Raw genomic sequence first — 1,032,583 nt, forward strand, 5'->3', positions numbered from 1 at the left:
AATTCAACCGCGTTATATTGGGAGTCCTAGTACTCACTAGTTATCTACCTACCTCAATGGATCGTTGCATCGATTGATACGGCTCAGAGTATGCAAGGGGATTGCTCTTTTACAGGGATTATTAATCTCTCCAGGGCGAATTTTGACCTTGAAACGTATGAGTATATTTGGCGACGAGGGGAGTTTAGCAGCTGCTAGTCTTGGACCCTTGCCAAGGTGTTTCGTAGGCAATCACAACATGACTTTCGCAGGGCTCCTCCACATGGCCTAGAATCTCAGCTTTAGACTTGCCTTTTATTGTTCACTCGTCTATGTTCAACAGTATTTTGGTGGGGTGAATGCAATCCACCCCGCAGCCGCCCAGTCACATTAGACATCAATGCTTCCTTGACCCTTGATACTTCCAAGATTCCACCATGCCCTCCGGAGTAATTCACGCCACATCAAGTACTGCCTCTTTGGACAATGACGCCGACATTTGGGCTAGATCCGGGCCGAATGGTGGTCGAGTCTGATGCGGAGTTGTGGGCTGACCGGCAGACTCCAACGAGACCACGATGGTTGCATAAACAATCGATGAGGGGTGAAGACGAAAGGAACTTGAATTTGGCAGGGGTTATATATTTGTAGGCATTGATTGCAATATAAAGAGGCAGTTGTCCCGCCACTTTGGGTGCTATCTTGACGATCGTCCTTCTTCATCCCGCAACTGTTGATTATCGACCGGCAACATGTTGAAGCTCACGGCGGTTGTTGCGCTCCTGCTGGGCGCGGCGTCTGCTTCGCCAACACCTAGTCCTCCTGCCAGTGATGAGGGCATTACGAAGCGTGCGACTAGTTTCTACTACCCTAACATGGACCATGTCAATGCTCCTCGGGGTTACGCTCCTGACCTTGATGGCAACTTCAACTACCAAGTCTATCAGACAGTCAACCCAGGAGATGGAGGTGCTCTCCAGCGAGCTATTACCAGTGATGGAAGTGGCTCTCGTCACCCACAGTGGTTTGCATCACAGCCACGTGTATGTTTCCCAGATGAAAATACGAGTACGAGTGGTTGCCTAACTTTGATGCCCAGGTTGTTTATATCCCTCCGGGAACATATACCATTTCTCAGACTCTGAGATTCAACACCGATACCGTGTTGATGGGTGACCCCACAAACCCTCCCATCATCAAGGCCGCTGCCGGCTTCTCTGGTGACCAGACTCTTGTCAGCGGTCAAGATCCCACCACCAACGAGAAGGGAGAGCTTTCTTTCGCCGTTGCTCTCAAGAACGTTATTCTTGATACTACTGCCATTCCCGGTGGTAACCAGTTCACTGCCCTGTGGTGGGGTGTTGCTCAAGCTGCTCAGCTGCAGAATGTCAAGATCACAATGGCTTCGTCCCAGAACGGCAACGGCCACACTGGTATCCGAATGGGCCGCGGTTCCACCCTCGGTCTCGCTGATGTTCGCATTGAACGTGGTCAGAACGGTATTTGGATTGACGGCCATCAGCAGGCTGCTTTCCACAATATTTATTTCTATCAAAACACCGTTGGTATGCTCATCAGCGGCGGCAACACCTTCAGCATCTTTTCATCCACATTCGACACCTGCGGCACCGGAATTTCCAACACGGGCGGTGCTCCATGGATTGCCCTGATTGATGCCAAGTCAATTAACTCTGGTGTTACTTTTACCACCACCGGATGGCCCTCGTTCATGATTGAGAACTTGACCAAGGACAATGGCACCCCTGTTGTTGTCGCCCGAGGCTCTACCCTGGTTGGTGCTTCCAGCCATGTTAACACTTACTCTTACGGAAATACTGTCGGTAGAAACCCTACTTACGGCGATGTTACGTCCAGTAACACGAGGCCTAGTGGTCTAGCTCCCGGTGGTCGCTACCCCTATGTTGCTCCCCCCACCTATGGAGATCTGCCCATCTCGAGCTTCCTCAACGTGAAGGACCCTGCGCAGAACGGCGGGAGGACCGTCAAAGGCGATAATACGTTGGATGAATCTGGGACCCTGAATGCCATTCTGGAACTTGCTGCCAGCCAGAACAAGGTTGCCTATTTCCCCTTTGGCAAGTACCGTGTGGATTCTACGCTTTTTATTCCTAAAGGATCACGTATCGTCGGTGAGGCTTGGGCCACAATCACCGGTAATGGCAACTTCTTCAAAAACGAAAATAGCCCACAACCCGTTGTCTCAGTTGGTCGTCCAGGTGATGTGGGAGTTGCTCAGATCCAAGATATGCGTTTTACAGTGTCTGATGCCCTCGCCGGAGCCATAATCGTGCAGTTCAACATGGCTGGCAACAACCCTGGCGATGTTGCTCTTTGGAACTCGTTGGTGACCGTTGGTGGCACCCGAGGTGCTTCGGCCCTGACCAACGCCTGTGGCAACCCCGGAAACGAATGTAAGGGTGCTTTCATCGGTATTCACCTTGCTAAAGGATCATCTGCCTATATTCAGAATGTTTGGAACTGGGTTGCAGATCACATCGCCGAGAGCTTCAGTGGAGGCTCTTCGATCGCCGGAAAAGGTGGTGTGCTCGTTGAATCTAATGGAAATAAAGGAACCTGGTTATATGCCCTTGGAAGTGAGCATTGGTGGTTGTATCAACTCAATTTGCACAATGCCAACAACGTGGTTGTGTCTCTGCTTCAGTCCGAGACCAACTATGAACAGGGCTCCAACACTCAGCAGATTCCCCCTGCTCCTTGGGTTGCAAATGTTGACACCTGGGGAGACCCTAACTTCTCTTGGTGCAACGGTGGCGATAAAATTTGTCGCATGGGTTTCGGAAACTACATCAACGGAGGTTCCAACATCTACACCTATGCCTCTGCTTCATGGGCTTTCTTCAGTGGCCCTGGCTACCAGGGCTGTTCTCAATTCAACTGTCAACGTAAGTCACAAACACAATTAAACTCTAATATATATCTGGCACGTGATTAACAATGAATTATAGAAACCATGCATTGGATTGCTAAGACCCCAAGCAACCTTCAGGCATATGGAATATGCTCCAAGGATTCCGTCAACACACTGCGTCTCGGTGATGGAACATTTATTAATACCCAGAATGGATATACTGGCAGTTGGTCACCAGGAGGCGGTGATGTCGGCCGTTATACCACGTAAATAGGTTCATACCACACATGTATATATCATGACCATTTACATTGATGGAGCACGACTTCTTGAGTCTACACCGTGGGTTCATCGAGGGTAGCTTGTATATAATACAAAATAAAACATCTGATGTCAAATTATATCCATTGCAGCTTCTTTTCCCCCCTGCTTTGCCTTATTAATGCACTCTGTACATATGTACGTTTAACTACGCCGTGAGTAGATGATTATCTGCTAATAATATGAATATACAATTGCAATCAAGAAACGGAGATACTCGCAAGCTACAAGCAATTACATACATGTAGGTAGCATTTGATGTGGTCAGTAATAATAAAAGGCTGCCTACGCTGATTCACTGCTCAAAAGGTCTACCCGTGACCGGCTACCAAAGTGAGGCCAAAGTGAAGCGTGCACGCAGCCCAAACAAATTCTTCAGGCAGCCGTCCGCTTGGAATTTCTTTTTCCTCCATCAAACCCTCAACAGGAACAGCATCAACAACAACGCCATCCGTGAGCTCCTCGAAAGCGGATATCAGTAGCTGCTGAGAGATAAAATACCGTCGTCCTCCTGACAAATGGTATGCCTATTAACCCTCAACCACCTCTTTACCACCCCTTTCCTCACTAATAAGTATTTTATAGGGTACTGCTATAGACAAGCCGTTGGAGCCAGCCAGTTTCCTGGGAAAGGGCGAGGCGGTGTCAACTGGTGGCGTTGGCGGTGGTGATGGGAGCCGCGGCCCTGGACGCGGCGGTCTGCTCCCCTCTCCTCGTGTAGTTGATCTGTGAACTGACACGATCGTAGGCCGAGACAGTCGTGGTGGACATCGGAGAGGCGGCAGTAAGTCTCTCTTCTCCCTTTGTTTCGGCGTCAATCTGTCAGTACTAACTATTAGGATAGGGCCCCGCGGCAAGCGAGGCTGTAAGGCTATCTCACATATTCCATACAAATTATCGACCGCGAAACTGACGGTGATGGAATAGCGAAGAAGAAGAAGAGGGAAGAGGAGAAGAAGGAGAGGGAGAAGGAGAGGGAGGCAGGTGGTGGCCTCAGTAAGTTACATTTCGACTCTAGTAGCTATCTCACGGCTAACCATGCATAGTTCGTGGGGGAGTTTTGAAAATCCCCGGCCTTCGAGGACGAGGCGTGGGTGGGACATTATCTCAGAAGCAGATGAGGGGGCTGTTGGCCCTAGGTCTCGAACCTGAAGAAAATAAAGAGGGAGGGGAACAAGGAAAGGAAAGAGAGGAAGAAGACGAAGACCAAGATGATACTGAAGAAGAAGGCAAAGTCCAAGATGCACCCATTCTCAACATGGAAAAACAACATCTCCAACCAATCTAACACAAGGATCACAATAGACACATAATGTAAAGCAGTGTAAATGTTATAGTTCGTTAACCATGAAGCCATGAACCTCGTTTACATTTATGCTATATATTTTCCCTAACTACACTGGTAATATACATTCTAAACTATAAAATGGGATAAAACCTCTTATTTATAACGCCTGATTTTTCCTTAACCTCAGAAACACTTATAGTAAAAGCAAAAGTTATATCCTGTAAAATCCTCCCCAAGTCTCCATCTAGTTGCGCTTCCCACGGAGGCCGAAAAAAGAAAAAGAAAAAAACCGGCCCCCCAGGGCCATTTTCGACAAAAAAAAAAAAAAAAAAAAAACCCCAAGCCCTTTTTTTTTTCGGCCGCCTGGCGAATAGACGCCCCCGAGGATACACCACGAGCAGGCACGGGGGCCGGCGCCTCTGGTGGCGCCACCACCACCACCTCTCCCTCTTCCTCTTCCTCTTCCTCTTCCTCTTCGTCCTCCTCCTCCCCGGCCTTACCCATCTCCTCGTCGGAGTCCTCCTTCTCCTCGACCTTCTCCTCCTCCTTTTCCTCCTCCTCCTTTTCCTCCTCCTCCTTTTCCTCCTCCTCCTTTTCCTCCTCCTCCTTTTCCTCCTCCTTCTTCTCCTTCTGGGCCGGAGCCCCAGCCGAAGGAACGCGTAGTTGATGGAAATTTGACAATATACGACTACAGAGAAATCACTACGAACGGTTCAGTGTATTGATGACCAAGGTGACCCAGTTCGATCAAGATCAGCTAGATTGATCAGACCTACCTAGCTAAAGCTATGCTTATCCACTTTGCGCCTTTCACATATTGCTTATGTTGGGTTGCTACGTGGATCCGTGACACCACTCATTGGTCAAACCCTCTTCTCTGTTTGCTCTTATTTACAACTATCTTTACCCTTCTTCATAGCTTCACAAACAACAGAAAGTTTACCTCTCAGCATCGCCAGTTTTCTCGACTTAATCAGGCACGCCAATTGTGAGGAAGAAGGGGAAATGAAAGAAGGAAAAGTGAAAGAATAAGACGAAGAAATAGAACTCTATAGAGGTTTCTTTTCGCCTTCCTTTCTCATCGTAAACGTCTTTATTGGTTCGATGATTTCGTCCAGAAATTGTCGATAGTCTTTTTATTTTTATTTTTATTTTTTCTCGTCGTTGATTTCCAGTCTTGGTGAAATGTCAAGTTTAACCAGAAACGACTTTATACAGCAAACCGTAATATAAATTTAGTATACAAACAATCTGAAAAGGGTAGTGATGGTAGAAAGAAGTAGCGAGAGTAGCAGAATGTAGCAGAAAGTACCTAACTAGCTGATGAAGGCAAACCCTAGTTGCTGTGGTGAACAAAATTTTTACGCCTGCTATATTTAATTATTTTCTTCTTCAATTGTTGTTGTTAAGTTTCTTTCCTTTTCATCCTCTCCCTCAGCATCGCCACCCTTCAACATCGTTCACAACTCGACCAACAACAACGATGCCGGTACGCAACCCGTGCCCCAATCCTGGACTTCCACCGTTGAAGTTGGAGTTTGGGGATATCCCGCTCGCCAGTACCCATGAGCATTACCATTTCGGACAAGACGTGGTGAGAGCCTACTGGCGACAAGCCACAAACATGAGTTCGACGGATCAACGTCAGTATATCGAGATGGTCAACAAGAGTACGTGAAAGCGATCATGGCAGACACTCAAAGAACCAGGCACTTTGAAAGCAATCACCGAAACGCCAGGTACCCAACTCGTGTACTGCCCGGTGATTTATTACGCTTCCTGTGAAATACAAATTTAATAGGTAGCTATTATATCATGAGCATAATTTATTTCCAGTCCTGAACTATCGGCCTTGATTTATGTCGATTCAGTTTGTGGCATCTGGCTACATATCTACAGGGTAGGCATCTTATCTATTTTTGAGCTCTTTGTAGCTGGAGCTTGGCACGGCGTTCGGTGAAACGCACGGGCCGCATAAATTTCTTGCGCGCCCCACTATCCAACCTTGCAAATATCAACGTCCAACTTTTTTCGTGGAATTTTTTTTCCTGGCTCTTCCCAAGCTCAAACTTCACAAAGTCAGAAACTTGTTACCAAGAATGCCTGCAGGCTGACGGGCCGGCAATTGCTCTCATATTAACTGGCCATATTTCAAACATGGAGACGACCAGAATTTTTGTAAAGGGCCTTCCGCCTACTATTACAGAGGCGGAATTTCGGAAGCACTTTTCGGCCAAGAACCGCGAGATCACCGATCTCAAGCTCATCCCTCAGCGGCGCATTGGCTATGTCGGCTACAAAACACCCGAGGATGCCTCAGGGGCCGTCAAGTACTTTAACAAGTCATACATTCGCATGTCTAAGATATCGGTCGAGCCAGCCAAGCCTGTAGGTACAACCCATGATCCCGCCTGTGGCCTATGCACAACATGGAGTTTGTTCTGATGGAATGATAGATCTCAGACCCAGCCCTGAACAAGAACCAGCGATTAGTCCATTCCGATCAACAGGTGGCAAGCCACCAACCCCTCAAGCAGGATGAGGAGGGTGGCTCTAAGAAGCGCAAGCGAGAGGACCTGGACGAGTCTGACCCAAAGCTGCGAGAGTTTCTCCGCGTGATGAAGACGGGCAAGGAGGGTGTCATTGCTGATGAAACAAACCCTGACGCCGACATGACAGGACTTGCCACCAGTGGAGAGCCCCTTGTTGTGGAGGGCGAGAGTGATGATGAATATGAACAAATCCCGAAGAGAAAAGAGAAGTTGCGCAAGACAGAGTCATCTGAGGCGAGTCGAAGTCTGGTGATAAACCAGAAATTACCAAGGGAGACGCCGGATCAGGGCGCTCAGCCTGCGGCGGAAGAGGTTGTCGCCGACGATGTGAAACCTCAAGAGGCCGAGAAGCTTCCTCAAGAGGAAGCTGGGGCGACGGATGACGACTGGCTAAGATCACGCACAAGTAGATTGCTGGATCTTGTTGATCCTGACGACCTTCCGCGGCCCACAGAAACAGCAGTTGAGGCTGAAACTGTCGTGCAAGATGGCGGGGATAACGATGATACCCCGCCTTCTCCTCGTGATGTTGTCGATGAAGATACCCCGGAAGAAGCAGATGACAAGGGAGCAGAGAACACTGGTGCAGATGATGCGGTTGCCACCATCACACGGACGTCTCGGCTTTTTGTTCGAAATCTCCCTTATACCACCACAGAAGAGGATCTCCACCATGAGTTTGGAAAATTTGGCACTCTACAGGAGGTAAGTTGACGATGATTTGATTTCTTTTTGTTTCTATGAGAAAAAAAAAACACAGGCAACATGATGAACCCCAAGATAGGGACATCTTATGCTACGGCATGTGATGTGAACCTGGGCGATTATTTTAGTAGATGCTTCGACCTTCTGATATCCTGTTCATATTCAAAACACATCTTTGCGATCTATGTTTCGTTGATCCGGTGGCTAACTTAGTCAGGTACATCTACCGACCAATGCTTCAGGAGTTCGCAAGGGATTTGCGATGGTGTTGTTTGAAGATTCATCTAATGCCGTGAGTGCATTCCAAGCTCTTGATGGGGTAACTTTCCAGGGGCGCATTCTGCACATCATTCCTGCCGAAGCCAAGAAGAGTGTGGACGAGTTTGGAATGTCAAAGTTACCCCTGAAGAAACAAAACATGATACGAAAAAAAGCTGAGGCGGCAACGAGCGTTTTCAACTGGAATTCAATGTACATGAGCCAGGACGCCGTTAACGCTTCCGTTGCTGCACGCCTAGGCGTCGCAAAATCAGAAGTTCTCGATCCCACATCTGCCGATGCGGGTGTCAAGCAAGCCATTGCAGAAACAACCGTCATTCAAGAAACCAAGGCTTTTTTTGCTTCCAATGGCGTAGATTTGGATGCCTTCAAATCACACAAACGAGGTGGCACATCTATTCTTGTGAAGAACTTTCCCTACGGCACTTCAATGGAAGAACTCCGGAAAATGTTTGAGGAGTGTGGCCCAGTTCTCAGAGTTCTGATGCCACCCACCGGCACCATTGCCATCATCCAATTCGCCCAGCTGAATCACGCAAAGGCCGCATTTGGAAAGATGGCGTACCGTCGAGTCAAAGACAGCGTCCTTTTCTTGGAAAAGGCTCCAGTCGATCTCTTTAAAAAGGACGCGGTGCAGGATCAGGCTAGCCCGGTTGGGGATCAGCGCACTGGGGTCCAAAAATTAAGTGTCGACGAATTGCTGTCAAGCGGCGATAAGGTAGAGGAGCCAGCGGAAACCGCATCACTCTTTGTCCGCAATTTAAACTTTGCCACAACGACCGGCAAGTTGGCTGAGGCCTTTGAGCCTCTTGACGGTTTCGTTTCGGCTCGTGTCAAAACAAAAATAGACCCCAAAAAGCCAGGGCAGACACTCAGTATGGGCTTTGGCTTCGTAGAGTTCCGGTCTAAAAGCCAAGCCCAGGCGGCGCTCAAGACCATGGATGGCTACGTCTTGGATGGCCATGCGCTGGGTGTCAAAGCCTCGCACAGGGGCCACGACGCTGCCGAAGAGAGACGGCGCGAGGATGCGGCTAAGAAGGCTGCAGCCCAAAGAACCAAGATCGTCATCAAGAACTTGCCGTTCCAAGCCACCAAGAAAGACATTCGCACTCTGTTTGGGACCTATGGGCAGCTTAGATCAGTCCGCGTTCCAAAGAAGGCAGACTATACCGCAAGAGGTTTTGCATTTGCTGACTTTGTGACCCCTCGGGAGGCAGAGAATGCACTAAACGCATTGAAAGATACCCACCTGCTCGGCCGGCGACTGGTATTAGACTTTGCTGCCGCCGAGGCTGTCGATGCTGAGGAAGAGATCGAGAAGATGCAGCGAAAGGTAGGGGGCCAGGCCAATAAAATGGCCCTTCAGCAGCTTACTGGAGGAGGGAGGAAAAAGGTTACTATTGGCAATGACGAGGATGAGCTTGAGGCTTAAGGTAAAAAGGCAGAGCAAAACTATATCCACGGGCTGTGTTGCACTGACAAGGCTGAGCTGTGCCCCCTAGCCCGCGCTCTATTGAACATACATAGGAACATCTAATGATCCCTTGGCAAGGGGAGGGGTGTCCAATGTCGAACTTCTACAACGGCCCTCCCCCATGGACACGGCGTGGGGTCCCATCAGCTGGCCTGGATCTTCAGCGAAGAATTCTTGTTTCGCGATGCCCAAGGGCTGCCGCGGCGCCGTGTCTGATGTTAATCTCGTCCTACATGCCTGGAGAAGCGCGCCCGAGATGACCTGGTGCGCATGTGTCTGGGGAGAGGGTGGGTGAGACCATGGCGTCCTGGCCCCGCCTTCAGACTCCCTTGCATGCCCAACGCCCCTCGTAACAGACCTCACGCTGCCATGTGCTGGTGGGTGACCTAGTTGTGCTCCATTGGCTGCTGGAAATAGTCTTCTGAACGTAGAGTTGCCGCCTGGTCGAGTTCCACCCCCGCTGCGCCAGCTTCCCTGTCCATCTTAGATGCTTTGCAGATGGACGAAATCTTGATAGCTTAGAGCATGTATCTTGGGTTGGAGGGGCCAAAGACAAGTTGCTAACCACCCCCGTCCTCCCCTTTGTCAATACAATCCGTTGGCCCTGCCCAGATCCTCCCGAGTCTCGAGTTTATATGTTATCGGGCTCTCCTTAGGAAGACATGTCCGTTCCAATGGCAGTTCTTTACCTCGTACAAAGCGTACATTATCCCACCATTCCACGCCCCGAATTCCTTTCCACATTTCTTGCCCATCAGGCTCTGCTCTTTCTTCACCAACGTGGGCTGTGGCAGAAGCTCTTCTTTTTGGGCTTGGAGCTGGGTTTTTGAACATCTCTTGTCGGGCATTCCTTTCCTCCCATTCAGGCCTCTTTTCTATCTATCATGGCTTCCATCTACCAGCCAAGGCCGGTCCTCCCCTCACAGGGAATTTCACATGCACCAGAGTACGTCGACGCAAGACGGACCGTTCATGGCGGCAGACAGCCTCTTCGTGAGGCTGCTGGCAATGCCCAAGCACATAGCTTCAACAGCAACATCCCGTGTTACCAGGCGCCGACGTCTTCGCTGCCACCAACCATTCCTCCACATATAGTACCGTCACAGTCTATCGAGGCTTTTTATTCCAGACTCCAGACACCTCGTCATCAGCCCCGGCAAGTTCGCAAGAGCCGACAGGATATCAACCCGCTCTACTACTGGCCAGCCTTTAAACACTACCGCAATCGACAGGCTCACAAGGACACTCAGAAGGATAAAGGCGGCGTCTGGCGCCGACCTGAGCTCGAAGATGCCTTTGTCGACTGTGAGTTGCATTTTACTTTGCTTTCAATTCCACTGTTCTACTTTTTTTTTTTTTGTACCAGGAAGCTGATAAGAAAATGCTGCTTAGCCGTGCTTCTCATGCCTCACATGGGCCGGCGGAAGTTTTCCATGGGGGGAAAGCTGCACGGCCGAAACATGCTCATCAGCGAGTACATCTTTGTTATCTGCGTAGCGCTCCTTGGTAGCAAAGAAATCTTCCGCATTGACAACAGCAATGACAGCATTGAGCAAATGGGACGCAAACAAGTGTCCAGCCACATGCAAGTGGTCAAGAAATTTTTTGAAGATCTACGGTGCTGTTAGTGGACACTCTCCTCCACCCCCTTGCTGCTTGTAGTCGATGGGTCATTAACTTGTTGGGTTTTTATCTCATCTTCTAGTTCACTTTCTTTTTCCTTCCGAAGAGAAGAAGGAGCCCGGATCAACCAACTCTGACGATTATTACGATGAAGAAGAGCAAGAGTCGTTCAAGTCCAACCCCATTTTGACGGCGTTGGCTGAGGGCCGAGTGCCCGAAGTGAGACCCAACTACGACTACTTTACGCAGTTGCTATCGCTGCAGGGATCCATTTCAGTGCGGCCCAAAACGTGCGAGATCTATGTGTCTTCGGCGGAAATCAAAATCCGGGACGACGTTGCCTACGACGCAAACAACACCCCCCTGGACCAAGCGTCGTTTCCTCACTTGAACAAGTACACCAACTGCGATGACTTCCCCGATGCCCTAGGCAAGGACGTCTTGCTGCACGAATACACTCGAGCCCTGGATCGGGCGACTTCAGCATGTTTGAAGACGGTAGTTCGGCGATGGCAAAAGGATGCGCCGGCCATGTACGAGACGCTCGATCTGCCAACTCGGGACCAAGACTGCCTCCTGCTAGAAATTTGCTCGACGCTGGAGCTGCACGAACACGCCAAGTTCCCCTCAGGATCAGAGCTCACCGGTTTTGTTGAGGTGGCAATCACGCAGCCGGAGCTGCAGCAGCATCACTGGAAGTGCGTCACCCGATTGACTCGACCAGATGAGCTGTACAGCGACGACTCCAAGCGCGGCGTTTACACCAATGAGAGCGGCATCCACCATCGGGGATGCAGCGACTCCAAAATGAACGACTGCAACTGCCACATGCGGCCCCGACAGGACATCCACGTGCCCTTCCCTGCAGTGGAGTGGGCCAGCATCTTGAGCACAGCCGTGCAATATCCTGACATCGAGCACCAACGCAAGAAGGAGAAGCGCCACGAATCGAAGAAGCAGCACGAGCTAGGGAGGGCCGGCAGTAAGCGCAAGAGATCTGAGGACGAGGGCGATGCGGCCTCGTGGAGCCGCCGCGAGCCAACGGGCAGCGACCTGATCTGCAAAGTTGCCATGTACCAAGAGCTATGGTCCCGCGCTCCCGACTCTTCGCAGTGGAAGAGGCAAGCCATCATCTTCTGGCGCTTCAACACCACGAATCAATGGTACAAGTACAACCCAGTCTTCAAGCCCTCGGGGACTTCTTGGAGATGGCTCACCATCAACGACCCCATGTCGCGATATCACCAACAAAAGGCTCTAGTCTATCCCTCGGCCAGCGTGTCAAGAGACGCCGTCATGTCACCGACACCCAGTGTGAGCCAGCAGCTCGCAGGCATCATGAACGAAAATCTGAGCTCGGCGTGGAACAGCGGTACCGCCGTTGCGCAAGTTGCGCAAGTACCACCAGTACAAACAAACATGAACGTGTTTGACTTTCCGACAGGACTGGCCACACCACCACCAACGGCGACTATCCATGGCCCTTATGCGGGTGGGAGCTTTGATCCCAGCATGGCCTCGATGCCGGATGTGAACAGCTACCTGCCAACAGTGAGCACGACAGCGGGCGGGGCGGCGAATGAGCGCTCGCACTCACTGTCGTTGGCTCACAACGCTTCTTACTTTGAGGGACAGGCTGGCTTCGCCGACATGAAGCCCATGACTACGGCCGGCGTTAACCAGTATCTTGTTGCAACTACAGCAGCCTCATTGGACCTGTCCACTCAACTGGCGTACGACGAGACGGCCGGCATCACAGCTTGGGACATACCGACTTTGGATACCTGGCCCGTCCCTGCCACATCGACTCCCACAGGCAACGAATGGGTGGCTGCGCCCTCGACGCAGCCAAGAGCGGATCCCAGTGACCATGCTGGGCTGTGGAATCCAAGCCAATGGCATATGGCAGGTGTCGCAACCACACCAGCATCCGCGGTTGGGGCTGAGCACGACGACAGCCCTAGGTCGATGAAGAGGCGGCGGACAGAGCCTACAATGAGCACACATGTACCTATTCCTAATGACTGGTAGCTGGCTTGTGAAAATCAGGCTACAGGGCTAAAAAAGGACATGTTTTAGATCTGGATGGCACTTTGAGTCATGGATTGGAACTATTTTACACTTGGGAAAGGATACACGGCCGGGAAACAGGAAAAGGAAAAAAATTCACTACAAAATACCAGGAGGGACGGGATCGGAATGGGGTGATTGGATGATTAACGGCTGAAGGATGCTGGAGAATACGGCGTTTATACTGCCCGTGTGGGCTTTGTGAGACTTGGATGGGCGTTGGGTCTTGGTTGGGCAAATTTAGAAACAAGCACGAGTAATAATCAACACCTTGTTGCAAACATGCATCGCAGTTTCAAACCAGTGATTGGGCCGTGAGAAGCACCTTTGTTACATGACAAACGACTTGCATCTGTGGCTGAACTTTTTTGTCTCTTTATCACCGACGAAAGTGGTGGATGGCCAAGGTGGAACTTTGGTTGAAGCACATGGCCGTTTGCGGAAGACGTACGTAACATGTCTCACTCTAAGCTGGATTTGTTCCGGAGCGAAAGAAGGCGTGAGAAGAGAAGAGAAAAAAAGAAACGGTCTCACGGCCCAGGCGCTTGGACCACGTAGACGGATCCAAAAAGCCTAATCCCAGAGAACGGGCGGAGGAGTCCCAAGGGAGGATGAGTCTACAGTCTCTTCTTCTTTCCGTGGGTTGGGGTCTCAGGAACAGTGCACCCCATTTACCAATATTCCAAGGGAGTGGACGCGTATATTGATTTCAGGGAACCGCGTAAAGTGGTTTGCGAACGCGATTTGCGGGTTCGCCTTGGACATATAAAGGATATCGAATGTCCGCCCTTCTGCTCCCTTTGAGAGGACGATGTGGAATGAGGAGGAAGGGGAGGTATTATTGGCTGCGGTATTGGATTGAAGAGTGAAGCTATTGCTGAAGGGAATTTGAATGGTTTGGCTTGCGTTTGATGCGCTGAGTATTGCACTTGGCACTAGATGAAGATGATTCTATCAGAAATTTGGTTCTTTCTAGTAACTAAGCAGATGGATCTAGGTACGAAGAGTCAAATAATCCCAAATATTCGGAGTCGATTCGACATTGTACAAAATAGATATCAGCCTTAGCTCCTGTCTCTTGCGTGGATCTACCCATTAATTGATTTCTGAAATCAACCACCTCTTTTTCAACGATCCAGTTCGTCTTTCTTCCATTTCTTCCATAGGTTCCGGGCTTGCTGACCTGATGGGCTCCGCCAGGATCTGGGGGCTTACTTCGCGCATCCAAGGATGCTCAAGGCATTCCTTCACAGTAAACCGCCTCTCCATATCCACAACCAGCATGTCATCAATTAGATCCAGCGCCGGGTCTCCAATTGAATCCCAATACGGTGACGGGTAGTCAAACCTGCCCTGCCTAATCTGTTGAGTGAGTGTATACGGGAATTCTTTACTGTACAGATCATCCGAAAACGGCGGGAAGCCGCACAGACAGATGTACAAGACGACTCCGCAGGACCAAATGTCCACCGGGAATCCGTATTTTCGCTCTTCATTGCTCGTCAATATTTCAGGGGCCACATCTAGAGAAATTAGCCACCAGTATTCGTTGGCTGATTGAGGAAGAAGTGGGAGGCAGGAGACGAAGAGAGTCTTACAGCTTGGTGTTCCGCAAAGAGTCGTTACCCACTCCCATTTCTCGGTACTAGGGCTAATCTTTTTAGCTAGTCCAAAGTCTGAGATCTTGATGACGAGATTTTCTTCATCTGCTAATAGAATATTCTCGGGCTTGATATCGCGGTGTATCCATCCTTGGCTATGCTGTAGACATTATTAGAAAATCTCCAAAAGCAGTAACCCTTTCATTCGCTAGGTAGTCGTGAAAAGGGTGATTTGTCATCCCGTATTCCAACTTGGTTTTGCCTCTGTATCCCAAATTTAACCGAAACCAGTGGAAGTAGCGGTAATAACAGATGCTAGAAGAACAAGATGGATGAAAGGCACTAGAGTTTCCTCTGTATCTCGCTACGATACTGGATTGAAGACTCTGGGGTGTTGGATAGCTGCTTTTGAAGAAAACTTACCAAAAAGTCCAGTCCTGAAAACAGCTGCAAGAATACCTTTCGAGCATCGTCTTCTGACAAGCGCGTATTTGTAACGATGTAGTTGAAAAGCTCCCCATGAGGCGCAAGTTCCATGACCAAGTAGGTTTTCTCGAAGGAATGCTCCGTAAAAAGATCGACAAACCGCAAGATATTTGGGTGCGGCTCTTTGTGAAACGATTTCATCAACTTCGCCTCTCGGTATAGCCCGTCTGACTTCGACTTTTCGTTTACCTGGGGTGTGAATACATGAACCTTGACTGCGTATCTCACGCCTGTTACTCTGTTTGAGCATAGGTACACTTCAGCGAAATGGCCTTTGCCGAGCTTTTCGAGTAAGTCATAGCGCTTGTGAAATCCGATGTTATAACCGACTTCTTCCATGCCATCCAGGAAATCTGCACTCGAGTCGGCTCTCGCCTGCTGAGGCACAGCCCCTTCTGCTTTTGTATCAGCAGCAGCAGCAGCAGCGTTTTCTGCCTCCTGGATGTCAGAGAGGCCATCCATGAGCCTCGAACTTTGTCTCTCCAGCGGCTTATCGGCAACGGCGTCGTAGTTGGCCGTGAGCTTCCTGACGAGTTGGTGGAGGCCCTTGCGAGAGGCTATGATGGAAGCGCGGCGCCCAGCAGGTCCCTTGGGTAGAATTGCTCCTTGATCGGAGAGGAAATTAGCAATTGCTTCTTGGCCACTCCGAGTTGCAATGCTCAAGGCTGAGTCTCCCCAAACCGTTTCAGTTCTAAAGTCAGCGCCCGCCTCGACCAAGATCTTGACAACCTCGAGATTGCCGCTGGAAACCGCCGACATGAGGGCAGTCCAGTCGCTTGCCGCCTTCGAATTAACGTCTGCGCCTTTGTCAATCAGAATTTTCGCAAGAGTTTCGTTTCCGACTCTGGCAGCTCTCTGTAATGCGGTCTCATCCATGTGGTCCTGAGCGTCTACCTCCGCACCTAGTTCGAGGAGCATTTGTACATTTTGTACATGACCGAAACCCACTGAGCGAATGAGAGCAGTCTCGCCATCGCTCCCTCTGGCATTGATTTTATGGCCTCTTGATACCAGGTATTGCAGAACCTCTGGGAGACTAAAGGCAGAGATCAGCACAAGCGCTGGTACGTGTTTGGGAAACTCTTGGCTCCAATTTGTGTATTGGTGCTTGCTAGTCTTCAGACACCATGCTTGATTGATGGCCTCTACTGCAATAGCTTCAGAGGCAAATTTCTCAATCCTGGGCCCAATGTCTGCACAGTCCAGCTGGGCAAGATCTGAGCCCCAATACTTGGCGGCATAATCGAGGAATGGATATTGTTTCAGGCGAATAGACATGGTCTCATCCGTTATACAGTAACCACTGGAAAAGTTTGACAACGTCAGGTACGTCAGGCTGATGTTTGTGAGGCTCAGTTTTGCCTCCAAGAGCCGCGTGTGGTGGCAGCTCTCAAAGTATTGTTGGGCGGTATGATGGACTAGACGAACCCTTTGCGATTCACTATCCACAATAATGAGACCACTGCAAACGCTCGACAAAATGTCTCCATCTGGGAGGTCATCTTCGTCAAGGAACTCTCCATCTGACAACTCTCGCGTAGCATACAGATGTTGTAAGTCTTGGACTGTAAGACTTCTTTTAGCGCAAACGACCCAGTACAGGATCAACTCGGCCAATTCAGCAGAGTCTGAATCCTGGCTGTAGATCCTCTCAAGTGCTTCTGAATATGTGGCATCCAGGGTGCTGGGCAGAGTTTTCAGCGCAACCCGGACCTCTTTGCGGCTAAATTTTCGAGACAAGGACTCAACATGTAGTTTTGCCAATAAGAACCTATCCAAATATTCCGTAATTAACACACATATCCACCCCATTATCTGTTATTTATTATGTATAACTTACATTCCCTGTGATTCCTGGATAATTGCCCCGATAATGTCGTCTTTTAAACTCGGGTCTTTCGCCACATGTTTTGAGAGTCTGGGCTGGTCTTGTAGGCAAGCGGTCAGAAAAGTCGTAATGTCTGTTTGCTGGGCAGATATCTCTATTCTAGATGCTGTGCTGAAATAGACGTTAAATACGCTCGAAGATCTCGATGTACATAGGATCTTGACTGCTGAACCCAGAGAAGAGACTGCTGAGATGAATTGAAGAGCGTCTTCTTCCGATTCAGAGCATTCGTCCAAGGCGTCGACAATGACATGAAATGTTTCAAATGTTGAAACCAATTTCTCCAGTATTTCGGTAATTTGTGCCAATGTCGGACGAGTGTTGTATTTCTGATGTTGACTGTACAATGTTGCTACTTCTGACGGCAGGACATCACTTGAAGAATTCTGAAGAACCTGCTGAAGTATGCTAGATAGGAGGGAAACATGTGTTTGGATACTGCGCTGATTATAATCGCAGTAGATATATGAACAAAAAGTGTTTGCCTGGGGTGATTCTTCTTCGAGATGATTGATAGCGAGGGATCTTGAGGAAACGTAAGCTGATGCAAATTTTCGGGAGAATATATGAATCCACATACACGAGACTTGTCTTTCCAGCTCCCGCTAAAGCACAGAGTTAGTATCGCATACAAGGTTCCCAATAACTCATGGAACTGACGTATTCCGGGGCACCAGAGAATTCCAGTCTTTCTTTTCAACCAATCACGAAAGGTGGCATGCTCCAATAGCCAGATGCCGGTCCCAGGCTGGACACTCTCCAGAACACTCACGTGTCGGGAGCGAAATGATAGCGGACTGATCCATTGAATGATCTTCTGTGTGTCGGCATTTCGAGATTTTGCTTCTGAGCTTTCCACCTTGTCGCCGATTTTATCAAGCTTGAGATTTGCTAGCCTCGCCAAGTCTCTGATACTGAATTAGAACAGGTGATGCCAATCCAATAGATGTGACGCCCTTACACAATGTTGTTCTGCAAAACAAGACTGAAATGACTTTTCGATCTTTCCAAACATGTAAGCAACTCTGCGACTTTCTTCTTATCAAATGGCCAGGTAAAAGGCTTCATCAGTCGTCTGAGTTTATCCTGAGGCGCCAGCTCGGCAACAATTTCTTCTAAAACTTTTCTGAAGAGGTGTAACGGCCCGTCTGCGCCGCCGAGCAAACTAATGGACTGAGGCATCAGCAAATTTTCACTATCAGGCATGTCATCCAAGTCCTCCAGACGATCCTGCAGCATTTCAAGCAAACAAGTTGTGCTCCTAAGCTCGTCCCGGAGCCGAGATCGATCGGCTGACCCATGTTTGACGTCTTTGAGATACTGCGTTGCCGTGGCTGCGAGCTGCAGCACAGCTACGACACTCGTTGAGATATGAAGAGGCCCGCTCATGTTACACATAAAAAGGATTCCAAGCTCAATCTTTCAATAGTAATAATGAAATCGTTGAAGTCAATTCATAAAGATGTACTCCATGCGCCTGCTCTGCTGCCTGGAGAGTAAAAGATGCTGCGTACAGCCTTGTCCAAATGCGGGGCTGCACTCAATGAGACGATCAACATTGATTGTCAGGTGCTATAATTGGAAATATTATATGCATAAATCTGGCGACAGTTTATGAAGGAAACCAGGCTGAACTGCAAGGATGGTAGTAGCGTATGAAGGAATTGCATCTCTTTTCGTACTATAAATCTCCTCCTACTACAGAGTAGATCTACCAACATCTATAAGAGATACCTGCCCCTGCTAAATCTACCTACCACTTCTAGAATTATCAGCTTGTAGGCACTGTACCTAGCTAAATCTACCAAATTTACCATCTGATGTCTACAAATACCTGCCAATTGATGCTTTACGTCTCTAGAACATTCTCAAGTGCATAGTAGAGGCTTCCAAGTTGTCTTGTCCAACGCACCAGTGAATTGCAGATTCCCAACAACCCAGAAATCAATGAGTCCAAGTTGCTAGTTCCGGCAATACTCGGCTCTAGAAAATAGAGACAATAGCTGCCATCTGCCCACTAACCAATATGCCTCTGTGATCGGGCAATATCTCGTGTTCTACATCTTACGATTCAGCCCTGCAAGCTCGTGGATTTAGCAGCCTGCAAGCGCTGTCATTCAGCCCCGCCACAGAAAAAAAGGCCCATACTAGAGGCGGTACCTCCCTACTAATTAACAGCACCTTGGCAGACGCGGCATGCATGGCTCGTGCGTCCCGGTGCTTAGCCTGGGATTGATTCCGGTCCTTGTCAACTCCAAAGCTCGACTTTAAGGAGACGCGAAACCGCAGCAACTTTGCGCACACGACCATCTTCGATCCGGCACGCAATTCTCCAGGCGCGACGATCATCTTCGAACCGAGCTTCACACAACGACAGTCCTCGAGGTAGGTGCTATCACATCCGCAGTGTCCGTCTGTGTGCGAGTGGCGATGACAGGAGGAAGGGGGAAGGGCAGAGAGCAGAGAGACAGTCTGCAGCTGCCATGGAACTGGAACATTGTTGCTAATGCCTTTTTCTTCTCGCCATGCGCAGCGGAATCGCGTCGACTCTACCATCAGACAACCAAACACCCACCCATCAATCAGAAAACATGGCGGACAAGCCGGCAGAGATCGCAGCGGCGAGGGAGAAGCTTGAGGGTAAGTCGCGATTCCACATCGCCCAGTACAAGGAGAAGCTTGGCTAACGGTTAGCATCGCAGCGCAGATCAAATCCGCAGACATGGTGAGGCTCACTTAACAAAGAGGCCTGTACAACGACCCAGCTAACGAATACGAAAAGACGGATGATATGCAGCAGGAGTGCATAGAAGTTGGTACGTTGGATTCGACAACCGCTGCCATTGGCGGGGAAAGAGCCGACAAGTGAGAAGGGGGAGGCTAATAATGAGACTCTAGCTCAGGAGGCCATGGCCAAGTTCACCATTGAAAAGGTATTTTGCCAGACGCTGAGTTGCTGTCGAGAACAAGTGCTGACAAGACATGACAGGACATTGCACAGCACATCAAGCGAACAGTCAGCCAAACCTGCCCCTATGCGAAACGAGAACGCTACTAACCACATACGACAATACAGTTTGACGAGCGAAAGGGCCCAACCTGGCACTGCATTGTTGGCCGCAACTTTGGCAGCTTCGTAACTCATGGTGCGTGCTTTGATACCCCCTGTTTCAAGGTCCAGCAGCAGGCTAACATGCTTGGGTGTCTACAGAGACTAAGCACTTCATATACTTTTATCTCGGCCACTGCGCCATCCTGCTCTTCAAGACGCAGTAAATCCTGGGGCGAGGAATTCACGGGATAGAGTATGTATGACACTTGCGAGAGTTGCGAACCATGGCTATTCTTATTTGAGGGGAGGCGTCATCAACATGGGGGAGTGTTTCACTTTTTGCAGCTTCTTCTTCAGAATTTGAATTCTTATTGTGTGTATTATCAAAAATAGAGATGAAGTTTTGTTCTCGTCGACAAGTGGCTTCTGGCTGTGCCCCTTTTGTCATGTGATTTCAAATCTTCTTTTGTTCCTCCACCATCATTAACTTTGTAGCATCTCAAGGATCTGCATAAATGGACATAGTCATCTATCATTTCATACAGACGGCACAAGGGAAGAAAAGAGGGGGCAAGAAAAAAATGACCCAAGCTTATTCGGCGGCCACCCGACGAAACATTCTTTAGCAAGGCCCCCCTCCAAATGCATGTCTCAAAAAGCACTTGCATGAAACTCGCATCTTCATCTCAGACAGCCACTTGCAAGCCTCCTTTTCCTGTGCCGTGGTACATACAAAAAACCCTCCCGTACCCTGGAGGTAGAATCTACAGTAGTACTTGGATGTGTCAGAGGCCCCCTCACTCTGCCCCTCATCGTTGCTGCATTGGAAGGAATTCATTTTTTCCGTTGCCGTTGGTTTTCTTTTTCTTTACTTTTTTCTTCATGCAGCCCGAAAGGATTGACGAATCGTGTTTCGTTGCAGATTTTTGCAGTGCATGCTGTGCTACCTGAATGGTGCAGCACGCATATCAGGATTGCAGCTGGATTGGTTTCCGCATACGGTAGGTACATGTCAGTAGTACCGCCAGAAACCCCAAAGCAGATGGAATACAAACAAATCCAGAAAACCCGAGCAAAAAGGCGCAACTTGTTGAAATCTCTCCGAACATCCCCGGGCCCTTGATAGTAGTCGGTTCGCTTCTTAGCACAAGTAGCTCGCCTAGAGCAGCGGAAGGGGACGCTATTTTGCAGCCAGAACCGCTCTGTTAGTTCCCTGCCCGCCGAAATGTCACTGGCAAACTGGCAATTAACGGGAAAAAGCAAAGCTCGCCCAGCCAGCCCAATTTCCACCGCAACGCGCACCGAGCGGCCAAAGCTAGATGCAGCTAGCCCCCAAGCTTCCATTTTTTTCTCGTTCGTGGCATGGCCAGTATTCAGCGCCAACCAGCCGACAGAAAGCTTGCGGCCTATCACGCGCGCTCATCGCAAGAGAAGAGCAAACCCATCATTTACCCCCTTTGGCCCCTTTAGCCCAATGATCAAGTGTTTTAGCCATGGCGAGACAAAGATTTCCGGCAGGCCAATTCCCGTTTGACATCCAAAGAGACCAGCCGAGCCGCGATTGGTCCGTTAAACGACGGCCTTGTTCATGTCTTTGTGCTTCTTTTTTGCTTTTTTGCCTTGTCGCCCACCCCGCATTTTTTTCCGCCACGTTAGTCCTCAAACTATTTGGCTTAGCTGCCTATCGCGAGAGTCTGTGGCTTGCGTAGCCAAGGGAACAGGAAAAGATGGTGGCTGTAAGTTGCGAGGGACAACCCAAAAACTGCTCAGAACCATATCGGGGGCATTGCGGGATCGGAACCGGGGCAAAACGAATGCAGAGCTCAGTCGGGCCATATGCACAGTAAGCTGCCAACAACGGCGTTTTTGCTCTCTTGTCTTGTTCCTTGGCCGCTGGGCTATTCTCCGTGTGTCCAAGGGTCGTGGCCGGGAGCATGGGGGCGTCGTCATTTATCAATGGGTCGAGTCAGCCCGGTTAGATGTCGCGGTGCAGAGTCGAAAGCAGCAAAACGGCACACCGATATATGTGCGAGGACGGAGCCCCGATCCCACTCAGGCGCAACTGGGACATGCAATGCTCGGAAGCTTTTCATCTCCTCCCTCGGCCGAATCTTCCTGGCCTGCCATGTCCTCTGCTGTGACGACCGCTCGCTCGTACCTTGGCATGTAGACTTACTTGTACTATGTGGCGGCAGAAACGGTGATTAAAGACCTAGGCTAGCCGTGGATCGTTCTACACACCCCCCCCCTCTGTTCTGGATGATCTGACCCCGGGTCATGCAATCAGCCTTGGACCCCTCAGAGAGCAGAAAGGCACATCCATGTGGCTTCGCTCTAGCTGCTTGTATATTGGTCGCACGCAGAGGGAAACGGTGGCATGGCTGGATCAACTGTGCCGGGCCATTGAGATGCTTCTTCGGAAAGAAAAGGGAGGGGTGGAAAGGCCCGAGGAAGCAAGAGACACACAGGAGGCTTCAATCGGTTCAATCTACATAGCAAGCGTCTCGGGAGTGCCTGTCCTGTCAAGCAGGATGCACTTGACGAGATTCACACGGAGTACTTGTACTTGTGGGCGTCGCAACTCGGGCAAAGACGAGACAAGACAAGAATGCAGCTCATACAGGTCCCCCATTGCGGGGCCCTCACCCAACCAGAGGCCAAAAATGGCTCCATTGCCATGACAGCCAGCGTTCGACTCACTCACCGAACAGCACCAGCAGGACCCTTGTTCAACCAACGGTCCATCATAGTTTCTGTATCTTCCAAACGGCGGAAATGTCGGGCTTGCGTGGCTCCCGCTACGAAACAGGCAGCAGAGCCAGTTTGCGTGCGTGTTGTGCTTGTTTTTTTCTTCTCTGCCGGCTCCTTTGGTTTCTCATCAGTTGCCAAATGACACAATCAGGTCCACAAAATGCCGCCGGACCCTCCCCAAAAATGAACCCCAAGCCAAACAAGAGCTACCCCGGCGGGAGAAAAGAAACCGTTGGAAGAGGATGGGTAAGGCGAGCTAGCCCTGATTACAGATCATCTGATGGACGGGACCACGGAGCGAGTCGCGGAGTAGTCACGGAGCAAGGTAGTCACGGAGTAGCTGGTACTACCTTGGTACCGCATCGTGACGGTGTCGTGAGCGAAATACGCGTGGGGAGCGACAGAAACACCTGGCGGATAATGCCGAGATCGCTTGATCACCCATCACCATGGGGAACCAATAGAATGCCCGACGGCCAGATGACCAAGTACTGCCGGGTCGGGTATGCGCACATGTCTGTTGGTTGTGATGGTTTTTGTTCTTACGCTACGCTTTTTAGTTTCCTAGCTTTACCATGCTGTTGGGTAGTAGATGTCATAATCGGCAACTTGGTATATTATAGCGCGAGAAGAGACTGAAAGAGAATGGACAAGAGAAGAGAGAAGAGATGAAAAAAAAAGTGATGAAAATAAAGAGCCATTTAAAAATTTTTGTACACGTATAGACGGGTAAATCCATGCATCTAGACTCCGGCAAAACTGATAAACGACCGGGCCCTGCGGTTGACCGTACGAGTACATACGACCTACATATCTTAGACTGCATATTCAGAGGTGAGGGTAGCTGCAGGCGACAGCGTCATGGCCGCCTGGCAGAGAAATTTCCAATACATTTCCGCACTAAGCATGCATTAGGAAGTGGAATCGGTATAAATACGTGGAGCGAGGGAGCCCGAAGTGTGTGTGCTTGTCTGCGTGTACCAAAGAGAAAGCAAAAAAAAAAAAAAACGAGAGAGGCCAGAAATTGAAAGCAGCAGAAGAACAAGGGAGGGCCGTCCATTTGAAAAAGGAAGCCCGTCACAGCCAATGTCGTCACTGCGTGAAAAAAAAAAGCAAGGCAAATAAAGGACCAGGGAAAAATTCCCCTCTTGACTTGTGCGACATCCGGGTGTCTCAAATCGGAAACAGGAAAAAACCTGGGAGCCTTGGTTCTGGCGATTTGCAGACGCAAGTCACCGGTCCCTTCCTCATCTACCCTCGATGGATCATCACGGGGGGCAGAGAGAGATGCGTGTGCTCGTGCCGTATTACAGGCATCACGACCATCTAGACGGACAAGAGTAACATCGCGCCATGCACCGACCACCAGAGATGCTGCACCGGGACCTGAGCAAGGCGTCCGCGAGAAGCCATGGATCGGTGGGAGAATCTACAGCGGTTTGTCTGCGACACCCCAGACGAGAGCACAAGCTGGCTGGGCGTGTGGATTTGCTCAGGCAATCCAAGAAAAAAGGTACAAGCACCACACATACATGCAGTTCAAGGTAAACAGGTAGTACTACCCAGGTGCATACACCAACCGAGACGAGATAAAAAAAGATACATCCAGCCTTTGCGGGTGAAGCGTCTCGTATCCGGCCAAATCTGACTTTTTCTCTGTACCTCGAGGAACGAAGCAAGTCCGGCCATCGGGCGCAACGCACCCAGTCGTCCAGAAGGTACCGGGTCGTCGTACCTGCCTTGCTGCTGCACGCTTGCGAGTGTGGCGCACCACGCCATGCCCGATTTGCATGACTTGCAGCGGGCCTGTCCGCCATGCCCATCAGGCTGGAAGTATATACGAGTACGGTACCTACTACCTTATGTACCTGGGTGCTGTGCTCAATTCTTGGAAGACCTGGTGTTTGATCCTTCTCTTAGTCCGGGCCATCTTAGATATTACTTTGCTTCACAGCCAAAAAGGCGGGGAGGGGGATTCTACAGCCTTACCACAGTCACACACTTCGGAATCCGTAACTGTCAAATCGCCTTTACACTTACTTACTCGTACACGCACACACACACGCGCAAACACGCCCCCCCAAGCGGGCAAACCGCAGGGCCTCCAAAGGCGCTGTCAGCGGCAAGCAACGCCAAATGTGGAAGCTGGCGATTGGGCCCCGCGACGGGACAAACAGCGGCAACGTGCCAGCAATTCATCGCTCATGCGGCCTGCTATTCTCGCACGTACATGGAAACCCCCGAATGATTGGCGAACTTCAGCCTTGGATTCCGCTGCAGCAGCCGCTTTTTTGGGGGGGGGCCGACGGCGTCGACTGTGCTTGGCAGAAGAGAACTTTATGACCTTTTTTGTATCCTTCTGCTGTCGTGGTTCCAGAACGGCTGTGGCCATCCAACTCCCCGATAACTTAAAAAGGGCCAGTGCGCTGCGGCTTACAGCCCGCCCTGAGCCTTGCTTTTAATGTTTGGCAAGCTCGTATTCCCTCGAGAGCCGTCTTACAGGCCTACGGTACATGTGCACCTAGTCCATACTGTACCTCAACTTCAATCCCATGTCTTGGCTGGGGTCGTCTCCCAGCGGGCGCGCGTCTGTTTGCGAATCTCATCACTGGGGTCTAACCGCCGGCAAGCCTTGCCTGGTCGTTGGTCCCAGATCGCCTACCCAGGCCAGCCTCCCAAAAAAAATACAAAGAGCCTGCTTTGGGGGCTTTATTCTTTGGCCGCACGACTGTGCATCTCCGGTGGCTCTGGTCAGATGATTCATCTCTTTTTGCCTGCAAGATGCTCAACGCAAGAGCTGCCTTATTGGATTGGCCGTGAGCAAGACGCCAAGTGGTGGGGGGCTTCGCTAGGGATTATGTAGCCGCGGGAGATCAATCTGGAACAGCTGCGTACCTCACGGCAGTGTCGAACCAGGTGTCTCGGGCAAGGGAGATGCTCGTCACTCGCAGAAACGTGCTAACGTTGGTACATGGCCAACCATGGTAGAGGCATCTCCCTTGCATCGTCACAGGCCTAATGTGCGAGTACCTTAGCTGTAAGGCCTTGGTTGCTATGGTAGGTTAGCACCACGGCGGATCAGACCTGCGACGAGATGGTTCGTGCAAGGCGAGGCGTATCGACGTGGTAACGAGGAGCACAGTACATGAGTTTGCGAGCTCCCAGATCCAAGTCTCGTCCAGGCCTGGAGGGGGGTGCCAGTACGAGTACGTGTTGGAGTGGGATCATTATACGTGTCTGCGGCACTGCCGGCCGTCAGCCAGCCAGCGGTGGCGAGCGACGACTGCACCAAACACAGGCATTGCTGCTACTTGTGTAGCATTGCGTTCCAGACATGGCAAAGCCGTTGCGCCGGATTGCAACCCAGCCGCTTTACCCAGGCCAAGACGTTTGGTGCAGTGAGACGACAAGAGGCGTCTGTTTCTCGCTTGTTTGAGCAGAGGGCACGAGTGCTTGTACAGGCCCGTCATTGCGCACCTACAGTGTACTCGTATTATACGCATGCAGGTGTGTGGTAGCACGATGCTAACAAATGAGCTCTCGTCGGCCTCAAAATAGCCAAATCTCCTTTGGCCTCGCCCAACAACCGGCTGTCTGGTCGTCGGCGGGTGGCTTGCGGTGATCAAATGTCAATATTGAAATAAATAGCCCGGTGGAGCAGACTACTGGCACTGGCGTACTACATAGTTAGTATGTACAGCACCAAGCTCCAGGCCTCGCCTACCCTCGCAGATTGCTGCCAGCTAGGGACACAAGGGAACGAGAGTGGAGTGGCTGCCCTCCGCCTATCTGCAATACACTGCTCTGGAGAGAGCAGGGCCAGGCACCGCTGACTTGAGCACGGAATGTTTCAGAGGCTAACCTAAGATTGAAGATGGGCCTCCAGCACGGTCGCTAGGAACCCGTCAGCAGCGCTCCGAAGGATTCAGGAGCCAACCAGCAACAGCAAGTCGAGCAACGTTGATGCTGCTTCTGGCTGCTTCTGGCTGCCGCTGCTTCTGCTGCTTCTGCTAGCTCGGGCAGTGGAATGCATTCTCCCCAGCTGACGGCCAGATTCCTTTCCGGCGCGGGCACCGAAGCCGTGACGACCTGCGACTTTGACATGGGGTACGAGTGATGAACGTGGGAATAGGCCGTTACTAACGACAGCTGACTGGTGGCCATGCAAGTCTATCGCGGGAATGTCGCACACACCCCCTCCACTAATATCGACGCCCAGGTTTTCTTCTTCTGCTGGCCCTTTGATGTAACATTGGCACAGCACCGAGGTGCGCAGTACATGCATGGCTTCACAAAATCGACGTTACTAAGGCAAAAGAGCGACAGGAAGAGGCAGCTCCAAGCCCGGAACCAGTTCGCGCCTTGGTGGGCTGATGCCTCTCGCAAAAGTCACCTCCCTGCGCCGGCCGATGACCGAGCGATGGCCGGATCCCCAAGACGGCTCGACGCTCACGTTCGCATGCTGGTGCAACGGCCATGTACATGCAACGGCGATACAAGACATGCCATGCCGTTGGCGACGTCAGCGGGCATTTTGCCTTGCAAGGCCAGCTCACAGACGTCGACGCCGCCTGTCCTGTCGGGCAAGGCGAAAGGCGGAGGGCTGTGACGCGCCGTGCATGGAGGCACCTTACTAATGCTCATGTACATGTACATGTACGTGTACTCGTACTGTACATACATCGAGTGCCCGCAAGCGCAGTGCAGTGCGTGATGTCAGCGCTCGTGTCGTGTGCCACCAAGTTTCTCGCCGGCGCCGTGAGATGAGAAGCGCATCTCGACTCACCGAGCCAGAAAGCGCTGCTGCCATTGGTCTGCAGGCATTCGCATGCATGAGAGAGAAAACAACAGATTGATGCCCTAGGATAGAAACGGGCACAAGATGGCAATGGGCAGCGAGAGGAGCTCCCTCTCAGTGCAAGCCTCAGTTTGGGGGTCGAAAAAGGTACGTACCTGGGTACCGTACTTTCGACACACGTCAAATGCGGCTTGTAATAGCCTCATTTCCAGTTACATGCCGGAGCACTTACCTACCCTGCAAACACGTGCATTGACGATCATCCTCCGGTTTACAAGTACCTCGTAGTGCATTGCATCGCCGACCTCTTGCTGAGCCGTCTGACAAGTGAAATTGATTACGTTGTTGATATTATCCCGCGTGTTGAGGATCTACCGCTCCAAGTGCATGCAGTCGTATTTCGCGCAGCCCCCAGCCTCTTCTCGAAGGAATTGCCCAGTATTTTGGATGCTGCTGAAACAATTGTCGGCCGTAGGGCTGCTGTCAGCAGAGCGCAACCTCACACCCTCTGCTCGCCCAAAAGGCGTCTGTCTGATGCTGATTGGACATTCGCCTGCTACACAGATTGTCCAATACGGAGACGCAGCTGTCAGGGAAATCCCAAGCGACGCTCACAGGCGAATGAGGCGGCATGGCGGCCACTCGGTTCCACATGACACTTTACAGCCCGTTGAGAGCACCGGTGGCGCTATTTGATGCGTTACAAAGGATCCCAATGGGAACAAAGGAGAGGACTAAGAAGATGCAGCCAGCACGGGATCAACCAAGAGCCGACCATTTTATACCTGCCAGGTGAAGCAGTGTCTGTTGTGCGTGTACGAGTACAGATACTCTAGCTTCATATTATGGTTGTCGTTGAACCTTTTACCGTCTTGCTGGGTTAGCTCCCTGCTCCGGTGATCCCCATACAGCTTAGACCAGCAGTACTGGGGAGGTACATACCGCTCCCTCATCATGCGGATGGCAACCTGCTTCATGTGCAGAGTGTGTCTGACGATGGCACGCAGAGCTTAGTAGGGCACATGTACTCTGGAGGTACCTGCACTGCTGCATGTCTGGCTCTTTTTTTCCTTCTCTCTTGCTTCGCCAACTCTGCTCAACTTGCTGGGATCAGGAGCTCGCTAGTGTTGTACTACTGTGGCTGCATGCACGTATACATATCGACAACACTCGCTTGACCTTAGCCATGACCGCCGCTGCCAGGCAAAATGGGAGGGGGCGTGGCCAGAATTGGCCCTTTGCTGGCAGCTGCTGGTCCAAGTAGTCGTAGCACGCACCGGAATCCAGATGGGCAGGGCCACGTTCGGGTTCCATATCCGTTCTGTCAGAGAGATTCCCCCTCGAGGGGCACAAGAGCAGCCACGGCACATTCTAGAGCTTAGGGCCTGTGCGTCGCTGTGCCTGATGAAGGAACAACAGTCCCGCACACATGGACGGACTACGAGTATAAGCACGCATCTCGACTGCGTCCAGAGCTTCGTTGTTGGTGGGCTCTTGGTTGATGGGTTGGAAAAAGGGGGGACCTTTGACAAAGGAGGTGAAGGAAAAAGACCAGAAAAAAAAAAGACCAGACAAAAATCTGATATGGGGCAACTGCATCTGCTCCGTAGATGAGATGGGTCAATGCCTTGGGCACTAGGGAAACATAGAGAGGCCAGACGCAGGGGGGTAAGAAAGATCAATGCAGAGGCATGTCATGTCGAGCCTTGGGGCTGCTCTGCGCTGTGCTGAACTGAACTGAACTGGACTGAACTGGGCCGAACTGGACTCAAGACAACCCGAGGTCAACCTGAACTGGACTGAAATCAAACTCAGCCAAACTCAACCTGAACCGAATCACCAATTGCACCGATCAATCAACTTTCGATGCCTTGCCCGCCTCGGCTACGTGTACACTCACGTACGAGTACAGCACACTGCAGCACCGGTATGTGCGAGCAACTTGCTGATCCGGCGTGTGTCACAACAGAACTGCGCTCAGCGCCTTATTTTGGCCCAGCAGGAGAAGGCTCCGAGCCGAGTTGGAATGAAGGTTACCCGACCTCACAGGTACTTGGTTGCTTGGCCCTTGTACCACGAGGCTAAGCCCGGTGGCGTTAGGCTGGGAGCTCCTTGGCCTGGCGGAGTCCAGCGGTGCCCTGGCCCGCCTTTTTGTCGTCCTAGGTACCGGATGAGGTCCCGTAATGTCCAGAAGTGGACGTTGAAATCAGTCAACCCAGCACGGCCAGAAGTGGACGCTGGCAGTCATCGGTCAGCGCCAACAGCGCACCAGGAGAAAGACGCACGGCAGAGGTTGAATGGACGTCTACTGTACTGTTGGTGCTACTTGCTGTATCGTGCATCACTGCCTGTATATGATAAGGTACTGCCCAGGCTTTTGCTGACTGGACCCATTGCCCAAAGTACTGCGCTGCTCGTACTGTACCTCGCTACCTAACCTGAGCCCTCTCTAGCTCCGGGTACCTCCTCGTGCTGGCCTCCACCCGTCTGGGGCCCTGTCGATGCCCTGTCGATGCCCTGCCCAGGCGTGCGCCGCCGTGAGTCTGTAGCGTCGAGGGACAGGCAGTAGCGCGCATGTACGCATGTACGCAAGTACGCAAGTACTGCGCTGCACCGCGCTGCTGTGCAGTACTCGTACAGGTCTAGGTACTGTACTCGTACATGTACAGTACTCGCAGGTCCGCCAGTACGGGCTGGGTACTCGCTGATGCAACCACCCCTCTGCATGTGCTGCTCTGAGCAGCCCAGCCTGCAATGGACACGCCCTCGTCCTGTTCCCACCCTCCCGCTCGCCGCCATTGTCTCCGCTCCCCCAACTGGAACTGGAACTTGCCTCTGCCTCTTCTCCTGCCGTAGACCTCTGCTATCCATTCTACATACTATTACGCCTCTCCACCGCGGGAGCTGCATCATTGCACTCTTTTCCCTCTCCCACGCAACCTCATCCCTCGCTGCTCCTCGGCCTGTGCCTCTGCTGCGATTGCGTGCCGCCAAAGCCTCCTGCTGCGGTGTTCAGGCCGGCCTTTTGAACTCTGCACGCAGTTCCGGATCTACCCATTTCCCGTATTGCAGGCCCACCGCGCTGCCTGGATGTGACTCGCCCTTTGTCCTCAACCTTCTCACTTTGACTTCACTTGCTCCACGAGTCGTCTTCACTTTCTGGCCGCCGCCGAAGTCTCAATCGATCATGTGGCGTCCTCCCTGCCATTTATAGAGTTTGTTTTCTTCAGTTGAGTCTGAGTAAACAAGCGTCTTTTGTTCCTCCCGTTTCAAGCTCAACTTCGGAATCTTTATACCCTCAGCACCGCCTTCTTCCTCTGTGTTGACAACACCAAAAGCCCCCCTCTCGTTTCCGGCTCTTGCCTGCGAATTCTCGGAATCCTCTGGCTAGTTTGCCTCTGGGAAGCTGCATTACACCATCCTCGCACACGCATCCTCAGTCGCCAGCATGAACTCTCTCAAAGTCCCGGATAGCGGCCTGCTCCTAGCGGGTTCTGGCTCCGACTCGAGCCTACCGCCCCAGGCTTTCCACATTCAGCTCGACAAGTCGACGATCGAATCAATAATCCAATCTTCACGCAATGGCGAGGATCTGCGCCTCTCGCTGGGTCAAACTCCCGTAAGTCTGCGGTCTTCTCGCTCCTCCTTGAAGTGTACCCACAAGGGGCATGGGGAACCTCATGTGCTGACTGCTCTGGGCCTCTCCTCCAGACCATTCAATACGGCTCCAAGTCGCACCGCATCGCCGCTCCCAACGATTCCGCCGACTACGACCTCTACCTTACCCGCCCATTCGAGTCTACACGCCGGGCGGAGAGAATACCCAACACAACCAACGTCTTTGCGAAGCCTGCCAGGCCATACCGCCGAAAGTCGTCCACCCCCGGGCTGGACTCGGACATTGAGGCTCTGCAAAATGGCTTGGCGGCACATGACGCAGCGCGAGAGAGGTTTGTGCTACTTGCATGTCGCTGTGGTGTTGTGTATTAACACCTTTTATCAGGGCTCGCGTCGTAGGAAACTTGCCAGAGGCCAAGGCGTCGGCAAAGTCCAGGGCCAAGCCCATCTCCAACTATGGCTCAAAAACCGGCTCTTTGCCAACCTCGCCCAGCCTCAATGGCATCACCTCGCCCTCGTTGAACCCGACACTCACTGCATCCCAGCAGGCTATGGAACGTGCTAAGGAGCAGAGAGTTACTCTGGTTCATGAGTTGGCCGTTAAGGACCGGTCGACGGAATACCTGAAGAAGAAGTGGGAGGGCAAGGAGCACGAATTCCGATTGACCCTCGAGAAGGTCGCCGAACACAACGCCGACTCAGATACGTGGACCATGCGCAAGACGTATTGGAAGGAGCTTGACCCTTGGAGCTACGATTACGCCTCTCAAGATGAGAGACAAGTTGTTATTGACAACGCGATTCGCCAATTCGACAAGCAGAGGCTATCGGCTTACGAGGCTGTGTGGCAGAAGCTGCTTCCGAAGGAGGAGCGTGGCAAGGGAAAATGCCTGAGCCGGCTGCAGGCCAATCTGGCAAAGGGCCCCCCACCCCCTGCGCCCAAGATCAAGGTCCAGAAAGCAGACGACGGCTTCACGTCTGGCGATGGTCTGGATGGCGAGAAGATGATACGATCATCTTCCAACCCCTTGCCATCTAAAGCGAAGAAGTCTAGCAGCCAGGAGGCACAGGTCAAACGGCTGCTCCAGCCCTCCAAGGCTGCTGGCGTTTCCAAGCCCAAGGCGAAGCCCGCCGCCCCAAAGGCATCTCCAACCAAGAGCAAAGCTGGCTCCAAAGCCAACGACAAGCGTATACTGTCACAGGAAATCATTGTCAACTCCGACACTTCAGGCGATGAGGCCCCAGCCCCACTCCCTGTTGTCAAGGCGAAGCCAAAGCCTGCTGCTCCCAAGGTCAAGGACACTGTCATTGTCGCTGGCCGTCCACCCATCAAGGCCCCAACCCGGCCTGCACCTGTCAAGAGGCCTCGTGATGACGACGACTCTAGTTCCAGCTCTGGAACACCGCTGTCGAAGCGTATCAAGCAGCGACAGCCCCTGCCCGCGCCCCGGCTGAAGCACCGCCCATCCGACGCCAGCGTCAACTCTCGTGGCACGGTTGCATCATCCTCTTTCAAGAGCAAGAATACGTCGCCCACCAAGTCATCCCCTCTGGCTTCCTCACCACCTACCAATGCCTCCGACCTCGAGAACGACGCACCACCACCGCCCAAGCTGAAGCGGAAGACGGAAATGGAGTCCAAGCCTGCGGCGGCGAAGCGACGGGCGGCAGAGAGCGTCTCGATTGAGATCCTACGCAAGGCCAACAAATTCAAGGCCTACTACCAGCAATATGAAGCATTGCATCACGAGATCTCGGCATTGGACAACCCTCCTCACGAAAAGCTGGCCGACTTGCTGGATATGAGAGGCCGACTTGAGAGCATGAAGAAGGAGATTTACCGGGAGTGCTCGCCTGCACGAGACTAGGCAACGAAAGCACCACTGACCAAAAAAGGTCACAAAAGCACAAAACACCAACGCACAATGGGGAGGTTAACGATTTACAAGTTGATATGACGACTCGATAATAGGACCAAAAAGGGACTGGATAATTTTGCTTTTTTTTTTTTCTTCTTCTTTTCCTTGTTTTTACATTTGGCGTTCCGGCAACAATGAGCTTTTTCTGCATTTACCCCAAGGAAATTTGGGCTACGGATTTTGCATCTCGCAGCGAATGCCTTTAGGATAGGCACGCTCTGGCGCAGGATATGGCTGATACCATTCGAATTTAGAGTCTCGAGCAAAGAGACCAGCAGAGGAACATCTGTCTGAATTGCTTAGTTGATTTTTTCAAACACAGGGCCCTGCTACAAGGGGCGAAAATTAGTGCTGACTAGGTAGTAGGCTTGCAGCAACAGGTAGATACAAAAGATACAAAAGTCTTTGAACAAAGAAACAAGTAAAACATGTCGATTGAGTGAAGTTGCCTAGCTGTGCTGTGCTGTGATGTGACGATGATGTTGATGTCATGCCGCCGCCGCGAGGGATCTAAGCCATGCAAAGGGGATCAGCGTCAGCATGAAGATCTCTGTTGATCACCGCCTGCCCAGATGCTAGATTCTAGCAGATGCTACTGTAGTGTTACCGGTTCTACGGGGCCGCCGTGGGCCGAGAAATGTCACGGAGCAAACTAACGCTTGCAGCTGAAGTTGAAACAGCCTATCCGTATGCAATCTATTTTTTCTGCCCATTGCCTTTTTTTGTTTCATGTCTGGGGTTTGTTTGATTTGACGTTTACGGGAGATTCCGCGCCGTGTGATTGCGCCCAGGTCCCTTTTCTTAGGTTTCTTTTCTTTTTTTATTTTAATAAACTGCGGCTGGTGTCGGGGTAACGGGTTTGGGATTAGCGGTTATGTGAGCAATCTGCCCTGGGTTGCTGCATTTTCTTCTTCCTGCTTCTTTATTGGCCCCAACACAAATTGTTAGGTAGAGAAGAAAATCCGCTCTCTTTGCCCAAATCTACCAGATCTATCTAAATCTACCCAAGCCTACTGAATTTACTTTTTTTTTCACTCTATTAAATTTTCTCTCCTGCTGAATTATTATAAATCTATGGAGTACGGCAAGCTAGTATGCTTTTAGAGTTCCGCTTATTTTTGCCTTCCGCATTACTGCAACTCTTCTAGCAATTCGATTTTCTTCTTTTTTTTTTTTTTTTTAATTGGGAGGGGTCCCCACGTGGGGTGCAACTGGCCCCACCTTTTTGTCTTTCCTTCCATTCACATCCATGGAGTACCTGCCATTTGGACCGCCATTTTCTTAGTCAGGGTCCGATTTTTCTTTTCTTGTGCGGTGACATCCATGCATGTGGGTGTCTCTTTTTATACTCGTATTTTCAATATCGACATAGCCTTTTTGAAAGTCATTACTGTATATGGACCGGATTTTACGATACGCATTTTCATCATGATAGCCATTTAGATTTCCGCTCTCTGTTGAGAGGATTCGATTTTTCTTTTTCTTCTTTTTTCCTTATCTACTTGGTAGTTTAGAGGCGTCTTTGGCATTTTCACAGCTTTACCGCTTATCTTTTTTTCTTTTCTTTTCAAGATTCTGGGTTTGGAGGGGTTGCGAGATTTCAGGTTTCGCCTTTCAAGCATGGCGACGCTCGCACCGGAGGATTTCCCGCAGATGTGGCAGCGGCCAAGCTATGAAGAGCTGCTTTCCATTCTTCAAAGCTTGGAGCTGAGCCCGCCTGTGTGGAACCACAGACAGCGACAGTCGGACATTATTGCTCACCAAGAGTCACTCGCTACACAGCGCAAGGCTGAGGTGACACGCTACCTTTCATCTGTCATCAAGAGCCCCCTCGCATGGATCGACGACTACGACAAGCAAGAGATGCTTTGGGAGCTGGCCAGCAAGCGCATGTCTGAGAGATGTGGCAGGACCGCTATGGGCGAAGTGACGAGGCGGTGGCCGTTCGATGGAGACGGAGTTGCGTGCGAGCCCTTTGAGCTGATCATCAAGGAGCCGGCTCTGACGGGTGACTCACTTGGCTTCAAGACTTGGGGCTCTTCATATGTGCTGTCGCGCCATCTGCCTCGGCTTGCTGCGACTTCGCTGTTCAAGCTCTTTGATGAGACTCTTGGTCAGCCACCTCCTACGGTTCTGGAACTCGGCTCGGGAACTGGGCTGCTAGGCGTTGCAGCTGCGGCTCTGTGGCAGACGCATGTCATCCTCAGCGACTTGCCCAACATTGTTCCCAACCTCAAGGACAATACGGAGAAGAACATGAGCTTGGTTGAGTCCCGGGGAGGTTCCATGTCAGTCGGGCCGCTTACATGGGGTGGAGAGGAAGACGAGATTGACCAGGAGCTTTTTGGCGAACCCTTTCAGTTCAAGGCAAGTTTAATATCACTACTTGTGTGTCTTGTAATTTATAAGGCACGTTGCTAACGTTGTTCGCTGCACGAATAGCTCGTTCTCGCTGCTGATCCCCTGTATGACGATGATCACCCGGCACTTCTCGCTTCAGCAATCTGCCAGAATCTCGCTCTTGGTTCGGAATCTAGGGCGGTGGTCATGGTGCCTATGAGAGACAATACAACACGCACTCTTTTGGAAGCCTTCAAGCAGGCCATGCTGGATCTCGAAACGCCGCTGTTCTGCGAAGAAGAGAGTGAGCTGGCTGGTGAGGATGATTGGGGTGAGGATGAGGAAGAGGGTCAGGTCAAGTGCTGGCTGGGAGTCTTTTCACGTGGGGGGTCGCCTTTGACGACGTGATTCATAATTGGCGATGAGGAAGAGATATAGACGATAGACGATGGACAAATGAGCTAAAAATCGGACCATGATAGACTAGAGATTGGAGATGGGATATAGAGACTAGATTCATACACATAGATTCACATTTCAGTACCTTATAAAGAGTGTTGGCGATTTATTTTAATTAGGTAGGTTTCTCTGCATCTCGTTACAACATCTACACTCCACGTAATCGCTACCTTGAAAATTGATTAGCGAACTCTCAGGTCTCTGCCATATTCAGGAAGTTTGCGATTTACCGGTGATCTAGTTGCTTTGGCGAGATTTGAGTGATTTTCTCAGCCTAGTTGGTGAGCTGATATAGGCGCTTTCGTTGACTCAATATGAAGCATCACGATATATATCCACAGTCATGAAAGTAGAGCACCTCAGATTTTTCGTCTCATCTTTGTCACCGCAAGTCTACTTGATGCAAAGCCAAATATCCCCGTGACCCACCCGGTTTGTTGTTTCCCATAGGCAACTGACCTCCTGTCTGCTAATATGGTACGATGATTCACTGCATCTAGATGTTTCATCTCACTTATATATAACAAGCCGACCTATCATTGGCAAAAGCCTATTGACCCTCTTATTGTTCTCTAGCACAATAGATGAGGCTGCATCAGCCACGAGGAACCCCTGTATCTGAATCAGAAACGCGGCCAGCTCTTTTGTATCCAGCCTAGAAAGAGTGCGTTTGCCTCACGTCGGTCTCCTTACTGGCCCCCCCCCTTTCGCGATCTCTGCCACAACCTAGACATATCCTCCCCGGGCTGCATTTACTCACCCAAACGGCTCATCATTCTTTTCGTTGCAAAATATCTGCCCTTTCACAAGTGCGAGAATAACCCTCTCCCCTTTTTCTTTAGGTGAGGCGCCGACGTCGGAATCCCTCGTGATCGGGAGGCCGGCGCATTTCGCCGTGTCGTTTTCGGCCTGATCCTCAAGGCCGGCATTGACACGGGCTTCTTCTTTGCGGACACGCAAGTTTGCCCTCCTTTTCTTTCTTTTTTCTCTCTTCTTGCTTCTCTCTACACGGAGCTGTTTTTCTTTTTTCTTTCTTCCTCTTTTGCTCCCGTTTGAGCTTTCCTAGTATTTCGTTTGTGTGATTCTCCCTTTTCTTCATCTACCTTTTGTGTTTGACAGACAAACCGTTACAGGTCTTGGTGATATTCCCCTTTCCGTGCCCCGCAATTGAGTAGATTTCGAACAGAGCCAAACAGAGAAGCAAAAGTCGCTTTCTGTTTCCCCATTTTTCGGTTAGAAATACACAGAGTCGTATAAGACGCCGAGGAACCAGACGGCTGAGCAAAAAGCGTATGCTCTCCTGAGATACTCAGTATATGAGTGTCTGGCAACCCCTACTTTGCCTCTTACGGCACCAACTCTGCCAACGGAAGGAAGATACCCTCTTGACGCTGTGTGATATCACTCTTGTCGCCGTATAGCAAAGGCCAAACAAGACAAACGGATTGGTCATGGTCGGCGCGGCGCAGTACCTAGACGAAGAGATTGACTGGGTTCTCTCTGCCGTCGTCGGTAAGAAGAAACAGTCATACATCCAGACTCATTTCAAGGACAAGTTTGGACGCAGCTTGAACCATAATCAGATTCGGTACATCAAGAACAAATACGGTAAAGACCCGAGGTTTAAGTATGTGCTCTCCCACCCCCCCCCTTTTCCAATATCGCAGAACGCCTCCTCTTTCAACCGTTCATTCGGGGAAGAAGGTGGTGGTATTCTCATTTATGACAAGAATTTTACAGCAGAAGCTAATGCGATGATGTTCGTCGTTCTTTATAGTAGCCCGTTGGTGAATACTCGAGCTCCCAGAATAGCCACATCGCCAAAGCCCTCCGTTTCGGGTGAGCAGGAAGACGAAGATGGACAGCGCTATGAAATTGATTTCGGAAGTCTGACCGAAGTTGGCCTACAAACGAAAGTAGAGGAGCCGCAAAGTGAGCAAAAAGATGAAGCAGTGACTATGGCACGGGCGAAGCGCAAGAGAGGTCATGGTGATTCGGGTGAAGGGCGTTCAAGGTATTTCACCCATCCTCCTAGCAGTTTTGAGAACTTGAAAACACCATCTCTAACGTGGTAATATCTACAATCCCAAGGTTGATCAAGAAAATCACTGGGCCACAGCGGCCAGAATTTCAGCGAGATCGAGTATCCTCAAAGACCGTTGAGTATGAGACGCCTCCACAGCAATGGAGCACTCTCGACCTTCAGCTCCCTACATCTCATATCCATTCGGCCTCTACACCAACAGTATCTCTAGCAGACAATTATCACGGTAATCTACATGTGACGGCGCATGATGGTTCTCAACATCCGAAACTCTCGCAATTCCACAACACCAGTACTAGCGTTGGTTGGGCGCCATCCGCGTCACTGAACACTTGGGCAACCATCAACTCTCCTATCTCTACGAGTGTCGGCAATAGCGTGAATACTTCGGCTTTGATTCATCCTCCTACATCAATGGAGCAGCCGTATCATCATCCAGTCCAGCAAAACCACATGCTGCTCCAGACGCCGGCCATAACCCAGTACCATCTTCAACTGCCTCAAACCCGCCTGGCTGCCCTATCAGCCTCGCCGTTCTCTCCCCTTGCACGGAGCGTCGCCCCGTCTCCCTATCAGAATTACCGAGAACAACAGACAATTCAGTTACCACCGAGAGAGCAGGATACTCACACTCACATCGAAGCCCCTGAGACTCCAGCATTTCCTAATCTTGCTATCTCAGAGGTGGAAGGACAACCTCATCTAGACACACTCTCTAGCGTGGTATTTCCACTAATCCCCAGCTTCCAAGAGATGCCCATCGAGCCGGCATCTTCCCACAGCATCGCCGAACTCCCAACCTTGGCCACAGGAGATGTCCACGAGCACCACTAGGACTGGGCTCAGACGACAGCCTCTTCGCCCTACGATTTCTCTATATTCAGCTCCGTCCCACCGCCACTAGTCGATTTTCCCTTCCAAGAGGTTAAATACACCGGCCTCACGGCGGCTACTTCCCAGGCCATCCGACAATCGCTCGTCAATCATCCTGATATCCACGATCCGAGCCTATTCAATCATCAGAACCACAGCTTTACGCCACAACCTTACCAAGAGCCTATAGGGACAATCGACCCGAGGCTCCTGATCGGCCATCACACTGGCCACCCGAAATCTCCTCATACTCATCTCCTTTCGCCATCCTTGAATATAGTAAAACATGAAATGGAACCTCCACCGAGCTTATAGCCACATTGTGCTGGCCCAAGGAAGATCTCTGCCCTATGGACCTTTTCACACTACTTTTTCTTCTTCTTCAGTTCATTTCTTCTAGTTCGACTTCTGTATCACATTGTTGGAGTATCACGAGCCGAGGACTTTAAAATGGAGAGGTATATTTGCAAGGAACGGAGCGAAATGGGGTATACCTGGGAGAGAGCAAATGAAGGAGATTCTATTATACGAAGGCAGCAGTTGACAAATGGAGGTTTTCTTTCTTTTTCTTCATTTCTGCTTGCGTTTAATCCTATAGCGAGCACAGTAAGCCATTTGACGTGAGAACTATACTGCGCATCCCTTTACTAGCAAATATTGCATCAAGTCCAGGGATTCAAGGTAACAGAATCCCAAATCAAAATTGTACTAGACTTGCAATTCGCTCGCTATGCTTGACAATGGTAGTATTATAAATCCGAAATACTGATAGACAATGGCCTCCACAAGTGAAAAACACAAACAGCCTCTAAACCCTTTGCCTTGCGGCGACGTATCGGCATCAAACATCATTATCCAAACGAATGATTGTACGGCTCTACCCTTCATTTCATGCCCATTCCATAATCAGAACTCTTCACTGCATACAAAAAAACTATATTTCTTTTGCTCCTCTCTCCCCGCGCCATGATCAACTCAAAGTATAGTGTAAAAGGGTATCTAGAGCGTTTTGGAAACAGGAAAGATGGTCGCTAAATCTGTGATCATGTTGTCTCACTTTTCTTTCTTTCGCTTATTTATTTGTTCATTTCTTCTTTTTTTTGTACGTCTTTTTTTCGTTTCTTCTTCTTTCGGTGCAAGGGCACCTGATAACGTATAAAGGGCCTTTAGACGGCGATGCTTGTGTGTCGTCGAGCTTCAACTTCCTCAATGGGGAACTTGAAGACGAATCCAAATAGATCGCGCAAGTAGGCATAGCGTGGCGAGTTATTGGCTAATGTTTGGATACTCTTGGCCATATCCACTGCTGGAACTCGCTTGCCGCGAGTGGGGATTGAAGGATTCCGGGGAATAAAGGCGTCCATCAGGACGGAGTTCTTGTATTGCTGAAGGAGAGTAGTCTCTCTCGGTAGAGGACCGAACGCGTCTGCAGGGAGGCTCTGCACAAACTTTTGCAGCAGTGCGGGCGCTGTCTTCGGGTCGGTGATGGTATCCCGATCGAATCCAAGAGTCATGGCTGCCCGAAGGACAAGAATTTTGGCACGTGCAACGTTGGGATCTTCGGTTGCCGTGGTAGTGGTCGCGGTGCTAGAGGTCCTATTGCTGCTGTGAGAGTAGCTCGACAGGTTGGACGCACTGCTGGACCATCTACCCCCTCGACCGCCATCACTGGAAGGGCCGAGCACCAGGAGATTGGGCATCTGAGGAGAACGGCTTTCTGGAGAGATAGGAGTGTCCTCAAATTCTGTGACTGGGGTTTCGGGAACTGGCGGAGGCTTTCGTGGCCGCTCTTCTTGATGAGTGCTCTTTATGCTCACTTGCTTTGAGTGCCGCGATGAGCGATTTGACTGCCGGCTCTCACGTCCAGACTGGTCAGTGGAGTGAGAGAAGAAGCTCGCCTGGGACGGTCGAGGAGTGTTTCTATCTGTGTTCACCTTTGCCCAGCTGTCTTTGAATATATCGCCCAAGCCCCAACATGCTTGAACCGCAGAAAGTAGAAGCTCGCCATCTGCAGGTTTGCCATCTAGTCTGTTCTGACGTAGACTGAAGAGCACTTCGGCAAGGGCCCAGCAAGCTCCGAGAAGCTGATCCGTTTTGCCAAGGAGCTCGCCACGCTGTTTCATTAAGCGATGGCACAGCGTAATGTAAAAATCAAGAGTTCGTTCCCGGAATTGTTCTGGAAGGGTTCGGTTGTCTTGTGCGCTGTATAGACTATGGTGAAGGGTTAGACTCGTGAAAAAAAGCGACACGCTTGTAGTAGACACTCACTGGTTATTCAACTCAAAGCTAACTCGGAGAACAGAGTCTGCTAGCTCGTCTTTCTTCTCGCGGACGTCGAACAGCGCTTGGCAAAAGTCACGGCACAGGTCCAGATTGAATTTGACGCTCAGATATGCCGGGTCTTCATCCTGGTTGTCGTAGAGGCGGTGGCAGAGCTTCCAGCACGCTTTCCATGCTCTTTCAACAGCATCGGGGGTTCCTGAATCCCTGAAAGCTCGCGGTCGATGCATTGAGCTTAAGTTGGCCAAAGTATTGCACAACGTCCAGGATTCGTGAAGAAGAGTTCGTAGATCGCCAATCTCATCAGCAACTTGAGGCACGTGAGGGAAGGGCTCATCATCGTCATCATCGCCCTCGGCCTCGGTCTGCTCGTCGATTTCTGTACTTGGTTAGCGACGATGTCGACTTGTTGAGTCTTTGAAATACCAACTTTCAAGACTGCTGGTGCTGCTAGAACGCAATCGGCTTCCATCCATGAGCATGTCCTGCAAGTCCTGTGCTCGTGGTGTGGCACTGTCTAAGCTGTATCGCACAGGCTTGACATCGGTAGAGATGGGAGGGCGAGTGGGGTGGCTGGGAGGCTTTATTAAGTTACCTTTATTAGCATTTGAAATCTTTGCAAATGATCTCTCCATGCTGGTAGAGATTGGACTAACGCTGTTGAAGGTCCCGGTGGAAGATGGTTGACTGGCGCCATCGGCCTTGGGGGACGATCTCTCGGTTGATGTGACTGACTTGGCAGAGGGCTCGCTGGATGCCTACATAAGTTTAGCTACATTGCAAGTCGACAACAACTCTGTCACATGTAATGCTCACCCAACTAGCAAAGCTTTCCGGAGCATGAATAACGGAGACGGCTTCTTCAGGGTTGCCTTGACGAACGATTTCCGGGAGACTGGTGGTGAGCATGAGCATCTACATTGAGGTTAATGCTGGTGACAATGCAATATCCTACTGGTTATTTGCTACTTACATCTGAGTGACGAGGGGGTGGTGGCCCCCCCGCTACGTGATCCAGCTCGAGATCGTCGGCAACATCGTCCTCTATTTCCGTGGTTTCAGTGCCGTTGGAAGTCACAGGCGATGGCCCGACAATATCACTGGGACTCAGCAAATTCATCGAGTGGGATGAGAACCGATGATGCACAGAATCAGGCCGAAGAGAGGAGGAGTCTGTGGCGGGTGGGGGAGAAGACCTAAAGTAGACGGGTCAATAGGAGACTTGCTTGGTCTGCAAAAGCCGTGGACCTACATGATTCTGAACGGAGACCTGAATCCATCTGATTCGGACGTCGCAGACATGTCTCCTTGGTTGAATTGAAACTGCAGGCTTCCAGAGGATGATCGCAGTGGCGCTTCGAGGGCCATGATAGATGATGAATGCGATGCAATGCGCAAGAGCCGACAGCGTTCAATAGGGCGCGGCGTCGAGCTGCTTTATGCAGAACCGCTGCTCTGCTTCCTTTGCGACTGGTTCTACACAGCAGCCACGAGGCTCAGAAAGCCCAGCTTGACGGCTGACGATGCAGAATGCCTCTGATTACCCCACGAAAAGCCTTGAGGGTCTCAAGCGCGGCCGTGGCGAGGCAAGTTGCAGCGCTCGCGATATGGATGGAATGGAGGTTCGCAGCACTAGCAGAGGCGGTCGCAGTTCGCGGGCCTCGATTGACGGTCAGCGTGCTTCCAGAATAGAAGCAAAGCTGCGATTCGAAACGTCCCAGTCGTAGATCAGGCGAGGCAGTTCCAGGCACGCTGGACGGATGGCGGGCTGGCCACTTTAAGAGACGCTGCGGCCAGGCAGATGGACCAGGGGTCGAAACACCCTTGCTTAGGACATGCAGCGCCGCCAGCTGTGGAGGACGGTATTCAGTTACTGGAGCTCGCGCCTAATCAGCTGCGGGTGCTAGTTGGCTGGGCGGGGAGAGGAGCTCGGACTGGATCCGGCAAGTCGAGGTTTCTGGTCCGGAGTTGCAAGAGTTTTGTTTATGGTGTTTGTGTGTGAGAAAGGCGGAGGAGGAGGAGGAGGAGTTCGTCAGCAGTCGGCGATTGGAGGGAGAGATGCGGCGAGTGAGAGAGACAGAGGCAGAGACAGAGACAGAAAGCGAGAGACGCAGAGCATTAGCCGGGCTGAGAGTGGAGGCCGGCGAATCGCACACGAGGCTCTGAGGGATCAATAATAAATGACAAGAGGTTAGCTTTGGGTGTGGGAGGAAGACGCAAAGTCCAGACTGGAGATGTCGGCACAAGTACCTAACACACATAGCCTGTGCCTGGCGCAGGTGCTACCTGTCCGCGCAGTACCCGTGATGGCTGCTAGCTTACAGGTGCTAGGCAAGTATCAACACGACATTATTGATCAATGTACGAGTATTGCCGCACACACTCTTTGCCCATCTGGAGCACAGAAAAAGAGCACTAAGCAAATAGTACGTGCATGCAATGGGGCAACCTTCAAGATCCTTCCAGCTGCTAATGTATGCAGCTCGAGCCCGCGGTTAAAAAAACGACGAGGCTCGGCCTCCTCCGGCTTTAGGCTTCAATGTGGATAAACAGGCGCCAGCCGCAGTGGCCAGTCTGTCGCTTAATCTGCCGTGCTCTTACTTGTCGACTGATAATTGACCAAATCAGCCCGCGGATCCCTGGAGAACGCGTCTTGCGAAGCCGGGGCGTGGTGGGCATCGCTGAAAGAAGAAATGAATCGGCAATAATTGTCTCGTGGACAGCCGCGTCTCGCGCAAGAGTGCAGATGGGATCAGCTACGGTATAACACGAAGCAACGCCACCGGGGGGAGGCATGTCGAGCCGGCAATGCTTCCAGTCTTGACGAAGCATGTGTTTAATACTTTGATATTAGACCAGGCTCATGGATATTCTTCAACCTTTTGGCCATTCTTTCCCACCAACGACGCCCAGATTTCTCGCCAACCCACAAGATCAATGCCCGCTCTCTCTCTCTCTCTCTCGACAATAACAACTATGAAAAACCTTGCCTGGACAATGCGACACAGCCGTTGGCCGTTGGAGGGGCGGGGGAACTGCTGTGCTGCACCTAGTTCTTGAAGAGGAGCTTCGTTAAAGGGCCGGCCACTCACAGACACGATCGGTCGCGGAGTGGATAGAGCCCGCATGGAGTCGACAGGCGTCGGCGCTTAATTCAGGTGGATGACATGCTTTTCCCTGCCGAGTCACGATTTTGTCGACGAACCACAATGCCCAGTCTGAGCGTGGACGGAAAAGAGAAAGAAAGAGGGAGAGAAGAGAGAGAGAAGAGAGAGAGAAGAAAAAAAAAAAACTTACTCAGGCAGAGCTTGAGGTTGAGTCTTCTCTTACTTTGACGTACGAGGAATGTCTTCCTCTTACATGAATGTATACATGCATCCATCTAGGGCAGGCATTTACATGTCCTGCCAACCCCAATCTCTCCCAGCTGCTAAATGCGCCGTGCTGGGGTCCCCCTCCCGAGTCACAATTCTCATCGCCTTTTCCCCATGTGTACAAATCACTGTTGTTGGTCGTTGCAAAACACGCTCAAGACGGAGCTATTTGCCCAACTGCTTCCAACATGCATCCTCGCTGTGCCGCGAACAGCCCGGCTGGGCTCCATTTCTGACGGCCAGCACATCAGCACATCCTCCGCGGGCCAAACCAAGGGCCAAACCAAGGGCCTCAGTTGCTCTGTCACAGCGCCAATCTGCTCGGTTCGTGGTCCGCGATGCCCCTCGACCCCTGCGCTTCCGTCCAAGACACTTGTCAACTCGAGCTGATTGGCAGCGTTTGACCCGACGATCTGGTCCCGGCGCTACTGCCCAGACAAAGCCGGTTAGGCTCGGACAAGGCCCACTTACACTCAACCCGTCTGTGGGCCGCCGATTTTCTGCTCCCCGAGGAGTGGGCGGAGTTGGTGTTTTGGTGTTCGTTGTACGCTGTGCTACGAGTATGTATGGGGGACCATGTTGTGGTATTGCACGAGGCACATTCCATGCTGGGGACGTACCTATTACCTATGAATCAAAGCATGCAGAGCAAAGACGGAGCATTTGTGCGTGTCTGTGCGAGGCCGAGCACCAGAAAGGGGGGAAATAAGCCGGATGTAGCGTGTAGAAGCTCTTCTCGCAAGATGCCGCCAAGCGTCATGGCCTCAGTACGCCGAGCCTCGTGCTTGGCTCCGGCGTAGGATTTTAGTCGAACTTGCTATGACATTCTCGTGTGACATGTTTCTTGCCGTGGTGATTGTTCTTTCTCACAAAGCCTATTGTAGTAAGTGGTGCCAAGTGGCTAGTCGATCACATTCACTGCTTCGTACGTACAAAGCTCTACTTGCTGCATACACACACGCACATACACTTTCAAAGGTCCACTTCCGAGCCGCAGTCGTCGTCCTGAATCTGAAACCTCTCAGCTTCGCCAGCAGTTGCTTGTTATGGCGAGATGCTTCTTTGTCAATTGGAAGGCTGGCAATGAGCTTGCAGTCCGATGTCTATGTGAGTCTATCTATACATGTACTGTATATCGTCTTATAGCTCCATCCTGGCGAGTGAACCTCACGAACTTCATTAGACACACATGGATCTCATAAATCACTTGCAATTAGCCTCCCATATTCATACCTCGGTTAAGCTGCATGCTGCCCAGGTGGTGGTGGTGTTGGTGGCTGCCACTACGCATTCGTGCATGTTTGTATGCGCCTATCCAGCGCAACGCATAAACGCCCTTCATGCTGTTGGTCGCAACCTTCATCTTTTGATACGATGACTCGTCCGTCGCTTGCACTAGCCCACTCTGATTCTATTGGCGTGTTGGGTCGAAGCATTTTTGCTTCTATGCAGCTGCCCAGATTTACAAACAGTGGTATATGGGGACCCAAAAAATCTTGCGCCGAGCCTGAAGAAGTATCCAGCCCGAAAGATTAATTTTTAACAAACCATTCTAGAATCTCCACCAAAACCCTCGCCAACTCATCCGGCATAGACAGAAACGGACTGTGAGAGGAGTCCAAAGTCTTGACCACCCACTCGACTTCCGATCGAGCAATTAAGTGGTCTTGTATAGTAATAGGAAGCGCTCTGTCCTGAAGACACCGAATATAGGCTCGTCGACCGTTATATGCCTTATCTTGCCATCCTATTGCTGAAGGCGCTGTTTTCAAGGCTTCCTCAGAGTGTGGCTTTAGAGTTGCTGCAACGCTGCTAGCTATTTCTGCTGAGCAGTCGTGATAAAAGGTCTCTGTATCATTAATCGTGTAGAGGACACCTTCTGTCTCAGCCTAGAATCAAGAAAGAGTAACAATAGTTAGTAATACCCATGACGAGAGAGAAACAACAGCTAACACTTACTCTATCTGCATTAATATACTCTAACCACTTCCCACCCACTAGTTGAAGAATCGACTCATTTTGTATAGGTACAATAGCCGCCAGGTACACAATACCAACAATACCGCCTTTTAATCCCTGTCCTTCTCTGCTCCTTTTATCTAGACTGGGGTTAGCGATAACTCCTGTTGTAACCATACCGCCGTACGAATGGGCGAAGATAATAATATCCCTTCCCTCGTTGGCGAGAGACGTAAGCCGATCTTTTACGTGTGCTTCATCGTCTTGGACCGAGATGCCTGCTGTTCCGAAACTGGGGAGGGAGACTGCTTCAGTAGAAAACCCTGCTCCCTTTAACGATTTGATGAATATCTCTAGGATTGAAGTTGGGTACCATGCCCCGGGGATGATGAGAACGTGTGGATTAGGCGCTGTCATGACTGCTACAAGTAGAGTTCTGAAGGATATGCTGCCGCGTTCTTGTGTATAATAGTCAAAGGCTGAGTCTAGTACTTCTTGCTGGGCATGACCTTTTCCTTTGACGAAACAAGTGTTTCATTTATACAATTCCACGAGCCACCCACAGCCCCGCCTTGCACTAGCTAGCATCTTTCTCTTTCTGCAGCAGTATTATTTCATGGATAGAACTACACAAGCCGCCATTGGGATTTTTTTTTTCTTTCCGGGATACGAGCTATTAATTGATGAGAAGTTGGTTTCTAATGAGATAGCTTGTTAAGCAGGTAAGTACCAATAGGTGCCAGACCAATGATAAGGGAGACCAGACTGTTGCCAAGAGTTGACGGATAGATGTCGGATAGGTACCAAATTGTGGCAGGCCATCACCAGAGAGTGTCATCAAGTAATTAACTATAAAATAGAATGGTGGGTATACATAACGATGATTTGCGCAGCCAGGCACTAGACTGCCAAAATTTGGATGATTTATGTTGCTGCTACTGTCGAAGTCTTGAGATCCCCCACGAGCATCTGACTTCAGATAAGGCACGAGAGTGCTTACCAGTGACTAGTCCGCAATAATAATATTCATCGGGAGGTACCAACTGTTAATCGAAACTAATTGTGCAATAACTATAACGAATGAAGTTCCATGCTTCCATTCTCCCACCATTCTTCGCTCTCTCCCACATTGTATCCCGTAAGAGACCAAGTCACTGAGTGATAATGTATGGATGGGCTTGATCCTTTACCACGTTTGCAATCTTGCAATCATATGGAGCTCCTTCACATTATATCAGGGCATCTTTAGAATCGCACCACTAACCTGATTTTCCCATTATTCATGGACATGGGTTGGTGGTTGTTGGGCGCATTTCCTGCTCTACCCAGCTGCGCAACGTGAAGCTAACTAACAAACAAGTAAAAGCTACTCTGTAGACAAATGGGGCGGTAAGAAGCGGTGAATAGCTTTGTAAACCTGAATTTCTGTTCGCGGTACAAGATAACATGGTTGTTCAGAGAGGCGACAATATTTTCTGTTGGATACCCAGTTTACGCCGTCCAAACGGCACCAAGATTGAGCCTCCATGGGTGTCAGCATCGAAGCGCGACCATTAACATCTTCAAGATCCACCACAGTAACCCAAAATTCTGCTGCAAATTCACCACGTCTCGATCCAAGAGAGAGGAACTCATCAGGAGCGGTCGCTCACTTGTTTTTCATAGCCGCGTAGCTGGGAAAATCTTCGTTCCATTATTACGGAGTTGCCTGCGGCTTTGCCGTCATCGTTGCGATCTGATTTTTATTCTTCCTTGCGCCAAGTCACAATATAGGTAATAACAGGATCCAAAAAACGCCAAACTGTGCATTGCATCTTTCTCTTCGCCCAAAACAAAACTATGCCGACTCGTTCAATCTCTGCTTCTTCTCGTTTCGTCCATCGGGAGTGTACCTAGGAGGATGATTAGCAATCGGAATCAGGGGTGCCTTGGAATGTCGTGAGATTCGTACTTGAGAAGCTTCTCGATGAGGTCGACGTGTGTCATGATCATACGTCGGCAGCAGTAGCGCTTCAGACCTAGCTCGTCCATGGCATCGCTTTTCTAGAGTCAGTCTCAAGCTCTGCTTCAAAAGTCAAAGGGCTGCATACCCATCAGTCTTGCGCGGATCGGCGATCAGCTGGAGATAGCGCTCCCAGAGGTCACCAGTGACCTATTGTAGTTAGTCATCTTGTTGACTGCTCAGAGATAGTATGAAGGCGCATACCTTTCCACAAGAGAAGCAGCGAATGGGAATAATCATCTTGGCGATGTGATGGCGAATGTCGTTCTGAGCAGTGAACTGGCAGCGTGAAAGAGTTTAGCTGCAGAGCGACGCGGATGGCTGAAAATATTATGCCGCCGAGGTTCTGCCGCCACTTGCATATCTTATCGCTGATAGTGGAAAAAGTTCATGGCGGCGCCAAAATTTCTGCGGCGCATTGATCTTAGCACTTTATACCAGTAACTGGGAGCTGCTGCCTCGATGCCATTCCTCCCCAATTTCATCACGGCGCCATTCTCCGGGATCTCTGCCAAAATGGCGGGTAGCAAGCTCTCTAAGCCCCAGGATGAATCAACCAAAAAGAGAAAGAGAGACTTGAACGAGACCGGTACGCGATCAAAGAGATCAAGGCCGCAGCAAGGCGACAAGGACGAGCAGGCAGAATCTCCAGCTGACGGAGACTACGAATCTGAAGATGATATTCAAAATGGAGCGTTGTTGAAGTCAAAAGGTGACGGTGGCGAGGATCTTGTCAGCCGTTCTTTTGATGGGGAGACTGGTTGGAGAATCTCCAAGCCGATGGGTGGCAGAATGCTCGACATTGATCCCATCCTAACTCAAGATGACCAGTAAGAGCCCAATTCATTTTCTCTTAGAAGAGGAACCATTCTCATATCATTTAGATACCTAATCTTGACATACAACACCTCCGTTCAAGTATACACAGCCAGCGACTCTCTACTCTTGAGACGAATTCCGATAGGCGCCGCCGATGCCTCTTCGTCAAAGGGCACTGCTCCTGCAAACATTGTTGCGACCAAACTGTCCATCCAGAACCCTGAATATCTCTGGGTTGCTTGCTCAGATGGCCGCATTTACTATGTGAATTGGACGGAGACCACGGAGACACACCAGAGCTTCCAGACGGTGACGGGTACAGCTCAAGCAATCACGGTGACCTCGACCGAGGTTTCGGGCGCAAAGGCCGATGTTGTCGTGGTGGCGGAATCGGCCAAGTCAAATCGGATGGAGTTGACGGCATATGGCGGTGATATTCTCTCATCTCCGCTGTCAAAGAATATCTTGAGCATCAAGAAGCCAGGCAATGGCCTACACTTGATTGAGTCTAGCCAAGATGGTCTTGTCTTGGTTGGTGCTCTGAATGACTCTCTATTCCTTGGTGTAGCTTCACACAAGCAGCCTGCCGGTTTTGAGCAGCTGCAATACGACTTCTTTTCATTCGACGTGCCCGATATTATCACCACTCTCGATTTCAGGGTCTATCCAGCTTCTGCCCTTAGCGGGTCTAAAGGTCGACGCGACTCTGATAACGTAGTTGACGTTATTGTTGGTGGCGCACGAGGAGCAATCTATCTCTACCATGATGCCCTCTCACGAAGCCAGTCACTTGGAAAGTCCAACTCCTCTAAAGAGGGCATTCAAGCCCAGAAGTTCCACTGGCATCGAAAGGCAGTCCATGCCGTCAAATGGTCTCGAGACGGTAGGCTTCATTTATTGATCTTCTTCTTTCTTTGCTACCCCTTGAACCTCTTGCTAACTCTCTCTATTAGGTAACTACATGATCTCAGGAGGCTCCGAGAATGTCCTTGTGCTGTGGCAGATGGATACGGCCAAAAAGGAGTTCCTTCCACACTTGTCAGGCAGTGTAGAAAACATTGTTGTTTCTGCTAGTGGATCATCTTATGTTGTGCACCTTGACGATAACTCAACGATGGTCTTATCCACTGCTGAACTGAAACCGACCGCATACGTTTCTGGTATTCAATCCGCCGCCGTCGAAGCTTCAACACCCAAAGACTTGCTAGTACAGCGTGTTTGGTCAGTGGCAGATAAAGTACGACGCCCCATACCTGCTGCCATCAAGGCAACTGAGCCCTCTAAGTTTCACGTCTGTGTCGGAAACGGCCGCCAGGCAACAATGACGGGAGATTTCTCAGCGCCCCTCTTGCAGTCCTTTGATCTTGAAACCTTTACGAGCGTCTCCAAGCAGGCGTTGGCTCGGACGCAGCCTACAGATGTCAACCTGACCAACAAGGGCTACGCCATTGAGGAGCCAGTCGTCACTCACATTGCCTTTTCTGCAGATGGAAAGTGGCTGGCTAGCGTTGATGACTGGATTCCTTCAAGTAGAGATGTCGGGACCGTTAGTGGCGACGTTGGCGACCAGTTCCTCAAAGAGAGACACGAATCATACCTCAAGTTTTGGCAAGTCAACAGCGAGGACAACTCAATTGCTCTTGTATCTAGAATTAATGCCCCGCACACATCGAGCTATCCCGAGACAGTCCTTGATCTTGCATCAAACAATGCTTCAACTTGCTTTGCCACTATTGCCGGAGACGGCATCGTTCGTCTTTGGCGTCCAAAGGCTCGCCAGCAAGAAGGCTCACGGAAAACAGACACCAACGTGGATTTCACCTGGGTTTGTTCCCGGATAATTCCCATTGGTGATGGACTTGGCCGAGATGCCATCGCAGACATCCCCAATGATGCATCTGTTCCCGCAAAGTCCCAAGCCCGCATCGCATTTTCGGAAGATGGTTCTACTCTGTTTGCAGCATATGGTGCTGTTGATGTGGGAGCCGTCTACGTTATCAACGCCGCCTCTGGTGAAGTTGTCAAGATTCTGGAGGGTCTCTGGAAGGGACAGCTGCACTCATTGCGAGTCCTGTCTCAGTATCTGATTGTGCTTTCCGAGGAGCTGCATGTCTATGATGTTGTGAGCGACGATTTGCGGTACGGAATTGTAGTGCCTAAGGTTTCCGGGGCCGACGAGCTGCTGCAACTTGCTGTCGACTCGGTATCTGGCTATTTCGCCGTCACCCTTCCTCTCGGAAATTCTTCTAGCATCGGAGTCTTCCACCCCAGCGAACCTGAGCCGCTCATCGTTCGCAACACACCCCATCGAATCGTGAGCCTCATTTCAGTACCCGGCACCAGTGGCTTTGTCGCGCTTGATGATGTCGCCCAGATCTGGACCATCACCGAGGGTTCCAATGCCTCAACTATCCTGGCTGCTCAGCCCCTTCAAGATTTGCGACTCGATAATGCTTCTCAAGAGGCTGAACATAACAAATTAGCAATCATCCTCAACGCAGATGCTGAGAGCGATGATGAGATGGAGGAGGCCCAGAACGCGGACGAGGATGTGGAGATGGAGGACGATGATGTCCAGACCAACATTATACCCCAACAATACCTAGCAGACATTTTCGATGCTGCCCCTGCCTTTGCCGGAGCTTCTATCGAAGACATGTTCTACAAGGTCACTGGCCTCCTTGCGACCAAACCACTGTCGGCTACTTCTGTGTAAAAATAAAGAGGAAAAATGAGTAGTATGTGCTATTCGGCGCTGTTGGCAGATCAGATACAGGAATAAGTCTGATTACATGTACATATTGTCCAAGATGAGTGATGGTTAATAGGTAGTCTTGGGAATCTAATATCGATTCAAATTGCATTATCAAGTACCCATCTGAAAATTAAACTATAGAGTGGCAATCTACCTATAGAATGAAGAGACAGAGAGGTGACAAGCCTTACCTATCTGGATGAAGAGGGGGGATGCCGGTGCCATTCTCGCCAACTTTCTGTGGGATGAATTCCTCCATGCAACTAAAGATGGAGAAGGGATATCTGTCGGAAAAAGTTAATGTCATCTTGATACCCGATTGTTCTTTTGGATTCAAGATCACTTCTTTTTCTCCTCTCTCCTTGTTTTTGAGTGTCGTATCAAAACTGACACCGAAACAACACATTTTTCTGTCCTGCGACAAATTCCTCTGCTCTACTACTCCCTAAGACAGATGGACTATAGAAGATGTCATCGAAAAGCAACGAATAATGACACCAGAAATCGACTCAGCACTTTATTCTTTCTCAAGTAGTCTCATATAAATTGGGGAAAAAAAAATAATTACTTGGGGGCTGCGCCACCCTTTTCTTGGCCTTCTTCTTCTTGCTCTTCCTCCTCCTCCTCTCTCTCCTCTCTTTTCTCTGCTTCTTCCTCTTCCTCTTGCTGCTGCTGCTGCTCGGGCACCAGGCCCAACGCCAAAACCCCTCGCCTTTGCTTTCGAGATAATCGGCCACCGGGGCCTCGGCCCACCAGGCTTGGGAGTTTGATGACTCCCCCACGCGCTGTATATAGTTAGCCATGTGATAGATACGATATGCGATACATCTAAGATGTACGTAGAGAACTTACTGCGGCCGCCGCCCTCCCTCTTCTTCTCCTTCTCCTCTTCCTCCTTCTTCTTGGCTAATACAATGCTGTCAGCCTTAAGATCGATCGTTGTATATAGTGTGAGAGAGCCTTACAGTCACGCTTAGAACGGCGTCCTACGTCCCATAGTTAGTACTGATATCACATCCATGGAGAAGAGAAACTTACGGCCGCCACCCCCTCCCCCCCGACAACCACCACGACGCCCTCGGCCTATGATCATGTCAGTTCATAGACCAACTAGACAGTAGTATGGATGGGCAATACCACCGCGTCCGGGGCCATCACCGCCCCCAGGAGCAGCTGCTGCTCCACCCCTAAAAAGGCGGAGGGCTCCGTCGAGAAATTCGTCGATTCGAGCCTATATATACACATATATGTTAGCATGTTGTACTACACTCTTCCATGAGGACATAGGGGCATTTTTCGAAGATCTAATTTTTGAGCAGCCATCAACATACCATCTTGTTTGAAGTGAAAAAAAAAAAACAAAAAAACAGCAGTAGAATTCTTGCCCAAGTTGACTGGTTAGGTATTTCTTTCGACTAACAATTGTAAGTAAACTTACGAAGAATAAAAAAAAATTTTTAAAAAAAAATCAACAAAACCCAGGCAGAATGGTTCTTTCTACACAAGTTAGCTGATTCGCCCCCCCCGCCCCCCCCCCCCCCCCCCCCAATGGCGAACAATTATAGATGAACGTACCAGAACAGAAAGAGAAAAAAATCGAAAAAAAAAGAAGAAGAACTATGTTTCATCTGTCAGTAGCTAACCATTTACTCTCGAACATCTCACGTACGATGCTGGTGCTGGTGCTGGTGCTGTTGGTGCTGCTGCTGTTGATGTTGATGTTGAATGCAAGAATTTCCAAGAGGGCGGCTACCTGAAAGATTCTTTCTGGGCTGCGTGCACGCTTCACTTTGGCTTCACTTTGGCAGTCGGGAAAACTTCGTCCGGCAGTGCTCAGTTCGTATTACTTTATATTATCGACAGATACTGATCGACCTGCATTGTTTCTCTGCCTGATTTCTTCTTTGACACTGGAAGTATATACACAAAACAAGTAGTGCCTCCAATTTTGAAACAGTTTACGAGATCACTGCAGTTTTTGCATCACATAGTAAACTTGGGTAGCGAATTCTCTGGACTCTGATTTGTCTGCGAGGCTTGTAATTAGTAGTGTTTTGTATCAGCCGCCAAATATTCCCTTCTCATACCAGCTGGCAAAACTTGGCCATTATAAAATACACTTTATTAAAAGGAAATACAAGTCTGCAAGTTGGATCGAACGATTGACATCGTGGTGGCTCTAGAGGCGAGAAGACGGCAAGAGTGTCTCTTACGACGTATGGACATCAATAGACGTGGATAATCTCAAGTTACAAGCAATTACATGGCATTTAATGCACTCTATAACAACAAAGGGCCGACAGCGAGATGTATGAAGTATACAGCAGGCTGGAGGGACATTGATACAATCGATCTCACGGGAGAATGAGACTGATGATATCAAGTCTGATGCCCGCCAAGGCGTTTGTGGGGACAAGCATAGCTCTGCATCGATCAGGGTTGTCCAATTTGATCGAGGCCTTCCGCATCGTTCGAGATCAGCCAAATCAATTAAAGTAACCTTGAAAAAACGAGGCTACCTGGATAGATCGCGGGCAGTTAATTTGGTCAATGTCATCCCGGTCAGTCGAGGTCATCGCTATCTGCCTTAGATCCATGATGTTTCTTTCGGATTCAGAGTGGCTAATTTCGACTTCCTCGTAGACTATCATGGGGTTTTACTACAATCACCTACGCCAAGCTCCAGCGTGAGGATCCCAAGCCCGTTCTCAAACAGGAGGAAAAAACCCACTTCCCCAGCCGTTTTAACGCAAATGTCACAATGGAGACACTGAATGTAAAGCGGTGCAGACATTATAGTTCGTTAACCCATGCGGCCGTGAACTTTGTTTGCATTTATGCAGTGCATTTTCCCTGACTGCACTGGCAATATATATTCAGAAGCATAAAGGGGGATAAAAAGCCTCATTTGTAAAGCCTGATTGTCCCTTCACCTCAGCAACACTAGTGTAAAAGGCAAAAGTCATGTCCTGCAATATCCCCCCCAAGTCTCCATCGTACCTAGTTACGCTCACCATGGCAGTCGCGACAACAGAAAGAAAAAGAAAAGAAAAGGGGTGGGACTGAATATCCAGCATCCCGTGTCTCCAATTTCGAGATATCTACCTACCTAGTGGGTAGTGATGAAAGCAGATGCTGGAGGAATACTAGGTAGTAAAAAAGTAACAGATACTAGAAGAAAGTGGCGATACTAGAAGAAATTAAAGATAGTAGCAGAAAATAACGATAGTAGCAGAAAGTAGCTATAATAGCAGATACCAAGGAACTGAGCCATTAAATAAAAGGAACTTCTTTTGCGTTTTGTAATGACACTTGACTTCGCTGAGGTATTGTACAGAAACCCCCCGGCCCCCTAGACCCATTCTCAACGAAAAGAACCTCCCCAGAGCCTTTTTCAACGAAAAAAAAAAAAGAAAAGTAAACCCCCCAGGGCCCTTTTTTCTTGGTCAAATGGCGGCAAAGGGACGCCCCGGAAGGCACACCGCGATCAGGCACCGAGGCCGGCGCTTCTGGTGGCGCTTCCACCACAACCTCTCCCTCTCCCTCTTCCTCCTCCTCCCTCGCCTCCCTCATTTCCTCGTCAGAGTTCTACTTCTACTCCATCAGTAGTCAGTACCGATGCTGATATCACGTCTATGAAAAGGAGAAACCTAAGACCGCCACCCCCATCACGACATCCTTCTTCTTCTTCTTCTTCTTCTTCTTCTTCTTCTCTTTCTAAGCCTGAGCCTCCGTGAGGAGACCCAAGGCCACCATCCCCAGGGCCTGTTTCTGGGACAAAGTCCCGTCGGCGCCGCGGCCCTCGAGGCCTGGGAGTTTCACAACTCCCCGTATGTATATAGTTAGCCATGAGACAGACAATATATTCAGAAGGCATCACTTATTGCAACCAGTGGCCGACTTTTCCTTTTCCTTCTCTTTCTCCTTTTCCTTCTCTTTCTCCTCCTTCTTCTCCTTCTTGGCTATTTGATTACTGTCAGCTTCGCGATCGATCGTTTGTACGAACGATGTGAGAGAGACTTGTAAACTCTGGTTCCACGGGCCCTGTTGCATGTCAGAACGGAAGTTGATATTAAGTCTGTGAAGAAGAGAAACTTACGGCCGCCACCATCTCATTCACCTCCTCGCCCTATGGTCATGTTAATCTATCGATTTATATTCATGAGTACGAAGGCATTCATGAGCAAAGCAGCGACATACCATCACGGCCATCACCGCCGCCGCTGCCGCCGCCCCCCAAAACACAACAAAGCTGCGTCGAGGAATTTATCAATTCCAGCCGACTATATCAAATACGTCAGCCTATTGTACTATGCACTACTACGAGATAAAAATGCTTCTATGAGAAGTTGAGGAATTGTCAACGTACCATGATTCGTGAAACTGATTCGACAAATGATTGCCGTAAGCCGAAGACTGTGATGGGTGCCTTGTTCCAATAGTCAGCACTTGAATAAACTGTCGGTGGTCATAACAGACGCGCCGGCACTGCAATACCCTTCTTGAACATTGTCCAAGGGGTTGAAAGAGGCAGCTATCTGCATAGATGTGCCAACGCTCTTCGATGCCAATGCAGCAGCTTTATCAGCCGCGCCAACATCATTGTACTTTTGGATGCCAATGCAGCAGCCTTGTGTAAGGCCGCGCCGACATTAGTGTACTTGAATGCCAATGCAGCAGCCTTTTCAGGCCGCGCCGACGTTCGTGGATGCCAATGCAGCAACCTTTTCAGGTGCGCCAACATCATTGTACTTGAGTGCCAATGTAGCGGCCTTGTCAGGCGTGCCGGCATCTTTGCAATCGAATATTGCTACAGTCTGAAGAGACATGCAAATATTCGTGGTTGATGGGGCAGCAGCCTTGTCAGGCGCGCACACTTCATCTTTGCAATTGAATATCGCTGCAGTCTCAATAGACGCGCAGACATTCGTGGTCGATGAGGCTGCAGCCTTGTCAGGCGCGCCAGCATCTTTGTAATTGAATATCGCTGCAGTCTCAATAGACGCGCGGACATTCATGGATGTCAGTACAGCAGCCTTTTCAGGCCGCCCCAACATCAGTGTCCTTCAACGAGGCAGCAGTCGTACAAGACGACAAGCCAGCGTCGATGGGCTACTTTGGGCCATGGCCTAAAGAGCTGTTGAAAGAGGCAACAGTCACATGGACGTGCCAACTCTGGAAAGGGCGAGGTATCGACTCCCTTCCAGAGAGTGTACAATCTAGTAGAAGTACTAGAGGTGGGGAGTGAGGTAGGTGAAGGAATGTCAACCTACCAGTTTTCTTGGTTCCTGGGTAAAGTCGGCAGAGCGCAGGCGACAACAATCTTTTTCGAAAATAAAATCAAGGGGGCGCAGTGCGGAATGGGTTGCTCGTCACAAAAGAAAAGAAACAAACAGGCGTTAAGGAGGACATCATCGTTGTTTGTCGAGCAAGGCGTTGCTGGTACTGGTGTTGGTGCTCCTGTGGATGGTGATGGAGGCAAAAAGCATTCCCAGAGGATGGTGGCCTGAGGTAGAATTCTTCCCAGGCTGCGCGCGCCTGAGGAGCAAAGCAGCAACAGCGGGCAATCACGCCCGGGAAAGAGCCATCAATGCCAAACTTGCTCAGGCCTGCCTGCCTGCCTCTGAAGAAGAAGATGTTATAGCGGCCAGAAAGTTCGGAATGCAGGCACAGCCCGAGCAAAACCTGTTGGCAGGCAGCTGCACCAGCAGTGATCGGTGTGGTCCAAGGTTCAGTGAAGTCACCACAACTGGGGTTATATAGGTATCTACCTAGGCGCTGTGCTCTGATCTGGCTACCATGAGAAGAGGGTACACTCATGATCAATCTCCTTGAGGTAGATGGATTAGTACCTACCTGTTGCTACTCAGGGCACGCAAGACATTTCTCTTAAAGCACCCGACACTTAAATCTCAAGAAGGCTCCAGCTATTTACATGCTATCATGGTGGCGACGCTGTGATCTCCCTTGCATATATACATGCAACATGAGATTAATGGCCATGTTATCAGTCTTCCATGCCAGACGCCATGAATAGTCTATGAAACAAGCATCAAAGTAACAACACCCAGCCATCTTTGAGAGAACCACTCTCGGCCAAAACATATTCCATAGTTTTTATTATTGTCGATGTACTTGGCGAATACTAGCCCTAGGAACGGTCTTTCTTTTTCTACAGGCTCTTTTATCTTCAAACCAAAGCCGAGGTCAGTATTTTTGCAACATCTCAATCCATTTCAGAAATCGATCAATTATTTGATGCACGCTAAGCTCTGGAGATTGCTGCTAGCTAAGAGAACGTATAGAAATATGTAGACGGTCATATGTCACGACTTCTAGGCTTTATTCAAAATAACACGAATCTCTGGAAGTAGATCAAGATGGAAGTTTTAATAAACGTCCGAGGAGTTTGAGTATGACTATAGTCTGGGTTCAGCCAAACATTCCGCTGGCACACTTAATATAATCAGGCATCAGAGGCTTCCGCCGACTGGCCAAAAAGGACTTTATATTGAATAAGCCATTCAAAGCGGTAGCTCCAGCATACTGTCGCAGTAGACCGTGAGTTGGACATAGAAGATACTCTGTGAGATTTGGATGAAGAAAACATCCAGGGGATTGACCTCATAGTCTCGACATGTTGTGGATTCGTCACTGTCGACGAAGAGGGCAACTATGTCCGATTGGTTCACAGCACAGCTCAAAGATACTTGAATCAAATGCGTGACAAGTGGTTTTCGGAGGCAGAACAAAGAATCTCAGATGCTTGCGCCTTATATCTCTCATTTGGCTCCTCTCAGAGCGGCATAGGGCGATGAGATTTCCCGCTGGATTGGGAGTGTGACAAGCGGCAACTTAGAATTCCCTCTATACCTGTGTGTATAGAGCACCCTTGTTCGGCATATGGATGGATCTATTTCCATCTTCTACCTCGTCTATAGCGGACCTTTCGTGTTCGAAAAGGCGCGGGAGCGGCTAAGCGGAATGTTACGCTGGTATGATTCGCATCGCGTGTATCACTGAGAGCAAGGATGGAAGCGCAGATTTAAGCGCCCGTGAGACGAACAGGGAAATGAAACTGGGCCAAGAAGGACCATTGTGGGCAGATATCGGAATTTCGGCGATTCGTTAACATAATATAGTTTCACAGATAGTGGGACACCGTTGTAACGCGGTTTCTACATGCTGGGAGTGTAGAAATCGCTGGGTTTAGTTGGTAGGTGTCATAGGTCTCTTCTGCTATTGACGCTTTCTCCAGTATCTCTACTGTCGGTAAAGGGAATAGATGAATATAGGAAAATTACCAGCTGGCTGGATGCCTTGGATAGCAGCCCGTACACTTGGGCACTGGTTGAGAAACCCCATGCTCCCTATGTGAACCTATTGGCTGTGAAGCCACACCCGTTCACCATGATGAAGAGTCTCGTGACTTGAACGGACAGCAACAAAGAACTTCTCAAACAAAATCGGAACCCCACGCGCCACAATGTTACACAGCCCAAAAGTAGATCAAACGATGCGACGGCACCTGGACAGCAGATAAAATGAGGCGACTTTGGCTGTCGGAAGAGGCAACGAATGACAGCCAGTCGCTTGACGCTGAACAGCACGGTACTTGCTGGCTCGCATTTGCCGCTAGCCCAGACACGTTAATCTGCGCGGCGCCTAAACAGAAGCTTTGTAGCTGCCGTGTACCGGGTCAGTACCACCCTACCCAGGTAATTACCTGTAATGCGTGGATGAGCTGCGCGAATCTGCGACCTGAGATGGATTCCATGGATTCCTAGGTATAGCTCTTGTATCCCAGGCGCATAGATTCGGTGCACAGGCACTTGGACGGTACTTGGCCCTCTCGGCCAGATCGGGCCATGCAGGCGCCGCTGCCGCAAGCCGCGCCTCTTTTTGTCTCAGCCTATCATCGACTCAGAGACCCTTGCTTGATGAAACGAGGCCTGGATGGTATTACAGAAATTTGTTCGATATGGCAGCCTCTTCATCGTCTCCGATGGTCTTTGTCGTGTCATGTAGTGGGCTGTTGAGTGACCTCATTTCGCCAGCCGCCGCACCTCTACCATACAAACGGCCGCCCAAAGGAGTGGTCCAGCGTCTGTCTCATGTCATGGCCGCTTCCCATGGCCGCCGACCTTTGGAGCGACCGCTTTGTTGCCGTGATTTTGCTTGCTGCCATGCTGTCGATAGGTTGCCGTTGAAGCCCGCCGGCACGGCGATATGCTTCAGCTAAAAATGGATTCTGGGCCCGTTGCTCTGGTGAATTATGCCTCGTGGTGGCGCTTCTTTTCGTCATATCTTACTCACTTGTTTCTCTCTCTCCCTATCTCTCTCTTTGTCTGTCCCAGTTACTTGTGTGCCTTGATTGCGTGGGCGTTTTCCGTTTTACAACTGTGCCGGTTTGCCTAGTGTTGGTTAATTGTTACAGCTTCTGATTGTTCCCACGGGTGAGACGGCATCGATGATGGCAAGGTGAAGAGAAGACTACCATTTCCTTTTCTCTTTTCTCTATTTCCTTTGTCATTTCCTTTTCTTCTCTTTGGAAATAATTACAACCATCTTAACCGCTTTCCTTTTCTGTTTCTTTAATTCACAAGGGTTGAACAGCGCTGGACGTGATTCACTCTCCTCCTGAATATCATCAAGTTGCGAACCCACATCGACGACACTCAGCGTTTACGCTTCGAATTCGAGTTCATTTAGAAAGGACATTGGGGTACATAAAACGCAAACTAGGGACAGCTCTTCCAGCAGCATTTCGCCCGGTAAAACTCGTTCACTGAAAACTGTCTGGAAAAGCCAACAGCTGTTCACCAGCTGTTCGTCGGTCCGTCGGGTACGGTGAACAGGCGGCCTTCTTCCACATCCTGCCACCTGGCAACCAATATTTCCTCTCTTTCTCGCTCTCTCTTTTCTTTTCTTTTTTTCCAAAACAAAAACAAAAACAAACCGCGAGGGCATCGTCACGATCGTATTTTGGTTCAGCTTTTCTCCCACAGAGATCAACAAGCATCCGTTCCTTAGTATCGGCTTCAGACTCAGTCTTTACCTGTTCGACAACTCAAACCACTCTCTCGTCGCCAGTTCAAAACAGCCACCATCTCCCAAGAGACGCGTTGCAACTGTGAGAATGGCTTCCAACCCCCACGTCGGCCTCAAGGCGGCGATGGTTGCAACTCTCGCCACCCTCGCCAGCGGTCACTCTTGGATTGAGCGTGCCTACAAAGTTGCCCCTAACGGCACCATGATTGGAGCGGAGGGATACGCTCGTGGTTGGGTTCCTCGCGACTCTACTGACCCTGCTTTTCAGGACTCCATCCCTCAGTGGATTCTCCCAGCTTCTGGCCAAAGTGCTTATTCGGGTGATGAGGTGCTGAACAAGTACAAGTTGGATGAGAACCCTCGTTTTCCTATGTTGGAAGCCGCACCGGGCGACCACATAGCCATCATCCATCTTGAGAACGGTCACACCACTCTTCCCCAGAATCAGCCCAAGAAGCCCTTGAACCGCGGCACCGTCTTCCTCTATGGCACCAGCCAGCCCAAGGAGAACGAGCGTCTCTTTGATGTCCATCTTGTCTGGAACAAGAAGGGCACTGGCGGCGACGGTCGTGGCGTTCTTCTCTCTACTCGCAACTACGACGATGGCCAGTGCTATCAACCAAACCCCGGCCCCATCAGCACTGAGCGAGCTGCCAAGCTAGCCCCAGAGGGAGCTGTCCATGACAGAGAGCTTGGATGCCAGTCGACCCTTCAGCTGCCCAGCGACCTCAAGCCTGGCTCCATCTACACCATCTACTGGTACTGGGACTGGCCTGATCTGAACGCCGACAGCATCAACTTCGCTGCTACCACCAACGGCCTCTACCCATGGGCTGGCACCTTTATGCGCGGAGAGAAGGATCCTCACGGCTTCACCATGGACGCCATCGCCAAGAATGAGAGCTATGCTAGCACCATCGATATCAAGATCACGGGCGGTGACTCGTCTGCCAAAAACGCCAACTTTGCGGACGATTGGATCGAGGATCAGGACATTTACACCAAAGCCATCAAGTCCCAGATGACCAGCAACTTTGAGGTTGACATTGATGCCAACGGTGCCAGCGATGGCCCGAGCGCAACTCCTGTCACTCCCACTTCAGTTGCTCCTCAACCCTCCCAGGTGGCACCCACCACGCCAGCTGGCAAGGAGGGCGACGCAAAGGAGACTGTCACTCTTGTACAGCCGACCACCATCTCTCTTGTACAGCCGACCACCATCTCTCTTGTACAGCCGACCACCGTCTGGAAGACGCTCTACAGAACAGTGACTGCTGACCAGGGACCGTCAACCTCAGCCTCGCCGACTTTGGCGCAGCTTGTTCCCACTGTCACCACGACCACCACAATGCATGTCCCGGCTGCAGCTTCGCCTTCAACATCGACTACCACTACCACTACAACCACAACCACAACTTCAACAAGCAGCAGTAGCGTTCAGTCTACTGCTACCTACTACATGACCATTACGAAGCACGTCCCTTCTGCGACTCTGCCAAGCGACAGCGCAGTTGAGGCACCGACCTCGACGCTGTCGAGCTCCAGCTCCAGCGCCGAGATTAACAACGGCCGTCCGACTGTGACGCCGTTCCTGCCCATCCACCGGCGCAACTGGGCCTTTGGCGAGCACTAAGTGCATGTTGAGGGACTTGGTTTGAATGGTATCTTGTGTGGCTGGGGGACAATGGTTTCTTTCATTTGACAACTTGATCTCCTGTTTCATACTTCGAATCGTTCCTTGTCCTTTCACTTTTTTTCTTTCACATACACAATTTGGTTTGATGCATTTTCGATAGGGGCCTAGCACATCTAGCAATCCCGCGGTTTTATTTACGGTTTGGCATTTACGGAAGGGAGCATACAAAATGGAAACTATGGGAGGTTTGATATTCCTGTCGTTTAGGTTTTCTACTCGCTTCGTTAAAATCATTTGGCACTCTATGAGGCCTTGGGAATGGACATTTATGATTTGTTTCATTGACTCTGTTTAAAGTGTCTTTTTTGCACATGATTTGATGCGATGAAATATTTGTGTGTTGCTTGTGGATGTGCTCTGTAGGCGTTGGATACGAGTGATGATACCTGAGTGATGATACCATCGGAAGATATTACTGACTTACTATGCTTTCGTGTTTGCTTTTGGATATTTCTTTTCTCTACAAAAATCATTATTATTCTCAATATATTCTACTCTACGCTTCAATTGATACTTATGAGATAATAATGCCCCTTATTGGTGACACAAGTGCCGCTTGTAATACGAAAATGCTGCTTGGATACAGTATAATGCCTGCCCAACATCGCAATAGACTTCATCCACACAACGCCTCCATAAGCGCCCCGGCGTTTCGGAATGTCCGTTTGCAGCATCAAAAATGTTCCGCACCATTGTGGCTTGCAAGCCCAAGACGAGACGCCACGGCGGAACAGGCACAGCACGCTCTGACAATGACAGTTTGGCATGGGACCTGAAAGTTTGTGAAATGGGGACCGGTGTGCCGATCGAGCCACAATAAAACGTTCAACATGTCAACATGTCAAGATTCAATTGATTCATGTTTAATCATTTCACTGTAAACATGAATGGAGGCTGTTGGTGTGATGGTTTGAGAACCCGAGAGATCCGGCGCGGTTTGACTTTCGACAAGCATTTTGTTGGTGATTAATCTGGCTGTTGGGAGGCATTATGAGGAATTAGATGAACTACAAATGATGTAAGAAGCGTCTACCGCAGTGGCTTGCTATACGATTCGCAAAGGAATGGTGGTTATTCACAAGCTTAACGCGGCCTATTTCTCGGGGCAATATCCATCTTTTCGTGGAGTAGTGGCAGAACTGCTCAGTGCTAAGGAATTACGGTTTGTTCAGCTGCGTTTTTGCCTGCGGTGAGCCAAAGCGGAAAAGATGGCTTGCATCTGCAGCAAACCATTGATTTCAGCATCAACCAAGACTCGGCCAAACAAGGACCGTGTCACCGCCGCAAAGCCGCGTAATGGCCCACAATTGCTCGAGAGAAGAAGACCAGAACAAATGCGAAAGAGGGAAAAACAAGTCATCGGCGATTACCTCCAGGCATTGGATGACTAAACCAACGAGTCTGTGTGCTGTAGTGCCTGCCAAGTTGCGTGGAGTTTGTCCGTGGGATCGGTCGGTCATACCACCGGCTCCATTGTTGCGCATTAGTTTCATCTCTGCATCAAGCAAGAAATCAAAAAAGCAGAGCGAAAAAAAAACACAACAGAGTGAGAAAACGCTGGCGGCTAAAAGGACCCATCTTGGATAGCCCATATCCTGTAGCCCACAAAAGAGGACGCGGGGACCATCGGCCCCAATTATAGCGCAAGCCAGCGAAGCAGTTGTGTGGACAGTATGGAGTCTGGAGTCTCTGGAGTTACTCGTATGGAAGTAGAAGCAGCACAGCCCTCTTGCGGACAGAAGATGTTCTACTGTTGAACCGGCAGAGTTACGCCGGGGTCCGGTCCGGAGTCGTGTTCGGGATTGGACGGGGTGATTCGAGAGTGAAGAATGCGCTCGAAGAGCCACAACGTTCTAGTCGTGTGTGAGTGTGTGAGCGTGTGAGTGTGTGAGCGTGTGAGCGTGATTAGATAATATTCCTGGCAGCGTCAGTATCCATCATGGTGAATCTGTGGAGAGAAAAACAGTGAAAGGTCACATGTGTGGCATTATTTCATCGTTTGCCAAGCTTCGTCCATCATTCTGTCACAATGAGGCGGAGCAGCAATAGGGTGCCCGTTTTGGCTTCTGGTGGATGCAGGCGGGATGAGATTGACGAGGAACAAGAGGTCAGACAGGCGGTGATTCTCAGGTACGCTTCCCAGTCAGGCTATCATGATGTCAGCACAGAGTTAGAAGAAGCCAGTTTGTGCGGATACGAGTTTATACGGCATTACTAGGTGCAGGATTGACGCCTCATCTTCGTTTTGCTCTATTTACGAGTATATTTACTGTACGAAGTACTGATACCGTAAATGAGGCTGAGGAGCACGGTCGTCGCCTGGGCCAATTCGGTCTCTGTGCTTTTTTCTTCCTCGGCCGCCTGCTATTTTAATCAGTACCTGGCAGCTCGGATGACGGGAGGGCCGAGACGACCGTGCGCTGTTGATCCACGAAGTCGTGCGTTAGAGATGTTTTGCTTTCGGATCAACCAACTCGGCATTGACCCGACAAACATGCCATCCCTCCGCTGACAGATGCAATTCCAAATCCAAAAATCCGCGTCGCAGAAACGTGAGGCTGAGCATCGTCGGATTTACGGCCTCAACGCCTAGTGCCGTCGTCATGCAAGCGAATCCCTCCATGGATCTCTCCGTCTTTTCAAGGCACGAACGAAAGCACGATTGATACCACTCCGCTACAACAGCATCGACACTAGGAGACAGTGTTCAGCGCACTGTTGACACCCCCTTGGAAGCTCACCAACAAAGTCCCAGCCCAATACATTCAATCGCAGTCATACTAACCGCTCAAGGCAACTCCACTGGCGCTGTGTTGTTGCATGGCTGAGGGAACAAAGAAGCCGGTGTCGCTGGCGAAACCTGGCGTGATGAACGATTTGCATTTCGGCTATCTTGATCTTTTCTTGGTGGCTTCGAGCTTATATCAGTGAGACAGGCGGACATTGTCGATATGCAGAGCAACCGCTCAAACTGGAAGCACGGAGCACTCACATGAATTGATGGTGATTCCAGAAACATTACCGGTTCCCACGGCCAACACACAGACGCCAGCAAAGTCAAGGCGAAGCAGTCCCAAACTCTCAGGATGTCACGGTACGCTCGGTAGTGACGGGAAGAATGTCACCCTGCGCCTGCGATGTGCGCGCCGTAAGCAGTCAACTCTGGGCGGGGGATACTTCTTCCAGATCATGAAGCAAGTCGCATTAACATTTTCCATGCCTCCACCGTCCCCGCCTGTCGCACCAACCTTGAAGGCCGCATGTGAACGTTTGGCCAATATGAGATGGAAACACGTACCGAGAATCACATGGACTCTGACAAAAAACCCGCGCTGAACCCGGTGCCTTGTGCGAAGCCTTCCAAAAACTTTGGCTGACCGATCTGGAACTACCTGGGGACGCTTACGCAGGAGTCACAGCAGGCTTAGAGCCACAAGATCGCCACCCGGGAATGGCACGAAGCCGAAAGCATCCTGGCCGCTTCCTCGAACTAAGCAGGGCGAAAAGACAGGCCAGGCCAGACCAGGCTTGGGGCCAACTCGCGGAGGTATGCGACGAGTGGGATAAGGAAAAAAAGAAACGAAAAAATTGACAGGTTCAGTCGCGAACAATGCATGTCTCAAAGCTTTGGGGTTAATGCGGCCGAGAGCAAGGCACGGCACGGGTCTAGATGTTTGAAGGTGCTCAAAAATAGATTTCGGCTGGAAATTTGCTCACGTTTCTTTTTTTCACCTGACACGGCGTGCTGCTCCTATCAGTTTTCTATTCTTCTGCTTCCATTCAGCCCCAGACGTCCAGAGATTGATTCCAGCGGCAGCACTAGCACAGCGGCCGCCCACTGGACCCAAGTGGTGCCGTGTCAGCCGTAGCTTAGGCGCATGTCCATTACGTATCGTATCTGAAGCAAGAAACACGCTGGACGGCCGGACTCTGCTGCTTCGACCCGCCGTGGCCGAAGCCGAAACCGTTGCGGTGGTCGGTGCCGTCGTCGGCCAGAGGGGGGATGGCATGACTATCAGTGGCTTTGGAGGTCCGTTTAGACTACTGAAAGGTTGGTACTGGAGATCCACAAGCCCGGCTAATATGGCAACTGAACGGCCATCGTTTGGTGACTATTGCTATACGCAATACGCCATACGCAAGGCAATAGAGGTGGCAGATGAGGCTGCTGGCTGTAGACATGGCTGGAATTCGGTTCAATCGGTTGCGAGGCTACTGATATTCACAGCCCACGGCTCAATTGATGCACTGAGTTCCAGGCACGTGTGAATACTTGTATTCCAAAGTGTCGCATGCCAGTCGGGACAGCTACTGTTGCTATTTGCGGGCATATTGTGAGACAATAAAATCCATTGGGCTCAAGTTGCCTTGGTTTCAAGCTAACGAGCATGCCCTTATTCATTTTTTCCTTTCTTTTTCTTGCAATTTTTTTCAGCTCCAGCTTCGTTTTGCTTTTTCGCCCCTGCCGTCGGTAGTGGCGCCACAGCTGCGGGAATCGAGGTGTTGGTTCTGACTCGCCCATACTCGTAAGGGACGCAGCGTGTGCAAGTGAATTAAACAGCTGCAGTCTGGTGGTAGCGCTGCGACTCTGCATCTCGATTCCTGCCTGGCAGCTCGTATAATACGCAATAACACGCTGCTGGCTTATTCGCACAGACAGAATAGCCGCGTGCTTGCCCATTAATTGTCCGAGCCGCGCGCAGATACGTGCATGCACTCGTATTGCTGCTCCTTGTGGGCTGCGTATATACGCATCATCACTCAGATAGGACTACTACTGTAAAGCCGTCATCAAGGCCGCATGCTCCGGATGAACATACGAGTACCTACTGTGCTGTACATGTACTTGTATGTGCATCAAATGTACGCACGCTGATGTCAACCGCGCTGCAAACATCTCGTGCCTGGTGGACTCGTCGCATCCAAGTCCCCGGCTCAATTGCAACCCCCGACCGACGGGCCTGGAGAAGCCCAATAGTTGCTTGCACAGTACCAAACAGACGATTCACGCCCCGTAATACTTCCCCAGCCCAGTAATACGGCCAGAAACCAGCGCGTCGCAGCCACTAAAGCCGCCCCACCCGGCGCCCTCTAGGCCTCAGCAAGGGCTCTAGCGCAAGTCCCGTCACAGCACGGCACACACCAATTGAGTTCGAGAGGGGGCAGCTTCGAAAGCGTATAGTGCCAAAGTGACCAGTACAGTAGTCCCTCTGCGTACTGCGTACCCCATACCTCGTCTTGCGCGCAGGCCCACGCTTCCCGCAGGTTACCTGTACCGGCGGCTCAGGTGCCCGAGGGAGTGTCGACTAAATGTCTCCTCCTCCCTCTTAAGAGACGGCGCTCCACCCTGCACTCCGCAGTTTGAACCATTGATCTGTCTGTTCTTGCTCTCTGCTTCGCCGTTTCTTCTACTTCTTCCTCCCTCCCACGCGCGTTGCTTGCCGCCAGTCGTGAGCCGCGCATCAACCCATCGCTCGCAGCAATCTCGTGACAGCTGCGTCTGGAGCTGCCGAGCCACAGGGAGACTTGAGTGGTTTTTCTTTTCTTATATATGACCGGGCAGGGACGCTGAAAAAAATCGACACCCTGGCCTGGACGAAGCCGGAAAAAAAGAACGACTCCAACATAGAGCGCCTGTTGACCTGCGCTCGACTTCAGCCTTGCATGGTGCACCCCCTCTGCTCGCCGACGACTCCGAGCCTGCATCGCTCTGGACTAGAGAACCCAACCGCCGTCGTACGATCCATGCTGCCTGTCTCGGCTGCCATCTAAGCATCGAGTCAATCACGGCCTGCCATCGCCATCCCGCAAAGCCGCAACAATGGCTGTCATCGACCAGGTCGCCAACGTCGTCGCCCACGTCGTCGTGAGGGCTGCGACCGAAACTGCCTCTTCGACAACATCAGATACTACTAGCCCGCAGACTGCTATTCCCTCCAACACAAATAACAGCAATAATAACAACAAGGGCGGCGGCTCCAGCTCTCCGCTGCTGTTCTTCGTTGCGCTGGGCTTTGGTGTCGTTTTCACAAACTTGTGGTGAGTATTCACGGACTCCTGGATGGATGACTTATACACTTCCCAATTGATCTCCTCCAATTATACCTGCCAACAACATCCTCGTCTAACGCACCTGCAGGATCATCGTTGGCGTCAAGTACTGCTTCAGATACAATGCTCGTAACCGGGCACGCATGACCAACGAAGATGGCGAGCCCATCACTCTCGAAAACATGCCCCGCCCTCACCGAAGGAGACGCGAAAAGAAACTCATGACCATGGACGAGGTCAACGACAAGTTCCCTATGATGAAGTACAAGACTTGGGTTTCGCAGCGAGCTAGCGAAGGGTTGCCCACATCCGGAGGAGTTGGAACGCCCAGTCGGCCGAACAGCGTTCATAATGCAGAGGGTGCTATTCCCGACCTTGCTGCGAAAGAACGTCCTTCGACGGATGCTCGGGCCACTGAGGAGCCTGCATCCACCGCCACCAAGCCCGAACCCGCCAAAGAAACTACCGACACAAAGGTAGATGACGATAAGAAGGACGTCACAGTTGTCGACGAAACGCCCGAGGATGGTCCCGTGAAGCCCCATCATAACTTAAAGCGAACGACAACCGAAGAGGAAGAGGATGAAGAGGAAGAGGAGGACGACGAGCACATCACCGCTGCCCTGCCGCCGGAACTTCTCAACACATCTGGCGATACCTGCGCCATTTGCATCGATACCCTCGAAGACGATGATGACGTTCGCGGACTGACATGTGGCCACACTTTCCATGCTGTGTGCGTCGACCCTTGGCTGACCAGCCGCCGCGCATGCTGCCCGCTGTGCAAGGCCGACTACTATGTCCCGAAGCCTAGACCCAACCCCGAGGGTGATGCTGCCGCGACTGGCAACCCCACCAATCTCGATCCGCGTCTGAATTCTCGAATGAATCTGCCCATGGGTCTATCAACGGCCTGGTTCCGGTCTTCGAACAACCGCAACAGCCGCAACAGCCGCAACAACCGCAACAACCGCAACAACAACAGCAACGACAACTCGAGAACTCAGTCCTCTCTGCTGCGGTTTCCAGGGCGGCGACGAGCACAGGAGGCGGCGCTTGATGCGACAGCACAGGCCCGACAGACTCAGGTAGCAAACAATACTGCAGAGACATCTCAGCCGTCTGCTCCTGCCACCATGCTTTCGTCTGTCCGACATGCTATCCGCTTTGGACGGACAGTCGAGCCGGACCCAAGAATGAACGCAACAGAGGCGGTGACCCCGTCGCAGCTAGAGGCGGGTGCTCGCCCAACCACCACTACATGATGCACCCTTGCATTCAGTCTTTTTATGTTTCAGTTTAACGTCCCCACATGATCTACTTATCTCATAACGATGGCATTCTCTCTCTTCCAACATATATGTGTTGAGCACACCCGTCACGAAGCTCGAATCGTATCATCCACCTCACTTGGAATTTATCTCGCATTATGATAGCATTTCTGATTTTTTTCTCCCTTTTTTTATCTGTGTATTTGGCCATTCTACGGCAAGTACACAAACGTCGTCGAAGTGGACTGCAACGTATATATGCGCTCATAAAGGGGCAACAAGGTAAGGCAGCTCTTTGAAAAATATGGTTAGCTATGGGAAATAGGATGGCAGGGAAGGGGGCGACGATGGTTTTTATGTATGAGGGGGCCCTATGTACGAATGGTTTTTCTCCTTTTGCTCTTTTGCCCTGCATTGGGACAGGTTTTTTTTTTCTATCCACGGTTTCTATCCACGGAGCTCCCAGCGTGTCAAAGACGGAGGTGAAATGGGACATGAGCGGCGGAGTTGGGTGGCTATAGTGGCTTCTCTTGGTAGCTCGATGATATCAATAAAGCATCAATGAAGAAGTATTGGCGTTTCGCTTTGGAATCGTGACCAGTATGCTATCGTATTTCGTATATACTGCCTTGGTATGGCTTGAATCTCCAAAGATTAGTTTGCTGGTTGCTACTGGTTCGACTTTGACGCTGGATTAAATTCTAGCTTTGATAAAAGAGCTGGGTATAGCCATCATCGAACTAGCGTCTTGATCCAAGCAACTATTTACAAATGTAACCTCTATACCGTTGTATATGAGAGTTCCCTATATGATCTCAATGTTATTGACCATGCAATTTGTTCTATGTCCAAGATACCATCCTGTATCCAGGTCTATTATACAAGTATAAAACAAAACTCGCTATAAAAAGGAGCCCTTTTGAAACCGGCCCCCGAAATTGGCAGACTTGTTAATCAGCTCCCTCCTCTGTGTCGACGTGATCCTGCCGCCGACCGCCATGTCCTTTTCCCTATCAAACGCCCTCTTGCTCGGATCATCCTCCTCCTCATCAGGCTTCCCGCCTGCGGCCTTCTTGCCGCCTTGATGTTCCTCAAGCAACGTCTTTCCTCGCTGAGCATGGATTTCAGCGGCGAGAGCTTCGTCGCGACGAGTTTTCCTTTGCTGTTCCTCTGAAAGACTAGACGGGCCGTCAGATGCAGACGATGTGCGTCCGAGCACGGAGTCCTGTAAGCGACGAAGTTTTTCCTCCGGCGTCTCGGTCCATATGGACGGCGCGCCGGGGGCCGTAGAGGACGTTGGCTTAGGCTTGGAGGCGAACTTGCGGGCGCGGATCTTGGTGGTGTCGCGCTCGGAGAAGGTCGATGATGAAGGAGGAGGGGCGAGCATCCAGTCGTCGCGCTTGGGGGCGCCGTCGTCGAGGGATGGGGGGAGGGAGGGTCCGATCTGGCGGCGGGGGGCTGAGGCAGATGGGAGGGACGGGCCGAAGTCGTCGTCGTCGTCTGACGAGTCGGAGTCTGGGTTGGTATTGGCGTTGGGATTTGGATTGGCGCCAGGAGGAGGAGCTGGGCCGGTGTCTGAGTCTGAATCGGAGTCGGAGAGGTTGATTTCGTCTGTGTTGTTTGCGGCGAGGTGTGGTGGGAGAGACGGTCCTACTGCTCTTGCTATAGCACCAGCAGGCAAGGAAGCCGGCCTAGGCGGTGCATAGTCGTCCTCTGAGTCTGATCCAGAGTCATTGAGTTCTATCTCGTCTTGATTCCGCCCAGAGCCCTCGCGACGAGCATGTTTATTTGATCCCGTCGTTAATTCGTCGTCCGTCTCGTCACGGCTCCTTTTCAGCTGAGGCGGGAGCTGGGGGCCTATGGACGACATTCTCCGCTTCAATTGGGCTTTCTGCTCTTTAAGGATTTTATTCGTTGTGGGAGGGGAATTTGATGGAGACGCGGTGTGTAGATGAAGGAGTTGGAAGCTTGAAGCAGAGACGATGTCATTTTTGGTGGAGCAGACGGATTTGCGCGGTGCATGTGATTGGCTCTGGTGGATGTGTGGATTTTCTGGGGAAGGCATCAGGTGTAATGATCTATAAAGCTTCAGGTATGAGAGATTGCTGAAATACGGACATTTCAATTATTTTAATTTGATTTTCCGAGTGCCTCGTGTTTCAATTTTCAAATGAATCAGATTTTTCAAATAAAATTTGAGAGACGTACTCCGTAGAGTCAATGTCATTTCATTCATCTCGATGGAACGCTTTGCCACTCGAAAACCATACAGCAAAAGCACGTAGACAAGCTTCGACGAGTCGTGTAAATAAAAAGACTGTCTAACGCTATGAAGCCGAATCAGTCTCTTCTACTGTCTTCTCTTGCGAGACCTCCTTCTCTTCCTGGGCTTCCCTCTCGGCTCTCCTCGTCTTGACCCAGGAGCCCAGTTGGTTCCATACGGCCTGCTTCTCAGCCAAAGACATGGACGCCGCAAGACCGCTTGTGCTTGTTGCGACAAACACTCTGGCTCCCGCCCACTCGCCCTCGATGACGCCCATATTCTCAGACTCATCTTGCCATCCGTACTTGAAAGCCTTGCCAACAGGAGACCCGTGACGCACACGCCAGATGCTCTCCCAAATACTCTTGCCTACTACACACATGCTCTCCGGCCGCCACTTGCGAGCCTTGTCTTCCAAGATGGCGACGCCGTCATCCATCTCCTGCTTGCTCAGCTCAGCACCGTTGCGGCTTGGCCGCGAAACAATATTGGTCAAGCCGAGACTGTAGAGCTGCGGCATCTGCCGGTCCTCTTCGGGTCGGCATGGGCGGGGCGTCACGCCGCTCGAGTAGAGGAGCTTCCAGAAAAGATTGGAGGGGTGTGCATAGGCATGGCCCTTCCGAGCAGTCTCTACTCCGGGATTCAGCCCAATGAAAAACACCAAGAGATTGGGCGCAACGGCATCAGGAAGCTCAGGGAGGTGCGCATAAGTAGAAGGAGGTGCATATCCCGCACTGGGACGGGTCCGCTTCTTCTTCTGCGGAGATGAAGATGATGAGCTGGGAGCTGCTGACTGGCGTCGCTTGTTGGATGATGAAGGAACTGTCACGCTGGTCGCTGAAGATGACGAGGGTGATTCAGGTGCGGCCGCAAACCGAGGGCTTCTGCGAACCGACTGCTGCGAGGTGTACATGAACTCCTTCAACTGTAAGCGCCCCTCAAATGTTGCAGACTTTCCGGATTCTACGCCCTCAGCCGTATTTGGAAGTTCCTCCCCTTGCTCCATGTTGATATCACTCAATCCACAGGCTGGTGTATCATGCGTGAATGCGTGTAAGCTGAGCTCTACACTCTGCTCGATTTGACACCGATAGCGCTTATCAAGACGTTTTTTTTTATTCTGCCTTGGCGTTGGCAACGCTATGACACGTTTAGAAGCAAGTTTCAAGATTAAAAGAAAAAAATGCCAGGCGGATTCCACACTCTCACTTGAGAGGTCGTAAGATGTTGAACGCTTTATAAAGGAGGTGAAGCCACCTATATTTGCGCTAGACTTACTAAGCAGCTACGACTTGTGGCTGCACTGCAACGCAAATCTGCAGCTGGATGCCTAATCCTTTAGCAAGGGTTGAGAAGCGATGGCTGCTTGTTGCTGTAGCAAAAGACTAGCGACTGCTAGCATTTTGTGCGGCTGAAGCAAGTCTGTAGCAAGAAGCAAAGAAAAAGCCGTCCATAGGCTCGGTTGGCGATTCATTCAAGCAGCGGAGTTTGGACTGGATCCTGGACAGAGCGGCTGATGTTGAGGCTCGATTAGTGCTGGCACAGCCACAGCCTACCTAGTTGTGGTTTGCCATGGCCCGCGCACGGGAGATCGCGCATCATCTTTGCCGGTCAGAATTGCCAGGTACCAAGTGTGTATGCACGGAATATGCCTGGAGGGGATGATTCAGTAGCCTTTGTATGGAGAAGAGGATCCCAACGATGGTGAAGGAGTAGAGTTTACGGTAACCCAGGTAGAAGAAGGTGCGGTCACGTGATTTCTCCTCGCAAAGTGAGGTACCTGGGGATATGGGCATGTCGACAAAGCAGCCAAGTACGAGTACGTGTATTTCTGTTACCAATTGCGTGTGCTCACAGAGACCGCCGTGTAGAGATAAAGACGTCTCAACCTCGTGCTGTCAGGATGTCGGTGAGCCAACCACCCGATCATCTACTACTACAAGTATACATGTACATACAGCAGATGCCAGAGACGATCTAGAAATCAGGGACGAGCAGGGGTCGGCCGACCTGTCAGTATCTGTACTTGTACTTGCACCACATCCAGGCTTGATTGAGCTGGACAAGTTGCGGTGAAGTCGTACATTCTACAATCATTTCAAACTTGTAGGAGCATCTCGCTGAACCAGTGCCAAGCCGAGCAGACGCCATACAGTCGTCGACACGCTTGAGATGCAAGCCCTTGATTCTGCAAGTTGGTGCTTGTGAACCAGCCCTTGCAGCAATCCTGCTTGCTTTCGTGGCCTGCTAACGACCACTCACCCGTGTTTGCCGTGCGGCTGAACCAAGCAGCTGCAGAGCTGGACAAGTTGTCATTCTATTACTACTCGCTGTCATTCTGTACTGTACGGCACTCCGTGTGATGTGTGGAGTACGGAGTGCATCGTGCTTGGATGTGAGAAGCCGGTCCTGCACGAACCCTGCGCCTTCTCACCGTCAAGCCGGTTTGCCTTGTAAAGCCAAAACAGAGATCATGGCCGCGGTGGTATATTGATTGAGCAGGGGATGCCATCAGCGATACCAGAGGTGTACGGTCCAGTGCCATCCATCTCTGGAAGAATTCCCGATAGATGGTAGCACGGGGTCCGAGGGCACCAATTGATGCCGAATCAAATCAATCTTGATAAACAAGACGGACGTCACACGGCATCTGCTGCCAGCAATCATCTGTAGGGATGCGCACACATGCTGCTTGTAGTGCTTGCAATCCATCCCACACGGGGCTCCAAAGATAGGGGCGCCTCACCTGTGCTACTGCTAGCACACACACGAAACCATGTGCGGCTCGAATCGGGAGGTCCGCTGCCCTGATGGCTCGTATCCGGCCCATGTTGACATCCATCCTTGGTACATACGGGGAGATCGGCTCCAAGGCGTGGGTAGCCGGACGTGCAGTCGGATTGCGGATGCGCTGCTGCAGCTACTGTACGCGTGCATGGAGATTGAGCGAGTCCCAGCGAAGAGCAAATACAAATGCTGATATGATATTGACACATCACATGTCGAGATTGATGCATTGATGTTTATTTCTGGCAAGGCATCCTTAGCCAACGTACAGTCATGTTGACTAAGACATCCTCACCTACTGGTACTATGTACAGCCCAGCCAAAATTGAAATCATTTTTCTTACACCAGCAAATCAACCTGATGCAATCCATGGATCCCGAATTCTTCCCAGGCGCTGAACCCACCGCATCCGCTAGGGGGCTCCAGCTGGCCAGTTAGTGGAGGGACTGGCCTGCAGCGTTCCTGCGAGGCGGAGGGCTGACAGTGCTCCCAGTGGATGCCAATTGCCGCACCGCCTCCCCCCAAAGCTGAAAATAGCAGCACCATATTTCCGCCTCAGCTCCTCGTATGTACTATGTATGTGCCCTAATCACAGAAGTAAATGGAATTGACTGACTGATTGATTGACTGAGCCAAGGTGCTAGCACGAGTAAGTGTGCAAGTCTGCTGCCCTCTTGTACGAGCACCGATGGCGATAACTTGGCAGTACGAGTATAGCAGCAGCAGCACTCCTAGCAGCACTCCGTATAGATGGGTAGAGAGATATGTACCAGTACTCGTTCAACACGCACACTCACACAGGGAGCACCCGTACCCTGTACCGCACTGGAATCTGCCAGGGTCCGGGCCTGTTAAGCTCCTCCCACTAATGCGCTCCCCTCCCCCCCTGATGGGCATTTTTTTCGGTTTGGAGGGGTGGGCGGGCCACAACATGCACGGCTAGAGGCAGCACGACGTCAGCCAGGAGAAAAAGCCCGTTTTGCTGATCGGTGCGGTGGGAGGTACGGACGCGATACTTCAAGACAACCCAGATAGCAGTGCAAATTGGCGTAGCGGTGCAGGTACTTTCAGTGTGGAGAGCAGGTCCGCTTCCGTCTGCAGTAGTACCGAGAAGTACCTGCGTCTGGGCCAAAACAGAGAAGCTTCTCTCCTATTGATCCCTCCTTGCCAGACTCTCCTTTTATACTTGAATGCAGCCTTCCCTGCTTCCTTCTTTTCTTCTCGACATCATCACTTTTCTTCTTCTCTCCGCCCTCAATTCGCTCGCTTGTATCTCCATACAATCTTCTACCATCTATCAGCATATTAATATCTGTTTCTTTTTCTGCTTGTATTCAATAGATATCCCCACCTACACAATGGAAGCTGTCAAGAACATTCTGCACAAGGGCACCAATGGCGTTGCCAAGCCCGCTCCTTCTTCCGAGGCTGTTGCTGAGCTCAAGGCAAAGTACGCCGAGGCTGGCCAGGAGCATGTCTTCACATTCTACGACTCGCTGAGCACCGATGAGCAAACTGCCCTCTTCGAGCAGCTGTCCGGCTTTAAGCCCGCCTACATCAACGAGATCGCCGACCGAGCGTTGCACCCTCCGCAAGTCGAGGAAAGCGTTGCCAAGCTGGAGCCCCTGCCTGAATCCGCCTGGGCCAGCATCCTCGATTCGAGCTCTGACGATATCAACAAGTGGTACGAGTCTGGCTTGGACCTCATTGGAGGCAACCAGGTTGCCGTCGTGCTCATGGCCGGTGGCCAGGGCACCAGACTGGGAAGCTCTGCTCCCAAGGGCTGCTTCGACATTGGCCTGCCTTCGCACAAGCCCCTCTTCCAGATCCAGGCCGAGCGCATTCTCAAGGTTGAGGAGCTGGCTGCCAAGAAGGCCGGCGTCGACAAGGTCGTTGTCCCCTGGTACGTCATGACCAGCGGACCTACTCGCAAGCCTACTGAGGAGTTCTTCGCCTCCAACAACTACTTTGGCCTTGCCAAGGAGAATATCATGATCTTTGAGCAGGGTGTCCTGCCTTGCATCTCCAACGAGGGCAAGATCATCCTGGAGAACAAGGGCAAGGTGGCTGTCGCCCCCGATGGCAACGGTGGACTCTACCAGGCCATTGTCGTTTCTGGCGTTCTGGATGATATGCGCAAGCGCGGTATCCAGCACATTCACGCCTACTGTGTCGACAACTGCCTGGTCAAGGTTGCCGACCCCGTCTTCATTGGCTGGTCAGCCTCGCTCAAGGTCGACATTGGCACCAAGGTGGTGCGAAAGCGCGATGCCACCGAGTCTGTTGGCCTGATCCTCTCCAAGAACGGCAAGCCCGACGTTGTCGAGTACTCCGAGATTGACAAGGAGACTGCCGAGGCCCGCGACGCCAGCAACCCCGAGCTGCTCAAGTTCCGCGCCGCCAACATTGTCAACCACTACTACTCATTCAGCTTCTTGGAGAGTATTCCTCAGTGGGCGCACAAGCTGCCCCACCACGTTGCCCGCAAGAAGATTCCCGCCACCGACCTGGAGACCGGTGAGCTGATCAAGCCCGCCAAGCCCAATGGCATCAAGCTTGAGCAGTTTGTCTTTGACTGCTTCCCTCTGCTGCCCCTCGACAAGTTTGCCTGCATGGAGGTGAACCGCGCCGACGAGTTCTCTCCCCTCAAGAACGCCAGCGGCACCGGACAGGACGACCCCGAGACCAGCAAGGCCGACATCATGGGCCAGGGTCTCCGCTGGGCTCAGGCCGCCGGCGCCACTGTCGTTTCAGACGGAGGCATCGAGGTGTCTCCCCTGATCAGCTACGTAAGTTGCCACTTTATTTCTTCTTTACATATCCAGCTCGATGCTAACATGAATTGCAGGGTGGTGAGGGACTTGAGCATCTCAAGGGCAAGACCATCGTGGCTCCAGCCGTACTGGAGTTGGAGAAGAACTAAGAAGAGAAGAGAACAAAAAAAAAAGGCTGTCGGATTATTTTGTTTAATGAATTTCTATTTTAATATCAGCGTTGGTTAGCACTAGAGTAATGTTTTAGTGGCATGGGCCTGGATGAATTTACGAGGCTACTGTGGCGAACAGCATCGCATCTCCTCTGTCGAGCAATCTGCAGATAAAGGAAGTTGAAGCAAGAGATGAAGAGTTTGGAATTTGAAGGCATATTGGTTGTTCCCCCTTGGAAGGAATATTGATGATTCCCTCGGGCGGCCTGATTGAAATACATTGAGACTTTTTTTCATATCACTTTTTTGAGAGCATTGCAAAAGTATTTGATGAATCGACTGTAGTCTATTTCTACTATTGCTTTTGTTCTTTCGCTCAAGAAGACAAATTCGCACTGCTTATATACATGTTGATCTAGATTCTATCTGTCCATCACATTCTACTCCATCTCGGTGATGTACTTCTCCGCCTCCAAGGCAGCCATGCATCCAGTGCCGGCACTAGTGATGGCCTGGCGGTACCGCTTGTCCTGGACATCGCCAGCAGCGAAAACACCGGGGATGCTGGTCTCGGTGGTGCCGGGCTTGGTGACGATGTAGCCCTCGGAGTCGGTGTCGACCTGGCCCTTGACCAGGGCGGTGGCGGGGTCGTGGCCGACGGCGTAGAAGAGGCCGTTGGCCTCGACCGTCTCCTCCTCGCCGGTGACGACGTTCTTGATGACCAGGTGGCTCATGAGGCCGTCCTCGCCGCCCTTGACCTCGGTGGCGACAGAGTGGAAGCGCACGGTGACCTTGGGGTGCTTGAGCAGGCGGATGGCCATGGCCTTGCTGGCACGCAGGACATCGCGGCGCACCAGGACAGTGACGTGGGAGCCGTACTTTGTGAGGAAAGTGGCCTCCTCAGCGGCGGAATCACCACCACCAATGACGAAGAGGGGCTTGTTGCGGAAGATGGGCAAGGCGCCGTCGCAGACGGCACAGGCCGAGATGCCGTTCTGCCAGTACTTGTCCTCGCCGGGGAGGTTGAGGCGGCGGGCCGAAGCGCCGGTAGCGATGATGACGGAGTCGGCCGTGTGCGTCTCGTCGGGGTTGAACTCGGTCGAGAACTTGAATGGTCGCTGGGAGAGGTCGAGCTTGGTGACGGTGTCGGTGACGATTTCGGTGCCGAAGCGCTCGGACTGGGCACGCATGTTGTCCTGGAGAAGGACTTGTGTGAGTATACATCTGTAGAACAAGAGAAGGAGGGTTGTCTTTCGCAAAAACTCACCATCAGCTCCTGGCCCATGATTCCCTTGGGGAAACCGGGGAAGTTTTCAATCTCGGTCGTGGTCGTCAATTGGCCACCGGCAGCGGTGCCGTTTGCCATGAAGCCCTCATAGAGAACAGCTGTTGTCATCCAAAACGTTAGCATATGCCTTTCCATCCCATCAAGTCTCAACAAGAAGTAGACTTACGCTTGAGCTCGGCTCTGGCCAGATAGATGGCAGCAGTATGGGCCGCGGGGCCAGATCCAATGACTGCGATGAGTGTTAGTCGCTGTATCGCAAAAGACAGACAGCCCTTCCCATGGCCGTCCCAATCGCAGCACTCTTCCAGACAGACATACCGACAACCTTGCTATGCATTTTTCTTGCTCCGTGTTCAACAGGCTTGGAAGGGTTCTTTGTGAATGCGGTGGCGGCAGCGGCAATCGAAAGGCCAGCACTCGAACGAAGTGTTCGTCGGAAAGTTGAGGCGAACAGTTTGGCGACTTTGGTCTGAAGATGAGGGAGAAAGAAGAGACAAGGCGGTGGCAAAGACGGATATATATAGCGGTTTAGATTCTATGGACGTGTCGCATAACAAGTGAATTCCGTATTCAAGATGCAGAGGACGGAGATGGAAAATTGGCACGGACGAGTTCGGCGCCATGGCGGGGATCGGCCATCTGGACAGAGACCGCATCTTAGTAACCCTGGCTCACAAATCAGGCGGTCAGCCGCTACCCAGTAATACACAGTACACAGTACTCCGTCCCTGGCCGAGGTCTACACAGTGTGGAATACAGTAGAGCGAGTTGTGTAGCATCACTAGCACCGACAAGGCTGTGCTTCAACTGGTTTCGGATTTCTAAGCGCATCACGCTGCCGCATATTCGGCTTCGGGGACGCCACGCTGGCCAGGACCCTGCAGATGGGTGCCGCGGCCCGTTGCATAAAGTTGGGCTTGGAATCGCAGCTTGTCTGATTGACAAATCCCAAGCACCTGGTGTGTCGAGGCTGAAGAAATGGTTCCTGCGCATGCCTTGCGGTTGGATGACGTCCCAGCGCGGCGCCGGGCATCTTTTTGCGAGATATCCAAAACCTCCCCTCCCCCCCATTTACCCCCTTCGCGTGCCCCTCATCGCTGCCCGTCCTCGGCACCGTCGCGCATACCAAACTTCAGCCCAAGACCACTTATATCTCTCTTGAAGAATTTTCCAAAATTCCTTAGATTTTCATTGATCGTGGCCTTGTCAGAGCCGCTTTGCCCGGTGTTGCTAATGTCCCTCGCTGCGCTCAGCAACTTCTCGCCCAGCGACCCTGCGTCGAATCTTGCCGCTGAGCTGCCTCCCAACGAGGATGAGGCAGAGTTGATTGCACCAATGGCACCGGTGCTGCTGAGACTCGACGTCAGCATCAACGGCGTCAGGAGCGGCGAGTTCTGTGCGAGCTTTTCGTTTGAGCTGCCATCGCGGTGGATGCCAAACAACTCAATCAGGTGGGACTGGTCTATCTTGCGCACCCCCTTGAGATCCAGTATCTTCTTGAAGTTTGTATCGGAGCGGTCTGCAATGTGGATGAGGTACGCTTGCACAAGGCCTTCTGGAGGCGATTGCCGAACCTGCAGCGTCTTGAGCAGAGGGTCCATCCGATTCATGCTTTGCTCAACCCTCCTTACAAACGTAGCCGACGGTGCTTGCTGCGCCGGCGATGGGTTGTGATAGGACAACAGGTTTTCAAACGACTTTGTGAGCGCATACTTGTCGACAAGCATCTAATATGCCCCTTGGTTAGCTCAGGTTACGAGGCAAGCCCCTAATCTCCCTTTGTCACTTACCTGTTGTGCCCCGACCTCGGATATCGGCCGGCACTGGACAATATTGTTGATAAAGGCCGTCACTAGGTGATCCACCAGGTTGTCGCAGAATGCTCTTGCGTACTGCTGCTTGGTAACAATAGCCAAGATCTCCTCCGTCTTGTCGTTGACATGTTTGACCAGCTCACCCACCCAGGAGCTCTGGTCGCCCGCGCTGTCCATGGTGCTCCAGTTTGTGTTCTTCATCTCCCGCCAAACACCCTCGCAGTCGAGCTCAACAATGCGTACCAAAGCCAGCACGGCAGCGCTTGCCACACCCAGGAAAGCATCCGACTGTGACGACAGGTCGACCTTGGACACCAGCTCTGGGTCAATGCGCTTCTTGATATTCTCCTCCAATTGGTTCGTGTTGATGTGCCAGAAATCCGCCGTATTCAGGACCAAGACGGCATCCTGCATGGAGGGGCCCTTCTGCCCGCTCGACTGTAGCTTTCGTAGCAGTACCTGCTGGGCATATTCGTCCAAGTATTTGGCCAGCGTCTTTGAGAGATCCAATAGGCGGTCGCTCGTGGACAGCTTCGCGCATTGGGATAGCGTTAGTTTGTAGAAATGGAACAGCTCTAAAGCCGAGGCAACGACGGCCTGTGGCGTGAATTCTTCTTCTGGAGGAATGAGCGGTTGCGTGCGGTACTTGGGTATCATGGCTGCCAGCTGCTTGTCCTGTGACTCGACCCAAAGGCTCAAGTAGGGCTCAAAGGCCACCGATATGAGCCCATTGAACGTGTGCGACTTCTCCTCTGTCGAGCTTAGCGTGTCAATGCTGGCCCTCGGGTCGTTGGAAAAGTGCTTCTCCAGGTTCTGTTCAAAGTTGAGTGTTTCTTGCAAGCACGCGAGAAGCAGGTTGACGTCAATCTTGTTGCCGTCTGGGCGGCGCATGCTACGCTCCAGGATGCCCTTAAAGTCATCACGCGTGCCGTCGCAAAAGGCAGTGGCCAGAGTCTCGTTGACGCGCCAGTGCGTGGGGAAAATGGCGGCATGGTCGTCCTCGTGCGTCTTCATCATGCGCTTAAACCACGCATATCGTCGCCCGATGTTGTCCAGATTGCCCGCCTCGTCGTTGCCCCGGAATACCTGGCGGTACTCTCGCAGCTCCGTGTTGATGTACCAGCCGACAAGTCTGGATTTTGCCGAGTCTCCCAGAGCGTCCATGACGAGGCAGGCTTCCACCAAGGTTCCCTTCTTGGCGCTGACCTCTCCTTTTGTAAAAGCCATCTCGAAATCCTCGCAGACCTGCTCCAGCAGCTCCCTCTGCAATTCGGACACCTCTCGGCTCAGGGTGGCGATCTGCTCGATGCTCCTGTAGCTGTTGAAGTGTTTCATCAGCTGCAGCACGGCCTGCAAGAGGCCCGCACACTCCCGATACTGTCTCGTCTTCGCAAGGCCCCTCAGCTGCTCGTATGCCGTCGTGAGCATCTGCAGCCGCTTCAGCGCCGTCATGCTCAGCGTCAGGTTCTTCTTGGTGCCGTCCAGCCTCTTGATGTCCGCCGTCATCGAAGTAATGTTCTGTTCCGTCTCTATCGCCCGCGACCGCACCGTCTCGATCTTGCGAAACAGCTGCGCAAGCTCCGTTTGCGCGGACCGCATTCGCTCCAGGCTCGAGTCTGGTTCGTAGGCCTGGGCCGATTCGAGAGTGTTGATTTCGTACGAAAGCTCATCTTGGCGGTGCTTGAGGGCCTGAGAGACTTGGCTTATGGATGATACGGCAGAAGGATGCGAAAACAGGAGGTTGAGGTGGTCAATGGGGTCGTAGTCGACTGCGTGCCATCATCCTGATGTTAGTTGCGAACAGCTTGTCATTCAGCCGGCGACTCACTTGCGTCGAGACTTGCGGCAGACGACCCTGCCAGAGAGCCATTCATAGTTATGGTTGTAATGGTACAGCAAGATAATAGATGACAGCCCCGGATCGTGCAAGTTTTGCTCCGCGACGATGGTTGATGGATTGTGTAAAGCCGGTGTTAACCTGGGCCAGGCAGCATCTCGTTTATCCAGCATTGATCTTGGTACCAGGAACGGGTAGCTCCTGATACTGTAAGAGCCGGCGCTGCCAAGAGTGGATTAGCCCGCTCTTATTTAAGTTAAAGTGGGTCGCATATTTATTACAAGTATGCTAGTCTCTCAGCTTCGAGATGGCATACAAGTACACGCCTTTGTTAAATGCAATATAGATGCAGCATAGTACCTAGGGGATGTCAAGGTGATGCTTTTAACCATCAGCCTACAGCAGAAACAAGTTCAATGAAAAAGGATATAAAGGGAGAGCATATAACAGCTGCTCTGTATGCTGTATTGACTACCTGGTACTAGGCTGCCTTGGTACGTGTATTGCCTTGATCCATCTCGCTATGAGGCATGAAATGTATGGCCTCAACTCCTCCTTAGGCGTCTCTGGGGTACGCTTTTATTCCTCTTCGGTATACCTGTCAAACTCGACGCTTTCCTTTTCCTTGGCCGTGTCTTTGCCCTTCTTCTTCATGGAGAAGCGCCACCCGCTCATCCTACTTTCCCTTGAGTCTCTCGATTTGGAGGGGCCTAGCGAAGGGCTGCTTGCCAGGCTGTCAAAGCTCCGCCCAAGCTGAGAAGCGTCCTCGCCAAGGTCGTCCATATCACCGATGCTGGATCGATGATCTACAGACATATTTCTATCCGAATTCGTTGCGCTACCGGGCCCTTTCTTAAACAACCCCGAGTCTTTGCCCAGTCTAGTCGACAGGCCAAACTTGCTGGAGCTGCCCTTGCGGAACAGTTTCATGACGACGTTATCTTGATCTTTCGCGGCTGAGTCACCATTGGAATTGAGATCAGATGGCGTATTGGATAAAGTCGAATCAAGCATCAGCGATTCATGAGACTCAGAGACTGAACCTTGAGTGTGAATAGAATGAGTGTCTCGAGACATTGGTGCTTCAGATGGAAAATCATCCAATCCGTGGGGGAATTCCATGCTGGGGGTCGAGGGCTCCCTGGCCTTGGCCTTGTCTTCCTTGGCCTTGTCTTTGCTCTTGTCTTTGGTACCGCGGAAGAAATTCCCCATAAATGTCGGGGCAGTAGGATTCAGGCGCTGGTTGATAGATTTCAGCGCCGTTGGCGGACGGGAGCCGATGACTCCAATCTGACTAGGTGATGTCTGCGGGTCAAGCAGGTCATCGTCGTCGAGAATGGCATCTTCGGCAGAGGCCAAGGTGGTGGTCAGTATGGACGGCGAGCCATGAATTGATGGGCGCCTAGAGCCGCTCCTAGAGGGCCATCGATTTTCAGGCGACCACAGCCGATTTTTGGTGCTGAGCAAGCCTCCTTGATCTCCTTGATTTCCCCAGATGGAACCACTGTCTGTGGACGGCCGTGGTAAGTCAATGGAGTTTATAGACGGTGGCCTGGACCCATCAGCTTCTCTGTCGGCGAATATGCCACCGCTTGAGTTGCCAAATGGAATGAGCCGGCGCGCCGAGAAAGGTCGGGATGTCGGGAAGGGGATTCCGGCAAAGCTATCAGGCCCGGTCGAGTTGCGGTTCATCCAAGAGGAAAAATTAATTTTTCGGCGATTTTCCAACACCTCTTGCTCATCCGTTCCTCGCGGGAAAGATTGGCTTTGACCAGGCTTGAGCGAGCCAATTGCAGGCCCCAGTTCATCCGCAGGCTTTGCGCCCCTATTACGCAGCGCCGCCAAAAGGCCAGAGAGCCTATGGCCGGTGGCGGGAGGAGAAGTCGCAGAGTGATTTAGACCCAGTGATGTCAGTGATGGCCGCCTGTCGCGGCTTTCTGTGTACTGAGGAAATGGTAGGTTGCTTGAAGAACCATGAGGGCTTGCGAATATATTAAAGGGTGGACTCGCGGAAGCCGGTGATTGAATGTCGTCGTCATCCGCCTGGATAGATTCAGGCAGGAAATTGTCTTCGGGGTCCAGGTCGGGCTCTTCCATTTCATCAAAGATGTTAGAAGGAAGAAATGAGCGAGCTGCCGATGGACTCAACGGCCCATTGGCCTCCCTAAGCTCGGCTTCTGTCTGGGGATCGCCTTGGCCATGGGCCGTCACATCCATGAAAAGGGCTGGGCCAAATCCAGCATTGGTGAAGCCAGCAGGCGGTTGAAAGGTAGGGTCAGAGGGAATAATCGGGCTTGGTGATGAAAGGTTTGCATCGGGCACTGAGACCCCATGTTGGCTTAGCCGCCTAGGTCGAGCAGACGGAGACATGTCAAAGTCCGCATTGGGATTGGGAGCGATGCCCTGGTTGAAGAATTCGAGATTGGCCTGCTCCATCCTCAATTGCTTCGTCACCATGTTGATCTGTTGATCAAGTTCATAAGATCTCTTGGCTTCCGCCACCCACCTGGCGTGCAGTTCCTTTCTCCTGGCCTCCCACTCTCTCCTCAGTCTCAGATCTTCCTCCTTCCACTGCTCATCGTGCGCATCGGGGAGCTGCTCCCTGGCGGCCTTGAGATCCTGCAACTGTTTCCCTTTGTCTTTCAACTCTGCCTCGAGCTCGGCGCACTTATCCAAAAGCTCAGCATTAATCTCGTCGAGTTTCCGCACATCCTGATCTCTCTTGTCTGCCAAGGCAGCCTTTTGTGCCTCAAACCCTTCACGATCCCTCTTCATGCGCTGGATCTCAGTCTCAAGTTTGGAGACATTATCTCGCACTTTTGACTTTTTGGCCTCCTTGTCCCGCAGTTGCTGTTCCTTTTTCGCTCGCTCCTTTTCCGCACTTCTCATCTGCTCCATAGTAATTCTCACCATGGCCTTAAGTTGGGCCGTCTGCTCCTCTTTCTCCTTCAACATCTGCCGTTTACGCTCCTTTTCCTTTTTCAGCTCCTCCTCCTGTTGCTGCGCCTCAGCCTCATCCTTTGCGTACAGGGCCAACGTATCCTCGATTTCCTTTCGGATGCCTTCAAATTTGCAATTCAACTCGTCAAGTGACAGTTCGGGGCCATCGAGAATCGGAAGTTTGATGTGAGGCTGGTCCATGCTCGCAACCGAGGGCGAGTGGCGACGGTTGATTGTGTTGCGTCTTTGCCCCGGCACAGTACCGTTGGCATCGCGTGTGTTCGCCGAGCTTCCGTCGAGGACTGGTGCGGCTTCGACCGAAGGGACGGGGAATTGGGCATCGTCAGAGTCGTCGCTTTCATCATCGCCGGGAATGATTCGAGGCTGATCCGGATCCGTAAAGCTGGTAGGCAGTCGTGAGTTGCCCAAAAGTGGCCTCCCATCCTTGCCAAATGTACGCAGTCGTAGAAGGGCACTGCCGGCTTGGAAGTTGTTTGGACCCACGGCAACAACGCGAATGTTGTAGAAATGGTTAGGTTTTAGGCCAGTCACCGTAATGGCCACCTCGTTGCCTGGGGAATCGCCCACTGTTGTCCAGACAAGGTCAGATTACAGATACGAGGCAAAGGAGGGGATTCTCATGCCGGCCAACACGTACCATGCACTCCGTTGACTTGGATGGAATATTTCTGTACCGGTCGATTGCTCGTCGGGCGCGTCCAGCTGAGAGTGGCCGCATCGGATCGAATTCCAGCAAGACTGACATCAGGAGGCTCAGGGATATCGACGCCCAGAATGTTGATGAGTTCGGGAACAGGTTTCCAGAGGGTCTGCCATCCTCGGTGAAGCAGCCTGGTTGAGTCAGTAACACGGAATGGCCCAGCCAGAGCTCGAAAGGGAGAAGAACGAACCAGAGCACGGCTCCGAGAGTGAGCGCCATCTTGAAGTGCTGGGCTAGCAGCGCATCGAGCTGGTAGTCGACAATGGCGTCGTGGGCGCTTGCGTACATGCGCGCGGCGAGTTGGCGAGGATCGATGAGGACGGCCGAGGCGCTGACGAGGATATACAGGGCCTTGCGATGGAAGGGCTGAGGACTACCAAGCCCCCAGAAGCCAACAGCGCTGAGGGAGAGAAGGGTCAGGGCTGGAAGCTCCCATGACATGTTCTCAGATGGACTTAGCCAGAAATGCCGACCCAGGCGGGAAGATGTCGGTAGTTGGAGGTTTGGAGGCGGGAGAAAAGAGCAGCAGGCGACCCCAGTAAAGCCGGGCCGCCGATTGGCCCGCTAGCAGAGGGCTGGCTCTTTTTTTTCCTTAGGTTTTTTTCTGCTACAGTTATGCGGGACGCCGTGCAAAGATGACAAGCTGGCACGGACAAGAGGCCAGTGAATTGAATCGAACGGCGTACTGTAGTCCACTCCTGTACAGAGAGCTTCGACAGGAGGATTCAACAGGCCGCACTGTGTTGCAAATGGGGAGAGCGTTGGCAGTAATTGGAAATCAATGAGGCCAATCCTTTCAGTTAGTCGCTGCCAAGGACGTTAGTAGGCTGGGTGCTAAGCTGGGGGGCAGTAGTTGAGCTCGAAGACAGACGCTGGACTCGGTATTTGTGGTGCAAAACGCTACCCGTGTACTTGTTGCATTCAGGCTGTATCAGTGTTGGTGAGGCACTGTGAACGGGTATGTTGCAAAATGCAGTGCCGGCGCCACTCGAGTTTTGGCTGTGGGAAAAGGAGATCTAAAATTGGATCTAAGGTATTAGTGTACATGTAGTTGGCTTTGGAAAATAAAAAGGGAATAAAATTGACGTGCATAAAGCCTTATCGGAAAAAACAGCTGGGCAAGACTGGGAACTGGACAGAGTGGACCTTTGTGTGGCGATCCTTGCTAGAGCAATTGGAGGCTACTTATCGATGAGATGTTCTTTGGGAAGTCCTCGAGTGCCTATACTCGTATATTGTAGGGCGGAAGGAGTTGCGGAGGGGAAACAATTGATACCTACATGTATATCGATCACCATTGCCGTATCAAGCGGGGAGGGAACATGCAAGATTAAATACTCTACGCCATCAGAGTTTGCCTAGGCTACTTCGGCTGCCGACATATCGACTACCAAGCCAAGGTGATTTTCATAGGACGCGATATGCAGATGCCAATGGGCCCGGGAGGGGATGGCCGAGGTGCATTTTGTACTACCACATCACTTACTAGCACTGCCTGAGCTGTAGCAGTGACAAGCGTCAGCCCTTGATTCTGTTTGCGAGTTGTCGTGGAAATGGTGTGTTTGGCTAACCCGGAGCCGATCCGTAGAAGTAGAAAGACCAATGATATGTAGAAGGGATGTATGGATATGTTTGCCAGCGGGTTAATGTTTCCTAGAGATACTACTATTACTAGGTACCTTATTATGGTAGTTATAATCAAGAGTGTCTATATGCCCTAGCCAAGGCGGCACGTGTAAGGACTATGTAATCTACGAAGTACGGAGTACAGGCAGTTATAATGGAGGCCAGGGTAGAAGACTGTGGCCTCGGGGAGAATTTCTGGATACAATTGTCAAGCGTGCACTGTCATTTACCCAGCACCTGCTACGCATCCTCAGTGGGTAGGCTCTGCTTCGTCGAGTAACACTGCTTTACACCAAATTTCGAATTGTGTAACCATCGGAAGCAAGTGTGCTAATGGGGGTAGAGTCGGTGAATAGTACATTATCTTGCGGGCATCGTCAGTTTCATCTCTGTTGCTATCCGTCTAATCTATACTGAACCAGCTCTCACAGCTTACACGTGTATTGAACCCATATACGGAATACTAGTTGCTAATAAAGTATCCACGTCTAGTCATAGCTTTTGTTTGCGCAAAGTGCCGTGGGAATGGCTTGTCTCAAGTCTTTCTCTTACAGTTGTTGCTTGCGCATCTGGCTGCAAGGGGAGACGTCTCCCTGCATAGAGCACGCCGACTTCTTTCTACATTGGAAACAAAGAACCGACTGGCTGACCTTTTGCAAAGAATAGAATTCTACTATTGACGTCAGCATCCCCTCTTACCCATTATGACACGATGATGTGTGTGATACGGTCTATTGAGATCAACATGTGAGGTAGATCAGCATCCGGGGATAGCCTCTCAATGCCCCTCTTAATTCCCTCACACATTTGGTCTAGGGATATAGGCCCCAAACAGGAAAACACCAAGAGAAAATTCTTGACAGGGAAATGCTGCCTTACACATGCACACATGAAGAGACAATGGCCTCCACAGACATGTGTCAAGTTGTCTGCCCCTTACCTTAGTGCGCGCCTACTTATGTATAAACACCACCACATTGCTCTGCTGTTGTAAGCTGATGATATTGGCAGACCTACCTGTAGTCATCCGCGAAACCTAGACTGCAGCCATCTACGATCTGGGCCACACTATTACCTACTGTAGTACTCCGTACTCGACCTGTAGTCGATAGAAGCAAGGGCGGCCTTGGGGGACAGCAAACAAAGGATCAGGTCCCGGCTCTAGGACTCATCTCTGGCATGCTTGGTCTGTCAGGTGAGCCTCCTCGTAATACGAGACGCTTCGAGGCCCCGTCACGGATGCTTGCACGAGAATAGCCGCTAGAATCCTTCAGTCTGACCGCGTGAAGCCAGTCATCAAAGAGGCAAAAGGCAAAAGGAAGCCTGGAGCCTCGGCTTGTTGGGGGTTGCTTTATTCCGCAGCTATTACGTTGTTCTTTTGCAATTTTCTCGCCTGATGTCCCATGGAAATGGTTGAGCACATGATGGCCCGTGGTTCGGCAGCGCCAAGTCCCCAGTACTTGGGGGTACCCCGGATTCGCCGCGCGATGTTCCGCCTCTTCCAAGGGCCTTCCAAGGGCCTCAGGGCTGGCAAATCTCGCTCCCCCGCCGCCTGGGCGAGGGCCCCCTGGCCCTGTCAGCGGCCTGCCTACTGCGGTAAACCTCCTGAAGGGGCCGCTGAAGAGGTGTCAATCGGGCAAGTCAACGGAATGAAGAGTACAGCGCAGGTACCCTGTACATGTGCCTTGCCGGCCACGCCCCCCACAGCGCTTGTCAAACGGACGAATTTCGCCCAAGCCTTGGATCATGTGCCTGCAGCCGGAGTGCAGCTTGTTGGATCAACGGACAAGCAGCACGTTCTCAACAATTGGCGGCCCGCTTTGCCACCTTTTCCTGGGGGATTCTGCTATCTTATATGTAGACTCGAGGGTTGGCTTCCTTTGCCGGCTCGAATCTCACGATCCTCTCGATCTGCGGCGCATGTTGCAGCGGCCATTGCGTGCATTTCTGGCGACGGAGAGCCGACGCTTCGCCCAAGTCCCATAATTTCACATGCCAGGGAAGCGCGCCGTCTGAAACCGACGTCACCACGGAGCATCCCAACAAAGATCCACTCGAAGCCAGGGTCCCCCAATTCTTCTCCGTTTACCCTCCGTTTGCCATTCATACAAAGCCTACCGAGTGCCCAAAGAGATCCTGCAGGCCAGGCAGCTCGCCCAATTGTCCCGTCGACTCTCTCGGAACGTGTTTGCCGTCGCTCTGCAAAGTACAGAATACATCGAAAAAGCCACGCTTAAGCTACGTTAAGCTTATTATATCCAAGGCAGCGTTTGGGGCGGATCGATCCGTTCAGTCGGCACGATGCAGTACGTGCGAAACCTCAGCGACTCGGTTTCCACGGCCTGGAATTCCATCAACCCGGCAACTCTCAGCGGCGCCATTGACGTTATTGTCGTCGAGCGCGACGATGGCACCTTGGCTTGCTCGCCCTTTCATGTCCGCTTTGGCAAGTTCTCGCTCTTGCGCCCGTACGAGAAGAAGGTCGAGTTCCGCATCAATGGCACCAAGCAGCCCTACTCCATGAAGCTGGGCGAGGGCGGCGAGGCCTTCTTCGTCTTTGAGACTTCTGATTCGATCCCGGAGTCCATGCAGACATCCCCGCTGGTCTCTCCGGCAAGCAGCCCGCCGTTCGGACCGGCAGATTCCTCGTCAGCCATGCAGGAGCCGGATGCTCTGGAGCTTGATGGAGAGCCAGGAAAGTTCCGTCGCCCGTCGCCCGCCATTATCCAGCCTGACGAGAATGGTACGTCTATTGCCTTCCTCTGCTAGTACGTGTAACTGGTAAGGAATCATTGCTCATCATAGTCACAGGCATGATCACGCCTTTATCATCCTCTCCTCCACTCTCAAGCTCGCAGCCTGGCTCTGGTGACTGGCGAGCCTTTGACCGACCTCACAGCGACGACATCTTGCGGAAAACGGCACGGCATCATGACGATGCCATTTCGGACAACGAGAGCCCCTCTGAGTCAGAAAGATCGCATAGCCCTCCGCCACTTGGACCCAAGGAGGCCATCGCACGCGCTAGGGCGCTTTCCAAGGGACTGTCTGCGGTCAACATTCCAACGCGCGTCACCGAGACGGGAGATCTTATGCTGGACATGACCGGCTTCAAGAGCAGCGAGGAGGACATGCTTCGTGCCGAAGTCCTTGCACGCAACATCCTTTCCGAGGAAATGGACGGCAACTATGATATCGGCGCCTTGTTTGGGTTTGATGAAGAGGGCAACCTTTGGGTCTACAGCAGCGAAGACGCGAAACAGGCCGCTATGAACAAGACCATTGAGTCGTCATTACAAGCACACCGCCATGCGGTTGCCGCCGATGCCATCTCGGATCCAGGGTACCAAAGCGATGGCAGCGATCTCACCACCTCACCACACATTCCCTCTCACCGGCGATCAGAGTCTGATGCTGGTCCTGGCGGCATGCATACGCCCCCCCGAAGCCCGACCGGCTCACTTCAGCCCCCCAAGAGCTACGCCAAGACGCTTCGATTGACTAGCGATCAGCTGAAGGACATGAGCCTAAAGTACGGAGAGAACTCAATGAGCTTCACAGTCAACCGAGCAACCTGCTCAGCCAACCTGTATCTCTGGAAGCATGACACACCTGTGGTCATTTCGGACATTGACGGCACCATCACCAAGTCGGATGCACTTGGCCATGTGCTCAACATGATTGGCCGAGACTGGACTCACTCTGGCATCGCAAAGCTCTACAGCGATATTGCCCTGAACGGATACAACATCATGTACTTGACAAGTCGCTCCGTCGGACAGGCCGACACGACTCGTGCTTATTTGAACAATATCGTTCAGGAGGGCTTCAAGATGCCCCACGGCCCAACTATTCTGTCTCCCGACCGAACTATGGCTGCGCTACGCCGCGAGGTCTACCTGCGAAAGCCTCACGTGTTCAAGATGGCAACCCTGCGGGACATCCGAAACCTGTATGGACCGGACGGTGGTCCTTTCTATGCCGGGTTTGGCAACCGTCTCACAGACCAAATCTCCTACCGAACGGTGGATGTACCGCGAACCCGCATCTTCACCATCAACTCCAACTCAGAAGTATCACTTGACCTCCTGAGCCTTAACAAACTCAAGATGACCTATGTCAATATTAATGAGGTTGTGGACCACTATTTCCCCCCTGTCGATACCCTGGTCAGGGGTGGCGGGGAGGAGTACACCGACTTCATGTACTGGAGAGATGACCCCCTCCGGATTGATGACTTCTCGGCTAGCGATAGCGACGATGATGACCAGGGCAGCACTTACACCGACGAGGAAGAGGAGGATGAGGAAGACGACGAAGAAGAAGACGACGAAGATGACGACGAGGTTGGCGAAGGGCTTGCAGATAGCTACATCTCGCACGAGGAGTTTGACGACGACGAGCTCGAGGAAAACCGAATGATCAATTCCGTTGTCGAGAGTATCGAGCATGAAGACGCCGATGATGAGGAGAATTACGAGGATGAAGATGCCGAGGCATCGGATGATGAAACCCGGGTGGTGGAAGATGTCCCAGCCGAGATAATCACTGGGGTCAGTCACCTATCCATGGAAGAGAAGGCGAGAAATTAAAGAAGAAAGATAAAGGACAAACAAAGCTAAAAGAAGGGGTTTTTGTAGTACCATCGCGGAGCCGACGAGCAGGAACACGACCTGCCAGTTTTCGAGGTACCTGTCGAGATTCGACCGCCTACGATGTTGTCGTAACGGGGGCCTTTGTTTCGGCTCACTTCTTTTTTTTCCCCCGCTTTATACCTTCCCTTGCGGAATGCTTCAAGCGGTTGGGTTCATTACTTTTGTTTTTCATCTCATCTTTTCGAAGAGTCGGGTTTCTCCCCAAACGTCGCAGAAGGGATTTCCACACCGTCCAAGTTGGGGGTAACCTGCGAAAGGAGAAGTGGAAGAAGCAGCATGGCGATGCATTTAGAGCACAAGGTTTGATCGGGTTTTCACATTATATTGCAAATTGGGCATTACACAGCGAGGCGTTTTTGGCGGTATCACGGAATCTGATGGGGGAGTCTCATCTCAAAAAGGGGATACTAGGTAGTTGTGCAAACAAGTCGAGGGCCAGCAGAAAAAAAGTTATTTTTTTTGCATCAGCTTTTTCTGAGCTGGGTTGAAGCGAGTTTTGTTGCGACGAGATGTGTTTCTCTTCTCTTTCTTTTTTTTTTTTTTTTGCATGGAAAGTTTTCGTACATTTGAGTTTAAGGTTACTATAGAATTTCGGCATCAAGCAATCGTCATATCATCATAGATATATAAAAAAAAATATCAAAACATAAATATTCAATGGCATTTTTTTCTGTTCTCGTGATATTTCTTGCTTCATATTTTCCTTACTAATTTTACACAGAGACCCATTTCCGGATATATCCTCCCCAGTTTTTACTTTTGCCCATCCATGTGCTTGATACGAATCTCCACCGCTCTCCTGTGAGCTTCCAGCTCTTCGACCTTGGCCAGCTGCATGACTGCTCCGCCCACGTTGCGAAGACCCTCAGCTGTCAGGTTGGAGCTGGTAATGTGTTTCTGGAAAGATCCGAGGTTGACGCCAGAGTACTGCTTGGCAAACCCGTATGTTGCTATGAAGCTAGTTAGCACAATGGCACAATAGAGAAAGAATGAGGCTCCAAAAGCACGGAGAAAGAAGGAATTAGAATTTGTTGACTTACGTAGTGAGTGGTTTACACCAGCAGAGTAATCTCCAACACTCTCGGGTGTCCATTCACCAATGAAGACACTGCCCGCGTTCATGACAAGGTCAACAACCTTGGGGGCATCCTTGATCTGCAGGATCAGATGCTCCGGCGCATATTCGTTGCTGATGCGCATGGCTTCGTCAATGGTCTTGACGAGGACGGAGACGGAGTGGGCAATGGAGCCCCGGACAATGTCCACTCTTGGCAGGGCTAGGGCCTGGTTGTGAACTTCGTCCTCAATGGCCTTGAGCTGCTCCTCTGTAAGATCAACAGCGATCAAGATGACTTGGCTGTCAACACCGTGCTCAGCCTGAGAAAGCAGGTCCGAAGCCACGAATGCGGGATTAGCATCCTTATCGGCGATGACAAGGACTTCGGAGGGACCAGCGGGCATATCGATGCTCACTCCGGCGTTGGTATCGTTGCTGACGTGCATCTTGGCCGCCGTGACGAACTGGTTGCCGGGACCCAGAATCTTGTCGACCTTGCTGACGCTCTCAGTGCCGTAGGCCATAGCAGCAACGGCCTGAGCTCCACCAGCGAGCACGATGCTCTCGGCGCCGACCTTGTGGGCAGCATAGACAATCTCAGGAGTCACACTGCCGTCAGCACGAGGGGGAGAGGCCAGGACAATCTTCTTGCAGCCGGCGACCATAGCAGGGACACCGAGCATAAGAGCTGTGCTGGGCAGAACGGCAGTACCGCCGGGAACGTACAGACCAACTCGCTCAATCGGTCTTGAGAAGCGGCTGCAGACAACACCGGGCATGGTCTCAACCTGGAGAGTCTTGTCGTCCTTCTGGGCGGCGTGGAACTTTCGAATGTTCTCAAAGGAGACATCGATCGCCTTGATAGTCTCAGGAGAGAGCTCCATCAGCTCCTTGGGGAAAGGTGCTTTGAGAACTGGAGATGTTAAAGAAGTGGCCTTTTCGAATTTGTGAGTGTAAGAAAGGACAGCCTTGTCTCCGTTTTTGCGGACGTCATCGATAATGGGGGTAACAATCTTTAGGATAGCATCGGGGGACTTTTGTGAAGGTCGCTTTAGAGTCTCAAGCAGCTCTGCCTCCGTAGCGTTGGCAGAGTCGATTCTCTGCATAACAATCCGATCGCTCTTTGGCTTTTCGGCTTCCACTGGCTTGGCCGGGGCAGCGGGAGCAGACGGCTTGATTCCTTCTTTTTCAGCCCACTTGCCCTTGGCGTCACCCGTCCTCCTCTTGACCTTCAAGCCCTTTGCGTCCAGGCTTGCGGCGATATCAGCCACGCCCACACCGGCACCGACAGCCCTAGTAAGAGCGAAATAAATCAAATCGGCGGCTTCGAATGCAATTTCTTGGGGAGTCTTGGCATCGCACAGCTCCTCGGCCTCTTCCATGATCTTTGCCCTCAAAAGTTTCTCATCGGAGAATAGCCTGGCAGTGTATGAGCCGGCAGGAGCAGATTCTTTCCTGGACTTAAGGGTCTGCTCTAGTCTTGCGATGCCCGTCAACTCGCCAAAGCAGCCGAATTGCTCGAGGTGGCAGAAACGACCCTTTTGCTGCACAACGAACTTGAGCGTGTCATTGTCGCAGTCCAATGCGATGCGGACAAGCTCCTGAGTGTCACCAGAGGTCGCCCCCTTAACCCACAGTCCTCGCTTGCGGCTCTGGTAAACGCCTGTCTGAGTTCTCAAAGCTTCCAAGATGCTCTCCTCACTTGTGTAAGCCAATCCAAGCGCAATCCCGTGCACGTCAGTAACCACCGTCGGGATGAGGCCATCAGCGCGATCCGACTTCCAGTATGTGGCGATGACCTTGGAAAGCAGAAGCTTGCTGCTGTCGGACTTATCGGTCGTCAGTCCGGTCGAAGGCAAGATCGGAATCGCGTTGCATTTCTGCGCAACCTGGATGAATTGATCGATGGCGACTTCCAGCACCGGCTTCAGATAGAGAACCTTGAGCTTCTTGGCTCGGGCCTCCTCGGCAAACTTGTCGACATTGGCAGCAGTGGGGTCGAAGTCCTTGATCAGGAGGCCGTGCTCGGAAGCAGCAGACAAATCCAGCTTCGATACGGCCGGCAGGACTCTCGCTCCAAGCTCGGCATATTGCGAGAGCGACTCTGGCGCAACGAATGCCGTGCGTGCCCCGCCATCAAGCAGCGCATACACGTCGTCTGTGGAATCGAGAGTCGTGGCGTCGATGTGGGCGTGGAACTCGGAGCTGTGGCGCTTGAAAAATCGAGAGAGCTTGTCCAGGATCTTGGGAGTCGCCTCGAGGAACGGGCTGGCGAGAATGGAAACCTCTTCGCGGTTGAGGCCGTCGAGCTTGGCCAATCCCGGAGGGATGGCCACACTGACAAGGAACGGCAGGGGAAGCACCGTTTCCATGAGGGGCAAAGCGGGATGACGATATCGACTGCAATGGGCCAGGCACAGCAACGAAGGGGAAGGAAATTGGTGAATTGGCAGAACTGATCAGAAGCAACGGACCAAGATAAATATGATCCCGAGTCTTTGCCCTCAATGAGTCAAGCCCATCGTCAGAAAAACAACTCGAATGACCGGGACCGGCACTGAATCGGCGGCAGTTCAATTTTTTGGTGGGGTCGCCACCAGCTGCCCTGCTGCAGGCGTGCGCTGCAGGCCATTTTTTTCTTTTTTCCAGAGCCTCCAGCCCCTCCAAGGCCACTGCAGCTGCGGCGATTACAGCCGGTAACGTCCGCTGAATTGAGATGCTGCCATTGGGCTGAATTTAAGGTGTGGTCTGTGCGCGCTGGACGCAGCAAATGTTGTCGGATTAATGATGCTCCGAGAGCGAACGCAATGAACGCCGCGACTGACCGCGAACCTTCCAATTAGTTGGCTGCGATTCCTACTGACAGCCTCGCGAGATGCGCTGCAGAGTCGCAGGTTGATTTCCTCGTTGTTCTTGCGTGTGCTTCCGTACTGATACCCAAGGAGAGGATTGTCAGGAAACTGGGCTCTGGTACGAATTTCTTTAACATCCTTAGCTGCTCAAGCTCGCACTGGGTCTACATCACCACATAGCTTCTCTCTATATCGACCAGCCTCAGCTCTCATTCTGGTCGGCAGATCGCATAATTCCTGCTTCGATCTATTCCGATTTCATTTTCGACCATGTCTTCGAGTCAACCACAGACAAATGGCGTGACAGCTCCGTCTGCCAACACATCTCAAACAATTCCCAACACTCAAACTACGACCACAAGCCAGCCCCCGGCCGCTTCCTCTCAACCCGCTCAGCCTTCCACACACCAACAGCCTTCCGCCGCACCCAAGCCCCGCGACGCACGGCTTGTTGAGCTCCTTCTCACTTCACAAGGTGTCACATCTTATGAGCAGCGAGTGCCTCTCCTGCTCCTGGACTTTGCCTACCGACATACCTCTTCCGTCCTTAGCGACGCATTGCACCTCTCAGGCGACCCGTACATCACACAGGCGGGATCTAAACCCTCAGCTTCCGGTGCAGGTGCCACTGCTGCCCCATCAGGTGATGCAAGCGTCAGCGCAAATGCCGTCAAGGTTGCCATCGCTGCCCGGCTAGGCTATCAATTCCGCGGAGGAAGCAGTGGCGGCGGCATCAGCAAAGAATATATGCAGGAGTTGGCACGAGAGCGGAACAAAATTGCTTTGCCAAAGATTGTGCCCAACGAATGGGGTGTTCGGCTGCCAAGCGAAAGATTTGTTCTCAGTGGAACAAGCTGGGGTCTCAAGGATATATGGGACGAGGAAGATATGGATGAGGATGACGAGAGCTCAGCTTCTCAGCAAGGCGATGCCATGGAGGGAATTGAGGGACCGGACCCTGAAGATATTGGCGGTGATGGTGTTGAAGGCGGCACAGTAGATGACGTCTTTGGTGACGATGTGGATGCAGAGATGGCTGAGGAGAGCTAAGCAATGTCAGGTCCAGTTAATGCTGCATTTTCATCAAGTGGCTCTGAATCTTGGATGTTTTATCAGGATCTTTGATGTTGGGCGTTTTGGGCGTTGGAAGAAAGGATCGCAAGAGGTGTTGAGTGGTTACATGGCGCCCTCTCTATATATACTATACATAGTAGTATCTATATCTACCTCATAATAGGCGGGTGGTTACCTACCTAATTCTATGAACCATAAAACAAAGTAGGAAAAAGTAACAGCAGCAGTTCAGTTTTGGCCATGGGTGATTGAGAGCTTCGCATCATTGTTTGTTGCTATTGATAGCTTCGTCTTATTAACAATTAGGGGCCTAGAAATATCGCACCATTGTCCAAATGGAAAACAATCTTCGTCACATACATCTCCGCGCTCACGGCACCTGGTTATAAGAATGTGGGAAATTTATGGTACACTAAGCCTGTAAAACGGTATCTCATACACTCTATACCCGGGTCTTTGCTTTTTTTTTTTAGACAATTCCTCCCCCCCTCTTCGGTTTTGTGTCCTCTACCCTTAGAACTTAGGCTTCATGGTGTTCCTCAGTCGCTGGTAATCGAACAGACCCTCAATCTTGCCAACAGCGCTGATGGCAATGTCCTTGTCCCACAGGTATCGGTTAGCAAAGTCGGTGACATCCTTGTCGGTGATGGCATCGATCTTGCGCTCGATCTCGCCGGGGCTGGCGCGGCGGCCAGTGGTGATCAGCTGGCGACCGATATCCTCGGCAACAGCGGTGGTGCCATCCAGGGACAGCAGGATAGAGGCCTTCAGCTGAGCCTTGGCGCGCTCGACCTCGGCTTCGCTGACGTTGGTGCAAAGACGCATCCACTCGCGGATGGAGAAGTGGACGAGATCATCCAGGCGGGTGGTGTTGTCAGTGACGAGGTAGATACCCCACAGACTATTGGCGCAGTTAGTTTATCGGCTTGTCTCATTCAACTTCCATGTCAAACATACCCAGTGTCGCTGTAGCTGGTGGAGAAGCTCATGAAGCTGTTGGCCAGCTCGTGCTTGTGGACGTAACCGCTCAGCTTGCTGCCCTGGTGAGGGGCATTGCCCATGGCCTTGTCGTAGTTGCCAACAATGGCCTGAGCGACGAGAGCAGTGTAGTAATCCTCAGAGTTCCAGCTAACACCCTCGACAGCGATAGCAACGTTGGCAGTGGCCATGGTGTCGTCACGAACACGGACATCAGAGCCAACGAAGTCAGCCTTCTGCTTGGACAGGACGTAGGCCTCAGTCTGGGGTCCCTGGCTGGCAAGGCCGGAGAAGTGCTTCTCGGCAAGCTCAACCAATTGCTCGTGGGGAACGCCGCCGGCAGCAGCGAGGACCATGCGGTCGGCAGTGTAGTTGTTCTTGATGTAGTTGACGAGCTCGGTGCGGGTAATATCACGGATGTTCTGGCGGGGTCCGAGAATGGTGCGGCCCAGAGGCTGGTGCTGGAAAGCAGTAGCGTGCAGGTGGTCAAAGACAACCTCCTCGACCTGCTTCTCAACCTCCTCGGACTCTCGGAGAATGACGTCGCGCTCGCGCTCGATGGCGGAAGGCTCGAGCTTGGAGTTTTGCAGGATATCGGACAGAATGTCGACGGTCTGAGGGACATCGGAGTTGAAGGCCTTGGCGAAGTAGACGGTGTTCTCGCGCTGAGGGTCGTGTTAGTGGTTCGATTTTTTTTTTCTGGATGCGCCTATTGCGAATGAGGAAAAAAAAAGACCAACCGAGGTGTAGGCGTTCAGGTGGCCACCCATGTTCTCAATCTCGAGCTCCAATTGATGCTGCGATCGCTTTGCGGTACCCTTGAAACAATTGTCAGCCTTTCCGGGCTCTTATGATGCCGTATCGGGACATCCCACCTTGAAGGCCAGGTGCTCGAGGAAGTGGGCAGTGCCGTTGGTCTCGTTGGTCTCAGCACGGGAGCCAGCGTCAATCCACATGCCAACGGTCGAAGTCTGAGCCCATGGTGAGTACTCAGTAGCGACCTAGTGCTCGTAGGTTAGCAAGACGGGCGTCTATAGCCACGACACTCGGCCAATTGGCCCTCGGAGTTGGCGCTCACAGTCAAGCCGTTCTTGAGGGTCGTCGTCTGGGTCTTGCCCACGGTCGAGGGCGTAGCAAAGCCTCGTCGCAGAGATCCGGCGGCTGACAGGCCGGAGCGGGCTCGCAGGCCTTGCGACAAGTTCAAAGCTAATCTGCGGGACGCCATGGCGGAGGTTTGGGGGATTAATGGTCAATTGAGCGGTTTGATGAAATCTTTCCACTGCTCGGCAAGAAGCTTTGCTGGGCGGGTTGTGGCCTTAGTTTCGAGGTTTCGGCCAGCTTAGTCATTCCGACCAGCTCCGATGCCCGACCACACCGAAGCGGCCAGCCAATCAGGAGCGCGAATTTACTAAGAGCATCATCCGAGCCAGCTCCACCTCGAGGGACGCACATATATTCTGGAAGATGCAGCGTGAAGAATCCCAGCAAATGATATAGAATGGACTTGGGAAAATTAAATCACGAGTTGCAGACTAATCACCAAGAATAAAGACTAAAACAATGACTATTTTTAAACCACTACTGCTGCTCTTCCGCTGAAGAATGCACGCTTCAATGCGTTACCCGCTCTTGATTACATGTACCTCTCAAGCTGCATTTGATGTGTTGGTACCTAATGGCACGATAGTTGCCTTATGGAGACAAAGTACTGGGTATGACTTGCACAAGCCATAGAGAGGAATAGCCAGATATATTCTGTCATCACCTAGTTTACGTGTAATTCGGTAATTTCACCGGGTTTTCTTCCGCACTTCACTCCTCTCTTCACCCCTCCCCAACGACCGCTTGCTCTTTCTTGCGGGGAAGCCAGCTTTCGCTGTTAGTGTCACTTCACTGAATGCATCTCAACTCTCGATCCCAGCACTTATATTTATTGAAACCACTATTTGATCAAATTTGTGAAACTTCTGTTCTCAACAGAGCATTGTGTCATTTACTCGTCTCACTCAACTATCCGCATTCTACGTTCCCGCCTGTAACTTGCTCCTCATAACAGGAACCAACTACACCTTCGACCCAGCTGATCGACTAATCATCCATCAATTACGAAGAACAATCTCAATGGCGCCTGAAACATATGACTTTGCAAACGATTTCAAAACCCTTTATATACCTAAGCAAAAACCCGAACCCGCTCCTGTGGCCGAAAATATGAAAGCCCTGATCCAAAGCTACCCTCCATTGAGCCAGGTAACATCAGTGGAAAGTTCTGACGGCGTTCCATTCACCGCTTTGTTAGAGATACCAAAGTTTCGAGCTGAGGAGAGCTGGGAGCTTTCTCTATGGCACTCAATTGACGGCGAGGACTGGACCGATGGTGAAATACCTAGGATAAAGAGCGCTGCGGCACCGCAAGCTCTCCATGCCGAATCAGAAGCCGTCTCTAGGATATACTTTGCAACAAAGGTATCTTTTAAGAAATCTTTGAGATTTACTATCAAATTCCGTCCGAGCGTTGATGAACCCTGGAGATGGATCCGTGATGAGCAAGGGTTGGAGGATGGCCACATTGTGCTACTCCCCGCCCCCTCCGAGTCTGACGATTTAATCAACCTCATTCATGGACTTAATCCAGCATGGAAGGTCACATCCCGTATGAGCCAAGCACCAAGAACGCAACTATGGTCTCTCGAGACTGTAGTGCCTCCTGGAGAGAACGATTTATCTTCATACACTGATATTCAGCTTGGAACACCTTGGGGCTCTTTTCTTAGGTTAGTAGTTACGGGTCTTCTATTAATCTATCTTTTCGCAATCGGGAAATGATGGAATTGCATCTAAATATGAGGTCTTTAGGTGGTTTGCTGTTGTCCGACTCTGGTCTCCTTGGTTAGCACCACGCCATGGAAAGACACATTTCTCGCTGGATAAAGATGCAATCCTGTTGGCTTTTCAGAGCCCAGAAGGCAGAAGCATGGTTCTATTGGCTGTCTCTGGTATTAATGATTTAGTGCCTGTCTTCCAACACACCTCCAGTGGTGCTGTCTCTGTAAATGTGCGAAGCGACTCAGTCTCGGATGAAAAGGTTGTTATTCTCGTGTCCGAAGGAAATTATTTCGAAAGAGCCGTCGCTGCTGTAATGTACCACGCAAGAACACTTGTTATGAAAGCACGAAGCACAAATCAAGCCCTGGAAACCGAATTAAAGACTCTTTCAGACGCAGTTCGACCAGAGTGGCTTGAGAACTGGTACGATGGGCTTGGCTTCTGTTCGTTCATCCACCTCGCTCTACCTATTTCATGTGCAAGCAGCTGATGAATCTCTAGGCACATGGAACGCACTAGGCCAAAGGCTTACTGAGGAAAAGATTCTTGACACAATTGACAAGCTTGAAAAGCACAACATAAATATCACTTCTCTGATAATAGACGATAACTGGCAGTCAATCGACTACCAAGGTCCCAGCCAGTTTCAATATGGATGGGTCGATTTTGAGGCCGAGCCAAACGGGTTTCCAAACGGCCTAAAGGCAGCCATTACTAAAATCCGCCAAAGAAGTCCAAACATTCAACATATTGCGGTTTGGCATGCGCTTCTGGGATATTGGGGAGGTATCTCGCCCGATGGCAACCTTGCTAAGAAATATAAGACGATTGAAGTTGTTCGTGAGGAAGCTAAACGGCGCAATCTACCACTCGGCGGCAAAATGATGGTGATTGCCAAAGACGATGTTGCTCAATTCTATGAAGACTTTTACAAATTTCTCTCCGATGCTGGCGTTGATGGCGTCAAAACAGACGCGCAGTTCATGGTCGACATGTGGCTCAGTTCTTCCGTCAGGCGCGAGCTCATCAACACATATCTAGACGTCTGGAACCTCACTTCGCTTCGCTACTTCAGCGTCAAGGCGATATCATGCATGTCGCAGATCCCCCAGGCGCTATTTAATTCTCAGATGCTGCCGAATCGGCCTGCTTTGCTCGTCCGCAATTCGGATGACTTCTTCCCCCAAATTCCCTCGTCGCACCCCTGGCATGTGTGGACAAATGCCTACAACAGCATCTTTATGGAGTATCTCAATGTTCTTCCCGATTGGGACATGTTCCAGACAGTGCATGATTACTCTGGTTTCCACGCTGCTGCGAGATGTGTTAGCGGCGGGCCGATTTATATCACTGACGTTCCTGGGGAGCACAATATTGACCTGATAAAGCAAATGACGGGCGTGACTCCCAAGGGGAAGACTGTCATCTTCCGGCCAAGCGTCTTAGGAAAGGCCATCTATCCGTATATTGGCTATGATGATGATTTGCTCCTCAAAGTGGGCAGCTATCATGGTACGTGGGATATATCCAACCTGGCTGAATGTGTTTCGCTAACGATATTTTAGGAGCATCCGAGACGGGCACATCAATGGTGGCCATATTCAACATCTCAGCACGTCCCCTCACCGAACTCATACCTCTATCATGCTTCCCCGGCACAGTACCATCTCTGTCCTACGTCGTGCGAGCTCATGTTACAGGAAAGACGTCGGCGCCGATGAAGCTTGGAGCCCCAACCTCGCTCATTACCACATCTCTAGAAGTGCGAGGGTACGACATTTTTACAGCGTTCCACGCCGTGCCTCTGACAGGGCAGAAGCATGGAGACATGTGGGTGGCCAATCTTGGGCTGATTAGCAAGATGACCGGATGTGTAGCCATAGCAGCCAGCAGTGTTGTCATGAAAGACAACGGAAGAGTATCGGTTGCTGTCAAGTTGAAAGCTTTGGGAGTCTTCGGTAAGTGGAAGCGACAGATCTTAGTTGCAGCTTGTTTACTAATCATGGTCTTCCTTCAGGTGTTTATATCTCAGCACTACCAGATTTGGCCCTCAAAGAAGACTTCATAGTTACTCTTCAGGATCAGGCGGTTCCAGTACAGACCGTGCGTGTCTCGCAAAACGATGAGCATGTGCTTGAAGTAGACATCGAGAAAGCTTGGGCAGATATGAAGCTGGAGCCAGGACTACTGGACGAAGTCGAAGTCAAGGTCAGCTTCGCTGGTTAACATTGATAGAGACTGTGTGGGCTAGAATTATCGAGTGGTGGTTGATCAAGCGATACGCCTCTGGCTTACATAGCTAGACCATTATTTATCATGTTGCATAAAGTAGCTTTTTAAGATCTACACATGTCTCGGATGTCTGATCAAGTTTGAGTTGCAGTGTCCTCTGCTCTCAGAATACATGTAGTTGCATAGCATTATCTCTCTTCCAACTCCGTACGCCATTATCCTCCACCAGAAACATAGCCCCCAAGATTAGGAATTATATCCTCTATTTGCATCGTTTCTCAACAATGCCCGGTCCGTTTTCCTCATACTCCTTCTTGGATATCCACATTTGATGGAAAGTACCCAGACTGGCCAAAATGCTGCCACCGATCCAGGCACCGAACCTACGCTCGCTCGACAAACCGGCGGCATGGATCTTGATCTTCAGTCCGGGATACATGGCCGTCAGCTCGTTGTTTAGTCGGTCGTTGAAGCCGTTGATCAAGCTTGTGCTGCCTGTGACCACAACGTTGGCAAGAAGATTGCCCCGAAGATCAACATCAATGGCGTTGAGAGCAGAACGGATAAGCTCTGGAATGGTCTGAGCTTTGGTGAGACGCTCTGCCTCTGGAACGGGGTATCCAGCGTTCTCATCCCACATTCCCTCAGCTACCTTGAATCGCTGCTCACGCCACATCTGGTTGTAGCCATCGGGCATCTCAAACACGCGGCCAGGCTGTGATTTGATGTATTCCTCGTTTCCAGCGGCACCATATCGTCCAGGACCACGCCAAACCTCGACGACTGACTCTTTGAATTCGGTCAGCAGCCGCTCCTCCTCGAACGCTCGGAAGGAGTCATGGATCTTGAACGGGAATTCGCGTAGTCGTGCCTGGGCGGGGGCGAGGGCATCCACGGGAGTCTTGTTCTCAACCATGAAAGTCGGGATCAAGTCGACCTTGGGCTCGGAAGTTTCCCACATGTTGCGGATTTGAGAAGACAGCCAAAGGCCACCCGCGGGTGATCGCTGAATAGATCTCTTGAGAACCATGCCGTCGTGGATAGCTGTGACGGAGGTATTTGCGCCGCCGATATCGATGACAAGGGCAGTAGCCTTGCCAGCAGCAAAGGCGGACAGCACAGGTGTCCGGCTCAACCAGAAAGCCGGCGTTCCCCAGCTCTCCATGCTAAGCTCAATCGCCTTTTCACGCGCCTTGGGTGAGTTCCAGGGAGCTTCTGTCATCAACAAAGGGAATTCCTCCAGAGGCTTTTCCTGGCCCTCGACTTCCTCCATCGCGACATCTCCTTCGCCGTCCTGATCTTTCACATCATCGTTCAATCCATTCTTGGACGGATGTGTCTGTCTCTCGGGCTGCAGACGCTTGACCAGCATAAACTCCCACATCTTTGCGGCGACATCCCAATCCTCGACGACGCTGTCCTTGTTCATGTAGTTGCGGACCTCGAAGTCGCCGCGCGGGATGATGCATTCATCGCCAAACAGGTCTCGGGGAGGGTCGCTGGTGATGTGGCCATAGAAGGACGGCAGGATTGATTTGGGAACATCTTCGCCGGCAAAGCCTGCTCGCGTGTTGCAGTAGCCGGGGTCGAGAACGAGGGCAGAGACCTCATCTGCACTCCAACATGATTAGCTGTCTTGCTCACTTTCTCCCAATTCGCCCTGTCAAAGGCAGTGACACACGCACCTCCGCCGTAAATGTCGGTTGGCTGCGCCGACGTGGGCAAAGGCTGCTGGGCCATGATTGCGTTGCTCGTGATAACGGCCAATTGGTCGAGATGGCCCAAAGTTGCGTCTAGTGGGAACGTCGCGCTTGCGAGGGAGGTTGGAGGTACAAGAGGAATGGCGCGTCGGAATAAATTTCAGCCTGGCCTGGTTTGGTGTTGCGCTCAGCCAGTGAGCGGCATGCATTTGGCGGGGTGTCTCCAATTACGGGGGAGCTCGGCGCTGGAGAAAAAAAAAAGAAAATAAATATCGCCCACACTGTCTGGACGAGGCACAAATTTGCATCCTGCAAAGCATCTGGACTCCAGATCTTTGGATGTGCATTGCATCTATACCTGCAATTGAGTTGCACGTGAGGCATATGGTGCAGTGCCGTCGCTATGTTTGTAAGTACAAGAGTATTTTTTCTTCTTTCAATTCCTTTCCATCATGATGAACCTGCATTCTCGCTTCAGAACCGCTGCGATTGAAACGGCTTCGGCTGTTGGAGATAAACAACTTGCTATTTACTGATCCTTAAATTTTTTTCCTTTACTTCTTGGAACTTAGCCCTTACCTCATGGCAAAAGCTAATTTGTTCTGATCAGAAGAGATGAGGTCCGCCAGCTGCATAAGACTGGCACGCCAGTCTGCTGCGTTGAATAGTTGCTCAAGGTCCTATGGCCCAAGAGCTGCACTTATAACTGCACCATGGAGATGGGCTCCGAGCAGACAATCGACCCGAGCTCTGTCCGCCAAGTCTGGCATTCGGATTAATGAGTCTTCGAGGTTCGTCAAGGAGGAGCAGGAGGAGCATGAGGTCTCACCGTTCAAGAGACATCGCCAGAAGGAGCTGCAAGAGGACCAGAAGAGCGAGGATCCGCTATACCCCGAGGCTTATCCTCGATTAGAATCGTCGTCCATTAGGAAGAGCGTCCCTGAGTTTTTGCAAGAGTCTCAAGATGAGCTTTCGAACGAGCTTGTCACTTTGTCTGGGCGGATTCGCTCGAAGCGCGTCGTTGGAGGCTCGCTCATCTTCCTCGACATTACCAACGAGTTCCAAAAAGTTCAGATCATGATCAACAAGAGCAAGGTTGCTTCAGAGCAAGATTCACATATTCATAAATTCCGCCTTCTTAAAAGCTTGATTCAAGTCGGAGACCATATATGTAGGCCTATTAAGCTCCTCTTCCTGTCTCTTCCGAGGCTAATTAATTGGTAGCGGTCACCGGAGTTGCCACTCGTACAAACACGGGACAGCTCTCGCTAGAGGCTCGAGAGTTGCCTGAGCTCCTGTCCCCATCCATGGAGCAGGTTCCTGAGAAGCTCACGGATCCCAAGACTAAGATGCAAGAGCGCCATGTCGATATGCTGGTGAATCGAGATGTCGTCGATGTCCTAAGACTGCGGGCCGAGATCATGAAGCAGATCCGGGACCACTTCCACTCCAAGCGATTCCTTGAATTCCAAACACCAATTCTTGCCGAGAATGCGGGTGGTGCCGTTGCAAGGCCGTTTGTGACCCGAGCCACGGAGTTCCGGGGCAAAGATCTTGCTCTCAGAATCGCGCCCGAACTGTGGCTGAAGCGCCTTGTCATTGGAGGTGTGGACAAGGTCTTTGAAATGGGCCCTGCTTTCCGAAACGAGGGCGTCGATGCCACTCACAATCCCGAGTTCACAATGTGTGAATTCTATAGTGCCTATACCAACCTGCCAGACCTCATCAAGGAGACGGAGGAGTTGATATACAGCCTTGCGAAGCACTCTCAAGAGCTGATATCCACACAGCTTACTACTCTGCCACCTATCGACCTCAGCAAGTTCTCCAGGCCCTTCAAGCAAGTGGAATTTATCCCTGCGTTGGAGGAAGCCACTAGGATTCGCTTCCCGAAGCTCACTGCGGAAGATGGCGCCCTTCCCGAGCTCCTCGCCATCCTGAAGCTTTCAGGGATTGAGGTTCCCGGCGAGGTGCCCACGTCTCTACCAAAGCTCCTTGACCGACTCGCTGCGACTTATCTGGAACCCATGTCCTTCACGGAGCCTATCCTGATCACGCACCATCCCGCCTGCATGTCGCCCCTGGCAAAGAGTTTCCTTTGCCCGAAAACATACCAGCTAGTGTCTGCTCGGGCAGAGCTCTTCATCGGCGGCCGAGAGCTCGCCAACATGTACGAAGAGGAGAACAACCCGGAGGAGCAGAAACGAAAGCTCGCCGTTCACCGCAGCCTTGTGAACAAGCCCGACGGCACTGTAGGATTCGCAGAGCCAGCGGCCCTAGACAATGACGCCGAGGCCAACACAGAGGTCGTCGAAGTCGAGGAGGACGAGTGGGAAGCCTCCCCGCTTGACCAAAGCTACGTAAAGGCTCTCGACTACGGCCTGCCCCCTACTGGTGGCTGGGGATGCGGTGTCGAGCGTTTGGTGATGCTCTTTTCGGGCGCCAACCGCATCAGCGACTGTTTGAGCTTCGGCACATTACGAAATGTAGTTGGACTGTCAGCTGAGGAAAAGAGTAATGAGAAATAGACGCTACGATTCCCATGAATAGACTAGGAATACGCGGATTGTATAGCTACTTGGTATATACTATGTAAGAGTATTGAGGAGAATTTTTGTACAATATGGTGAGGGAAATAGACCTGATTGCCAAATAGATCCACAAGATTTATACTGTATATATTGGATATCGTACTGAAACTAATCGTCAAACCCGCCCCATTCGCCATCTCCCTTGCCCTTGGCAGCATCCTCATCATCATCAGCCTCCATCTTTCTCTTCTTGCTCCCCTCAATAGCACCCTTCCTGTTGTGCTCTTTGCGCCGCTCATATCCGCTCTTGGAGGTAATCTTGGCCTTGTTCCCGCTTCTCCTCGACTCAACACCCCTTTCTTTGAGCTTCTTCCTATCATCCTTGCCCACGTTTGGCAGAGCATCAAGCAGCCATTTCTGCACCCCGGCCTCGTCTCCTGTCTTGCCGGCCTGCTTTTCGCTCTCGGCAATGACATTGGCCACAGTCTTAACAAAGGGGATATCCTCCTTGGTATAGAATGTGACGGCGATGCCGCCCTCTCGGCCAGCGCGCCCTGTTCTTCCTGCACGGTGCACGTAGGCGGCACTCGAGCCAGGCACGTCGTAGTTCAAGACTCCGTTGACGCCGGCAAAATCAACACCTCGGGCTAAAACATCGGTCGTGATGAGAACCCAAATCTCGCCAGCCCGAAACTTGCGCATGATGGCCGCTCGAGCTGCATCGGGAAGGCCACTGTGCAAAGCAGCTATCCTAGACGAGCCGCCTGCCTCGAGCGGGATATCGTACTTGAGCTCCTCTTGCAGAGCAGTAGCTCGATCAATAGTCTGCGTAAACACGAGGAAAGGTGGTCGCAATGGCGGTCCTGAATCGATGCTCGAAGTAGGCCGCAAGAGTTGCCGCAGGGCGAGGAGCTTTCCCTGTTCGCTTGCAGTGTAAATCAGCCTGTGCACAATATTTGGCACGGCCGTATCCTTTAGACCGACAACCAAGCGAATCAGTGGTCTTTGGGAAATACCCAGAGACTCGGCCCGTGAGGTCAGCCTTTCCGTAACCAGCGTCTCGATGTTAGAGCCCATCGTTGCGGACCAGAATGAGAGTCCAAGGTCTGGATTGCTGCAGGCCGTCCAGATACCAAGAGTTTGTTCGCGAAACAACGGGTCGAGAAGCACATCGGCCTCGTCCAAAATGAGATTGCGGACGGTTGGTAAGACCTTTTGTGTGCTTGCTGACCCAGACGTTAGGAAGTTGAGCAGCAGAAGAGGCGTTGTAATCAAAATGTCCACTTTCGACACCACTTTCGGCTTTCCATCGTGTTCTTCCTCTTCGTCCTCTTCGTCAGTTTCCTCCGCCTTTTCTTCCTCCTCGTCCGAGCTGTCTTCGCCAATGTCTTGGCTCTCAGCAGCAAGAACCATGCCCTTTCTCATGCCGACGACTTTTATTCCAGTTCCCTTCACCAGTTGGTTGCCAACATTGACAATCTGGTGGGCAAGCTCTCGGGTCGGCACAATGACGATGGCTTCGAGCTCATGAATACCATGCAGCTTTTCCTGCGCCCTCCTCCTCATGATATTGTTGATTGTTGGCACAAGAAAGCTAATCGTCTTTCCACTTCCAGTCGGCGCAACAGCCAGCAAGTCAACGCCCTTCTCCAGCCCTTGTTCCTCATTCAAGGCCACATCAGGCCGAATGAGCAGCGGCATGCTCCCCATCTGGACCTCTGTCGGGATTCGATAGCCCTGGTATGACAGATTCTCCGCCACCCTTCGAGAGAGGTTGTATGTGCTTCGCAGCTGGCCAAAAGACTCCAATGGCTGCGGAGCCAACTGCGGCTTCTTGTCCTTCTTGACTTCAACAACGGCCTTCTTCTTCTTAGACTTCTTGACCTTGTGTTGCTCCTCTCGCTTATACAACAGCGTAACTTTTAGTCGATGCGATCGCAGCAATTGGCGACACTCATCCGGACTCAGCAACTTGGCCGCCTCAGCGACGGGGCTCGCCGCCCGCTTGCCCTTATTCTTCTCGGCCTGTGCAGGTTTCGACTCGGCAACGTCCTTGGGCGCAAAGAAGTCGACTTCCGGCAGCGCTTCGGGAAGCTTGTTCTCGGGCTCTTCGACATCGCGCTTCCGCTTGTGGCCGCGAACCTCGTCGTGGTAGAGCTGCGGGTTGGTCTTTGTTCCCGACGAGGGAAGTTTGCCCACGGCGCTGCCGCCTGAGAGCGAGGTTTTAGCGCTCTTCTTGGTACCGCGCGACAGGACCTTGAGGATATCCATTGTGGGAGAGGCGCGACAAAAAGAGAAATTGTCGTGGTTTGCGCCTGGTTTACCAAGGATATGGATGGATATTTTTGGCTGCTGGTTTGTATGTATGTAGAAATTTTGTAGCTCAGCCGTGCAACTTTTTTACTGCAAGGCTGTAGTGGGGTGCGCCGCTACAAGTTGGCGCTAAACCACTTGGGCTCAGCATGTTTGAATATCAACATGTGCAACTCCAGTCTTTAGGTTGAAGCTGGAATAGGTTATTAATTCCAGGTACGGAGATTCCGTGTTTATCGTTAGACACAGTAATTTTATAAATGTATATTCTATATTCTTCGCCTCATGAGACATTGCAACTCCTCTCTAATTCCAAAAAGTCAACACTCATGCTAACCTTATCACTCATGGGTATCCTCTAAGCGGCTGTAGATACAAACATCTCAATCCATTGCCCGCTTGTTTGCCAAAATAACGCCATCATATAAGCCATCAAACAATAATAATTCCAATCTACACCAGCTCTTACATCCCCTCGTCGCTATCAGACAGCTCCCTCCCCTCCCCATAGAGCACCTCGCAGACTCCCGCCAGCGGAATATCCAGCACCGCATCTGTCCCCTCGTTCCAAATCTCCCTCCACCTCAGCTTGCCGTTGCTCTCGCACTTCCTCTCCCGCTTGTTGCTCCCTTTGAGCCGGCCCTTGGAATCAATCACGGCCAACTTGCCCGCCCCGTCCACAATCGTCTCCACGCTCGTCATGGGCACCGTCAGAATCTCCAGGTTGTACGACGCCAATGCCACGTAGATGTAGCATAGCGTCATGACCAGGAACGCGGGCACAGCCAGCGCCCACCAGCGGTCCGGGTAGTAGGTGATGCCCAGCGCGTGCAGGATTGGCGCCGGGAGGTAGCTCCAGAGGAGATACATGAGGAAGACCAGGCTGCTGAACAGATACAGCACGAAGCCATAGTACTCGTACGTCGGCACCCTGGGCGCCGTGCGCGGAACAGGCGCAATGTCGTCGTCTGAGGCATCTGGAGTTGTTGGGCGAGACGGTCGTAGCAGCGAGGTCAGAGATGGAGATGGAGGCAAAGGCGTGGGTGGTCGGCCGTAGAATGGAGGCGCGAAGTAGTTCTGCGAGAGCAGGGGCGGCGGCGATTCCTGGTCCGAAGAGCCCGAGGATTGGTTGTCGGATATATATTCGCCATCGAAGTCGTCCTCGTCGGTGCCAGACATGGTGAAATGCCTGCTTGGCTGAGAATGCTGGAGCTGGTAGAGTTGCGACAGTTTAAAGATGGACAGACCACTAATAATTAAGGTATAGGTAGACACGGGATACGGGATTCGGCACTACCTCCGCCACATTTGATCGCAGCACCTAGATAGGTACGCAGAGCGAACGCCACACCTCAATTCAAGCATTCTGATCGAGATTCTCATTGAAATTAATTTCGTCAACTTCATATCTCTTGTCTATTCATATTCCAAAAACAGTAGCCGCTATCTCAATTCGCCATGATTAACAAGACATTGACACCTCTCGCACAATTGCTTTGCTCGCTGCTATGTACACATTGGTATATAGAAACGCATAACTCTCCCGTATTTTTCATCCATCAATAGGGCACTTGTAATCCAGCTCCCTAGGCAGGACACCATTCTCTTGCTTCTCCTGTAGCGCATCTAGGCAGGTTTGGTGATAAATGTGCCGACAGGCTAGTACGACGAGCGGCCCTAGAACCTGATCCTTATTGGACTTTCCAGCGATTTGCTCGATAAGCATGCTCGACGGTCGCATGTCCAAACTCTTTCCCTTGCTCCTACGATCTGATACTCGTGCGTGGCCCTTGGCTCGTTCCGCAATTTGCGTTTGCCTCTGATGTCGCGCCACCTCTTCAGCTGCTTGCTTGTCCTCCCAAGCCTCGAAAACTGTCGTGCCGGCAAGGCCCGGACCCCAGACTCTTTTGCCGCAGGCTTCACATGTAGAACCACGCGGCCTCCACCCGCGCTGTCTAAGTTCGACAGATGTGTCGACGCTTGTGAACAGGCTTCGTTCTAAGAGGCGGTTCGATAGACGAAGGATAGACTCTTCGTATGCGTAAGCCGAGAATATGGATGCAAGCACGCTGCGAAGATCCGCCAAGCTTGGTGATGATGCTGCTGCCTTTGTGAGGAACGCTCTCAATATTCGTAAGAACGAGAGATTGGACCCTGTGCTTGATAAAGCATTGGGGCCCAACTGGCCATTTGTTTGATTTGAAGCTTGGCTCGAAGTGGAAACAAGAAGAGAGGTGAAAGTATGCTGCACGAGCGATCGCAGCTTCGCCAACAGCTTCTCCTCATCAAGGGCACCTTTGCTCGCAGAGGTTTGTATAACTGGGGCCAGATTTTGGGTGACTTGGACACAGGCACCGATCAGGCTCAGCCAGAGGCCTTCATCTGCTGACAAGTTCTCCTGGCCAGTCTTGTTCTTCGAGACTACACTGACTCTCCTTGTAGATTTTGTCTGCTCCTGACATAACCAAATCCCAACATGGACATAATTCTGCAAGCTTTCGAGAAGAGCCTCAGCAGATGGTTCCAACGACGGCGCACTGCTCTCTTCTCCGCCTTCTGTGCTGGATGAGCGCAAAAGGGCTTCCATAGTTGATTCGAGCGTACCCAAGTGACGGACTAATCGATCCATAGCCGTGGCAACTTGTCCTGCCCGGGCCATAAGCACAACGGCTGCATCCACCACACCCGTTTCTTCCATGGTGGGTAATAAGTTGTCCAACTGAAGATCGACCGACTGGACGAGCCCAATATAGTCTGACACGTGTTGTGCGTCAAACTTACACATTAACCGAACATATCGTTCAACGAGCAGCCGCTCATGCATTAGCTGTTCATCCACCAGCGGATCTTCTGGCCCTAGCAATGTCTTTAGATAAGCATGCTGTAGCTCAGGGGCATCATCGGCAGAATTAAGAATATGTTGGTGCAGTTCAGTCGTTTGTAGTGCAAAGGTTGAGGCCGAGCGCTCGGGACTTAGTTCAAGCAAGTCTCTCGCGTGGTTTTCGACAACGGTCAAGACTTCATCTTGCTGTCTCTGGCTAAGTTCACTGTGAGGCCGCAGGCACTCCGCAATACATTCAAACACCAAGTCTTGGTCCTCCGGATCTTCAAAGAACGTCTGCACAAGCTTTCCAAATTGTTTGTCAACCTTGTATATTCGTTTCAGAATTCGGTAGAAGCCTGCCTTTTTGAACAATGGCATCAGCGCAGGCATATCCGAAGGGTGATAAACCGACAGCAGGTATTCTGCGCTCAGTTGTGCATCTTCGGCAAGATCGGGGCCAGGGTAGTTGCAAAGTCCGGTGAGGACTTTTGACAAGGTTGTGCCAGAGAATAGCAGATATTGGGGAAACTTGGGAAGGTTTCGAGCAATGAACATGTCGAGATAGATGGTATCTGCCGGTGCAAAATCTGAGGGATTCATTACGTCAAGCAAGATGGATAAAACGTATTGTCGGTTAATTGTCAGACCAAAGATTTGCTCTTCGGGCATGTCTGCCCTGGAGGTGCTGCCGTTGGGTCGTGTCTCGGAAGAATCGTTTAGGAAGGAATCTTCAAATGCTTCGTTAAGGGCGCTGAGGAAACTTGGGGCATCAAATTTGAGAATCATCCTCAGATAGGGGAATGCAGGCTCTGATTCTCCGTCGGTCCTTGTGAGAAATTCTCTACCGCTGCCCTTGGGCCATGAAATAGTCTTTCCAGAAAAGTAAAACCAATAAATCTCGGCCTTGGCCCTATTCGCCGTCTCTTCGTCCATGACTTCGCCGCTTGGATATACTCGCCCTGTGAGGGTGTAAGATAGATAAGGGAATATCTTGACTGCATTGACGCCGTAATAATCGTCCGTCGTATTGTCGGGAATAGAATCTCCATTCGACATCAACGGGACCAGGAGACTAAGTAGGTCGATCATTGGAGTAATGTAGTCTTGCAGAGCTTGATTCCAGACATAGGTAAGCGCATCATACAGGTTGTGCTGCTTGCAGAGAATTGTGAGCTGATCCAAGTCTAGAGTTGCAGTCTCCATGTGGCATATCAGTTCCTCAAGCCTGCTTTCCCAGCCTTTGGTGACATAGTAGCTGACCATATCCTTGACCACCGTGGGCGGAACGATGCGGATGGTCTGGTCGAGGACAAAAGGCTCGAGTGTTTCAAGAAATATTCCCTCGACATCGGCATCGCTATACCATTCATACAGCTCCTCAAACAGATAATCAGTGTTGCCAACAGTTTGACACGCCAAGAAGCACGTTTCAGCCAGCTGTTTCAAATGGTCATCATCCACAGACGCCTTGTTCTTCTGCCTTTGTGCAAAGGCGTATTTTAGGGAGGCACTCGTAATCTCCATAATCTTGTCGCGAACCATGCTGTGCCTCAACTCAGTATCATCGGGGAGGCCGACTGTCAGTTTATTGGTGTCACCAGTGTAGTACGAGGTAGCCAGCTGGATAGCCCCTATGTAGTCACCATGCTCCATTGTTGCAATGAGTCGATCTGCCCAATTTGATAATGCCCCTATAGCCACATCGTTGAAACCTAAGAGGAACATTCTCCCTTTGTATGCCTTGAAGCTCATATAAAATGCATCGGCTACAACTCCATGCATGGACACATCATTCTCGTCTAAATGTTCCACAAGGCTATGCAGCTGCTGGGAGAAAAGGTCAGTGTGGTAGATGTATCTCTCCAATAGATCAAATGCTTCCGTCATGCGCATAGTTCTGTCCTCAAGGACAATCAGTCTTTGGGAGATGGTCAAGACTGTCAGCACAGAGCGGCTGAGCCACTGCACCGCAGCAATAGCCTCTTCACATTTCCACCTGCTTCGAGCTTTAAATCTCAATGATGGCGGATCACTATCTTCGCCAGGAATCTCATCCACATCCAGTACTGTAAGCACATTAGACCAACAATACGCTAGCTTCGCTTTTGAGAGGGTCGAGCCAGTGTGTGTGTCTGCAACCTTGAGGCTCACAGCAGGAAACCAAGCCAAACAACCGGTCATCGCGCTATGAGCTGGAACGTCCTTGGGGCGCGCTGACTTGTGTTGGGTCTGCGCCACTGGGGTCGTGGACACAATGACGAGTAGATACGGGGTCAACATGGCAGTCAGTCCCATCTTGTCGGTCGTGCGCTCAACATTTCCTAGCGGTAGAGGTGCAAAAGCGAGGACAGTGCTAGGCTTTATTGTTTTGCCTGGCAGCGTGGGCGCATTTGGATACCGGCCTAATATTCTCGTAGTCTTGACCGTTCTTCCAAGCGGCCCGGTACCCCTAGTGGCAAGATGAGAGAATGCCATTCCACGGTCATCAGCGGACACAAGAGCTGTATGTCGAGTCCCCAGGAACCCTAGATGGATTACAGAGGCCTCAGGCATGTGACCATCGACTGTCCTGTTTTGTACTTGAGAATCGTCCAGATGTGAGATTGTGAGAAAGGGCCGTGAGGGTCGCGCGGTGTCCCAAGTGAAGATACTACCACTCGCATGGCCTCCGGCTATAATGGTATGATCTGCCGATATAGCAAGAGCAGTAATGGGCCCAGATTCGATAGCTATGAAAGTTAGCCTTGCAAGCTTACACACCCCACCCAGCACATACCTTTGGTGCCGGGTCCTATGATGGTTTTAAGATTTTGACTGTAATCAAAAATTAAGATTATTCCTTTAGAGGTTCCCAAAACAATTGAGGCAGACACGGCAAGACACGTAGGGGATCCGAAATTACGCCTCCCTGATTCCGAGAATGCATAGCTGTTTAGCTTCTTCAGCCTTGTCCACCTCACAACCTCCCATGGGGGCGACGGTGTGTCAGTATCGGCTTGGTCTGACGGGAAATTGGAATTAAAGGAGGCATGGCGACTGTGATTTGGCGCAAATGTAGGAGTCGATGGACGAGGGCTGAGGGTGTTGAATGATGCTATTCGGGATTGGAACCGTCGATCGAAGGGTCGGAAGGACGGCGTGGGACTACTGATGCCCGGACGGGAGGCAAACGACGGCAGTACACTGCTACTTGGGGAGGATACGCGCGAGCCCTATGCCTGTCAGACAGCTTCTCTAACCATGCAGAAAGCATCGCATACCTGAACCGACGGAGAATCTCCCGGTGCAGAGGTAACGGATTCAATCGGACTCCCCGCCCTCCGCGGGATCGCATCGATGGAGCTCGCATCCGCCGATGTAATCTCAGAAATGTCCCCATTTTGAACAGGCGGCTCTAGTAGGTTCGCATCTATAACATGGTTCTTCTCCTCTTCTTCCACATTCACAGAGCTTGGGTCTTCCGGTGAGTCTGGCTGCTCGAGCTGGGGGACATCGGCCTCGTCGTCGTTTCCTACGGCAGGATCTCGGTTTTCGAAGTCGGCGACTCGCTCTCCAGCAGGAGATGCGTCTTCAGGGTCAGACATTGTGTCGCAAAGTCCATGACATTGTCCAGCAGGAAGCAGGTCGACAAAGGGCTCTCGAGGTTATAAGTGCGTCTTGGTGCTCCGGTGATGGTGATGGCACGGGCCAGCTAAGGTCGACAGTGTACATGTAGCTATCGCAAGCTCATGAGCTGACAGACTCGAGCGATGCGGCCGTTGATCGCCTTGCAAGGCAAATCAAATCGCAGCCTTCGATTGGCAATGGAGAAAAGAGCTAATTAGATCTCAAGGTCGCATACTCTGCACAGCTTCCCCATCTCTCAGCCGACAGCATGGCTTAGTCCGCGTATGCACATGCATGCAAACTGTACCGAAGATTCTCCGCCACAACGATCGAGAAGTGACGTACTGGTACTGGATCAGCCTTGAATGGCCAAACTGGTGGGCAGCGGACAGGGTGCAGGTACCAGGATGTACCTAGAGGCTTAGCTACTATACCTTAATGGAGGGGCAACGCGCAACCACAACGGGCTTCTACCTGGTACCTACCTGGTACCCTACTGATTGAACATGATCAAACCTCTAGTCCTTCTTGTTGTTATCAGTCGACCTAAACAGGTAACAAAAACTGTGAACAAGTCGTTTCACGCACTTATCCGGCTGTCACTTGTGGGGTCGGTTAAAGACGTTCACGGCCATTGGAGTACGAGCACACCCTCATATGGAAATAATACAAAGAAGACCTTCCAACCATGCACAAAGCCATGGTGACGTTTCCAAACTGAAAGAAAATGTCCCTGTTAAGCATTATCGTGAGACCACACAGGATTTATTCGAATAAAAATACGCCTAGCAGAATAGGCTGCTCTAGTATTAAACGACAATCGTGCGAGGTCCAAAAGTTGCAGGGTAACGGTAACTTTTACTGCTTAGACATCAGTTGTAGTAATCGATTTCAATCATTGAATTTTCTAGTCCCCGCATTGGCGCAGTGCCCCTCCTTGTTGGTCCCTGTCGCAGTGGCGCCCATAAAAAAAAGTTCAGACGTCCAAAAATTTTTCTTCTTTTCTCTTCTTCTCTCGGGAAAGAGGCTCCTCAACGATCAAGTTATACTAGATTTGATTGATTCGCAGCCTTTGACCTCGCTCTTTGCATTTTATCTTTTCATCTTTTCATACCCAAACCAGAAAAGAAAAGAAAAAATGGCCGCCAACGGCTCTGTCAAGATCCTCGACCACACCACCGCTCTTGAGGTGCTGGGAGAATACAAGTCTCGCGATGGACTCGACAGACAAGAGCTTATGGACACGGCCAAGCACGGTGGCCTGACCTACAACGACTTCCTTATCCTGCCTGGCTACATTGGCTTCCCTGCCTCTGAAGTTACCCTCGACTCCCCCATCACCAAGCGCATCACCCTCAAGACTCCCTTCGTGTCCTCCCCCATGGACACCGTCACTGAGCACGAGATGGCTATCCACATGGCCCTTCAGGGTGGTTTGGGTGTTATTCACCACAACTGCTCTCCCGATGCTCAGGCCGACATGGTCCGCAAGGTGAAGCGTTACGAGAACGGCTTCATCCTCGACCCTGTTGTCATCAACCGCGACACCACCGTCGGCGAGGCCAAGGCTCTTAAGGAGAAATGGGGCTTCGGAGGTTTCCCAGTTACTGGTAAGAAAAAATTTTCACTCTTGACTCCTCATCTCTCATTTCACACTGCAATGATTATAAACCATATCAATTATAACTTTCGTTCCACCAAAAGACTTTTGTCCTGAGGATCACCGTTTCTATGACCAGCACTTGTCTTATTCTCAATGATGTCCGAAATTGCACATTGACAGCATCCTGACTAATATGACACAGAGGACGGAAAGATCGGCTCGAAGCTCCTTGGTATTGTTACCAACCGAGACATCCAGTTCGAGGATGACCACAGCGCACCTGTCTCCAAGGTCATGGTCACTGAGCTCATCACTGCTCCCGCTGGTGTCACCCTGATCGAGGCCAACAAGATCCTGTCCCAGTCCAAGAAGGGCAAACTGCCCATCGTGGACAAGGACTTCAACCTGGTTGCTATGATCTCCCGCTCCGATTTGACCAAGAACCAGCACTTCCCCTTGGCTTCTAAGCTTCCCGATAGCAAGCAGCTTCTCTGTGCTGCTGCCATTGGCACTCGCCCAGAGGACAAGATCCGTCTGCAGAAGCTTGTTGATGCTGGTCTTGACATTGTCATCCTTGACAGCTCCCAGGGTAACAGCATGTACCAGGTGGACATGATCAAGTGGATCAAGGCTGAGTTCCCCAACCTGGATGTCATTGGCGGAAACGTCGTTACCCGCGAGCAGGCCGCCAGCCTCATTGCCGCTGGTGTTGATGGTCTCCGAATTGGTATGGGAAGTGGCTCAGCCTGCATTACCCAGGAGGTCATGGCTGTTGGCCGACCCCAGGCCGCAGCTGTCCACGCAGTCAGCACCTTTGCTGCCCGTTTCGGCGTTCCTTGCATTGCCGATGGTGGTATCCAGAATGTTGGCCACATTGCTAAGGGTCTTGCTCTCGGTGCTTCCAGCATCATGATGGGCGGTCTCCTGGCCGGTACCACTGAGTCTCCCGGTACTTCTTTCGTTTCTCGCGAAGGAAAGCTGGTCAAGGCCTACCGTGGCATGGGCAGCATTGATGCCATGCAGGACAAGAAGGCTGGTGGCGGTGGCAAGGACAGCCAGAAGAGCAACGCTGGTACTGCTCGCTACTTCTCTGAAGGTGACAGCGTCTTGGTTGCTCAGGGTGTTTCCGGTTCCGTGGCTCACCGAGGGTAAGTTTGACACGCAATTCTCTCCCCTTTTATACGCGTGAATTCATGGGCTGACATGTAATCAGATCTATCTCCAAGTTCGTCCCCTACCTTGCTGCTGGCCTCAAGCACTCCATGCAGGACTGCGGTATGCGCAGTCTGAAGGAGCTTCAGGAGTGTGCTGCCAATGGTGTCTTGCGATTTGAGCTTCGCACGGCCAGCGCTCAGCTGGAGGGCAACGTGAACATGGAGTCGTATGAGAAGAAGCTCTACGCATGAAGGAATGATTGATGAAAAAGAATTGCGGATAGGGTTTGGCACAAAAAGGAGTGGAAAAAAAGGGAAGGCTGAATTTGATTTTTGGAGTTTGGGTATAGGATGCGTGTGGTGATAAGCTTGAAAGCTATCGAGTAAACAAAAGACCTCCCAGCAATGATTCTAGAGGCAGGCTTGGCATTTTTGATGACATGAATGATGATTTCATAAATTTAATAAAGAGAGGCGGCTCCCTAGGGGCATGCCAAAATTCCGAGAGACTTTGTGAGCCATGCTGTGAAATTTTATGCCTGACCTACGGACTCTATCAGGGCTTTAGAGGACCAGGCTGCGGCTGATACATGGACTTGATGTTGTATAATTCATCTAAATATTTCGAATCTGTATATAATCTAGTTCATGCCCTTTAATTCATCATCCAGCTCCCCATCCAAGCCTCCATGTGCAGTCCCGCGACTTAAAATCACATAGTCTGGTCGCACCACTTTCCCACCCCTTAGTGTCCGATCCCTAGGAGAAAAGTCATCTTTAGTGAAGCCGAGTTTTTCGTAGAATTTGAGGCCGTTGAGGTTGCTCGTGAAGCACGTGAGCATCACTTTCTTGGTCGATGGGATGTTTTCTGCGATGGTGATGAGTTGGTTCATGAGATGCTTGCCGAGGCCGGATCTAGCAGGTAAAGTCGATAGGTAAGCTTTAAATATCGGTATGAAGAGTAAAGAGGACAGTTGAATGGAAAGAAGAGAGGGAACTTGCCCTTGGAGCTCGGGAAGCAAGTGCACTTCATAGCAGTATAATACAGGCTCATGGTTCTCAAACGTAGGCATCAGCGACGTAAAGCCCTTGACCGCGCCGCCGTCGTCCTTGACAAGTATGTACCGCAGATCCGGCGACTTCATCTCTTTCTTCTTCATACCGGGATGCCATCCCACAGACGAATTCTTATAATCCGCGCCGCTTGTCGTCTCGATGATGCCAAAGCAGGTCCGGAAGTCATCTTTGGTAAGGTCGTGAGACGATAGAAAGTCTAGCGAGTAGCTTTTCTCTGTGAGTGGGTGCGTCCATGTTGTCCATTCTTGGCTACGGGACAATTTGATATTCTCGAATTAGTATAATCCTTTGATACGGTGCAATGGACAGGGGGGGTTGTACCTTGGCTTTATATAATCTCTGATGAACTCTTCATCCGTCTTCTCGTTGGCTATAGCGATTGGACTTATTTTATGAGATTTTCCAGGATTCAGTCCCGGTTCCCTTCTTTCCTCTTCACTCATTGCGTGTAGCTTTCGTTTCTTTATTGAACCTAAAAGGGGATATACGGAGCATAAAAAGAAATGCCAGAGAGTGTTCCGTGTAAATCGATATGGAGCCAAAAAGGGCCCAACCCGAAACTGCTGGAAATATTCCCACAGGCTACGAATCTCGAATAGTGCAGCTCCGGCGACTCTACAACGATAAAGCCTCCAGACTTCAACTTACAATCAAACAATTAAAGTAATGGATTATTGAGACCTCTAAATGATGAATTGGATCAAGCTCGTAAAGGTCGGTGTACCTCACTAATAGAAGCCATCGACAACCAGCTACCCGAGGTTTGTCCGACTCAAGCTCTTTTTCTCAAGATATCGCCAACTTTTTTGAGTTACTCGTCTGATTAGAAATCCACTGCAAAAACTACATTCCTTTCTCTTGTACCATAGTTTTACTCTGATTCAATGAATAATCCTTGATGAATCCCGGCATCCGCCTGCTGCCCCTCAGCCGGGGCTATGCCACCCAACGGCCAGCCTCTCGGCTCAAACCGACGATAAGCCTCGATCATGTATGTCTCAGACGGCACCCATGCTTCCCAAGTCTCGCCACAGCAGCTAACCAGCCAATTCAAAGTTTCTCCAACGGACAAAAGCCCTGGCCTTATACCGAACCATCTGGCGAGGCACCAGGCGCATTGCAGATGCTCAGACAAGGGCTGAATCCCGCAAATATGCCCGGGACGAGTTTGAGCGGCATCGCAATGTCCAAGATATCGTATGTCACTGTTCATTTTTGCCTTTTTTCCCCCCAGCGTAAAGGAGATTTTCCCCTCTGCTAACTTGGATCCCTTCGCAAACAAGTCTCACATAAGATATCTTTTATCAACAGGCAAGACGGAATGGGAAAGTATGGAGAGGTATATCGGGGGTATGTAACACTACATAAATTGTACATTTACGACGGCTGTCGAACCGTCATTGCCCGAGCATGCAAGAAAGCTCTTCCAGAACCATTCCGCATTTGGGCTCGTGCCATGTCCTCCATGTCTTCGAAGCCATTGCCGTAGTATCGTCTATCAATTGCTTTTGCCAGACCGTTGTGTGTGTTTTTTGTCTTCGTTCGCCGCTCCCTTCGTCACCGTTTATGCGCCAATAATATACAGAATGCCCACTCGTCCGGGTGTCATCGCCGTCATCAAAAAGAGAAGAAACATCTAGGTATTCGCCTAGCTCTGTCGCTGCTTGTGTCGAGGATTCGCCTTGCAGATGATGTACAGGTATCCATTGTGTCGCTTGCCGGCCTTTCGTCGAACAACCTGCAGATTGGAACATTTAGACTCTCTCCCATGGCAGAGACTCGCTGAAACATCAATCCAATTCAACCCACCTTGCAGTGCTCACACCTCTTCTTGACCGAGCTGTGAACCTTCATGCCCCGCGTCTGCTGCAGAGTTCCTCCAATTGCGGGCTTGGAGAGCCATCCCATCCAAGCGGAAACCGGGCTCGATGCTGTCGCAAAGCTGCCGGCCGCGAGCGGCTTGATAGCCTGAGAAGAGCGCAAAAGCCCTGCAGTCAAAGAGAGTGTGCGCAGCAAGGATGCCATTGTCGATGTGCTGATTGTGCTGGGCTGGGCGAGATAAGACGTCGGCCGGTTTTTTTCTGGGTGCAAGATACGACTTCGCATCTGCTGTTGCAGGTCACGTGCACGTTTACGTCGAGCTTCACTGGGAACTTCAACCATCATCCAACCTCACTCAATATTCGTGGAAAGGAGAAAATGCTTCCTCAAATTGATACGCAAAAAAAAAAAAAAAAAAAAAATCAAGCCTCCAAATTGATTAGTTCTCTTGAGTGCCTATATAGGAGCGCATTCCATCATCACTCCCTTGAAGGAAAGGCCTCGTCTCGACTCCAGATACTTTCACAGCCCGTCTCACCAAGATGGCGCATATGTGTATCTGGTTCAATAAAAACCATTTGTGAACTACCTATGACTACCTACTAATTGTTCTCATACATATCATTCATACATGAACGCGTTGCTCAGCGTCAATAGATCTTCAAAGCCTCAAAGCTTTGCCCAATGGCTTAGTGGCCAGGGATGATCCAACAGATTCAGCAGATTCCTTCCTCCCAAATTCTCAACCTCACCGCAGCTCGTCTACCCCTGTCCTTCTCCCACCGATATTCTCTCGTCTCCTTGTCAAGCAGTGCAACAGCTAACGACATGACGGTAAGCAAAGCAAAAGAAAGAAAGAAAAAAAAAAATGGTATGTTGGTGTAAGTCGTTCAAAGAAAAGTGTTCAAATCGGGGCAGGAGCCAGAAAAGAAAGAACCCCAGAAAGAGGGCGTGAGCTGTTCACCAGTCCCTTTTCTTTAGCCAAAGTGCCAACCTCAGGGCATTTTTGTGATCATAAAAGACCCAGTCTTCATCGAAAACCGGAGGCTGGAGCTCATCTTGATGATCCGGCGCGCCGCCATCCTTTCTCGTGGTCCCATATGCGGGAATGCTCTTTCTCTTCACGCCATGCTGGTAACTGCTTTTCAGCTCCAGAATACCTAGACGAAGTACATCTTCTTTGATGGCAAAGATAACTGCATCCTGCCACCGACGCCCGGTTGCCAAGTCTAGAGCGACATCCTCAAGACTAGGGAGTTGGGCCAGCGAGTCGTATACACGCTTCTGGTCTCGAACCAGGGCTTGCCAGAATGGAGCGAGACGGAGAAGACCATCAACAAGAAACGGCGGATGGTCCTGCCGAGGGCGTACAGTTTCGGTGGACTCAAGACGAATTAGTCCTCCCCCGCCGTCAAACAGAGGTGCATCCTGGTTGAAGGCGCTTGGCTCCCAGTCAGGGCAAAGCTTATCCAGAAGGTCCTTCTTCCGCGTCTTCCAGTGGTCTTCCTCATCGTCAAGGGCTTTTTGCAAAAGACAGGCGCAGCAAATCTGTCGGTGCCTGAGCGCTCTCCTTTTCGAGCCGGCTGGGAAAAATTCCCTAAAAGTTGCGTAGCCGCAGGAGCAGCAGCACAAGAACGTCTTGCCCATCTCTCGGATGTAGTATCTGGGCCAGTCATCCGCCACATACGGGTCCAATTCAATTCGAATTGGTTTAAGCATGTCGTAGATGGCCTGGAGCTTCAGATTACAACGATTGCGATCATCCCTCTTCACTTCCAGATACCGATATACGGCATCTAGAAAGCTATAGACTCCCAGCGGGAGATTTGGCACTTTGACCAGGTAGTCCATGAATGCATGGTCCGGGGAAAACAGCAGGTCAAGGCCCATTCCCTTTGATTTCATGACGGCCTTAAGAATAATGCCGTAGAAACCAGGCTGGGCAAGCTCCATGGCGATCGGCTCCCAGGAGATACCATACGTCGCCGCGTTCTTGTGTGCAAATGGCATACCTTGATTGAAACAGGGAAAGAAGTCAAAAGCCTTGATCTCTGGCATGTTTTTCTCTTTCCGGTCCTGATTAATCTCATAGATGAGATCCAGGATGGGAATCACGTCGCCAAAGTGGATGAGAGGGCAGTTGTATACGCCCACCATGGTCACATGCGGCAACCCACGAAGCATGATGGCGAGCATCCGACGATCGAGAAGCGGCACGTTGTGTAGGTGCAGCACTTCGACGTGAGAACGGGCCCTATGCAGTTCAACCACTGCAGAAACTGTTAGAATCAATGCTTCAAAATGATCAAGGCGGTGCCCGTGACACTCACTCAATTTGAAAAGGCTCTCCATCGCGAGGCTGATGGGCATCTTATGCAGCTTATAAACGGTCCCCTCAAATTGATTTGCCGACCACATCTTGTCCAGTGGCTTGAGGGAGCCCATGACGTTGATGGCGTGTTTGTCTTCATCCCACCACTCCTTGGCACGGTCAGTGGTTCGAGGATCAATCTCTCCATCCTTGGTCACCCAATAGGGTCCGGCAGCCCTCAAGCATTCAATCCTCCAAGTCTGCGCCCATTCAAAGAATGTCTGCTCCACTTCAATGGATCGCAGTTTGTAGTTGTCAAAATCTCCTTGGGATTCCAACTTTTGGCGCGCTGCTGTCCACTCAGGCGAATTAAGTTGCAACTTGTATCTCTTTTGAGCTTCAAGAATATCCCCGACTGTGTGTTGGGGAACCACGACAACCATTACAGATGAGGGAACTTTGACAACGTATTCCATAGCGCAAAAGTCCCACCGGTTCTATTTCTCTGTCAGACACTCCTTGAGATCTTTTATGGCAAAAGAAGGCGACTTACCACATTATCGCTGACCAGCTTATACATTTTGCTCGAAGCTAGAGACAGTTTCATGGCTGTCTGGTGGCCATCACGGAAGACATCTTGCATGATTTTTGGGCCAAGATACATATGCCCTGTAACAGCTCCAATCTCAGGTGCAATCGGCAGTGCATCTTTGGGATCAGCTGGGACATCTTTTGGGCGGTTCGCTGCCTCTTTGAAGGCGGGCTTCTCGGCGAGCGTTGCAGTGACAAACCAGGGGCCCTATATATTCATGTTATCAGCATGATGTCTCAAGGATCTGGTTGCTTTCAATATGCCCACCTTGGTGAGACGGCGGATAATTGTACCACGAGGCCTATTCCGATATCCATAGCCGCCTCCCTGTCCAAGTAGGGCTTTCTGAGAAGCAATATATTGACTTCGCCCTGGTAGGTTGACTTTATTCGTGAGGTATTCGATTGCGTCGGTTTCCACCTCACTCGGCGTCCTCGAAGTAACATCAGGGTGAAATCCTCGACGTTTGAGGTCTCTCCTGGACTCAAGCATCCCGTAATGGGTGACAGAGCCTGATATGGGTATTAGTACCTGTTGACTTTGTTTTAAAGCTTGATAGCACTTACGAGGGCAATCCTCATCGTCAGAGTCCATTGCTGCGACTAGAATGCTTGTAATCGAGATGCTCCTAATATTCAGCTCTGCTGATGCTCTTTGATAATTCTCTTGCAGCAATAGAGATCTGACTGAGGTATATGCCTGTTGTTCAGTGTATCAGTCAAACTATCTTTGAACTTGGTTTCTATTCTCCAATCTTTTCTTTATGAACGATCTGAGCAGCAGCCAGACACCCAATGAACAATAAGTATATGTACTGCCAACGGTAATAGACAGCCATAAATTCATTGCTAGCAGAAGTAAACACGCCGTTGTCGTATATGGGGGACTGAGAGGTCTGTTTGGAATGAGGAGGTAGGCCTTTGAACACCGACGCGCTGGAGATGTGAAGCATCGTGAAAGGGACTTCCATCTTCTTCACGATTTGATGGAGGAGAAAAGAATGTGACATTGTGATCCTCAAGGAAACTGAAGGGAATGCCAGAGATCTGGCTTGCAGTATTCAGAAGAATATGAAATGGCACAACGAGAAGGTGAGGGCATGGCCAAGCGCAGTAGACAAGGGAAGAGGGATAGGGGTGAGTTCCATCAGTCCTATGGCTGATGATGGTTATGAAAGAGATGGAAGTTTGATGGAAGTGTGCGAAGTCGTGCAAGATGAAATGAGGTTGGAGGATAGAAGCCGGCTTACCAAGTTGACAGAGCAGAGTTCTCAAACGAGGAGGTCACGAAGCCAGCTAGAATATGTAGCAAGGATCCTTCCTTGCTTGCAAGGATGACTCAAAGAACTTTCGACTCGATGGTTCGAGAGGAGATGCAAGTTGTGATGGCACTTGTGTCGGGTTGAAAGAGAAGAGTGCGGGAGGAAAAGAGGAGGAGGGGAGGAAGAGAAGAGGGAGGGGGAGGGGGGTTTATAGCCTGCAGTTGGAAAAACAACTGCAAGGCACTTGTGGGCTGCACACGCGCATGCACCCCAAGGCTTCACAACACTGCAGCTGGTTTCTAGGAGTCACTAATGGGAGAGGCTCCTAAATCACAGTTAGTTGTCTGGGCCATAGGGCACCACCCCTTGCTAATTCACATCTCTCAGGTCTTGATATGTCTGGTCCAGGGGCAACCCAGTGCTAGACATCTCTATATGCAGCTCCTGAATCAGAATTGCACATCATGGCCTACCTCTGATAGCCCAATACTACTCTGCAGAACTTGCGTGCAGTCTTTAATTGTAATATTAACTGTAATCGTTCTTCCTTCTGTACAAGTAATGACCATCGGGTGCACCTGCTGAACAGAGCATCTCTGGTTCAATAGGACCATCCACTCTGTTTTCCCATGCTCCTGTTTGTTCATATCCTAGACAAGAACAGCAACGTTCATAGGAGTCGGGTATCATTCTGGGCTGTCTGTGTTCAGTCCCGTCCCAGCCCCTGGACGTTTGATGCTTGTCACTTCAATCTTTTCCTACCAGCCGCGCTTGGAGCTTTGGGTCCAAAATTTTGCACCACTTCTAGTCACGCATCATGTTGACAATTGTTTTACATTTACATTACATCACGACCTAGTTGGCGACTGCAATCATCCGGCTTGAACCAACTCTCCGCTTCAGAGCACCTATCAATCACAACCGAGAAGCAGTACCGCGATGCTATCTGAATGTGACCAGCCTTGATTGTTCCTCATTTGGCATCGTCATCCACCCCTCGCCATTAGGTATTCAAGCCGCTTGCGATGTTCCTATCCATACCTAGTAGTAATCATTTCTACATCATCCACTTTATGTCATCCTTCATCCCGAACAGCAGGACGCGAAGATCATGACAAGTTGCGAAATCCCCAGCCTCCAGCTGCAAAAACGCGAAATTTGCGGTCCTCCCATCAATCTCTCAAATACGAAGATGCAAAAGAAAAGATCAAGACATATTTCGAGGAATTATTTGCACAGAACAGCCTCCTTTGACAGGAGCACGGTTGGCTCATGTGTTGGAGAAGCACGCGCCTTTGTTCAAACCCAGAAAGGTGTTTTCAAAGACAGGACAGCTTGTCGTAAGTGTCTTCCTCTTTTTTCAAGCAAAGCTTTGATCCAGAGAATTTGGGGCTATCCTTGACATCAACCTGTTTGTAGGAACAGAAAGGCAAAAAAATGACTATCCCCTACCTGATGAAATCGAATGCGAGGAGCAGTATTTGGCGAATGAGCATGTACTGGAATCATCTACATGTGTTCAGCGTTATGCTGAGCCATTTCGAACATTGCACAACACGCAATGGCGACAATTAAAGAGCACGCGATGCCCAGATTTGAATATGAGGATGCAGGCACAAGTTTGGTCAAATACATATAAAACACCCCTAAGGCCGTAGCCCTCGAGTACAAGAGAAAGGAGATGAAAACAGGCATCAGGATTGTATACACTTCTGGTTGCCAAAACAGTCAGGGTCTCGCTATTGACAGTCTCCAGAACGAGAGACGAAACCACTATGCAATCAGCGTTGGAAACCGGCGTATCACATAGGATGCCTGCTATCTGTTTGGGAGAAGCCTAAGAGACAATCAGAGATTGTAGGCATCTCCAGAGTGGAAATCACACGACAAAACAGAATGGAGTCAAGCCGCCAACGTTCTTCATGCTACGATTACAGTTACTCGTTATCAGGAGAGATAGCATTATGATGCCTCTTGACGTTCTATATATAGCAACAGTCACCTTGGTTCATTCGCACATCTCAATTGAGCTACAGCGAAGGGGTCAAAGCCATGATATATGCATTGCTACCAAATGGTATGGATTCCTACCTAGGTACGTTATGGTGGTCTACTTATCCCCAGTTGGGAGCATCTCCAACTGCACGGCGTTGATACAAAAGCAAACCGCCTCCTCTCCATTTGATAAAAGACTATCTCCTTGGGACAGACTTACTTGGCTTACAAAATAACGAGAAAGAATGATTTCGGAAAGCAAGCACTCGAGGCCACGAAGGCATGACCAAAACATTCGATGATGGAGTGAGAAAGACAGTCAAGTGGAAGCAATGATTCAGAGTTGTTGTCTCTCTGGGGTGTTGATGCCAGAGGCAAGATTAAACAAAATATACCAAGGGCACCATGGTCAGACTTTTGGGTTCTGAACTTCTACGTGATATCGACATACGTAGCAGTGCAATCAATGCACAATCTATATGAGAAATATGCTGGGATTTGTTGTTACAAATCGCTTATTCCAGCATTTTAGAAGGCTTGCTCCACACAGTTATATCTGAAAGTGCCCTTCAGAACGCGAATGGAAACGTATGTCGAAGCCATGTTCCCCTCGTCTACGGCATAGACTGCAAACAAGAAGAGCAACACAGTCAGGACCAAATCAGTATAGTCATCCAGGTAAACGAGACTCCGGAGCCTCGTATCTCCATCTGTGTCAAGCATCTTTATTCTACTTCATCGTTACTGACTCGTCACAGTCGCAGGGCATCGAATTAACAGCGTAGAGAGGGTCGGTAGTAATGACTATCAATATCCCAAAGACTCCCACAGGCCCATACAGTCTCGAGAAATTTCGATCTTAAAGTGTTACCATCCACTGCAATCTCGTTTTTGCGTCGCATCCGACATCGGTCTCGCCTCGCCTCGCCTCCAAAATCTTCTCCGAATCGCGAACCAGGCCCGATATCTGCTATCAGCACCGATTCAGTAACCATCGATCAATATCCATACATGGAGACGGATAGCAGTCATGCAGAGAGGAGAAAAGGAGAAAAGGAGAAAGAAAAAAAGGTCATGATGCTATTTTGCGTGCTCGTCTACCGCGAAAGCGTAATCGTGCTCGCCATGCGTGGGTGTTATCGGCTCTAGGAAGTCGGCGATCACGTCAATCCAGCTCCTCCCGGCCAAGGCTTAGCCAAGATGGAAAAACATTCTCAGCGCCAGAGCACTTATGACCTATATGTATGCTAACCGCGATTCTATTCTTAAAGTAGAAAGGGAGAACGGCCAAGCTACATGCACCACGATCACACGACTCGATATCTAAGACTGTGTCGGATCTCAGCTCCTCGAATCCGCGCACCACTTTGGTCGCTTCATGGTGTCACTAAGAAATACTAGAACTAGTACATGTAGGCAAGTTGCACACCCTACGCCCTATGAAACACAGAGCAAGTTTCTCTTTCCTTCTCCTCTTTTCCTCCATGCGGATAGCATCGTTTATTATAGGTGCCATTGAAATCAATGATTGCCAAAGCGGCAAGATATCTTTTCACACCCTCGTGCACACGCACATGCCAAAAAGTGATTACTCACACGGGCCTGCATACTTGTAATATTCGTCGTATCATGCGTGACCCATCGTTTGTACTCGTACTGTACATGGAAGAGAGAAGAGACCCAAAACACTCCCCTTACCAGACAGACAATGACATCAACATCCGAAACGGGGAGTGCAGTCAACGGCCTTCCTGTATCGGCCAAAGGGATCGTGTTCCGGCAGCGGCATGACAATGACTTTTGCACTCGCCGCAAGATTTTACGTACATACAGCATACGGAGTACATGGTAGTGCTACTATAACATGGGACAGGGGTTTCGCCCACCCCAAAAGCCCGATGCAGAGTCACACCACCTTTTGGCCGCTGGAGCGGTCGTGCCACTGCCAGACTTGAAACGGCCTTTGCTCAACCACTTGATACGATACGAGACTGACAACCGCGGGTTCTCCAAGTTTCCGGTGCCGCCGGCCGTGCTGCGGACCGAGGTGGACAGGAATCATTCGTAATGCGATCCGGGAAATGGCGGCCTCCGCCGGGATTGGGATTTCTGGGTTTTATTTTCAATGTCGACGACCGTTGAGTGGCGGCGGCTATGAAGGAAGCTGGTGCTTATGTGTGCTGCGTCAAGTGACGAGCCGCCAGTCTAGGTATCATCATACGATGGTTTGCAAGTACGTACGTAGGGTACATCTATCAAAGGCAGCGGCTGTTTGGAGTTATTCTACATGTTTCCAAATGTCCATGGCCGTCAACCACCTGTACTGTAGGGTATCACATCAACAAAAGAAGCCTCTGCCGTCTCCACTGCTGGTGAGCGGGGGTGAACTTGGCGATCAAGATGCGCTTTGTGAGATCAAAAGGCGGCAAAACGCTGTGCTCCCTTTTTGTTAGTGCAACTCCCGGCCAGTGGAGTCGTGGCTTGTCGTCACAAGGCCTCTTGGCGGCGCCCGAAAAAAAAAAAAAAAATCCAATAACCGGACGAGCCCTCCAAGGGGTGTTGCCGTATCCTTAGATTAGCATCCGAATCTATTAATACAGTTGAGCGTTGACTTGTCTTTAGCCCGCCGAAAACCAGCCACCGGAAAGAATCCAGTGGTTCCCCCAACCTCGTGTTTCTTTTGTCCAATATTGGGACCCGGAGCCGCCTGCAAGAAAAAGATGCCCAAAATAATTCATTAATAATTCAATGTTTCATCTGGTTGGGGGCCGCCAAAACGTCACATTCATCTCGCGCCCTAGCAGGAGTCCCTATTCGTCGGCGTGCCTGGCTAGGGTGCAAATAGTGTATTTGCCGGTAAAATGAGTCAAGTGAGTCAAGGAGGGCGGGAAGGGAGCGCAAGGGCCTTTGAGATTGACGGGAATGAGCAGCCGCAGGGACTCGAGAGAAGCAAAAAGCATGCAGTAATAGGTAGTTACTGTATCTAGTAGCCATCAGCTCATAGGTATAGGTTGCATGTGGTTTCAAAATGGGCAAAAGCTGTAGCACAATAACGAGTTGCAAGCATTTACACGGACCTCTGGGCGGCTGTTGAAACTCTGATGCAGCCTCAATGCGTGTCAAATATGGCCCATACAGGTACACACTAAGGTAGGCTCAAGCTATTACGATGTTCATGTACTTACTCTACCTGTACACGTAGCAAATTTGGTCTTCATTTGCCTTGTCAGAAGGGCAATGGAGCTTTAGCGGTGCCCAATTCCCAAGGCAAATTTGCTTGGCACAGGGATCCAGATTTGACACCAAGAAGCACATGCATCCAAGCAAAGCAAGCGACTGATAACGAATCCTTCTCTCGGCAAAACAATAGAAAAAACCAGGACAGGGAAATTGCTGTAATAATATTCGCAGCTGATTGTACTGAGAGGCCAGGAATTCAGAGCAAGCAAAGGGCCCCAAGTCCGTATTTACGGACTACCACCGAAAGAGGTTTCATTTTGCCTCTTGTAACCTTTCAGTCTGAGCACTGAACAAATTCAAGGCCATGAACTTATCGAGCGACTCTCATTTGATGAACATCCTTGTCGCATGGACGAAATCTCTTCTCTCCGGCTCTATTAGCAGCTGCTAAAAGAATGGGTCGGGTACCCTGTAATTTTTCTAATTTTTTTTTTTTTTTTGGTCTCTTTCACATCGGAGATACAGGTCGGGGGTTTTTCTTGGCTAGTAATAATATCCTCGTATCACGGCATATCTCGTACGAGCCCGCATGGCCAGAGAAAGGATTCAATATGAAAGAAAGGGAAAAAAAGGATAAGCACAGCGTCCTTCCCCCGGAGCCATGCTGCCACTTGAAAAATAAGGCAAGGGCTGTATTACGGTACGAAATCATCGTATAGTTACTCCATACATAGACGCTGGGTAGGTTCAGTTATTAGCATCAAATGCTGAGTGGCTTGAAAGGGGGTGATATTGAATCAACTGCCAGCCATGCCAGGGACGGCGCCTCTCAAACTGGCCTGTTCCATGAAAGAAACCCTGCAGCAGCGCCGTTAGACTGAACTGACGAAGCACCAGTCGAGACAGGATGAATTTGCGCAGCCGGGCATCGCATCCGCATCTCGTCCGCGCCGCATCGCATCGCATCGCATCGCAGCGCATCCAAGGCCCGACCTTTTTCTCCTTTGGTTTCGCCGCCCCTCATGATAGTCGGTCCAATGACGCTAGAGCAGGCGTCACATGGCCGGTGACAACAACGTGGTGGTGCAGCTAAGCTCTGGCTAGCTGTTATCTGGCGACAGAATGTGTGTGATGCCATTGGGTGGTGTTGTGAATGGCTGCTGGTTCGCGGCCGGACAAGCATGACGGCTCACACCATCACCAACAGTCCAATGACCTGTTCAACGTCCCTTGCTCCGTACATGTCCAGACAATCTCGCTGACGGAGGGGCGCGCCACAAGTGGAATCAATGGAGTGATGTGAAGGCATTTTGTCTTTTCTGATTTGGCAGGGGTAGCGGTACATGCACGCACTGCAGCGCATTTTAGCGGCGCTCCGTACTTGTACATGAGAAGGGGGTCCAGCGCGCCACTTTTGTGCAGCCAAGTGCCATCTCGGTACTTGATTGCGAGCGGCTGCTTTTGGTTGGTTCCCTGGCAGCGTCATGCGAAATGTTGCTCCATCCCATTCGCATCGCAGCAACCATCACCTCCTGTGCTGTGCGTTTTTAGTAGGTAGTACTGCATGTAGAGGAGCTGGACTTTTGGCTCTCCATCTCCATCTCATGTTCATGCTCACTCACTTCTCACGTGCACCATACACAGCATGTGCAGCATATGCTCGTACTGTAGGGAGCCACGGGAGGCCATCATGACGTTTCCCCTTCTGCAGCAGCCGGCTCACTGCAGGCGAAAAGAGGCAAACAGGGCCAGAATCGAGATGGCCGTTTTGTCCCACATTGCTCCATCCAGTCCAGCTCAGTCCAACTCAGCCCAGCCCAGCATTCTTATGGGTGGCCATGAATGATTCGACACGGCATCCTGTACTGTACGGTGCTGTGCTCGTACTTGTACATGTTTTGATCTTCTGCCCTCCAATTAATGCTGCGCTGCAGTTTCACCGCCACTCATCAGGGCGGCTTCTTGTTGCAGGAGAATCAGGAGGTCGAATAACGGCCCCCTTTGATTGATGGGCGCTCAAACAAGACCTTTCGTTCTTGTGCCCCCCTGGTTCCCCCCCTGCCCTGCTTTTACTGCTCTGTTCTGCGACGTCGAGGTGGTACTGCTAGCATGAGCACAGTACCTATAACCTGTCAAGCCTGTGTCCTCGTACAAGTACTAGCAGTGGTGCATACCTGTAGCAGGTTTACTGTGATCCACCGCCCAAAGGGAAAAAAAAAAATTCGATTCCATTCTATTATTTCCTGTGGTTCGTGCCATGGCCAGGGACCAGAGTCGGCGCACTAGTAGCCTCGAGACCAGCAGCGTTTCGGTGGATGTGGACATTCTGGTAATAAACACTTAATGGAGCGAGGGATCGACAAGGCAGTTGGACGGATGGTTGCCCGCAAAGTATATGCCGCGGTTTACCCGGGCGAATGACAACATGCCAGGACAGTGCTGACACTGGGCTGGTCCATGTACTCCGTATAGAACGACTGATTAAGATGAAATGGCTGGACGGCAGGTTTGCCTTGCTGTGAATAGGGGACGGCGAGCATGAGACTGTCGTCGAGCTGATTGTCTCGCCTACTTGATCTTCCTCGTCTTCTCCTTTCGCCGAGTGAAGATCGTCTTTGCTGTTAATTACGCGTAGCAGAAGTCTGCAAATACAATACCACTCTGCACCGCGAGCCGACATTTGATGCCTGACCTGCCCATCCACTTTTTGATCACGGTGTAAATGAGGCTACATTGGAAATCAATGCGCACTATCGTATGTACTTGGAGCATATAGTTTCAGGCGCCGGAAAAGGGGGGCCGACCTAATACTACTGCCATTCTCAGACGCCCATCCTCACCAAACTTACTTCTAATGTGGCTATTATTGGTAGGAGAAGCAGTGCTAGTACGGTACGGAGTAGTATTAGAGCAGCCCTTATTACATATTGACTTTCTTCTATGCTTGATGCCACGGCTGAGAATAAGGTACGAGAACACGGAACAACGTCCCGTACTACCTCGAGATGCGCAGCTGCAGCAGGCGAAGATGGATCGTGGGGCAGGCAAGATAATCTTAGATGGTACAGAACTCGGTCCAAGCAAGCATCCATCCACATCCATAGCCATGGTTCACGGCGATCCATGTCGACCAAGCTTCCAGAGGTTCTACGCGGATTCCCGAGTCAGTCCCCCGTGCTCGTGCCTCTGCCCAGCTTATCAGCGGCCATGGCCCAGACGGGACAAAGGAGACGGCTGTTTAAAATGAGAAGTGGAGGCTGGGAGTCATTGAGCGGACGACGAGAGTGACCAGCCGGGCCGTGCGAGTAGCCGCCGAGCCGCACGGCCAACAAGTACCCGGCCAGGCTTAGGCCCGCTGCTAGCCCTGGTGGCTGCCGAACATTTCTGTCCGCCACTAGCGCAGGCCGGTCGACGGGTCTGCAATTTCAGGCCCACTCGCTTAAAGCCCGCACGGACCACGCAGGGGCCCACCGCGCCCCCGGCAACCCAAAAAGAGCGCCAGAGCTCCAGGTCTCAGGGCATTCACTGCTCCGTTTAGCACTAGCGGGCGTCGACACAGCGAGCTTCTCCCGCCGTGGCGTCACTGGCGATGGGCACAAGACATTGTAACATCTTGGTTGAGCCACTGTCCATGCAGCTACCTGTCACCTTTGGGCGTGCACCTCCTACAGGTACAGCACAGTACAGGGACGAGCGCCTGCTATCAAAGGCTCCTCTGCAGGGTTGATTCCAGGCCTTGCCCGCTGGCGCTGCAGCTGTCACACAATTCGCACCAGCTCTTCCCCCGACCCTTTTCCCGTGCTCAAAGGCAAATAAGTAGCCCTGCCACCCCCTTCTGCTGCCTCTTCCCTCCTGCTTCTACTTTCTTCACACACCATTTCCATACCACATCCGAAAGGCCTTTTCTGGATCCTTCTTTTTTTTAATACCCTTTGTTTGTTGTGATACCCCCGCGCTTTAAGATACCCTTTTTTCTATCCAGAATGGCTGAGGAACAGAAGCCCGTTGAGGTCGCCGCCCCCGTGGCTGAGGAGACCGCTCCCGTTGTCGTTGAGGAGACCCCCGCTGCTGTCGAGACCGCCCCTGCTGCTGAGGACAAGCCCGCCGAGGAGGCGAAGCCCGCTGAGACTGAGGAGCCTGCTGAGGCTGCCAAGGAGGAGGACAAGAAGGAGGAGGAGCCCGCGAAGCCTATCGAGGAGGGTTTCCTGGGACACAAGGCCCAGGGCGCCAGCTTCCCCAAGTGAGTATAGCGAGAGCTTTGTCTGGCTGCGTGGCTGCAAATCACGAGGGCGCTAACCAATTCAACCTACAGGAACCTGATCGCCAGCAAGGCTTTCTTCTTCTTCGGCTCTGACGCCGTCGAGGCTGATCTTCTCGCCGCCTACAAGAAGGCTGAGAAGCACGTCGAGGTTGCCCAGCACAACATCGCCTGGGCTACCCACACCGGCAAGGGTCTTCTGTTCATTGGCGACAAGAAGGCCCCCCATGGCGTCATCAACCTGGTAGGCAGCCGTCCGCAAACCACCCCACAGCTGGAGATATCTGTAGCTAACCCAAGAACTTTGTAGGCTGATGCCACCGAGCCTGAGAACGACGGCTCCAACAAGTTCCACTTCTCTGCCAAGGGCAACAAGCACAGCTTCAAGGCCAACTCTGCCGCCGAGCGTGACAACTGGGTTGCCCAGCTGAAGGAGAAGATCGCTGAGGCCAAGGAGCTTGCTGCCACCGTCACCGAGTCTGAACTCTACAAGCAGACCATTGAGAGCTTCAAGCCTGCTCCCAAGGAGGAGAAGGTCGAGGCCCCCAAGGAGGAGGCTGCTCCCGCTGAGGAGGCCGCTGCCAAGGCTGATGAGCCCGCCAAGGAGGAGGAGACCGCCGCCAAGGAGGAGACCAAGGATGAGCTGAAGGTCGAGGAGCCCAGCAAGCGTCGCTCTGCTAGCCGCAAGCGCACTTCTTTCTTCGGCTTCGGCAAGAAGGACGAGAAGAAGGAGGAGGTCAAGACTGAGGCCAAGCCTGAGGAGGCCGCTGCTGAGACCCCCGCCGTCGTCGAGCCTGTCGCCGACGTTGAGGCTCCTGCCACCGAGGAGGCTCCCGTCGCTGAGCCCGTCGCTGAGGCTGAGACCAAGGCCACCGAGGAGGCTCCTCAGCCCGAGTCCCCCAAAGAGAAGCCTGCTGCCAACAAGCGCAGCAGCTTCTTCGGCAACGTCTTCTCCAAGAAGGAGAAGAAGGCCGCCGATGTCAAGCCTGAGGCCGAGTCTCCCAAGGAGGAGGACGAGGTCGCCGCCACTACCGAGGCTGCCCCTGTCATCCCTCCCGTTGAGGCCACTACCCCTCTGGCCGTCGATGTCAGCAGCCCTGCCACCGTCCCTGCTGAGACCACTGAAGTTGCCGTGACCAACGGTGACGCCAAGAAGGAGAAGGAGAAGCGCAAGTCTTCTCTCCCCTTCAACTTCGGCAAGCGTGAGAAGTCCCCTGGCCCCGCCGCTGAGGGTGAGGAGAAGAAGGGCGCGTTCTCCAAGCTCCGTGCTACCATCAAGGGCAAGGGCGCCGCCAAGTCTGAGGACAAGCCTGCTGAGGAGACCAAGGAGGAGGATGCCATCAAGGAGGAGGAGGAGACTCCTGCCGCCGAGGAGGCTCCCAAGGAGGAGGCCAAGGAGGAGGCCCCCAAGGTTGAGGAGCCCGAGGCTGAGAACAAGCCTGAGGGCGCCCCTGCCGCTGCCCCCGTCGTCACTGCGGCCGCTTAGAGAACTCGCCGACAGTGAGTGTTTTACGACTTAAGACACACTTTGCAAACTTTCCTTGATATAATTGTCACAAAAAACACGCATGAGAGGACTGGGAATGGAAGGATCTGCATTTCTTCACAAGATACCAAGATACCCTGTCGAGACTGCTTTCACTGATACCACTTTCCATTTTGTTTTTGCACGTCGATGGACGAAAATTCACTATCAAAAAACTTGAAAAAATTCATGTTGCTAGTATACAGCATTCGCGTTTCTGCTTTGTTCGATACCCGAGAGGAGGAGATAATTAATACCTAATATACAGATGATGTGTGTCTAATCTTGCTGCTGCCTATTCTGCATTGTGAAGTTGTCCATTTCTTTTTCTATTCTTTCAAGCTTTGTAGTCGTTTCGTAAAGACATTTTGTGTTTCACCCAATTGAGTCCCCCTAAGCTTGCCAGTCAACTTTAAGTGACAACTACCTCATAAGTGAGAACTTGAAACCCCTTTCCCTTGACGTGTTTTCCCAGCCTTTCTTCTTTGGACAACGGGGGCATTAACGCCAAACTCACTCCTGCTGTTTGAGTCAGACATGAGATCACATCTCCAACTAGAAGAATTCCATAGTTGTTCACGGAGAGTCACGGCATTCGGGATTGTCACAACTTTTTTTTTTTTGGTATCTGTCAAAAATCGCGCCAAGTGGTCTTTGCTGTGGCAAAATCTCAAACCGGGCCTTTTTCCTTTTCTTTCAAAAACACGTAATTATGGGTAACAGACGGCACATGAAAAAAAAAAGAAGAAGCGAGGATTTTCTTTCCCTCCACTATTTACGCTTATACATCTGCCGGCCGCGTGGGCTTTTTGCTCCGTACAGTATCTTCCAAGCCCTCTTTTCTACGCGTATTGCATGGACAAATTCTCCATCACAGCCTTGCGTAAAAGACAAGACAAGCAGAAACCCCCCATTACTCCCGAGGTATCCGGATTTGGAACTGCAACCTGGTGAAAATTCCGTATATGTATTTCTTTCTAAATGCTATATCCGTCCCGTAGTTATTAAATATCCGCCCACTTGCCTGCATCAGCTCTTTTGTGAATGAAAAAAAAAGGGAAAAAAAAGAAAGAAAGAAAAAATCCATCGTGATATCGCTCTCTCGAGACATAACTCTAGTATATCTATGTCCGGTGAATCCTTCCTCTCGCAATCGTATGCAAATCGAGACTTGTCTAAAAACAAACTTGGTATCTGAGGAAAAGCAGCCTCGCAAATACTAACAAGATTCAGCACGCAATAAAAAAGAAAAAAAGAAAAAAAGGAAATCCCTGGCTGGCTATTTTCGCATCCGACTCCGCCCGATATACCTGAAGATCATGAAAAAGGGAAAAGAGGAAAAATCTCAAACAAATCACAGAAACTACCAAAAACGCCCAGGCTTGAAATGATACGCTGGGCACCCATATGCAGGTAAATCTAAAACATGCTGAAAAAGAGAGAGGGGAGAGACAGAAAAAAGGATGGAAATGCCACAACATGTCGTATCCATGAGACAACAGACGGGGCGTGCATCGCAAAGCGAGACAACAGAAACATGGTCGTCTGACCGTTTCTCTTTCTCCTTCAAAAGGGGGGCTTAGATACCGTTGCCCTTTTATACATTTCCTGACACAGAAAGACTCTGGTACTTGCCCACTAGCTCCTCTATTTTTGGGAGTAGCTCGGGAATGCGGAATGGCTTGGAGATAACATCATCCTGTGTAATTAGTTGGTCAGCAACTTTGATCAATGACGTGTCTACAAGGAAGCAGTAGGACCGAGACTCACAATTCCGGCAGCCTTTGCATTTTCAATTTGCTCAGGCCGTGCGTACGCCGTGACCGCAATAATGGGGATATGCTTGATAATTGTCCCTTCCTTCTCAAGCTCGCGTATCTTTCTTGCACAAGTCATGCCGTCCATGACAGGCATCTCCAAATCCATCAAAATGACGGAAATGTCGACGCCTTCTTCTTCTTTGCCTGCCCAGAATCTCGATTTCTGCAGCGTCTGCAGCGCCTCCTTGCCATGATTGGCCACGAACGTGTTATTGCCATAGTTGCGCAGTTGTCGCTGTAAGACTTTCTGGTTAACAATGTTGTCTTCGACAATGAGCACGTCGAAGAGGGGGTTGCGCCCTGCATCCGACTGGTTTCGCGACGCGGGGGCGCTCGCGGGCTGTCCGTTGGTAGCTGGAGATTGAATCTTGCGCTCGAGTTTGAACGGCGTAATGTGCTCGTACTGAGATGGAGGGTTCAAGCATTTGCGGCTCTGGATGTAGAAACTGAATTTGCTCCCAGTGTCCTTCTGGGATGAGACTCCGATCTGGCCGCCCTGCATTTCGGTCAAGATCCTTGAGATGAACAGTCCTAGGCCAGAGCCTCCGTACTGTACATGCGTCCGGGGAGAGGCCTGCTGGAAGCGTTGGAACAAGACCTTCATTTCTTCATCACCCAGGCCGGCGCCCGTGTCTTCCACCGAACAGTGGATGTTGAACCGCTCACCAGTGCCCCATTCTTCTTCATTGTCGATGTCCATGCCGACTGTCCGCTGCACGTCGTTTCGCTCAAAGTAAAAGGTTCCCTGGCTCGTAATCTCCGAGATATCCTTGGTGGCGCACATGCTTACAATAATAGCACGCTTCTCCCGGCCCTGGGTAAACTTGATGGCGTTGGTCAGGAGGTTGATGAGTACTTGCCTCAATCTTGACGGATCCAGCTTGGCCCAAGTAACTCCATATGTCTCGAAGCTGTTGTCAACGCGAAACTCAAAGTCTATATCGTGGGCAAGCAGCTCTGACTCGAACATCTTCAGAGTACGGTGAACGACCTTTATCGGCTGTTCATCAACGGGAGTAACAGCCAGCAGATTGGAGTCGAGTTTCGACAGCGTCAAGATGTCGTCGACGATGCGCTTCTGGTGGCTGGCGCATAAATTGATGGTGTTGGCAGCATCGAGACAAGACTCCAAAAGGGCGTCTACTTCTGACTTATCCGAATGGGCCGTGAATGAGGCGATGCTATTGGCAATTTGATCAACACACTGAAGGATAGCCGACAAGGGATTTCTCATTTCATGGCTCGTAATGTCAATGAAATTTTCCTGTTGCCGCTTAAGCTCTACAGCCTCCTCGCGCCTTTCGTTTTGGACCTTTTCAGCCCATTTCTGAGAGGAAATGTCTGTGATACAGCCAAAGATGGACGTCAAGTTGCCATCGGCATCCTTCTCTGGAAATGCGCTCATCAGAACCCAGGTGTCAACGGTGTGATCTCCACATAGCTGACTGCAGTTGAATCGAAACTCCACCGAGATGATCACCTTCTGTTCAAGAAGCCTTGTCCAAGCAGTCGCTAGCCCCGGTCTGTCTTCGATTCGTACACTGTCCATCCAGGCGGTGCCTATTTGGTCAGACCGAGAGTGCCGAGAAATCTGCCACCACATATCGTTGCAATAGTTTATATGACCACTTGGGTCGGCGATGAACATTCCAACCGGGGCGAACTCGGCCATGCGCGTGAATTTTGTTTCCAGCTCTTCGGCTTCTTGCGTACGCTGCCAAAGCTGTTCCGAGAGCTCCTGACGATCCAAAGCAGCCAAGTGAGCAGCTCGCTGGCCGCGTCGAATTTCCTCCTCAAACAAGAGAACTGAGGCCATGGATGTCGCCAACTGCCGTGATAAGAGGTGGATGAAAAGGTTGTAGTCATCATCGTACGGCCGCCGGGGATTTAGACCTAGCACAATAAATCCCGTCACAGCTTCGCCAGTGGTTGTAGGGATGACTGGAAAGACGACGATTGTCCTGCAAGGGTCGCCGAAACCCCGCCACTCAAATCCTTCTATGAGATGTTTTGGCAAGGTGCCGTCTTCTTCGGATAGCACAACCGGTGCTCCCCCTCTTGCTACCGACTGCCGCACATATGGCGCAAACCCTTCTTCTGATGTACGAAGGTCCAATGTTGGCGGGGCCGCAATATGACCCTCAGGTACACCGGGAGATCCCTCGAGAATAAGCTGAGGAGAGTGGGTGAGGCTGCCAGAATGTAGCGATGACACTTCACTTTCGGCTTCGTCTTTGATGGAATAGATCATGCTAAAGGGAAGATCGTACTCATTGAACGCCAAGCCTTTTCTTACCTGCGGCCAAAACTCATTGACGGAGGCCGCTGATGCCGTCCGCTCTCCAATTTCTCGCAAGGTCAGCATTCGGCGCTCGTTGATCCTCCGACGGGTGTTTTCGAAACTCGGGTTGAATAGGCCAACGACCTCGCCTTCTTCGCCAAGAAGCGGGATGATGGACCACGAGAAGAAGGTTTCTTCCAAGAAGCCATGTCGGTTGATGAAGAGCTGGTCATCATTCTTCATTGTGGCTTGGCCAGACTCCCAAGCTGACTTGAATATGGGGGCGAACTCCTCGTTGAGCTCGGACCAGCCATCCGCATACCGCTTGCCCATGAGGGATGGGTGTTTGCTACCCGCCAATGCCACATATGCGGCGTTGTATATGCTGACATATTCACGGCCCCAATACATGGCAGCCGGATTGGGACTCCCCATGACCATATTTGCCACGGCTCTCAGATTGTAAGGCCATTCACTCATGGGCCCGAGAGGCGTAGAGGCCCAATCCACTGACTTTGCTAATTTGATGTGCTCAGGCAGATTGTCACTGTATGGAATCCTGGTCCAGTCGAAAGTTGATCTCACAGGCTGTGACTGCAGTACTTGGTTGGTGAAGTCATCTGGATGGCGTCGGTTAACATCATAGATTGGCTCTATAGTTCCTGTTGCGGGAGTTATATCGGTTGTGTCCATGGGTTCAATCGATTGCTTCGCAGTAATGGCACCGAAGTAATCTTGAGGCTCGGGAATGTCACCAGCTGGTGTAACTGGAGTTGACAGACAGTCGCCACAACCATCTTGTCCCGACATGGGCGCCTCCTCCTCCTCTTCTTCTTCCTCATCCATCATGCGCATTGGTGAGACTGGGTGAGTGGCGTGATAGGTAATATTCCCACTGATGAACCGAAATCGACGCCTTAAGGTTGTGCTCACCCACGTAATCCCCCGGTATTCGTACGTCGACGAAGGGGAATCGAGGGAATCGACACCATTAGCCAAAACCCAGGATTTGAAGTCGTTGAAATCATTCATGGGGTCGGGAGTAGCAGGGTCTTCTTGGTCAGGGCTTAGAAGGCTGTGGATAGACTCGGCCGCTCGCAGAGAGGCATTGTAGTACACGATAAGCAAGCCGGGCCGATTGGTATTTGCTGGGTTTGCTAGATCTACCAGGAACGTGGGCCTATCGTCGTGCTCGAGAAGCTCAAGAACGCCGACACCCTGAAGCATTTGCAAGCTAGGGGGCAGGCTGCGCATGTCGGGACTCAGGGACGGTGCAGACATATCCAGGGATGACGGCGTGCTACCAGAAAGAGCAGCGTTTGTGGAACTGACACTTGCTCTGGGGAGCTTGAGCGTCGTGACGGCCTCTGCGTCGTCATTGCGAGCGTGTGCTAGAATAGCAGAGGCTACATCCGAAACAGGGACGCTATGAGGGCGGGAGAAGTGCCTCGCAGGCGCGTGAGAAAAGAACAGAGGGGAGACTGCATCCTCGCGGTTTACCTGAAGCGATGCCTTGGTGGATAAGGGAAACATGGTATCGCTCATCATCTCGAATCTCCTGGGAGGAGAAGCCCCGGTGCGAGGCTTCTTGATCGGTGTCGACCCCATGACCTGGTCGTCCTTGGCCCTGCGCGGCTGGCGCTTCCCGATGCTATCAGCCGACGATAGACTTGCGGCCACAGCTTGGTTGAGGCTGGGAAAGCTCCTGTGTGACGGTAAGGCTGCGATCGGATGTGCAGGGGGGTGTGAAGAGCTTTGGTCTGTGTGGCTATTATCAGCATGCCATGGTGCCGGCTGGCCTGCCGAGTGGTGTCTCGAGTGCTCTAGACGGTCCTGGGAAAAGTGAGAAGAGCTGCGGAATGGCGAAGATGTCGTCTCCAATGCCGCAGCAAAAGGTCGAGGAGAGGCCGCAGGGTCGTCCCCAGAGGCAAAGGCGAGATTCGGCAACCCGGGGTCAGAGGCGCCGGGTGCCTGGGTTGAAGACGCTGCTGAGGACGGATGGGAGACTGTAGCAGTAGACGATGCAACGGCAGAAGCAGAAACAGGGACAGGAACAGGAACAGAGGTTCTGGCAGAGGCAGTGGCGGAGGCGAAGCCAGTGCAGTCTGCGGAGCTTTCGTCCTTTTCCTGCATTAAGACGCCGGTGGGGGAGGGACGAAGATGCTAGAAGGCAAATGAGGGCCGTGGGTTCGACTCGATTCGAAAAGCTTGGAACTTCCGATGAAGACCAAGACCCAAGATGCGGCTTGCACTGACTGACAGCGGGGTTTACGGAGAGGGTGTCGCGCTACTAGGACGTCGAACCTTGCCAGATAGCGTGGACTTGTAGGGACCTAGGCCTAGTAGGGGACGAGATCGAGATGACCCGAAGAGCGAGGGTGGATGATGAGTGGGTAACGGAGCGTTGATCCTCTCTGGAGGGCCGCACCTGCAACGTCTTTCTCCAACGGCTCTGGAGGCATGCGAGCAAGGCCCAAGCGTAAGATGGATGGCGACGACAGGCCGTGATAGACGAGGGCTGCAGTGCCGGCAGTATTTGGATCTGCGCCGGTACGGGAGGCGAATCCGGATAGGCACGCAGCTTATCCGGGAGTTCAACGACCGACTTGGCAGGGCTAATCAGGTATGAGAGAACAGTCTTGGGGATTGAGCAATGGAAGGGGGCTGGATCATAAGAAGCAGCGGCGAGAAAGACGGGAATCGGTCAGGGGCGATGCCCGCGGCGCAGCTGTGAGCAAATCCAAGCAGAGCAGCGCAGAACAGAGCAGAGCACCAGACAGCTGAAAGCACTGGTCGTAGAGGGGGTTTGATTGCGGATTGGACGCTGCTTTGCTCTGAATCAAACACCAGACACTTGCAACAGCCACTCATCCAGAGCTCCAGAGTCTAAGGTCTAGAGTCTAAGGTCTAGAGCCGGGGATGATTGACGGACCCGACAATAAGGGTCGCCTGGCGGTGGGACTGCTGATCCGATCAGCACGGCGAGTTTGGCTGTGGAGATGGGCAGCTGTTAGTGGTGAGGACGAGGCAGAGTGCTGATCAACCGCCAAATCCTAGATTTGAGCATGGCGGTATTTCGTATTATGTGGTATTCTGCCGGCACCTGCACCAGACATGCGTGCGAGCTAGCAGCTGGAGGAGTGCTACTGTGCCTGTATCATGCTTGCACGGGTGAGATTGGAAGCAGGGAGATGAACGGGGGCGCGCTTCGGTGGGGGATGCAAAGGGCCCCATCCGCTCAAGGTCTGCCCATCACGGGTCGTCTTTGCTTTTTTTCCTCCAGGGTTTTTTTTCTTCTTTTTTTCCTTTTTTTTCCCCCTTCTCTGCTTAGGTACGGAATACGATGCCTACTGCCAATATGTTGCACCGGCTTAGGGCTTGGCAAGCGGACGGCCTGCGCTGGAGCATCCATAGTGCATATGCGACCATGCGCACCGTCGTGTTTCCACCAGCGAGAACTGATGGATCTCCTCGGGTAATTCCTAGCAGGCCTTAGGTCTGGCCTGGCAGGGATTCGCGGAGGGGCTCCTCCGAAGCCGACAGCCTTTTCTCGGTTGGAGATGGGGATTCCAAAGTTGGGACGCAGAACCGCCGTCTCAACAACATACTCGTACGAGTACGTGGACAGACAGCGTTCGTTGGCAGATGTCTGATGCTCTGTGGCCACGACTTGGAGCATCGAGATTCGGACTGGATGTGAGGGCTATGCGGATACACACCTGCGTCATGCTGAATCCGTCTATCCTTACATAGAACCTACTTGTCAACTTGTACATGCACGGGTACATTAGTAGCATGTACAGTTGCGTATTTCGAGATCCCTGCTACTGATTCTCGATTTCTGAGGTTGAGGCGGTTTGAGACTCACGCTTGCACTCACCATAAACGTAGACCGGTCTAGATCCCTTGCGCTGCCCGCTAAAACAGGGGCCAGGGTTGATCCTTTGCCGCTGTGGAATAAAAATTTGAACCAGACTCTTTTTTAGGGCGCCAGAACAGCCATTGGGTGGGAGATTGATGAAGAAGATGACAAAAATCTTTCCGTGGTTGATTCTTTACAGTATTTGTCCTACCAAAAGACCTCAGGTGCACCTTGAGCATGTGAGTAATAGCGTTAGTACCGCCGGGTAATACGTGCAGTTACGTGCAAACAAAGTTGGTACTTAATATTAGTCGGTTTTTTTCCATGGGATTTTGGGGAAAAGAAAAAAAAAGATCCACTCCTCCCAGCCGCAGCTAGGTATACTTATATGAATAAAAACCTGCTTTAGAGGTAGGTATGGGGTTAAAAATGGGCATCATGCTGCATGTCATTCTTTAGGGAATGGATGCGGATGTCATGAAATCGACTTCCCACAGTACCGAGGAAAGAGAAATAGCTTCAGCATGTGCTTCTCTGGTTGCTCTTATGGCGTTCTGTGCTTCTCTATCTCTGCTTCAACTCGACATATGATGAAAGTTCAGGTCCAACCCAGCTTAGTAAACAATATTCGAATGCCACCCTATGACACAAACTTGCATAATACAGAGAGCCTGAGAACACTGCAGGTCAGTTCCTACATATTCAGTAATCCGTACTCCGTACTAGCTTGAGCTTTTAGCGCCAGCTGCAAATATTGTCGCCAACCCTTAATATACTCTGCATATGTGTGCCCATGTGCTTTTTCAGGTACGGTTCTGTGCTGTAAGCCCCCTACCCGTTACCCATGTGCTTTTTCAGGTACGGTTCTGTGCTGTAAGCCCCCTACCCGTTACCCATGTGGGCGTCGCTGCAGGCCGCTCTAGACGCGGCCATTTCACGCGATGAGATGGGCTGATCCGTTTCGGGGCTGGCAAGTCCTTTATGCGTATTACCCGGGATACTCATTTGGCTACACACAGAGCATCACCTGGGAGAGAGGGATCCGTTGATGCCGAGTAGCCAGTGCTCCTTACTAGGTTACTCCCGGATCGAGCCCTAATACGCTGTACCTAGATATATACTCCCGTATATACGAGTATAGTATGTGCAAAGCACACTTTAGTGTTAATACGAAAATCGTTGCCTGGGGTCAAGAGGTCATAATTAGAGGATAGCCATCAGAACTCTAGTAACAGCAATTGTCCATCGCCGACAATTTGCTGAGGCGCTGTGTCATGAAGAGCTAATAAACTAGCCGAATATAAGGCCAACTAAAGAGATATCAGCCAGGCAGCATCAATATCGTGCAGAGAGAGCTAGACCGCGGTGCTCGTATATGTCCCCAGACTCAATATTTGTTTCATGGCGTTTATGCGGAGTGCGGCCTTCGTCCGCTCTTGTCTCATCTTGCCGCTCCAAATGGTCGGATCCCGTTCCGAGCGGAGAAGGGGTGGAGCCCCTGAATACAGGTATGAGAAGGTTGTTAAGGCTGTCGCGGACAATTGTCGAACTCGTACTGGTATGTGAGCTTGAAAGGCAAGGGTTGATGAGGCTCGCTCGCTTCGACATTACTAAGTGCTGGTGGCAACTCGACCTGAAAGACCGCTGGGGCGGAAGAGGCGTCGCCGCCTCAAAGCCAAGTTCAAGGGTCAGCTTACTCAGACTTTGGCGCACGACAAATTTCACAAGCAAATTGAGAAGTTGAAAACTGATTTACGGAGTACACATGCAAACGAACAAGAGAATTAGCAACCCTTGCATGGTGTATGCAGCCAAAAGCGAAGAGCTTCATTACTCCATCTACAAGTACATATTGCTCCTCTTTGGAATCTGGAATCTGACTAGACGACAGACACCGTTGCAGGTAAGTTGGTGGCGCCCAGGTACAGCATCAAGCAGACGCAAGTCCAATGGCAAAACCTCGAGTCGGCACACACTAATGGCGCCACCTGTTGACCCCGTCGCCGAATAGGATTCCAGAGCAACAAGCCGTGAGAGTGTCACGTTAACACGCGAGATGGCGTCAACGTTGATTGAGCGGATGCCGAGCCGGGCGCCTTGCTTGTACCTGTACCGTGCAAGAGATGCTAGACATGCATCTGCAGGAAACGTGGGCGGCATCACCAGCAGCAAGGGCAAGGGAATGGGCGCATAAACGAGTAAACGACGACTTTGCTCGGGTGTGAATCAGTCGTAGTACGAGATGGTTTTCCCTTTTCTCATCAGACTCCCACTCAGCTGTCCAATTCCCGCAACAAACGGCAGCACAAGCGCACTGTGATTGGCCCGTCAATGTCCGGCCCGACCAATCGAGCCATGCATCTCCGATCTGGGCGCTTAAAACACCTGCTGAGCCGCCGCTGCGATTGGCCCGAGACAAAGCTGTCACCCGCCGCTGGCCCAATCAAGGCGTGTGCAGCCCATCACAGGCCCAAGCGCCCGCACCTTGCAGAAGCTTCCCCACCTCCCAGCGAGTGCTATCAAGCCATCAGGCTATCAGTGGTCGCTAGAAGGGGCCCCATTCGCAGAGCCAAGAGGCGCCGGTTCCCTCTCACAGGCCCTTTTAACGGCCGCCGCCCCCCAAAGAGAGTGACGGGAGTATTGTATTCAATTCAATACGCTGTGATTTCGAACGGACATTCAAGGCTGGACCGAGTTCTGGAGAAGAAGCGCTGGCGTTGGTTCTGCAAGATTGCGACGCCGACCAAGTAAGAGCTTGGACGCAGACGCAGACACAAAAGATCGGCACGGGTGCATATGCGGGCATGAGCCTGTGAGCTGCTTCGCTGCCAAGCCAAAGCGCGCATCCGAGCTCTCGATTCCCTTGCATAACGAAGGACTGGCGGATTCAATTTCGCGCAGAAGACGAAACCATTATCGAGTTAACATCCACGGGATTTCGGGCAACTCCAATCGACAAGCAACCAAAGTCTGCTTTTGATAGAAAATAAAGCAAAATGGGCATCCTAGACACCAGAAGGCGGCCGTTCACCTACCACATCCTGCACCGAAAATGGCCCAGAGTTCCAAGACTGGCTATTCGCTGGCTGATGCTGGCGGAATTCATAGGCCTCGTGCCCATCCTGACCATTTTTGGTCTCTCCCAGCCTGATCTGTATCGGTCTGCCATGTGGAAGATTGGCTGGGACCATCGCCTCAACTCAAACCCAGACATCATCCTCTTTGCCTATGCCAACCATGTGGCCCAGCCAAAACTCCCTCTCATCTGGTCAAGAACGTCAGTTACAACCCCCACGATGAAAAGGGAAACCTCTTTACTGATAGTGCCACAACAGACTCACCGATTACAATGTCGCCATCTCCGTCATCTCCCTCTTCTTCCTCCTCACCAAACTCATCGCCGTCATCATGAGGATCTGGTACCCCGTCCTGTCCACCTTGTCCAGCATTGCCCTGGTTGTTCTTTACGCCGTGAGCGTCTACGGCCAGGTGGGCCGCGACTACACCGATCCGAGATATCCGGCCCCTGCTGCATGGTACTTCAGATATGGTTGCGACATGGCCAAGCCATATGGACAGTATACCAACTGCCAGATTGCTCAGGGCTCGCTCTTCATCACGCTATACATGCTGTAAGCCTCAACCGATGTCTATGCCCTGGCGTCTCTACAAGTATGCTAACTTTATGCGCAGAACCGTATACCTGATCGTTCTCGGCTTCTCGCTCTATTGCATGTGGCCCAACCCTCTCAACAACCTGGATACTGATGAGGATGAGGATGACGAGGCGCCAAGTATCAAGGAGGGCAAGAGCCTCGAGATGTCCGGTTGGCCGACCAAAACCCCCATGGCATCGGGGGCCATGCCTTTCACACCGAGAACGCAAGCCTTCCACATCCTCGACCGAAAGCTTCCGCTAAGGCAGGAGCACGAGGCAATGATATACTCTTAATCGCCCTGTTTTTTCTTTTCTATTCTATTATACGCCCACTGATATATGGGCGGCTTGGGTTACTCGGTGGGAAAACTGGCGCCAGGCGTTCCATGCTTTTTCGCATGTAATATGACGGTTAATGATACAAGGCCCTGGAGGCCGAATGGCAAGGAGAAGGGACGGAATCCCGCTCCAAAGATTGCCACCGTCCACACCTATACTTGTTTCTTTATCTTTCTCATTTCTTTTGTATTATATATTTATACCCACATATGATGAACAATCCAGCCAATTTGAGCAAATTCTGATTCCAATTCCAACATTCTCCCGGGGGCATGAGTCGGTGCACATACTTGTAGTAATCAAATGACCTCCGATCCAGGCGGACTCTCCCGTTCCGGCCCAGTTCCGGAGTGGCTTCCCAGACCGGCCCGGCTTGTACATAATGGATACATAATGAATATTCAACCCAAACCCACGCTTCTAGCGCTTGGAATCGGAACTTGGACCCTGGCAATTGCCGGCATTGCCCTGTGACCCCGCTGCTGCAGTCCCTCCCGCGTTTCCAAGACAGCAGACGTCACTTGAGCAGCGCGCATCTCCTGGCCTTTCCCCGCCTCCATCCGCACTTTTGACCCGGGCCGGTCGTCAAGGTTGTCTCCTCCGCATTCTGCATTTCCAATCACGTCTCGAGTAAGTCGAGGCTGCCGGTATCGTTGCACGAGCGTATATTAAGTTGACCCGTCCTCTTTTCTTCGCCATCCTCTCCCCTCTTTTTTTTTTGTTCCCATGGCGTTACTGCATAGACTCGCTTCTCCTTCGACCTTGCGCTTTGCCCCCGGTATCTCGTCAATACTATACAGAAGAGCTTCCACCATGGTTCCCAAGGTGCGTGCACTGTGGCGCAATCGCCTGTTGTCCAGTTTCTAGGGCTAGTCGAATGCTAATTGGAATTGAAAACGTGCAGCTTCGAGATCCGTCCTTGCTGAAGCAGGATGTCTGCTATGTCAATGGCGAGTGGGTGACTGCCAAGTCTGGCAAGACATTCAAGGTCAATGGTGAGCCACGCCTCATATCTCCATCTTTCTGGGTGTTTCTATGAAAATAGCTAACCAGCGATTTTCCTCTCCAATTCTAGACCCTGCCACTGGCGAATTGATCGGAACATCCCCCGAATGCACCGTCGCCGACACCGAGACAGCCATCACTGCTGCCGCCGATGCTTTCAAGACCTTCCGCACATTGACCGGCCGCGAGCGTGCCAGGATGTTGCGCAAGTGGTACGACCTCGCCCTGGAAAACGCCGAGGATATTGCCCAGCTCATTACTTGGGAGAACGGAAAGCCGCTTGCGGATGCCAGGGGCGAGGCTACCTATGCTGCCAACTTCTTTGAGTGGTTCAGCGAGGAGGCGCCTCGCACATACGGCGATGTTATCCCCGCCACCGTGCCCGGAAACCGAGTGTGGACTCTTAAGGAGCCCGTTGGTGTCTGTGGCCTGATTACACCGTATGTTGGAGCAACTGTTTCTCGACGTGGAATGTATATACTGACGCAAGTGACCATAGATGGAACTTCCCCGCTGCCATGATCACAAGAAAGATCGGACCTGCCCTGGCAGCTGGATGCACAGTCGTGGTCAAGGCGCCCGGAGAGACACCATTCACAGCCCTCGCGCTCGCTGAGCTGGCTCACCGCGCCGGTATCCCCAAGGGTGTTGTCAACATTGTGACGACGCTGGACAATACCGTTGCCATCGGCGAGTTGTTGACGACTCATCCCACCATCAAGAAGGTTTCCTTCACCGGCTCAACTGGTGTCGGTAAGCTCCTGATGAAGCAGTCATCCGCCACTCTCAAGAAGCTGTCACTGGAGCTCGGCGGAAACTCCCCCTTCATTGTCTTCGACGACGCCGACCTCGACGCCGCTGTGGCCGGCGCCATCACATCCAAATTCCGATCATCAGGGCAGACTTGCGTGTGCGCCAACCGAATCTACGTCCAAGAGGGCATCTACGAGGCCTTTGTGACCAAGTTTGTCGAAAAGGTCAAGGAATTCAAGGTCGGCAACGGCTTTACCGAGGGCACCACCCACGGCCCCCTCATCCACGGCCGTGCCATCTCAAAGGTCGACGCCCACGTCCAAGACGCCGTCAAGAAGGGCGCGAAGCTCCTCGTCGGTGGCCAGAAGCTGCCCGACGTCGGCCCCAACTTCTTCCAGCTCACTGTCCTCCGCGACATGAGGGCTGACATGGCAATTGCCTCGGAGGAGACGTTTGGCCCCGTTGCCGGTCTCTTCCCCTTCAAGACCGAGGCCGAGGTTATCCAGCTGGCAAACAACTCCGAGGTTGGCCTGGCTGGCTACTTCTTCTCCCGCGATCTGGAGCGAGTTCACCGAGTCGCCGAAGCTCTCGAGGTTGGCATGATTGGTGTCAACACAGGCATCATCTCTGACCCTGCGGCGCCTTTCGGTGGTGTCAAGGAGAGCGGTTTCGGCAGAGAGGGATCAAAGTATGGTATTGCCGAGTACCAGGTCACCAAGATGATTACCTATGGCGGCATGGGCAAGCCTCTGCAGAGCTAAATTAAAAGTCGGGATGGAGTAGGCAATACTTTTTTTTAGCGTTCTATGATACAATGAAATAACGATATTACCCACACATGCTGTGCAATCAATACTGGAAGTGAAGCATGTCGTGTTTCCCTGCCTGGATGATAACTTGGCGTAGTCCCTGCTTGGCCTCAGTGAATAGTGGCACCAAAAAAAGCATATAGTAATATCAAAACAGCTAGAAATGGCAAATCTAGCTGAAATGTAGTCAGAAAAGGGAATCAGACTTCTGCTAGAGATACAGCCATCTCACAATTCTATCTATTCTTTATGATAAACCGCACTGCATTGTCATCAATTCCATTTTAACGGCCTCAATGGTGTTAAGCTCTATAGTCTCTTCTTTTCTGCCAATTGCCAACAATTAGTCACACGACTATGTGGCGCAGTGGTTAGCGCAGTCGCCTTACAAATAATACCGCGAAAGGTCGCAGGTTCGACCCCTGCCATGGTCATATCTCAAGACTGAGATTTCTTTTTTTGCTGTTGTTCAGGTTATATCATCTGTTCTCTTTTTTGATTCTGCGAATCTGATGCTGTGACGTTGTGGATTGGGTGTTAATTCTCCCTTTTGCCTGATGAACTAATGGCGGGGTAGGACGTTCGCATGAAAAGATGGAGCGCGAGAGGGCATTATGGTGATGAAATGATCAAGCCAATATATTAGAACATGTGAAGATTCTACTGTATTCTCATGTTTGAGTCTTAGTCATGTCCCTATCGCTCGCTACTAGGTACCTATGGTAAGCCAGAGGGATCTGTAGGTAGCTTGTCTGATCAAGTGAGACAGCCATCATAACCTCAGCATTCCACTACCATAGAAAGTACCAAGTCCACGTAGCGATCTCAATCTGCTCATGTCAATCTCTCTCGAATATTCTATAGTAAGAAGTCAAGAAACATACATTAGAAACCACTCAGATACACAATCCAGCTCGTCATTCTATTCGAAAAGTCCAAAAGTAGACTCTCGTGCTCGTCAACCTCTTATCTTATCAGCTCGTCGCAGGTCCCAAGTACGTCACCCCACCTTCGTGCAAGCTTCTGCAAGCTCTTACAAGAAACACGAGACTAATCCATCCATCATCACCAACACATCCATTGTCATGGCGCTCTCTCGCTCTGGCAGCCTTGCCAACCATGGAATGCGCTTGTTTGCGCAGAGAGAAGGGTAAGAGCATCTCGTGAAACCAATTGCCAAGCAACATGTAGAACACCGCAAGCTAACCTCGACATTCCACTTCGCAGACGCCATCTCTCCGGCCTCTCCTCTCCCACTTTCGCCTCTCTCCTCCCATTGACGAGCGTCGCACACACGAGCAGAGCCCCTCACGCCCCCTCTCCCGTCCGTCCATTCAGCAACTCCGCGCCTCTCCTCAAGAAGCGCAAAATCGCCGCCGCAAGCAACAGCCCCTCTTCACGAGACGCAGACTCGGCCGGCGCCGCTCCCTCATCCTCATCATCTCCCCCCAGCTCCGCCAAAGCTGACCACGGCCATCCCAACCCCGAAGACCCCCTCGACTTCTCCTCTGTTACCGCCGCATACGTCTCCATCGACGCCCACTTCAAGGCCCAGCTCCAGGCCGTCCTGCACGGCGGCCGCTTCAACCCCGACGCCCTGGGCGCCCTCGCCATCGCCATCAAGGATGACGATGGCTCCAAGGTCTCGTTCCCCCTCCGCGAGCTCGCCCAGATCGTCCCTCGCTCAGGGCGCATCATCTCGCTGCTCGTCAACGAGCGCGACTACCTCAAGCCCATCATGTCCGCCGTCCAGGCCAGCAAGGACTTCAATCAGCAGCCCCAGCGCTCCGACGACAACGAGCTCGAGCTCCTCCTCAAGGTCGAGATGGAGCGCAAGGACGACCTCGTGCGCCGTGTAAAGGACGCTTGCCAGGGCTGGAGGGACCGCGTGCGCCAGGCTCGCACCAAGCACGAGAAGGCGCTCAAGGACTGGAAGAAGAGCGGCACCGTGCTGCCCGATGTGGTGAGGAAGGCGGACAAGGAGCTGCAGAAGCTGCAGGACAAGAAGATGAAGGAGATTGATGGCGAGGAGGCGCAGGTAATTAAGCAGCTTAGCAGGTAGATTCCCGGCGTATGTGCATAAAGAGGACCGCCCATACCCATTTGTATAATACAGATTTAAATATCATAAGAGAAACTGCAGCGTATATGAACATGTATGTTCCCATTCATCAAGATTTTTACATCAAAACAGCCGTGTTTCTATCGTTCTTTTAATCGTACAAAATACTTTGTCTTTTTTCTCTCTTTTCTCGTCGTCTTCATCATGTCCTGCCGCCTCAAGCCTTCGCCTGAGCCTTCACATTCTTACCCCCTTTCCCCCCCTTAGCACCTGCTCCCACGCCCAGCAACGTCGTCAGCTTCTTCTCAAACTTCTCCACGTCCCTCTGCGTGTACGTCCCGGCCCGCAAATGCCACGCCCTCGAAATCCCCACGGGGTCCGTCGCAAACCGCGGCGTCTCGTGCTTCCCCGCCACGGCATGGTCCAAGATGGCCTTCTTGACAGCCTCCCCGGCGTCCTGAATGATGGGCTGCTGCTCGGCGGGCACCTCCTTGCCCTCCGCCAGCAGCTGCTCCCGCCGCTGGTCCTGGAGATACTGCTCTGCCGCCTCGCGGGCCCTGACGTCGGCGAAGAAGCGCGCGCCGTTGCTCTGCACTTCGTCGGCGTAGGTCTTCGCCTGCAGGTTCTGCGGGATGCCCACCGGGTCCGCCCTGCCGCCGATGATGCTGAGGTTCTCCATGACGGTGGCCAGGCGGCCCTCGGGCGTAGAGGGGGTTGCCGGCACAAACGTCGACAGGGCCTCCTTGGTCAGAGAGGGCTTGTACTCGGTCCGCGTGCCAAATCGCACCGCGTCGTCAAACTGCTGCTCCTGGGGATCCATCCTCTCAAAGGGATCCTGCCTCTTGCCCCGCGGCCCAGCGGCACCGGCCGCTTTGTTGCCGCCCTCGCCCTCAGCCTTCTTGGCCGCCCTGCCCTTGCCCGCGCCAGGCCTTCCTCCTCGTCCGGCCGTTCGTCCTCCCCGTCCCGCGCCAGGCGCAGGACCTCCCCTCCCCCTGTTGGCGGCCGAGAATCGGTTCCCGCTCGGCGACGCAGCTCGAGGAGCGCCGGTAGCACTTGCAGCACTTGGCCCGCCTGTGCCTCGTCCTCGCAGTCCGCCCCGCCCCCGAAGCATTCCTCCTCTGGGAAGACTCCGCACATCAATGACTCTCGGCTGTGCTGGCGCCGCTGCAGCATCTGTCGGTTTTCGGGCTCCCTGGGCAGGGGTTCGGTTCTTCACCAGGGAATTGATCTCGCTGGCCGCTGCGCGGGTTCGCTGTCGAGCTGTAGGTTTGGCATTGCCATCGGCCGGGGTCTCGTCAAGTTGCGATTGCGTCGTGGAGAATTGGCGAAAGTAGCCTCTTAGGGCATATCCGGCCTGCCTCAGCTCTGGCCGCGCTCGATATATCGAGCGGAGAGATTGAGAGCTCATTGTTGCGGTTGGTGGTTCTTGGAATCTTCTTGTGGTGATGTGGGATGGTCTGGATGCAGAGAACCAAATTCTGCCGCCTGATGACTAAGCATACAACAAGACGGACTCGACACAACAAAAGTGCAAGTTTACTATAGAATGTGTCTTCACTTATTGAGGAAGCAGCTTTTATTTCTCATTGCATAAAAAGGTTCTGATATTTTTGGGCCTAATTAAAAAAGAAAATGTCATGAATGAAACTGAGTGGAAAAAAGATTTGCTGAATCCTCTACAGAGCTCCGTTCTAACTTCTTCCTACGTCTTAGTTCTTGCTTTTCTTTTCGCTCACCATCTTCACTCTCAATCACTCTACTTTCCTGAGAATAGCATTGAAATGACAGTGTTTCACCAATAGATAATGCCAGCCCATTTGTAGCTGTGACAAACTGATTCATTTGGTCATGATTTTTGAATGTGAGATACGCCACCTCCTTGGACATTATATCCCACAGACCGTGGTGAATAATTGAAGAACTAGCGGGCCACTTTCATCCCTGAATTAATCGTGGATGAGAGCGGCCCCTTGGTGCTGATTGTTGCAATGAAACGATCCCTATGCTAGGACCCTAGAAACCTTTCTTCTTAGTGGAAATGCGAGCGATTCGACCACATTCTCGTCGGAACTTTAGCTTCTCCTGGTTTCCTGAATCAAGAAGAGCATTAGCCAACGCGCAAGTTGCTACGGCATCATCTCCGGCATTGTCAGCAATGCCGTCAGTGAGATTCTTCCTCCCCGGTTGAAGATCTTTCCAGTGATATCCAAATATTTTGAGTAAAGACACCAACCCAGGGATAATCCCAACCGACGAGGTCACATCTTTGGCAATATCCCGAAGATCCACCCAGGCTGAAAAGAAAGGTATGGCCTGAGGGAAATTTCTCGACAAGTATGTCCACTCAGCTGCCATCTCGAACCCAATGAGCACCAGGTTTGCCTTGCTATCGCAGCCCTGGATGAAGTCTACGATGGCTCCCTCTAAATTTTCAAGATCAACTTGTTGCTCCCGGCCAAAACGGTGACGACGTCGAGTTGGCACGCCACCTTTCCCCCTCAGACGAATAATTTCATCTTGCTTTTCTTTAACGAGATTGATATTGAAGATATGGCTGGTTAGTTCTTGGAGGCAAATCTTGCACTAAAGTCTGATCATGTGCAAGGCCGACTTGATGAAGGATATGGTCCTTTTCGCTTACGATGGGAATATGCTCTGTGTCGATTTCAATAAAGGCCGAGTCCTCAAGAGCATTAAGCAGACCCTGCATGGTTGTGATTCTATTGTGAAAAAGCTCACTGGAAACCGGCTCGCCTTGGAGTTGTTCGTAGGCGGCCATGCCATTCGAGTTTTCCATACTGGCAAGTGGCATCAGTTAGCTCCAGGCTCTGTGATTTCTTTCAAGGATATGATGAAGCCTACCTAGGCGTAGGATAAAACAGCCAAGATTTTTGAGATAGGTGAAGGGATGAGAGTGTTCTTATAGAAATTCATAAAGCCGTGAGGTTAAAAGCTTACCGGGCTGGTCGCACAAAAGGTTCAAAGGGGCAAATATCATTCCAATTTTGGATTTTTTTTTATTTTTTTCAATTTAATTTTTTGTTCCGGAAATTCCCATAATAAATCTTCTACTCCAAGCTGGACCAGACAAAAAGACAAAAGGCACATCATCTAACGCCGCAGTGGATGCCACAGAGACTTCCAGCGCGAGCCCATCTTGTATGAATCCCAAGCCAATGCTTCCCAATGCCATGATTGTAGTCCTCCCTCGCTACAAGACTTGAACATCTACCTGTTGGTCCTCCCATACCCGCGGCGCCGACTTGTATTGAAAAAAAAAAAAGAAAAGCAAAAAAAAAAAAAAAAAGTGGTGATTTCCGCTGTGCCCAAGGAAAAAAAAAAAAAAAGAGGCCCCATAGCAAAGGGCGCAGTGCCAAGAGACCGTTCCAGGTCTTGGCTCAGACAATTACGTCTTACTGCTCAGATGAAGCCAGTCAAACCGCTTGGCACGGTTGTTACCCCGTGGCTGCGGCAGCCACATGCTGTGTTGTCTTGCCATCCTGATCACATGGACACGTAGCTCCTCTTAAGATATGTATAAGATGGATGGCGCTGTCTACTGGCAATCTCAAGTCTTCTCTTTTCCATTTTTCTCATGATATAAAGGAACGGAGATGCGAAGAGAAGGAGACGCAGAGTGGAAAAATAAAAAGAGAAGATGTACCCGACGGGCGAGATCTCTCAAGGTTCTCGTCATCAGACACTCTGTGGTTGAACCATTGCGGGCTATCAATCGTTAGTCTACAAGTCGTTCCAAGACCGAACAGCTCACTTACCGGACTGTTGAGCATCTGCTGGCGCTTGTTACGGCCTTTCTTGATGTGACTCTTCAGAGCACTGGAGTCAAGGGGTTTGAGGAGCTCAAAGCTGCAGAGCAGCTCGGAAGACACAGACATGACGGCACCCCAATTATCGAATTCACCACAATACTGCGGGAGGTTAGTCAAAATCGAGAACTGTAGCAGGTTCCAAGACGCTGGTTTGGGAAGACTTACATTCGGCGCACTGAAAACGGTGACTAGGACTCGATCGTTAAAGAATTCGTAGCCGTCTTCAACCACCATGTGGGCGCGGCAGACCAGATCAAAATCATGAGTGGCGAGGAAATCGGTAATTACTCGCTTTCCAAAACAATAACTCACTCCTCGTTCGTTGGCCTCCCAGTCTTGCTCCATATCGGCCGGATCTGCCCAGAGGAGATCGTTGAGCAGTCCATAGTCAGGGACGTCGGTCGGGCGGGCAATGTTGCGGATGTCGTCCATGTGGCTCAGGGCAGGTGATAGACCTCCATGGACACAGAAGATCTTGCCGGCCACGATGGCGGCAATAGGAAGTGTGTTGAAGCAATCAATGAACGTCTTCCAGATCTTGATGTTGCACCTTCGCTTACACTCATCATAAAAGCCATAGACTCGGGTGACGTTGGCGCACTCGTGGTTTCCACGCAGCAAGAAAAAGTTCTCGGGAAACTTGAGTTTATAGCAGAGCAGCAGCAGGATCGTCTCGAGGGATTGCTTGCCTCTGTCGACATAGTCTCCGAGGAAGAGGTAGTTGGACGTCGGGGGGAAGCCACACATCTCAAACATGCGAATGAGATCGGTGTACTGGCCGTGTACATCACCAACGATCTTGACGGGAGCATCGAGCTCCAGTAGAGCGGGCTGAGCTAGGAACACCTCTCGGACACGCGCACAGATGGCCATGATTTCCGCATTCTTGAGGCACACGCTCTTGGTGACCTTGCCGGCGTATCCAGCATCGAGGAGCCGCTTAATGTAGTCATCGAGGTCCATCTCCTTTATCTCATCCATGCCCATGGCGTCATTCTTTGGCTTCTTGGGCGCTTTCTTCTTGACGGGGGCATCGTCGCGCTTCACCAGAATTGACTGGCCTGGGGGGAGCAGATGCGTGTTGAGGCTGGCATTAGCCGACGGAGGCTGGTCGGAGACATGATCGACCTCGCCTGAGGCTTGTGCGGCGCTTACGTCGTGGGCGCCGCTCTTGACTGATTCGGAGACTGGTGATGGCGGAGGTATTTGGTCGTCGTCATGAGAAGGCGGCTCGGATAGGTCGGTCGAGTTGCCCCTCAGAGGGATCGTATCAGTGCTGCGGCCGGAACGCGAGATGCTGGAGCGACCGCTTCTCCCAGATTTCACCGAGGCGGCGTCGCCCGAGTCGCCGTTGCCCACAATCGAATTTCTCGGGCTATCAGTCTTACCACTACCCGGGATTTTGGACCGCAGCCCGCGAAAAGACCGGGTTGAGTCCTTGGTGTCTGATTTGCTGAATGAAGGGTACGACGAGAGAGCGTCACCCGAGGGGGAGCCGTTTTTGGACGAGGAGCCGCCCTCCTTGGAAGATTGGTTACCCATTGCGGATCAAGTGTATGAGGGTAAAGGACCCGCAGGGTGAGGGCAGTCTTTTCAAAGACTGCGAAGAAAAAAAAAAGTGGCGAGGTTGGGAAAGCTCAGGTCGGGTTGCCTCACTGGGTTGCCTCACTGGCGGACCCTGTTATGAGGCCGTCGTCGGTGGAAGAATTGTTATTTTTCAGTAGCTCGCGCGGTCCCGAGGCAAAAGTCGTTAGGGGGTGGGAAAGTATGAGTAACAGCAGTCCCAGCTCGTCTTAGGGAGGATGGAATCGTCGACCGAGGTCGGTAAAGAAAGAGGACCGCTGGCTCCTTGGAGCGTCCGTTTTGGTTGTCTTAGGCGAGAGCCTAGGAAGACAGGCCAGCTTGGAGGAGCTTACCGGAGCTCTGCGGATGACGTCGTGGTCGCTCGTGACTCTGGGTCGAGACTGGCAGCTCTGGAAACAGCACTCCGGCTCAGGAACCACCAAAAGTCAAGCCGGCGATTTCCACGGTGGAAATGGAGAAAAAAAAATCTAGACGGCGGAATCAGCGCGGCCGATCCGGAGCGAGTGTGTCTACTGCATCCGCGGGACTGCAGCAGGGCGCAGGAGCGGGGTGGGATATAGTCAGGGTATTGGAGAATGGGGACGAAGCAATGGGAAGCAGAACGGCTATGGCGGATGGCAGCGCCGCAGCGAGTGACGCGGTCCCGAGCAAAGGATGCGACAGCGATGCGGCGATAGGAACGAAGCAGCAGGTTTCTGCCAGAGACACGCGAAAATCTTGATGCAACGGAATTGGAAAAGAGGTACTTTGCAGATCCAGCGCCAGCTCACGGGCAGGCCTCAGGTCCTCCAAGACATGGATCGGGGGGTGGAGGGGCAAGGTCTCGGGACGGCCAAGGCGTCTTGTTGATGTTGGTTGTGGCTTCGCCGCGCCAGAGGGGACAGTATCGCGGGAAATGGAGATGGAGATGCAGATGGAGATGGAGGTTGGGAGGAGAAAAGAAAACAGATGCAACATACATCAGCAGCAATAGGTGCAGACGGCGTATGAGGACGGGCCCGGGTGGCGATGCTCACACGGAGCTCCTATCTCGGCAAGCTTATGGCGGCGAGTGTAAATACGTGCTAACGCCGCCTCGCCTGGGCTAGTTGGAAGAGTCAGAGTCGGGGTTTATGGTGTCGTGAAGCAGGCAAGCAGACTGGAATGGAATGGCCGAAGCTTTGTAGATACGGAGCAACACGCTGGTAACGCCGGTCGGCAGCGGTTTATGTAATGTTTTTTCTCTCTTCGCGTTTACGACCTTGGTTGTGAAAACGAAAAAACGAGGCAAGAGGGGAACTTGTTATCCAGGATCCTACCGTGCGGATCGGGCGTTGGGCAACGGCCAGTGGGGCGCGATCCGCAGATGGCTGGTGGAGGTTTGCTCTTTCGATCTAAGTGTATTGATGTGCCGAGTCGCAGAAGAATGTTCAAAGTGCTGATGGCGATATACTGTATATATATGCGTGTGTATGTGTATATACTCGGAAGAATGGCGATGGGCCACGAGCAGGGAGGAAGGGGATGAGAAAAACTCCAACACACGACAAGCTGTGAATGGCCGCGGGGTCGATAGCTGGATGCGGACGAGCCCAGCCGGAACCTTGTGACACAGCCGCCGGGGCAGAAGACCATTGACCCACGATTAAGGTTTCACACCCATCCACAACCCCCTCTTGGCTCTCTTGGGTCGAGAGGCAACAGACTCGAGATCAATGGATGCTGTCGGTTCCGGAAGGGCCCTGGATGCGGCGAGGCGGACCTTTTGCCCGTCAGGCGCGGACACTGAGGGTGTGCGGGAGGGCTTAGGTAAGGAGTGATTGATACTAAGTGCTTACATGGACAGGTCGAGTCTGGTATCAATCCGTAGGTACAGAAGCGTGCCAGAGCCAAAACTGGGAGCAATCAATCATGGATGAATATCAGCGAAACTGAGTCGTGCCTTTGCAACGAAGAATTTTACAGTGCATGGCCCACCAAAAACAGTACATATGTAAACAAACCAGACAAAAACAGGCGGCGATGCCTTCAATGCCGCGCAATGCTCTTGCAACCCCCGGTCACTGTTGGGCATCTTGGGCGCTGACAGCCAGCCAGGGCCCCCCTAGAGCGCGCTGTAGCGTTCACCCTAGTGGCCCTAAACGGCTCCGGGGCCGCCTAATCCCAGTCCGGCCTTGCGCTTTCGCAGACCGAGTCCAGCCCCCACGAGCCCGGGAGCCACTGAAAGCCCAGCATCTCGTTCGTTGCGCCGCCCCCCTGCAGCGCAGGTCGACCGACTCGACAGGCACGTGCCGGCGCCGCAACGGGTTTCTGGGTTCAATCTTGTGAAATCGCAAATGCCATCAACGATTGCAACAGTTGACACATCACCATGTGGCATCGTTTGAAGCCCGGAATCTATCCAAGTTTTCGTGGTGGCGAGTACTCGTATGCATAGAGCTACTAACCTAGGCAATGTCTACTGCCTAGGCGGCATCGTCGGCATCGTCGTGCCTAAATATGCGGCTCAAAGCGGCACTCGACCACGCCAGGCATGCGGCTCCTTGTATTGTTCGGCCTCAAACAAAACACTTTCTGTTACAGAGTACAACTTTACCGTAGGTACCCAGTCTTCTCAATCACACAAAGTTAATCCGGAATAGTGTCACATCGGGGGGTTTTCTTTTCTTTTTTTCCTCTTTGTTTTCTTTTGCGGCCGCCCTTCCATGGCCTCTGTGGACGGTTACATCCTTCGGAGGATGCTCACATCGAGATAATTCCCGTTTCTCCCCGTGTGGTATCGCGAAATCCTTGTGAAATGATTCTAGCGTGAGGAAACAGCCCCCAAGGAGAGATCAAGCAGCAGCTTCCGACACCGTTTCTGCGTGTTTGCCGTGAGTCAGAATCGCCTGCTCGGGAAGTATATTGATCAGCTGGTGCCAAGCCAATACCTTTCTCTCGGCCATCCCATCACTTGGTCCTATCAGAATGGGTGAGAATTGTTGTGCCATCTTGAGAGTCAATGGACCAGCAATATATCACGGTGGTCTTTTGGCAATCTAGAGCGGCGAGTGAGATGAGCGCTGTGTCGTGGCGAAAGAGGCATGCATGATTCGTCTTTACCGCCTTTTTAATGATTACCAACCTTGAAGTCATTGATGCTGGATGCATGTACATAGTACTGGTTACTCTGCTCTTCTTCTTTGTTCAAGTTTCAACCAAGACCCGCTTGAAGTTCCGCCCCGTCAGGCTCCCACAGGCTCCATTGTGTGGCGCTCAGACGGCCTGTTATGTGCGGCACGGTACGTCGGGTCTATATCATCACGATTATACGGGTATGAGGCACCAGGAAGGTGTAGTTATCCGGCATGTAGTTGAATCGCTTGCTTCTGGTGTCAATTTCAGTCCAACACATGTTAGTCTACCGTCTCATATAGCCGTAGTCCTGCCTTGGATTTGGAAAGATGCCATCCTTGCGGTGTCAAGGACTGGGTTGCTAAATTTGACGTGAGAGTGGCCCAAATTAGGGCTGCAGAAGCAGAGTGTTGGCCACATCACGCACATGGATCGGAACTGAAAACTGCAGTGTTTAGTGTCCACATGAGGGTAAGCCAAGCGCTGAAGCAGATGAGTAATCGACCACGATCTAAATGCAAGAGAGCAGTGGAGGAAAGTTGTGAAAAGATGGACGATAAAAAAAGGATTACTGAGGATAAGAAGGATTTGGAAATAGGTATAAATGACACCCGCTCTTACTAAGGCAGCTGGAAGGATCTTACCAGATTCGCAAATTTGGAAAAGCGAGGGATCGCATGCATGAGCTTCTTCCCTAGCACGCACTCACACAAATTCTTATCCGAAGCTGAGTGCCTGCTTATCAAATTCCGCCTTGGGCATTTGCACTCCTGAGTAAGCTATCTGTGCCGCTTTGTCCCAATCAGTCCAGCTGAGGCATTCCGCGTTTCCATTTGATTCGACAGATTCAATGACCCAGGGATTTGCTACATGTAGGCAATAGTCAATAGGGAGTTCCCCAAGCTGAATTTCCAGCATCCCGTGTTCCAAACTCAATACCTGCCCAGAGCAGTGATTGTACTCTATATAGCAGTACGATAATTCCTCTGCGCAGGCTTAATGTTGTCCTGTACTCCGTACTGTAGAGGTAATCGTTGGCTACTGGGCGCTACCCAGTAGTGGTGACACTCCAGGTCCGAAAATCAATACCACTCCTAGCAATCGGGATGGCTAAAATTAGAACATGAGAACCTGGAATGGTTCGCCTCACAGCCCAGTTGTCGGGCAGAACAGCACAGCTGGCACTAGCGCATCAACTATTCAGAGCTAGTCTTGGGCTGTGCCTCGACCGCCAAGCGAGGGATTCGTCTACCCTGTACGAAAGAAACAAACACCCAAAGCAAGCATGGCACGGATTACGCGTGAATGTCTGGATGCTCGACGCTGCCAGGAAGGCTTTTTTTCCCCCCTGGGTCTGCAGAATTAGACGCAGCTCGACAAGAGCCGCGCTGGGGGGGGGGGGGGGGGATTTCGAGCCTGGTCTCGGAAGCGAGTTTCCGCGCACAGTCAGAACTAGGCGATGCGTGTCTCTGCGATCAGCGCCAGGAACCACATGCGCTCAGCTGCTGGCGTCAGCAGCTCCAGAAAAAAAAAAAGAGAGGAAAAGAGAAACACGACTCATACGCGTATCACAGTGGTTATTGTGTTCGTACGGACTACTTCGTACGTTCTACTGTAGCACTACTGCAAAGGTTGGTCACTGAAGATCCAAAGCCACCTTGCTGCTGATCTACCCAGGAATTGATTGACATCCCGCAGAGAGGGGATTCGACATTCCAGCCACCGCAGCGTCGCCAGCCATCCATCGAGCTATGACGCGGGGCTGGGTGTTTGAGCCCTCCAGCACCTCCAGCGGGGCACGGAATACAAGTAGTACAAGTATAGTAACGATTGATGTCTGGTCCATCCTGATCCCTGGAGGCCGCAGCCTCAACCCAACAGTAAGTCCGGGGCATTTCCTTGGACTCTTACTCCGTACTTTTGCTCGTTCCTGTGCGAGGTGCCATCCAAGTTAGTCCCACGATGACCAATCTGGGCCTTGCCTTGGGCGGTTGTGCCAAAATAGCACGGCTTTGTTTCTTTCCTGTTGGCGTAAAACATGTGCTTACGGGCAATTTATCATGGGGTAGCTATTTGTATCACGACAGGGAAGCCCAGCAGTAGTTCCGCGCCTTAGCACGGGCTCAATTGTAGATAGCACGAGCGCTATCTGGATTCGCACTGAGCCACCTCCAAGGAACAACAGCTATAACAGGTGCTGGCTATTTATGGACCTGGGCTTGTGCGTCTTAGTAACGCCACTTGTTCAGGTTCAGTAACGTGCATCACATCCACCCGGGCTGCGAATCATGGAGATCCAGCCGAGAGCATTGACATCAAGACACTGTACAGCACAGTACACAGTATTTGGCACCACCTCGTGCTAACGTCCCAAGACCCCTGCAAGGCCCTGCTAGCAGCTCCCACTGACCTCTCCGCTGGAGTAAGCCCTGTGGCCATATGCGCGTTTTTAACCATATCGGCTGGGTTGAGGCCATCAGACACTGTCAGCACCAGCTGGATCGTCCCAACTGCATGCGAATCTCGCACTGCCCACCGAGGGATCCACCCCACCCTCGCACAGTGGTCAAACGCCTCTGGGCTCTGTTACTGCGCCACCCACTCGCCGCAGCCCACTAACAGGTAAGCAACGACGCTTCTTCAGCCCGCTCCAGCTTTTAAAACCACCTGGTGCCCAACTGGATGCTTCCCTTTCCCGCTGTCTATCTCATCCTCATCCCGTCTTGTTTTGTGTCTTGTCACCGTTTGCGTCAGCTCGACGACTTTCGTTTTGCACCGGTCGATCTTTGCTCTAGAGACGTCGACCAGCCCTCTCGTTGTATATCAGAGCAACCCCTCTGCCTAACGGAATCCCCCCACCGATAAACAAAAGAAACAGAAAACCAGAAATCGAGACAGCATGGGTGTCGGTCGATTTTTCTGTGTGGCTTTGCCACTGATCCTCACAATTGCCTCCATCGGCACTCTGCTCTATGCAGTTCTTGCCGGTGTTGCCCACGAGAACGTCAAGCTCATCCAGGTGGACCTCAGCAACCTGAGCGTCAGCCCGCTGACCTTGAAGTCTCTCACCTCGCGAGCCGAATTCAACATGAAGGCGACCCAGACGGATAACATCACTGCCGAAGCCCTTGGCCTCCACAAGTACTATGACCTCACGCTTTGGGGATCTTGCTCCTCCGATGACAACAAGAAGTGGACTTGCTCCAAGGCTCAATTCGACTGGGCCAGCAAGCAGATCAACGTTGATGACATCAAGGAGGGCAGCACCACCATCCAGCTGCCCAAGGATGTCAAGGACGCCCTCAAGGTCTTCCAGAAGCTTATCAAGTGGTCCGAGGTTGCCTTTATCATCTCCCTCGTTGCTCTTGGCCTGGAGCTTCTCATTGGCATATTTTCAAACTTCTCTCGGGCCGTCTCCTGCCTGACGTGGTTTGAATCTGTTATTACCACCATCCTCGTCATCATTGCTTGCTCCCTCTCCACTGCTACCGTTGGCATCATTGCCGGTGTTGTCCAGGGCTCCAAGTCGCTCTATGGTGCCAAGGTTCACCTTGATGGCCGCTTCCTTGCCATCATCTGGATTGGCGCTGCCTTCTGCCTTGGTGCCAGTCTCTTCTGGATCTTTACCATCTGCTGCTGCAAGCCCGAGAAGCGCCAGAAGAGCCACCACCACTCCAGCGATGGCGAGAAGCTGCTGCCTGCTGGCGGATTTGGATCCCGTGGATATGCTCCCCTGGGCGAGCAGACCGGCTACACTTCCTCTGCTCCTCGCTTTGCCGCCGGCTCTGGCCGATCCGACCTTGCCTACGAGCCCTACTCTCACCGTGCCTAAATGGATGGTGACTCGACCTGGTAATAAAAAATGGGCTAGAAGGCACCGACCACTTGTGGTACATCTGAATACATGAACGACCGAAGAAGTACTTGGGTGCTTATTGTGATGCGTTTTTATACATTCCTTTGCGCGGCGTTTGGTAAATTTTGAGTATGGGATGGATACGGGGTGGCACAGTTAGTTGTTGGCAGTTGGGATACCCAAGATGGTGGGAACAATCTGTATATAGAGTATGGAGGATACATTTATGAATGAACGACAAGAAAATTTAAAAACCACATTTTATCGCAGCTTCGTGTTTGATGACAATTGTACTGTCGTGATGTGTTGTGCTCTTGTCGAGATTTGACATGTGCTAGTGAGATGGTGGTGTAGCCATTGATAGGTAATAGTAGGTGCATGCACAAATTTTTTTGGCACCACATATTTCATCACGCACTCAACAACACCGGCAAGATTTAGTAAAGAACCGTCCACTCACCGGAATTGAATGTCTGTATAACGCATTTGCTTCGCTGAGCCCGTGGCTCACAAGATAAAGGGCCACTGTCAATCTACGGCTCTACCGAGTGCATCATCATGGTTCATGTGCGTCTTTGCATGCCGTTTTAAACTGCCCCTCCTTCTGCTTTCGACAAGCATCAACCTCGTCCTTCTCCCCCCTCCCCAGCCTTTCCAAGTATTCACTCAGATAAGGACGCAGCTAATCAATCATCCAAGGCCACAACCCAAATCGGCTTGAAGCGGGATCTCTCCCATGTGCCCATCACATCTCTCGCCTTATATCGCGCCCCATCCGGAAAACTCTTCGTCTTCGCCGGCGAGGACTCTGACCTCGTTGTCTACGAGGCGAAAAATGGACAGCACAAAGGACGTCTCGTCTCTCGGACAAGCGTATTTACGGACCAGCCCATTCATGGGATCCACGTGCGGCATGGGCGGGTTCTCGTATGGGGTTTTTGCCATGTAGCTATCCTACCTGTTGAGAGTCTTACTGAGATGCATGATCCGACGTTTGTGATAGCTAGGGCGACGGCTCCTGATTGGATATATCATGGTTCTTTTTCAGATATTGACACTTCTGTCGCCGTTCTGGCTACGGCTCACAATGAAGTCATCCCTTTGGAATACTCTTCCATTACCGGAGAGATTATCCTTAGCGCTGCCATTGCACCTTCAAGGCCAATGCTCTACTCCGCTCATCTTACTTGGATATCAAATGATACTATTCTAGTGGCCGGCGGCACTGTCTTTGGGCACGTCGTAGTGTGGAAATGCCGTCTGAAAGAAGGTGGCAGGGGGATAACTGAGACGTTATTCAACTTCGAAGGTCATGAGGGCTCCATCTTCGGCGTGGATATTTGCACAATTACACTTTCGGACGGTAGCACGGCACGGATACTTGCCAGCTGTAGCGACGATAGAACGATTCGGGTTTGGGATATTACGGAGCGAGAAGAGGACAGTACCCAATCTCGTGCCTCTCAGCCCACCCAGGTTATCAACACTGGCTTCGGTGGTAACGACATCAACGACGACGATAGCACCCAAGAGTCTAGCAAAAGGAGTGCTCCTGTTGCCGCCGCAATGGGACACGCATCGCGCATATGGGGAGTCAAATTCGGCAAGTCATGCGGGGAGAATGCCATGTCTGTCTACTCCTTTGGAGAGGATGCAACGGCACAGAGATGGCGTCTTCAAATTAGCCATGCCGCGTCGGCTGGGGAAGCTGATGTCGGCGCGAGACCTCTGACAGGGAAACTGTCTCACAGTAAGACATTCTCCCTGCATAACGGGAAACATCTCTGGTCAAGAGCCATGCTGCTTGAAGACAAGGCTGTGCTCGTTGCCACCGGCGGCGCCGATAGTCAAATTTGTCTCATCGAAGAGCCCACTCTAGTCGACGAACGACTGAATGGTCTTGGCGGTGCGGTGACTCTGGACACTGACGACATTCTCAAGGGCCTTGTCAGCCCACTGAAATCAACTACACCCGCAAAAGAGATTATCAGTCGCTACGATTTTCTCTCCCACGACCATATCCTTATCACTACGAGCCTCGGAAGGCTTGTTTTAGGTCATCTCAAAGATGCTTATTTTGAACCAGAGTGGGAGCAGATTGAGGTTGCTGAAGAGCTACGAGGAGATATGAAGCTATGCTATGTCGTAAAAAGCATTACTACTACGGCAGCTCTCCTGGGCACAACAAGTGGAAACATTTACTACTTCGATCTTTCCTCCCGGGAAACCAAGCACGTTGCCTCCATGCCGGGCAAGATCATCGAAATGAACTGTCTGTCAAGCAAAAGTAGGGATGAATCGGGCAATCCTTTGGCCGAGGTGCTGGTCTTCCTCCATGGAAGGGCGGAATCTCACTACCTTGAGATTGATGTCTCTACGGGGGATGTACGCAGTCAAGGGCAGACCAAAGGGCTCGATCCTAGATTCGTCCCTACAGCGGCTGGGAAAGTGAATGACTTGCTCATCGTCGGGTCTCGGCACGGTTGGCTATCCATTCTTGACCGGAAACAGGATGGATCGTACTACCCAATCTTAGACATGGCGACACGAAGTCGTGATACTATCACTGCCATTCTCCCACTCCCTCCGAAATCAGGCTCGCAACAGGCCTCTCGCTATATCCTCGTCACAACCCGTGATGGAAAGTACAGGATATACGAAATGGATCGGCAGCCAGGATCCATTCTTCTTCATCTGCGACACGAAACCTCACCACCATTCGGGCCTCTGATTGCTGGTGCATGGTTTACCCAAGACAAGGTGCCTGAGCTCGTATTATACGGCTTTAGAAGCAAGGACTTCGTCATTTGGAATGAGACACGTCGTGAAGAATTAGCAACTATCGAGTGCGGCGGAGCTCATCGGACGTTTCAGCTAACATACAGTGAATCAATACCTGGTCGGTATCGCTTCGCGTTTACCAAGACATCCAAACTCTCCATCTCCTCATCAGACCACATGGCGCACGAATGGGTGAAGGCTGGAATCCATGGGAGGGAGATTCGATCACTGAGTTCCAATGGCCGTTATATTGCTACAGGTGCTGAGGATACTACCATTCGGATATGGGAGTATCAGTGTATTGGAGAAGATGCACAGGCGGAGCTGCGGTGCGTGGCGTCCATGAAGACGCATATTACGGGCCTCCAAAAACTTGTTTGGCTGGGAGATGACTACCTCTTCAGCAGCGCTGGCAATGAAGAGTTCTTTGTATGGAAAGTGCAGAATTTGGAGTCGGACTACAAGGGGCTGGCAGTCGTCTGCGAGGGCGTCTTTACCGACAAGAGTGCGGATGCCGATCTCCGTATCATGGATTTTGATGTTTGTCGATCTGATGATGGAAGTGGCATAGTGGTGACAATGGGGTTTTCGAACTCGGTCTTAAGGACATATCGCTACACAAGCGATGGCGGCCGATTTGAACTCCTTGCCAAGGGAACGTACACAGGAGCATGTCTTACTCAAACGCGCCATCTCAGCATGCGAGATCAGCTGCCAATACTCCTCACAGCATCCACAGATGGCCACCTTGCCCTATGGCGAACCGAGCCAGACGAAGGGATGCAGCGCAAATATGTCCTAGACCAGGTGGTTTCGTTGCACCAAAACAGCATCAAGAGCCTAGACATGATGGACTCAGGAGAAGGGTATCAAGTGTTTACTGGAGGCGATGACAACAGTGTAGGGGTAACATTGCTCGGTCGGATTTCGGGCAGCACAGACGATGCAAGCTGGACTTTCTCAAGGCGAAGCATCGTTCGCAATGCTCACGCGGCAGCTATCGCAGGTGTCCTACTAGTTCGTCGACGCACGGGAGTCGTAGGTATCAGTGTGAGCAACGATCAGCGCGTGAAGCTGTGGAGAATCCCCAGCGGCGGAGATGGAAATGTCGAGCTCATGAGGGGAGAGTGCATCGGCGTGGCAGATGCTGGAGATATCGCAGCTGTCGGCGGATTGGAGAGCGACGCGGCGACTGTAGTATTCGCAGGCGTAGGGCTTGAGGCCTGGAGCCTGCAATGAGCCATTCCAGTTAACAAGGGAGCAAAAGTTGACGATATCACGGTTTGCAAGAAATGCCTTTATCGCGTAATCGGTAATACGGCCACTCCGTACGAAGTACATGTGCATTATTGCATGGCTTCCCCAAGCTACTCCTTAAACCCCCCGGCCACTCAATCAGATAGGGAACCCAAGGATGGACGTGCTTCGACCAAGCATTTTCGGGTTGCTCTTCGGCCACAACTGCATTGAGAAAAACAAGGGAAGCGGCGTATTAATAGCTGGATGGCACATGTGGGCTCTATGGAGCTTCGTGAAGAGACGGACCAGGGTCCTGGCTTGGGAGCTGTGACGGCAACGGCTGTGTCGTCATAATCGGGGTCCAACCTAGACGAATAAGAGCTACGGGGGTTGGTTAGCCGGTGGATTCCCAGCATCTGTCAACATGAGATCAGACGGGCTTTTGTTGGATAAGGAGTGCTGTGCTGCGAGTGTGCCGAGGGGCGATGCTGACGCGACAAAGACACGAGGCCGCTGAAACAGCTGTCCCTCAGCACAAGGGGTCTTTTAAAATTATTTCGTGCTGAGAATGAGAGTGAGTAAAGAAAGACATTAGGGGAGTTGGAACAGTTTCGTCTCAGCTGCCAGTCACGGGCGGATCGTCTGACGAGAGAAATAGATGGCTAGCTTTTTTTTTCGGTGGTCCACTATCACGATGTAGATACGGCAGCCACGCTGGAGATGCTCGTACTTTGCCCACCGCCTTCTGCGTATGCCTTATTTTCTTGGTGGAACTTGCTGGGCAGTGCTGCTGCTGCTAGAAAAAAAAAAAAAAAAAAAAAAAAAAACCTGAAGTCAAAAAATCCACAGTACAAAGGCTGCGATAACCTCGTCAACACCATGTACAACAGCAGCAGCACAAAGTCCCTGAAGTGTTTCTCAAGGGTGCCGACCAAGATCCGACAAGCGAGGAGCAGAGAAACATACTGCATCTGTGCATACCTGTGCAGCAAGGGCAGCGGAACCGAGCAAGGGTCTTCCTGACCAGCCACAGAGAAACAACTCGTATTCAGAAGCCCACGGTAGCGGGTCTTGGCAGATTTAGCAAAGCACATCGAGCTATCGTGACGCAAAGATAGATACAGAAGTGGAACGCGATATAAGGTACGAGGCACTAATATGGCGCCCGCCCTCCTCCCGCGGTGCACAAAACCGCCATGTTTGTCCTGCTCAACGGCAATCTTCTCCAGACTCGATACTTCATTCCACAACGACTGATACCCTACTCTATCCTGTACATTCTGGGTGCTTTGTAGTACCAAGGGGAAGTCGCGGCTGTTCAATACTACCAAGGACATACCTGTATTGCGGTAGGCATCACATGCATTCTCAAGCTCTATGTACTATACAGAGGAGCCGGAAGCTAACAACTCAGGGTATAGCAACCTACCTATTGGTCTTGCCCGTAGCGTTGCAAAGGCATATATGTGTATATACATACCTGGGCACGCAGACATATATCCATCCATATATATAAGGTTTACTCGCAGATCCTCCTCGAGAACAAGCCCCAGACTCTAGGACCCAGGGTACCTTCCGCCACCTCTCGCAACTCTGTCGACCCATCTACGCAACTCTGGCCAACTTTATTTCACTCACTCGGCTCCTTATCATTAAGGGAGTGGAACGGCGCAGGATTATTTTCGGACGTCATCTCTGGGCTTCCTCCACCTCATTTCCTCAATCTTCTTTCCAAAGATTTCCCTATAGGGACTCCATCGCATATCCTCTGTCACGGGATACCAAATCGCGAAACTTTGAACAAATACTATTGATTCTTCTCTTTACCGTCTGCATCATGAAGTCAGCACTTGTATGGACAGGCTTTGCAGTCCTGCAGGGCCTGCTCGTCGCTTCAGCACCTATTGGTCCCTCGGGCCCCTGTCCAGATGTAAGAGTTTGATGCCTTGGTTAACTGAAGGATGGTTATTGACATTTTCTAGGTAAAGGTGGATGCCATCCTCCGAGGCGACATGGATCCATCTGCATGTTGCTCCTACGGTAAATGCAAAGGCGATGTTGTCGTCTCCGTTGGTAATTAAGGCATAGCCCAGCACCGTCGTGTGGTATCGGGCCTCGTTCAGTAGCATCTGGATGGCATCAAGGACTGGCCGCAACATATTCCTACACCTACACAGCGGCTACGGAATCGATGCTAGACTACTCAGGGACAGTATGGCAATATGAACAGGAGAGCATATTTTGGAGCAATGGGTATTGGCGTTTTGGGAAAATGTGGACCGGCGTACCAATGGAAAGAAAAAAGGGAAACGAATGAACGATAATTGCATTAGAACCCTCACCCTGTTATCATGGGTAGAGCAAGGCCAGATCGAATACAGAAATGATTGGCCCACTTTTAACAGCTCAACGGATTCCATTACTCTTGATTGATGCTACTCATGTGCCCATCGTTTGACGGCGATCTTAAATGTTTGCTAGGGGAGCTCTCAGCAGATCCTGGATAGATATTGTGTAACTATGGGACGACGGCCTGCAAATAGAAGAAGCTTGCTAGCGATCAAAATGGAACCTACGCACGAGTTTGTCTATCATGTCGTCCATGTACGTGAATCAGACGATGAGGGGAACCGTGAAGACGGTAAGCTAGCAAGCAAGCATTGCTATTTTGTAGAGTATGCGATATTGCGATACAGACATTATCCTGATTGCAGCATCTACAAGCAGAAGCAGCAGGGAACCTGTGATTCACTGTACATTTTAACTGGGCTCAACGAGGTGGGACATCAGCTCCTACTGTAGACGACAGCCTACTGCATACCTACCGTGGCTTCCAGCGAACGCAAACATACATATTTGGTGGGAACCGATGCGCGTGTTACGGTTGTACTAGATTCTATCGATGGTACGACGGAGCACTGTTTGCAGGAGACGTACAAGACGGGCTGTCTGGAGGATGGGAATGGATAGGGGTGCTGGCAAGGTATATGCTGATGGATTGGAACTGGAATTTGCCTCTATTGAAGGTGTTTCTTTATGCGAACTGATGATTTACAGGCTGTTTTGGGTAAATCTTTCATCTAGATATTGTGTTGACGGAGGGGAAATTGCTTTCCGGGGTCTCAGCTGCAGCAAATCCATAATGGTAATTCCGATACTTGGTTTTCAACAAAGAACCAGCGTGAATGGTTTAGTGGTAAAATTCTCCGTTGCCATCCGAGCAACGTCGGGGAGCCCTGGGTTCGATTCCCAGTTCACGCATTGAAAGTTTCATTTTTTGCTCTGTTCTTCAGTTACTACTCCTTATATATATATATATATATATATATATATATATATTTCCCCCGTCTCTTCTTTTTTTGCCATTAACCTTGATCAGATAGGTAGGTGTATGCGTATGGAAAGTATTGCAGCTACCGCTATCATCCATTACGGAGCCTGGCAAGCTTTATCAAGCTACCTAGTACGTAGCTTACCCAAATAAGCCACTTTCGTAGCCAATCCGGACGGAACCGACGACGGAGCATCATGAATCATGTATTACGGAGAAAAGGAAGGGGGGAAATAAAATAAAATAAAATAAAAATAAAACAATACAGGCGCTCATGTAGGTACTCGACCGAATATGCTCATGCAGCCCCATCCCGTCGCCATGTTGCTTGCGACCACGGCCACGGGGCTGAACGGATGGAACATGCCTAAAATGAAAAGCAGCACAGATCCACCGAGTATATATCCGTGCCAGTCACAGCCCGAGCTTTCTCAACGCATTAGGTGTGGGGGAGAGAGGAGGTGGCCAGAAACAGGTGAGATGGAGTGTGTAGTGAAGCCGAACTAGGAGATTCTCCAGATTAATTCCGAAGGGTGTTTTCTTGATTGGCAGGTTGCGTTGCGTCGTGTCATGGCAACAGGGTTGGTGATAATTGTTCCGGAGGAAGAGACGCAACTTGGCAACGTACAGTAGGTACTTATCACTCGGGCAAACGAACTAATATGTATTAGCTCTACGGCTTCTAGATGAACTTGTTTGTCATGCATGTCTAACCCATTCATCTCTCAGCATATGCACAAGTACGAGTACTCCGTAGTCATCACCTGTTCACCTCTCCCACGGAAAAGGTTGCCTAGGTCACTCGAAATCTCGCGGTCCACACAAGTGGCGGCGGCTTTGATTTGCTCGTCCCCCCGTCACCGTGATTGGCGCGGGTCAGGATCGGACCCGTCTAAACGGCCCCGGACGGCCTTGTGTGGTTATAAGTGCGCTTAGGCATTTCCGGGCCCAATATCGCTCCGGATTGGGGATTGGGGAATAAAACATGGCCGTTGGGCAATGAGCCACAGCACAGCTAAGCATTTAGCAGTCGGGGATGCTCGCTGCAGGCATGGGAAGCTGATAGACCCCCACATCATCTTCGCATGGGACGGAGAGGGGAGGAGAACGCTCTTTGGAGGTGGACTCGGTCGATGCCTTACCTTTTATAGCCGCCGCTGCAGCCATTCTAGACCCTGGAGGAGGAGTGGGAAAAAAAGAGAGAGGGCAAAGTATAAATATACAAACTTGCATCTTCCTCGCTGCTTCTTCCTTCACCGGTATTGACGTTGTGCTTGTTTCAAAGGCCGACATCTCTCCACGTTCCCAAGCTCCTTGTTGCAAGCTAGCACGCATACAGCTCGCCATGTCGCCCTCTGCGGTTGATGACGCTCCCAAGGCCAGAGGGGCGGCCATCTCAGTCAAGCCCAACATTGGCGTCTTCACAAACCCCAAGCATGATCTTTGGATTAGCGAAGCCGAGCCCAGCGCTGATGCCGTCAAATCTGGAGCCGAGCTCAAGCCCGGCGAGGTGACCATTGCCGTTCGTAGCACTGGTATTTGTGGGTATGTGATACGTCTATGCCTGTTCCTGCACGGCGCCCAAGCGCAGAGGACCAGCCAGCTAAAGACAAGAATTCATCTAGATCCGACGTCCACTTCTGGCACGCCGGGTGCATTGGACCCATGATTGTAGAGGGCGACCACATCCTCGGCCACGAGTCCGCTGGCGAAGTCATTGCCGTCCACCCGACTGTCACCAGCCTCCAGGTCGGCGATCGGGTTGCCATTGAGCCCAACGTCATCTGCAACGCTTGCGAGCCCTGCTTGACGGGTCGCTACAATGGCTGCGAAAAGGTCGAATTCCTGTCCACGCCACCGGTGCCCGGACTGCTGCGGCGCTACGTCAACCACCCAGCCGTGTGGTGTCACAAGATTGGCAACATGTCTTGGGAGAACGGCGCGCTGCTGGAGCCTCTGAGCGTGGCCCTGGCCGGTATGCAGAGGGCCAAGGTCCAACTCGGCGACCCCGTCCTGGTCTGCGGAGCTGGGCCTATCGGTCTCGTGTCGATGCTCTGCTGCGCTGCCGCCGGTGCTTGTCCTCTGGTCATCACCGACATCTCAGAGAGTCGTCTGGCGTTTGCAAAGGAAATCTGCCCCCGCGTCGTCACGCATCAGATCCAGATTGGTAAGTCGGCTGAAGAGACGGCCAAGGGCATTGTCGGCGCCTTTGGCGGCATCGAGCCCGCCGTGACCATGGAGTGCACCGGCGTCGAGAGCAGCATTGCGTCGGCCATCTGGGCCACCAAGTTTGGAGGCAAGGTCTTCGTGATTGGCGTGGGCAAGAACGAAATCAACATCCCGTTTATGCGTGCGAGCGTGCGAGAGGTCGACATCCAGCTGCAGTACCGCTACAGCAACACATGGCCGCGAGCCATCCGCCTGATTGAGAGCGGCGTCCTCGACCTGTCAAAGTTTGTCACGCATCGCTTCCCGCTGGAAGAGGCCGTCAAGGCGTTTGAGACGTCAGCAGATCCCAAGAGCGGCGCCATCAAGGTCATGATCCAGAGCCTGGACTGAGGGTTGAGCTGCGCATTGTAGATGTTAAGGTGATGACTGCGCATGAGAACTGGGGGGAACAAGGATCGGCTGGAAGGGTTTGCAAGCATCAGATACTGGGTTGGCTGACTGCGTCTCGGAGCATCGTTTTTCAATGTTTATTTCCTTTTCTTTTTTTCTCCCCCCTCTTCCTTTCTCCTTTCCCCCCTTTCCCCCTGGTCATGCTTCTTCCAGGATGGCGAGATGCAAAAGCGTATAAATGATGGCTTGGCGGATGAGAATGCAGAGGAATCAAATCAATAATCGCTCACAGTTGATGCCTTTTGGAATAAATAAATAAATAAAATAAAAGCAATAAACAGCCATCTGACTTGATAATATACCTGAAATCAGGTTAGTAGTGGTGCTTCTACATATACCAAAATCGAAGTAGAAGGTGGTGTTGCGAAAACATCGTACGAACTTGAAGCATGCACGCACTTAGCAGTAAAAGTACTGGATACCTAGGTACGCACTTCATTGAAGTTACAAGCTTAAGTACATATACCCGTCGTCTGGGCAAATGGAAAGCAGCAAGCGCTCGCCTCCGATGTGCTTTCCCAAAACGGGCCAAGCCCCCACACCTCACACCTTTCGGCTTTGCGACCTCACGAATTCTCCCGAGCTTTTTTTTCTCCCTCATACTGAGTATCCAAAATTAAAAAAACCCAAAAAAATCCCCATCAATTGCGCCCCGGCCAGCGATTCCCTGCCACCGAGACGAGCCTCCTCGAAACCCGCCGCTTCTCCCTAGAGCCGACCCGGTTTCCTCTCTCTCTCTCTCACCTCTCCGGTCCAACCGCCAGACTTCCTCACCAGCAGCCATCATGGCCCCCTCATCACTTGCTCGCCCCATGCTCCGCTCGCCGGCCCTGCGCCAGCTTGCCTTCCGCCGTTTCGAGAGCTCTGCCGCCGGCAAGGCCACCGATGCCGCCAAAGATGCTGCCAACAAGGCCAAGGAGTACCAGGCAAAGGCTGCGCAGGGCCTGTCGCGCGTCGCGGGCGCCGCTGGCCCTGCCATTGCCGGCGCTGCTCGCGGTCTCACCAACGCGCTCGGCAAGGTCGGTGGACGCACCGGCAAGCTCATCAGCTTCGTTGAGAGTACGTGGCGCAGCTGTCCCTGCCCAACCCCGCGCATTTTGCTGACCCGTGTTTGAATCTGCAGAGCAAACCCCCCAGGCCGTCTACTACGGCAAGGTCGCCATCGAGACTGGCAAGATTGTCTTCCACGCCCAGAAGATGAGCCCTCCGTAAGCGACCCGTTTCTATACATGCCCGAGTGGTGACACTAACCATTCGACCTGTAGCTCCGTTGCCACCTTCCAGACCTTCTACCAGTCCCTGTGGCAATCCATCCAGAGCGGTGCCATCCTCAGGTCTCCCCAGAACCTCCTCCAGCAGGCCCGCAGCCTGACTCCTGGCCAGCTCGTTGCTGGTGGTGTCATCTTCGCTGAGACCCTGGGATTCTTCACTGTTGGCGAGATGATTGGCCGATTCAAGCTGATTGGCTACCGCGGAGAGACCGCTTCGCACCACTAAACGTGTCTGCGAATCTCCAATTCCTTTTCCTCTTTTTAAAGGAGGCCAAAAATATACAGGCATCAATGATTCAAGCCTGGCCCCACTCGGTCAAGCTTGGTTGATGCTCGGAACATGAGAAGTGTCCGTGGTAGAAGGAGAAAAAAAAATATGGAGAGTGAAAGAGGAGAGATGGCAAGCACGCACGCAACACACGCATACCATATAGGAAAAAACACGAAAAACGGCATGTACGGATAGACAAAGCGGATCGGAATAGAGGAAAACATGGTCAGGTGTGACAACCCCTGACTGATGAAGCAAGGGATATCTGGTGTGACCAATTGGTGGGCAAAAGAAGAAGAAAAAAAAGTGAGAGAATGCGTGGCGGGCAAGACGAGGCGAGACTCAGGAGGGATTAGGAAGGGGTCTTGGGCTTGGACATTTTGGAGAATCCCTCTTTTGCCTCGAGTGTATACGTGTGAGCAACCTGGTTTTTGACTTTTTTTTTTTTTGTAACACCCCTTTTGTCACGCATACACCCACACACCATGTACATCAGAGACTTGCTTGATGCCATAGCAGCAGAAGCAGCTACTTAATCCATGACGAATTCTTCGGATGGTCAAGACCAACCTCTCTGGGCACCCCCGTCAAACCGGCTGTCGGCTAGCAACCTTGCGTCAACTGACATGTAACATCGGTGCAACCTCGTGGCTGTATGGGCTTGAGCCGACTGGTCGTAATTCTTCCTTTTGCCGGCTTTTTGCTTTGTCGAGAGACACTTCATCTCGGAATGCCTTTGTCCGCGCGAATCGCGAGTTGCCCTGCTCGTGTGTTGTGAGCTGTCAACACTAATATGGACAGAGTAGTAGTAGTAGTAGTAGTAGTTGGTTTTTTGAGTCCCCCCTTGCCCCCTCCCCGGTCACTGCGATACCCTTTGCCGACGAGTCGTATTCTTTGGCTCGCCCCTGATGAAAGTTCCAGTGCATGTACATGTATATGAATGCTTCACGTCTGTCGCGACTTGGTACCAAAAGAACGCACAGAATGGAACAACCACCATTTTCCTTGTAAAAATGCTGAATCAGTAGACGCCACTTCTGCCTCATTTCCCACTTTGCCATCCCCCCATGAAGCCGTTTCCTCCTCTTCTCTCTCTCTCTCTCTTTTTTTTCCCTTCATCTTTTTTCTCCCTGTCTGCTCGCATACCCATCCCCTGTCTCTGTGGAAATAGCGGATCTGCCCCATACGGGGCCGCATCTCCCAACCTTTCCTTTTTTCTTTCTTTTTTTCGACTAAACCTCGTTAGATGTACTGTACCTAAGATGCTGTAGAAGTAGATTGTACAAGCCAAGATACAAGACAAGGAGGGAAATGGGGTTTCTATGTTTTGCTGCAATGGAGATTCTTTCCCAGGTGGAATGTCCATCTTACAGCCTCGTTCGTTTTGCTCACCACGTGCCAAGGATACAGGGGTCACCCAACAACATCAACATAACTCTGGACGGAGAATCCAAAGAATCCAAAGAATCCAATCGACCATTCAAAAGCACAAACTACATAACATTGCCCCGTAACACCAACCATCGCGTAACCCCCCAGCTCTTCATAATGGCCCTTCCTGTAGGGCACGGATGCACCCTCAAGCATCACATCCGTTGGCTTCATTTAGTACCTTTGTTTCCCGCTCGTCTAAATCCGTACATTTTACCATTATCCCTCTCCCCTTCTTTCGTAGAAAACATATACCGTACACTAGAAATTAAAGGGAAAAAGAAAAAGAAAAAGAAAAAGAAAGAAAAAAAAAAACAATGAAAGCCGCACAAGAAAAAGAAATGCTGGACAATCCCCTCCTCTCCCCCTTCTCGAAAACATCTAGGCAATGAAGGGGAAACGTTGTAAATGAGCAAGAGGTATCATGTCAACTCTAGGCTGTTAACCCCAAAACGCTAAATTTCGCGAAATCATTGTGCCATCAATCAGAAGAATGCTCTTAATATCGTGATATCCGCCAACTGTCATAGCCGGAAGATGAAGCTGTCAAGGGTTTTAGCCCTTGACATATTTCTTGTTCTCATATAGACCCTTTGTCTATACTTTTGCGTAATGGCGATGCATAATTGACCCTCTGGTGTCGTCATCAATGGGTCATTTCATCAAGTATAAACACACCCTTCACCGCGATAGCAACCGCGGTATCTAGGGCTGTGGCCTCTCTAGACGTTTGCAGGCGCCGATACAGGCGCCAGTGCCTCTTGCTGAGGGGGCTGTGGCCTTCCACCCGGTTTCCTGGCTGTCCAGATATGTCTGTATGCGGATCAATAACAGCCCTGGTGGCAACGTCATAGGGGTAGCGACTTACAGGGTGCAGTAGGCGTGATAGCGCAGAATGCATATCTCCTTCTTGACTCTACTACAGAGGTCCAGAACATCCTCCTTGGTCATACCAAGTTTCTCAATCATAGGCATCATGCTCATGGCCTCGAGACCTAGGCTGAGGGCGAGATTGAACCAGCGAGCAGACTCTCGGGGAAGGCGCTCGGGAGACCACGGATTCACGTAGCACCGCATAGTAGTTTCGGTAAATTCGGTGAAACCAGCAGCCTCCATCATGTCTTGGGCGTCTTCACACGATACTGTGACGCTACGGTGGTATCGACGCATGGCGCGCTGGAATAGGTGAGCCCACTCGCGCAGAGCCGAATGCGTTGGGATATTTTCGTCCTCCCACTGTGGTGTCCAGTCTACCTCCAGGTGCTCGATATATCCCCCAGGGACCAAGTGCCTATACCATAAGTCAGACATGAACAAGCCGCGACATATAGAGTTCCTCACTCAAAGACTTTGCGGTAAATAGCAGGCCAATTGTTGTCCTTTATGCTGCCGTAGAGTAATCTAAGATGGATCAAGTCGCAGTCCCGAAGCAGTGGTTCCCACGAAGGTTCTTCAATGTCAAACTGCATGGTAGTTACGCCTCGAGGAATGCTGTTGGCAATGCATTAGATTGTTGACAAAATCAAGACTTTCTGAATGGCAACTTACAGAGCTGGCTGAATCTGGTTGAGATCGACGGCCAGGACTTGGGCATCCGTGGCGAACCTGGATAGTGTGAGCATGGTAATTCAGTCGGCTTAGACCATTCCACATGATGAAACTCACTCTTCTACAAGATTGAATGCCCAGATGCCCGTGCCTGTTCCAAGATCCATAATCTTAGGCCGTCCCTCTTTGTCAAGGGGAGTCTCAGTGATGCGATCTTCTCTTGCCACCATAAAGAATTTGTGAAAGATATCTAGCCTATTGAGCTCCTCCTAGACGATATTGTCAGAATCAATATGTGGGGTACCGACACCAAGCGGAGACAAACCTTGTCAATTGGGAAAAGGTACTTCCCAATCTTCCAAGAACCATAAAAGCGGCCATGTTCCCAATATCCGGCCTGTAGAACTCGCTCCTCAGGTTCATTCGCCGGCTCACTGACCGGATCCCCAACAGTTAGTCGCAGATTTGTGGGCGAAGGCGGGGCAACAATAGCTGGGGAGGGTGGAACACACCCATTTCGAGTGTTGAGAGACATGGCGACTGTGTGATGAGTCCTTTGGGAGTTCGTGCGGGCAAGGGTGGCGATACAGGTCCTGAGAAATGGAGTCGGCGGGATCCAGGGAAGTATTCCAGAGTCCAGGGGAGGGTAATGGGCAACGGAAGCGTTAGTAAATTACAGATAGATGTGATAGGCCGGCCAGTTGAAATATTATCCAGCTATAACGAATCATTAGTAAAGGATCATTATTGGAAAGATTAATTGCTAGGAAAAAACTTGCGACCTCGGCCTGATGAGCATACTAAAGCTTCAGGCTGACCCAAGAAATATGCAACGTGTGAAATCCCAGACGTCACCCAGCCGTCGGCAGGATGTAGCAGAAATCAACAGGATGATGTGGGAAAGAGGAAAACGTGAAGACTTGACATTAGGAGATGCTTCGCACTTAAAGGGAAAGCAGTAAGATGTATACAATAGGGTAAGAGAATGGAGCGAATAGTCATCTGCCGATGATTGGCTACCGATGAAAAATTCATGCCGGCTGGGCACAGCACTCACGCCCGGGCCGGACACAAATGGCATGCATGGCGCCTTTCAACACGCATGACGATAGTGGGACATGATGAACAAATAAATCAAGTAGGATATAGAACCGAGCAGGCGGGCGGGATGGTGTAGGGCAACCAGAAGTACAACGAAGATGGATGGCGACTTACATGAAGAAATTCAACTGGTCGAAATCCCAAGGATGTGACACGGATACAGATGTATGTGACACGAGAGTGAGCCGCGCAGATGCCGTAGGATAGAATAAGCGATGATTCGACTTGGAGGCGTAATCTGTTTTGGGATGCCGCTGGGTTGGACACTGACGGGGCTCCTTGGATGAGCTTGAGGATCTCAGCTCCGGTCACCTCAGGCACCTTTGTCACCAGGTTGTAGCAACGACAATCGGCGGCAAACAAGGGCAAACAGAGGCGCAAGCCGAAGTGGAAACGGAACGGTCTTTAATGGCGGAGAAGCTCCGTTTGGAAGACACAAGCGAATGACGTTGAAGAGAGCGGAGAAGAGCGGTATCGAAAGTATCACGACTCCAAGGTTGAGGTCGGATTTGTCGTTCGGCAAACAGGAGAGCAGGAGAGGGGGAGGACGGCTAGCCCTTTAAGACTGGCGCGAAACCCGGGTCCGGAGTGGACCAACAAGGACGGTTTGGCCGAGTCGACGGAGGCCGAATTGAGAATCGACAGATGGTCGTTGTGAGCCGTTGGTCAATGGCGAGTGTCGCGAGGTCCTAGGGCTCTTTGGGGTTTGGTGGATTGACGCGAGCCCAGGATGAATGGCCTGCCTCCCCTACTAGCAAGCAAAGACGAGGCAAGGGCTCTAGTGAAATTTTGGGCTTCGGTTTTCCCCCCCCTTCCTCGCTCTTGGGTCGACGGCCACCAACACAGGCCGGCGTGTGGTATAATTGGGACAGCAAGGCGCGAGAGAAAGGAGCGATTGTGCCGAGCTGGTGTCTGGCGTGGCGGGCAAACAAGGGAGAGGGACACAGCGAAGGATGGGGAGCAGAGAGTGAGCGACAGAAGGACTGAGAGGGAGAAAAGGAGAGAAAGAGAGAGAGAGAGAGAGGCGAATGGCAAATGGTATCCCGAGAAGCTGGGACGGCAAGCAAAGGAGTGCGAATAACAACGGTCTGAATGCCTCGACAGACACAAGATGATTTGCTGGATCGGTTTGGCGCTAGAGCAAAACAGCTCCGAAGCCAGAGTGGAGGGAGGCTAGACGAAGACGCGGTGGGCAGGTTTTTGGTGGCCTGCCAGGGCGGCTCTTCTTCAGTCTTCCTTGGTCTTCCCTGGTCTGGTGTCTCGGACTCGCTGGCGGGGATGGTGGTGATGATTGAGACTCAGGTGGTTCAGTACAGTGTGATTCGGCTCTGGCTCCCACTCTCGCACTCACACAGGCTCTGGCTCTCTCGCTCAAGCACAAGCACAGGCGCGAGCACGGGCATGGAGATGACGGGACGAAGCAGAGCAGACGCAGAGAAAAGCAGAGCTGGGCAAAGACGTGAAAGTCAGGACATGGGCACCAGTCCCAGTGTTACCAGGAAAGCAATTAGGTGGTGTGGCGCGTGGATCCAGAAGCACCCAGATGCAGGCGCCGGGCCTGGCTTGGCTTACTTTCCAGTTGGTACAAGCGGTGGATGTACAGCTACGGCCGCCGGCGCCTGTGCTAGTACCGGTACCTTTTTCCCTTTTCCCTGCACAGGTTTGCTCTTGAGTCTCTCTAGAAGGCCATCCCTGCCACTAAGTCCGTCCCGTGCGGCCCTCCCAGTCTGTCTGGCCACTGCCGCAGTCCATCTCATCTTCTCGGGCCGCTCTAGCCACTGCCAGTGCTTGTCTCTACTAAGTACATGCTCGGCCTTAATCCTCCGCAGCAGCCGGGGAAATCCCATGCCAGAGCGGGCTTGCCCATGCCGGCAGGATGATGGGCATTTGGGATCGCGGAGCCTGTGGCTGCTCTCCCGCGGCGGCTTGCCAAGGACATACGTAGTATATACTGTGTACTTACAGTATCGAACGTACATATCCATAGGTACCTACCTATGATTCCTGACATCAGTGTCAATTAGGCACAGCAGGATAGGTAGGCACAAGCACCGCAGCTCTTGCCAGCACTTTTTTAGAGGCTCAAGGCGAGGGCCTAGCAATGCACCCACGGCCAGGTGGTAGTACAGACTGCAACGTACTTGTACAAAAGCAAGCTCAGCAAATGCGTTGATGACCAACACCCAACAGCCCCAACGACGCCAGGCCATCCCCCGGCCGCTCTGTTGGACGTCCTTGCATGGATTTGCAGCAAATGATATCGATACAAGACACACACACTCACACACTGGCCGCTCGCCACGCAGGCAGTTGGATGCAGCATCGTATCTTACCGTCCAGCGTTGCGGTGCTTGGCAGCTGTACGAATAAGTAGCATGTAAGCCTCGCACGTTTTGCCTTAGGTAGTAGTCGACATCTTACTAAGTCGATAGGTAACATACCTGTACATACCTACCTAACCTCAGACCTGACACACGCATGTGGGCGGGCATTATTACATACAGCCCAGCTTCTTGATCGATTGCCTCTTTCAACGCCGCCGGCCCAGGCGCCAACGCTGATTCGACTAGTGGCGTCTGCATCGCCGGCTCCGTAAGTGCGCATGCTCCTGCAGGTCCTGGCCACTGCAACTGGGCTTCACCACACCCTTTCCTGTCGGGTCCTTTTCATTTCACTGCGCTGCACCTCAATCTGCCTTGGCTTTTTGAAAAGTCTTGCCAGCCATCATTCCGCAGCGCCGGAAGCCTCTCCCAGCCGCACCTCAAACTTTGCAACTGCCCCACGCCCCCGTTCCCCACGCTCAGGCTCAGGCTCGGCCCACCTGCCAGCATGTGTACTCGCGCTGCACTGTACATAGTACGAGTGCTTGTAACTTGCATCGGGTGGTCGAGGTACCCGGTACCTGTACTCGCGAGTGGCTCGTGTACTTGTACGGGCCCTGCAAGTGGCGCGGGTGTGCATGTACTACGACTAGGTACTAAGGGACGTATCCACAGCTCGTACCCTGCCCTGGGGCCTGGGGATCCTCTCCTGTGCTCTGCCCAATCCTACGTAATCCCATGCCTGCGGCTGACCCTTCTTAGTGCCCGCTGCTAGGGGAGGGTGTATCAGATCAATGCGCTGCGCTGCTGCTCGGTGCAGTGAGCCAGGGGACATGCGCCAGCCCTGTCTGTCATCAATGCTTGAGGGCCTCGCGGCAGCTTTAGACGAGCTTGTTAGTGCAAGATCGCTGGCTGGCAGTCATACTCGTGCTTGTCCTTGTCCTTGTCCTCCATCCATGTCTGCAAGACTTTCCGCGGTGCTGGACGATGCCTCTTTGTGCCTGCACTCGCATAACATCAAATCCATGCAACGATTTACAGTACAGCGCCAACGACTCGGCCTACAGTGCAGTAGACCGCTGGTGTGGTGACTGGACTCTTTGGTGGCCCGACGCTCTGCTTGGTCTTGCTCTTGCTCTTGCGGGCCCACCCTGCCGATATTGATGCTTGTACGTACAGGTAAAATTTCGACGCTGCCTGGAGTTATTCCCCGTCAAGGGCCAAGGACACCCATGGACCAACAGACAAAATGCAACCCTGAGCTTTGAGCCCAGTCCTCTCGCTGCGGTGCCGGGATCGACCTGACGGCCATCGGCGACCCTGCTTGGTAGGGCAAGTTGACGTCTTTGCCCTCGGTACAGACGGAGTCAATGCTACCTCCTGGTAGACCTTGCTCTTGGTACCTCCATATGATGCTCCGTACAGTACACGTACGAGTGTAAAGATGAAGATGAGATCTCGAGCTGCGAGTTGATTCATTATTTATCACTCGTTCTTTGTAGCGGCAAAGCAGAGGCGGAACAAGCTTCTGTCGCGGGCTGCATCGTGCGCTGAATCCGATGGCTTGGTTCCAGCGGATTCCTATGCGGCTCCAGTCCAGTCCTTTTGGCTCCCGCGCCTTACTTGGGTGTACATCAAGGCGCATTGAGGTCCTTCTTGGGGAGTGTGGCCAAGTGCCTATCTATCTGTCCAAGCTATCAATCTCTAACATCCAATGTTTCCATTCATTAGGTCGTCAAGTTTTATGTTGGCCTTGCTTATACGGAATACTTGACCAGCATATGCTCTACCTAAGGTACCTAGGAGTGGTCTTAAAGGACGCAGAGTGGCTTAGGACTTGTTGGCGCGACATCACAAGACGAAATAAAGAAAACAACTTAGGACTACGGAGCCGAGAAATGAGCAAAAGCATTTGATCCATTCAGCTTGCATTGGGTGCTGTAGGGCGCCGGATTGGTCGCTAGCCTGCATTGACGCCGCAATTTGCTCATGGTCTTGGGGGGATCGGTACAAGCATCGCTCCCAGGGATGGATGGGATGGATGGGATGTGGCCGGTGTTGACGGAGAATGCCTGCAATGCTACCCGCTGTGCCCAGAGACATGAGATGAGTCCTGGTGCGAACAGCAAGGCGCCCTGTGCAAAATACAGCATCGTCAAATCCTCGTGCCAGACCGGACGGATACTCTGTGTTTTTCCCTCTTGTAGGACATGCTCAGCAGATGCTATTTGCGCTGTCCCGGCGCGACCCGCCCGAGGCCCCACTTGAGACGGGCAAAGCGCAATGCAATTCAACCAACAGCAAATGATGAGCACCACGCCAGAGAGACGCTGTGATTGATGATGCATTGGCCCTATAAACCCATCGACAAGTGGTTCAAACACCCCTCCAAGGTCCCTCGTATACATCCCTTTTTTGGCGACAGACCATAGTACGAAGAATACTAGCACATACTTCTCAGCAGCTTAGTACTAGGTAAGGTACCCAGTCATTGTACCCCGTGCTAAAGACTGGCTTCCTACTGACGGCATGGGGTTACCAAGGATGCAAGTGGCTGGTTAGTTCCCAAGCCGTCCGAGTGCACTCTCGTCGACGGCGACTTTTACTACAAGGGCTAGAGATTCTCATGGCGCTGGTCTGATTGCATCCATGGCTGTGACCTTCCTCATCGCAAGGTCTATCCACAACAGATACCGTAGAATGCCAGGCCTCTAGTCCCAAGGTCGCATTGCCGGAGTGCGGTGTAGGGAACACACCGGCATCCGTGCGTTATGCCTGCTCAAAAAACCACCAGTATTCACACCGCAACACGGATGTCGTCACCACCTCATACGAGTGCTCCGGTAGGCTAGACGATTTCTCTGCTTCTCAAGTGGGATCTGGGGATTTCTACTACTGTAATGGGATGTGTTAGGCTACTTGTAACACCACCCCCATTTCCGTGGGTGGTAGATATACCCTCCTCCCTGCCTCCGGTCTGCCTACCTACCTAGCCGGCATCAAGATGTAAATGGCCTGAGCTGCACGCCTCCCTCTCTATATCAGTACAGTGCAACTGCATCAGGACCAATTCGCCCGGCCATATGACTGCCACCAGATTTTTCTGAATTAGGACCACTGGAGGGCTTTAGACATCGTTGCTCAATGAGTGGCTCTACGCCGCCCGCGTGTTTCCCATTGTGCTATTCTACAGACTAGCCTCAAGTGAACCAACCTGCATTACCCGGGAACTTGAGAAACCACGTCATAAAATTTCTAGTCCAGACACCAATGTCGGCATTTTTGAGGACAGGAAGTCACCCCATCCGTAAGTGTAAGTTGTTCTCCGTAGAGGTAGGCACTTACAATAAACCCTCAGACTAACTGCTGGCTTAATGCTGCTCTAAGAGGTAGGCGGTGTCAAAGCCATTGATATTTGGTCGTACCTTCTCTCAGACTCTTTCCATCTTCTCTGCCTCATCTCTTGCTCCATCTTCATCCCTCAACTCAACTCGTTTCACCCCCAGCGGCAGTGCTGTATCTGCGATGCAGCCCTGGACTTTGCGCCTCGGCCAGTTTCACACCTCCAGTGAGAAAACACGCCCCAGATTGTGGCTGCATAATGGCACAACGAGTAGTCCGCTCCGAGGATACCGCAACAACATTCGAGCCTCTGCGAAATCCGCCGCCTCACATCATGGCCTCAATATCCTGGAACCAACAAGCTCCACGGTAGTCATGACAACCTGCGCCTGTGAATGGCTGGGTCGCTCTCCAAGTGGTGCAGGCGGGGCTGTTCGATAGATACGATGTAACAGCGACCACTATAGAGAGCCACCACCACAAATTTTAACCAGCAAACTTGACCCTCGAGGGAACTTGTGGGAGCTAATTTGCATATTCTACCCACGATCTCAGCACTATCCCAGCATGGCCTACTTGTGCTCTCGCCTCAGCAATGATGCAACTCTACATACCCATTCAAGACATCGTGCGCAGTGCCATTGGGAGGCTCGCAGCAGTCCTTCTGGGATCTGCCCCTGGAATCGGCTAGTCGCATGACACCCCATGCCATTCTGTGCCATGATGTTTCCAAGCCTCGCCCACCCGTGGCACTATTAACGCCTGGTTAAAAGGCTCTTTTGGGGAAAGGCGCTTCAAATGGTAGCCACTTTTAAGTCCTTGCCGACTCGAATATCTTTGGGTAACTCAGAGCGTCGTATTGCCCAAAGGAGGGGCCACTGGACACACCAGGACGCTCCATACGAGTAGGAGGGCGGAGCTAGTATCCTTTAGCCAAACGCATAAAGTCCAAGAACCAACAACACACCATCTCCATCACGACGAGGTCTTCGCCGAACCGAAACACGCTCTCCCAGCTCTCATTTGTTTGTCTTCTCACCTTGGACCTGTCCCCGTGTGTTACCTGTCACTTCTTTACTATTTCTCGCTCCCCCTTTTCATCATTTGCCTTTAGTGCTGAATCGGAAACGCTCAAACCCTTGCCAACTCCCTCCCAATCCTTGGACAGTCTGGAGTTCAGGTTGCCGTTTACGATCCCGGTTCGCATTGATTAGCACTTCCTTCCCACTAACAACACTCTCGAAAACACTGCTCTGGATGCTCAACGCTGAATGTTGGACTCTGGATTTACGGATTGGCGTCCTACAAAAATTACCGCTTCGCCTACTGGTTTTACCCTCTAGTCGGGAGTGGTGCCAATTAAGCATCCCTGAACCCTGTCCATAATGTTTCATTCGCTGCACTAAATGCTGCAGAATCGACTTCCAACAGGGTACTTGTACTCCATACCTGTGCTCCCCGGTGCGGCTGATTGTCGCAACAAAAGGCAAAACGGCTCCTGAGCGAGAGCCTCCTTCATATATTTCCAGCAGACACGGGAAGCTGTCGAGACAGAAAAGTTACCCACTACTGATATTACTCTCTGCGACGATAACTCATTCGCTAATGATAAGGACAGTGGCAACCTACCGAACGCCTGGTTACTGTTCGGTAATTTGATTGCCGGGCGGGACAAGATTAGGGTGACGTCCGTTGCGACGGCGAATGGCTGCAAGTGGGTGCAAGCCAACAAGGATACGCCTTTTGCTCCCTCTTGCGACAGCAGCTCCTTGACACCATTACCACTGGGATGAGAGAGCTGTACAAGGCTTTACGTCACGCCTGCCACTACTTCTACTCCGCAATCCGCATTACTGCAAGTCCGCATCTCATGAAGCGTCAAGTGATGCCATTCAATTCCTAGTCTTGTCTCACTAGCCTGGAAACTGAGCGGCCAGTCCCTGTGCAGAGAAGTACACTGATAACAACATGGCGATGTGGTTGATCCGTTGGAGGCCATTCCACTGGTACGTAATCCTCGTACAGCGAGTCCAGAAAATCCTACTGGCAGAGAGCAAATAGACATGAAGGGCCAGTCTGCATCAGGGGCTTCAATGAGTCGGAATACTCTCAATTCCCGTACTTGGATGTGGGAAACGACCAGGCTTTCGAAGCTACACGTGAAACATTCTGTATGGCAGACTAAATACATGCTCATAAAAACGGAGATGGCAAGGATGAAGCTCCCCTCGCCAATACCAGCCTTCACCTGAATCGTGAGCTCTTCTCTGATCAATACCATCACCCTCCCCGGCATCCTGGCGGCGGTCCGGTGTACGGTTCCCAGGTACTAGTATGTAAGTGGAACGCAGATCACATTTGCTTCGACGACTGGGTGCCATGTCACGAGCGATACACGCCCAGATTCAACCTTGCAGGCTTTGCAAGGAAGAGACGAATCCAAGTTCCACCTGGCAACTTCCCTTCATCCCCTGTCGTTCTAGACATCTGCACGGCGTCCCACTAGTCGTTAGCGCCTCTCGGTGAACCAAACTGTCGGGTCGAGAGAGTAGGGGTGCGAAATTGCGGTAAATGCCATGGGAATCCTAGGCTCGTACGTTGGAAGTATTGCGTACAGAGGATCCTTCGGGCAACACAGCCATCGGACAAGCATTTGTGTTGTTGGGCAGCATCTCCTCATCGGCGTACTCCTCGTGAGTGCTTGTTTATGCGCAACCACCTGCTCTGCTCCGTTTACCTTGAGGGCTGTCCTCAAGAAATCCAGGATAAGATCAAGATGAAGATGGCCGCTGAACCCCGCGCTCCATCCCAGAGGAATGGTGTGCTCCCCATCTATTCTTACCGACTCACGCCGTATCGGCCCCAAATGCTCAGCCTTTCCAGTTAGGAAAGCCGACGCTTCGTGACCTGAAGCGGGGCCTGTCTCCTGTTTCTCATGCCCTCCCACCGTAGCCAGCATCGGCGGCTCGGCATCGGCGAAGGTGTCAGCGACGGCGAAAGGATTCATGACCTCGACGCCACACAGACGCGCGGAAGCGGATCCGCGTCAAGCGATCGTTTACTCAAAGGCCATTTCTTTTGAATGTGCCGTCATCTGCTAGGACTAGACGCTTTCCGGTGCCCTCACCCCTTGTCTTGGTAAATGCCTCAACTGGCTTTGCCGCGGCCCCAGAAGTTCCTTGTGCTTTTTTTGTTTTAGCATGGCATGGTCGTGGTCAGCGGAGGTCTGGAGAGGGCTCCTTCGGGGTGTGAGCCAAATGCCTCAATCCGGCAGGACAGAAAGACGGAGCGGCTCGCCCTTCCCAAATTAACGCCGAGGCGAAAGTCTTGGTCGGCTCATCTGCTTCGTACTATTGGCTTACAATTACGACCTTGATCGATGGCGGTCCCGAGGCTAGGCTTGACGCCAAACGGGCTTACTTTGCTCTTGTCATTCAATTGCACGTGCATTTGTCGAGCAACCTTGGCCCTCTGGCAAATGTCATTCTGAAATGTATTTTCTGCTTTAAAGTATACATGCATATCCTCGGTGCATACTGTGCGCCTGTCCCGGTTGTTGTGTTCAACGTTGAAATAGGAGAGAAGAGAGAGAGAGGAAAAAAAAAAAAAAAAAAAAAACCTCAGCAGGAAAACAACCGCGGCCATCCATTCTGAAAACCCCCGTCAACCTCGTCCTGGCAGTAACTACTCCGTGGCTCTGATGAGTTTCCCCCTTTTTTATTAATATTTTTTTTTGTAAACTTTTTTTATAGAAAAAAAACGCAAATGATGCAAGTGGAAAGTCGTGAGCAAAAGCTAGATTAAAGCAGACATGTAGGTATAACACCACCAAGCAAATACTACTGCATGACGTCGCAAAGCGGCATTGGTAAGCACATCTTCTCTCCCGTGGACTCACTACCATTCGTATTCGCCGGTTGCTTTGTTGAAGACGTACTCCTTGCCGTTGACGGTAAGGACGCCGTCCTTGAGGGTGCACTTCCTGTTGAGAGTTAGCACAGGTTAAACATGACTTGCCGTCTTGGTATTCGGGTAATCAGCCCGCAGGTTCGCACTCACCACTTGTTCTTGACGCGCTGGACCTTGTCGTACATGCAAAGCATGATGTGGCCCAGGCCTTCATCATCAACCTCATCATCATCCCGATCCTCGTCAGGGTCATCTAAATCGGAATTGATGGCATCCTCATCAATGTCATCGTCATCATCTCCGCCATCATAAGCAGCTACGCCAGCGGGAGCTTTGCCTTTGCTCCTCAGTTTCTTGGCGGCGCTTGACTTGGACTGATGTTTTGTGGCCTCTTTCAGGGACAACATCAGGCCACCTCCTTCCATGCTCTTGGCTTTAGCAGCAATCTGGTCGTGGAGAATACGGTCGATATCAACTCTTCCGAGCTCCTCTGGATTGCCATTGACTCCGTTCCGCAGGAGAACACCTTCAAAGGTCTCTTCATCGTCGTCGGAATCTTCCATCATGTCATCGACAGCACCATCAACCTGAGCGTTGCCCATCGATTGTTCCGATGAATGGGGCATCTGCTGCTGCGGCTGCTGTGGTAGCACCGGTGCCGATCCCTGTGGTTGAGGCTGCTGCCCCATACGGTCTTGTATCGCATTGATGGAGCCTGCTGCTCGATTTCCATATTGAGCTTGAAGCTGTTGGGCGGCTCTATTCGCGGCCTTGTTTTCCATTCCATTGTAGTTCTGGTAAGGGAAGCCAGGCTGAGCGCCGGGCTCCTGCTTGATGCTTGGCTCTGCCTTCACATAAGGCTCCTGCTTGATACCGTTTTGTGGCAAGCCGCCGCTGGGAGGGCTCGCCGTCGGCAACGACAACGGCGTAGAAAACTGAGCTTGTGTCTGAACCGGCGTGGCTGTATTAGGAGGCGGAACAGACGCGGCTGGTGGGGCAGGTTCCGGCTTAGGATCCCACGGAAACCGAGCCACGTCGAGCTGAGACAGCTTCTGTTGCCATCCCTGATAAGTAGTTAGTAAGCTTGTTTAATCAAGAAAAGCAGAGCGAGCAGATGACGCGCAAGAAAGGCAGCAATGGGACGACATCTACAGCGTGTGCCAATCGGTGTTGAGCTTGACTTGGTCACACGTGATAATGAACGGAGAGGTGGCTATCAGCGGCCCAATCAGGCAGCGCCGCCCAGTTCCTGCCTGCCTGGAGGAGTCACTGGACTTGGAGAATTTGGCATGGCCAGGGGGGCCTTTGGACTTAAAAGGGCCCCAAATAGTGCTGTGTCGCCCCCCCGATCCCCCGAACCCAACCCGCCACTGCTCTCCACCCAGATTTCTGCTTCCCCTCTCAGGGAGTCGCGAGCCTCGCGCAAAGCATCTTGCTGTTGCGTGCAGAGGTCCATGTTTTTTTTTCTCGTTGGGAACGATGTCGGGAAGACACAGGCGTCGCTTAGGATCGATAAATGTATCGTGACGATTCGGACGGGTTCCAGTGGAAGGGCTGATGAAGAGGGATGCAAAGAGACTCTGGTTGACTTACCAATCGCAGCTCCTCCAGGACGGCCTCCTCAACACCGCTCTCTTCGAAATCGACTCGCGAGCTGTTGATCACCTCTTCGATGATCGTCTGGTAAACGTTTCCCACAGCCTGGTTCGACATGGTGGCAGCACCGCTCGGCCTACACCGATGTCGCTTGGTTGATGCTGGTGTTGCGATGGGTGATGTCGCAATTCAAGTTGCTTCTGGGATCTCCGTCCGCAGCCTCGCAGGTCCAAGGCCAGGAAAGTCGCACCGTAGCCCGATGGCAATGAGATCCTCGAAGCCAACGACCGAGAAAGAAAAAAGACCAGGTGCTCTTATGCTCGTGTATCAGCAGCGCGAGTTTTCTTCTCTCTCTGCTGTTTCTTTTTTTCCTCTTGGCTGATCGAAAGAGCGTGCAGCCTATCGCTAGGTGGGCGTGTAGGCGTACACAAGTCGGTGGGTAACCACTCTGGCAGCCAAGCACTGGATTGGTACCCGTTGCCGTCGCTGCAGCTGCGGCTTTGGCAGAGAAAAAGAAGGGCAGAGCCTGCTGTGCAGCACGGATGAGGTAATCTCCAAGTGAGCAATTCTTATTCGTATCTTGAATGCGCGCTCGGACGTGCAGCGTAGATGGCAAATGGTGTCGGTCCAGCTGCAAGGTATGCAATGGTTAGAGTTGGCGGCGCTGGGTAGATTTCCACTTCTAGAGGGCTCTTCTGCTTAGTCATCTCCACCTCGCTGTGCCGGTTCCGCGCACCACCTGCAGCTAGCAGGCGGCGGCGCTGAACTTTAACTCCAGCGGATAATCTCAGTGATTGATATGCTAGCTTCAGGCTCCAGTTATGCTGCTGTAGGCCAGGTAACATAACTGATGGCATCCATGTTGATACCTCGCTGACGCCTTGTTGTAAAGAGATTATTGTCACTCCTACCAAACAACACGGGGAAACATCAAAGGTTTTCAAACGAATTTTCCATTGAGAGCTACATAATCTAACCAAACCTCCAAAGACATCAGACCAAGTTTCAATTTTTGTCCCTAGACGCCGACCTTCCCATAGAAATCAATATCCTTGTAAACTATTATGCAGCAGCTACCTGTTACATGAAGTTTTATACCAAATTCTTTTTTTTTTTTCCTTTTCTTTTTTTTTTTGTCATTGACATCCCAATCATAGCTCGTGTTCAGATCTGACCCATTCCCATTTATTCATCCGTGGAGAAGCACTTTCGTACCACGTGCAGTAAGAATCGCAGAACGGCAATTCCCCAACGCCATTTTGAAAGCAGACGCTCCAGTAAAAGAAGAGAGATACCAGTGAAAGGGCGTGTATACCTAAGGTACCTTGAGGTTTGTTGAGCAGCAGCGCCAAGGAGCCGCCATCTATCGAATTGTCATATGCTTGACCATGTCGGCTTTTCCAGAAGAGCCTGAGCCAGCAGCGCCGGCACCAGCGCCAGCTTTCTTCTCAAAGATCTTCCAGAACTTCAAGCTTTCATCAGCGGCGGCGGTGGCCAGCATTTGGCCATCGGGGCTGAGGCAGCTGTGCAGGACACGGCTCTCATGAGCAGGGATTTCGACGTTGCGGACCAGGGTAGGGTAGCTCCAGACGCTCAGAGAGTTGTCTGGGAAGCCGCTCGAGCTCACAATCTCGCGGTAGTGGGGGCTCCAGCGCAGAGAGGTGACTTGAGAGCCGGTATCGATGCTGTTGACGCGCGCACCAGTAGTCGAGTTCCAAAAGTGAATGTGGCGATCGTAAGAACCACCGCCGGTGGCGAGCAGGTTGGCATTCCAGGGGCACCATGCGAGCGCCTTGACAGCTGCCTTGTGGTTGGCCTTTGTAAACTTGGGCACAGACAGGGAACGAGCATCCCAGATGGAGACCAGGTTGTCATTACCGCCAGTGGCAAGCTGTGCGCCGTCGGATCGCCATTCGAGGCCGCAGACCTCAGAGGTATGTGAAACCAGCTCGGCAACCTTGTGTTCGGCAATACGGACGTCGTGATTGAAAACAAGGCCACTTCGGGCGCCGGTAGAAAGCAGATGCTTGTTCCAACCCATGACGCTAACACGGGTATCATGTCCAAACATGCTTCGAATCTTGGAATTTTCAGCCACATCCCAGATTTGAACCTCGCCAGTGCCGAGGCCAACACCGACATAGGCACCGTCTTCGGACCACTTGACACTGCTGATATATGTGTCGGGGGTAGTCTCCATGAGGCAGCTTACACTGCCCTCATCTGCAGACCAGACATAGACGCTACGCTCCAGACCGATGGCAACTTGGTTACCAGAGCTCCAGTCCAACAAGTTGAGATAATAGTCATCAATCAGACCAGGAGCGTCCAAAACACGCTCGGGGGCGGTAGCGATGCGTCGGCGAGCCTGGGCGGAGCCGGAACCAGCATGTCTCAAAGGTCGGTTGTACTGCTGGCGTAGATCAATAGGCTTGGATGACTCTGGGGCAGCAGGCTTGAATTCGAGGATGCGAGTCTTGAGGCTCACACCACAGGCATTTGCGAGTGAATCTTGGTAGGCAACGGTGTTTGGAGAGGGGCGAGAGTAGCTCTCATCGGCATCATCATCGAGGATGCTCAAACCTTCCAGAGCAGAAGCAGTGTCCTCCTCCTCTTCGGGCTCGGGCACTGCCGGCCTCTCTGAGACGCTTGGCTGAGTTCGCTTCTTTTTCTTCTTCTCAGGGCCACTAATTTTGCTTGAGCCCGTGTTGGCGATTGCAGAACTAGCTGCCCGGTTGGGAATGAAGCGGTCACCACCGTAGTTGACTGTCGTCTTGGATGGCTTCTGTTGGATCGAGCCCTTCTTCGACTTTGAGTTTTTGGGGCTTAGAGGAAGGCCGGTGCCAGTGAGTGCGTAGTCGGAGACCCCGAGCGCAAGAGCTTTGCGGGGAGGATGGACCACACGAGCAATGTTGAACTTGGGTTCTGGCTGTTCACGCTGTGACTCTCGCTGAGAGCCAGTGGATGATGATGAGGATCGTCCATAATGAGCCATCAAGTTTCCACTGTAGGTGGGTTTGGAAGCACCCTTGGCATCTTTGCCAAGGGACTCCTCAGGGTTGAACGGCGACGAGTTTAGGTTGATGGAGTTGCGCGGCGAAGGAGTGAGGGGAACTCTTCCGCCGACCTTGAGGGAGGGCACGAGCCCCTTCTGGTTTTTTTGTACAGGAGTTGATACTGCTGCAGTAGCCATGATGTTTGATATTTGATATCAAATGTAGTCAAATGTACAGTACGGAGTATGAGCGGAGGAGTGGTGCAGAAGACGGTGAGCATAAATGGTTTCTTTTTATTTACTTAATGCCACCGCCTCTTTGGCCGGGCAACGGCAGGCAACCCCCCTGCACCAGGTAACCGCCACACCCTTAGCCGCATCAGGAAAGGCGTGGCGCGGCTAGAGAGCGGAAAAATTTCAACGGTACGTACCCAGTCGGTGTGGGATTGACAGCCTGTGTCTCATTGCTCCGCAAATTTGCGACCCTCATCTCACATGCGCCGTCCAGTCCAGACGCAACATCGTCGAATCCACTGCAAGTTGGCGTGTGCTGAGGCCGCTATCGCATCACTCGTTATCCGCTGTCCTTCCTTTACATCTGCCTCTATCACTGCCTCTGCATCAGTCGCAATCGATCTGCGACTCTGATCACGGCCTCGCCTGTGATGGTTTTGTGGCTGTGAAGTTTCATCATGGCGCAACCGTCAACCCCCGGCCCAGCATCCTCTTCTGTTAGCATCTTTGGCCAAACCCTGGCACCCCATGCTGGTGGGACGCAGCAATCCGGTATTGTCAGCCAAACCTCATCAGACGCCATGAGTGCCATTGAGACGCCAGCTTCGGCTTCTTCCTCCAACAATACCTACATCATGCCAAACTCTCCTATCAAGGCTCGCCCCGTGGCCGATGGTTATCGCCCCAAAGTTACACGCACCCTAGGACAGAGGCCCGCGTGCCTCGTCAATGCGTCCGTGACCTATTGCGGGAACAACCAAATCTATGCTTTCGGTGGCTTTGACCAGTACACTGACGAAGTATACAATCATGTCTTGCGATTGGATTTGGCAAGCCATCAATGGAGTTTGGTGGACAACTACGGGGATATTCCCGGAGTGCGCATGGGTACGTCTAGCTCAGCGGATTGTCTTTTATCTTTGGAGTTTTGGTTCTTGGATCTCCATCATGGCAAACGCTAATCAGCGCTTTCACATAGGCCACACGGCGACTCTATACAAAGGCGACAAACTACTCGTATTCGGTGGTGAGAACGAACATCGAACCTACCTATCCGATCTCATTATATTCGACTTGAAAACAGCACATTGGACGCAGCCTATGGTATCCGGCCCGATACCCAAAGGCAGGGCAAGACACGCTGCAGTGCTGCACGAAGATAAATTGTTCATTATTGGTGGCATCACTGGTCAGAACAACTATGTGTTGGACGACATCTGCTATCTCGACCTCAAGACGTTTACATGGTCCAAAGCATGGCGCTTTGTCGGCCGTTTTGATCACTCTGCTTATATCTGGGGCGATCGCGTCTGGGTCTTTGGTGGCCTCAGTGAAGATATGGACAAGATCAGTGACTTATGGTGGCTTGACCTCAAGGGAAGCCCAGAATTCGATTCCCGACCCCATTTCGGCGTCTTGGATCGCCATTCTGCCGCTCACAGAACTAGCAGTTCGCCAAGGCCGCCTTATACCATGGCGTCTAATCCGGTTGTTGGCGCCTCGGGTTATGCTGCGAATTCTCGGACGGCCCAAGTAAACCCTCCATCATTTCAAGTAAAGTCCTATGCGCCAATGGCACCCGGAACTATATCTGCCCTCAAGTTCGTTTCTGGTCCGACTGTACCATCCCAAGGCTCCGGCATCCATTTCCACACCTACTCCTCCGGGACGTTGCTCGATTTTGTAACCCCCGCGGCGACCATTACTCATAGAGAATGCTCTTTGTCCGCCCTGGATCTTAGTACCCTGAGGTGGCAGAAACTCGCTGACGGCCGCGAAATCTTCAAAACGGGATATAGATGGCACTACTGTACTATGAACGAAGATGGAACCAAGGCGTGGCTCCTGGGCTGTCCGGTTGATCCTGCGGCCACTGATCTAGGGCCAAATGGCTATGAAGAGTATCTCAGGTAAGTTAAAGCTGCCGACCTATGCTCATTCCATCTTTTATACTAACACAAGGACTGTATAGCGACATCATGGAGGTCGATCTTCGGCGATATGGCTTCCTTGGGAACAACCTCGCACCCGAAAGCTTGGCCCAGTCCAGGCCGTCCTTTACCACCAGGTTATCCGACCAACCTTCCAAGGGCCTCGGCGCGGATCTTGCCAAACTATTTAATCAACCTCCCGAGTCTGGAAGTGGCACCGACTTTATCATCACAGCTCTTGCCGATGACGCTGACAGCGATGAAACGCTCAGCTCTGGGCTGATTCGAGCCGATGATGCGAACAGAGATCAGGGCTGGCTCTCTGCCGACGTGCCGACGTCTATGCCGATTCATGTCCACAAGCTTATTCTGCAAGCGCGCTGGCCGCACTTTGCGCGCTTGTACAACGCTCAAATGGCAGAGTTTCACACCAAGAAGATGCACATCCCTGAGCCATACTCGGTTGTCAAGGCGTTCCTCTTGTACCTCTACACCGACAACATCCACGGCACGACAGAGACGGACAGTGACGCCACTACGGACCTCTCCGACGTGGCCGGCCTCTTGGTCATGTCCAACATCTACAACATCCCGCACCTTCGCCTACTGTGCGTAAATCGCCTGGCCAAGGAGCTCGATGTCGAGCACGCCTGCGTCATCTGGTACTGCTCGGGACTAGCGAGCGAGGAATGGCTTCGCAAAAGAGCGGCAACGTTCTGCATGACGCATTGGGGTCGTATTGTCCGCACACAGGGCTTCCTCCGCCTCCCCCGCAACGCTCTGGTCGAGCTGTCACAGGAGATCGACATGGAGGGCCGAGTGGTCGCGGGCGACGACCTTGAGTGGGGGAGCGTATCGGGCCGGTATAGCGACGGCACTGGTCATGGCACCCGCAAGGAGAGCATCAGCAGCAGTAGCCAGATGCAGATCGTCGAATCCGAGGTCGATGACGATGACGAAGACGTGGAGATATCGTAAACATGAATGGTGCATACAGTAATCTAGACGGCATCTGTCGCGCAGCGCGCGTATGTCGGTTTGGGTTACCTTGTTTCCAGGCCATGATCACCATGAGCCTCTGAGACGAAGGCTGAAGCGTATTCAGTGAGACCATATGAGCTTTGCTTGGTTGCTCATTAGGCATTACGCATGAGGATATGAGTGTTTTATTTTCTCTCCTGTTTTATGTACATGCGGGTTTTCTTTTTCCCTTTTCCTTTTCCTTTCCTTTTCCTTTCCTTTCCTTGTTCGAGCATTTCAGGGAGTTGGTTGCTTCACTTGTCTTGACGGTATGCTTGTGATGAAGTCATGAAGCGTACTAGGTAGCCAGCTATTCGATCGATATCTATAGACCATGATATACTCTTGCTTCCCCCCCCCCCCCCCCCCCCTTGTCGTGCTTCCGCCTTCCTCTAATTATCCGTGACACACCGGAGGATTACAAGCGCCATCCCACGCGGCTCACCCAAGCAGCCAGCCTCACTTGCATGGAAGCGAAGTCGCACGTATATGAAACAACCTTGACAGGAACCTTTGCCCATCTGCCTCAATACGGAAAGGATGTGCCCTCGTTCCGACAGGGACAGCAGCCAACCTTATCTCAAACACAATGCGTGGCACACAAGGATATACCCGGACAGGCACGAGACAGCACAAGCATGGCAGACAAAAAAAGCTGAACATTAATCTATGTAACAGACCTTTTTCCTCTCACACTTTGAAAAATAAAAGCAAAAGAGCAAAAGATTAGCTCCCCCTTTTCCCTTAGATTCTCTCTATGACCGTCCCTGTTTAAGAAAGCAAAAAGAAATAGAAAACGAGTAAATGATCAAGTAACAAAACGCAACTTTTTATGTATCTCCCATTTCCCTTTTTTGTTTTGTTCCACCACCCAAGAATTTTCTCCAAAGCCCTTCCCAAGAAAACCCACAACAGATTGCCATTCCCACTTATCCATGGCAGGGTAATGAGTGAGGAGAGCAGTGTGTAAAAAAGCAAAGCAATCCAGCCGTGTAAAACATAAGAGGGTAGTAATGGGAAAAGAAACCGAAAATCAACAACCATCAAATAACCATACCGAGTAAAAGCAGTAAGAAAAAAAAACACCCAATTTTGCGTCCAATGCATTACCGATTCTCCAAGAAACACAGCATAAAGGACAAGAAACCCCCAATCATACAAATTCATAAAAGCATTCTTCCAATTTTTTTTCTTCTTTTTCTTCTTCCCTTTTTCCCTTTGCCATTTTAGGCCATAGCATCTTTCCCCATGCATCCTCTTTTTGAACGAGCTTTTTTTTCCTTTTGTTTGTAGGGAGCAGAAGGTTTTGTTCGCTGTGCCAATCGGCTGTCTATAGAAAGCGTACTGCAATAGAAACAACGCCATGAATAATTGAGTCGAAAAAAGGAGCCTCAGTACTATTCGATGATCATGATAAGGTCCTTCCAGTTCTGGATGTATGGCCCGAGGAAAACGTGCACCATCACCGATAGTATTTCGCAACCGTCCGATGATAGGCAAGATCTGCTCGGTGATGCGCGTAAGGTGAGGGGTTGGTGAGCGCGCCATCCATGTGGGAACCTCAATTAGGAGGAGAGGCGATCATCTATGAAACTGCCAGCCTTGAACCCATGCTTCTCAGGGAACCAGCCCGGGGAAAAACGCCGTCGCCATATGCCATAAAAATGTCAAGGCAGAAGAGGAGTGCATATACATGTGGCTGAGCGCAGAGCACAAGCGGACAGCACAAGGCATGGAGAGCGCGATGATCATAGCCAGGGGGAGGGCACCCCCACAAGGATCAACACGACGCCGGAATCGAGCTATAACTGGTGAGTTCGTAACGTCTCTCGTGACTCCAACAGATCCATGCCATTCAGAGAGACTTGACCGACGCATGCGGTGCAAGTCGCTTACTGCAGCATCACGTCCTCTCCGATGCCCGGCAAATTCAGGCCAGCGGCCAGTGCTTGAAGCTTAAACTCAGGGTTGCAGGGAAGAGAGTGGGATTTGTGCTATGACAGCGGTCAGCTTCGGACGGGGCGGTGCCATCGAATTGTTTAGACTTACATATTTCAAGCCATTGAGATTCTTGTATCGCTTGCCACACGTCTCGCAGTTGAAGGGCTTCTCCTTTTCCATTCCCAGGGTACCTGGATAAGGAGCGCTTGTTTCTGGGTTCACAATGGAGAAGGTTCCGTCACCGTTCTCGTGTAGCTGTTGGGTTTGGTGGCCGTGAGCTTTGTGATACCTATAGTTGATACAGAGATTAGTAATTGTATTCTCAATCAGGTGGCATGAGCGTATATAGCCTACTTGAGTCCATTCTGGTTCTTGTACGCCTTCTCGCAGCCGATAACGGGACACTTGAAGGGCTTGTGTTCCTCTGGCATCATCATGCTCTGCAATCGAGCAAGCAGGACCTTGTTGGCCTCGGGATCGGCAAACTGGCCGTGGGTCAAACCGAGCTGGGCGAGCTGTGCTTGTATGGATCGGTTGCCCTGCGGGAATGCGCCGTTGGGGCTGAACAGGTGCTTGCCAGGATCATTGATGCAGAAATTGGAGTCGTTGCCGTCATTGTTGTTGCCGTTTCCGAATGTCATATCGCCAAGATCAGTGGCGTCGCCGCCCATGGGCATGCCAGGTAGGTCCTCATCCACGTCATTCTGCTGAGACTGCTGCTGCGGCATCTGCTGCTGTGTCATGAGGGTGGGGGTATTGACGGAGGAAACGGTAGGGTTGTTCTGGAACCCAAAGCTCTGGGCGGCGGGCGTAGGCGGCTGCGACGTTCGGAGGCCCTGGGTAATTCCAGAGGTGTTCATGTTTAGTTGCGGCCGCTGCTGTTGGCCAAATAGCTGCCGGGTCTGGTGCATCTTTTGGCTGTCGTCCATGTCCATGGCGCCTAAGGCGTCATCCATCTCCATATCAGCAACAGCATCCATTTCGTCACTCATGTTGTTGCTCATGGAGGTGGACATCTGCAGCATGGAGCTGCCGAGTCGCTGAGATCCGCCGATCTGAAGACCGGGGCCACCCATCTGGCGCTGCTGTCCCAGTTGTTGTGAGCCTTGGCCAGGGGCCGGGGTCGTCCTCGAGTTGGGCATCTTGGGAGATCCTTGAATGCCCAATGCACCAAATTGGTTGAAGGCACTGTTCCTGACGGCGCCGGGGCTGGCTTGTGTGTGGGCCTCTTCGTAGTGCTGAAGCAAGTCATGCAGGTTAGGCAAAATCTTGCCACAGCATGTGAAGTCACGCATAAAACTGGCCTCGAGCTTCGGCAGGTAGGACGAGGAGTGAAACGAGGGGGACTGGTGGGCGCCGCCCGTAAACGGCGAGGTCCCTTGCATCATGATGCTGTGGTGGGTTGTATGTTAGCAGTCGCATCATGGAAAGGAAAGTGGAGTAGAAGAAATTGCTGCAGAATCTCCAAATATGCAGCAAGCAGATAATGGCCATGATCCATGATGCAACGCGGGATGGCGGGGGTTGTGGTGCGAACAGGAGGGGAACAGTGGGAGAAAAAAAATGTTGGTGTTGCACGCGGGGTGAAGGGTTCAAAATGTCTCTCTCGCCAGCCCGGTATGCTGCCAACGACAGAGTCGACGACGCACGTCGAGGCAAGACGAGACAGGGCGATTGGCCATGACGATGGTGGTGATGGCGATGATAGTGCGGATGGGGCAAAGATTACATGCAGTGTAGCGCCCACAGGATAACAGATTGAGGCCGATAAGGATAAAAAGTTCAAGCACGATGCAAGGGGCGGGACAAGACAAAAAAAGACGGCCGACTTACTCGTCTCGGACAAAGCTGCCAAAGGACATGCCGCCCCAGCTCATGCCGCCCATGAGGCTGCCGGCAAGACTCTCGCGACGGTTCCGGTTGACATTGTCGCGGTTCTGGATGTTCATGGAGATGGGCTTCGGGCCGGCGCTGACAAACGAGTCCTGCCGCGGGCGGCCCATGGCAGCATCGAGGCCCGGGCCAGTAGTCATGGCGGCGTCGTCGCAATCGCTCAGGTCGAGGTCGATGTCGATGTTGGCGTCGAGTTGGGGGAGGGCGAAGAGCTTGTCGGGCTGCGGGCTCTGCTTGGTCTGGCGAAGGGCGGCGGTCCAGGAATATGAGGACGAGGACGAGGATGGCGACGGCGCTGAGGCGTCTTGGTCAGCGCGCAGTGCGGGGGCGGGCGAGAAGCCGGAGGCCTGTGTAGACTGAGTAGAAGCAGCGGAGAGCGATGCAGGCGCAAGCGCAGACGCAGACGATGCGGCCGATGAAGCGTGGAAGAAGTCGGGGGGAGTCGCTGGTTGGGGCGAAGATGACTGTGACGACGAGTTGAGCGAAGCTGGCGACATGGACTCGGCGAGGGCGGACGAGGCGGCACAGGCAGCCAAGGCCGCTTCGGCACTGGTGCTGGTGCTGGCGCTGGCGCTGGCGCTGGCCGTGGCACTCGCTGTGGTGCTGGTGGTGCTGGTAGTGCTGCTGGCACTGGCGTTTGCAGTGGCGCGGTGGTGGGCAGGCCGGGCGAGGGCATTGGGGCTAGCGCTGGTCTGGGCGACCGCAGTCGTGGAGCCTGGCCCAAGGGCCTTGTCAGGGCCCTGGAACCACCTGAGGGCGCTCTGCATCCTCCCGAGTTACAGGGAGTTGAGCCGATCAAGGGAGCAAATCAGCCGAAGGCAAGGGATGGAGAGGGTGGAGGTCGGTGGTTTCAATAGGATGGATGTTCAAACGGAGCAGAGCAGGTGAAGAATAGAAATAGGAATCAGAGAGCAACGGGGCAAGGACACGATAAACACCCCCGACGGCACAAACCCAAACCCAAACTCAAGCAAGTTGGTACTGTAGGTACCTATCGACTGTACCTATCCCTAGGTACCTAAGCAATGGAGAGCAGGTCACCAACCCCTGGTCGTGCTGGGCCCTTTTCTTGCCAGTATGGTTCGGTTGGGTCAGCCTGGCTGCACGGTGACGGTGGAAAGGCGTGCCACGACTTTCTTCTTTTCCCTAGGCCGTGAATGCGGAGTAGGACGCGCAAAGTACTCCGTACCTCAGAGGTACACTGTCGGGCCTACAGTGTAAGTGGGCGGACCGCAGTCGACGGGCTGTACTTGGGATATGACGACGGCACTCACGGCGCAAGGTCGGGATGCAAATCGAACACGTCGCCAAACACTCGGAAACAGAAAAGCAAGATCCTGGAGGCACGATATGATGGATGGCTCAATCAAGGTTCCGCCGACGCCGCGGGAGCTATGGCTGGGAGGGCGCTGAGACTCGACAGGCCGCTCGTACTTGTACGGGCAAAACCACGAGGATGTCACCCGTCGCCGGTTGGGGTTCCAAGCCAAAGTATTTATGATCTGGATGCGCGAGTCGTGCGGCCAACAGCTGGGGAGACTTGGCCAAATCGAAGGGTAGTGTCTCTCAGGAAGAGCGGTGCGGCCTGGATATGTTATTGTTGTCGGGCGGCTCTTGATTGACTGCTTTTGGTCCTCAAACGCAGCGAATGGCGGCTGCAGGCACTTGGTGCGAAACACGAAGGGTGTAAGTCGGTTGGTTGGTCGGTTCTTGGTCTCTCAAACGGCGCGGTGCATGCACGGCTAAGATGGACAGAAAGTGGCTTGAGGTAAGGTAGGTATCATCACAAGCTACATGTACGGACGGCATGGGATTCCGGGTTGCCAGCGCCGTCTTCTTTGCACGGTGATCTGACCTTGCAGCAACTGAGTAGAGTAAGCACTGTTCAATTTAAAGCTGAAGAGTCGAGGGAGATGCAGATGGAAGTTAAGAGAGAGAGGGCTAGAGAAATACGAAGAACCGAGAGCGCAGAGAGCATCGACACAGGCCCAGATGGTTGACGGCATGATCACCATGATGAGCATCCACACCTCATCCACGGCATCCTGGCCGGCCTCAGGCCCCCTGCAAGCTCGCAGCACTGATCACGGTGCAGCGTGTCAGTAGCCACAGTGCCACAGGAACAGGGGTTGGCGCTAACGGTTAATTGGACGGCTTCATCCAGCGCTGCCATTACGGAAATGCTGAGAGCCTCGGAACGAACACGCCGCTGGTGCTGTATTGTAAAGCACGGGAGTCAGCAGCGTTGCCTGCCTCGACCGCGGCATCCGCACGCATCCATTCCATTGATAGACAACATTGAGCAAATCAACCTAGTAAGGAAGTGCCTGTGCCTCACGCCTGTTTGGCCGTCTCGTCCAGGTGCCCGCTGGAGCGCGGCCGGAGCAGGGGAACAGAGTGGTGATGCTGCACATTAGTACCTACTGGGCAGGCGAATGCTACCACAAGTGCGTGCGAGCATGCGAGTCGACGACCTTGGTATCATGTCTCGTCTGCCCTTGTCTTCTTCAGCAGCGGACGTCTGCAATGCCAAGTGCTGGGGATGTGGTATGGCACAACCATCGGTCCGTGGGGGTTGTGATGGCGACTCGGACACGTACCGGATGGAGTACGAGCTGCAGGGCCCAGCTCGGTCAGGACTAAAGCAGTAATGCAGGTCAACGATGATGAATTACCCAGTAGGTCGTAGTCAGACTCATCTCAGCTCAAGCCAGCATCAGACTAGGCGTGGACAAGTGTGCTGTAGCATTACGTATCTCGCTGTTGCTATGCACAGTACTAGGTAGATACTGGAGTAGTACGAGTTGCTTCTTCCGCCTCTCCGGAGATCGGAATTTCCTCGTTCCATTTTGCCAGTTCCGGGCGATTACACTTTCTTCGTCCTCGCCGGGTGCAGTTTAAGTTGCCAGGCCGTACCTACAAGTACCCGGAAGTAATGCTAAAAGGTTCGGACGCGTTCTCCAGAGCTGACTAGCACGACAGTTTGGGTGGCAAGGAATGGAATCATCATAGGTATACTCCTACGGCTGCTGCTACTCCATAGGTACGAGGTAATACGCTCGGAGTCACTGCTCCAAACAACAGAACAGAAAAGGTTCGTCCTCCTGGAAAGGCTAGTGTGCTCAACCTGGCTTGTCGGCAGGTCGGGACTATAGAAGTACAGTATTATTCCATATTCCATATTACGTGCTTGGCATTTGCACAACCACGGAAAACAAACGCCCGTCTTTGCCAGGACTTGTGCCAAGACGCCAGCCACTCGCATTGGAAGTGTGACCTAATTTAATCGTATGGATGCCATGTAAGGTATTCATCCCGCATTGTTTCGTCTGCTTGGGTAGGGACCAGGTAGTACGAGTACCTCGAAATGGCTCGCTCCAGACCGTCTACACGGAGTACGGAGTACATGCAGCACCTTTGCTCTGGCCACACCGACATGGCTGATAAATGCGTCGCAGACCAAGCCAAACCCACGGACTTCGAGCCGACAATAGCAAGGTGTCGGAGATGCTGTTAGCAGTCCATACTAGCCGGTACCTGGGGCTACTTGATGGCAGTCGCATCAACTTGCCCAGCCTATGGTGGCGCTTGGTACACTGGTCAATACACACTAGCATCGACGCTACTCGTCGCCGTAATGCTGAGCCACTACGGAGCGCCGTTGCTGCTGCGGAATGGAGCTTCGCATCAGGACAATCGTAATAGCGATTGACCGCCGGTTGCCACCTGCTGCTGAGGCCATTATACGGGATACTCCGTGTCAGCTGAAACCCGTGTTATAGGTACCTATTGACATGTGTTAGGTTACGAGTACTGTAGGCATCTAGGTGGCATGTGAGGAGGCACGAGCAAACAGACTCGGAAGAAAGGGCGGATGCAGTCGACCGGAATCAACACGAGGGAGGCAACGAGACTCGAGCTGAGGAGATTGGTACCAGCTACCTTACACAGATGCAGATGTCGAGTAATATTGTAATACTATCAACCCGTATTGGGAATGTGTGTAAATGCCACCGCAGTCTAGAAGTCGTCAAGGGCTTCGCCGCTCTTTCCACGCGCATCTTGCGACTTGCCAACAAAACACCATCCCACATGATCGCCCACTAACCTCCATCTTGCTGCCCTGCTTCATCTTGCGTCTCAACTCGCACCGCGCCAACTCCTCTCACCGCTCAGCAGCCTCTCCACACGGCATATAGTCTATAGAAGAAGGCAGCATAAGAAAGCTCACTGCATCTAGACACGCGGCGCCTGAAAATTATGGACTCCTAGAGACTATTATGCAGTACGGTGAGCAGTCATGTCTTATATTATTATCCACCAGCCTCGACTCTCAGCCCAAAGTCCCCCCAATGATGTCAGAGACCATTTCTCGCCTCACGATTTCGACCGCCTTTAACAGCTGCAAGCTGCAGGCACAAGTCGACATCGTTAGGGCTGGTGGACAATCTGGCTGGGGCCTGGACACCGCCAGATCTCGAGTAGCGCCTGTGACCTGCAGCTGGGCCTTGGACCCTTCTCCAGCAGCATGAGTGGTGACAGGCGTGACGAGCAATCAATGTGTGAGCGTCACGTTGGCAAACAGAGCCCTGCGCACAGCCACTCAGAACTCGACAACAAGTTAGAAAGATGTGTCCGGGATTCTGATGCGTCCTGGAGCTCAGAGTCTCAGAGAGGCCGCGATTGGCGCTCAAGAAACCCATTTGATACTCTGCAGTTCGCTCAACATCTCATCTCGTACTGCTCCATTCTTGATACCCCATGCCTACAGGTACGAGTACACGGACAGGCACATTTCTTACCTACCTACCTATCACAGCCAAATGCCTTTTGAGTCCCCAACAAAAATCCACATGATGCGCCCCAGTTCAAATGAGATCGCAAAAATTAGACATGGAGCGTGGTAATAACCTAGAGCGGTTCACGTTTCCTTGATCGGGCCGTCAACGCTGCAGCGTCGCATTCCGGCTTGTCACTGAAAATGCCCCCGAAGGACAGGGATTTCATGGCAGTCGCGTGCGCTATTACCCTTGAGCAAGCATATATCGACAATAGCCGTGGATATCGATCAATGAAGGACACCTGCAGCTCGCCAAGTTCAGCTCCAGGCTCGCCCCGAATGCTACTCTGTAATATCGACTGGACTGAGAGCTACTACCATGATTCTGCCGCCCCATTACCCGAGTTGTCATTTTTGACATCACAAGGTACAAGCGGGATCCATCTTGCAGTGGGACATCTCTTAGGATGGAGTCGAATCCTCGTCGGTTCACTGTTTGCGGCGATGGATGCGCCTCTGCCGCCAGGTGTCCTGAGTCATAGCTTGGCCGTGGGTTTGCTGCTATATTCATTACGAGACACAAACCTTTATTTCCACGACTAATCAAGGGCTTCTTGGGTGCGGAAAATGACATTTCGAGGCCTTTTAGTCTCTCGCTTGCCTGCATGCTCGTGTGTGGAGAGGTAAGCTGGCGTCTTCCTGTGTGTGTGAAACTCACTCATGGAACTCAGTTTAAAGCCGCATCTTGGCAGGCTGAAATTACAGAGTACCATCTATTGACGCGAAACGAACAAATAAAAAGCTCAAACAAACTGGAGAGACAGAAGAACCCAGTCACATGCCAACAGACAAATACAAAGTGCTCCATACAATGTAGGCTTCTTCTCTCTTTTTCCTTCCTACTCAATACCATACAGGATCTTCTGTGTACGCTAGATCTTGAAACACGCATTATGCCCGTCTAGGCAATGCTTGAGACAAGACACACTACAGTACTCCGTACGTAGTTTTAAATAGGTGCCCGTGAAAATTAGGACCAGAGCATAGAGCCAGGAACAAGCCGCCCACATGCCAGGCCTAGCCGTTTGAGCTTGGAGAGAATGAGAAGGAGAATGGCCCGTCAAAACGACCAACAATGATTTTTTTTTTTTTTTTTTTTTTTTTTGGATTTTGTTGGATATTTCCGTTGGTCTGCGCAACCAAAGCCTGTTTTGTGCTGGTGTCATGAGTCCAAGTGGGTGCTGCGGTCGACTTCGGCATCTCATGGAACAAATGGGCCCCTTCCATAGCTTCGTTAGACAGGGGTCCAGCAGCCACAAATCCATCGACCACGAGAGACATTTGCCTTTCATCCGCTTTTTCCCTGCGCTAGCGGTTGCAGAGCCTTGGCTGGAGATGTTGGACCCTAGATGCATCTCACAGCCATATGTTCCCACACATGGTGTCGTCGATCGTCGCTTCAGTGTCGCCGACCAAAGCAACTCCACCTCGGCTCCTCGCCTAGGCACTGGTATAAACACTGCTCCGTATAGCCGAGAGCTAATAGGTAGTATCCATATACTCGTACAGAGTACCTCTTCCAATGCTGTTGTTTGGCATGTGGGAGGTACCCTACTCGTACTTTGCCACCTTGGGAGCAACCGAGCTCCAAGGCCATAGGCATTTTCTCCTGCTCCATACCCGTCCCAAGGCCGTGCTTGAGCTATTGAACTAAGCATCCTTTTTATAGCACAGGAGGCCCGAGAGTACCTCTAGTTCTGTTAATACCATTGCGCATAGACTTACATCTACGGTCCGTGTAATTACAGCTAGATAGTCCTAGGAGGGCGTTGTGCGATCAGGGTGCTCGATATGTTCTTCAATGGTGAAAAAGAGTGATAATTTTGTCATTTGACGTGATATAGCGCACCATAATTGTCAGTTGTATATCGATGATGCTGCGATTAATGCGTGCAAGAAATAGTCGTGCTGGGCTCGCAGACGTAATACTTGATAGATGATAGCATATGAGAGAGGCGTGGCTGGCTATTGGCTCAAAAAATCGCATATTGTTCTCGGTTGAACAGGGGATTTTAGATCTAATATTGTTACGCACGATTCGGCGGCAGCCTGTTTAATATCGGGCTATCCGTTGGGGGGTCTGTCAGAAATCACACAAAGAAACCGGCGGATCTGCAAATCTTGATTCTTAGAGGTTCTCAGAACAAGGTTATTCTCAGCCCCTGCATAGGTTGCCTTGCTAGCAACCAACACGAATATGACTACATGTTACGTACCAAGCACTCTAGCTAGCGCCATGTCCATTATTATTGCATCTGCACCCTCGTAGCCAGGCAACTACACGAGTATTTACGTACAGCTATCGACCGCCAGTTAATTGGTTCCAGTGTATTTGGTGGGAACGACTACGGGATCATGATGAATAGCCAACCGGGGTGTTTTCATTTGTTTTTGCAGTTTGAATGGAAGAGTTTGGTGGTGCAGTGACCGTATGATGGCCCGGATGCCATGTGCACCGATGAGAATATTACGATATACATGAGCTAGATGCGACGAGAACGATCGCTGACTTCATCCTAGGCAATACACGAGATGAATTTACATATCTAGTGTATCAAATAGAGCTATTTAGGTTACTATTCCTGTACAAGCAGCTACTGTTCGACACAAGTGGCCAACCTACGGCTCCAGTCAGTCTCACAACCACCATGGAGAATTCCTCCGTACAGAGACATCGTGGCGTAAACTCCGCAGGCTTAACTATACACGTACAGGTAGATCCTTCAGCCCACCTGCCAGGTCACACAGGATTGCTATCAGCCAGATATCCGATCAATCGGATTGTCCCAGGGGCACCGGGAGGCAGGGGGGCTGCCAGATAAGGGGACGGCCCCAAAGCTCCCCCAGCGCACCAGGGCGATGCGGCTGACGCCGGAAGGGCGGCAAGCGGCAGCGCTCAGTAGTGTCATGCATCGCGGCTATAAGTCCAGGGGGAGTGGCAACGATTTGTTGGAGTGGTGTAAGTCGAAGGCTGGAATCCGGGGTCTCCAGGGTAGCCGCTTGATGGGCACGTGTAGCTAGGTTTTGTAGGTTGTTTCCTGCCACTGTCTTGAGTTGGACATATCTATGAGGTTGACTAAATTTTACGTGCCATGTTCAAAAACAGAGAGTATGTAATGATATACAGTCTTTTGATATGTACATCTGTCGTCGATGAATTTTTTTAATCCTGACGCAATTGGATTCATGTTAGTCGCTTGCCCGCCACTACTACTAAGCGTGCAAATAGATTGGATTGCAAATCCGGAAACTCAAATAGCATATGGAATATTTCACATCGATAAACTAAAACACTGGAATCATACGACCGGCATGAAACGGAACGCCCCGAGATTTCTAGAAAAGGAAAAAAAAAAGGGCCCGTTGGCGTCGAGGCAATCGGGCATGGAAGTCGGGACGACAAAAACATGCTCAACTCGTACGATGCGTTCCGCCAAGGCCCCGTGCCGGCTGCGGCATTGCCGCCCCCGATTGTGTGTTTGCTCGTCCAGTAGGCGCGTCACTGCAGGGAGTTGGGCATGATGTCAGCCCTTTGCGGCGCATTTTGCTGGGCAGGGGGCCACGTGAGACGACTTTTTCACGGGCGAAACCGCCGCAGGGCCGCGCTTCACGGCGGCTCTCGTTGAGCCTGATGGGCTCGCATTGACCGTCGCTTTTGCCGCGAAACGACGCCGCAGATGCCGCAGCCGCCGCCATGGCCGCTTTTTGATGCTCAGGTTTCGCCGGTTACCTAAGCCGGAGGCGGCCGCCGGCGCCGCAAAGAGAAGAGGCGTCGGAGCATGTAGGAAGAACGACAGGAGAAAGACAGAAACATGGCGAGCTTCATTCTGTGTGTCTACGAGAGCTCAATCGTCATAGACGGGGGGAAAAGGACAGCTCTCATTGGTGTGTAAAGTAAGATTTCAATTATACGTTTCCGTCTGCTTTAATTGTGTCGCATCAGCTTGGCAGGGGAAAAGGGCGCTTCTGGTGTCCGGACGGAGGCCCGGCAAACACACGGGAATTTCTCGGTGGGGAATTCTCGGTTTCTGTGGCGGGGCGGCTCGGAAGGGAATCGAGAAATTTTCAATCTTGCGCTGTGTTGACATCATGCCGCAAGACGGCGCCTAGCGAGACCAGCACTATATTTACAGGGCGCTCGCTTCCATCATCTGGGGCTTTTTGCATTGCCATCAGCATCAATACAATCAACACAACACTCAACACTCAACACTCAACGCATCCACTCACATCCTCACCCAAACAACAATCAAACAAACAATTCCAAATCTACCACCATCCACTTGATTAAATAAAAACCCTCACACGACCATCCTCTCGAGGCTACATCAACACCTCCATTGCATTTCCGAGGAGAACCAACCATCGTCCTCCGATCGACCCATAAACTCGCTGCCTCTTGCTGCTTTGGGACCCACCACAGCTTTTCTGACACCACCCCTCTCCCATCTGAGTTCTTCTGGGGTATCAAATATCGCCCGATTGCCCAGCCCTTTCTCCTAGACATCTCCGACAGCCATCCCATTTACCGCTCGAGCCGGCATTAATCAGCCTGCTTTCGACCTGAGATAGCCTTTTCGCAACACTCTTATCCGCCCCCGCTTTCCGCGCAGTAGAGAAGTTGAATATATATTCGCGACTGAGCCCACTCTAGCTTCCATAGCTATCACCACCATAATCTACCGCACAATCCCCTACAACAACCAACCCCCACAGTCATCATGAAGGTCGTCACCAAAGAAGAAGAAGCCGAGCACTACAACGCCGTTGTCAAGGGCGGACTCGTCGGTGGTACAATCGGTCTTGCCATTGGCGTAACTGGTGTTATCTACGCCTCAAGGCGCTACCCCAGCTTCCGTGGTTTGACCCTCCCCTTCCGAACCTTCCTCGTCACATCTACCGGTACCTTTGGTGCCATTGTCCAGGCTGATCGAGCTGGTATCGCCTACCAGCAAGGCAAGGACCCCATGGCCAAGTACCGTGACAACTCCCAGCGTGCTCAGGAGATTATCCGCGAGAACGAGACCGCTTACGAGCGCTTCATGAACTACGGACGCGAACACCGCTACAGCATTGTCGGCGCTTCATGGCTTGCTAGTTTGGCCATTGCCCTTGCCCTGGTCAGCCGCGCGCCTATGAGCACCCCCCAGAAGATCGTGCAGGCTCGTGTTTATGCCCAGGGCCTGACCCTTGCCGTGCTGATCGTCTCCGCCGCCTTCGAGATGAACGATGCCAAGAACGCAAAGGGCCGCTGGGAGACCGTCATGGTCTTGGACCCCAACGACCCGGAGCACAAGCACCTCATTGAGAAGAGAATCCACAAGGAGGAGTACGAGGGACAAGATCTGTGGATGGGTAAGTCTTTTCCCCTCTATAATATACCATAATCTCTACAGCGAACAGTTGGCTAACAAAGACTCCATTAGATATGGTTGAGGCTGAGGAGAAGAGATTAGCTGCCCGCAAGGCTGAGCAGGAGCGCGAGCAGCAGCACGCCCAGTAAGCAGCTGCTGAATGCACCTCATTCTCTCGCCCATGTCAGCCATTAGCAGCAGAAGCTCTGCACTAATGGTGCCATGGCATGCAACCTTTATCCGTCACATCCGGTTGTTTTAAACCGACCCCTCCAAACTCAAAACACCATTCGCATAAACACACATAGAGACACTACTACCACTCATACATGTATAAACTCATGGACACTCACACATTTCTATACAGCAGAGGGAAGTGATTCCACATACGTACAAAACAAAGAAAAACAACAATTCGGAATTTCATAATTTCATCTAATGGGTTTGAGGGGGTTTTCGGGATGGGTTTTTGTCACGGGTATAGAGAAAAGAAACCCGCACACTTGAAGAAACACTTGGGCCAATTTTGATGATGGAGTCATTGGAACTGGTTTAATCTTTTTATTTTTATTTTTAGCATTTGCATGATGGGGCGTGTTTGAGTCGTTTTGGCATTTCATGGGTGGTTCAGACGAAACAAATTGTACAGGATAGTTTCCTTTGCAGTGTATATACACATACTCCCTTTTGTATAACAGAAAACATGACAATATTTTAATCAAATGATATCATGACCCAATCTAAACTTTGACTACTGGCATCATAAAAAAAAATCTACTTCCATCTCCTCAGAGACAACTTAAAACTGTGCTGCTTGCTTCTTCTGTACAATGGATAAAAAGGAAAACAAAGGAACCAGCCATATCAGCTTTACTCTATGCACACGGATGAAAAAAGTTCAAAACAAAGAAAGGTTAATAGGTATAAAGTATCCAACGTCTGCTGCCTCTTCATAATCGCGTAGAGGAAAATCCATCATCATACATCAATCGTGAAATGGCTGATTTGCGAGTAATACGCGTGGACCGCCAACTCCAGAAGCATAACGTCGCCAAACACATCGCTGCCGTCAAAGCCGCCCACAACGAGCAACCTGCTGTCGTACAGGACCGTGCCGTGGTACCCGCGGCCGCTCGGCGGCAGGCCGTACGCCTTGCGCCGGTCCCACGTCATGGTGACCAGGTTGAGCAGCAGCACGTCGTTGCAGTACTCGTGGCCGTCGTGGCCGCCGATGACGAACAGATACGAGCCCACAATGGTGGCAGTGTGCGAGAGGCGGCGGAACGTTATAGGGATGTTGACTTGCTTCCAGATGTGCCTCTCCACGTCGTAGATCCACACGTCGTCGAAACACTCGCCGCCGTCTGACCCACCAAAGATGATGAGCTTGCTGCCGACCATGTTGGCCGTGTGGTAGCCGCGAGCCTTTGGCCGCTTGTCCCTGGACCCCTGGACCGGCTTCTCGGCACTGGATATCAGCCTCCACGACATCTTGCTCGTGTCGCTGACGTCGAGCCGCCAGATGTCATTGAGGGCACGCACGCCATCACCACCGCCAAAGATGTAGATGCCGTTCTTGTAGAGACACGCCGTGTGGGCACGACGCTTTGAGGGCAGCTTGTCTCCCACGATGCGCGGCTTGGACCACCGGAAATTGACCGTGTCGAGCACGTAGACGTCGTTGTAATACGCAGGACCATCACCACCCCCAAACACCACGAGCTTCTTCCCCACCGCCGTGCAAGTCATGGCTCGGAGGGGCATTGGGATATCTCCCGTCATGTGCGGCACCGACCAGTAGAAGGAGTCGGCATCAAGGACATACATGGCATTGAAGCATGTCTTTGCATCACAGCCGCCAAAAACATATACATTGGAGCCGATGAGCGTCGTTGTATGGGCTCGTAGGTTCGAGTGTGGTGCTCCGGATACTGGCGCCTTGGACCAGTACATGCCAGATGCCGGAGCGGGAGAAACGTCTGGCCCATCGTCGGGTTTCGGCAATGGGGGGAAAGTGGTATGTTTGCTAGACACTGGACGAGAGACGATAGTGCTCGTTTGGCGGGTTGACACTGCGGATGTCACTCTCGACGACGGAGCTGCAGCTGGTGCCGCCGCTGGCTTTTGTTCTGCTTCGCCATCGCGAGGGAGGGGAGGGGGGAGGTCGGGAACGCTGTTCGAGGAGCTCGTCGGTTTCCTTTGCCCCGGGGCCGTTGCCGGACGAGGGGGTGGCGGATGTGAGTGCGACGCTGAAATTGCCCGTTGGCGAAGAGGCAATTCAGCGGTGCCCTTGCTGCCGCGATGTTGGTCGCCCGGCAGATTGCTCCTGGCAGCAAGCTGGCCTGGTGTGTGGCTCCTTGGCAATGGTATTATCGACTCCTCGTCTTCCATCGGGGCGTATCGTGGCTCATCCTCGTCGTATTCGTGCCCCTCGTACCGTTCTTCACCTCGAAAGTCTTCCTCCTCGTCGTCATCGTCGTCATCGTCATCGTCGAACATCGGCGGTCGTCTATTAGCGGAGGGGTCGATGACAATCCTTTGGGACCGCGAGGCGTGTCCCGAGCTGAAGGTTGATGACTTGTCAGGAGATCGGGTCGCACTAGCAGACGACTGGCCCAGATCCTCCATGGTCTCGCCAACTACTCCTCATTGCCCCCTAGCGGAGAGCAGCAATGGAGTTTCGGCAGCACAATTCGCGAGGTCTCACAGGGACGCGTGCGGGAGGAGCTTAACTCCTTGGAAGAGGAGAGAGGTTGAGGGGGTTTGCTTGGTGGGGTCGACGGCATTGGCCACTGAATTCTCGGCTTCAGTGCTACAGCTACAGCGGGCTGAGCGCTGAAATGTCGAGCTTCAGCGATATACGGTGGGGTGCTCTCTGCTGTGTTCAGTCGTAGAAGCACGGGTCAGTATATTGTGGCATAGAGAATCGAGATCAACTATCCGTTGCGAGTGAAGAGAGCATCAAAGGCATCATCATGAGCCGGCTCTTCTTAGCTGCGGCTATATTTCATTTATACGGGCAATTTTGCTGCCACAGTTTGTTCCGATTTGACATCTTTGCACTTCCAAAATCTTTGCATTCTTAACCCTGTTCTCACCGAATATTCGTATATAGGTATGTTGCCAACAAGTGCTTTGCAATAATGTCAGCGCACAACAAGACAAGTGCGCAACTGTTTTGAGTGGCTGGCTCGAAAGCTCTCCAGCTGCTTGTGTGTCTTATGAAATCTCATGCAATACCAGTTACGTTTCGAGTACGTGATTGGCAATAGTGTTTGGCAGCCTGATGCTGCCTGAACCAACGATTGCACTGCCTACATATATCCCACTTCCTTCTCCTCATCGCCTCACTTCCCTTCTGCCCGCCCAAGCCCATCTATAGCAAACTCCTTCGCGTTTTTCTAAAATGGGTAGTCGCATCGAAATTTTGGATACAACTGAGGTTGTCGTCGGGTTGGGAAGTCGGATCTATAGCTTCTTCAGTTCTATCGAGGACGCACCTGAAGAGGTGCGTCAAATGTGTGCACAATTGCAACTTCTTCAGAAGCTGTTTCCAGAGATTGGACGGTCAACTTCTGATCTAATTCAGACTACGATACCGATACCCGACGTGATATTGGCTTGTCTCAAGGCATGCGAGTCAGATTTCAAGACCATGTGGTTGGCTGTCGAGCCGCTTCGCACCAACCCAGGTATCAAGTGGAAAGATGCACTGAGGAAAGCTGTTACGAGCGCCAAATGGGTATTGAAATCTGAAGAATTTGAAAAGCTCACTAGACATCTCGAGACGGTTAAGCAGACTCTAGCCCTCGCCATGCTTCTTGCTGGAATGTGAGTGTGATTCACAACATGTCTTGACTACGCGACTGACGTGGAATAACAACCAGGAGAGTTGACAGTGCTGTGCTTGAAGAATTGTCATCCATCGACACCAAGCTTGACGAATATGGGCATCTGTTTGCTTCTCGTCTTCACAACGTTCACACGAACATCACATTTCAGTTGAAACGGATCGAACATAGGCTCCTGCAAAGAGTGGACGCTCTTTTTAGAGCCGCAGCCGAGATTCATGGGCAAAGTGACCTGCGAGTTACTGAAATTTACGACAGCTTTACCTCGAGTGGACTACCACAAGCTGGCGAACTATCGGCCATGCAGTCACTTGACGGCGAGGTGGACTTTGAGGGCTCCCGCGACATCGACGGTTCCACGGTTGAAAATCGAGTAGACATTGTAAGCCAGGCCACGCAAGACGACAAAGTAGATGCATCTGTGTCAGCGGCGTTACAGTATGCCATACAGGAATGGAAAACTGGTGTCAACCCTTTTCACGGTGAAATGAACACGCACAACATGATTGAAGAACGGCAAGCTGCTAAACGGGCTGACCAGTTCAGCCAAATATTTATCAATATAGAACGCTCGGAATTATCCGCTCTAATATTTAATGGGGTGCGAGCATTGTTAGAGGTAAGGCAGCGATGGTAGATCAAATAGAATAGTACATGTACTAATTGCCGGCGAAGGCTGCAAGTCTATGGCAGGAATACTCCAATTTGCTGGACGAGGCACTAAAGGAGATGCAAGCTGCCTTCGAGACTTGCGCCCAGGAGTACGAGCTCTATCCGGAACCTAGGCTCAAGGGCTTAATAACAGCGTTAATCACTGACAGCTTTTCGGGGATGGCGAATGTGCTCCGAGTCTTACCAATGAAAGCAGTTCAAGTCCCCCAATGGACGGAAAGACGCCATTTGGGGGAGTCCTGGGAGAATTACAAAGATAGAGTCACGACGAAAAATCGAGAAGAGCGTGGTGAGGTTTTGCGAAGCACTGTCATGAAGATTAGGCAGTCTTCCCGAAGAGTAAGGGAAGAGGTCGAATATCTTCATCGAAAGGAACTGCGGCAGGCTCATCTCAGACTTCGTGAAGTGGACAGGAAGCAAGACCAGGTCATTCGAGCATTGGAGGAGCAGCAGAAGATCTTGATCTCTCTGCAGGAAGAACACAAAGCCTTGTCTCTCATCAGCGACCACCAAAAGGTCTTGCAGATGTTGCAACAACTTCTCACCAAATTTCCTCCGCCTGATGCAATTGGAGCTCCTGTCGGAGTTCCTGTCAACACTGAGACTTCCACTGTGTCTGAGTGAATAATAAAGACAATGCTTAGGTGCTAATGGAGTGCTCGTACTCCATATCTAAATACATGTAAGATGTCAAGCTCTTATAAGTGGCACTCAACGTAAAATAAATCATGCCATAATAGCGATTAGAAGTCTACAGCTGTTTTAGTTATGAGAACAATGATTGCTGGGAGAACTTAGAGTGTTGCTTGGTGAATTTGTTGCTCAATGGATTAATCTGTAACCAAGTGGGTTATCGCATAATTAAAGCCCAGACAGCTATACCAATACGCATTTACGGTTTGAAATACGCAAAAGCGATAAGCTCAGACAAATATGATTACCGTTCCGGCTCGCATATCACTTAAGGCTCTAGATATGAGGTCTTGCATATGTGGATACATGTACAGTGCGTAAGATGCCTCTTAAAGTGCTCTTGGAAAGGAAGAAAACGTACAGTATATGTCATGAAATGGCACTGTATTAGCACAGCGCCCAGTGCGAGGCAGGTAATAGTAACTGCTTCACTTCGCCATGAAGTAGAATTTTCTAGCTCCACTGCGTTCACTCGACTTCTCCAATCATCACAACGCAAGGCTGGCCTAATTGAAGTTTAGCCTTGCTTTCCCACCCTGATATTCACTTGGGGGAAAAGGCTTTGTTTTATTTTTACCCAATACTTTGAGCAAGGACTTTAAAAAATCCTTTGCTGTACATCTTATCTGATTGAATCGCCCTTCCGCAGCTGAGACTTTCATCCTGGAATTTTCATCACTACCAAGATATATTCGACAGCGTCCTTGCCACAATATGTCTACAGAAGCTGATACCACAATGGGTGGACAACATCCAGATGTTGACTCGAATTCTGAGGAGCGAGCTGCGAAGCGAATTAAGATTGACGACGCAGGTGCTGCTCAGGACCGCAACGGAGAAAATGGCCAAGAGACGGCTCATGCTCCTCAGAACGGCACTCATGTAGAGCATTCACAGCCGGAGCCCGAAGTTCAGAAACCATCGGAAGAGAATGGCGAACCCACAGATAGGGTCAAGGGCATGGCTCCCATCAAGAAAGAGTAAGTCATTCGCCAACGACAACACGCGCATTCATTTAACTGGAGCCTCCTAGGTATCTCATCGATATGTCAGGGAATCAGAATGAGCGCTCTAGTGCTGTGGATGACGATGCTGCTGAGGGTCGAGGTTCAAATGACCGAGACCAGAGGGATGGACAAGATTCGAGAGATCGAGGAAAGAAGGGCAAGAAGAAGGCGAAGGGTCAGAATATTGATCGTTCATTTGGAAGATTTGACGATGCTATTCCCCTCTGCAACAGCAGGGCTTACTCTTCAGAATTCTCACCCAAGGAATGTCCGTATGGTGACGGGTGCAAAATGTGCCACGATCTACGCAAATACCTTAGCGAGGGCCGTCGCGAAGATGTCGAGGCCCTCGGCGGAAAATGCCCTGCATTCGAGGCATATGGCTACTGTGCTTCAGGCTGGAAGTGCCGATTTGTTAAGAGCCATATGCAAGAAATTGAGCACGCAGATGGCAGGAAAGAGCTGGTTTTGAGCGACAACCGCCCGCCCAAGGTAGAGCCCAAGGAGCCACCCAAGGAGGAACAATCTGCTTCTACAGAGTCTTCAGAGGAAAAGGGCTCGAAATTTGAGGACAGGGGAAAAAGTGAAGATGAACTACGACCTGGAATCTTCAACGTTGTCACCATGGGCCAGAAGATTGAACTGAACCGCAAGAGACTCGACTTTACCAAGACGGACCAATACATCCAATGGCTGAACCACGAGGCTGGCATTAGTCAAGACTTTCATCACCGCCGCAAAGATCAACCAGCGTTAGGAATCGAAGACCTTCGAGCTCGATTTGTCGACCCCCCGTTCAAGCCCTCCGAGAAGCGCCGCCTGTATTTTGGCCCAGAGACTCCAACTCTTGCTCCCTTGACAACCCAGGGTAACCTCCCATTCCGACGTCTATGTGTAGAGCTCGGCTGCCAGGCCACCTACTCGGAAATGGCTTTGGGAATGCCCCTGCTTCAGGGCTCCAAGCCTGATTGGACCCTGATGCGTGCACACAAGTCTGAGATTACGCCCCCCAAGATGAACCCAGGAGCGATCCCGTTGTTCGACGACTATAACCATTCGCGCGATCTCAAGTTTGGCGCCCAAATCTCGGGCAGTGCTCACTGGGTTGTAACCAAGGCCGCTGATGTGCTCAACCGCTACTGCCCCCATCTCAGAGTAATTGACCTCAACTGCGGCTGCCCAATCGACAAGGTCTTCAAATCAGGTGCTGGATCTGCGCTCCTAGATGCCAGTGGCAAGATGGAGCGTATGATCAGAGGCATGAATGCTGTGTCTGGTGAGATTCCCATCAGCGCCAAGATTAGGACTGGAGTTCGCAAGGATCGCTCCACTGCTACTCAAATCATTGGCAAGCTGGCCTTTGGATCTCGCGAGCACCGCGAGCGACTTGGTGCCCCTGGGTGCGCAGCGCTTACTCTTCACGGCCGCAGCCGCGAGCAGCGGTATACCAAGACGGCAGACTGGGGCTACATCGGCGAATGTGCTGCCCTCATCAAGACATACAACGATGAAAAAGCCAAGATCACCGACACTATTGCTGAGCCAGATGAGAGCACCCTGTCAAATGCCAAAGACGGGCGCATGTACTTCCTCGGCAACGGCGACTGCTATTCCCACGTCGACTACTACGAGCACATTGAGAAGGCTCGCGTCGACACGGTCATGATTGGCCGTGGAGCCCTCATCAAGCCCTGGATCTTTGAGGAAATTGAAAAGGGCCAATACCTGGACAAGTCTTCCACCGAACGCCTCGGCTACATTGAAAAGTTTGTCAAATATGGTCTCGAGGCGTGGGGCTCGGACGAACTGGGCATTGGTTTCACCCGACGCTTCCTCCTCGAGTATCTCAGCTTCGCGCACCGCTACGTGCCGATTGGTTTACTGGAGCACCTGCCTCCGCGATTGAACGATCGGCCGCCGGCGTACAAGGGCAGAGATGAGATGGAGACGTTGATGGCGTCTGACAATTACAAGGACTGGATCAAGATAAGGTACGCATGCTTGAATTTCTTTTATCTCTCTCCTTTCTTTAATTGTGTTTGCAAAACTACATATGCGAGTGGTAAGATATGAGCTAACATGTGCTTTACAGCGAAATGTTCCTCGGACCCGTTCACCCAGGATTCCAGTTCCAGCCCAAGCACAAGTCGAATTCCTATGAAGCTGAGGGCTAGTAGTGCCGCTGGTGCTCGTCGAAATCTAGACCTACGACGCAACGCGCAGTGTGTTATTTGTGCTATATATGATTCCAAAAGACTGGGATTTATAAATTTTGGGGCTGGTTAGCCAAGGCAACGTAATGGGACATGTTCAAAGCCTCAGAAGAATAAAATTCACATGAGCTGATTAATGCGGTTCCAAACTTCGTAAAGTAGATTTAAAAACGTGTATAAAAACTGATGATACAAAAAGTAGACACGCCGACTTTTATACAAGAAAAATGGAGGGACCCATCCCCATCTCCATTAAAAGCGCATTAACACATGAGGGCTAATGTGGTAGCAAAGTACATGACCAAAAACTCAACTCCCGTGGTTTAATAACGACAAGCTACAAAAGAAAATAAAACTGCGCACGCCCAGTGAATTATAGAAAAGGAGAAATGCTATGCCAGAGCATCAAATCGCGTAGCCTTTGGTTGGCCAACTTTCATCATTACAGTGTAGAAAAGACTTGGGTGTTTATGAGTAGAAGTGACTCCTCTGCATGCCGTCGGCAGTAGCATACTCCTTCTTGCCCTCCTCAGAAGAGGATGAGCTGGTCAGGGAGTTGGTCCTGCTGTCGGGGGCAGCCTTGAGCTTCTTGGGTTCGGCGGCAGATCGCTTCAGGACCTCGAGATAGGTGGAGGGCAGGTATCCCTGGCGGCCGTCGCGGCTGCGGCAGTGCCACCACTCGCTGGGCTGGCCAGCAGGGTCATTCTTGCTCAAGACGGCGACGAGGTCACCCTTCTTTCCCTCGAGCTCCATGCCGTTGGGCTGCTGGGGAGCGAAGTCGAAACGGAGACGGCAGAACTCCAGCTTGGAGGGATCAACAGGCTTCTGAGCCTCGAGGGCCTGCTGCTCCAGACGTCTCTCTTCCTCCTCGACGTTGGCGGAGATGGTCTTGATCACCTTGGACATGAGGTAAGGGATGCCAAAGGCGGCGAGCAGGAAGAAGAGGAGAGGCTTTCGGCTAGCCTTGGGAGGCTGGGAGGAACCGCCACCGGGGCTACCAGATCGACCTTGGAAAAGAGCGAAATCTGAGGGGTTGAGGGACGCGGCATCGGCCGGGAGAGGACGGCCAGTGAGCTTGGCGAGCAGAGTTCGGATCCAGCGAATGAGGGTGAAGATTCCGAGTAGGGATCCGAGAGTGTCGCGCAGGTTGCCAAATTGCTCAGCAACAGAAATCATGGCTGCTCAGTGTGTTAGCCATCCATAGGAGCGAGCGAGGTTAGATGTCGACAATAGGAAACTTACCAAAGAAGGAAGAGTGTGTGGCCATGTATGTGCTTTCAAGCATCTGCGCAAAACCACCAAAAGCAGTGACAACACCCTCGAGCATCTGGAAAGTGGCCTGGGTGCCGTTGCTGAAGCGGTTCACCATGCTGTTGGGGTCGCCCATGCCCATACCACCACCATACATTCCGCCGCCGTACATACCGCCCATGCCTCCGTATCCGCCATACATTCCGCCGCCATATCCTCCATACGCGCCTCCAAAGCGCGAGTAAGGACTTGAGTAGGGCGATGAGTATGCACTGTTGTAGCCACCATAGGGCGAGGCTCCCATGGCTCCCATGGCACCCATGGCGCCGACGCGGGTGTGAGCAGCGGCGTTCTGGTTGATGGGGGCCGCGAGCGACGGAGGGAGCTCAGGTATCGGTGGTGCGTCCATGGAGGCGACTGATGAAGCAGGCGATAAGGGTGCTGATGATGCAGAGGCTGGTGAGGATGGGATTGCAACTAAGGAGGGAGGCTGGTCAGCATGTGTAGGTCACGAGCAAGCGCGCTTTGGGCCAAAGCAGAGGCAAACACAGCAGTAGAGGCAGTGGCAGAAGCAGAAGCAGCTCCGCGTCGGGGATGACTTACGTGAAGGTGCTGAGCCGGCACCAGCTCGTTCCCAGGGCTTAGGTGGCGAAGCCATTATGGGGGATAAGAAGAGAAATGAAGAAGAAAAACAACAACCGGGGTATCACAATAGTGCAGGAATTGCCGCCGAGGAGCGCGTGCGCTTGCTCGAATCTCGCTATGGTGTGGACAAGGAGCAGTGCAGGAGGGAACCTAATCAGATGGCTGGTGTTGCCGAAGGATTGGTTTGTTTTTATTTTTCAGCTGGGGCGGCGACAGGCCCCGGGTGTGGCGATAAGCGACGGCACGACGACGGTATCGACAGCAAAGGATCGCGCAAGGCCGTGGTCTATTAACGCGTCGATTGTGACAGGCACAGCTCGAGGGTGGAATTGGGGAGAGGGAATGGGAAGAGAAGAGATGCGATAAGGTTGATGGAGATTGATGGAGAGGGGAGGGCGAGAGCGAATGGCTGGATGCAATCACAAGCCCCGGCTTGGTAATTAATCGAGGTCTGGAAATCCCGGGGGCTCGCGTGGTTTCGCACAGGGTACGCGCGCAGTACTTGCGAGGCTATCCCTGCTGGCGCGGCGCAAGGGGTACCAAAAGGTATCTCCCTTGCGTCTTCCCACTGAGGCGGAGCTGCGGCTGACCCCTTCTGGGGGACGGGAAAAGCGGGGCGCCGTGGTTGTGGTTTGTTTGCCTCGGCATTTCCAGGACGACGGCAGGCCGACGGCTAGAGGATGTGTGGTACTGTAATATCAATTCGACTATGGAGCAGACGCATCTGGATGGATCACCATTGATTGGGCTGCTGTAATTTGCTGGAAGCGCGCGCTGCACGTCGCCACTTGTAGCGGCCTGTACTGTAGCGGAGGCTGGCAGCGGACTGCAGCGCTGTAGCGGACACTGAAACGATGGCGCACAGCCGCTGATTGGCCTGGGGGGCGAGTCTCCAGCGCTGTGCAGCTGTTTTGGCATCGCATCAGCAAAGCTCGTATTCATTCGTCCGCATAATGGATATGGATTTCATTGTTTACTCGACACTGGACCGAGTTGTGCATCTTTGGGCCCAAGGCAGACACCTAGACTCAGCTCTCAGCTGCCATAGCCGCGGTCCGTTGCGACGACAGCGCGACCTGTGAGTGGCTGCGAGGTGCATGAGCCGAGTCTCACGCATATATCCATGGCTATGCAGATAATCATTAGCATGCACCCCGCGGCTTGTTTTTTATTCATTTCGGTCGTTGTGGTTGGGCAGTGCGTGTAGATTCTCTGGCGGGCTTATTAGCGGGTGAGATACCTGATGCGGCACGGGCGAGTGCAGGGCATCCGATTTGGGCACAACGGATCTGGAGGTGCAGTTGGGCATTAATCTTGGGAAGAGGAAGAAGAAGATTTGGAATCCGTACCAAGGTAAGCCGACAGTCCATTTTATCTGTGATGACAAGAGTAATAATGCGTACGTACATGCGAAATAATACTTTAGCACTGATGTCATCAAATCTGTCGTTGCTGGGCATTGTTTACATAAGACAGGCTGTTCTTGGTAGTGATGAATGGAACTCATACACTTTCGAGCCAGCGACCACTTCATCTCAAACCCATGACTGCTGGTATACATGTAGCTTGACGTCTTGTGCTGTCCCAACTTGCTCTCCGTCAGCTCCATATAGAACAATCAAAACAAAACAAAACACCCATACCACTCATGCAGCAATCACGCAAACGCCCTCCCAGCACCGACCTCGTGCCCAATCCCCTCATCAAGAAGCGCAACCTCACCTGGTCCCTCGACTCGCCATCCTCTCATCGTCCTTCTCCTCCTTCTCCTCACAGCATCTCGACCGCCCCCAGCTCCGGCAGACCCACCGCCGGCACCACCGCCGAGATCGAATCCGGAGCCGTCGAGATATCCGACCACCTGGCGCGCTTCTCGTCGACTCTGTCCTCACATCTGCGCCCGACATCGGCTGGCGTCCCTCGGCTATCCGTCGCTCGCTATTCGCAGCTGTACCAGCGCTGCCAGGGGAGCCCTCGCGGTGCGCATTTCGTGGTGCACCAGCATGACCATCCTGTGGCTGGTCCGCACTACGATTTGCGGCTTCAGATCAATGAGACGAGCAGCGTCAGCTGGGCCATCATGTACGGCCTTCCCGGCGATGCCAACAGCAGCCGCCTGAGCCGCAATGCCACCGAGACTCGTATCCACTGTCTTTGGGCAAGTTTCAGTCCTTGATGCTGTCCTGTTTTGATCTACCCTGTACAGGCACCGCTGCTGCTGACCGCTGAGCGAGCACGCAGAATCACCTTGTCGAAACCGCGTCTCCAGAGACGGGCTCCCTCCTCATCTGGGACACGGGCACATACTCGATTCTCCCGCGCCTCAGCAAGCATGAACGCGCCCCTCCACGCGGCCCGTCCTCACCGCCAGCCTCTCACCAATCTCCATCTCCATCTGCATCTGCATCTCCTCCCCAGGCGGCCCAATCTCTGCTTCACGCAGCCTTTCAGGACCGTAAGATCCGGCTGCGTCTCCACGGAGCAAAACTCCCCGATCCCTACGTCATCAATCTGCGCTTGACCAAGTCGGAAGATGCTGCAGGGCGGTCTAGGGGCCTGCAAAGACGGGCTACAGGTACTCGTAGGCGTCGAGGGAGGACGATACGGGTCCAGCCCCAAGAGCGGGAAACTAGCCCTTCTTCTTCCAGCAGTGAGGCGTGTGATGACGGCCATGACTTGGATGAAGGAGAGCCCCAAAATGAAGCCACTGACGACCCCCCTCTGAGCGAACAGCAAGACGCACAAGTCCGCCTCACAAACGCCTATCACGGAGCCGAAAACACCATCGGCAGCATATATCAGCGAAGGTGGTACCTCTCGTTGGATCGTCGCGCATGCGGCTTCATAGAAAAACGGCGTCGTGGCCGCAGCAGCTTGTGGGAGCTTCCTCCAGCAGAGTCACCACCCACCGCAGACGACCCTTCAGGCTCGGAACCAGGACCTTCGCAGCTCTCATTCCCGTTTTACGTCCGCGGACCGCAGTTTGAACAGAGCGTGGTGACGGGGAGGCGAGGAGAAGACATTCTGCGGGATGAAGGCGTAACTACCTTTGTCCCGAGGAAAGGGTGGACACCAGTGATGAAGTGAATGTCTGCGGGGAGATGATGTCTTCATCTAAGTCGTAGATCATGTAAAACTCTCTGCCTGCTTGGAATATTTGTTCCAGGCCATTTGTAAAATGAGATGAACAGGCTCCACACCACTATTGTAAAATCGACATGACTTGCAGAATCAAGAGCAAGCGCGCTGCCAAACCCAAAGGTCAATCGAGTCAATGAGATTTTTCCTATATTTGACGAAACTACAAAACTACAGCGTTATTTTGCCCAACCAGATTCAGTCTGCTTGGCCTTGAGGCTGGACACTTCGTCCATGTCCAGCAGACCAACAAAAGAAAGAAGAGAAGAATTAAAAAAAGAAGAATGGCAACCTACTAACAAGTAGTAGCGTGATCTTATGCAGGCTTCAGCTGCCGCCATATGATCGAAACATATTACGCCAAACCGCAAAACGCCAGTCTATGCCAGTGACATTGGCACCAACCATCATCCTTCTATATAGTTCATTGCTTAAACCACGTTCCCCATCTTGTGACGTTGATCGTCTCGCTGCAGGAAAGAAGACGAGATACTGCGCAGAATATAACTCGCTTCACAAAGAAAAACAAAAGTAAAAGGAAGAAAGAAGCCTAACAATATGAAAGGTATCATGTTGTTGGGTTCGTGATAAGAGTGGGAGCGATTCTTCTCTTCTTGGGTTCCTTCCCATCCTCTTTCTCAGCTTCGTCGGCGTCTCTCTTTACGCCCGCGCTAGCCGTGGGAGCCACCACTTTGGGTGTTTCCGGAGGTGTGGTCAGTGGCACGCCCGTCACTCTGCCTGAATTGGCCGCCGTGATTGATGGCACACTACCACTAATGAGAGGCGGGTTGCTCATGACACCTGAAGGCTGTGTGGCCACAGAAGAGGTAGAATTCGATCTTGTGGGCGACGACGGCCGATGAGATGGAACCGCGGAGGTGGATGGAGGAGAAGGCGCAGTGAAAGAACTCGCCGAATTACGGGATTGATGCTGTGGCCCGCTGGGGAACGGGGAAGGGGAGGCGAAGCTGGATGTGGGAGTTGAGGTGGACACATTCTGATTTGCTGAAACTGCCTTTGCACCAACTTCACCCTTGTAAACCTCGCCGAGCTCACCGGCTGCAAAGGTTAACGTAGAGCAGAATCCGTCCGATGACGAGATGATGAGGGTGAGCCCATCAGTTGACCTGAGTAATATTAGTTAGCTTATAACATCTCGAAATCAAGAGGCTGCATATACTCACCAAGCAAGGTCAGTAAATGTTGCGCAGTGCAAATTGCTGACTACGAATATCGGGGTCTTCTGTTGTGTATCGTATAGCAGGACGGAATCCTGCGTGGCGACAGCGTACACCATCCGATACGGAAGGGCAAAGGCCGGCTTGGGGCCTGGTGCCGACACGTTATTCTCGACTGCTGCTCCCTTTGACGAAGCAGTTCCTTCAGCAGCAGCAGCAGCTGGTGCAGCAGTTGTTGAAGATGGTGTGGGAAGCGGAGGAGGTTCCATGACGGATGGCGCGGCTGCTGGCTTGGAAACTGGATCTGGGAGGGAGGGAATGGTATCTTCAGCGGAAGATGTATCGATCGTGACATGTTTGGTCACTGGCGGAGATTGGCGGAGGGTGTAGAAAATCGGAGAGCACTTGACAACAACAGACGGTTTTTTATGGCCTGGTAAATGAGCTATCGGGGGCTTGTTAATGCCACCTCGAGTGTAAATATACACTGTATTGATGACCTCATAAGTTGGCTTTGCGTCCTTGTCCGCCTGATGCTGGTTCTGGTACTGCCCGGATGGTGTGAGCAGAAGGCTTCCGTCGGGGGTAAACGTAAGTCGTCGGAAAAAAGACGTAAGAGTCTCATTCGCGTATAGGCTTGCGTTCCTCACTCCTAGGGCCCAATTGGTGTTGAGGGTATGATGAGGCTTCGGCGACGTCTCCATTGGCATGACTGCAGGAAGAGGTAGAGAGGGTGCCGGCGAGACTGAGCGACGAGAGGAGAATGAAGATCGGCGGCTGTGGCTGATTACGCTAGGCGGGTTCATGGGGAGAGGGGCAGAAGTCGGCGTGCTTGGGGCTGAGGGAGCTGGTGATCCCACAGATGTAGCAGAGTCCACGGTGGACAACTGTGCTCGATGACCGAACTCGGGTGGTGCGGGACTGCTCGACGAGATTCGCCGAGGGGGTAGATCAGCCTTGATATGGCTTGCTAGTCGTGGTAGTTTATCGTCCTGGCTTAAGGTGTACTGCCCGTCCTTTGTTCTGAGGGAGTAGATGTGGACGGATCGATCCGACGACTGGGTTGCGATGTACTCGTTCAACGGGTCCCAAGTAACGCCTTGCACGTAATGGCTATGCTCGGCGATTTGCCTGACGAGGGTTCCTTTGGTGTCCCTGTGTTAGCTTGGTGCATATGCTAAACGTTGATATGGCATCACTGCGAGGACACACCTGAGCTTGCGTTGTAGATTCTGGCAATGTTATCCATGCTGCCGATTATGAAGTAGACTGCGTCTGGTGACCATGCCAGATCGTATATCTCCGCCCCGCTAGACCGACACATGTGCTTTGCTCTCCATGATTCTTTATCATCGAGGCCTTCGGATCCAAAGTTGGTAGCTGGGATCTCACTGGGAACCCATAGGATGACATTGCCGTCATCGCCGGCCGAAGCAAGAATCTCTCCTACGTTTGGCAGCCATTGTCAGCCCATGAAGAAGGATACAGCAGGCACATCGTGATCAATGCTTACCTTTGGGAGCCCACCGCACAACGTTGACAGCTTGGTTGTGCTTGGACAGTGTCGACAGGTACTCAACCTTGCGTTCGGGGCCGTCGGCTTCGACCTTCCACACTCTAACATGATTGTCACCACCAGCCGTTGCTAGGCGGCCCTTGCCGTTTGGCTCGAAGTGGGCGGAGTATATGGGGGCATTCTGGTCGTGCCAATTGATTATCAGCGGTGAGGCTTTCATCGTGACGCTCGAATGTTATGGCGGCCGATGAACAAGCTGCATGGAGAGAAACTCTCCAATGGTGGTGATGGTTGATAATCTCGATACAAGCAAGGCTGGGCGAGACGATGAACAGGAGAGAGTGAGATGGTCTTGAATGGTGCTGGCTCGGGCTGGCCGGCAGCTGATCGAAAACGCGTGCGGGACGGCGAGAGAAGCTCGTGGTAGTTCAAAGTTAAAAGATGGAGGCTCGACGGCGAGAATGAAAGAAAGCTGGTCCTGCTTTTGCTCGGCCTTGGAAATATTATGGCTGCAGGTGCTAGAGGCTAGAGGCTAGAGGCTAGGGGCATGGAAGGACCCGGCTGAAATCGAGGGGCGCCAGCAGCGTGATCAGCGCACTGGGTGGGCTAAGGCCACGGGCTAGAGGCGGCTACAGCAGCCCGGCAGCCCCCAAGAGTGTGGCCGCTTACAGGTGCTGAGGTTACAGTAGTGGTAGTGCCACGGGACCGCCCTGCTGTTTCCATCCTGCCCTGCAGCAGCCTCATGCGAGGACCGCCAAAAAGACGGGCTGGATGCCGCGCTCTTTGTCAATCAATCAAGTAATACTGGCCCTATGGCTGCAAGGCAGAGAGCAGTCCAAGGCCCTGTGTCAGAAACCGGCCCGCCAGATGGGCTGGTGCCCTGTTGATTGGCCCGTCCTCGACGTCCAACATGTAGCCTCGACGCCCTGCATGACACCGCAGCATCCTCTGCAGTCACCCGGGCAAACAGAATAACGCGATTGGCACTCGCCTGATCCGACTGAGGCGCTGGATCATACCAGACGCTGGCTTCAGACGGATGTGTTTTCAATGCGTCGTGGCCACCGCCCTGCAGAGCCGAGGGCGACTGTGATTGGCAGTGGGAATGGCTTTTTCTTTTTTTGCTTTTTGCTTTCCATTCGTTTCTGATTTAACATGCTGTCTGCTGCTACTACGGAGTACACCTTACATGATACATCCATGGATACGTGTATTTTTCTCTGCCTTTCCATTATTAGCAGCTGACTGCATGATCCCGCGCTCTTATTTTTGTCTTTCCTGCCCTGCTCATGGAGCGAGATTTGGACCAGCTCAGCCAGATGGTGACTGTCCATATCGTAACCGAATGCCCGTCGATCATGGCCACGCAATTATATTAGCTAATAGCCTTACATACCTACCATGTTGCAACCTTTTTTCATGTACTATTACTGCAGTATAACTGGCACGTATATCACACAGACAGGCTGTTGGATTGGAAACCATTGACTCTTGGAGTTGGCAAGGCTCCTCGTTATGGCTTCGCCGGTGCAGATCGATCTCGATACAGAGGAAAGAGAGCAGTGCCGTTGGATGATTAGCGCCTGAATAAGAACCCCTTGTCGGGTTTGCCATGGATTCTTCATGTTTGTAGGCGAAGTCAGCAAGGTCAGCATAGCCATTTACTCCTCCTCACTTTCCTCCATTTTCTTCAATTCCCTTTACCTGTTTCTCTGCTCCACGCTGCCAGTATCTTGGAACACACACCGCTAGATAGTGGGCGGTTGTCCAGGCATCGGTCTCCCACTCGTGCAATCTCTTTTAAAGCAGATGGAGGCGAATGAGATCTATTCCCCGGCTGCAGAATCAATACTTAATCTGTCAGGTGATGGCTCTGGAGGGGTTATTATCGCCTGTTGGGAGCCGGGGACACCACCATTAATCCTTCAGCAATGTTCCCAGACTAAGGCTGTATGGGCGGCCTGGCAAGGAGCCAATCATCACGAAGGTGAAAGATGTCCATCTCTGTCCCGAATGCCATGTACACGCGCAAAGGTGGTCAGATTATATACAGTAGGCATCCATCGTCCCGGTAGGACCGCGCAATAGCGCATATAATATCTGGAGCAATGCTACGTACCTGTATCTGTAGATGCGGTGCTACGTTGGACTGGGCCATTTGTCCACGGATTCCCGTCCATATGGTTCACCCTCGCAGCCGGTGTAAGTCAATGCAAGTACTAACACTTGGCAATGATAATCTAATTAAACTGCTGAGTGGTGACCGCATGAAGTCCAGTGAGTCACTTCATGGCCGAACGAATTAGGAAGCCCCCCGGAGCACATGCAGCTATAATATTCCATGTCCCGCTAGAAAACGAGAGTGTGTGTGCTTATCTGGGGCTTCTTATTTTATACCTGCATGCCCCAAGGGGATGTCCATGATGCCCTCAATCTGCCATCGGGTGACGGCCAAAGAGATGCGAATATTCTATCGAGGACCGCGGTTGATGGAGTTGTTAGTCTTTGTCCAACGAAGGCCGTGACGACCGACCCAAAGCGCTTATACGAGGGTACCGCACCCAGGAAATCTTGAAGCCAGGCGGGTGACTGTCGACGAGCCGCGGGTCAAACTAACGACTTTAGTGTTGATGAGTGGGTTCCGGAACGGCACAACGACGAGTGTCACAAGCGAATTACATCTCAGAGGCCGTGGAGCCAGCAGCACATGAGCTGTACGTGCAGCGAACACGATGAAGATGAGTTGAATGAAAGGTGCCTTGCATGTGTGAGCCACTCGTGATAGGGAGATGGCATGAGAGGGACGAGTAGAGTTGGCCTCATAACGAGAGGGCGGTGAGATTTTGACAGATCGAGAGCAATGTGCGTGTGCAGTATTATTACCTGTTACTACAGTCTGTTCCTACATGTGAAATACTGTACGGCCCAGCTCTGCGTGTCTGATCTATGCGAGTCTCGGAACTGCAGAAACCCAAGGCGGTCGTGGAACCACTGAAACATGAACGTTTTACTTGCTGCTGTAGGTACCCGGAATGGCATCGATCACTTCAACGTTGTGTAGTAGCGAGACACGGGCGTTGGAATCGATTGTTCGGATTATACGAACAGTTCCCCGCAACCGCTCGATGGCGTGTGTGGCTACTGCCTACTAGGTAGCATCTGAAAAAGTGCCCGCCCGTGGCAGTGCATCGAGCCAATCAGTAGCATTCGTGATGGCGTTGGTCAAGCTATTTTCCTAAGCTGCGGGTTGGCCATGGAGCATAATCTCATATCCCAGTTCCGGGCCTCTCACTCAAGATGGAAAGATGGACAAAGGCGAAGGGAGTAGATACTCCGTAGAGAGATAGAAGAGAGACTTCTGAAACCACTTGCTGCCGTGCTGTGTTGGCTTGTGCCGGTCCAGGATATACTCCGTAGCGTAGCGATGGAGATGTCTTTGCTTGGACCCCGTAATATCCGAAGCTCAATCAATGGAAATGCTGATGCCTTCTCAGGCACCAACATGGAGTTGCAGCAACATTAAGATTTCTTGCTGCCTTGTGGCCTGCTGTACGGGGGAAAACAAAAGACCCCGAGAATATGTGGCAGCCTAAGGCACCTTCAGGCGAGTGCTAGCAAGCCGAAGAGCTCCTTTTGGAAATCACAGGTACACAGTACTGTAGCTCTGGTGATCCTCTCGTGGCAAGGCACACGCGATGACTCCCAAGGGCTATCAAAAGTGCCTTAGCCGTGGCCCAACAAGCTTTTCTCACTCTGTGCAAGCGCCCTGGACCCCTACCTTGCATGCTCAATTCCGGCTGCTGCCAAACCGCTTTGATCCTGATCGAACCAACCGCTAACACCTCCTGTGATTCACCATGTCCGGAACCACGGCTGCCTCTGCTGCTGCTTCTTAATCCAGCGCGCTTGAGATGCGCTACCCGGCCAGGGTATCCTGGGAGCTGCAGCTTGCAACTGGGAGGATGGAGGTTGCATTGTGCGGGTTTTGTGGATAGTTTGGATCCTGCGATAACCCTTTTGGCGCGGCCGGCCGACGCTGATAACTACATCGCATCTTGCCTTTGTCGGTGCCGAGCTTCTGATTCCTCTTCTCCTCATCCCGTCGCGTTGCCCTCTTCTCTCCTGTGGAAAGAGGCACTTCCCTTGCTGCTGTGCAATCCCGCCTGTGTGTCCATGCTGCCATTGGCGGCTTCTGTAGATCGCATCAACTTGAACTTGAGCTCCCCCCGGTGCGCCGGCGAGCCTTTCTCGCCGTGATGTCGCATCAGCTTGTGCTCAGCGTCGTCACCAATCCGGACCCCCTGGCCCACCTGGTGCTGCCGCTGTCCATTGCTGGTTCAGCTGTTGTTGGGCTTCTGTCTCTGCCTGCTGTGTTTGCTCTTCTTACCCAGATTCGCAATCGAACTCCAAAGGACAACTTTTACCAAGATGTCGACGGTACCAGCACGCCCGAGGCAGTTGCTTCGTTTTCCAACAAATGGCCCAAAGTTGCGATTCTTCTCTTGTCTCTGACAAGCTTTGGTCCATCCCTGGCCCTGTCCGTCCTCTCCAGCCTTCACCTGAATAAAGATGATCTGTTTGTTCCCAACTGGCTGATTACCGCTGCTCTTGTAAGTTGAATCGTGCCTCACGCCTCCAATTGGCGCAATCAGTTCGAGTACGTCGGCTAATGGACCACGCGCTCCTTCACAGGCTGCCATTGTCATCCAAGCCATTTGTATCTTTGCCCACCGGTCCCCCGTCAAATCCCATGATCTTGGCATTTGGGCATTTGGTTCGACCTTTCTCAGTATCTTGGTCGGTATTCTCCATTCTCTCCACGCTTTGCAGCTAGGAGCTTCCAAGAATGATCCCGTTTTCATTCTTCGGCTGGTCAGCTTAGGAGCTACCGTCCCGTTACTGTTTGCCAACATTTCAATCCCGCGACGACCGGATGTTTTCCACAACGATAAACCGGTAGACGCGCAATTCACAACATCTGTCCTGAGTCGATACACTTGGTCTTGGGGGGAGCCCCTGGCAAAGTTGGCTGTGAAGAAGGGTGATTTAGACGAAAAGGATATTCCCGGGCCAGATCACAACTTTAGAGCCCGTGATCTGGTCGACGCCTGGCGCAGCTTTGAATTCAAGGGCACGCTTCTTAAGAATCTTCTTCGAGCTTACATGCCTATTGTTCTCGTCCAATGGATTGTTACGATTGTCCGCTCATGCGTTGGCCTTGGGCCGTTTTGGGCCATGCTGCGAGTGATTGAGCTCTTAGAGCAGCGATTAGAGCAGCGACCAATGGGCCTAATTTTGGCATATATTGTTTCCCTTGCCCTTTTCTCCCTCACTGGACAGGTACGGAACGAATTCTCCTACCATCGGAAATGATATGCAAACTGACGTGCGCTACAGTGGCTGCAAGGATGGGTTCACTGGGCCTCAATGTACAAGACGTCTATCCCCCTCCGAGGCCAGCTTTCGGCTCTTATTTTCGAAAAATCGTTGAAACGTAAAAATGTTAAAATGGCGGAGAAAGAACCGGAAAAGACAGACGACAACGAGGCAGAAGGCCAGAATGACGCAAAGAAATCCGACGAAGAAGATACCGTTTTGAAGTCTCGCCAAGCCATTGTGAACCTCGTCGGTGTCGATGTTCGACACGTATCCAATCTCGCCTCCTTCCAGGTTTTTATCATCAGCAGTTTCTCCAACCTTTTTCTTTACTGTGGCTTCCTGCTAAACTTGATTGGTTTCTTGCCCTTTGCCGCTGGCATCTTGGCCTGGGCCATTGTATTGCCCGTCAACGCGTTTTTCACCAAGAAGTACATGAAATACCAGGCCACACTCATGAAGAATCGTGATGCCAAGCTAGCCATTATCAACGAGGCGCTTCTAGGCATTCGTCAAATCAAGTTTTCGGCTTTGGAGAATCAATGGGAGAAGCGTATTCAAGAAATGAGAGAGCAGGAGCTCACAACTTTAAAAAATACCTTCATAGCTGACTCTATTCTGTTCGCATGCTGGGTTATTAGCCCAATTTTCCTTGCGGCCGCCTCACTTACCGTCTATGCCATTTTACACGGCAACCTGTCCGCGTCGATTGCCTTCGTCAGCATCAGCATCTTCAAGAGTCTGGAAGTCACTCTTGGAGCCTTGCCAGAGCTCCTTACCACTACGGTCGATTCACTTGTTTCAATCAAGAGAATCGACACATATCTGAGCGGCCCTGAGATGAAGAAGGTTCTGTCCGAGGGACCAGATGTGGCTTTCGACAATGCGACCGTTTCCTGGCCTGTTGATGTTGAAACACCCGAGGAAGAGCGCTTTATTCTTAAGAATGTCAACCTATCTTTCCCTGCTGGAGAGCTATCTGTTATATCTGGCAAAACTGGAACAGGAAAGAGTCTGTTACTTTCGGCCATTCTCGGTGAAGTTGATCTTCTACAAGGCAACATTTATGCGCCCCCTGCCGTAGGAGCGCTTGAGCGTAATGACCACAAAGCTCATCCTGGAAACTGGATTCTTCCTGGCAGCGTTGCCTATGTGGCCCAGACACCTTGGCTGGAAAGCGCATCTTTCCGAGATAACATTCTATTCGGTCTCCCATATGATGAGGCCAGATACCAGAAAGTCATTGACATTTGCGCATTGAAGAAGGATCTCGAAATTTTGCCCGATGGTGACAAGACAGAGCTTGGAGCTAATGGAATCAACTTGAGCGGCGGCCAGAAATGGAGAGTGACATTGGCTCGAGCAATCTACTCACGCGCCGAGATCCTGGTTATGGATGATATTTTTAGCGCTGTTGACGCCCACGTTGGCCGGCACATTTTTGAGAAATGCATTAGCGGTGAAATCTGCGAAGGACGTACACGAATTTTGGTTACTCACCACGTGGCACTCGTGCAAGCCAAAGCCAAATACTTGGTTGAACTTGGCGAAGGCACTGTTTTAGCGGCCGGCCTGACATCTGAGCTTGCTGAGGACGGCACTCTCGAAAGGATCAAGACTAGGGAACAAGACCCAGAGGAGATTCAGCGGGAAGAAGCTGGCGAGGCCTCAACGGTGGTCAACTCGGAAGACGCATCTGTTACTGGTGTTGATGGAATCTCAAGTGAAAGCACTGTGGATGGAGAACCAGCCAAAGATAAGGCCGCCAAAGCATTCATCGAAAAAGAGACTCGCGATAAGGGGCAAGTTAAGAGCCGAATTTACAAGACATATCTACAACACAGCGGTGGCTGGATATTTTGGATCATCCTCGCTATTATATACGTCAGTTTCGAAGTAAGCAACTTGAGTCGCAATTGGTGGGTGAAAATCTGGACTGCAGCAAGTGACGGTCAAGTCGATGGCGTCCATGCATTTGAAGCAGAGCAAAAACATGGTCTTGCATATGGCCTCACTTTAGAGCATAGTCCTCTCCATGTTACTTCCAGCCTGCGGAACACCGAGTCAACAGAGCACAGCCTGACCTATTACTTATTGATCTATGTCGCTCTGTCGGGCGCCAGCGCAATTATAGGAACGCTGCGCTTCCTTTGGTCCTTCATCATGAGCATCAAGGCTAGTAGGAGCTTGTTCAACCTAATTCTCTTCACGGTCCTCCGAACTCCTCTGCGGTGGCTTGACACAGTCCCCGTCGGCCGAATTCTTAACCGCCTCACAGCTGATTTTGACATCATCGACAATCGCATCAACGTTGATATTGGACTGGTACTTTGGCGTGGCTTGGGCCTCGTGGGCATTTGTGTTGCTGCTACCCTTGTTTCGCCCTATATCCTTCCCATGGCATTCGTTTTGACCTTCTTTGCCGTCTCAGTTGCCAAACGATACATGGCTGGCGCTAGACCGATGAAGAGACTTGAAAGCACATCCAAGTCACCCGTCTTTGAGCAATTCAACGCGACCTTGTCAGGCATTGCGACTCTTCGAGCCTATCAGAAGACAGAGGTATACGTGGATCGCATGCACGGGCAACTCGATGCCTGGGATGCTGTAAGTATTTATGGCAGTATATTCAATCGATGGATGTCCTTCCGTATGGCTCTGATTGGCACTGCTTTCAGCTCTATCGTTGGTATTGTCATTGCTGTATCTCCCTACATTGACGCCGCCATGGCTGGTTTCACCCTGGCGTTTGCTATTGATTTTGCCGGAAATATTCTCATGACTCTTTGGTGTTATACCAACTTGGAACTGGATATGAATGCTACTGAGCGTGTCATCGAATATGCAGACCTCAAGACGGAGCCTTTGGATGGCGAGAAGGCTCCTGCGGCTTGGCCTACGTCCGGAGATATCGAGGTCAAGGATCTCGAGGTTGGTTATGCTGAAGATCTACCGGCTGTCTTGAAAGGCGTTTCATTCAACGTAAAAAACAACGAGAGAATTGGTGTTATTGGCCGTACCGGCGCTGGAAAGTCATCGCTTACTCTGGCCCTCTTCCGTTTCCTGGAGGCTCGGTCCGGTACCGTCTTGATCGATGGCGTAGACATCTCCAAGATTGACCTTCACAGCCTCCGATCACGATTGGCCATCATTCCCCAGGACCCTGTATTGTTCTCTGGCTCTGTCAGGAGCAACCTTGATCCCTTCAACGAGCGTACTGACGAGGAACTTCGCGAGTCCCTTCACCGCGTCCACTTGGTCGACTCTCAACCAGCCACGCCAGCCAACGAGCCAGCCTCAGCCGCCGTCTCTACCGCCTCTCCAGTCAACGCCAACATCTTCCGAGATCTCTCAAGCGGCATTGCCGAGTCTGGCGGTAATCTGTCTCAAGGCCAGCGCCAACTCCTCTGCATGGCCCGCGCCATTGTCTCGCGACCCAAGATCATGGTGCTCGACGAGGCCACCTCAGCCGTGGACATGGCGACTGACACTCTCATCCAGCGCAGCATCCGCGAGGAGTTCACGGACAGCACGCTCATTGTGATTGCGCACCGTCTTAGCACGATTGCCGACTTTGACCGCATCCTCGTTCTCAGCGACGGCAAGGTGGCGGAATTCGGCACACCGAAGGAACTATGGGAGTTAGAAGGGGGCGTGTTTAGAGATATGTGTGAAAGCAGTGGTGAGAAGGATAAGCTACGCGAAACGATCTTGGGGAAGTAACGGGATAGAAATTTCGTGCATGGGGTGAGCTGGAAGCAATGGAAAAAAAAAAGAAAAGAAGTATAAATAAAGGGGTACAAAAGAGGTAAATTTTCCATGTCTGTGTTTCTTTGGCTTTTTCGTCTTTTTTCTGCAAATAGTTTTGGTCTTATGTCATTGCTACACTGTTTGTTACTTGCGACAACTATACTACTAGAGGTAGGTAGCAAAAATCGCATTAGGTAGTCCACTCGAATACTGTTGAATGGTCATGATCTCGTGTCTCGTCATTTGTAACTATCTGAGTACGTGCTCTGCAGATACTGCATTAAACTCGTAAGGAAATAAATCATCAAAGTCACTACACGCGGGGAAAAGAACAAAGACCTATTCCTCCTTCACATATCGACTCGGCAAAACATAGAACAATCTGGATAATCCCTCATCCAATCACTCATAGAAAGGCTCGTCATCACCATCTCCATCGTATTCAACATCATCAGAGTCCAGGGGCCCCACTGACTTGATGTAGTCCTTAAAGCCCTTGCTCATCTTGACCACGGCGCGAATATGCTTCTCACCGATAGTGATCGTCTGCAGTCCTTCCTCGTTGGAATCGCTCTCGGCCAACGCCAAGGCCGTCTGCATGGCGTTGCGAATCTCTCGCCCATTCCACTTAAGCGCGCGAACCTCCTGGCTCGACCAGACGAACTCGCGGGCCGCGATGGCGACGCGAATCTTGCCGCAAGAATCGCGATCCAAACGGTCAAAGTTGTGAGTCCAGATGCGCTCGCGTTCCTCATCACCAAGGTTCTTGTAGTGCAGCGCAACATGGATACGGCTGAGGAAGGCAGTGTCAAAGGAGCGGACACGGTTGGTAGTGAGGAAGAGGACACCGCGGTAGTACTCCAAGGCGCGGAGGAAGACAGAAACGAGGCCGTTGCGGGAAATGTTTCTCGCCCGGCGGCGCTCGAGATACACGTCGGCCTCATCAAGCAGAACAAGAGCGCCGTAGCGTTGACCCAGCTCAAGGAAGTAATTGAGGCTGGACTCGACACGGAACGAGTCGACACTTAGATCGCCGCTCGTGAGAGAAATGAGCGGACGGTTGGTCAACTCGGCAATACACTCAGCCGTGCACGTCTTGCCAACACCTGGCGCACCATGAAGCAGGAAGATGCGTCCCTCACCCTTGTTGCGGATGAAATCGTTGCCCCAAGGAGCGACTTGGCCATCAACGCCGGTAGTGTATTGGCCGATGAGGGCCCTCACAGTCATCTTGATGTCATCGTCCAAGACGAGATACTTGAAAGCCTCCTTGTCAGCCTTGACAGGGCTGAGGTTGGCAACATGAAGATTTCCCCAACGGCGAGTACCAAGGATAAATCCTGGAATCGTCTTACTGAGAACGTAGAAGAAAAGATCGTTGTCGGGAGGAGTGTCGCATAGAGGATCAAGATCTTCGAATCCAACATATGGGCCATCATTGTCCCTAGAACGGTCTTGGGCACAAACAGCGCAGCCGCATCTTGGGAGGCTCTGAGGAAGGAAGTCTTTGTTGGGAATACCCTGAGTCACACGGCGGCGATGTGGGTGAGGATATCGCCTTCCGTCCCAATCCGGGGCCGACTCAAAGTACTTGTCGAAACCAGAGGCATCACAAATGACGCGGCCATTCATGAAACCAGTAGGGCCACCAGGGAGTCTACTACCAGAGCCAGAGTTGACTAGCAGGCCATCATACTCCATGTAGGTAGGTCTCTTCAGAAGGTCCCAGTATAGCTTGCCTTCCGAGACCATCTTTTCGCGCATTGTGATGCCGTTCTGGCTATCAAGGTCTTCTTTCCAAAAAGCCTCCGGAATAACGGACAAGGAGCTTATAGCTTGCTCCCCTAGCCATGGACTGACAATGTAGCTCTCCATAAATCGACTGACCTTGACACCGTTGGATTCCAGCAGCCAGCAGCTGATTCTATAGTTATCGAGGTTACCATGGGAACGGTTCCCAATGCTGACATTGCTGATCACCAATGGCGTCCAAATGTCGTATTTCTTGGTGTAGATGACCTCGCCCGGCTTAAGAAGTAGCCAGAAATATTCAAATGTGGCCGTAGGAGTCTCAAGCTTGTGTCGTTCCTCTTCTTTGGTAATCTCATCACTGAAGTTCTCATCAAGGAACTTGAGAAGAACATCAATGTGGTGGTTTGTCGTCTCAATATACTCAGGGCTATGCTCAGCAGGCTGATTCTCGCGATATTCGGAGAGCTTATGGCGATGATGATACAGCACACGATAGGGTGCGCTGATCTGAACCGTCTTGCCATTAAGGCTCATGTTTGGGTAATATTGGATGACAGCTCTAAGAGCATTGATGAGATGATCGGAATAGATAACCATGTGGGGGCATTCTGCTTGGGGGATCCCGGGCGGGTCATAATACTGCTCTTCCTCAGTATAATAGCCATCGCTTCGATAATCGACGTTGTCAAAGGCCGCAGTGATGGGTCGATCCATCTGAGGATTTGTTCGACGAGGACGAACTATGTGCCTGTTGTCATCAGGCCTGCCCTCAATGCACACATTGGTAACAATCTCGAAGATTGGCTTCTTGACAAGTTCACCACCCTCGTCGGTTTCATCGTGCTTGATTTCGTAGGTGGTCACGTTTTCGAATGGCTTAGAGCTTCGCGAGCCTACCAGTCCAAGCTATCAGCAAGGGATCATAAATGGAAATGGGATGTTAACTTACGCCCAAGGAAGCGCCTATTGTAGGAAACGTGGTTAAGGGTATAGAGGATCTCAGGCACCTCGCCATCGACGGCATACTTGAGTCGTCGCGGATTGGGCAACATGCTGCGTGGTCCCAGTTCCTCAAAATCGTCGCTCATGCTGTCTTCGTGGCCATAATCCCGAACGATAGGCACTCGGGGCTCATAGTCTCGAATGATGGGCACACGGGGTTCATAGTCCCGAATGACGCGAGGTCCAGCCATGATGTCGGCGTGGAATTACACAGCTAGTGGCAGAAAGGACGGATGGTCACAGAGAAGAAAGATGGTTGGTATAGGAAAGTGGATGGGTATAAATAATTAGATGAGGTGAACAAGGAGAAGAACAGACCAAAGTGGCATTTAAACCACACAGCGGCAGATAGAGCTCCTTATAACCTCTTAACCATCTAAGCTTATCGAGTAACGGCTGGCTGTGTCTGTTCAGTGATACCGAAGGCAGCAGCATCCTGATTTCAGCCCACCCAAACTAGTGAGGCTCTCTGCCTGGGGCTCAGCCTATTGACCATCATTGCGACACTCTAGCGACGATGCGGCGAGCATGAATCTGGACTAGGCTGATGCAGAGCAATCGCCGGACGACTTGCAGGCCTGTAGCGTGGATGAGTGCCGACGTGCTGTAAGTCGGTGGGAGGGGAAGCCTAAAAAGAGGCTGCGAACTGCATCGCTCGTTGGTCCAAACAAACGTTGTGTTGTCACTTTCATGCAGCTGCTGCCCACTGGGCTGAAGGAGCCACAGGCATGTTGATGGAATCCCTGTCAGACTGAGCAACTCGCTAGATCGAAAAGGTCATAGGCGATAGACACAGGCTGTACGGCGTGATTTCGATTCGTAGTGGAAGGAAGTTCTATTGCGCCTCGTGACTATCAAATCTGGGATATCTCCTGTGACACTGTCCGTAGAACGTTAAGATGCCGCTTTGTTTGTTTGTTTGTTTGTTTGTCTAAGCGATGCACTCTTCTTTGAGCATCGTGATATATGCCACCCTCCCCACCAATAACGCTTTGCAGGGACAATTGTCTAAATCTTCAGATTAGCGCAATCAAATAGCCATTTCCGAAAGATGACTGCAGCGACAAATAACATATAGGGTAAAGTGAAGCAGAAGAAGATGGCAACATACCTAACATCGCTTCAAACATAATTCTAAGGCGGTTCATGCCGCGATTTGTACATAGCTGCAATCTTACCATAGTGTGATGCGCTGGTACCATGGATCACCCGAATATATATAATAAAAAGCTAAGCGCCATTTCTCGCATTTGAAGTCACATTGCTGGCGTGGGCTAGCAGAAACTTGCAGCATGTGAGGGTGAGTTTGCATGCTTTGGTCCATCCGTCGTCCTGAGCAATACCGAGCTTGATGCTAGTATCCCCAATCTTGTCTCCTTCGATCTTGTAGGGAAGAGTCAACGGGACGCCTGTTGATTCGGTTTGCTGTTGGACAAAGACGCCTAGTTGGCGAACTAGCTCAAGGAAACCAACCATGGCAGTATCGAATTTGCGGTGCATAAACGTTAGCCCAAGCGGCATGTCTCCCGAGCTATACAGCTCCAGCACCTGTTTCTTTGGGGGCGCATGCATCGGTCGCCCCCCTAATCTGCTGGACGCCGGGTTGGCCACATCGTACCGGATGATTTTGGAGGTGCTCCCTAATGGTACCGGCTCATAGCCTTGGAATTTGTATCCAAGCTTATCGGCAACTGTCACCAGTAGGAGCAGCGCATGGCCCCAAGCAGCATTGACTTCTGGCCAATCCACAGGTTTATTGGAGAGCCTACCCAGGCGTAAGCCGTTGATGGTAGCAAAGCTTCCGTCGTGGCTGATGCAAAAGGTGTCGTTGTAGACATTGGATCGCTGCAGCTTCTCGAGTAGCTGCGAGTCATTGTTATACTTGGCGTTTATGCTGTCACGCTCCGCCTGGAAGTCTGCCATTTTGGCCGCAAAGGCGTTTCTTTCCCTCCAGAAATTCTCCTCCTCTTTGTCCAACTGTCGAGACTCTTCCTCTAACGCCCATATCTCTTCATCCAAAGCATCTTTCTCAGCTTCCAGCCGTTTCAGTTCCTGCATTGCACCGGTCTTGTCCTTCTCTGCTTTCTTTAGAGCCTCTTTCCAAGCCTTGACATCTTCTTCGCTCGGTTGACTACTTTGGACATCTTTCAGATGTTGGACATACGCGTCTCTTTCTTTGGATGCTGAATCGAGCTTCTTTTGGAGGCCTTCCACCAGTAATTCGGTACAATCCACACAGACTGGGTGATCGATATCGGATCTGGCGGACAAGATCTCAAATAGTCGGTTTACCTTGTTTATGTCATCTCCTTTATTTGCCTGGGGCTCGTCTTCGGGGGCTCCGTTTGTGCTAGAACCTCGTCGGCGAGGGGGGATTATTGCTCGTTCTTTCTGTTGTTGCTGAGGCGGTAGAGGATGCCCAACTTGTGACTCGGTGAGATAGATGAAGGACATTGTAGCGTCGCGGGGCTGACCGCCCCGGTACCGCTTGAAGGTCGGGGTGCCAGCATTCTGCGATACTTTGTCATAGAGTGACTTTCGCGATTGCTCTTGAGCATGAAGTACCGATGGTCGCGGGGTTGAGGCTTTGGTCGCTGTTTGTGAAGACGATGTCGCTGCTGTGTGACAGAGCGATCGGATTAGCAACTGCGCATACCTTCGGCGACACTGGCCTTCAAACTTACAGACGAGAAGATCATATGCAGCTGGGTTGAGGTCGTCGAGAGAGCTGTCCAGCTTTAAGGGCTGGCGGCACTTTTGGCAATGCATCTCGATGGCTTGATGGCTGAGAAGATGGGAGAGGTTCGCTTGGTTGAGAGTTGAAGTGCCGTTTCATGCTCTGGCTGTCGTCTACATAGGTAGAAAGAGGGAAGGCTGCCTGAGGTGGAGGAAGCTCGCAGCGAGGCAAATGCTAATATTGAGTCTGAGTATCAATAGATGGGTTGGGATTATGATGGAACATTGAAGTATCTGGGTCTGGTCCCTTTGCCCTGTGACGCCATGGAGGCGCTGCAAGCCCCGCTAGACTGCCTGTAGCCTTGGTGCATTTAGAGCTTAGCTCTTGAGTGATTAGTGGACTGACAGCACTGTCTTTGTAGCCTCCCAGAGGTGCAGCCACTTAACGCGCCGTTGGATGAAATCGCGACGCGAATGCGCTACTCCAAACTTGTACCACATCCACCTCGTTGCTCCCGCAACCATCTTTTATCCAAGCTCCAAGTGTCGCATTTTCGGCCATTTTAATGCCCAGGTTGCCAGGAGCTTGGCAGTCCCCAGCGCCCAAGGCCGACACAGTCTCAATATAGTTTCTATATCAATTGGCAATACTTTTTCTCTCTCTGTATTTTATATTGACCACAGATATTTGAGTTTAACCTAACCATGGAACCACCGGCAAAGCGCCGCCGCATGAACCAGTGGCTGCCGGACAAAGAAAATGCCGACGAAGACGATGATGAGCTCGCCTTCCGACCGTTCGAGATTGAGGCCAAGCGAGATCCGGATTACAAGCTGTCCATCGAGCGAGCTTATGCGGACCAGCGATTCCAAGCCACCATGGCGCATATCTTCGAAAAGTACGGCCGTGACTTCGAAGGCATTGGCGACGAGATCGACCTTGAGACAGGCGAAATTGTTGTTAATAACGGCCATGTTCGCAATATGCGCGACGAAGGCGATGTTGGAGACGGCCTAGGAGGCGATCTAGCGGACGGAGAGGACGATGAGGACGAAGGAATCTTGCTAGAAGATCTTTTTGATGACGAGGAAGAATACGGAGACAAGGAGACGAGAGAAGAAAGGAGACGTACTGGCTTTGGAAAGGAAGCTCAGAAGGGGAATGATACGGACGAAGACGAGGAAGATCGTATAATACAGGGCCGTGAGGCGTCTCGCGACTCAAATTCTATGGCCCTCGTGTTGGGATCATCGTCAGGGAACGCATTGAACGTTCCTAGGACAGTCGCACGAACCTCGTCATATGTCGCGCACAAAGGAACTCATCTGGGTTTCGCATCTCCCACGGAACTACCCTTTGCTTCCTCGCCATTCTCGTTCGACCGATCACCGTTCGCCGCGGAACCTTGGGGTTTCCCAGGCCAATACTCCGATCCTTTATGGGATCAACCCGATTTATTCGCAGCCCATCAACCGCAAAAGCAGCAGTTGCCGATTACACCGAGTCGATATAATTTCCCTGCGCGAAATGGCGAAAGCTCGATCTGGGCGCCTCGGTCGAAATTTCGAGACGATGAAGATGAACCCCTTCCATCCGCATTCACGGCCACATTTGGAAAGCACTTGCTTACGAGGAGGAAGAAAATCCTCAGACACCAACTGTTGCTGCCACCTGCCAAGTCTATGGAAGTTGATGACAATAGGAGAGAGGAGGAGGAGGAGGAGGAGGAGGAAGATGAAGATGTGATTTTGACGGGGAAAAGATCTAGGGAGAAGCCAAATTCCGATGCCTCGTCAGCAGTGCCTACCGAGCGTAACAATGATTTACAACAATCTACAAACTTAACAAGAAAGGAGGCTGGAGAGAGGTTAGGGGAGGGCACTTCCAGTGACAGCGGCTACAAGTCCGTGGAAAGCTCTCGGAGGGGTAGAAAGAGAAAACAGAAGACAGGGGAAGAGTTTGTGAGAAACGAGACGTCGGTCAAACCCTCGGAAGCACCAAAGAGGGCTTCTAACCCACAACCTAACAAAAAGGCATCGCTTATTCAACTACCCGACGAGGCCGACGGTCGAAGGCGCTCTGGACGGATGAGGAAGCAAGTCGAATTCCTGAACAAAATTTCTTGGGCTGAGGCCTTGGCAGAGCAAAGGGCCGAAGAACAGAACTTTTATCACGAATATGAGGAAGCTGAGGGTAGCTCTGACCAGAAGCCAGAATATGAAGAAGAACGTGCCTTGTCAGAGCCAGAGACAGATTGTATCCCGGACTCGGCTGATGAGGAGGATGGAGAAGAAGGAGAAGGAGACTATCCGGACCCTCCGGTCGAGTTGTTGACCTCACGCGAAAGCGAGGTTCGCCAACCGGATATTGCAAATCATTCCCGTTCGCAATTACCGGCTGGCTTTCTTCACAAGACTATCGATTCTGGGTGCATTCTTTCGGACGACGAAGCTCCTACCTTGTTGTCTAAGCCGAGGAAATCTGCTTCCGGAAATACACCACAAACCACACTTCCACTACGCGAGATACAGAATGTCAAGGCTCAGGCGAGAGTCATAGCCAGCTCGCCAGATGCCGGCAAAGAAAGCTCACCAAGTCATTCTCGCAGAAAGCGCATGAGTGCAAAGGATACCTCCATCATAAACTCGTCTCCCACAGTGGACAAGAGGAGTGCTGGATACTTTGACATTCCATCTGAAGAATCCAGTGGCGCGGCACCTTTGTCATCCTCTCCCACCCGCTTCTTATCTCGGATCACGCTTGATGTGTCCCTAGACGACAAGCCCCAATCCTCAGAAACCTCAACAAAAAAAGCTATTTCTCAACCTGCTGCTATTCCACCTTCAAGTCCATGTGCTCGTATTGGTGAGGATGCTGTCAAGGCCACGTCCTCTAAAAAGAGGAGACGCCAGTCAGAGCAGCCGGTGAACAATACAACCGCCATCACCGTCATTGACGATAGCTCCTACGAAACATTCGACGACCTCTCTCAGACTACATCTTCTTCACTCGTCAAGTCTTCTCTGCGCGTTGAGCCAACCCTTCCATCCCCCAGACGCACTATCTCACCTCCCGAGGCAGTAAATCAGACACTTGCACAATCTCCCTCAAAAATCCCCCCAAAATCTCCGTCGAAATCACCCTCAAAGAGCCCTTCAAAGCGCCCCTCACAGTCAAACTCCTCTGTCGAGGCCGAGAAACCTGTGCCATCTTTGAACAATCCGCCGCAGACACCTCGCCGCCATAACCACCGCTCTTTAAAGGTCCCTTCTTCTCGACATTCCATTCTGTCTTTGCTGTCTGATGACGAAGACGAGGAGATTGACGAGCTGGGCCGCAACCTGGCTTCCAAGCCCAAGTTGCTTAGTTCTGCGGCACAAACGACTGCGCGCAAGGTGTGGAAATCTAGCTCTCTTACTAGAGAGGTGTACCACACACCTGTGAAGAAACGACCGTCGGAGCCCGTCAGTCCTAGCAGCATTATCAAGACACCTGGTGGCACGCTGAGGACGTGCGGAATGGATGGATACAGGTGTGGACGAGATTTCTGTTTTACATGTTTATAGAGCGAAGTTAACTGGGTTATGAGCGAGCGGGCGAGCGGTATGGGAATCATGGGAAATCAACTGGTTGGGACAATGGAGTAACATATATCGGAGGCATATTTTTCTTCTTTTCGTTTTAACAAAAGAGAGAGAGACGTAAAACAGGCAGTGTGTAATGGCAATATATTACCCGCTACCTCATATTAGGTACCCGCAAATCAAATAAAGTGTTCCAAGTCGTTAACAAGAAGCGAGAAACTATGGATGAGAATCCCCCCTTCCCCTTGCTTGCCTCGCTCCCGAGTTTGTCAAATGCCCAAATTTCCTGAAACGCCGCAGACCGACTGACTGAGTGAGATACAGCCCCAGATTTCATAAACTGGTGAAGGATTTGAAAGGGGAGGGAATGGGATGAGTTAGGGGGAAAGGGGGGAATAGAGAGGTCTGTTCGCTGTAGTCATTTCCTAGCCGCTTGCTTTCTTTCTCATATCCAGCGCTGAACATTGTTGTTCCTATCACACTTCCGCAAAAAACGTCAACATAAGAATTGCCGTTCACCATAGTCGTTTTGCCCCTCCATTTTTCTTTTACCCATGGCTTGTCCCTCCTTGCACATATTCTGTCTTATAGAGAACACGTAAGCTTTATTAGGCAGCACGGCCAAAATAGCTATAGTTATCTTCAAGAGGTAATGGTTCAAATGGCATTGATGGGGGTGGGAGAGCAGAAGGAACGCGATACTCGAGATAGAAAAATAGGAAAATAAAATAAGGCATCAATGTTCTTCAGGACTTGTACGGTCCTCCGTTAGCGCCGATCAAGTTCTGCTTGAAAACTTCAGGATCCCGAACAGGGTTGAAATAGGCATGGGCTTGGGCCTCCTTTGCCGTGAGACGCTCCTGTTTTGAGAGGGTTAGTGTGATGTTCCACGGAAAAAGAAGAGGGAAACCGAGGTATCACGGGGGAAATAAAACGAACCTGATGATCGTAGCGTAGCAGCTTATCAAGGAAGTCGATGGCTTCGTTAGAGACAAAACGCTGGTTTTCCGATGTGACAAAGCTATGCCAAGGCTTCTTCTGGAATCGTCCCAGAATATCATCATACTGTGCATCCAATTCTATTTCGTACTTGTCAAGGTAGTCAAAAAGATCATCCGTGCCAAGGACCTTTGCGATCTTGACAAGCTGATCCGAGTTGCTGTTGCCGTGGAAGAATGGTTCTTTCCGGAAGATCATGGAGGCAAACATGGCACCCAGACTCCACATATCCAGGCTGTAGTCGTACTCCTGGAAATCGACCAGCAGTTCGGGACCCTTGAAGTACCGGGATGCTACACGCACGTTGTATTCGGTTCCGGGGTGGTAGAATTCAGCCAGACCCCAATCAATCAGACGCAGCTATTCGTACCCCGCAAATTAGTATACATTTACAGATGCAGACACACAAACACCAGATGACTGATGCTGGTTCAACCGGAAATTGCAACGCTGCGGTACCTTTCTGTTCTCATGGTCGATCATAACGTTATGAGGTTTGACGTCTCGGTGCATGATTCCCTTGCTGTGGCAGTAGTCCAGAGCCTTGAGCAGCTCCAGGATGTAGAATCGCACGTCAAGGTCGTTGAACTTGGGGTACAGGCTTCGGAAGTCGGTGTTGTTGACATACTCGAAAATGAGAGACGGTGTCTTACTCTGCAGGGCACCAGACGCATTCCCGCGCCTCCCGTCAGCTCACCGTAACACGCATAGCAGCCAATTGTGCTCATTAAGTACTGACCTGGGAGTCTCGCACGACGTCGAGCAGCGCAACAACGTTGGGGCCGCCGGCCAAGTTCTGCAGGATCTTGATCTCTCGCTTGATCTTCTTCTTCTTAACAGGCTTGAGAACCTTGACAACACACTTCTGATAGTTTACGACGTTGATGCCTTCAAAGACCTCGGAGTACTTGCCCCGACCTGTGCGCAGATTCTCGGGTTAGCCACGCGTGCCGACGCGGCAGCAGAACAGACGGATCCAGAGCCCGGAGGCTACACGACATACCAATCTTACGGACGACTTCGTAGTTCTCGAGAACACCCCAGCCTGTCGTCCATGTTAGCGCCTCCCGCAACGCTCGCGTGGTGGTGGATGGGGGAACTCCGCACTGATGTTGACGCTGTCGTAGTCCCAGTAGCTACGGGGCATGTTCTGGTTGACGTCGGCGTAGACGCGCGCCATCTTGGGCAAGCTGGGTCGCAGATCAGCGACGCAATGAGGATGAAGGGAAAAGGATGCTGGCGATGGCCGCGCGGGTGGTTCAGGCGAGGATCTCTCTTGACTCTGGCGACAGAGGTGAGAATCCAAAGGTGGGATGTGCCGCCCGGCCAGGCCCCACACCGGCGCCAGCTGCGCACGGCCATTGGCTGCAGCGCTTATCGCTTAGCTGCTTTTACTTTGGCAGAGTTTTGAAGCTGAGTCAGGATTCTTTGTGCTGCATTGGGATGGACTCGATGGCCGCATGTGAATATGGCGGCAGTGGTTTTGTGGTTCCCTTGCCTAGCACTGCAGATCAGCTCCAGCACTCGTATACTTCTATGCACATACTATGGATCAGTTAAAGGCGTCTCTATCTGTTGCTGATGCCGGATGCTGCCTAGACTGGCTGCTCTGAGAACAACCAGACATCAATCACATGCAGCTCGAGTTAAGCACAACGCAAACACGTTTTTATTGGAATCATTCAGTCATTTGCTTCATGACTACGAAAATTGACAAATTAGACATCATGTATAGGTAACATGTTACTCCCTTTCCCCCTTCAGCCAAGGAAAAAAAAACATTTTCATAGGTACGCCCTTCATCCATGCAATATCAGCCACTTCATCATATCTCGTCAGACGCCGACTCCATCCCGGTGTAAAAAAAAAAAAAAACCCTTGCTTACAGTTCCATGTTAGTTCAGATACCAAATCCAAAACAGCAAATGCCAGAACGATGAAGAAAATAAAATAAAATAGACTGTGTAGCCTCAGAGAGAAGATTATAAGAGTCTTCGTCACGCCGCTGTTGTCAGCCCTCCCCAGATTTGGTCGTTGGTTCGTCGGGCCTCCATGCGCGATCTGACTAAGGATGACGATACAAAGGTTCTCATCATATTGCGGTAAGGGGTTGGCTCGAGAATAGAAATGGTGCTTACTTACTGATTGAGATCCTATGGGAACGTGTTGACAAATAACTTGCAAATTTGCTCAAGAAAACATGCAACCATATCCGCCAGCTGGCCTAAAACATGAACGGCTGCTCGCTAAAAACTGCCAGGAACTTCGCCATTAGTTGGCTTTAATCGTAATCGAGGGAGTCGAGTCCTGCTTCGACCACATCCCAGGTACGCTTCCGTAGGTCTGGTTTGGGTTCTTGCTTTCCCGCCTTGGATTTCTTCTTCTTTTTCTTCTTGTTTCGAGAACCAGCAGAGGCTCCCAATCCATGCGGAGAGGCGGCGTCCGTGTCATTTGTGGAAGTATCTCGCGGCGGCCCTGATTTCGATTGTGATTGCTTTTCTTGTTGCCGCCGGAGCTCTCTAATCTCCGAGTGTCGGAATATTGCAATCTGCTCGTCTGTGAGGGTTCTTTTCACACCATCTTCATAGTAACCAAGACCATCATCCTCCTCTTCTTCTTCCCATTCTTCGTATAATTGAGTCTCGGAGGACTCTTGTGGTGGAAGGTTTGTGAAATTTTGACCAAAATCAGCGGTAGCTTCGCTTGAAAAATGTCTCTGATGAAATTCTAGTAATTCATCGCCTGTTATCTGCGGTATTTTGAACGGAAGCTCGTTAATCGACATCTTGACGCGCACCCGTAGGCTAGAGAATGGTTTAGGCCGCCGCGACTAAAAACGCGGGATCGAGACAACCAAGAGGTTGATTGGTCACGTGCTCCAGCTTGGAGCCCAACATGGCTGACCAGGACACAATCAAGCAACCATGAATGTCTGTGCTGTGCAGATTTGCCAAAGTAGAGGGAAAGGAGAAGACAGAGGAAGAACTAGGTAGAGCCGGTTCACTTTACTGGGCTCGTGCGAGGTGAGTCTAAGTAGATCGCAGCAACGCCAATGCATTCTCAAACGCGCGCACAACCTCATTATCTGGTTATGCCATTAGCCTGAGGATCCAACATCAAGATACTAGTCAATGGTACTCACAATGCTGCTGTTTCTGGGCTACTCTTTGCTCGGAAATGTTGATATACCGCTGCCGCGTCTGAAGGCGCTTCACCGCTCGCTTATCATCATGGATTGCGGCAGCTTCAGCCCATGCTTCAAAGTACTGTGCATGTGTAACGGCTGTATTTAGTAAAACTTGTATCAGACCGGTAAAATAAGTTAGTGTGTCTAACCTTGAAAAGATTCTGGGCCTCTCTGAGGATTTCTTCCTCCTGCCCATCGGCCTCCTTCAACGCCTTTTTGTACCGGTTCTCAAAATCATCCCAATCAAATGGCTCCAGAACGGGGAGAGGATTTGGTGTCACTGAACCGTTGCGCTGCTCGGCGGGCTCAGGCGTCTTTACGCTTGCTTGGCGAGACCTGTCAACATCCAGCACGGCTGTATCATCCTTGCCGGCCATCTTGGTCCCGTAGACGGGTGGACGGTCTTCGCCGTTGGGCGATCTCGGTGAAGCCATGACAGGATTTGACGATGCTCGGGCTGCGGTGGAGCTGAGGTGATGATCCTTGCGCCTGTGGCAGTCTCTTTGGCGCGGCTGTGAAGGGGCGAAAAGGGGGCTTGTGCTCCGTATAGGCTGCTGCTGGAAGGGAGACTGAATCAAGTGCGGAGCCGGTCCGGAGAGGCGCAGATGGTGTGCTGCTCAGTTGGCAGCTTGTCAGTCGCGCGTTTTGTGAGGCCGCCGCCTGTTTCGACAAAAGCCAGACGCTACACGCGAGTGGCAAGGGCTGTTTGGTATCGAATCGTGTCGAATCAATTCAAATCAGTTCAACAGCAAAAGAACAAAGACAATATAAACAGAACAAAGACAGAAAAAGGACGACCAGCGATATCGCACGTCTCCCCAGTGACGACGCGACGCTAGCTGCCGGAATGGACGTCAGTGTGGACAATTAACGTTTGGATGAATGGAGAAGTCCCAGGCGGCAGAAGCCAAAATGCCAGTTGACATCAGGGTGTGTGGAAATTCAAGGCATCGCTAGTGCTTCCAATCACGGACGCAACGGTGGAGCTGCCAGCAGCGACTTTACAGGCGGCAAAGGCTCTGATACAGGCGGGTGCCTAGGCGGGTCAGCTGGAAGCTAGTGGAGAGCCGCCCTAGTCTTCCGGGATTTGGGCGAGTCGACCTCGTTATCGCACCCCGTGATCTCATCGATCTCCGTTCTTTAAAGGACATGACACATGCAGTCATCTGTCTAAGCATCGCCGTTCGCAGTTCAAACACTCTTTCTTTAATATATTCCGCTACCCTATATATAAACCCGTTCAAACACGTCGGCGTTTGCACGCACTGTGCCCTTTATTGCCTCTCGCCCTTCTGTCGGAGCCTCTATTGGATCCTCTCTCTTCGCTCATCTATGCCGACATCCCACGTCTGCATCCCGCCATCTACCTGGTACTGCATATAACAGCGCGCCATCTCACTCTCCAGCTCCAGCAAGAGCCGCCAGCTGCCTCCGACATGGAATGCGACATCTGCCACCGGCCGCATGACGCCCAGCGCCGGCCGTTCTTGTGCGCCGTAGATGCCCGGAATAGGATCTACGACGGCCGCATGAAGAACCTGCAGCTTATGATCGATAACGACACGCTCAAGGCGCAAATTAACGAGCTTCTGGCCGATACCAGGCCAAGCAAGCACACCTGGGACGAAGCCATCGCACGCAAGGAGGCCGCAGAGCAAAAGACTGACCAGATCCTCGCTGCCGCGGAACAGCTTCGCGGTGACATCAAGGCCGCCAGGGACGAGATCCAGGCCAGAAAGGCAGCGCTTGCTCGGCGGAAGTCTGATCTCGCCTCCGTCTCGGCCGGTCTAGCGGAACGGAGGGCTAAGCAGCTTAAGGAAGTTGAGAAGTCGATTCATGTGCTCAAATTTCGATGGTCTCAAACCGCCGAAGATACGGCTTCAACTCGCACTTTCTTATGTGGAGAAGCTGTTCGGCTCTACGGTCTACGAAGAGTTGCGAAGAAAGGCGTCACAGGGCGCTACGAATATAGTCTCGGCAGGGTTCCCATTGTCGATCTAACCAGTATGGACTGTAAGTTTCCCCCATGCTTCCTCTGTTTCCCATATCTTCCACCTCGCTTCTCTGTTCTTGTCCATCTATGTAGAAGAATAAGGAAATAAGAGAGATATATACTCAGAAAAGAAGAAGAGAAAATTACAGGAGAAGAAATAGAAGAAAAGGAAAAAAAATACAGGAGAGGAAGAAGAAGAAAGAAGAAGAAATGACAGGAGAGAAAAAGAAGAAGAGGAAGAAATGCCAGGAGAGGAAAAAGAAGAAAGAAGAAAAAATGACAGGACGGAAAAAGAAGAAAGAAAAAATACAGGACAAGAAAAGAGAAGAAAAAAAAAATGACAGGCAGGAAAAGAGAAGAAGAAGAAAAATGACAGGAGAAGAAATGACAAGAACAGAAGAAGAGAGAACGAAAGAAGAGAAGAAAAAAACCCGCCCCAGGAAACATGCTGACTCTTTTCCAGCCCTTTCGCCCGAAGTCATCTCGACCTCTCTCTCCCACATCGCCCATGTCCTCATGCTGGTCTCCCATTACCTTTCCATCCGCCTCCCTGCCGAGATCACCCTCCCTCACCGCGACTACCCCCGACCAACCATGTTCACCATCCAGAATTCCTATCGCCACGGCGATGTTTCCTTCCCCGGCAGCCTCGTAACTGCTCCCCTTTCTGATACCCCCTTTGCCAATTCCCATGTCCCTCGACCTCGCCCCCTCTTTGTGGATAAACCACTACCGCAGCTCTGCAAAGAAGACCCCGCTGCCTATTCCCTTTTCCTCGAAGGCGCCACGTTGCTGGCTTATGATGTTGCCTGGCTTTGCTGTTCTCAAGGCGTGTCCGTTGGTGATAGGACTTCATTTGAGGACATTTGCAACATGGGCCGGAATTTGTATAATCTTTTGATGAACAACCAATTCTCAGGTGTTGTCAACAACTTTTCGCCAACTGACCACATCGGAGGCCAGAATGCCGACGAAAAGCAAAGCTGGATCGGCCGTTTTGCTCATGGCACGACCTTTTACAGCCTTGGCGACGACGAAGGAACTGAGTTTATCAAGTCCTTCAAGCTCCCCAACCCCTTGAAACTCGCTGATAAGCTGAAGAAGAAGCTTCTCGGAGACGCGCCCGCGCCTGATTGGGAGGTCCTTGGCGATGACGAATGGAAGGACGAAGGCTTGGCTGGAAACGGGGCGTTTGATCCAAAGGGATTGGGAAGCAAGAATGGCGGTCTTTCTGATGTGAAAGAGTCGCCTCGGACTAGCAACTCGAATGGGTGGATGAAGGTGAAGAGTAGATGATAGACTCTCGACCAACATGAAATGATGACTGTTCCCACTCCAAAGTTCTTCGGTCGGCTGTGATTTCCCTTCTTGGCTTGCCACTTTTTTTTTTAGGCAGCATGTTAATTGAACATTTTATGCCCAACTTTTCTTTTTCTTTTTCTTTTTCTTTTTCTTTTTCTTTTTCTTTTTCTTTTTCTTTTTCTTTTCTTTGCTTTCATCATCTTTATGCCGTCAATTTATGACAGCAAGGAATTGAACATTTTATGTTCAATTTTCCTCTTGTTGGCTTTGGTCTTCTTCTTCGGTTGACCGCCTTTTTGAGGGGGCGGAAAGATGAACATTTTATGTTCAGGTTTGAGTTTGAGTTTTTGTGTTTTTGTATTTTATGCTGTATTTTGCTGCCTTCTTGGGGAGCATGCTCATTGAACATTTTATGTCCAATTGCGTTGGTTGTTTGTGTATGAATGTGTGTGTTTGTGTTTGTGTGTCTGCGAGTGTGATCGCTTGTGTTTGTGATTGTGACTCTTGGTTATTTTGGTTTGCCAAGTTTGATCAGTAATTGATCTCAGTCACTTGTTTGTGTCCGAAAGAAGATCTTGTTTTGTGTCTTCAAGGTTCGGCACAGAGAGAGAAATGTTGAGACAGGCCATATCCAAGTGATAGAGGATGTGTGTGTTGGTCCTGCATTTCTCTCTTTGAGATGGGCGAGCTTGGTTTGTGGTTTCACTCATAGCTCGTTGTCTTTTTTTGTCCGTGGGTTGGTCATGGCTTGCTCCCAATTCGTGAGATTCTTTTCTCTCCCGTTTGGGGCCAGTCCAGTGTGTGATTTGCACAGAGGAGGGCGGCCAGACACTTTGTTCCTAGGAAACATTTTCTTGGATGATAACTCGTTCGAAAGGTTGTAGGGAGAGCCGGTAACCTGCTCCCAATTCGTGGGATTCTTTTCCCCCACGTTTGGGGCCAGTCCTTTCGGAGGGCGGGTTGTGGTATGTGTCCCCAGAATGTTTGTAATTCTTGAAGTGTTAAATTCCTTGATCGGTGAAATCATCCAAGAGGCAGCCGTGACTCGTTACCAATTCGAGGGATTCTTTTCTCCTCCCGTTTGGTGCCAATCCTTACGGAGGGCAGTCACGGCTGATTTGTCCAAGTCGCAAGGCATAATTTTGGTTGCCTTGGATTGGTTTCCAGCATAGTGGTTGGTTTAGCTGGAGGTGGTGGGCAACATACCAGAATGAATAGGATCTGTTCAACCCAATGGTGACGAGATGAACTTTGATTGAAAGTTGAATCATGTTTTGAGCCGTCTCCATTGGGGATCAGCTCTAGTATATGAGCTTGATACCCACCACCGTGCCGGTCTTTGAAAGGCGACAAGAATTTGGATTTGATCGCTTTCAAAAGACCAATTGGAGCGAGCTTCATAATTGATTGTATGAAGCTCGGAGGTGTTGCTGGGCAAAACGCTTCGAAAATGGATTGTAAAACGATTTGTATACGCAGCGACTTGAACAGTTTTTGAGTTTGTCGCTGCGTAGTGCCCGTGAATGCAACACCTCCAAAGAGTGAGCCAAGAGACCAGAAGACGACGGTAATGATTAGTAGAAGTATGGAGTCTCTGGTCTCTGGCAGTTCCGAGTTTAGCTTTTGAGCCGAGAAATGGGAAGAGAGTGATTGAATGTCTATGTGTCTCCCATTTCTGGCGAGTCCCCGTTTTTGTGCGTCGTGCCATGATGTTTGGATCGACACACGGTTGAGATCATCGTGCAGATGATTGAAGTCAGATGACTGTGGATGATTCTCAGTGTTTGGGAGGATCAGGTGTGAAATGGCTATTGATGATCGATGTAGCCTCTGATCTCTCCCAAGTTCCCCATTGATAATGTTTGTGTTTGTAGGAGGATCAGATGGCGAAAATAACTGGCGATTCTGATATCTCCCAAGTTCCCCATTGATTGATGTATCAAAAGATACGATTTTGTTTGATTCGCACGGTATTCTTTGATAAAGATGTATGAAATGTCCCCGGTTTTGTGTGTCAAAGGATAGGAAGGTAGTTGGATTGCGGTATCCTTTGACAAAGATGTGCGAATAGTTTCCCCAATTGTGTGCGCCAAGGGCGAGAAAGTAGTGTTTGGTATAGCCCTCAGCACATGAGATAGGAACCTTGCATAGCTTGCGGCAAAAGTAGAAGAAGCCTGATAGCGATAAATGTAATGTTTGTATCCCCTGTCGCTATCATGAGCAAGGTCCCATAATCTCGTTCCTAAGAGCAAGATGTTGGTTGGATCACAACTGTAAAACCTTGTTGGTTTGCAGCTGCCATTTGGTCTGGTTGGTCTGGTCTAGTCTGATCTAGTTTGAAGATGTACCGCATGAAGAAAGACTTCATGAGGTTGCGGTCTGTCTGTTTGTTTGAAGAAATACTTCATGTTAAGTAGTGGATTGTTTGTCTGTTTGTCTGTCTGTCTGTTTGTTTGTTTGAAGACTGCTTCAATGGGATTGTGGTTTGCTTAAAGAATACTCCAATTCAAGAAGCATCCCATGTGAAGCGGAAGTCTGTTTGCTGAAGTGATTCGTGTGGAGTTTGTGGATTGTTTGTCGAAACACTTCAGAAATGGTAGTTTGTTTGTTTGTAGAAATGTTCCATATGAAGTGGCGTGGTATGTAAAAACACTTCATAGAACGGAGTTGTGTAATACCCCATGTACAGGGGTAGTTGTGTGGTAGAAATGCCCCGTAGGGGCAGAATTTTTGTAGAAATACTCCATATGAAGGAGTAGTTTGTGAAGTGGCTGCTTGATTCCAAGCAGTTTGTGTAGAAATACTCCATGTGAAGGAGTAGTTTGTTTGTGTAGAGTGGCTGCTTGTTCAAAGCAGCTGTTTGTGTAAATGTATGTGACCAAATTGCGACCAAACTGTGACCAAACCAATGACCCTCCCAAATCTCGCTCTCAAGATGTGCCTCTGCCGTCATCGCGATGTGAACTGGAATGTTGTGAATCGGAATGTTGCGAATTGGCAAAGACACAGGTGCGATCAGGAAAGCAAAGCGTGACTGAAGTTGTATTGAGGATGTTTCAGAAAGTAGCTGAAGCTGGCGTCTGCTCTGCTCTCCCGATCGCGTTGCCGACTGAATATTTCGCCGAAAGCACATCGTAAAGTAAAGAGTCTTGATTGTCGATGTGCTTCGACAACATTGCAAACGGAATTGCGAGTGAATAAGCGAATGTAGTTCAGCGTATCGCTATTCCGATGCAATGATCCCCGAAATTGTGTCCTATATGTCGAATGGTGTAGAGTCTCGTCGACATTTTCGGACTCTTGGGAGAGACGGCGGCAATAGATGATTGTTGTATAAGAGAGATCATCAGTGCCAACTGTACTGTCCACATCTTTCCCAAGAAATTGTGAGCCTCGTTCCGTTTGGGTTGACTGAGCAATGTATTCAATGACAAGCGAGCAAAGTCAAGAGATGCTGCATAGAGATTGTCATGTCGCTCGTCAAGAAGAAAGAAAGAGGTCCAAAAGGAAGCAAGTATTCTCGAAAGAAGAGGCTCCGGTTCCATATCATCAATGTGCCATAGAAGACACCTAAACAAGCGATTTCAACAAAAGCCACGAGCAAAGAAAGTGCTGTATGAGTGTGTGTGTATGTGTGTTCGTTGAATCGCTTGTCCAAAATAGCAATTAAAGCTCTCGGTGATGGTTGTAACGAAAAGTGCCAAAACATATCCTCACAATATGTATAAATTGACAGAGGGCGAGTGAAGCAAATTGGCCGGCGAAAAGTGAATGAAGAAAAAAGCATTCGCGTCCAAGTCTCTGACAGAAGACATTTTGCTCGGTGCCCAAAACCATCTGAATCCCTCAAGAGAGCCAAGCTCAGCTGCTTTTCCCTGGTTGCTTTCCAAAATGATCATCTCGTATGTGTCAAGAAAGAAGAAAGTTCGACACGATTGCGCTCAGCTCCAAAAAGAAAGAAGAGGAGTGATTCGACCTGCGCAAACAAGATTCTCAAAAATCGAAAGAAAGAAGCCAGAGTCCGAAAAGGAAAAGAAAAAAAAAAGCAGTCGTTGAGCTCAAAATTGCTGATCATCGTAGTATCATCGATTATTAAAAATTAAAAATTAATAATTCGTAAAAAGAAAAAAGATTATGAGCGCCGTGCTCATCTTTCGTCTGCGTTGCCCTCACGCAGAACACCTCGCCGAGCCTCACTGTCTCGGATCGCCTTCATAACGGCAGGCGAAGCGAGCATCACCTTGGCCGCTCCTTCATCATCGGCATCCACTCCACCATCAGTATCGCTTCCAGCGCGAGACAAGGCATGGAAGGATTGCGGAGATCGGAGATCACTCTCTCTCTCCGCGGCTTCTGGTGAGCGAATGAGAGCCGAAGACTTCTGCGGGCGCTGGGGGTGAAAAATGGAAGCAGGTTGGCGCCTCCTCATGACGTTGCGCAGATCCCTAGCCAGGCTTTCTTCCTTCTGCTTCCTCACAGCCTCTGGGTCGGGTTTCTTGACTTGCTGCGGCAACGGGGTCATGGGGGCGGGAGTCGCGGGTAGAACAAGATTTCCACCAGGGAGAACAAGTCCTCCCATCCTAATAGGCGCGACCTCAACCTGAACCATTCGGTTTGGCTCGGGGGTCACAAAAATCGCCGGGATACTGTCTGGAGCCGGGGTCTCAGTCGTTGGTAGTTGCTCTTCAGCAACTTCTCCGAGGGCCAGGGTGGCGTCGTCGTCGGGGGACTCGGAACTACCCGCCTGGGTATGATCCTCTGGAGATGGCTCTTGCGCCTCCGTGACTGAGTCTGGTCCAGACACAAAATCAGATTGGGCTGGATCCTCTTCCGAAAGGTCGTCAGCGGCGCTTTCGGTCGGAGGATTGCCTTCGATTGTCCGGGAAGAATTGTTAAACAGCTGGTTCAACGAAAGATTGGTGGCAGCACCAGAAGAAGCGTCCACCATGTCAGGGGGAAATGCCCATAAGGGCATATCGTCCGAGTCAGGCGACGTTGATCTCGATTGCGAGGAATTAGACAATCGGTCTGGTGACATGCCGAGCAGGGCGGCCATCAATTCCCTTTCGGAAAAAGCGGCCATCATATCATCCTCGAGGGAAGGCCCAGGTGAGGCTACCACGAGTAGCTCACTCCCTTCCGAGTCTCTTGGAGACGTGGTGCGTGTCGTCGGAGTCTGCGGGGGCAAACCGTCAGACACAGCGTCCTGCTCATTCCAATCTTCATCATCTCCTCCCATGTATGGCCATTGCGGGGGCAATTCGCCATTCTGGAAAGAATTCGGAACAACATCCGGAACAATGTCGTCGACGTGGGAAATTGGCTCTTCGGGATCCGTCATTTCGATGACGAGGGGAATTGGCCCGTTGAGCTCCGTCGAGTTGTCGGTGGGGGGAATTGGCTCCTCTGGCTCTGTCATGTCGACGACGATGACAGGGGGAATTGGCCTTTGGAGATCCACCATTTCGACATTTTCCTGGGATAGTTGCTGTTCCGTGATGATGACGTTGCCGACATCCAAAGTAAGAGTCAACTGAGCCAAAGCTGCAGTTATAAACTCTACCTCGGGGTCGGACCCGTCGCCACACAGGTCCATGGAGTCCATGTCTTCGTCCAAGCGAGAATCCCGAAGGATGCTTGAACCGAAGAACTCGGAAAGGAGCCCCACGACTGTAGCAGCGTCGTCAGAATCGGAAGCTGGAGTCGGGATACGATCCGCGTCTACCATCACTTCGTCTTCGTCCAACGCTTTGGCGGCGGGAACTGCTGCGGCGGTGGCGTCCTCGTCCACGGTCTCCAGCCACGCTTCGTACTCCTGGAACCAGGAGTCGTCGGTGGCAATCAGATCCGCTTCGGTGGTATTGCCGGTAAGGAGATCGTCCATCATACGATCTAGGAGGTCGGGATCCATGCTGGCGTACTCATTCTCTTCCAGGAGTGTCTGGTAGTCAGCGACTGATGAGAGGTCAGTCTGAAAGTCGATCCCATCCTACTGGGCCTCGACAACAGCCTGAGCACTCTCGACAACAGGCGACAAAGACATGCATCCGCGGGTATCGTAGTGGCAACCAGGCTCCTGACCAGCAGAAGGCCATGGCGCCAAGACTTCCAATGGCAGGATAGGCTCCTGTGAGTTTGAGTAGCCAGATTCAATAAATAGCCGTGGTACCAAGGGGACGTCAGCCATCTCAACGTCGAACTCCTCCCCATACGAGGTCTTGTCCTCCGTGAAGAAACCTTCGCCCTCCGCCTCAAGTGAGACCTCGGGTTCCTCGGTTTGGGCTGCGTCGATGAGCATGCTTTCACCTTCCTCCTCATACGAGGTCTCCAGTTCCTGGGCTGCTTCGGGTACCGTGGCGCTCGACATTGCCTCGCCTTCCACCTCAAAAGAGATCTCAGGGTCTTTAGCCGGGTCGCTCTCGGACAGCGAGCCTTCGCCCTCCTCCTCATAAGAGGACTCGGGTTCCTCAGCTGGGTCTTCGCCCTCCTCCTCATACGAGGACTCGGGTTCCTTGACCGGGTCTTCGCCCTCCTCCCCAAAAGAGGACTTGGGTTCCTCGACCGCGCCTTCGCCTTCCTTCTCATACGAGAATTCCGGTTCCTCGGCGAAGCCTTCGCCGTCCTTCTCATACGAGAATTCGGGTTCCTTAGCTTGGCTGTCCTTGAGTCGCGGAAACTTGCTATATATGTGCAGCGGGCTTTCATCCTCCTCCCCAGAAGAGGACTCGGATTCCTGGGCTTTGCTGCCTTCGACTTCGACCAGACCTTCACCTTTGGACTCCTTCTGGTCCGCCAGTTCCTCGGTCTCTATAAATCCGTTGGCAATCATGACGTCTTCGGCGACGTTGTCCGACTCGGGAACAGTGGGCCAAGCAGAAACCTGAACCACCGGGGTGGGGGTCTCTCTTGACTGAGGCACTGGTTCACTGTCGAAAGTTGTCGGCTTCAGATCGATCAGCTGCGCACGGGCAGTTCTCTCTACATCCTTTGCTGCCATGATCTCTGCACGGCGCTCCTTCACAAACTTTTTCACTCGCTCCTGGGCTCGCTGCTGCTCTGCGGTGAAGGACTTTGTCACCAAGCGGCGCGGTCGCTTACCCCGAAAGATAGCGTCATATCCAGCTTTAGAAAGGCCGAGAGGAGGGCGAGATGATTCCAGGAAGAGTGTCCAGTTTCCAGAGGCGGCGAGAAGCTGAGCCATGGCGCGATCGCCGGGTGACTCAGGCTGCATGGGCGAGTAGCATTTGACGACATATTCTGTGAGGTCGAATTCGAACTCCATGGCGTCATGGATTCGGCGGACTATGGCGTTGGCGGCAAGACGAAGAACCCCCTTCAGTCCGACCCACATTGTCAAGACAATAAATGGGAAGGCCATCAGGAACCACGCGAGAAATGTAAAGTCAATCGCGAGATCGACTTCACGACGTAGGTCAGCTGTCAAGGCGGCCCAGGGCTTCCAAAGCCAAAGCAGTGAGAGCCAAGACACCGCAGCGACAACAAAGTTCTTGTCCGGGGCGAATGCTACAACAAGGGAGAGGTAGGAGAGAACCGATGGCCACAGGGCGGTGACCAGTTTCGTCAACAAGCACACGAGAAAGAGGAATGCCCAGATGGGCAGGAAGATAACGGGATCGCCAAGGGAGGGGACCTTGGGATAGGGAACGAGGGTGAAAATGGTAGAAAACTCCATTGTGTCTGTCAGAAAGTGTGAGGTTCGTTCGTTTGTGTGCGTTGTGTTGATACTTTGATGTGATGATGGTAACTTGGAGAAGAAGGAGAGGAAAGGGAAAAGAAGAGCTGGGGGGGCCGAGGGTTTTGTTATTTTTCTTCAGGCAGCTGTGGGCACATGACTTCACTTTTTTCTGACCAATTGAGCGCGTTGCTGTGATTCTTTTGTTGTTTGCGTGCGCGGGAGTGTTCGCCAGCTGGCGAGTATATAGGGCAGAAACAGGGCATGGCCTCACTTTTTCCTCACTACAGCCGCCTATTGATGGATCCCAACACGCTGATTCACGCGGTGACATCGGATGAAAATCAATTGATGGCCAGGCAACGTCAACGCGTTCGTGTTTCTTCGCGCTGTTGAAAAGTTGACTGGGAGCGAGATGGCATAACCCCCCTCGAGGCTTGGTGTTTTTGGACGCTGTGGAGGTTTGTTCAGGTCACTCACATCCAGCACAGCCATGAAAATATGGCAAACGATGGAAACTCAATTGCTCACCTATAGCCGGCTAAGTCTTTCATTTACATTTACTTTTCCTCTCTATCATCCGCAATATCTAATAGTTTTGCAATGCCGTCCAATCGTGTCGTCGGTCTGAGTGCCATGTCGTTGAATCAAGCTCGCACCTGTGCTACCCCCACTATCCTAGTCAGCGCCTGTCGTCCAGATACCAGATCCCGCTATTGGCCAGGCACTAACTGACTTTGTACATCTCAGACAAGGGGCTAATGAGGGGCAGCTCCTTCCACTATAATCCCTCTGCCTGTTTGGAGCTCCTCCTGACAAAATGAGCTGCAGCCAAGAATAAAAAATCACAGGCGTCAGCGCTGGCACTGACCGACGGCATCTCGCTGTCTTCTTATACTCGCTGCCGACTCTCGCGGCCTCAGTCACCCTCAGCTCAGCTACTATTCACCGGCACCGCCCATCATGGAAGAATCGGCTGTTGACGCGGCCGCCCGCCCGCTTCGCATCACCGCCGTCGCGTCTTTTATCCCGGCCTTTGCGCTGTGCATCGCCCACGGCGTCTTGTCGCATAACCCGGTTCCAGCTGTTGGCCTGGTGCCTCAAGCTGTGTCTGTCGTCACCTCGGTCGCGCTCCTTCGCACTGCGGGCCACAGGCCGGAGGCTGATGTCGAGTCCATCGAATCTGGAGGCCACGGCGGCATTTCTATCCGCGCTGTCCTAACTCATCCAATCGTTGTCTTCATTCACGATGTCGTACTTGCTGCTGCTCTTATGATCGTTCTCGTCTTTACATGGACCCATCACGGCCGTTCGGCTTCGCTGAGTATGCTGGCTGCTTATGCTACGCTCCCTATTATGACAAGCTTGTATGTCCCCCACGCCCCGCCTCCAAGAACCTTGGGCCTTTATCCCAACATAGCTATATCTGGTTCTTTGCATGACTGAAGTTAACGTGCGCCGTCCAGCTTCTGCCATCTCCTTGCTGCGGCTCAAGCCATCTATCAAGGGCTCGCTATTCACGGCTTCTTACAGTGGGTTGCCTGGCAAATTCTTCCTCCAGATTGTCCAAACTGCGAGCACCACCTGCGACCTTCCTCATTGCCCGAGATTCCTTGGTTCCAGAGCATTAAGAATTTGAACTTGGGTCTAAGATTTCCGTGGCGTCGTAGTGATGCACCCTTGCTCGCCCCCTTGCTGGCAGAAGACGATCCTGAGCGCTACCGCGACGACCCTGAAGACGACGTGACTACACCACAGCCAGAGGCAGTTGAGGTGCGATCAAAGAGGAACCGTAAGAACAACGCCACTCCCTCGCCATCCAACGAAGCCTTGGAGCCAGTCTTGGTGGTAGAGGACGTATTCAACCACGGTAACTAACCTGGATCAAGGACAACAATTTTAAACGTCGCAACGCGGCAGGATCTACCATGACGACTGCGGCCAGTATTCCCGGGGTCACTGTCATGCCATGGCATTTGCGTCTGCGTTTGCTTTTTACTTCACGACTTTATTTCTTATGAATGGGAATCCTTTGGGGCGCAATTCGTTTGAGGGAGTTATTATCATTTCACAGATACCTTAGTTAGATTAGCCACCGTCATTACATCATAGACCATGGCCCTGCTGGAAAATACATGATATCCGTTCTTTTGGGCCGAACTTATTATACCTCAGTCTCAATCCCAGCCTCCTTATTTCTGTGGTCAAACATGCCAGCGACACTATTTTCCACCTTGTCCACCTTGTGCTTTACCCATTTCGCCGTCCGAGGCGCCTGCAACCGCGGTTAGCTACTTGTCTTCTGAAGTTGGCATCTTTTCGTGGTTTTCTTACCTTCCATTGCATAAGGCCCCGATGTTGTCTGTGTAGGGATTTATCTCTCCGTTTATAATCTCGTAGCTGGTCCAAGGGGCCTTGCTTATGGTCCGCGCTACCATCTGGTATATATTCATGCTCATCAGAGCTATCGCTGTCGCTCGATATCTCCTCGTCGACAATTCCTGCGGCTCTTTCCATCTCATCATCCCTGAGATTATCTCTTGCAGCATCAATTACTTCAACAACATCCCGTATATGCTCGCTGTTATTCGCCCATTCGGAATGTGCAGCACCCTATAAATCCATGTCAGGGGTTTATTTTTCTCCTACAGGGTAGTTGTATAAAACATAGGAGAGATGCCAACTTACCATCCCCTGCCAAAATGTGATTTTAATACTGAGAGTCCCAATCTTTTCACCGCATTGTTCCAAACAGCATGATGTCGCTCTCTTGAAATTGCCTTTCCAGATTGGGAGATCAAGTGTCAACTCCTCTTCATCCGGAATGTCTTTCAGCCAACACACACTAAAAGCAGACACTTTATCTCCTAGCACCTTTTTATCTTTGAAAGCAATGGACAAGCAGCCACTGTATCTTTTTTGTACAGCGAGATTGAGTGGTCGTTCTTTACTCGTCACCCATGTCGCCTCCCCAGACCCACGAGAATACATTTTGCCGCTGCTGATGTCGGTTTTCAGTTTCAGCTTCGCATATCTCAAATCTTGGGGGCAATCTAAGCTCGTCGCAACAGGCTGCACATTCACTGTGCCATATTGCCATCCAACGAGGTTGCGTGGCGCCTGAAGCTGGACGCTGCGCCAAACCATGGACAGTCGGATCTTTCCATACCCGATGCCTCCAGATATGGGCCAGAATCCATTTCTTTGCGAGCGATCCTTGAATACTTCGCTGAGAGGCAGATGCACGATGCCCAATAGCGGATCGTCTTCGTGCAACCTGGCGTCCCTTACGGAGACATAGACTTCGCAGGACCTCCAGTCCCGAATAAAGCGCTCGCAAATCGCGTTGAAAAATGGCTTCGTATTTTGGGGCTTGGTCCGCGTTTTATAAGTTTTCTTATGGTTAACAATTACGGTGCAGTAGGCGCTGGGAAGGCCCTCGCCAGTTTCCTCATCGCTCGCATTGCCATCCTTATCCTTCAAACTTTTGCTAAGGTGAGGAACTTCAAGTCCAGTGATGTTGTGAATCTGCAGGCTAAAGATACCACTTGGATATCCGTCTGGCGGTGGCGCTGATATGATCATCGCATCTTGTTCTGCTTTCATTTCTTGCATCTTCTGCTGCTCCATCTCGCTCTCATCACGATCGGACGATGCGTGTTTGAGCATGGCTTCTCGGAGTTTCCGCTCGCAGCTGTTGCTGACCTTTTCTTTAAGCTGATCCATTGATCTAACCTCTGGGTCGTGAGTCTGTTGGTCGAATTGACATTTCTGGATCCTTGCTTTTGAGAAATACCCTACACTCCACTCGAGTTTTCCGGGCATATTATCGCCAAATTTCAGCGCTTTAAAGCCATCTGTTCGCTGCCACATTCGTCCATTTGAGTTTTCATTTTGCATCAGCTCCTTAAGATCAACCTCGATTCGTCCTAGATCGTCATCTGCCGTGAACCGATCAGAGTCCCAAAGCTGAATGCGTAGTCTTTCATTGATGTTCAGTTCTTCAGGGGTGACCAACACAAAGCAAGTCTCGTCCCAATATGGTTCCATTTCAGCCAGTAAAATGCGCGTGCTCCAGAGTACTTTGCCAAATTTTGCCCATCCAACAGACACATATGGATCTGACCCAGAGTCTTTGATGAGGGGTATGCCTGAGTCTCCCATTTTGAAATCATAACCACGCTTGATGTTTATCATAAGAACACCCTTTGCGTAGGTGTCCTTTTTGAAATCATCACCGGCAAGCATATCTTTGAGATCCAGCGTGAGACTCTTGGGGGCGACATACTGCGCCATAGCTGCGTCAACAGCCGACTGAACAAAATTGCTAATGAACGGCACGTCCATAATATTCAGTGCATGTTTGTTCAGAGGCACACAACTCAAATCCACTTTTGGCTGGCCCAGTAGTGTTAGAGTACAGAGGTCAAAAAACGGGGGGTCAGGCGTCAGCTGTAGGCGCAGCCTCATGGTACCAACTGCCCCCTGCAGATCAACCCAAACGGGGATCTTCAAGTTTCCGGGCAGATAAAAGGCCAAGTAGAGGTGCATGTCTTTGCTTCGCTCCTTGAAGGATTTGCTGGTCGACCGTGTCCTGTATGCGAACGCAACCTCCAAGTTGATGAAGTCGCCTTCCTCTGCTGCCATACCCCGAGAAGCTGACTTGTCGGTTTGATTATCAGGCTCTTCACCTCCGTCCGGATCCGTACTGTTGCGGCTCTCATCATCCTTATGGGAGATGATCTTCCCATCTTCCGTAACAGCTTGTGCAGCTGCTCCGGTAGGCAGCCACCGGACGCCGAGGATGCGCAGCGACTCACTGCCTTGGCCAATATCTTCCACGCTGACCATACGAATCAATTTGGGCAACGAAGCCTGCATGACGTCTTCTAACGTATCTGCCAGGCTGGTAAAGAGGTCCGGGTTGATGAGCGGCCACACTGAGCTCAGCAAGGAATTGAGCCACAAAGTAGTCTCTCTTTCATATTTCCTGGTCTCGTGTTTCATCTGCCGGCGCTGTGAGCGCCAGATCTCGTCTTGGATGGCGTTATCGACCTTTTTAGTAGTCCAGTCCCTGACGCCGAAAATAAAGACACAAAATGCTCCTGCGCTTGCTATAATCAGAGCAAGCCATGGTAATAGTCGTTGAGCAGCAGCTACCCATCCTCCATCTTGTTGCGCATCGGTAAGTAATACTTCGCGAATCACGCAGGTTGCAACCAAGATGCCACATGCACCGGTTAGAGAAATTAAAAATCCGCGTGTGCTTGCAGCATGGACTTCCTTGCGTAAGAAGTCAAGGTCGGGTGGCGGGAACTGGTTCATCAACGCATCGTGTCTCCCTTGTGAACGGTCTTGCTCCTTGCGTAGTTCGGCGTCAGACTTGTTCTTCTCATCAATGCCACTCAGTGTTCTTTTCGCCTGTTCAAATGGATCCTCGTTCACGTCCAATTCTTTGAGAGCATTGTCGGTGAAGTCGTGAATCTTCACAGGGAGATGAGTTACGGGATCAGTGACCTCGCGTTCAGCTCTTTCTTTCTTGGAATCCTTTTTATGTTTTCGTGGATTGAATGCGGCAGGATCAACTTGTGATGTGTCCTGGATCGGGGCCTCGCTCTCAGACCGAGAATCTTCTGCTTCGCCATGGTGATCCCAAGCTTCCCCTTCTTTGGTCTGAGAAGGACGCTGGTCAGGGGTTTCTGCATTGTTCCTCAGTGCATTTTGCTGTCTGGCCTCCTTTTCCTCTCGATATTTCGAGATAGTAGGGATTGGGTGTCTTTCGCTATAAGGAGCTTCGTAGCGACGGGCATGCTCCACATCTTCCTTGCCAGCCATTATGAAGCTCTACACATCGCAATTGGCGGGAGATTTTTTGAAAACCACGGGCGTACGCGTGAAAAGAGTGTTAACCATCATTCAATTTGCTCAAATCTACTTTATATTTACCTGCACAGTGTTTAGATGCCTCTCAGATTACTTGTCAAGCAGATGACGGCATGGCGAATGAAGACGGACTTGGAGCTGGGCATTATCACTACTACGTCATCCGTCTCCAAGACTGGCCACTCCCCACATTGCAGCACAGAATAGACTGGGAACTGCTTCATGCCATTACGTTGGTCTTGCTGCTCAGTGGCTATTGCTGAGACAACTAAAAAGCCCAGCGAATTACGATTGGCTTCAATTGACATTGAATTTACAAGGGAACGTCATTCATTTATGCGAGGCCTGAAAACCAAGCTGCCGACCGCAATAAAATGCGGACAAGATCCTCCAGGCGAGAGCAAATGTGAAACTGCTGGGAAGCGCCAAAAAAAAAAAAAAAAAGGTACCACTTCAACCAGACTCGATCCCCCCAAGAATTTGCACTGCCATCGGTTTTGTCTGGCAGCTCTACTGAGTACAATCCTTGTCGTCGTGACCGGAGGCCATTTGAGCCGACGCCGCCCTGATCATCCTCAGGTCGACAGGCATTGCTCGAGTAAGGTGACAGTATTGTGGACCGGCTGCGCATCGAGAGTGACCAAGTCGTGTCCAGCGTCTGGTCTAATAGGCGACGAGCATCTCGGGGTGTGTTTTGCGTCCTGCCGCACGAAGGCCTGACGCTTCCTCCTCGTCCTTCTCTTACACGCTATAATCTGTACATTGTACTTCGTATTCGGCTTGTCGTCGTGAGCAGTGCTGCGTGCGTAGCAATGGGCGGTCGATATGTCTGGGAAGCAAGTCGGAATGGCCAAAGGTCGCAAAACAGAGTAACAGACCGGTTTAAGCATGCGAAGGCAACCGTTTTATAGCCAAATTGCTGGATCCCGCCACGTGAGTGTATTGGGGAGCTTTGCAAAAAAATCGTACGATTCTTTCATCATCGCATGAATGTTTCCCGTCAAAATCTCGATACTACGTCTGCCAACGCAAACAGCCGCCCTCGCCAATGCCCGCTCACTTGCAGGGACCAACATGAAGGCCTCAAAGGCGGTAGGGAGGGGCCGCAGGAGCTGCGCTAAATTCAAGGGACCTACCAAAACCTCCGTGCGCAAAAAGTGCAGGGCGTCCATCTATCACGAGCGCTAATGTTTTAGGTTGCTACTCGTTTCAGTTTGAAGTCCATAGCTTATCTTTGTCAACTCCGCCGTTTCCAGGAGGTAAACAGCACGCAGAGGCAACCAGAACCGTACTAGAATCCATCAGTAGGTAGTGCTTGAGCAAGATGGATCATCTCAGATGGAAGCATTAAATCTCTACCTCTCGGCCGAAAATGGGGAAAGGAGAAATGGATATTAGGAGTAGCCTAACCTGGTACGCACCAGATAGCCGGTAGCGACGCTTTAGGTCTGGATACGAAACCTGATCATGACAGTTATTCCTAAGGTTAAGTCCACGGATAGACTGATCCGTCCGTGTTGGTGTTACTGTAGGTGCCGAGACCAATCATCATTGAAGTGATATATCGACAACACAAACAAAGGAACAGCTTGGCAGGAGTGTCAGCTAAATCAAGCTTACCCCAGATGATTGGTCTTGGCGACAATGCCATCGACTGACTGAGAGGCATTGCTGTTACAGCATTGCAAAATGGTTCGATTCCACAGCTCAAGTCGTCCGTTCAGCAAGCTGATATCACCAGATACGCTGTTTTAGGTCGCCCAGAGGAGCAGATATCAATGCATCAATGGAGGCATTCGGACCAGCCTCGTGGCAAGCAAAGGCGTCCACACCGGACAGGGGTTCGAGAGCCCTAGCAGTCCATCACCGTGCAGCTAGCTCAGGGGACACAAATCTAGCCTCTTGTTGGCCAGCCATCTGGTGTTTTAAGCGCCGAGCCTCAGGGCCGTTGCCGCATCAGGACTGGCATCGCGCCTTGCTGCACACTGACTAACTCGGTCAGACCAGTCAGAGCGCATCTTGAGAATGCAAGTGCACAGATGGCCGGCGGCTCTCGATGTGATGAATTCAATGTTCCTATTTATGGTGCAAAAAAGCAGAGTCTGAGCAGCACAAAGTAGCGGAGAAGCGGGGGAATGGCATTAGGGCCCTGCAGGTGACTTCATTGAATCCAGGCACAGGCCTGAAGAGCGCTGTACCACCTACTTGTACCGCCTGGGCTGCCGGTCCTGTCCAAATCTTCCACTTCCTGCTTCTGCTGCATTTGCAATCTCCATCTCTGCATCTGCATCTGCATTTGCACGGGCACTCCTGTTGAAACATTACAGCGCGGAGCACCGTCAAAGTGCAGAAAAGCTTGACCAGACTCTCAAACACACACACCCCTCGGCCACTCCCAGCGGCCCCCTGAGCCAGCGCCCGAAACGCCGCTACAGCAACCCCTCGGTCCTGCTCTCACACTCGCCGTCGCACAATCCGCTCCACGAGAGTCTCACTTTTGCGCCGTGATCTTCAACCAGGCCCTAAACCGCAATCGCAGCTCTCGCAAGTGCTGGTCGCAGAGGGAATAGCCTGGCGTCTGCTGCAGCGACCGATGCTACCGGCCCGCGAGCGCTCACTGTGTCATTTGGCGGATCGCTTCGCAGCTGCAGGGGTCTAGAGTTTCATGCTACAGGGAACCTCAGCATCCGAAGTCAAAGGAAGGACGCCGGAGCCACCATTTCGGATCCATCCCCGACTTCTCCAGCCTGTCCGTGTTTCACGCCGATTAGGTCGACCAGCGGCCCTCTTTATCACTCGGCGACTCCCAGATTCTTGGCTTCTTCTTTTCCTTCTTCCCCCAGCTGTCGTTAGGCGGGCCAAAAGAGCAGCCATTTTTTTTCTTTCTCTTCTACGGACGTCCCTTTGGGCCTTTCCTTTCTATCCACTGCTGGATCAGGTCACTCTTTACACTCTTTATTCAACCTTCGTTTTCCAGCGTCTCCGATTTTAACTAGTACATTTTCTATTCTGCCTTGAACATCCTACTTGGGGTGGAGCCAAAGTCGACTTGGGAATCGGTGTCTCTTTTTTTGGAAAGTCGAGGGAGGATAATATCGCTGTCCAGAGTTGGGGAACTGCGTGCACTGGGTGGTCCCAAGGGCGTCGTATCATAATATTTCAGCATTGTCGCAGGTCGACATTTTAATTTCAAAGGCTTCAACTGTCAAGAGGAGGAAACTCGAAACGACTCACCCAAGATGGCTGGCCAACTCACATACGGCGAACTGATCCGCAAGCAGTTCACTATCCAGAAGTTCTTCTACCACATTCTCTTCTGGGGATTTCATTTTGGCATTTTCGCATATGGATGGTGAGTTTCGACACCGAGTGACAGGCCCTGTTGAAGCTTGAAGCAGCTGACAATTCGCCAGGTATAAACAAGCCGCCGATATAAGACTGGCAGGTCTTAACACACTGAAATACTCTGTGTGGATCTCTCGAGGTGCTGGTCTGGTTCTCAGCGTCGACTGTATGCTCATCTTGCTCCCGGTCTGCCGAACCATTATGCGCTGGATCCGACCCAAGATCCGCTTCCTGCCCCTTGATGAGAATCTGTGGATGCACCGCCAGCTTGCCTACTCGCTGCTCTTCTTCAGCATCTGCCACACCTCAGCCCATTACGTCAACTTTTACAATGTCGAGCTGAAGCAGCTTCGTCCCGTTACCGCTCTGCAGATTCACTACGGCCAGCCCGGTGGTATCACCGGTCACGTCATGCTCCTCTGCATGCTGCTCATGTATACCACTGCCCATGCCCGTATCCGCCAGCAATCTTTCGAGACCTTCTGGTACACTCACCACCTGTTCATCCCCTTCTTCCTGGCTCTCTACACGCACACCGTTGGCTGCTTCGTCCGTGATACCGCCAATGGATTCTCGCCATTTGACGGTGAGCAGTACTGGTCGCACTGCATTGGTTATCTCGGATGGCGATGGGAGCTCTTCACTGGAGGCTTTTACCTGATTGAGCGTCTGTATCGCGAGGTTCGTGCCCGTCGTGAGACCAAGATTACTCGTGTTATCCGACACCCCTATGACGTCGTCGAGATCCAGTTCAACAAGCCCTCCTTCAAGTACAAGGCTGGTCAGTGGTTGTTCCTTCAGGTGCCATCCATTTCAAAGTACCAGTGGCACCCCTTCACCATCACCTCGTGCCCATTCGATCCCTATGTCTCCGTCCACGTTCGCCAGGTCGGTGACTTCACCAGCCAGCTGGGAGATGCCCTTGGTGCTGGTGCCGCTCAAGCCAAGTTCTACGACGGTGTCGACCCTATGGGTATGTACGAAGTTGCTCTGCAAAACGGCCAGCAGATGCCTGCTCTGCGCATTGATGGTCCCTACGGAGCTCCGGCTGAGGACGTCTTTGAGAACGAAATTGCTGTCCTCATCGGAACTGGTATTGGTGTCACTCCTTGGGCCTCCATTCTGAAGAACATCTGGCATCTGCGAAACTCTCCCAACCCTCCCACTCGTCTTCGCCGTGTTGAGTTCATCTGGGTCTGCAAGGATACCGGCTCTTTCGAATGGTTTCAGACACTGCTGTCCTCTCTCGAAGAGCAGTCTAACGAGGCTGCTCGTGTCCCTGGAAGCTCTGGCGTTGAATTCCTTAAGATCCACACCTATCTCACCCAGAGACTAGACATGGACACTGCTCAGAACATTGTGCTGAACAGCGTGGGTGCCGACATGGATCCCCTCACTGAGCTCAAGTCACGGACCCAGTTTGGCCGACCCAACTTTGCTCGTCTCTTCAGAACTATGCGTGACGGTATTCTCGACAGGACGTATCTTAGCGGTCTGGAGGGTAGCACGAAGACGACGGTCGGTGTTTACTTCTGCGGTCCTTCTGTTGCAGGTATGTACTAGTGTTTCCAGCATATCGCCCTTTGAGTCTGATCTAAGCTAACTTGCCATTTCTCTAGCTCGTGATATCAAGACTGCCTGCAAGGCTGCTACGGCACGCGAAGTCGAGTTCCGCTTCTGGAAGGAGCACTTTTAATCTATAAAGCCTAAAATTTTCCCAATATCTGTACACCAGACAATACCAATTTCTTTTTTCTTTCCTCCGTTTCATATATTACAAATGATTGACATCATATATGATGGTATGTGTGGATCTCGTAGGAGTTTGAGTCTATGAAAGCGCAAATGGCCATTTTCAGTCTAGCAGTATTAGTGAGAGAGTAGCAGCAGCAGCATCATGGGTGGCTAAAAGCCAGTTGAAGATTTTTCGAAATAAAGACGTGTGTTCTCATGACAATGTTTTTTTACTGGCTCAAAAGCTGGCTTTATCCCTCTTGACGGTTTATTTTTATGCCAACAATGATTAGTGTTCATCTATGCACAATTTCTTTTTTGAATGCCACTGAATGAACAGACCCCAATTCGATGAAAGAAGCGTACTTACTTGGCCATGAATAGAATTCATTCTGAACAATTGAACGCGTCCGCATGTGAAAGACGCGGTCTCTAGAAAGTTGCCAACAGACCCTAGATAGTACAGCATTAGAAGATGCAGCATGTCTGACCGCTAGTCTGCAGGTCACCGAATATCACCACATGTATAAGAGTAGACGGCTGCATCCACCCTTCCACCTCTATTTTTTTTTTTTTTTTTTTTAATTATCATAGACTCCTGAACTTGAGCTGAGCTTAAGTTTCTAACGCAATGCCGACCAGCCATAGTACCAGACACAGCAGCAGACTATCTGCAAGAATGCCTCGCCAGCTCAAATCCCTCCAGCCAAGACAGCGCGAGCTCCCCTTCTCCGAGCTCCTGGAAGAAATACCTGATGAAGGTCACCAAGAAGCATTCGAGCTGCTTTATTCCGAAATCAATAAATTCCTCAAGGATGGCATCTGTAAAAAGGCGGCCAGCTCAAAGAAATCGCTCTGGACGCTGAAGCATCCCAAGGAATTTCTGAGTTTTGCTCGCATGGTTGCTCGCCCAGGCGCGGATGGGGAGTGGGAGAAGCTGCTCAAGTCCCGGCCGTATCGATGTGCCCTTTTGTCGGGTGTGATGATGATGGTTTTAGAAAAGCACGTCTTTTCTGATCTCCTGTTTGGCGCTGGACCGGAGCATGCGGAAGTGCTGCGCATAGAGGATAGTTCCATGATCAATATCGAGGGTATGTTAATGCTCGGCGGCAATACTTTGTTCGAGACGCGATTTCCGGCTAACACATGCAAAATATCCAGGCTTCCGACGTACAGCCCTTCGGGCAGACACCAACCGCGTCTATCTTGAAGCAACAGGCGGTGTTCCACCTCTGTTCTGGAAACGCGTAGACAAAATCACCGCCCAAATCGTAGCACTGCTCTCACCTCTTTATGTAGGCCTCGGAGAAGACGCGCCATCTCCATCATCGTATCAGGCGCTACACAACATCGTCGCTCTTGCAGGGTGGCTCAATCTCGCGATCAGGCTGTCTCCCAAGATTACTGTTTTCGAATGGGTCCAGCCCGGCGAGGCATATCGACACAGCTTTCTCTGCGTTGGAGACGAAAAGACGACGCCTTCAGATAGCCGTGGTGATACACACGATGCTCGAAGTCGCACGCGCGTCATGATCTCGACGGCACCGAAAATCACGAGACATGCGCACGCAGTCAAAGGCCTTTTCGCTGGCACGGCGACGTACGAGGTGATGCAGCCGCATGTCGTCACATATACCGGGCTTTACGCGGACTGGGACGATAACATTGCGTTCTCTCCGCAGAGTCATGCCGACAGCAGGTTTCCTTCGTCTTCTCCGATTGGACTTTTGTCGCTGCTGATGAACGCTATACGGCTAGTAGCGATGCTTTGCCTCGTGGGGGTTTTGGGTCTGATGCTGTTCAGCGCCTGGGTTAGTGTCTTTGGAACGCGTGGTGAATTGATGCTGTTGCCGATTCGACTGTCGTTCCGAAGTTTGAAGTGGTGGTTTGGTATGATTCTTCGATATAGTGAGGTGCACACTCAGTATAGTGTTGTAAATACTGGTTGGTCGTGGACGTAACGATCTGTAATCTGCAAATTTGTTTTCACTTTGCAATAAGGATATCAACTGGAGTTTAGGATAGGTAGACATAGTTTGTATAGGTAGCCAAAAACAGAGAGTTATAGAGCCGGAGCAGATGATTTTGTCAATACTTAGCCACTTAATTCAATCCTATAGAAACGCGCCCGGAGTTGTCTTTGTTCCATATGCTTGAATCCGGAGGTCGACAGATTATCCCCTGCATGCATGGGTTCGTCGGGCACTCATTGGGCACCAGCAGTATACCTACCTATGTACATGTATATTACTACATGTATTCATTCACATAACACCATCATCATAAAACCACACTCAATCCCTATGTAGTCATTGCTCGGTACCTACTACAAGAAATTCCACAAGCCTCAAAGCACTCTGGGCTATTTAAAACAAGATGCCATCCTTCTTAAAAATAAAAGCTTCCATCAAGCGCAAATGGAAAGGGGATAGCGAGGCTTCTTCTGCTCCAGCGCCCACGGTCGAAAACCAAGATTCAGCTTTGCCTCATGCCACGACTCCAAGTTCTGTTATTGCCGAAATCCCACCTGCCACGCTGATAGCTGCCCAATTGATCGTCCCAGTCATCCCATCCGTTCCACAGCCCCCCAATGATGAAATTCAGTCTCCTCGTCCCTCAGCAGCAACCAACTCAGCCGATTCTTTATCTGATGACAACAATGACCTCTGGGCTCGGGCCTATGTGCTCGCCAAGAAGCGCGAAGAGGATCTTATGGGGGATTATGAGAAGCACATAGCTTCATTGGAAGGTGTTCCCGTCGCCACCAAGAGCTTTTCGGATCCACACGACGTCGGAGTTTATGTGAAACAACTACTAGAAATGCGGCAGAAGAAACAAATACAGGTTTCGATCTTGGGGCGCGATGTTGCGATGCGAGAACAGATTGAGAAGCTGGCAAAGTTTCTGATCTGGTCCGATTCAATCGTCAAATCGGCAGTAAGCGCACAGCCTTATGCTGCCTTAGCCTGGTCTGGCGTTTCACTGTTTCTTCCGGTAAATAAACAGCTCACAGTAATCATTATTTACTTTACTTACAGTTTTCAGCTTCTTATAAGTGGCACGAAATACAATGATAGCATGTTAAAAGGCTTCAGCTCAATAAGTGACATGCAAATTTTTTGGAAGTTTTGCGAGGAGACCTACTTCAGGCCGTCAGATCAGAATTTTTATCGGAACCTCAAGGATCTCCTGGTCGAACTATACTCCTTCATCATCGAGTACCAAGCTCGAGTGATATGCCACCTGTCAAAAGCTCAGCATTCACGTGCCTGGCAGAGCATGACGGGGTCAGATGATTGGGATGAAGCAATAAAATCAATCGAGAAGCGTCATGATAAGTGCCTCTCCCTGGTTGACAAGGTACACAAAGAAATTATCCAAGATAAAATGGATGACCAGCTGCAAGAAATCCAGAGATTACGAATTGAGATTCTCCAGGAGATGAAGAAAGATAGAGAAGACCAGAAAGAACGGGAGCTACTGGGTGATCTTGCGAGTATGTCAGGAGACTACGAGAGATACAAAAACATAAATCCAGAGAGGGTACCACGAACATGCATGTGGTTCTTAACAGATGAACGGTTTCACAATTGGCGGGAGAGCAAGTCTGGAGACCTTCTTTGGGTTTCTGCAGGACCTGGATGCGGGAAATCAGTCTTATCAAAGTCCCTAATTGATGAGGGCCATTTAAATCCAGAGACGACAGTTACAATTTCATCCTCAACTATTACTGTGTCTGAAAGCATTATTTGCTATTTCTTTTTTAAAGATGGCGGTGAGGGCAAAATGGATAACGCTCATGCTCTCTGTGCAATACTACATCAGCTTTTTATCCATATACCTCAGCTCATGGCAAGGGCTCTGGCAAGTCACAAGACGTACGGTCAAGATCTAATGCAGAGAACGGACGAGCTGTGGCGAATCTTGGTGGATTGCGCAAATTTATCCCCACTCCCAATTATCTGTCTACTTGATGCTCTGGATGAATGCAAGGAGAACGAGGGGATTGGCTTGATCAACAAGCTCTGGGACTTATACCGCCACACCAACTCAGCCACTCCCATGAAGTTAAAGTTCTTCATCACCAGCCGCCCCTATGAGACTTTGAAAATGCAATTCGATAGATTGACTGCAACTTCCGCTTATTTGCATTTTGATGGCGATGACAAATCCGGGCAGATAGCCCAAGAAATAAATCTTGTTATCGACGTCAAGGTACACCATATCACAGGGGGTTTTTCAGCCGAAGACCGGAACAAGATTGCTGAGAAACTTAAGAGTATGGAAAACAGAACATATCTCTGGTTATACTTGACAATAGAGATTATTGAGAAAAATATAGCTACTTATAGCAGAAGACCGGATATGGAAGAGTTCCTGTCTAAGCTCCCGTCTACGGTATCTGATGCCTATGAGAAGATTCTCTCCAGAAGTCAAGACGGGAGAAAGGTCGAGGCTCTGCTCCAGATTGTACTGGCTGCCGAGCGCCCTTTAACTCTTAATGAGGCTAATTATGCCCTTACACTTGTATTAGGGGATGAGTTTTCGTCGCATGAAAAGCTACAGGAAAACTTATGGCCGCAAGACAGATTTAAGACAACGCCAGGAAACTTATGCGGCCTCTTTATCAGCATTCACGACTCTAAGTTATCGTTTATCCATCAAACGGCTAGAGAATTTCTACTTCACCCAGAACGATCAGGAGCGTGGAAGGGGCGACTGAACTTATCAAGTTCACATGGAATCTTATCTAGAGCCTGCATGAATTACTTGCTAATGGCTGATGCTTTACCTGAGACGAACGTTGAGAAAGATTTCGGAAAAAAATTTCGAGCTGAATTCGACAAAAAATATCCATTTTTCATTTACGCCTCTAACAGTTGGCTTTCACACTTTTATTTGCAAGACGCAGGTTCTACAGATAGAAATCGGAAGCTTGCGCGCAGCCTTTGTCGCGTATCTGCACCACAGACAAGAAATTGGATCAATGGCTCCGGGAAATTAGGTCCCAATGGGGACTATTGGAATAAATGGCCAGATTTTCAGCTTGCAATTTTTTTTAATCTGGCTGCCGTTGTAGAATACATGATGGCGCATGAGCATCCGAATGTTAACAAAAAAGTCGGCCTCTACAGAACCCCGCTCTATACAGCCATGAAAAAAAGAAGCTTCGAGGCGATGGAGGTCCTCCTGAGACCTGATAGCGGAGTGAGGGTCGCCAGTTATGACCTTTACACCGCACTAAAGCTGTCGAATCCGTCGGCAATACTGGCACTACTTTTTGACAAACGTGGCGACGAGATTAAGATCACGCAATCTCATTTGAACCGGGCAGTTGCAAATTTTCGCGGCGGAGCAGAAGCCACAGTTTTTCTCCTCAATAAGCGTTCAAATGAAGTCAAAATTACTGAAGAGGTGATTAAACAAGCAGCGGAATTTGGGTCAGTCGAGACTCTGTCACTGCTCTTTGATGAACGGGGCACTGATATCAAGATTACGGAAGATGTCATAGCGGCTATAGGTGCCTCTAGGGACGACATGCAAGCAGCAGCAAAGCTATCTCTTCTTCTCGAGCGGCGTGCTCATGAGATCAAAATTACGGAGAGCTTGGTGATAGCCGCAATGAAAGAGGCATCTGTTGATTGGATGGCCACTCTCCTGGACAAGCGTGGTAACGAGATGAAAATAACAGAAGATATAGTCAAAGCGGCGTCAGAGAATCGAGGAAAGTGGATGTTGACCCTACTTCTTGAGAAGTATGGTGACGAGTTTAAGATCACGCAAGATATTGTCAAAGCCGCAGTCAGTAATGCCAACCCCAACCTAGTAGCCTTGCTCCTTGACAAACGCGGCCACGAGTTTAAAATCACAGAGGATATTGCGAGGACAGCATTGGGTTCTCCCAACGGGTTAAAGAAAATAACTATGTTTCTTGACAAGCGCGGTCATGAATTCAGGGTTACAGAAGATATTGTTGAAGTCGCAGCACGATTGCGTTTTGATGCGTCAAAACTAATTACTCTTTTCCTCAATAAACGCGGTCACGAGTTTAAGATAACAGAAGGAATTATAAAAGCCGCGTCGAACAATGTGCTTTTAGGGAGAGAAACAGTAGCCTTGCTTAAAGATAGGCGCCGCCTCGAGATGGATGTCACCAAAGATATTGCTAGTATTGCATAGAAAATTAAACATAGCTCAAGAGCTACAAGGCCGAGTGGTAGTATTGCTTCAACGGGGGTGTGGTGATAGATAATGTGAAAATTGGCCTCTATTTCTACTTTTCTACGGACGAAGCTATCTAGGAGTGAAACTCCCTATTAACAAGCAGGAATACAAGGTCCTTTAATGCAAACGGCGACTGGGGCAGCTACGGCTTGACGCAGGGGATCCCCTGTAGCCACATGTGATTCTCAACAGATAACATTGGAAGTTTGGACCACATTACCTGCAGTGATAGGTACCTCGTAAATACAGACAGCTATACTTAGTTAAGTTCAGCATATCCGCCTGCAAATTCATGAGATATAATAAAAGCCCGAAGTGTTTGGCAATCGGCATTGTGTCTCATTTGAATCTACGAGCCCACTTTGTCATCCTGATGGCCAGATCTTGAGACCATCATGTGCAAAGCCGAGCGTCCGCCTTATCATTACCTATCACGACTATTCTTTCCTGAAAAGCTCCAGTATTGCTCAAAACTATTGTAGGGCTTCTGACCTCCATTGAATTTATAATTACCTCCATGGATCTGTGGCTGGCTGCTGCTGAAAGCGGAACTGCTCTGGGAGTCAAAAACGTGACTGCTATCCGACGCCGATGTGCCAACGTGAGTGTCGCTGGCGGTAAGATGTAGATTCTGGCGCTCCCTCTTGTTAATATCCGTCTGTTGCAGTGTGCTGATGCTGAAATGTAAGCACATATGAATTTTATATTAGTAGATATTGCCTGAGTTTTGATCCCCTTCTGACGGTACTTTTGTAGTATGCCACGCCCTATACGAGCCATGTTACAATTGTTATCCAGGTGCTACGCCCTCTACAAGTATTATCAGAAATCTCAGAAGTGGATTCCCCTAATATTTATGGGATGACTGAAGTGAACAAACGGGAGGGTCAATATTAATAATCGCCAGGTGCTAACCTATTTTCTGACGATGATACCTACCTATGCATGACGCCTGTTGCGGAAACAAACCACATGGGTACCTTTACCGCACATTAGTATACTTTGATGTGACAAAATACAAATATAACTGCACGAACTTGGTCTGGGGCGGCATGCATTGTCGCAAGAGAATCGACACCTCAAGGAAACTACCTACGTTAGGGACTAGTGAAGAATTACCGAAAGATATAAGATTTGAATCCAGCGTCAATGGCTCCCGAGGATACTACTCAAGGAGACTGTCTCGCCGAAATCGATGCGATACTCCAGGAAAGCGTCGCGACTGGAGTACCTGGTCTCTCCGCTGCGATAACCTCAGCTCGCGGACACTGGACCTTTGTTGCCGGTGTTTCGAGCCTGGAGAGCCGGCAGCCTATCACACCCAGTCACTTATTTGGCGTCGGCAGCATCACCAAAGTATTCACGGCCGTGGTTATTTTCCAGCTCATAGAAGAGGGAAAGCTGCAATTGTCGGACACGGTCAGCAAGCTTTTGGACTCAGACATATACCATGACATTGATAACGCCCCCGAAGCCACCGTTGAACTGCTCTTGAGTCATGAAACGGGCATTGACAACTGGGAAGATGACCCAACCTGGCTTAAGGCTGGACGTGGCAGCAAGTTGGATCCAACGCACAAATGGACTAAGGTCGAGCCTCTTGATTACATTCGCCGCCCAAGATTGACCGCCCCTGATCGTGGCAACTATTACTACGCCAATACCAACTACGAGCTTCTCGGCTTTATGATTGAAAAGATTACGCAGAACACAGCAGAAGCCGAAATCCGTCGACGAATTCTTGAACCACTTGGCATGGACCATACATTTCTAGAAGGGTTTGAAGAGCAGAACCAGGGCACAATGACAAACCGCTATCACTTTGCCACAGAAAAATATCGTGAGACAGCAGGAATAAATTCAGCTTTTCCTGAGCTTCAAGAAGGTAAGCTCATCGACTGCAGCTCATCTAATCTTTCCGTCGAGTGGACAGCCGGTGGCATAGTTTCCACGCCGTCTGATCTTGTCAAGTTCGCCACTGCCGTTCGAGATGGAAAGCTGCTCAATGAGGAATCGCTTGCTACTATGAAGATGTGGCGACCAACTTCGAACGAAGCCTCCGATATGGGCCATGGACTCTTCAGAATGAGGGACTCTCAGGCTCAGGGCTGGCTAGGCCACTTTGGCGGCGTGTTGGGCTTCACGGGTGCTCTATGGTGGAAGGAGGGGGGAGACTGCGCAATATCAGTGCTATCTAATGTGGGAGCTATACACACTGGCGACGTACCCTCGAGCGGGGCTCATGTAATTCTTAAGAGCAAGATTAGAGAGCTCGCTGCTCAGTTAGCTAAGATGTGATCTTTCTTCAATAGGCTTTGGTGTTTTGCAGGGGTTTTCAGTTTACTATGCGGTTAAGATGGCCTTTTATTGCCAACTAACAACTCCAGAAGCGGCGAATCGAGTCTTACTCTTCATGATAGAACATATTGCCTCTAACGTTATTAGCAAGCATCAGTTTATATATATTGTATCTATCCGTCTACACCTAAAAAGCTACCTTATGTTTGGAGATTTTATGACCACTAACATAGAGACAGCCCTTCAAAACGGAGAATTGAGCCATGCAAGATTACAATAGCAAACCATCTCGGAAGAAAGAAGCTTTCAGAATTTTGAGAACCTGGAATTTAATCCACAACCAGATTTTCAACTTTCAAGTCAGTGGTGGACATTACTTCATATCTTCATATCCAAATCCAGCACTTTGGCATAGGGGTCATAATGCAGCATTAGCAGGTCCCCATCAACAATTGGAGTCATCTGATGACTAATCCAGGGCTTCCGTAGCTCAGTTGGTTAGAGCTTCGTACTAATACTTGAGCTTCACAGCCCAGTCTTGGTAATGCGAAGGTCGCAGGTTCAAGCCCTGCCGGGAGCAAATCTCCAGTGCCCTGAGAGCAATTCTTTTTTTGCTCTTTTTCCTTCCTTTTTTGCTTGTGTCTCTAATGGCGAATGAAACCAAAGTTCGAGAGAAGCCCTCCCTCCATCCTGCCAAGGATAATCTCCTGGGCATCGTTGGGAGGTTTGGAGGAGGTCTGTTCCCATCCCAATCCACAGGTGGCTGGTGGCTGGTGGCTGGCGCCCGCGAATTGACAAGGGCCTATCAAATTGGCTGCTAGCAGTAAGACAAACCAAGATGGCGCCAAACGGCCCATGATCGTTGTGGAGACTCATGTTCCTGCTCGGCCCAGCCCGCAGATGCTAATTGAATGAATGACAGCATTGGAAACTCGGCTCGGCTTTGGGGAGGAGGGAAAACAAAAAAGGGGACGGGCTTATTGCTGATGGCACTTGGCAGCTCTAAACCACCAGACCTTTTGGCGGCTAAGCTGTAGCGGTATGCCATCAGGCACAGCACCTACTTCGCTGTCTCGCCACTAAACACTTGATACTCCATCCCCTCTCATCTCCAGCTCAAAAAAGGGAATCGAGACTGCCGTGGAGTCCTTGCAGCAGTAATCCATCAAAATCCAGCCATCTTCAGCTCCGCCCCGTTGCTCCCTGGTCTTCAGCCGCAGCAACTGCGTGGCCTCTCTTCCGGTGCCTTGCATCTTACCGCTGCTCAAGCATCTCGTCCAGCCACCCATATTCTCGCGAGCTCCTGGCCGCCTCCACTAGCTCCTCCACCTCGACCTGCAGCTCCGACCGCCTCTTCGTTCGATCGCAGGCTCTGCGTTTATTCGTCCCACCGCTCGATCAATTGGGCTCCAATCGCAGGCCCTGGGCAGGCTGGTCGACTCGTCCAGACATCATCTAGCACCCAAGCCACTCCATACCCTGGCTCGCGGACGGGCCTTTGAGTAGCTTGTGCCAGCAACCCGACGGAAATCTTTTCCTCCCCTTGCGCTGACTGACATTCATCGCAAACAAAAGGAGCAACGACAGCATCTGCCCGCATCTCCAGGCCGCGCGTTTCTGTTTTGCATACTCGTCCTGGTAGTGTACGAGCACGGTGACGACAGCCTGGACAGCTGCATGAGCCCTACCAGCTGATCGAGGCATCCTTTCCCCTTCGCCTGTTGTTTCTCGGGTAAATCGAGTCTTGAATCATCTCTCTGGAGTTTCCATCGCGGCACAATACACCTTTTCGTGTCGTGTTTGAGCTCAGCGTGCGGGTAACCGTCAACTCCCCGTGCCCCGTGTTAGGCGCGAGCCTACCTTAATGCTTGGTGCTGCTTTCACTATATCCTAATCTCCAAGAACCTCGACCATGTCTGCGCCGTATTGGGGTGCATTGCCCCAGCCCAAGGGCATCCAGAGCCGACGAGTCTCGGCAGATTACACCAATGAATTCGCGCAAAATGACCAGCGACGCTCGCTCGACGTTCAGCCGCAACGTAAAGCGAACCGTACCTCAATCCAGACAACTTACACCGAGGCTCCCACCGAGACAACGTTTAGCCCCAACTCCCCAACGTCGGCAGCTGAATACCAAGGCCTGGCTCCCAGGCCGGCGTCGTATCGTGGGTTTGGATTTCCTCAGGAGCAAACATATGAAGGATATGAGAGGCAAGATCGACGGTCAAATCGCATCCCAGACGAATACGAAGCCATCTCTCCAGCTCCTTCTGCCACAGATACAATAATTCGACAGCCGCCTCCAAACGCAAACTATGGCGATCCTTACACAGACGGGCCGTATCAACAGCCCTCACAATCAACATCTGCCCAACTTGTGAGACAGCCTGCGACTCAGGCTGAGAACATAAGCCACAATGAATATACCACACCCCAGCGAGACAGTCAATTTGGCGCACCGCAGCCATTTGTTGATAACGGACTTGCCCGCACAGATACCATGGCATCGAATCAGATTCAAAGAAGCGCGACGATGGGACAGACCGAACGGCGCAAAAAGTTGGCAGATCATCGATCACCCCTCCAGAGGCTTGAGCTGACGCTCGACAGCATGACCAAAGAGGAAAAGAGGGCACGAGTAGAAGCTGCGGAACAACGAGCTAGAGCGAGAGCTGCGAAGAGAGCTGCCACTGAAGCTGCCGAAAACCGTTCTCAAACTGTCGACTACCAGTCTTCGCCCTCAGCTCCTGGCCAACGCCAACACCAGCCTCCAGCAGCAATTGAGTCAACTACCCCGGTAGCCCAAAGAATAACGCCCCAGCGAGATGTTATCTCCCCAAAAGACTCGAGCGCGCAACCGGTATCCCCCCCACGACGAATGGCTGAAGATCAATACTACCGCCAGAATCAGGATGCCGCCCGTCAGCCCAGACAACTACCGCAGCCACCAGTGCGCGAGGAGCGTCAGCCAAGACAATTACCTCAACCACCTGTACGTGAAGATCACCAACCAAGGCAACTTCCCCAACCACCCATACGCGATGATCAACGCCGATACTTCAGCCAAGAGGCTTCCCAGCAGCCTCGGGCTAGTATGGATCAGAGGCAATTTGTTCCAGAAGCCGATGTTCCTAAACGCAATCTCAGCTTCCGTGAACGCGACATCTGGCGCGAAGCGAAGCCTCTGGACGCCGAAGTGAACAAGCCCACCAAGGAATCCAGCGGCTTTTCCTTGACGCGCAGTGGAAGTAACAAATTAAGAAAGGAGCCCCCTGCAGACGTTTGGCACCGGATACGCGTTGAGGCCGAACGACGATTACCACCGGTATCGCAGCCTGCCCAGGCTCAATACAAGGACCCGACCCCGTCTCCCAAGGCCGCAGCAGGAGCAGCACCACAACAAGGACGCAACAGAGAGCCGGCCCCATTGCCTCTTGCGGTAAACGACGAAACGCATGCCCGGCCGGAAGTCAAGAGGGCTTCCCAGTCTGCTACCGAAGCAGATATTCAGGCTATGCAGCGGCGAGCTACCGAGCCCATCTATGCTCGGGAAGAGAGAGGGCTTAATGCTGAATATGCCCCTGCGGCTGCCATTGGCAGGATCATTTACGAGGCGAGTCAAAAAGCCCGAGGACGCTTTCCACAGTCGAACCCGGCAGCAAAGAGCTTGGAAGATCAGACGAACCATGATCTAATAGAGGATACACAGGAGCCCCAGGAACCGCAGGAGTCACACATGCCGCGTATGCCACAGGAACCGCGGACAACGCGTATACCGCAGGAGCCGCAAATGTTGCACATGCCACAGGAACCGCGGACAACGCGTATACCGCAAGAACCACAAATGCTGCACATGCCACATGAACCCCAGGAGCTGGAGGAGCATCACGAATCAAGACTGGTATTCAAGAACCCAGAGGAGATGCACCCTGGTGATGGTCTATACAACTCCCCCCAGTGGCTGGATGAATGGAAGAAGGGCACCGTTGGTACTCTTTCCGGGACTCTTCTCGACCTTAGTGGTAATATTCCAGCTGGGTTAGCAGAGAAGAACAACGCTTGGCTGGACAGGGAGTCAGGAGGCTATCACAGAAGAAACAGCAGCATGCCGACGAGGCCGCGCAAGGCCGAAGCATTTGATGGTGAGTATGACAACACGAATGGCGCACCCACTCGGTTCAAACCTCCGTTGTACCTAAAATGTGGCCCGCTTCTGAGATACTGCGGCCTGCGTCATGAGCAAGTTCTGCCAAGGCCTCGGGGTTCAAATGCGCCCATTCAGGACCGTGAGATTTGGAGAGGAAGTGTCATGATTTTCACCAATGACGCAGAGTCATCCTATGAAATTGCGCCGACGCTCCGGCTTTTCGTGCAGGATGTCGAACTGTTGCCTCCACCTCCACACCAGGTCAACGGCGAACTGTCGCCAGAGTACGTGGATCCCATCGCTGGGCATCCCAAGCTGGGTCGTCGTGGTGAGACGCTCTATGTTCGGCCCGTGGACCACCTTGAAGAGGGCAGAGATTTGTCGCATATCGAGTCTGAGGATGGCTTGTTTGAGAAGACAAGGAGTCCGCCTGATGAGCCTTTGCCGCAAGGGCTCAACGACTATCCTGGCTCATTTGCTAGCCGCCGAGGACGGGTGGACATTGATGGGGAGAAGATGCAAAAGTACAAGGACGTAAGAGGCTTCCGTCTTCATGCCGAACAAGGCTGCACGTTCTGGCGGTTCAACGTTGAGGTTGAGCTTCGAGAACAGCAACAGCGGATCGCATATCGCATTAACCGTGGTCCAGCCATGGCCTTCTGGGTTCCTGCACGCGGGCAAACAATGAACATGATGTTTTATACCTGCAATGGCTTCAGTCTCACCGTCAACTCAAACGAGATGAGCGGACCTGATCCCATGTGGCGCGATGTATTGAACTCACACCAGACACAGCCATTCCATGTCATGATTGGCGGGGGAGATCAGATTTACAACGACTGCGTAGCGTACGATAGTCCGCTCTTTGACGAGTGGCTGCAAATTAACGTTGCCGAGAAGAAGCTAAACGCAGCTTTCACACCCGAGTTGCAGGCTGAGCTAGAGTCTTTCTACTTGGAGCGATACTGCATGTGGTTCTCACAAGGCTTGTTCGGACTGGCCACCTCGCAAATCCCCATGGTCAACATGTATGATGATCATGACATATTCGACGGATACGGCTCCTATTCCCACCCAGATATGAGCTCACCAGTATTTTCTGGGCTGGGGCGCGTGGGTTTCAAATACTACATGCTCTTCCAACATCAAAGCATCGTTACGGAGACAGAAACCTCTGAACCAAGCTGGATCTTGGGTGAGCAACCAGGCCCATACATTCAAGAGGTCAGCCGCAGTCTCTATATGTCGATGGGTGGAAAAGTTGCTTTGCTCGCCGTTGACGCCCGCACGGAGAGAACGGAAGACACCGTCTTGGATGAGAAAACATGGGAGAAGATTACTAGCAGGATGTATGCAGAGATCAGACGCGGACAGGTGGAGCACCTACTCGTGCTCTTGGGTGTTCCCATTGCCTATCCCCGTCTGGTCTGGCTGGAGAATATGTAAGTGACCGATCATGAAATCCCTTCCCCTTTATGTTCTTTCTCATACTAACATTTGCAGATTGACCTCGAGGTTGATGAGTCCAGTCAAAGCGCTTGGTAGGACGGGAGTTCTTGGCAAACATATGAACAATATTGACGGTGGCTATGAGATTTTGGACGATCTCAATGATCACTGGACAGCCAAGAATCATAAAAAAGAACGCACGATAATTATCGAGGATTTGCAAGATTTGGCTATCGACCGATCTGTGCGAATTACCATCTTGAGCGGCGATGTCCACCTTGGTGCCATTGGCCAGTTCTATTCCAACCCCAAGCTAGGTCTACCGAAGCATAAGGACCCTAGGTACATGCCTAACATTATATCTTCCGCCATCGTCAATCGCCCGCCCCCGGACATTGTTGCCGACATGCTCAACAAGCGCAACAAGGTTCATCACTTTGACAAACAGACCGACGAATCCATGATTCCGATTTTCCAAAACGGCGTTGATGGCAAGCCGAGGAACAACAAGAATCTTCTCCCTCATCGCAACTGGTGCTCTATTCGCATGTGGACCCCAGGCAGCACTCCGCCGCCGACGCCACCAATGTCTGACCGAGGAAGAAGCCGAAGCCCAGGAGGAGGCGGAAGTTTGCTCCGAAGACTTTCATCTAGGCGGCGTAAGTCTACTTCACAGGAGCCCTTTGACGTTTCACGAGAATCTGTGCGGGGGCCTCGACCTCCTATTTCCGGAGGAGGTGGTCTTTTCAAGAACTTTTCTCGGCGAAACTCGGTGGATCAACAACGCCCCGGAGGAGGAGTGACTCGAACAATGTCACTTGGCCGCGGAGAAGCGGCACAGCAAAGGGCTGACATGACATATAATCATGGACAGTATGGCAGCCAAGGTCGATTTGATGAAAGCAACATGAGCGGTCAATGGAGCGGCGAGTTTGATGGCGGATACATAGACCACCGAGCTCAGGGGCAGCCGCGTCCTTCGGGCCTCCGTGGGGGTGGGGGTAGCGACTACGATGAGTTCTCGGCGGGTGATGAAGCCCAATTCACGGCACAAACGCCCCGACGGGCGCAGACCATCAACTACCATGCCGGCCCGGCTGGTGGCCACGAAGTGGATGACCCATCAGTGCCGCGCCCTTTCCATCGGACACCTACTGGACTATCAACAAAAGAATTGAAACAAGCCGAGAGGCACGAGGTTAACCTGGAAGGTGGCCTGGACATCTCTCTGAACATGGAGGTGAACCCCAAGGATCCCACAGGTATCACTCTGCCATACCGAATCTTGGTGCCCAAGTTGTTTTATGAATACTCGTCCAAGGACGATCTGTTCCAAGCAGCAGAGCCAACTGGCATCAAGAAATTCCTCAGCTTTAGAAAGAAGCCCAAGGCCCCTTCTGCGGAGGCAGAGGTAGAGCCAACGGAAGAGATGGGATATGAAGACAATGAAATGTATGACGATAGATACTAGAGATGGTATATATCGGTACTTTGGAAGCGTGGTAGTATTTTCTTTTCTTTTAATTCTTCGTGTCTATGAGTTTTTGAGATGGGGGGAATTTAAAAGTCTTTGTAATTGTATTTGGCGTATTTATGAATAGCCTCTGGATTCTTCTGATTGAGTACATGGATGGCTCTGGATACCTTTTTGGATATTTGGATATTTGGACATGATAGTACAGGACTCCATATGCGGAGGATGCGTAGAAAAAAGAAAGATTGTATCTGTTCATGGAGGCCATGTGTATATACGACCTTTTTGGTCCTTGATGTGAAATGCGCACCACGAGGCTGGGTTTCTATAAACTGACTTGGATAAAATTGAGTTGCTATTCATCTCTAAAGTAGGTCTGGTGTGTTATAAAGTGCAAAAATAACAAAAAAAAAAAAGGAGCGCAATGGAAAAAGAAAATGCAAAAAATTAATGCCCACTATCAGAGTCGAACTGATCACCTTGTCATGTCAAGTTATTACTAGTGACACGCTATACCGCTTAGCCAAGCGGGCAATTTGAGCTATGATAGGCTGCAGCTTGTTAGCATTTATATACCTACTAACACCAGCTAGTCGACAGCCCAGATTGGTTCTCGTTTATTTGAGCTGCAGGGAGTCTTTCATCCAATTTGAACCACCTGCCTAGTACGGGGTAACAGTCGACGTCGTCTGCCACCCAACCACCCCAGAGGTTCAAGAGCTGAGGGGGCATGAACTGCATGGTGGATTTATTGGGTAATACTTGATGAGGGGGATTACGTATGAATATCTTGTAGCTGCCTTGATTGAAAAGGCGCACAGCTACAAAGCCTTCACATGTTCGCCATGTGCTGATACCTGCCTAGGCACTGCTATTCCCAGGCCGATCTCCCCTCCTGTAAATTTCAGCGCCGCCGGAGGATTAGGGGAGGGAGAGGCTGTTAGCGGCCCCGCCCAGGCCCAGAACTCGCTGTGTCTCGGAGCATATCCCCCCATATTAGGGATTGCTGTGCATCAATATTATATGCGCTTGTACCCGACGTCTATTATTTTCCCCAATGCGCTCAACTGCTGTCTCCCATCGCCATTGATGCATCTCGGATGCTTGCCTGTGCTTATTATGCGGGCCTTGCATTGATTGACTGATTGAGCGAAGCGCCTCTCTTTTTGTCCTGCCGTCGTTTGCTTTGTCTGTTCAAGACCCAGGCACGGGGTTCGAGGCACTGCTGCACAGACCCCGGACTTTAGCAGCTCCAGACTCCAGCAACATCGACTGTGCTGTCATCATCTACTAATACCTACGCCATCTATACAAAATCTATATCTACAGCCCACCAAACCAAACCAAACCAAACCTGTCCGTCTATTCGTCTCCATCACTGGCAACGCGTCGACAAGCAGCAATTGGGGCCCAAAATGCCCCCCTCCAACCTCTCCGTGGCAGAGGAGATATACAGCGGCCTCGCCAGCCTGCTGCATCTGCTGTGGAAATGGATCAAAGGGCCGGGCATGCACAGGGCCGCCATCCTCACGGCCACGGTGATGCGCCAGGTCCGGCGGAACTTGACAGCAAAGAGGCTGCTGAGTTTCCCCCATCTACTGGCCTTTTTCTGGATGCTTCTGCTGCTGTGGGGAGAGCGCTGGATCTACACGAACCATGTCAGCGTCTGCGACTGGAAGAGCTGGGAGGATTGGGTGAGTTTTGCTGCGCCTTGATTTCGATAACCCTCCTTGAATATGGGAGGCTGGCTATGTGATGTAGCAGAGCAAAGAGACAAACAATGGCTAACTGACTGACCACTCGACCAGCCCAAAGATGCAACGCCCCATCACCTTGTCCTCATCGCCGATCCGCAAATCCTCGACCCTCACACCAACCCCGACTGGCCGTCGTTCGTGCTGGCCACCGTCGTCGCCGTCACCGATAGATATCTCAAGCAGGGCTACAATGCGCTGCTACACCAGCTGCACCCGGACAGCCTGTTCTTCCTGGGCGACATGCTGGAGGGCGGCCGCGAGTGGAAGACGAGGCAGGGCCACTTTGTCGACCCAAAATGGGGGGTACGTGGACGAACGGCTAAGGAGCAGAGATGGGTCAAGACGTGGCATCGCAAGTACGGCGACGACTTCTGGCTGAAGGAATACCAACGCTTTGGAGACATTTTCTTTGACAATTGGAATGTCGCGGGCAGTTCGCCGGGCCCCTGGCAGAGGGGCAGGAAGCTGGTGGCGAGTCTGCCCGGAAACCATGACCTCGGCTTTGGCGCCATGGTCCAGGTGCCGGTTAGAGATCGCTACCAGGCATATTTTGGAGATGGAAACCGAGTCGACGTCGTGGGAAACCACACCATTGTCTCGGTCGATGCTGTCTCCCTGAGCGCGGGAACGTCCACTCAGAAGGACAGCCACGATCTATCATCCATCTACGGCCCCGTCCACGAGTTCCTGGACGGTGTTCAGTCCACAAAGCGAAAGATGGCTCAGAACGAACTGAAATTCTGGTACGGCGTTGAGCGGGGGATCAAGTTCAAGCACCACGTCGAGGAGCTGGACAAGGCAGACTTGACTCGATGGCCGAGAGATCCTGGGCCGGGCGCCGCCGACTTCCCCACGCTTCTCCTTACGCATGTGCCTCTCTATCGTGAGCCTGGCACACCCTGTGGCCCGCAGCGCGAGCACTGGCCGCAGAAAAAGGGATCCAACGAGAAAGATCCCAGCAATGCTATATCGGTGGTGGCTGGATACCAATACCAGAACGTGCTTTCGGAGGAGGATTCTGTCAAGCTCATCAAGAGCGTCGGCAACGTCGTTCATGCCTTCTCGGGCGACGACCACGACTACTGCGAACTCGTGCACTCTGACGCCAAGGAGAATGTACGGGAGATTACCGTCAAGACGATGAGCATGTCGCAGGGAGTACCAACCCCCGGCTTTCTCATGGTCAGTCTTTACAACCCAATCGACAAAGACGGCAAAACCCTGCCCGGCATGCCCCAGACGACGGTGCAGACACACCTTTGCCTGCTGCCAAACCAGCTCGTCAAATACATGAATTATGTCGCCTTTTGCCTCTTCTCCCTCATCATCCTCGCTGTCAGGGCCTTCTTCGTCCCCGTCCTGCGCCTCACCCCGTTTGCACTGCCGCCCGAACGAAGAGGCGTCGGTCTCCCCATTTATAAGGAAAAGGTCGAGCCACCAATCACGCCCTCGTCTAGTACGAGCAACGGCGGCGGTAGTACACGCTGGGCTGGTAAGAAGGGCAAGCACAGGCATCGATGGAGCCTGGCCGACGGCAAGGGGCCGCGGATCACGATAAACGAAGATTACTACGATGCCAGCAAGTCGTGGAAAACGACGACTGGCAGGGGGGATCGCTTCTCAGTCAAGGTTATGGCCACGGAGATGTGGACAACAACGTGGAGAGTGACTTGGATCTCGGTGCTGATTTGGATTTACCTGATACGGAATGGCTAAAGGCCATTTACCCTGACCGGCGGGCGAAGGATTAGAATGAACGAGTCTTGTAATTTATTTTTCTGCATATGGATGGGGCTGTAGATGTTGTCTTGCATTACTTTCAGGTACTTAATCATCGATGGGGAAAACGTTTGCGTGTGTTTTGACAAACGGGCGGGAGGAGATGCATCATCAGGACATTGGCTAGAACAGGTTGATACCAAGCATTCAATACCGGACTGTACCATCATTTATGTCCTTTTTTTTTCTTTCTCGCTGTAAAGAGAATTAGCAATAATGATAATCCCAATCAGGCAAAACATCTCAAATCCTGGCCTCAGTCTCTCTCGCTCCCTCACCTCGCCCTCCTCCCCACCCCAATCCTCTCATTCCTCTCCTCCCTCGTCCTCCTCGCCCGCCCTTCCGCATCCTCCTGCACGCCCTCCATCGCCTGCCCGAGCCCGAGATCCCCCATAGCCGCCGTCGTCTGCTGCGTCGCCGCCTCTCCGGCCCCGGCCTTGGACGTCGCCCTGGCCGCGACCTCGGCCGCGTGGGCCTGCTGCGCCGCCTGGAGCGCCTCGCTCGCGCGCCGGTCTTCGTACGCGGCAATGTCCTCGGCTGTGATTTGGAGTGTTGTCGGCGGGCGGCGGAGCATTGTCGTCGTGGACTGTGATGTCTCTTTCTTCTCTTGTCTTGTTTCTCTTACTCCTTTATCATGAGGAGAGTGCAAAGGACTCCCTTTTCACTATTCGAGGGAAAAGAGACGTCAGGATGCAAGATTAAATCAAGTCCGAGTTATCTTTTTTGGTGAGGCTGATTATTGTCGACTCTGCGTGCGCCTTCTTATACGTATGTGTATTTGCTTTTCCCTGAAAGACGCGCTCTGCGTTTCACTGTGTCTCGTCCAGTGCACTTCCTGTATGAGAAAGGAAATGTGAAGGGAAATTTGTCGACTGGTTTAATAGCAGAATGTCAGATAGGAAATATGCGATATCCTCTTGGCGATCTGTGGAGATGTTGAAAGTTGAAATTGTTCTTTGTGATTGCGGATGTAAAGGCGAGATGGATCAAGTGAGGTCAAGGGAACTAAAGACAAGCTCCGCCAATTAATGCGCCACGGCAGTCACAGCCATTGTGGGGGCGACTGCATCTTACTAGGTAACATGAATAAGACAAACACACAATTCACACAGCTCTTCTCATTTGCTTTATAAATACATCATATGGTTTGGTTCAATTACTATTACAGCCTAAGCTCAAGACATCGTACACAATAACGGCATCAAATATTACGCGCCGGCATGGACAAAATAATCGCTGTTCGCGTTGTGGTATCATTCAACAACTGGTATCTGCCTCCATAAAGACCGACTCAGCTCTCAACTTCCAAACTCATGCCATGGTATATAGTAGACAAAGGAAATGAAATGCGGCATTTGGCACATGATTCAACCAAGATTCCAAGCCATCACATCATGCAAAAAATCAAACATCAAAACAAAAAATCCCCCAGTATATCATCAGTACGCGTCGTCAACCTTGAATCCAAGGAAAGCTTCGAGTCCATGCCCCATCGCTTGCTTCGAACCCACAGATGTGGGTGCTAGTTCGCCAACTCCCTCGCCGTCCGTCTCGCCATCAGCTGCCGCCGGCCATGGACCATCCATGCTGTCCGTTGTATAAATGCTGGCGCTGTAGGTGCTCTCGCAGCCGTTGCGAAGCTGCTTGATGGTATCAAAGATGTGATGTTGCTGTTGAGCGCTGACGGGGGTCTTGAGCTCCGCATCAGCATCTGTCTGTATTGTTGAGGGTGTTGACGCAGCTGATGTCATGCTGCCAGCCGAGTCACGCTGTGCTGATCGCTCCGACTTCATCTGCGATGACTTCTCTGAGGCAATGAGCTCGCCATGGGTTTCGAAGCCAAACCCTTCAAACCAAGTAGTCACATCTTCGGCCAAATGGCCCTCCTCTTCGTCTGCCTGTACAGGCTCTACTGGGAATAATCCATCCAAGTCTTTGCTCTCACCCCCGAGAATTGCCGTCTGGAAGGCCGTCCAATCAACATCATGTTCGCCTTCCGCTGCCTCCACCGTTGCCACTGAGTCGCGACTGCCAGCGTCACTGAGGACAATGGGTCCATGTCTGAAGGATGGGCTGGTCCTGGTGAAAGGGGTGCTGTTATATTGAATGGTCTCGTCCTTTACTTCCGAGGCATGGTTCCAGCTGCGGCTTCGGCGGTGGGCAGATGCCTTCGAGCTCCTGTTGCTATCTGAGGCAGATCGGAAGCCCTCAGGTATGGGGGGCAACAGTGGCATGGTCGGCGCTCTGGCAACAAACCTTGCCGGATTCTTGGGGGGAACCATGGGTATGGAGCTGGTTGACGATGCGTCGTCGTCTTCAACAATGGCTTCTTCTGTCTCCGGAAGTAATAGTTGCGGTAATGGCTGATTGCCAGGCAGTTTCCTATCCCTATCAACTTTTGAAGGCGACTTCGGCGAGACGTCGCCGTGGATGATTTCCGGAGAGACAATTGCCGAAGCGGGTGGCGGGACTGTGATTTCAAATGGGAGGGCTCTCATTTTAATGTCGGCCCTGCTCATTGGGACCGGCGATGCCCCTCTGTCCGGCCATTGAAAGGAGTCACGGAACACTGGACTTTGTTGCTCTTCCGTAAGTGGACCTCCAAAATGACGCGGCATCATTGCAGAAGTATCCGACGCTGCTTTCATTCGTCTTTCTTTAGATTTTTGTTTACTCACAGCCTTGCTGTTATCTTGGCCATTCCAGATTGCCTCGATTTGGGCTGGTGTCAACGGCTGCTTTTCAGGTTTTTCAGTCTTTATACGTTGAGCTTTGAACATCTCCGCCATGTTCTCTGTCAAGGTCCACCGAGAAGACCGTGCATGTTTGCGTGACTCAATGTCAGCCGTCACTTGACTTGGTCGTCTATGAATAGGAAAGTGGAAAGAGCTCGAAACAGATGGTTTGCGCGCCACACCAGACACAGACCCATGGCTGGTGGCCCTGTAGCTGGAGCGGCGGCCAGGAATTACAGGTACCGGTGTGGCATCAGAGTTCACAGATGCATTGGACGGAATTGCATTCGTGTCTGCATCTGTTGGTTCGTGCGCCTGAACGGCTTCTTTAGAAAGCTGATTGGTCGCAGAGGTGGTAGCGGTGGCCGCTATCGTAATGTTTGTCTGCAGTTTGTGATCAGATTGTTGGCTGAGGCGTCGCACGTCTCTGATGGAAGGGCCAGGAAAAGGTGAAAATGGCCGCAGTACGCTGCGACTCCGACTGGGGCGGTGGACAGACGGACTGCTCTTTTCCAGAACTGTGCCCTCGAAAAGATCCTCCTGCGGCCGCTCAGGTCGGTGTGGAGGGTAAGGAATTGAAGGCGGGTCTGTTGGAGCAGGTTCTGATGTTGCTCCGTTTCTCTCACTATTGCCAACTGAAGAGAGCTTCCTGTGATGGAAAGCGGCATCGCTCTCATAGCTGCCGCGCGAGAAGGATGGTGTAGTGGGTGTCGAGACTGCGGGTTGTGATGAGGCGGATGATGAGACTGCTGAGAGGCGGCGAAGACTCTTGGTGCTCCGAAGAATTGTAGAGGCGACGGAATCTTTTCTCCTGTGAGGGGAGAACCACGATCGTGACCGCTGTTGCTTCTTGTCTTGGGCTGAGTCCTCAGATTCGGTTGGAGACTCAGTCGTCTTGGCAGTACTGCCAGACTTGGCGCGTGAGTGTGAGCGAAGCAGTCCCAATCCACCCGACTCTTTGTGGAAGTCAAGCCGCTTAGTTAATTTCGTCATCTCTGCAATCTAATAGCAAGCAGCTGTAGATGGAGATGAGATGAGTTTGAGGTATGTATAAAATAGAAGCGCAAAAGGCAACTGCGCAGGGTATCAAAGAGAAGAAAAGAAACGGCGAGCAGGACGGGAGAATGCGAGAGCGGCCGATGGGGATTGCGCGGAAGATTCCAACTCCTACCAGGCGCGGGCGATAGGAAGGGTGGAGCTGTGGGTAGGCATGGTAGTATCACCAAGTGTCGCTGCGTTGGACCAAAGTAAAAGCGTCTCGAGTTTGCTGTTTGACTTCCGAGTTACGTGCGTTGCTCTCTCGCTTCTGCTGTACTTGCTGTCGCTGGATTTGCTCGCTCGGGTGTTGGGGGTGACGGAGCAGCGGGCTAAGAAAAGCTAAAGGACCTATGGCGTTTTTGTGGCAACGGCCGGCCAGGAAAAAGAAGGAAAAGAAAAAAGACGAACGCCTCCACGTGGAGGGGAGTTGAAAGATTGTATATGCAATGTGTAGGAGTGAGGCTTCGTGATTTGCGTGGGGATAGTTGACTTAAGAGGCAAGTCCATCCATATCATGCCATGTCCATCATCCTTGGATCCCGGCATGCATTGGCCTGGAGGCTCCTTCCCTTGCAACCACACCGTGGTCCTACTGCGACTAAAGTACCACCTGTGCTGCAGCCCATAGCCTGTAGGGTGCAGTACAGGTACAGTAGTACCAGGTACTTGTCCGGAGTACCTCTTACTAGCAGTTTGGCCGATGGGGCTAAACCGGGGCTGCAGCGAGCCAATGACTGCCATTGGAGCATTTGATGGCGTCTTGGTTGGGGAGGCAGGCACAAGGGCAGGCTGGAGCCACCTCGGAGCTGCTCTAGCACCCAAGACCAAGCCTAACCGAGACGTCTGGCCCGCCAGACCAGTCCTAGCGAGGAAGTAGTTTCTACTTGCAGCTGTGTTTGTTCTTTGTCCCTCTTTGCGTGCAATTTGGCTAATCAGAGAGATTTGCAGTGTTAATCTGACTGATGCATCTTCAGCTCAGGCTCACGATCCACTGGGAGAGGCCAGATGTCCGTGTTCGTAAAGGAACAAGAGCACGGCAATATGCGGTAGTACCGCTCAGGGCCAATAGCGCCCTTTTCAGCCTCGAGTAATGGCATTTAAGCCGTTCAGCTGCTGGATTGTTTCCGTGCGGCTGTGGCGGGGTGGCCAAAACCCGCTCTCTTTGTCTGTCAGTCTGTCTCTCTTGAAGACTCTGCACACTACGGTGCAGTAGCAGCAGAATTGAGACGAAGAAGGAAGCCGTTGCACAAGCCTGACGGAGCTGTGGCTTCTGACTTCCACCAGGCACTCCCGGAGTAATAGGCGGCAATGGCGCTGTTGATTCGTTAGCGACGGCGGCCATTGCAGAGGTGCCCCTAACAAGGCCGATTAGCCCCCGAAGAGGCCTAGTGCGCTGTATGTAACCCGCCCACAAAAGGCACTTGGAGCAGTTCAGATGCCGCATGCTCCCCACAGAGACCCCCAAAAAGGCCCCAAAAACTGTCAGCTGCTGCTACGTTGAGTCTCTGGCCAAGGGCATCTCGCCGAGACTGGGCTGGGAACATGCCCAGTACCTACTATACTAACCAGGTAGTAGAGGTGCTAGGTAGTACTCGTACAGCACTGTACTATGTACAGTCGTTCATGGACCATGTTCATGTTTGATGCTACATGTCCTGCACATGGACGAGTACGGACCGTCCATCCCAGCTCTTTCGCGGCCCCGCATTTTCGTTGCAGGACAGAAGACGCAGAGAACTTGATACCAACGCATGTTTGTAGATGCTAGTCCTCGTACGGAGCTTGGACATGGAACATGGAACAAGGAGCACTCAGGCAGCGAGTAATGGGCAGCAAGGGAGTGCAAGTTGAACCAAAACTAACTCAATGATGGCAGACATGGTACATGAGCGAGCAAGGTCAATTAGTACCAGGTACCCAGCAACAGCATTGACAGTAAGAGTGCTAGGGCGCATGTATTACGAAATGCCAACTTGAAGTGTTCCATATCATGATCCAAAGCTATCGCCTTAGTAGATAGGTACTATACCACTTATTAGGTGCCATGTACCGCTATTAGGTGGCAATCATTCTATTACAATCCATTGTCATGTCATATATATTGCAGAATGGAGTCAATACTATTGCTAGGACTGGGTACCATTAGCATACAGCATTGTGATCACGCTGAGTGCAGAAAAAAAAAAGAACTGATCAAATGCGCATCAGATACGGAGTACCGTCCGTGCCAAAAGTGCCCAGGGAGGACGTTAGCACCGCTTCACCGTAAGTCTTTGAGTCCATCCCTCCGTCTCTGCGTGCATTAGCACCTTGGTTGCCTTTAGCACACCTCCACAGGTCTGCAACAGAGGAAGAGGTCGATATTATCCACGGTATTATACTCGGTACAACATGCGTATCACTTGGCCAGCTGTGCACAAGACGAAATGGACGGGCCGATGCCACCATGCGAGTACTTGGACGCTTTGCCCGCCAAGTAAGTTGCTTCATCGCGGGGTACGTATCCACCGGCATGGAGCATTCTGTAACTGCCAGTGGTTTCCGCCAGGCTCACGATCCCCTTTTCCTTCGGCATCTCTGCTTCTGGAAGGCCAGGAAACAAGGGTTGTTTGTGGCATTGCGTTTCCTGCCAAAACATTTGCGCCGCAATGCGCCTCCGAGGTTTATCTTTAGAAGCAATGCACAGACAAGTCACTTAGTTCAAGCCCAGCAAGCCCAGATCTGGATCCCTCCCTCCCATACGGACCATCCCGGCTGACTGAAGTGGTGGCGCCCAGCTAACAGCGCTAGCGAATACGCTCCGTAGATGGTCCCCGCGAATTCAAAGTCAATCAAGAGCGCCTTTTATCCTCATCCGCTCTCGGTGAGTCCGCCATATCTAGCGGCATCGGGGACTTTGGTCACTTTGGTCCACAGGGAATTACTCGTAGATGCTCGGCACCTGCTGGTCAATGGATCCCAGCAGGCATCGGACGAGACATGCGATGAGGGATTTGAGCAGAGACGAGACGAGACGCCAGTATCGTCGGTATCAAATCCCGCTTTACATGCATGAAGCGCAAGGACCTACGGGGCACGAAGCGAGTCGTATATTTGCCTCATCCGCATTCATGCTCAAGGCGAAGAGACGAGGGATAACATGAAAAAGAAAAGGGAGAAGGAAAAAAAGGGAAAATAGGCAATTGGCTGTGCTCTGCGAATATGCAGACATTCGGCATCAGCGCATCCCGCCAGTGCCGGAGCAAGTAGGCAATCGGAGGAATGCGTCGCAGGCCAACAAGGCTGGCAATTAATCCAGCATCCATGCAGCCATCCTTCGGAAGCCGACAGAAGACGATCTGGGCGATTGACGGGTGATTGAGATGCCATGCACGTACTTTGTACCACTCGGACTAAGAGCGAGTCACCCGGCTCTCCATCCTTGTCGGACAAGCGTCGGATCCCACGCGCCAGCCAGCTGAACATGATTCGCAGCCGGCAAACACTGCGAGTACGAGTATAGCCAGCGAATATTACTGACAATAGCCCAACACAGCTATTCAGCCATTGCTTTCCGTCTTACACGGCCACGTCGCCTGGGCCGCCAGCTGGACCGCCTTCGAAATCATCCGCCAGAGCGATGTGCAATGCACGGTGCGCCACCACACTCATCAAGACTCACTCAGCATGCAAGCCATCTTCATCTTACTCGCCAATCCAGACTGTAGTGCATGCTCCTACATGGGCAATAACCAGAGACAGTAGGTGTCATCCCCATTGTTACCCCTCACGTCAAGATAGCGCTGCCCACATGCGTCTGCCGAGCGAGAACCACACGGCGTGATAGTTCTAGATCCCGAGGCAGGCGAAAAGCACGACAGAGTGGTCATTTCTTGTTTGCCTCGGCGGGGCTTGAACATGTTTGCTGCAAATAGCTTGGATGGCGATCAAGAGGGCCGGGATTTGCCTGTGACTTGCTCATACTTACCTGCATGTGCATAATACTGGACTACCTACCTATTACTACTACGAGTACTACCTAGGCTGGAATCAAGCACATACTGCTGGGATGACCACGGTTGTTCACCGAGTGCATGCATGTCTCGACCCAACGACGACGACAGCAGCAACAGCGTCATCACAGACTCGCCCTGCTGCTGACGGATGAAACAAATTCGATCCAAAGCTTAGCACAGCACCAAGCACATATCCGGCAAGTCCACAGCAATCAGAGTACCGGTACATGTCATACCAGGGCATCCTGCTCAAAGCGCTCTCGTTACTCTGACATCACCAAAGCCCATCGGCATTCCCTCTACAGTAGGTGACAACGATTGGGTGGTCCGATAAGAGCATCTGCCATGGCCCATGCCGCGACCCATGCCATGCCATGCCGTGCGAATTTACGCGGCAATGACAGGTAGCCTCTCACGAGGCCAGGTTGCATCCAGGGTAAAAGGCCAAACCTCAATCTGTCTACTACCGCCTTAGTCCATCTCTCATGCAAGAAAAAAATTAAGAAAAGAAAAAAAAAATAGCCGGGGGTTATGTATCATCGACGCGGCTATATTGGCTGCATCGTCGGCAGAAGAAAGAAGTAAAAAAATACCGCTCGGGCCATCTTTTCTGTCATTGCTTGCATGTTGCCCTTGTCAAGAGAAGCAGCTAACTAGAAGAGTTTTTTCCTGCTTCTTTGTCCTGTTTCTTTCGGTTTATCTCGCTTTAGCCAGAAGATAGCGCCCGCATGTTTCGCCGATGAAACCACCAGCTCCGGACAACTCGGTGATTTATTCATTTTTTTTAATATAAAGATAGATGCCTGCTGTGCTTAGCTTGCCAAACAAATAATACCAGCCACTGAAACGTCGCAGGCATATGGATTCACCATCATAGGTACCTAGTAATCATTTTAACCCTGGCGGGCGATGTGGTAGCATCATTCTCAATGTACGTAATTAATATATCTTACCTCCCAGACCAGGTTACAAGCCTATTGTCATATGCGGGGAAGTTTTTTTATAGCCAAGGTCGCTGTGGAAACATATGTTGATTGGAAGATTTTGCCAATTCGAGTCCTAAATCTATTCAAATTGATTGTAACCGTCCGTACCCGTCTTGCCATGCCGTATTGGTTCCCTCAAGATAGTGCCAAAGAAATACACTCCTAGTGCTTGTTCCATATTCCATATTCCAAAGTAAACCGGTATTCCAAAGCACAATCAAGCACAATGAAACAGTAAATGCCATCTTCCCTAACCTCCATGCCGAATTGCCGTGTAAGCTGCTTTATGTAGTCAGGTAGCATCAAAGCGAATGAAGCCCGTTCATTCAAGCCGTAAGGACGCTCATACATTCTCTCCCCCAAACTCCCCAGGTATACCCTCCACTGCATCTACTTCTTCTTTCCAAACCCTCACAACACCCAATTCGCCTCCATCATCTCCCTCGGCGTCCCTGTCTTCAAAAACGACGCGGCCGCATGCCTTGGAAACGTTACCCTCAACGCCTCCCTCTTCTCCGCAGCACCCATCCCACCTTCAATCAGTGGCTCGCAGTCTTCCTCAATCCGGTTCTTCCCTTCTTCCAGTGTCCTGACTGCCGCGTCGCTCGTCTTGTGGGCGGTGCGGTTGCCGCAGCACATGGTGAACCACCTCTTGATGGACTGGAGGACGTCTGCGTGCCATGAAGCGGGGGGCTTGGGGTTGTAGAAGAGGGGAGGGGGGAGGCTCTCGGGCTCAGAGTTGAGTCGGAAGCCTTTTGAATGGAACATTTCGTTGATGAATGGGTTGGTCGAGTAATAAAATGGAAAGGGGGGCATAAAAGTCAAAGTGTTCTAGGAGCCCTCATGAACTAACACAGAGGCTTCGTTTTTCCACCGTGAAAAAATGTGAATAGCTTCACACAGGAAAAGTATAAAAGAAATAATAAAAGCAAAAAAGATTTTTATGCCACGGGGACGAAGGCTCTATATAAAAAGAAAATCCCATCTCACAGCCAACCCCCTATCCGCCACTCAGTAGTAATAGTCGGGATGCATTCCACGGACCTCCTAGGCGACCGCCTCATTTCGCTTTGCAAAGTCTCACACAGGTGGACCTTGTTCGTAATCTGGACGCAAGGGAGGCATTCAAAGCATGTGAGAAACAGCGGGCTTTTGGTCTCAATTGATGTCTCACACATGTGATAATGGCCTTCATAACGCGTCATGACGTGCCCTATCGACACGTCCATTCCGCAGTTGGTCTCTGGAAGGGATGTCCTCATTCTCGAAGTGTCAAGAAAGTGCTAGGCTTCCGCTGAGCTTTGCCATGGTAAAGTATGTGATTAAACTAACATGCTACGCGTTTCAATTACTCTGTACTAGAGGTGGCCACCTTTAATCATATGCTTCCGATTCAACATCATCCTCTTCATCGCCATCATCGTGTGAGGCGAATGGAACAAAGCGAAAGTCCAAAAAACTTCTTTTCCCTCCTTCCACGTCGACCATGAATTGCAAGCTCAGGACGCCCTGGCTATCCCCTCTGAGACTGACTTTGCTTGCAATGCGCATTGCCTCGCTAGCGTGCCTGATGAAGTCAAACTTGTATGCCTGTGACCAGCGGTCGTTTATAGTAAAGGTTTCAAGAAGATCTTTTCCCCGTGCAAAGTCCACACTAGAGCTGCCTATATCTCCAGCGCAAGATAGTGTTAAGAATGGCGAAGTCTTGGTGGCCGTTATAGTCAGTTTAACGGGCCCTGCTGGTATAATCTCGGCGATGCAGTCAAATAAAGTGCGGGATGACATGATGATTTTGAATGTCAAGTCATTTCGGTCAAATGGGATATCCTCTGGCATCTCAGGAAGGTAAGTTGTCAGGCCTGCAGTAGTCTTGATGCCAGACTCTTCGAGGGTGACCTTGAAGGCATCACCCTCTTCCGCGTATAATAAAGTGCAGGTTCCAGGTATGCCAAGAGTCTGGTTGCTAAACGCACTTGGCCTGTAGTTGCGAAAATTACTTCGGTATGGATCTTGGTCGGCCTTCTGAGCTCGAGCAGCCACATCTACCGATCCAAAGATTTGCAGCACTTCAAGAAATGTCGACAGTGGTATTTGGAAATTGGGATATTCGGGTGTTTCGCCATCTTCTGACAGAGGGAAATTCACAGTATACGCAGAAAACAGAGTCTTGTCCAGAAATGCAACCCCTGCGCCCAATGTTAGCTCTACCGACTACGCTCTCAAGAGTTTGCGCCCATCGCACCTTGCATGACCCGCGCATTATCGGCCGCAAATCGAATGCCATCTTCGGTAATCTGGACGTGAACCCTCTGTGCAAAATCTATACAGCGAAGAAGCTGATATAGCGGCCTCGGAGATGTCGAGACAGCTCGAAAGATAGGCCTCACTTCTGCGGCCATTGTCGAAATAATGCCCTCTTCGGACGGGCAATGGCCAAACGTTGGAGAAAATGAAATAGGTGCGAGAACAAATTTTATGGGCGTAATGAAATGAGGAAACGGTGCAAGACAAAACAACTCGCTCTGGGAGCCTTCTTTTTGCGTTTTCTTGCCAACTAGTATACAATGGGTATCTCAGACATAAACTCCGACCGCACAGAACATGTAAACAGTTCCAAAGCTGTGATGAATTAGCATACATTCTGCAATCGAAGGGCACATCAGCGGGGGCTGCTTCGTACGCAATTGCTAGAGAGGCTGGAACACCGAGCGCAACGACGCTGACCAGAGAACGATCTGTGACAAGCCATGATTAGATGTATATCCCCGTTTCCTCGGGTTGACAGAACTTACTCAGTGCAAAGACACCGGAAATGGCGATTCCCAGAGAGAGAAGCGCAAAGGCGACGGTGAATTGGCTTTCCTTAGCAATAACGGGGAGGAACGGACTGCCAGAAGCAGACTGCCAAACTTGGTACAATGAGGAATCCATGTGCTGCGCTTTGTGCACCGAGCGATTGAGGCTCCAGACTGCTTCTCACTATGGGCGGCAGGGCGGGAACTTGATGCAATCGGCTTCTCGTTGGAGCCGGTGACAGTCAATCAATCGCGAGATTGTTGGAGCTGGAGGGAGCTTGTGCAGTGCAGTGCACAGCTGTCCATGTTTGATATCTGGCCGATTAGGCCGATTGGGTCTAGCGCGATTCGTGGCACTTTGGGGTGACGGATGATGTAAGCAGCACTTATACTCAGGCAAGGCATCGTTGAATTTACAGGAATGGGAAACTGCGCTGAAGATTTGAGACGGATACAAGATTATGCCGACTACCTGCTATAGCCATTTGACCAAAATCCCCTTTCCATTGAGGCCTATATGCAAGATGCCTGCCTCTATATGTCATGGCAGCAGTTCTACTTACAGCATCAGTCTCAATCTAGCCTAGTCTGTCCTTGCAGCTCTAGGCAAGCGGCTCCCCATGTCTCTCTTACATAATCAATCCACCAGACGCTTGGACTATGACCTCCAACCGCGTAACGTCACGTTTATTGCTCCGTCTCTATTACATGCCATCTTCAACCTCTCCATAATCCCAACAGCTCGCATCGATTTGCCTCTCGAAGCCCAGCAGCGCTGGCGCATAGCGACACCATGGCTGACGTTAAAGAAGAGAGTAAGGCGACATGCATCGCGCTGTTTACAGGCCCATCACATGATTAACGCATCAACCCAGGTGGCAAGCGCAAAGCCGAAGATGATCCCTCCTCTCCCACCTCATCTAAGCGGGTCAAGCATGATGAGGATGCTGTGGAGGAAGCGGAGCAGAAACCCGTTGAGATGAAACCAATTCCATTCCCTGAAAAGGTAGGCATCATCCTTAGAATCTCATATTCACACATCTACCTCAGCGAGGCTCTCATACTTACTCCCATTTAGCCCGCTGTCATTGAAGAACGCAACGGCGAAATCGAATTCCGCGTGGTCAACAACGACAACGAGCGCGAATCCCTCATCATCCTCACCGGCCTCAAATGCATCTTTCAGAAACAGCTCCCCAAGATGCCCAAGGACTACATCGCGCGACTCGTCTACGATCGAACCCATCTCTCCATCGCCATTGTCAAGAAGCCACTCGAGGTCGTGGGCGGTATCACATATCGACCCTTCAAGGGCCGCCAATTCGCCGAAATTGTTTTTTGTGCCATCAGTTCTGACCAGCAAGTCAAGGGATACGGTGCGCATCTCATGTCACATTTAAAGGACTACGTAAAGGCGACAAGTGATGTCATGCACTTCTTGACATACGCAGATAACTATGCTATTGGATATTTCAAGAAGCAAGGCTTCACCAAAGAGATCACTCTGCCCAAGCATGTGTGGATGGGATACATTAAAGATTATGAGGGTGGAACCATTATGCAATGCTCAATGCTGCCACGCATTCGATATCTAGAAATGGGCCGCATGCTCCTTAAGCAGAAGGAATGCGTCCAGGCCAAGATTCGAGCATACTCCAAGTCCCACAACATCCACCCGCCGCCAAAGGAGTGGAAGAATGGCATACGCCCGATTAATCCTCTCGACATTCCCGCCATCCGGGCGTCCGGGTGGTCCCCCGATATGGATGAGCTTGCCCGCCAGCCACGCCACGGGCCCAACTACAATCAGCTTCTCCATCTGCTCAACGATCTCCAGAACCACAACTCCGCTTGGCCATTCCTTGTTCCTGTTAACAGAGACGACGTTGCCGACTACTATGACGTGATCAAGGAGCCTATGGATCTCAGCACCATGGAAAGCAAGCTTGAAGCGGATCAATACGCCACGCCCGAAGACTTTATCAAGGACGCCAAACTCATCTTTGACAACTGCCGCAAATACAACAACGAGAGCACGCCATACGCCAAGTCGGCCAATAAGCTTGAACGGTTCATGTGGCAGCAGATCAAAGCCGTCCCCGAGTGGTCGCATCTCGAGCCGGAGAAGTAGAACATCTCCCAGGATACGCACAAGCTGGAAAGCATGTCTTCCATGATGCCATGATACGGGGTGGTTTGACGGTTCTTTGTTTCTTCCTATTTTTTTCCTTTGTTCTCCTCATTTTGAACACAAAAAGAGCAATGGTGTTTCGGCATAGGCGCAGGTATGGGGGTATTTGGACAGATTTTTACATTTGGCTTACAACAAGTGGCATCCGCACATGCGATATCGGAACGAAAAGGCTCCAATCGCCGGAGCTCGTGCATGGGATGCGATGGGCTGCATTATACCAAGGCTCTGTATTTTGATATTGTATTTACAACTGCGTCATGAAAACTCCAAAGCGCTAGAGAAGGCAAACTTTAATAAAGCTAGAAAGGAAGCGAAAAGACACATACCAGATGTGCCGTGGACCTCGTCGTGTGTTATTGATGCAATCCATCTAAGCTCTCGGCATCAAATCATTTGCTTGTATCTCTCTGCTAACAATTTGTTCCTATTTCCACCTTGACCTACCTTTTTTCTTTCGAACCGCAGAAAAAGTGCGGGCAAACGTCTCTCCTCCCCTCCCTCTCTCTTAGGTACACATATATGCCTATCTACAAGACTCCGACGCACGGCAGAAACGAAGAAGAAAAAGGCACTCTCTCAAATCAGGAGAGAGAAAGAAAAAAAGAGAATGAGAAATGAACCATTATGCGCGCTTGACCACCTAAACTCCGAGCAAAGAAAAAGAAAGGGCCATGTAAGCAAACAAAGTAACGTCCCCCTACGCTTGACAAACTGCGACCAAAGCGCAAAAAAGCCTTGCTGAAGGTGAACAAGAAAAAAAACCCGAAGAAAGAAAGGGGGGGGACATCTATCTAGGTTATTTTGAAAATTCTAAGAAATTGCTATTTTTTAAAAAGAAAAATCCAATCGCTGGAGTCCCTCGAGTTGTTCTATCGGCTCGCAGGCACTACATGGTAAAGAGTGTCATTTTCGTGCCCTGTTTCAAGTCTGTGTTCCAGACTGGCTGGTGGATGATTCTCCCGCTGGTAGCCGCAGATCCGAATACGTTCGCCGTGGCCAAGGAATATGATCAGGGGCCTGTTGCAGGGTAGACCGCGTCGCCGACGTCAAGATGTGGTCGTTGCGGAGGGAGTTCTCGTTGTCGATTGTGCGGCGAAGCAGAGGCTGGAGGAACTCTGGAATCTCCGACCACTGGCCAGCCCGTGCCATGTGAAGCATGTCGTCGGGAAGAAGGCTGGAAGCCATGGAGTTGGACGAATGGGACTGGTTGAGCATTTCCTCCGTCATCCTCTCCGTCAGAATGGCTAGCTCGCCGCTCTCTATCGCGTTCTTTAGCCACTGCTCCCATTCTTCGTCTAGGACGACGGATGTGTCGCCGGCCTCGCGTCGGGCCGCCTGCGCACGCAGACGCTGGTTGAGATGCACACCCACGCTCGCAAGCTCCTCATCACTCTCCTCCGCATCCATGTTCTTGTCGTCGTTCAGGCTCGAGATGTCAATGGTGTTTATCCTAACAGAGCGCCCTTGGGCAGACGGCCGCTCGGGCTCCGTCCAATTCGGGAATCCATCGGCAGCAGTGTCTCTGATGATGATGCCTTGCTCCTTCTCGAACTTTTCCTTTGCCCACTTGGTGCCCTCCCACTTGGTGAGTGCAGAGATTTCAGCGTGCGTGAGGCCCAGGCTGTCGAATGCTCTGAAGAGACGGCGGTGCCATTGCCAGCGGCTGAGTCGGATGCGGTGGGTGTGATGGGTGTAGTCCAGCCCGGGGTATTTGGCTTCTTGCGTCTCAAGATGGCCGTAGAAGGCGTGTGTCTCCTGGCGGACTTCGGGAATGAGGCTGCGTTGGAGGAGAGCTTGGAAGTCCTGGGGGTCGAACGTCTTTGGCCTGGGAAACATGTGCTCGTACACGAGCTGGTCGATGGGTTGGCCCTTCATGGCGGCGAGGTGTCTAGTAGGCGCTTTGGCAATTTCAAGACGAACGAAGAGGGGAGTGTTGCACAGAAATATCCACGGCGCCACCAGTCGTCTGATCGCGGCGGCTGAATCGGACAACAAGGCGGCTTTTAGCGGAGAGTTGCCGGTCGAGTATGGATTAACGAGGCGATTGGGCGAGAACTCTGCAGGCGAAGTTGCAGGAGGAGAGAAAACTCTTGTTGGACGACGTCGCTTTCTTTGTACAAGGGAAGATGGCGAGCTGCAAGGCAAAGCGCCGAATGCGGGTAGACTCGGGTTGGTAGTGCTGTGGCTGCCAGGAATGAAGACCAATGCCTCCGAGATTATTTTTGGGGGCCGATCCAGAGAGAGTGGCCGCGCACGGGACAAGGAGAGTTTCTAGGGGGGAGGTGACAAGACGCTTGGGCAAGATTGACGCAGGAAGGACGCAGGCAGCAGTTGTTTCACAGCCGGCAATGTTGTTGTGCGTCTGCTCCGTATCCGTATCAGGATCTGAGGATGCCGTAATGCTGTCGTGAGGAAAAGACACCAGACTGAAAAGTCAACATAGGAGTGAGTGCAGTGTCACTACCTATGTACCTGGCTGGTCCAGCGAGTAGATCAGCAACGGCTGCATGACGGGCTCCGTAATCTACAGCGCTCCGTACTCCGTACAGGGGAATAGAATAGAAGGCCGGGGAAGAAGAAGGCACCCTCAGCTACCTTAGGTAGGTACTAGGTAGTACCGGTACCTATGTCAATGTGCAGCATGTACATGTACCTACTGTAGTGCTGCACCTACTGCAGTACCGTAAGCAGCTCAGCAGCGAGCTTCTGCCTACAGTAGGTATACTCGTACATACTCGTACATGTGCATGAGCGTCCTGGTCTGGAAGCTTACATGTGCATGAGCATCCTGGTCTGGAAGCTTGACTGGAAGCAGCAGTTCGATTTGATCGTGATGGATTGGCGGGCTGGCCGTTGCAGGGCGACAGGCACCACTGATTGGATCGGCAGCATGGAAAGGCCGGCGCGTGGCGGTCTGGTCCCTGTCCGTTATTTGCTACCTGTTCCGCGCATTAGCATAATATTGACTTTTGATGCCCTTTTTGCTCGTCATCAGAATGGTTTTTTTTTTTTTGTTCTTTTCTTTTCTTTTCTTTGTCATTCGCCGTCGCTCACTGCTAAGAATATACTTCTCCAAATACGACCTACCCAGTACCTACCTAGGTACCCTGTAGAGCTGAAACACATCCATGAACAGGTTTCAACTTTATTACTGAGAGGACCTGCCTTGCCCGCCATCTCCAACCCCATCATTCTAAAACTCCAACCTTCCCAGTACGTTCCACTGCAGTAATACGAGTAAGCGCCGTCAGCCGTACGTGTAAGCATTACTTGTGGGCACAGCAACTGTAGGTGCCTGACTGTTGCGATGGATCCGGCATCCTCAGCGCTCCGTAATAAACGACACGCTTGATGCCGGCTCATTTTAGGCTCCCTTAGTGATGAGTAATTGCGACGGTTATTTGGGGGTATTGCTCAGTTGATACTCCATATTTCCGCTGCGTGGACACTGGTGATTGTGCTCAGCTGTTGACTCATACCGAGTGCGTGTGTATCTTATCTGTAGGACCATCGTAGCAATAGACTTGCGCAATCCCATGTGCTAGCCGCCTCGGCATCTGGACGGTAACCTCGATATCGACGTGGGGGGGTATCCAATCCCGATTAAGAGGATTTCAAGAGACGCTGCAATATTTTCACTGTTCAGCATCAAGGGCAAGGACGACAATTACAGATACACTGTCTCAACCTGCCCGGATCAAGGTGTTCATCCTCTTCAAAACCTGCGTTCATCTCGTTCATCCCATGTGAAAAATGGGGGAACAGCAAAGAATCAAAATCCGTACGACGCTCCCCAGTATCCCGCCAATCGACTCTCGCGATGAAATACACACTTCGCGGCTCATAATCCGAGCACCGCGCATCTCAGACGTGCCTGCTCTGCACATACTTCGCATCCAACATGAAGCCATGAAGTATTCCGCCAAGGGCGCGGACAAGACTCTAGAAGACACACGGCGGAGTCTGGACGATTTCTTCCCTCCAAACGACAGCAAAACCTACCACTTCCTCATCTTCGAAAAGGACACGGGAGACTTGGTCGGCAAAGGCGGAATGCACGGCATCACAGGACGCAACTTTGGATGGCCAGAAGTCGGCTACTCTTTCAAGCAGGAAGCATGGGGCAAAGGATACGGAACCGAGTTCCTGACGGCCTTCCTCCAGAATTGGTGGAGTTTGCCTCGCAGCGAGGTGGAGATTGAGGTTGATGCGACAAGCCTGGATGCCGAAGCCCTGGAGGCTGGCGATGCCCCCGTTGTTGAGATTCTCGTCGCCGTGGTAGACGTGGAAAATCCGGGAAGCAAGAGGGTGCTGGAGAAGACGAGATTCAAAGAGTTCAAGCAGTGGACGACGCTGGATATCCGAGCGGCTAACAAAGGCCAGCCAGTGACCCTGTCGGCATTCCTTGCCGTTGCTCCAGCGCAAGAGAGAAACTGAAGATCTTCTTCTTCTTCTTCTTCTTCTTCTTCTTCTTCTTCTTCTTCTTCTTCTTCTTCTTCTTCTTCTTCTTCTTCTTCTTCTCCTTCTTCTCCTTCTCCTTCTAGATGCATGTACAATAACACTTGGATTTGAAATGCCCTATTATAATATCTAATTTAGTTGGTGTACATAGTATAGAAAACGAGCCTTGATAACATCTATACACCTTACCTGACCTATTGCGTGCTAGACTCCGCTGTATACCTCTACATCGTTAATGAGCTGGTCGCGCGAAATCACGTGTAGCGCTGCCGCCTTAATTGACAGAGCGCGTCCCAGCGCGTCGCCTCTTTTCCCACGTCACACAGAGCCCGCCAGGTATCACAACCCCTCCATTTGTTTCTTCTTACAGCCCTTCTTGTTCTTCCCCAGCCAAATTTGGGGGTTTCTTCTCCCTTTTTATCTCCTTGATACCGCAGTTTTCGACCTTGTTCCTGTTTTCGGCCCGGGGAACAATGGGGTCTACATCCGTCCACGAGGAGCACCAGTACCTCAACCTGGTCCGCGAGATCTTGGACCAGGGTGAGCGAAGACCCGATCGGTAAGGCACCACTCAGTGACATGCAGCAAGAAAATTAAGAAGACGAGAAAAAAAAGCAGTCAGTTCTCAAGTACTGACACTTCCCCCCCAGCACAGGCACCGGCACCCTGTCGATTTTCGCACCCCAGAGCTTCAAGTTCCAGCTCAACGACAACGGCCGGCCAATCCTCCCTCTGCTAACAACAAAGCGGGTCTTCCTCCGTGCCGTCATCGCCGAGCTCCTCTGGTTCATCGAGGGCAACACGTCGTCCCTCGCCCTCAATGATGTCGGCGTCAAGATCTGGGACGGCAACGGGTCCCGCGAGTTCCTCGACAGCGTCAGCCTGACCCACCGCGAGGTTGGCGACCTGGGCCCCGTCTACGGCTTCCAGTGGCGACACTTTGGCGCCGAGTACGTAGATGCAAAGACAGACTACGCCGGCAAGGGCGTCGACCAGCTTGCCGAGATCATCCACAAGCTTCGCAACAACCCTTACGACCGGAGAATGATCCTCAGCGCTTGGAACCCGCGGGACTTCAAGAGCATGGCCCTGCCACCTTGTCACATGTTTGCCCAGTTCTACGTCTCGTACCCAGGACGCGGACGGGGAATCGGAGCCGCAGAGCCCACGGAAGAAAGCAAACCAAAGGGCCACCTCCACTGTCAATTATATCAGCGGTCTTGCGACATGGGCCTCGGCATCCCCTTCAACATTGCCAGCTATGCGCTGCTCACGCACATGCTCGCTCACGTCTGCGATCTAGTACCAGGAAGCCTAACACACGTCATGGGAGACGCACACGTCTACATTGATCACATCGATGCTCTCCAGACACAGCTAGAGCGCGAGCCTCGGCCATTCCCCGAGCTGGAGATTACGCGGGAAAAGGGCGGCAGCATCGATGGCTGGAAGGCCGAGGACTTCGTGGTCAAGGGATACGACCCCCACAAATCAATCCCCATGAACATGTCCGTCTAATCGGGCCTTCGGCGTGAAAAAAAGATTTTGAGATGAAGATAGAGCAAAAGCATGCTGGCTAGGTAAAAGACCAGCGAGAAAAAAAAAACCCCCACCACCGGACGGGTTTCATGTGCAGCGTTTTGGCTGATCTCCTGTCTGTTAAGTGGCAGATGCAGGCTTATCAGTGCTTTTCCTCTTAGGGCTGATATTCTGTTTTGTATCTGCTGCACTGGGCACGTTTGAGCACGACGAGCCCCTGTTGGGGCAGAAGGATCAAACGGCCGTGGCAGCGACAGGCATAGAACGGAATAGCAACCCCCTAATGTAAAGAGCACTGATAAGCCTTCGTCTGCCACTAAACGGATGGACCGTAGCCGAAGCGCTGACCATGAACACTACGTACTCCTTTTTGGGGTTTCTCCTTTGGGAGAAAGAGACGGAAAACTTGATACCAGAATTTTAAATGAAGCTGCCCGCCCCCAATGAGACATAATAGAGCTCACAGATACATGGAGAGACATATACAGATGCGAATAGCCAATGAATTGAGGCATCCGAATCATTTTGATCATTGCTGTTATGCGTGTACGACAAACACTGTCTCTATGAAATGCATTGCACTTTGCCAAAAGAAAAGAAAGTGAAGAAGAGACAACAAGAAAAAGAGAGCATAAAAAATAGAAATGGAAGAAGAAAGGCCCCAATCGCTAAACTCCGTACAAATGGTTGATATCCTTCATCACGTCATAAGAATTGAAGAGCTCCCTCCTCTGCATGAGGGCATCTTTCAGGTGTAAGCCGATTCCTGGTATCGCCGATTAGGGATCCCTCCAGGGTTTGACAGCCCGTCTTCCATGGATCGTCTATCCCACTTTCTATCTTCCCTCATGCGATCCCTGTCTCGCATATCCCATGCCGGGTCTCGTCGCCTGTCGGCATCGGCGTGACTGCTAGTGCGTCGCTGTGAATCTGGACGCATCCGTGGGTGCTGCTGCTGCCGGTCCCTGCGCCCGCTGGAGTCTTGGTCATTGGTGCGGTAGCGGTCTCGCTCTTCATGCAATTGGCGGCGATGGCGTAGCTCCTCTTCGCTAGAATCTTCCGACACACCGTCCGAGGCGAGATCTGAGTGGTTCTGATTCAACCGGGATGGGGGAATGTGCTCGCGGCTTCTCCTCACGCGGATGGGGTCGTTGACAGAGCTGTGCCTTGAGCTGTTTCGGCTACCTGGCAGTATGTTGGAAACCGTCTCCGACACCTTCTCCCTGATGTTGCCAAACGGGCTGGCCCTTCTCCTTGCATCTTCAGCACGACTATCGCTGCGATGCGTCCGGAAAGAAGGGACGCTGGAGCCTGACGACGGCGGAGGACCCGATGATGGCGGGACAACTCGACGAACGCCAGGAGTCGAGGGTGAGCCAGTACGTTGTCGCCGTCTGGATCTCAGATGAATGTCTTCTTCTGCAGATTCATCTCCTGACGACTCGCCGGACGAGTGATGCTGGGCATGGCTATGCCGACGACCGTGACCGGGTCGGCTGGGCGTTGGTCGGCTGGGATCCGGGTTGAGATATGTTCCCGAATAGCTGTGGCGGATTCCATCTGCGTGTGGCTGGCGTGTAGAAGCATAGTCGGAAAAGCTTCGACGTCTCGCAGCGTCATCGGCAGGTCTCGGACGGCGAGGCCGTTCGGGCGAGCGCATAGGAGGCCTTTGGCCGAAATTAGCCCCATGTCTTTCGCCTACACGGACATAAGTAAACCTTTCGTACTGATTTGGATCAGCAGCCCTCGATCGAGGGGAGCCAGGACGGAAGGGATCTGCGGTATGAACATAGGCGAATCTGGGCGCGGAAGGTTCTGGAGACGGCTCGGGTCGCGGCGCAGAGCTGGAGCTGGGCATGCTTGTTTCCTCCTCCTCCTTGCAAGCTTTGTCGCGTAAGGTACTGGCGCATTCCTTGTGCCAGCGGTCGACTGCCTGGTCTGATTGTGCAGGAAATACACTGGCGGGAAGATCGGGAGGGAAGGATTGGCCTGTCTCGGGATGCCTTAGGCCCCAATGCTTGACAGCATATTGGATGAAGGGCACATGCTCTTCGGGCCCGAGAAGGATCTCTACCGACTCCCACCGTGAGAAACCCCGAGGCGTCAAGGCCGGGATGGAGGGCGGATCAAAGTCGCTCTCCGTGGGCTGTAGACTATGCTGGCAACCCGTCACTGACCACATGTAGGAAATGGTCGAGTGAGGAGTCTCTAGGAATAAGGCTGTTGCGGCGAGTTAACATATGAAGTGCGGTCCCCTTTACGCACGCAATCCCACTGACGTACAGTCATAATCACCACCAACGGCTTTGTAAAACGCAGCGAGCTTCTTGGGAGTAAGATGGCTATCACTCTTGTCGCCAAGCTCAACAACCTGTCATTCAAACCATTAGCCGTGCTGCCTCCGGGCCATGTCGGGTGGGATGCCAGGGCATACGATAAAGCGCGCGATTGATCTCAGCAGGGCATCAAACTGCATTGTCGGACTCTTGTCTGCTTCGAACATGTAGGCATATTTGATGGGGCCCGGCGGCGGCTGGCCATTCGATCGCGGAACGGCCATTCTGAACGGCGACTGGCAGCAAGAAAGGCTCGCATCCAAGACGGTTTGTAGGCTTTTTCCAGGAACAAAAACAAAAGCTGAGAGGCAGAAGCAAGGTGGGTGGGCGATGGGAACTGATGTCACTAGCTGCGGCAGGGCCCGGGCCTGGAGTAAAATAGGCTATGGGGGGTGGGTTGGCTTTGCTCAAAGGCAGTCAGACAGCCTAGCAAGGCAGTTGTGCGCCACAAAGGACGAGCCGCAGGAATAGAGAAGCAAGGGAGAAAAGGAGGAAAAAAAAGAGGCAGACAAAGAGGCTCGGCTATGCCATGGCAAAAAGAAAGGCTGGCGTATCAGAGGCTGGCCAGACCGAGGCAGATGCTGACGGCAGGCATTGGATTCCAGCAGATGCGACTCCATCATGACCGTGATGCTGGTGACCAAAGACGACGAATGGCGCAAACGGCCCCTCACGGGCCCTCACGGGCTGACACGTGCGTCGTGGCTGCAGGTGGTGCGAAGGACGGACAAAGGCGAGGCATGTCGACTAGCATGGGCTAGGGTTGACTTGTGCAGCTGTGATTGGGGCGAGCCGTTGATCTTGCTGTTGGGTAGCCGGTGCAGCAGATTAGTGCATGCGTTCGTTCGTTCGTTTTGCTGCTGCAGTGCATGGAGAGAAGACTTGGCTTGGAATGATGTCACAGCTGGAGAAGGGGCGTGTGGTGATGAGAGGATTGATGGTATATCGTCGTCCGGTGAGGAGTGAGTAGCTAGTAGAGAGATGGAGATGAAGAGTTGAAGGCTCATTGCATTTCAGGTGATGAAAGTATAGGTACCTGGTAGTAGTAGACAACACTGCCCAAGTTAGTGCAGCACCTGCTATCGACTCCGTGACCTGCCCCCCGTCAGTCCCCCATCCCGCCGCTAAGCCCGCTGGCCTCTGGCGGCTGATCGCCTCTCCAGCTGCCTCCCAGTCCCACTGCCAGCGCCTTGGGCAACATCCGACCCAATGTGCTCGTACGAGTACAAATTTCTGGTTCTTAGTAGCGGGGACAGGATTGGACATTGATGTGTCCATGTATATACACACGCATTTCATGTATAACAAAAGTGCATGCATGTGTAGCTGCCTCTATCCATATTCACTACTGGGTTATTTCTATATATTCTCTGCATTAAATTTCAATACCCTGTTCTGTCTCTTCTCCGTCACGTCTTGATCGACAGACTGACTGCCTGACTAACGCCGTTGCTGAGCCACACACAAATCGCAAGGACCCCCCGCCCCAGCCTGATGTCATTCCAGGCACAAGCGCAATCTGGCCTGAACTGACCAGGGCTCGGACGAGAAGCGTCGCATTCCGCACAAGGAAAGAAAAACGAAGACAAACGATAGCTTCGAGCTACCATCTTTGCTACCGGCATTGCAACGCAACCTTGAGGGGGCTTTGACACTCTTTGAGCTCCACCCGGAACTAGGCTGAAGAGGCGCGTCTAACTAAAAAAGTCTTTTTTTGGTCTTTTTCTTTCAGACAGGCTCCCTCTCTCGCGGAGAACGAAACGAAAACGAAACGGCATCGTCCTGTCCAAGCTCAAAGCTCAAGCCCAAGCTCAGCCTCGCACCTCGCACGCCATGGACACCGTCCGGTCTCTCGTCCAGCCCATCACGCACAACCTGCCGGCCCCCATCCGGGACCTGGGCGTGTCGATCGTAGGCAAAACCTGCTACAAGGCGCTGCTGCTCGACGTGGACGTGGAAAACACGGAATGCATCAAGCTGGCCATCAGCAAGGGCCTGGGCATCGGCATCGTCGGCGCCTCGGCCGTCGTCAAGGTGCCGCAGATCCTCAAGCTGCTCCAGTCCAAGTCCGCCGAGGGCGTGTCCTTCCTGTCGTATCTGCTGGAGACGAGCGCGTACCTCATCTCGCTGGCCTACAACGTCCGCAATGGCTTCCCCTTTAGCACCTTTGGCGAGACCGCCTTCATCATGGGCCAGAATGTCGTCATCACCATGCTCGTGCTCAACTACAGCGGCCGGTCTGCTGCGGCTGCTCTTTTTGTCGCTACACTGGCTGCCAGCGCCGCGGCCTTGTTTACTGACACTGTTGTGGATATGCAGGCCTTGAGCTATCTGCAAGCTGGTGCCGGTGTCCTCGGCGTTGCTAGCAAGGTGCCTCAGATCCTGGCCATCTGGCAAGAGGGAGGCACCGGCCAGCTCAGCGCTTTTGCGGTTCGTTTGCACTTGATGTCTCTCGCTTAAAGTAACGCAGCTAATAGAAACTTTAGGTCTTCAACTACTTGGCCGGCTCGTTGACTCGCATCTTCACCACGCTCCAGGAGGTCGACGACAAGCTTATACTGTACGGCTTCATCTCCGGCTTTGTCCTCAACGCCATTCTCGCTCTGCAGATGGTGTACTATTGGAACGCTCCGTCGGCCAAGGCCAGGGGCAAGCAGAAGGAGGTTATTCCCGTTGAGGCTCTGGGCCAGGGAAGTTCATCAGCCGTTCCAAAGAAGGGACCCACCACTCGGCGCCGTGGTTAGACGAGATTCTGTGGAGGTTCCTATTTTTTTTTTTTCCTTATTCTTTATCTGGATGCTGGTGTACAGGTCGGAATCAGGGTACTGGCCAGGGAATTGCTAATAAGAATAAGATGATGTGCCTAACTTGCCTGTGGCGTGCTCGTCATCTGGCATTCTTGGGCCTACAATGTATTTAATAACGGATATAGCCATTTATCAGCATTACTATTCTACTTCAAGAACGAGGCACGATTAAAGAATGCCAAGTGCGAGCAACTTGCCTACCTAATACCTATCAGGCTTGTATGAAACATGCCATAAGGAGACCCAGGTGAGACGGCATTCAGTTGAACGGGTTATATAATTCCATTGGCAAAGCAAGTCGTAAATCCCGTATTATACAATACACTAATGCTCGCTAAAGCATACCAGCTATGCAGCCAACTCTTGGCTTTTCTTCACCAGTGCCATGCAGACATCACACGCATACACGCACACACATACCCAGATAACGCCAGCCAACCCATAGCAGAAGCTCCTCAAAGCTCGCCCAAGTAAGAAACGAGAACTAGAATGAAAGATGACGAGTAAAAAAAGAACATTAATCCAGAAAATGGGGCTCTCAATCTCATGCATTTAACAAACCGAGACACCAGCATTAGTCCAGCCAATGCCACCAATCCAGACCCTTCGGCCGGCGCATTGCAGGCAGCGCTTCTGCTCGCCGAGGTTGCTCACCGAGCAGCTGAAGCAGACGTGCTTGCCGCATGCGCCACACGCCGTGTCTTGCGCAGCGCCGCTGTCCACATCCATGTCGTCGTCGTTCCCAGCCAGGGCAGCGCCGCAGTCGTCGCAATTGGTGGGCGGCGCGCTGGGATTCGCGATGCCGGGCGACGAGGTGCCCGAGCTGGGCTCGGAGCCAATGTCCCAGAAGCGGTGCAGCGACTGCTGGCCGTCCGAGTTCGGGTTCGCGGCTGGCTGCTGCTGGGCCTCGGGCTCGGGCTGGGCGACGGGGTCTTGAAGCTGGCCCTGCTGCCTCTGCTGTGCCGAGTACAGGAGGTCCAGGGTGTGCTCTGCGGGCAGGCATGAGTTTGGGCTCAGATGGTGGTGGGCGCGCCATTCGTAGAACTTACGATGGACCTCCTCGTCAGACGGCCTGTTGTCGCGGTATCGCTTGAGGGTGCGGCTGTGCAGGGCCGGTGCGTCGAGGACCATCATAGAGTTGTCGGCAGTAGGAGGGCAGAGCTCGGCGGCGGAGCGTTTGCGCTTGAGGAGCGTTGCCATGGCTGTCTGTCTGAAATTGAGATTGAAGAGAAGAATGCAGAAAATGGAGACGAATAAATGAGCAGAATAGCACGCACGCTCCCCTCAATCAATGGCTCGCAAAGAGATGACGAAAAGAACAACTGGTGGTGATACGGAAAGACAAGACAGGAGAAGAGGAGAAAGGCAGACGAAAGCGGTAGGCTGGGCGAATTGAGTTTTGGGATGGACAGAAGCCAGTGAGACGGACTGGTGGTCGTTGAGGTAACGAGGCGGGTCTTTAGCAGGTATTTGTAGCAGCTGAGGCGCGACAGAGGACGCCTGCAAGCGCTGAGAGATGGCGCGAGTCGCGTGCAGCAGCGCGTAGAGTGGCTTCGCGACAAGCTAAAACGGTGATGATGACATATTATGCGAGTATTGTATCGAGACAGAGCCAATGCAATGCAAATAGTACTCTGGAATAGTCATATAGGTAAGAGGCATTGTTCATCTGGTCTCAGCTAGACTTGATATCGAATTGAATATGAAAACTATAATACCCACACGTGACTGCTGAGGTACTGAATACTTACTTCACTTATGGATTCCTCATATCTTCACCACCAGCTTCCCAATCCCCCCCTTGCCAGTAACAACCTCCTCACACCCTCTCTTCACCGCCTCTATATCCCCCAGTTCCACAGCCCTCAACACCGGCTTCACTTTTCCCAGCGCCACAATCTCTCCCGCCTTCTCCAGGTCCTCCCGGATCTCAATGCTGCCAGATACCATCTCGTACTTGATGCTCGTGCCCCAGAGCTTCCACCAGTACACCAGCTGCGCCAGGTCCAGAATCACGCCGATCCACCAGCTGAACCGGTCTGCGCCGATAATCTTCCTCGCCGTGGCCTTGGACGGCGCGCTGGTGATGGATATGAGCACCCCCGTCTTCGGGTTGAGCATCGGGATGCCCTCGTCCATGCTGTCCCACTGCGTGTTGTACATGATGTCCACGCTGCCCCGGGGCACCTGGTCCCGCGGCCGCTGCGTCTTGTAGTCGATGACCTGGTCGTAGATGCCCGGCAGATACTGCTCCACCAGCGCCAACTTGGGCGTCGACACCGTCGTGATGATGCGGGATGCGCCGAAGACGTTCCTGGCCACCTGTGCCGCCATGGCCCCCGTGCTGCTCAGCCCGGCCGGGATATACACCGTCTTGCCCTCGAGGCTGTCCGCGCCCATGAGCTGCAGGCCTCGCCGCCACGTCTGGTACGACGTCACCACTATGGCCGTCATGGCGGCAGCCTCCTCAGGAGATAGATGCGCCGGCTTGCGCAACAGGAAGCGCTCCTCAGCCACCGCATACTCGGAGATGAAGCCCGGTGGCGGCAGCCGGAACATGGGCTTGTCAATGTACGCCCCGAACACCTCGTCGCCTACTTTGAGATCCTTGACCTCGGGTCCCACGGCGACGACGACGCCGGCGCCCTCTTGGCCGAGCTGCGTTGGATATCTAGATGAAATTTCCTAGTCAGCCAGTGCCCCTCAGTTCCATCTAACGTGCAGCTAAAAACCCGCATATACAGCAGCTGTCTTACTTTGGCGTGTAAAACAACCCCAACTTTCCATTCACAGCCTGCAGCTCTCCCGTGTTCACCCCCGCCGCGTGCATCTTTAAGAGCACATGCGTCGGCAGCGTGATGCTCGGTACCGGCAGTTCCTGCACCTCGTAAACCTCGGGTCCACCCTTTCGCGGCGCCACAAGTGAGCGCATCGTCGTTGGGGTGTTCATGATGTTTGAAGTAAGTCGATGGACTGGAAAGTTGCTGTAGAGAGCCTTTGAAAACCACGCTGTGCTGCGTATAGCAGAAGTCCCCAGTCTAGTTCTAGACAGGACGAGACGAGACATTAATTGAATGAAAAGAAGAAGGACGTAAATTGAATGAAAAGAAAAGCGAGAAATTAATTCATCTTCTGCATTTGCCTATATATGCCGGAGCACTCTCCCCTCGGCGGCGGACTTAGACGTTCGGCGTTCGGTGGGTCCCTCCGATTCGGTGGGCCGCCGAAAGGTACCGTCTCGCCAACTCTCACCACCGGATAGACCGTTTCTGGTCATGTCCGCAAGGACGGAGTTTCGACTTCATCTCCATGCTCCTCCCCCCTTTTTTAAGTTCGTTTATTAATGACCTGCGGAGGGTTGATTTGTCAGATGGGACGACAGCTCATAGAAAGCGTGTACAGCACAAGCACAGTTCTTGATATCTTCCGATTGTATAAAACAAGTGTAGCAGCCATGTTCTTGATATTATTATGATAAGAAACCAGGTATAAGCTTCTTTGTATTGCATATACGGCCAGACAGATGCACTCCTCTGCAATATCCCATCTGTACATGACGCATGCTATTCGCTACATCTACTCCTCTGGTAGGTCTACTGCCCAAAAAAAGCCTCCATACACTTTTTCCCATCTCTTCATCCCGTGTTCCCTCTCCTCCTTAGCAGATGCTATCCCAAAACAGCCGATACGCCCAAGGGGGGTTTCGGGTATACCCCCTCCCCAGTCCCAAAAGAAAAAAATAATAAAAAGGGCTCACGCTGGTGTGAAAAAATTCGTCCCGGTCCTCCCTCCAAATACGCCCAAGCTCTCCCTACCCAACAACAAAGGAAATGATATATAAGAAACTCAGGTATAAGTGATAGATACAAGTCGACTCCTCCAAAGTAGGGGGTCAACAGGATGGCAAAGAGTTTTTTTTTTCTTTCGGCTAATAAGAAAAACGCCAAGTCTATGCTGAAATAGTTTGGTGATGTAAGAGAAAGATTTAATGTTGTTTGGTAACGAGAGGGCAAGTGGCGTCCGCCTGCCGTGAATAGTTGTAATAAATATAAGTAGGTAAGGAATTGCATATTGATTTGTCATTGACAGGACATGGTTGGCTGTCATTGGTAATAGTCGTTGGATATCATCGACGTGACAAAATCGCTCGTGTGTTGCGTGTTGAGGCCGCCAGCTGTGTGTGATTGGATCGGCCTGGTAGTAAGGCTAGTATAGGCATGAGAAACCCAAAAAAATGAGGGTAAAAGAGAATAGGTGATATGCATAGACAGCATCGTTATGCATGCATTTCAAGGCAAGTGCCGTCTGTGGCTAGGATCACGGGGTTGGCATTGTCTGTCATGCTGGCGTTGCTGAGCAGCTAGCCATTCAGCAGACCCAACTTGGCGGGATGGGTTCTCGGCTGGTAGCTTGGTATCTTGGCCAGCGCCGCCGCTGCCGCCACGGCTGTTGGCAGAAGTGGGGGATCCGGGTACAAGATCCGTAACGGCTTGGGCAATGGATGCCACGACGTAGTTCCGGAGCTCCTGGTCCTCTTGCTGGTCTTCCTTCTCAAGACGGAAGCGCTCCTCCTTGGACATGTTGGCTCGTCGGAGGTTCTTGATTTCTTGCATGATGTAAAGCATGACTTCTTCAGGGCATCGGTTGCGTTCATTGGCAGCTTCGTTCTTGCGCACATACCGCCGGGTCACGTCGGTAGCGCCGTCGGTGGAAAAGGCCACGCAATATGACATCTTCTTTCCCCAGCCTTCGGTGTAGAGTCGGGGGTTGTCCCAGGCTTCCTCGCAGGCATCCACATGAATCCACCTCTTTTGGTGGTCCGAGTAAACTTCAGTCCAAACGTGGTCCTCGGCATTCCAAACCCACCGGACACGACCACCTACCGCGCGGCAGAGCATGCTGAAGCAGTTGGCCCATTCTCCGACGCGGCCTCTGCGGGTCTGCAGTAGTCGCCACACATCGCCGAAGCGTGGAAAGCGTTCGTAGGCACCGCAACTCTCGGCAGAGCAGCGGTAGAGCTCAACTCGAAGCGCACCGCAGGCACTCTCCTCTGGGGTTGGCGCTGTCATGCCCTGGGCGATTGTAGGCGACAGACAAACCGGGCACGGGGGGTTATTTACCCATGTGAAGAATGACCGCCGATACCATCTGTACAGGGTGAAAAAGTTAGAACCATGTACCCTAGTTGAAAGGAAAGGGATACATTTCATCGGCTTGAAAACCTACCGAAGAAGAGCTCGGATGACGCAGTCCTGATATCCCCATTCTGGCTTCCGACCGTCGCCCATACTCTCTGCCTGGGCCTGCAGAACCTGGCTCTCTTCCTCAGCCTCGCCATAAATGCGGTCGAGAGGAATGGTCTGGAGGGCTTCATCCAACAAGCCAGGGTTCTCGTATTTGGTGGGTGTGAGTGATAAGCTGAGGAGAAGATTTCGGAATTTTTGCGAGTCGCGATCGGCGGCGGCAGGTGGTGTTGGGATCTTGGGGAGATGTCGCAGGGCTGAATATGAGGGCGGGGTTGCGGAAGAGTTGGATGAGCCAAACTGACTGCTGCCAGCAGGTGAAGGGGCGTCGTTAAAGGGGCTCGAAGGTCGTTCTCGCAGGTTCTGTGACATGTGTTGAGCCCGGAGGTCGTTCATGCGCTTATCGCGCAACAGGCCCTCAAAGCGGACCCGGAGGTCGTGAGCCCATTCCTCGCCATAGTTGTCGCCTTGCGATGAGGGCCCTGAGCGGAAGGGGGTGCCTCGGCCCTCCATTGCGGTTGAAGGCAGCCGAAGGGAATTATGCTGGGTTAACGAGTGAAGCGGGTCGAGAGCGAGATGCTGGAAAGACGCCGATGCGGATGAATGAGATTTGGCTGAGATTGGTGTGCTTGGTCTCGGATCTCAATCAAGGATGCAAGATACCAAGTAAATAGAGGGTAAACAGTGGCAGGCAGAGGCGTTGGACACAAGATTGCGTCGTCGTCGATGTCGCGGCTAGGCTGGAGTCTGGTCAAGGTCGCAGGCGGACAGCGTCGTAAGCTGCGTATGCGTAGGCCTCTGAAATTGCCACAGTGACTGAGACCACCCCTCAGCGTGCGCCAACTGGCCTGGCCTCGTGGATCCGGGGTTGGACCCTTTTTGTTTTCAAATTCCTTGTCGCTAGAATCGACCGTGGAGCTGGAAGCCGGTCGACGCTGAGAGTTGAAGCCGTCGCCAGAGAGAGCGCTGGTGGGAAAAAAGAAAGCTGAGCAGCATGAAAAAGAGGCAGACGGGGGGGCTTAGTGGAGGAAGTATGTGCCTCTTGGGGGTCGACGGCCTCTGGAGACGCAGCGCTGCAGCAGCACATACAGGGCAGGGGAAATAAAGGGACTAGCTGTAGTAGTGGAAGTGGTAGCACTGCTAGTGGCAGAGGGGGTGCCTCTTCCTCTTTGGAGCCACTGATGGCGGTTTACGCGTCAGCTGGCCAGTGCAGCCAATCACAGCCGCCGCCCGGCCCAGCACCAGGATTAGCTCTGCTCGGTGAGAGGAGCCCGGCGCGGGTACCGCTACAAGGCGGCGAAGCCTGGGTACATGGGCCTTGCTGATGATGCCGAGCGAGAGCGCAGCCGGGATATCTGGGATCAAGCTGAACGGATTGATTGATGCGATCGCTACACAGGTACAAGGCCCTGTAACGGCAAGGTACCGCACGATTAGTAGTATTACCAAGGGATTCAGTTACATAGATTCACGGATCTTGGCGTGCCGTCCAACAGGCATTGCGGTGCCATCATTATCTATACCTAGTAGTAAGTTCTGGTACCGTCTCGTCTCATCTGTCATACTGCAAATGCAAAAAGACCAGACGGTACTCCGTATGACTCGTTTCACTCTATGCTTAATTTCTTCCAACCTTCTTTCTCAGCCAAATTTTTTTTTCTTCTTCTTTCTTTTTCCCATCTACCTAGTACTAAGCAATGAATGGGCTGAGACCCAGGGATGCTCTGCTTCCCGGTTTCAGCATGCGTCAACGACACGCGCGGCTGCGATTGCGCACGTCCCTGTACTCGTCCCTGGGCAGACGTCAACCGGGAAATCAAAAAGGGGAAATTGCACGAGCAGCCGGTATCTAGATCAGCCAGAATACATTCAGTACAGCGACGGCTTCTGCGGAGCGCCGCCCGCAAAAGGTTGCTTTCCAACCGCATCATTCTGCCGCGCACATGCAACTTACATGCGAATAGCGCAGAGGTACCGCTGGCCTCGCGCTGGGCAATCCGCAAGTACCAGAACCTGGGCCCTCCAGCACAGCGATGACGAGGCACGTAGCGCATGATGCGCCTTTCCCGTTTCTGCTGTGGCACAGCCGATGCCAAGATGCTAGCGTCATGGCTGCGCACGCCCGTCTGCGCACTGTGTGCCGGCGCGGGTGCCGCAGTCAGCCGGCGATGCTTCGCTGTGTCGCTCTGTACTGTACTGTGGACTGGATACCGTGTTTGAACGGAGGCGATGCATTGCGCCTCCGTTTTGGTATTTTTCATCTTTTCTCTTCTTTTCTTTTTTTCTTTTTTTCGAAATATTTTCCGTCGCCGTTGTGAGTCTCCAGCTAACGCAATCCCGGTCGTGGCCAGCGCCGCTAGCCGCAAAGGGTACTAACCTGCTACAAGACTACGCATACGAATACTCTCCGGTCTATTCCTGGCCCTTTCGTGTATACTAAGGTACGATCTGCGCGTAAAGATACGGACCTGCGCCGTTTCACACGTTCGCATTGTCTTGCTCTCGATTTTTTCTTTTGTCACATTGATCGCTTTTGCATCGTGCCCCCTCTTTAATTTCCTGATTTAGAATTCGAGGGTGGTTGTGATCACCAATCCCCGCTACCACAGCAAGCAAAACCTCGCCTCTCTCCCTCTCTCCATCGCCCGAGGCCTCAAGCATACATAGCATGTTCCGCGGAAAATGTACCGGAAAATTGATCATCGCGGGAAATCGCGGCAGTGCTGGCTTTGCTTGTAGCCGCAGTAGAATTTGCACTTCCGGTCATACAGTGTTCGTTTACTTATCGGCACCGTATGATTAGTACTCCGTTAGGCGGCTATCAACTCACCTCTCGCGCAAACGTCCAAAGGGGCTTCCACTCTAATAATCAGCCTTGCGTTTCGTGTTCCTGGCCTTTCCACCGTCAAGCTGGCCCCTCCGTCGTCATGGCCAAATGGAGGAGACCTTGTCAACGGATCGTGAGCTTTCCATGTGCTGTACATTGATCTGGAGTTGCACGTCTCATTACATAAGGTGACCAAAACCAAAAGAGCATGTGAGATCTTGAACCCCCTCAACACCCAAACTACCTGCTAGCGTTTGTTTCCTGCAAGAGTAGAGAGTTTCACGCCCCATTGATCTGGACACCCAAAGCCTTTTCTCTCTTCCTCGTCTCCCTCTTCCTATTTAGTATTCCTATCATCTAAAGGACAAACAAAACGGCTAGAGAATCATCCCTTTGATTGCTGACTCTTCTTCTTCTGTAAGCCCATAATCTCATCACGGCTCCAACTCAGCTTCAAGACCGGGTGCCGGATCCGGAAGCTAAAGGACAAGGGCTTTCCTGATCCCTAAAGACAAACAACTAAACATGTTTTCATCCAATCACGTCCTCGCCAAACAAATTTTCGTTTCTACGTTCACAGCTGGGGCGTGGTGTTAGGGGTCCGAGGCCGCGTCATCCGCTTGTTGCGCTCTATGGGGGCTTGCGTACTACAACGTCCAATCGCCACTCCACGCCTGGTAGACGACAAAGCCGTGCAAATCATTATACAGAAGCATTGCCTACTGCGGTTAGCGGGCAACCTCGTTGAGGCTCGATAAGCATCTTGGCTTTTGCAGTAGAGACAATCAAGAAACTACCGCGCGAAATCCACCCCCAAAAGAGGCAGAATATACGAGCATATCGAGTCCGTGTTCGTACTGGAAAGGAACCTTCGAGACTTGCGCGCATGTATCTTGGTGAACGGGCTGTTCTACGTCCAGCTTGATCTGCCGCCAACAACAGGACGACATCATCACGGCGACACGTTGTTGACATTGTCGGTGTGAAGAAGCTTTCCTGCGTCCATTGAGGCTACAACGTTAAAGCTTGACGACCCCAAAAGCCAGCTGGAATCACACGCTCTTCAACCCACAGCCCAAGGCGGATCTAGGTCCACTACTTTCCACCAACGGGTGGTCTATGGGGGATGCTAAGGCATGAGTAAATTACTCCGTACACGTTCACATATCGAATGCTACCACGACACTCGACTTGAGTTTGCCCTGCATTCCCCCATCACCCTCGCATGAACTTTTGTTTACTATCCTCCTGCTAATTTACCAGACATTGGATGAATGGACTAGGTTCGTACAACACACCTCCATATGCTTACCACCTCGCTTTTCCTATTAGATACATGGCCATTCCAGCACGAGCCCCGACATCGTGATTCTCGTCGAACTCTATCGTACTACAAGAAGCCACATCATTAGCCGAAATATCACTACTCCACGTTTTCCCGACCCGTGTTGCTCAGCCCAAGACGTGTGCATGATTCACATTTGTCATGAGTCCTCGCTCCACAAGGCTCTTATCTGATGCTCAATTTCCACAACCTACCAGGTTCTAGGACACAACTACGAGTACCAAGATTATATGGAGTGTAGTCATACATACCTTGTATGTCTACAAGGCTACGAAAAGGCTAGAGCACCCGACCACCCTGCCTTAAGCGCGGGCTTTTTTCGAAGGGGACGCGCGTTAACTGGATCTCGCCCCCTGTCTGCCGGGACGTCGTCGTCGTCGTCGTCTCACGCCAGGATCGTGGTCTCCCATATGTCGGTATCCTAACTCGTTGGGGCGGAACGTAGACTGACTTGTGACACGAATAAATAATTCCTATGACTAACAGTTTGTCGTGTAAACCACACTTGTATGCCTTTGTAACGCAATACCAGCCGTCCTTGTACCGTATAACTAGGGGCTACGTACTCGTACGAACACTCCTCGTTTTTAAAACGAGGATTCTTATATTCAACCTAAGATGCTACCTTAATCAAAGGTTTGTTTTATCCCATGTACGTAAAGGGGGACCAAGAGACGATGTTGTTCTAGTGGAGTGTCAACATGCAGCATTACGTATCAGCCCATCCGTTCTTCGCATCGTTTGTACACGACTTTTCCATCACCACTTTAGATCTCCTCATGGCCCAAAAGCAATCTCGAAAGCAAAATTAACATTTCAACTCCTTTCTATATGCCACGAACCGCAACTAGCACTTTTGTAGACATCAGCCAGGAATAAACCCAGTTCTGAATCACTCTTATATATGTACTTGGTGATCATGAAAAAGAACCCACCCCCCATTCTGACACGTTACTTGCCCATGCCAATGGCATGTCAATGCCATCTCCGATTTTGTCGTAACAGCCTCCTGCTATTAAAAAAATTTTCACCTCTCCCATTCCTCCCCGGCGTAATATCTCTCGGGCATCTCCACATCCCACACTGGTCTCTCCACTAGCGCAACCTCCAGCGGCTGGTCTGCAGCGTTGAGGGATACGATACCAAGAACTGGGCGGTACTTGTAGGTTATCCACCAGCTCTTGCGGCCAGTTTCCGCCTCATGATCCCCCGTGCCGTTGGTGCTGCCGTTGGCGCTGCGAAGCTGGGCGAGGTCGCCCTCTGGGGCATCAGGCATGTCGTCGTCACTGTCGCTTCCATCCTCGTGGGGAGAGGCAGTATCCACGTCAATGTTAACCCACTGCCCGTCCACGTACTTGCCAATACGGTGTGGTGCAAGATTTTCACGGGTCATCTTGCCTCCGGCACCACTAGTATGACCAGTTCTCTTGCGCTTTGTGCCGGACTGGGCTCCATGGCTGACGACAGCATCGCTCTCCGAGGTGGGCTTGGGCAGGTCTTGGGCAGTGTCGAGCATCAGTAGGAACGAGATACCATAGACCCAGAGACGTGATCCCTGCCACAAAGCACCTTTGGCCAAGTCTAGCAGGTCCTGCACGGCGGCCGGGAGAGCTTTCCGGGGGTGTCTGCGTGACCATGGTGTGAGCGAGCCTTGGAGAGGATGGAATGTCAAGACGTTCCACGAGGCCGTAATGGCGGCGAGGGTGTAGTCCTTGACGGCATCCACTCCGCCTTCGCTTGCATCTCCAGAGGGTACGTCTTCCGAGAAGGACAAGACGACGGGAGTTGAGGGTAGCTTGGGCAGCAGGTTTGCGCTCGGGTTGCGAATCCAGCGGCTGTTGACACTGCTAGCTTGGCCTTCCTCGTCATCCGACGAGTCACTATCGCTGTCACTGTCGTTATCTGACGATGGCGCCGCGTCATTTGCTCCATCCCCTTCCAGCTTTTCCTGCATATTCTCATCCGGGCCACGTAATATCCAGGTGTCGATGTAACCGGCAATGTCAGCAACCGCAACCATCTTGGAGTCGGCAGTGAATGAGATGTGAGTGATATTTCTCTCATAGCTCCTCAATCCACCATTCTTAATGTATCGTGGGATGTGGCGTCGGAGACGGGGAAGCCGCTGCAAGTGAATAGCAAGTTGTGACGGGTTCTCCGACTCATTGGCCTCTTCCAGACTAGCCATGATAACTCGAGAGCCCTCCTTGATAGCACAGAGCCATTTCCCATCTGGAGAAAGTCGCACCTGTGAGGCACCAACATTCTTTAACTTCTCCGGGAGTTCAATTGCGGATAGTTTGACGTCAGAAGGTTTAATCGGATCTTGGTGCTCCAGCCGGAAGGCTTTCATATCTGTTGATGTAGACACGATGAGGAGAGTTCCCTCTGGATTGATTGTAGCAGAGCTGATGTTGGAGTCGCCCTTGACGACAATAGTCTTGAGGAGTTTGCGGTTTTGGTTGATGTCAACTTCTTCTCCTCCAGCCACATTGAATATTTCCGTAGCAGGCTTTCGCAGAGCCCAGATATGAACCTCTCTATCCCACCAGCTAGTGATGAACCTTGCCTTTTGTGCGCTCGAAACGGGAGGTTGCTGTGGGAGATTGCTGATTGTTCGGTGGTTTTCACGGCCCATTTCTCTCAGGGGAACGAGCATGAGGTTTGAATCCGGTCCTATGTACAACGTTAGTCAGTCTGGATCCAGCAGAGTGTTTTATTTGGTTGATCGTCATCATCTCACCTCCAGTTACAACGACACTCGTGCGTCCATGCTCAAACGATGCCATCGTCTTGACATCGTGGTCATGGTATCTTCTTCCCCAAACCTTGGTCCAGCGGTTGCCAGCGCTAGTATTCTGCTTGTACAGGACAGTGCGACGATCCATTCCTCCACTCGTGATAGTCGATCCATCGGCGCTGATGGCAAGACTAAGAACGTCTTGTTTGTGGCTCTGCAGTCTCTGGGACTGTGTGTAGGTCTTGCCATCCCAGATGCAAACTTGGCCCGTAGAATCAGCCGAGACAATATTACCGTTAGGCAGGCACTTGACCGACCACACGATGATATCTTTTGAGCCTCCGGCTAGATCTGCACCCAGCGTCATATGGCGGAGCATATGACCCTTTGTAACGTCGTAGATTCGGATGGTGCTGTCTGAGCAGCCCACGACTGCAATTTTGCGTGACTGGAACGTGATACTGACCATCTGGGCCTTCTTCGTGGGGGATCGCACAACGACTCGTTGGAAGCGGAGGTCATCATCTTCGATCGAATACATGGCCAGCTCGCCATCAATTGTGCCGGCAATCAGCTTGTTGGAGTGCAAGTCGTCGGAGGCGCCGCTCAGAGCCGGAGGCTGTACGGCGAGACACCAGATGTCGCCGTGCTGTCCGCTGGCATGTCTCTTGGGTTTGCCCTTTTCGAGATCCCACTCGGTCACCGTAGATGTGTATCCAATGCTAAAGAGACGCGACTTGCCCACGGCGATCTTGCCATCGCCCAGATCCTGGTCAGGCTCGTTGACCCAGACAAGGCCATCAATGCTGCGATCCTTGCCGCCGCGAATGACCAGCTCCTGGTGCCATGTTCCGCTTGAAGGGTTCCAGATCTCAATGTCGCCGTTGGCTCGTCCAACAGCCAATCGCGCAACAGAGCCTTGCTTTGCAGACTTGGTCTTGGGGTGCGAGAAGGCTACGGCATTGACAGCCGACGGCTTGTAGGGCACAAACCGGCAGCGATGGATATCCATGATGACAAACCGTCGTCTCTTGAGGCTTGTTGAATCGAATGCCAGCGTCTGACGCGTTTCCAGACACCGAAATCCGCCAAAGCTGTGGGAGATGAAGCGCAACGCTGCGGCCGTGATGCTGCAAGAAAAAAAAAAGTGCCAGCCTCGTCCAGAAATTTTTTAGAGCTGGCGAATTAAGCAGCGGCCCATGCACGGCTGCCCCTCCACCCCACCAATTATCGGCCTCTTGCAGCGCCTTGTCCGCCATCAGGGCATTTGCATCCCCTATAAGAGCGGCGCAAATTTGATTTACAGCACAACCTACACTTATGTACCTTTATGCTGACCCAATCGCTGCGACTTTGGGGATTTGATCCGTGCCATCCAATGGGATTCGTGTGTGACTGCCATCCAGCTTAATACTCCGTTCCATCGCTGCCAATATGTGCTTCTACAAATGACTTTCAATGCTAGATTACTACTAAGATTGTTGGTACTAAGGCAGCCTCGCCTGGATGTGGAGTGCTCCACACTCTTGTCAATACCAATCTACCTATATTTTCTGCTAGATTTCTCTTCTTCCTTGGCATCTAGCGAGCTGCATGTTCAATAAATGCCTTGAACAGTCAAAAGTAGTATTTTGACAAAGAAACAGCCCATACTATGCACATCTCGAGAAAACAGAAGCAAGACGTCTGCTGTTGAAAAGCGTCGCCTAATCAGATCACTAGAACAGTTAATACAAGCACCAAGATGGTATCTATCAGCCCATCTTCTTCGTAGCTGCTTCTCTTGAGTGCCTTCTTTCCGCCTTGATAAGCGTTTTCAACAAACAGTTGCCAAAAGATGAACCCCTTCCAGAATTTTAAGAAGGAGCCATCCGCCATTAGCGAGGCATCTAAATCTCATATCGAACTCATCCCATTCCCCTCTCTTTAATCACCTTGTCTTCTACATCTTGTCCGTTTCGTAGTCCGATACACCGACAACTTTTTTGGAGGCTTCTTTTTGGGATCCAGTTTTTGGCTGCTCTTTTGGAAGCATCTTAACTACCCTTTGGTCGATTTATAAACAGGAAACTCTCAGCACAATGGCAAGTCAGCCTCCCGAAAGCAATGGCTTCAACTGGCCGCCGAATAGACTCTCAGTTATCCGACGGCGGGCCCTAGTCCTCGCTAGTTTTTGTCTACTTGCCTTCTCTACAACTGTCTTTGTCAGGATTGTCACGGTTGAGACGGTCAAACTTGAACAACAGGCCTTAATGAAGCGGCAATTCCAACTCGGAGGATTTCTAGGCGGCATGTTTCGAGAGGTAAGATTTCATCATATTTCTATATCCTTGGGAAACAAGAAGCACGTCAAACCGTTACTAACTAAACGAAAGGCAATGGGTACAAACTCTTTCCAAACAACGTCGATAGCGCCCATGGAGCAAGGTTCCACTGCCACTTCATGGACATCAAGCTACACAATGGAGGCATCCACAGTGATAAATCACATTCCTGAGTCTTCAAAAACAATCATGGAGATGTCGGGATCAAGCAGTTATCATGGTGACCCCAATAAACTGCTGGAAACGATAGCAGCAGCAGTGAAGCAGGCGATCAGAGAATCAGAGCAACTCCCGTCCACGACGCCGAAGAATCTTCAGAAGAGCGTTTTATCCGACTTGATTGCAGCTCAGTCCAATGCAGTACCACTTTCATCAGACTCGTTGATGTCATCTCGTTTAGGCTCTATGGGAAATCTCCCGACTCCCACGGTTGGGATTCTTGGCGGTCTCTCGGGGGGTGGCCTAACATTACGAATCCACAATGCAAGAGCCGTGACGGAGGAGTCTCCGCCAGAATCTTCTACTGGTGGCCCTTCGTTTTTGAACGAAGTGTCAAAAATTGTTGCAGAAATATCGGATATTGATCCAATAGCAGCCGCCAAGCTCACAGACACAGTACTTGATGCTCTTCATGTGAATCCGTCTACTGTTGCTTCAGCTATACCAAAGATAGCAAATCAGACATCCCTTTCAGCCACTGACTTACTCCCATTCATCATTCCTGCTGTTGCCAAGGCTATGGACCAACCTCTGCCTCCGTTGCCTTCTGTCAGCACATTGGACATGGTGGAAACATTGAACAAGGTTCTCCTGCAAGGGACAACAGTCATCAATGATCTCAGCAGAGCCCTTGAAGATATCACAGATCCATCACTTCTAGCAGTTCTCAACCAGCTTGCTATGATAGTCAGCGCTGTTGCCAGCTATTTGAAAGAGCCTCTTTGTGCCGTTGATCGAGTTGTGGACGGAACTTCTTTTGAAGCAGTCATTCCTTGTGATTCCGATGAAGCTGAGTCTCTTACTTCGGCCGGTCAACTCACAACATTGGCTGCACCTGTGCTGCCCGGATCAACACCTCATCCATCTACTTCAGGAGCAATCACGACTCTTGCACCACCAAGCCCATACTCATCCTCGAATCCGGTCTCCCAATCCAAGTCCGCAGCCGAAAATCCAACCAAAACTATCAGTCCATCACCCGTGGATGGAGAAAATGGAGGCGGGCCCGCATCAAACAATGGTGCTTCGGCTGAAACTACTTCAGCTCACCCATCATGCCCTACGTGTCCATCTTGCGATCAGTGTGCTCCCAAGATCTGCTCTGTTCAAGGACCCGAGGGGCCGAGTGCCCACCAACCTCCTGATCCCTCAAAAGGACCTTGTCCTGGGAAGGGTTACAAGTGTGATGAATGTCTTGACGGATGGTTCTGCCCTCCTCAGGAGACACCAGCGCAGGTTGTTCCTTGCGGCGTTGGATGGCCATGCTATCATTGTTCAGAAGGTTGGTTCTGCGCTCCAAATGAAACACCTGGTCCAACGCCCCCTCCAAGCTCTGTGCTAGGGCCGTCTTCCAAAGATACAGGGAAGCCAAGCCCAAGTAGCGCTACACCCCCGACGATGCTTCCTAATACCGATGATCTTCCCGCCGACTGGAGCCATCTAGGCTGTTTCCAAGATGCTATATCTCGCATATTACTTGGCGCCAAACCCATCGACTATCTTCAGGGGGATATGTCTACCAAGGAATGTGTAGATCACTGCATTTCTGGTGGATATAAGTTTGCCGGAACAGAGAATGGACGGGAATGCTGGTGCGGAACTTCCATTCGGGATGATGCAGTACGGCTTCCTGAATCTCAATGTGGAAAGCCTTGTCAAAACCAGCCAACAGAGGCCTGTGGTGGCAGCTGGGCCATGGATGTCTTCTTATGCTCGGACAAATCTGAGTCACTCCGAGAACCAACTGGGAAATCTACCGGAGGCTTCATGTTCCGACTCCTATCTAACTTCAAGAGCAACAAAGGAGGGGCACATCGCCAGCCATTCTAAGTTGTCGTGTATTTCATTGACCAAATGACAAGGACAACTGATTTTTCCAGATGGCTGTTTTGAGAAACTGCGGGTTGTAATTATCTGTCGATTAATATTTCTAGCATTGTGACTATATCACATATCGTTGAGGCAAGCCGGCCTCTATGTCTTGGGGGGTTTCCAACGTTATACTGAACATTATTTCAACTGATGGCATGATGTATATATCACAATATGTTCCTTATGGTGGAGATTAAGTTAAATTAGAGGAGCCGGCTGAAGATATCACACTGCTTTCTTTAATAACCTGTGCATTCCTTACTTGTCTATTGCCCTCTACATACGCCGGCTGTCTGCTTTCGAGGGGGGACAATGGTACCCTCTCGGACGCTGACGTGGACATCGTAAAAGCGAGGCTTTGTTTTATTTGTTGCTCGTAAACCGATGCCTCTATTTCACTCTGTCTTACCCTGTCGAAGTGGATAATTTTACATCCAGTCCAACCAGAGCCAAACGCCATTAGCCCGTTAACCTAAAGAGCACGAATCATGCGCGGACAGCTACTGACAAGTACAGTAAGTTTCTGCGGCACGGCGCACGACTCGCAATATGTGCACAAAAATTGCCTATTTTGTGTGTAGCCATCGAAGAGGTCCTAATGGGCTCTTGATCGGATAGTTTGGAATCTTGCACATGCGGGAAGCTGATGGGACTTCCTTCATGAGCTCAGCTGATCAAGTCCAGTCTGTAATCCATATTCTTTGGGCTTGCATGAGAGAATAATTACAAATTGGATATAGAATATAGCAGTGCAGAAGGCTTTTCCCTTAGCCCTCTTAATATAATTTTTAATTTACCAGCCTGTCTGACCGTTGGTTGTTTCCGACTGGGCTGTGCTGTTTATTCCGGTGTGCTATAGTTGGTGGTGGAATTCCAATATATTGGCCAAGCCCATATAGCTGGGACAAAAATGCCCCTCGGCTGGTGTTACCGCGTAGTGGTTGCTGCGAGCTAGGCGAATACGACACGCAATTATCAGTAAATAGAGTGAGGTGGCATGCACTCGGAATATTTTACTGGTCAATCCGTGTTACTTGAATATTCTACGACTTGTCTTCATTGGACAGTTGATCCCAAAGATATCGTTGCAGGATTTGCCTTGCCGTGTACGTGGTAAAGATGGGTTATACAAGGCAAGCCACCTACCCTGTAGTAAAATACGCCCAGCCAGTGCATTGTCACCACAACCAACCTCCTTGGCAAAAAAATAACTATCCGAAGAAAGTTACGCTGCAGTAGCAATCCTGCTGTGCGCCAGGGGCATGGAAGAAGAGAAAAGTCGCCGAAGCAAATGGCTTGTGATTTCACGACCAACTCATCCGGGTGCTGCTTTGTCAGACGGTAGACTTGACGCCGGGCGGTTACCGAGGTTGTACCTCTCGGACTAAGGGAGAAACCTCATTCGTCCTCCCCAAGCCAACCGTATAAAGCACCAAGCGCCGAGTCCATCTCCAAAAACTAGTGATTTTGTTGGCGTTTTCCCAGCATCATATTTGGGGTAGCTCAGGGAATCGACTGGGACGGTGGATTAAACCGCCACTCGCTTGGCTTGGCTGCGGCAATCACAGGAGGAGACGCGAGAGGCATGGAAATGCGTGAGCAACGGGCACAGCCATGCTATGAGACCCACGACCACGCGCGTTCTCGGGCTCATATCTGGTTGCCGACCGGATAACGGCATCTCAGGACACGAGTCTCGTCGTCATGAATCCAGGTTGAATTCAGGTTGAAGTCAGCAAGCCAAAAAAAAAAAACCCCATCAACTCTGCATTGCTGTACAGGCCGGAAGCCTCGTAGATTTGTATCAAGCCGCAGCTCCGTAGCTCGAGGCGCGGACTCCGGAGATTTCTGCAAGGCCGGATATTGCTTCTAGGAAATCTCTAGGCAGTCTTGGCCTTTATTTCGTTTTTAGCAGCAATCCTTCATTTGCCATGGATCGAATCGTACGAGGGCGCCCGCCACCCCACGTTTTACTAGTTCGATGAACAGCCCATTTCCCGCTCAGCCCAACCGACTCCATCGAGACCGTCTCCTTGGGTAATGCGGGTAGCAAGCCGTAGTAAGACTCCGTAATGATTGTTTCGTGCGGGGGAGGCAATGCTGGGGAAGCGGGTTGGAGACACAAATCTCGACAGCCAGAGATCCCGAACGCCGAGTCTGGGGGAATAAAGATGCTGAGATCCGCTAGAGTTGATAGCGGACTGCTATTTGCGGGGGAATTGGTCCAAGGGGTATATTTTTGGCACGTAGTAGCAGTCGAATTAGCTCTTTCATCCTAGCGAAAAGATGCGTTGTCCGATGGGCCATTTCATCATGGCTAGTTGATCGATCTGGCAGGTTGAGGATCTGCCCCAAATGACACCTTTGTCCGTGTGGTGAGGGGCATGGACGCTGACGGCTAGAAACTAGCAGGTCACGATACCAAGACCACTACCGCAAACGGAACCTGATGAACATGGCTGTTTCCGGCATTCGAAATCAGCACAACGGGCGGCTGTTTGTTAAGCCGCGGCTACAAAGCCGCTTCTTTCAGACTCTGCTCGGCCAAGCCACATGGGCCCCCAGCCATTCTTGCTGTGTTGAATTGACAACATCGCGTGATTGATATGCCACCATCAGAAGACTGACGGGGTTCGCACCAGGGGAAGGCTGACATTAATACTCGTACCATCACGGGCCACGGTGGCTGAGTGTACAAGTCTGTACTTAAGAATTCTTAGCACTCGCACACAACTGCTCGTAGTTCCCTTGTATAGTCTCATGGTGCTAGTTATCGTAACGATCCGGGCGCACGAGCGGATATGACATGCCAAGGCTCCAAGACTTCCAGCGGGCACCAAAGTCGCGAAGCTACGACTCGTGTTCTCAACTTGAGTTTTCTTGGCTGGTGAGCAGAGACGGAGCTCTGGCGGTCGATCGGGCCACCATGTGGGCTTGATGAGTAGTTAGATGAGAAGAGTTTGAGGGAAGACTGATACAATTAAGGTAAACGGGTATGGCGGTGACCAGCCATGTGCCAATCCATTAGCTGTGATCAAGCTTGCCCGAGGAGAAGGGGAGGGGAGGGGCTTGAGGGGAGCTTGTTGATGATGGATTAACAGCCGCCCATCCGGCGCCTCTCTGTTTTCGTCTCAACAACCAGTCAATCCATGGACATTGCTTTCCTCCGAGGATCCGCAAATAAACCGCTCGGCTCAAGCTCTGAAGGATGCGGCATACTATACGGGCAGCGTGTTGCATTAGCCGACTCCTAGCAAATTTAGGAAAATTCCCCATTTCCCATTCCGTCATTGTTGGCTACAGCACAGACGAATTTGACGCTGCGATCACCTCCCTGCTCCATCAAAATGAAGACTTGCGGAAGGCAACAGCTTCAGCATCTGTGCTCCGTACTATGTACTCCGTCCTATGGAGCAATTCATGTGCGTGAGCTCCACAGCGTTCGTACCGTAGGGTAGCTACAGTACCGGGGACAGATCTCTGCAGCCCCCTTTCCATGCTCTCCACAAACAGACAGATCAAGAAAAAAGACCGCAAGGATTAGATGATCCAATGCATCGAAGCCTGATCAAAGCCTGCAACCCGTTCCTTGTCCATGGCATTGCAGGCATCACGGCCGGAGTAATACAAACTTGCAAGTCACTCCGTGGCACAAGCCTGCTCTTTTTTTGCTTTTTCCATTGCAGATTGCACCTAACAACAGCCGTATTGGCCGGATCGCGGGTCTGACCCTGGCTCGATGTTGCAGAAGCGTGCTGTAGCATTTGATTAGCGACCCAGGCATTGGCCATCAGGCTTGACTCGCGCGCGGAGTTCTTGTCCATATTGAGATAAGGTACGACTTCGGTTCTCTGGCGATCCCCCATCACCGTTGTGAAAGCGCCAGGGTCCGTCACCGCATAGCGCTAGCTTCCTTTTCCCGGGCTTACGAGTGGTGGACGTGGACTCAGTGTTGGTCAGACCGGAGCCGGTGTGGACCGTCATGGTCTCGAGTGCTCGGTGATATTTTGTGTGCCGTTGAAGCGATGTCAATTGGTACTTGCATTGCTTTCATTGCCAGATAATCTCGAGCAATACGGTCAATTTGGAAATTGGAATGCAGCAGCTGCTACTCTGAGGCAGGCGCTCCGTGGTAGGACCAACAACTCCGAACCACTATTGCAATTAGCAATATTCTCAGACAATTTGAGGGTCCGCTCTAGAGCCAACCAACAAACTCTGTTGCTGTTTAGGTTCTCAGCCTGGAGACTCTCAAGAGCCACAATCGTGATCACGGCGTGTGCTCACGAGTATGTGTACGAGTATATGCTCGTAAATAGTACAACCAGGCTTAGGGTCAGGCTCCGGCAGAGGGACTGTCATCACATCTCACCATCCTTTCCCTTTGCCTGATCCATGGGGAGCCAATGGTCCGTTTTGAGCACCCTTGGCCTGGCCTAGCCAGTCAGCAGCCTTACGGGCGGACTGCCTTTGCATCATGGCTCTTTGTTTCTCTTCTCGCGGCCAGCACCTTGTTTGTTCCCTTGTTTGTTCGTCGTGCATGGATCCTTTTTCCCAAAGCCGCCAAGCCTCGACACACATCCGTTTCTGCATCAGCCAATCCAGATAGATGATGGTTATTCTGGCTTGACGGCAAGGCTAAATAGCCTAAACTCTGAAAAATTTCCAGAAAGGCCTGGACAAAAGTGGCTGGCCAGGCTTGGCCGTATTTGTGTGGCGGCTCGCCGGGGGTAAGGAAGATTTTTTTTTCCCTTCTTCTGCCGTGCCTCATTTCACCAACACGACAAAAACAGCCTAAGCATGCATGAGATCAAGCACCAAGCGACGCCTCTTCGGCAATAAGGCCCATCGTCAATAGGGCCCATCGTCAGCTCAGGGAGGATGTGGGCCATTTCAATACTACCCCAAATCCATGGCATAATTTGTCGGGCTTGTCCCTGGAGAGTAAGGATCTGGAACCCCGAGGCCTCCCCACCCATCTACCCCAATCACTGCAGTCGTGGCTTGGCCATAGCTTCTTTTTTTGGCCGCAGTGCGTGCCTTGGGGGTTCCCTTCGTCCATTCTACAGTAGTGGTAAGAGCCTTTGCACATAGCTCAAACATTGGCTCATTTGCGGAGTGTCCCGTGTCGTAGCGCAAGAATCCGACCTGTAATGTGTGGTAGTGAACGCCTGGTATGGAACATGTGCTGTTCGGCTCGCTTCTAGCTTGAACTAGATAGGCGGACTTACGGGAACAGTCGTCGGCATTGTACAGATTCTGAACAAGGTCCAGGGATAGTTGGTATTGGCGAGGTTGCGAACGCAATTGATGTGCGCTTCTTCTTTGTACCTCGGATACCCACCTCGAAGTACTCCGTATGTCGATTAGAATTTGAAAAGAGAGAGACAGATATGGATGGACTCACCATGCAGCTGCGGGCCTCTTGACTTCAAGGTTGCTGTTGACGAGCCTAAAATCCTCCTCATGTACGGAGTATATCACATACCGTACAGTATGCAGGCTCATATCATAGTTATCCCAACGACTCCATAATGGCAGCTCCTCCGGGCCCTACGGGACAAGTCCGTCGCCAGCGTGTCACTCGTTGCAACCCTTTTCTCCTTCTCCACTTGCTAGATCTGTCGCACGTTGTTGATTGACTCGCGACCGCCGGACCCCCCCTGCCTCCCCAGTGCGGTACTAAACACGGAGTAGCTGTGGTACCAAACGGCAACTTTTGGGGACATCGGGTATCCGCCCATGAAAGTCTCAGCCATCGGTCTCATTCTGCCCGACCCTGCGGATGGCGGGAGGGTAGCATGTTCAAGGTAGTGATAAGCTGTACTCCGTATATATAAGAACCTTCGCTCCCCACCGGAAAAGTTGCTGTTCTCTCTCTTCTTGCTTCGGTCATCCCTGATTTAAATAGTAGCTGCTTGTCGTGAAGCACTGCTTTCATTGAAACAAGTACTCTTCAATCACATCAAGTTTTCGAACAAAGCCATCCCCCAAGCTCTATTTCGCATCTTTAATCAGGTCGATCGATTCACAAGTCCGACAATCACAATGGCTGACGAGGTTAACGTCGCTCCCAATGAGAAGGAGACCAACGGTGTCCAGCAACAGACGACACAGCGCCATGGTTTCTCACACAACCACCATACCGACTTCAACGAGATGACCATTGGCCAGTATGCTCAGGCTTTTGGTGGTGCTCTCCAGCCTGGGGCATGGAGGCCATATGAGCACCGCAAGCTCGCCAACCCTGCCCCTCTGGGTCTTTCTGCCTTTGCCTTGACCACATTTGTTCTATCAGCTATCAACATGCACGCTCGAGGTGTCGCGGCCCCCAACGTCGTTGTCTCCCTCGCCTTTGGCTATGGTGGTCTTGTTCAACTGCTCGCTGGCATGTGGTAAGTCATGAACTCTTGAACTACAAGTTGATGTAGAGTTCAAATTGTACTGATCATTCGTCTGTTCTCCAGGGAGGTTGCTGCCGGTAACACCTTTGGTGCCACTGCGCTGGGTTCATATGGTGGTTTCTGGATCTCATACGGTATCCTCTTGACTCCCGAATGGGGCATCACAGCTCCGGATGGTCCGTACAAGGGCGACGTCGCAAGCGTTCTTGGCTTCTTCCTGACTGGCTGGTTCATCTTCACTACCGTCCTTCTGCTCTGCACCCTGCGATCCACCGTTGCCTTCTTCCTCCTCTTCTTGTTCCTTGACCTGGCTTTCTTCTTCCTTGCCATGGAGCAGTACGCTACCGACTTGGGCAACGCAACCGCTGCCTTGGCCCTGCAGAAGACTGGTGGTCTCTTTGGCTTCTTGGCCGCTTTCGCCGCTTGGTACAATGCCTTGGCCGGTATTCAGGACAGCAGGTTAGTACTTCGACATGTTGGCCCGTCCGCGTCTGTGCGTTGCATATTTGCTAACAAACAATCAGCAACTCTTTCTTCCAGGTTCCCGTCATCCATTTCCCCTGGTCCGAGGCGGCCCGTGAGCGCCGTGCTAGCAAGTCTGAGCGCGCTCAGGCATAAAGTTCCTTTGAGGGAAAGAGTGCTATGTTCTTGGTTATGAGCGATGTTGGAGTAAGGAATGATACCTGAGTGAAGCGAGCGCGCAGTTCCTAGCGGGCTGGGCTGCGAGCAGGAATGATTATCTGGGCCTTTTTTCTTTTTTATCTGGTTACCAAACGTTATTGCGATGTAATGCAGGAAGCCGCATCCCGGCTGCTGATATACCTATTAATGAAATTGACGTTTACGTCTTCTGCCCAGCATTGCTACCGCATAGATTGTGTGCCCCCATCCTCGTGACTGCCGTGATTAAGCGAATGTCGATTAGCAAAGATTCCTCCTAGAGGCAGGCGGCCCTTCCATCGTGACTTCGTAATCCATTAGGCCATCTTGTCTCAGATTGCCATGTTTCCACTACTAAGCGGGTGTGCATGCATCAGACTCCATCTCATAAAACATGTTTCATCATGAGGCTCATGAATATCACCATCTAGTAGGTACTAATGCAGGCTGCCGTTCATGCACCCATGTATTACTACTGTTTCGGATCCATATCATCTAATGCATGTACTGGTAGTACTTGCCTTGTAGATACTTAGTAGGTAGACAGGGAGGATGAGTTAATCACGTGAGCTTCTGCGTTTGTCTCTGCAATATCAACGACGATTGAGCAGGGAGGTTAGGTTATATACACGTATAGCACCGTACATCACGGACGCGGCATCTATAAAATGAAGATAGTTGTCTCTCTGAAAGACAAGTAACGCCCTTGCCAAGCGCCAATGTTTCGTTTTAGTGTATGGGTAGTATGCCGTTTACGGATATATATTCCATCTCCAGACTCCCAATCGATGGTCAAGCTTGGCAGCCCTATGCCCCCAAGTATCTGATTTGCCGGCTATAGAGTAATTAATCTAGTGAAAATAATAAACGCACTTGCTAGCCTATCTCAAGTTAGATACCTTAGTATCTTAGGGCAGAGGATTCCCGTATCATTCGAGCTGTAGCAACAAAGGGATTCTACTGTTCGAATTGTCAGAGGCGAAGAGGTTAGTAATTGACAACAATCGGTACCTTAACAGCGCCCGTATTAATCCATGGTCCATCCGAGGGCTGAAAAAATTATCATCAACCCTGCCTAATGAGCGTGTCATCAAAAAATACAAAAAATCAAAATGGCCAAAAAAGGCGGGGCGGGACGTCTTCCGCCCTCCGCTCCGGGCTGGCCGCCGCCGCCCGAAAAAGCAGAGTTTGCCATCCGGTGCTTTTTGATTCGTACGACCATGGCCGACGCCGCTTGAGTCACCGGCCTACAACCTCCTTTCCCGGCTTGGTTTTGATAAGTTTTTCTTCTTTGGTCGTGATGCGCTTAGTGTAATGACGGGGCTTTCATCAACAGGAGCTTGCCATTGGACTGCTTCACTGGGTCAACTCCATAAGGTGGTCATACTATACCTGTAGTTTTGATCCGACCTATTGTTGAATTAGATCTTCTCCATAGATTTATGGTCAACTGTTGTCGGCCGCGAGACTTGAAGTATATGCAAGTTTAGACCTAGCATTGAAATAGAGAAGATGAGAGGGAGAGAAATTGAAGTTGTACCTGAATTTTCGAGGCTAGACCCATTATCTCCGGGTAGATATTCCCGGCTCAAAGAGAGGAGATTGTTGACCGCGCCCTTTCATAGACTCCCACCAAGTTGCGGCCGAGGCTTTCCTAAATTAACAAAACAGGAAGTGAGTTAAGTAATCGGTTTCCTCTTTAGTTCCTTACGGGTATGGGGCCGATTTTGGCCCCCGGTGACCCATTTAAACACCACATACATAATAATGTCCATTCAGCCTGTTGCCAGCCAAACCTTTTCCCCCCTCCACTTCATTCCCCTTCCTTTTCTATCTCTTTCAGACGACCAATCCTCTTATTTTCACTGACAGGTTTGTTTGGCCTGATCATCGCCTCCTCTCACCTCCAAAGTCGCTGAGAAAGGTTTGGTCGGGTAAAATGAATCATAGTCAAACCCCCAGTGCAAAATATGACAGAGAGGATATCTTGTCGGCTTCCGAGCCTCACCAGAACAATAATGACCAAGGAGCCATGAGCGATGAGACAGAAAAGGGAAACCTAGAGTTGATGGTTGAGTCTCAGGATCAGCAGCCTGCAAACAATGCACCTCCTCCACCCCCAAATGGGGGATATGGATGGGTTGTCACCGCCGCCATCTGCATCATCAACGCCCATACATGGGGCATGAACTCGAGTTATGGAGTCTTCTTGGCGTATTATATCAAGAACAATACTTTCCCGGGGGCCACGACTCTACAGTACGCCTTTGTGGGCTCTCTCAGCATCAGCTGCGCCATGGGCGTCTCCCCATTTGCAACCCTGGCCGTCAAGAAGTTTGGCACAAGGCAAGTGATGCTCCTTGGTGTCTTCCTTGAAGCAGGCAGTTGGATTGCAGCAAGCTTTGCCTACAAGATATGGCATCTCTTCCTCACTCAGGGTGTTCTCTTTGGCGTGGGCATGGGTTGTCTCTTCACTGCTACAGTGGGCATTATCCCTCAGTGGTTTACGACTCATCGTTCCTTGGCAAACGGCATATCGGCTGCTGGCTCAGGCATGGGGGGTCTTATCTACTCATTTGCTGCCGGTGCTATGATTCAGAACTTGGGGCTTGCCTGGGCCTTTAGAATACTTGGAATCCTCGCATTTGTGGTCAACTTCATCTGCAGTCTTCTAGTGAAGGATCGCAACAAGATTGTGGGGTCGACGCATCTGGCCTTTAAGAGCAGTCTCTTGACAAGAGCCGAGTTCCTGCTATTTATCTTATTCGGCTGGTTTAGCATCCTGGGTTATTCCGTGGATATTTTCAGTCTTGCCAACTACGCCAACGAAATCGGCCTTCAATCATCTCAAGCAGCCCTCATCAATGCATTTTTCAACCTTGGCCAGAGCATTGGCCGACCGATAATGGGTTACTTTAGTGACCGAACTGGGCGAATGAACATGGCTGCCATCTGCAGCTTCCTGGCTGGCGTCTTTTCATTAGCCATCTGGATCAACGCCAAAACATATGGCGTGCTAATCCTCTACTCTATTGTATGCGGTATGGTTGCCGGCACGTTTTGGACGGTTGTCGGACCTGTCGCAGCCGAAATTGTCGGGTTACAAGATGTACCATCTGCGCTCAATATCATGTGGTTGATGATTCTGCTTCCCTGCACTTTCAGCGAGCCAATCGCTTTGCAGATTGTGACCGGAACAGGAAGCTATCTCGGCACCCAACTATGGACGGGGTTAATGTTTATTGCTGCTACAATCTGCATGGTCATACTTCGTGGGTGGAAGATTGGTGAAGTCGACGAACTTGCCAGAGCACACAATGAGAGACCGGAAGATTTCGATCCGTACAAGACCAATGATGCTGAGGAACTGGTCGAGCAAGGCAGAAAGGCTGGTCGACGACGAATGCTTGTTGATTTCTACAGGCAGAGGGTTGTCTAAGGATCAATTGTGGATTTTCACCTTTGCGAACCGCGGTAATGAGCCCAATGAGGCGGCTCTCTAAAACGAAAGCCAGGATACGAAATGGCAAATCAACGAATTGTTATGTCAGACATGGCTGTGATTGTGTTCATGTCATTGAACACCGGATTTTGGATATTAATTGCTTGACATATATGGGGTTTATGGCGTAATGAAACTTAATATGGGGGCATTTGTCTTGATGTAATAGCTATTTCCTGTCTACTTACGAGCGCATATAAAAGGGATCTATAGATTAATATTTGAAAGCTCATAATTGTATCGCATTCTCCTCAATGCATTTTTCGCCTTGACTGTCAGATTTGGCTATTAAAATACATCGTCGAAATAGAAGCCATTAATTGCGACGTCGGCAATATTAGTATATGTAGCCGTTAATGGAGTTGAAGTTAACAGTGGGCGAGATGTTACTCCTTCGAAATGCTGCTGCGACCCCTGTAAAAGTACATGGATAATACATGGATGTAAAGAGGCACGTGAATTGGCGTTGAAGACAGTCCAGGCGCCGACGCGCCGCCCCGCAAAAAGTTCACGACACTCATGCACAGCGTCATCGCAGCTGCGCCTCGAGAGATGGCCTGTGGCATAGAATGAATCACAGCCTGTGGCGATGTGGCTGCTGGAAAATGAAGAAGCCTTCCAAGGTGAGCGAGATATGCGTATTGGGTTCGATGCCGTACTGACCGAGCTGATTCCGCGCAGGGCGTCGACTTTGGCTGCGTCCAGGCAAAACGTACCTCTTTGGGAGGACAGCAGTGGAGCGTGAGTTGATTATCCTCGAGTCCTTGGGGGTTTTTTTTAGTATAAGTGCTGATTGGGGTGGGAATAGCTGGCCTGCTGGCACTGTCGCATAACACCATCTCGCGCAAACACCTGACAATCACCGTCGAGAGTGTCATAGAAGGACACGCACATAATCTATCGAGCCGATCGCACATCAAGATTGAGGACCTCGCAACAAAGATAGGGACGGTAGTCAATGGACAAAAAATCAAAGGGGCCACTTACGACACTCAAGTCGAGGAATACGAGATTATGCTGGGCAAGTGCCCTAACAAGTTCCGGTATTTGCGCCCAGCTGTTGCATGCAAATGCTTCTACGATTGCTGACAGCAATTAGGCTGAAATGGCACCCGACAGTCTTCACGTTCTCATTTACAAACAAAGAGATGCAAACCGAGCCTTTAACGTCTCTCAAAGAGAGATTTGAGCAGCTAGATATCAAGCTGTTGACAGACTACAGCGTAAAGCACACGACGCACGTCATATCGAAGAAGCGAAATACAGCCAAGGGCCTACAGGCTCTCATAAATGGCAAATATATCGTCACAGAGACTTTTCTCGATGCCATATCCTCTGTAACAGAGCTCTCCGATGGAGCGGACAGCCAAGAGTCAAGTTCTCTGGAAACGGACTTTGACAAGTTCTGGCCCAACGCTATGGAGCACCTGCCGCCGCGGGGCAGCGAACCCGTGCAGCACCCGGATGAAATGTATGCGCCGGATGATCGAAGAAGAGAAGTATTTGAAGGATATACTTTCGTCTTCTATAGCCAGATTCAGTATGATAACCTCATGGCGCCGATTACGAATGGGGGTGGAAAGGCTATGCTGCATCCTATCGAGCCAGAGGAGACGCGGGCTGATGATTTTGTCCGATATGTAAAGGGAGTTGCCGGTGAAAAGGGATCCGGATCGTTTAATGACGGTAGCGAGGGTAAGGGAGTTGTGTTAGTGAGATTTTTGCCAGCCAAGGGGGAGCTTGTCGGCTGGTACACCGAGTTTATCACAGCAGTCTCACTGCTGTTGGATCACAGGCCTATTGAGCAAAACGAATTCCTGGAAGCAATTCTGATCAATGATGCAAGCCAACTGCGAAGACCATTGGAGACGGAATCGTCTATCAGACCCGAGGACTCAAGGCCAGCAGAAAGTCTACAGCCCGAGCACACCACTCAACAGAGCCCGCGTAGTCAAATGACACCGGTGGTGACCGATTCATCCCAGCAAGTTGATTCGCAGCCCATCCCCAGGCGAAGTCGAGTGCGGCAACCGGTCAAGAGGAGATTTGCAGGCTTCGATGATGATGACGAGATGGGGATAGACGATAACCCTCCCCCTCCCGCCAGGGAGCCTGCGAGACCACAATTGCAAGCTCAGGAGGATGAGGGAGGATTATTTGTGTCACAGGAGCAAGATGCTCCTTTCGTACCCGACGACAATCATGCGGACTTTCGATCACAGAGAAAGAGGCCGCCCTCTCCCATACCAGAAAACGATCTAATGGAAGGGATGGCACCAGCAGTGGCAAAGTTTAAACGGCAGCGCCTTGAGAGGGGAGAACAGTTTGCAGCGCCTTCACCTGAACCCGAGGGGGAAGAGCCAGATCAGATAAAGATAAAGATCGAAACCAAGAAGAAGGTCAAGGTTGAGCTAGACGTTTTAGCAGTGGCCAAGAAGAATCGTGAGGAGGCGGAAGCTCGGGCTCGAGCTGAGGCCGAGGACCTGGCAAATTTACCCGAGGGCATTGACTTGGCCGAGATTCGTCGGCTTAATATCGTGGAAGAGATTGAGCTTCGCCCCAAAGACAGAGCGTCAGACAGGACAAGAGAGCAGGACATTGCTGATGGGCGGTGGGATCCCAAGTGGAATGGAATGAAGAACTTTAAAAAGTTTCGCAAAAGGGGAGAGGTGGTGGGAAGGCAGCCCGCCAGAGTCATCGTCGCCCTCACTGAAGTCAAGCCCAAAGAATTTGGAGTTGGCGATAATTACTGGCTGGAAGACGTCAGTAGTGACCGGAAAAAGACAACGAGCCAGCCATCCGCTATCGGCGCCAGCGAGGCAAAGGACTTCCCCTTGCTGGATCCACCGCCGGCGAGGCGAGGTGCCTCGGCGCGAGTGATCGCCTCGGATAGCAGTGACGTGGAGGAAGCGGCTGAGCCAACTCCTGAACCGTCATCCTCTACCAGAGCTACGGCATCGAGGAGAGAGGGGACTGGGGTGCAGTCGCAGAGCAGCGCACGAAGCCAGCTTTCCAGCGCAAAGTCTCGGGCGACTAGTCAGGGGAAGAGACCGGCCACGGAGCCGGCCGCAGCTAAGGATCCGCCGCCGGCGAAGAGATCGAGAGTGGCGCCGAAGATTCTCGAGGTTGCGGATAGCGACGATAGCAACGACAGCGACGACGACCTCAAGTTTAGATTTGGCAAGAGACGGTAATTTGTGCAAAAGTTGTGTCGCACTGGGTCATGCTCTGGCTACCTTGTACATGTAATCTAATATCTGCGTACATGGGGGTATCTCTCTAACTAATGTATAGCATCTATAATCTATGCTCTTTACAGTGCAAATTCTGCTCCTGCTGCTTCATCACCGTGTACAGCCTGATCTAATCCAATCTAATCCATCTTGTCCATTTCACTCTCCTTGCCGTCTGGCTCATCAACCAGCAGTCCCACAAGACACGCCGCCAGCATAGTCTCATAGTTGACCCATGGATGAATCTCCCCAAACAACTTGGTGCCATCCCGTCCCGCGCCCCTCATCAGCTCGGGCACGCCTCCAGGGTGAAATTTGGCATACGGCGTGACGTTGTACACTTTCCCGTTGATAGCCATCCACGCATCTGTGCCCTTGCGCCCCGTCTGCACCTTGAGCATCGAAGGCGTCACGCGCAAATAGGGAGACGAAGAAGCCACGCCGCGAAGGTCGGCGTTGGGACCAGATATCCTTGCCCAGTCCAGCGGAGAGTGGCCGGGCGTGAGGACAACTTTGCGACTGGGCTTGGAAGGCTTGGAGGAGAGAGTCGGAGGAGGAGCGAGACCGGAGGAAGACGCGGAAAGGCCTCGATCGGGAGCCGGGCCGCGGGCACGTTGGGGCGAGTTGGGAGCCGGGAACTGGTTGAGCGAAGGAATGCGGCCGCTGGGTCGGAGTGAAGGGAGAGGCGGCGGGGGCATCATGGCAGACACTGGCTCAGTGAGGGACAGGTTTGGGACAGGCTGGGCTGGAGCTGCGGCTTGAGCTTTGGGCGTAGTTGGAGATTCCGGTTCTTGGATGGCTGGAGGGACAATCGTGGGGGGCGTGATTGTCGGCGGCTGGATGGTTGGAAGTGTATTAGGGGCGTCGTCTTCGGGTTTCCGCTGCCTCAGCGTCGAAGAGGTTCGTTCCGCCGAGGTCGTTGTCGAGGATCCCTTCAGCTCAATGCTATCCTCCGCCTTGACTTGACGCTGCCCATCATCTCGATCTCGATTTGATGCCTGTGTCTCCTTGCCGTCAGTGATGGCAGCGGGCCTTCCAGCGCTGTGCCATGGCAACCACAGCCACGGCGGCGGGCGCAGAATGACGAAGACGACGGATGCGACAATGAGCGAGATGCCGAGCAGGGCCATGCTAGGCTGCTGAGACACGAAACGGTAAAGAAATGAAGAAATTCCAGACGTTGATGCTAGTCAGTTGAAGAATGACGGCAAAGGCATGCATGTGGTCTCTAAATTTGGGACATCAGGGGGTCCGTCGTCCTCGGCAGCCAATGGGATCCGTTTTCTGCTGCCACCGGGACGTCGCTAGCGGGAGGCCAGGCACGAGGCGCTACGCCGCGTTGGGCACAAGGAGCAAATCCTCGGCTCTTCTCGTTGTTTTGTTTCATCAGGGGAGCTGCTTCGTCTGGAATACCTTCGCGGTGAGTCGGGGGGCTACTTTGCGTTACTTGATTCTTGCTTGTTTTGGGCTAGGAGGCCATTTGCGGTGGTTAATGCGCATGCACGGGCGAGTAAATAAACAATGGGCGATCCGACATTGCCCGCGTGACGCCATGATGGGCGGATGGGTGGTGCTAAGTAGGTAATAAGCATGCGTGCACTAATTTATACGGAGCTTTTTGTTTTTTTTTGTCCAGTAGCTTAATCTGTTCACACGATTCAGATCTCGTCACCTTGTTCTGCCGGAGCCAGGGGCGGGAGTTGATGGCATTTGCATGCACAGGTGTAGTACATAGTACTGTAGCATTAAGGATGGTAGTGGTGAGTGGCATTGCATCTGCGTATAGTACTTAGATGTGCATCTATCTTTATCTTGCATCTGTCGCATATCCACCGCCCCCCGTTCTATACACAGCTTACACCGAGTATTAATGGACATCAGACACGCCTCTGCACACTCCATAACACCTAACCCAGCATGTCTCTACGACACCTACCGGACTGGCTTAGTCCGCTGTAAAGGCTCGATGCTAATGTACTCGTACGGAGCACTGCTGCTCTTCTACAGCATGTGCGTGCAGCTGTGGATGCGTTCCGCTCGCTCTCATAGGATGCATCTGCTCTGCACTCTTTACCGCCTTTCTGGATACAGACTTGCGGGGGGGCAAAAACCCTGTGCTTGCGCTTAAATGGATTGGGCCATAATTGCTGCGTGTGCGTGCTTCTCCTCAATCGTCAGACGATTCAACATCGCCGACTCTTTAAAGCGTCACCAATGATCCATCTCATGTGTTTGCTGCTGAACCTCCTGCTGTGCTCCGTCCCGTCCCCGTGCTTGTGCCTGCCCGTATATCTGATCCCTCCATAGCTGCCGTCCCGCTGGGCTAGTGGACCTCTTCAGGCTGTCCCGGCTCCTTTTATCCCTCCACACACCCCCTAATTTCTGGCCCGGGCTAGTCATCACAGCGGCCTTAATTACCTAGGGACTCTGCCCAAGGGAGCCGTTCGGCGCTGTCGAGCGACTTTGGACGCCCGGACGATGCGCTCAGCCAACCCATACTCAGACACTGTCGCCGACAATCCAAATCCAAATCCCAAGCCCAAACCAAAACTCAAGCCCCAACCGTCCGCCTCGCGACTTTCCGCCTGCAAAACCGCATCCAAGCGACCAGCGACCAACACCGCGACGACTGCTGCAGCTCGATTGGGCACGCCTCCACTGCCCAATCCCCAGGGAGCGCCCCTCATCCGTCCGCCAGCTGCTCGACAGCCGAATCAACATGTGCTTTCTGTGAGAGCTGCCGCTGCTCCGACTACGCGTTCATCCACCAAGAGGGACGCTGCCACGATGCCTCTCGGCGACAAGCCTCGCCAGCCTCAGCTGAGCGCAGGACCTCCCCGAAGCATGACCCGAACGCCCCTGACCCCCAAGGTTGCCGTCAAGGGCCCGTCAGCGACCACGCCGCTGGCTCGCAAATCTGGCTCATCTGTAGTCGGCGCGCAATCGCCGCATAGCGAGAGCGGTGCTGCTACTTCAGCTTCATATTTCAACCATGCCGTGACCCCGCGGTCGGCCCCCCGACAGTCCCGTGCCGAAAGCGTTGTCTCGACGCAGAGCAGCACGCCAAGTATGAGCGACGGGTGGGAGACGAAGAGCAACCGCGGGCTGGGCATGTCGCCGCTGGCACGAACCGACAACCTGAGCGCCAGAAAGAGCATTGGAAACTCGTCAAACGGACCCGACCACGACTCAAAGTTCTTCTACGCGAGCAGCATAAAGCCCGCGGCCCAGGCACCACCGCCCCGACCGGCTTCGGTCGTCCATACCAAGAGTACGCCGACCTTCTTCTATGCTAGTGACGCCGCCAGCAAGCGAGTGACGAGCCCTCCGGCATACCCCAGCTCAAGCACCCATTCGCTGAGCTCGGCGCAAGAGGGCGTTGCTACCAAGTTCTTCTACGCCAATGGCACGCCAGATGTCGACGCGAGACTGTCAGCGCGCAGTTCCGGATCGGGCTCAACAGTCTCCAGCAGCTCCAAGGCAACGCGCCCCAACACCAGCAACTCCTCGGCCGTGGGATCCAGCACAACCCAGCTATACTCACGGCCAGCATCGCCTTCCAAAAATCTCACCCACCCTACACTACCGCAACAGCAACATCAAAAGCAGCAACCAACGCTACGGGCCAGTGCCATGTCGCCCACATCTCCAATCAGAGCTTCCGCTCATGCGCCCCCGATGCTAGCGGCCACGACAACCCAGGCCAACAAAAGGCGAGTGAGTATTGAGGCGCCTCTACGGTTGAATCAGGGGCACGGTCGTACGAGCAGTGTTCATTCTATAGATGGAGTAGCAGCACCAAAACTTGCCTCGCCCACAATCGCACCACCCATGATCCATGCGCCTGAAATGACGCCGCCGCTTTTAAGTCCCGCTTTGGCGCATTTATCACAGCCAGTGACGATGGCTTCGATTTTGCAAATGGCTGATGAATTAGAAGATGAAGAGGACGACGACGAAGAGGATGGAAGCGAAGGCGAAGGGGAGGACGGGGAGGATGGGAACAGCGATGACTCAGAAACTGACTCCATCAGTCGGAAGAGGTCATCTCAGAATTCCGAGTCCCTCAACCATCTGGTCCTGAGCGCCCGGCGTGAACGCAAAGTTCAGGACCTAGAAATTACCAACGCTTCTCTTGAGGCCATAAATAGAACTCTTGAGAGGCAACTGCGCAAGCAATCTGCCGAATTGCGCCGCTTCCGACGCCTATCGAGAGCTGGTCGCCTTGCAAGCGGCTCTGCGGCCTCTACCCAGGGAGGAGCCTCTCTAGCAGTGCCGGATGCTTCAGGTGGCCTCACTGATGTCAGTGAGAAGGAAGAGGATGCGGGCCCGGCAAAGCCCAACGACGAATACGAAGACGATGAAGACGAAGAGGAGGAGGAGGAAGACGATGAGGATGAAGACTCGCTAGTCGATTCTGAGTTATCCAACGGAAATGCTGCCGCCGACTCGAAGTCTAGCGGCGCACCCTTAAAGGCAGAATCTCCTGGAGATAAACGGCGTAAGCGCGATGAGCGCCGTCTCCAACTCGATCTCACCAAGCACCAGGAGCTCTTGCTTGATAGCCAGAAGATGAATCAAAGTCTCAAGAAATGCCTAAATTGGACGGATTTGCTCATCAAGGAAGGGCAAAAGGCATTGGCATACCGCGTCAGAATTGCCGACGTGGACGCCATGCCCGGTCGTGTCCTGGCGGCTTCATATTACGACTATGGTGACGACACATCTCAAGTCGAAGACGATACAATATCTACCGTTTCTGTTGGGGACGATACAGTATCAAATATGGAATCCGAAGCCGAAGCATGGCCAAAAGAATCACAGGATCGCGATAGCGGCATAGCACTGCCCGTTGCGGGCCATTAGATATCCGGCATTTCGCATACACCAAGGGGGGGAGGGCAAGACGACACATTATTTTTCATAAATCGGCCAACCGATATTTTTGTTTCCACGGCGCAATCACTTCTTACTCTCGCTCACATCACCACTCATGGATATTTAAGTTTTTTCTTTCTCTCCTCCGTCCTTTTATATCTTTGCTACCCACTGCTGCAATTTTCCTTTTTTCTCTTTCTATCCTTACCTTTTTTTTCTTTTCTTTTGTATTTGCGACAGCATATACTTTTTATTTGCACGTACAGTTGCATCTCGGGATATCGGGGATACATGGCGCTCATTTGGATTTTGCATGGCGTTTTATTATGCTCTATCTTTTTTTTTTTTTCTTTTTATGCCGATATACGACATCGGCTTTTTACTCTCATTGCGTTGATGAAGGCCATGATCACTCTATTCTTCCTACCACCCGCTGTCTTCATTCCTTCTACTTGAGAGCTTCCTCATATATCCCCAAATACCCTTCTTCCACAACCCGAGTGCGAAACTCACACCCTCGTTATGTAAGGGGGGAGGCCAAAACATTCACAATGGCTACCCCCTTACTCCGCAAAGTCCTTCTTTCTATGATATCCTAGTCATATTTGACTACTCAGTTGTTTTTGTCGTGTTTTTTTTTTGTCGTTGTTTTTCCAAATGTGTAAGATACCCGCAGAGGCAAAGCAAAGGACGAAAGAGAAAGAAAGGGGAAAGCTTACGGACACACATGAAATGCGCCACCGCGAACGAAGAAGATGAAAGAAGATGAGAAAGGAGAAGAAGCGCCAAATTTTATTTTTTTATTTTGGGGGGGTTTGTTTGTTTGCTCTTTTCTTGAAACAAGAGAAAGAAAGAAAAACAGAACTTTATATATCGTTTTTTAGCCGTGACAGGCTACGCAACGAAACGAGCTTCGCATGTCTCTGGATATACAAGGAGAGGAAACTGCATTATTTTTATGTATGTGCGAGATATAGAATACGCTGCTTTCGGTGATGATGGAAACGGAAATAGAAGAAGAAAAGCGTTTATGCCTTCCATGGTCTGGCTTTCGGTGTGTTTGCAAAACGTGCTCTGCTTGGTGACTCGTAAGAATAAGATGTATGTGCCGTGATTTGGGGTTTATACCCGAATAACTCGTAGTGACTGTATGAAAGTCGTCAGAATGAGAACTGAAACCCAGGAGAACTACATCCCCAAGAGAAAAGAGCCGAAATATGCACACAACATGAGAAAAAGCGCAAGACCAAGCAAAGAAGTGGGTTGTATAATACTCTATATATAATAAATATGCCGATCGCTCTCTATCCGGCAATCTTGACATTATCTCTCTAAACAAACAAATTCTCAATTTTTCAATCCATTTTCCTCCTCGACATCTTCCCCTCCCTTTCCCCCCACAACCATTAAACGCCCCCGGTCCCCCAAATTGTACATCTTACGCCGCAGACTCCGGTTTAGGCACGTTAGGCGCATCCTGGGCAATCTCTTCCGCGGTCTTGGACTTCTTGTCCTTCTTGTGCTTGTGGTCGTCGTGCTTGTCCTTCTTGATGGCTGCTTCGGCAACGAGCTGCTCAAAGAGCAGGTAGTCGCCCTCTTCTTCGGGAGAACGCTCGGCCTATAAGGGAAGAAGAAAGAATCACAGTTAGAAACAACGGTACCTTCTAAATAGTTTGCACCGCAGCAAAAGGGGAGGGGGGAATAGTACGAACCTTGAGGAAAATCTCGCCGATCAGGACGAGCGCCTGCGCTCGCTCCAGTCGCTTTGACAAATGAACCTTCTTGTCGTTCAAGACGGTATCACACACCTCGCGCAGCACGCCCTGGATCTCAAACCTGCTACCTCTCCACGCAGCCGTGAGGATCTTGCCCGTCACACGGCGCTCGTATTCAACACGCTTCTCCTCTGTCCAGTCTTCGCCCCCCCTCTCTTCCATCTTGGCCATGTCCTCCACCGTCTGCTGCGCATCGATGGCGCTGCTGATGGTGTTCCAAGTGTCCTTGACCAGTGTGCCCTTGTCACGCAGCTTGCTGAAGAAGCCACCGATGCCGAGGAACTTCTGGCTGCGCAAAAGGGTCGAGGCCTTAGACATGTAAGTCTGGCCAATGGCGTGAAGGATGTCGATACCGAATGATTCCATCTTGAGATTCTCCACCTCGAGCCGCATTTTCTCCTGGAAGGCTCTGGTTACGTCGGGGCCCTTGTCCGTCTCGGTCCACACGCTGACCCTGTCCAGCAGCTTCCGTGTGAGAGCCTCAACGCGCTCCTGGCGAATGCGCGCGCGCTCTTTCTCATAAGCAAGCAGCTTTTCTCGCTGCTCCTTGCTCATTCCACCCTTCTTGCGTCCCTTGCCTTTGGGGTCCTCGTCGGCTGCCTCTACTTCATTCTCCATATCCTCGTGAGCCTTGTCCGTAAGAGCTGCTCGGATGGGGATGCGATTTCGAGAACCAAATGAGGGGGTCGGAGACGTGGCTTCAGATCGGGGCGGCGGTGTCGAGGTGGCAGATGGTGTCTTTGTCTTTTCCTCATCCACGACCACCGTGGGGGGCGGCGGCGCAGACGCAGAACCTGTGTAGGACTCTCGGTTCTCCTTCTCCTTTAAGCTCTCCTTCATGGCCTCAGCTGTTCCCGGAAACTCCTCTTCCTCTTGCGGCGGAGCCTCTCCCTCCTCTCCCTCCATGGCGATGTCCATTGTGGCAGCCAGATCTTTCATCAGGCTAATCTCACCGATCCAGTCGACAAAAGCCTCGCCGCCAAAGATGGCAGAGAAGAACTCGGCCGGGTCGACGAAGCCCTCTTGCGGCTTTGCGTGGTCCTTTCCATACTTGTCGTAGGCCTTTCGCAGCTCCCCGTCGGAGAGAACCTGGTAGGCTTCACCGATGGCCTGGAACTTTTCGTGTGCTGTCGGATCGTTTGGGTTCTTATCTGGCGGCGGGACAGCCAGTTAGTCAGTGCGCAACAAGGCAAACCCGGAAAGCAAAGACGCAGAACGGGATGCGCCGGCTAAATACCTGGATGGTGGACAATGGCCATCTTGCGGTAGGCCTTCTTAATCTCCAGCTCGGTAGCCTGCGGCGAGACGCCGAGGGTGTCGTAGTAGGCCGTATCGACGACCATTTTGAATGATTAACGGTTATCCGGTGAATACGGCGCTTCAGATGCTATGCTGGCGAAAGCAAAGAAAAGCGAAACGGCTGGCGGCGCTGTGGGAGATGTAAGTTGTTATCGCGGCATTAGTCGAGGGATGGCATATTCGCTCTCCGCAGCCGAAATTTTGCCCAAAGTCGAGTGTGCCATGTTTCGTCGGCGCTACGTAATGGCGGGGCAGTGCCTGCTAGCCAGTGCTCGGCATGGACTGAGGCCAGATTGGTGATGGGCGGCTAGAAAACTGCGAATCCGATGGCTGATCGCCAGGGTTCAGGGTAGGCACATGGGCCAAAGTAAGCAGCAAACCAACGCCTTTCACATGAAAATCCACATGCAGGCTGCCAATCAGCGGGATCCCGATGTTGCCATTCCGATGGTTATTTAATATGCATACATACTCGTACACGCCCGATTCAACTCAATGCAGTCTGCAGAACATGACTACCTATCTATTAGGCAGCCTTCTCACAAGAAAGCAGCCGTCGTACAACTCTCAAACCAAAGGCCGAAAAGAACATAGTGCATTATTGGCGAAACTACCTATCTGGTCACCAGATATAGATGAATATCATGGGCGACAACACGCGCTAACTGAGACGAGATACCCTCGACAACAGCACAAAATCCATGCAGCCGAGTCATGGATGAATCGCGGCAAGCCCAATGCCAGGCCTCATTTTACGCCCGCAGCCTTCATCCTCTCGAAACACTTCTCGTAGGCTTCGTGAATCTCAGGAATCTCATATCTGTACCCCCTGAGCTTAGCAACCAGCTTAGTCGTGTCCAACGTGCAGTTACTGCGGCCTGCCTTGATGACTTTAGCTTGTTCATCCAGGGTAAAGTTCTTCCAGCTAAATTCTGGCCTCACAATTTCCTTGAAGAGCGTAAGAACCTCGTTGTGGGAGATGGCACCCGGATTGGTAAAGTTGTAGATACCAGTCTCACCATGCTCCGCAAGAATGATGGAAGCAGGCAAAAGATCATGAAGCATGGTGTTGCTGTTGGGGATGTCAACTACTCTCTCGTAGCCAAGGAGCTTTGTCACAAAGTTGCGCGGATGAAGGTCATCGCTAACAGGCATGCGAAGACGAAGAATGAGGCAGTTGGAATAACTGCTTAGGATCTAGAAACGTGTTAGCCTCGTTGTATGTTATACACAATCTAATACTGGGCTTACCGGCTCAACGTGGCTCTTGGTTAAAGAGTAAAAGCTTCCCTCAAAGTTTGGGCGGTCTTCCTCCGTATAACCATGCCCTCCGATGGGGTGTGTCTTGTCGTACTGATACACGCAGCCCGTAGCGAAGATGGTACAATGGATCTTGGCTTGGAAGCAAGCATCTGCCAAGTTCAATGTGCCAATGACGTTGGATCGTACCGTCTGGGATTTGTTGTCTTCGCACCAGTCGACATTTGGTCTCCCAGTGCATCCGGCGGCATTCAGAACGTGCGTTGGCCTGATGAGGAAGAGCTCCGAAAGCACAGCTTCCCGGTTTTCCATGCGGATTGTCGTGGTGTGAACTTCCTTGCCCTGCTCCTCAAGAAGGCGTTTCAACTGACCAGCAATCCAACCATTGCCTCCCCATATGAGGAAGCGTGGCTGCTGGATATGACCGTTTGATTCCCAACTCGCCATTGTAGTGAATCTATCCGATGCGAATTATGGAGGATTCTCTGGTTTTTGGTTGCAGAGTACAGCAATAGTAGCCGGACCTTTGATGGTCGGATTTCCTTATGAAGTTGGAATATCAAGATATTCAGACATGGCCGATCAGAGATGGTGGGATATGGCAATCACATTCTTCACGTTCTGGAGCAAAGCTGAGGAAGGAGCTACTCTTGGTCATTGTTGTGCAGTCTTTTGCTGCTTGACGGGAAGGTGATGCCTGATCAAGTGCTGTCCATATCAGAACTAAATTGCTAACGAAGGCACGGTTTGCCTTTTTACTAAGTGTTACCTGCTTCAACCTACATTGTAGTACATGACTTGTTCTGGGGACACCTTTGGCATCTTGATACGATGTTTGTGGGTATAAAAAACCTTGGAGCTGTATTACTGGCAGGTACTAGGTCTTACGGTACGCATATCAGATACACCTGACGTGCGTGAATTTAGTACCTTGGTAGTACACGTATGCTCCCAATGAAGTACCTGCCTAATGTGTGCTTCCATCTTCCAATTTGTGCATCTTCACTGCATCAGAATATTATGCTCTTAGTTACCGGCCAAAGTTTGCCAAGTTGGGCGAAGGTGCTACTCGGTAAGTGAAAAGGGGTGGCGATTGGCCGATCAATAGGCATTGCGGTTATTCATCCATAAGTACGGCAAATATGGTAGTTCTGAAACAGTCGGCTATGGAGTTGTAGGACCCATGGATGTGATGTGATTCCATCTACATCAACAGGGCGATGTTTCGTATATCCCACCAGGATCTCCGGTTTTCCGCAAAAACATGCCCCCACAGAGTTGACTGTCTCCCGGCAATACACTTGGAGATAATTCCGCCCGATTTCGTGCCCAATCGCAATCACTTCTGCCAAGGCCTTTATCAGGAGCCTCATTCAGCATTCTTGCATTGTCTCATTTTACCTGCATCTTCACCGCTGAGATCGATTGCGATTCATCCTATTTTTTCCGCATAGGATAGGATAGAGCCTCGACGAAAAACGCCTCTAGCTGAGTCATCAACGCAGGGGATATGCTGTAGGTACAGTAAGAGCTACGGAGTTGAGTACATAGATAACATTGGTGGCGCTTCGAAGCGAGTTACACGACCGCGTGTGAAACTTCCTAGTCGTACCTTTGCCTGTTTTCTCGGATGTACGACCCATTAACCGAGCAGCATCATAATTCATCATACATGTAGTCTACGGAGTAAGCCCGAGTAGTTTGCTATGGATATTCTGTGGCCCACGGAGTTGAAGCAAGTTCAGTGAATGCCGCTGCTCTTCCTCTTTCAACCCCAACAGCCACCCTTCCAATAGCCAATAGCCAATAGCCAATATCCTCTCCCGCCTTTTACCCCTAAACTCTTTCATCCTCCATTCCGTATTCGCTGTAGTTAGCTCAAACCAGCGTCCCTGCAGCGGCAGCAAAGTGATCGAATCGGCAAAATTAATCTACGCAGATTGGCAGACTATGGACTGCTAACCCTATCTAACCAGCCGGATCAGATTTGGTGTGTGCGCAACTGTGGGGGGGTCAGCGTCCTTCAGCCGTATTCGTATCCACCAGCTCCCACTTCTTGGCAGCCTTTTGGCAATCTTTCATTTGCACAGCTTGCTATAATTCCACTTCCCCCCATCAATCCTTCCATTCCCTCACTTTGTTTTCTACCGGCTCTCTATCTTCTTACCAGCAATTCTTGTTTTATTATATACCCCATCCCATTACTTCTTCTCTCTTCTTCTTCTTCTTCTTTTTCCCGGCATTCCACTCGTCTTGCGGACACGGTAGCTAGACGCCTAATTTTGCTTAGTAGAGAGCAGCAACAGCTCTACAAAATTTTGCCATTTCGCAACCTTTAAACGCGCACCAACACACAATCACAATGGGCGCCATCTACTACTTAATGCACCCGGGCCAACTGCGTTCCATTCTTCAATGGTATGTCTAGCCATTAGGACGCCTCGGAGAGGGCCAGGGCCGATTTCGCAACTCATTGCTAACTTGGACGCCGTAGGAAGCTATGGCACGACCCCGTTAACCGCCGCGACCCCAGCACTGAGTGCGCAACATTATCAGAATGCTTCCGCTTCTTGAACTTGACAAGCCGTAGTTTTTCGGCCGTTATCCAAGAACTCAACCATGAGCTTCTCGTCCCTATAACACTCTTCTACCTGGTGCTACGTGGCCTCGACACAATTGAGGATGACATGACCATCCCTCTCAGTACCAAAGTCCCTATGTTGCGGGAATTCCATGTGACAATGGAACAGGACGGCTGGCAGTACCACGAGAGCAAGGAGAAGGACCGAGAACTTCTGGAAAAGTTTGACTGCGTCATTACCGAGCTCAAGAAGATCAAGAAGCCCTACTATGAAATCATTAAAGACATGACCATCAAGATGGGCAACGGCATGGCTGATTACGCACAAAATACCTATATGATCGAAAACGGCGTACAGACTATCGAGGAATACGAGCTGTACTGCCACTACGTTGCGGGGTTGGTTGGCGAGGGCCTTACCCGGCTATTGGTGGCTTCCAACCTTGCCAACCCGAAGCTGGCTGATAGACCAGAACTGACCGAATCCATGGGTCAGTTCTTGCAGAAGACGAACATCATCCGTGACATTCACGAAGATTGGGTGGACGGCCGACGGTGGTATCCAAAGGAGATTTGGAGCAAGCACGTTGACCGATGGGAAGACCTGTTTGATGCCAAGCATCGAACACAGGCAGTAGAGTGCATATCAGCCATGGTGCTCGACGCTCTGAAGCACGTTGAAGAGTGCCTATTCTACATGGCGGGTATGAGGGATCAAAGTGCCTTCAACTTTGTTGCCATTCCACAAGGCATGGCCATTGCTACCTTGGAGCTGTGCTTTAGGAACCCGCTTGTGCTGGAGAGGAATGTTAAGATCACCAAAGGAGACGCTTGCCAGATCATGTTGGAAAGCACACAGAATCTCGAAGTTCTCTGCGAGGTCTTCCGAAGATATGCCAGGCGCATTCAGAAGAAGAACGACCCTCGCGATCCAAACTACTTGGCAATCAGCTCACAGTGCGCCAAGGTACGAAGCCATCCTGAAGAAAACTTGACATGAATGAGAATGCTAATATTCTTCCAGATTGAGCAATTCATCGAAAGCTTGTTCCCCAAGCAGGACCCCAAGAAGTTGGCCCAGGAGGCCAAGGCGAAGCAGACGCAGGAACCCAGCATGACCGCCGGCGAAACTGCCATTATGGTTTCTGTCGTTCTTGGTGTCTTGTTGACTATGACGGGCCTGATGGTAAGTCCGACGTCTTTCAAAGCCCATGGACTTGGTAAATCTAATGATGAACAGGTTGGCATTGCTTGGTTCTTCGGCGCCAAGTTCGACAACACTCTGGCCGATACTGCCAAGCTGTTTGCAGGCAGCGGCGCCGGTTCTGCGCCTTCAATAACGGGTACTCGCGACGAATTGTAACAACATCATGGATTTACGAATCAAATCACTAATTGCAATGCCTTGATGCCCTCATGTACTACATATAATCTTGGCTCATGATATATGCCAAGCATACTATATATACTTACCCATCATAATTAACGTCTTCAATACTAAAATCGACAGGAAATGGTACTTTCTGTACGATGATCAAAACAGGTGGTATGTCTTGGGAGAGAAATGAAAACGTGGTGTCTCTTTTTCGTCTACATTTTATTCTAGCACGGATGTCAAATTGCAATCCAGTCCTTTCATGACTGTGGTTGTGCCGAAGAAGTGCTGATATCAACTTTTGCTTTTGGTCTACTCTGACGAGATGACGCAGCGTGGAACCTTTTGGCCTTGGCCTTGACGAGGCTGGATCCGTGTTGGCGAGCGAACATTTCATTGTGCCACTAGGCTTTGTGACATGTTGCCGTGGTGAATGGGGTTTGCATGGCGTTGAATTGTGACTGATAGACAATATCATTGCATCAATGAACGGCGATTATTTTGATATTATATAGCTCTTTGATGTTCGCTGCTTCTCTGCTATTGTCAGATGGCCAATTGCATTGTTCTCATTTAAATACAACCGCTCGCCATGTTTCATGAATGTAATAATCAGGGCATTGTTCTCTATTATATCTACATGTAGCCCGTACGCTGACAATAATCACCATCTAATTATACTTCTCGGGCAAATGCCCTACTATCATTTCCAAGTCATCTCTCTTTCTCAAAAATATATGTCTATGAAATGGCAAGATATAACAAGTTTTGGAGTGCGCGCTCTCTAACTCATATTAGAGTTGTCTAATTGGTCATGATTTAGAGGTTGCCGTTGTTGGCGATGAGGTTGGTGGTTCCAGCAACGTTCTGCTGGACGTCGGCACCAGTCTTAGCAGCGAGGTTCTTGATGAGGTTGGTGACATCGTTGACGTTGCTGACACCCTGGAGAGCCATCAGGTAGGCGGCAAGACCGGCAACGTGAGGAGTGGCTGTTGGAAAACGAGTTAGTCTCTTCATACCCAAGTAGTATATAAAGGCTGAGGTTCTTACCCATGGAGGTACCGCTAAGAATTGCAGTGTCGATATCAGACTTGATGCCAACGCTGAGAACGTCAACACCAGGGGCGTAGATGTCAACACCAGCACCGAAGTTGGAGAAGCTGGCACGGACATCGTTCGTGGCGTCAATGGCACCGACGGTAATGGCCTGGGGGGCAGAGCCAGGAGAAGTGTTGGCAGTATCTTGCTGTAATGCTTTGTCAGAATGACGTTACAAGAGGGGGGTGAGCGGAGATCAACGTACGTTCTCGTTACCGGCAGCAACAACGGGGACAATGCCGGCGTTGGCCAGAGCAGTGATGGCGTTGTTGACAGCAGTGGAGAAGGAGCCACCGAGAGACATGTTCATAACAGCCTTGCCGCCGAGCTTCTTGGCCTGGACGTCGTTGACGACGAACTGCATGCCGTTCAAAACGCCAGAGTTGCTACCAGAGCCGCTGGCATCGAGGACCTTGACGGCAACGAGCTTGACGTTCTTGGCAACGCCAAAGGTAGCACCACCAATGGTACCGGCGACGTGGCTGCCGTGACCGTTCTCATCGGTGTTCTGAGCCTGATTGTTAGATACCTTATTTGACCATCGCTTTCTCCTTATAGATGAGAACACTTACGTTTGTGTTGACAAAGTTGGCTCCAAAAGTGGCTCGGCCCTCGAACTCGGTGTGGGTAACGCGGATGCCAGTGTCGACAACGTAGGCAGTGATGCCGGTACCAGCAGAGGTGTCGAAGATGTAGTTGGCAGCACCGACGTTCCTGTTGGAGATGCGGATCAGACCAGGGGTGGCGTTGGTCTGGGCAACGAGGGCAGTGTTCTGGACCTTGGTGTCGGCCTCGATGTAAGCAACCTCCTCAGCATCAAAGATGTTCTTGATCATGTCGTCGTCGGCGTCGAGAGCCATGGCGCGCCAGGTGTGCATCTTGAAGGAGTGGATCTCGGTGGACAGCAGGTTACCGACGAGGTTGCGCTTTCCGAGGTTGCGCTTGGCGATGGTGGAAGCAAACTGGGCCTGCTTGGCAGAGATGGCTTCATCGCCGAAGGTGTTGTTGTAGACGACAATGTAGCGGCCGGGGATGATGTTCTTGGCGGTGGGGTTGACGACGATGTTCATGAGATGCGCGAGGTTGATATTGTTGACAGTGTTATGGGCGTGTGTTTGAGGGCCGCCCAGTGAGTGGCGGTTATGGAAAGGCACAGCAGCCGCCAGAGGGGCCACGACCAGGAGGAGATATGCGAGCATGGTGTTGAAGGGAGCCATTTTGATTGAAGACTTGGAGACACGCGATGACGAAAAGGAAGATGATGGATATTAATACGAGTTTGTCGTGAGGACAGGGCCAGCCGTCTTCTAGTGAATGAATGAATATATCGATGCTCTCGAAAGAGAAAGTAAACAGAGTAGTATCAATGCTAATGAGAGGATGTGCGATCAACGGTCCTCTATAGCCAGCTACTCGGTTCAGCAATAAGTAAGACGTTGAAAGAAAGACGGCGAAGAGATGATGAATGATCCAAGTGCGGAGGACCAGGCCGGAGACTCTTGAATGGAAGAGAGAAGGAGATGTGAAGATCCAAAAAAAGAAAATAAGGAAGAGGAAATGAAGTACTTAAGTAAAGTAGTAGTAAAAAAAGAAGGAAAACAATGACATGGGGGAGCAGAGTGAGGAGAAGAAAGAAGTGGATTTCCGGCCAGGTACAAGTACCAGTACCAGTACCAGTACCAAGACAACCTGAGAGAGTGGCCTCGCAAGCCATTGAAAACTTGATGGAAAGCCAAGCCCAGGGACCTCCGGCCTCCGTGGTTCAGCGATGGGGCCGGAGAAGCCCCTGCCAGCGGGGCCTGTCGCTGTCTGCAGAACTTTCAGTGGCCACAAGCTCTTGTAGCGCGTGGTGGCAATCACGCCGCCCAGGTACCTGCAGCTTCGTGGCCCAGATGCTGAGACTGGCATGTCTCAGAGCGGGTGAGCAGGGGTTGCCGCCAAGCGAATCGCAAAACGTCGGGAGCTGTTTTGGAAAACGCTCAAACGCTGCGAGCTCTTTTGTCTTGTTCCTGCATTCTTTTCTCCTTGTACTATCCGGTATGCATATTTCATGCTTCAGCCCGAGGGCCCTGGCAAGAGAGTTTTTGTTTGAATGAAACGGATGTCAGCGGCTGAGATTTTGCCATTATTTCTCGCTGCGGCGGCTACTTGGAGGTACAAGGCAATGGGGGTAGCAGATCGTCAGGTACCAGGTACTTGTACAAACGGGCACTTCGGCCATTCCACGTATACATCTCGGGCCTAATGCTACCTATGTTGCGTCAATTCATAGATGTGACTTCAATGTTCTCAATAGTATTAGTATTCACTCATCTGCATTCGGTGGTACTGGAGAGCATGTATCTGCAGAGGTGCCACAAGCGCCATATCGATCTTCGGGGGCAGCGGCACATCGCCATCTCACACCCGCGCATCAAGTGGCAATAATAGCATATTATGCTTGTTTTGATTGCAGTAGTGCCAATCATTGGTACAGGTAACGATCACCTTGCAAATTCAGCTGTCCTTTGATGCGTCGACCAGATGCGGCTTGATCTAAACGTGAATGCTACTATAAATGCCTCCAAGTTGATCGTCCAACGCAGATCCCTTGCTTGGCTTTCTTGCATGCACCAACTGGTGTTCACGCTTGTTCCTGTACTTCAGGTTACAATATGATGAGCTCACCATCACTTCGTATTAAGCTGAACGGTGCTTGACTCGGCGTCTTTTCCCCTCAATTGTTGTAGCTTTCAAAGAGAGTACTACCTCCAACTTGCATCATTCATGATTCGAGAACCTGTAGAGTACGGTATCACGTACCAGGTACCTCAGACATTGATTTCAAGCACACGCATCTGCAGAAATTCGGCAGCCCTGGAAATTAGCGTCGGGTGGCGTCAGGGGCATCCAGCGCCCCACCCCTGAAACGCAGCGCTAGTAAATCTCTAAGCTCGGCGCCTGTTCCATCCAGTTGGTGAACCTTCTTCCATTGGCCTAGCAAAGAGGCACTTGAAACGCGCGCTACAGAGCAGCGACTTTGCCTGGTCCTCTGCGCTGCGTTGCGATGCAGGGCTCTCAAACGTCGAGATTCGACGCTTTTTTTGCTGCTGGCGTTGAGGTTAGACGCGGGTTGGGAAAATAAGCATCTGTTTGTTCTCCATGTTGTTTACCTTATTTGTTTGCTTAACTTAAGTAGGTTGTCTAAGCGTCGATGGATTATAGCAGGCACCTACCAGATGAACACGAGCTCATGATTGCTCTAGTCGTTGCCATCACGTTGACATGAACACCACACCGCAATTCCCATGTTATCGCATCATGCACCTATCCTAGTATACCACAACTACAATACATGGCGGTGTGTCTTTTGCGCGACGCAGATAAAGCAAGAGAACGGAGATCGTTGCCTCAACTAGCATGTGGTATAAACAGAAGCCATCAATGCTTTTCGCCGATGCTACTCCCTCTCAAGTGCTTCAACAGATGGAGTTCTGCATACGAGTGCCATCAAAGCAATCGGCCCAATAAGGCATCCTGATATCAAGCAAATTGCATCACGATGCAAGTCACCGGAACATGCCTTGACCTGCTGCCAGAAGTGGAATAACAGCTGTCATAGACACCCATGGCTTAGAGTTGAATCCCACTCTCGTCCTCCCCACATCGCACGCATTCGACCCCAGCAGAGCCAGGGCACGCCCTGACAGGCTGCAGGCCATCTGCTAGTGTCTGTGCTCCGTGGTGTTTGAGGTTGAGTGAGCAATTTCCGTTTGCCAACGCATACGAACTCCTTTAAAACAACGTGCATGCATGCCTTCAGTTGCTTCGCCTCATCACGGGGCCACAATGCGAAATTCCATACATGCAAATTATTGCAAGATTTGCAAGCAGTTTGTACCTACTCGTATAGTCTCGGCGATATCCGGGCAGATGGAGGACACATCATGCTATCAGAGCCTGACAGGTACTAAGTATTGTCGTATAAGTACATGTAATATTTACGAGTGCATCATCTACCTGTATCATTATATGTGCATGTACCAAGCAATGACAGGGCAAACCCTATGGCCTGCTCAGGCCCTTTCAACACAATACCATCCCTGTGTGAGGGGATATGGATAGCTGCAGACTACAACAGCTGGCTATTCGTGCATTGCAAGGGTCTACCTTGACAACCTGTAACCCAGACTCCGTAGCGGACGGAGTAGCACCAGTACATGTATGATCTGAGCCAAGGTTATCAACCTTACTTTAGTTTGTGACGCCTCTGCAGCCATCTATGAATAGGCAGCTGGATTGGGGGCTATTCGCAGTCTACCCATCTTGGCTCTAACATTTCGCGTCTCGGATGACGCTCTTGAACTGGGTCGAAATAAGCATAAGAAGAAGCTCCGTGATGGCGCGACTTGATTCAATCCTGTCCAGCCCGTCGTGGTCAAACACTGAGCTTGATTCCAAGATCAGCCATGCCTCTTTTGCCTGGTGCGCCGGCGTGGGATTCTTGGCGATGGCCATCTCCAACATGGAGGCTTGGCTGTTTGGTGGATGGTTTCGTCTCATGTTTACTTTGGGGCTACGGTACATGTAGTTGCCGGCTCTTTTTGTTTCACGCGGGGCTTGGATTAGGCCGACGAGAGGTTTCTGTTAAAATTCATTACGTTTGCAGTTATTAATAGGACGACATCCTCATGTGTAATAATAGGTAGTCGTGGGGTAAGAAGCCTTTAGTCGTGGGAGTTGCTTCATGTACACGTCCGTAACATGTAAATGTACATATTCAGCACTCCATCGATGCCTTGCCGTGCTACGCCAGGATATATCCCAGAGTGTGCATTTGGTGGATAAAGATAGAGAGAACGAAATATATAGATAGATAGGTAGTCATGATTCTCTACAGGCTGCTACTGGTCTGGTGGTGTAGATACCATCTGCCAGTATGCTGTCATAATTACATTTTCATCGCTTGAGAATGAGCATCTCCACGCCTCCACTAACTTTCGAAGTTGCTAGATTTATTCTAACAGCTTCTACAATACCTACCCTGGATCTCGAGATTTGATATAACAGGGTTTCATGCCCTTGTTATGGGACAGCTCTGTATACTAATTGACAGTTGCTAGAAAACAATTGGGGAATCCATTGGGATGGTCATTGCCACGGTTGTGTGAGTAAACCAGCATGTCAAATCGAGTAATGATTCGCAGGCACATGTATGCAGCACCTTGCAAATACGTGTATTTGACCAAGCTCACTGCAGACATGCAGGCAGATGTGTCATAAGTTTCACATTCGCGTTTGCAATGGTGCAAACAGTGAGACAACATCCAGCATCTTCGGGGTGGAATTTATTCATCAATACTTTTCTCTCTCTTTTCCTTCCACTTGGCCAATCGAATGGGCTTCCACCAACCTCACAGTGGAGCGCTGAAATTGGCGCGTCCTAGTGTGTGGGAGCTACCGAGACGGCGGAAATTCAGCAATTAAACATGGAGCCCAAGGGCAGATGGTGCTCTAATCACGATTTATCTGCTGGCATCACCCGACCTATTGGGTGCTTCTAACCCGTGTTAGGCGGCGGTGTTCCCGGCAGCTATTGCGAGTATACGAACGACGTCGAGATAATCAACGGGAAAATCCACAAGGCGGAGCGTATCTGACCTAACAAACAACCTACGGGAAATTGGGAGATGGAGGTGCTTACAGTATGAGGCTGGGTCCCAACCAACTGCCGTCAACACAGGTACAGTAGCCGTGGTATGTGATGTTGTTGACTTTATTCCATTATTATACATGTTCTCCTCTATTCAGTGTCATGGGAGGGGACGTCTCTTACGAGGGTGAGTGAAGCAATAGAAACTGAGCACAATGAATGAATCAAATGTCTTATTCCCTCCCAGCTCTGTCTCGACTTGTCTTGGGCGGCATAATATTGAAGTGGGGTAATTTTACTTGTGCAAATGAAATGTCTTTCAAGCCAATCAATCCTTGGACAACCAAGAGATTGGCTCTGCGCAATACGCAATACGGAGCAAAAGCAAAAAAACATTCAATCCGACTTTTCTGGTGGTTGGCGTTATTTTAGCGGCTTGCCGCCCAATCGTCATTTGGAGCTGCACGCAATTCCCTGGACGTGCCTTAACAGCCACTGAGCGCCATCCGTCGTCTGACGGGTTTTGATGCCCATTAAGTTGCCTCCTCATTTCATTTTTTTCCCTTCCCTTCCCGAGCACTTCGTACGGTCGTTCTCTCTCCTCTCCTTGCAGTCCCACCGTCTGCAGTGCTCTTTGTCTTTTTTCGCCCTTCTTGTCTGTTGGTTAGGCCTCCGCTGCCGACTCTGCCATTCTTCAGCTCGTGGCTGTCTTGTTACATTTTACATTCCTGTGCGGGCGAGACAAGAGACTCTTCCATCTCCATCATCTGGCCCTTCTTGTTCCTGCACCGCCCCCTCTGTCGCCTGCAATCTCCGTATCGGCACGCGAGCACGAGACCGGGAGTGCGTCGCGTAAAGTGCCAGCAAATCTCATCTCGCCGGACCGCCCAAACTGACCTGAATCTGTATCTGCGCCCATTCTGTGCAACCTCACTCCATCTGCTTCCACCGTCGCCGAGAGACACCGCGAGCCCTGTGAAGACGTTTCCTCCCTAGGCGTCGCTTGGGGGCGTACGGCTGCCCACGAACTAGACCTGGAAATTGACTACTGCCTGGAAGACGGCTGACGACGCCCCATCACCCAACCATCTTCGCCGTGAAATGCGTGTCTTGTTGTCCTAGCCGAATTACCAATCAGCGGTTTGAAGGCCTACGCAGCATGGGAGAAACTATGGATGTCGCAAGCTATGACGACGCAAAGAGCGTTGGCAGCCTGAGGATGGATCTGGACGACTATCTGGAAGAGGGGGACGTTGAATGCCAAGACGATGGCGAGATGCGGCCGGACGACTCCGACGACGGCAGTTTCTCGTCGCTCATGACCACATCCATGGTAGCGACGTTTCTCAACACCACTTCGAGTCCCGTTTCTCCCGGTCCGTCAAGCCCATCCTTCCAGATGGCCAAGAGCACGTCTTTTGTCCCGCCCGCGCGGCCCAGTAGTACGCCGTTTCCACATCCCGAAACTCGAAGCCCGCAAATCTGCTGTCTGGAGGGTTCAGAGTCGAGCCACGATGCCAGTGGCTGGGACGAGTCATCGGCCGAACCCGTTGACGCTGCGGCCGGAAGTCCGCCTGCGCGGCATTTCGAACAACTCCCCACCGAAGTCCATGAGGCGATTCTCGATCACATATTCGGATACTGCGTGTCTGCTACGTCGAGAAGTACAATGAGGATATCCAGTTTGACTAGGGGGTGGAGCACGGCACTTCGCCATTCGCGGAGGCGGGAGCTCACTGCATTAGCTCTGGTCAACCGTGTATGGAGCGTCCTGGTCCAACAGAGGCTATTCCGACACATCAAGCTCAAGGCGACGCTTGATTCCATAAACAATGCCATGGACTTTTTGGTCGAGCGACCCCATCTCTCATCGTATATCAAGCACATTGAGATTTGGTTTCCCGTTTTCCAACCAACGTACGGACCGTTGGCGTTGTCCAACACTCTCACGTTGCCCACCGTAACGACGGATGGGTTGACCAATGCGACATATACATTGCCTGGGAACAACTGTACCCTTGAGCAAGTGTTTCAATTTGTTGCCGCCGCGCTTCCTGAGACCAAGGTTCTTACGCTGGAAGGTGGAGAACGGCGCAAGGCACCCCGAGTGGTTCATTTTGACATGAGAATCCCTGGCTTGGCAGCGGAGGATCGGCAGCTTCTCCCTCTCACCTCGGTGAGCACTCTGGTAACCAAGGGCCAGTGGAATTTGATGAGGGATGGAGACGACTTCAAAGTCCTCATGAAGGCATTGCCTAATCTGGAAGAGTGGCAGGGATCTTATAGCAAGCCGAAATCTAAGAGTTATATCACAGCTTCGGATTTCTTGCCGCTCTTACCCAATCATGTCACAAATCTTTCACTCTGCATGGAGAGCGATTATCGACGAGAAGGAGTGATGCCGGCTTTTTATTATAAAGTGGCGCAAAAGGCTCACCTTTGTTCCAGCATGGCTCGAATCTTACCATCGTTGGAGCACTTTGCTTACACAGGTCGTGTTTGCCACCATTTCTTTGATGCAGCAATGCGATTGGCCGACCCTCTAACAACGAGGCTCAAGTCCATTGACATCACCGTCAAGAACTGCTGCCGTCAGTCCTTTAGCTTTCACGAATCCGGCTCTGGAATCCAAGATATGGCGTTTATCGAGGCTTTTGAGAAGCTTGTTGTTTCCGCGGTTCGTTCGATGGACAAGTTCAAGGGGATCGAATACCTGAGGATCAGGTTTGTTGACTTAGGTTTGTTCAGCCGACTTCTGACTCCTCACCAATCAACTGCTAATATTGTGTGACCAGATTCCGTGTTGCCACCGTTGAACCCGTATTTCTTAATGCAAAATGGAAAATGCACTGGAGTCTGGAGCGACTTCATCATCAACGAAATGAATAGGGTTCGACCCAACATCACATTCCCCGGATTGAGCGATACATTTGGAAACATTGTCTACAGCAAAGATGGCCGGATGATTATTGCTCCTGAGCCATCCAGACCGCGCATCACCTCTTTGAAACTGTCCAATTATCGATCGCTTGCCACTCGAATTACTATTCAGTAGCCACTTGGTCAGATTTTGGTCGGAGTATATCAAAAGCAACTTGGTCGAGAAATCCTGTGCAGATATTTTTCGCACTTTTATTTCAAATGAACGCAAAAAACAAACAGAAAGCCTATAAAATCCCATTTATGGAACAAATACATTGGCGGAAAAGCCAACGGAAATGTCGTCTTTTTTTTCTTTTTCTCTTTTCCAGGCGTTTGCAGCTTTTTATATCAGCACGAAGCGAGGGCTTATGGGATCCGGGTTCTAAATTTTTTGTCCCGCAATTTTTCATCTTGATTTTCATACCCTGGGACAGTCAAATAACGCGAACAAAGCTCGGAGTTGGTTTGTTAAACTCAGTAATCATGGATACATGGGGTTCAAGGGCTGCAGTTGGGTTTGATGGTATTGTTGCTTGGCATCGCTTTGGTAGGGTAATTCTTTGGGGGGTTGGGCAAACGCGCAAGGGGGGAAAGGCTCTGCAACGAGATTGAGAGATATTGGGTGAAGTTAGGTTGATACCCGTAATGAAATATTTCGAATTTATGCCACATACGCTCTACTCTCGCTCGTCTGAGGTCTAGCAGGACACTTCTACTCGACACTGCCATTCTCGGGTTAACTGCAGTGGCTATTGGGGATGGTAAAATGATATTACTTTCTGGCCATATACTGAAATGCATACTCTAGTCACAATGCTTCTTGCATCATCACTCTCTTCTAGTATCGTTACATTCTCTACTGCCTAGTATAAAGTACCTCAGGTAACTAGTAGCTAGGGGTGTTCGTAATTCCTCATTGTATTGTTGAGTCTGATATGCTGAATAGCCATTGACTGTACAATGGCCTATTAGATTGTCAAAACAGCAGCCTGTGAACAATGCCAATCTATATCAATATCACTCTCAGGCATAATCTCTCCAACGCCGCCTACCGCCAGCTGCAAACACTCTGAGCACAAGCCTCCGTGCGCGCATCTATAAATGCCCTTCAAAATATTTCTACTACTTTCCTTCTCCTTCCTCTCCTCCTCCTCCTCTCTCTCTCTTTTCATCCTCTTCCTTCCAAGTCACCAACCACCCCATCTACCTAAGCAGTCCTGATCATGCCGCCCATAGTGGCTACGGAGCCGTATCCCCAGCCAACTGTTAGCGCTATAAAGGGAGCAACTTGTATCAGAACAAGTTGCAAGGTGCCGGCAGAATGGCCTGGTAAAGGCGGCGAAAAGGTTGCCCAGATGCACGTGGAGTGTCTGGAGCCTATGGTGGTTCGCTATAGGAACCCTATCGTCCTCATCCACGGTGACTTCCACCATGGTCTCGTAAGTTATCAAGGACTCAGCAGACCTTTGATCAAAGCTGAGGCAGAGTCACTAACATGTTCCAACATAGGTTTGGTTCACGAAGCCTGACGGCAATGCCGGCTGGGCTGCTAGTTTCCTCAATAGAGGTTATCGCGTGTACGTCGTTGACTTGCCCGGTAGCGGCCAGTCTGTGATACCTTTCGATTTTGACCTTTGCTCTGACTTCATGGGCTGCGAAAAATACATGGATGAGAAGAGTGTTGAGAATCAACTTACTGCTCCCGAGAGACACATCGTTGGGGGGACTACCGCGTGGCCGACGGCTGGGTTGCACAATAAGTGGCCCGGAGTAAGTTTATCTCTGTTGTTCGCAAGCTTTGAGACGACACACATCTAACCACGCAATAGACTGGCAAGAGTGGTGATCCGGCCTTTGACCTGTATATGAGGACTCAGCATGCTCTGTTTCTGCAAAAGCCAGTGCGACAACAACTGGCTCAAAATGGCCTCTGCAGTCTTCTCAAAAATATCGGAAAAGCAATCTTGATTGGACAAGGAGCTGGATGCACGGCAGCCTGGCTCGCCGCCGATGCTGTGCCAGACTTTGTGGCCAAGGTGGTTGCAATCGAGCCTGCTGGGCCACCTGCCGCGAAGGCTCACATCAACCACCCCGAGGGTCGAAAGTACAGCTCGTGGTTGAGCAGAGACGATAGCGTACGAAAGTATGGGCTTTCTGATGTCCCTTTGACCTTCGACCCTCCGGCGAAAAAGCCATCTCAAGGCCCAGTGCTGGATCTCGAGGTCCGCCAACACCCCAATAACCTGGGTTGCTATATGGCCCAGAAATTCGTGCCGGGATGTGTGACTTCTACAAAGGAACCACTCAAGCCTGGACAAGAGTCCGTACCGCAGCTGGTTCACCTTAAACTGATGCGTCACGCTGTTTTCACTGCCGAGGCGAGCTCTCACAGGATGTTCGACTGGGCTACGGTGACCTTCATGAGACAAGCGGGTGTCTCTGTGGACCACTTCGATCTGTCACAGTTTGGAGTCACCGGGAACGGGCACTTGATGTTTCTGGAAACGAACAGCGATGATATTGCTGCAATGGTGGCTGGTTGGCTTGAAGTGCCTGACGAGGAGGAGCAGAAAATCGTCCCTGCCCAGGTTGCGACTCCTGACCAAAACCAAAGCCAGGACCAAGGTCAAGACGAGGCGGCCTCTCTGACTCTAGATTCCTCTGTAGTTCCGCAGGGAACTTCGTTAAAGCGTCATCGATCTGAGGGCGGCGATGATGATGTCGATTTGCCTGCTCCAAAGCGTCTGGATGCTAATACGGGCCTCCAATCTCCCCAGGCTCAGACCACTCAAAGTCCAGCCACTGCTTCTCCTTCTGTCGGGCTCCAAGACGACCTGCAAATGCCATTGCTTCGGTACAACGCAAGTTATCCCAGCCCAGAATGTGAAGAGTTCGCTCCCCTTTGTGGACAAATGGACCATCCGGAACCTTATGACGAATTTCTGCATGTTAATGGCTCGAGCGACATAGTTTACATGGAGAAAATCTAACTGGAGAAATGGAAGAAGGCGTGGAAATGCGAAGAATGGGATCTGGTTGGGATGGATTATTAGCTACGGGTTTATGGGCGTTTTGCGGATGCGGCTTCTATTCAGATTTGGGTTGACATTACTTTATTCAATCACATTTCATCAAAGGGCTATTATTGGGCGGTATCAGTTCTGGGAATAAAACAGGTTGCGGCGCTTAAGAGGGGAGTGGTCATCTAGCATCCCGATCTTATAGGTGGGCGAAATATTATGGACATATTGAGATACCCCAGCTACTTAGGTATGCAAATAATTAGTAGGTTGTAATAGTCATGCTGAGATGGCATCATGCCCTTTGTCTCGAGGACTGCATTGTAGAGGCTGTTATACATACTGAAGGAGAACCCGGTATGTGATGAGTGTATGATCCAGCTAAATTATGTCGTCTGTGTCTTTTTAGACCATTATGATTAAAGCCACAGTCGCATCTTATCAAGGGGGAGCAGCGCGTTGTGTAAATATCTTGTTTGATGATTGAACTCATTGCTGCTCGCTAGTTGTCCGACACTTGGTTAACAAATTCTGCCCCTTCCAAACAGTCCACCAGAGATTCCTTCCAGATGAGATAGGGCATACATGTCTTTTTCATGAAAATGAGCGTAGGAAAAAGAGATAGAGAAGGAAAGCGCCATGAAAAAAAGAATTCAGCATTCTGACAATGCAGTCCTGGTCTCAAAGGGGGCCAGGCACCAGTGAATCAACAGGACGATAGACACAACCCTGATTCCTCACACAGGTGATGAAGGTCGAGGATCGTCATCTTTCATGTCAGGAACCCACCCCTTGGGTCGCTCACTACCCCTTACTACAAGACCATAGCCCAGCTTCTCAACCTTGTTGATGCTTTGCCGCATGACCTCCATCTTGCTGCGAAAATCCTTGGTTGGCATCTGAGGTAGCAACTCAAATGAGCATCCAAGTTCCTGTATGTCGCTGAGAATGTTCCTCTCGTAATCGCCAACGAGCTGGCCCGACTGCGCCGTCGTGACCGTTGCGAACCGCATCAGCTCTCCGAACAGGTCAAACAGGCCATACATGTAGTCGTGCGGTGTCAGCACGACGTCTGCGGGAGTAGCTGCTTGCGTTTCCTCTAGTGTGATGACCTTTTGGTGCCGTAGGTAGTGTGCAAATGAGAGTGCCTCGACGAGCTCCTCCAAGCACTTCAGGGAATTACCGTAGCGATAGCGGTTGATGGACTGCACATCGGCGGTAATGGTTGAGAGCAGTTTTGAGATTTCGCTCAGGCGTGTGTCAACATCCTGATGTATTCCCTGTGGGAAATCCTTGTTGAGTTCTTTGACCCTGCGTAGAGTGAGCCACTGCTGCCTGAGTTAAGCATTTGGGTGTGGTTTATGACGATACCTTTGCAATGTGAAAATGCTACAAGAAGGAACAACAATGTCACGGTCAGCAAGCTAGATAAATAAAAATCAAGAATAAAATGATTCACGATCAAATGACTGACATCTTCTTGCTCTGCGCCGTCACGTCTCTCGACACCTTGATGACGCGCTCCCTGCGATCGTAATGCTCGTCCAGCTCATCTCGGAAGTTCTCAAACATGGCATGGAATCTGCCCCGCGGCAAATCCTGCGTGGGCTTAGCACGAGCATTGCCATCGCGGTCTCTCTTGACGCCTCCAGCCATAGCTGTTGTTTTCCGTATGGATAGAGAGCAGAGGAGAAGAATGCGAATGTGAGTATTTTTTCTTTTTTGTCCTGGTTGTTTAAGCTGGTTGAATCTGCGCCCAAGCTTAAGGTTCCTTCAATTGCTTGGGTAGTTGAGAGTGGAGACGCGGCCCTTGGAAAGCAGCCACTAAAAAGTCGCAATTGCAGGCGTTGCTCCCACTGGGATTTTGCAGCGTGAGGTCAGAGCCCCATAAGAGCTAAAGCTCCAGCTTATGTACTTACCATCATATCTCAGCGACCTTCAAGCTTCATAGCTGAATCTCCCTCCTCCATCCATTCTTGAATAAAGATTCAACCTACAAGACACCGTTGATTCTCACAGATCCCTGCTTGGCTTGGTCTAGTTTGGACAGCCCAGACCTGAAACCATGAGCCTGGACACCAATCCACCAACCATCGCAACACGCTGTCCTTAGAGCCGTCTCATGTCCCCTTGATATCTAGAGCAATCGGCAACCTTCGCAACCATGTCATCCTCAATCCTCTCCTCGTTGTTTCGTCCAGCTCCCCTCTTCTCACTCGCTGCTCTCCTCCGCCTCGTTCTTCTCCTCTACGGCAATTGGCAAGACGCCCACTCTGCCGTCAAATACACCGACATCGACTATCTTGTCTTCACCGATGCCGCCCGCTACGTGTCCAATGGTCTCAGTCCGTATTCTAGAGAAACGTACCGGTACACGCCCCTCCTAGCATGGATGCTTATTCCCACTGCCAAGCCGCATCTCTTCTCCTTTGGCAAGGTCGTCTTTGCTCTGGCGGACTTGCTTGCCGGATGGTTGATCGTCAGGGTGCTGAGGAAGCAGAGGGGCATGAGCGCTGAGAGAGCCGGTGCGTTTGCCGCCATTTGGCTTTGGAATCCAATGGTGGCGACCATCAGCACCAGAGGCAGCTCTGAGGGCTTACTGGGCGTTTTGACAATGGCCCTGCTGTGGGCTGTGGAAGGGAAGAGGGTTAGCGTGGCTGGCTTTATCTTGGGCTTGGGTGTGCATTTCAAGATTTACCCCTTTATTTATGCGCCCGCCATCATCTGGTGGATGGACGATGAGCATCTTGGGAAGGGGGTATCTAAATTGCCGGCCTCATTTGCTGGGGCTGTAATCAAGTTCCTCTCCCCTCAGAGGATTCAACTCACTCTCATCAGTTTGTCGACCTTTATGGGGCTCAATGTCCTCATGTATTATATGTGCGTCTTCTCTAATTGTCGTCTCTCTTTTCTCTCAAGCCACCACATGAAATCATCTCCCGCTAATGAACCGCATTGCAGCTACGGCACCCCTTTTCTCACCCACTCATACTTCCACCATGTAACCCGCATCGACCACCGCCACAACTTCTCGCCTTATAACATCTTCCTCTATCTGGCCTCTGCCGACCCATCATCCAGCTCCCTTCATGCATTCCTCCCCCAACTGCTCCTCTCATGCCTCTTTATCCCCTTTGTCATTGCCAAAAAGGATCTTGCCACGTCCATGATGGCCCAAACTTTTGCCTTTGTCACCTTCAACAAAGTGTGCACCTCACAGGTAAGCTGAGCGCATGTCCTCCATTCCGGAATCCAGCCAACTCACATTCTTGTATAGTACTTTCTATGGTATATGATCTTCCTGCCTCTCTATCTTCCTGGATCATCTATGCTTCGTGTCCCTAGGCTCGGCATCACGGCGCTGTTGCTTTGGGTTCTGGGCCAGGCCGCTTGGCTACAGCAAGGGTATCAGCTGGAGTTCCTTGGTGACAGCACTTTCTTCCCGGGCATGTGGTTGGCCTCATTGGCTTTCTTCCTCATTAATTGTTGGATATTAGGCATAGTTATCAGCGATGGGGCGGAGAGAAACATTCAAAAGGTGAATATGATGTAAATGGCTCAGTTTTTAGTAAAAAGACGTCAGCTTCAAATGTGAAATTCTCACATGCTCACGTGCTTATATACGGCATCCAAACTAAACGAGATCTCGAAAGAAATATGAGATCATTGAACAAGAATGCCAAATCATGCTGGTATACTCTAGAAGCAAGGACGGAGACGCCTAAAGTCGGCTATAAGATCGATATCTAAAGCAAGTAGAGATGAACTACAGATTCCATCTTAGCACCTACCTTAGTCATCGCACTTTTCGGCACTTCGCAATCCCACTTATTGTATCCAACCCTATTGGTCATATTAAAAGCAAGGCCCGCTTTTTCCTCAACGACGACGGACCAATTCGCAGGTAGCATCACAGGTTGGATCTCATCGTCGTTCAGGTATTTAAATGCTTCGATATGCCCTGCTTGGCATCAAGTTGGCCAGCTCGGCAATCTTATCGAAGGAACTACAAGTATCAGCAATATAACAATTCCCTTTATCGCGTCTTGAACAACGTCTACAGTCACTCATAGAGATATACCTCTACCCACAATCATGGATATGCCGCACATGCATATTACCCTCTTCCTGGACGATGACAGCAAATGGCAAGCCGTCCAGTCGCGCGATGCCGATGCCGACGGCTTCTTTGTCTACGGAGTTCGCACCACAAAGGTGTTTTGCCGCCCAACCTGCAAAGCCAGACTGGCTCGCCGTGCAAATGTGCGCTTCTATGCCACGGGAGACGAGGCTAAGCAAAACGGCTTTAGAGCCTGCAAGCGGTGCAAGCCCGAGGTGCTAGGCCTGATGCCTGAGGAGGAAGCAGTACAGAAGATCCGGGCATTTGTGCGGCACCAAGAGTCTGTCAGCGACGGGCGCCGAGATATGGGGGAGATGAAGATGAGCCTGAGTCAGATGGCGAAGAAGACGGGGCTATCCAAGTGGCATTTCCATCGCGTCTTCAAGAAGTGCGTTGGCGTCACCCCCGTGGAGTATTTGAAGACATTACGAGACAAGGCCGCGAGCATGAGTCCTGGGGATGGGAGCGAGAGCGGACTGAGCTGGACAGAGCAGCTCGACCTGATCAACATTGACATGGACTTTGACTTTGGATTCCTCAACGAGCCTGCAGCCCTCGACTCGAAATCCGATGGCGCAGAAGCATCAGCTTCAAGTAACAATTCGCTTTTTGGCTTTGACGATCTCTTGGTATGGCCCGAGGCCGATGCAAATGAGTAATTCCACACGTGATGAGGCACCAATCCTTTATGAATTATACGTCCGGCAATGGCTGTTATGCAACGGGCTAAAGCGAGCGAGTTTGAGCCCGTATACTCTCGGAGTTCGGAGTTTGCCTGCGGGTGGCGATTTGCGGACGGCAAATTCACGCCGCAGCACAAACGGTTGACCAATTCCCCCGGCTCGGTCTACGAGAGTCTTTGTCAGACGTCATTTTTCCCCGAGATCCTTCGCCCCCTTTTGTTCCTTATAAAGGGGATGAAGAAGAGGAAGGGAAGAAAAGAAGAAAATGGGATAAATCACATCTCGTACACAATTACGGAGAGCGGAGGCACAGGGCCCGCTTTGGTACCATTGTCACTTCCCGATCGGGCAATTGGTTACTCGTCGCTGACTAAACCCTCAACGCTGATTGGCCCGCGCATCCTGGCTGAGAATCCCGTCTTGCTCATGTTAGTGAGATTCAAGAACTTCAGCAGCAACTCAAGTCAAACCTCGACCGCTTCAAGCCTTTTCAGATAGCTCCGAGGCGGGCATTTCAAATTACAAACACAGCGATTGGTTCGGCCTGCGGGCGGAATGCGAAGGGAGCTCCATAAATACGCAACTACCGATCGCTTAGGGGCCGCCTCGATCTCACAAACCAGATCTCATGACAATAATAAATATCTCCTGCTCGCCTTGACACACACATTCGGCTCTATTTAACATCATTGTAATTGGCCATCACTCTTCGCAGTTATTGTCTAAATCACCTTGAAGACTGTTTTCACCAACCAGACTACTAAATTCGTAGCTGTGTCATTGTCTACAACGAAACAACACCACAGCATATAAGAAAAGTCTACAAGCAAACATGTCTCAGCCACCTTCAGAATCATCACCTCTACTATCTCCAGAGCCTGCCACAGAGCAGCCTTGGGACACCAAATATCTCACCCAGCCCGACTCTTCTTCAATAACCTCCTCCGTCTCTTCAAGCATGGACCTCACCGACGTCCTCCGTGACGTCATCATCGGCTTCTCAGACGGCCTCACGGTTCCCTTTGCCCTCACAGCCGGCCTCTCCAGCCTCGGCAGCACAAAGCTCGTCATCATGGGCGGCATGGCCGAGCTCTTCTCCGGCATGATTAGCATGGGCCTGGGCGCCTACCTCGCCGCCGTCACCGAGCGAGACCACTACAACTCGGAGGAGAAGCGCCAGCTCAGCCAGGCCGGCTGCAGCCTGCCCCAGGAGCAGCGCGACGACATCTTCTGCATCCTGGAAAAGTACAACGTCTCCCGCCAGGCCGCCGCCCCGCTCGTCGAGGAGCTGTGCAAGAACCGCGAGCAGTGGATCCGCTTCCGCATGGACTTTTCGCTGCGCCTCGAGAAGCCAAACATCCACCGCGCGTGGATCTCCGGCGTGACCATGGGCCTGAGCTACTTCGTCGGCGGCCTCATCCCCATGATTCCTTACTTCGTCATGGACAAGGTTGCTGATGCGCTCTTCATCTCCATTGCCGTCACCGTCGTCATCCTCCTGGGCTTTGGATACGTCAAGAACTATGTCGCGATTAGGAATCACAGAGCTGGCCTATGGGGCGCCATCCAGACGCTGATAATAGGTGTTCTGGCTGCCGGGACAAGTTATATCCTTGTCAAGGCGCTGGATAGGACAGATGTATAAGTTGCGAGTTTTGTTTTGTGCAATATTGCTTAAAGGTTTATCACATCATGGCGTTGGGAGGATTGGAAGCGTTGAGAGGGAAAACAGGAATCATCACGCTGGCGTTTGGGATATAATTAGTACATACTCTGCTCCATTCAGCGAGGAGACAGCTTGTGCATGAATAATGATGACTCTACTTTTTGATAACTACTTGCGCTTCAAGAACTATCCGCTGTTATGCCAAATCTGCCATCATGCTCGCTGTGAACACACACCAGTGAATCATAACTAAAAATAGCTCCTCGCTAGCAGAGGCTGATCATTGAATAACCCCTTTTTCATCTTCACTCCTCATCAAGAGATACTATGGAGATATCGTCGCCCCATATGTCAATGATTTCCTTGAGATATTCCCAACTCTGGCCGCTGTCGTCGCTCTGGCTGCTGCTGTTACTCTGGCCGCAATAGTTGTCCTCGTACCAATCATCGCGTTCATCGCCTTTTGAGTATTTATCTCCTTGTCCAGCAACATCCAGCGCCGTCATCGTCTCAGACTCGGTCAAAGATGACACAGAAGTAACTTCTTCCTCTCCGGTATGTTGCGGTGTCGTAATTGTCTCGAACTCGAACTTGAAAGTAGGCAGCGCAGGAGCAACTTCTTCCTATTCAGTGTCTTCAGGTGTCATAAATGTCTCTGAATCGACACAATGCAGCGCAGGAACAACTTCTTCCTCTTCAGTGTCTTCAGGCGTCATAAATATCCCGGACTTGATAGAAGGCAGCGCAGGAATAACTTCTTCCTCCTCAGTACGCTGCGGTGTGGAAACTGTCTCGGGCCCGACCTCGAAAGTAGGCAACGCAGGAACAACTTCTTCCTCCTCAGTATGCTGCGGTGTCGTAACTGTCTCGGGCACAAACTCGAAAACAGGCAGCGCAGGAACAACTTCTTCCTCTTCAGCGTCTTGAGGGGTTATAACTCTCACGGACTGGATAAAAGGCAGTGTGGGAGTATCCTTTTGGATTTCCTGGTCACCATCATTGCCCTTGTCACTCCTTGGATGCAGGCTCCTCTCCTTAGCGTCTTGTGCTGCCGTCACTGTCTCGAACTCGAAACAAGGCAGCGCAGGAGCATCTTGCTGCACTACGACCGATGTCATCTTAATAGTCTCAGGTTCGTCCTGGATAGGCACCTCATCCGGGGGAGGATTGTACATGAAAGAACTGCCAAACACATCAGCATCAGAGCAGAGAAAAGAAAGAAAGCAGAGACAGAAATAGGAGCACAAACTCAATTGTCCGCAGAAGATTCGTTATAGAAAAGTCGCCCACGCTAACCCACGCTACAAAGAATGAGACAAAAATGTTAGAGACAGGCACCGCCAGTTACACCAATGTTTTCATTCATTTACATAAGGAGAAAAACACCCCCATTCTCCAGGGGGTAAGAGTTCCGGCACTAGAGTGCTCACCCATAACGTTTCGCCCGAAACGACCAAAGGGCTTCGTCCGCGCCCAGAGAATCGTCACGGCCGTAGCCAAGCAGAGTTTGGATATCATGCTGAGCACGAGTAAGCAGTTTCTTGTTGCCGAAGCACATAGGAACTTTCGAATCCGTCCGTAAAGTGTTGTCTCGTGATTTGCGTCTTGGGACCCTCCACGCGGACTCGGAGTCGATGACGGGCTTCGTCTCTCGTCAGCCATTTTCGATTGCTACGGTTGTTGTTGTTGTTGTCTCTTGATAAGATGAATAATGTAGGCTTTAAAGGGAGGGCAGGCATAGGACGAGTTTGATGAGCTTAAAAACCAGAGTGATGATTCTTGGTGACAGAGGGAAGCATTTGGATGTTACAAACCATTGGAGTAAGCCGAGCCTGGATAACAATATCGTCTCCTGTGAACTTTCCCTTTTCCAACTTTTTGCAGGTGCTTTGGGGGAGACAAGAAAGGAGCATCTTGGCGCTACCTTGGAAGAATAAAAGATGAGCACTCATGCTGTGAACTTGGAATTATACGTATTTATCTTAATGATGTTATATTCATCTCATCCGCTGATAGCTCATATTGATATCGCTGGTCGGTCTAATATATAGGCTACGTGTAGAAAAATAACAGTAGCCAACATCTCCCAACTGTATACATCTTTGCGGGCAGACAGAATCGTCTCTACCCAAAAACAATTTCCATCGGCTTGAAATGAAAGATCTTTGATCCCGCCTAGGGGATGCAAAAGTCTATCCAACTACCAAGATAGTCCAGTCTGTTACCCTGATGCTCCTGGTTCTTATAAATCTCCTCAAACTCTGCAAAATTGAGTCTGCCCCAACCTCCACGCTCAGCTGCTTGCTCCTCGGCCATGTTCAATTTCTTCCACCTCCGCAAAGTTTTGAGCGATGGTTCACTCGATATCCTTTTTGCAGCTGGTGGCATGCCTGAGTTCGACTTGGTCTCACCCTTGGAGTTTTCCTTGTCCTTGCGCTTGGACGAAGGTGGTGGCAGGGGTGCTGCGACCGAGGCATCACTATTAGGGCGAAACTGCGGCAGGGTAGGGTCTCGGTATTCGTCTTCAGGTTCGTTTTGAGGATCAGACTCGAATTCAGAGTCGCTCTCGCCCTGATCCGAGGAGTGCTCAACGGCTTCACCGACAGGCTCGTCTCGTAGGATTTCTTCAACGATACTAATCTCCACAGCGTTCCTAGGCTCCTGTTGATCGAGCATGTATCCTGATTCTTCCAGGAGTTCTGCGAGCGTCCTATCTCGGGGAGCCGTCTCTGTGTAAATTCGTACATCTTCCTGCTGGCCGCCATTGCCGTTTTCTGTCTTTTCATCCGCCAGACTTACAGAATCAATGGCAGACTTGTACTTTACTCGTTGCTCCTTAGTTGCGGCCGCTTGGACTGCTAGGTCTTCAGCTTGTTTGAAGATGATGTCGAGAAGCTCATTGAACGCTTGTTGCGTGACCTGATAAAGGATCTCCTTGCCGGCATCCTTTTCGGCGACAGGGATTCCCAGCCCCGCCCAGCGTTCAGGCTGGCTTGTGAAGGACGTCGAGCGTCCGGGTTGGCTTGTGTAAGACTCCGAACTGTTGGATCCAGACTCCAAGTCACTAATATCTTCTGCAAATCTGACTTTGGAGCTGGAGCGTGAGTGTGTCGATGCGTGATGGGGACTGGCGGCTTTTGAACTTTCGCCCATGATGCCAGATGTCTCGAGGATATCTTCTTCGTCTTCCCATTGTGAGGGTGGCTCTCCGCCTTCTTCCTCGTCCAGGTAGAAATGCCTCCTCTTCCACCTTTCATGGAGCCGTCGTCGAGCCATTTCTTGGCGTCTCTTGGTCATTCTGGGGCCGTGTTGGCGATAGTGGGTTACGTAGCTTGCTCTGATTTCGCTTTCGGTGGGGTTTCTGTCCATCCGGAAGACGCTGGTGAAAGAGTCGCGCCGTTGCGATCCGGAATATTCAGGGTTGTCGTGGTCCTGATCATCATCGGCTTCCTTATCGTCCGTTGTTCCGTCCTCCGACGTCTCGTCTGTGGCATTATCATCAGGCTCATGGTTACCCGCGACCGCTGCAGGCAGTTCGTCAAGGGTAGCGGGCGGGTGCATCAAAGACAAAAAGTACGATCGGTCAACATCATTGGTGGTTAGTGTGCGGACTGTACGCCAATTGGTGTCAACATCATCTGTGGGCGGCATCCGGCGACGGGAATACGGGTCGGTGTCATTAGCAAAGAGGTTGGTTAGAATATCATCTCGATCCGCCGTGTCGCTGGTGTCGCGCACAACGGCGTCCTCCATTCCGGCCTCCAGCTCAACGTGCCCATCGGGATAAAACCGCTTTCCGCTAAACGCCAGAGGACCATCTGCTGTCGGAACTCTGCCTTCTCGCCCAAACAGGCTGCTCAGGGGTTGGCGGCTGGCGACTAGCTGTTGAGCCTCGGAACTAGCGAGTAGCTGATCTTCAAGACCGTCTAGGATATCTTTGTGCATTTGCTTGTATAGGACATAGTAGGCTCGGAACATGCGAAGAAAGTCACGCCTGTCGACGTACCCGTCACTGTCAAGGTCGTATCCATCAAAGACTTTCTTCAGCTTATCCTTCCGTTTGCGATAGGATAACCCACGTAGAAATTCGGAAAATCCAATCATATCATCCTTGTTGTCGTCATAAAAGGCAAACATCCGGTCATGAATCAAGTTAGGAGATGCATGGCGTGAACCACCCGTCGGTACAAGGCATCGCTCAAACGTCTTGCGATCCATGGCAATGCCGAGATCACTGGGATCATCTCTCCACTCGGTATTTGCCATAAATGTCCATTGTTCCCAGAATGCCTCGAGCTCCGGCCGCTCAAACCCCGTTTCTCTTGTGAGCTTCGTGATCAGAGGTCTGGGCAAGTTGCGTCGGCAGCTGTCGGGATCTCCCGTATACCACACCGGCTGCATCTGCCGGGGGCCAAACGGGGGTGCAGGTATCCGGATTTTGTAGAAGATGTGAGTCTTGATGTGTACGCCTTGGGATTCACACGTCTCGCAGAGGTCAAAGTCGGCACAATTGGCACATCGGTAGCGAACGCCTCGGATAGGAACCATGCCACATGAATTGCACTGGCATCCCCTATGGACGCATCCGTTGCGCTTAGCGTTGTCCTCGGAAACACGAAATAAAAGGCTGACAATATTATGACCGGCTCGCTGCTGGGGAGGGTAATTGTTAGGATCGTTCCACCATTCATCGTTATTCGCATCTACGACGGTCTCGCCATCACCTACTGGCTGGGCGGCCGGGACATCTTGGTTTTCAGCATTGTCGGCATTCTCAGCGTTTTCGTCGCCAGGCACGTCTGAAGAGGAAGAGCTAGAGCTGGGTCTGTGTCCGCGGGATCGTCGTCTGCTACGGCGGATGGCGTTGCTTCTATGAAGGCCGCCGCCGGGCAGAACAGCCTCTTGCGCAGTGTTGATGCGGCTCTGGTAGACGTAGTATCCGATCGAAGCTGTGGCGATGGCCGAAACAAGAGCGACGGCGATTCGCGGCCGAGTCAGAGACTCGACCGATGGAGTCGAAAGCCACATGGCTATTGTTGTAGCATCGTGGCTACCGGCTTGCAAGAGGGCGGGTGCTTCGCTGTGGCAACGATGGACAGTCGAAGATGGTCGAAGACAGGCCGGAGTTGGACGGTTGCTGGCACGATGGCGGCGATCGAGGGATGAGTGCCGCTATCGCTTGGATTTGTGATCTGTGGCGAGTCACACTAAGCAGTATGTTGTGCCCAGCTTGCTTCAGATTCTGAAGATGTTTGTGTAACAGGCAGAAAGGCCGGTCGTGTTAGAAATCAGATGCAGCTGCAACACACTTGACATGTTTACTTGTGTGCTCAGCAAGCACGCTCCAGCCACAGAGGCTCTAGCGGCTCTCGCAGCTGTTAAGCAAAGCGGGCTAGCGCTGGCATCCCACCTATCAAAGCGTCGGCGACCGATCCGAAAGTATGATCCTGGATGCAGGTGGAGGGGCCATGGTGCGGTTTTCAAGTCGTGTGGTCATCGAACAAAACTTGGATCCCGATATACCCTTTGCGCTTGCCATTGATATCTTGCACGGCTTTTGAAGATTCTCGGAAGCTGCTGTATCGAATTTGCCTGTGCATCTCCACTGCATCTTTGCTATTCGATACAGACAATCATCCCGTTAAACATGGCAGCCCGGCCGCCGGAATACACCGGGCATATGCCCTCGTCTTTTGACGACCAGTGCGTTTGTCCCAGCGCTCGGTAGGCAACAAACCAGCTAACATGCAGCTTCAGGGAGCTCTACAATGAGGGTCCGATGCAGAAGGTCAAGCGCAAGCTCAAGGAAGAGCCCCTCGTGCCTCTCGGTGAGCCTCAATCCCCTCCCATACTGATGATAAACTAGCACCGGGCGACTGACTGACCACCGCGCAACAGGAATCGGTTTGACCGTCTTCGCCTTCGTCAATGCCTACCGCGCCCTCCGAAGAGGCGACTCCAGGCAAGCAAACAAGATGTTCCGCGCCCGTGTCGCCGCTCAGGGATTCACCGTCATCGCCATGGTTGCAGGCAGCATGTACTACAACAAGGATCGTGAAAAGTCAAAGGAGTTGCGCAAGCTCAAGGAGGAACGTGATTCGGAGGAGAAGCGCCAGAGATGGATCCACGAGCTCGAGATCCGCGACGAAGAGGAAAAGGCGATGAAGGCGGCAATAAAGCAGAGACAAGCAGAACAAGCAGGAGCCGCTCCTGCTGCTGAGGCACAGACGCAAGGCACCGGAGGGGTTTTGGGCAAAATGGGATTGTGGTCCAAGGGTGAAAAGGCTGCGGCAGAGGCTCAAGCATCTGAGGAGTCCGCGCCTGACAAGAAGAGGAAAGAGAATCCAAAGAGCTCTCTCGGCGCGCTGGGCGAACTCTACGGATCCAAGAAGGATGATGACTCCAAGAAATGAGTCGTTCTCTGTTGACAGTCAAGCGACTCGGAAAACAAGAGAGGAAAAAAAGTGTATAAATCCATTTCTCAAAAACTGTATGAGCATGTACGATAGTTTAAAAAATAGGGGGAATGGCTCATCACCCCTGCTCTGGTTGTTAACTCCAAAATGAAAGAAACAGCTTTTGTGGCTACATCAGGTATCATTCTCTGTGTTCTATACGCTGCCATTAGCATCTATCCCAGATGGAGGTAGCATCTTATCAAATCAAATCAAGCGCCTGCGATGATGAAACCAGAAAATCAACATCATGGGGGAATCATCATCCCATTGAGCCACCACTTCGATTTCCGCCTACTAAGCCCGCCATTTCTAGCAACGCTCTGTCCGCCGCAATATCGGCTGTTCCTAGGTTAACTCTACGGCGGGCTTCAGCCGCTTCTTCTGCCCAAGCCCATCTCTCGGCCTGTTCCTTGGCCTCATCGTCACCGCCGCATCCCCAAACCTCCAAATTGTCGATTCGGAACCGGTCTTGAAAGTCAAACTTTCTCACGATGCTAGTGTGGAAAGCACCGCCTCTTGACTTGTAGTCGTGATTGAATACTCCAAACTCGAAAGACTCGTCAAACAGTAGAGAAACAGCTCCCAGGGCATGCAACCCTTCCCTGCGATGAGCCTGCGTCGGTTTAGGGTGAGGGCAGCCAAACGAGAGACAGGGCCGATTTCCAGGAGGTTTTGTAAAAGCAACGTAGTCTGTATTGACCGTGGATGCTGTAAAGACATCGTGAATAGGTTCCAGTTGGAAGAGAACTGTTTCCGAGTCGCCAAAGCACTCTTTGTGAGTATGCTTCCACGGCTCTCTGAGATACACCCCAAACGTCACACGCTCGGATTTGCTACCGTGAGGGGATCGTTTCGTTGGGAGCGAAGCTGCGAACGATGCTTCCTGGCCACCGTCGGGGATGTCTGCCAACCTCGTCCCGCTTACCAAAAGGATGGTTGGCGCTCTCCAGTAAAATATCTTTGATTCAAGGCTGCCCATTGAAAACCCAGCATCGTTGCCCGAGTACAGTAACCTCACCCTTCTAAACAATGAAGAGCCAGGTAGGAAGAGTGAAAGTTGCGACAAGGTATGCTCATTTAAGATATCGCCTGGAGTGGGCAGTAGAGGCTGCGCTGTCTTGCTAACGTGTGCCGCATCACCAGGCTTCTCGATCTTGTGCTTGGAGAAGTCGAGGTCTTTGGAGAAGAGAAAATGTTCAAACAATCCATTGAAACCAGCAAAGAGATTGGGGAACAGGGCCGGAACGACGGTTTTGAATCGGGTATATCCAATGCCAGGAGAAGTCTCGACGTTGACAAAGGAGGCCAGGACACACTCTGCCGTAGCTCGTAGTTGATCCAACTCGTTGCCAGCGACACGGCTAGAATACTGCGATAAACTCTCTTGTGGATCCAGCGGCGCAACCAACAGTAACAACATTATTAATTTTCGAAAGTTGTCGGTTGGAATGATGGCCTCATGAATGCTGGAGACATCGCCGCGCTTAGCAGCCTCGTGAATGTCGAGTAGCTCAAAAGCCGTGATAACAAGGTCATCGTCGTCTTCCTGGTCATCTTCATGTTCATCATCCAGACCCGGCTGGTCGACCGCAAAGCCTTTGAATTGAGCATTTGGCTTCGCAGCAGCATTTTCTGAAGTGGCACTCTGCGGCGTGGACTCGGCCACGGTCACTTTCCGGTCATAGACGGCCAGGCTTTTAAACAGAAGCTTTGTTCTGTCTGTTGATTTGGCCAACACTCGTTTATACCGTTCCGTCATAATGACAACGACCATGATCAACTGCGCAAGCTCCAGCACCACCGGCGCCTCGTGCAGAAACGGGAACGCACCAAGATACGAAACCATGTGGAATATCACAGGCGAGGCGCCAAGTATGTCTGGGATCTCCAGGAACCGAGCTATCGTGTCTTCTTTGAGGTAGCGAATGTCGCCTTGCTGGTCGGCAAGGCTCTTAAAGACATCTTTCAGCGAGTAATACTCAATCGAGGTAAAGCACTTTTCCTTAAACCTGTATGCCTGCCAAAACATCAGCAAACGTGCATCGAGGCAACTTTGGATGCAGTGGCGCTCACGAGCTCCTGTGTCAGCTGCTCATGCGTTCGTCGAGGCCGCGTCTGGGAAGGAGATTGACCCATGGCGAGATAGCAGGGCGAATCAATTAATGTTCATTTGTTTGGGCTTCAAGGCAGGGTATCACAAAAACACGCAAGGGGAGTCAATTGAATGGATGGATGAAAATGGTTGCATATGCTAGAGTTACATTGATAGATAGACGGTTTGAGTTCTGGACGCAGTTGGTTGCCTAGCACTTATTCTGAGTTTAGGGAGACGCAGCTATGAAACCATAACGCGGACAAATAAGAGTTGGTTCACGTCACTGTTTGCTTGCTGAGTCAGCAGGCAGGATTGCAGAGTACGGGTACAAATCAGATTCAATGTCTCTTTCAAGTAGAGTGCAGGAGTTGGGCCAGCTATTTTCCGTTTTCTCTGGCATTTGACCTCATTATTGCGGAAACACCATTAATATGGAGGCATGCATGTGCGCGAATGCATCATGAAAATTCAGCCTAATGCGCCGACTCAAGTGTGTTGATACATACCTAGGTACTGTACTAGACACTGAATGTTATGTGCCTCCACCTTTGTTACCTCTATAAGGAAAATAACCAACGCCAATCCGCCAAGAGCCAACCACCTACAACAGGCGCTTCAACGCCTGAGACATCTTCCGTAGTATAGTGGTCAGTATGCAAGCTTGTCACGCTTGAGACCCGGGTTCAATTCCCGGCGGGAGAGATCCGCCACACCTCTAAAGAGGTGGTTCTTTTTTTGCACTTTTTTATTTTATTTTTGTTCATTTTCGTGATTCATACTCATGATAGATGAAACTACGCATAAAAAGATTTGGCCAGTTCGCCTCGTTTACTCATACTGCCACGCGAAACCTTCAAGAGATCTTGGCTAAAAGCATCTTACAGCTGCCATGTTGTTGAGACGTCCTATGAAAATTATCCGTATCCTCCGTGCCAATCCAATACTCCAGACCCCTTTCTCCCGCTACGCGAAATGCATGTCTTTGAAGCATCTAAAATAACAAAACATAGTTCTAGCGTGCACAGCGTTACCGACAACTCTATGCAGTCTTGGAGACGTCAAACGATCAGTCTTTAACAGTCCTTGGCCGTTACTGATTGAATGAGGCGCTTATATTTGGCTTCATTCTCTTCTTCGGCATCATGGGGCTTGAAAAGATCAAACTGTTTGGAGGGGTTGGCCGTCTTGGTCCAAAGAACGGACGGCTTCACCTCTACAGTATGGTCAGACTCCGCCTCGACCTTGGGCGTTGACCCATTGGTCTTGGGTTCATCAGGCACCCCATTTGTCTTTTCATCCCTGGGTACTCTTGGCAAGTGCATTGCCAATAGCACATACTCGGCGCGCGTCATGTTGTCCATGACATCGTCCATATACCGCCGTACCTCATCTTGAGGGGCCACTACGCGCATCAGGTTTTCTAGGTAGCGTCCAACGTGTGTAGAGATACGGATCGTGACAGGCTGGTAGTAGTCAAGCTTGGGGTCTCCGCCATACTCGGATGTGCTTCCTTTACGGACAATGAGGAATGATGCAACCACCTCTTGGCCCGATGGGGTGGGCAAATACTCCAGAATACTGAATTTGGGAAACAGATAGCGATCGCCGTTTCCAAAATCAAATACTACTGCGGAAATGTCAGGCTTCGGCACTGGTGGGGGCCCCTTAGACCGTAGTGCCTGAGGATTTGCCTGCTGGGGGGTTGGAGGATTCGAAGCTCGCATATGGCCATTGGCATCCATGGACGGCTGCTTTGCTGGGAGAGGCGCAGGGAGCGTCTGCGCAGGAGGCTTTGCATCTCTGTGGAGACGATCTAGAATCTCCTTGAGGTCTGTTGAATCTGTAAAGCCTGCACGGCCTTCGGCAATGCGTCGAATCATATCGCTTGTTTTCTGATCCTCCAAGGCAGCCTTCACAAGCAGTACGACTAGGGGGTCACTCCTAGGCGGCGGTCTTAGTTCGCTGGATGTCTGGCGAGGGTTGGATGCCAAGACAATGTCGAGAATGGTTCGCACTTCATCAGCAAAATACTTGACGGTCCTTCCATCGACGAGCAACCTATCAGCCGAAGGGCCCTGCTGCCCACCACTCCGCCGATACTCCGCATTCAGCTGATCAATTATCTTCTGGAAGCGATCTAGCTCTCCGTGTTTGGCCTGGCCCACGGCGACCCTCTTCATAAGGTCACGTAGGTCAGGGTCTCCTGAAGCCTTTTGGGCGAGCAGGGCAATAACCGGATCGTTGGGAACAGGTTTGGCTGCTGGAGGGCGCCCTGCAACCGGCGTTGCAGGTTTCACCGCAGCTGGAGACTGAGCTGGCCCAGCATTTGCAGGCCGAGTGTGAGCTGTCGGGGTCGTGGTTGGGGTCGGGATTGGCGGCGGTGGGGGCCTTGCCAATGGTGTGCCTGTAGGAGCTTGCTGCTGCCCTGGAAGGGGATTCGCAGGCGGTCGAATCGGATGTGGGGGAGTAGCAGCTGGAAGTGATTGTGGAGGCACAGGGGGTTGACCAGCAGGCTGTGTAGAGAGTGCCGGGCTAGGCGATGGTGACGTGGCTACGTTGATGGTCGTAAGCGGCGATGGTGAGGGCTGTGGTCCTGGAGTGCTCGGCGAGGATGACGGTGGCCTCTGAGAAGGGCTCGGGGCAGCAATGGGCTTTGGTGTGGTAGCTGCGGTTGGAATCGAGATCGAGGTCGCCGATCCAGGCGCAGGCGGAGGAGGCATGGAACCATTTGGAGGGCCATACTGAAGTACCGGCCGGGTGAGCGGCTGTGATTGCGATTGAGGTAGCGATTGCGCCGGAGTTGACGTTTGAGACACTGGCGACGGCTTCGAGGCCTGCTGTGGTGTCCGAGGCGGGGGAGGACGTTGCTTGGATTCTTTGACGATGAACATGGTGGCCTCGACAATGTGAGGCTCGATGGTAATTGTAACCGGGCCAACCTTGGTCATACTGTCTTTGGGAGGATTCTTCGGATCTTCGTTGAGGACGCCCTTGCGCTTATGAGGTTTCGCCCAGAACTTTTCGAAGAGCCCGTCGTTGATCCATCGATATCGAGACCGCGAGAGAGATTCCGCAAGGACGCCGCTGTCGGGAGCGAAACAGGTTAGCGAAAGCGGGCTGTTAACAAACCACAGTATACATGCCTTTCGGAGATGGATTGATATTCTTTAGCCGATAAGTCGTCCGGCTGCGCTTTCTCAACCGTTGGCAGCGGCTTCCCGGCCTGGATCGACGTGGGCAGCGGCGGCGGCGGCGGCGGCGATGGCGAGGGTTCCTTGATAGGCTCGGGGGGAGGAGGAAGAAGAGGAGTCACAGAACGCTCCGCTCGCGGTGTCATGTTCCGGCGTTTGTTGGCATTTTCAACGCGGGCCGAAGTCCTCGCGGGGAGCTTCCGTTTCTTCTCCATCGCGTCTCGAGGCGGTTTTACACGGCTGCGGCAGGCGATGGGCGACGGGTCAGCATGATAAGAGCGCCATGCGAGAGCAGCAAACGGCCTTGGGGGTAGAGGCCAGGCTGCTGGCGTTGCAGTGAGGAGCAAGATCCGCGATGCTGCACAGAGGATGAAAAGCGATAAATATACCGGTGGAAGCAGTGCAGTCGGCCTAGGCTCTTTGCCAAAGAGGTTGGCACAAATCCTGGAAGCTGCCCAGCCGTTAGTTGGTGCTAGAAGCCCTGTGGATCCCCAGTATGCGCTGCTGCAGTGCCATCGAGCTTCTTCAACAGGGGCTTGATTGGCCCGCTGGAGGCCGCGTCGCGGGATTGGCGGGCTCTTGCAGCGCTATCCGCTCTGGACTTGAGGAGCCACAGTGCTGAATGCGAGGTACAACCTGGCCATCCTTGCCATCGTCGCCGCACCGTATTGAGAGTTTACTCTCCACTACCAACCAAAGGCAATTCGCAGTTGATCGTCGGAATGGCTGGCTCGTCTGACGCAGAGCCTTGACTTCATGACTCGGCATGGGAGCCGCAAGGGCTTACCTGCATCATATCGTCATCAAAGTGATCCTGGACCAGTCCAGTCCAGCACCTTTAGTAATACATGGATGTTTGGATGGTATACGGAGTACGGATATACGAACTGGGTGCAAAGTACAAGTACTCCGTGCCTCCTCGCGCACTTTTGAGTGAGCAGGATGTAGATCCTACTGAGCCTCAACGGCCTGCAGCCACCAGTGCCCAACGTCGCTCATGGCCGCACTAGACTTCGGTTGGCATCTCCGGCGCGCTTTGTACTGCCCAAGCTGTCTCAAGTAGAGCGGCAAATAACGGCTGGGATACGAATTGCGTCTTGGCCTCGGTGTGGCAGGGTCGTCAGGCAGGGTGAGGGTGAATCTCGTGGATGCCAGCCCCTGCAACGCCGTTTTGCACCACCACATCTGCCGACCAGAATGGGAATTTGATATGATGCCCTCTGTCTTTCGATTCTGGGCAAGTAGATCTGAAAAGATAACTCAAGTACTTCATAGAACATTATATCAATTATTGAAAACTTTAATAACTCTTCCCCTCCGCCACTACACACAGCCTGATACTCTTAACAGATGTGCCCAAGGGCGCGAGTACCTCGTCAATGAAAGGGTGTCAAACCTGCAGATGACTAAATGCACGCTGCAATGTGATATGCCGCATTTGTTGATGAAATCCATGCGCCGCATCAATAAATTGACAAGCAAAAGAGGGCAATGAGGCGAGAACAGTCACAATATCCTTCTACCAAGAGACACTGGGAACAAAGCGCCACGGAACGCGGTACATCTTGTCTTGGTAGTCCACGGCGGAATGTTGAAGATCCGCTTACGAAAAACCCCCCACCAGGTCGAACTGATTCATCATCACCCGCACCCGTAAAACGCCTCTGCTGGGTTTCTGCAGCCTTCCGGCACAAGCTATCGATTCCAGACGCAAGGGAGACGCCGTTGCGCCCCGTAAGATGGCAGTTCCCTTGCATCCTATCCTTTGGGTATCCATCTGGGTGGGTGCTGCGCCTCTCATCTTCTATGTCGCTCTCATAGGACTGGGTGTGATTCCGTTCTTCCAGAGGCAGTGAGTGATCAATGCGTTTCACCAATTTGTTTCAGTGCCATGGTCATTCGGTCTTACTTGGCGTGTACATGAGAACAGCTTCCTATATGCCCATACCATCAACTCGCTATGGTGGTCGGATATCAACGCCCCAGTAGGTTGGGGCTTCGCCAGTTCGTAGTCCAACACACCCCAATTGGGGGATTTACGCATCTAATGGCGCTGATATCCCGCAGAAAACCAGGTGACACCTTTTGGACTACAGACCTCTGATGGGGAGACAATCTACGCTTGGCACATTATGCCGCTGCCTCTATATCTGCAACATGAAACCACAGTGGCAACACAGGACATGGGGTTCTGTAACGATTTCACGCAAACCGAATCGTTTCGGCTGCTGGCAAGTGATCCAGAGGCCAGACTCATCATCACATGCAAGTCCATCTCATTCCCCAAGTACAGTCAAAAATGTTTGTGCTAATAGGCGCTTCACAGTCCATGGTGTAAGCCCTTCCTGGTACTTTCCTGGCATTTCTTCCATTTAAGCTTTGATCTCACAGCTCACCATTGCAGAATGCCGGTCATATCGCTCAAAACACTCGGCCAGATAGTTATCATGCCTTGACCGATACTTCATCCTACCACGTCCTGGCCATTGATTACCGCGGCTTCGGCCACTCCACTGGCGCGCCCGACGAAAGGGGCCTGATTCTAGATGCCGCGGCGGTAGTCGACTGGGCAATCAACGTGGCAAACATTTCGCCGAATCGAATCGTTCTGCTTGGCCACAGCCTTGGAACCGCTGTTGCTAGTGGCGTCGCCGAACGGTATGCACTTCAGGGGGTTGAATTTGCAGGCATTGTACTGGTTGCCCCGTTCAGCGACTTGGCCACGATGCTGAGCGGTTATCGTTTCGGGGGGATAGTACCCGCCCTTGGGCCATTCGCTCTTTGGCCCTCCTTCGCGCGTGTCCTCGACAGATTCATCGTGGACAAGTGGCACTCGGCCGACAGACTCGCCAACATCGTCCGCCACACAAGGAACAGATTGAGAATAAGTTTGGTGCATGCAAAGAATGATCTAGATATCCCTTGGACGGAGGATAACAAGCTATTTCGCGCTGCCGCGAGCGAAACAATCGGCACTCTAGATGATGATGAATTCGACACTTGGAAAGAGTCTTACACTGTTCGGACCAGCGGGGATTCGTTTGTGACTACATGGAAAACAGGTGGAGACATTATAATTCGTCAAGAGCTGTTTCCCTATGGCGGTATGTTCTCAAATCCAGGAATTGGCCCATGGCGCTGACCGTGCACAAAGGGCACAATGACATTCTGAGCTTTGCACCAGTCAGCTTGGCCATTATGAGGTCGTTTGACCTCGGAGGCACAGCCTACGATTAACAGCAATTACACGTAGAAGGTACATGACCTGAATATTCGCTGCGCGTTGCTGATTATATACATGTACTCATACAGACCGCGTCAAGTCTGGGTATTGAGTCTTTGGGGTCACATTCAAGCATCACAGGCATCGACTCAAAAAAGAAAAGAAAAAAAGGATTCTCTAACGCGGCGCTTCCACACCATTCATTGTCGGCGTGTCTGCCTAAGAGTTATATCATCAAAATATTCCACTGATTGGACCTCTTGACCAAAAATGTTCGTTTGAGACCAAATGCAAAAAGAAATGCTCGACGGAGACAGGATTCGAACCTGCGAGGCCGAAGCCATATGATTTCTAGTCATACCCATTAACCACTCTGGCACTCCGCCTATTGGATGTTAGATGTTATGATGTGGAGCACAACAGAAATATAGGGATTCAGTCCTGGAGAAACGAGGAAGAAAAAAAGTTTTTCTCAGGCTAAGAACAACGCGCAAAAAAGAAATGTTTCGACGGAGACAGGATTCGAACCTGCGAGGCCGAAGCCATATGATTTCTAGTCATACCCATTAACCACTCTGGCACTCCGCCAATCAGATGATTTGATGAAAGGAGGTGCACTATCTATTACTATACAGCTACAGCAAAGAGCATGCAAAATAAATGGAATTTAGTTCACTTTAGGGTAGGAGATCTAAATCGCTGTTCAGATTCAGATCAGCTACAAGCTGTTCTCTTGGTTCATTGCTTTCTGCCATTGCGCATACAAAAAGGTCAAAGAGGATAAATACTTGCCTTTTTAGAGTATTAGATAGTGTTTTGGGGTCTGGCGAGACCAAGCAGTCAAGGTGTCGCTTAGATTCTGCATATAGCCATTTGTGGCTTATAACAACTTGTACGCTTGTCGAGCTTAGCAGCTACTCTATCTGTCAAACATCTTCCGCCAACTTATGTATACCTGTTCTGACGGAATAATTAAAATGAATAAAAGACCCCAAACGCATCGCATCGCGCACAGTAAATTGAATACAACATCCAAAGAAAGTCATGGCTGAGAAGTCGAGGCTCCATGCCTGGGGCAGCTTCTCCCACCTGAAACCACATGCCAGCTGCAGCCTGTGTCTAACCCCACCACAGTTTTGGAGGCTCGGTTCAATGCTGCTTCACCCCACCACTCCGCATCGTCCCTGAACTGCGCAAAAGCAACAATCACGCGACGTCAGGACCTGAAGCTATCACAGCACAAATGCCTGCCGAGGAATCCAAGCCGGTCGACCCGGTGGTCAACGAGGTCGACGCCAAGATCAAGGGCAAGCAAGCCGCGGCCGAATCCGACGCCGAGGAGGAAGATGACGAGCCCACAGCCGGTGACGCCTCTGCGGCTCCGGCAAAGAAGAAGAAGAAGTCCAAGCGGAAGAAGGCCAAGGAAGTGCTGACGGGCAAGTCGGGCGATGCCGAGTCGGAGCTGAAAAAGGCCATTGGCGGGCTCACGCCGCAGCAGCTCCAGGAGCTCATGGCGCTCAACCCAGCTCTGGCGGGCGAGCTGTCGCAGGCGTCGGGCAGCGCAAACCCTTCGCCGGACAAGATCGCCGAGATGCTCAAGACGATGAACCTGCAGGACATCATGACGGGGCTGGCGGCGGCCGGTAAAAACGTCAAGGACATGGCCTCGTACAAGTTCTGGCAGACGCAGCCGGTGCCCAAGTTTGGCGAGGACGACAAGACGGTCGAGGAGGGGCCCCTGAAGATCCAGACGGTCGACGAAATCTCCAAGGATCCGGCGCCGCTGGTCGCTGGGTTCGAGTGGGTAGAGATGGACCTGACCAACGACGACGAGATCAAGGAGATTTACGAGCTGCTCAACGGACACTACGTTGAGGACGACGAGGCCATGTTCCGATTCAACTACGGACCTGGAATCCTGAAATGGTGAGCTGGCCTGAACTTGGCCCCCCCCCCCCCCCCCCCCGCAACATCATTGCTGAGCTGTGAGAACAAATCTGCTAACATCATCTGCGTGATACCTAGGGCCATGATGCCTCCCGGCTGGGCCAAGCACTACCACGTCGGCGTCCGCGCCACCCAGTCCCGCAAGCTCGTCGCCTTCATCTCCGCCATCCCCGTGCGCGTGCGAGTCCGTAACAAGGTCATCACCTGCTCCGAAGTCAACTTCCTCTGCGTCCACAAGAAGCTCCGCGGCAAGCGCCTGGCCCCCGTCCTCATCAAGGAAATCACCCGCATCAGCAACCTGCACGAGATCTGGCAGGGCCTGTACACGGCCGGCATCGTCCTCCCCAGGCCCGTCAGCACGTGCCGCTACTACCACCGCTCGCTCAACTGGCAGAAGCTGTACGAGTGCAACTTTGTCCACCTGCCCCATGGAAGCAAGCCTCAGTACCAGATCCGCAAGTATGCCGTCCCGGATCATACATCTACCAAGGGCCTGCGTGAGATGAAGCCCGCCGATATCGAGGCCGTTGTTAAGCTGATGGATCGGTACATGAGCCGATTCGACATTGCCCCTGAGATGTCTACGGAGGAAGCAACCCATTGGTTCTGCCCAACCGTTGAGCCCGGACAGGACCAGTACATTTGGTCCTATGTCGTCGAGGTAAGAAATGCAAAACACACCCCCATGCCCTTGAAAGAAATCCATTCCTTTTTTCACTGTTTACTAAAACTCCCTTTTTTTCCTTCTTCACTGCAGGACAATGAGAAAAACATCACCGACTTCTTCTCCTTCTACTGCATCGAGTCATCCGCCATCAACAACCCCAAACACGACGTCATCCGCGTCGCCTACCTCTTCTACTACGCCACCGACACGGCCCTCAAGGAGCCCTTCGACAAGGCCGCCCTCAAATCCCGCCTCAACGACCTCATCCACGACGCTCTCATCCTCGCCAAGCAGGCCCGCTTCGACGTCTTCAACGCCCTGTCCCTCATGGACAACGGCCTCTTCCTCGAGCAGCAGAAGTTTGGCGCCGGCGACGGCCAGCTGCACTACTACCTCTTCAATTACAGGGCCAACCCCATAGCCGGAGGCGTCGACAAGAAGAACCAGCTGGACGAGAATACCCTTAGCGGCGTCGGACTGGTCTTGCCGTAGAAGGAGCGTGTTTTTCTTTTGTATATGGGAAGAAGCAGGTTTTCTCTCTCTTTTATATTGTCCGCTGAAGATAGCATCGGTGTAAGAAGAAAGATGAAAAGATAGATAGGTACTCAGTGGCTAGCTGTTGATGCGTATATAACCCAAATAACGTTTCAAGTTAAATTCACAGCAAGCTCGCGCGCTCATATAATTCTCCTGACCCCTTTATACGACGTTCATATTTATCAGAGTTTCCCCCAAGACGCAAATCTCTCCTCCAACAGAGCATTGAACCAATCCGCTCTATCCATACTTGGTGCATGGCCCATCCCTTCAATAATCAACCCCATGCCAGGTTCGACATGCTTGATCAACTTCTCTCCATTCGGCACCGTAATCATATTATCTGCCGTTCCATGCATGATCAGGATACGTTCCCTCCCCACGCGATCCGCCATCGTACGCAGCTGCTGTGGCGATTTAAAATGTCCCGCCGCCGCTATCAGCTGGCACAGGAAGCCCTGCTTCGTGAACCACGATGCGTGACGCTTCTTGAAGAGCTCCTGCGCCTGAAACCGCTGGAAGTTGTTGTCAAAGGTGCGATACTCTCCATCAGGCGTGCCGGGCGCTGGACCGCACCGAGGCGTCGTCTTGGGCGAGGGCAGCGCCGCAGCGTCGTCCGAAGCGGCGAGCCACTCCTCGGGGAAGAGCTGCCGGCCAGTGTCGAAGATGCTCTGGTCCTCTGACTTGGGGATGACGAAGCCCAGGCGCTGCCGGATGGCATCGGACCAGGACTTTGCGGGCCCGCTCTCAAACTGCGCCGTGGTCCCGATCAAGGTCAAGGAGCGCAGGCGGGTGGGAATCGCATAGGCGACCTCCTGGGCGATCATGCCGCCGAGGGAAATGCCGACGACATGGACCTCGCGCTCGGCGGTCCAGCCAACGTGGTCGAGCAGCTCGACAATGTCGGCAGCCATGGCACTGGTGGTGTAGCGCGCAAGAGGCTTGTCGCTGTCGCCCATCCCTCGGTTGTCCAGGATGAGGACGGAGTAGTCCTTTGAGCGGTCATGGCCAAAATATTTCGTCTGGCGCTGCCACGACGTCTTTACACCGGCCAAGCCCATGATAAGCTAAAGCATAGTTTGTCAACAGAAAGAAACCAAAGAGCTCGCATTTACTTCGCCGTTATGCAAGGGTCTAACTCTCAACAAAGGAACCATGGGTAAATCAAATGGACGGGCAAGGCATACCGCAACTTTCGTTGGTCCATCTCCATGAATCTCCCAAGCAATCTTCACAGGGCCGCCTCGCCCTTTTGCAACCTCAACGGTGCCTTGCTGATGAGGCTCCAAAGCCCAGATCACCGAGGAGTAGGCTGGATGATTAACTGTCTCTTCCGCAGATGGCACTTTGAACGCCCTACAAATATCTAGCGTCAGCACTCTATCTGATGAGCGACGATGAGAAACAAGGCGAAAGCGAGACATGGCTGCCAGTCAGACGAAGGACGTGTGTCACGTGAAGTTTCACGAACGACAGCCGTTACACTCGCCATTGGCAGCTGCTGAGATGAGGATTGCATCAGGCCGAGGGGACTTACATGGTATGCCGAATTGCTTGAGAAATCCTGTCTTAGAAGCAAATTGACTCAGAGATCGGACGTTGGAGCGAGAGCGACTTGGCGTCTAGTCCAGGCACGGTCTGACAGCTCCCAACAACTAGTGCAGCAAATATGGCGCTCTATATGCGTCTACGAGATGAAACGCCAGGATATCATGCAAACTGAAACATGCAATCCAAGTCTTTCAAAGCACAGCGCTTTTTACCCCGGGATAAGTAGAGTTGGCATTGACGCGGAGGTTCGGGGCATCTCGTGTTGAAGTTGGAAGTTAAAACTGCTGACATCATCAAAGATACGTAACGTCATTCGTGCTGAGCCTCGGCAGGTCAAGAATGCGTGACAGCATCCAACGATTTACTTGGGTTTCAACAATGGCGTAACTATGCTCAAATACATAATATCTTACATCATCTTGACTATGCGTTTGTGTCTTTTCATCCCTTGTTTCGTCAAAAAGAGGCTCTTCATGTCTCGCCATATGCCAACGGCCGCTTCAGCCAGGCTATGCTATGCTAGAGATCTAGTCCAGGTGCTTCTACACTGAGAAATAGCCTCCCATCTCAACTCCGTTTTCGTTGCCTGCCTTGCCCTCTTCATGATACTCACCTCTCGCCGGCCAATCGTCGGCGCTGAACCTCTCCCAAAGCCTTGGTTCCGCTCAGGAAGGCAGCGACGCCAACAACGCCAATCGCCGGCAGAGTCTGGAACAAGTTCCATTGTGTATAGTAGAGGAAGAAGACACCCTCCATGGAAATGATTGATCCGAAGAAGACAATGTGCGAAATGGGAGCATTGCCCAGAGCCTTCTGCACATGTGTAAAGTTTCCACCAAGAGCAAACCACTGTCACAAGTTAGCATATATACGTTTTTTTTTTTTTAAAAAAAAAATCAAGTCCATTGCGATTCATAGAACGTACGCCGATAAACAAGGCCGGCACAGTAGCCAGTACGGCAAGTGCAAATGTAATGGAGACGATTTTGGGAGGGTTCTTGGGATCGGCTCGGAAAATGTGGTGGATCTCAGCAAGCTTGCCATATCGCAGCGGCTTCTCATAGCTTGGCGCAGCGGTGGCCGGGTCCAGCTTGACGGCGAAATCGAAAACAGGGGTGACAGAGCCTTCGGAAGAGCCAAAGGAGCCCAGGATAAGGCTGGCCTCGAGGGGTTCTTGAGATAGAAGTAGTTGGACGGGAAGATCTTTCTGAGACTGCCTTGCGCATTAGTTATTGCCAGCCAATTGATCTCTAGTTCGCGGGGTTCAGCATACAATCTCGACCGTTCCCTTTCCAGAGTCCTTCACGGTCAACGGGAAAGGCGCCTCTAGACCAGATGCCTCCTTTACGACCAAGAAAGCTTGGTGCGGTCGCTTCGCCGTAGAGCCATCTTTCGTCGTGAGCGTCACCTTGAGCTTGTCCTGGTGGCCCAGAGTAAGTGTGTTCTGCACTCGAGAATTGCCGCTGAATCTGTAATTACAATTGTTAGTAAAAAGTTATTTCCAATTCTCGTGTTGCTGAAAAGAATTGTATGGCTCAGGAAAGTAACAAGGTCGAAGCTCAGTCTTGGCGCCGGGAAAGCTCACTTCTCTACTGCACCATTGCCGCTTTTCGAGGACACTTTAACGGTACCGTCCGAAAAAGTCCATGAGGAAGCGGCAGAGGCGACGGTGGCGAGTGCCAAAAGTGTTGAGGCAACAGAGAAACGCATGGCGACAGACGGCGTTGGTGCGAGGAAGATGCTCCAAGATGACAGCTTAGAGAGCTTCTGTCCTAAAGGTTACGTGGTTGAGTCGCAGGGTGGGGCTCTGATTGGCCGGCCGTCATGTACAACACACGGTGCATGCGACACTATGCACTGTGCTAAATTGGTTGTATCCCTTGACGAAGATTCAGTGTTTTCTAAGCAACTAAGGCATTGTCCATTGATAAATCACTATGAATGCTACTTTCTGTGAATTTTATCGATATATACACGGCAGTGCTAAATACAATGCCAGCTTCGTGATAGCTACAAGTTTGGACGCAACAAGTCGTATCCTCTGGCTGTGGTCTACAACGGCCGGGGTCAATCAACAAGCAACCATATCTACTGATCATAAACCTTCCCCCTAACGTAGTCATAATTCTGTTTTTTTGCTGGTCTCAATCGTCGTTTCACTTCTCTTCTCCTTGGAGGCGGCCTTCGGGAAGTGTCCGGATAAGTCCATCCACTCTGCCGTGAATGCCAGGACGAGCTTTGTCCAATCCATCACAGTCGGCATGTCAAGATGCTCACCATCATCCGCCATTGTGTGCCACACTTCAGGAAATGGACTGGGAATCAAGTGGAGAATGTCGACACCTCGTCTGAGGAAGGGAATGTGGTCATCCTCGATGCCTCCATAGCCAAACCTATCGGCACGCTTCTCTGCGTCTGGTAGGAACGGGCCATCAGGATTGGATTCGAGCAGTCCCAGGTCCCGCATGCGCTTCTCCAGTGCCGCCATGTTCCGGTACGCCCAGTGGGTGGTTAGAAAGTAGGATGGCACACGGGGGTTAGGCGACCCGAGAAGATCCAAGAGAACAAAGAGGCTGATGGAATGCAGAGGCGTCCTGAAAGTTGACATGGAAGGATGAAACTCAGACTCCCACGTCTCAGCCAATGATCTATGAAGACAATGTTAACAAAGCCAATTCAACGCGAAAGGGGAAAATGCGATGGGGGCCCGTACCTTGCGCCGTACAGCGAGTCCGTCTGCGTCCAGCGCACGAAAGCCTCCTCTCCATCCAGCAAGAGGATCTGCACCCCAACACCAGGTTCCAAGTCATCGTCAAAGCCGTCGCCCGCAACCTTGGCATCCCACTTGGACTTGAGCGCCCCATCGATGCTCCTCGCAATGTGCATCAGCATCGCACACGGCGCCGCGCTGTCCGTGGCCCCAATGAAATCCTTGGGGTCCATCTTGCTATCATAATGCGCCACCAGCGTCAGCCTGCCGACTTCTCCCTCGCGGAACCCTGGCGGATCGCGGCGCAGAATGATGTTTGAGAAGGGTATATCATTGTTTCCAGTCGCCGGCGTCTTGGAGGTTGAGTTCTGCCAGAGGAGTTCCCAATCTGGTAGGCTGGCCGTGAAGAAGTCGACAAAGTGTTGCTGTGTCTTTCTCTGTCCTTCAGTGCCGGGCACTCGCGGTATGAGGATCGGAGCTAGGAGCTTCCCATTATGAATATCGAAATCGTCGCCGGGAGACGGTAGTCTGCGCAGGTCGTCGTCGGTCAGGGTCCCAATGCCGAGAGCTGCGCCCACGAGGCCAATCAGCGAGATCACGATGGACGCCCGCATCTCTGTCGTCTATGAGGTCGCTGACAAGCGATCTAAGAGGCTCCAACCTGCAGGGCCAATCCGCTCTCTCCCGCAGTAAGAGAGACCAGCGGCAAAAACAAAGAAAAGCGACGCCAGGTAGAAGGAGAAGCGTCTAGGATGAGGTTGTCATCGTCTCGGCAAAGGCTACATACAAATGTGTTATCGCCAGCCTGGTGTTATCTTAGCACCAGCCAACGTTCCAGTACGGGGTGTCGTGGCCACTGCGGGTGCGGAAGCCATCCCGCTAAACCGCATTGCGGAGCCCCCTAGCCCTTGTTCTGTCCCTGTTCCTGAGCATTGTAGAGCCGCTGCAATTCAGGCGTCGTTTAGTCTGCATGTGGCTTAGGGAGTTTGGGATTGACCTCTTCAATAGGTACCATTGATGGTACAGGTACTTAATTGAACTGCCGTCATGTTGCTATTGAGTCGTCACCCATTGATCCGGATTGCACTAGAATGCAACACATGGCACCTTAGATCAATTGGGAGAATATCCCAGTATATGTATGTTGTTAAAATACCTATTATTTGTAGCAGTGACTGTTAAACATGACGTTGAATCTATATAGCCCCCGGATTAATAAGGTATACCAAATAAGAATATTACATGTTGCCCATCTTGGCCCGGAAATCCCAAGAACCGGAGCATGCTCATAATAAAAAGCGTAAAGCACCAACCAAACGCCAAGTCAGCCATGCCTGTTGCGCACTGGGTGGCTCATATCATATACAAGCACGTCTTTCCTTCTCTATTCATATATGCCTCCAAACCATATCTTCTAATCGAAATCGTTGTCGAATAGTCTGGCCTCTTTCTTCTCCCCTTTTTAAACCCACCAGCGGTTGTTGAAATCCTAGTCCCGCATAAAAATCTCTAACTTCAATTCATGAGGGCATTACTTGTGTTTAAGGAGCAAAAAAGGTAGAGAAACGTAAAATGAAAATGAAAAACGACAAGAAAAGAAAGGAGTTCACATGCTCTGCGGGGGGACGGTCAATAACACGCTTTAGTGCAACTTGGTAGCGGCTCTGGCAGCCATCTTGTTGGCCATCTGCTTCTCCTTGGGAATGGTGAGAGCGTTGATGCCCAGAAAGTTGCAGATGCTGGTAATCACCAGGTAGGCCCAGCGGAAATAGACCACCACCGAGAAGATGAAATACGCCCACATGTAAAACAGCTCGAGCTGAGGGCTAATTTGGGGAAGACCGATTCGAGGGAGGTTCCCAAGAATGGCACCACCAACCAGCGGGGTGAGCATGACAGTCCAGTATGGGAACGGCTGGCGGGTCAAGTGCGCCAGAATCATCTTAGTTGTCAGACGCCCGAAAACAAAGGACATGGTGAAGCAAAAGAGGACAAGGTGGTTGTCCTTCATGAGCGAGCTGTAGGGAGAAAACACCCAGGCACCAATGCAGATGGTGAAGACGGCCATTGGGATCCATTCCATGAAGACAGGAAGAACAGGGAGGCCCTTTGCTTGGCGCGCACGGGCAACGTTCAGGACGCAAAAGGGGATGTGGCAGGTGACCAGGAGCAGAACCAGCATGCCAACCCAAATATCCCGGAAAGAGACATCTCCAATGAGGTGAGCCACTCCCTCCAGGTGGTCGCCCCAGATATGTGCCAGAGGCTTCGTGAAAACGTCCGGTCCGTAGATTCCGGAGACGATCATGATACCGCAGGCAATAAGGAGGCCTTCGGTCGGGCCGTTGAAGAAGCCAAGATACAGCGTGTGTGTGTGGTACGTCTCCCACGTCGAGAAGAACATGGGAAGGCAAGGCACAAGCGCCGTGAAGATGCCAGAAGGCGACGTGCCCAGTCCCATGGCGGCCGTTTCGAGTAAACTGGCGAGTGTGCAGTTAAGCGAGTCGATGCCGTGGTCGAAGAGCTCGCCCAAACCGCTCGAGGTTCCAGTTCTTCTGGCCTGCTTTCCGTCCACGTTATCCATCGTCTGGTACATGAAAAGCCCAAATGCGAAGCTAAAGTATAGCCATGACGGCGCCTATACGGGATTCCCCTGTCAGCATGTAGATCTTCGTCGTCGCGCACAGCACAATATGAGGCACGGTTGAATGTCGGTGACATACAGGTCCCACCAAATCGGGCATGTAGATGACCATCAAGGCGACGTTGAAGAGAATGAAGAAGAACCCCAGGAGGGTGACCATGTTGGGTGCGAGCCATAACGGCAATATTTCGACAAAGGCATTCCACTGCAAAGTATTCTCCGTTAGCCACCGTCTTCATTGGGTTGTATTCGCAATGTGTCTGCCCGTCACGAGGAGGGGCAGAACAAAAGCCAACTGCAACGTCATGCAGAAACGGAGGGATGACTGGTGAGCCGTACCCATGGACCCAGGATATATTTCGATACCGGCGATTTATCGACGCTCGAATATTTGTACGACTTGAGATGGATCAGGGCATCATCCGAGATGCACTCGGCCACAGCCTGCTCTAGCCCACCGATCCGGGTTAGCCACCAACGAAAAGTAAAAAACGACTCCCTCCAGCTGTCATTCTCGATAGCGCAAGCGACTAGCCACCGCCCAGAACCAAAACAAGCATCCCTCCCCAGTTCAAGACAGACTCTGGACTTACTTGTGTTGGGAGCCATACTGCCACCACCTCGTGTTGAGGTAATATCGCCTTGGTGCAATGGCAGCGTGTTGTTGCTGGACATCGTAGAGGGGGGGAGCCGGGGGCCCGGGGGACGAGGCAGGAGCTTCTTTTAAAAAAAGGACACAAAGGGCGCCAAGGGGGAACCTTCAGGCGCTCTAGGATTGTCTCTGCGGGAGTACTAGTTGGTTACTCCTTGCTCCCGTGCGTCTAGAGTGCGCAAACTTCAGACAAGAATTTTTGGTCGCCCAAGTGACCAAGAGTCTGGTTTCGTTGGGAGGCGTGCATGAAAAGCTGCGGTTTGTGGTCCTCTGACCCCTGTAAAGAGCCTCGGAAAATCTGCCCGTGGGCCTCTAAGTCCCCTGAGCTGGAACCGCTACAGCCCCCAAAGAGCTGCTAGAGAGCTTCCATGGCCTCCCAAATCATAGTCTGAGGGGGGATCATTCAAGCGGGCCCCACTCTTCGCAATCTAATGAGATGATAGTCGCCAGCACGTGAAAGCCCGAAATTCGTTGAGGCGCCAAGACTTTTGACTTGGTGCTAATCTCCATGTACATTTAGTAGAGTAGTGGTACCCGCGATGACACTATGGCTTATCAGAGACTCCAAGGCACTCTACTTGATGAAGTGTATATCACTGGGTCATTGGTGTTACTGCTCAAGTACAGTGTGACGTTGCCATGCCGGGTCGATGAGCCGGTAGGAAGCGCTACTTGGCATTGGACAAAATAGGACGTTGAAGATGTGTATGACAACGGAGCAAGGCACTTTTAGAGAGCGGCTACAATACCCAGCATCCCATGTCCCAAATTGATTGAATATTAAGGTACAGAGTACAGGTAGGCAGTGACAATAGCAGATACCCGAAAAGAGAACCTGCAAACACTCGAATACAGGTAGTAGTAAGATAACCAGTTGCCCCGTAAGATAGGTGGGTAGGTAAAGTACAAGGCGTTTTCTCAGAATCTTGCCACGACAATTGAACCCTACGTGGCCGCTGGGGCGTTGGACAAAGCCACTGGAGCACGAGAGCAAAAACTGAAGCGCCTAAAGACGTTGGTAGGGACCAGGGTGGGTATTAGACAAAGCCCAAATATTTCCCTAGAGCGTGCTCGGTTGGATATATGAAAGAGATGAGGGTCAAAAAGGCGCATAGGCGTTTTACTTCAACAAAGTTTCTTTCTCTTGTACGAAATACATGCACCTTTTTGACAGCTGCAAGATCTCTTGTCAACTTGCAGTCTCGTTTATTTTGTCCACTCAAGGTTTCCCACCTTGCAGCAGCCATCTCGCCAATATGCACGTTAAATTCCGCACATGATTCGGAGCCGAAGAGCTCGTGATTGGGTCCCTTTCAAGGGCAGAGTGCGCATCAACATTGAATCATGGCTCTAGCTCGCCATGATGTCAATCATTTGCCAACTGTCGCGTGATGTCGAAAACATCATGTGCAAACCATAAAAAGACCACAAAAAGGGACGGACCTTTCGAAGCCTGCAGCCATCATAGGCTAAATGCTTGTCACCGACATTTTTCCGATATCGAATCAGCGAGGAGTACCTCTCGCCATATATAATAGGCCGAGAGCAGCTTAACGGGAAATTCAATTTTGAAAGTAATATATTCACGTCAATTTATCGTATCAAAGAGGCATTGAACAGTATTAAGTAATTCCCATGACCAAAACTTCCGGTAGCACGCATAAAGATATGTAAATGTAAGACGCACGCTCCAATAAACCAGCAAACCAATCAAACATTAGGCGATCCGAATTGAGCATCTATCATTTGCTCGACCGCATGATTCTTTTCGGAACTCCCCGCGCTACTCTTATAGCAGAGCAAACCCAACAAACATGCTTCCCAGCAGAACTGCCAGTCCATAGGCTCGTCCAATTTCAACCATAGGGGCTGCCATGGACTTGCCGCCCTTACCGTTGTTGTTGCTGTTACCGCTTCCAGGGGTGCCGGTGAAGATGGTGTCAGGGCCTGCGGTGGTGGAAGTAGCCGGAGCGGTTGATGTCGTAGCGGTCGAAGTTGAGTTGTAGCGCTTGGGATCAGTGGCACCACAGGGGTTGTCCTCGGCGCAGTTGGAAGCACATGTGTTGTCCGAGCCGCAATTGGCTCTGCACTGGACGACAAATTCCTGGCAAATGAAGAAGGGCAATGTTAAGGTATACTCGGAGATGTTGGGCTGCTTGTTGTCACCACAGAGACAACCATAAGTCAACGAATCCTGGAGAACGTATTAGTACGAGCACTTTACACCTACGAGGCTGGGTTCATGAACATACCGCGTTGCAGTCGTTGACCAATGTCGGCTTGTTGGTCGTCTGCTGGCAAATGAGGGGGCATGTCGATATTTCAGAAGCGCACCAGTTCTCTGCTCCATCATTAGCATCAGTGAGCCATAGCCTAATGGCGAAGGAGCATCTCACGTCTTGTGGACAGAGGTACACTCTTGGGGTCGATGTAGTAGCCTGCGTTGGCCAACGAGGCGAATGCCATCGTGGCGGCGATAACGGCTGATTTGAAGGACACCATATTGACTGATATAGTATGACGACGGGGAAACGCGTTCGTGGAGATGTGACAAGTAATACTATAAGAATCTATCCCGAGTGGATATTAGTGATACCGTTCGCGAGACCCAATTCTTGGTTGAATGAAGAGAGGGAGAGGAGAAAGAAGACAAGGCAGCAGACGAGACCCTAGACCCTGGAGAAATGAGGAAACAGCTCTGAACTCACAGATTATGTAAATGGCAACCTGCAGGTGAATGCGGAACCCAAAAGCGAGAGACTGGGAAGGCAAAAGAGGCTCAACAAACGGCTCGTTAACGACAGAGATGGCAGCAGCAGCGAGAGAAAGGACAGGATCAAGAAGGAGGCATGCCCGGAAGCACTTTTATGAGCTGGCCGGCGGAGGCGACGGAGGTCCGGCACAGAATCTCTCCAGAAGACCAAAGTGACCAGGGCGGGTGGGAAGCGAGACCAGGAGGCGAGTCTGGCCACGGGCCCCAGCTCAAGCTTTGCCTATCAGGCCAATGGATGCACAAACGGGCAGCTTCGGTATCAGGCTAGCTCCAGTTCGTGTTCCTCCACAGCACCATCTGGGCAAAGCAAACGGGGGCCCCTGTGAGAGGTCTCACATCCTACGCGGGTCGAGGAGACAAATCAGTACAGCAGGCAGGTTGCAGTGTTCAGGTTGGGCTCTCGCAAGCACTGCTAGTGCTAATAGTACCTGGAGTCACGGCACTATGGCGCTGCTGCTACTGCAAATCTCGCACTCAAAATTGCGACTTTGGCCCTCCACGGCCTAGTGCGTCCACCATCTACCCGACTTATTACTCCAGAGTTCAGTAATAAACGTTCGAGGTCTACACAGGCACGAAGCTACAAGTCATCAAATGCCCGCTAGTGCACATTAGTACTCGTAGCGCGCGTTCGCTAGTGGAAAGATCCGAGCTTGCAGTAGCTTCTCCCCCTTTCTGAGCTTCTGGGCAAGCTAGGAAATGAAGCCAGCGGCGTCTCTCGCACAAAAAAAGGGCAAGACTGCGCCAAGCGGAAGAGGGAAATATACGAGTACAGAGCTGGGAGCAAACAGCCACAGACTCTCCCTTTCTCCCTTCGCAAACACACACCCGACATCAATCAATATCCAATCGTACAACGCAGTGCTTACCTGGCATTCTGCCGTGCCACCGTTCACTGCCTAATCTTCGCAGCCATGTGCAAGCTCGTACTCCGTGCTTCGTACAGGTCGCATTTGCTTTTGCATTTGCAGCTCGTCGGGCGGACTCTTTCATCAAGCCGTCCATGGATCCAACATTACGAGCCCCGGCCATCCAAGCCTAGGCAAAGGGCACTAGCGGCTCTGGGAGGCAGTTGAGCATCGAACCAGGATTCTCCGCTTGACGAGAATCAGAGCCACCCATCCATTGTGTGCCGTATCAGCATCGGAGCCCTTCGTATTGCTATGCTATGCATGCAGATGGAGACGGGAGCTACAATCGCACTTATGCAGACACTTGCATTCAGTTGACACACGCAGAGACAGGTGAAAATGCTCCGTGTTCTCCGCACACTAATGAGCCTCCTCAGAGAAAACAGCACGATGCCGTCACAGAAGTCCGCGAGGAATGAGTCGCCTGAAAAGTTACATTCGTGGGGAGATCCACCTGCGCAACCAGGCCATGGTCATCACAACACTGGCAATGAGAGGGGCGAATATGGGAGAATGCATGCATATCTTACCATGCAGTCCTGAGCTCATTGAAGGTTTTTTTTTTTTTCCCTTCCCTAGTCGTGACAGGGTCTGTGTACAGTCATAACGGAGAGCCCCCTTCGGAGTCGACGAGGTACAAGGGCAATTTCATGACCTGTCAGACATGCATCCCAGTACGAGGCTCCATTCCTGCTCCCTACCTAGGTAGGCAGTTGGTTGCTCGGCCTCATTTCTGCACAGACATGCCTCGGATTCGTGGCATGGGCCCAGCACTGACTGCTCCGTGCTGGTTCTTTTATGGAGAATCTGCCAGCATCTCGAAAGCAAGGCTCAAGCGCAAGTCGGAGCAAGCATCCGTATGCATACATGGACCTCGTGCCTGTGCTGTTGATGCAGAGTGCAAGATAAAGCACAGGAAAGCAGAGATTCCCACCGCCAGCCTGGAAAGCTTGGCAATCTTGAAATCTGGGGCAGGAGTTCAAATTGGAGGGAGGAGTTTAAACCAACCCAGCGATTCGCGAATGAGAGTCAAGAGCCATGCTCGGCTGCGCGAAATATATGAAGAGGGCCCCGTTTAGAATTGTTCTAGTGTGGGGAATCGAGATGGGAGAACGGCTTTTCCATCTGTGGACCAACATCAGACGACGATCAGTCCAGAGCCAAGTGCTGCTATTAGCCAAAATGCTCACATGGGCACTGTGTCGTTCATCACCACTGCGCTTTCATTGTGTGCCGAGGCGTGATGCACCGTATCGGAGCCAAGACGCATGAATACGGCTTACCGGGCGAAGCGATTTACCGCCATCAGAGTCATCTCCTTGAGGATCGACTGACGGTGAGGCACCGCCCCGTAATCTCACTAGCGTTGTTGAAACGGAGTGCTCCTTTTATTGAAGCGTGATACGGCCTTGTATCAGCCAAGCAGCTACTCGTACTAGGTATATACGAGTACTTGTAACCGCTGTTGGCCGAAGATGGGTGTTGGCTAATTGTACGGCCTACTACTTCTACCAAGGCATTCCGTATAATATGACTGTCTCAAACTCGTATATGGAGAGACAGTGGCGACAGAGCGACATGCAAGATGGACTGTTACATGCACCTACTAATCCAATTCGAGAGACACGCAGCTAGTGACAGCCAGTGTGGCCAAAAATATGCGAGTCCCACAGGTGTCTGTCGACCCGAACGAAACCCGACATCCTCGATGTATCATACCAAGCAGCTTCTTGTGCGGTCATATATACAGCACGGCCCAAAATCAACAGCACATGCCCTGCTTTCTTTTGATTTCTATCGATAATACATACAAATTACAAGTAGTCATGAGGAGTCAGCTTATCATTACTCATCCGGCGGCGCCGAAAGATGCTGCATTAAGGGGATGATCACCACCAAGAAGCACGGATCCAATCATGGCTGCTCCGAACGAGAATCTGGATGAATAACTGCTTTCACTTTCACAAGATTTGGGGACTCTAAAATGCCCATACCCACCTTCTCTTGGTGGATAGTCACATTGTCACAGTAGACAAAACGACTAGCCTGGCAAAATCGATGGCAAAATGTCAATATGATCTACAATATCAGGCGTCAATCGCACGGGAAGAGCCAGAGTCCTGAGTCGTGAAGAGAATTTTATTGCCACCAGTACAACTATGTAACTTGGCCAAGCAAACGGCTGGTAAGTCGATAATTCGCCGCTGCTACGTAGCAAAGGTGCATAGCCTGGCCGTTCCCGCCTGGTGGCAAGACCACGTCTCCAAGGACTCAGAGGAGCCATGGCTTCTTTTCCATAACAATCCTATGGTGGACTCAATCCGATTTTGATAGCAGCATCACCAACGCAGCTGCCTCCACCATGAGGTCCGAGTCCTCCTTACGAATCCACACCCTAGCGAGGGCCTCGAGCCTCGAGCCAAAAGATAATGGTAGAAGAATTTTCAGACGCTTTGGTGTTGCTCCTTGCCTCTCGGTAACTAACAGGACAGGAGAAAGTTCAGCCCAGATTTTGAAACTTGGAAGCAGTACTCCGTGGAAATGAGGTAGTCGAGCATGACATAACCACACCTCTAGTCCCTGCTCTATCCAGAAGAGTTGTTCCGCAAACCCTCGAGTACAAGTTTGTAAATGCCCCTTACTTGCATGCTCGCCACATGGGCTCCTTGACCATGGCGATTCCACACGATGTTTAATTTCTGTGGAGCTTCCAAACTCTTTGCAATGACAACAATGGCATCTACATACCTATGTGCACAATATTTGATGCTATAATTAGCACCTGTAGACTCTTCATAAACCCAATTCTCACTATGAGGGGAGCTCAATGGCTGGGTTTCTATGTCAATATTATTTCCGAATAAACCCCACGTTGTGGCAGCTTTTAGCTGCCGTGGGGATAGTTACGCCACTATCGGACTATTTGATATGACCCAGAGACCGTAGATGATAGTGATAGGCCACAAATCGAAAAGACGTCCCGTTTAGGATCTTATCTCCTACATCTACCAACTCTCAAAGTATCTCGCATCTATACAGCTTAGGTACAAGCACTCCACGACAAACCCGGCTCTTCCGATAAAAGCGGCAATCTTCTTTCGAATCCCGGCCCTTGACAGTCCCGCGCAATTACGCTTTCTGCCAAGGGGCCTGAGAATTTTCCCCAGGGCGATACCGGGCCAGCCTCCGATTTCATAACAAGAATAATCTCGATCGATAGCCACGCGAGCTCTACGATTCCTTCACATGGCTGAATGGCGCCGGCTGTAGACCAGGACTATGCGCCAAGCGACTTGACGAGCGAGGCAGGGTCAAGGCCGATTGCCAATTCCGGCGCAACGGCATCGCCAAATCGCATCTTGAGCAGACTAGATACGCAATTTTCCTCGACCGACGACTCCCGTGATCGACATAATGATGGCGACAACGATGACGACGAAGCGCTACGCAATGCGCTTTCTGCGACGACATCTCCGAGCTCCATCTCGTCGCCTCCGCCTTACTGGCCTCATGCTGGCTCACACCAGCGAACCATCTCCAGCATGTCTGCCGAGTCTATCCTGCCTGTAGGCGCCATAAGGCTATTTGACCGCGACACAAACGACGACGACAGAAACAGCGCGTGCTGGGCGAAGAGTGTGGAGATTACCGACTACATTATCGTCAATGGCAGCAACACAAACATTGGCGCATTTGTGGTGTGGAATGTTCGAGTCGAAACGCTCACTGTGAGTATTTGCTTCTTTCCCTTCGCGAATGTGCTTTGGCGAAATATGCTATGCGCGTTTCGCCCCCAAATTCCATTTCGTAGACGAGGCATTGGCTAATGGGGTTCTTTTTCCGTCTATATAGGGAAGCTATATGAATATTCGAAAGCGCTACTCCGAGTTCGACGACTTTCGGCAGAAGCTAACATTATCATTTCCAAACTTCAAAGCGGCTGTGCCGGAACTACCACCCAAGAGCGCAATATTCAAGTTCAGACCCAAGTTTTTAGAGAAGCGTCGAGCTGGACTACAATATTTCTTAAAGTATGAAGCATCTGCCCAATTACACGCTCCTGTGATTGCAACGGACTAACACGCTCTTTTAGCTGTATACTATTAAACCCAGAGTTCTCGGGGTCACCAGTCCTCAAAGACTTTCTGTTTGCGTAATCACGCGTCATGCTTTTCTTCTTCTCCTTTTGCGCTGTCTCGTCCTGAGCACCCTCCCTTTATTCTTTATTGCTTTTAATTTTTAATTTTTTTTGACATTGTTTTTCCTGGAAAAAATGCGCATACCTCAGGAGGAATGTTTTGCCTAAGCACCAGGGAAGCACCCACATGCAGCCGCACGATGAGCTGGGGAAATGAGGTCGAGGGGTTTCCTCTTTGGGTAACATTTTTCTCATCTATTTTGAGCATGTTCTTTGACCTTGTATTACTACAGCCACTGTTTGAGGCTTATGCACGTCGAAATGGCCCGACTTGTTATGTCATGTATGATATTTAAGTATATACTACTAGTATAATGTTAATGAGGAATCTTGAATCAAGCGAGTTGCAGATTTGAGCGCATGTTGTATCAATCTTAGCACACACACACATACACACACTTATTGAGCCTCAATATCCTTGAAGCGACACGCCCTGTACCATGTTCATTGATTCCATGCCTATTAAACACCCGCTAAACGCTGGATACTACTCTGCTCGCCTCAGCCGCTTCCTAAATAGACGCGCTTGCTGAGATGAGATCCGCATGTGAAACTCGCATATTCCATACTGGGACATGCCATTCGACTCCATCTTTCAGTTCAGTTTCCGGACTTCGCTTCACCTGTGCTCCGCTCCGCGCTGCACCGCCTCAAACATGTTGCTCTTGGCCCCCTCAGCCGACGGCCCTTGCTTTGTTTGGTCCAGAGAGTCCCGCTTCCGAAACAGAAACACGCAGAGGGCGGCGTCATGATTGGAATCCTGCCCTATGCCCTTCTTGGCTGGCGCAACGGAATTGGAGATCGACGATTCGAGATTTCGGAGGATGCCGCATGCACGCGCGCGTGGATTTGATAGAACCACGGGACTGGCTTGTGTTGCCCTCAGTACTTGAACATTTTCCCGGTCATATGCAATGGCATTCGAGCGTGCCCGTGCTCATCTTCTGGTTGGTTCTCTCTCATTCTTGGGTGTCCTGGTTGCATGTACGAAAGAGCAAACATGAGAAATATATCGGCACATGCCCGTTCTCCAAGTACGGAATTCGCCATGTTCTTTTGTCCCATTATACTACCTGGCATTTACACTAAGACGGCTTGGAATATGCCAGCGCCCCACGTCACGTCATCACTAAGTGTCAATAGTGAGACCAACCTGATCTGTAATGCCTGTGTTTTGTTTGTGGAATTAGTACCTACTCGTACTGCGTACTGAGAGCTCCTAGTATACTGCTATTCCCACCTCCCTTGTACTCATAGCGCACACTCCGTAGTAGTTCAAGCCATGATAGCCACAAGTCTCGGAACAGAGGCAGTGCTTCTCGGGTCGCCATGGTTCAATGACTGGTATCCCGACGCTTTCGGGCCCTTGCGTCACTCCGTCATCAACAAAAGGGCACCTATACCCAGTTCAGGGGCCGGCGATAGGTGGTCAGCGTCCGATCAGACATGTTACCTTGTCCAGCACAACTGGAACTGTTTATTGGGTCCATAGAGGTGGCCACCGTCTCTTTTTTTTTTTTAGTTCTTATCAGTGTCTTAAGGGCCGTCCTCCCGCTTCTGTAGTCCCGTCTGTTCGCCAAGCCAAGCTCGCCAAGTGCTATAAAGCCTGCGGCCGACCTTGAGTTATCTCCTCACAGCCGGAGCCCATCCGGGCAACCCGAATGTCGACGACGACCTTTTGCCTTCCATTTAACGTGTCATTTCATCTCACAACACAAGTCTTGAACAGAAAATAAGTGTCGATAGCTGTTTCATTTCTTTGTTTCCTGTACTACTTATGCAACCCCGCAAAAGTAGTCTCCTACGGGAGGTCCCGGGCGCTGGATTGATGTAATGATATAATAGCCCACTTGGACGGCACCATGACAACTACTAGCTTCGCTTCGAGCTTCACCACCATCTCTACCTCTTCGGCAAAATCGCAGCAATACATGGACTCGCTAGTACCACCATCTCGGGAGCAGTTTGAGCGCATTGCCCATGTGCAGGAGGAGAGGGAAGAGGAGATCAGACAAAGATTTAAGCATCAAAAGCGAAGGTCGCAGCATGAGAGCAGGCGGAGCTTGCAGTCGAATCGGAGCGATGAGAGGAGCGATGCTGCCCGTGTTATCCAGAAGACGTTTCGAGGATATCGAGCAAGAAGGGAAATGAGTGGGTTTACACTGGATCCGAGTACAAGATGGATAACTGCCATCCGCGAGGCACAGTTCCGCGAAACCACGCGCCCTCGAGGTCGATCATTCACCGGCGTAAGCCAAGATACACTGTCGCTTGGCGATATCACCGACTTTCACTCATCAACCGCACGGTCAAATTGGAAGAAGTTGGGCATGATTGCGCTGCGGGCTGGCCATGATGACGAGGAGGAAGAGTCGGACTCGGATAGCTCATCGGAATCGAGCAGCCTGTCGCCCCAGGAAAAGGAAGAATTAAGGCGACTTCGAGAGGAAGCTAATGCTCGGCGACGGTCAACTGCCCTCACACTGGGACTCCAGTACTGGTTAGAAATCGTGGACCAGAAGCACCGATATGGCACCAACTTACGCATGTATCACGAGGAATGGCGAAAGGCCGACACCAATGAGAACTTCTTCTACTGGCTCGATTATGGGGAGGGTCGATATATATCGCTTGACACATGTCCACGAGATAGACTGGAGAGAGATCAGGTCCGGTACCTGTCACGAGAGGAGCGCCAGCTCTATCTTGCCACAGTCGATGACCAGGGCCGTCTATGCTGGGCCAAAAACGGCGAACCCATCGACACGAGTGAAAAGTACAGAGACAGCATGTATGGCATCGTCCCTATAGACGACCCGGCACCACCATACCGGCCGATGCTGGATCCGAATCCTTATGCCGACTCAGCCAGCGGATTGACCTCGAGCACATCGACCTCATACGCCGAGTCGAATCCCGAACAACATCGCGCAGACAAGTACATCAACCCACCGCCGCCACCACCCGATCAGCATGATATGAAAAAGGTCAAGCAGTTTTCTGTCACGACGACCCTGAACAAACTTCTGCGCAAGGCCGTCAAGGATGGGACGTGGATCTTCGTCGCCGACACATCGTTTAGACTTTACATCGGCATCAAGCAGGCTGGCGCCTTTCAACACTCGTCGTTTCTCCAAGGCGCTCGCATATCCGCCGGAGGACTCATCGGGATCAAGGAGGGCAAACTCAACTTCCTGTCGCCGCTGAGCGGGCACTATCGCCCCCCAACATCGAACTTCCGCGCCTTTATGCGGAGTCTCAAGGCCGAAGGCGTCGACGTGGGACACGTGCCAATGTCAAAAGCATACGCCGTCCTTTTGGGTTTAGAGACGTATACCAAGACACGGCGTGTAGGAAAAGATCTTGTGCATAAAATGATTCACGGGAAAAACAAGACTATCCACCCCAAGGAGATGAAGCGGAAAAAAGAGGAAGAAAAGGATACGAGCAAGAGTGCGCAGAAAGAAAGGCAAGTCGTGGCCGAAGGAAAGCGGCAAGCAGAAGCCGAGAAGCAGGCTCATGTGGAAGAAACCGCCATGAAGGCGCTGGAAAAGCTGCATATAGTGCCCACGGCAGCTGGTCAAGACTCTCCGAAGAGGACTGTTACATATCTTTAGGGCAAAGCATCATTATTCCGGTTGGGCATTTGGTTAGGCATAGGTAGTCCTGTTGGACCTGTTCTGTACATATAAATACCCTGGGACTTGTTTGGGCCGAGCCATTGTTGCTGTATGAAGGAATACATACTAGGCATCTAGATAGAGCGAATTGATATTTTTCACCTGTTGGACACTGCGAGCGCTTTCTGTTCTCTCTACCCGGTATTAGCAGCCCCCAAAAAAACATCTTTGATGCAGCAACGAAGCAATACCAAATAAAAAAGAAAAAGGAGAAAAAAAATGTTAATTTTGATGGATCTACCCCGTAGAGGGGTATTGAATGCTATAAATTGATGGTTGCGCCGTGCGTGTTGCGCCATCCATGTTGCGCCGTCCATATTTGAGGACGGACTTCCAACAGCTTGCCTGAAATCCCTCCACAGAGTACCAAAGTCCCAGGTAAATAGCTCGGACCTCGAAGCTTCAAGACGACGTAATATGAACGTGCACGTTGATGCTAAGCGTGGTGGAGCACTACAAGAGCTCCAAGTGCCCTGTAAAGGGGGCTGAGCGCCACTAAACTTAGGGAGCAGGTCCTCTGTAAGATGCCCCCTCACAGGCGGCTCGGGGGTAAGAGCTACTGGGACCACTCGCTAGAACCGCCAAACTCCATGACGCGCAGGCGCTAGAGCGCCCCCTTCCGCCCAAGAAAAAAAAAAAAACCAGCATAGAGGGAGAATTACGTTGAGAGCCGTCACGTCGCACGAAACAAATCGGCATCGGTGCATCGAGCAAAAACATCGAGGCAACGCGTGTCCCGACAGCGACAGCGCCCTCTGCAGCGGATCTGAAGAAACATGACTGGCGTGCCTCTGCTTGCCAATGGCCTCCATCACCCGCTCCAACCGGCGAGCTGAGGGCCTTCACCTCTATGACCGTAACGTGAACGCCAGCCCCCTCACGCGCTCGGGGCCTGGGCCAAACTCCTTCCACCACGGCGCTGCGGCGGGCGGTCGCACAAAGCGAGCCCTCGACGTGGCCGAGCGCGAGTTCGAGGCCATCCGGCACAAGAAGACGAGAATCGCCGTCGAGATTCTTGCAAAACCCCAGCTGCCTCTCGAGACTGTGAATGTACAACCGCCGATACCGCGACGAGCCACAGTGGCGAGCAGCGCAAGTAGGCAGCCTGTCCCCCCTGTGCAGCCCACCAAGCCAGCGGTGCCCATATCCGCAGAACCGGAGCCGCACAACTCCAGCCTGACGAAGCACCAGGCCAAAGTAATAAATGGCATAAGGCACGAGCTGGATCGCCTGCAGCCGCTGCACGACGATACCAAGGAGCAGGGCCGCAAGCTGCGGTCGCAGGAGGCGACCAGGTTCAAGAGCGACCTCTCTGCCTATTTCCCGGACTACGACGAAGTAATAGGGAACGACCCCAAAGAAGAACGTGAGCAGCCCTACCTCTCTACCCACCTACCTTGGGCATTGCCGGACAGAATACCGCTCTGTCACCTCGAGCTTCTGCTACTCTGACATTGCTTGCAACGGGTAACTGACCAGCTGATGCAGATTTGCTTAACCCTGAGACGCCCATTATCATTATCGATACCAGTCTGTCGCGCGCGATTCCCGATGCTCAACGTACAGCGCCTCGACCCCACCACCAAAACCTCAGTGGCGTTGATTTTCCTGTCAGAGGATACGGAGATGCCTTATTCACTGATGTATTCGACTCTCAACGCATCGACTTTGGCTTTCTAGAAGCCCAGCACAAGAACAAGAACATTGAAGATCCCTTACCTGATGCTCTGTTTGAACCGATTCATAAAAAGGCAGAGAGGGTTGAACGGTCGATCCGCAATACTGAAAAAGGTCGTGCACAGCATGAAAAGGACCAAATCATCCGGCTCCTCGAGGGCCTCCAAGGCCACGACTGGCTAAGGGTCATGGGTGTCAGTGGCGTTACCGAGACCAAGAAGAAGAAGTTTGAACCGGCTAGGATGCACTTCATCAAGGGCTGCCAGGCTATACTGGCCAAATTTCGTAATTGGAATCTGGAGGAGAAGCGGCGGAAGCTTGAGAAAGAGAAGGCTCTCGCGGAAAAGGCGGAGCAAGAAGATGAAACAGACAATAGCGATGAAGAATCGCAACAAAGGGAGGATAGCTATTCTAAGGAGAGTGATGATGATGACGACGACGACGACGAAGAGGATGAAGGAGAAGATGAGGCTGAAGAGGATGAGCCTTCGCAAGACGATGCTAGTGAGACGTCCTCGCCAGCCAAGCAACTGCGACGAGAGGCCAGGGCGAGATCAAAACTAGCGGCTGCAAACTCCAAGAGGTCACGGCCTGCTAACAAACCCACACCTCCAACAAGGCCCCCAGAGCCCCCCAAGGAGTTCAAGTCCTTCTTCACCAAGAAGTACGAGCGCGAGAGCGCGCTCAACCGGCAAAGACGAGCTGGTAGAAAAGTCCTTGCCTGGGGCCACCCAGTCCCTGACATACCTGAAGCCGACTTCGTTTTGCCGGAGGAGTATCGGAATGAGGAAACACTAAAGGCTCGTGAGAGGAAGAAGCGCAGAGATAGGCGAGAGCGGCGGACTTCGAAATAACATTGGAATCATTGCTACGGGCGTCACCCGGGGAGGTTTGGAAGAACAAAATACCAATGGCGTCGAAGGATCTGATTTGCAGGGCGTTTGGCGGGTAAGGTCATCGAGAGGAGATTTAAGTAGCTCATGTATGTAAGATTAGCAGTATGGGGGTCATCATACCAAGCATTAATGCATCAGAGATTATGAAGGTGCGCAAACCTAGGCTGGGACGAATAAAGTTTTTAAAAATGGAAAAAAAGAAAAGGAATATACCCAAAAAAACTAGCTTTGACAACGCGAGAGTATGAGCGTGACTGTGGAAGGAAAAATATACTAGACTAGGAGCGTCACTGAACTCGGCCTATACCGGATATTTTGCGGCGTTGGTGGAGAGGTGAGTTTGAGCCAGTCGGAAGCCACAATGGGCTGCGAGCTGGTCCGTGCTCCCTGAGCTTCTCTCTCGACGCGCGCCACCTCTGGCAACAATTTGTTCAACAAACTGCGAGTATCGCTATATTCCTTCTGCTTTTCCAGCGTCTCTCTTTTCAACGCACCGGAGTTTTGCGATTTAGGTATATCAGCTCGTGTTCTTTTCAGCGGCGCCGTTTCTGCCGCCGCAGGCCCCTTGCGACCAGCCCCAGCCCCAGCCTCAGCCATTAGCGACGACGGAACCTAATGCGATGAACCTGACGCTGATCTGAGAGCACTTACTTTCGTCTCAGATGCGCCCGTGACGAATGTACCGACCTCGATGCAGTGACTTTGCAATTTAAGCTCGCTGGAGCCGCGCCGCTCTTCAACTTCTCCCCCCTCTCCAACTTCTCGCTACCATCGCCATGACTACACTTCCTAGCGGCTCCAACTCAACGCCCGACATGGAGGAGCAGGCGTTATCGCAGCATCCCCTGCTGGATGGGCGAGATGGCCTCCCTCCCATTGAAGACCGGTCGATCCTCGGATACTTTGTTTTCAAGCAGGAAGTAAATCTCGAGGTCAACTTTCGAGATCGACGCATCGATGGCACGACGAATATTTTTATTGTTACCTTCGTCGATAAAGCCGTCGAAGAAATCTTACTCGACGCTGCCCAGTGCGAAATCGACACAAATAACATAACCGTTACCGAAATGCGAGAGATAGATGGGGAAGCCGTCGAAGGTCAGAAGCGTAAGGTGACTGCTGAATACCGCGATCCCTACCAGAAACTCGCACACCCCAAGGGCTGGAACTGGAGGGCCGACCATCATGATCTGCGGCGTATCCGCGCCCGTTCGATTTTTCACAGCCGCAAAACCGACGTACCCGCCGAAAATAGAGGATTCGAGGGCTCTACGCCGGCTTACGGCTCGCTCAAGGTGAATTTCCGTGGCAAAGGAGAGCAGGAACGACCAAGGTTGATTATAAGAAAATCAATGTCGAATCTGGATGCCGTGGAAAAATCCCACAAGCAATTCAAGATTACCATACCGTTTACGAACAAGAATCCCAGAGATGGCCTGCATTTTGTTGGTGTCGATCCGCTGGACAACAGATTTACACACATGTACACTCGCCATTCGATCCAGCCGGGAACTGCGTGCTGCATATTCCCCTGTGTTGACGACCATGGCGCTCGGTGTGATTGGAGGATATCCATCAAATATCCGCGAACGCTTGGTGATGCCCTTCAACAGGCTCTCGCAACCAAGAAAGATGGAGCGTCTCACAACGGCGTGGACAAAGCGCAAACTGATGGCAATGACCTACACTTCAAACTTGCCGAGGAAGACAAGCTGCGAGAAATGTCTGTTGTCTGCTCTGGTTTCCTTATGGAAGAGACAGTTGATCCCGAAGACGACCACAAAAAGATAATGATATTTGAGCCGGAGAAGCAAGTCTCTGTGCAAAAGCTTGGCTTTGCCATTGGCCCCTTTGAACATATTAACCTCTCATCAGAGTCCAGAACCGAGGAGGATGAGGTGAAACTTGGGATGAGTGCGTTGAAGATTCACGCCTACTGCTTGCCCAACCGAGCCGATTGGGTTCGCAATACTGCTGCAGCCCTGACTATGGCTGCCGACTTCTTTACCTATACCTTTGCCAAATACCCATTTGGCAATTTCAAAGTCTGCTTCCTCGACGACATGGTTGAGGACACGGTAGCACTGCACTCCCTGGCCTTCATCAGCAACCGATTGTTGTATCCTGAGGATATTATTGATCCGGAGATTGAGACGACGAGGAAAATTGTACACACTTTAACCTCTCAATGGATTGGAATCAACATGATTCCCAACACGCGCAACGACATGTGGCTCGTGGTTGGCATCGCTCATTACATGACGGATCTGTTCATGAAGAAGCTCTGTGGCAACAATGATTACAGATTCCGAATGAAGATGATGGCGGACAAGCTTGTCGAGTTGGATGTCAATCGGCCTTCACTGGCAGATCTTGGACCTAACCTCCACTTGGGCGAATTTGAGATGGAGTTCATGGCACTGAAAGCACCAATTGTGTTTTTTATCCTTGACAAGCGGCTTAGCAAAGCGTCCGGTGGCCACGGATTGACTCGCATCCTGCAGAAACATTTGACCAGGGCTCAGATTGAGGGGAGTGACAAATTCCTCGTTCTGGATTCCGAAAAGTTTAGAGCTACGTGCGAAAAGGCTGCCAAATACCGCCTCGAAAGCTTCTGGAACCAATGGGTATACGGCTCTGGCTGCCCGCGTTTCGATGTCAAGGCCAAATTCAATAAGAAGAGGCTTTGTGTCGAGTTGATGCTTATACAGGTGCAGCATCAAACTAGCAAGAAAACCGAACTCAGCAGGGACGACTTCTTGAGAGCTATCAAAGAGAGAAGGGCGGATCTCAAGACTGGTGAAGTGCAGCCACTGTTTACTGGACCCATGACTGTTCGCATACACGAGGCTGATGGAACGCCGTATGAGCACATTCTGGAAATTCGAGAGGATGCAACTCGTTCTACCAAGTTTGAGATTCCTTATAACACCAAGTATAAGCGTCTAAAGCGGACGCGTCGCATGAAGGAAAAGCACAACGCAGGCGCGAGCATGGAGATACCTGAAAACACTGACGACGCCCTTCTTTACTGTCTCGGAGATGTCCTTCAAAGCCCAGAGGATCTTCGAGACTGGGAATTGATAGAATGGGACCCGGAAACCGAGCGCAAGATGGACCAAGAGTCTTATGAGTGGATCCGTGTCGATGCTGACTTCGAGTGGGCATGCAGCATGAACAGAACTCTCGAGCCGTACATGTATGTGTCCCAACTTCAGCAAGATAGAGACGTTGTTGCTCAACAAGATGCAATGTTGTATCTGTCAACTGGCCCTCTTCATCCAATCGCATCGGGGTTCCTCGTGAGAACGCTTGTTGATCGCCGCTATTTCCATGGTATTCGGACCATGGCAGCGCAAGCCCTCACCAGGCAAGCCAACATCAAAGATATACCGATGCTTGGACTGCGACAGTTGATGCGGGCTTTTCGCGACATGTTTTGCTATGACCAAACCAACCAACCTCTTCAAAACGACTTTTCCGATAAGAGACAGTACAATGTCCGCTGTTCAATCATCAAGGCTATTTCTGAAGTTAGGGATGGCACAAACTACTGTCCATTCGAGGCCCGACAGTTCATCTTGGACCAACTGCTCTTCAATAACAATGAGAATAACCCTTATTCTGACCATCATTATATTGCGATGCTGGTTGAATCGCTGGCCACCTCCCTCATTCCGGCGCAGGCGGATGAGTGGTTCAAACGCCAGGTCAAAGTGCCCACCGATGAGGAACGTCAGTTTCTCGACGAGGCAATGGAGCAGATTGAACGAGTTCTCAGGCGTGACGAGTGGACAAACTCCTATCAAAACATATGGACCATCGCTGGGTTGGATGCCAAGCAGCGCCTCATGAAGGCAGAGGTAATCCCAATAAATTACGCCGATTTTGGCCAATACTTGTTGGATGGAACCCATGATCTTATTCGTATCAAATGCTTTGAGGCTCTGATTGATCTTGGGGCACTTATGGATCCAACAGTCTTTACCTTTTTATTTTACTCACTCATGACGGATCGATCACCCTTTGTTCGCGACAAGCTTATCCAGGCGGTGGCTCGAGGGCTTGCATCTATTGCATTCGGTGAATACTCAAAGGCTGTTAAGAATGAGCCTGCTCCGGATGAGGCAGATGCTTTGTTACTTATTCAAGATAGTGCAGAAGAAGTTGCTGCCAGAAAGGAAAAGTTTGCTCGAAAGGAAAATCTGGATGCCGCGCTCAAGGCTTTGAGAAGGGAAATGGAAGAGACGTATGCTACCGACGAGAGGCACTACAGCACTGCTATGCGCAAGGCGTTGGATCACCCCAACCTCGGACGAGCTGAAATAGAATCCCTTCTTGAACTGGCAGCTATGATGTTCGAAGAAGCTACAAGCTGGGTGCTCACTCTTAATCTGCCCAAAGGATGGAGGGTGGAGCGGCCGGTACAGCAGCTCTCGGATCGGGTGAGTTACCAGAAATTCTTCCTGCCACCTTTTCCCAGTAGATGATTTACTAACTGTTTATAGTTGATGATGAATTTCAAGTCTTATTACAAGACGAAGCTCAAGAATGCAGCTCCTCCACCGCGACCCCCTATGCCCGAGGCAAAATTGCCCCCACCCCTACCCAAGGCATCATCAATCAAGATCAATACGAAGGCCGCACAGCCATTACCATCGCCTCGGCCTACGCCCGTTTCAAATTCAACACCCCCTAGTGATACAATAGTTGCTGCTTCTGTCGCCTCCCGTCCGGTCAACGGCAATGGCACCCCTTCCAAACCAATTATCAAATCGGATGTTCAGGCAGGCGTACTGGCTAAGCGGCCTCGACCAGAAAAGGGCGATAGCGTCCCGGCATCAAAGAGACCCAAAGTGGAGTCACAGCCATCAAATCTCGACAAGATTCCTGGTGCTCCCCCGAAAAAGCGTCACATTGTCACTCTGAAAACTTCCAATCCGAAACGGCTTGCCGTTATTCTTGGCGTATCGAAGAGTGCTTCAACTGCTTCTGCCATGCCTGGCAGGACCGCCCTGCCCTCTGCAGCCCCCAAGGAACAACATTCCTTCGGGTTAGCCAAGGACTTGAATACGCCAAAGCCTCCGCGTAAGCCGCTACCCTCTGGAGATATAGTGAGAAAGCCCCTGCCATCAGGTGGCTCATTGCCGAGTCTCCCAGGTTCTACGACCAGCAAAATATTCGCAAAGCATCGGCCCCCAATGCCTGGGCCAAAAACGCTCAGCAAATCACCAAGCAAGTCGCCTAGCAAATCTGCTACTCCACCAGTGCCAAGTCAAACAGCGGCACCAGCTACACCAGCGGCACCAGCGGCACCAGCAGCTGTTCCGAGTGCGCGCCCCAAGATTAAAATCATCAGAAAGCCTCAGCCATCACAACCTCCTCCATCTTGAAGCGAGGCTGTCCGTATGGGAGAGAGCAGCTGAACGGATGATTTAGAGAGATGATGATTAGGAAAACCCGAAAGTCTCATCTATCCGACAAAGCGCGATGATGTTGAACAAGAGTTCAATATCATAACAAACTCTTGTTTAAAAAAAAAATACAATTCGAACGTGGGAGGGTTCCTGATTTTACGCATGGAAGACTGTGGAATTCGCACACATGATACCTTTTTTTTTTTCTCCTTCCTTCCTCAAAAGCACTCTTTAGACCTGTTTCTCGATTGTGCTTTTTGGCATTACTCTGGCGTTTAAGGGGGGATCGTGATGACAATGCTTTCTAGGGAGTTGGCGGTCACGAAGATGAAAGTAATTGGGATGGAAGGATGGCATGGGTGGGCGGTAATTTGTGTATGCTATAGAAAACAATGTGGCAGCCTCATGATATGACTTGGACCGATGTGTATAAGTTTTGATGGACATTTGACGCCCATTTCCCATGTATCTCTACGATCTTGCTAAATTGAACAGAACACCGCCCTCTCTTGGAGCAAATGTTGCAAATGAGCACACTCACATCATTCCCATCTCTGTGGCTAGTGGGCACAAGAGAATTTACCTTTGGCCTTGGCCCGTATCTTTTGTCTATCTTTATAGGGTATATAATGAACACAGGTATAGCTGAAATAGTTCCCAAAGTCTTTCCAAGAGTGTGTGTATCCAGTGTTGTTTTGTAACCAGAAATAAAACATTGGCCGCCGCTTTGAATCCGCTGGGCATAGGTCATTTATGCTTTGGCATCTCCTTCTCTGCCCCATCGTGCAGTCTCGTCGCCGTCCTTCCATTCTTGCTCCACATAGCCAATCTGCTGCTTGACCTTTTGAACCATCTCCTTATCGCCGGTGTTCTTGCCAGCGTTGTCACTGTTAAATTTTCAAGTAAGTCAACTGTCGAATTATACAGACGTTGTTAGATGACTAGTGGCTCTCCACGAATCACTCACCTAATCTTAACAGCTGGCCGACCAGCAGCTGAGCTGAGCTTGATGACAATGTTCAACGGCACAGACTTTGTGCCGGTCTTGAGGTGTGTAAAGTCGTTTGTCAAATAGGTGCCAACACCAAATGTAGGCTGAAAGCCGTACTTCTGAGAGACTTCCAGATACTCCAAGCAACGGTCGATGTTGAGCGAATCTGAAAACACAATAATCTTCTTGTCCTTGATGCCTTGTCCATCATAGTAGTCACGTAGCAGTTTGACATACTCGGCAGGATCTCCAGAGTCTTGTCGCACTCCTGCAAACATTTCAGCATATGTCTTCATGCTTCCGTCGGCCTTCTGGAAGACTTCAGGGCCGAATCCGCCGTCGACCGGACGAATGGGCAAGCTAAACGCCCTGAGGAACTCCTGCGTGCCAAAGGTGTCTGTCAGAGCAATGGCCAGATTGTTACCGAAAGAGCTGACCCAGTGGCGCAGGGCCTCTTCTGTCGCCTTGGTGTAGTCGTTGGTTATGGCGGCAATTCCCATAAACCACTCATGAGCCACAGTTCCGACAGGAGGGATGCCGAAACGCATAGCCAGGTGTACATTACTCGTTCCCGTCAGCTTGCCAGGAAAGCCCTTTGCGGTCGCCTCCTTAGACGCCTTGACTAAACCGCGAAACACCAGCGCCTGGGTGTGGTAATCGCGACGTCTACGGGTTCCAAACTCGGAAGTGGTGCACCCAGCCTCCAGCAGGCGCAAGCCCTTTTCGAAAGCCCTTTCCTCTTGTCCCTCGTAATTCCAATCCGTGTCCATGAAGCGGAAATAGGCCTCAGATGTCAATGCCAATATGGGGATCTCATAAAGAATCGTGTCGGACCACGTGCCCTTGATCTCCATGTGGACGTCGCCAACGTCCGAATCCGAGCCCGAATCATCTCCGACGGGGCTGAAGGTTGTCAGAACCTGCTCTCGAGGTCGCAGCCGGAACTCCTTGAGGAATTCGAGGTAGTCAGCAGTCAGATACTTGCAGTGCTCCTGCAGGAATCGGTACTCTTCGTCAGACAGGGAGATGTTGCCGAGCTCTGTCGAGATGAGTCAGTACATACATACGCATCGTGCAGCTCAAGGAAGAGCAACGGGGACAAAGGACTCACTTCGGATCTGTTCCTCTAGCCACTTGAAAGCGGCCCTGGACAGCCTCTTGTCGGGGGTTCTGTTAGTAAAGGCATAGGTCACGGGCACGTCTTTGAAGAACTTGAAGACGGCGCATTGCATCGTCAGCTTATACAGATCCGTGTCCAGGAAGGAGATGACTCCCTCGGGAAAGGGCGACGAGCTGTTGAAATCCATGGCTGGAGATCAAAAGGGTAATGATAGGGGGGGTTCTGTTATGGTGCAAAGGGACAGTTTGGGGCCGTGAGGTGATTCACAAAGAGTTGTCGCAAAAGTTGTTTTGGGTTAAGTTAGTTTAAGTTCAGCCATGTTGGCGGGGGTCTGGAGTGTTTGAGAGCCTGCCGCTGATAAATTCCCTAGGAGCTATCGACTTACCGGCGCTCCGCAGCTGGGACGAGTCAATTCGGATTCCCTGAGGAACGTGCCTTGTACTCGTATACGAGAGAATTGAACGGCCACCAAGGTACATGCTAGCAATTTTGCTCTAGGGTGCTGCCTAGCAGAAGCTACTATACTTGGATCCTGTCTCACCTGCTGTAGCATCTACTGTCTTCTCGTTGGGTCCTGAAGGATTCATCTACATGCGTCCACAGTACTGCCTGGTACATAGGTAATTAGGTAATGGCGGTACGAGTAAGTGAGAAATTATAGGTACTACTAACAAAACACAGGCAGGATTCTTCCAGCCAAAGTGCCGTTGAGAGTGGGAGAGAAATAACTGACTCTGACTTTACTCGTGGACCCTGTACATACTAGCATGCCCTCTAGCTTAAGTTGTTTGCGCTTCTCTGGTGGGCTGCATGATATCATGTCGCACCGCTGGCGCCGAATTCCGCTGCTTCAGAATCAGATAAGGGACAAACAATAATCCGAGCCATCCACGATTGCCAAACGCCAGCTGCGAGGGATGAATTCCGCTTCAGAGCGCTTATCACCACGTGACGCAGAATCCTCCGCGGCAAGGCCAGGCGATGGCCGTCAGATCTCGTCACCCTCTCAGTTCGGAGCTACTTACACCTAGGTTTGCACCGGTACAAGTTTGTGTGCCCTTCAGGGTTTTTCTCTTATAGCTTTTGCCGCGCCATTCCTCTGGCCAGGTCTTCTTCAGGGATCCGGGATTCCATGTAGGAGCACATCGGCTCAGCTGTGCCTACAAGCTGTAAGTCGTTTTTTTCATTCCGCTTTGGCGCGACCAAGACAGCCCTCCGAATAATCTCCTGAGCCGGCTTAGAGGTGTGGACGGACAAACATTGACAAGGAGCTGTCAACTGCCGACATACGCCCTTGCCGGCGAGCTTCTATACTTTCGCATTGTCTTTTGAGCAGCCGTGGTTGATTATCTCCTGAATTCTGCTAATTTAAAATCCTTCTCGGCAGATCAGCATGAACAGCCAGAATCTCCACGGCCACGGTGGCGGCGCGCCGTACGATCGGGAGCGCGAAATGGACGAACGACATCGCGCCATTCAACAGCACGAAGAGATGGCTCGCCGCGACCAAGAACGGGAGAGAGAGCGCGAACGAGAACGAGAGAGCGACCGTTACCCTCCGGCACCGCACCAAAGCAGCGCGGGTTCTATCCCCATTCACCAGCCGGTGGCCTCGCGGATCTCCGGTGCCATCCACAGCCCCGGAGGACTGCTCGCAAATCATAATGGCAACGCGCCTCCCATCTCCCTCGGCGCTCCGTCGGGGCCTTTGGGCACCTTTGGCGGACCTTTGCAGAATGAGCACGGGCGGCCGATCCAGCACGGCGGGCCGGGCGGTGCCAACGGGCAACACCAGATGTTTCCATCGATCTCTCACACACAACCTCCTCCCAATAACTCACAGGCGGCGCCAGGCGGTGGGATATTCGGCGGGCCTCTGCAGCCCCAGCATCCACAAGATGGAGGCCGGGGAGGTCAACAGAATGCCGCCATGGTTGGTGTGGCTCCTGGCGGGCACCAAATGCCGGGTGGCATCACACAGGGCCAACAGCCTATTTTAAATGTGAGTCAAGGGGATTTTTATTTCTTTCCATCTTGCCGGTGTTTTTCGCCTTTTCTTCCCCTCTTTTTGTGTTGTGAACACAAAGTCGAATGGAGCTCAAATCTGTGGGAAAAACCGATGGAGAGTGGCAGCCAGCTGCCAAAGCCAGCCGCCAGAAAGTGACGAGAAAGTCAGATATGATTCACTCTGGCTGCTCGTGCTTTTCTTCCCCTCCCCCTCTCAACCTTGATTACTTTTCTCCTTTTGCGTACAACAGCATTCTTTTTTCCTTCTCCATTCCCTTCCTCTTCGACCCGATCCAGCACTGTTCTGCAAAGCAACCTGCGTGCGTTGCGACCACCTCATAAACCTTCTGCACTCTCCACTCTATCATCATTGTACAACCTGAGCGCTGGCTTAAACCCGATTATCGCCATGGATGGACCACAGCAATACCCTGCGGTGGCCATCACACTGCCCTCCGGTCGCTCTTTGGCCAGTGTCGTTGACCCTGTGGCGCTTCAAACTCGAGCGTTTCTCGATTTTCCAGCTGGGGCACGAGAAGTGGTCACAGCATTTGTTGGTGGTGGTGAACGTCTAATCCTGGCCTGTCGCGATGACACCAAGCTTTGGGGTTTCTATCATCACTTTCATGTGCCGTTGAATCTCAGATTATTAAATATTCTGCTGGCCGGCGGCTAATATTTTCCATCTCTTTAGGATGCCCTTACCTACCTTGATCAAGTCAAGGTGCAGTTCCACGACCAACCCGATGTCTACAACCGCTTTTTGGACATTATGAAAGACTTCAAGAGCCAGGCGTACGTAAAGTATAAGGTTCTAGTAGATTTCAGACGTTGACATGTATTCAGGATTGATACACCCGGGGTTATCAACCGGGTCTCTGAATTATTTGCAGGGCACCCAAATCTGATCCAAGGATTCAATACCTTCCTCCCTCCTGGGTACCGAATAGAATGTGGAGCCGGCAACGATCCGAATACCATTCGAGTCACTACTCCCATGGGAACCACAGTCCAGTCCATCGCTGGGCGAGGCCCTCAGCCTGACGGCCATGGACTTGCTGTTGGTGGCCAGCCCTTGTTCCCCGAACGTGGAAGCCAATGGCAACAACGGCCTCAGCATAGTATTGAGAGCCCAGAAGCTGCCTTTAGTACTCCGGTCCAGAATGGTGCCAATTTGTTCGTCCAAGCTGCGACTCAAGGTGGCGCATTCGATGGCCCAGGGGGTCACCAACAGCGCAACCCCCCTCAAATGCCAGGAAGTGCTGGGCCGCCTGGCGGACCAAATGCAAGGAATGCTCACACGCCTATGCCTACTTCTGGTCCAGGCGCAGTCAACGGCGGGGCTGCTAATCCGGCAAACATGGAACGCCGGGGCCCTGTTGAATTTAATCATGCCATCAGTTATGTCAACAAGATTAAAGTAAGTGCCCATAGCTGAAGCGTCAGCTTGCAAGCTTTTGACTAATTCAACTCTGCGTAGAATCGCTTTCAGGATAAGCCAGAGATATACAAACAGTTCCTCGAAATCCTTCAGACTTACCAGAGGGAGCAAAAACCGATCCAAGATGTGTATGCCCAAGTGACGACCCTCTTCAACTCAGCACCGGATCTCCTAGAGGACTTTAAGCAGTTCTTGCCAGAGTCTGCTGGCCAGGCTCGGGCACCTCCTGGTCGTCCGGACGACGGCGCCGTTGCTGGATCTAGTCACACGCCTCAGCCTGGCATGAGGGATGGACAGAAGATGCCCCCCTTGGGAAGCTTTCCGCCGCCTGTCAGTGCTGGCAAAGACAACAAGAAGCGGCCGCGGACTGATAAGCAAACCCCAACTCCCGGCTCAATTCTTACTGAACCCCCGGTTTCAACTCGTCTGCCTCCTCAAACCATCAACGGCAGCAAGCGACCGAAGCTCAGCCACGCGAGAGGGAGCGGGGATGGCATCTCCATTGAACCCACCCTTACGCCGGTCATGCCTGAGCCTTACCCCCCTCGTTCTCCTGCAACCTCAAACCAGGAAGAGATTGCTTTCTTCGAGCGGGTTAAGAAGTTCCTTAGCAATCGGTCTTCGATGAACGAATTCCTGAAACTTTGCAACCTGTTTAGCCAGAATATTATTGATAAGAATACTCTTTATCACAAAGGTGCTCTCTTTATTGGCGCCAGCCCAGATTTGATGGCGTTCTGGAAGGCGTTTGTTGGCGTCGACTCCCAAGATGTGGTCATCGACAATAGGCCCGCACCGCCTCTTGAAAAGGTGTCCCTGAGCAACTGCCGGGGCTATGGACCCAGCTATAGACTTCTGCCAAAGAGGGTAAGCAATCTCAAACGAAGCATGCATTTCCATCCGGCGTATGGTCAAACTAACCAACATGTTATCATAGGAGCGTCTTAAGCCTTGCAGCGGCCGTGATGAGCTTTGCAACTCTGTCCTGAATGACGAATGGGCGTCACATCCAACCTGGGCTAGTGAAGATTCGGGCTTTGTCGCTCACCGTAAAAATCAGTTTGAAGAGGGCCTTCATCGCATCGAAGAGGAGCGCCATGACTACGATTTCAATATTGAAGCAAATCTGAAGTGTATCCAGCTCCTCGAGCCTATTGCTCAACAGATGCTTGCAATGTCCCCCAGCGAAAGGGAGGCATTCCACATGCCTTCTGCTCTTGCTGGCCAAAGCACTTCCATTTTTAAGCGCATCTGCAAGAAGATTTACGGAGAACGTGGCATTGATGTCGTCAATGACATGTATACCAACCCATTCGACGTAATCCCCGTGCTTCTGGCTCGTATGAAGCAAAAGGACGAAGAATGGCGCTTTTCGCAGCGAGAGTGGGAAAAGGTGTGGCATGCTCAAACGCACAACATGCACCTCAAGAGTCTGGACCACATGGGTATCCTGGTCAAATCAACAGACAAGAGGAACCTGACGGCAAAGCATCTGGTAGATGTTATCAAGACCAAGCATGAGGAACAACGTCGCGAGCGCATTCTTAAGGGCAAAGCTCCTCGCCACCAGTTTGTTTGGGATTTCAAGGATAAGGAGGTTGTTCTCGACCTCTTGCGCCTAATGATGCTGTATAGCATGCACAATGGACAGCACAGCGGCCAAGAGAAGGAGCGTATCCTGGACTTCTTTGAGACGTTCATCCCTGCTTTCTTTGATCTCCCCGAAGAGGTGGTCCAAGAGAGAGTTCCAAAGATGCAGCCTGAATCTGGCGAAGAAGAGATTGAAGACCAGACGCCCGCCGAGCTGACCAATGGCCGTAGTCGCCGCAATGGAAAGAAGGGTGATCTCCTTAGGGGGGTTCTTGACCCTGGCCGAAACGGCAGCAAGCCACGGAACCAGAAAGAGGACAGCGCGGCTTCTGGCAGCAAGGAGACGACTCCTGAGGTCGGATCTGCCAATGAAGAAGAGATGGCTGATGCTAACGACGACTCTGCCGTCCCCGAGGTGTCTAATGAGCGATGGATGCCCAGCATCCCTAAGCCAGTCGTAGTCGGAGACAACGATAATGCGTTCCTGGACGCCGATGGCGAGCTCAAAGCTGATGGCTTCTTCACTCGTCCGTGGTACAACTTTTTCTGCAACCAAACCATGTTTGTTTTCTTCAGCATCTTCCAGACGCTGTACTCGCGACTCCTGGATATCAAAGACAGCAAGGAGGCAGTTGCAGTTGAGATTTACCGCCTCAACAAGCCTAAGCCCGCCAGAGACCTCGGATTCACTGAGAATCACATGACATTCTTCGAGCCCAACGAAGAGCCTGCCAAGTTTTGGCCCAAGACCCTTGAGCTTATCGAGGACTACATTACTGGCGAGATTGACGAGAACCGATACCAGGATGTCATGAGACACTATTACTTGAAGAACGGCTGGAAGCTGTATACTATTCAAGATCTGCTCAAGACTCTTTGCCGTCTGGCTCTGACCTGCAAAAGCCTTGACTCGAAGGAGAAGACGCCGGATCTTATTCAGCAGTACATTGCCAACCGAGAAAGAGAAGAAACGAGCTACCAGACTGAAATCAGCGCGAGGAAATTCGCTGAGAAATGTGTCAAGGATGGCGATCTATTTGTTATCTGCTGGGTAAGTTGTACCAAAAAAAAAAAGAAGGTCTAACTGATATTCTGTTCCCATCTGCTGACACTTGACTCTAGTTCCCTCAGAAATCAGAAGCTACGATTCGATGGCTCCAGCGAGATGAGACGACGTTCTATATGGATGAAATGCGTCTGCGTGAGAGGTGGCAATATTACATCTCTTCCTTCATTCGAGTGGAGCCTACCGAAGGTGTTCCTCGATCAAAGCTGCAGAAGGTCGTTCTCACTCGCAACCTGCCCTCCGGAGACTCCGACTCGGACGAGGATTCCATTCCCAAACCGGTGTCGTACAAGGAGAACCTCACTGTCAGCATCTGTCTCAAGAGTTCCAAGATGATATGGGCACCTGGTACTTCCGAGTACTTTATTTATGACCAAGCGCCAAAGTCCAAGGAGCAACGCGAGCGGCGCGAGAAGTTCACCAAGACGCTGAGCAACTTTCGCGAGCTGAAGCTTCTTGAGAAGATGGTGCACAACCCAGTGTGGGCCAAGGATATGAGCCCCGAGGAAGTCCAAGAGCAGAACAAGAACTTCCGCAAGTGGATGGACGAGGGAATCTCTCCAGCTGTTTCTAATGAAGATGTGGATATGGATTAGGGAATCTCTCCAGCTGTTCGTAATGAGGATGTGGGCATGGATCCGGGGTTTTGGGGATGCTGTCTCCCTCCACTCTTTTGACCTTGTTGTCGTTGATTTATTCTCCCCTATCCTTTTCTCTTTGAAAGGAAGACTCTGCAGGCATACTTCGAGCGGAATTGGGTTGCGCCTTGTGTTTTAAAGTTTTCTTTTTCGCTTTTCAATTTTTCTTTTATTCCATGGCTGCAATTTTTTTTTTTTTTTTTAAGAAAACCAAAAAGAAATGTCTCGCATGAAACAAAAGTACAGCAGGCAAAGTGGATGGCAAGAGCACCTGAAAACGAAAACAGAACTGGCTTGAACGCCCTCGACGAAGAGGATTATCAAACGAGGGTGGGCTCTGTGCCAAGTAGTTCATCTTGCAGCGTGCTCTCAATTTTTCATTTTGCAATGTTACTTTGTACTTGGGTTACGTTTATGTTTTTTCATTCCCATTGAAACTCTGTACAGGTAGCTCTAGTGTAGCTTCAATTGATACGCAGAGTTGTTACTAAGATGGGCTGTTTCGTTGTAGCAGCGATGTAAGCTTAGGTGTGGCGAGATGTTAAAGTTTTTCTAGACCCGGTATCTTCAAGCGATGGAGCTCTAAGATATCGTCTGCTTACTGCAAGAGAAGACTGTGCAAATGTAAAATTTTGAATTTGTATTTTGTTTTTTTAACGTTTCCTATGTATAATCCAACTCCAGCCCAGCCAAATCTCATGTAGGTGTATGGCGGTATATATATTGCGGGCGGGTCTAAATCTCTTTGCCCAACCAAGCTTTTTCTACCTCGCTTTAATTATTGACTCATATATTCATAAATGCTTATAATTTCGACGGCCCCAGTCCGGAATTTGATTCAGGGGTAGGCAGTCACTGCAGGTTCTCGATAACCAGAGCAGAGGCGCCACCACCGCCGTTGCAGATACCGGCAACGCCAATCTTGCCCTTCTTCTCCGCAAGGACGGAGGTCAGGGTAGTCAGGATACGGGCCCCGGAAGCACCCAGGGGGTGGCCAATGGCAACTGAACCGCCAAAGACGTTGACGTTCTCGGGGGTGAGGCCGAGGAGCTGCATGTTGGCGAGGGCAACGACGGAGAAGGCCTCGTTGATCTCGTAGTAGTCGACGTCAGCAGGGGTAAGGCCGGCGTGCTTGATGGCCTTGGGGATGGCAGCAGCGGGAGCAATGGTGAATCGCTCAGGCTCACGCTCAGCATCACCCCAGCCGAGAATCTTGGCAATGGGCTTCAGTCCAAGCTCCTTGAGCTTGGCCTCAGAGACCAGAACAACGGCAGCGGCACCGTCGTTCAGGGGAGCAGCGTTGGGGGCGGTGATGGAGCCGTCAGACTTGAAGGCAGGGCGCATAGCCTTGAGCTTGGCTTCGTTGAGGTTCTTGACCTCGTCATCTCGGTCAACGACAACGGGAGGCTTGCCTCGGCCACCGCTAACCTCAACGGGGACAATCTCCTTGAAGAGACCGGCCTCAGTGGCAGCCTGAGCCCTCTTGTAGGTGTTGATGGCATATTCATCCTGAGCCTCACGGCTGATGCTGTGCTCGTCGGCGCAGAGCTCGCCCTGGAGACCCATGTGCTCATTCTTGAAGGAATCGGTCAGGCCGTCCTTGAGGACACCGTCGACGAGGGACTGGTCACCGTACTTGGCGCCGGTGCGGAGGGTGGGCAGGTAGTGGGGGGTGTTGGACATGGACTCGGCACCGGCAGCGACGACAACGTGGTTGACACCGAGCATGATGTTTTGGGCACCGAGGATGACGGCCTTCAGGGAAGAGGCGCACACCTTGTTGACGGTGGTGGTGACGACGTTCTTGGAAAGGCCAGCACCGACAGCGGCCTGACGGGCGGGAGCCTGACCCAAGCTAGAAGAGGAATATGAGCATCTATACGATCGAGAGTGGGATTCGTGGCATGTTGGGCTTACTTGGCGGAGAGAACATTGCCGAAGAAGACCTCCTCGACATCTTCGGGCTTGACGCCAGATCGCTCAACGGCTCCTGTGATGCTGTTAGAATTGGACACTAGAAGCAGCAGTGTTGGAGAGCAGACAAACCCTTGATGGCGGCAGCACCGAGCTGAGTGGCACTCAGGCTTGACAGGGAGCTAGATGGAAGGATCAGCATCAGACAGAACGCGTCAAGGGGAAGACAGAAGCAGGTCTCTTCTCTTACCCCAAGAAAGAACCGACGGGGGTTCTGGCAGCTGAGACGATGTAAACGGGGGGGAGGCCAGACATTTTGGAGGAGTGTTGGAGGAATTGGTGGATTGGGATGGATTGAATTGGCCTTGGGATGGATTGGAGAGAAGAAAAGAGAAGAATTGGCTATGGGGGAGGTGAGCGAGACCAAAGGGGTATATATACTAGTGTAGTGCAGCCCAACAGATTACAAGGCAGAGAGAAGGCCAAGAGGCGGATGGAGTGACAGACCGGGGGAGCAAACGTGCTGGGACGCGGGTGAGATGAGAAATTATGGATCGCAGGATCAAGGCTGGACGGATGGATGGATGAGATGAGATGACGAAGACGAAGATAGCAAGGGCTTGTTGGATCTCGCAAACGTCGCAATGCAACAATGTTTGGCCGGCTACTGTGCTGTATCCTATCCTGAAGCCGAGTGACGGCGGAGAGGGGCATTCTTTTTTTCTTAGTGGCCGTGGTTCGGCTCTTGGGAGGGAACCCCTCCATGCCTCGCATTGTCCAGGTACCCAGTACGCCACTTGGTAGCACCAAAGTGTACTCGCATTCGAGCAGCATTGGCTGGAAACCAGCTGGAATTGCGCCGTTGTGATCCACTGGAATTGCCATGTTGGGCAGTAAGCTGCCCACTACATACACTACTGTACCTTATTCTACAGCAGCAAATGCCCAGGCACCTCTCAAGGTTCTAGATACCTTAGGTACCTTACTGGAGAAGATGAAGATTGAAAACTTGAAGCATGTACATGTACCTACTATTTACAACTATTCAACGTCCATGCCCAACAGCAACAGGCCCCTTGCTGGCTGCTGATAAATCCCTATCCATTGATAGTTATCAATTTTACCCCATCGAGATGAAATCGCAATCATCTGCATCAGGGCCAATTCCACATAGTAGTGCTGAGCGATTACGCTAGGAAGATGCGAGCAAGGGCCTCCCGTATCCGTATCCGTAAAGTTGTCAGACACATCTCTGCTGCGCAGAGTATCAGTAACGGACATGCAGACAATTATTCAATCCTTCCGATCCAATGATACGGTTGCAATCGTTGGCCATGCAGGTAAGATGCAGATTGCTGTCCGGGCTGAACTTGAAAGTCCGAGTCAGTCTCAAGGGCTTAAGTACACGGGTACGGCGCAATACGAAGTAGAAAGTACCCTGTACCTCCTCGAGCAGCAAGACCCCTGCTGACTAAGAGACAAGCCAGGCACCTGGCGGATTGATGGATCGATGCAAGAAGCTGCCGATAAGATAAGATGCGATACGCCTCAGCCTTGCATATCGCCACGTGATATGCTCCCGCCAGCTTTGCTCTGCAGAAAAAAAGTTGCCAGAGACCCGTTTTGGTACAAGGCAGGCAGGCGGTCGGTACAGCAGGTACACGCGACTTGCGACGATACCCGTGTCTTGAGCATCTTGACTTCGTCGCCCGCCATTGACCTTGGCTTTTGGACTAGACCGACGACAAAATGGATGACCTCTACGATGAGTAAGAATCAATGCCCTCTGCAGATAAGATTTGCTCTGAATGCGCTGCTAACAAGCTCCCTAGGTTCGGAAACTTCATTGGGGAGGAGGTTGAGTCTGAGGAAGCGTCCGAGGCTGGAGACGAGGCGGGCGACTATGCATACGACGATGAGCACGAGGGGGCGCCCAGTGTCACTGGACAGGAGCTTATGGAGCTCGATGGTAGGTTCATCTACATCTAACTTGTAAAACAGATGGCTGATTGATTGCGCCCCGAGCAGATGGACCTTCGAATGCCGTCATCCTCCATGAGGACAAGCAGTACTACCCCACCGCCGAGCAGGTGTATGGCGCCGACGTCGAGACCCGAGTAGAAGAGGAAGATGCACAGCCTCTGACAGAGCCCATCATTGCGCCGGTCGAGCAGAAGAAGTTCAACATCGAGGAGGTCGACCTGCCCCCCGTCTATTTCGATCGCGAGTTCATGGCCGATTTGATGAACTTCCCCGAGCAAACAAGGAACATTGCGCTGGCCGGCCACCTGCATCACGGAAAGACGGCGTTCATGGACATGCTTGTTCTGGAGACTCATGACATCACCGATAGGCTTGAGCGGAGAGTCGGCAAGAAGCGCGATGAGGCCCTACGATACACCGACATCCACATGCTGGAGAGAGAGCGGGGAATTTCTATCAAGGCTGCACCCATGAGCCTTGTCCTTCAGAGCACCAAGGGAAAGTCGCACCTCTTCAACATCATTGATACCCCTGGCCACGTCAACTTTGTAGATGAGGTGGCAGCAGCTTCTAGGCTGGTGGACGGCGTGTGTCTAGTCGTGGATGTGGTTGAGGGTGTCCAAGTAAACACTGAACAGATTATCAAGCATGCTGTTCTGGAGGACATTCCCCTCACGCTCATCATCAACAAGGTGGATCGTTTGATCCTGGAGCTGAAGCTGCCTCCCAAGGACGCCTACTTCAAGCTCAAGCACGTTGTAGAGGAGGTCAATACAGTCATTGCCAACACCATCCCAACCAAGGCAGCTTCACGGCGGCTAAGTCCTGAGAAGGGCAACGTTCTATTCGCCTGCACGGACATGGGATGGTGCTTCACTCTGCCCTCCTTTGCCAAGATGTATACCGACACCTTCGGCGACATCAACGCAGATGAGTTTGCTAAGCGGCTTTGGGGAGATGTTTACTATAACCCAAAGAAGCGGAATTTCACACGCAAACCGGCAGAAGACAGGTCTGCAAGATCCTTTGTCCACTTCATTCTCGAACCCATCTACAAAATCTTCACACACTCCATCAGTGACAGTCCGGAGCAGCTGAAACTAGTTTTGGCTTCGCTTGGCATTGAGCTGAAGCCATCACAATACAAGGCAGATGCAAACGTCATCCTCAAGTTGGTATGCGAGCAGTTTTTCGGTCCTTCATCGGGCTTCGTCGATATGGTTGTAAAGCACATCCCGTCGCCCACAGAGGGTGCACAACGGTTGTTGGAGAGATACTACACTGGTCCTCTGGATACAAAGGTTGCAGAGTCAATGAAGACATGTAACCAGGATGGCCCCTTGGTGGTCCACGTCACAAAGCTATTCAACACCTCGGATGCAAAGGGCTTCTACTCGTTTGGCCGTGTTCTGAGCGGCACTGCCCGACCTGGTGCCTCCGTGAGAGTTCTCGGCGAAGGTTATTCTCTTGACGACGAAGAAGACATGACAATGGCCTCCATTGGCGAAGTGTTTATCGCAGAGACGAGATATAACATTCCCACAGACGGCGTCCCGGCAGGTAACTTGGTACTGTTGGGAGGCGTAGACAACTCAATCGTTAAGTCAGCGACAATTGTCCCTCCTAAGCTGGACGATGATGAGGATGCCTTCATCTTTAGACCTGTCACTCACTTCACCGAATCTGTCCTCAAAGTGGCTGTCGAGCCCATCAATCCTTCCGAGCTCCCCAAGATGCTTGACGGACTACGCAAGGTTCAAAAGTCATATCCCCTCATCAACACAAAAGTCGAAGAATCTGGCGAGCACATTATCCTGGGAACAGGAGAGCTCTACATGGACTGCGTTTTGCACGATCTGCGGCGGTTATATGCCGACATGGATATCAAGGTATCAGATCCAGTAACAAGATTCTGTGAGACAGTAGTGGAGACTTCGGCGACGAAGTGCTACGCCATCACGCCGAACAAGAAGAACAAGATCACCATGGTGGCAGAGCAGCTGGAGAAGGGCATATCCACGGACATCGAGACGGGTGCTGTCAGAATACGAGACCCCGTACGGAAAACGGCCAAGTTCTTTGAAGAAAACCACGGCTGGGACAAGTTGGCGGCCAGGAGCATTTGGGCTTTTGGTCCTGACGAGATGGGGCCCAACATTCTTCAGGACGACACCCTGCCTACTGAGGTAAGTTAACACGTAACCTTGGGCCTCTGCTTGAACAAGCTGCTAACGATTGTTTCTTTTCCTCACACTAGGTCGATAAGAAGCTGCTGAATACTGTCAAGGAGTCCATCAGACAGGGCTTCAGTTGGGCTACTCGTGAAGGTCCCCTCTGCGAAGAGCGTACGTGTTCCATCTGCTTCCTTATTTTTCAAGCATCATATTTGTGTAGACGACCATTCGCTAACAGCCGTTAATAGCCATCCGCAACACCAAATTCAAAGTTACAGACGTGGTCTTGGCCAACGAGGCCATTTTCCGCGGCGGTGGTCAAATCATTCCCACTTCTCGGAGAGCATGCTACTCATCCTTCCTCATGGCTTCTCCTCGTCTCATGGAGCCCGTTTACTCCGTGTCCGTCACCGGGCCGGAAGACTCTTACATGGAAGTCTACAATGTGCTCGCCCGACGCCGCGGCCACGTTCTATCCGACGGCCCCGTCGCCGGCACACCCCTCTACCGCGTAAACGGCCTCATCCCCGTCATCGACAGCTTCGGCTTCGAGACGGATCTACGTATCAAAACCCAGGGCGGCTCCATGGTCAGCCTGGTGTTTGACAGCTGGAGCATCGTCCCCGGCGACCCGCTCGACAGAGATCAAGTCACGAGGCCGCTCCAGCCTGCTTCGGCGCAGGCCACGGCCAGAGACTTTGTGCTCAAGACAAGGCGGCGCAAGGGCCTCAGCGAGGACGTCAGCGTCAAGACATTCCTGGAACCGGAATTCTACCAGAGCTTGATGGAGAGCGGGATGCTGGGTGATGCGTAAATTTTATTTTCCGACAACAATAAAGAGAATCTGCGCCGTATTACGAAATTGTGGCTCGGCACATGTTGGGTTATCTATGCTGCCATGTCCGCTATATATAATTCGAGGAAGGGCAAGAATGCACTAGAGGGAATATCACAGCGGCTGGAAGCAAGAAAAAAAAAAAGGGGGGGGGGGGGAGGGAGGAGATTGGAAATGCACGCAAAAGCCGTCGAGGAGCAGCAGTACGGAGTATGTAGGTATATAGGAAGGGCGAAAGCACAGATGTTAGATTATTTTTTTTTACACCTTAATGAAGACAAAGATGAGATCACCATCGCCAATGAGGTACGCTCTGTTTCGTCTGGCCAGCTGCGCATGATTGGTGGAAGAATGGCGATGCCCCCATTGCAGCTTTGCAGCGCTTTTGGGAATGGGGGGACCCATGCTTGGTTTTCTGTGTTCGTCTGTATTAGTACGAGTACATTCTCCAGTTAACATGGAGTCGTATTACTACTGCCTAGCAGACAAGGTCAAGGTAGCTGGCTACCCTTACTACATACAAATCTTGCCTTGCTCGTCATCTTTTTTGATCCGGGATAAAAAGCGTACTGTAACATGCCGGTGATCAATCAAACGTCCGCCCAAAAGGGATCTATCATAATCACATCCAGTAATCTCATCTCAGAAAACCAACCCCCAGTCCGGCAGAAGCTCAGAGCGCATATCCCTCCATCTCATCTCCACATTGCCATAAAAGGGACAAGACGGATTGGGCGTCCAGCAGGAGGTTGCGAGTCAGTCAGCGAGATACAGCGTTTGTAAGCACCCCATGAGCCTAGCATAAAATAGATTAAAAAAATAGAGAGACCTAACAAGACCAAGATGTTTGTTCTGGCTTTCTAGAGGACAGTTTGCAGTTTTTGCACTACGGATAAGAGGGTACTGTAGTACATGTAGGTACGGTATATGCACCCCCTGCCAACGCCATTTTCCCTTCAAAGAAAAGAAGAGAAAAGAGGTGGTGTACTAGCAATACTAGTACGAATATGCAGATGCAAATGCACATGGATGCAGATGCAGATGCAGATGCAGAACCAACAACCAACCAACAACCAACAGCAAATCGCAAGTGCTGCCTCCAACCGACCGTCCCATTTCATGCAGGAGTTCGTCGCCAACGTGCAAAAGTTACTTTTGTCGCTCGCTGGTTGCTGCCGTAAACATCCCCTGCTGCAGATGACTGACATTGTTGGTCTGTCGCCAGGGTACGTGACATGATTCAAGAATGACAGGTCAAGTTCTGGCTGCTCTGACAGGGCTCACCGCCTTTGTACAGAAGCAGCTCTCAGCTAATGTACTACAAAAGGTACTGTGCAGCACTAGGTAAGCACAATCAGCAGTACATACTTGACAGATCAAATGAGCAACAGGCTGGTCCATAACCAAGGTAGTGGTGTATTGCTTATAGCACTTTGCAGCATCTTACATAGTAGCACGCCCATGTCCCGTGCTAGCAGTTACTGCCGGCATGATGACATTGGATCGGGCCACAATAGCCTGTCAGGTCGGCATTTAGCGTCCAGATGTGCAGGGAAGCTCGTTTGGCTGTGGTATTCATCTAGTACTTGTAAGCCAGCTCAGTATTGGCTTCTAGATTCGTTTTCGGCGACTTCCACAGATCTGAAGCATCCCCTGCTTGTTTGCTTGCCCATCACTGGGTTTCATTCCCAAGGTTGCAATGGGTTATATACAAGTACGGATACACGGGATTTGGCCATCACGGGAAATGGCGAGCTTCCATTGGGCCGATGACGGAGATTTCTTTGGGAACCGAGATTCGTATATTTTCAAGCCTTGTTCTCCAACCAAGGTCGATATTCCACAGCCAAGAAGTTTGCGATGGGCTTGCGTTGGGCTTCGTGGTAATACTAAGGGCGGCTCTTTGGGAAAGTCCAGAACACAGCCCGTGCAATCTGACGGAGTTAACAACGGGGCGTCATTCTCACAAGTCAGCCAGCCAAGTTTCCGCGGCCCCACGTCTAAGAAGAAAACACAAACAAGACAAGTCATGATTCATAAAATCCACGCCATTAAGAAACACGCCCAAAATATTCTGCTCTGATCCAGTTCGAGTTCGCTGCCAGTGTTAATATTGGCTTTCATCGGTTCTCATTGCGGCCGTTATCGGTTGTTCGGCGAATATCAGGCCAGCTACCTCAGCCACCACATGGTAGTCTCAACAGTATCAGTGTAGTGGTAGTTGCTACTTCACGCGGCCGCTCCTTGCAGTCGCGCTGCCAGTAAAGCTCTCACTGTAGTCAAAGCTTTCTCATCTGGCCTCTCGGATGCTGATCATTTTGACTCCACGAACAATCTGTTATGGATACCCTAGTGACACCTACAAAACCCATTCTCGTAAGCTGCCCATGGGCGTAATATCACGAAATGTTGGATTGGCCGTTCGAGGCCTAAGAGACCTGGAGACACGTGGTGACACAAAATGCGAGCACTAGCATACACGCTTTAAACCAAGCGGGCACAAAAACATCTTGACCGGCCGGTTTTTCTCCTTTCGAGATTGAACAATTCAATTCTCTAGGCAAGACTCTAGCATCTTGTCCAGGACACTCCTCAACGAGTCATTTTCCAAGGCCGCTGCGACACGCTCCTTGTCGCTGAGCTGTTTGTTCACTTGGTCATCTTGGCTGTGGCTGTTTTCCTTGCAGATGACTTCCACGCGGTAATTCGGAGGCAACACCTGCTCCAGCCGGACCCTCACGCCAAGCCCAAGAACGGTAGCGAGAGAGCAGTGGGTGACGGTGGGAGTAAGCTCGACGGTGACTTGGACAATTGTGTTTGGACTTGGCACCCCGAGAGCTGGAGAGGGAGTTATGTGAATGTCAGGGAGATTGATGACGGACAGTTGACCCAACGATACGGGATGTTCCGGATCCGTTATGCTAGAAATGAGGTCTGGGAGTGGATGTCAGTACTGTCAAATTCTGCCAGCAGTAGCATATGGAGCCAAGGCAAACGTGATGTGACGAGAATATTCAAGGGGCATCTCAAGATGTAGTTGTTGGGGAGTAGTCCGCCATGCCCGTTTGCGCAGGGGACGTTTCCCTCCTCCCTCTTCTTTGTTGGCCATCAACTCAAATGAGCCAAGAGTAAGCAGCTAAAGACATGAGAATTCCCCAGAACTGACAGTTGGTGGCATGATCTTGACAAAACGGGTTTGGCATGTCAGGGGAGGCTACATCGGTCTTCAGTTTGAAACGCCGACTGTGCACATGGGAGAAAAGACGTAGACGCACGGATCAAAGACATCATCAATTAGGAAGCAGCAGGGTGGAAGGATGGCCAAGGAGGCTCAAGGCTATGTAAAACATTTGGGGGTCGCAATCATACCGTAGATCTCTTGCTCGTCGATGGGTTCGGCCGATAAATCGTCCTCAGCAGCAGCTCCTGAGCCGGCACCGAAGCGGGACCAAGCCACTGCCGTAGCAGTGTCATCCTGATAACGGATGTCGTCGTCTTGCAAGAAGGGCCGAGACATGTATGACGGCTTAGCAAAGATCAGGTCCGAATATCTACAGTCAGGCCCATTGCGCGGAGCGGACCGCTTCTGCCGAGTTGGGAGCTGAGAGGCGCTCAGAATCGTTGGGTTGGCGTTATCCAGGGCCGCAGCAGCCATCTTGTCTTGTGTCTGCGGGTGAATATAAGAGAGCAAAAGATGCGCGGGGTGCGTAGAGGTGTAGAGGCGTAGAGGCTTTGTCTACAACTGCTGGACAGCAGCAGCCAGAGCTAGACTGGTGAGGAAATATTTCGGGGTCCTGACGCGGGGCGATCGGCCGACGGTTCAGGGCGACGATGCAGGGTTATTCGCACGAGACGAGGGGGTGCGTTTGCGGAGGCAAGTTGGGACGACAATGGAGATAATCGAGAGTTTGACCATTAGTAATGGGGGTTGGGGGGGCTTTTTGCGGGCGGCCAGAAACGCTTTCCGTGCCGCAGTAAAATGGGGCAGGGTAATTGTCTTCAAGGTTTCTGCTTGGCAGGCAGCGGGGAGCGGTGGCAGGTGTCGGAAGCTGAAGCTGAAGCTGGATCAATCTTTTCCTCGTGGCGAAATCGGAGTGGCTGTTTGTAGATGCGACGTTTGGGGTTGAGGGCTTTGCAACTCGCTTCGTCACGTTGTTCTAGCGAGATGTGACTGCTCGATATGGAACTTGTACATGTACGAGTAGGTACAGGGGCCGCAGCGACAATTGTGGGCTAAGCAGCCTGTAGTAGTCGTGCTTGTATTTTGTACTGTACGCAGTTGAGTGGCGGGCCCAAGGACACAGAGCAATCCTCCCCTCTCCCCCATTGGATGATACTGTATTATATCAACATTGAAGATTCCTACATAGACAATCCAACACCCAGGCACTGCTGCGTACTACCAGAATCAGATTTTTCATATAGGAACACCTACCTGCATCCTACCAAAAGAATCCCAGGCCTGCCGGAGCTTCACGCAGCCCCAGCCGTTGGAATTCCGCAACTGCGAGCGAACCATCGTCTGCACCGACATCCGTAGTCCCAAGCAAGGGGAGCTCTACTAAGACGTCCCGACTTGGTACTAGGGCCTCTTTGCGAGCAGCCGCAAGAGGCAATCGTGGGCTATCTCGCATCGCAGTCGAGCCCGCAATCCTCTCAATCCTTTGTGCGCCGCATGCTTCTATAATCAGGCTACTGCTATACCGCTCCAGGCATAGGTGGCAGGACTGCTGTCTGTCGGCACAAGCGCGCTTGACGCTGATCTACTGCAGGGGATCTTTGTCGTGGACAATGGTATCATTGCGCATAAATACAATGTAAATACGTGTACGGAGTACCCGTCGTACAAGGTACCTCCTTGCACTGTTCGTCATTTGGCATATGGCATATGGCAAAAGGAAGAACCAAGACCAAGAGCTTCGTCGTATCTCGTAAACTTCGCAAAAAGGCACCCTTGCAGTCCTTGGCCAAGGTATTGCACAAGTACGAGTAGGGAATGTGCCTGTGCGATAAAACGGCCGAAGTTTGAGCACCAGGCTGTCTGCTGGCGTCATACTTCGTCCATGATAGTCACCATTCGACTCTGCTGTCTTTGCTCACCGAGCCTCTTTTCTCATCCGTGCCTTGTTCTCTCCATTATCTTCCCTGCAACAAAGACGACCAGCGTGCCGTGCTATTACTACACCCCCCAGCGTTACCCCAAATCCCACCCCTCCCTTTCCCATTTGCCCATCACCGCTTTTGTCCATGGTGCAGAGCCAAGGCTGTCCGTAAAGCACCGTAGGATGCTAGAGAGGGTCGCCAAGTTTGGAATGCTTCCACAGCCTAGCACCTACTAGGAGGCAAGCAGGGAGTTAGCATCGACGCCGCATGTTTCCATGATTTTGAACAAATGTACGAGTACATACTCGCTGCCACACCGCATCGCCACAAGGCCACGCGAGATGAGCCTTTATGCCGTGGCGACCTAGTACCTGTACTCGCCGTCTTAGTGGTGGCCTCTGGCTGCAAGCAGAACTTTGTGCCCGTGATGACGCGATCGCTCTAGTAGCTAAAACTCAATACTAAAAAGTACGGCCGAAAAAGGGCGGGCTGCGCGTTGGACTCTAAGCATCAATAGCATAGGAAAGTACGGATACAATCTAGCAAGATTGCCAGCTCCATCCGCAATTGATAAAAAGTCGGCCCATTACTAAATACTAAATACCACTGAGGAATCTGCATTCGCCGAATCATTTAGGCGAGTCAGAGGAGATGAGACACCAAGTTGTTGCTGCTGCATTGCGTTGTGAGGGGTCTTGACTCAACCATGGCCACATACGGCACTGAGCCTCGGCACGGCGGAGTTTCTGGGAAAATCTTTCTAGAAGCCCTGTTCGCGCTAGAAGGGTGCTCGCTCGACCTTTTGTCCAACGACATTCCTCCAGCCCCAGTCCAGCGTATGTCCTCCCGGGAGGATTAATTTGTGTTTTACGAGTATAATAGCAATGAATGTTGGCTTGTAGTATTAATCTGATAGAGTAAGCGGCAAGGTGGCCGGGCGGTGACGCGTTTGGAGCATGTCCATCCAACCATCTTCCCCCAAACCACGCCCTCTCTGGATGGACAGTTACATTGCAGTACTCAGGGATGGTCAACGCGATGCCGTGCAGCAACTGCGTGCTTTGGACCAACGAGTACCACCCTTTGCCTCCAAGTGCCGAGCCCTCGCAACGTCCTGGCCAGACGTGGGCAATACTAGGTATGTGTGTACTAGTGGTGATCTGCACAAGTATGCCTACCGTAACTCGTAATTGGTAGGTGGTTGGAGGGTGAGGTGCAGCTTCACCACAGCACTAGTCGTGACCGGGTGGCCGCGGCCTCGCGACCTAGACTTGCTAGATAACTAGAGTCGCCGATTCGAGAAGCAGACCAGCCCGTCAAGGAACAATGAGGTGGCGGGTCGTCCATCTTGGAAATTTCCCGCGTGCTCTGGAGAATTCCCCTTCATCTCTGCCGTCCTTCCGCGCCTCAATCATGGCTCCATCGTCCTCTGCCTATCAAATCGGAACGGCGAGACACCCTTCCCATGCAGTATGACCAACAAGCGGACGCTCGTGGTAGCATCAGTAAAAGGCACTGTCTCATTATACGGACCAAAGGACCGAATATCGTGCGCACGTATCTCTCCGTACCCATATTAACGGGTCCAAGTCCTGCAAACAGTGGCACGCTAGGTTCCTAATTGGGCAGAAAACGCAGAGATTGGCATACAGAGAAGCTTGAGCCTCGTCATTGGTGGTATCAGGTAGGTGGCCAATTTTCGTGTTCCTTGAAATCAAGTTTCATTTCCGGCACGCCAATTGGAGCGGCTTGCAGCACTGCTTGTTGAAGGGCTGTACGGAGTACGGAGTACAGAGACGGTAAATGCCTGGTCACATAATGGCAATGAGGTGCATCTGCTTGCTTGTTCTACCTGCAGATGAGAATTGTACAAAATGGAAGCGTCTGCTGAGCTTCCAATAGTATTTTGTTCCCCTGTACGGGTATTGAAAGGGTCTGGTGCTTGTACGGAACCATACCTTCCTGCTTCCTTACCTGGGCAAGAATCCATGAAGTTCAAGTTGGCTATACGCGGATAATACTCGGAGAAATCAGGCCAATGGCTTTTAGACTTGCTCGTACTTCGTATATCTGCGACGCGTGGCGAGGGTCAGCCCTCTGCAGTCTTCCCCACTCTATATCGTCGATGCATTGGAGGCTTCATGGTAGCAATCCGGTGGGCGACACGGAGGAATGCAGGATGTGCTCCGTACAAGCACTACTCTATATCGGCGCTTAGATCAAGAGCCCTGAAGAGATAGTAGTAGCATCAACAGGTGAGGTTCCTTGTTTGTTGAGCAGCAAATGCCCAGCAGGTACAAGTACAGTACCACGTTGTGTTCGCCGCAAGGTGCCTCGGCTTGGCTAAGCGAGCTGAATGAAGGGGGAGGGGAAAGAGGAGGAAACAAATGTCGTCGGCGTGCTGCTCAGCCCCAAGAGGCTGTTGCAAATTGTGTGTCACGTATCGTGGAGGGCGGTCTCGTTAGCAAAGTTGGTTGCCGGAACTTTCCGCTACTCACGCTTGGCAGAGCAAACCGCCAGTCGGCCACTGCCGATTGCAAAGACGATGAATGGCTATCTTTAGCCAGACGATTATACGTGCATGCTGTACGGAGTATGCTAGAGACTACCCACTCCACGGTACTGTTCTGTATGCGTGTACTATGTATGTACGAGTACAGTAGTACGAGTATCTGTAGCTTCAATTCAATTAGGTTGTCTCTCATGGCGCTGATGCGAGGTAGGCAGGGCTAGCCCTGTGCTGGAGAAGCCGCAACGTTCATGTCTGGTTGGATTTCATCCCGGCTCCATGCTTGACAGGCGGATGGCACGACTGCAAGCAAACCCTGTCTAGGGAGGCAGCACTATTGCTGTACTCGTAGCACCACTGCTAGCACTAGCATCAACGCAGTTTGAGCTCAATTGCTTCCATCATGTTGTAAGCTTCCCTAGCAAAGAGCCAAAAGCAGTGCGGGGGCTATTTGGGGGCGCCCAGGGTGGCCGCTCGACACCGCCAAACCCGCGATGCCGGTGCGCGCGCGCAACGGCCGCTGGAGTGGCTCGAGACAGTCGGCAGATGCACGCGCATGCCTGGCCTCGACCTGTACTGGCCGGTATCTGAGCACACCAAGAGCAAGGGAGCTTCTGCAGATCCAAGCGCGGCGGGGAATCATTCGGTTGCCTGGCTAGTCGTCTAGCGGTGCTCCGTAGAAGCAGAAGCAACAAGGCCTGTGCTGCGTATCCGCACGTCAAGAGGGGCTGGACGAGGGTGCAACATCAGTGCATCGAATGGCAGAGCGACAAAAGGCTTGTCGAGGCAGGGAACCTGTCAGAAAGGACGCGCAGCCAATCAGGCGCCCCTGTTGTGCTGCAGACAGGGAGCTCGTGCATAAACCTGATAGAGAAAGACGAGGGCCTGGAAAGGAAGCTGATGCCACTAAGAACCAGGTTCGATGGATCAAATCGATTCCCTGCCCTGCTAGCCCAGCCTACGTAATACCTAGCAGGCCCTGTAGGTCATCAAATCCATCAATCCTCATTTATATCTGAGCAGCAGATTGCGAGTTGCAACATGTATACAACGACTAAACTGCAAGCAAGCACGGCATATGCCTCCTATGGAGCCCGAATATACTCCTTACCAGCCCTACCAGCTTTGATGGATTGGAACCCTTGCTGCATGTGCATATGCCCTTCCAAGATAGTACAAGAGGCTAATCTGATAGGCCTATTATCCGGTCATCATCCTACTCGTGCGTGCCTATAAACGCAGACGAGGAACGCACGCTCCCTGTCCGTCATTATATTACTCTCCTTTTTGTTTGCATTTGATTGTTGTGAGATGTGATGATTGTGGACTCTATACCACTACTATACACTACCTATACGACTAGACCTCTCTTCAACTCGTACGAGTACTGCGAACGTGGACTGTAGCATCACCATGTACTGCAGTACCAAGAGCAGGCCATATCCCCTACCAGGTAGGTAGACACCCATACAGGCTTCCAAGCATGAGTTGCCCTGATATTCACATGCCAGGGGATGGAAACTACGTGTCCAACCTCGCAATTCCAGGAGTTCATGAAGACAAGAGCCGCTTGCCTGAGGACATGAAGTGAAGATAGAATTTCTCTTGCATGACGCTTGTCATAGCCACTTGCCCCAAGCGCTCACGCTACATGCACTTACATGTACTTGAAGAGCCACAAACCACGAGCTACGAACCACTGTCAACGATGCAAGTGCGCCTTTGACATGTGCCTCAGCAGCCTCGCGCAGTTGTGGGGAAATACAATGCGAGCCTGGTGCTTGGTAGTTGATTCGCGCTATGCCGTCCGGAGCCTGCGGAAGTGAAGCTCTGCTGGCTCCATCCTACGAGTACAGTATAGTTCTCATCTAAGAATAAGTAACGCTCACATCACCTGTCACCTCCACCCTAATACCAATGATCGCCCTTGGCGTACAGCCTGCTTCGTACCTCTGCGAATGGCAGCTCGCCGTGGTTCATTTCGCATTAGAATACGAGCGTGAGATGCTTATGTCGCCAGACTCTGGCTGCGGATTCCGTGCTTCTGGGGTATGAGATCTGGAGTACGGAACCCCGAAGAACAGCAGAACGATCGCTTGGCGCTCGATTGCTTGCTCTTTCTGTATGCACGAGTGCTTTGTCCAAGACTATTGGCATCGCTGTTCGGCATCAAACGACAGATGGCTCTTGTGTAGATGCTCGTATATACTACTTGTACGAGTACTCGTATGAGATGTCTGGTACCTGCATCTGTTAATATTGAACACTTGCACGGTGTCTGGGGCACTTGTCACAACTGACAGTTCCACACTACCTGAATAATGTGAATGCTTGATTACGTTTTGTCACTGCTTATTGGGAGCTAGCAAGACACGGCCCATGGAATCGAGCTGCAACGGGCCAATGCTTAAAGAGCGCTAAGATCCATATAGCCATCCTCATGTCATGTCCAAGGTCTTGATGCTTGATCAACCAGTCAATTTGCTTGGCTGGTACCTGGCCCCTAGGTTGCGCAACGCGGACTCCGAGAAGCTTGTCAATCGCGGCCAGCTACTGGTTGAGAGATGTTGCCCCTCCCCCCTGACTCGACAACCTGTTGTTGAAGTTGTTACAAGTATCAACGTAAAAGCCGACATGGAAAAACAAAAGAACCCTTCCAAGCTTCCAAGGGTTGCCAGGGTTGTGCCAAAAGTGCTAATCGAGGTGTTGTGATTTGGTACATGTATTCTTCGCCCGCTGTTCGGATTCCCGACTGTTGCGTTCGGGTCCGTCAAGTCCGTATCATCCATGGAGCTCAGCTGGCAGGGAGGCGAAAAAAAAAATCCTTTTGGATGCGCCTCGTACAGGTACAACGGTCCGCGGCCAAGGCTGGGCGCAGGTCGTGTGCCTGTACTTGCCTTCGCCCAAAGCTACTTGCCCAGGTGCTGTCGTGCACTGAGCAGATACCGCTGGAGCGGCACAGCTGCACTGTATTGCGGGCACTAAAGGCGTCCGCCTAACCCCAAAGACGCCCAGTGCAGCCCACCCTGTCAGCGCCAGCCCTCTAGTACCTGCCTGGGAGACAGGCGCATGCAAAGTCTGGGCCCCAAGCAGCTCAAGGCAACATGAAGAATCAGGCCAAGCCCCTTGCCCCTGTCCCTGTCTCTGGACACCCCCTTCCACGTCTTGGTTTGAACGCCCCTCCCTCCTGTCTGTCCCGTTTGGTACCACCCACGCATTTAGCCCTTGTCCTTGGCCAACCCCAAAAGTCCGCATCCTGCTACGAGTTACATAGTACAACGCCAGCGCCTGCCCCTCTGCTATCCAATACCTTTATACTTAGGTTGTACTTCTGCTACTGCCCGGATCAATCACAGAGTTCCAACTTTGCCAAAACACCAAACGCTGCCATATCCCGCTGCCTCCAGCTTCGCATTTGGGCTCTGGATTGATTCGCGGATTGCCGGACGAATTCGCCGCCGCTTCCGCCTTGTTTCTACCACTCTTTCGATTCTCCCTGCGGCCGCTGTGCAGCTCTGCGCGACCACATTCCGAGGCGCCGGGGTCGCCACTTTCCGGTGTTAATGTACATGAACTCACGAGCCCGACGCTGATATCTATACCCTTTATTCCTGTATAGCCATACCTATACCTGTCCCGACATCTACATCTATTCCCATATACCGGCACCGACATTCATCTCTATATACGCAACGTAACGACCGCTTGACGACCGACCCACGAAAGCGCATCCCCATACCGTCATGGCCTCTAATGACCCTTCCATTCGTCGCATTCTGCCGCAGGACTCCCAGAACGCCCAGAGCGTCGGCATGAACAGCTATACTTTTGCGCCCCAGCAATACCCTCAGAGGGAGACCCAGAAGAGTGAGAATCACCAGCTCCATCTGGTAGACTGGCCAAGGTCGCAAACTAACCCGTCGTGTGTCCGATTTAGATTATGTCTTCGTTGATGAGCACAATCGCCATAAGCGGCTCAAAGGTACTTTGGGGCCTGCCATATAGAGTCATGATGACCAAGATTGCTGACGATGCTCCACAGTTATGAGAGCCTGCGAAGGCTGCCGGAGACGGAAGATCAAGTGTGATGCTGCCACCACGAATACTTGGCCCTGCAGTGCCTGCATTCGCCTCAAGCTTCACTGCGTCCGACCGAATGGATACGATGGCGCAACCGATTCAACGACGTATGAGGCCTTTGTCCCGCCGACGAACCAATTTCAGCAAATGGCGATGCCATCGCACCAGCAGGGGCAAGCTTCCCTCAAATCCGAACAAGACGTCTATGCGCCGCAGGCCGGCTATCCCGACGCAGCTTCAGCTTCTTTTCAATCTCTTCCCTACGATGCTTCGCAACCCCAGCACAATATTCACTACACGACGGTTCCCCCACAAATGTCCATGGTAGATCAACAGATTAACCCTCAGGATGCATTCCCAACGCCACCCATGCAGCAGTCGTCGCAGCCGGGCTCCTCACCCGGCGCCTATTCCGCCGATTCTTACCAGCAACAGGATCTAGCAGATCTCTTGGGCGGCCTCAAGATGAACGAGATCGGAACAGGTATGAATTTGCAAGCTCTAAGCTGCAATATCCTACTTTGCTGACTAACCTGTCGCAGCGCCATATCTGAGGAACAAGGCCTCTTTTCGACGCGAAGATCCGGCAGTTGAAGATGACGATGAGTTGGATCTGCCCCCCATTTCGATCGGTGCAGGCCACAGGATTCGCATCCCTCCTGAATTGATGCCAGATGACGGAACTGCAATTCACTACTTCGACCTCTATTTTACCCATGTTCATCCTTACGTCCCCGTGCTCAACCGGTCAATGTTTTACCGCCAATGGGCCACCGCCAGAGAATCAATTTCCCCGTTGATCCTTGAAGCTCTGTTTGCGATTGGAGGGCGGCTCGCAGACGAACCAGCACAGGGCCAACAGTGGCTGGCGCTAGCATCAAGTACGTTGCCCCTTGCTTTGCTTAATGCTAGCATGCATCGAGATCCTTTGTGCTAAAACGAGTCTAGGGCATGCCGACGCTTTTATGGATGTTCCTCGCTTAAGCACTCTTCAGGCGCTGCTAATGATTCTCAAGGCCCGAGAAGCTGCACCGAAGCGAGGCTACTACTACCGCTCGTGGATGACTGTTGTCCAATGCGTTCAGATGGCCAAGGATCTTGGTCTGGAAGAGCACTACGAGGAGCACCAGTCTGGCCGGCCTTGCGAATATAGCCCCACAGACTGTCAGCTGCGAACGCGAATCTGGCAGACAGTCTTTGTTTGTGAAGTCATGGTGGGGACTCCGCAAGGTACGTTCAACTACGGTGATGTTACATCATCCACCCCGACTGACTTGACAACGACGGGGTTGCTAATGTGGCGCGCAAAATGTGTGTATAGGTCGCTACAACTTGGCTGTCGATCTCGATTCTGTAGACTTTAATGTCCCAAAGCCTATTCCCGGTGGAGACGATGCCGAGTATCACGTCTCGCGCAATTTCACCTACTTTGCGCGCAACGTGCGAAACATCGCCAGGATTACCAACATTTATGTTCGCCTAAAGAAGAGAAAGGATTGGGGAATCGACCCTGAATTTCAGCAAATGGACCAGCACTTCAACGCCTTCTTGGCAGAACTTCCTGCTGACCTTAGCGTGACGTTTCCTCCGGACGGCTCAGCACCCTGGCTGCCCTCACCCTTCCTTGGCAACCTGCACTCATATTACTATCTGACTCTCATCTTGTTCCACCGACCCCAGCTGTCATTCCTGGACCCGACGACCCAGGAAGCCCAGTGGAAGCATCACATGATGATTTGCTACAATTCCGCTCGTGCTCTCTGCCGTCTGCAGGAAGCTGTTATCAATTCATTCGGAACCATGGGGCTACAGTGCATGCAGCGCGGCTTCAGTTTTACTGTCTATGCCGGACTCTCATGCATTGTGCTTCATCTAGTAAGCCGCGCTCAGTTCCTTTCTCTCCCTTGTACTCTGCGCAAAAAGAAGAAGAAGAAGAAGAAAAGAAGAAATAACTATGTCGTATTGCACAAGTCTAACTCTCGAAACTAGGTGGCGATTGTCTCCCCAGACCCCGATCTTCATACCGATGCGCGAGAATTCTTCACCCGCCACATGAGGATCATGGAAAAGGTGATGGAGGCGTGGCCAATGCCAGAATTGCAGCGACAGATCGACGCCGTCAGAGAGGCTTTTTCAGCTGACGTTAGGAAGCCTTTTGTTCTGAAGCCGTCTTTCCCCTACGGAAGCCCTCATCCATCTCATAGTGCCAGTCCTCCAGGATATCGCGGCATGCAGCGCGCTGGTTCCATGGAGCAAGCACTGGATTCGAGCGGCAATCAAACAGTCAGTTACATAAGCCATCCCATATCACCTCCAATTTCTACCGGCGGTCTGGACAGTAAGAGTGACTCCCCATCTGCACAGTCGCTCGTCATGATGCCACAGGCAGTCGGCCCCGGCATTGCACAGAACATGGGCCTGCCGGAGCAGCCAGCCTGGAACCCGGCAAGGATTTTTGAGTAGGTTTCTACCAGCGAACTTGGACTTTTTTTTTTTTCCTTTTCTTTATTCCTCTCTATTTCCTTTCCGCTCTACCTCCTCTCCTTACTTTTATCCCTCCCATAACTTGTTAGATGTATTCATTCTTTGTAATGTAACACCCACAAATGGATGGACTAACACGGTAACTAGACAATGGAACACCACATTTGGTACGCCCGCCCAGTCCGAGCCCAACCCTGTTTCCCCGGCCAGTTCTCTGAACGTTGCTTCGTCCTCAGGTGCACCCGAAGTCCCTACACTTGAAGACATTCAAGCTGTAAACTCGTCGCTACCGTCCGGCTCACAACACAGTATTTCCCCACATCAATACGTGGCTGCGCCTGTGCCGAATTTCGTCACGCCCGCGATGTGGCAGGAGTCTGTAGCCAGCGTATACGAAGGTGGCCTCAAACGTGCATGGGATTACGACGGAACCACGCCGGTAATGAAGCGCCGCTAGAGGCCTTTCCCAAATCGAATGGACCTGGCTTCTGGCTTCTGGCTCCCTACGGCCTCCGATTCAGGAATCGATCTAGCTGCGACCTCCGACTGAGGAATAATAAACGAGGTTTCTCGACTGATTGGCTCATGCAGGGCCATGACGCCATCCGCAACATGACGATAGACGTCCCATGACGATGCATACCTTTATTAGTTGCTCTTTTCTTTATTTTCTTCTTTCATCTTTACGGTCATGTATAGTTATCTCCCCATGCTTTGTTGTTTCATCCTTGGCTCATTTTTTTACCTTACGCTGGACGAAGATGAGCTACTAGGCTAATTTCTTTTCATCTTTGTTCGTTTTTATTACTTATTCATTTCGTGTGTTGTTGTTTTCGTGCTATTCGGACGCGATCATCTATGACGATCAATGGGGGTCTCGGCGGCAAGATGTGAAGGATGGATATAAAAACAAGGGGAGACGGGGGAACAGAGAGAGACGCGGCGCTCCGGCAAAACAAAAGCAATATTTGGTAACCAGCAACGCCCTGCGGGCTATACTGGCGGAGGATCTTAATGAATCTATGATGGGCAGAATTGGCGGTGTTGCAGGTTGATTCACATGTTTTCTCAACTCTTGCTTCCTGGTGCATCGTCTACGTCGGAGTCTCAGGAATGCAGGATTAGCTTGAATGCAGTACATATCATTGGTGTTTAGGGTGATGCATAACGGATCTTTTATTACGAACACACGGCCACTGTTGGCTATGGGAACAGCAGCATCATGTGCAAGGCAATGGGCAATCTTGATATTTTGGTGAATACCTATGGAAGGATGATTTTACAGAGGGTTGAGTCTTTTGGATACAAAATCAAGAAGCGGAGTTTCAGGGACAGGATACGCGTCTGTGAGAGTGCATGTTGTTTGATGTGGAGTATTTGCATGTAATATTACGAGTATTAGAAGTACCTACTCCGTACTCTCAGGACCCACGGGAACGCAGCCCAGAGGAGCGGCGAGTGTTGTGGGGTGCATTGCTGGGCTGAAAGCGGAACTGGACGAAATAAAGCCGAAGCGTGTTACTGTAATTAATGGCTGGCGGGCCGGACGAGCGGACATTGTGGTTTGTCCATGTACATAGTACTACTGAACATACGAGTAGTACTAGGTAGGTAGAGCGGTGTCGTCGTACGAAATAACGAGGTCCAGGTGGCGAGAGGGAGATGGGCTTGGTTCTAGAAGCGCGATGCTACACGAGGTGCCGCTGATATATTGGGACAAGACAATGTGATGGAGTGAGGCCGGCGGAGTGTTTCGGAATCAGTCTCGCAGCCGCAGCCGCAACCGAAGCATCGTCGAGCCGAGCAGGGTTGGCGTAGGCATTTTGGATGCAATCTGCTTGGTGTTTGTACTCGTAGACAAACAACACGGAGTTTACAGGCGCTTGCTGTTGTTACGAGTACGGCTGTGTGTGGGATGATGCCCAGAGAGGCCTGAAGCAGGGGAGGGGGTGGCGAGCGTTGGGCTTAGGGCCAGCCAGCCTCGCGATCCGGGCAAGATGCGAATAATATGCCTGCCCGTACTTACTATACCCTGGTTGCTGGGTGCATAGCTGTACAGTACATCTTTCGTAGGCGCTATTACATACTGTACTCGTATCTGTCTGGCGTAGGATGCAGACGTCCATGCGTACCTATCACCATGTATGTACGAGTACCGCCCGTACGTGTGCATTGCAGTACATGTACAAGTACGCCCTCGGCTCGGGACATGGGGGAGGGGAGGGGGGGGGGCCAAGATTGATAAGAGGGCTGGCTGGCTGGCTATATGCGCGCGAGAGAGAGAGAGAAAGAAGAGGGGCGGCGCTAAGAAATGAGCTTTTCTGAGGGTCTGGGGAACTTTTTCCCTCGAGGCCGTGTTTAGTTTGGGGCCGCCCGGTTTTGTGGACGGTGTGTGTGTGGGAGGTTTATGATGTTGTTGGGAGAGAGAGAGAGAGAGAGAGGAAGGGGGGAGTTGATGGAGTGAGGGTTTTGATTTGTGGGGGAGAGAGGGGGATATATTTGGAGAATGTGGTGCTGTTGCTGCTGCTGTTGCTTCTGACTTGCTTTTGTGTATCATGAATCCCTCGTTGCCTCTACGAGTATATGCTAGACTTGATGTATAGGTAAGTATGTAGTATCAATGGTGCTGCTGAGCAAGCTGGGCTTCAAGTACGCATACTAGGTAGGTAGCTTTACTGAACTCCTAGTGTAAACACATGGCCCATGCCCCAAACTACGAACTAATCTGCCCCATGGAGTACCGTACGGGGCTGGGAGTTGTGGGGATTTGGGGCGAATGGCTTCCTTTTTTTACTGTATGCTCGACGTGGGCTAATTAGGCTATATATGGGCATATTTTGGGTCTCTTATTTGCCCTCGTTGATGCATGTTCCTGAAAGAAAATAACAAGCTTCAACGCGGAGGGGGGGTGTGGGAATTAGAAGGGATGGGAGGAAGATCATTGGTCTTGGACGAGGTGTATTACGAATTACAGTTACAGTTACATATGCAATGTGATGAGTTCTGTGGGAACGGGCTGCAGTGGTGGTTTTTGCAGGGTTTTTGCTAATTCGTCTGATATTGCTTTTGCCCCTTTTAATACCTGGTGTTGGGTTGACAAAAAAAAGTACAGACATGTACTGTGCTGTGCTGTACAGGTGGAAACATGTAATGTACGGCATATGCATGCATATGCGTGATAATAACGGACAAGGAGGGGGAAGGATTTAGACAGCATGGATGCATTGTTTTAGTCTATGGGGAGGGGGGGGAGTGAAATGCCGAGGCTTGTTTTTTGGGCTACCGGAACTTTGCGTAGGTTTTTTTGGTCGGAGGTAAGAGACAGGACGACAAAATGGCATGTGAGAGGGACTGGGGGGGAGGGAGTCGGGATGTGGTGTGGGTGGTGTGATTTGCTGGGGGCTGCGATATTTTTTTTTTTCTGGGCTTCTTCTCTTTTGGGGAGGTCAAGGTGAGTGGTCGGTGAGGAAGAGGGAAGGGTCGTAGGTGTAGCGAGGTGAAAAAATGTCTTGGCTTTTGGCGGGGTCGGGGAATGTTTCATGTTTTACGACGGAGGGATGGGGATGCTTGATGTTTGGAGGCTCTTTGGAGTCTTGAGCTGTTCTACGCCGGTTGTAGATGTGTTGATATTAGTATATACATGTAGATGAGTTTTGCGACGTCTATCTCGTTTTCAAAGTTGAAGCTACGAGGCTGCGCTCTCTGGGGAAACAAGGCCTGAAAACACAACCAACGCAGCACCTCATAAGGGGCTTCTAGAAAACTTCCAATCCCGAAGCTCTGGAATGGCCAACGTTATACTTACCAGCCGCTACTGCTAGCACCGTTCGCACGCGATGGAATGGAGCAGATGTATGCGGCTCGGGTCACATCCCGTTGATGGGGAACGGGCATGTTACTTGTTTCGTTCCTAGCGTTTGGCTTGATGGATTTCTTGTGGATAAGTGAGATGGCGATGCGATGTAGTTTGTTGATATATATAGTATACAGCTACCTATATATAGATGAGTCGTGGTTGTTGTGCGTTGTAATATGGTTGTTTGTGTCCTGGAGGATATAGAACACAGGTAGCTGTAATAATGAGACAACACGGTTCGAGTTCACCATTCATACAATATTCGTTCGTAAGCCGGTACAAAGTTGGTTGTCCAATACAACTAGGACGTCTTACTTGCCACTGCTCTCTTCTCAATCTTGTCTTTGACAGCATCCCAGATCCACGCCTCAGTCAGGTCCTTGCCCTTCTTCCCCTTGGGCTTCTTCTTCTCCACCCCAGCCTCCTGCACACCAAACTTCGTCATGGCTCGCAAGTTGTACCATCTCCTCGTCTCGTTTTCCGCGATTGCGCCCTCGGAATCTCGTACATAGTTGACGATGCCGAAGCGTCGCTTTGCCGGACGCAGGTGCCCTACCTGCGTGGTGCTGTAGCGGGGTTTGGCAATGGCGCTCATGGTGGTGAGAGTGAGCTCGGTGGAAGGGGGCAAGGCCTGAATGAAGCGCTCGAGAACGGGGCGGCTGGTGCGTGCGACGGGAGGGAGATGGATGTAAATGTGCGAAACAAAGGGAGATGTGGTGTATGCCACGAAGAACAGAGGGATGAGGCCGCAGAGGGCAACTGGATAAGTCAGTGATGACATTCATTTCCTGTATCAAAGTGATGGGAGAAGGATGTAGACGGCAATTATCGATACTATTGCCTCCAGGTGCGTAGAGATTCATCACAGAGGTTCACTTCTCAATATCTTTGCATATCCCCACTCGAAGATGCCAGAAAGAAAAGAAAAGAAACGAGACCAAACTCACCTCCCAACGTCTCCCACTCTGGCTTCTCGGCCTTGACATATCCCGGCACAACAATAAACGTGAAAAACGCCCCGAGAAACAGCGTCGTCACCTTGACCATGGCCAGAAACGTGATCCGCCCTGTACCAGCATGGTAGATGAGCAATCTCTCGGCAATCTCTGTGATTTTTTTCATCATTAGCAAATTGTGTCCTTGTCTAGGTACGAGTCTCATTTTCAGGGCTTGCCGTAGTGTTTTGATCCGGCGGTGGCAGCGGCAGCTTTGGCCTGCTGCTTTGCCTGTTCGGCTGGTGAAGGGCTCGGTTTTGAGACGGGTTTCTTAGCTGCTTGGGCGTAGCATCGCTGGAGGCATCTGCTTTCGAGCTGTCGTAGGATGCGAGTCTGGGGAAGATGCTGCCACCTAATGAGGCGGGGAGCTGATGAGGGGCTGATGAATGTGCTGAATGGCTTTTTGGCACACAGTCTTAGGGGAAGCATGCTGGGTTGTGAGTTTTTATCATGGAATTGAATCAAAGTGGGCTGAAATGAATGTAGTTGCTTGAATCTCGATATTAGTTCAGACTAATATTCTGTGAGCCATGAGGTCGCATTTGGATTGGCCCACCTGCGATAACGATAAAAGCTTGGTGCATTTACTGAGCTCTCTATTTGACAATAATACATGTACTGGAATTCTTGCATTTACACGAGCACAAACACTAATTGACTTCATTTTTCAATTGCTAAAGCTGCAGAAGTAGCTTATCCATCTTCCCTCTCACGTCCATCTACGCAATGTTCTTAGTGAAAAACTCCTTCCACTGGTCCACGGTCCAGCCGGAACTGGTATCCTGAACAACACCGTCGAAAACAACAGTCGGAGTGACATGGACGCCCACTAGGCGGTTCATCTTGGTGACAACCTTGAGGTCGTTGGTAACGGCATTGCCGATGTTCAGGGAGCCATCCTCGCCGGCCTTGTCGGGAATGACCAGCAGCTTGTAGACCTCCTCCTCACTGACGCCGACCTTTGCGGCCACCTTTGCCAGGCGGCGGTACGTCTGGTTGCGCGTCTCGTTGACGACGCTGACGTCGAAAAAGTCCTTCTGCACGGCAAACAGCTCGCCGCTAAAGGCCCAGAACTTGTCCGGGGCCAGGCGCAGGACGGCGAGGCCCGCCTCGTGCATCAGCGTCGACGACGGGTGCCACGGCTGCACCTGCTGGCGGAAGACGACGGTGAGGCTGCTGGCCCAGGCGGGGGTCTCGCGCACGACGGGGAAGACTTGGGTGGTGAGCGTGTTGAAGATGCGAGCGGAAAAGGGGCAGCAGTAGTCGACGAAGAGCTCAAAGGTGTGAGTTGCGCGCGGCACGGAGGAGGATGAAGCTGTTGGCGGGGCGAACTCGAGCTTGTGGCCGGCGAACTTGGGAGGGACAGCCATTGTTTCTGTATTGTATTGTGTTGGATTTGACAAGAGTTGGTGTTGAATGCAATGCAATGTGAAGTGAAGGGATGTGATGTAAAGTGGTGAAGTTGAAGTTGTTTGCTTTCAGAACTCAAGAGCTGTGTGTTGAAGAGCAAGTTGCAGCAGAATGGCGAAGTCGCTGTAAGCTTTGAACGCAAGCAATTACCCCTCAAACCCCCTCCGTCTCAACTGCCCTGCATCCCCAACCTACTAACTACTTTCCCTACTAATTTATTACTTTGCGCGATAAGTCAAGGTGATGTCAAAACACATAGATTTCGGGCACTCGTCCCAGCTTACCGTGGCGGGGCAGCTGTCAAAGCGATAAGATGTCCGATGACGTGATTGCCTGCGATTGCATAATTCATCCGCCCAACGCGGCATGAGCAGCGATTCGCCATATACACAGCGACCACGTTTTTTGTTACTGGTGCCTTGGAATTAACAGAGGCCATTGAAGTTTCAGCAACTTTTTTGATGTCTTTTTTTTTCTTTTTTTTTCTACCAGCATAATTGCCTAATAGTATCATATTCATCGTCTCTACTCTTGGCTCTATATTTCACAGTACTGGCTGAACATGTATTCTGACACTCAAGATTTGTATTATCTTAGAACTAATCAACCACAGAAACAAGAGAAAACACTAAAGGCAGCTCATTTGACAGTACCAGCAGTCAATTTCAGAATCCAGTTCTCATCCCTCTATCTTACAGCAAATAGTAAACTCCGCGAGCTCCAGGCTCTCAAAAATCCAACCCACGCTAGAGCATCTAGAAATTCTATACAGCAAAAACAAAAAACATAAAACAGACAATCCTCCCAGCATAGTACATTATATCGTTCGTCATCTCATTGGAACAAGCATTCTTCCCGTCTCTTCTCTATACCCTCCTGAGTCTCACTGTGATTTCGTTGGCGCACCGCTCAAAGCCGATGCCGAAGCCATCCTCGGTCCTGGGCTCTGGATAGGTCACGTCCTCTCCTCGGGGGTTCTCAATGTCAAAGTCTCGCAGCACATTGGCAACCACAAACAGGATGGTCTCGAAGCCAACTTTTCTTCCGGGGCACAAGTTGCCTGCCACGCCAAAGACGCGCAGCTTTCGGACCATGGAAGCCGAGAGGCTGCCGGAGTTTGTAAGGAACTTGTCGGGGGAGAAGGTGCCGGCATCAGAGCCCCATGTTGCGGTGTCCTTGTTGAACGAAGACATGGCAAGGTAGATGAGATCTCCCGACTTGAGATGGATGGGCTGTGAGTTTGGCACCGCGATGTCAAGATCGGTCTTTGCCAGGCGTGGAATTGCCGTCATGTGCAGTCGCAGCGTCTCGTACAAGCAGGCTGCCAAAAAGGGGAAGGACTCTCGAATGCGCGCAACATCAATTCTGCCCTCGGCATCAAGAATGTCTGGGTTTCGTGCCTCCTTGACGACTCTCTCAAGAAGATCAGGACGCATCAGCAGATGGCGGATCATCCAGACAGCCATGCTGCTTGGGGTGACCAAAAGGCCAAGTGATGTAAGCAGCTCGACGTTGAAGTAGTCCTTGTTGGATTCCCACTCGGTATCAGACAGGGCAACGGCGTTGATTCGATGGGCGATTTGTCGAAGTCTAGAGTCTCTGTTGTTGAAGTGAAAGGACTTGAGCTTGCTGATGATGAGAGCTCTGGCCTTGTGGGCTGCCTGGGCAGTGTACTTCGAAAAGGGTCTCAGGAGAGTCATTTGTGAACCGCTGATTTCCCTATAACATAACGATGTTAGCTTTATGAAGAAAGATGGTGAAAGAAAGAGGGTCAGACTTACATGAAGGCTGTTTGGAACTCGTCGTCCACAACAAAGGGGCTCTCTGGTCCCCAAAGGGCACTCGCCACAGATGAACTGGTGAGTTTGAAGAGCCAGGGTCCAAGCTCGGTCTCTTGAACGTCAGGCTGGCTCTGCAGCCGCTGGTTCGCAGCATTTGATACCTGAGCGACGAGGGCCCTGGCGTTGCTTGCAGAGGAGAATTCGCCCACATGGACCGGACGAGGATCATAAGATCCAATGGCATTGATGGTTGCGTCGCTCAAGTCAAACACCCGGCGGCCAATGAGGAAGATGACATTGGCAAGACTGGTCTCCGAAGTGTGTCTTGATAGAACGCTTTCCATGGAAGGGTCCGTGACGAGGACCTTTCGTGGGAAGATGTTGATGGATAGTGTTGGCCTGGCACAGTTGAGGATGGCATTGTAGACGAAGGAGTATACTTGATATCTCATCTGAGACAGAATCTTGAAGATGCGGACGGAGAGTGGTCTCTCTGTCCGGCTCTTGTGGCCTCGGTAGGTATGGACGAGGGGAGCAATGAGAAGCAAGAGCAGCAAGTAGCGGTATGGGAAATGGGACGAAACATTGGTTCCGGCCAAGACAGGCTCACCCACGGCGAGGTGAGATATGGAAGAAGGGATGACGTTTACTTGATTCATCTTGTAGGCGGTAGAAGTCTTGTGTAAGTGGATGAGTGCTGTACTCTGAATGGTTTGAAGATGATGAGAGCTTCATGAAGTGGCAAAGCTGCATATTTATCTCCTCGAGGACCGGTACAAGCTAGTATCTAACGAACCACCTCGAGCAAAGAAAGCCCCAACTAGTGAGGCTATGGAGAACCAAACACACACAAAGCGATGGGCAGGGGAAAGAAAAGCCATGAGCCCGCCGTCGGATTCTCTGGGTCGAATCCTGCCATTGCCCAAAGCTGAATTGCGCCTCTCCACCATGACCCCCCCTGGTTCCCTCTGGGGCGCGCTGCCCCCTTCGGCCATCACTTTTCACGGGAGACGAACGTTTGCCTAACTCGATGACTTCTTTCTCGTCCTGTTTACCTTCCGGGCGTCATCGTAGATACTGACAGGGGGGCGGAGGAGGGAGGGGGGCCCAACACCAAAAGTCAAAGCTGTGTCAAGGGGTCTAGGCAATACAATGTTAGGGCTATGTTCGGGACAGCTGAAAAAAGAACTGCTCGATAGTGACTGTAAAACAGGAAGCCAAGCAAAAGAGTCAAAGGCAAGGCAAAAAGGCCATGTGGCTGGCCTGTAAACGGGTGTGGAAGGGGGTGGGAGTGTGCGATATACCCCCTGCTTTTTCCCAAAATGCCGTGGCCAGTGTGACTTGCCATTGGCAGGATTCGAGGAGGATCAAAACAGGGCTGCAGGGAGGGGCGTATATGGAAGAGGGAATCCGATGATCTGGATGAGTCGATTGGCCGCCTTGCGGTGATTGGCCTTTTTTGTTCTCTGGTTTTATTTTACTTTTATTTTTATTTTTATTCTTTCGGTCTGGACAGGGGCGCTGCGCTTGGGGCGGCCATGATGGTGATGCCTGGAAGATGGACTGTTGCCAGATGAGGAAATAGGCCGCGGCCCAACCTCACCGAGAGGGTCTGATTTGGGGTCTATTTTTTCTCTCTTTTTTTCTACTTTGCGTGTAACAAATGTGGAATTACAATTAAATCACTGCCGAGCAAGGACAGCACAAGAAGGGCATGTACACGCGCCCAGGCCACCGCACAAACGGCAGACGAGGCTCGCACTGCAATGTAAGTGTGGACAGAGAGATTTGCAGTCATCAATTGTCATCGCAGTCACTCGTGTAACGTCGGAGTTCTAGAATGTCTCGCCGTGTTGCCATAAAAAGAAAAGGAATCTAATCCGGGTCTGAAACATTTTTCTCTCTTTTTTTGGCAATGTCTCAGTGTATGCCTTGTCTTGGCCGGATCCCGCTTTTTTGGCTTTTGTCAAGAGACGACGTGACTGAACAAAGCAAAGCGATGCAATATATCATATTACGGCGGTAGTTTTGCCTTGTTAGGTACTACGGCATCTGAATTGGTGGTGGTCGTGAAAATACCAGATATACTGGGTTAGTCGGTAGGCAAAGGCAAAGACGAGATGAATAGGCGGGCGTTGGCGTCGAGGCATCTTTCTCTTCTTCGTTACCGTCCGTATGCGAGCAAGAGGCCGTACATCCTCATCCACATCCACATCCACACGCCCCCTCCCTCTGGCCTCCGACTGGCTCCCAAATCATGTACCGTAAAAGATCGCTCAACTCGTATCAACGCCAACCAAGAGGCAGCATCTGCCCAATACAAGCGGCCACTCGCATTCACCTTGTTTCACTTCGGGCAACTTGAGCCTTTTCGGTGTCACCCCCCACCATCCACCATGAATGGGCGTCATCCCCATCAGCCGCTCTGAAAGTGCAGGGTTGTAGGCTTCGCACCCCGGCCTCAGCCCCAATCACAGGGACTGTGCTTTTGCACTCGGGTATCATGTCGTGTCATGTCGTATTTGCCCCTCTATGATGGCATATCTTGGCTGTCATTCTCTCTTTTTGTTTCCGTTTTCCGGTTGGCTGGTAATGCTACAGTACAGTATAGCGGTAGTAATACAAAAGAAGCGCTTATTATACGGTTGTTATACGGGCGGGTTTTGACAAGGGCCATCTGCGCGTGAGTGAGTGGGAATAATACAAGCATCATACTCACAATACGGTAAGAAGCAGCCGGTGAGGAAAATGCCGGAGCCGTTTGCAGCGGGCGGTCGCGGGGGCGGGCGGCCGCATGGAATGATGCATCTGCGTTTGCTTGGTGTTGCTCTCAACGATTATTCGCTTCTTACTGCGGCTACCATCAAGCGCTAGCAGCAATATATCGAAATTGACAGCAGGGGGTTGCCCGCGTTGGGCCTAGCCGGCGGGAGGGAGGGTAGGGCTGGTAGCTGCTGTGATGCTCGGTTGGGACCAGGCAGGATGCAGGGTTCTGGCCAGTATAACGTCAACGTAATAACCCAATCGGGCCCGTGCTTGTCTTCGTTTGGTTTCTTTTTTTGGCCTGGCCCTCCCTTGTGCCCAGCTACTGCACTGTAGCCGTCAGCCGGTAACGAGACGGCCGGGACAGGGACAGGGAGAAGGAAACGGAAAAAGCACGCAGCGAGCGAGAGGGAGACATAGAGGGAGAGAGGGAGAGAGAGAGAAGTGATAGATTTGCTGACCCGAGTCTTTGGCGCGGGGCTTTTCTTCCATGTCCAACGCCAAGCAAGAGCGACAAACTCCAGTCTTCGTATCCATGCCCTTCTCTCTCTTTCCCTACTATATCCGATTCTGCCAATGCCCTGTTTTTTGCCTTTGCAATCCCCCATCACCTGAGCATCTCGATGACTCCCGCTACCCACACGTGATTGAGTAGAGGACTAGGTAGGTGAGAATCCCAAATGGATCGCATCGCATCGCATCGCATCGCCCTACAATTCCAGGCAGACAAGCAAACATACAGTACAAACGAAACAAACCCGATACAACCCACTTCCTCGCTTCCGCTTGCCGGTCAGCGGCTGTCGCTTTCCGTTGGCCGTTGCGGTTGTGGTTGGTGTTGGTTGGTCGCATCGCCCCTCGCATCGCATTGCCATTCGTCCATCTTGGGTTCCGCGCGGCTGGAATTCCTGCCCCCTCCAACAATCTTGGGATTGGTTCTTGTCCCTCACCGAGCTGATGGGCGAGCGAGCTGCCTCACCCCTTGCCTTGCGCCTACTATCTACGGCTACGGCCACGGCCAGCTGAACATGTCCGCGCCCCGCTCGTTCCCGTCGCGGTGGGGAAGCGCATGCCATGATACGATTCTGTCCGCATCATGGCTGTTCAGGTGAGGTTGAAGGGAGAGCAAGGCCACGGCTAGCCCGCATCGACTCTAGCTCCCGGCTCGCCCAGTCTATTGACCTGGATGACGTCTTCTGCTTGGTCGACGCAGTGCGCATGGGGGCCGAACGAGGCTGGCTGTCTGTGGATGCCTTTTGACTCGATCCAGCCTTAGGCACCCATGTATTGGAGTATTGGAATGACATGTTACCCATTATCCTCAGCAGAAATGCTACCTGTAATGTTTGACTCCCATGCTTGCCCACCACGTGGTTGGCCTTGGTCTCCGGCGTTGCCACGAGGCCAAAGAGAACAAGAGAGAAAAGAGGTTATTGGACTGCGGCTACGGCTCTCCGTCACGGCGGGAACGTGCAGTCATACCTGCAGGAGCTCAATGCAGTGCCGTGCCTGCAGGGGGTTGCAGCGCTATGTGCAACGCAACGGTGACTGTGACTGTGTGTATCCGGTGAGGCGGACACGGGTTGGCCGAATATAGTCTCGACGCCTTTGGCCCTGCGTCTGTCTGGTGTCTGAGATCATACAGCACCAGCCCAAAAACACCGGAGCGACGGGTGCAGCTAACAGCAGCACAGCAGCACAGCAAGTCTAGGCTGAAACAATTGACTTAAGTACCTACCTACTCACTCATATGGGTGGGCGCATGTAGTATTTGTCATTGGCAGCGATGTGGAGGACGCTGCTTCAGCCAAGGCAGCATCTCCGGTCACAGTCTCATCGTATTCGATTGTTTACTATGTTCTAAGTCTAGGGCTCAAGGCAAGACAGCCTAAGACACCGTGTTCTTCGTCACGACGCCTCTGGCAAACTCGCCAAACGTCAAGTGCTGCGCAATGTCAACCTCCTCGCCCAGGTTGGGCTGCGTAAACACGGCCAGCGTATTCCTCGCTACCCTCCCATCACTAACACTGGCCCTCACACCCCTCACAAAGTGCGGCACCGCCTTGAACTTGCCCGCCGTGATGCGTTCCAGAGCCTCACCTGTCTGGAACGCGATGCAGTCACGAGGGATCTTGACCTGCACTGTCTCGCCCGTTCGAGACTTGATGTAGAGACCGGCCGCGGCGTCAGGCGAGGCAGGAAGCTCCTCCAACGGAGGCAGAGAGGCGCCATTGAGGCTCGTCAAGTCTGCCGTTGGCACCGCCGGGCTGACCTGCTTTTCGTCGATGAACATGGCAGATGTGAGTCCCGTCAAGCAGCCATGGTCGAGATGGGTGCCGCACCAGTCGTCCTCATCGCCCTCTGCCTCAGTCGATGCCGCCTCAGACGCACCCTGAGGGAAGTAGTGCAGCAGCCTCGCCTTGGTAGTGTTGGATGTGCTGACGACGTGCTCCAGGTAGCCCTTGGGGTACCCCTGGATCTCCTTCTCGGCAAAGCGGTCACAAGCGCGCGCCACCAGCACGGCAACGTCGATTATGAGGCGGCAGAGGCTCGTCACTGCCGGCTTCATACCGGGAAGCACATTCTCCGCAGGCCAGACGTTGGGCGACAGGTACTCTGGGAACGTCTCTGGCGAGAACTCAGCCGTGGGCTCAGCACATTCCAGGCTGGGATTCACGTAAAAGGCGCAGTTGGCGTAGTAGGATCCCTTGAAAGTGTCGGCTTGGCCGTTCTTGAGCGTCTCTTTGCCCAGAGACCAGCCGGTAAGATACTTTGCTTTAGCGTTTTCCAACTTGTCTACAAAGGCGATGGTAAGCGCTCCGCTGCTTGTGTCATGGGAAAAGAGGAAAATCGTTGCCTGGCCTCCCCTCCCTCCTTTCCACCTCGGTGGCTGAAGAAAGAAGAAAAAAGGAAAGAAAAAAGGCAAACAAGCACTTACCCAGTTCCTCTTTGGGCAAATTTCCCAAGTAGGATCCATATGATAGGGCGACATGGCGCAGCTGGGCGAATTCTTGTGGAACGTCCTTGACGACTAGGATACCGAGGGAGTCAGGGCCAAAGGCCTGCTGCAGAGTCTCGAATGAGACGTCTCCTGTGTTTGTTGCGTAAGCCAGGGGAACAACGGCAGCGTGGCAATGAGTTGGTGTGAGTGCGAGTGTGAGTGTGCGTGTGAGTGTGTAGAAACATCATCAATGCAGGCCTTGAGTGTGAGTGGGCGGGCTTTGAGTCCATCCATCCAACCATCCAACCATCCATCCATCCATCCATTCATCCATTCACCCATTGAGTTGGTCTCACTTGCCATGATTGGGACGGACATCTTATACAGAGTAGGCAGTAGCAAGTAGATGGACATGTTGGGCCTTCATACCATTTTGCAGGTCCTTGAGAGACACTGTCACAGCCTGAGCCAGGGGCGCCATGTTGAGACGATGATACGATGATACGAAGAGTGATGCGGCAGACGTCAGCTGCTGACCAGAGGAATGCCTGAGCAAGTGGCAGAATACGAGTAGCAAGCAGCAGAAACCACAGGTGGAGAGATGCGGAAGAAAAGGATCGATCTTGATCCTTCGGGTGGCACGAGGGGCCGTCGCAAAGAAAAAGGAAACGTCCTTGATCCTCGCCCCCAAGGCCGCCACGGCTCCATTTCCGCTCCTCCACGCTCCAGAAAATTATCAGAGCATTTGCTTGTGTGCCGGTTCATCGACTCATGCCTGGGTGGGGGAGGGGCAGCAATCGCAGCAATCGCAAGACAAATGAGAGGGTCCCGAGGCAGGACTAAAGTGCGCCAAACAGAGCAAACCAGCCAAAAGAACCGCCAAAAGAACCGCCAAAAGTGCAGAGGAAGCTCGAGCTTGAGCAGTCGGCTTACGTAAACGCCCCAGCTGCCGATGGAGCTCGCCGGCCCCCGACTCTTATCGCCAAGTTAGTACTCGTACATTGGATCTTGTAGCTCCTTTGGACGACGACCCGACCGCAGGCTTTCCCGCGTAATGCTACCGAGTCCAGGCAATACGGCGCATCTCGTCCGGTCGCTCGCCCTACCTGCACTCGTACTCACAGCCCCGACGCAACCCGCATCCCCATTGGCCGCACAATGGTCAAGCCGCTGACCTTCAAGGGCGACAAAAAGACCAAGAAGCGGAAGCGCGCCGCTGCGGATCGCGCCGACGACGAGCCCGGCGAGTCCAGCAGGCAGCAGAAGCAGCAGAAGCAGCTTGACGAGCGTCGCGACAATGACGACGACCAGCCCAACGACGACAGCTGGGTGTCTGCCGATGCCGTCGGCGATGTCGTCGGGCCTGTCATGATTGTCCTGCCTACGGACAAGCCGTCTGCCCTCGCCTGCGACCCCAGCGGCAAGGTGTTTGCGCTGCCGATTGAGAACATCGTCGACAACAACCCGACGAGCGCGGAGCCCCATGATGTCCGGCAGGTTTGGGTAGCGAACCGCGTTGCCGGCACGGAAAACTTTCGCTTCAAGGGGCACCACGGAAGGTACGAATATGTCTGTGCAAAGGCTCTCCAACATGGCATGTGCTAACCAAAGGACGCAATGCAGATATCTCGCCTGCGACAAGATTGGCCTGCTCTCGGCCACCTCAGAAGCCGTTTCCCCTCTGGAATCGTTCAACATCATCGCCACCGCAGACACACCAGGGACGTTCCAGATCCAGACGCTGCGCGACACTTTACTCACCATCAAGCCGTCGACATCGTCCAGGCCGAATGCGCCGCCCGCCGAGGTCCGTGGCGACGCCGATGCCATCACATTCAACACGACGCTGCGTATCCGCATGCAGGCCCGGTTTAAGCCCCGCTTGAGGACGTCCAAGGAGGAGCGCGAAAAGTCCAAGATTAGCCGCCGCGAGCTGGAGGACGCTGCTGGGCGGAGACTGGACGAGGATGAGGTGCGGATGCTCAAGAGGGCCAAGAGGGAGGGCGACTATCATGAGCGGCTGTTGGAGATTAAGGTGAAGAACAAGCATGACAAATTCGGTTGAAGTAACAAGGGGATTGCGTGCAAGGAAATGGCTGTCGAATGGGAGCTGGAGGGAGAAGCATCTGATTAGTGGCATTTACACCTTCTGCTGGGCCTGTATTGCTCTCCATATCCGGTGGAAGGGGGCGAATCAGCTACGGTGGACCTGAATCAAGTGGTCTTTTCTATCCGCCACCTCGGGGCCATGTCAAGGGACTAATCAGGCACTGAACAAGAGCAGCTACGGACCAAGAGCTCAAGACGCGTCTCTTCAGTAGAGTCAATCAGCATGATTGTCTACTGCATTTCATACTGCAACAGCGACCAGGTCTTTTGTTACAAGCAACAATCTACAAGCATTTTGAGGTCACGGTCAAGATGAGTAATGGCCATCACGAATTTGGCTTTTGCAACTTGCTTTGAATGTATATTGGTGCCGGCAAAAAAAGGGGAGGGAGGAGGATATTTCAGGTTTACGAAAAACACTTCCACCGAATAGGAACCTCTACCGTATATATAGAATCAAAATAAAAACCCTTCCCCCGATGCCAAAGAAAAAGAAAAAAGAAAAAGAAAAACCTATTGTGATATCTCGTTTTCTATCCAAAGATTAACCCGCTCTCCACGCCTTGACGTTTCCATCCTCTCCAGTCGTAAACACAACCTGCTCATCGTCGAAGAAGCAGAAGGACCGCACAATCTCGCTGCCGTGAGCCCCCGGCAGGACGACCTTGTTGGCGAGATCCAGCGCCCACGAGCCATCCGCCGCCTTGGCCAGGAAGATGAGCTCAAAGTTTTCCTTGCTGTTGGGGTGGTTAGAGTTTTGTAAGCATGAGTGTTTTAGATTTTACATAAAAGGGGATGGGAGGGAGGGAGGGGAATACATACTCTTGTGCTCCTGCGCCCAGAATCGCGCCGCTGCCATCCACCTTTGTCGTCACGTTGGCCACATACTGACACCCAAGCACTTTCCTCAAGTCCCCAAAGTCCTGCGCGGCATCGCCCGTCTCCTTCTCGTCGGCGACGTCGTACAGCGCAAAGGCCTCGTCGTGGGACAGCGCGAAGAGCTCCGTGTTGTTGAGAAAGGCGGCGTCGTGGATGGAGGCGTTGTGGTTGAGCGTCTGGACGGTGAGCTCGTCCTCGTCCTGGATGGTGGTGTCGTGGACGCTGACGAGGCCGTCGGTCGAGCCCGAGACGAGCAGCGCGGGCTGGGACGGGTGGAAGGCGAGGGAGGTGACGTCGTCGCTGTGGACTTCGGAGTAGGTTGCTTTTGGGGATGGGTTGGAGCGGACGTCCCTGAGAGCGGGGGAAAGGAAGAAGAGAGGCTTGTGTTAGAGGGGATGAGAGTTGGTGAGAGGTTGAGATGGGGCGTTTGTCTTACCAGAGGTGTATTGTAGCTGCGTGGTTCTCCAGCTCGGTGCCCACGGCGATTGTCTGTGTGTTTGCGCTGCAAGCCATGGACAGGATGGATGCTTGGCCGGCTGCCTCGTCATGGTGGTTAGCACAAGATTGTTTCTTTCCTTTTTCCCTTCATTCCATTCATCCTCATTCCTTGTCTCTCAGCCTCAGCTCCATCTTCATCCTCGCCTCTCATCCCTCATCCCTCAATCCTCACACTCATCAGCCTCGTCCTTCCTCTCAAGAAAAACTCACCCGTAAACTGCGCAACCCGCGCCCCCTGCCTCAAATCCCACACGCCCACCGATCCATTCTCCCCAGCCGTGCAAACCACCGACGTCGCCGCGTCAAACACCCGCAGCGTCGTCACATTGCCATGGTCCGTCCTCAGCCTCGCCACTGGCCCCGTCCCGAGTCGCCCCGGGTTGAAGAGCGACAGCGTCTGGTCCGAGGCCACCGTGGCGAGCCCCGACGCCGTGCGGTGGGCCTCGAGCACGTAGACGTCTTCTGGGCCGGAGAAGTGGTGCTGGTCGATGTTGGTGAGGGTGTACATTGTTTGTGTGTATAAGACGGATGAGATGATGATTTTGTTTTTGTGGTGTCTCGGGTTTAGGATGAAAGAAAAACTCGGGGGTTTTCCGCCAGTATCAGCAAGGCCCTCAATCGTTTATAGCCTCTAAATCCAGATATATATTTTAATACTTTATATCATTAAAATTTCTTACCAAAGACAAAGCTTCAACATGCTGCTCTACAAACTCTCTTTTTTTTTTCTTACTTCCATGTACCTTGGTAGCTGCGCTAAGCTTGCAGCCTCGTTAAATAAATATTCTTCACCAAGATACTAACAGCACGCACATACAGCTTCACCACAACTCTAAGAGACGTGAATTATATTCTTCGCAATTATTATCATAGACATCTTCCGCTAAGCTTATCGTACACACGCAAGTTTTAGTCTAACTAGGGATTTCAAATCGTCGTCCAACAAGAATAGGAGTGTCGCCAGACCCAGCTCAGAAAAAGCAAAATGCCACAGGGACGGGCCGTCTCACAGCTCGTCCCTTTTATCAAACTCCGTATAAAGCAAAAAACGCCAAAATGTTGAAGATTCCGCTTCAAAGCCAAAGCCAAAGCCAAAACCCAATTATTTTTATTTCATCTCGCCCCATCTTCTTCTTTAGTCCTCTCTGGAAAAGCCTTCGTTTCTAGAGCGCTCATTGACGCTTCGGAATGCTCGCTTGCCGACTTCGTAACTACTGATCATGATGGCGCAGGCCGGCGCTACCTTGAGGGTTCGTGGGATCCAACCTCGCCACAGACCAGGGAATCCCTCCGTCTTGAAGATGTGCCACAGTAACCGCATCATGTTCTGTTCTTCAGGCGCCAGTGCACCTCCAGCACCGCGGCGCGATGAGTCGTGGAAGACCTGTGTGCGCGTCTTGCCCACATCAAACGGCATGGTCAGTATCGATGCGAGAGCACCAGATATAGCTCCGGCAGTAAAACTGTCGAGGAAGGTCTCGGTGTGATTCTCCCGGCTCTGTGATCGACGCCGTGCTGTCGTACGGTTGAGTCCATCAATTGTGTCACGGGCCAACGGCCTGCCTTGGCGTTCTTCCCGAATATCCGATATTCTAGATCGGATCGACTCATATCCCCACCAGTATAGACCGGAAAACGGGACATCTCGCCACAGAGTTAGCGTCAGCCCTCGCCAAAGTGAAGTGTAGCCATGGGTGGCAACCATGGTCCGGATTCCATTGAAAGTCTCAACCAGGTGGTTTGTCGTCGAGGCGCCAGAGGCAGCCTGCATACGAGTGCGGATGAGCTCAACAGGACTGACAGATGTCGCCGCAAGAAGTCGAGCGACAGATCCGGCAACAAGAGGCGCGTAATCCGTCGAGAAGCCAGAAAATGGACTCAGGGGGTTAAACCTCAGCCAATCGTATCCGGTGAAGTAGATGATGTTGGCGGGAATCGTCATGACGAGGGTGGGTGAGAGGCCTCTCCATAGCGTTGTGAATCCTTCGTTGCGGGCAATCTTGCGCAGCCCATCAATCGTCGAGTGATATGTCTTCTTCTGGACCTCTTGCACCGCACAGTCGGCGGCGGCGGCGCTGCTTCCACTTGGTGCCGTGATGCCTTCGATTCTCGGAACAGCAAGGCAGTAGTCTATCGCGCTGCCTCCTGCGAAGAAGACTTCGCGGCAGCAAGCCGTGACACCAAGTTCAGCCGATTGCACGGGGGTTAGGCTGGTGGTTGTTCGCATAAGCCTGGAGAAATCGACAGTCGGCGCGGGAATGGTGGTTGATTGCGACTGTAGCCTCACACGGACGACATCTAACGGAGTCACTGCAAAGACAATGAGATTAGCACATGTTCTAATTGGTGCATCAGAAGGATTGCTCACCCAGCAGCGACGTCAACAAGCTTCCCGACATGGCCGACACCATCTTCTGGCCGGCCGTGATGTCGGGAATGGCATCGCTTCCATCACCTCCAGGCATGACGACCTGGTTCCCGTCTAACCTGTCGTAGTTTTGGCTGTTTGAGCTGTGGACAGCAGACGTAGAAAAGGATCCCATGCCGGCCGTCGGTGGCCGGGGACGTGAGCGAGGAGCCGAGCCCTCGGCTTGTTACGAATTGAGCGACCTAGCAATATCTCGGAGATGCTCGGACCAGCTCAGAGAGTCGACGGGAGTCGGGCCACGTGCGGAGCGGCAACAGGGGCTTCAGCTGACGATGCGACGAGCGTATGGATATCGGTGTCAATGCAGAGTGAGCGTAATATGAGGATATAAGGAGAGGATGAAGGAGACAAGAACCGCCTGGAATCGAGCAGTCATAGACGGCTGCTAACATATGCTGCTAGGTGGAGGTTGCGACTAGGTGTTTTTAGTGAGGTGAGTTCGGTGCTAGTGCAGCGCATCAAGCGCCCCGGCCCCGTTGAATTTTTTTTTCTTTACGGCATCTTGCTCGCCTCCACGCCGCAGCCGGAGATGAATCTGGGACCGTGAGTAGCCGATGATGTCACCTAGCGCTGTGATTGGCTGTGGGCATCGGTGGCGATTGATAAGCGGCGATAAGATAAGAGTTCCTGCAGACCCGTGTCTCACATGAAATGCAGTCTATGGGCACATCCGCGTTTGTACTTTCTACCTCTAGTCGGCTGTATGGGTACATGTACTATGTCCTAATCCAGTCTTAGTAATCCGATCCCAGGCTATGCCAGATTGTCCAGGCCGATCGAGTCACTCCCGCCAGGGGCGCATTGCCTTGACCGAATGATTGCATGTCTCATCTCATCTCATCTCATCTCACCTCAGGTACTGTACTGTATACACAGTTACTAAAATAAAATACAGCATTGGGACATATTCTCCTTCTCTCCTATCTCATCATCGCTCAATTTATTAATCCCCCTTGTGATAACCGCCATCAATGTCTTTGTAAACTCGAGTCCCGCTAGTACATACCATACTGTACTCGTACATCCAGCATTAGCAATCAACCTCCCGAAGCACGGAAGCCCTGCTCTCTCACTCAAATTCCCCGCGCTCGGCCATATCGGACACCGTTCCTCGTTGAATTGCGACAGCCGCCGCCGCCATGGCCTCACAAGACCGTGAAGCAAGCTCGGAGCTGGAATCGTTCCGCCAGCAATGGATCTCGGACCTGCAGTCGAGAGCCCATGAGGCTGAGGCTTCGTCTTCAACTTCTGCCGCTGCTCCGGCTGCCACTTCACGACCAAGGAAGCACACGGGCCCTTTAAGTCCAACAATCGCCAAGAAGAGCTTGCCAGCCGTTGAAGATGATGAGTACTATCTCCATGGCCCATCTTTTGATGCCATGCCCCCTCCCTCTGCTTCGGGGCATCTGCTTTCAGACACCCCCGGCAAGCACGATGAAAAGCCGCTGGTATCAGCGCTAGATCATTATGAAAAGGCCATGGAAAAGGAGGCACAGGGCAATATGGGAGAGAGTCTGCGGCTTTATAGACAAGCCTACCGAGTAAGACCCAACCAAGATGAATACCTTACTTTGCCGTGCGGATAATGCTAATTGTACTCCTTTAGCTGGATCATCGGGTGGACATGTCGTATCGTGAGAAGCACTTCCCAGCCGGTTTTGCACCCGCCAAGGCTACCGCTTCATCTTCATCCTCAGGAGCAGCAGCAACGGCACCAGCTGCACCAGCAGCAGCACACAAACCTGCGGCCCCCAGCGCTGCCGAAGAGGAGCCCCAGCCGCTGACGTTGGAAGAGCTCATCGCCAGCTTTTCGGGGTTAAAGATCGAGGCAGCGCCCCCCATCATCGAAAACACCCCGCCGCCTCCATGCCCCATAGCCAGCCTGCCGGATGAGCTGCTCGTGCATATCCTCAAAGACGTTGCCGTGGCCGACGTCGGGGACTTTGCCCGTCTAAGTCTTGTGTGCAAGCGATTCGCCTACCTGGTCGCGACGGAGCAGCGCATCTGGAGGCGCGTCTGCCTGGGGACCGAGTTTGGCTTCACCTCCATGCCTCGCCACTGGCAAAAGACGGTCGAATGGGAAGAGCTCGAGGCCCAAGAGGAGGCAGACGAGGACGGCCTCCTCATCAGCATGAGAGAGCTTGAGGAGAGCCGCTTGGCTGATGCCCTCTCTTTCACGGCCTCCCTCCACGATACGGATGTTTATTCCTCGTGGAAGAACATGTTTCGCACCCGCCCTCGCATTCGCTTCAACGGCTGCTACATCAGCACCGTCAACTATATCCGCACCGGCCAGGCGACAAACCAGGCCGTCTGGGGCGGAGACCCTTACCTCATCGTCACCTACTACCGCTACCTGCGCTTCTTCCGCGACGGCACCGTCATCAGCCTCCTCACAACAGCCTCCCCCGCCGATGTCGTGCACCATCTCACCCCAGAGCTGCTTAAACTGCATCGCGAGGCTCCCCATGCCCACCTCCCCTCCGCAATGATGCATCAAGCCCTCAAGGGCCGCTGGCGGCAGTCCTCTGCGCTGGACTATCCGGATAACACGGACCCAAAGGAGCAGGAATCAGACTTGTACGTCGAGACGGAGGGTGTGGGAGCAAAGTACATGTACCGCATGGACTTGTCGCTGAGAAGCGCGGGCAAGGGCACCAGGAACAACAAGATCATTTGGAGGAGCTTCTGCAGCTACAACAAGCTGACGGATGACTGGGCCGAGTTCCAGCTCAAAAACGACAAGCCCTTCTTCTTCAGCCGAGTGAAGAGCTACGGAGTGGGAGAATCGGTCGTCTAATGGATTCTCCAAAGGGTGGACACCATTTTCCTCCACATCAATGACCTTACGAAATACGCCCTCATTTTTTGGATATTATGATTTGAATTTATGAAAGCCCTCAATGTTGAAAGTTCCGCATAATAGTTAGACATAGTGAAAGCACATAGATGTACATCGAAGACTTGACGAGGGACAAGAAATATCACAGCGTTTTACATGTTTATTGCAACTGCTTAGATAAAAAAACAGAAGAGCCTTAAACAAACACCTCATCAGACTCCCATTAGATTCGTAATAATTTTTTCCACGTACAAAAAATGTAAGTGCCGCCTGCTTCCCCCTAGACTGTAAAAGATGCCATATGTGCCGCGCTAGAGTTTGGTATACAAAGAGAAACAAAGCGCAAAAAAATGAAAATTTAGGAAAAAATGAGGTCCGTCGCCATGATATGATGATATTCAATGCCCAAAATGACGCACCGAAAAAAAAAAATTGGAAAATGGAGGAGAGGCATATACAAAAAGATAGACAAGCAGTGAAAGATAGGAAATCGCTTTATCGCTGATACGTGAACAGTACCACATCTCGAAATGAGAGACATGTGTCAGTAAGATGTAATAGAAAAGGGTATGCTAGATAAGCCTGTGTGAGATCGTGTGTATAGAGGTTGGAGGAGAGTTCTTCCTCTTCGGTAAGTAATTAATTGAGTCCAAGGAAAGCTCCACTCGTTGCATATTGCATTGAATGAGATATGCTTCTCCGTAGTAGCTTGGCTCGACTGTCTGATTCAGATGATAAAGGTGGTATTGTGTATAGTTGCTGCCCTAGTCCGGCCTTGTAGCTGTTGCGACTTCAGCCTAGTTGTCGCTTTTCTTTGTCTCCCTCTTCCTTCTCGCCAGATGTAAATCGAAATCCACTATTCCCTGGACCGACAAACCGTGCAAATGCGTTACTCAAAGAAAATCACTCCAAGTATTTTACCGCAGCCTCTTTCCGTCCAAAAACTTTGGTGGGTCAGCGTTGTAGTAGCTCTGCTCATACTGCATGGCCTTGCGCGCCTCATAGGCTGCTCGTTCTTCTTCGTCCATGCTGAAAGCCTTCTTGAGCCACCCAAAAGCGCTCTTCTTCTTCTTAAGCTGCTTGTCCACGGTTTTGGTCGTCCGTACACTCTGCGCCGTCCCGTCATCGTAACTTATTGATTGAACATTGCTCAACGTGCTCATACCGGCGTTGGACGGTTTGTTGCGTAGATGGCGCGGCGGTACCAAACTAGGTCCGCCCTGAATGTACATTGATTGGCCGTGTCCGACGGCGGTATGTGGTCTCTGCTGAAGTGGTGAATGTGGCGACGCGTGAACAGGGTGATATCGTTGTCGATCCGAACGCGGTGATGGCATGACATTGAGCTGCGGAGGAGACATTTCCAGATTGCTGGAGCTACCAGATGGATGGCGGCCATGGCGTTCCGCATCAGACTCATACGCTGAATCAAATTGATGAGATCTCATGGTCTGAGGCGTGGTGGTGCCAGGCGAGTGAGCATACATCTCCATGCCTTTCAGAGATCTTGGTGGAATATGAATGTCCCCAGGCGGCATCATTTTTAAGGAAACGCGATCACGGAGAGAAGTCCTTCTCTGCACGATATCGCTGTCTCGCCATGTCATGGACTTGGTGTCTGCAGGAGTAAACGGTGCAGACTGGAGTGATTGTAGCGTCGACTGAGATCCTGAACGAGCGTTGTGGCCGGGTTCGTCTTTGATCAGTGGTGAGGGCAACGGCGCAGGGGGCTGCGGTGTATAGGTTCGAGGCTGAAGGAGGAATACCGCCTCCTCCCCATGATCGCTATGACCTGTCTCGGTCTCTGGCTCGCTCTCCTCGGTTTCCGCAACTGAGTCATGGCGCAAGTGAATCTGCATGGATTGCGGGCTGGTGACACCAAAAGTATTCGCCGTAGATTGCGGCGTGTATTGGGGACTATCAAAGGTAGGAGTAGCCGTGGTCGTTGCTGATTGTGGGCTGTTGAGGCCGAAAGTGTTCGAAGTATGCCGAGTTGAACGGAATGGTGGAAGCAGCGGTAGGCCACCTGGCAAAGGAAAATCAATGGTACTAGTATCATCCGCGTCAACTATAGAGCTGGGAGGCCTTTTATCTGAAGAGCCGCTTCGAACAGTATCTTGAGCAATGGATCTTGAGGGTGCATGATGCGGTGCAGTGTTTGCAGTGTTGAGCTCGAGCTTCGGTGGTGGAACATCCAGGGGTTTGGGCATAGGGGGTGCAGAGAATGGAGTGATGCTCGCCTAGACTTTGAATCAGTTATCGAGACCAACAAACATTAACAAGGGACAACTTACCCATGTCCGCCGGCTGGCCTCACCAGCTTTCTTTTCCATCTCGGATATAATATTCATCAGGCGAATAATGAGGCTATTGATGTCATGGGTACTATCGCTGATTTTCTCAAACGCAATGAGCCATCCTTCCGCATTGCCGCTCATGGCATCAAAGATGTCGGTGATATCTGGCTGATCCCCGCGCCAGGTGCCTTCGGATTGTTCGTTCAACCAGTTGATGAAGATGTTGCTGGTCTGCAGCCCGGCTTCAATATCATCGTCCCACTGCTTCATGGCCACATTGGTCCTGGCCAGGATGTGCTCAATCTTCTCGTTACCCTCCAGTATCTCTGTCCGAAACTTGCGGTCTTCGAGCAGCTGCTCGAACACTGTGACGTTGGACATGGGAAGCATCAAATGGTCAATGCGCCTCTTTAGATCCATCTCTACCTGCTCGAGATCCTCGATTGTGACTTCGAGAAACTCGTCAACCTCGTCAATGTGGCCCTGGAGGATAGTGACCACTTGTGTATTATTATTAGCCATGCCATTGAGCATCAAATATACGCCAAAAGAAATCTGAGCAATGAGCTTGGCCAATTCGTGCTGAGACTGTCCTGGCCGGAGCCTCCATGTGGCATCAAAGGCGGGCTCGTCTATGCCTTGAGCAAGCACAGCTTCTCTACGGCCCTGGGCATCCAGCGCCCTCAGTTTGGGTTTCTCAACCGCCGTGCCACTCATCACCTCGTGTAGCGATTCGGCAAAGGCATCCTGCAGGGCGGGGATGGGGTGAACCGGAATACTTGGGGGTGGTGGCGTCGAATTGGAATCGTGGTCGGACTCGTTGTCGTCCACATCCCCTTGACCGTCATCGTCGGATTCGGAGTCTCCCGCATGTTGGTCGCTTTCAGAATACCGCGCAGAGCTTAAGGTCATATTCGAAGGGGGCTCTTTGGCTTGGGGGGTATCTGGAGACAGCGGAGACGACAAGATCTCAACCTCGGGGAGCAGGACAATACGAAGCCCTCCATCGTCGAAGTCGAGAGGCGGCAAATGAGTAGTCGATGTCATGGCGGTGCAGATTCTGATTTATACGGACAAAGAAGAGGGCCAGGTTAAGCTATACCAGGGTTTTGCACAGCGCTTTAGGAATCGAGGAGCCTAGTTGCGTGCTTGGTATCTGGCAGAAGTCGAGATAGCTTTATGGAGGCTAGCAATGGCGATGATGATGATGTGTCTCGAAAGTTGAGGGCGCTATCTACACCGTCGAGAGCTTCGTTTAGATCGAACCAACAGCCATAATACCTCCATCCAAAGACAACAAGAAACGATGGCGGGGTTGGAGCTCGAGAAGTCGAAAGCTCAAAGTTGGTGCTCGACTCCGATATGATGAAGTAATTATGAGCCAAGAGCGGGACAGAGGTGAGCAAGTCAGCACCTAGACTGCCTGGCCAGCTGGTGCTAGGAAAAGTTAAAGGCGGCAAAGGCAAGTTGGACAGAAAGAGGCCGGCTAGCCAACCAGCCAAGGTTGGTGATGGTTTATGGAGGAGATTCGAGCGCGACCAGAGGGCGAGAAACGAAACGTACTAATGTTATTGCTGCCCACTCGGCCAGGTGTTTCTCGTCTGTGGCAGCTCGAGCCCAGACCACCTCCAAAGCGTCCCCGTTCGCCTGTTAGCGCAGGTCTGGCCGCTCACTAACGGCGTCTCGACTGCTAAATTGGGAACAAGGTGATGGGAGCCCGCCATCAGATCCCCTGGCTCTAGTGCCGCGGGCAGGGAAGAGCCAATGGCGAGGGTCAAGCTGTTTCGCTGCGGCGTCTGTGCCTGTGCCCGTGCCTGTGCCCCGTGTCTGTGCCGATGCCTGTACGTCTAAAGCTTCGATACCGGCCGACGATGGACTCCTGAAGTGGCCAGTGCTGCAGCTTGAGTCTTGAACTTGGGCTTGGGAGACGCGGCTCGCATGGATGGCCAACCTCATCAGGGGGGGCTCGACAACGGCCAGATGGGGCTCGACAGATTTGATGGCTCAATCTCAGCAGCGCCACTGCACGCGTACCTGAGATGGTAGCAGTGCTAGTCGCATTATGGAGCGCAGTAGCAGCAGGCGAGTAAGATTTGCTTGGATGCACGTAACGGACAAGCAAGCAAGCAAGCAGTTCCTGGGCACGGAATGATTTTTTTTTTTTTTTTCTAGGTTCAAGGTTGTTATTTTTTTGTCTGGCGGAAGCAGACCGGCCAGCCAAGGCGGTGTACATACGTGTCCCGTCCTTCGTCGAATTCTGCACCGGTGGCTTGCCGAGACATGGACGGGAAATAAAAAAATAAAAAAAAAATGAGAAAAAGAATGCAAGGGCTGGTGTTTAGCACTCGTCAGCAGATGCAAGGGAAAAAGCAGCTAAATACAACAAGTCGCAGCGCGCCTTATCAATTGGCATTGAGTTGAGCAGCAGAAACGGCTTGGTGGCACAGCATCAAGATACGACGACTATCGCTACCATCTTTGCCAGGATGCGACTTTCTTTTTCCTCCGCTACAGAGCCAAGACATCCATCAATCGGCTCGATACCAGCAGGCACGCAAGACACGGCCCAGTGGGTACGTCGGTTCGTCCAAGAGGCGATGATCAGCAGCAAAGCCGATCTCTGCAGTTGAGACAATGCCGATCTCGAAAGCCCACCCATATGAGCGTGTATATGAACGTATATACACGGCAAAGGCGATGCGCGTGGCTGCAGAGACACCTCGAGCTGCTTGCCTGTCCTACCTGGTGCCTTCCTAGATCCGATTCCACGCGTGCTTGTGCTCTGCTCCGTGTTGCGGCGGCTCATCAGGCACAGCTGCATTTGGATCCTCTCCAGTCTTTCGCCCCAGCTGTGGGTTACAGGCACAGGCGAGTGGATGGCACCATCGACAAAGCCATTTTTAGCAGCCACCTCTCATGCTAGTCGTCGGCTGCTAAGGAGAAGTGCAAATTTGATATCAATAGCCTCCATCTCCGATCGTCCCTGGGACACGGAGCCTAGCTAGTCGAGGACCCGGATATTACGAGGCCCGGCACGGTAAACCACCACCAGCTCCTCGTTTATACGAGCCAAGCGGCCCAGAACGGCCATAATATTCGGCACGCACGTACATACCTACCTATGTTTGTACACTTTTTTTCTATTCATCTACTTGCCAACTGGGCATCTCTCTTTCCTCGCGCATACATACGCAGGCAAGACGCGTAACTATGCGACTAGCCATCCTTATCATCCGCTGTCAAAAACCGGAGGAGCCCGATGTTGGTGGTCAGCTTTGCATGCAGCTACACGCTGCTGGCCAGTCGCAGCATTGCAAGCAGCCAACCTCACCGACGCCGTGCCTCTGTGTGCAATTTCAGCGCCTCTTTTATTGGCCCTACTAATTTACTAATCTGCCAAACCTGTTCCAAGTGGTTCATGTCTTTAGCCGCATCATGTGCCGGGGTGCCGTGGGCTCTTCATTTCAGCGGCCTTGGCTGCTCCGTACTTTGCCAGCTAACCCTTCACAGGCGATTCTTGTTTTGCCTACCCTCCTCCCTTTTTTTTGGGTTCCTTTTTTATTTTAATCAAGAGCCATTCATTCCCTCCATGCATCAAAGCCTCGGAGATTGATACAAAGCTTGTTTCCCCTGCTTGTCAATTGCCAGATATTTCCAGGGGCTTCGGAGCGCCGCCTCACAACATTAGCGCGAGAGTGTCTCGGTTTTTGCTTGCGGATGCGCGACTGCAGCTACTTTTTCTGTGTGTTTCTCCGTCATTTATCAAAATCATGTTTCTCATGCTATTCTTCTTGGCATGCATCTATGTTAACAGAGAGCGATGCATTCTTCCGTCCCTTCCATTAGCGTCGTCTAGAGAGGCTGTGCCCGTACCTCCTAGCATTGATAGCCTTTACCACTCTAATTTCGCAGAGTGGGCTTCTTTACGCGATGGGGTTTTTTCTTACCACAGAAAATCGACCCATCCAGTGGGCTAGCAAATAACTAGGTGCCATAAGTCTGAGACTATCAAGGCCTGCTATTGCAGACTACGAGTACGAGTACTCGTACGAGTGCCGGTGTCTGCATGAGCTCATCTCATCAGCGCGACACAAGCAGCTCTCATGCACTCCCGACTCCCGGCATCACGGCGCCATCTACCGGCAAATGTTCCCAAAAGCTGTAGCCCCGTTGCTCCCCCATCTTCACCTCCCCACTATCAAAGTGATCAACAAGATCGGTGGCCCAGAAGTGGATGGCCTGCATGTTGCCGCTGTGATCATCGCACAAGGGGAAAAGCCTGGGTGGCGTCAGTGCTTCCAAGTCCACTTCCAGGCTTACTAAATCCAGCAAGTTAGGAAATGATCAGTTATGTTACCAAAGCATGTGAGTTGCCTTCAAAGATTGTCTATCTGACTTACACGAGTTACATTTGTAGATACCGGGTATTGAATGGGGAGAATACATGCCTAAACGCACTTGGCTTCATATTGCACATTTCATTTCCGTTTATTTGTCTTCATTGCGGGCGCTTCTCTACGTTCTGCAGCACTAATCAAATATCAGTTCCATTAAGTGCAGAGACACTCCTGTGTGACATTCGGCTTGATGTAACAACCCTTGCAGCATCCCCAAGACCGGCATTTGGCGGCGTACTACCTCTTTACATATATCTCTGCGTCAATCTCACAGTCCCTCATTTGGTCACAAGTACGGAGTAGGCAAGCCTAGACTACAAAGGAAAGTTGATAGGCCTTGTCTAAGGGGGCGGCCATGTTGACATTTGACACTGATTGATGGCATAAGCAAGATTATGGAATGTCCCATGGAGAAATTAGCACGTGTTTGCCGACATTGGAAATGGGGCTCCTGTCATAGCCCATCCGAGCCCGGTAAATATCCAAGAGCAACCAGCGACTACAGACAGTATCGCGACGCCATGTTGGGAGGTAGAAGAAGCACCTTTTATCTACCTGATTCTTTAAGTATCTGCTACTACTTGTGTCTCCTACTATCGCTACAGCCTACTAATGTTTTTTCCGCTATTAATACTACATAACTCTCCCCGCATGTCTGCGAATATCACCACTCTCCACTTGTATCTGGCCGCTTTTACCAATAAATTTCAACACTGGGTAGCATCATGCAAAGTCGGACCATCTTTTCCCATCTCCCCAGATTATCCCGTAGTTGCTCCGTCTTCTTGATTCAAGGTTACACCTGTCACGGCTTTGCTTCCTTGGGCTCAGACTCTTTTGGGAAGGTGTCATATTCACATCGGTTTAATATGAGCAAGTGTACTAAGAGGTTATGCTCTAGCTCCCATTCATCTTAGCCCCCGTAATGCCGTTGAAAGTTGTACGCCACAGATCTGCATTGAACAATGCTGTTCAGTACTCTATTCAATGGACCCGTCTTGATGTATGACGGTGGTTGCTTTTTCTTCTTTCTAATTAGTCTCCAGTTTAGAAGGAAACATGGTTTGGATATAATACCATCAGACGACAACCCCATCTAATCAGGCCGCCTTCAATGACCTAAACTGAAAATATGTGAAAACATATCATAACAGAGGCCAGCTCATCTAGATGTAGACTTCTACCTAATATCGGTGCGACATGTGACCCGATCTAACTACATGTACCCAACCCAAGAAAACCCTTCCCTTTCCCTTCTAATTGAGCGAAAAAAAATAGCCGCTTAACCTCTAATGTTACACACTCTTCTATCGACATCCACTCTAACATCTCATAGAGATACCCTTTCGTTTCTCCGACTCGCGAATCTCAAACATGACCTGAATACCGACGAATAAACAAGATGACGCGGTGAGAATAAACAAGACTCCTAAACATTGTCCGCGCGTTAGTAGAATGCTCGACAGTCAGTGAGGCTGACGGTTTCAACGTACCTGACCAATCATGCAGAATGCTGCTGAGGATGCTCTGTAATCCATCAAGACCAACTGCAAAGCCAACCAAATTGGCCGAAATCATCATGAGCACATTGGCCACTGCGCCAACACAGCAGAGCATGCGATACTCCGTGGGCCGGTTCTCCCACTTCTTCTTCGGGAAAAAGTAGGCAGCAGTCCACTCCGGCACCATGAAAATAACAATAAGCCAGCCCCAGATGAGCAGGCGGAGTTTGATGTCGTGCCAAAGGGCGACAAATGTGAAAACCATAAGGAACGTGAGGATGGATCTGACTGTAGACCGCCAGTTGCGAAACGAGGAGCCGCCGAGAGGGACGTAAATGTACCGGATGAGCCAGCGGTTATACGACCGATGCCAGGCGCGCCAGAAGAGCTGCGTGCTGTAGTTGTTGCTCACGCATCGAACCATGTTCTCAGGCGGGTCAATGCCATCCACCAAGGCCCAGAGGCGGAACATGCGCCAAGGAAGCAGTAGCTTCAGCCAGATGATGTGGAGGTTGAAGAAGGATAGTAGACTGAGCTGGGCAGCAGTGTAGTCGCTCCACACAGGAGCCGCCTTGCTGATTGCGCCAACGTAGTCGTAGTGTAGTACAAGCTCCATGGAGAGGAGGACAAGCAGGAATCGAATGCCGTACCGAATAGTGCGGGGCCATTCAATGCTCGCGGCACGATACTTGGACTGGGAAATATAGTCGTTGAAAGTCAAGATCGGACCGGCAATATACAGCGGCGCGTACAACGCGTAGGCCAAGTAGTTGCGAAACGAGAAATCTCTAATATCGGCAGGAATCGAAATTCGGTCGCGCTCGGAAAGATTGGCGGGATCCAATCCCTTCTTCTTGGGTGTATTAGACGCAACATGACAATTGAAAGCGGGTGTGGCTGCAAGCTTACCTCTAGAGAGTTGACATTGCGCTTGTCGATGCTCCAGTAGTAGTCCAAGTTGAAGCTGATGAGCCGCAGAATGGTAATGTTGAAAAGAATGTCCCAGCGTTTGAGGATTCCCCCCCATCTATCCAACCAATAGCCCCAATGCGCCAGCGGTCCCCATGGAGGGCCAACCCAATTGGCTAAAAGCTGGAGTCTGTATCCCATGGTGAGTTCATTGGCGAACAATGTGCTAATATTGAAAATCCATGTTGCTGCGGGGACGTATTGTCGGGGCAGCTTGGTCGCAATTTGATAATTGATGCCGAGGATAGCGAGAATCTTGAAGGACGATATGCCGTGAAGAATGACAATGAAGATGATGGCAAAAATAAAGTCAAATGCGGTACGTTGATCCAGTCTTGTCGAGCCTCTGCTGCCTCGCGCGGAGGGCTTATACACAGATTCCCACCCCTTTCGTAGCAATGGGTGGAATATCAAAAGGCCCGTCATGACAGGGAAGTTGCCTCGAAACGTATTGTACTGCGCATCGGAGTTGTCGATTTTTCGCCCTGGAATCCATCCGTCGGAGAGGAACCGTTCGTATTTGGGGTATCTAGGATCAGAAGCTGCGCAATTTGTTAGTATGTTGCGCATCGCATATCCGTGGTTGGAGTCGGGGGTCCCTCACGCTTTGAGACATCATAGGCTATCCAGAACATATACGGGACCACGAAGATGAATACGACATAGTAGAGGAAGAACTCGGGCGTGCGCCATTTCGACGGCGGAGCTGAGCTTCGGGCCTTGGCTGCGGCCTCTCTCTCTATGACTGGGTCGCCGCGAGAATCAATGACTGTCTGGTAAGGGACGGACGTCGAGGATGTAAACCGCGTGTCGAGGGTGTCGAGGTCGTAGACCTTGCGCAGGTAGCGAAGAAGACCCATGGTAGCTGATCTGGGTCCTGGCGAGCTGGCTTCAGCACATGTTGATCCGATTGGGTGGGCGGTTACAATGGCAAGCAAACAAACAGCCTCTGGTCTGCTGGTGAGGCTTTGGCTGGATGCAACAGAAGCGGCAAGCTGTTGTCTCGTGAGGCTCGACAGAAAGAGCGGCTAGGTGGGGCTTAGCATCTCAGCAAGCGAGGCCCCTGAATCCTCGGCCCCACGATTTGCGACCTAGTACTGGTACTTGTGCTGCCGCTAATGCCCTGGGCTCCATAACTTGCTCCGGGTTATTTGCATGTATTGATACCCCATTTTACCATCCATTTGACACTTGAAATCGCTTCACCTACCCTATTGCGCATGCGGCTTCCACGTTGTCATCGTGATAGTTCGACGCGGATTCACAAATTTAGAGTTATATAGTAAAATTGAATGCTCTAAAGGTGATAAATGAAAAGAAAGGGGTCAAAATAGTGATATTGGATAAAGGAGGGCCGTGTAATCGCAGGTAACTAAAAATTGGAATCATGCTAGCAAGGGGATAGCAATGTGACTTCCAACTCGCTGTCTCAGGTAGCTCTAAGCATCAACATCACCGATGACCTGCAACAACACCACTCATGTCATTTACACTATTGCCGGACACTACCGAAAAAAAAAAAAGAGAGAGCCCCCCATGAGCAGAAAAACGCAATCGCCGATGCCGAAGTTTTCGCCCAACAAAACCAAGCAGCGATAACAAGTGCTACACCTGACTACATGCAGCGTGGATTTACGCAACTTCATAGGGTACAGGCAGCCACGGGCAAGGCAAAGAGTCGCAGTTGACCCAGAAATGAAGCACCGTGGATGGCGATGCAGCCAATAGCCCGAGGCTCACGAGGAGGATCCTACAGGCCACGAGGCTGATGCGGCTCTTCGAATAGCCAGTCAAGACGAGCCATGCAAGCAGGCAAGCAGGCGGCAAAGCGGATGCGTTGGCATGTCGTAGAAGTCACGCTTGTACGAGCTTTGGATTGTTTCCCTGGAGTGCTCCTTTGAGAGCAATCATTGGGCCGCGCGGTTTGCTGCATGATGATTCAATATGTTTGCTTTTTTTTTCTCCCCTTGCTCAACTCCCCCTCCCTCCCCCCTGCGAGTCGTCAAACGAGCCATACAAGGGCGAATCGGCTTCTGGCTTCTTAATGGTCCTTGTTGAGCTGGCTAAGCCACCTGCGCTTTCTATGCGGCTCACGGTAGCACCAGTCGAGGCCGTGGTGGAAATTTGAAGGCTGAACAATGTTTGCCTAGGCGCGCCGCCAGACGTGCGACGCCTTCGGGGTTGAGATGACCACGACTCTCTGCAGCTCCCCATCTTTAAAAGGACCATAAAGAGCCTTTGTCGACTGACCTGAAACTCTCATTGATATAAAACAACAATAGTGTTTAGCAACTGTTTCCGAAACACTCGTGTGTCGACACGTTAGCATGTGTGAAGTCAAGCTCTCCATCTGCGTCCACTGCGGGAAAATCTTTGCGGCAAAGATGAAGTACTGCGACCCGGTCAAAGGCAAACTACTGGTCACGGACAGCACGCCATTCGAGATTAACTCGTCGTTCAATTGGTCCCCCATGGAGGGGTGCGGCGGCCTGCGAATCCATCCCACGGCAAACCTCGACGCCTGCAGAAATGACATCTCGAGGCCCGAGGTGCCCTTCGACCGACCAACGGCCGCGAGGCCAAGCACCAGAAGCCCCTACCCGACGCCCATGGCGCTTCAGCGGACGGACTTACGAGAACAGCTTCCACCGATTGCGGGAATGGAAGAGCACCAGGGGGTGGCCATGATGCCGCTGGACTCGGACGTGCAACTGCAACTGCAAATGCAGATTCAGATGCAGACGGAGACGCCGACTGGGGACACACCAACTGTTGGGTCGCCGTCATCTTCGTGGTCAGGGTCGACTGTATCATACTATTGACCTCGCATCATGACACTCTGACGGGCACTCCTCTGGCTTCCTCTTCTATATATCACCAGAGATGTACCCGCTCCCACGGCAGAGAGAGGACATAAGGGCGGGACGGGGAATAGAAGCGGAGATGGTGTTTCCTGAAAGAAGTCATATTGATCAAAAAAGCCTAGTCATATTCCCTCAACATTCCCATATTTCCTTCACAGGCTGGTGTGTGGCTGCAGCCTGACCGGGATACGCAATGCTACCAAGAGAGGATGGGGGGCATGGCATGACTAGCGACGGGACACCGAGGGGAGTGAATCCTAGAGGATGATGACTTTTGGCTACGTGAGGTGTTATTTTGGTGGTGTGTGTTTCTGGGGGTCTTGAGGTGACTGCGGTGCCATCGGGCCAGCTGGCTTTCAGGCTATATGACACAAGTTTTTCTAGGGGGCAAAGGTTTGTCGTTATGGTTCTAATCACATCTTGTTGGCTTCGAGCTGTTGGCTGGTCGCTGTGTTTGCTTTAGCCAGAAACGAAGGGGTGTGCTTGGAAAACTGGCGGGAAGTGTGTGCCCCGTACATGTAACTCGGCAAGGAAGCGCTGGCCTCGGAGTAGTACCGATGTTAAAGGGTTAAAACGGCAAAGATGCCGCGCCTGAAGATTTGCTTCTCTTTTCTTGCAGAGATTGGGGCGTCATATGCTATATCCGTGCAGGTATGAAGTGCCCACAATGATACCTCGTTATCCATATCGGAGAGCACACACCCTTTATTAATCTGTTGTTTTCGGGCCGTGGAAACTCCCCGAGAGTGTGGGATCAAGGAAGCCTGAATGTCTGAACTTGAAACGACTTGTAAATCACGCTCGAGTAGCTGCTGGACAGCGGATTTAAATGATGGCGAATAGGAAGTAAAGGGGCCTTAGAATGGAGACGACATTCACGTTGCACTCTCCATGACCATGACGATGACCACGACGATGCACGTTGGGCCGGTCAATGAGCTCCGGCCAACAATTTGGAGCTGTAAATCGTATATCCGTACATGTTGTCCCTGCACAGCCTTCAAACTCCACGCTCTCCGGCTCCGCGGGATCGCATTCCGGACCTATAAAGTATACAGAGAACGTTCCATGGATGACCACCACGGGATACTACCTTGGCGCTTCTATCAGGCTCAAGCTAGGTACATATCAATACCTAAACCCGTAATCTTCGCCGATTGGTACCTACTTACTGATGGAGCTGTGTACTGTGTACAGATTGTAGGTATGTATACCATTGGCCTTTCACAGTAGGTAAATAGACGCCGTCGAGATGCTCCGCTCGTGCATCATATAGATGTCACCTACATGAGGGCCTGCTGGAGGTCAGCCGTATATCGTACAAGTAGCCTTTGAACCCACAGGGGCAATTGGCGTGGCAAACGTGGATGTGTCGGGAATTTTAAATTGGGAGCCTGGACTCTTTAGAGGGCAATCATGATTCTTAAGGCCGACGGGTCGGCCGCCTCGGGGCCTTTGGTTGCCATGCAATGCCCTGGGCCTAAGTTGAAGCCCTGGCCAGGTTCAGTATGTTTTTGCGCGCTGCACCACGAATCGGCTCAAGTGTTGGGTGATTTGCATTTGCCTTGCCTACCTTAGTTTTCGCTGTACTCGTAGGTGGCTAGCTGGCTGTTGCGAGAGCGGTCCAAGTGGAGAGTCCTGCCAAGATCTTGACGATCCTGGGCCAGGCCCTTGCAATCCCCTTCCATGGCGTTTGACGCCGCTTTGTCTCTTTCTTTCTTTTTTGGTCTTTTAATATTAATGTCCCGGGATTCGGGCGCTGTTGGGCCACCACGAAGGCGTCATTTCCGTTTCGTCGGCCGAGAGTGCGGACCATGTCTGTGGCCATGTGGCTCTTGATTGCCGCGACGGAGACGTTGACCTACATGCTCCGTACGTCCATGGGTGGCATATTATTTATCGGCTGGGGAGGCCACGGTGAACGGAGAGCGACTCTCGCCTAGGGACTGGAGGATGAGACGATGTTACAGAGACCGGGCTGGGGAGCTATCTGCCGGATAGTTTTCTTCGGGCGCAGGCTGCAGAGCCACGTACTTCGCTGGGAGATGTTACGCAGAATGGCGGACGGGTCGATGGCTGCATGCGACTGGGATTGCACAAGATGGACCAAATTCAGCAATTTGAAATAAAATAAATAAATAGAATACGGAGTAATATACTGTAGTAATACTCAGGTGCATGCAATCTCCAACAATGTCGTCGTCGTTCGGCAGCGGCCGCCTGGGGCAAAGTGGACAGCCCTGTAATCGAGTTGAGCCGCTAACCTGAGCTCAAGTCGATTACAGGGAGCAGCAGCGGCAAGGAATGCTGAGTTTCATGATCGGCTGACTAGCCGTTTAGCCAGGGGGGCCTATGTAATATGTATGTATTTATTTATTTGGGCATGGAAGGATCAATAGGGAATGGATGGCTATGTTGGTGTTGCAATATTGAATGGATTTGGCCGTCATCAAATGCCTTCCCTTTGGTGAGCAAGGGTCTGGCGTCGGGGCTGAATGAAGAAATCCATTGTAATAGCACCTACCCTCTACGGAGCACGCATCGTATCTATTTGATTACACGGACCTTGATTTGGTTTAATTGAATGAGCGAATACAGCACAGGACTGGACAGCACAGGATAGGACGGGACATGCAGCGTCATTACGTGACTCGTATCACTTGACATCCATGGCCCATTACGTGAACCTTGCCCTCTGCCTCAGCCAGCCATGATACATACTTGTTGCTTGTTAATTGTCATCGCCATCGGCGTCCGGGTCGGTTTTTGCCCTGGTTGGCCGATGGGCGAGAGGTCAAATGACAGCAAGCAAGACATGAGCGGGAGTACCTGTGATACATGCTGCACTTGGCATACGCACATGTACCTGTGCTCGCTCGGCATCATGACGAGAGATTGCGCGCAAAAAGCATCAATCGCAAGGCACCCCAAAGCAAGGCACCCCAAAGCAAAGCAAAGCGGCCTCCATCCACACGTACTGTACCTACTCGTATATGGATGTTGAGGTGAATGGATGCATCAATGTTTGATGCCCCAGGCATTCATTGGCTTACCTACCCGCATGGCTGCCCGCTCGAGCCAAATCATCATCCATTAACGCATCTCCAGGCACAGGCTCTCGGCGCAACACACTTGAGGTAGGGCTAGCATCGTGCAATTTATTGCTCCGGCCTGCTAAGCCCATCTTGCTCCCTACATGTACATGTGCCCACATGCGGACGGACATGGATGGGCCCAGTTGGGGGCTTCAATTGCCTTGCTTGCTGCCAACGACATCCAGAACCAGCACCAGTACGGTGTCGACGCCTGATGAAATGGCACCAGTCTCCATTCCCGAGCCTGTGCTATCGACGTTCGTGGTGCTAGCACCGCAGTAGCAGCACCATTCGCCCATTGTTGCCAAACCAACAACCCAAACCAGGCCAAACGGCTCAGCAGGGTGGGCTTCCGGCCGGTTGGGGCCTGTGGGCCGCAGCAGAAACGCGACTGGGGTCGATCGTGAGCCTCTGCCTCTCCAGACAGCACAGCGCATGTGAACATGGAGCTAGGCGCAGACCATTACCGCAGGTCGGTCCCGGCGTCTTTTTCGTGTGAGCCGGCAATGCGTTTGCGTTTGGTGGAGCCCACTGTGTCGCCCGCTGCAGTCGCCGACTCGCCCGCTGCCTCAGTGCTACTCCAGCAGCCAATGGCGCTGAAAGCCGCCCGGCCCGCTGTCCGATGGCCGACGCGGCGTTTGCTGTCGCCCGCTCCGACGGACGGCGATAAGGCCAGACGCTTCGTGGATCTCAATCTCGTCCATCTCATACCATGCCGGTCCCTTGTCTGATCTATGGTGCGGCCGATGGCGCGCAAAAATAGCCCTGTGCGTCTCGTAGAGTCGCGCAATAACGGCTCGAGTCTTTCTCACTCTCTCCTTCACCTCGTACATACGTGTTTTGGCTGATCTTGTCTGGTCCCTTGGATGGCCCCTCCGGCACCTGGAAGCCTCCTCCGTCTACCGAATTCGCCTACCTCCAGTAATCTTGTCCTTGGGCCCCCTGGCTAATACTGACAGCTGTCTGGAGCCTGTCTGTTCCATCTCTGGCTCTGAGATTTAACCGTGAATTCAATCTTCCAACGCCCGCCAGTTGCCAATCCTGCATCACTTCACCTCACCTCACCAGCCCTCGAGACACTGAAACTGAGACTTCAATCTCCCAACTCCCACCGGAACGACACCGCTCAACTTGCTCAACGGCTGCCGCCATCCGGAGCGTCTCAAACAGCACAGAGCATTGAGTTGTTGCCCAACGTCGTGTCTCGCACTCCCGGTACAAGTGTTGCAACCAGAAAAAAAATCCGTATACGATACACACGGCATCCCGATTAGCCACCGCCAAGTTGCATGTACGTTGGCCCTCCTTTCCTTGCCGACCCCATCTATCTCAGTCCGGCACCCAACGCTTTCTGTCCTGCCTTTACGTGTCCCCATCATCATTTTCCCTACATCGATCTGTATCAGTCTGTGATGCCAAGGCCCTGTTCACTGCTGCCGTCACATGGGTCCTGCCGCCCACCCTCCACGTAGGTAGGAGTAGATGACGAGCCTTTTAGCCATGAGAGCCTCCATCTCGAATCCCTTGCCACCTATATATCTTGCCTCCTCACCCGTTATCTTTCCACCTGTCAGTCAAAGAGGCATACACAGGGCACTTCCTATTGTTTCATCCTTTGGTGCAGATATCCATCGTCTGGTCCTTTCCAGTGGGGAATGAGCAATTATATGACACATCTCTCATCCTTCACGGTTCATTTTGTCAAACATTGAATCCCTTCACCTGCTTTTCTCTTCTCCTCCCTTCTCTTCCTTGATTACAACCTCGTCACCTTTTCTCCCATTCATCACCAAGAAAAGCACAGATTGCACACACCTCCTACCGTGCTTGTATCATTAATGGGTACGGAGCTGTATACTGGATATGAGGTTTTAAGTTCGGTGATCTGACTTACTTGATAGATTCTAGGGGTTCATACTCACTCTCTTCGCACAGAGAAGCAAAGTCTCGGAGATCTGGCGAACGCTCCCCCGAGTCAACCATGGATCCAGGGTCTTGCCATATGGCCTCGAGGTTTTACGAGATTTTGAAAGAATCAGGACTCCAGAGACAGCTAGAGAACGGCTGGGGACAAGGCCCCGCGGATGATACTGCAGCAGGTTCTGCATCAGTCCCCGATGCTGAGTTAGGCCAAGGAAATGGGTTCAGCCGACCGCAATCTCGACAAAGTCCAAAATCACCGTCCTCTTCAGGGTCCCGCAAGCATCGGGATGGAGGGAGTCACAAAAGTCGCAGGTCCAAAAAATCCAGGAGTGGCCAAGTCAAGGAGGAACACGACGAAGACGAGGAAGAAGATGGTATGGATACAATCCCCGATGTTCAGGGATCAACCAAGCCATACTCTCCAAGCCGTGATTCTCAAGCCACGGAATCGAGCGACGACCGTGGATCATCATCTGGCTATAAATTGAATGGGCAAGGCTATGGCAGTCGTGAATATATGAATGAGCTGGACTCGGAGCTGGACACTCTCAGAAAGCATCTTCTCCAACGCGCCAACGCCCCCAGAACATTTCCTTAGCCAATTACTGGCATCAGAATCTACGACAGACAGCACACACACGTATTCGGGGGAAAGAAAACCCGGCGTCTAAGATACATCGATTGGTCCCGCACACGCATCTATCACGGCAAGCGCTTTGATTTTACGCATACAAGGCGATGCTGAGGCGCTCAGGAGTTATGGATTTGGATTGGATATTCTGCTTGAGGCGATAAAGAAGGAAATGGGGTCTCGTACCATGGGCGCGATATTGAGGCTGACTGCAGGCATATGGATTATGCCATGATCCTTCTGTTTCTCTTCTCCTTCCACCTTGTTCTTTTTTTTTTTGTATTTCTTGAATAGCTACTTATAAAAACAAGCAAAAAGAGCAAAGAGAAAGATGCCACTGTCTTGGTGATAGTGATAGAATACGCAAGCAAACAAGCAAATCAGACAAGGCGACCAAACGCATGATGTTGCTGAATGGGGTTGCCGGCCGGTAGCCACGCGCCAGATCGGCCGCAAGAGCACATCCACCAGTCGGCCGCTCGCTGTTCCCGAGGCAAAGAGGTGTGGCGTACGACCCTCCCTGCAGACGAGAGTTTCGCAGACTATCGGCCGAATGCCTAAAGGCGGGCACGGAAATAGGAAGCATGCACGGAGGAGTGTAGAACAGAATGTACTCTACTTTTTACAGGTACCTAGGTATAGAGGCTATTACTGTACCTGTATGCCGACGACCAGGTGTATGTACGAGTAGTGTGCCAGGGACTCTCACTCGTTCTCAACCCTACTACCTGGGTATTTGCATTTGCCTCTTAATAACACCTAATACATAATATACCTACCTAGGCAGTAGGTACAGAGTAGGTCGTCTAATAATGCCTGTCCTCGTACTGTTGTTGGCCCTGTACTGTCCGATGGGTGGAGGGTGGAGCATGCACTGTTCAGGTTCGGACGCAGATAGTGTGCTGCATGCACTGCGCAGGATCTCGGCAGCGGAGCAATCAGGTCATTGATTCATTGTCTTTGGCCGGGACATGCATGATTACGGCTCGCTTGCATGCAGGCCTAGTTGGGCGAGGCGCTTGGAGAGGAGGAGGCAACAATTATGAGATATACACCTTGAAACTCGCATCTTCTTGTTTCCGAGTTAGTAATATGACAAGGCAAAAAAAGGAAGGATGGTAACGAAAGCAGCACTCAAGTGGGAACGAAACAAGGTTCACCGCAGTGATGGGACCTTGTCTAGCTTATAGACTAATGTACGTCAGTCCATAGCAACTCTTCTACATCCTCTGGGTGGTCTAGTTGGTTCATGGCGTTCGACTGTAATGGGTAACATCTCATCGAAAAGTCGGCGGTTCGATTCCGTCCCCGGAGAACAAATTCTCCCCGGAGAAGAGTTACATTTTTTGGCTTCATTTTTTGCTTCATTGTCTCTTTCCTTCCTTTTCTCTCTTTTTTTTTTTTGGTGTGTGTGCAGGCTCCCTCTTTTTTTTTCTCCCCCCAGTCATATGCTTTCTTCCCTTTTTACTTTTGCAACCACCATTTTCTTCTTTCAACAAAAAATGAACTTTTTTCTCTTCCCCGCCTTCTACTCTTCCCCATCTGATTGCTTCTTGATCCGGTTTATGTCGCCCCATGTCAACTCTTCAGCATCCTCTGGGTGGTCTAGTTGGTTCATGGCGTTCGACTGTAATGGGTACATCTCATCGAAAAGTCGGCGGTTCGATTCCGTCCCCGGAGAACAATTCTCACCGGAGAAGAGTTACATTTTTTTGCTCTTTTTTTGCTACGTTTCGTGACTCTATGTTGTGTCTTGGATGTTAGAGCTTCATGCTTTTGCTTCTGAGAGTTGTGGTATTCATGAAATAGCCCTACCGAAGCACCGCACAGGGAGCGGCATCAACTCAACCACCGAGTATGGCGCAGTATCATTGAGGATATTTATAGGTATGTTGAAGCAACTCCTAGCATATTTATTACGAGTCTATCGCACTTGTCTATAATTACAATTGTGAAACTCATGGTTATAGGCGCAACGTTCCAGGTATCGGCCAATTTTATTTCTGCTCTGAAAATTCAATAATACAAACAGAACAAAGCATTCAACTCTTACACTACGAATCACTCAGTACACGCACCCACTCACCACCTTGATCTCCTCCGTTCTCTGCGTCTACGGCCGTGTTCGCGCACCCGATACTCTGGCTCTCTACGATCCATCCTCTCTTCTATGAAACGTGGTTCTCTCTCCCATGCAAAATCCGGCTCCAGTGGTCGGCGTACCTCTCTCGCTATTTCTTCTATGATCGCAGCTTCTCGGCGCACGTTAGCGCTATGTTGGTCTTGTAGCACCGCTTCCACAATACGAAGCCGTTGTATCGCTTGTTCAAGTTCGTCCGGCATCACATCTACCTGTCGAGGAACCTCCAAGGGCCAATTGTTGAACGGGCGATTGGGAGGATGGTTTGGAGCTGGGTTGTCATGATCGAGCGGACGATCAAGAGGATGGAAATGGGGTAGGAAATGAGGAGGAAGGTCACTAGGGAAAGCACCAGGAATAGGAGGAAATTCCTCTGGGAATAGAGGAAGAGGAGGAAACGGCATAAGATCAACTGGACCTCCGTTAAAGAGGTTTGGACGGACAGCCGGGACGTGATGCCGCAGCTGAGGCCGGCGTGGAGCATTCCTGTGAAGAGGAATCTCCATGTCCTCGGCCGCATTGTGCCTTATTATTGGCTCCGGCTCGCGATCGGGAACTTGGTTCAGGGCTGCTGCCGGAGCAGGTATCCCAATGGGGGCGAAGTCAACCGCTGCCAGGGCAACTTCATCGTCCGGGTCATATCGCAGCTGCGGGATCCGGGTCATGCCTCCAGCGCCACCGGCCAGATGCGCTCTTCCGCCGCGCCTGATGGGTCGACGGCCCGGCCGTTGTCGCACGGGGACACGGAGATGGAAGCCGTTATACTGGGGGCATGAACACTGTTGCTCCCAGTCGAGACCGCAGAGATAGCAGAATTGGGCAGTGCAAACGCATCTACGATATAAAAACAGGCAATTAGCTGAGGCGTTTGGAAGAAGCAAAAAAAAAAAAAAAAAAAAAAAAAAAAAAAAAACCCCAGGGGGTTCTCACGTCATATGGTTGCACCCTTCCTTCAAGGCGATCACGACGCCGCACTCAGGACAGCCAACGAGCCCCTGGTCATCCATCATATCCCATAACGCCTCTTCATCTTCATCCTCTCGACACGGCAAACCTCGGTGCGATCTGCCCCCACAAGCGGCACATGTCGCCTTGTGACATGACGGACATGTTCCCACGGGGGTGGCATCGTCTTCATCCAGGGCAGCAGGCTGGATGGCCCTCGGCTGGATGAAGGATGAGCAGCCCGGGTCGTGGCAGTACAGCCGCTCCCCGGCCGGCACGGCGTACTCAGCTGAGAGCTGGCTGAAGAGGTGAACCAGCGCCGGACGCCCGGCGAGACGAATGGTGGCCTCGTCAAAGGGCCGGCAGCAACCCGGCGGGAAGTCCACCTCCGAGCGGAGGCCGACGCGAATGTTCTCTCGGAGGCAGCGGCCGCAGTAGTGGCAGCCGCACGGGACGGAAACATCGCTTTGGGCGAAACACACAATGCACCCGTCTTGGACTTCGCCTTCTTCGGTGTCGTCTTCCGGCCCTGGGGAGCCTCGTAGCAAGAGTCGTATTTCGTCCCCGGACAGACGGACGGGGCGGCGCAAGTCCTGAACTTGTGGGCTTTGAAGTCGTTCCTCGGCGATTTCGTCGTCGGTCATGATACGCGAGACTATGTACGATTGCTCATCGTCCGGTAGCATGGATATCGCCAGCGAGACTGCGTGGGCGAGCTCGGTCTATGTTATGGATGCCCTGTCTCCGGGGGGTATCACTTCCATACGGTCGACGACGCTGAGCAAGACGGGATGAAGCTGCTCGATTGGCCGTGGCCTTTCAGGGCCAGATTCGGCAGCAGGGAGGAGACGGTTGTTGGGGCGATTCGACATGGCTTTTTGTTTCGTAGTTCTTCTTCGGGATAGTTTGTGTTCTTAGTTCTTCTTGCTGGAAGATTGTAGGCTATCTTTTTTGTTGCTATTGCAGCAGAACAGACAACTCAAGCTCCAAAATAGTGGCCCATGCCGAGCTTTATGTCCAGAGCACAACACTCAATCGTCCCGAATGGTTCTTGTGTGCTAGCTATGCTTGCTACAACTCACTTCTATTTGGAGTGATTCCCGGTCGCTGTTTTATTGTCAAATCACTGAAACTTCCGGCACAGCATTGAAGCCATCGAAAGTTTGTCTACAACGAGCACTTATTATGCATCCATCTTTGGCTCTCTTTGCCCAGCTTAGTAGCATTGCTGGTTTCGCGGAATATGAAAAGCATGCCACCTGTGAGTAAGTGAAGGCTAGGAATATGCCGAAGAGTAATGCTCCTGGTTGACCAAATCTTGTGAAGGGCCAAAGATTTGTGATAGTTGCCGTTTCGTAGGCCCTTTCCCCGTTTAACGAGAACAGATATCACAGTTCTACAAGACAGAGTAAGCGTCATTCATCAAAGAAAATGGTGTGTAGGGAAACCGGGCCGCCGTTTTTAATGCAGGTGAATAAGAGACAAGTCGACGATGCGTAACATGGCTGCGTACTTTTTCACTATCCCGTTCCACAAGTCAACTGCTCACTACTAGGTACCAATTTGGAAATATCTGTAATAAGGCATGTATATATATTGATATATATTTTTTTTAGTAATGCACTCTGAGACAAGGCTGCTCGAACCTGAGAGCTTGATGATAAATGGTATACAGTCAAGTGCATATTTCTTCGAAGCCAGTTGCTGCCAGAAACGTAAACTAAGAAAAATAAAAATGTCTTTACAGGACAAGGGTATTTCGCAAATCGAGTATGCAATATCCATAATCCAGTTCGTCTTTGCCCGCGAAACACGAGTAAAAGTAATAAAAAAAGCAAAAAGGAAAAAAAAAGTTTCCGTGGTCCTTAAATCACAGTAAGCCATGACGCTGGCAAATAGGGGGACACTCCCGGCGTCCACAACTCCCAAGATATCCACATGCAGCACAATCAGAGATGTCCCAAAAAAAGTCCGAAGGTGCCCTTTGCCAATTCCCCCCAGTATTCCATATCCGCCCTCCTAAAAAAACAAAAACAAAAACAGTTTGATGCACCCGGAGTCATGTACCTTTGGAGATCCCCGTAACCGTTAATAGAGGGGTTGGTAAGAGTAGTGATATAAAAAAAACAATAAGTAACCAATAACCCAAGACGCCGTTAAACTCCGTTGCGTCAAAAACTCCATCGCTGATATAATTCACATGTCACATGAAAGGCTGAAAGAGTAATAGGAGCCTTCCCCTCCTACATATTTTAGAAAGGAGAAAGACCGATAAAAGAAGCGCCCGAGATATGAACACGACACGCAGCTCCATATAGGAAAGAGAATAGAAATCGTGTGCGTCGTCTGTCAATAACTAAAGTCGACATGCGCCATTGTCGGTACCGACTCCTTATTTTCATTTGAGGATGCCGTCGTTATTTCGTTGCCATCTGCGAGATGGGCGCTGGGAGGCATGGGGATCGCGATTGAATTTGAGTCGCCTAGGGTAGTATCGGTGCTCAATTGTGTTGGTGTCGTTTGTAATTCGTTATCCGGTGGCTGGCCGCTGGGCGACCAACCCTCGTCGAGGATTTGCTGGAAGCTCCAGCTAGGTTCGAAACTTCTGCTATTCCAGGCATGGTCCACTCGTTCATACATCTCATCGATCTGCTCCAGGCTGATTTTACTGGTTTCGTATACCATAGCCCAGACAAAGAAGACGGCAAGGATACAAAAGGCTCCCCAAATGAAAAAGATCTTGGTGCCAAAGCCCGCCGTGCCCGGACCGCTGCCCACCATGAAGGGTGTGCTGTATCCGATGCCAAAGTTGAGTACCCAGTTGGAAAATGTTGAAACAGACATGGACTTTGCACGGACTTTTAGGGGATAAATCTCCGACGTGACGACCCACGCCACGGGGCCCCAGGAGGCGGCGAAGAAGAAGATGTTGATAGAACAAAAGACAATTAGTATGGTGGTAGATGCCTCCTTGAGGCCTTCCCCAGCGGCGGCAGCAAATGAGGCCATGAGCAGTTGACAGCAGGCCATGCCAATGGCCCCTACTATCAGTAACTTACGTCGACCCCAGGACTCTATGACAAAGACGCCGACAAAGGTAGACACGACGTTGATGATTTGGATGATGAGCGATTTGGTGTAGGGGCTGTCGACACCTGAGCCGCCGAAGAACGTGGTGCTATAGTACATGATGAAGTTGATTCCGGTAAGCTGTTGAAGCATTTGGATCCCGCATCCGGTAAAGGTTCGGCGTCCTAGATGAGGGGAGCCTACGAAGATCTCCTTGTACGTGTCCGGGCCTAGGGTCAGTTCGTACTGGTGATTGGCAACGATTTCCTGGAGTTCATCGATGAGGGCTGGGTGGGTAATGTCGAGGCGTCGGAGGCGACTGAGTGAAAGGCCAGCGGCCTCTTTGTTGCCTTTTTTGACCAGATATCGGGGGGTTTCAGGGAGGAGTAGGAGACCGCCGGTAAGGATGAGGGCGGGGACGAGCTGAAGTCCAAGAGGGATTCGGTAGGCGGCTGGGGAGTTGATTCTGGAAGTGATGATGTTGATGATGGAGGCAGCGAGAAGCCCTATGGTGATGGAGAGCTGATAGGCGCAGACTAGAGTACCACGTATCCACTTGGGAGCCATTTCAGACTGATATAAGGGAATTAGGACTGACACGGCTCCAACGCCGATACCAGCCAAGCATCTGAGGGGAAAAGGTCAGTCTCCACGTACAAGTTTTGGGGCCAAGAAAAGATCCAAGCGTATATGGGGGAAGAGGGGGGATGTCGATTGGGGATGCGGGAGAGAAACCCACCTTCCGGCTAACAAGTTGGCAGATGCCTCAGCAGAGACTTGCAAGATGGCACCGATGCAGAAAATGGCTACAGAGAGGAGCATGCTTCGTCGACGGCCGAGCATATCACCCGCGGGGGCGGCGAGAAGGGATCCAAGAGCGGTACCGACGCTAAGAATAGCGACGATGAGGGCCGAGTCTTTGGCGCAAATGTCGTCGTTGATAGTTCGATCGTTACATGTTCCAAACTTTTGCTTGAACTCATCCATGGCAAGAATACCGTTGATTGCCCTAGAGGGGAAAACCAGTTAGCGGTCGACTTTGAATGCAGCCATGAAAGCAAACGTCGAACAAGAGAGCAGAATACAAGATGAAGAGTGAAGGTGCATATATGAAGAAATCATGACAGAATGGGCGCCATCCGAATGTCTCCCAGGGCCTGAACGACAGCGAATTTTGTTCTACATTCCCTCGTCGTGGTGCAAGAGGGCGGTACGCTCAACGAAAAAGAGACAGTATGCCCCGATGCAGCACTAACCGCATCAATCCACCCTTGAAAGACAAAGGAATCCCAGGCCATGGTGTTGCTGGCATCTCGTTTCTCGACGACAAATACAGCACAGGCGACAACAAATACGACAAGAGATCGGAATGGTCGGTGCGAGGGGCAGGCGAGCGTCGCATTCACGGGCGACGGCATGGTGCTGCTGCTTACCCAGTATCGTAGCCAAAGAGCAATCCACCAGAGGCGACAAAGAGGCCGACCATGATGGCTGGCGCCGACGAGCCAGCGACATTGTCGGGCTTGTGCCAGCCCATGGCGATGGCCATGGTGACGGTTTTGAGCAGTCAATCCAGGGCTTCAGGCGTTGCGACGCCCTTTCGCGTCGAGGCGGACGGCGGGACGAGCGAAGATTCGACGATGGCGGGTCGCCGGGACAGCGCTTCGAGGCGGAGTGACGGGCGAGAGTTGGAAGAGGATCAAAAACGGAATCTCGCAGCGGTCGTATGAGAGAGAGAGGCGAGCGAAAAGGCTGCTGCGAGGAATCGTCACGGGCGAGAGTGGGTAATATTCTCTGCGTTTCAGTGGAAGATGGGGGGGCGCGGAGGCCAGAACAGAAGGCAAGGGTTGGTACGCTGGCGGGCTTTTGGGGCCGGACTGCGCTAAAAGTGTGACCACTGACGGTGCTAACGGTACCCAGAGCAGGCACTAACAGCGACGGCAGAGGCACGGTACAGTGCTAGAGACGGCGAGCACGAGCACAGGCAGTAAGAGTTAAGGTAAGTAAGCAGACAGGCACCAGGACGAGTAAAGTACGGGCGAGCGAGCAGGAGGCGCAATGCCTAGGCGACGGGATTTGCAAGCATTTGTTTGACGAGCTGGACTGGAGGCTTTGCGGCATGGAATCCGACAGCCTCAAACCTTGGGGCCCTGAACCTTGAACCCGGCCCTCGAATCTTGGCCCGTCAACAGGGAGGCAAGGAGGCTTCGAGCTGGAACTGGGTTTTGTGGGCCGCAACGTGATGCGCGCAAGCACCGCAGCGATCCAGATTTGGCAGCGGCCGCTTGAGTCGATGAGGCCGAGAGAGGAGAGCGAAGCAGACACCGCAGCGGGTAAGGCAAAGGCAAAGGCAAAAAGGAAAAGGGAAAAAAAGGTGCGGCGCGTGGGCGAAGTGAGATTCGGGGCGACGCAAAGTCAATGGAGGCGGGAGGGCTAGCAAGCGAACAGGAAGCGATCAGCACCAGCAGCATGGCGCTGACGGCGGCTGATTGGCCGGGCTGGCCTCGTGGTGCGCCCCACTCCGCAGCGGCTTGGGATGTCTGGGGCAGGAGAGGAAGGCCCTGAAGGTCCAAGGACTGCAAGACTGCAAGACTGCAGGACTGCAGGACTGGACTGGAGGAGCCCTGGAGGAAGCCCTGGAGCCTCGTCTGTTCCGGGGGCTGCAGCGCTGTGCCGTGCCGCACGTGTATGTACATGTACGAGTACAGGCTTCTAGCCCTCTTCCATTCTCTGCAAGGGATCGCAGCGTGGGTGATGGATAAGGATAGGAGCGACGGGTGGATTACGGTACTCGTACTCATACAGCATCAACGCTGCAGAAATACAAGGACATTGTCATCAATCAATTGCGAGTACCGTACCAGCTCTGCTGTACAGCCATGGCCAAGCTTCTCCCGTAGCTTCCAAGTTGGCCGCATGGCTTGCGCTATTGGTCATTGCCGAGACTCGACTTTCACCACACGCAGAAGGCACACGCGCACACACGCAGACACACGGCAGGTACTGAATACCCGTGCTCGACGCTGCTTGTACCTCATCGGGCCATCCAACCGCCGCAACGCCGATGAGGATGGCCACCAGAGAATGACGACCACGCAAGTACAGCCTTCGTACTCGGTACGCGTCCATTCGTACGAGTATCCGGGCGCCGTCCATTCGCTGCTTGGCTGGCTAATCACTTTCTCTGCTGGGGCTCGCCACCCTCCTTCAGCTTACACCATGCCTGGTTGGGGGATTCGCTCGCCGCCACAAAGGAATGGAGTCCACCTCCCCTGCCGGCGCTTTTTACGAGAGAAATAAGACTCGGAGAGGACTTGACATTGAAGCAGAAGATGACGCAGAAGAGGCAGAAGAAGAATGAGAAAAAAGAGGCAGAGACCATCGTTTCGCTAGCATGGGCCAGGCTTTGGCCCGATAGTCGGGAGTCTGGACGCAAACGCCGCCGCCGCCGCCAGAAGGGAAGGGCTCACGACGTACGAGTACAACTTGGAGTGAACTGAGTCCGAATCCTCGCACAAAGAAAAGTTGCTCAAGTGCGGCTCGTGGCTTCGCGAGCTGCTCGTTCGTCCGAGTACGAGGCATGCCACCTTCACGTCCAACAAAGCAGGTACAAGTACGAGGTAGGGAGGACGCCGAGTCCAACGACATGACGCTGCTGCTACACGCTACACGGACTGTCGCATTTTTCTTTCTGCTTCTGCTGTGCCTGGCCCAAGAATCTGCCCGACTATCGGGCACTCAGCTTTCCGACGAATAGTCTCCCGTGGTCTTGTCGACGACGCTTTTGGCCAGACTGTCCCCAACGCCGCGCTGCCATGCCCGATCCTTGTCCTGTAAGAGCCCAGAACGCCCCCGGAGTCTCATGGACAGCAACTGACACAGATGGGGGTGGAGCGGTGAATGCAGTCCCAAGAGCCGTCGACCTTCGGTTAACTGCCTGACGGGCTGCTTCGATATTGACTGGCAGCTAGCTGCATTCGCCTGCCTGTGTGGCTTTTCTCCTTGGTGCGGTGCGCAACCTGCAGTCCTGAGGGCGCCCCCTCCAAGCATCCGCCCGCACGCCTGACAAGCTGCTAGCAACTTGATTCCCTGGCTTGGTGCGGCACAGTACGGCTGAGTGCTTTTCAACACGATGACTAGCAGCCGGGCTTTGCCTCGGTACCGAGCATGGTACTCGAGCAACATACAGTCACCTTGCTCTGACGCCGTCACAGTTAGAGGTATCTCTGTTGTCACCAATACGTCGTGTTGGTATGGAGGCGTCAAGGTAGTGCAAGGCACACGTGCGAACATGGAAAGCTTTGGGACTGTTCTGGGCAACTGGCAGAGAGCTTTGTCAAATGGGTCGAATGATGCAAGCAGACGCGATCCATGATGCCAAGGGTGTCGAGACTGAGCTATTCGCAAGCATCTATGTGCCCAACATCCATGATCTTCACCGGCACAAGGTAGACAGGCAACAGGGCAGTTTGTTCCGCAGATACGGCAGAAACGGCAGATACTAGCAATGAGGCGCCGTGTCATGACATCTTACGAGCACTACGGTTGGTTATATGAAGTGGGAGTCCCGCGCTACAGGCCATGGCTTTTGGTGTTGGGCCGCGGTTTCAGCAAGAAACTCACGCTGAGATGAGGCCCAAGCCACATGAAAACCTAGGCGCAAAAATAGGGCAGACGAAGTATTCTAGTAGAATGGCTGTTGCACCATGCCGGTCCTCAAACGCCACGCCGTCTGCGGCTGCGACTGACGATGCTGCATGCGCGTTGACTCAGACGTGGTAGCATTAGAGAAAAAAAAGGGAACGGGACGCAGATTATGCGGAGAAAATCTGGGGAAGGGCAAAAATCTTCAATAAGGGTTCACTTGAAAATCGTCAGCAAGCCGCCTGTCCAGTGCGCCACACGGTGCACGACTCTCGACTCTGGGGTTCTGGGGTCTGGTACTCCTGACTAGCAGATACTTGCCACCGCAGCTGGGCCCGGCCTGGTCTGGGCAAGTCGGGGGTTAGTAGCCGTAATAATCAGGCTAGACGGGCGCCGGAGCAAGTACTCCTCCGTACTTGTACTGGCGCGGGCAAGGGACGGGGTACCCAGTACGGCGTCACCCGGACACGGTGCAGGGAGGCTTGGTCGGCTGGCGATAGAATATGCTAAGCATTCTTGGCCTGCGCTTGTCATTGCCAGCTTTGGACGGCTGAAGCAATCAAGATACTTGCAGCTGACACCCAATGCCCTGTACTCGTGCCGCGTGGTAGGGAATACAAGCTTCAATGGTACAGGGACCTAGAGATATCCGTGAATTGAGCCGGCTGGCAGTTTAGTCATAGGTATTGATACTGAGATGCTAAGCCGGGCTACGGTATTGGCAGACTTGAATCCCGCTTGGATGAGGACTTTGTGCAAGTTCCATAGTAGGGGGCCCGCTCGGCCCTGACAGAACGGGTGAAAGCATTCGACATGACGACAGTACTTAGTACATTGGGTATAAGATTTAAGATTGAATGAAAAACTTGGCCCTACGGAGTACTTCTACTATGGATATACGAGAGTTGAAGTATCCAATACTCTTTCAACGCGGCCATCCAGCCGCTGCGCCGATGTACGATGTACTCGTACGCCGTACCAAGGCCGGGCCTGGTGGGTCTCTCGCCCGCTAGTACAAACTGACTGCGTAGTGCATTAGCCTTGTGAGCAGCAAAAGGCTGCAAATGCAAATCAACCTTGTTTTCATCCAGCCGAGAGAAGGCCTTGATAGTGCGAGCTTTTATCCTATTGATTCTGTCATGGGTTCGTTTGATAGAGACTTGAGCCAGCGGCTGCGGCAGCTTCGGATGAGGATTATTCATCAGGCATGGAATCCGGCGTTAACATTGTTTCTTGTACGACGAAACCGACGGAGCTGAGGCTTGTTATTTCGCTTGTTGGTGTCTCATTCACGTAGCACGACACATATTAGTCTGGATCGGTAGTTTGAGCTCCATCCTTTGCTCAGTTGGTGGCACTCGATCTTTTCACATGCAGCGAAAGGAGGCAGCATGCAGACTGATCCCAACGCCGAGTTTCGTCCATTGTCGGACATGGTTTGCTGTTGGCCAGCGCCTCTCAGATGCCGAGGTTTCGGCAACTTTTTTGGGTGGTGGATGGGATGAGGAGTTGTTGAATATATCACTTGATGAATCTATTACCCCGTCACGACACCTCCCAAGGCAGAACCAAGTACATATTAGTTTATACAATTCACGACGCGGTAGAGTCACACTCTGCCCAAATCTCCGACGCCAAAATTCAGCATCGGAGATTCTTCTCCAGCACTGAAACCCTTTGAGCAAGAAAAGTATATAGTAACCAAAAACAGGGGGGGCATCAACAACATGCAACAGAAATTGGAAACGCCGTGATCCATTGTGCCGCGCTGGAATGCAACGCTGCGGAGTAAAAGGGCAAAAGCAGATTTCCCATGCATCTTCGATTCAGCACAGCACACTCGTATCTCTGCACCAAGTATACTACTAAGATACGCCTCCTCTTACGCCCCCCCGATTTGACAGATCACGCATTCACTTCGACCCCGGATCGGCGTCAAACCCACCCCGCATGGGATGGGCGTCTACAAGTCTTACTAGTTCGCATCACCAGCAAACCACCATCAGCTGCAATCAAACCCCTTGAGTCGCCATCTATCTACAGTAGCGTCACAGCTAGCAACCACTTTTGCGTAATTTCCAAGAAGCGGCACGGCACAAAGTGACCACCAAGGGGGGCATACAGGATGGAGGAGGAGGGGGGCCAGCATCCACAGAACTTGTATCAAGTAGTACAAGCTTTCTCTGCCCACTCGTCCTTTTCCCAGCCCAGAAAGTGCATCACGGAGCATGCTAACTGTTGATGGCCAGCCCTTTCCCGTCACAGCCCCGGCAGCTCATTAATTAATTAGGAAGAACTGCGAGAAGAAGAAAAAACCCATCTGCTAGTTCCAAGGGGAAAGGGCCGGTTGCCTGCATCGACTAACACAGAACTAACACGCCCTCGTCTTCCGATCGCGGGAACTGCCATGAAACCAAGACCAAAGATGGAGGAGCTGAGCAGGGCAGAACGGGGTGAGAGGCACAAGAAGGAGGGCCCCAAAAATATCCTTTTCGGCTCTTCTTTTCGCTCTTCTTGGGTTTGCCGGTGATGAAGAGCGGCCGTTATTGCCATGCAGCCATCACGGGGGGCCGTAGTGGTGGTGGAGGCGTTTTTTTTTTTTCTCTCTTCTGTCGCTCTAACCAACATGATGTAGACAGATCACTCCCAAACGGAGATGAGCTAGGAGGGGGCACATGAGTAAAAAGAGAGTGAGAGTGAGAGCAAAGGGAAGATGGTGAAAGAATGAATGAATGGATGAACGAATAAATGAACGAACGAATGAATCAATGAATCAATATCTGGGCAGTAATAGCAAAATAAATAAATAACTAAATAAATACAAGTAAAAGGTCCCAGCATAATAGAAATGACGCTCACTTCCGGTGCAAAAAAAAAAGTCGTGCCATTGAGAATGTCACTGTCCATTAGCCAAAAACCAAAAGAAATCATTGTGGTGGCTTGCCAGAAATCCAGTCCCGTGTTCACGCTCCCTCTCCGCAAGGGGCCTGGAACGCTTTCGCGGGCTGACTGTGCTATGCATTTGCCGGAGCCCAGAGAGGGAAAAACAGGGGGAAAGTGGCGTGTTTTGAATTCCAGTGCAATGCCTTCTTCGTCTTTTTGTTCGACCGCGGTGAACCGGTGGTGGATTTGCTCCGGTGCCTGGTTGTTTTTGGGTGTCTCTGGTTTGTCACACTTTTTGGCGTGTCTTATAGCGTAGATAGTGTGCAGGGCCTTGTAAGCCCACAACGCTTTTTCTTGCCATGGATGACATTCTTTTTTCAAAGGAACGAGCTGATTTTTCCCTCGTAAAATCTGGCTTCTCCGACACTCTGTACGCTAATATGCCCAAATCCCAAACGGTCACAAATCCGCAATCTTCATTGTAGATCGCTATCCGTGATATCCAGCGTCGCAATCTCCAAGTTCCTTCGGGGGCCAAGCAAAACCACCCATGTGCGGGGCCTTCTTCCCAGGTAGTAATCAATCTTCTGTTGATCGATTCCTTTTGAACCTGGCAATTCCCTTTTTCTGATCGACGGGCCGGCCCCCCATCCCTTGTGTGTTGCTTTGGAGGAGCTGTTGCTCCGCTTTGGGATCTTGCTTACATGTAAGTGTGTGCGTTCTCCGCTCAGAGCAGCTCCGCGGGGGTTGACCGGGTTTTCATTCCGCGCTTCTTATCTTGAGCTTTTCGATGTTGTAAATCCGATGGATGGTTTGATCGTACTTTTGAATGGGATTTTAGATGGCATAGTTTGGAAAGTTGTCTCAAGGCATAACCAATACTATATGGCTCTGGCTGATTGTTGTTATGTCGAGCGTAGAATCATGATATATTCCATGTATTACAGGTTAGGCAAGCATGTGAAGATTGGACATTGCCATGAGGGATAACATCGCCGAATACTTGGTCAATAATATTCCAAGCCATAATACTCTGTAACGTATTCGTATATGATAATGGCTCGAGGCATCTAAATACCGAAAGAGGTAGCATTGGTCCTGGCTCCTATGATGGAGCTCGGAACAACATGATACTTGAAATCCATCTTGATGTACAAGTTTCATTACCTAGACTCTTCAACGTTTTCTGGTGTTTTTTCTTCTTTTCCCTCCTTCGAATGATATCGGATAAACCCAAATCACATCCACTGTCCATAGTATCTCTATATTGCGATTCTTCTCAAAGGCCCAAATTTCACTTCATTGAGGAGATTATCACACCCACGGGACCAAGCATTGCAGCATCATCATGATGTTGAAGAAGACAAGCCACAACATGCACTAGTAGTTACGTCGTGAACGAGGAACTCATACATCCCAGCCTCACTACTACAGAAAGAGAAAGCTGCGCGTATGAGAAACGTGGGCAACGGCCAAATGGATTAGGATACACCTCTTTGACTTGTTAGATTGTCTGTCGAGAGACAAGATATTACCAACAATCACGTCGGGAAACCGCCAGTGGATTGATCAAAACAATTGATTTATATGCAAATATAGCTATCCGTACACTACATAAAAACCACATATCAAACAACCAAGCCCAGTGCGCCTGTAAAAAGCCAGTCTAGCGGCCCGTCGTGGTGAGCAAAAGCACGGTAAAGGCTTGCCCCCTTGACAATCATCATAATAGTATACGCATCTCTCATTCGTAGATGCCATCATTGATCCCTCCTCTTTCTCCCAATTTTCATCTCAAGAGCCCTTTGTTTTCATACATGCCATTACACTTCATCTCCCCTCTTAAATCTCGAGAGTGACCTTCTGTCCCTTGACGCGGCCAATGACCTGGCTAGGGGCATACTTGGGAATGACCTCGTCGTCGTGCAGCATCTCAAACTCCTCGGTGGCGTCACGGCCCATGAAGTTGAGAATAGCGTTGACACCACCGGGGTGCTCCTCAAGCCAGTTGGTCAGGTCCAGGACAACACCCTTGACGACAACCCAGAGATCGTCCTTCTTGTTGTGCTTGGCAATCTCCTCCAAGGTGAACTCCTTGTCGGGGATGGAGAAGGCCTTGGGCTTGGAAGCCTCCTTGGCACCGGCCTCAGAAGCGGCGGGCTTCTCGGCAACCTGAGCGGGAGCGGAGCCGGCAACGGCGCCGTTGGCCCACTCGACGGTCAGCTTACCGGGAGCAGAGGGGTCGAGGTGCAGGGAGATCTGGCCCAGACGCTGAGCAGCGCCGGCGGTGCCCTGGAGGGCATGCTGGAAGAGGTAGTTGCTGGCGCTGTCACCGGCGACACGGCCGTAGACGACACAGCCAAGCAGGGAGGAACCTCCAAGACGGTTGGCACCGTGAACACCACCAGCCAGCTCACCACAGGCGAAGAGACCCTCGAAAGGCTGCTTCTCCTGGTTGAGGACCTGGGACTTGTCGTTGATCTCAACACCACCCATGGTGAAGTGGAGGACGGGCTCCATGAGAGCGACGTGGAAGTCGTCGTTGATATCGACGGGCAGGTTGTGGAAGAACTTCTTGCCCCAAGGATCCTTCTGCTTGCCCTCGGCAATGGCGTTGTAGGTCTGGAATGTCTTCTGGAGGTGCTCGGGAGTGCAGCCAATCTCCTTGGCGAGCTGCTGGCCAGTGATCTTCTTCATGAGGCCACGGCCAGAGTAGTGGCGGGTGTGGAAGTCCAGGACGTTGGAGGCCTTGGAGTTGAGAATGAGGCGGATGGGGAACTTGCCCTTGTCCTTCTCCTTCCACATCATGCCGGAGACGTAGTCACGGTGGCCGAGCTCATCGCAGAATCGGTCACCATCAGCGTTGAGAAGGAGACCACCCTCACCACGCAGAGCCTCAGCGGCCAAAAACTTCCACTTGTTGCCAGGGTCCTTGGGGTCGACGAGACCAGTGGGGTGGACCTGGACCTTGTCCATGTCGACGCCGTTACCGCCGATGGCCATGATCATCTTCTGACCATCACCAGTGGCGTGGGTGCCGTTGGTGGTAGCAAGACCCATGAGCTCAGGGCGGTGCTTCTTGAGAAGAGAGCCATCGCCAAAGTCAGCGGCGTAACCACCGGTGGCGAGGATGACGGGGCCGTCCAGGCTGGCGGTCTCGCCGTTCAGCTCATAGGTAACACCAGTGACCTTGTTGCCCTCCTTGTTCAGGCTGGTAACGCGGGCCTTCTTGATGATCTCAACACGGTGGGGCTCGGCCTCGGCAAGCTCCTCGATGCGCTGCATCAGAGCGTAGGTGATGGCCATACCGGGGAATTTGGCATCGTGGCCTCGGTGGGTTCGGGGCTGGGAGTGGCCACTGGAAACCAAATTGTTAGCCGAATTGGTCCGCCAAAATAAAGGAATCAAAACAAGCCACAGGACAAAACTTACCCAAGTCGGGAGACCAGCGTCAGGTCGAGGTTGAACACATCCTGCAGCCACTCAACGGCAGCGGCGGACTTGTAGGTGAGGACCTTGATGAGGTCAGGGCGAGCCTGGTCACGAGCAGACTTGAGGGTATCGTCGTAGAACTGCTTGACGCTGTCGCGGATGTTGTGGTCGACCTGGGTGCGGGTCAAGGCACCGTTGATACCGGAGGTGGCCTTGGTAGAGTTACCACCAAAGAAACCTGGAGTGGGAAGTCAGCATTTCCTACAGCTTTGCATGGCCAATCCTCGCATCACGGAAATCGCGAGTGGACCAAGAATTGCGCTGTTCGAATGAAACTCACCCTGCTTGTCGAGAACGACGACGTTGCCACCGTTCAGGTAGATGGTGTGGGCAGCAGACAGACCAGAAACTGCAATGGCGAAAGTCAGCAAACTGATGGTCAAAACCGAGTCTCTTCCCGCTGTCGCGCATCTACTCAGCTCACCCGCGAGGACGAAGAAGAGCGGCGGCAGAAAGAATAAGCGGGAAACAATGCAGTTTGGGCTACTTACGGCCGCCACCGACGACAATTACTCTGGGGGCCATGATTGTGACGTGAGGAAGGTTTTGAGGGCAGAAAGAAAGACGGCGCGAGGGGAGAAGGAGAAAAGGGGTATACAGATGGATGGAGAGAAAAGGAAGAGAATAGGGAATGGGGAGAGGAAGAAAAAGAAGAGAATCAGGACCAGATCGCGGTTCGACTTTGGAGTTTAAGAATAAGGGAATGGGCATGAGCTCCACGCCGAGGGCGGCAGTGAGCCGAGGCAACCTTGGGTGGGTAAGCCGCCGAGCAGGTACTCCGTAATCTGTGCGCGTACCTGTACTTGTGCTGCGTGGCCGCGGCGAGGTTGTCGCTGGGCGCTGGTGGGGATGCAGGTGGTTGGACAGCCCACTCCTCCCACTGAAGCCTGGAGCCGGGGGAGGCGTCGAGTACATGTACATTGGCTACATCCCCGGCGCTGGAGTCCATCCGCAAGCAGCAGCTACAAGACAGCGGCCGGCTATTGCACACAGCACTGGAGGCATTTGGCTGGAAGCAGACGACATGAATTCTATCCCGGCCCGGACTGCCCAATTTGCAACTGTTTCCTCACGATAGCCGTCTTTTCACATCGGTATTGGTACTCCGCGGTGCTCTTAGTGCTTCATCACCCCACTAAACTACCCCAAGCGCACTGCCAAATCAGCGCCCAGGCTTTGTAAACCTCCACTGGGGCACGTCCATTCGGACAACATATACCCGAAGATCCGGATGCCATTGGATCAGGAGGAAATGCATGTCGGAAACCAGAAGGAAAAACTACAAGGAAGCGTTCTTTAGAAGGTGGATGGCTGTAAAAATAAGAAGAAGGGACACCGAGTATTGTCTGGGGAGTCTCGCATCTCCCGGCCGGCAATGGATTGACCATCTTTGTCTGTCGTGCTCGACATGATGGACTGCCGAGGCAATCGTAGCCCCCAAACCCACGAGGCGCAATTTGTTCAGTACTATGTACAACATGAATCCTCACGCTATTACTCCCAGCACGCACTAACCAAGACGCGCTTCAGCATGAAGCCTCTCTCTCTTCATGGTTGATTCGTATCAACGCCCATCTCCCTCTCCTTTTTAATTTGACAAAGCTAAATCATAAATCAATCGATCATGCGATTCCACCAATTGATACATGGCAGCTTGTCCCGCGGCGTCCAACTAGCCCACGCCACCACAGCGAAACCTTGCATCCACATGCTTTTCACATGTCAAGGCCGCATACAAGTCATGTTGCCAGCTGACCGTGACACCTCCTAAACTGACATCACCGCGCCCATGTGCCTTTTTCCCTCCACATACGAGTAGGTACGAGTAAGCCTAGCACATGGAGTGAATAGCAGAAACACGACATACCCCACACATAAGAAACCCCAAATCCGGGGGCCATACGGTGCAAGTCAGATGACGGCTTTTCTCTTTGCCGGAACCGCATCGGTGAGCTGATTCCCCAGCCACGCTATTGGCTAGCCCCAGGCTCAGCGATGTTGGAGTACAGTACGGAGTAGTATTCCGTGCATAACCCCTTTGTCCTTTGTCTTTTTTTTTTGCTTTTCAAATCTGACTTTCACGTGAAAATGCATGCCATCAAACATTCCCTCGTGACACAATGTCCTGGACGTCAAGTCCTGGTACTACCTAGGTCTTCATTATGGGTCTTGGCTTGATACTATTGCTGAAATTGGTGACATTTACATCAATCACTGACCATTAAATTGCGACATCGTGCCCTCAACCGACTCACTATCCAGATTGCTGTCAAAGTTGAATCAGCTTCATTAAATCCTAAATAAATATAATCATGGAATCCCGTTTGGGGAAGAAGTGAATTGCATTGTCGACCTAGAACCACGTGATCCCAAGCATGCGCGAGAGATCCGTGCGTTTGACATGATACTCAAGTGAATTTGAGGCATTGGATACCTACATTCAATCCTCCTCCTCCTTTTCTCTCCTTTCTCTCTCTCTTCCTTTTCGCATCCATACATCACTCGTAGTCCCGTTTTCTTTTGTATTGGTAGAAATGTCTTTCCTTTTCTCTACACTTTCGCTGCCGATACCTTGGATTTTTACTGCCTTTTCATCAACTCAACGCCAAGCCAACCAGTAGCGGTCATGTCCTGCTTGCGCAAAACAAAAGCCTGACAAGAAAGAGGCTTCCCCTTCGGACTATATAGGCCCCTGCAGACAAGATTACCCACAATTATGCGCGTTACAGAACTACAAGCAGCGTGTCAAAACCACGGCAAGGAAGTCAACCTATATATGGAATGGGCTATTATGATCAGATACCGTCTGGGGGTGGCTTGGACACAAGTGGGGCGCGGATGCTGCCGACGGCTTTGAAGGCACGGAAAGACTGTAGATTCGAAACTGACGGGAGTTGCTGAACCGAATTGCCGGACGGAAAAGCCACTTGGACGAAAGGCTATGGAGACCTGGGATCAGACATTTCAACAGCTGAAGTGGAAACGCGTAATCCAGTTGACATGGCATCCACATTCAACATCTTCCCATTATACCCATCGGCTGAGCCGCAGGCCTTTATGATCCAAATTATGACCCAAACAGATATGAGAGTATATTGGGTCAGGGAAGCATCACAAACGGCCTCCTGGCTGAAAGATACAAAGATATACGTGAGGAATGTGAATGGAACGTCATTAAGGACATGTATCGGCCCTCCCCCAATGAACAGTCCAACCGGCTTCAACAGAAGGCCGGCCCAGAAGTTGCCATTGGAGTTTGTAAGGCGCAATTCCTGCAAAAAAAAAAAAAAAAAAAACGATTTCAACCACGGACTGAACTACTTCTACCAGTCGTGCAGCTTCGATCGGGCAGTACCAACATTGGTCACTGCAACTCAATGGGTCCATTGGCTACGCAGCCAAAATCCAATTTTAATAAGAACACTGGAGTTGGCTGTGAGATACATTTGCGAGCGAAAGGAGAGATTTGTCATCTACTGCGACACGCTGTGGATACAGCAGTAAGCCCATTCTCACTCGAACTAAATGTAAGTCCACCTTGAAGCAAATAACTGACTGAATTGACGTCTAGGAAGCTGTTTGCTACCCTTGCCCCGGATACAATCATGATGGGTCATGCGACATCTATCATTGCCAAGAGTGTATTGACGAAGATAAAGCTTGACGGAGAAGGCGTTCAAGACGGCTTTGGAGGGATACTGGAGAAAAACACAACTGTTAAAAACTGGGTGCCTTTTCTCGAGCTGTTTGGCCAACATCTACAGGATCAGTTCTCGAGCTATTTGACCAACATCTACAGGGTCAGGAGGATAGTGACCTTCTTGGTGAAGAAAGAGGTGGTGGCCAATATAGTCAAAGAAATGATGGAAGAGGAAACTTTGGCAGATACAACTTCTGTAGCGAATGCGATCGATATCGCTGATGAGTTGGACGAACTCGCTATTAATGTGGAGGAAGTGACCATGGATCACCAGGGGGTATATTGCTAGCATATTGCTGCGAGGAGATGCGGTAGATATAGTAGATGGAATAGAGGAAGTAGATCTCGTAGATATATAATGCTTGAATAAATGAAACTTGGAAATTAACTACTGGGTCCAAGCATGTGCCTCTGGGTAGTTATCTCATAGAAATTTGGGATACTGTAATAACGGGTTAAAATCTTTTTTGAGACAAAGAGTATTTGCGTCGTTGTCGATGACCCCGCCGTATTTACACATGCCATCACACAAATACCGCCAGACTTCCTTCTGGAGAACAATATGTTCCCATTTGTTGACATACGATGCATCGGATTTCTCATATTCAACTCGTGCTAGCGAAAAACGTACGCTCGCTGGGCATATATAACCAGGATGCCGAGAAACTTGTCTTTCCGATTTTTTCTTCTATACGGAAATAGGTTACGCGTGGCACTGGTCCCGGAGGTAGAGGTATTTCAGCCATGTTGAAACGAGATGCAGAAGGCTCTGGGAATGAATCGGATGCCTCATATACCCGCCTCAAGTACGATGTTAACAGTCTTTTATAGATTGACAGATTAGCACAAAAGCCTTTCTATACCCAATTTAGGGCCTTTTTGGCGAAAGTTACTTTGGTCTGGGGCCATGTTAATTTGAAGCTTCAGAAGTTGTCATGCTTTATAGTTTCTGCTATTAGTATAGTTCGAATCTCTATGTAAGATGTAGTGTATTTGGCAGCAGACGAGTATCTACTACATCTACTACTACTACTAGATCTACAACATCTGCCAGTGACACCAATCCTCTCTACACCCGTGAAAATATTGGTGTTTATGGCGCCATGTATGTACAATAGCGATTACGAAACAACATCCTGTTCATTTGGCCAATGGATTGGCCTTTTAGACTCACACCTTGTATAACCTCACGCAACTAGGTATTTCTTTGAGAGTAGGCTGACCTTTCGCATTATTACAGTAATTAAGGGTCTGGCGTCTTAAAAGCCGCAAACAACCTACACTATCTATTTGCCTCTTCGTGTAGAATCTATTACCAACACAACCCTCTTGTAGTATCTGCTACTATCGTCACCTTCTTCTAGTATCCGCTACTATCGTTACCTTCTTCTAATAGTTCTTATCAAGTCAAGTGGGTAGCCACTCCCTTCGTACAGCTTCAATGCCCGTAAGTACCTATACATCATTGAAGATGTCAAATACAAACCCCAATATCCCCATGCAATCACCATCTCGCGACGGAGTATTTTCTTCCAATTCCCTTTTGCACTTGCCGTTTGCTAATACCCACCGGCTCTATTAGTTGCTTACCTAGGTAGTGATTATTTAGCCTTCGGATATTATTTTTCCACCTCTTGCGCTCCTACTTTTCGTTCCCCCTTCACCTCGATTTGTCCAGCCTCTTTCTCCAGAAAAACTCCAGGTCATGTGACTCACCGCATGCTTCCCCATTTCAGCACTCTGTCGCCGCGAATTGCCCGATCCGTCTAAACCACCCTGGTGACGTCGTCGTGCTTGTTCTTGCCTGATATCTGATATCGAACCGGTTTGCCAATCCCGTCATCCATTTGCCAATATCCAAAAGACTCCAGCCCAACTCGCGCCCAACTCATCTCCACCATTCGACAGAACCATGCGGTTCTCCAACTTCCTCCATCTTAGCCTTCTCACCACCACAACCGCAGCCACGGCGTCCGACCAAGCAGCCCAGGAGCCAATCCACCACCGGCTCCCCCAACACCCTCCCCCGGGCCATCTCCCCGTCATGATGCCCGCCAACGACGGCCAAGTCCAGCCCGCCGTCCTGCTCATCGACATCCTCGGCACCCAGCGCTCTCTCACGACATTCTTCTCCCTCTCGCGCCTTCACGAGGACACCAGCGACCCGCTCTCCGACGACAAGACAAACACCACCGTCCTCGCGCCAAACAACATCGTCATCGAAAACCTCCCGCGGAAACCCTGGGAGAACCCCGACGACTATGACTCCCTAGGATCGCAAGCCTACGACGGATCGGGCGGCAAGGACCGCGCGAACGAGAACCTGCGGAAATTCGTCCAGGCGCATCTGGTCGTCGGCACGAGTCCGTGGGAGGCCGGCGTCAAGGTGAAAACAGCGGCCGGAACGGAGATTTGGTGGGAGGCCAAGAAAGACGACAACGGCGACGAGAAGCGAGTCATCATGCCGGATGGCGTAGAAGTAGACCGTGTTGCCAGCCGAGTTGCCAATGGCGAGGTGGTAAGTCGCTTCTTTCTTGTGGGACACTTGAAAATAAGCTCCATATGCTGATTGAAGATGTTCGATGCAGTGGATTCTGAAAGGCGTTTTAAATTACGCCTGATGTTATGACGATACTGTTTTTCTTTCATATTTTTCTTTGGCTAATGACTTGATCATACACGACTTTATTCCCCTTATGTTTTTTGCTATTACAACTATGCTTCGACTATAATAGGCTCAAGGGTGATGGGCCAAGAGGCGGATGGATTGACCTCGTATTGTGTACTTGACTTCTCTTCTTTCTTTTTCAGAAGAATAGCGTAATGTCGGTGTCTGTGGATAACACAGAATGAACTACCGGCATTGATATGTCGGCATGCCAAATTATACAAATGCTGTTCCCATGACGTGAGAGTTAGTGCCGGAGTAACTTCTAACAAGGCATTGATGAATCCGTGTAGTCAAATACCGCAGCGGTTATCACGCGTTATAAATGGAATGAGTAGAAGCTGGATCTTCAACAAACAAGCCGAATATATTCAACAGCGCAGAAAAAAACACTATCCACCAATACATCATTCTCCCATCTCTTGTTCCGCAACATTTTCTAAACCAAAACGCCCGGAAAACAACCCTCCTCCAGACTTCCCTTCTCACCACCAATCACTTGTCCTGATCGAATTCGAAAAGTGATCTCGTATCCCGTTTTCCCTATCTCCACAAAAGAAGGCGGATGAACCCATTCAATATGCCACAAAAGAAAGAAGACGATGAAATAAAGAAAAATGAGAATAGAGAAGCGTGAAGCGGTATCATAACAAGGTGCCTTGTCCCAGCACCGTCCAATGAACAACAACTCCCCACAAGAGAAAAGAAACGATAAAATATCCCTCCTTCGCGAAGGGTTAAACGAAAGGAATATGGAACTTCCAACCATGATCCAGCTCATGCAGCACTGCAATAAATCCGTCCGAATGATTAAAAGAACATGACCCATCTGCCAAAGAGCCTAATAAATACACTTGAAAGAAGAAGATGATGAAGATAAAGAAAGACATAGCAAAAGTTGACACAGGACAAAGGGGGTATCTGGAAGAAAATGGTGAGCGTCGTAATCGATCAACAGTATCTGATACAGCCTATCGTTCCACTTTCAGGCGCTTAGGATCGCTAGCCATTTCGTGGTTCTCATCATGGCCAGTCGCCTCAAGATCTGGACTCTTTCGTTTTGCCAAGCCGGATCCGCCTCCTGTGCCGGTGCCAGCGTTCCCACTGCTACTACCTAACAAATGGCTGTCGTCTCGGAGGAAGCTTGGCCCGGTGCCCACCACGGGCGTGGCAAAGTTGAGAGGGCTAGGCAGGGTGTTGTTATCACTGCCTCTGAAATTCCACTCTGGATAGAAGCTGCTGGGGCTTGGCAGTAGCTCGTTGTTCAGGAATCGAGAGGGAAGGGCTGAAACAGGCGTGTCACCGTTAACGTTCTGCTGAGGGACGGGCCGAGCAAAAGGATTGGGAGGCCCTGTTGCCCCCGCAGACAACAGCGTTGTAGCGGATGGAGAAGGCGGAGGGAGGACCACATTACTGTGTCGATGCGGTGCGTGAGAGACTCCGTCTGCCGGATTCCGAGGTGAGTTGGAGTCTCCTGTGGCGCTCCCGGCTTCGGATCCGCCATCAGGAATTTGCACCGTCAGGCGAGGCGGCTTCGGTCTTGTGCCTCCTACGGATGTATTGATCTTCAGACTGGTCTGGGATGGTGTATCAGGAAGGGAGGACACCGACGTATTGCGTAAGTTGGATCGTTGCTGTAGATGTGGTGAAGCTGTTTCTCCGTTTCGAACTGTAGCCCCGTTATCTGCCGACTGGGACCGGTTTGGGTTTGCAGGCGCAGAGATTCCAGTCTCATTCTTCATGGACTGAGACTCAGAGGCAAAGGAGGCCAAATGTTGGGATAGAATAGATCTGTTTTCCTCGATTGGTGTAAAGATGCTGTGGGATTTGCGCTGGGACATCTTCTTGATAGCCGTATCCGTGTTGATGAGTGGCGCTTTAGGCCTCTCTGCTGACTCTGCCCTTGGCTCGACTGGTGGAGGAGGCTGCGGGTCTAGGTGACGACGTGCCGGCTGGGGTGAGGTGGTATGAGGCATGGAGTGTGGAGGCAGCAGTTGGTGAGGCGGTTGAGGAGAGGGTTGTTCTGTGCGCGGGCCTACTGGCAGTGGCTGGGGCGGCGGATGAGCACTGAAGGTGGGAGGTGCAGATGGCCTTCGTTCTTCCATATATGGCTGTTGCTGCTGCGGAGGCTGGAACGGATAAGGGCCAGGCTGAGGCGGCATAAGGTTGGACTGATTGTTAGCGGCAGGGTTGTAGATGGGTGGCGTGGGCATGTATGTGATGCCCGGATGAGGCCCATGAGGCCCAACAGGCTGGGACATGATGCCAGGGCCCATGCGGCGCATATCTCCTCTCGAACCCGGTCGCGATGGCACGGCAGGTTGCGGTGTATGGCTTCGCTGGAGATGAGCAGGATGGCCTTGGAAGGGCACGCCGTTGGGGATGGGAGGCGACACCGACGCTGTTTGATGGCGAATATGGGGGAAAGGTGGGGGGGCCTGATTTTGAAAATGAGGAGGCATCATATGAGTGCCGTCCATTCCATCTCGAGGAGGCGTTCCGTCGCCATCCTCATCGTCGTCGTCGTCATTCTGGCCACCATTAAAGTCGGAAGGCCCCTTGTGCTCGTTGGGACCACCGTGCTATGCCATGACATTAGCTAATCGCGTCCAGCCAGGGGAAAAAAGGCAGTGGGTATGAATGCCATGCGACCGAAGCAGCGGCCTGGTGGAACCTACATATTGGTATCTGGTAATGAGATGCTGCATGTCGGCTGAAGAGTATTCGTACAGCTTTTTGTTGTTACCGAAAATGAAGACGGCGACATCGACGGAGCACAAGACAGAGAGTTCGTGTGCCTTTTTGAACAGGCCGCCCTTTCGCTTGAGAAAGGTCCTAGATAGATGGTGTGGTTAGCCTAAGTGACGAGATGGTGACGGGCTCAAGAGAATGGCTTGGCAACAACATACACGGAGCGGTTGCGGTCATCCTTGATGGCCTTGATCTCGATCTTTCTTCGACCCATTTTGAATTATTGCTCGTAGCGCCTAGGGATCGCGCTGTGAGGAGAACGAGGTGCAGCGGCGCGCGAGGCCAACAAGTTCGAGGCTTCGGATCGCCTAGTAAGACACCCGCGTACGTGTAAATATCTTAGTCGGGCCTCGAGTTGGGACTCGAAAAGCCTAGTCGCTCTCTGAGGGACGTTCGAGATCAGAGTCGAAGTCGCAATCGCAGTCGCAGTCGGAAACGGGCCCGTGAAGCGGGAGCGAAGATTTGTGCAATGTCTAAAAAAGCACGCGCCGCAAGGAAGTGTTTGTCCGGACCCACAAAGAGAGACAGAGGATGGAGAGAGAGAGGTAAGACGGGTCTATGAGGAGAAGCGGCCAGGCGACGACCAAACGGACTAATTTGCGTCTGTTTGGCTTGTTTTGCTGTATGCGCGGGCGCGCAAGGAGGGCAAGGACAAGGACAAGGGTGAGGGCGAGGAGGAGGAGGAGGAGGAGGGAGGAAGAGGGAGGAAGATGGCGATGGGATGCGTCGAGGCAAACGCCAGAGCCAAGGATAAAGCGGAAGCAGAGGCAGGAGACGGCACCTATGTACGAGTGTACAGCTACCGGGTCGCAGAGAGGCTCGCAAGGGTGATGCCGTTAGAGGGCCCAGGGATGAATCTGCGTGAGGCGAGTCGTTATCACTGGGAGCGGGAGCGGAGCCAGAGCCAGAGCCGTGCTGTCGCCGTCGCCGTCGCGATGCGATGCGATGCAATGCATGCAGCGGCAGTCTGTCGCTTGGGTTCGGGTTCGGGCCAAAGATGGTGCAGTTGATCGATGCTGGGGGTCGGTTTAAACGTGTTGCAGCACCATGGGGCTGAATCTGGCGTTGGAGGCTTCTAATAATAGCCAGATCGTGTTCAGTCGAAGGTGGAAAAAGATGGATAGGGAACAAGAGGTTCTGCCGTCGCTAGAGCCAAAGCAGCAAGGGTGGAGGCGGAGGCTGCGGTGCCCTACGAGCACAAACTGCTGCCGCTACGAGCCCTATGACTGGCTGCGGCGCCAAGGGCTTAGCACCAACGGCTACAGGGGACGATGCACCAGAACAGGTTGACATACAGCACGGCTCGCGCTAAGTTGTAGGGATGGATCCATCATCCATTTGCATCAACCGCCTACCTTAGGCAGGCCCTTTGTTGGCGTCCTTTTGTTTCAATCCATTCCATCAGTCTACTAGGTATGTGGACAGGCAACAAAAGGTCAAGCCACAAAGAGGCGGCATTTCTACATGTACATTGCCTTGTCTCATGGAACTATTAGGCGCAAATACACTCTGTTGCCTGTGCAGATTCTCGATTCAACGGATCACATCACGCCATAGATGGGCTTAGCAGACAGGGCTCAGAGGGGCCATGAACCATCCATCCATTGTCCCATACGAGAGCTAACACGTCAAGCTCCCATCACCGCCCCTTCCAAGGGTCTCCAAGGGTCTCCATCTTGCAGACGCTTGTCTCTACAGGGCCGAAGTTTATGGCATTTTGATTTCATTTTTTTTCTTGACGGCTCTGGGCGCTGTAGCCGAGTCAGTAGACGTGCGTTAAGCCTCTGCAGACTTGGTCTTTGTAAAACTCGCCCCCTGTTGACACGAAATTAGTCATGGAGCTTCGACTCCAGTCTGCATATATATTAGTCAGTTCTTACTACTGCCTATGTAGGTACGCCATTCGAACTCGCATACTGCCTATTACCAAGTGGTGTCACAATTACAATTAATGGACGGCAGTACAGACTTCCATGATTAACAAATTCTCTGGAATCTCACAAATCTCCATCCAGGTACAGTAAGATTTCGCCTCGCGCACATGTTGTGACGCATCGCGGCTACGGCCATTCCCGGCCTTGTTTAGCCGCCACCCACAACCACCACAAAGCGGCTACAGCGCACTCTCCAGTCGTCGAAATCCGCCCAGGAGAGGGTCCCTTTCGTTGGCTCGACCGATTGAAAGATATCAAATGATGCCTGGGTCTGTGCGGTGTCTCTCCAGTCAAGCCCTGATTCTTGCATGCAACGCCGAAAACCCACTCGCCCAATCCCCACGACGACGACGACGGTACTATTAGCCGACCTGCAGACGTTGCCTCATCACCAACTGCCAGCCAAGCTACCAAAGAGCCACCGACGATGCCTGCCCCTGGTCGCTGGCAAGGCTACAAGGGCAGAAAACCAAACAGCGTGCTGATGAGACACTACTTGGGTACACCGAGTCGTCCGGAAACGTCGATACCCGAGCCTACGCTGACCTCATCCTCGTCACCGTCGCCTTTGTGACCAATGCCAGCACACCTCCCACACGCGCTTCTTTCTGGAGCCTCGTGGATCTTTGGGGGGCCACGCGCTTAGACGGCGACTACTCGGACTGGCACTGGTAAGCTTCTCACAGTCACATGCCGAGGCGTCGTCAATCGCCATTATCTGTTGCATCTCGTTTCCGCCAGGTCGGACAGGCCTCGGTACTACCTATCCAGCACCTCTATTGCTGCTTGAGCATGAGCACTACATGTACCAGCGAATAGAGGCTTCGGGACCCTAAAATCATCTCCGAATACCGCACACTGCAATGCTATACCTTGGCCCTGTGCCATGCCATGTCCTTGCCGGTCCTATCACCAGTCACAAATAAGCGCCCTACCGCCACCCCTACTCGTTCTCCGTGCATGTCCACCTTTTCGGAACCAACACCACGCATGTTGCGAATACTCTTCAAGAGCCGTACATGGATAATGTTTCCAATCGCCCGGAAACAGAAAATAGATCACTGCAGCATTTGAAACCTTGGAGGCGCAAAGAACCCCCACGCGTCCCCCCTCCCCTTCAGATCGAAGAAAATTGAAACAAAAATAAAATAGAGTAGCACGAAGTCTATAAGCGTAATGCTGCAGACATTCCATGTGGTCAGGGCTAGGTAACGAACCAGGTCGTTTCCGTTGGCTCAGCCTCCTTCTCAGCTCATTTTTCTGCCTTTTCTGTGTCATTAGCCCTGACAGACTTGCAAGGACCTGTAACTGCAATCATCTCTTTTTCTTTCTTTGTTTCGTTTCGTTCCATTTTATCCCCAACCCCTACCTCCCCGCTTTACATCCATCGTACGTCCTTGTACGAAGTGGGAGCATACGAAGAGTTCTATCCCTATCCACGGATGCACTCCGAATTTCCATCATCAGCCCACTTTCATATCCGTAACCTCGACGGATTCTTTTGCTTCTTACTCCGCCGCCTATCCGCTCAGCCTCTCCGCCGCCACTCCAGCCTGCCGATTGGACCCCACTTTTTCTAGGCTTATGCAAGGTTTGCGGTCGCGTTTCTAAAAATACTCGTGGACCCCTGATTGGGTCTTTTTTTTTCTTATTCCATTTCCAGCCCTCTGCTCTGCCGCGCTTTGCTCCGATCAACACCATCACCATTAATATCACGCATACATATTGCCTTGTCTATTCCCAAGGGCACATCGCTTACACCGATACAGACACACTGATCTCCATAGCCTTGCCAACTGTCACATCTCATTCACCCAAATCCACCTTTGCATTCGACTATGTAACCAGCCTTCCGTTCTGCCAAACCCTCGCCCAGGCTGCACAATGACCCAATCATGCACCTTCAGAATCCACAGCAGCCTAATTCCTCACGCTGCAGGGCTCATGCAGGCCATAGTCTGTCTGACATGCTTCACCCCCAGGTACGGGTTACGTAGTGTCTATTCTCCAAAAGAAAACAAGACGCCTTCATGACATATCACATACAGCTTTGTTCACACCATTTCGGATCTTTGTCATCACCACCATGGCCATTGTCTCTTTGTACAGGCAGGCATTACTTGGTTCCTAAAATGGCGAACGTATGTTTCGAAACAAACTCTTTGTTTGATGCAAAAGAACCTCCTGCTCCCTTTGAACGCCAAATCGAGCCGTATGGGCTACCACGCTTGAAAAAAATTATCCCCTCCAACTCCTGGACCATCCTTTCTCCCCCCTTTGGTGTATTTGGTTAGAATTCGTCATTTCCAATTTTCTCATTACCCGAACCGTCCAGGCCACGCCTTGCTTGAGGCTTTTCGTCTGACAACTGCAATAAGTTCTGTTTTTCCGCCTCGCAGAAACCTTCAGTTATTCCACTCAGTCTATCCCCCTTCGTGTCCGTGTCAGCTAATACGCCATTCCTCTCTACCAACCGTACGAACAGACAAATAATTTGCCTATTTTTGCACCCTTCAGGGTTTGATTGGTGTCAACGATTTAGATCGGTGATCCCGCGCCTCCTGCGGGGGCATTGTAGTTACCAAAGCCGCCGTGCTCTGATGCGCCGTTGTCCGCCTTCATCGTGCCGTTAAGCAAAGGACATAATCTTGAGTAGCGTGAAGTTAGCAAAAATAGAAACTTCTGGCGGGGAAAACAATGAGAGCATTAAAACGGAAAAGGCAAGGTTGGGCAAAAGGAAAAGTGGGAGTATCACAGGTATCAGCCTGCGGGATTGTGGCTAGTGAGGTCTGCCAGCCGCGGCTCTCCACCACGCCCGGTCAGGGAAGCCTTGCACCCTTTCTCTCTCTTCTCTCTCTTGGCGAGCTTTCTGCTGCAATTCTCGCTTGAGGATTTGCAGTTGCTCTCTTTCCTCCCGCAGAGCTTGCTCTCTTTCCAGCTCTTCTTGTGTTTTGGCTTGAGCTTCTTCTTTACGCGGCTTGCTTCTTTTCTGCTTCCCTAGGTTTGCCCGTTCTTGTTTTCTAGTCTGGGTATCAGACTGACGGAGTTTTTGGGCGAGAAGAGTTGCTTTCCTTCTCCTCTTCCTTCTGGCGCTACTGGCACCATCTCCTGCCTCCTCGGCATGATGCCACCAATCAAACGACGTACGGGGGGGTGGTGAGGTGGGGGTTGCACAAGTAGGAATTACCGTACTTTTTGTTAGTCTTGATGTGTCCGACCTGTCCACAATTGGCACACTTGCGGGTGGTTCCTGTAGGGATCTTATCGGCTCCAGGAGACCCGGCGTCGCCAGCGCTGGCTTTTTGGTGCAGCTCCTTCTGCTGCTCCCGAGCTTGGCGTCTTGCCTTGTTTTTCTCCAGTCGCTCGAGTTCCTTTTTGATCCTGCACAGCAATGTGAGCAACCTCAGATACGACCAAGCAAGTAAACCTTCAACTATTGCAAGAGGGAGTGACGATGGCTTACCTAAGGCCCGCAAGACGGTCATGATCGGCATTGCCCGTAGGCCTTGCGCTGTAGATACTGTAGAGAAATATACGTAAGCCGGCGCTCTAAACTCCAAGCCAACAACATCTGCCAATGAACCAAGAGACCCTGGCCCATAGGAAGGAGCCCGTCTCTTGATGTACGTTTTGGCGAGCCTCGACCACCGGTGAAGCGCCCGGACTGAGATGGGCAGCTGCGTCCAGGTGGTGGGCGGCTTTCTGGAAAGGGTTTGGAAGCGGACAATGGCTTTCACGTACTCTCGCATTTCCAAGTCGGCCTCAGTTCGCCGCTTGATATATTGTGAAATGACTACCGGGTCATGGACAACCTCGATCCTCGTCTGCGTCGTGCCGTCTGGAAGCTCTACTTCTCTCGAGATACGGATCGCTCGCTTCGGATGCCGGCTGGACGATGTTAGGCCGCTGATCTGGCTGGTACCGTCGTCGAATATGGCCGGCGTGGCTGCTGACTGAACGTTAAACCTGTCATCCTCGTCTTCTGTCATCGCAATATCGTTGACGTCGTGTTCTTGGGTGTCCGATAGGGTGGATTTCTGCTTGTCCCAGATTTCACGAATACCATCTTCGTACATTGCCTGCTGTTTCTTAACGTTGTATGCGTGACCACCGTTAGCCCGTTTCTCTCGCTCCATTGCATCCGCCGACGTAGCCAACGGCCCCTGGACTGCTTCAATGTAACCGCCCTTCATGGAAGTTCTGATGAAACTAAATCCAAGCCCGTGGCCGGTAGGATCTCCTTCGCCATGTAGCTGAAGCATGGCCTTTTGGGCACATGCATCAATGAACGCCTTTGTCGTTTTCCACGGAGCCATTTTATCTGCAAGTGTTTCTTCCTGCTTCTCGGCAACCTTCTTAGACCCCTTGACAATTTTGCTGCCTTCGCCATCATCATCATCGTCCTCGTCGGCATCGAGCCCCTGCGCATCATCGTCGATGGTGGCATTGCGAGGGTCATAGCCAGCATCCTCAAGCTCCTTTATACCGAGCTGCATGGCGTCAAGAAGGCACACCTCTTCAGGCTTGATCATCGCACGTATTGCGTTTTCATCCGGAAGAATCTCCCCAGGCTTGAGGCGCCACATTCCCTTCTCCTTGCTATCCCTGTCGTACTGAAGGAATTCTTTCAATTTCTGTCGATTCTGAGTGTCTGTAGAGTCCGCAATATGCTTAGTAATGTCGGACAACTGACAGTTATCTGATCGGCTGTGTCTGATCATTCTAAACGCCAGCATTTTCATTCGGCTTTTTGAGGCATTCGTGACCCGTCTGCTATGGGGCCCTGGGACGTCTACCGACGGAAAGGTTTGGCCGACAACGTGCAAATGATCAATCTTGTGTATGTACCATTTGGGGCCACCGATACCCGTAGTGCTGCGGACAATGAGGAAATCTGTGTTCCGAGGAGTGTGCTTGAAAACTGGTGCTCTGTACATCTCATTGTGCAGGGTTGGCACGACTTCTCCGGGGTCGACGGTACCAAATAGAGAAAAGGGCGACCGATCTTCCGGAAGAAGGGTGCGATATTCTCCTAGTTCCAACTTCGCAAGCTGATCTTCCTCGCTGCTGTTTTCCTTCCGTCTGTAGTAATTGATAAGTCGGCTACCCATGGCGAAGCTGTTTAATACTCTTGGTCTCGGTTCGCAGTATTCAAAGAGCACAGCAGCTGAGTTATCGCACAGGCTCAAGTCTTTCGACTTGAGGAAGATTTCATGCGCCTTGCCTTTCATCTGCTTTCGCTTGAAATGCAATGGTTTTTCGAACTTGACAGTGTGTCCCACGGTTTTCTTGTAGCGGAAGCGAGGGCGATGATATTCATCTGTCGTCCCACCAAGCTTGACTTTGTAATATGGCCACGAAAGCTTGAGAGCGGGCATGCCATGCTCCACTGAAATGTTTCCAAGAGTAGCTCTGACCTTACTCTGGTGGTTCTCTTTCAAAAGTTCGTACGCCTCGTCGTTGGAGAGATTGAAACGCTGCGAGATATCCCGGCCCATGTTTCCGTTCGCCATACGCTTCATCTTGGCCTCCTGCCGCGGCCTTTTGTTGTGATTATATGAATCCGTCTCTAGCAAGAGATATGGGTCGTTAATATCAAGATGGACGCGTTTTGCGCCGCGCCTAGTTGCTTCTTCAAAATTGTCAAAGGAGGGCGCAGTGTAGCGAGGAATTTCCGGTAGGCCGAGCTGAATTGCTTTGCGTTTCTTCGGGCGAGGTTGGGGGTCATCAGCGATATCCATCAGAAACTCGGCATCCCATTCGTCATCTTGCTCAACCTCGTCCATGTGGCGCTTTTGTGATGTTGCGGCTTGTTCTGCAGCCAGTTGTTGAGCCGCAAAGTTGTTTTCGACAGTGTCGATGTGGACATTCCAGTCCTCGCATGCCAATTCGATATCACGCAATGTGAAGCCCATGACAGTTTCCGCATCGGAATCAAGATCAACGTCAAACTGTGCAACATCTTCTTCTTGGCCATCGCTTGCATGGTTGCAATGTATCAGACCGTTGACCGCTAGTTCATTTGGTTTCGCCTTCGTAGTTGAGCTTGCTGGCCCAGGGATTCGAAATTGCTTTTCATCATCAGGCGCCAGGTCAAGACTCAGTTTGCTCGTCACCAAATACTTTGGCTTCTTGAGTGGTTTCTTCTCCTTCCAAGTCGCTTTCTTCGGTGGCAAAAGTTCGCTCCAGGTGAGAATATGTCCTTTCTTGTAGGCCGGCCATGTTGCCTTTAACAAATCTCCGATCGATTCGGCGGGGGCAGGAATGCCGGGATCCTGGTTATCGGCGCCGTTGAGATGTGGATCTGGGTCGAAATTTATAGCCCCGAAGCTTATGCCTGCGTCCACTGCCTGGGAATCGTCCACTGCCTCGGCGTCGCGAACGTGAGGAGCGGGTGAAGTTGGGCCGTCGACGAGATCGATGGGGGAAGAGGGTCCTTCTCCAAACAGGTCGTCTGCATCGTTGCTGGTGTTTCCATCGTCTGTCAGAGCAGGCACTTCAAGCGATGTACCTGCGCTAGGTTCTTCTTCGTCAGGAAGGTCGTCGTCGCTGATATCTTCGAAGTCCTCTGCGTCGTCTGCTTTGTTGGTTTGATCGAATGGCGTATCGTCAAGCTTGAGGCCACCGCTAGAGCCATCCTGGCTCTGCTCTAGGAGTCGCGCAATCTCACGGTCGTCGGCGGCATCTTGGGCTTTCCAATCTTTCTCGTCGAAGGACGAGAACTCGAGATCTTCGGTCATGGTCGTGACGCGCTACCTCCCCTCAAAGCGTCCTCCGAGGGGTGTACAGGCTTCGGAGGGCCTATATCATGCTTCTGGTGGATCGAAAATGGGCGACTGTAGAACAACTACGGTTGGAGGAGCGGTACAGGCCGAAAGGTGGGTAGAAATTGCTTTCTGCGAACTCGAGATGAGCATCTGATGTGGTTGTTTGGAGAAGCTGGGAGGTGGCGCTTGAGAATGGCGGCAGAATCTGCTGAGTCATCAACAGGTGGTACGTGCACACGTGTTTCAGCCTAAACGCCTTTACTGCCGATCGGCAGGCGGAACTGAACAAGCTGCAGCTAAATTTTAGTGCGAGTGTTGCTGATGTTGATGTTCTCATCCCAAAGTGAGAGGAAACTCACGAAGATCAAGATCAACTACAATAGGAGCTGAATTTATTGAAGTTGCAGCCTGAGGCTTGAATAGTTTCTTTAGGGCTAGTGGAAATATAGGTACTCTGCCTGGGAATACGACCCGAGGTACCTACCTATAGGTACTACCTAGGTACTACGTACCTGGGTATGTAGGCACCTGGTACTTTTCTTAATTTCCTCATCGTTGACCATTTCACTAATAAGGCCGCCTGCGCTTCGAAGCAGAGCCAGCATCTCCTAAAATATGGGGCGCCGGCATGATGGCCCTTGCCTATTGTGAATGCATCCCCATTGCCATCGTGATTTCACTTTGTTGAATATCTTTACATGTTTCTCCCAGTTCTCTAGATTTTGTATATTCCTCGCAAATTATGGCTACATGTTAAATCAGCCCTTCGAAACACATTTCTCCATGTTGAATAGAGCGCCAGATATGCTGTAGTTCCGTCTGATCTGACCGGCAAACCAAAAGATTCGTCAGTATCCTGAGGCAAATCATTTCCCAGGTAATTTTAAGCCTCCTCCTGATTGACTCCAAGCTCTTTCATTCTCTTCTCAGCCCAATTGCCCAAGTCACCAAAGAAATCCTCCGGATCGTCGCCTTTCCAACCTCGTAATGCAAACCAAAGGTAGCGTGCATCATTTCCAGCCCGAATGGCTCGCTCGTAGTCGGGTGCCTCGCGGAAAAGTACCTGAATGATAAGTATAAAAAGTTAGACTTCGTTTCTGTGCTTACTTAAAATATTGTTGAGCAAAGGGAGCACATACTTCGCAATAAGCCTTTGCCCACAACGTATATCTCACCAGTTCTTCCGGAGTTATTGGGTCTTCAGCTTCATTCCAATAAGATACAGAAGGGCTAGCATTCCCATCTGTTTTCAAGTCAGGGCCGACACACATCACCGGATCAGATAAGAAAGCGGGCACAACAGATCCCATCTCCCAGTCAAACACAGATGTTACATGATGTTTACCATCTGAATCTGGAGCAATTGACATATTGTGAATACCAAAGTCTCCATGTTCAATGACGAAACGAAAGAGGGATGCATCACCAGTCGGTATAATGTGTGGGATCAGGCGCAAAAGTGACGGCTTCGCTGCTGCAGCCCTTGGGCCCACGGTGTTGTGATCATCTTCCCATCCAATCATGTCGCCTATGTTCCCAATTGTTGCTTCGATTTTGGAAGTTAAAAAAGTAATGCAAAATTCTCGCGTGGCAGAAACGGGAACAGGAAGTGAGTCGGGCTTCTGCGCAAACAAACGCTTCAGGAACCAGGTAGTCGCGAATTTAGGGGAAATCTGAAAGTTGAACAATGAAGCCCGTATATGAGCGAATTGGGCGAGAAGGGAAGACTGTGTAGTACTAATATCAGTAACAGGAGAGGAGAGACTATTATTACAGAGATACTCACTTGTTCAGACTCGGGGAGATCCTTCCATATGTTTGTATCTCCATTTGCTCTTTCAAACACCATCAAGCGACGTCCTAAGATGTCTTTCGGGAGGTCTTGCTTTGGTCCGGGATGCTGTACAGGTAAACGCCAATAAAGCAAGTTGGAGGCCTTGATATCTGTGAATGAGCGTAACAGCTCGTAAAGAGCAGCCTCAAATTGGACGTCGCAAGTCTGGAGGTCAAGAGGGAATCCATCAAAGTTTGGCATGTTAATGTCACTTCGAGCCAGGCGAGCTACTATGTCGGATTGGTTGGACAGTTTGCAATGAAAGCCCTAGTATTCGTTGGGTCAGCATAGCGTTAATAAACAATTGACCTGGGAAACGCACGTAGCAATTGGCGCCATCATGCACATAGGGGATGTCCACAATCTTGGTGTCAAGATGCTCTTCAATCTCTTGAATGAGTTGTTTCACGTCCCACACATCTGAAAAGGGGCTTTTCCCGCTGAGAACGAGATCGAAAAGTTGTTTCCGATCATAGTCAGTGCCATCTGGCATCTTTGGCCAGTCGTCACAGACATAGCTTGAGTCAGATGATGGAGAGTTTGAGGTCATCATGAATAACGGCCCAAATAATAGATGTGTATTAATGTGAAAAAAAAGTGCTTGACTGAATTGTTTTGGAAAAGAATGAACGAAGGTAACAAGATATTTATCTCTTTTTTTGACCGCCATAGTCCGTGCCTGTTTCATGTATCCCAACCTATCCATCTGTGCCCAACAGCTCCGACCAACATCCATCGATGCGTGCTTGTCTTGTACCTCATGGGTATGCACATGTACCCAGGTAGGCACCAATGTTTGTGTTACATAGTGACTGACACGTCAACGTCTTATGGTAGCACTACATGTGCCTTACCTGTGCGCAGCCATAGCAACTAAAGAAGTTACTGGCTTTATTTCGTGCCCGGTCTCTTCGTATGACTGTGTTGGCTTTTGCATCGACCATGGACTCTGAAGCCATGGTCCACAGCATCAAATGAAAAAGCAACAGGGATGAAATTTTCCTGGACAGAGTCGTGGGAGACGTTCTTGTCAGGAACCACAACGCTCGCGCTGCCAATTGACATCTCAGTCCATGGACCTTCGGCCATAGCATCGATGCCAAACATGTCGTTGCATCCGTTGGAAGCAAGCACAGAAACAAATTCTTTGACGAAATCTGGTTCAGGACATCGAGATTCGGCGCTTTGTAATTCACGAATTAGTAAAAACTTGATGAGCAGGCAGTTGAGATAGAATGAAACCCTACCCAAGAGGAGCAACCGTGAGCTCCATGGGGATGACTTCATCGCCAGATGTCATCCACGTCGTTGGAACGATTTTATTCCCAAAAGCGACAATATCGTTCATCGCTTGGCCATTCATCAGGTGTGCCGTGCCATTGACCTTGACAACAGCCTGACCTTCGTCAATGGTGTGATGACGGTGTTGCAAGTACAGGCAAAAAATGTCCTGTACACCGTGTTTAATGAACACATCGCGAATGGGACCGTTGATGGTGTCATCAACGAATGGAGCCTGTACAGAGTGCCCGAGAGGTCAGTATATTGATATCATATAATCGAAGAGCGACTAACCTGGCGTGCTGCATCCGCTTCCCCAAGCGACACCAAATTGTTGTATCGCAACGGATCCACCACGGCGGCCATGGTGAGTTTGCTGTTGGTGGTCTCTGGGTATGGCTGAAAAGGGCGTCTGGAGGTTGTTACGTATGCTCCGTATAGAGAAAACAGGCAGAGGAAGCTGGTGATGAACACTCCTAAATGCTTCCCAACAGGCTCATTTTATATTTCAATACTGACTACGGAGACGAATTTTATTCATATGGATTGGCAACATGCATTGCCGTGTCCCTGTCTTCAACCGAATAAATCCTCTTTTTCGTTTGCTACATGGCTGCTCCCGGCACTCGACGCCAGCGCATCACGGGTTTGATGCTCCTCGACGGAAGAGAATTTTCTTTCCTATGTAGATATACGCGTGAATGGATGAGTGAATTCCTAAAGTAATGCAGAGATGTAGGCAAGTTACCGCCAAAAAGCGGCTTACAGACAGCTGATCAAACATCTTCGGGTCGGAACTGAACATGACTTTTACGTGTTCAAGTTCTATGACACCAACTACTCCTCATTTCGTTTGTAAATGGAAGTTCACGGAATTTAGAGAATCTTAGGTGCCCACATTGCTGGCTGCCTGCAGATCCGTTGAGACAACCCAACAGAGAGATAGTAGGAATATGTTACCCGGAACCCTCAAACTCTTGTCTGGTCGCACTTTATCAAAGAAGCGTCATGGATGAATGATTGGTAGGCAGGATAGTTGATTGTATTATGCCAAGGTAATTGGCGCCTGATGCCATTTTGGCATCATTCTCTTCGACTCGGGTCAAAGAACCGCATCTGTCTTGTGACACTGCATGTATTGAGTTCACGATTGGATGGCAATGAGTGTTGTGTTAGAGACCTGGAGTCTGTGATTGACATCCAGAAAAATACACGCGCTGGAAAACAGTTCAATTTGATCAATGAGAAGACTTATCAGAGAAGATGAAAAGGTTATCTTTACTCTCTAGACAAATTCTGATGAAATCCTGGTATGACGCAACTGATATCAAGGTGTAGTTAGTGATACGGGGTAATTTCGCGGACATATTTCCCCCTCTCTTATCGACCCCATTCACGCGTCTAGATTTAACCTTAATTCATTGGAGACTCCGCATTTGTTCCCTCAATGCAACTGCATAGAAAAAGAAAAGAAGAAAACGAAGAAGGACTACGTAAACACCGAGCCACGCCGTGATAGGCTAATGTTTGCTCTGAGCACGGGCCTGCCATCCTGCGGATACAAACAGAGCATAGCTCTCTCTTCTTTGGGACCGCTGCTTATCGGCCAGACTTCAATCCTTTATTCAACAAGATAACCAGCGCCACTGACCGCCTCTTATACTTAGATTCTGATTCATCACGCTTACAACGAGCATCTACAGCATCAACACGAGAAGGTATGATCGCGGCACTGCCACCATGCGTAGCTGCTTCTCGCGCCGATGCCGGGCTCCCTTGCCACGGACTTTAGTGAACAAAGCACTCTCCAACTGATAGGTGCTTATGGTCTTATCCCTGAGACCGACAATCCGTACCCTGATGTCTGCGAGGTGCGTCCTGCTGTGCTGTTTTGGTATGTACGGCTTTCGGCTGGGTTAATTGGCCTTGGAGAGTCGAGCCCGCGGGTTTAGAAACAGCCTCTTCAAGTTGCTTTGTTCATCAAACGAACAATCCGCAAGGCTCAGCCCGTCACTCAACAAAGCGGTCGCAATCCGCGCGATCATGACAAATTTGGTTCGCCCCGATGATGAGCAACACCCACGTTTGTGTGATGGATGGCTGTGTGGCTGTGGCTGGGCAAAATCTGCTAAGGTAGCGTATGGAAGCGTATTGAATAGAAATCCCGACCGGATCCGCTGCAGCCATAGAAATTCATGTCGAATGTACATGTACTTTCCATAGAGCGTATTTTGGCGTTTGTGCTACGTACAGGCGGCAGGTCCCTTGTACATGCTACACCCTAGTTTCGCTGCCAGCCCCTTCTGGCAAGTCTCATGCGCCCCCAACATGGGCCTTTTCCTTCTTTGTTGCAACCAGTGCCTGCTCTAATTTGCTAGTGTAACCAGCTGGACATTGATCCCCTTGGTCTTATATAGGCGCGGTCTACACGCAAATCTCGGATGCGTGCTCAACTTCTTCAGCTCTCTTATTCTCGCATCGCTGTTTGTTTGCATACTCGTATATCCGCCAACATCACTTTCACCTTGCGAATTCATCATGAAATTCGATTCCGCGGTTTTATTCTTCGCTCTCATCATCACTGCGGCAGCCAGTGCCATCGATGGCCCCCGGCATGTGGTGAGAGTTGAGGGCATCGCGCAGTCAGAGGAGCACGATCTGTACAAGCGCAAGGGCGGCGGCGGAGGAGGAGGCAGAGGAGGCGGTGGCAGCAGCGGCGGCAGCAGCGGCGGTAAAGGCGGCAGTTCTGGTGGGAGCAGTGGGAGCAGTGGAAGCAGTGGAAGCAGTTCTGGTAAAGGCGGAAGCTCGTCGTATGTTTGGCCCTAGGACCAGCCCTTCGGACGTCCGAAGTCTCGTCCATCATCCCCATCAGACCGATTGAATCAACGACCTAACAAGAAAACCAGTGGAAACCGAGCCCCAAGCTCCAACGCCGGCGGCACATCTGCTGGAGGAAGCGGCCCCAAGCCAGCGTACGGTGGTGGCCGATACTATGGCGGTGGTTCGACAACTCCCTACCGCGCCGGCGGCGTAAGTCCCAGCGGCATAATCCCTCTTGCCTTCGTTGGAGGAGCTGCTCTCGCCTTCTGGCCTGGCGTATGGCTTTGGGGCGCGTACATGTACCCCTATCACAATCCCTACCACTTCTACAACGAGTCCAGCCGTCGCAATGAGACGCGAGACGTTCTCTGCGGCTGCGGCACTTACGATGTATGTGGTTGTGATGATAACAACAACACTGCGTACTACGACAGCATCATCGGAAATGGCAGCTACAGCGCGCTCAACAAGACCCTTGTCAACGTTGCCGACGTCAACGGCACTACGACTATCCTCATCAATGGCAGCTTACCAAATGGCACAACAGCCGACGGCCAAGATTCGGGTGCGGCCGGCCTGAGAAACATTGCTGAGATGTTTGGCTTCTGGCCCGTTGTTGCGGCCGTGTTCGTGTCTGTCTTCCTCGCATAAGACGGCGAACACATTAGTCTTCGATGCTTTTCCTTCTACGACTAGGCTTCTCTGGTGAAAATTGGGGTGTTCTTTGTTAACTTTCATGTCTACGTGTATACTTTTAACCTTTATGACCGATACCATAATGTTTTTTACGACTGTTTTGTCCGTCTCTAGAGGCAGATGATACACGACTACCAATAGAGAGGAATAATTTGGAATTATGCTGGTTGGGCAGTGATTATTAGACTCGGGCTATCTTCTCGACGAGCTTACTGGCTTGAATCATGTGGAATAGTAGACCAGACTTTCTTAGTGCGGCTGCACACACCTAATAGCAATTGAATATGTTTGAAAGTGGCTGTGCATTTAATCTACATTTTTCTATAGGGTGACGAACGTATCCCTTGTCGCTAGGAGAGGCGATGCATGCAAGGAGGCGCTCTAGAATCATAGAATCATAGTGATGCGGTCCTCAGTACAAATCCAGCAGGTGGCGAGATGATATCATCAAATACTCCGAAGCTTCCTGGGAGGGTGAGCGACGGCTATATCGTGCCAATAAGGTTATTGCCGGTTGATTCGGCGGTTACTCATTACGTCGAATCACACCGCATTAGCGATCCTTCTGCGTGATCGATAGGTGACTGTGACGCTTGCCCTGCTTGGCTGCACCGAATCATTAAATTGTCCAAGTGTAAGGCGTTTTTGTGGGCTTTTTTATACCAGCACTGGTGACTGGAACTTTTGCGCTGAGTGGGGAGACTCCCCTTGATATGCACCTCCGGCGAAATTTGAATTTACGGATTATGATTTTGGATTATTTCATGATTGTGATTAGGAATTGCTTAAGAGGCGAAGAGGAAGTGAGAAAAAGAAGAAAAGGCATGGTGATGAATCAATGCCAAGGCGAGGCTGGGAAATAGTAAGAAGACTGCTTAAGTAAAGCCGTGCAGCTTGGCGCGTGACTTTGGCGCGCCGTGTGGATTGATCATGCTTCCATTACATCCTCTCACATGAACATGAACGCACTGATAATCGGCCTGCGAATTATGCGATGCGAGCTACTGATTCTTCCATATACATAAGAGTGAACGAGTGATTCCATATCAAGTATATTCGCGCAATGCCTGAAGATATAGACAACTCGCTGCTGGAACGTCTGCAGGCGCTGCGGGGTTCAAGCTCTGGCGCATCGCCAGGCCGAGCAGCCCCCATAAAGTACGATATACCAGGCGCTGGGTGCACTCCTAGAAACCAAGAGCCAAAATCATCGCTAAAGAGTTGCAGGTTTAGTGTAGACGTGATTGAGAGATCAAAACCAGCCACCCGGGAAGATACCCTCGCTGCTCGGCTAAAGTCGTTGCGAGATCGGGATTATGGCTCACCAAAGACCGAAAAGGTTATCCCTGCGTCTTCCCCTGCGTCATCAGGATCACATCCAGCTAAAGCTCAAGATGCTGCATCTACTGAAAAATCAACAGGGCTGGGGGATGGGGATGATGTGGATCTGATGTTCTCGACAGATGACCAGACGCTGGAGGAGCTGCTCGGAGATGTTAGCCCTGATGAGAACCCCGTGCAAGAGCCAAGCGATGAGCAGGTCAAAGCACTCTTGGAAGAACTGTCACTATCTGTGCCGAAAGACAATGCGGATGAAGATGAAAACGAGAACAAGGCCGGTGACTCAGACGATTCAGATGGCGAGCAGATGCAGAAGAAAGTAAACGACATCCTCGCCCAGTTCAAAGATGAAGCAGAACTAGAGGCCGCTCTCGGGAATCCCGACGATGAAGCCGACTCTGCAAAACAGGATCAGGACGAAGACCAGGATGGAGACGCAGATCTCGCCCTCCCTTCACTCCCATCTAATCTCGATGATCTCTCAACTTTCTCTTCTCACCGGTCCGGCACCACAGCCGACATGGACGACATCACTGCCCGCATGGCTGCTCTTAAAGCTCCCGCTGCGGAAGACGCCTTCTCGCTTCCTTCTGTTCCTAGTTCGAAGCCATCTGCAGGCGATAAGCCTATCAAACGACTTACTAGCAAGACGGATTACACGGATGACGACATCGACAGCTGGTGTACCGTCTGTCTTAATGATGCTACGCTACGATGTTTAGGATGCGATGACGATCCTTATTGCACGCGATGCTGGAGGGAGATGCACATTGGACCGGCGGCTGCGTTTGACGACAGAAGCCATAAAGCTGTCCAGTTCACTAGAGCAAAGAAGAAGGACAAACAACGAGTAGCGCTAGGAGCTTAATATTTCCATGTAAAACAGAAAAAGAAAGAAAAAAATGGCTAAAAACGAATGATAGAGAGTGTTCTCCGATATTGACTCCAAACTCCCAAACCATGCCATGTATCTGAATTCCCACCCATGTCCCTCAAATAACAATCTGAATAACTAAGCCAGTTCACCAAGCCTTTCTCAACTTAAACAAAGATAAAGAAGTGACAAACATTGTGTCTTGATTAACCAATTTGCGGTCGTCCACCTCGAATCAGCTGTGGCCCCTGCCTTGCCCTTCTTGGCTGCCCCCTGACATCTTGCCAACTCGCGTCGAATCGGCGGCTGGTTGAGGCGAGCAGGCTTTCCTCTTCGTCGGCCTCGGCAAACTCATCAATCTCGGCAAGATTGACTCTTGGGGCACGTACCAGCGCCGTAATAAAGACAAGGAAGAAAATGGCCATGAAAAAATATTGAGCCCAGAAATCAATGATGCCAAACAGTGGCCATGTGATGGTAATGCGATTTAAGAGAGTAGACATCATAGATGGTGTACAGACGTCTTTGGCGTGTTTGTACTCGAGGGTATCAGAACAAGGTTGAACCAACTCGGGGTGGTGTCTGCAGTCAGGCTGAGCACCGGGATATGCGGGCTCATTCGTACAAAACGTTTGCGTCCCGTAAAACGAATACTGAGGTGCCACAAACATGGCGACCGCATAATTGATGGCCAAAGTGATGAGTGATAACATGACCGTTGCGATGAGAAGGGCTTGCGGGGCCGTTCTACCTCTGCGAATCTGAAAGATGCGGATCCAGAGGAAGCGTATTCCAACTGCGGCAATACCGGAGATGGAGCTGCTGAAGAGAATAAGGACCAGAAAGGCCATCAAAATGTAATCCACGGGGAAAGCCTTGGCAGCCTGCAAGAAAATCCAGTTCATGGGCTGGAAAACGTGAACTTGACCAAGAATGTATCCACATCGCTGCTTGCAGACAGAGTTCTTTGCCTTATCGATGCCTGTGATGAACATGGATACCCAGATGACAATGGCAAAGATCAGCAACAGAATCCCGCCAAGCATCTTGACTGGTCTGAAGAGTGCACATAGCTTGAGCCAAATCTGATAGACTCGGCTCTTGCCTTCGCCCTGGGCCTCAGCAGCGAGGCGCTCGCGCCGGACGAGAGTTTGCTCCTCTCTGATTAGAGCATCCAACTCCCGCCTATCCTTGCGTGACATTCCCTCTTCACGGCCGGCGTTGCGCAACTCAAGCTGGCGCTGACGTTCTCGGTTTTGTTCGAGCTGAGAAGCTGTCGTTGCCGAGAGCTGTGGAGCTGAGATTGGGGGAGCCGACTTGATTAAAGAAATGGGCATAAGAGCAAGTCCGGCACTGGTGTAAACGACGTAGAGGAACGTCCCAAGCGTCACCAAAAGGCCGAGGGCAAACGTAAGCGCCTTCTCGCCATGATTCTGGGACAGCAGCGACTTGTAGTAGTCCAGATCCCAATGACCCTTGTTACCACCAGCCGCAGGAACGAAGAATCCCAGGAGGAAGAGTACGACGGTGAGGGCAACAAAAATCAGCGTATACTTGATAGCCGCCCAAAAGCGGCTCTTCCATGTGCGACCCTCCTCCTCAAAGGCGACCTCATCGTATTCCTCATACCAAAAGTATGCGAAGGGAATGACTAAGAGGCACAATAGGGCGTCGAAGCTGTACAGCGAATAGTAAACAATCTTGAGAGTCAAGAGGATATCTGCGACTCGCTGCGGCGTGGCCCAATCCTTCTTGACACCCAGAGCAGAGGATCCAGTAGAGGAGACGAGAGCGATATCGACAGGTAGAAGCAAGACAGTCGCGAGAAGAGAGGTTAGACTGATGATGGCAACAATGCTCACCATCGCCGAGCGGTCTATAGGAGTCTGCCAGGTGAACGTCGTGACAATCGCGGCGGCGAGACACAGCAAAACGGCGACTGCGTAAGCTAGCCAGATGAGACCGGCCTGGACGAAGCCTGCGGCCATGATGGGCTACAGGTGAGCTTGGTCAATAGCAGTGTTATGCTGTGTGTTTCTTAGATAAAGAGCGAGTTTTGTAGTACAGCATTTGCCTTGCTGGGCTGTTGGGTTGTTGTAATCGGTTCAATGTTATTTCTATGAGAACGCGTGGCGATTGTTGTCTCTGGCTGGATTGTGACGCAATGGGGGCATCACCAGTTGTCTCACTCTACCCAGCGTTACATTCCCTGTTCTAGAGCTTCAGGTACATTCGGTGCCTGGATTGGAGCTGGGGGGACTCCCCACATGAGCAGCTGGCAGAGGCAGTCTAAGGAAGATAGCGTACCGGATACATGAGTGGAGCCCAATGTTGCGCCTTGGCTCCAGGTACTCGATACTGCCAGAGAGGTACAAGTAGTGATCCGGCGCGGCAGCGCGTTGATCCGCCTATCGAGGGCCGCTAGCCCACTGCCGGCCTGAGTGCAGCTCAGCTCCCCGGACAAAACATCCATACCCACCTCAAGGAAATTGTTTTGCGACGCCTTGCCTCTCTCAATCGCCAGCAGCATCGCCCAATCGTGCTCGTGAGACGGCGGAGGCAATGCTCTTGCAGCTATGCAGGTCTACACTGAGCTCACGGCTCCCACAGCCGTCACCCACAGCCTGAGCCTGCCTCTGACCTCTGCAACCGCCAACAACCTGGTGGTCGCAAAGGGCTCGCTGCTTCAGATCTTTACCGTCAAGAGCATCTCGACCGAGCTCGACCCCGAATTTCAGCCCAATCAGCCGGCAGAAGTCGACACACGGTTTGACCGCCAAGTAAACGATGACGATGGCCTCGAATCCTCCTTCCTCGGCGGCGAGACCATGTTTATGCGAACCGATCGGACGAACAACACCAAGCTCGTGCTCATCGCAGAGATTCCGCTTGCGGGGACTGTAATTGGACTGGCGAGATTGAAAACAAACAAGACTGCATCGGGAGGCGAGGTTCTGCTGCTCGCTTATAAGGCGGCTAAGATGTGTCTGGCCCAATGGGATCCGAAGAAGAACGAGCTCGAGACGATTTCAATCCACTACTATGAAAAGGAAGAGCTGCAGGGTTCGCCATGGGAGGAGGTGTTTGGAGAGTATGTTAACCACCTTGAGGCAGATCCCGGCAGTAGATGTGCTGCCTTCAAATTCGGCACCCGAAACCTCGCCATTCTGCCATTTAGGCGCTCCGAAGAAGACCTGGAGATGGAGGACTGGGACGAGGACCTAGACGGACCTCGACCGGTCAAGGAACAAGCGGCAGCTGTCAACGGAGATAGCGACAATGTAGAAGCAGCATATACCCCGTCATTTGTCTTGCGTCTGCCCCTCCTAGACCCGAGCCTGCTTCACCCCGTGCACCTCACCTTTCTGCATGAGTATCGCGAGCCCACGTTCGGTGTCTTGTCCTCTAGCCAAGCACCGGCTGCTTCCCTAGGCTTGAAGGATCACCTGTCGTACAAGGTCTTCACTTTGGACCTACAGCAAAGAGCCTCTACGACTATCTTATCAGTGACTGGCCTGCCTCATGATCTTTACAAAGTTATCGCTTTGCCCGCTCCCGTCGGTGGCGCCTTGTTAGTCGGGCAGAACGAGTTGATCCATGTTGACCAATCTGGAAAGCCAAATGGCGTGGCCGTCAATCCCATGGCCAAGCTGGTAACATCCTTTAGCCTGACTGATCAAGCAGACTTAAATCTGCGCCTTGAGAACTGTGCTATCGAGCTACTTGCTGTTGAAAATGGCGAGCTACTTTTAATATTAAATGATGGCCGACTCGGCATAATTTCCTTCAAGATTGACGGACGAACGGTATCGGGGCTCAGTGTCAGACTAGTGGGTGCAGACTGCGGCGGCAATGTAATCAAGAGCAGAGCTGCATGTATTTCCCGGCTGGGGAAAAACACATTCTTCGTCGGGAGCGAAACTGGCGACTCCGTCGTATTGGGGTGGTCGAGAAGACAGACACAGGAAAAGCGTAGGAAATCTCGGCTCATAGATCCAGATCTGGCTTTGGAGGTGGACGAGCTCGATTTGGAGGATGATGAAGAGGATGATGACCTTTACGGGGACGATTCCGCTGCGACCAAGCCTCAAACGACAAATGGAGGCGCGGCCAAGTCTGGAGATTTATCCTTCCGAATACACGACGTGCTACTCAGCATCGCACCGATACAAGATATTACATGTGGACAGGCCGCCTGTTTACCAGACAGTGAGGAGGCCACCTTGATTAAAGGAGTCTCATCTGATCTGCAACTTGCCTGTGCTGTCGGACGTGGAGAGGCAGGCTCCCTTGCCATTATCAACCGTGAGATCCAGCCCAGAGTTATTGGCCGGTTTGAGTTCCCGGAAGCCAGAGGGTTTTGGACCATGTGTGTTAAGAAGCCAGTTCCCAAGTCGTTGGGTTCGAATGTTGGGGTGGCTGGCGACTACGACGCACCCATCCAGCATGACAAATTCATGATTGTTGCCAAGGTCGATCTGGATGGTTATGAAACATCTGACGTGTACGCTCTGACAGCAGCAGGCTTTGAGACATTGAAGGAGACAGAGTTTGAGCCTGCTGCCGGATTCACAGTGGAAGCTGGCACAATGGGAAAGCAAATGATGGTTATTCAAGTGCTCAAGTCGGAAGTGCGATGTTACAACGGAGGTAAGTTTATCGTTACCAGGTATGAGAATGCAGATGCTAAGTGCTACCTAGACCTCGGTTTGATCCAGATTTTGCCCATGCTGGATGAAGAAACAGGTGCAGAGCCGCGTGCTGTTAGTGCAAGCATCGTTGATCCGTATTTGCTCATCATCCGCGATGACGGCAGCGTATTCCTCGCACAAATTGATAGCAACAATGAGATTGAAGAGATGGAAAAGGCAGACGGTGGCCTTACATCGACAAAATGGGTGGCCGGATGTCTGTACAAAGACACCAAGGGCGTCTTTCAGTCAAACCTCAATAGCGCAGCTGGGAAGGCAGACGAGGGAGTCATGATGTTCTTGCTTAATTCAGCAGGGGCCTTGCACGTGAGGAATCCTGTCTACTGAAAGTCGTGATTCATATTCAGCGGGCTAACTATGACAGATATACTCGCTACCGGATCTTTCAAAGGCTGTCTACATCGCCGAGGGATTATCATCAATACCTCCCCATCTTTCAGCTGGATTTGTGGCCAGAAGAGGTGCCACCCGAGAGACTCTTACGGAAATTGTCGTAGCAGATCTTGGAGATTCAGTCCACTCCTCACCTTACCTGATTGTATGTATCATGATTCGATTCTACAACCAATCGTTGATAATCAGCTAACAACAGGACTCACCAGTTACGACATTCCACCGACGACCTCACCATATATGAGCCAATTCGCTTGCCTACAGCTTCAGCTACTCACGCCTTATCTGACACACTCTTCTTTAAAAAATCGGCAAATTCTAGTTTAGCCAAGAGTGCTGTCGAAGACCCATCAGATGATACGGCTCAACCACCGCGCTATGTTCCTCTGAGAACCTGCGCGAATGTTGGTGGCTACAGCGCCGTGTTCCTCCCCGGTCCTTCGCCGGCGTTCATCATCAAGAGCAGCAAAAGCATCCCCAGAGTGGTTGGCTTACAAGGCCTTGGGGTTCGGGGCATGAGCACTTTCCACACTGAAGGCTGCGATAGGGGATTTATTTACGCGGACTCTGAAGGCATAGCTAGAGTTACGCAGCTGCCGAGCAAAACTAACCTGACAGAATTGGGTGTCTCTGTCAAGAAGGTTCCATTGGGCCACGACATCCGCCACGTTGCTTACCACCACCCTACTGAGACGTATATCGCAGGCTGTACCATCACCGAGAATTTTGAGCTACCAAAGGATGATGACTACCATAAGGAGTGGGCCCGGGAGTCGCTCTCTTTCTTGCCTTCGATGGCCAGAGGAGCTCTTAAACTCATCAACCCTATTACATGGACCGTAATTCATTCGATCGACATGGAGCCCGGTGAGTCGATTGAGTGCATGAAGACGCTGCATCTCGAAGTGTCCGAAGAGACCAAAGAGCGGAGAATGCTGCTGGCAGTGGGCACTGCCTTGACAAGAGGCGAAGATCTGCCTACTCGAGGGCGTGTCCAAGTGTACGACATTGTTACCGTCATCCCTGAGCCTGGGAAGCCAGAAACGAACAAGAGGCTCAAGCTTCTCGCCAAGGAGGAAATTCCTCGAGGCGGCGTGACGGCCTTGTCCGAGATTGGCACTCAGGGGCTCATGCTGGTGGCCCAAGGCCAGAAGTGCATGGTGCGTGGTCTGAAGGAAGACGGCTCGCTGCTTCCTGTGGCCTTTCTCGACATGAGCTGCCACGTATCGACGGCACGGGAATTGCCAGGTACCGGCCTCTGCCTGATTGCAGACGCGTTCAAGGGCCTGTGGTTCGCCGGCTATACAGAGGAGCCGTATACATTCAAGGTCCTTGGCAAGAGCAGCGGATCGCTGCCACTACTGGTGGCAGACTTTCTTCCTGACGGCGAAGATTTGTCAATGGTTGCTGTGGATGCGGATGGTGATATCCACGTTCTCGAGTTTAATCCAGAGCGTAAGTCTCCATCTTGAAACAAACTGACTATGGCTGCAGCAGCAATACTGACATTCCTTTTAGATCCCAAATCTCTTCAAGGCCACCTCTTACTTCACCGAACCACATTCAGCGTGACCCCTAATCCCCCAACCTCGACTCTCCTCTTACCACGCACTCTCCCTGCATCTCAATCCGCTACCACATCGCCAGACTCATCATCCTCGCAGCCTCACTTGCTCCTCCTCGCATCTCCCTCAGGCTGCCTAGCCTCTCTAACGCCCCTCCCCGAATCCGCCTACCGGCGCCTCCTCTCCGTCACAAACCAGCTCCTACCGGCCCTCGTCCCCCACGGCGGCCTCCACGCCAGAGCGCACCGTACCCCCGAAGGCGGAGGGGGCATGTCCCGCACGGTTGGCGTCGAAACCGCCGCGTCGGGTCGCGCAATCGTAGACGGCGCTATCCTGGCTCGATGGAATGAGCTGGGCGCAGCAAAGAGAGCTGAGGTTGCGACCAGAGGTGGGTATGACGGCGTCATGGAAATGAGGGAGGATTTAGAGGCGGTGCTAGGATGGAGCGGACTTGCGTATATTTGAGATGTGTGGCTTCTTTTATAAATCTATATATGTTGATACGCAAGGGGGGTTAGACAAGCGTAGAAGGGATAGCTGGGTTCATATATTGATGGTAGGACCATTTCAAAATTTGGGTCTTGTAGTATACATGTCACATTGTTCACACGGCAAACATAATGCTACTTGACGATGGGGTATCGCACACTCACTTGTCATGTGCGTAGCAACGAAAGTGTTAATTTAATCATTTGTCAATTTTGGTTATCAATCTAGAAACTAACACACACAAGAGCCCACAGAACTGCCAATTCACTAGTTTTGAGAAATCTATCCGGATATTTGCACATTCTGCCGAGGTAATATTGCTTCCTCTCAAATATCGCACAAAAAGAAACCCATCATATGGCTGGCATTGCATGCTTCCGTACCATCCCGCTCTATAACCTGCCCACCCGAAAACCTGTGACGCCGTCTCCTTGCTGTCGGAGAAAAAGTTGATAAAGGTTGCCACTTTGGTCTATTTTCCTCGTTCAAATCATTCCAACGTGTAACCCATCCCAAAGAAACAAAGCCACCCAACCAGTAGAAAACCCCATCATGCATCAAAATGCCCACAAAATGGAAAGCCATCCAGAAGGAATGAGGCGATCCGTAATATAAAAATCCACTCACGGAAATGGCCAGCCTTGATATCGAACGCCGCCAGAAATAGAACAATAATGAGAACCCAATATAATGAATGAAAGGTAAAACAAAAGGGCATCGAAACCTCATGTTGGTTCAAGCCCGCAAAATTCGTGTGTTGTGGGTATAAAGAAGCAGTATCACTTCCTGCCTCGGATACTGCCCCATCGTCGTTTCAGACTGTCGCTTATTTTTTTACCAGTCGAGTTCCGGCGCTGGAGATCGTTGTTGTTATAAGCGTTGCCAGTAGAAGAAGAGGTTCCATGCAGTGCAACAGTGATGCTACGCTGATGCTTGGACGTTTTAGAATGGCGATTGCGACTGTGAAGACCGGATTGCATCTCAATTTCATCAGGCTCTCCATTCTTGGCACGCTTCTTCTCCTTTAGCGCTCGCTCAAGCGAGTAAGACGGCTCTCCTTTTCCTTTGAGGTCGTCCGGATGGTATTTCTGCAACTGCGTAAGCATCTCCTTAGGAATCCCCGGAACGAAGAGGAGGAGGAAGGATCGGGTGAGGGTGAGGTTACAGTGTCGGCCCAGCGCTTGTACGGGCCACCAGGAGCATCGGGTTCCCTCATGAGATCGGCGCCTTCTTCATAACTCATCCGAGAACCACGATAATCAAAGTCTCCAGAGGGAATAGTCGAAGTACCCTGGAGGGGAACGTGATGCCGGAGACTGTCCATGACGTATTCCCGAGGCGTGGCTCGCAAGGCCTCCATGTTTGACTCCTGCACCGCAGCAACCGGCGATGTTCTCGGATCGAGGTTTCGGCTCCGGAGGGTGGCATCGTATGGCCCGCCGTGGTGATATATGCCCCCGATCGTATCAAGAGTATCAATGATGTCAGTTTCAGAGACGCGAGGCCGGTGGCGGCGGTGGCGGTCAGCGGCTCGGGTATCGCTCCTGATTATGTCCAGGGGACGATGCGACATATCTCCAGGGAAGCGCTCGCCAAGAGATTGAGTGCGGCTGCGATTGTGGCCTTGTCTATGAGCTCCAGGCTGGTTATAATTGACCGACTCTGAGGCACTGTGGTTGTGCGGGTTCATAGAAGCGTGTCTCCCGAGGACTTTGCTAGAGGAGGGCTGTGGTGAAGCAAACGGATTCGTCGGATGGAAATCGTCCTCCGGGTTCGCCGCGACAGAGCTGTGCATCATTGGGCGGCAATTGCTCCCAAGACTGGGTGGATCCGGGCTCGCTGAGGGTGGAGGAGGAAGCCGCTTTCTTAGGCTGAGAGTGTGATCAGCGTTCGCTGCGGGATATGAACCGCGAAGGTTTGAGTTTGAGCTTCGTGAGCCTGAGGTTGAACTTGAGTTCGGTCGCTGGCGAGTATGTGATGGCAGAGCCTGCACTGAGATGCGATGGGGGTTGTAATGTGAAGATCCAAGGCCAGTCTCTTCGCTGGGCTCAGGGGCAGTTAGAGGGTCCAAGATATACTTGCGAGCCTATAGTCAGGAAATGTTAGTCAAGACGGGCAATTTCAGAAGTTTTGATGTAATGCGATAGAAGCAGAGTGAAGGTGAGAACAAGCATCCATATGTATCTATATATGAGTGAAGTGGGAAGTGGGGAATGACGAAATGGCTGACAGGGTTGATCCGAATAGGCAGCAAGGATTGTTGTCCAAGAAATAAACTCAGAAGGCGTGATTTGCGAAACCAGACCAGTTGGAGAAAGCTTAATGACAACATAGAAGATGCTGGCGGATGGTGCTGTCGCAATCAACTCGGGATGGAACCAGGAAATCAAGCAGCAAGTGGTCCGATCTGCTGGCCCACTTGAGCTTTTTCCTCCGATCCGCTGAAGCCGAATTGGTGACGCAAGGAAACAAAACGCAGCGTAACATGTGGTGGCCATGTGGGATCCAGAATCCCTGCATCTCAGGGTTCGCTGGAGAACCCTTGCGATCGGCATTGATCGCCCGCAGGTGACGAAACCCGCCGGGGCGTAGGTGAAGAGATGGCAAAGAGAGAGGATGATGGCGATCCGGATGATGAATGTATTGGTGGTGGTGGAAAGGTTGTTTTATTGCAACTGAAGCGCACGCTTACCCAGTCTTTGTCAATGCCGTCGCTGTCAGCCATTTTCGCTGATGAAAGTTGCGCTGAGTGAAATATTGCAGCGAGTGAGTGTGTAGTTGTTGTATGGTGGTTGCCCACTGCGGATGCTCGGATGTGATATGAATCCGGTCTTTGGATTTGGCTCTTAGAGAGAGAGAAGTGTACAGATGAAGATGGACGGCTTCTTACAGAGTACAGAGTACACAAATATTAACGGACGAGAGATGTGATGTAAACAACAACAAGAGGGAAGGGGGGGAAAGAGGACGCAGGCCAATACTTATAGTCAAGGCCAAGGTTTGGGACGCGTGGAATCTTGGTGGAATCTCCCGGTTGCGAGCAGTGATGAGGACTTATAGTTTATCGCCATGTATGTAAAATCCTATTGCTGAAGTCAACCTGGTGTGGGTTTTCGAAAGTGAACTCGATTTGGGTTCTCGGCGGAAGTAAAAAGAACGGGTGTTTGGACGACCAGGCGCAATATGGACCGAGGGCGAAAGAGTAACAGCTGTTGCGAAGAAGCAGCGCAATCAATACCGGGGCGGCTACAGCAGCTACAGCAATGGTTTGGTAGCTACAATAGCTACAATAGGCAGCGAGACTGCAAAATGTATGCGCAAAACGGTTTGTCCGGGACCATACGAGGACGGAGGGGAGAGGGGAAGCGGGAGATTTTTAACCAGAGTCCCGTTCCCACCACGAGCCCGAGAAGCTTTTGGCTCACCACATAGACATCCGCGCGTCCTGCTCTAAAGCTACGGGTATACTGGAGGGGCAGAGGTACTTTCTCATCGGGGATATTACATGTATGCAGCCAACCAAACCCCCCCAAAAAATCAATGTGGAATACCTTTTCAAGACATGTAGGGGCCCCAGTCGGGAAAAGTGGCGAGGTCGCGGGCTGCGGCCATGTAAGTCGATGGATTCGAGGTGACCGCCCTGCAGTAGTCGTCACCCATTCTCGCACAACTGTTGGGTGGCTTTCCTTGCCCTCGTGTCCGTCACTGCAAAGAGGCGCCCTAACGAGTCCAGCCCTGCTTCAGCCTGGACCCTGGCGGAGAGAATCGGGCCATTCTCCTTCAACTGTGTCTCAGCGCTGAGCTGTCAGGTGGAATCGCTACAGCCCGCGATGACGGATCATAATGGTGTAACTGGCTTGATTCGGAGACGCTGGCGAGCTAGACGCCTCCATTCGCGGGAAGCTGGATTGACGTGTTGGCTGGGCTTCTGGACGGGGAAATAATGTGAAGCCACGTAAAGCCATACAGTGTCGAGAGACTGTTAACATCCCCGGCGCTACCATTTCCCTGGCGCCTGACCGGCTATAGATCTACCCGTTTGATCTTGCATCAAGATGGACAAATAGGTACTACATGAGCCTCTCATGAGAGCTATTGGAGAAAGCTGTTCTGGTAGTCGCACAGCTCTACGCGGATGCTAAATATACACAAAGGCCGCTGATGAGCGCTGCTAGGTCTCACTGGATGTGCGCGCGGCCTTTACTGCTTTCATCTACCTTGTTGTGGCCGTTGGTGTCTCAATAAGGTAATACCCGAACACAGAACCTTTGCTCACACTGTCTGACTCCTTATCTTGAGTTCTTGTTCTCCTTCCCTCTTCGACGCCAAAAAGACGACTTACTTTCTCAACATGCCAGGCTAGAAGCCAGATGATCCTCAAGGAGGACCCATCATACCCACCGACCTGAACTCTGCTCGTACACTCAACAATGAAGACAAAACATGGGGAAAACCAAAAATCGATGTGGACATTTGGGGGCCATCCAACACACTCCCAACCAAACCAACAGGGGCAGGCTTGCGCCACGTCTTCTTGTCAGCGCTGGCCGCGATTGCTAGCGCTCAGTGTCTTCATTCAGCTTCATCCCGATCCTGACACCAATAGACATATTAATTCCTTTCAAGAAGAGAAATGGATGCGGTTGCGTCTCATCTGCGTCAAGTGTGTCAGCCTCACAGCACAGTCGCTATTTTCGGCTACATTAGTATAGATGGAGAGAACCATTATTGGTACCGATCCGCTGGATAAAGTACATGTAAGATAAGGCACGGTAGAGCACATGTCGCCTGCAGCCCGGCTTATGTAAGGGCACGCCTGCAAGGGGATTCTGGAACAGTCGCTATTATTTTCCTCAGTTGTTAGCGATACACGCAAGATCGCGTTGCCTCGTAATAGGTACCTAGTACATGCACCCGACCAGGCAGAAGTACATGCATCACTCTTTTTTTCGACTTTAGTTGGTAATGCTCTCGCCGTGACAGCATCACCTGCAAATGGCTCTGGTCGACTACTCCTCATCGTCATCATCACATTCCGACAGCGAAAACGATGAAGCGCCATCGGCACCGCCGGCCAAACGGCGTAAGCGCTCGCCGGGCTCCGGAACACAGCCAGACGTCCCGAGCGCTCCGTCAAGCTCCGAATCTGGGCTGCCACCTTTGCCCGCGGCATTCCATGATCTGTATGCGTCCACCGTCCGCCACAGCGTCGTCGATGATCCCGCGCTGCATCAGGGGCGCAAGAGACTGATTCCTCACGTTGTGGGAAACTGGCCCAGCCATCTGTACATTGAGTGTAAGTTGAGTAGAACCCAAGCTAGAAGCCCAAACGACTAACATTGCCTGCGTAGGGCATCCGCTGGCTGACCAGCACGAGAAGCTGGTTCAATTGGTATGCAGAGTCAACGAGCAGATTGGCAGCCGAGTCAAGCTGCACAGCTTTCTGAAGAGTGACTTGGGGGCGCCCTTGCCTCTCCACATCAGCCTGTCAAGGCCTATTTCGCTCACCACCTCTAACAAAGATGTTTTCCTCGACAAGATCTCATCTGCCCTGCAGGCCAGTGCCGTCCCGCAGTTCTCTGTTAGCCCCAAAAGATTAAGATGGTATAAATCTCCCGATTCCAATCGCACATTTCTTATCCTCCAAGTAGCAAGCTCGCGAACTTTGAGTAGCGCTGGAACGCTCTCGAATCCAGAGCTTATGCGACTGCTAAATACATGCAATGACATGGTCCAGTCATTCAACCAGCCCATTCTGTACCAGACCAAGGGTACGGACTCGGCTGATGAAGCATTCCACATCTCCATCGGATGGGCACTTGATTTACCTGTTGATGAGGAGTCCAATAAGGCTCTGTCAGCGTTTGGAGATGAAGAGTTTCAGTCTCTCAAGTCATGGGAGGTTTCGGTGCCCGGCGTCAAGGTAAAGATAGGCAATGTCGTAAGCCACCTACCGCTGTCCACCGGAGTAGCGTCAACTACGTCGTCAAAGGGGCTATCAAGTTCACTCTTTGGACTTTGAAGCTCTCAAGAACATAATTCATTGGTAAGCTTGTTGGTACAGCTAGATACCAAGCATTTACGTTATTTCCAACACTCGGCGTTGGGGTCTTTGAATGCGACTATGCATCTTGCGCTTTAGAAAAAGTAACAAATATACACAATAGAAGCAAACGTAAGCACCAAGTTGTGAGCATATCGGGAATCACGTTATGTAGAAGTCACATCTATCCCCATTGAATAGGTAGGATTGCGCAGCGGCCAGACAATCGGCATGATGACAAATCTCTCTCCATTCAGAGACCACGACGATGTGAAGTATTACATATCAGTGGAAACTGCGCATCTTTAACAAAATGAAAAGCATATTCCTCTCATTCGTTATTTCATAGTTGAGGAGAAATACATAGATAGGTAGGTTCCCGGTCTTGCTGGTATTCTTAGGCGGTCTCATTAAAGGTGGCATGCCGGCTAATTATGCCCGTTAGTTAATCCGCATGTCCTCCGGCCTCGGTACCACCTCAACGCTTTTGCGCTAAGGAAGTACATGCTGCTGTGCAATGGGTGAAGGAACAATTCATTAGTACCTACGTATTCAAGGGCTGCCATTATCAAATTGATTCATACCCAGATATCTACTGAATAGCCTTGCATCAGTTCCAAAACAATGCACAACATCCTTTGAAACAGTAAAACTAAGAAAGAAGAGAAGAAAAAAACAGCGGTCAGATCTGTCAACTGGCTTTGCCGCTTCCCCCCTGCACCGCCAACGGAGCCGCCCATCATTAGCGGCCCACGGACCAGGGGTCGATTTTTGGGCTTCGACGATTCGAGAAACGGCGCAAGCGCTGGATTTGTTTACTTTATCCCCCAATCTTCCTCCCACAATCCACCCGCCCAGGTCTCGTGTTCATTGTCTGTCTGCTTGGCCGTGATTCATTCTTGCGCTTTCCTTGTTATCGCGCCTTCCTTTGCAGCTTGCCGCCGTGACTCACGCGCCACGCGACTCCACCACTCTTTCGATCTGCCAGAAGCTTCTTGCCTGCTCTGATCGATACGCTGTACCTCGTTACCTTCGACTTTCACCGCAAGCCGAACTTGAAGCCGAATAATTTCATCATCTCGAGACGATATAATCAAGAATTGAACAAGTCTCCAGCGGTCTTTCCTCGAAACGATTCCCTCCAACTTGTACGACTTGTCAACAAACGGTCGCGCTACGCGGTCGACGATTTGTGCTAGAGAAGCCAGAAAAAAAAAATCTAAAAAACTATCAAAATGGATATCGACATGAGCCGGCGGAACAAGACTCCGCGTCCCCTGACCGACTCGGAACGAGCCCGACTTGAAGAATTTGTAGATGCCATCCGATACTCAGAGAGGTGAGTCTTTGCGGAAGAATTGGCTGTCGACTCTGGCCAGGAGGGAAGAGAAAAAAAAAATCTGTGAAACGGCGCATTGGGGAGGTGGCACCAGAAAGCTAAGACGTCAATGGTCAACAGATACAACGACAGCGAATTCGAGTACCGCCATGTCCAACTACCCAAGATGATGCTCAAGGCGATTCCAAAGGAATACCATGATTCTGCCAAGGGCACACTGAAGCTTCTCTGGGAGGACGAGTGGAGGGCCATGGGAATGACACAGGTGAGGGGCAGCTTTTTTTCCCTCTCCTTACCGCGGATCCCCCGCAGACAAAAGGGCGAAGGAGCAAAGAATGCGACAAGCTGACACCAGTTTCTTCTCTGCATTTAGAGTCTCGGCTGGGAGCACTACGAGGTCCATGAGCCGGAGCCGCATATTCTCCTTTTCAAGTGAGTATTGCCATGCCATTGTTCAATCGTGTACAAGCCACCCGAGAGCAGTATTATCTAACCGATGGAAAGGCGACCTCTCAACTACCAGCCTCCTCAGTGAGCTCTCGTTAAACAAACATCCCCTTCGCTCAGTTGTGTACGATAGCTCCGGCTTTTCCGCGTCGACTCGTGCTGCTTGAAGAGTCTCTTTGTTTAATGTCCCATTACGATTTTTACGGTCTGCATACTACGATAATGTTGGGTTAATAAGCCTGCGAACCGGGTGGGCACTCCCTCGCGACCCTGCCATGTTCGCCCTCGCTCTGCCTTGAGTTCCTTGTCTGTGGCAACCTGAGAGCCGCGTGCAAGCCTTGGTTTCGAGTTTGGACAAGCGATATGTGGATGCATATGTCAAAGCTGCGAGCATGAACCATGTGATTTGGCGCACGTCTCGATGATTTCCATATCTTGTGACAAGAACTCTTCACTCCCCCATAGGTATCTGGGGTTGAATGTAAGCTGGTAGCCAGATGAGTTGACACTTTGGAGGATGACTAGTGCTACAGGAAGGACGCATTGGACGATTGGTTAGCCTTGTGTAGAGGTAGTTGAAGAATTGAAGAATGGTCTAGGAACTGATATATACTGGCAGTATTTTAGTCTAACCACGGCCGATTCTGGGGAAACACTGTGGGAAACAGCTGTTCTTGGTGCTCTGTCCATGGAGAGAGGAATGAAAGTGCCAGAGCGGCATGCCAGATACATATCCTACCTATTAATGAATATGCGATTCCCGCCGTCGGTGAAGGAGCTGGGAAATGTATTGCTTGTCTACGAGTTGGAGCTTCAGTGTGGAAATTGAACCATTGTCCCAAACAACCCTGATACAGCCTATATGAGACTCTATTCGAGGTAGCATTGATTGGTGTCTGCCAACGCTGTTGTTGTTGATGATGATGATATCAGTGTTCAGCAGGAAGAGCGCAGCAACCGAACCAGCGCATTCCGCAAAACGACGTCTGCTTGTTTTCATATCGTCTACGTGTCTACTTTGAGAAACGGTCGTCTTCACCTCCTCATGGATCAAACCTTACCGTGCCATGTCACGCCATGAAAACACGTGTAAGTGCTAGTAGGCAGGCATGCAGAGATGAGAAGGTTTGCTCAGGAGTCATATAGGTATTCTACCGCCTTGGTACCGAGTACCTGGAGGCAGACAGCGTCCATTCTACACGAGAATACAGTGGTGGTAGTAAGCAGTAATGCGCCGTATCACCAGCAAGGTAGGTGATAAGTCAAGGTGCTCAAAGCGGAAGGCGTCTCAATTGTATCTCGGCTGGTCTGGTGGGCTGATCCTATGATGATGGATGGCCTCACCAGAAGCGACGCCGCCTCGTTTTATCTTTTATACCAGCCCAGAAGCTCGTACCTGTAGGTGATGCAATCTGCAGGCTTGAGGTTTCAATTTATTAATAGCGTCAATCCAGACCAATAATCGGCATATGCCCTGACTTTTGGCTTCATGTTTGCCTTAGGGACACATTTCACGGCCTTAACTTTGTCTCGCGTTGGTGGCGTCAAACAAACTGCCATTTGCTGCGCCCACCATTGGCTGGCGTCCAGTGAGAGAATCGCCCTTGTCTCTCTCTTTTTCCTTCCCCCGCGCCACCACTAACTGCGGTAGGCTGGTGGTACCTGGTACACCGTGCTCCGTAAAAGAGGCCATTTTTTTTCCAACGCAAAACGCCGTTTCTAAGCATCCGGATCGCCAGCGTGGCATCTTTCCCCTTTGAGGAACATCTCATGATATGTCAGCAAGAAGGCTGTAAAGTCTCCGGTGCAGCTTCTTGTTCTTTATTCTTTTGCAGGTGTCTTGTTTTCTTTTTCCTTTTTTCTATATAAGATTTTGCATATCCCCCTGCCGTGAGCCTTGGAAGCGCTGCTATTGTGGCTCCAAGTTGCATTTACTTGCTGTGGCTTGTCAATAGGCTTCAATCAGTCAACCTTCTTTACGAATTGGACTGGCAGCCCTTCTCTATCTGCCTCCTCTTTCGCTTTTACCACCTTGTTATCTGGGTCGCATTAATTGGGACTCTTCATCAAGCTACGTTACATCAGCCGTCATAGTGCAATACTCCGGGGAACCGCATATCTTCCATCCGGCGGCTGTTTCGGACCCTCGCTCCGTGAAGCGATGCCAATCGTTCTTCCAACAATTAACCCATAGAACTTGTCGCAACAAGAAGTTTCTTCTGCTGGATACAGAATGAAATCCGCGAGCAACCTGTTTTTCCTCTCAGTGTTTGCCCTTTGGGCGACACCGGGTGCATGTTCGGGCTCTACCGACTCCTGTCCTGTACGACCGCCCAATTTCGCCTCCCCTACCACAATTGCTTTGCGCTGACAGGTCTGCCTCTTTTAGTTTTCACCAAACGCCATCATCGACGATGGATGCGTCTCGTATGGTACGCTCGATAGACTCAACGTCAAGGTGAAGCCGGTGATAGACGAGCTTGTTCACACGACCGATTTCTTTTCGCATTATCGCATGAACCTTTTCCACAAAACATGTCCATTCTGGAACGACGAAGATGGCATGTGCGGCAACATCGCCTGCGCCGTCGAGACACTAGACAATGAAGAGGATATCCCCGAAATTTGGAGGGCCCACGAGCTTAGCAAGCTGGAGGGTCCTAGAGCGAAGCATCCGGGCAAGACAATGCAGAGGCAACACCCGGATCGGCCGCTACAAGGAGAATTGGGCGAAGATGTGGGAGAAAGTTGTGTGGTTGAATACGACGACGAGTGCGACGACAGGGATTACTGCGTGCTGGACGACGAAGGTGCAGCCTCCAAGGGAGACTATGTCAGCTTGTTGCGCAACCCGGAGCGGTTTACTGGATATGGTGGTCAAAGTTCAAAGCAGGTCTGGGACGCCATCTATTTGGAAAACTGCTTTAAGAAGAGCTCCTTTCCAAAATCTGCCGACCTTGGCATTTCACATCGGCCAACCGAACCCGCTGCTTTGGATTTCAAGAACGTATTGGATGCAGCTGGCCGCCAAGCCCAGCTTGAACATCAGCGACAGAGCAACCCAAACATTCCTTTCGTTGCAAACACTGGCTACGAGGGCGAAGATGAGTGCCTGGAGAAGCGAGTATTCTATCGAGTGGTCTCGGGGATGCACGCCAGTATCAGCGTCCATTTGTGCTGGGACTTTTTAAACCAGAGTACTGGAGAGTGGCAGCCCAACTTGGCTTGCTACGAAAGCCGATTGCACGGATACCCCGATCGTATCAGCAACCTATACTTCAACTACGCTCTCGTCACTCGCGCCGTTGCGAAGCTGGCCCCCTATGTTCTTGGATCGCAGTACACCTTCTGTACCGGGGACCCACGACAGGACGATGATACTCGAGCCAAGATCGCTGCTGTGACCAAGTACGCAGCTAGTGTTCCTCAAATCTTCGACGAAAGTGTCATGTTCGTTAACGGCGAAGGCCCTTCTCTCAAGGAAGATTTCCGCAATCGCTTCCGCAACATCAGCCGAGTCATGGATTGTGTTGGCTGCGACAAGTGCCGGCTCTGGGGCAAGATCCAGACAAACGGGTACGGAACTGCCTTGAAGGTGCTCTTCGAATTCAATGAAGGCCAGAAGCCTCCATCCCTCAAGCGAACCGAGCTGGTGGCCCTCTTCAACACATACGCTAGGCTCAGTTCATCGGTTTCTGCCGTTGGTAAATTCCGGGCCATGATCGATATGCGTGACAAGGCCGAGTCTCAGACGATACATAACATGGAAGATATCTGGCAGCTTGTCGACGAGACTGACGAAGACATGGACGAGTTTATCAGGATGCGTCATCGTGGATCCCACGGCGATACGCTAGGCGAGCAGGTTGGAAATGAATTCGCCCGCATCATGAAGGCAGTCAAGATTGTGCTCAAGAGCTGGATCCGAACACCTAGGATGATGTAAGTTTCCCTTTCCTTCATCACGAAGCGTTCCCAACACACCGCAATTTTTACGTACGAACCCCAACTAACTAACCATCAGCTGGGAAATTGTCTCGGATGAGACGTTGAGGGTATACCGTGCTTGGATCGGTCTGCCCCCGCGACCCAGACGCTATGCATTCAGGCTCCCAATTTTGGATAGAGACGAATTGTAAGCGCGTTGCAACATACACTCACTCACTGTACATGCTGTATATACATTCAATTTGCAATACTTGGCGTTTTTGGGAGGGTCTAACTCTGGGTTTTGTTTTTCTTCCGAGCGGACAAGCTTCATAACAGGGGCGGCTGGTTATTTGCCCTGCATTGATAGAATTGGCCCCGTTGTCCAACAGACTGCTGTGATAAACAATGCATTCAAATACAGTCACAAACAGCGAAAAAATTTTTAACAATCATGAATTGCCACTTGAAGCAAGGCTAAAATGACATACGCTCCACACAGGAAAGCGTAGTGGCAAAACGTTACGAACCCCCCCAAACAAGGCACCTAAGACCAAAAAGGCAAAAAGATAAACTCATGACACCTGAGGGATTCGAACCCTCGCCTATTACTAGACCGCGAATTCTGGATTGCTCCTGAACACGGCGCCTTAGACCACTCGGCCAAAGTGCCTTTTTTGTTGAAGAACGGATGGACAATTGGATATGAAGAAGATTGAGCGAGAGGTGGGCAGTTTTGTGGTGGTGAATGGATTGGGTTTGGGTATGGCGGTAGGAGAGGAAAGAGCGAGAAGCAGAGAAAGGTACCTGTGGAAGAGACGGGTTGACGGTATTTCCTAGCGAAAGAAAAAGAGAGGAGAACAGAAGATATAGAAAATACTATCGGATTTCAATATGCGATTGGTGATGAATTATCAGGCTGCCTAATTGTGAATCGGCCAAAGTGCCTTGAGTCTTGTCAATGAGTGTAGAGCTCGCATGTCATGGTCTCCCCACAACACGTTTGCACCAAAGGGTTCCAAGGTTTCTGTATCTGGGGCTCTAGTTACAGTTTATGCATAATGTAAGAGAGCTATTTTCCCTTCCTGTTCTTACCGCACTTGTAGCTGGGACATGAGGCTTAGGATTACCTCCTCACTGGGGCAGCTCAACCGTATGCAGATGCGACGCTGCAGCTGCACGGCCCGCGTTAGTTCTTGGGTAGCTGACTCCATTTTGGTGAGGGGTTGTGAGCGTTGATGTACGTGATGTGGTGGGTGTGCATTGGGTATATCTCATCAGTGAGCACTTTGGATATCCGCTGGGTGAATGAAGAGTGCTACACACATACTGCAATTTCAATTCATCACAGCATCTTGGGAGTCATCTAGTTGGTATAGCTCGAGCGAATTCACAAGTCCGCCTCTTTTTTTCCAACATGTCTTCGTCTTCCGTGCTGCCCCCGCGGCCATCTCGCCGTCTCGACGGAAAAGTCGCCATCGTCACCGGCGCAGGTAGTCTCGGCGACGGCCTCGGCAACGGACGGGCCATATCCCTGCTTCTCGCCAGCGACGGCGCCACGGTGCTCTGCGCGGACCGGGACTTGGCTGCGGCAGAGCGCACTGTAGAGATGATTGTCCAAGAGAGGGGCAAGGCAGCTTCACTGTGCGCGGACGTGAGCTCAGAAGGAGACTGTGAGAAGCTAGTACAGGCTGCGGGAGAGATGTTTGGCAGATTGGATATTCTGATTAACAACGTGGGTATCATGGGCGCCAAGGGCACGGCTGTGGAAGCGAGTGCGGAGGAGTGGGCCAAGGGCCTGAGCATCAATGTGACGGGGATGGTGCTCATGGCCAAGTATGCGATTCCGCTGATGCTCAAAAATGAGCCTGGAGATGGAGGGATAAGGGGCAACGTTGTCAACATGGGGTCCATATCGGGCTTGCAAGGAGGGACGCCGCATCTATTCTATCCGACGAGCAAAGGTGCAGTAGTTAACATGACAAGAAGCATGGCATATAATCACGGGCGTGAAGGTATCCGAGTCAACTGTGTATGTCCAGGTAAGCGCTTTTTCTTATACTTGGTAGCCTGGCTTGCCCTTGTACTAAGACGGAGAACACCAATATCACAGGGTTCCTCTACACGCCCATGGTAGCAGGCAATGGCATGTCAGAAGAAGTACGTGAGATGCGACGTCAGCAAGGCTTGTTGAATACAGAGGGCAATGCGTGGGACTGCGCGGCAGCAGTGAGGTTTCTGGCAAGTGATGAAGCGAGATGGATTACGGGGACGACGATTACGGTTGATGCTGGGGCGACGTGCTCATACATTATGCCTGAGTGATTGTCTGCAGTATTGTGAAAAGAGACACAGCAGCATTCATAGATCTTCTTCTAAATTAAAGGGGCCTACCTAGGCAGTATTCAGCAAGCTTGAGTAATCTTATGTGTGGTACAAAGAGCTCAAAACCCCCATTAATGGCATATGACGTCATACGGAAATTCAATTTCGAACTGAAGCCATGCGGTTATCCAATTTAGGAAAGAGCTGCCGGAAGCCGGCGTTGCTTTCCGCGTGTCACAACGCGCCTTCTTTTTGAACGTCACCCCATCCTTAGTTGACATGTATCGACATGTATCACCAAGATGAACTGCGGATCAACATCAAGTTTTCCAACGGCAAAAAAACTGAGATGAAACAAAATCAAGATGACTATTGACCCAGATAATATTATCGATTCAATAACGGCACGCTTCAAGAAAGCCAATATTGAGCCGCCCGCCACATCCAGTTCTGTTTGCTGGATGTGTAGGGAAACCAGAAACAACAACAGGATCACATCTTGATCATCCACAATGGCAAATATCGATATTACTGAGGTCTTCAGATCCAGGCTGTCACCTTCTTTCAAAGCGCCAAGACATGCCCTTCCTGGATGGAGGAGTGGCTTCCATCATGATTCACCAGTCCCACGAGATTCTCCTCCAAAGTTCCAGATGTTGGGCTCGCGCCATGATCTATGAGGGTGGATTTCCATCACATGGTCTCAAAATCTTCGTCATATAGGGAATGGGCGGACTACCGTCTTATGGGTAACTAATGAGGTCTTGATTTGGGACTACAGCACACATCGGGTTTCACTGAAGAACTTGGTTAACTACCAAAAACTCAATTAGACAAAAGAAAAGTATCAAAGACATAATCCTAAACTAATAATACAAATGACGAAGCTGACGCCTCTACACCTTTAGGAACGATCAATGATTGATCGTCGCGCCGCGATTTACTTTGGCAACAGTTTTGTTGAGGAAACCGACGATGCCACCACCGATGCCACCACCGATACCGCCGCCAATACCGCCGCCAATACCGGCATCGACGGTGTCGTTGCCGCCGCCGAGGTCCACATCCGCAGTGGCGTTAAGGAGGCCGCCGCCGCCGCCGCCGAGGTCCGCGTCCGCAGAAACGTTCAGACTGCCCCCGCCGAGATTCAATCCCGCGTCAATGTCAATGCCGCCGCCGTCGACGCTAAGGTTGATATCGAGGATTGGCAAAAAATCAATTGGGGGTATATCGTTCGCCTCGGGGCAGTTAGACACGAACTGCCCATCGGTAGTCTTCTGATCACGCGAGACGAGGACTTCTCCTGTAGGTCCCTGGATGGTGAGGGCGAACTCACCGCAATCCTGAGCGTTGACATACAGGATACGGATCGGGATATACTTGCCAATGTCGGTAGGGAGGACGACCTTCAAGAAAGTGTTAGATCCGGCAGACCAGGTTGCGTCAGCGATGAGGTCCGCGTTGGTATTGATCCAGCCCTGTTGCGCCTTTTCACCGATCCAGACATATAAGCTCTGGTCAGGAACAGGAGCATTAGCCTTGAAGCTGTATGTTCCTAGTTGCTTGGGAATGAAGTAGCCAATGTGCTGGACGATGGTGTAATCAACGGAAGAACCAACGTCGGTGTTGTAGATATGGGCATGCTCGGGAGGACATGTCTCCTCGATGCCCAGAGTGTCTGTCAGGCCCGTGAAGTCGGGGATCTGGCCATCAAGGGCAATTTGTGGCTTGAATTGCAGGATCGGCCAGTTCTCAAGCGACTGTACATCCGTGTTATGGATGGGAATCATACCCTTCAAAGTCTTGCTGTCATCGGTCGATCGAGCAAGCTTGTAGTGTGACCACTTGAAACCCGGGGTGCAGACATCACCTTGTTGACACTTTCCGTCAATACACTTATCGCCCTGGTTTGTCGTACACTGGTTGTTGTTGTCGCAAGGACTGCACGACTTGGGAGAACCTATGCAAACAAGGCCGCCTGAGCATTCACTAGTATTGTCGCAAGTCTTTTGACACTTGCTGTTCACACAGGCTTCGTCGTTGGCGCATGTGGTATCTCCGCACTTCTTCTCACATTTGTCGTTGACACAGGCTTCGTCGTTGGCGCATGTGGTATCTCCGCACTTCTTCTCACATTTGTCGTTGACACAGGCTTCGTCGTTGGCGCATGTGGTATCTCCGCACTTCTCAATACATTTGGCGTTGACACAGGACTCGTTACTGGCGCAGGTCGTGTCTCCACACTTCTTTTCACATTTGTCGTTGACGCAGGACTCATCAGAAGCACAAGTTGTGTCACCGCATTTCTTCTCACATTTGTCGTTGACGCAGGATTCATCAGAAGCACAGGTTGTAAGTCCACATTTCTTTTCACATTTGTCGTTGACGCAGGATTGATCAGAGGCGCAGGTCGTGTCTCCACACTTCTTGACACACAGATCACCGACGCAGCTCTCATCAGAAGCACAGGTTGTAAGTCCGCACTTCTTCTCACATTTGTCGTTGATGCAGGACTCATCAGAAGCACAAGTTGTGTCACCGCACTTCTTTTCACATTTGTCGCTGACACAGGACTCATCAGAAGCACAAGTTGTGTCACCGCACTTCTTAACACAAGACTCATTGACACATAGCTCGTCAATGCCACATGTTGCAGTGCCACACTTCGACTTGATACAAACGTCAACTTCGCAAGTCTCATCACTGCCGCAAGTAGTGTTTCCACACTTCTTCTCGCACTTATCAGCGACGCAGCTCTCGTCTAAGGCACAGGTGGTGTCACCGCACTTCTTAACACAAGACTCATTGACACATAGCTCGTCAATGCCACATGTTGCAGTGCCACACTTCGACTTGATACAAACGTCAACTTCGCAAGTCTCATCACTGCCGCAAGTGGTGTTGCCACACTTCTTCTCGCACTTATCATCGACGCAGCTCTCATCACTCGAGCAAACTGAAGTTCCACATTTCTTGACGCATATGTCGATAACACAACTCTCGTCGCTCAAACAAACTGAGAGTCCGCACTTAGGTTTGCATTGATCATTTTCGCAGATCTCAGTATCTTGGCAAATGGTGCCGCCGCATTTCTTCTGACACTTGTCGTTTACACAAGTCTCATCAGACTGACAGACACTCGAACCACACCCCTTCTGGCACTTGCTGTCCAAGCAGACCTCGCTGTCTTCACAGACGCTGTCACCGCACTTCTTCTGACACTTGTCGTTTACACAAGCCTCAGTAGACTCACAGATAACGGTACCGCATTTCTTCTCGCACTTATCGTTCTGACAGAGCTCACTGTCGTCACAGACGCTGTCACCGCACTTCGGCTGACACTTGTCGTTTACACAAGCCTCGGTGGATAGGCAGATAGCGGTTCCGCATTTCTTCTCGCACTTGTCGAAAAGGCAAGTCTCATCGCCCTGACAGACGCTGTCACCACACTTCTTCTCACACTGGTCGTTTACACATGCCTCAGTGGATTGGCAGACAATGGTTCCGCACTTCTTCTGACACGTATCTTCAACGCAGGTCTCGTTGTCTTGGCAGACGCTGGTACCGCACTTCTTGACACAATTGTCATTCAAGCAAGTCTCATCCACTTGGCAGGCGCCGCTTCCGCATTTCTTGACACATATGTCGTTACTACAAACCTCAGTGTCCTCGCAGGCAATGATTCCGCACTTCTTTTGACATTTTGTGTTTTTGCAGAGCTCATCACCCTGGCAGACAGCATCTCCGCACTTCTTCTGACAAGTGTTGTTGTTGTCGCAAAGTTCATCATTCTGGCAGACAATGCCACCGCACTTCAGGTTCTTTTCACAGACGGTGATATTACAGGTCTCATCGGATTCGCAAACAATGTCGCCACACTTCTGGACACACTTGTCATTGCTGCATTGCTCATCAGCCTTACAGACGCTGTTGCCACACTTCTTCTTGCACTCGTCGGCGACGCAAACCTCATCGTTCAGGCAAACTGCTGTTCCACATTTCGGCTGGCATTCATCGCTGACGCAAATTTCGTTGTCGCCGCAGGCACCGGTACCGCACTTCTTCTGACAGTTATTGTTGATGCATTTCTCGTCGTCCTGACAAATAGTGTCGCCGCACTTGGGATTTGGTTGGCAGTTATCGTTAACGCAAATGTCATCCCCTTGGCAGATGCTGTCTCCGCACTTCTTAACACACTTATCACTTATGCACTTCTCATCGTCTTTGCATACAACGTCGGCGCACTTCAGGATCTTTTCACAGATGGTGATGTTACAGGTCTCATCGGATTGACAAACATTGTCGCCACACTTCTTCACGCACTTATCGCCGATGCATTTTTCATCGTCCTTGCAAACATCGTCGCCGCACTTGGGGTTCTTTTGACACTGGTCGTTAACACACACCTCATCGGAGAGACAGACGTCGTTACCGCACTTCTTGACACACTTATTGTCGATACACTTCTCGTCGGTCGTGCATGTATTGTCGCCGCATTTTTGAGGCTTCTGCTGACACTCGTTGTTGACGCAAGCCTCGTCAGAGGCGCAGACAGAATCGCCGCATTTCTCAACACACTTATCGTTGATGCATTTCTCAAAATCTTTGCAAACGGTGTCGCCACATTTAGGATCCTTCTGGCACTGATCGTTTACACAGATCTCATCAGCTGAACAGATGTTATCACCGCACTTCTTAACACACTTGTCGTTGATGCATTTCTCATCGTCCTTGCAGATGTCATTTCCACACTTGTTCTTCTGGCATTGGTCATTGACACAGGTCTCATCAGCCGAACAGATGCTGTCGCCGCACTTCTTGACACAATTGTCGTTCAGGCATTTCTCATCATCCTTGCAGATAAAAATTCCACACTTGTTCTTAATGCACACATTGCCTTCGCAAGTCTCATCACCCCCACAGATAGTGTCGCCGCACTTCTTGACACAATTGTCGTTAAAGCATTTCTCATCGTCGTTGCAGATAAAAATTCCACACTTCTTCTTGAGACACACAATGCCTTCGCAAGTCTCATCAGCCCCGCAGATACTATCGCCGCACTTCTTGATGCACTTGTCGTTAATGCACTTTTCGTCCTCTTTGCAAAGAGTGTCACCACACTTGGGGTCCTTCTCGCACTTGTTGTTAATGCACTTTTCATCATCTTTGCAAATAGTATCGCCACAGTAAGGGTTCTTCCTGCAGTTGCCCTCGACGCAGATTTCATCAAGCGTACAAATGTCGTTTCCACACTTCTTGATACACTTATCGTTGACGCATTTTTCATCGTCCCGGCAGATGTCGTCTCCACACTTCTTGACACACTTATCGTTCACGCACTTTTCGTCATCCTTGCAGATATCCAGTCCGCATGTCTTAAAGCACTTGTCGAGGACGCACTTTTCATCATCTTTGCAGACGTCATCTCCGCACTTCTTAAAGCACCTATCGTTAACGCACGTTTCATCGTCCTTGCAGATGTCGAGTCCACACTTCTTAAAGCATCTGTCGTTGACGCACTTTTCATCGTCCTTGCAGATATCCAGTCCACATCTCTTGAAGCATCTATCGTTGACGCACGTTTCATCGTCCTTGCAGAAATCCAGTCCGCATTTCTTAAAGCACCTATTGTTGACGCAGGTTTCATCGTCCTTACAGACGTCCAGTCCGCATTTCTTAAAGCACCTATCATTGACGCACGTTTCATCGTCTTTGCAGAAATCCAGTCCGCACTTCTTGAAGCATCTATCGTTGACACACGTTTCGTCGTCCTTGCAGACATCCAGTCCGCATTTCTTAAAGCACTTATCGATGATACACCTTTCATCGTCTTTGCAGACATCGTTTCCGCATTTCTTAAAGCACTTGTCGATGATGCACTTTTCATCCTGCTTGCAGACGTCATTTCCGCACTTCTTGACACACCTGTCGTTGACGCACTTTTCATCGTCCTTACAGAAGTCATTTCCGCACTTGGGAATCTTCTCGCAGTAGTTGTCTAAGCAAATCTGGCCATCGTCGCAGTGGATCGCAGTGTCGCAGAACTTCTTCCTGATGCAAACTCCGCCATCACAAGTTTCATTCCCCTTGCAATCTCGCTCGTAGTTGCATTTGATGAAGCATTCGCCATTCCTGCAAAGCTTCCTGGGATCTTTGCAGTCGATATCATATCTGCACTCATCGGGCTTCTTGACACACTTGCCCTCTCTGCAGACTCGGTCGGGGTTCTTACAATCTGGATCAAATCTGCATTCAGGCTTCTTCTCACACTTGCCCTGTCTGCAGACTTCGTCGGGGAACTTGCAATCTAAGTCGAATCTGCATTCATTCTTGTTGACACACTTGCCCTGTCTGCAAACCTCATCAGGAAATTTGCAGTCTCTGTCGAATCGGCATCCGGGCTTCTCCTCACACTTCCCGTTTCTACAGATCTCATTGGGGTAGTGGCAGTCTCTGTCGTATTTGCATTCGTCGGGCTTCTTTTCACACTTGCCATTCCTGCAGGTCTCATTCCTATCACAGTCGGTCTCGTATCTGCAAGCCTTCTTCCTTATGCACACACCATCCGGAACTGGCCCATCTGCTCTCGTGACCAAGATCCCGATAACTGGAAGCCTCGGTACACAAACCTCATCACGTTTGCAGTCGGAATCGTACGTACAGGTCTGCTTCTTCTTCTCACACCTATTGTCGCTGCAGAACTCGTCCCTTTCACAGTCTGCATTGTTGTTGCAGTACTTCTTCCTTATCTCGCACTTGTAGTTCCTGCAAGTCTCATCATGTCCACAATCGGAATCATTCCTGCAAGGCTTCTTCTCACACTTATTTTCCCGGCATATCTCATCCCGTTCACAGTCATTGTTGTAGTTGCAGAACCTCTTCTTCTCACACATGTGGTCTCTGCAATTCTCATCCCGGGCGCAGTCAGTATCGTAGTAGCAGGCCTTCTTCTTTTCACACTTGTGATCTCTGCAATTCTCATCCCGGGCGCAGTCGGAATCGTAGTAGCAAGCCTTCGACTTCTCGCACTTGTGCTCTCTGCAGACTTCATCCCGTCCACAGTCAGCATCATAGTAGCAGGCCTTCGACTTCTCGCACTTGTGCTCTCTACAAACCTCATCCCGTTCGCATTCAGTGTCGTAATTGCAGGACTTCTTCTTCTCACACTTGTGCTCTTTGCAAACATCATCTCGCTCACAATCAGCATCGTAGTTACAGGATCTAACCTTGTCACACATGTGATCTCTGCAAGCCTCATCTCGTTCACAGTCGGCATCATAGTTGCAGAACTTCTTCTTGATGCACTTGTGATGTTTGCAAGTCTCATCCCGTTTGCAGTCCGCATCGAAGTCGCAAGATGTCATCTTCTTACACTTGTGATCTTTGCAAATCTCATTCCGTGCGCAGTCATCATTATAGTGGCAGGACTTCATTTTCTCGCACTTATGGTCCTCGCAAGTCTCATCCCGTTGACAATCGGCATCATAGTTGCACTTTTTATGCTCTTCCTCGTGCTCCTTATTGTTCTCGGGCTTCTTGCCGTGCTCGAGCCCCTTACCTTGTTCAGGCTTGCTGTTTTGATGCTCGGACCAATTGCCTTGCTCAGTTTTATTCTGGCTCTCGGACCAATTGCCTTGCTCAGGCTTATTCTGATGCTGAGACCAATTGTTATTCTGGTTCTCGGGCTTCTTGCCATGCTCGTGCCCCTTTCCCTGCTCAGACTTATTGTTTTGATGCTGAGACCAATTGTTATTCTGGTTCTCGGGCTTCTTGCCATGCTCGTGCCCCTTTCCCTGCTCAGACTTATTGTTTTGATGCTGAGACCAATTGTTATTCTGGTTCTCGGGCTTCTTGCCATGCTCGTGCCCCTTGCCTTGCTCAGACTTGCTATTTTGTTGCTTGGACCAATTGCTGTTCTGGTTCTCGGGCTTGTTGCCGTGCTCGTGTCCCTTGCCCTGCTTAGACTTGCTATTTTGTTGCTCGGACCAATTGCCCTGCTCAGGCTTATTCTGATGCTCAGACCAATTGTCGTTCTGGTTTCCGGACCAATTGTCTTGCGCAGGCTTATTCTGATGCTTAGACTTGCTATTTTGATGCTCGGACCAATTGCCTTGCTCAGGCTTGTTCTGGTGCTCGGACCAATTGTTCTGGTTCTCGGGCTTCTTGCCGTGCTCAGGCTTGTTCTGATGCTCAGACCAATTGTCGTTCTGGTTCCCAGACCAATTGCCTTGCTCAGGCTTATTCTGGTGCTCAGACCAATTGTTATTCTGGTTTCCGGACCAATTGCCTTGCTCAGGCGTATTCTGATGCTCAGACCAATTGTTCTGGTTTTCGGGCTTCTTACCGTGCTCAGGCTTATTCTGATGCTCAGACCAATTTTCATTCTGGTTCCCGGACCAATTGCCTTGCTCAGGCTTGTTCTGGTGCTCAGACCAATTGCTATTCTGGTTCCCGGGCTTCTTGCTGTGCTCAGGCTTATTCTGATGCTCAGACCAATTGTTATTCTGGTTCCCGGACCAATTGCCTTGTTCAGGCTTGTTCTGATGCTCGGACCAATTGTTGTTCTGGTTCTCGGGCTTCTTGCCGTGCTCAGGCTTGTTCTGATGCTTGGACCAATTGTTGTTCTGGTTCTCGGGCTTCTTGCCGTGCTCGTGCTCATGTTCCTTATTATTCTTGGGGTTCTTGCCGTGCTCGTGCTCCTTATTGTTCTTAGGCTTGCCGTGCTCTTGTTCCTTGTTGTTTTTATGCTTGCCGTGCTCGTACTCCTTGTTGTTCTTAGGCTTGCCATGCTCGTGTTCCTTGTTGTTCATGGGCTTTTTGCCATGCTCCTGCTCCTTGTTGTTCTTGGGCTTGCCGTGCTCTTGTTCCTTATCGCTCTTGAGCTTCTTGCTATGCTCGTGCTCCTTACCTTGCGCAGACTTATTGTTCTGGTTCCCGGACCAGTTACCTTGCTCAGTGTTGTTCTGGTTCCCAGACCAATTACCTTGCTCAGGCTTATTGTTCTGGTTCCCGGACCAATTACCTTGCTCAGTGTTGTTCTGGTTTCCAGACCAATTGTTGTTCTGGTTTCCGGACCAATTACCTTGCTCAGGTTTGTTATTCTGGTTCCCGGACCAATTGTTATTCTGGTTTCCGGACCAATTACCTTGCTCAGGCTTATTGTTCTGGTTCCCAGACCAATTACCTTGCTCGGGCTTGTTGTTCTGATTCCCGGACCAATTGTTATTCTGGTTTCCGGACCAATTGCCTTGCTCGGGTTTGTTATTCTGGTTCCCGGACCAATTGTTATTCTGGTTTCCGGACCAATTGTCGTGCTCAGGCTTATCCCCGTGCCAATTGTCGTGCTCAGGCTTATGTTTATGCTTATGCTCACGCCAGTTGTCGTGCTCAGGTTTGTTCTGGTGCTCACGCCAATTGTCGTGCTCAGGCTTATCCCCGTGCCAATTGTCGTGCTCAGGCCTATGCTTATGCTCACGCCAGTTGTCTTGCTCAGGCTTATCCCCGTGCCAATTGTCGTGCTCAGGCCTATGCTTATGCTCACGCCAGTTGTCGTGCTCAGGCTTATGCTTATGCTCACGCCAGTTGTCTTGCTCGGGTTTGTTCTGGTGCTCACGCCAGTTGTCGTGCTCAGGTTTTTTCTGGTGCTCAGACCAGTTGTCGTGCTCAGGCTTGTGTTCATGCTCAGGCTTATGCTTATGCTCAGGCCAGTTATCGTGCTCGGGTTTGTGTTCATGCTCAGGTTTGTGTTCATACTTCTCTTTCCTCTCACACTTGTGGTCTTGGCAAACCTCATCCCATTGGCAGTCGGAATCAGACTTACACCACTTGGCCTTGTGCTTGAATTCACACTTATGCTCATGGCAAGTCTCATTGTCATCACAGTCAGAATTGACCTTACACGACTTAGCCTTTTCCTTCTTTTCGCACTTGTGGTCCTTGCAGACCTCATGCCATTCGCAGTCAGAATCAACCTTGCATTCGGGCTTCTTCTCCTGCTTCTCTTTCTTTTCACACTTGTAATCCTTGCAGACCTCGTGCCATTTGCAGTCGGAGTCCTCCTTGCATTCGGGGTTCTTCTTGTGCTCGTCTTTCACACACTTCTTGTCTTTGCAAATGTGTCCCCACTCACAGTCGGAATTCAGCCTGCATTCGGGATCCTTCTTGTGCTCGTCTTTCTTTACACATTTCTTATCTTTGCAAATGTGTCCCCATTCACAGTCAGAATTCATCTTGCATTCGGGATCCTTCTCATGTTCATCTTTCTTTACACATTTCTTGTCTTTGCAAATGTGTCCCCATTCACAGTCGGAATTCAGCCTGCATTCAGGGTCCTTCTTGTGCTCGTCTTTCTTCACACACTTGTTGTCTTTGCAGATATGTCCCCACTCGCAGTCGAAATTCAGCTTGCATTCGGGATCCTTCTTATGCTCATCTTTCTTTATACACATATAGTCTTTGCAGACCTCATTGTCACCGCAGTCAGGGGTAGCCTTACACCACTTCGCCTTTGGCTCCATGCGGCACTTGTGGTCTTTGCAGGTATAGCCCCATTTGCAGTCGGAATTTAGCTTGCATTCGGGATCCTTTTTATGCTCGTCCTTCTTTTGACACTTATAGTCTTTGCAGACTTCATTGTCACCACAGTCGGAGGTAGCCTTGCACCACTTCGCCTTTGGCTCTTTTTCACACTTGCGGTCTTTGCAGATATACCCCCACTTGCAGTCGGAATTCAGCTCGCATTCAGGATCCTTCTTATGCTCGTCCTTCTTCTCACACTTGTGGTCTTTGCAGACTTCATTATCGTCGCAGTCGGAGGTAACCCTACACCATTTCGCCTTTGGCTCCTTGTGGCACTTGTGGTCTTTGCAGATATAGCCCCATTTGCAGTCGGAATTCAACTTACACTCGGGCTTCTCCTTAGGCTTCTTGTCAGAATGCTCCTTGTGCTTGTCCTCGGACTTCTTCTTTTCGCACTTATATTCCTTGCAGACCTCATTATCACCACAATCGGAGGTAGTCTTGCACCACTTCGCCTTTGGCTCCTTTTCGCACTTGTGGTCTTTGCAGATATGGCCCCAGTCGCAGTCAGAATTCAGCTTGCACTTGGGCTTCTCCTCAAGCTTCTTGTCAGTATGCTCCTTGTGCTTGTCCTCGGACTTCTTCTTTTCACACTTGTGATCCTTGCAGACCTCCCTGTCAGCACAGTCGGAGGTAACCTTGCACCACTTTCCCTTTGGCTCCTTTTCGCACTTATGGTCTTTGCAAAGCTCGTCATCAGCACAGTCGGAGTTGGCCTTGCACCACTTAGCCTCCTTCTTCTTCTCCTTCTCACATTTGTGGTCTCTGCAGACCTCCTTATCAGCACAGTCGGAAGTAACCTTGCACCACTTTCCCTTTGGCTCCTTTTCGCACTTATGGTCTTTGCAAAGCTCGTCATCAGCACAGTCGGAGTTGGCCTTGCACCACTTAGCCTCCTTCTTCTTCTCCTTTTCGCACTTATGGTCCTTGCAAATCTGATCGTTGTTACAGTCAGAGTTGACCCTGCACCACTTGGCCTTGTCTTTTAGTTCACACTTGTGATCTTTGCAGAGCTCATCATCAGCACAGTCGGAGTTGGCCTTGCACCACTTAGCCTCCTTCTTCTTCTCCTTTTCACACCTGTGGTCTTTGCAAATCTCGTTGTTGCTACAGTCAGAGTTGACCCTGCACCACTTGGCCTCTTTCTTCGTTTCCTTTTCACAATTGTAGTCCTTGCAAATCTCGTCGTTACCACAGTCGGAGTTAACCCTGCACCACTTAGCCCCCTTCTTCGTTTCCTTTCTACATTTGTGGTCTTTGCAAATCTCATCGCCGTTACAATCGGAGTTGACCCTGCACCACTTGGCCTCCTTCTTTATCTCTTTCTCGCACTTATGATCTTTGCAAATTTCGTCGTTACCACAATCGGAGGTGACCCTGCACCATTTGGCGTTCTTCTTTATCTCTTTCTCGCACTTATGATCTTTGCAAAGTTCGTCGTTACCACAGTCGGAGTTAACCCTACACCACTTGGCCTTCTTGTCTTTCTCGCACTGGTGGTCCTTGCAAATCTCATTGTTGCCACAATCGGAGTTGACCCTGCACCACTTGGTCTCTTCCTTCTTCTTCTCGCACTTGTGGTCTTTGCAAATATCGTCTTTGCCACAATCGGAGTCGACTCTGCACCATTTATCATGCGGCTTCTTCTCCTTTTCCTTCTTACACTTGTGGTTCTTGCAAATCTCGTCCTTGCCACAATCGGAGTTGACCCTGCACCATTTGGCCTCCTCCTTTTCCTTCTCACACTTGTGGTCCTTGCAAATCTCGTCGTTGCCACAATCGGAGTTAACCTTACACCACTTAGCCTCCTTCTTCTTCTCCTTCTCCTTCTCACACTTATGGTCATTACAAATCTCGTCCTTGCCACAATCGGAGTTGACCTTGCACCATTTAGTCTTCTCCTTGTTTTGGCACTTATGATCTTTGCAAATCTTGTTGTTGCCACAATCGGAGTTGGCCTTACACCATTTGACATTGTGCTTCTTCTCGCACTTATAGTCCTGGCAAACCTCATTGTCAACACAATCGGAGTCGAGCTTGCACCACTTGGCTTTTTGCTTTATTTCGCACTTATAGTCGGTGCAGCTCTCGTCGTCACCACAGTCGGCGTCGACCTTGCAAGATTTAGTCTTCTTCTTGTTTTGGCACTTGTGGTCTTTGCAAATCTTGTCGTCACCACAATCGGAGTGAACCTTGCACCACTTGGTCTTCTCCTCTTTGTGACACTTGTGGTCTTTGCAGCTCTCGTCGTCACCACAGTCGGAGTTGACCCTGCACCACTTGGCCTCCTTCTTCGTCTCCTTTTTGCATCTGTGGTCTTTGCATTGCTCATCTCCCTTGCAGTCGCCATCGGTCTTACAAACCTTGTGGAAGACACAAATGTGGTGCTCACAGACCTCGCTCTTGCGACAATCACCGTCGGTGTGGCAGCCAATCTTAGGAAGACACTTGCCACTGGAACAAATCTCTCCTGGGAGGCACTGCATATCCTCGCTGCAATCCTCTAGACGTTTCTTCTCGCAGTATCCGTAGGCATTGCAGAATTTATCGTCCTTGCAGTCGCGATCAGATCCACAAATCGGTCCAGCCGGGCGCTTCTGACATTTGCCGTGAATATCACAAATCTGTCCAAACTTGCAATCCGAGTCGACCCTACATTGGAAATGCTCGCCTCGACGGCACTTGCCTTCCCAATCACAGATTTCGCCGTCTTTGCAGTCTCTGTTGTCCTTGCATTTGCTGTCCTTGGGCTTGCAGACGTTTTCTTTGCAGTATTCATCGTGGTGACACTCATGCTCCTGCTTGCACTTGACGCAATCAGCATCCTGGCAGATTCTCTGTGAGTTGCAGATTTGTCCGTCTTTGCAGTCTGAATCACGCCTGCACTGAGGCTCATCGATCGTCTTGCAAATGCCTCTCTGGGTGCATATTTGGCCGTGTTTGCAGTCCGAGTTCTTCTCGCAGTCCGGGAAAACAACCTTTTGGCAAAAACCCCAGTGATTGCAAACCTCACCATGGGAACAGTCCTTGTTGGTAGTACACTTAGGTCCATGATCGATGACACAAGCCTTCTCGTGACATCGAGGGCCAGGTAGGGGCTGACAGAAACCGTAGGAGTTACACATATAACCGTACGGGCATGCCGTGCTGCTCTTGCATTTAGACCCGTCAGAGACGGTTTCGCAGATAGCTTTAGAGCTGCAGTTGCACCCATTTGGGCAGTGATGATCACCAGAGCAGCCTTCCCATAAACCGTGGAACACATCCACGGGATCCCTGGGCCACTTCTGACACTCAGGGCAGTGCTTTGGGTCGGGAATGGGTGGCGGAGTGGGATTGCAGACGATTTCTCCTCGTTTGCACTTCAACCCGGCGTCTTTCAAGTCGACCAAGACGGTGCTCGTGACGACAACGGTCGAGGCCAGCCACTGGTTGTCATTGTCTTGCGTCTGTTTCCATTCGTTGCCGGCCGCCGCCGATGCCGCCCAAACGGCCGCCGCCGTTAGGAGGCCGCGGCGAAAGGACCGCGACATGCTGTTGTGAACTAACAAATGATTAAGGAGAGTAGTGAAACAAACAAGATGAAGGAGTGTTGAGATGCAACAGCACGATCTGACCGATCAGCCGAGAGTAGAGAAACGTATGTGTATTTAAGCACATGCACAAACCGTCGTGACTGCTGAGAAATCGCAGCGATCAACCAATAGCAACCTTAGTTTGAGCTACAAACATCAACACGAACAGCGATGCATTCCAACTTTAAATGAAGCATTTTTGCTGCTTCCGCTTCAGGGTTGCCACGATCAAATGGACGTTAGACATTTGCGAAGCTAGGCTGGGGGTTTCAGACTCTTTCCCTTTATTGGGGTGCAAGTTGAGCCTTTGCCCTGAACAGGCTTTGCCTATGTATAGGTAAGATTGATTGTACGGAGTAATTATCTGCTAAAACTGCTTCAAAACTCACTGTAGGCCCTTCTTGGCACTCGAACCGCGCGGAAATATTTATTTTCCAGCTCCCTCTCACGATTCCCCTTCTCCTATTCACATACCCCTTCATTGGCAGACGTTGATGCCCAATGAACTCTGACCCTACAGCATAGCACTGCTTTTACTCAACAGTATTCCAAGGCTCGATATATGGAATATTTCAACTCGGATTCATAGGAATTTTTCCAAATTATCATCCAAATCGCAGTGCCTCTCTCCGAGAACAGCAGTAAGACCCCAGACTGGATATTCGCTTCTTAGCTCCAAAATGCAATAGCTGTATGTTTTCTCACCGGTAGTCTTCTATTAATGGTTCACCTCGCTTTTTTACATTGATTGGCAATCGCAGGACTATTCAACCATCTCCTTTTTTCTACGGCTACGGGAGCACCCTTTGCTTGCATTCTCCTGAATGTCTCGGGCGCTCGGCGCTCTTCATGGCAAGAAACGGTCGGTGTCTAAGGTACCGGTGCAGGCGATCCCTTCCAAAGGACATGGTATCGATACCGTGTTCCTATTTTCAGCTGTTGTCTCGATATGCCTTGGCCACATTAGCCTACATTCTATTTAATGGCTAACACTCCCTATGCGAGTAGTCTAGAACAGAATGGCTTATATAGCCTACTTTCGAATAGCTGTAGACCAGACATTTGGCTTTTATCTATGCACTATAGATATTCTTCTCTCCACCTGAGATCCTGGGGTGTGTAAAGACAGAATGGAATAGTATGTACTACGGCACCATTCCTATTGCCGAGTGTTTATAAATAAACTACCTAGTATAGAAGAGCTTTGGGAGCAGTAGATCACTGGATGAGTGGCGTAAATTTCCTTTATGCTTAAAGTAGCGTGAAGATTATCCCGATGGTGTTGATGCTACACGTCTTGTCCCCAACGCAATGAGCCATAGAGGCAAACTGAGGCCGCCTGTTGAGGCTGGAGTAAGATCAATGTGCACGGGTTCATCTACGCAAAACACGGGCCACGTCACATCAAACTTTCAAGCAGACGCGACGACGCCTTGAAGGAGAGATAGAGAGCGAGAGTGAGTAAGCGAGAGAATACCAGTCACGACGCATAGCAGCAACGGCCTGTAAGCCACTGCTTCCCCTGGTGCAGCTCTGAAACAGCACGAAATTCCATCCTCCGCCAGGGTTGCCATGTCTCACTGGGTTACTGGCCGAGACAAGTAACATTACTGTACTTGCTCCTGTCGAAGCCATTGGCCTGAGGGCGAGGGGAAGGGGGCGAGATGCCTTTTCATTATCATTTTCTTGTTGAAGCTGCTGCCTCGTCTCGGCCAGAACTGCTCATCAGCATGGGATCGGGACCGGTAGCACTAGTAGGCCTCCTGTCTCTTTATCTTGTGCATTTCATTCTTCCACTTTGTCGGTCAATGTGCGCCGCGTCAGCAAGGTCCTATACGACACTTCGTCATGAGACTCGGCCACCTGTTTGCCAAATGAAAGAAACGCAACAAAGAAATAACAAAGAGAGATGAAAGCCAGAGGCAACCGAGAATTGTCAGACCAGAGAAAGAAAAAGAAAAAGCCACGTCGGGCAATGGCCGCCTCGAGGGCAGTGCACTCCCACCAGTGGAAGAATATCACCTGGTGGCACAAAAGGATCCAAGGAAAAAAGGCACAGCCCCCCTCGGGCTACGAAATGAGGCAGGGTTTAAGTAGGACTAATGCAGTTTGTGTAGATGAAATTCTGGGGAGCGCTTTGTTTGCGGTGGCGGCACGAGACTCTTGCCTCCAGGCAGTGAATGAGTGATTAATTGAATCGCGGATGGGCTTCTGCTTTTGCTTTGTTCCCTTGCTGTGTTTTATGGAGTTTTGCTGCTAGACAAAGAAAAAGACTGCTGCTGCCTTGATCTTGAGAAAGCCGGTCATACCGCCTTGTATTACATAAGCTTCTTGTGCGATTGCAGTGTTGCTCACTCGCTCATGTATATAAATGCCCGTTATCGGCAACTATTTCACTGCGATTGAGTGGAAGTAAATCATTATCGAAGCAACTGTGATCTTTTCCAATCTTATTTTCCGCAGTTTCTACTTTGACAGCCCATTACGAAAACAAAATGTCGGGCCAAACTATGGAAGTTGTAAGGACTGGCGTGACGGCCATCATCCAAAATGCAGACGGGAAATTCCTCGTCGGCAAGCGAATCGGCAGCCATGGCGCGGGTAAGTCTCTCCTTTTTTTACTGGCCTCACCCTTACGGAATTCTGCACCGTGTTCCAGATTGCCTTGGAACGGGGTGGAAAGCGTATATTCACGCGACTTGTTGACGTGAGGGCTGACAAAAGGGGGCTTTTACAGGTACCTGGCAGTTCCCTGGCGGCCATCTAGATAAGGGGGAGCGGATTTTCGCTTGCGCTGCTCGGGAAACCCTAGAGGAGACGGGTTTGAAGATCGTTTCAACAGAGATCGTTAAAGTTACCGAGGATATATTCGAGGAGGAGGAGGGGATCAGGCACTACATTACAGTCTTCACCAAGTGCCACATGCTTGACCAGACCCAAGAGCCAAAGGTAAGACTCTAGGGAGTCAGGGGCCCAGAACATGGCCTCTTCACCCCTTTTTCCAGCCACCAATTGTACGGATTGTCATGGTAGATGAGGTAGCTAATCATGTTTGCAGCTCTTGGAACCAAACAAGTGCCAGGGGTGGCACTGGAAGTCGTGGGAGGAGCTGAAGGAGATTCACGAGATCTGGAAAGCATACTCTGAGGCTGACCCGAACTCTAAGCCTGACCCGAACTCTAGGCCTGACGCCTTGTTTTTGCCTCTGTTGCATCTGGTGGAACAGGTCCCTGACATCCACAAGCTGCTTGCTTGAGCCGGAAAGTTCACGCTGCCCTGTCTGGTTCCGCTACGTTGCCACTCTTTTGCCTCTATTTGTTCTCTCCAACCAAATTTTCAGGTTTTTTTTAATCTTGCTTTATTCTACTAGTACTCATTATCTAGGGCCATAGATACCATGGGCGGCAGGGAGGCATGCTTGTTTCATCAGGATTGTTTTTGTTTATCTTTTTTCTTTCCCTATAGGGTAGGGTCGGACTGAGATGGGAAAAAGAATAAAAGGCATCAAGCCATTGATTTCATTCATGTATGGTGTGAGATTGCTTGTGACTACAAATTGTACTTTGGTAATTCAGAGGAGCATGATCCGAAATTTGTGCTCATTGAGGCCTTGTTGCTGATATTATGTATATATGATCCAAGGATGACAGCAACTAATAAAAAGGCTGCACGTGTGTACATTATATACAAACAAGGCTGTACTGTGCTCTGACTATATGCATCAGCATGCAGGATATTAATTGGATGCTTCTTACTCGCATGGCATGATGCAAGGCTATTTTTAGTAGAATTATCCTTCATTCTTCACATGATTACCTCGACGCTCTATCAATTTTTTTTTATTACTTCTCTTCTCTTCAACTCAGCCATATCGTGAAGCTCAAGTCTGCTAAGGTATGCAAATAGCCGTATCGTAGAAAGTACAAGTACCTAACTGAGTTTGTAGGTACCTAGCTCTCTGTTATCAGTCCAGAGCTACAAGGCATGCCACACCAACTACCACCTAGTCTAGTAGCTACTGCTATGCTTATGGGCGGGTCTTGGAGCTTCGCCAACTGCATTTCACCCAAGTGCGGACGTAAACCTAATAGTGACGAACCTCATCCAAGCCGGGCCTGATATGCTCCAGTAGAGCGCAACACCATCGTGCAGGTCGCGAGAGCCGCCGCCCGTATCCGATCGTTTGACGACATGCTTCGAGCCTCGCATCCATGTCCACGCTTTCCGAACCCCGCCGGCCGCGTCTGTTACCGCAGAACCGCAAGCTCCGTCACCTCAAGGGCCTCTCGCTGCGGAACCTGTCGTTTGCCCCCGTGCAATTGCGCACCTCGGACGATGTCGCCCTGATCCGGAGCCCGAACAAGCTGGGCGCGCTTAAGGAGGCGGGACAGCTGCATGGCTCGCGATCGTCGGACAACTTGCGCCACGACTCGCGGCCCGAACGGTCCAGGTCGCAGCCGCCTCGGAGGACGAGCCTCAGCACCGTCAGCACGAGCCCGGCCCAGAGGCAGAAGCGGCTGAAGCAGCTGCTGGACGACACTCTCGGAGACGTCTTCTTCTCGCTGCACGTTGGCGGCATCGACGAGCCCGTCTACGTCAGCGAAGTGCGCGAGAGATCGGCGGTATGAGCCAACCGGATTCTGCGCTTCTTGACAGCTCGCAAAGGCCCCGACGCTGACTTGCTTTTCTTCTTGTCCATTCTAGAACTTCAACTTCCAATTCTTCGATCTCGCTTCCCAGGCAGCCGATGTCTCCAGATCGTGCCGTATCGTCATCCGAGTATGGGCCAGGCGGCTGAAGCAGACGACATGGACTTTTCTGCTGGAGGAGCTCGTTGATCTCAGGGATCTCAACTTCATTGGCACGCTGCTGGACCGCCAGTATCCCCCAAATGCGCTCCTCTTCCATCTTGACGACGGCGTCTACTCTTTTGACTTTCCAACCAGAGAGTCCGCGCCGAGAAACGCTCCTCCCGTTGCAACCTCCTCGTATAATGCATTGATGAAGTTGGCCAATCTCGAGAGCTCCATTGAAGACGCCATGCAGACCCAGCAACGAATTATGGAGCAGATCAATGAAATCCTCAACAGCTCTACTACCGATGCGCCGGACGTGGCCGAGCAGGAGGTTGCTCTGGCTCAAAAATACGTCGCCATGCAACGGCGCACAAATAGACTTACACAGGCAAGGAGGGATGAATTACAAGAGTCGCTGCGCAAACGGAGTGCTGCCATTGCTACAGGCAGAGAGCTTCAGGAAAAGGTAGAAGAGGACATCAGAAACAATCGTGAAACTCTCGTGGCTGCCAAGCAGCTGTTGGAAGAGACGCAGCAGCAAATCCGAGGCCAGCGCCGCCGCATCTGCTCCGAGCTGGCCGACATCTTCCCCATTACTCCGATACCCAACGCACCGCCACTTTCCTTCCAAATCTGCGACGTGCCGCTGCCAAACTCGATATACGATGCCGCCACTGCCAGGACCCTCAACGAGGATATTCTCTCGGCCGGGCTGGGACTGGTGGCGCTGCTCACCAAGCACTTACAGCTTTATCTGTCTCATGCGCTGCCTTATCCGCTGTATCATCATGGCTCTCGCTCCTACGCAAAAGACGACATCTCTCTTCTCTCGGACAAGAGCGGTTCTCGTAGGGAGTTTCCGCTCTATCTTCCCAGGGGAGGTTCAACCGCTCTTCAATGGCGCTTCGAATACGCCTGGTTCCTCCTCAACAAGGATATCGAAGCTCTATGTGCCTCCCAAGGCCTCAAAGTGGTCGACATTCGACAAACGCTTCCAAATCTAAAGTACCTCCTGTACGTCTGCAGCGCCGGCACGGAAGAGGTTCCAGCGCGGAAAAAGGGCGGCGTCAGGGGCCTTTGGGCAGGGAGACTCAAGGGGAGGCTCTCGGCTGTGCCGTCGCTCATGGATGGAGAGAGTAGTAGTGCTGCAGGCAGTAGGCGTGGGAGCTCGGATAGCGATCTCACGGGCCAACACGCTGATGCGCTGAGAAACGCCATTGCTAAGAGTAATAATGCGCATGGCAATGGCCACGGTAATGGTAATAGTAATGGCGCGGGGGGGGATGTGGCTGATGAGGCGTGGAGCCCGAACGGAGACCTGGGCTTGCCGTTTGCTTCTAGTGATGTCAAGTTTACGTTGAGGACGAAGGGCCTTCGAGAGAACATTGCAGGATGAAGCCTAAAAGGAGGTCTGGAACACTAACTTACATTGGTATCTTGAAAGGGGGAAGGGTTGAGATATCCTTCTTAGCGGTGACAGTAGCCATTATTCTCATAGATTCAGCGTACCACGAAAGCGATCAAATAGAGCCTGATGGATTATTCTCATTGTGTTGGTATTCAATCAAGTGAATGTTCAAATTTTTAAGACGAGTTAGTTGTACAGGTTTAAGGCACTACATCTAACTGCCTACTAACAAGCCCCATCACCTGATATCTCGTTTTTCCCCTTCAACAGCAAACCCAAAAGTTCTTCCAGAACACCATGCTGAAATAAAGCAAAACAAAAACCGACAAAGTTGCAAAAGAAAACAAAGCATAGTCCGCTAATTTTAGATTCAACGCTCCGTCCTAGCAAACTTGACGCTCTTCCTCCTCTCCCTCTCGCCAGTCATGGTCGCCCGTCCAGGACTTGAGCTCAAGATCCCTCCACTGCCCTTATTCAGCGCCTCCCTCGCCATTCCGACCGCCTTGCTCTGCAGCACGTCATTGGCATCGCTCTTGATACTGCGATCCATGCCCATGCTGCTCGGACCAGCGCGCCCAGGACTGGACCTCCTGCTAGTGTTGGCCCCCGTAAGTCCGTCCCGTATGCGACTGCCATCCACTACGGCATGGCCAAGCTCGTTAGCCCGGGCAGTCGCCGTTTCGCCCCTATATTTGCCGGGAAGACAGGCATGTCCGCAGCCGTCGACGGGACAGCACCCGTCGCTGTATACGGTCGACGACGAGGTTGCCTCGGAAGGACGGAGGGCGGCGTGCCAGGTCTGCATGCACGAAGCGTGGCCGCCGTGGCAGCAGCTGGGGCAGTACCACCACTCCGTCATCCAGGACTCGATGCTAGGGATGTCGACGACCTCGGTGGGCATCGAGCTGGCGATTTCCGCATCCCGATGGCCGCACACCGCGCAGGGCGTCACCACCTGGCGACACTTTTCGCATGTCCAAAGGGCGGAGTCGCCGTTGCTGCGGTCGATTTCTCGGGGTTTGCGGCAGTTTGAGCACATGAAGCCTGCTTTGACGCCCTGTTGGGCCGGCGTAAATAAGGAGGTGTAATTCTCGCCCCAGTTGGGCAGCCCAGCAGGCCAGCCCTTGATTGCTAGATTGCGCAGGAGAGCAGCCTCGACGAAGAGGCTCATTCCCATGAGACGGGAATGCTGCTGCCGCAAGACTGCAGTTGCTTGATGGATGTCAATGACAGACTCCGGGACTAGTGGCTTGAGTAGGAGCACTATTGCGGAGGCATTGAGTGCCGAAGTCCGCGACTCGAACTCCAGGGCACGCGTTAAGAGAGAGTAGGGATCAAGCGGGCATGCAGGCATACTAGGCGGTTTGAATGTTTTCAATTCTGATGGTTCCGTGGGGAAAGGGAAGGGGCCGTCACCTGGCCAAGGGAAATAGTCGGTTACAACAACATGAGGGCTGGGATCGTACTCGGGAGCCGTCGCCACGGGAGCAGGGCTGGCAGGTTTTGCCATCTGAATGTCATGGGATGGAGTAGGGCGACGACCGGCAAACCCCTCATGGACTTCCGAGTCTGTTTGCGAAGCAAACGATGTCTGAGATGGAAAAGTCTCGTCCGTGGCGGCGGTCGTCTGAGAGATCATGAAGACTTCCTCAGGGGAGTCTGCCCGCTTTGCAGGGCCATTTGACGACCCCTTGGTCTGTTTTGGAGACTGCTGCTCGCCATCCTCGTGAGCTAGACTAGCAAACTCAGCACCAATTTTGTTGCCGACTGCCGATATTCTTAATGAGTCGGGCTTCAGAGAGCTTGGGGGATTGGACGAGTCTCTCCTCGGCGAAGTGTGATCGCTACTATCAGAGGCAGAAAACACTTGAGCAAAGCTATCGGTCGAATCATGCCTTATGGCTTTTATTCGGTGGGCCTGTTCAGCTTCATTGTATGAGGCCTTGGTCATTGGCACATCAATAGCCCGTGCCAAAGCCTCCATGTCATAAAAATCATACCCTTCAGTGATGGATACCTTGGATGTTTCGCTGCCATGGCTCATCTCCGAAATCGGGGCTGAATCATGACGTTGGCGTGGGCTAGGACGATAGGATCCATGAGCAGAAGGCCCCAAATTGAGGCTCTCAGGTTCAATGATGGGCGTTAGTTTTTTCCCATGTAGATAGTGCCGCTCGTCCCACTCAATTGTATCGCCTTCGCCGACAGGCCTTGCAACCGGTGTTGGCACGTTGGACGTGCTCTCGATCTCTTCCGACAGGAGCGATTTCGACTTTGATAACCGGCCGTCAACACTGCCAACTTGACCTGACGCTCTTCGTGGCGTGTCTTCGCCATTGGTGAGGCGGTTAATCTGAATATGACTAGATGTCTTCTTAAGACTACTTTTTCCTTCGTCAAGACTCCTTTTACGGAATCGGGCTGTCCTAAGCCTCAGGTGGTAGTCCGCACGCTTCTCCATCAATAAGGACATGGCATAAGCAAGGATACGCCATGTCTGCGAGAGTCGATACAGTCGGACATTCTCAGCTGCCACAGCATACTGTTCCATGATGCCCGCCACTCGCTGGATTAATGGCTTGTCGCCCTTGTCTAGAGGTAATTCTCGTTGAAGGGTTTCCAGGTAAATACTGGAAAGGTAATGGTACACACCGACCGACTTTGCGGCCGGAACATGACCGGACGCCATACCCTGCTGGGACTTGAACATGCCAGTTACGTTGATTGACTGCTCCAAGCCGAGAACTTGCTTTCCATCATCTGACAGGCTGGGCAGGGATGGTGGGGTGGTGCTCATTGGCAAGCCAGATCTAGTGCTAAACCGCCTTTTGCGAATTGTTCGCCTTCGTGGTCCTAGAAAGCTGCCAAGGACATCTTCTTCTGAGTCGCTTCGACTAACGCTGAGCATTGGAGTGTTGGGGCTTGTGCTGAATGGGGTTCGGGGCACCACCTCGGAATCATGGCCGACAGACGGGTGTGGCCGAGGCGGCTGCGGTCGCTCATCAAGGAACATGACTACATCTCCCCGGGACGAAAAAGACATGGCAGAGGTAGACATCCGATCAATGACTTTTGGCGCATAGGCAACGTCACACTGATTAAACATGCCGTCCCGCCCCACAGTCCAGAGCATGTCTTGATCCAGCCATGAGAGTGCCGACGGTGAGCTGTCGAACCGCTCAATCTCCTTGTATGGCATCGCGGGCCTTGCCAAGTCCCAGATGTGGACAACCGAGGTACCGTATCGTCGATTGCTCGTCTCGTCGTAAGTCACGGCGACTTGGGCAAGGCGTCGGGTCTGGGCCGTTGCAGACCAAAGACCGGGCCGCCAGGCAACAGTGGTCACGGGCGCTGGTGTGGTGATGCTCCATTTGGGCTTCTGCCGCTTGTCTGCCGAACCTCCAAAATCCCACACATGCAGCTTGGCATCCCAGCCGGCACTGATCAGATGGACACCATCCGAATGCCAGGCAATGGCAGAGCAGGACTTTTCATGTGCATTGATCCGCAGTAGAGGTCTTGCTGATTGCCGTACGTCCCACTTCATAATCACTCCAGAATCAGTGCAGCATGCCATCTCGTGCCCGACCTTGGGCGACCACTTGACCTGTCTAACTGAATCGTTGGTCTTCAACTGCGTGTATCGCTGCCTGAAGGTCAGGAAGCCGGCCCGAGTCTGCAGAGGCGCAGAGACATCAAAGACGCGAACGACTCCATCCTGACTGCCGGACAGCACCCAGCTCTTGAGGTGAGGGTTCACATCCAAACTGTTGACCTGTCGCGAGTCCTCTTGGATTTGGATATAGTCGAGAGGATCAGACGCACCGCCGGAACCGAGCCTGGCAACGTCGTAGGCGAAGATCCTCCCGGCCGCACAAGCTGTGAAGATTGTTGACGCGCCTTGCCACTTGACATCGCGGATGTTGAGCTGGTCTGCAACAAGACTTCCGCCCGCACCGGACGGCTTCTGCGCCGCAATCGCTGCCTTGACATCCACGCCGTCGGTGAACTTGAAGCTGAAGCTGGAGTCGACAGATGCATCCGACACAATCGTCTTGAGTATGTGAGGGCCGCCCAGGACCACGGCACGGTGATCGGGCGTTATGTCGAGGCAGGCAATGGGGCTGCCAACCGGGTGCACGGCATTCTGCGACTTTGAGGGCCGGAAGACGGTCGGGATGTTTCCTTGGCTGTTGGCCAGGTCGCCGCTGGTGGCATCTGGCGCAGCCTTGCCGAGAAGCTTGCGCATGATCCTCGAGTCGAAATGCGCCTGGCGTGCCATGCCAGTCGGCTCAATGGCGCATCGCGTGGAGGAGGGCTTGTTCTAGGACTCAATTGCGTATTGCGATGAGGCGCGCGGAGAGGAATGCTTGCGTATCTTGGATTGCGCGAGCTTGGGATCGAGAGTGGTCGCGATCATGCCTGACGACGGTGGGCATGAAGTCACTGAAGAGGCTTACAGCTTGCGCCGACAAGGTACATGTACCTCTGTAATAACCCGACGCTCACTGGCGAACGCTGTAGTGGGGAAATCCTGGGCTTTCAGTTGCCAGGTGGGGGCCACCAATTGACGGGGGAAGTTCCAAAGCGTGCAAAGTACGCGACAAAGTACATGGACGGGACAATAATGAACTCGGGGCTTCTTACCCAGGTCAGGTTGGGCAGCATCAGGTAAAACATACTTGCATTGTATTTGTGTTAATTTCTCTCAATAATGATGTTTCGTATCACCTCATAATTGTGGTTTTTAATATAACATCCATTGGTAGACCTCATGCGTGTACGAGCTACATATATCAAGTTTTGTGTGATCGGTATCGCATGTTTCAAACTGCTGCAGGTCTTGCACGATCTATAGCATTCGGGTATAAGGCATACACCTCGGGTAGTAATCTTCTATTCATGTTATGAGGTAGTTAAATTTATCAAGGTTGAGTTTCTGGATATCGTATCGTTCTGGACCCAAGACTCTCTAGCCTGAGGGCAGCCAGTATTCTGATTAGTTGTATTGTACGGTTTCATTCGCTTCTGGACGAGTCAAAGCCCAAGTTGAAAGCCATCGTGCTCACTATCCAGTAAACTCGAGACGGCCCACTTGCTATCATCTGAATAGTGGTGATAATGAGATCCAAATGGTTTCGGGCTTGACTCCGGTATCCTAAAGAGATACAGTCAGCCACCAACCAGACAATCATTCGCTTTCTAAGACCCATACCTCGCTGAATTAAATTACATATGCCGACGTGCTATGACCTCGGGCCATCACATCGGCCGCACACTTATTGTCCCAGTATTATTTCAGAATCTTCACGCATCGTTGCCCTTGGCGTCGGGACTTCTGCTTCGACTGCGTCCTCTCCGACCCCCGGCTCTGCCTCCTCCTTGTCTGCCCTTGCCCGGGGGAGGTCTGACAAAGGCAAAGTCGACTTGAACCGTTTGATCCAGCAATTTTGTGTTGTGCGCCCCATCGATTGCCGCTCGAGCTTCTTCTAGTGTTGCGTATTCGATCAAGGCGTAACCCTAGCGGGAAAGAATCAGTGCTCTGTCTGCAAGTCTTGCCTTTGCGACATGTCTCATACCTTGACATAACCACTACGTCTATCAAGATTCAGGTGAAGATTCTTGATCTCTCCATAATCGCCGAACTTGTCTTGCAAGGCTTCCTCGTCGGCTTCCTCGTGAACATTTGTGACAATGATGATCCATCCCTCGATTGACCGGACCGCCGTTGCCTTGGTATGCGTCTGCATTTCGGACTCGTTTCGCGCTGATGACGGCGCAACGTCGTCGACTTCCATATCTACGTCTGCCATTTTGGACAATGGCTAGTATCTGCGAGGCGAATGATGTTGGAGTGAATGCTGAAGCTTTGCGGATCAGACCAGCTACAGTCCGCGGGGCAGAGAAGTTGGTTGCTGTATCATGTATCACGTGACTGCAACAGCTCTGTGTGCTTTCATCCCTGGGATAGCACAGGTCATCGCCATCAGAGTTACGTTGATTTTGTCAAGAAATTACTAGCAAGATCACATGCGCATAAATCATGTAGCAGCCTTTATTGCCGTGATCGAGTTTCATGAATATTCTCTACGTGTGCCGGCCTGATAGGGGCATGGAACCAAGGACAACGAGATGCTAGCTTGTACCAGAAGATTTGAAGGCCGATGATGAAGGAAGAGTAAAAAGGCAAGCGCATCAAATTGCAACTTCTGTCTATACAAAAACATATTTAGTAGGTAGGCAGCCCGCAAACCGGTACAGGGTGAAGGTGCGATTGGTTTTGTCGTCGAAGCAGCTGTGATTTCAACCCATCATAACATCACGAATATTATCACAAGTGGAACTTTTCATCGTGGACGAATCTTCGTTATATTGACAAACGACACCAGACGCCGAGCAAAGTCGTCGCGCTTCTTCGCATCTCTCAAACTGTGGATGATGCTCAGCCTGCCAATCGACCCGACTCATTCCATTTCCCTTCTGCTGAAATCAAGCAACCATCGGAGAACGGCCCCGTTGTCAATCTTTACATCCTTCTCTCCCTAACCGTGGTCTAGTCCGTTTAAGAGCCGGGGTTGGGGTTCATCTGTCGCCGTCGTCAGCAGTGTAATCCCGAATACCGCCGTCTGTTCCAATATTCTCACCTTCCGCTTGCCACCGGTCAGGGTGACGTTGACGAATCGTCGGGTGTACTTGTGGCGCTTGAGAGCACGGCCCTTGGGGGTCTTGGGCTTCTCCTGGGCCTCAACCTGTAGAGTGGAAAATGATCAGTATTTTGGATTCGTCAGCGAGGGATGGGCGAGTCGGTTTCGTCGTACTTTAGGAGTCTGAGACTTGACCTTGCCTGGAAAAGAATAAAGTCAGTGGGCATGAAGAGGAAGGCGAAACTTTTGGGGATAGTTTGCACATACCGGCACGGGCAAGAGATCCGTGAACTTTACCCATGGTGATAGATTGATTTGGCGATGATGTGTGGACGCTGAATCTGCAGTGGCGCGGTGAGATTTTTGGGGGATTTCGCCAAATGATTGTGGGCGAGAAGTATCTATCACGTGAGCGGGGAGTGCCCTCCCGGATTAATCTAGCCCCGACTCTCACCTCTGCTTTTCTCGGCGAATGAGTCAGCCAGCGCCGTATTTCTAGGACTCTGTGCCCAGGCCCTCCTATTGGACGATATTTGGCCCCACCTATAGTTCAACGGTGCCACGCTACTTCCATATGTTTGGCTGCATTATGTCGTCATCAAGTTGTTTATTACTGCTCGCGTGAACTAGAAAGTTCAAGAATGTCTGATCTCAACTACCAAGATGGAATCCAAGCATCTCTTGCCCATAATGAAGCAGTCAGACAAAATGATTTTTACACATGTCTGAGGATTATACATTTATGGTGGTCGGCTGCTGCGAAACAAGCAAAGAGCGACAGATGTCTCTCTGTAAGGAGCCGTGTAAACAGATGGAATAGACAAAAGCGCCCCAACTCGCCATGTCGCATTTACTTATGCTATGCATAAAAAACTACCTAATGGGAGTGACATAGGCTCCAGCCGAGTTTCGTTTGGCTTTTTTCTAATCTCCTTGAGCTCTTTCATACAAAACAGCAAGCGCTTTTTGTAATAAACTTTTTTGAGGCATGTGAAAGCTGCAGTGACGATGTGCATCATCGCAGACCCGCAGGGAAGCCTGCTTCGGCCTTTAGAGTATATGTAGTCTTGACGTCACAACCCAAACATTCAGTCAAAGTCACATCAACCACATAAATCCCCTGCTGATCCAGCGAGATCGAACATACTTTTACGCAACAAGCGAACAAAGACACAAACATCATGCTCAACTCTTGTCATCGTACTTCACTGGCATCATCTTCATTCATACATCAACGCAATGGCAACTCCTCCACAAGCAACCACTGAACCTCTTCGTAGGTCAGCCATCAAACCACGAAAGACGTTCAGAGAATTATTTCTCCATCGACTTCCTCACTACAATGGACCTTACAATGTTGGATATATGGACATCGAAGTTCCGGTTCGCGATCCTCGGCCAATTTCCAACCTTCGAAGAAATGGGAAACCGGTCCTTCGACTGGACACAGTCCTGATGGGAATATATTATCCATGCGATCTACAATCTCATAATAACGCAGAAAAGCCTCGCCGCGTCGACTGGATGCCACGGCCACGAACTGCAACTGCCAAGGGCTATGCTAAATATCTTCAGATCCCAGCGCTCCCGGTTACTGCCTACCTTGCCTGCACCTCTCTCTTCACAAAGTTGCCTGCATTTCGAAACGCCAAACTGGCTGCCCACTGGCCAGAAGACATACGCAATGACTCTGGTCCAACTGGACAGAAGGCCAGGGAGGAAGAGGCAGATTCTACATGTCGGCCGACATTCCCCGTCATCATATTCAGTCATGGACTTGGCGGCTCGCGACTTTGCTATAGTTCAATCTGTGGAGAGCTTGCAAGCTTCGGATTTATTGTCGTAGCGTTGGAACATCGCGATGGCAGCGGTGCCAGGACATATGTCAGTCTTCCAAGCAACGTGGAGGCCGCGGCTATAGAATCGTCAACAGCCGAATTACACACAAATAACGAGGGCAAGGAGAGTTATACCAAAGATAAAAAAGTGCAACGCCGAAGGAAGGAAGGATCAAACCCATATTATGTTGTTGATTATATTCTTCCCAAAGACAATGCCCAAGACACCTCTCCTCATAACCGCAGAGGTGTTGATCACACTTTAAGATCAGCTCAAATTGAACTACGACAAGAAGAGATAAAGGAAGCCTTCTATATTCTCGACTTAATTAACTCTGGTCATGGAGATGATGTTGCATCATTGAACCTCCGAAAGAGCGGGAATGTGGCATCTAGCTCTATGGGCCTCAAAGGCGTCAACTGGGAAGACTGGAAAGGCAACATGTTTCTAAACAATGTCACTATGATGGGACATTCGTTCGGTGGTGCAACTACAGTCCAGATTTGCCGAGATCATTCACTAAAATGGCTAGGTCAGGGAGTTATTCTTGACGCTTGGGGTCAGGCAACACCTCCGGCTGGAGAGAATTCGAAGGAAAGGATCGCGAAGCCTATTTTATCAATCTCGTCCGAAGCTTTCATGCACTGGAAGGAGAATTTTGACAAAGTTGTCGAGTTTAGTAATGAAGCCCGTGAATCTGGGACATTATGCTGGATGCTTACAATCGTCGGATCAACTCATCTCGCAATGACTGATCTCGCTGTCCTTTATCCACAGTGGATGTCAATACTAATGAAGTCCATGGTGAACCCATTACGGGCAGTCTCTCTCACCATCACGACATCCTTGGAGTTCCTTAAAATTGTACTACCTCCAGAACAGACCAAATACAACATGTGGGCAGACGAACAGCTGCTACAGTCTGCAGAGCCACCACCCGAACCCACAGAGCCTCTTCGGACGGACCACGCACCTGATCAAAAGTGGGTTGCCGTACGCCTCAAGATACCCAATGAATTCTCGGTACGGCTCAGGGCATGGTTTCGCCATACTTGGAGGTTCGTTATTTGTGCAGGGCGTGAGGTCGCTGACCTCACCCATGGCTTGCATGATTTCGGGCAGCAGGAAGAAATTTGGACGCACATGTGCCCTACTCACGAGGCTGTGGAGGAATACATGAACCAATTTCGATGAAATCGCTTGTATAATTCATGTTGATCGATTCACCAAAAAGGGGGAATGGTATGATTCATTACGATGAATGAAGTCTGTACGTTACGAATGATGATGCATGGAACGAAATGTATGAGTAACACTAGGAGTTTGGCGCAAGTTGCTAATTGGCGGAATATCTGTTTCATATGATAGAATACATACATAATAAGTACATATATGGTGCAATGAGTTTCATATCGATCGTATACATCCAGCACGAAATAGACATCTCTCCCGTAGGAAGCAATGATAAAGTCTGGGGCAGAGTATTTCGGTGAACTAGCTATCACAGCTCATACTAGATATAAATTATAACGTCCGTAATGTAATGGTACTAGGTACCTCATAACGATTATTGACAAAATTTAAGCTCAATGAGAAATCCTGAGGCGCTGCAGGGAGAGCAAACGATATTAGTCCCTAACTGTCAATGCTTTGCCAACGGCAAATAGACCTAGAACTTACAAAGCAAATAATAGTATTGATGAAGGGTGCCAGTCTCAGTTGTGACACTAACGCAACCTCCACATTTCCCAACGGCCCTGAATTGGGAGGAATGGGAGTCCTGAGACATTGAATAGCCTTTGGATTCTCAAGTACTCTTTCCGTGCGGAATAGCAAAATCCAACTAAAGTGGCAATGTCTGAGACACACTCATTTTGTCGTACGAGTAGTTTCAATACCTGGCACTACCTGGTTGGCTGTACGGAGTAAATCTTCATTTAATGGCTTAGACAGATATCCCTACATTAGTAGATACGCTCCTTGCGTGGAAAGACATTCCGACTATATACTTTAGTCGCATGTACTTCACGCTCAATGGCTGGCTTCTAGAGTTGAGGTGTAGAAGATGCAGGCAGATGTGTTTTTCTCATGGCTACAAAGTACACAGTTGTTTATGCCCAAATCTCCGGGATCAGGTGCAGATAAACATATCGCTGCTCCTAGTGCATCAATCGCCTGTTCTAATCATCCAGGGATGTACCATATCAGATTCATATGCCAGATATACAGGGTGTGAGTTGCTTCTACGGAGTATAGCTGTTCAATGGTTATTTACAGTATTGCTGTGCTAACTGAATCATGGATATTCTCATCATTCTTTTGGGTACCATAGCCTTCCTGAAGGGGGATAAATGCTTGTCTTGACTATACTCTACTTCGTATATCCACCACCATTTGAGAATTATTCGTTGTAGTTACACCCAGGTGCTCAAAACTGGCGCTCGAGTATCTCTCTTTAGTCAAGTGGCTACTTCACAGATGAGCAAAGTTCAGCGCCCATATGCAAGTACTTGATGTAAGTATCTCAGCTGCTTTAGTATTCTGCCACTATTTGACAGAAGATGACCACGAAACTAGGCGCCAATGATCCTTAGGCCTTGCATAGCATATACAAGTACTCCGTATACTACTAGTGAGACTCATGGGTGTGTGGAAGTTCCACTCTTTTCGTTCTATCAAAGGTCACGAGCGGTAAAGATAATAGAGGCGCGGGTAGGTGAACTTTACAAGATGGATTGGACTAGCTTCTAGTTCTTTAGTAAGATCAAATCGAGGCTGTGTGCAGTACGCAGGGCAACGGTGGCGGCGAATTATATCTTCACGTAGCCACCGTCTCCGAGAAGAGACAGCCGCCTTCGATTAAAGCTCGTGTCCGCTTCAGCTATCCGCACGGCTTCTCGCATGACTAGCTCCGATATCCCGCCCCTTCCAGATATCATGAATATCCCGGAGGTGCATCCCGGAGGTGCACCCCCGGATACATGTATACCACTTGAATCCACTTGTCAGTGTGGCTTGGGCAGGGCTTTATTAGACACGGCAGTTTAGGTATCTGCGCCTCTAAGGTTATGGGATACATTTTAAAGCACAATGATGTACATGGTGCAGTATGCAAGTAATGACCCGTATATGGACGCCTACATGTACATGTAGGTAGGACCCTGTCGCTTTTGATCTACTGTAGGTGAGAAATAACATGTCACCATGCCTACCGATCTCGATCGTCCGTGTAAATATCCATGCAGTAGCAACTGGGGCTTTCGAGATATACCGATAGATATTCTATAGACGTATAGCAGATGTGTATGTATATATATATATATATTAGAGACAATGTTGGTCGAAACAACAACACCATCATCTAGTCTCTGGGGATGGCCAAAGAAGACTCTTGACTCTTGGCATGGGCTGAACCCTTAGTGGTACCTTGCATGTATACGATGTCTTTAGACCGTCAGCCACGGACCCCGAGCTATAAAAGTAGAGTTATCTATAGCAAAGAAGACGGATCTGCGGCAGTTGAATATCGCCACCAGTCAGCTTAACCGTGGCTCGCACTGCCCGCTGAATTCTTGGCTGGTTTGCTCCAGCCCATTTTCACACAATTATTTCTTTCTTTCTTTCCTTCCCTCCGGGTGGTCAAACACTTCGTGTTGGATATCAAGCAATGCAATGCAATGCAACGTCATGGCCTACCCTGCAACAAAGCTCGTTTTCTAAAACGGGGCCCATGGAAATTGATCCTATTTTTATGCTGGCGTGTATAAAAACGAGGTGGAACAACGTGTTGTTGGCGCGCTAGTGTCTGCTAGCGGCCGGCGGGCCACAAAGTCACGATCCATGGCGACGATCGGCGAGATCAAAGTTGAGCCCTTTCAACAGCCACCGGGGCTAGCAGGGGTTGGCGTCTCTAGCGGTTCGTATTGAACAAAGAGTGGCTTTTTCCCTCACTGCTTAGCTGAAGTATATGCCGTTGCAGGCATTCTCGGGTCAGGCACTGACTGCAGGTGGACATGGGTCAGCGATTGATTCAATGGACTGGAGGAAGAATCCATCAGCGACAGCAAGCTACAGCACACTAACCCGCTAGCGCCCTCAGTGGGCATCTCCCACCGCCGTACATGCACGTCCCCACGCAGCGGCCCCAGCCTGTACGAAGCGCTGCTGCTGGTGCTACAGTAGTCGAGGCCGCCTCTCTGCGGTTGGGCACCCGACCTTGGCTTGCTTGGCTGCTTGGTATTCAAACCCAATCCTCGCCTCACCTCCCTCATCAATCCCCATCCCATCGACGGACCCCCTGCAAACCCGACAATCTTCGCTTCGCCGCGTGCTTTCAATCTCACCTGCCCAAAGGCTCCATTGCCAGCCCCAGGAGCCGGAATTCTGCTCTTTGTGGACTCTGCCTACGCCCGACTCCGTTAGCACTGCCTGCAGGGTCGCACCGTTGACGGTGAGCCAGGGACCAGTTTGGACTTGTCATGCTCGAATACGGACTTCTAGGCGTCAATCAATCGTCCGACTGCTCTGCCGCCTGCTCAGCTGGCGTGGTTCGTCTGCTTGGCCTATTGGACCACCTCATCGCCTGTCTCAGCTTTGCACACCACACTGCCCCAAACCTTGCTTCCCCAGCTCGTATTGCGGGCACCAAGGGCGCTGGCTTGGTTTTTGGCGCCTCCTTTATCCGCTTGCTCCCGGTCCTTAGACCATTTGCTAGTACGGATAGTACAGTATTGGAATAGTATTTGCGTTTACGAGTACTCTGTCACCTGTACAATACGGAGCAGGGCCAGGAGCTTGGATTACCAAACGTCGTCGCTTCGACCAGCCCCCACGTGCATTTGTTGAATGCTTCCTCAAAGGGCCAACGCCCAACCGCTTTTCTGCCGAGGGCAGCTCATGCATGTCTCCGTTGGGTGATTTTTTTTCTCTCCTTCTTCTTCCTGTCTTCCATCGTCACTCGTTTCCACGGTGGGTGAGCTCTGTGCTCGAATCGAAGCGTCCAACATCCGTCACGATACAGTGCTCGTGAGAATTGGCCACCCGTGGACCTCAACGGAGGCGCATGCTCGCAGCCGTGCGCCAGCTTATCCTCTTACCAGCCACATCGTAGCCACTGACGAAGTCTCTCCCTTGTGCCGCCTTGCCAACTCTCGTCGTTGACCGTCTATTTTTACACGCATTCCTCCATTTCGTCGGGCAGGATTAGCCAAAGCGCCCAACTCGCAGCCTGACAATCATGTCTAGCCACAAGACTCGACCGGCTCGCTCAAACAGCTTGCAGCGCATGCTCGAGCTCGAGCGACGCTACATGGTAAGAGCGGTTTCTCCTGTCGCGTTGCGGTTCTCCGCCAGATGCCTTTAAATAGCTCCAGGAAAGCTAATGCGCCCGATTTTTCAACCAAATATAGCTTGAGCGACTCCAGACCGCGCAACCGAATGTGTTGTCCACCAATTCAGCTTCCATAGCTGCCCTTGTCTCCAGGCCACCACCTCCGTCATCAAATCGCACTGCAGTCCAGGTTCACCGTGTCGAAGCGCCTCCTAGAAAGGATGCTCCCATGGGTGCCAATATCACCAAAGAGAGCATGCCAGTGGCCCAGATAGTTCCACTGACCATCAACGTTAGTTCTCCTAAGCTTAAACTGGATTTTGCACCCGAATTGGACAACAACGCACAAAGGAGCGCTGTGGTTGTGCATAACCCTCCACTGGTGGACAAGCCCGTTCTCAAGGCTGTTTCTTTCGATGTTCCGCTGAGTGATGAAGAGGAGCGGAGATCGATTTGCCAGTCTCCAAGCTGGGAGGCATATGGCCGTCGCAAGAAGAATGATAAAAAGGACCACAAAAAGGAGCTGAAGAAAGAGCAGTTGAAGAAGGAACAGCTGAAGAAGGAAGAAGAAAGAAAGGAGCAAGAGCGCAAAGAGCAGCTGAAAAAGGAGGAGTTGAAAAAGGAGCAGCTGAGAAAGGAGCAGCTGAAGAAGGAGCAGCTAAAGAAGGAGCAGGCAGAAAAGGAGCAGCGGAAAAAAGAACAGCAGAGAAAAGAACAGCAGGAGAAGGCGTCGAAGCGTGAAAAGGAGGAAACTGCGCTCAGGAATGCTTTAATTAAGAAGAAGCGCTTGAGCAAGCAACCTCCCCCTTCTTCGGCACATGCCTTGGAACAAGCTAATCGATCATCGGCGGCGGCACTGGCATCTGCCAGAGATAAGCAGAGACCTTCGAGTGCGCTAGAATTTACCAAAGATGATGTGCCTGTTCGCCCTCATCACAGGCGATCCGGCTCTTTCACCTCTTTGATCAAGTCACCCTTCGAGTCTCGGCGTGCTTCCGCTGACACGGCTCGCCCGAGCGAGACAGGCTTCATCGGTGGTATCAAACTGGAGATTCAACGACATGCTGCGAATCAGAAGACCGCGGAAGGGCCTGAAGATATGGACGAGTCTCAAATCCACCCGGCGCTTCGAACAAACAACGCTCACAATCAGAAGTGGTCTGCGCCCCCAGCTCGCCCTATCCCTGAGTCCCAGCGCCGAGCTTATCCTCCCATCACTCGGAACCCGGCTGCAGCGGCCAAGACAAGATCTCTCATTTCGTCTGCAGAGATGGAGGCTCAGGAAACAGGGACAATGGAGAGCAAATGGAGAGCTTTCGTTGGCCTGAAACAAAAAGACTCGGCAGAACCAACAAAGTCCGCCGCGCAGCAAGACAAGTCGAAGAAGCTTGCATTAACTAGCGAGGCAACCAAATCCGCGTCCGCATTGCCGCCCCCTCAGACTAATGCAATCATTGGACCAAATGTCGATGTTCGTCCTCAAATGGCTGCTGGTCAAAATTCTCCTCAACCAGTGTCGGGCAACGGGAACCAGAGCACAAAGCCCAAGCTCAGTGTATCTACAAGCGATCTCCAGCTAAGCAGTCCCGTTACTGCACAGAAGCCAGCCAATGAGAAATTAAGCCAAACCAACCTTGCTCAGGTTCAACACGAAGGCAGCGGCGCTGTCAAGAGCGGCCATGTCGCTGATTCAACCCTTCTGACGACATCTTCGCCTCCAGCACCGCCTCGTCGTAGTTCAAAGCGGAATTCCATGCTGAGCTTGGATGGCTCAGTGTCATCCATGTCATCTCCGCGCACACCAAGACCTGGCAGCTCCGAGTCTGCTAACGGCAATCATGATCCGTCCACGGGCAGGCCCAAGAAGATGGTAGACAATGCGCCTGGGAGCAATGAACTAACAAGCGGCGGGGCATCCCTCCAAACCACTCCACGGGACGCCGGCCGCATCACCAGAGGCCAAAAGCCAGAGCCGATAGACATTCCGACATGGGACGATATTCAATCCTCTGTTATGAAGGTCATCGACACACAGGTATCGCTGTCTCCAATCCGTAAATCTCGAGGCTCCCTTCGAGATGACAGTGATTTTACTGTTCGCCGCCTCACGGACGATTCAGTTCCAACGACATCGACTGATGATGATTCGTCTGACGATTTCCACTCGCCATCAATGCCTGGTACGCCTGACACCTCCCGACCTCAATCTGAAAAGGGTCTTCCCCCCATGACGCAAGATGTTGAGAGTAAACGAGTAGCCACAGAGCGACCTCGCGTCAGGAACGGTTCCACAAGCCCAGTCAGACAGCCGCTCCTCCTCCAGATTGGTGGCGGGGGCTTCTCAAGCCCTCCAAAGAGTACACGACCTGTGGGAAACACTAGCACGTCGAGCGCCGTCATTTCTACCAAGACCACTACTGTGACCACAGGCCAAGCTGCGCACCGTCGGTCTCAGACGGATGTGGATGCGATATCTGGAATTGATTTTCTGCCGAAATTGAAGCACCAACCCCTGAAGGTCGTGGAACATGTAATAGTGCCAAGGCAACACTCTCCCTCCACTGCATTGATCTCTGGAGAGGAAAGAGTAAATGGCAAAGCTCAGCCAGTTGCTGCCCCATGGCCTGCTTCCTATCTGGAAGAAGCTCGAAAAGCAGCTCCCCTCGCTCCGCCTCCTCAGGTGTTGGGATCGCCACGTCTTGGTCCCAAAGTCACACCGCCATCCTCGATCCGGAGCCAGCCGTCGCCCACTGCAGACCTTGCGCCCACAAAGGCGCCGCGACATACAACTGGCTCACCTGTTGGCGGCGAGCCGATTGCCAAGATGTTTGTGGAGTGTTGCGGATGCAAATATTACCACGACATGCCTAGCAACATCTACGAAGCCATGGCCAACCCAGAGGCTGTTATTCGGCCGAGGGGCAATGTAGGATTCACCGGGGCATTATCCATGACTGTGAAGTGCCCGTGGTGTTTCCACGAGATGAGCACCAAGTGCTGTGCTGGCTATGCTGCCATGGTGTATGTGAAGGAGAGGCTACATTAATGGCAATATTGTCACCCTTTCCTTCTTTTTCTTCTTTCTTTCTGGTCTTGTTGACACCAAACCATTTACGATGATACGATTTGTTTCGCACTAGGATTGAGCTTCTGCAGCAAAAATCTCTTCAAACTAATGAACCGGGGTTGGAGAGAGCTATCTGCTGATATTTCAATCCCCCCCGCTCCTTTTTTTCTTCTTTGATTCCCTTTTCGTTTCCTTCTTATGATGATTATGATTATGACGATGTACAAAAGTCAAAAGATAACCATGGACTTATTCTAATTGCGAAGCTTGTTTGGATTTTGGTTGCTGATATTGACTGTCACTCAACTATCTACGAGCTGTTTCATATATTCACTGTGTAGTTTTTATTCTTCTTTATGATGATGTTGAGGGGCGGCGATTTATGTTGCAAGATGTGGGCAAGGGTTGGACTGGTGTTAGCGGAAATAAGACGACGAATATATCAAATGATACCGAGCTGCCGTATTCTCCTGTATTTGTGTATGTCAACCAGTAGACATTCCCTTGCTGAACAAGTTACACAGCATAAGTTCTGCGTAGGTCATGGTTTCGTTGCTGCACTTCTGACACCTTTCTGGCCAAGTCCAGGTTTGTAGAACGCAGAGCTCCCATCGCTTGAGTGGCTCGGTCAAGTTGGCCGTCTAAGAGCTCCTCCCTCTTTTCAAGGATCATGACGCGGTCTTCTAGAAACATCAGTCTCGAATGGAGGCTTACGTCGTATTCCTGGCGGTCCAGAATGTGGTCGCTGCCATCAGTTGCATTGTCCTGCATGACTAAGTCTTCAGTGTCGGCAAGGCCCTTGATGAAGCCGTTTTCGGTGAGCACTTCGATAAAGGGCTTGTACAGCATCTTGGCCTGGAGACGCAGGACGTTGTAGACCTGGTCAGCGTAGCGCACAGCGAAGGCCCAGAGGTCGGGGCCGACGTCGTGGGTCATGGGCATGTTGCTTAGGGGCTCGACGGCGGAGCGGTTGAGGCGAGGCCAGATGTCGTTGTGAGGACGGACAGGGCCGGGTTGTTCGTTTGTGAGCTCTGTGATGGAGGAATGAGTTGCTTTGGTTAGAGGTTTGCATTGGACAATCATGAAGCGAGAGAGGGAGAGGGAGAGGGAGGACATACTTTGGCGAAAGTATTGTTCTCGGAAATCGAAGAGGAATGATTGGATGCTCCAGTGAGTGTTGCGATCCATGCTCAACACCGTTTTAAGGATATCGGCGAGCTCCTCTATGAAATCTGCTGGGGTCGAGGTGGTGATGTGGTGGCACAGGAGGTCCTCGAGGTCCTGTACCACGCTGATAAAGTCCTTTGGCATGACGGGCAACTATATGGAGGATACAGATATAGTAAGAGGTGAACCCGAATGCCCGGCGCGGCACGATGAGGAGGATCTAAATAGTGACTTGTGCGTTGATGGTGAAGGGGAGAAGGAGTGGAAGAGGGTGATTTGAGGCATGGAGTTTTTGGGGAGAGATAGGAGGGACAACTGCTGTCACTGATGCACTGCAGGTGCTTGGGAGTCGGCGAATTGGGCTGCGCAACGACTCTTGTGAATCGAGTATATCCGACGACTTTAAGCTATTATTTTTATTGGTACTTTATTCTTCTTCTTCCCCCTTTTTTTTCTGAAGACATTGACCCTACTGTTAAGTTCCAAATCCGCGGCTCGGTACTATTGTTGCTGTGTCACCTGTGTGTGACGTGCAAGGCGGGTTTAACCATCGATTTGGGGACGTTTAATCGCTGCAGATATAAAACGGTTACTAGTGCGAGCATTGTGTGACATTTTGCTGCTTTTCTTAATAACACTCAGTTTCTGTTCTTATTGGGGAGTGAGGAGGAGGTTAGTAGCTGGTACCAAAGCGTGTACTTGTATAATAAATTAGTATGTATTAATGCGGGCTATCTAGTTAGAAAGACGCGTATTCTAGAACAACGGAAATAATGCATCGATATCTAATTCGGATTGTTGCTGTTTCTGCCACTTACATATACTTTCCCACAACCTTTGCAAGTTGAAGCTATTTACAAGCACCCAATCGATGAGGCCCTCTAGCGGATCAATGTTCAACGGCGCCGCGGCTAAAGCTCGTATGGAAGCACAGGCAACCTACTTGTAGGTACTAACGATAAGGCGGTTCTTTGTACGTAAAATGGCATAACTAATCTGGTAGAATTTATTTCTCCGATGCCGTCCACTTTTTTTTGTCTTCTATAATCCCATGTGCTCGCCCACTTAATCTTTGCTATCCAACGCCATTCCACTCTCGAACCGCAGGATTGATGAATGCGTCTATCATTATAAGCACAGACTGCAATGAGCTCCAAGGGCTCGGCTGACGCATCAAAAGGTGAGGGAGGCATTCCGGCCCATGTTTGGTTCCCCTTCCGCTTGACGCAGCGCTGATTCGCTTTCCCGAAGGCTGCCGCACTTGCATGCGGCGACGCATTCGATGTGACCTCGGACGCCCGGCCTGTTCAAAATGCATCAAGAAGGGCCTGAGCTGCCCCGGATATGGGCGGCATCTTCGCTGGGCTGATGGCGTGGCGGTTCGCGGCAAGTTGAAGGGCCAAAGACTGCCTGTGGCGGGCTCGATGCCCATGGAGTTGTCGTTGCCGACAATTGACGATGCCGCTCCTCTGCCTCTTCCTATCCCCGCTCCCGTCCCAGCGCCTGTCCCTATGTCCGGGGCCCTCCAAGTAATGGGCCAGACGGCTATTAGCCTTAACACGACTATCACGTCTATCGAGAACACTCCTTCGGACTTGCTGAACTTTACGCAGTGGGCGTCTTCACCAGAGATCATCGAATACTACGATAAGCACCTGGCGGGACGGATGGTATGGATCGACTCGGATGAAAATGACTATCGGCGTCGGATGTTGCCCATGGCTGCCAATGCCCCAGGTCTTCGTTTTGCCATTGCCGCCTTTTCCCTCTATCATGGACCCAGGAAATTTCCGAGCGAGTTGTCCCGATATCACGAGGAGGCGCGAGACGCATGCCTGGAAGTCCTCCAGAGGCAGATTCGAGAAATGAATAACCGGCTGATCAGTGGAGCGGAACTTAATACCCGAGCTGATGTTGCTAACGCAGAATGGATGCTGGCCTGTATCCTCGTGATTGCGAATTACGAGATGGCAAAGAATCACTCCGAGGCTGCTGAGGGCCATCGGCTTGCGGCAAGGACCATTGTCAACATATTTGGGCAGTATGAGGCGTGCACCAAGGGCCTGTTTGCGTTTTTGAGGAACCAGCTCGCGATCCATGAAGTTCTCGGCTCTTGCACGTCTTTTGACTTGGCTGATGTTGCAGAAACCATTCTCCCCACGCCAAACTCTGGGAGTCATGTGCTGTTCTCCGAGTACCTTTCTTTTCTGCACCAAATCACGCTAGCGTCACGCCGATCCATGGCCGTTAACGAGGATATTGACGTATCACTTTGGCCCGAGAGCTTTAGCATTATCGAAGTACAATCACGCTTCGAGCAAGCAAGAGGTCAGACGCTGATGATTGCGGGGAAACTACAAATAAATCCCCCGGTTGTGCGCCGTGACTTTATCAGACTTGTGGACCTATACCACCACGCTGCCGTTGTCTACGCGTACAGATGCCTGGGTTATGCGACGCCCAGCAATTTTGACTGGCTGGCTTCCGTTACGAAGCTGTTTGACCAGCTAGATCAGATTGAGAATATCTCGCTCTGCATCCAGAACCTCCCGTGGCCGATTTTCATCGCGGGCACTGAGTGTCATGGCGATGCAGAGAGGCAGCACAAAGTTGCCACAATTCTCGACAAGACTATTAGAACGACAGGTTTCAATCAGTACGAGACCATCCGGAGCTTTCTTAGCGCCTTTTGGAGTGGCACAGAACCTAACTGGCTACCGGTTGCACAACAGCTGCAAGCTAACGGACTTAGAATTCTTGTTGTGTAAAGCATTAAGAGATTCTTATCGAGATTGCATGATAGTCTTATCTGCGGATTGTCTCTTCGTCTAAGACGTTGAATATCTCCTCCATCGGGTCCTTATACTTGTATAAGCCCAACGCTGGTGGGCAGAGTCCATACCCGAGAAGACGCAACAATTGTGGTGAGAAGCCTCGATCTTTTGCTACCTCCGGTGGCAGCTCCAAATACTGATTCTCTTCTTGCCGTAGAGTTCCTTTACACATGAACACGCCGATTGTCTCACGTGCATCGTCCCTAGCACGGTTGAGTAAAAAGTCAGCATCATCACTGCCTCTGATGGGGGTTGCACAGGAATGTCTTAAGGGGGGATAGTACTTGGTGACATTTGCGCCTCCTGCATGATATACGTTGCCCACGAATATGGCTGCGTCTCCGACTTCGAGTTCTGCTGAAATGGTTTCCTCATCGAGCGGGCACCTATCTGGTCCCCATAGATGGCTCTTTGGAATAATGACCGTCGCGCCGTTTTCCTTTGTTGTCTTGGATAGTGCCTAGAGTTTGCCACCGTTGTCAGTAAGGTGTTCGTGCTATTGTACGAAGGACATAGGAGCTAGGCACATACCGTGACGCAGCCAATCATGACAGGCATGTCGCAGTTTCGAGTATGATAGTCCGAGTCGTCTCTGTGGAGAGGCTGTTGCTTGCCGCCGGGCTCAACACGGAAGCCTACGATACTCGCAATTTGTGGTTTTGCCGCCACGCTCTTTTGCTTTTGACCCTCCCAATAGGTGTATCTGCTCGTCAACATTCTCTCTGCGACAGACTGAAAGAGCGGATTCACTACCAGCTTAGCACTGGCAGGCGAGTGAGCGAGAATGCCATGGGCACGCTTTGTTGTGCTGGGGAAGAAGCCAGCGGGATCAGGCTTATCCGAGTCGAAGATGGGCTTGAGGTCTTTCTTGATCTGGGCGCAGAGTTCTTCGGGGATAAGGTTCTTGACGATTACGGCTCCGTCCCTCTCTAGGAGAGACTCCAGCAGGGCGGCATTTATAGCTGGGTCGTCGGCACGGACGGTGGTGATTTCCTTGCCGGCTTCGGAGGGAAATGTGTCTGTAGCGTAATGCTGAGTGCAGGTCATTTTATTGTTTTCCAAGATGGATAGATGGCTTTACTAGCACAGCAGATGGTGGGCTTGAATAGAGTCCAGATCAACAGAGTGACAGAGATCTAGTTGAACGAAATCAAGGCGTGCGTTTCCCTTTTTATCTTCGTCGAGCAGCCCGCCATCTCATCGAATAAAGGCATCTCATCTGCCCGATCTAGACTCCCTTTTGAGAGCCCTCTTTGGGAAAAAGCCAGAGAAAACAAAGGTGTTGCCACCTTGCCAATCCAAGCAAATACATCGAGAATGACAAGTCACAACATGGGGGGGGGGAAACCCAAAAACCCAGAAAGACGACGAGATCGGACCCTAGACAAGAAAGCCGAGAAAGCACTACTATGGAAAGGTTTTCCCGGGGGGTGGTCTCTGGGCTAAAACATTAAGGTATATGTAGTTTATGTCGTTTCCTTCCCCAAGAGGGGAAGATTCGATGGCCGGAGGGCGTCTCCCCCGGCGATTGCTTCTCCGGATAGTAACCTGATGTGGTTAGAGAGGATGAAAGAGTGCTCCGCTACATGGGGGGAGAATGTCTCCAAAATCCCGGCGGAGAACAAATGATGGGGGAAAAGGCTTGGTGTGAATTGACAATGAATGAGGAGTTGTTTTGTTATACGGACATATTTTGTATTGTACAGAAATATGGTGATGTTGATGGATGGATGTTGGGGGGAGGCGCTGATAGGCTAATATCGCTGTGTGGGATGATTGGCTGGATGGGAGAGGAGATTGTAGCTGGGCAAAGTATAGGCCGGCATCGGGACTGTTGTTTTGACAACGATAGAGAAATCAATGTTAATACTTTCACTGCTAGATAACCCGTTTAGGAAGCCGGATAACCACTCCGCTTGATACAAGACTCGCATGTAATTAAGAGATGAATATATATTGATACTTGCCTCATCCATCGAGATATTACTACTCTTCTGTGGAAGTGGATCAATACAGATTATTGTCATTGTCGCGCACTCATCTCTTCGTAGAGCAGATATAAACTCTTTGGGGTATTGATATCATTGCGTCATCACATCTAAAGTATGGCTATTAACATGTCTTCGCCACTTATTCGGTGCCATTCGGGGCTGCCTTCTTCTTCACCTCAATCGCCGCATCGAGTGCATCCTTGAGCGTGTCAATCAAATCCTCTGCATCTTCCAAACCGGCAGAAAGTCTTATACTTTCTTCAATGGCACCAAACCCTCTAAACGCCTCCCTTTCCCCAGCCTTTTTACCAAACATCATCATATTGTAGGCCAACATGATGGTGACATGACCGCCCAGGTGTGGGCTGGAGTAGAACCCGCACTTGTCGTAAAACGCCCGAGCGGTTTCCACACTCTCGAACTCGACATTCAGGAGACAGCCGTATCCTGGGTTGGGGAGATCAGTGGTGCTGCGCCGCAAGAAGAGATCATAGTTGGACTTGTCAGGCAGTAGACTAGGGTACTGGACATTGACCACGGGAGAATCATCGCGGCCAATTGTTCGGTGTAGGAAGGTTGCCATGGCTTCCGCGTTACGATTCAAAAGGCGCGTACGTTGGAGATAATCGTGTGAGTTGGCAAGCAACACCTTTGCATCATCAGCGAAGAGCTCGTTGTTGTGCAACTTGGCAAATCGAGATGACAGCTCGCTGTAGTGGGTAGAGAGGGGGTTGAGGATGATTGAGCCGCCAAGAACATCAGCCCTGCCGTTAAACGACTTGGTAAGAGAGGTAAGGAGGACGTCCGAATAGGCCAACACATCAACATTTGCAAAACCCGCCAGTGTATCGTCGACAATCAGCACAAAGCCGTGCTTTTCGGACAGCTTCTTGAGGCGAGGCAGGTCTGTGCTTTCCAAGGTTGGGTTCCCAGGAAACTCAACAATGACGAAGCTAACTTTTCTGCCTTCTTTGGCCTCCCCATCGAGCCATGTCTCCATTTCATCGAGACCTTCTTTATCAACCGTGCCGAAGTGCTTAAACCCATTGGGACTCTCTTCGTGTAAATGATGGTGCGTGTTGTGGAAGACGACACCAAGGACAATATTGGTTCCAGGACGGTATTCCTGGATGAGATTTGTCGTGTGGAAGACGGCAGCCATACCGGTGGGGAAGAGGAAGACATCACTGGGTTGGCTTTTGACCAGCTCTGGATCGATGGAGGCGCGGTGGACGAGCTGGTGGATGCGCTCGCGGAGTAGCTGGTGGGCCGGACCAGCGGGTGTGAAAGTTGGCTTGGGTGGGTTCTTGTAATCTTCAAATGGGATTTCGACCAAGGTGTCAATGTTTTTCAACAAGTGTTCGGCGATGCGAATAGAGAGTCCAAGGCCGGGAGCTCCCCAACTCAGAAGGAGAGCTTTGGTGTGCATTGGCTCAAATAAGACAGCATAGACGCGGTGGCCAGCCACGTCGATGCACTTGAATGTTAGCTTGTCTGGGGTAATGGCAGCTTCTTCTCGGGCCTTGTTCTGGACATGGCCAGCCGTAAAAGGCCACATAATGGGGTTGAGATAAAGCATGCAAGACTTGCCCTCGTGGCCTAGTCTCTTTGCAACCTCCTGGCCAAGCTACACGCGTAGTTAGACAAGTTGTCCATTGTTGGCGAAGATGCTGTGAAACTCACCTGAGCAGCAAATTGAGTTGGACCAAAGCGCGGATAGACATGGACAACTTTGGCAAAGGGAGACATGTCTCCGTCACGGACTCCCTGAAGCATATTCCATCCGGGCAAGTTGGAGATGATGCTGTACGGGGTCTGAGGAGGTGGCGCATGGCCAAAGTCGGACTGCGTTCTAAGGACGACCATTTTGCTGTACCTGACGAGATATTCACCACAGTGAGCCTGAAGCACTGTGAGGTTACGCAAAGATGAGGAGGTGATTGAGCCCAAGGCAGCAATTTAGGGATATGTGTTCCTATTTAAACAAACAACAGCAGTGCCCGCTTCAACTAGCACGTCGCATGAATGCTGCAGGAGAGACCAATCCCATGATTCATAGCGTCCGAGGAGCTTATTCCATCCATAGCCTATTTATTCGAGGCTAGCGGGCAAGCTCCGACTTTCGTCAGACATACGCGTTGCTGCCCCAATGAATTGTTGGCGCTAGTGCTGCTCACTTGTGTGGCGGCTCACGTAGGATGAGTGACGATGAGGGTTGGGCTGCTTGAAGTCGGGAATCACAGCTTGGCTGGCGGGGTAGGGCCGGCTTTCGTCAAAGCAAGGGGCGAACGCTTGATCCACGCATAGATCCGACGCGTACCGCCACTTAGAGAACAGTAAAGCAGACGTTTGCTCCGATCTCTCTATCATGACTCTGTACAATTTCCCATTAGAGGCTAGATGCGATTTGGATGATGAACTGAAGAGTGAGAACCGTTAGCGGGGTGAGTAAGCTGGTGGCAAGCAATGGTGAGACCGTATATAGCGTCCTTACAAAGCATTCGACCCTAAAAAGACTCCGTCCACTTGTCCGCAAACCAGGTGGCAAAAGTTCCGCATGAGCAAATTTCATGGTTCGAGGACTAGTGGCCAGATATGGAAATATATGTCGCGAACTCGTCCGAAGGGAGCTTGTAGTTTACTTGGACGTCGCCGACGACCCGGAGATGTGGGCCGATCGGTGGCCGGGGTTCGTGGCCGCCGCGGGCGGACATTTTCGAATAAGCCAGCTCCGAGATATGGCAATGAAGGTGAATTGACAAATTATCCCCGTGGTGAAAATTGTGTTTATTGTAGCTTGAGGCAATGCGTGAGGATAGGTATGGAAAGTTAAGAGGATGGAGGTTGCATTCTCCACGTGATTAGAAATCGGGAGGGAAGCTGCCATTGTCAAAGTCCCTTAGAACAGCGGCTTCCAGGTAATGATACTCGGAAGGTACGCATAGTATCTAAGTACGCATCGTTGGTACTTACTTGGAATTATACCTGTAAATGTTGACCTTGGAATTGATTAGTCGGCAGTGTGCTTGATGGATGTGATAAGCACGTGCCTTGGATACCCAGAAATCGACCACTGCAGAAAGGAGACGAACGCCATTTGGATATGATGCAAGTGTCAACAAGCATGTGATATCAAATGCCAATTATGATGTCCATAATGAAGGCTAGATTCAACATTGCTTATCTTCACAGACACGCTGGACTGTCCCAAATTACTTATCATGGGATTTTAAAACTGCACGGAGCCAATATTCTCTGCATCTCTAATAGAGGTTGCGGCGTTCTTATGGTTGCTGTGGCGGCACAGTTGCTTGTTTTATATTTGCCTATATGGAACAGCGCCTGCCTCTAGTATTGTACTCCCACTATATTTTCGGCTACGCGTGTTTATATGTACCCAGATACTAGAGACAATTGCTCTCGTCTGCTCCATTGATGTTTCTTCTCTTTTCTTGCGGCTCAAGTTCAATCCGTACGGCAGTTTTCTGCTGAACGATTCTCGCTGCTTCATCAACACTCCAATCGGTTTTTCTGAGAAACTTTATCTTTACCGTGAGTTGAGATCGGTCCTGATCTATCTCTATATTTCCATCACTCACCTTTCTTCTTAGATGAGCAGCCGTAGATTCGGATTTGCGTGGCACTATCTTCCCGACCCTGTTCTCAATCATTCTTATGTAGGTCAGCAACATGATATGGCCAAAAGCTATGCTGAAATTGAAGCCTACCATAAAGCGCGAGCCTTACCTTAGGCCATGTGTGCCCTGCCTTATCAGGATGATGATGGTTCCCGGCTATTTGTGCAATATTCATTGGTGTAAGGATCTTGGTCAGTTCTAATAGACTATAGCTAACTTTAGGTTACCGATTGAAGCAGGAAGAGCTTGTCTTCCTTGTGATATACTTGACATCACCTCCGAATGTTGTCGCGTGAGTCTACGTCGACATATTTGAGTTGGAGTTATTGATATTGATGACGGCATGAGGTTTGTAGATTCGGGGGACCCCTCGCGATATGCGCGATCTTCGTGATCTACACCTTGCAAGTCGACGGATTGCTCGTAGGCACAGAGTAAGTAGATATGAAAATGGGACAGTGTTTTTTGTGTTATTAGGTATAGCTAACACTCCTTAGGTCCGCATTGCTACCTATTTCAGGCTTTGCAATAGATCACTGCGCATCCTCATGGACCTTCTCAGTCCTCATGAACTGCGCCAACAAATTGCGTCTGGACTGGAGCAGTTACGGGAGCGAGAGTGGCTTGATCAAGAACAACCTGGGGAATTTGAGCCCATTGTCGTTGATTTAAGCTATGTGGAGCTTCCAGATTTTGATGACGACCTGGAATCTGACGTACTGATCTGGTCATGAGTTGGTCTATCTAGTGTTTACTACTAGGTAGTAATCGGTGTGGGATTGAACTTTTCCCAGTTTCACGTGGACTGCGACTGAAGTTTTGAGGTCTCAAACAGTCATGGTTACGGTTGATGAGCAGCTTCTAGGTATACGATTCTGAAGCGAGTCTAAGAGCACCAGGAGATGATGAGGAATGTCATAATTTTGTATAGACACAGGATTGCATGCGGAGGCCAGCTGTTATACAAATATTTTCGTTACAAACCCTTACTTGTGGTACTTGAAATCGCTCTCTTGTGAGATGGCTGAAGTCCGCCGCCTAAATTGTCCAACATGATATAACAAGAACGTTGACACGACTTTATCCATCCCGCATAATCGGATCTAAGTCAGCCTACCTGTCCAACCTCCACCTCAGCTAATATGCAAGAGACCAAATAGTCTGTTAAAAAAATATGACACGTCTGAACAATCTTCACGACACCCTCTTTCGACGTTCCGCACGGCCGATGATTGGCCGCCTCACTTTCCGGTTTGCCCAACTCCACCCCCCGCATCCAAGCGCCGAGACTCGGAGACTGGGTCCCCCAAAAAGGCAGATTCAAGACTCGCCGCATGACACTTGCGATAGACGATAGCTGCGTCATCAAGGGTGTTATCGGAGGGAAACTGGAATGAGGCTCAAAGATTTGGGTAACGTTGCTTGTTGATTGTATGCGAATATACATATATATTTAGAGAGAGCGCGCTCATGGTAGCGTGTTTGCGGATGTGCGATAATCGTTCATAGAATCACAACAACCCACCATTCACGACTTATACGCACAATATCTCAGTTCACAACACCATGACTGACATCGTCGTAATCGGGTAGGAAGATTCCTCTAACCCTCATCTTCCAAAATCACAAACCACAAACTGACACAACCTCCAACCTCAGTGCTGGCGTCATCGGCCTCAGCGCCGCCCTCCGCCTCCAACAAGAGGGCTACAACGTCACCATCGTCGCCAAAGAGTTTCCCACCCCTTTTGAAGCCGCCGACAAGCGTGCCCTAATCAACTACACCTCGCAATGGGGTGGCGCGCATAATCGCTTCGTTCTCCCTACGAATCCCGCTGAGACGCTTGAGCATGGGTATTCTCTCACGACATTTCGCCATATGGAGGACACGCTGAAGGAGTTTCCTGAAGCGGGTATCACTTTCATGAAGGGTATTGAGTACTTTGAGAATCCACCACCGGTATACCGTGATTTGACAGCAGAGAAGGCTCTCCAGCTTGGTATCAAAGAGTTCAAGTTGCTAGAGAAGAAGGACTTTCCGGACGACAAGGTGACCCGGGGATACGAGTACAAGACGTGGTGCGTGAATCCCATGGTCTACTGCTCATTTCTTCTTCGTCGGTTCCATATTCTGGGAGGCAAGGCTATAAATATGGAGCTTCGTACCCCGAACGAAGCATTCCTTATCAAGGACGTCGACTTGGTCGTCAACTGCTCCGGCCAGGGATTCAACGACCCAGACGTGTTCCCCACAAGAGGTAAGTCCTTATACCACGAATCCTGCTCTAACTCAACTGTTCTGCTTGAACATCATATAAACACGTCGAAAACTTACAAATCCCCAAGGCCAAACATGCCTCGTCGCAAACCCCTGTGACGCCACCGTGACCCGCCAAAACGCAGACGGGTCATGGACATTCTGCGTACCCCGTAACTTCCACGGCGGCACCGTCATCGGCGGCACCAAAGAGCCCGACAACTGGGACCCCGAGCCCAGCCCCGAGACTCGTGCCCGACTGCTCTCCGCCTTTGCTGCCACTTATCCGCCCATCGTCGCAGACGGGCCTTTGCAGCCGCTGGGGGACATTGTTGGACGGAGACCGACTCGTCGTGGCGGGATTAGGCTGGAGAGAGAGGAGATACACCCTGAAAAAATCATCGGCGTGAAGGGACAAGGCGTGAGGCGGGTTGTGCATGCGTATGGCCTCGGTGGAAGGGGTTTTGAGCTCTCGTGGGGTGTAGCAGAAGAGGTTCTGTTGCTTGTCAAGCAGTGAGTTTCTAGTCGTCTATAAATCGGCCGCTGCGCTATTCAGAAAGCGGCCTCTCCTTTTTTCAACACGTTATATCGTACAAGTCCCCGTTATCTATATCTGTACATGCCCCCTCTCATCAACTCATACTCAAACAAAAAGCCATCAAAGTCTTTGGTCCATGCAAAAACACACTCCCTGCGCCAACATAAAACGCCAACAGAAACCATGATTTTCTTCTTCTTTCCACAAGTGCATCTTATTTCGTGCTGCCATCGGGTCTTAGGGGCGGTACCGTCTCTCCTCGTTTTTCCATCTCTTTCTGTCTCGACAGCCTCACATCCTCTGGCAGACCCCACCACTCCCGCATGAACTCTTCTTGGGCGGCTGCCATCTTGGTTTTCCTCTCGCGCTGCCGCTGTCGTTCCATTCGTAGTGCGAACCATTCCTCTCGCGCGGCGTCCTGTTCCTCCTGCGTAGCCCGGAGCTTCATGCAGGCATTCATAGCGGTGTGTTCAGCTCGGCAGGCAAACGTGACGCTAAACGTTCGGCCGAGGGCGCAATCGGCAAATGCTGTTTGGCTTCTCTTAGCAGACGGGTTCTGTGACAGCTCCGAAGGGAGGGTTGCTAGCAATTGGCCGAGAAAAGTGAGGGGGGATCATGCCACTCCCACGAAGGCTTCATGCGCTCTTCCAGCGCAACCAAGTAAAGAAAACAGTGGATTCGCCTACCTTTGATTTCGTCGGCGCATTGTTTGCGCACTCTGGCATAGTATATGTCTCGCACCTGCGACTCTTGCGAAGCCGATAAAGGCAGCGGATTCCGAGACGGGACGCCGAGCCGTTGCTGAGGGATGTTGGGGGTTTCCGCGGCCATCGTGGCCATTGAGGTGCACAATCTCTGGGTAGTAGTAACAACGCAGCCAGCAAGGCAGAATTTGAGCTAGAGATTTCGTCGTTTTGAGAGCGGAAGTGGTTTTACGTGCGATGGAGGTTGGTTGAACCTGAGCTTGATCAGATCTCGAATGGTAATCGTCAAATGGGGTTTGAGCTGGGCTGATAATGCGGCAGAACTCTCACCGCCTGCCTATTTTGACTTACAACCAAATATTGTCAACAATAGGTGGTTTTTTTTTTTTTTTTTACTTTTTTTTTTCTGAGCTCATATTTCATATTATTTCATGAGATTGAATACGGATATCAATAAAAATGAGTGTGTAAATTGGCTGTTATTTAGCCTAAAATGCTTCGTTACAGAGGTATCTACCGTGTTCCAACCAGTTCATTACGTTAATCCAGCCATTACCCCATGGGATATCCATAAACACATTGCGCCCCACATATCGTTTATCCAACTTCATCTACTCGTCCCCAGCTCAGAGTATTTGTTTTTTTTATATATCCATTATTTATTAGGACTAATAGGAAGCCTGCTGAGGAGGTGGTGGTGAAACCCCATCATGGGCAGGCGCCTCATGGTAGGTTTGTGGTTGCTGATACTGCTGTGGGGGGTATTGGCCATATGTCTGCTGATCCTGGGGAGGAGGAGAGTAGGCAGTCTGCGGCTGATAAGGAGACTGAGCTTGTGGGTACGGGCTAGTGGTCTGAGGAGGATACTGGCCCTGCGGGTATTGGTCCTGTGGGGGGTACTGAGTATTGGGCTGAGCAACACCCTGGGGTGGGATAAGCGTCTGCTGCTGCTGCTGAGCTTGTTGGTCTTGCTTGGGCTCCATGGCAATCGTCTGAACAGGGGCATTTTCGTGGTCAAACAAGAATCGACCAGCCTTGCGGCCGTTGAGGAAGCTATACAGAGTCCAGGCGAAGGTTGCGATAAAGAGAAGCCTTTTGTACTTGGTCAGCTACGGAACAGTTAATCGAATTGGAATTCATTTAAACTCACCACACCAAAGCGCCAAGGCCAGCGATGGCAGAAAGCATGTCACCGCCAGACTTGAAGAGGATAACGTCGCGCTTCTTGAAGCATGTCTTGCTGTTAAACAAGCTGCCATCATCGAAGCAGCCGTCCACCCGGACATTGAAGACGAATTTGGCGCGCTTGGCAGCCACGGCAGCAAAGGTTGCAAGCCAAAGGATCATCATGACACCATCAAGGACGATGACGGCAACGACGTGGTAGAACTCGTTGAGCGTTGGCAGCTTCTCACTAAGGATAGCATACATGCTGACGATCCAAGTGATGATGGCCTAGCTCGTTGTTAGATGTTTTGAAATTCATGTTTGGAAATAGAGGATAAGGCATCGCTTACAATAGCCAGTGCGAGACCTTCCTCGTCAAGGTAGGCATCGTGCATCAAACGAGCAGCCAAGGCAAGGATGATGAGAGAGATGAGAACTTGGAAGATACGGCAGATGAACACCCAGAGGGGTGAGACCAAGACGTGGCCGGATTCGTTTTCAGGCTGCTGCATGATGGGCGAGTTTACCAGGTGTAAACCAAATGACTGTGGGTGCCTCTCTTGAATATCCTAGAACCTTGAGACAGGGAAGATTGGCAACCTGTCTTATACAGGGCGAATCAAGCGAAGAGTCCGACTACTGTACAACAACCGAGGAACCAAGACAGACACTGGCAGCAGGACAGCACGGCATTCTTATTGCTGGCGCCAACATTGCTAGGGCTATAGCCGAGCAAGTCCGCTTCAATCTCTATCTCCGCCACCGGCACGTCTCTCAGCCTGAGAGCGGTCGGTGAGGCAGACTGCCGGGTCTTGGTCTCCATCGTCTGTCAAAGTCGCTCCATTCTGCCCGCGCCAACGATGGAACTAGCTACCTTGGTGTCCCCTCGGGTTCAGCCGCAGCCCAGGGTGGTGTTTAGGTTTTGCTTGAGAGAGCTTGGACCAGGCTGATCAGGGACTCGGATGTCAGTCACTAGCCGGTGCGGCTGTGGCAGCCCAAGGCTCTTGACGGCGTTCTGGGCCCGCAGAGGAACCGTCTGCTAGCTGGTGTTGGCACTGATACTAAGGCATTATTAGGTGCTTAATCGGTGGCACATGTGCCTGTAGCTGTTGAGCACAGGATCGCGCTGTGGAGCGGCAAAACAAACCCCATCCCGAAGGCCTTGCTCGCCTCAATGCAACGACGTGGACGGGAGGAAAAGGTGTGAGTGGGCAGGGATACACAGCAATGCAGAGGAGATGCGGTAAAAGCTCAGGCCAGGGTGGGCTGGGTTGGAACATGTGGCTTGCATGAGGATGCTGGATGTTAAATGAGAGTTGTAAGCCACGCCTCGGATCAACTACTGCTGCCGCCGCACAGAAGCAGCCGATTTGTCGGTCCTGAGGGCGGGATAAGACTATCGAATCTCAGAAAAAGCAAACGGCAGAGAATTGGCACACTTATCGGCAGAGGTCTCTATCCAATACTACCTTGCCTGGAACAGGTGCAGTACAGTTAGGCGCTTTGCCCCCCTACCTAGCTTGCACGGCCCAGTACTAGTAGCTGAGCTTGTCTTGTGTCTGTGCTTGTATTACGCCCTTTGCTTCACCCAGCTTGGACAGAGTGGGCAGCTCGTGAAATGAAATCGATCGAGTTTGCCGGGCTCTTCCCAAAATCGCCCGATCGGCAGTGCGCGGGATTGGTTCCGCCGTATTATGCCTCTTCCAGCACGTGGAAGCGCGGCTTTGGGCATTGACAGCAGCCAGAGATTGGGTTGTCAGACAGGGATCCGCCGCGGAAAGCTGTGACTGTGAGTGTGACCTTGTCCAACTTCTCACAACTCAGCCTCACTTCGTTTAGCGTCGTTAGCCGCTTTCGTCCTGTTTGTGCGCTGGCCAGCATCGCTAAAGCCAACATGGAGGTGCTGCTAGCTGCAATTTGATTCCTTCTGTGCCGTACTCGTACATGCTCGGGGATGAACTCCGTACCACTACAGGTACTTATGAGTACGAGTACTGTACATGGACCTATACGGACTACGACTGCTATCTCTGCCTGTGACAGTTGATAGCCCAGGGGCGCTTCTGTGTGACTGGCGAGCCGTGAATCCACAGCCAGTAGAGCCTCAATTCTGGGGGTTCTTGGTGGCCGCCACTCGCTTTCATCACACGCATCACCGCGCCACTTTGGCATGGATCAAATGGAATGCAATCCATTAGTTTCACTACTAGGCTTGACGCTGCAAGAGTCTGCATTACTCATATTATTCACTGTTTTTTCGGCTCTCCTTTGATTTCTTTGAAGTCTTATTTTAAACTTTTTTTGTGCATTATGTGACTTTTTTTCTTTATCCTAGCACATTCATTGTTTACACCTTCTCGTTGGGTCCGGCAATCAGAATCTTGATAGCCTCTCCGGTCTTGACCTTTTGGAATGCCTCCTCGGCCTGCTTGAAGCTGACAATGCCCGTGATCAGCTTCTTGACATCAACACGGCCAGTCCTGACAAGCTCAACAGCCAGCTCGTAATCTCCGGCACCGTAACGGAACGATCCCCGGGCCGTCACCTCCTTCAAGCACATGGCCATGATAGGGAATGTGATGTCGCTCTTGCCCATACCACCTTGCACGTAAGTGCCTCCCACGCGGACGACGTGCAAGCTCGTCTGGATTGACGGCTCTGCGCCGCTGGCATCAATGACAGCATCCGCACCGATAGGAAGGTCTGCAAGCTCCTTGATGGCCTTGGCGTTTTCCTCGGGCGAGATTCTCTGAGACACATATGTGTGTGTTGAGCTGAAGCTCTTGGCAAAGTCCAGCTTGGACTGCACAATATCGACACTGACAACCTTGGTTGCGCCATAGGATTGGGCCACGGCAGCACACAGCAGACCCACGGGTCCAGCTCCCATCACCACGACCGACTGGCCGGGCTGGATCTGGGCCTGCTTGACAATGTGAACCGCCACCGCCAGCGGCTCAATCATAGCACCCTCCTGCAGGGACACATTGTCCGGCAGCTTGTAGCAGAAATCGGCCGGGGCGGCCCACAGTCCGGTCAGAGTGCCGTGGTATGGCGGCGTCGCGGCAAAGACCATGTCCGGGCAGAGGTTGTATTTGCCGGCACGGCAGAAGGAGCATCGACGGCATGGGTAGCCAGGCTCCAGAGCAACTCGGTCGCCAACCTTGAGGTTCTTGACAGCCGAGCCGACCTCGACAATGGTTCCGGCAGACTCGTGGCCCAGGACCATGGGGTCCTTGACAACAAAGTGACCGATGGCGCCGTGCACCCAGTAGTGGACGTCTGAGCCACAGATTCCGGTGTAGTTTACCGCGACGAGGACGTCGTTGGGGTCGGAGATGGTGGGCTTGGGACGCTCCTCAAAGGTGACATCTCCGGGCTTGTTGAGAACGAAAGAAAGGTTCTGTTCCGTTTGGGCCAGTCGTCAGTTCCAATCCTCTATCTTCTCAACACCAATCGCCTCTCCGTTGGGTGAGTCCTCTTACGCTGATCGCATCCTTGTTAATCGTTTGAGTCGCCATTTCAAACAGTGCTGGATTCAATGAGCAAACAATTGAACTTTGGCGGGGTAGCTCAGCAAGAGATCCTCAGTCACAATGCCGTTGAAACAGAGTTGAGCGAGGAAGAAAAATCCTCTCGCAGCCAGATGGCAATTCCATTATATACGCAATCCCTCATCCCCGCATTGGGATTCAGCCATATGACATTTTCCATCCGCGACGAGTTTCTTCCCAACCGACGCCCCACGATAGCTAATTGGAGAATCACGGATCACGCTGCCAGGAGCGTTACTCCGTAAGCCTAAGCTCATCTCGAAGGACCCCGCGCAGTGCTACTCTGCGCGCCTAGTATTTTGGCAGAGACTCCAGGTTCCTGCGCGACAGGAACTTTCAACACTATTTGCGGCGCAGCCCACAATTATAAGAGGACCAATGGCAATTTAACCGGTGACAATAGCCGCGCCAATGGGAGAAGCGCTGGACAAATACTGGAGATTCCGTCGCCAGCGATTTCGGTGGTGTAGTTAGGCACACATTTGTTTTTTCTTGCCAAACCACGTGCTGTAGCAAGTGCAAGTGTTGGGAATTAAGATAGCATGACCATGGGATATGCGTTACGCCAACGATGCATGTACTCGGAAGCTTTCCGATTGCTTTTGATAGATGGATTTGCCATGACATGCGTCATATGATCGTACGAGACCAATACTATCTGTAGCTTGAGCAACTCCATTTGCTCTTATACCAATGACGCCTACCCTGTAACATGCAGAGATGACATCAATGCAATAGAGGGCGCTCGACTTTATACCTGAGCGTAGTGAAAGACGTCAGGTCGCAATGGGCCTGAAGAATGTATTGTCGCCCAACCAGTAAATCAACACGGAAGTCTAAGTAATCGTCGCAAAGATAGCCTGAAGAAATCTGTGAGAGATGGCCTTAATACATGGCCGGCTTCATAAAGAAGAGTGTATCACTACCCATTTCTTTCTGACGATGCTCAACAGTCTTTCCATGCACGTGCAACTAATGTTTAATATAAAATTTATTCATTACCAAATATTTATACAAAAAGAAAGCAATATGATTCCCACACACTAACTCGAGTACACAATTACTCAAGTATATGTAGATAGTTGTGTTCATTTGGATTGCTCTTATAACGAGTCTGCCTAGCACACAGTAATGCCATCTTTCCAACTAGTGGCAGAAAAAGATTGAGGATAAGGATAACCGGTGATGTTAATAAGCTCCAATATAGGTGTTACTTGTCCATGAGTAGGAAAGACACTTAACAGACATTAGATAGGTATTGCTATACAATAATAATAACAGAACTTACATTGCTTTATCAGTTAAGCCATCTTTGAGTAGCTGGTCGAGCCACTGCCGCATTAGAGCCTGGTCAGACTCCTCAGCAGGAAGTCCAGCCTGCCATGCATCCGCTTCGAGCACAGCAACTGCAGAATTATCACTGGTGCATTTCTCCGTAACGAGCGCATAAGACCAGTCAGATGCATGCGTGGCATGTTTTTGCCATGTGAACCAGGCCTGCATGCTGTTGTCTTTATGGACATAGGGATGCGTATCGCTAGAGAAGATTAGTTGCGATTCATGAATAAACTTGGTAATGCACTCACTTAAAGGTCACGAAAGTGGCGTTGGGAATGCTGGACCAGTACTGGACAGCCATTTCTGGGACGATGAGCTTTGCCCCAATAGCTACATACTCATTGGCGCCTCCACTATGGTCACGATGGTGATGAGTGGGCTGTACAATAGATGTTAGTTCGGCATTTGGAGCAATTTTGATAGGGAAAACTCACCCAAAGGTGGGAGATGGGCTTATTTAAATTTTCCTTAATCCACTGAATGACGCTGAGTGTCCACTGAGGAGGTGCATCGCAGACAATGACACTCTCCTCGAATTCCAGAATCATCTGCTTGACACCAAGAACATTGTCGTCCAGAATAACCCAGTGTAACTTGGGCAATCCCTTTACAGGCTGCTCAGCCTTGATTCCCTCTACTGTCGAATTCTTAAGGCCAGTCCAAATACCATTGCCAGAAAACTCCGTTAGCCACCAGTGATCAATCCCGTCAACCTTCTTGGGTGCGGCTTTAGGAGACCAGCTCTGGCTCTCGGGAAGGCCCTGGAAATAGTTGGCTGGGAACTTGGGGTTGACGGTAATTTCATCAATCTGAAAGTCCTCGAGTGGGGAATTCAGAGCCTGAGACGTCGAGTTATACACAGTCTGTACCCTGTGTGGGAAGTATACGCTGTTGACAGGTTTATAATCGGTGAGGTATAAGTCGTTGGTGGATTTGCCGTAAATGGCGTGGTTCTCGATTGTACGAACAATGTATGGAAGGTGACTGACAGGGTCAAAGATGACAGTCATGTCGCGGGAAACATGTTGCACAGCAGGATACTCAATACCATTAATTTGAACTTTGGAAGCTTCAACACCGTCACTGCATTTGAGCTTCCAAATGTTAGAGTATTTTACGCAAAAAGGGGTCATGAAATTACCTTGGATAGCAGTATTGGAGACAGCATCTCACCATGCAGAACCAAGTATTCTGCAAGCGCGGCTGTGAGACATTAGATTAATATTTCCCCGTTGATGTGATAAAAAGGAATATTAACATCTTACAATCAGTATAGCCAGATGTTTCATTGCCGGGCAGCCAGATCTGGTTGTTTCCGCGCACAAAGCATGCGAAGCCATCATGACCTCCACGAACGACAAGCGAGAAGTCAAGAGGCTCGAGGGCAGGCCGTCCCCAGGACCAATAATCTGGCGGGGTTAGTAATTTTCACCACATTGATTTTAAATATATCTAACCCGAGGGAGTCCAGCGCCTATCGATGCGCTGAATTAGTTCGTCGGAAGTAAAAGAGAAGGAAACGTTCTGTTGGCCACTGATTGCTACTGCAGTATCGGCTTGATTGAGCTCATAGCTTTGCATGAGACTCCTCGAGCGGAAAATGCTGGAAACTGGTTAGACCTAGATTCCGGTAATTCCAGGGGAAGAGTTATACTTGGAGACATGGTAGGTAACTCCATGGAGGCTATTGATAGCGTTTGCGCCGCCAAGAGCATCAATACCCTTGCTCAGTAAAGTGTCCGCAGATAAAGATGAATCTGACAACGGAGTTGTAACTGCAGGAGAGGCTAAAAGAACAGAGTAAGCCACTGCTTTGGTGAATGCCATGGCTGAAAAGTGCCGAGCACCAAGGGGCTGCATCACAAATGGACCACAAAGGTAATCTATGCGACGGATAGTAAGGACTTGGGCTTGATGAAGGAGCTGATTAATGATATCAAAAATTGATCTCTGCAGATAAAAGTATTCCCTTTAAATATGTATATGTTGTTTGTTGAGCGGATGCTCAATAACTTCCACACAACAAGAGCTGACGTGTATTAACTCCCGCGCCAAAAGAGCGGACGTTTAATAACTGCCGCACAAAAATAGCGGATGTTTAATAACTTCCGCGCAAGATAGTTTGCCCTCGCAATGATAATTCATTAACAGACCCTTGAGCTTTCGTAACACGAAGCTAGACAACAGAAATGACTGATGATGGCATATGGCGTGGGAAAGACAATATATCGCAGGTTCACAAATCTCAGTAAGCCGCTAAAGCCGTTTGCAATAGAGTGACTCTCCGTCTGTATAATGATATCGGCATTAAACAAGAGTCCGCGCTGCCGCTTGCAGATTCTTTTCAAGGCTCCGATCATTGGTTGAATCAGCATTTGCAGCATCTAAAGCCCCAGTAGTCGGCGGAATAGTTACTAGGTATGCATAAGTCTCCAGGGTCTCCATCAGGAGCCAGGCGAAGAACCGTCACAAAGAAGCATATTGTTACGAATTTCTATAAGGGAGTTACGCCAAGGCATGATAGGCTATGGAATGAGCGCCAACCTGTCGGGTATAGTACATGACGTTCTTCAAGCCCGTGAACCTTGAAGATGAGGCATGCGGCGAAGATGGCGGCTAATCTGCAATACGACCAATCGATTCGCGTTGGGATCTGACAGGCGGATCGTCGGGGGCGTGTCGCGGCTCACTATATTGTGCGTCGTTAAGGCCGCGTTGGGAAAAAAAAATTGACGCCGCCCAGATAATTAGTTCACCCTCAAATACACTTGTCAACGATGGCTGCCCTTCTAATGGCTTGTAAATGCAACCAAAGAGAGAGCTTGAAGTTGGCGTGGAACAGGTCCAGTTGAAGTGCTGATGTGTGTAAAGGTGCAATATTGACTTTGTCGTTTCTTACCTTGGAAGCTCCCCTGTCTGTCAAGAGGCTCTTATCAAGCACCCTTCTCTGAAATATACAGCTTTTTGTGGAGTGACAAGTTTGAAACATGCAACAAAAGTACTGAGGTTGCATCAGCAAGTCAACTTGGGCAATTGTTTGATGCTAAAGTCGATACTAAATTAGGAGGTGGAGCTCTTTCCCGAATCGACGCCTGTAATAAGCGGGGTAGCGCTGCCTGTTTGTGATTCCTGGAAGCTGCACTTGCCAAGGTACTGCAGGCGTAAGATGGAGGGCTTGTGGAAGGAACCATTGGCTTAGAAGCCAAAAAAAAAAAAAAAAAAAAAAAAGAAAAGAAATGGAAGGCTCGCTTAATCACGTCAAAGATCTGGCATGGCAAATCCCAATCTTCAATTTTCCCTTCCGCAATCTCATTTCCCCCTAAGATCTCTTTGCTCTCGCTGCATGCTTGACAGACATTCGCCCGTCGCGAAAAAATTAAGCGCCCTTCCTGCCGCGGCCAACGTCCTCCGGCCTATCAGGAATCCACCTCGATGCGACCAGACGCGAAGCTGCAGGCCTTTTGAGTGGCCTATGGCGTTCGTCCAGTGCCTTCAAACTTCAACCCACCCCTGCGTTTCCAGCGCTTAAGTACGCCAATGCAGTGTGATGCGGCTTCCCATTGGCTGTCTGGATATCGATGGCGTCCACCCTTCAAGATCAAAGTGCTATTTTGGGGGCGCAGAGATCATGGTGTCACCCACTCGCTCTCTTGGTTCGCCGTGTTATGTGCTTTCGTCCCTTTACACCGGCTGCGATTCCTATGCCGACTCGACTAAGCTGTCTAGCCAAAGGCGCTTAATCGACTGATTTGATGGCGGCACCTTCTGGCTATCTAGTTGGGTCGCCGGCCGCCTCCCCACCCATTCACAAGGCTGGCCTACCTGGACAAGAGGAGTGCTCTTTTGTTATATCTGGTCTTGTAGCGCTGTTTTTTACTCCTGCCCTTGCATAGTGCTCCTCTTGTTGTTGTTCTTGTTGTGTCTGCTCTGCTGGTATCACGATGCGACGCTCAGCCAACAAACAATGAAACCATAGCATCTTGCCAACGTTTGTTCTCACCCTTTGGATACCCTAGGCGTTTCTTTTTTGTTTTTTTCGGTGCTCTAGTGCTCCATCTCAACTCGATACCCCACGCCTCTTCCGTGAAGAGGGCCGTTCTTGAGTGCTGCGGGTGTATACTAAATACACCATCTCGTGCTTAAACTATGGCCTCACATCAACCATCTGGCAGCGCCAGCTTCTCGCTCTTCCCAAATCCAAACTTTTCCAAACCTCACCCACGTGGCAATCAGGTGCCTCGATCTCGTCGTTCAGAGTCCCATGAGCGTCGAGCGGCCACGCCGCAGCAGCAGCTTCAGGATAGTCGTGCTCCAACACCCGTTGCTTCGCCCTCGCCGGTGCTCGCTCCTGTATCATCTCCCTCTCAAAATGGCCGACAGACTCCGCAACAGAGAGCCCACACGCCTCTAGAGTTCAATCCTCCAATTGAAGAAGCATCAGAAGTCGTTTCAGACCACAATGCTCTACCAGCCATGGACACAGAAGAGCAACTCGACGGACCTGGCGTGGGTGCCAGTCGCCCTGCCCGGCCCCAGCAACCACGATTGACCATCGAAGTCCCTAGAGGGACGGATAATATACTTCCACCTCCTCCGATGTTCGTGGGTAATAGCGTTAACCAGCCGAGAAATTCCATCGCCAAACCCCCTCTGTTATTCGACGCTCCACCGTCCTCTGAGCCGCCGCCCTTGCGATCCATGTTCCCAACGTACAATCCCGATTTGCCCCTGGATCAGCAAAACTACGGCCCGATTCAAATGAACCCGTCTGGAGTGCCCCGGGCTGTTGTCAGTCGCCAGAGCTACTATGAAAGCGCTGAGCCTGCGCCGGAGCAGCCTCCTGTCAGAGTTCCCGTTCGCCCTCAAAACCCCCCAATTATTCCTGCCACCTGCACAACCGAGCAACTTCAAGATCTTTGGAAAGTTACAAACGGTTGGCAAGCATCTGGATCTGAGGGGCGCGTTTACTGTTTGAAGTTGACGCAGCAGAAAGATGCCCCTGTTTACACACTTTCTTCCACCTCACAGCCTTTCTATAACCTCCGTTTGGATCCCACATCTGCATCGGCGTACGTGTCACTTAGTAGACACGATCCCAGCAAAGCCTACAAGGCTCCTAAACCAGCGTCAAGTTCCCCTGCAAGCATTCTAAATGGTGTAATGGGTGGCAACAACCGTGCCTCAGACGGAAAATATTGGCAAGAGGCACTGAATACAACACTTGAAGAGGAATCTCGAAAGCATTCCCCCAACGATGGCCTTGCTGCCCTTCTCATGCCCTGTGCCGCAACAAAGATAGTCTTGGATAGGGCGGACGATCCCGCCACAGTTGCGGCTGCAGAGAGAGAGTGCGGAAGACTTGTGTGGGATGATGACAGCGCAAGTTATTATTTGGTGCATCCGGCCCTGGCTACACCCTTCTGCGTTACAATTGAGAATTCTCCTGCCTGGTCTCGTGTTGAGTACACACTGGAGCACCACGAATCACCACAACACCTTGCCAAGCTGACGCGAGATGGCACCGGTAGTGGGTGGTTAGAAGTCGACACTGGTGTTGCATCCAAAATCGAATCATATTATATTGTCGATGTGGCTGTTACGGCGTTGCTTCTTGTTGCCGCCATGGAGGATCGAAGCTCGCCAAACACCGTTATAGAGGCATTTGAGGCGCCGCCAATACCGGAGCCTCCCAAACAATCAAGAAGCCTTAGCAGCGCTCTTAGCCGACACCGTGACGATGAAGACGGCAAGAAGAAAAAGGATAAGAAGGATAAGAAGCGCACACGGATGGAACAATTCGAGATTGACATCGAGAGCCAAAATGACAGCCTGGGCAAGGGGGGTAAAAAGGCATCAGCGGAGGATAAAGGGCCTTTTATACTACGAGTTATTGTAAAGCTGGTGAAGGGAGTGTTTAACTGCTTTATATGGATACTTACGATTGGGTTTGCATGTGTCAAGGGAGTTTTCAAGGTTCTTTATAAATGTGTGGGATCCAAGTATTAATACGACGATGCATTATGATTAATGATAACGAGCAACCAGAATATCTGTTTCAAAGTACTTGTGGAAATAGTATACGCTCATGTCAAGTTATTTCATGATTTTGATGCTAAACAACAACCTCTTTATAACAAACTGTAAATAAAAGAAAAACCCATTTTAAAATCCGTTTTCGGGATGCTTTAATATCCATACATGTACACACCAGGGCCATCTCGTAATTGCACAGCACAATGCATTAACAGCGCTCATGATTAAAGAATCCTCCGACTCTCCCACCAAGCTCTTCCTTGTTTGCTCGCTCGCCTTTCGCATCTACCTCTTCCTCTTCCGCACCATAATCTTCTTCCCTCTCCTCGTCGCTCCGCCCGATGTCGCCGTCTTGGCCATCTTGGCGCGCTGGACCTCGAGCTGGGTCTCGGCGGTCATGAGCGACTTGACCTTTTTGCGTGAGTGCTCCAGCTTGCGCTTGAGCTCGCGGAGGTTCTCTGATCTTTCGAATGCGTCTTGTTGGTCTTCTCTTTTCGAGGATTCGTCTTCGGCTGCTTGTAGGGCTTCGTCTCGCTCGTCTTCGTTGTCTAGGAATACGATTTTTCGGGGGCCATTTGAGGTTGACCGCCGTCTTGACGGGCCCTCATCTTCGTCGTCAAAATCAAAACCGTCGTCCTCGTCGTCATCTTCCTCGTCCAGCTGATCCAAGCCCTTCGTCAAGACAGCTTGCTCCTCCAACCTCGCCAGCTCCTTCACGGCGACCTGCTTCATCGTGCGCACGTATCCCAGATCCTGTGTCTTGAGCAGCCGCACCGTGTCCTGGTCCATGCCCTTGTTGTTCCCGCGATCGCCCTCGACTCTTCCGTTCCACTTCCTGCCGACATTGATTTTGGCGCCGGGGCCCTTGCGCGACATCATGCCGAAGTAGAATTCATCTTCGTTGCGATCCGCAGCCTTTTCGCGGAGGGCCTTGAGCTGTGCCTTTTTCTGGTTATAGTCCTTTGCACGTTTGGAGTAGTCCTAAAATTCCTGTCAGTACAATCTCATCAAATCACAACTTCTTCAAGACTTGGGTATGAGATCGAGGACTGCCGGCTTGTTTCGTACCTTGTGCTTCTCGAGGAGACCTAGGCGACGGCGCTCGAGAGGCTGCGCACGCTCCCGATGGGGGCGCCGCTGAATCGAGTTTCGCAAAGACGACATCTCTGCGATTGCGACGTTTCTGTACGGATATTTGGTGGACCAAGGAGATTCTGGCGGCTTCGACTGCGAAGAGGTCGCCGCAGTCTGAAGAAAGCTGGTGGCAGAGCGGCAGAATTCTGAGATTTTTGGCGGTGAGAGCAGCCGTGGCTAGTGCCTGGTGGCGCCGTTGAGCCTTGAAGAGCGGCGCTAGTGAGAGCGCATCGAGAAATGCCCCAGACAATGAGTTTGTGATAAAAGAAAAGAGCGGGGGGAAATATTCAGTTTTCAAGACGTATATAAAAATATTGCAATTGGTTCATAATGTCATTGAATGGAATATATGTTTTCTAAATGGTGTCGTGTTTGGACATCTATTATACAAAATTCTGCGTCTAAGATTGTTCACGCAGTGGTCATACAGTTCTGTCTTACATGGTTGGTTTTATGGATTGGTGTCGTCTTTTCGAATCAGCCATATGAATGATGTCTTGGATAATTCCAGTGCTTTAAATATTAGTAGTGTGGAATAATCCTCTCTCATCTTATCCAGATTTTGAGCGAAGTTGCAGGCCATATGGGGCAAGCTGCTCATTGCTTAGCTTGCTAGGTGACTGGACGAAGGGATCTTCGCCCTTCATCGTCTTGGGAAAGGCTATGACGTCTCGGACAGTCGGCGTGCCGGTCATCAGTGCCGCAAGCCGGTCAAATCCGAGTGCAAAACCAGCATGAGGAGGACATCCTGAGCGGAGGGCTTCGAACAGGTGAGAAAAGTCTTTGATCCTCTTATCGGTCATCTTCAAAACGTCCCGCATGATGAAGTCTTGGACGTCGGCAATGTGGTTACGCACACTACCTCCACCAATCTCAATTCCATTGAGAACCAGATCATAAGCAGCGCTCTTTGCCTCTAGGGGATCGGTAAACAGTAGCTCTAGGTCTTTCTGGGATAGGGGGGCAGTAAAGGGGTGGTGAGACGCCGCAATTCCTGCTGCGCCCTCCTGGCCGGGTTCGCCCTCTTCAACAGGCTTAAACATGGGAAACTCTGTAACCCACACAAACTGTAGCGATCCTGGCTCACCAAGTCGCGGGGTTTGCATATGACCTGCTTCCACAAGTGCCTTCCACAGCAAGTTGCGGATGTCTCCAATTCTAGTTGAGCCTGAGTAGTATTGTCCAGCAGGCTTCTCTCGGGCCTGGAAGATAACAAGGTCTCCATCTTGTAGGCCCTCTTTTTCTGAAAGCAAATCCAAAACGCTCTCATATTCAAAGCCCAACGAAGAGAATCCACACAGTGGCTGACTTGAGTCGTGGATGAGAATTTGAGGTTTTCCATCTGGATTATTTGCCAAAGAGGCAGGAAGCTCGTCCATAAATTTGGTGATAAATTTGCGCGCATCCGAAGAGGACCAACCGTTCAATGGCAATGCAAAAGCCTCTATAAGAGGGTTAGACAGATGGGTTATCATGCCAACAAAGTTGCGGAAAGGTTCGGGATCCGGTAAAGCATGTATCTATGACAGGTTAGTATTTTGTTAAAGCGGCGACATCTCATCATCTTACCCGTAGAGGAATACGCAAATCTGGTTTGTCAGAGCCGTATGCAGCAATGCTATCTGCGAATGTAATATTGGTGAACTGATGGGCTACAGGTTGGTCTGCTGGCGGTGGAGTGGAAGGTATATCGGCGACAACTGGAATCACTTCTCCTCGAATCTCCTTGTAGCTTTGTGCCGGCTGCAGAGCGGTTAATGCTCCTAAGATGATATCATTGATATCCTTTTGCACAGTCTCGGCCCCAGCAAAAGCCCACTCCATATCGAGCTAGTCGAAGTTGTCAGTGCCAAATTTCTGGAGCATGTCTTGAAGTCTGCCTTACTTGTGAGAATTCTGGTTGCCGATCAGCGCGGAGATCCTCATCGCGATAACAGCGAGCCCATTGCATATAACGCATAATGCCACTAGCCATGAGGACCTGCTTGTACTGTTGTGGGCTTTGACTTAAAGCATAAGCGGTACCCTTTTGTCGAGTAGGAACCAAAAATTCCCTGGCACCTTCGGGGGTAGATTTGAATAGAGTTGGCGTCTCTATATCAGTAAACCCCTTCTGAAGCAAGCTTTGGTTCAGCATTCCCTTGAGCCATGATCTAAATTGAAGTCTGGCTTGCAGTTCCGGGTGAAATCGAATCTGGAGATGGCGCTTTGTTGGCGGGAACTGGACTTCTGGTGTTACTATGAGATTTTTTGGAACGCTGTTGAGGGCACGTATGCTATCAAGGTAGACGGTTCTCTTTGATGAGCCATCACTGGTAGTTGGCTCGACGGCGTTTGCAGCCTCGTGCTGCTTTATACGAATAAGAACGGGACTGAAAGCTGGGACTTGGCGGAAGTCGTCATGGGCTTTACTGTCTCTCTCTGAGCTGGAGCAGACCTGAATAATTTCACCGGACGGCGTGGTGAGATCTGCGAATGAGAGGTGCTTTGAGACATTGCGACTCTTGCCTAATAATCCCACGTACACATCCTCTGATCCAAGCCCAAGTAATTCGTCATTGGCCTCATCTATTGTATGTTAGACGCTTTTGACACTTGGAAAATTCCGTTATTAAAAAGGCTTACATTTCTGCCAAAGATCTAACACACTGGCGCGTTTTGACGAGCTTTCTGCCTCATCCTTGACCACCTGTGAGTAAAGTCGGCTGTTCCTGTAAATCACCTGCCGGGGAATCGCTGCGGCAAAGGCGTTGAAACAAACATGACGACGCAATGTCAGGCCACGGGAACCAACGAGAGGCCCCATTGCCTAATATCAGTCAGAAATTGGCATTCAATTATAGAAGAATGACCTGCGCAAGAAATATGGCACGACTGATGCCGATAAGATAGAAGATGGACCTTCGTAGAGAAGCCGCCCAATCAGCCGATGAATTCCCGGATACCCCACGCCTGCGCAGAGCTTTAAATTTCTGCTGGCGTTTGGCGAGCTAGAATTTTTCTTTTTCTTTTTCTTCTTTATCCCTTCCATTCAAATAAACGTACGCACCCCAACCACTGCCAAACTCTACGATGCGTGCAATTGCTAACTAAGAATGCAGGTGATGAGATTGCGTGCATAATATGATGCTGGAGCCGCCTTCCTGACCTTTCAACACTCTTCCTTCGGGGCTTCAGGGTTTGGGAGCGATGGAGGGCTGGTTCCATGATATGGGCGTTCGACACACGGACCTTGTTATTGCATCGGACGCGATGAAAAAAAAGCTCTGACTTATGAAGAGTGGAAGGCTTTTCTTTTTGTCTGTTTGATTTTTTCTGATTTTTTTCTGATTTTTTTATTTTTATTTTTACGCTGCCCTTTTTTGTTTGCCTTGCAATGTACCTCTTCCATGGATTTCGCATTTGTAGCATCTTTGCATCTTGATACGACGTAGGGCTTAGCTCTTCCGTCGTCCCGAGATGCTGTATAATAAAACAGAGCCTGGTTCATGTTCCTTAATTTACTGCTGGCAAACATCCAATATCCGTGCCGCGTGCCAAATTGCGACTGAGTGGAAACGTCATGCGCACTGATGTAAAACCACGGATCTGCCGTGTTTCGCGATTCCTCCAGCTTGGAGAAAAACGGGCAAACGCACTACGTAGCCTTGCATATAACGCCTCTGCATGCTGAAATGTGTACAGCGCCGTAAGGCATGCAGACCTCTCCGTCCAAAGTCAATTCCCGTTAGTGAGTGACCTTCTTCTCCCTGCCCAGCCACCATATTTCCGCTGCTTCCGCCGCCACGTGCCGCAGCGCTTGGGGTATCGCCATAACCTCAACCCAACTCTCAACTTGCTGGTGCCCAATCGCAATCCAATAGCAATACCAGCATCTTCCCACCAACCCAAACCAAAGCTCCGCCCGGCTGCCGGTTCGGCCTGACTTCCGTTCAGTCGCCCAACTTTCTTATCCACCACCGACGACTTGACGATTGTCCCTCAGCCGGAAGAATTCCCTCGAGCACGGCCCCCGACCATACCTTGCAGCCATGAGCTCCTTTGAGAAGTCCGTCAAGGGGGCGACCAAGATCAAGGTGAGTTGCCTTCTCCAGCTCGGCTCAGCTCAGGCGTTATTGTTTGCGATGGCGATGGCGATGGTTGCCTCTCTCTATGGCTATGGCTATGGCTATGACTATGCTATGGTCATGGCGATGGGGCATCTCTCCATCTTTGGGCTCCCCAGCGCCAGACCAAACACGGAGGCAGAAGCAGGTCAACCCCAAGACAGACCAACCAGATGGCTAACTACTCCTCGTCTATGTGCGTCTGCAGAATGCTCCCCCCAAGACCAAGTACATCGAGCACATCCTAGTTGGCACTCACTCCGGCGAGGCTGGCATCGCCGAGGTCCTTCGCGCTCTCCAAAACCGACTGCACGACTCAACATGGACCGTCGTCTTCAAGAGCTTGATGACGGTCCACCTCATGATCCGCGAGGGATCTCCAGAGGCGACACTGGCGTACCTTGCGCGACACCGAAACATGCTGGCCATTAGCAACTTCGCAGACGGTCCGTTCCAACTGAAGCCATCTACAATCTACAACCACACGTGAGGACTGACAGTGTACAATAGCTCAAACCCAAGGCCGAAACATCCGTCACTATGCCAATTACCTCATCGAGCGAGTGCGCGCATATCGCGATACCAAGACTGATTGGGTGCGCGCCCCGGAATCAAGGCTGGAGAGACTCACCGTCGAGAAGGGTCTGTTGCGCGAGACAGAAGTTGTTCAGCATCAGCTTACGGCCTTGCTGAAATGCGATGTGCGTCAGATTCTAAGCCCTTTCTTGATAATAGAAGTGAAGCTTACCCCTCTCGCAGCTCCTCGACCAAGAACCAGAGACCGAGATCACGATTGCCGTATTTCGATTACTAGTCCTTGACCTTCTACCTCTATTCCAGGTTTTGAACCAAGGACTTATCAACATTCTGGGTCAGCTTTAAGTGCCCCCTGAAATTGTGCATTGTGTCTATTCTAACATTATCGCTATAGGCCACTTCTTTGAAATGTCGAAGCCGGATGCCGACAGAGCTATGGAAATCTATCGGACTTTCACTAAGCACACCGACTCCGTCGTCCAGTACCTTAGCACTGCGAAGCAGTGGCAGCATCACACCAGGGTTGAGGTTCCCAAGCTCAAGCATGCGCCCGTTAACTTGGGCCGCCAGCTTGAGGAGTATCTCAACGACCCGGATTTCGAGATTCACCGGCGGCAGTACCTGGCAGAGCAGGAGGCCAAGAAGGGTGGCAAGGGATCCAAGTCCAAGTCTACGAAGAGCGCAGTCGACTTTCCCAAGGCGCCTTCTCCTGCGGCTAACAATCCATTCCCCGTTCCCAGCAGCGGAAATGCAGCTGCCAAGGTTGAATCGAAGCCTCAAGCTAACAAAGGACCGGACCCTGACCTCATCGACTTCTTTGATTCGATTGAGCAGAACCAGATACCGATGCAAGTCACCAGCCAACAGCCCCCTATGCAAGTGCCCATGCAAACTCAGGGGCCCGATCTGGCTTTCCAGGCGCAACCCGTTGGGCTGGGCTTCCAGCCAGGCAACTTTGTCCAGCAACCTGCTGGTTTTGTCCAGGGCAATGGATTTCCACAGCCGGACGCTGGATTCATGCAGCCCCCTGCGCAACTACAGCCGACCATCACCGGCTTCAGCGGCTTCGGGCCACAACTGGGTCCTATCCCCCAGAACACTGTTGCCAATTTCCAGACTCCTATCCAACAGCAACCACCAGTTGGTATCCAGCCCACTGGTCTACAACCCACCGGTCTCCAACCCACTGGTCTCCAGCCTGTTGGACTTCAGCCGTCTCTCGCCGCTCCTGGAATGACCAACCCTTTCCGCCAGTCAATGCTGGTTGCACAGCCGACATCCTCTTCGTCTCAGCTGTCAACACCAACGTCGAGCACGCCAACCCTCACCCGCCAATCCACTAATCCCTTTGCCAGGTCGACAAACTCTCCGGGCCAGAACACAGGCCCTTTCCAGGCCCAGCCCGTACAGCCTCAACCTACGAGCACCAACCCCTTTGCTCGCAACGTTCCCACCGAAGCCCCGGCGCAGCAACAGCTCCAGGACCCACAGCAACAGTCTTCGTCGCTTGCTCCACAGCCGACGGGTGTCACGAATCCGTTCCGCCAGGGCGCCTTTGTCAACCACGCCACCGGCATGGGGTGGCAGCATAACCAGACTGCGATTGGCGGCGGCATCGACCATATCCCAACTGTACCGGTGTTCCCTCGTCCGGCACAGCAGACGCCCTGGCAGCAATAAATTCCGTTGCTCTTCAATCTTTTGAATCATGTAAAGCCCTTGTGATCTGGGAGTCTGGATTTCGTCATTCTTTATCTTTTTATTTTCCTTTAATGGGTCCATCGTTGCTGGGGGGTTTCCGCTTTTTCCTTTTACTCTTACATATCGCATTAAGCAGCGAGGCGTTCATTGGTTCATTGGTTCTCCTTCTTCTCTTTCTTTGTTCAGTTGACGAAAGGATTCGACCGTGAAATTTACTATTACTGGTCGGAATTCTAGAGGGATTTATTTCCTAGCATGCAAGTTCACACAGCTTTTATTAAAGGGGGGGGATTTGCACAGAAGGGCAATGCTTTGCTAAGATGGGACGGGAAGATTTGGGCAGACTGGCATGTTTGGGTTGGTAGTATCGTGTGTGTTGGGCGGAGTGTTTCGTTTGAGAGAGAGAGGATGCAAAGAATATTTGTTAAGTTGTAAATGCATTTTCTTCATGGAAGTGGCCTAACCACCACTGAGTTGGGGTAGTATTAATGCTGTAGCGATATGCAGAGGAATAAAATACCGACTAGCTTTAATCATTCTGTTGACCATTAACATTTATCATTATGGATACAAGGTTTATCATCTTATGGTAACAAGAGACTATACGTCAGCATATTAGCAATGTAGCCAGGGTAAAACTTGAGATGCTGAATAGCCAATTCCCTTTGAATAAACCGTCTGTTATCTAGCCTAGTATGATGTGTCATGGTATCGATCTTGATTAAAAAGAAAAAAAAGAAAGAAGATGTAAAAAAGTCCTCCAGTTTCCAAACGCCAACCCATATTGTCTTGCTATAATTTCACCTCCATATAATCCCCCACCTTGACGCCTTGAAAATGCAAAACAGTTATCCTCTAAGGAAGACCGAGTAAAGAACCCGAAATCTTGCAGGGTCGAGACATTCTTAATCTCGATAAATGATGGCCCTCAAAGAGTTCATTTCTCAAAATGGATCATCGACATCCATCTTCCCGCCCACTGGCACCGCAGCACCGGCCTCCAAAGAAGCCGCCACCGTTGCCTCTTCTCTGATATCCTTGTCTTCAGCAACAAACACGCCCAAGCCAGAGAATGCTTCGAACAGGGCTCTCGTAAGATATTCCTCGGAGCTGTATCCGCCCACAATGTAATCCTCCTTGGTGCGCGTAATGTCGAGCCACTCGCTCTTGTACTGCGACAGGTTCTCGCTGGCCAAGTCGACTCTCTGGGGCGCCAGATCCAGGCCACCAAACGGATCGTAGGGCTTATCGTCCAACACGACAGCACGCTTCTCTCTCAGACCACGGATCGACAAGCCGCTGCCTCCCATCGTCGCAACAGCATCCAGCGTAGCATCGCGCTTCTGCTGTCCTCGCTTCTTGAGCAAGATCCGATCGACTGCCTCCTCCGCATGGCCAAGCTCTGCGTTCTGCAGGGAATTGAGCATCTCCTCCCGGAACCGCGCGGCACTAGCTCTCTCATCGGCATCCTCCTGCAGCTCCTGGAGACGGCGCTGACGAGCGGCCTCTTGTTCTAGGGCGAGACGTTTCTGTCGTGACTCGTCAGATTCGCGGGCGAGTTTGCGATTGCGCTCGATCTCAGCCTTGTGCTGGGCCTCCCATTCAGAGAGCTGGATTTCGGCCTTTTTACGGGCCTCGTCGTTTCCGTTGACGAGGTCGTCGGTGAGACATTCCACCATGTAAAGATAGTCGTTGTACGCATCCAGGCTCTCAAAGTCGTCTTCGGCCTTGTTGAACACGGCTGCCACCCTTCTCCTGATGTCGACCTCCCGCTCAACGCCCAAGTCTCCGAAAAACGCCGTCTTGAAGCCTCTCAAGCGGAGCGTCTTGTGACAGCCCGCATAGGGGCATTGGTTGGGACCGTCCTTGAAAATTCGCTCAACACAAGTCTTGCACATGCGGTGGTAGCACTCAGTGTTGATTCGAAACTCCATGTCCTTGTTGAAGTAGCGCGTGGTTTTGCACACGGGACAAGCTTCGTCCTGGTCTGCGGGAGGGAGGGGAGCGGAGACGAAAGAGGCAGAATTGGAGGCATGGCGCACCGAGACGGTGCTGGTGCCGCCTGTACGTGACATTGTCTCGGGTGTTTGTGGGCGCTTGCGAGTTGGTGATGGAACTGCGATCTGGGGGTGTGAGATTCGGTCTTCAAGATGGATGTGCAGATGGCTTGACGGCGGTCAAACACGGCGGTCGCGTTGGTACCACGTATTCGCTGAGTCGTATGGATCTTCGATCTGGCTGTGGCGATATTTTGACGCGGTCTATGTGTTTATATCAACGACAATCGTTCTGGGGCACGCGACATGCAAGAGAGAGAGGATGATTCCAGTGGCTGACAATTCATTTTATCGAGTGACCAGAGTATCGACCGGATAGCTTTCCGCCCTTGCATATCAAGCTTCGGGGCTACTGGACGTACGTAAGCAAGATCCCCGCCATGCCATTGGCTTGCAGGCCTGTTTGGCATCTGCCAGGCTCATTGTTAGCGGATTTGCCCCTCCAACGCCAGCTAAACTTCCACCAGCATCCACCATCTACCATTACCTTTCGGTGCTTTGATATCACAGGCAAACAAGTCCTTCACAAGCTTCACAGTGCTTTGCCATGGCTGACAAGGGTAAGATACCGCCGACTTCACAAGCTGTGCTGCTTCATACAGCTTCATGATTCAATATTCAAATAGCTAACGAAGCTGCGGCTACCTGTAGATCCATCCCCCGCTGAAGACGCCGCCGCGCGCAAGAAGGAGGCTGAGGAACAGGCTGCGCTGCCTTACAAATGGACGCAGACCATCGGCGAGCTGGATCTCTCCTTCAACGTCCCCGGAAACCTCAAGTCGAGAGACCTCGTCGTCGATATTAAGAAGTTGACCCTCACTGCGGGTATCAGGGGACAGGAGCCCATCATAAGTGTACGACATTCCCTCTTCTATTGCCATATTGCGCCGCTGTCGTTGTCCCTCTCTACATGATTCATCCCAACGCTACCCTCTTCTCTCCTTCTATACAAAACCAAAACGAGGCGAAAGCTTTCTATCTATATACATGTACTCATTCTGAGTGTTACCAACAGGGCGATCTCCCCCATGCGGTCCGCGTCGACGACTCTACTTGGACCCTGTCCACCAACTCTGACGGAACCAAGTCCGTAGAAATCCACCTCGACAAGGTCAACAAGATGGAGTGGTGGGCACACGTCGTCACCAGCGCACCCACTATCGATGTTACCAAGATCCAGCCCGAAAACTCCAAGCTCTCCGATCTCGACGGCGAGACCAGGGGCATGGTTGAGAAGATGATGTTTGACCAGCGACAGAAGGAGGCTGGCCTGCCCACCTCGGACGAGCAGAAGAAGATGGATATCCTCAAAAAGTTCCAGGAGCAACACCCAGAGATGGATTTCAGTAAGGCCAAGATCCAGTAACGCGGGGGTATTGTACAAAATAATGAATAAAACAATTGCTTAATAACGAGGGGGGTATCATCGTGATTCAAGTGCCATCGCAGCCCGCTCTAAGAATGAGTTAAACTCCTTGACTTGTTTGAGCATCCCGCCTGTAAAGCTTGACGAGCTAGCTTGCTCTGATACGCGAGACACAAGCAGCTCGAGATTGGCCAATTCGGCCTCCCTTTGCGCCGCTCGTGGAAGCTCTGGTGCTTCCCGGCCCTGTTCCACGGCAAGATCTACATCGTGCATGAGAGAAGACGCGTCGAGACAATACTGCAACACGCTCGTTAGCTTATGCTCCAAAGCTTTACAACACCTCGGCCAAGCCTCAACTAGTTCTTACCTTTGACTCTCTAGAATCAGCCTCGTGCTTGATTCTAATAGCATCCATGCGAAGAGCAACCTGCTCTCGCTCGGCTTTGATACGCATAATCTCTTCGCGCAAAGCCATCCTCTCTTTCTGCACGTGTCGAACTCGTTTCCGCAATGAATGCCAGTGGTTCAAGTGAATAGCCTAAGAACTCCTCATTAGCATCGCTTTGTATGGTTCGGATCCGCATTTGCCCAAGACATACGTGTTGAAGGAACCGAGACTTGAGCTCCTCTCGGTAAGCCTCAATAGCTCGCATTTTGATGCGATACTCCTTCTTCTTTGCCGGGTCATCTGCACCACTAGCCACCTCCTGAAACTGCTCCAATGTTGAGGAAATCACCTCGTCGCAGACCTGAGCGAAAACATCAATCACACTTTCTCCTCCGTGGTTGACGAATGCCATCTCATTCTGCAGAGGATCTACATCGTCATCCTCATGGCCACGCTTCTTATGGTTAACGAATCGCTGGACAGTGATTTCAATCGTTCCACCATCGCCCTCACTCTGGTCGCTATGTCGTTTCTTCGTTTTGCCTTTCTTAGGTTGCCGTTCGTCGTTTTCGTCGTTGGAATCTTGCGGCTGTGCCTCGACGCGCTTTCGTGGTTTAGCAGGTTTCGGCTTGGCAGCAGGTTGTTTTTGAACGGTTGGGCTCTTGCTTGGCCGTCCGCGCTTTCGCTTGGGAGGTGTTGGCAGAACTGTCACCTCTTCCTCCTCCTCCTCCTCTTCTTCTTCGGCCTCAGTTGCTTCCTCTACATCAGGCTCAGTTTCCTCTTCTGGTTCGGGTTCAAGTTCCAATTCCTCCTCTTCGACTTCTTCTGCATCCTCCAATTCCTGTGATCCCAATTCTGGAGATGGTTCTCGTGGGTGCCTCACGCTTTCCCTCTCTAAAATTCTTGCCACTTTTTCCATGTCAATGCCATTGTCGTTCTCTTGTTCCTCTTCTTGGTCTTCCTCTTGCTCCTCTTGCTCCTCTTCATCTTGTGCCAAGGTACTCTCCTCAATAACCAAGTCGGTAGCCTCAGCCTCAATTTCCTCAATTTCCGCTTCCTCTTCTATTCCTGCTAGTTGGGGGAAGTTATCCGACGACAGTTCATCCGCCAAGTGGCTCGTATCCTGGCCATATACTCTTCCAGCTGACCTTTGCGAGGATCGGACTGTAGCTGCACCATTGCGACGCGCCTTGTTCTTAAGGGGTGACGAGGGCATAGGAATTCCGTCGTCTGAAGATAGCACACCCATCAACCTCACGCTAGAGCTGAGAGTCTCGCTCATAGGCACCCGGCGCCGCTTTCCGCTTCCTGGCGCATCCGCGGGAGATTCTGAAACCTCTTCGATGATCATCATATCGGATTTGCGCACCGAGCCAGGAGATTGCATAGGTACAGGTGATTGAACGCCAGGGTGTGGGGGCAAAGTTTCAAGCTCGTCTGCCACCTGAGGATCGACGGTCCGCACAGAACTCATAGACATCGGTACCGGATATGTCCTGCTCGGCCTGGGTGTAGCCCCGTCATCATCGCCATCCTCCTGTTCCGCCGCGTCGTAGTCCATCGGTTCGCTCGGCAGAGTTGGCAGTTCGATCAGTGGCTCTGTGGGCTGGGACCTGACCCGCCGTCGTCGAGGCGTGGAACTCGATTTAGGCTCTGGAGGAGCTGTCGCATTCTTATCCAGTTTCCTTCTCTTTGCTGAGGTAGTGGGAGAGTATTTGTTCCGGGCCGCCGGACTCGAGGCTGATGCGATGGATGATGCAATGGCAAGGCCTCCGATGTCAAGGCTGTTGATGTCGAGATGGAAGGATTCATCGTCTACGTTGGCGCGCCTACAGAGCAATGAGCAAACTGACCATTAGCACCTATCAGGTGTAACATACTGCGCGCCTCGAAGGCGCTCATTCAAGCGGTCTGCGCGGGTTTGTCGTCCTGTCTGCGTATTAGAATAAAATTCTAGGTGGCGGCGCAACGCAGCTGTTTCGGTGAGACATGCCTGTGGCCATTTTTAAAGGCAAGGGGGCAATTGCGCCATGTAGCTTCTACATATGGAATCTGAGAGCTATCGATCGATCGGCGGTTTTTTCTTGTGCGAGTACGGAGAGCGTTGGACTATGGTATATGGGGAGAAGAATTGGAGGTTGCGACACTGACTGATGCAAATCTGAGAGCTCTGAGTTGGAGGTGTTAAAAGTGGATTCTAGCGGCAGCTGGGACGCGACTGTTTCGAGACACGCGTTGATTAATGCAGTGGGGGGCTTCGATATCGTAGGGCAGCAAATTTCTAGGCACTGGTACATTAGCAGACGCTTGTGTGGCTTACCATATAAAGTACAGGTACTCAGACAGGAAATGCCCGAACATTTGAGGGCATCTCGCCATGGAACTCATCCACAAGATAAATCCTTTTTGCGTAGTTGTAAAAATTAATGCCTATATACCCCAATTCCCTTTAATGATTTGAGTCCCAATACCTCCTAAAATAATCCGTCAAAATCCCCAGCTATGCACCGGGCCTACCGGCAATCCCGCCACCCCTTCACACTCTAAAAGTTGCCAAATGCCAAAACTGTCTGATGAATATCAAGAGTACCAACGCCTATACATGCTGATGTGATCCATATGGGCAAACTATAAGTCTTCTTCCGGCTTTTCTTCAAGGGGAACCCATGACCTTGTCTCGTTGTCGAATCTATGGCTAAATTGAATGTCAGGAGGGATGCAAGTGAAGAAAAAGGACCTTCTAAACTTACCCGTGAAATACTGTATTAGTTAGAGATTTCTTGCCATATTCTGCTTCCAGCATCTCCTCGTATCGATAGGGAATCTTGCAGGGCACTCCCTCGAACGTTGTGTCTCGTAAGGGAAAGACATATGTATCCTATAGAGCTCATTAGTATGAGTGGCGAGTTGTCCAGATATGAAACTTGTCCTTACGCGATACTCGTGGCCATACTTGTCATACAAAACGCCTTCGCCCTCCTTATGATCCAGAGCATATCTTGCCGCAGTAATATCGATGTAGAGTCCGCTATGCATATCGATCCACCGGGCATCAATGACGTTGGATGTATCATCTTGGTCTCGATGAACAAAATACGGGTTGACCTCGAGTTGAAAGAAGCGGCCTTCTTCCATCGCACCGTACTTGTAGTAGTATATGGTCATGTTGTAATAGGCGGCCAGAAAATACATGTCTGCCTCTGTGACTTGGACATCTGCATCATAGTCCCACGGCATGACCTTAAGACTGCAGGTTAGAATGACAAAATACTAATATAGTAAGTATAAAAAGATGCTGGGTAGAAGATACCTTCTTCCCCCACCACCATCCGAGAAGAGTTCCATGCATCAGCCATGTTTGAATGCCCAAGTCTCGGAAAGTTGCCAGGTACGTCTGGACTAAGATCTTGATGGTCTCTCTCTGCTCTGGGTCATCGAGGAGTGTGAAAGCGAAGCGATTATCATAGTGAACATCATAACTATCAAGTCCGTGTTAGACAAGAGTGCAATGAAGACTATGGGCAGCAATAGCTGCATAGCCATGGCCAAGATACTCACGGATGCTCATCTACGGGAGATTCCTGTTAGTATATGGCAGCCGCTGAGAAGGGCAGAAGCCGCGTAATCACGCATTCTATCCACTCACGGAAATATTTGGGCTCAGGAGCCTTGTTGGATTTTGCCGCCGGGACAGCACTAATACGCCAAGCCAGCGCTGCCCAGGTGGCTGCGATGATAATGCTAGTGCAGGACTTCATTTGGGGCAGATTCTGATATTCGTCGAGAGAGGCGCAGCCTCGCTTCTTGTCTCCTCAAGAATCCCCCTTTTGAATGGATATCAGGAAGACTACAGATCCTAGCACTACCATGAATTAAAATGGAAATCAAATCCAGGGTGGAACTGGTGACGCTCTGGCGCCGGCAATTCGATGCCGCGAAAGGGCCTAGGAAGCCACCACTCAGCAGCGAATGTTTCGGCAGCGGTGGGAGGAGTGCATGGGGTTGACGCGCGTATCGATCCTATTTGGGATGGAAATAGATTGAATATATAGTCATACCTCGAGACTCTCAAGGCGCGTTATCAGGGAGGCAGAAGACGTCATGCTGTTGTTTGTTGAGTCTGATGATTCCGCCCTTTGCTGCCAAACCCCCTGGAGCTAACTGGTGAAAATTCCGGCACACGCGGTACCTAACAGAACACACCGTGGTGACATCACGCGACAGCGATTTTGGGTGGCCAAAGAGGTACCTCTGAAAACGGGGCTCTCCAGGGAAAGGCTTACGCTAGCACAGGGTCTGGCTCTGCGCCCTGTAGGGTCAGGTTGAGCCATTGTAGATGCACAGTCTGATGAGGTTTGGATGTGGGAAGAGGATGTTTGGCATTGCGTGTCCCAATACGGAGTACGGACTCAACAGATGCGAAGGTGTGTTATGTCGTATAAATGCTGCCCTGGTAGGTACCTACTTCGTCCCTTGCGGGGAATTTCACGGGGATATTACAGGTAGGTACCTGGTAGTACTCCGTACATGGTTTCAGTATAATGACCCCAACCATTCTCTTGGAGATGCAAAACATCACATCTCGTTTTCCACTGATGGCCAAATACAGTTAATATTTCCAAACTGTGGCACATTGCAGCGTAGCTTTTGCACGGGCACTCATACTTTTATAGGCACCTATGAAGCTTTGACATGGCTGAAAACGTTGATTACAGGTACTTACCAGGTACTTTACACCACAGCAATCGACGCTAGCAATCTCAGGTACACGTTGCCAATAATATGCACTCGTCACAGATGTGGGGCTGTGTCGTGCCTCCTGCGACTCGGCATCTGACGCAAGCTCAGCTTCAGCTCCATGCTTTCGGATTCTTCCTTCAAGCCCTGAGCATCTCCCTATCCACGATCTCTGCGATCGACCGGATAGACCCGATGACTTTCGTCCTATAAAAGCTCTTGACTTGTTTTCTTTGCACTCCTATCTCTTCTCCTTTCTGGCCTTCTTAGTTTCTTTCTATTTCGATTCTGAAGCGGCGGCGAGGCTGTGCCGCGAGCCATCATCATGGGAGCTTGGAATGTACAATTGACCCCAATCTTTGCTCTCGAGATGGAACAGAGAATACCGCAGGCTAACTGTTGCGTCCCAGATCTTTCGCCTCTTGGGCGACATCGTCCACATGCTCTCCAAGGGCATCCTCATCTTCTCCATCCACAGAAACCGCAGCGCCGAGGGCGTGTCCCTCATCACACAAGGCCTCTACGCCGTCGTCTTCTGCTCGCGATACCTCGATCTATTTAGAGAGCAGTCGGCATGGAACGCGATATTCAAAGTCACATACATTGTCACGTCCTTCTACATCCTCGGTGTCATGCAGTGGGTGTTCCCCCGCTCACGAGAGCGTGAGATCTCCTGGAAGCTTGGCGCCATTATCCTGGTTGGCTCTCTTGCTCTTTCTCCCTTTGCGATGTTGATTTTCGAACCGAAATACCGTTGGGGATTTATGACTGTATGTCCTGGCTCGCTCTCACTGTGGAAGCGTCTATTTGCTGATTGTCATGATAGTGGATGTGGTCCTTCTCTGAAATCCTTGAATCTGTGTGCGTTCTACCCCAGTTGTTGCTGTTGAGACAGACCACCGTTCCCACTGTGATCGACTCGTTCTATCTCTTAGCACTGGGCTCCTACCGTGCGTTTTACTGCATAAACTGGTTCATCCGGGAACTCGACGTCAACGACCGAAAACCCGATGCCATTTCCGTCATCTTCGGTATCATCCAGACTGCCCTCTATGTAGATTTTGCTTGGGTTTACTACACACGACAGCGAGTTAAGCTTCGCGGCGGTGGTGTTGTTGATGCCGATGATCTGAACCGTGGATGGTTCTTGCGCCGCATCTTCGGCAAGAACGTTCACGCCGCCACCGAGGACGAAGAGAGTAACTTGAATGGCAACGGCGGTGGTCGCGCGAGGTGGGGCTCCCGCGGCATCTCTGTCAGCGCAGACGATGGTGTCTTGGACAGTGAGCGACACGATGACGATCACCACGAGGGACTCGACGGAGCGGTAGACCCCGATGCCAAGATGCACGACCCCGATGAACTGGCCAAGGCCATGGACGACGACGATGATGAGGAGGATACACCACTGCGTGCCGGGCAGAGCTCCTCTCGCTCGAACAATACGCCGCCAGGCATTCGGAGCGGAGACGAATGGGACGATTGAAGCAGGGTTGGTTTCCTGGATATCGCATCTCTTGTTGAGATACACAAGTTCGTCCTTAGCTTCAACTCCCTGAGGACAGGTAGTAGCGGTCATTCGACCATTCTCCTTTGATTTACACTGGGCATGTTTGGGATATTTCTAGTTTGGTCTGTGGTTTTGTATCTACGGGATTCAAGGAGCTGTGGTGGGGAGTTGGATGACGAGAGGTTGATTTAGTCCTTGATTTCAATAGCTGGGTCATGTATGGCTAGTGGCATGAATGTATTACAATGGAATTTGTCCTTCCCCTTGTGCTTCCGAGACTCTTTGAGCCGCGGGCCGTTGATTTGTCGTCCTAGCCGAGATAAAAGCCCGAGGAGGTGAGAAGCGCAAGTCAAGGGCTCTCGGCCTGGTAGTGGAGTCTCGGTATCGGTACCTCGTCCCGGGTGCGGAGAAGGATGCAAGCATCCAGCTGAGTCCCGCCAGGTCGCACGACAAGCATGTGAACGTCAGGTCATTTGCACATACATAGACAGGAACAGCATGCGCGGTATTAATGCTCCGATGAAAATTCAACGCCGGGGACTTTTCGTCACCCATATGTACACTATTCGCACACGCAACAATAACTACCTAGGTAGTAGGGAAATAGGAAAAGCCCAACACAAGGCGGAAGAAGACTCTCGGCAATAGCTCCGTCATGGGGTCCTCCTCTTTTTCCTCCTCGACATGAAAAAAATAACCCAATAAGTCAATACCCAAGGGCATGATGATTTTCCCAACCACACATGTAAACTCCTATTAATAGCCAAGATAACAAAACGTAACAGTCGCCGAATAGAGCAAGGGGCCAACCAAGTAGTAGTAGTATGGAAAAAGGCTGTTAAAACAATAATAAAACGTAGGTATTCCGTGGTTTAGGCAGCACAGAGCCTTCACTAAGCAAAACGCTTCTCAAAGGCCTTGTACAGCTTAGGGGTGATCTCATCGCTGCTCATGCCTTCGACTTCGAGCAAGACACCCTTCTTGGCATAGTGGTTGAGGATGGGCTCGCTGTTCTCCTGGAATTTTTGGAAGCGCGCACGGTACGTCTCCTCGTTGTCGTCCGGGCGCTGGACGAGGGGCTCGCCGGTGACGTCGTCGCGGCCGGGGACGCGAGGCCGGTTGAAGCTTGTGTTGTACACGCGGCCGGAGGGCTCGTGCACCCATCGGCCGGCGATGCGCTCGAGGATAACAGAAAAGGGAGTCTGAATGGAGACGACCAAGTTCATGGGCACAATCTTGTCGAGGGTGATGGCCTGGGAGACAGTCCGGGGGTAGCCGTCCAGCATGAAAGAAGCAGAAGGATCCTCTGAAGCCTGGGGAACGGCGTGGTCGTCGAGTTGGAAAGGCAGTGAGTTGAAAGCATCCATGGAGGCACTGGAGTGAAAGGAGCCCTCGGTTGAGGTTGCTTCAGCTGAGAGCGTCATGACGGGAGGTCGCAGCCAGCCTCGGGATCGAAGCTCTCCTGAGATGAGACGAAGCATCAGATCGTCGGCCACCAGGCCTCCTGCCTTGATGGTATTTTCAGCCATTATGCCTGATTAGATGATTAGCTACAGCGGTAAGAATAGCATCAAAGGCGTCTCTCTTGCTTACCAAGAGGTGTCCTGTTCTTGACATTGTGACGGAGGAGGTCGCCGGTGCTGATGGCCTTGAGTTGGGGGAAGCGCTTCAACAGCCTATCGCTCTGGGTTCCCTTGCCCACGCCCGGCGCACCAACTAGAATTACTCGCGCCGCTCTCTTGAGTTGCATTGTCTATTTGACGCCGAGATTGAAACAGGGACAGTAGAAAAGATCCTTTTGGAAAGTCCAGAAGCTGCGGATAGCAAGGTATTTGAATGCGGTGTTGCTGCGTAAGCAATATGCCGAAGGCGGACAACGCGGATCCTTGAGGGTAACCTGGCCAGCAAAAAAAAAAAAAAAAAATCTTCCTTTACGTAGAGCGGAAATCAACCAGACCTGGCCTTGCAGTGACAAAAGGTATACGAGCAGCCTACAATGATGAGAAAGGAAAGGATATTATATAAATGCAAACAGCTGAAAGAGACGGGAGAAGGAGGACATGAGCGAGCGCGTGGGACGGAAAGGTGTTAATAATGTTGAGTGTTGATAATGGCCCGGTCTTGCCAATGGCGGGACGGGCGGGGGAGCCCAGAACCGTTGAATGTGCGAGCCGAAGAAGCGCCGCACGGCGTGAGCAGGCCATTCATGGGCGCAATGGCACAGTCCTGAGCCGGACGCGGCACTTTGTGGGCAGCGCAAAAAAGATGGTGGGATGGACGGATATCGAGGTTGATGGACAGGCGATGAATCTTTAGCTCCAAACTCCGGTTCGAGGTCGAGGACACACGAGCTTGTGCCTGCGACCCCGCCGGAAAATGGACAGCGCTGCGACTGCCCTGGAAGTGCCCTGGGAGCGGCCTGGGAGCGGCCGGCACGTGCGCTAAACCCGGGGACGAGGGGGCCCTGCAGTGGTGCGAAGAGGCGCTAAGCTACGACTTAGCCGGCGTCTGCCTGATTCTGTCGCGCCGCTGCTTGGGCGAGTCTTCGGCTCAAGCAGCATTCTGGCCTGGACGGCGAGCGTCATTCTGCCGTTTGAGGTTGAAAGCAGTAATTCTAAGAGAAAATGGGCTCTGATGGCAGTGCGGACAGGTCGGTCCGCGGCGGTCCGACCCCGAAAGGGCTGATCAATGTCCCATTTGACCATATGGCATATCTGCAGTCTTACTGCGATCAGGTACAAGCCAAGGTTTCATCGTTTGAAGTATATAACGAAGACGGCGCCTCCATGGTCTTCTGTTTACACCTACGGGCACCTCAACTGATTGGACCAGCTCTAGCTGCGTTGGCCAACGGCAATGAACGAGGGCATGGCCGGGCTGTTATTGCTCTTACTATTTATTGCTGCTCCTGCTTTTGCTACCAGACAAAGCTACCAGACAAAATTGAAGTCCTTGCTAGATGCTAATTGGCTGTCAGCACAGCCAAGGCAAGCAAATACATGGATGCTTCTGGACAGTCGTGTCTCACTTCAGGCTCCGATGGATGGGGGACCATTTCCCGAGCAATCTCCAGCAAAGAGCGAGCGATGCCCGACGTGAGCCAAGATGGGACAGCTATATACGCTGTAGACGGTTGGGAACAGCGCTTGAGTAAGAGTATTAATCCATGCCGGACTTCCCATCACGGAGTTGAGAATTCTTGAACCCCGAATCGACCCATTGAACACTTGCTTGCTGCCCGGTAGTTTGATGAATGCTGTTCCACCGCCGGCGACTGTATCCGCTTCACGCTTCGCAATCAATGCCAAATCATGACCTTCGCACGAGGCATCGCATGTTCACGTACTTCGTGGGGAGCTGGTAGGGCATCGACTCCTCAAGCTGGGGAAAGGCCGTGTGCAGCCCAACGATGATTGTCGTGCATGTCTCTCCACGGATGACAGCAGTCTGCCAGCGCTTGCGATTCGTACATGCACATGTAGGCCTCTTCACAACAAATCATGGCGCTCGTCCCCACGATTGAACAGACAAACCAGCATATGCTGCCAGCAAAGCATACATGAGCATCTTGCATGCGTCCCCAAAGTCCGACGTGTCCGAGCCGAGAACACACCAAAGTCAAATCAGCATCAAATCAGCATCAAATCAGCGAACACACCCAGCGCAATCTGCACACGCATTATGTAATATTAGAGGCCTCTTTAACTTTGGGTCCAGGAGAGATTATGTCACGTGACTCTACATGCCGGATGGCTTCAGCCCAACAGCCCCATCTAAACTCTGATCCAGCCTATGGCATGCCAGCATCCGCCTCTGACATGTGGCGCACCAAATTCCAGCACCGGTACGTACCTCTTTGTCAACCCTTGTTCAAGGTCTGTTCCATGCCGGCCTGGACCCATCGATATTCTTTCCTTCATCATCCCTCCATCCACCAGCGTCGACATCAATTCTGTCTCTTCCATCTCTGTTCTGCTCTTGTTGTGTCTTTGCTGTGTGTCGCCATCATCTCTTTGCCTGTGTTACCTTGCAATTCCCACATCTGCTCGCAATGAGCGCCTCATCCAGCCTTGCCCGCAGGGCAGTGGTTCGCAACCCCCTGCTGGGACAAGGTGAGATTATGCAAAACCCCTTACAGACCGCCATGGTTCCTGACCTTTTCTCATAGCAAGAAACCTATCCCGAGGCGCCTCGTCAGCTCTCATTACCAGACATATCGCTCGACAGACTCAGATTCCTGCCTTGGCCTTGTTGATTCCATTGCGCCAATTGGGAACCGAGCCTCATCGACCGGATGCGCCGTCTGGACCGCCCCCCGGATTCAACGCCGAGCTGGCTAAGAAGCCTCTGCCAAAGGATCCCTCGAGCGCTGCCAAAAAGCCCGATGCAGAGGCAAATACTAAAGACGGATCGGCCAGTGCTGCCGTTGCGCAGTCCGACAAGGCCGCTGATGACGCCTCATTAACTGAGCTGGCTGTGAAGAAGGACGGGGTCTCTGGCCAAAAGGAGCTTGCTAAGAAGAAGGAGGAGGAGATTAAATTGACAATCTGGCAAAAGGTCAAGAAGGAAGCTCAGCACTACTGGGATGGAAGTAAGCTGCTTGCTACAGAAATCCGCATCAGCTGGCGGTTAGCCCTCAAGATGGCCGCCGGTTATGAGCTTACCCGCAGAGAGAACAAGCAGCTTCGGCGCACTGTTCAGGATCTCGGCCGACTTGTCCCCTTTTCCATCTTCATCATCGTTCCCCTGGGCGAGGCTCTGCTTCCTCTGGCCTTGAAGCTCTTCCCCAACATGCTCCCCAGCACATTTGAGGGGCAAAAGTCCAAGGAGGCCAAAGCTACTCTCTTGCGGTCCACGAGGAAGGAAGTCAGCTCTTTTATCCAGCAGACACTCAGGGAGACTGGCCTTCCCCTGAGCCAGGCGACTGCGACTGCCCAGAAGGAAGAGTTTGCCAACTTCTTCCGCAAGGTCAGATCCACCGGTGAGGCGCCTACCGACCAGGACGTTATCAAGGTCTGCAAGATCTTCAGAGACGATATGACTCTGGACAACTTGTCTCGCCCTCAGCTGGTGTCCATGTGCCGATACATGGGTCTCAACACCTTTGGCACAGACTCCATGCTGCGATACCAGATTCGCCACCGCATGCGTCAGATCAAGCGCGATGATAAGGCCATTGCCTTCGAGGGCATTGACAGCCTGACCGTCGCCGAGCTGCAGTTGGCATGTGCCGCCCGTGGTATTCGCACGCACAGCGTATCCCCCGCTAGGATGAGGGCCGACTTGCAGACGTGGCTTGACTTGCGTCTCAAGGAAGGTGTTCCCTCCACGCTGCTGGTCCTGAGCAATGCTTACATGTACGGCCAAGGATCTGGCGAGGGCTCAAGCCAGATTGAGGCTCTTGTTGGTGTTCTGTCCTCTATCCCCGAGGAGCTGTTCCACGAGATTGAGCTGGAAGTGCACAATGCTGAGGGCGCCGCCACCAACAAGCAGCGTCTTGAGGTTCTGAAGGAGCAGCAAGAGCTCATTGAGGAGGAGGAGCTGCAGAACCAGGAGAGCCAGACGACCGGCTTTGCCACTCCTCGTGATGTCGATGACATTGACGAGAAGGAGGAGCGGCAAATGACGGCTGCCGAGAGCGGCCTCGAGAAGAAGCCTGCCGGCGAGATGGTTGACGCTGAGCTGGAGCAGATCAAAGCCGTCGAGGCCGAGCACAAGGCCGCTGCCAAGGAGCAGAAATGATGACGAACCAGCAATTGTATAAAGTATAAAAAAAGAAGGAAGCTCAAAGCACCAAAAAAAGGTCATAAAGGAAACAAATCATGGCGTACACAAGAGCGCCGGCAGTCAAACGACTTGTTAATCTTAGCAATTTCATATGTACAGTGGGTACCGCATACCCGAAAGGATAAGGGAAACATGTTAACAGTAAGCCGGATGATGAGGAACATGGAAACTACTTAGTTAGGGAGCCGGGGCGGTATAGACATCTCGACACACAGGAAACAAACCAATAGACGACGCATACAATCATTTGCCGTTACTACTGTATTGTGAAGACCGATTTGACTGTCAGCTACTACTAGAAGTACCATATAATACATGCCTACCATCTACTAGGTAGGTACTTAGTACTGGGTAATACACACAGTAGCACTACCTGACGATAACTGATAAGCATGAAACTGATCAATCCGAAAGACCAGGATAAAAAGGGCAAAAACCCGCCTGCAGGCTGCCGTGCCAAATCCAAGGCTGTCCTGTCTGGATGCGGCCAAGCTGTTGCGTCATCAATCCCTCACAGGTACCGAGGCAGCAGAAAGTGACTTACGCGACGAAACAATGCTATGCGGCAGACATGGAACTACAGTTTCAAAAAGGAGATATAATTGTTTCTTTCATAATTCCCATTGTTGTTTTAACCTATTAGCTCTTCAGTTGTCATCATCTGCCGCCTATGGATGGTTGGAGTCTCGACAACTCCCGTCCTGCTCGGGTACTCGAGACAAGCTACAGCTGCTGCATGTACCTGCTAGGCACTTGGGCCCTGCTAATTGCGCGCATCTTTTCCACACCAGCCGTCAGTAACCAACTGCCTGTCCACGCCTCTCGACTAGCCTCAGACATACGCCACCTTTGATTCTCGTCTCGACATACTTGCACCGTTTGTCTCCCTTCATTCACTCGCACCGCCCCTCTACAGAAGCCGAGAGCGAGCCTTGATTCAATTGTCATTGTCGCAACACACGCCGTCGAGTATCTCTTCAGGCCACAGCCCCTCCCGCAAGGCGCAAACGCTCGGATCCGAACCAAGTCGTCTAATGCTTCGACCATGACGACGCACCACGACAACGACAACGACGACTTCTCCAACGTCACCTGGAGCGACCACGTCCACGACCAGGCCGTGCGTTCTGCTGCTGCCGCCGCTGTCGAGACTCCCGCGCGCGGCGCCATGGACGAGGCCGGAAACAGCTCTTCGCAGGGCATCGGCCGTGAGAAGCTCGAGTGCACCGTCGGGTCGCCCATCAAGGAGAATGACGGCACCAAGGACGCCTTTGTGTCGTATCTCGTCACCACGCACGTATGTGTATCTACATCTACATCCAGGCGCAACTAGAGACGGCTCTTTTTGTCTCTCGCCCTCTCTCTTACTCTCCCTTTATTACCCCGCCTCGCCTCACCTTGACGACGCCGTTGCAAGGCTGTTGGCAGATGGGTTACTGTTGGTTGATGTCAAACTGACAATATGGCGTTTATTAGTCTACGTTCCCGTCCTTCCAGAAAGAAGTCACCACCGTGAGGCGGCGCTTCACGGACTTTGCCTTCTTGTTCAAGCAGCTGATGCGAGACTATCCGGCCTGCGCCGTCCCGCCCATCCCGGACAAGCAGCGCATGGAGTACGTCCGCGGCGATCGCTTCGGCAACGACTTCACCTCACGGCGCGGCCACTCGCTGCAGCGCTTCCTCAACCGCCTGTCGCTGCACCCGGTCCTGCGCCGGAGCACCATCCTGCACAGCTTCCTCGAGAGCCCCGACTGGAATGCGACGGTCAAGAGCCGCACAGCTCGCGGCAGCATAACGAGCGATCCTAGCGGCTCCAGCGGCGTTTTCGACAACTTTGCCGATACCTTTATCAATGCCTTTACCAAGGTCCACCAGCCCGACAGGCGCTTCATCGAGGTCAAGGAAAAGAGCGACAAGCTTGACGAAGACCTAGGCCACATTGAAAAGGTCATTGCCCGTGTGGCTCGTCGAGAGGGCGACCTGGAAACCGATCTTCGGGACCTGGCGGAGCAGTTCCAGAAGCTCATTACCCTTGAGCCCGGCATTGAGTCCGCCGTTCACGCCTTCGCCGCTTCCATCGAGGACACAGCAACCCAGCTCCATCAGCTCAAGGAGGTTACAGACCAAGATTACCTTGGTTCTCTACGCGATATGCAGGCTTACTCTCTCGCCCTCAAGAACCTGCTCAAGGCCAGAGAGCAGAAGCAGCTTGACTACGAGCAACTGACAGAGTACCTCAACAAATCCACGTCCGAGAGAGACTCTTTACGCTCGGGCCACGGCGCTCCCAGCGGGCCGGGCGGCTTCATCCGCGCCAAGATAGAGGACGTCCGAGGCGTGGACCACGAGCAGGCCCGGCGCGAGCGCACCAGGAAGCTGGAGCTGAGAGTCGAGGAGCTCAGCACCGAGGTCGAAAACGCCCGCCTGACGAGCGATCGCTTCGACGACGAGGTCATCCGCGAGGTTGCCGACTTTGAGCGGATCAAGCGCATCGAGATGAAGACGCAGCTCGGAGGCCTGGCCGACGCCCACGTCAAGTTCTACGGCGACGTCGCTGAGCTGTGGGAGACATATGTCATGGAGATGGAGAAGGAGGGCGTTGTTCCTGTAGCGTGAAAACTTTATTTGAAAGTTTTCTCTTCTTTTTTTTTCGTGTCTGCATGTTGGAGCTAAAATACACTTTTGATGGCGGGTTGGCTGAGGCGTGGCATTTGGCTTGACTTGAACTTGAAGCGTAAATAATGAACGGAAGGGCGGTTTTTGAAGACAAGGGAGGGGTTCAAGGGACAGGCACAAAGAAGCGTGGTGCATCGAGAGTTTTCGGGCGTTTGGGATACTATTGGCGGCGTTGTAATAAAGAAGTGCTTAAAAAAACACACACAAGACGAAAATGAAGTGACTTGTGAAACGAACAAAGCAGATACCCACCATAAGTTGAATTGCGTTATTGAAGGGTTCTTCAGAAATATTTGAACTACCAACGCTCTTCGTCATTCAGCATAATGTCACGATATATAGCCCTGATATGGAACGAGGTAGAATAATAGCTCTCTCATCCGAGAAGATCACTCAAACATGAACAAGGCCAATAATCAAGATAATCGGAAATGTATAACCAATAAGATAAAAAGTCACAAGCACCTATAAAAAAAACCGATAAGACATACTCCGTCTAATGAGTACTGGGCTTTCAATCATCTTCAATTCCTCTTCCATGCCCCAAAAAAAAGAAAAAAAGGTCAAAACAAAGCAACGTCTATGTTCACTGCCGTAATCCTTGCTTTTCCGTAAGATTGTCATCATCGTCGCTATCCTCGCCAACGGCATAGTGCTCCGGCTCATCGGGGTTATGGCCCGCCAGCCGGTCAGCCGATCGATCCCTGTACTCGTCAAACTCATCGTCGTCGTCGCTGCCGCCCGCAAAGGCATCGTAGAGCTCTCCGCCGCGAGTTCGTCGGGTCTTCTTGCCCGCATTGGGTCCCTTTTCCGCGCTATTCAGACCTTCAGTCTCCTCCTCGTCGAGGAGCTCAAACTCGTAGTTGTTGCGGGAGTTGTTGCGAAGGCGGCGGCGGGCGATCCAGAGGTAGATGCCGAGACCGCAGCAGAAGGCGGCAATCAAGCCAATGGCGCCATAGATCCAGATCTTGGCCTTGGTTCCAAAGGTTGGAAGCCAGGAAACCCACGATGAGGACGCACTGGTCGTGCCAGATGGTTGAGCTGATGAAGTGCCGGATGCGACTTCGTGCTCGGTATCGGATGGCTTTTCATCCACAGGGCCCTCTTGAGGCTTTGTTGACTCCGTGGGTTTGGCTCCAGGCTTCGTGGGTCGGACAGGGTGGTCGGTAGGGTTGCCTGTGATAGTCGCCGTCTTAGTTGAGCTTGCTGCCGCAATCGTCTTGGTTGAGGCTGCACCGGATATAGTAGACAGGCTCTGGTCGTGATCGGCATCGTCATTCTCTGATGGCATGGGCAAAATCTTGGCCTGGCTAGCATCAATGCTCTCGCCCCAGAGCTTGAGGTGCCAGTCAATGAATCTGCCCTTCTCGTGGTTCACCTCTGTGTCTCGGACAACAAGTGTCCATCTGCCAACGCCAGTCTCGCCCCTATAAAATAAAAATGATTAGCATCGAGCGAGTGGCATCAGTAACGCTTTGAAAAGAGGGGGGGGGGGGGGCCTACCAGTGGGCAACACTCATAAACGTCCAGTCATCGTATCCGCCTTTAAAATTATCCCCCTTACGAGTGACAGAAATATGGCTGATGACGTTCTCAGGGCTGATCAGATCCACACTCAAATCACCACGTCGAGTGTGTGCCACATTCATGGTAACGGTGACGTGCTCCACGTGAGCCAAGTTGGCCTCTTTGAGCATCTCAGGGGTCACATCAAAGCTCACAACCAATCCGTCGTTGCCTTCGGGGATGTCCTTTTTGATGTGCAGCCAGGGAGAAAAGTACCAGGCTTGGGGCTTCAACTTCTTCCACGTCTTGGCCTTCTCAACGAGAGCGTAAGAGTCGATCTTGCCATAGCCAAACGTGTGGCTAAACTGTCTCCCGACAGCAGTAGTCTGCCACTCAGCTTCTGTATCGTCGACCAGTTTGACGGCGGTATCCATAGCAAGGTATTGGATATCCCGCCATGTCAGATCCGGGCGAACTTGCAAGACCAAGGCAAAAATACCCGCTGCGAGGGGTGCCGCGGCTGACGTACCACCATGCATGCCGTAACAGGCATTTTCTCCAACATCAGTTGTGTGCTGCCATGGTAAGCCACCGACATTGATTTGGAAAGAGAAGAAAAGGGTGAAGAACTTACTATGCCATCGCCACCACCACTGCTATAGGTAACAACAAGCAGGGCAGAGCAGTGTTCCGAATAGTAGGGGTGTTGGCCAGCACGATCGACTGCGCCGACGGATATGCTATAGATGGAGTTGGTATATCCATCGAAATTGCAGTTGTCGCCGCTAGCCGCACCGTTACCACTGGCAAAGACGTAGATGGAACCAAGGCCTCCGCGACCCTCCTGGATGCCCTTGAGCATGGCTCGTCGTATCAAGACGTCAGGGGCTTCCATGGATCTTCCATCGTCTGGAGGTCCCCAGGAACAGGAGTAGATTTGATTCTGCTGATACTTGTAAATCATGGCTTCGGCTTCATCCGCATCGCTGATAGGGCTGCTGAGAATCCGAATACCGGCAATTTTGGAGTCGTATGCAACACCAACGCCGCACGCATCGTTGCGCACTGCAGAAATCTCGCCAGCGCATCTCGTTCCGTGCCTATCGTCTGACAGCTCTGGTTTCGGCTCCGGGTCGTTGTCATTGAAATCCCAAGAACCTTCGGCAAAGTAGTTGTCTTTCAAGTCTCGGCTGTACATGTCAAGTCCGTCGTCGACCATGGCAACAGTCGCATTCTTGCCGGTGATGCCCTCAAGCCAGAGTCCGGTAACATTAACGTCATGGCCAAGTTGCACCGTGTTGAACAGATGCCATTGCTCCTTGAATATCGGGTCGGCAATGCTCAAGTCCCTCATGACATTCTCCTGCGTACGGACCGCCGAATCGTCTGGCTTTTGAGGGGAGCGTTGAACCATATCTATGGGTGGACGTGGCGGAATGATTCTCTTTTGTAGACGGCTGCGAGCCTTCTGCTTGGTGGTCAAGAGGACCCCGTCCAGGACATCGTATCCGCCAATATCTCGCTTCCTCCTCTTGCGCTCTCGAACCTCCTCTCTGACAACATCTCGCTCATGCTTCTCAGCGCGGAAAACGTGGTGGTCGGTGAGCTCTCCAAGTTGGCCTTCGTGCGTCAAGCCTAGACGCATGGCGACGTCGCCAGGCTGTACGGACCGGTCGAGATGCAGGACATAGTAGTCATTCTTGTCGTAGTCTCTGGCAATTCTGGCGCCCTGCGACAGGGCCACCAGTCCGGCGAGCCCAAGAACAGAAGCGACCTTCATGGCGGTGAATGTAATGGCAGGACGCTCACGAAGCTGCCGGCGCAGGAAAGGGATGGACACGCGTTTGAGAAAGCGACTGGAGCTACCAGCACATGGAGCTGTCTTGTTTCTTTCCCCCCTGCAGATGGGCAGATAAGCAGGAATAACGTCTGCGCAATAGTCGTTAGTAAAAGTGACGAGCTGGCATACAAACGCAGTGCTCGATTGCAAATGCAGGTTCAGGAGTTGAGATGTGTCGCAACTCGCCACAGTTGACTCGTAGCGGCGCCCCCGAGGCAAGCCTGCGCCATCCGCAGCAAAAGTGCCAATTACTCAGGAGAAGCCAAATCAAGTGGGTAGATGCCGAGAGCGACGCTTCCGAGACTCACCAAATGATAGGAATCCGCAATGCGATATTGCCTCTCTCTGCCTGGAACAGCCAAAAATGCCTAGAAGAACAAAGCAGCAAAAATATGAAGATTGCGCAAGCAAAGACAAAAAAGAAAGAAAAAAGATTGGCAGGCTTGAGATGCAGCTGTCGTGGCCGTTACGTCGAAACGGCCCTTGAATAGAACTATCAATCCCTCCTCTTCAAGTACAGGTACGCCCAGCCCCTCGACGTTTAGCTGCTCAGTCCCTCACAGCATCGACACTCCTTCTGTACTGCTACCACTTTCAGGTAGGGGGTTGCACTAGCAGCCTGGATGCCGCGCCACTAACGCAGCTTAAGAAGGTCTAAGCACGTTCAGTTGCCCAAAGAAACAGTGCTTATATGTACCTTATACTTGGCTTTAGTCGGCATGTAGCCAAGATTTAGTGAGACGAATTCCAAGCATTCGGTAGTCGATACTTTTGCATCGGAAGTATCCATCCATTACGAGAGGATCCTTTTGCTAAGGTGTAAAACATGGGACCTCGTTTAGAGAGCACAATTGACGACTCGTCTGGGCAGTCTATTGATCTCGACCGTCGTGGATTTAATGACACGTTGCCGCATTTGATGCTCTTCTTGAGCAGCCATCACGTGTCGTTATTTTCGACCTTGTCAGATCGCCATAGGCGCCGCATGTACCCCGTAATCTTGGCTACGTACGGAGTATGCATTCTCAATATCAGGGCAGCTGCATTTCCCCATTCCCATAAGCAACACCATCTTAGGCAGGTGTCAGACAAGAATAGCATCGGTGTAAGATCTATTGCAATCTGTAGACTGAACTTGGTAAGGTTAGTACTACTGTACGGTCAGTACGCGCCCGAAGAAGAAGAGGAAGAAGGGATAATGTCTCATCCATGAAAATGCTGCCCCATCAATTCCTGCTATAACCTATCTAGTCACATATATTGAATTCAAGACATGGTTTGCATACAATAGTAGGGTAAGACGTGCTTAGTCAAAGCCCCCAACTCAAGCGCCTCTTTGAAAATCGACAATAGCGCCAAAAAGTAGCAAACAAAATGCTAGCCACCAACAGGCGCAAAAACGCTTGCATGAAGATCGAAACATCACGTCCCGCCAGGCAATCCATGTACGTTGGGCGTTACCAAATAAAATAAAATAACGCAAAGAAAATACAAGAGAAATATATGAACAATATCAAGCTCTTTTTGCAATCACCGCTATATATATATAGCCCACCTTTCCTCCTGAAAACATTGTTGTATTCATATAGTTACTCAAATACACCATCCGGCCCTCATACCTCAGAGAATCCGGTCTTGGCGTGCCGCCGAGAAAACTCGAACCGGGCCGGCCACAATAGTCGCGACATCCGGCCCTACGGCTGCCTGGCCGATGGATGGATTCTACTAATTTACGAACCCCAGTCTGGGAGCTCTGCCTACTCCATATCGCGACATCGAATTGAGAGGCCGAAGCCGGAGACTTCAAGACCAAGAGACCCGCTTTGAACCAAGCCTCGACTCAGGGTAGACGTCAATCATCAGCTATTCCAGAGCTTGGCGGGAGAATACGGAGGAGAGAGCACACAAATTTTTGTGAATCATTCTACAAACACGTGCGAGTGAGTATAGGAGCGTGTGTATGTGTGTGAAACGAGAATTCATTGTCTTCCCATGCGCGGTATCGTAAAAGGCCCTAACTTTTTAAACTAACACAACGGCATGCCCTCGTCAAACCCCAGATCTCCATGATCTTTTGCCGAGATTCCAGATGCAAGTACAAGAAAAATAAAACGACATTTTACCCTAAAAGATTCCCCTCAACACCCATCAATCAACAATGCGCCAAGTTGCGCTGGCTTATTTCTGGTTCTCGGGTCGCAGGGAGCTGTAAAGAAGAGACGTAGTTAGCTAGCTGTATCCAAATGAGTGTTGTAAAAGTCCATGACTTACCGGACGGCCTTGCCGGCTCTCCAGATCTCCAGGTTTCGGATCTCCTCCAACTCGGCCTCGTACTTCTGGCGGTAGTCGGGCTGGCTGTTGTACTCGAGCGATCGCTTGGTCTCGGAACCATCCTTGACGCTGTCGTACAGGCTGTTGAAGACGGGCTTCAGGGCATCCTTGAACTTGGGGGTCCAGTCAATGGCACCACGTCGGGCAGTGGTAGAGCAGGCCTCGAACATCCAGTCCATGCCGTTGGCACCAATCAGAGGGTACAAGCTCTGAGTGGCCTCCTCGACAGTCTCGTTGAAGGCCTCGCTGGGGCTGTGGCCGCGCTCACGGAGAACCTCGTACTGGGCGAGGAACATGCCGTGGATGCCACCCATCAAGCAACCACGCTCACCGTACAGGTCAGAGTAGACCTCCTTCTCAAAGGTGGTCTTGTACAGGTAGCCGGAGCCAATGGCGACACCGAGGGCGACAGCCTTCTCCTCAGCCTTGCCGGTCACATCCTGGTAGACGGCGAATGAGGAGTTGATGCCACGGCCCTCACGGAAGAGGGAGCGGACAGTTCGGCCAGAGCCCTTGGGAGCGCAAAGGATGACGTCAATGTTCTTGGGGACATCAACCTTGGTGAGGTCCTTGAAGACGGGGGAGAAACCGTGGGAGAAGTACAGGGTCTGCGGCGTGAGCCCGTGTTAGTCCCAGCTGGAGATGTAATAGCGCCACGAAATTGAGGGGTTACGTACCTTGCCCTCAGTCAGCTGGGGCTTGATGGAGGGCCAAGTCTCGGACTGGGCGGCATCACTGAGAAGGTTCATGACGATGGTACCACGGGTGATGGCATCGTCAACCTCGAAGAGGTTCTTGCCAGGAACCCAGCCATCCTGGATGGCGTCGTTCCATGACTTGCCGTTCTTTCGGACACCAACAATGACGTTGAGGCCGTTGTCGCGGAGGTTGAGGCCCTGGCCGTGGCCCTGGGAGCCGTAGCCGATGAGGGCGAGGGTGTCGTTCTTGAAGTACTCCTGCAGGCAATTGAGTCAGTCTTGTAAGTCATTCCAATGGCCACCCATTGGTGGCCCAAAGTCAATGCGAAGCCTCTTTTTGGGCCCGTGTATGACTCTTTGAAATCTCCAGTTACTCACCAGAAGCTTCTCCTGGGGCCAGTCGGCACGCTCTATAACGGTGCTGTCAGAATAGAGCTCTCACGTCTCCAGGTTTACACACGCAGAGGAGCAATTGCACTTACCATAGACGTCCTCCTTGACACCGGCAAAGTCGACAGTCTTAAGACCACGGACCTGCTGCTGGGAGAGACCAGCCAGAGCCGGGCGAGCAGCAGCGACGGCACGAGTGGCGCCTCGAGCAGCGATGTAGGAGCGCTGGGCAACGCGAGGCGCAATCAATTGGCGAGCAATTGGCGCCCGCAGGGTCTTGGAGAAAGCTTTTGAAGCCATTGTGGATGGAGCTGTGAGTGAGAAGGATGGAGGGGAGAGAAGAAAGAGCCGGGAGAAAATGTTTGGAGAAGGAAAAGAAAAAGTCCAAAGCTTGGGATGAGCAACAGAAAGTCTACTTTTGAAGGGTGGGTGGGGGAAAAGCCTCAGCTCTCAAGGGCCCGATCTCGGTCACAGCTACAAGCAACTTTGTCTCAACGGCGCCGGTCCCCCCCTGTCCCACCACATGTGAAAAGCCCCGGGATTATCAAAAAATACAGTCAGTGCGATGAGTAACAGAGACGAGCACAATGGCCAGCCTTACGTTGCCTGAATTGCGTTGCGCTTTACGGAGCAACCAGGACGTTGTATACTATGTACTATGTACACGCGCAGCTGCGAGGGAGGGGCCCTCCACTGGCTTACTGTACCAAGTTGCAGTGGTATTACTCTATTGTCTACCTACAGTAATAGCACATGCACTCCAACCCACTGCAGAGGCCAATTCGCCACAGCAGAGCAAGCAGAGCTCAATGGCCATTTCTGATAGTGGTTAATACTTCTGTGAAAACACGTCAAGCCCGCGTTTATGCACTATATACAAAGGTAGGGCTTGTGCGTTTGTGCCCAGCAAAACCACACGGAGCTGAATTCTCGTGGCCCCAAGAAGTGAGATGACGCATCTTTAGCTGCACTAATACCAAGTGCCAGCGCTGCCGGGGGATGAAATAGTTAAAAAGCCCCCACTATGGCCGCCGAAATCTGGCTTCTTGACAAGCACTCGTAATACTCGGCCCGACCAATGGAACGTTTCTTATTCATGCTGTGTGCTGATCTCTACAGTAGCCATGCCTGCTTTATCCATGGCCATTCGATCTCAAATCCTAGTCTAAAGTACAAATGTAATCACAATTGCACTCGAATCGCTTCATGGAAATACACCAAATCTCATCATCAAGCTGCATAAGCCCCGCCAATCCCACATCCGTCAAACCTCATCTTCCGAGCTGTCCATCTCACTCAAGTCGGGTTCCGTACGGGTTCCGTAGAAACAGAGCCATATTACCTCCAATACCCGGATTGCCTTCTTCCCACTAGAATACTATAGCCAGCTCGCTAGACGCACAGGGAGCTTACCATGTACCCCAAGTATGACTGATTGACTCCCTACATGCATGTACTAAGCAGCTAGTCCCATCGCTGGATCTACTGGCCATTAGAGCGTCACCGTATATCCCCCGTCCTTGCATCTCTCCCTGAATGCATGCAAGGACTGCATTTTAGCTGAATGCAGGTCCTCGTGTGCTCATGGAATTGCTCAGGTTTCATATTTCGCTGTGACGCGAACGCACGGCTTGCATACCTACCTAGTATGCTGACGGGATACGAAGCACGTCGGGCCATGTCGGAACACATCCGAACATTTAAGACATGGCTAATGACTACTACTATGGTTATTGCGGAATCATTGGAAACACAAGCTGCAAGGGGAGATTGGTCATAGGCGCGTGCCTCAGCCTGCCCACCATATTCAGTTGGTGTACGATAGGTACATGTAGGCACTGATATCATATTGATGGTAGTGGCTATTCAGTAACCCAGCTTGGCTATACAACCTCGACGACTACAGTCCAAGTGCTGTAATAACATACAGTATCTTGCTATTATTGCTAGTAAATTTGTGATACAGGATGCTAGATAGCCAGCTTAGGGTGCTGGCTGGCAAATCGCTATTATATCTACCAAAATATTTCTGACTACCTTGCATAGCTTTATAATACTACAATACAGCCTTTGCCATCACAGGTTGTTATCCTTACTGTCAAGGTTAAAACTGGCTCTATTCAACAATCACGCCAAGCCACTATCCTTCTTCTTCTTGCAATGAACGCCATGTATTTCTATGCTGTAATGTCGACTTAATGAAAGGTAGTATATAGATAGGGTAACCCCGTGGCTAGGCCCAGGCCAAAAACACAAAAAAACGGCAACATGCCATCCTTTGGCTCAAGCACTAGCCAAGACCGGGATTTTTTTGTTATGGCGCCATCTCTTCAATGAAGGATGTGCCGGATGTTGGATGATGTACAAAGTACGTCTTCTATGTGTATGTCGGCTGCTCGTCGTCGTAGTCACACCCGCCTTCCCTCCACACACTCCCCAAATCTCCTCAGGCTCTGGGCACAGGCCTTGGACAATCTACACAAAGCTGTGCCCTATTTTTTTAACCCATAGTTTATTTCAATACTCGGTCGTATGGCGCTCCCTTGACAGATCCTCCGCTCATGGCCGTTCGTACATTCCGCTTGAACCCCTCTCGGTTGCTTCTCAGGTCGTCAGCCGCCTCCTTGTTCAGAGGATCCGAAGCGTTGGGTTCCAAGAACAAAAACTGTATTTCCTCAAGTCAGCATCTTGGCTCAAATATTTTTCCACTTCCGCCAATCCCTCGAGCAGAAGAGCACGTGCGGTTTCATACCTGCAACCCCACGATGACAGCATTCAGGTTCAACACCGGCTTCCAGTCCTCCCGCAGAATGTTAAGGCAAACCTTGCCCTCGAGATCGATGTTGGGATGATATATCTTCTCTCTGCACAGCACTTTAGGAGGCTCGTGAGGGAAGTTCTGGTTGATGGCAAAGTCGAATGTGAATTTTCCGCCTCGGTACATCCCCTCGTCCGGCTCGATCGACAAGATGAAGTTGAGAATATTGTCAGGGTCAGGGAAGTTCGTTTGCATCGTCGCGCCGAGAGATAGCTCTGACAAATCTGGCTGCACCGTTAGCCGTCCCGCCCCATTCAACAGTAAATCGGGACATGGAGAGGTAAACCTTTCTGTACTCGTAGCTGTGCCGCCGTCACCTTCTTCCTCTTGCCTCCAGCAGCCTGCCCTTCAGCATTCTCAGCCTCCTTTTGCTTTTTTTTCTGTGACTCGTGTTAGGACTCTTTGTGGCGACATAGAAGCTACCGCATATCCAAATACCATAGACCATATGTTCAACATCTTGGCTTGTCGGGGATCGCCGGTGAGACGAGAAGCGGTATCCTGAACTGCCTGATTACAAAGAGAGTGGAAAGAAACGTTGGATGGGTGGGAGAAGAGGCCTAGACCGCCGAATCGGAGGGGGCCAGAGAGCTTTCAGCTGTTGCACAAGTGACGTTCGTAGACGGAAAAAAGAAGCCTTATCCGCGGGGAGCGCTTCGGTGCTCGTTGCCTGTCTGCCGAAGATGACTGAATGCTGTCACACAATGACGATAAGATAAGGCGCGACTACAGTGGCATGCAACTACTACTGTAGCTATTAGAAGTGGTATTTGCCCCCTGCCCAGGGAACGAGTTCTTAGATTAGCCTTATTAGGAATAGACCTTGGTGCTGCTTTATTATAGATCCATGGATGTCATCTATTACAAGGCGGATAGCGCACTGCAATGGTATTTGGAAGCCTATAACTTAGCAGGCTAGCTGCCATATTACGGTGGGATGGGCACTATATTACAGCGGGTTAATAATCACTTAAAGCGGCGCAATTGAGCGTTCCGAATTTCGTTAGGCTGCTCTTAGAATTACTAAATGACAAGGCACACTTTGGCACTTCGTATTCATACCGTACTCTACTCAACAGCAGAGCCATCAAGACATTCACTGAGCACCAGATCATCCGCGTTTGGTCATCAATTGAATAGGTTCCTTTGTTTCCTCTATCCCTCCATTCTCTACTCTGTAGGTACACAGCAAACATTCTTCCCAGCTATCTGCAAAACTTTTTTTGGTGTCTCAAGTCGCCTATTCCATCCCATGAACAAAGAAACATGCTAAAAACATTAATGCCCTAATAACGTTACAAGCCAAGGTATCTGTATATGAAATAATTTGTCTACTGGGCAGGCCCGTAATATTCCTGGAAAACCACCACCCACACACCCGATCGGGGCCGAATCCGACCTTTCAATAATTTACCTTCTAGCGAAGCAGCACATGAGACCCGTCTTACCCAAGAACCACAGGAAACCTATGAAGCGGATAAGAGACAGGACGGCCGTAGCGTACAGAAGGAACTTGAAGAAGTTGGCAGTGCGGCTGGATGAGGATCCCTGTTGCAAATAATTAGTTTATAAAGCTCTTTCTGCGAAGCAAAACCGAGTATGTTACTTACCACCAAGCCTGACTGGGCAAAGTCGTCGGTAGTGACACCGATGATGAGGATAATGTTGGAAAACAGCCAAGAGACGACCAGACCGGTACGGAAAGACTTGTAACCGTCCTCAACGTCCTTCTTCTCAACCTCTTCCGTCTCCTTGAAGGGGGCCAGAGCTCGTCGCACAGTCTGTTCGAATTGACTGTCGATATCCTCCTGCTCCTTCTCAATTTCTTCGACAACGACTTCGTTCTTCTCGCCCTTTTGGACGTTGGCAGACGGAAGAGCCTCAGCCTTATCGGAACCCTTGGTACCCCAAGACACATCGTGCCAGTTGTTGAACGCGTAGACCATGAGAATGTTGATGTAGGTCGACATGAGCAACAGGTAGTGGGGGAAGGAGTGGAACATGTGCCAAGGGTCGAGGTAGAGGAAAGAGGCAATGAAGTAAAGACCGTAAATGGTGATCAAAGCGATGATAATGACACCTGCAGCACCCGCTCCAAAGAAGAAACTCTTGACAAAGTCTTCTCCAGAGTCAAAGTTGATCTGGTCTTGGATAGGAGTGTTGAACGCTTGAACGACCAAGAAGACGGAAAGAACCAAGATGTAACCCTGAATCAACGCAAAGACCATGAAGGAAGCAATGTAGGTGAACTTGGAACCCTTTGGTCTGTTACCCAGGGCAAGAATAAACTGTAGGATAACAAACGCAAGATAGAGATACTTCAGAAGCGTGTTGATGATGGGTGTTGCCTCGTCTCCAAAAGGCCAGCCGTGGTGCTCAGACGAGTTGGATGAAGCAATAACGGGGGTACCCACAAGGTCCATGATGACGGTGGTTGTGAGGTAGTAAGAAGCCAGGGAGAACCAAGAGAAAATAACGTTGAGGAAGTTGTAGATGAGCTGAATGTGCAAGAAGAACATGCGGATGATGTTGTGGCCAGACTTGTACATTCGGCCGAAGTGCATCAGCGAATACAGAGAGGCAGCAAACGAACCGTTAAGCCAACGACGACGCTGAGAGATGAATTCGGCAGCACCTTCGGGAACGTCTGTTTCACCCTTGGCGGCCTTGATGTAGGTCAAATGCCACTTCTGGCCAGCCTTGGCGACCAGCTCGAAACAGAGAATACGATCTTCGGCCAAGAACATGTTCTTCTTGAAAATGTTCATGCCGTCAATACCCTTCTTACCGAGAATCTTGGACAGGGTGTGATCACCGTGGAAATACTGCTCTAGAGGGCGTCCCATGATGGCTCGGAATCGGTAGGCCGAGAAGGCACCGGGCAACACACTGACATAGCCGAATGAACTCTCAAGAGGCTTATCGAGAATGTTGGAGATCTTGTACTCAAAGTTCTGCACAGCGACCAGGGGGTTGAGCAGCTTCTTGCCGCCCTTACCCAACATGGCGTGAATCTCACCACAAGCACCACCGAGATCCTTGTCGTTGTAGAAACCCTCCCACAGAGCCAGCAGCGAACGCGGGCTGGGCTTGGTACCGGCATCAAGAAGAATGCAGACTTCGGGGTTCAGGATTCGGCCAAAGGCGTTGAACAGCCAACGATGGGAGTTGATCTTCTTGGTGTTCTGCTGCTTCAAGCAGAAGATGAACTGAACAGGGGGCAGATTCTGCGGGCTGTCACCAGAAGGTCGGATGAGCTGCTGGTTGGGCGTGACGGAAAGCTGACTGGTGTACTCAAAGATGTGAGCAACGGTTTCCTTGCCGTCGACATCCTTCTTGACGACACCGTCCTGGTACACACCAATGGTGGCGAGCACGTCCAGGGTGTTCTTGTCGGCCTTGTCGATACCGTCAAAGACAAAGCACACGACAATCTTCTGCCATGCAGGGCCTCCCTTGTTCCAGAAAGTCGATTTCTTGAGGTTGACAATGTCACGGATGTTCTGCATCACACCGTGCAGAGTTCTGGCAAGCAGAACCTTGTCTTCGTTATAGTATGTAATGGCAATAAGCAGCTCGGTGTGACGGTTGTACATTCGCGGCCGCAAGTCGTAACCGTTCTTCAGGGTGAAGTCATTGGGATCACAGGTGGCTGCCGTGTATCGCATCTTGACAAACTCCTCGTTGCCGCCCTCAACATCGCGGTACTTGGGCTCGACTGCGTTCTTGATGGCGCTGGGCACGGGGTAGTCGATGCTGAGAACGGAACCCTGGACAAGCTTGACCTTTCGGGTGTTGTAACGCTTCAGGCCACCACCGGTGGCGGGCTGCTGCTGTCTCTGAACCCAGCTGTCGTCATCGTTGTCATGGACAGTGGAGGCGGGGCGAGGGAAATCGTATCCTTGGCCCTGTCCGTACTGGCCGTATCCGTTGTCACTGCCCAAGCCAGGAGTGCCGATGGGCGAGGCTCCGGGAGCATAAGACTCGGTGAGACTGTAAGCTGAGACAGGACGGTCGGGAGGAGTTCCTGCACCGAGTCGATCATGCTCGTAGCCATGCGAGCCAGGCTCGTTCAGCAGATATCGTCCAGCTTGTTCTTCCTCCTCGTGAGGGGGCAGGTGATACTAGAAGACGAAAAAAGCAAGCCGCGTTAGCCAACCTTTGTCCAACTCACCCTCCCCATTTCCCATCCTGATATGGTAGTTACTCACGCTACTGCCCGAGGGAAGATCCTGTAGCGGGTGTCCCCCGCCCTGGCCACCGCCGGGACCGTTGTATGCCATGATGGTCCTATTTCTAAAGTGATATCAAGACGATGGCTGGTGGAATCGTAATGTGCTAAAGAGCGTCTTTGGATAAAGTGGTTCGTAATTCGTGTCTAGATGGCTCGCCTAGGTCCCAATAGGTGCAATGGAGAAAAAAAAGGGGACCTCCAAGAGAGAAAAAAAATCTATTGAGCTCAATGCCAGCTTTGTTTGCGGAAAGCAACCCGACCCCTAACGATGCGAGCAATGAGGCACCAGCCTCGAATGGTAGGATTGAAGGTTGGGGAAGATGGAGGAGAGAGAGTTGTCGACCGACGAAGCTTAGTGGGCTGAAAAAGATAATAAGGAGAGGGAAAGGCTCTCGCGAACGATTCAGGAGATGCCCCAAGTGCAGCTTGCTTCTAGGATCTTGTTTCGGACAGTACGAACAAAGGCATACAGTGTCCAGCCACTTGGGCAGTGGCCCAGAATAGGGGAGATTGACGCTAAGGGGATTTGGGGGCAAGCTGAGCCACCTCACATGCACTGTGCCAGGACAGACTGGCAGACTCTCAAACAGACCAACATCCGCTGGGCAACGTTTGGCTTAGGGTGCCTTATCAGCCTGACTTAGCGTCTGCGGTGAGACAGCCGTAGGGAACCAAAGCTGCTCTTCTCGCTGTAAGACGCGGTCCAGCGCACCTCAATAAAGGCCGGACGCAGCAGAGTATCACCTGTCGTCATCACGTTGCCCCTCCCTTGTGCAGGAGGGTCTAACAGCTCTCGTGTTACTTGTACATTGTTTTACTTGTACAGTGTTGACGTCGATAACTTTTTTCTTTCTCTTCCTCTTTTGTTTATGGCAGCCAGCCCACATTCCAGCTTCAAAGAGGGCTGAAGTCTGACAGCGCTGGCTCTAAATGGAATACGGCCTGGTGCTGCGTCCCTTTTGCTCGCACGAGCCGCATGTGTCAAAACCTCGTATGTCTGTGGGCAGAAAAAAAACAAGGCGGTATCCGCTTTGGAGCCCAGCCCAGTTGCTGACGTCCAATCCTTGGAGCGCGGCTGACTGCGTCCCACTGTATGCTGGAGAACGATGCACAGTGTAGGTCACTGTGTATTTTCGGCTCATCTCACTAATAATAACGGACGCTCCTGATTCCAGCCACAGCGTGGTTTATGGAATCCGTCCAGTCTATATTTACAGACGGGAGTACCTGGAGATTCCATCTGCTGCTGCATATTAGCATCGCTCTTAGCGACATTCTTCATTTCTGCTTACTCTCCGCCCTTGGCTATGTCCAAAGAGGTAAATGCGGCTCGGGAGCATCCAGCATCGCCAGCGTCAGCCACAGGGCCATTCTCATCTCATCATTACCGATGCCTTCTTGATCATTACCAAAAATAGCACCAGCTAAAGCTGAGGCCAATCAGCGCCCTACGTCCGCAGCACTGTGGAGGCGGTGCAGCCTCGGTGCCAAATGGCTATTCTCCTAATGGAATGTTTGCTGCCTTGCTACGCCGTAGTGGTAAGGCTTTCCGCTGATCTGACGGGTATTTCACACAGTGTGCACAGTGCACGGTGCCCGTGCGCAGCATTCGATTTGTCGTCGAGAACAAAAAGCACTGTACATAAGACAAATTGCTCTGTAAGTTCGTCTGCCCGTTCTTCCAAAATAGCCATTGATCTACGGGGCTAAGTACTCCGCACAAAGACAAATAGATAAACAATGAGCAGTCATATTATACGAGTATCGTCGAGTGGCACGCTGCCGGCTTTCTGTGCAACGCCTGCAGTGATGCCGCATCTCAGAGGCATAGATGCCCGGCAGTTGTTCCAGGAACCTGTAACAGGGCGTTTTCCCATCTAGGGGCCACATGCCAGCAGCTGTGGGACAGCCAAATTTCCACCCTGCAGGCAGAGCACAGTACCTGTATATGAGGATGCTACTAATCTCAGCATCTTGGGGCGATTAGATTGGCTCAGGCCCCGCCGGAGACTCTTGTGACAGGAGGAAGACGGTACAGGTGATTGTTGAAGATGGCGGGCAATTGCAATCACTACCTACCTGATAGTAGTCTGTGCTGCTTCACCTCACTGGCCATACACATACATACTTATCTGGTTATCATGGCCTCATGCGGCGCGTGCCCCGTCACCTGCACCTCGTACCGTACCTCGTACTCCAATGGTACACAATTGATACACTCCGATACGAGACACTTGCAGTGTGAGGCCTTTTGACTCTAATCGCCACCAAATGTCCTCGTACATGTGCGAGGCGGTGCGCCTATCTCGCTAAGCCCCTTTCGGTGAGCAGCCCCACAAAGGGATCGAGATGAAATTTCCCAACCTTGGACAGGATTTGTTCTCCTGAATTGTATGTACGGAGTTAGGAGTAGTATTAGGGAGTACGTGTCTGGCAAAGAGCGGTCTTCACAGCGACCCTCGCGCGCGCGCCTCTTGCATAGTCTTCATCTCTTCAGTTATTCCAGAAGAAGCCTCTCGTTTGATACATCTTCCTTCTCCCTTCTGACGCAGATCGCGCCATCTCTAGCCCCCCAGGGATCCTGATTCTTTTGCGTGGAACCCACCCTTAGCGACTCTGTCTACCAGCCTTTCATTTCACTCACTCTCGTTGTCACCTCTTAGCTGCCTGAGCGTCCATCTCAGTGAGCCTCACAATGTCTGACAAGAAGAACGACGACTACGGCGTCCGGGACCCGGAGAATGGAGATGGCGGTAAGGTCGAGGCGGCCTACTCCCGCTCACCATCGCCGCGAGGCAACAATGGCGGCTTTGACTGGTCCAAGATTGACAACAGCCCGGGAGCGTCTGTTCTCGGTTACTGCCTGGCTTCCATTAGCATGACCGTCGTCAACAAATACGTTGTCTCTGGCTCTTCATGGAACATGAACTTTCTCTACCTTGCTATTCAGGTAAGACATCATCTCCCCCGTCTCTCCAGGGCACAGTTTCCTAATTGGCAAAACAGTCCATTGTGTGCGTAGTTGCCATTCAAGCCTGCAAGCAGGCTGGCCTAATCACCAACCTTTCTCCGTTTGATCCGGAGAAGGGAAAGAGATGTGAGCATTTATGCCCCAATTCCATGGCAAGCAGAGTTGCTCATTCTGTCTAGGGTTCCCTGTTTCTGTTCTTTTGGTTGGCATGATTTATACTGGTGCCAAGGCGCTTCAGTACATCTCCGTGCCTGTGTATACCATCTTCAAGAACCTTACCATCATTGTTATCGCCTACGGAGAGGTGCTCTGGTTTGGGGGAAGCGTGACGCCCACCATTCTTCTCTCCTTTGGCCTGATCATTTTCAGCTCCATGGTTGCTGCATGGGCTGATGCTGATGCCGCGGGCCGTTCAGCAAAGGCATCTCAATCCTTCAGCACTCTGCAGGTGGGCTACACCTGGATGGGCTTGAACGTTATCTGCCAAGCTGCGTTTGTGTTGGGCATGCGCAAGGTCATCAAGAAGATGGGCTTCAAGGACTGGGACAGTGAGTGGCCCCTTATTTACAGGCACTGAGATGTATCAACCGCTGACTTTTCCCCCTTTAGCCATGTTCTACAACAACTTCTTGACTATTCCTGTCCTGATTATTGGCTCTCTTTTGGTTGAGGACTGGTCTGCTGATAACTTGGCACGAAACTTCCCCGAGGAGACGCGAACCAACCTCATCCTCGGCATGGTGTACTCGGGTCTCTGCGCCATTTTCATCTCCTACTCATCCGCTTGGTGTATCCGTGTCACCTCATCTACGACCTATTCCATGGTGGGAGCCCTGAACAAGCTGCCCATCGCCGTCAGCGGTCTCATTTTCTTCGACGCCCCTGTTACCTTTGGCAGTGTTTCTGCCATCTTCATTGGTTTCGTCAGCGGTCTCGTGTATGCTTGGGGCAAGATTCGCCAGGGTGAAAAGGCCAAGATGTCGCTACCAGTGACCAACAAGCCAGTCATGAGCGCCAGCTCTCAGAGTAACAATGACGCATCAAATGCGTAAACCCCTGGATCATGGATTTAAAAAAGACTGTCGGTAGAAGGGTCGGAGCAGGAAGGATGTTGGAGTTTGAGAATTCATGCTACTATTGGGAAGCTATAGATTTTGTGGGATTGTACTCTAGATTTTTTGGGACCCATGTGTGGAAGAGGTCAGGAATTAATGATAGCATTGTCTCGTCATGACAATTACGACTTGATTTCAAAAGCATCTTGTTCATCATGTTCAAAATCAATAAGGATATCACGCGAGTAGTATTATGTAAACTCTGTGCGTTGGATGAATATAGCAGGTAAATTCCAGAGTATATCTGTAACGGGCTTGTCCCGAAAAATGATGATTCTCCGCTTGCAATAAGAATGGGCATGTTCCAGAACGAAGGATCTGCACGATGCAGCCTTGTAATATTTTAGAGTCGCAATTCTTCGTACAAGCGGCCCACGCATTGCGGAATTTATATACAACAGACCACGTTGCGGTGAGGCTGCCTCTGCTTTACTTGGTGTGAGCAGGTTAAAAATACTCAGCGCAGGGCATGGCGATTGATTCGTCCCATCTACAATTGCTCCAAGTAGTACTCCGCATAGAGTACCTGCTGGGCAGTGTTAGTGTACTTGCACGTGCGAAACGTGTGTCTGCAGCCCCCCCTTGCTCGAGGGACGGTTCATTTGCGAGTGTCATGCTCGATGATGGCGGGGAGGGAGCGTGATTTGCTGTGTTGGCAAATTGTTAATTTACGGGGATGTGAGGGCTGCAAGTGTGGTTCTCTTTAGCCCAAGACGGAAAGCAAGGGATGGAAAGGCCAAGAACGATGGCTTGCGTTTCTTTTCTTTTTTTTCCTTTACTTTGCCTTTTCATTTGGTGGCGATAGCGGGTGTGGTCTGGAGACCGTGAATGTCACCTTTGCTGATATGCTCGCCAATTAAAAGTTCTTCATCCGCTACATACTGTGTCACTGCTCTAGAAGCTGCAGAGTCTCACGGGCCTGATTGGAGAATCTCGCGCAGGGCCGCCCTTTAGACGAGAAACCATTGGATCCAGAGGGCTGGGCTGAATCAGTGCGAGTGGTCTCTCGTCCCACGCGGGCTGCGAGGCGCTGGGTTATACTTGTATGTGCTTGGTGGCACCAGGTCGTTTGTCCACTGGCACGCGAGACACGCGTCCTTGGCGCGAACTACTCGTATTTTTTCTTTTCTTTTCATTTCTTCTTTTTCTTCTTGGTTGAATTGATTCTGAATTTTATTTGTTGGCGTGATCGAGGCGATAGCCGGCGGCTCGGTGATACGAGGAGTCAGCTGTGCCGGAGAGGGCGATTGACTGCATTACGTGTCCACGGAACAAGATTCGGGGCAACAAATACGGAGTCTGGGCTACTGCACGTACAAGTACAGTACATGTACACATATTGTACCCTGGCATCCGCCATGTTCCGTACAATATCAGCAAGTACCTGGAGAGTATTTGTCGGTCGGCACGCGGAGTAATACTACCCAGTACCTACCTAGTAGTACTTCATACCTGGACACAAACACGGGAGCGGCGGAACCAGCATCAAGTGAATCCGGACTGCGGCAAAGCTCGGTGGGAATAAAAAATCGAAAGAAAACGAGATCCATCCTGGTGGTGCATTGTCGTGAATCTTATTCGATGCATCGGGCAGGCCATTAAAAATCCACACCGTTGCAACGCTTCAAAACAACACCACGGCCGAGTTACTAGCGCCAGTAAACAATAATGGAGGAGCGGAGGCGGCTACAGTGCATGCTTACTGTACACGTACTGTCCCTCGACCAATCAGACGCCCCACCAGCCTCCGTGCCGCGGCCACTCAGCGCCTCTCAGCGCCACGCAGACACCCCCGGCCACCCCAAAACAGCTCAAAACAAGAGGTGGGCACCCGCACTATATGCACTGTGCTCGGCCCTCTGATAAATTAGGGCGGCTAGTCTCCAAGCGGCTCTAGTTCCCTGATGCTACCCCTGGCGCCAGAAAACGCCCCCATCGTCAACTGGGGGGGGGCTCCATCTTTCTGCGTTCTTTGCAGCAGAATCGCCATTGCAAGGGCAAACTTGGCGCTGCTGATGCCTGTAGAGCTCGTACTTTTAGTGTGTCCAGCGGCTTATTCGTATGTCGCTCTGCCGCAGCCCCCCAAACAAGCGCAGTTTCCCTCTTTCGCTTCTCAACCACCCCGTTGCTTCGCCTTCTTTTTGCCTGTCGAGCGACAATCAGCACCACCAGGGAAAAAAAAAAAATCGACGAACAGGAACCAGTTTTTCTCCTCCGTTCGTTTCTTATCACGACTGTCGCCAAGGCCGATTATGTCTTTCCATTCGTCTACGATCTAGCATCTTGTTGTTACCACTCACTCTCGTTTCCTCTCTGTGGTTTATTTTTTATTGTATTTTTTATTCTCTTCTTTTTTTGGGTTTGTTTTGTTTGAGCTAGACTCAGTCCACTCCTTTCTCCCAATTTCCGCTTGTCTTTCGACCTCTACACGACGAGACAAGTACTCTATTTTTTGCCGAAAAAATCCGAATCGTCCGGCTGTTATCACGTCCAAGAGAAACAGAAGAAGAAAAATCCAGGATACTCAACCAGAATCTCGAAATCCCGAAGCGTCGATCAGCTGTCATCCGTCACAATTTGCTTGACTCCCTGTCATCCAGTTCAGCCGAATTACTCCTCCGATTTGACCGAATCGAGCTTGCCAACATCAATCGCCGAGTGTCTACTGCTTATTATTATTATCATCGCCCATCGCTATAAGTAAATCGTCAAAGATGGATACGACATCGTACCTCGTTGCGAGGGACCTGACGGAGCTCCATCAAGGTGAGAAAGCAATGGAAAGAGCCGCGTCTCGGCATAGTGACGAATGCTAATGGCAATGTCAGTGATGAGACTGGTCCCCCGAAAAGGCGAGTGTGTGAAGTGCGACGACACGTCCAAGCTTCAATGCCCGTCCTGTGCCTCCAATGAGAGCTGTCAGTTCACGGTTCCGCTCGATTGCACGCAATGCCCACAGTCCTTCTGTGCGGTCAACGATTCGCCTACCCCCAGCAACGGAGGCGGAGGCAACGGCGGGCCCAGTGCTGGACCTATTGCTGGTGGTGTTGTCGGCGGTATTGCTGCCATCGCCATCATCACTTACCTGGTGTGGAGATTCCTAATCAAGCCCAAGAGGCGGCTCTCTCAGTCGGTGTACGGAGTCGAAGAGAGCGCCACCGAAGGCGGCGAGAAGAACGGCAACCGGGTCACCCGCCGCGGATCTACACATACTGTCCACTCGATTGCCTCTACCGTCCTCACGCGAGCCTCCAACATTATCCAAATCGCCTACATTCCCGGCGTCACCAACCGAGCAACGCCTGCGTCACCCAACGTGTTGGTCCCCCCTGTTCCGCCGATCCCCATGCACCACACCGAAGGGTACCGCGATTCCGGTGCTGACAACCCCCATTTCTTCGTCCCCGGCAACCTGCGAGACTCGACGTACTCCGGCATCTCCGCCTTTTCCGACAGGACCTCGTTTGCTCCACCTCGCTCTAGCATTGCATCTACCATCTTTGGTGGTGGCAAACAGCAGGTCCTGACTCCCGCCCAGACTGTCATGCGTGCCAAGCCAACAATGGTGAGCGTCAAGTCCGGCACAAGCGCCCCCAGCACACCTCCTGTCCCCAGCATCGACTACGACAAGTTCAACCCTGGCAAGACCCTACGACCCCAGAGCGCGGCAAGCAACTTTAGTGTCGGCTCAACTTTCCTAAACAACGCCAATACCGTAACTCAAGCCCGTGCACAAGTCGTCAAGGTGGGAGGTTCTGGACTGAGAATGGTGGAGATTGCCTCCAAGCCAGAGGGAAGCCAATCCTCCACGACACTTGGTAACAAGTCGCCAAAAACAGGCGACAGCACTCCTCCGACAAGCCGCGGAGAATCATCGACAGTAGACCAGGGCCCATTCTCTGATCCTCCGGACCAGTCAAGCCCCAAGATCTCCGTCGAGGCTCCTCCTGCTTCGCCCGGCAGGGAGAGGGGGGCTACCAAGGAGGGGGATTCTGGATCCCAAAAGCGCGATTCTAGCCCCTTTGGCGATGAGCATGAAACCAAGGATTGATCAAGTAGACTGTAGGTGATTTATACAATAATCTTCAGTCGCATGGGTCAATGATGTGGGGATTATTTTCTTTGTTGTCTTTTTTATATATCTGATTTCTACTTTTCGTGTTATACTTTTGGAGACCCCTGCTTTCTTCAGCGACGAGAGAATATCTTCAATTACGGGTTTATGGCGTCTTTTATCGGGACAAATGTCGCAGGGATTGATATGACAGATGGCGGCATGGTTTGAAGCAGCAAAATGTGGACATCTTTTGTGTGCTCGATTTTGACTATCACTTGAATAGAACATGATTAACTTGCCACTTCCTGTAGTAGTATAAATGCGTCTCCCTGTGGCCAACGACTCGAGTCCAATACTCTATAAGCTTTGATATATATGTAGATTCAGTATTGAGGTCAGATCGAGGATACCATAGTACCCAGCAATTGGCGGTAGGACTTGATGGTCTGATTCTGGTGCTGGCTGGCTACCTACAGTCTCGGTGTGTTTGACATGGTAGCCGATAAGCCGGCCATGGCCGATGAAGCTGTCTCATGAGATGCACGGAGTAGTGTTTGCCTTTTCGGTAGGGGGAGATTGACTTAGACACTGGGTTGCTTGACAAACTTTCGACTCCCTTGCAGTGCTGTATCATGGGATACGTCTACGGAGTAGATGAACGAGTAAATCCGGTGAAGCGGTGGGTGAAATGAGCGCGGCGAGAAGGGGGTGATTGCTAGAATTGAAATCAGGTATTTAGAGAGAGGTCACTTTTATATGAGATGGCTGTGGAGATGTTTGTACAAGGAGATTCTCTCCGAAGTATAATAATATTCTTGAAGTAATATTAGCCCATAGCATTTACATAAAATGAGTGTAGCAGATGTGTATAAAGCGATATTCTCTCCCAAGTAACATTAATTGATGCCTCGCTTGTCAATCTGCAGTCTCGTCTATTCTGTCCATCTAATTACAGGCCATGACCAAGCCCAGCCAATAACCTCTTTCTCTCTTTCTCCAATAGTCGGTGGCTTATACTATTAACAATACGCGTAATCCAGACGGGCTTCTTCATTTTCGGACCTTTCTTTCCTTCCTTCTTTTTGCCCCTTTTGGTGGTTAGCTTTGGTTACGTCGCCAAGTGCTTTGACACCAGATTGACAGGATGTCACCACGGGGAACCCGCAATAAAAGGGAACGGGCAAAAACGGAAGATTTGCTAATTTACGCGCCGTTCCATCAACTGCATCTCAGACATGCCTGGGCAAAAGCATATTTTGCCACTCTGCAACGCTATTATCGTTAACTCAGACATGCTGCTTGGGCAACAACAGCAGATTTGCCAATTAGCACGCCATCGTCTGTTAACCGAGATGCACATGGGCAGAAGCGTTGGAAATTAGTTACAGCTGGCTGGGGTGGGTGGTTTCGGCGTCCATCCTATCTGTCTTTAGTAAACCCAGCCAACAAACAGCACTAAAGTGACAGTTCAAGTGTCAAAACCACAGGTCAAAAGTCTGCCTAGACTAACGGTTTCCAACTAATTGCTTACACCTCGAAACCAAGACGAAAGAAGAGGGCAGGTGCTGGTCCAAAAAGGCCTCACAGAAAAGCAAATAGAGACAAAAGATACTAAGGTACAGAGCAGAAAAACTACATGTTGTCTTTTAATTACTACCCCGCACTCTTGCAGAAGGCTCAAACTGCCAAACAGAAGAAAAAGAAAAAACTTACACGCCATCGAATGTTGTCTCCCTTTAATGCGTTTTGAGGGCATCCACTTTCTGCAGGTTATCGGTGTCTAGGAGCGGCTAAGAGGAACCAACAGGAAAACGAGCGTATGTACCTCTCTGCCTTATCATTGAGTTTTTGGACAAAAGTGCCAGTTGTCCCGTCTTTAGCCGGAGGGATAGAAGAGAAGACAAATTTCTGCAAGGAGCTAAATAGAAAACTCTGGAGATGGAGAGAGGTCCGTGTTACAGTGTGAAAGAAGGTGGCTTTTAGCAGGCGGTGGATGGGATGTGAGGGAGTGCGAAGAGAAGATCTATTCAGTAGAGATTCTGGAAACAGAGAATGCTATTGTTAGGAGGTAGATGACAACAATAGAAGTCAGATCCTGAAAATATAAGTATATATAGTAGATATATATGCAGGCACTTTGAGTTGTAAAGTCGAGGCTACATTTTGATTATAGCAAGTTGCTGTCTCAGTTATTCTATCCTCCACTGGGCTAGGCCTTCACACAGCCTCCCTTGAATCCCCCAACAGAGTACATGCAAACTCCAACTCGCATGTACAGCTACGGCCACTCAAGGAACCCCAAACCCCAAATAAAAAAAGGTAACTCGAGTCAAGACTATCCAACTTCTCCTTACACCGAGAGCAAATCCAGTTCACATGCCCAAATACTCCACCAATAAATTCCCGTCGGATCGACTTGCCGTGCACATCCCTACTGCTCCAGGAATAGCATACGTTCTGGCTTATCACTCCTCCCCAAAAAAAGCGTGTCGATACTCCGTACTTCTCACGGTCTTCAACGTAGATCACCGTTGCAAAGCTCCAGTTTTATTTCTCGCCCTACCTTTTCAATTGCCGGTTCTTATGACACATCAAGTGTCCCTTTTTCTGTTACTGTATATACTTGTCACCTTTCGAAGAGCAAGGGGTTGTCGGGCTGTCAATGGTCGAAACGCGTACACCGCATTATTACATCATTGCGACTTGCAAGTCTCCCTCGGCGACTGTACAGAGACCCCTTGCGCTACTACTGAGTTGGTAGATCCTTGAGGAATTAAGTAAGTGGTTGCTCATGTAGAGAGACATCGAAAGAGACACTGGGATTCCGTCAATTTCAGGTACTGTAGTAGTAGTAGTAGTAATAGTCTACCGACTTCGCAACACCTCCCAGTAAAATCCCGTCACCGTCTTCGAAATATCAATGCAGTTTGACTTTTTGTTCTTGCTTTTTTCCGTCGGCCAAAGGTGGCAATGGCCGTTCCCAAATTCGCTCTCGTTTACAAAGAAAAAGAAAAGGAGAGGGATAAGAGAGACAGGGAAAAGACAGCTTCTTTAAAACAGACAAACAGAAAAAAAAAATAGTAGCTTCTAGCATCCAACATCCCCCTCTTCCATACCATGTTCGTCTAGAAACCGGATTCTCCAGATATAAGGGCAAAAAACAGATAAGCACTTTGTGGGATAATAACAGGTTAAAAAAGATGTAAAAAAAAAAATCTGACAGATCCAACAAGATATCGCTATCAACACCCCTCCATGACATGTGCCAAGACGTGTACGGTAATTTACTTTTTTATAACCCAAAAGGATAAGGGAGCAGTAGAGATGAAACTGTCGAAGTGGGAAAGGGAAGGGGGAGAAAAACAGACTCAACCAAGACTCCAATAACACCCGCGACCATCCATTCCATATCTGTGGGGAAACGAACGCAAAGAGAGAGTAAGAATTGGTAATGACGCAGGAGATGAGAGGTAGAAGGCGCAGTTGGCATCGGCGGGTGCATGTCGAATGGTCGGGTAAGTCAGAAGAAACAGGTCGTTGCCTCTCAGAATTCATCAATGAGCACCATCAGGCTGTCCAGTAGCAGTATAAACATCGTAAGAATCCAGCGCCGCGGAATGATGCCACCCTTGTTTGATGTGCGTTTGGGCGTCCGTAAGTGGTCTTGCGCCATGCGCCAATCGAGGGGCCGTGAGTTTGTAAAAATAAAAAAAAATTAAAAAAAAAAAAAGATGCTTTTTTTTCTTGTTGCCGAATGTCGTCGTCATCATGTAACAGTATTGCAGGCCCACCCAACAACCAGAAGAGGAGCCAAAAATCAGAGCACCAGCTCTTCTTGCCAGCGTATGACATATGCCAGCGTCCATTCTATTCCCAATGGAATGAACAATGTCCTGGTCGACAGGATGCCAGATTCGATAAGTAGAAACAAGCACCAAATAAAAAAAAGCAAACCAAGCATGCGAGACCAAGTGCGCCTCATCCAACATTACCCAGCCCTCAAAGATGTATCGGGAGTTGGAAGACGTGACGAGCGTGAGCTGCTCATAAGACGATGCACTTGGACTTGCCCTTCTCGCCGTCCTTGCCGCGCCGATACTTGTGCGTGTCTCGGCCTCCGCCGCCTACATCACCATTGCTTGTTCGAGCTCGGCCGCTTGCGCCCGCAGCGGGGCGCGAGGCCTGCTGGCGTTGTCGGCGCAGAATCCTGACGACGTCGTAAAAGGCCTTTTCGACGTTGATGCAATTCTTGGCCGAGGCCTCGACAAACTCGCAGCCAAGCTCCCGAGCCAGGGCGTGTCCCTCCTGGGTTGATACCTCGCGCTCGGTGACTCTGTCGCTCTTGTTGCCCACAAGCATAATGGGTACGGGCAGCTGCGGGCTGGCAGCAGATAGAGGGGAGCCCGGATATGAGGGCGAAGAGGCTACTGACTCCTTGACGCGCTGGATCTGGTGGTGGAAGCGCTTGATGCGTGTAAAGGACGAGCGGGATGCGATGCTGTAGACTAGAACAAAGCCTTCACCGTCTCGGATCCATTGGTCTCGCAGCGCTGTGTATTCCTCCTGGCCGGCCGTGTCGAGAACCTCGAGCATGCAGGGCTGGCCATCGATAACAACCTGCTTGCGGTACGAATCCTCAATTGTCGGGTCGTACTGTAGGCGTAGAGCGTTAGCAAAAAAATAACATGCATCTCATCGGTGGACAGAGCTCCTGTTTCTGCCCCTCATGCGCTACCGCCGTTGTCCGAGGCTGTCGCCCAATCGGTCAGGAGAGGGGAAAGAAGAGTCCGTGTTTTCTCTCTTCTAGGCCTCTCGCGCGCTCTCTCCTTGTGTCTCGGTGGTGTTTGGAAAGGGAAGGGCGAATGCTTACCGTCTCGACGAAATGCTGCAAACACAGCTGGATGGTCAAGGCCGTCTTGCCAACACCACCATCGCCCAGCACCACCAGCTTGTACAGCACCATTCTGCCCGCCATGATGGGCGCAAAGTTAGCGGTTGAGCGACCGAGCTAAGACAAGCAATCCTAGGGTTTTTGGCCGGCGATTCCAAAGGGCCCGCTAGCGGCGCAGCGAAAGGAGGAGGGGGAGATTGAGCAGAAGGGCAGCGAGTCGACCAAAAACGCGCGGTGACTGCACAATGGGATGGGCGAGGAAGATGCTGTGCGAGCGGTGCAGATGCAATTGGGATCAGAGAAGCAGTTTGGGGAGGGATGTTTGTGCCAGTCTAGCACGGCCAAAAGACGAGATGCTTTGGGCGTCCTTGGAGCTGGTCGAGTGGACTTTTTGGTGCTCTTGGTGGAGAAGCAAAGTGTGGATTTGGCGGGTCCGGCTTTGGATTTGGGATAGCAGGCTTGCAGGCGTCGAGGTTGGTTAGCAGAGGGTTGCTGATAGGGGTTCGAGGCCGGAGCAGCGGTACTTTTAAGGACTCAAGCTCAGAGCCGTTCGCAGATGTACAGCCGTATGGGGGATGGGAAGGGTCAAGGTAAGGTAAGGTATGGTCAGGTATGGTATGGGATGCGATGGGGGGGGGGCCTGGAGCAATGGAGCAATCAATCAATCAATCAGGTCAATGCAACTCGTGTGCAAGTTGCATGCACGGAGCGGAACAGAGCAGAACAGTGCATGGCGAGTTTGGAGTTAGCATATGTACGTGCGGAGAGGCTTAGGTTAGCACTGGTTTGGTTTGGTTTGGTTTGGTTTGGCCTGGTTTGGCCTGGTCCTGCACGCTTGATTCGAAGCGCTGAGGAGGAGAAGAGGAGGAGGAGTAGAGGTACCAGCGCTGGTGCAGATACAGGTACAGTACTGGGACTGGGACTGCCTGCGCCGGAGCTAGCAGCAGCGGACGCCAAGGTCCCCCCATCCCCTCCCCCATCCATCCCCATCCACATACAACAACTTTTGAGCAGCAGGATGCGCTCTGAGCGCCGCGGTAGGGCTAGGGAAGAACTACCTGGTAAATTCTAATATGCTGTTGGATCAGCCCAACTTGATTGTTTCCATCCATGGCAAAGTAGCAAAGCCTCCACTACTGTTGATCCATCAATTCATGCTGACCCCGTCGCCCATTTGCCGTCCATGGCTCCTCCATACTGTACTTCTGGCCAGCGCTAGTACCTACAACTTGATGTCTACTCGTGGATTAGTGCTGCTGTAGTGCCTAGGACAGTGGTAGGTACTGTACTGTACTGCCAACGATGGGACTCAATCAATGAGACGACCTGGAGCCAGCCAACCCGTCTCGTCTAAAGAGGTCGAGGTACCTATCATCCACAGGCACGGGTACAGGTACTCGTACAGGTACTTGCAGCCCGTCCGTTCCAATGCAAAGCGCGCAGGCATCTCGGCGGCCAATGATCCCCTATTCTCTCCCCTACAGGCCCCTGGGCAGGAGGCTGGCGTCCGTCTGCAGCCTGCGTCCGCCGGTATCGTATCACACACCCGACTCTCGCACAGGGTTTTCGCACAGAGACATGGATGGAGCTTGCGGCCCCGACAGCCATGCGGTCAAGGCGTCTGGGGCGTTGTCTGGCTGCGTTGCGGACGCTAGCTCGAGTAGCGGCGACGGGGGATGTTCACATTGTCCCCAGTACCTTAGTATAGTGGCGAGCGAGCGAGCGAGCGAGCGATTCAAGGCCTGGTGTTTGTTTGTACTTAGCATGCAGCCCGCAAAACTAGCCTGCGTACGGAATACTGTACAGTACGGGCTCCTACTCTGCTTGTCTACTTGTCACTTGTCTACTAACAGACAATCCTGTACGAATAGACGCTGGGATTATGTCAGAGTGCGCGGCACGGGAAACCATCGGCACGTCGGACCATGGAATCCACGTATGCGCATCTCAAGCGCCATTGAGTAATGGAGGCAGCGGAAAGGATCTGCCAAGATGATAGTGCAGTCAAGTACTAAGGTACCTAGGTAGGTACCTACCTGTACCTTATCACCGGGCAAGGCAAGAAGACGTCAACGTCCAGCACGGGGGAGTACAAGCATCATGTCGATATAGACGAGTAGACGAGTACTACTGTACTAAGGTACTTACTGCCAAGTAAACACTACCTCACTCATACACTGCCTGTACGAGGACTGCTGTAAATGCAGAATGGGCTGCAGGTTGCATCGAGATAAAGTCCGAGCCGGAAACAACCAGGCCATGGAACGAGGCCCTTACCTTGGTCTTGCCAGCACTAACCTGCAGGGCACATGTCCCTACTTCCGACTTTCGGTGGCACAACGACCTACAGCAAAGTATCAAGACCTCGCCTCGGCCTCAAAGCGGTACTACCCAACAGCTTTGTTCTCTAGTCGCCGTGCTTCGTAAAGCTGAGGTACAACGTCTGTGATATTGGAGGTCTATCACATGCACTTACCGTACTTGCGATGTAATTGCAACGTACGAAACGGCCAATGGTACTACGAGTATGGAGTACTAGGAGCCAGGTATACCTGCACGGAAATATACCGACATGGAAGTACTCCTACAAACCTAGGTACGGAGTAATTTGAGTGCTATTAAATGCACACCAGTATCAGTACATATCAGCAGACAATGCGCCTTGTCTCTATTACCTAGGTAGGTACCTACCTAGTAGTAGTATATCCTTCCATCGGGCTGTTATTAGTGAGTGGGTTTTGCCGGTACGGCTCTCCGGATCAAGCTGTTGTTGAATCCTTTGGCACCTTAAAGCTTTCAGCCACCACTTCGGTTGGGCAGCACTTTTCCCTCGCCCATGCCTGGTTGGCCGACCTCCAACCGCTGCCTTTACATCATCCAGTCGCATATTAGCCAACCGCAATTGACGCCTCTGCGAGCCGAACCAGTCGGAAGCTCCTCATGGGATAGATGCTGCTATCACACGAGCACGACATGTGCCAATCTGCGGGGCCCGAAACCCCCAGCCAAGGAGCCAGTCCAGTCCCAGTCGCGTCCTGTGTCGCTCGCAAGCATGGCTGCAATTCTGCAAGCCTGGCGAGCATCCGTGAGATGAGTCTGCCGGGGCGACCCGATGGCATCGAGCGTTTGTCCGCCGCCGAGGAAAGCACCCAATCCAATGGCCGACAAGCTCAATTGAGGCTGATATGCTACCGCTGCCCTCACTTGTCCGCCAGCAGAGTGCCTGCCCGCCTAGCTGGAGGACATACAGGTCCTTGTGCGTACTACGAGTACATGTACTCAGCGGCTTCGTACAAGCAAAGGCCGGCCAAAGCAACGCTGCATCTGTAGCGCGGGGCGACTGCGGAAGCGACGTCCTCCATGCCAACAGAGCCGGAAGCATGGCTGCAGCTTCACCAGCGAGCCTCTCAGAAGCCATCGATCTGCAGCGCCGGCTGAGCTAGCGGTCGGAACCGCAGCTTCACACTCGGCTGGCCGTTGAGCGCCTACTTGTACTATTAGGCACTAGTCGTACATGGACAGAGCGCGACTGCTCGTTCTGGTGCTAGCAGTAGTCGTGCTTCGTACTCCAGACTTAGCTATGTTGGCATCCCAAAATCCTAGCAATGCCGCTACCAGACAAGGACCATGAGATCAATGGCCTGATTCTTTGCTGCTTGCCCCCATAATACTTCGTACTACTACTGTACTTGTACGGTACTGGCCAGCATCGACGGGCAGAGGCTAGACGAAAAGAGAGACGGGCGAGAACCACTCACTTGTCATCTTGTGAGCTGCGAGGACTCTCTACTGCACTCCATACAAGCACCGGGATACGGACAGACAGCGTTTGACCACATCAGCATCTCGTTTGGGAAACCATTCCCGCTCCAGCACTGGCGACTCTTGCTGACGTGCTTGACTGACCTCTGGAGAGCATCAAGTCACTCGCATCAGCTTCGCACATTTATGCATATGGCCGTGCGTGAACGGGGGGTCACAGAGCACGAACCCACCGCAGAGTAAGCTGTGGATGCAGTCTCCTCTTTCATCCTGCCAGAGTCGGCATGTAGCCTGTCTCTCTTGTGAGATGACAGCTGCCATGTCCTTGCTCTGGAAGTGCCCGCCTATCAAGTCGTCAGCTTTTTACACGCACGACCGGCAACCCTCGCAAGTGCTTTGGTACCCCATCCAAGCTGAAGGCTGAAAGCTCACGAGACAAGTGCTTCTGCAGTCAACGCAGCGCACTAAGGCAGTCCGGAATACAGAATATGGGGCTCCGGTTTGAGATCCAAGCCCGCCACAACTCGACTGTACCAGCCCAGCAAGGACAAGGACAGGCCGCGGCGCCTCGTCTTCAGCCAGTAGGATGCCATTTTCCTTCCTTTGTCTCCGAGAGGCGACGACGGCATTCGATATCTGGGCTCGTATGCCCGCCAACCACCCGCCGCGTGCGTGGGAGCCTAGCTTAGCCTTGCTGAGGACATGGAGACATGGAGCACGACCCGCAGCGGCAGACCGCAAACCACATCCGCTCAACACGCGGCCGACCAGAGCGTTGGTGGATATGATGCTCTACAAGTAGCATTATTAGTCTTATTACGGGCAACGGTGCTTGGACGACCTTGCTCTTGTGGCTACCGGTGATACGAGCGTTGGCAAATCATATTTGCTTCTTTGGTCGCTCTTCCACTCTGCTTTCTCATCTCATGCAGACGGGATGCTAAAGATAGCTAGGCTTGCATAGCCTCATCTTATACTTTGTTCCAAATCAGCAACCAAACAAGTCACGCCCGTCGGGGATTATCTGCATCTTCTCGCTTATGGGTAGAGCAATATTTGCCACCCTTAATTGGCAGCTATCGATGGCCGTCCTCACCAATTGGCTGCGCAATACTCGCCGAGGGACATGCTAGTACTCGTACAACATGCTCCTATTACGAGTACTCTGACTCTTACTCTATTGCTACTACTCCATTGTACGCACGCGAATCCTCCATTCTTTGCTCTGATTACTGTACCACTGCGTCAGCGCGGGGAAGCATGTCGTCTGGTCAAGGTCTTTTTTCCTGGCCTGGCAGCCGGGCTTATCCGGCGACACGTTTTGGCTAACCCTCACATCCCACGTCTTTCCTGCATACCGGGACACGGATGGTGCTTACCCGCGAGCAACAAGTCGATCCCGAATGCAAGGTTCATCCACCCGAGCCCGCCCATCACTATTCCTCGTGCTAGCACTCGGGCAAACTGAGATGCCCTAAGGATTGTCGCTCCAACGTCGTCGGTCACCTCCTTGAGACGAGGAAGCTCTGCAGTGGGGGTCGCGGTTTTTCGTCTTCTTTGCCGTCGTCGAGAGAAAAGGATGGATGAGTGTGCCAGTATTCGACTGCTACTGGTATGCGTATCACAAATGCATGTCTTGTCCACCTGGAGCAACTTAACTGGCCGTCGGCGCAATACAATTCGCAACCTTGTATCACGCGCTTGATATGAACAATAACCCGTACGAAATGGACCGCCAGAAATCTCCATGTCCATGGTGCCTACAGTAGGTGTCACGTTTGACTCAGCTGTGTCGGCGGTGGTATCCGAAAAACCCTGCCAATTTTCAGCCCCAGGATCAACATTGTATCTTGTAATCTCGGGTGTTCCCGAATGGGAACCAATAGTACAGACTACTATGACCTTGACGAGTCAAGACGTGCCGTCTGGGCTTCGGCTCGCGAGATTAACGGCTGTGAGAGAATTGGGCGGCTACCAATGAGGGCTCAGAAGATGCAGTCCGTTGTGAAGACTGGGAACAAGCCCTGACCTGTAAGCCAAGCCGACAGACTGTGGCTCCTGGGTTTGTATCATGTATCATTCTGTGGCTGAGCTGACAATTCTTTCAGCTTCGTATTGTAGACACTTGTGTGTATAACATGGCATCGGCGTGAACTGGGGGCTGTGAGCCTACATTGCCACGTGCTACTGCTTTTGGGACCCATGCCGTATGATAAATGATATGAGTTCTCAATATCAGTCTGGTGCTCAGTCAGTCAGAGTTTGTAGAAGCATGCCGTTGACTGAAGTTATACGTAATCTTATAGCCTATGTATGTATTTCATACGCTACCTCAAGGCTGCCGAATTGACACACTTGAGTAATCCAACAAGAGTGTTGCAATTACAAAGGTACTGATAGCCAGGAGTCTGGTAGGCTATGGTATATGCTTTTTCAGGCGAGCAGATACGTTCACATAGATTATATCCTCTCCAATATCATGATATCTTTGATAGCATGTTATAAGTGAGTCATCTTTTAATGCAAATTGGAGACTCTGATCTCTAGACTCTACACCCCTACAACATCAATCCGGCTCCAAGATCGATCAAGACCTGTAGTTTCCATGTATACAGACACTCGCTTTTCGTCATTCATCAGATGCTCTCACTCCAGTTCCCGCAACTTCTCCGCAATAGTAAGCAGCCCCTTCTCTTCTTCCGTCACCCACAAGTCCACCCACGTCTTCGCCTCGCCATATCTCGCCTCCTCCTTGCCCCATGCCTCCTCCCTATCCCTCTCGACGTAGATGGTCCGCAGGCCGCAGCCCCTCGCGCCATGGAGATCCCCGAGGTGTGTCGCCACCAGGGCGACCTCCTCCGGCTGCAAGCCCAGCGCTCGCACGGCGCCCAGGTACGTTGCCGGGTCGGGTTTGTAAACGTGGAACGTCTCGGCGCAGAAGATGTTGTCGAAGGAGAGGCCGCCGAAGTCGGCGAGGTCGCGTATAAGGCTGGTGTTTCCGTTGGACAGCGTGCCGGTGGTGTATCTGCGTCCCATTTGCGCAATGCCATCTACAGAATCGGGCCACGGAGTGAGACGATGCCAGACGAGGCTCAGGCTCTCAATCTCCGTCTCAGTAAAGAGACCATCCAGATCCCACTTGCCGAGAAGCTCGACGAGGCTGTCACGATGGTGCTGGTCGACACTCTTCCAGGCGTCCGTGTCCGGGTTGAAGGATCGTGTAAAGGCAACGTACGAGTCACGCCATTCTTGGATGAAGCGGTCCCAGTCCTGCTGCGTGAGGCCTTCAAGACGGGTTTTCAGAGCGGGTGAGATGCCTTGCGAGGAGAGTTTGCGAAACGTGCGAAGGGAGATTTCGTCTGTGACGGAGGAGCGCCAGTCGACGACAGTGCCAAAGATGTCAAAGAGGAGAGCTTTGACGTTGACGAGGGGTGAGGTTTTTGAAGGCATGGTTGTTTCTTCCTTTTTGTATGTATTTTCTTTATGTCTGTTTGAGCCCACTTGCTAACATGAGTTTGTGTTTGGCTAAGAACTTGTCTCAGTATCAGTATTCGTAGCCAACACTATGTGTTGGTTGAGTCATAAGTCTGACGTTTGCAACTCATGAAGCATCGCCGAGGTTAGAGTTTGGATCTACAAATCACATGATTGCATGTCGCCATCGACACTCAACCAAATTCCCATAAAAAAGCTATCAACCACCGAAATGTAAATAAAACGACCCAAAATATGTGTCACCATATTAATGACATCCTTAAATGTGTAGAAACACGCAGCGAATGCTGTGACTTTTCCGGGTCTTGTTGTAGGGTAAGAACCGAGAAGTTACGAGACGTACGTGACCACTTCTGCCATTAATCTGCGGCTTTCTGAATCAAGACATGCATATTATGCGATGTACGCGGGCCAACTGGCACGATAAGAATGCCTTTGATGAACGAGAAACAGATAAGTTGAATGGTTGTGGCAATACGAGCCCCTGGATAGTAACGTCGGCATCTTCACATGATACGACTTACTGTGCGCAACATACTGTTCCATTACCATACGCCCTGGGTAGGTGTTATTCCAAACGCAATAAGACCCTAAGCTTTGATAAGCATTGTAATAGCTTAATAGCAAACCTCGGCAGGATTTGGCCCAAGCCACCATGCACTCCCTACCGGAACATAACCGAGTTTCATCATCTGCAGAGATATTGCCTCGAATCAACTTGCAGCCGAGTGCCACGCGCTTAGATCAAACATGCCACTGTGACGAATGCAACTCATTGCACATGGCACATTTGCCGCATGTATTCCGGCAAGCCGCCATCACGAACCGAGTCTTGATGGGCGGCTGGTCAGGCGAAGGATGGCCACGAACCCGGAATACGACAGAGTTGTCTTGAAGTGAGAGGGAGCATTACGTGCCAATCTGCCAGGGAGATTGCTACGCAAGCACAAGCTAGAGGAGATAAAGCTATATGTGCAAGGGCCAGCTCTTTATTCGAAACGCTCGTCATCGCACTGCCGTTGGACTGAAGGCTATCAAAGCCATGTCAAGTCCCGTTAGGCTCTTAGCCTACCCAATATTAGCAGTCGATGCACAACTAGTCAAGACTTGAAAGAAGTTGACTGACATGTGGATGTCACAGCGGCTATCCTTTGCAATGCTTGCTGCCCGGCGCCCCATCGAAATACAATCGTACCTGAAAAGCACGCCGTGATACAGCATAGAGCTGGTCACCAGCACTGTGATACTGTAAAACTGCCCAAGGCCGAAGGAGGCTCCACGTGTGACCAGCAAGCTACCAAGATAGCTGAAACAAAAGCCATGCTGTTCCTTAGACCGAGGTACAACACATCCACGGACCTTTTGGTTCAAACCAAAAAATTCCCCTCAGTATCATTGTAGATGTTGTGTGACTGTGATAGTGACGACTGGGGGGTGATCCTTTCTTCGTGCTGAGAGCACGTGGAGTCTCGAAAAGAAAACAAAAGAACATAACCGGCAAGCTTGCCAACGGCAAAAATGTAAGAGATGCGCCATCATACAGTACAAGTACGACCAGCCCCAATGAAAACGTGATTATGCGGAGATGTGGAGGAAATCTTAGCCAAATACCGACCCCAGGCAAGCGAGGGGAGTATCAAGACAGACAAGTACCCGTCCCAGAACTCCTACAGGCGTATTTTCGACGTATTTCCATATCAGCGGCATCTCCGGGGATATATCGCTATCCTCAGGCTGGCAGTCAAGCCCATGCCGCAACAGTTGCTGACGGATATACACTGATATAACAGTGGCGCCCTTAGGAAGGCGCGGATGGACGGCCCGGAGCAATGGTGGCTAACGTCCCGCGGTATGGGTGGTTGATAGAGTCTAAGATGGCCTGGGTCTCCTTATTATGTCTCATGGCCTCAATGGTAAACTTCGACTGAGGCGATAAGCCCACCGATTGGGTGAAATATTCAAGGCAATGCCCGCTAGGTCGGCTACTGCTGCCGGCATGCTGCTATATATGGCCTGGTCACTCCGTGATACCCATGTCCCGGATTAAGTCACCTTTGTAATCTGCTAGTATCAGATTGTTCGGTGAGTACAGAGAATTATTGGCTATGGCAGCATATTAGAGATAGCATGGTAGAGTACGGATTGATTCCCTGTCCGAAGTACTTTGTACCAGGTGGCGCTGCTTCGGTGTCCAGGGCAATTCAGCTCTGTCTTGGTTGTACTCAGCTGAATGTAAGAAAGTAGTCTGTGGCTTCTATTGAACGCTGATCTTGCCACCCTGGGAAAGTGATCTGAATCCCCGGAGCAATTAAGAAGCCATAGTTTATAGACTTGGCGGGCGGGGGTAGTATTTCGCAGCTTTCTCTGCTTTTCCGGTACATCTCAAGGTTGGCCGCTTGATGCTTGAGCCCTGGACATTCATTCTCAGTCAATACCAGCAGCCCTGTAAGATAAACAAGATCTATCCGAGCACCTCATATTCCTGCATTTGTGAGCAGATGAGAAGAGACTACGAATATACCATATCTATAGCCGTGTTGGTGGTGATGAGGGCCACTTGTTCTTGGACTGGAGAAGGCCCAACAGTACTCGTAAATATCAGGCCCAGCCGCTCGACAACTTCACTTCCTTGCTGCTTTTCTTTTCTTTTTTCAGTCGCAGGTATGTAATTGGCGAGCAAAAATCAGTTCTGTAGTACTGTTGTAGTAGTGTAAGTCGTTCAGAATTGAAGTGGGGTATTGGTAGAAAGCGGAGAAATTGCAGGAGCATGCTCATCGCCCTATCACTCATCACATCTCAGGCTAACCTGAGGGAGCGAGCTGTTGCTGGACTAGCACCAAGAGAGCTGATGTGGTGGCGGCATATTGGACAGGTGTGGAGTATGCCGCGCTCCCTACAGTAGTGAGAGTTCCCTTCAAGGCAGAGAAGTATGTTGTTGCGCTCCGGCTGGTGATGCTCCCCTGCATATGGCCCGCTGAGCTAATTAACCATCGGTTGGAGAGACCCTTAGATGACATGAGGTTTGCATGAAGGAATAAAAAAGTCTGGCAATTCCGTAATTTGGCGGGAGCTTGTTCGTCAACAACTAATACCAGGTGGGTACAGTAGGTTGGCCAAAAACGCTGATGATCGGCACCGGCCTCCTGTGGAGGAAGTCTTGGAGACCACCGCAACGGCCTAGATTCGACGGCAGAGGGGGGGGGGGTTGGGGGGGAATAAAAAGCAAATATCAGCTTTTGCCACTTATCATCTCGTTCAAGTCATCTGCCTGTGCCATTGAGGGGCTTCGATGAGACGCCGGCGCCATCTGTCAGTTGACTGCCTCCGTGGAGAGAGGCTCAAATGCCGTGTGCACGGAGCAAGATTCATATCGTTCTGTTAACGTTCTGATGGCCGGCCAAGCCTCGCCATGGATAGCCTTGCTGTCAGACAATCAAAGATCATCACAAGAATATCCCGTGTACGAAGCGCTTGCACTCGTATCTGTTCATGGTTTCGGTCATGCCGACCCCGATGAACATGCGGGCCAAAGAAAAAAATCATCAGCACGACCTTTATCCCCATGTCTGCTCAATTAATTGGGGATGGCCGTACCAAGTAAGGTTGGTTCCCCTAAAAGAGCACGAGGACCGGGCTGGCTTGCCAAGCTCGGCCCGCTTCCTAGGCCAGCATAGTTTCGGGCCTCGTGAAATCGAAGTAGGTGGCCCTGGTCCCGATTAATTTCCAAAACAGCCAGGGAGGCCAGCTAAAGTAAATGAGCCAACCTGTACCCCATACCAATGCCTTCCATACAAGCGCCATATTAGGCACGTGTATGATCTACCAGCAGTGCTATGCCCCCTACGGACAACATTCCCCGTAACCTTGGAAGAATGGAGCACAGCAAATATCGTTCAAGTATCGTGGAATCTGCAGGACGCTGCAAGGTACGCGTTAAGGTGTCGAGAGCGAGAAAATAGCCGAGCACCGCCATGGTGGGAGACTTGATAATTAACCTGGCGCAGGCACCTGTACTCTGTTGCAACATCATGCCCGTGTGCTTCTGTTGAGAGGGCAACTGACACAGCAAAGTCTCACCATACCGGGCCGTAGCGTAGGTGACTCGGCGACGTGTACCGTATAGGGGGGGAAATAAGGTAGACATAGTCCGTCGTATGGGGTACCAATAATAATGATGATGACGGCTCGCGCGGGCCTTGAATGACGACCGAATATTGAGACTAGCTTTGGACCAACAATTGCGAATCCTCCCATCATTTCCTGGTGAAGCAATGTATAGTGGCTGCTCATCGGCCGCCGTGGCGAGAATCATCCTGGAGCTCCATACGAGTACTTGGATGGGTACAGAGCATGGTGGTCTAGAAATATTCGCTCTAGCCAGGGTGCTCCTCCTGTCCACGCATGCACTTGGACTGGCACGATTTTGGATAATGTCGTGAGGGTGGCCCTGACAGGGATGCAACAAGGTGACACCGGTCGGTAGCCTTGCATATGTGATATTGCCGTGCATCCACGCTGGCTTACAGGTATGAATGCCTCCGCAAGATCAAGCGTCGCCGTCCACTTTCAACGGTACGTGGGCGAGGGTCCTCCCTATTAGCTCTTGGGCTCGGCACGGAGTAGTCGTATATTCGCAAGCTGCTATTATTATGTTATGCCGCCCCAAGACTGTTGGCTCTTTACATAATTTAACATTCCTCCTTCATAAGAAAAGGCCGGCGTACTATCCCATACAAGGTAAGAGCAGGAAGCCCCATGCTGGAGACAATTTCTACCAGTCTTCAGTCTGTCACCAATCCGGGTGCGTTGGTAGCCAACCGTATCCCGTACGAGCGAGGAGCGGGCACACTCATGCTGCCGTATCATATTTGGTCTCGAACCGGAAAATGGTGAAACAAAATAAAAAAAGCCACTGGCCGGAATCCTACGCTTTGCGGCCGGGAAAGAAACGCCACCGCGCCATCTGCCAGACCAACAGCAGTTGTAATACTGGTGCCTTTGAGCTGAAGGGGGGAACCTGACAGGCCACCGGGTTATTAGGAGTGGTATTAGCCACTCGTATGGTGGGCGTTTTTGGCGTTGACTGAGGACCGCTAATCAGGACTGGGAGTAGCATGCTGGGAGTGGACGCTTGGGCCATCGCGGATGATAGAACCGACACAGGCCCCTGGCCAATGATGCAGCGCGCTCCCTCTCTAGAGGGGGAACAGGCTTGCAGGGGGACAGGGTGAAGAGAGGAAACAAGCAAGTCCTTTGCCTTCAGCTTCCAAGGAGAGACAATCATGGCTGCTGCGGCAGATTTGGGAGGGGCTTGGGGGCGCTGTCGGACAGCTTGCAGTGGCGCGCATATGCGGCCATCTGCCGACGTATTCTCGTACGAAGCAAAGCTCAGATGCTGTATTGTATAAGGTAGTGTTAGATTGCAGGAATGATATGAGAAGGGACGAGAGATGATATGGGGGCTGCTTCGAAAGCTTGAGCGAGCACCACCAGACATACCTGCTCCCAGCACTTGACACTCGTAGCCCCGGACAAGCAGTAGCAAAGCCTCCTCTGCTTGGGCAAGTCCGTAGCCAGTCCAGACAGCCCTCCATCTGCCTGGCCCTTGTACCCAAGCTTCCAGCGTCCTGGGATCGCCTCAATCACAGGCCCACATGGGCAGAGTCGACCCCGATCGCGCGTCAACCAACCAGGCAAAGTGGATGTGGACAATTAATACTCCCTGCCTCCTGCTCTCCCGGTACCCTGGCGGAATACCTCGTCATTATCTTTTCGTCTCGCCGTCTCCTGTTCTGCGCTCGTCGTTATCGCCGTTTGTCGTGTCTTGTCGTGCTGCTGGCTGCTCGAGCGACAATCTTCAGCTTCATCCACCACACAGTTCGGAGGAGCGTTGCCCGACTAGAAGCCGGTTTTGCTTTTCTTCTTTTCCGGTCTCGGTGTGTGTTTCAATGGATTAAGAAACACTCAGAAAAGCACCCACGAAGCCTTTCTAGGCGGTTTTGCTTCTTTCCTTCCCTTTTTCTTTCCCTTGCGTCCTAAGGTGAGTTTCATGCGGCAGGTGCCCTCATGCTGCCAGCTGCTCTTGTTAGCCCTGCCAACAAACCTCAAGACAAACTGACGGGGTTTATTGCTTCAGTTCTCTCCGTCTTTTTTATTTAAATTGTTGCATTAGCACTTCATCGCGAATACCGGCGTCGAAACTCTTTTGCTACCGTTCGGCATCTCCGTGTTTCATTCCAAATCCCTTTCGCATTCGACTAGATCGAGTAACCGAGCCGTTCTTTGAGAAGTCGACATATCCTCCATTTTTTGATATCCAGTGCTATTTCGTTGGATTTGAGGCGGATTTCTTTCAACAGTCTCGACGACTTCCTTTCTTTAACGAATTGCGCATCTTATACCTCGAAGACAAATTGACGCAATCAACAGCCCGTTGTCGGTCGTCTTACACTTGGACGCCTAGCCATTGATATTAGCACCAGCCACCGGCTCACGACGATTTGTGGCGTGTATAGTGTTCAGAGGGATTACCTGTCAGACATTGCGTGGGGTCTGCAAGCACTGTAGAGCACCAGGAAAAGAAGGGGCCGTCTTGTAAGTCATTCCCCTTGCATTGGATGTCTCACGGCAGCGAACCCTTGTGCAGCCCGAGACACCAGAAATAGCTATCATTTTATACGTGCAAAATACTGACATTGGAATCAGAACTTGTTAACGGGAGAGGCTGAGGCTGGGTGAGATAATTTTCGCCCATGAAAGGGGCTGGTTATCAACCGGCTGGTATCCGTCACATACGGGCCTAATATAGTTAACTATATTCAACTCAACTAGCAGCAATGTCGGCCTGGACAGATGACGAGTACATGAATGCGCAGGCCGCAGTTTCGCTGCCTCCACGAGAGTATGTTCCTTACAGAACACCTTCGACCAAGTCAAGGAAGTCGAGACGCTCAGCACGGTCAATCACCCCTCCAGCAAAGAAGAAGATTTCGCCGTCGAGAAACGGAAATGCCTCCAAGCGTTCCTCAAGGGATATAACAACCGATGAGCAAATAAGCATCCTCGATCCACGACGTTTCACCCCCACGCTACATGCCAACTTGGTGTCTGAAATCTTGTCACTAAGGAGAGACCAAGAAGAAAAGGTCAGGGTTATTGAGAGTCTCGAAACTGCACTACAAGCAAGTAGGGAGGAGCAGGATACTCTACAAGACAGTTTAAATGCCGCAGCCAAAGAGACACGCTCGTTGCAACGGCAACTGTCTTTGCTCGAGGGTGGAACTTCTTCAGCTTTGGGAGATCTTTCACGAGAAAGAGACGAGGCTGTCGATTCAGCGACTGATACAAAGAAGCGCTTAGACGCAGCCCTGAAGAAGATTCGTAACCAAGAGGAAGATTCTGAGCGAGTTCATGACCAGTGGGCGGAAGAAAAGGAGAACTGGGAAGATGAAAAGCGCAAATATGAGCGCCGAATCCATGTGGCGGAAAGCCGCCTTAAGATGGTGCTTGATGAAGTGGCAGCCTATCAGGCTAATCACGCAAATGGAGCTGCTCAACAGGGCCGTGGCCACGAGAGCGAGGCAGAAGACAGCGGTAGAGAGAACGACACAGGCAGCGTCAGAACAATGAGTCTCACAAGCAGCATTCGTTATTCCCTGGCCAACGGGCCTGGCCTTTCTCTCAACGGCTATTCACTGGCAGATGAGCTCAAATTTGATGATACCGATGATCAAACAGACGTCGACGGACGCGAAAGCGTCTTCTCAAGTCCACGACAACAACATCGGCGAACATTTAGCCGTGAGAGTGTCATTAGCAAGCTTCACCGAAGGACAAAGAGCATAGAAAGTGTGAAGCGTCCTGGCAGCGTCGCACGCGGTAGGGTTTTCATGAACCAATCAGTTCTAGAGGCTCTTGAAGGCGAAGACGAAGAGACGGAGGGAGAAGACTCTGCTCCGGCCCGTACTCGCGCTACCTTTAAGCCATCTTACGCTGACGCTGGAGTTCAGTCTTCTCCTGCTTCCGAGACTTTGTATAACAATGCTGGAGTTCAGTGCTCTCCCGTTTCCGAGTATACATACAACAACGCTGGAGTACAGTGCTCTCCTGTTTCCGAGTATACATACAACAATACTGGAGTCCAGTGCTCTCCTGAATTCGAGCATACATTCAGTGATGCAGGCGTCCAGTGTTCTCCTCCGGCTCCGGCTCCTACTCCGGCTCCCACTCCTACTCTCAAGCCTCTTTACACCGACACAGGAATTCAATACTCTCCCACTCTTGAGCCCTCATATGCCGATGCAGGAATTCAACACTCCACCGCTTCCGAGCCTTCATACACTGATACAGGAATTCAATACGCACCTACCTCTGAACCTTCATACACTGATGCGGGAGTTCAGCACATAGTTACTTCTGAATCTACATACGCTGATACAGGAGTCCAATACTCGCCTACCTCTGAGCTCTCATACGCCGATACAGGAATACAATTTTCTCCACCTCCTTCCCCTATACTGGAAGTGATGACATCTCCCGAACCGGATTCTGACATTTCCGAGGTAATTGAAAAGAAGTACACAGAGACACCTCCACGGTCATCCGAAGTCGAAGCAAATCAACGAAAGAAGAGAGTTAGTCTACCCCCTGCCATTGAACCGCCTGCCACGCCCCGGCGTATGGTGTCATCAGCGTCGCAGACGGTTGAGGTTCCATTAACCCCCCCGAAGACACCAAATTCAGTATTCGAGCTGCCCGAGGTTTCACCTATGGAGGTCGAAGTGCCAAAGCCTGAACCGAAGATGACGACTTCTTCGACACAGACTGAGATTCCTGCTCCTATTGTTTCTCCTATTCCGCTACCCCCATTGGATATCCCGAGCATCAGCATTCAACCACCGACTAGCCGGCCTACCTCGCCTCACTCTCCGAAGCTACCCCAACATTTCAAAAACTTTGGCTGCCAAGTCAACATTATTGTTAAAGGCGATATGGTTGACTCATGCTCTCAAACAGAGGCAATCCAGACAGACAAGAGACTGGCTCTCCTTCCAGCCCATCTTCAGCCCTCTTCTATCACTTCCCGCCCTACCTCGCCTCATCCTTCGGGCATTGCTGTTCCCGACAAGAGCGTCAATCCTCTTGCTGGTGGCTTACCTCCTCGAAACCCTCGCCGGCTGGAGAGCAGCCGCTATAGCACCGAGCTTCCGTCTTCCCCCATCAGCTTCCCGGTGGATGACCATGATTTGCATGACTACAACGATGATCTTCTCCTATCGGGCCAACGCGCTCCAATAATCCCGCCTCGTCGCTTCAGCAGCCTGTTCTCTGGGTTTTACACCGATTCGGACGAGATAGACGAGTTTGGTGAGCTGGATTTGAGCGATTCTGAGTACCGGACGGCCCTGACGGCCCCAAGACCTCCATCTAACTTGAGCCGAACGGGGAAGCGAAGTTCGATTGGTACAGTGGCAACTTCTCCAGATCAATACTCTAAGCGCTCTGGTAGGACGTCTGCAAGATCGGTAAGGAGCAGCGATCTGTATAGCGTTGGTGAAAATGAGACCAGGTCAGGAAGATCGAGTAGGCTCAATGAAAAATCGCCAGCGCCAGCGCCGGGCCCATCAAGCCGCAACAGCGTCACGCGAAAGGCCACCATGGCCCAGACCGGCTTGGTTAACCATCCCACCATTGTTGAGCCCAAGAATCAGGCACCATTCCCCATCCCTGCTCGAGCCAGCTCGCGGAAGCCATCCATCAGCACCAGTATCCCAAGTGATGGACGCAGCACTCCATCAAGCACTAGCTGGCATCGCCGAAGTGGTAGCCGTACTTATTATGCTAATAGTGTTCACGTTCGTCGGGTTCGCTCCGCAAACACTCTGCCACGCCATGAACGTCATCAGAGGACAGGCAGTCGAACACCGCCTTTGTCACCCTCCACCGAAGCCCCTGAAAGTCCTGGCCTCCCTCCCCTGCCTCAGAATGATATCACTACGCCACGCAACCGGGAAGGTAGCACATATAAGAGGCATCGCCATCAGCTATCCAACAACACCGTCATGACCGCCAAATCTGAGGCTGTATCCCAGGCAAGCTCACAAACGCCGGGAGTCGTGGATGCGATTGCTCAGACCATGGTTGGAGAATGGATGTTCAAGTATGTTCGTAGAAGGAAATCGTTCGGCGTTGGTGACGCTGCCCACAAGGATGAGAACAGCAACGATAGGCACAAGCGATGGGTCTGGGTAGCACCATATGAGCGAGCTATTCTATGGAGCAGCAAGCAGCCGTCTTCCGGTAGTGCTTTGTTAGGAAAGACGGGTCGCAAGCGTAAGTGTATGCCTCTGAGTTGCATATGTTCATTGAGTGCTAACATGGTGAATAGTGGCCATTCAATCGGTCCTCGATGTGAAAGATGACAATCCAGCACCTAGGGGTGTTACAACACCCATTTTCAACCGATCAATCCTTATTCTCACACCACAGCGAGCACTCAAGTTCACGGCGCCTACAGCGGAGAGACATTATCTCTGGCTGACGGCGTTGTCATTCCTGGCCCATTCTTATCAAGCCGTCCCCGATGTCCTACCTGCCCCTCCACAACAACACCTCTCGGTTAAGCAACACCCTCTCCCGAACTTTGAACCGCCACGCCCTACGAAGCTGACGCGAGGAGGAATACGAGATTCCATTCGACTGGCCAAGGGTCGGGCCGCGCCAAAGACAGAACTGGCGAGCATGCCTAGCATTCCCGATGTTCCGACGCTACGAATGGGTGATGTTGCCAGGTTTCGAGTGGCAGAGTCTGTGACTGGGCCAGGGCACTCAAGAGAAATCTCCGTGGACGCCGCCGAACCACCTATGATACCTCGCTTCAACGATCGGACGGGTCACACGCCAACGAATCATGGCCGCAAGCGTAGCAACACGGGAGGCCGTGTTCCCCCGCCGCTGTCTTTCCGAGGCTTCTCAGGCCCTCTTGGTGAAAGCAGTCATTACTCTTCAAACAGCACGGCAGGTGCCAGCATCGAGACCACTGGCTCTTCTGACATCTATCAATCACAGGGATCTACCCCTGCCAGCTGGGGTATAGCCCAAACACCATTGTCGACAGTATCATCTCAGCAAGGCAACTTCTTTGATGCAATAGGCACTGTGAGGATGGAGGCGTTTATTAGCCCTCATGCGTACCAGCAGTATCACGAATATCAAGAAGAGGGAGATGATGACTACAGAGCGCTTGCGCGGAAGAAGAGTAAAGAATTTCGCCGACGCAGCAGCCGGAATCGTCGTCGGGCCCAGCTGTCAAGGAGCACCCGAGGATCCGACGAATTCTTCAGCGGAAGTAAGACAGCAGGAGAGGAAGACTTCTTCCGAGACGATCCCTTCAGGGGCTTTTAAACTGTGCGAAAAGGACACAGACCACGAAAGAAACCAAACATCAACCACACACTCATTACTTCTTTTTTAATATACCAACGATCCAAAGCGGATCAAGCAACACCACGACGGGATACCCTCTTTTTTCGACACTATAAACACCTACATTTTGCTTCAAGCCTTGTATTGATATGAATTACGGTCATTGCCGCTCTATTTTTTTTTTTTTTTTTGCTGTTCCTTTGTTGTTTTCCATCATTCTTCATCTTTGCGGTGCACGGCGCTGATTTTCTCCTTGAATATATATGTCTGTATCGACAATTTTTTTTTTTTTTGTCTGGGGATGGATGCTGGGATTTAGGGGACTCCGAAACATATACAAAAAGGGGTGTATACAAGGCAGGAGGGAGCAATTTCCACAATGATCTCACGCTGTTGGAGGCGTCTTTGGTCTGGATATGACAAGATAGACGTGGAGATGCGGTGGGCAGGATGGCGAAATGAATGCCCTTTCAATAGACAAGATTGGGCGGCCTTTCTCTGGGAACATGGAGATGTTGAGAGAAGGCCAGCATTAGATAGTAAAACCTGAGATTAATATGCTCGTAATACAACGAAATTAATCCTCAATGTCGCGAATATGATGCTACTATAATCAACAATTTCTCACATGCATTGTTCCATGGTCGGATCCAGGACAAACGCCGGCCCCGCCAGAGAAAAAAGATTATCAGTCGGATAAGGAACTTTGAACTTGACCCCGCCATCAACACCTGTGCTGCCACCTCATCTCACGACTGTTTGCTTCTTTCCTTCGGGCTTTATCTCATCTGTTGTTTATTAAAATAGGAATAGAAAAAAAATACGAGAAGGGCAACTAAGCAAACAGAAACCATCATACAAAAAAGACAATAAAATGGAGGCCGAGACATTAGAGCAGATGCAGGCGCGACACCGTCGTGAGCTCAAAGATCTTCAGGGAAGAATCACAAGCAAGAAGAGGAATGCCACCAAGAAGACACGCAAGGGGGTCAATGATGAATGTGCCGAGATGGAGCGTCAACTAAGGGAGAAGCAAACCTCTGAAATTGCAGCCTTGAATGGAGAGGTGAAAGAGGATTTGGAGGATGAAGAGCCGGAACAAGAGGCACAGCAGAACGACGCGACGACCAACGGGACGCAAGTACTGGAAACGGCGACTGCGGAGCTGAAGCTGGAGGAAAGCAACGATGCGCAAGGCCCACAGCCTGGCAAGAAGCGAAACCGACAAAAGGAGCGGCTGGCGCGGCGTGCGGCCGAGCAAGAGGCAGCGATGCTCCACGCCGAGCAAGAAGCGTCCAGCATGACAGACCACCGGGCGCGCGAGAGCACATACATGAAGGGCGAGTTTACGGCTCACGGGCTCAGCGAAAAGGATATCCAGCCAGACGGCCACTGCTTGTTCGCGGCGCTGGCGGACCAGCTTGCGCACAACGGCATCCCGCTTGATGGCGACGACGACAAGGAGCCGGCATATCGGACGGTGCGGAGGAAAGCGGCCGGGTTTATGGAGGCGCACGCAGACGACTTTGCGCCGTTTTTGGAGGAGGATCTGGAGGGCTATGCGAAGAAGATGAGGGACACGGCGGAATGGGGCGGGCAGCTGGAGCTGATGGCCGTGGCGAGGCAGTACGGGGTCGAGATTAGAGTGATACAGGACGGGAGGACAGAGAGGATTGGAGAGGGAGAGGGAGAGGGAGAGGAAGCAAAGACGCTGTGGCTGGCATACTATCGGCATGGATATGGGCTGGGAGAGCATTACAACTCCCTGAGAAGGGCGACGGCGACGGCAGCGACGACTACGACGGCGGACTGAACATCATGACAACATCTTGGGAGTTTTTATTTGCGTATTCATGTTATTTCACAGGTCTATCAGGAGAGCGTGTTTGTCCTCTCTTTTCCCCTTCTAAAGAAGAAGGGAGCTTATGGGGGCCAGCTTCAATCTTACTGCTCGTCTTACCTACATATATATACGGAGCTCTCGTCACCCTCCTGGGGCAGAGCACGCTTCAACGTCAACACCAGCAGTATCGTTACTACCGAGACCACACGGAGATGAAGTCCCTGACGCTCCCATCCTCATTTGTGCCCGCCTTGTGCGTCCTCGGCGGCTTGACGAGACACACGCGGTGCAGCGCATCCGGGTGAGGCTGTCCGGGAGCGGCGCTAGGCTTGACATTGCCGTCGTCGGTGTATTCGATGGGCTCTCCGGGATGAGCGAGGAGGGCTTCGTAGACTTCGGGCCAGACGCCCCAGGGCGGGCCCTGCAGCGAGAGGGGCTTTCCGGAGGGAAATTCGAGGCAGATGAGCTGGCCGCCGGGGGCAAGGAGCTGGGCCATGCGCTTTGCCCACCTGGGACGCTCTGAGGGCTGGAGAGCGCAGAGGAACTGTTTGGGGGGTTTGGAGCTGTCAGCCTTCCCATAGAATGTAGCGTTGAAATGGCGTCTTTTTCTTTGCTCACCGTGTAGTCGTATATCAGGTCAAACTGGCCCTTGCCGCCCTCCCAGGCGTCGCCAAAGAAGTCGCCAGACACCCACGTCACGCGACCGCAGTCGACGCCCTCCTCGACAGACTTGTATTTGCCTTCGGCGGCGGCCTTTTGCTGGTTCTCAAGGGCGAGCTCCTGCGCGCGGCGGCTGTAGTCCAGGCCGACGACGTCGTAGCCGAGCGAGCTCAGCAGCAGCACGTCGTGGCCGAGGCCGCAGCCGGGGATCAGGGCCGATCTTCGGATGACAGCGCCGGCGGAGTCGCGGAGCGGGTTGCCGCGGGGGTCGCGCTCGAGAGACGGCGGGATCAGGTCGGTGCGCTGGGCGAGCAGGTCGGCGAGGGCCAGAGACGGGCCTGCGCGGTCCCAGGGGTGGAAGGACTGGGCGTAGAGAGAATCCCAGGCGTCGTTGTGGGCGGACACGGGCTTGGAGGCGAAGGTCTCGCGGAGTTTGGAAGGGGGGTCCATTGCGGCGCTGTGAATGAGGGTTTAGGGATGATGTATGCTGTTTTTGGTCAGAGGAGAGCGGCGAGATGTTGGTGCGATATGGACAGGAGGATAGTAGAAGTGGTAAAGATGATGCTTAGCCATGGAGTTGTGACGAGGCGAGGCCGGCGGGCTGATTAGCTAAATAGTAGTAGCATGATTAGTTAGTAGCCGCATCGCATCACATGTAGGTAGGCGGATGAAGGGACGTATAGTAAACACTATTAAATACACGCAAATCAAATAAACAGACGCCACTCATTGATCCACTGCTAGAGGAAGCGACAGTAGCCTGGTTGGGGTTAAAATGAAGCCCAGCATTTGCCCTTTTGGCTGAAGCTCGAGGTGATTGATTTTCCTGGGGATGTTTGCCGTGGCGGGGACGGAATCTGGGGGCTCGGGATGTGTGACATGCGAGGGCTTGGATTTATAGGTATTGAGGACTGACTGCTTTTACAGTAACAACTTGGAGATGCAGCTGTATATTATGTCTACGAATATCATGGTATTGATATCAACCTACATATATCCTTTCCATTGCAAATAAATGCCCTTGTTTGCGTGTATTCAAGCCGTGAGATAAGGTACCTATCAAGCTCAGTTGCACCTTTTTCAACGCCAATTGCTCACCCACACAAAAAGTACAAGCCAAAGCCGCGTATCGATAACGCCACGGCTTGCTTAGGTGGGGCCCAAATGGGAATGTCAGGGTACCGCCTACCCAAAGCGGCAAGCGCTCTCGGTACAACAGCTGTGAGCCTCGGCTTGTCAGCCCGAATGACATAACACCATCTCCAAGCATTCCCAAAGTGATGTTCTTCCTTTGTTGATCTTATCTTTTGTGTGTCTATCAAATCAAAGCAATTGAAGGAGAATAACAGCAACAGCATAATTGAACTGTGTTGTCACCATGGATGTCACCAATCTGTTCAGCGTCAAGGTAAGTATCCCGCTAAGCAACCCTTTGATGCACCTTCAAGCCAGCTCACCAACGCGTTCGCAACAGGGCAAAGTCGTCCTCGTCACCGGAGGCACGTTTCCGTTTCACACCCAATTCCCCTAGCCAAATCCTATCGAAAAACTAACCCGTTCTCGCCCACAGGCGCCAAAGGCATCGGCCGCATGATCGCCGAGGGCTTCGTCGCCAACGGGGCCAAAGTCTACCTGACCGGCCGCGACGCCCCGGCCTGCTCGTCCGCTGCGTCGGAGCTCTCAAAGATTGCTGGCAACGGCGGCTCTGCGCACGCCCTGCCCGGCGATCTCCAGGATCTCGCCCAGTGCCAGGCCCTCGTGAAGCGCCTCACTGAGCTCGAGCCTAACGGTCTTCATGTGCTGGTGAACAATGCCGGCGCGGCGTGGGGCGCCGACATCGATTCGTATCCGGACCACGCGTGGAACAAGGTCTTGACGCTCAACCTGCACCGCGTCTTCACCCTGTCGCAACTGCTTCTGCCGCTTCTGGAGAAGACGGCCACGGCAGAAGACCCGGCGCGACTGATCCACATCGGCAGCATCGACGGCATCCGCGTGCCCACCGTGTCCAACATTGCCTATGCCGCTAGCAAGGCCGGGCTGCATCACATGTCCAACGTCCTGGCCAAGGAGCTGGGCCCGCGACACATCACCAGCAACGTCCTTGCGTGCGGGCCGTTTGCTACCAAGATGATGAAGGCGACGCTCGAGGTAGCTGGAGACATGATTCGGAGTGAGGCGCCGTTGCGCAGGATTGGTACACCAGAGGATGTGGCGGGAGCCAGTTTGTTTTTGGCGAGCCGAGCCGGGTGAGTATTTTTCCCTTTCCATGTTGCAAGTCAAGGAGACTGATTTTAATATGAATCCAGAGCGTTCTGTAACGGAGCGTTGATCCGGGTGGATGGTGGTGTGTCTCATGTGTCCAAGCTGTAAACGGGACATGTATGATGAATCTATTGTTACTTTACTTTTGTTCACAGGCAGCGTCATGCAGATTAGGAAAGAGAGATATGAGGGCTGGTTTAGGAGGCGTCCATGACAGCCTCGTACAATTCCATTATTAGCATAGGTGCGGGTATTTATAGCTGGCTATATATATGCAAGGTGAGAGAGATGGGGGAGGAAATAAACAAAAGAAAAGGGAAAAAAGAAATGAAACCCAACACAGCAAACGTATATATATACAAGCCCTGTCTTTCCTGTAGACCAACACCGTCTCATCCATCTGATAGAACCCATGAACCAAAACCGACAGCACAAACACTGAGGCGTTAACACTTTCCGACGCCAAATCTCCCGTGTATATGGAACGACAAACACAAGATGTATCGCAACTTGTAAGAAAGAAAAAAGAAGAAAGAAGAAAAAATGGACCAAGTTTATCGAAACCCAGATCATGCTTTCATGAAAAGAAGACGGCCATCTCAACATCGCCCTATTTCGCAGCCATGGTACCGAAATGATCCAGCGAGTCGAGCCGAAGTCCGACGAAAATGCCCTTCAGCTCGACATTTTTTCGGGGGGGGATTTCCGAGCACAGGCGATCTTGCGGCGAAGAAGTAGATGTATAAAAATAAATGAGAGATGCCAACACGCCGGATCCGTCATCAGATGTTGAAATCGGCAAAGTCGCGCACCATGACGGCGGCCTGCGCGCGCTTGGCGGCCTCGGCGACGAGGGTGAAGTCCTTGAGGAAGGGTTCGGTCGAGGGGGCCTTTGTCTGGACGGGGGCTGGAGCCATGATGGCTGCGGAGGTGCTAGGGGATTGTCTGGTGGACGAGGATGATGAAGAGGAGGCACTTGAGGCGGCGTTGAAGGAGGAGGAGGCGTCCATGATGATGGTGATGATGTGAGTTTGGTGGGTGGTGAGTGGTGTACTTGAGGAGTTTTGAGTGTTGGTTGCGTGTAAAACGGCGATGATGAAACCAAAGAGGGAATGTTTGTTCTAGACGTGGAGAAAATCTGGGGGATCTGCGCTGGGACCTCCTCTTGTGTGTTGTGAACGGCACGAGTATATTCCCAGAGGTATGACGGACTCCCGGAGGGTGGAAAGCGACGGCTTTTTATCCCGAACAAGGCACTTTTGGATGAATTCAGCCGGGAGATTCGCTCTCAGGTGCCTAGTGACCTTTTTTTTTTTCCTGGTGGGGGGTCGGCTGCAAACAATGTCTCACTTTCTGTTTTCCCCTTTGTTTTAAAAGCAGATGGAAAAAGATGTAAGATGAAAAAAGCCCAAAAAATTGCAACGGGAATATCGAGAGAAGAAATAAACCGGGGGGTGTGCGATAGGAGGAGCGGAAAAAAGAGAGGAAAGGCACACCCTTTTTATCTATGGCCTTGAGAGGGCGATTTGCGAGGTCTCGATTTCCGGGCAGTGGGGGGGTTTATTCGTTTCTTACGACTCTTACAGCTATGACGACAGTGCAAGCCGCTAGGAACGGAGTACATTCAGAGCGCTTTTACGGGGAAAAGGGACTTTGGGGGGGACACCGGCTTTGCCTCGGCATGTACCGTAGTGTACCGCTTCCAGAAAGAAATGTGACAAGATTGGACAATGGACGATGGCGATGTTTTTGTGGGCTTCTATGTGTGTATGTATCTTTCTTTCTTTCTGCTGTGTTTCTGTTGTCGAGTGATTTAATCCATTTGAAGAGGGGATTTAAACAGTGAGTGCTGCTTACTACTGGGTAGGTATAGTACTAAGGTACCCAAGACCTCATCAGCGCAGCAACACGCAAGAACAAGACAGGCAAAGACAAACCCCACGCCTTGGACCACGTCTTACAGGGACTGCCAAGGTATTCATCAGGCGGTGCTACTCGGTAAAGGTACCTGCGAACCAACCAAGTACCCAAGGTAATAAAAAGGGTGGGGGTGATTCGATGTCCATCAACGTTCTCCAACTGACCGTCTGTAATATCCGCATCTGCACGCTGCACAGGCCGTGCTTGTACGACCCCCCGAGTGCTATTATTATAATGCGACTGCCGTGACACGCCACGCTCGACCGAATAGGACGAGGCCACATTGTCCGTCTCTTGCATGGGATGATACGTGGTAACTCAACTCGTACGTGCACCATACAGTGTATACCAGCCCGTGCAAAACAGACAGACAGACAGTTCAAGTTGAGCCTAGAAAATCGATCGGATTAACCGAACCCGATATGCGGAGCAGAGCAAGCAACAGCCACCACCAGCTTAGGCAGAAGCGTTTCCCAGGCCCTCACAAACTTCGACTAGCCTATGGTAGTGCTCTTACACTTTGGGCACTCTTACCATTACTAGCAAACAAGTTCAACCCAAATCCGTCGGGCGATCTGCGAATGGCTGGAAGTGTCCAGGGTCCTGGACGTCCCTGCAGCAGGTTCTCATTTCAGGGTCTTCGCTGTCTTTGCCTTACCTTGCCTTGCACGTGCATGTACCTGCAACCGCCGCCCTGCTGCACTCCTTGCAAACACATGCCTACACCTGTACCTACCTGTACCTACCTGTACCTGTATGAAGCCGAAAACAGCTCCAAGACAAACAAGTTCTACTACTCATCACAAAACCAAAAACGAATCGTGCACTCGCACCACAAGGAGCGGTGAGGGCGATATCGCAATTCCCGAAACTAAATCTGAATGGAGATGGGACGAGGCCCCCCCTCTCTCTCTCGTGTGGAGGGAAAATGGAGTTTCGACGAACGATATGCTTTATCTAGGGCCGATTGCCAAAGGGGTGAGAAAATCAGACCAACGCATGCCCACGCACGACTCGCGCGGCTATTTTTTTTTTTCTTCTTTCGTTTTTCTTTTTCCTTTTCCTTTTATTCCCGAACTGAATACGAGTAATACTCTTCTTCTCGGCTTTCTTCCTTTTGGGTTACCCCCTCCCCCATCCCTTCTTCCCTTGATGGCTACATGGTGCATGATACGGGCTGCTGCAGCTGTGGGTTGCAGCTACATGACCTGATTCTGATGCCGTGTTCGACAATCACGATATCTTATGCAGAGTAGCCAGCAATGGCACTAGCAGCTTTCGACACACAGCCCTCCCGTAGCTTTTTGCAGCATTAGGATTAGACCATACTGTACACAGCCAGCACCGAGGCAAACTCTCGCAGCCCGCCCCCAAAAATTGCCCGAAACCCTCACCAGATGAAACAAAGATGCCGAACCTTGTAAATCGTACTGTAACAAGAAGAAATCGGAACAAAAAAACAGAGTTGCTTCCAAACATGGACCCTTGGACCCCACTCGGCGCCCGTCACTCCGTTGTGCCGCCCCACTCCCCCAACAGAAAAGAAAAGAGAGTTCCCATTCTGTAACGTCACAGGCCTAATTCTTTCAACTATTTTTTTTTTACTCCGAGATTTCTCCCGAACCCAAGGCAAGCCTCCGGGGAACTTCTAGAAGCTCGGCCCTATTTTTCTGTTCTGCCATTGTTCTTCCGTGGAAGCGAACAATCGCCATCTGGTGCTCAGCCTCAGCCTCGTCTCATCGACCAACTGAAAGGACCCCCCAAGAACGGAGAAATAATAATAAAAAAAGAGGGGGTTCTCGTATTGAAACCAATTGCTCCTTCTCCAGAAACGCACACCCCGCCTCACTCGGCATCTGGAGCATCAACCCCCGGAGATTCTTCCCCTCCTCCGCCACATGGCCGGCCCCCCGTCTCGCCCCGGCTGGTTCGCCGTTCCGGCCCCCGTCCGCGAGCTGTTCAAGCTGTTCCCCTTGACCACCCTCCCTGCCGAATCTCTGCCCGAGCGAGCCCCCGAGAGAACACGTCCGCGGCCGTGCCTGTACGTCTTTGCGCGGACGCTGGAGGATGCTCGCAGCGGCCGGCCGAGCTTCAATCCCCAGTGCCTGAAGTGGCAGGTAAGCATATACAGCCGCAGTCCAATTGTTCCCAATGGGCAAGCATCATGTAATTGCTGTCAAAGTCTCTCGGATATCTTGACTAACACCGTTTGATTCAACAGACATTCCTCCGCATAGCCGGCGTACAAGTCCATCTCGTCCCCTCCAACAACCATGCCTCCCCCTCCGGCGCATTGCCCTTTCTCCTCCCCCCGACAACACAAACACCCACATCCGAGAAGGAATCGACGACAACCCCCAGCAGCAATGCCGTAACAAAACCAACAGTCCCCCTCACCGGGGCAAAGATCCACCGCTACGCCAAAGACAACTCCCCCAGGGAAACCTTGCCCGACTCTCCTCCCTCCCGCACCGAAGCCTACGAAGCTCTTCTCTTACAAAGCCTTCGTCCCGCATGGGTATATCCCCTCTCTCCTCTCACCATCCATCAAAAGAAATCTCGTCAGCTAACCGAATATCAAAAGCTCTACGCCCTCTACCTCCACAACTCAAATACCCACCTCCTCAAATCCCTCTACCTCCCCCCCTCACCCATCCTCCATCTCCCCTCCCTTCACACCCTCCGCAACGCCGCCACCGACGAGATCCTCAATACCACCCGCCGCGCCCTCATCGACCCGCCCCAGCTCCTCGCAGACGCCACCGACGCCCTGCGCTCGCTCTCCGCCCTCCTCGCCGGCGACGACTGGTTCTTTGGCCAGCCCGGCCCGGGCCTGTTCGACGCAGAGGTCTTTGCTTACACGTATTTGATCCTGGACGAGGCGTTTGGCTGGGCCGACGACTATTCGCTGGCGCAATGCCTGGCCAAGTTTGATAATCTGGTAGAGCACAGGAGACGGCTATATGAGAGGTGTTGGCCTGAGGCACAGGGGGAACAAGTAAACCAACATTAAAGCACCCCTTCAATGTACAATAATAAATGTTCTCCCAATAAAGGAACAAAATGCTCCCTCATGTAAAATATTCAAATCAAAGAAGAAGAAAAGCTCCAAAGAAGGAAATAAGGGAAAGACAAAAGGAAATTTTGCTCATCACAGCACAAAATCAACTAAACTCTTGCCTTCGCCTTCAATAATACCTTGGCTCTATCTTGTGACAAGTTCAAACATCCCTAACCCAAGACATCAACACTGCCCGCTCGCCTCACCCATCATGACACCTCGCCTTTAGCTTATACAACAAGACCCAAGGATTCCTACGCCGTAACCACGTATCAGCCATTAGTTTGACCCGTGCCTATTTCCCCATTGACGGGGTGAACGCACTGCGTCCGCTTGCTACCAGATTCCCTAGATCTAAACGCCTAAAGCAATCAAAAATAATGAAAGAGGGGAGGGGAGGGGGGTAAGAAGAGACAAAGTTTAGAAAAAGAGAGAAGGGGAAAAAAGAAGAGGAACAGGGAAGAGATAGAAAACCATCCTAGTGCCAAAACTCCAAAGATGCGAGACGCCATATGAGGGGCAAGTTGAAACGGGGACGAAAAAAATGTGAATCGCTCTGCCGGTGGACCTCCCAGCAGAAAAAAAGCCATGGTATCGTTTCTTCACACCTGTTGAGACTGCTGAATGCTATCTACCACATCCTGTAGCGAGACAAATGCTCCTGGTCCGCCATCCTTTCGTAATTCTTCTAGCAGCACATTGGTCTGCGCGTATAGCGTTTCCAGTGATGCTCGTGATGACTTTCCCAACGATGCTAAATGGCCCATGTTAGATGTACTCTCGAAAGCATGAAAGAAGAGGAAAACTCACATAGGATGGCAGAATTCAGCTCCTCGGCAACCGTCACTCGTCCTTTTCCATCCAGCAGGTGGCTGACCTGAGGCTCCTTAAGCGGATTTTTGTATGCCACCAAGGCCCAAATCTCATTCAGCGACTTGCTAATCTCCTTCCGGGGATCGTTGGCAAACTCAGCCTGCAGGGCCTGGCCATAGCTTAGCATCTTATTTTCCAACTTGGTCAGCTCCGCGCCATGATCCCCTCCATCTGTCTCCATGTTGTCTCCCCATCCGTGACTGCCGTTAACATCCAGGTCCATCTCTTGACCGAGCTCAGTGCCCCTTTTGGCGTCGTATTTTATACTCAGCTCGGCAGCTCTCCGCACCATCTCGATGAACTTGCGACATCGCAGCTTGAAGTATACCTGCTCGTTGTCGCGGAGAACTTGCGGATAATACGTATTGGTATACTCGAGCGCTTGGTCTATTTCTCCGTCGAGTATCGCTCGCCGAATTCCTAATCAAAGTGTCAACAAAGACTTTACAAGGGACACACTCTAGCAAAAGGGCGTCGTTGACTCACGTTGTCTGTTGTTTGCATCCTCATCGTCTTTGATGTTAAGGCCGTCAACAGTGACGTTCGGATTTAGGTTCAAGGCCTCCTTTTGCAGCTTCATATCCTCTGCAAAAGCGCGAGCCGTCTCCACGTAGCCATCATGTTGGAGAAACTGCAGCACCAGCGCTTGAATGAGATCTGTTTCGTTCATGCCTGGCTCGAGCTGCGAAGTGTCTGCCAACTGAATGGCATTTTGGATGATTTCTCGTTGTTCCTGTTACACCTCGTGTTAGCGCTCTCTTGCGCAATCGCCGAGATATTATAAAGCAAAGGTGGCCTCCGCACGTACATTCATCATGTCATCAATGTTGTAGACGAAAGGTGACTGCCCAAAATTGACTGAAACTTCCTCGCCCTGCTTTTTCAAGCTGATGGCTGGGTATAAATTAGTCCTGGTGACGTCGTGAAATGCGACCCCTATTTGTTTTTAAGCATGCCTTGTTAGTTATTACATACACGCGGGTGGCACCATGGACATTTCGCAAACACGTACCAATCATCCGTCCGTTTTTGGTGAAGAATGCTGTGTGGTCTCGAAAGTTGACTCCGCACCCGATAACGTCACCGCTGTTAAACACCGGGCCAAAAGGCCTGCCTATGTTTTGGCCTGTAAAACACCGGCCGTCGTCGCCGTGGTATCCCCAAGATTCTGGCTCCCAGCCGACAGGCCGTGATAATGCTGCGTTCTTGGTAGAAAATCCAACCGCAATCGTCGTACTAAGTGTCATTGTTAGCGATATGTCCATCAACGGTATGATCCGCATTGAAAAGGAAAAGGAAAAGGGAGAAAAGTCTATTAACAACATACTCGTCTCGTTTGCCCGAAATAATCTGCACTTCGTAATAGTATATCCCACATTGAGGAGGCATGAAATTATCCGCTCGAATAGCACTAGCCTCATGGTCGCGCTCATGGTGGCTCTTGGGTCCAGTGTATTTGAGCCCGAGCAAATTTGGTGTCACCTCTAGAGACGCCCACATATCACCAGGGTTCCAGTGGACTGGCAGAGGCGCCAGACTGTCGTCGCCATCATACGGCGTTCTCTCCAGGACGGTGTGCAGTATGCCTCTATGTGCGCCAGGAGGGAGGGGTGTCGTGCTGAGACCCGAAGTGCTGAGATCCTGCCCATTCCCTTTGCTCCGTTTACCCTCCTTCTGAGCCTCTAGCTTGGTATTGTACACCTCCTCCAGCTTCTGAACGTATGTCGAACCCTTGAGATACGATGGCACAAAGAACCGGTCGTCCATGGAATCCACAGAAAAGATGTCGAATGCTCGAGAAAAGGACGGCAAGCTGCCGGTCGGCCTCCACACGTTGGCCATGTCGCCCTGAGCTGCCGGATTATCCATTTCAGTCGAGGTTGCGGCCGGCGCAGGCACAAGAGGGAGCGTGGGATCGAGGAGCAATTCACCGTTGGCGTCTAGCACGGATGTTCGGGCGGGATGCGTATAAAAGTTGTAGCTGCCTCCCTCGTCGGGAGGAACGGGGTCGTGGGTGGACGTATATTGATGTTGGTAATCGAGGGATTCAGCAGACGATTCCGAGTCTGTGAAACCAGATGAGCCATGCGGTTCCGGACTAGACATGACGAGGCAAAAAAGGGAGAGACGAAGGGAAAGGGACAGGCAAAGGCTCAGGGGGGGAGAGGGTTTGGGGGGGGGGGGGTCGTGCCTGGCAAGCGAGCAGCTCAGCTACTGAAGCAGCTTCCAACTAGCTTCAGTCAACGCGCCACTCGTTCCAGGTCCGGCGTCGGTGTACAAGGCCGTACACAGATGGCTGGAGGGATGCAATGACGCGGGAGGTGGGATTTGATGCGCAATCACGAAGGGAGGGAGGATTCCAACTGGCGATGTGCAGTATCAGAGGAGGCAAAGAGAGATCGGCCGGCCGAGAGAACGGCGTATCGAGGGAGGGGGAGCGGCGAAGCGGGCGGACAGGCTGGTAGCAGCCGCCTTGCAAAACGAGCTGGCGCTGGAGCCCAGACGGCAGCAATGGCTCTGGTAAGTCTCAAGGGGAGCAGAGGCGGAGGGCTGCAAAAGACTCGACGAGCTGGCTCTGCTGTTGGGCGGGAGCGTCGTAGTTGTCATTGATCGGGTGGAGTTGCAACTGATCAAACCACGTCGAGACGCTGTCATGCACGCTCTAGCACTATCACTTGGGTCTTGTTAGTGGAGCCGCCGGTGGGCAGCGCTCGCTTGAGCCTGGAGCGGCGCATTTCTGGCGCTGATCGGATGCTGGTAGCAGCTTGAGCTTCAGGCAATGCATCACGGGGACATGGAATGCTACAGCGGCCCGAGACATTCATTTATTTCCAATCAACTCAGGTACTAAACATGTGCTGCGCCGTGTATGCCTGCCTGTATGTACATGCATCCTCTATCCGAGCCGGCATCTGCAGCTCCGTTGCTTGCTTCGGCTGTATTCTGTACCAGCCGGAGTACATCCAGACACCAGACGTGTTGCCATCCGTGCCTACAATGGCGACAGCCGTGAGATTTCCATGTATGACGGGTATGGGGACTAAGGTTTGGATAGTGGGGTGGGCAGGATTATATAAAATCAACCGGGTGGCTTTCTTGGGGAGAATGAGAACTTGTTTACAAAGTACAGGCAAAGGCAAATCTGATAGGCGCAAGTACCTGCCTGCTTGGTTGAGAGACGACATAGAGATTCACCCTTTACGAGTACCATCAAGGTCATGTGCCTTTCCCTGCCACAAGCAAGTAAAGCACATGCTTCAGCTGTTTGCCAGCTCACCAGCCACCTCCGCCTTATGATGGCATCTCAACTTGGCATAGTCCGCCACCCGAATGACTAAGCCGCACGAGCACGCGATGTCCAACGTCCGCAGCGCAACCAGCAATCTCAAGCTCTCATATACCAAGTAAATCCCAACTCACACAACAATGAATCACCAAAACTTTCAATCATGAATAAAACTTGAAGCAAACCCCTCCTCCAGTTACCACGTCGCGGGCGCAAATGCAGGGGAAATCATGCAAAACAAGAGACCCGAAAAGGCGATCAGCCGTCGGCGTGGCATGTAAGAGGGCTAAAAAAAAATAATTATGACTGATAATGTGATGCAACTCGAGCTAAACCCGAGTAAAGGAATAAACTGAAACTAGGAAGAATGCTGGCTACCTGGCCACGACGCCACCCCATCGACAGCTGAGCCAAGAACGTGTGAACAAGTGTTCGATAAATGGCTCACCCCCGGCGCAAAGTAAGCTGGATGTCAGGCAAGGAGCCCATATTGGCTGAGGCACATCCCGACAGTGCTATTTCATCTCGCTGCTGTGCAAACGCATTGCAGAATGTGAATGTGATGAGAAATTGAACCGGCGGATGTCGGCCTGTGGTTCTCATGGCAATGATGCCGTCGTCTTGGATATGTTTTAGATCAGAGACATGAGATCGCACAGAGCTGCCAGCCTATCCACCGATCCCTATGTAGCGTAACACAACCTGTTTGCAGCAGCCTGGAGCAATTTCAACATTCAAAATAAAAAGGTGTCCTCACCGCTTCTGTTCACAAGAGTCAACTACTAGAGCTACTAGAGGAGACAGCGACGGTAATAAGCCACAAAGAAAGGTATTGTATTGCCGCAGCCGGCCAACAATGCCAACCTATCTACTCTTGAACCCTGAGCATACCCTTACATACATGCAATTACGCCGACAATGATCCCGATACTCCAGCCTGCGCAGATCCTTCGAGGACCGGCAGAATGTTCCCCCAGCCAACGCCAGCGACAGCAGAGTCGCTTTGTAAAAGACAGGCTATTATCAAAGATACCCGAGTGTCCCGTCCTCGGAGCCAATGAAACAGAAAGCAGAACCCAAGCCCAGTATTTTTTTTTCTAGGTTTCGAACAAACAGTGCCACATGTAGCACGGGGAAAAAAAAGAGAAGGAAAAAAAAAGTAAAAGAGGCAACAATGTCATAAACAAAACAAGTAGATGAAAAATGTAGGCTGCGCGAGAGCCCAAAGTGAGGAAAGAAAAGAGAAAAAAAACTGGAAGCAAAGCGCTATGATGCCGCCGCCACAGCAATGGGTGCTGGAGACGAGTCTTGGATGCTAGGCGCGCTCTGCATCTCGACGTCAGGACCGCTGTTGCTATTGGAAACGCTGTTGCCTTCGTTTCCGGTTTCTTCTTTGTTCTCTTTGTTGCTACCCTCAGCCGACGGGGCAGCAGAGTCTTCAGCGCTGGATCCAGGGTTGGTTCGCGGAGGCGCAGTCCATCTTGGTATTTCCCAGGAAACGCCCGTAAAACTCTTGAGTTTGAAGCCGCCCTTGGCCCACTTTCGGCAAGGCTTGCCAGACCGGTCGAGGGCTCGAAGGCCTGCGTTGATGGCTCCTTGGTTTGCCTTGGGACCAAGCTTATGGGCAGACGGGCGAGCCGCTGCACTGCTGTGGTCGATAGTGCCATCCTCCCTGCAATAAGACAATAAAATTAGTACATGAGTTGAAGAGTTGAAGAGTCGATACTGTGGAACAGTATAGCGGTGGTTGTAAACTTACAATCGGGGCTTCTTCTTTGGGCCCGGCTTGCCTCTGGGCTTGGGTATGCCGTCTATGGTGCCATTTGCAGCAGCCGCAGAGCGCTTGACTCCCTTCTTCTTCAGTCCATCGGGGGGTCCCATTGGCGTTGGGGCAGGCGTGGTATCAGCGGCCGGGGTAGCGGCATTTGAGTCGGATGCGTTGTCGCCATTGGAGGCGGCTGTAGACACAACCAGCGCGTTGGGGCTGGCCGGCGACTCTTTGATTTCCGAGTTCTCCTTGGAGCTCTTGGACTCTGGGGATTGAGTTCCTTCATCGATAGACACCGAGGGAAAGAGGTCGCGTAGCAGGGCCGGCGGCACGCTGAGGGTGACGAGCAGACCGTGTTTGGTCGCCGATTTGCGTCGGCCGTCGGCTGCCTTGGAGGGAGGCATCGCGTCTGGCGGAGGAAATTGGGATTTTTCTGCAAGAGCGGCGAGCGAGCAGGGCTAGGCAAGCCCGTTTGGTGGTGCCGATGGTCAAGCGGCCCGACGATGGTATCGAGCCCGACGACGATGAAAGATTTTGCGTCGGCAATGGCGCGGTGGAGCGATGCTGACGGGTGCAGCGGTGGTGATGGCAGATGGCTGGTGATGATGGAGAGGAGCAAAAATACGGAGGATGACGGGAAGGCCGCGCAGGTTTTTTGGCGGTGCTCTGAACCACGGGCGATGGGCTAATACCTAAGGTTGGTGGTGATCCGGCGTGGTGGTCAGGGGGTCTGGGGGCCTTGCGTGGAGCAGCAGCAGAGAGGCAACTCTGGAACTCTGGACTATATTAGCAGGCCGGCGGTGATAGTGTCATGTCATGAGCGCAGGTGCATCGCGGCCGGAGAGAGAGAGAGGCGAGGGGGGAAAAAGAGGCGGGAGGCGGAGGGATTTTCATTTTCTGGGGTCTTGTCTCGTAAGGTTCGGGGCTTTGGTCTCATCCTCGTTTTTTTTTTTCGGGCCAGAAGGGCGGCGGCGCACAACGCAAAAAATCGGGCAGCCCAGAGGTTTCTTGTTCGTCAGGACCGTGACGCTCCAACACAAAGGGCGAGGGGTGGAAGATTCAGGTGCCGCGCTTAGTGGCGACCCTGAAGCGGACTAGCGCGTAAGGCAGGCCAGTCCCGAAGGGGGCGTTTTTGGGATTTTAGGTGGCAGCTCAAGCAGTTATTTTGTTTTTGCCCGCATTATCCAAGCCTCCGACAGGCCAATCAAGAGCTAGTCTGGCTAGCCCTGCGACGGACTGGGAAAGGTTGCTCTTGGGAGCGTCTGATAGGCCGCGAGGGATTAGGTAAGGCCGCGGTTGGAGCGCTCCTTTGTACCTTTGCGTTGAGCTCAGCGAGCAGAGTACAGCAGGGTACAGCAGAATACAGCACAGCCTTGGGGATTTTCCCCAAGTTCGCCTTGGGCATCGCATTGGATCCTTTGGCCCTTCTTTCTCACCACCGCCAAAAACGGGCTTATCCCAGCCATCTCCAGTTAACCGAAGCCGGCGTCCCACTGGCAATCACAAGCAGACGTCGCCAAATTTCGGTTTCGGCAGCAATTAACAGCGCGCTCAGAGGGCACAAACCCGGGATGGGTGCATGTGCCTTTATCCCTCGCAGCGAGCCTTATCTCATCCCGACTGCGATGAAACTTGACTTTAATTCCTTTTCCTTTGCTCATCTCCCAGATGCGCCAAGCATTTGCCAAACGGTCGCAGCGCTATGAGGCTTTAAGGCGGAAAGCATCCAGATGACTGCCCGCGCCATTTTCGAGCTATCGAGGCCCAATTTGCCTCCGTACAGTGTTTTTCCAAATCTTGGGTTTTGGTATCGGTATAGCTTTGAAGCTAGATGCAATGGAATCCCGCCAGGATGGCTTTATTTCGGGGACATGATCATTCTGCATCGCCTAAGCGGGGGTACCAAGGAGGTACCTACAGGACGTCGGTCGCATCATCTTTTGCAGACACGCAACCAACCTGTTTTCCTGGATGACTCCATCTATTCCACTGGCTTCTATTGCGTAGTCCGAACTTACCGACGACATCTCACCATCCGCGCTTCCCAAACTGCGAGAAGTTGCCGACGTCATCTGATGCGCTGAGTAATTTTCAATTATGCCCTCCATTTCTCTTTCGTAAATGGTCTCCCAGGTTCAATATGCGGTAATGAGGAGTAAATTTGTCCTCTGCCAACGAATTATCGGCAGTTAAGTGTTTATCGACATGATCCGACGATTCAGTCACCTACCAGGGCGTCGGAAACTAACATATTGTCCCTGCAGAACATTCATGTATGAGCTCCCTCTAGATTATTGCAGGTCTCACCTGCATGTAGCCGGAAATGTGTCGTAATTCTCGGTATGAGAACTGTAAACTATATCAGAGAGCGTCAGACGTGCTCGATCAATCAAACGAAGCATTTGTGCTTTCATTGTAAGCAAAGCATAGCCCATGAGGCCTGCTACGATCGAGTATCCGGCTTGATTTGGCGTTAGAGGCCAAGATGCTGATGTCAAGATCATGTCATACACACAGCCGATAATCACTTGTTGTAAGGCAGATATATAAAATGAAGATGGAGCTTCTTTCCTAGATATGATTAATTAACTGACTCGCCACATGGCCTTTCATTTGTAAGAAACGAGTGTACGGAGTGCTCTATGCCAGCCATCATACACAACCACTAAAACGAATCACAAATCGAGAATTAAATTGCTTCATCCGAGACATCGTGTCATTCAATGCACCGTTACGGATGACTGGAATCCAGGGGCACGCAACAATGGAGTCTGGTCGCCATCGCAGCCGCTGGAATGTGTTGCTCCTCACAACGACCCACTGCACTCACAAGATATATCATGGGCATAAAGTCTTTGGATTTGGACGATTGTCAATTCGATTCACTACAACTACTTCGCTATTTGTGTGGATATCAATTACAGTTAAACTTGACGACACTCATCATGGTTCTTCTTGAGCACCTTCCACTCCTCGGGCTCGCCTTGGGTCTTGCTCACCACCATAACCACGGAAGATCATCTCATCATCATCCATCTCTCCCAAACCACAAGCCCGTTCACCAAATCTCTGCCGATGTATCACATTTTCACCAAGCTCCGAAGCTGATTGCCGCCCGTGCATCAGATGAGATACAGGAGACCGCAATCGAGGTTTCCAAGGACCAACTGGGGACTATCCTCGACAAGCTCCAGGCTCTTGAACAAGAAATCTACAATATTTTAGCCAACGCTGACTCTTCTCTAGAATTAGGATCTACGCCTGCAAGACAAGCCTCCAAGAATTCTGCCCCTTTAGCGCCTACCAATCCCGAAAAGCTAGTCGTGACAACACGGGAGTCAAAACCCGCTCCAGCAAGTAAGTTTCAGAATCAGAAATGGCTTCTCTCTTATCACCCCAGTTCGGACACTGATCAATATTACAGCAGCCATCATCGGGGGCTTGTTCAAGGAGTCTTCCGTTGATATGGATGCTTCAGCTGTATCTGACGATAAATTCACGACGATAGTCACCTCGACGACTCGGATCACACGAACGGTGACTATAGTGCCCCCGGGGATCGTTACCGTGACCGCGTTCCCATCCAATCCCGCAGAGGTAAGTCCTCAAGTAGTCATTTCAAACAGCTGTCAATGCTAACCTCAGACTAGGAGAGCAAGTTCAAGGCCATGATTCCCTTTGCTAATGGGACGACGAGCGCCGCCCTGCCGAGAACCACCTTGAGCGGTGATCGTGTCCAGCCTCTCAACCTGTCATCGACAAACCTTGATGCAGAACAGGGGCGGCCTATGATTACACCTGTGGGTTTCAATGCCTCAGCGAGCATCCGTCACTTGTCGCTATCGGCTACCGCGAGTGGGTTCAGAACCCTGCGGAGGGCTGCTTGATGTACCCGGAGGAGGATAAGCAGGAGAATGGGATGATGGGGGAGGGAGGACCTGGGTGGAAAACTGGAGGGGAGAAACATCACGAACGGCGTTTGGATCGGCGCTTTGTTTTCTGTCTATGCACACTACTAGATGTACGGAATATTTTCCTCTGCTTCTTTCTTTCTTTCTTTTCTTTTGCTTTTCAATTCCTGTTTGTAATGATTACAATGTACATCCCCGTGTGACAAGCAAAATCTTCTCTCTCCCGCAGCTTGCTTAATCCCACCCCGATTCTAAACGAACGAATCACATCTTTTCCATTAATCAACGCTCCCGCTTAATCACCGACTCCCGAAACCATGTTACGTTTAGTGTTTCTCTTTGTGTGCTGTACGAGCCCCGGAGGGCGCACGGGGGCTGCACGGAACCCGCCCACTTTTCGAGATACCTCTGCTGTGCGCCACAGAACTATGGGCAGCTTGTACCTGGCTTACTCGAGAGAGCAAGGGCCGGGTCCGATCTCGTTGTGGCCGGAATGATTCCGGCCAATGGTCCAGTAAAAAGGCCGGGCAGAATCGGTAGCCTGTGGGGCGAGATATAATGAGGCCGGCCCCTCCCCCACAAAAACTGAATGGCTTGTCTTACTCGGGGCTTATCAGGCTCTGCAGGGAGAGCGAGAAAGGGGAGAGTAGACAATGTTTCACTCACGGTTTATATGCTGTTGAACATGCATATCTATACGCTTAGACATAGATAGGAGAACCTTTGGTGCCTCTACACCTACAGTATACAGTAAATAGTATTAATAGATAGCTGCGCATCATGTAAGTGAGACAGTACGTGTACACGTCCAGCACACACGGCCCAGCAACGCCTTCGCTGGTCATGCTTCCCCCTTGATCTGCCCGGTTGTCGGTGTTGAGACGAGAGATAACGGCGCGCGTTTGTTTCTGTTACGTGAAGTTACGCGATTAGCTCTCCGACACCTTCCTCTATCAGTTCCAGCAGGAGTCTCGACCCGCTCGCGCCGCCGTGCGTCGTGACCTCATCCCCACCCAGTGGCCGGAATCCATTCCGGCCACCGGGTACTTAGGCGGCGGCGCGGACCCGGACTGACGATGAGAGTCTCCCGGAACACTCAGACTCGACAGAGCAATTCGAACTCTTTGCCACCTATTCTTCCTACCACTTTTTCTCTTTCCTTGGCTTCACTGCCCTGCAGACTGCCTCTCAGTCAGCTGTTATACCCCTTATACCATATCACTTACACCGTCAACCACTTACACACTTCTCACATCACCTCGCCACATCAACCATCTCTCCATCTCCAACCCTATATCACACCATCTACACAATGGGTTCCATCGCCACAAGCGTCCCTCCCTTCGAGGTCCTCACAGATGCCCGTCCTGATGACAACTCCCTCCCTGCCTTCATGGTGTCTACCACCAGAGGCTTCCTCCCCCGCGCAGACCCCATTGTCACTCTGCCCAAGGAGTTCGAGGCGCTCGAGTCCATCCTCCAGCGCATGCCCGTCAAGACCCTGTCTGGCGAGCCCGGTCTCCTTGCCCATGGCAAGCTTGGTGATGAGGTCGACACTAGCTTCCCGGACCTCACTGAGCAGATGGATCTCTACAAGGGCAACCTTCCCCTGATGAACGCCCTGTACCGAGACTACTCTTTCCTCGCCTCGGCATACCTCCTTGAGCCTTGCCACTTGCGCTTCCTCAAGGGTGAGGAATACGGCTTGGGACGTCAGACTCTTCCCAAGAACATTGCTCGTCCTATTGCTCGATGCGCCGAACTGTAAGTCGCATGTCATATAAACCATGTTAAGAGTACAAGCACGCTAACCCATCATCATCAGCACTGGCTTTATGCCCTTCATGGAGTATGCTGGCTCTTATGCGCTCTACAACTACCGCCTTGAGGAGCCTTCCAGGGGTTTGGAGTATGACAACATCCGCCTCATTCGTGCTTTCGAGCACGGCCTCGACCCTACCTCCTCCGAGGCCGGCTTCGTTCTTGTCCACATCGACATGGTCAGGAACTCTGGCCCCCTCGTTGCGGCCACAGTCCGCTGCCTGGACGAAGCTTCTAAGGCTGCCGCTGGCCTCGGCAGCGTCGAGGGACGCAAGTCCTTCAACCAAGGACTCTCTGACATTGTCACTGCGATGAAGAAGATCAACGCCGTCATGGAGACCATGTGGGGCAAGTCTCGTCCCAGAGACTACACAAGCTTCCGCACCTTCATCTTTGGCATCACGGCCCAGTCCATGTTCCCCAACGGCGTCGTCTATGAAAGCCTCTACGACAACAAGCCCATGTCATTCCGAGGCGAGTCTGGCGCCAACGACTCCATGGTGCCCCTCATGGACAACTTCTTGCAGCTGCCCATGCCTAATACGCCTCTGACCGCCATCCTGAACGACTTCCGCGAGTATCGTCCCAGCAACCACAAGACCTTCCTGCAGTACGTCAAGGCCCGCTCTCAAGAGCTGGACCTCAAGACATATGCCCTGGGCTACAAGGGCGAGCCCGAGTCGGATGAGCAGAAGGAACTCCTCCGCGAGTCTCGCAGCCTGTGGATCCAGATCCTCAACGAGGTGCGAGACTTCCGCTGGCGCCACTGGTGCTTCGCCAGAGAGTACATCCTGAAGCAGACATCTCACCCAACTGCCACCGGCGGCAGCCCCATCGTCACTTGGCTCCCCAACCAGCTGGAGGCCGTGCTGGCGGAGATGGTGGACGTGCACGACAAGACCAAGGACCAGCACAAGAACGGCTTGGGCAAGGTGGCCGAGGAGATTATGGAGGCGGCGCTGCGGCAGAGGGAGACTCTGCGCAAGGAGGTTGACAAGTTCTGCGCGGAGAGAGGCGTTGCAAGAGAGTAAGGGACTTTGGATTATACCAGGATGGATTTACTGCGCTTTGACATTTGTATGATAAAATTGCCATGTTAGATGGGTTCTATGTTTGTGTTGTATCGTGTAAGCTAGTAGTTAAAAAAAGACTGGAACTTGCGTACGAGTACACTTGTTGGAGCCTGTGATGTCTGTCCTTTGGAGCTTCGCAATAAGCACTTGCGCCTAAATCGCCTAACACGCATCGCCGTAGCAGTGCACCTATTCCCAAACACTCCTAGAACATTAATCATCATTGAGCACATCTGGTTCGTCCAAAAACAAATTCGGCAACCATGGCTAAAACTCTCCCATTTGACCAAAAGCGTCTCGTGAGTCTCGGAGCGGGGGGGCAGCACCAGGACAGACGCCCGTTCATGCAACAATAAATGAAGTCGCATCCACAACGCGCCCCCAACTGCATCCACCCGCGGATTGAGCCTTTCATCCACAATCAGCATCCTCTGATCGAAGAGGAAGGGGAGGGGGCGCCAAAAAGGCCGAGTTTCCGTCGATTGAGCCCCAAATCTGACCGAAGCAGAACCCCATTTCCAGCAGCAACGCAGCGTGACTGCTCACCGCATCCTTTGGCTTTATTTAGACGAAAGCGTTGGATGGATGGATTCCATATGCAGCCCGTTCGGCCTTATTTCTTCCATTTCTTATTTCCTTGACAATGGTGCCTTTCTCAATGGGGACGATTTGCCCGGGACGGCGTCGCGGCATGCATGGATGAGCCGCTGGGCTGATATCGGGGTCCTTTAGCCCATCCATCATCCACGAATCCTTGCACGACGGGGCCACAAGGCTGCGCGCAGCAATTGCCAAGGCCGCACTTTTCGTCTCTCCTCTTTCATCTCATCCTCTTCTTATTTCCTGCCGGAAGAATCGATTCGTGTTGCTGGGAGCATCCGATCCGAGCAGCAGTGAAAAGCGCAAATCAAACCAGAAGAGAAAGGGAAAGGATGCTCTTGTCGCCCAACCGACGATGAGGCTCCTCCTCACGCTCCCGCTCTGCGGCCTCGTCGTTGCCAGCGCCGCCAGGGATCGATATGCCGCTGTGCAAATCGTTCCCGAGGGACTGACGCCGCGATACTTTGTCGACAGGTCGCATCCGTTGTTCAAGCGCGAGGGAGCTTGCGGCGACAACGCTCACAGCTGTAAGAAGACACGACTCCGCTCTCTCTCTCTCCAGTTACAAGATTCAATGACAATTGCCGCTTTTATTTTTGTTCTGTTTTATTGTTTTACGAAAAACTTCGCTTTGCTAACCTCAATACACAGGCCTTGACACTGGCCACGGCGACCTCTGCTGCGACAACAACAGCTACTGCTACGTCAACACCTCCGACCAGCTCAGATGCTGCGCAATCGGCCAGGCTTGCTCCTCAGACAACCCTTGCGGTGCTACCGCTGTCCGCTGCTCTGTCACACGCACAGTCACCATCACATCCACCTCATCCGCCGCCAAGACAACCTCCAAAGAACCCGTCATCACACGAACAACCACCACCGTCCTCACCGGCTGCTGCGGCCGCGCGTGTCCGCAGACGAGCTTCTACCTCTGCGCCTCTTCCCTCGGCGGCAACTGCTGCCCCTTTGACTCAAACTGCCAGGCTGGCGGGCACTGCGTCTCGGCGAAGACAGCCCCGCCTCCAGGCCTCACTCCTGTCGCTGACGGCTGCACCACCAGCCAGTTCCGGTGCGCGGACGGCAACGGCTGCTGTAACAACGGCCAGACATGCACCTCGTTCGCAGGGTCGGCCTACTGCTCCACCGCAACCGGAGGCCCGACTAGCACCCTCGAGGCGGGCAGCGACTCTGGCTCCGGCTCCGGCTCCTCATCGTCCGGGGGCCTCTCCCCCGGTGCGGAAGCAGGTATTGCCGTCGGCGCGGTGGTGGGCGGCGGCCTCATAGTCGCGGCAGCCGTGTGGTTCTATCTCACAAGACGAAGAGCGGCGGCGCAAAACCGCGTATACAACGACGCCTCCCTACAATCTGGAGACGCGAACGGCGCCATTCCGGGTGATATCGCCATGGCCAACGCAGCGACGTCGCCTCAGGCCCAGCAGCAACAACGATGGACACTGGTATCTTCCGTAACTCCGTCTGGCGCCGTAACTGACGCAGGCACCGTCAGGTCCCCGTCATCCGCCCCGGATCCCGTCGAGCTTGCGACGGAACAGCGCATGGAAATTCAAGGCACCGAAGTCTTGTCGCCCAAGTCCGGCGTTAGCAGCATGGCTTTGACGGACCTCCGAACCCCAGAGACTACGGACGGACGATTTGAGTTGCACGGGTCGGAAGGATTATGGCCACTACCTTCACCAACCAGCCCCATGCCCAGCCCCCCATTGCCGGATCAGGATATAACCAGCCCCTTGCCCAGTCCCCCGTTCCCAGATCAGAATCCAAGTTCTCATCCAGGCCAAGGTCAGCACCCTTGAAGGCTGATGGATAGGTTTAATCATTCAGGGAGAAAGGAATGTTTTGGTTTATATGCCCGTCTATTGAGTAAAACGCCTAGTCTGGTAGTACACGATACCGTCCAAATGAAAATCTTGAAAAGTCCTCCATCGTAATGGAGGAAACAAGAAAGCAAAAAAAGCAAAATAATCTTTTGTATGCTCGCAGCCATTTCATGTAAGTGACTGCAGATCCCGAACGCCACAACCCCCCACACCCAATAGAGAGGCTAGCTCGGGGTATAAAGAGAAGAATAGAAAGTGATGTGCTGAAAATTGAAAAGATGCTTTGGGGGAAATGGTGATGGTAATGGTGATCAATGAAAAACAAAACCGAAAAGAGAATCCCAACGTTCCTTCTGTCCTCGTCCGTTGCTTCATATGCTGGTACCAGCTCAGCATACGATGCCGCCAAAGGGCGCGCAATTTCTCAGGTCCTTGACCAAGTCTTCCACACTACTAAGATGGCGACTCAGCAGCTGCTGCTTCTCCGCGGTGGTCAGCGTCGTGACCCCGTTGCTGTTGGCGCGCCTGCGGCCGTTCCTACCGTCGACACCATAGGCGCCAACAAGCTTCGAGGGGCTGCGCTGGAAGACAGACTCGCGCTGGTCAGCGCGGGGGGTCGAGGGCGTTTCGGGCATGAGGTAGAAGTAGAGGAATTCGACAAGCTTAAGCTTGACCTCACGAGAGGTGGCTCGCGATTTGAAGAGAGATGTAACGGTCAGGAGGCCGTCGAGCCCTTCAAAAGTTCGTGTGTTGTTGGGGGTGTCAATGAGAGCGACGACGAGAGTCAAGAGGGTGGCAGACTGGATCGCCGGGCAGTTGTAGGGTTCGAGGAGATCTAACAAGAGCTGCCAAAGAGGAGAGTATATGGTGAGCTTGGATATTGATCACAGAGGCCTCGTGGGCATAGCTTACATTCATGTTTTGTTCCCGCGCAAACAGCGATTTGCTTGGAGGGTGAAGCAAAGTGACACCTTGAATAAGGTCCAGCGCACTGAGAATGAGTAAATCATTCTGGCCGTCGCTGCCCTTGGCCATGAGCCGATCCAGCGTGCTGATCAGGCGCATGGCAACGTTCCATTCGAATCCCTCCTGCAGCTTGAAGAACTCGCGAAAGGCCGGGTCCTGGGTGAGCTGGGCGAGGTCCTTGCGAGGGGCTGCGGCGGAGGCATCGTCGTCGTCGTTGGGCACAGTCGAAGAGAGGGAAGAGGATCGTCCTCGCCCTGAAGAAGCGTTTGACAAGCAGATTTGTGCCAGTAGGCCCTCTACCTGACGCAAACCCTTGCGGATTTTGGGTCCATCGTAGGAGGAGAGGTTATCGAAAGCGAGTGACAGGAGAGCTTCCATCGGGGGCGGATATGGTGATCTCGGTAATCGCTAGCGGCGGGTATAGCTATTTGGTTAAAAGGACTGGCTGATCCTGTACTGGTAGAGAGGAGCAGCAACAGGAATCTAAAGAATTTCTGGGGAGGAAACGAAAAATAGGCCTCTATTTTTCTTTTGTTTGCTTTGTTTATTAGTGAGTGGGGAGGTGGGATGCAGTTAATTTTGAAAACGAAAGTGTTGATTGGCGTCCAGAAGGCTGCTGGCAAAGTGAGTGCCAGGACGGGCGCAGAGATGTTAATACAAGACGAAAGAGAAGGTATAAAGCATTGGGGGTATCAAACGACGACTGGCAGCAACAACATGAAAAGAGAGAGAGGGGAATAACAAGCAGGGAGAGGTGGTGAGAAATGCCACTGCGTCAATCAATGACCAAGACAACGGCAGAAAAGCGTCTGCCGAGAGGTTCCAGCGGGCTGGTTCAGCCATCATGTGGTTGCCGCCGCTCATTTCCCCGGCAACGGCGAGCATCCAGGGAGACGGGAGCCTTACAAGCACGCAGCAATGGAGAGCTCAGCAGCCTGTAGGCGGGGTGACAGTGATTAAGCTCCACTGTGATGTCCTGCTAGCGCTTCGCGGGAGCGCCGAAGGGACATGGCCAGGCCCTGAAACCGCAGTGCTTGCAGCGCCGACGGCTGCACGCCATTTAACTCGACGAAAATTGCACCTGTGGCGTTGGGACCCTGGACCTTGCAAACAAGGTGCTGGTATGATTGATTCGACCAGACATTTTGATGTCCAGATGCTCGCCCCATGGCTGGAGATTGGATGACTAACAATAAGATTGTCCATACGAGCATCCAATTCTATACTCCGCCAATCGCAATCGTCAACATGCATTCCACAATATTATGGTAACATCCGGGGGGAATATATGCATGTTGCTCGGTATCGTACATGCATACCTATATGTACTATGCCAATACGCGAACAATTCAGTCTCCATCACAGACCCCAGACATCATTACTAAGGCACATGCATCATCGCACATACACATGCGTATAGAATCAGGCCATTTTGAGCCAAAGCGGCAAGCAAGGCCATTCGCACTCGATTCTGCAATGGCGTATTACTCGTACCATCTGAGCTTAGAGCTGGAAGCGAGCCCACATGTCGGTACGGATGGATCAGATCCATTGGATTCCATCATGTCCTACCCGTTCTCCATAGCCCGGCTCGCCAGCTCGCTTCACTGCCCTGCTCCACGCCGTCGATCGTGTTCTGCACCAATTGCCTTCTGACGCGTTTTCCAAGAACCCAGTTGACATGAAGAGCCCATCCCTTGTTAAGACTAGGTCAGAACAAGCGTTGATATGGACGCTCAGCATCAAATGCCGCGGTTCAGTTTATATCTCTTGATACTCTTGATACTCTTGATATGGATGGCCTTTGGCAACTGCCTGATATCACAAGCTTGAAACAACCCTCCACACGCTCAATCGACTCAACTCAACATCAGGCTGCCAATGAATACACTCTGGCTAGCCAGGCTCCAGCCCGTCACACCGAATCCGCTCCATCCTGATGCGATTCCTCATCTCCAGCCTCACCGGACCGCGTATGCAGCAGCAGGCAACAAAATTCGGCCAACTCATCATCGAACCGGCAAACCGGTGACCAACGGGCTGATACTGGGCCTTGTGGTGCTTCCCGAAACTCTTGACTGCAGCCAACGTGCACCAACATGCATTAACAGCATCCCCATTCTGCGGTTCGGCGTCGTCTGATAGGACCAAAGGCCAACTATCACATCTCTTCTAATCACTGAACCCCGCCTGTAATCCAGTTGAACTCAAGCGAACCGAACTTGCGGTATGCACACGCACATGTACTCCGCACCTCGACCTCAACCACCAGACCCCGCCACTTCCACCAGCTCCACGGCCCTCAGCTGGCGCCACAGCGTCCAAGTATAAGACCAGAACCATAATCCGCCTCTGGGAAACGATGCACTCCCAATTCACCGTCTCGCCCAGCGCAATTCCTCCCAGGAAGTCCAGTAGCCGTCTTCACTCTCGGAGACAGCGCCAGCGCCAGAGCCAGAGCCAAAGCCAGAGCTTCACCTTTGCAAGCGCCTTCGCCTCGTCCCTCCCACGCCTGGAGTCTTCCAATTCCGCTTCCGCTTCCGGCTCTGCTCCCGCTGCCGAGCCCCTAATCGAGCTTGAGAACGAAGCCGAGTGGCTGGACCCGCGCTCCAAACTAGGGAAGCGCCCAGAACAAATGGCGAAGCGGCCCTTGCACCCTCAACCTCCGCCTCGGAGAAGCAGCAAGAGAGCAAACCACGGCGAGCTCAACATGCAGCACCAACTCAACCCCTCGGCGCCGCCCGACGTCGCGCGCTTTGCCCACGAGAACTTTGACTTTCGGAGTCGCGGCACATGGACTGACGAAAAGGAGCACGTCGTACGGGGGCCGTTTGAGTATGTCGTCAGCCACCCGGGCAAGGACTTTCGCTCCCAGATCATCGCCGCCTTCAACGCCTTCCTCGACGTGCCTCCGGAGAGCCTCCAGATCATCACAAAGGTCGTGGGCATGCTCCATGAAGCTTCGCTCCTCGTCGATGACGTGCAGGACTCCTCCGAGCTGCGCCGCGGCTTCCCCGTCGCCCACAACATCTTCGGCGTGGCCCAGACCATCAACTCCGCAAATTACATATACTTTGCTGCGCTGCAGGAGCTCGTCAAGCTCGGCAACCAGAGCGGCATCAAGCTCTTCGCCGAGGAGCTCATTAATCTGCATCGCGGCCAGGGCATGGACCTCTTCTGGAGAGACACCCTCACCTGCCCCACGGAAGACGACTACCTCGAGATGGTGGGCAACAAGACCGGCGGCCTGTTCCGCCTCGGCATCAAGCTGATGCAGGCAGAGTCGAGCTCGGCCATCGACTGCGTGCCCCTCGTCAACATCATCGGCCTCATCTTCCAGATCCGCGACGACTACATGAACCTCTCGTCGAGCGAATACAGCCACAACAAGGGCATGTGCGAGGACCTGACAGAGGGCAAATTCTCCTTCCCCGTCATCCACAGCATCCGCGCCGACCCCGTCGACCTCCAGCTGGTCAACATACTCAAGCAAAAGACCACAGACGTGCAGGTCAAGCGCTACGCCGTCTCCTACATGGAGACCAAGGGCAGCTTCGAATATACCCGCCAAGTCGTCGCCACGCTCATCGAAAGGGCCCGCAAGATGGTCGCGGAGCTAGACGATGAGTCCGGCAGGGCCGCTGGCATTTACAAGATTCTGGACAAGATGACCATACCGTCGTGAGCGGGGCATAGTCATGCCATTGTGAGATGAAGGGGGGAGTTAATGATATACGAAATTATTCAGGGAGCATCTACAACGCATCGGCGCCAAAGCGAAGGGGTTATGACTTTCATTTTGTTCATTTACTTTTCTTTTTATCTTGGGTTCCCGAAATGGGTAAGAAATTGCATATCAATCAGCTCAGTCTGATTCTCTAGCGTAATCAAACCGCATCATCAACCTGTACAATAAGCATCATCACGCGTGTACCGACTCTGGCTCATTAGCGATGATTCATGTGAATACAGTGAATAATAAAAACTAAAATAAACTCCTGCTAAGCCCATGGAATTAAAAAGATGCTATTGTGATCCGGAAACAGCCACAGAAACCTTTCTCTTCACCAGCCTCACCCACCGCCTCCGCCTCCATTTCCCCTTCTTGCCCGTGCCATCCTCGCCCTCTTCCCAGCTCATATGCGGCATCGCCCCTGCTCGGCCGCTCGCCTGTTCGGGCTGGTCGACGACGCCAGTGCGCTCCTCACGCTCGTTGTAAATATCGTACACCCACCGCTCCCCTTCCGTCTCGACCTCGACCCCCGTGATGATGCGCTCCTCAACCCAGTCTCTGCTCCAGAGATCCAGAGCCCACTTCTTCTCACTCCACTCCCAGCCTTCCGGCGGCATCACGTCCTCGAAGAAGCGCGTGCCACGCGGCCGCTCGCCAGCGATGCGAGGCTGCGACAGGGGATCGTACGGCGACGGGCAGAAGAGCCAGGCCTCCCACTCGCCTGCCCCAGAATCCTTTTGCAACTCAAATATTTCCACCTCGCGCGTCTCCGGAGCCGAGTCGAGGATGACGTCGGTTGCGATCCAGTCGTCCATCCACGTCTTTGCCTTCTCTTCTCTCGGTTGGATGTGCTCCTCACGCGTGGCGGCTAGCAGACGAGCGACTGCAGGGTGTCCAGAGACGATGGCGGCCCATCCACCTACGAGGAACACAAATCTCCACGGGATCATGTGCGCAGCGATAGTCATGAAGACGCCTGCAGCGAAGAGGAAGAGAAACACGGCCGAGGAGAGCGCCTCGTTGCTGAAATTGCTAATGGGCACAAGCAGCGCCACCACCATGTCGTGCCCCTGCGAGAAGTCATCCATGCAGTTCTGCAAATCGCCCATGTTTCGGAAGAAGTCTTTGCTCAGCTCTTTAGCGGGCCGAACCGTCGCTGCCGGTGCCAGTGGAGGTCCCCTTGGAGAATAGCCCATGCTCTGCTCGCTCGACAGAGTGCCCTTTGGTGGCGCCGGATGCCGTGCGAGGAATCCCGGGATGAAGGCTCCTAGGAGGATTCCCACGATTGGCAGGACACAGAGGAGATACGGGTCGAGACAGACGAAGGTGTAGGTGGCGAGTAGAGACAACGTGTGGGAGGGCTTGCGCCAGGACAGGATACGCGTCATTCGAGCCTGGAACTTGAAGACTACGCCAATACGGGCATTGAATCGCCGAAAGTTGTTGGACATGGTGGTGAGGTTGAAGCCAGGCCGCTGCGGGAATGCCCCATCGTCTGCCGATATGGAGACCTCGGCGCCATGGCTGTCTTCATCCGGGATGACTTGTTGGAGGAGTCTGCGCGATACATCATTAGCATTGCTATTCTCCTTGAAAACGATATACACACTTTTCTACTAGGCGATCTTGGATGTTCGCCTTCTCTCGGAGGGCCGCAAGGCCGCTTCGCAAGCCGGATCGCTGAGGCGACGCCGTCGATGGATCCAGTTCTGAAGGTGCCTTTCGCTCCGGCGGTCGCTCCGGTGATTCATCGCGGCCGGCGGCCATTAACTCTGCCGCAAAATCATCCATAGCATGTGATGAGCTGGCCAGCGCTGCCGCTTTACTTTCACCACTATCTCATGTCGCGGATGATGCGATAGTGATGGCGATAGCACCAGGAGAGGTTGAGGTTAAGCTCGGCATGTGACGCGAGGCGGCAGGCGATGATCTCACCTTGTGGCGTAGCGGCGCCACACCTCTCAACCCAGATTTTGGTACGGCACTCACACGCTCACAACCAGAGCAACTGATTCGCCGCCGTTAATTCTGGGGAATGCGAGAAGCGCTAGCCGGCGGCCGCTAAAAAAAGAAGGGTTCAATTGGTAGCTCGCCCTGAAATGCAGCGTCGAAGGCACACACAATATCTCAATCGGATCTAGAGCGTTGCCGCGACAACTGTGCCCGGTTTACTCCGTACAGTCGGGCCAATGCTTCAGGATGAAGCAACGAATTATCCAAAGTATCCATGGATTCGGTTCTTCCGGAAACAGGATGAACAGACGGACAGATTAACAATACGCGAAACATTGATCCCCAACGATACTGTACTCGTACACAGCTGCAACGAGTAATGTCACTGCCACCCTGTCCGGGCATGCAATATTATGGAGCTGATCTGAGCAAGTTGATAGGACCCAAGGCGGTCTACAGGGCTCTCACCGCAAAGAGTTATTTACGTCAAGTGATATATGCACAGCGGCGGTTTTAGGCCTGGTGGATAAATGTCGACCGTTGCTATGGCTCCATCACAACGATACGTGGCGGACCGATGACACAACTGTGCAGAATTGTCTTGTGGATGCTATGGAGCAGCAATCAATCTTTAGGATCTGCCCATGTTCCCATGTCGCTGCTCCGCACTCTGTGTCGAGTCCAAGGCCCGGCCTTGTCTTTGTAGTCCTTTTGCAAGCGGAATCGACTTACAGTATGACGGCGACTTAACCTGTACTATGCTGATGAGTTACACATAAGAGGGCAAGCAAACATTGTAGCAACAATTGACACTCCTGGGCTCTCCAGCCTCTCCCGCCACTCCGTCAAGGCGAACAACCCGAGACGGATGACAGTGGCAACCCAATGCGGCCCATAAGGCGCCCAAGTAATACCCAACAATGGAGATGCATGGACGGAGAGGAACCACAACATGAGAGCTTCCGTACTAGGAACGGAGCACTGCCAGCTGCACTACTCTAAGTGTCTGCAAGATCTGACGCCTGCAGCCAATCATGGCACCACTCTGTAAGCCCCAAAGCAGTCCTATTGGCGTGTTAGGAAACCGGAGGCGAACAAAAAGCACTACTACCAGCAGCTGGCCCTCGAAAACGGAGCCCAAGGCCATTTCCTAAACGGGACACGACACGGCACATCAACAAACATCTAGAGCTGAATCCTTGCAGCGGCAACTGCAGCAACGGCAAGCAGCACGATGAGATACCTCTGCTCTACTTGCGCTCCCTCTGCCAATGACACTGTCGGGACCTGTCCGCTGCATGTACCTCGTGGGCGGCATTGGCATTGGCATTGGCATTGGCATTGGCATCGTGGATAGACGGGCATAAGCGAAGCCCTCAAATATCGCCTGTCTAATAGGTGCTGACCATTCTCGAATGCAAATACGTGGACGCACCTGAGTCGGCCAGACGAATGTGCGCCATTCTAAGTACATACAGACGTACATGACAAATAGGCAACGGACCATGGCGATGAACCGCATGACCTGCGCGTGGTGATGATACAACCGAGCAGGTGCAGGCAGCCTGCAAGGGCCTTTTTTTTTTTTCTTACCCTCTCGACTTCTTTTTCGTTTTTGGATTCATTAATGTCCTATTCAGAAAGCAAGCTCTATCTATCCATTAGGTCGTGTTCCATAATACGATGTGCCATTACATGGAGGGGCTGCAGTGTGGAGATGGCCAGATGATAGGCGAGATAAAGCGAACAAGATGAAGGAGAGCAGCCGGCATTCTCCTTTTTCAGCGCCACCGAAAACCACGTCGTCATGGGGTTGTTGCTTTGGACTTGGACTTGACCTCGATTTGGACCGTTGAGGCGGGCGCTTAGGCAAGGTTGGAGGCCAATTGAGGCAGTACCCGCTTTCACAACCCGCATAAAAAAAGAAAGAAATTGAAAGGAATTCGAAAAAGAAAAGAAAAAGAATAAGGAAATAAAAAAAGTCCCTAGCCATGCTTGACATTGAAAAAAAGCAAAAATGTGGGAGTAAACGCAGCCTTGGCGACCCCGTTTGGTTGCCGTTCTTGTCTCGTGTATTGCAACTGACAAGTGCCTTGGTAATAAATTGCCGGGGGCCAGATATTGATCAGGAAAACAATTAAAACAAGGGACATAATATTAGCCAAATGCCAAAGTGAGGTAGGATGGAGCTAAAATTGACAGAAGGTTGTTTCATGCTCCTCATTTTATAAAATGGAGTTTCTGATGCTCAAGCTCCCAGTATGTAGCATCTGGCATGGACCTGGAGTAGGCTTGTAATTACCCATTACGCCGCGTGTAATTAATTAATGGTGGCCGCCACCCAAAGCATATTGATCGTAAAGCCCATTGAAGCTAGAAAACCTTGAATGCTCAACGCCAAATAAATACAAGCACTCAGGTATGCATGGGCGTCTGAGTTTCTAAGCTCCTCAATACGGCGTGCAGACAATTGCACAGCGCTGCCTGGAAAGACCCCCAACTGGAATCGAGGATTTGATCTTCTATGGACGTCGAGCAGCCGTCTCCTTGTACCGGTACCTCCATCGCCCGTCTCTTCCCCTCGCGCTACCGCAGCGACACCACCCAAATCCTCACGCGCGCTCCACATCACGAGGTACCGCAACCTCCCCACCCACACTTTTCTCTTGACTGCCCGTCCCAGCACTAACCGCTAAGCGGCTACCGCGACTCAGGCCCTGGACCTGACCGACCTTCTAGCATTCAGCGGCCTTGGGGCTAGTGCGGCAGTTAGCACGAGCGTTCCTAGGTGCTGTGCCTGTGCTGTAGCCAAGGTAAGGTTGGCCCTGTTGGCCCTGTTGCCCCAAGTCCACTGAAAGCGTGCAACCCCCGATTCTCGCAAAACAACGACCTGGACGCTTCTCCAAGCCGCCCCTTTCGTTTTTTTCCCTTTCGCCTCACGCATCGTCGGCAATCCGTATTCCCTGGAGGCAGGCTGCCGTTGGCGTCTCGCAAGCTTTCACCAGACCCGCGCTTGCCTCGTAGCCACAGCCAGAGCCCAACAAGACCAAGGCCCGGGTCGGGATGAGGTAGCCATTCGACCGCACTCAGCTCCCTGACCGGACTGAGGCTTTGACGCTCCCAGCGAACGACCCTCTTCGTGTGCCAGACGCAGACGCAGCCGCACACCTGCACCGTCCGCTCCCGCTCGCGACGCTGCTTACTCTATGACCCTAAAGCACAAGGCGCCTGCTGGGCCTCGACCAGCAAACACGTCATCTCGCCTGTAAGATTTCGAACTCCCGCCGACGGCCTAGAAATAGAGGAGAGAGGAGAGAGGAGAGAGAGGAGAGAGCAGACAGAGAGACCCCGGCTGGTCACTGCCTACGCACACGCACTCTCTCCTCTACGAGGACAAGCAAAGGCTGGGTGAAGAAGGCGACCGAGAGTGCTAACTTAATGCCATGGCAACTGTAGATCATACACCAGATCATCCAGTCGTGTACCGACGGCGACGTCGAGGAGCAACAGCTCGATATCCAATTCTCCAATGCTCAGCACCACATCATCCACCAACCACTCGCATTTTTCCTACGGTCGAAATGGACAAGCAGGCCAGACAGAACAACCAATCACCACCACCGGTTCTTACGATTTTCTGCCCTCTGTGAGCTTCGACGATCTCCACACCAGCATCGAATCCGCCGGCTCCAGCAGTGAATTCCGCCGCAACAAGTATCCTTCTCCAGCGGCGTCACGGAGTGACGTCGAATCTTCGTTAAGCATGGCCGATAGGAGGATGTCCGACAAAGCGGCCGCTAATCCCAATGGCAGTGCCACGCGCGTGGGCGTTTCTGGCTCGTCTTCGCGAGCCACAAGATCGGGATCCATCCTCCACAGGCCAAGCGCGTCGAGACAGAACAGCGCCTCATCCATTTCAACCACGTCCGGCTCCATCGATGCTTCCACGGCGACTATTGGCGTACGCACTCGCCGTCAGAGCCAGTATCCTCCAGTCTCCAACTCCAATGCCGCTGCTAAACCCCCTCGAAAATCTATTGGCCCTGGCGTCGTTGCCGACGCGGAGACGGTCACGCGGAGCTCCTCGAAACGCCGCCCCAGCCTCTTCGCAGAAAGGACCACTGATATGACCAGAGCCTCTCTTGATATTGCAGATGCCACCCGTACCTTCACCACCACCGCCAGGAGCGTCAAAGCAAAGTCGGTGCAGCCCTCCCCGATGGTCAGCCAAACAAATATTTTAGCCAGCACTTCGCTTACTCCAGAGCAACTTCGCCCTGTTGCCAAATCGCCGCGCCCTGGGAGCAAGGGACTGACGCCATCCTCGGGGCGGCGGGCGTCCGTCATGCCTACGGGCCATGCCTCTCATGCAACCGGCCTAGGCGCCCGAACCATAAGTCCAACTGATACCAGGAGAATGAAGCGTATGTCCATGATGCCACAGTCTATGAGTTCAAACCAAATTTCGAGTGTCCCAGCGAACCCACCTGTTTCGATGGAGACGCGAGCCGCCTCTAGATCGCCATCAATGATTCCTAGGAAGGCCTCTGCCACGCCATCATCGTCCCGGACAACACCAGATATTAGCAGAAAATCTTACAGCTCTGGCCTTTCCGTTGGTTCTACCGTTAGCTTCAACACCGTGAGGACGTCTACCGGCTCTTTACAACCGCGCCTGTCGCAGTCGTCCTCCGTATCTCGATTACCCGCTCCAAAGCATACTGCTACTCACGGCTCATTGCCCTCGGGCGACGAAGAAGATGTCCCCCCTGTTCCTGCAATCCCCAAAGCATTTGAATCTCCAAAGGATAACCCCCCGGCCGATACATACTTTTTGGCCAAGAAGAAATCCAGCCTCGGCACTCTCGACAGCATCACCATCAACCTTGGCACCAGCGACTCCACCACGAGCGTGTCAGCACCTGCAATGGGAACCATCAAACTGCAGCGTAAGCCGAGCGTCAAGACGACGACAGCGTACGCACCTACGATGCCAAGAGCCGAGGAGAAGAAGAACACGCAGATGAAGAAGAGTTTAGAGCCCCTTCGATTGCCACCGCTGAACCTTGGTCCGTTGAGCATACCCACTGCAGCCAAGGTGGCCGCATTGCAAGATCATGGCGATGAGCGAAACATGAGCCCACCGGCTTCGAGACAGCTCCCCAAGACGCCAACGACTCCGATGACCGCATCAAAGAGCTCCTTCTTTGCAAAGACGCGCTATGACGAGACCATTGAGCCATTGCCGCCCATCAGAAGTAGTACTTCGGCGCACCGAACCCATCGCAGAACCCCAAGCCTGCCAGACGCGACGACATCTTCTTCAGATTCTTCCCTGGTCTTTAAAGATTTGGATACCAAGTCGAACATGTCTCCGTTTTTGTCCTCATCTCTCCCCAAGAACAATACCACGCAGGGATTCTTGAAGCATACCAATGTCAACCGAACACTGTTTGATGACAAGACTCCTCATCAAAAACCTGCTGGACCACGCCCTCCGAATACCGACAAACCCGTACCCAAGTCTCCTCCGCCGACTGTACCTGCTGATCACCCTCAAACGCCTTCTTCAATGAGTACGCTGAGAAGAAAGCTTAGCTTGTCTTGGAAGAAGGGCAACTCAAAGGGGGCCATTGTTCCACCGCAGGATGTTGTAGACAAAGCGCAGGGTCTGAAACAGGACAATGTACCGCCCCCTCGAATACCCGCATCTGCTACATTAAACTCTCTCCCTGCCGCGAAGCATTCTGGCCCGAGCGTCTCTGTTCCCCAGGGACTCTCTGAGTCAAAGAGAAGAAAAAGCTCTGCTGGCAGCATGAACGCTGCCTATGTTTCCCACGATAGAACTAAGAGCGATCCGTGGACCGCTAAAAAGGATGCCGCTGCCGCCGCCGCCGACCCTACGACCATGCCCCCGGCTCGCAACCCTTCGGTCATGGCCAAGCTTATGAGACCGAAAACGGCTTCAAGTGCTATGCCCAGTTCAACCTCGTACGTTGCCGAGATTGACAAGGATGATGTCATTGCCGAAGAAGAGATGCGCAAGTTGGGATCTCGGCGTAAGGAGACGGAAATTGCGGCCAGAACTCTCGATGCCTTGAAAAAGAGGGCTTCACCCAAGGAGCGGGTTGGACCTCACGAGGCGATTCGCATTGCCATGCTCAACATTTATGAGCGAGGCGAGATTATCGATTACAACGATGTGTATTTCTGCGGCACTCAAAACGCCAACAAGGTCGTGGGCGACCTGTCATCAGACGCCCCGAACTTTGGCTACGACGATGAGCGCGGAGACTATTCGATTGTGATTGGCGACCACCTTGCATACCGGTACGAGGTCATCGACGTCCTAGGGAAAGGAAGCTTCGGTCAGGTCGTTCGATGCATCGACCATAAGCTTGGAGTTCTCGTTGCCGTCAAGATTATCAGAAACAAGAAAAGATTCCATCAGCAAGCTCTTGTTGAGGTTAATATTCTGCAAAAGCTTCGCGAGTGGGTGAGTTTATAGATGAGCATGCTCAGACATGCTTTCTCCTACTAAATGGGAACGATTTTTGGCTAACCGTCTTTTTTTCTCTCTCTTCGCAGGATCCTCATAATAGACACAGCATGGTAAATTTCACTCAGAGCTTTTACTTCCGTGGCCATCTTTGCATCTCTACGGAACTTTTGGACATGAACCTCTACGAATTCATCAAGGCCCACTCCTTCAGGGGATTTTCTTTGCGGATCATCAGACGCTTCACCAAACAGATACTCAGTTCTCTGATTATTCTGAAGCAGAAGAAGGTTATCCACTGTGATTTGAAGCCGGAGAACATTCTACTGCGGCATCCGCTCCACGCCGAAATCAAAGTCATTGACTTTGGCTCGAGCTGTTTTGAGAGCGAGAAGGTCTACACTTACATTCAATCGCGATTCTACCGGTCGCCCGAAGTAATATTGGGTATGACCTACGGTCTGCCGATTGACATGTGGAGTGTGGGCTGTATTCTGGCCGAGCTGTATACCGGTGTTCCCATCTTCCCTGGTGAAAACGAGCAAGAACAGCTAGCCTGCATCATGGAGGTTTTCGGCCCTCCTGAAAAGCATCTCATTGAAAAGAGCACAAGGAAGAAGCTCTTTTTCGACTCCATGGGCAAGCCCCGACTGACAGTCTCATCCAAGGGTCGCAGACGGCGCCCCTCATCCAAGACTCTGCAGCAGGTGTTGAAGTGTGATGACGAGGCGTTTCTGGATTTTGTTGCCCGGTGTCTCAGATGGGACCCTGACCGCCGGCTGAAACCTGAGGATGCTGTCAGGCATGAATTCATCACGGGAATAAAAGTGCCCACCCCTATCCCCCGCTTACCTATGCGCGAAGCATCCCCGGTAAAGCGCCACAACACCATCTCAGTGTCTCGTCCTTTGCCCGATCCGCCTGGCATCTCAGGCAAGACCAACGCGGGCGCCAGCCCCGGCAAGCCAGTCCCCGTCTCCATGCGTAGAGCGTCGGGAGCCACGGCAGCCACCACAGCAAGCCTCAACAGGCGCACAAGTGCCGGGACCGGGAGCCAGGGGTTGGCGGGCTTGACTGCCACATCAAGCACCAGCAGCTTACCGCGTGCTGCGGGCCGTATCGTGAGCGGAACTCGGGACATTGCTGCCGCGGGCGCAACTGCGGCTATGAATCGACGAGCTTAGGACCAGTCCCAAGTGACTTGAAAAGAAAAGTGTGTACGAACAATAACATATTGGGAGTTTAAGAGGGTCATTCGCATTTTACATTGATGATCACCATGACTCATTGGTTATTCGCTTGATTTTTTTCATTCTATTTGTCTATTTTCTTTGCATTAGGGTTGGGCGAGATGATACACATTCCATTGTTGTTCCGGTCAACCAGACGAGCCACACAAGTCCCGGTCTTGGAAGTTTTCCCATTCTGGCAGCTGATTTCTTCTTTTATTTCATTTTATTTTTGCAATTACGACATGAAGGAGAGGGGAGAAGGGGGGGAGGCAAGAGGAAGGGTGACGACCGGGGAAAGACTATTGGGTTTTTAGTGGCTCACGAGAGTTTGGGTTGGTCGAAGGAGAGTGTTTTTTTTTTTTCACACCTAGGATGGAGGAGATTGAAGAAGAAGAAAGAAAGAAAATAAGGGAGGCATGTTTTTTCTGTCGTTCTTGTCTAGTATAGCGGTTTTTTCTACGTGCTTGCTGGCAAGGCTTTGGGGCGTGCCGAACATGTATATTTTTTTCTTCTCTTCTTGTTTAAAACTCCTTTACCCTTCCATTGCGGGTTCTCATTTTCTCTTTTTTCCTGCTTTTCCCATTTACTTTTTTGTTATTTTCTCTCCTGTTTTGAAAGGCCTTTTACACCGATTTCAAAGACGAAACGAACAACGCAAAGGGGGTGGGGGCGTAAAGTAGGTACATGTTAAGCTGGATAACCAAACCAGTCTTGTTCTTTGTATTGCGAGTTTTTTCTATTTCTTCATTTCGAATTGTTTCCTCTTTTCAATTTTTTTTTTTCTTTTTTGGCGTGCGATACTCTCACCTACCTATTCGGAGCTCGACTACCGAAGCTACGCATGGGGTTATGACATTTAGATAGAACGCTAGAAAAAGACAAAAGAAGAAAACGAAAAAGGGGGTGTGTTTCTGATTGCGAAAGAAACGTGCCACATTTTTTTTTCTCCCTCAATGTCTTTGTAGTTGTCTACCAGTCTAAAAATTGGGCTCCCTGAATAGAGGGGGCCAACTACCTCTCGCCCCCTACGACGAAAGTGTAGATAATAATCAACTCTTTTTTACAAAGGAAATGAGTAATTTGAGAAAATGACCTTTGGTTTAATTGATCCTTTCCCCGTCGTAAGCCAATCCCATGTCTCCGTGCCGCAATCAAGTAGGAGCTGCTTCAACACAAAAAGGACAAATGTTATCTACTAATAGGATAGGCAGCATGAAACTTGCCGCATGACTCTTTTTTTACGGGTTTGAAATGCTATGGGATATTACCTGCATGCAATGAGAGGCCAATCAACGACGCGCAACGGTCTATAGTCAAGGTCGTAGAAGAAGCCTAGAACGGGGGAGAAGCAACTCCATAACGGGATGCGGGTGGGGTCTGTGAGACGACCTAGAATAATGGAAACAGGTTAAAGCAAGGGGCAAACGAGAGAAGAAGGAGAGGGTGTATGTGATATGAACCATGTGCGTGGTAAGCGGAAAGCGAGTGTAGCATCGACAATGGGACGTGTGTGTGTGCATATGCCAACTATATGGAGTTGCATGCTTAGCCAAGATGACAAAGGACAATGGTGGGGAATAGGAGGGTTCGTGCCTAAACTGCATCGACGAGTAACCTCGTCCAATTGCCAAGTCAGGCGGGCATTCTCTAACAAGCTGAAATGCAGCCGATAGAGTCGTGATAGTGCAACGAGTCTAGGCAATCTGCAAGTGGTCCGTTTGAGGCCTCCTCCTTCCACTGCATGCAGCAAGCCGAACTAGTCATCGCGGCTGTTTGTAAGACAAGCTATGGATATGGCCGATCTAGCTCGAGGGACGGCGCGGCGGCAAGCCAATTTTGGCGACGAGAAGCGAGAGTTTAAAAAAAGTCCTGGTAAAGTTATGGCCGCCTTGGGTGATAGCCTCAATGAGTCAGTCCAGATGGTGGAGATGCATCAAGTGTATGCAGATAATAGAATATGGCCGTTGTTTCAAGTGTCGATGTGCAAGGCGTAAAACAGCTTGGGGGAGGGGGGGTGTAGGACGTTGCATGTTTGGTCAGATTAGGCGCCCGGATTAATGTCAGTAAAAATGATCGAAGCCGGGAGCTAAGAATCCCAAAACCGTCATCCCGGACTCGATACTGATGCGCCACCATTGCAGAGATCATTATTCGATTCTGGGCTGCGGAAGTTGAGCCGCGGCTGGTAAGAGCGGCACTTGGTCGCTTGACTTGGAAAATCACAAGCATGACGACCAAAATAAAGAAAAGGAGGCCAAGCCAAATCGGGGGGTATCTTTCGTAGGAGAATGAGGCTCATTCGTCCCCTAAAAAAGCCATGGATCTGCTAGGGCATTGACATGGGATGAAGAGGAGGAAAAAAGGCCACAAGGGGGTGTATCGAAGAAAATCCAGTGATGCGGGATAGCGGGTCACTGTTCGCTACAACCAGCTGAGAGGACCAGGGTGTGAGCGTGGGCATGAGCACGCAGAGTTGCACGTTTCGCAGCTTCAGACGCGAGAGCCTGGATACTGACACCAGATGTCGAGAGCCGGGAGCAGCAGGCTGCCGGTGGGCATGGATGGCGATCAGGCATTGCTGACAAACCTGCACAGGCGGAAATAAAATGGTCTGTTTACAAATGTCCAAGGCGTGAATCTGTATAGCATAGAGGTGTCCTAGATGGTGCGGAGACCCGACGGCTGCCTAGCCGACCAAATACGGGGAACAGCTTGTTTCCATCCAATACTGTAGATGCAGAGCAGCATCAACCCGGGACGCAGCTTGCCACCGCCGGAGTTTGATGCCTTTGGAAACATAGCCATTGTAATCCGCATCATTGTTTGCCTGTTTGGCTCATGTGGCGGTTGATGAGTCCGTCGACGCGGATTCGGAAGATGGCGCCATGGAATCCCTCCGCCAGCTGGAATCATCGAGTCATTTGGTGTCTTCGCAAGCTTCGGAGCCCGCGAGAGACGTCACGAACGACTCGATGATCTCGCCGTTCTGTTTCGTCGCCGTTCTTCGTTGGCGTGCCCGGCAACTCCGGGGCGGATACCGGATGCGGACATGGACGGGCGACCGGGGGGAAGCAAAAGCGGAACCTTTTCCAGCAAGCCACAGTGAGAGGCGCAGCGAATATGGGGCGTCAACAGCCGGATTGCTAGTCTACCGCTGATGCTCGCTAATGCTGCGCTCGTCAAAGGGACGATTGATTCATGAGAGGCGTGTGCAGCAAGTGTCGAGAATGAGCAATACGCAGAACACGATGGAAGAGTTGAGCACGTAGGCAGGTACTGTAGGCACGCAGGCACGCAGGCACATAGGCCCGTATCGTACTCCGTAGGGGGGTCGCCTGTCTCTGGTCGCACGACAGGGGAGTCGAAAACTGGCATCAAGATGACGACGCCGCGCCAGTTGATACAAGTCACGCGCGGACAGCTTCGGGAGCAGGGCTGGTCACTGATAGATACATATCGCAAGCGACGGGTGATAGTCCATGAGGTCATATGCACTACTACTGTGCTGTGCTGTGCTGTGCTGTGCTTGCAAGGTGAGGCCAAAGACAGATGGCCTTATCGTCCTTGTCACGGTGACCATTGCACACAGCTTGCTTGAGCCAGGTGATGAGCCAAGAGGGCGGTGAACACCCAGGTGAAGCTCCCGGCTCCCAGTGACATATCGAGCACCAGGCGTGAAGCAAGCATCAATACGGAGTACTGGAGGGGGAAGAGCCAGGCAAGGCCCCGTCGGTTTCGGCAGGTCGTCTTCTGCCCTGTGCTCCATGTGGGCGGCCCGGTCCTGGTTGATGTTTGCGCCAACACCAGTTTTGGCTGAGCTATTGCTTCACGAGAGATTCTCTGGGGTTCTTCGGCCGTTTAGATCATCAGCTCCCTCTCTTCCCCACCAATGAACGGCTGGAAGCGCGCCTGTCGCTTAAATGTCTGCTAATCCTCCCGTAGCATCGTCTGGTTTGATTGACCATTGGGACCTGCGGCGGGCTGACAGCTATCGGGTCCCAGCTCAACCGGACTGGCTGGTTCCACTCCATCTACCCTAATTCACTCCCGAGACATGTTTTAGAATGCCACAATCTTAGTGTGTACGAGTACTGTAGATGGTGACCGCTCGGAGGACTCAGGCAGCATGAGCTCATGACACGAGTACGCGGTGCCGATGTTGAGCGTATTTTCCTGTTTCTTCTGTTTCTTCTCCTTGCTTCTCCTCTTCATCTCAAAACCTTTTCTGTCCAGAAATAGAAACCATCTTCGCATCAGTTGCTCAAACACTCGTCAGGATGAGCCGCCCTCTCTCATAGTAAATGAAGCTAGTCTCAAACTCTATTTCTTCTTTCGTCGGCGTATTGTCCAGCAGATAGAGAACTATTTTTACCCTATATTGCCTACTAGTAAGTAGTACTAGACCGTGCCGATTTCCAGGGCGCTACCAAGCAGGCAGTGTCGAGGGTCTCGGAGGCAGCATCAGATGGAAAACCACGTAGGGAAAGGTGTGTTTCGAATAGAGAGGGTAGGCCCCAGCAAACTGGGACGGGTAGGAAAGATTAAGGTAGGAGCCAAAGTGGAAGAATAGACGGAAGGGAGGGTAGTGATACCAAGGCCTTGGGTTTAACCCAACAGGCGATCTAGTGTGGTTCCTATATTTGGCATCAATCTTACGGGGGTCCCTGGCAATCTTGCAAAGCCAAAGTCGTCATCCGTGCGACCGTTGCACGATCGCCCGTCAGCAGTGATACGATAGATCTCAAAAACTTGCTGTTCAGTGTTTGGGGATCGACTGTACCGGTTAATGTCCCTCGTTGTGTGCTGTGGGAGGGAGGCCCTTTGAGATGAAACGCAGCGCTTTGCTTCGTAAAGGGACTGTCCTCGGCACTCTTCCTACCAAACTTTGCCGTATTCGCAGGTGACCGAAACGGCGAATTGCTCATATGCCTCACGTGCAACGTATGAGTCTTGGGGTTACCGTATCATCGCCTCCCGCGGCCCCCAAACTGCATGTCTAAGACAAGGCAGCATAACCCGCGAGTGTGTGTGCTATTCTCAGCCAAAGAATCACCGTGTTGGAAGTAGTGGTGGTGGTGTCCACGAGCTAAGGTGCAGGTACTCCTCTTGCGTCCATGGGGTGGTGTAAGTACCTGGCCTGGGTGGTACGAGGGACCCTTGGGTGCTCGAGCTCTGGAGGTGTACAATCATTGGCGCAAAAAAAAAACGAGGCTTTTCTTGCCGACTTGTTGCAAGCAGCACTTACCGATTAGACTGGGCCGCGGCACAATGTACAAGGTAATTGAGACCAATTATTGGTAGGTGCGAAATCCGGCTGGTGGGCTTCCGGCCGCGGGAAACACGTGAGATTTTGGATGCCGGCTGCCTCCGCATGTTGTTCGGCGCAGACGCCTGGCCTCAGCCGACTTCTCGGTGCGGTCCTGTTGGCCGTATCACTGGGGAGACCACATCGTGGGAACAGCAAGTCGGGCCAGCTTGTGAGGCCGCCTCGTGGCCTATGGAGACATGTCGGGACGGGATGCACAGAGATGCGTTTGGTCCCAAGTTCAAGCGTTGGTGGTTGCCGGCTAAAATGTGCTCCAGTGTGCAGCAGCAGGACTCCGGAGTTGCTGTTGCTGCATACCCGGCTGCAATGCAATAGCTAAAATGTGCTCCGTACCTGTACTGCAATCGAGAGAACCAGTCACGTAACGGAATTTCGAGACGTGCAGCATCGGGTCTCCACGGCGCCCATTCCATTTCCAAACATGTCTGCTCCGTGATTCAATGGGCTACCCTGTTGTAAACTGCCATCGGCGGGTTTCCCCCCTTCTTTCTGGTGTCTCGCGGCATCCTGCATTTCATTGCCTAAATGGGCCGTAAGGCTGAGGCTGTTCTTGCACCTCGTCCCAATTAGGATGTATGCAACGCCCATCTCGGGAGAGAAGATGAAGAGAAGCTTCGCAGCAGTGGCACTGCATTCAATGTGGAACATGACATATGTCGACAGACAGCCACCGTTTGGCAGGCTGTTTGTCCAAGTCGGGAAGTGGATCAGCGTTGATTGACCCCCTCTAAGATTTAAGTGCATGACAATAGCGATGGCCCGATTCGCATCGTCAAAGCAGCAAGCGAGTTATACGACGGCGCTCCATATCAGTCCTTTTGCGGAGCAGAAATTCCGCTTCTAGGAGGTGAAGAGTCTGTGCAGCCTGAAGGGACACTGCCATCGGTATGGCGAGGCCATGAATGACGATGCTGACGGATCAATCAGAGTGATTTGAGAGCATCATAACCACATCACCCCGTGACGGCGGCTAACGAGGCATTACAGAAATACTCCCTCGTCACAGCCTGCGTGGAGCCGAGTGAGATGTGGGAAACAGGAACGTTGTAGAGAGTCCACGATGACCCTTGTGGCTCAGCACTTGAGAGAAAGGCAGGCTGCTTTGTGGCTCTGCGCTGCTTGTGATCCACATTTCGCTCGGCTCTTGTGGTTGGTCACGTCGTATGAGCATGGAGTACCCTGCACCGTTGCACTCGTCTCTGTTGCCCACATAATGCGTCGAACAAGCAGATAGGTACGGAGTACATGAGTATTAGGTACTTGATGCAACTTTCGAGCATTGCAACTGAGTCCTCATTGTCGATTAGCTTCAGGAGCGCTGACTACGGAGCGTCACTCGGTCTCCTCGCGGTATTCCTTCATCACCTGGCGAACAGTAGATCGTCGTCCATTGACGGGTTCCCAGGGAACAATCGCAGGAGCATGACGTGCTGGCCCCAGGGCTACTGTCGTCCTAGCGTCCTGGCGCATCCGATTCTGCCGTCATCTGACACTCCCATTTGGACGAAAACCTGGCCGGTCTGGAGAGGCGGCGGCTTGGGGCCGTGGTAATTGAGAGATGAGATATCCCGACTCCATCTGGCATCCGGTGCAGCGTCAAAACATCTCACGGCAAACTTGGCTTGGCGCAGGGTTGTTTAGGCCGACGTCTTTTCTTCCTATTTGCCGCCTGATTTGCAAGGTCAAAACCAGCCTGCACGGGAAAGCGCATCTCCGTCTGCTGATGCTGACGACCGACGACTGCGGCCGCATGGCGGGGCCGCGATTCCATCGCAGAGACCGGCTTGGCGGGAAGGGCGCAGGAAGTCATTTAGATGCTGAGAGATTGGGAGCGTTTGAGCAAGAAAAATATCACGACACCCTAATTCGGCCTCGTAACTGGACCTATCTCAAGCTGGTGTTTTGTGAAGTGGTAAGCGAGCGTGAGAAAAGCGCGGCTAGGAAGAACTACGCAGTAGCACCCGGTAGTGTGATTCTGATGATGAAGCGTGCCTTCCAACCTTCCAACCAGGGCGGTGGCTAGTAGAGCGCGAGGCCGTTACGCCTTCTCCTACATTGATTAGTTCAGGTAAATTGGTGCCAGAGATGGAAACTCGGAGCATTGCAGGTTCCGACTTTCGAGCAATTACGACGGAGTACCTAGTAAGGTATTGATTACCTGAGCACCTCTACTGACTCTTGTTGATTGCATGGCCGACGCCTTTCCATCGCATCGTCGTAATCTGCACAGCGTATTGTTGCGTATACATGTTCTAGTACCTTGGAGGTGACCTAACCTTAGAGAAGTCCATGGCAGGTCCCATCTATTAATCGATCCGCCGTGGCGTTTTCACTGCCGCATTCCACATATGCTGTCGTCGTAGCTGTTTGACGTTATCTGAAACGCCTCCGTGGCGTCTTGAATATTGAACATCTCATGATGTGCCTGTATACGCATCCAATCCATCCTGCGTACCTGCCTCGGCACTACCTAACTATATCTGGGGCATCGGCCATCACCAGGCCTCGGAACCGGGAGAGCCTAATTGCGGCTTGCATACATGCGCATCCAATCGCAAACCAAGCATCAACATGAATGGCGCATATTGATCCCAAAGGAAGCAGGCCCTAGGATCTCGGTTCGTCCTAGGCCGTGAGCGTCTTTGCACGTGCTGGAGAAGAAGCAGACGATTTCGATATCCGTACCGCCGAGCAGAATTCCCTTCCATTCCATTCGTATTGATGAGGTGGTGGACGCTGTGCAGCAGACAAAACAACTTTTGCCGGTGTGGAATCGTGACATCACAGCGCCAAAAAATCCGTTCAGGCAGCCTCACAGCGCTCCCGAAGCCCCAACCCCACTGGGTCGGCTCCCCGATCCCTTCTTCCGCCGGTCCGCCACTTGCTGCATCAATTCCACACCGAGACGCTCGCCGCACAATTTGGAATTTCAGATTCAATGCAATGCAATGGAAACATGCGGCATTCTGTGATATTTCGGCGTCGTAGTGCCGTGCGCTTTCGACTAATTTGCCCCAATGCAGAAAGAGCCGTCTGGCTGCTGGCGCAAAAGCCCAAGGAAGGCTAACGTCTAGTCGTGATGCTGATTGTCGCTGCCGGTTACCTCAAGGATGCTGATGATGCTGATGATGCTCTTGGCCCCTTGCAGTCTGCAGTGTCTAGCGGGCAATAGTCTCGACATCTCCAGAACAGGTACAACTCCCAACAACGCAGTCATGGACACACGGCGAGCTGACAGGCCACACACCTCCCCCCTCCCCCCCAGTTCAGCCTTGCTGCAGGTCAACTTTGAGGCCCCCAAAGGGCTTCTTCCCACGCCCCCGGTCAAAGGCCAATGACCCGTGCACTGGGTGACTCTTCCAGGCCTCGAAGCCCTGCCCGTCCTACCTGCTAAACCTTGCCTGCTCAGGACACCCCATACGAGTACATGGCCTTGGCCTGGCGTTTGTTTATGACCGTCTTGTCTGTGCGAGTACCTTTGTGTGCTGCGCCTTACTGTGCAGTAGAGCGTCTCTGCTCTGGATCCCTTTCCAGACACGCTCGCCGGTGGGAACTGCTCCGAGAACCGCCACACTCACACTCCCTTTCCGCAGCGGACCCTGCCAGCCATTTTGCAGCCACGACGCCTTAGGTTGCGCTCTAGCCATGGCTCGTTGCAGTCACCTGTCAAGATGATTGAGTGCTCGCTCTCATCCGTGGGTTCGATTTCGGGGCGCCATGGTTCGTCCGCTACTGGCTGATCCGCCGGGTTGGCATCATCACATCACTGGTGCCTTGCACCTTGCAGCCCGTCTGCACTCTGCACTCTGCACAATGCAGTCTGCAGTCTGCAGGCCGATACCACCACTCGACTGCACCGAACATTCCATCTCTCGATGCAACAGGGGACCAGACCAGACCAGACCAGACCAGACATGAGGCTCGAGCACAGACAGACAGATACGATACGGAACCTTTGGCGTCCATCTGCGGTTCTTGGGCCACGGTACGGTACTTGCTCTACTGTACTACTGTACATAGTACAGCACTGGGCAGCAGCACGACTCAGTGTACTTCCGAGAACCCTGTTTCCGGTGCTGACCGGGTCCTGGAATGGCCCCAATGCTTACCAGCACAAGCACCTTGCAGTCTTGTTTCTTTTTGTTTTGTCCGCCTTGCCTCGCGCTCCACCAGCCAGCCCTCCCGCAATCCACGCGGTCCAGTGACGAGGGTTTGGGACCGGCCCATGCACCCCTGCTCCCCAGAAGCGTCCGATGGGCTAGAGGCGGGGCGTGCTTGTATCATTTGTCCGCTGCCATCCCAGCCCATGCACGCCTCTCCTGTTCCTTTTCTCGAGTCGATAATACAAGCAGAGCCCTTGTCCTGCACACGCCTCCGTCCTGGACATGCTACCACCTAGTACCAGAATGCTCTACCGTACACTACCGATCACTCTTGTACCTGGACCTTGACACCTTGTCTCCCGGCTCCCGCTCGTTGTCGACTCTAGGCTACGATGAAGAGCTATAAGGCTGCGATGCCTTCCCTCTTCCACCCTACATACATCCGCATCCACAGTCACAATCCCATCTCTCCATAGCCATCCGGCAGTTTCCTTGAAAGATCGGTTTCCTTGCCTAGTTTTCTATTCCTATTTTGGTCCTTGTCTGTTCTTTCATCTGTACTTGCTCCTTTCACTTAGCATTGCTCGTCTTATAAAGAGCTATCCCGCCATCTTGGAAACCAACCACTTTCTGTCGAGGCATCAACTCTCACCTACGCATAACATCAAACAACAAACCAAACAAGCCTCCTCTTCCTCGACCAACATAGACACCACACCCTTGCACTCCAACAACACCTGTTGGCCCACGACACAGACCCGGAGACGTCTGCCGGCTTCTCTTGCTCATCATCCCCTTCGCATGCAATCATCTCCAACCTGTCAACCAACACTCTATTCCCCCGCTCTCATACCAACTTGAATCATCATGTGCTATCAGCTTGTTGAGCTCTACTCGGCTTGCCGATGCCTCTACTACCAGCATGCCATTGACCGCTGCGCGGCATACGGAAGACCGGGCCACAACATCGAGCAGCGCACAATCTACGTCGGCTATGCCTGCAGTGCACATACCGGCCATAGTGCCCATCACGCACACGACTTTTCCTACTCAGACTCGGGCTATGGTAGTGGCCACTCCAGCCGCAAAAGCTACCGATGATGGGTTTTGTCTTCGGTAGCGGGCCCTCAGGCATGGCGCTTCCCGCGGCTGCTTCGCTTCGAGCTGGACGACTGGATCTCATTTCTTTACTCTGCCAATCCGTCGTCCATTCTCCTCATGCTCGTCCGCCAGGCACGGCAAAGCGCCTTGTCTAATCGCTCTCACATGAATCCATGTTGACAAAACATGTCAACATCCTCCTCGCCCATCCCCTCCTCCTCACTTCCTCAACCTACAATCACGACGTTACTGAAGACACGGAAAACGAGACAATGACGACCTTTCTCCCTCATCGGAGTTTGTTCCGACGATTTTATGATGCGCCACCGCGATGACTCCACTTCTTTCCCGGCGTCATACCTTGGATTGGGCATAAGCGACTGATGCGAAATGAAGCGCCGAGTACATCACTTTCTCACCTACGACATGCGATAGCCCTGTTTCTGGTCGATCGCGATCCTCTCCATTGTTTTGAGTTTTCGTTTTGCATAGCATCCGGGATTGGGACCTTTCATTTGTCCTGTTTTTTATTGGGGGTTTGGGTACGATAACGAGAGATACGGCTGCTCATAGGAAAGCGATTGCTTCCTCTTTTGCTTTTACTTTTTCCTTCTTTTTCCTTTTGTTTTGCTTCTCGGATCGCCGCAAGGCAGCTTGGATGAAACATTGTCCACTTTTCTTGGGTCTTTGGGCCAACTGGATTGGCCTCGGAATACACGGCATGGCATGGCAATTTAGACTACCTCATCTCTCCCACTCGGATTTACATCTTTGTTTCCTTTTCTTTTTCCTCTCTTTCTTTGCTATTTTCATGTTTGGGATTTGGGTTTTCATTTCTTTTGGATGATTTACACTGGACTTGGCGATATTCTGTTCGTGAAAGAAGGGCCACGTCATGCACCTGGTGCTGCATACGTTGTCATTCGGTAATGTCTTATTTGGGCGTGCGTTTTTATTGATTCTGCTTTTGGCCTCTGGCCGTGCGTCCACTGAGGTGGACGGATCTGATCTCTGCTCAAACAGCCATTGTTTTTCTTCTCTTCCTTTTTTTGTTTCTCTGTTTTGCATTTCTTTTCAAGCAGCTTGTCTTGCTCTTTTTTCCTTTTTTGTACTATCACCAGTTGATTAGATGAGTTGCGCTGCGCGCAATGTCTCGGTGACACCGGTGGCGGGCACCACCCATCTCTTAGCTATAGCCAGCATCAGGATGCTGCCAATCAATAGAACAAAAGTCTTCTGATAAATATTTCTCGTCTCTCTCCGTGCTCTTTTTTTTTTTCCCCTTCTTTTTCTCTTTTCTCTTTTCTTTTTGAAACAGGTATTTCTCCATACCACTACTTGGTGTATTTGCTACTATGGGGTGGCTTCGGCGCACAAGCTCTAACGGGTTATTGCGTACCGAAGCCGCCGTATCAAACAGCCGATCTATTCTTTTAGCCTTGACATGTTTCACTGAATTGTTGACGGAATGCCGCAGCGGCGCAGTTGCTACACTCGGCAGTATGATTGTTTTTTGCATTGTCTGGCCTTACAGAGTACTCCACAAGGGCTCAATGGCTCGCAACTAGATTACAGGGATCGGGCCTTAGATACAATGCCGCCAACAGCCCCGCTACCCATGTAATTTCACTTAATGTTCCTTTTGAGTCTCTGTCTTTTACAACCCTTTTTTTTAAACTAATTTCTCTCTACTTTACCAATTTGTCTCCTTATTCCCCTTTCAGTCGAATTATCCGTGGGGGGAGGGGGGAGGAGGGGTGTGGGAACTACTGTACCATCACAGTGGGTTTTTCTTCTTCTTGTTTCTTTTACCCTTAGGGAGCGTAAGATGAGAAAAAAAGTTGCCCGGCTTTCAAATTTCAGCCAACCTTTTTTTTCTTGTTGCGTTTAAGCGAGATGGAGGGGGGCCGCCGCTATTATACGCCCGCTCGCCGCTAAGAGCGTGGGATATTCCGCGATGAGATGGACAGCGGAAAGAAGCCGGAACTGTTTGAGTACACGCTACGAAAGTACAGTACACTACTCTAACCCAAGCGTTGCATTATTAACCATGGATGGTTATTTGGGGGTCTGATTAATCCCTGAGAGGGTAGGTTTCGGGATGAGTGATGAAGTAAGCACTGGCCGAGCGTTTAATGTCGGGGGCGCAGTTTGCTTGGGATCAGTATTATGTACCAAGCTTGTTTACTTTTTCCCTTTTTTTTGGCGTGTGTTTCTGGTTTCGTTCAAGCAAAAGACAGAAAAGAGACAGAAAAGCTGAGGCTGGAGCTGGGCGAGCTATTTTTAGAGACGTGGCTTTCGCTGCCGAACCGAACTCGGCGAGAGTTTTTGCCTATTCGGGCGAGGCGTGGCGTGTGGTTGGCCAGGGGGGTATAGAGCAAAATAAAGAAGAAAAGAAAAGGAAGGGGCGGGCGGCTGCGCGCTTGACGGAATAGAATTTTTTTGTCTTCTTGCTGGGAATAAGACAAAAAAGAAGCAAATAAGAAAAACGTGGCATACTAAGCGGGAAAGGGGTGGGGGAGGAAAAGAGAGTTGAACACACTTGAGTGTTTCTTTATTTAGAAATTTTATCTGACATTGCGGCTGCTTCGCGTCTATTCAATATGTTTAATTTTCCGCGGCTGCGAGTGATGCTACTACTGCCACTTAAGTCGGGCGGGATGGATGTGAATCAGATGAAAAAAGGACCCGAATAGGAAATTGTTACCTCCCGTCTTATGTGGACTTACACCAGCAATGCTCGACACAGGATCGAAAGGGGAGGAGGCCGCTCATTTGTGCGGTGCGCTACGATTGACCTTGATTGGTTCCGGGGAACTGGGATAGGGAGGGTAGGCGTGAGATTTGCTCTTTTGGCAGCCGGAAGGGGGGGGGGGCAAGACACGCATGGGAGATGCATGATGGGATGACGCTTGTACAAGTACACGAGATGGCATACGTCGAGGTTACAGCGCTGGCCGGCCCTTTTCCCAGTCGCACAAGCACTTTGTACGAAGGGCCAGGGCGGACTTGACAGGCGCGTCTGTGCTAGGCGCCTTGGCGCGGGCGATCGCATGGGGGCGAGATGACGGTGACCAGATGCGCCGTATGCGCGGGCGCGCCTGTTTTGTGCGAGCGAAGCACGTTGGTTTAGCCTGGTCCTAATTTTATCTGATAGAGAGAGTATTGCCTAGTTGAAACACGATCGCTGTGGTTTTCGGCGATGACACTGGAGTTAGCTGCGGCTAACTACTGGGTACTACCTTAGTAGGTACAGGTAGCTATTTGGTGGGCTGAGCCGAAACGGGTAACCCACTGGGCTGATGCGCACACATGACTGAAATGCCTTGGGAACCAACCGGGACGGGGAACCTTGCAGAAATGCTGGGGGGTTTTTCCCCGTTCGCTGGGGTTTGCTGCTCTCAGAAACAAGCATCCATGCACCACTGACCTGGTAGGTAGTAGATACCCGAGGCAGGCACCTGCTTTGGTGGCGCTCAGGGCAGTGCGGAGTACCAGTGCTTGTACAGAATACCGCCTCTGAGCAGATGCCCCTGTAAGGTTGCCTGTCGAGTGAGGCTCTTCGAGGTCAGGAATGCCCACCGCGCGGCAACTTCCCAGGCGGTCGCGTGGTATTACTTGCTAGTGGAAAGCAGCGGCGAAGTCGCTCGGCGATGCTTCTTTCCGGGCACTTTATTTTTTTTTAATTCTTTTTTTTTTTCCTCCCGAATCCTCGCTGAGGATCCGAGGGCACGCGCATCATGACGTCCTAGACCGTCCGCGGATACAATACCCTAAAATGCGAGGTCCTACTTCAGGCAAAGGGGCTTAGAGAATAGTCATAGGTTCATCTCTTAGTCATTCACGGCAGGACTTGGGACTTGGAGCCTGCTGGTCTAGGCAGAAACCGCGGTATCCCGCACACAGGTAGGGCGTGGGACCGCCGCAGTCATTGCTGCAGTTAGTTAGTCATGCCTTGACAGGAATATTCGACGTTTGCCTCTTCTTTTCTTCGTTCTGGGCCGCATCCACGCTTTCTACAAGTACGTACCGAGGTGGAAGCATTCGGCAGCGTTCGCCCGGGAGGATCGCGGGCTGCATGCTGAGAAGGAGGGGGATTTCGGCCAGAGTGTCTCGATTCGGATGGAGGTGGTTGGAGGGCTCTGGTGCCTGGCGAGCTGCTGTTGGAGGTCAGAAATGATCGACATTAGGGTGCTTTGTGCGATGCCCGGCAACCCTTTTCTTTCTTCTTGCTGTCTTATTCCGCCGAGCGACCCCCAAAGCCACGCTCCCTCTTTTTCTTCACGTCAGACGGGCGTGGCTAAAAAAAGACAGCAAGATGATGCCCAGAGAACGATGGAGGAGAACGAGGTTCTGCCTTTAGTGGTGTAACACCGATCTTGTCGTATCGTATATCGTACCTGACAATACGAGGGGAAGGATGCGGAGGGCGACAGGCGGGAGGGAGGGGCGTGTCCTGTCTAGCTGGCCATTTCAGCTGAGATGTGCAGCGTTGTGTGAGGCGCTCGCTACACAAGCTGCACGGCCTTGCAGTATGTGTCAACCCGTTAATAACGATAAGGCTGATGGATGACTGATGGTACTACCTACCGCCTACCACCTACTGCTCGACTGCATGCATGTACCTAGCCCTAGGTACATAGGACCTGCCAGCGTGTACGGGTGTGTGCGCAGCAGTTTGTGGCACATGGGCCTGGCCGACTGATCTTTGTAGAGTCACTCCTGCTAGAAGCAGGGCGGCGTAGGTGCAGCTGTTGGGTTCGTATTTGCGCTTGAGACATAACAACCGGATATGAGCGACTGTAGGCAGGGCGAGACAATAGAGGTAGGGGCCGAAAGGAACTTTGGAGAGTCGGCGTTATTAGGTACCATTGAAGTAATGTAAAGGAGATGTCAGGGGAAGTTGACTGCCACAGCAGCCAAGGATCATACCAAGGTCGTCCCTTGTATAGAACAATGTGAGTGAATGAGCTTCGGTCAGTTTCAAGTGCCTGGCCGGCAATACCGAGTGCTTGGATTTGCATGGGCATGCACGAATGTCGATTTAGTAGATGCCAAGGTAGGTACCAAGATAGTCACTGCGTTTGTCTCGAGAAAACTCTCAATACCTACCTACATAAGGTAGGTGCCTATTTGGGATAATGGATACATCTGTTTCCAGGCGATAAAGATGGGGTACTAGGTATCTCTCAGGAGAAGCAAATAATATTGACTGGCTTACAATTTCAACGACACATCAAAGGCAATACTGGGATGGAAGTAGCCTAAACACAGTAGCGGTTTAGTGGATATAATGCAAAGTCCCAGCAGTTTGGAATCAACCAGCTTTGGCGTATGGCGCTTTGCCTGCCTTCATCAGGGATAATGCCGCCACCGTTGGGAGCAATAAGCAGCTACCATAAAATGGGGACTGACACTTGAGTTGTTGGGATCTCTAAGGTGTATTTGCTATTTGCCACGTCTAGTTTGCCTCCATCCATGCCAGCTCTAAATTGTACGGATGCTCGGTACGCTTACATGTATATTTGCCCAAAGCGGGCATATTATGATTCATGTGCTCCTAGTGAGGCGACATCAACCAAGCATCTCGCAGTATTGTGCGCCCTTTAATGAAGACCCGCATCACTGCTACTCTGCTTCTGCCGTCTGGATTATGAGCGGCCCCTTTTTGTCCCCTACCTTCTCTCCCGCGTGTGTGCCTGAATGAGCTAGTACCTGACTGCAAGTTGATTCCGGGTTCCGACTCCTTCACCTGTTCCAGAAGAAGAAAAAGATAAGGAGAGAGAGAAAAGACAGTAGAGAGAGATAGAGTGATAGAGTGATACAGAGACAAAGAATATAGTAGCTAAGTACCTAGTAGGTACTAAGGCACTTCGTACTCGTACGCACTTGCTTCACTTGGATGCCAGGGATTCTGGGGAAGGCGCGTCCCAACACTCGCCAACCCTCGCCAGGCTGTCATCAACGTCAACAAAAGCAAATTTGACAGGTCCCCAGAACCTCAGCCTCACCACATTGTTCCATCCATCACCAACCTCATCAATATCCTCTGCTCGCCACGCCATTCCTATCCTCTCCTCCCTGTACAATCTTCGGCTGTATTTTTACTCGCTGAGTATTTATATCTTACTTGCATGGTTTCACAGCTTCGCCTGCCCTCTGATGCCGAGAGGCCACCAGGCCCTCTTCCTCCGGCACTTGTTCTAGTCAACATTCTGCCGCTTGCTTACAGATAGCGACTTTGACCAACGGTTTGAGCCGTCGGAACCGACCGACTTTGGAATAACCCCCGGCAAAACCCCCTTTTCACTCGACACTCCTGAATACTCGAGACACGCCTCTGGGCCGGCCTGTGTATGTCCTGCAAGTACGGGGTAGAAACGGTCAGGTGGCGATGCTCTTGACGTTGTCCCACAGCACCCAGGTCTAGCAGCCCCGTCATCAAACTGACATGGAGGCTGGCGACTTCGATCAGACACCGGTACCAAGCTGCCGCCCTTCTCTTACCACTCTCAGGCCTGACCAAGACAACACGACAGCTGATGAAGCCGGAATCTCCATCAACAGGGCCGCTGTATTTAGACACCATTTGCTAAAGACTTCGACCAGCGGCCCTACCCTTGTAGACAGAGACTTGCCCGCACCGCCAGTCGTCAGCCGATCTCCCCCAGTCAAAACGCCCTCCCAGTCGTCTAAGTCAGAGCTTGAGAATCGAGACTCTCCCGCTGTCAGAAATGCATCCGTATTTCCCCGGCAAATCCCCCCTGTTCATCTTGCAGAAAAGATGGCTTACCCATCCCCAATACGGCTCATCGACCGAGAGTGTGTCAACATCTCTCTGCATAGAGGCGATACACATGCCCAAGTACACTATCCCGGACTGCTGGATGGTGCCGATTTTTGCGAGAACGGGAACCGATCGCCGGGATCTCAAAGTTTTATCTCATCAACACATCCATCGTCCCCAGTATCCGATGACACCCTGATGAGCGGTGAGATGCATCGTGTGCTGTCCAGTGGTGATATTTCCGTCACTGAAGTGACAGTGCCAGTTCATCGGCACAAGGGTCACAGCATAGTCGTCAAGGTTCGCCCTGCTTTCTCCCATTACCCTGCACATTACCCAGAGTTCCTGGGGTATCGGCGTGACTTGGACTATAGTCGCTCTGCCAACAAAGTCCAACCATTCGACCCAGTGGCTGATAATGTTGCAACTGCAACGAGTAAGGACAGCCATACAATTGATGATCTTGAGGCTGTCGACTCAAAAAGTGGGCGACGTGACGGCGGCAATGATGGGGAAGGTGATCAGGGGTCATCATTTCCAACTTCGAAGTTACGCGCTTTCGTACCCGAATTACCTCAACAAGATGACCATCAATACCACAGCGACAAGCCAAAGGTCAGGCCATATTCTAGAACGGCGGATGATAAGGTCATGTTCCACCATCTTGTTGAAACAACCCGATTTTCTCCCATAAACAATGAATTCGAGCGGCGTGCAGTCACGGAAGATGACTCATTTTCACATCATACCAGCCTAGAGAACACGCCAAAAAGAGCCATGGGAGATTTTGAAACAATGCTGTCGCGTAACAACGAGGCATCACAATTTCAGTACGAGACTGAACAGAAAGTCATCGGGAGAGAGATCCCGGATGATGTAAAAGAAATTGCCAATTCTCAACATCGTCTCATATACTCTCCTATCCCCGTCTCCAAGATTCGCCCCATCTTCACAAATCAGCCCTCGTCAAGCGGACACGAAAGCCATTCTTCGGTATTCAAAGTTAGGCCCGTTCAACAAGCTACCGGCTCTACAGCTACTCAGGATAAGCCATATTTCCAAAGGGAATCGGGTCAATCTCTTCACTCATAGGACGGAAACTTACAGAGACAAACATCCGATGGTTCGTCCGCGCGAACGCACTCTCTTGGCTCCACGTTGGATTACAAGCGCACCGCTCAGTGGCTACGTGAGATTCTAAAGTATCCAGAGACTTATACCTCCAAGTTTACAGAGCTACCCTCCAAGAGCAAGGCCAAAAGGCCATCTTCGGCATCGCAACGGCGGCAGTCAGATACAGCGTTATCAAGCGTCCTCCCGTCCCGCCGCATGACGGGCTTGTCATCGCAATCTAGAAGATCTGAGCCCAAGATCGATCCGTTGATATTTCAGCGAGCAGTAAATGATCTTGAAAAACTCATGAATGAGGCTATTGCATTGGCCTCTGAGGTGGTACAACGGCCTGACACCCCTTCATGTCCCAAGATTCACCAGCCATGCGTCAGTTTGCACACTCGCTGTCATAGTGTCCCCGGTGGCCAGGACGGGGCCTCCCAAGATGATGACACATCAGGTCGCACTCACGATAGCCAGGGCAAATTCAATGATGTTGACCTACAGAATGAAGGCCAGCAGATGAGGCCGCTATACCAACATGCGGCTACATATACCGGTGCCCCTGAGCGCCCACGACTAAACGAAATCATACAAAATTACTCTAGTGAATGCAATGAGATGACTCCTAAAGTATTTCCAATACGGAAGGAAGCACACCCTCAGACTGCAGCTGAAGCATCCTTCGGCGTTCCGGGGAGAAGATCCAGCATCAAGGGGGCAAGCTATGCCGCGCCGAGCTCTCGCAAGGCTTCGGACAGAAAGCCCAAGTTGAATCGCAAGAAACAGTACGAGGATCTATCAAGAGGGACAAAAGATACCACCGCCTTGCAAGGCAAGCCCCGTCAAAGCAAATCGGTACCAAGGGGTTCACACGCAAGGCATGCTTCACACGAGTCTGGAGAGGATGATACTCCCGGTCGTGAGGTTGCTGGTCGTCGAACGCACAACGATCACGGAATCAGTCTCCGCCGTCGATCTCATGTCAGCCTACGGGGGGCACAAGGATTCAGCTTGGCCAAGTCACGCAAACGACAACCAACTGCAAGAGACTAGTCACCAATCCGCAAGAGATTTGTCGCTACCGTGGCTTGTATCAGCACTGCCTTGATCGGCATCATTTTGGGCATTTACGCTGGTTTGGTTCCCTCAATTCAGTACTACATCATCGACCAGTCTCATGCCACAGTCCACGGCAACACTGGTTGCTTCCTGGGATTGGCCATTCCAACCTTTTTCTTGTGGCCACTTCCCTTGCTACATGGGAGAAAGCCATACATCATGACGAGCCTCGTCCTCGCCATGCCTCTTCTGTTCCCTCAAGCTCTCGCAGTGAATACCCAGAGGCTGACCAACACAGGGACATGGAGAGCCATGCTTCTCGCATCGAGAACGCTTATGGGAGGCTCACTTGGGTTTGCCAGTATGAATTTCCACTCTATACTGATGGATTTATTCGGCGCTTCGCTCATGAGCACAAATCCCCATCAGGAAGTCGTTGACCACTACGATGCAAGGCGGCATGGCGGCGGCATGGGAGTCTGGCTGGGGATTTGGACGTGGTGTTGGATTGGATCTCTCGGCATCGGCTTTTTTGTTGGGGCCTGCGTCATCGACAAATATCCACCAACGTGGGGATTTTATATCAGCATCATCATAATTGCTGTTGTACTCATCCTCAATGTCCTCTGCCCTGAGGTCCGCCGATCTGCTTTCAGACGATCGGTAGCGGAAGTGAGAACTGGTGGTGATATTTCACGCCGCGTAGCCCGGGGCGAGATCATGATGCACAGGGTCAAAACTGGTCCCAAGTGGTGGGGGCAAGAGGTTTATCATGGCATTCTCCTAACTCTAGAAATGCTTCGCCAACCTGGCTTCCTGATCCTAGCAATCTACTCAGCATGGATCTACGCACAAGTGGTCTTGACCATTGTATTGCTGGGATCGTTGACGTCCAAATTTTACAAACTCCGATCACCCAACGTGGGTTTGCTCGTTGGCAGCGTCGCTCTTGGAGCCATACTGGCTATTCCTTTTCAAAAGGCCAGTTTCTTTTCAAGATCTCGCCAAGCACAGCTCAACACAAACAAGGCAACAATGGAAAAGAAAATTGCGTGGTCATCCCACCTTGTTCGGCGCACCATCTTTACCATTTTACTGCCGCTAGCAGGAGTTTGCTATGCGTCAGTATCTTCCGGGCCCCCAATGCATGTTGGAGTACCAACAGTTTTTGCCTTTTGCATAGGACTCTTGTCATGTCTCGCTATTGCAGAATGCAATGGCCTGGTGATGGAGTGTTTTGACACTTCTGATCTTTCTCCTGGAATGACAGGACGTCAACGCAGCAAGTCGGGCAAGTCTGAAAAGCGAACAAACTACTCTTCTTTCCCAAGAGTGACTGCTGGTTTTGCGGCTATTCATACTCTGGCATTCATCTTTGCTGCGGGTGCCACTGCCCTTGGTGGTCTGGTCACCAGGACACTAGGTCAGCAAGTAGCTACCGGAGTCGTGGCAGGCATCCTGTTCATTCTCACCGTCATGTTACTGTTAATATTGGCTCGGTTTACAAATGTGCAAATTATACCAAATTCAAAGATGGAGGAGATGGACCGACTAATCGAGGCCCGCCGGAGATCTACCATACGGCGTGCCTCTATGCCCGACGACCACCAAGCGGTGGTAGAGGAGGAAAAGGCATGGAGACCTGCTATGCTTGGAAACCCTATTGGCAAAATGCGAAGAATGAATGTCTTTGAGCTTGGAAGCAAATCACGGTGGCAAGAGATCCGCAAGAAAAATAAGTTGGTTGACGAAAATGCTCATCTAAATCAAGCAGCATGGAATCAGGGGCTAGAGGCACTGGATGACAAACTAAGCGATATCCAGAGTGATGTGGAAGACTTTTTCGGGCTGGGGAGCGTAAAGAAGCGAAGCTCGAGACGTTTGCGCCCTTCGGATGAAACCAGCGACTCAGCACAGGACATTGAGATGACAGGTTTAGGAAATCAGGCATCTGGATCAAGGCCATCCCTAAAGCGCTTCGTGGAGAGAGAGTGCGTCATGAGTCAAACGGTGGCAGAAGAGAATGAAGGGTTGGACGATCATCGAAGAAACCGTTGAGTCTCATTGGCCGCAATAGGTTGGTTGGAAAGCACAAGTGAGGAGGCAAAAGATGTTGAAGCATGAAATACCTAAGCTAACCGCTCATAATATACATTGCGCACTGCTCCCTCTTCCACTAATACAAATAAAATGCTATGCAAAATTGTACGTCGCTATAGATGACATTTCCAATCCTCCTGCGCTGTGATTTTTAATGTACATGATTCTTGATGTTTAGAAAGAAAATATTAGCTAAAAGTAAACAGACGAATGCTCTTTAATCAGGTGTCATAACAAACATAACAATGGGGATAATTGTCAAACAACGAAACAAGTGAAAACAGAAAAACACCATAAGCCCAGTCATCACCATCTGCTTTTTTATCCAAACAAGGGAAAACAGTCTCTTCCTCTTTCCTCTTCCGTCTCCGAAACATCATACAGCGTTCAAAAAGCAAAAAACATCGCTCACTGAGCAATCAAGAACAGGTCATCTCCACGTCTGGTAGGCGTCAGCCGAGGCTTCCAGACCGGCGTTGCAGGCAACTCCGTGGGCTCCTGCGGCGGAGGCGGCACCCCCGGGGACGAGACGCCGGCGGGGCGGCGGAACCATTTGCTCTGGGAGAGGGAGGAAGACGAGGAAGCGGCGTTGGCCTGGGGCACGGGGATGGCCATGTTCATGTTGGCGGCGCGGGAGGTGCCGAGGCGCTTGGCGAGGAGGGAGGAGGCGTGGGAGTCGGCGGAGTGGGCGCTCGTGGTTGTTGTTGTGGAGTTCCCGGTGAGGAGGGGGCCTGGGGGGAGGGCGTCTGGGTAGTATGATGGGGCGAGGGGTTGGAGATGCTGTGGCCGGCGTTGTTGCTGTTGCTCTTGTTGCTGTTGCTGAGGTTGGGGCTGCGGCTGTTGAGGTCGCTGGCTTGGTTGTTGCTGCCTTTGCTGTATCTGCTGCAGCTGCTGTAGATGCAGGGAAACGGGTCTGGCGGCGGGTTGCTGGACAAAGGGGGGCTGGTGGTTGCGGGGATGGTGATGCGGGTATCTATTTGGCTGGGGGGGATAGGGAAGGTTGTAGGTTGCAGGGCCCTGGTTGAACTCTGGGAGGCGAGTCTGGTACGGGTAGCCGGAGGAGTCGATGTTGGGTCTGTAGGCGGTTGGATGGGGAGGGAGCCGATAGGGGATGGAGTAGTTATTGGACGGCGGCCTTTGGTAAGCTTGCGCAGGATATTGTTGTTGTTGTTGTTGCTGCTGCTGCTGCTGAGGGGGATATGGCCGTGAAGAAGGGCCTGGCTGTGAGGATGGACCAGCTTGCCGTGGTACTTGATTGCGCGGGCCCTGGTAGAATCTCTCGTCTGGTCGCGATGCCGGAGCTTCTCCTCGCATCATGGGAGAGCCGGTTCTGATGGCACCAGGAGATTCCATAGCGCGGGGTCCCATGAACTTCTTCCCATGTTGCTTAGGCATATTACCATCGGAGGACATGGTGCCAGCAGCAAGCGGCGCTCCAAAGCTCGGGCTTTGCTGGGCAGGGCGATCTCTCATGGTAGTGGGCTTAGGCCTAGAATATCCCGTAACAGCAGCTACGCCTTTAGCAGCAGCCACATCAGAGTTCAAGTTCCCTGGAGAAGGCATTGCGGCATTCAGGCTAGCCGGAATCTTGGGATATTGAGTTGGCGAACGACCCCTTCCAGGCCGTAAAGACCGCGGCGACTCAACCACGGGCGAGAGATTACCTGGCTGTTCTAACGGAGGAGGAGATCTCAGATCAGTGTCATCCGTCGAGGTCGAAATAGTCGTCACGCCGCTATCAGTAGACGTAATTCGGGGACGAGTCAAAGATCGCGTCGAAGACCGGCGATTGGTGAATGAGCGACGGGGAAAGTTGCTGCTGTTGCCAGTACCGGAGAAAAGGGGTCGCGGGGCATATGGCTGCTGATCCTGCTCTGGGATCTCTTCGTCTGAAGAAAGCGACGGCTCGACGGCCCTGATGGTCTTCTCGGGTGGCATGATGATACCTAGGGCACCCTGTCTGGTTTCTTCAGCAGCCTTTGATGCTTCGCTTGCTTTGTTATCCCTTCGTTGGCTTGCCGCTTTGACAAGCGCTAGAGCACCAGCAGCTCCTGTGGCCAATCCCAGACCAGCAACCAACTTGGGTGCGGCAGATTTGGGTGCGGCGGTTAATGGACTAATGGATGCCTCAAGCTCTGCAATCTCCATAGCCCGTGCAGGGTCACCAAGCCTCCAGTTGCCGCTCCTGTCTGCAACATAGTAAGGGGCCGCAGTGTGCGGGTCAGCCGAAGGTGGTCTCCAAATCTGACCACCTGGTGAGAGTGAGGACCTGCCATCCTCTTCAAATTCCGTGGTCGAGCTATCGTGTCTGGTAACGACGGGGACGAACGGCTTGAAGTTTCCTGTCTTCGGAATGATGAGCTTCAATGGCGAGGGCGACTGAGGCTTGCCTGGAGGGGTGAGATTTCGCGGCCGAATAGATGGCTCAGGCATTTCTGGTTGACGCATCGCTGGCCGTACCATGGGCTGTGTGATAGGCTGTGCCTTGAGTTGCACCTTGGGCTGCACCTTGGGTTGCGCTGTAGGCTTTGGTGATGAGGACGCAGCCATTGCGCCGCTCATTACTGCCCCTGATGCTACACCCGCTGCTGCCGCTCCCATTATTGCTGCAGCGCCGAAATGGGAGTCTCCATCTCGACTAGGCAGCGAAACCTCTAGCCTTGGGGGGCCCTGGTTCATGATAGGTTTGGCTGGAAGTAGTTTTGACAAAGGCCTTGCGGACGTCGGTGTAGTTGCCCGAGTCCCGTCTCTTGTGTTAGCAGGCGATATTGCTAGCCCAATGGCACTGGGTCTCCAGCTCGCTCTATTATACCACGATTTTGTCGGAGCAGGCATGGGCCCTGGGTCGAGGGGCATGCGAAGTTGGTTCGCAATCCAAGAATCCGTGCCTCCACCGCCGCGAGGACCCTTTTCTGCACTAGAATTCCACGAATCTCTCAGTGGCCGTCCACCCTTTCTCATCTTTCTTCCGAACCGAGACCTCCTCTTACGAAGGCATCGGCAGAAAACTGCGATGCCAAACCCGATACATCCTACACCAGCGATACATCCAATTGCAATTCCAGCTACTTGTCCTGTGCTTAGAGACGCTGAAGCCTTCTTTTCCCCTTGTCCACCAAATATGCCATCGGGAACATTAGTACCAGTACTGGTCTCAGTTGCTGATGTGGTGGTCTCGGCAAATGTCGGAGCCACTGGATCAGTTGTGAGAATCTCGGCAGGAGATGTCGTCGATGACTTGACGGAAGTGGACGATGGTTTAGTCGTGGACTTCGTCGTGGGTCCATTCGTGGATCTAGTCATGGAGGGTCTAGCACCAGACAGCGACGTGGGATCCGTAACAAGCGTCGTTGGGAGAGAGAGTGACGATACCGTCTCCCTTGGAATTGCGGTGGGTATCGAAGTCTTATGGCTCGTCTTTGTCTTCGTCTCCGGTGGGAACGTAATTGGTCCTGTGCCAAACAAAGGAACAGCTAACGTGGCTGTGATGACACTGTGAGTAGGTTGCACAGCGCCAGGCTGACCATAGCACATGAAAAAGGCTTTATCAATCACCGCATCTGTTCACCTGTTAGTCTTGTAATCTCATGCTCTCTTGGTGATCTCTGGCCTACCGCTTGCAACCTGCTTAGAACAAGCTCCTGCTGCCCTCTCCACGGCAAGACACTGAACGGCCGCCTCCCCAATTGTGAATCCATATGCTCCGATCCGCGGGCAAAGAGCTGCCAATGTTCTCGCCGGGCGGTCCGCATAGCTGATATTAAGGAATGAGTTGAAACACTGAGCCGCACAGCTCGGAATGAAGGAATCAACGTCTCCTGACGAACTCAGGGGCGCTGCTGCTACGGTGTAAATGAGTGTAATTAATAGGAGTAGCATATAAGAAGGAAGCCTTCTAGACATTCTATCAGAAAACATCTATTGGATTCAAGCAGGAATTAGCATCAGAACGAGACATGCGTATTAGACCAAGCCTATTGTCACAAAAGGCAAATCAAGCTTGTGGCGTCTCATTGCAATCGACTCCGCAGTAACACAAAGCAAACAGCATTGTTGAACTTTTCCGGGTCCAAGTAGTCGAAAATCACATCGTGGCAAATAGCATAATCCGTATAGAATTAGTAGAACTGACCTAAAGAAAGACCCGGTATTATGAAAGAGACGACCAGCATCTCAACATGACTCGACAAAAACGAAATAGTATAGAAGAAATATAACGAAGGTGTGTTTCTCGCTCTAAAACAGGTATGTCGTACAAAAAGGAAACCGAAATGAAACGAAACCGGAGACGAGAGCAAAGAAAATAACAAAGGAGATGGAGAACAAAAAGAGATAAAAGGGAAAATGGAGTTGGTAGAACGAAAGAGAGAGATCTGCCGGGGAAGAAAGGAAGACAAAACAGATTCGGGGGGGAGCCCATGATAGAACTACTACCATCTCCATGAAACAAGAAAACACGCGCCGCCAAACCCGAGCAGCCACCGCCCCAGAGCAAAAGCGTCTTCCCTGCAAAAAGCTGCATCTTGGCCTTGAGCCGCGATCCGCTCGAAAGCAAATCAAACCACCATCGCAGCCGCCCGTCGTGCTGCACGCCAGCGGACCCATGTCCCGCCTCTTTTTTCTGCTCCATTTCCGTTTCTGTTTCTCGCCAGCGGGAAACAACCTTGTTTTGCCCATGGCGCCATGGAAGCCCATCTTCCAGCTCACGATGCATCTCGCGCCGGGCGCTTGAATGCATATCAGCCCTTGTCGTCCAATAGACTGGCAGATGCAAGGATGCGGGATGGTTGGCGCCTAGCAAGCGCGCCAGCTTCGTTGGCGCTTGGAGGATCCCGAGGCGGAGAGTCACGTGCGGCGCATCGGCCTCAGCCCAATCAGCGGACATGGCTTGGGGATCCTCTGGAGAGCGGAATCGCATCGTTGCTGCTGGTCCAATCGCTGAACAACGGCTCTGTCTGGTGTTGTTTCAACATTATGGCTACTGCATCTTTTTGCCAAGAGAAGAATCCTTGTTCTTCTGGTTAGTAGTCTAGCATCTTCATAAGCTTAAAGCGAACCAAGTACGTCATAACTCAGCTGTTGGGTACTGAGATACCTTTCTCTAAGTCACGATCCTCGAGAATGAAGGCATCGGGGAAGCAAAGGCAATGCCCAGCTGAATCCTGCCAACCGAGCCCTCGAAATTACCATCTCCGCTATAATGTTTCTTACAGGCAAGACTATCGGCCCGGCTGCCTAATCTAGATCAATCTGCATCACCTCGCCATATGTAACCGCCATGCTTATGTGATTCAGCAGATACGGGGTACATCGGCGCCAAATGAAATCTACTAATTCCCCTTTTCCAAGATGACTTGTTCTTCATCGAAGTGTCCCAGTATGCTAGATTTCTAAGAAATATTAATCGTAGAGGTATCGGAAACCATCAAAGATGGAGCATGTCTTGTAGTAGATAACAGAATATTATTCTCTTTAGATTCCATCCTTGGGTTGACATCTAATTCTCTACCAAACCAACTCGGCAAAACTTCAACTACCTGGAGGTAGCATCTCCCCTTGTACAAGAAAGCCTTAGGATGTCATCCCCGTAGTGAGGCCAGCACGGCCTTGAAAAAAAGGATATTTCGCTTCACTTGTCTTGGGACCGCCCACCACCAGAGGAAGAAAAAAAAAAACATACCCTCAAAGACGCCAACGCCAGGGAAACACAAGTTGGGTTAAAAGGGAGATGAAAAAAGAAGTGCAGTGGATGAGATCTGTGTGTGTTACACGACAAATTTGCTCATTGCAAGGGGCGGGATAAAGTGAAGGGGCCGTATTCACAGTATCAATACACGCCAATCTCAGCCGCTCCACGGAATGCTCATGCTGCGATAAGTGTACGTGCAATGGTAGAGAGCTCACATGGCCATCTCGGCCTGCAGCTTCCGAAACTCGGCTTCCTCGTCATCCTCCTCCACGGCCACTTTCTTACTAGATATGGCTTTTGTCATGTCAGCACCGCACATATCCCACAAGTTCTGGCGGGTATACTTACGCTCTGCACGCGATGGCGTAGGCAACTTGTGGACTGCATCTGTCGTAGGCACAGTACCTGTGCTCAGCATTTGCTCGTCAACCTGCTCTTGTTGAAGGCCCTCCAATTCAGCCTCCAAATCCTCATCGTCAATCGCATCGCCAATCGTGTTTGCTGTAATCGCATTGACAATTTCTTCGCTGAGCGCATTCTGTTCGTTGATTTTATCCCTGTATCGTAGTCAGTTCATCGTTGTCCAGAAAGCACTGATGCTGAGGAGGGTCGCAGGGCCACGTACATGATTGCATCCACCTTCTCCGGTGTCAGGCCTTGGTGGATATTCTTGATGGCGTCTGATGACTTCTCCAACACTGCCAAGGTTTCGCGGTTGATGTTTGCTGATTCCATCGCGTTGATCTGTTGTTCGAGCGTTGCGATCTGCGCAATCGTCTTATCCAGCGTGCCCTCTGCCATCTTCTTGCGCCGCAGGGCACCCTTGGCCACTATTTCGATCCTGTCAACACTACTACCCCGCTGCTTCCGAATGTCTCGCAGTTTTCGTCTACATACCTGTCTTGTTTGTGTTGACGTTCTTCCTGGCGATTCCTTCCTGCTCCTCTATCTGGTTCTGGATGTGCCGCTCTCGCTTCTGCAGCATGTCAAGCTGCGACCGCAAGGCAAGGATGGCATTCTTGGCCGAATCCTTCTTCTTCTGAGCGGCAGCGCCGCCTCCAAACCAGCCCCACATGATCGAAAATGAAGATGAACTGCGAGGTTCCGGTCTAGGGGAGAGATGCAGCGGTTAAGTAGATTCGATGGGCTCGATGAACGGAGGTTCCAAGGAGCAGAATGACGGTGTGATGCCGCAACCGAAGCAGCAGGCTCTTGATGGTGGGGTTGGCCTACAGTCGTCGTGGTCCAGGTTAGCCAGAGAGGCGCAACAGCGACTAGGCAGCAATCCCAGCCTCGGCCGGCCCAGGGTAACGCACCTCGCGGGAGTTGTATGCACGCAGCGGCGCTGTAAAAATCGTCGGGATGCGCAGCCAGTCGCAGGCGGCTGATGTGATGCACTCGTCTGGGTTGTACGTGTGCTGCTATGACGGCACCCAACCACCTAACGGAAGAGTTTAGCCGAGACTCTGCCGCGCGTCATGTGCTGGCCGTCTCCTTATCTCGGCGAAGTGCGAGGAACCTGCTGCTAGTATAGAGGCCGGGCGTTGGTCGGCTGACCAGGCAATCAGGACGAGTGACCCTGGCTGATAGCGACCAATACAGGGAGGCCTGAAACAACACTATCACAGGGGGATTCCGAAGGTCAAGCCACATGCTGTCTTGGTCACTTTGCATACAGTACGTAAGCAAATATTAACTGCACTCCTATAGAATACAGCCATGACATAGAGGTTTCTATCTGTAAACAGCATGTTTGAATCAGTGAAAGGTTATGCCCAGCCTTCCGGTCACAAAATACCTATACTAGGTAGAAGTAATCCTTGAAGATTCATGCCATAACAAAGGCAGAAGCATGTACAGTCTGGCAAACAAAGGCCCAAGACCAAAGCCAATTACGCCAAAAGGGTAGTAGTTTAGTGGGTGCTAAGTTTTGGAGGAGAAATTCAAAAGCCCGTCGGCCGTGTGAATGATATGCCATGCCTACTCTAAACTCCCAAAAACACAAACATACAAAACTGTCCCAGCCTGCCTTGCCATTTGCTCCCGCCCTCATACAAGTAGCAATCTCCATTCCAGTAGCTCCAATATACGCAACGCAAGTAGCCAGAATCTAGTACCACCGCAGAAAAGGTATGCTCGCCGATTGTTTTCCAGGCTCGGCCCAAACATGCGCAAGCCTTCCCAAACAAATCCCATCATTATTAAGAGTGCGAACTAGCAGGCAGTCTGCGTCGGCAGCATGCAAGAGAACGTACTCACCGCCAACCGGTTATCGACATATCCATAGCAATATCAAGGCTGGTCGTATCTAAAGCGTGAAACCGGTCCGCGAGAAGTGTAATATCATTAGTCTTCGTACAAGTATTGGCCCTTGTTGCCAATATAACAATCCGAATTATTGCAGAATATGGGGACACGTGAAGCGAAAATTAGTTCTTCAGAGGCGCGTGTCGTGTTTACGCATTGCCACCCTTTTCTTCAGTGTCGATATGCCAGACAACGTAATTGGGGAGACCATAGACTTCGTAGCCAGCACGCTTGGCCATTTTAGCGAATCCTTCAGTCTCGGCCTGGTTCTCAAAAGCGTAGCAAGGAAAGTTGATACCTGAAGAGGGTCGAGGTTGTTAGCTGTTGCCTGGTTCATCAGCAGGGTAGTATTTGTGGGCATACCGGAACGGTGCACGTCTGCCTTGACAAGAATGTTGACGCCGCCAATGCCATCGAGCTCCAGCTCAACATCTTTGTTCTCGCGCCAATCGCCCATTTTTGCCATGTATGTTCTGCCAGTGTCATACTGCTTATAGCCTGCCGTCCTAGTAAGCACTATTCAACCAAGGTCTTGTACTCGTAGGGGTCGCATACCTTCGGCGAGAACGACATCCTTGTCCAGGCTATTCGCCAGCCTGCGGCCCTGATCAGTCTCGACCCAGGAGTTATAATCAACTATTAGTTGGTAAGCCACCGCACTTCCTTAGTTTCTCTCCGCGATTGGGTATCTCTTACATCGACCCTCGATATCCACACCGTCGCGGTAGCGGTGGAACCAAATGTCTTGGCATCGGAGATTAGCAACAGTCTTTCATCTTCAATCAGATATTATTCCTTACTTGGAACAAGAATGTCTCTGTCGTGAGCGATAAAGTCCTCGAGAATCCCTGTAGGGCTGTCCACAATGTCTACATCGCGCCAGTAAACCCAAGAGTGTTCCGGTTTCAGAGCAGTATAGAGAAGGTAGTTCCTGGCTCTGCCCATGGCCTTTCGTCGGGGGCCTTGAGCCTCAAAGGAGTGTCTCTCTTCGACATTTTGGCTAAGTTTGAATCCAAAATCTTTCTCAATGACCGTTGCGCTGTGGAAGGGAATCTGGTCGGGTCGCTTCTGGATGCGGTCGAGTTCGGAGGCAAGGACGGCGAGGGTTTCGTCTTTAGAATCTGACACAAGGAATGCCAGGTCGATCAGCCGATGAGGATATGTCAGTTCGGCGAGGAGCTCGAAGTATTTGGACAGATAAGGTGCGGCATCTTTCAACGGCGTCAGGATAAGTATCCTCTCTTCCTTAGCGAGGGCCTGCTTGGACGAGTTGATGGGGTTGAGGTCGACGTGCTCAATTGTACTCGAATTGACTTCGATAGGGGCATGGTGGTTGAAGATGACTGGTGTCTGCATGTGTCCATTCCATCTATTATGGTCGTTCGGTGACATTTCCATGGGTGGCTTAGCCGGGCCCCAGCAATAGAAGCTATGTGGCATCATGGGTGGTCAGTTCAGTTCGTTCAGTTCCATGCGCGTAACCAGCAAAAATCAGCATGCCGCTGCTCACCTCTGCATCTCCGACGCCGAGCTGGACAAGCCACGCCATAGCAGCAGGATGATTCCCGTAACTCCCAGCAGCAGTATAAATCGTGTTCGCGTCACGGCGTTCCACAATGCCCTGGTCGGAGGGATCTGCGCCCTCGCCGACTTCCAGCTCAATCCACCCTTTGGAAGCAACATGATGATCTCTCAGAGAGCGCCTCGGTTTCCAGAAGTTGCCGTCGCAATTGGCGCCTGGAGACGGGATTTATCGAATGTCGCTCAAACAGTTGCAGCGCTTCGGGGATGACACGGAGGGATTCGAGATGGCAGACGGGCTTACAAAATATGGGCCAAGAAAAAGAACAGAAAGAGCTTAAAACGAGAGTGGAGGCGACACCTGGATCGGGCCAACGATAACAGACCAGCAAGATACAGAGCCAGCGTTGTAATGAGAGGCTGCTGGACAAAATGGCGTCCAACGAAGGAGGGAAGGGGGAGCAGTCGAGATAGGGTGCTCCGTACCTATCTTAGCGTATCAGAGTGTTGCTGTCCTATTGAAAAGTTTAACCGTTGGGCAGGGCAGTGCAGAAGAATACATGGAGGATACTTTCATGTGCTGGCTGCAGCCGGCAGAAAAGTGGTTCCTGCTGGTACCGGGGATGTTGCGCTTTAGCGACACCCGACTTGAACCTTCAATCCAATTGAATCCTTGTGTCAATCGAGACGCGCTAGTCAGGAGGTCACTGTGGGAAGTGTGGGAAGCATCCAGAACGAAGTAGGCATCTCATTAGTCGTGGTTAATGCTACCTACCCTGCAGATACGAGTTATTACACCACGAGGGAGTGCAGTTGATGTGGCGATGTCAGGTAGTTATCACTTTTGTCTACAATAGCAAGCAGATAAGCCGAGTTGCATCATCTGGCCTCTCTATTCTGCAATCAACTTCTAAAGAGGGTCTCAGTAGGCATGAGAGTTGTAGTGACAAGACAGAAAAAACGGAGGCGCAAAAAAAAAATAGGCCGAGGTGGCAATCTCAACTTAGTATCACATGGTAAGATTGCGGAATACCGCTCCGTAATTCTAACGGGGAGCAAATCGGATGCCATGACAGATCAGATGGGAACCACATAGGCAACTTTATTCATGATATTCTTACCTAGTTTAGAAATCTCGACATTTTAGTTGGCTGTGTTATCCCTTCCCGCGGACTTGTGAAGTCATGCCCCAGCGCTTTTGCTGACCCGATCTGCGTGCATGTCACTTTGTTTTTCTCTGCACACAATTGCCGTGTCACTTTGCATGCCGGTACCTGGCCGTGATGACAAACTACTAAAACGACAACAAGGCGCAAACAACACCCGGCACACTTGAATGAACTGTGCCATTGCATCTTCATACATCTTCAGACAAAGTTTCTAGAGCTCTTGAGAATTGCCAGTGCCAATTATAGACGGCCCATAGACTGAGCGGCGCATGCAATTCCCCAGTTACGCGAGATCCTTGGCCGCAGTATACAGGCCACTTACACTGGGCATAGCTCAATTGAACCTTTCACCACAAACCTTCAGCACATACTCATCTGCAGCGATGGCGGCCACAAGGCGATCCGCGCGCATTAGCAACAAGGCGAGCGCCAAGGAAGCAGCTGAGACTGCAAAGACCACCACTCAATCCGCTCCGATCCCTCCAAAGGAGAACAAGCGAAAGAGAAAAGCAGCTCCCGAGCCTGAGCCTGCAGCGCCCAAGACACCAACCAAGAAGCAGCGCCCTGTTGCCCCCCCCTTAACTCCCACCACGAGCGTCGCAGCCCTCAATGGGATCAATGGCGCTGCCCACAAGTCCGTCACTCGCCTCGCAGACCCAAGATTCTCCAATGCGACGCTGCTGTCTCCAGAGACCTCGCGGATAGTCGCATCGCGCGATGCGGAAGCGGTGTCGCCGTCAAAAGCACCGTCACTCGGTGTCAAGACTACGACCACTGCAACAATCCTGCAAGAGGCCTGCGACCATCTGATCAAAGTTGACGAACGTATGCGGCCCCTGATTGAAAAGCATCACTGCCGCAGTTTCTCTCCTGAAGGGCTTGCGGAGAAGATTGATCCCTTTGAGAGCCTGGTGAGCAGCATCATATCGCAGCAAGTCTCCGGCGCAGCGGCCAAGTCTATCCAGAACAAATTCATTGCTCTCTTCTCCCCAGAGGGCGGCGATGCGCCATCTCAACCTGCCGATGGCGACTCTTCGTCCGAGAAAAGATTTCCAATCCCATCTGAAGTTGCGGCATGCTCCATCGAGCGATTGCGCACCGCCGGCCTCTCGCAGCGCAAAGCAGAGTACGTACAGGGCCTCGCCGAGAAGTTTGCTAGCGGGGAGATTACGGCTCAGATGCTCCACGATGCACCATATGAAGAGCTCATGGAGAAGCTCATCGCCGTGCGCGGGCTGGGCAAGTGGTCCGTCGAAATGTTTGCCTGCTTTGCCCTTAAGAGAATGGATGTCTTTTCCTTGGGGGACCTCGGTGTTCAGAGAGGCATGGCTGCCTTTGTCGGTCGAGATGTAGCCAAGCTCAAGAGCAAAGGGGGCAAGTGGAAATACATGTCGGAGCAGGACATGGTGGAACTGTCGGACAAGTTCACTCCCTATCGGAGTTTGTTTATGTGGTACATGTGGAAGGTGGAGGAGACTGATGTCAGTACTATGGAAAAATAGGCAATCAGTTTTACGTTGTGAGTCGCATCTGTATAGAGCAAGGTAAGTCAGATAATTTTTATGATCGAATAATAGCACCGGCTGGGTCTTTTATAGTATTAATAGTATCAAATCTTCAATACGACTCCAAAGACGGAATCGGCTAACCCGAATATTCTATTCTCGTCGCTTCGATCTACAAGGGGATGCGTCCTAATTTTTAGGTTCAGGATGGACTTGAACAGACTCAGGAGCAAATCTAGGTTCTCCGAGTGCATATTGCCTGTCTGCAGGTGCATGTTTTACGGTGACTCGTAAAATCTTATTCTAGGTCCGGAAACCAAGCTTGTTTAGACCTCGATGCGTGACGGCTCGGCGCGGATGACACGTGCAGCCGCCTTACATAAAGGGGACTACGGAGTAAATTCTGGGTTACATATCCGGGGACGGGCCGTTTTGATCTTACACGAGTCAAAATCGCTGGTGATAAGAGATTATATCAATAGTACGCTGCATGAGAGCATATATACGGCCGGAGGCCGGGCAACGAAGGCGAGGATGGGATCAATTGACGGGGCATCAAAGCAAAAATAGCGGCGGCGTTTAGTATTCTAATTAGACGGTTTCAAACTGAGCTGCAATACGGACCTAGATCATGGGGTTTGCGGAGTAGTTATTCGTATTCTTCCTGTCGTACAGAGTACGGACCATCCGCGTCGACCTCCTTTGTGTATACCCGCACTGCTCCGTTCGTACCTCGTGAGCTAGTACAGGTAAGACATTTCGTACCGAGGAAATGATTCCCGAATTGCTTCGTAAGAGCATCAGTATTTGGTTCTCCGCGTTGGGGTGATGAGATACATGCGTGTTGAAGGCACGAGTATGCTTGGCTAGCCGACTTCCTCTCATGTGAAAACGGATCTGCATGATTGGACTGCTATAGATAGGTAGATGCCACTTGGACCTGGGGTAGCTGCGAGGTATGACGTTTAGGTAGCTACCCTAAATCAGAAGTGTAACCTAAAACAATGGATGTCAATTGAAGCTTTTGGCTTTAACGTTCGGTAGCACAGTCACAGGTCGCCCAAGAGGGGTGTTTGCATCATAGTGCTTGCTTTTAGCTGCTGTCGTATCATGATGCACTCACTCTTAGGGAATACGGAGTACAATCTTAGTCGCTAATGACCAGGATAGGCAGTGTCCCACTTGATGGGAGGTCAACTGACGTCTAATAATACATCATCAACTTGCCTATCGAGAAGCTCATCGGACTTTTGATGCCCAAATTGACCAATGCAGTCGAGCTCCTCGCGTACTTTGCATGTTAGAGTTCTCGTATCGCATATGGCTGAGTTGGATCGGGTACTATTGGAGCGTCGGCAAAGAAGGTGTGGCACACCACATGCAACCATGCCACGAAGCCACAACGACTAAAGCCGCCGTGACGGGTCAATGCGTCAATGCATTACTTTGAGAATCGCGCTCGTCATCATCGGCATCATTGCCCGGCCGGCGTTGCCGTGGAGCCGGTGCTGCTGAAGAAAACAATCAGGCGGCAGATGAACCACGAAACGATGAAACACTTGAAGAAAGGAGTACATACTATTACAGCACCAGTAGTGCACTATGCTCGGAGCGGAGAATGCGCTCCGGGTAGATTATGGAGCACGAGGAAATAGTTGGTTGGAACTACCTAGTATAGCATGCAGCCTACCAAGGATTGATGCTGCTAGGCTGACGGGACTCCTTGCGTGACTCCTCGGTACTGTTTTGAAACTCTCGTACCGGCGCCCCGACTAATCTTGCCAGCCATCGACGAAGGGAACAGAAAAAAGGAGAGCGGGAAACTCTGCTTGTCCATGGCCGAAAATTCCGGCAGGCCTTGTTCCCCGCTGGCATTGCAGAGCTCTGCACAAAGTGGCTCCAGAAGGAAGCCGTGCCAGGGGCGCTAACAAATTCAATTGAGCATTTCCAGTTGAAGATCCCTGTTAGCCTGCACATGGTTGCTTTGGCGAAGTTGTCCCAGTTCTGCTAGCGGCGGTTTAACATTGGAGTGGCGCGCGCGATACGATCTGCGCTGGACGACGTCGCGGTGATGGGAATGATGGCATTGATGCATTCGCATGCAGCTGGCACTGTGTGAAATGGGGGCGATGCATCGAGAGTGGTGTGTGTTGATGTGAATGCGAATGCGAATGTGAATGTGGATGTGAATGCGCTACCGACGAGTACATGTACTCGGGCCCAAATTGCAAGTACATGGTCGGCCCACGGATTGTTCGATTACGGCCCTGCCAAGCGCGTCCCGAGGTGAGATTCTTATTGCCGTGGTACATGGACGCATGCGGGAACGCCGTACCTACATGAGTACCTTGTGTTACTGCCCGTAGCGGTAAGGGCCAGGCACGGGAGGCCGTTTCTGTGATATTACCTGCCCGACCGGTCTAGTTGACGAAGCTGCGCGCAGCGTTGGATACCCGACATGTACAGTACAGTGCTGTAGAGGTACGTAGGTGGGGAGCTGCTGCGAGTCAACGCTGCGAGTGCCCTGTAAATACGACGAGTACAAGCAGGTACAGGTACAGATACAGATACAGATACGGGTTCTGATATGATGCTTAAATACTTGCACTGTATGCCGGAGTCAAGGTCGGCCCCGTCAGAAGTTGGTGCGCTTCAAATCAGCTCCGTTAGTATGCAGCGCACGCGCACATGCGCTTGCGGCCAGCACAGTATTACAGCACAGGCCGTGTACGATTAGTATCGACTGCCATACGAGTACAGATACTGCTATACTCGTACACATGCTAGCTAATCTGTCTGCGTCAAATGCCCTCCCACCCCCTCCCATGTGCGCCACTGCCCATCTCTCCAATTCTGCCGCCAGCCGAGCATCATTGCCTTGTTTTCCCGCCCCATTGCAGCTTGTACGGGGACAAATTTCATTACAGCAGATTGATGGCAAATTATGGAGATGAGGCGGGTGGGGCGGCCTTCCCTTCCAGAGGCTGCCGTCCCACCCACACCCCCTAGAGCTCCATTCCCAGGGGACATTTGCGGCCTCTCTCCCCTGGCAGGCCCTGTATCCGGCCTCTGGTTGGTGCACGAGGAAGCTCTCGCGCAGCAGGGGGTGCCGCTTGGTTTCGTCCCAGGAACAGGTTCTTCTTCCCTTTTCTCTCCTTCTTCCTCGCTTTCTCTCTCTCGTTTACTGTTGCCGTCGTCTCGTCGTCGTCCTGCTTCAATTCCTGCCACTCGTTATCAGGCCAAGCAATTTGCGCTATAGCTTTTTATTCCATCCATTTTCTTCTTCCCTCATTCCAACTACAGTCTTCCAGGCCAACCAGTAGCCTTATTTTGACCACCATCTTTTGAGACATCTCTACCCCGTTGCCCAGGAACCCGTCCAGTTTTCGTGTCAGGAAAAAGATCGACTTCTGCTACAAGGTGTGTGAGTTCACTTCTCCTGGTTTCGCTTGTCCTGTGGCGTGCACGTTGCCTCGCTGCTGCTCCCTCCAACCTGCGTTTCACCTGTCGCTGGCACTGCCACTGGCACATTGCAAACTTTCCTCTGCTCTTCTCCTTCCAACGCACATTTTGCATTACCGATTCGGCTTCGATTTGCGCCTCAAACTTGCTACTGGTCCTCTGGTTGCGATTGCGCCCTACCTGTCTTCAACATTGCGCTCTCCCCTTCTTGGGCCTGGAATCGACATCTTTCCTTCCCGGACTCGCCTGTTGAAATACGAGTGGGAATATTTAGACGCCTGGGCCATTGTTCGAGCGATCGAGAACTCGATTCCGTCAACATCTTTTTGTCTCGCCTCGTGCCTTTTGGACCGGCTGCATAGTTTAAACGCCACAGTCAGATATCCCCTATTTGCGCCAGCACCAAGCATCGAATCGCGACACTGCCATCTTTACATCTCATTTTCATTATTTGACGCGTTTTGGTGCACGCTTGCTGACTTTTGTCCCTGTCCCCAGATCAGAATGCATTCCTCCAAGCTTTTCTCAGCCGTCCTGGCTGCTGGTGCCGCCAGCGTTGTCTCTGGTAAGCTCCTTCGCGCGCCATGTGATGTGACAACAAAATGCTAACTCGACTGTAGCTGCCTCCAATGCCTGCTCTAAGGACATCAAGGTTACCACGCCTAACCCCGTCATCTCATGCGAAGTTGTCGATGCCAACGTCATCGTCGACGAGTCTGTTGCTGGCGACCTGCTTCTCAATGGCCCTAAGCAGATCACGGGTGATCTCATCATCAACAATGCCACCCAGCTCATTTCCATTCAGAGTTCCACAATCACTTCCATTGGAGGCAACTTCGAGCTTGACAGCCTCGAGCTTCTGAGCACTGTTAACATGCAGGCGCTCAAGACCTTGAACAAGCTGAACATGGTCAAGCTTCCTCAGCTCAACACTTTGATCTTTGGCACTTCTGGTGTCACCAAGGCCAACGATATCCAGGTTACCGACACTTTCCTCAGTGATCTCAGCGGTCTCAACATCAACAGTGTTGACAGCCTTACCATCACCAACAACAACAAGCTGACCTCTTTCAACTCCGACCTGGTCAACATCACCACCCTTCTCAGCGTTACCAGCAACGGAAACAACATGGAGATCAACATGACCAAGCTTCAGACTGCTGCCGAGATCCAGCTCTCTAACGTCAAGAGCTTTGTCGTCCCTAGCCTGAAGACCATTACCCAGTCTCTCAAGTTCGATACCAACCCTCAGCTCGTCACTTTCAGCGCCAAGAACATCACCACCATCGGCGACAGTGTCACCTTCATCAACAACAACAAGCTTACCAACGTCTCATTCCCCCTGTTGACGTCTGTTGGTGACTTGACTATCCAGAACAACACTGCTTTGGGTGCCGTTGAGGGTTTCCCTAAGCTGCAGACCGTTTCTGGTGGTGTTATCCTCCGCGGTAACTTTGACAGGTGAGTTGCCATTACATCTCCCGTATCTATATTCTTTGTCACTAACTGTTACATTTTTCTATAGCGTTGAGCTTCCCAGCCTCAAGGATGTCAAGGGCGGTGTCACTGTCTTCTCTACCACCGACATTTCTGCTTTCTGCGGATTCTTCAACGATGCTAAGTCTAAGAAGATCATCCAGGGTCAGGAGTCCTGCAAGAGCAACGTTAAGACCGCCAATGAGGGAGGTAGCGACGGTGACTCCAGCACTTCCAGCGGCAAGGGCAGCAGCGGCAGCAGCGGTAACAACACTGACAATGCTGTCGCTGCCCTCAACGTCAACAACGTCCTTCTGGGCGTGTCTGTCATTGCTGGTATGGCCCAGCTGTGGTAAAAACTTTCTGAGGGATGATGGGTCGGAATTTGGCGTCAATCTCTGTTCTCCCAGATGTTTTTCTGTTTTCTTTTAGCCAACACATTGTGGTTTCGTCAACCTCCCCCACGCCTTGGCTGTCAACTCATATGTGACCGCCCCTTTTGTGTGTGTCCGCGGCACTAACGCTAGAACTTAATAATGGAAATGTACTTCAAAATGTCGCCACGCTCCTTTTATCCCTTCGGCGAGCATCGACATGATGCATGACGCACATGCTGTATGCCTGTGACAACCTGGCTATCACTGGCGAGCTCGAGCCTCGAAAGGATTTTACGTGTGTACGGTTACTGGTGATTATTCTATCACGATTTGCACCTCTCTTTAGACTTTCTTTATCGGTGTTGGTGTATGTTTAGACTTAGGGTACTTTTTATACCACTTTTTGCCTTTTGTTTTTATCAAATCAACTTTGCCTAATTATCAATATGTCTACCTTGCTCCATGCCTGTGAAAATGAAGTGTAATTGTTCGCAACAACTACCAAAATGAATACTTCTGTACTTGATATCGTGAAACCTTACGTTGTCGCATCTACGTAGACGCCCTGTTCAAATCTCTCTGTGTCGTAGAACTTTGGGATGATGGTGTTGCCATTAAAAACACGACCGTCCAATTCATTGACTGCCTATTGCCATCGGTTAGTCTGGGATTACTTGAGAGGTTGCTTGATCGCTCAAAGATATCTATGTGACTTACTCTCAAGGCAGACACTTGGTCTGTGAATTTGATAAAGACTTGGCGAGTGTCCACGTCGATGTACAGTCTTTCGACTCGCCCATACTAATGCGCCCGATATTAGCCATTGAATATCCTTCAAATATTAGCAAGTGTTGTTGCTTCTTTACCTTTTCACCGCACTCTCCACCGATTTCCTGGCCCAGGCCGTCGGCGATCTCGGCCTCGAGGTCGGGCATGTTCTCCAGCATGTTCTGGAGCACGACGACGTCGCTCATGATGCCGAACTTGCCCGTCTCCTCCTTGCGCTTGCCGCCGAGGATCTTGCCCTTGTTGGCGGGCTCAGCCCAGCCGCCGCCATCTGCATCAGCCTTTTTGCGTCGCTTTTCCACTTGGACGCGGAGCGGGTTGAGGATGCCCGATTCGTTGGCGCCGAGGGCGGAGCCCTTTGTCCAGCCGTACTTGGTCATGAGGCGTTGTGCGAAGCCAGCTTGGCCGGGGCGGTTGGCTCGTTGTTGTTGGGCGTCTTCGGGGGCGTCATCTTCTTCGGCGCGGCTGAAGCTGGGTGGTGGGGAGTAGCCTTCGTCTTCGTCGCCCTCGGGATTATTGGGTGGAGTCTGGGTATAGCGGACGGGAGCTTTGGAAATTGTAGAGGATTCTGTGGATGGCGGCGGCGGAGCATAAGAGGAGTCTTGATTCGTTTGGGGAGGAGGAGGCGGAGGGGGAGGTAATGATGATTCGGAAGGTTGAGGTGGAGGAGGAGGTTGTGCTGTTGAGAGGGCTAGACGACGGGCATAGGCGTCGTCTGCCGTCTCCTCTTGGGGTGGAGCGGCTGGAGGGGATCTTGGAGGCGGCGCAAAGGAATATGAAGCTGGCGGAGCAAACTGATCTGCAATACGAGTTAGTATTGCTTGATTGATTTCTCATAGCACTGGCATGAACTGGCTTACTTGAAGGTGCTGCCCGAGTTGCCTCCTCTTCCGAGTCTGATAGGTCGCTCTCTTCCTGGGTCTTTCGGTGCCGGTATAGCAACCCTTTCCACTCCCGTACCTCCTCTACCTTTTCGTCGCTTTTGAGAAACTCGTCCACGTTCGTCGGTCTCGTTGGATCGTACATCTCGTCCCAGTCTGTCTCGAACTGCTCCTGTCTCTTCTTCTTCTTTTTGCGACCGCCGCGTTGGCGCTTCTCCCCAATGCCGTACATCCACTCATCTTCTTCCGTCGCCGCCCAATCGGCAAGAGTGCTCTGATGTGGTATTGACTGCGCAGCTCCAGGAGCTGTTGCAGTGGTAGCTGAGGCTGTGGTGGGTGCAGTCCTGGGGATTGCTTTGGGGAACGTCGGCTTGGCTTTGGGCTGCTTTACTTGTGGGCGCCGTATGGGCTGAAATTGAAGCGCGGGATTGATGGGCTTCTTCGCTATTTGCTCATCAGCTGCAGCTCCGCCTTGCTTGTAGGTCACCGGCGCGGAGGAGATGGTGGCTGATGGAGAGGGATCGTTGGGATCGTGTAGATTGTCATAGAGCGAGAGTCCTCGCGGCGGAGGAGCCGCCATTTTCTCGTGATAGCAAAGGCTATTTTGTTATGATAATTTACTATGAGGCATGAGTTAGTTAGAATTGAATGGGGGAAAAAAGGAGAAAAATTAAGCTTCGAAACGCGATAAAACTTCGAGATATTCAGAAGAGCGACGTGCCATACATCATTACTTAGGTAGGTAGTGGTTAGTCCCCTTCTATCTCAGTAGTTCGCGAGCAACTGGTGGCTGAGAGCTATGGCGCGGTGCGGCAAAACATCGGCACGCCACTCAGTTGCTGCTTTGGTGGATAACTCAGCCTGAGCTGCAGATCACCCCTCCAACCAACCCCACCAAAATTTCCCCCATCCTTCTGCCCATATATCAGGTCACTCTATCTCTAACCATAGAATCCGGTGTGGCTTTGGGGAGTACGTCGAGACACGATATTTCCTTTTCTCTTCCTTTTCCTCCCTCACCATCTAACTCTCAACACTGGACAGTTGCAGGCAGACTGTCCTTCAGCACCCACCTGCCGTTGATCTGCGTATCTCTTTCCGCTACTCTCAATCGACGAATCCGATAGTCCGATAAACCAACATCTCCAAAATGTCTGACCTCGCGAGTCGCATTACGAAACCCGACGAAGCGGTTCCGGCAGAGAGCCAGCCAGAGGTTGATGCTCCCGCCGCTGAGGCACAGAATGATGGTGCCATTGAGGAGCTCGGTGGCTCTGGCCTGCAGGAGCCCGAGTGGGATGTCGAGGTCTCTCTCAGTGATCTTCAGGCCAACGAGGCAACACCCTTCCACTCTGCCACGCAATGGGAGGATATGGGACTGTAAGTATCATGATGCCTCTATCATTCATGGATTGTTGCTAATCGTGTTGCCAAAGTTCCGAGGACCTCCTAAAGGGCCTTTTGGCTCTCAAGTTTTTGAAGCCTTCGAAAGTTCAAGGAAAATCTCTTCCTCTGATGCTTAGCGACCCTCCGAGGAATATGATGGCACAGTCCCAATCAGGAACCGGAAAGACGGCGGCGTTTGTTACTGCCATTCTGTCGCGTGTCGATTTCAACCAACCTGAGCAGCCGCAGGCCCTTGCTTTGGCACCCAGTCGTGAGCTGGCTCGTCAGATTGAAGGTGTCATCGGTGCCATCGGTCGCTTTATCAAGCCTCTTAAAGTTGCTGCGGCAATTCCAGGTGCTCTGCCCCGTGATCAGCCAGTTCGATCCGCAGTCATTGTTGGAACACCCGGTACTGTCCAGGATATCATCCGACGAAGGCAGCTGGACGTCTCTAAACTCAAGGTTCTCGTCTTGGATGAGGCCGATAACATGTTGGACCAGCAAGGAATGGGTGACCAGTGCCTGAGAGTAAAGAAGTAAGACCGTTCTGGAACAAGATCAATTTGAAGCGAAGAAAAGAAAGATGGCTAACCTGCTGATATAGCCTGCTGCCCAAATCTATACAGATTCTTCTGTTCTCAGCTACTTTCCCCGACAAAGTTGGCGCATATGCGATGAAGTTCGCACCAAACGCCCACTCACTGAAACTTCAGCGCAACGAGCTTACGGTCAAGGGTATTTCACAAATGTTCATCGACTGCGCCGACGACAACATCAAGTACGACGTTCTTTGCAAGCTCTACGGTCTTATGACTATTGGACAGTCGGTTATCTTCGTCAAGGTATGTTGCCAACACATTTCGGATTCCAACCTCGACGAAGCTTTACTAACGTGCAAACAGACTCGTGAAAGTGCCAACGAGATTCAGAGACGCATGGTAGCGGATGGACACAAAGTTTCCGCTCTGCACGCCGCTTTTGATGGTAATGAAAGAGACGACCTGCTCGCCAAGTTCCGTAAAGGAGAGAACAAGGTTCTCATTACTACCAATGTCCTCGCCCGTGGTATTGACGTGTCGACCGTCTCCATGGTCATCAACTACGATATTCCGATGAAAGGCCGCGGCGATTCCGAGCCAGATGCTGAGACATACCTCCACCGTATTGGCCGAACTGGACGTTTCGGCCGTGTCGGTGTCAGTATCAGCTTCGTTTACGACAAGAAGAGCTTCGATGCGCTCAGCAGCATTGCCAACACCTATGGTATCGACCTGGTCCGTCTCGACACCGATGACTGGGACGAGGCTGAGGAGAGGGTCAAGGAGGTCATCAAGAAGAACCGAGCTCAGGCTGCTTACGCCCCAAGTGCAACGGACAACGTGGCCAAGGCATCCTAGAGAGTTGATTTTGACGCACGGATGACGATGTAAATTGGTGGCGATTCTCTTTGTTTTCTCTTTTCCTTTGCTTGATGAGAACGCCGCAATTTAGCACTTGATGATGGATGGTATGATAATGGGGTTTATACAACTGGATCTGTAGAGTGTGGCACGACAAGATACCAAAATTTGCAGAGTTGTGCCATTGCAGGACGGCTGAAAAGGCTGAAAATGATAAATATCCTGCTTCTTTCGTGGCGTTTATTCCATACTGTGCCCTCGTGTCTATCCAGCTACGTGACGATTGTAAGATGATTTGTCAAGTTTGTCTTTCTCACGCACTAACCTCCCATCTCGCTATTAATTACGACAACTGATGGAGGCAGTGGTCAAAATGTTCCATTCGATTTGCATAGTTTATGCAGCCGTAAGTGGGATGTGCATAATTATTTTTTGAAGTTGCATAAAGGAGGACTTGGATGTAGTGTTCCGTAATCCGTACGCCGTACGAGTACCTTAGTAGCATTTGGATGGGGTCTGTGGTTCATGGATCCGTCGTTGATTTTTCCGGCACATGACTCTACATGCGAATTCAGTAGTTTGACGGAGAGCTCGGTGGCGAAAATCCAGAGCCAGAAAGGAGCTCTTGTCCTAAATTTTACGACGTACTACTTGTTCCTGGTAGACGGTATACTTGAAACTTCAAGCGCCGTACGAGTAGCATCATCGTCTCCTCTCTCCCTTTGCCTGGCTTGCTTACAACGGATCGGAAGAGACTGGACACACCCGGTAATCGGAGGATATCTGGTGGTTGGAAAGCATTTGCTGCCTTGCCGGCCACCTCTTTTTCTACTCCCTCTCCGAAGTGACTCGCGCCATGCAGTGCTACAGCACTAAGGTCGACGCATGTACGACGGATGTATGTATGTAGAGAACTTACTCGTACGCGGGAAAACAAACACACGGCGCAGATACATGTGAAAGTATCAAGAGGGGGTTGATTGGAAGGCTGGTGCAGGCAGGGGTCTGGGCTTACAAGAGGGTTGGACATTCTGCATGTAATTAAGTGGTTGGTATGCAGACGGCGGAGCGGCAGATGTTACTCGTCCTCTGCAGCCGCGAAGCATTCTGTTAGAGGTGTAGTCAAGTAATAGATTAGTACCTACGGAGTACTCGTACTGGGTAAGCATACAAGGTAGGTCAGAGATGGCTGGTGATGGATGCTGTCACACATCAAGGCTCTCGTATCGCCGACGAAGCAGAGCTTGGGAGCTCTTTGTCCCGCAAACGAGCTAGCTACCCATCATCCCCACCATTATGTCACCGCGCTGCACCGCCAAGACAGTGAAGAAAGCAGGGAAAACCGCAGCAACAGGAAAAGAGAGGGAGCAAGAAGAAAACAGAAAAAAAATTTACGCGGTGAAGCATCTCACGTGTAGTTCCGAGGCTGCCTTGAGGATTGGCGCTCCCAAGTGCTTCCCCCCCACTCTTTTTTTCCCTCTTCCATTCAACTACCACCACACACCGCCTACTAGGGAGCACTAATTTTCACATTTTCCGTTATTAGCACGCCTTGCATGATAGCGCGCTTGTGCTTGAGACACGACAGCGAAACAAAGAGAGCACAAGACAAGAGGCCAAAGGTTCCTTTCCTAGCATGAAGCCGGTGGCAAAATTGTCTTGCTGCAATTCCTACAGCACACTGTGTGCTTGTACGACAGTCGGCTGATATTCTTCGCAGCACAGTTGCCGCACCCTGGCCAGAGCTTGAGAATTTTCTCCCACGGAACGGCCCCCTGTCAAGTGTCGGCTGTGGCTCCACGTTAGCCAAAAAGAACCAGCCTCTCCGAGACTGGCAGCGCATACGAGTAGTAGCTTGGGGGTGACTTAACGGTTAGTACGTGGTGCGAATTCCTTGTTATTCCATCTTGTTCGAGAAGTGAATGGGCCTTCTGCAAGTCATGCTCCTCAAGCAAGTCATTTACTGTCCTCGCCAACGAAATGAAAGAAACGATGATATGTTTCATCAATCAAGGAATCGCCCTCCCAGATAATTGACGCAATTGCCCAATGCCGATAGATCCCGGGGTTGAGCTGCATGAGAACGACCGCGGGGCATCAAGAGGCGAGCCACGTAGCACGCCTGGAGAGGGAAACCAGTCACAACATGCATATCTCCAGCCTTCGCGGACGCATCCTCAGGCGCTAGGTCCTGCACGGTGGGCGGTCTTTGATATCGCTCAGAACCTGGAGCCACTCGGCCCACTGCTAGCCAGCTCATCTGGCCGCTTTTCCTCATGATTGCTCTTTGCCTGCGGCTCTGATTTGCCCGCCGTGGCTCAATCCCACTTTTCGTTGGTTGATCATGCATGTTCCATTTTCGTTGCGTCGGGCAGCTATCCTGTCAGCCCGTGCGAATTCAAGTCATGTCTCAACCCGCAAATGCGGCCGGCTGGCGACAAGGCCACCTGCTGAGCCCAATCGTAGAGCGGCGTGGCGGGCGAAAATGACTTCCTTCTGCCAATTGGGCTCTCGCATGATTGCTATCCAGCCGTCGTGTGGGGATTGATCTCTGTTGCAAGGGGGGGCTCTGGACCGGAATTGTGCTCTCTTGGCCTGCTAGGCTCCGCATCGTCAATCCTCTCTGGTTCGCTTGTGGACGGCCATGGGTGTTTTTTTGACATGGGACGTGCTTTTTTGGATGGGCCCATGCAGCTCGAGGAAACAAGGCTCCAAGTGGTGTCATCTCAAAGCCTTTACTGACTTCCCACCTGTTCGCAGGTTTTAGAGAGGAAAAAAAAAAAATAACCTCCTGCATCGTACATAACAAACTTTCTGAATCCCGTCATCATCCGTACCCAATAGGCTGCTACATTCGCTTTGAAGCAGCCACAGACAGCCGTGTCCTGAAGCGCCAAGGCCCAAGAGACCGGCCGTTTACCTTATTGGCGCCTTCCACCTGCATCTGTCGGATAATCTGATTACAGTGCAGCTTGTATGGAGGTCGATAATAAAGCCGTGCCCCAACTCGCTCAGCCCGAAGAGTTTGCGGTCTCTGAGGTCGACAGGGCAAAGGAAGTATGAGCACCGCCCAAGAAGTCGAGTACTGTCCCGTCAGGACTAACATAGATTTGTCCAATGTACAGTTCTCAGATTTTTCCAATGTGCAGTATTTCGAAAAGAATGACTCCGAGGTCGGGTCCAAGGTGTCATTAGACAACAAAGGTAATTGGCGACAGCTATCCAGAGCGCATTTTCTCCAATCTCTTCCAATGCTAATTTTGCGACAGAGAATGATGCCCCTCAAGATTCGGCCACGGCCGAAGACCAGCCTGAAGAGGCCGAGGTAGATGGAGACGTTGTCGCAGAGCCAACTTCTTCCAAGAACAAGAAAAAGAAGAAGAAGAAGAAGAACAAGAGCGAAAGCCAGATCACGTCGCCTATAGAGTCCTCCGAAAGCTTCGCAGCTGAAGTCCAGGCTGAGGGGGAAACCGCCGAGCCAGCGGAGCAAGACACAACAGTTACCCCTCCCCCGGAGGAGTCAAGCCAGGTAGTCGAAGACGAGGCTAAGAAAGACAAGAAGAAGAAAAAGAAGAAGAAGAAGGCCAGCCCTAAGAATTCGGAGACAGATGTGGCCTCTGATGGCGCTCTTGACCCTGCCCAGCCCCCGTCGCCGCCGGCCACTGACGAGGGAAGAGGTGAGGATGAGGCTACACCAGCGGCAGAAGAGAAGACTGAGGCCGCTGCTGCGGAGCCTGAGACTGCTGTCGAATCCGCAAAGGAAGAGAACGCAGCTGAGCCCGAGCATTCAGACGAGGCTGTCCCTGTTTCCGAAGAAGTCAAGGCCGAAGCAGAACCCGAAGCTCACCACGAAGATGCCAAGGTAGCTGAGGAAGAGGCCAAGACCACTGAAGATGCAGTTGCAGAGCCCGAACATGCAGAGCCCAAGCCGGAAACCGCTAAAGAGCACGAGCATGAGCAGGAACACGAGCACGTTCCCCAGGAAACCGAGCCTGCAAAGGAGCCAGAGGAGGTTCCTGCTGTCCACGAGGATGTCCATGCTGAGGAGTCTCACGAGGCGGCGGAAGCACACGATGAGAAGCCAGCCGAGGAGCCTACTCACACAGAAGATACCCAGGCCCCAGTGGTGGCTGAAGAGCCCGCCGAGCACAAGGAGACCGAGACTTCAGAGCACAAGGATGATGTCGAGGTATCTGAGCCGGTTGAGGCCGAGAAAGCGGAGGAGAAGCACGTAGAGGCCCACGCTGAAGAGCACCCTTCGGAGGAGGAAAAGCATGTTGAGGAGGCGAACATCTCGGACGACAAGCCCGCCGAGGAGGTCGCGCCTGCTCACGAAGAGGAGAAGTACTCCGAAGAGGAGAAGCACTCTGAAGAGGCCAAACCTGTTGAGGAGGAGAAGCCTGCTGAAGAAAACCACCACTCAGAGGAGGTGAAGCCCGCCGAGGAGGTCGCACCTGCTCACGAGGAGAAGCACGTCGAAGAACAACACTCTGAGGTGCACTCTGAGGAGACGAAGCCCGTTGAGGAGGTGGCCCACGTCGAAGAGGAGAAGCCCTCCGAGGAGGTTACGCCTGCTGAGGAAGAAAAGCACTTTGAGGAGGAGAAGCCTTCCGTCGATGAGAAGACCGAGGTCGAAAACGACACCGCTGAAGTTGAGGCCAAGGAAGAGCCGGCTGCTGAGCCTGTCGTTGAGACCACCCCTGAGGAAACCTCCAAGGAAGCTGAAGAGCATGTCACCGAAGCAGCACACGAAGAGCATGCCAAGGAGACCGAAGAGCCTGCGGAAGCCGCAAAGGATATCTCTACGGAGGAGGTCACTGCTCCTGAGGAGGAGAAGGCACCAGAGACTGCGGAGCCCGAACACCACGAGGAAGAAAAGACTCCTGAGCCCCAGTCTGATGCCAAATCCGCTGTTGACGACGTCGTCGAGGTAGCAGCAACCACTGCCCAGGAGGAAACTCCTTTGACCGAAGAGAAGCACGATGACTCTGAGAAGCCCGAAGAGTCCGCCGCTGAACACGAGCATGTGGCTGCTGAGGTTGAGACCAAAGCCGAAGAAGTCGACAATGAAACTCCTAAGGAGGAGGAGGCCGTTGAGGAGGCTCCTAAGGATGTGGCCGAATCTCACGAGACTGTCCACAGCGAGGAGGCTAAGCCCGATTTGACTGAAGAGGCCAAGCCTGCTCACGAAGAGCACCATGACATCGAGACTAAGGAGGAGGCTGAGCCCGAGTCTGTGGTCGAGTCTGTGGTCGACTCCGTGGTCGAGGTCAAGGAGCCTGTCGAGACACATGCCGAGACAGAGGAAGCTTCTCACGAAGTGGCCCCTGTCGAGGAATCGGTAGTTTCTGAGGAACATGCTGTTCCTACTGAAGAAGTTACTGAGTCGGAAGTCTCCAAGGTCGAGTCCGAGGTTTCTCATGCCACTCATTCTGAGGTTGAGGCTCCTGCTGATGCTGCCGAGGTCAAGCCTGAGGTTGTCGAGACCGCATCTGAAGTAGCAGAGGAGAAGCCTGAGACCACTGAAAGCGAATCTACCCCTGAGGAGCACGTTACAGTGGCTGAGACTGAGAGCGATATTCAGAAGAATGTTTCCGAGCCTGAGCCTGTCACCGAATCCGAGGTCGCTGCTGAATCTGAGGCTGCTACCGAGTCTGAAGTTGCTGCTCACCCCGAGATTGTTGCTAAGTCTGAGGTCGCTACTGAGTCTGAAGTTGCCACCGAATCCGAGGTTGCTACTCACCCCGAGGTCGTTGCCGAGTCTGAGGTTGCTGCCGAATCCGAGGTTGCAGCTCACCCTGAGGTTGCTGCTGAGTCTGAAGTTGCTACTGAGTCCGAGGTCGCTAAGTCAGACGTTGTTGCCGAATCTGAGGTTGTTACCGAGTCTGAGGTCGCTAAGTCTGAGGCTGCTCACCCTGAGACCGTTGCCGAGTCTGAAGTTGCTACGGAATCTGAAGTTTCAGCTCACCCTGAGGTTGCTGCCAAGTCTGAGGTTGCCGCCGAGTCTGAGGTTGCCGCCGAGTCTGAAGTCGCCAAGCCTGAGGTCGTTGCCGAGTCTGAGGTAGCTACTGAATCTGAAGTTGCTGCCGAATCTGAGGTTGCCGCCGAGTCTGAGGTTGCCGCCGAGTCTGAAGTCGCCAAGCCTGAGGTCGTTGCCGAGTCTGAAGTTGCTACGGAATCTGAAGTTTCAGCTCACCCTGAGGTTGCTACTGAGTCTGAGGTTGCTGCCAAGTCTGAGGTTGCCGCCGAGTCTGAGGTTGCCGCCGAGTCTGAAGTCGCCAAGCCTGAGATTGTTGCTGAGTCTGAAGTGGCCACCGAATCTGAGATCTCCAAGTCTGAGGTCGATGCGGAGCACAAGCCGGCTGAGTCTCTTGCCCCTGAACCTATCAATGAGGAAGTGAAGCACGTGGATGAGGTAGTCGAAGTCATTGCCCCAGCTGAGGTTGAGAAGACTGCTGATGCCGAGGTCGTCCACGAGGCTGAAAGCGAGGAGACATCGGAAATTCAGGCCACCTCTGAGCTGACTGAAGACTCCAAGGCTCCTCATGATGAAGAGCTCACGAAGGAGGTCCCTAAGGAGGTGGAGGCTATCGAAGCACCCGTTGCTGTGCCAGCTGAAGCTGAGGAACACTCTCCGGCCCCCGTTGAAGAGGTGCCCGCTGAAGTCGCCACCGTAATTCCAGAAGTTGAAACCGAACCCACGCCTGTTGCGGTAGAAAGCGAAAAGGCTATTGTGCCAGAGCCAGTGGAGGAAGTCGTGCAGCCTGTAGCTGCTGAGGTGGAGGTACCCAAGAGCGTTGAGGCAGAGGAAAGCAAGGACACTGTGGGTCCTATTTCGGTTGAGAAGAACGTAGTAGAGAAAGTCAGGAAAGGTGAGGAGCAGCATTCATTACATGATACCCCTGTTGATATTTCGGGACGGTTTGGTGACTCCACATCGGGTGAGGAGTCGAAGGACCACGGCGTTTTGGCGTTGCAATCGGAAGACATTTCGGAGATTCAGAGTCGGTCCTTGGGAGAGGAGGAGAAAGAAGATGTCAAGAAAGACGATCTTGAAAAGGCTGAGACACCAGCAGTCGAGGAGCCTGCTGTTTCTACCAAACCTGATGTGGAGGCCGTCTCTGAGCCGCTGCCTTCTCACGAAAAGGAAGATGATGAGAAGACTTTGGCGCAAACTCTGCCAGAGGAGTCAGACAAGGTTGCTCTCATTGCTGGAGCTGCTGCGGTTGCTACAGCCGCCACAGCTGCTGTGGCGACTGCCGCTGTCATTCACCAAGAGTCTGACGATTCGAAGCGTGATATCTCGGCTGCAACTGAAGAAGGTGGGCTAAAGGGAACCGCTCCGGAGCCCGTTGCTCCCGTAGCGCCCGAACCCGAGGTGACTAAACGTGATGTGGAAGACAAAACCCCTAAACAAGAAGAAACAGAAAGAGAGATTGTCCCCCCCGCGGAGGTTACGAAGCCCGTCGAGGAGCCTGTTGCAGCCCGAGAAGCTGAGCCGACAGTTGTTGCCGAGACAGCTGAGACTTCAACGTCCAAGGCTCCAGTTGCGCCAACTTCCCAGGAAACTCCATCACAGCAACCACCCAGCGCAGAGGCAACAACCCCTAAGACAGTGACAGCAATAGAACTCGAACAGGCAAGTAAAGAGATCACGAAAAGGGCGAAGCCTATTAAAGAGAACACAAACTTACACGATGTAGCCCAAGTCGACTCTTCTGGAGGCACTGGCAGCCTGGCTAATGGCACCGTTCGCGTGGCTGACCCATCTCTTTGGGTCCGGAAAGAAGAAGGCGGACGCTTAAACGCATTCACCATGCCCGGATTGAGCCGTAGCATCGACAGGGAAGTGCTCGATGGACCTCGGTTTGCTGCAAAAGGTGGAGTGGTCGCTCAATCCGACAATGGATTCCAGGCAGGGGTTATGATGAGGAGAGAGATGATGCCATTCCGTGGATTGGATCGAAATACGGTCCCTTTAGAAGTCGCTGCCGCAACAAGCCATTATGTGCCCCCTTTACGATACCCTGCTCTTAACGCCGACGGTCACTGCTCCCCGAGGTGGACGAACATGGCCTCCCCAGGCCCCTTGGTCTCTCCCTTTGAATATGAAGAAATGGTTCAAGATACTCCGCCTCCGCTGTCTCTTTCCGTGTTATTGGATGATGAGTTCAGAGTGCCGACTCCCGCCGTTGTGGTTCCTGAAAGGGCGACGACTGACAGGCTGATGACTCGACTGCTGCGTCACAAGCAGAAGATTCCACTTCACGATGCTGATGACGCAGTCGCAGCTGCCGTGGTTACTGACACCATTGCAGAGGCACCCCGGCCTGTCGCCCGTCTTTCGCTCACCGGCCTCCGCAACGGCGGGGACCTCCCTCATCTGGATCATCAGATGAAGTTGGATTCGGAGGAACTTCAGTCTCTAGCCGTCCCTACTACACGCAGGAGTATTAGTGATGATGAGGAGGATCTTCGTAAATCCATTGCTGACATTTTCACAGAGGATAGATCTAGGGAGCATATTTCGTCGAGCAGTGACCGGGAACGACACCGCAAATATCGTCATTCTCACCATTCTTCCCGTTCCAGCAGGGACCGTGGCGAGGAAGAGGGCAGAGAACTTTACAGAGAGTATAGAGAAAACAGAGAGAGCAAACGTCGCTCGCACGAATCCCAAGGGTCAAACTACCGCCGCTCTATTCCTGACACTGGTGGCTCTCGGCCCGGATCTGGGTCGTCTAAGCTGGACACACCACCACGAACTCCTCGGCGGCGCCATAGCGGCGTTGCAGGCGAAGCCCCTGGGCCCTCCGGCCGGAGATACAGAACTCCAGAAGAGCAGGAAGCCCATGAGCAGCGCAGAGCGCAACGTCGCGCTGCCCGGGAGGCGGAGCGGTTCGACAAGCACGAAGTACCAGAGCCGGTCAACGAAGGGTACGACGGATACGAGCGGTATGAGCAGCCTCAGCGATACGATGAGCGTCGCGAGAGACGTGAACACAACGATTATCGAGAACAACGCGATCATCGTGAACGCATTGAACGCTCTGACCGCCGTGACCGCCATGAACGCCCTGAACGCACTCAGCGCCCTGAGCGTTTTGAGCAACCCGAGCGGTTCGAACAACCTGAACCGCTCAACGACCGTGATGTACTGGACGAAGGCTACGGCCGACCTGAAAAGTATGAACGTCGTGACCGACATGATCGTCGCGAGCGCCGCGAACGTCGTGAGCGTCGTGAGCTCTATGAAAAAACCCTGGAGCCTGAGCCTGAGCCTGAGCCATTTCCGGCTGTTGACGAAAGCCGGGATCCCGCACCACCACCAGCCCCTATCCCAGCTCCCCCGGAGCGTAAGGGTAAGGAGGTGGGCTTCGACTTGCCGCCAGAAGAGATCAAGCGCCATCGTAGTCGCTCGTTTCGTCAACGTTCAGGCAACTCAGGCTATGACTACCCACGGCAGTCATCTCCCGAAAAGAGGTTTTTCGAAATGAAAAATGCCGAGGGGGTGCTTCGCAAATCATCCTCGCCGCCACCTCAAGATAAATTCATCTACGTGCCAGCACGGGATTCTTCTCTTCCCGAGGAGATGAGGCCAAGAACACGAGACCGGGACGTTCTCCGGACCCGTGATCGTCGGCTGTCCGAGGGCACCTACGACCGACCTCGTGGGGGCCATTTCGGAGACTCTCCTAGGCAATCGGCGCCGCTTGACGAGGGCGACGATGCTGCTCGGCGAGCCCGCCATGAGCGTAGGCGGATGAGGGAGGCTAGGGAGCAGGAGAAGAAGTCGGGAGGAATCAGGGGGGTATTCAAGAGACTGTTTAATTGACTGGTAGAGAATTGGGACACATGGCAAATATGGCAGCGATGGAAAAGGAGCGCTCTTTTATTCAAACGACTTAATGAATCATGCGTGTATGGCTCATCTATTCTTCTTCATAATTACTTCCTGGCCATTAGGCTGGTTTATGTTAGTTCGGTTCGTTTACGGTTAAATGAAATATTTTGACACTGAGACTTCAATATGAATGGCTACGAGATCTGTGCGTCAACTAGTATTACTACATGCGAAATTAACTAGTATATGATAAACATCACAGCAATTAACACCATCTATGCAGCTCATGGTTTCGGTAGGGAGGCTGACATTCGAGGCTGTTGGACGTCGGCGATGTCACATGACTTGGGAGCTCCAAGCATGAGCTGCGGCAGAGTTGCCTTTGTTCGGAGCCTCGGCGCTAGTTGATCCGGCCCAGCCCTAATTCGGCAGCGCATTTTCGCGAAAGCCCACCGAGATTGGGCTAAAAAATTCACAAGGGAAAAAAAAAAAGAGCGCTTCTAACATCACTCCACACCCCCGAACAAATACCAAAGGCGCAGGATTTGACCTCTTTGCGTTCTTCACGTCCACTCAACACCACCAGTATCAACAATGGCTCCTATCACAGTATGTACCACGTGAAATGGCATTTTTACTTCGCTTTGCTGTAGGCAGACAATTGCCCTCTTCTCGGTGAAAGAGAGGGGGCTATTGCGCTGCCGACGAAAAAACAAAAAATGCAGTAGGCTGATATGAAAATGTCATGATATAGAAGAAGGCGGGCAAGGCCCAGAAGCAGACCAAGAAGGTGAGTTAACTAAAAACATAACTCCATTCCCAGAAGCTCAAGAGAGGAGGGGGGAGTGCTAACATGGAACTTTGTAGTTCATCATCAACGCTTCGCAGCCTGCTAGCGACAAGATCTTCGACGTCTCTGCCTTTGAGAAGTTCCTCCAGGACCACATCAAGGTTGACGGCCGCACCAACAACCTGGGCGATAACGTCGTCATCCAGCAGTCTGGTGATGGCAAGATCGAGGTCATTGCCCACAACGAGCTCTCTGGCCGCTACCTCAAGTACCTGTACGACATTCTCCCAACCTTCACCCCCATTTTCTTATTATGCGGTATGCTAAACGTTTGTCAACAGGACCAAGAAGTTCCTCAAGAAGCAGCAGCTCCGTGACTGGCTCCGTGTCGTCTCCACCTCCCGTGGTGTCTACGAGCTCAAGTTCTTCAACGTCGTCAACGATGACGCCGATGAGGATGAGGAGTAAAGCGGCTTGACAAAGCTTTGAACAAAAAAAGGAGCCATATGGGAAATGAAGAATGGTTGTGGGAATGAAATAGCAACTTGCAGCAACCTGGACATCATCTTTCTGATGGAGGATATATAACCACGTGCGGCTTTTGAAAGGCCGTCGTCAGCGTGCTGGGGATCTCTGAAAAGGAGAAACCCCTTGGTTTGGGTTGCTCGAGTCTAGTCAATGAAGAAAAGAAGCAGCCATTTTGAGTGGACCTACTTACATTAACACTTCGCCCCTGTGCCTTTTATGACTTTCATGTGATTGCCAATGTAGTCTGTTATAACAGCTAAATGATTTGTAGTCGACGTAGTCAATTTATGATGCGCTATCAGATTGCCATGTCTACGTAATGTGTGCGTATGTATATGCTTCCAGCAACTGCTTGTTCCATGCAGCAACAAGGTATCATCAGTAACAAAAAAAGAAAAGAAAAGCATCTCCCCCCTTTTATGGCAACGTCCTCATGACGCCCTCAAAAGCCACCAAGGCCATGGCATTCGCCGGGAAAGCCCTCAAGAAGCACGGCAAGAATCCCCTCCAGTATCCCCTCCACCCAGACTCTCTATAAACCGCCACAGCAGCGTCCCTCCACCTAGGGAAGCGTCTCTTGCCGTCTCCCAGACCTCCGCCAAGAGGATCCGTCATAATGCGCTGCTTGACAAGATCGCTCGGGTAGCTCGTCAGCCAAAACACCTGCGCGCTCAGCCCGCCGGCCCAGAAGTTGATGGCCGGGTTGCTCAGGCTGGTGTTTTTGCGCAGAGCCCGCGACAGCATGTCGTAGCTGCCCCACCAGAAGAAGAAGAAGCCGCGGAAGAGCAGCGTGGCGCACAGGCCGTGGTAGATGCCGCGGATGCCGTGATGGGCGTGGATCTTGCGGATGCAGTCCAGGGGCCCCGAGTACAGGCGCTCGGTCTTGCGGGCGGCGTACTGGATCTGCAGCCGGGCCTTGATGTGCTCGACGGGGGCGGCGATGAAGCTGACGGTGGCGCCGGCCATGATGCCCGCGATGCCGTGGCCCAGCGGCGGCAGATACGAGGGCTCAGACGACGACGATGTCCTTGAAGATGAAGACGACAGCCTCATCAGACTGCCGAACCCAAGCCCAGAAACCCCCGATCCGGCCCCGGGCGTCCACGAGTCCACGCCAAAGACGTGCTGCGCCATCAGCCGCCTGTAGACGTTGAGCGAGCCCAGCATGACCGAGTCCATAAACATCCACCCGACCAGCGGCGGCGTCGCGCCCTTGTACAGGCCCGTGACGCCCTCATTGCGCACCGTCTGCAGGACGCACTGCAGCGGGCCGCTGAAGCGCGAGGCCTGCGTTGTCTGGAGGCGGACCTTGACTGTGTCGAAGGGGTGGCCGACTTTTATTTAATATCAATCGTTAGTTTGAGAAACAAAAATATGACAATTGATGAGATGAGAACAGGAATATTCATACCGGTCAGCTTTGCGATTCCGCTAAAGACGCCTGCGACGAAGCCTTTGTAGTCGCGCTTGGCCGATGTCGCAGGCTTCTTCTGGTTTTGCTGCACGACGACGGCCTCGGCGACGGGCGAGGAAGACGCCGTAGCTTCTGCCATTACTGCAGACAGCAGCCCTTAATTAAAGGCTACTAAAAGAAAGTCTTCATAAACTCAAAACAATGCGAGAGAAAATGAATGGTGAAGGGGTGGAGAAGAAAGATGAAGGAGATCTTCTATAAAGAGAGGTTGTAGGTGGTGGAGTTGTGGATGAGTCCGGATCTCGCAGGTATTATTAAGACGAAAAAGTCCGGCTCTTTGGTGTCAAGTGCCGAAAAGACCACTTCAACCACACAATCTTGAGGAACAAATATTTCGATAAGTCTTCAATTCACTTTCAAAACAAACAGAGAAAAATAATAGAAGAAAAGGAAAAAAATCAAGAAATGATCTCTGCAGACAAAGACAAAAGATAAGATGAAAAATAACGAATCAAGCTAGGTGAATCATCCCGTGGGGGAGGTGGGGAAAATCTCTGGTAAGCCTGTCATACACGATCCCGACGAGATAGTCAGTCCAGTCATGCTTCCGGCTGCTGCAGCTTTAGCGGGCTGCGGACTTGACGTAAGGCGTGTGAGACGGGACAGTAAGACAGAGAACGGAAGACGGTCAACAAGTCGCATTAATTAGCCTCGAAATAAAGACGAGAGTAGAATTGAGGAGAGGAAGAATAATGCAGCATCTAATACTACTCCCTACTCCATGCACCGCGACAGACTCAGACAAGCTGAGACATGATGCCCTCAAAGTCTCACAACGTGTCGCATTTTGTACCGAGCACCACAAAATTCACACATACACACACCTCATCATCAGTTAGGTCAAGCATAGAAATCCCTCCATGCCAATTGTGCTTCATTTATGCCACCAAACAACGCACTAAACTACGCCCAGCTACTCGCCCATCACACCCTCGGCCAAGCAGCTCCCTTCGTCTCATCATCTGTATCTTCAATGCCACCGATGCATCGTCCAGATCAAGACCAGCGCAGAATAATGCCTTTCGCTCCGCTCTAGAATCAAATGTTCATGTCATGTCGTCGTCAAGAGTGAAGAATCAGAAATACAAAATCAGGGGGTCTCGGGGGGATAAACGCAAAAACAAACGGAGCTGGCCAAGACAGCTCATCGCAGATATAGTCTCGCAAAGCAAACAAAGTCCTTCAAAATCCATTGCGACCTTCGTGTCCCATATATCCTTCCTATCACCGAAGCGATTCCATAGCATTATGTAGTACTCTCCACAAGTTGCCTTGCATGTCTAGCCCTCTCCAGCCTCTCCTTGCTTTGCCACCCGCAGTAGCGTGTTGTGAGTGGTGAGTTGTCTTTGGGCTAGGCAAGGTAAACTTATCCCTTTGTTCACTCCCTCCCCCCTTTGCGTTTTTTTTTTCGATTCATTTTCTATCTGTTTCTCGTCCTTTTCGGGTAAAAAAGAAGAAATCATTTTTACGGGTATTGTGTAGTGTGGCCCATGCATAAAACAACGGCGTGCAAAACAAAGAAAAAAAGACGAAGGGAAAAAAAAAATAAATGCTCATCCCCCTTTTCTTTCATCTGTATCATAGAGTCGTGTAGCAACAGGTCGAGGTCCAAAGCAACGGCATGATTTCGCCTAAAACGTATCCGTTTCTTGGCTTGCCTGGCTTGCCATGCTGCCAAACGTGTCTACAAATCAAACAAGTTAGCAAGCTAAAAAGTAATTGGTGCCATGGTTTCATCGCAACCTACCTCTCTTTCTTCGCCTGTCCTCTCTGGCTGCCTCATCATCCAGATTCTTGGGTGTCATTGCCCTGGGACCACTAGGCCTGCGCGACGGCACGCCAAGGGCAGCGTTCAAGTTCTTGTTCTCCGGCTTGGGGCTCATGCTATTGTACTGGCTGGAATGTGTGCCAGTGCCGCTTGCATAGCCGCTTTCGTAGCTCTGGGGGGCCATTGGGCTGCCCTTCTGCAGCGTTGAAACTCGCGTGGATCTCGGCGGCGTTTGCTGAGATGAGTTCAGGGGCTCCTTGGGTGGCCGAGCCGGACCGGTGTTTTGTTGCTGAGGAGGAGGAGCAGCCGGCCAGTAATCTCCACCCTCATTGCCGTACCGCCCATTAGCGGTGCCATTGAGGCGGTTAAGGCTGTTTACGGAGCCTGCCCAGTCAGCGGACCTGGGCGTCGCTGGGGCATCAAAGTCTTGAGCAGAGTGCTCCAGAGCGGTTCGGAATCTCTCCGTCTGTCCCGTTCTCGGCTGGGGGTGCATCAAGTTGAGAGAGTTGCGGTGAGCCTTGTACTTTGGATCCTCTGGCGTCGCAAAAGTCGGCACAATGGGTGCTGACGATTCGTGAATCTCGTGCGGCGGAGCAAGGCGTCCTCCCTCTAGATATCCTGAGTGGAGTCTGTCGTCGCCATACGTGTCGAGAGGATAGAGGTCATCGCGTGAAGCCATGCTAGACCCCGATCGAGACTGTAGCACGTCGTCGTTCTTGGCATCCTTCTTGGGATTTCCGCGCAGCGCCTTGCTCACGGTAGATGCCGTCGTTCCAGACCAGCGAGAGATCTTGGGGAACCAGCTTGTGCTTCCCGACTTGCCTTTCCTTCCCTTGTCGCTACGAGGCGTGTTGTCAGCGCTGTGCGGCTGGTCGTAGCTCTGGTCAGACACCTGCTGCACACCCTCTGGCGGGAGCGATCCGCCACGATGCACCTCACGGTCCATGGGGCTCATCGGAGGGATGATTTGGGTGCGCTCTGCCGTTGGAGTAGGGTGATCATACTCGTACTCATCCTCATGTTCGGGTACTGTGTCGATGCGATGATCCGAGAACTTGCGCTGGCCCTGAGACTGGCTGCCATGGCTCGTGGTTGAGTTGCCCTCGGGCTCATAGCCCTTGTCGTGCTCATACTGCCCCTCTGGCTGGAGATTGTCAAATGATTGTCCTGCTCCGCTGGTAGAGACCCTGGCGGAGATGGGGGGCGCCGTCTGCGTCTTGAGAACGTCCACTTCTCCGAGGAGCTGCATCAGCATATCCTCGATGCGAGTGAGATCACTGGTGCCCTTGGCGCTAAGGCCTTGGAGGGCCCGTTTCCACAGGGCCTTCTTCTTCACCGTGACATCGTCCATAGTGGTGCCACCAATGGAGCCGCTTTGCACAGAACGAGGCCCGGGATAAGGTCGTGGCCCGTTGATGGCCTTCTGAAGCTTGTCAGTGTTTTCGGAATTGGCAAAGATGACATCGTCTCCAGTGTCCTGAACCAGCTCCTTCAGATCGCGGAACGAGTTGCGCATCTCAATCGCAGCGTTCATGAGCAGTGCGACAATCTCCGTGTCGCGGGCACTTCGCTGTGCATCACGGACCATAAGCTAGGGGGAAACGGTTAGCAATGAACTGTGTACAGAATATTCGGGTTGTTTTCATGTCAACTTACGTGCTGCATCAAGGCAACAATGTCCTTGTTTTCGATACGCTCGATGCCGCCACCGGTGGAGGCATCATAGAATGGCGAAGCCATACCTTGGGACATGCCGCTGAGAGCGCGGTTGTTATCCTGTGACCCGTAGAAAGGATCTCCGCCAGCCATGTAATTTGATGGACCAGCCATTTGGATTGCCTTGCCCTTGGGTTCGACATCTGGTGTTCGGTTGGGTCCGTTGGACATGTATCCCTCATCATACTTGAAACCGGGGCTGCCAGTACTAAAACCGAGGCCGCGAGAGCCAAGGAGATTGTCGTTGAGCGCGGGATTCACAATCGGGCTGGCATCCTCGTACGGGTTGGTAAGCAGAGTATCGCGCTTCCGCTCAGCTGATGTTCGCCGCCACTCGTCGACCTCCTGGCTTGGCTCCCGACTGAGGCGGACAGCATCGTCGAGATGAGCGTCTCGCATTTCCTCATCAGACTTGGACTTGGGAATAACCTGTCCATACTCCGTAGGAGTGGCCTTGCCAGACCACTGACCGGGAGCGATCTCGTCTTGCAGGATTGACGGGTTGGTCTGTAGATCATCATCTATGTAGCCAACCTCAGGGATAGGGTGATCTTGGTCAGGAACACCGCTAGCTTCCATTGGGGGAGCAGCTTCGTAGTCGAGCCTGTCCAGGCTATGAGTGGGAGTGTTTCGTGGCTTCCAACCCTCCATGGCACGCTCCTTGAACGACTTGTTGCGGAACACTCCAGCAGGCTCAAAGTCGCCCTCGGTAGCATCCTCCACAGTCGCCTGTTTTCTTTCCTGAGCCGCCTTGAGAGCGGCGGCAGCGGCACCAACAGCACCTGCTGTGATGGCTGCTTCGGATGATGTAGGGGATTGACGATACTTGGTGCGGGGCACCTTGCGTCCATTCTCATCAAGCTCATACTCCATGTAGTCGTGGGACTGGCCAGGGGTTGCCCCTCGGTCGTCGTCGTATTCTTGGCGATCGATGCCAGAACGCTTATCTGGGCTCACACCACGGCTACTTTGGATCTTAGATCTGTCATCGTATGAGAGATTGGAATCTCCAGCGCCGCTGTACACGCCGGTCAGGACGGATTGGTCAAGCATCGATCCATCAATCAATGAGGCGACGGCAGACTCGGCCGCAATGGCAGGGTGAATGATGTTGGGATTGGCGCCGATGCCACGGACTGCCTTTCCAGCGGCCGTCTGTCCGACCTGGGAATCTTCCGAGTAGATAGTGTTTCCCCCTGCGGCCGACGACGCAAGATCAAATTCCCTGCTCCTCAAGTTGCTGGGAACAGAGTCAAGCGACTGCAATGATTGTCGAGACTTGATGGACGAATAGGCCTCGCCTCTGGAAGTCCTATTGGGCGTCTCCCCATCAACCTCTGTGAAACCAGACACACTGGGGATTGGGCTCAGGCCACGTGCGCCAGCCTGATACGGGACGTATTTCAGAGGAGGGGGGACATCCTGTGTATTGTAGTAGGCATCTTCGTATCCGTCGTCTGCGTATTCGACCTGGTCAATATCGCGAGGGCTTCCATCGTAATTGTCATAGTGGACGGGGATCTTGTTGCCAAACTCGTCCGTCTCATACTCAATGGCCTGGTTATATTCTTTTTTGCCGCGTGGCAGAGCAGTCAAGTCGCCGTGCGATACATTGGCGTGGCTTATGCCTAGTACCTGGTGAACGCCTGTAGGTGTTCTAGAAGGAGTCGGCGTGGACGAGGGCGAGGCTATCTCCCGCTGTTGATTTCCCAATGGAGCAATCTCCTCAGTGGCCGAGAGTGGTCCATCAGACTCGGCAGACAAGATTGAAGTTCGTGTCATCTCCGAGGGGTTAATCTCGCTCATGAGTGGCATTGGCGGCGCTGGCGGGGGCTCTTCATCATCGTCATATTCCTCTGCGTATCGTTCACGGCCTAGGCTTTGGCTTCTCGCTCTAGACTCTGTTCTCCTTCTACGCCTCTCGCGATGTCTCTTTTCGCCAGCTTCTGAATGGTCATCTGTTGTGCTGGACAATGCTTTAGCCGCCGCGGCGCCAGTGGTACCGGCGAGTGCGGCCTTGGCCAGATTACCACTTCTCTTTGGTGTGCTGCCGTCGTCGTGGATACGGTAATCTGCCTCAATGGAATCCAGGCTGGGGCTGTGCAAGTCTTCATAGTCGTGACGAGCCTCACGGTTCCGTCTTTCCTTGGGCTTAGTATTCTCCTTTAGTTCCTTATCTCTTGTCGACTCTGGCCTCTGGCTTGCAGACCGCCTGCGGTCTACTGTGATGTCCTCTCTCGAGGCAGAAGTGCCTGTTGAAGTAAAGGAGGCGCGTCGTTCTCGGCCTTCCCGTTTGCTCTGCTCTCGCTTGAGGGCACTCAGTTCCGGCAAAATTAATCTCCGAATAGCATCTTCGACCGTTTCCAGCAGTTTGGGGTTGTTGATTGAAGATTTCGAAGCCCCAGAGCGCATAGAGCGGGTGTCCATGGAGCGATGGCTTGGAGCCAAGTTTGACGATAGGACACTTGAGTCGGCGGCAGGAATGTGAGGTACATGTGATTCCGAGTTGCGACTTCGACTGGAGCGGCGCCTTGAGGAGGTGTAGGTCTCCTCGGGCGGAAGCTCGTTAATGCTCCGGCTCTTTGATCGCCGCTTTCGCTCTCCTTTTTCCTTGGGTTTATCTGACGAAGATTTGGAAGAACGATCTTTAGATCGAGTTTTGGTGGCCCGAGAATCATCCAAAGTTTCGTCCAGGTGCTCTCCCGAGCCTAGATCTCCTCCAGGTCCGGAGCCATCCAAGAAGCTGTCTGTGGCAATGGCGGAAATTTCAGATCCATTGGCGGGTGGATAAGATTCTCTCTCACTAGTTGGGATCAAAGGACTGGCAGGGCGGCGACGTCGCTGGGGCTGTTGCTTCTCTTGCGTGATCTCTATGTCGATGGGATTGCGTGAGACGGTAGACTCTTCAGTGGCCGAAGCATACGACGTCACGCTATGACCGTCGTCAACCCCAGATATCTCAAGCTCACGAGATGGGATTCCATCGTCCAGGGGGACACGTCGAGTCAACGAGCCTTTGCGGGAAGTTTTCGTCTCTGTCACTTTAATACTATGATCCCTTTTCCCCCTTTTGGAGGTGGAGGGGGTGAGCCGCACTCGAACGCTAGGCTTGCGGCTGGTCGAGCTCCCTGTTCTGCTGCCTTCGAAATACTCAATCAGCACCGACGTCTGAGAGCGCTGATGGCTGCTGCGATAGCCGCGACTGCTGATCGTGCCTAGAGCGCCATCATCTTGTAACGAGTAGCCCGATTTCTCATCGCCAAGCTTGGAGATGTCGGCGGTCAGCTCCGTGGGAGTGGTCGTCTCGTCGGTCTCGGTCGGCGCAGGCAATGGAAGGCTTTTCCTGCTAACGGTACTCATTTTTGGGACGGGGCAAATCGGTATCCTTGCCCTCTATTCGTTGCGCGACCAGTGGCGTGAATGAAGCCGGCAAGTATCTCCCAAGGGCCTACTCCTAGCGGTTGGTAGAAGGAGGAGGGAGGTATTCGAGGTCGAGTAAGAAGAGATTAAAACAAATAAATTTATGCAGACATCCGGAACAAGGCCCAACGCTACAGCGAAGAATAGGGCGGCGCCTTGACAGCGACGTCAGCAAAAACAAAGGGAACAACGAGATGATGAAGAGAGAGCAAAGTCGAATCTCCCACTCGACCACTCAAGATGGACCCGACACAGGGGGGGTTGGAGGTAACAAACTCACAGGAACCAAAGAGGAGAAAGCGGAATCGGGGAGGGCAGGGCAGTAAGTTGTACCCAGTGGCGAAGCTCAGGCACCGAAAAGGAACCTGGAAGAGGGCCCAGAGCGGTAAAGAGGCTGTCGCTCACAAACGACAGGAGAACGCTGCCGAGCCAGGGGAGTTGCTGCAGGGCCAGGCTGTGGGCTGGGCTGTAGGTACAGGCACAGGTATGTATGATGTGCGGGTGACTGTCGAGTCAAGTAATATGTACAGTAATAGAGCAGAGCTGAGGCGGGATTGGGCTTGGGCTGAATGGCTGTCGGTGAGATGGAGATGGACCGCGAATGCGAATGCGCTTTGATGCGAGGATGTGGGGGACCGAGAAGGAAGCGTCTGCTGTGGCCTGTGAGGCTCCCCAAAGAAGGCCTTCTCTTGTTCTTTTGACCCCCCTTCTTTTTTTTGCGAAGGAGAGACGAGGGGGCGCAGGGCAAATGCGATGCGGGCGAAGGAAGAGGAGAGAGATGGAGTGAGGCCTTGTTATTGTCCCGAAGCGGGCTGGGGCCTCTGCTTGATGAGTTGGCGCCGATGCGTGTCTGGTCCAATGGCGCTTGGGCCGGCAGGGGTGGGTGGTGCCGCTGGACGGGTGTGCTAGCTGAGCACTAAACTTGTCCCAGCAGGGCCTAGAGGGCCTAGAGAGACCTTCTAGTACAGGGCACTCTGGCGTGGCACGAGCAGGGCACGAGCAGGGTACCTCAGCGGTACATGCGCCGCTCCATGTGCTGGCAGGCTAACAGCTGAACTGATTTGCACCATCCACCAGCCACTTCTTTTTCTCTTCGTCCCCGTCTTTTCAGGTTGTTTCCACTCTCTCTGCCAGTCTGTAACCCCTTGCGTCTGATAGGCGGTGGCGCAGTAGGAATCAAACGCTGGAGACGAAAAAAGAGTGGAAGAAGAAGAAGAGAGAAAAAAGGGCGAGGCTGGTGATACAGCGCCGTCATTTGCACGAGCCTGCGCTACCACACGTTATTCGTGAGCACGCCAGCCAGTCAGCGTGGGAAAAGGGGAGAGCTCAGAGCTCGAATCGGAGCTGACGGCGACCAGGTAGGATTTCAAGACCTTGTACTCCGTAGCAAAGACAGAACGGCGCACGTCCACAGCTGTTGACGCCCAACATCTGATGCCGATTCCTCTGATTGATGCCCGCGCATTTCTCTGTGGCCTCAGCTCCAGCTTATTCCCTCATCTGCATGCTCTAGTGCTTGCACGTCAAGGCATGCGCAAGTCCCCCTCAGGTACCGCATCTGTACTCGGGACGTGTCCAGCCATCTCATCTTCCCCAAGCCGCACCGCATCCACCCCCTGGCACATGGAAAAGACAAAAATAAGCGGGACCGCCAAAAGAGAAGCTCTACCTAGGTAAAAAGTTACTAATAGTTAAGCTGGCAGTTGGTATGATCTAGGAAGAAGAAACAAGCAATTTTGTTGAAGTACCTCAAATCTAAATATGAATCAGTAGATCTACCACCTCTAGAGCTATAGCACCTAAGAAGAGAAAAGGCGACCTGGACTTGAACAGAAACCCTCGAGATTCTCCTTCCTTACCCGGTCCTACAGTAATCATGTCTTACTGGCCAATTTGCAGTCCCGCTTATCTTGTCCACCGCTTGATAGGTACCATTGACGAGCTCGCGACCCGCCCAAACAATGGCCATAGCGGCTCAGCGACCACAGAATCGGCCGTTTCTTGACGCTGGCAGGGTAACCAAACCGCACTTTTGACCGGGTTTCTGCGCGTGGGACAGGAACCAGAAGTCCCCAAGGGCTGAAGTGGGAATTTGCTGTATGTACAGTAGGTGATGTGCATGGGCAGCTGCTTCATGCCGCAGCGCTTACAGTACAGCAGATTAGCCCACAGATACACGCACGGAATCTGGACTCGCACCCGCTCGATCGTGCTTCGAAACATCAACTCCATCTTCGTGCATCGTCAGTTCGTCTCTCGTTGCCGATGGCGCGCGTATCCACGTAGACCCTGCCTGTTCTGTCACTTCTCAGCTGTTTTAAGTAGATGGATAGGGCTGAGCCGCAGGCCAACTTCGTTCAGCGTGTTGGTGATTCCTACATGTGTCTACCCCGTACGGAGTACGCTCATTCTCATTGCCGAGTCCTTCCAGCGTGTGTGGCTACGGAACTGCCGTGATTCGTTTTACCAAATACGGCCTCTGCTGCGAAGCAGTCCTTATTTGGTCGGACTACCGGAAGCCTTCCGCGATTCGAAATGCTATCTGACACATGGATGGCTCCAACGTAGTCGACTTTTTCTAGTAATAGCACTAGGAAGTTATGGCTTCCCCTCAAGCAAACACGGCTCTTACATGCAAGTCTTTCATCTTTCGTCTTCCTCCCTCGCAGTCCAGGGCCGTGTGACTGCGTGTGGTCCTTGGCAAACCGGCACATGTATCTGCACACAAGTACTCCGTATAGGAATGGAAAAGAAGAATTTGGTGGTCATTTGGATAAGTGCATTAGCTCGTGACACCGGCTGGGTTCGTTTGTGTGTCTCATCCACTGTCGCCTTCGGCAGCGAACAGATATTCTGTGCGAGTTCCTCGCTCCGACACGAACGCTGTGAAGCATGAGCTGGGGCGAGCTGAGGCAATGCCGTTCAGCAGACAATCGAGTGTTCTTGTTCATAATACAACATCTCAGCGACTACAAAGAGTTCGAGTGTCATAACAAGACGCGGAGGAAATATCTTTACTTACCAATTCCCTAGTTTCTGCTAATACCATTACCTGAGCAGCTCTGAATTTGAGACACGGCATGCTGAATAGCAAACCTGGGGTGTTAAGTAGTCACTCCCTGAATTTTCTACATGACTCCGCGCCTATTTGGGGCCAAAAGTTATACAAAACTACAGGTAGTATACTTGCTTCATTAGCCAAATTTCGTATTGTGCCGTGAATGAAGAAATATAAGTCTAAGTCGATCTCATGAGCTCGTCATGTATCGCAAAAAATTGCTTCCTTTCAGATAACTGTCTCAGACGTTGGTGGCCTGTCTCGCAAGCTCCATGATCGTAGTCAAGGGGGCCCATGTCTCGGATGAGGAGAGACTGAATCCTGATCAGACCACCCGACGGATATTCTTTCCGCAAGACATCTTGACCATCTCACTTCTTGAGAATGAATAAAGACTTGGGAAGAACCATATAATTCATCATCAAACAAGAAATGATCGCTAAATATTGATATCCGACGCATCGTCCACGTACTCCAAAACGCATCTGCTTGCTAAGAAACATAAACCAGGAAGCAAAACTCAATATTCACGCCATGCACGCCGCAAAATGAATTTAGAAGGAAACGATTTTCAATCACATCGGCCATGGCCCCCACCAAAAGCCTCCCTTACGCTACAGTTCTCCTCGATTCTGTCGTGATTGCTGGCGGTGGCTCCGCAATATACTCCGGCGGCCTCCTCCCCTCCTCCAAGTCTCTCAGTTCCGTCGGCCGTCCAGCTGCGGCTTCGTTTTCTTCGGCCGAGACGATCTTGAACTTGTACGGAGGCGGCGCCTCTCCCAGCTCATTTAGGCCTTCCTGAGAGTGAAAACCGCCCCAGGGATTGCGCCTGTAGTGCCGCGGTATGAACATGACGGTCCCATCCCGTGTGACCCAACGACCTCGAGCCCAGCCGTCGGCAGTGACGAGGCGGCGGCGGCGGCGGCGAATATGGAAAAACAAGCCTGTTGAGCATACGACGAAGATGGCGAGGAGAGGGATGATGACATAAGTCAAGGGCCGCGTCGATGTCGACTGATCTGTAGTGGTCATGGTGATGGTGGTCTCGCCAGTACATACATGTACGCGTATTTGTGCCTTGCGTCGATGATCGTCCTCAAGCTCCTCAAGCTCAGCGACTGCTTAGAAGGCTTCGTATATGATCTAATTTGGTAGTTAAATGGTAGCGCAGAGCCACGACCTCTACGGTAAAACTGAGACAAGAGAGACGGCAAGATGAGGTCCCAAAGATGGGATGGGAAGCAAACACAATAGGCACTGGTGACATGTAAGAGACAGCGTCGTAAAAAGGTAAAAGAAGCAAAACGCAACCCAAATCAACACCCCGAAATGACGGAATCCTTATGAATAAACTACTCGGGACAACCTCTCCGCAGACGTCACTCGCCCCCAATCCGCATTCAGCATCGCCGGAGCTCCCAATCCATCCGCGGGCCGGCCATGGTGTACAAATTGCAAATGCCATGAGCAGATCGTCGCAGAAGACTGGAGGGAGTGGCTTTCCACGGCCCCAGTTATCCGTAGTGGTGTGCCAAGCGAGAGCAGATAGAGACAAAACTAGTGGCATTACGTGTCTGATTTGACTGATTTGGAGCAATTTAGCCCCCCGTTAGCAGATCAAGTGGTGGTGTCTGGGATGAAGATTACATATGTATATTGCTGGTTCCAGTCCAAGGTGCGGGGAGCGTTGACGGCAAAGGGATACCGAGGGGGTGGCACTATGTGATTTGGAATAGCATAATGGGACTTTTGAAGCTCGATAATAGTTCGTCTAATCTTGTAGCAGCATTTATCAAAATCCCTTCAATAGTAGCACATATACATGTAGAATAATGTGCTCCATTGCTGCTACTGAATTCAACATCGCTCCACAGTGATGACGGAGACGCTGGCCGGAACCGTCAAGGTCCACCCGCCCGCCTGCCGGACGCTAAAGCCACGGACTGGAGCCCTGTAACTCAATGCTGTAAACCTAAACCTGAGGCAGTCCTTCAAATCCACCACTGGACATCTTCCACTTTAGCGCAGCCTTGCATCAATTCACATCCACAAGCCATCAACATCATCAACCAAATCACCACCGATTGTCCATCATGCCCCGTGCTATTAGAGGTACTCCTACACCCTCTCCTCTTCTCTTCCGATCTCCTCAGTCCATCGCTAACGTACCTTCAGGCGTCTTGATCGAGTGCGATCCTTCGATCAAGTCCATCATCGTCAACATCGACAGCGTGAACCACGACTTCATTATCGAGGACCTGGACGAGGAGCGCGTCGTTGTTAAGGAAAACATGGTTCACCTCCTCAAACAGAAGCTCGAGGACGTACGTTGAACTCTCGACCCCTACTTTCTTCTCTTCGAGTTCGTTTGGTTTTGCTCACATGTTGGCTTTCACAGCGCCTCAAGGAGAATCTTCCTCCAGTAGACGAGTCCGGCTCCGAGTAACCCGTGCATCTCGATTACCGACAAGCCTTACAAGAATCACCTGTTCATACTATCACGCCGCTTTAACGATATAAACTATTGTTTGTTTCACTAGACCAGTTTGTGCATTACCAGGCAGTCTATTCTAGCCATTATACGTTCCCATCCGCACTCGGCCGAATACTCTACAACTTGGCAAACGTAGGCTTCTGCCTCTTCAACACGCTCAATATCGCCGCCGGGAAATCCGCTCCCTGCAGTGCCACCGAATTCCACAGCTGTGTATACCGCAGGGTATCCACGGTGCTGTGGTCTCTCGCGTGGTTCAGCAGCTCCTTGGTGCCCTGCACCGCCACGGGGCTCTTCTCTGCAATATTAGCCGCAAGGTCGATAGCAACCTGCACCGTCTTCTCCTTGCTTTCGTGCACTTGGCTCACGAAACCCACCGCGAGAGCCTCCTGTGCGGAAAAGTCTCGGGCTGTTAGGCACACGTCCTTGACCCAGGACGTGGATCCCACGATCTTGGGGAGACGCGCAAGCGTGCCGATGTCAGCCGCAAGGCCGATATCGACTTCCTTGACGGCGAAACGGGTGTTGGAAGCGCAGATGCGGATATCAGCGGTGCAGGAAATGTCGATGGCGAGGCCAAGGGCAATGCCGTGCATGGCACAAATCACGGCTGTAAAATCGCATTAGATGGTTTTTTCATAGATAGAATCAAATAACAAGCTCATTTTCTCAAATAAGCAAGACAGGAAGACAGGAATGAAATAACTTACGCTTCTCGCACTTCTCCATGGCCCCAATAGAGGACTGGAACTCTTCAATCTGCGCTCTCATGCCCTTGGCCTTCCTGGCCGGATCCTTCTGATCCGACATCAGGGTTGAGTCCTGCGACGCCGACTGCACATCCAGACCAGCGGTAAATGCCTTATCGCCCGCTCCGCTCAGTACCACGGCGCGCACGTCAGCATCAGCGCTCAGCTGCTGGAAGACGCGCCCAAACTCGAGCCACATGGCCTCGGAGAAGGCATTGTGCTTCTCTGGCCGCTGGATCTGCACGTGCGCTACGAAGGGCTTGGGGGAGGTGACGGTGAAGAATTTGTAGGCGGAGTAGGCGGCGAGGGGGGATCCTGCGCCGGATGATGATGATGAGGCCATCTTGAGGGTTGAATATCTTTTTGATGCTATTGCTGGCGGTGGATTGTTTGGGGCGCGATATGGCAGATGAATGATGCAGACGATGATTCAATCTTAGAGGAATCAGGTACTTTATATATGGCGATTAATAAACAGAATCAAGCCACATATATAATGAATGCCAATCCGGTTGGAGATGAATTAAGAGTTGAAAGGAATCTTGAATCTTGTCAAAAGCATCTCGGCTTACCTCGTACATACTCTGGAGCATTGTCCTTCTACGGTAATTCCATCCAAGCCGAGGCACAGCTCCAGAGTGGGGCCATGGCCAATCGCCGAATCTGGGGAAGGCGGCTTCTGATCGTGGGATCTGTTCTCTGCACTTCAATGCGATCTGGTCCATGCCATACCTGTTGTATGTAATATCATTATGTCGATTGCCTGTCTCTTCTAGTTGCATGCAGCATTGTTCTCTTAATAAAATAATGGGCCTCTTTCGCTCGCGTAGTCTCATATTTCGACATCTAGTCACCCCGTGCTAACAGATTGGTCATTCGAGTCAACTGCTGCATGTCAACACAGTGCTCTTTGTAAAAGCTAGCAGATACCTTGGGGCTTGGACTATATCTACAATCCCTGGCACCTAATAGTATACACCCGGGTTAGTTAAAATAGGGATCAAAATAAAAGCTCATCTTGTTTATGCCTAGGCTCAATGACACCATATAAATGCTTGAACTTTCTAGCGCCCTATGAAAATGATGATAAATTCGATGTAGATTAATATGCCGACAATTCATGCAAAAGGCATTGACTACCTATACATATCAATGTGTAGGCTCCTACTTTGAGATTCTAAAAAATATCTTCTCTACTTCTCTAGCTCTCCTGGCTATTTGTATTTGCCTACTCTAGCGGCGTCGTCCGTTTCCATTTAATATCGCCCTCTCTTATTATTTCCTTTGTCCCGGGGCGAACCATTAGATTCCTCAGATATGATTCCCTGTCTTTTAAGGCCCCTCAAGCCAGATCAATTCTTCACCAGACCGTGGTAAGGAGAGACCTACCAACACTGTAGGTAATATTTTTAACCCTTTTGCCGACGTCAAACCCCCCGATTGCTTGTTGCTGTGCTTCGCGCCGAGTGGGAAACCTGATGATAACAACCTCTCCTAACTCGTTTAGAACTGCCAAAAGGGAATCAGTCACGGCCATATTAGCATCGCCATCATTGAATCCTGATGACAACCTAAGCCTAAAGTTACTTGGTACGTAACAGTTTTTTTTTTTATCCAACAGAATCCACATGCCCCTTTCATCAATGGGGTCGTCTAGGCAATAGTCGTAGGAGTAGCCCAACCGTGGACACACCCTCCAGTGTTCCCATGAAAAAGTTTTATAAAATACAGAGTTAGCAGTGAGAATTCGGCCATTTATCGGATCGAAGGACAGTGACCGTGGATGCCCATTGTCGTTAAGATTAAAGCTTTGCAAACAAGCGCCGGTAATAACGTCAAAGACTTGGGCCATTCGTTTTGTGACAGCAGCCAAAATTGCTGAATCAGAAGAAAATGAGATTTGGAAACTTGGATCCACTGTTTGAAGCCCACTGTTGATCCGCACATACACAGACCCCAGCCAAACACTCATACCCGTATGTAAGTGCCAAATTCGCGCCTCAGGTGGCTCAGAGTTCCAGAATGCTGCTATGTGTGCAGATTTCGGAGAGATTGAAGTCCTCAGACCATCTTCCTCATATAGGTCCCTCTTGCCAATTTCATATTTATAAATAAGCTGGCCAGAATCTACCTGCCATACGAATATAGCCTCCCTGCTGCTAGCAACAACATGTTTGGGATCGCTCGAGAAGGCAGCTGTGGAAAATTTTCCACTATCCTGGCATTCAAGTAAGCAAACAGACTCGCCTGTAATAACACACCATATCTGAATGCTTCCCCCAACATAAGCCAGCAGCTGAGAATCTGGCGAGAAGATCAAGGGATTAAAGGGTGAATAACTACTTATAGACCCTCCTTCGAGAACATGAACTAATTGGCCATCATCTCCACTCCACACGCTGACTTGGCTACCATGTCTATGTGTTGAAGCCACAAATCTTGAGTCGGGAGAGATGGTAACGTCGTCAAAGACATGGCCAATATGTTGCAGTTCAGGTACAGGTTGACTGATATCCAAGAACCAAGTTTGAATCAAGCCATCCTCTTGTTGTAATGCCACAATCGAAGACTTTGCCCAGTTTGGGGCAAATACCATAGACTGGGAGGAAGCATTAACTTTGGCAACGAATTCTCCCGTGTCGATGCTCCAAAGCTCAATTTTATCATGCCGATTCGTGGCTATGATCTTCGAGTCGGGAGAGATAGCAAGACTCGCCAGTCTTCGAACATGCTTCCGAGGCAATCTAATAGAAGGAAGCACTTTCCGTTTCTGGGTGCCCCAGAGACAGAGCTGCCGAGGCAATTCAATAGTATGCAGCACTTTCCATGTCTGGGTGTCCCAGAGACAGAGCTGCCGAGGCAATTCAATAGTATGCAGCACTTTCCATGTCTGGGTGTCCCAGAGACAGAGATGCCCTTCCGACACCATGGTAGCTAGAAGTTTGGAATTTGGAGAAAAACAAATATTTTGGGTTTCTTTCATTCTTCCAAATAGGTCAAACCAATCATTAATTGTCTCCCTCGAGACGTTAATGTTGAGATCTTGAACCATTACACCTGTCTTCGGGCTGTGTATTGTAATGCCATCTTCATGCACTAAAGCCAACAGCTGAGAGTTTGGTGAAAAGACTCCACCCACGGATGGTGCTCTGCCAGACTCAAATAAACTATAGCAACAGGTCGTCTTGGTATCCCAGACCCCGACCAACCCTAGTTCAGAGACTGATCTGAAATGCAACGATGCGACCAAGTCTCCCTTTGGTGACAAAGCAATAACGCGTCCCGAAGGAAGATCCAACCATGAGGTTGAAGTGTCGCTTGATAGAGGGTTCGATAGAGGTCTCGGATGTTTGAGATTCAGAGGTTGCCTCCTAATGCGGGCTTTCTTGTCTACGCTCCAGCTTTTCATGATGCCACCTGGAGATATAGATATGAAGTCATTTGAGTGAGGAAAGAAGGCAATTTTATCATTCGAATGTATCTCAAAGGTGCATTCCAATATTCTCGACCCTACTCTCCAGAATTTGAGTCCATTTCTAGACGCTTGGCCTATCAACAACGAGTCGGGAGAGAAAACCAACGGCTTGGGCTCATCATAGTTCGACAGAAGCCTAGCACCGCGGAACGAGCTTTGCAACCTGAAAGAGGACTGTGCGTGTCTCAAGCTCGCCAGGATAGGCGAAGGCCCAAACTTTTTACGTATAGTCTGCTCAAAAGTTTTTCGGATGACACTGCTGTCTTGCTCAAAACTCATGGCTGAAAAGTAGAGTTGTAACGGCCAATAAGCCACAGACTCTTTAAAATTTTCAACAAATCGATAGGCGTCATCAAGAAATTGTCTAAGGCTTTGCATTTCGCTTTCTCTAAGCAGGTTCATGATTTGGGGTGTCTCGCTATCATCCCTTTTGCTACTACAATAGCAATCGATGAGATCCCTGAGTTTCTGAAGAGCAATCTGAGCATGTGGGGAAAAGTTGCGCATGAGCGCTAAGGATTCGATCCAACAAAGAAATTTTTCTTTGAGGAAGGAATGAAGTCTTTCGTCGTCTTTGAGGTATTTGTCGTGTTCAAATCCTTCAAATTGGAAGCCTAAGACTAAGTGCTCGACCCAGAATACGCAACAATATTTTATAGACGCCAAGGGATCAGAGCCTAAGTCCTTCTTGGGCACATCGTCTATATGTATCCCAGGGTCTTTCAGGCCATATATATCGTATTCGAGGGTATTAGACATGGCATCTAGTGAAGCTTCAAACATTTTATAATGTTGATATAGAATAGGGAAAATACGCTGAGCCGCATTCTCCACGACATAATCCTTAGCTGATTGGTGGATGAAGTAGACAGTATCTTCTCTGATAGATAAAATAGATCCACAGGATTTCGCCATGTCTCGTACATCTCGTACATCGTATGTCGTTTTGAAACCCTTGCTGTCCTTCCAATGCGAATTGATGAAAACAAGCAGCTCTCCGAGGTGAAGAGGTCTCTTAGCCGTCGTGACGATTGAAAGTAAAACTTGGCAAACTTCTCGACCCTTTCGTCCCAATTTCTCTGATCGGTCTAATATTAGACCATAGAGGTCTTCAAGATCTTTTGGTACCTCTTCCAGGACGTCTTCTACCTCCCAACGGTCTGTCCTGTGTAATTGCTCAACCACGAGTGCTACCCATAAAAATGTGCCTTGAGCTTTGCCTTTTAGCGTATCGAATGTCTTTCGCTGAAGTTGTTCATCATCATCCAGGGCTCCAATTTCCTTAATGTGGTGTCTAATATATGCATCAATGGAGAGAGATATTTGCTCCGCATTCTGTTTCAACTCCAAAACAAGCCTTTGAGGAACTTTCTCAAGCCCCTTTTCTATATATTTTTCGTTCCGGCTAGATAGCAGCCACTTGACGTGATCGCTTGTTTTGACGACAAGCTTGAGGAGATGACTGTAGTCCTTAATGCACTCATCAAGGGCATCAACGACACAGATGATGTCGGTCAAGGCAGGATCCTTGATTATGGTCTCAAAAATATCGCATAAAATGGCGAGAGCGTTAACTCCATCTAGTTGACCCTTAGGTCCGTCTCCATAGTTCTCTCGGATACGCGTCAAGAGTGTCGGATGTTGCTTAAGCAGCGACTTGATCAACCCGCCAATAACGGCGGCAGCACTGTTGATCCTATAGTCCGTGGCTTGGCAGAAGAAGTAGCTTAGATTCTCACACTGAGAATCCTTTTCCAAATCCTCAATGATGCCGCAAAGTAGCATTGTCTTGCCTTTGCCAGGGTCGCCTTTGATCCAGAAGACGCCACTCTGCTTGGTATGGCGCCATTTGTTGAACTCTTGATGCCCAAAAATCCAACTGAATGACTCCCATAGTAAAGGGCCCTTGAGCATAAGAATACGTTTTTTATCGTGAACGGGGTCAGTTTTGCTGATATCTTGGAGAAATGATTTGTCGTCGTTTGAAGTAGCTGTGCCACTGGTAAGCATGATGCCTGATTGTCGACATAGAGAGCATACCAAAGTTGACCGTGATATGGTTGCCATCGCCCTGATTGACGATCGCGTTGTTTCCAACTGTATTCCCCGAGAAATTTCGAGAGTTTTCCATTTTTTGTCGATAGTGTCAAGAAGGGAACAATACTCAATATTATGAGCCATTACATGCGGAGGGGAAGACGCAGCCCGACATCTACGGCTGGCTATTATATACAAGGCTGGGCAGCAATACGTACCAGGACGTTGTCCAATGAGGTCAAACAACCGCCCAATCTATTCTCCGGACCTCTCAGACTGCCCTCCATACCACCTAGAATTGATATAAAGGGTAGAGTTGGTAATAATGGATTTTGTTGTCACCCAATCTCCGTCTCTCGAATTGACGCACAACTAAAAAGTGTAAACAGAGGCATACAACAGTTAGTAGGGGCTATTATTAGTCTTCATCACGAGAACTTCACATCGACTGCAACACAAATGACCAAAAATGATTCTTGAAAGAAAAAGAAGACGATGCGCGTATAAACAATGGCTCCAAAGCCTAGACTGTAAGATTATCATTCTTCCCGTCCCTGTCTAGTCTTTGCAGAGCCAGACACCGTTGGCCTTTACATTACGGCCAACTCGAATTCCTTTTATACCGTACACCAGAGCCCCCTGGTCTAATTGCCGGGTTTACAAGGCCCCCCAATACCAAAAGTAAAGAGAACGTAAAAACCTTTCAAATCAATAAAGATTTAAAGCTTTAGAGAAGAAGAGTGCCAAACAAAGTGAACATCAAGGTCAAGCCAGACACGACAAATGGCGCCTTGTCCAGAGGGCCGTGGGAGAAGGAGCCAGCAGCGCTGTCGGATTCCGTCTCAGACGCAGACCCAGATGTGCCAGTAGGAGAAGCCGTACCGCCTGTTACACTAGCCGTGGCAGTCCCGCTATCGGCTGCGTTCTGAGAGCCCTCGCCACCAAGGCCAGGACCAGAACCAGCACCCTTCTTCATGAACTTAGCGGCAGCTTCCGGTATCTGGGGGACCAGGCTGGGGTCGACATTCCAGCTGGAGTCCTTGGGCGGACACTTGGCAGCGTGACTAGAGCTGGCAGCACCACCGGAACCAGTAGGAGTCGGGTTATCAGCCAAGGCGCTCTTAAAGAGATCGTACTCGTCCGACTTGGAGATGGAGTCACCGTCGATAGTGACAATCCCATAGTCGTTGTCTTCCTTGGAGTATTCGTACATGATGCCACCGGAGTAGACTGAACTCATCTGCGAGCTCATAAGGGCAGACAGCTCCTCAAACTTGCGAGGGCGGTTCTTGATACAACCCCACTCGGACAAGCTGGGTTATATGTTAGCAGATTGTTAACGGGTAAGAGTTGCGGTGCACATACAAGATGGGAATGCCATAGTCGGTAAAATTCTTAACCTTTTGGTCCCAACCAGAGGTCTTGAAGTCGCTGTTGCACCAAGAGTAGTCATTAAAGGCAAAGAAATCAGATCGCTCGTCGTCACTGCCACAGTTCATGTACATGGCTGTCTGCATGCGGTTGGAGGAGACATCGGCAGCAGAGTATCCAACGGGGACCTTGCGTAGTCCTCGAGAGTTCATGTAATTCTTCATATCACGGGTGACAGCCTTGACATAGGGAGCAGACTTGTCAGTTCCAGGCTCGTCGTTGATGACCTCGTTGCCAGAAAAGAAAGCCAGCGTGTTGTCATACTTGGCGAACATCTCAACGGTCGCGAAAACACTCTGAAGATACATGGTGTTGTAAGAGGTGCCGGGATTAAGACGGTTGATGGAGTAGCCTGGGTTGTTGACGTCAAGAACCAAGTAGATGCCAGCATCGGCCAGAGCGCTCATGCACTCGTCGTGATCCTTGGAGTTGTCGACGGCGTAAACACGAATAGTGTTGACTCCGAGGTCCTTAAAGTTCTTGATGTCACGGGTGCAGGTTTTGGGGTCAGCGAGAGGATCCTCGTTGGCTGCAGCACCGCCGGGCTGGTAGTCAATACCGCGAAGGTAGAAGCGCTTGCCATCGGCCCAGAAAGCTAGAGAAATCGAGTATGTTAGCAGCATATTCCAATCGAATAAAGTGTATGAAAGAAGTGCTTTGTTTTGCTAACCATTTCCAGAGGCTGAGACGGCGGGCACCGAGGCCCTCTTGGATGGAGGGTTGCTCTTTGAAGGCGTGGGAGAAGCCATGACGGCTCCGAGGCCGGCGACGGCTGAGAGAAGAGCGAATCCCTTCATGGTGACGCCAATTACTGATGGATGAACGGAGAAATGGCACAAATTGATAAATCGCCAGCAGACGAACACAGGCAAAACGTATGGATAGATGGATGAGGCTCTGTAAAGAGTGGAAGAGAGCTGGATCGAGTCGAGTCAAGTCGAGGATTATACGATGGACTGGCTAACGAAAAAGACGAAGAAAGGGAGAGAAAGAAGGAAGAAGCGAAGAGATGCCGCAATAACGAGAGAGCTGGGGAAACGAGTGAAGAAAGAAGTTGGTCGAAAAGCTCTGGGCGGGAAGGAGAAGATGGTTCGGAAAGAAGAGGGAGGGAGGGAAGGGCAGGAGGAGAAAGGGCAGCTGGAATGGAGGGCCAATATTAATACCGGACTCAGAAACCACAACAACCTGGATGGATTGACTTGATTGCTCTGTCTGCGTGACCCTCATTTAGCGGGCCTCGGGGGGACTGTCCATCACTGACTGAGTCGGTCGGGGCACAGAGCATTCACCATCCGATTTGATTGACGCACAGCACATCACCGCACAGCTACGAGGCATCAAGCCGCCAGAGACGGGCCAAAGCTTCCAATGGCTGGCCCGAGAGTGTCGCACGCGAGCCCACATGGAGACAGACGAGGTGGATGATCCACTGGGCGACGCCACTACGAACTACGACGGCGAAACAAAACCGCCAGCTCCAAGTTGCTTTGCTGTACTGAAATGTAGGGAGATTGGGAGAGCGCATGGAAAGCCGCGAGGTTGGGATGGGCAGACAGTGTGAGACACTGCGCGGAGGCCGTCGAGTCGAGTGACAACCAGTGCAGATCAGCTTCAGTTCAGCTCAAGCTCAGCTCTCGAGTTTGGTAAGAATCGCGCAGCTCAATGCAACGGCAACCAAAGATAAAATAAAAATAAACAAGAAAAAACTCAATTGGAGTGAAGCTTGCTCTGGGATGGTCCAGGGCGATGCCAAAGTCTATTTGCGATGCTACTGCTACCTACTTCTCGTATTACGCCGACCTGCAGCCAATTGGCGGGCTGAGCAGACGAGATTCGGTTAACACGAGAGAAGAGGGCTGCATCGATTCTGGGACGGGCATAGCCAAAGGTACGAGTACGTGTTGCATCCAGTGACATGCGGCCATCGTCATCGATCCACACGGTCCCCTTGGCCTAGATTCTTTTGCTTTGTTTATGTTGCTTGTTTTGTTCTTTTAATAGCCTAGACCTTTCCCATCCATGATTGCTTTACCTTGGACCTAGGCCTCTGTTACAACCAACTCCTCACAGTTACTCACCTGTCTACCGTACAAGTATATAACAACCAAACATCCATCACATTCAAAGTGGACCGTCACTCTCGAATACTAGCGGAAACTTGAAACTTGGTCGTCGTGTGTGGATGCTCCAAAACAAGGCTTCCAAGGTTATTTGTTCCCGCACCACCCCTGCAAAACGCCCCTCTCTCGCGCACATCGCATCCACTCTCCACCGTCTGCTTCTCGAAGCCCATACGGCTTGGATCTCCAGTACAGTATGTTGCCGTGGATAACGAAAATAGATACAGTATGGTCAGTTGATTCATTTATACTCGTACGGTTCACTAGAAGCATAAAATAGACGGCGGTTTCGTACTGCGTGCTAATGCAAGTAAAATGCATGCCCTGCCTGAAGGTTCATGGTCCCCCAACCTGTCGATGTACTGAAGCAGTTCAACATCGAATACTCCAAAAAGGCTGCCCTATCGGAGCATCGCCAACTCCCCCCTCGGCTTACCTCTTTCGTCCTCACCTTGAAAATTTAGAAACAAAATCAAGCCTTTGTCAAAGTACCAAAATAAACCCCCCGGAAGAATCAATCCCACTCCAACAAACGCCACCACGCAGGGAAGTTCCCTGGCCGCACAGATCCAAACCCACAAAAACCTTCTGATCTTCAGGGGCCTTCACCATCTTTAGTTATCTCAACGACAGCTGACACTTGTTATCTGGAGACAGTCGGCGAAGCTTTGTTAGGGCACCGTTAATGCCGCTAGGCTTCACCGGTTTTTGATCAACGGCGCTCTCCTCTTCCCTTTTTTTCGAGAGAGACATTCTGAGGTGCGGAAATTTGAATCGGCGTGGCGATCTTGCTATGCTCGTCAGCTGCCCGCCTTGCGCCTCTTTAATCTCCCATCGGATTCTCCCAGATAGAGTAGATGAAGTATGGAGCGCCAATGCAAGAACCCCTGGTTATCCTTTCCGTATTCAAGATACTGTATGCCGCATAGGGCAATGCTATGAAAGTCTCGTGAGCTTCAAAAGGAGAAGGGGGTGTTCTATAGCCTCATATCAAATCTTCAAGATGCAGATTATCATCTGCCAAGAACTTGACACACACCCCTTCATTACATCACATAGCAAACGATAAACTCTATGCCAAGTAGTCACAAGAGAAGACGCCAAAATTAGAGGTCATAACATTCGTATTCACATTCATCCCCTTTCCCGCAATCTATTCTTCCAACTCCCAGCAGAAAAAGAGCCGAGAGGAAACAGTTCATAATCTTTAAACAATATCAAACCCCTCTATCATCAATGGTCTTTATACCCAATGAAGTAATAACACTGCCCGAAAAAGCTCTATTCCGCGGGCACATTGAAAATCTCTTCAACGCCAGTCCAAGCACCTCGCGCGCGCTCTTCCCAGTAGCTGTCCTTGCCCGTCTTGATCCTCCACACTTCCTCTCCCTCGGGAGACTCTTCCGCCTTGACAAACCATCTTGGCTTGTGTGCCTCGCCTCGCTCTTCCAGGACACGGCGACGAGCACGTTGTGCTTCCTCCAGTTTAACCTTCCAAATCTCGGCCTCGTCCAGGTTGCCCTGCTCGGCGAGCCGCTGATCCTGACGCAATCTGCAATCGGTTGGCGGCAGCTTGCCCTTCTCAATCTCTGTGATTTCGTTAAGCGAGGCTGCAAATGCCGTCATGCCATACGTCTGTGTAGGGTTGTCCACCATGCTGCCGACACGCCAAATCTCTTCGCCGCCTGATTTTCCAGGGCCGGCCGTCTTGAGCCCGTTAGTCCAGGTGCCAGCAAGTCCACTGCCCGTGTTGCCGCCATCTGGCCCAAACGTCTCCACATGGACATCTTCGGCCCTTCCACCAAACATGCCCTTGCTTCTGAATTCAACGGCTGCTTTGTGGCCGGTCGAGTCGTTGGTTACGTTCATCGTTCCGACAGGCTCTACGTACTTCTCGCCCATTACGACGTTTCGCAAAAACATCGTGGCAATGTTCCACGAGTAGAGCTCATCAGTTCCGTCTGACAGGCGGAGCACGACTCTTACACGTCCATCAGTCGTAATCTCGGCACTTTTGCCCCAAAACTTCTGACCTGGGGCGGCAGATTGAGAGAGCGACCAACTGGCAGAGTCGGCTTGCATAGCCAGCTTGACAGGTCGGTGCTGAACCTTCTCCACGAGCAAGCGGAAGCCGCCAGGGGTTTCCTTGTTCGAACGGACCAATTCAAACGTCTCTCCCAGCAGAGGGTTAAACGGCTTGCGGATGGCTCGCTCCTTGGCACGACCACTGCTAAACTGTGAGACGGCAAAGGCGGTAACATACAGCAGTCGCTCGGTTACTGATCCGCGCTTAGCAGCGTGATCCAAAAGTTGCGCATATTCTAGCTGCTCTGCAATCTTTTGTAGCAGAGAAATCGGCTCGTTGGCGGAAACCGGCATGCTGATGGTACTAAGATCCTTGCCAACATTTTTCCGGACAAACGCGATCAAACTAGGTGGTAAAACCATCGCTGGTGGTATCCCAGTTCTCCGGCTAACAGCGACGTCAAGAGGCAGGGGAACAAGGTTCTTCGGCTTGGCTGGAAACAGCGCGTTCGTGCCGCCACCGCTCACCTCCTCCTCTTCGACGGATGAAATAGATGAGTTATCATGTGAAGAGGCATCATCGGCATCTGACTCGTGCATCTCATCGTCGCTAGCATCAATCTTGACGACTCTTGTGGCATCTTCAGCGTCAAAGAACTCGTCTCCGGTAGAGGTCGTATCCAAGCTCAGACGAGAGGCGGCATCGGCAGACTTGGGCACTGGCAATCGGCGCCGTTTGCTATTGTTAATGAGAACGGTGAATTCACTGACAACAGAATCGAGGTCAGCCAGCAAAGCCGCGCAATGATCCTGCAGGGACTTTTCCTCCTGAATCGCTCCTTTAGACTTGCGCTTATTCGCATCATTGTGGTCTTCGATCGTCGCTGAGTCCGGCCGTAGCGTCGGGGCAGTCGGTACGGAGGTGCTAGACTTGCGTTTCCAGAAGGACTTCCTCTCCGCTCCGTCGCCGTTGTCATCAATTGCACTCCCTGATGATGGACCTAGCAGGTGGTGTGATGACGAAGACGTCGGTCTCGGTAATGCCGCAACCTCCTTGGTCAGACGGCGCAGCGCATCGCGAGTTCCAACAACACGGCTAACCAGAGTCTCAACCTGCTGCCACTCAACCTCTTCGTCGCGGCCTCCGTGGTGGCTGGCAAGGTTATCCGGTTGTAGAGTGCGATTATCGACCTTCAAACCAAGCTTTGGCTGCTGTGGCTGGCTTTCAAGGCCTCTTGCCAGCTTGCTTGCCTTCTCAAGAGCTCGAGCCCAATCCTGGAATTCTTTGTCGTTGGGCGCCTTGAGGTGCCATACTTCAGCGCCGGAATCTATGCTAATTTCCCTTCTCCTCTCATCAGCAGCGATGGCAGCCAAGCTCAAGGGGATGGCTCCACGAAGAGCAGAAGAGTTCCTATTGTAGTAATAAGACAGGGTGCAGGTGGAATAATCGAGGGAGAAGAAGCGGCGAGCATAGCCCTGCCCCTTCTTCCGTCTTCTCTTGGAGAGCGTTCCAACGTGGTAATTGGCCGGCATAGTAGCTTCGGATGTAGTGCGCGCATGGCCTTTGCTCGGGTGGCTATGAAAGCTGTCCACAGAGGCAGCGGGATCCCCCTCTCGAGTTGGCGGGCTGCCATGCATACCCAAGCTGGTCTGGCTAGCATTCGGCATCTGCAAGTTCGGAAGGTGATTGGCGCTCTGCGGAGCCGCGCCGGTAGGATATGTCAGGACGACAAATGTGGCTGTCTTTGACGTTTGCTTGGAAAATGTGTTGTCAAAGACCAGACCATACATGCCTGTTTGCCCCAGGGGCACGTCGTAAGCCCCCATGGACACCTTGTCCGCCTCGCATTTCCCAAGCCATTTTATCGATATAAAGCCCTTGCTGGAAAGGAGGTCCTGCGCCGTGACATCTCTCTTGGCAAATCGGCTCGCTTTGCCCTCGGCAAGTTCTTGTGTTTGCGAGGAATTCGAGTGGAAATCGTCGCCGGCCGTGGAAGAGAGACCAGTGGCACCACTGCCAGGGTGTTTGACGATGCCAAAGTTTCTAGATGATATCACGGTCAATTAGGATCACGGTAGGGTGCATGTGGCTCTCTGAAGCAGCAGCTGCTTACATGGACTTTTTATGTGGTTGTACGCTCCAGGAGAGGGTATTCCCCTCCTCGACCTTGACCCAGCGGACAATGTAGGACTACAGAATTCCAGTCAGCCATTTGCAGCGCGTTGCATGCTTGGGAGGGAAGTTTGAGAGACGCCATACCCTGCTATGGACCTCTAGTCTCTCTATGCCAGCCATTGCTCCTGAAATGTCTCTCGCAAGGGCTCAGGCGTCGGTTGTGTAGCAGAGGGTCGCGATACAGGCTGCGTGGTTTAAAGCTCCTGTTCCATGGCAAAGCTCCCTGTATGTTCCAGATATGCCGTCGGGTTCGTCGGTTGGGGCTCAGACAACGGTGAAGCAAGCTGACTGAGCAAATAAGTGAGGTGGTTGTGGCTGGGAAGCGTGTCTAAGGGTGAGGTTTTGGGCGAGATGAGCTGAAGCTCTGGACAGACCACGTTAACTGTCAGGCTCAACGTGTTTGGCTTAGCTGGTAGGTGCCGGACGCCCACGGGGTTGTGGCTGGGGATTTAGCAGCGGGTTATGCAGTGGCTGAGTTCAGGGTCCAATCCCGCTCCTTGGTGCTGTTTTGTGCAGAGCAGAGTTCAGTAAGCCCGCCAGTGACATGCAATAGTAATACAATGTTGGCAGCTGTCAGCATCCAGGTCCCTGCTGGGTGTCTCTCTCTAGATAAATGTCCCGCAGACATGCCAGAGCAGAGCCCGGCCCTTTCGGCGGCTGGGCTCGGACGGCGACGTTTTGGAAAACGGACCAAGAGCGGCGATTTGAGGGATGGCGCAAGGCACGGTCAGCGTCGCGGATGTATCCGAGCCGCCAGTTGGCTGTTGACAAATTTCGCGCGTGGAACAGCCAGCGGCTTCACGGTCATTATTTTTCCTTTGTCATTCATATCGTCTCCTAGCTAGCAATTGGAATCGCATTACCTTAGCAGCAGGCTTATGGTGACCTCTGCGTCAGTGGCACCACCACGGCGTCGACGGGTACCGAGGCCAGACCTTAGGAGGCAAGGTCTGGCCGACTTCCTCCACGGAGGTTGCTTAACCTGTACTCCGACCGCGAAAATGTCAATGGGCCGGCAAGACCGGAGCCTCGGGTTAAGGGCACGTGAGTGACAGCGGACGGGAGTTTAAAAGCCCTGCTTGGACATATGTGATTTGTATGTGCGGTGATAGTATGTCCGGATGTGGACTCGGGTGTCCCGGTGGCCAACGGCCGTGGTATATCGTGAGCCAGAAACTGCTCTTCAAGACATCAGACGAAGATAAATCGGATACAGAATGAGGTTTGCGGGGCTTGGAATAGCTCCACGCGATCAAGTGTGGGTATGAAGGCTTTCTGATTTCTCGATAACAAAGAGTAATCCTCTAAATCATTGCGTTGATGAAGAGAAGGAAACAATGAGGCACTTGTGCTGAGTGTTACCGAGGGCCATCCATCATCCTGAAGCCATGATGACTTATACATACATGTATATACCTGGTCTGCTAACAAACAAACGGACAATGCAGTTGCCAGCCACTGGCGACCGGGGAATTGTCCCTAGCCACGCCACTCACCCGAAACCGGCCATCTGTCCATTGCCTGTGCCAGATCGAGAACATGGCATCTCATCTCCTGGTGATTCATCCGCACATGGCTTCCACGTTCTTCTTCTCCAGACTATTGTTTGCAATCTCCCAGCCTTATCGATTAACCCCGCCGCGACGGGTCTATGTCGGTGCCTTAACCCATTTGGCGCCCAAATACGAAGGATGCAGCGCTACCAACACCGCTGAAGCGCAGGGCCAGGGCCGCTAACTCGCCTTGAGCACAGGCATCTGCACAGGCGTCTCAACAGGCGTCTGCAGGCCCTGAGCCAGCGCCTCTCTAGAAGACTAGAACACTCGGGCCTCTCCACAACGCTGTGGCGCGGTGCCTTGGCCTTTCTGCTAGCCCAGGCTGGTCGTGTGGCATCTGCAGGCTAAAACCAACGTCGGGTAATGATTCGATGCTTCTCCTTTTTCCCCAGTGGGTAGTCCGAAATCGAATCGCATCACCCATGAATCGCTTGCCTCGCTAGCACCATTTTCTTTCGTGCTTTCTCCTCGTCTCGTTTTTTTTTTTGCCTGGGTCGGGTTGTTGCTTCGTGCCTTGCTTTTCTTTGTCCGCCATCTGCGAGCTGCCTGGTGGCATCGACATTCTCGTTTGGCCGCTTTGCCAGCTCCCGCACGGCCCCTCCTTGCCCGTCTCCATCGCCATGACCCTTGTCTGATTCCAAAGCCTCATCTTACAGCCAGCCGTCGAAAATCAAAAGGCCCGGTTGGGTCTCCAATTGCCTGGATACGACGAGCACCCCGGTCCTCCTACGCTTCAGCTTTCACGCGCGCATTTGCCTCTGCTACACTCGCTTGATCTCGAAGCAAGACATCGCTGGACAGCCACGACAGCGTCATGACGGGTCCTTTGAGCAAGCGCCAGCAGGCGCGTAATGAGGCGACTCTGCAAGAGCTGGTACATTCCGTGCCAGGCAATGACCAGTGCGCCGACTGTCACGCGCGAAATCCATGTATGCATCTACGTCTCCGTTCACACATCTCGTACAACCTCTTGCTAACCGCGACCTGTGTTACAGCTTGGGCATCATGGAGCGTACGATATCCCTCCCTCAATGAACCTCTGCTGGTCATCACCGCTGCGATTCGAGATGGTACATGCTAACCGGTGCAATTACAGTTGGGCGTCTTCTTATGCATGCGCTGCGCTGCGATACATCGAAAACTAGGCACGCACATATCCAAGGTCAAGTCGCTAAGTATGGATGCATGGACGAATGAGCAAGTTGACGTGAGCGAGCGCCGCCCCTTTGTATAAGGTTATGAATGTGTGGAAACTTATCTCTTTTGGCCATAGAACATGCGAAAGGTCGGCAACACTGCGTCGAACAAGATATACAACCCCGAGAACAAGACAGCATCAGTCCCCATTGACGTGGACGAGGCAGACTCGGCTATGGAGAGGTTCATCCGGCAAAAATATGTCAATACTGTCTCAGGCCAGGCTGGGAAGCTGAAAAAACCTCAGCTGGATGAGGGCACTCCGCCACCATTACCGCCCAAGAACTCCAAGTTCGGATTCAGATCAGCCTCATCAATATTCCCATTGTCGTCGCGGGCGAAGAAGGAGGCCAAGGCAGCCGCTGCGCAGGAGCTTGCGAACTCCAATTCTTCGTCCAACCATGCGAACCACGCGAACAAACAGTCCAAAGTCTTTGGAGCTTCGGTAGACTACGGTCAGGACGACACAGACAAGAAGCTCGCGAGACTACGAGACATGGGCTTCCAGGACGACCACCGAAATGCAACTATTCTCAAGGGAGTCAACGGCAACTTGGAGCGCGCTGTTGAGGCACTCGTTCGTCTTGGCGAGGGCGACAGATCGCCAGGGCCCGCCCCTACAGCTGAACGGACACTGCGAACTTCAAGATCGCTGACACCGGTAGGCTCGAATGCTGCGGGTCTTAACCTGGGTTTGAGCGTGCCACAGAAGGACGCGACTCCAGATCGCCCAACTACGGCTTCAGCAGCGTCTACGAACCCGTTCGATATCTTCCCGCCTGCCCAGCCCCAGACGGCTCACTCCACCGGGACGCTTCAAACCAACAATCCTTTCATAAACTCGACGAATCCCTATGGAACACCAGCGCAACAAGCCAGCCTTGTCACCCAAGCTTTCCAGAACATGTCCTTGTCTCCAGTAGCTCAGCCTCTTTTCCCTCATCATACTGGTGGGGTCATCTCGACCCCCCATCAGTTCTCGATGTACCACCAGTCACAGCCTGCGCCGTCAATGCCTCAGCAATATCAGAACTTGAGCTTCCAGAATAGCATGACATACCCCCAGCCTGCCACACAGCCTATTGCACCACAGCAGACGGGCTACAATCCGTTCTTCACGCAGGCACCGGCTCAGTTTCAGCAGCAGGCACCTCAACAAAGTCTATCGCTTAACACCAACCAGGCTGCGGCATATGCGAACAATCCCTTCACGCGATCACCGACTAGGATATCATCGCCCTCTCTCACCCAGATTCCAGAGCAGTCTTTGCCGACCATGTTCCAGAGCCCAACGCCACTTCAGCCTCACTTGACTGGAACGAATCCCTTTTTGAACAATGGCGTGCAGTACCCCCAGCAAGTGGTTCAGCAGCAACCTCAGTTTTATGGACAACAGCAGCAACTTCAGCAACAGCAGCTGCAACAACAACAACTGCAGCAACAGCAACTACAACAGCAGCAGCAGTTTTACCAGCCTCAGCGTCAGGATAAGGCGTCCATCCTTGCGCTGTATGGCCAACCGCAAGCAGCCCGTCCCACGGTCTCTGATCCTAACATACACGTACAAACGCCAACTATCCCGGAGGACAGACCCATGCCGATGCAGGCCATGCATTCTGTAGCAGCTCCGGCGCAGTCACCTCTGAGCGCGACGCAGCCAGTGGCAGGAAACAACAACCCGTTTATGAAGAGCGGACCTGTAGCGGTAGCCCCAGACCCCTTTACCACAGATCGCAAGATTAGCAGAGAAAGCATGAACCTGGGTATGGACATGGCTTGGACGAATGGACGGCACAGCCCCGATGCCTTTGCAAGCCTCAGTGCGAGACACGGCTGAACAGCTGGAGGAGTTGGAGAAGGGTTGTGATTGGTTTTGGTTTTGCTTGTTTTGTCTTGATTCCGTTTTTTCTGCTTTTCTTTTACATCGGGCGCATATGCCAGAACAAAGGGTCTGGCAAATTTGTTTTATTATATATGCCTTGTGATGACTGGGCCTCAGAGGGTTATTAAAATCTATACCTGATAAGTTGTTTGGGTAGCGAGATGGATAAAGGGCCCATCTACCTAGGATGTAAGTAGTGGTCATAGCATACATGAATGTACATTGCAGACGGCCGACAAGTCTGCAGATGCAAACACTTGTCTCTCTCTTCCTTGTTTGTTTTCATGTATACATCGACGAGTCTAAATCTATGGGGTGGCTATGGAGATGAATGCGTTCATGGTGTCTCACAGTGTCTCATTGTCTCGTCGTGAGCATTCGTCCATTGCTAAGTCAGTAGCCCATACTTCACTTAAACATTAGAGGCAAGAGTAAGCCAACGGCCAGATTATTGATTCCATAGTGTCTGGACCTAAGCAAGACATGAGGCGCACAGACTGTCACCATCGGTGTCACTGTAATCGCGGCTGCATAGACGAAAGTGGTAGTACACGGTGGCAAAGTGTTTTTGTCACCCACTTCCAGCATCCATGTACCTGCCTACCTCGTAGTAGGTACAGAGAGCTAAGACGCAATGGCTGAAAGCTACAGCTTCGCAGCCGTCCTCGTGCTAAGCTGGACAAGGCTTAAGACCTTGCACCTAATGTAATCAAGATGTCCTGAAATGAAACCCGAAGCCCATTTGGCTGCACACGGCTGTTACAGAGCGCCAACTCAGCTCGACCCAAAACCCCTATCGTCAAACACGAGGGCTGAATCTGCAATCAGTAGTTGATCAATGCTGTACGAGGCCACGGCCTTGGCAAGAGAAAATTTCGTCATCCAGCGCCGTTTGACAGCGGAAGCTCGGGGGCCGCAGACGGCGACAAACATGGCCGACGCATCGCACTGTGCCACCGCACGCAGCCGCTGCGTTCCAAGACAGTGTCCACAGACGCCGAGCCGAAGCTGTGAATCACATCCATCCATCAGTCATACTGGACACCTCCACGGGCCAGCATGTGGGCTTGGCAGCCCGGATGATTGGCACCTCAGCGCCTCCTGCTCCGCTGGCCACAGGCCCTGAAGCGCTGTAAGCGGCCTGCTAATGTCCCGCCGAACGGCCTGGAAGCGTCCTAGTCAGCAAGCGTGAACGTTAAAGCGCACCACTTCTGCCGAATTTCCTGTGCTCCTCCGCTTTTTCCCTTTTTCCCACCTGCACGCAATTTCCCTGCAAAAAACCGCTTCGACAAACTGCCGTCTGACCATCAGCTCGACGAACCAGCATCGCGAAATCGACCCGAATACATCTCTCAAGATCCTCAATAGACAAAAGCACCGCTTCACAACTTCGATCAAGACCGAATTGATCGCTCCGCTGCTCTGCACATCCCTCACCAAGCATTCGCCACCCACAGTCGACCTAGCCCAAGGCTCGGTAATCTCCATCTCTTATTCAAGAAACAGATCTCCCAAGCAATCACCGTGGAATCCGACAGCAATGGCGCCAATGAGTAACCAAAATATAAATTACAGTAGTAATTATGGCGAGGAGTTGACCGCCCGTGTCAACGTCCTTGCCTCTTGCTACGTTGTTGACTCTGCCGCCAACCTCAAGGGCCTCCACTACTGCACTACGGGGGTCACAGGTAAGCTTCGTCCTCTTCTTCTCCTCCTCCCAATCTGCTCATCTTGAAGTCGACCTGTTCTAACCGTATGTCTCTCGTTTCTCTAGGGGCGGAGTGGTATTCCTGAGGTTCCTTCCTCAGGCCTGCCTTCTCCTCCTTCAAGTCCCCCCCTCGCCGCATTGACCTCGTCCAACCAGCTCGCCCTTCTTCCTAAGCAGAAGAAGCGCGACATTCCAGGCAGACGCCTGGAGCGACGAGGGGGGGCAGCACTCATGATCAGGGAAGAATGTGAGAGATTCTTCTGTGAGTCCATGAAGACCGTGTTCCTTGGTGAGAGGAACCTGTCTATCCATGGCTCCGGCTTGACAGGTGCTTATTTACAATCGCCGCCACCAGACAACCACCTCGCGGATCCATTCAACCAGGGCCCGGACGCAGTTCCGGCTGGCTCGCGGATCGACGCCTGGATGGAAGTCTGGGACTACGCTGGCGGATCGAGCTTCCGCGCCTTTGTGGCAGACGATGGGAGGGAGAAGTCTCTCTTCATCTTCTTCGACATTGAAGGCGTGCTCGGAAGAGACTTGAAAAAGGCGTAAGTTGCAACCTTGTTCCAGGACAGCCGGTTGGTTAAGAGTCCATTGCTAACATATCTTTACATAGTCTTATGGCGCTCATTGAGCTTGCTGATGGTCCCCTGGCCTGTAGCCAGATCGTCACATGTCTCGATCGCCGCTTGCCTGCAGATAATGCTCGTGATTTGATCAAGAGCCTTCAATGGGTTGGCTTCGACATGGCCACACTAGATCACTGGGCCAACGACTTGGACGTGACTAGCAAACAGTGGATTTTCATGGGCATGGAACTCTAGTTTTTTCTCTCTTGATTTACATGCTTCTTTCTGCACATTCGTTATTGGGGAATCAGTTTCACTTGTTAAAGACATCAGACTGTCGATTTTGGGACCGCCTATTCGTTTTTTATGCATCGAAACGCAATCAAAAAGCATAGGGGCGTTGGTCAATGATTCTGCTTCTCGTTGTTATTATTTGAAGCTAGTACCATCCCGGGAGTTTTAGTTGGGACTGTTCATGTTTTGGTGTTGTTCGTTTTTGGCATTGGCCAAACTGCCTATGAAGAGGGTCTCGACATTTCATTTGGAGTCATCGATCAACAGGGATAGACTGTACGGAGTACTCCGACGGTGTTTAGGCCAAGCAGTTATCGGGTAGTTGCCAACATATAGTAGCTAGTTTGTGAATGGATTCAAACTTTTCTTTTCCTCTCTCAATTCTTTTACGTATTCATTAACATGAAATGCATCAATTGCGTCTTGCGAATAGTCTATGCCCAGCCACCCACCCTAACCCCACCCCCCTTTTTTCCCCGTATCCCTTAATCATAGCTCCCCATCAAATTGTCGTATCAGTAAGCCCTTTTCCTGGAGATAATCCTTGACCTGTTTTACTGTATACTCTCCTCGGTGGAACATGCCGGCACCAAGAGCGGCATCCGTAGTAGTCTTGTTGTACACTTCCTCAAAGTGTCCCGGGTTACCGGCGCCGCTAGACGCAATGACAGGGATCTTGACAGCGTTCTTGACCTGTTGGATGAGCTCGAGGTCGAATCCGCTATTGGTGCCATCCTTGTCGATGCAGTTGAGCAGGATCTCTCCCGCACCCATCGCCTCGACGGCCTGCGTGAGCTCCACAACGTCCATATCGCGTGTCTCGCGGCCACCCTTGATGGTGCAAGCGTACCAGCAGAAAGCCTCGCCCTTGGGGCCGGGGAACTTGGTCTCGATGATGGCGTGGCGGGTGGCATCGAGCTTGGGGACGTACACGCGCTTGGGGTCGACGCTGACGACGACGGCTTGCCTGCCGTAGGCGCGGGAGATTTGCTCAATGGCGGTGTTGCCGAAGAGCTTCTTGCCGAGGGAGTAGTATTCTTCGGCGGCCAGGACGGCGTCGGAGCCGATGGAGACCTTGTCGGCGCCGGACTTGAAGTACATGGTGGCAATATCAAGCGCAGAGACCTTTGTGCCATCGGTATCCACGGTGTCGCGGATACCGCCTCCAATGGTTAGGGGCACGAAGACAGTTAGTGAAGTCTGTCGGAGAACCTCCAGCATGGGAAGATCAGCAAGGGGGCAATCGCGGAAAGATGTGATGTTGAGGAAAGTGACTTCGTCAGCACCAGATTCGTAGTATTTCTTGGCCATCTCCACGGGCTTGCCCAGGTTGCGGACATTGCGGTCGGCGCCCTTTTCACGAACGTCGTACTGGTCACCTTTTGTGACAACGAGATCGCCTTGGTCATTGGTTCGGACATCAAGACAAGCGATGAGTCGGCGAGTGAGGCCGTCCTTGTGCTCAACCGATGCCACTTCAGATGGTAGATCGGCTCCAAGGTTCTGCGCTCCGGAGCCGGTCAAGAAGGCCCTGATCGTCCGGAGGCCAGCAACGCCAGACTTTTCAGGGTGGAACTGAGTGGCATAAATGTTTCCCTTTGCAATGGCACCGACGAATGTCTCGTTTCCGTAGGTACCTGTCGCAACTGTCCAACCTTGGGCTTCGAAGTCGCTTTTGCTGTAAGGGGACTTGTAGGAGTGGACATAGTAGTATTTGGAGTCTGGCCTCAAGTCGTACATGACCTTGCCTCCAGTGTTGGCGTTGTTCCATCCGATGTGCGGCACCGACTTGTCACTTTCATCGAATTGCGTGAGAAACGTAGGTATCAGGCCGAGACCGGGAACCTCAGGGTCCTCCTCCGATCCCTGGAAGAGGGCTTGGAGGCCAACACAAATGCCCATAAAGGGCTTGCCATCTTCAATGTGCTTTTTTATCGCAGGCAGGTAGTTTGCCTGAGAGAGCTGGGTCATGCAGTGACCGAAGTGGCCGACACCGGGCAGAATGAGTTTCTGTCACAACGGGTGAGTAAGATGCAACACTTCCAAGGGCTCAACCATCACAAACCTCTGCCTTGGGCACATCTTCGGGAGACCGGATCCAGTCTACCTCATAGCCCAACTTCTCAATGGCATTCACCAGGCTACGGATATTGCCGGCGACGTAGTCCAAGAGGTGAACCGTGGGCATCTTGCCCGTTGCTGCTGCACAAAGTCCGCGGGGTTCAGCGAATAAGTTGATTGGGATTGAGAATAGTTACACAGCCCGGCTATGCTGTTTCATGTGCTGAATGGTGTTATTAAGAGAGCGTATATGTGCTCCTGATAATTTTTGCAGTCGAGGAATGCTTTGCCGCGAGTTATGAGTCAAGCAAGAAGACTCTGAGTCGAAACATTCAACCACTATGAACTGAGATCCGAAATTCTTATCGTAGCCCTGATAACGGGACTTGAGAGCGATAGCGGGGGTCTAGGCTTGAACAGCGGCCCGCTATGCCGAAAGTAGACGCCCTAAACTTGTCAAGAGCTTCTTCTGAGAGCGACTGCATTTTGCACGTTGGCCCCGCTACAGCTATTCCTGCATTTCATTCTTGGTTTGATTGAAGCTCAACTGGCTTAGTGCATGCATCCGAAGGTACGCGACAATTACAGTGCCTCAGTAGCTCGACCAAAGGGACAATTTCATCTACGCATTCTCCGTTGCAGCATCATATTCCATTGCCATTCGTGCTGCCCGGCGCATTGCCTGTCTGCAGGATAAGCTCTGTAGCCGGCTGCCATGGCAACCTCAGCAGCAGCAGCAGCAACGGCATCGCCATGGCTAGGAGATGAAGCTGGCGCCTTGAACGTCGATACAATCTTGCAGCAGGTCTCGCAAGATGACCAGGATGAGTGGGAGTACGAATACTCAGCTACAGAGACAGAGGTGAGGTCTACGCTCCTCTACACAACAGCTCGATTGCGCGATACTGGATGCTAACCCATGCCACCAATTAGACTTACTATCTAACACTTGAGCTATCATATCCAGAGTTCAAGGATCGTCCAGCCAAAGCCCATCATCACAGCCGTGGCGGGTATTACAAGAACTGGTCAGATCAGTACGCCGATCACTTGAAATTGGACGCCAAGCCTGACCTTGCCGTTGGCCAGCAAGACCCCAATCATAACGAAGATGGCAACGGTAAAGACAATGGTCAAGATGAAGGTGGAGCCCCTGAACCAGAGGAGGCACCAGAAGAGGAGGAGAATGCAGAGGACGCAAACATAGATCCTCGTCTAAGAGCCATGGGGGATGCTGGCGGTAACGACGCTAAGAAATCGGCAAAACCAGGAAAAAAGGACAAAGGAAAGGGAAAAGAAAAAGAAGTGGAAACTACGAAAGTTGTGCCAGAGGCGACAGAAAGCGACAAGGAGTCAGAAAACGAGCCCCTGGAAGAAATACAGATACTCGAACTTCACTCTCGCAATCCGATCATATCCTACAGAGGCCGGGTATTTGAGGGGCAATGGGCAGAGGTTATTGGCACAGAAGCAATCTTGGCCGATCGTGAAGCTAAGGATGCCTCCCAGTTGCCAGCTCTTCGCCATCTTCCTGGTGGCGTGGATATACTGGGAGCCAGCTCTTCGCGTATCTTGACCACCGAAAAGATTCTGAAACCCAAGGTGGCCCAGGAGGACTCTTTGGCGGCTATTCGCGAGGAGTGGAACATTCGCATCCCACCAGGGAAGGATAGGACTGGTGAAAGGGCGCAACAGTTACGCTTCCTAGAAAATCTCATTGCCTTGAAGAAGAAAAGGGGGGACGCGGATGAAGTTACAGTATACGCAATGGATGGTCCTGGAAAAGATTTTGACGACAGAAAGGGACCAGATTTCAAACCTCGCAGGAAAAAGCCTAGTCTCAGTGTTGATCAAAACAATGGAGCCAGTCAGAGCGACAGAAGAGAACGCCGATATACAAGGCGAAGTCAGGCCCGCAGAGGAGGTAGACGAAGGAGAGCATCTGCTGCGAGAGGCACAGGAGCGACAACGGATAGGGGCGCTGGTTCAGCTTTGGATTCGAATACGCTGTCCACCCCAACACCAAGTCATTGGGACGAGCTCTTTGGGATTCAAGATGATGAAGATGATAACGATAGCCTCAATGACATCTACGAGGACAGTGATGGGGCAGAAAGAAGGCGCGCGGCTTTTGACGATGAAAACGAGGACGACGATGGGGACGAAGACGACGGCGACGGCGATGTGACAATGCTTGACTAGGTTTGATATGGAGAGCACCTGTAGCCCCGCGCCCCCTGGATCCAGACAGGCTCCTGATAAGCCTGCGAACTCGCTTAATCCTCAAAGCTGCTTCAAATGGAAAATCACGCAAAACTTGTGATACCTTCACAAAGGGGGGTTCTCTGCAACTCGGCTATGTGGTGATTGCCGGTTGATTCCATGCCATCTTGCATTCTACTAGTCGAAATCTACACTCTAGACCGCTTGGAAGTATGAAACTGATACTAGCCCAGAATTGGGCTCATGTGATAACTTTTGAAAGAACTGATACGACCGAGACCCAAGACATTTCGATCCAGCTACGGGCAATGCAATAGCAAATCGGGATGCCATTCCCAGACACGACACTCTGTCAGTGGCCACGAAGAAGCAGCAAAACAAGAAGCGTTCAAACAGCAATAGGGGTGATGCATGACTAGCCCTGCAAAAGAGATGGAGTGAAACTGATGGGCCATTGACTGTATCACCATCTAGCACAGATGTTGTTTTTCGCTTGCGGATAAATGCGACAAAGAGTCATGTGTGACCCTTAGCTGCCCAGCAGGCACAACTGGCGGTAGCCTTGCATATCTACGTCTAAGCAGCCAAGCCATGATAGGGTGATGCTGACCATTTGGCGATGCCATGTGGCCGCCTCTATAGAAGTGGTTCGCCACACATGGCTGCATCGCCTAACACACAAGCGGGTTTTAGGACACAGCAGCAACGGGACGATCTCTTGGTGTCTGGCAGTTTAAGGGTCCACAGGATGAATCTAGCAGGTGAGGCTAGTATTGTTTGCATGGATGGCTCATTGCCTTGTGTTCCAACCCGCGATCGTCGAGATGACCTTCAACTGCCGCATGCTTATATCATGTACTGCTATTGGCCAGAACCATATCAGCGACCAAGGTCCGCCGATACGCGGGAGGGTGTGGGAATTGTCGGCAATGTAGAAGATGATGAACATGGACTACATGGAGAGAAGCCATTCACGACAATGGCGGCGGCCATGCCATGACCGTGACCATGGTCGTGGACAGACCAGATTCCAGCTCAAACATGCCATTCCATGCCATGTACCGAGACTTTGAGCATCTGGAGGGCCGCTAGTGCGTACCAGGGGTTTACGAGTACGAAGCACCCTAATAATGCAGCCAAATCGAACGTTGTGGTTTGAGTGAGACGTGTTATATGTAGGTAATTGATGGATGAAAGTATAAGATAATCAATCCTGTGAACTACAAACTATAAACAGGCGAGGATAATCTGCAGATGCGGGTAAGCCAGCCGTATACACGTAACCACTAGCACTTGCATAGCATATGTGAGGTAAGCCAGCTGTACATGTACACACATACGAAGTCTCCGTTGAGAGACATCAACGATGTCGGAGCTAAAAAGTGGCGTCCGTTGTTGAAGGGAGCCAGCGCCGATTGTTGCAAAGATGCAAAAAAGATGTATGCACGCTGACTAGTGGCCAGATGGGTAGAATACAGCAGGAAATGCCTCAAGAAACACGCACGGGGATGAATTACTTGTCGTCACGTCTTGTCACAGCATTCGGAGCTGTGGCATTTGATCGGGCTTTTTCTTTTATCCTCTTTTTCTGGTTTTAGACTGAAGCCGGCTCAATTCATGCAGACTGCTCCGGATATGGCTTGATGACGTACCAGTTTAAGGTTTTTGGGGTAGCATGCTTGACAGGGAAGACAGAAAAAGGTTTGTTGGAGCGTCCAAGTACCGGGCAAAGGCCGATCAGGTCGATTGGAGTAGTGATGTTTCGGTAAATCCAGACACAACAGCTTGATGAAGTCAAACAACAGGGGTTTCGAGTTTTTGATTGAGCACCTACTGTATATGCATATCGAGTACTACGTAATATCGAATAGCCATTGCCTTTTCCATCGTGTGGATTTCAGGGTAGCCTGGGGCTGCGACTAGTGGTTTACGAAGACACTAACACTGGCATCTCCTTTAGGTATTACTGTGGCAGGCTGTGGCAGACTGTGGCAGACTGTGGCAGAATTTTCTCTTTTTTTTCGGGATGACATGCGCAAGGCCCGTTAGCACGACGAACCGTCCCACGATGCGGCATCAGCCCGATTCTATAGGCTCTCGGGATGCGGCTGGCGGGGTTTCATGGAGACAGGCGGTGGATGAAGGAGGTGAAGCAGAAACTGGGAGAGTGTCGGTTATTGTCTTGTCTTGATGCGCATGTGAAGTGTGAGGGAGAGGGAGAGACCCGACGCTTGTACTTGTACATGTTCCGTCAGGCTACCTGACGTGGTCGTTATACCCAATTGGCACATAAGAGGCGCAATCCGCTGCAATCCTAATGGAGTGGCGGGCGAGGCTCCACGTAGCACTCCATGTACTGCTACCTTAGTACCTGCTCTTTCCTGTAGCACTTGAGTGCTTACAGGTAGGTATGAACGTCGCTGGCAAGAACACATGGTGCCGAAGCGTGCGGAGTTGTAGCGAATGACAGAGCGAGATGATAGGAGGAGAAGGGGGCAGCCGCGGAAGGTTGGCCTTGGCTTTCCTGTCAGGGCGGCTCAGCCGGACACTCCTTCCCTCCGCCAGAAATCCACAGGCACATGTACAGGTACTCACGCTCCCGGCGCTCGGCCTCACAGCCCTCGTACTCGTACTCTGTGCTGGGCGGTCAGGCAGCACTGCGAGGTACCGCGAAGCGCCCGAGCAATGCCGACCCAATCAGCGCCGCCGCCGCCCGCTAAAATGAGCGCCTAGGGCCAACCACGTCGCCGCGTGGCAAAGAGTCCCAGCCCAGCCGCAGGGCAGCAGGTACCGGTACCTGTGCCCTCTGTTTCTCACTGTAGTCGTACAGCGCAGAATGCCTGGCCGGTGCCGGTGTGGAGCAGCCACCTGCCGCCCGAATGCATGTACCTGGACAAGTACCGTGCTGGGACACACACACCCTCATCTCAAACCACCATCTTGCGTGTCGATGGCTACGCTTCCCGCTTTGGCTTTTCTTCCTTTTCCTTTTTTCTCTTTTTCCTTTGTCACTCCTCATTCTTCCCCACCTCCTCTTTGATATTGCTTGTGATCCGCTCGACCATGTCGCCAGGGGCGCCGTGATTAGTGCTTTTCGCAGCGTCGTTTCCCCTTCGTGATGCACTTATAATAGGCCTTACATTCCTCACCCTGTCTCCCAACTTATATCCGCTTCGAGCCCCAACCGCCCCCCGGACCTCCCGCCTCTTCCGGAACGCAGGCCTGTCGACTTCTGTCGTTCGTTCTTGTTCAATGAGGTTTTTGCTGCACGACATTCATCCTCGTCTTTCAGCAGACATTCGTCGTCATCCTTGATCCGCAGCCTTACCAAATACGATCGTCATTTGCATCATAGTCGCCCCGGCTACTCCAGCAGAGCGTCTCGGGCCCCCGGCAACCGCGATTTATATACCGTCTACCACCCGACTATCTATATCGACCTTGACCAACACGCAGATACCTCGACCTGTTGTTGCCGATCGCTCCGGCGCATCGAAGCCGCCATGTATTGGTTGCGACGCTTCACCATAGTGATGGTGCCGCTGGCCATCATCATCTTCGTGGCCACCTACCTTCCCGTTATCCTCGATCCCTCAAACAAAGGTCCCGAGAGTCGCGCTCGTGACCGACTCTGGGTCAGCAGCAGTCCCTACTTCTGGGATCGCCAGGCCTGCCGATGGATCAGTCTGTGCGGCCTGCACCATCTGCGAAGGGACCCTGCTGTGCTCCCGCCTATCCTCGACGACGACCCTGAAGATGAGCTGGGACGAGTGGAATTGCGCAAGCGTATGGACCGTACATGGGAGGAGGATGCCGAACTTAACACACCATATTCAGAACTACGGAAAAGCAAGAGATCGGATCTGAAGAGAAACCCAAAGGAGCGACGGAGGACCCTTAGGGATGTTCCCCAATATGTTCTCGATCATGCCCCGCTTGTACACCTCTACTCTGGCGAGCAATTTTGGCCCTCCGACATTCGCGAACACATCGAGCACATGGTTGTCACTGTCGACCACAAACTATTGAACTTGACTGAGAAAGTATCACTACACAACTTGCAGGCGCTCAACGAGTACGATAATCAGATGGTTACGCTTCACAGCGTGGAGGACGTTGAATCTCGACCGGCTTGGCTCCATAGCCACGATAACCTGCCGAACCCATTTGACGACCCCGATGCTTCTACCCCGCCTCCTGTGGGAAATGGTAAGAAGCCGCATAGCGAGCCCGATACCTGGTTCGACGTGGACAAGAAGCATCCCGTTCATCGCATCTCGGATCCTCGAAACAAAGGCGTACCCGCATATGCTCCTACGCCCAGCCCTGGCAAAGAGCAGCAACGCATCGTTCCGCGCGGTCACAAGCCAGACCCAGATGGCTACTCCAAGGCGCCAGCTACTCTTGTCCTGGTGGATAAGGGCTCGGGTATCATCGATGCCTTTTGGTTCTTCTTTTACAGCTACAACCTTGGACAAACCGTGCTTGGCTTGCGGTTCGGAAACCACGTGGGTGACTGGGAGCATTGCATGGTGCGCTTTCAAAACGGGGTGCCCCGTGGCATTTTCTTCTCAGAGCACGAGGGTGGTCAGGCGTATGCTTGGGAAGCAGTTGAGAAACGCGGCGACAGGCCCGTCATATACTCGGCCGTTGGCTCCCACGCCATGTATGCCCTGCCCGGCAACCATCCCTATGTCTTGCCTTTCAAAATGCTCAAGGACGTTACGGACAAGGGTCCGCTATGGGATCCCGCACTGAACAACTACGCTTATTTCTACGATTATACACTTGAAGACCCAAAGGATACCATCGAGCACGAGGACGGCATCGCAGAGCAAGGACTCACCCACGATACTCACAGCTTCACCCCGGCCGCGTCTAACCCAGATGCTCCTGTTACGTGGCTGCACTACCAGGGCCGATGGGGCGATGAGACTTACACTCTCGCAGATATGCGACAGTGGCGGCTTTTTGGCCAGTACCACTACGTGACCGGACCTAGTGGGCCCAAGTTCAAGAATCTTGAGCGCCAAACGCTCTGCCCAGATCGGAAATGCCGCCTGCTGTACGAGATTGATCCCAAAGGTACTTGGTACAGTTAGACACACATGCATATTTCGGCATATGCATCAGCACAAAGCTAATCTTTACTGCCTTGTCTGTTTTCCATTCTGCTACATATTTTGGACATTTTTTTTCGCCATGGTTGGAAGTATACCCAATGAAAGATGGGGAATTGATACCCAAGAGGGACCGAATCATAATGAAGTGGTTGGTTGATTTTTCGAAGCCTGAAACGCATCTAGGAATGATGCATTAATGGAACGAAAGGTCCTGCATTTTTTTTCGGGCGCTTCTAGACGGGTGTGAGAACGCACCGGCGTTGTTTCTCTTTTTTACAATTTGTGCACCTTGATTTCCTCCCCCTCCCCCCTTTTTTTTGTTTGTTTTGCATCTTGGAGTTTACAAATGGTTCTCTCGACGAGTGATCATCACCGACGAACTGACGATTTCCCTCTTTTTTTTTCCCCTTCTCTCCCTTGCATTTCTTCTGGTGTTTTGATTGGGGGGAGGAGTTTCCCTGGGCATTTTTTAAGAGTCGTTCTGGGGGGGCCTTTGATACCCGATCCCGCTGCTGCGATCCTCTATCTCTCACACACAAAGTACATACATACAGACACATGCACCTACTACTATATCATTATCCACATGACATATCATCATATGCCGCACATCATCACCATATAGAACTCTCCTCTGCTCTGCTTTGCTTTGCTACCCCCAGTTTACCGATTTAGACTTGTCTTTTTTTTTTTTTTGTTGGCGCGAAAAAAACATTATACCAGATAGGTAGCTGATACTTGTCAATACATGAAAAAAAAATTAAATAAAGCAAAGATATTCAATCAGTACTTGTACTTGGTCGTGCTGTGGTGTAGTAGCATTCTGTGTGTCTCGTGGGGCCTGTCATATGCCACCTCCCCATTTTAGCACCTGACGGGTTTTGAATGGCACTTTGACATTGGCGATTTTGTGGAATCACACGCCGAAAATATCTTTAGTTTGAGACGGTTTTTTGTATCTGGGTTGAGAGCTACTTTAGTAGTTTCTCGCGGTATATGTGTTCTTGTCTATGAGAACTATTCACGAAAGTCCCATGTACCTATACTTGGGCGTATCCCAAACACAAAAGAAAGCGAACAAAAGGTGTAGGGGGAGAGAGTATAGTATACTAATGAGACAAAAAAAATGAAAAGCCGCCCGTTGTATTCCAAAAACCGCCCAGCCAGATAGATCTCTCGGCCTCGAAACGAACACCTCCAACGCCATGCATAAGACATGAAAAGAAAAGAAAAAATCCCATCAGCTAGATATTAAACACGTTGGCCGCACCATTTTTGCACATCTCCAGGGTAACCCAAATGTCGCACCCAATACCCGGCGTTATATACGACCTATACTCATAAATCCCGTCTCAAGACTGTTTTGTTGAAGCTGAGTACTCGAATCAAACATTGCCTTAAAGCTGAACAATCTCTCATCCAAAACAAGCCACGTTTTGGATAAGTTGTGAAGAAGAAAGATGCGAGGAAGATAAGAACAAGATCAAAACGTATCCACAGACAGTGCTCAATGATCCTCGTCTTGGTGGATGCTAAACTCCGATGATGCGTCCTCGCGCTGGCCCGGCCACGCCTTTTGCGTGCTCGGATACTCAGACGGCTGACTGCTGTTGTCAGTCTCGTGCTCAACATCCATGACGTTGGGGTCGACATTCTCGCCATCCGAACGGTGGGTATCGCCATGATCTTGGATGGAAGGCCAAGGTACATCCCGCATCTGCCACGTGGGGGAGCTACTCCGAAGAGCGGGATGGGGCCGAGCAGCTGGCTGCGCGCTGGCGATGATGGATTTATCGTCGTCGCCATCATTCTCATCACCATTCTCATCACCATTCTCGTCAACAAAGGACTGGTCAGAGCCGCTGCTCTCGTAAATCGGGATATCAATATCATCGTCCTCGTCATCACCGTCGTCAGACGGGTGTGGCGATTCATGAACGCTGCTTCCTCCTTCCATTTGGACTTCCTGAAGGGGAGCGATGCTGTACGGCGTAGCATAACCACCACCTGGGGTAGTGCCCCGAGCAGGAGTTATGCTGCGTCCAGGAGTTATTCCCCGATCAAATTGCCGGTCCTGATAGGGGATAGATGCGGAAATTGGCGATGCGGTCCTCCTCGGAGTGAACCGAGGATAGCTAGGTGACCGATCCCGGCGCCTCTTCATAACGCCAGCCTGAGGCAAGGCATGGATGCTCGGTGAGGGCCGCCGACTGTGTCCGCGGGATGAGAGTCGCTGCCTGGGATTTGCGCTCTGGATAATAGTGGAATTTATAGTTGCCGAGCTTCCCCTGATAAACGGTGGCTCCGACGACTCTCGACTCCTTGTTATCGATCTCTGGAGGCGGGCAGCTGCAGCTGGGCTGGTCGCTCGCCACGAAGGACTGGCAGAGAAGTATTCCACTGAGCGCGATATTGACACCTGGCGGTGGTTTCTGTTGGGGGGTTGCGCGTTCTTTAATTCATCAAGCAGATCATTCCACGCCCAACACTCTTCAGGGGACTCCGCCTCGGGCACTTCTTGCGACTCTGTAACGTCAGGATACGCCGGTGGCACGTCCTTTAGCCTCTGCCATGTCCAGGCCGAGTCATATGCTTGATAGTCCTGGAGGTATGCGTCAGGATGGGTAACGAACAATCTAGGTTCTGATGCCTTCATCATGACTGAAGTCAGAAACTGCACATCCCACAATGCTGGAGTCATCATTTCGTCGGGGCTAAGGAATCGTAGTCGTGAATCTTTGTGGATCTTGCGAAGAGGGACCCATGAAGATTGCAGGCCCATGAACTTGGGCCCCCTCAGGCCGGGGCTTCGAGGTCTTGTGTGCATCTGCATATCACGGAATACATTTCCAAAGGCAGCTAACATCGCCATGCTAACGCTCCTTGCATCTGGCGACTTTATTGATATCCTTTTCACCAGCCCGCGGCTCCTCAGGCGCTCGTCGGCAACGCTCTTGTTACCACAGGCCCTAGGGAACAGCCATTCCCTGTCGTGGTCATGCGTGGACCATTCGCTCAAAAATGGAGATTGAGCTCTGGGCGTGGACGTGCTCAGTGTCATGGGGAGCTGAGTCCATTCCTCTCCGTTTTCGGTATTGGGGTCTGTCTTAAATTGATGGATATGCTGCCAGACCCGTTTGAGAGGAAAGGGAAGAAAGACAACTTCAATCTCCCACGGATTGTTCCAAGAAGGGATGATGGATTGAAGTTGGTCGACCTGGGCTTGTAGCGACTGGAGCTGACTGTATACTTCCTGCGAGTAGCTTGGTCGGTTGGCAGCACTGGAGCTGACCGAAACCACGCTGGGGGTGGCAGCATCGTCCTGGCGATCGTGACGGAGACTCGCATTGTCATCAAGGACACGCTTCTCAATGTCTTCAACTTTGCTCTCCAACTCGGTGACACGAAGGTCCATGTGTTCATACTTGTCTTGACACTCTTCGTGGGCGTTGCTGGAGAAGGAGACGGTCTCCAACCTATCAAGCCGTTGCGCGTGGGCACCAACAGTGTCTGTGAGGTTCTTTAACGTCTCGCGAGGGATAGCCTCCACTGCCGCTGCAACCCGGGGCTCGATTTGGGTCGTAGCTGTGTTCGGCCTTGAGGGTGATTCCTCATCAGCAGTTACGAAGACAAAGGTCTCCTCGACGCTCGCTGTCTTCTGCTGGGTGGGAGATCCCTGCAGAGCAGTCTGATAATTGGATTGCTGTGGCACTCCGGCCGGACTATTGTTGCTGAGAGTCTGCAAGCCTCTGCCTGCAAAGGGCCTGAGGTACCTGGTTCGCATGGATGAAGTCGTCGAGGCCGTCTGGGACATGAGGCATTGAGGAGGAATAGGTGGTAGTGTACCACTGGCATTTGGTTGGGTTGGGTGCGCGATATCAGTCCAGGCCATTGTATCCGGCATTGAATTGGGCGCCTGCTGGGGCGTGGGAACGGCAGCTAGAGTATCAAAAGGGCCATTGAAAGATTTCTGGAGAAAGGATAACGGGGGAGCTCCAGTGAAGCTGACAAGTTCGGGTCCAAGCACTGCAGTTGCTTCCCTAGGTGAGATGAGGCCCGTCGTCGGGCTCAAGGGGTCTAGTCGTTGCCTAGACTGTAGTTTTTCAATGTCGAGTCCGGTGTTGGGAGTTGGCATCCTCTCTGCCGGCTGTGGCTGGTCTCGAGGACGCTCATCATGGAAACACGCATGATGGTTGCACATGCACCATCCGACCTGATCCACGATGGGGCTACCTGTAGATTGAAAGGACCAGAAGCGACGACAGCCGCATCGCGCTCCGCCGGCGCCGGGCGTCAAGTCCACAAAGTTGCATCCGCCGCTAGGGAGCTGTGGAATGGCGGTGCGCACGATTGCGGCGTTTTCATGATAGAGGTCGAAGAGTTCGGTGCCGAGTTGAGGTGTTTCGAACGGGTTCGCGGCCATTGGTATGAGTCGTAGCTGTCCAGCTGGAGAGGCAGTGAAATCTGCGTGGAAGGAGGTCAAGAGTCGTGGAAGCGTCGGGCTCGCTCGTTGCGGAATTGCCAGTTGGAGGTGGTGCGCTCAATCTAGGGGGAACGCAGGTTGAGCCTCGCAGATGAGCAGGCCCGGACGGGTCGCAGGGTGGACGGCCTTAGTTCATGGCACGAGAAGAGGAGAAGAAGAGAGAAAAAAAAAGATGAGAAGGGCCGTAGTTGAGCGCAGTTGTCGGTGTCGGGAGGCTTGAGGTCGCAGAATGGAACCAGACTATACGCGAGGATGGCTCGAGGGAGGATAAAACCGAAATGCGGGCGGCGGCAGAGTATTTATACTGGTTTATGGAGGGCGAAGCATTGCTGGCTCGGAAGCAGAAGCAGAAGCAGAGAAAGACGAAGGACGGCAGAAGCAAAAGCACATGTGGATGCAGAGTAAGAGAAGAGAAGATGGGATGCGAGAGACCAAAAGCCCGGGGTTGCATCCAAGAGTGGGAGCTTTGACTTGGCTCCCCACATTTCGGCTCCCTCGAACGCGCCTTTCTGCCCGCTAGAACAAGACAGGCTCAGCTAATGCTGCAGCTATTACGGAGTCCTAGATAGCGAGTGGCTGCCTCAATTTGCGGATTGCAGCCTGGAAACAGGCCGCATGCCTTTACAGCAGAGAGATGCACCCTCGACGCCTGACGAGCGATTGTTCCGTGCATTAGAATGGACGCTTTCAGTGGCTCTTCGGGTGGTCATCTAACTCAATCTACCGTCTCCCCCAGATGGCATCGAATCTAATAGGTGCAAAGCGCAGCACCTGATTGCTGCAAGATGCCGTTCGTTGGTGACTTTGGAGAGACTACAGCTGACAGGGATAATGCAGCCATCATCTTGTGCGGCGCTGGTTCCTCTGCGGTACTCTTTCATTCTTCCTGGTTCCGCATCTGCCGGGACTTGGTGCCCAATATTACCTTGCAGACGGGGGCCCGTTATCGCTGGTGTTGCAGGACATCCATTGTGTCAACCACGAGTGCCCTCTGCTGTGTTTCTTCGCTACATGTGCTAGAATACCTTCAGCTATCACGTCCATGGCTCTTAACAGTTCGCTTACACAGCTTACAATCTATTACTCTGAACAGATGGCGGTGATACAGATGGATGACAGTACTCAACCTGCCCTCTCCATGTCAAAAGCCCAACACTTCTCAAAACACAGAAAAACAAAAACAAACAAATAAATCGAGGCGCAACAATAATAACAATAATAAACATCTTCAACACTTTCTCCTCCTCCCTTCCACCCCGCCAAAGAAACCAACCACTTTACGCGGTGCTCTAATATTCCCAATCCCATCTCGCATCTCCCTGAAACGCGACCACGCATAGCGCCTAAACTGGCCGTCCACAGCACCAGCCCACCATGGAGAGCAGCTCCCAATGGCATTGATTGATGGATCAAATACAATGGGGCGCCGTGTCTTGCCGGCATGGCCCGTGCCTTTCCCACTAATGTACGGAGTACCTACCTATTGGCAGTGCTACTAGTAGCAGTATTCTACGGCGTGGCGCTGTTTCAACTGGAGCGACCTTTGTAAATTGAACCAGAATCAAAACAAAAAGCCATCAAGTCCCATCTAACCTATAATCCTCAGGTAATTCCTTAATAACTACAAATCTCACGGCGGCTCTCCTTAATCTCCATCTCCATCTGCCATGACGTCTTCAGCCACAAAATATGGGCTCTCACACATCCACGGCATTCAGCCAACAAGAGCCCCCCAAGCTGTCAGGCTGCCCCGCCACATGCACCCACCCAATCTTCCTCTCATGGGCCACATGCCCCGTGCCTTCAATCATGTTCCTGTAATTTCTCAGGGTCTGATTCAACAGTATATGTATGTGTACCTGAGTTGTTGATGAGTTCGCAGCCAACATCAATCAATGCAGCTTAATAATTGCACAGTGAGAAAGCAAGGCCTCGACATAGCCTCGTCTCGTCATCGTCACCATCATCACGAGTCCAATCTAGTGGGCCCCCCTTCCCGCCCTGCATGCATGGACACGACATACCATCGAGCCACCAACTGCCGTTTACTCTGTCTTCCCGCGCCATGCAAACCCCCCTCTTTCAGCCGCCTGTCACATTCATGGAATGCCACGTAGTGATTCAATAAGTGATTATATTTGAAATCCCCCTTTTGGTAGAGGGTTGAGCGTCCCTTTGTGAAATCAAGGTCCGTAGTCTCATGTTGAGTATGGATCTGTCCAAAATATGTCTAATAGTAACCAAACCATGTGAATAAAAGGAAAAATAAAAAGAAAAAAACGCCGTTCCCAGCATGTCCCATCATTAACATCACTCGTCTCGCCAACAAAATCCATTATGCCTTGCTCTTGAATGGAAGTAAACAAATCAATGCTCGCCTATTAATGCTGCTGTAAGCCATGCCAGAAAAGAAAAAGAGAGAGAATATATGAATGAATCGAATAAACCATGTATAGACGGCGCATCGCTTCTTTTAAACCTCGCCCCAGCTGCCCATCGGGGCGTTGGGAGCAGCAATCATTGACCCGGTTCCGATGGATCCTCCAATGTCCCAGTAATGTCTCGATGAGACGCTGCTTCTCCTGGCTGATCGTCGTGTGCTCTGGCTGGCACAGCTACTATGGTGTCGCATAGCCACGGGGCTGCTAGGTGCAGTTGCTTTGAAAGCTCGACGTTCATTAGGGCGAGACCGGGAGGTGAGGGGGTGGTGCTGCCTTACTCTGGCAGCCTTAGCGGCAGCGTCTTGCGGCTTCGCAGGAACCGGACGGGCAGTCAGCTCAGGAGACAATGTAGGCTCGGGCTGCGACGTGAAGCGGGATACCAAGTATCGGAATACCAGCTTTATATCGATCTCTTGCTCCCACTCCTCTTGTGTAAATGTATCGGCCATCGACACATCGTGCAATAGAATATCTGGAGCGGTTGACCTGTGGAATGGCCCGGCCGCTCGTGGGGTATGCCGCATGGTAGGCCTGAACTCGGGGAATGCACTCTCGCCGGCCTTGCCTGCCGCGGTACGTCCAGAGGCAGAGGTGCGGCCGTCTGCAGTCTCTGGTATAGCAGACAGACCGGCATAAGGCAGAGGTACCTGATGGACATGAGAATACGTCGAGAAGGCACCGGGGTGCTTTGAGAGATGGTTGACCAGCAAGCCCAGTTCTCTCGACACGGTCTCTATGATGCGCATATGCCACGATTCCTCTGTTTCTGCGGCCGCTTCTTCGTCACCATGCTCTGACGGCCGTGGCGTCCTTGATAGCTCGTCGTCACTTAAGAGGTCGCCACCGAGCACCACGGATAGTATCTTCTCATCTATGCCGAGTATATCGCGCAATACTTTGCGAGTGATTCTCGTAATCAAACCTTCGCTGTCTTCTTTGTCTTCAGGGTGGGTGTCGGGGTCTTCCTCATGCCAAGTCATGTCCTCCGAATCGGTAGCTTCCTCCGGTTTGGGCACAGGCTTTTGCGTAACGACCCGTTTCTGCTGCAGCATTCTCGTCCGCCGCGCCTCGCGCTGGACCTCTTCCAAGATGATACGGCTGTGCTCCAGCCGCCAGGCTTCAATCCGCTGCCTCTTCTCCGCTTCCTGGACCTGCGCCTGTTCTAATTCGAACTGCGCTTCATCGAAGCTATTCAGCCTCCGTCGGACTCGCCTGGGGTTAAATCTCTCGAACTGGAAGATGTGGTCCTGTGCGTCTTGGCCAAGAGTAGGCTGGTCTAAGTGGAATGATCCCAGCCCATCGTGAGCTGGGAGAACGGGCATCATAAAGCTACTCCTTGGGAATGATCTAAATCCAGGAAGATGGCCATCGAGACTATCCAACTCGGCATCATCCTGAGACTCATCAACGGCTGCAGAGAGAGCCGAGGATTGAGCTTCGTCATTTTCAACTACCGCGGCCGAACCCGTTCTTGCAACTGTATTGAGGCTTCCAAGGTCACTTACTCGTGACCGGCCGGGGGTCTCGAGCGATTGGTCATGTTCATCTTCGGTCAGATAGGACGTGGTGGTCACATCGGTGGGAGGCGAGAAGAGCACCCAGGTCTGCGCCTCCTCAGGTTCTTGGTCATAGGTGCTGCGCGCCGATCGCCTCGAAACGCCCTGGCTGCCAACAGCGGAGCGAGCAGCTCGCTGCACACTCGGGCGGTTTGGCTGCTGCTGAAAAGCCATGGTTGCGGGACTTTGAGGAAAATGGAAGAAAAATGCTCAGTGTGGGTTGCGAGCGTCGGTTATCCTGTAATTATCGGGGAAGGGTCCAGGTCGCGATAAGGCGAACGGGGACACAAGTGATCGGTGAAGGAGGAGCCCCAGCACCCGTCTGGCGACGCCGAGCCAGTGGAGCGCTTAAGAGGAGGAGCTGATAGGTAGGGATGAGGGGAGCAAATCGAGCCAGTCGCCAATGGACTGGGGTTGGGGCGAGCAGGCGAAGAGTTGAGAGACTACAATACAAGCACGACGAAGAGAGAAAAAGGAGAGGAGGCTGGGCTTTTGTTTTTATCGGTTCGAGCGTCATCACCACAGCAGACCACCGGAGCAGGACGGCCTGATCGGCCAGGGTGGGGGTGCTGTGCTCGCGTGCTGGTTGGTCTTTGACAGTGGTCAGGCCCAGCGTCAGCCACCTGTGCCGTTGACTCTCCAACGCCCGACAGATGTTCCGAGACAGCGCCGTCGACGCGGCTTCAGTGAGCTGGCCCGCTAGCCTCTTGGTACTAGATGTTAGTAGGGAGGCGCCATAACATGGGATCTGGAGGTACTGCCAGGTATTGAGCCTGAACCGCGCTGCTCAGGATTCGTGCTCGCGGCACAGACAACAGCACTACCTGGGCGCTAGAGGCCATGGAGGGAAACATCGCGGGTACTAGCCCCTACTTACACTTCGGTTGGCGCGCTCACCTTGCAAATCTCTAGATAAGATATTACGGCGACATCTCGCTTTTTTGCGTCACATTTACGCCTCACCACTGGGCCGTCACCACTCAGCGCTGCAACCCCCCCATCACGGATAAAAGCACAACGGGGCTTATTATGCTTGATGCATGCAATCTAGATGCGAACCACGGGTCGGAGAAACGAAATAGAAGGCGGCCGTGGGTGAGAAAGAAGCACAGAAAAAAAAGGGCTTTTATTGCTGCAGCTGCATCTTAATTCACCGCAACGCACCAGGATGCTGATGCATGCCCGCCACCAGTTCCCGCGTCCTTCACTCCTTGGCGCCATCAAAGCGCGCAACCTGCGACTCGCTCGTGCATACTTCGGCGTTGGCGGCGCTCGGGCGGAGATGCTGTTCGTCTCAGCAAGCGGTTCTCTCCGACCTCTGGGCCCTTTTGTGATGCCTTTTGTGACTGAGACGAAGAGCGTGGGAGGCAGAAAAAAAAGGACCCTGCGTCTATAGTAGCCATCGCCCCCCACCAGCCCATCATCAGTGTGCCATCCCTATTGCGCTGCCTCCCATCTGTCTCACGAGAGTGCGTGTAATTCTTGTCCAACCAACTGCCTCTGTTTCAAGATGCAGCCCCAACAAAACCGATCATGTATCTAACCTAGCGCCGTTTTAGCAACAGTATGAACACCGGCACTCATACATCATTGTCTGTGACCATGGTGTCACTGACGCAAGTCAGGTGGTCTCGTCATAGAACCTCTCACCGGCTCTCGGATGGAGCAAGGAACCTATCTGTTCCTGGGTTAGAACGGCAGTTTATCAGATGAGCCATTACCGCGGTGGCTGATGCTATATGTAAGCTTGACTCTTGCACCATAATTTCTGCTGACTGTATTCTGCCGTTACAAATCATGAGAAGTGATTGTCAAAAACTTTTTGAGCCGAAGACGCCGACTGGATTCCACAGAGCTGAGCTGAGCTGTGATATCATTGAAACTTCCAGGAGGGTCATAATGGAAACGCAAAGGAAATGCGATCGAAAACGAGTAAGCTATCATATAGGTGCGGACAAGGTTCGTTTTACTGGTCAGCTCAAACACAAATCGATACCCCAGCCTATGGTCATCACGACGAGTGAGAATCATTCAGATTCTCCGAATGTAAAATAGAACATAGCATGTCTAGTGCTGAACGCACAATGGTTTGATTTGCCTAACTGATGATTCTCAAATCGAGAAATCTCTTATCTGACATGCCATAATTACGCCAACCTAAAACCCAGATGCCACATTAAGAAGAACTATTTACGCCTCGGACGAGAAAGCGTCGGGGAAACGACGAATGTTCTGCTCAATGGAACCGTGGTTGCTGAGGAACTGAACGTAAGCACCGTCGACCTTGACACGGCCGGCAGCCTTGCGCTCGAGGTAGTCCTCGCGGCGGAGAGGAGTGAAACCCCAGTTCTTGGAGATGATGATCTTCTGTCGGCCGGGGAACTTGTACTGGGATCGTCGGAGAGCCTCAAGAGCCAGAGCACGGTCTAAGGAGGAATGTCGTTAATATACTTGACCTGCCATATCGCAAGAAGAAAAAGAATATCACATACTAGAGTCACGAGTGCGGACGCTCATGATGATCTGACCAATGTTGACACGGGCAACAGTGCCGTTGGGCTTGCCCCAGGCACCACGCATACCAGTCTGCAGTCTATCGGCACCAGCGCAAGACAACATCTTGTTGATACGGACGACGTGGAAGGGGTGAGCGCGGACACGCAGGTGGAAACCCTCCTTTCCGGTGTGCTTGACGAGGTACTTGTTGGCGCAAATACGGGCGGCCTCGAGGGCCTCGGAGCTCAGCTGCTCATACTCGTTGGAGACGAGGTGGATGCAGAGAGGGAAGTCGTCGACGTTGGCGCGCTTTCGGCCAAGATCGAAGATGCGGATCTTGGGGTCGGGGACACCACGGTTGAACCGAGACTTGGGATACGGCTGAGAAGCAAAAGAGGATCAGTATAGCTCGATGGTGATGGAAGATTAAAGGCATCTGTGAAGGGCCCAAGTGTTTCAAGACGAGTGACAGAGCAAATGCATCCAGAATGCTTCATCTCTTTTAATTTATAATCCACCTCTTGCGTCACTCCACAGAGATTTTTATCTCCAAGCTCGAAAAAGATTCCTCCGCTGACGAGAATGCGAAATTGCAGCAAAACTCACCTTGTTCTTGCAGTATCGGTAGCAACGAGCAGGACGGCGAGCCATTTTGTCGGTGTTTCGTTGACGATTCTTGAGGTTGTTGATGATGTTTGGGGGAAAATAATTCCTACTCAAGAGGTCCCGGCGCCACTTCAGAAAAACAACCTGGGTTGATTTCAAAGCATCTTCCAAGGATTCTTGACTCATCTCCGCTGTGGTCCGCTTAAACCCCGGTGCTTTAGGGTTTACCAAAACGGCAAGTAGGCGTTCATTGGCTGGGCTGTTGATAGCCCTGCCCCACCGAAAATGGTGCATCCCAAAAGGAAAACTAAATTCCACGAACTTTTCGAGAGCTCAGTGTGTCTTCAGCAACCGCATCAATCCAGTCGCAAGATCGTAGCTCGCGCCCAAAATCCATCAAAATGGCCCCCCAAAAGAAGAGCAAGAAGGATGCCAACAGCATCAACTCCAAGTTGGCGCTTGTTATGAAGTCCGGAAAGGGTATGTTGCTGGCGGCTCGAGGATGAATTTCTCGTGAAACTTTTTTCAACAGGTCCTAACATAATTTTGCCAGTCACTCTCGGCTACAAGTCCACTCTCAAGTCTCTGCGATCCGGCAAGGCCAAGCTGATCATCATCGCTGGCAACACTCCTCCCCTGAGAAAGAGCGAACTCGAGTACTACAGCATGCTGTCCAAGGCTCCCATCCACCACTTCGCTGGTAACAACGTAAGTTTCGCAATCTTAGACGCCCTCGACAAGTGAAGACCTGGAAACGGGCTCACTTGCACCATCACACTTCTCGCTTCTCCCAGAAGCTACTCTTGCTACCCGAGAATTATCAATTCTTGCGGAATTGCCCAGAGAAGAAGTCTTTACCAGACTTTGGAGGGTTCACATTGGCTTACATTAGTCGTAATACAGATTGAGCTCGGCACTGCCTGCGGAAAGCTCTTCCGCTGCTCCACCCTCGCCATCCTGGATGCTGGTGACTCTGATATCCTCAGCGACCAGCAGGCTTAAATAGCCAAAATCTAGTGCATTCAACGGCGTTGGGGGTAAAACGGTTCAAGGGCAATATGGATACCATACACTTTCACATTATGTGCGAGGCGAAAACTTTTGATGCGAGACATCATCTACTAGGAAGGCAAATCCTTTGGGGATGAGAAGCCCCAGAAATTTCCAAGTGATAGTTATCTCAATGGAATAATACAGCCATGAAGACTGTTCCCCCTGTCAAGCTGCATAAACCTGTCTGCCATTCCCAAGAGTGACTCCGCACATGCTGAATGCCCTTGTGATTACCACACAGGATGACGCACGAAATCTGCTTACTTGCAACTCGCCATCTATCTGCATATCTTTCGACCATATCGAGTAGCGGTTTGGAACATATGCATCGCTAAGTTATTAGGCATCGTAGAAGCTAGTAACAAATCCCATTGGCTAATGGACAAAAGCAGGATTGCCAATGCGAACCAGTCAAAAAGGGGCTGCATATAGGAGCGGTTCTCCAGCAGCCCAAGCTGGCTGAAGTTGGTTACCCAAGCCCCAGCGACTACACGGAACTCAAATGTCGTAACAAGACCTGGAGGCAGAGGAGCTGCCGCTTACCTGCTAAGATACCTATAGTAATTTCTAGGTACTTACTACCTAGTAGTTATGCACTAGAAGCCTGCTACTATCGCTGCTTTCTTCTAGTATGGCCGTATTCTCCTATCATCGCCATGTTGCTCTCGTATATGCCATTATCATTAACCTTTGAATTTGGGATACGGGACGCCGAAAAGCTAAATCAGGGCGTCGGATAGCCACTCCCTACATTAACGCTGGAAATCCAATCGAATGCTTCAGAATCATATGCCAGATCCACCGCATCATTCTACAGGCTCAGTTGCATCTATGTAGCAGCCCAGCTGAAGATGGCGGCTCATGACATCTACAAAACTCCGTCCTTTTTTTGCTGGCGGGCACGGCTTCACTATTGGCACTCAAAAATAGAAACAGAGCCCAGATAGCAAGCGATGACGCCTGGCCAAGATTCTTACACCCCAAGTTTGCGGGGGAGAGTAGTCATCTTCATGAGACGGGTGGCTCACGGCGTCAGGTACGGCATCGCTAGCACATGACTTTCGCCACGGAAAGGCTGAGCCAGACCTCAGCGAAGCCCTGATTTTAATTATAGCAACCACAGCCTTTCTCCGGCTGTCGATGTACTTGTGCTTGTAGCAGGTACTTTGCAGTGACCGCATCCAGTTGCGCCTCACTGTGTTAAAACCTTGTGGCAGCTTTCATGTCTCTGAGAGAAACATGCCGCAAATCTGCAAATAGGAACAGACCTACGTAATAGGATTTGTTTCATCATTTCAAGTAAGGCCAGGATGACAAAGCAGCCGACTCTGGCCAAGGGCCTCTTGTTCTTTTCCAGAAAAAGGATTGCGCTGTTTGTCTCCCAAGCGCAGAGAAGCGGTCAGTGAAACCAATGCACGGGCAGTACAGCGCATCGGAGGAGGCGAGGTGAGGCGTTGCGTTGCGTCCGCAGAGGAGCCGAGCAGTGACCAGCGCTTCCAGGGAGCGAGAGGAGGGGAGAGAGATTCTAGCAGCGTCCAGCAGTGGGGGTGGAGCGGCTCTAGGGGCCTTTAGTGGCCCGTGATTTTCCTCCAGCGCCCAATCAGGCTCCCGTCCTGGCATGAGATGCAGGGCGTTGTGATCAAAGTCATGCACTGTTTTAGAAGAGGCATGAAGAGCAGCTCCCGTCATTTAATAGCAGGGCTTCTCCTTTGTGGATGATGAGAAGGATGAAAGAAGGAGAGAAGAAGAAAAAGAAGGAAAATTAGGCAGCAAAGGCGAAAACACGGAGGGATCAATCTGTAACAAAAAGGGACTGCGTGCTGTTCCCGCTTTCGTCACCGCATCACTCCTCCTCACCCCCGAGTGGCTGAACTGGAACTGTGGTACTGTACGAAAATGTACTCCTGCAGTACGGGTACCTCGCACACACACGGCGCTGAACCCTTGGCGGAGGTACCTTTTTTCTTGAAACTCTGCCTTTAAATTGCCCACCGACACATTCGAGGTGGAGCCCAACCAAGCAGACCAAACCCTCGTGGCCTGTTATCCCTCCTAAACGTTGCAGTTCTCCTCTTCACCACTGGCCATCTCGCAGCATAATTATAATTATCCCATAGACGATCTTGTTTGGCGCTGCGCCAGACGGCCCCGTTTGTGCGTTTCACCATAGTAGCTCACCGACCTCGACGGAAGGCGTCTTGCATCCTCTCCTCCCAGACTCGACATGTCTACGGTTGCAAACAAGCCGCCGGTTATCGCAGTCGGCCGAGCGACTTCAGACACAGGCACCTCGCCTCCAAAGCCGACCCATACGCGAGCCCAATCCGTGCGCTCGGCCACTCCCACCGGACAGCACGTCAGGACGAGATCCGTCCATCCTGTCTCTGCCCGCGCGGCCGTTGCTCGACGAGATACTGCCATGAGCAGCACAGATTCCGACGCCCGAGCGGCTGCTGCCGCTGCGCTGGAGGATCTCCAGCAGCGCCTGGAAAAGGAGGAGAAGCAGTCGGAGCAGTATAGGCGGCAGGCCGAGGTTCTGCAGTCCAAGCTGGACGATGCGGTCAAGGAGTCGGCCAAGCTCGAAGAAAAGGTCCACGAGCACGACGAGCTGATCGAGACGCTACGAAACGAAAAGAGAGAAGCCGGTCGTAAGATTCGGGAGATGGAGACAATCTACGAGGCTGAGCGAAGCGCCATTCTCAAGGAAAAGGAGGAAATGGCGACTAAGGAGGAGGAGATGCAAATGGTTATTGCACGATTAAAGGAGACGCTGGCCCAGAAATTGAGCCTTGAGGACGATCCGAGACCATCGAGGCAATGTAAGCAACGTCCTGACCGATATCAAGGTCGAAATCTCGTCGTTGGATGACACGCTAATTCTGAAATGTCTACAGCAGCTAGCGCTTCGCCCTCGCTTGACGGCAGCGGCTTCGCTCCCCCGTCTTCCCTTCAGCGAAGCGATTCGCGAAATAGCTCTAAGCTGATTCTCCAGAAGGACAAGCTTATTGAGTCACTGCGCCTAGAGCTCGCAGAAGCCCAGATTAAGCTGGTGGAAACCGAAAACCAGGGCGGAGGCAGATTGCAAGAGGTTGAGCGTCAGTTGATGGAGGCCCGCATGTCCAACGCGCGCCTCATGGAGGACAACGAGAGCTATCAACTGCTTCTCCAGGAGAAGACTCTCAAGGGAGACTTTGGCCAGAGCGACTTTAGCTACATGAGCCCAACCGTGAACCATGAGGCATTAGACGCCCTGGAGGGCAAGACAGGCGGCTCCAGCCTTGCTGATGAGCTTTCGGATGCGACGCAGTCCGAGGGCGAACCTACCGTTGACCACCGTCGCCTCGAGAGCGAACTCAAGGCGCTCAAGGAGAAGAACAAGGCCCTCACTCTGTACATCAACAAGATTATCGAGCGCCTGCTCCAGCATCAGGACTTTGAGACGATCTTGGATCAATCAGCCGACATGAAGCCCCCGCTGCCTGAAAAGGACAAAGACCTTCCACCACCACCGCCAGTAGAGAAGCCACAGATCAACACACAGCTCAACGGGCCGACCAGTCCGAAGCTAAACGGGTCGTTCAGCCCACGACTCGACGGGCAACCCATTCTGCAGCGGACCAGAACTGCGCCTATCATGACGGGGAGACCAAGACCGCGGCCGTTCTCAATCATCCAGACCTCCGACGGTACTCCACTGGACCACACCGACCCCGAAAAGGCACCCAGCATTCCCATTGGCCTCGGCCGAATAAACAGACGTTCGCGACCTGTGAGCGACCAGTTCCCGGGAGCTGCATCTCTAGTTAGCCAGATGTACAGAGGTCCGGACAGCCCTGCCTCGCCACCACTCAACCAACGGCACTCGCACGCTTTCTTCCCTACCGCCGGCGTGATTGGGACTCCGGGTCGGATTCCTAGCGGTAGCCAAGGAAATTTCCCGGGCACGAGAGGCGAGAGAAGCGAGACATCAAGCCTAAGCGGCGAGTCTGGTGAGATCTCGACGCCGCCGTCGCAGTCGCCACCGCGATCACACTCGGACAAGCAGACAACCTTCACCGGCAGCAAGCCGCGCCCGCTGAGACTGGTCCAGGAGAACCCAGATGCCGTCAAGGATAACAACGCCAACAAGCGTGCAAGCTGGATCTCTGGCTGGACCTGGGGTGGAAAGAAAGACGACCACTCGCCAGTAAGCCCTGCGATCCCAGAGTAGGACGAGAAACAAATGAAGGAAAAAAAGAATGAGCCAAAGTTGCTTTTGATGATTTATTTTGCAGAAAAAAGAAACTTGGAATCATGAGGGGATTCGGATAGGCGTCTATCATGGGAGCACACCAACTACTTCAATATTCAACGGATAATTTCTTTACATCAGGATCAGTATGAATGCTTCTTTTTTCAACATCAGGGATGATACGCACGGCAATAACGATAACAACGACGCAGTGGCCAGACCGGCGGGCAAAGCGGTTTGGATAACCGTTTTACTCATAGAAATCCTTGGACAGACGACAATGACGACAAATGACAAGTACATGACTTGCAAAACAGTTTGATATGACATATATAACCTTGTCTGGTACTCTTTTCTTTTTTATGTATGACCCTTTTCTTTTGTCACTTATACTATTATTATTATTAGAAGACGCGTTACGCCAAGGATGATGGGCCGCGTCTTCTTTTATTGGGCTATTGATTGACGAAAGATGCCATTGGAATGAAGGGGGAAAAAACCATGTGCATTACATATACATACAATGTACAGACAGACACATATGCGGGTAGGTAGTTTTTCTGGTGGAAGTTGATGATTGGGAGGGTGTCATTTTTTTTCTCTTTTTTCTTTAACCGAGTTATTTTTTCGTTGGATTAGGTAGCTGTTTAATTGATACATTATATATTACATATAAGCCATTGGCAAGCACTTTGAACTTACATTTTGCCTGCATACACGGTGGAGAATCCTCTGGCTGTTGATGCTACTCCTAGACATGCAGCATCGTGTATTGCAAACAGATTCAGAAAGGAATCAAAAAAAGAAATACAAGTCGCCTGCCTTTGGCCCCCCCTCCCTTTCGGGAGCTCGTTTACCATCGTTGAGGAGCTCGGAAATGCGCAATGCGTGCATGTACACGTACGGAATATTATCCACATATCAACAAGGGTGCTGCTGCTGCGGCCTTCTGGCGCAAACTGCAGAAGCTTGACTCGAAGACAGCATTGGGGATATGCACAAGTGGTGTTTATTTGTTCGCTAGTGCAGTTCAATAGTATACAGATGTTGCACAAAATAGATTGAAGAATGGGCGAGGCCCCCCCGCCATTTTCTTTCGCGTACGGCGTTTTGTGGTTATTTACCAATTTACCTTTTTTTTTTTTTTTTCTGTTTTAATTAATTTACTTAATTTATTGACCGCTTGTTACATGTCAGTTGCGAAGCGCCCTCAAGGGCAGACAGTGACACTCTTGTTTGACTGTTTCTGTCTCTGCGTGGTCCTGGTGATGCTCTCTTTTACGACATCTCTCCACTTGGAGGTGGTCTTCTGAGCACTGTGTTGTATGCAGCGATGGGCGAAGGCATGCAAGGCTATCTCCTTACAGTACGATTGATGCCCAACGTGCGATCACGAGTGGGATGGCCACTGTCCCTTTTCTCTCTCTCTTTTTTTTTTTCTCTCACTCTGCGTTTTTTGGCCCGTTGTTTTGGGTGAGAGGGCCGCTGCATAAAGGTGCATGCGGGCGTGTGTGGACTGTGTTGCAGCAAGGCGGTGAAGAGGAGGAGACGGGTGCTGCTAACTGCGGTAAGGCAAAAGGTAGGGGGGATGATGGAGAAAGGAAAAAAAAAAGGGGTCTTGGTCTTGTGAGATTTATGGAACTTGTTGGGGGTGGTTTTTGTTTAGGCGCGATGCGGGATCGCAAGGATAATAGTAGAGCAGAGAGGCGTGTAAGTTGTTAGTAGTACTCCGTAGAAGTGGCGCTTTTCGCGAGAAATCTGCTACAGTGGCTCTCGTACGAGTGGCGGCTGAATGGGAATTTAAACGTACAGTATCGGTTGATGTACCATGATTGGGGGGCACGATGGGAACTACTACTACTTGGTATGGAGTCGAAACTAATGTACGGCGTATTTATAGGGTTATTCGTCTACATATGTGCATACATGTACGGAGTAGGCAGAGTGGCGATGGGATTTATCCTTGCGGTTGATCAGGCTGTCGTTTCGCTTAAGGATGGATTGGCAAAGACGGGCGTGGACTTACGTGAGGAGAGTATCAAGATGCCCTCGATATTACTACTATACCAAGTATAACATGCCTTACTAAGATGCTATTATTACCAAGGCCGTCATAAAGTGTAAGCTCCGGGCGTACACTCAGGAAGTATGGAGTACAGCATCAGTGTATAAGAAAGCACCCGGCAGGCATCTAGTTCCTTTCGGCATCATGCCGAGTCACTCGCTTCCGGGGCGAGACACTTCAACTCCCATCCTTACCAGACTTGTATATACCAGCAGGAGGCGTCTCGGTAGCTACATGTAAGCAGGCAAAGGCTTGGTGGGACGACATGGAGGCGTGGTCACCTGTGCAGAAGCCCAGAGGCCGATATGCCTAGTTTGGCATTGGCTGATACATATTAGTAGTAGAATATGAATGCAGCGGTACACGGGATGGGAGATGGAGGGAGGCGTTGGGAGACACGGGTGGCTTGATGAGGGCTTGGATACATCCGATGAGGCAAGTATACGGAGTACAGAGTCATGATAAAGCACGGGATAGGATGCGGCACATGCACTGTAGCGGTAATATGCTCCATATACTAGGACAGCACCTGAGGCCGAACTGGTGTTACGACGACGGCTACCAGCTCTTATTAGGGTAAAGCACGCTGCATGAAAGATTCCAATCAAGCGCCGAGTTTGCTGGACAAGGATAAGCGAGAATCGGGTGTGTTATTCAGACAAAGAAATCAGCCACATATGAGACTGAGGTTAGATTGGTAGATACCTGTATGCGCGCTACTTCTCGCCGGATAATACATGACTAAAATGAGAGAGGGACGGTCCAGAAAAAAAACAGAGGAAAAAAGAGAGAGGCCTTCACCCATCCAGGTCTAACGCGTTGTCGAAACGCCTGCAAGCCCCCAAGCGGGACGGCAAGGGGCAAAAGGCAGGTTAGGGCCATGCGCCTACTATGGAAACAAGAACAGGGGTGGCGTCTATCGTGTCGAGCTGTGAGAGGCTGGCGGCAGAGGCTGATGGGAGAATCCTGCTGGGGACCAGCCAATTACTTTTCGGGGTGCCACTGCAGAGGCAGACGGAGAGTGGGCTGGGTGGTCGTCAGCGAGGTTGATAAGAGTCAGGTCAGGCAGAGAAGAAAGAAAAAAAAAAGAGGAAGAGATGGAGAGACAAAGGAGGACTTGGCCGCTTAGAGCCTTTTTTTGGTGTGTCGTAAGTACCTACGTGGACGAGTACGTGTGCTTGCTCTGCTCCATCTGTTGGTCACAGGTTGGATATGCCGTCAGTGTGATTGGAGCCGTGAGGGCGTCATGACCAATGTGTAACAGTCCTACTGTATTGCGGGTGGTGATGGGCATTCCTTGGTGTTGGTGTTGTCAGTCCCAAGAGCGAATCAATCCGGTGGGCGGGCGGATGGAACGGGACGGGCCAGAGCACTGGTGGCAGTTGAGCCTAAACTGGTCTATTCATCTCTACGAGTACTGTACAGGACTGTGCTAGAGCATCTGGTTTGTTGGCCTCTGGCTGCAACTATCATGTGTTGACGAGCCATCCATTGGGCCGTTACCGAGAGCCGTGCTGGAGCGTCGTCCCGGTTCTTTCCATCGGGAAATCCTCATCCCTATGGATGGGCTGCCGGCTGAGCCATTTACTAGGGCAGAGTAGGATTGGGTTTGAATCTAAATTGTCTACATGAGTTGCGCGCGCAGGGCTCATGCAGACCCGACGACGTTTGTGTCGTGCTCTGGCCGAGAGTTCGTTATACAGATACGGCGCTGTTGTAGATGGTGAGCAGATGGTGACAGGGACGGCCCCTGGCATTGGCCGCCCTTAGCCTCCTTGGGTGCTTGCACTGAAATCCTGGGGAATGGATCGGGGTATCCTAGAATCCTACTGCCTTATTTGGGCGCTATCGGGCATCTACTAGTCAGAGGTGGCATTTCGGATACGTGATACTGACACATAACATGCGTACATACAGGTAAATGTATGCAAAGCACTTGCTAGCTTGGGTGGCTGCTGTTGCTAGCAGTGCCCGTACTGTACGAGTACATGTCTGGAGCTTTTAATCAAAGCACGGAACTTGTTGAACCGATTGAAGGCGGCTCGCGGAGCAGCAGCCGCGGTCGCCTCTGATCGTGTCCTGGGAATGGGGCAGCTTGTTGGGAACTTGTGGAACGCAGATTCACGGGGGGCCAGCACGAAGTGTTTCGACCGTGGGCCGGCATCAATTCAGCGCCCTAGACATTCTTCTCAAGACATTCACGTCGATGCTGCAAAATGTGCCGTGGTGCCGACGGTTTTGGATTTCGGGGCAGAGAAGTTGAGGTGGATTCAAGTTTGTTGTTGTCCATGACGTGAGTGGATCGGGGGCGGCCGCGAGCCTGTGTTTGCACCACCCATTTCATGCCATGGCGTGTTTGATTGATTTCCAGGTTTTTTCTTTTTTTCCTTTTTTCTTTTTTCTTTTTTTTCTTTCCCCTTCCCTCCTTGGGGGCCATAGCAAGATGAATTGCCGGCTTCTGTTTGGGCAGGGCTCAACGGCACCACAGATGCGCGTGCTCGACATACCCTTCCCGTATATGCTTCATGACGTCCTAGGCCTCTGTCTTGTGTTGCTCCGGCGCGACTCTCGACCCTGTATGTCGCATTGGTGCCGTTGAGATGGTGCCATCTAACGAAGCCGAGCGGTCAGATATAAGAAATCAACAAGACGGCATACTGTAGAATGGCCAGCCGGGATGATCCAATGCTCTAGCCTTGACTCTATTTGCTCAAGAGGCCACTAAGCTGAACTGCCTGGTGGAGGGTGCCCATCTACTTGATACCGTGGACTCGACGGGCGTGTCCTCGTCCATTGGCTCATGGACCGACTAGCTGCAGGCTCTTTCTGCCTCCGAGTGCCACCTGGCAATGTTGTGCTGCAACTGGAGTCGACGAGTACTTGTGGGAGTAAACAAAGCAAAGCCCAGCGGGAGATTTGATCCATGTAGCTTGTACTTGGGCTAGCGAGCACAGCAGTCAGCAGACCAGTGCGGCTGCGGCACTGGCCAGGTCTCTGCGCCGTACCGAAGAGGTTGGGCTTTGGGCCTAGCGCTTGGCGAGGGTGCTAATGCGCTGCTGGTGCAAAACATTGATTCAATTTGATCCAATGCTCATTTTGGCACCGGCACCGGATGCAAGTACTCAACAGAATCCTTGTTGGTGAATTGGATGCTAAGTTGTATTACTCAATGCACTCATTTGTTTGTAACATACGGTAAGACGAGGCAGTCAATCAGTCAGCCATCCCGTGTTTTATATTGTACAAGTACATCTCCGCAGTAAGCATTGGTACTCGTACTCGTACAATACAGTGCCTGCTCAGCGTCTTGCGTGAAACCAATTACTGTAATCCTCCCTGCTCCAGCCGATGGAAAAGGAGAAAACTCGCCTTCCCTGCCGCCTAGGGCTTTTCTTCTTCCTCCTAGGCCCTACCACTGGCACAGAAAACCGGAGCTATTGGTGTTGCAACAAGGTTTTTTTCGTCAACCGACGGCCGAATCTCGCTGTCTCACCTGTGCCAATCACAAGTCCCACAGGCTCCTGGGTACAAGCCCTCTACTTCCCCCACGCACTGTACTTGGTGCTACAGCCAGGTAGCGGTGCATTCTGCCCATGTCGCATGTACTCGTACCCTCCCGTCTGCTCATCAAGTCGTTTCTCCATGGAGTTAGCACCACTTTCACACGCCCATGTTTTCTCTCTCTCTCTCGTTCACTGCCCGTTGTCTCTCTTTTTTTTTTTTTTTTTTTTTCTTTTTTCCTCCCCTTCCATCGTATTCCCACACCCTTCCATACCTTCCTCCTCCTGGTGCTAGTGCGGCCCTGAAGCAAAGTCCCACCATCTTGGCCAACCCGATTTGATTGTGTCATCCTTTGCGCACTTGTTTCCGCTCCGCGTCCCAAAACCAAAGGCCCCATCTCTGGCCCGTCATCCTCTTCCCCGGCTCGAAATAATATTCAGTTTTTTTTTTTTTTTTTGCCATCCAGTTCTGTGCGAGCCTGCATCCAGACACTCCCTCTGGGCTCCATCTGCTGCACCGCCTGAGCTCCGCTGACGCCCCCCCGAGGCAAATCCATTGGCTGGCCTCCAGGACCCAGCCAGAAACACCAAGAGCTAGTACGAGTACGACCACGCAAGGGAAGAAGGGCTCAACGTTGGGCATCGCGCCCATCCGATCCTCCCGCATCGCTGTATCGGCGAGCCAACCACCATGAGCCGGGCCTAGGCCGTCAACCTCGCATCGTTCCCACTCACCAGTACCAGTAACCAGCATCCCGAGCCACCAGCACCAGTAGAGGCTTGCCCCGTTGGCATGCATGCTCTGCGAACCCACGACTTGTTTCCCTATCCACAGCCATGAACAGGCCACCGGCTGCTGCGACTGACGGCGAGGGCGCCACACAGGCCGGGCCCGACATGGCGAATCATCAGCCCACACCTGGTGCGCCTGCGTCCGGTACGACGTCCAGCACCAGTGCCAATCCAAGTGCCAGCGACAGTGCCACTGCCACGGCGACGTCAACACACTCGTCCGCCAGCAACTCCGTCACCCATTCACCCATGGGCTCCCGAGACCCCTCCCCGACCCGTCATCCCCGGAGAGCAACATCAACGTCGGGCAGGATCAACGGCGCAAGATCACGGAATAACAGCCAGCAGGCTCAGAGCCCGTCTCGCCAGGTCAAGTCAACCCTTGGCGGGCCTGCCTCCGGTCTTCGAAGCCTCTCCGCGACCACCACGCCAACCCTCGTGCCCGTGACCGCCAACCAAGACTCGCAGATCCACGTCCAGGCACCCGCACCGCAAAAGCCTGCACTGTCGTCCGAGTTGAGAGACAGCACGAAATGGCCCGTGTCGCCCCGTGTACGCTCTCCTCCGCTGCAACTGCTTAGAAACGGCAACACGACGCCTCGCCTGAGCGAGCAGGATCCTCCTCTTATCAACGTACAGCACCCTAGCCCATCTCCCGTCCAGCCAGATTCATCTCAGTACCTGGCCACCAGCGAAAGCGAAGCAGAGGACCTGCACATGGCGTCCGGTCTCCGATCACCGGGCCGCGGGCCTCTGGAAACTGTTCAGGAAGTCAGCCAGACCAATCCACCATCTCGCTTCCGTCATCAGCAGGACTCTCCCTTCTTCGAGCATGCCGGGGAAAAGTTTTCATACGCCGACAATCTATCAGACGTTGATGGAGGTCGGACGTTACGAGCCAGACCTATGCTTCCAGGTTATGAGAATGGCGGCGACAGCAGGGCCGAGTCAAGGAGAACGACCTCTGTCCCACCACCCCTCCTCTCGAGGCAGTCGAGTGCCATTATGCTCTCCAAGCAAGCCAAATCTAGGCCTGAGGGTTCTACACAGACAATGACAGTGGAGACCGAGACTGTAGCAAGCATTCCCCAGGTGGCGCTGGCCGTAGGCCCAAAGCCTGACGGTATGAATGGAACTCTGAGAACGAAGCAGAGCACAGAGACTATCAAGCCCCCGAAAAAAGAAAAGAAGAGATCCCGCAAACAACCAGTCAACAGCGGCAACGGTGAGGAATTTTTTTCTTTATATTCTTTACCTTTCCGGAAGTTGGGGTGGGATGAGAGGGGAAAGGGCCTTTTTTCCCCCCTTGTTCATTTACCTACCAATTTTCACTTCATGTGAAACTTTTTTTTTCACCTTCGCAGAAGCACTCATACTAAACTACTACTAGGATCATCCAAGGCAGACATCTTCGAAGCCAAGATTGCCAACGCTGTCGATGAAGCTAATACCTCCGACTCGGAAGAAACGTTTGTCTATGATTCTAACCCCCCTGACGTTGGCGATCGAGCCTCGCGCCGCTTCCACTCTCGCACTCCTAGTGCAACGTCTATAGTTAGCCAGAGCGATCGCCCCAACATGCGAGTCCTATATGGTATCACAGACAACCATGTCCCTGCGCCTAAGAAGAGCATGAAGTTCTCCAATACTTACGTCAACGGCCCCATCAACGATGGTATGCTGACCGGCGACGAGGATGGCAGAGGAACCGGCCGCAGTGCCAGCGGTTCTGGCCGAGGAACTGTTCGGCAGCATCACCACATTGGCCGTTGGGGTCGACAGCCGGGCAACGGCCATGCCTCGCTCTTTGACAACGAATCCCCTTTCCAGAATAACCCTCGGCCCAAGATGGTCAACTCTCGTCACTCCTCTGGACCCCCCAGTCCGAGAAATCACCCCTCCATGCGGGGACCCCTGAGCTCCAAACGCTCAGCGATACACATGTCCTCAAGCTATGATTTGGACGAAACCACTGGTGCAGATGACGAGCACACACCTCTCCTTGAAAACGGCCGCAGCAGAGGACGATTCAGGCGTGGCCCGCACAACTTGCGGCAGGCCGAGTCACAATCGTACTCTAGGAGGTCCTCGTATCTCAATCGGTTTGCCGCCTGCCTTGTCCTTACCATGATGTTCCTCTTAGTCATTACTGGTGCCATAGGCTTCATGTTTGCGACTTCTCAACCCCTGAGCGACATTGAAATTGTTTCCATCCATAATGTCGTCACCAGCGAGCAGGTTCTCATGTTTGATGTCACCGTCAAGGCGCACAACCCCAACATTGTGGTTGTCACAATCGATCATGCGAACCTGGAGATTTTTGCTAAGTCGGAGTATGGAGGTGCCGATTCGGACTGGTGGGATAACCCCGAGGGACCAAAGGACAACTTGGTACGTCCATTCGACGACCCTGTCAATGACCCAACCACTCCCGGAGGAGAGGACGAGACGAAACCAAATATACTTCTTGGACGCATTACCGAGTTCGACAGCCCCCTAACATTTGAGGGATCACTCTTCCATCAGGGCCTCTCCTCGTCCACGGGCGAAATGCAGTTACCATATCCCGGTAATGGGACTGCGGGTGGCTCCAAGCGTTGGGAGCGAATTTATCAAAACGAGTTCGATCTCATTGTCAAGGGCGTGGTCAAATATACTCTTCCTTTGAGCGCACGCATCCGCAGCGCTACCGTCTCGGGACGAACGACAGTCAAACCAAACTCGGCCAACAATCCGCCGAAGAAGCCCAATGTCACAGCACTGAATTTTGAAGCATAAGGCGGAAGCATTTGCTTTTTCGAATATGCTACGTTAATAGTGTCTTTTTTTCGTCTTTTTTTTTCCCTTTCCTTTCCTTTTCTTTTTTTTTTTTTTTCTTCCAATTTCATTTTCTTTTGGCTTGTGTACATCGAGCGCGCATAGCGAGGTTTTCTTATGGAGCAGAGGCGTTGGATTGAAATTTCCAACCAATATCATGGCTTGTTCGGTTATTGGCGAGGTCAAAGTTGGCCCTGCTGAGGTGTTTTTTGGGTCTTTGTGTGTCCAGACTCACAAGGGGGGAGAGGGAGCCTCTTCCTTTCCTTTTCTTTCCTTTTCTTTCCCTTTCTTTTTTGTTTCCTTTATTTTACTTTTTTTGCGTTATCTTTGGTTTTGATGTGGTATACACCTCTGGCAGAGACGGAGATTCCCTTCTAAACAAATGTACAAGTTGAAAAGTAAAAAACAGGGAGCACACGAGGCATTCGGATGGAGTTTCTTTATACGCAACATAGATGAGAAAGTGGCAACTACCATTTTTGTAATTGTAACGGTTTATGATAGGCGGTCGATCCCATTCACGCGCAGTTTTTTTATTTTTATTTTCTATTTTTTTGATAGGAGGCAAAAAGAGGGGAAGGTGCAAGTCTTAGAATAAGGGGTGGTTGACTGAGGCACGAGATATTTTACAGTACAAGAGAGGCAGAAAAGATACAGTGAACAAAATGATTTGAACGATGACGATTTTTGATGGATGTATATACTTTTGGTAGACTTTGATCGTAAAAATTGATTTCTTACAAGTGCTATATTTGAGTGCCTGAGAAATAATATATGTATTGTGATGGGATAAAAACGTCATGCTTCTTTGATGCCCATTTCAAAGCTATACAACGCCTAGAAACGCCCCACTCGCCAACCTTTTTGTGAATCATGAAATAACTGTCTTCTAGCTAACAAAGACGTAATTCTTCGTAAACTCGTGTCCCCCTGAAAACCACTACATGTCGTGAATACCAGCCAACGGAGAAGCAACAGCTCAAGTAAAACCAGAGAGAGAGGGAGAAAATGTGGAAGGAAATAAAGGAGGAAGTCAAAAGAAGCGGGAATTCGGTTATGAAAAGTGAATGCCCTCCTCGTTAAAGGCAAAAAGAAGGCGCAGAAAGTCGTTTTCGTCGCACTTGCCGGCTCGCTTGTCAGCCAGCTCGGTCACGTCCTCGAGGACCTTGCGGATCTTCTCGCGGACGAGCTCGGCGACCTTTGTCTTCTTGCGCTTGCTCTTTGTCTTGGGGGCGTTGGCGCCGGCGGACTTGAGGTCCTTGAAGAAGCTGGGGGTGTCTTCGTCTGCGTCGTCGTCGACGTCCATGCCGGCGTCCTCGGCGTCGTTGGCGCCTTCGTCCATGTCCATGTCGTTGTCATCTTCGTCGTCTGCGCCGCCTTCAACAATGCTCTCGTCGATGGGCACGCCGTTCATGGCACACCAGGTGCGGTAGTTGCGCTCAACCATGGCGAGAACCTCCTTCGTGCCCAGCCAGGAGGCGCGGAGCGTCTTGTTCTTGCGGACGAAGCAGACGCGGAGCAGGCCGTCCCACTCGTCCCAGCTGACGTTGGGCCGGTCCTTGCCCATCTTGGGCTCGATGCGCACGACGGAGGACTCGACCTGGGGAGGGGGCCTGAAGTTGTTCTTGCCGACCTTCATGATGTGGGTGATTTTGGCCCAGAACTGGGCGTTGACGGAGAGGCGGCAGTAGAGGGCGTCACCGGGGCGGGCCGTCAGGCGGAGGGCAAATTCGCGCTGGAACATGAGGACGGAGCATCGAGGGGGGTTGGGTAGCGAGAGGAGCTTGAAGACGAGGGGACTCGAGATCTGATTTGATTAGTACCGTATGATGAAATACAGCGTTGGGTCATAAGCATACCTGATAGGGGGTATTTGAGATGCACACGTCAAAGGCTGGCAGCTCCGTCTTGATCACATCTCCCAGCAGAACCTCGAGTTTTCGCTGCTCCGGCTTTCCTTGCACTCGCTTGGTTACTTCGGCCGCCATTCGGGGATCCAACTCGACGCAGATGCATTTCTTGGCCCGCTCAAGAATTCGAACCGTCAAGTTACCGGTACCGGGACCGACTTCGAGGACCGTGTCCGTGGGCTTGAGGAAGGCCTTTTCGACAATGGCGTCTGAGACACCGGGGTTTTTCAGAATGTGCTGGCCGAAGTTTGTGTTGAACTTGAAGACATTGTTGGTTTTTGAGCTTGCTCCGCTGGGCTTCTCGTAGGGGCCGCTGGAAGCGTTGTTGCGCTTCGATCTGTCGGCTTTTGCCATGGTGAGGACGGAATCTCTAATCTATACGATATCAAATGCAGCTGTTGCAATATCGCGGGGGACGAGGGGCGATGGATGGGTGGTGGGAAACTTTTTTTTTCTACAGAAAATTATTGAGATGTAATTATCGATAAGCGGTAAGGCGGGTACCAGATCCTTTTTTATGGGTGTAAATTTGTGACATGGGATTTGCTATTTTGGTGCTTAAATTAGCACCAAGTGAAAGCTCCCTTTGCACACCTACGACAAGGCTATGTTGCCTGTGGCTCGCGACAGATGCTTTTTTGCCATTGTCAACCATCGCTCTAAACACCAACAATCCGCTTAACAGGCCAGAACGATGACGTCCCGACGCGACTTTCTGAGCCAGCCGGCCCCAGAAAACTACGTCGCTGGCTTGGGTCGAGGTGCCACCGGTTTCACAACCCGATCCGATCTTGGACCTGCTCGTGACGGCCCCAGCGAGGATCAGATCAAGGAGGCGCTTGCGAAGCGCGCTGCACAGCTTGGCCTAGTGCCCGAGGGCAAGAAGGGAAAAGACAAGGAGGAAGAAGAGGACGATGAGCGGTACCAGGACCCCGACAATGAGGTGGGACTGTTCGCCGGCGGAGTCTACGACAAAGATGACGAGGAGGCGGATAAGATTTGGGAGTGGGTAGATGAACGAATGGACCGGCGGAAACGGCAGCGAGAGGCTCGTGAACAGGCAGAACGAGAAGAATACGAGAGGAACAACCCCAAGATTCAGCAGCAATTTTCAGATCTGAAGCGCGCCCTGGCCACGGTCTCGGACGATGACTGGGCCAACCTGCCCGAGGTGGGAGATTTGACTGGAAAGAACCGGCGGAGCAAGCAGGCTTTACGACAGCGATTCTATGCGGTTCCGGATAGTGTGCTTGCAGCCGCGAGAGATTCGGGAGACATGGGCACGACGGTTGTCGATGACGGCGCAGCGACGAGTACAACAGACGCATCCGATGGCACAATGACCAACTTTGCCAAGATCGGTGCTGCCCGTGACAGAGTGTTGAAATCGAGGCTGGAACAGGCCTCACAAACTGCCGGTGGCGACTCCGTTATTGGAAGCTCAACTAGCATTGATGCGCAGGGATACATCACGAGCCTCAACAAGATGCAAGTGAACGAATCACAGGCACAAGTCGGAGACATCAACCGAGTCCGAGAACTGCTGCAATCGGTCGTTAAGACGAACCCAAACAATGCCCTGGGCTGGATTGCTGCGGCTCGTCTGGAAGAGCTGGCAGGCAAAATTGTCGCTGCGCGGAAGACGATTGATCAGGGATGCACCCGTTGCCCCAAGAGCGAAGACGCATGGCTGGAGAATATCCGGCTTAATCACGACTCGCCAAATACCAAGATCATTGCACGACGAGCCATCGAGGCCAACAACCGCTCCGTTAGGTTGTGGGTCGAGGCGATGAGACTGGAAACCATACCCAACAACAAGAAACGAGTCATTCGACAGGCACTGGACCACATCCCAGAGTCAGAAGCGCTGTGGAAAGAGGCCGTAAATCTTGAAGACGATCCCGAAGACGCAAAATTGATGCTGGCAAAGGCTACAGAGCTCATCCCGCTCTCCGTGGATTTGTGGCTTGCCTTGGCACGATTAGAAAGCCCTGAGAATGCACAAAAGGTTCTGAACAAGGCTCGAAAGGCTGTCCCTACGTCCTATGAGATTTGGATTGCGGCTGCTCGTCTGCAGGAGCAGCTTGGCCAAGGACAGAAGAGCGCTGTCATGAAGCGAGCCGTCCAGGTTTTGGCAAAGGAGTCAGCTATGCCGAAGCGTGAGGAATGGATTGGCGAGGCGGAGAAATGTGAAGAGGAAGGTGCCATTGTCACTTGCCAGAACATCATTCAGGAGACGCTGGGTTGGGGATTGGACGAAGACGACGACCGCAAGGATACATGGGCAGAGGATGCCAAGGCAAGCATCAACAGAGGCAAATACGAAACAGCAAGGGCCATCTATGCCTACGCCCTGCGTGTGTTTGTCAATAGCCGAACCATGTGGATGGCTGCGGCGGACCTTGAGCGGAATCACGGAACGCGCGAGTCCCTGTGGCAGGTCCTGGAGAAGGCAGTGGAGGCGTGTCCGAAGAGTGAAGATTTGTGGATGATGCTGGCCAAGGAGAAGTGGCAGTCGGGAGATGTGGACAACGCGAGACTGGTGCTCAAGCGAGCGTTTAACCAGAACCCAAACAACGAGGATATCTGGCTAGCTGCCGTCAAGCTAGAATCAGAGAATGGCAACGAAGAGCAGGCCCGGAAACTGCTCGAGATTGCACGGGAACAAGCACCCACGGATCGTGTCTGGATGAAGAGCGTTGTGTTTGAGCGAGTATTGGGCAATGTCGAAATGGCACTTGATCTCGTGCTCCAGGCACTACAGCTTTTCCCCGCAGCAGCCAAGCTATGGATGCTGAAGGGCCAAATTTACGAGGACCTGGGCAAGACTGGTCAGGCTCGAGAGGCCTACAGCACAGGAGTCAAGGCGGTTCCCAGATCCGTGCCCTTGTGGCTTCTCTATTCCCGCTTGGAAGAAAGCGCCGGGTTAACTGTCAAGGCCCGTTCGGTGCTGGACCGAGCACGCTTGGCTGTGCCCAAAAACGGCGAGCTCTGGTGCGAGTCGGTTCGCCTTGAGAGACGCGCCGGCAACTTGTCCCAGGCCAAGTCGCTCATGGCCAAGGCGCTCCAGGAAGTTCCCAAGAGCGGCCTCCTCTGGGTCGAGCAGATCTGGCACCTGGAGCCTCGCACGCAGCGGAAGCCCCGCAGTCTCGAGGCCATCAAGAAGGTGGACAGCGATCCGATCCTCTTTGTAGCCGTCGCCCGCATCTTCTGGGCCGACCGCAAGCTGGAGAAGGCGCAGAGCTGGTTCGAGAAGGCGCTTGTGCTGGACGGAGACTGCGGCGACAGCTGGGCTTGGTACTACAGATTCTTGGTACAGCACGGCACGGACGAGAAGAGGGCAGACGTGGTGACCAAGTGCGTGCTCAACGAGCCGAGACACGGCGAGGTGTGGCAGTCTGTGGCAAAGAACCCCAAGAATGCGAAGAAGAACGCTGAGGAGATTCTCAAGCTCGTGGCGGCGGAGTTGGAGCAGTGATTTTGCTTCGGAGGAGCAAGGGGCGTATAATTGATTTAGAAACGGCATTGGGAGTTTGAAGAAAGGATGGGACTTTTGAATTTTGTCTTATTTTTATATTTTGAAGCACTAATGTGTCGCCTTGTCGACTGGTGCCACAGCAGCTTGGAAGATCATGATTACATACCTACTACCTAGTATTCAGAAGACAGATGGTGTAGTAGACCCAGTGGACCCAGTGGATGGGATATGATTCAATTACTAGTCTGCTCATATCAAACAGTGGTATTTTTTCCCTCCCCTTTCTTTCATCAAGAAAGATTAGTAAGATCACACAATATTTACTGCGTCTTCCGATCGACACGCTCCATTTCTCCTCCTCCTCCTCGGCAATCTGTACTATGATGTGAAAACATCCTTACTTGCTGCTCCCCCCAAACCAGCCAGAGATGCCGCTTTTGGCTTTAGCAGCGCCTTCTTCCACCTTTTGGTCAAACTTGTCGACGGCTTTCAGAGCTTCGCTCTTCGCGTCCTTGGCATACGCTTCGGCGTCCTTCTTAAGCTTGCTTGCTTCTTTATCGGCGTCGGCGATCTAGAAACAGAAAAATGACAGTTTTAGTTAGAAATAGCAGGTCAACATCAACAGAGGGCGGGGTAGAACGGGCTAGAGGGGAGGAGAAAGCGCACCGCCTTGTCAATCTTGGCGCCGGTTTCTTGGCCGTAGCCTTTGAGGTTCTTTTCGGCGTCGGGAGTCTCGCCGGGGAGCTTGGCCTTGAGCTTGCCGCTGGCTTTGTTGACGTCGCCTGGGAGGAAGATGGGAATGTCAGTATTCGATGAGGCTCATGGTTTACGCTGGATGCGCAGAAAAGGGAGGGTCGTTTTGTGTACTTTCAAACTTGCTCTCAGCGGCTTTGGGGTTGCCGCCGGCTCCGTAGAGATAGTAACCTGCTCCACCGACGGCAGCGATGCCGAGGTATAGGGGCATTCGTGACTTGGACATGATGGTGAGTGGTGTTGTGAAGCTGTGAAGAAGCTGTGCAGGATGCGTGAGAGAAGCTGGTGATGCTAGTGCGTGGCGAATATAAGAAGGTTGTAAGATTTGAGATTGTTACCACCTAATAGTATCAGGCAAAATACAAAGAGGGAAAAAAGAGGAAAGAATTGGGGTAAAGAGGTGTTCAATGGAGGGAGATGGGATGGATGGATGGATGGGCACGAGATAGTCTTAATTGGAGAAATCACGAGCTATTGTTCCGGTGCTGCTAGCCGGGACACAATTTAGCTAACGGGGATCTGAAGGATAGAAGGTTGGTATTTGCTTCATTACGGTTTACATGCACGGGCGGTACGGATTGGATATGTACTTCATAATGACGCATTTTGTTGCGTGCAGGCGAGAGCTTCGTGATGGTGATGCAAAGATGGTGACTTGGATATACATGACGTAGTGTGGCAGAGGGAGCGGGGCCTCGAGTACAAGTACCCCGGATTTTGGAGTACTTGTATGTATTACAGCAGAGGTTAGTACTTTGGAGGATACATTAGGTGTGCTGCTTAACGGATGATGTTGGTGAGTTCAAGAGACAGACAGCCGGCGAAAGAAAAGAGGTTGGTTAAAGGCTTGGGAAATCCTGGTGTTTCGAAGCAAATGGGGACTTTGGAACAACACAACATCTGATGGCCCATCATCAGGTGCATGGATCCGTTAAATCTGCCATGGAAGCAAGTAAGAGAACGTCCAAGCAGGTACAACATCGATGGCACTACGCGATGCGCCATTGTCGATCCCTAAAAAGGCCCGGGTCCACTGGAGCATCCCTCTGGTGCCTGTGCTGTCCATTAGGCGTTAGCAGTCCCTGCCAATGAAGTGACTGCTGAGGACTTTTAGCGTGCCGCTGTCGCCCTCCAGGGCTGGCATTACATCATGGCGGCCTCAACTTGCAGCGTAATCGGCTCTTGTGGCATTTAGCTCATGGGAGTGCAGTTGTACAGCTGTACTGTAACGATGGCTTCAGTCACAGAATCAAATCATGGCACTGGAGAAATGAGAGGCAATATACTTGTACTCGTATGTTGAAATTCTCCTGTTATGGCATGATGCATGGATATTAACACCAGCGCTAGTGCTGCACTGCATCTCCCTTCCCCCACTTGCGGGTCATTTGTCCCGCTATTAGTGACCGCAAGCAGTAAAACAAGGAAAAAGCACCGCCTGCTTCATTCAGCTCCAGTATGATTTATCTCCTTTTACTACTACATACAACAGACTTTTTGCCTCTCTGCTCGTGAAGCGTTCCCGTTTCTTCGTTCTGAAGACTCCTTCCTCCCTGGCTCCTCTGTTTCTTTCTCTGCAATCCCCTTATAATACCTACGCTTTAATGTTGAAAGCGCCTGGATAATACATCGTGGCCCTCTCTTTCATGCTAGTCGATGACGTGAATCCAAAGCCCTCTGCCGATCCGACCTCGATCCGATCCATACGCACCTCTTTGGCCCAAACCCCGTTGCCAGATACCTTCTCAAGCTTCTCCATTTCGCAGCTGTAACCGATCAGAACGAACTAACACCCTCATGACTTGTCGGCGACGGTGATCAAGATGCACGGCTCCCGCCGCACAGCGAGTCTGCAGCCTGGCGACTATGATCACGAAATCACAATTACAGATGACGAAGAGGCCCAGTCGCTGCAGGCTACGAGCAGTGAAGGCGGAGGACTTTTTCTCACAAATACCTCGACGCGCTTACTCTCGGATCGGGGGGCAGAAACAGAGGAAGAACAGGGCCAGCCGTCAGAAGGCGGGAGAGATCCAGGTCATCTGCAGCCGACTGCGTCAACGGGCAAAGATGGCGGAGCTCCAATTTATCAACCATACACATCAGAAACTATCAATTTGGGCCCCTCAGGTTCTAGTGCAAGGCCGTCGATTGAGATTCGCGGTAAGTCACTTGCTTTTGCGTTTCGCCGTAGACTATTTAGGCTGACTCTTTGAAATCAGCTCCAAGTCTCGACATCGTTTCGCAACATACTTCGAACTGGGACAACCGCTCAAGGCCAAGGTCGAGAGAACAACGAGAGTCGACCATAGACATTCTCTATGAGAATGAAAGAGGAGGCTTCTGCTGTGGCGTTGCTCTATTTGCCAGTGCAGCTCTTGGAGGACTTGATCCCACCCCGTGGAGTGAGTATAGACACAGAATAATATGATTCGGACAAATCCAAGTATCTAACCACCTCGTTTGTCAGCCAACAAATATCACAATCCATCTCCCACAGACATTCGCACTGCACAAGTTCCCGATCCTTCATGGGAGTGGGTATGGCCTGAATGGCGCATCAACGAGCAGGAAGGCTTGGACAAAGACGGCTGGGAGTATTCATTTGCCTTTCAGAAACTCTTTTCGTGGCATGGACCAAAGTGGTGGAACTCGTTTGTCAGGCGGCGTGCTTGGACCCGGCAGAGGGCCAAGAGGCGATCTGAAGACACAGCGGCCGAAAATATGCTTGCTGGAGTCGACTATTTTCACATCCGTCCAGCATCTGTTCTCAGTCCACCATCTCAGAGCAGTCAAGCCGGCAGCAGGGCTCCAAGCAGGGCCCCTAGCAGGACTAGTATGACACAGGCATCGACTGCCGAGGGCCGCGAGCGGCCTGATATTGAGGATATAGAAACGCTTCTTCAGGTTCTCCGCTCCGCCAGGATTGATCGAGAGAGGATAGAAGCCGTCGAGAACTACATCCAGCACGCGATAGACCTCACAGAACTACAGCATGAGATGCACGAAATCATGTCTCTGTTCATATTTCAGCAATCGCGCAGGCAGTTGCTCTCGTACTTGATGCAGATACACGACGAGGCTGCAAAGGCATGGGAAGAGGACAAGAGCCTAGAGCGGAAGTTGCGCAAAGAGGCCCTCGACGCTGCTACGAAACATGCGGAAGAGGAGGTTTGCAAGCTGGTTTACTGGAGCGACGTGAAGCAGATGGCCGAGAGTGGAGAGCTGCGAGATGTGGTTGATTCTTGTCAGCTGGGAGCTGATCCGTGGCAAGGCCTGGACAAGAGTGCACCAGAGCCTCCCAGAAACGGCAAGATGCCAGAGCATTGAGTCTCGGCTTGCGTTGCGAGGAGTTGCGCGAGTTTTTAAATATACCCCCCTGTGTTTTACATAAAAAGGACTTGGCTGAGCAATGATTTGAAAGTCGTAGGTCGTAGGAGATGATACGAGGCCTTGGAACTGGTGTTGTTTACGGGAGCTGTGCATGGAGGGGTTCAACTGTTGGTCTTTATCCAGGCATCTAACTTGCATGAGAGCGTAGCATCTGGCGATTGGATTCGGGGCTTGGGCAACGGCACTCGAGAGTTTGATAGTAAAATGATGAAATCAAATACCTGGAACTCAGATTATCAGATAGTCTTTTTGGCGATTGTGATACAAAAGGCAAAGACTCTAGGTTAGCTATAGTTGCAGGTATTGAGAGCACGTGACAACATCCTGAAAACGCAGAGGCAAAAAGAAACACAGCAAATTCCTTATCGGCTCTTATCGGCAGCGCAATTCCAGTCAGTTTGACATTGCCCGATTCTGCCTCCCTCTGCCATCATATAAAGCAACATCATGCGCACCTCATGACCAATGTTCCAAGGGATCAAGTCGATTTGGAGGACTCGGTCCCAATTCATCCGCACGCCAGCAACCTCTCCGCCTCATCATCTCCCATGGCGCCCCGCAGCGTCTCTCCCACTGACGCTGGCCACGGCCCGGCGATGTGCATCTTCGGCTGCCTCGACGAATGAATCGGCCCCTGTGGCATCGCAAGATGCTTCCGCAGAGGCTGGGACGAGTCCTCCCGCTACGCAAGTCTCGCCTGTAAAGGCCACGCGCCCAAACAATGCCCGGAACCGCATGTTCAGACAAGCCTTTCGAGAAAAGAGCGAGGCGCGGATGGAGGATGTAGAGCGCAAGCTCACTTCGCCATATGTCCCCACGGTGAGGGACTATCCGTCGGCACACGCCGCCAAAGAGAGCAAGATCCACGCGCTGCAGGCGGCGAGAGTGCAGGTTGCGTTTGACATGATATGGCGGCATTTTGGCCAGGCCACGCCGGACTGGTCCGAGACGTTTAATCTTCTCAAGAGGATGATGACGAAGAGGAGTGAGCCGTCGAGCATGGCGGCCATGAGGATTGTCCTGCCCAAGTCGTGGGAGCTGGAGCTGGGGAGCAAGAAGATTGAGTTTGTGGACTCGACAACGGGGCTGCTCGCAAAGCTGCGTGTTTCGTCCGATCACCAGGACCCTTCTGCGATTATCTTGCGCGGGAAGAGCTCGGTATTGGCGAATGCGGCAGAAGAACTGGTGGCTGCGTGCAAGGATGTCGAGGTGTACAGACTCGGGGAGGTTGCGGCGTTTGGCTACGAGGAGAAGCGCTTGTGGCCTGCCATTGAAGATGCAGCGGATGGGGGATCGTTTATTCCCGAGGACAAGCTTGACAACATTTGGGTGCATCAAGAGCATCAGACGTACTGGATCGATACGCCCTACGAGCAGACTCCCAGGCCGGAGCAGTGGACAGTCGAGAACCTGGACTTGTACATTACGATACTGGTTTGTGGCCGGCTGCGTCCACACCTCGCTCTACGATACTATGCAAAGCCAGAAAAGGACGGCACCTTTGTCGACACAGATGGCATCAGAATTAAGCTCATCATGGATGCCCTTACGGACGCCGGCGCCAAGGCCTGCATCACACCATCCATCCTAAAGATGGCCATGTCATTCATGGCCCACAAGGGAGGCCATAGAGCCGACGCAGACCGACTACTGACTTTGGCGGAGGAATGGGGCATACCCTTGGACACAGAAGTATTTAACATCATGCTCGAAGGTTATGTTACCAAACGTGACGTTTCTTTTTTCCACTGGCTTCTTCGAAAGATGGAACAGCGATATTTCCAACCAAACGCTCGAACGTGGTTGTTGTTCCTCGAGCTCGTCGAAAAGGAGATTGAGAGGAGGCAAGTCATCGTGGCAATGTACGACTTGGGGCTGTTCCAAGACCCAGCTACCCGGAGAGGAATCGCAAGGATCATGGCCACGCATGATGCCTACGTTGCGTTTAGGTCGGGGAAACGGCTGGCCGCTTTCATGGCGGAGCAGAAGTCGCGATATGGGGATGACTGGTTCACGACGGACGCTATGAACAGCATCCTGACCGAGTTCTTCCGGTTCCACGAGCGGGATAATCGCCGCTTTGACGAATTTCGGAGCCTCATCGAGAAGCAATCTGAAGATGGCCGCAAGGTCGGTGCCGATACTATCAACCTGGTCCTTGAGAAGTGCCTTGCGTACAAGGACTGGGATACCGCCATTTGGGCGCTCACCAAGCTGCACGAGTCGGGATGCGAGGCCGATGCTTTGACGTACCAGTACGTGATTCGGCTGGCCATCAGGATGCAGCTGCCGCATGCCCTCGGCGTGGCCGTCTTTTACGGTGCGCTCGAGTACAAGCTGAGGGATCTCACGCGCGTCATTCTTCGGCGGCACCTCGTTGATCACGTCAAGGATACGTTTTGGCTGCAGCATAAACCGAAGCTGCTGTCGAAAGAAATGGGACGCCTCCTCGTGAATAACAAGGCAAAGGGCTTGTCCAGAATCGTCTCCCGGGTGGAATGGGCTGTCAATCACGCCTGCAAGGGATACAAGCCGGCGAAGCCCCTCGCGGAGCTTCTCGATGTTGCTCAGCGGACGAAGGATTGGCCGCTGGTTCTGCGGCATAGGTATCCTCAGTCTTTCCAGTACGAGGGTGCTGATGCCCCGACGGAGGACCTGGCGATAAGGATGGAGAGCGAAGTGGTTGGAAGCAAGCCGATGAATGTGATTTTGAGTTGGAATTTCGATCCAAAGACTATGGTGCAGGGGTGGAATGAGGAGAGGGAGAAGAAGGCCCAGGAGTGGCTTGACCAGAATAGAAGGAAATCCGGCGATGGGCAAAAAGGTGCCTTACAGTCTAAAGGGAGTGCTTGAGGGCTTATTTATCAGCTGAGCAACTGTCATGACAAGGTTTGTCAATGAAACTTATGCATGGTTGGGAAAGGCGGCATGGAATGATATGGTATGATATTGGATGAGCTGCTGTCTGTTCTCATGGACATTGTTTTTTGTATGAATATTACATTGTATACTAGCATATATCAGGATCTCGTGTATAACATATGTAAATATAATACCATCCCAAGAGTGCCTCTACGCCATCTACCCAGTTCGTATACCAGCCCCCCCCCTTTCAAACCCACCATGTTAACGACTTCACCAAGCTCTCTTAATCAGCATACGTGCAATCCTATGGTTTCATTTCATAGCGCGCGGCCTGGATTCCCGAACAGGTACGAAAAACAAAAAAGAGTGTTTCCAGAAGAAAAAAATACTGGCGATCCAGGAACGAAGGGAGGGCCATGCGGATGCACGTTAGATAAGCGAACAAAGACGGAAAGCCAGCTCCGGAAGTGCCCAGAAATGGTGAACCTGCGGCGCCTTATTTCAGAAGAAAGAAAAGTAAAGTAATCAAGTCACCCAGGTTATTGAAAACGGCCATGTGTTGGACAAGGTTGGTTGGGTATCAGAGTGATGATAATAATGGGGGTCTGGTGCAAGATTAAAAAAAAAAAAGACAAGATAAAGAAAAAGAAAAAAATAAGGAAAAAATAAGTAGAAAAAGAAAAAAATAGAAAAAAAAAAACGAGGCGGAAAGCGATCAAAGATCCGAGTGGCGGTTTTTTTTCCTCTGCCAAAGACGTGGGGAAAATGAGGCGTCAAAGAGACCATGATGCTGCAAGAGACCCAACTCTCCTTGATCCAAATATTATACCACCGGTACACCGAATATCAACAACGATAGAAGAAACCGTGTAACAAGGAACACTCAATGTCTAACCGCCCCTACCCTCTGCCTCTTTCCACCACGTCCATGAACCTCCCCTCCCTATCCTTTGCTAAACCTGGGTTCGAGTAGCAGCCAAAACAATTATGTCACACATACACGACAACAGCAACGCCAGGACGGGCTTCAAGGCGAGTTGCCTGAACAAGGCGAGAGGACCACCTAATCCTTCTTACTCTCCTCAGGTGCCTTTTCATCTTGCTTCTTGTCCGACTCAGCCGCAGGTTTAGAATCTGACCCTGTTGCCGGCTTGACCTCTGTCTCTTCCTTCACATCTGGCTTGGCCTTTGACACCTGGCTCGCAAGGTCCTTGTCCTCGTCAACATTATCAAACATCTCCGTGTCGTCGGAGCCTGTGAGGACTTCTGTGCCGTCGCCAAGGAAGATGATGCGACCTCGGGATCCCGCAAGGTTGAACTTGCCGCCGCTCTCGGCGTCGACGTCGTAGCCACTGTCGCTATCTTCGTAGTTGTGATGGACTCCGGGACCGCGGAACTCGGCTGGTAGGAACATTTATGGTCAGTTTTCAAGCTCCGCGTCTATCTTTGCTTGTGAAAATCTGGGGAACGGCTCGCTCGTACCATATTCCGGGGGGGCACAAGGGCCATCTCCGTTGGCCACTCTCTTGGCAATCTCGTCATACCACTGCTCCTTGGTCTTGCCGTGCAAGAAACCGATGATGACCATGGTCATGTTGTCGCAGCCGACACCGCCCGTCTCGGAGTTTGATGCCAGACAGTTGTCCATCATGTTTTCGCAGATCTTGTCGAGGTCTTGCTTGGCAGCAATTCCTCGTCGCACAAACTCGACGACGGCTTGGGACGATTGGCAGTCCCAGATACCTAAGTGAAAAAAGATTGTACGTCAGCCAAATGCTTTTCATGTGGATACCCAGATTTCATGTCCCCCCTCCAAGGTTGGCTCAATTCCACTCACCATCACAAGCAATCACCAGGAACTCATCCTCTTCTGTAAGGTCATGCTCCTCGACGTCGGGGTAAGCGGTAACGATCTGGTTTTCAGGGGAGAGCTCGGCGCTCTTCTTGAACTCGAAGTCGCCGATGGCACGCGACAGTGCCAGGTTGCCGTTGACACGACCAAAGTCGACGAAGCCGCCAGCGGCTGTGATTCGGTTCTTCTCCGCTGTAAACCACAAGGGCACACAATCAGTATTGTCAATCTTAAATACTGATTGAGTGGATGAACAAACTTTCAAGTTGGGGCTTGTGGTCGTTGGATAGGGGCTTAGCCCGTCCCTTGATACCCAGCACACCTCGAGAATCACCGGCGTTTGCCTGCGCAGATATTATTAATTCGAGCCCGCATCAGTTACGGTGACTTGGACGGACGTACGACGTATAGCTTGTTTCCAGCAATCAAGGAAACGCAAGCAGTGCAACCGGAAACTTCCTCTTCGTATTTGGGGTCTGTAAGCAACAAGACACCATATCGTTAGCATAAATCCAGCTTCGTGAGGGATAATTGCGAGATGTGCGCTGAGGAAACGGGCGAGATATTTGCGCAAGCCGTTTCACGCCCCCTTCCTCTCTGGCGCACGCAAATACAGGATATAGAGCAATCACGCTGCGTACCGTTGAGAATGGCCCGATCCGTTGCAAGGAAACCGTCTTTGAGACCCTGAGCATAATCGCCGGATCGGAAGCTATCTTGCTTAAAGACAATTTTGTGAATGTGCTCGCCTGCAAATAATGCGACTTTGTCTCCTCCATGTCCGTCAAAGACTCCGAAAAAGGACAGCCTGTCGGGGTGCGTCTTGGTGTCGTTGTCAGGTGGGGTTAGGTTCAGCTCAGCCGTGTGGGCATCCTCCATGCTGATGCGCCAGCCTTGCATGGCGGACACGCCGTAGAGGAGTCGGTCATCCTCGCCCTTTTCGGAAGTCTAGATGGTGGCGAAGAGAAGTTGTTAGCAGTTGCGAGGGCCAGTCGAGACAAGGAGACAGTGGGCTGGGCCTGGGGGAAAAAAGGGCCGCCATAGTGGGAAGCTGTTGACGCGGGGTTGTGCGTGGGCTTGACGGCGATCTCGTTTGACCCCCCTCATGGTGGGACACGCGAGGCAGAGGCAGAGGCAGGGAGAAATCAAAGCGACACGAGGCCACGCAAGTATCGTTTGATATTGCCCGTGAACATGTTGCGTCGCAGGGAAACCAGCAGCAGAGTAGCAGAGCAGCAGCAGAGCAAGTTTGAGGGCGATGACGGCAGGTTGGCGCGCCCATGATCAAGAGAGAAGCAGAAACAGCAGGCACTTCACGGCAGCATCGCAGCTCACGCACGCACCTTTTCGACAACGGGCTCCGAGAGGGTTTGGCCCATGGCTGCAACGTCTCACGAGGGCCAGAAAGGGATCGAGGCAACGGGGGGGGAGCGTCGACGAGGTGCGAGCGTCTCGACAAGATGGCGGCTGTAGGCGTGAGGCAGGGCGGGAGACCTCGGCAGGGGCCGTAGGCTGTTGGATCTCAGGACGCGGAGCGTGTAGGGGAAGAACCGGACGGCAGGCGGATGGAGGATTGTGTGGTGGTTTGGTTTGTGATGCCAGCAGAGCGCAAAATCGGCTTCGCAGGAAGCGGGGTACCACGATACATCAGCCAGTCCAGCGCCACACTTTTTTTTTTTCTGTGCTGTGAACGGGCTGTCCGGTGCAGTTTTTTTTCGCTTTTTTTTCTCCGCAGGCGCTGCAGCTGGGCGCTACGGCGGCTCCCTCCAGCAAGGCTCGTCCACTAAACTGGCCCTTCTTTCTCGCTAGGCAGCAGATGGGCAGATAGGCAGATAGGCAGATGTGGCGAAGCTGCTGCATGCGTGCTAGCAGCCCTGTTTCAAGCCACTGCCTGGACCAAACAAGGTAGTCTAGACGCCTGTGCGTAGCCTGCAAGAGGAAGTTTTCTCCATTCTCTTTAGCATCATGCGGAGCATTTTCTATTTTATGTTTAGTTTAGTTCGGCAGGTCCTGGCCTGGGGCAGCGCGGAGAAATTCAGGCGACCCAGAGCAGAAGCATTGATTGCCCTGCCTGGACGTGATTCGAGTTGCAGCCTCGGAGCCGAGCCCTTGAATTGACAGCCCCGCGATCCCGTGCAAGTTCGTTAATTCGCTGCAGCCCCTCCATGCGCCAAGCGGTCAATGCTAAATGCGCATGTACCGTGTGGCTGCAGTTGCAGAGGCAAGGTACTCGGCAGTTAACTATAGTACCTCTATTTTAGGCTCGCGTTGGCAGGGAGCAAAGAACTCTAACCTTGAATCAACAATGACATCAACAGAGGTGCAAGCGAACTCTTCAACACGCAGCCCATTCGTCATTGTGAAAAATCTCATGTCATACGTAATTCATCATGCGAGTGCGTCTAATTCTTCAGCAAAAACTCTAACAAGCTTCATATGGTATCCAGCATGCTCTTAGTAACAGAATGGACAAAAAGAAAATAAACATAAACCCAACCAAAAAGCAGCTCTCCTTTCCCACCCTTATATAAACGCCCCGAAGCTTTGCTCTGATAGCTTGGCTGAATCCTCTCTCTTACAAGCCGCCGCCTTTGCCTTTGCCACTGCTTCTCGCTCCCCAAATACGGATGCGCCGTCATCGCTCAGCACCGAGATTGCGCTCGTGGACCGCATCGGCCGTATTGTGCTCTTCCGCTCGTCCTCGCCCCATTTGCTGGGCGACATGAGCTCGAGACTGCGCCGCTCTTCCGGTTGCCCCAGGTTGTTTTTCGAGTTCGTCCTTGACGGGAAGAAGGGCGTTTCGTCTACAAGCTCTAGGTATGCTATGCTTGGGTCTCGTCGTCCGATGACGCGCCAGTTCTCGTTGGATCCGAACGACGGCTCTGTGCGGAAGCTCTTGGCTCCAGTCACAGAATCCACTTCTTTCCAGGAGGAGCCCCGGCGACTGAGCCATTGATGACTTGAAAGCCGCGCCAGGCCTGGCTGCTTTATATCTGAAACGCTTTCTGCTGCCTCGGCCCTTTCCAGCGCTTTTAATACAGGCTCCTTGGCCTTCGCGTTTGCTCGACTAACGAGACTGGGGTCAAATGGCTCTTGAATAAGGGCAAGATCTGTTGGCAGTGCGGCCGAGCTCGACGTTGTAGCTGAAAAGGCTCCAGAGCTGGATCGCTGGCCTGATGTTTGTTGTGCCACAGTAAGGGGCTGGATGTTGGCCAAATCGTCCAACGAAGGCAGAGTTATATCTAATCCGCTCCTGAATGCACTCTCCCCTGCATCTGAGAGAAACCCAGACGTGGGTAAGTATGGCAGGGCGACTTCAGGTAGGGTCGTGTCTGACTGGTCGCTGTTTGACGACTTGTGGCTTCTTTCACCAACTGTCGTCCTCTCCACCGTAAACCACGAGCGGTGATCTTCATCATCTCCCAGTGGGCTGACGCTCCTGGCCGTGGCAGACCGAGCTCCCGAGACCATCGGACATGGCGGAGCACGCACAACCGAGCCGCCGCCCAAGGTACCCGATGCCCTTGACCTTGATGATACTCGTGACGCTACGTCTGCAAAGATACCCTCGCCCTTCTTAAATAGTCGTGTATTGGACCTGATAGGACGAATCCTCCCCCCCACGTGGTAGCCGTCGGCTTTCCGAGATAACTGCGGGTTGGACGTTTTTGGACGAATAGTCTCCTCCACATGGTAGATTGTCTCTGCGTCTGACTCGCTATTGCGTAGAGTGAACCGTATTGGATCAGATATCTTGGGTCGATGCTTTCTTGCCGAAAGGTAAGTGCTGCGGTGCCGCCGCCTGCGCATGAGGCATACAAGCAGCATGATGGCGAAAGTAATGAAAAGAACTGGTAGGATAGTCGCAAGGAGAACATCGGTTGTGCCCATGTGGTGACGCTGGGAGTCTTTGGAGGTCGCACTGACCGGCGTTGTAGGCTCAGACGACGATGTCGTGTTTGTTGCTTCAGAGGGTGGGAGAAATTCGGCGTGAAGCGTTTGTGTCTCCGAAAGACCGGTGCTTTTTGAAACGGCTTTGATGGACAAGTTGAACTTGCCGGTTACTGCTTTGGGGACGTTGCCCGATAGCTTGAGCCCTTGGACTTGTAGCCAGCTCTCTTCCGGATCAATATCAACGTTGAGCTCGATGTCGTTTGGTTCGCGAAAATGTGAGGTAAGGTCTAGGCTGAAGCTATTTCCGGGCTGTACTTTGATGTCCTCGAGACTTGACTCAAACAATCCCGAGGCCACGTCGACTTGCACAAAAACGTTCAGCGTGTCAGCAAAGGAGTCATGAATGATGATTGTGAAATTCGTGGAATGGTCATCATCCTTCGGAGTCCCCTCTAGAAGCAGCGTTCCATGGTCAAGATTTAGCCAGGACGGCATATTCTCGACCGACACATTGAGGGAACCGGGCTGGATGACCTCGTTATCTAACTGGATACCCTTTGCCAACCCATCGTAGCTCGCCTTGGATCCTCTTGTAGCGTTTAGAAGAATGACTGGCTGATCTGTGGAGAGCTTGTGGCTTCCCACTATTATTGCAAATGAAAGACACGTCCCCCCGAAGCCGACAATGTCAGACGCAACGAGATTGAAGTCGAATTTCTGCGGAGGCTGGACCAACGTCTCAAAGTCCGGAGTCCTGCCAGAGAAGGTCATCGTTTGGTCGTTGAACCTGATCCATGCCGGCAACGGAGTGTTGTCATTAGTTGATGCATAGTAGTTGAGGTTCTTCCCGGTGCCAAACGTGCTCGGGTCAAAGGTATAGTTGAAATCGGTCGACGGATAGGATAAGATGGAGGACGGAGCTGAGAATTGCCCGAAATTATCCATCTGCTGCGAAATCGGGACTTGTATGGAAGGCGGTGGATTGCGCGAGATGACAAGAGTAGCATTCATGGATGTCGAGCCAATATTGTCCGTGGCAATGAGATCAAACTGCTGGCCTACAACCTCGCCCGGAGGGATATCCTCGTCCTTTGGCGTCCCGTAAAGGCGCCGACTCTCACTCTCGATTGATAACCACCTGGGATGATCTCCTAGAGAGTACGTCATGTTGGAGTCGGATTGAAATGTGTTTGGAGAAAATGAGTATGAGAAAAGCACGTTTGGCCTGGCGACGGGAGGCAACTGCGCATTGAATGGAAATGAGAGTATAGGCTCAGCCCACACGGTCTCTATCAAGCACAGGGCCGAAATAGCCGCGAGGAGTGAAGTCATTGTATCACGATGTTGCGCCATGCAGCGCTAGACAGCTTCAATAGCAGAACATAAAAGAGCCATGCGACAGACACCGAGGGGCTCAACCGGGAGTATAGAGGAGAAGAGAGAGGAAATCTTAGGATGCAAAGATGGAACAGATGAGAAGGGGAAAGGAGAAAAAGCTGTAAACCAAAGGAAGAAACAGGATAAAGGGCCATGTTGAATCCATCAGGTGGATGGCTGGGTATAAACCAAGACGCAGCCCCTTCATTCCACCATTTGGTCCTCGAAGCCATCATGAGCTGGAGATGCCAATAATGCCGAGAGAGTCACGGATGCACACCCGATGGTCCATTACGACGAGAGGCGAAATGTTTCAGAAAAGAAGAGTCCTTGAGCAGGCGGGCACTGCATGAGGGCTGGTTATAGAGGCTGTGGCATTCCAGAGCCCGAGATGCCCCGCGCAGGCAGTGAGACATGGGATGCCACTCAGAAGAATGGCGAGTCGAACTATTTGCGCTTTGAGAATGGGGACAAGAGAGACACGAGGCGGGGTTTCTATCGGCACTTTAGCAAAGAGACACGCAGCGCGAATCCTCCCTTGATCATGAGGTCTCCGAATCTACACGATGGCCTCAGAGGCAGCGCAGCTTAGGTGAGCTTCATCGTAGTTGGACTGTTGGACCCACAGTCTATCTGGATGTACAATTAAGCTTCAGCTAAGGCATCGGCATTGTACATAGACGAACGATCAAATCGTAGATTAATACCCTTGTAGCTAAGCAGCAGGGCAATACCATCTCACCATTCATCTCGAGAGTCACCATGGCCGATTGTGGCAGGTGAGAGGTGAGAGGTGCGACAGGCAACCCGGAACAATTGAGGGTCTCTTGTTCGGAATCACTGTCGTGACCAGGAAAAACATCAACCTTAGGGCCATCGCAGATAAGGCAAGCACTATCAGAAAAGAGGGACGAGCTGCTGCGGGGGAATTGCTTATTGACGACATTCGCCTTCGACTTGATCCCATCAAACCTCTTCACCTCTCACGAATACTCAAACTCTACGACCGGCAAGGCTCTACGGACATGGACAGCCGCAGCTCATCGCCCGACCTGGATCCCGTTGCGGGCATCACGGAGGACCTGGTGTCGCTGCCCACCTACAAAGAAGCCGGCGACGCAAGCCTCGACTTCGACGGACTGCTCGCACAGCCTATCCAGCTCCGCGAGGATTTGCGGACGGGCTGCGGAGGGCAGACGTGGCCTGCAGGCATGGTGCTGGGGAAGCACATGCTGCGCTATCACAGAAGCAAACTAGAGACTGCGCGAATGTGAGAAATTTTCGCTCCCGTCTTCTCTCCAGTTCTGTGCATTTCGCTGGGCTAGCACCCTCATTCGACGCTTTTTTTTTCCTTTGTCACCCAGCAGAATGAGCGCCCGCAGCAAATAGGGAATGGATGCTGACTCAGTTTCTCATGCAGACTGGAATTGGGCGCAGGCGGTGGACTGGTCGGATTGGCTGTGGCGGCTGGCTGTGACCTGAAGGCGCCACTCATCTTAACGGACCAGGATGTGATGCTGGAGCTGATGAAGCATAATATTCAGCTGAACAAGCTCGAGAGCAAGGCTTCGGCTTCAATATTGAACTGGTACGTCGTGACTTTGCTGCATATGGCACATGTGATTCCCACTGTTGCGCTTTGGAGTCTCCGCCAAGCACCGGTACCTGCGCGGGTACATGCCCTTGGCGTTGCTACGTTGCTTGCCAATACTTTTGAGTGGCGTGTTCTCGATCCTGTAGGCCAAGTTTGACTGATCAAAGAAATTGTGTTTAAATTTCCAGGGGCGAGACGTTACCGGACGCCGTCGTGGCGCACAAACCAGACGTGATCTTGGCGGGAGAGTGCGTCTACTTTGAGCCGGCCTTTCCGCTGCTGATGCAGACGCTCAAGGATTTGTTCGAGCTTAACGAGAATGCCGTGGTGTACTTCTGCTTCAAGAAGAGGAGACGAGCGGACATGCAGTTTGTCAAGGCTGCCAAGAAGGCGTTTGTGGTCGAGGAGATTTTCGACGAGGACAGGCCAGTGTTTCAGCGAGAGTCACTGTTCCTTTTTACTTTTAGAAAGCGGGCGACAGGTGGCACCACCTCGAGCAAAAAGAGCGGCACAGCAGCCAACCATGCTGACCCAATACAAATCGAAAGTTGATGACACACAACGACGGATGGGCGTTTTGCTGTGATTGGACCTGACTCCTCATTTTCTTTTCCGCGTTGCTGCAGGGCGTTGAGAAGACGAAACCCGCCGGTGGTTGCGCCAACACAGTCCAGCGAAAGAGACGGGAGGGAGCCTGCATGCACTTCCGCCAACACTGTCAACCGAGCCTGGAATGGCATATTACTAGTACGAGCATTACAGCAAGGGTGCGGGGACTGAAGGCCGTGGAACGGTTACAGCTGCAAGCCTTGACGGCTGAGCGAAATTAACGATTGGCGTAGGCTCGATCTCGCCCAGGTTCATCTTGCCAGCTCAAACATCCTGGGGAATAGCGAGCCGAGCAGTGGGATGAAGCAAAGCGCTAGCATACGCGAGCTGTGGGCGTTTGGAGCTGAAAATTTTTCGATGTTGTGGCGATTGCATTGCATCTTGTCTTGTCTTGTTTGCTTTTTTCGCCCTCCGGTCCTGCAGAACGGCACATCAGTAGTCAGTCGTGCTTTCTGGAACCAATGTCGAGTTTTCAGCGAATGCCCCGAGGTAGCAACGGTTCCATATTGCCCACAATTGCTCTGAATAGGGACATCCGGTTGGCAGACGCGCGGTGGATACGTTGGTGAAGTTAGACGACAGGCCACGACGCGCAAAGGAGTCAACCGCCACAATTTTTAGACTGGACAAACGTGCCTTGGTCGGCGCGGTCGGAAGGACAAAGGAAGGCGGAAAATATCATGGGCCGTTGACGCCCCCAATCAACATCATACTGTGCGCTGCCGCTGCCCCTACCGCATATTGACCCTATTAAACTACCATCCACACCAGCACAGTACTATTCGGAATGAAAAGAGGGGCCGATCATCTCTGACTCGCCTCATCTCCGAGCGTTGAAGTACCTTGTACCGCTGCGCTGGAATGCTCTGACAAAGCACGTGGAGGCGCACTCCATTGATGAGGATGGCGCAGGATAGTGTCTTTGTGCTCGAGTGCCACATGCGTAGATGGATTCATTCTTGCAAGAGGGCGACAAGAAGAAAAAGCCGCACCACGCGTTCCGCTGTCGATGTCCCCACGCAAAGTATCTCGATAGCCGGACGGTAAAATGTCAATGTCAAGATCCAAGTGGATGGATGGAGAGGCGGAAGCGGGTCTGCAGAGAGTGAGATTCAGTTCAATTCCCTCACTGTCGGTAGAGAGAGGGCGAGCAAGGGGGGTGGATTCCCTGCACAAGTCAGGCACTCGCACATCAACACGTAAGCCGTTCACGCAGGAGAGAGAATAAAGAGCAGCAGCCCAAAAAAACCTGCATGGCAAGGCGTTTTTCTTTCACGCGTGGATCCACCGAGATGGCGAGTGAGTTTGTGAACAAAGCAGAGCAGCGGAGAGGACGAGGCCCACCGCACGTTTCGCGACCCGCAGAGTTTTTCATGCCCAAGTCCTGCCAATCTTGCCGCATCTTGCTCCGAGGGCCCACGGCGCCTCAGGCACCGGCCATCGCCCATTGGCTGGCTGTCCGGGTACCTGGTTGGCACTGCGACGCTGCGACGGGTCCGGATGGCGGCCCCTGCAGAGCCCGCGAAGGCTATTAGCCCCTGTAATACAGCGCTACGGCCCCCTGGCGGCCAATGGCAGCGCCCAGCAGCGACGTGGCAGCGCCGCCAGGCCACTACCGCCTAGCTCGGCGCGGCTGTGATCCGTTTGACAGTGCACGCTTTGGGTCGTTTTTGGTACAAAGCAGACTCCCGCTTTTCTCACTTCAGCTGCAGGTTCCATCACCTCCATCACCGCTCACTCGCTGGCCACGCTTCCATACAACCCAGTCTTTGCCATTGCGCATCGGCACTGGCTGCGTTGGGCGGCGCTAGGATTTAGCATGGGGTCGGGAAAAAAGGAAAACGGAAAAGTTGGCAAAAAAAAAGGGCCACAATGGCCACTGCAGGGAGCAACGCCGACGTCCGGCCCACTCGCGCAACCCCCCGGCAACAGCTTTGTTCTAGCGCTCCGTATAATCCTGGAGCCATGTAAGCTGCAATCCCATTCATAAATCGGCGTCGTTCCCCCCCTGGTCGTTCTTGTTTCGTCTCTTCCCTCTCAAAGCAAACAGACTTGATTCAAAGTCCATCTATTCCCACTCTCTCAGAGCAGGACTCTTTTTTCCTCTTGCAACCCACATTCCTTGAAAGATCTGCAACCCTTTGCCTCTACGGCACTTTGCTACCCACGTTCCTGTTGAACAGAACATCCACTTGACAACACTCCTTCAACAAAACCGCAACAATGAAGTCCGTCTCTGTCGCCTCTGCTCTGCTCATCGCAGCTGCTGCCGCCAAGCCTCATCACGGCCACCACGCCCACCACCACGCTGCCCGTGATGTCGTCGTCACCGAGACCGAGTGGCACACGGACACCGTCTACGTGACCGAGCTGATCGATTCCACCACCACCTACTGGGTTCAGGACGGCAAGACCGCTGCCGTCGCCCCTGGTGCCACGACCACCGCCTCAGCCTCTGCTGGCGAGTTCTTCGAGCCCAGCTCTTCTTCCACCACTGCGCCGGCCAGCTCGACCAGCCAGGCTCCTCCTCCTCCTCCGGAGACCACCACTGCTGCCTCCTCCAGCTCGGTCCCTCCCCCGCCTCCTCCTCCTCAGACCACCACCTCTGAGGCCCCGGCCCCCGTTGTGCCTCCTCCGGTTCAGCACACCACCACTTCTGCGGCTCCTCCTCCTCCTCCTCCTCCCCCGGTTGAGACTCCTACTCCCTCTCCCACCCCCTCGCCTTCTCCTTCGCCTTCTCCTAGCGCCCCTGCTTCTCCTCCTCCCGACAACAGCGTCGGCAGCAGCAGCACCAGCGGCGGCGGCGACACCTACTCCGGTGACATCACCTACTACACCATCGGTCTCGGCTCTTGCGGTGAGGACGACAGCGGCCAGGACCAGACTGCCAGCATTGTCGCCATTGCTGTCGGCCTCATGGGCGAACAGTCCAACGGCAACCCCATGTGCGGCAAGACCATCACCATCCACGGTGGCGGCAAGACCGCCACCGCCGTCGTCAAGGACAAGTGCATGGGCTGCGCGCCCCACGACATCGACGTCAGCGAGAAGGTCTTCCTCGAGCTCTTTGGCAGCCTTGACGGCGGTCGTGAGCCCGTCACCTGGTCTTTCAACTAAGCTGTCCAAGTTGAAGCTGCCGTTGGGCCTCTTCCACGGCTACATAAGTAGCTGGTGAAAACGGCCTGGCGCGCAAAAACCTGTCAATGTGCAGCGCACATTTCTAGACTTGTTTATTTGGACAAGATGTCAAAAAACAACCAATTTTTTCACGTATACCCTTCATTCGTTGATTTGTTTGGATTCTATCATCCCTGGCGTGGATGGGAATGCGATATGGATAGGAAAATGATTTATTATTCTTATATATCCCGGGACGGAAAACAAGACACACACTTGGCAAATCAACGGGATAACCTCTTTTCTATGTACATATAGACAAACTTTATAGACATGTCCTCTCATCTTGGAGACAACGTGGAATGACATACCCTTTTAGATGCCATTATTTGAGATGCTATCGCCTTGACTGCTTTTTTGATCTTGTGTGCTGTGAATGCTTTAATGATTTTGGGCTTGTCGAGATACTGTTGATCTAGATTGGTTTACTTGGAGCTATCTGTGGATGTAACTGGTACACAAAGCTCTGTGCTTGTAATGTGGATTTCTTAGTACCTTGAGTGTTAAATTACTAAGTGGACATGATTTCATCCACCGAACTGCTGGATACCAAGTAGCCTGCCATAGCGTAATTTTGGATAATAGTGATAGGCGGTTCGCGTTCACAGAAAGTACCCGATTCACTCGTATATTCTAATTATACCAACCCCGCCAAGCAAACACCCCAGACCCTTGCACCGCTCTAACCACAAAGCGCCTTATTCTTCACCTACAGCAAGGTCAACAGCTCTTCGACATATCGCCTCGTATCGACGCCAATTCCCTGCGCCAACCGTCCCAGGCCTTCGCCGCCCCCGGAGCCTCCGTCGTCCGAAGCCCTGCGAAAGCCAATGTGATCGCTGGCGCGCCGTATGAGGAAGATTTCCTTGTCGACGGCTGGCGGAGGTGGAGGGGAGGATGCAGACGACGAGGAGCGACGAGACGAAGGGGGCTTGTCTTGGGGGGCTGCTTCGTGGCTTGTGTGCGAGGCCAGGGATGACGACGATGCGGATTCATGGATGGTGGATAGCGGCAGTGCCGTGGCAGTGGTGGTTGTGGAAGGGGTAGCGGCGGTGCGCTGGAGGACCCGAGTCCAGACGATCCACCATCCGCGGTTTGTCTTTTGCGTGCGCTCGAGGTCGGCGATACGAGACCGCGTTGCGGCGTAGATGTTGAGGAGATTGAGATGGGTGCTTACGGCATCCGCGCGGGACCATGTTGGCGATGACGGAGATGAAGCTGAAGACGAAGAGTCGGGAAAGAAGTCGGGAATGTTTGGTATCGACGAGTGGACAGTGAGCGAGGGCGGATCCCATACGAGGTCCTGGATATGGGATGACACGGGCCCGGCGTCTGGGCGCTCGGGACGGTACCTGGTTGACGCCAAGAGGGGCTTCCTGAGCGGCGACAGCTGGTAGTGCAACGAGCGGTAAAGCGTGTCCAAGGCGAGGGAGTCAGTGCGGAGGCGGAAGAGAAAGGTGAAGATGAAGGGTTTGTTGACGTAGACGACGACGCGGAGCTTTTCCGCCATGTTGACGTCGTGCGAGTCGAAGCCAGGAAGCAGCCCGCCCACCGCCTGAGATTGAGTCAATGGATTGGCTTCGTGTTCGAAATCCCGAATGACTGTGCCCTCTGGCCGGCTCTCTGCGGCAGAGCCTTCTAGTTCGACGTGGAGAGTGCGAAGAACGGTGCGAGAGTTGTTTTCGTCATCGTCCTCAGCATCATCTGAGCCGATGGCCCCTGTCCCGTCCAGGTCGTTTACAACTGTCGAGTCATCTTCGATGTCGCCTTTGAGACCGATCAGGTAGTGGCCAGAAGATTCCAAAGAAGGCGGTAGCCTTGACGGCTTGAGATGCGGTTCCGCATTCGACTTGTCACCGGCAGCAACTTCTTGGTTGGTTGGCTCTGACGAGTTGCCACCGGTGCCGCCGCCAGGAAACGACCAATATGACCCGTATCCTAGTGTCAAGTAGCTGACCATTTTGTCGAGCCTTCCAGCCTCAAGCTCAGGGTTTACCTGGTCCGGTCCAGCTTCCGGCGCATTTGGCTGGGTGTCTTTGGCATCGCTGGCAGATTCGCCGGCTTCTGGTGCAGGTCCCACTGCTTTGGGTGCTGCATCTGGCTTTGGGTGCTGACTATCACCCAGATTCGGCACCTTTGATGTCGACTTCTTGCCCCTGGCTCGTCGCGTCGAGGTTGGACTCTCAATGATGCCATAAGCGTGTTCGCCCCAAGTATATAGATCTTCCATCCAATGGGTTACGTCTCGTAGGGACTTTCGTGATAACGCCCCTGTCCCGAGAAATATAGCGCCGTCCTCGGCTCTGGGCTCTTTGCCACTTCCTAGCCATGGCTCTGCCTCAGTCTTATCCGATTTACCTGATTCTGTTTCAGGGTCATCAGGCCCAAATCTCGAGACGACAAGGTCAACAAGCCCCTCCACTCTGCTCACCAAGCCCTCAAGCACCTCCCTTTCCCCGCTTCCACGGTCTTCTTCACCGACGCCTACGCCAAGCTCTCCAGATGCAGCTAGGTTGATCCCACCAAATATGTCCCTTGCTGGATTCCCATGCAGCATGACATTCCAGGTGGAAAGAAATAGGTCCCAGTAGCGGCTAAGTAGTGCAATGAATTTCACTCGACGGTAGCGAACAAACAGGGCGCTCAGCGATGATCCATGATGCAAGAGAAAGATGCTGTGTGCTCGCAGAAGATCCGTCAGCAGCAGTGTAGCAGGCTTCATCTCCCGGCTCGAATACTCGTATCTCTCTTCCTGTGGCTCTCCCGTCTTAGTGGGTAGCCGTGGCGGCAGAGGCACTTTATTCAAGTCGATGCTCTATCAGCAGCTAGATCAGCACTTCATCTTGGCCAATGCTCTGGAACCGACTCGTCAAGGCTCACAGCAAGTATCCACCACCCCGGCTCCAGTTCATGCGCAATCACCCTCGATTTCTCCGTATCGATGGCGTCTACCGGAGCTCCGTCAGAGAAGTCGCGGCCGAAGCTGACCATTCCCTGAGCAAGACCTATCTGTCGCAGTCGCTCGTGGCGCTCTTCTTGGGAGAGGCCATCTGTCGGTCTCGTGCGGGCACGCCGTCGTTTGCGGCTGGAGGATTGCGTCGAAACGGAGGCATAGTAAACGATCTGGTCGTCAATCGTCTCGTCCGTTTGGCCTAGAGAGGGGTTGAACAGGGCGAGGAAGCCCAGCTGCGCGGGCACGATGCCGCCAGTGGAAGCATGAGCAGCCATGGAGCCCGACGCCAGTCGAGAGAATGAGGCTCTATGGAGCGATGAAAATCGACATAATTAGCAGAGTTTGGAGATCTGCACACAAGAAATGCGCCGCTTCTTGACAGCAGCCTGTAGCTCAAGAAGGAAATTGCAATTGTGCATGCAAAGGGAGCATTTGGAGTGATGCGAAGCAGAGGTCAGTTGTTGGTGGGGGGAAGCTCATGTCTGGTGCTTGAGCTCGCGACTAACTGCCTATAGTAGGGTAGCTTTCCAGGTGCCTAGAACTAGAACCCAACTGCAGTCTCAATACAAACGCAATAAAACGGAGGCCAGAATTTATTCCAGCTTCAGGCCTTACCAACTTCTGCTCGATTGAATAACACAAAAACAAAATTGCCATACTAGAATGCAGAACATTCATTATTTATTGCCAGAAATAAGCATTAATCAGAATCCTGTATTTTTGTAGATTTAATTATAATTATATAAGTGACATTCAGTCTACCGTTTGCAGACCCCTTACTCCGTGCAGCATCAAGAACAAGTCAAAGCTATAAGCATGGATGCATTTCAAATCTGCGATACTGCAACACTCCGCATATATCCTATAAGCCACCTCCGTTTATGAACAACTTCCCCTGCGCCCGTTGCAACCTTAATTCCATCTACCTCCATCATTTCGAAACTGTCCATGTCAAATTTCCACTCGCCAATCTTGATGATGCTAAACCACGCTATCAGGCCCTGCAATATCATAAGTATCGCCGTCGTCAATTCAGCCCAATTGTGTAAGAGCGTGATGGACCAAATTGCACGATTAGCTTCCCCCATGCCGTATATGTTTTCATTGGCGCGATTCTCATTGAAGCCCAGTGTGGCCGTTGCGAAACTCAAGCGGGTGCTTGCAAGCATCATTGCGAATCCAGGACTATCTTGTGTATCTGTGTCCCAGCTCCAGTTTGAAGCGCCAGCTGTTCTTCCAAGTGCGTCGGAGATTAGATCGGCCATCATATTCCATCTTGCTGGCGTTGTAGAGAAAGCCAGGCTTGTCAAACCAGACGTGCTGATTCCAGATATGTTCCAATTGCCCGTAGTGTCTGATGTGAAATTGACGCCTCCCATGGTCGTACTCATCTGTGTAAAGCAAGACCATCCAACGCTGGCATTTGTAGTCACTTGTATTATAGCTTCACCAGCTGTAGTCTTGTAGAGATGTATTTGGTTATTACTGTTCTTGATGGATCCCTGCGATTTCGTCAATTGCCGGACTCCAGACGCACATTGCACTTGGCTGATGAGTATTGGGACAGCATAAGTTGAGTAATTGATATAACCCGCGGAACCGCTCGCAACAAGCTGTGGAAGACTGGGCATGAAATATTGAATGCTTTGCATGCCAGTGCTATCGGTCAAGTTAGCAGCGATATAAGTCCACGACTTTTGGTTCGGGTCAAAGCCATTACTCATGCTGGCGGTGACATTGTACATGATTGAGCCTGGGAAGCCTACTCCTCGAACGCTGGATGTGGTGTCGACTGGATCAACGAATGCGGCATCAGCTCCTGTGACTGCAACCGAACGGGCCTGAAGCGATATGTTCAATGACTTTTTCAAGAAGGCCGACGTTAGAATCGCACCAAGCGACAAAATGTATCCGAGGGTCTTCTTCGTGAAGGGCTTGTATTCCTGAGATTGTCGGTTCAGATATGGTCCTCTCCGGGGTATTGCTGACATTTCAGCTTCGAGGAGGTCCGAATAGCTGGCCGATAAATATTCTTTAAGGCGTGAATTGGCGAAACGCTGCCGTCCTGCTTCTTCCGTTTGTGACGCCAGGGCCGCAAAGAGAAAGGTAAGCACCACTCCCAGGACAGCAAGTACAGATGTCAATGAATCAGAGGCACCCGTTGCTGTGTTCGTTCCGCTGGGCCAGCTGTGGCCACCTAGAGAAAAATACACAATCCCTACACATCCGAGTACGAGATACACAATACCAATCAGCCCCAGAAGCCGCCGAACTTCTTTGGGCGATTTGATATGATCTGGACTCATTGTTGAATCTGGTCAATAGTTGACGATATTCGGAAGAACTCTGTATCAGTGTTTCTCCTGCAGTTTACCAAGCTCAGGCTTATATCTTCATGCAAACTTGCGGAAGGGAACATCAGCATACTTAAAGTTACGTTTGGGTGACGGAGGAGGCGACTGTGAGTTTTCAGCTGTAGAACCAATAATCACTTGACGCCAAGCCGGTGAGCATATGATTGGAAATACCAACTCGCCTAACACTCCCGAAGATATAGAGAAACCCATAGAAACAATGTTGTCCATCCGAAGCACTCATTACGGAGGATGGTACGATTTCATCAATGGCCTTGCTTCCGCTGATACAGCCTACACCAACTTGGCTCTCCCGGCGCATTCAGACACGACATAATTGACTGATGCCGCAGATCATGATTGAAGTCTTGTAGATAATACCTGCCTCATACCGTTCTCCCAATAATATTCATTTTTGCAAGGATATTCACATAAACTTTTATAATAAACCCAACTTTTATACCTAGGTAATATTAGGCTATCCTTATGCCGTAAGGTGGCCTCGTATTAGTCTAAATATCCCAATTGACTTAAACGAACAGAGTAGAGGAAATTGACTTTACGCCTAGAAAGCTTCGACTGAACGTACTTCAGAAAACGAAATTCACGAGCTGAAGAAAATATGGGAGTTGGATATACTCTGGTGTAACTGGTGGCTGGTGGCTAGTGGCGTCAAGAAAACCATGCCCTAGATACGATGCGGGAGAATTACATGGAATTTGATATGACCAGTATCTCTGCATGTTGATCGATATCAGCCCTACATGACGTGATCCTTATCATTCGTTCATTAAGGCTACTACTAGGTATATAATATTGCTATGTGCAAATATTTCTTCCTCTGTTCTACACTCTTTCTTATAACTGACTTTCTACACGGCCTAGTTTCAACGTCCAGAAAAGGAGCCCGGAATTGCATGTAAGTTTTGCTGGGATCCAAATATGGTGTATTAGCAGCAATGCGCCCTTGGTATCGCAGCACAGTATCTCTCACCTTGCTGTTCATTCACTGAGACTGCAGGCATCACCGTTTGGCTGTAGTATTGCATTGAGCTGCCTTATATTATGGGACAGTCGGCGTTATGGTTGTTGCTGACTCTTATTGGTGGATATGTATGTACTTGGGATGCACCGAGCTTTGTAAGTACACACTAACGGATCTGGTAACATGGGCCATACTCCACCAAAGGATTACCCTCTTGGTGCAACAAAACAATTGCGTTAAGAATCGCTGTGGTCGAGAACTGAATAAGCAAATAGATACAATCTAGTTATACGAAATTCTTTATCCTGTGTGATGTATGGGCTTGCGACTAGTCATTCTCTGTACCCCGCACTGGCAGCTTGGTGCCATGGCTAATCACATCAGTGTTTGCGATGAATCCTCGCCCTCTTGTCATCTACATGTACATTTTGGCATCACTTCTATAGTACGCCAACCTTTTGGCTTTTATACCACTATGAGCGAAACCGGTGTCTGTTTACCTAAACTATTTTGCCTCCATAGCTTTCGCTGTTGACTCTAGTGAAGAGCCAATCGCCTAATAATGACTTCGCCAGCTGTTATCAATCCTCAGGTTGCTAATCCGGGCACAAATTCTGGAAGCACGATTGGCGGTAATCAAGCTGAGAATGAGTCTTCTACTATAGATGTAAGCAAAGACGAAGTAATTGCCTGCGATCCCTATCCTAAGTAACAGCAGAGACTAGTAGTCGCTCTCCAATTGCAGACGGATCAATTGTCTCGAATCAACCAAATTCTATCGGAGGGCTTTGCGAGCCTGAACACTGGACCATCGGCGACGCACCTATATTCCACAGTGCTTCAGACAAACCAAATCTTAAGGGCCATCTTTTCAAAGGCGGAATCGCAGATGCACTCAGATCTAGTTAACCTGAAAAAGATCCTAAATGATGCTGACCCAAAGGGTAGCCTCAAAATATTTTGCACAAATGTTGGAGCGATATCTACGCTTGGATCAAGCGTCACATTCGCACTCATCGTGTCACAACTGCAAGACCCAACTGAAGTGTCAAAAGCACACCATTTTGACCTTTCGACTGTCCGAATATTCATCTCCATCAGCTGGCTCCTATTCACGATTACGCTTGTGTTGAGCATATTCCTAGGTGTGTTGGATGCCCACGGCCGCCTATCCGATGACTCTATAAGGAAGTACCTGGCTCTTATCATCATATATTTGCTGAACATTGGGGCCTTCACATTCCTAGCTCTAACTGTAGCGGCTTATGTCGATGTAGTTGGGTTCCTATTACTCGCATTAGTCTTTGGAACGCCACTCTGTGTAGTATTGTTTAGCCTTTTGATGAAAATACCTGTAGACGAATGTATTGGCTCAGGTCGACCGTGAAGATACGGCCTACTCTGGGCAAAGAGGTCAGTGGTGCGTTTCATTGGTGTAAGAAGAGGCTTGGGTTAAATTAATGTTATATTTGCTAGCTACCTAGTAATCTTTCAAAATGATTTCCTAAGCTAGGTATATTTTTAATTTATACGGAGAAACTGCAGCAGGAATGAATATAGTAGGAAAGATATATACGAGGAAATCTTAATCTCGTTTTATAAGTATCTTTACACACAAATACTTTAGAAAGAGAGAAGCATACCGGAAGCAACATTTGCACAGAAGAATATATTCTAGATACATATATGGAAAAAAAAAATTGGGAATCGTGTTGAAAAAAGAAAGAGCCCTCCTACTCGTAGCTGGATAAGAAGAAAACAGGCAGTAGTATATACGTAGGCAATGAAGCACGCCCCAACCGGATTTCCTTACCAGCTGCCAAACGGCATGGTTGACTTCTTTCTGGATTCAGCGTCCCTTCGCGATTTAATCATCTCAATGATATCCGGGTCACCTTTCTCTTCGGCAGAAAGTTGGTCAAAGCTCTGCTTCTTGCGGTCTCGCTGCTGCTTCATCACTCGCAGCCAGAAAAAGTAAAGCAAAAAGGTAATCAAAGTGAGAGGGATGGTGATGGCCCAGTACAGACTGAATTGGGGCATTGTTCGCACCCCAATGCTGTTTGACTTGGGGTCGACGCTGTTCCAGTCAAACATGGACGTTGAGAACAATGCGGAGATGAAGCTTCCAGGGAGGAAGACCATGGTGACGATGGCTAGTGTTTTCATCGACAAAGAGTCGCGATGCTGGGATTCTGCAAGGTCGAGGTTCGCTTTGATATCGTCTCTGGAGATGATACCTGTGAGCTTTAAAGTGTCAGCTGTGAGGGAATCAAGAAAGAGTGGGTTCAGTTGCGAAACTTACAATGTTGGTCTGGAGATGGACACGTTTCAGAGTGAATTCTATGTCGACAGCTTGCATTGATAGTCTATCTTGCAAGAGAGACACATGGTTTCTCAGTAGTTGGTAGGACTGGTCTGATGCAGCTGTCTTAGTCGACGGATCGAAAGCCCGCGTTTCCGGTGTATTCTTCAAGATGAAAGCCAGCGTCTTTTCTGCCATTTTACTCTTCCTTCCCACGCTGGCAAGCTTTACCGCATGTCGGTCCAGCTGGGCAGCCAGTTTGATATATGTAGCTGTCGTATTTTCCTCGTGCTTTCGATCAACCATTCTATCCTGGCCTGTCCGCTCTTCAATATCGCGTAACTTCAACTTGATCCTCCCCTCATCATAATGAATCTGCACGCTGAGGATCATGCTAAATAAAAAGGCCGGAAACATGGGGCTATGATAAAGCAAGGCATTCCAAGATGAGCAGAGATTGTCAGAGAGGAATCCCTTGTTAGACTCTTCGACGAATATGAGCCCCTGTGTAAGATGTGGTCGATTAGTCGCGCTTCTTGTGTCGAGGTGCTTCTGCGCCCAGACAGCCACCAGCTTAGGCATATAGCAGAATGAATATGTCTGGGAGCCTTTGGATGGAATAGCAGACACATTTGTGATGCAACTCTGTGAGTATGTGTAGGCTAGCTCAAGATTGAATTCTTCGAGCAGGGGATCCAGTACTTGTTTCGATAGCTTTAGGACCTTGGATTTGATATCGCAGCCTATTAAAGCTAGGCGCAAAACCAGAGACTGTTTCGGATCTTCATAGTCTCCTGCTTCTTCGACTAGCCAACTGCCCAACTCTTTCAGGTCAACCGTCCTACTGCTGGTGGTGATGTTCCCGCCCGTATGTTGAAGTCTTGCTTCGATGACTTCAAACGATGTCTCATCCGAATTGCTAAAGCCCTGCCACAAGTTCACCTCCTCGCTTAGCCTTTGATAAATTTCTTCCATGAGTACGAGTCTGAAAAGAATATGCAAAAAAGGCGGAAATGCGGGTGGTAGTAATTGATGACTGACAGAACAAGATGGGGAGACAGTTCGCGAGCGGCCGGCACATCCAAGGTCTACATTCTAAAAATCCATGTGGGTTCACTTGGCATCTATATATGGCGCGCGCACACGCGCGACACTGCAGGCCACCATCTTGGATCCTGCTTGAGCCTGATGGATGAAACGCTCTGAGAGGGTGGTAAGCCGCGACCAGGGCCTCGCCCCAGAATCTAAGCGCCGGCCATGCAGCAAGTTCGCAGGCCTTAAACCGGACCGGAATCCATCAAGCGGTGATGCATGCGACTGTTTCCCGAGTCCATGGAATTCTGAATGGGAAAATAAATCTTCGAGAGGCCGCTTGTACGACGCTCGAGATCTGTGTGTTGCCAAAGATGGCTGTCGAGAATGGCTGAACACGTCAGCGATGGATGAAGCGGCTGAGAAACGCGACGCAGCAGGGAGTAGATAGGTGCAAAGTGTATGATCTCGTGGGGCAAGTAGACGAGGCTCTGGCATGAAAATAAATTGACGGGTCAGAAACCGGGAGAGAAGAAGCTTGTGCTGTTGGTTGATCTGATATCTTCATTCGAGAAGCACAGATGATAGGTTCGCAGTCTGCAGCACTGGCCAGGGTTCGGTGGCTTAGACGCCCTTCTTGACGAATTTTGCGTGGCCAACAACAGCTTCACACGTATGCAGGGGAACAGCGCGGCAATGCCGTCGTCGCTCTGAGGATTTTGGAGGCCGGGGGAGTGCCATGATGCGGCAAACAAGCTGTGACGAGATAAGTATGATGAATTTTTTGGCTATAGCTATCGAAGCAGTATCTTAGATAGGTACCTAATACGGTCTGATATAATCGATGCGATCTGATTACATATAATACGGAGAATACAGAAGAGGGAATCTGCAAGAGGGCACTCTTCATCTCCGGAATGGTATTTTATACCATGGAGCATCAATCGTTATTTGGGCCAAGATGCGATGTTCCGCAGGCAGAAAATGATCAATCAGTCTCGCAGTCCTTTTTGATCGGCCCCCGATGGCGCAGCAGCTTGGCTGGAGCGTCGTATTCTGATTCTCTCCGTAGTTTCCGTACCGCTAGGCATCTTGCTTCGTACAGTATTTCCTAGCCAGTACGGAGTACAAGGATCTCGATGAAGATTAGTTACAGGTACCTCTTATTAGGCAGCCCCTCAAGTCCTCAAGTCCTGCAACTTGCTGTGCCCTGGCTGTAGCTGTAATGCAACCTCCCTATTGGGAGCTCGCCATGGCTATATCGGATGATTCTCGACATCCAATGCAAGTAGACCGGAGAGGGGCAGCAAGACTAGGCCAAGGCAGAGAGCACGAGGCCTCTTTGCCTCTTTTCTGCCTTTTACTCGGCTTCGGATAGCAGCTAGAGCTTCCCCCACTTCCTTCAGCAGTTAACCAATCCATCAAGTGCTCTACAGTCTTAGGTATCCAGTGTAGCCTTTGTTATACAATACCAGGCACTCGGCGATAATTTGCTATCAATTCTACTTCACACTGCTCTCTCCCATAGGTGCTTTCACCCCCGTCCATTTCCCTTTGACACGTGTTTGACAAGCGATTGAGCGCTCCAAGCCTTAACAGTCACTCCATCAATGCCCGAATGCATCAAACGGCACGCTAAGCCCCGCTAACGATTTGCCGTCAGCTCACGTCCTATGCCTGTCTGGCGTCCATTCGATAGCAGCAACAGCCACCATATCGGACACACATTGAACGGCAACATATTATGCATTGGAAGCTGCCCTGCTCTGTTCTGCGTGCTGACCTACATGCTGTACAGGATGCATGCTAATCCAGCTAGCTACGGTGCTAGCAGAAACAAGAGACCAAGTCCAGCCATCAACGAGCCCACGCTTTCTCTCTTGCTTGCTTGCTCCGCCTCATCCATCCATGCTTACTGGGTACATGTACTGAACAAGGTCCCCACTCCTGCTCTCTCGAGTGAAGGATCACAGCCCAGCCCACACGATCGAGACTCGGCCACGGTCGGGACGGATGAGCAGCGCAAATCGGGGCTCGTTTGGTCCGCTAGGGGCCTCCGAGATTCCTCCAGCTGCTGGTCTACAGGCAACTTGGAGCACCTCTAGCACCCATTACCAGGTAGTACTGAAATAGGTCTTCGTACGTCATCCACCCGACGCTCAATCGTCTCCCATCCATCCACAAGCAAGTCAAAGTCAGCAGCCAACCATCTTGCATCTCACTAATCCCTTCCAATTCTCCTCTCCCTGCCGGAGCTGGTCTTATCCATTGCTCTAACCCTCGCTTTAGCCCTCGCTCCTCTCCCTCGTCATCACCATTTCATCTTCTCGAGCTCTGGGAAGCTATCCACCATCGCCATGGAGAAAATCGGCGGCACCATCAAGCGCCGTTCAACGGAGGTATGGCAAGCTGCGCAGAGCAACATGCCAGCTATGCCCTCTATGCCCGCTATGCCCGCTATGCCAGCTATGCCTGCCATGCCTTCTTTGCCTGCTCTCTCTTCTCTGCCGGCCATGCCACAGTTTTCCTTTGATGCTTTCCGGAGGCAACCCCAGCAAGATGGCCTCCGAGGCACCTGGGAGCGCATCGATCTGCCTCCGGTTCCCCGTTCCTCCCACTCTCTTGACATCATCTCTGGCTGCGCCTACATCTTTGGTGGCGAGATCAATCCCCGCGAGCCCGTTGACAATGACATGGTTGTCATTCGTCTTCCCTTTAGCAGCGCTAGTGCCGACTACTTCAAGATTCCAGCCAAGCCAGACCACACGATCCCTACGCCGACGCCGATTCAGGACAAGGGCAAAAAAGATGGATTGGACGAGGTGCCATTGGACTCTGCCAAGGCCAAGGCCAAAGCTGAAGACCTTGGCGATGAACTCGAAGGGGAAGAGAGTGACAACGATAACAATGATGACACCGAAGAGAGTGACAAGGGAGAAACCAAGCCAACAGCAGCGGATAAGGGCAAAGGACGAGCTGACAAGCTAGGTGACGTCCCACCACCACGAGTTGGGCATGCAACTGCCGTCATTGGGTCCCGCATCTTTGTGTACGGCGGCCGTGGGGGGCCAGATATGAAGCCTCTGGATGAAGGCGGTCGTGTCTGGATCTTTGATACCCGCACTCGACTTTGGACCTATCTCGATCCCGCCCCGGCTGTCAAGGGCGGATCCATCGTTCCTCACCCAGCACCGCGAAGCTATCACTGTGCTACCGCGACAGATCGGCCCCGCGACTTTGCCCCTCCCCCGCCAACCCAGCCTCAGACCTGGCAAGAGTGGGCGCTTGGTGATACTTCCAAGACTGGCATCCCGCAGGATCCCATTGTTGGCAACGTTGCTGAGAATGCAATTGACGAGGAGACGAGCGGTTATGGTACCTTCTTTGTGCATGCCGGCTGTCTAGCCAACGGCGATCGTACCAGTGACCTGTGGGCTTTCGACGTCCACTCGCGCATGTGGACTGAGTTGCCCGCAGCGCCAGGACCTGCCCGTGGCGGTACTTCCATCTGCATCAGCAAGAGTCGAATCTTCCGTTTCGGCGGATACGACGGACAGAACGAGCTTGGAGGTCAGCTCGACTTTTTGAACCTCGAGGTTGAAATGTTTGACGACCGTGTTACTCGAGGTGAGGTGGCTGTTCGAGCCCGTGGTAGCTGGCAGTCTATCGTAGAGGCTATGCCCGAAGCTTCCTCGCAAGAGATTCCTTCCGAGAGTATTCAGGCTTGGCCTGCACCTCGAAGTGTGTCTTCTCTTGAGGCCATCACCTTTGGCGGCGGCACCGAGTATCTCGTCCTAACCATGGGCGAGGCAAGCCCGAGCGCTGATGGCCACAACGGCGCTGGCAAATCCCATAACGACGTGTGGGTATTCCAAGTTCCGCCGGTGGGCATGAGTGCCGCAAGTTTCACGGCAGCCATGTTCTCAGCCGTGGGCCGCAAGACTGGCGAAGGCAAGTGGACAAAGGTCACCATGGGTCCCTATGACGATGAGGTGTTGGAGATGCCACGGGGTCGGGGCTGGCTGGCCAGCGCCCCGATGTTCGATTTGGAGGAAACTGGAATTGTGATTTGGGGTGGCCTGGATGATAACAATAGGCGACGTGGAGAGGGATGGATCTTGAGGCTTGCCTAAACGCCTTTCCTTTTGAATCTTTTTCTCTCTCATGTCCATTGTCCTTTTTTGATATTTTTTGCAAATGAGTTAAGATTGCGGAAAAGCACTGCATGAAAAGAAATACAACGAACCAAATGTCCTATTAACCAGGACCATGCACATGCATTATCAACTTGATTGTATTTATCGCACACCACCAAATTTGGTCTATACTTTTTCTGGCATTCAACATGGCGTTATGTACATTTAAAACCCGTGTCAAACACCGCCCTCGCCTCCCCCGTATTTCGTTTCATTCCCCTCTTAATTTACAAATCGGATCTCGTCTTCTCCACTCCCCACGGCTCTGCTGTCAGGTTCGTCAATCCGGCGCTGTTCTCGCACGACTTCCTTCCGGTGAGGGGGCCGGCAGCTGGGGCTTTGGCGGTGCTGCCGACGGAGGCGGCGGTGGACTTGAGGGCGTCGAGCAGCTTGACGACGGTCTCGGGGGTGAGGTCCTCGTAGTAGTCGTCGTTGATCTGGATCATGGGGGCGTTGACGCAGGCGCCGAGGCACTCGACCTCGATGAAGGTGAAGAGGCCGTCCTTGGTGGTCTCGCCCTGCTTGATGCCGAGGTGGTTGGTGATGGCCTTGACGATGGCGTCGGAGCCACAGCCACCGAGCTGGCAGGGGGTCTAGTATGGAGGGGTTAGTTGCATGTATTTTTTTATATCCGGTAGTTTTGGAGAATGCTTTCTGGGGGATATGATGATATGATGCTACCCCTCCCTTGCTGTCTCCAATTGTAATTACGACACATGGTATTGTTTCCCATAGCCGCCATTGGAGAAGAATGGAAGCGTAGACGTAGAAATAACAATCAGGGAATGCGTACCGTTGTGCAGGCCTGGACGAAGAACTTGCCCACGGGGGTGCGGTTGTACATGGTGTAGAAGGAGGCGACCTCGTAGACTCGCATGGGGGGCATCTCGAGCAGGCGGGCGACCTCGTTCATGACGCTGATGCTGGTGAAGCCGTGCTGGCGCTGGCCTAGGTCGAGCAGGGGCATGACGGCGGCCTTTTTGTACTGGGCAGGGTAGCGCTTGAGGATCTCGGCGATGAGCTTCTCATTCTGGGCGTTGAACTCGAAGGGCAGGTCGGGGTTGTTGTCGGGTGTGTTTCGGTGCTGCGGGATGATAAGGTCAGCGACTCTGGGCGTTTGTGTCTCAATGGGGCGATTCGGCGCTCTCTTGTAAAAGGACGCAGCGCCATTATTGCAAGAGGCGAATTGACGAATGGGAGAGCCGGAGAGGCTGAGGTTTTTGGGTGAGGAGACTTTACCACTTGGAGGGTGTCGCTGGGCCGGCTGGCTGTGATGGAAAAGGCGCGGGCCTGAGGGCGGGCGACGCGCGAGGCGCAGCGGACGCCGGAGCGGAGGAGGAAGGGCGTGATTTTGCTCGCCATTGTGGCCGGGGGGGAGGGAGGAGAGAAAGAGAGGGGAGACTTTTTGGTCGTGGGAGGGCTCGAGGTTTTGGCAGTTTTGAGCTTTGAAATGGCATATATCGGAGTTCAATGGCTGGTTCGATGCTGCTTGCAAAATGGGCGGATGTGATTGGCTGGGGCGGCTGATATTCGGGAAATGCGCTCAAGTATATTTCCCTCTTTTAGTACCATCAACTTGTACATGGAGGGTGCGCATCATGTCGAATTGGAATCCTGAGTGAAAAATTGATTTCGTTCCTCATACTTATTTTTGGGCCGTTGTGTAAATTCGGCATACACAATGGCAATTCGTGATATGTTCGTTGCTTGCGCTGTGTTTCATCCACTACGAACATGCTATTGAATCGTGGGTTACAACGGAATACGCGGACGTAAATTGCCTTAGTCGCTTCTACTTTCTACCTAGATATGCTCCTTGTAAAATCTCATGTACTCTATTACTTTTGTCTAAAGTCTAGTGTCTTTTATTTCTACAAATAAAAGGTCGTTTCCCATTCAAATAGTATCATTACGGCCCAAACGTCTGTCCCTTCTTGACCGTCTTATACGTACAGCTGTCCCAGTCGCAAGTATTCTAGAAACCATCAATTAGCTGATGCTCACATTCATAAAAATCGCGGCATAACTAACCTCATGTACCGTGGTTCCCCACCAAGAGAACTTGTCGGCTGCTCCTGTATAGAAGACGGCAAAGAAGATGATGATGCCTGCAATGGCTGTGGCACAATCCATCGCGGAGCTGAGCACAAAATTGTATCGGCGCCACCAGCCTCTGCTCTTCTTCTTAATCCACAAGCCAAAGATCAGGCCGACGATGACCCAGCTGCCGTAATTCGTCCCAGAGGCAGGGGGGATGTAATTTAGTCCTCCAAGGAACAGTGGGATGTGAATCTTTTCTAGCCATCGCTGGTTTGGCCAAGTTTTCTTCATGGCGTAGACTATGACTGGCAGGATAGCGCCAATCAAGAAGAACCACAAGAGGTCCCGGTATAGAGTCCCGTCGGCGAAGAACCGACGAGGCCCGAGGGCACCCCAGACCATGCTGGTATTGAAATGCGTGCGAGAATAGGGGCAGGTGAATCCGTTCTTTGCAGTTAGGGAACAGATATCTGGGATATGACCCAGCGCCCAGTTCAGAACCGAGACCTGGCCCAATGTTCCCATGATTAGGCCTACGATCTGGACAAGAAATAGGTACCTAGGTGGGATCTGCATCCAATTAGTTTTATTCCAGCAGAGCCTCCATATAATATATGATGGAGTGTTATGACTTACATTGGAGTATATTCCCAGCTTCAGGTCTTGAGCAAATGAGAGAGCCTTGATACCTGAGATGTAGCCCAAGTCAAAGAACCAGATGTTGGCCAGCACTTTGCCCTCCCAAATATAGCCAGCTACCACACGGCAGAAGATGTCAATTTGTACTTTCATGTTGGTCGTGGCATAAACCCAAGCCAACTGTTCAAAAAGTGTATTAGTACAATCTTCTCTGTTGGTCTGATGGGGTATATATGTACATACCGGAAGGTAAAAGACTGCAGATACAAACATGGCAAAAAAGACTCCATACCAGCGTAACTGTACGGGATAAAACTCGCAGGCAAAAATCCCGAGTCCTAGAGACACAAGAAACGAAGCTCCGTACCACCACATGGGAACATCTTTGTACTGCGGCTGCAGATTTGGCCTGGCGTCTGTTTTACGGCCAAATAGCGCAGGAAGCTGAGATTCCCGGAATGCCTGCGCGATTTCGTGACGCTTCTCGAGAAACATCCAAACAAATAGTGATGAGATGCAGGCAAAGCACAGGCCGAAAGCATTGAGCGCATAAGTGACTGGAAGATAGATCTAGTGTATATTAGTAGCTGAAGCATAACAGATAGGAGATTTCTTTTACATGTGAGTATTCTTCGTATTTTTCCGGCTCAAAGACGAATCCGTCTTTCTTGTTAATGACTCGAGAAACGTTGTAAGTGCTTCCAGTGTTATCATAAATGGAATTGCTTTGAATAGGAAGATATGCCGACAACCAAGTGTTTGTGTAGTAGATCGCTGGTGTGACAATGTAGATCCAAAAGACGACCGATGCAAGAGTGTTAAGAATGGCCCAGGTTGGTACCACCAGAGGGCTGCCGATGTATGCGATTTCCGCCCCTTACACATTATAGGTGAGCTTGGAATGACATATCAGATTCATGGTGCTTACAATCAAATGTGAATGGTAAAAGACCTATGCCGCTCTTCATTCCAAATATCTGGTTAACGACCGGGTTGCGAGGTGCTATCCAACAGACCCAGGTAAAATACCCCAGCGCTGGAAAGATGAAATCTGGGAACCAGTACCAGACAAAGGCCGCTGAGAAAGCAATCAAGAAGAATTTGTAGCGAGAAGACTTCCATTTGGCCCTGATTAAGAAGTCAGTCTAGAGCTATCCTTATCAAAGGAACAGGCGGCATACTCTGTTTCGTCTTCTTTTCCTACAGGATGCAGAGCAGCATTCAAGGCTGTGTTGGCCAGCACACCAGGCCACACCAAGCTTTTTGGATCAACGACAAGCGATCGACCAAATCCGGCTAGGGAAAAGCCAAAGAGAATAGTAGCAAGTGTGATGGTGATTTCGAAGCCCCATCCAGTGTTGGCACCATAGAACACTCGCTGTTCGGTCAATACATCGGCACTTAGACGGGTAAGGTAGCTCAAGTTGGCCAGGATGTAGATGAGAATGTTTTCCTAAATCATGCATGTCAGATTGTGTTTTACGTCTTTGTAAGGCTTCAAATGCGATTTACGTGCCTTGTAGTTGAAGGGGCCAGGATTCAGGCTGTGACGAACACCACAAACGGTCAAGCCCCAGTCTGGGACGACGAACTCCCAAGCTTTGCCTAGAGGATATGCTAGGAACTGGATCGCAGACTGGGAGAGGGTGACTGATGGGAGCCGGAATGTGTATAGTGTGTTGACACCGCTTCCAATAAGACAGAAGCCAATGCCAATCACCCACATGCGTAAAGTGAGGCATGGCAAGAAGGGGTCATCTGCCCGGAGTCCGACTCCGGCAGCGTAGAGGATCTCATCTGTTGGCGTCTTAGATTCCTCTGGTAAAAAAATAACATGATCAGCTCAAGAACAAAGTTTATGGGTATGATGGACTGTATACCAGACGGCCGCTTGTCCTCGGAGATGCTTGATCTCCTGCTCTGGAATCCAATCTCGCCAGCCTCGGTGGCTTCCGGCGCCTTGGTCTCCATGGCAGGCATGAAGATGGCAGAGGAACTGATTTACCATGAGCAATTACCAGATCAGATAAGATTAGATGAGAAGACAGGAGCATCTGATTATATACGGAGATTTTTGGTATGTCGTGGATATCGGCGTTGTTGTTCGGAATCTGAAGCCGGTTGAGACCCACGATCAGCCCTAGTGGCCGACTCGGGGAGCCGTCAACTTGGCATTTCTAAAATTGAGCCGATTTCTACTAGGATTTAATGATCAAGGCGCTAATAATTTGTCTGAAGCCTTGATAGAGCAGTGGAATGATTCTCATAGTCTGTTGTACCAAAGCTTGCGGCATTCATGATTGCTATCCGAAATAGAGAAAAAGGATAAAAATCTTTCCATCTACAAAATGACGTTCATTATACATTTGAAACATCATTCGCTTACAAATACCTCTTCTCTCTTATTTCCTTCTTCTCGAGATTGTCATTCGGGTGCTGTTTCAATGAGCCGTTCCGCAACTGCCGCAACTTTTATATCACTCACTCAGTCGAGATTTACATCATCAGCATCTCCAGTCGGAGATCAAAACTCGATTCCGAATGATCCAAAAAGAACAAGATACGCCAATTCTTCTCCACACCGGCCAGATTGGTGGTCCGAGAAAGCAGTCAAACAGCGGCTGTGCAAGAGTGCGGATGGAACTATTGATGGAGTTGTCCCCGTAAAGTGGACTTTTTGGCTGGAGTCGCCGTGCCGAAATACCGTCTCGTCATGGTGGCGCGCGATACCAATTTCAGAATCCGGGAAGAGAATCGATTGGCCAAGAGGGCTTTTTGCATTTTGACTGACTGGTGACCATGTTTGAAGGCTGTGGGATGAGCTGATAAGATGAATGTGGCTGCATCACTGATCTTATCAATCTGTGGATCTTGTCCCTCCAGCAGGTATTGACTTTACCCCGTTCGACTTGATTACTTATACATGCATACAATCCAGTCTCAGAATTCAACTCAATCTCACTCCATATGAAAATAATCAACAACTGTCGGTTGGCGCTGAAATTTACATGATGTGAGATTTAGTGCGTGTACCTCGGTACTTAATGGACGTACCATTGCAGCGCTAGAATTAGTACATCCAGCTGAATGGTCACTTCACCTGGCCGCATGACCATCATGCCCTGTTCAACACTTGATGCTGAGCAAGATCTGAGATTTAGACAAGCGAAATCAAAGAGTGGAAAACTAAGTAAATAATGCGAGAGCTGATATAACCTGCTCACCATCTCAAGATGCAGTCTCGATCGGTCCAAGCACTGCTGGCGACTGTTTGGTCCTCTTCATGTCTGGCTGCCTCATCCAAGACGCCCGACTTTGCTACGTCCGAAGCGGGAAATCCGTTTGTCGACGGTTGGTATGCTGATCCAGACACTCAGTTCTACAATGGCGAGTACTGGGTATATCCGACGGCGTCGCGGCCGTATGACGAGCAGACATATCTCGATGCCTTTTCATCTCCCGACCTGGTTCATTGGGAGAAACACTCGACAATCCTGACTGCTGATAATTTCACCTGGGCACATCGAGCTGTTTGGGCCCCGGCACCGATCTATCGGAACGGCACGTATTTCCTGTATTTCGGCGCCAACGATATCCAGTCCAACTCGGAGCTGGGCGGCATCGGTGTGGGCGTGGCAGAGAAGCCAGAGGGCCCGTATCGAGATCCCCTTGGCCATCCACTCATTGACGCATATCATAACGGTGCACAACCCATTGATCAAGACGTCTTCATCGACGACGATGGGCAGGCTTACATCTACTATGGCGGACACTCTCACGCCAACGTCGCCAAACTGAACGACGACATGATTAGCCTGGGTACCTTTGACGATGGCACCACCTTCAAGGAGATTACTCCAGAGAACTACGTCGAAGGCCCACAAATGCTTAAGCGTAAGGGCATCTACTATCTCTTCTGGAGTGAAGGTGGCTGGGGAGGGCCTGACTATGCAGTTTCATACGGCATGAGCAGCTCACCACTTGGACCATTTGACCGTATCGCCAAGATATTGCAACAAGACGAAGCCGTGGCAACAGGCTCCGGTCACAACGCGGTGATTCAAGTCCCTGATGCGGATATCTACTACATGCTGTACCATCGGCATCCATTAGGCTCCACCGACGGAAACGACCGACACTTGGCATATGACCGGCTCTACTTTAATGATGACGGCACTATTGAACCAGTCAAGATGCTGGTCCATGACAACTTTGAAGACGGAAACATGATCGGCTGGGAAACTTATGGAGGCGACTGGGGTGCTGAAACAAATGTTCTGCAAGGGACCGCTTCATCAGGTGGCCTAGCACTGCTTAACACTAACTTTCTCGACTTTATCTATGAGGCCGATGTGAAAATCTCAAATAAGGGCGCCAAGAACTGCCACGGCTATGCAGGCCTTGCCTTCCGAGTGTCAGAGCCAGCCAGTGACGATGCCGCATTCAAAGGCTACTATGCAGTCATTGGCACTTCTGGCGCTCTGATCCTCGGCCGAACCGATGGAACGGGTTTCAAAGTTCTAGGAAAAGAAGAGGCTGGTATTGAGCCGGCAGAGCAATATCGACTCAGGGTGACGGCATATGGGAGCTCGATACATGTGGAGCTCAAAGGCGAGCGGCACATTATTATCTGCGTAAAAGACGACGTCTATAAGAGCGGAATGGATGGTGTGAGAGTATTTGGGACAGAGGCAGAGTTTGACAACGTGAACATTACTCGCATCTCTTCAAATTAGAGGAGTGAAATATCGTTTTTTATTTCTTTGGATAGAGCTCGCCATTTACATACGAGTATGTATAGTCAGTCGGGGGCCATCATCGAGACTCATATAAATCCAAGCTTTAATCATACCAATCTCGACTATTGATACGAGATTACTATCCTGTCAATCTGCTACAGTAAATAAATCGCAATGCCGACTATCTCTCACGACTTGTCGATCCCGTAACGGCCTTTCAGGTTCTTTGCGACCTGCTACTCTCGGTATGCAACGCAGATCTCTACGGCACGGCGCTTATGTCGATCAAGTCATGCGGAAGAGCCCAAGACGCGTATCAGGCATGATTCATGAGAGCAACTTATGGGTACTACCTGTACTCGATCCTGCGATGACCGTGCGAAGGAACTGAATCGCAAAGCTTGGAAATATCATATTCGAGAACCACAAAAATTCGCCTTGCTTCGATCTGTTCAAAAAAAACATCTCGTTTGCCGGTTTTCATTTGTCGGCGACGCCGCGTCATGAATGCCTGGATATCAAGCACGGAGCGCAGATAAATATTCGCACCGAATATCGCTCCGCAATTGATGTCGATCACTACAACCTCAAACAGGTGGCCCCAGAATTCACGAATAGTTTGCGCAGACCAAAGAAAGATTGGGTCAGAGAAGAGAATTCCCTGAATTGCGTATATTTTCTGATATAAACAAACGACTACTCAAAAGATGAAAAAATTTAGTAAATAGTAAATCATCAAAGGGATTGAAGAAATGACAATGGCTCACCAATCTTGGCAACGAGATAACCTCATAGCCTTGGCGACCCCTTGCCAGCTAACGATCCGAGTTAGGCAATGATCTTCAGGCCCCGTCCCTTGACAGCGCCGGCCTGTCAGACTTTGAGATAGCTTTGCATATCCCTTAATGTTGATCTCTGCCATTGCCGGCTCAGATAACAGCAAAGATTATTGCTGTGATCAGTTGGCACATGTTACGTTGGGCAGGAGCGGGATTTTATACGTCCTAATCTTCCCTACTCCATAATGACAAGAACTGGCAAAGATGGGCAATACAAATGGAGACAGGAGCAAATGGCGGAAAGGTTATAAGATGGGCCTTGAAGAATGGTTTTGCTTAAAAGGGGGAAGGAAACGGCCTCTTCTATTCAACATCTTTTCTAACATATCACTCATTATAAAAACAAAATTGTCATTCACTTCTCGTACATACGTATACTTTACTCAGCTTATAAAAGCAACATCATCATAATGCACTTCTCTGCTATCATCGCTGCTGCCCTGACAGGCCTTGCTGTCGCCTCGCCTGCTCACCACTTTCACGACAATCAGACGGCTCAAATTGCTTATACGTATTCCAACGGCACCTACACCAAGCCAATTAACGTCAAAGTCAACAGCGGCACCCAAAAGCTGCGTGCGTAAACCCAATCTCCATCTATGAATGACAGTGAAAAACTAACACGGTTCTTCAACAGCATCCACTGGCATCGTCACTGACGTCTTCGTCGCGCCCCCCTTTGACGGCCGCCACTACGTCCTCACTTCGTGCTCTTTCCAGGCTCCTACTAACAAGAGCCTTGGGGCCGTCTCTGTCCGCAAGCCGACGACTGTGCCGGTTCACCCGCCTGCTGCGGTTGGCTATGTGACTTGCAAGTCCAACTAGATGGGGAAGGGTGAGAGATGAGTTATTTATTTGGGGGCATGTGCTGTCGCCATCATTTAAGGGTGTTATTTCTTTGCTTGAGTCTATATTTTGTGGTGCATCAAAATAGATGTGTACTCAAACATGCCAGTCGTATACAATTTTAGATCTTACTCATATATTAACATGCTTCAATATTCTGCAAACGCTTTAAAATTGAGACTTTGTATAACATTTCCATCAACGTCATTGAGAAATTCATTCAGCAAAAGACGCAAAAATCACACGGCTTCTCCCTCAAGTTCGCCAATAAGGTCGTTTATCCCCGCCTCATAATCGTCCTCTTCCTCGTCTTTCTCGTCCGCCACACCCGTGGCCTCTTCCTGAAGCCCCCAACCCCTCGTAGCCAAGAGCACAAACGGCATCGTGCCCTCAGAAAGCTCCTTCCAAATACCGCTCAGCTCCCCGAGCACGCGGAAACAGGACCAGAAATTTCCCGACGACATTCGCTGGCCGCCGGCTTCTTCGGCGGCGATGAGGTTGAGGCCGTGAACCAATGCCGCGCGGAAGACGTGGTAGATGATGAAAGGTGGTAGATACTTGATCTCATCGGTCGCTTGGAGGCCTTTGAGCATTCTAGTAATGGCCATAGCCGAGGCCGTGGCGGATCGAAAGGCCGTGGGGATGTTGTCAGTCATGCCGGGATCTTTGGGATTGAGAATTGGGCGATAGAGGTTGATTAAGATGGAGTGATATGTGATCCAGAAGACGACTTGGACTCTATTAGGCTTCACGTTACGACTGATGTAGAGGCGCCTATCAATCTTCTTCCGCAAAGCCAACATCGCATTGTTTGCTTTGGCGAAGATGGCTTGTTTTTCGGCGGCTGGACGCTGTTGAAAATGGGGGGAGTACCTGTTGATGGCTCATTAGTCTCAGAATGAACCTCGGTCAGAGGGAGATTTTCTTACATGACGTCGATGTACTGCTGCTGGATGTGGTACAGCCGGCAGTGGTGATCAAAGGAGAGCGAGGCAGTGTCGACCAATTCCGGTGGCACGGTGTCAATATACGGCGTGATGCTGTCGGGCTCCCATGGAATCGCCGCAGGGGCACCTAGCTTTGGAGTAGAGATTCTGTACGTGAAGAGTGAAAGATGTAAGTTGTCAACATCTTCAACTGTGCCGAGGCGGGATGAACAAACCGGTCAAGGAAAAATAGGGACCAAAAGGTCCTAATGGTGGCCACGTCATTGACAGTTCGCTCCTGTGGCGGCACGTCTCTGATTTTTAGATGGTTGGATAGCCCGATTGCCATATCTACAAAACAAAGATTTTCATTCAGCTCATGAACAACAATTAACAGCCTCATCTCATGACTCACAGTGGTATAGATGGCCCTTGGCCGCATCCAGCTGTACGTGTTTATAAAAAGCAATGATCATGAGGCCCTGCAGCACAGGAAGACACAAGTGCTCCAGATAGCACTGCTGCACCAAGCCCTCGGCATATGCCATGAAGGCCTCGGCAGTCTCTCTGGTGGCCACAGGCGACGAGTATGCGGCAGCCGCAAACAGGGCACTGTAGAGCAGCTGCAGGGCTGTATCGTTGTGGGGAAATAGGTCGGAGAAGTTCAGCCAGACGGGATCGACAAACTTGTAATAAGAATTGATATTTTCGAGGAAGTGTGCCTTGAGATGCTGCTTGAGGCTCAGATTGGAGGCAATCTCCAGTAAAAACGTCTCAGTTGACAGTGTGGGTGGCGGCGAGGGCTTTGTGCCGTCCTCAAACGTAGGTAACAGTGTGTTTGAGTAAAAGGAGAAGCGGCCCGGGCCGGCCAGGATGGGGAGTCCATCCCGGCCGGTGGCATCGGCCCACTTGACGGAGCCAAAGTCGTGCAGGGCCTTGAGCATCTTCGGGCCGTAGGGAAGCTGTTTGGGCTCCGAGGGTGATGGCTGGCTGGCTGGCGAAGCTGACTGGGACGAGCCAGATTCCTTGGCCTGTTGGAGGGACGCGGACAGCAGCCGCACTTGGTCTTCGAGGGCCTGGACATAGTCGCGGTCCCAGTACTTTTGCCTGGAGGACGCGTCGAGGACTTAGCAAGCGGTTCTTGTCACAGATACATACATGTACTCTCCCATCTTGAGCCTCGGATACAAGGTAGATGGAGGATAAAAAGGGCCCGTACCGCCGTGTAGGTCGAGCCGGCTCGTAGTGACAAGCCAGCTCATGGGACCGACAGGAGCCACAGAGGGGCTTATCGCCATCGCACTGCAAATGAACAGCATCAGCATCGGCTTCAGCACCCGTCAAGGGACTCAGTTGCATTGGTTTAGTCATCTCGCCCCCAGCTGAATCCGCAGCAACTGTCATGTCCCTGATGGGCTCGGACACGACTCGCACAGCCGGGCTCTCCTCCACACAGGCACAAGCAACAGGCACTGCCCAGCCATACTATGGGCTAATCCATACATTATAGTACTCATACATGTACATATACACGTATTCATCGTATCCTGGCCCGGAAAAGACGAGGCTGAAGGCAGAAAATCGGGGCGACTGGATGAGACCATACCTTTGATTTCCTCTTGCGGCAAGGCTCGCAGGCTAACAGCGTGCGGCCCGAGCTGCGTCCTGGCTGTGGTTGGCGGCTCGAAGACATCCGGAGTTGATCGTGGAGAAGGGCGAAAATGGACGAATAGAGCACAGACAGGCGGGGAGGAGACAAATAGTCGTAATGAGTTGAGAGATAGCGTCGGCAGGGGGGTGAGGAGAGGAATGAGATGATTGATTGTCCACCGATTCCGTGCTACGAACTACTATGCTTCATTTAGGTGCCGCGGGTTTCAGGGACCGGCCCCGGTTGAACTCTTTTGGTTGCCCCTTATTGTAGAGTTGCATCGCGAGGGTCATACTTGAGTCTCAGCACGTTGCTGACGCGGGAACAAGCCAATTAGAGAAGGGCGGATGCAATAACAAGGCGCGTCAGCCCTACTAGCGGGAGAGACTAACCATGCATTCAGGTCGATGAGAACTACGGAGTAGAGAACCTGTGAATATTTAATCCGTATGCGTAAGCTGCTGAAGAGTTGATATATAGGTATTTAGCCAACCAACTATTGCTCTGTATAAGAAATATAGACGCTACTGTGGAGTAGTTCTTAAAGCTATTACATGTAGTTGTACGAGGAAAAGGCGGGCAAATCAAAGGTAAATATGTAGGTAGGTATACACAAAATTAGCTGATACACACATTTCAACTAACACTTATTGTATCGAACTAAAAACACGTGGGCTATATTGTGAATTTACTTGCTTGAGTACTTGATCATTATTATTTTATCTATTGTCTTAATCCTCATTTATCTTTATAGGTACTTAAGTAGGTACTAAAAATTTCATTGTGCCAGATACAACCCCACCTTGAAAACGCCAACCTTGTATCATCGAGGACACCACAGATGCAGAAAAAAAAATTCAAGCGTTACGAAAGAGATAAACATAAATAATAATAAGAAGAAATTCTACGTTTAGGAATTACACATAGATATATATGAGTCTCATGCGATTTCGGGATGTGAGTCAGTCCGGCCGCAAAAGTTTCCAAAAGTGGAACCAACGGGTAGATAAGATTAGCAAATTCGATGGAGGGGCATGACTTCATAGGTATACATAGCAGTGCTTCCATATCTTTGCTTCAATTTTCTCTCTGCGGAAGATCAACTTTTGCCAACACTGCCAATCTTCTCAATACGCCGCCGAAACCAACATCAAGTCACAATGGCTGCCACCCTCGAGGCCGAGACCCCTCACAACCAATTCGACGTACGTGCCATCAATTCAGTGCCCCGCAGAGGGCTGGAAGAGCGAGCCGCAGGGGAAAAAAAATCTTGTGCTCGCTCTCCATGCCTTGCGATCGATCACCCAAGCTGCGGTGCATAGGCGCAATCGATTCATATACGTGAGAAGAATGGATTGGCTAACACTTGGCTCTCTAGACCATTCTGGTTCTCGATTTTGGCGTATGTACTTTCGGGAGTCCCTCTTCCCTTTTTCGACCCTTCATCACGAGCCTCGGAGTCGATAAACGGAGCTCCATTACCACTGCCTGGGTCCCGAGACCGCTTTAAATGGCAAATACTGACTCACGTTGAAGTCTCAAACGAGTCATCTTATCCTGCGACGTCTTCGAGCTCTCGGCGTCTTCGCGGAGCTGCTTCCTTGCACCACCAAGATCGCTGATCTGACATGGAAGCCCAAAGGAATCGTCTTCTCCGGAGGTGAGAAATCTCATGAAGCATGGTTTTCGCCGAGGTCTGACAGAACTACTAGGCCCTTCTTCTGTCTACGACGAGGGCTCGCCCCGTAAGGCATCCATCTCCCGAACGTCCTGCTACCTATACTCATATGTGTAGATGTTGATCCCGCGGTTTTTGAGCTTGGTGTACCCATTCTGTGAGCAGCTTCTACCCGTCCCTCAAGTTTCTCAACCTAGGCTAACGCAGAGGCATAGCGGTATTTGGTATGACTTTCTTCCACACCGGTACATGGTATGGCACTAATACTGTTGGCAGCTATGGTTGCCAGGAGATTGCATGGCGAATCGACTCCAAGAATGTTGCCCGCGGAGAGGCACGAGGTTTGTAACATTGGAAGAATCAACTGAACTTATTCCTGACGGTTGCCTCGTAGAGTATGGCCACGCCGACGTCAACGTCACCAAGGTCAATGATCACGCCGACCGGCTCTTCGCTGGCTTGGGAGATAAGATTCCCGTCTTCATGTCCCACTATGACAAGCTAGTTTCCCTGCCTACGGTAATTAAAATGAATTCGTTCATCTGGACAACTTATTGACTCTATCAGGGCTTTTCGGTCATTGGTTCCACCACAAACTCGGAGTTCGCCGCCATCGCCCATGAAGAGAAGCCCATCTTTGGTTTGTCTCCTCCAAGCTCCTTCTGTGGCCCAGTATGGAAAGATGCTAACACAAGGCAACTAGGCGTTCAGTTCCACCCTGAGCTAGAACACGTTTGTCACCCTAAAACAATACACAAGGATTCCTTCTAACATTTAGATATAGACACCCCGCGGAACCGACATTCTCCGCAACTTCAGCGTTGATATCTGCGGAGCCCAAGCAAATTGGGAAATGGGCGACTTTGTCAAGCTCGAGATTGCTCGTATCCGGGAGCTTGTGGGTGACCGAGCACTCGTCCTCGGCGCATGTAGCGGTGGTGTGGACAGCACTGTGGGAGCGGCCCTGATGCGTGAAGCCATCGGTGACCGCTTCAAGGCCATCCTCATCGACAATGGATGCATGCGTCTCAACGAGTGCGAGCAGGTCAAGGAGACTCTCGGACACCACCTTGGCATTGACCTCACAGTTGTCGATGCGGGCGAGCTGTTTTTGAGCCGTCTTGCAGGTGTTACTGATCCCGAAAAGAAGCGAAAGATTATTGGGTCGACTTGTGCGTATTTCATGCTGTCCGCGATGGACTATCGAACTGATACTGACTACATGACAGTTATCGATTTGTTCGAGAAAGAGGCTATCAGAGTACGCTCGCCCTTCCCTGACGGTTTATGCGGCTTGCTAACAGGACTCACAAGATCGAGCAAGAGGCAGAGAACACACCCAACAGCGGGAAGGTGGAATGGTTTTTGCAGGGAACACTGTACCCTGACGTGTAAGTCATTTCGAGCCAATTGCAGAATCCCAGCTGATGGTATTTCAGTATCGAGTCTTTGAGTTTTAGAGGTCCCTCAGCGACAATAAAAAGTAAGTAAATTGATCAAGATCTTTGGGGGCATATGTGGGGGCCAGTGTGGGGGCCATCGGCCTTCCCAAATCGTCGCATGATTACTCCCTCAAAGCTGTGTAAAGAAGAGACGGACAAAGGCTGACATGAGAGATACGTAGCCCACCATAATGTCGGGGGCCTGCCTGAGGTAAGTAATATCAAGCTCCCCAACACAAACGTACCTTGATTAACCAGTACATAGCGGATGATGAACGGCGTAAGTCATATTACCCAGGTAGGGTTTGATGTATACTGACTGACATGGCTCGTTTAGCAAGGTTTGCGTGTAAGTATATTCTTCACCTTTTCGTAAAGAAGAGAAAGCTGATGTGGCTTCTATTACAGCTTATTGAACCGCTCCGCCTTTTGTTCAAGGATGAAGTGAGGGTAAGTGAAACTCAAGAGCGCGGTTCTTATATTCAATTATATTAAATTCTATAGGAAATTGGTCGCCAGCTCGGCATCCACGAGTCGCTCGTGAACAGACACCCCTTCCCCGGTCCTGGCATTGCCATTCGCATCTTGGGTGATGTGACCAAGTACGTTTTTTATTATTTCCTTTCCCCCAACTTCTTGGTTTGCCGATCACTAACAAAATAAAAGGGAGAGAGTGGAAATTGCTCGCAAGGCAGACCATATCTTTATTACCATGATTAAGGAGGCTGGCCTTTATGATCAGGTGAGTCGCTTCACAAACGAAAACGAGTTCAAGCTAACTCTTCTCTCCTAGATCTCTCAAGCCTTTGCTGGTCTCGATACCAGCCGTAGTGTTGGTGTTTTTGGAGATCAGCGAGTTTGGGGTTACATCATCATTCTCCGCGCTGTTCGTACCAAGGATTTCATGAGCGCCGAGGTGTTCAACTTCGACAACGAGTTCCTCGGGAAAGTTTCTCGCGCCATTTGCAATCAGGTAGATGGCGTGTCCCGAGTTGTCTATGATTTGTAAGTAAACCCTTTCGCCTGCATTGGTTTCGAACTTCTAGCTGAGACAGCCCTTTCTAGGACCTCTAAGCCTCCCGGCACTATCGAGCTGGAGTAAGCGGCATGGTGGAGGGAAAATATATAGAGGAGGGATCACATACTTGCGTAAGCTAGGAAGCAATATAAAAATTGAGTTTTATGGCGTTTGGAGACTCTTCTGGAAAGGCACATAAAGTGGGAAGGGCGCGATGGGGGTAGATATCATCACATCATGATGCTAGCCGTCTTTCGAGACGAGACGCAGAGCTCAAATCACGGCATCTGATAGAATGAAAGTATTATTCATTATACATAAGAGCGGCCGTCCACGGATACGGCCATTCGGTCCCAGTTTCCTGTCGTGGTATAGTGATGATGGCAATGATGAAAGGGGGCAGCCCTGAGCCCGTAAAATGATGATGAAATCAGGTTACGGCAGCCGATGGGATAGTAACGGATAACCTGCTAATGATTGTAGGTAGCAGTTGTAGAGCGTAACGGCAGCCTTCTCTATTCAACATGTCGATAGTAGTGCCAAAACACGAATACTGATAGGTACTATATACAGATAGCAATTACCACTTTCACAGCCTCTGCACTCGAACGTGCAATCCTCCCTTCGGCTTCAGCGTCAAACTTGGATGCTCAAGCTGCACGTCTACATCAACAGCCTCCAGCGAAAAGTTGCTCATCATCTCCACCAGCACCGTCTTAATCTCCAACAGCGCAAGTGCTCGCCCAGGACACGTTCTCGGGCCATTGATAAACGCCTCAATGGCAAACGGGTTGGCCGCCGCCCCCGTCGTCGATTCCCATCGATTCGGGTTGAAAGTCTCGACGTCAGCGCCCCAGATGGCCGGGTTGAGATGAACCATGGCCGGAATCGTTGTGACGGTAGTGCCCTTTGGGATAGAAACGCCTGCAATGACGACATCTTCACCGGCTTCCCATGGAGCCATGAGGGTTGGTGAGTAGACGCGCAGACTCTCGCTGATAATGTTGTTGAGATATGGGAGGCTATCGATGGTTGCGGCATCCAGCTCGGGCTGTTTCTGTTGGGCAGACAAGATTTCTTCGCGTAAACGTTGCTGCATATCCGGGTATTGAACGAGCGCGTATATAGTCCAGGTGAGAGTACCAGCCGTCGTCTCATGGCCTGCGGAAACGCTTTGGATAATCTAGATTACAGGTACTCGAGTTAGTGCCGAAACCAGGAATCATATCAACAGAAGGCTACTTACAACGTCAATCAACATCTGGTCTGACACGCCCTTTTTCTCAGCCAGATTCGCTTCAATCATGTGTGTCAAGAAGTCCTTGGGCCCAGCATTTTCATCGCTTCGGCCACTCTTCTTATCTTGCTGGACTTGCATCACACGCTCTTGTATCAGCTCGGAGAGCATCGCCCTTAGAGCCGTGTGAGCTCGGATAAAGGCGAGATTCGCCTCGATCGGAAGCCACCGCAGCGGAATAAACGGGTTGATGAAGGTGATTAACTTTCCCAGCAGCGGTGGGTTGAGAATGCCTCTGTAGCATTCTTCGAAGCTGAGAGGCGATGACTTAGATCGAAACTCGGTGATGTCCCTGCTAAGTAGGGCGGTGCTGATGACTTTGAAAGCTGTTCGGGAGAATAGAGCTTCGACTTCAACCACTCCATTTTTCTCTCCTCCTATCGCCGTATCGAACTCGGTAGATAGCTCTCTGGCCTTGTCCTTGAATATGGGAAGCATTTTTCGCACGCTCGGCTTCGAGAGGGGTCCTATTACCAGCTCCATATCAGAGTCGACTCATTTACAGAGCTTCTGGACTCTTTTTAAAGAATGGCCGACTTACCGGCCATGATTCGTCGCAGCTGCTTATGCTGCTCCCCCACACTGAACAAGATGCCAGTCCCCAAAATCTCCCCCACCAGCTTCACAAAGAAGCTGGGCTTGACAAACGAATATGCATGTGTCTGGAGCACCTCGCGAGCCGCTTCCAGGCTATTCACCAAGAGCACCTCCGAGTTACCAAAGGTGAGGTGGCGAATGAAGGGCGCATCGGGCCATTTGCGCACCCAGTCGAGATATAAGTCGTTGGGACCGGCAGCTTTGAGCAGGCGAATACCCTGACCGACGAGGAACTGGTTATCCTACATTGACACCAGCATATATTAGCTCCTTTCTCGTCTTTTCTTTGCATTTTTCTCTTGCGCTGGCGCATTCTGATGATGCCCCACCACCAATCATACAGATTCTGCCATACCTTTGGTCCAGGGAGATGTCGCAATCCAGAGATATAGAAAGGGTATATCAACGCCTTTCCAACCTTGTACACCACCGTCCCAAGAATATACACCAAAAGGCCGAATGCTGCTGCCAGAGGAATCGTCGCGTCCGTCTGTCGCAGCACTAACACGACGCTAGCGAACGAAACCAGAGCTACACAGAGCGACTCCATCGTTGCTCGTTTCAAACCCGATGTAGAACAACGATTTGAGCAAACATTCAACAGCACCAAGCAGCAAAAACAATCCCACTCGGCACGAAGTGCCTCGCAGGGGGGCTACCAAGTTCATCTTTATATTGACCTTTAGATTCCTCTCCACCTCCTGTATTTCTGCTTGACTCGCCGCTAGACATTTCCCTCTTTTCACTGACTACTACCCCCCTAATGCAACGCTTGTCGTCAGTGCTTATCATATCAAACTTACATAAAACAACGATGAATAAGTCCAAAATGACAAGTCATGATTCCGGACGCCTTCTTAGTGGTGTGTTCTCGCGAACTATTAAGGGTGGAGACCGGAAATAGACAAATAGCAGGGGTCTGGGTTCCTATCCCGTTGACAATTGCTGCATTCTCGCAGGCTCGTGATGAAGACTAAGCAGAGCTGCGCCCGCCCTAAGGATATTAATGCGAACGGAGCCTTAAGGGTGGGTTCGACAAAGGGCGCCTGTGTGGATTGAATTCTGGGGCTTTGGCAATGAAATTGGATATGATTGACCGTTGGAGTTGCAAGGTATGCGGTTGCGAAGAGTGGAGGAGTTGATTTTTCCACGAAAGACTGGAATAGTTGGTTCGGAGTTGCAAACTCGAATCCGAATAGCGTGGTCATAGGCTAACGGATGGATATCCGTACCTCGTACTCCTTCGCCCCCGTGAAGGAGAATCTATTAATATTTTGGATAGACTGACGCGGATTGCGCATGCAAATCGACGTACAAGACACACACCCGTTTGCAAATGACTTGTCCTGGTGCAGATTCTAGTACGAATACTTGGGTATGCTCTGTATGCCGGCTTGTGGTTCGTTACTCTGTAAAGTTGCCGCACATCCAAAGATGAGTCCTATGCATCCGTGGATATATCCAAACACCCGTGGAGAATAACTGAATGAATTTACGCCCATTTCGAGCTGCTTAATTATTATAGAGAATACCTACCTAGGTACTTGAGAGTGATTGAGTGAACTGAGCACAGGTTCCGATATGTCACTTTGATTAGGTAATTATCTATCTTTCAAGTTATTTTTAAATATTTGGGTTACAAGACTCATTGGTTGGTAATTCCATCCTTCGTGTTGTACAAGTAAAAAAGCGGCAGCTGAGTGTAGCTCCAGTTAGCAGCTCTCAGTATTACTGTAGCTCTGTTGAAGCAGCAGCTAATGAGGGCCATTGGATGTCTATGTGGTATCCTCCACATCGCCCCACTTGCCAAATCCGCGCCTTGATTGATGCCCAGACGCGATCTGAAATTCTTTTGTGGAGGACTCGATGCTGAGTTTGCACGTGAAGCTCAAAGAAATTACAGGCCTGCAGATTCCCAGGGTCAAAGGCCAAGATGCTCGTCGGAATATGTGGCAGTACGTCATCCGCATGCGCACAGTGTTTCGTACAGACTGGAGCTTCAGACAAGATATAGCGGGCTAACCTGACATCGAATCCAGGCATCTGCTCGGGTAAGAAGACTGTGGCCCAGTATCTGGTTGAGCATCACGGCTTCAAGCATCTCTATCTGCAATCCTCTGCGTCAGTCTCAGACCAGGACGCCACGGGAGAGACATCACCATCCCCTGACAGCGGCAATGCGGCCTTTGCTGGGGTAACCACCACTAATGGGACCAGCCCATCCTCTCATGTCTTTACCACGGCTGAAGACCTGTTGGATTTTGTGACTCGGCGATGGCGCAGCCGCTTTGTGACAACTGATATCCCCACAGAGAAGGTGCTTGACGTCTTCATCCGTCGGCCATTCTTCCTGCTCATCTCCATTGACGCTCCGCTCACCGTGCGTTGGCGTCGTTTCCAGCAGCGCTCCAAGCAGCCAGAGCAATCTGTCATTAGTCTTGAGGAGTTTGTCACCCAGAATGACCTGCATCTATACGACCCTCACACTGGCCTACAGCCGCTCATTTCGCGAGCCACCGTCCGGCTGCTCAATACCTCATCCTCGCTGGCCCATCTCTATGCGACCCTGGGGAAACTCGACATCCCCAACCCGGACCGCATGAGGCCAGGCTGGGATACCTACTTTATGGCACTGGCATCTCTCGCGGCACAGCGGTCGAATTGCATGAAACGACGCGTTGGCTGTGTGCTGGTTGGGCGAGAACGGCGAGTCATCAGCACTGGGTACAACGGCACGCCCCGCGGCTTGCGAAACTGCGCAGAGGGCGGCTGTCCTCGATGCAACGAGGGGAGCAGCTCTGGGGTCGGCCTGGCCACGTGTCTGTGCATACATGCCGAGGAGAATGCGCTTCTGGAGGCCGGGAGGGAGCGTATCCGGGAGGGATCCGTGCTGTACTGTGATACGTGTCCGTGCTTGACGTGTAGCATCAAGATCTGCCAGGTCGGCATCGCGGAGGTGGTGTATGCTCATGGATACAGCATGGATACTGAGACAGCAGAGGTGTTTAGACAGGCGGGCGTCAAGCTTCGTCAATTCATCCCGGTGAGTGAGCAGATAACATTTTTGACTTTGACAATTGCTGATATTGTAAACAGCCTCCGAATGGTCTGATTCATTTAGAGAAGATGGAGTTGTATTGATTTACGCATATACGGCGCGGCACATGGGATATGGAGCGGTGTTTTAGACTGAACATGCACATGTAGACCAACAAATCATTGTACTTGGAGCCAATTTCCGAAATGTATCATGACGTGCAGATGCCCTTGTCCAGATTCGCGATGCTAATCGGTAGATCGATTTAATTTAATCGAAGCTGACGCATAAGTCTGATCGCATTTTACCCCAGAACATGTTTCGGACGGGATAACTCAGCTGCAGAGCAGTAATTAACACGGGGAGTAGATGAGCGGCAAGTATACGGAATAGAGGGGCGAGATAGAATTGATCAGGTCAATTGGGCTGCTATTGATTTGTAAATTTATATTGGATTCACCGTTGTCAACTGCCGCAATCCTCCAATAGTGAAACGGATGGCTATATAGGTTGTATGTGAAACTCTAAAATTGGATATGGGAGTTGGAGTGCAGGTAGCGGACCCCTTCTTATATAACACTCATAACCTTGTGCTGGGAGATAATGGACGAGATTATTCTTCTCGATAGAGCATCTCTCAATTTCATACCAAAAACCTTGGGATCGACTTGAATTGATCCTTTTGATTTCGATCACTGCAGGGTAGGCCTTAAGCTTACAACCAATACCTGCAGCTTGGTACCTGCAGCTGCTCCACAAAATGTGCCAAAGCTTGAGCCACAAAAGCAAACACCACGATCGTCTGATACATCTCATCACATCAGAAGACATGCAATCGTATTATTGAAGGGCTAAAAAACACATGCTTGTGCATCCTCTAAGGTATCAAGGCTCAATTTCTATCTTCCCACGCTCGACTGATCCTCTTCTCAACAGTCATGGACCAAACAAGGTGCTCGTCACCTCCAGGCCATTCTGTTCCTTGGCCTCCTCAATGTAAGACTTTTTTTCTGGCAAGTCTCACTTCATGCAGGACAAGGTTGCCTGTCATCCTGATAGCTGCGGCCTGCGCTCCCGCAACTCAATGCAGCGGGACCCGTAGGTATGGGCACAGCTCAGATACATGTAAAGTTCCCACATCTGGCAAGGGAGAAGCTGGTTGCCATGGGAGAGGTACTCCATAGACTCCACTGGTTGGTCACTTGTCCGGGAGGTTATCTTGGAGCCTTGCTGCGAAGCACTCCATTTTCTCTGTTGCCTAGAGATGCAGAAGATGGCGATAGATCTTAATCCGTGGAATACTATGTACTATACCCGGCTGCCTGCGTAAGTAGTAGGCAACAATGAGGAACTATCTAGTACCTAAGAAATCTATGATTTGACGATGCTAAAATGAAGAATCTCACCACCGGGAAGCTTTCAGGCCATGACTCTGCCCTTGGTGGCCAAAAAAGCTAAGAGGAGGTTAGGCACCTGCTTGTACGAGTTATCACCCAGGCAAACGGGCTAAAGATGGAGGTGCACTGCTAGAGAGCCCAGCCAGCTGCGCGGGTCCGGAATGGAGAGCCGGGGAAGCGAAATGAGCATGGAGACTAAAAAAGGGGGTCATCGTCTTTTACAGAACTGACAGTTCGGAGGAATAAACCAAGGGATGTAACTGTGTGCATGTACGGAGTAAACAGGCTAGAGTATAATACCACCACTTAAGCCACATCCATGATAGAGGGATACTCGTACGCAAAAATAGGGGCTGCTCTTCGGATGTGAATAGAGTATGGAGTACTGGACAAACAAGCAAGGTTCACCCATGTACGAACGAGTGACTGTTTTGGCCGTCTAAGCGCGACGTGGCAATACACAAAAACAGTGGCAACGAGACTCGCATCCTTCCAAGGCTGCATGGAAGTAAACAATGGCCCTGTTTGTTTTGATCGATGAGCGAGTCATCACCCGCCGCTATGACTCCCTAGTCAGTTGGAGAAACCGGTAGGAGAGGCTGGGTTGAAGAGAGACATGAGTTAAAAAAAAAAAAAAAAACAGCGGCCTTGTCACAGATAGTCGGCGACATGGGCGGCTGACCTGGCGGCTTCCCACGGACCATTGACCATTCATTCTTCATGCTTCCGCCTCAGTGTCCTTGTCTGAGGTGCATTGACGCGTGCTGCCCGCATGTTACATGAACCCTGGCGTCTGGGGAACAAGTGGCGAAGGGAAGAGTAAATCAAGAAACCCGAAACATGCAGGGAGGAACAGATGGTCGGGGCCAATCTTTGCCACTGCCCATCCGATCCATGCCGCCTTGATCATCGATGTCATAGCCTGGTTTGGTGTAGGAAGAAGCGCCAGACCCCTCCCAAGGCCAAGGCGCCGTTCCTGCATCCGATCCGTCAGCGAGACCCGTGCTCCTCCTGGGCCAGTTTGGTGCTTCAGATTGTCGTAGAGTAGCTGCAAGAATCGATCGATGTTGTTGTGGTTGTTTGGTAGTTGCCTGTCCTGCATGGTGCTTGTTTGAGATGCCGGCATCAGGCACGGCTGTGGTGGCAATGCCAACACCTGTTCTATACTTGGTAAACAGCCGTCACACATGCTTGTGACCAGGCTGTGCAAAGGATGGTGATGATGGGCAGGCCGAGAAATGCAATGTCTTGGCCGTTGGTCCGCTGCAATGGACGGAGGTATAATCGAACACGCTATTGGAGCCTTGTGACGCTACTGAATACTTGCTGGAATCAAAAAGCACTACGCCGTTTTATTATTACGGTAATAATACAGTAGACGCAATACCAGTGTCGATAATATTTTGCAATACTCGTAATACAGTAACAGATAATTTTTGCGGCTTCTCTTGTGTGCTCCAACATGAAAATCCTCCCTGCATGGCCAGCAAGGATTTGTCCCAGCGCTGTGGCGCACACGAGCTCTGGCGCCAAAATTCTGCCGGGCGGACAAGGGGCAATTGCCAAATGGGCTCCACTTTGGGCGGTTGAAGACGCGTTCCCGCGTGTTACGCTAGGCCCCATTTGGTAAGATGATAAACAATGCAGCATCTCAGTCGCGCCTCATAGCCTCGCCAACACTCCCAACTACCCAGTAGAAGGCGCTACCGGCTGCTACCTGTAATTGTCGAATCGGGCTTACTGCACCGCACTGCGCTGCACTACACATGGGCTCGTACTCGTACTCCCTTTGCACGCTCAACTCCAACACCTTTGCATACCATCCGGCGTTTGACCTGGATTTTCACTCTCTCCCTGCGTGTGTCTTTTGTTTTACTCTGTCTCGCAATTGAGTCACCGCCGTGGCCGAGTCCGACGCTGTTCAGGAGGGAACCGCGGCTGTGCTGCCAAAGTCAATTTCGAAACCATACGAGTACGGTACCTGGCCGAGTCACCTCCCACGATACGAAGCAGCGACGACGACGGCATCGAACGGCGACTGAACAAGGGGTGGTGCTTGGAAGGCATCCGGGACGACATATTGGACCTGCGTAATATTGGCTTTGCGATCCTCCCAGCCGAACCATCGACGCAAGCGCACCCGCCATCTACATCTACAATTCCATCTTCACAGGCGGGTGATATCTGCCAGAGTGCGCCGGGCACCTGCGCATCGTGAGCACCTCTTTTCCTCTCTGCTTCTCATTCCTCTTTACCCTGTCGGCCCACGCCATGCTGTAACTGCCTCTGGCCAGCAATCCACTTGTTCTGAGCTGTTGACCTGGCTTCATTGGGCCTTCTTGACTCTCGGCCCCGCCTGCTTTGCCGCCCATCTCAGCATGCGTACTGGATAAGACGTTCTTTTGGTATTCTGAGCTGCGACCCGCTTGGGCATCCTCACGGCTTGTCTCTCGTTTTTTTTTATCAGGCATAGCCCTCCCGGACGTTTCCCATCTGTGTGCTGTTTCTCTATACTACAACCTCTTGTTGCGCTTCACACATCGCACGCCATCTCGACTGGATTTCGTTTCCCAAGCATCTCAGACTCCGATTCCTCGACAGACCAATTTACTTTTTGTGTTTGTGCATTTTATTTGTTGGTGTGATGCACGCATTTTCCTGGCCATCTTAGTGACCGCCAACCAAGGAGACATCTACAGCGCACTTTATATATAACGAAGCCTTTGCGAGGAGACCAACTAATCCGAAGCTGCGCACGTCTTCAGCACCATCGACATTCCCCGACCTAGTGTTTTTTGGTCCGCGGCTTTCTCATAACTCTAGCAAGAAAACTTCCGAGCATTGTTTTGCACTGTCTTCATTCCAGTGCCATGTCCTTTTCCAACGGCGGTGGCGGCACTATGGCGTTGCCCTCGCCCACCCACGTTCATCACATGGACCCAACCTCTGTTCGCAACCTTCGACGGTCCATGTCACGATCCCCTACGAAGCTTTTCGCACGAACAAACTCTCAAGGTTCTGGTAGCACGCGTCATAGTTCACTGTCTCCGGGTCGACGGCCCGCTACAACACCGCTCCAACAACGCCCAGTGCTGAACCCTCCTTCGTCAGCTCCGCCAGCTGTCGGCTCATCAATCCTCGCCAGCGCCCCGCATCTATCGCCTGCGCAGACACCCCTTCGGCCAGGCGTTAAGCTCTCGCTCCGATCCGCCAAAAGCACAAAAACGGTACCTCCTTCGCGCATCACCCGAACACGAGCGTCCCCAAGGAGCCCGTTGAAACGCGCGTTGAGCGCCACTCCCGACTCTGGAAACTCTACTTCCTCACGCTCGCCCCCATCTTCTCCCAGACCTAGATTTGCAGGGCAGGAAAACAACAACAATAACCACAACATCGACAATACGCCCAGCCGCTCTACTCTGCGCAAAGCTATCGACAGATCGACTCGACATAGTGTGCAATTTGATCTTACAGAACCTTCTCAATTTTCATTTTTGAAGGCGTTGGGTTCAGTGAGCGACTACCCCATGATTCCGACAACAGGCGCTTTGAAGCGCAGCGACGCAACAATGAACTTGGACCGGTCAAACAAAGGCAGCCCGGTGGCCAAGCGACGAAGTTTGCACGGCATTACAAGTTCTACGCAGACAGAGGATCTCAACATCTTCGGTTCGAGCGCATCGCCGCCTAGCGCCTTTGATATACATGAAGATGCATTTCCTGAGTATGAGCTGTCGGGCATCGCGGGACCTGCTTTTCACCGCGATCACCTGGCATCTCCTTCTCCCGCGTCAAACATTCCGAAACGATCTTCATCTCTCCGGAGATCAACGCTGCAGCAGCGCTACGGCGAAAAGACGTCTTGGGGGAAACAGTCTGGTGAGCGACAGCTTTCGCAGCTTGGCAGTGAATTTTCAACGCCTGTTAGACGCCGGCCGCGACTTTCTACTGACTCTTTTGTGCCTCCGACAGCGGTTCGTGAGAATCCCTTTGCGCCTAGCGCGACCGTTTCCAAGACGGAAAGCAAAGATCACCAACCTCACCCGCTGTCCAAGACCCTGACAACCTCCACATCTGGCAACAGCTTGACTGAGGAGCAATCATTCTATGCCCCTGCAAAGGTCGCCCAGAAACCGCATCCATTTTCAAGGTCTCTGCCCCCTGGTGCTACTCGTCCCACTGCGCGATCTTTCAACGAGCATAGGGCCTCAATAGCAACGCCAAACCAGTCTCACCAGCTTTGGATCGGCGCTTTCAGCTCCACTGGCCTCATTTCCAAAGTCAACCGAAACCCAGAGGAAGAGGCTGACAAGAAGATGGCTCCCCCTGATACGCCGTGCAAAAAACACACAAACCCATTCGCGACCTTTCCACCGCCCTCTAGTTCAGGAAAGAAGAGAGGAAGCTATCGTAACTCGTTTGGCGGCGTTCCCTCTACCCCATTTAACCCCATCTTAGGTCGTGCCCCTGATACCTATGGCAACCCTTCAAAAGGCCTGTCCATTTTCCAACGCAGCAGTGCTCTGGGCACCCGCCGTGGAAGCATCCTTAGCGTCGACGGTGACGACCGGAAACTGTTTGCTGATGGTGCCGACTTTGCAACCTCCATTGAAGGCGATGCCCCTCCCACTCCTACCAAAAACCTCCTAACGCCAAGCTTCAGCGGCCTGAGCAGCCTTAGTGAAAGTTCTCAGGAAAGCCCAAGCGCCAACCGATCGTTTTTGTCATCAACAGTCAAGGGAACACCACCGCGACCACGAGAACCAAGCTGTAAGTCGATCCCAGAGGTGTCCGCCAGTCCAAGGAACCAAATCGAAGGAGCACAGTTGCTGGCCAATCGATCTACTCCTATGGACGGCGAGCCACCTTCATCCGACCCTCTTCCCTTATCTTCGTTTGGACGGGCAAGGTCCCAGAGGGGGCTTAGTGCGCCCCCGCCGCTCAATCCCGAGCCTCCAACTTCGACGACGCAGCTTAGTCGCGGATCCTTCAAGTCATCCAGAACCAGAGTATGTACTAAGATGATGTATGTTGACACAGCGAGCCCTGCCGATGGACGACGCACTCCTCAGACCCCCCAGGAAACCTTTCTGCCACTGGATGCTAGCCGTTTATCCATCTCTCGAGCTGGAGAGGGTCGGAGAGAAACAACCATGCCGCCACCGGTCACACCCACTACAGTCCGAGATTTCCGATCGTCTACGAGCATCTTCGTCACGCCAGTTAATGGTCGTACCAGCAACCTGGATGTCGACGCCAGCCTACACTCCAAGTTTGACAAGGTTGAGCAGATTGGCAAGGGCGAGTTTTCTACAGTATACCGTGTAACCAAGCAGGACCACCAAAATGACTTTTCTGCATCTTCTTTCACCCCGGTTGACAGCCATACCAAGAGCACTTCCAAGAGCCAGGTCTTTGCTGTCAAGAAGAGCAAGCAGCCGTATCACGGCCCCAAGGACAGAGACGCCAAACTGCGTGAGGCTCGCATTCTACAGGCTTTATCACATGCTGAACATGTTGTGCAATATATCGATGATTGGGAGCATAACTTTCACCTTTACATCCAGACAGAGTTTTGTGAAGAAGGAACCCTGGATAAATTTTTGGCCAACATCGGACAGGTTGGTCGATTGGATGATTTCCGCATCTATAAGATCTTGCAAGATCTTTGCTTGGTAAGTTCATCCAGCCCCTAAAATACCATGGGGTTTAATTCCCTAATTGCTAACATCTGTGCTTCTTTCATAGGGATTGAAAGAAATCCACGACGCTGGATTTATGCATCTTGATATGAAGCCGGCAAATATTCTCATTACCTTTGAGGGAGTCATCAAGATTGGCGACTTCGGACTGGCCCAAGCTGTTTCTGAAGACGTACGGCTAGACGTTGAAGGAGACCGGGAGTACATGGCCCCTGAAATGTTGGAAGGCAAAGCCGATCAGTCTGCTGATATCTTTTCCCTTGGTCTTATGACTCTGGAAACGGCAGCCAATGTGATGCTTCCTGACAACGGGCCTACATGGGTAGCTCTCAGATCTGGGGATCTCTCCGAAGTACCTAGTCTGACCTGGACTCCATCAATCGAGGTCCAGCGAGATGCTCTCGGTAACCCGACCGACTCTGTGACGAGCGATGATCTCCAGATCGAGAGAACACGCAGCCCCGGCAATCTGTTTGGCTCATTTAAGCGATCAGAACTTCAGCAGCCTCCCGAGTTTATGGTTGAGGCCTTCCACCCCAGCTCCCTTGATTCCATTGTCAGGTGGATGACGCAGCAGGACCCTGAAGAGCGGCCACACATCGAACAAGTCTTGGCATTGGAAGGCATGCGGTGGGTGGCAGAGCACCGCAATGCGCCCGCCATCGTCTACGAAGGGAACTGGGGCCCCTCGGAGCTGTTCCCCGTCTCCATCGTCAACGACAGCGACCTCGAAATGACAGATGTTTAAAGCTTTCTTCTTCTTTTTGAAAAAGATTTAACAACGCGCTGTACCTTTTAGAGCCGATTACTTCCAAAAAACAATGAGGCTGGATATATCCAAGGGAACATAGGATGCGTATGATTTCGGTTACTTATACCCTTGTACCGGGACATGTTCGAGTGGATACGACGGGCCGACGTTTGAATTTATCAAAAAGCCTCTGGTCCTGCATATAGCGAATTTTTCTTTTGTTTTACGGGCACCCGCCCTTGACGCCCTGATGGATTATGAAACAACCTCGACCTTGCTTTTTATACATTTCGAAAGGTATTAACGACTTGAATGGGCGAAATGAATTTACACTTGCACCTCCGCCTCGTTGGTGTATCCATGCTTTGAGCAGGCTGATCGAGGGAATATCGCCTCAAAAATTCTCTCATCCTTTGGATCCTTTGATCAGCTTGCGCGGTCAACGTGCGGAGGCCGCGTCTCGTTTGACGAGATTGCGTGTACCAACTATACTTGAGATCGAATAGACATGGCAACGACGCGTGGCTAGAATTGGGACGACTTTAGAAGCAGGCCCACCTTGATTGGATTTTTTTGATATCAAACGAAGCACACAGTTTTGTGTGTCTAATCAAAGAACCGTCGAAGATGAGGGCCATAGGGTATAGAATAAGGAAGAAGTTGCTTGTTTTTCTTCTTGTAATTGATGTACGAATAAATATTAGCAGACGAGGGAGATGCAAATGGAATGGACAGCTGAATTTGCGGCGTTTGGGCTTGGAATTGGAATTGGGATGGATGTTGAGGGCGATTCCCCAGGAGTTGGCAGGGAGGTAAATCCGTCTCTCATGATGATCACGACGAAATGCAATGAATACGATATGATATCCCTAGAGATTAGCAGTATTGGCTTGTGACTCGGTGCATTTTCTTGACATGTGAATTGAACTGTGATACTAAATGTACTTACCTACTTAGTATCTACATATACTTTCTTGTATTACATGGATGTACTCCGTACTTAGTAAGTTGTTAATGGATTGTTGACTCACTGGAGTTTGCCAATCCGCCCGGGACCCCGCATTAGCGCGTCGTAATCCGGTTGCGAATAACGGAGCGGGAAGCCGAGTGTAAGAAGCGAATCGTCAGACTTCATCTTCACATTCACGTGGAATGCAGATGTGAGCCTAGACAGCCGTGTTGCCACGTGATATATAAACTGTTGCCTCTTTGTCACCCCTTTTACATCTTCACTTTTACTCAATTACCAATAGAAGACTACATATACTTACATAGCCATGGTGACCGCTACTCTGCAAGATGGGCAATCAGGACTGCCGAGTCCACGAAGCACCAAGTCGTTCTGGCATCGCGATCCGTCGTACGTGCTTCTTGGCCGTCGGTCAACGCCGGATCTCCCCGCGACGGCAGATGTCATCGTCATTGGCAGCGGAATGACGGGGGCTTTTGCTGCGCGGGAGCTGGTTGCTGGAGGGAGGTCGGTGCTGATGCTGGAGGCGAGAGAGGCTTGCTGGGGGGCTACAGGAAGGGTAAGTTTACATGTGCTTGCTCTACTTGCAGTATCTTTGAGTTGCTCTAGGGTGCTGATGATTTGATGGATCTAGAATGGAGGCCATTGCCAGCCCATGATTTATGGTAGGAAGCCGCACATTGCGCGCTTTGAGCTTGCGACGTATCGCTTCCTGGAAGACATTGTCACCAAGTTCAACGTGCCGTGCGACTGGAAGAGAGTTGGCGGTGTCCATGCTTTGCCCACGGATGAATTGGTTGACCTTGTGGCCAAGAGGATCGAGAACATCAACAAGCACCATCCTGATTTGGTTGGCAAGGCAGAGCTGTTTACGAAGCCAGAGGACCTTGCGACGCTGAGAGTGCCCAATGCCCGAGGAGCCGTTCTGCAGCCGTATGCCGCAAAGTGCTGGCCATATAAGCTGATCGCCTGGATCCTGGAGGCCTTGTTCACGCAGCAGTCGACCGAGGTGTTTAATCTGCAGACGACGACGCCAGTGACGCATGTGCAGAAGGCAGAAGGACTGGATTCGTGGGTGGTTCACACGCCGAGAGGACAGGTTGTAGCAAAGGAGGTGCTTCTGGCGACGAATGCGTATACATCTCACCTGCTGACCAAGATGACGGGACTGATTGTTCCTGTAAGGGGTCAGGTTTCTGCGCTGGAGCCGCCGGATGGGGATGTGCCGCTGGAACATAGCCATGTTTGGCTTGCACAAGATAGCGACAATTATTTGATTCAGAGGGACGACCCGCTGGAGATGATTATCGTAGGGGGCGAGAGGTTGAGTGTTCCCGATGGAGGGGAGGGGATATGGAAGGACGATGAGATCGACGAGGAGGTGGCGGTGCGGTTGCGGCGGTCACTTCGCCCTGCGTTGAAGCTGCGGCCCGAGGGCGAGAAGGAGGAGGAAGAACTGAGGGCACGGTATCAGTGGACGGGTATCATGGGGTACTCTGCAGACGGAAGTCCATTTGTCGGAGAGGTTCCTGAGGAGCTTGGTGGAGGAGCCGGCCTGTGGGTTTGCGCTGGATATACCGGCCACGGGATGCCTGTGGCGGCGAGGTGCGCTGTTGCGGTTTCGCAGATGATTTTGGGACGACAGGGAGAGGTTGGATCGGTGGAAGTGCCGGGGGAGTTTGTGTTGACTGTGGATAGGGCGGAGAGGGCCAGGGGGAGAGAGTTGGCGAGGAGTGTTATTGATGAGTTTAGGATGGAAATGAGGGAGTTGGTTGAGAGCGAGTTGTGAGAAGGGGGAGGTTGGCATGAGGGAATTCTGGGCTGATGTTTGTTTGCTCTGTTGGTTCACCATAGAATTACGATTTACATGAGACATTATGGCGGAAGTGGTTAACATGTTGCTGTCGATGTTGCTCTTATTCAACCATGAAAAGAGAAATAATTTCCTTTCTAGGTAAGTTGCATTTGCCGAGGAACACGAGAAGTCCCACCATAGCCTTCGTTAATAAGCAACTATTTCCATGGACTTTGTTGTTGTCTCCCTTGGCACTCAGTGATTGACGGAGAAAGCGGCCGCTTCGTATTCACAATGCACGAATGACAACTGTTTTGCCCAACACACATCGTATAGGTATAGGCACATCGTATACTTCCCAAAGAGGCAATCGCCGAAGTCGCATTCTAAACCGCGACAACAAACCCCCCTTGTCAACGGAAAAGAAAAATCCGGGGGGAAACTTGAAAGTTGATAAGGAAAAAAAAAGAGAAAAAAAGGTCCGAAAGGATTTGGAATACGGAGAGAATTCTCTCGGCTTCCGTAGCCGATGCCACAGGGCTTTAGGCGCTGGGAACTTGGCTCAAGGGGGAATGGCGCTGGGTCCCCTTGTGCCTCGATTTTCTCCAAACTACTCCGTAGATGCGAATGACGGGTTGAGGCATTGATTTGGGCGAAGCTGACAAAGTACTAGCTTGCCGTTTTAAGACGGCGGAGCCAGGGGAGGCCAAGCATAGGCGGTAGCGTTATAAGATGAGCTGTTGGTCCACTTCTGTCACCAACGCTTCAAGACTGACTCTGTTTTCTTATTCTCGTTTGGGCGCGATTCATAAAGCAGCCGTCTCTCGTTCTGCGTGCCAGCAATCTTTCGTTTTGTGCTGGCTGTATTTATTTTGCTGTGACGCGTTCTACGGCTATCTCGTCTTTCGTTTTTGTCATTCGCTAAGCTCAAGGAAGTGCTTTTGGTCAGCACGATATTAGAGATTGTTCAGCCTCGACAAGTCAGTGATACAACAAGGTCGTAAACATGAAGTCCGCCTTGGCTCTTGCGTTTCTTGGTGCCTCTGTCGGCGCCATCAACGTCGACTTCACTAGTGATGGTGCGCCAACGTCCCAGGTGCTCTAACGGTTCTCTATGTGTATGCTAAGACGATAGATAGCCTCGATCAAGGATGGTGCGAGCACGATTGCGTATGGGCTCATGAAGTATTACAACGGCAACGAGACGGGCCACGTTCCAGGCAATCTGCCCAACCCATACTACTGTCCGCCTCCTAGTTTCATCCATCTGGACGAAAAGCATAGCAGACTAACTTGAAGCAGGGTGGGAAACGGGTGCTTTGTTCACGGCCTTGATCGATTACTGGACCAAGACGGGCGACGACACTTACAACACGGTGACGACGCAAGGCCTGCTGCACCAAGTCGGCACCAGCAACAACTTCCTGCCTGCAAATCAGTCCAACACCGAGGGCAACGATGACCAGGGCGTCTGGGCTTTGGCCGCCATGGCTGCGGCTGAGAACGGATTCCCGAGCCCGTCCAAGGACCTGCCGCAGTGGCAAGATCTCGCTGAGAATGTCTTCAACGAGTTTGTGGAGCGATGGGACACCAAGACCTGCGGCGGTGGCCTTCGCTGGCAGATCTTCAGTTTCAATGCCGGCTACGATTTCAAGAACTCGGCGTCCAACGGCGTCTTCTTCGACCTCGCTGCCAGGCTGTTTCTGCAGACCAAGAACAGCACGTACTCGCAGTGGGCTAGCGAGATTTTCGAGTGGGAGCAGAAGGCTGGCCTCATTACCGATTCGTACCAGGTCTTCGAAGGCCTCCGCACCGAATCCTGTGGTACCATTGACAAGATCCAGAGCGGCATGAGCGCGGCTGTCTTCCTGCACGGAAGCGCCGTCATGTACAACGCCACTACATCCAACAACTGGAAGACACGCGTCGATGGACTGGTCAAGAGTGTGCAGGATACTTTTGTCAACAACGGCGTCTTGGTCGAGGCGGCGTGCGAGAAGCAGAAGACGTGCAACACCGATCTGCAGGCTTACAAGGGCTTCCTTGTCCGATCCCTCGCGGCGACGACGCAGCTGGCTCCTTACACCAGCGCTGCCATCCAGCCGCTGCTCCTGACGAATGCGAAAGCAGCGGCCAATGCCTGTTCGGGATCGCCCTCGTCCGGCTTTGCCGGCAAGTCGGGAACTGCGTGCGGATTCTCGTGGGCTGCGAGCAACGGCACGGCTTTTGACGGCCTAACTGGCGTTGGCGAGCAGATGAACGCCCTTTCTGCCGTCGTGTCGACGCTTTCCGTGGATGCCAAGGCGCCGGGATCTGGAAGCAACGGGACGAGCACTGGCGGTTCGGGCAAGCCTAGCGGAACGTCTGCACCGGGCCCGGCTTCTACGACGCCGAAGAGCGCTGGAAGTAGAGTTGCTGTGGATGTTATGGCGTTTTTGGTTGGTTTGGGCGGAGTTGTGTATGGGTTGATGTAAGTTGGGTGAGATGAGTTGCAAGACTTGGACGCGATGAGGTGGATTGGTGGGCTGGAGCTGGTTAACATTCTACATATACATATACATATACATGTATCTATTTACCACAATCTTTGGCTCTTTTTTAGGGAGAGCGGTGTTTGATGAAGGTCTATGAATTAATGTGATGACTATAGTTCTGAAATTGATAATGGGCGAGAAGACGGACAGTAATTTCTATGACAGTTTCAAATCAAGATGACGCAAGTAGTGCAACTGTTTTGTAAATGGGAATTGTGGTTTACAAAATTGAAGTAGTTTTCATACACCGAAAATGGCAGACGTTGCACCAATGAATATCTTATAAGGGGTTGATGTAAACATGTGTGTTCGCATCCCTGGGCAATTGATGCTCCCTTTAGGCTCGCCATCTCGTACACAGATGATTTAGTTGCGAGTTCATGTGAATCAAGTAACATCAGAAGACTGTGCTAGACTATCTATAGTTGCCATTCATTCGACCTTATTGATTCTCAATTCTGCATCAACACTGCCATCCCGTTTGACTTGAATATTTCGAGTGGCTCTAGAACCTTCTCTCTCCGTTTGAGAGCCTGCATCAAGATGTGGATGCCCACCTTGAGTGATGGGTTCGGGGGAATTATTCCGCTCCGGCTTGAGTGAATGAAGGCAGCTGGCTCGAGTGACTCTGTTGGCAGCTGGCAAGGTGCTGAGGCAAACGGGCAAACGGGCAAAGCTATTTCCCACCTTTTCAAATCTCTCGCCTGTTTAAATCTCTCACCTCTTCACAGCCCGGCTCTCTCAGGTTGCTGGTGCTGAGCTCAACACCACAGGGTCATCACCCTCCCATTCTGACTTTAGTTGGGATAGTAGATGACTCTTGAGGCTCTCCTGTCATCTTAATCTCGACTTAACTCGATCTAAGACTGAGTTAAAAATGGCAACTCAACAGTCTATCTGCGCAAACTGGAGCGCCAATAGCACTGGTTGCAAGAAGTTCGGCAACTACACTTGCAAGGGCTGCTATCTCGTGGTGGTAAGCAAAAGCATTTATTGACGTGGCGCATACCCTTTCTGAGAGAATATTTGTTTCCAGTACTGTGGCTCGGACTGCCAAAAATCTCACTGGGCTTCTCATAAAATAGATTGCAAGTCGTCTCTGGGCAATGAAACATGGCGTCCCCAGTGGAATCTGGAAAACCGAAACCCGCCTTTTCTGTTTGAGATGAGAAACCTTGTGCCCTCGTTTCATGGTAACAAGTCTCTTTGGGGGAACATTCCTGCCATCGATGTTCTTCAGCTTGGGTCAAATGAAGGTGGTGACTATGAAAAGCGGTTGAACCTCTTATTTGCTGGTATGTTCTCAACCTGGACTGATCACACTAAGCCTCCAAACTGACTTAATCTACTACGCTGTAGCTTCTGGGGATCTTCGAAATGTTGTCAAGACTATTGCTCAGATGCCTGGCAGCTACAATAAGCCCATGGACGTCGTCATAAACGATAGCGATTTTGATGTAGTGGCACGCAACGCCATTATCCTTCTTATCGCTCTTGTGGCTGACAACATCGATGAGGCGGCTGACTGCATGATCCACGTTTGGTACTCGGCTCTCATCCGCAAGTCCGATCTTGATATGCTCCAGCAAAAGGTCCTACCCCTTGTCGAAAGCATTTGCGAAAAGATCAAGGACAAAAATTCTAGTAGCCTCTTGGGGAAGACATGGAGATTCGGACAACGCTCCCTGAGGCTCGTGTTGCCAAAGGCATCGTGGGATCGCCTTTTGGCCTTCCTGAACATCCCAAAAGGCCTAACAGCGGAACAGGCGAGCCGTGTCCGCATGGCTATTACCCTCGACGAATCCAAGAAGGACAATCTGGACTTGCATCTGATCTTTCAGACTCCCTCCCGTCGAATTGCGAAGCATCGATTTCGGCAGGACGGACTTCTTTTGCCATTCGGGGCTTCGCGCCATGAGTTCCAAGAGCCAAACCCGTAAGTAATAGAGAACGTCAATTTTGTGAAGAATCGTACATCTAACATAGAATAGGACTCTTTTCCAAGTTCCTGACGTTTGGCCGATGCCCGACTGTGCTGACCCCCTCCAAGGATGGTCTTTGAAGGACGTCGAGGACACCCCGAGTGGACCTGCGACTGCTGATATTTACGGCAAACTTTTCAATCACATTCGCTCAATGCTTCGAGCTTTTTTGCTTCGTCTCTCGGACATGCAAGTGTCTTTTCGACTCTTCTGCGAAAAATTTTCCCTGCTTCCTATGCATCTTGAGTGCGGTTCATTCAACCGAATTGAGGTAAGGAGGCGTTTTGAAACTCGGCCATGTCTAGATTTCCTCGGTTCTTAATTCTAACCACCGTTCACACAGGTCTCCAATATGGCAGACAATTTGCATGCTGGAATGCATACCACAGCTTACCGGATGGGACCATTGCTCCAGGCCCCTCACGTCAACCCGCATGCGACTCTCATCACTCTATTCAGGGAGGCTATTCGAGAGACCATGACCATGCAGGACCGAATAATGGACATGTACACATATCGCCCAGAGACGAAGCTCATTCGTGAATACTTCTCGTACATAGGAGCCTATGCCGCCGGCTATAATCCCGATGCTGCCCCCTTGTCTGATCCCAAGGCAATCAAGTGGACATACGCTCAGGCAAATGTCGCAAACTATGACCCCATTTTCGATCGGTAAGAATAATCCTGACAATTTGGTTCCTCCTACCACACTCCCATCAATTGACTTCTAACATTTCCCTTAGGTTCATGAACAATTTCAGGTTTTCGCAGGTAGAGCAACTCTTTGGGGTGACGATGAAACGAAAGAACACCGTGATCGAGAAATGGCCTTTCAAAATGAAGCTCCAGTATGGCCAGCCTGGAGCCTTGGAAGAGCTTATTCAGCTGACTGACGAAGTCGTGCTCGCAAAGGAGCGCTACGTGGAGTGGCGCAGGTTTTAGATGAGAGTCAAGGTGAATCGGCGAAAAGTTTTGAGAGTTGCTTTGCAACTTCTTTTGAAAGCACTGCACCCTACGATTAGTTGCCTACAGATAATTGGGTATATGGGTAGCAGTAGCTAGACATGGGTTCTTTCGGTAATTGTTAGCTAGTAATTCAGATTTGGCGCACTTCGGACATCTCGCTGCTGGGGAACATGCCTTGGCTTTGTCTATATGATAACACTAAATATCATCCCGGATGTTAATATCTGCTAAGCGGGTATATTGCGAATGGCTCCATCTTGTGCCGCGCCTAGACGATCTTGAAGCTGCCATCCAATCGCCTTGAGGTAGCCCGAGAATCTCTGGGCTGCATATATCAGGTGGCTCTCTTGAAGCTTGTTGCTAGTGTTTGCATGTCATTGTCCTGGCTCTTTGGTTTGGCATTTAACCGGCTCGGTTGAACGGTAAGCCTTGTATGTATAGTGATATCGATATACATAATTACAAGCGCGTGATTTCCAAGGATGTCAATGTTCCAATATATGCCGCTTATCAAGCGAAAGTAATTCTTATTTGGTGTATACATTATATTCTGCTGTAATTGATGTTGATTTTGGACCCAAAGACACCCCGAAATCCAGAATGTCGGCATCCAAGAGCTTCAAGATTACTGCTGGAGACTCCCTCTCAGACTTTCGCCACTCGTAGTTAGGCTTGAGCACAACCTTGAACTCTACCTCATATTTTGCGGTGGTTTCCTTCGAGGTCGGTGTCGGGAGATCTATCGAGACTGGGAAAGCATCCGGGAACCCACCAAATTCAGCGAACCGGTCATTCCCATTCTTGTAGTATCCGAGAATTTTGACCTGGACTCTGTCGATCATTTTGGGCTTATCGGTATTCAACATCACTGTCCATTTTGGCTTTTTACCAAAGAGGTTCGCAAAGAAATTCCGACTTTTGGGTGTGTATGAGCTCGAGATCCAGAGGGCCAGAGGCTCAAAAACAGCCGTAAGGTCTCTTTCTTGGGCTTGTCGAAGCTCTTGGGCATAGTTATCCAATCCTCTGACGAAGTCAATATACTCGTATTTTGGTTCCGTTTTCTCCAATACCTCTATCAAAAATGGAAGAAGAGCCGTGACGTCGTTTTGCTAAAAGATAATCAATCAGTGATATCTTTCATTCTGGCGATACTCTTACCTTGATGACCTTCCAATCTTTTGACGATTGTAATGTGGTTTGCCATGCTTCGACACTAGATTCTAAATGTTAGTGATTGCGTGATGGACGTCTTACTAAGAGAGTCAATAACATACTCCTCTATAAGGGTTTCGTTACCGCCATCAATGACAAGGGAATTGACGTCGATTGAAACGCTCCCACTATCATCGCCACTAGCCGAACGCCAGCTACGCTCTCCTCCAGCCTTGAGGGAACCAACAGTTAATGGCACATTCAGGCTTGCGTTAATCGCATTTTTCTCTTCCAAACTTTGGACCTTGGCTTGGCTATGCCTCTGGATTTTTTGGATAGCATGGCGTCTACCTCCTAGTAATACTTGCTTCGCAAACACGGCGCCTGCAAGAACAGCCTTTAATTAGGCACCCTATTTCCACAGCTAAGGACTCTGAAAGACATACCAAACAAATATTGAAACTCTCTCAGAATTGAAGAGAGGGCATCCCGATCCGGGGATGTAGTTGGGGGTATCAATCCTGAATATTGATCTAATGAGTTCTTGATAAAATCTAGAAAGCTTTGGGATGGCAGTAGCGAAGAACTCGGCAAATTGATAGTAGCCAAAGGGAACTATAAAGCCCATTTTTGTTAGCGCTTGCATTTGTCGGGCGTGTGAAAGAGTATCTATACCTCGTGGAAAAGGTAGGAAAGCTTGACATCTTCGAAGTGCTCAGATGGCACATTATCTCTTGTATTTCGTGCAAAGCCACCTCCTGCTGGCGTACTGGCTTGGCTTTTGATATATCAGCAATCGGGAGCTTCTTCACCCAACGTTTGGCACATCATGTTGATACATACACCGTCGTCTCAATCGCACTCGTATCAAAAGCTGCCCTGAGAAAATTCTTCTCTGTCGCATTCTGAAATGGTATACTGTCTCGTTTGGAACCACTTGAAGTGGTCCATTCCGGCATCTCAGTTTTCAGTTTGAATACTGGCATGATTGTTAGCGTTACTGTTCGGTTGCGGTGTGAGGCTGTGCTACATACATTGCTCAGGCGCAAGAGCAACGTTGATATTGCCATTATCGTCTCGAGGAACCCAGCCTTTCAATGCGCCCGTACGTTGCCTGAGATTGTTAGCTTATTACGCAGTAGCAGAAGTGGCCACGTACAGTATTTCATGCCAATCTTGTGATGATACACGATCTTGCTCGTCGGAATAGGCGCCTCCTGTATCTGGCTTCTGTTGCTCGTATGTGTTCTGGCCCGACTTCTGTCGTACAGATTCAAGGGGCCCCTGTTGCTTGTTGATGGCCTGATATGGCTCTTGTTGCCCAGATACCGAGGGTTCCTGTGGTATATCAGTGCTCCGAACTGGCTTCCGTTGCATGTAGCTGCTCTGAACTGGCTGCTGTTGTATACTGCCACTCTGAGCTGGCTCCTGTCGTACCGATTCAAGGGTTTCCTGATGCCTGTCAGGACTCTGATCTAGCTCTTGTTGCCTGTCGATGGTCTCAACCGGCTCCTGCTGTCCGGATACGGGGAGTTCTTGTTGCTTGTTGATGGTCTGATATGGCTCTTGTTGCACAGATGCCGGGGCTTCCTGTTGCACATAACTGCTCTGAACTGGCTCTTGTTGTATACCACTACTCTGAACTGGCTCCCGTTGCCCAGATACAAGGGGTTCCTGTTGCTTGTTGATGGTCTGATAGGGCTCTTGTTGCACAGATACCGGGGGTTCCTGTTGTATATCGGTGCTCTGAACTAGCCCCTGTTGCACATAACTGCTCTGAACTGGCTCTTGTTGTATACCACCGCTCTGAGCTAGCTCCTCTTGCCCAGATACAAGGGGTTCCTGTTGCTCGCTGATGGTCTGATATGGTTCCTGTTGTCTAGATACCAGAGGTTCCTGTTGTATATCGGTGCTCTGAACTAGCTCCTGTTGCTCGTCTCTGCTCTGAGCTGGTTCCTGTTGTATACCGTTGCCCTGCTCAGGCTCTGGCTGCATGCCACTGCTCTGAGCAAGCTCTTGCTGCTCATCTGTGCTCTGAGCTGGCTCCTGTAGCACATCACTGCTCGGATCTGGCGTCTGTTGCACATCCTTGCTCTTATTTTGCCCCCGCTTCTTGTTTCTGTTCTTCGCTGACTTTTTGCCCGGCATGGTGTTTCGAGTGACGATATAAACAGCTTGTGGATTCTGGGGTGTCAAGCTTTGGTATTACCCAAGATTATATATCCAGCAGCCTAGTTGGTATTTTATATTATTAGTTTCACATTTTGAATTCCTGACGTCAGAGTTTCTCCCCCTCTTGGCTCCATTCCAACAGGTCGGGCTTAAACCTTGGTGGTAGCCGAATTGTATTGGGAATCCAATGAGATGGCGGTGGCGTCTCTCAGCCCCTGGTCTCATTCCAAAAGGGCAAGCTTAAACCTTAGCAGTAGCTGAGTTTTATTACCGAATTTGTCGAACGGAACCTTCATAAATACGACACGTAGGGGGAACCAAGGGAAAATAAGCCGTAATGAAGTGTTGTTGCTGGGAACCTTGAAATCTGGCATCTCGTGTTGGCCCTGGTGTACCGCATTTCAGACATCTCACCACACAAGGAAGGGAGGCCCTGTCAATATTGCATAACCGCCCCAAACATTGACCGGGAGGCCATTACCCTCTAGGTAGGGAGATAATATAGACTGTAAAAACAAACTATCGACTACTAATACAATTTCGGAGTGTTGTCATAAAAATGCCCCAGGGATGACCAAGATGGTTGAGCCTAGATCAGTGCATACACGTACCCACCCTGAATAGAAAGTAACGCCATGGATGGTCCACGGAGTAAAAAGAAATACTCCACAGAGTTGCCATGTTGTCACGCATATCGATGCATCTCAGCTGGCGATGTGTGCAAAAAAAGAAAAGTCTCCGATACTGGGAATCGAACCCAGGGCTGCTCGGAGCTTCAATCGAAGATTGAGAGCGAGCGATGTTAGCCACTACACCATATCGGACTTGTTTCTTGGATATCTGCTGGTCGCGCATTAGCAATTATAGGGCTAAGCCCCGCATCGGTCATCGCTGAAAGAAAAGAAAAGAGCCGCAAGCGGCGCTTTCATGACAAGCATGACAGGCACTAACAAAGCCCAGCACAAAGCCAAAGCCCCTTGCATGCTCGCTGCACTTAGAAGGTTCCCCGCTCTCCGCGGGGCAGCTCAGCGCTACGACATCACTTGGCCTCTAGCTCGTGATGCTCTATCAGATGACGGTTCTGCCTTGTCGCCTGCCTGCTTCTCAATCTTCTCAAGCCTGGCACTGACACGACTTTAAATTAAATAAATCCATCGCGAGCCTCGTACCCACAAGTTTATACTTCTGACAAACACACCAACACACTTTGTACAACGACTCGTTCGACCGACGCCCGATCTCGATCAAATCACCAAAGCCCATTCACTATATTGCGACGGATTTCGCTGCCATGGACGAGCCGCTTCAGTTCGTACCGTTTACCTCCGAGATAGAGCTGCCGTTCTACTCGGCGCTCTTCTCGTCCAAGCTAGACTATGACAAGCTCGACGACTCTGCGCGTGGGATTTTGGGCGTGTACGAGCCGCGGGAGGTTGATCCAGATGCAAGCTGCAAGCTGCAGATTCTCGGCAGCGCCTTGACAAACACAGAGTGCGTCCTTGACGTCAAAAGCAACACGCGAGAATATTCTGAGCTGACGTGTGTATAGCCCCCCTCTAGGAAAAGCAAGAGCTGAAGGCATCATCAAAAATGTCAATACCATCGAAGATTTCAGGAAGACCGACAAGGCCGCCATGTTGAAGCTGGCAGGTAGACAGATCTGGGACGCTATCAAAGACGGCAGCATCTACTCGGTCCCCTCGCTACTATCTTCGTTCATTATACTGTCATACGCCGATCTCAAGAAATACAGATTTATATACTGGTGCGCGTTTCCAGCGCTGCACTCAGACGCGCAGTGGAAGCGATCCGGCCCTATCCAGCGCCTCACCTCGGACGAGACCACGGCCCTTATGGACCGAGTGGGCACATGGCGATACATTGTGGACAAACGTGAGCATGGATTCTTCTTGGCCAAGAAGATCTGGGGGGAGAAGCCCAAGGATTTAAGCGAAAACGACCCAGTGCACAAGATTCCCTACAGATGGGAGGTGGCGTCGCTGCGAAGTTTTGAGGATGGCTTCTTTGACGGTGTTGCAGACGAGGATCGATTTGTTACATTTTTGGACCCATCCACGTTCTCCGAAGGCCCCTCATGGCCGCTGCGCAACCTCCTGATTCTGATTCGCCATCGGTTTCGCCTGTCTAAGATCAATATTCTTTGTTTCAGAGATGAATGGTCCAGAAGGCATGAAGCTAAAAGCATCATTATACCTATTACAATGGACCCCGTTGAGGACATGGAGATTAAAGAGATGCCCAAGGTTACAGGTTGGGAGCGAGCCAAGAATGGCAAACTCCAAGCGCAGCTAGCAAACCTAGGCGAATACATGGATCCATCTCGGTTGGCTGATTCTTCAGTCGATTTGAACCTCAAATTGATGAAGTGGCGACTTGCCCCGGATCTGAACCTCGACGTAATCAAGACTTCAAAGTGCCTGCTGCTAGGTGCCGGAACTCTGGGTGGTTACGTCTCCAGAAACTTGCTGGGCTGGGGCGTAAGGAAAATCACATTTGTCGACTATGGCAGCGTATCCTTCTCAAACCCAGTTCGCCAGCCGCTCTTTGAGTATGATGACTGTCTCAACGGTGGAAAACAGAAGGCTACTCAAGCTGCCGAAATGTTGAAGAGGATATATCCAGGAGTAGATGCTGAAGGCTACTCTTTCTCCGTACCGATGCTCGGCCACCCTCTGACTGATGAAGCGAAAACGAAAGCCGACTACGATATGCTCGAATCCTTGATTGATGCCCACGATGTCATCTTCTTGCTGATGGACACTCGCGAATCCCGATGGCTACCAACAGTGATGGGAAAAGCAAGTGGGAAAATTGTTATGAATGCTGCCCTTGGGTTCGACTCATACGTAGTTATGCGGCACGGCGCTGAGGCAGGGCAAGAAGGCCAGGAGCCTCTTGGATGCTACTTTTGCAACGATGTTGTCGCCCCAGCTGATGTAAGCCCCCCCCGAAGATACTTAATTTTTCTGTGTCATATCTCTAACATTCCTTGTTCTCGCAGTCTATGAAGGATCAGACACTTGACCAGCAGTGTACCGTCACCCGACCTGGAGTTGCTGCAATTGCCTCTGCACTCTTGGTTGAGCTTTTGACAAGCCTGTTGCAGCACCCGCTGAAGAACAACGCGCCAGCACCCCAACCAAGGCCAGGAGTCACCCTTGAAAGAGACCCCCCTAATCATCCGCTCGGCCTTGTGCCGCATCAGATCCGAGGCTACGTATCTACCTTTCAGAACATTGTGCTTCGTGGGCAATCATACGACAGTTGCAGCGCGTGTAGCCCCAAGATTTTGGACGCCTTCCGCAACGACGGGTGGGGTTTTGTTAAGAAGGCTCTCCAAGAAAAGGACTACGTCGCTGAACTGTCCGGTCTCGCAGAAGTCCAGCGCAAGGCTGCAGAACTGGACGCCCAGTTGGACTGGGATGAAGATGAGGAGGGTGTTGAGGAGGGCGATGGAGAATTACTCTAAATCCTTCCGTCTTTTTCTATCTTTCTTTTCACATTCACTCATTCACATGGCACGTTTACATGTTTTGGACTAAATTTGGCACATGGTAAAGGATTGGGGACCATTTAGAATCGGCGCTGTCTGTTTTGCCCTTTTGCTTTTATTCAATGTCTTGGGACTGTCCAGGGAAGAGTATGAACATATTGCCCTCTCTTGGCGGAGAGGGTTACTGTTGTATATGAAACAGGATTGAATACTACCACCCAGATTTTTATAATTGGCCTCTCAGTGATAACATTGCTGTAGCCCTATTGTTCTGGGACGTATCCTTCCAACTTGCCATTCACTGTCGCTTCATTGACCGGAGTGCTGAATGTATAGCTGCGCATAGGAAGCATCGCAATCACCAATGAGCATGGTTCCGTGGTCTAGTTGGTTATGACATTTCGTTAACAGTTAGTTGACACCACCGAAAAGGTCCCCGGTTCGAGCCCGGGCGGAATCACCATCTTTTTTTGGTCTTTTGAGGAGTATTCACTGTTCACTTATTTTTTTCCCCTCCTTTTCCTTTTTTGCCCTTTGTAGACTTGTATACATTCCCCTCTTATGGCTGTTTGTCGCTGTCTCGGTGGGCCCACACTCTCATAGCTCAATCATTTATCAAACAAACACATCACAGGAGTCGGAACAAAAGCTCGTTTGAGATTGGGTAATAATTGTGATTAGAGGAAGTCGGGTATCAATTCATTAACAATAGCCAAACCTGACGCTCCCTTGCAAAGAGGGTGCATCTACCTCCAGCCGACAAGAAAAAACAAAGGAAAGCCAGAAAGGAAAGCCCACTGTCATTATGGTGTCTATGGCCGGCCAAGTGGTGAGCCGGCGACGGTAAATTCACCCCTCCACTAACGCATCCATTCTAAAAAGACTTGCCAGTCAATCGTGTAATGATTTTTGCACGCACGGCATGATGTTGTGCGACGTCATGATTTGACCCGGCGGATACGGTTGTGGAAGGCCGGCTTAGTATTTCAATATGATGTACAGAGCGTGGATGATGCCGGGGATGTAACCTGAGGTGGATCAAGTTAGTCAGGCGTCCAAAATGTGAATCACAGTGACGTGAGTGCTGCATTGAGCGGTGAGTGAATCATGGCGGTTTGACATACCCAGGATTGTGAGAAGGATGTTGATCAGGAGGTCTGCGCCGCAGCCTCGCTCGAGGAAGACACCGATGGGCGGCAGAATGATGGCAAGAAGAATCTTGCAGATATCGCTGAATGAGAGGATAATGTCAGCACTGTCTAGTGATGGCTCCTGATATCATCCAACTCTCAGTGATCGCGTGCTGTCGAGAGAAAAGCGAGCTGAGAGCTGCGGGGAAAGATGACGGAAGCCACGGCACGTCAAGCTCGAAGCTTACCTAGCAGTGAAAGGCATGTTGGATAAATTCGTATAGGCTCAAGAGTTAGGCAGAATTGATATTGTCGAGCAATGCTTTGAGGGCGAAGAGGTGTGTGAATTTGTGAAGATGATCAGGAGTAGATCTGAAAAGGCCACGGAGGAAAAGATGAGAAGCTGTGAGACACAAAAGGGAGAAGAGTGGCCCAAGAAGGTTTTGCGAAGCTTGTACTATTTATTGCCATGGGGCGTCATCTTGGCCTTCCCAGGCATTCCGGCCAAGAAGAAAGGAAGCGGCTTCCACGTTGCGTCATCGACTGGGCAAGCCACACATCAAGAGGGAGGGAGCAGAGCAATCTGATGCCGGTTTTGGACAAAATCACAAGCTAGAGCGGGTGAGCAAGGAAATTGGGCGTTTTACCGGCTGCCAAGGACGTTATCATGCAGGGGCTCCAGCGGCTTGGACAAGGTACAGGATGTGCAGAAGTGGCCCGTTTCGCCGCGTAGAGACAAACATGAAGCAAGATGCCATCATGACTTTGACATAACAGAAGAATTAAGCTACGTCATAATCTACAATCGTTGCTGCAGACCCCTGCTTAGCGCAGCTCTTGTTTCCATGGCTTGCAGCTTCAACTGCCGCACCGCCACAGCGTGGGAGCTGCGAGCCCCAGTATCGCGGCGGCAACATACGAGCAATGCGCCACAGTTGTTGCCGCCACATGACGACAAAGCTGGGCCTCATTGGAAGCTTTGCAACGCGTACCAGCCACACCGTTTGCCGGGAGTATCAAATGCTAATTCATTTCCGTGAGAGCCGGCGGCTTGTCTCGACGTATGAGTGACCTCAGCAAAACAATCGCGGCAGCTTCTGTCCGTGGCATGTTTTGTGGACGTGGCAGTTTGATGTTCCCCTTTTAGAAAAACAGGCCCTCCGTTTGGCTCTAGCTGCCGTCATGATGAGGCGGTGCGGAATTTGTGCATGTGCAGTGCAGCTTCAACGACTCTCGCAATCGCAATCCTGCCTGAGCCACTGCGACTCTCTCCTGAATCTCTCCTGTACATCACGCCCCCCGCTTTAGTTCCGTCTTGGCTGGCCAAGTGGCATGACAGGCGCAGCGCTTGGCAGCAGATGTCGACGATAGTGTGCTCTATCTTGTCCAACGATCAATCATTCCGAACTCCGTGTTAGCCGGATCCAAGACTTTTGACTAATGGATTACAGCACGCAACTCGATGCAGTCACAGGACCCTCTCCAGCGTTGACTACTGGCTGACGTTGTGGAATAGTCCAACAGCTAGAGCTAGGAGGTCTTGTCTGCGGGCGTTCTTTTCCGGTATTGCACCACTCTATCTGGGAACGATGGGTGACAGTTCCGGGGAGAAGACGGCGCTTAAGATTACAGATATGGGATGTATTATATATCTTATATTAAAAAAAAAAATACAAACTCAGCTGATAGATTAGCCGCTCCGTGCTCCATTCAGCTGCTACGATTACTGCTGCCAACTGCCATTTTCTCTATCCGTATATAACCAATTAGCCCCAAACTCAAAGAGTAGCTCTTCGTAATGCTCGTCTCAGCACGCAATGCCCGCCATATCTCTCCAGTATGCTCCGTATATGATGATAGTGATGATGATGATGCTTAGTGCATGTGCCAATTGACTTTCTTCTCCTACTCGTCCTTTGCGGCAGACGCAGCAGGTCCCCCAAGTCGCTTGCCGTAAAACACCACGCCGGACAACCAGCTGCCAAGACACGACCCCGCGTACATGCCGCAGACGACGGTGACGGGCCACCTCTGCCAGTCTCGATCCCAGTCCAGCGGAATGGGCACCGCGCCCAACCATGCGCCAAGCACTGCGCCCAGTAGGCCGCCCAGCGTTTCGTCCAGAGGCGCAGACAACCCAGCCACGGCAATGAGGGACTGGCTATCCACTCCGCGTGCGTAGATGACGGGGAAGATGCCGAGGAGGGAGAAGTGCGCCGCGCAGAGAAAGGTGTGAGTAACGTGGTCGAGGAACGGCGCGCCGAAGAGGATGAAGAGCGCATGGATGACAGGGGTCGATATCGTAGCGAGAACAAGGGCGAGGAAGGCAGTCTAGAATTGAAAAAAAGAGGCATAAATGTTAGCATCATCAATTCCAAATCAATGTCGCAACCACTGCGACCCAAATTGAGCCATTAGGGGCTGCCAATTGGGAGCTTCGTACCACCACTGAGCTCGTTCCGGCTGGCTCGGCCTTCTTCTTTTCTCCAGGACGAGACTTCTTGGCTGCTTTCGCCTGCTGAGAGCCTGCTGCGGGCAGACATAGCATCGCGTACGCCACCTGGACGACGGCCACTACAGGCAAGGCAGATTGCAGCGTCAGCACCGGCTCTGCCACCAGATCGTTGAACTGAGCCGCCAGCAGCCCGAGCAGGACAGCTACTCGGCCGAAAGAGACGCCCTTTGACAAGGCATTGTCGAACGTCGGGACCGCGGCCACGGTGGTTTTCGGCTTGGCGTCGGTAGCCTGAGCTGAGGGGGCCTTTGCCAGTGCTGAAGACATGGTGATTGTGTCTAGCAGCGCATTACTGAGTTCTTGGAGTTGAGCTATTTGGGCAATTCGAGGTTCCAGGAAGATAGTTTGGCCAATGACTGCGATCACGTGATCCAAGCCAAGGGAGCTTTGCCAACCCCAACCCTTGTTTCATTCAATGTACATACTTGCTTGAATTATGAGGTATAATGGTCGAATTATTACGAACAGTTGATTACTGCTAGCAGTATCTGAATACAAAATGCATGATCAATCTTTCAGGCTTGAGATGTGAGATCCAAAAGCTCTCCGTCCTTGAGCAAATCGCCAGCTTGAAGCGCCCCTTACACATGCCTCTCCATCACCTGCACCCACATGTCCGAGATGGTAAACAATCCAAGCGAGTTCAGAGCAATCCATGGCTTTGTCGGGTTGATCAGAGCCATATCAAAGTTGCGGAATATCTATAACCTTGTCAGCACAATTCGACCAGAGAATTAAACATACAGGCAGGGGAGGAATCGCCAGAGCTTTCTTGCCTGACTACACGAACAAACACACCTCGAATACTATTTTGCCAATTTCAATCTGGGCAACTGCTTTGCCGAGACACTGGAATTTTCCGTGACCAAAAATCAGCTCGTTGGTGCGAAGCATGAGGGCAAGCTTATCCTTGTCTTCTTCGAACCAGCGCTCTGGACGGAATGCCTTGGCGTCGCTGCCGTAAATCTCGGTGCTGTGGTGCATTGCAAGCGCGGAATATCCGATACAGGCGCCTCCAGGCAAAAAGACATCCTCGCCGTTGACTTTGACGGTGTCGCCCTCGGGTGGAATGTCTCGCGAGAAGACGTTTGCAACGGGCGGCCAGACTCTCATGGCCTCGCGGATAGTGGCCTGAAGATAGGGAAGTTGCTTTGCTTGGCTGTGGCTGATGAGGCCGTCTTGGGGAGCTTTTCCGTCTCGAATGGCTTCGTCGATTTCCTGTTGGAGCTTTGCGTATACGCGTGGGTTGGTGATGATGTGAAGCAGGGTGCACCGGATGCCGGTTGCCGTGGTGTCAGAGCCGGCAACGATCTGTTCAAGAGCCTCTGAGCGCAACTCGTCGCCCTCGATGCCATGGCGGATGAAGGATGCCAGCATATCGGATCGCTTGTCTGTCGGATTTCCGACGCGCTCGTTGACATAGCGGAAACAGGTGGCCATCATCCTGCCGAATCCCTTGCTGTCCTGTGGTGACGGGGCGATGAACTTGCCGAGGAAGGGCGCTTGCGTGATCCAACTAAGGCCAAATGCAAGACCAAAATTTGCAATATGAAGACCTTCTTCACTGGACTGTAGGTAGCCCTCTACGTCGCTGTCGCTTTGCAGCATGCCGAAAGTCTTGCCCAGTCCAACGCCGCTGATGACGTCCAAGGTGAAGAATTGGACTTTGCGTGCCATGTCCACCGGCACAACATTGGCACTGTTGGAAACATACTTTGTCCTAATCAAGTTGATGAATTCTTGGAGGCGCTCATTAATGCTTTGTTCAAGGTCGGGGTTTTCTCTTCCGGAGTACTGAGCATCAACATCGTGGTTAGCTTGCGATGGCTTTAGCAAAGAGACGAACTCGCGATACACATACCCCAGGGGCCATTTGCTTTCTTCGTGCCTCATGCTTCTTGTTGTCAGTCTGCGTAAAGACATTGTCTCGTCGATACTCAATGCGGCAGGCCGTATAATACCACTCGGAACGCTTATACCCGGGCTTGTTATTCACATGAATCCACACATCCGGGTCAGAGGTAATCAGGACATTTGGAGCGATTCTTGCTATTGGGCCTGCAGTTAATGTACACGGGAAAGCAATTAGTCAACAATGAAACGCTTCGGAACGGTTTGCTTCATGGGGTGGGGATCATCGTACCATATTTCTCACAAACCTCGCCGTACCATTCCTGGCACCTCTGCTGGAACAAAGCCTTCCTGTGAGGCCAATTGGTAAAGTTGGTCAAGAAGGGCCCCTTGAACGCCCTCAATCTCGCATACGTCACGATTCTCCCAATGGCGAAGAAGCTGATGAGACCGCCTGCGAGCAGGACGATGGAGCCCGGAACTCCAGCAAATCCCTCCATCCTAGACCGATTCACCAAGTAGAGAAGCTATCATGTATGATGATGGTTCCGGCAAGTTTCCTTTTGTGCGTCAATTTTTAGGATGCTCGGCTTAAGAACGAAGCAGCGGCAGCAGCACGGAGTAGCTGCCTTTTGCTGTGGAGCGGACCAAGAATCCTCCCCGCTCGATTATACAAGGGCCGGCCCGAACCTGGTCTTTACTAAGAGTAATAGCCTTTCGATATAGCGTGCTACGTGTACGCTGGCGAGCTGGGGTGAATACACGATGCTTTCAGCGCAAAAAGATATGAGCAAGGAAAATGACAAATCAAGCTACGCCTTCTTAAACTTGAGCAAGACGACGACGAGCGAGATGAAGACGACGGCAACAAGCTCAAGTTCTACATTTCTATCCGACGTACATATACCCCAGGGCCTTGGAATTCCCTATCGTGGCACTGGATCCTTTGGCAATCGTACCGGGTTTCCGTCTTCATCCCCCCTCCCCCTCCTTGCAGGACCGCGGAAGATGGCAAAAAACAGCCTGCAGTAGTGTCCCGGGCTACTGGATTAGTGCACCTTCAGGCAAATGGCTGCGCAGACCGAACCCTGCAATGAAAGGACGGCGCAGAGGCCGCTAGCAGGGGGGCATCGTTTCGAGACTCGGAGCTCTCTTCCCACCCTGTGCCATGGATTCTTGCAGGATGTCTCGGCGGTCTCTCAGCTCAGCGGGCGTGCCGTCAACGCTTGGGTGCTATGCGACGCTGGGCCTCTGCAGACTCGGCTTGGTTGGGAAAGGTTCGTCCGATGGCTTGGGTGTTTTAGTTCGCTTTGCTGGAAGCGAGAATGTGATATACGAGTATCTGAGAACATGATATACGAGTATGCCATATAAAGTGATTCTGTCACAGACATAGTCACTCACGTGGCAATTCGTCATTCACGTGGCATTCCATCGTTGGAAAACTAGTCGCCTGGGGGTGTATGAGAAATCATTCAGCTGTCACTATCTCAGGAGTTTGGCATCGGCTAGCTGCTGCGGACACGGCATCTGGCGTGACGCTCGGTGAACGTCAAGGCGGGGGGAGATGCAGATGTCATTCATGTCTCAGTTCAGTGACAAACTGCATGAAATTGCTACAACGCTGTGAGACAAAACACGTCCAATCGTTCAAAGACTGGAAGCCGTGCTACGAGAAGTGGGAGAGCGAGCGGTTTTTGAAGTCACCCGAAACAGACAGCGCGCCTTTCATACTCGGAGATATGACCAGGCAAATGTGCGGAGTACGCGGCCCAGGTTAATAAGATCTTCATTCTCGCATGCGCGGTGTCGTATAGCGCAAATTAGACTTTGTGATCAATAACAATGCATGACAACCAGTGCCGTCAAAGCCATGCGGCCCATCCAATCTATCAATCATCGGGCCACATGGACGAGTGTTCGTCTCTGATGGGGTATCTGGTTCTTTACTAGGCCGTTGCTCAACTCGGGTCTCGTATAGGTACAAAGGTTAACAGGCTCTTAACATGAACGCTAGAGAAAGAACAAAGTCGCTGGCTTAAAAACAACAAAATGGATTCCTAAATTTCCGGTTTTCGCGCAAAGACATTCGTACTACGCTCGCACAGTTAGCGGCCGCTGGCCCTAAAAGGCTTGGGGACGGCTCGGGAGGCAGGGAGGGAGGCGGCAACTTACAGGATATAGTATGGTCTAATCTTGGGGTTGTTGATGGCCTTGCGCATCTCCGAGACAAAGACCTGGACCTCGATGTAGTCCCAGTCCATAATCTCCTTGAGCATGAAGAGCGCGAATCCCTCGAGGCTTTCGTCGAGAAAGGCGAGGTTGAACGCGCCAATCGTCTTCATGGTGGGATCGCTGCTCCATTTGCCGCTCGGGACCTTGTAATTCTTCTCAACGACATCGACAAAGCCGGCCTCCTGCATCAGCTTGCGCATCTGGCCTCCAGTGCCAATGAGCAGCGTCCGGCCCATGCGCTCACCGGCTTCAGTAAACACCTCCGCCCAGCGCTTGAAGATATGCTTGGGGTCATCTCGAACCTCGGGGACGTCGCTCATCAGCGTGATGTTGAATTCAAAGTCCTCGAGCCAGCCCCCCGGCTTGACCGTCCTGAAGGCTTGCTTGTACAGTTCGCTCCAGTCGCTGATGCTGCCATAGAGTGCCCGGATATGGATAAAGTCGAAAGACTCCTCCGGATACGTCCATTCGAGTTGCGCGTCTTCGATGTGGAAGATGCAGTTTGGCGGCACCCACATGGGCTGGATGGGACTGATGTCGGTCCCTACGATCTCGGCGGAAGGATATTTGTCGGCCATGTCAATGGCCCAGATGCCTGTTCCAGTGCCAACGTCCAAGACTCTGGTAGGCGGGATCTTGATGGGTGCCTCGAACAACTGGTCGCCGAGAAGCATTGTTACGAAGTGGTGCGATATATCGAGTCCATTGTTCTGGCGCTCATCGTTGGGACCCCAGTACTCGGTCGTCTTGGAATTCTGGAACGTCCGGCCATGGATCTGGCGGTAGTCGAATATGCTCTCAGACAGAGAGGCTGTTGATGAGGCGCTGTACAATGTCAACACGGGCTCAATATATGGACCATTCAATGTCAATCCAACATACGTATCGTCATCGTAATCATCTACGCCGGAATCCTCGATCTCCTCTTCATCCTGTTGCGTGCCAAGTCAGCATTACAGGGCAATTGGGAAAGAACATGCAAATTTTCGGCCAGTACGACGCTGACCCGCCGAACTAGCCGTTAGTGAGGTTCATACAAAAGGAATTTCTGCCATTGGAGGCTCGGCGCCTTCTGCCGTAGGCTCGGTAGTCTCAGGAGATCTCGGGGCAGATGGTGATTTGGCTGAGGAGCCGGCTCGCGAGCGTTCGGGGGTCTTTGGACTGGCCATTGCGACTGATGAGGACGACAGATTCAGATCGACAGATTCAGATCCGACGGTCAACGTCCTGAAAGAAACCTGTTATCGGAGGGGCATGTGTAAGCACATTCAATGCGATGGGGAAATGGCCGTCTCCCCTCACGCATGCGCTGCAGAGATTGTCCACTTCTGCGCGTTGGTTCTCTAACGTTACGTGCATACGAGTACAGTCCGAAGGTTGACGGATTGTCACTGCGTACGACAGAGGAGTATGACGGGATGAGCTGTGGCTCTAGCAGCGCTTAGCGCAGGGAGCATCCGTCAAACCCTGGCAAGCCCAAGTTGTTTGACCAGAGCTAAGATTGAAACCGCGGCGAACCATGGACGCAAGTCGCCTAGCCGTCCAGTCCAGCGCCCCAGTTTTGGCGTCAAAGCCATGATTCAAGTTCATGTTCCTTGCCCTGAGTTTTCCATTTCAGAAGAAAGAGGCTTCTAGCGAGGGCGCTTGTCTGTCTGGCGGGTTGATCTCGCCGGGCTCACGATGCGTGGCTGGTCGCACCGCGGATTGCGTGGATTGCAGTCGGCAATATGACTTGTCAGAAGGTGCATAAACAATATAAGTACAGTGCGAATCCCAGCAAATCAGGACTCGACAAACAGCGGTTCTCCTTCTCCTCTCGCAAGGGCTCTTGGCGGAATAGCCGAGCTAATAATCGAGTCGCGGCCAGTTTGTGATCAGCCGTGCCACGCTTGTTAATATCCATGGATCCAATTAGGGCAGAGGGCGAAATGAGGGTGTGGGGGGGAGAGAAGAGAAAAGAGGCAGCTGAGGCACGTGATGGTCACGAGAGTTGCGGCCGTAAGAAATACTCAGGGAACCCCCTCAACACGAATGATAGAGGGAGTAGGGAGGAATGAAAAAGGCGGACAAGAGGAATCCCTATTGTTACACCAAAAGCCTGAATTGCCTTGGAAAACTCTACGGGGTCCTTGGGAAAGAAGAGTTTTATTCTCGAGGCACAGAAAGCATGTCCAATGCTAGCTGCGGGGCAAGTCTCGTCATGATAGGGTGTCGATGAGCCGTCTTATACATGGACATATGCAAGTGACTATGTTGTTGGCAGTGTTACAGCTCTACCGACTTCGTATTGACTGATTGCTCCGTATATTGGTCCAGTGGTGTGTATGTACTACGTGGCTGTTATCTCAACCATTAGAACTTTTGTAGCCACTTAAATCGCTTGGTCATACGTTGAATTGAGCAGTCTCATCTTGGTCGGCAGCGATCTCGGTATACTGTAAATTGCAGTGTTTCCTTTGTGTATTCCACATCATCCGCGTCGCTCATACATTGGTGGTGCCCAGTAGGTACTACAAACATTGCCTAGTACTCGTATCCTCTATTCTCCACTCGCACTATAGCCCAGATATTGACAGCCTCCTTGTAAAGGGTTCCGTCACACTTCGTATTTTGTGCTACTTGGCAGCTACCCGACATTGCCAGAGCTCCCAGCGGATATGTACATTCCGGACGCCACTAATCAATAGATCAGGGGCAATGGCGCATTGATCGTCAGCTGGGATGAGACGGTAGTAGCGATACCATTTGAGGCTGTTGAATAGGCTATTGGAACATGACCATCTGGCTTAAGAGAACAATTGTATGTATGAAAAAAATGTATTATATTTACCCAGATTCACGGATTATTTATTAGATAATTAGACTTGCTATGTTTATCTACACGTGCAGTAAGGAGAGCTCAATTCCCTTGTAGTGTATCCGACAGTCATAGTCGGCTTCAGTGTGGTTGTACCCTCCACCTGGGTGTATTCAAGCGACGCTAGTATATTCGATATAAACAAATCAACGACGACACATAGATAATATCTGGAGCATGTGCTATCGAAGTGTGATAACGTATTTGTGACAACGCTTTCTGGAGAAAAGATATGCAGCATGCAACATCACGAGTGGCTTTGAATCTGACCCAGAGATGATATCATGCGCTACTTGTAAGAGATGTCAAAATCTTTGCAGTGCTGCAATCTTTATACCATAGCGAAGCGGACCTATTGGCAGTTTGGAGCCCCAGTCAGGAAGAAAAACCTTCACAGAGACAAATTGGTTACCTTTACGAGTATAATGTACGGAATATCTTGAAAGAAAACGAGACATGTGTTTCCAAGGATTAAACTGGTGGAGTCTGCAACCGAGTAGTGTCGCCCTCCTTACCTATGATCCATACTACATCAGGACTACATCGAATTGACGACAGAAAATGATGGGCTTTGTTTAAGGAGTCATTCATTGCGTGTATCTCCCAGTATCTACTTTTAATTACTTCGCAAAATTTTGGAGACCGATTGTAATCGATATGAAATTTATATACATCATAGCGTATCGTATCTAGCAAAAGGATGTTTTAGTAGTCTGCAGCCTACTTTTGTTAAAGTTGGTTAGGGTTGCGCCCCGACTTCAGCTGTTGCCTTGCAGTGTGTTTACTACGTATCGCTTACCACGTGAAGGATCACATACCTTGCACGATGCTGCAGCTGAGAGAATTTATGCTTGCTTCTGATGGGTCTTGGGCACAGTATGCTATTTAAACCAGTCTCCCAAAATACCCTTGGAGTCATAACGGAGGATGAGCCCAACATGGCTACTGCTTCTTGTACTAAAAGCCTCACACTTTCTTTCCCATCTCGATTTCTCCACTTGCTAACGATGGCGCAGCGTCTTGTCACGGAACCAACTGCAGCAGCAAGCCCGAGGCTCGGCGAGGATGAGGGAACCCCCATCACCGATAGTGGAAAAGGGCAGTTCCGCCGCAGTAGAAATGCAGAAAGAGAAAGAAAATGGTGCAACTATTCCGGCGCCCAAGTATTGAGTCTCCAGAACAGTCTTCTGAACTAAATGCCAATCAGGGTAGACTTATTTTCGGGTTTATACCCAAGCAAACCCTCCGCGTTTGCTATGCCCTGTATACATGTACCGACACGATGCAACTTCGACATGGGTATCCATTACGGAGCTTTTGCTGGGGTTACTTGGCCAGCTCAAGCGCTATCCCGCTGGCACAATCCGTCCGAGGACTAATCAGCGAATAACCGCGCGATCCATGAGCCCGCGTCATCTGCATGCGAATGAACTAGCGAGAGATCTCAGTCATCCATCTTACTCATCTGGAGCAGGCTGGCGGATAACCCACAACACTATGCCTAACTTCGTAACCACTTCGATCAGATCTTCACGTATTTGGCTTCGTGATTATTAATATTCCATGGGGTCGTTATGAACAAGTCTGGGATGTGACCGACTGACTTACATTCATACCATCGTGGTGCTCGACCATCGGCACTTGCATCTCGAACTTGATACCATATTTGGCCTTCGCATTAAATTCACTCTGGTTTCGTGCAAATGGTTTATCGTGGCCATCTCTCCAGCGCCTGCAAAATATGTAGAGCCAAGAGGCGAAAGGTACGATATTTCATCATAGTGAGGTTTGATCAGTTCAAGCACTAATGACAGGTAATCAGTGCGATGAAAGGCGTCCATCGTGCAGTCAGTGCGCAAGAGCTAGTGCAGTATGCTCGGGTTATCGAGACTTAAATGTGCTGCGGATTCATGATGAGACTGTCGAAGTGGCTGAGAAGGCATTTGTAAAAAAACGTCTTAGAGGTCGAATGAAGTCTAACCCCCGAGAACATCGTATCTGTCACACAGCTGCCTCACAGATTGAGCCATCGTATGACAGTCAAGGGCCCACGACTATCCCCCAATTGTTTGAGGGATGGATCACGGTAGCACCATCCACTGATATTGAAGGTCTAGCATTTGGCTTCTTCATGAATTCCTCTGCTTCTCTGGGCTTGTTCTCTTACCTGCCAACGCACTGGGAAATTTTCGAGGCGCGTGATACCTTGAATCCGTGTGTGAAGGCAGTGTCTTTGGCCTTGCTGTGTTTCAAGCTTAAACAACCTGGAATACTAAGATTGGCAAAGAAATATTACATCAAGGCGCTGGCGGATACGAATAAGGCCTTGAGCTCACCCGAAGAGGCTAAGCTGGACTCAACGCTGGTGTCAGTCTTACTGCTCAGTGCGTTTGAGGCAGCGATGTTTTGGGAGCATCGCTCGTCTGCGGCGTGGACAGCTCACGTGCAAGGATCTACACTACTACTTCAGCTAAGAGGCAGGCAACAGATACAGACGAGCCTCGGCAGGCTTTTGTTTGAGCAAGCAAGTGCAAACATTCGAATAACATGTCTTCAAAACTCGCTACCCATTCCGTCAAATTTCACGCTCCTTCATGAACTAGTTGTTGCTAACTCGGACCATTGCAATCTAAGTGGCCGGCTAGGCTTGCTATGGGATCGATTTATATCGCTTAAGACAGTATCCGGCATCAATGGAGAAGACACCGACTCCCTAATTGCTTGGAATGAGCTCGGAGAAGAAGTTGATGATCTGTTGCATAAAGTGCAACTCCTTGCACCATATGACACCGCGGGGACGATAGATAGCCCTAAGATCCCTACTCATAAAGGAATGGCTCGTCGATATTCTTCGCATACTGTTGCATGCCAGTGGAACGTGTTACGCATGTTCCGATTGTCTGTCCAAGAGGCAACAACTTCTGTCTCACGCTCTCTTTGTCCGACCAAGTCAGAAAGAGGAAGAACAGCAGAACTGATTCATGGAGCCCAAAAACTTGCACATCGGACACAAACCACAGACATCGGAGTCTTGATCGATGAGGTGTTGGCTACGATGCCCTTTTTACTGGCGAATCTCAAGACGTTGTCTCTGCATTCGGTCCGGTCTATAATGTGGTCACTGGTTGGGATCAGCCGCTCTGTGTTTTCTGAGGAACCTGCTAGGATTCATTCGATAGCATTGTTGAGGCTATTACAAGCTCAGATCCGCTTACCCAATATACCCTTTACGGCGGGAGAAACTGAATGGCCCTTAGTTACTCATGACTGGTATGCTCTATCCATCTCTTCTTTACGTAGCTGTTATTCGCCCGGCTGACTATATTATGTAGGCTTCATATGTCACTAATGCCGGATTTTACAGCAGACTCTCCACCGCAAGATTGACGGAATTCGTCCAAGGAAAGTCCATCTTTGTCTTAGAGATGCGTTCCGCTATAAAGAAGAGCACTGAGAGAATGAATAGTAATTAGCTCCATTGGGCAGAGAGTCAAGTGATTCCCCCTTTAAAATATTAATTTTTTATTATATCTTCAGAATACTACGCACCACTTTCAAAATCACGTCGCTGCTTTTACATTCACCAGCTCAGGCACTGCTCACAAGCTGCTTACCCTCAGCCCTAATACATCAGGAATTACTCAGTTTAATATTATACTAAGGAGGGGTGTAAATAGCAGCGCAGGGGGCTATATTTATTTTTAAAAATAAAAAAAATAATATAATTATTTTATATTTTTTTTTTAATATATTTATGTTTAAAAGTAAAAAAACTAATGCAGCTATTTTATATATAACTAACTTATTTATCTCCGGAGATAAAAAAGTAATACTTAACCTTACCTTAATGAGTCGGGACCCTGGGGTATAATATTGGTTATTAAGCGCTGGCTTTTTTAGTTAATTGGACTATAGTTAATCCAGCGCGGCTTACTTTATAGGCCTATTGTTGCAACTATAAAAGCTGGGTTGTAATACTTGAGCTTATAAATATATTGACGCTATATTGAAAATGCCTCTTTGTAATATTTGCAAAAGCATATCTTTCGAAGACCTTCCACCATTTCCAGAGGAGGGTTATGAGAAAACTACTACCGGTTTTTGATATATCCACAGCTTGTTTCCTAACTCAAAACTTACTGAAGCGCAGTCTCTAGGCACAGTCAAGTACCATGGCAGTATCCTAGACTTGCAACGTGCTGCTGCTGATGGCTGTGAGCTTTGTCAGTTGATCAGAGACCAGACAGATGCCTTGTTAGCCGAATTTGACAGCCTCGATTATCACCAACGTGTGCTGGAATATTCTCCGCCAACGTTTGATATGTGGCTTACAAAGAGACCGGAGGGAGGCAATGGATTTTGGGTCTTGTCTTCATGCCATGGAAAGTTTGAGGGTGAACCGCCTGCCACCCTCCCAATCGCTGCAATAGCGTTCGGCGCTTCTGAAAGTAATGAACCCCGCTGAAGACTCGTTCTGGGTTCTCATCATGAGCAATGAAGACTGAGTGTTTTTCAAGATGACCCCCTTGCTGCCAAATTCCGAGGACGCCAATCAGAACCGCGCCCGACGCTGAGGCATTTTCTCAGGTCAAAAGTTGGATAGCAGACTGCGACGCAAATCACCAGTGCTGCTCTCAGACTGCCACATTGCCGGATACGTTACTCGATGTGGGCTCTTCCGATTCGGAAGGCTCGGTGATGATAGTTCACCTTGGTGATGGTGCTAGGGGAAGCTACACTGCGCTCAGCTACCCTCACGAACGCGGTATCAAGAGCTACGATGTCGGCCAGGCTACAGGCCAATGTGCAAGCTCACTAGCAAACATGACGACGCTACCTCAATTGTTTCAAGATGCTATACGACTCACGCATGATCTGGGTATCAAGTATCTTTGGATTGACGCCATTTGTATATCCGAGGACAGAGGCAGAAATTTTGAAAGAGACTCAGCAGCTTTTGGTAGTATCTTCGCCAATGCGACCTTGACTTTGGCAGCCACTGGCTGTCGTTCCGACTCCGAAGGTCTGTTTTTCCACAGGACAGCCAGGTCGTTCATTCGCATTCCCCACAGTGTCAGCGAAGGCACAACCGGTGACCTGTGGATGCAGGTTTTACCACTTAATAAAGAGGTACTGAGATTGCCTTACATAGAAATGAAGTCAGAGCCTCTCTGGAGCGGTGCGTGGGCTTTTCAAGAACGCGTGCTCTCGCCCCGCATTTTACATTTTGCGAGTGATCAAATCTATTTTGAGTGCATGGAGCATTTCGTCTCCGAGGATGGCCTGTTGCTAGACAATCGTTATCACACAGTTCACAACATCGATCGAGATACGGGGCTTTTGCACTGGTTTGAACTCATCTGGACTTATGGACAGTGTGATCTTGCGGACGCTTCAGACAAGCTGCCGGCATTGTCCAACATTGCGAGGTCATATCAAGTCATATTAGAAGATGAATATGTCGCAGGGTTTTGGAAGAAGTCATTAGTCGAGTGTCTCTGCTGGCAATCTGTGGAGTGCAAGCCAGCAGGCCTGTACCGGGCACCATCATGGTCGTGGGCGTCGGTCGATGGCATTGTTGGTATGGGTTTCCATATGCCGACGTGGGAATCATTCGCGACTATTCATAACGTGCATCTCCAGCTTGATGGCCCCAATCCGCTTGGTAAGATTAGAGAAGCTGGGATCGATCTTGAAGCTCCCTTGGTGCCTTTGACTTTGGCGGAAACTCAAGGCGCCACAGGAGATATCTTCCTACGGACGAAAGAAGGGAGCGAAGTTGGTTTCTACGCTGGCTTCGACACCATTCCCAGAGCCTACGCAGCATCGGCCGAGTTGGTGCAAAGTATGGAACTATTTGCCGTTGTACTGGCGGAGACCCGGATGTTAGATTGTTCGCCAGAAGAATGCGGAAATAGCCCCTGCTATCACGGTATCATTGTTGCGCCTGTTGACAGCAGAACAGAGGAAATGAAGAGGGTGGGCTTCTTCGTAGCCGGCCCCGAGGATCTCTCGTTAGCCAGCGTGTCTTCGCACAACAAAACTGTCACAATAGTGTGAATGGATTATTCTATTTTCTATGTCATTCCTCTATCCACTTCGAATTTCTTTCAAAAACTTGTCCACTCCCTCAAGTTCTCCACGTTAGTGTTGGGCTACAGGTGGCAAGGATGTTCCGTTTAGGCTCGTCACATAGTCGTGCAACTTGACTGTGGGCTTTGCTCATGTCCCAGAACTTCCTGGTAATTAATGACAGAGATGAAATCCAACTACTTACGTTCCATCCTTATTGATGCCTAGTGAGGGTTAGGCCCTTTTCCGATAAAGTTTGGCTGCAAGTGCATTACTGTGCAACGGTGGTTGTTGCAACGGTAGCAGTTGAGAATGGATGTGCTATACCGATAGCAATCGCCGCTGGTATGACATCTGGCCGTGCTGCAGGTGGCACGGCTCTCAAGATGACCGGGTTCAGCTTCGGCAGCGTTGTTGCGTGCGAGCACCGCCTCAAAGTCTCCAAGGAGATCTTCGTATAGGGGAAACGCGGCAAGTGCCTCATGAAGCTCCTCGGGTCCCATGACAGGCCAATCGTCGACTGCATCGGAGCTTCGTTCCAAATTGTCGTTGTAATTAGGAATCAACCAGAGACGTTTAGAGTTATGCGTCAGCCAGGTCTCGCCGTTGGCAAAGGTCCAGAACATGCCAGCAAAATCAGCATGCTTGACGTCCGCCAAATCGTAAGCATTAGGAACATTGAGGAATTTAATCATGGTGTTTTGGTACGTGTCATCAGTCTACATGCTAATATTGCGAGCTTCTGTGTCAGCACGAGGGACATGGGGGGTTGCAGACGTCGAGCTGGTTGCCAGCAAAAACAGCGCAGTGGTAGTGAGAAATTCGACAGTCAACATCTTGACAGGAGCTTAACGAGCACAAGTGTGATTGAGTTAGGCAAACGTTGGAGCTTTCCAGGCCTTTGGATGAAAGTGTCGGGAAGCCTTCTCTGGGAAGACATGAGGAAAAGGGGTCTTTTTATACATGTTTGGACTACAGCCAGGGCCGTAATTTCTGCGACCGTCCAGTTACAATACACTTGTGTTTGACATTCATAGTCAACTTCCCCATAGTAGACATAAGTTTGCCATACTCATCCCTACTTTAAAACCGCTTCCGATACATGTTAGTCTGTAAAACTTGTTAAAGTGAGGGAATATTGGTTTACGCATACAAAAGTCCCTTTCTAAACTTAGCGATTGTCCAAAGGATTTGGAGCTTCAGATTTTCCTGCCGTGTTGCCGGATATTTCTACACGCTAATAAGGAAGAGCTAGTTAACGCTACAGCTTTGTATTATAGGATGCGGCATATAGTGACCTAACTGGTAAAATAGCATTATATTTTTCTAAAGCCCAGTATATAACTATAAGATTTTCTTATTTGTGATAGCTACAAAGCTATATTTTCATTTTGCAATAATTTATTGTCAGGATATATCATCAAGTCTGCGAGATGTTTTATGAAGCCTTAAGTGTTGCCAATATTGCCACTGCTAAGTCAGGGGCTTCATACAGTAACTTAGGTTATAGAGGTATCCTGAATTAAATGCTATTATTTGACATCCTTCCTCCCTCCCTTCCTTCCTCCCTTCCTTCGTTCCTTCCTTCGTTCCTCCCTCCGTTCCTTCGTTCCTTCGTTCCTTCGTTCCTTCTTTCCTTCTTTCCTTCTTTCCTTCTCTAGTAACTATCCCTAGTTTATTCCCCTTATCCTAACTGCCTAATATAGTAATTAGGGTAAAAGCGGTTGTAAAATATCCCTGAATAGCGTCGTTCAGGACTTTTTACTCCATACTTCGTACTCCCCAGAAGTTCCGAGCAGACCAAATTCGTTTTTACTATTTATCAGCAACAAGCAGCTCCCATCTCCAGAGTCGCAAAAGTCAAATTCAGATTCCACCCTCTCTTCTGCTCTGACTATTCCATACTCTCCAACAAGTAGGACCTTTTTCTTGACTGATCATAGCCTTGTAAGCTTTTCTCGAATTTTCTCTCAAGTTTTTCCCCCTCTTGTTGATGAGAAATTCGGAGCGGCTAACCCCGCGTGCGCACAGGACATTCTCAAAGATTTATCAAACATGATTACCACTTCTTCTGTCGCTGCTTTCGTCGCTGCTGTGGCCATCCTGGCTGCTCAACCAAGCAGCCAGGGGACCGCCCTAGGTGGTGTCGACATGGTATTTTGCTGCCGGTCGCAATACGGAGGCTACCAGGCGATTTATGGCAATAATTGCTATGACTGGTATTGCTCTAGCGACCCAATTTCTAATCAACCGCACAAACCCATCGACGTGGATGCTTGCTGCGCAGCGCAATATAACGTTCCTGGCGCTACCGCAAATTGCCCTGGTACTACACCATGGGACTGGGAGTGCGTAGGGCCATAAAAAGCCCATCATTTCATCATCTTTGAGCAAAGAGTGTGCCACCAGTCGGTTTCGATATCATTTGCAGAATGGATTACGAAATAGTGATAGGGGGTTAGGTGGAAAGGTTATAATAGCTGGTCCATTGAAGGAAGGACATAGTGGTTGTTTTATACGTCGCGTAAATCTACTTTTCTCAATAGCTATATGCCTTTTCAACAAAGGTATTCTGATCACCCAAGCATTTCGTATGATCCACACGCAGGTGTATTTAGATTTAAGATCTTAGTTCTCGTGAATGGAAGTGTCCAGACTCACTAATAGGATGAAACTCACGATATTTATAAACTAAATGTCGATCTGACAATATAAGAATGATTTTAGCTCAAATTATATTAATTCACAAAAGGAAGAGGAAACATAGGTAGTAAGAATGGTTACAAACCTCATGTATTGTACTGTGTATGCATCAAATCAGAAGAGACTTTTCAGTACGGTAAACGTTACTTGATGAGTTCGGATTACCATCTCTCGTTCAGTCTACTGTAATGAAGCTTTGCCATGTGATCTCTACAATGGCAATCAGCTCGTGGCTCCCGTGGTACTTCCTCTGTCCGGTTATAGAATTGACGGTGTCCGAGGTCTTCGCCCGCGGCCGTGGCAGCTCTTCGGGCCAGTAAAGCCATGCAATCTGAAGGTTCAGCGTAGTTCCCTATGTTTTGACGAAGGTATGCACTTACAAGGGCATATACATGCTGTGGAGACGAGGCTCTAACCTGCAGTATCCTTGCGATCCAAAAGTCCTTGTCCCTGGCAGCACTTCCCTTTGGTGTGTCTTCTCCGCGTAGGTAAACGTATTGAAGGACTTTGTACACCTCACCGTGGACTGCCCAAAATTCCATTAGCACTCCAGAATGAAGCTTTGCAACTACATCTTACTTATTACTTACTAATGAAATTCTTATAACTTTTCATCGATCCCCAATCCGCGCTTGGGGTTATAGTGTAGTATTGATCCAATTCTCCATTGCTAGACGCACCTTTGGTCACGAATGGTTGAAACTTGCAGCTCTGCATGGACAGGATCTTTCTTCTTCTTCAGCGGTCTTCCCTTCACATCTCTTGACATATACTGCACAGAGAAGGCAATCCCCGGAGGAGTAACAGATCGCAAATCTGGAGTTGAGCGACCGTTCAAGCGTTTCGTTCGTCTTTCCTCGGCTTGAGGTCCTTCCAGGCTGTGCTTAGGGGCCATGATCGCAGTGAATAGAAATGGAGCAGACGTGACAAAAATTGGAATGAGATACGGAAATCGGGGTTTGCTGGCTGAACATGGCTGGCCTTCATATATTTGGTGCTTTCGTTTGATGTTAAAGGAATCACTTAAGCCGGCACGGAGTTAGTGAAGCTATCTTATTCATCCCGCCAGTGAGGGCTCACAGTGGCATTATCGCTTGCGACAGCGCTTATACCTATCCAAGACGTGGCTCATTAGCTAGCTAGAGTTAGTTATGTCATACATTTAACGCAGTTGTGAAACAAAACCAAGCAAACCGTCGTCGGTTAATCCTTAGTCTAGCGACTTAAGAGATAAATATTTCTCACTTAGGTCTAAACCATTTCCCACAATAGAGATGCTGCCCAATCTGCCTGCTATGTTCCAATCATGGTGAACATAGCGCCGTTAGAATTTACGGTCAAAAGTGCGCTTATTGAGCTTTGAGACCGTGGCTTCTGTTTTGTTACTGATTGTGAAGTAGGGAAAAATGCCTTAGAGCCGTTTAAAGATATCGATAATGAGACCGGTCTTCTGTTTTAGAGGGGGGAAAAAACGTATTGCCTAAGAAATATAAATTAGCCAATCGGATTTCTAAATATGAATGAGACACTCTGCGCTTGCTCCCAATATTCTTGAGAAATCCGCTGCAATGTTTTTGTCCTTGTTGCAGTGTCTATTTTTTTTTTTTTGTTTCTACCAAGTTTATTCTACGCAGCACCGACAGTTAGGTCGAATAGTTCGGGATTGCCACCTAGAATGGATAAGTCTTTCCGCACTGACTCTACCCAGTTTATAAAACCGTTGATCGGTTCTTGGTAGTCATCTGAAATACCTCCGTCTGGTTTTATGGTGCTGGCCGCGAAGAGTGTTTTGAAAGAACAGGACGCTAGGACGATTACCCCAATCCCCAAGAATGCAAAGAGTCCAACATATTAATGCGTCAGTGACTCGATGGTTGACTCGATGACACTCAGATTGACAAAAGTTCCAAAATGGGGGAAGGTTAATCATCTAAACGTAGATTGTGGCCATACTGCCGTGAGAATTAGCCCAACTTAGTTCTCCAATTCAATTCACCAGCGGTCCGATTACTTTGTCAATAGTGCTATACCAACGGAGCTGCCGAACGTTCAACTAATGTGTTACTTTACTTCGGGCCAATTCCGTACTTCACACTCTATACAACTTGCTTAATACAGTATTCTGCTCGACGCTAAGTCGAGTAAGTCCTCCAGCCGCTAATACCTTCTAAGTTTCCTTTCTACAAACTACTCTTTGACTTCGAGCTGGTTACCTTTTTCAGTTCTCCGTATCGTGTGACCAAAATTTCACATGCTTCTTCTCCAATACTCTTGGCTTTGGATTGCCTTGGAAACTTGTACCCCAGATCCTATGGCCAAAAAAGATTATTAATCTATCAGGATCACTAATCTACGATTATTAATCTATCTCCAGGTACCATTTTGTTTCTAATTGCTAGCTGGATTGATATCTGCTGTTGTATATGGATATGATAGTATGGAGTAAACATACCAGAAATAGCAATATTTGACATGAAAGGAGACCTGAGAAATTAGACTTTGAAATTGACTATAAAGACAGTCAGGGTACACATGGTGGTCAGCTTTGAGCATTAGCATATATGATCTACTGTGTCTCATCGTGAGGTGCAATAATCCGATTGCTCTTAAGGTTGCTCATCAAGTACATTAAGGATGTCACGAATTTCACCCTTCAAGGCGTTTCTTGAGGAGAACACGCCAGATTACAAGCCATACGAGGAATTCTACAAGCATCTTCACGCCAACCCCGAGCTATCATGGGGAGAAGTTGAGACATCGGCGGCGATAGCGACCAGATTGGGCGGCCTCTCACCAGATCTTCAGATTACCACGGGTATTGCAGGCACTGGTCTGATTGCTGTTCTACGCAATGGACCAGGCCGAACGGTGCTGCTCCGTGCTGATATGGATGCTCTCCCCGTGAAAGAGCTGACAGGATTGGAATACGCATCGAAAAAGATGGCAGAGGACTCCGATGGTTCTCTGCAACCGGTGATGCACGCTTGTGGTCATGATATGCACGTCACTGCGCTCCTGGCGGCTGCCGAGACTCTCATTCTTGGACGGACGCAGTGGTCGGGGACTCTTGTATGCCTCTTTCAACCAGCAGAGGAGGCCGGAGAAGGGGCTCAGCGCATGATCGAGGATGGCCTCTATACTAAACATGGTTGCCCGATCCCTGATGTCTTGTTAGGACAGCACGTCTCATTCAGAAAAGCAGGGTTCACTGACACCCGCCCTGGATTGCTCATGGCAGGTGTTGATTCGATGAAGATTACGGTATATGGGCGTGGCGGCCATGCCAGTATGCCGCACCTCTCAGTCGACCCGACTGTGCTTGCTAGTCACATTGTCGTGCGTCTTCAGACTATTGTCAGTCGTGAGGTGAAGCCGGGCAGCTTGGCCGTGGTGACGGTCACAGGATTGCATTCCGGAAAGGCCATCAATGTCATCAGTGATCATGCACTTATTGAGTTGAGCATTCGCAGTGTTGATTCGGAAAACCGCGATGCCTTAATCAATGCTATCAAGCGCATTGCCCTTGCTGAGTGCAGCGCTTCGGATAGTCCACGAGACCCGACGTTCGAGCTCGTATCGTCAATCCCCGCAATGCATAACGACCCGGCCACCACAGATGTGATTAACCGCAGCTTTTCTGCTCACTTTGGTCTTCAGACTCATAATCCCTCTTGCGATGTTGTTCCGGCTGCTGAAGACTTCAGCCACTTGGCAACGGCCATTGGCAAGCCGTACTGTTTTTGGTTTTTCGGAGGTCACGATATTTCAGATTGGGAGAAGAGGGCCGAGGAAAACCGTCTGGATTCTGTGCCTGGGCTCCACAGCCCCTTGTTTGCTCCAGCAATACAGCCGACACTGGCCACCGGAGCTGAAGCTCTTGTAGTGGCAGCTCTGACTATGCTCTCTGGTGATAAGAATGGATTCGAAGCCCAAGGATAGCTTTGATGAAAAACTCCTAGCTTCCATTCCTCATTCATTCTATTCATTGTTGTTACGACCCAACACCTATATGGACATAATAAGGAGCTTTCAGGGTAGGTAACACAGTTGAGATTAAGGGCAGGCTGTTTATCCAAGCGTTAGAGTATATCACATGGGACGCTGTAAACATCAAATAGTCACACAATGGGAAAAGTATTTGCTCTGTAATATAAACTTTGTTGACAGCTAGGCAACGCACCTTTGAACCAACTCAACTGACACCAAAACACTGCATTAGAAACTTGGCTTCTCTGACTGCGATAACTTGTAGCATTGATTCGTTGCAGGTCCTTAAGCTCTAGAAGTATTTAGCTTAGGTTGGGTTATTATATGTACATGTATTGTGTTTTTTCCTAAAAGGCTAACTACCTAGGTAGTTAAGCTATGATACGAGGTGTATTAAGAAGATTAGGTAGTCTTAACATAGGACACGCGAACATAAGCTAGGGGGATGCCTCGATGACGTAGATTTTTCTAGGGCACTATAGTAATACAAGACCCCGAGGTCTTTACGCTGTGCAGACAAAGCTCACATCCAATTTTTACCTTACATAACCTGGCGTAAACTCAATATGCAACAGGGGGAGAGGTCAGCATCCGCGACAGGCTTTGGCCCCGAAAGACGACAAGCTGAACACATGTGACGTGCGGAGCCCTCCGCAGCGTTCATGCCATAGATTCTTTCGGGGGAAAAGTATCCATGAAATACCACGTGAACAGGCATAAATCGAGGCGAAACGATCGGTGCTGGCCGAACCCGGTCCTGGGCTGATCGCAGCTGCGGCATTGCGGCAGTTGTGGAATCCTCAGCTGATGCCGCAGTCACCGCAGATCCCGCAATACATGCTCAAAGACCGTTCAATCCACATAATTCTCGTCATAATGTTCTCGTTGAGCTGAATTGAGATGGCCTGACGGATTGAAGAATCGAATTTGCTCTCAAAGTTCTTGTCATGATGGCAAAGATGAGATTGAGTGCCCCTGGCTAAGTATACCCCAGCAGATGAAGTGCCTGAATATCGGCGGCCTAAATCTCCTTGAGATGTCATCTTTCCTTGTAAGGACAACATACCATCTCAAATCGCAAGACCTTCAAATATCTGCTCCGTGATTTGCCATTGCGGCGATTTCCCCAGATTCCGAAGCAGCAGCGTATGGGAGAATCCGGTTATTCGGGATGATGTTTGCCATCAGTGGCATGATGTTTTGCGATGTTGTCTTCTTGCGCATATCTGCTCATAATAGGAAATTGCGAACGGCGTCATGATTTGACAACGTTCCGCATTAGGAGCACTAAGGCAGCAGGCTGTTATACGATTCTGACTCCACGCCCGACTCGTGTATTCTTTCGGATCTTTACTTCGTAAGTCGTCAATTCTGCCTCCAGGCAAACAGTAGCGCCGGCCAATCCCCCCTCCGGGATGCTCCGGAGTGGCACCACCGACAGGGATGCGGATCAGTCAGCGCCAAACTGAGTGAGCGTCGTATTGAAGGAAGCCCGGAAATCGTTAGGCTAGTGTTAAGCTCAGCCAATCAATGGGCGGAAGTTTCACAGCCAACACAGCAGCATGTCATGACAGTGGTATGATATTCGCCCAGCTGGATGTATGGCATCTGCCCATATTCTGCGGCAAGGAGGCTCACGAGAGCGGCGGCACCGCAAACTTGACATCATGGGAAAAAAAATCAAATTTCGATAGTGATTACTCCGCATGGTGTGCGGCGACCTGCGATGAGTGTGTGGGATACATAATGATCGGGTTGGAAGCCTTGCAAGTTTGTTTCTGGCTCATCATCACAGCATCACCAAGCAACAATACAATCCACAGAGGATTACCTCTCAACTCAACCACTTTTGCAATAATCTCAACTCAATAAGATTCATTTAGTGTATCATCACTAAGATTTGATTTCGAATTCGATCGAAAATTCAATCACCTTTACAACAACAACAAAAAAAACTTTTACCTTTTCAAACACTTCTCAATATGTCTGCTGCTGCCGCCGCCGCCACCCGCACTGCAGCCACCGCTGTTCGCAGACCTTTTTCCTTCTACACGCAAGTCCGATCAATGGGTCGTGCATTTGAGCACGCCCCGTACGAGAGATTTGCGGCTACCATGAAGCCTCAAAGGCCAGACTATGCCAAGAACCTTACTTGGACTGCTGGCAAGGTTGTCACGTAAGTAGCCCGGGCGAGACAATACATAAAGCCAGTGCATCCAGAGAATCACCGAACTAACACTTGTCTTTTTGCAGTTATTTCCCCATCTTTGGTGCCATGCTTGGCTGGCCCGTCCTCTGCAAATGGGCTTTGGACGGACAGATCGGCCGCCTGTAAGAGATTCATAAGGGCGACGGTATAGAGTGGGACAGCAAAAGACATAGAGATGTCCATCTTTCGACTGTATATATACACTTCAGGCGTTTGGGTGGACTTTGGGTGCGAAGCATAATTCGGCGCAACACAGAATAATTCAATTTGATTCCTTTTGTTAATTCATTCAAACGCGTGCTTACATGAAACCTGTGATTTAACAATGTGCCAACTGATCAAACATGGCCTCTAGATCGAAGAATTAGGTATCACACAATTTGGAGATGGATAAGGAGGATATTTTGCATTTAATTATGGAATACGGCAAGTATATGTTATAGGGGAGTAAAAGTGAGTTAACATTGTTTGCTTTTAGACAGTGGGACAGCACATTGCTAACATTTTCATACAAAAATCCAGATCTAAGCTTCCGGAATATGACAAGAGCGACGTCCACGATGCGAATCTGCCAACGATTTCTCTTCAATAATAAAGTGCACCTCAAAAGTGTTAAAAGGAACAATTATGGGTTCGACGGCCGCGTCTCTGACCAGTCAAGATACAACTTCCGCTCCGAAAATAACCAAGTCCCATCATCTCCCTTCGTCAGAGTGTCCTGATACCGCAAACTGGCAACATACATCTGTCGCTGACCGTCCTTTTCAGACAAGTGATAGGCGATGCAATACGTTTCCCCGGTGGCAGTCTTGCCGTCCGAACCGATGTCGATGATGCTCTGTCCGTTGAAGTGCGTTGTGTGTGTGAACCCGACCAGGAATTCAAAGACTGGTCGTAAGTCTTGTCTTTTCCGAACCACTTGCGAGGGCTCCGTGCCTTCCCCTTGCATGTACACGACAAAGTGTGTCTCCTCTGTGAAGAGTGACATTTGCTCCTCTGCTAAACGGCGATCGGCGCAGTGGGCATAACGATCGATGACTTGACGGATGGCGATGCGATCCCGTGCTTCCTCGGGGGATAAAGTGAGATTTGCTGCCATGGTGATTTAATTTTGAAATGTTTTATGGCTAAAATGGATGAGTTAGTGACAATCATACACAACTCTTCTGCGATTCTGGCATTGGGATCTGCTGTCTTTAATAGTGCGAGCCATCTTGCTCAGCTGTTTAGCGAATCCCCGACAGCAGTCGCCCACATTCTTACTGCTAGCATAAGCAGCTCAGCATAGCCAGATACGTGTATCGACTATGTCAGGCCTTTCTCTTTTATATGGAATTAACCCCAGGCTCGAAGCTTGGCTCGTGCATGGCGATTATCTCATCGAGAGCGAGACTAAGGGCGCTTTGGCGCTAAGTCGATCGTGATGTGGTCATCAATTCGAATGCATGTGCTCTGACAAGAGATTGCTGAGTTGACGGATTTAGCTCACCGATGACGGATGATTCAAATAAGCCTGCATATACGACTCTATTACTCCGGAAACTGCGCCCATATCCTGGATTAAACTCCCCATTGAAAGACTCGCACCACCTGCCGCTATGAACCTGCCCTTGTCAACTCTGAATAAAACACCTGTGCGCTTAACGACGATTCTTCAAATTCGCCCCCATTTCATATGCCATTACTCATCATCCTTGGAATTTTCCTCCGAAACATGGACGCTTTTCCTCGATTTCTCAGGGTCTGCCTGGTGCGGGCCCTTTTTGCAGCCGGCAGAAGTGCCGATTGTACCGCAGCAGGACCAATTAAAACCCTCGGGAACGTCTTCCTCATTTTCTGAAGAGTCAATCGGCCCATCATCGTCGATGTCTTCCCAGACTTCAGCCTTGTAGTTTACCTCTAATAAACCTGTAATGTACGGTTACCGATGCCTCAATTGGTGTATTGGCTGCCCTGAATCGCATCAAAAGAACTCACCATCGTGATGGACACAGCTAGTGTCATGGTTGTCCTCTTGGTAGAACGGCTGGTCGCATTGCACACAGATGGCAATAGTAGACTCGGGCTTCCGCTTCTTGGTCGATTCCTCTTGATCGAGTCGTTTGGCATAAGAGGCAACCTTGGCACGAATGACAGGGTTGGTGCAGAGAGAGAGGAGGATTGCCTTGGCCTGGTCACCGGAGATGTTTCTCACCGCCTCAAAGTTGTTGGACATGTTTGCTGTTTTGTGCTGAGAGTATAGGGCGAATCAAGCGAGGATTGATGCTGAGATGTCGATGGAATTGTCGAATTGGATTGCTCAAGACAGATAGAGAGAGAGAGGTACCTCCTCAAGGCGGAGGCGAGCGGTATATACGCGAAAGTACGGAGTACGGAGTACTCCGTACATGTACTTGAATTGAGCCTGAGACAGCTGAATATTAATTATGGAGCCGGCTAGCGTGTTCTAAGGTAGATGCTGCTATTTATATGTTTGAAGCTGATTTCCTTTCTCGTCATAGTGGCTAGCTGTATGCAGTACACTGTAGCAATTCTGTCAATGTTTAATGATTGGCTTTTGTCAGTGCTTTGCTTGTGGTGATTGCCTACCTACAATGAGGCTGACTGGGAGAGAATCTGATATCGGGCAGTGTTTTGACGTACCTGCTACATGTTTCATTGGCCCCTACAAGTATCCGAAAAGGTGGAATCTACAGCACGCTATAGGCCAATTCTAGGTATACATGCAATCCAACGTCGAAAAAGGCGGCATGACGTCAATAATAACCGATACACGGCTACTGCGCTGCACTGGCGATGTGATTGGTCAATTTTGAAGCTGTTGGCGTATGCTTGGCTATTTTTGTTGATTTTGAGTCTTTTTTATTTTGTTTCATATAGTGTTTTTATTAATTATTCCCCCTTTTCCCCCCTGAGGCACAGGAATATTGGGTTGAGTGCACTTGTTCAGGACCACAAGCTTTCACTGCCCCTCCCTATAACCGCTAAAATCAGGCAATACAGGCAGCCAACACTAAGTAAAGAAAGACAGCATGCATCACGTGATTTCGCATTATTCACCATCTCCTCGTGTTATCACTGCGCGTTTCTACCAAGAATCTCTCATGGCTCTTGCTACCACTTTCATTGCTAAAAATGGCCACGGACATCATCGAACTCTCAGATGATGAGGATACGGAATCAGCCTCTGAAGATGGCTTTGAGGGACCAGCCAAGCCGCCTCCTCGGAAAAGGAAGGTCGAGCTGGAATTCACGGAAAAGGTTCAGTGGACGGATGAATCAGACAGTGCGCCTTCCAGGCCAAAGAAACGAAGGGCCAAACGCAAATCCACCGGGAAAAAGAAAGCAGAAAAGAAAACTGGAGATGGAGACCACACAGAAGACGACTTGGAGAGAGTGGACCTGCCTGACTATCTGATTGAACGAAGACGAAACTTTGATGCCAAGAGGAGGTTATACCACGAATCCGCCCTAATGTTGCCACCTGATTATACGGATGTCGAATTCGATGAGTCAAGGAGGCTTAGAGAGCTGAAAGAGAGACCAGATTTCGACCCAAGAAGTGGTATCAAACCGTCTCGGCCGTATAAAGATATCGAGCTTCCTCAGTCAGGAGGCCTAATTCCGGCATCAATCGCACAGTACTTGCGTGATTACCAGGTGGAAGGCGTCCGGTTTTTGCACAAAAAGTTTGTCTACCAAGAGGGAGGCATCCTGGGTGACGACATGGGCCTTGGCAAGACGGTTCAAGTGGTTGCCTTCTTGACGGCGGCCTTTGGGAAGACAGGAGACGAACGAGATGGCAAACGCATGAGACAGATGAGACTTCTTAGCGAGAGATGGTACCCCAAGATACTCATTGTCTGCCCCGGATCTCTCATTATGAACTGGAGAAACGAGTTGAGCCGATGGGGATGGTGGCATGTGGATCTGTTTCACGGAGCCAACAAGGACGACGTGCTTGGTGCGGCTCGCGCCGGGATGCTGGAAATCATGATTACAACTTACGAGACGTATAAAAACTCTCGCAGCTCCATCAACATGGTGCAGTGGGATGCCATCATCGCCGACGAGTGTCATCGCCTCAAGGATCGCTATTCGGAGACTACCAAGGCATTGCAAGAAGTCAATGCGCTTTGTCGGATTGGTTTAACAGGAACAGCCATACAAAATAGATACGAGGAGCTCTGGACACTATTGGATTGGACCAACCCAGGCCATTTTGGCACCAAAGCAGAGTGGTCGCACACCATCACGAAACCCCTGACCGTCGGCCAGTCTCATGAAGCAACGGTTGCGCAGCTGAGTCTCGCGAGGCAGACGGCAAAGAAATTGGTTCAGAATCTTCTTCCTAGGTACTTCTTGCGCCGTATGAAATCTCTGATAGCTGATCAATTACCCAAAAAATCCGACCGAGTCGTCTTTTGCCCCCTTACGGACTTACAAATGGAAGCATACGAGAATTTCCTCGACAGCAAAGAAGTAGCAATACTGAGGACGGCTTCGGAAGATTGTGAGCACGGAGGCAAAAGAGGTTGGTGTTGCGATGAGTTTCTCCCAAATGGCAAACGCTGGCAAACCGTCGTCTTCCCAAGCATGATAATTCTGCAAAAATTGGCCAACCACCTGACTCTGCTGGTGCCGCAGACGACGGATTTAGAAGAAAAGCACGAGCAAGAACTCGCGACACTCCAAACCTGCATGCCTGACACGTGGAGAGTGCTATATGAGAAGAGAGATCGGATTAGTAACCTGGTCAATCCCGAGTTCTGTGGCAAGTGGAAAATCCTGAAGAAGCTGCTCAAATTTTGGCATGGCAGCGGAAACAAAGTCTTGGTATTTTCTCATAGTGTGCGGTTACTTCGCATACTGCAGCACCTTTTCACTAATACAAGCTACACTGTGAGCTACCTGGATGGTTCCCTGAGCTATGAAGCGCGGCAGGATGTGGTGGATACGTTCAACTCCGACCCCACGCAATTTGTGTTTCTCATATCGACCAAGGCTGGTGGTGTCGGGCTAAACATCACCTCGGCTAACAAGGTAGTCATCATCGACCCTCACTGGAATCCTGCGTATGATCTACAAGCGCAGGATCGAGCCTATCGAATTGGTCAGACTCGCGATGTCGAAGTCTTTCGGCTCATTTCCGTGGGGACGATTGAGGAAATCGTCTATGCCCGGCAAATTTACAAGCAACAGCAAGCAAACATCGGATATACTGCGTCGTCTGAGCGGCGATATTTCCGTGGCGTTCAGCAGGACACTGAACGGAAGGGTGAAATCTTCGGACTATCCAACATTTTCACCTACCATAGCAATATGGGGTTGCTTCGCGATATTGTGAACAAGACAAACATCGCTGAGGCTAAAGCTGGGGTGCACTTGGCTGATGTTGACATGGAAGAGGCAGCCAAGGACGGGGAAGATTTAGGAGTCGTGAAACAGGAAGAGGGCACCGACTCAGAAGACGGAGGACTGAGCCAGCTGGCTGACTTGCTGACTTCAGGCGACCAGCAAAAAACACTCGAAGCTAAAAAGGCAAAGACAAGCCGTCTAAAAAGCGATGCGGTGCAAGCTATTCTCACAGCGGCTGGTGTGGAGTATACGCACGACAATTCTGAAGTGATTGGATCTTCCAAGGTAGAAGAGCAGCTCTCGCGGCGGGCGGCCATGAGACTGTTTGGGGAAGGGGACCTTGCGGGCCAAACTACTTTATTTGCTGATAGCGACGAGAGTGACGGGGACGGACTACACAGCTCATACAAGCCGCCCGAAGATGTTTGCTTGCGCCAATTTTGTGAGATGGCTAGGGAATTTGGCTTTGCCAATGCTACAGACTTTGCCCTCATTGTGGAAAACTGGACAACAGAAGCGAGAAGGAACTGCTTGAATTCATTCTATAAGAGGCGCGAGACTAAGCTGGAAAAGGAGGGATTTCTTGATGCAAAGGAGGGTATAGCCAACCGCCAAGGATCATCGACGGACGTAAGGGTAAATACCCTGAAGGAAGAACACAAGCCAAAACTGGAAGCGATAAAGGAGGATGAAGCAAGAAGCGGGGTAATGCTCAAAGACTTGGACCCCTGGCCTCAATCTAAGCTCGAAAACATGAAAGAGGAGAAGAAGGCGAAAAAGGAAACGAGTGAGGGGGTGAAACGCGAAATCAAATCAAAAACGAAGGCCGAAGATGTCAAGGACGAGAAAATAGACATGAAAAAACAAGAAAACACCGACGAGGAGAAGCCGATACCGGTGGACAGCAAGTCTAAGCGGACTTCGATTTTCCTCTTGGATGACGACGACGACGATGAGCTTTGAGACGGGATATTGCTCAAGCAAGGACTTTCTTTTGCTGCGCTGACGAATTTGTTCATTTTATTTTGGCGTCGATGGCGATATTTATTTTGTCAGGGTGCCAATCTTGTGAGGCAAGACCTGATAAGAAGGCTGAGCCGCAGGCTGCGCAAGGTCAATCTCCTGGAAGGGGCCCGCGGCTCTGAGATTCTTCTCGGTATCGCGGCAAAGCTGGCATCCACCCAAAAAGTGTGGCCAGATGAGGTTGGTGAAGCCTGGAGAGCCGGCCACGGTTAGCCTTTGGTATGCTTGCGATCGGGAGCATTATGAGTGTTTTTACTTACGCTGATATAGGCTGAGCAGCAGGCCTCCACGCCAAACTTTGACGTGCTCATAGACGTACCAGTGTCCGCCTGGCTTGAGCAGCTTGTACAAAAGCTTGATGTTCTTTTCGGGCTCGGGGATGCTGCAGAGGCACAGGATGCCGACAATGCAGTCAACACTGCCGGGCTCAATCTTGCCGTTCCACGCAGAGGGGTCGTCGACAGATTCAATACCAACAGGGACGACGGTGTAGATGTCATCCATACCAAGGTCCTTGACACGTTTCTCGAGCGCTTTAGCAGAAATGGGGTTGGGCTCTACGCCATAAATCTTGGTGATGTGGCCGCCCGTGGTTTTCCTGTTGCGAAGGCCGTCTGCGTTGTCTGTGTTGTTGGCATTTTCGCGGAAACGAGCAAAAACGTCTGCCCACATGCCACTTCCGGCGCCGACCTCGATGACAGTGCCATAAACAGGGGTGCTCACGATGTCGTCATGGATAACACCGCCCTTGACACGTCCTTCAAGAAGAGGAATGACTCGCTGCTCGCCATTGGTCTTTACATCTGGCCCGACGGTGGCCCAAAATGTGCCGAACAGAGCCTCGCGGAATCCAGTGAAGGAGAAGAGCGCGCGATAGTTCCTGTCATGGATGAGTCCACGAATCGTCGCAGGGATATGAGAAAAGGAGACGGCCATAAACGCCCATGGGTCTATAAGATGTATCAAGACATCTTTGATAGTGGCCAAGACGGGCATGGCGAAGGAGGGTGAGGGCGACTACCCTCGGCGCTCAGGAGACTCTTATAAATGTGAGTGGGAGGATGATGATGTTTGAAGCAGGCACACGCTTTTGCATAAAAGCGCCGCACAAAAAAAAGCGAGAGCTCTATAAAGAGGAAAAGAATAAGAAGAAAACCAAGCTCTTACAAGCCGATCAGGGGGGAAGGGAAGAGAAGGGTGTGGGAGCTCGTGTGAGTGTGGGTTTTTATAGCCGTCACGCACAGTGTGTTTATCAGCCTGGAGCTCATATCTCATACGCATGGGAGTCTAGCCCTTTTTTTTCTCTTCATGCTGCGCCTTTTGGTGTGTCGACACAAAAGAAGGCCTACGGATGTGGGGCCGATTTGGGTGGAGTGCCGGATCTCCGCTTAGCCGCTGGTGAAGATTTGGATGATTCGCGAAATCTTTTGGGGGGGTGTTGATGCTTATAAGGGTATTTTATGTTTTTGGGATATGGGGAGGGGGGGAAAAGCTCATGATTTGGGATATTGATTATGACGCTCACACATTTGGCTGGGAATGAATGAAGTGAACGACCATTTAAGAGTCGGAACGTGGATGAGAAGCTTGGATGAAACACAGTGCGATGGACTCTTGCTCGCCTGCTGGAGACATTTATCCTCGCTGGTGGCTAACACAAGGCATGTATGTTATGCTTATAATGAACAAGCCATGGTGTGATTTGATCCAATTACTGGAGAGAATTTGCTGCTGATTAGTGAGCAGAAAATAGCCATGTTTGCAACCTGTCACCAAGGCTGTCAAAAGAAAGCTTAATATCATGGACGCTGACGATTCCCGGGCTAACTGGATGTTGCCATGGATAGCAGTAGAAACGAGATTCCGAGATGCCGGAAATTAATGGTACGTGACTGGCATCTCTCTGTCAATGTGCTTCTGGCCACTGTCTGTGTCACTCTCTCAACCTGGAGAGATTTTTACATGATACTCGTCTGGCAGAGAAAGATGGTGTAAGCAAGTTGTACAACAAAATGTATTTTTTCACATGATGAACCCGTCCCTCTTGAAGCATTGGATTGGATCTCAATCCAGGAATATCCCAGCCTAACCCATAACGCCAAAACCAGCTCCATGACAATCTACCAGTACGCTCTCCCCCATGCGCTGTCTAATCCGAAAACCCCCACTCCCAACACAGCGAAAAAAAAAACAAGAATTACAACAGCTCAAAGTCATCCAGCTCATCCCTGTACTTCATGATATTCTTCTTGATCTTGCTTCCTACAGCCCACGTGACAAAGTCCTCGTTGTTGCGCGTCACCAGGTACGCCGGATCGGTGATCTCGTCGACGCCGACACGGACGTGGCCCTGCTCGATGAGCTTGGTGGCGGCCTGGACGGTCTCGGCCATGCGCAGGCGCGTCATGACGACGGGCAGGCGGCGGCGGGCAAAGGCACTGACGGTGACGTTGTTCTCGACGGCGGAGAGCTTGGAGGTGGAGGAGAGGATGCCCATGTCGTAGAGCTTTGCGAGGAGGAGGTCTTCGTGCTTGCGGCGGACGGGGTTTTCGGGGGGGAGGAGGGAGAGGCGGTGGGCGAGTTGGCGGATGGACTGGAGAAGAAGAAGGAATGTCAGTTGGCATAGCTTGAGGATATGGCGATTGGCTGGATCGAGAATATCCTGATTGAGAGACTTACGCCGCAGAGTCGGTTGTACTTGTGGTAGTCCTCTGGCTTCTGGATCATGTACCGCCGCCTGACGAGCTTGTCGCGGTGGTTGTCGTCTTGCTTGTATGTGAAGAAGTCTGTCTTTCGCAGAAGCTTCTGCTCGTGAAACTTGAGCTTTCGCACCATCTTGCAGGATCCTCAATCGGGCACAATGTCGCTATTACTGGTGTTTCCAAGATTGACGGTCTAGAAATAAAAGAGATTTTTTTTTTTTCGAGTATAAATCCGGCGCAACCAATGATGGGGTATCGGGCTGTCTGTTTTTGCTCAAGATTTGAGAGCAAAGGCTTAAACCTCGACAATTTTTTGAGAGGCAGCGATGGGAAAATTGGAAAATGGCGGAACGCCAAAGCGGGGCGCCACGCACCAGCGCGGAACCTCTTCCGCCCCGCCACCTCCACATTTTGCACAACACCAGGATTTCGCATCACCGCCAGCAAGAGCCGGCTCATCCTCTTCTTCTTCCAGCCTCAATTCCGCCGCCATGCCGCCCTTGCCGCCCTCCTGCGCCGTCCGCGGCCTCTCCATCCGCGGCTTCTCGACTTCCGCCCCGGCCTGCGCTCCTCGCAGCGAGCCTGTCCACCACCGCCCCTCCTCCAGCAGCAGCCTCCTCTCCATCAACAGCTCCGGCCCTTCGCGACCCCCCAGCCAGGGCCCTCGCGCGGCGCACAATCCCGGCGACATCGCTACCAATATGTTGACTCGGTTTAAGCGCGATGGGCAGCACGCTATGCGGACCAAGCAGGCGAGCATTGAGCTGCTGCGCAACCAGAAGAACTCGAACGATTACTTGAAGCAGATGCCGCGGAGGTGGGATGCTGGTGATGTTTATTCGCCACACGATATGAGCCCTGTGGAGATGCAGAAGTGGAGGAAGAGGTCGCCTCGTAGCGGAGATGTGATTGATGCGCTGGGCATTCGACCACTGGACATGTACAAGGTATGTTGGAAATGTGGAAATAGAGAGAAGAGACAGAGAGACTTGGGATATGCTGACTTGAGGCAATTGTAGAACTTCTCTCTGATCCAGGAATTCACCTCGACGTCCGGCCAGATCACGCACTCATCAGGCACGAGCCTTCGTCCCGTCAACCAGCGCAAGATTGCCAAGATGATCCGCAGAGTTCAGGGCATGGGCCTGTACCCGACTATTCACGCCCACCCGGAGATGATCAGGGAGCATTTCTTCCCCGAGAGGAGATAAGAGAGAGGGGGAGAACGACTGAAAAAAAAAAAAGCATTGGGGCCTGATTGAATGTTGTGTGAGCCGCCGTCTATGGGTATGGCCACTCATGAATACTATATTTGTCCATTTTTTTTACTATGTGTACAATAGATGCCACCCTCCGTTATGTATAGATACATGTCATGATTATATTTCTCCATCGTTGTACACTCACTCTAGGCCTTCATGACCCGTTCTATTTTGAATTGGCATAGCGAGTACTCGTCCATGCGCCGTCCCACCTTCATCAGTTCTGCCCAAATATCGGGGTATCGCCCCTTGGCCCACTCCTGGAATCCCTTCTGAAGTGGCTGTCCGGGTAAAGAGTTATATGCAATACCAAGGCTGTAGAGGAGTTAGCAATTGCGACAACTGAACACAGTTGGATGGGGGTTTGCACTCACGTCATAGCATCTGGCTCTGACCCCACGACAGATGCCATCTTCATTATCAATCCTCGAACCTCCTTTTCATTCCCACTGCCAGCTATTGCGCCAATGTAGGCGTTGTAGACGCTGGGCGGTATTTCCAAATCCATCCTCTCCATCCTATCCCAAATCTCTCGGGCTTGTGTGTGCCCGCCCGTCTTCTTTTCTAGTGTCCAAAAAATCGCCTCCAACGTCGCGTATGACGGCCCTTCCCTCGATTGAGTGATTTGTTGCCAGTAGTCCAGCGCTATTAGCGGTTGGCCGCAGCTAGCATATGCCAGCATCAGAGCTGTGTATAATTTTGTCGATGGCTGGAGCGTGGTATCCATTTTCAACATGTTATGCACCATGTCCAACCCATCCTGGTCAGGATATCGAGCAATTCCCTCTAGACATGTGATGTAGGTTTCCATTTTGGGATGAAATGACTTATTTCGGTGCGCACGCATGTGCCCAAAGACGTGTGAAGCCATGTCGGGACGTTTGCGCTGGAAAAACGCATTCATCAATTCCACGCGCCGTTCGAAGCTGGTATCCTGGAAGTATTGATGGAGGAGCTGGTACGCGCCCCACGCTCGATTTGTGCTCGTGCTGGGATCGAGGCAGAACGAGACAAATGCGGTCTGGATAACCTCTCGCTCCGATTCACTATATAAGAAGGAATAAATTGAGAGGATATCCATGACGTCGAAATGCTGGTCATTCTCTAGGAATCTTAAGCAGAGGGCCGCGACAGTGGAGGGCTCGAGCCTCATTCGATCTTCTTCAACAGCTTCAAGCATTGATGAAATCAACTTGAAATCCGGCTGTTTCTGTGCAGCCAGCGCCACCAGGTACTCGTTGACCATCTTGCGGAATTCAGCAAAGAGATGCGGCTTTGTCTCGTTCGTCCAAGGCCGCATATGCCTGACTTGATTGTATGCCTCCCGTGCCCCCACCAAATTGCTAGTTCCAAGTCGCAAGCCGAGCAGGATTAAATGAGTCTCTCCGTTTGGAGCCAATCCCCTCTTTGCGGCGAGCGCAAGAATGTCTTCGCCAAGAACCTCGTTTCGCTGCGTAGAGGCAACTCGGAGCAGACCATTGATGGTGCTAGTATCTGGTGAAATTTCCCCTTTACGGTCAACCATGTGCGACATCACAATGTCCACTTCAGCAAGGCTCTTTCCCGTAATAAGTATCCCCTCAAGTAATACATTCCAGTGGATCTTCCTTGGCTGTGATTCTCCAAGTTCACGGAATATTGAAGTAGCCCATTCTTGGAGGTTGTTGCGCATGGCAAAAGCTGCCACAGTGCGGTATGTCGGCGCTCGTGGGATGCTGCCGGACAGCGGCTTACTGAACCAGTGTTTGGTCTCGGTGACGCGATCTCGCTCCGCAAAGAACTCTACCATGACGGCTTGAATTTTCAAATCGTATGGTACGTTGTGATTTTCCGCATATTCGACCAGCTCTACTAACTCGGCTTCGCATCCCTCTCTTGCAAGACCTCTAGCAACTGTTTCTACCAGGTGGACGTCTTGGTTCAGGTAGACAGCGTACTCTGGCTGCTCCCATTTCTCGTAGAGCATCTGTAGAGCCTCGCGAGACCCACCATATAAGCACATGGCCTTGACCAGATGGATCCATTGTTGTTCCGCGGCCTTGGGAGTCTTGGTATAGTCTCCGGATAACCACACGGTATACAACGCCTTGGCGAAATCCAGATGATGTTGTGTTCGTTCGATTGGCTCATTTTGAAGGAGTACTTGTCTTGCTATCGTTAAATCAGCAAGAGTAAGCATCTTGCAGTCCTGCTTTTTGTCTGGCACAACCGCTAGATACTCTAGCAACCGGCGACATTGCAGCGTCTGTGTGCTGTTCAGAGGCATGCCGGTGGCAAATTTTGACTGCATCAGCTTCTTCCATAGCTCGAACAACTCCCTCCGTGGCGGCGGCCTGACGTTGTCGAGCATGTGGCTCCGCCAGACCATGATTTGCAGCCATCCCGGCTCGTACTCGGGCTGTCTGACTTCCCGCGGAGGCTTCTGGAACAGGCCGCTGAGAAACGTGCGCTCGAAATTGGTATAGGAGACTGGTCTCGGAGCGATCGACCGTCGACGAGCTGGAGTCGCATATACAGCGCAGGATGGCGCCGTCCTCGCCTGGCAGACAAGTAGTCGCCTGCCATGACGGGCCAGGTTTGCCCTCATGGTGTGAATATCTCTATGGTTCGATGCGCCTGGGCGTTGTCAGACGTCAATTGGCACATGGTAGAGTTTAAAATGCTCACTGGATCATGTTTGAGACAGACGAGTTGCACAGATTGCGCAAAGGCAGCCGATTCCACCACGTCTGTTGAAGCTACAAACTACATCGAGTTGTTCGCAGGCATTTGCAAGACGCAGGTTGAGCAGTTATTTTGCCGCGGTTTCTCCGGCGGCGTTCATTATCCGTTATCAGCTCTGTTATCAGCATGGCCGTTGATTTGATGCTTTCCAACCCCGCCATTGTGAGTGCAGAAGCTCGTTGAACTTGGTTTAGCCACGCCCGGAGTCTTCTGCATCTATTTGGACTCCGGACTCCGGATTCTGAACGTATGCATGCAAAGTAATACGAGCATGGGGGGAGTACCAAAGAAGCAGGGATATCAGTCACAGAAATGGCTATTATTTCCTTTCAAGGAAACCGGGCAGTAATAATCAACATCTCCATGAACATGCACTTCTTATCCCGCTTCTAAACGCAAATGCCGCTTCTGGGCGGAAAGGATGAATTGCTAATTTACGTGGCCTCGTTTCCTGTTCGGCTGGATTTCCTGTTCAGCGTTTCTAACCGAGATCTCATCATTGTGCCACGTGTGGCTCTCTGAACGAGGCAGTCATAGTCATGCCAAGGCAAAGGTTGCAAGACTTTGCGAGTCAGCCTTCGTATGAGGGATGGGATAGGCAAATAGGATACACGTATAGACCGGATAATTTAGCCGCGTGGAATGGATGCTGTAAGAGTCATCAAGTCGCCATTATTTCCTCCTGTAGCTAGTATATTCACACGGATGTTGCCGGTTTGTCAGCACACTATCTGCGATCGTAGTCCACGGACTTAGCGCGGCGCTGAGACTTTGTAGGTCCAGCAACTCTGCAAGTGCCATCGGAGATGTCTCCAGTCGTTTGATCGGAGTTTATAATTGTGCTTGTAAAGTTACTTATATCAGCTGGCTTGGACAGTTGCCGAGTTTCATTTTCGTAGCGATTATCCGATTATCATGAGGAATGACGTTTGTGAGCTCTCCAAGTGTTTCATGTACTCATGTACTCCTGCACAAGTGGGATAGACCAATTGCTGGGCGTTGATTGCGATATTTGAGTCAATACGAATCGGAGCCGGGACCCAGTCTTATTCGCCCACCGGGTCTAACACGCCCTATCTGCGTACTTAGATCCGGGGCCCCCTCTCGTGTATATATATCGAAGTAGATGCTCCCCCTCATCTTGGGATAGCCACAACAGCAAGCAAGTTCAGCCAACAACAAGCCAAGATGCCCCTCATTGCACAAGCTCCTAAGCCCCGTGTTATCCTCGGTCTCATGACCTTTGGCCCCAACGAGAATGACGGCGCCAGAATCACTGATGTAGACACCTTTAACAAGGCCCTTGACGTTTTGCAGGCTCGGGGCTATAATGAGATTGACACAGCACGAGTCTATGTTGGTGGTGCCCAAGAAGACTTCACACGCCAGGCCAACTGGAAGAAGAGAGGTCTCACCCTGGCGACCAAAGTCAAGTACCCTTCGGCACTTGGTGAGAACACAGCCGAAAAGGTCATCGAGTCCGTCGAGAAGAGTCTGAAGGAGCTGGAGACAGATTGCGTTGATGTGAGTGCATGATATGACAAGCAGAAAAGAGGCACTCAGTGTAGAATATTCTTGTTGACCGTCGCGACGCAGATTCTGTATCTTCACAAGCCCGACCGCGGAGTCCCCTTTGCGGAGACCCTTGAGGCTGTTGACCGTCTTCACAAGGCCGGCAAATTCGTCAAGCTGGGTATCAGCAACTTCACAGCTTACGAAGTAGCCGAAGTCGTCATGACATGCAAATACAACGGCTGGGTCCGCCCCACCATCTATCAGGGCATGTACAATGCCATCACTCGAAACATCGAATCGGAGCTGTTTGTTGCCTGCCGGCGCTACGGCCTCGATATTGTCGTGTACAACCCTCTTGCAGGCGGCCTGTTCTCAGGAAAGATCAAGTCCAAGGATATTCTCCCAGAAGCAGGACGATACTCTGGCAACACGGCTATGGCAACCAACTACCGAAACAGATACTTCCGGGACAGCACCTTTGAGTCGCTGAAGCTTGTTGAGGAAGCAGCAGAGAAGGCAGGGCTGACGTTGATTGAGATTGCACTGCGATGGATGGTTCACCACTCTGGACTCAAGATCAAGGACGGAAACGATGGCATCATCATCGGTGTCTCCAGTGTCGCGCAGCTGGAGAACAACCTTGACAACCTTGAGAAGGGTCCGTTACCCGAGGAAGTTGTGAAAGCGCTGGACGAAGCCTGGGCGATCTCCAAGGCGGAGTCTGTCAACTATTGGCATGGTGACTTGAAATACACATACAACCCTCTGGAGGTCTTGTTTGGCGAGGGAGCGAAATAAACGTTGGGAGGGTGATGGTTGTGGCAGACCTTAGTCTACACGAAAGTCAGATGACTCTGCCATGCGCGCAGTCAAGTGAAAGTATAAAGACACGTTTGACGGCATATACTGTTAATACATATGATGTGATGATCCTCCTGCGGCTTAGTAATATTGTGAGAGGCCATGCAGTCTCATTTTCTCATTGCTACCATCGCTTTCCTCAATTCTGGTATACCTCAACCTTGGTACATGTATGGAACAGCATTTATTTTGTCTTACCGCGAGTACCTCCACCTGTACATGTAAGACAAGACCGCATCCGTTTTCACGTTCAGTCTCAACTGCTACTCTGCCTGCGTCATACCTCAGGTCCGCATGGGTGTCAATAGTATGGATGTTGTGTCCATGTCCGTGTGATGTGACCATCAGCTGTTACAGTGCAGCCTCTGACAGGTTCCAGTGCTACGCTAGAAATCCAGCAGCCCGCCCGGAGGATTTTGGGGGGATCCTCAGGGGCCTCCCTAGTGGCGGGCGCCCATAAGGCAGAGCCTGGGGGCTACAGGCACAGCCAACCAACCGATGACGGCATCCTTTTCATCTGGGCTTCTTGAACTCACCTTCATTCATCCTGAAACCCTAAGCATCTCACCACTGCCAAGCTCTGGGATCTGCGCCACAACTGCCAATTTTCCGCCAGCGAAGATCCGAATCTCCGGGGCACGGAGTCGTGGATTTCTCGCCAGAACAAGACAGTGTCTACCATAGCAACTCCCTCCTTGCGCTCCTTTCGCCATCTCGATCGAGATAGCCACATGCTCCCGCAACAGCCAACGTCTCCGCGACGCTCGCGCCAAACGAAATACTGCTGGCGACCATCGCCCCAATACGAACCATCCGAACGACGCTTCCGCTCCTGAGAGAGACGGGGCAGAACAGAACACTCATTCCAAACAGAACCTCTAACGGCGACGAAAACGGCGACGATCCGTGCCTTGTTGGACGCAAACCATGGGCTCGGATAATCTTCGACCCGGCCTCTTTCGTGAGACGACGGCTGACGGCCGATCCAGCGAGCCCCTGCTGTCGAGACCTGACTCGGAAGGGCGAGACTTGGGAGACAAGGACGTCGAGAGAGGCCGATCCTCGCGATCCTCAAGCGACAGACACTCTGGCCCGTCCAACTCCGCTTCTGGGCCTCTGTACGATTCCCCCGTGCCTCGACCGGCAATGACACGACGCTCGACGATGCGTAGCCGCAGCCCCGGCGAATTGGCCGCCTCGTCGGCTCGCAAGAAGTACACGTATGCCGCCTTCTTCCTGGTGCTGAGCCTGGTTGCCTTTTGCGTGCAGACGGAGCTGAGCGCCTACATCCAGGGCGACTTGGGTTGGGACAAGGCCTACTGCATGATGTTCTTCACGCACAGCTCATGGGTGCTGATGTGGCCGGCTCAGCTGCTCATCCTGCGGCTGCAGAAGCGTGATATGCCCTGGTCGACCTTTTGGAGGCGCCACGTGCAGCTGGTCAAGTCGACGGCGCTCATGGTCGAGCTGCAGACGCTCGATGTGTTTGGCCTGCAGCGGCCCGCGTCCAAGTCTGTCCGCTACCTGACCCGCACCACGGCCTTTATCACGACGGCATTGACCGTGGCTGGCTTGAGCTGGTATGTCGCCGTCAGCCTCACCACGCCATCCGACCTCACCGCCATTTACAACTGCTCTGCCTTCTTTGCCTATGCATTCTCCGTGCCTCTGCTCAAGGAGCCGCTCCGCCTGGACAAGTCGGTTGCCGTCATCATCGCCATTGTTGGCGTCCTAGTGGTAGCCTATGGCGATACCGGCTCCAGCTCCAATTCTGCTGACGGGCAGAGCCAGGGCGAGGGCGAAGTGGATGCTGGCAGCCGATTCCTGGGTAACATTGTCATCGGCATTGGCTCCGTGCTCTACGGCCTGTACGAAGTCTTGTACAAGCGCTTTGCTTGTCCTCCCGACGGCGTCTCCCCTGGCCGGGGCATGATTTTCGCAAACACGTTTGGTTCTTGCATTGGCCTCTTCACCATCACTGTGCTTTGGATTCCCCTTCCCCTCTTGCATTGGCTCGGGTGGGAGATTTTCGAGATCCCCAATGCCTCGACGTGCTGGCTCATCCTGTTTGCTGTTCTCTCCAACGCTACCTTTAGCGCTTCGTTCCTCATCCTCATTTCTCTTACGTCGCCCGTGCTCTCGTCGGTCGCTGCCCTCCTCACCATCTTCATCGTTGCCATTGCCGACTGGTTCATCACGGGCCAGCCGTTGAGCCCAGCGGCCGTGATTGGCGGCTCCATGATCATTGTCGCTTTCGGTGCGCTAAGCTGGAGCACGTACCGCGAGATGATGGAGCATGAGATGGAGAAGCGGAGAGTGGATCTGACTGACAGCGACGAGGACGGCGACCTGAGCAGCCACGAAGATTGAGTTGGATTTTCTTTGGATGCATTGTCGTTAGTTTATAAGCATATTTCCTCTTTTAGACGGATTACAGACCCGGTTTAGAGGCGTTTCTGTATGCGTAGTGGGGATGAAAATCCCCATAGAAACATATTATGCATCTCTGTTCCTTGGAACTATAAGCATGGGGGGATGGTGCTACCTTTTGGCTATATACTGCCGCGGAGACGTTGAAATCTCCGTGGCTGCGGAACGAACATACAATAAAATGCTTCCCATTGGAAGACTCATCAACAAATGATGTCAAAATTCGTGTTTATTCATCTGTGCGCCCTGCAGCTACTAGGTAACCACTACCTGTTGTAATATGTGAAGCCGACGATGCCGAGAATACCGACGGGTCCGAGGATCCCCCTTGACACTGCATTACTTACATGGCCAATGCTTTCTAAATCTCCTGTGCAACCTTGATGATGCCTGTCAAATAATAATGAGTATTTTCATTGACTGTTCCAACAGAAAAAAAAATATGCTTTTTGGTATCCGGTTTGCAATCTTGAAGCCTGTCCATATCCCAATGCCCGTGTGAATTATCCAAAGAATGCCCCAAATGTCCTTTGTCCAAAACGAAACCTAACAATAACCCAAACCCATTCCGACAAACTACCTATGCTAAAGCTATGCAATAATTATCCCAAAAATCTCCCTTTTCATCCTATAAGCAATAGTCCCAAAAAAAAAGAATCCAAAACTTCCAAAAGCTATAGAAAAAACAGCGCTGTGAAATGGCTTAGAGAATTGGCATAGGCACCTTGTCGTTCCTTCTGACAAATTTGCCCTCCCCAGCAACCTTCCAAGTGGCGCCTGCTGCGAATATCACATATCTTACAGCTTGTTCCCACGCCTCCCTATCGATGGCATCTCCGGACTCAAAGTACTGCAGGCTACTCCACGAGCCCAGGGGAGGTGGGTCAAATATGGCCATGACGAGCTGGGCGTAGGCCGTATTCCGCTCCATCCACAGATCCGATATGTCCATGGCGGGGTGGCGGTAGTCGTCTTCGGCGAAGCTGGGCGCTCGGGGGACGATCTGGATGTAGAATCGCTCAAGAGCTGGGATGCGGGGGATGAGGACGTCGTTTATGTGTGTGGCGAGTGGGAAGATGGCGATGTAGGAGAGGGAGCGGAGGGTTTTGCATAGAAGAGGCTGCATGGACTCATCCCCCGAATCCAGGAGCGCAGGTAGAATGGAAGGGGGCACGTGGTTAAAATATTCGTATGTTGTATAGACCTTGACTGAGGAACCCTCGTTGAGGAGCATCGACTCCCATGGACGAATGCTGAAGAGGGAGCAAGGAACGGTTGTTTGCGCCCTGCTTCCAGGCGAAGTGTTTACCAGTGCTGTCGAGTTGCTCGAGGGAGTGGCGGCTTGCTGGCGTGTCTCTGCTGGCCTGGAAAGGGAGAGAATATGGAAACGCTGACGGAAGATCCAGGACCCGGACAAATTAATTGGCCGACCCAGCAGCGACGCGAGAATAGCAGGAGAGCTGATGAGGTTGATGGTTAACAAATCTAGATGATTGAAGATGGTCTGCCAGAGCCAATTGTTGGACTGGCACTTGGAGTGATGGTCGTAGGCTGGCCCGGATGCAACGAGATCACCGTCTGGTCCTTGGCGAATCAGGGCAGGGCAATGGCTAGGGAGGATGCCCCAACTCGCGTGATGGGTAAAATCCTCGCCAATCTCAGCCAAGGGATAATCGATGATGATGGTAAGGCTGTCGACATATCGTGCAAGTCCAGTCATAACAAGGAAGCGCAGAAACTCGAGCTCGTCAACGGTGCTGAGCGGATCCTGGCATCCGAATGGACGATTCATGTGCTGAAATCTCCAGACGACGTTTCGGAAAAGCAGAGGTAGGGTGCAGCGTCTCCAGAGGCGGCAAACAAGTGATGCGCTTTTGATGGTGCCATGGAAGGAGTCGGACAAGCCCACGGCATCGGGGCTTGGGATGTGTGCTGGGTCATCGTATTGGTGTTGTTCAAAGAGGGAGGGAACGTCGAGGAAGTTGAGGATATAGGAGATGAGCTCGTTGGGGAGCTGAGATATGGACATGGGGGAAGCCATGGATGATGGCGACGAGAAGAGGTGGTGATGATGGTAATGGCGATGCTGAATGGCTAATTCGATGACGATGGTGGTATAGTGGTGGCGATGATAGTGGGGGGGATGGAGATGAAGATGTTGCTAGCTGGTGAGTACGGGTGCTGGTGGTGGTGATGATTGATGGCGATGTCTGATCAGTAGTTGCGTTTGATAGTAGGGAGTAGTGATGGCAATGCTTGACGGTGATGGCAGTGATAATGACGGTCGAGGGTTCGAGGGCAGTCAAAAAGCTTTCTCGACATGCAGCGCCCCCAATGAAGTCAGGCGCACAAGGGACCCAAACTCAATGGGCTGAATCAATAAAGTACAAGTACTCGTCCAGTACAGTACAGATAACCTGGGCTGGCAAGGCATGCGACATGGGGGCAGAGTGTCGACATTAATTAGCCCGCCGTACCGGTACATTAGCCTGGCAGTAGCTCGAGGCAATCCTTTAGCACCTGGCACCTAGCAGAGAGGTCGATTCCCCGCAGAAGCGCCAAATAGCGACAACAGGCCGCCGATTAGCAGCGGGGAAACAATTGATGGAGCCTGAAGAATGCAACGCTGTTGGGCTGTTGGGCGTATCGTATGACGTGGGCTGAGGAGTGCATGCGGACAGAGCGCTCGGGCACTGGTACTGGTACATGCCCGCGGGCTGACTGCTTGCTTCAAATGCTTACAACTTACGTCGACGATGATGCTTCGACTGGCAACGGATATTCCCTTCTGGGCCCCCTTTTGTCATGTCTCTCACCCTCTGCAGGTCGATGCGGATCCTTATTCGCCGTTTGCAAGCCCGGCAAGGGGCCTGCCTTAGTGCTATAGGTTCGTCGCTTTTAGTTTGTTGCTGCTGTATCAGATCTCAGATCTTGTTATGCAGCCCTGGCCTGGGTTACTACAGTACATGCTACGGCGCGCATTAAGGTAACGCTATGCATGGCCTCGCTCTTACCTCCAGACAGGCACGAGCACTTTTGCACATGCAAATGGGAAAAAAGAGGAGAATACGAAGCGGGCTGCTGTAACCGGCTGCAACTCGGTGCGGCGCATATTTCCGAGTTGGAGAGAGTGCCTGCCATCTGATAAGAGCGAGGTCACCGGAATCTACTGATAGGAGATGAGAATTTGAAATATGGCGCTGCTGGCTGCACGGCGCATGGATGCATTTCCCCTCTGGGCCATGGCAGCCGCAGCGCTGCACGGGCCAGCCTGAAACGTGGGCCATTAGAGCCTAAAAGCCTTTGATGCTCGGGCTTTCTTGTGGTGCATTTGCATGTGCATGTGCATGTGGCTAGCAAATTTGTGTGGACTTTTTAGTAGATAGTAGGTGTTGTTGGGTGATGAGGTTGTCCATGTTGGGTTGGGTTGGGTTGGGGGGAGCCGCACTGTAAGGCAACGTTTCGTGCAGCGATAGGCCAGAAGAGGAGAGAGGGGGAAAGGGAGGAAGAGAGAGAAAGGAAAGGGAAAGAAAAGAAACAAGGACATGTCGCTTCGGAAACAAAATTTCGGGACTTGTGTTTCGATCTAGAGATCTCCGCGACGAGCATGGTAGCAACCACGGCACCGAAGGGATTGGAGGGATTGGAGGTGGTATTTTGAGCAACCCCCTGGGCTGCGTCGGGCTGTGTCAAGAACCTTGCCTGACAAGAAACCGTTGAATGCGCCACCTGCCAACAGTGGTGCTAAGATGATGGATGGAGGCATCAATAATACAATTGAATACATGTTACTACTTGATTAGTTGCAGCAACGACATGAGTCGAGATTCTTCATCTCCACACCATCAATGTCAAAAACAGCTTCGGCTCCCGCGGCCCACTGACAGCCGGCCTAGGGCTGGACCTCTGTGGGTCGTTTGTATCGTGATCCGCCCGGCGGCTGATCTGGGCCTCTGCCTTGCCTTGTTTTGCTTTGCTTTGCTTGTAATCCAAGCCCCTTCAAGCACGGCCGTCTTGTCTTTGGCCGTTGCACGCACGAAAAAGCGTAGATGCTCTTGATTCGCTTCACACTCCCCCCTGATCCCTTTCGGCCGACCCCCCGAAATTTTTTAAGGACATGGAACATCTTAACCCCTGAATGGCAGTTGAAGCCACTAAAAAGCCGCGGCACTGCACCACTGCAAGAGCCGACCCTTGCCCAGCTATCCGTGTCATTTATCACGTAGTTTGGAATCCTCATTGGAAGAGCGGCTGTGCTAGACTGCCGTTAGGTTAGTCCGCCTCATTTTCAGATTGGGTGTGTGCCTCGAGCTTTTTTCCAAGAGCGCCAATTGGCCGTCGCGGTGCACCTCACAATCATCGGCAGACCGCCCGTTTTCGCAGATATGAGCTGTAATTTTCCGGATCGCTTCATGGGATGCCGTGATAGAACGCAATCTCGCCTAAAACGCCACAGAGTATCATAGGATAAATCGTCCAGTGTTGGCTTCAAGTGCTGCTGCTGCTAGCACGTACAGGACTACTACTGCAGTGCATACATGGACAAGCATGGGGATCATCTGCCCGGCTGTTAATCGTCCGCACCGTGATAACACCGAGATTGAGCTGCTTCTCCTGACCACAACATGTTGCGCACTATTGGTACTACACGCCAGGTAGCACTACTGTACTCCTCCGGCCTGATCGCGCCGACAGCCGGTTTCACCACTGCATTCTTCTCCTTATTCGACTCGCGAGCAAAAAACAGCATCGCCGGATGCTGTGCTGTCTTGGGGCTCCATCGTGAATGTCTGTCACATATCATCATCACGTGAAGACAGACTGCTGCACAAAGCAACGCGGCCCTATCCGGAGCATTAAGCGCATGTCCGCTTCTGGACGCGGATTCAATTAGGTAACAAAAAGTCGGGCAGACAATGAGATAGGGAGGTAATAATAGGCGGGCGAATGCCTTTCAAGGGTGTTTGTGGTTGCATTGGCATTGGCATCGCCGTTGGCGCCAAACGCCGGCTTAGACTAAAAATATCCTGGAGTGTCTTGGTGTCCTTGTTTTGGCAAAAGAAGCTTAGTGGAGCTGGCATGAAAATCCAGGCTACCAGCGAGTGCCGACACTGCCGCTGCTGCTGTCGACAAGACGGAGACTGACCGCATGTCCAGAAGAAGTACATGTACTCGTACGTCGCTTGTCTCCAGGCTGGGGATGAAGAGTCGAAACTGAAGAGGCGTTTTAGACGACCAGAGACGGACAGGCATGCGAGAGACATCCCTCGCAGTTGTCTTTTGCATGACTCATAAACATGTAGAGAAACATGACGTGTAGGAAGTCGGTGAGAGTGAATGGCTGGTAGAGCGAATGGAACGTTGACGACGAAGATCGCCATTCTCAGACATATACCTCAACCGAGATGTATGCATCCGTAACAAGGAAGCGCACCGTCAAGATTGCGACTTGAGAATCCAGCTGGCCTGGGCAGGGTGTCGAGCCGTAGATACACTACAGAGGGCAGAGAGGTGCCATCCATCAACTTGCATATAGGCATACCTATCATACATGCTTCTGTTCACTTCATCCAAGTGCGGAACTTCTCCAGCCGTCCGAAGTGCTCTATTGAATGCAACCCCTACTTCGCGCAAGTCACCCCATGTATGTGGCTGGGATCTATTGGCATCACATGATACGTAAAGCCTGTGATCTAACTTTAACCATAGTCACCCTTGTCACTTGTCTACTCTTTTAGATGGCTTCCATACGGAGTGTACACAACTTTATCGAGGTACAGTATGGATCCTTGCTAATAACTAAGCAAGGAGTATGGTAGCTCGTGAATTGTTTATTGAGAAAGACAATAGCTGCCGAGGACTTTGTTTGATGGCTCTGCCAGAGAATCGGCGGAAATGCTACGATTACCTACGAGTACATATTGGGATGCCATTCTTCAAGAACAGTTACAAGAGCAACAATTATAAGTTCTGTCCAAAGCATCAAAATATTCATCCCAGTGAGACTACGTTTGAAATACTCTAGTCTAGTTGGCTCTTTGTTGGGCGTGAGACGGGTACCGGGTTTTGGCTGTGAGATGGTGTTCCGATACCCGCAATGCCATTGATAGATAACAACAAAAATCTGAAAATAATTAAAATAATCTACCAACTAATTCGTTAATATCGAGAGATACCGTTGCTTTCTTTCCCTCGCTCTCGTATTACAAGAATGGAGTTGATCGCCAGCTCTTGACAGCAACTGCATCATCAAGCACTAATACGATAGGTTCAAGTTGCAATCCCAATCTAGAGAGCCCAAAAAGCGTGAATCAGATGTCGCAAATATCGAGAATAGACATTTTCTCTAACAATTTGGCGAATAAAAAAAAAATGTGAAAAGAGGATTCTTCTCTAATTGAAAAATTCCCATCCGAGGCATTACCATTTAACTATTCCTTGAGCAGGTTATGAGAAATCCTACGAACAAAAGATCCCGAGGATCCACCGCCCACACATTTAGTTTCAATTGCGTGAATATCATCGTTGCAACCTCACTCTCTTCAATCACTCTCTGCGTGTCTTTATTGCATAAAACTATCACAATGACGGAAAATTCTCAAGCCCAGCCGCCGCTGCGGATTGGCACTCGGAGGTCAAATCTGGCCGTTATCCAGGCTGAGGGTATCCGCGCCAGCCTGCAGAAAGTTGCACCAGACCGAACATATGAGATTGAGGCACTGCACACTCTTGGCGATAAAGATAAATCCACAGAGCTTTACAACTTTGGGGCAAAGAACCTATGGACGGCTGAGCTGGAAGAAAAACTTACCTCTGGGGAATTGGATGTCATCGTTCATTGTCTCAAAGGCAAGTCCGCGGAGTTGCTCTCATCAACCCCACTCAGACTTCAAGGTTTCTAACTTCCGAACAGATATGCCGACAAGGCTTCCTGACTCATGCGATTTGGCAGCCATTCCTCTCCGTGATGACCCTCGTGATGCTCTGATTATTAAGGCGGGTTTGCCATATACCAGCCTCAAGACACTGCCCGAAGGCGCGATTATTGGCACTTCATCGGTGCGGCGATCTGCGCAGCTCCGTCGTCTTTATCCTCATCTTCGCTTTGCCAACCTGCGCGGCAACGTGGAAACTCGGCTTGCCAAGGTTGACAATCCTGAGAGCGAGTATACTTGCATGATCATGTCCGCAGCTGGCCTTGAGCGAGTTGGTCTCAAGCATCGCATCAATCAGTATCTGGGCTCCAAGGACGGAGGCATCTTACACGCAGTTGGCCAGGGAGCTCTCGGCCTGGAGATCCGGAAGGGAGACGCCAAGGTCTTGGAATTGTTGGACCAATTGGCTGATGAGAAGTCGACTCTGGCTTGTCTTGCTGAGCGATCTCTGTTGTATACTCTCGAAGGCGGCTGCACTGTCCCTATTGGTGTTGAGACGGAGTGGGTTGACGAATCAAAGCATGTTCTGAGGATGAGAGCAATTGTTGTTAGTCTTGACGGCACTCAAAGTGTTGAAGACTCTATCGATGCAACGGTGAATACCAACGACGAAGCCAAGGCACTTGGACGGGAATTGGCCGAAAGACTGGTGAAGGCTGGTGCGGAGGCAATTTTGAAAGAGATTAATGCCACCCGACCACCCAAGGATTGATGTTATGATTGCTTCCCGTATAGATAGCGGTGTACAAATTATGGATAGAATACCCTCCTCATAAATCACGCATAGAATAAGCAAACTTTTTTAACTGTAGACTCTATTTATCTCTTACTTGCTAGATATGCATTCTACTACCTATAGCATCTCCCCCATTACTGTAGCTGTCTTGCTGTTGGTTGTAAACATGTCATTTACATGGTCATGCAATTTACACCATTACGCTCTGCTCTCGTTCACAGTGGATGCACATTATTTACCAATTATTAAAATATGATAGGGGCTAAATTTAATATCAAGATGACAGATTCAAAAATGCTGTAACACCTGATTCAATAAAAGGCTATTAGAATATTATATTACCATATCCTTGTTACCAAAGACTAAGCAATGTGTAATTTTCTGAATCAAACTCCCCAAAACCGAGCTAGCACAGCTACGCAACACTTGCTCATTACAAATCCCGCGTCTCCATATGCTTAACCCTCATGCACACCAAAGGGGCCCAGATAGCCAAAGTCGATGCGAGATGATTCCACCAAAGTTTCGCAGTGAGAACGCGTGTACACGTCTACCGCTCCCAGCTTACCCAACCACTTTTCAGTCGTCACGTTAGCACAATAGTCTGTAAGAGTATCGATATATCCGGAAAACGCTGCCCATGTGTTGTTTGGATTTGCCTGCTGGATGGGGTCAAGAATGGTATTAAATGACAGCGGGTTCGTTGCGTTGGGAGGGCTGTTGCTGAGGAGAATTGCCGTGCGGGCATTGTTGTACAGGTCGTGTACGTATTCCTGCTGAATAAGGACGTCTTTGCGATCTCCGATGCGGGTAACGTGGCCTCCGATGTAGTATTTGAAATCATACTTCAGAATCAAGTCGTGTGCTTTGATGAACATGGCGGCGTTTTGAGCTTCTGCTAGGTTTGCAAATGGTGCCCAGCCAGGGAAGACAAGGTCGATGAGCATGAGAACCTTTTGCTTTGGCGCGTAGATGAAAAGGTTGCCGGGAGCATGGACAGGTCCGTGGTAATCCAGCTGAATAGTCTGGTTGTCCACATGCAGGGTGTAGGAGTCCTTGAAAGTGACATGAGGCAGTGGCCGGTTTGGATCAGGTGTAATAGTGAGTTCGTACTCCGTCAATTCATGCGCAATAATCTTGACGCCTTTCTTGGCCAAAAGATATGCCCCTCCAATGTGATCAGCATGGTAGTGGCTGTAGACAAGATGCGAGATTGGCAGGTGTGTCACCGATTGAATTGCGGCAAAGATGTTTTCTCCAGTAGTCGGTGGTGCATCGACCATGATGACACTTTTGGGGGTGACGAAGAACAAGGATTGATATGTACCATCGCTGAGCATGTATGCTCCTCCTCCAAGCGATTGCACGCGGTATCCCTCAGCATTAACTGGAGGACCGACAGCAGTTGAAGGCAGAGGAGCGTAGGTAGTCACAGCGGGCGAGTGGGCATGTGCGAGACATGATGCGCCCAGAAGAAGCGATATCAGTGAAAACCGCATATTGGGGAAAAATATAGTAATAAGACTGTATAACTGCTAATTGCGATTGTTTACTTCATAGGAATTTTCTAAGCTCTACTGCCCTGAGTCTCTATTGTATACTTATACTTGGCAGTTTTGGCAGTCTTTGTTGAATGACAAATGCATCTATTGACAAATACAATACTGACAACAGGGGAAATTTCAATTAGTCTCCCAGCAACCCGTTTATGCATAATAATTGTCTAATTCATTACTATTTCTTACTAAGGATTGCCATTAATAGCCGGGGGGCGAATAGAATCTAGATCTCCGAAACGATACCCGGGGTGGATCAAAGCTTACCCCAAATGGCCTTCACGATGTACGCATCTACACGTGTCGTTAGAAGCACTCCTCATTAGGTAAGTAGGGTTGCAGCGCAATATGAGTATGTAAGACAATAGTTGACCAATAGCTGACCCCCTGTATATTCCTGACGCCCGATTGTATAGTAATTATATATTAAGAGTTGTGTTGTCAACGCTGAGCTGACTGCGTTGGCAACTGCAATACAGCAACTAAAGCGACAGGCAATAGTACATGTACATTAGTTTGCCTAACATGAACTTGGGGCTACGAAACAAGTGTTCTGCGGGGTTGCCACGAGGTACAGCTCAATCAATTATTTTCATGGTCTAGATGTAACCATGCATGAATCCTGCAGGCTCGATTAGTATTGATTTGTTCGCCTGCTGCAGCTAGAGAAGGCGTCTGCGGAGTCGGAAATCATCGGAACGTTGATCCGATATATTGATGCTCTCGCCCAATAATTAATAGGATTCTCATTTAAACAGATGTAACGTTGGCTTCACCCTGTTTGCTCTTTCTGACCGCTATATTGAAGCTTGGCACCATCCCACAAAGGAATCAACAATTGAAAACAAGAGAGCAGGGACGACGCACCCGAGCTTCTTGAAGCATACTGAGTCCAACGGTTATGATACCTAGGAGCATGCGAATAGTGTGAATAGTAACAGAAGATGCTTTGTTTACGGGTGAGAACAGATCAAATTATTCAGCGGCCCCTGAATACACTACCGCGAGTGCTGACATATATCCCTGCTGGAGTGCTTATATCAAACTAAGGCTCAATTCCTCTCGATTCATCAGCCGACATCATCACAGCCAAAAGTTGGATAAAATTGCAGCGTGTACCAACTCCTTCCACGAGGGCCGTTTATTATCACGATTGATTCTAACTAGAAGAGTCGTGAAGGTCAAAGGGAGGTGTTAACCGCTATCTAGCATAAAGCTTGCTCCTTGAAACATGAGAAAGATTTTATTTGTCTCCATTTGTTTTAAAAGATCAGAACAAGAATTGTTAGGTGTGCAGTACTATGGAGATCGGGAGATCGAAGGACTAGTGTATCATGGTGTTCTTCTATGATAGATAGAAAGACACCATGCTAGGGGCTATGCAAAATCATTCTGCTGGTAAGCGGACTCGTGTTTGGTTGGTTGAAGTGCATTGATGCAGCTCACAATAATTATTTGAAGGGCAGTGCCTTCTTTAAGAGTCCTTCAACTGGCTGAAATCTTATTCTCCAGCCCGGTTAGGATATATGGGAATTATGTGTAGAATAACCACTAATTGGCTAGTAGCATACATGTTAGATAGTAACTGGGCCTATAATTTGTAAGCATGGTATTGTAGACTCTGCGACTGTTCCGAACCTGCTGCCATGGATAGTTTCGATACCTATCCTGACCATGATGGTATAACACTTAACTACGATTTTGTAAAGTAGAAGGAGTAGATTTTTTGAAGATAATTTGGCTTCTAGAGCCTTTTTTTCTGTGCCGAAGTTCTTGTCACATATATTCCATAGGGGGGTTATTTGCCTCAGCGGTTGGTCATTCTTTACCTTTTCGTTTAGGCAGGGCCTATTTTTGTAATGCCCTTTCAGCATCGTAGTAACCTCCCTAAACACCGTCTTGCTCAAAGTCCACCATCCAGTCCTTCGTCACATTGAACCGTGCCGACGGCTATCAACTGATATATATTCTATAGATATTTTCGGGACTGAGCATGTTTTAATGTCATCTAGTTACCCTCGCGTGTCATCCTATGTCCCTCATCCTTACATGAATTCTTCTTCTATCAAGCCATCCTGCTGCATGAGCAGTCTCGGATCTAACTGATATCAAGATCTTTCCTAATTCCCGTAGTGCCAGATATTCTAAACTCAGACCATTCCAAGACGGCCGAGTCTCGAGCATCTCATCTACATGAACCGGAAACGTCCTCCCGCCCGTACGACAAAGCCGAATCTGTTATACAATTCACGCCGCCTTGACCCACGTCAAGCTAAAGACTTCCGTCCCTGCTCTCGAAATTCCAACCTCTACCGCTCCGCTCTCACTCTTCACGCTGGCTTGGATCTTCTCACCCTTCCTTTCTAGGATGATTTTGTTCCCAGAGGTTTCGGACAGCTTGTAGAAGCGTCTTCCGAACTTGCTGAGGAATCCCTCGAGCTTCTCCTGAGTAACATCATCTTCACTAATGACACCGCGTTCAATACCTTCCTCCAGCGCCAACAGCACCAGTTGGGTCACATAGGGTTGCGTAAAGACACCAGCTGGCGCCTTACCCTGGGCAGCAGTAGTCTTGGAAACAAGCGGATGGGGTGCGCTGTCGCTTCCACTGTGAAGAAACACGTTAACCAGATCGTCCAACTTTGGATAAGGATAAAATAGGGGAGACACTAGCGGAATTACTCACAAGAAAAATTTAGGGTTACCACTGACGACAGCCTTGAGCAGGGCGTCCCGGTCAGTGGGCTTCTTGGGGATGGGCTTGCAGAATGCAAAAGGGTCGCAGCAAGCATCGGCCTCGGTCAAGTAAAGGTGATGAGCCGTAATAGTCGCTGATATGCGAATACTATCAGCAGGAGTCCTTGAATCAGAGGGAAACGAGGGTTAAAGGGGGCAACGAATTACCTCCAACGTTAGGTCCACAAGCTTTGACTGCTTCCACAGCCGCAGCCGTGGTGCAATGCTCCAGCTGGGAGATTACAATCATCAGCATCTGGACAAGATTGAGGTGGGATTCTGAGTGGAGAAATACATACCACAATGCGCAGGTTTGGGAATCTCTCATGGAGCTGCTTGAGGGTAGGGAGAAACGCCTCTTCCAGTGTTGTGCCTTCCGGAGCAAAGGCCTCGAGGACCTCTCCGTGTATGTTGAGAACAATACCATGCTTCTCCATGCTAGCGAAGGTGTCATAGAATGCCTCGATGTTGGCTACTCCATGCTCAGAGTTGGTGGTCGCCCCTGGGCTGTATTAGTTCCTTGCATCTTGAATCGTAACAACACAAGTGACTTACCCTGAGGGTAGAGCTTGACGCCTGTGATTCCCGCCTCTGCTGCCTTTTCAATAGTCTCTGGTGTAACTGACGGGTGAAGCTAGTGCCTTGTTAGGTGTGTGCCCAATACGCTTGGATATGTGTAGCTTACGTAGAGGGACATGAGGAAATGAACATTTGGCGAGGCAGCGCGGAGCTTGCCTTGGTATTCAAGAACCTCAAGGAGAATTAGCCATCTGCGAGAGTGTTTAAGACTCATTGATGACAACATACTTTGTCAACAGTTGTCAAGGGAGGGACCTATAACACCGTCAGCCTTACAGTACGTATGCTGGGTAGTGAGAGAATTCCGCCGAGAAACATTCTAGTCAATTTTCAATAAAATCAAGGATACTGCAATCACATACAAGATTTGGCATGCTATACATCTCTTGTCAGCTACGCCTATTAACCCGCATTTCCAGGCACATCACAGGGAGGATCAACATACACAAAAGCCGTATCAACTCCTCCTTGCTCTACCGTCGGCACCACCACGTCCATCATCTCGCCCTGGCGCAAATGGACGTGCATGTCCGCTGCGGCCGGCAGCTCCAGCTTCTGAATTGTCTTGAGTTGCATTTTTCCCCGTCTTATTTGGGATTCTTATTAAGCAGGAAGAATTGAGTTGGGTTGTGATTCAAGAGGTGCAATGACGATGGCCTGCAACTTAAACACCCCGCCACCCGAAAGAGTTTTACGATTGAGTTTGGCATAGTTTGTGTCGCAAGAGTTGTAGGATTTATAAATAGTTTAATTCCTGCTCCATTTCGATTACCCACTGCCCTTATAGCTCAGGGGTAGAGCGTTGCACTCGTAATGCAAAGGTCCATAGTTCAAATCTGTGTGGGGGCATATTTTTTTCTTTTTTTTTCTCCCACCTCTAGCTAAGCATGTAAAATGACGGCTTGGGTGGATAAATGTTTTCTAATATAGCGGTCAGGTACCTACCCTACACTGTAGGCTTAGCGGGCTATCATATTCATTACGCCACTCAGACGAAATAACTAATCCCAAGGTTAGATCGTGACGAGTTGAACCAATAGAGTTCATTGTAGATAAAAGTAATTACCGCGCGGTACACATTTCGTGTTGTGCGTAAGCTTGAGGATGCTAGTTGTCTCGTTCCTCGATGGCCAAACACGTATGGAGTAGCGGCTCAAAATATGTCCCAATTCTGCTCGCCGTCCTAAATAAACAATATCCTAAATATAAGAGGTGGAGAAATAAAACAGATAGCCAAGAAGCTGGAGCCAGCACCATCTTTGTTAGCGCAGCATTGTGGGTTGTTGATATGTTGCCTAAAAGCCTCATGTTCGTTGATGACCACATCAATGTAGAGACCAAGAACCGCTAGTGTTATGATTGGGGAACTTCTCGGTTAAAACATGCTCGACCTCAGCGCTATGGAACAGTTACGAATCTGACATGCATACTTTATACATTACTAGTCAGAATATAGGGTGATGGTGTTGTAATCGAAGGGGTCATTACGCTTGGGCTTGTTGAAGCCCTGTCCGAGAATTGCTATATATGATGGGCGCTGTTACACAGTTAACGCATGCAACTCCATGATTTAAGGCAAGCCTCTCAATTCAGCAATTACGAGAAACTGTCACCTCTACCGACAATATCATAGCCAGATTCTCTATTCCATTGGAAATACTAGTCATGGCGGATAAGATTCCCACGCTTATCGAATCCGGCCTGCTTAACGGCGGCAAGCGCTCAGTCGTTGACTCGGAGCTGGGCCCTGGATCCACCACTTTCCCTCACTTTCATACCCTCTTCACCGAAAACTTCAAACTGCTTTCTGGTGATATGACGGTCATCATGGCACCAGAGGGAGTCAAGGACGCCGCAGCAATGAAGGAGATCCCAATGAAGATCGGAGAAGACAACACGGTCCCAAGATTCACGGCACACACGTTTCGGGCCGGCGAAGAGGGCAGCCGAGTTATGGTTACATTCGAGCCGGCTGCGATTGGCTTCGAGCGAGTTATTCTTATTATGCGCGGTCTCCAGGATGATGCGGAATACAAATCTTGGGGCAGTGGAACAACGGAGGAGAACGCGATGCTTGTGTCCGTTCTCAGCGAATTGACGGATTCGCACCCGCTGCTGGCAAGTGACAGTGAAATGTTGGACAAACAAGACAAAGAGGCGCACGAGAAATTCAAGAGCGAGCTTATCAGTAAATATGCTACGGATGATATGATTAAGGCAGCAGTTGCCAAGGCTGCTGCATCTGCATAATATTACAGCCACCAAGTCTTGTATATATTTGAAGTGCCAACTGAATGTCTACCCAAACGCAATGTTATGTTAATCAGTCTAGAAAAATAAATTCACAATGTATCAATGAGAATTACTATTTCGAACTTGTGCAACTGATGATCCTTTACTCTGTAAATGTCTCAGTAGTTGCAAGTGTAATATAATGACTCCTCACCACTAACATGGTTCGCTATTCGTGGTCTTCCTCGAAGTCTTGTATGTCTGAATCAGAACTAAAGTCGAACTCGTAAGACCACAGATAAGTGTAATCGTCTCGAATTTCCTGCAACATGATTTCTGGTAATTTAATTCCTTTCAAGCGTGCCTCAGGACTTTCCTGTATAAACCCATTAAATGCTTTCTTGGCCGCGGCAGGGTCGCAGTATCTTGCATCGCGCAATTTGCTGTTGATTTCTAGGTTGCGGACCCTTTCAATATCCCAAAAGACATATCCCAGCTGTCGGAGTGGCCAGTATCTAGCAATGCCCATTGCTGAGAGGACGGCTTCAATGCTCGATGGCCTAAAGAGGAGGTAACCCAAGTTTACGTGGGAGATATTATTGTCTGATATATCTTCAGAGTTGTTGGGAGCCGGGAATGGGCTTGGATCTTCGTATATGGCGTGAGGTAGAAACTCGCGTTCTCCGTAGTAGTTGTGACGGATGAGGTTTCTTCTCCCTTGGCCCTGCGAGGCGAACAAAGCTCTTAAAAAAAGCAGACCGAGGGAGATTAGATATCTTATGATATCTGGTAATGTGCTTCTTTCATCTTCACTAAACAATTCGAGCCCACGTAGGTTCCTGCCTTCGAACAGACACATGCCGTCGTCATCAACAACGGAAGCATATGTTCTCAACATACGATTGAACTCTGACCGATTCATTTGGCTCGCTTTGAGTGTCGATGCTGTGGCAGTTTGAGCGTCGAGAACTCTTGCTACAAGTTCTTCTTCCAGATCACTGAAGATGCCTGACACACGGACCCAAAAGTATTCATGGAGGCAGCTTAGCTCCTCTACCTCCCAAGGCGCCATTTGCTGAATGAAATGATTGAACTGTTCATCTGCCGAAAAGATGGACTCCCTAGGTACGCTAGGATTAACGGGAAAACATCGTGAGAAAAGCTCATAGCGGAAGAAGGCTCTTTGTATCCTTGCTTGCTCTGTAGCAGACAACCCGGTTCGGCATGCGGCATGATGTGAGCATGGAGCCAATGCATGCCGGGGGGCGTCTTGCTTCGTTTCCTCACTCGCATATAAAGCATGCAATGTACGGCATATGTAATCATTCGCAAGACTGGAAACCAGATTGTTCAGTTTCGCTAGCGATATGATACCATTCATGTCTCTTGGGAATTCAAGCAGTGCAGGGTCACGTTGGAAATAACTGTCAAGAAACTGCCATGATTGCTCGTCGTTGTCTCGATTTGAAACCTCGTCTGGATCGACGTGGACCGCAGCAAGCGCATGGTAGAGAGCATCAGGGTGTATTGCGCGCTTAAGAACAGAAGAGAGAATGAGCTCAGGAGTGATCCGATAGATGCGAAAACATTGAGATGATGCTTTGATGAGTGAATACAGATCATGAAGCGAATCGAAAGAAGTCAGAATGACGCGAAGCATCTCCGGCGGGAGCTCATGAAGGTGCACTCCAGTTGGCATTTTGTCGTTGTTGGCAATGTCGATACGCACCCTCAGAAAATTCAATTACCGATAGAATTTGAAGACTAAGATGAGGGAGATTCCGCGGTATCTGGTAACTGTGCAGGTAGGATGAAATAGCAAGGTGATGAAATAGTGAGAGGAGAAGATGCTGCAGCTGGGACATGAGAACGCACGCAATAGAGGCGGGGTAACGCCTGACTGTTGTCTTCCTGTAGGTAGTGCCGTATACGTGTAGGATTCACGGCACGATGCTTTTGTTGCGATATTACTACCCTCGCCATTGTCGCACTGCAATTGGCAGCTTTAATTAATAAAATAAAGATACTGGAAAGTCGCTGGAAGTATAATCCAACACTATTGAATATCCTGCTCAATGCTGTGACCTTTTGTAGCGTCTGGATTACTGGAATGCCTGGGGATGTGTCAATTGTTTGAAAGACTGGCGGACATATTGTTCTGTTGTTACGCATTGACAGCTGCGACATTTTCTTCTTGATGTCAAATAGCAACTGTTTATTAAGGACTGTTGTGTGCGCCGTGTACGTAGAATAGATTAATCTTCCAAACATGATGAGCGAAGACAAATAAGTGCTGGCTGATCTTGGGACAATATAACGATCCTAGACTCAATGACCACCTGGAGGAACTAGGGCAGGCCCTAGAGTATAGGCTAGATAGTTCAGCATTTCATTCATGGATGCTCCTCTCAAGTTCTCCGTCGCAGAGTCGAAGCGATTCCAGACTTCGATGAATTTATGCTGCCCTTCATCACTGGTCCCGATGCGTTTCAGAGCGGCCTTCATGGCTTCATGTTTCCTCGGACTCAGAAAACTCCTGACAGACATTCCCATATACCCAACTTCGTTCGAACGTTCTTCGTCGAATGAATTGCTGCCAAGCGCACACAGTGCATGATGAGGGCAGCTTGGCCAGCGGCCAGGGCTGTTGCCACGGATGATCCGGTGCGAGGCTTGAAGTTTTCCAGCAGACCATTATAGGAGCCCACGGCATCAAAAACATTGTGACCTGGCAAGATAAAGTCCATATTCGCAAGGTCTCCGGCCATTCCCCACACCCGACCGTCCGCAGTGGCTGCTCCGATGCGGAAGATTTGCTTGACCTTGAACCTGGCTGGGTAATTATTGTCAGGGTGAGCTCCTCTGTCACTAGCAGAGCAAAGCATTATTATATTGCTGTCGTGTGCTTTCCGAAGCGCTGCATCAAGCCTTCTAGTACCTGACTTATTATCCTCTGTCTCTTGGATCGTCCATGACATCGAGATAATGTGGACTTTGCGAGCAACGGCGGCTTCAACTGCCTTTTTCTCATATGGTTAGAAATAGCAATGCATACTTATATTAGAATAAGAGTACAAACCAGAGCGGCACTTTCGGCAGTAATCTGTGTAGTGCCATCGTTTGAGGTGTAGGTATCTAGCTTGAATATTTGCAGCTTCGCTTTGGGACAAACGCGGCAGATCATAGTCGCCATGACAGTTCCATGCCCAGTGCTTGTCACATAATATGGAATCGGCATGTTCTCTCTTTGATGGAAGGAGAACTCGCTGTGAATCTTACCACGCAACGCAGGGTGGCAGTTGTTGACCCCATCGTCTATCACCGCAACCGTGATGGGATCTTTAAGATGGGACTCATTTGTATCGATATCCTCCATGCCGTGTATAAGCTCGGCAAAGGAATTCATAGCTTTGAGCCAACGATGAGATTGCAAGTTGCTCCTACGCCATCTCTCACGGCAGTTTGTTGTTGGCTTGACGTAATGGGTCGCTCAAAATTCCCACCTCTCTCATGATTGACGAAAACCTTGATATTGGGAATCCCTTCTCTTAAACGTAAAACGAACGCCTTGATGTTCGTTTTAACCTGCCTCTCAGAGTCTAAGCCCTACACGCCCCATGTATATAGTTAGAATGACCTCCTGTCTCCAGACATGAATATTTAAGGCCAACCAGATACATACATGTTTTGGATATATGTTAACGACTTGTGGGGTTTCGAGCTTTGGGAGACCCTGTGGTTCGCTCCAAGCTCTCAGAGCTATATTGTTACCGCTCCAGCGCAGATGCGCACTCATGACGTTTTTGCATGCTCTTTGTATGAGTTCTGGGCAGAGATCTACTTTGCGCCAATCTAGCATTTTAACATCAAAATCCTTTAAAGAATTCTCGATGGATTCGTCGCTATGTGGACGATCGGGATCATCATCCATGGTGATTTTTAGAATTTGTTTCACCTGCTTGCTCCGCAGCCAATTGGCGAGAAATTCCATATTACTTTGTCTTCGCTTCGGTTGCACATCTGAAATGAGATTCGCGAAACGGGAAGTCTCATGAGCAGGACTGTGTAGCAGATAAATTGAGTAAACGACACATACTGAAGACTATCATACAATTTGATGTAGTCGAAGCTTTCAAGGAAATCGCTTCTCTGGATGGGCTCGGGTCGTTTCGAGAAGTCGAAGAATAGCTGCAAATCTATGTTCAACGTGCCTTGGTCAATGCTGCTATCTTAATGTGAACAAAGTTTATACTGACCTGATAATACAATCTAGACTGAGTAGAATAACTTTTAGGCACACTAATTACGCGGGGTTTACAACGGACCCAATATAACACTCCATGCTTGTGCGCCTTGCCTTATATTACATATAACATCGGCTTCTTTGTATAACTTTCCACTTGATTGGTTACTCACCTACTCCGTATGCCTTGTCGTCCCAACTTTGCTTCCGATGTTGCTTCCGATGTTGCTTCCGATGTTATACCAAGCTGTTGGAATGTAGGCCCAATGTGTGGCTTTGTTACGCGATGTACAACAGATTGCCCAGGCCCGCATGGACTTAGCTGCAAGAATTATCAGGACTAGGTTTACAAAGGGCCTAACATCGATTGGTACAAAGGGAAATTCCTACAAATAAACCACACCGCTTTACGTGCTCTGCTGGGGGCATGTGACCTCAGGCGCTTTGTTGTACGTGGAGTAATAAAGCCGGAAATTAGGCCACGATTCAACATCGTTCAATGTAGCCAACCCTACGACTGTGGGCTTTGAGTTTCCGTTATACAAGTGCTCGCACTTGAACCTGTGATGAATTATATTAAATACCCCCCCTTACTTTCACTCGCATGTATACAAAGTTCCATCAACTACGAAGACGGCATCCGATCATTCTGGAAAAAATACCAAGGCCATTCCTAGCTTTCTATTTTCCCTTTACTTCTCTTGTGCGCGGCCCCCATTTTTGACATTGAGTCCAGTTACTTGTGATATGAGCTTTGGACATCGTGTATGTAATCTGACGAATGAATGCACTAGAGAGAAAATACTCAATATTGAAGCGATATTATAGCAATAGAAGCATGAGAATAACGCCCAAAGAACAACACCAACGAACTAAAGAAATGCCAATGAACTTGGGGTTGGCTATTTTGGGAGAGAGGGGGGCCCAAGACAGAGGGGTTGATAGGTTCGAGTAAGAGGATGGATGAATATCACCTGCACCACAGTAAGACAATTGACTAACAATTTTAGTGTTGTGGCGGTTCATGGTTTATACGGGTCTCAACGCGGAACTTGGATGCCTTCGAAACCAAATGGATTCGACGAAAATGTTACGGAATCATGGTTGATGGATAAGCTCTTTAACGCGCGGTGGGCGCGTATTTCGCAATACGGATACGCCTGCAATAATTCTTCTAGAATATACACTCTAGAAGGGATCAGAAAAGAAGCAGAGGGTTTGTTAAAGTGCTTAAACAAGCTTCAAAAAGAGGTATGAGCCCAAAGCGACACCGGGTGAAAAAAAAAAGGGAGATCAAAATCACCTTGTTGGCTGACAAAAGAGAGAGGAAAAGAAAGAACCTCGCCCAATCATCTTCCTCGCACATGATATCGGCGGAATCATCGTCAAAGAGGTAAGTCAAGATTCCTCTACGCCAAGTCAATAAAGAAAACTGAGAGCTTACGGAGACTATTGGTATGAAGGCGTTGCGTCTTGCAAGGCAAACTCATTCTAGGTTTGCCGATATAGACAATTTAACTCGAATTGTGGTATGTACTGTTAGTACCGCTTCAATGAAAAAAAAAAACTGGCATCTAATTAGTTTTTACTACGTTTCATTTTCTTTTAGGTATTCTTTGGCTGCCCTCACCGGTGTACTTCACCCCAAGCTTTGGAGAGGAGCATCGTCCGGTTGATGACGGTGACGGGACATGACAACATCCCGTTTACTTTGATAGAACGAGCTAAGACCCTCACCGATGCTATTTTATATGTGAATGATGCATTTTTGGACGCCAAAATTCTAACACAGATGAATATTGTTAATGTGTTTTCCGAGGAAGCAATGATTGAAGAGCAGGTAGGTTGTCCCATCTGTCTTTTAACATAGCACAAAATAGAAAGAGATTCCACGTAAGTATATAGAGTACGACTGACAAAAATCATCTAGATATTCAACAAATTCACAACTACGTTAGAAATACCTCTAGAGGTTCGACTAGGAATTTCTGAGCCACATACCAAGCTACCCCTGGCCCCTAACTCCCAGAGGCTCTATGACATTCTAGATGAAATTTTCGTACACGCATACCGTTGGCATCATGGTCCTAGTAAGCTGAGAGCAATTATATTTTTCTTGGAGCATATCGAGCTCACAGAAATGTTCGCAGATCACAATTTCAGCTCCATTTTTTGGGATCTGGCCGACATGTTTAAAAAGCAAGCACATCCGATCTACCCAGTATCCAGCCAACCAATTCCAGAAACTCAATTAGAATGGATTTGCAAAGATCCAACATTTGTCCAATGGGGTAAAAGCCCTGGCGTCTCTATTTTACATGTCTGCGGCAGTGACAATATAACAGACATCGCTCCTTACATTTTTCATCAACTCGATGTTAGTCGAAACAGACCATGGCGTTTTCAAGGAAGCATTTACTACTTCAAGTTCAGTCGGCATGATGTGCGTCGGGATTCCATCGGAAAAATGGCGACTGCATTCGTGAATGCTATTTGCACACGAAAATTTATGGCAGTAGATCAAATGAATGGATCTCTCGGAGAGCTGTTTCCTGGGTATTGGTCAGACGAAGATGCTTGGACAACTTTTACTCAACTTATGTTTCGACTAGGACAAGATCTGATGGGGACTTTTATTATTGATGGCCTGGATGAGTGCGATGACTCAAGAATCATGCTCATATCTGACCTACTCTATTTGGCAAAATCTTCAGAGCGGCCAGTTAAATTTGTCATCACGAGCACCTCTACCTTCAATGAAGACATAAGAAGAGCCCTGCAAGATTGCCTGACAATTGACCTCGATATTTCACAAGAAAATATCATGGAAATTAAAGAGAAAGACCTATTTGAGTTAGAGCTCCTGGATCTTCTCTTTCAATGTCGCCCATATCTCAAGGGTTCAAGAAAGGATATACAAGGTCTCTTGGAAAGCTGCGGAGTGGACTTTCAATTACGCCGTCAAGTCCTTAGTTGGCTCCAAGTTAGCAGTTCTGTGTCCTCAATATCAGGCCTAGTCAGAGAAATACACATGCTGTCACCTTTGACTTCCGAGAGGCTCTTTTATAGGATCCTCGACACTATCCCGCTCTCGAAACTATCTTGGGCCCAAAAAATAGCAGAGTGGGCTGTGAACGCTCTCCAGCCGCTTCGAAAGAAACAAATAGCCATTGTTACTTCTCTTTATAAAGAATCAGAGGAATCAATCGATTCAGTGGCCGAACTTGAGAACTTTGACATCGTGGCGGACATTCGCGAGTGCTTCGGACCCATTCTTGCATTTGAGAATGGTGAACTACACTTCGCGAGCCCATGTTATCGTCACTTACTCTCTAGACATCTCAGAAACGTGTGGAAAGTATCTGATGCGAACTCCCATTGGAGGATTGCCGAATGTTGCGTTGCATATTTCGATATCCCAGAGGTTCAGAAACATCTAAGCCAGTTACATGGACAAGAGAGAATTTCCCTTGATCCTCTCACTGGAGCGGATGAGTTTTTTTACTATGCTCTTCGATTTCTTCCGGCACATTACGACCTTGGACTCGATGTATCCATTGAACTGGAACAAAATTATAAAACTACCGAGGGCAGTGACGGGGATGAGATGGTAATGCTTAAGAGCATGGCATTGCCACCAGCTCTTGTACGTTTCTACAGAAATCACATTGACGAGGGATATTGGTCAGCTGCTAGTGCCTCTTCTTTCACGTGCCAATCCTTTCTGGCCAATTATTTGCTACTTCCGCTGGATGCAATTCACAGTCCAGGTCGATTGAGACAAATTCAAGACCGGGACTTACTCATGGGCCTACATGAATCCGTCATGATTGCAGCAAGCGTTGGAGAGCGTCATTATATTCTGAAATCTCTAGAAACCGGATTATTTGACCAACACATACTCAAGCAGACCCTTTTGTCAGCTGTAAAATTTGGGCAGAATACTATCGCATCAGACCTCATAAGATATGTTACAAACAGTGCTTTGGAAGGTTTCGAATGGCCTGATATGCTCATCTGTCGATTATCGTGGCTTGGGAAAAGGGACTTGGTCGAGCTGTGCCTTGCTGCAGGTGCATCTGCCGATACCAGATATGAAGAAGAGCAACAAGTTTGGACTCAGGGACCTCTTGACTTCGCAGTATCAAAGAACCGGATACAGACTATTGCTTTACTCCTAAAACACATCGACCTGAAGTCAGAATACGCGAGTCGTCTCTTGGAGACAGCATTGGAGTTCGGATATACTGAAACGGTGTCAATGCTTCTGGATCAAACAGAGCTGAAGCTTGAAAACCCATCATTATTCCTTGCAATTTCAAGTGGAAACTTTATAGCAATCCGAGAACTGATATCGAGTGATAAGTGGAAGAACGTGGCCCGAACTGTCCATGCATATGAACTTTCTTCTGCCGCTGGTTACGGGTATACCAAGTGCGTGGAGGCACTTCTCCATTACAGAGCATACTTCAATATTGATGCTGCTCTGCGCAAAGCAGCACAGAACGGCCACATAGGAACTTGCCGACTTCTAATCGATAATGGCGCCAGAGTTGAAACGGAGCTGAATAAAATGATTATCATGGGCGCAATAGGGTCCGGACGGGTCGAGTCACTCCAACTGATGGTGGATAGAGGTGCAATTATTGATGCTGATATCCAAAACACGGCTCTTACATTGGCTTCGAAATCTGAATGTTGGGATACAGTTCGTTATCTTGTGGAGAAGTCAGCTGATGTCCCTATGAAGCCTGGCGACAGCTTTGAGGGTACACCATTGTATTACGCGATCATTAATGGCTCCGCCGAGATTGCAAGACTGCTAATAGATGCTGGAACATCACTTACTCCAATATCAGGCGCTGAGAAAATGACCTATCTACACTTGGCGCTGGCATCTCCTGCCATGATCAAAGTTCTTCTGGAGCAGAGTGCCCATCTCGAGAGTGAGTCAATATGGGGGACGCCGCTATACCTAGCAAGCCGATCTAATTACTTGGAATCCATCCATGAAATACTCAAATTCAGCCCAAATATCGAATATGTGCTCAATAACAAGGATTCTGCGGAAAATGGCTATACACCTCTGAGAATCGCCATCTCTAGGGGCAATATACAAGCCGCAAGGCTTTTACTCGACGCTGGGGTTAATGTTAATGCACAAATACAAAGAGACAGAACAACACCACTTCATGCCGCCATGGGTATTGGCAGTGAAGATATGATTGCTCTCCTATTGGAGTACAACGTAAAAACAGAACTACCAGACAGCCAGGGACGGACTCCTCTGCTCCTTGTGAACACAAAAACATCTGTGTCCATGGTCAAGCGGATTGTGAATCGTGGAGGAGACATTGAAGTCCGTGATAAACACACTTTCACCCCTCTCTGTGTGGCCGTTCGGGAATATAACCATGCAGTGACAGAGTATCTGATCAAGAGAGGTGCCCACCTAGCAGTATCAGTTACTGGCTATGGGAGTCCCCTCCACATTGCTTGTCGTTATGCAGATCTCAAGATGGTCAAGCTTCTAGTCGAAGGCGGCGCAGATGTAAATTTTACACACCCTGATCTACTCGGTACACCACTGATGACAACATGCCTATACCTTAGAAAGGACACCGATGAAGGGAAGAAGAAGATTATGTCGTACCTACTGGATGACGGCAGAACCGATATCAATATAGTCACTGGCGCATTTGGTACGATTTTGAGCATAGCATGTATCAGATGTGAGCCTGAGATTATTCACCTTCTACTTACCAAGAAGGCGAACATCAGTGCTACAGATGATATAGGCAGACAACCTATTCACTTTGCAGCTCTAAGTACAGCAGAGCATCTGGCCTTATTAATCAAATCTGGAGCCGACATCTTTGCGAAAGACAAGATAGGCAGATCATGTATCCACTATGCTGCCAGTAGTGGCCGCGTGGACCTGGTGGAAAAGATACTTGATTACATGGAAGATGCAATAAATGAAGAGGACAATAATGGCTGGACTCCTCTTTTATGGGCTACCCGCTCTTGTGGCCAGGAGAAATCCGAAACAGATGGATGCTTTAATGTGATCAATATTCTCCTTGAACGTGGAGCTAACCTCTTCGTGAGAGGCGAAGGATATGCTAGCAGCTGGACACCTGCCGAGGTAGCAGCATATCATGGTGCAAATGATAAAGTTATAGATATTTTAACACCAAGACCACACAAACAGTACCATGCATTTGGGTGGAAAAGAGGTATTGAATGGGATGGTAACAAGTTTTGCAGCGCTTGCTTATTGGTATGTTTGCTGCCACCCACCACTTTCCATGCGAATGGCGAATAATCTCGCTAACATGGTGTCAACTACAGGAGATACGCGGAGAAGGCCATATCTGCGAAACTTGCCAAGACTTTGCTCTCTGTTTCAAATGCTTCTTTCCGTAAACGAGATACACCCGGAGCATTTTCTCTTTCAGCAGGGAAAATCCACTTTATATAGGGATAATATTAATAATTCTGAGGATGTGTGTGATGCAGACGAGGATAGCGAAGTTGATGAATGGTAATGGGCAAATGTCTCCTTGATGTGTGTAAAGATGAGTTCAAGTGGTAGCTCTAGTAAATGATAAGATAACTATACAACTTGAAAGCAACGAATGGATTCACCATAGCAGTTGTTATCGTTGCGGTTGGCCAACTTTCATTGGATAGGATGTACCTAGTATAAAATCTAATAATCATTTAGGTTGTCTTTGTTATGACTCGTATAGAAATTCTGAACCATGTCGTCCATATACCAGGCTACCACAGGCAGTTACATAGAGAGAATGAAAACTAAGATAATAAGATGCTGGAACTAATGTCAATGTAGAAAGCTTCAACTTATATAAACTGAGATACGGCGCGTTCTATATTGTCATTGTGGCGTGATTAGCAAAATGGCATCGACATCATGAAAGGATAGGGACCAACATACATTTCTGATTCCGGCCTGACGAAGCCGGCATTTTCAAGTAACTCTCTCGCAAAGCACCTGGTGTTCCCAGAGTTAATGTGAAAGAGCCGGACTCGAGCAGCTGAAAACCTCTCTCTAAGAGACTTCCACTCGTCGATGTTTATGAATGTGGAGTATTCATCTCTCAGAGACCGAGGGCCACCATACTTGCGCCACGATGTTTCTCGCTTGCGAACATCCCTTTCGTTGGATGTTATTTGCACCAACCTGAGATACGGGAATTCTCCAGAAGCTGCTGAAGAGGCCAGTGCATGGAGTGCCGGAACCATCTGAGGAGGAGCTCCGGGAAGAATGAGACGGCGCAGAGATCTGGGAAGCCGCTTTGTGAGATGATCCACTGGGGCATTTGGGGGGGGATTGTCGTCAATATTGTAGTGGAAAAGACATGTAGAGTCGAGGATGAGAGTCTCCAAAACCCTGAAATCCTTTAAACTGCCCAAGAGACTGTCCGTTCCCTCCCTCCTCCACGCAGGCCAGGCCGCATAAATGCGCTCGTTTTCACGAGTGAGATCGATATTGTGGTCGGCCCCACCTCGAGCGCCATTCCATCGGTTGATTGAAAGGATCCGGAGGGTGCGTTTAAGATGGGAAAATGCAGGAACGATATGCTCTGGCAAGAACTCAGAAGGGGGGGTCTGTTGCAACGCTGCGCGGCCCCAGCCATCGGGGAAAGCTGGAGAGTTTCCTCCAGAGCAAAAGCAGAAGCTCTCTAAGACCTTACACGCCCTAGTAAGACTGAATAAGCCTCCTTCCGTTAAAAGACCAAAATCTATGACAATTTCTTTCAGATTATCAAGCTTAATGCGAGCAGGAAGCGGATGATATAGGCTTGCATTTCGTAGCCATAATTTCTGAAGACTTGGAACGAGCCACCCAAGCAATTGAAGCGCTATTTCCAGGGCGAAGAAGTCTGTCGCGTAAGGAAATGGTTGTGCTCCAGGCACCCACAAATGTTGCAGAGATTTAAGTGCCCGTGGATTAGAGGGGGATGGCATGCTTCTGGTAAATGCCTGCTCTGTCACCTGGACCAATTCTTCGAAGTGGAAAATGTTGGGTGGCACCATTCTCCAACGTTTCACATTGGGTGCTAGAAAAGCCAACAGAGTGAGCAGTCGTTTGAAGTGGTCGCAAGGTCGGTGTTTCGGGCTGCATTTTTCAGCACAGTCTTCGGGACTCCAGGAAGAAAGAGGGGCGAGGGAGAACCGGGAGGCCACATCGTTGAACATGGGTCCCATAGAATCTGGTTCGACAGAGAAGGCCTTTGGTAGACACTGGATATCAATCTCTTTGATAAGAAGTCCCAGGTCTGGCTTACGGCACAGCAGGCTGACGAAGCGAGGTAGCCAGGTATTGTCAGATTCTCCGATGCTGATTTGCGAATAGAGATATGGATGGGCGATTTGACGATATCTCTTGGAGGCAAGCGACAGACTCGCCAATGTTCTTGAGCATGGCGTAAATTCCCACAACCACTTGTCATCTCGTGGTTGGCTAACTGTCTCGGAGAATGTCTTCTTATGCGCAAGGATCCAAGAGCATATTAATTCGACCAATTCCGTTGGTAGACGGTCCAAATGAGGTACCTCTGATGGCACTTCTGCTGGATGAAGCACCTGGTTCAGTTCTACCAGGGGCGTGTCCATCGTAAGAAGACTTGACGCTGTTGAGATATTGATGTTGTTGGGTTTAGCTTGGGCTCGGAATTTCGTATTCTGGTAACGGACCTGTCCTTTGAGAGACTTTAGATACTAATCCCACCTCGACACAAGTGCATGTGCGTACATACCTTTGCAGTTAGAAATGCCGATCGGATTCACGCCACAGAGTCTTAGCAGCACAGTATCGAAGTGTGGGGTTGAAATGGCTAGATCCAAGAATAAGCTTGAAACATCGCGAGATTCGCCCCCGCAGTTAAAATAGTAGCATGGATTCGGAACTGCCCGAGAAAGACGCTGGCATGCAGGTAGTTCCGAATATCTCCGATTGGTGTGTATGATATCCACGAATCACGAACAATAGGCCAGCCAGCCTTGAGTGTGCGAAAATGAGCTGATCGTCTGTGACACAGCTGCCATCGTCGTTTTGGACGGACAGGAGACCTTGTTACGACTAGCATTGGCAGAATGCGGGCAAGGATCGCTTCGATATTCTTAAAAACTCAAGCCATAATTCAATTCATATTCTCTCTGTTGGAATCTATCTTGTAGCTTCTACACATTTCTGCACTCTGAAAAACACTAGGAAAGCCCGACATACTTCACCCCCCACCAACCTTCGTCTGCATCAAAGGCACTCTCCCACTCCCGATAGAAGTATACTCCCGTATTTATTTTCTCCTCCCGGCCTTTTTTCACCAACTTTGTCCTCACTTCATCTGGCTCCAAGGTACTCTTGTTGCCAATAGTGAAATTGTATTGTACCCCTTCGTATCCAACCTCCGAGCCAAAACGAACCAACACGTTCTGGCCCGCCTCCAAGACCTTTGCCGTCGAAGAGGTGTTCGATGGTACCAAGTGGACAAGGCGATCGGTGGTAGACAGATAAGATCGCGTGTTACCTGTATCGACGAGGATGTTTGATGTCTCACAGCTACCGCCGTCGATACTCACACATCCAGAGACATTTCTCCAATCGAACGGGTGCTTTGAGAAGCCCTTATGCTTCTTTAGCTTCGTCCAGGTATAATCTTGTGTATTTTCTTCTGTCAAACCCACTACCACGCCATTCTTTCGCAGGCTGTATCCCACTCTATAGTTCCCTGAAGTAGAAACATCCACGCCGTTGATGGTTTTAATATTCAACAGCGCATTCTTGTCCGGTGTTCCTTGCAACTGACCGTCCGACTCACGACCGAAGCCAATACCCCACCATTGGATACCACGTGGCTGTAAATTATGCTTGGTAGTCTTCTCTGGAGGGCAATCTGACTTCCATCTATTGTTGTATTCTGAACACAGGAGTGTTTCATTCACAACCAGCACAGGAATCTCTGCCGTGACATTGGCGGATTCGCCAGTTGGATTGGCAAAGTCGAGCCTGAACGGGATCCACGCGCCTCGGTATAGTTTTGTTGATGACGAGAGATACTGATATCCAGGCTCAAATTTTGCCAACGTAGCGTTTGTGATGTTCAGGTCCAGGGCGTCCAGCATCAGGCCAGTCGAGCCAGTATCAAGAATCGGCATTAGCGGCACTGTGCTCGATACATTTGAGAATTCCCATCCCTGAGGCGCATGGAGGTAAATTGTTAGGCTTGGCGCATAGTTGGGCCACGTATAAGGAGGTGGAAAATAGACGATGGGAAGGGTTGCGGTGAGGTTGTATTTGGAGAGGTCTGGGCCGCTATTGTTGTCGCTATTTTTGTCGCCACCTTTGGAGCGCATAGAGTTGTGGAGCGGACTTGGAGCAGCGGCGCCCAAGGCGAAGAATCGCAGTGTTGTGAGGAAGAAGGAGGGCTTCATGGCGTAGAAGTGCTGATTAGCAAATGCCCGATGATGATAGATCACAGCTTTTGATATGGGAAGAGTCAGTTAAACACTAGAACTGATCTCGTTAATATATAATCGAACAGGCTGATATATGATCGAAACAAACTAGGATGCATATTTCGGCTGACATGCCGACGAAGTTCAATATATAGGAGAAACCGGATTGCTCCGTCTGAATAAAGTTTACACCGCTAACCAGCTACTGGGTATGCGATGGATATCGTTTCAGCTATGGATAAGCTGATACTTTCCAATAGAGGCTTAATTAATACGTCTGGAACTATTATGGAGGTTAAATTTAATATCAAGATGAGAGGTTCAATGCTGTAACAGCTGGTTCAATAAAAGGCTATGCCCCAGCCTTTGGTTCAAAATCCAGAATCAATCCATAGCTTAATCCAATCGGCAACAGCCGATCAAACTAAACCTCGGAGATTCAGGCCATACTACTGGAAGAAGCACAGAAAGCATAACCGCTTATCAAGGTTCAAGACCAAACTCAAAATGCGCAAAAAGGTCCGAACAACAAAGTTCAAACGCAACGCAAAACTGCACTTCGAATTATACTGGAACTATTATACTTATAATATTACTCATACTTTTCGCCTCGCTCGTGAAGATGTCTCAAAGCTAGCGCCCCAAAGTACCACTTCTCCAGCTCACAAGCAGCGCATCCGAATGAGTAGAAACTTAGCTTTTACTCTAAAACTATCGAGAAAAGTGGCGAAGTGAATTATTACCCTTTTATAATTTGCCAGAAAAATATGTAGAAGATACGGAGGCTCCCTATAGTGGAAGCTTGTGGCATGATACTTTGGGGGGGAAAGCATATATCTTTCCATTGCGGTGGTTTGGGGCATAAAGATGAATGTAACATATATTAGTACTAAGCTTCTATTGCTATAGCTTTAGAACAATTATGTTATATTCCGTGGAGTCTATTCCCCAGGTGACTGCCTATCCGGTGGCGTTATCTTGAGGGTCTGGAAGTGTGTATTGCTCTCGATTATTTTACCGTAACTTGGTAGGCACCTATATGTTTTGTCATTTAGCTCTCAAGTGATTCAATCATCAGACTACCTAAATGAAGCTTTGGCATGTAGCCCTGGGCAACTGGGTGGAATTGTGAATCTACATAGGTACCTAATTATTGCAGCCAAATACGTACCCAAATAGTCATCCCGGGGAAGTTTTCTAGGTAGACATGTGATGTATAGGTACCTAGATACCTATATATACCTAGATAGGTGTCCAGGTAGGTATCCATTTAGGTCTTTCTGTTCACGCATTTTGTATCGAGATGCTGCTTGCCTGTTCACAAATTCTCGATCACCCTGCGTACCCATACATGACTCGTGCCTACCTACGTTACCGATAAACTTGCAGATACGAATCTCAAATAACTTTAAAGTATTCTTCAAAACACTTGGCGACAGTGAGACGCAAAGCTCTCCTCTGAAAATAACAAAGCAAATCGCTGCGCCGAAACAACAGTTACGGATCATCGTTTCATTTTCTCGAAATTGTAGGTGCATCAAGACTGTCGATCTGTATCCAGCACTTACTCACCAGATTCTCGAAGATTACTCTCACAATATCTCATCTTCCTTGCTTCTTACCATAAATATTATGGAGAAAAGCGCACACTGGTTTGGCATGCCGCGCGAGATCCGATTGATGATCCTGGAAAAGATTGCACACGATAAACATCCTGGTTGGGGGTCTCTTGCGTCTACCTGCAGAGAATGGCAGTATGTGATAGAGGTGGAGAACTTTCGTTGCCTGAAATTGCAGTAGCAATGCCTCTATCAGCTGGGAGAAATGGTCACCACGCAGAGACAATATCACGTTCGTCATATTTGGGTTAACATCGAGCTCCCAAAATACGGCTGCACAGATTGCGAATCGCGGGAATCGCGACCAACCCGAGAGCGTAACGACATAATTATGGAAACGGCTATTTCCCAACTCTTCTCTGTCATATGTTTCTGGCCGTGGCAACCAGAAAAGGGATTAAAGCTGGAGCTTAATGCATACTCCGAGAGCGATTCACAACATTACTTCAAGCATTACCATATCGGAGCTCAGCATGAAGAAAGTCCTGGAGATGTAATATCGAATCGCCGGCCTGCTGGGCAGCTACCCGAAGCCGCTTCTAGAGTCCATGATGCGCGACATGGCTGGATTAATGGCCAACGATTCAGCCCCCCTCACCCAGAATCTATATGGCGACTCTTCAGCGCAATGTTTTTGCGCAATATTCAAGGAAATCCTCGGGTCGCCGCAGTCACAAGCTTGGTAATACGCCGCCAATTCCGCCGTTGTTTTTCTCCTTTCACGCTACAGGCATTGTTGGATAAGCTGCCTTGTTTGGTCGAAATTTCTTATGAATCATAGCAAACATGGAATGAAGACTGGAAGACGATATTTTATCCAAGTATGCTACCACTCTTACACCCTTTCCATGTCAGTGGCTCGGCGACTGGCACTCTGCAGTCCCATCTTTTCTGCATCGCTTGAACACTGACAATTTACACAGCCTGGGAATCGATCTTCAGTAGATGGCTCCCAGAATCGCTCAAGAGGATAGTGGTTTTTGAAGATTCCAACGACGATATTTCCAGCGCAAGGAATTATTATCACTATCCTCCGAACAATGTTGAACTCAATGCCAAGATCAGCAAGATCTTTGTTGAGAGAAGCCTTCATCTTGACCAGCTTGCCGTCTCATACATGATCGATGCCAAAGATTTCTTCCGAAGCTGTCAGAAAACCTGGACATGGCTCCACCTACAGTCTCTAGCTCTAACATCAACGCTCTTGTGCTCTAAATCCCCTCGGCAGGGAGCTGCTGATTTGTTACATGATGCGGCTGGAGTTGCGATGAATATGCCGAGTCTGCACACAATGGTTCTATGGTACGGCAAGAAAAAAGACGCCTGCGCATTTATATACCAGAATCGAGCCGGAACAGCCTCTGTGACATGGCGAAGTACATGGTACATGGATTTGGATCGTTATCCCAAAATCGCTGCAGCATGGAACAGGGTCAGCTTCAAGACTACTTCCAGAGACATTTTCATACGCCAAGAACTGATACAGAATGGTATTTATTCCCATGGAGACGCCATTCATTATCTAAGACTACCGTGCACAGTTGTTGATTCTGTATCGCTGTGGCAAATACGAAGAGAGGTAGCTCAAAGTACCTACTTTGGACGTTGAGAGAAGGGGGGAGGCACTGTTTTTAGTATTCAGACAAAGACTTTCATTATAATATTACACCTAAATTCCAGTTCTTGATTTGACTTCCAAACCGGTGGCATCTCACATGCGAATTTGTAGAGTATTGTACGGGAGTCAACTATATTATGAATGAATCGGAGTGGCAGATGTGTACATTCCTCATTTATATTGATCTATGCTGGCCTCGCACACATACACACACATATATATATATATGTTCTCTCTCAGAAAGAAAGAAACAAACAAGAAAATGCCTGCTCATACCGGCTTGTCTAGCCGAATAGCTGTCCTATTAATGCCTTTGCCACGGCAGCAGCTATTCCAGATGCATAGAGTTGCCATAGTTTGTGTTTAAGGCTGTCGGCATAGCCGCTCACACTCTTGATAACAATTATGTGGTCTTGGTTGTTCCCCTCGCCACATCCCAAAGCGCTACAGGGTGAATTGAGAGCAATTTCACAAACTGGGTTGGTCTTAGTATCACATTGGTGACAGATGCATTCCGAGGAGAAGTAATGTTTGTACCGATAATTTGGTGCAATGAGCTGATAATGCGTATATCCAGGATAAGGAGAAATATCCTCATGTCCAGTTTCAGCAGCTCTGGTTGCAACTGTTGGAGGAATGTAGCAGCATTCATTAGAAGCATTCTTTCCAATCCCGATGTCTCTAAAACAGCTAATACCTTGCAACTATCTTGATTTCTCCCTTTGATATTTTAATTAGATACATTCTTGCGTACAAATTAGTAGTCTAGATATTGCTTATCAAAGTCATCTTCGACAAAGTTGTTGCTAATAATCACGTCTCCTAGAAGAATTTCCTCCCCGTTATTGGTGCGAGGCACACCAGACCAATGGCTGATGAAGCTGACCTACAGTACCTGTTTGGCCTTCTAATTGAGAACATTGAACACAGCAAGAACTGATCAGCCTACCTCAATGATTTGTACCCCTATTTACCCCGCTCCAAGTGTGTCAATTTACACACTTGGAGAGGGGTAAATGTGGAGAAATAACGTTGTATTGTAAGACCTAAGCCTGAATGAGACACTCAGTCTTACCGCTCATTCTCAATAACAAGTAACCATCGTGGGCTTTTTGGGTGCCAGGTGACATGGGCTTTCTTAGAGGCCTATGCTATGGCGATACATCTACGATAAAAAGTCCATGGGAATAGGTAGGCGGGTTCTCTTGATATACTCGAGTCTAATTGAATGTCCCCTGGGGATACTTTTTCCATTCTTTCGTTCTTTCTTTCTACCTTTCATTCCTTCTTCATCCGTTCTTTCATTCCTTCATTTTCCAAGTCTTGTTATACCCTTCAAAGCGGACTCATGATGTTCTTGTAACAGTCTTCTTTTGCCTCATTATATACAAGGGCGCCCACAAACCATCTGCACAATAACATGGCATGGAAATGTACTTGTACATGTTTCATAGTTTCGGCGCAGAGAGCACGATGATAAAAGGTATATGGCAGGTATGTTGGACCTAGCATCTGTAGGAGCACATACATGACGGCCTAATGACAATGTATGGTAATAGACAGCGGCGGTGTATTCAGGAGCAGATTATTACCCAGCTATGAGAAGCACCCCTTCGCATGTCGCAACCATGCAGATCATGATATATCGCGATTGCTTGGAATGACTGGTACAGAGCCAACCATCTTTACCACTCTCTAATATCTGGGCGGGCGATAGGGCCAATCTGCATCCGCTTCATACAAATATGCAGCTACGTCGCTCCTTAACTACGCCGGTGATCAGTAAGTAAAAAAATTAATACGACTATATGATTAGAAAGCGGACTGAGAATGTCTTTTATTCAAAAAAAAAGCAAATCAAGTATTTTTGAACTCACCTACCAGATTTGCTGTAGAGCAGGCCCTTGATATAGGATCGTTGAGCAGCTATTCAGCGCCTTCATCTCTCTTCGCTGCTCTCCACCATTCCTATTTTTGGCCGCTTTGAGCCTTTTGAGCTATTTTATATTTGCCTCTCTGATTAGTGCTGTCTTTTCATTAGGAAAGTATCTTGGTTTTCCTTTATCTTTCAACCCTCTACTTCGAATCCAAGATGGACCCAGAGACGCGAGATTATGGATGGATAAGGGGCTGGATGGACGAAGCTGGAAATACAGCCTGAACAAATGAAACTAAATGTACACGCACATATACTTGAAACACGTAAGTGCTGTACTTTCTACGAAGTAAAAGTGTTGATGCTTAAACTATAAGGGCCTTGGCGAATAGATGTAGTGCATGGAACTACCTACTTCAGTAATGACAAGGCCATTCATGACAGCACATGATATGTATAATTCTTTATACTTTGGACAGATGAAACATTGCCCATTTGTTTGCCAATGCATTTTATTGCTATCTAAACTCTCGGTAATGACTGTTTGCGAGCCCAATCACAAAAAATCCAGACGAACCTCCACCCTTCTCCATCTCATACGCGAACTTCTCACAATATACCGTTCCTTTCCCTACTCAGCGACGGACTCTCTCCCTCCTAGCCATACAGATCAATCAACCTTTCTCCACCAATGAGTTCCTAGATGCCACTTATTAACTTGCGGACTCATTTGGAATGTTGGGAGGCTTTGGTCTCGAAAATAAAGTTTCTTACCAAGGATGTACCAGCTAAGATAGATATGATACCTTCCAAAAGTTTTGGAAGGCCACAGCATTCCCAGAACAATTTTCGAGCGCCTTGGTTAACGCAACTGGGCGGTGGGAATCTCTCCTTGTCCCTCCAAGATTGCAAGTGACTTTAGAAGTAACTCTAGGACGAGGGGCAGATAAGGAGCTACACTGTGGCATATTTGTGGAAGCTCAAAGTAATATTTGGTTAGAACGTATATGCATATCGAGGTTTGTAAAGCGATGATAAAGACTTTGAGAGTAGATTCCGAAGACATGATGTGAGCAATAGAGATGTTTCAGTCTGGCGGTAAGAAGCTGTTGTCGTTGAGAAATACGTAAGGAAGACGATTTCTTCTTGATATATATACGTAGGAAATGAGCACAGAGAGGCTGCTTCCATAGCTTGGGGCCATTGTGGAGCCAAGAGCAGGCGTAAGCAGAGAGCAGACATCGGATTTTTTTTCTTTGTTCTTTCGGTAGCTCATTTCTTTGATGTTGAGATATCAATAAGTTAAGACGTGTCGACCGCTACTGAAGGCCTAGTTTACACAATCTGTGGCAGTCAGTGGCGCAATTAAATCATGCTGGCAATTGAGTAGGCATATTTCTTTGTTCTTTTCATCGGCGGATGCCTAAGCTTTATCACGTCTGCAATCACTATGGGCAGTGGAATCTAGTATCCGTAGGACAATCTGCTGTGTAACTACATGGAAATGAGGCATGCAGCTAATACGTACCAATGTATATACATGTATCCAGTAGGTGTACTCCGTAGACCTGCTCGTTATATGCTCCCATAGAACGCGTACTAACGTAATAATAACTGCTGTGGCTATAAAAGTCTACTTTTCTCGCTTGAGGAATTGAGTACCTTTGCCTTTTGTAAAATATGTGTCCTATCGATTTGAGCTCAAAGAACGCTGTTTCCAAAAACACTTTGAGAGAGATATGAATCAGGTCAAAGAGCCTCCAAAGATTGTACTTTGCAATTACTGTGCCGCTGGACGTCGACCGTAGCTAGCAGGTGGCGAAATCCACCTGGGTTACACTGGATTCCAAGGCTCCGCCACTCCTGAGCTCGCAAGAGCTGGCCGACAGGAGGATTGGCTTCTGCTAATATCGCCAAGGAAAATGAACAAAGCAATGAGAACCGGAGCGGAGCTCTTGTGTAATCAGATTCACTCCAGTTCCTAGCTAGTGAGTTCTGGGTGGGAACTGGACTGAGCAGGCGTCACGAGAAAGTCGCCTACAATGAGTAGGTTGTAAATAGAGATTAAAAGAAGCTTTTTGCAGCTGAAATATCAAATGTTATCCCTAGAGCTGAAGCCTGCACGGCATTTCATCATCGTAAAATTCCTCAACATCGTATAGTATTTTTGTCATAGACGGAAGACCAGCTACAGCTATCGATATCCTATTTTAGGACGTGAGCAATCTAATCAAAGAGAATTTCAAGCTTTATTGTATCGCTAGGCATCAAAAGCAGTCGCGTTTTATGTTACACTATTCGGATTGATGAGGAAGCAATGAGCCCATTCACCCACTCGGGGCGCGAATCCAGCAGTCTTGCTTACGTTTCTTTTGCTTCTGATCGTTGATTGAGCCCGGTTTGTCTAATTCACTGAGGTGATACTGCATTTCGACTATGGTGAAGTCTTTGTTGGTAAGTTCATCATGTGGTTGAAGCCATAGGTATGTGGTGGAGTAGACGAGAAACTCGGCTCGGATAGCTACTTATGCATCTCGTATTCGACAAGCATACGCGTCACGATTTGCACCTGACCTCTCTCTTCTTTGTCACCCTGTCGCTCTTTAGAATATGCCGGCACAAACGGCAGCATCAGCGGCGTTCTACGTGTCTACAAATGATTTGCTACTTCTTTCATTTACTAGATAAGGGACTCGTTATTACATGGCCGCCGTTCACGTGAAGAGTACTACGGCCAGTGCAATGCAATAGAGCATCTTGTTCCAATCCCTTGATATACATAGACTACATGTAGCTTGAACATGCAATGTAGGAAATCTGCCTCTGTTCAGCGCTATCAAGGTATACTGAATCTTCGATGAAGGCCCGTGGAACATTTTTCCTTGATCTTGCTGTACAAAGCTGAACAATACTTTATTATAAGAGAATAAGATAAATGCTCTTAGAAGTTGAGAAATATTTTTTTGAAAATGTGGTGGCCTCTCTTGGCACTTATCATATACAATTTGGGGATGCAAGCAATCTTAATAGATCCAGGCGATTCATTGTAGGATCGAGATGACAAGACACAACGGGCGACCTACTATACTATACATATTGTATTATGGCTAATAAGAAACTAGCTATGGTACCCAGCCCATTCTTGCCACCACAACCGGTGCTAACTTATTCGGCGAAGGATATGTATACAATGTAATCACGACTCCGGCATTGCTAGTAGGTATCCACGGGCACCTAGTTTTACCATCTGAGACTGAAAATCTGGTCATAGGCCAACTGATTTGTTCCTGAAACAGCAGAAGTTGGAAAGGGTCGCGGAAGAGGATAGAACTGGCTCACTAAAGCCAAAACTTGCGTCATATCTCTAATTATACAGAGGCCTAGATTTCTCTTCATACCTAAGTACCTTAGATACAGGTAGGTACCAGCACATGTACGTATGGTCCACCAAGTGCATTTGGAAAACTGCTGGTCAGCTGTAAGTAACCCTAACACTGCGAGACGAACTTCTCCTCCAATCACCTTCGGTTAAGTTAACAGTAGTAATTGAAGAACTAGGGAATTTAATTGCCCTAATTCCACAAGCACCATTGCCTCCCCTTAAAAAAATACCGGGTTACCGGTGCAGCCAGAAAAAAAACGTGCCTGCATGAACAAACACGTGCGCTGTGTCGAGAGAGGATTGAAATCGTGGTCCAGTCGCAGACGCTTTCGGCGATTTCTCACACACTAGACTAGGGACAATGCTTGAGCAGTGTGGGGGTTTAATAGCCGAAGAGACCCCGGAGATGTATATGGCTAGCAGAAATCCTTAATAACCGTCTCATATGCCTCATAGCTGGTTACCACCATCAACACCACAAAAGGCCCTTGGTGATGCCTATGCCTATGAGGCATTTCTTCCCCCACTAACCAGGTTGGCCGAGAAATCCACAGATAATAAACTCCAGGATTTGTATCGTGGCGTCCTAATTATTTTAGCTCTAGGGCTGATGTGCTGCCTGTGATGTCGCTGTTACATCCGTCTTGGATCACTCATGCCTTATAATTGAGCTGCGAGCATCCAAGGGTGCATGTCAGGAGTACATAGCAGTAGGACTGACCCATGTATACTCAACATGCCTGCGCCTCTAGATATGGATATGCGGCACTGGATTGGTTCTTCGCTCCCTGCTATCAGCGTCTCGTGATATTAACTCTGAAGGGATAGCACGCGCGGGTAGTTATCAGCGAGCACTATTGTGAAAATTTGTCCATAGAAATTAGCAAATTATATTTGCCGTCATTATTGTGAGCTCGTGATGTCAGATTTTGGTTACCGTCAGGGATAAAGAGCTGACCTTCCCCCCCTTTGCTGTGACGCGATTTGATGTAGTTTTTTGCAACTCTAACTGGGCAATCATTTATCGAGTCTCTCTGCATCGAGTCCCTTTCGCGTTTCGAAATCAGCTCGATCATAATGCACGATTTAGATATTGAGCAGATCGCGCCAGTCGCGAGGGCCAATGCCGCTCCTCGCGGTGACGCCAAACTATCGGCCTCAGAGACAGAGCCTTCTGAGAAGATGTCGGACTTGGATGTGGACGAGGAAGAAAAAGCAAGAAGAATCGCTGAAGAAGATCTGCAAGGTCATCGTAAGCAAGTATGGAATAACCTGTTTCCCCCCAATCACCCAAACTCTCCTGGCGGTGGCTTTGATGAGCCATCGCCGTCAATTCCTCTCTGATCTTGCGGTAGACTTACAGCGGGTTCCTTCTCGTCTGGCTCAGCTTTCAAGCTACCGGAGTCATATACGGTGATATTGGAACCTCTCCTCTCTACGTCTTCTCGTCGACCTTTTCCAGTCAGCCCTCATGGGATGATCTCGTCGGTGCCTTGTCCATCATCATCTGGTCCCTGACCTTGATTGTCACGGTCAAGTATTGCTTCATCGTCTTACACGCCGACGACGATGGCCAAGGAGGCACCTTCGCCCTATACAGTCTCCTAGCAAGGTACACCAACATCGCGCGAAACCGGGACCCTAGAGGGACAGGCATGATACGCATGGAGAGATATCGTACCAACGATCTCAAACCTGGCGGCAAGAGTCTTCGTAACTTCCTCGAGAATTCCAAGTTCTCTCAGATTATCCTACAGCTTGTTGGTGTGCTGGGAGTATCCATGGTTATGGCTGACGGTGTCCTAACACCCGCACAATCTGTCCTTGGTGCCATTCAGGGTCTCGAAGTCGTCAAGCCTGACTTGTCCGTGTCAGCAATTGTTGGCATCTCGTGCGCCATCCTGGTCTTCCTCTTCCTTATCCAGCCATTTGGAACTACTAAGCTTGGAACAAGCTTTGCGCCCATTGTAACCATTTGGCTCCTCTTGAACATGATTTCTGGGATTTACAATCTTGTCAAGCATGATCACACAGTACTTAAAGCTTTCAGCCCCTCTTACGCCTTTACTTATCTTGTCCGCAACGGACAAGACGGATGGACGTCTTTGGGTGGCTTGCTCCTTGCCTTCACCGGTGTGGAAGCACTCTTTGCCGACTTGGGCGCTTTCAGCAAGCGTGCCGTTCAAATCTCATGGCTGGGTCTGACCTACCCGTGCTTGCTCCTATCTTACATTGGCCAGGCAGCGTTCATCTCCACTGACGAGACACAAAAAGCTTATACAAACCCTTTTTTCAACACCTTACCGCCTAAAACACTCTACTTTGGTTTGGTTATGGCCATCCTTGCGGCGATTGTCGCCTCCCAGGCCATGATCACATCATCTTTTCAACTACTGACGCAGATTATGCGGCTTTCATATTTTCCTCACATCAAAGTCGTTCATACAAGCAGAAAGTTCTCTGAGCAGGTGTACATACCATTGGCAAATTGGCTTCTAATGATTGGTACTGTCATTGTCACCGCTGTATACAGCAATGTACGTCCCATGTTGAATCTATTTGATAGCTTGAGACTAACAGACTATACAGACCACGTCTCTCGGTAACGCTTATGGTGTCTGTGTTATTGCTGTCACATTTAGTACGTTTTTGCTCACTTCTAAAAATGACCATCAAACTAACACTTCTTGCAGTCACAACATGTATGGTTGCCCTCGTTGCCATCCTTGTCTGGAGGCTGCCTTTGTATATTGTCATTCCCTTCTGGTTGATCTTTGCCGCGCTCGACGGCGCATACCTCTCATCCGTCTTGCAAAAGGTCCCACAGGGTGCATGGTTCACCATTGTGCTGGCTGCCATTCTTTGCTCCGTCTTCACTGTTTGGCGATTTGGAAAGGAGGCTCAGTGGAAGGCCGAGTCACTTGACCAGCTCACGCTAGCAGCACTTGTCAAGTCAGATCAGGCCAGTCCAAACTCATCATCAAAATCTCTTGTCTTGAATGAGATGTTTGGTGGCGTGCCCATCTCGACTGTGCCTGGTCTGGGTATCTTCTTCGATAAGGCTGGAGATTCAAAGCACCTACCTGCATGTTTTGTCCACTTTGTCATCAAGTTCGCCGCTCGGCCATCGGTTATCATCTTCTTCCACATGCGGCCTCTTACTGTACCCTCTGTTCCCCTCGAAGAGCGGTACGTTATCACACACACCAGCGGCCTTACCAACAGTTACAATGTCACTCTTCGCCACGGTTATATGGATGACGTGCTGCACCCAGGTCTAGCGCGCGAATTGGTAGGACAAATTGAGCTGACCATCTCCCGCGGCCGTCGCCCTGATGCAACAGAGCTTGAGACGCTGCGGGCCGCATACGGATCTCAGATGGTGTACATCCTCGGAAAGGAGGCAATAAAAGTGAAGAAAAGTACTTCCATGGCTGGCCGTGTTACCGGATTCTTCAGGAGCTTTGTGTTGTGGATATTCTTGTGGATACGGGAGAACTCACGCACCAAGTTGGCGGACCTCAACATTGATGCTGATAAGCTCATTGAGGTTGGATTTTTGAAGGAGATTTAAGTCTTTGAGCTTTTTTTTTTCTCCCGAATTCTTAGTACACAACTATTTACGTAGTCAAACAATTTGAGAGTTGGAGATACCTACATGTAGTATTCAAAAATCGTGCTTCATTGTGTTCGTTCAGTGAATATCTTGTACTCTGCCGGTCACTTTTATGCACGGGTACGGACTATGGCATTGACGGGTTTTGCTAAAGCCGCATATCGTTTTGATACCCATTTACTAGAAACAACTCGCAGCTCTGCAGTTATCACTCTTTATTATTCACAAAGTAGAAGACCGTTGTTGATGATTGCCGATGCGAGTCATAAAGAAAACCAATTCCGGATCGCAAATGAAATAATGAGCAGTCATTACATATGCCTGCAGGCAACTGCACGATCCTTCTTCCGCAGCTCATTTTTGTCGTCACCTGGGTATATGTAATTCTTCCAAAATCACCATTGCCTGCAATAGCCGCGTGATACAAAGCTTTACTTCTAGCCACCCTCTCTAGAGCGCACTGAATCCAGAATTTTGCACTCCGATTGCTGAAGTGTAACAACGCATGCCCTGCCTTCTAAATCATGCACTCGTAAAGCAGATGAAGCGTTCGCTTATGGTGGAACTCATCTCACAACGGGTCTAGCTCTTAAGCAGAAATAACAAGCGCAAAATCAACTGCGGGAGATCTACGGAAGATACTCGTGCGCCCTTATAGCTCAGCGGTAGAGCGTTGCACTCGTAATGCAAAGGTCCATAGTTCAATTCTGTGTGGGGGCACTTATATCTTTTTGCTTCCTGGTTCGTAGAATCAGCATATCATCCATCGCATGGTATGGTTATTTCCTCTCACATGGCAATCATGCTTCGTTGGTGTTTTGTTGCTAAGGTGAATGAAGCCATCCGCTAGTAGTGATGATTTGTCTCATCATTGTTCGGCAGCTCCCATGTCTTTTTTTTTTTTTTTTTTTTTTTTTTTTTTTTTTTTTTTTTGCAATATGATGCATTTTATTAAACTTCTGGTTTGGTAAAAACGAAACCAAATCATAGTAGAATGCGGGTATAGAGACCTTCTGGCTTGGCGGGCAGTACTATGATGAGCCGTCTTTTTCAGTATTCGTCTTTGCATTGAGATGAGATGTCGGGATGAGTGTATTAACTAGATTGAGAATTGCATTAATACGGAGTAATCTAATGTTAATTCATCGATTGCTAATGGTGATAATTGTATTTGCAGATAGGGCTGATGATAGAGCTATGGGCAAAATGTAGGCGAGGAGCGAAAGTCTGCGCGATAACATCGGAGAGGATCATCAATAGAGCGTAACGGATGGCGATTAACAGATAGAGCATGACTATCTAGACGTCGAGATAAAGGGCGTGGGCTATCGTGGACCTATCCTAGCTGTGAAATAAAGGGGGCCACCGCATTAATACCGACTAACTAAGCCATATAGGTGAGCGATTCTTTTTAAGTATTGAGCACTCGCGTAGGCGATTAGGGATTTGGTCAAATTCTCTTTAAAACCACACCAAAGGAAACTATCCTCAATATTCTGCAGAGAAGGAATCGGTGCGTTGGTATAGCGACTAGAGTGAAATTGATGTTACGTATTGTGTATAAGCATTCATTCTCAGTATTCACAGCAATAGTTTACCAGACAATGATAGCATGTTAATTAAAGTCCGGTGATGTCTAGTTCAAGGCAAGCCGTTGGAGAATTTACCGCGTCGTTCAGTAATCGATATATGTGTTGTTACATTATTGTATTTAGCCCTGCCCCTTCCATGCTACGGTCCCTGCGTATAACGCATGGTGCATACGAAGATCCTAGTAAAGACTGAAATTTCAATAATCACTCTGAGATAAAGCAGGCGCATCATTGCCTTGAAGTGGTGTAGCTGCGAGCCTACTCTACAGGCACCAGCTGATTCCCACCGCCACCGTACTCGCCGCTATATGAACTTGTATGCTGCCTTGGCTGCTATTTACTACGCATTTATCTTTCTATGGATACGTATGTGGCCTTGGTGCCCTTCGGAGCATAGCCAAATGAGTCGTTCGACGTATGCTATATATACATATATAGTCATATAATCTGGAAGCTTTGTGCCATGAAAGTGTTCTACCCGAGGCTCCCTAAGCACTCGTAAAGTCGCTGTAATAGTCGACATTTAAAGAAAACATAAAAGTTGCCTCATAGTCGCATTCAATAATGATTAGAAGAGATAAGAAAAAGTCGCTGAAAACTTGAGACAAAGCTGAACAATCTTTGATGGGTGGGCTTTCAAATTAGTAACGAATCCCTGTCAACTAAACCTGGATTGCTGAACAGCCTGAACTGGCATGCATGGGTGGAAAATGCCTTACGAAGCATACAGGAACATATTATATAATCAGGATACATGGATTGTGTTCTCTGGGTACTATTTAACGGTAGCAATACTACTTCGGAATGCTTACCCGCATGGTGCCATGGTACTATCCTGCCGCGCTACACAGGCAGTAAGCTGAACAAACGCCCTTGTAAAGCCGTAAGCTACAAGGGAGGGTGGTCAATATTGAGTTACTATTTTTTGATGGCTGTAGAAAATAGTAAAACGCCGCAATAGGGAATTAGAATGCAATATAAATACCCCGTAATACGAATGTAGACGGCCTAGACACTTGAAGCCTATTGTTGAACTCAATACACTGCGCACAAGCTAGATGCTTGCATAGTCCTGTACGATTCAGCTCATTTTCAATTTACGGATTAATTTTAGCCGACATGGAAAACAAAGAAATTCTCTCCGAGCCAAAGGGAGATATGGAGGATACCGTTATCCATGTTGCCGATGTCCTACGAGTAGAAGCAACCGCAGAGCAGGAAGCTAGAGTATTGAGGAAAATAGACCTCTAGTGAGAGAAATCTGTCTTCATAATTAAGGAAGCTTCTACCGCGATACTAACTTGCCGGTAGTATTCTTCCTTTGATGGGTGTCTGCTACATGCTGCAGTATATGGACAAAGTCACACTCTCCTACGCCACCCAACTTGGTATTTTGACAGATCTTGTAGGTCAAAGCTCAGAACCTTCTTAATTCGTACGAGAGAAGCAACTAGTTTCTATAAACTATTACTAACAAGTTCAGAATCTTCAAGGTTCACAATATAGCTGGACATCGTCAATATTCTACTTTGGGTACCTCTTTTGGAGCTTCCCCAGCTCATATCTTGCCGTGCGAGCCCCGCTCGGCAAATATGTCGCCATTACTGTAGTATTGTGGGGGATAGTGTTGATGTGTCATGGAGCGGCCAAGGACTACGCTGGCTTGATGGCTGTGCGATTTTTCTTGGGAGTGACAGAGGCTGCAGTGAGCCCCGGTTTCTCTCTAATTATAGGCCTATTTTATAAGCGCGAAGAGCAGCCAGGGCGGTAAGTCATATAAGAACCTTCATGGATTCAAATACAAGCTAAACATAGAACAGAATGCTCATCTGGTTCTCTGGAAATGCAGTAGCTAACATTCTCTCTGGCATTATTGCTCATGGAATTGGGGAGATAACCACAAGCAAGGTTGCGACTTGGAAACTTCTTTTTCTTATTCTGGGCGCAGTCACAACCTTTTGGGGAATCGTGCTAGTGTTTTTGCTCCCCAATTCTCCATCAGAAGCAAATTTTCTCACTCCCGAAGAAAGAGCCTTATGTCTGCACCGTACTATTGGAAACAAGACTGGAATACTGGAGAAGTCTGAGTTTAAGATGTCCCAGATGATAGCAGGGCTCTTAGATCCCCAGGCTTGGATCTTGTTCTTGGCCATGTTCACAGTTTCTGTTGCTAACGGTGGTATATCCGCGGTACGCATTTCTTGGAGCCGAAAATATGGGAAGCAGTTCTGGACTAACAGGAGCATAGTTTGGCAGCATAGTCGTCGCTTCTTTAGGGTTCAGTCCCCTCACAGCAGTTCTCATGCAAATGCCAGCTGGCGGTTTTCAGCTCGGAGCCATGATCTTATCCTCTATCTTGACGGCGTATACCAAAATTCCACGTACCATCATTATGGTTTTTATGACTCTCATCTCGCTTGTTGGTATAGTAATGGTATATGCTATACCTTCCGATCAAAAATGGTCACGCCTGGGAGGATCCTGGATCACAAGCACCTATGTTGCTAATATCCCGCTGCAGCTTAGCCTAATCACATCAAATGTGGCAGGATATAGCAAGAGATCAACTGTTTCGGGTATGCTTTTCGTTGCATATTGCACTGGAAATATTGTTGGGCCGCAGTTCTTTTCCACTGATCAGGCTCCAAGTTATTCTGTAAGTCACTCTTGCTCGACGCAGCGCCCTGTCTCTAACCGGTGTGGCACAGAGAGGCATCAGAGCAACGCTGGCTGGCTATGGATTAGCCATCTTCTTTGTTTTCTCCTTGTTCCTCTATTATTTCTTCGAGAACAGGCGACGTAATACGAAATTCGGCTTGCCGGCCGATGCTTCGGAGTCTGACGAGCTGGAAGCGGAGATATCGAATAAGACAGATCGAGAGTTGGCGAATTTCCGATACGTGTTGTGATGTTCGGATGGCAGTATTATCGATTCAAGGCTATAATACATGTGATAAACCATCTTTGAATCTCACTCACAAGCATGACATTTCGGGGTAATTCACGCAGAAATTTTTTAGGCAACGACTATAAGACATATTCGGCTGGCGTATAGGACAGTAGAAGAAAACAAAAGCCTGGCGCCATGAACTCGGACATTTCGCGTCTTGTTTAGGGCGCAGATGGTCGGAGATAATAAAATATTGCCGGCGTCGGATTATTCGTTTCCCTCCGTACGCCATACGGAGATGACGAGATAAAAAAGCTAAAGCATTGAGCTCACCCACGAAACCATTTAGCGCGGGGTTCATAATCATTACTGATCACGGAATTCAAGGAAGATTGAAAAGTAAGACGCCAAACCTAACAAAAGATCTGACGCGATCCGAGTCTTCCTGCCAAAGAGATATGCGTAAAGGCTCTATGAGATCGAATAATGTTACAATATTGTACGATTAAAGGGTAAATTCCTTCACAATAGGTGTTCATAGATGCTTAAAGGCTGGAAATAATGCAAGGCAATAGTTTGGAAAAGCCACCCCCTTTTTGGCAGCGCATAATGAAGTGAGATCGGGACCAGTTGGCCGATGGAATAGTATAAGAAGATGGCGGTAAGTTTA

At 51.2% G+C, this 1,032,583-nt stretch overlaps 320 protein-coding genes across 320 annotated transcripts; 156 read left to right on the plus strand and 164 right to left on the minus strand.

Annotated features, from left to right (window-relative positions):
* Window positions 1-731: 731 nt before the first annotated feature.
* BGN2 (glycoside hydrolase family 55 protein) lies at window positions 732-3,139 on the plus strand (the record flags this gene model as incomplete). The annotated part of the gene is made up of 3 exons (XM_014104002.1): window positions 732-1,022; window positions 1,079-2,903; window positions 2,967-3,139. 3 exons carry the CDS (start codon window positions 732-734, stop codon window positions 3,137-3,139), a joined length of 2,289 nt encoding a protein of 762 aa, XP_013959477.1.
* Window positions 3,140-4,699: 1,560 nt separating this feature from the next.
* On the minus strand, window positions 4,700-5,395 carry TRIVIDRAFT_61965 (uncharacterized protein; the record flags this gene model as incomplete). Its single annotated transcript, XM_014104003.1, has 4 exons — window positions 4,700-4,703; window positions 4,871-5,166; window positions 5,255-5,264; window positions 5,386-5,395. Coding segments are annotated over 4 exons (320 nt in total), but the record flags the coding sequence as incomplete, so codon positions are not given.
* A 1,167-nt stretch (window positions 5,396-6,562) lies between these two features.
* On the plus strand, window positions 6,563-9,492 carry TRIVIDRAFT_72404 (uncharacterized protein; the record flags this gene model as incomplete). Its single annotated transcript, XM_014104004.1, has 3 exons — window positions 6,563-6,866; window positions 6,935-7,735; window positions 7,953-9,492. The coding sequence occupies 3 exons, from the start codon at window positions 6,636-6,638 to the stop codon at window positions 9,444-9,446; spliced, it is 2,526 nt and encodes an 841-aa protein (XP_013959479.1).
* Window positions 9,493-10,372: 880 nt separating this feature from the next.
* Window positions 10,373-13,142, plus strand: TRIVIDRAFT_61967 (uncharacterized protein; the record flags this gene model as incomplete). Its single annotated transcript, XM_014104005.1, has 3 exons — window positions 10,373-10,793; window positions 10,881-11,111; window positions 11,194-13,142. The coding sequence occupies 3 exons, from the start codon at window positions 10,373-10,375 to the stop codon at window positions 13,140-13,142; spliced, it is 2,601 nt and encodes an 866-aa protein (XP_013959480.1).
* A 1,134-nt stretch (window positions 13,143-14,276) lies between these two features.
* Window positions 14,277-18,545, minus strand: TRIVIDRAFT_219049 (uncharacterized protein; the record flags this gene model as incomplete). Its single annotated transcript, XM_014104006.1, has 7 exons — window positions 14,277-14,704; window positions 14,780-14,942; window positions 15,206-17,039; window positions 17,109-17,681; window positions 17,737-17,761; window positions 17,817-18,064; window positions 18,118-18,545. 7 exons carry the CDS (start codon window positions 18,543-18,545, stop codon window positions 14,277-14,279), a joined length of 3,699 nt encoding a protein of 1,232 aa, XP_013959481.1.
* Window positions 18,546-19,372: 827 nt separating this feature from the next.
* TRIVIDRAFT_110796 (uncharacterized protein) lies at window positions 19,373-20,535 on the plus strand (the record flags this gene model as incomplete). Its single annotated transcript, XM_014104007.1, has 8 exons — window positions 19,373-19,541; window positions 19,690-19,796; window positions 19,859-19,881; window positions 19,939-19,972; window positions 20,055-20,089; window positions 20,146-20,172; window positions 20,233-20,302; window positions 20,368-20,535. 7 exons carry the CDS (start codon window positions 19,748-19,750, stop codon window positions 20,430-20,432), a joined length of 303 nt encoding a protein of 100 aa, XP_013959482.1.
* A 24-nt stretch (window positions 20,536-20,559) lies between these two features.
* TRIVIDRAFT_211891 (uncharacterized protein) lies at window positions 20,560-21,279 on the minus strand (the record flags this gene model as incomplete). Its single annotated transcript, XM_014104008.1, has 1 exon — window positions 20,560-21,279. One exon carries the CDS (start codon window positions 20,874-20,876, stop codon window positions 20,592-20,594), a length of 285 nt encoding a protein of 94 aa, XP_013959483.1.
* A 77-nt stretch (window positions 21,280-21,356) lies between these two features.
* On the plus strand, window positions 21,357-22,098 carry TRIVIDRAFT_211892 (uncharacterized protein; the record flags this gene model as incomplete). The annotated part of the gene is made up of 1 exon (XM_014104009.1): window positions 21,357-22,098. The coding sequence occupies one exon, from the start codon at window positions 21,434-21,436 to the stop codon at window positions 21,740-21,742; it is 309 nt and encodes a 102-aa protein (XP_013959484.1).
* Window positions 22,099-26,884: 4,786 nt separating this feature from the next.
* TRIVIDRAFT_219051 (uncharacterized protein) lies at window positions 26,885-27,244 on the minus strand (the record flags this gene model as incomplete). The annotated part of the gene is made up of 1 exon (XM_014104010.1): window positions 26,885-27,244. The coding sequence occupies one exon, from the start codon at window positions 27,242-27,244 to the stop codon at window positions 26,885-26,887; it is 360 nt and encodes a 119-aa protein (XP_013959485.1).
* Window positions 27,245-27,435: 191 nt separating this feature from the next.
* TRIVIDRAFT_61969 (uncharacterized protein) lies at window positions 27,436-28,453 on the plus strand (the record flags this gene model as incomplete). Its single annotated transcript, XM_014104011.1, has 3 exons — window positions 27,436-27,615; window positions 27,829-27,904; window positions 28,233-28,453. 3 exons carry the CDS (start codon window positions 27,436-27,438, stop codon window positions 28,451-28,453), a joined length of 477 nt encoding a protein of 158 aa, XP_013959486.1.
* A 2,751-nt stretch (window positions 28,454-31,204) lies between these two features.
* On the plus strand, window positions 31,205-33,243 carry TRIVIDRAFT_72409 (uncharacterized protein; the record flags this gene model as incomplete). Its single annotated transcript, XM_014104012.1, has 3 exons — window positions 31,205-31,376; window positions 31,469-31,707; window positions 31,761-33,243. Coding segments are annotated over 3 exons (1,894 nt in total), but the record flags the coding sequence as incomplete, so codon positions are not given.
* Window positions 33,244-34,914: 1,671 nt separating this feature from the next.
* Window positions 34,915-36,042, plus strand: TRIVIDRAFT_189119 (uncharacterized protein; the record flags this gene model as incomplete). The annotated part of the gene is made up of 2 exons (XM_014104013.1): window positions 34,915-35,661; window positions 35,737-36,042. The coding sequence occupies 2 exons, from the start codon at window positions 34,915-34,917 to the stop codon at window positions 36,040-36,042; spliced, it is 1,053 nt and encodes a 350-aa protein (XP_013959488.1).
* A 1,502-nt stretch (window positions 36,043-37,544) lies between these two features.
* Window positions 37,545-38,971, plus strand: TRIVIDRAFT_219054 (uncharacterized protein; the record flags this gene model as incomplete). Its single annotated transcript, XM_014104014.1, has 3 exons — window positions 37,545-37,720; window positions 37,871-38,107; window positions 38,185-38,971. The coding sequence occupies 3 exons, from the start codon at window positions 37,545-37,547 to the stop codon at window positions 38,969-38,971; spliced, it is 1,200 nt and encodes a 399-aa protein (XP_013959489.1).
* A 1,205-nt stretch (window positions 38,972-40,176) lies between these two features.
* Window positions 40,177-42,658, minus strand: TRIVIDRAFT_189120 (uncharacterized protein; the record flags this gene model as incomplete). The annotated part of the gene is made up of 7 exons (XM_014104015.1): window positions 40,177-41,221; window positions 41,279-41,669; window positions 41,721-41,871; window positions 41,947-42,048; window positions 42,086-42,205; window positions 42,300-42,486; window positions 42,543-42,658. The coding sequence occupies 7 exons, from the start codon at window positions 42,656-42,658 to the stop codon at window positions 40,177-40,179; spliced, it is 2,112 nt and encodes a 703-aa protein (XP_013959490.1).
* A 3,538-nt stretch (window positions 42,659-46,196) lies between these two features.
* Window positions 46,197-47,025, minus strand: TRIVIDRAFT_120065 (uncharacterized protein; the record flags this gene model as incomplete). The annotated part of the gene is made up of 2 exons (XM_014104016.2): window positions 46,197-46,540; window positions 46,611-47,025. Coding segments are annotated over 2 exons (759 nt in total), but the record flags the coding sequence as incomplete, so codon positions are not given.
* Window positions 47,026-48,460: 1,435 nt separating this feature from the next.
* On the minus strand, window positions 48,461-48,865 carry TRIVIDRAFT_31885 (uncharacterized protein; the record flags this gene model as incomplete). The annotated part of the gene is made up of 4 exons (XM_014104017.1): window positions 48,461-48,515; window positions 48,575-48,661; window positions 48,714-48,775; window positions 48,830-48,865. The coding sequence occupies 4 exons, from the start codon at window positions 48,863-48,865 to the stop codon at window positions 48,461-48,463; spliced, it is 240 nt and encodes a 79-aa protein (XP_013959492.1).
* Window positions 48,866-49,141: 276 nt separating this feature from the next.
* TRIVIDRAFT_31747 (uncharacterized protein) lies at window positions 49,142-52,160 on the plus strand (the record flags this gene model as incomplete). The annotated part of the gene is made up of 3 exons (XM_014104018.1): window positions 49,142-49,455; window positions 49,510-50,327; window positions 50,398-52,160. 3 exons carry the CDS (start codon window positions 49,142-49,144, stop codon window positions 52,158-52,160), a joined length of 2,895 nt encoding a protein of 964 aa, XP_013959493.1.
* A 603-nt stretch (window positions 52,161-52,763) lies between these two features.
* Window positions 52,764-54,796, minus strand: TRIVIDRAFT_219059 (uncharacterized protein; the record flags this gene model as incomplete). The annotated part of the gene is made up of 7 exons (XM_014104019.1): window positions 52,764-52,984; window positions 53,052-53,100; window positions 53,165-53,185; window positions 53,238-53,282; window positions 53,337-53,430; window positions 54,558-54,658; window positions 54,719-54,796. 7 exons carry the CDS (start codon window positions 54,794-54,796, stop codon window positions 52,764-52,766), a joined length of 609 nt encoding a protein of 202 aa, XP_013959494.1.
* Window positions 54,797-55,916: 1,120 nt separating this feature from the next.
* TRIVIDRAFT_219060 (uncharacterized protein) lies at window positions 55,917-57,217 on the minus strand (the record flags this gene model as incomplete). Its single annotated transcript, XM_014104020.1, has 7 exons — window positions 55,917-56,008; window positions 56,090-56,243; window positions 56,299-56,328; window positions 56,400-56,451; window positions 56,569-56,628; window positions 56,697-56,806; window positions 56,900-57,217. The coding sequence occupies 7 exons, from the start codon at window positions 57,215-57,217 to the stop codon at window positions 55,917-55,919; spliced, it is 816 nt and encodes a 271-aa protein (XP_013959495.1).
* A 4,403-nt stretch (window positions 57,218-61,620) lies between these two features.
* TRIVIDRAFT_32882 (uncharacterized protein) lies at window positions 61,621-62,883 on the plus strand (the record flags this gene model as incomplete). The annotated part of the gene is made up of 1 exon (XM_014104021.1): window positions 61,621-62,883. One exon carries the CDS (start codon window positions 61,621-61,623, stop codon window positions 62,881-62,883), a length of 1,263 nt encoding a protein of 420 aa, XP_013959496.1.
* Window positions 62,884-68,374: 5,491 nt separating this feature from the next.
* TRIVIDRAFT_167501 (uncharacterized protein) lies at window positions 68,375-70,189 on the plus strand (the record flags this gene model as incomplete). Its single annotated transcript, XM_014104022.1, has 2 exons — window positions 68,375-68,985; window positions 69,086-70,189. Coding segments are annotated over 2 exons (1,320 nt in total), but the record flags the coding sequence as incomplete, so codon positions are not given.
* A 980-nt stretch (window positions 70,190-71,169) lies between these two features.
* TRIVIDRAFT_54782 (uncharacterized protein) lies at window positions 71,170-72,138 on the minus strand (the record flags this gene model as incomplete). The annotated part of the gene is made up of 1 exon (XM_014104023.1): window positions 71,170-72,138. The coding sequence occupies one exon, from the start codon at window positions 72,136-72,138 to the stop codon at window positions 71,170-71,172; it is 969 nt and encodes a 322-aa protein (XP_013959498.1).
* A 425-nt stretch (window positions 72,139-72,563) lies between these two features.
* On the minus strand, window positions 72,564-73,537 carry TRIVIDRAFT_177250 (uncharacterized protein; the record flags this gene model as incomplete). The annotated part of the gene is made up of 1 exon (XM_014104024.1): window positions 72,564-73,537. One exon carries the CDS (start codon window positions 73,535-73,537, stop codon window positions 72,596-72,598), a length of 942 nt encoding a protein of 313 aa, XP_013959499.1.
* A 3,038-nt stretch (window positions 73,538-76,575) lies between these two features.
* TRIVIDRAFT_72411 (UDP-N-acetylglucosamine pyrophosphorylase) lies at window positions 76,576-78,540 on the plus strand (the record flags this gene model as incomplete). The annotated part of the gene is made up of 2 exons (XM_014104025.1): window positions 76,576-78,108; window positions 78,168-78,540. The coding sequence occupies 2 exons, from the start codon at window positions 76,678-76,680 to the stop codon at window positions 78,240-78,242; spliced, it is 1,506 nt and encodes a 501-aa protein (XP_013959500.1).
* Window positions 78,541-78,574: 34 nt separating this feature from the next.
* TRIVIDRAFT_81963 (uncharacterized protein) lies at window positions 78,575-80,104 on the minus strand (the record flags this gene model as incomplete). The annotated part of the gene is made up of 4 exons (XM_014104026.1): window positions 78,575-79,441; window positions 79,513-79,631; window positions 79,700-79,762; window positions 79,852-80,104. 4 exons carry the CDS (start codon window positions 79,868-79,870, stop codon window positions 78,686-78,688), a joined length of 957 nt encoding a protein of 318 aa, XP_013959501.1.
* Window positions 80,105-80,624: 520 nt separating this feature from the next.
* TRIVIDRAFT_32272 (uncharacterized protein) lies at window positions 80,625-83,221 on the minus strand (the record flags this gene model as incomplete). The annotated part of the gene is made up of 3 exons (XM_014104027.1): window positions 80,625-81,260; window positions 81,324-83,116; window positions 83,176-83,221. The coding sequence occupies 3 exons, from the start codon at window positions 83,219-83,221 to the stop codon at window positions 80,625-80,627; spliced, it is 2,475 nt and encodes an 824-aa protein (XP_013959502.1).
* A 542-nt stretch (window positions 83,222-83,763) lies between these two features.
* TRIVIDRAFT_10542 (uncharacterized protein) lies at window positions 83,764-87,286 on the minus strand (the record flags this gene model as incomplete). The annotated part of the gene is made up of 3 exons (XM_014103794.2): window positions 83,764-86,688; window positions 86,790-86,976; window positions 87,036-87,286. The coding sequence occupies 3 exons, from the start codon at window positions 87,284-87,286 to the stop codon at window positions 83,764-83,766; spliced, it is 3,363 nt and encodes a 1,120-aa protein (XP_013959269.1).
* Window positions 87,287-90,772: 3,486 nt separating this feature from the next.
* On the plus strand, window positions 90,773-93,063 carry TRIVIDRAFT_143439 (uncharacterized protein; the record flags this gene model as incomplete). The annotated part of the gene is made up of 2 exons (XM_014104028.1): window positions 90,773-91,175; window positions 91,283-93,063. 2 exons carry the CDS (start codon window positions 90,773-90,775, stop codon window positions 93,061-93,063), a joined length of 2,184 nt encoding a protein of 727 aa, XP_013959503.1.
* An 816-nt stretch (window positions 93,064-93,879) lies between these two features.
* TRIVIDRAFT_32969 (uncharacterized protein) lies at window positions 93,880-96,555 on the minus strand (the record flags this gene model as incomplete). The annotated part of the gene is made up of 2 exons (XM_014104029.1): window positions 93,880-94,076; window positions 94,167-96,555. 2 exons carry the CDS (start codon window positions 96,553-96,555, stop codon window positions 93,880-93,882), a joined length of 2,586 nt encoding a protein of 861 aa, XP_013959504.1.
* An 894-nt stretch (window positions 96,556-97,449) lies between these two features.
* TRIVIDRAFT_26936 (uncharacterized protein) lies at window positions 97,450-97,947 on the plus strand (the record flags this gene model as incomplete). The annotated part of the gene is made up of 1 exon (XM_014104030.1): window positions 97,450-97,947. A coding segment is annotated over one exon (498 nt), but the record flags the coding sequence as incomplete, so codon positions are not given.
* Window positions 97,948-98,359: 412 nt separating this feature from the next.
* TRIVIDRAFT_72416 (uncharacterized protein) lies at window positions 98,360-100,360 on the minus strand (the record flags this gene model as incomplete). Its single annotated transcript, XM_014104031.1, has 5 exons — window positions 98,360-99,010; window positions 99,067-99,752; window positions 99,828-99,905; window positions 99,963-100,088; window positions 100,166-100,360. The coding sequence occupies 5 exons, from the start codon at window positions 100,310-100,312 to the stop codon at window positions 98,623-98,625; spliced, it is 1,425 nt and encodes a 474-aa protein (XP_013959506.1).
* Window positions 100,361-101,208: 848 nt separating this feature from the next.
* TRIVIDRAFT_33397 (glycoside hydrolase family 36 protein) lies at window positions 101,209-104,139 on the plus strand (the record flags this gene model as incomplete). The annotated part of the gene is made up of 5 exons (XM_014104032.1): window positions 101,209-101,861; window positions 101,944-102,356; window positions 102,415-103,425; window positions 103,479-103,871; window positions 103,931-104,139. The coding sequence occupies 5 exons, from the start codon at window positions 101,209-101,211 to the stop codon at window positions 104,137-104,139; spliced, it is 2,679 nt and encodes an 892-aa protein (XP_013959507.1).
* Window positions 104,140-104,178: 39 nt separating this feature from the next.
* TRIVIDRAFT_85089 (uncharacterized protein) lies at window positions 104,179-105,961 on the minus strand (the record flags this gene model as incomplete). The annotated part of the gene is made up of 2 exons (XM_014104033.1): window positions 104,179-105,756; window positions 105,831-105,961. The coding sequence occupies 2 exons, from the start codon at window positions 105,883-105,885 to the stop codon at window positions 104,408-104,410; spliced, it is 1,404 nt and encodes a 467-aa protein (XP_013959508.1).
* A 718-nt stretch (window positions 105,962-106,679) lies between these two features.
* On the plus strand, window positions 106,680-108,363 carry TRIVIDRAFT_2608 (uncharacterized protein; the record flags this gene model as incomplete). The annotated part of the gene is made up of 2 exons (XM_014103786.1): window positions 106,680-107,016; window positions 107,070-108,363. Coding segments are annotated over 2 exons (1,631 nt in total), but the record flags the coding sequence as incomplete, so codon positions are not given.
* Window positions 108,364-108,544: 181 nt separating this feature from the next.
* On the minus strand, window positions 108,545-110,647 carry TRIVIDRAFT_54793 (uncharacterized protein; the record flags this gene model as incomplete). The annotated part of the gene is made up of 1 exon (XM_014104034.1): window positions 108,545-110,647. The coding sequence occupies one exon, from the start codon at window positions 110,645-110,647 to the stop codon at window positions 108,545-108,547; it is 2,103 nt and encodes a 700-aa protein (XP_013959509.1).
* Window positions 110,648-111,154: 507 nt separating this feature from the next.
* Window positions 111,155-117,097, minus strand: TRIVIDRAFT_189136 (uncharacterized protein; the record flags this gene model as incomplete). Its single annotated transcript, XM_014104035.1, has 4 exons — window positions 111,155-111,878; window positions 112,261-116,242; window positions 116,290-116,725; window positions 116,774-117,097. 4 exons carry the CDS (start codon window positions 117,095-117,097, stop codon window positions 111,155-111,157), a joined length of 5,466 nt encoding a protein of 1,821 aa, XP_013959510.1.
* A 1,052-nt stretch (window positions 117,098-118,149) lies between these two features.
* Window positions 118,150-120,384, plus strand: TRIVIDRAFT_85092 (uncharacterized protein; the record flags this gene model as incomplete). Its single annotated transcript, XM_014104036.1, has 3 exons — window positions 118,150-118,729; window positions 118,925-119,870; window positions 119,936-120,384. The coding sequence occupies 3 exons, from the start codon at window positions 118,258-118,260 to the stop codon at window positions 120,126-120,128; spliced, it is 1,611 nt and encodes a 536-aa protein (XP_013959511.1).
* Window positions 120,385-120,517: 133 nt separating this feature from the next.
* On the minus strand, window positions 120,518-121,396 carry TRIVIDRAFT_144179 (uncharacterized protein; the record flags this gene model as incomplete). Its single annotated transcript, XM_014104037.1, has 3 exons — window positions 120,518-120,791; window positions 120,849-121,202; window positions 121,275-121,396. 3 exons carry the CDS (start codon window positions 121,394-121,396, stop codon window positions 120,518-120,520), a joined length of 750 nt encoding a protein of 249 aa, XP_013959512.1.
* Window positions 121,397-121,851: 455 nt separating this feature from the next.
* TRIVIDRAFT_144408 (uncharacterized protein) lies at window positions 121,852-122,311 on the plus strand (the record flags this gene model as incomplete). The annotated part of the gene is made up of 3 exons (XM_014104038.1): window positions 121,852-121,944; window positions 122,010-122,150; window positions 122,237-122,311. The coding sequence occupies 3 exons, from the start codon at window positions 121,852-121,854 to the stop codon at window positions 122,309-122,311; spliced, it is 309 nt and encodes a 102-aa protein (XP_013959513.1).
* A 290-nt stretch (window positions 122,312-122,601) lies between these two features.
* Window positions 122,602-122,861, minus strand: TRIVIDRAFT_144795 (uncharacterized protein; the record flags this gene model as incomplete). The annotated part of the gene is made up of 2 exons (XM_014104039.1): window positions 122,602-122,691; window positions 122,763-122,861. The coding sequence occupies 2 exons, from the start codon at window positions 122,859-122,861 to the stop codon at window positions 122,602-122,604; spliced, it is 189 nt and encodes a 62-aa protein (XP_013959514.1).
* Window positions 122,862-123,734: 873 nt separating this feature from the next.
* TRIVIDRAFT_198283 (uncharacterized protein) lies at window positions 123,735-126,271 on the minus strand (the record flags this gene model as incomplete). The annotated part of the gene is made up of 5 exons (XM_014104040.1): window positions 123,735-125,044; window positions 125,105-125,582; window positions 125,639-125,884; window positions 125,945-126,189; window positions 126,244-126,271. The coding sequence occupies 5 exons, from the start codon at window positions 126,269-126,271 to the stop codon at window positions 123,735-123,737; spliced, it is 2,307 nt and encodes a 768-aa protein (XP_013959515.1).
* A 2,712-nt stretch (window positions 126,272-128,983) lies between these two features.
* TRIVIDRAFT_185782 (uncharacterized protein) lies at window positions 128,984-130,347 on the minus strand (the record flags this gene model as incomplete). The annotated part of the gene is made up of 1 exon (XM_014104041.1): window positions 128,984-130,347. One exon carries the CDS (start codon window positions 129,654-129,656, stop codon window positions 129,462-129,464), a length of 195 nt encoding a protein of 64 aa, XP_013959516.1.
* Window positions 130,348-135,988: 5,641 nt separating this feature from the next.
* On the plus strand, window positions 135,989-137,857 carry TRIVIDRAFT_229556 (uncharacterized protein; the record flags this gene model as incomplete). Its single annotated transcript, XM_014104042.1, has 3 exons — window positions 135,989-136,353; window positions 136,426-136,615; window positions 136,682-137,857. 3 exons carry the CDS (start codon window positions 136,097-136,099, stop codon window positions 137,855-137,857), a joined length of 1,623 nt encoding a protein of 540 aa, XP_013959517.1.
* A 1,636-nt stretch (window positions 137,858-139,493) lies between these two features.
* On the minus strand, window positions 139,494-143,605 carry TRIVIDRAFT_31957 (uncharacterized protein; the record flags this gene model as incomplete). The annotated part of the gene is made up of 2 exons (XM_014104043.1): window positions 139,494-139,595; window positions 139,667-143,605. 2 exons carry the CDS (start codon window positions 143,603-143,605, stop codon window positions 139,494-139,496), a joined length of 4,041 nt encoding a protein of 1,346 aa, XP_013959518.1.
* A 4,916-nt stretch (window positions 143,606-148,521) lies between these two features.
* Window positions 148,522-150,105, plus strand: TRIVIDRAFT_229558 (uncharacterized protein; the record flags this gene model as incomplete). Its single annotated transcript, XM_014104044.1, has 3 exons — window positions 148,522-149,136; window positions 149,195-149,491; window positions 149,553-150,105. 3 exons carry the CDS (start codon window positions 148,856-148,858, stop codon window positions 149,809-149,811), a joined length of 837 nt encoding a protein of 278 aa, XP_013959519.1.
* Window positions 150,106-150,491: 386 nt separating this feature from the next.
* On the plus strand, window positions 150,492-154,552 carry TRIVIDRAFT_85098 (uncharacterized protein; the record flags this gene model as incomplete). The annotated part of the gene is made up of 5 exons (XM_014104045.1): window positions 150,492-150,681; window positions 150,761-150,851; window positions 150,932-151,301; window positions 151,361-152,307; window positions 153,626-154,552. 5 exons carry the CDS (start codon window positions 150,583-150,585, stop codon window positions 154,483-154,485), a joined length of 2,367 nt encoding a protein of 788 aa, XP_013959520.1.
* Window positions 154,553-154,738: 186 nt separating this feature from the next.
* On the minus strand, window positions 154,739-155,893 carry TRIVIDRAFT_118880 (uncharacterized protein; the record flags this gene model as incomplete). The annotated part of the gene is made up of 2 exons (XM_014104046.1): window positions 154,739-155,635; window positions 155,702-155,893. Coding segments are annotated over 2 exons (1,089 nt in total), but the record flags the coding sequence as incomplete, so codon positions are not given.
* Window positions 155,894-156,498: 605 nt separating this feature from the next.
* TRIVIDRAFT_62005 (uncharacterized protein) lies at window positions 156,499-157,282 on the minus strand (the record flags this gene model as incomplete). Its single annotated transcript, XM_014104047.1, has 2 exons — window positions 156,499-157,068; window positions 157,127-157,282. 2 exons carry the CDS (start codon window positions 157,280-157,282, stop codon window positions 156,499-156,501), a joined length of 726 nt encoding a protein of 241 aa, XP_013959522.1.
* Window positions 157,283-158,181: 899 nt separating this feature from the next.
* On the minus strand, window positions 158,182-159,857 carry TRIVIDRAFT_32949 (uncharacterized protein; the record flags this gene model as incomplete). Its single annotated transcript, XM_014104048.1, has 3 exons — window positions 158,182-158,211; window positions 158,262-158,414; window positions 158,481-159,857. The coding sequence occupies 3 exons, from the start codon at window positions 159,855-159,857 to the stop codon at window positions 158,182-158,184; spliced, it is 1,560 nt and encodes a 519-aa protein (XP_013959523.1).
* Window positions 159,858-165,710: 5,853 nt separating this feature from the next.
* On the plus strand, window positions 165,711-167,118 carry TRIVIDRAFT_215408 (uncharacterized protein; the record flags this gene model as incomplete). The annotated part of the gene is made up of 1 exon (XM_014104049.1): window positions 165,711-167,118. The coding sequence occupies one exon, from the start codon at window positions 165,892-165,894 to the stop codon at window positions 166,822-166,824; it is 933 nt and encodes a 310-aa protein (XP_013959524.1).
* Window positions 167,119-167,406: 288 nt separating this feature from the next.
* On the plus strand, window positions 167,407-170,868 carry TRIVIDRAFT_62008 (uncharacterized protein; the record flags this gene model as incomplete). The annotated part of the gene is made up of 2 exons (XM_014104050.1): window positions 167,407-167,415; window positions 167,548-170,868. The coding sequence occupies 2 exons, from the start codon at window positions 167,407-167,409 to the stop codon at window positions 170,866-170,868; spliced, it is 3,330 nt and encodes a 1,109-aa protein (XP_013959525.1).
* A 1,837-nt stretch (window positions 170,869-172,705) lies between these two features.
* Window positions 172,706-172,949, plus strand: TRIVIDRAFT_32462 (uncharacterized protein; the record flags this gene model as incomplete). The annotated part of the gene is made up of 2 exons (XM_014104051.1): window positions 172,706-172,798; window positions 172,851-172,949. 2 exons carry the CDS (start codon window positions 172,706-172,708, stop codon window positions 172,947-172,949), a joined length of 192 nt encoding a protein of 63 aa, XP_013959526.1.
* Window positions 172,950-173,433: 484 nt separating this feature from the next.
* TRIVIDRAFT_198294 (uncharacterized protein) lies at window positions 173,434-174,889 on the plus strand (the record flags this gene model as incomplete). The annotated part of the gene is made up of 7 exons (XM_014104052.1): window positions 173,434-173,509; window positions 173,762-173,773; window positions 174,252-174,331; window positions 174,468-174,475; window positions 174,614-174,674; window positions 174,719-174,828; window positions 174,871-174,889. 7 exons carry the CDS (start codon window positions 173,434-173,436, stop codon window positions 174,887-174,889), a joined length of 366 nt encoding a protein of 121 aa, XP_013959527.1.
* Window positions 174,890-175,544: 655 nt separating this feature from the next.
* Window positions 175,545-176,758, plus strand: TRIVIDRAFT_54807 (uncharacterized protein; the record flags this gene model as incomplete). The annotated part of the gene is made up of 2 exons (XM_014104053.1): window positions 175,545-175,744; window positions 175,825-176,758. The coding sequence occupies 2 exons, from the start codon at window positions 175,545-175,547 to the stop codon at window positions 176,756-176,758; spliced, it is 1,134 nt and encodes a 377-aa protein (XP_013959528.1).
* A 670-nt stretch (window positions 176,759-177,428) lies between these two features.
* On the plus strand, window positions 177,429-178,915 carry TRIVIDRAFT_85103 (uncharacterized protein; the record flags this gene model as incomplete). Its single annotated transcript, XM_014104054.1, has 3 exons — window positions 177,429-177,877; window positions 177,942-178,026; window positions 178,084-178,915. 3 exons carry the CDS (start codon window positions 177,604-177,606, stop codon window positions 178,313-178,315), a joined length of 591 nt encoding a protein of 196 aa, XP_013959529.1.
* Window positions 178,916-180,655: 1,740 nt separating this feature from the next.
* Window positions 180,656-181,874, minus strand: TRIVIDRAFT_31676 (uncharacterized protein; the record flags this gene model as incomplete). The annotated part of the gene is made up of 4 exons (XM_014104055.1): window positions 180,656-181,082; window positions 181,340-181,396; window positions 181,457-181,608; window positions 181,665-181,874. 4 exons carry the CDS (start codon window positions 181,872-181,874, stop codon window positions 180,656-180,658), a joined length of 846 nt encoding a protein of 281 aa, XP_013959530.1.
* Window positions 181,875-184,211: 2,337 nt separating this feature from the next.
* Window positions 184,212-184,932, minus strand: TRIVIDRAFT_62012 (uncharacterized protein; the record flags this gene model as incomplete). The annotated part of the gene is made up of 5 exons (XM_014104056.1): window positions 184,212-184,365; window positions 184,404-184,435; window positions 184,582-184,674; window positions 184,774-184,798; window positions 184,892-184,932. The coding sequence occupies 5 exons, from the start codon at window positions 184,930-184,932 to the stop codon at window positions 184,212-184,214; spliced, it is 345 nt and encodes a 114-aa protein (XP_013959531.1).
* Window positions 184,933-190,612: 5,680 nt separating this feature from the next.
* TRIVIDRAFT_219096 (uncharacterized protein) lies at window positions 190,613-191,110 on the minus strand (the record flags this gene model as incomplete). The annotated part of the gene is made up of 1 exon (XM_014104057.1): window positions 190,613-191,110. The coding sequence occupies one exon, from the start codon at window positions 191,108-191,110 to the stop codon at window positions 190,613-190,615; it is 498 nt and encodes a 165-aa protein (XP_013959532.1).
* Window positions 191,111-191,838: 728 nt separating this feature from the next.
* TRIVIDRAFT_81972 (uncharacterized protein) lies at window positions 191,839-194,260 on the minus strand (the record flags this gene model as incomplete). Its single annotated transcript, XM_014104058.1, has 4 exons — window positions 191,839-192,085; window positions 192,163-192,959; window positions 193,047-193,076; window positions 193,606-194,260. The coding sequence occupies 4 exons, from the start codon at window positions 193,723-193,725 to the stop codon at window positions 192,001-192,003; spliced, it is 1,032 nt and encodes a 343-aa protein (XP_013959533.1).
* A 711-nt stretch (window positions 194,261-194,971) lies between these two features.
* TRIVIDRAFT_33119 (uncharacterized protein) lies at window positions 194,972-196,801 on the minus strand (the record flags this gene model as incomplete). Its single annotated transcript, XM_014104059.1, has 1 exon — window positions 194,972-196,801. The coding sequence occupies one exon, from the start codon at window positions 196,799-196,801 to the stop codon at window positions 194,972-194,974; it is 1,830 nt and encodes a 609-aa protein (XP_013959534.1).
* Window positions 196,802-197,112: 311 nt separating this feature from the next.
* On the plus strand, window positions 197,113-201,634 carry TRIVIDRAFT_85112 (uncharacterized protein; the record flags this gene model as incomplete). The annotated part of the gene is made up of 3 exons (XM_014104060.1): window positions 197,113-197,725; window positions 197,817-198,747; window positions 198,810-201,634. 3 exons carry the CDS (start codon window positions 197,296-197,298, stop codon window positions 199,744-199,746), a joined length of 2,298 nt encoding a protein of 765 aa, XP_013959535.1.
* TRIVIDRAFT_208206 (uncharacterized protein) lies at window positions 199,413-204,389 on the minus strand (the record flags this gene model as incomplete). The annotated part of the gene is made up of 5 exons (XM_014104061.1): window positions 199,413-201,590; window positions 201,685-201,782; window positions 201,838-202,018; window positions 202,084-203,121; window positions 203,563-204,389. 5 exons carry the CDS (start codon window positions 204,387-204,389, stop codon window positions 201,569-201,571), a joined length of 2,166 nt encoding a protein of 721 aa, XP_013959536.1.
* A 5,361-nt stretch (window positions 204,390-209,750) lies between these two features.
* TRIVIDRAFT_62017 (uncharacterized protein) lies at window positions 209,751-212,158 on the minus strand (the record flags this gene model as incomplete). Its single annotated transcript, XM_014104063.1, has 8 exons — window positions 209,751-209,807; window positions 209,977-210,104; window positions 210,496-210,511; window positions 210,679-210,691; window positions 210,934-210,938; window positions 211,086-211,162; window positions 211,315-211,479; window positions 211,885-212,158. 8 exons carry the CDS (start codon window positions 212,156-212,158, stop codon window positions 209,751-209,753), a joined length of 735 nt encoding a protein of 244 aa, XP_013959538.1.
* A 474-nt stretch (window positions 212,159-212,632) lies between these two features.
* On the plus strand, window positions 212,633-214,554 carry TRIVIDRAFT_72446 (uncharacterized protein; the record flags this gene model as incomplete). Its single annotated transcript, XM_014104064.1, has 2 exons — window positions 212,633-213,817; window positions 213,889-214,554. 2 exons carry the CDS (start codon window positions 213,184-213,186, stop codon window positions 213,963-213,965), a joined length of 711 nt encoding a protein of 236 aa, XP_013959539.1.
* A 240-nt stretch (window positions 214,555-214,794) lies between these two features.
* Window positions 214,795-216,420, minus strand: TRIVIDRAFT_126462 (uncharacterized protein; the record flags this gene model as incomplete). The annotated part of the gene is made up of 2 exons (XM_014104065.2): window positions 214,795-216,200; window positions 216,264-216,420. Coding segments are annotated over 2 exons (1,563 nt in total), but the record flags the coding sequence as incomplete, so codon positions are not given.
* Window positions 216,421-217,222: 802 nt separating this feature from the next.
* On the plus strand, window positions 217,223-218,963 carry TRIVIDRAFT_219103 (uncharacterized protein; the record flags this gene model as incomplete). Its single annotated transcript, XM_014104066.1, has 3 exons — window positions 217,223-217,647; window positions 217,704-218,286; window positions 218,343-218,963. 3 exons carry the CDS (start codon window positions 217,223-217,225, stop codon window positions 218,961-218,963), a joined length of 1,629 nt encoding a protein of 542 aa, XP_013959541.1.
* An 807-nt stretch (window positions 218,964-219,770) lies between these two features.
* TRIVIDRAFT_31898 (uncharacterized protein) lies at window positions 219,771-222,213 on the plus strand (the record flags this gene model as incomplete). The annotated part of the gene is made up of 4 exons (XM_014104067.1): window positions 219,771-220,012; window positions 220,066-220,531; window positions 220,595-222,030; window positions 222,132-222,213. The coding sequence occupies 4 exons, from the start codon at window positions 219,771-219,773 to the stop codon at window positions 222,211-222,213; spliced, it is 2,226 nt and encodes a 741-aa protein (XP_013959542.1).
* A 177-nt stretch (window positions 222,214-222,390) lies between these two features.
* On the minus strand, window positions 222,391-224,532 carry TRIVIDRAFT_208209 (uncharacterized protein; the record flags this gene model as incomplete). The annotated part of the gene is made up of 3 exons (XM_014104068.1): window positions 222,391-223,430; window positions 223,495-223,980; window positions 224,107-224,532. The coding sequence occupies 3 exons, from the start codon at window positions 224,159-224,161 to the stop codon at window positions 222,721-222,723; spliced, it is 1,251 nt and encodes a 416-aa protein (XP_013959543.1).
* Window positions 224,533-225,910: 1,378 nt separating this feature from the next.
* On the plus strand, window positions 225,911-227,235 carry TRIVIDRAFT_135496 (uncharacterized protein; the record flags this gene model as incomplete). Its single annotated transcript, XM_014104069.2, has 2 exons — window positions 225,911-226,289; window positions 226,379-227,235. Coding segments are annotated over 2 exons (1,236 nt in total), but the record flags the coding sequence as incomplete, so codon positions are not given.
* A 637-nt stretch (window positions 227,236-227,872) lies between these two features.
* Window positions 227,873-230,200, minus strand: TRIVIDRAFT_114128 (uncharacterized protein; the record flags this gene model as incomplete). The annotated part of the gene is made up of 4 exons (XM_014104070.1): window positions 227,873-228,413; window positions 228,471-229,608; window positions 229,677-229,910; window positions 229,978-230,200. Coding segments are annotated over 4 exons (2,136 nt in total), but the record flags the coding sequence as incomplete, so codon positions are not given.
* Window positions 230,201-234,236: 4,036 nt separating this feature from the next.
* Window positions 234,237-239,329, plus strand: TRIVIDRAFT_72458 (uncharacterized protein; the record flags this gene model as incomplete). The annotated part of the gene is made up of 3 exons (XM_014104071.1): window positions 234,237-234,590; window positions 234,673-235,320; window positions 235,378-239,329. 3 exons carry the CDS (start codon window positions 234,237-234,239, stop codon window positions 239,077-239,079), a joined length of 4,704 nt encoding a protein of 1,567 aa, XP_013959546.1.
* Window positions 239,330-239,508: 179 nt separating this feature from the next.
* TRIVIDRAFT_32340 (uncharacterized protein) lies at window positions 239,509-241,946 on the minus strand (the record flags this gene model as incomplete). The annotated part of the gene is made up of 2 exons (XM_014104072.1): window positions 239,509-241,751; window positions 241,808-241,946. 2 exons carry the CDS (start codon window positions 241,944-241,946, stop codon window positions 239,509-239,511), a joined length of 2,382 nt encoding a protein of 793 aa, XP_013959547.1.
* Window positions 241,947-243,090: 1,144 nt separating this feature from the next.
* TRIVIDRAFT_33419 (uncharacterized protein) lies at window positions 243,091-244,629 on the minus strand (the record flags this gene model as incomplete). The annotated part of the gene is made up of 2 exons (XM_014104073.1): window positions 243,091-244,478; window positions 244,545-244,629. 2 exons carry the CDS (start codon window positions 244,627-244,629, stop codon window positions 243,091-243,093), a joined length of 1,473 nt encoding a protein of 490 aa, XP_013959548.1.
* A 612-nt stretch (window positions 244,630-245,241) lies between these two features.
* Window positions 245,242-248,103, plus strand: TRIVIDRAFT_198312 (uncharacterized protein; the record flags this gene model as incomplete). Its single annotated transcript, XM_014104074.1, has 1 exon — window positions 245,242-248,103. One exon carries the CDS (start codon window positions 245,242-245,244, stop codon window positions 248,101-248,103), a length of 2,862 nt encoding a protein of 953 aa, XP_013959549.1.
* An 88-nt stretch (window positions 248,104-248,191) lies between these two features.
* Window positions 248,192-250,379, minus strand: CSK2A (casein kinase II subunit alpha; the record flags this gene model as incomplete). Its single annotated transcript, XM_014104075.1, has 6 exons — window positions 248,192-248,981; window positions 249,061-249,480; window positions 249,580-249,774; window positions 249,860-250,038; window positions 250,124-250,165; window positions 250,228-250,379. The coding sequence occupies 6 exons, from the start codon at window positions 250,298-250,300 to the stop codon at window positions 248,868-248,870; spliced, it is 1,023 nt and encodes a 340-aa protein (XP_013959550.1).
* A 415-nt stretch (window positions 250,380-250,794) lies between these two features.
* On the minus strand, window positions 250,795-251,862 carry TRIVIDRAFT_167559 (uncharacterized protein; the record flags this gene model as incomplete). Its single annotated transcript, XM_014104076.1, has 2 exons — window positions 250,795-251,001; window positions 251,263-251,862. A coding segment is annotated over one exon (461 nt), but the record flags the coding sequence as incomplete, so codon positions are not given.
* TRIVIDRAFT_177307 (uncharacterized protein) lies at window positions 251,737-252,684 on the minus strand (the record flags this gene model as incomplete). Its single annotated transcript, XM_014104077.1, has 3 exons — window positions 251,737-252,205; window positions 252,263-252,386; window positions 252,457-252,684. The coding sequence occupies 3 exons, from the start codon at window positions 252,682-252,684 to the stop codon at window positions 252,150-252,152; spliced, it is 408 nt and encodes a 135-aa protein (XP_013959552.1).
* A 1,059-nt stretch (window positions 252,685-253,743) lies between these two features.
* TRIVIDRAFT_189166 (uncharacterized protein) lies at window positions 253,744-255,596 on the plus strand (the record flags this gene model as incomplete). The annotated part of the gene is made up of 3 exons (XM_014104078.1): window positions 253,744-254,320; window positions 254,764-255,219; window positions 255,259-255,596. The coding sequence occupies 3 exons, from the start codon at window positions 253,744-253,746 to the stop codon at window positions 255,594-255,596; spliced, it is 1,371 nt and encodes a 456-aa protein (XP_013959553.1).
* Window positions 255,597-260,197: 4,601 nt separating this feature from the next.
* TRIVIDRAFT_33120 (uncharacterized protein) lies at window positions 260,198-269,130 on the minus strand (the record flags this gene model as incomplete). Its single annotated transcript, XM_014104079.1, has 4 exons — window positions 260,198-260,248; window positions 262,447-262,455; window positions 265,630-265,908; window positions 265,984-269,130. The coding sequence occupies 4 exons, from the start codon at window positions 269,128-269,130 to the stop codon at window positions 260,198-260,200; spliced, it is 3,486 nt and encodes a 1,161-aa protein (XP_013959554.1).
* A 3,287-nt stretch (window positions 269,131-272,417) lies between these two features.
* On the plus strand, window positions 272,418-274,219 carry TRIVIDRAFT_32702 (uncharacterized protein; the record flags this gene model as incomplete). The annotated part of the gene is made up of 3 exons (XM_014104080.1): window positions 272,418-272,530; window positions 272,592-274,075; window positions 274,143-274,219. The coding sequence occupies 3 exons, from the start codon at window positions 272,418-272,420 to the stop codon at window positions 274,217-274,219; spliced, it is 1,674 nt and encodes a 557-aa protein (XP_013959555.1).
* Window positions 274,220-274,936: 717 nt separating this feature from the next.
* TRIVIDRAFT_219121 (uncharacterized protein) lies at window positions 274,937-276,218 on the plus strand (the record flags this gene model as incomplete). Its single annotated transcript, XM_014104081.1, has 2 exons — window positions 274,937-275,348; window positions 275,419-276,218. 2 exons carry the CDS (start codon window positions 274,937-274,939, stop codon window positions 276,216-276,218), a joined length of 1,212 nt encoding a protein of 403 aa, XP_013959556.1.
* Window positions 276,219-276,633: 415 nt separating this feature from the next.
* TRIVIDRAFT_144800 (uncharacterized protein) lies at window positions 276,634-279,372 on the plus strand (the record flags this gene model as incomplete). The annotated part of the gene is made up of 2 exons (XM_014104082.1): window positions 276,634-277,251; window positions 277,303-279,372. Coding segments are annotated over 2 exons (2,688 nt in total), but the record flags the coding sequence as incomplete, so codon positions are not given.
* Window positions 279,373-279,435: 63 nt separating this feature from the next.
* Window positions 279,436-280,437, plus strand: TRIVIDRAFT_219123 (uncharacterized protein; the record flags this gene model as incomplete). The annotated part of the gene is made up of 1 exon (XM_014104083.1): window positions 279,436-280,437. One exon carries the CDS (start codon window positions 279,436-279,438, stop codon window positions 280,435-280,437), a length of 1,002 nt encoding a protein of 333 aa, XP_013959558.1.
* Window positions 280,438-281,685: 1,248 nt separating this feature from the next.
* TRIVIDRAFT_24527 (uncharacterized protein) lies at window positions 281,686-282,654 on the plus strand (the record flags this gene model as incomplete). Its single annotated transcript, XM_014103807.1, has 2 exons — window positions 281,686-282,322; window positions 282,368-282,654. Coding segments are annotated over 2 exons (924 nt in total), but the record flags the coding sequence as incomplete, so codon positions are not given.
* Window positions 282,655-284,692: 2,038 nt separating this feature from the next.
* TRIVIDRAFT_144556 (uncharacterized protein) lies at window positions 284,693-289,847 on the plus strand (the record flags this gene model as incomplete). Its single annotated transcript, XM_014104084.1, has 3 exons — window positions 284,693-286,509; window positions 286,678-288,369; window positions 288,431-289,847. The coding sequence occupies 3 exons, from the start codon at window positions 284,693-284,695 to the stop codon at window positions 289,845-289,847; spliced, it is 4,926 nt and encodes a 1,641-aa protein (XP_013959559.1).
* Window positions 289,848-291,265: 1,418 nt separating this feature from the next.
* On the plus strand, window positions 291,266-293,323 carry TRIVIDRAFT_32704 (uncharacterized protein; the record flags this gene model as incomplete). The annotated part of the gene is made up of 2 exons (XM_014104085.1): window positions 291,266-291,544; window positions 291,659-293,323. 2 exons carry the CDS (start codon window positions 291,266-291,268, stop codon window positions 293,321-293,323), a joined length of 1,944 nt encoding a protein of 647 aa, XP_013959560.1.
* A 115-nt stretch (window positions 293,324-293,438) lies between these two features.
* On the minus strand, window positions 293,439-293,960 carry TRIVIDRAFT_198324 (uncharacterized protein; the record flags this gene model as incomplete). Its single annotated transcript, XM_014104086.1, has 2 exons — window positions 293,439-293,544; window positions 293,665-293,960. 2 exons carry the CDS (start codon window positions 293,958-293,960, stop codon window positions 293,439-293,441), a joined length of 402 nt encoding a protein of 133 aa, XP_013959561.1.
* Window positions 293,961-294,825: 865 nt separating this feature from the next.
* On the minus strand, window positions 294,826-298,256 carry TRIVIDRAFT_198325 (uncharacterized protein; the record flags this gene model as incomplete). Its single annotated transcript, XM_014104087.1, has 4 exons — window positions 294,826-297,123; window positions 297,568-297,788; window positions 297,846-298,087; window positions 298,120-298,256. The coding sequence occupies 4 exons, from the start codon at window positions 298,254-298,256 to the stop codon at window positions 294,826-294,828; spliced, it is 2,898 nt and encodes a 965-aa protein (XP_013959562.1).
* Window positions 298,257-302,302: 4,046 nt separating this feature from the next.
* On the minus strand, window positions 302,303-302,908 carry TRIVIDRAFT_62043 (uncharacterized protein; the record flags this gene model as incomplete). The annotated part of the gene is made up of 2 exons (XM_014104088.1): window positions 302,303-302,419; window positions 302,636-302,908. 2 exons carry the CDS (start codon window positions 302,906-302,908, stop codon window positions 302,303-302,305), a joined length of 390 nt encoding a protein of 129 aa, XP_013959563.1.
* Window positions 302,909-303,514: 606 nt separating this feature from the next.
* On the minus strand, window positions 303,515-305,071 carry TRIVIDRAFT_31818 (uncharacterized protein; the record flags this gene model as incomplete). Its single annotated transcript, XM_014104089.1, has 4 exons — window positions 303,515-304,326; window positions 304,383-304,554; window positions 304,799-304,875; window positions 304,933-305,071. 4 exons carry the CDS (start codon window positions 305,069-305,071, stop codon window positions 303,515-303,517), a joined length of 1,200 nt encoding a protein of 399 aa, XP_013959564.1.
* A 657-nt stretch (window positions 305,072-305,728) lies between these two features.
* On the plus strand, window positions 305,729-307,442 carry TRIVIDRAFT_211918 (uncharacterized protein; the record flags this gene model as incomplete). Its single annotated transcript, XM_014104090.1, has 3 exons — window positions 305,729-305,750; window positions 305,811-305,941; window positions 306,014-307,442. The coding sequence occupies 3 exons, from the start codon at window positions 305,729-305,731 to the stop codon at window positions 307,064-307,066; spliced, it is 1,206 nt and encodes a 401-aa protein (XP_013959565.1).
* Window positions 307,443-308,050: 608 nt separating this feature from the next.
* Window positions 308,051-309,004, minus strand: TRIVIDRAFT_54831 (uncharacterized protein; the record flags this gene model as incomplete). The annotated part of the gene is made up of 1 exon (XM_014104091.1): window positions 308,051-309,004. The coding sequence occupies one exon, from the start codon at window positions 309,002-309,004 to the stop codon at window positions 308,051-308,053; it is 954 nt and encodes a 317-aa protein (XP_013959566.1).
* Window positions 309,005-310,900: 1,896 nt separating this feature from the next.
* On the plus strand, window positions 310,901-311,359 carry TRIVIDRAFT_138892 (uncharacterized protein; the record flags this gene model as incomplete). Its single annotated transcript, XM_014104092.1, has 1 exon — window positions 310,901-311,359. A coding segment is annotated over one exon (459 nt), but the record flags the coding sequence as incomplete, so codon positions are not given.
* A 704-nt stretch (window positions 311,360-312,063) lies between these two features.
* On the plus strand, window positions 312,064-313,108 carry TRIVIDRAFT_54832 (uncharacterized protein; the record flags this gene model as incomplete). Its single annotated transcript, XM_014104093.1, has 2 exons — window positions 312,064-312,149; window positions 312,241-313,108. 2 exons carry the CDS (start codon window positions 312,064-312,066, stop codon window positions 313,106-313,108), a joined length of 954 nt encoding a protein of 317 aa, XP_013959568.1.
* Window positions 313,109-313,877: 769 nt separating this feature from the next.
* TRIVIDRAFT_81983 (uncharacterized protein) lies at window positions 313,878-315,689 on the minus strand (the record flags this gene model as incomplete). Its single annotated transcript, XM_014104094.1, has 3 exons — window positions 313,878-315,349; window positions 315,413-315,500; window positions 315,564-315,689. 3 exons carry the CDS (start codon window positions 315,687-315,689, stop codon window positions 313,878-313,880), a joined length of 1,686 nt encoding a protein of 561 aa, XP_013959569.1.
* A 1,532-nt stretch (window positions 315,690-317,221) lies between these two features.
* On the plus strand, window positions 317,222-318,427 carry TRIVIDRAFT_81984 (monosaccharide-P-dolichol utilization protein; the record flags this gene model as incomplete). Its single annotated transcript, XM_014104095.1, has 2 exons — window positions 317,222-317,895; window positions 317,952-318,427. 2 exons carry the CDS (start codon window positions 317,299-317,301, stop codon window positions 318,207-318,209), a joined length of 855 nt encoding a protein of 284 aa, XP_013959570.1.
* A 397-nt stretch (window positions 318,428-318,824) lies between these two features.
* TRIVIDRAFT_32781 (uncharacterized protein) lies at window positions 318,825-319,472 on the minus strand (the record flags this gene model as incomplete). The annotated part of the gene is made up of 2 exons (XM_014104096.1): window positions 318,825-319,261; window positions 319,322-319,472. The coding sequence occupies 2 exons, from the start codon at window positions 319,470-319,472 to the stop codon at window positions 318,825-318,827; spliced, it is 588 nt and encodes a 195-aa protein (XP_013959571.1).
* A 567-nt stretch (window positions 319,473-320,039) lies between these two features.
* Window positions 320,040-321,222, minus strand: TRIVIDRAFT_198334 (uncharacterized protein; the record flags this gene model as incomplete). The annotated part of the gene is made up of 2 exons (XM_014104097.1): window positions 320,040-320,943; window positions 321,029-321,222. The coding sequence occupies 2 exons, from the start codon at window positions 321,220-321,222 to the stop codon at window positions 320,040-320,042; spliced, it is 1,098 nt and encodes a 365-aa protein (XP_013959572.1).
* A 516-nt stretch (window positions 321,223-321,738) lies between these two features.
* Window positions 321,739-324,241, minus strand: TRIVIDRAFT_79277 (uncharacterized protein; the record flags this gene model as incomplete). The annotated part of the gene is made up of 2 exons (XM_014104098.1): window positions 321,739-323,420; window positions 323,499-324,241. 2 exons carry the CDS (start codon window positions 324,026-324,028, stop codon window positions 322,562-322,564), a joined length of 1,389 nt encoding a protein of 462 aa, XP_013959573.1.
* Window positions 324,242-324,973: 732 nt separating this feature from the next.
* TRIVIDRAFT_62054 (uncharacterized protein) lies at window positions 324,974-325,776 on the minus strand (the record flags this gene model as incomplete). The annotated part of the gene is made up of 2 exons (XM_014104099.1): window positions 324,974-325,032; window positions 325,470-325,776. The coding sequence occupies 2 exons, from the start codon at window positions 325,774-325,776 to the stop codon at window positions 324,974-324,976; spliced, it is 366 nt and encodes a 121-aa protein (XP_013959574.1).
* Window positions 325,777-328,714: 2,938 nt separating this feature from the next.
* Window positions 328,715-331,439, minus strand: TRIVIDRAFT_32985 (uncharacterized protein; the record flags this gene model as incomplete). The annotated part of the gene is made up of 4 exons (XM_014104100.1): window positions 328,715-329,622; window positions 329,659-330,363; window positions 330,431-331,001; window positions 331,053-331,439. The coding sequence occupies 4 exons, from the start codon at window positions 331,437-331,439 to the stop codon at window positions 328,715-328,717; spliced, it is 2,571 nt and encodes an 856-aa protein (XP_013959575.1).
* Window positions 331,440-332,508: 1,069 nt separating this feature from the next.
* Window positions 332,509-334,800, plus strand: TRIVIDRAFT_62056 (uncharacterized protein; the record flags this gene model as incomplete). Its single annotated transcript, XM_014104101.1, has 2 exons — window positions 332,509-332,730; window positions 332,803-334,800. 2 exons carry the CDS (start codon window positions 332,509-332,511, stop codon window positions 334,798-334,800), a joined length of 2,220 nt encoding a protein of 739 aa, XP_013959576.1.
* Window positions 334,801-340,747: 5,947 nt separating this feature from the next.
* On the plus strand, window positions 340,748-342,115 carry TRIVIDRAFT_72478 (uncharacterized protein; the record flags this gene model as incomplete). The annotated part of the gene is made up of 3 exons (XM_014104102.1): window positions 340,748-341,237; window positions 341,310-341,705; window positions 341,771-342,115. 3 exons carry the CDS (start codon window positions 340,891-340,893, stop codon window positions 341,862-341,864), a joined length of 837 nt encoding a protein of 278 aa, XP_013959577.1.
* A 1,612-nt stretch (window positions 342,116-343,727) lies between these two features.
* Window positions 343,728-345,647, plus strand: TRIVIDRAFT_177324 (uncharacterized protein; the record flags this gene model as incomplete). Its single annotated transcript, XM_014104103.1, has 1 exon — window positions 343,728-345,647. The coding sequence occupies one exon, from the start codon at window positions 343,846-343,848 to the stop codon at window positions 345,343-345,345; it is 1,500 nt and encodes a 499-aa protein (XP_013959578.1).
* Window positions 345,648-345,997: 350 nt separating this feature from the next.
* TRIVIDRAFT_33005 (uncharacterized protein) lies at window positions 345,998-348,602 on the plus strand (the record flags this gene model as incomplete). Its single annotated transcript, XM_014104104.1, has 5 exons — window positions 345,998-346,031; window positions 346,090-346,149; window positions 346,217-346,451; window positions 346,508-347,039; window positions 347,169-348,602. The coding sequence occupies 5 exons, from the start codon at window positions 345,998-346,000 to the stop codon at window positions 348,600-348,602; spliced, it is 2,295 nt and encodes a 764-aa protein (XP_013959579.1).
* Window positions 348,603-348,781: 179 nt separating this feature from the next.
* Window positions 348,782-349,339, minus strand: TRIVIDRAFT_32529 (uncharacterized protein; the record flags this gene model as incomplete). Its single annotated transcript, XM_014104105.1, has 2 exons — window positions 348,782-349,160; window positions 349,218-349,339. The coding sequence occupies 2 exons, from the start codon at window positions 349,337-349,339 to the stop codon at window positions 348,782-348,784; spliced, it is 501 nt and encodes a 166-aa protein (XP_013959580.1).
* A 2,089-nt stretch (window positions 349,340-351,428) lies between these two features.
* Window positions 351,429-353,507, plus strand: TRIVIDRAFT_189187 (uncharacterized protein; the record flags this gene model as incomplete). Its single annotated transcript, XM_014104106.1, has 1 exon — window positions 351,429-353,507. One exon carries the CDS (start codon window positions 351,429-351,431, stop codon window positions 353,505-353,507), a length of 2,079 nt encoding a protein of 692 aa, XP_013959581.1.
* Window positions 353,508-354,765: 1,258 nt separating this feature from the next.
* On the minus strand, window positions 354,766-356,745 carry TRIVIDRAFT_85153 (uncharacterized protein; the record flags this gene model as incomplete). Its single annotated transcript, XM_014104107.1, has 3 exons — window positions 354,766-355,137; window positions 355,232-356,445; window positions 356,532-356,745. The coding sequence occupies 3 exons, from the start codon at window positions 356,635-356,637 to the stop codon at window positions 354,958-354,960; spliced, it is 1,500 nt and encodes a 499-aa protein (XP_013959582.1).
* Window positions 356,746-357,340: 595 nt separating this feature from the next.
* On the minus strand, window positions 357,341-358,300 carry TRIVIDRAFT_31920 (uncharacterized protein; the record flags this gene model as incomplete). The annotated part of the gene is made up of 2 exons (XM_014104108.1): window positions 357,341-357,790; window positions 357,845-358,300. The coding sequence occupies 2 exons, from the start codon at window positions 358,298-358,300 to the stop codon at window positions 357,341-357,343; spliced, it is 906 nt and encodes a 301-aa protein (XP_013959583.1).
* Window positions 358,301-360,215: 1,915 nt separating this feature from the next.
* Window positions 360,216-362,488, plus strand: TRIVIDRAFT_81989 (uncharacterized protein; the record flags this gene model as incomplete). Its single annotated transcript, XM_014104109.1, has 4 exons — window positions 360,216-360,271; window positions 360,348-361,401; window positions 361,459-361,620; window positions 361,675-362,488. 4 exons carry the CDS (start codon window positions 360,216-360,218, stop codon window positions 361,795-361,797), a joined length of 1,395 nt encoding a protein of 464 aa, XP_013959584.1.
* Window positions 362,489-362,628: 140 nt separating this feature from the next.
* Window positions 362,629-364,124, minus strand: TRIVIDRAFT_143434 (uncharacterized protein; the record flags this gene model as incomplete). Its single annotated transcript, XM_014104110.1, has 4 exons — window positions 362,629-362,798; window positions 362,860-363,055; window positions 363,113-363,415; window positions 363,480-364,124. The coding sequence occupies 4 exons, from the start codon at window positions 364,122-364,124 to the stop codon at window positions 362,629-362,631; spliced, it is 1,314 nt and encodes a 437-aa protein (XP_013959585.1).
* Window positions 364,125-369,803: 5,679 nt separating this feature from the next.
* Window positions 369,804-372,129, plus strand: TRIVIDRAFT_85158 (uncharacterized protein; the record flags this gene model as incomplete). Its single annotated transcript, XM_014104111.1, has 2 exons — window positions 369,804-371,277; window positions 371,335-372,129. The coding sequence occupies 2 exons, from the start codon at window positions 369,816-369,818 to the stop codon at window positions 371,592-371,594; spliced, it is 1,722 nt and encodes a 573-aa protein (XP_013959586.1).
* On the plus strand, window positions 371,225-372,129 carry TRIVIDRAFT_215417 (uncharacterized protein; the record flags this gene model as incomplete). The annotated part of the gene is made up of 2 exons (XM_014104112.1): window positions 371,225-371,277; window positions 371,335-372,129. The coding sequence occupies one exon, from the start codon at window positions 371,681-371,683 to the stop codon at window positions 372,071-372,073; it is 393 nt and encodes a 130-aa protein (XP_013959587.1).
* A 687-nt stretch (window positions 372,130-372,816) lies between these two features.
* TRIVIDRAFT_25327 (uncharacterized protein) lies at window positions 372,817-374,010 on the plus strand (the record flags this gene model as incomplete). The annotated part of the gene is made up of 3 exons (XM_014104062.1): window positions 372,817-372,900; window positions 372,971-373,231; window positions 373,291-374,010. Coding segments are annotated over 3 exons (1,065 nt in total), but the record flags the coding sequence as incomplete, so codon positions are not given.
* Window positions 374,011-375,218: 1,208 nt separating this feature from the next.
* Window positions 375,219-376,137, minus strand: TRIVIDRAFT_31804 (uncharacterized protein; the record flags this gene model as incomplete). Its single annotated transcript, XM_014104113.1, has 2 exons — window positions 375,219-375,809; window positions 375,952-376,137. 2 exons carry the CDS (start codon window positions 376,135-376,137, stop codon window positions 375,219-375,221), a joined length of 777 nt encoding a protein of 258 aa, XP_013959588.1.
* Window positions 376,138-376,630: 493 nt separating this feature from the next.
* Window positions 376,631-378,075, plus strand: TRIVIDRAFT_72492 (glycosyltransferase family 50 protein; the record flags this gene model as incomplete). Its single annotated transcript, XM_014104615.1, has 3 exons — window positions 376,631-377,361; window positions 377,443-377,701; window positions 377,759-378,075. 3 exons carry the CDS (start codon window positions 376,646-376,648, stop codon window positions 378,032-378,034), a joined length of 1,251 nt encoding a protein of 416 aa, XP_013960090.1.
* Window positions 378,076-378,603: 528 nt separating this feature from the next.
* Window positions 378,604-379,032, plus strand: TRIVIDRAFT_138325 (uncharacterized protein; the record flags this gene model as incomplete). The annotated part of the gene is made up of 1 exon (XM_014104114.1): window positions 378,604-379,032. A coding segment is annotated over one exon (429 nt), but the record flags the coding sequence as incomplete, so codon positions are not given.
* A 976-nt stretch (window positions 379,033-380,008) lies between these two features.
* TRIVIDRAFT_215418 (uncharacterized protein) lies at window positions 380,009-381,116 on the plus strand (the record flags this gene model as incomplete). Its single annotated transcript, XM_014104115.1, has 1 exon — window positions 380,009-381,116. One exon carries the CDS (start codon window positions 380,117-380,119, stop codon window positions 380,927-380,929), a length of 813 nt encoding a protein of 270 aa, XP_013959590.1.
* Window positions 381,117-381,255: 139 nt separating this feature from the next.
* TRIVIDRAFT_219158 (uncharacterized protein) lies at window positions 381,256-382,612 on the minus strand (the record flags this gene model as incomplete). The annotated part of the gene is made up of 4 exons (XM_014104116.1): window positions 381,256-381,573; window positions 381,634-382,132; window positions 382,200-382,251; window positions 382,321-382,612. 4 exons carry the CDS (start codon window positions 382,610-382,612, stop codon window positions 381,256-381,258), a joined length of 1,161 nt encoding a protein of 386 aa, XP_013959591.1.
* Window positions 382,613-383,125: 513 nt separating this feature from the next.
* TRIVIDRAFT_211928 (uncharacterized protein) lies at window positions 383,126-385,978 on the minus strand (the record flags this gene model as incomplete). The annotated part of the gene is made up of 2 exons (XM_014104117.1): window positions 383,126-383,328; window positions 383,362-385,978. 2 exons carry the CDS (start codon window positions 385,976-385,978, stop codon window positions 383,126-383,128), a joined length of 2,820 nt encoding a protein of 939 aa, XP_013959592.1.
* Window positions 385,979-386,597: 619 nt separating this feature from the next.
* TRIVIDRAFT_62073 (uncharacterized protein) lies at window positions 386,598-387,363 on the plus strand (the record flags this gene model as incomplete). Its single annotated transcript, XM_014104118.1, has 3 exons — window positions 386,598-386,653; window positions 386,708-386,778; window positions 386,849-387,363. The coding sequence occupies 3 exons, from the start codon at window positions 386,598-386,600 to the stop codon at window positions 387,361-387,363; spliced, it is 642 nt and encodes a 213-aa protein (XP_013959593.1).
* A 304-nt stretch (window positions 387,364-387,667) lies between these two features.
* On the minus strand, window positions 387,668-389,544 carry TRIVIDRAFT_33016 (uncharacterized protein; the record flags this gene model as incomplete). The annotated part of the gene is made up of 2 exons (XM_014104119.1): window positions 387,668-389,425; window positions 389,482-389,544. 2 exons carry the CDS (start codon window positions 389,542-389,544, stop codon window positions 387,668-387,670), a joined length of 1,821 nt encoding a protein of 606 aa, XP_013959594.1.
* A 1,038-nt stretch (window positions 389,545-390,582) lies between these two features.
* On the minus strand, window positions 390,583-392,909 carry TRIVIDRAFT_113933 (uncharacterized protein; the record flags this gene model as incomplete). The annotated part of the gene is made up of 3 exons (XM_014104120.1): window positions 390,583-392,318; window positions 392,367-392,587; window positions 392,629-392,909. Coding segments are annotated over 3 exons (2,238 nt in total), but the record flags the coding sequence as incomplete, so codon positions are not given.
* A 1,524-nt stretch (window positions 392,910-394,433) lies between these two features.
* Window positions 394,434-395,931, plus strand: TRIVIDRAFT_31727 (uncharacterized protein; the record flags this gene model as incomplete). The annotated part of the gene is made up of 5 exons (XM_014104121.1): window positions 394,434-394,546; window positions 394,625-394,698; window positions 394,762-394,963; window positions 395,086-395,798; window positions 395,849-395,931. 5 exons carry the CDS (start codon window positions 394,434-394,436, stop codon window positions 395,929-395,931), a joined length of 1,185 nt encoding a protein of 394 aa, XP_013959596.1.
* Window positions 395,932-397,109: 1,178 nt separating this feature from the next.
* TRIVIDRAFT_215421 (uncharacterized protein) lies at window positions 397,110-400,871 on the plus strand (the record flags this gene model as incomplete). Its single annotated transcript, XM_014104122.1, has 5 exons — window positions 397,110-397,843; window positions 397,943-398,525; window positions 398,622-400,135; window positions 400,256-400,424; window positions 400,606-400,871. 3 exons carry the CDS (start codon window positions 397,161-397,163, stop codon window positions 399,021-399,023), a joined length of 1,668 nt encoding a protein of 555 aa, XP_013959597.1.
* TRIVIDRAFT_144398 (uncharacterized protein) lies at window positions 399,251-400,492 on the minus strand (the record flags this gene model as incomplete). Its single annotated transcript, XM_014104123.1, has 2 exons — window positions 399,251-400,135; window positions 400,256-400,492. 2 exons carry the CDS (start codon window positions 400,490-400,492, stop codon window positions 399,251-399,253), a joined length of 1,122 nt encoding a protein of 373 aa, XP_013959598.1.
* Window positions 400,872-401,074: 203 nt separating the features above from the next.
* On the minus strand, window positions 401,075-402,329 carry TRIVIDRAFT_85177 (uncharacterized protein; the record flags this gene model as incomplete). Its single annotated transcript, XM_014104124.1, has 4 exons — window positions 401,075-401,468; window positions 401,545-401,832; window positions 401,893-402,088; window positions 402,205-402,329. The coding sequence occupies 4 exons, from the start codon at window positions 402,327-402,329 to the stop codon at window positions 401,229-401,231; spliced, it is 849 nt and encodes a 282-aa protein (XP_013959599.1).
* Window positions 402,330-402,520: 191 nt separating this feature from the next.
* Window positions 402,521-404,025, minus strand: TRIVIDRAFT_72510 (uncharacterized protein; the record flags this gene model as incomplete). The annotated part of the gene is made up of 2 exons (XM_014104125.1): window positions 402,521-403,267; window positions 403,333-404,025. 2 exons carry the CDS (start codon window positions 403,941-403,943, stop codon window positions 402,739-402,741), a joined length of 1,140 nt encoding a protein of 379 aa, XP_013959600.1.
* Window positions 404,026-404,971: 946 nt separating this feature from the next.
* On the minus strand, window positions 404,972-406,648 carry TRIVIDRAFT_32034 (uncharacterized protein; the record flags this gene model as incomplete). Its single annotated transcript, XM_014104126.1, has 4 exons — window positions 404,972-405,967; window positions 406,053-406,178; window positions 406,313-406,422; window positions 406,567-406,648. The coding sequence occupies 4 exons, from the start codon at window positions 406,646-406,648 to the stop codon at window positions 404,972-404,974; spliced, it is 1,314 nt and encodes a 437-aa protein (XP_013959601.1).
* Window positions 406,649-408,188: 1,540 nt separating this feature from the next.
* On the minus strand, window positions 408,189-409,368 carry TRIVIDRAFT_167618 (uncharacterized protein; the record flags this gene model as incomplete). Its single annotated transcript, XM_014104127.1, has 4 exons — window positions 408,189-408,819; window positions 408,878-408,966; window positions 409,022-409,195; window positions 409,334-409,368. The coding sequence occupies 3 exons, from the start codon at window positions 409,125-409,127 to the stop codon at window positions 408,415-408,417; spliced, it is 600 nt and encodes a 199-aa protein (XP_013959602.1).
* A 4,483-nt stretch (window positions 409,369-413,851) lies between these two features.
* TRIVIDRAFT_54862 (uncharacterized protein) lies at window positions 413,852-414,466 on the plus strand (the record flags this gene model as incomplete). The annotated part of the gene is made up of 3 exons (XM_014104128.1): window positions 413,852-414,037; window positions 414,162-414,340; window positions 414,403-414,466. The coding sequence occupies 3 exons, from the start codon at window positions 413,852-413,854 to the stop codon at window positions 414,464-414,466; spliced, it is 429 nt and encodes a 142-aa protein (XP_013959603.1).
* A 2,830-nt stretch (window positions 414,467-417,296) lies between these two features.
* Window positions 417,297-418,124, plus strand: TRIVIDRAFT_198365 (uncharacterized protein; the record flags this gene model as incomplete). The annotated part of the gene is made up of 1 exon (XM_014104129.1): window positions 417,297-418,124. The coding sequence occupies one exon, from the start codon at window positions 417,297-417,299 to the stop codon at window positions 418,122-418,124; it is 828 nt and encodes a 275-aa protein (XP_013959604.1).
* An 864-nt stretch (window positions 418,125-418,988) lies between these two features.
* Window positions 418,989-420,718, plus strand: TRIVIDRAFT_143917 (uncharacterized protein; the record flags this gene model as incomplete). Its single annotated transcript, XM_014104130.1, has 3 exons — window positions 418,989-419,553; window positions 419,676-420,284; window positions 420,360-420,718. 3 exons carry the CDS (start codon window positions 418,989-418,991, stop codon window positions 420,716-420,718), a joined length of 1,533 nt encoding a protein of 510 aa, XP_013959605.1.
* Window positions 420,719-421,575: 857 nt separating this feature from the next.
* TRIVIDRAFT_177367 (uncharacterized protein) lies at window positions 421,576-425,994 on the plus strand (the record flags this gene model as incomplete). The annotated part of the gene is made up of 3 exons (XM_014104131.1): window positions 421,576-424,740; window positions 424,810-425,205; window positions 425,269-425,994. Coding segments are annotated over 3 exons (4,287 nt in total), but the record flags the coding sequence as incomplete, so codon positions are not given.
* A 934-nt stretch (window positions 425,995-426,928) lies between these two features.
* Window positions 426,929-428,475, minus strand: TRIVIDRAFT_33285 (uncharacterized protein; the record flags this gene model as incomplete). Its single annotated transcript, XM_014104132.1, has 3 exons — window positions 426,929-427,064; window positions 427,145-428,207; window positions 428,280-428,475. 3 exons carry the CDS (start codon window positions 428,473-428,475, stop codon window positions 426,929-426,931), a joined length of 1,395 nt encoding a protein of 464 aa, XP_013959607.1.
* Window positions 428,476-429,681: 1,206 nt separating this feature from the next.
* On the plus strand, window positions 429,682-434,988 carry TRIVIDRAFT_33123 (uncharacterized protein; the record flags this gene model as incomplete). Its single annotated transcript, XM_014104133.1, has 7 exons — window positions 429,682-430,330; window positions 430,802-430,923; window positions 430,990-431,090; window positions 431,142-431,715; window positions 431,776-432,603; window positions 432,674-434,377; window positions 434,449-434,988. 7 exons carry the CDS (start codon window positions 429,682-429,684, stop codon window positions 434,986-434,988), a joined length of 4,518 nt encoding a protein of 1,505 aa, XP_013959608.1.
* Window positions 434,989-435,646: 658 nt separating this feature from the next.
* Window positions 435,647-437,408, minus strand: TRIVIDRAFT_72521 (uncharacterized protein; the record flags this gene model as incomplete). Its single annotated transcript, XM_014104134.1, has 4 exons — window positions 435,647-436,885; window positions 436,948-437,020; window positions 437,077-437,126; window positions 437,195-437,408. The coding sequence occupies 4 exons, from the start codon at window positions 437,257-437,259 to the stop codon at window positions 435,883-435,885; spliced, it is 1,191 nt and encodes a 396-aa protein (XP_013959609.1).
* Window positions 437,409-438,693: 1,285 nt separating this feature from the next.
* TRIVIDRAFT_62088 (uncharacterized protein) lies at window positions 438,694-441,915 on the plus strand (the record flags this gene model as incomplete). The annotated part of the gene is made up of 5 exons (XM_014104135.1): window positions 438,694-438,713; window positions 438,777-438,913; window positions 438,973-441,113; window positions 441,185-441,272; window positions 441,350-441,915. The coding sequence occupies 5 exons, from the start codon at window positions 438,694-438,696 to the stop codon at window positions 441,913-441,915; spliced, it is 2,952 nt and encodes a 983-aa protein (XP_013959610.1).
* A 2,262-nt stretch (window positions 441,916-444,177) lies between these two features.
* Window positions 444,178-445,591, minus strand: TRIVIDRAFT_85193 (uncharacterized protein; the record flags this gene model as incomplete). The annotated part of the gene is made up of 3 exons (XM_014104136.1): window positions 444,178-444,870; window positions 445,306-445,348; window positions 445,394-445,591. 3 exons carry the CDS (start codon window positions 445,589-445,591, stop codon window positions 444,485-444,487), a joined length of 627 nt encoding a protein of 208 aa, XP_013959611.1.
* Window positions 445,592-453,297: 7,706 nt separating this feature from the next.
* On the plus strand, window positions 453,298-457,396 carry TRIVIDRAFT_85198 (uncharacterized protein; the record flags this gene model as incomplete). Its single annotated transcript, XM_014104137.1, has 8 exons — window positions 453,298-453,415; window positions 453,486-453,530; window positions 453,591-454,112; window positions 454,171-454,509; window positions 454,577-454,858; window positions 454,950-455,503; window positions 455,618-456,087; window positions 456,260-457,396. The coding sequence occupies 8 exons, from the start codon at window positions 453,361-453,363 to the stop codon at window positions 456,567-456,569; spliced, it is 2,577 nt and encodes an 858-aa protein (XP_013959612.1).
* A 2,891-nt stretch (window positions 457,397-460,287) lies between these two features.
* TRIVIDRAFT_119633 (uncharacterized protein) lies at window positions 460,288-461,075 on the minus strand (the record flags this gene model as incomplete). The annotated part of the gene is made up of 2 exons (XM_014104138.1): window positions 460,288-460,727; window positions 460,916-461,075. Coding segments are annotated over 2 exons (600 nt in total), but the record flags the coding sequence as incomplete, so codon positions are not given.
* A 526-nt stretch (window positions 461,076-461,601) lies between these two features.
* Window positions 461,602-462,445, minus strand: TRIVIDRAFT_215428 (uncharacterized protein; the record flags this gene model as incomplete). The annotated part of the gene is made up of 1 exon (XM_014104139.1): window positions 461,602-462,445. The coding sequence occupies one exon, from the start codon at window positions 462,331-462,333 to the stop codon at window positions 461,683-461,685; it is 651 nt and encodes a 216-aa protein (XP_013959614.1).
* Window positions 462,446-463,239: 794 nt separating this feature from the next.
* TRIVIDRAFT_32911 (uncharacterized protein) lies at window positions 463,240-464,606 on the minus strand (the record flags this gene model as incomplete). The annotated part of the gene is made up of 2 exons (XM_014104140.1): window positions 463,240-464,092; window positions 464,155-464,606. The coding sequence occupies 2 exons, from the start codon at window positions 464,604-464,606 to the stop codon at window positions 463,240-463,242; spliced, it is 1,305 nt and encodes a 434-aa protein (XP_013959615.1).
* A 4,130-nt stretch (window positions 464,607-468,736) lies between these two features.
* On the minus strand, window positions 468,737-470,447 carry TRIVIDRAFT_82003 (uncharacterized protein; the record flags this gene model as incomplete). The annotated part of the gene is made up of 3 exons (XM_014104141.1): window positions 468,737-469,713; window positions 469,856-470,008; window positions 470,288-470,447. The coding sequence occupies 3 exons, from the start codon at window positions 470,337-470,339 to the stop codon at window positions 468,806-468,808; spliced, it is 1,113 nt and encodes a 370-aa protein (XP_013959616.1).
* Window positions 470,448-470,908: 461 nt separating this feature from the next.
* On the plus strand, window positions 470,909-472,446 carry TRIVIDRAFT_177388 (uncharacterized protein; the record flags this gene model as incomplete). Its single annotated transcript, XM_014104142.1, has 2 exons — window positions 470,909-471,417; window positions 471,482-472,446. The coding sequence occupies 2 exons, from the start codon at window positions 471,017-471,019 to the stop codon at window positions 471,921-471,923; spliced, it is 843 nt and encodes a 280-aa protein (XP_013959617.1).
* Window positions 472,447-472,511: 65 nt separating this feature from the next.
* On the minus strand, window positions 472,512-473,852 carry TRIVIDRAFT_54874 (uncharacterized protein; the record flags this gene model as incomplete). Its single annotated transcript, XM_014104143.1, has 4 exons — window positions 472,512-472,704; window positions 472,790-473,197; window positions 473,283-473,382; window positions 473,555-473,852. The coding sequence occupies 4 exons, from the start codon at window positions 473,850-473,852 to the stop codon at window positions 472,512-472,514; spliced, it is 999 nt and encodes a 332-aa protein (XP_013959618.1).
* A 345-nt stretch (window positions 473,853-474,197) lies between these two features.
* Window positions 474,198-475,776, minus strand: TRIVIDRAFT_167644 (uncharacterized protein; the record flags this gene model as incomplete). The annotated part of the gene is made up of 2 exons (XM_014104144.1): window positions 474,198-475,654; window positions 475,713-475,776. The coding sequence occupies 2 exons, from the start codon at window positions 475,753-475,755 to the stop codon at window positions 474,480-474,482; spliced, it is 1,218 nt and encodes a 405-aa protein (XP_013959619.1).
* A 1,135-nt stretch (window positions 475,777-476,911) lies between these two features.
* Window positions 476,912-478,572, plus strand: TRIVIDRAFT_32365 (uncharacterized protein; the record flags this gene model as incomplete). The annotated part of the gene is made up of 2 exons (XM_014104145.1): window positions 476,912-477,313; window positions 477,379-478,572. The coding sequence occupies 2 exons, from the start codon at window positions 476,912-476,914 to the stop codon at window positions 478,570-478,572; spliced, it is 1,596 nt and encodes a 531-aa protein (XP_013959620.1).
* A 959-nt stretch (window positions 478,573-479,531) lies between these two features.
* Window positions 479,532-481,700, minus strand: TRIVIDRAFT_123788 (uncharacterized protein; the record flags this gene model as incomplete). The annotated part of the gene is made up of 2 exons (XM_014104146.2): window positions 479,532-480,854; window positions 480,909-481,700. Coding segments are annotated over 2 exons (2,115 nt in total), but the record flags the coding sequence as incomplete, so codon positions are not given.
* Window positions 481,701-486,205: 4,505 nt separating this feature from the next.
* Window positions 486,206-488,639, minus strand: TRIVIDRAFT_208242 (uncharacterized protein; the record flags this gene model as incomplete). Its single annotated transcript, XM_014104147.1, has 4 exons — window positions 486,206-486,261; window positions 486,802-487,663; window positions 487,720-488,321; window positions 488,384-488,639. The coding sequence occupies 4 exons, from the start codon at window positions 488,637-488,639 to the stop codon at window positions 486,206-486,208; spliced, it is 1,776 nt and encodes a 591-aa protein (XP_013959622.1).
* A 1,467-nt stretch (window positions 488,640-490,106) lies between these two features.
* Window positions 490,107-490,601, plus strand: TRIVIDRAFT_54879 (uncharacterized protein; the record flags this gene model as incomplete). Its single annotated transcript, XM_014104148.1, has 1 exon — window positions 490,107-490,601. The coding sequence occupies one exon, from the start codon at window positions 490,107-490,109 to the stop codon at window positions 490,599-490,601; it is 495 nt and encodes a 164-aa protein (XP_013959623.1).
* A 4,724-nt stretch (window positions 490,602-495,325) lies between these two features.
* TRIVIDRAFT_91753 (uncharacterized protein) lies at window positions 495,326-496,594 on the plus strand (the record flags this gene model as incomplete). The annotated part of the gene is made up of 2 exons (XM_014104149.1): window positions 495,326-495,580; window positions 495,640-496,594. One exon carries the CDS (start codon window positions 495,720-495,722, stop codon window positions 496,257-496,259), a length of 540 nt encoding a protein of 179 aa, XP_013959624.1.
* A 1,226-nt stretch (window positions 496,595-497,820) lies between these two features.
* Window positions 497,821-500,249, minus strand: TRIVIDRAFT_198383 (uncharacterized protein; the record flags this gene model as incomplete). The annotated part of the gene is made up of 5 exons (XM_014104150.1): window positions 497,821-497,919; window positions 498,379-498,405; window positions 498,516-499,266; window positions 499,363-500,032; window positions 500,144-500,249. 5 exons carry the CDS (start codon window positions 500,247-500,249, stop codon window positions 497,821-497,823), a joined length of 1,653 nt encoding a protein of 550 aa, XP_013959625.1.
* Window positions 500,250-501,726: 1,477 nt separating this feature from the next.
* Window positions 501,727-503,995, minus strand: TRIVIDRAFT_31740 (uncharacterized protein; the record flags this gene model as incomplete). The annotated part of the gene is made up of 3 exons (XM_014104151.1): window positions 501,727-503,074; window positions 503,186-503,455; window positions 503,880-503,995. The coding sequence occupies 3 exons, from the start codon at window positions 503,993-503,995 to the stop codon at window positions 501,727-501,729; spliced, it is 1,734 nt and encodes a 577-aa protein (XP_013959626.1).
* A 7,540-nt stretch (window positions 503,996-511,535) lies between these two features.
* On the minus strand, window positions 511,536-514,067 carry TRIVIDRAFT_85211 (uncharacterized protein; the record flags this gene model as incomplete). The annotated part of the gene is made up of 4 exons (XM_014104152.1): window positions 511,536-513,331; window positions 513,406-513,643; window positions 513,746-513,814; window positions 513,957-514,067. The coding sequence occupies 4 exons, from the start codon at window positions 513,988-513,990 to the stop codon at window positions 511,816-511,818; spliced, it is 1,857 nt and encodes a 618-aa protein (XP_013959627.1).
* Window positions 514,068-516,465: 2,398 nt separating this feature from the next.
* On the plus strand, window positions 516,466-517,454 carry TRIVIDRAFT_219194 (uncharacterized protein; the record flags this gene model as incomplete). Its single annotated transcript, XM_014104153.1, has 3 exons — window positions 516,466-516,723; window positions 516,796-516,965; window positions 517,037-517,454. The coding sequence occupies 3 exons, from the start codon at window positions 516,466-516,468 to the stop codon at window positions 517,452-517,454; spliced, it is 846 nt and encodes a 281-aa protein (XP_013959628.1).
* A 1,725-nt stretch (window positions 517,455-519,179) lies between these two features.
* On the plus strand, window positions 519,180-519,683 carry TRIVIDRAFT_8776 (uncharacterized protein; the record flags this gene model as incomplete). The annotated part of the gene is made up of 1 exon (XM_014103789.1): window positions 519,180-519,683. A coding segment is annotated over one exon (504 nt), but the record flags the coding sequence as incomplete, so codon positions are not given.
* Window positions 519,684-520,804: 1,121 nt separating this feature from the next.
* Window positions 520,805-522,798, minus strand: TRIVIDRAFT_144166 (uncharacterized protein; the record flags this gene model as incomplete). Its single annotated transcript, XM_014104154.1, has 4 exons — window positions 520,805-520,911; window positions 520,948-522,415; window positions 522,512-522,668; window positions 522,743-522,798. The coding sequence occupies 4 exons, from the start codon at window positions 522,796-522,798 to the stop codon at window positions 520,805-520,807; spliced, it is 1,788 nt and encodes a 595-aa protein (XP_013959629.1).
* Window positions 522,799-527,056: 4,258 nt separating this feature from the next.
* On the minus strand, window positions 527,057-531,258 carry TRIVIDRAFT_31816 (uncharacterized protein; the record flags this gene model as incomplete). Its single annotated transcript, XM_014104155.1, has 4 exons — window positions 527,057-527,197; window positions 527,659-527,899; window positions 527,982-528,038; window positions 528,260-531,258. 4 exons carry the CDS (start codon window positions 531,256-531,258, stop codon window positions 527,057-527,059), a joined length of 3,438 nt encoding a protein of 1,145 aa, XP_013959630.1.
* Window positions 531,259-532,168: 910 nt separating this feature from the next.
* Window positions 532,169-533,669, minus strand: TRIVIDRAFT_143871 (uncharacterized protein; the record flags this gene model as incomplete). Its single annotated transcript, XM_014104156.1, has 3 exons — window positions 532,169-532,348; window positions 532,425-533,012; window positions 533,442-533,669. 3 exons carry the CDS (start codon window positions 533,667-533,669, stop codon window positions 532,169-532,171), a joined length of 996 nt encoding a protein of 331 aa, XP_013959631.1.
* A 693-nt stretch (window positions 533,670-534,362) lies between these two features.
* On the minus strand, window positions 534,363-534,766 carry TRIVIDRAFT_198390 (uncharacterized protein; the record flags this gene model as incomplete). Its single annotated transcript, XM_014104157.1, has 2 exons — window positions 534,363-534,635; window positions 534,695-534,766. The coding sequence occupies 2 exons, from the start codon at window positions 534,764-534,766 to the stop codon at window positions 534,363-534,365; spliced, it is 345 nt and encodes a 114-aa protein (XP_013959632.1).
* Window positions 534,767-536,898: 2,132 nt separating this feature from the next.
* On the plus strand, window positions 536,899-538,076 carry TRIVIDRAFT_110814 (uncharacterized protein; the record flags this gene model as incomplete). Its single annotated transcript, XM_014104158.1, has 2 exons — window positions 536,899-537,210; window positions 537,307-538,076. The coding sequence occupies 2 exons, from the start codon at window positions 536,939-536,941 to the stop codon at window positions 537,869-537,871; spliced, it is 837 nt and encodes a 278-aa protein (XP_013959633.1).
* A 903-nt stretch (window positions 538,077-538,979) lies between these two features.
* TRIVIDRAFT_31972 (uncharacterized protein) lies at window positions 538,980-540,125 on the plus strand (the record flags this gene model as incomplete). The annotated part of the gene is made up of 2 exons (XM_014104159.1): window positions 538,980-539,074; window positions 539,150-540,125. The coding sequence occupies 2 exons, from the start codon at window positions 538,980-538,982 to the stop codon at window positions 540,123-540,125; spliced, it is 1,071 nt and encodes a 356-aa protein (XP_013959634.1).
* Window positions 540,126-540,337: 212 nt separating this feature from the next.
* On the minus strand, window positions 540,338-542,119 carry TRIVIDRAFT_62112 (uncharacterized protein; the record flags this gene model as incomplete). Its single annotated transcript, XM_014104160.1, has 1 exon — window positions 540,338-542,119. The coding sequence occupies one exon, from the start codon at window positions 542,117-542,119 to the stop codon at window positions 540,338-540,340; it is 1,782 nt and encodes a 593-aa protein (XP_013959635.1).
* Window positions 542,120-542,707: 588 nt separating this feature from the next.
* On the plus strand, window positions 542,708-547,266 carry TRIVIDRAFT_32877 (uncharacterized protein; the record flags this gene model as incomplete). The annotated part of the gene is made up of 5 exons (XM_014104161.1): window positions 542,708-544,781; window positions 544,833-545,149; window positions 545,208-545,381; window positions 545,446-546,691; window positions 546,755-547,266. The coding sequence occupies 5 exons, from the start codon at window positions 542,708-542,710 to the stop codon at window positions 547,264-547,266; spliced, it is 4,323 nt and encodes a 1,440-aa protein (XP_013959636.1).
* Window positions 547,267-547,482: 216 nt separating this feature from the next.
* On the minus strand, window positions 547,483-548,399 carry TRIVIDRAFT_215433 (uncharacterized protein; the record flags this gene model as incomplete). Its single annotated transcript, XM_014104162.1, has 1 exon — window positions 547,483-548,399. One exon carries the CDS (start codon window positions 548,017-548,019, stop codon window positions 547,618-547,620), a length of 402 nt encoding a protein of 133 aa, XP_013959637.1.
* Window positions 547,483-550,015, minus strand: TRIVIDRAFT_79303 (uncharacterized protein; the record flags this gene model as incomplete). The annotated part of the gene is made up of 3 exons (XM_014104163.1): window positions 547,483-548,378; window positions 548,456-549,376; window positions 549,983-550,015. 3 exons carry the CDS (start codon window positions 550,013-550,015, stop codon window positions 548,070-548,072), a joined length of 1,263 nt encoding a protein of 420 aa, XP_013959638.1.
* A 2,270-nt stretch (window positions 550,016-552,285) lies between these two features.
* TRIVIDRAFT_31794 (uncharacterized protein) lies at window positions 552,286-553,312 on the plus strand (the record flags this gene model as incomplete). The annotated part of the gene is made up of 2 exons (XM_014104164.1): window positions 552,286-552,586; window positions 552,642-553,312. 2 exons carry the CDS (start codon window positions 552,286-552,288, stop codon window positions 553,310-553,312), a joined length of 972 nt encoding a protein of 323 aa, XP_013959639.1.
* A 1,256-nt stretch (window positions 553,313-554,568) lies between these two features.
* TRIVIDRAFT_62116 (uncharacterized protein) lies at window positions 554,569-555,207 on the plus strand (the record flags this gene model as incomplete). The annotated part of the gene is made up of 4 exons (XM_014104165.1): window positions 554,569-554,672; window positions 554,793-554,937; window positions 555,046-555,104; window positions 555,177-555,207. The coding sequence occupies 4 exons, from the start codon at window positions 554,569-554,571 to the stop codon at window positions 555,205-555,207; spliced, it is 339 nt and encodes a 112-aa protein (XP_013959640.1).
* A 1,417-nt stretch (window positions 555,208-556,624) lies between these two features.
* TRIVIDRAFT_72547 (uncharacterized protein) lies at window positions 556,625-559,439 on the plus strand (the record flags this gene model as incomplete). The annotated part of the gene is made up of 3 exons (XM_014104166.1): window positions 556,625-557,442; window positions 557,509-559,061; window positions 559,144-559,439. 3 exons carry the CDS (start codon window positions 557,353-557,355, stop codon window positions 559,256-559,258), a joined length of 1,758 nt encoding a protein of 585 aa, XP_013959641.1.
* Window positions 559,440-560,463: 1,024 nt separating this feature from the next.
* Window positions 560,464-561,371, plus strand: TRIVIDRAFT_54892 (uncharacterized protein; the record flags this gene model as incomplete). The annotated part of the gene is made up of 2 exons (XM_014104167.1): window positions 560,464-561,088; window positions 561,160-561,371. 2 exons carry the CDS (start codon window positions 560,464-560,466, stop codon window positions 561,369-561,371), a joined length of 837 nt encoding a protein of 278 aa, XP_013959642.1.
* Window positions 561,372-562,582: 1,211 nt separating this feature from the next.
* On the minus strand, window positions 562,583-575,482 carry TRIVIDRAFT_10277 (uncharacterized protein; the record flags this gene model as incomplete). Its single annotated transcript, XM_014103792.1, has 4 exons — window positions 562,583-563,241; window positions 567,328-567,511; window positions 568,418-568,864; window positions 574,220-575,482. Coding segments are annotated over 4 exons (2,553 nt in total), but the record flags the coding sequence as incomplete, so codon positions are not given.
* A 2,552-nt stretch (window positions 575,483-578,034) lies between these two features.
* Window positions 578,035-578,780, plus strand: TRIVIDRAFT_32933 (uncharacterized protein; the record flags this gene model as incomplete). Its single annotated transcript, XM_014104168.1, has 3 exons — window positions 578,035-578,125; window positions 578,262-578,473; window positions 578,583-578,780. 3 exons carry the CDS (start codon window positions 578,035-578,037, stop codon window positions 578,778-578,780), a joined length of 501 nt encoding a protein of 166 aa, XP_013959643.1.
* A 955-nt stretch (window positions 578,781-579,735) lies between these two features.
* TRIVIDRAFT_144063 (uncharacterized protein) lies at window positions 579,736-581,716 on the plus strand (the record flags this gene model as incomplete). The annotated part of the gene is made up of 3 exons (XM_014104169.1): window positions 579,736-580,146; window positions 580,229-581,573; window positions 581,637-581,716. 3 exons carry the CDS (start codon window positions 579,736-579,738, stop codon window positions 581,714-581,716), a joined length of 1,836 nt encoding a protein of 611 aa, XP_013959644.1.
* A 382-nt stretch (window positions 581,717-582,098) lies between these two features.
* Window positions 582,099-585,977, minus strand: TRIVIDRAFT_54894 (uncharacterized protein; the record flags this gene model as incomplete). The annotated part of the gene is made up of 1 exon (XM_014104170.1): window positions 582,099-585,977. One exon carries the CDS (start codon window positions 585,975-585,977, stop codon window positions 582,099-582,101), a length of 3,879 nt encoding a protein of 1,292 aa, XP_013959645.1.
* A 1,073-nt stretch (window positions 585,978-587,050) lies between these two features.
* On the minus strand, window positions 587,051-587,541 carry TRIVIDRAFT_121456 (uncharacterized protein; the record flags this gene model as incomplete). Its single annotated transcript, XM_014104171.1, has 2 exons — window positions 587,051-587,248; window positions 587,308-587,541. Coding segments are annotated over 2 exons (432 nt in total), but the record flags the coding sequence as incomplete, so codon positions are not given.
* Window positions 587,542-587,853: 312 nt separating this feature from the next.
* Window positions 587,854-588,724, minus strand: TRIVIDRAFT_91759 (uncharacterized protein; the record flags this gene model as incomplete). Its single annotated transcript, XM_014104172.1, has 4 exons — window positions 587,854-588,314; window positions 588,373-588,477; window positions 588,547-588,572; window positions 588,640-588,724. 4 exons carry the CDS (start codon window positions 588,671-588,673, stop codon window positions 588,291-588,293), a joined length of 189 nt encoding a protein of 62 aa, XP_013959647.1.
* An 887-nt stretch (window positions 588,725-589,611) lies between these two features.
* On the plus strand, window positions 589,612-591,405 carry TRIVIDRAFT_62124 (uncharacterized protein; the record flags this gene model as incomplete). The annotated part of the gene is made up of 1 exon (XM_014104173.1): window positions 589,612-591,405. One exon carries the CDS (start codon window positions 589,612-589,614, stop codon window positions 591,403-591,405), a length of 1,794 nt encoding a protein of 597 aa, XP_013959648.1.
* Window positions 591,406-595,447: 4,042 nt separating this feature from the next.
* On the plus strand, window positions 595,448-598,586 carry TRIVIDRAFT_219216 (uncharacterized protein; the record flags this gene model as incomplete). The annotated part of the gene is made up of 2 exons (XM_014104174.1): window positions 595,448-595,522; window positions 595,620-598,586. 2 exons carry the CDS (start codon window positions 595,448-595,450, stop codon window positions 598,584-598,586), a joined length of 3,042 nt encoding a protein of 1,013 aa, XP_013959649.1.
* A 537-nt stretch (window positions 598,587-599,123) lies between these two features.
* TRIVIDRAFT_219217 (uncharacterized protein) lies at window positions 599,124-599,918 on the minus strand (the record flags this gene model as incomplete). The annotated part of the gene is made up of 1 exon (XM_014104175.1): window positions 599,124-599,918. The coding sequence occupies one exon, from the start codon at window positions 599,916-599,918 to the stop codon at window positions 599,124-599,126; it is 795 nt and encodes a 264-aa protein (XP_013959650.1).
* Window positions 599,919-601,024: 1,106 nt separating this feature from the next.
* Window positions 601,025-602,542, plus strand: TRIVIDRAFT_144354 (uncharacterized protein; the record flags this gene model as incomplete). Its single annotated transcript, XM_014104176.1, has 2 exons — window positions 601,025-601,186; window positions 601,316-602,542. Coding segments are annotated over 2 exons (1,389 nt in total), but the record flags the coding sequence as incomplete, so codon positions are not given.
* Window positions 602,543-602,579: 37 nt separating this feature from the next.
* Window positions 602,580-603,780, minus strand: TRIVIDRAFT_177413 (uncharacterized protein; the record flags this gene model as incomplete). The annotated part of the gene is made up of 3 exons (XM_014104177.1): window positions 602,580-602,811; window positions 602,893-603,068; window positions 603,140-603,780. 3 exons carry the CDS (start codon window positions 603,653-603,655, stop codon window positions 602,580-602,582), a joined length of 924 nt encoding a protein of 307 aa, XP_013959652.1.
* Window positions 603,781-604,738: 958 nt separating this feature from the next.
* On the minus strand, window positions 604,739-606,465 carry TRIVIDRAFT_54900 (uncharacterized protein; the record flags this gene model as incomplete). Its single annotated transcript, XM_014104178.1, has 2 exons — window positions 604,739-606,226; window positions 606,283-606,465. The coding sequence occupies 2 exons, from the start codon at window positions 606,463-606,465 to the stop codon at window positions 604,739-604,741; spliced, it is 1,671 nt and encodes a 556-aa protein (XP_013959653.1).
* A 2,149-nt stretch (window positions 606,466-608,614) lies between these two features.
* Window positions 608,615-608,971, plus strand: TRIVIDRAFT_219221 (uncharacterized protein; the record flags this gene model as incomplete). The annotated part of the gene is made up of 2 exons (XM_014104179.1): window positions 608,615-608,671; window positions 608,735-608,971. The coding sequence occupies 2 exons, from the start codon at window positions 608,615-608,617 to the stop codon at window positions 608,969-608,971; spliced, it is 294 nt and encodes a 97-aa protein (XP_013959654.1).
* A 759-nt stretch (window positions 608,972-609,730) lies between these two features.
* On the plus strand, window positions 609,731-611,011 carry TRIVIDRAFT_79305 (uncharacterized protein; the record flags this gene model as incomplete). The annotated part of the gene is made up of 3 exons (XM_014104180.1): window positions 609,731-609,826; window positions 609,897-610,495; window positions 610,584-611,011. The coding sequence occupies 3 exons, from the start codon at window positions 609,804-609,806 to the stop codon at window positions 611,009-611,011; spliced, it is 1,050 nt and encodes a 349-aa protein (XP_013959655.1).
* On the minus strand, window positions 610,995-611,946 carry TRIVIDRAFT_91761 (uncharacterized protein; the record flags this gene model as incomplete). Its single annotated transcript, XM_014104181.1, has 2 exons — window positions 610,995-611,560; window positions 611,719-611,946. 2 exons carry the CDS (start codon window positions 611,861-611,863, stop codon window positions 611,247-611,249), a joined length of 459 nt encoding a protein of 152 aa, XP_013959656.1.
* A 458-nt stretch (window positions 611,947-612,404) lies between these two features.
* TRIVIDRAFT_119016 (uncharacterized protein) lies at window positions 612,405-613,412 on the minus strand (the record flags this gene model as incomplete). The annotated part of the gene is made up of 3 exons (XM_014104182.2): window positions 612,405-612,828; window positions 612,887-613,191; window positions 613,254-613,412. Coding segments are annotated over 3 exons (888 nt in total), but the record flags the coding sequence as incomplete, so codon positions are not given.
* Window positions 613,413-615,250: 1,838 nt separating this feature from the next.
* Window positions 615,251-617,010, minus strand: TRIVIDRAFT_177423 (uncharacterized protein; the record flags this gene model as incomplete). Its single annotated transcript, XM_014104183.1, has 1 exon — window positions 615,251-617,010. The coding sequence occupies one exon, from the start codon at window positions 616,130-616,132 to the stop codon at window positions 615,251-615,253; it is 882 nt and encodes a 293-aa protein (XP_013959658.1).
* TRIVIDRAFT_215437 (uncharacterized protein) lies at window positions 616,104-617,010 on the plus strand (the record flags this gene model as incomplete). Its single annotated transcript, XM_014104184.1, has 1 exon — window positions 616,104-617,010. The coding sequence occupies one exon, from the start codon at window positions 616,445-616,447 to the stop codon at window positions 616,700-616,702; it is 258 nt and encodes an 85-aa protein (XP_013959659.1).
* A 565-nt stretch (window positions 617,011-617,575) lies between these two features.
* On the minus strand, window positions 617,576-619,622 carry TRIVIDRAFT_32339 (uncharacterized protein; the record flags this gene model as incomplete). The annotated part of the gene is made up of 7 exons (XM_014104185.1): window positions 617,576-617,693; window positions 617,746-617,994; window positions 618,044-618,174; window positions 618,230-618,855; window positions 619,061-619,204; window positions 619,253-619,398; window positions 619,450-619,622. The coding sequence occupies 7 exons, from the start codon at window positions 619,620-619,622 to the stop codon at window positions 617,576-617,578; spliced, it is 1,587 nt and encodes a 528-aa protein (XP_013959660.1).
* A 2,319-nt stretch (window positions 619,623-621,941) lies between these two features.
* TRIVIDRAFT_54904 (uncharacterized protein) lies at window positions 621,942-623,801 on the plus strand (the record flags this gene model as incomplete). The annotated part of the gene is made up of 2 exons (XM_014104186.1): window positions 621,942-622,115; window positions 622,176-623,801. The coding sequence occupies 2 exons, from the start codon at window positions 621,942-621,944 to the stop codon at window positions 623,799-623,801; spliced, it is 1,800 nt and encodes a 599-aa protein (XP_013959661.1).
* A 312-nt stretch (window positions 623,802-624,113) lies between these two features.
* TRIVIDRAFT_54905 (uncharacterized protein) lies at window positions 624,114-624,992 on the minus strand (the record flags this gene model as incomplete). The annotated part of the gene is made up of 2 exons (XM_014104187.1): window positions 624,114-624,809; window positions 624,897-624,992. The coding sequence occupies 2 exons, from the start codon at window positions 624,990-624,992 to the stop codon at window positions 624,114-624,116; spliced, it is 792 nt and encodes a 263-aa protein (XP_013959662.1).
* A 283-nt stretch (window positions 624,993-625,275) lies between these two features.
* On the minus strand, window positions 625,276-627,769 carry TRIVIDRAFT_79308 (uncharacterized protein; the record flags this gene model as incomplete). Its single annotated transcript, XM_014104188.1, has 4 exons — window positions 625,276-626,482; window positions 626,532-626,792; window positions 626,848-627,530; window positions 627,588-627,769. Coding segments are annotated over 4 exons (2,095 nt in total), but the record flags the coding sequence as incomplete, so codon positions are not given.
* A 1,224-nt stretch (window positions 627,770-628,993) lies between these two features.
* On the plus strand, window positions 628,994-631,285 carry TRIVIDRAFT_54906 (uncharacterized protein; the record flags this gene model as incomplete). Its single annotated transcript, XM_014104189.1, has 6 exons — window positions 628,994-629,038; window positions 629,277-629,514; window positions 629,579-629,769; window positions 629,828-629,939; window positions 630,000-630,745; window positions 630,803-631,285. The coding sequence occupies 6 exons, from the start codon at window positions 628,994-628,996 to the stop codon at window positions 631,283-631,285; spliced, it is 1,815 nt and encodes a 604-aa protein (XP_013959664.1).
* A 965-nt stretch (window positions 631,286-632,250) lies between these two features.
* TRIVIDRAFT_32139 (uncharacterized protein) lies at window positions 632,251-633,381 on the minus strand (the record flags this gene model as incomplete). Its single annotated transcript, XM_014104190.1, has 1 exon — window positions 632,251-633,381. One exon carries the CDS (start codon window positions 633,379-633,381, stop codon window positions 632,251-632,253), a length of 1,131 nt encoding a protein of 376 aa, XP_013959665.1.
* Window positions 633,382-633,835: 454 nt separating this feature from the next.
* TRIVIDRAFT_167680 (uncharacterized protein) lies at window positions 633,836-634,770 on the plus strand (the record flags this gene model as incomplete). Its single annotated transcript, XM_014104191.1, has 3 exons — window positions 633,836-633,923; window positions 634,015-634,217; window positions 634,379-634,770. The coding sequence occupies 3 exons, from the start codon at window positions 633,911-633,913 to the stop codon at window positions 634,727-634,729; spliced, it is 567 nt and encodes a 188-aa protein (XP_013959666.1).
* Window positions 634,708-637,232, minus strand: TRIVIDRAFT_211963 (uncharacterized protein; the record flags this gene model as incomplete). The annotated part of the gene is made up of 5 exons (XM_014104192.1): window positions 634,708-635,026; window positions 635,097-635,267; window positions 635,329-636,946; window positions 636,998-637,046; window positions 637,111-637,232. The coding sequence occupies 5 exons, from the start codon at window positions 637,118-637,120 to the stop codon at window positions 634,787-634,789; spliced, it is 2,088 nt and encodes a 695-aa protein (XP_013959667.1).
* Window positions 637,233-637,535: 303 nt separating this feature from the next.
* On the minus strand, window positions 637,536-639,188 carry TRIVIDRAFT_72564 (mannosylphosphorylation protein; the record flags this gene model as incomplete). Its single annotated transcript, XM_014104193.1, has 6 exons — window positions 637,536-637,812; window positions 637,868-637,995; window positions 638,052-638,357; window positions 638,428-638,596; window positions 638,676-638,683; window positions 638,762-639,188. The coding sequence occupies 6 exons, from the start codon at window positions 638,873-638,875 to the stop codon at window positions 637,746-637,748; spliced, it is 792 nt and encodes a 263-aa protein (XP_013959668.1).
* Window positions 639,189-640,009: 821 nt separating this feature from the next.
* TRIVIDRAFT_72566 (uncharacterized protein) lies at window positions 640,010-641,631 on the plus strand (the record flags this gene model as incomplete). Its single annotated transcript, XM_014104194.1, has 3 exons — window positions 640,010-640,194; window positions 640,265-640,624; window positions 640,681-641,631. The coding sequence occupies 3 exons, from the start codon at window positions 640,180-640,182 to the stop codon at window positions 641,338-641,340; spliced, it is 1,035 nt and encodes a 344-aa protein (XP_013959669.1).
* A 626-nt stretch (window positions 641,632-642,257) lies between these two features.
* Window positions 642,258-643,114, minus strand: TRIVIDRAFT_62143 (uncharacterized protein; the record flags this gene model as incomplete). The annotated part of the gene is made up of 2 exons (XM_014104195.1): window positions 642,258-642,898; window positions 642,958-643,114. The coding sequence occupies 2 exons, from the start codon at window positions 643,112-643,114 to the stop codon at window positions 642,258-642,260; spliced, it is 798 nt and encodes a 265-aa protein (XP_013959670.1).
* Window positions 643,115-645,294: 2,180 nt separating this feature from the next.
* Window positions 645,295-647,396, plus strand: TRIVIDRAFT_72569 (uncharacterized protein; the record flags this gene model as incomplete). Its single annotated transcript, XM_014104196.1, has 2 exons — window positions 645,295-645,476; window positions 645,533-647,396. The coding sequence occupies 2 exons, from the start codon at window positions 645,416-645,418 to the stop codon at window positions 647,104-647,106; spliced, it is 1,635 nt and encodes a 544-aa protein (XP_013959671.1).
* Window positions 647,397-648,064: 668 nt separating this feature from the next.
* Window positions 648,065-650,038, plus strand: TRIVIDRAFT_85240 (uncharacterized protein; the record flags this gene model as incomplete). Its single annotated transcript, XM_014104197.1, has 2 exons — window positions 648,065-648,448; window positions 648,628-650,038. 2 exons carry the CDS (start codon window positions 648,197-648,199, stop codon window positions 649,765-649,767), a joined length of 1,392 nt encoding a protein of 463 aa, XP_013959672.1.
* A 375-nt stretch (window positions 650,039-650,413) lies between these two features.
* On the minus strand, window positions 650,414-653,113 carry TRIVIDRAFT_11141 (subtilisin like protease; the record flags this gene model as incomplete). Its single annotated transcript, XM_014103795.2, has 3 exons — window positions 650,414-651,254; window positions 651,331-651,908; window positions 651,968-653,113. 3 exons carry the CDS (start codon window positions 653,111-653,113, stop codon window positions 650,414-650,416), a joined length of 2,565 nt encoding a protein of 854 aa, XP_013959270.1.
* A 1,907-nt stretch (window positions 653,114-655,020) lies between these two features.
* TRIVIDRAFT_82017 (uncharacterized protein) lies at window positions 655,021-656,952 on the minus strand (the record flags this gene model as incomplete). Its single annotated transcript, XM_014104198.1, has 5 exons — window positions 655,021-655,379; window positions 655,445-656,112; window positions 656,182-656,460; window positions 656,581-656,612; window positions 656,685-656,952. 5 exons carry the CDS (start codon window positions 656,890-656,892, stop codon window positions 655,352-655,354), a joined length of 1,215 nt encoding a protein of 404 aa, XP_013959673.1.
* A 1,794-nt stretch (window positions 656,953-658,746) lies between these two features.
* On the minus strand, window positions 658,747-660,070 carry TRIVIDRAFT_85248 (uncharacterized protein; the record flags this gene model as incomplete). The annotated part of the gene is made up of 4 exons (XM_014104199.1): window positions 658,747-659,257; window positions 659,345-659,634; window positions 659,697-659,790; window positions 659,849-660,070. 4 exons carry the CDS (start codon window positions 659,867-659,869, stop codon window positions 659,105-659,107), a joined length of 558 nt encoding a protein of 185 aa, XP_013959674.1.
* A 466-nt stretch (window positions 660,071-660,536) lies between these two features.
* On the minus strand, window positions 660,537-663,693 carry TRIVIDRAFT_72583 (glycosyltransferase family 2 protein; the record flags this gene model as incomplete). The annotated part of the gene is made up of 3 exons (XM_014104200.1): window positions 660,537-660,958; window positions 661,024-663,534; window positions 663,622-663,693. 3 exons carry the CDS (start codon window positions 663,691-663,693, stop codon window positions 660,821-660,823), a joined length of 2,721 nt encoding a protein of 906 aa, XP_013959675.1.
* Window positions 663,694-666,065: 2,372 nt separating this feature from the next.
* TRIVIDRAFT_72586 (uncharacterized protein) lies at window positions 666,066-667,872 on the plus strand (the record flags this gene model as incomplete). The annotated part of the gene is made up of 4 exons (XM_014104201.1): window positions 666,066-666,594; window positions 666,651-666,741; window positions 666,795-667,163; window positions 667,225-667,872. The coding sequence occupies 4 exons, from the start codon at window positions 666,340-666,342 to the stop codon at window positions 667,665-667,667; spliced, it is 1,158 nt and encodes a 385-aa protein (XP_013959676.1).
* Window positions 667,873-669,815: 1,943 nt separating this feature from the next.
* On the plus strand, window positions 669,816-672,087 carry TRIVIDRAFT_72587 (uncharacterized protein; the record flags this gene model as incomplete). Its single annotated transcript, XM_014104202.1, has 2 exons — window positions 669,816-670,496; window positions 670,559-672,087. The coding sequence occupies 2 exons, from the start codon at window positions 670,445-670,447 to the stop codon at window positions 671,779-671,781; spliced, it is 1,275 nt and encodes a 424-aa protein (XP_013959677.1).
* A 3,744-nt stretch (window positions 672,088-675,831) lies between these two features.
* On the minus strand, window positions 675,832-676,762 carry ras2 (ras-like GTPase Ras2; the record flags this gene model as incomplete). Its single annotated transcript, XM_014104203.1, has 2 exons — window positions 675,832-676,440; window positions 676,658-676,762. The coding sequence occupies 2 exons, from the start codon at window positions 676,760-676,762 to the stop codon at window positions 675,832-675,834; spliced, it is 714 nt and encodes a 237-aa protein (XP_013959678.1).
* A 6,181-nt stretch (window positions 676,763-682,943) lies between these two features.
* On the minus strand, window positions 682,944-684,012 carry TRIVIDRAFT_215445 (uncharacterized protein; the record flags this gene model as incomplete). The annotated part of the gene is made up of 1 exon (XM_014104204.1): window positions 682,944-684,012. The coding sequence occupies one exon, from the start codon at window positions 683,888-683,890 to the stop codon at window positions 683,087-683,089; it is 804 nt and encodes a 267-aa protein (XP_013959679.1).
* Window positions 684,013-688,859: 4,847 nt separating this feature from the next.
* TRIVIDRAFT_198436 (uncharacterized protein) lies at window positions 688,860-690,477 on the minus strand (the record flags this gene model as incomplete). Its single annotated transcript, XM_014104205.1, has 5 exons — window positions 688,860-689,330; window positions 689,435-689,562; window positions 689,680-689,833; window positions 690,385-690,394; window positions 690,467-690,477. The coding sequence occupies 5 exons, from the start codon at window positions 690,475-690,477 to the stop codon at window positions 688,860-688,862; spliced, it is 774 nt and encodes a 257-aa protein (XP_013959680.1).
* A 294-nt stretch (window positions 690,478-690,771) lies between these two features.
* On the plus strand, window positions 690,772-695,338 carry TRIVIDRAFT_72591 (uncharacterized protein; the record flags this gene model as incomplete). The annotated part of the gene is made up of 3 exons (XM_014104206.1): window positions 690,772-691,897; window positions 692,378-694,258; window positions 694,323-695,338. The coding sequence occupies 3 exons, from the start codon at window positions 690,772-690,774 to the stop codon at window positions 695,336-695,338; spliced, it is 4,023 nt and encodes a 1,340-aa protein (XP_013959681.1).
* Window positions 695,339-696,233: 895 nt separating this feature from the next.
* Window positions 696,234-697,349, plus strand: TRIVIDRAFT_167717 (uncharacterized protein; the record flags this gene model as incomplete). The annotated part of the gene is made up of 1 exon (XM_014104207.1): window positions 696,234-697,349. The coding sequence occupies one exon, from the start codon at window positions 696,234-696,236 to the stop codon at window positions 697,170-697,172; it is 939 nt and encodes a 312-aa protein (XP_013959682.1).
* Window positions 696,556-698,401, minus strand: TRIVIDRAFT_85262 (uncharacterized protein; the record flags this gene model as incomplete). Its single annotated transcript, XM_014104208.1, has 2 exons — window positions 696,556-697,746; window positions 697,821-698,401. 2 exons carry the CDS (start codon window positions 698,310-698,312, stop codon window positions 697,396-697,398), a joined length of 843 nt encoding a protein of 280 aa, XP_013959683.1.
* Window positions 698,402-699,240: 839 nt separating this feature from the next.
* Window positions 699,241-700,235, plus strand: TRIVIDRAFT_189279 (uncharacterized protein; the record flags this gene model as incomplete). Its single annotated transcript, XM_014104209.1, has 4 exons — window positions 699,241-699,270; window positions 699,337-699,361; window positions 699,433-700,111; window positions 700,172-700,235. The coding sequence occupies 4 exons, from the start codon at window positions 699,241-699,243 to the stop codon at window positions 700,233-700,235; spliced, it is 798 nt and encodes a 265-aa protein (XP_013959684.1).
* A 674-nt stretch (window positions 700,236-700,909) lies between these two features.
* On the minus strand, window positions 700,910-701,137 carry TRIVIDRAFT_33022 (uncharacterized protein; the record flags this gene model as incomplete). Its single annotated transcript, XM_014104210.1, has 1 exon — window positions 700,910-701,137. One exon carries the CDS (start codon window positions 701,135-701,137, stop codon window positions 700,910-700,912), a length of 228 nt encoding a protein of 75 aa, XP_013959685.1.
* A 2,490-nt stretch (window positions 701,138-703,627) lies between these two features.
* TRIVIDRAFT_85265 (uncharacterized protein) lies at window positions 703,628-705,769 on the plus strand (the record flags this gene model as incomplete). The annotated part of the gene is made up of 3 exons (XM_014104212.1): window positions 703,628-704,164; window positions 704,269-704,565; window positions 704,632-705,769. The coding sequence occupies 3 exons, from the start codon at window positions 703,946-703,948 to the stop codon at window positions 705,058-705,060; spliced, it is 945 nt and encodes a 314-aa protein (XP_013959687.1).
* On the minus strand, window positions 703,628-708,479 carry TRIVIDRAFT_79322 (uncharacterized protein; the record flags this gene model as incomplete). The annotated part of the gene is made up of 8 exons (XM_014104211.1): window positions 703,628-704,161; window positions 704,266-704,565; window positions 704,632-705,862; window positions 705,919-706,401; window positions 706,468-706,714; window positions 706,790-706,917; window positions 706,994-707,217; window positions 707,309-708,479. The coding sequence occupies 6 exons, from the start codon at window positions 708,085-708,087 to the stop codon at window positions 705,711-705,713; spliced, it is 2,013 nt and encodes a 670-aa protein (XP_013959686.1).
* An 856-nt stretch (window positions 708,480-709,335) lies between these two features.
* Window positions 709,336-709,903, plus strand: TRIVIDRAFT_62161 (uncharacterized protein; the record flags this gene model as incomplete). Its single annotated transcript, XM_014104213.1, has 4 exons — window positions 709,336-709,385; window positions 709,464-709,544; window positions 709,630-709,727; window positions 709,818-709,903. 4 exons carry the CDS (start codon window positions 709,336-709,338, stop codon window positions 709,901-709,903), a joined length of 315 nt encoding a protein of 104 aa, XP_013959688.1.
* A 630-nt stretch (window positions 709,904-710,533) lies between these two features.
* On the minus strand, window positions 710,534-711,436 carry TRIVIDRAFT_119862 (uncharacterized protein; the record flags this gene model as incomplete). Its single annotated transcript, XM_014104214.2, has 2 exons — window positions 710,534-710,939; window positions 711,027-711,436. Coding segments are annotated over 2 exons (816 nt in total), but the record flags the coding sequence as incomplete, so codon positions are not given.
* Window positions 711,437-713,980: 2,544 nt separating this feature from the next.
* On the plus strand, window positions 713,981-714,922 carry TRIVIDRAFT_62163 (uncharacterized protein; the record flags this gene model as incomplete). Its single annotated transcript, XM_014104215.1, has 3 exons — window positions 713,981-714,392; window positions 714,460-714,632; window positions 714,686-714,922. 3 exons carry the CDS (start codon window positions 713,981-713,983, stop codon window positions 714,920-714,922), a joined length of 822 nt encoding a protein of 273 aa, XP_013959690.1.
* A 1,336-nt stretch (window positions 714,923-716,258) lies between these two features.
* TRIVIDRAFT_32953 (uncharacterized protein) lies at window positions 716,259-717,798 on the plus strand (the record flags this gene model as incomplete). Its single annotated transcript, XM_014104216.1, has 2 exons — window positions 716,259-716,710; window positions 716,772-717,798. 2 exons carry the CDS (start codon window positions 716,259-716,261, stop codon window positions 717,796-717,798), a joined length of 1,479 nt encoding a protein of 492 aa, XP_013959691.1.
* Window positions 717,799-718,855: 1,057 nt separating this feature from the next.
* TRIVIDRAFT_127983 (uncharacterized protein) lies at window positions 718,856-719,822 on the plus strand (the record flags this gene model as incomplete). Its single annotated transcript, XM_014104218.1, has 2 exons — window positions 718,856-718,967; window positions 719,092-719,822. Coding segments are annotated over 2 exons (843 nt in total), but the record flags the coding sequence as incomplete, so codon positions are not given.
* On the plus strand, window positions 718,856-720,111 carry TRIVIDRAFT_167727 (uncharacterized protein; the record flags this gene model as incomplete). The annotated part of the gene is made up of 2 exons (XM_014104217.1): window positions 718,856-718,967; window positions 719,092-720,111. A coding segment is annotated over one exon (267 nt), but the record flags the coding sequence as incomplete, so codon positions are not given.
* Window positions 720,112-720,667: 556 nt separating this feature from the next.
* Window positions 720,668-721,639, minus strand: TRIVIDRAFT_72603 (uncharacterized protein; the record flags this gene model as incomplete). Its single annotated transcript, XM_014104219.1, has 2 exons — window positions 720,668-721,123; window positions 721,191-721,639. The coding sequence occupies 2 exons, from the start codon at window positions 721,620-721,622 to the stop codon at window positions 720,668-720,670; spliced, it is 888 nt and encodes a 295-aa protein (XP_013959694.1).
* A 1,967-nt stretch (window positions 721,640-723,606) lies between these two features.
* TRIVIDRAFT_229633 (geranylgeranyl pyrophosphate synthase) lies at window positions 723,607-725,247 on the plus strand (the record flags this gene model as incomplete). The annotated part of the gene is made up of 1 exon (XM_014104626.1): window positions 723,607-725,247. One exon carries the CDS (start codon window positions 723,607-723,609, stop codon window positions 724,927-724,929), a length of 1,323 nt encoding a protein of 440 aa, XP_013960101.1.
* Window positions 725,248-725,270: 23 nt separating this feature from the next.
* On the minus strand, window positions 725,271-726,768 carry TRIVIDRAFT_32214 (uncharacterized protein; the record flags this gene model as incomplete). Its single annotated transcript, XM_014104220.1, has 2 exons — window positions 725,271-726,534; window positions 726,587-726,768. The coding sequence occupies 2 exons, from the start codon at window positions 726,766-726,768 to the stop codon at window positions 725,271-725,273; spliced, it is 1,446 nt and encodes a 481-aa protein (XP_013959695.1).
* A 3,691-nt stretch (window positions 726,769-730,459) lies between these two features.
* POM1 (serine/threonine protein kinase) lies at window positions 730,460-734,613 on the plus strand (the record flags this gene model as incomplete). The annotated part of the gene is made up of 2 exons (XM_014104221.1): window positions 730,460-733,426; window positions 733,519-734,613. The coding sequence occupies 2 exons, from the start codon at window positions 730,460-730,462 to the stop codon at window positions 734,611-734,613; spliced, it is 4,062 nt and encodes a 1,353-aa protein (XP_013959696.1).
* Window positions 734,614-741,710: 7,097 nt separating this feature from the next.
* TRIVIDRAFT_219260 (uncharacterized protein) lies at window positions 741,711-742,010 on the plus strand (the record flags this gene model as incomplete). The annotated part of the gene is made up of 1 exon (XM_014104222.1): window positions 741,711-742,010. The coding sequence occupies one exon, from the start codon at window positions 741,711-741,713 to the stop codon at window positions 742,008-742,010; it is 300 nt and encodes a 99-aa protein (XP_013959697.1).
* Window positions 742,011-744,957: 2,947 nt separating this feature from the next.
* Window positions 744,958-745,191, plus strand: TRIVIDRAFT_32928 (uncharacterized protein; the record flags this gene model as incomplete). The annotated part of the gene is made up of 1 exon (XM_014104223.1): window positions 744,958-745,191. The coding sequence occupies one exon, from the start codon at window positions 744,958-744,960 to the stop codon at window positions 745,189-745,191; it is 234 nt and encodes a 77-aa protein (XP_013959698.1).
* Window positions 745,192-750,579: 5,388 nt separating this feature from the next.
* On the plus strand, window positions 750,580-751,016 carry TRIVIDRAFT_91773 (uncharacterized protein; the record flags this gene model as incomplete). The annotated part of the gene is made up of 1 exon (XM_014104224.1): window positions 750,580-751,016. One exon carries the CDS (start codon window positions 750,737-750,739, stop codon window positions 750,896-750,898), a length of 162 nt encoding a protein of 53 aa, XP_013959699.1.
* A 3,140-nt stretch (window positions 751,017-754,156) lies between these two features.
* On the plus strand, window positions 754,157-756,211 carry TRIVIDRAFT_32749 (uncharacterized protein; the record flags this gene model as incomplete). Its single annotated transcript, XM_014104225.1, has 1 exon — window positions 754,157-756,211. A coding segment is annotated over one exon (2,055 nt), but the record flags the coding sequence as incomplete, so codon positions are not given.
* A 450-nt stretch (window positions 756,212-756,661) lies between these two features.
* Window positions 756,662-760,156, minus strand: TRIVIDRAFT_10457 (uncharacterized protein; the record flags this gene model as incomplete). The annotated part of the gene is made up of 3 exons (XM_014103793.2): window positions 756,662-757,735; window positions 757,769-759,813; window positions 759,868-760,156. The coding sequence occupies 3 exons, from the start codon at window positions 760,154-760,156 to the stop codon at window positions 756,662-756,664; spliced, it is 3,408 nt and encodes a 1,135-aa protein (XP_013959268.1).
* Window positions 760,157-761,707: 1,551 nt separating this feature from the next.
* On the minus strand, window positions 761,708-763,313 carry TRIVIDRAFT_72610 (uncharacterized protein; the record flags this gene model as incomplete). Its single annotated transcript, XM_014104226.1, has 5 exons — window positions 761,708-762,236; window positions 762,291-762,499; window positions 762,568-762,772; window positions 762,840-763,171; window positions 763,259-763,313. The coding sequence occupies 4 exons, from the start codon at window positions 763,015-763,017 to the stop codon at window positions 762,154-762,156; spliced, it is 675 nt and encodes a 224-aa protein (XP_013959701.1).
* A 562-nt stretch (window positions 763,314-763,875) lies between these two features.
* Window positions 763,876-766,012, minus strand: TRIVIDRAFT_82029 (glycosyltransferase family 62 protein; the record flags this gene model as incomplete). Its single annotated transcript, XM_014104227.1, has 6 exons — window positions 763,876-764,547; window positions 764,613-764,747; window positions 764,805-764,885; window positions 764,946-764,993; window positions 765,050-765,678; window positions 765,760-766,012. 6 exons carry the CDS (start codon window positions 765,930-765,932, stop codon window positions 764,399-764,401), a joined length of 1,215 nt encoding a protein of 404 aa, XP_013959702.1.
* Window positions 766,013-767,142: 1,130 nt separating this feature from the next.
* Window positions 767,143-768,591, plus strand: TRIVIDRAFT_229636 (uncharacterized protein; the record flags this gene model as incomplete). Its single annotated transcript, XM_014104228.1, has 1 exon — window positions 767,143-768,591. The coding sequence occupies one exon, from the start codon at window positions 767,209-767,211 to the stop codon at window positions 768,439-768,441; it is 1,233 nt and encodes a 410-aa protein (XP_013959703.1).
* Window positions 768,592-771,643: 3,052 nt separating this feature from the next.
* TRIVIDRAFT_72615 (uncharacterized protein) lies at window positions 771,644-774,202 on the plus strand (the record flags this gene model as incomplete). The annotated part of the gene is made up of 4 exons (XM_014104229.1): window positions 771,644-771,864; window positions 772,405-772,471; window positions 772,527-773,367; window positions 773,432-774,202. The coding sequence occupies 3 exons, from the start codon at window positions 772,411-772,413 to the stop codon at window positions 773,736-773,738; spliced, it is 1,209 nt and encodes a 402-aa protein (XP_013959704.1).
* A 113-nt stretch (window positions 774,203-774,315) lies between these two features.
* Window positions 774,316-776,006, minus strand: TRIVIDRAFT_116107 (uncharacterized protein; the record flags this gene model as incomplete). The annotated part of the gene is made up of 4 exons (XM_014104230.1): window positions 774,316-774,405; window positions 774,477-774,560; window positions 774,626-775,344; window positions 775,406-776,006. Coding segments are annotated over 4 exons (1,494 nt in total), but the record flags the coding sequence as incomplete, so codon positions are not given.
* Window positions 776,007-776,355: 349 nt separating this feature from the next.
* Window positions 776,356-778,473, plus strand: TRIVIDRAFT_85287 (uncharacterized protein; the record flags this gene model as incomplete). Its single annotated transcript, XM_014104231.1, has 4 exons — window positions 776,356-776,806; window positions 776,863-777,348; window positions 777,417-777,654; window positions 777,715-778,473. 4 exons carry the CDS (start codon window positions 776,577-776,579, stop codon window positions 778,207-778,209), a joined length of 1,449 nt encoding a protein of 482 aa, XP_013959706.1.
* A 7,015-nt stretch (window positions 778,474-785,488) lies between these two features.
* On the plus strand, window positions 785,489-788,234 carry TRIVIDRAFT_211986 (uncharacterized protein; the record flags this gene model as incomplete). The annotated part of the gene is made up of 2 exons (XM_014104232.1): window positions 785,489-785,851; window positions 785,916-788,234. One exon carries the CDS (start codon window positions 786,029-786,031, stop codon window positions 788,045-788,047), a length of 2,019 nt encoding a protein of 672 aa, XP_013959707.1.
* Window positions 788,235-788,573: 339 nt separating this feature from the next.
* Window positions 788,574-789,570, plus strand: TRIVIDRAFT_72621 (uncharacterized protein; the record flags this gene model as incomplete). The annotated part of the gene is made up of 4 exons (XM_014104233.1): window positions 788,574-788,665; window positions 788,811-788,846; window positions 788,924-789,120; window positions 789,188-789,570. The coding sequence occupies 4 exons, from the start codon at window positions 788,651-788,653 to the stop codon at window positions 789,312-789,314; spliced, it is 375 nt and encodes a 124-aa protein (XP_013959708.1).
* Window positions 789,571-789,661: 91 nt separating this feature from the next.
* Window positions 789,662-790,987, minus strand: TRIVIDRAFT_215453 (uncharacterized protein; the record flags this gene model as incomplete). Its single annotated transcript, XM_014104234.1, has 2 exons — window positions 789,662-790,708; window positions 790,786-790,987. 2 exons carry the CDS (start codon window positions 790,925-790,927, stop codon window positions 789,792-789,794), a joined length of 1,059 nt encoding a protein of 352 aa, XP_013959709.1.
* Window positions 790,988-792,608: 1,621 nt separating this feature from the next.
* On the minus strand, window positions 792,609-797,692 carry TRIVIDRAFT_112280 (uncharacterized protein; the record flags this gene model as incomplete). The annotated part of the gene is made up of 2 exons (XM_014104235.1): window positions 792,609-794,207; window positions 794,273-797,692. Coding segments are annotated over 2 exons (5,019 nt in total), but the record flags the coding sequence as incomplete, so codon positions are not given.
* A 3,727-nt stretch (window positions 797,693-801,419) lies between these two features.
* TRIVIDRAFT_32950 (uncharacterized protein) lies at window positions 801,420-801,842 on the minus strand (the record flags this gene model as incomplete). Its single annotated transcript, XM_014104236.1, has 1 exon — window positions 801,420-801,842. One exon carries the CDS (start codon window positions 801,840-801,842, stop codon window positions 801,420-801,422), a length of 423 nt encoding a protein of 140 aa, XP_013959711.1.
* Window positions 801,843-802,869: 1,027 nt separating this feature from the next.
* TRIVIDRAFT_167757 (uncharacterized protein) lies at window positions 802,870-803,979 on the plus strand (the record flags this gene model as incomplete). Its single annotated transcript, XM_014104237.1, has 2 exons — window positions 802,870-802,922; window positions 802,986-803,979. The coding sequence occupies 2 exons, from the start codon at window positions 802,904-802,906 to the stop codon at window positions 803,141-803,143; spliced, it is 177 nt and encodes a 58-aa protein (XP_013959712.1).
* On the minus strand, window positions 803,251-804,372 carry TRIVIDRAFT_167760 (uncharacterized protein; the record flags this gene model as incomplete). The annotated part of the gene is made up of 2 exons (XM_014104238.1): window positions 803,251-803,914; window positions 804,015-804,372. The coding sequence occupies 2 exons, from the start codon at window positions 804,250-804,252 to the stop codon at window positions 803,421-803,423; spliced, it is 732 nt and encodes a 243-aa protein (XP_013959713.1).
* Window positions 804,373-807,774: 3,402 nt separating this feature from the next.
* TRIVIDRAFT_32883 (uncharacterized protein) lies at window positions 807,775-809,538 on the minus strand (the record flags this gene model as incomplete). Its single annotated transcript, XM_014104239.1, has 2 exons — window positions 807,775-807,914; window positions 807,966-809,538. Coding segments are annotated over 2 exons (1,713 nt in total), but the record flags the coding sequence as incomplete, so codon positions are not given.
* A 488-nt stretch (window positions 809,539-810,026) lies between these two features.
* Window positions 810,027-812,054, minus strand: TRIVIDRAFT_85296 (glycoside hydrolase family 72 protein; the record flags this gene model as incomplete). Its single annotated transcript, XM_014104240.1, has 3 exons — window positions 810,027-810,878; window positions 810,931-811,591; window positions 811,667-812,054. 3 exons carry the CDS (start codon window positions 811,791-811,793, stop codon window positions 810,293-810,295), a joined length of 1,374 nt encoding a protein of 457 aa, XP_013959715.1.
* Window positions 812,055-814,224: 2,170 nt separating this feature from the next.
* On the minus strand, window positions 814,225-817,437 carry TRIVIDRAFT_85298 (uncharacterized protein; the record flags this gene model as incomplete). The annotated part of the gene is made up of 3 exons (XM_014104241.1): window positions 814,225-817,185; window positions 817,256-817,332; window positions 817,402-817,437. The coding sequence occupies 3 exons, from the start codon at window positions 817,435-817,437 to the stop codon at window positions 814,398-814,400; spliced, it is 2,901 nt and encodes a 966-aa protein (XP_013959716.1).
* Window positions 817,438-819,687: 2,250 nt separating this feature from the next.
* On the plus strand, window positions 819,688-822,203 carry TRIVIDRAFT_85301 (uncharacterized protein; the record flags this gene model as incomplete). Its single annotated transcript, XM_014104242.1, has 4 exons — window positions 819,688-819,802; window positions 819,869-819,885; window positions 819,970-820,080; window positions 820,147-822,203. 4 exons carry the CDS (start codon window positions 819,688-819,690, stop codon window positions 821,905-821,907), a joined length of 2,004 nt encoding a protein of 667 aa, XP_013959717.1.
* A 1,001-nt stretch (window positions 822,204-823,204) lies between these two features.
* TRIVIDRAFT_82039 (uncharacterized protein) lies at window positions 823,205-824,905 on the plus strand (the record flags this gene model as incomplete). Its single annotated transcript, XM_014104243.1, has 3 exons — window positions 823,205-823,633; window positions 823,727-824,211; window positions 824,280-824,905. The coding sequence occupies 3 exons, from the start codon at window positions 823,493-823,495 to the stop codon at window positions 824,485-824,487; spliced, it is 834 nt and encodes a 277-aa protein (XP_013959718.1).
* Window positions 824,906-825,015: 110 nt separating this feature from the next.
* Window positions 825,016-826,714, minus strand: TRIVIDRAFT_31655 (uncharacterized protein; the record flags this gene model as incomplete). The annotated part of the gene is made up of 2 exons (XM_014104244.1): window positions 825,016-826,536; window positions 826,592-826,714. The coding sequence occupies 2 exons, from the start codon at window positions 826,712-826,714 to the stop codon at window positions 825,016-825,018; spliced, it is 1,644 nt and encodes a 547-aa protein (XP_013959719.1).
* Window positions 826,715-827,302: 588 nt separating this feature from the next.
* Window positions 827,303-828,789, plus strand: TRIVIDRAFT_32261 (uncharacterized protein; the record flags this gene model as incomplete). The annotated part of the gene is made up of 3 exons (XM_014104245.1): window positions 827,303-827,449; window positions 827,521-827,800; window positions 827,858-828,789. The coding sequence occupies 3 exons, from the start codon at window positions 827,303-827,305 to the stop codon at window positions 828,787-828,789; spliced, it is 1,359 nt and encodes a 452-aa protein (XP_013959720.1).
* Window positions 828,790-832,313: 3,524 nt separating this feature from the next.
* Window positions 832,314-833,912, plus strand: TRIVIDRAFT_219282 (uncharacterized protein; the record flags this gene model as incomplete). Its single annotated transcript, XM_014104246.1, has 1 exon — window positions 832,314-833,912. One exon carries the CDS (start codon window positions 832,314-832,316, stop codon window positions 833,910-833,912), a length of 1,599 nt encoding a protein of 532 aa, XP_013959721.1.
* Window positions 833,913-835,440: 1,528 nt separating this feature from the next.
* On the minus strand, window positions 835,441-838,356 carry TRIVIDRAFT_177522 (uncharacterized protein; the record flags this gene model as incomplete). Its single annotated transcript, XM_014104247.1, has 2 exons — window positions 835,441-835,743; window positions 835,777-838,356. The coding sequence occupies 2 exons, from the start codon at window positions 838,354-838,356 to the stop codon at window positions 835,441-835,443; spliced, it is 2,883 nt and encodes a 960-aa protein (XP_013959722.1).
* A 2,178-nt stretch (window positions 838,357-840,534) lies between these two features.
* Window positions 840,535-842,587, minus strand: TRIVIDRAFT_79337 (uncharacterized protein; the record flags this gene model as incomplete). Its single annotated transcript, XM_014104248.1, has 1 exon — window positions 840,535-842,587. One exon carries the CDS (start codon window positions 842,585-842,587, stop codon window positions 840,890-840,892), a length of 1,698 nt encoding a protein of 565 aa, XP_013959723.1.
* A 1,886-nt stretch (window positions 842,588-844,473) lies between these two features.
* On the minus strand, window positions 844,474-845,641 carry TRIVIDRAFT_85310 (uncharacterized protein; the record flags this gene model as incomplete). The annotated part of the gene is made up of 3 exons (XM_014104249.1): window positions 844,474-844,839; window positions 844,906-845,290; window positions 845,516-845,641. 3 exons carry the CDS (start codon window positions 845,558-845,560, stop codon window positions 844,604-844,606), a joined length of 666 nt encoding a protein of 221 aa, XP_013959724.1.
* A 225-nt stretch (window positions 845,642-845,866) lies between these two features.
* TRIVIDRAFT_72643 (uncharacterized protein) lies at window positions 845,867-846,741 on the plus strand (the record flags this gene model as incomplete). The annotated part of the gene is made up of 3 exons (XM_014104250.1): window positions 845,867-845,995; window positions 846,069-846,223; window positions 846,419-846,741. The coding sequence occupies 3 exons, from the start codon at window positions 845,917-845,919 to the stop codon at window positions 846,515-846,517; spliced, it is 333 nt and encodes a 110-aa protein (XP_013959725.1).
* A 2,051-nt stretch (window positions 846,742-848,792) lies between these two features.
* Window positions 848,793-850,778, plus strand: TRIVIDRAFT_144802 (uncharacterized protein; the record flags this gene model as incomplete). The annotated part of the gene is made up of 3 exons (XM_014104251.1): window positions 848,793-849,396; window positions 849,466-850,082; window positions 850,134-850,778. The coding sequence occupies 3 exons, from the start codon at window positions 848,793-848,795 to the stop codon at window positions 850,776-850,778; spliced, it is 1,866 nt and encodes a 621-aa protein (XP_013959726.1).
* A 6,483-nt stretch (window positions 850,779-857,261) lies between these two features.
* TRIVIDRAFT_32094 (uncharacterized protein) lies at window positions 857,262-859,934 on the plus strand (the record flags this gene model as incomplete). The annotated part of the gene is made up of 2 exons (XM_014104252.1): window positions 857,262-858,381; window positions 858,547-859,934. 2 exons carry the CDS (start codon window positions 857,262-857,264, stop codon window positions 859,932-859,934), a joined length of 2,508 nt encoding a protein of 835 aa, XP_013959727.1.
* A 747-nt stretch (window positions 859,935-860,681) lies between these two features.
* Window positions 860,682-862,295, minus strand: TRIVIDRAFT_177538 (uncharacterized protein; the record flags this gene model as incomplete). The annotated part of the gene is made up of 2 exons (XM_014104253.1): window positions 860,682-861,780; window positions 861,833-862,295. The coding sequence occupies 2 exons, from the start codon at window positions 862,235-862,237 to the stop codon at window positions 861,028-861,030; spliced, it is 1,158 nt and encodes a 385-aa protein (XP_013959728.1).
* Window positions 862,296-862,577: 282 nt separating this feature from the next.
* TRIVIDRAFT_62198 (uncharacterized protein) lies at window positions 862,578-865,364 on the plus strand (the record flags this gene model as incomplete). The annotated part of the gene is made up of 1 exon (XM_014104254.1): window positions 862,578-865,364. The coding sequence occupies one exon, from the start codon at window positions 862,578-862,580 to the stop codon at window positions 865,362-865,364; it is 2,787 nt and encodes a 928-aa protein (XP_013959729.1).
* A 397-nt stretch (window positions 865,365-865,761) lies between these two features.
* On the minus strand, window positions 865,762-866,343 carry TRIVIDRAFT_32750 (uncharacterized protein; the record flags this gene model as incomplete). The annotated part of the gene is made up of 3 exons (XM_014104255.1): window positions 865,762-865,935; window positions 866,031-866,146; window positions 866,232-866,343. The coding sequence occupies 3 exons, from the start codon at window positions 866,341-866,343 to the stop codon at window positions 865,762-865,764; spliced, it is 402 nt and encodes a 133-aa protein (XP_013959730.1).
* A 1,597-nt stretch (window positions 866,344-867,940) lies between these two features.
* TRIVIDRAFT_189316 (uncharacterized protein) lies at window positions 867,941-872,662 on the plus strand (the record flags this gene model as incomplete). Its single annotated transcript, XM_014104256.1, has 6 exons — window positions 867,941-868,299; window positions 868,395-868,522; window positions 868,588-869,403; window positions 869,542-869,543; window positions 870,216-872,290; window positions 872,578-872,662. The coding sequence occupies 6 exons, from the start codon at window positions 867,941-867,943 to the stop codon at window positions 872,660-872,662; spliced, it is 3,465 nt and encodes a 1,154-aa protein (XP_013959731.1).
* A 522-nt stretch (window positions 872,663-873,184) lies between these two features.
* PTC2 (protein phosphatase PTC2) lies at window positions 873,185-875,822 on the minus strand (the record flags this gene model as incomplete). Its single annotated transcript, XM_014104257.1, has 7 exons — window positions 873,185-873,776; window positions 873,858-874,118; window positions 874,213-874,419; window positions 874,487-874,571; window positions 874,630-874,703; window positions 874,869-875,175; window positions 875,571-875,822. The coding sequence occupies 7 exons, from the start codon at window positions 875,604-875,606 to the stop codon at window positions 873,439-873,441; spliced, it is 1,308 nt and encodes a 435-aa protein (XP_013959732.1).
* Window positions 875,823-876,609: 787 nt separating this feature from the next.
* Window positions 876,610-879,453, minus strand: TRIVIDRAFT_212005 (uncharacterized protein; the record flags this gene model as incomplete). The annotated part of the gene is made up of 1 exon (XM_014104258.1): window positions 876,610-879,453. One exon carries the CDS (start codon window positions 879,451-879,453, stop codon window positions 876,751-876,753), a length of 2,703 nt encoding a protein of 900 aa, XP_013959733.1.
* Window positions 879,454-880,523: 1,070 nt separating this feature from the next.
* On the plus strand, window positions 880,524-881,644 carry TRIVIDRAFT_32160 (uncharacterized protein; the record flags this gene model as incomplete). The annotated part of the gene is made up of 3 exons (XM_014104259.1): window positions 880,524-880,768; window positions 880,919-881,086; window positions 881,281-881,644. 3 exons carry the CDS (start codon window positions 880,524-880,526, stop codon window positions 881,642-881,644), a joined length of 777 nt encoding a protein of 258 aa, XP_013959734.1.
* A 2,098-nt stretch (window positions 881,645-883,742) lies between these two features.
* On the plus strand, window positions 883,743-885,226 carry TRIVIDRAFT_82045 (expansin-like protein; the record flags this gene model as incomplete). The annotated part of the gene is made up of 1 exon (XM_014104618.1): window positions 883,743-885,226. One exon carries the CDS (start codon window positions 883,925-883,927, stop codon window positions 884,816-884,818), a length of 894 nt encoding a protein of 297 aa, XP_013960093.1.
* A 361-nt stretch (window positions 885,227-885,587) lies between these two features.
* Window positions 885,588-888,106, minus strand: TRIVIDRAFT_113721 (uncharacterized protein; the record flags this gene model as incomplete). The annotated part of the gene is made up of 2 exons (XM_014104260.2): window positions 885,588-887,693; window positions 887,759-888,106. 2 exons carry the CDS (start codon window positions 888,104-888,106, stop codon window positions 885,588-885,590), a joined length of 2,454 nt encoding a protein of 817 aa, XP_013959735.1.
* A 447-nt stretch (window positions 888,107-888,553) lies between these two features.
* Window positions 888,554-889,079, minus strand: TRIVIDRAFT_215465 (uncharacterized protein; the record flags this gene model as incomplete). Its single annotated transcript, XM_014104261.1, has 1 exon — window positions 888,554-889,079. The coding sequence occupies one exon, from the start codon at window positions 889,001-889,003 to the stop codon at window positions 888,659-888,661; it is 345 nt and encodes a 114-aa protein (XP_013959736.1).
* Window positions 889,080-890,405: 1,326 nt separating this feature from the next.
* On the plus strand, window positions 890,406-892,683 carry TRIVIDRAFT_62208 (uncharacterized protein; the record flags this gene model as incomplete). The annotated part of the gene is made up of 9 exons (XM_014104262.1): window positions 890,406-890,440; window positions 890,663-890,676; window positions 890,733-890,770; window positions 891,071-891,104; window positions 891,260-891,325; window positions 891,746-891,837; window positions 891,916-892,443; window positions 892,529-892,583; window positions 892,655-892,683. The coding sequence occupies 9 exons, from the start codon at window positions 890,406-890,408 to the stop codon at window positions 892,681-892,683; spliced, it is 891 nt and encodes a 296-aa protein (XP_013959737.1).
* A 413-nt stretch (window positions 892,684-893,096) lies between these two features.
* TRIVIDRAFT_126539 (uncharacterized protein) lies at window positions 893,097-894,447 on the minus strand (the record flags this gene model as incomplete). The annotated part of the gene is made up of 2 exons (XM_014104263.1): window positions 893,097-893,414; window positions 893,473-894,447. Coding segments are annotated over 2 exons (1,293 nt in total), but the record flags the coding sequence as incomplete, so codon positions are not given.
* A 2,558-nt stretch (window positions 894,448-897,005) lies between these two features.
* On the plus strand, window positions 897,006-898,865 carry TRIVIDRAFT_167806 (uncharacterized protein; the record flags this gene model as incomplete). The annotated part of the gene is made up of 2 exons (XM_014104264.1): window positions 897,006-897,326; window positions 897,468-898,865. The coding sequence occupies 2 exons, from the start codon at window positions 897,018-897,020 to the stop codon at window positions 898,635-898,637; spliced, it is 1,479 nt and encodes a 492-aa protein (XP_013959739.1).
* Window positions 898,866-898,927: 62 nt separating this feature from the next.
* TRIVIDRAFT_62211 (uncharacterized protein) lies at window positions 898,928-900,062 on the minus strand (the record flags this gene model as incomplete). Its single annotated transcript, XM_014104265.1, has 3 exons — window positions 898,928-899,293; window positions 899,494-899,784; window positions 899,940-900,062. The coding sequence occupies 3 exons, from the start codon at window positions 900,060-900,062 to the stop codon at window positions 898,928-898,930; spliced, it is 780 nt and encodes a 259-aa protein (XP_013959740.1).
* A 547-nt stretch (window positions 900,063-900,609) lies between these two features.
* Window positions 900,610-903,359, minus strand: TRIVIDRAFT_189327 (uncharacterized protein; the record flags this gene model as incomplete). Its single annotated transcript, XM_014104266.1, has 9 exons — window positions 900,610-900,675; window positions 900,732-901,310; window positions 901,377-901,559; window positions 901,623-901,949; window positions 901,999-902,255; window positions 902,308-902,507; window positions 902,561-902,832; window positions 902,896-903,197; window positions 903,260-903,359. 9 exons carry the CDS (start codon window positions 903,357-903,359, stop codon window positions 900,610-900,612), a joined length of 2,286 nt encoding a protein of 761 aa, XP_013959741.1.
* A 1,253-nt stretch (window positions 903,360-904,612) lies between these two features.
* Window positions 904,613-906,115, plus strand: TRIVIDRAFT_62213 (glycoside hydrolase family 43 protein; the record flags this gene model as incomplete). The annotated part of the gene is made up of 1 exon (XM_014104267.1): window positions 904,613-906,115. The coding sequence occupies one exon, from the start codon at window positions 904,613-904,615 to the stop codon at window positions 906,113-906,115; it is 1,503 nt and encodes a 500-aa protein (XP_013959742.1).
* Window positions 906,116-907,367: 1,252 nt separating this feature from the next.
* TRIVIDRAFT_219305 (uncharacterized protein) lies at window positions 907,368-907,782 on the plus strand (the record flags this gene model as incomplete). The annotated part of the gene is made up of 2 exons (XM_014104268.1): window positions 907,368-907,533; window positions 907,595-907,782. The coding sequence occupies 2 exons, from the start codon at window positions 907,368-907,370 to the stop codon at window positions 907,780-907,782; spliced, it is 354 nt and encodes a 117-aa protein (XP_013959743.1).
* Window positions 907,783-908,042: 260 nt separating this feature from the next.
* On the minus strand, window positions 908,043-910,100 carry TRIVIDRAFT_219306 (uncharacterized protein; the record flags this gene model as incomplete). The annotated part of the gene is made up of 5 exons (XM_014104269.1): window positions 908,043-908,676; window positions 908,733-908,897; window positions 908,966-909,080; window positions 909,145-909,836; window positions 909,949-910,100. The coding sequence occupies 5 exons, from the start codon at window positions 910,098-910,100 to the stop codon at window positions 908,043-908,045; spliced, it is 1,758 nt and encodes a 585-aa protein (XP_013959744.1).
* Window positions 910,101-911,498: 1,398 nt separating this feature from the next.
* Window positions 911,499-914,602, plus strand: TRIVIDRAFT_229665 (uncharacterized protein; the record flags this gene model as incomplete). The annotated part of the gene is made up of 22 exons (XM_014104270.1): window positions 911,499-911,585; window positions 911,759-911,782; window positions 911,917-912,040; window positions 912,093-912,125; window positions 912,176-912,215; window positions 912,274-912,282; window positions 912,335-912,399; window positions 912,453-912,577; window positions 912,626-912,698; window positions 912,762-912,790; window positions 912,843-913,230; window positions 913,288-913,319; window positions 913,373-913,449; window positions 913,498-913,541; window positions 913,683-913,711; window positions 913,766-913,780; window positions 913,838-913,849; window positions 913,909-913,950; window positions 914,005-914,102; window positions 914,167-914,242; window positions 914,294-914,505; window positions 914,566-914,602. The coding sequence occupies 22 exons, from the start codon at window positions 911,541-911,543 to the stop codon at window positions 914,600-914,602; spliced, it is 1,629 nt and encodes a 542-aa protein (XP_013959745.1).
* Window positions 914,603-915,107: 505 nt separating this feature from the next.
* On the minus strand, window positions 915,108-916,962 carry TRIVIDRAFT_31830 (uncharacterized protein; the record flags this gene model as incomplete). The annotated part of the gene is made up of 4 exons (XM_014104271.1): window positions 915,108-915,701; window positions 915,765-916,282; window positions 916,357-916,654; window positions 916,768-916,962. 4 exons carry the CDS (start codon window positions 916,960-916,962, stop codon window positions 915,108-915,110), a joined length of 1,605 nt encoding a protein of 534 aa, XP_013959746.1.
* A 1,383-nt stretch (window positions 916,963-918,345) lies between these two features.
* TRIVIDRAFT_62218 (uncharacterized protein) lies at window positions 918,346-919,553 on the plus strand (the record flags this gene model as incomplete). The annotated part of the gene is made up of 3 exons (XM_014104272.1): window positions 918,346-918,367; window positions 918,452-919,455; window positions 919,509-919,553. The coding sequence occupies 3 exons, from the start codon at window positions 918,346-918,348 to the stop codon at window positions 919,551-919,553; spliced, it is 1,071 nt and encodes a 356-aa protein (XP_013959747.1).
* Window positions 919,554-921,621: 2,068 nt separating this feature from the next.
* On the minus strand, window positions 921,622-921,948 carry TRIVIDRAFT_219310 (uncharacterized protein; the record flags this gene model as incomplete). Its single annotated transcript, XM_014104273.1, has 1 exon — window positions 921,622-921,948. One exon carries the CDS (start codon window positions 921,946-921,948, stop codon window positions 921,622-921,624), a length of 327 nt encoding a protein of 108 aa, XP_013959748.1.
* Window positions 921,949-923,716: 1,768 nt separating this feature from the next.
* On the plus strand, window positions 923,717-927,315 carry TRIVIDRAFT_72665 (uncharacterized protein; the record flags this gene model as incomplete). Its single annotated transcript, XM_014104274.1, has 3 exons — window positions 923,717-925,616; window positions 925,887-926,521; window positions 926,595-927,315. The coding sequence occupies 3 exons, from the start codon at window positions 923,717-923,719 to the stop codon at window positions 927,294-927,296; spliced, it is 3,237 nt and encodes a 1,078-aa protein (XP_013959749.1).
* Window positions 927,316-928,576: 1,261 nt separating this feature from the next.
* TRIVIDRAFT_82050 (uncharacterized protein) lies at window positions 928,577-930,152 on the plus strand (the record flags this gene model as incomplete). Its single annotated transcript, XM_014104275.1, has 2 exons — window positions 928,577-928,828; window positions 928,904-930,152. 2 exons carry the CDS (start codon window positions 928,577-928,579, stop codon window positions 930,056-930,058), a joined length of 1,407 nt encoding a protein of 468 aa, XP_013959750.1.
* A 699-nt stretch (window positions 930,153-930,851) lies between these two features.
* Window positions 930,852-932,719, plus strand: TRIVIDRAFT_72671 (glycoside hydrolase family 76 protein; the record flags this gene model as incomplete). The annotated part of the gene is made up of 3 exons (XM_014104276.1): window positions 930,852-931,143; window positions 931,204-931,308; window positions 931,367-932,719. The coding sequence occupies 3 exons, from the start codon at window positions 931,071-931,073 to the stop codon at window positions 932,536-932,538; spliced, it is 1,350 nt and encodes a 449-aa protein (XP_013959751.1).
* A 756-nt stretch (window positions 932,720-933,475) lies between these two features.
* TRIVIDRAFT_31960 (uncharacterized protein) lies at window positions 933,476-935,522 on the plus strand (the record flags this gene model as incomplete). Its single annotated transcript, XM_014104277.1, has 6 exons — window positions 933,476-933,574; window positions 933,635-933,893; window positions 933,958-934,534; window positions 934,590-934,851; window positions 934,924-935,252; window positions 935,324-935,522. The coding sequence occupies 6 exons, from the start codon at window positions 933,476-933,478 to the stop codon at window positions 935,520-935,522; spliced, it is 1,725 nt and encodes a 574-aa protein (XP_013959752.1).
* Window positions 935,523-936,073: 551 nt separating this feature from the next.
* On the minus strand, window positions 936,074-938,846 carry TRIVIDRAFT_62223 (uncharacterized protein; the record flags this gene model as incomplete). Its single annotated transcript, XM_014104278.1, has 8 exons — window positions 936,074-936,655; window positions 936,705-936,766; window positions 936,801-937,082; window positions 937,145-937,313; window positions 937,374-937,476; window positions 937,542-937,677; window positions 937,733-937,812; window positions 937,858-938,846. 8 exons carry the CDS (start codon window positions 938,844-938,846, stop codon window positions 936,074-936,076), a joined length of 2,403 nt encoding a protein of 800 aa, XP_013959753.1.
* Window positions 938,847-940,161: 1,315 nt separating this feature from the next.
* Window positions 940,162-942,360, plus strand: TRIVIDRAFT_32834 (uncharacterized protein; the record flags this gene model as incomplete). Its single annotated transcript, XM_014104279.1, has 3 exons — window positions 940,162-940,361; window positions 940,420-941,827; window positions 941,893-942,360. The coding sequence occupies 3 exons, from the start codon at window positions 940,162-940,164 to the stop codon at window positions 942,358-942,360; spliced, it is 2,076 nt and encodes a 691-aa protein (XP_013959754.1).
* A 674-nt stretch (window positions 942,361-943,034) lies between these two features.
* TRIVIDRAFT_72673 (uncharacterized protein) lies at window positions 943,035-943,913 on the minus strand (the record flags this gene model as incomplete). Its single annotated transcript, XM_014104280.1, has 3 exons — window positions 943,035-943,412; window positions 943,509-943,615; window positions 943,763-943,913. 3 exons carry the CDS (start codon window positions 943,777-943,779, stop codon window positions 943,363-943,365), a joined length of 174 nt encoding a protein of 57 aa, XP_013959755.1.
* A 1,506-nt stretch (window positions 943,914-945,419) lies between these two features.
* On the minus strand, window positions 945,420-946,296 carry TRIVIDRAFT_33055 (uncharacterized protein; the record flags this gene model as incomplete). The annotated part of the gene is made up of 2 exons (XM_014104281.1): window positions 945,420-945,845; window positions 945,961-946,296. 2 exons carry the CDS (start codon window positions 946,294-946,296, stop codon window positions 945,420-945,422), a joined length of 762 nt encoding a protein of 253 aa, XP_013959756.1.
* Window positions 946,297-946,480: 184 nt separating this feature from the next.
* TRIVIDRAFT_72675 (uncharacterized protein) lies at window positions 946,481-948,389 on the minus strand (the record flags this gene model as incomplete). The annotated part of the gene is made up of 4 exons (XM_014104282.1): window positions 946,481-946,730; window positions 946,828-947,823; window positions 947,891-948,087; window positions 948,173-948,389. The coding sequence occupies 4 exons, from the start codon at window positions 948,378-948,380 to the stop codon at window positions 946,611-946,613; spliced, it is 1,521 nt and encodes a 506-aa protein (XP_013959757.1).
* A 1,263-nt stretch (window positions 948,390-949,652) lies between these two features.
* TRIVIDRAFT_177575 (uncharacterized protein) lies at window positions 949,653-951,268 on the minus strand (the record flags this gene model as incomplete). The annotated part of the gene is made up of 4 exons (XM_014104283.1): window positions 949,653-949,974; window positions 950,056-950,940; window positions 950,998-951,047; window positions 951,153-951,268. 4 exons carry the CDS (start codon window positions 951,168-951,170, stop codon window positions 949,941-949,943), a joined length of 987 nt encoding a protein of 328 aa, XP_013959758.1.
* Window positions 951,269-954,941: 3,673 nt separating this feature from the next.
* Window positions 954,942-956,359, plus strand: TRIVIDRAFT_219321 (uncharacterized protein; the record flags this gene model as incomplete). Its single annotated transcript, XM_014104284.1, has 2 exons — window positions 954,942-956,242; window positions 956,305-956,359. 2 exons carry the CDS (start codon window positions 954,942-954,944, stop codon window positions 956,357-956,359), a joined length of 1,356 nt encoding a protein of 451 aa, XP_013959759.1.
* A 1,716-nt stretch (window positions 956,360-958,075) lies between these two features.
* On the plus strand, window positions 958,076-959,032 carry TRIVIDRAFT_32492 (uncharacterized protein; the record flags this gene model as incomplete). Its single annotated transcript, XM_014104285.1, has 2 exons — window positions 958,076-958,347; window positions 958,402-959,032. The coding sequence occupies 2 exons, from the start codon at window positions 958,076-958,078 to the stop codon at window positions 959,030-959,032; spliced, it is 903 nt and encodes a 300-aa protein (XP_013959760.1).
* A 236-nt stretch (window positions 959,033-959,268) lies between these two features.
* Window positions 959,269-959,739, minus strand: TRIVIDRAFT_62228 (uncharacterized protein; the record flags this gene model as incomplete). The annotated part of the gene is made up of 1 exon (XM_014104286.1): window positions 959,269-959,739. One exon carries the CDS (start codon window positions 959,737-959,739, stop codon window positions 959,269-959,271), a length of 471 nt encoding a protein of 156 aa, XP_013959761.1.
* A 1,360-nt stretch (window positions 959,740-961,099) lies between these two features.
* TRIVIDRAFT_62229 (uncharacterized protein) lies at window positions 961,100-961,708 on the plus strand (the record flags this gene model as incomplete). Its single annotated transcript, XM_014104287.1, has 2 exons — window positions 961,100-961,392; window positions 961,591-961,708. 2 exons carry the CDS (start codon window positions 961,100-961,102, stop codon window positions 961,706-961,708), a joined length of 411 nt encoding a protein of 136 aa, XP_013959762.1.
* Window positions 961,709-961,922: 214 nt separating this feature from the next.
* Window positions 961,923-962,642, minus strand: TRIVIDRAFT_62230 (uncharacterized protein; the record flags this gene model as incomplete). Its single annotated transcript, XM_014104288.1, has 4 exons — window positions 961,923-962,078; window positions 962,128-962,273; window positions 962,338-962,378; window positions 962,428-962,642. The coding sequence occupies 4 exons, from the start codon at window positions 962,640-962,642 to the stop codon at window positions 961,923-961,925; spliced, it is 558 nt and encodes a 185-aa protein (XP_013959763.1).
* Window positions 962,643-964,381: 1,739 nt separating this feature from the next.
* On the plus strand, window positions 964,382-965,686 carry TRIVIDRAFT_31894 (uncharacterized protein; the record flags this gene model as incomplete). The annotated part of the gene is made up of 1 exon (XM_014104289.1): window positions 964,382-965,686. The coding sequence occupies one exon, from the start codon at window positions 964,382-964,384 to the stop codon at window positions 965,684-965,686; it is 1,305 nt and encodes a 434-aa protein (XP_013959764.1).
* Window positions 965,687-967,522: 1,836 nt separating this feature from the next.
* On the plus strand, window positions 967,523-968,248 carry TRIVIDRAFT_215469 (uncharacterized protein; the record flags this gene model as incomplete). Its single annotated transcript, XM_014104290.1, has 2 exons — window positions 967,523-967,910; window positions 967,988-968,248. 2 exons carry the CDS (start codon window positions 967,717-967,719, stop codon window positions 968,067-968,069), a joined length of 276 nt encoding a protein of 91 aa, XP_013959765.1.
* A 320-nt stretch (window positions 968,249-968,568) lies between these two features.
* Window positions 968,569-969,042, minus strand: TRIVIDRAFT_54976 (uncharacterized protein; the record flags this gene model as incomplete). The annotated part of the gene is made up of 1 exon (XM_014104291.1): window positions 968,569-969,042. The coding sequence occupies one exon, from the start codon at window positions 969,040-969,042 to the stop codon at window positions 968,569-968,571; it is 474 nt and encodes a 157-aa protein (XP_013959766.1).
* Window positions 969,043-969,666: 624 nt separating this feature from the next.
* Window positions 969,667-970,116, minus strand: TRIVIDRAFT_121002 (uncharacterized protein; the record flags this gene model as incomplete). The annotated part of the gene is made up of 2 exons (XM_014104292.1): window positions 969,667-969,851; window positions 969,921-970,116. Coding segments are annotated over 2 exons (381 nt in total), but the record flags the coding sequence as incomplete, so codon positions are not given.
* Window positions 970,117-971,078: 962 nt separating this feature from the next.
* On the plus strand, window positions 971,079-974,264 carry TRIVIDRAFT_33213 (uncharacterized protein; the record flags this gene model as incomplete). Its single annotated transcript, XM_014104293.1, has 2 exons — window positions 971,079-973,931; window positions 974,073-974,264. The coding sequence occupies 2 exons, from the start codon at window positions 971,079-971,081 to the stop codon at window positions 974,262-974,264; spliced, it is 3,045 nt and encodes a 1,014-aa protein (XP_013959768.1).
* A 312-nt stretch (window positions 974,265-974,576) lies between these two features.
* TRIVIDRAFT_32952 (uncharacterized protein) lies at window positions 974,577-975,320 on the minus strand (the record flags this gene model as incomplete). Its single annotated transcript, XM_014104294.1, has 1 exon — window positions 974,577-975,320. The coding sequence occupies one exon, from the start codon at window positions 975,318-975,320 to the stop codon at window positions 974,577-974,579; it is 744 nt and encodes a 247-aa protein (XP_013959769.1).
* A 1,006-nt stretch (window positions 975,321-976,326) lies between these two features.
* TRIVIDRAFT_177582 (uncharacterized protein) lies at window positions 976,327-977,159 on the minus strand (the record flags this gene model as incomplete). The annotated part of the gene is made up of 2 exons (XM_014104295.1): window positions 976,327-976,917; window positions 977,004-977,159. 2 exons carry the CDS (start codon window positions 977,157-977,159, stop codon window positions 976,522-976,524), a joined length of 552 nt encoding a protein of 183 aa, XP_013959770.1.
* Window positions 977,160-977,517: 358 nt separating this feature from the next.
* On the plus strand, window positions 977,518-978,237 carry TRIVIDRAFT_32579 (uncharacterized protein; the record flags this gene model as incomplete). Its single annotated transcript, XM_014104296.1, has 2 exons — window positions 977,518-977,973; window positions 978,046-978,237. The coding sequence occupies 2 exons, from the start codon at window positions 977,518-977,520 to the stop codon at window positions 978,235-978,237; spliced, it is 648 nt and encodes a 215-aa protein (XP_013959771.1).
* A 197-nt stretch (window positions 978,238-978,434) lies between these two features.
* On the minus strand, window positions 978,435-980,875 carry TRIVIDRAFT_54981 (uncharacterized protein; the record flags this gene model as incomplete). The annotated part of the gene is made up of 2 exons (XM_014104297.1): window positions 978,435-978,603; window positions 978,663-980,875. The coding sequence occupies 2 exons, from the start codon at window positions 980,873-980,875 to the stop codon at window positions 978,435-978,437; spliced, it is 2,382 nt and encodes a 793-aa protein (XP_013959772.1).
* A 1,276-nt stretch (window positions 980,876-982,151) lies between these two features.
* Window positions 982,152-983,459, plus strand: TRIVIDRAFT_79352 (uncharacterized protein; the record flags this gene model as incomplete). Its single annotated transcript, XM_014104298.1, has 2 exons — window positions 982,152-982,536; window positions 982,609-983,459. The coding sequence occupies 2 exons, from the start codon at window positions 982,201-982,203 to the stop codon at window positions 983,323-983,325; spliced, it is 1,053 nt and encodes a 350-aa protein (XP_013959773.1).
* A 1,093-nt stretch (window positions 983,460-984,552) lies between these two features.
* Window positions 984,553-985,758, plus strand: TRIVIDRAFT_32082 (uncharacterized protein; the record flags this gene model as incomplete). The annotated part of the gene is made up of 1 exon (XM_014104299.1): window positions 984,553-985,758. One exon carries the CDS (start codon window positions 984,553-984,555, stop codon window positions 985,756-985,758), a length of 1,206 nt encoding a protein of 401 aa, XP_013959774.1.
* Window positions 985,759-986,521: 763 nt separating this feature from the next.
* Window positions 986,522-987,847, minus strand: TRIVIDRAFT_32209 (uncharacterized protein; the record flags this gene model as incomplete). The annotated part of the gene is made up of 1 exon (XM_014104300.1): window positions 986,522-987,847. One exon carries the CDS (start codon window positions 987,845-987,847, stop codon window positions 986,522-986,524), a length of 1,326 nt encoding a protein of 441 aa, XP_013959775.1.
* A 4,555-nt stretch (window positions 987,848-992,402) lies between these two features.
* On the plus strand, window positions 992,403-993,607 carry TRIVIDRAFT_212022 (uncharacterized protein; the record flags this gene model as incomplete). Its single annotated transcript, XM_014104301.1, has 2 exons — window positions 992,403-992,667; window positions 992,732-993,607. 2 exons carry the CDS (start codon window positions 992,403-992,405, stop codon window positions 993,463-993,465), a joined length of 999 nt encoding a protein of 332 aa, XP_013959776.1.
* Window positions 993,608-993,947: 340 nt separating this feature from the next.
* Window positions 993,948-994,988, minus strand: TRIVIDRAFT_219338 (uncharacterized protein; the record flags this gene model as incomplete). The annotated part of the gene is made up of 1 exon (XM_014104302.1): window positions 993,948-994,988. The coding sequence occupies one exon, from the start codon at window positions 994,986-994,988 to the stop codon at window positions 993,948-993,950; it is 1,041 nt and encodes a 346-aa protein (XP_013959777.1).
* A 2,304-nt stretch (window positions 994,989-997,292) lies between these two features.
* On the minus strand, window positions 997,293-998,734 carry TRIVIDRAFT_54986 (uncharacterized protein; the record flags this gene model as incomplete). The annotated part of the gene is made up of 8 exons (XM_014104303.1): window positions 997,293-997,653; window positions 997,732-997,876; window positions 997,950-998,013; window positions 998,081-998,283; window positions 998,337-998,415; window positions 998,467-998,532; window positions 998,589-998,615; window positions 998,723-998,734. 8 exons carry the CDS (start codon window positions 998,732-998,734, stop codon window positions 997,293-997,295), a joined length of 957 nt encoding a protein of 318 aa, XP_013959778.1.
* A 1,291-nt stretch (window positions 998,735-1,000,025) lies between these two features.
* Window positions 1,000,026-1,000,610, plus strand: TRIVIDRAFT_33132 (uncharacterized protein; the record flags this gene model as incomplete). Its single annotated transcript, XM_014104304.1, has 1 exon — window positions 1,000,026-1,000,610. One exon carries the CDS (start codon window positions 1,000,026-1,000,028, stop codon window positions 1,000,608-1,000,610), a length of 585 nt encoding a protein of 194 aa, XP_013959779.1.
* Window positions 1,000,611-1,000,821: 211 nt separating this feature from the next.
* On the minus strand, window positions 1,000,822-1,002,291 carry TRIVIDRAFT_62247 (uncharacterized protein; the record flags this gene model as incomplete). Its single annotated transcript, XM_014104305.1, has 1 exon — window positions 1,000,822-1,002,291. The coding sequence occupies one exon, from the start codon at window positions 1,002,289-1,002,291 to the stop codon at window positions 1,000,822-1,000,824; it is 1,470 nt and encodes a 489-aa protein (XP_013959780.1).
* Window positions 1,002,292-1,002,962: 671 nt separating this feature from the next.
* TRIVIDRAFT_125374 (uncharacterized protein) lies at window positions 1,002,963-1,004,562 on the minus strand (the record flags this gene model as incomplete). The annotated part of the gene is made up of 4 exons (XM_014104306.1): window positions 1,002,963-1,003,125; window positions 1,003,155-1,003,612; window positions 1,003,672-1,004,043; window positions 1,004,299-1,004,562. Coding segments are annotated over 4 exons (1,257 nt in total), but the record flags the coding sequence as incomplete, so codon positions are not given.
* Window positions 1,004,563-1,006,510: 1,948 nt separating this feature from the next.
* On the plus strand, window positions 1,006,511-1,011,264 carry TRIVIDRAFT_219343 (uncharacterized protein; the record flags this gene model as incomplete). The annotated part of the gene is made up of 5 exons (XM_014104307.1): window positions 1,006,511-1,006,675; window positions 1,006,766-1,006,925; window positions 1,006,986-1,010,983; window positions 1,011,050-1,011,118; window positions 1,011,190-1,011,264. The coding sequence occupies 5 exons, from the start codon at window positions 1,006,511-1,006,513 to the stop codon at window positions 1,011,262-1,011,264; spliced, it is 4,467 nt and encodes a 1,488-aa protein (XP_013959782.1).
* Window positions 1,011,265-1,011,654: 390 nt separating this feature from the next.
* Window positions 1,011,655-1,015,296, minus strand: TRIVIDRAFT_62250 (uncharacterized protein; the record flags this gene model as incomplete). Its single annotated transcript, XM_014104308.1, has 4 exons — window positions 1,011,655-1,011,676; window positions 1,011,797-1,013,564; window positions 1,013,622-1,013,716; window positions 1,014,092-1,015,296. 4 exons carry the CDS (start codon window positions 1,015,294-1,015,296, stop codon window positions 1,011,655-1,011,657), a joined length of 3,090 nt encoding a protein of 1,029 aa, XP_013959783.1.
* A 1,656-nt stretch (window positions 1,015,297-1,016,952) lies between these two features.
* TRIVIDRAFT_54988 (uncharacterized protein) lies at window positions 1,016,953-1,018,548 on the plus strand (the record flags this gene model as incomplete). The annotated part of the gene is made up of 4 exons (XM_014104309.1): window positions 1,016,953-1,017,087; window positions 1,017,121-1,017,432; window positions 1,017,463-1,017,646; window positions 1,017,863-1,018,548. 4 exons carry the CDS (start codon window positions 1,016,953-1,016,955, stop codon window positions 1,018,546-1,018,548), a joined length of 1,317 nt encoding a protein of 438 aa, XP_013959784.1.
* Window positions 1,018,549-1,024,997: 6,449 nt separating this feature from the next.
* TRIVIDRAFT_145062 (uncharacterized protein) lies at window positions 1,024,998-1,027,389 on the plus strand (the record flags this gene model as incomplete). The annotated part of the gene is made up of 4 exons (XM_014104310.1): window positions 1,024,998-1,025,075; window positions 1,025,171-1,026,352; window positions 1,026,405-1,026,456; window positions 1,026,509-1,027,389. 4 exons carry the CDS (start codon window positions 1,024,998-1,025,000, stop codon window positions 1,027,387-1,027,389), a joined length of 2,193 nt encoding a protein of 730 aa, XP_013959785.1.
* Window positions 1,027,390-1,030,181: 2,792 nt separating this feature from the next.
* TRIVIDRAFT_31825 (uncharacterized protein) lies at window positions 1,030,182-1,031,932 on the plus strand (the record flags this gene model as incomplete). Its single annotated transcript, XM_014104311.1, has 6 exons — window positions 1,030,182-1,030,273; window positions 1,030,335-1,030,428; window positions 1,030,507-1,030,790; window positions 1,030,844-1,031,213; window positions 1,031,272-1,031,679; window positions 1,031,732-1,031,932. 6 exons carry the CDS (start codon window positions 1,030,182-1,030,184, stop codon window positions 1,031,930-1,031,932), a joined length of 1,449 nt encoding a protein of 482 aa, XP_013959786.1.
* Window positions 1,031,933-1,032,583: the final 651 nt, after the last annotated feature.

The sequence above is a fragment of the Trichoderma virens genome (assembly GCF_000170995.1).
Source record: "Trichoderma virens Gv29-8 chromosome Unknown TRIVIscaffold_3, whole genome shotgun sequence".
In the NCBI taxonomy this organism is placed as follows: Eukaryota; Fungi; Ascomycota; class Sordariomycetes; order Hypocreales; family Hypocreaceae; genus Trichoderma; species Trichoderma virens.